This window comes from Lycorma delicatula, chromosome 1 (genome assembly GCF_047948215.1).
Source record: "Lycorma delicatula isolate Av1 chromosome 1, ASM4794821v1, whole genome shotgun sequence".
NCBI classification, from domain to species: Eukaryota; Metazoa; Arthropoda; class Insecta; order Hemiptera; family Fulgoridae; genus Lycorma; species Lycorma delicatula.
Window position 1 is genome coordinate 85,728,223 of NC_134455.1, and position 1,130,677 is coordinate 86,858,899.

General features: G+C 35.5%; 7 protein-coding genes and 1 non-coding gene across 17 annotated transcripts; 2 read left to right on the top strand and 6 right to left on the bottom strand.

Annotated features, from left to right (window-relative positions):
- Positions 1–15,132: 15,132 nt before the first annotated feature.
- On the bottom strand, positions 15,133–66,027 carry LOC142319766 (uncharacterized). 5 transcript variants are annotated; one of them, XM_075357410.1, is made up of 5 exons: positions 65,708–66,027; positions 61,259–61,417; positions 50,596–50,745; positions 26,167–26,302; positions 15,133–15,421 (listed from the first exon to the last, which is right to left on the bottom strand). In XM_075357410.1, the coding sequence occupies exons 2-5, from the start codon at positions 61,409–61,411 to the stop codon at positions 15,339–15,341; spliced, it is 522 nt and encodes a 173-aa protein (XP_075213525.1). In that variant the 5' UTR covers positions 61,412–61,417; positions 65,708–66,027; the 3' UTR covers positions 15,133–15,338. The 5 variants fall into 5 exon arrangements, 4 of the variants coding, with proteins under 4 accessions (XP_075213525.1, XP_075213546.1, XP_075213536.1 ...); XM_075357431.1 differs by lacking the exon at positions 15,133–15,421 and adding an exon at positions 15,837–16,150; XM_075357421.1 differs by lacking the exon at positions 15,133–15,421 and adding an exon at positions 22,303–22,514.
- On the top strand, positions 57,609–81,860 carry LOC142319759 (protein FAM8A1). The gene is made up of 4 exons (XM_075357396.1): positions 57,609–58,066; positions 58,766–58,886; positions 64,041–64,170; positions 81,415–81,860. The coding sequence occupies exons 1-4, from the start codon at positions 57,724–57,726 to the stop codon at positions 81,736–81,738; spliced, it is 918 nt and encodes a 305-aa protein (XP_075213511.1). The 5' UTR covers positions 57,609–57,723; the 3' UTR covers positions 81,739–81,860.
- A 14,091-nt stretch (positions 81,861–95,951) lies between these two features.
- Positions 95,952–103,574, bottom strand: LOC142319780 (5'-deoxynucleotidase HDDC2). The gene is made up of 4 exons (XM_075357455.1): positions 103,327–103,574; positions 102,458–102,585; positions 101,297–101,465; positions 95,952–96,369 (listed from the first exon to the last, which is right to left on the bottom strand). Exons 1-4 carry the CDS (start codon positions 103,384–103,386, stop codon positions 96,145–96,147), a joined length of 582 nt encoding a protein of 193 aa, XP_075213570.1. The 5' UTR covers positions 103,387–103,574; the 3' UTR covers positions 95,952–96,144.
- Positions 103,575–125,268: 21,694 nt separating this feature from the next.
- LOC142319784 (small ribosomal subunit protein eS26-like) lies at positions 125,269–162,978 on the top strand. Of its 4 annotated transcripts, none has more exons than XM_075357479.1 (6): positions 125,269–125,465; positions 130,638–130,685; positions 136,543–136,720; positions 141,504–141,634; positions 144,990–145,016; positions 162,848–162,978. In XM_075357479.1, the coding sequence occupies exons 1-6, from the start codon at positions 125,463–125,465 to the stop codon at positions 162,860–162,862; spliced, it is 402 nt and encodes a 133-aa protein (XP_075213594.1). In that variant the 5' UTR covers positions 125,269–125,462; the 3' UTR covers positions 162,863–162,978. The 4 variants fall into 4 exon arrangements, with proteins under 4 accessions (XP_075213594.1, XP_075213582.1, XP_075213589.1 ...); XM_075357467.1 differs by lacking the exon at positions 125,269–125,465 and adding an exon at positions 125,811–125,964 and having other exon boundaries at positions 130,622–130,685; XM_075357482.1 differs by lacking the exon at positions 125,269–125,465 and adding an exon at positions 125,856–125,874.
- A 4,748-nt stretch (positions 162,979–167,726) lies between these two features.
- Positions 167,727–172,787, bottom strand: LOC142319808 (small ribosomal subunit protein eS26-like). The gene is made up of 4 exons (XM_075357490.1): positions 172,630–172,787; positions 171,316–171,493; positions 170,680–170,810; positions 167,727–167,822 (listed from the first exon to the last, which is right to left on the bottom strand). The coding sequence occupies exons 1-4, from the start codon at positions 172,630–172,632 to the stop codon at positions 167,781–167,783; spliced, it is 354 nt and encodes a 117-aa protein (XP_075213605.1). The 5' UTR covers positions 172,633–172,787; the 3' UTR covers positions 167,727–167,780.
- An 18,505-nt stretch (positions 172,788–191,292) lies between these two features.
- dgo (ankyrin repeat domain containing protein 6 diego) lies at positions 191,293–738,536 on the bottom strand. Of its 3 annotated transcripts, XR_012755281.1 has the most exons (15): positions 738,215–738,536; positions 657,944–658,057; positions 538,425–538,450; positions 411,401–411,474; positions 273,088–273,188; positions 263,193–263,291; positions 241,868–241,969; positions 239,463–239,660; positions 234,690–234,788; positions 231,460–231,558; positions 229,578–229,730; positions 228,145–228,324; positions 217,422–218,397; positions 198,157–198,226; positions 191,430–191,563 (listed from the first exon to the last, which is right to left on the bottom strand). XR_012755281.1 is itself a non-coding variant. In XM_075357494.1 (14 exons), the coding sequence occupies exons 5-14, from the start codon at positions 273,181–273,183 to the stop codon at positions 191,400–191,402; spliced, it is 2,166 nt and encodes a 721-aa protein (XP_075213609.1). In that variant the 5' UTR covers positions 273,184–273,188; positions 411,401–411,474; positions 538,425–538,450; positions 657,944–658,057; positions 738,215–738,536; the 3' UTR covers positions 191,293–191,399. The 3 variants fall into 3 exon arrangements, 2 of the variants coding, with proteins under 2 accessions (XP_075213609.1, XP_075213614.1); XM_075357494.1 differs by lacking the exon at positions 198,157–198,226 and having other exon boundaries at positions 191,293–191,563; XM_075357499.1 differs by lacking the exons at positions 198,157–198,226; positions 657,944–658,057 and having other exon boundaries at positions 191,293–191,563.
- Positions 273,299–273,781, bottom strand: LOC142317556 (uncharacterized). The gene has a single exon (XM_075354115.1). It carries the CDS (start codon positions 273,779–273,781, stop codon positions 273,299–273,301), a length of 483 nt encoding a protein of 160 aa, XP_075210230.1.
- Positions 738,537–1,097,754: 359,218 nt separating the features above from the next.
- Positions 1,097,755–1,097,871, bottom strand: LOC142318609 (U5 spliceosomal RNA). The gene has a single exon (XR_012754984.1). It is a non-coding gene; the product is annotated as a U5 spliceosomal RNA (small nuclear RNA).
- Between the last annotated feature and the right edge of the window lie 32,806 nt (positions 1,097,872–1,130,677).

A 1,130,677-nucleotide genomic window follows, 5' to 3' on the forward strand; every position in this document is an offset into this window, starting at 1 on the left:
AATATTTAATGCGATATACTTAATGGTAGTGAAATGGACATAGAAAAACAGGAAGGAAAAAGAATAGAGATGATTGATATGTGGTGTTATAAGAGAGAAGAGGAATTGTGTTACATTTTTATTTGTATCAATATTAAAGCATTCTCATCCTAAAATGGATATAAAAATACAGATGATTTACAAATCATCAAATCCCATCACAGTTGAATTTCACAAAACCTATTTTACTATAGATTAGTTGTATAAATACTTGTATATTTTTAACATACAGTGTAACAAAATGTGTTAATCATAATAAATTTTGCAACAGTTAAATACAGAAAAATGAAATTTAGCAAATGCTCCTCCTACCTTGAAACAATTTTTTTGGTATGAGATCACCACATTCCAACCATTCTTATGGGTGTCCATGGGAGCAAATTAAACAATTAAAATGCCAAGGATAATTGGGTTGTGACACGTGGCATTAAAAAGAAATATTGATTTAAATACATTTTTTGTTTTTTTTTTTAACCTCTAGAACCACCATTAGGTATTGCTTCAGAGGATGAGATGAGTGACAAATGTAGGGTGTGAAAATGCCATGCGTGACACTGGGATTCAAACCCAGGACCTCCAGATGAAAGGCCAAAATGCTACCACTCGCGCCCCAGAAGCTGGCTTTTCTGATATATATATATAATATAATTATATATATTACAATTAACATTAAATTATAAATTTATAATTTATCTATATATATATATATATATTAATTTATATTTAATATATCAACCCCAAGTACAGAATAACTGAAATAGGATGACTTACCTTAACCCACCGGGTTTGTCTAATGGTGAACGCGTCTTCCCAAATCAGCTGATTTGGAAGCCGAGAGTTCCAGCGTTCAAGTCCTAGTAAAGACAGTTATTTTTACACGGATTTGAATACTAGATCGTGGATACCGGTGTTCTTTGGTGGTTGGGTTTCAATTAACCACACATCTCAGGAATGGTCGAACTGAGAATGTACAAGACTACACTTCATTTACACTCGTACATATCATCCTCATTCAACCTCTGAAGAATTATCTAAACAGTAGTTACCGGAGGCTAAACAGGAAAAAGAAAAAAAGGATGACTTACCTTATTTCATTATATAAGCAGAAATGTTTTCATGAACTTGATTTGCATCATCAGCTGTATATATTTATATATATATATATATATATATCAATAAACATCATAAACTCGCAATCCCATATCATAGCACTTATTCACTTATAGTTTTATGTTAAAAATATTTTTGAACTAATTAAAATTTTTTTAAATAAGATTAAAATTAAAACAAAGATAAAAATTAAATAATTTAAAAAAAATTAAAACTTTTAATCTTAACTTTTTAACTTTTAATTTGTCCAGTATTTTACACAAACGCTCATAATATTGTTCAAAATATAAAGCAGTTTTGAATAAAATGACAAGCAATTAAAAGAATACGTTTTAATTTATTAGATGTAGAATTTAATACCAACTGAAGATGCAAGATACCGTGAAAACTAGTTATTGGGAATTATATTGGTTTAACTTACCTAATTACTATATTTTGATGGTTTATATTTCATATAATATTAAATTTTATTAACTCAGGGGTCAGTATGTTAATAAATTATTTATTTGAATTTCAAAAAAATAAAATATATATATATATAGATAGATAGATAGATATACACAGATTGATAGGTAAAAGATTATGGAGGTAGAAGAATTTTGTTATTTGGGAAGTAGAATTACTAAAGATGGACGAAGAAGGAGCGATATAAAATGGCGAATAGCACAAGCTAAACGAGCCTTCAGTAAGAAATATAATTTGTTTACATCAAAAATTAATTTAAATGTCAGGAAAAGATTTTTGAAAGTTTATGTTTGGAGTGTCGCTTTATATGGAAGTGAAACTTGGACAATCGGAGTATCTGAGAAGAAAAGATTAGAAGCTTTTGAAATGTGGTGCTATAGGAGAATGTTAAAAATCAGATGGGTGGATAAAGTGACAAATGAAGAGGTATTGCGGCAAATAGATGAAGAAAGAAGCATTTGGAAAAATATAGTTAAAAGAAGAGACAGACTTGAAGGCCACATACTAAGGCATCCTGGAATAGTCGCTTTAATATTGGAAGGACAGGTAGAAGGGAAAAATTGTGTAGGCAGGCCACGTTTGGAATATGTAAAACAAATTGTTAGGGATGTAGGATGTAGAGGGTATACTGAAATGAAACGACTAGCACTAGATAGGGAATCTTGGAGAGCTGCATCAAACCAGTCAAATGACTGAAGACAAAAAAAAAAAAAAGATTGATAGGATATATATCATAGTAACATGAGAGTAAAAGATATGTTTTAAAAAGGATGGAAATACTGGAAGAAAGAAATTTATCATTAAAGATACTGGATGACCACTTTTTCAGTCTTCACTAGTCTTAAAAATAGACATATTATTTCCCATGTTCTTATATATGGCTTTTGAAAAGGTAATCAAAATATGTAAATATCATAAGGTATATCATAGGTATATCTATAGGTAAATAGATTATTAATGACAGTGCATAATAGACTGTGTAGATCTAACCAATGCAATCGATTAATAGATAACAGTTTTAGTAATTCCTCTGATCAAAAAATAATTGAAGGGGAATTTGCTCAAGATTTCATGGACTACCCATTTCATGAATCACGTTCCAAGATGTTTTGGTACAGTTGTTTTGCGAATTTTAATGAAGTGTGTTGATTCACTTGTTATCAAAGTTCTACTCTTAAAATATCTTGTGCACAGTCATACAGATTTGGAGCCCCAGCAGCACGTGCATTTTCAAGTTAGAGACTTTTTATTAGTTTTCAATAAATTAATTAGTTAATTAAATTAATTAATTAATTTATAATAATATTTAGGTTTCTTCTTGCACTATTTACATTAGGGATATTATTAACTTACATTATAAATTAAGTTTCTGTTATTTTATTCTAATTCAAGCAAGTCACTAGTATCTGAAACATTGTCTGTTTTTGCTGTTTATCATAGAAATAAAAATAAATGAATTATTCTTTCTTCTTCTTACAAGATGATCATTTCTGAAGATGGACAAGTAGACAGCTTCATCATGAACTACTCTCAAGACAGGATACATGTTTACATTTGTCCAGTATTCTATTTTTCAGCAAGTAACATTTTCTATATCCTGGTCCCCAACTTCCTACTATTTCCCCCATAAAGCAAGGTTAAAAAAAGAAATATTTTGATCAAGGTAAGGGTCATTTTTCTTTTTTTAATTGTGTCTATCAATTCGCAAAACAACTGTACCAAAACATCTTGGAACGTGATTCATGAAATGGGTAGTCCATGAAATCTTGAGCAAATTCCCCTTCAATTATTTTTTGATCAGAGGAATTACTAAAACTGTTATCTATTAATCGATTGCATTGGTTAGATCTACACAGTCTATTATGCACTGTCATTAATAATCTATTTACCTATAGATATACCTATGATATACCTTATGATATTTACATATTTTGATTACCTTTTCAAAAGCCATATATAAGAACATGGGAAATAATATGTCTATTTTTAAGACTAGTGAAGACTGAAAAAGTGGTCATCCAGTATCTTTAATGATAAATTTCTTTCTTCCAGTATTTCCATCCTTTTTAAAACATATCTTTTACTCTCATGTTACTATGATATATATCCTATCAATCTTTTTTTTTTTTTTGTCTTCAGTCATTTGACTGGTTTGATGCAGCTCTCCAAGATTCCCTATCTAGTGCTAGTCGTTTCATTTCAGTATACCCTCTACATCCTACATCCCTAACAATTTGTTTTACATATTCCAAACGTGGCCTGCCTACACAATTTTTCCCTTCTACCTGTCCTTCCAATATTAAAGCGACTATTCCAGGATGCCTTAGTATGTGGCCTTCAAGTCTGTCTCTTCTTTTAACTATATTTTTCCAAATGCTTCTTTCTTCATCTATTTGCCGCAATACCTCTTCATTTGTCACTTTATCCACCCATCTGATTTTTAACATTCTCCTATAGCACCACATTTCAAAAGCTTCTAATCTTTTCTTCTCAGATACTCCGATTGTCCAAGTTTCACTTCCATATAAAGCGACACTCCAAACATAAACTTTCAAAAATCTTTTCCTGACATTTAAATTAATTTTTGATGTAAACAAATTATATTTCTTACTGAAGGCTCGTTTAGCTTGTGCTATTCGCCATTTTATATCGCTCCTTCTTCGTCCATCTTTAGTAATTCTACTTCCCAAATAACAAAATTCTTCTACCTCCATAATCTTTTACCTATCAATCTGTGTATATCTATCTATCTATCTATATATATATATATTTTATTTTTTTGAAATTCAAATAAATAATTTATTAACATACTGACCCCTGAGTTAATAAAATTTAATATTATATGAAATATAAACCATCAAAATATAGTAATTAGGTAAGTTAAACCAATATAATTCCCAATAACTAGTTTTCACGGTATCTTGCATCTTCAGTTGGTATTAAATTCTACATCTAATAAATTAAAACGTATTCTTTTAATTGCTTGTCATTTTATTCAAAACTGCTTTATATTTTGAACAATATTATGAGCGTTTGTGTAAAATACTGGACAAATTAAAAGTTAAAAAGTTAAGATTAAAAGTTTTAATTTTTTTTTAATTATTTAATTTTTATCTTTGTTTTAATTTTAATCTTATTTAAAAAAATTTTAATTAGTTCAAAAATATTTTTAACATAAAACTATAAGTGAATAAGTGCTATGATATGGGATTGCGAGTTTATGATGTTTATTGATATATATATATATATATATATAAATATATACAGCTGATGATGCAAATCAAGTTCATGAAAACATTTCTGCTTATATAATGAAATAAGGTAAGTCATCCTTTTTTTCTTTTTCCTGTTTAGCCTCCGGTAACTACTGTTTAGATAATTCTTCAGAGGATGAATGAGGATGATATGTACGAGTGTAAATGAAGTGTAGTCTTGTACATTCTCAGTTCGACCATTCCTGAGATGTGTGGTTAATTGAAACCCAACCACCAAAGAACACCGGTATCCACGATCTAGTATTCAAATCCGTGTAAAAATAACTGTCTTTACTAGGACTTGAACGCTGGAACTCTCGGCTTCCAAATCAGCTGATTTGGGAAGACGCGTTCACCATTAGACAAACCCGGTGGGTTAAGGTAAGTCATCCTATTTCAGTTATTCTGTACTTGGGGTTGATATATTAAATATAAATTAATATATATATATATATATAGATAAATTATAAATTTATAATTTAATGTTAATTGTAATATATATAATTATATTATATATATATCAGAAAAGCCAGCTTCTGGGGCGCGAGTGGTAGCATTTTGGCCTTTCATCTGGAGGTCCTGGGTTTGAATCCCAGTGTCACGCATGGCATTTTCACACCCTACATTTGTCACTCATCTCATCCTCTGAAGCAATACCTAATGGTGGTTCTAGAGGTTAAAAAAAAAAACAAAAAATGTATTTAAATCAATATTTCTTTTTAATGCCACGTGTCACAACCCAATTATCCTTGGCATTTTAATTGTTTAATTTGCTCCCATGGACACCCATAAGAATGGTTGGAATGTGGTGATCTCATACCAAAAAAATTGTTTCAAGGTAGGAGGAGCATTTGCTAAATTTCATTTTTCTGTATTTAACTGTTGCAAAATTTATTATGATTAACACATTTTGTTACACTGTATGTTAAAAATATACAAGTATTTATACAACTAATCTATAGTAAAATAGGTTTTGTGAAATTCAACTGTGATGGGATTTGATGATTTGTAAATCATCTGTATTTTTATATCCATTTTAGGATGAGAATGCTTTAATATTGATACAAATAAAAATGTAACACAATTCCTCTTCTCTCTTATAACACCACATATCAATCATCTCTATTCTTTTTCCTTCCTGTTTTTCTATGTCCATTTCACTACCATTAAGTATATCGCATTAAATATTCTCAAAAACTTCATTTTTGCATGAAAGTCTCCTTGGTATGCAGTCTGCCTTTGATATTTGCATTACTTTATCGATCCCTTACAGAATTTAAAAACTCTTGTAATATCTTTCCTTAATAGATTGATCACTCTTATATCTTCTTCTCTCTTTGTCACTACAGCTTCTTGTGCTTATTTCTCTCATTATTTTTCCTTTTAGTCTCTCATTTTTCTTTTATTTATCTTTACTATTAATAAACTTAGAAAATTTCTATTAGTAATTTTATATCATGATTAATTAATTAATTTATAGTAGTAAATGAATAATTTGTTTATGTTAATCTATGATATAATTGTGATTTGATTTATTTTTAAAAACATTTATATACCATTAATCAATGATTCTAATATTTGTTATGTCAATAAGAAGTCTGTTTTTGGATTTATCTGTGAGATTTTATATCTAAAATAAATAACTGAATATGTAGTAAAATAAGTTATGCAGAAAAACCTAATGCAATTCTTTAAAAATGTTTGATGTAAACAAGAAATTATGGTAGCTGGATATCCATATTCGATGAGAATGTGCGGATGATTTGCGCTGAAGCTGATAAAAAGGGTGCATACCTACAATATAGTGGCAGGGTCTTTCTTTTAAAAGAAAATACTCTGTTAAAATAGGCAACCAAAGATTTCATAAAAGACGGATTATGGGCCACATTTTTATTGCACTTTTATTCATAAAAAATATTATATGTTTTTAATTTTATTTTCTGTTTCATTTTGTTTGTTTGCAATTTATATAAAAATGGTAGTGTTAAAAGATTTATCGTATGTATCAAGTGAAGACAAACTATGATTCTTTGCTTAATGCATATAAATTTTTAATATCTTAGATTTTATTAATCATAACTGGTAATGTGTCTATTGTATTTTAAAATAATTTGAATAAGATAGGTATTTATCATAAAACAAAAATTAATACAAAATATCATTCTATATATATATATATATATATATCTGTTAATAAAAAAACACATTATTTATTTTTATTTTTATTAGGTTTTTCGTGTATCTTTAAAAGTACTTCTATTGTTACAAAAATGTTTGAAGAAATAAGTAAAAACTTTTTTTGTATTTTAAAATATGATAATTTTTTTTTAATAAATTATACACTTCATAGTATGCACTAATTTTCATTAATACAAAATTAAGAACATTGCAATTAATTCATTAAAACGGTTGAGGAAAGTGTGAGGATGGAAGAAATACATGGCCTTCATCCATCTCTTCTCCTCAAAAAGATTATAAAAACAATTTCTTGAAACTATATATCAATTATTTGTTACCTTTTATTTTTTATGAAATATTATTATAGAATTTATATTTTAATTTTATTTTTATAAAAAATCTAAAAAATCAGAAGATTTCAATTTAATAGCCCCCAAGAGTAATTTAATTTACCCCTAATTTTTAAATTAAATTTTACTTTCCAGGATCAAAATTTATGGGCAGATAATTTTTAGTGAAATAAAACATAAATTCACTCTTATTATATAAATTGGTCCTTCATTAAAAAACATGACAAACAAAGGTAAAAACATAATAATACTAATAGTGTACCTATCCTACCCTACTAAAGGGCATTTGTATGTGGTGTCTGTGTATGTGTCCGTCCCCCTTAGCTTAGCACCGGAATGTACCGATCACTAGCGGAAATCCCGATTCGTTAGTACATGTCTCGTGGTGGTCAGGTGTATACTTGTTTTATTATATACCGATATGCATGCCAAATAATATATTTTTACTTCCTTGTACGAAGTAAAGGAAGTACATTGTGATGGCGAAAAATTTCGGTTTTCATATTTCAACGGAAATATCCATTTTGACCATCCCTTAATCCATTTTGACTAGTTTCTGCGTGACGTCTGTATATACGTATCTCGCATAACTGAAAAACAGTTAACCGTAGGATGTTGAAATTTTGGATTTAGGACTGTTGTAACATCTAGTTGTGGACCTCCCCTTTTGACTGCAATCGACTTGTTTTTGGACAAAAATGTCGAAAAAATCCAAAATAAAAATAAAAATTGGATTTTTTTACTTTTCCTTAACTGCAGTAATCCCTCACTGAGAGCTTTTCAACGATATATCACAAGTGGTACTTATTTTAATTGGTTCTAGAGTTATAGCCAAATCAAATTTTAATTAATGAAATATTTTGATCTTACAAAGGGAAGGCACATGGGTTCGAATTCGACTTCATTTCCTTCTTTCTTTTAAATTCTTTTTTTAATTTAAATATATTGATTTATTAATAATTATTATCCTGTTATTTAAAAAAAAAAATTATAGTAAATAATTATTCAATAATAACAAAAAAAAAGAAAAAAATCAGAAATTATTTGCGAACTAAAATATTATGTACCTTTCTAAATGTGTATATGTAATTTAATAAGTGTCAAGGAAGTTATGTGGTGTCCACATCAGATTTTTTATTTTTGTGAGTTCTTCATAAAATAATGAATTATAACCAAAAAGTAGGCACTGGAATATACCGATCACTAGCGGAAAATCCCGATCCGTTAGTATTGATTTCTAGAGTTACATATCTAATTACTCTACACATCTAATTTAACTTTCGTTATATCAGTTTTCTTCATTCAAAAAAAAATATTTTTACACAATTATCAATTTTTGACACCTAATAATCCCAATTATTAGGTGTCAAAATTGTTTCTTGACCCACCAGGGCAACCTGCCCGGAGGACCTAGCTGTGGATGCCGTGCCTATGGTACGCATCTGCAGTTAGTAACATTAGAAGACAGATAGAAGAAATACAGTGAAGTTTATAACGATGATCAGAAAGTAACATATTTTGAGTATACTAATAATTTACTACTGATGTCTGTATATTGTAATGTGTGACCTGTATGAAGTGAACTTTTTTTTTTTGACGTGATGAAAAAAGAATTCTATTTTAGCCTTAAGTAATAAACTGTAACGTTTGCGTGAGATTGACTATGTTCACTACCTTTGTGATATTTTTTCTTTCTAAAAATAAGATGTTTATTTATTAAAATGGATTTTCTTTGTAACATACCTTCTTTCTATTTTTGGTAGAAAAAGCAGGATCGTTACTATTAATCCTTAGGTTATTTTATAGAGTAAGAATAATGTTGGAATTCATTCGTACAGTTGTTTTCAGAGCGTGCAGTACGAAGATATACATACAGCTTATATGTTGTGTAAAAACGTTTTCTTTCTAATAAGTAATTATTGCACTCATTTGGATTAAAAATACTTTTGCAATAGAATTTTTATATTATTTGGTGACGCATAATTTAAATTATAAGATTCATTAAAAAAAAGGTTACAGTAATTTAAAGATATTTTATTTCTGGATTGTTTTAATGTTTGTATTTGTAGTTTTCTACGTGTGTGTTGTGTGATATATATTATATATATATATATAAGTTTTAGGACAAGAAAAAATTATATAAAAGACAAAGGCTTCAATATGCTAACAATTCTTAGAATTAATACATTTTCAGGAAGACATTGCAATAATAGTGCTACATATACTAAACACTGTATTCTAATTCCACCTTCCCCAAATAAAACATTCGGGGACTGCTGATTAGCGGTTCAGGTGCTCCCTTTTAAAATATTTTGAGATGAAATATATTTTAAATAATAATAATTACCAAAATTAAATGCAATAATAAAATTCATGTAGATATTTAATTAGCAACAATATTCTGTTTTCTAACAGGTGACAAATTATTCAAATTAATTTTATCAAAGTCTAATGTTTTTTTAAGTTTTCAGACAATTCTGAGTGTTGAGCCTTTTCAAAATTTAATTTAGAAAAGGGTTATCTCTCTATATAGTTTTACATTATTCGGATTAATAAGCTATTCCTTTAAGTGTTTTACTTATTGCTCTTTATAATTTACAATTTTTCTTTTTGTAGTAGTATTGCCAGCAAATATTCCATTTCTGCTATCCAAATAATCAGATTTTCATTAACTTCTAAAGTTACATATTTACAATTATTTGTATCACCAGACTGAATAATAGATTTTTTAATAATTTATTTTTTTACGTGATATCATTTCAAATGAACGTAAATATTTGGTATACATCTTATCATTACATTTACTATTTAAGCCTATAATTTTTGACTTTCCAAATTCTAATTTTTGTTGTAATACATACATAAAGATCTGCTTTTCTCCGTTTAACAACTCATCCGGAAATATCTTAGGAGCTGCTTCCAGGCGGATTTACAAATGTGCCGCCTGTTGGCTGAACCAAATCGCTGCATATGCTACACTTCTTACAAAACTAAAAATAGGTAATAAAATGAGAAATACGAAAGTTATGCGAACGTTTGGTTTGGTTTGCTTGGCATTTCTCCCGCCAACACCCCATTCGGTCGTCCTAAAGCATACGACCAAGTGTCTGTCTCGAACAGTTTGGCGACCAGTATCCTAAATAGCTCCTAGAACTTACCCAACAGCGTGAGCGGACTTAGCGCGGTGCCATACACCACCGGCTTACGTGTCCCAACCGCTCACTTATATTTGTCATATATTTGCAAAAATGGGTAGGCGCACCCCGTCAACTACTAGAAATATATATGACATCCATAAATTAAAATTTATTTCGTCTAGGCAGCAATTCGCTGCCACGATTAGGTTGCTGAATGCCAGCAAGCACCTGTCCACCATATTAAAGCGCTTGGAGATGGTTAGCCATGTATATCTCTAGATTAGCTTCCCACAGCAGTGCGGTAGGAATCTTTTCCCTTAGGTAAACTACTAATGTCGGTTGAACAAAGCAACCGCATCAAGAAATTCCCTATGCAAACGTTTATTAAAATCACATAAAATGCAACAAAACTTCATTCCATTCTTCAAAAATTTGTCGCTGTAAGCTATAGCCTATTTAGAAATCCGCCACTGGCTGCTTCCTTAAATATCTCAAGTGCTTCTTTATGTTTTACTTTTGGCAATATTGTAATATATTCTAAATCTGTTTTTGTTGGAACAGAAATCCATTTATACAAATTATAGTCTATTTGTTCTACAATTGGCTTTTTAAGAATATATGTTATTATATCCTTAGAACTAATCGTACAACTAACTTTTAACAAATTTTTAAATTCTCAGATGTTCTGTAATTTTGGTTCCAATGGCAATTTATTTATATAATATTTGGAAACCTCTTCTATTTCAATAATCTAGTTGATAAAATATTAGTGTGCGGCATTCCTAGTTTACAAAATGTTAACAAATGCTCAATATCTTGAAACTTAAAATAATATACAATATATTTGATTAAGAAAATCTCTTAATTTCTCTAATTCAATAAAATCATCTACATTCTTACTCATAATTAACAACTTATTTACTCTATTCTTTAAAATTATCTTCAATTATATTAACTGTTTTATTGAATTCATTAATAATATCTACATTAACAGATGATTATTAATTTGACTTATTATATCATCTGTTTATACTTTGTTCTAATAATTTTTCCCCAGCATATGTGTCTAAATTACCAATAAATAATTTAACAATTGAACCAAGTCCATTAATAATTCCTCTTTTATTTATTATTTTACTATTCAACAAAAGTATTTCTAACTTTTAATTTATTTACATCGTATGATTAATAAATTTAAAATAATTACTTAAATCTCTAGACTTATGACTATTATCAATTAAAAAATCGTCTTTTTTAGTTATTATTAAATCAATTTAATTACCTATTCGTAAATATTTTTTTCAAATTTTCTAGATTATTAAACAATTTATCTTAATTACAGCAATGTACAAATGTATGGTATGAGGTTTCTAATTTAGCAAAACCTAATCCAATCGGAACTATTTCCGAGTTAACAGTATATATCTTATTTCGGCTGCTCGGGAATGAATCCCTTTTAGAAACAGGAATGGCCCGCAACAGGATTTAAATAAGCATTAGTCTCTATATTGAAGGGGGTTTCTTTTGCATCTGCTTAATATTTCGAGGTAGTTTAATTTTCCACAAATGAATTATATTTTTCGTATTGTTATGTCTTCTTTCTATTTCTTCTGTTTTTCGTTATTTATTTACTGGAATGATTCTTTATTATTGTTTATTTTACTTTGTTTTTGAACAGTTTTAACATAAACATCAGTTGGTATTTCCGGAAAATTTTCTTTATTTATATTTATTTTTTCTTAAATATTGTAATTTTTTTTTATTTTTTTTTTATTAATTTTCTTTACACGTTCATATAATTTTTTCACTTTTTTATGGTTGTTAATATAATCGTTTATTACTTGTATATCTGCTTCTAATAATGAATTGGGGTTAATACGTCCATAAAGAATGTCGAATGGTATTAATTTTGTAACGGAACGAACACTGATGTTATACGTGATAACTACATAGTTTTTTTTGTTTTTAATACTTTCATTTTTAAATTCTGGTCGATTATTAAAAATTCTAATGTGTTCAAATAATGAAGAATGAAATATTTCGCTTATTCCATTAGACGATGGATGTTGTGTATTTGTAAAATGTATTTTAATATTATGTAACTGCATTAATTATTTAATTATATTTATTAATTTCAATATTACTTAATAATTGTTTCGGATATTCCGTGATGGGTAAACTAATTTAACAATTTATGAACAGCTACTTCGGTTGCCTGCGGTCCTGCAATCAAATATACTTAAGCATATCTAGAAAAACTATCTACAATTGACAACAATATTTGTTTTTCAAAAGAAATATTGTTGATATGAACTATTTTTAGTGGTTTAGAAGGAGTTGGCGTCAAATATTCATTTCTAAATTTAAAGGAATTCTTTCATATTTTGTTTTTAAACAAAGCTCACGTTTATTTTAATAATTTTTAATATGTACTTTTACATTTGGTGTAAAATACTCGTATTTTCGTTTAATTTGGTGGTAGATTTCTTCTATTCCTCAGTGATTAATTTTACTTATATGATAATTGTTCATTATTTCTTGTAATTCTTCTTCGTTACTGATATCTAAAATTATATTTTTACTTACTAATTTTAACTGGTAACTCTTAAAATATTCGGCTACAACTCCTGTTAATTTCTCATGAAAATAATTTTCATTATGATATAAAATTATTTTCATAATATCACTGACAAATTTATTTTCAGATATTTCTACTGTTATCCTAGTTTTGATATTATTAAATAATTTTTGTATTTTTATGCGAGTTATTTTTCATTAATTCTGATTTTTCCAAAACTTTTGTTTCATCATTTACGGGTATCTTTGCTGCTGTGTTACCTTCAAAATTTTAATGCATTATCTTCTACAATTTGACCTTTTTCTTCTTGCTGGTTTTCAACTGGTTGAATTTCGTCGCAATTTTCGCTGTCATCCACATTCACAATCATCGATTGTTAATCTAATTCTGGAAAGTATAACCTAAAAGTTTTATTAATAATTCCATCTATTTCTTTTGTATCCCCTGGTGTGATTTCAACATTTTTATTCGTTCTTTCATTTGTATTTAATTGTATTCTTGATTACGCATGAACATTTTGATTTTTCTTTCCTTTTTTTGTTTGTATCTCGTAATCAAATTCTTCTAATTTTAAATGCCATCTTAAAAGTTTTTAATTTGGTTCCTTAATTGAAAATAACCATTGCAAAGGTTTATGGTCAGTAAATATTTTAAATTTTCTTCCGTAAAGGTATGGACGAAAATATTTCGTTGCCCAAACTACAGCGAGTAATTCTTTTTCTATTATAGAACTATTTGTTTCTGTGTCACTAAGGGTATTACTTGCATATGCGATGGACAGATCTGCGCCCCTTATTTATTTTGACTTAATGCTGTTCCTGTAGAAAAATTACCGGCATCTATTGTGAAGTTAAATTCTTTCGTAGTCTGGATATTGAAGAATTCATTTAATAAGTGTTCATTTGACAAACTATTTTTACGCATTTCAAAACTTTATTTTCGCATTCTTTATTAATCATTTAGTAAGTGGTTTCATTATATTAGCAAAATGTTTAATAAATTTTCTGAAATAACCTAATAAGCTTAAAAATCCTTTAATTTCTTTAGTAATACTTGGTATTGGCTAAGGTTTAATTGCTAACTTTCTTTGGATTTGGCTTAACGCCATCAGCTAAATAGGCTACTTCTTTTCTTAAAAATTCCGTTTTATCTAATTGAGTTTTAAAATTAGCGGATCTAAGTCTATCAGAAACTTGTTTAAATCTTAAAATATGTTCTTCTAAACTAGTTGAATAAAAAGTAATATCATCAAGGTATACAAGGCAAATATTTTTAATTCCGCGAAAAACGTTATTCATAATTCGTTGGACTATTTTTTAATCGGGCTATTTTTTAATCCATATGACATTCTTACAAAATCATAGTATCCTGTTTCATCGGAGAACGCTGATTTTTCTATGCTGCCGGGTCCATGTTACTTAAAATCCAGAGGCGAGATCCTAACGTACTAAAATATTGTACTGTTCCTAATTTGTCTAAAATATTTATTATATTTAGAAGCGAAAATTACTCATCTACTTTTTTTTTGCATTTAATCTCCAAACTCAATTACTAATATAAATTTTCTCGAGTTATCACGTTTTTATGGTACTATCCAAATGGTGAGTTCCAGGGAGAATATGAAGTTCGAATAATTTTTTACTCTAACGTATCTTGAATTTTGTTTTCAACCTCATTCCTATATTTTTCGTGATAACGGTCATTACGTGTATAAAGCGGTATTTTACCCACTGTCCGAATTTTGTTTTATTTGATTGCTTGCTTCTCCCCAAAATTCATATGATCAGTATGATCATAATACCAATTGATTTTTTTGTTTCTATTTCTTATTTTTTTATAATTGATAGGGTTTCATATATTTTTTGTTGGAAGTTGGAAGTTTTTCACTCTGAACTTTGTTTGCAATTTCCCTCGCCTTTTAGCTGGTCGAAGACTCATTCTTCCGAGGAGTAGCACACATTTGTTTTGTCAATATTAAGTATTTTACAGAAATATTTTAAGAAAAGAAGTATTAGTGAGTACAGAATATATTTCTGAACATTTTGGCGTTTTTATGTTTAAAATAGGTTTAAAGAGTGAGTAGATATAGAATTTAGTAGTTTTTATTAAAAGTATGTTTAACACTAGTCATATTGATAACAAGAAGTTGACTTAGGGTGCCGTCTTGTTCGTTTAATCTTAGGTGTGTTCGTGTGAGAGGTTGTGTACGTTGTCAATCCAGCTGCTGCTATTGGCACAGAGCGAACCACGTAACTGCTGCCGAGAGGACCGCGTGATGCGCTGGGGCTGCGCACAAACGAATCTCTCCCGCTAAATAAAATATACTTTTTTTTTACTGCTAAATATTACTAAATCTCTTTCTTTAATTAATAAGATTAAATAAATAAAAAAATTAATAAATAATAATAAGTAAATAAAAATACAAATAAAAAATATAAATAAAAATAATCGACGCTTAGAAATTAAATTAAACAATCTGTAAATTAATTGACAACGGACTGATTCTAGCGGGAGAAAGTCGTGGAGGGAGCCGTGTGCAGCTGTCTGGCACACCACCATTGGTCCGCTCTGAGTCAAAATAGCTAAAATAAAAATGTGAGCACAAGAGGCAAATAAACAAACCCACCCACTATCATTTTTTTAAAGAGAGTGATATTTAGAAATGCGCTAAGATTTACAGGATTAGTTTTGATAAGTTACTATTTTGTTTGTGTAATGAGGCATCTGTTTTTTTTCATTAGTTTTATGTGAAGTGGAAATCAGTGACTTCGGCGTGGTTGGTAGCTTCTTCTTGAGCATTAGAGAATTAGCAATTTTATAATAATTATTCACATATTAGCTTCGATTTTTAAAATATAGTTGATTTGGTGTATTTTAATTGAAAACAGTTGATTAGAATATTGCTTGGAATCATTTCTGTGCTTGACAAATGTCTTGCTCAAAGTGTTTAGTAGACCTTCCAGCTGATGATGATTTTGTCTCATGTGGTACTTGTAGAGGTAAGTACCACTATCAATGTTCAGGCATACAAAAGAACACCTGGAAAGCAGAAAGTGCTAAAAATAAGTCAGAATGGAAATGTATCCCATGTAGAAACACCAAATCAAGCACTGACAGTGTCAAAGGAGAACAGAGTTTGGAAGATGCTAACTTTACGGCGCTGATAAAGATGTTGGAAAAATGTTTAAAAATCAGGAGAAAATTACCTTGGACAGAGTAGACAAAATAATGGCAGTTGTGACACTGACAGTGTGTGCAAAACAGTATGAGCATTCCAGAAATTTCATTATCCCCAGTATTCCCCCAACAGAAGATGATGTAGAGACAATAATCTGCAAGCTTCTGTATACAATGAAAATAGCCATCAAAAGAGAAGAAATCACAGCCCATTGGTTATCATCAAAAGGGAACACACCTCCAGTTTTGGTTCAATGCATTTCCAGAGCAGTAAGAGACATAGTAGTTTGTAAGTCATGAAAATATAAATCAAATTATCTCTTTTGAGTAATAAACATCAGGAAAGGCCAGTGTGTTTTAATAACCATTTAACATCATATTTTTCTGATCTGATGAAGAGAGAGCTAAGTTTTAAAAAAATAAAAGGGATACAGATTTATTTGTTTCAATGGCAGTAAAATTATGGTTATGAAAGATAGTATGAGCAGGGCCATAGCATTAGTTAAAAATTATGATGTTACCAAGAATGTATAGGAATATGAAGAGGAACTCAGGATCTTATCGAAGATACATACAAATTCCATTAACTGTTAGTTTAAATAATCCAAATCATATAAATTTGTTTAAAAATTTGATCTAAAAGATTCCATTTTCAATAGTGATGGGAATTTTATAAGTTTTTCTGAGTGGAGTCTTTTAACAAATTTATAAGAAAAAATAAATTTAAAAATGATATTTGTGTGTATGATGATATTAATATCAGAAGCATAAGAATTATTAGATCTTCTTATATTTCGTGTACAGACATTATTGACTAATAGAGATATATTTGTTTCATCAGAGGTTAGTGTCTCTCAGGATGAAGAAAATTATATGTTACTGAAGGATTTCAAAGTATTTACTACTGCAGGCCTTCAGGAAATAGTAGTAGTTTATTAATATTTTATGAGTCACATCTCAAAATTATTACTATTGATTTTAAGATTTTACATCTATGTATGGAAATGTTGGCTTTGAATACCATATTTGAAGAAGAATCATTTATGTTGTTGGCATGTTATAGACCCCCCCCCCCCCCACCTAATTTGAACATTAATCAGTTTAATTTACAATTAGAAGATTTTTATCTTCAGATATAGTTAAATAATAGTTACAAAAACATTATCTTTATAGAAGATATTAACATTTGTTGTCAATTGAATTCATATGGCTCAGAAGATTATATTAATATTCTTTATACTTATGAGATATCAAACACTATTATTCAGCCTACTAGAGTAGAATACTATGGTAATGTATTGCTTGAATCATGCGTAGATCATATAAATGTTAGGCTGAAGGAAAAAATTATAATTCATTTATTGTAGAAGTTAGCAGATCATAATTAGATAGGCATTATTGTACATTACAAAGAAATTGTTAATGTAAAGAATAAAGTAGGAGTTAAAGAATTTATTAGCATGAAAAAGGTTAATGAACATATCTCTGCTGAGAACTGGTGGCCTATTCTTTTTTTTTCTTTTCCTGTTTAGCCTTCAAAAATCACCGTTGGGTATTACTTCAGAGGATGAATGGGTATGAAATGTATGAGTGTACATGAATGTAATCTTGTACAGACTCAGGTCAACCATTTCTGTGGTTAATTGCAACCCAACAACCAAAGAACACTGGTTTCCCCAATCTAGTATTCAAATCCGTATAAAAGTAACTGCCTTTAATAGGATTTGAACGTTGGGACTCTCGACTTCAAAATCAGATAATTTGTGAAGAAGCATTCACCATTAAACCAACCTGGTGGGCTGGTGACCTATTCTGACATTAATGATCCTAATAAAATTTATAACTGTATCACGAATAGGTTTAATAAGATGTATAAAAAATCGAAGGTCAAAATAAGAATCACCCAGATTTAAATCATGGTTCAATAATGAAATAAGAGTTTCAGTAGAAAATAAAAATACCTTATGGAAGCAATTAAAGAAGGATAAGTATAATTTGGGATTAAGAGACTGGTTTAGAAAGACCAGAAATTATTTACAAATAGATTACAGTATCTAAATTCTGCAATTTTTTCTTGGAGAATGAAAAGGATTCAAAAGATGCTGGAATTTAATAAATGAGGTCATTAACAAAAAGAGGAAGCCAATCATCTTAGATACAATAAAAAATAATTTTAAAATAGATAAGGAAATTGAAATTCAATATATAGCAGATCAGTTTAATTAAAATCTTAAAAATGCAACTGATGAAATAAATCAACAGATGATAGAGACAACCTTTGATCTGAATGAAGCTATGAATTAGGATAATGATCAGATAGGTGGCAGTAAGCCTATAGGTATGTGGCATTGAATAAGATAAATGGTAGATCTTCTGATCCTGATAATATAAGACCAAAGGATTTAAGATTGTGCACTTAAAGCCTATTTTTATTCATCTGATAAGAAAGAATTTTGATTCAGGGGCAATATATTTAAGATTGTGCACTTAAAACCTATTTTTATTCATCTGATAAGGAGGAATTTTGATTCAGGGGTAATACACTTGATATGAAAAAAAAACAATCTCATACCTGTTTTTAAGTAGGGGAATAAGCAGGATTTGCACTCATACAGTCCAGTGTGTTCAATTTCTGTATTAACTAAAGAAATAGATTGCTATGTGATCAATTAATGAATTATTTATTACACAATATAATTAGCAAGGAGCAATTTGGGTTTATGCCAAAGTAATTAACATTAGATTTATTAGAAACACTTGCAAGTTATATTAATAAGGCTTTAAATAAGCCTTAAGTTTGAAGTAACAGTGGCTACTGATTTGATAAAAGCCTTTGACCTTGTAAATTATGATTAAAAAATTAATTCATAGGTAACTTGTGGGTAAGCTGATTTTTTTGTTTTTGTTAATTATTTTAAAAATAGAAAACTGTGTACAAGTATACACAGTTAAAACTAAAAAGTAGATAATTATAATATACAGATGGCAATATAATTTACTTTACACGTAAGAGTATATCACTAAAGGTATGGAAAGAGCAGAAAATAATTTGAATTTATTAGTAAGATGTTTCTGTGACAACTCTGTAAAACTGAATGGGCAAAAGACTAAACTTATACTTTTTAGAAATCCTAGGGTAAATTTGAATATGATTCATCTTGAAAATCTCGGTCCTTAATAAAGAATAATAAAGAATGCCATAATAAAAAATGTCTTACCACAACATAATTGTAAATACCAAAGGCTGTCTGTAGTTTTTTTTTTCTTAATTCATTTGACTGGTTTGATGCAGCTCTCAAAGTTTTCCTATCTAGTACCAGTCATTTAATTTTGTAAATAAGTACGGCATTATTTGATGGTAACCGATCACGTTCAAACTAAAATTCACAGAAAACCTTCTTCGCTAATGACAGCACAGTTCACAGTACCGGATATACTTTATGAGCCTTACAGAATGATTTACACACTAATACCGTATTGCGAATTGTTTGTTAGCTGTTATTATTTTATTTTTAACTTTGAAATAATAATTTTTCTAAAACTTATTTTACAATTGATGGGTAATTTCCAGTTTTGTTTTAATTTTTTAACAGCAATTAAACAGTAAACTTTGTTTTTACAAATTTTTCACATCACCAAAAAAAGGTGATTTTGTTTAGATTGAATAAGTACTTATAAATCTGATAAATGTAGTAAAATGTGCTGTTTCTAAAAAAAAATTCGAATTTTTATAAATTTCCTTTGTTTTATTCAACTTATCTTACACAATTTTGTTCAGAATTAAATTCTCTACAGGTTTTTTTTTATAACTTTTTATGTGTATACTATCCATTTAACAGTTATAAAAAACATTTAACAAAAATGTAACAGTCAAACATGAAAGCAGGGTTTTTTACCCCAATTTAATTGGTTTTCACCACAGATTTCTTAAATACTACTGCAGATTCGGTTCTGGGACCTATTTTATTCGATTAACATCCTATTTTAATGTCTATTTAATTCCTTAATTATCGTCCTAAAAATGTCTGAACGACCTCAATTAACCGAGATAGCTGAAATCAGAGCGAAATCTTTCACAAGTCGTAATTCGCAAACGAAGGCATTTTAGAACATACGTTTATATTAACTTTTTCAATTATTTTCACAAATAGAATAGGTTATGAAAGTCCCGGGAGAACTTCGTAGTACGCTCAAAGTATATGTATATATGTTAATGTCACCAACAAAAAATAGTTTTTTGACAGAATCAATATTATTTTGTAGATGAATTTTTACTTTCCCGGCTATATAGCAATGTATATACGTTGGTATAGCTAAAAGAGGAAAGTATATATGACTGGTTGATTGATCAAAAAAAATCTAAAAAATTGGTTTTTTTTCAAGTTTTGTGCTTAAGGGAGACATTAAAGAAATGTTTTTTTTTTTTTAACAAAAAACAAAAAATAGATTCTATTCTAAAAATAGGTTCTAAAACTTCAGTAGTAGCTATCCTGAAAGAGTTCAAGTTTTAAGTGGTGCAAAACTGATAATAATAGGAAACTTTTGATTGAGAAAGAAGACAGTCCTATGGAAGAATAAAATATATAAGAAAAATGACCAGTTTCGGAAGAGCAAATTCTTCTATTGTTTATTTGGATGAATCGTATATTTTAACGTCCTATTACTCATCCGCCACTGTAACGTCCTTACTGCTCATCCGCCACTGTCAAAGAAATATGGATCTGTGATTTGAAATGCACAGTTCAAGTAACTTTGAGGTTGCTGAGATTGGTCATAACAACCTTGGATGAATGGAGTGCGTTTGATGTCGCTTGTTTCTGGTCTAGTAATGATGATTTTGCTTGTTCACATTTTCATTATTATAAACATAGCTTCATCACTCATAAAGTATTCTTAGAGAAATCAGAAATCATGTATGAGTGTAGTTGAAATCATGTAAAATACGTAACACTCTAGACTTTGATAACCTAAGGGCTTGAGCACTCTTCTTTAAATAACCATCCAGAATTCTGATGAACAGATTCCTGCAGACGAACATTTTCATGTATTCTTCCACTTTAGTTTTCCTACTGGTTCATCATCCAGACCTTAGCCTGTCGAATATAATTTTTCAGCCTACAGAAAAATTAAATTGTAACTAGGTGTACTTTCTTTTTCCTGTTTAGCCTCTGCCTTTCAGGTAATACTTCAGAGGATGAATGAGGATGATATTGTATGAGTGAAAATGAAGTGTAGTCTTGTACAGTCTCAGTTCAACCATTATTGGTCGAACTGAGACTGTACAAGTCGACATCTTTGGTCTAGTGGTGAATGCGTACAGACGTGTTCACCACTAGATCATGCCGGTGGGTCTGTAACTAGGTGCACTATGAGAATTAACATGCACTCTAAATATATCCTTTGTGTAACTGTAATTTGTTTAAGTTAGTGAAAAAACTCAACACATGCAACATGATGTGATTCTAACTCCAATGATCCGATTGAATTTAAATCTTTTTTTAGAAATTTTTTATTTTATAGAGTGATAATATATAACAATGGTTTGAAGTTTATCTACAAATAAATTTTTTGGGTTATATCTAAATTATTTTGTAAGCTTATCATTCATTTTCAACAGAAGTATTCATAATAAGTAAATACAATGAGTGTTCTTATACTGCAGCCTAAAAATGTCTTGTACATTTTTCTAATGAAATAAGAAAAACAGGGTCATTAATTTTATTTAAGAATTTTGTAATGGAAGTGACATTGATGTCATAATATCGATATTACAACGTAATATTACATTGTAATTCTTTCTAATACAAATAAAGTAGTATAAGAATATACTATTTCCTATTTACAAGTAAGTAATAAGAGTTATTAAACAATGCCACTGAAGTTATACATAACAACCAAGTAATAGATATAAATTCACTCAAGAAATTCTTATATTTAGCTAATTGGGTAGAGAACATTTTGAACAAATTATATAATTGTAAATCTATATTTTTTTTTTATTTTGATTACTTTTTTCAACGATTTTTTTTGCAATATTAAAAAGATTTTTTGCTTAAATTAAAACTACAACATACATTATAAATCCATCAAATAACATGGTATGATATGCTGCAATGAATCTGGAAGTCCTTGGGTTTGAATCCTGGTCAGGCATGGCATTTTCACACACTACAAACGTGCCTTTCATCTCATCCTCTGAAGCAATTCCTAATAGTGGTCCTGGAAGCTAAAAAAATGCTGTATATGCTGCAGCTGTAATGGATGAAGATCTTACAACATACTGCCTACTGTTCTACATATGCTAATAAGCAGAATTTGTAATCGTGTAGATAATTTTTGTGTACATTTTAAGGACTTTGCTATATCATGAGTAATATCTGTTCACAACTCTTTCTCTCCTGTTCCAAATTTACTGTGAATGACCCTCTTTCTCCGTTTTATATGAGTATCTGTAAACACCTGTTTTCTGGGCATAATTTGGTTAGGAATTTGTCATCTACAATATTCCTCAATAGATTCTCTGCTGTTTATGTAGATAAAAAGTACCCCATTTATGAAATTATTCAGTATCTTTCTATTTTAATTCATGAACAATAATTTTAAGAGTACTAAAAATAATACTCTACAAATGATTACCACTAATCAACGTAATAAAAATCACTAATAAAGGATTTTTCTTTTCTCACTTTCGTTTTGCATTGAACTTCTACTAATTGACATTAATTCAATACAACACTATAACAACAATATTTAAAAAACTATAGCATGTTTTTAAAATAAAACAGACAACTTATATTATGTAGATTAATGCTCCCACAGGTTAAACAATTCACAAAAACACAAATAAGAATTTAAATATAGTAGAGTAGAAAAATAATTTTTTATTAATTTGTAGTGCAAGGCTTTCAAAATTGTTTATGTTTGATATTAAGTAAAAATTTTAATTTAAACATTTTATTCCATTTTTATTGACTTAGTTACATTATTTTTCTCAAAATTTTTTCCCTACAAATCTTGTTTTAAGATTATTTGGTTAATTACAATTTAACAAGTAAATTTAACCAAATCTACAAAAGTGTGAATTTTGTCTCCAATTTTTTTATTTTTACAATTATCTTGGAAAGTACTGGAGACAAATTCTGGGAATCTTTTCAATTTTTTTTATGTAGGATTGCATATAAACCCATTAATTTTGCTTTTAATAATTTGTGTCCATAGAATTTCAGGATAACATTTTTTGACATTTAGGGGAGAAATGTAGTACAGTTAGCCATATCTTGAAACAAAGAGTTTTCAGAGCTTTGTTTACATGAACTTTTTTTCATTATTTGTACGAGAAGAATACAATTATAATGTTTGATAGAAATAATGTATAATATAATCCCTAAATCCTTCATATTCAGTGGTTATGACAATATGATACAGACAGCAGCACTTTTTTTAAAAAAGGACTTTTTACATTTATTTAAACAAATTTTCTTTGATTACATTTAAAACCTTATGGTAACAGATAAACTGTTAAGATTTATTTATTTCAGTATATTTAATTCTTATCCCTATTAAAATTGCTAATAATTATATTTCAGAAAAAATGATTGTAGGTGATCTGACACGACCAGTAACCCATACCATGATTACTAAGAAATGTGAGGTATCCATTTTCCTAAATGAAGAAAACAATTTACAGCTTTCTTACTATTGTAGGTCAACATGTCAAAACCACTGATATCTGCTCATTCAGTTTACTACAGGGCCATGTAGTGAACAGCCTCAGTGTGCAGCCTCTAGTGTAGTATAGCATCTTGTTTCTCTGACATTCATATGCAATACAATCACTGCAAAAACCTGGGATAGGTGTGTAAACCAGGGTGGAAAAATGATTTTAATGTTGAGCATTTGTGACTTTACAAAAGTATGTGTAGAAGTTCATGATTGCAGAAAAAAATTAGTTCTAATTTCTTCTTTTTTTTTCTTTTTTATTTAAAAGGAGCGCACTAGAAAAAGTAATGGTATTTTAACAGCCTATTATTTTTCAGATCTAAAGAAATGTTGGTTGGTGATAAAATACGTAGAGTATTTCAGTGGGCTGGATACAATGATTTAAAGAAAATAACATTCATCACTGTATTTATGAATATTTTAAATGTTTTTTTAATTACAAGTGCCAGTATTTTTATACATGTAAACTGGAACAATGAATCGCTTATAATGTATTTATTACTAGCTGCTAAAGACATAAATGTTTTATTAACTGTATATATATATTCATTGGTATGTATGTTCTTAAAGAGTAAAATAAAAACTGTATTAAATGTTATAGATAAAAAACACATAATATACAAAAATAAAATAATATTAGAAGAACAATATCATATAATTAAAGAAAATGAAAAATATCAAAATAATTTAATTGATAAAACTGGCTATTTATGCATAAGCTGGGCATTTATGTTTATATCTTTACCGCTGTTTATATCTGCATATATAATTATAGTTGATAAAGGTTTAAATGATGTAAAAGTTTATGATTTACCATTACCTATTGTATTTTGGTATCCAAAAAATTATGAAGCCATAGAAATTTATTTTATTGTTTATATAGTTGAAACTCTATCAGTGATAAATGTATTAGCACATATGTACACAATATTTGGATTATTAGTTGTATCATTTCAAAAAATTATTACAAGTACAAAATTATTTTGTCATTCTATAAATAACATTGATAAAGTTATAAGAATTGATAATTATCAAAATTCTGAAACAAAAAATAAAAGAGAAGAGACATGTAAATATTTAAAAGATTATTTACGATACTTGATCTCATGTCATCTTAAAATTTTCAGGTAACTAATATGATTATTTACTGTGTATGATTATTTAATTATCATCTGAATTCTCATTTTTCATTCATAATAATTGCATTGAATATGTGATCTTTCAAAAACAGACAAAATGTTTTGTTGTAGCTAATTCCTATAACATTTTGACTCATGGCATAAAATTTTATGAAAAAGGAAAAAATTCTTACTCTACTGGTGCATATTGCTAATCCTCTGATTAAAAGAATCATGATCAACAGTCTTTTTAGGTTGGCTCTATAATTTCCCAGTCTGATGTCATCCAGGACAAACCCTGGAAATTTTATTTTCTGCTGATGATGATTAACTTATCCACTAAGCTCAAATTCCATACTCAAACTTCTATCATTATTTATCTTTAATTCACTTGTGGAGAATCAATCTTTTATTTGAAAGTTGACAATCTCTATATATTTATCCAATTCTGACAGTTATTGTGTTTTATTTATGGGCGGAGTTGGTATTTGCATTCTGGGCCTCATTAACATAAACATATCGTTTACAATTTAGAGATTAGACATAAAACCTTTTTTATCTGCAGCCACTGTTGTGTGCTTTTTTCATTATTTTGTGGGCTATTCATATTTCAATTTGATAGTCAAAACATTATGAGATACGCATGTTCATATGATTTAGAAAAATCATACAATATACATTTTCCTTATCTTCAAAAGTTTCTAAAATAGATTTCCTTCGGAATTTCACTGCATTTGTAGTCATTCCAGTAGGCAAGAAAACAACTGGAAATTCCACAAACAGATGATATTCAAATTGTGACACAAGTTAATTCTCTACAACTTTCTTCACAATCTTGAAAAAGGTGGTAACTAACAAAATCGAACAGTAACTTGTCCATACTATTGTAACTTACATTACTTGAACTAGAAATATAAAAACAATAAAATGTTTAAAGAAAAATATAGTTAATAGTAAATTAATAAAAAGTATTTCTACTAGTATTAAAATACTAGAAATAGTTTGGTTGTAAATATTCTTAAATAATGGATATACATTTACCTTTGGCAAGTTTCTTACATGTTGAGTAACTGTGCACGGGTTTCTGATCCCCATATTCACATATTGTAATGATTTGCACACCTGCATGCATGAAAAGATGATCCTCAAACCTCTTAAACCTCTCCAATATTTTGATCTAGAAATGAAGGTGCTGTTTTGTGTCAATGACAGATTATAACAGTTGAATTATGGAGGGTTTATTTAACTTTGTCTCTTACAAAGAATTAGTGACACAGTTGATTGCAAGCTAAGCTAACAAGTGTTTATAAAACAATTCTTGACCTTTCCAAACCCAAGTGAAGAGATTGTGGATCATCTTACATCATTAACATAATATAATAAACAAGCAGAAAAACCTATGGTATAATACACTTGCATTTAAAAATACTAGCTAACTTTGCTGTGCATTTAAGCACTTGTGAGCAGCTTGTACTTTTGGCTAACATGATCCACCATCTCTTCACTTGGCTTTGAACATTATCCTTACCATGATGAGTATATGTATGCATTTTTTTAATATTAAATTTGAAAACTTTTACCTTCACTTTAATACAGTTCAGTTTATGGATAGCAAGGTATCTGTAATATTCAGTCAGAATAAACATGAATATGTAAATAAAAATAATATGAAGATGATATAATAAATTAATTACTCATTAATTACTCTTAAACATTTTTATGAATTATTAACAGATAATTTAAATTATATGTTAATTAAAATAAAAGATAGTTTTAAAGTAGGCACTAAGAAAAGTAGGATTGAAAAAACTATGTCTGTTATACAATATGAAGACAGTACAAAGTAAAGTACACCAAATTAATGAATAACATTTGCAAGATATTTTTACAAATTAAAAATGTTTTAATTTTCATATATATGGTATCAAATTATTTTTTTAGTATTGTAAGTAATACCAAGAACATATGTGTTTGCAAGACGCATGAAAACCTTTTTTTAATTATGTTTAAAAAACAAAAATGTGAGTTGTTTGTTCAACTCCATTGATATTACTAATTAATAGATTCCAGAGATTATAAACAATAATGTAGGATGTTCTTATGTTATGGTTATGAATAGGTTATGGTCTTGTTTGTTTTTCCCAACATGTTTTCCAGCTATTGTTGGGTCTGGATGTGTGTACATAGGCAAATGCAATTACCATTACCGGCTTGCCAGGCCAAATTATTGTTTTATTAATTTTATTTTCTTAAAATGAAATTAAAGTGGAAAAAACTAAATTCCATAAACTTATTTGTAACCAATGATTTATATACAATATATAAGTTAATAATGACCGAATTTTTTTGCTGAATTACATTTCTTTCTGAAACATTTTTTATGCTTCTCTTACTTTTTATCATTTTTATGAAAATTCCATCTTTCCAAATATAAAAGAACTGTATGTAAATTTGGGCTTATTCAAAGAATAAAAAAATAATTCAATGATTTTCTTTGTAAAGACAATAATTCTAGAAAAAACTTTTTATTAATAATTATAAATCTTTTTGATAGTCATAATTATAATTTAAATATAATTTTAATAACCATATTTTTTTAGACTTATAAGGATGTAATATCCATTAGAAAATATTAAACGAAATGAACAAAAAATCCAGAAAGAAAATTCTATTTATAATTAAAAATGACTGAAAAAATTTATTCAAAATTCTTATATAAAAATATTACAAAAATGATAATAATACTGTATTTTCTGTTAACTAATTTTCCAGGGATGTCAAAACAGTTAATGAAAGTTTGTCTTTTGGGATTACATTAGCTAATCAATGTATATGTTTCCAGATGGTTGTCTACCTTTGCTGTGCAGAGAGGGTAAATTTTGAAAACTTAATAATATATTTATTTTTCATAACAGTAGAAAATAAGCAATAGTTAAGTATTTTATCAAAAAAAATTTTGAAGCTTTTGAAGCTAATTATCAAGCTTCAGCTGGTTGCAAAAATGTAAACTATACACAGTTTACATTTTAATGACTAACAAAACCAAATTTGTCATAATATCCATGATGTCATAACAATTGTCTTTATGATCATCCTTTGCGATTACTTCTGTTATTTTGCACTCCTTCATTTGTTATTTCTAGTGATTTTATTTGATTATGGATAACATATATTTTATTAAGAATGAGGCCGTAAAACATATTAGATTTGAATTATGTCTGTTTATTTTTTATTTGAGCTTGTCTGGATATCTGTCTCATGCAAGAGACTAAACAGGGAGCATATTGCTCTCTTGAGTTATTGACTCAATTGAAGTTGGAATAATGAATATAGCTACTTAATTACTGGTTGAACTAATGTATAACTATTCAATTTTGCGACTATATGATCTTCTGTTCTGTGTGGTTTTGTGGTTGGTGACCTCTGTAAGTCAGACCTGGGTATAGATTACCTAGCGGGTGATTCCAAGCTGAATCAGCTTCTATGATTGGTTGTTTATCAGCAGACTAGATCCACCTTGTATGGTATATCAAGTGATTGCACCAAGTAGGATTGCCAAATTATGACATGTGAATCAAATTTTAAAAATGACTATTCCAGTTGTGTTAAAAGAGTATGCATGATTTAAATTGTGTCTGTTCATTAATAATATTGTTTTTATATATTTTTGTATATTTGTATATTCATATTCCAAAAATATATCTATTTTTAATTCTTTAGTATTTATGTATCAGATTTCACATTGTGGAAAAGTAAAATTATTAGGAAAAGAACAACAAATTCACATAAATTTGACTTGCATGTCTACAGACTTGAAGATTATTTTTAATGTAACAAGAACAAACGGAGACAACGTTTCACAAAAATGTAAGGAAGATTTTACAGCAACTCACTTCACTACTGGAATACTTTTGCAAAATAAAGTCACATATAAAAATATAAGTACCAATATGAGAATCTTCTGAATTAACAAACACAATTTATGTTGCTCACAAACAATAAATATTCTTCAAAACTGAAAAAAAAATACCAGGATTATAATCAACAAGATGAGAACAGCAACCCTGTGGCAATTTCTAAAAAAGCTTGATTTAAAATGGAAGCTATCTCAAACATAAATGTATATGTTTAGGTTAAGTTTGTAGAATTTTCAACTTATTGATGATAAAAATCTGCTTGATAATGATTAGAAGATAATTATATTTACTTGAAAAAGGATGATCTGGACAATAATGATTAAGCTCCTGATCCTATGGTGATAGGAGAAGATCTAGACAAAAAGAGTTAAAAAAACTATGCTTACCTATGCAGTCTGGTAAGAAAAATTATAATGAAAGTTTGATTATTTTTTTTTGAAGATACTGCTATGATTATAGGAGAAAATGTCTATCAGGAAAACTGAAACACAAGACTAAAATTAATGTTAAAACTGAAGATGACATTTACACTTCAGTATTGCCTTTGTTCTGAACAATGTTTCAAAGCTAGAAGTATCATATAAACTTAGAATCCTCTTATAAGTGACAACTTGTGAACATATGATCTTAAGCATTCTCTTAATTATTATCAGAGGCAATATATATAATATAGTATGTTGTTTCTTAATAGAAACAATTTCTGCTTTCTATTTTCCCTTCCCGTTTTAATTATTGCTACGATAGCACCAGTCAAAGTCGCCAACGGGTGAGCTTGACCCGTTGGTGTGTATAGCTTTGTGAAAAAGGTAACAGAAAATCTTCTGTTTTCTTATGTTCACTCTTCAGTATTCCTTATAAATTTTATAAGGCATGGTTTTTGCTTGAATCTTATATCAGGTCATCTCCAACCAATTTGGTTATGGCACCTAATGTACAAGAATTTAAAAAAATGTTGTTTAAGGAAAAATGATAAATTATTTACTAAAACAAATTTTTCATGTTACCATAAATGACCTTATGTTTTATTTAGTTTATTAAAATTAACTGTTATCACTAAAGAATCAGTTAATTGTCTGCAAATCTTCTTTAAGATAACATATATCCAGTGTCTATATGTAAGAAAAACAATCATTTAAAAAAAAAGGAAATTTATTAAATTTTTAGGTTATTTTATGTTTTTATTCCAAAGATAAGAAAAAGTGTAAGAAAATTTACTTAATAATAAACTAATATTTTCTTTTGCAATACATTGCAAATTAAATGATGAGTTAAAGAGGGATACATAAAAGGTTACGGAAAGGTGGTTGAAGGATCCACCTTCAAAGATATAGAGCATCTAGAAAAGAAAGGGTAGTACAATGAGATATATAGTAAGATGAAGAGAATTGCATGGGATAACTGGAAATGAAATGGTAAAACGAGATAAATGAATACGGATGGTAAAGTTTTACATGAGGAGAAAGAAGTAAGAAAAAAGATGGAAGAAATTTGTAGAGGACAGATACATAATTTGTGGATGTATGACTACTGGGTGGGTCTAGATTAGTCAAAGTCTAGGCTAATTAAGGATGCCGCCTCTCACTGGCACTGTTTAGCGTTTACTTTGAAGGTGTGATAAGGAATATATTAGAGGAAAGAAAAGAAGGAATAAGTGTAGCAGGATGAAAAATAAGATGCATAAAGTTTTCTAATGGTATGATACTTCTAGCTGATGGCACACAAAAGATTAACAGCTCTGGAGGAAGAAATGAAAGAGTACAGGATGAACGTAAAATAGGAAAAACTAAAGTAATGGAAATAAAAACAACAAAGAGGATTTAGTTGTAAGACAAGTAAAGGTAGAATAGAAAAGGGAAAAATTACAGATATTTGGAGACAAGTAATAAGGATTAGAAGAGTGCAATGGAAATAAAAGCTAGGATAACAATGACAACAGGAGACTTCAGTAAGAGAATGAAATTATTATATGGTAAAAATCTGGACTTAGAGCTAAGGGAGAAGTTAGCTAAGTGCTATGTGTGGAGTGTCTTGTTGTTAGGAATTGAAGCCTCACTAGATTGAAGATTTTGAGTTGTAGATATGGAGAAGGATGGAGAAAGTAAGATGGATTGATAAAGCAACGAATGTGGAAGTAATGAACAGGATTAAAGAAAAAAGAGTACTTACGTGGGAAGTACACAAAAAAAAAGAAATCTGGTTAGGACACGTAATTAGTGGAAATTGAATCTTGACAACTGTATTAAGGGTCAGTAGAGTGAGTAAAGAACAATGAAGTTAATAGATGAGGTGAAGTTTGGAAACTGCAAAGTAACAAAGGAAAAGGCTTGGGATCGAAGCAGATGGAGATATTCATCATCTACTAGATGATGACGAAACTGTTTAACATTAAAAAAATTATTATTAATATAGTTAACCTAATCTGTATGCATTTGAATAAATATTATACATGGTGATTTCTTGGAGATTAGTCATTATAATGGTGTAAAATACCTTCAGTTACTTATAAACTGTAAGAGAGTTATTTTGTAAAAATTATAAGCAAATTCATGATGAACTGTAATATTGTCAATAGACTTAGTTTAAAATGAAAAAGATTTTTATATGCTGAATTGAATAGTTACTTTCTAAATTAAATATAAATTATATTTATCTATAAAAACTCACTATTTCATATCTTTACTATTGACTTATTATCATAACAGCTATTTCAGGTAAGATTATTGAACTGAAATCTTTTATTCCTTAAAATCTGATTGAAATTAACTCTTATTAAAACAATATTATAAATTCTTAAATGTAATTTAAAATTATCACCCTTTGATTTAATCAGTTTTTAATAATAATAATAAAATGAAAACAATTTATTAATGAAAAATTTTTCTCCTTCCAGATAGATAATACTTTTGGGAAAGTAGCATACATTTTTATACTTTTATTTACAAGTCTTATTTTGTATGTATATTGTTTAAATGGACAAAAACTGATAAATGAGGTATGTAGATAAGTTTTCATTTTTACAGTGTTTTCAAGATAAGTTTTTATTATTCAGGATTAAAACTGACTAATGGTAGGTTGTAAGCTAATTAGAGCTACACATTCTGGTCTAACACTAGAATTAGAAGTAATATATCTCTTATTGAATTTGAAACTTGATTATGCCTGCTAATAACTGCTGCTTAGCACTCAACCTTTTTTGTTGTGTGGTTGAATGATCATAAGTATTGTCATTCTTTTCGAAAAAATTAAATTTTTAAATACTAAGGCAAGACACTTTAAAACTGGAAAAATAATTTAAAAAATTCAAAAATACAGTTGACATCATCCATTATTTGTTTAATGTACACTAATCTGAGCTTTTATTGATTATTTTTAACAATTCCTTCCATCACTGTTGACTTTTCAATACATATGAAAACACACAATTCTGCCAAAGCTGGTCGCAAGCCTGTGTTAAAAATGGAGAGTAAATGGCTTGTTTTTGAGTCTTACTGGGTGCATCAATGTTTAGTAGGTGCATTTTTTAACAATCATTAAATACTAAAAAATTTTCAAGTTGAGATTTAATCTCTACGTAACCAAGAAATCGTAACACTGTAAAGGATGGGTGAGAGTGAATTTCCAGCATCTTAAAACTGGAACCTCTGGGTTAAGGGAAGGAAAAGTCCTCCAGGTTGGAGTTGGGTGTAGGGTTAACAACCAGACCCTGTAAAAAATGACTGTTATGAAACAAAAGGTGCCTTGGAAAAAGATAGGAATACTTGAGAGAATAAACTAGAAATGAATAATGAAATAAGAGAAAATCAGAAAACGGATAAATGCTGATGCAGGAATAGGGATTTATGGTTGGGTACATGGAATGTGACTAGATATGAACAGGCCTGGTACTGGCCAGAGAGTATTGGGTTCATTTGATGAGAGAACTGGAAGAGTACAGAATAGAGATACTAGCACTACAGGAGATAAAATGGAGAGGATATGGAATTATGGATCTGACAAATTACATTGCCTTCTATAGTGGACATGAGCACAACATTTGCGACTAGTTTTGTGGTTGGAAATGCACATAAAGAACAGATGATACGATTCAGACCAGTGAATGTAAGAGTGTGTGTGTTTGTGTGTGTGTGTGTGTGTGTGTGTGTGTGTGTGTGCACATGCGCCTGATTTAAGGAGAAATTCTTTAACATAACTATGTTATGTTTATGTATACGCCCATATAAATGATGCTGATGACTCTGACAGGAACAACTTTCATGAGAAGTTGTAAGAAGTTTACAACAAAGCCCCTGGGCATGATGTGAAAATCATCCTAAGAGACTTTAATGTTCAGTTGGGAAGGGAGCCGTGTTATAGACCAGCAGACCAGTGGATCTCAGAGTTTGAATGAAGACTGCAATGAAAACAGGTAGAGATTGGTTCATTTTTCTGGCGGGAAAGTCATGATTATTAGTAGCACCTATTTTGATAATAAGGGTATTTATAAAATGAGTTGGGTTGCACTGAATGAACTGATATGGAATCAGATTGATCATGTTGTAATTGGTAGATGTCACAGATTAGATATAACGGATGTTCACAGTTGCTGAGGTGCAGATTTTGATACTGACCTTTACTTCGTTAGAGTAAGATGCAGACAGAGAATGAGTAATGTGGAAAAATTTATGAATGTGAAGCAAAAGAAACTTGATAGTGTAATGATAATTACAAATGATGTGGTCATGAGGAAATATCGGCTGAGGGTGGAAGAAGAATCGAAAAGGGGCAGGAACAGTACAGAGTGGACAACAGTTGAGAAGAAATGGAATGAACTCAGGGAGATTGTTGTCAAGGTAGCAGAGAAAAGTTGCATTTAAGAGGACAGATGCCAAAGTTGGTTGGATGGATAAGGAGTGTTTAAGGGCAATGGAGGAAATAAATCTGGCCAGTGCCAGGATGCTGAGGCATGAAACAAGAGCGAGTATACTAGTGAAAAATGTTGTTTTAGAGGAATTTTGGATGGTCTAGATTGATAAGTGGAACAATGATTTTTGTTTACTGATGAAAAGAGTTTAAAAGTGCAAGCAGATATTTTTTTTTGAAGTTATTTTGGTTTTTACAAAGTGCAATGATGGTAAACCACCCGAAAACTCATTTCCTAATCAGAAAAGGCGCTTAACTGTATGATGAGGAACCCTTTTTTCGCTTTTCCTTGATCAAATTTCATCTTTAAAAAAAAAAAAAAACATTTTTACACAAGAGGTAATCAATTTTGGAAACTTAATAATAGCATTCCAAGATGCTGCTCGCCAGGGCAACCCGCCCTGCAGCTAGTATTTTAAATATAATATTGATTTATCTTTTAATAAAAGTTGTACTTAATTTATTATTAAAAAAAAAATTCCATAATTTTTCAGAATGATGAAATTAGAATGTGTTTGGCTCAAATTTCTTGGTTAAATAAGCCACAGTGGTTTAGAAAAAGTTTACTTATAATGATGACAAGAGCTGACAGTCCGCTGGAAATTAAACCATATGGACTTTATGTCCTTAATTTGAACAATTATAAAAATGTAAGTAAAAATACGTTATTGTTTTTTAATTTAATCTTTTATCTGTAAAAAAAAATCATGATTTCGTGTTCATAATATAATTTTTTTTTACTCATCCACTATTACAATAGAATGAGTGAAGGCAATAGATGTTTATGATAGCTATAAATAATAGTTAATGTACAACTTCAGATTTTTTTTAACTCACGTCATTTTAATTCTCACTTTATATCTATGTCCATCATACATCAGTATAAATTTCTCTGAGAATACCTTTCCCTCCATATACCATTCAAATTCTTTCTTTAGACACACTTTCACGGGCTTTTTGAATTTAAAAATAGAGATCAAGAAGTTTATATTTTAACCTTTTTTTAAAGTTAATCTTCCAATTTTATACATACTCATATATACTCATTTATATATATAAATTATTTGAATATTCAAAAAATTATCATATTGGCCAGTGTGTTAATAAAATTTAATATTATGTGTAATAAAAACCACCAAAATAGTAATTAAATAGGTTAAACCATATAATTTCAAATAACTGCTTTTCATGGAATTCCACATCATCTGTAGGTATTAAATTCTATATCTATTAGATTAAAATAGATTAAAAAAACCTATTCTTTTAATAATTTATTTTCTTCGACGTTATCTTTTCTACTTTGAAAGCTTGAATGATGTTATGAGTGTATATGTCAATTTTGCTGACCCAGTACTGGAATGATTTAATCTTTAAAACATAGTATTTTCCTTTATTCTATTGTCACTATTGCCAACTGTTAGGTTATATTTTTATTACGTCTATTAAATCATCTTCGAATGTGATTCTGCTGGTTCATCATTTTATATTTTTGCTTATATTTATTAATCTAATATTTCTCTAGTATATTCAGTTTTTTATCATACTGCAAATCTCAAAATTGCTTTTGAAATCTGTAATACTATGTTTCCATTTTAAAAGATGGTCAGCTACGTTACATATACCTCTTTTTTTGTTTTTGTATCCTGTGCAGTGTTCTGTAAACATTTTTTTAAATGATCTATTGATTTTACCTTTATAAATATTATTACATTCATTGCATTTATTTGTGTATATTACTTTTAATTATATCTATATATATAAAAATGTTAAGTTCGTTTGTGTACGCTTCAAAAACTCAAAATGTTCTGCACCGATCAAATTTTAGCACGATATATAACCCGCATCAAAGATTGTTTTCATCTATTTTTAATAAATCTATCTATCTATTTTTAATTTGTACAGTTTTTTTAATAAATAAGAGGTTAATAAATCAGATGGAAATGTAAACAAAGGAAAACCAATCAGATCAATGCAAGATGGCCGCTGTCAAACACAACGACCAATCACAAAGAGCCCGTATGGCCGTTGCCAATGTAAACAAAATCACAACTGATTAAGTAACAAATTTCTTTGAATTATATTTAACAGCTAAAACATCTGTATTTTATTTTTAAAAAAACCAAACAAAAAAAAAAACACCAAAACAAAAAGAAAAGCCACCAAGAAGGATGACTTACAGTAAATAAATTAAAACAACCAACTTTCTTATAGCACAGATAGACTTAAGACTATGCAAACAAAAATAGTCGAAATAACCAAATACACAGAAAATAATATCCCTACATAATGACCAAAAAATCCTTTGTTAGGTTAAATATTCACTTTTGTCTGAATTTACAGAAGGCATTTACAACGAAGCATTGATAAATATTGAAGACAAGTGCTTAGCTAATGCAAATAAAGTTCTTAGTCAATTGGGAATGCAGCACCCACCCGAGCTGCGATTGCTTCATTTGATGTGGATTTACGCCGTGAACAGAGTTACAACATTGGTGATCTTCAGTCATATGTCCAATCAAACATTCCCAAATTAACGCGTAAACAGAAAGGCATTTATGATCGCATAATGCAAATGATAAATGACGGAGTTGGGGGGAGCTTCTTGGATGCGCCAGGAGGAACTGGGAAAACATTCCTCATTAGATTGATTCTAGCAACGGTTCGATCAAAAAATGACATAGCCTTAGCTCTTGCTTCGTCTGGAATAGCTGCGACATTGTTACCAGGTGGAAGGACTGCGCATTCAGCTCTGAAGTTGCCATTAAACGTGCAAATAATCGAGACTCCTACGTGCAATATTTCCAAAGCATTCTGTATAGGAAAAGTATTACAAAAATGTAAACTCATTGTTTGGGATGAATGCACGATGGCACATAAAAAATCGCTTAAAGCTCTTCATCGATCGTTACGAGATTTGCGTGGAAACGTTCAACCATTCAGGAATGCTTTGATATTGCTCGCAGGAGATTTTAGGGAAACATTGCCTGTAATTTCACGATCGACACCAGCAGACGAAATAAATGGTTGCCTGAAATATTCAACACTGTGGCGACACGTACGTACATTGCAGTTGACTACGAATATGCGTGTCCAGTTGCAGAATGATCCATCAGCTGAGGTATTCTCACGACAGTTACTGTTCATTGGAAACGGACAGCTGCCATTCGTAGAGACGTCTAGACGAATATATCATTTCCTGATAATTTTTGTAATTTAGTAACATCGAAAGAAGAACTGATCGAAAAAGTATTTCCTGATATTCAAATTAATCATAGAAATCACGATTGGCTCAGTGAACGATCTATACTTCCCGCAAATAATAAAGGTGTCTATCAACTTAATAATGGTATTCAATCCAGCATTCAAAGTGAGGAAATTACATATAAGTCGATAGACATAGTTGTGGAAGGAGATGAAGTAGTAAATTATCCAACGGAATTTTTAAACTCACTTGATCTGCCAAGGATGCCACCACACATTAAAATTGAAAATAGGTGTGCCAATTATCCAGTTGCGGAATATTAATCAGCCAAAACTCTGCAACGGCACGCGACTTGCAGTTAAGAAATTGATGAATAACGTAGTGGAGGCACGATTTTAACGGGGCCATTCAAAGGTGAAGATATCCTCATTCCTCGAATATACATGATCCCGACCGATACACCATTTCAATTTAAAAGATTGCAATTCACAATTCGATTGACATTTGCAATCTCAATCAATAATGCTCAAGGTCAATCTTTAGAATTGTGTGGTTTAGATTTAGATGCGGATTGCTTCTCACATGGACAACTGTATGTGCGTGTTCCCGAGTCGGCAAAACAGATAGCCTTTATATCTACGCAGACAGTGGAAAAACAAAAAATATTGTATATCCACAAGTATTGCAAAATTAAACTTCTATGAAACGTATGCTTTGTTTTGTTTCAACTATTCCAGGATGCCTTAATATGTGACCTATAAGTCTGTCTCTTCTTTTAACTAAATTTTTTCAAATGCTTCTTTCTTCATCGATTTGCAGCAACACCTCTTCATTTGTCACTTTATCCACCCACCTGATATTTAACATTCTCCTACATCACCACATTTCAAAAGCTTCTAATCTTTTCTTCTCAGGTACTCTGATCGTCCAAGTTTCACTTCCATATAAAGCTATGCTAAAAACATATACTTTCAAAAATCTTTTCCTGGCATTTAAATTAATTTTTGATGTAAACAAATTATATTTCTGACTGAATGCTCGTTTCACCTGTGATATTCAGCATTTTATGTCACTCCTGCTTCATCCATCTTTAGTAATTCTACTTCCCAAATAACAAACTTCTTCTATCTTCATAATCTATTCTCTTCCTATTTTCACATTCAGTGGTCCATCTTCATTATTTGTACTACATTTCATTACTTTCATTTCGTTCTTGTTTATTTTCATGTGGTATTTCTTGCATAAGACTTCATCCATGCCGTTCATTGTTTATTCTAAATCCTTTTTACTCTCAGCTAGAATTACTATATCATCAGCAGATCATAGTATCTTTATCTTTTCACCTTCTTCTGTTACTCCAGATCTAAATAGTTCTTTAACATCATTAATTGCTAGTTCTATGTAGATTTAAAAGTAACCGGGATAGGGATCATCCTTGTCAGACTCCCTTTCTTCTTACGCTTCTTTCTTATGTTCTTCAATTATTACTGTTGCTTTTTGTTTCCTGTAAATGTTAGCAATCGTTATTCTATCTCTGTATTTGAACCCTAATTTTTTTAAAATGCTGATCATTTCATTCCAGTCTACGTTATCGAATACCTTTTCTAGGTCTATAAATGCCAAGTATGTTGGTTTTTTTTCTTTAATCTTCCTTCTAATATTAATCTGAGGCTTAAAATTGCTTCCCTTGTCCTTATACATTTTCTGAAACCAAATTGGTCTTCTCCTAACACTTCTTCCACTCTCCTCTCAATTCGTCTATACAGAATTCTAGTTTAGATTTTTGATGCATGGCTAGTTAAGCTAATTGTTCAGTATTCTTCACATTTATCTGCTCCTGCTTTCTTTGGTATCATGACTATAACACTCTTTTTGAAGTCTGATGGAACTTCCCCATTTTCAAAAATCTTTTGAAAAATTTGACAAAAATCTTCTTTACCTCCTCTTCATGAAGCTTCTCTAAATCCACCAATTTATCTGACACCTTTTCTTCAGGTTTTTAAACCCCAGTCTACATTTCCTTATCACGAAATTATGGTCGCTATCAATATCTGCTCCAGGGTAAGTTTTGCAGTTGACTAGTTGATTTCTAAATCTTTGTTTAACCATGATATAATCTATATGATACCTTGCAGTATCGCCTGGCTTTTTCCATCTGTATATTCTTCTGTTATGATTCTTAAACTGGGCATTGGCAATTACTAAATTGTACTTCGTGTAAAACTCTGTAAGTTGGTCCCCTCTTTCATTCCTTTTGCCCAGCCCAAATTCACCCACTATATTTCCTTCTTTGCCTTTTCCAATGCTTGCATTCCAATCTCCAACTATTATTAAATTTTCATCTCCTTTTATGTGTTTAATTACTTTATCAATTTCTTTTGTATACACTCTACCTTATCAACATCATGGGTGCTTGTAGGTATATAGATGTTAACAATTGTCAGTTTAGGTTTTGATTTTATCCTTATTACAATGATTCTATCACTATGCATTTTGAAATACTCTACTCTCTTCCCTATCTTCTTGTTCATTATGAAACCTAATCATAGAATGTTATTTTTTAATTTTCTGATGAACCCTTCCTTAGTAGTCCCCACCCGGAGATCCGAATGGGGGACTAGTTTACCTCCGGAATATTTTACTAAGGAAGGCGCCTCCATCATTGCTATATGAAAATGCAGAGAGCTACATTTTCTTGGAAAAAAAGCAGCTGTAGTTTTACATCTCTTTCAGCTGTGCAGTACTCAGAGTACTGAGTGATGTTGATATGACCGTTTAAGTCGTCCTGACCTACGCCCTTAACAACTACTGAAAGAGCTGCTGTCCTCTTTCAGGAATCATTCCTTAGTCTGGCTCTTAACAGATACCTCTCCGTTATGGTTGCACCTTTGTTCCAGCTACTCTGTATCCCTGAGCACTCAAGCTCCCTCACTAACGGCAAGGTCTCATGATTCATAGAGGGAGATTCTGGGGGTAAATTTTGATAAAATAATGTACTCATGATTATTTAAATGTTCAATTATTAACACTTATATTGTTAATCAATAATTTTCTATGTTTAAATAATTTTGGATCTTTTCCATTAATAGCCAAAATTTTTAAAACTATATAAAAATCGGCAAATCACTTGTTGTAACACGCAGTTGCTAGTGAGAGGCTTTTCACACTTCTCAATTCTTTTTTTTTTTTGTTACTGTTTTTACTCCCACTTTCCTGGGTCATAATTTTTTAAATAAAATTGTAGGCGATACAGGACAATGGAGCACATACCGACAAATGATTTTTACCAAATAGTAGTTATCCAATCACAATGATACAATAAAGATCATCTTTTTCAATCAGTTAAAAACCTTAGTGTGTGTGTGTGTGTGTGTGTGTGTGTGTGTGTGTGTGTGTGTGTGTGTGTGTGTGCATGCATGTGTGCACAAACACACACATCTAAGCCCACAATACAACATTGACACCAACTAGGTATGAATAAAAGTATATTAAGATCCCATTTAAATTTAAAATTGACAACTGTTTCATTTAGACTAATCCATCACTGAATATAATGCTTCCACCTCATAAATTTATCCACTCCTTTAAGTTAAATTTAAATTTGATTCAGATTACAGACATTTCTTACACTACCAGGCAGACAGTTAAAGAAATTATAGAAAATTTAAAATTCTATATTAAAAATATAGAATCACCTTATAAATGAAAAGAAATCTAATGAAAAACACAAAGATTTTCTGAAAAAAGGGAGAAACTGAGTTTTCCTACTCACACTACACATTACCTGTGCAATAGCTTTTTGCAAAAATTATAATCTGTTGGAAGATAACTGATGTAGGTTGATCCCCCAGGAGTGCAATCCATACTTTAATTTTGAATGAACTAGAGCAAAGTACATTTGACAAAGAATATATACCAGTAAAAACCTCTTTATAAGATAAAATTTTTAATATATATAATCAGATATGTCTTCAAACTCTGTATATGCAAATTCCATGATAATCTGTCATCTATCATCTACTTTAAGTATTTAATAAAATTCGACTGAGATATGACCGAACAGTCACATTGTAATCAAATACTACCATAATCAACATTATGGTGTATTAGTGGAATTAATAAGCTGGAAGCAGACGATAAAGTAAAAAATTAAATATTTGGTTCTTAAAACATGAAGAGCTAATTTACTGAAATAAAACCAAAAGCCTAAATTATCCAGATCAGTCTCTATTACAATCTGCAGCCTATCAGGATTTTTAGACAAATATACTAGAGTAGTATAATCTGCAAAAGATATAGCTTTACCATAAAATTTATGCGAAAACAGGTCATTAATAAAAGTTAGAAAAAAAGAATAGATCCAAGAACTGAGTTGAGGGACTCCACTATTCACCTGAAGAATATTGCTCAAATAATCACCCACAACTACGCACTAACTTCTGCTCTCCAGGTGAGACGCAAAACCAATCTTTTTTTAATTACTTTCTCTAGTAATTTTGAAAAAACTGAAAGTAGTAAAATGGGCCAATAGTTGCCAATCACATCTAAAGAGCCTGATTATGAACTGGAACAATTTTTGCCAAATTGAGGGCAGAAGGAATTTACCTGCAGCAAGAATATTTTTAAATATAGCGAGTAATATATGCATCACTGGAACAGAAATTTCTGTTAACCAGAGCAGAAGAGATATTATCAATACCTTGACATTTATCTTTTTTTTAGAGTTAGACATATACCAAGCTCATAATAACTAAGAGAACTTAAAAAATGGATTTAGTGAAATGGAAAAATTAAACTGAACATGATAGTATGCATCATTTTATCATTCACCATACTAGCACTAATGATAGCTTAATTAGATACTCCAACAAAGTATCCATTAAAAATATTAGCACTCTCATCTTCATCAGAAACAACATTATCATTTGCACATATTTCTGATACTTTATTTTAAATAGCAGACATACCATTATACTGGTTTTGGATTCTGCACTGATTCTTAGCAAGTAATTCTCTCATATTTTTAAAATGTTGTTTTTTAGTTGCTTTAATCCACACATCTATCTTTTTCTTAAACTTATATATTCAATCTTAATTTTATGATTTTGAGGATTTTTATACAATTTCCTATATAATCTGTCTCTTTTAGAAATGGCAATGCTAGGCATGGTTTAAGCTTTTTATTAAGCCTTTTTTTCCATGACTTAAGCTGTTTGAATTTTTTAACTTCCCTTTTAAAATAGATTAGATTTTGATCGATTGATTAGTATACCGTAATAAAACATCAAAAAGGTTATTAAACTGAAAATCAACATCATCATTATCAGGAATTACCCTCCCATCATGTTCACATAAATATGAACTAAATTTATCATAATCCAGAACCTCTTTAAAATCCTTTACCAAATTATTTTGAGTTCTGACCTTAGAAATAGCAACAGCAACAGCCTTATGATCATTAAAATGTGTCAGAATGACAGCACTACAAATATTCTATTTCTATAAAATTGATTTATAAAGAATGTGATCAGTACAGAATGGCCTATCATTCTCAAAAACTCTCAGTATCAACATTAGTAAGTATCAGTTTATGTGTAAAATTTTATGGTAGTAAGTTTCAGTATCATTCTCAGTATCAACATTAACTAAGGAGCTATACCCATTCATATTAAGTATTCTATGTATTGATTCACCATTGATATCTATTATTTCATTAATATTTATGTTAACATTCTATTAAAATAATGTTGTATGTTGGAATTGTAGAACAAAGGTCTTCAAAACCTTTCAAAATCAAACTCTCATTTTACTTATTCCAGCCGTAAACACTGATAACATAAAAAGTATAACTAAACCACTGATATTTCAAAAGAATTACATCTGGATCCAGTAACTCACAATCTATCTTACACAGGTTAAGAGCCCTCACAATAGATATAAACATAATAACCCCAGTAGCTTTAAAAAAAAATGTGCACATAAAAATATGTACATCTATTTATTCTATATAAAGAAGCCTTTTCAATGACAAAAACATAGCAAAATTCTTATTTTAATGCCTAATATTTTAGTCATTAAGAAGCTATTGTTTACATCATTAACACTCTCACACAACAATGTTTTATAACTATCCCCCATTACCAGAGCAGAATTTTTCTCTGGTCAACTACACATCCCTGACTGCTAAAAATGACATAATACATAACACCACAAACATCCTTTTTCACACATACTTAGAGATTAAGCCATTTACCCCCTATCAGTCAAGTGCACACAAAATAACTATCTCAAACCCACATATCACAAAACCAAAAGGAAAAATTATCATTCTACCTATCTAGAAAAAACCACTACCCCTAATAAATCATAGATTAACACTTACACTTATGACATACATTATAATACAAAGTAAAAATGCATAACTTAAAATATTGTAGAAATATTTTTCTAGATTCAGAAAGTAATACAATTCAAATTATGTAATAAAGTAATTGATTTCTACCAAATACACAAGCAGAAATGGAATTAAATATAATTGCAGTATTAATAATTACTACATATATATTAACTTAGCAAAAACAATTCTTTTATTATTGTATGTGTCCATATTCCCCACTGTACTAATATCTCAAAGACAAATTCTAAAAGTATAAAATCTGTTTACCACCAAGGAATTGTATAACAATTATTAGTTTATTTCTCCACTGAAACTACTATTTTATTGTTACTATTATTATTATTTTATTTCAAATTATTCATAAAAATTAGAATTTTTCAAATTCAATTAAAATCAAAGTCAATTTTATATATTTACAGTTGGTTGCAAAATTTTATTTTATTAAATTCTGTACTCTTGGTAGTAAACGGTTTTTATAATTTTGTCTTTGATATGTATATATATATATATATATATATGCATAATTTTTTTGAATATTCAAATAATTCATTAACTTATTGACCGCTGGAGGATTCTGTGGTGGTTTATATTTCATACAATATATAACATTTAAATATATAAAATATTAATATACTGTTATATTATATATAATATTTAAGGGGAAAAAATTTATGCCCTAAAAAAAAATAAGCAAACTGTATAATTAAATTAAGTAAGCCGAACAAATATGCATCTTCCCAAAGAAAATGGAAGGTATAACAAAAGAACCCTTAGATCCCAGATTGAGGATTGACAAAATAATGAAATACTTGTGCATGGATCTGCACAAGTTTTGCTTATATAATATAAATGTGCATGGATATTGTTACTTTCCTGGATTGGCAGACAAGGATGATATTAATTAAAACTCAACAACACAACAGTGACCAGGAGAATTTATCAATAAGCCAATAATTACAATGTAAATGGTGTGTCTAGCTGGGACTTGCTCTGGCTACCTCAAGCATGGAAATGATGTTAGAATATTTTATACTAAGAAATTACATTGTTCATACCTTTATTCTCAGCTTTTATTCTGTATCCCACTCCTTTTTACTTCTAAACTACGTCACCCTCACATAAGGAACTTTTTGTAGCAAACATAGAGGACTGGCTGGACCATAAAACATATTCCAGCATGTTTATACTAACAGCTGTTGGTTCTCATTCTCCTAGCCATTTGCTTTACTACAAAGTTATTTACTACCACCCAAAACTTGTACAGGTACTTTTTACAAGTTGCAATCAAAATGTTCTCTTCTCCCAGAAATGGCATTAAAATTCAGATAATTCATAAAAAATAAAATTAGTCTATTTTATATATTCACAATTGGTTGCAAAATATTTAGAGAAAATACATGGGACATATACACATACATATTTAGAGAAAGTACATGGTTAAAAGATGTAACATTACATAGTAAAAAAGGTAACTTAATCTTTACTGAAGAAAATGAAATGGTTAGATTTTACTTCACCTTTAAAATAAAATGCTATTTTTTTATTGAATTGGATATTAAATATCTGACCCACAAATATATTAACTTTCTTGTGATTAAAAGTGTAAACAGATGTTAATTCTGTGCAAGTGTAAAAACTAAAAATGAATCTGCAATTCTTTAAAAATAGTACTGAGATATCACTAATCTAGCTAGATTTCATATATTATCACTTATTTTTACAACTTTTTTCAGATTATGAATGCTGCTTATTCTTATTTTAATGTAATAAGAGTTCAGAAGTAAATTATAGTTTTAAAACTTGTGAAGTAAAGAGTAAGAAGGAAATTCATATGAAAAATATGTTTACTCAATTGCTACACAGCTGAAAATAATGGAAAAATATAGATTCATTTAAAACGAAATTTGTTCATTTTGGCTTCTTTTTTTTACTGAAATCCTTTCAGAATAAAATATTCTGAAGTAAAATAGTCTGTAAATCATGTATTAGAGAGTAAAGTATTAATTCAAAAGGAGTTTATCAGAAAATATAATCACATTTTTGGAGTGAGATATGTATAAATTCATAAATTTACAATAATAGGTAGTTTCAGTGTCAATATTGTAAAAATTAAGAAGCTGAAATGTAAGAAGAGAATAATTTTTTTTTGTTAGATATAAATTAATTAATTAATATAAAAGCTAGAAAACGGAAATTCAGGCGTAGGAACAATAAGATTTTCAAGGTAGGAAAAGAAGTATATTATTACAAAGATTGAAGTGAATGACTTATTACTCATCAGAATCAGTTATTAATTAATTTTAACTCCAAACTAATGATTCTCTTAAACAAATTTATGTACTCTTCTCTACAATACAAAATGTTTTGTTTTCTCATATTCATCTGAATATGAAAATCATTAAGACAGATAAGTAAATTATGATAATAATCTAACAATAATGGGTGGTGATGTCAAATTAATGTCAAATTAATTTAGGATATAATGAAAGATTAAATTCTAAGTTTAATAAATGATAAAGAAATTTTAAATTATGAATATCCTTTTAAAAAATCATGAAAAAAGATATGCATGGGTTTGATCAGGTAATGGATTGGGAAAGATTTCAAAATCTAATTATATCAGCTGTAAAAAAATTACCAACCCAATTATGTTCAAATTAGTCTTATGAACTGTTTGAGATGAACTGCAACAGAATGTATCATAAAAAATGAATGGATAACTTTAAAAAAAGGAAATAATAAACACATAATTTTACAGATAGAAAGATACGGGTTGATTGAAGTTGATCATATGTAATGAACGTTATATTAAAGCTGATGATTAAAGTAAAAAATAATGTAACAGAGAACTGTATTGTCTTTTAAGAAATGGTTTTAATAAAAACTGCTATGAAGCAAATAAAAATGAATTACTGATTCAGTTTGAGCTGCTATTGTCTTGGTGAATCCTTTTAAATCTATCCTTAGTCTTGTAAATGGATCTCAAATATGTAGTTCTTGCTGAGATAAACATTAGTCAAATAAATTAATGTTATTGTCTTAATTCAAAATGTTTTTCAAATACAAATTTTTTTTAGTATCCATTATCTCATTATCACTTAAAATCAGTCTATGTGAAGAAATTTTACTTGCTTAAAGTTGATCTGTGAAGCAAATATCTTTAAATTTTATCCAATGTTTGTGAACAATTGTCTTCTATGGAGAAATTAAACTGTTAACTAAGTGAATAAAGTTGAAGTCTGTCTAAACTAGATACATTTGTGGATTTTTCCTTTCTTTCTTTCTCTGTTTAGCTTCCAGGAATTACCGTTCAGGTATTACTTCAGAGTATGACATGTATGAGAGCAAATGATGTGTAGTCTCGTATAGTCTCAGTTCGACCATTCCTGAGATGTATGATTAATTGAAACCCAACCACCAAACAACACCAGTACCTACGATCTAGTATTCAGATCCGTATAAAAGAAACTATCTTTACTAGGACTTGAATACTGGAACTCTTGACTTTCAAATCATCTGATTTGGGAAGATGCGTTCACCACTAGACCTGGTGGGTTCTGTGGATGTTTCCTAGTTGTGAAAAACCTTACAGAAATGATGTTGATTGACAGTTTTAAAATTATTAATTTCCGGTGCTAATTTTGTTTCTTTCAACTGTTATTTATTTACTATTTTTTAAGATTGATAAAAACGTTTTCTTTTAACAATATAAATTTCATATTTCTCACAATATCACTCTATTGTCAAAAAAACAATCAACTTCATACATTCCCTACTTTTTTATGTTTTTTAACACTAAATAGAATTAAACATTAATTACTAAATAATTCATACTTATTAAAAAGAGCTCAATAATTATATTTTTTAAATATATTTAATCTTAAAATTATATTAGGATTTTAATTCTCATCAAGCTTATGGGAAACTCCTTTTTTTTATTAAACATGAAAAAAAAAATTTATGGGTTTATGTTGAACAATATATACATAAATTTATTTTTGAAATTATTTAGAGTTATTATTAATTACTAGCCATTACAAAAGGGCGTTAGAGATTGATCCATCCCTCCTTATAATATAATACATTACAATTATATAACTTGAAATATTACAATATTGTTTTGAGATTAATTTATACACAGTATGTAATTTTAATCTATGTAATTTTATTTTTGTATGTAGAACCAATTTAAAGCAATAGTGGAATGAACAGGGATTGAGATATTTCATTACTAAACAATGAGTATTTTCACAAGATACATCACCTGGGATATAATGTATCGTATTAAGATATAAAAAGAAGATGTAATTCAATCATTACATCTTATATTTGTAGATTTTTAAATTTTATTAATATATCTACAAATCAGAGCTTTATAGTTTTTTTTTTTTTTTTTGTGAGTCTGAAAGCATCTGTTGGCCACTATAGATTTTATGTCAAATAATTAAGTTTTGTATATAACATTTTACTGGCAAATAGTAAAAATTATAATTCTTAAGTATTCAGTATGAGATAAATCTCACATATAAAGTTTATATTATTATTCCTCATCACATTAATCAAGAAAAATGCTTAACCAATCTAAATTCACTATATTATTTCTACCTATTTCTTTGTAATCATGTAGGTATTAAATGTTTGAGCATTGTATTTTTCTTAGTAGTGTCTAAGTCAGAGCCCTAACCTGGATACTAACATATTTGATCCAAAACTGGGTAAATTTATTACCATCAACATTTTTACTCTACTTTTTCATGTGCTGGCCCATGTTTCAGGATTTTTTATCAAGTGGTACAGAAGTAGAAAGTAGTGAAAATCGTTTTGTTAAAAATGATCATTAAAGTAAATCTGAAGAGAGTGAGAGTAAAATGAAGCAAAAATGTAAATGAAGATAAAGATCTGTGGCAGTAATGGGAAAGGTAACGGAATCCTTAACCCAAAAAAAAGGAAAAATTATTTTGGTAAAAACAAGGATTTCACTAGTAATTTTTCCCTGTGTTGTGAAGTTTAAAAATATGAGGATATTTGTTGTTATATTATTTTTACATTTTAGATCAAGTCAACTTTTATTATACTTTCATTTTATTTTTGTAAATATGTATAACATTTACAATAAATATAAAATTCTAATTTACATATTATTTCTCTGAAGCTACTTTACTTTTAAACTTGAAACTTAATGAGAATAAATATCACATAAAAATACTAAAACAAGTTTTTAAAAAAATGAATACATAGTCAAAAGATATAGCAGTCTGGATCTGGATATTTGTTTTAACAAAAATCTTACCTGGGTATTATAATATTACTTTTGCCATAACATTTTCAATTATATGTGAAATCTGGGTCAAATTAATGACTGATTGGTAGAGTAAGTTTTTTAAACATCATAACTTGACAAAAAGCATACCTGTGTCAACATTTATCACATGTTTTTTGATGTTTTATTTTTTCTCTAGAGTAGGTCCCAAACGGATGTTTTTCTTTTAGAAATTAAATAGTCTTCTTATTAAGAAGTCTCCCTCTATGAATCATGAGACCTTGCCGTTAGTGAGTGCTCAGTGATACAGAGTAGCTGGAGCAAAGGTGCAACCATATCGGAGAGGTATCTGTTAAGAGCCAGACTAAGGAATGATTCCTGAAAGAGGGCAGCAGCTCTTTCAGTAGTTGTTAAGTGCGTAGGTCAGAACGACTTAAACGGTTATATCAACATCACTCAGTACTCTGAGTACTGCACAGCTGAAAGCAATGGAAAACTACAGCTGCTTTTTTGTGAGGTGAGTAATATAATTTTTGGGATTAGAAACTGGTAAAGCGAATAATGAAGCCTTGCAGTGTTGAACCAGTTTCTGTAACTGATGAAGATGTTTCTAAAACAGATGCTAAAATGCCTTAGAAGTGTGTGGTGTGTTTGATAATCCATGGAACTGATAATCTGCAATACAATAATGCTCAGCCAATGCATCACATGCAATTGCTGAGGCTCTTGTGTAGTTGAAATTTGAATTATTCCACACATACTTACCAGATTTGGCACCCTGAAATTTTCACATCTTTCTGCTATTAAAGAGGGATATTAAGAGTACTCATTTCCCCACAGATGATGAACTGAAGGACACTGTGAGATTGTGGGTCAAGAAATGACCACCAGCATTCTTTATTGATATAAGAAAATTGGTTCACCAGTCGAAGAAATGTGTAGTTAGTTATAAATGGTGATTATGCAGAAAAAATAAGTGTAATCTTTGTAGCAAATAAAATGAACTTTTATTGCAATTTGTTTCATTTGCAAGTTATGAGCAAGTGTTTATTGTATTTCAGCCACTCCTTGCTCTAATCATGAAACATTTACTGAAATAATAATAATATTCTTTTAAAATAATATCAGATACACTCAAATTCAGTGAAAAGTAATATAAGACATTATTTCCTCAGTAATGTTTAATAAAATAAAAAAAAAATCATTAAAAATAGAACATAATACCTATAACAAACTAATTTTTTTACATCATCCCCTAGTGGCTTAGTTCTTTCTAAGTGTAGGATGAGTCAAATGTTAAACTTAAAAATTTAATGTACCTAAGGCTATGACTACCTAACTTATTTATAATTTGGGAAGGAAATAATTCAAGTTAATTTCACAGAATGTTTTATGGCTGTAAGTTATTCTGTTTGACAGATTTTACTGTAAGGCATCAGAAATATTATAAATTATAGTAATTTTTATAATAAAAATTTTGTAAACTTTACAGGCAAAGTTGAAGAAGTTTGAATTTTAGAAAGTTGAAACTGCCCAACACCAGTGCAAAACAGAGTTTTTCACATGCAGGACTAGACATGTAACCAGCATGCCTGGTATAAATCATTCATATTGCTTGATATCATTATAACTTTTTTCCAGTTTTTGTAAAATGTGATATAAAAACCCAACACTATACTAGTAATAACCAGAAATTCAGTAGCTTGGCTAAATAAAGTACCACACTATTTTTTTTTAAATTTAGCTTACAAAAGAGTTACAGAAATTAAATTTAACATAATTCATCTTTACTTACACTTGTATAATTTTCCAAGTTGAGGACATAAAATCCATGTGGTTTTATTTCTAATGGAGTGTTAGCTCTAGTCATTAGTAAACTTTTCTTAAACCACAGTGGTTTATTTAACCAAGAACAGTATGGTAAACATCTTCTAATTTCATCATTCTAAAAAAAAGATTTACAATTCACTTCTTCGGTTTCCGTTACTACAAATAAGTAAATGTTATTAGAGTAAGAACAACAGTAATCATTTCAGTCTGGTGTTGCTCAAAACTAAAGTGAAAGACAATCTATGTTAAACTGAACAGTCATTAAGGCATACATTTTACATAAAATAATTGTGTTCGCTATACTAACAGAGAAAATAGCTGCTCAAATCTTAATGAGTAAGAATTTTAACTTCATCTCAGTCCAATAAGTAGCACTGCGAGAATGGGGAAAAAAGTAGGAGATTGTAAATGTTGTACATATACAATTCTGTTAATTCTCAAAATCAGCTACAATATCATTGCTGTTCTCTAACTTGTCATTGGAATACTTAACAAATTTTTATGAACTTATTTTTTTGTAATCTTAGGAATTACATTAACTGTTAAAATAACTCTGGGTTTTGATTCAAAAGAAAGATTCTCAATTGTAGGTTCAAGTCTAAGAAAAAATTCATAAAAAGTTTAAAATAAATAATGGTATTATAGAAATGTAATGCATACTGGAGCATAATGGAAAAAAAATGCACAAAAATCAAATAGTTGTCATCTTGTAGTTAATTCCCTACTACTACTACTATTCCAAAACTCCAAACTCCAAAATTCCAAAATAAGGTCTGAACATGTCCACCCAACCCAGGGCATCCAGCATGCACCTCTGTGCATCTTGGAACCTTGTACAACAGAAAAAGACATGGTACGGAGTTTCCTCCACATTGCAGGCTGGACAGTGATCTGAATGTTCAATAGCGAACCTAAACAGATAAAATCTATAACCACCATGCCCAGCCAGGAATTGCATAAGACTGTAATCAGTTGATTTGTGAGTCCTGCTGCACCAACTCCTTACATTCCCAATCAGATGGTAAGTCCACCTACCTTTCTCTCCCATATCCAACTGTTCTTGCCAAGTATTCATCACCTGCTGTAAATTGGCCACAATCAATCTCTTCTTCTCCGTAGAAGGAAGCATCCTTAATTCTCTACGCTTCCTTCTGAGAACAATTAGCAGGTCAATTGGCATAACACCAGCCAGCACCTCTGCAGCCTCTCTTGAGGTTGTACGATAAGCTGTCGAAATCCGGAGGCAGCATCTCCTATGCAGCGTAGCAAGTATTCTCATATACCTTTTATACCTCAGAACATCTGCCCAGATCTCTGCCCCATCAAAAGAGGGAAGAATCCACCACACTTGTTAATAACCTTCTCCTGAGTTCTCCAGGCCCCCTGATGTCCAGAAGTAATATGGCAACCGCACGCATTGTCCTATTCGCTCTCTCACAACTTTCCATATCATGGACTCTGTACCTTAATAAGGCATCAATCCAGATGCCAAGTTATTTAATGGCCATTCTGGAATCAACCTTTCTTTCCGCCAGTTTCAATGACAGTGTTTGACGTCTTTTCTTAGTACAATCTCCGTTTTTTCAGGGGCCATCTCAAGGCCAACCCCAGCCATCCAAGTGCTTATTATACAAAGTCTGAATTTTATCCACAATCTCTCTCTTTGTAGTAGTCCCGACTGCAAGTACTATGTCATCCGCATAGCCGACTACAGCAACGTCCTCCGGAAGTGAAATTCGAAGGACTCATCATATACTGTAGGACTACTACCGTAGGACTCATCATATACCATATTCCATAAGATCGGTCCAAGGACCGATCCCTGCGGCACATGAATATGTCTTCCATAATTATTTGAGTACACACAGAAAGTGTGAAAGATCAGTTTTCCATTAGATTTCCAGGTATATCAGTTCTTAATCTATATAATGAATGCTAATTAAGAAATTTAGGGAGATGGGATTAGTAAAGAAAGACTATGAGTTAAGTGGTAGACCATTAAGTATTCAATGAAGAAAAACTGCAAGATGTATCAGCTGTTATACAACATAGTCCCAATGAGTTATAAAAGTTGGCTCAATAGAAAAAACATTGGTATTTCAACTGTACACAAGACAGTTCATAAGAAACTTAAGTCTCGTACCAGACAAAGTGAAAGTTGTTCAAAAATTATTGGCCACAGTGGAAACCAAATTCAATAAAGTGAATGGTTTCAACAGTTTCTAGTGGATAATTCTGATGATATTTTTCAGTATTTTCTTTACTAATGACACACAGTTCTATTTATTAGGATATGTGCACTCACAGAATTCATGTTTATAGTCTGCCAACAACCAACATGCCATACATGAAATTCTTGTACATCACAAGAAAATTGGGGTTTGGATTGCAATATCCAGAAAGAATAGCTGATGTACAAGACTACACTTAGTCTTGTATTATATTAAAGACACTTTCTTTCAAAGTTGAATATCAGTAGTAGCCATAATGTAACTTCTTGTGAGGAGAGTGATTTAATATAGTAAAGCATAGCAGTACTACTCTGGATTTTTTGCTCTGAAACATTGGTTTCTTTTTTTTTCATAAACTAGGAAGTAAACATTTAGTGGGGTAAGAATGAAGATAAGATGACAACAATTCCTTAAAAATGATTCAATCTATAAAAACCTGTTGCAGTAACATGTTATTACTTGTAGAGTAGAATATCGCTAATAACCTCTTCTATTTTAAGGGATATGGTTCAACTGTTAAAGATAAAAAACTGCAGTTATCAAATTGTCACACTGACTAAAAACTATGCTCTAAGCCTGCAAAAACATGATGTACAAGTACAGACCAAAATATTCTCTTAATGCCTGATCTGTTTTTAAGATATTTATACAAACACTACTTTGATTTTTTGAGTGGAATCCAAAAAAGAGAATAATATAAAACCTACTAACATTAAAGAAAAAAAGTTAACGAAAACACAGAACCCTGAAATGACCCACCAGGTTGGTCTAGTAGAGAATAATATTGTACTTTAAAAAACACCAATAAGCTGATTTCAAAGTTGGAAGTTCTAAGGTTCAAATCCTAATAAAGGATTTTACTTTTAAACAAACTTTAATACTAGATTGTGGATATCAGTGTTTTTTGGTGGTTGGATTTGAATTAACCACACATCTCAGGAATGGTCGACCTGAGACTGTACAAGACTACACCTCATTTACATTCATACATATCATCCTCATTCATCCTCTGAAGTACTACCTTACTCGTTCTGGAGGCTAAAACAGAAATGAGAGAGAAAGAGGAAGAAGAAAGAACCCTGAAATAACAGTTCTTCTATAGAGATGTTTTTTGGTGATAATTTGTTACTTCACTCTGCTCTAGCTATGAAAGAAGTAGTTGAAGGTGATTTATATAAAAATCCATTATTTTCATGTTTACGAATTCATTCTGCCACAAGTATGTTTTGTAGATTAATAAAAATGTTTTAAAATAATTAAAACCTTATGTTTAAATGAACAAATGCAATAAACTGTATCATTATATTTTTCATAACCTATATATATAAAAATGAATGTTTGTCTGTCTGTATGTCTCTTATGCCTTCCTAAACCATTCATCCGATAGCGATGAAACTTTGGGGAATGGTTAGACACATGCCAGGGAAGGTTTCTGAGTTAGTAAAATATTTCCGAAATTTCCCGAATATCCTAAAATAAACTAAAAATGGTGTAAGTTAGGAGTATGGAGCCTTCATATCTCGGGAACCAATAGAGTTATAGTAGTGCAATTTGGTGTATAGGTATCCCGTTAAAAATTAAGAAACACGTATTTCGGAGTTTTCCGAAATTTCCCGAACTTTTCCGAATAACTCCTACAATTACTATGCTTAGATTATGATGAGATATTTTTAAAAATAATATTGTACTTTAAAAAACTAGAGTTCATATATAGGTGCCAGACTTAGAATTGTAAGATAAAGGTGATTTGATATTTTTAAAAATGATAGCGTACTTAATTTAAATCTGTTATTTTGAAAATAAAAATATAAAACTTTCGATAGTTGTGAACATTGCACTCCGACATTTTAATTTTCAACCAGTTTCAACGCCATTTCTGTGCAGATATGCCTCCCAAAAAACGAGCGATCGGTCGTTCTACGTCCGTCTCAAGCACGAAAGAAAAAGGCAACACGAGCATCAGAAACAAACGAGCAACGAGAAGCGAGATTGGAATCCAATCGAGAACTTAATGTTCAAGCTCGTTCATCAGAAACCAACGAGCAACGAAAAGTGAGATTGGAAACCGACAGAGAACTTCATGCTCGAGCCCGTTCATCAAAAACAAACGAGCAACGAGAATCCAGACTGCAAACCATTCTTCTGAGCACTGCTCGAACCAGAACAACCACTCACGCTGATTTGAATCTCAGTGCATTCTATTACGATGCTAATTATAATTACAGAATTCATCAATGTGAGGTTATTGGAAAAATGGATGAACTATGCACATATTGTAGTGCATTCAAATTTAAGAATGAAGCATCAGGAATGTCTTGTGCTGGTGGAAAAATAAAATTGCCAGAATTACATCCACTACCCAAACCGTGAATTATGCATGCAATCACAAGCAAAAGCAGTGGATTGTATTTCCTGGATGCGCCCGGAGGAACAGGAAAAACTTTTCTCATTTCACTTTGGCAAACATACGATCACGAAATGATACTGCACTGGCAATCGCATCATCAGGCATTGCAGCAACTCTTCTGGAGGGTGGTCGAACAGCGCATTCAGCACTGAAACTGCCGTTGAATATCCAGATCTCTGAAAGACCAACATACAATATCACCAAAAATTCCGGAATGGGTAAAATACTCCAAACGTGTAAACTCATTATATGGGACGAGTGTACTATGGCGCACAAAAAAGCATTAGAAGCACTTAATCGTACACTAAAAGATTTAAGAGGAAATCAACTGCTCTTCGGTGGCGCAATCATTTTATTGTCTGGTGATTTTACTCTACCAGTATGGCAACACGTACATAAATTGAACTTGAAGACCAATATGCGTGTACAACTACAAAATTATGCATCCGCTGATCGTTTCGCAAAATAATTATTGGATATTGGTAATGGGATAAAATGGCCATGGATGAATCAACACAATGCATCACATTGCCAACAAATTTCTGTAAAATCATAGCAACCACCGTTAATTGTTAATTAACAAAGTTTCCCCAAGTATAGCACAAAATTACAGAAATCATCAATGGCTGAGTGCACGGAATATATTAGCAGCCAAAAACAACGATGTCAATACAATCAATTTCAACATTCAGAACAAAATCCCAGGCGACACGACAACGTACAAGTCCATTGATACTGTAATGAATGAAGAGGAAGTTGTCAATTATCCAACAGAATTTTTAAATTCACTTGATTTACCAGGCCATGCCACAGCACCTTCTAACACTGAAAATTGGTGTGCCTATCATACTTCTACGAAATATCAATCCTCCACAACTCTGCAATGGTACCAGGCTTTCGATGAAAAAGCTAATGAACAACATAATCGAAGCTACAATTTTAAACGGCAGATTCAAAGGCGAAGATGTACTGTTGCCGCGCATCCCAATGATTCCAACAGATATGCCATTCGAATTCAAACGTTTGCAGTTTCCGGTGTGACTCGCCTTTGCAATGACCATCAACAAAGCACAAGGACAATCGCTACAAGTGTGTGGACTGAATTTGGAAAATCCATTCTTCTCACATGGAGAGCTGTATGTGGCCTGCTCACGCGTCGGAAATCTTCTAATTTATTTGTGTACGCACCAGAAGGAAAAACAAAAAACATTGTGTATCCAAAAGCACTTCAATAAATAGCATTCAATCCAAAACTTGAATTGTCAGATTTTTCTCGATAAAACGACTAAAAATACATAATGGTCTAAAATAAATTGAATATTGTTGTACATTACAATAAACATTATGCTTTGGAAATAATTTTTTTTTTAGTTTTTATTCCTGTTCGAATTGAATAATTATAGGTATGACAGGACAACATCTGACGGGTCAGCAGCTACCTATGTTAATAAATACTAAATTAAGTTTAGCTAAAGTTAACACGACATTCATTGACTCTTAGGCGGTACGAAGTTCGCCGAGTCATCTAGTAATATATAATTTTAGTATCTTGCCAACTCTAAACTGAGTAATGAACGAGTCTTAGGTGTAGATGTCGCAGCCACTTGTAGGTGCTTCTGTAACCAGTTGGATGAGAATTTGAATATTTTATTGCTGGGGGAATGACGGAATATTTTGTAAAAAAAAATCTCTGTGGTAGTGAGAACTAATGAAGTCCCTAATTTTTTCTTTACTTTATTATTACAAAATAATTAAAGACTGAATAAAGATACGATAGACTAACAGTGCCTTTTTTCGTTTCTCATGTAATCTAGTGTACTGATATAATTTTTATTGCCATAACTTGATAATTACTTTATACTCCAGAGCCCTTAGCTTCGCAGTCACATTACCTTTTATCCAAGAATAAATAATGATGTACTTTTCATCTGAAAGTTACATTTTAGATTATAATAAATTATTCTATTGAACTGTAAGTTCGCTGAGTTATTATTGAAATATGAAATACGATATAAAGCTAAGCTGAGTGAAAAATTATTCTCTGGTTTAATTAATAAAAGTAATAAGCTAGGTTTTTAATGTTGATATTGTTTTAGAGTTCACGAAATAAAACTAATAAAAATTTAAGATTTTCTTTACTGGGTTTGATTACTATCACGGGTCTGACTTTTCTATGTAATAATAATAATAATAATTAGTCACTCCACTTAGTGAATTAATTATTCAATTAACAAATAAATTTATTTTAAAAATGAATTAAAAACCATTTGCACATTTATATAAATGTTGAAAACGCATCACGGCTTTGTGTTATGTTGTCAATTCTGTCTATCAGCTGACATAATTCATTTGTTTTTAGTTTGTCATTACAAATAAACTATGCATATAGTAGTATTTCAATATGTTAGGTAATTAAAATTTTAGAATGTGCTAGTGATTATTTAACTCATTCATAATGTCAGATTCAAGAACAGAAAGTTCAAATAGCGATGAAAACAATTCCGTTGATGGGGACAGAAATAAACCGTCAAATAATGGACAAGACAAAGGGTACAATGTTGATGAATATTTTCCTGCCTTAGAGAAATGGTTGCAAGAGGCTTATATGTGGCAGAGTGTCGTCGCTAGTTTTCCATATTTTCTATTCTATAACCATTGTGCAAACCAAACTTCATCATCTAATTTACTAAATGTGCCCACTGGCGTACCTTTTGCTAGTACACCGTACTCGCCGCCTAATTATTTTCAACAAGTTATTCGTAATGAAAATAATAATGTACAGCAAAATGCTATGGAAGGTAAGACATTAAATTAATCTAATATTAACATTAGAATATTAAAGTAAAACTACTGCTTCATCTAATATTAAATTCTTGTTCTCATTCTTGGAGTTATCCTCAGATCTTAGCTTAATATTCTTGGACGAGTTTGTGAATAAATCTGTTTTGTAATATTTTTACCCAATTTTCATTTATATAAAAATTATGTTTTGTTTTATAATAGATTGCATGTAGCTTCTAGTTAAATATTTTCTGAAATATGATAAATATTATTTTGAGAATTATCATTGTTAATTACTTGTAGTTTGATGCACAAGAATGCAGTTGTATTCTTATAATGGAGTGAATTATTCAGTTTTAGAATTTATTAATATAACTAAATAAAGGAATATGTGTATATTTCGTTATTGAACCACTTTGCAGAGTTAAAGACGTTTGTATGAAGTCATAGAAGAGCTTCCAAATTATTTTAATACTGGTAGTAACTTAACATTAGAGTATTGTATGACATAGTAGTGATTTGTCTATTTAATAATAAAGGAGCATGTTGTGCTTAATTATTTTTTTAAATCTTGTATGAAACCATTTGCATTTACTGCTGATTGTAAATAAAAATCTGTGTTTAGAATAGTTCTGTTACTTTAAAAGTAATTTAGTTTGGCTTCACTTACTCATCTTTTTAAAATCAGTTTAAAGCACATTATTCTACTTTTTCAGGAATTGAATGTAAAATTCCTCCAATGTGGAAACGGATGATTGCGGAGTTTTTAGATTTTTCAATACTTTTTATTCTGAAATTGGGTGTAACATTTATTGCCATTGATTTTTTTGAAATAATGTAAGTATTTTAGCAATCAAATATTTTATAAGAAACAAACTGTAATTCTGAGCAGTTACTTGATTAACTTCAGTTTTGTTAATACATTATATACTATAATAGATATCTTAGGATCGGGAAGACATAAGATCTAAATGTCGAAAAGCAAGTTTGGATAGGACGTAACCTGAGCAAGGTCAAAGTCAGCGCTGCAATATCAATACTGTAGTAAATTATCATAAAACTGATGTTTTATGAGTAATTGAATCCTGTTCAGATACTTATCCGTTCTGTGGAGAGAGATTAGAGTTAAGGTTAGACTTTTGTGAAGTGATGTTAGGGATAAATTACAAAGGTATGGCAGTAATACTTAACTCCATCTTGTAGTACACTTGGCCAAAATTATGTTTAAACTGAGATAGTCATTAGAGAGATTACACCATATGTTAAATTCAATTAGTCATGTGTACGATGGATGATCATCTTACGAAGGATGCTGTCAGTCATCTTCAACAGCTGACTCCGTCTGACACTGACAATTTTTAAAGGTTAGTCATCTATGCTTTATTCCTCTCTCCACAAAACTCTACCTAACATGTAATTCTAACCATAACTTTAACGCTAACCCTAACCCCCCTTCACAACTGGACTAGCATCTACTGTAACTCACAAATCTGATTGCTGATTGACTAGAGTGATAACATGACATGGACTTTAACCTTGCATCGGTTACCCACTGTCAAAACTTGTTTTCTGTCATTTAGCTCTTGTTTTCTGATTCTAAGCGTATATACTGTGGTATATTAAAATATGAAAGCAACTGAAGGCTTTTTTACTATGAGTACAGTGAAATCTCAGTAATACAAAATGTTTGCCTGTGGTTAGTTACCTGCATCAAGAAACATTAATTGAATATACTTATTTATATGTGTTGTTAAGAATTTTTGTACTTTAATGTTAATTATACCCTACCATAGAAATTTCTCTTATGTGAGTGATATTGCTTAAAAATAAATTGTTTTATTTTTATTTCATTTGAAGTGTTATTGTAAAAATATTTAATTAATTATTTACGTGCAATTATTTAGGGGATCAATATCAAACAAGATTTTTAAGTAATGAGTGTTTTATTGTACTCTTCAAAATAATAATATTTTCTGTTTAATCAGAAAACAAATATAAGAGGCCTTTATTCAGTAAAATGAAATAAATTATGTAGAGTATTCCAGTTGTAACTCTGTTTGAATTGACAATCATTAAATTCAGTGAAAGATAATTTGCTGTTGGTGATAACATAATTTGACAGATTGTTCATCTAAATTGTTAGTGTGTACTGCAGTAATTGGAGATACAGGTGAAGTTTCAAAATATGTAATCATTATTAACAAAAAATAAAATAAAATATTGTGAAGTTAACAGTTCAGTATTGAGTGTTTAGTGAAATAAGCCAGGCGAAAGAAAATGTGTTTTCTATTTGTGGTTCCAGACCATAGCCATGCCTACATTAATCCTGATTATTTGCAATCATATTACCCCTGCAACAACAACAGTGTGTGACCAGTGGCATATATAATCATAAGCAATATCAGTTAATTATAATGAAAATGTTGAGTAAATATCCAGTTGACATAGATTAACCATTGAAAAATTGTGAAGGTCTGCTGAATCTTAAGACAAATATCACATAGCACAGCAATGTCATTCACACGTAGATGAATTTCTATGATGCCATCATATTCCTCCTGATTTCAATCCATTGAATAAATTTTATGTGATTTTAGCAATATAATAATAATAATAATAATAATATAATTTATAATTATATAATAATAAAAATTATATAACAGTATAATAATATATCATTTTTAGCAATTATTGACCTCCTTAGTAGGCAAGTTTACATTTTCAAAATTCATTATTTAAAATTTAAAGAGAAAAAATTGCTTTATGGTTAAAAATTAACAAAGAACCAAAGTGCTTTATTAATTGGAATATTTAGTATTACAAGTTGTATTTTTAGTTAAGAGCATTTGATAAAGAATCAATAAAATCATATGCGAACAACACAGTAAGTTGTCACATAAAAGATTATTTAAATATTGAAAAAATGTATATATACACTTGTAATTTATCTTTTGTTAAATATTTAAATTAGAAGTTAAGTTACAAGTTTAACTTGCTTTGAGAATATTTAAAATTAACACTTGATAATTCTGGTAAGAGATATGTTTTAAATATAAATAACCATAAATGATTTAATAAACTATACGAAAAGATTGATTAACACTGTAAATGAAGATCTAAAATGCTCATTCATGTATTTATTTCTTAATGACCATATTATTTATTCTGAATGTGTATTATGCAAAGGAAGATGAGGAAATTGAACTTACAAAAAAGAAGAGCATGACCATGAATGGTAGTAGTAAGCAAACACCCACTCTTGATATTAAGTAAGGTGAAAGAACACACATTTTATATCTGTTGTACTTTGAAGTTGAAGATAATATTGAGTAATATTCATATGGATAACAATAAAATATCATTCTTTTCTAAAAAAAACAGTAATGTAAGAACCATATAATTTGTTTTGAGAAAGTTTAAGCATTTTGTAACATGAATGTAATCACTTAATTACATATTATATTATTACTGGCTGAAAATCGGTGCTAGAAAATATTCAGTTACAACTACCTTAATTTCTTATCAAAAATTTATTCAAAATTACTTTTTGGATTTTGAGTTAGCTAGATTTCATTATAATTGTTTTAGTTGTGGATGATGTTTCTGTAAATTTCTTCTTAAAACATACCATACATAAATTATATTTTTTACTTAACTTTAGTTTTACATTTAATATACGTTTTTTATAAAATTTCATGTCAGAATGGGGTTTATAAAACTATTGCAATCAGATGTGCATTGATAATCAGATTATTGCTTCGCATCACTTTTAAATATGGCTGGTTGAGAAGCATATATTACATTTATTTATTATTGTTACTTTTTATGAACCAGTAGATTTAATTAATTGTTTGAGTATGTGTTGTAAGGGTTGGATATAAATAAGTACTTATGAAGTCTTATATACTCTGTATGTTAAGCTCTCTGTGTTTCCTGGGCAAGCAAAGAGGAGGGGGACTTGACATAATCCTATACATAGACTAAAAACAGTTTTGTCTTATTAAAAACACAGTACTAATTGAGAGTAGTAATTTTCTAAGTGCTATTTTAGGGATATATTTTTAATTATGTTAATCCTTGTTTGAAAGTTTTTTCAAGTTTTCACGTATCATATTTCACCAAATTCCTGTTGGACACATAACTTCTTGTACCCTTAATTAGCTAATGCAGCTCCTAAAACATTTTCTCCCTGAGATCATAAGAGTTATAATAATTTCCTTTTCATAAAATTGATTTACTAGGGCTTAACAGGTAATGTAGATTATAGTTAGTGTTTAATTATATGTAAAAGATGTAGATTCTTAATTCTTGGATGCAATAGTTTGAAGTATTAATGATTTACTATGGGTCAGATTTTAGATATTTTATATAATGGTACAAAATATTTAGAATGCAGTGATTTTATTTACTGCTTCTGAAGTGAAATTTATCCAGCATATTAAATGTTAGGTTAGGAGTAGTAATACACTGTTGCCAAAAGGCTAAACATTTACAAGAGAGTAACTTCCATTACTCAAGGAAAAATTTCTTTATTTAGGTTATTCTTATTTATTTATTCTTTTTATCAACAAACTGAGAACTTACTTTGTTGGTTTGGTTTCACCATAAAATTGAAGTATTATACTTTACAAAATATATTTAGTGCTAATACAATAGTACAGGAATAAGCTGAAGATCTGTGTAAAAGTATACAGTTTTGTGTAATATGATTCTATATGTAATAAATATCAATGAATATATTTGAATGATATTTAGGAATTGTATAGAAGATGCAATGTACATATGGTAGATGTAAATAAACATTTTCCAAATTTATAAAAATTCACTATAGAAGCATTTTTAGAGTTTTTTTTTTTCCAACCGACAATATTGTTGAATCCAATTTTGAGGTGGTTAATTCCTTTAACTTTATGTAGCTGTGGGTACTTGCGTATTAACGCCACCGCAGCTACAGCTTTATTTAAAAACAAAGTAGTCAATCAGATTTCAATGGAAAATAGGCCGATATAGAATTTAACATAGATTCAAAACAGTCTCTTTATTAATTTTAATAAATGGTTTATTTTATAAATATAATTTAACCAAACTTAACCTACGCTCACTTCGCTTGCTAACCTTGACTAATTAACAGGAGTGTTTTGATTATTTAAATAATAGATAATTGCAATAATTACTGAATTTATTAAATAAATACTCAAAAAATTACGGTGTTAATTAGTCAATGTTAGCGAGCGAAGCGAGCGTAGGTTAAGTTTGGTTAAATTATATTTATAAAATAAATAAATATAAATAACCATTTATTAAAATTAATAAAGAGACTGTTCATTTAACACTGAAATCAGATTGACTACTTTGTTTTTAAACAAATCTGTAGCTGTGGTGGCGTTAATACATAAGTACCTAGCTGTGTATTGTACATCCAGAATTATTTATTTTAAGTGATCTTTCTAAATAAAATTCAAATTTTTCCAACTTTTCTTTGTTTTATTCAACTTATCTTATACAATTTTGTTGAGAATTAAATTCTCTACAAGTTTTGTTTAAAAGTTTTATGTCTTTATTACCCATTTAACAAAGTTATCGTACGTCAAATATAAAAAGCAGGGGTTTCCACCCCAGATTTCTTAAAAACTACTGCAGATAGTTTTGAGATCTATTTTATTCAATTTTTCAAGTCAAAAACCATAAGAAATCACTAATTCTGCCCATTAATTAATGTCCTAAAAATTTCAGTACAACCTCATTTCACTAACTTCATATAACTAGCAAATGGAGCATTTTAGGGCATTTGTTTATAGGAACTTTCTCCATTATTTTCACGAGTAGAATTTGTTATGAAAGTCGTGGGAGATCTTTGTGACACATTCTGTATAGTAAACATAATTAGTTCCAGAGAAAGCAACCTGTAAAACTATAAATGAAACTGTGAACTATGAAACATTGTTTAATATAATCAGTTTGATTTAATAACATTTTTTTCTACTTTTTCAGAGACTTAGATAAATTTGATTTTGACATTCTCTACAAAGATGTAAAATTAGATTATAGAACTGCAATTCAGATGACTCATGATATAATGTTATTGGAAATAATTCACAGGATTTTAGTTTGTATTTTTGAGGTACGTTGCAGTAGTGGTAAAAGTTTTCTTAATTTTAACAATTTCTTTTTTTGTAGATTTCAGATTGTTATACTATGTCATCTATCTTGACAGTGTTTGTGTGTGACAGACTTTGTGTGTTTGTAATTACACAAAATATTTGTAGTAGCCTATAACTTAAGTGACATGGTGGGACTTAATGGTTGATTAAAGTTGTGGTAATATCAATTTTATGAATATCTCGGAAAACATTTTGAAATTAGTACTTCATTTTTAGTGTTATTTGGGTTTTTTGACATGTCTTCCACCTGGTAAAAATTTGATGTTCAAAAGGATTTTCAGAATTCCTTTACAAACTCCTATAGTAATCATATTGTCTTATTGTTATTTGTACACGGTATGCAGAGTGTTCATTTTAGGTGTACCATGAATAAGATTGCATGGACTAGAAAAGCAACAAAGAACTCAAAATAAGTTTTTAAGTGGATTAAAAATACTCTATTGATACATTTGAAATCCTCACTATTTTTCCAATATGACGACTATGTATGAATATATCATTTTTTCCTTCTTGTCGTACTCCTTATCTATGGAGCGATTTTGATGGCATTTATTTTATTTTGTAAAGTAAGTTTATCTAGTGATTGTTGTTCTCCACACAGCAAAAGATCTTTTTAATGAAATATGTGTTGTCTATGTAGATGATTTGAAAGATATTTTTCTTTTACTATTTTCTCATCATTACTTAGTATTGAATTACTCTAATGCAATGACATATTGTCTGTTGTCATAATGACAACAGGCGATCAAAGTATTGTCTTTTGAAGATTTAAAAGAACTAATTGGAAAACTTGTAAACTTATTCCATATTCGAGAGAACATTAACTCATATCCAGCAACATCTGTATTACGTTTCATATTTTTATCAAGATGCACATTTCTTGACTTCACTTTCTTACAACCAGCTTTATTCATACTGACAGGATTTTTGTAGGCCTACCCTAATTTTTAATCAAAATAAAACAACATTTAAAAGATCCATTTAAAAAAGAAATTGGCAGAAAAACAATTAATTTTGTAAAAGATTTTTTTAAATTTTGGAAAAGTTTAAGAATTGAAAAGCCAAAATTTAAAGAATAAAAAGTATTACTTTTTTAAAGTTTATTTTATTGCATCTGGATTTGTGAATCTAATTATTAAAATAAGAGTACTCAAATTTTATACCAGATATAAATTTGTATTCCATGCAATATCAGATTTAAATATTTATATAAGAAAAGGTTTATTATTTTAAACAGAAAAAAATTCCCATCTTTGTATTGTGTTAAAATTTTGAATTTTTGTCTTTGTATTATGTTTAAAATCATTGCAAGATTATTATATAGCTAAATTAAACTTAAACTGTTTGAAATAAAATAAGATTTAATTCATTTTATAAAAACTTATGATCTTCATTAATGTTGACTAACGAAGAATTACCATACCATATCAAACTATGTAACAATTGGAAGTGCAATATCTAAAAAAAATTAGTATTTATGTATGTTATATATTATACCAGATTCAGTTATGTTATAGAGTTGAAACTACACAAATGTACAAATGTTCAAGCAGCCAATTCACAAGCATCTCAAAATTGAACACAAGAACAAAAGAGTGATCATATGAAAACATCAAGGGTGTAAATAGAACTGAAAGACATTATAAATTTATAAACGTTTGATTACATGAGTACTATATGACTAATTAACTATACGGTGACTATTATGAGTAATGATTATTATGTTGTATATAGATACGGTCTCATTGTGAATCAGCACTGATACAACGGATGTGACTGAGCAGAAACATGACGAAATCACTAACACAAACTCAACATTTGCTTATTCATCATTCTACAAGCTAACTGAATACAGTATAGATGATGTCAGTTATTTTTTAACTACGTGTTAATTTTTATGGTAATTAGTACATAGTAATTTTTTTATTGATTTGCATGACAAAACTTATAAAACTTAAAAAATCAAACAGTGACTCACTTTCTGAATACTTAAGACACATTAACTTTTTATTACATAGGTATTTACGTGTTTTTTCTTAGTTTAATTTCATATTTTATTTATGTATTTTGTTATACTGTACTGGGTTGGCTTTAAGCTTAATTATTATTGTTCTAGGTAAAGTAATTTTACTGTAATAACACAGGTCAACAAAATTAAGGAATTTGAAAGTTGTTTGTAATCTGATAACTGATTTTTATGTTGTTTTGTGCACAAATTTCAAATATAGCCACCATTTTTTTTATATCACGTAAGAATCTTTCACAATACTAAAAAAGAAAATTGAAAAAAAGGCATATTGTATATGTATTCCTTGTGGAAACATTTATTTATAAAAAAAGTAATAGAACTTAAAGATACATTTTCTTTCCTCTATGAAAGAAAATTTGTACTGCCTTTTTCTTTTCCTTTCAACACTTTTTAGGCCACATTTTCTGTTGTTGTCGGCTTTCGGATCATCTCTATGGATGCATCAACAGTAGTCTTCAATCATGTTCACATTCCACCTTTCCTGATATCTGCATTCCATTTCCTTTATATCTTGGTGAAATCTTTTAACCTGTTCGTCATTTACAGCGCCAAGACTTTTGGGGAAGTAATCAATGTGAGAATGCAGAAAATGAACCTTCAAGCTCATTGAACAACCCAAGTCAGGTACTCCATGGCCGTAAGGGCGTATTGCCAAATAACAATTTAGATACAAAATTTCTTTCTTATTTTTTAGATTGAACCCTTGTACATTTACAACAACAAAGGTAGCAATCATCACTGTGATTTTGTGGTTCTCTCCAGATCATTGGTACTCCTAACCGACAAAATTATTTCTTACCTTTTGTCCATTTCTGTAGTTCTTCCATACTTTTTTTTTTTTTGTCTTCAGTCATTTGACTGGTTTGATGCAGCTCTCCAAGATTCCCTATCTAGTGCTAGTCGTTTCATTTCAGTATACCCTCTACATCCTACATCCCTAACAATTTGTTTTACATATTCCAAACGTGGCCTGCCTACACAATTTTTCCCTTCTACCTGTCCTTCCAAAATTAAAGCGACTATTCCAGGATGCCTTAGTATGTGGCCTATAAGTCTGTCTCTTCTTTTAACTATATTTTTCCAAATGCTTCTTTCTTCATCTATTTGCCGCAATACCTCCTCATTTGTCACTTTATCCACCCATCTGATTTTTAACATTCTCCTATAGCACCACATTTCAAAAGCTTCTAACCTTTTCTTCTCAGATACTCCGATTGTCCAAGTTTCACTTCCATATAAAGCGACACTCCAAACATACACTTTCAAAAATCTTTTCCTGACATTTAAATTCATTTTTGATGTAAACAACTTATATTTCTTACTGAAGACTCGTTTAGCTTGTGCTATTTGGCATTTTATATCGCTCCTGCTTCGTCCATCTTTAGTAATTCTACTTCCCAAATAACAAAATTCTTCTACCTCCGTAATCTTTTCTCCTCCTATTTTCACATTCAGTGGTCCATCTTTGTTATTTCTACTACATTTCATTACTTTTGTTTTGTTCTTGTTTATTTTCATGCGATAGTTCCTGCGTAGGACTTCATCTATGCCGTTCATTGTTTCTTCTAAATCCTTTTTATTCTCGGCTAGAATTACTATATCATCAGCAAATCGTAGCATCTTTATCTTTTCACCTTGTACTGTTACTCCGAATCTAAATTGTTCTTTAACATCATTAACTGCTAGTTCCATGTAAAGATAAAAAAGTAACGGAGATAGAGAACATCCTTGTCGGACTCCCTTTCTTATGTTCTTCAATTGCTACTGTTGCTGTTTGGTTCCTGTACATGTTAGCAATTGTTCTTCTATGTCTGTATTTGAACCCTAATTTTTTTAAAATGCTGAACATTTTATTCCAGTCTACGTTATCGAATGCCTTTTCTAGGTCTATAAACGCCAAGTATGTTGGTTTGTTTTTCTTTAATCTTCCTTCTACTATTAATCTGAGGCCTAAAATTGCTTCCCTTGTCCCTATACTTTTCCTGAAACCAAATTGGTCTTCTCCTAACACTTCCTCCACTCTCCTCTCAATTCTTCTGTATAGAATTCTAGTTAAGATTTTTGATGCATGACTAGTTAAACTAATTGTTCTGTATTCTTCACATTTATCTGCCCCTGATTTCTTTGGTATCATTACTATAACACTTTTTTTGAAGTCTGACGGAAATTTCCCTTTTTCATAAATATTACACACCAGTTTGTATAATCTATCAATCGCCTCCTCCCCTGCACTGCGCAGTAATTCTACAGGTATTCCGTCTATTCCAGGAGCCTTTCTGCCATTTAAATCTTTTAATGCTCTCTTAAATTCAGATCTCAGTATTGTTTCTCCCATTTCATCCTCCTCAACTTCCTCTTCTTCCTCTATAAAACCATTTTCTAATTCATTTCCTCCGTATAACTCTTCAATATATTCCACCCATCTATCGACTTTACCTTTCTTATTATATATAGGTGTACCATCTTTGTTTAACACATTGTTAGATTTTAATTTATGTACCCCAAATTCTTCCATACAAGTAGAACAAACTGTATGAGGGTCCAAGGTTGTTTCTTTGTTACCAAGTTTTACCCCAAAATAGGTTTAGTATACTTTTTTAATAAAATTTCTAATATTTCTTTCCTGTTTCTTCACCACAAACTCCTTGCTAATGTAACAGAAGTTATTGAGTGAATTAACACAACCCCTGGAAGCCATTTCAAAATATTAATCATATTACATCATCTTATTAGTCACTCATCTTACTGTATCAAACCAAAATTATGAACACTGCTTGTATTCATAACATATAACCAAACTATAATAAAGCATAAAAAAAAAAATTAACGCAGACCTAATTTTTTATTCAATGTTTTATAAATAAAATATATTGATTATCAATTTTAAGAGTATTAAAAAAAAATTATTTAGGGAAAAATGGTACAGGATGGAATTTTTTGATTATTTTCCCTGAAACCAGCAAACAAAAATCTGTTAGAATTAATTATTATTTTTCAAACAACTTTTCTATTGTTTACCTGTGTAATTGGAAACTGATATTGTTGATTACTGAAATAATTGTTTTCTTTACTTGTCTTTTTATTGAAACGTATTTAGTTATCAATTATATAACATTAGTTTGAATGTATGTATGTTTAGTTTCTACATTCTAACAATATGATGTGACTAAATATACTGTACTGTAGTTTTAAGTATGCACTGTCTCCATAAAAACTGGAATCATGTACCTTTTTTTTACAAATTGAGTTTTTCTTAACACAGCTAATATTCATCAGATTTTTATTTTAATGATATCAGATTATTTGCTAATGTTTTTCTCCTATCTCTCACTATATATATAATATTCTTTCAGCCTCTGCAAAGTACAGAATTAGAGAAACACTCTTACCTTTAAACTTTTACTTCATCAAAGCGCTTTCAGGCCTAAGCCCAATCTCAGTGATGTTTTTTTTATAATTTGTAAACTGTTTACGTTTACACAATAAAATTTTTAGCTTTATACACATTTTTTTAAATTGTTTAAAATAAAGTAAAAAATTTAAATTTATTTTAAATTTAGGACAAATATTTGTTTAGTCAAACATGAAAAAAAAATTCTTTTCATTCTTGACTGAACAAATTTTTATTTCATTTTAATTTTAATTTTTTTATTTTATTTTAAACAAACAATTTTTAAAAAATATAAAAAACTAAAAAAATTATTGAGTAAATGTAAACAGTTTAAGAATTATAAAATACATCACTGAGGATGGACTCAGGCCCAAAAGTGCTTTGATGGAGTAAAATAATTAAAGGTAAGTGTTTTTCTCTAATTCTGTGCTTTGCAGAGGCTGAAAGAATATTACGCACAGAGTAAGAAAAAAAAAAAGAAAAAGTGGACTACAAAAGTTTAACTTCAATATATATATATATCCTCTATGAATCATGAGACCTTGCCGTTGGTGAGGGGGCTTGAGTGCTCAGTGATACAGAGTAGCTGGACCGAAGGTGCAACTATATTGGAGAGGTATCTGTTGAGAGCCAGACTAAGGAATGATTCCTGAAAGAGGGCAGCAGCTCTTTCAGTAGTTGTTAAGGGCGTAAGTCAGGACGACTTAAACGGTCATATCAACATCACTCAGTACTCACAGCTGAAAGCAATGGAAAACTACAGCTGCTTTTTTTCCAAGAAAATGTAGCTCTCTGCATTTTCATATAGCAATGATGGAGGTGCCTTCCTTAGTAAAATATTCCGGAGGTAAACTAGTCCCCCATTCGGATCTCCGGGTGGGGACTACTAAGGAAGAGCTCACCAGAAAATTAAAAAATAACATTCTACGATTCGGGGCGTGGAATGTTAGAAGTCTATAAAAGATTGGTAGGTTAGAAAATGTAAAAAGGAAAATGGATAGGATAAATGTAGATGTAGTAGGAATTAGTGAGGTTCAGTGGGAAGTGGAAAATGACTTTTGGTCAGGTAATTTTAGAATAATTAACTCAGCTTCAAATAATGGGCAGGCAGGAGTAGGTTTCATAATGAACAAGAAGATAGGGAAGAGTAGAGTATTTCAAAATCCATAGCGATAGAATCATTGTAATAAGGATAAAATCAAAACCTAAACCAACAACGATTGCTAACGTCTATATGCCTACAAGCACCATCAACATCAACATCATGATGTTGATGAGGTAGAGTGTGTATACGAAGAAATTGATGAAGTAATTAGACACATAAAAGGAGATGAAAATTTAATAATAGTTGGAGATTGGAATGCAAGCATTGGAAAAGGCAAAGAAGGAAATATAGTGGGTGAATACGGGCTGGGCAAAAGGAATGAAAGAGGGGACCAACTTATAGAGTTTTGCACTACTGCGCTATAAAGTACAATTTAGTAATTGCCAACGCCCAGTTTAAGAATCATAATTTAAGAATATACACTTGGAAAAAGCCAAGCGATACTGCAAGGTATCAGATAGATTATATCATGGTTAAGCAAAGATTTAGAAATCAACTCATTGATTGCAAAACTTACCCTGGAGCAGACATTGTTAGCGACCATAATTTGGTGATAATGAATGTTGATTGGGGTTTAAAAACCTGAAGAAAAGGTGTCAGATGAATTGGTGGAATTTAGAGAAGAGGCGGTAAAGAAGATTTTTGAGGGGGACATTGCAAGAGGTCTGAGTAAAAAAGATAAGGTAGAAAATGTAGAAGAAGAATGGGAGAATGTTTAAAAGGAAATTCTTAAATCAGCAGAAGCAAACTTAGGCAGAACAAAGAGAACTGGTAGAAAACCTTGGGTTTCGTACGATATATTGCAGCTGATGGATGAACGTAGAAAATATAAGAATGCTAGTGATGAAGAAAGTAAAAGGAACTATAGACAATTAAGAAATGCTATAAACAGGAAGTGGAAACTAGCAAAAGAAGAGTGGATTAAAGAAAAGTGTTCAGAAGTGGAAAGAGAAATGAACATTGGTAAAATAGACGGAGCATACAGGAAAGTTAAGGAAAATTTTGGGATATATAAATTAAAATCTAATAATGTGTTAAACAAAGATGGTACACCGATTTATAATACGAAAGATAAAGTCGATAAGTGGGTGGAATATATTGAAGAGTTATACGGAGGAAATGAATTATAAAATGGTGTTATAGAGGAAGTTGAGGAGGATGAAATGGGAGAAACAATACTGAGATCTGAATTTAAGAGAGCATTAAAAGATTTGAATGGCAGAAAGGCTCCTGGGATAGACGGAATACCTGTAGAATTACTGTGCAGTGCAGTTAAGGAAGTGATTGATAGATTATACAAACTGGTGTGTAATATTTATGAAAAAGGGGAAGTTCCATCAGACTTCAAAAAAAGTTTTATAGTCATGATACCAAAGAAAGCAGGGGCAGATAAATGCGAAGAATACAGAACAATTAGTTTAACTAGTCATGCATAAAAATCTTAACTAGAATTCTATACAGAAGAATTGAGAGGAAAGTGGAAGAAGTGTTAGGAGAAGACCAATTTGGTTTCAGGAAAAGTATAGGGACAAGGGAAGCAATTTTAGGCCTCAGATTAATAGTAGAAGGAAGATTAAAGAAAAACAAACCAACATACTTGGCATTTATAGATCTAGAAAAGGCTTCGATAACGTAGACTGGAATAAAATGTTCAGCATTTTAAAAAAATTAGGGTTCAAATACAGAGATAGAAGAAGAACAATTGCTAACATTTACAGGAACCAAACAGCAACAGTAATAATTGAAGAACATAAGAAAGAAGCCGTAATAAGAAAGGGAGTCCGACAAGGATGTTCCCTATCCCCGTTGCTTTTTAATCTTTACATGGAACTAGCAGTTAATGATGTTAAAGAACAATTTAGATTCGGATAACAGTACAAGGTGAAAAGATAAAGATGCTACGATTTGCTGATGATATAGTAATTCTAGCTGAGAGTAAAAAGGATTTAGAAGAAACAATGAATGGCATAGATGAAGTCCTACACAAGAACTATCACATGAAAATAAACAAGAACGAAATAAAAGTAATGAAATGTAGTAGAAATAACAAAGATGGACCACTGAATGTGAAAATAGGAAAAGAAAAGATTATGGAGGTAGAAGAATTTTGTTATTTGGGAAGTAGAATTACTAAAGATGGACAAAGCAGGAGTGATGTAAAATGCCGAATAGCACAAGCGAAATGAGCCTTCAGTCAGAAATATAATTTGTTTACATCAAAAATTAATTTAAATATCAGGAAAAGATTTTTGAAAGTATATGTTTGGAATGTCGCTTTATATGGCAGTGAAACTTGGACAATCGGAGTATCTGAGAAGAAAAGATTAGAAGCTTTTGAAATGTGGTGCTACAGGAGAATGTTAAAAATCAGACGGGTGGATAAAGTGACAAATGAAGAGGTATTATGGCAAATAAATGAAGAAATTTTGAAAAATATAGCTAAAAGAAGAGACAGACTTATGGGCCACGTACTAAGGCATCCTGGAATAGTTGCTTTAGTATTGGAAGGATGGGTAGTAGAAAAAAATTGTGTAGGCAGGCCACGTTTGGAGTATGTAAAACAAATTGTTAGGGATGTAGGATGTAGGGGGTATACCGAAATAAAACGACTAGCACTAGATAAGTGCTATATATATATATATATATCTTGGAGAGCTGCATCAAACCAGTCAAATGACTGAAGATAAAAAAAAATATATATACTTTGTTTATAACGATATTAGTTGCAGAGAAAGCAATCTGTAACTTGGGTTTCATCACTACTTTACATGTATCATAAGAATGACTAGGACAAATAATGTGAAGAAAAAATTACTGTATATCTTTATTTATAACTTTTTATAAGTAAATAATTAAGTTATATTATTAAGTTAATAAGTAAATAAACTTATAGACTTATTAATAATTATATATATATATATGTATATATCTTAAAAAAATATCTTCTGACATTTTGGCCAACCTGTTTTCGGCAAAATACATATTTAACTGCCATCCCAAATTTTTACACACATTTTCTTAAAATACTTTATAAATATTTTGGTGTGTAAAGACTATGATGTAAGCACTCATTTATTTATATACATATAATTGAATTGTTTCTGAAAATCTGTGTCATGTTGTTTTAAAGCCTGTGTTGTAGTGTTAAAAAGTTTACTTTTTTTTAAATTCTTTCATTCCCTTTTCTTTAATAACAGCTATATTGAAACCATGTGAGTGGGAGTTACTATACAAGAGCTACTCCAATAAAAGTAACTTCCAGTTGATGGGTGAAAAAATAAAAAAATATTTTATTATATGTGTTGGTTATATGAATATCCAAATTCTCCACATTCTGGCAATTATTGTAACACATCAACTTATAGATAATATGTGAAGAATTTTGACACAAGGGTTTTTGTTTCTCTGTTCAATAGAATACTGTGCAGTTTTTGAATAAGCAATATGAGTTTGAATTGTAAAATTAACGTGTTTTGATTTCACATTGCAAGGTTGTGATTTCAAGAGGTTAAGCAAACTCATTTACACATTTATTTACTTATTTAATACAACCTTTATGTAGTATATCTATAGAAATAAATCTATTTTAATTTACTGTGTTATGAATTGTTAACAAATTTTATAACTAAATTATTCCAACTGTATTAATTTTGAATGTATAATTTATGTATATGATTCATTATTATGGAATGTTATAAATACTTTTGAATATTGTTATCAATCACTCTAGTCCTTTATGGCTTTATTTGTATATTACAATGTAAATAATATAGAATCGATTAATAAATCATGAAGAAGTAATTTCCATTTTGTTAAAACATAATGATATGACTTCTGCTTAGGAATTTATAATAATAATCAAACAAATTGTGCAACCTAATTCAATTCTTAATTATCTAATATATAAATTTGCACAATAATTATAAACAAATGAAATCATTTCACTTATAATTAAAAATTATTAGTTTTCTTTCGAAGTAAAGATAATGTATATTTATAATGCTATTCAACTTTTAAAATTTTATACCATAAGTTTATTATATATGAATTGTACGTGTTTATCCCATCTTAAATTTTCATCGATAAGAGCTCTCAAGGTATTTAGTTGAACTAACCATTCCTAATAAAGGGCATGAACTATTATTATTAAGGTACTTTAAATCTCCTGTAATTTTATGTTATTTATTTCTGTTTGTCATGATGTATTAGGTGAGGATGTTATATATTTTGTCATATTAGAATTGGCAAACAGGATGTTATCATCTAGCCAACTTTCCTCCCTCTGTATATCCAGACTCAACAAATCATTCGCCATACAGTAAGAATAGAAAAGGTGATAAGGCCTTAGTTGGTTTAAATCTTCTCTTTACTTGAATGAGTTTCATTCATTAAAATTTGTGACTGGTTCCTGTGATAATTATATAATAATTTATTTGCAATTCCTCTTATTCCAATTTTTGTTAATTTATATAATATGTTATGAAGTACGGTATTACTGATTGGGATCAGTTATCTTATCTTTCAATAAATAGTTAGTTTAGATTTTATTATTTTTTTTCCATGATTTTGGCTAAATTAATGATTAAGTTGATAGGTCTTTTTTTTTCTTTTTTTTCCTGTTTAGCCTCCGGTAACTACCGCTTAGATAATTCTTCAGAGGATGAATGAGGATGATATGTATGACTGTAAATGAAGTGTAGTCTTGTACATTCTCAGTTCGACCATTCCTGAGATGTGTGGTTAATTGAAACCCAACCACCAAAGAACACCGGTATCTACGATCTAGTATTCAAATCCGTGTAAAAATAACTGGCTTTACTAGGACTTGAATGCTGGAACTCTTGACTTTCAGTTCAGCTGATTTGGGAAGACGTGTTCACCGCTAGACCAACCCGGTGGGATAAGTTGATAGGTCTATAGTTTGTTCAGGTCACTGCCTTAAAAATGGGTTATATTTTAGCTCTTTTAAAATGCTTTGGATACATCCCTTCAAAGCATTTATTTATTATAAATGATAAGGGTATATTATATTACCTTGTATATTATATTCTCAGTATAACTGGCCAACTGCAGCAAAGAATTTATTTAAAGTAGTTATCTCAATATTATTATCTCTTTAATTTAATGCCTTCTGTCTATGATTTCATTAATATAGTTCCATAATAATTTACTATTATTTTTACTTTATTACTATAATATTGTTGCATTCTTTGTTTATAAAATAATTTAATTTATTCCTATATGCTTTATATGTTTTTCTTAATTTTGTGTTAAATGGTTGTTTGATCATTTGTTTGCTCATTTTATTTCTTGTAATAATTGAATTAGTTAATCCTGCTGTAATCTACTGTTTTAATTACTTTCTTTTAAGAGTGATATTTTTTCTATAGTTGTATAAGTTAATTTTCAATTTTATTGATAATGGTATATATTAAATCATATATAATTTTTTCTGAGTTGTAAACATGTAACCAAGTTTCAGCACTGGTTTGTGTATGTAAGCATTTTTAATCTATTATATTAGATCTTTTATCACAGAATTTATAAGGTAGTGTTTTATCTGTACAATATGAAAAGAACTGCATAAAATTCAGTAACTGGCATCTTAAGAACGTTACCTAATCTGTAGTCGTAAGTATGAAGATTTTTATAAAAATGATCAGTGCAAGACTTTTTTTCCTTATGGCCTCTACAAAGCCAAACTGATTTTTTAGATGGTCATTGAAATATCCAGGATTGTCTTTGAAATCTTTATTCATGAGTGTTGTTTGTAATCCCTTCATGTTGATATTTTTGTGGGAGCTTTTCTTGATAAGCTGTCTATAGTTTTTCATCCACTTTTTTTTCTAAGTAGGAATTCCCTGTGCTGTATTAAAATCAACATTACAGTCCATTACATTTATTGCATTAGATGTTTTTTCAATATTTCATAAATATTTTTGTTAGAAGTCATAGGTATATCTTGTATTTCCATATTATTACTTCTTGAATATTATTGTTGCATAATAATATGTGTTTCAGTTCATGGACTTTCTTTTAATTTGTGTTTCAGTTCATGGACTTTGTTTTTTAGTTGGAGGTTTTCTTGTATTATTGATGGATTCTCATTGTTTCATTATTCCAGTATAATAATCCATCTTTAAAGAAAAAAATTCTACAGCTTTTTTACAGTTCTTATATTTTCATTGTGCGACTTTAATCTTCACGAACATTACTTAATTCTAGTTTTAATGTGCCTCATATTAATTTTAATAATTCACTTTTCAGATTCTAAGTTAAGTTACGTGGTTCTACAATATTAGAATTAGCTTTTTTGCTGTCTATACACTTCCATTTTATTTGGTTCTGTTTAGAAAGTTTTTTTAAATTTTGCTTCCATGATATTTACATAAAAAAAAGTACAACTATATTTAGAATACTTAAAAAGATGTTTTACATTGAAAGAATTATTACAGCTGTAGTTGCAAATCATTTCTACTATACCGGAAAATGACCATTAAAATGAATGAAAATGATTGTTAGTTAATGAATATAATTTAATTTTTTCTAAGAACCTATATCGTGTAAAAAAAAGATGAAAGTATTAGAAAAATGTGCTCGTGTGTAGTTTTTAAACAGCACTTCAAATAGAAGTTTATTAAAATTATTAAGCAACATAAGTTAAAAAAGAAGCTTGAAATTTAGACAAAAAATTTCAAATACAAAATCACTACCAAAAAAAAATTATTGTAGTAAATATTTTTAAAAATACCAGAATAAATTTAACAAAAAACTTGCTAAAGAATTTAATTGGATTATTATCAAAAAACAAATTAAAAACAGCTTTTAATGTTTTTAAATTTCATACTAAATAAAAATAAACTATAAGGTAAATGTGATCTATTTATTCAATATGGGTCTGAAGTTTTGTCTAATTAGAAATAAATTTCATGAGTACAGTTAGTTTCTAGAATATTGGCTTTTCTTAATAACTGATCTTTTGAATAGCATTCTTGTGGTTTTATTTATAATTGTGTTGGTTTCTATTGTGTTTATTGAAAGATTATATGAATCTAGAATTTTACTGATTGTAGACATTTGAGAAAATGTGCATTTCAAGAGGTCTGTAGGAAATTTTCTTTCCAAATGGTTTGTATGTAAAATTACATGACAGGTCTTTGTGCCAGTGAAAATAAAAGTGACTCATTGTTGGTTTGGTCGCAGGATCCACTAGTACCAAAGAGTCATTTCATCAGCTAGTCCTGGAAAATAAATTCTGCGCATTATTGTGTAAATTTGACACGTGTGGTAGGATCATCATATATGATTAACCGAGACAGCTCAATTTTTTTCTTTTTCATAACAATTATTATGTCTTTGCTATCAGCTGTCACATATTTTAAGGCACCATTATTCATACAGATGAGTACTTTGTTGGTCAACAAATTTTTCTGAGCATTTGTTGAAGCACTCTTCTTACGACTCATTAGTCATTTTGTGATTAATTTTACTGCTGTAGTTGTCATCCCAAATCCAAAATATGACAAATTACTGTTTTGTGTCTTTAAAAACAACTTGACGTGCTAAAAGATTGGTGATGTTTACTCTGTGAAAATGATCTCTGATCATAATTAATCTTTAAAAGAACATCAGTCTTTTCTTTTAATAATGGAGAATTTTGTAATGTAATTACCTAATCTCCATGTTTACTTTCTACAAAGTTTCTATTCACCCCTTACTTTTATCTAGGTTTGTTTCTTTCCGAAAGTTGACAAACATTTCTAAAAACCTGAATCCTAGTAGTCTGCAACTAAAAAAATTTAACAAAAGGTATATTTACGTTTCTAAAAATATATCTTAACCAGCTGTGAGTAACACCATTTTCAATCTGTTTTTGTGGTTTTGGAAAATTTATCAGTGAGATAATAACATTAGTCATCGTAACTGTCTTCTAGTGATAATGAACACATAACTTAGTACTTCAAACTTATACGTAAATTCAAAATATTTCTCAAAACTGTTTTAAAATTTTTCATTATGACATAACTTAACCTCAAACATAGCACACAGAATAACCATTACTTGCGCAATTGGATGAGACCAAAATAAACACGGATTTGTGCATGAAAACATGACTTTTCACTTCAAACCTGTATATGATTCAAATTCAAGTGACATAACACCATATTTTCAGAAATTCATTTTGGATTACAAATTGTGTTCACTCGTGAACTGTACAATCTTCGATTGAAGAAACAAATGGAAATACACCACCAGGGTACCTAACTTGTCATTAGTCCTATGAGCTTGTCATTGTTTTTTTTTAAAAAGGATGGAGTTGTTTTACTTGCATGTAGATTTATGTATTAAAGAGGATGTTATCGGTTGTAATTACACCATAACCAACTTCAGGCTTTTTAGGGATCTGGAAATGTTTCACTTAACTGCTAAATTTGTTGTAATTCATCTTCCTCTAATTTTTTTGGCACTAATCCTTTGTAGCACTGTAATTAATAACATTTAGTACCATAAAATGTACACAGTCGTCAATGAATCTCAGCAGTATATTGTCCTGTACTTGTAGAAACTAATGCACAACATACCACAACTAGCAGAAGTGATGTCAAGAACAATATTTCATGGACCAATCCTATTACCAGCACTGATTAGAATGGGCATGTAATGGTATAACAGATAATTTGATTATTATACTGTCAGCATTATACATATTAGACTTAAATATACAATTGAAAGTATATCTTGTATCTTTCTTTGAAACAAAAATTACTTATGATTTTCACAAATTTTATATTTCTGCTAGGATTATCATAATTGGTTTGAGTATTATTTTCTGCCCTTCCTAGCATTGTCATTCTAACACTCATTAGAATGCATTTAGGAGTATCTCCATTCTCAAAACTACTTTTAGCACTGACTCTTTTCGAGTTAGAATCATCAAATAAACAGCGATGTGAAGCTCCTCCTCTCCTCTCTCTTCCCATCACTACTATCATGGCCTCTTCTGTTTTGTCCCTCTTGCTCTAATGGATACAATATCTTGATATTAATCTTTCTGATTCTTCATTTTAACAATTTTAAAATATTACATTGGATTGAGTGTTTATATGTTCATTAATTATCTCCTGTGCTTTTAATTTTAGCTTGAATATTTCATATTTTCTAGAATATTTAAACATTTTCCTTTTTCTGCATAATGTAATATTTTCATGTATTTTACCATTTCATTGGGAATATGTCCCTTTTCTATCAAATTTATGCATAATTTAAATCCTTTTTTTGTATTTGTATGATCTTAATGCTGATTTAATCTTGTTTTAAATTTTCACCCTTTTGCCCTTTATATATAACATCACACTCACATTTTATTTGGTATACTCCATTTTTGTTATAATTGTCTTTTTCTTCTATATTATTCCCAAGTTTATTCCTGATGGTAGTATGTGTGGTAAATGCTATAGTTACTTTAAATTTCTTAAAAAAATACTTTATATATATTTCTTGTCCCATGAAAGTAAATTTTGACAATTTTCATTTTCCTTTCCTTTGAACTATTTGTCATTCCTTTTTTTCTTTCAAAATAGTTTCATCTTCATAATCATTATTCACTTGAAAAGTAATAACTTATTCTTTTATTTCATTTTACTTAACGGTAAACTGATTATTCTATTGAACATGTGAACATAAATTAGCTGCATCTAAATGCAGCTAATTTATGTTCGCATGGTTAGTTGGATTTTGGCATTTATAATGTTGTGTATGTGGATTTTCTATATATGCCAAATTTTAGTTCGTTTCTTCTTATTTTCAAATCTAAAAAGTTTAACCTATTGTTTTCTTTTTTTTCAATTAACTTCAATAGTCTATGTATTTTGTTAATTTAATTTAATATTAAATCTCCTTTGTTTCAGTTTTTATCCTTTACTATTGTCAGTGAGTCATCCTGATGACTTGCTGAATTGATGAGTCATCCTGATGTGATATATTTTGTTATTGAATTTAAACTTGTTTTGGTCTAAGATTCTCAGTGTGTCAACAATTTCTTTTAATCTACTTTCCAAAATTTTGATTGTGTTCTTAACTGAAATTGACATGTATAAATTTTCAATATACAATTTTCTGTAAGCTTTATTTCCTTTAATTTATTTGCCACATCTACTGAATTTTTAACCACATATTTGTTTTCCAAAACCCCCTTTCTATTATAACATTCTCCAAGTATTTAGCTAATTTATGTGTCAGTGCTGCTATATAGTTTAATATTATTAGTTGATTTAGATTGAAATTCTAGAAAATATGGAACTATTCAAGCTAAAATTAAAAGGGTAAGGTATCAATTAATGAACAAGTAACACTCATTCCAATACAATATTTTAAACTGTTAATGTGAAGAATCAGAAGGATAAGTTTCAAGAAATTATTTAACCATTAGAGTGAGAGACAAAGCAGAAGAACCATGATGACAGTAGGAATGGGAGGTGGGAGGAGTTTCATATCCTAAATTATTCAATGATCCCAACTCAGGAAGAGTCAGTGTCAAAAGTAGTTTTGAGAATGGAGCTACTCCAAAATGTGTGAACTACGAATGTTAAGAGTTACAATGCTAGGAAGGATAGAAATAACACTTGCATCAAAAATTACTTGTTGTGATTTTTCTTATATCTAATTTTTTTTTGTTACAGACTTTATGGTTAGCAAAAGGTTTAGGAGGCAGAGTGGGTGGAGCAACTCCAGGTAAAACAATGTTGGGTCTTTGTGTTGTGCGCTGTGAATCTGTGACTAGTCTTTCTCCAGATGATGAGCTTCTTCTTATAAAACCTGGAACAGATCTTGGATTACGTTATGCATTTATGCGATCATTAATTAAAAATCTTGTACTCTCAGTTTTTATACCAGCAAGTTTTGCATTTCTTTATTTTAGGTATAATCGTGCTGGTTATGATATGTTATGTAATACCATAGTTGTTGAAGAACCAATAAGACGATACAGAGCACATCAGCAGTAATCTTTGTATTTCATGTATCATAAATCTTAAAAATCTTTTATAAATATCCTTAAAAAAAAAATATTATAATTTAATGTGTATTTGAGAGCTTGTAAATATGTAATAAAAGTGTTTTGAGCGAATCGGTTTTTTTAGTAATGTTTGATGTTTTTAACTGCACACAGTTTTCCTTATTTTCCTGTGACGATGATCTGCTGAATGATTTTGTTAGCAAGTATTTAATCCTTTTTCTGAAGAATTTAACTCTAAACTCCAGCTGCCATCGTAACTGTTACAGACTGTGTAGCTGCATAACATTTTTGACAGGAATGTAACTCCGTAACTTAGGTGTCTTTTAATTAAAGCAGTTAAAAGAGCAATTACTCTATGATATTCTTTGCACTCTATTTGGATTTAAAACACTTTGTTTAGCATTTACTCTTTTAAAAGAACTAATATCTTGAAGTTGTAACCATCCATCATGAACATGTTACTGTTATATAGAAGATAAGATCTTATCTTCTACTTTACAATATTGAGAGATCAAGAAATTTTTTAATTTTTACAACACAAAAACAAGTTTTTCTGATGATGTAGTAACATTTGTGTAAAGAATGTTACTAATTTGTTTAATAAGAATATTTAATTTTTTTTTAAATATGTAAAAAAAATTCATATATAATCTTCTTTTAATTTAACTGCTGAAAATGTGTTTATCCTCTATAATAAATAATTAAACTCTTTTATACTTAAACCTTTGTGGGAATATCTACACACAGTGTAAATTTAATCGTTGATCAATATACTTGAATGACTCCTCACTTTGTACTTAAATTAGGCAAAAAAAATAGCATACTTGTATATGTGTTTATAAACAGCAAAAAATGAGCGATTTGTTCTGCCAAAAAATTATACCAGAGTTTTTGAATAAGAAAACTTAGCTTCCTCTGATATTCTATTGAAATCATACTTATAAGCTGCAGTTTTGACACAGTTGCAAAAATATAAATCATGAAAAAATATCTATATTAATGCATTTATACAATTTTAAAAAAAAACCACTCAAGTATATGATTTTATTTGAGAGATTAAAAAAAGGAGACAAGTTTTGTACACCTATTCATGCATTGCTTTTAGTCACCACTCACGTTCAGGTAATAGTATTGTTACACTAGCTTATTGCAATCCTTATTTAAAACCTCTCGTTTTTAAGAAAAGATGCTGTTTCCATGCTATTTGTTTTTAAATTACATTATCAAGATTAAAGGTTAGACAGATATAAAAAAATCAGAATTCTCTTGTCGAAAACTCTGTAGCCATTGTCAACAGACATTATCTCAATTTGAGATATTACTTTTGATCGCATGATTAGATAAGGGAGTGGAATGGATTTACTTTTAATGTTTTGAGGTATAAGGAGTATGAAAATACCATTCGTGTATAAAATGTTGTAGCTCAAAAATCTCCAAAACTATGTGATCAATTTCAAAGAAATTTAAATAAGTTGTAGTGTATCTGAAGTTGTGCTTAAGTAAATTTTATGAAGATTAGGCAAGTAGATCCTTGAGTTATGCTCAATTTATGGTTGACAACAGACAACATAACCTCAATTTGAGGTTATATTGACTGCGAAGTGATGTATTTTTCAGAGCGTTTCGCGAAACAGCGTGTGTCTAAATAAAAGTTTGTCTTCTTGATAGCTTTTATTTTATGATCATATTATTCACATAATATTTGGGTTTACCGAAAATATCTGTCATTAATTGACTGCAAGACATAGACTGTATACATGCTTGTGTAGTCTGTCTAGGTTGTTTCAATCCTACTTTTAGAAATTGCCTCCTTTTTAACAAAATTCATACTAGTATTGCTTCATTCTACCTCAAGAGACAATAGAGCTGTTAACATTATTCATTTGTTATTAAAAGCCAACAGATTTATGCACATTTTACATTGTTATGTATATGATATGACATTTTCTATGTAAGATTGATAAGTAATTTCACTATAACTGATGATTTTAAATTGTCATCAGGTATTTTATGGGTAGCCTATTCAGTTTATCAGAATGATGATGGCTTGAGTAGTATATGGTGCCATACACTAAATTATTGTGAAAGAAAAAAATTATAGGCAGTTTTTTTTAATAGTAAAATAATTTAATATTTTAAGGTTGTGCATAACAGGGATAACTAATTTGACAATCATTTCAGTACTTGATGGTGGGTCACATACTGTCTAGATGTATTTTTATTTACTTATTTTTTTAACAGTTTTATGTTTTTATTTACAAAAATAATAAACCTAAGTGTTGTTAAAAATGAATATTACCTAAACAATAAATCTTCCCGACTTTTACAAATTTAGACCTACAATCAGCTAACTTAAGAATATCCATCCTTTTCTTTTGGTTAACCCTGTTCTAATTACAGTACTGTTTGTTGTGAAAGTACAGTTATATTAAGCCTGTAATTACCTATCAAATTCTTTTTTTTTGTACAGACAGAGAAACAGTTACTTAGGTAGGTACTTGTGAGATACTCATATTCAAGATGCTTAAACAATTTTTCCAGGTAAATAATAATTGCAGTATTATAACAGGCAGTAATGGAAAAACAAAAATCACATGCACCTCCAAAGACCAAAATAAAAAAACTGTTAGTATATTTTTTCAGAAGTAATTTATTTTTCTTGAAGTTTTTCAGTCTTGTCTTTGTATGCTGTTAATGCTGAGTGTCTAGGTCTTATTATTTTAAAAGTTAATGATTTTTTATACCCTCTGAAAGTAGTATGGAACTGATCATCAGATGCTCTGGGATATTAGGTAATAATTGTTTACTGAACGCTACTATTCCTGGTCTCAGGTTTCACTTTTACTGATTTACTTCTGTTTTTGTGTTTTTATATTTTATTTAACTTTGATTAGATAACCAGGTTAAAAACTCCAAAATGGTAAGAATATTTTAAACTATTTCAACTTATTACATTTATATTTCACTTTATTTGCATATGAAATATTTAATGTACTATGGGTTCATTATTATATAGTTAATTAAAACAATTCTCTAACTACAAAATGAAAAAAAAATCAGTTATATTTTTACTATTAGTCACAAAGAATCTTATAGAATACGTCCTCTTAGAAGAGTGTAATTAGATTTAAGTAAAAATTACGCTTCTTGTTACATCTTTAGCATAAACATATTTTAAAAAATCATTCTTAAAACATATTAAAAAGAATACTAATTTTCTATGTGAGCATAATCAGTTAAGAAAATTAAAACAATTATTAAAATGCTTTATAATCTATAGTTTGTACATGTCAATAATTTTTTTTTTTATGACCATAAGTTAAACAAATTTATTAGATTTTTTATGAATTTTATTTTTTAATATAAAATATTTTCCCAAAATATTCATATACTTTAATAGTTTCATGTAATTTTCAATGTTTAAATACATACCATATTTTACCCCACCCATGAAATACAGGAGCTTGTTGGTACCAGGATTTGCATTTTTTAATTTAATTTCTGAGAGCTAAGTTACTGGTTGGGGATCCCAAAAGAGACAAGTTGCAGAATAGGAGCCAGACTAAGAAGCACCAGTTCTCTATGTTAAGGGCCAACAGATTTTATAAGTGGAAGGCGATGAAAAGCCACTGCAGAGTGATTGTCAATATCTTGCCAAAATGGCATAGTCTTCTACTGAATATTTCAGAGGTAAAATTGTTTCCCATTTGCATCTCCAAATGAACAACATATGGTAAAAAGCTCTCAGAAAGGAGTCAACAAGGAATGGAAAGATGAAAGATGTTTGGAGTGTACTCCTATATGGATTTAAAAAATTAATATTAAGAAAAAAGATGGAGGCATTTGAAATATGGTATGGAAGAAATAAGAAAAGACTTACAGTCCAATTATACATGGACTCTCATCACCTTCAAATTAGTTCTCTTGGGAAGCCACGTAACACTTCAAACAGTTTTCCCACTCTTCATAACAGTGTTGGAACTCAGAAACTGGAATATCCTTAACATGGTCGGTTACATTTTTTGTTCTTTTCTACAGTTCCAAAATGGTGTCCTTTGAGGTGTTTTTTTAAAGTCAAGAACAGGAAAAAGCCACAGGAACTCAAGTCAGGTGAATAAGGTGGTTGAGAAACTACAGGAATGTTTTTTGTTTTTTTTGATAACTCATTAATTGAGAGTACAGTGTGACAAGGTCCATTGTCATGATGCAGCATCCAGTTGTATTTGATGGCTGGTATCATGCACAAACAACTCTTTTCTCCAGCCTCAAGAATTTCTCAGTAATCAAATTGATTTACAGTCTGCCCTATAAGCAAAAACTCCTTATAGACACGCTACTATCGAAGAAACAAATTAAAATGGTTTTGATTTGCTCATTTTTGATTTTTTGGGTGGCGAGTTTGAAGTGTGCCACTCCTTGCTCTGGTGTTTTGTTTTGGGTCATACTCAAATATTCAAAACTCATCAACAGTAATAACATTTTTTTAGCAAATCAGGATCAGTTTCAATTCATCCTAGAAGATTGCAGTACACTTTCACCGTTTTTTTTCTGCTCTATAGTGAGGTTTTTTGGAACAATTTTGCACAAACTTTTTTCATGTTCAATTTGTTTGTCAAAATTTGATGGATTGTGGTATGGTTAAAATTCAATTCTGCAATCATTCTGAGAGATCACTGGTTGTACCATATTAAGTTTCTGATTCGCTCAAAACTGTCGTCACTTTTTGATGTTAACGATCTTCCAGAGCAACAACTGATTCCTGGCCATCTGAAAATGCTTTAAACCACCTAAAAACTTAGGTACATGACAGACCGTCATCTCCATATGTCCTTTTTAAATTTTAAAAAGTTTCAGTAGCATTCTAACAGAGTTTAACACAAAATTTGATTGGAAAACGTTGCTCATAATTAGTATCACTCATTTTTGTAACAACAAAAACTCGTTTCATGAAAAGTTTGTTTACATCTCAAGTGGCAACAATAGACTATAAATATTAATACCTAATATAAATCAGCTGTTCATATAACCATATGTTTACTAGTAACTTTACAGTGTTGCCACTTTGGCTGCCAAAAAAAAATTACTTTATTTCTCATTACTTTATTTACAGATCTCGTAAATGCATGAAATTCAAAATAAAAAGAATTATAGCTTACAGAACATTTCAGAGTAAGAAAACTAACAGACTTGAAACAAACCATAAAAGAAGGGTTGATTAAATCAGTGTTAAACATTGTTAGCAGATGCAAGAAAGAGAGACTGTTAATATGATAAAAGCTATACATGATACTAGGAACTCAAAAGTTTAGCTGGAAATAGAAGAGTTGAAGCAGACAAGGAGGAAGGGATCTACTTTAGGGGACATAACTTTATGAAGATGTTTTTACTGTAAGTTATGCTGGATAGAGCTGTTTGGACATTTATTTATTTCTACATTGACTGAAATTATCTAAAAAAAAAAGCTTACACAAGAAAAAGTTATAAAATTCACATTACCATTTAGAAAACATCTTACTAGTAGTTAATTGACCAGTGCTTCATCACTATTGATGAGTATTTAGGAGGCAAGGTCTTAGTCTGTGCTCTTTTGAAGATCAGATTTTTCCTTGTGATAATAAAATTTTAGTAGCTGTTTATATGTTGTATGATTTGCTTTTGTAATTTTGACAACTTCAGTACCCTCCCTTAAACTGAGGATCTCTGTGAAAGCTATTAAACGCATTATGAACATGGATTTAAAATATATATATATATTTTTTTTTTATTCTATAGCTTATTATTTTTTTTTAAATATGCAATACATTATCTTTCTTTTTGAATAATTTAAAGATTGAATTCCAACATATAAACAACGGACTCATTAAAAGGCATTTTGTGTTACAATTTCATTCATTCCATCTTTCTTTTAATGTTTACGGCTTTCTTTTTTATGTAAATTTGTTTAAATATATAAAGTTAACAGTTTTTTATCTATTTATTTTATACATATAAGTTACTGTTTTGTAATATAATCATGAAAGTATTTATTACCTATAATTACTATTATTATCATTTCTCTTCACCTCAGCTGGTTTTAATTATCTTATTTGAATAATTTAATTCTGATTATGTAAATAGAAATGTAACAAAAACATTTATGTGTTTTGTATTACTTTTTCATATTATTTAGATTGGCCTACCATTAAATGATAAATTCCTACACCAGTAAAGTTTGAAAATAAAATAATCACATAAGTTGTATGCATAAATGCATATAACAGTACTTAAATATTTATTTGAAACAATGTAATACCTTAATATGATGTGTTCGTTAAGTTACATATAATATTACAGTATTTTTAATTTAATTTTTTTTTAATCAATTTGGAGTTAGAATGACTTTCTATTCTTCATTTATTCTGTTCTAAGTTATCCTTAACATACTATGAACTATGTACTCAATTATCTGTTTTACATATTCCAACTGATGTTATAAATAACATATTTGTTTTATAATAAATGTTGCCCACTATACATTTTATAATCAGATTAACTTAAAATGTATAATCTAACAACCCAGTTTATATCTTTACAAGATTCTACACAAATTTTTTTCCTCTCTAATTCATCCTAAGACTTATTTATTTTGAACTTTTATTAATCCAATGATCTTGTAACGTCAAATTTAAAATAGTTCTATTCTTTTCCTTTCAGCTTTTTGCTGTGTAGAGCTCTACATTTCATACAAATATTTTCAAGAGTTTCATTCCAACCCTTAAATTTATTGATTTATACAAACAAATTTTTTTAGTACATGAAAATTATACTTACATGTTCCTTACTTGTACTAGTCTGATTTCTATTCTAATCAACCTTGGTTAATTAATTTTTTTGGGGAATTTTGCTCCTAGATAACATAATCCTATAATTAATGACATTTTTCCTATTTAATTTCATTACCTCTTTACTTTTGTTTTTAAATTGAATTTTTCTCCAAACAATCAATCTATGACACTGGGATAAAGGAAATGTACCTTAATATCATTAAAAAGGTATAATTTTTATGGCTGTTAAAAGAGTTGCTTATTGTAATACGTACAGGCTAACAGACCAATCAGACATAGTAACATCTAATTTTCTAAAGTAATTTTCCAACACACTAAAGAATAAAAATATTACTTCTAACTGAATATATAATTTTAACCTACTGCTAATTTACTGAATATTCAGAATTAATTTTATTAAAATTAAGATTGTGCCATGATTATTTTCGTGAATGTTTCAATTAAATAAAAATTACACTGATAGACAAAAAAATTTTTTTTTGTTTCTCTAAGTGTGATACCATTTCTTGAATTGCTTTTTTGCGTACATTACAGATTTGTAAATAGAATTTTTCTATCACCCTTAGTTTTAAATAAATTACGCTTCAAAAAAAAATGAAGGGAAAATATAGTTAAAATCTGTAAAGTTTATAATTTTGCATGGCCATACCTGTGTTAGAATGATTTTCCTGATGCTTTTCTTTTATAAATAGCCTCGGGCACATCCCAAATTAATGTCCAACAGTAATCAGCTAGCATGTTAGTAATCCATTTCCCTTTATAGGAGCTTGCCACCATCACCAAAATGTCTTTGTGGAAACGTTCACCGTTTCATCACTTACGTCTGAGGTTGTTCAGGAAAACATCCTGATGTGATTGGAGGAAATGTATTTTCAAAGACATATTATATCCCACAGCTCTGTATGAAGTAAGAAGTTGATTTACAACATTCTGGTAACGGTCTGATTTTTGTTTGCCAAGAAAATGTTTGCAAACGTCTTTAAATGAAGTCCAAGCTGCACTTTCTACATTATTTAATATTGAATTAAATACATCATCTTTGAACAAGTCTCTTATTTGAGGATCATCAAATATTCCTTCTTTAATTTTTCCTTCAATTACATTCAGAGATTTCTGCCTGATGTACAAAAATTCTGGACTATCCTTCTTCATTGCTTTTAAAAAATTTTTCATTAGTCCTAATTTGATATGGAGAGAAGGTAAAAATATTTTTTTGGCTTCAACTAAGTGCTCATAATAATATTTTTCCCATTTGCAGTTAAGTTGTCTCGTTTCTTTCACTCTTTGCTAACATAATGTTTATCTCTAGCTCTGCTGTCCTGTTTGCAAGGAAAACACATTTACTTAGTATAGCTTAACTGCATTCCTAACAATATAGCTATAACTTTCAAATCACCACATATATTCCAGCTACATTTTTTATAATTTATTTTTTCAAGAACATCTTTCATCACATCGAATGTCTCTTTCAAATTAATACCATAAGCGATTGGTATCGAAGGATATTTGAGATATTTGTTACTGTTGTGCAGTAGAACCACTTTTAAACTATACTTGGACGAATCTATGAAAAGATGCCAGTTCTCAGGTTTATGAACTTGCCCTAAGTGCAACATAAGCTCATCATTTATGCAATAAACCAAATTATTTTCATCAATAAAGAACTGAGAAAGTTCTTTTTGTTGGCTTTGAAAGCCGAAATTTTTGTATTTTTTTTAAGTAAATTCCAACTTTGCAGTTTTGATACTAACAGTCAGCTTGATTTTTTGATAAATTTAAATCTCTAACCAAGTCATTCAATTCACCTTATGATATAAGATGTGGCTTATTGGAAGATAATTCAAAGTCATTGTTGTCTTCTTCAGTATTGCCTGATTCTTCATCGCTGCTTTCAAAGCATACATTCATAGGTGACTCAGGAACTGGAATAATTTCACTGTGAGGTACAGGCCTGATTGCAGATTGCAATGAAAGATATTTTACAGTATGTTAAGATTTTTTAGAAATTCCAGACACACTTGTTAAACAAAAGTAACAATCGGTTACATGATTCTTTGGTTTACGCCAAACCATAGGTACAGCAAACGGCAAAGCCTTCCACGTACCTTTCAGCCATCCTCTTAAATATATAGAACAATTAGGTGTATACTATTATTCTATAATGTGCTCTTAGGAGCACACGTCTTATCCTGAACACCAATTTTACACTGAAAGTACAAATATGTTTTTTTAATTAAAGGTGTAATGTTTATTTTCTTTGATTTTACGGTAAACTCAGCACACACATAACAAAAGGCAACCACATCATTTACACAATTTTGAGGCATTATGACACTGCACTGTTAACAAACTTAAGACAGTGTTAAGACTGAACAAAATTAATTCATTCCTAAATCCAGTGCTTAATACAAACAACGCAGCTGTGTTTTCAGCTACATGTTTTGACCTGCACAGACAAGATTAATCTTGTCCATGAAGGCTCAATCTTCAGTATTAGATATGTCATAATATGTGACTACGATATTTAATTTTTTGTGTAGTATTGTTTATTTATAGCTTACAAATTATGTTAACAAAGTTAAACAATAAGAAATGAGCTAATAAAATACAATATAGTTGCTTAAAATGCTAACTATAAGTTGAAAAATGAAAAAAAATCCTTATTAAAATTTAAAAATCTTTCAAAAATGGTGGGTGATAAAAAGATTCTGAGTTCATATTCGTTTTCAGCAACAAAACCAGATTAAAATCATGTATCATATGTTAGGAAACAAAAATTATGTTTATCAGTGTGATTAGTAATATCATAGTTAGTATATTAGTAAAAATTTAAAAATCAATACTAAAGTACTATTGAATAATTTGTTATTTTTAACTTTACTGTTTACCAGTCCTCATCAATTAACCAACCAACCCTTTCCTTCAGTAATTTCTCTATCAGCTTAAAACAATACATGAAAACAGTGATTAAATTCACAAAAAAAATAAATAAGGCGCTTGTCTTTTATAATAATTTTTGTTAAATTTATTTTAATATAAACAATAAATAAAATATAAAATGAAGAAAAGAAGATTACAGTTTTACAAAATACCTCTTCAGAATGGACAATAACAGACTAAGTAAAGAAATTTTCAATATTTTTAAAAACTGGAAAAAAAATGATTTCAAGGGACAAAAAAGGATCTCAAAACTTTTAAAATAAAAAACAAATTTTGAAGAGATGAATTCAGGAAACTATTAATTAAAAGTTTCCAGGAAAAAACAGAAAAATAATAACAAGACTTACATATGAAGTCAAAGGATGAAAAATTTTGAGGAAAAAGTCTATTACAGACTACATTGATATGCAGTCACATTGAATTGTTACACAACTAGTGTTAATGCAATTAATATAAAATATCCAATATATTAGTAATGGGGAGAGTTACATGTATTCCATTTAAAAGCAATATAAGTTTTCCATTATTATCTATTATTAAGTGTCCGGATAAATGCCTTGGATATTGGGAAATAATACATCCAGCTAATAAATAAATACATAGGCATCAAATATGGTCTATGGTTCTTTAACAGCAATTAATTATAGCTTTATTACCTTTTTACTTGATGAAATAAAGTAGGTAATCAACTCGGTTTCTTCAAACTAGTATTTTAACTATTTTCTGACATTTCTTAATACTAATCTACATAAATTTACTTAACATTTTATAGTTGATTTACTGTTTGAATTTTTCTTAGATTGTGATAATATATCAATGCTATTTCATTTTTTGAATAATTTGACTAATACTTTTGATGTACACAAGTAAACATGTCGTTGTGTGTGAATGTGTTTGTTGATTTGCATTAATGGTTTGCTGTAGTGCAATCTTGTAGTTCAGCCTACTGCTATATTGCCACATTAACTTCACAATATCAGGATATTGGAAACCAATACAACTACGATATTAATCTCTTTCTAAAATCAACTGATTTTATTATTAACCTAAATAGTTTTGAATAATTAACCCAAAGTGAAAATGGCTAACATTCTTTTAGGTGGCAACTTCTGAAAGTATAACTGGATCAATAAGGTCCTAGTACATCAGCGTTTAATGTATAAGAAATACAGTTCTGACCTGCAAAAGTTTAAAAAGATATTCAGCATCTACTGATTTTCTGAAAATTATCATAATTTACAGAGAACTGTTGCGGAACCTGCAAAACCAACATACCAATCTTTAACATAGGTTAAAAGGGCCATAAAACATCACAAATAAATCACTGTAAAAATAAATAAAATTCTAAAAATCTTTTTTTAACTACTTTTTTATAAAAATTTTCTATACAAATAACAAGGTTTTTGATAAATTTCATAACAGAAAATTTCAATCGTTTATAGGAATTTTTTAATAACCTGTTTTCATAACAAAATATCAGTTAACTTTGAATATGTTTACATTTTTTCAGGAAATACTTTTTCATTTTCAAAATCCCTTGATACACAGTACTCCAGCCTTCTTGGTTCACCAGCACCACATGTACAGGTCAAACAATGAAGACTGCATTCTATTTCTGTACCTTCTATCCACATACACTTAAGCCAGGGGTCAGCAAATTCATTTTGGAAAGGGCCAGATCATAAAAAGTTTATACATTTTGCTGATACAAAAAAAAAATGATTAAAATATTTCTATTTATTAATAAACATGTTATAGAACGGGTTACCAATGTGATGTATGTTCATCATACTGGAATTTAAAGTTAGTACTTCTTATAATTAAGGTTGTTTACAAATGATCTGTTAATAATTATCTGAATTGCAATTTTTACATACTTCAATTTCGAAAATGTACTTTCACATTGGTAAGTACTCGTGCATACAATTTTAACTGTACCGTATTTATCTTCCAAAAGATATTTATAGAATTGGTTTAGATCCGTTCTTTAAACATCATTTTTAGCATATTACTGTTTTGTAGATCAGTCACTTCCTATTGAAGGTCTGACAGAAGCTCCTCAATAGTACATTCAAATGGATTTTGAAATATGGAAACGTTTTGGCACTTGCATCAAGATCCAAAAAACTTTAAATAGACTTTAGATAGAATATGTTTCACACATGGGCACTGCTTTTCCCTTTGATTTTAAGCTAAATTCATTAAGATAAGCCACGATGTCTGTAGCAAATGCTAATTTCTATAACCGTAAACTGACAATGGTTTAGTCCACAAAAGCAAATAAAGTTAACCACTGACACAAGTGGTTTACATACATATTACAGATTGAGGTGTTTCTCACAAAAAGCATGCTGGTGAATAATAGAAAATTGTCACCAGAGGTTTTGAACATTCAGTTTCTTCACAAGCCCTAAAAATTTGTCCAATTAATCCTTTCCCCATTCCATACATATTTTTACCACCATCAGCTGTGACACATTTTAACTGATTCCACTCCAATTCGTACCGAGTTAGCTTTTTCTCAACTTCCTTGAAGATGTCATCACCTGTAGTTGTTCCATGAAGAATATTCATAGCATCTAATTTTTCAGTCACCTCAAATTCAATATTGATATCTCAAATAAACAGCACTAATTGGATAGTATTAGTAATGTCTGTTGGCTCATCAAGAGTCAATGAAAACCACTTGTAATTTTTTGCCTTGTCTTTTAATTGACTCTTGATGATGCTCCCAATATCTTCAACTCTTCTAAAAGTGACTGACAGATTGAAAAAAATCATTTTCTCAGGGCATATATCTTTGGCTGCCATAAGCAAACATTTAATTAATTCATCATTGGTAAATGGTTTCCTTTTCATGGCTAATAAATTAGCTATTTTTAAGCTAACTTTAGTTACTGCATTATTATATTTTTTTTATTTTTACAAATAAATTATGATGAAGCATTCTGTTTTAAACATCTCAATTTTAAAGATCATTAATTTTCTGTGAGTTTTGAATATTGTGTCGTGTGCTTAGTTTGATAATGATGACATATACTGTACTATTTTTACAAAGTACATTATCATTACATAATAAAGATAATACTTTGTCATTTAATTCTGTGACAAAATAATTTACACTTCATTCTGCTTTAAAAGCACAACATTTGAAGTCCACTTTTCATTTTTTATTTGGTCTTGAGAGTGACATGGCAATGGTGAGTAATAAAATAAAATGAAAAGAACAAAATATCACAGAGTACTGTAACAGGCAATACCACATGTGCTGCTAAAGCAAAACTGAGAGAACTGGCAACACTTGTTGAACAATGGCAGACAACAGAATGTGATAGCAGCGCCACATGCGGTCATCATTCACAGCTTTTTAACTCTACTATCGGCCATTGCATTACAGTATATAATTTGATTTATTTTTAATCTTTTCATGTAGAAAACAATATTAAACTGCAGGCCGGATTAAAAACAGGCGGTGAGCCAGATTTAGCCTGCAGGTTGTAGTTTGCCAACCCCTAGCTTAAGCAATAGAAAATATACCAACCATTATTTAGTTTCAGAAGGAAGGTTGATTTTCAAATAACACTTTTCTCTGAAACTGATGAACACTTTATCACAGCAGCATAAACTCCTACTATGTAAGCTAATTGAAATTTTTGTATGATTGACAGATTTTGTGTAATTGAAACTGAAGGAGAACCTATTTTTCATTCTGTACTGTCAAAAGAATTTTCATACTATTAATTTTAAATAAAATTGCTAATTAGTTTCAAATAATTACACAGGAATATTATTTCTTAGTCCATCAATCATAAAAATTGACAAATATTTTGTGATCTGACTGTAATAAGATAGTACAGACAAAAATATTTTAAAATTATGAGTTGTAATTCAATATCAACACATACTAATGAGGATAAACCAAATACTTCTTGTTTAGAGCTCTTTCATACCTCAAGAATGGTATTTATTCAATTCCCTTATTTATAAATTCATCTGAAAATAAATATTTCCAGATAGATATTGGATTGGTGGAGTCTCCAAAATGTATATTTTTAAATACTAAACTCTGTAATGAAATCTGTTCTCATTAATGTTCCACAATCATAACCATTTAAGGGTCATTTTATTTAATAAGTATAAAGTGATAATTAAGCAGGGTAACTGACAAATATCCTAATAATAATATAATTGATAAATAATGTCTCAAATAAATAGCACTAATTGGACAGTATTAGTAATGCCTGTTGACTCATCAAGAGTCAATGAAAACCAGTTGTAATTTTTTGCTTTGTCTTTTAATTAACTCTTATTTACAATTGATAAATATAATCTAAGGTTGTGTTTACAACTGATGCAATGAGGAGGGCAGAGGGACATCCGAGTCTAATACTAAGGATAAGAACAGCATTCTATTTGAAGTGTTCAAAAAATGCCACAATTACACATACTAACTGTATATTTTTGTCTGCATATAAATACATACACAACAGCATTTAAATACAATAGTATTAAGAGTATTTAAATACAATATTTTTTTTTTTAACAGCATATAAATTACACACACTTTAGTTATTCTAAGATGTATCATAAAAAAATATTTATTGAATTAGAAAGAATTTTACTCATCAGTACTATAGAATATCATTTGAAACAACAGAACTTCTTTGAGAATCTAATTCCTTAACAAGTCCAACAATTAACGGATGTGAAAATTTTCCTTTACAAGAATCAAAAAACTGTTGCAGAGAACCTGGTCTCGACTCTTCTTTTTCATATTCAAAAGCTTGAAGTATCAAATCAAATCTATCTAACTCTTTAACAAACTGTGCCTCAGGTGTTCTTTGTTCTTCATATTCCTAGGGAAAAAAAGTAGAAATAGATATACAAGTCGATTTTTAATTAAATTAATTTTATTTACCAGTCTAGTGAGAGAGGCTTGTATAAATCAAGTAAATTTTGTTATAGGTTATTTAACACAGAGTACATTTTCCCTCTTCCAAAATAGTATGATCATAAACAGTAATACGATCTATGATTAGCTTATTAGTCATATTCCTTTTCTTGATCTGTTCATCAAAATATTAAGTCAATCCAGATAGAGTTCTTCATAAAATAAACATATACCCTTTCACAATAATCAATGAACACTATAGCATCCTATTACTGTACAAAAATTTTAGATTTAAGATACATATTATTAAAATTGGTCATTCATTGATTGTTCATTCTTCAGTATTTTCAAGAAATATGGTATTACTCGTATAAAATAATACTGAAATTTAAGTTTTGCTGCTTATGATTTGATTAAAATCATAAAATATGACATGAGCAAAATTTACCTTACCCTGGAGGAAAAGCAGCCCATGAAGTTATAGCTTGCTAATATGACGGCTTGCTAATCAAATTCTGATATGATTTAAGCACCAGAGGGTATGTGTAGGAAATTTTTATATCAGTTATTTATTCTCTTTGGTAACTGCAGAGTGATACTCAGTTACAGATACCACTCTTTGTTTTTTTAAATAAATTTTAAAGTGTGTGAAAAATGACAAGCCTGAGTGGGATTCAAACCTAGAACCCGAGATGCTATTATTTCACTATGGAGGTTGAAATATAATTTATTAATTGCTTCTTTTTTATCAATGTAAATTTATTAAATTTCTTGTTTCTTAAAAATTTAAAGCCTAATTGATAACATAAGGAAAAATGTTGCCTTTTACATTATTTATTGCTTTATTGTTTTTGATATAAATTTATCAAATGTTTTGTTTAAAATCATTTAATAGAGCCTTTTCACACAATTCAGCTAAAACAATTTGTGAATATCTTCCTTCCATAATCAAGAACCAAGACTTAATAAAAATTTGCTATATGGATGCAACATCAAAGTTTATTCTACATGAAGATAATTAATTAATTAATTAACACTGAAAAGACATGCTTTTCAACTACTACTTAAAACTCTTTGGTTTTTTTAATTTGCCAAATCTATCAAAGTGAATGAAATCTACAGAAAACAACTGAAAGCAAATCTTAATAACTCGGTTAAAACGTTTAAAAATATAAATGTGAGATCATAATATGCCCTAATATTATGCAAGACTTACAAGATAGAAGCAAAAAGGACCACCTTATTTTAATAAAAATAACCTTTAAGTTTTAAATAACTTTACTAGTTAGGCTTTTATTTAAAAACCTTTAAAGGGTTTATTTAAATAAAGCATTTTATTTTGTGATACTAGTTAGGAGGTCCAACTTTATCTCACAGGCAGTTTACCCATTAGACTGATCAAGGAGACATTAGACTAGAATCAAGACCTTCATCTGGTTCATAAGTAGTCCCTCTACTAGCTACAAAGGATGCACTTGCTCTTCAGTATGGAAAACCTATCAAGGTTAAAGAGAAGGGGCTACATCCACAAAACTGATAATGGGAAAGAACAAATCAAGGATACAAAAAGATAAGATAATTACATAAGGATATTCGTGTGAGTGAACCTGATGATGCTGCCAGTGCTCAAGAGAGTGATGTGGTCAAGTGTTGGATCTTGATGGAAATAACAGTGGGTACTCCAAGGTGGTGCCTGCAGGGGACTCAGACAATTAGAGTCTGAAGGTAAGCTGAGGGTGGGTCTGGATTAGGAGAAAGTTCGGAAACCTGTCTTATGAGCTGACAGTTTTTGAATGGCCCTGGCTGCTTTGAGGCACATCTTCATAGGACTGGGAAGAGGGTTTCTCCCCTATGCCAGTATTGTGGGGTCGTTGACTCCCCAGAACATGTGCTATGGTGTGGGCAATGGCATGTAAAGCGCCCAGTAGTGGATGAGTTTGGAGAGTTAAGGCTCGGAAATGTAGTCCCTAAGATACTTGCCTCAGAAGCAGCGTGGTGGGGGTATAACTGCTATGGTTAAAGCTATTGTGCGTGGAAGTGAGGCAGAGGATGGCAACTAGGAGTACCTCACATGGGTTGAAGTTGATGAAGTGCTTTTTTTTTGGTTGAGGCTTGTGTTTTATTGTTGTATATTTCATTATTATTCATTGTATTGTATATATGTAGTTGGGCAACATTAGTTTCTGTCAGTATTATGTATATGTGTTAAGTATATGACTTTTATGTATATAGGTGAAGTTGCATCATCGGTATTTATGTATGTATTTTATTAATCATGTCTTCATGTATTATGTAGGCAAGTATTCAGGTCAGGGCTTATGTTGTAGTGAATTTTATTGTTGCATATTATGCATTTGTCATAGTAGTTTTCAGTACTATTATGTACAATTCTCTAAAAGGGTATACTGGTCTTTATATGTAAGAAATTACTTTTGGGAGTAAGATAAGTGGTTAACTTTTAAGGGAAAAATAATTTTAAGGGAAAAAAGTGTGGAGCATAACACTGTCAGTACATGAAAATTGTACTAAACAATTATTTGCAACTGTGTGGCTGAAAATTATTCAGGGTGGCCGTTTTTGCAGGGTGGGGACTGAGTTAAGCTTAAAAAGCGGGTCCGATCTCCACCTGGTATAATTGAAAAAAAATAAATTCTATTGTTTTGTTTGGTAAAAGTGAATATAATTTTGAAGAATAATGACTATTTTTTTTTAACAAAGATTGAACAAACATAAAATAACAACAAATTTAAGTTAACATAATTAAGTTTCTAATTATAAGTTACAAGATTCATACTTAAAGGCACCAGATCTAACAGCCTATTTTTGTATGTTAAAAACTCATTCTGATTTTTTTTTTTTTGGTGTGTTTTTCCACAAATAAGAAAAAAAATTGAAAAGCACAATGTTCTGTACCATAAACAGCTATCACTGTGAAAGATATATTCCTCCTCCAGAGTATGGAATTTTGAAGGGCTCAGTAAAATTCTGGATATGCTATTCTGTGCATCACCACACATGATTGTATCTTACGGTTGTTTTTTTTCTTCTTTAAGCAGTTTATATTATCATATTCAAAAGTAGATTGATGTTAGTTAATAAAACTAATAATATACATTAAATATCTAATTATTATTAATAAATGTTTTTATACAAAGTTCAAACATACTTAAAACTGTGACATCTTATAATATTCCTTTGTCAAATAAAAAGATAATATTAGAATTAAATAGTTTTCAATTAAAATTGAAAGTTTAAACAAAAAAATTTGGGAGACATCTCTGTTTCCTTATTTTACATTTCTTTTGCTGGTAGTCTAAATAATACACCATCATATTAAGTGAACCACTCTCAGAGAACTGATTACATTTTATCTACATAGCAATTACATGACCATATTGTCAATAACTTAAAATGCACAGGTTAAATAATTCAATTCAAATACATCTAGTACGTGAACACACAAAATGACAAAAAACTGGCTTAATCAGTTTGTAAGGTTACAAAATGTTGTAGGCTTAAGAAATTAATATTGTAAAATTATTCAGTATGTAGCTTAATCTATTTTTCCCAAACAATGAGGTACACATCCCATTTCTCAGTTTCACAAAAGATATGAAAAAAATAAAGTTTAAGTTTTAAAAATGATATCCATTTTTCACAAGCACTCTTCAAGACTTTCACAAAAGTTCTCAAAAACATTACCTACCATCAGTTGCATTATGGAAGCAATATCCTGGCTTATGGCCTTCTAAAATTCATCAAAATTTCAGGATTTATTGATGAACAGTCGGGATTTAGGAAACCTCCACATGAAAAAAATCACAAACTCTAAGGTCCAGAGAATGAGCAGGCCATTAAATATCTCTACTGTGAGTTAGGCACCCTGAAAATTTCTATTTCAAACAATCCATCTTATGGGTATCAATTTCCACTGAAAGCAACACGTGTCTTCTTAAAAATTCAGGTATCAGGACATCTTGAAGCATGGAGAGGTAATGCTCTCCATTAATGGTGAGCAAAAAAATACTTTATCACTATGAAGCTGATGCAGCTCTTTAGGATACGTAGGTGACCACTAGTGAAAATTTGTTTGCTGACATGCTCTGACAGTTGAAAATGTGCTTTATCGCTCATCAGAAGAACCACATCATTATTTTATTATGTCAATCATTAACTCTGTTAAAGTTGTGCATTATGTGTTAATTTTGAGGTTTCAGCTGCTTCACAATCACCACTTCACAAGAAGTGCAAATCCATATGCAGTATTCATCTTATCATGCAACCTAAGAGATTGACTGCTTGCTAACATGCTCAACATTATCTAGTACCTTGTTCTTTCCATTGACTTACTTTTTAAAGCTAAACCTATAGCTCTGAAGTTCTATACCCATAAAAATATGGTATTATAAGATGAACACAACACATTCGATCTACATTTACTTAATTGTTGGTGCAAGGTAGTAACAAGATTCACCATTTTTTAAAAATGACTACAATAAACATGCAATACTTGCCTGTCCACATCTCCATTGCTACTAAAGTAGCTCTGTGTGAGCAGTTGGCTCCACTCCACTCCCCTTTCACATCCGCTGTGTTGTTAGTTGTGTGCTAATGAAAACCTTCATGGTTTTATGCTGCATATATTTACGATTAATATATGTATATTAATAACTTTTAAACAAGCAAAACAAAGGAAAAACATAAGTTACTCTTTAATGATACTTCTGTGTTAAGCACAATATAAAATGACACTTATAGATATAATAATTATATTGTATAAAATATATACAAATACTGTATAAAAAATAAAAATAAATAGCTAAACAGAAATCTACCTTTTTTTAACAAACACTACCTACTAAAAATGATTAATTACTTGTACTAGTCATTACCTTAAAAAGCCCAATCATATTACCACCACAAGAACCAACTAAGGAAGCAAGTTCTTCCATCGCTTTTACTTCGCGTTTATGTTTCTCTTCAGGAGTAACACCACAGTATGGAGTAAGATCACCAACAATGCACTCAGCCAAATCATGAATCACAGCTAATTCCATGCACCTAAAATAAATATTCATTTACTCAGAGTCAAGCATGTTTTAATTATCATTACCTTCAAACATGTGAAAACATCCTGCACAAACAAGTGGCATCTTGATAATGTTATTATTATTTGGTTAAAATAATTCATTAAGGAGAAAATATATAGCAGTAGATAATGCTTTTTATAGCATACTACCTAATTTACTTTTTCTCAGAAAATAATGAAAAGATACAATAGAGATGAAATATTAATAAAACTATGAATTTTCAGGTAAGGACATCAAAATCTTGGAGAGAATTAGAAAGACAAAACTTGGATAATCTGGATATCTTGGATATTCTGGAGAATTTGAACTGAGGAGCTACACTGGACAATTGGTGAAGGTGGTTTATGGGCTGTGAGAGGTCTATAAACCATTTTACAGAGATAGATAGATGGCAAAAACTTAGGAAATGGAATCAGATGATTAAGAAATGTAATAACCTTTAAAGCGCTTTAAAACTATTAAAAAAATCTATCTTTTTAAAATGATTTTATTACATAATGGATAAACTAGTACAGATTGTTGCAACGATATTAAACTGAAATTTGACTAACACGAAGGCAGCAGTAGGAAAAATTTTGGTTTCCCATTGTACCTGGCGTAGATTCATTATTTTTGAAAATTACTCCCATTTTTAAGAGCAATTTATGTTTTATATCTGGTTGTCTACAACCTCCAGTTATATCTAACATACATACATATTAAAATGATTTATTACAATTCAATCTAAAATGAAGCACACATACATGTGCTAGACCTACTCAATTAATTTAAAAAAAAAAATTGTTTAAAAAATTCATTACATCAAACAATTATGAAGTATTAAATAAAAATAAAAGAAAAATTTATATATCTTAAGTTGAATAACAGATCAATCATCAAACTCAGCATTTTTTTGAAGGATTAAAGTGCTAAGCATCGACCTTAAACAGATAATTACTATAAAACTTAAATAAAAAAAATTACTTAGCCCTATCCAATTTATTGTCATTTCCATCCAAAAGAAAAGACATCACAGCCATTCTATACATATGTCCAGCTATGCTTTCTGGTTTTTTAACATTTTCCAAAACCCATCCTGTTCTTGGTATATGCTGAAAAGCAAAATAAAATATTAATTACAAGACAAATTGTATAAACCAATCAATTTTAATATAATTCAAATGCTAAGGGAATGCTTTCAGTTTTGTGTGTTGCAATAGTGGCAACTATTACTAGTATTAATTAAATGTAGAAAAAAAAATACAAACGCAAATCAGTGGCAAACACATTCCATACTGTACAGGTATAAACTAATAAAAATTTAATTAACTACTCTATAAGTGCATTCAAAGAAAGCAGGTAGGGCTTAAATATAACATTGATGCAATTCTGACTAAAGCACAGGTTACTTTCAGTGATTTTTGATTGTCCATTAACTGCAACTTCACATTATAAATTTGTTATTATTCAAAAATATTTAACACTGGAAAAAAGATGTGGAATATTTATTCACAAAAGTTTACCTATAATAAACGCTTCTATCCTTTGTTATTGCCATAACATAAAATAGATAGTTAGAAAATCTAACTTAATTTTCATAATAGTCCCATAAGGTGTTTTAGGTTTATTTAAACACAATAATGGTACAGTAATAATATAACGTACATGTACAATTTATTCGTGCCGAAGGCTTCTTTTCCGATTTACTTTTACCTTAACAAGAAAGCAAGTTTCAGCACAATTTGTGTCGCGTTAGAAAAAAATTAGAATTATTCCAATTATTAAATTAAATTATTCTTATTCATTTTTCTCAAATTAGGCGTAATAACTTCAGGGATATAAGCCTACGTTACCTTTAAACGTCCAGCGAACTCCAGAAATTTCAATATATTTTTATTTTTATTATCTCCCATTTTATTTTAGATAATATTTACACTTAGACACGTTTAATTTAACCTAAAATTATTTGTAAAATAATATAACTATTAGTAAAAAACTATTTTATTAGCACCAAAATTCTAACCTAACAGGTTTTTAAACTCGTCGAAATCATGCGAAGACTGCCGGCACACACATGAGAGTTAAGATAATACACCTTCACTTCGTTCAAACAACCTCATATCAAATCAAAAGTTTGTCATTTGCCCTCTGTTCCACTTATAGCGCTGTGCTATATTGCACTTCTATACTAAATTGCAGCAGTGAAAACACAAATTCACTGAAATTAAATTTAGTGATAAAATCTAATATTTTTACAAACTTAACATAAAAAGAAAGTAATTATTAAAAAAGACGATGAAAGATTATTCAAAAGTAATTAATCAAGACAAGTGATTATATCAAGATATATGTTGTATTCACCGCGCTGATTGTAAATATTAAAAAAAGCGTGCTTTATTGTAGTTTTTGACTTACGAACATTTTAAACACACATTTCCGTAAAGGCGAGGATAATGTTTAATGTTAACGTGAATAAATTACAAAAATGAAATTAAACGAATTTCTAAACTTCTTAGATATCAGTAGATCTAACCTAACGCTCACTAGCCGCATCTAATTAAATATTAAATAGACCGATTGGTAGGCTAAGTCAATAATTGTATACAATAGCCAATTATTTAGTCCGAAAATAATGTACAGTATTGATTAATGAAATTTTTGGTGAGAACCAAAATGAGGGACATAACTAGGGTAAAAGGCATCGTATTGACTATTTTTAGATGCTATGCTATAAACCCACCGGGTTAGTCTAGTGGTGAACACGTCTTCCCAATTCAGCTGATTTGGAAGTCGAGAGTTCCAGCGTTCAAGTCCTAGTAAAAGCAGATACTTTTATACGGATTTGAATACTAGATCGCAGATAATGGTGTTCTTTGGTGGTTGGGTTTCAATTAACCACATATCTCAGAAATAGTCAACCTCAGACTGTACAAGACTACACTTCACTTACACTCATGCGTATTATCCTCTTTATCCTTTGAAGTTACCTGATGCTAATTCAAAAAAGATAAACAGGAAAAAAAGGAAGGATGTTATGTCATATCTGAGTCGTTCCATTAGAAAAGCATATATAAAAATATAGTTATTTGAATGCTAATGTTTGAGTCTTAATTGACTTTTATTCCCTTCTCATAAGTTAGGAAAAGATAAAAAATCCATCACATCATGTTATTATTACAACAAAAAGATGGTAAAATTTAAAAACTATGGTAGAGCGGTACTTTTTTCTTGATGATTAACAAGATTACCATAACAACGTATGCCAAGAGTATTGACTTCTGAATACTCGTCATCTTTCTAAATGATTATCAGAAAGAATACTTTCTTTATTCTTCAAAGAGATTTTTTACTTGAACAAATGAAATTCTTTTACTTTTCAAAAAAATAATTTAATTTTTTTTATTCGTGTACTTATTTTATATCAAAACAAAATAAATCTTTTTTCAGAACAAAATAAAAATTGACTCATAAGCTGTTTTAATTCTTTTATTTCATAATAAAGTAGTTATTACATTGGCCTTGGAGATGTTATATCTGTAATATCTGGTTGTTTTGTGTCTTACAACTAACGTTACAGTGGTATGAAAAGGAACAGCAAGTTTAAACTACTTTTAGAGGGCTGGAAAAATGTGTCTGTACAGAAATTCTTAAGTGTTGCTTCATCCAGTTCTGTGACACACAGGATTAATTCCAAAGGGGGACGCGGCGGTTTGCCGGCTGCGCGCAAGGCACAGCTGGCAACCTAGTGTAGGGACGGGAAGGGTAGACTCTCAGTGGAGGGATGTAATGGTCGTCCAGAAGGGAAGGCTACTGCATCTTGATGAAACTGAGAGGACCCCGATAGGATGCCACAGGGAAGGCAAGACAGGGGGGCAGTCGACTGCCACGACACTCCGACATTCCTGCGCATAGCCTAACGGCGGAGGCCGGGGATGTTGAGGGTGTTTAACAAGGTTGAAAAAAAGGATCAATTCCAAAGGACGACCTACCCACTGAAAAAGACACTAGATTTGCAATTGTGGCATGAATGCCAGCCTTTAATACAATAATCGCGGTCTTAAGAGTGCTGTCCTAAGCATCTGATTAAAGGCAATACAGTCTCATTACTGAAACAACATATAAAATAAATCAGTTTCTCCTAGGTTACAAATTGAATCTAAACTTTTCTGGAATTTCGGATCCCTTTTTATGAAGTGGAGTATTATTAGTTTTGCTCTAAAAGATTTAACTAATTAATGCAAGGCTACTACATTAACTCAACCTAACACAATGATTAGGGGATAGTTTTCTTAATAAAACTAGATAAATTACAAATAAAATATAACATTAAAAATATAATATAGTTTTTTGCTATTACAGGTTAATATTAAATTCTTCCAATCATTTGATTACGATTTGCATTAATTTGCCTCTACATGAAAGTAAAGAATACCTCTAACGATCATTGTCTTCTTTTTAACTTATTCTTAATTTGCCCAAGAATTAAATGTTCCTCATTCGAAGCCAAAGATGAGTTGCTGAATTCCCACTTAAAATGTTCTGCTTTACAACGTCCCACTCCCCACTAATACATAATAGAATTATGTATTAATAGTATTGAAGTACAGCAGTACTTTACTGTACCGTAAAGTAAAAAAGAAACAAATCAAAATGTTTAGTGAATTATTTTCTGTCTTGTGTTTGATATTGACTCATTATTCTACAAACATTTTATTTTAGTTTCTTATTTCTCAGATGACTTTAGGATTCCTAATCTATGAAAACGGTTTCATTTATTAAGAATTTCATAACAACAGAGTGGTATTTGTTCTCATCATATCGCAATGGCATGAGTCCGTTCACTTCTGCAGCATTGTCTAATTAAAAAAAGTTATGCAAATATCATTAACCTATTACTGTAGCCATACGTCGCATATTTTTCCATTTCTTTAAAAAAATTCCAATTAATGTCCTAAATTGCTGGAATTGGGATTCACTGTAGATATTTATGTACTCTTTTGGGAGGAAAGTGTCAAATTTACAATTAGTCAAGGGGTTTTGTAAAGTGGTTACCAACAATGGTTCGTATCTTTTTGAAGTTCAGTGTGGAGTAGTTGACACAAATTGTCAACTTCTACAATTTTTGGCAGGAAGGTAAAAATTGGCATTTTACTACATCTTAGCTTTTGAATCACTGCATAAATCGTGTATGTTAGCAATGTTAAAAGGAACGAAACACGCTCTTCATAAGCGACTTCTTGTATAATACGTATATGGTACCGCTATATAGTAGTCGCCTACAATTTCAAAGACTAAATTTCACCGGTCAAGGGCGTTTTACCACTGTATCATATATCTACATACAATAACCTGTAGTGTTGCAGTGAATATTTGAGATAAATCAAATTTACAGAGTTCAATTTCAGTGATTCATTCTGATGGGAGCAGTCATCTGAGGTCAAACTTTTGTGTGAGATTTAGTATTCCAGTTTTTTGCAAATAATAGTTCGTTGCGATTAACATTTTACAGAGGTTTATCTTATCTTATAAAGTCTTTTTTTATTATTATTTATTACGAAATATAAGTGGTATTGATTTAGTATTAATTAGGGTAAATATTGCATTGTGATAAGAATCGCTAGATAAAGTAGTTCAAGATAAAAAAGACAAGAATAGTTAGCATATAATAAACGTGCAACAAAATAATATTTATACTATAATAATAAGGGAATAAAAGTTTGTAGAGCTAAACCTGGTTCAGGGTTTTTTTAACCATCAATTTGGTTTCATATACAGAAAATGCAGATGTCGAGTACAAATCCAAATAACAAAAGCCTTAATTTCGCATTTGGCTGGGAGTGATAAATAGAACTTTATTCGCTTGAATACTCCTGCCTATTTTGTGATAAATAATACCGTTTTATTGATGAAACCAAAATGTATTGCATCAAAACTGTATTTTTCTCTTGTTCTAATTAGATATATGAAGCTACACGACCTTTTTCTTTTTTTTTTAATATAACTCGGGGCCCTAAATTACTAAATGCATAGATTTATTGCAAAATTCTTAATTTCTTTGAATAAAAAAATTTATATACCTATCTTCAAAACTGTAGAAAGAGTAGTTTTGAAATTAAAAATGCCATTCAAGTTGCATGATATAGAATTTCATACATTATGATGCATTTTAAAATAAAAAAAGGAAGATAAGAAATTCTAAAAGTTCAAAAAGAAAAGTTAAAATGAGGCATATGAAAGATAATGTAATTTTGTTTAATTCATTGATAGAAAATAATGTACCATTTCTCAATTTTTACTTGATTCAGCTAAATAAACACCCAAAATGTGCACATATGCATGCACTCTCAAACAGATGCATTGTTTGAGTGCATCTGTGATAAACACAGTATTGTTAATTAATTCCATTAATTTATAAAAAAAAGGTGAATAATACTTTCCTGGAAGGTATTATTTATAATATAAAAACCATTCAATTTTTGTATTTTATAGAATGTCTGGTAGGACATGTTGCAATTTTAAAACAAATGAAATATATTTATCATGTGATTATCTGTCTTGTGATATGTCCCAGACAATTAGCTTTCCTGTTTTGAATGTTTAGATTAAGCTTCAACTCTCATTCACTCTTCTGATTATCTTATTTTTCAGTATATCTGTCCATTTAGTTCTATCCAATCTCCTATATAACCGCATTTTAAATGCTTTCTACATTTCTTTTTTCTTAATGTCTATGTTTCACATCTGTTCAGAAGTTCATTCTGAACAAAATAGATAAATAAATAATCATAATACAAGATCATTCCTCATCTAACTTCATCTTACTGTTTCTTTCTATTAATTGGTTTCTTAGCCATTAATATTCTAGCTTTTATTTCATTTTTACTTATGCAACCTTCTGTTAACACAGTACCTAAATTCTTGCACTGCTTTACTTGTACCATCCTCGTATCCTTGTACTTGTCTCCTATCCTCTTTGTTGATGTATTCTTAACATTCATTTTCACTCAATTTTCAAGTCAAAATATAGAATATCTTATAATTTTGAAATTGTTGAATATCCTTCTAACTTTTTTATACATTACTTCATGCCATCTTTTCCTTTCTAAATCTTTTACTTCTGACCACTCATTTTCAAAGCATTTCTCTTCTTTTTGTGTCACTTCTTAATTCAGTTTTCTGTAGATCCTATTATTCCTACCCTTATATTTTCATCCTTTTTGTTTTTTATTTTCTTTTATCTTCAATGTTTTTTTCAATTGTCTCTCTCAAAACCTGTGGCTTGTTTATTATTCTTACCTTATTAAAGTCAATTATTTGTCATCTGCTGTTTTTATTGCATCATTTATAATTGGTCAGAATTCATTTACATTCTAGCATTTTGTTTTTCTACCCTTCAGTACCTGAAACAGCATCTCTATTACCTGTTTTCAATTACTGTTATTTTACTGATTCCAATTAAATATTTTCATCATTTTTTTTAACTCTCTTCAATACTATTTCTATTTCTGCTGCCAGAAGTAACTATTTACATCAGTTACTGGCAACCTGTGTGCGTTTTTAATCATGTTAGTAACTAAATTCTTTTTCTACAATTTGAAACTGCCTTTTGATGATTTCATATAGTCTTTTTTTACGATTTTTAAACCAAGAATTTGTTATGAAACTTTATTTTCTTTACAAAACTCAAAAAGTCTCTCTCCCTTTTCATCTATGCACTCAGTTTATACTTTTTCTCAACTTGATCTTTCCCTTTTGTCTTCTATTTCAACATTCCTATCCATTATTGTCTAATAACAATCTTTTTCTTCTTCTATAATTGCCATCTATTCATGCGTTTCTTCAATCGTAATGTTTTTTTATATTTTTAATTGTATAAATTGAGAAGGGAATATATGTATGAAGTGCATTTTCTCATATGTATGAGAATGTATTATGATTAGAATAGATATGCATGGAACCAAGCGTGATTCAAAATACAGTAGCATTTCTAGTGAAAGCACTCAGATTTAAGGTGCCTAAGATCATATAGTTTGTTCCCTACTCACAAAGGTAAAAACTATCTTCACCAACATTGCATTACTCTGCTGCTTTGTAATCGGATACAATAAACAACAGCATATTTTAACTTTTGCTGTAATTCTGATAACTAACCTTTTCTACTCAAAACATGTATACATGTATGTGCACAAGTAATTAATTAAACCTAGTGAGTGCTTTTTACTTCCTTTTATGAAGTAAAGGAAGTATTGTGATTACGAAAAATTTTGGTTTTCAGATTTTAAGAGAAATAATCATTTTGACTATCCCTGTATCCATTTTGACTAGTTTTGGCGTGACGTCTGTAAGTACATATGTATCTTGCATAACTCAAAAATGACTAGCCATAGGATGTCAAATTTTGGATTTAGGACTTTTGTAACATCTAGTTGTGCACCTCCTCTTTTGATTGTAATCAACTGAAACAAAAGTGTCCAAGAAAGCCCAAAATTCCAAACAATTTGATTTTGGACTTTTTCATAACTCCTGTAATAAGCCCTCATTGAGAGCTTTTCAACAATATATCATAAGTGGTACTTATTTTCATTGGTTTCAGAATTATAGCCAAATAAAATTTTAATTAATGAAATATTTGGATCTTACAAGGGAAGGCACATCGGTTCGAATCAAATTTCATCTCCTTTTTTTTTTTATTTTTTTACTTTCTTTTTTAATTTAAATACATTTATTTATTAATAATTATTAACCAATGATTGTAAAAAACATTTTACCGTAAATAATTGTTCAGTGAAAACAATTAAAAAAATCTAAAGTTATTAGTGAAATAAAATTTTATGTACTTTTAAAAATGTGTATATGTAATTTAAAAGGCATTATTACGTAATATGTATATGTAACAGATTTGGTGAAACATCTGATTATTTAATATTAATTGAAAATTATAATGTAGAATCGTATTATTTTTGGATTTATAATTTAATTTTATTTAATTATTCTGGAATTTCTGTTTAATTTTGTCTACATTAACGTTAATCACAAAGTGATGTAAAAATAGACCCTCACGAGAACAACATATATAGTAAGGCATACATGCCTGATCTTTAATTAATTGCAAAAAATCTTAACTTTTAATTCATTACTCCTCTGATATTATCAAACAATATTTTTGCTAAGTTGGAGTTTATCATCATTTTGTTTATTTATTTTTTGTTGCCAATCATTTAGTTGCTCTTTGGTTTGATATAATTCTTCTGATCTTAATTTGTGTACATGTTCTCTAGTTTTTTTTAATTTTCTCTCTTTATATTCATCATCCTCTCTTAATCTTTATATTTTTTAACATTTTATTTGGTTTTAAAATTTTCTTCCTCTTTATGTTTACCATCATCTCTTAATGTTTTTATTTTTCTTATTATGCAACATTTTCTTCCTTTTTATTCTTTCTTTGGTTTTAACATTTTCTTCCTCCTTATATTTATCATCTTCTCTTAATTTTTATATCTTCCCTTGTTCTTAACATTTTCTTCCTCTTCATATCCATCTTCTTGTTGGTTTTTTGAATATATTTCTTCAAGTTATCTTAATTTCTCCTGTATGATTGTTTCTTTTGCATTTTTGATTATTCACCAAGTAATCCAATAATAGAAACTGCATATTACACTATATGATCAATATTAACATTTGGAGTTCACTAAACGGAATAGTTTATATTAAATTTTATTTATACGACACACCAGAAATCTAAAACTTTTGTTAATCAGCAACTCACAAAGATACAAATAATAATGATCTAGTAATATGAGTAATAAAGGGAATTTTACTCTCTCCTAATATTTCATGTAAAATTGATGAATTAATAATTGTATAAATATTTGATGTTAATAAAAACTAATATTTCAGCAATTGTGTAACTGACTACTTTATTAAATAATTGGAGGATCATATCTCACTTTCAAATGAAATAAATTTAAATGAAGTGCAGCAAAAAATGTGTATATGTAATTTAATAGGCGTACAAGGAAGTCATGTAGTGTCTACATCAGAATTTTTGTTATAGATATTCTATACTTGCACCCCTTCTCACGTTATACAGATTCTTTTTATTCTCTTAAAATATTAATACATATGCATAAAACATACATACTATACTACTATTCCTCAAAATACTGTTCTGTCTCTGTTTAATTAATTTTACGAAGCTGAAAGTTAAAAAAAAAAATTAACACTCTGTTAATTTTTTATTTATATAAAGAATTAACAGGAACACCTAGGTGGGGGGTCCTATACTTTTACTGTTGATAGAAGTGGTAACTACATCATTTCCAAAATATATTTAAAGACTAAATCAATGCAAATTACTATTTTTTAAATTCTTATTCTGTTCAAGGGGATCACTTAAAAATTGTTAAATGAGGAAATGTTCTTCCATAAATATTTTACATTAAAAAAACACAAGATAGAATATGTTTGAATCATAGTTGATTAACGTTGCATACAAATTTTATTAAAATTGGTACTGCTGTTATACAATAAGTAAATAGCATAAAATATGATACAATGGGCATAACTTTTTTCTTTAGCACTAAGACAGGCATATTAATGAGAAAATGTCCACAAACATTTAATTCTGTATAAATAGATTTTCACAATTATTAATTTTCTCAAATATTAATTTCATATTAAATGCAAGGTCCATTAGATTCTCATTACTGCAAATTACTGAGTTGGGGGAAAATAGGATCCAAATAAAATGAACACAATTGGGTATTTTACTTGCTACAAAAAAGAAGTTTTGATAGAGAATGATTAGAAAATAATTTTTTTTAATTTTTATAATTTGAAGACAGCAAATAATAATTCTAAATTTTAAGTAAATGGATGTAAATTGCAAGGTTGACATTGAGATTTTCACCTGTCTTTTAAAATAATGTAGACTGAAAATAAACCTTGAAAATCATACGTTTTTGTTATTGAAAGGGCTTAAGGAATTTGAGAGAACCTGGATGGGCAATACTGCTTTCAATATGATAAAGTTTTATAGAAAACATGATACTTTGAAAACGAAAGGACTTAACCCAAGTTTTTAGTTTTGAATTAAAGCAATCTACAGGCCCTTAGAGAGCAAAGATGGATTGAACATCTTAAATGTCTTGTACTTTTCAGAAAGGAGAACATACTTTTAAAAATAACAGATGCAGTTTTCTTTATTATTTAAATTTATGTAAATTGAAGGGTTGCAGGGCATGAACTCTTTGAAGGAAAGAAAGATGTAAACCTCTGCTTTTCTTACATGACTTTTAATTAGAGAGATGTAAACCTATTTTTTGTTTAGATGATTTTTAATTCTTTCTAAAGGTAGAAAGCATTTTGAAAAAGAACAGTTTGAATATAGCAGTACCTCAGTTTTTATTAATTTGTCCTAAAAGGAGGTTGGAAGATCATTGACAAGAAGAAAGCCCAAATCTTTTCAACATTATTATGTATTTTGTTTTTTTTTTCTTATGGTGGAACAGATTTAAATAAATAACATTATGAATATTATAATTTTTCTTGTTTGAAGTGACCTGGTAAGGAAGAAATTTTTAGGTAGCAAGGGGATTATGAACTTCATTATCTATTATTGATTTTTTCTAAACATAAAGCTTGCAGAAAAACCAGTTCTATTATTGCAATAATTCATTTTTTGTTAATTGGGAAGGCTGAGAGTATGAGTCTGATCTTTGGAAGCACGATGATCTGAACTTCATCTTGCACACATGTCTAAATATTTTCTGAAGGTAGAACCTATTTTGAAAAAAAAAATTGGTTTGAATAATGTCATCTTTTATATGATTAATTCAGTGAGGTCCTGGAATGACAAGGGTATCTGAAACTGTTTCTGTATATTTTAATTTTTTTAAATGTTATAATTTATCTATAATGACATTTAAAGTAAATATCAAACCACATTAGAGTTTTATTTTTTAAATTTATTTATGACATTAATAGTAAAAAATAAATTAGCTGATAGTTTTTCTTTTTTTATTACCCATATTTACTTTATCAAGGCGTTTGATATGTATCTAATATGGTGCTTTAATTTAAAGATTAACATTAAAAATGATAAAAATTTTAAAATCATATTATAATTTTAAATATTTTCTTTCTCTTAAAACTACTAATGATGTTTTCAGAGGATTTAAAAGCAAACTATTATCACCAGTTTTATTTATTTATCTCAGATATTGTCAAATTTTTCTTTGTTTGGGGGACTTTTTCTGTTAATATTTTTTATTTCAATAAAACATTGTTGCTGACAAGATTGCTCTGTTTTCCCATTCTGTTATTGATATTTAGGAGAAGTTACGCATTTTACAAAAATACTGTATTAGTAACTCTCTCCAAGTTAATATTAAGAAAATTAAAATTATGAATTCCTCTAATGATTGTAAATGTAGGAAATTCATTTGCTTATTTTTGCAGGTGTTTCCATTGAAATTATTTATTTCTATTTAGGAGTTCCTTTTTCATCTAATGACAAAATTTTTCCAAACTATAAAATATTTCCTCTATAAAGGCAAGATGGCAGCTAATAGAATTTAAAAAATCACTAAAAGTATATGCTAAATTGTCTCAGGGGACATTAATTTGGTATTAAACAGTAGATAAAATAATTCTTTTTTATCATATGCACATGGGGAAAGCAAGATTCTTAAATTGACTGGAATTGTAATAATAGAAGAATAAGGCTGACAGCTCAGCTTCATTTTGACTTAAAATGTACGTGACTATATGTGGAAGGGTGTTCTTTTGTTTTTGACACTTATAGAAATATCTGATTTAACATTCTTTATAGCCAGATTCTACTGATTTTTTTTTTTTTTTGCTTTTAGCATTATCAATCAGAATGCATTGCTTAATTAAACATTGGAATATCTAGATATCTACGATATCATTTATATAAACATCTGATTATCTAGGAGCTGTTTTAAGTATTGAATGAAATAATAACCACAAAATAAATGTCTGGTTTTCCCCAAAAGTTGACCATTCATTTTATTAAGAAATATCTGTTCGTTATGTTTAGTTTTGATAATACCAATATACAATTATATAGGAGCTGCATCTCAAATCTTTAATATCTTTATGACCTGATGTGCAGGTCCATTCATAATTTTTAATCTGAAATTTTATTTATTTAATAGTTTGAAAAACTAAGATACTATAAAAATTGAAACAAAATCTGATCTTTTCCACTCATCTTGTCTTTCCATCACAACCAGTGGCCAAAGCAACTATCTCACTCTCCACACTCTTATGTCTGGCTTTGCATATATCTAGAAATTTAAAAATATGAAGTAAATCTTATATTAAAATTAAAAAAGTAAGAGGTTTTTTAACATATATTGAAATTTGATGATTTTCTAACAGACAAAAAATATTAAACATTAACTAAAAATTGTTTTATTTGTAAGTATTAAGCAACAAATTATGTTTATTGAGTATTGATGTTTTTTCATTCATTTATGGCAAAATAATTCCTCTGTAGGTTAACTGCCAGAGTGACAGAATTGCAGATAAAATAGCATTACAAGTAGGCCACATATGTTCGATGTGTTCATGCTTGATGACTTAGTTATTCTAACTAGCATGTGCTATGTTGCTGTCACATTTGATCCTTGTTTACATTTACTAAACTGTGAAGAAATTTTCAAACCTTTCTTACAAAAAACCTCTGTTTCGGGAAGCGACAGATTCTGACTGGATAAAATTGTGGTATAATAAATTGTATACTAGGTTATGCAGGTATACATAATGGTGTTATTTGATGGTTGGGTTTCAATTAACCACATGTGTTGGGAGTGATCATCTGAGTCTAATCAAGATTACACATTTACCTGTACATTTACAATTACATACCAGACTACGCACAGATACCTTGGGATCTCTACAAAGTACTGTTAACATGTCACTGCTGTTACTCAGTAACCTGATATACATAAATAAATAACTTATGCACAGATTTTGACGAATTCTTTTTTTTATTTTCTTTCTTTCTTTTTATAGAAAAAACTTGTTTTTTTAATAACTACATTGTTACAAGTGTGTGTGTGAAGCTGCAGATAGCCGCTAGTATCCAATATTTTTAACATACGTTTACAACTGTAATACCACCAGCGAGCGAAACGGAATATACAGTTCAAAGCAGTTCAATTTTTCTTCAAGTTTATGCTTTTATTATCTTATGTAAGGTATCCCTTAAGTTTCCATATACAGAATACATAAAAATAAATAAATTAATAATAATAACTATCTCCCAAACAAACCCAACCCCACGTCCGTGCAATAACTTCTACGCACACGTCCGGAGCGGGCAACGACCTATACTTCGGTACCTCCATATATGTCGGCCAACGGAGTACGTAATTGGTGGTCCCGAGCTGTCCGAGCTGGTTGCTTCTCGGTTTCGCTGTTTGCAACGGGGACGGAAGGCATGACCGCGATCTGTTTTGCCGACGCCGTGCGGAATGCGGTCGGGGAGGACTCATCCCTCTTCTCGGTTATGTATGGAGCCACGTTGACGGTCTGCTGTGAGTTTTCTCACAGCAGACCATCGTCTACGGTGAGAAAACGTGCGCTCTTTAATTTAAGCAGATGTCTTGCGCCGCGTAGTGTGAGTCAGTCACTTCGGCCCTTGGCAGGAGTTTTAGTATGAATAAGGGTATCGGAGCACTTACTGCTACGTGCGATCCATGAGATTTTGGTATCGTGTGTCAAGCAGTACCTGACTTCCCAGCCCGGGTTAATTCTGTGGGAGGCGGCTGACTGGGGGAACCCAAGCAGGATCAACGATCCGGTGCACATCCAATCGTCTCTCCGTCGCAACTTGTGACATCTTGACTGGTAAAACAATAGGATATGGAGAATTCAACATCCACAACTTCTGTGGCAGAGGGTTCACGTAAAAACCCTCCACCTGGAGAGCTTCTGCTTTCGCAGGCAAAGAGGAGGAGGAAGAGCGTTGAATTTTGTGTTGAAGAGAAGAAGGATCGAACTAAGTTTCGACCTATGAGCAGTGGACGAATTCCAAAGTATTTGGGCATTAAGAAGAAAGAAAGACATTTTTCTAAAGACAGTCCTTTCGTGATTGCACGAGGGATAACGAAAGCTGCAAGAGAGCCTGTTAAAGAAATTAAGAAGATTGCTATGGGCTTATTTGTGGAGACAATCACCACGGCTATTGAAAGCTATGAAAATAGGACTCATCGATGTTGAGATTGCACCGCGTTTTGGATGTCAGAGGTTTGGACATACAGCAGCGCAATGCACGATGAAAAAGGTCTGTGCTAGCGGAGTCACATTACACCCGAGTGACCGGTGAATGGAGATCTACCAATTTGTGTCAACTGTAATGGAAATCACACAGTAAGATCAAGAAATTGTCCGAAATACCAGAAAAAAGTAGCAATACAGGAAGAAAAGACCATTCAAAGGATCAGCTACTTAAAGGCCAGGTAAGTCGTGGTCTGCAGATCACCAAAGGTCACGTCCTATGCACAGGTTGATGTTGCCACTGGGGCCTCCTTTATACCAAAGGACGTGACAATTGAACTGGCGTCAGCTTTAGCCATTTTAGTGGAACAGATTATTAATCAGAAGATGAAGAGTCAAGCAATAGGGATAACTGGGATAGCAGCCCAAAGACATCAAAGTCGAAAATAAATTTTATTGAACAAAAGAGTTCATCTTCACCGAGGAATGAGCCTTTGAACAGTTCCAAGGTGAAGGAGAGTGAACGCAAAATAGACAAAAGGCCTGAAGCCAAAGTAGAGATTGCAAAAATCTCCATGCATGGAACTGAGAGAATAAAGACAAAAATGCTAGAAAAAGAAGATTTAGGAAAAACAAAAATGGATTCCCCAAAAGGGCGAAGGACTTTAAGTAAAAGGGCGAGGATTTAAGCCATCCCACAAGTATTAGTATGGAACACATCGAATCTTGACTCAGATACACTAATGACCGCGGCATCTGAGCCGGTATCATCCATACCGGTAGCAAACCATTCTCTGTGCTTTACTGCGGAGCATCGGATGATTCCATCTCCGAGGCCCCAGATATCTTGGAATTTGACATCGAGGCCTTTAGAAAAATGGAAAAGAGAACCAAAAAAAGGATTACCTAAGGATAAATTTATGCGATATAATTTAAGAAGAGATTGTGTATTTCTTTTGAAGAATTTTAATAAAAGGTGTAACTTTTAACTTTTATGAGAACTGTTTATGAGAATTTTTGAACACCTTTCATTAGAAATGATTTGTACGAGGTGCTACCCAAAAGTTCGGGGAATTTTACCATAAAAATAGAATAGTTTACCATAACTTATAATTTCCACCGTCTCTTCCAAAGTAATCCCCTTGGGCATTAATACAGTGATCTCAGCGTTTTTCCCATGATTCCATGCATCCCTGGAAGTCTGCAGGTGTAAGTGTTCGAAACACGTTCCGCGTTTCTTCCTGAATCTCCTCAATTGTGTTAAAACGACGGCCTTTCAATTGAAATTTTATTTTCGGAAAGAGAAAAAAGTCGCACGGGGCAAGGTCAGGCGAATAGGATGGGTGGGTAATCACTACCGTCTTTTTGGAAGCCAAGAAATTCCGAACGGCTAGCGATGTGTGCGTGGGCGCGTTGTCATGGTGCAGAACCCAGCTATTGTTACTCCACAGAACTGAACGTTTGCGCCTAATGTTTTCACGTAACCGCTTCAAAACTTCACAATAGAACATCCCATTGACAGTTTCACCAAGAGGAACAAATTCCTTATGGATAATGCCTTTGATGACGAAAAAAACAATCATCATGGACTTCACGTTGCTGCAAACTTGGCGTGCTTTTTTTGGCCGCGGTGAACTTGGCGACTTCCCTGCGATGACTGCTGCTTAGTTTCAGGGTCATACCCGTGCACCCATGTTTCATCACCGGTTATGATGTTGGAGATGAAGTTAGGGTAATCTCTTGCAGAATTTTTCAATTCACTACAGACAGCTACGCGATTTTGTTTCTGGTCGCTGTTCAACAGTCTCGGTACGAATTTTGTAGCAATGCGTCTCATGTTCAAATTGTCCGACAAGATGCGTTGCACGGACCCATATGACATTTGTACGATTGCACAAGCATCATGGATTGTTTGTCTACGATCTGCAACAATAGGCTCTCGCACTTCGCGCTGTTTTCCGGTGTTGCGCTTGTTGATGGTCTTCCCAAACGCTCATCGTCATCGATTGTCGTTACCCCATCTTTGAATCGTTTGTACCACAAAAAAGTTTTACTTTTACTCTTAGCATTGTCACCAAATGCTTCCACAAGCATGCGATGGGTTTCTGCTCATTTTTTTTAAGCATGAAGCAAAATTTGATGCAGATTCTTTGCTCTTTAAAATCTGTCATTTAGAACTTCGCCGAAGCAGTAAAACACAACGTTATACAACCGCACGAAAGTCAACAATGCAACCTCTCACCCACACAGCTGTTGGAACACTGATTCACAAAGAGTACTGTTAGCCACATCTAGCGGCAGCAGGTCGTACCAGCAATGTTTCGCGCGTGAAATACAAATTCCCCGAACTTTTGGGTAGCACCTCGTATGTAATTAAGTGGCTAGAACTCTTTACACTCTTTTATAGGGAACTCGTGTTCTTTTATAGGAAAGGAAAAGAAATCTATTTATTTAATTTTTATGTGGAAAGGGTCTAATTACCACACTAGTCGATGCCCCTAAAACTTAAAAAAAATAACCATTAAAAATAAAATATATAAATAATTTTTTTGTAGCTCCTCCACCTCCCCTTACAAAGCATCTTTACCACCCTAGACCGGTAGAAAGTGGCAGGTAGCAAATAACAGAGGGAATTTACATACAGTAAACAGCTGAAGCCACTAGTACTGCATGGTAAGAAAAGAGAAAACCCCAGGAAGAACAGGGATCACCTAAAAAACGAAGAGACGCTGTCAAACGGCAAGCAGAGTCGAAGTTAGAATAACATTCTCTTCAGATTATTCTTGAAAATATTTTGATTTTATTTGAAGAAATCAATATCGTTCCACAATGCGGACCAGTACCAAAATATCTTCGATCTGGAGCGAGCGATCTTTGGGTTGGGACAACCAAAGGACAAAAATTGCGCAATCCTCTGTTCGTTATATTGAAACTGTTATCCGAGGCAGCACCACTACCCTTTAAGATGTAACGTAGTAGCGCAATCGTTGAACTTTTTTCTTGCAGATAAAAGCAGTAACTTAATATTGGAGTCGAATATAATCATCATTAAGGTGATTTAACGCCAATTTATGACGCAACCATGATATGAAATTATTCTGGACGCCCTTAATATACGCATCGGTGTAAAAGCGTGTTCTGTTTTAGGATGTTGTAGCGTATTCCAGATGACATCTGACATGCGTTTTGTACAGTAGCAAGCATATGGAGATCTCTTATAAAGGTCTGGATATCCATTTTATACAGTAGCAAGCATATGGAGATCTCTTATAAAGGTCTGGATATCCATTTTATAAGTCAGAGATTTCGCTTAGCTATATTAACAATATTATTATTCATATATAGTCCAGAGTCAAGATGAACGCCGAAATCGCGAACAAGCCTTTCTTTTCTTACAGTGTGGGAATCCATGAAATAATGAAAGATAGATGAGTTTGTCTTTGTGAATGTGTAATACAAAGAATTTTGTTGATGTTCAGTGGCATAATTCAGCTGTGATCATCTGAGAACAGTGCCAATATTCCTCTGGAGGTGATGGTGATCATAAACAGAACAGATACAATGATGAATCTTTAAGTCATTGGCGTACAGTTGAAAATCAATACAGATAACTTGGAAAATATCTTTTATGAAGAGCAGAAACTGTCCAACTGTTTAGTATTACGCCACCCAGAGAAGTGTCTGTTCACTCTAACGAGCCTCCTTACCTACCAGATGTAAATTCGGCATGGTAGGTCGGCTCGCCGGTCAGCTCTTTTGAGTTATTTTTGTTGCCTTTTTGACACCACGCTCGAACATTACTGTTGAGAAGCAATGTCGGGTCTTTTCCCATTTTTATTTTAGTGTCCTAAAATTCCCTGGAGTCCCCAGTGGATCTTTGAAGCCAACATACCAAGGTATGTCGGCCCTCACCACTGAGGTTATCCGCCCTACCCTACTCTAAAACCCCCTTCGCCGCTCCTCTATGTCCTTTTCCTTGATCACTTATTTTACATAGTCATCCACCCATTTCCACTGCAATTCATTGTCGAGCATGTAAGTTACCAATTCTACCGGCCTTTTCCCTGCGATTCCAGCTTCATCTCTCAAGGTGTTCCATTTACCGCAAACAAAAAAGGTATGTTCAGTGGTATCATCCTCGTTGCAGTACATGCATTTGGGTTCTGGTCTTTTTCCGAACCTATATAGGTAATCATTGAAGTTACCATGGCCAGTAAACAGCTGCGACGTATAATAATTGATCTCGCCAAACCTTCTGCTATGCCAAGCTAGTAAGTCCGGTATTACCTCCTTAGTTCGTCTAGTAACCCCCTCTTCTCCCATCTATCCATGTCTATCTCACGTTTTGGCCTCATGTCTATCTAAGCCCTCTTCTTTCTTCAAGCTGCAATTCGAGCAGTGGTGTGGAAGACAGTACACAACGCCTCATATGAAACTGTCCTATATACTGAAACCACCCCTAGTAACAGCTTCCTATGGACTCTGACCATTCTTATCAGATTTCTCTTATATCTTAGAGAAGGTCCCCACACCGGCGCAGCATATAACATGGAAGAAGTCACTGTCGATACCATCAACTTCCTTTTGGACGCTCTTCGAGCACTCTGCGAGGTCAAAATAATGTTGAACGCCTTTTCCATGTCTTCTGCCCTCTTACAACTGCTAATAATGTGTTCATAAACCGACAGTTCCTCTCAAATTTCATCCCTAGGTATTTTGGCTTATGTACCTCATTTATATTTTCATCATCTATCATTAAATTAATCTGCTCAATCTGCCTCCTTCCTGTTAATGAGATATACTGACATTTGTCAGTGGCTAACTCTAATTCTCTTACTAGCAACCATTGATTTATTGCCTCTATTGCCATGTTAGCCCGTTCTTGTACCTCCAACTCCATTTTGCCCAGTACTAAAATGGCAAGATCATCCGCATATACAATGACTTGAACCCCATCAGGAAATTCAAGCCGCAGTAATTCATCAAAAGCTATCACCCACAACAGCGAGCCATGAACAGATCCTTGCGGTACTCCACCATTTAATTGAAAACCAAACCTTTGTTCCTGTGCATCTACAAAACACCATCTCTCCGATAAATATTCTCATATTTGTCTACGCAGGTGAGGACTTACTCCCTTCTCCTCCAATGCCCTTATTATAACTTGCCATCTAATAGACCCAAAAGCGTTTTTAACATCTAGTGAAACAAACAATGGGATACCTATAGTTCTCCACGTACCTGATCTGACCTCCGCCGTCCAGTCTGTAACTCTCTTAATTGCTTGAACAGTGAAATCAAAATACACAGCATCTACCTGACTTTTATACTTGACTTCTGAACCAGTAAATGAAAGAAAGGAACTTAAATTCGTTGAAGTTGAAGAATTACTCAAAAATCGATGTTGAAATTCAGAGATTCGATGCCGAAGTTTATTGTATAAGTGATTATAAATAATTTTTTCAAATATTTTAGAGAAGGGATTGAGGACACTGATAGGAAGAAAATTACTGATAAACAGGAGGAAACTAGAATTGAGAATTGGTATGACTGATACTAACTTCCAGGGAGAAGGAAATGTATCCGGACCGGAAGAGGATTTGGTTTTAACTGACTGATCGAATCGCATACATCCTCTGTTGAAACGAAAGCTACGTCCAACGACGCACAATTCATTACGTATTTTTCATTAGGAAGAGCAAACCAGGGTCAGAATAATTTCAACCAAACCGTTAAAAAAAGACATTAAGTGCCGAGCAAGTAAAGATGAAATTATCCTAATATTCTTTCTTAATATTTCCAACTTAATCTACTAATTTAATAAATTTAAAAAACCTAAGGAACAAAATTTAAAAAGGTAAGGTGAGTGATCGGTTGTAATTGCACTTGTTTTGGTGTCGTAATTATTATTATAAAATTGTTATCTTTAGAAAATACTGGTAAGCAGACTGAAAATGTTTGCCGAAGAGAGAACATAAAGTTTTAGGGTTGGAGACGCTATTACCGTCAATTACTGTAGAGACTAAACATTTAGGCGACGTGTAATGTTTTTTATTTTTTGTTTAACCTCCGGGTCTGCAGTCAAGCAATTCTTTCCGCAGAGGATGAGAGGAGTTTTTGTAGCGTGTGTAAAAAATGCCATGCCTGACCGAGATTCGAACCCAGGACCTCGGCCTTTCACCTCCGGGTGTAAGGCCGAGACGCTACCACTAACGCCATGGATGCCGGCAAGGAACGTGTAATTAAATATATATTTCCAACAGTTGGATGGTTTGAACAACAGATCCTTTTCTCGTTGACGGATATCATTATTTTTGTCACGATGGATTAAATTCTTCACTTTACGACGAAGATTAGAGAAACTGTTGTAATCAGATGTGAGCTGAGATTGTGTATATTGACGTTGAACATTTTTTTGTTTATATGGCGGATATTTGTTGTTAGGAAAACCAGTTGAAAAATTTCTTAATTTTTTTTTTTTTTTTGAAAGCCGAACATTTTTCTTAAAGACATGAGAGAGCACATTTTGCAAATTTTTTTACAATCTTGTCAACAGTAGAAGATTAAAGGATATTACACCAAGGAGCGCAGCAAATATCTTCATAAAAGGACTGAAAGTCAGTCAACCTTCTTAAAATTTAATGAAAGTGAATTAAAATTACAGTGCATTGTATGAACAATCTTGATCATTATTAAAAACGGGAGGATTAAAGCAATTTGGTTTAACTAGACTAGTTGTTAGCCTAGTATCAATAGCACCGTTCGTGAAAATCAGATTCAACTCCGCTCCACAGAAATGTAATGCTGAGTCATTTGGGAAAAATTCAAATCCATATAATCAACGAAATTAAAAATCTCAATCGCCTCACACAGCGTAGAAGTGGTTTTTCGGCAAAACATTTCTTGAAAACCATAAAACTCCTGATGCATTGAAATCTCCAACCATCAAAACCTCATATTTGGTAGGATCGATGTTGTAGTCAATCACACTGTTGTTTTAAATTGGTGGGATGCACAAAAAGCGATAAGTAATGGTTTCCTGTAAAAATCCTTCGAACACCCAGTATTTCCGGGAACTATGATGCTGACTCCCAAGCCACGTCTGTGACCGCTTTTATCGTAATCAGCAGACACAACAGATGCAAAAACTTCGTCACTCTTAGTTCGCAGATCAGAAACATGTTAATAAAAGATTGAGAGGGTCTTACTTTTATTTTGTGGTATTTGAGACCATTTCTCCGGTGGGTTTATATCGGAAACTTCACACAAATCTATACTATGTTTTAAAGTTCCAAAAAAACAGTACAATCAAGGCATCCCTGGCCCATACATCAGGAGTATCTATTTTATTACAATCAGAGCCAGGACTTCAAAATGAAAGTAATTTAAGAACAGAATTTAGTATTTAATTTTGTGATTTTGAAAAATTTTAAGGCTAAAGGATCCAAAAGTGACTAAATATCTTTCTTTGACAAGATGTGGCAAATTTTATCGCAAAAAAACGCCTTCTTTCTGTGATTTGATTAGATTTGCCAAACTTAACGTCTTTTTTCCTAGATCCTTTGCCAACCTTGACATGGCGATTACCAAGTTCAACATTCTTAGGTTTTAGTGTTCTGTTATTATTAACTTTAATATTACCTTGGGTGCTTTTATTCTTATTTTTCTGTTTACTACAAGAGCCCAAGAAGATGATAAATTTTCATTCCCGCTTCTTTCCAAGAATTCATCAAAAGTTTGTTTGGTGAAGAAACGTCGTCATTACTATGGTGTCAGTAACTGAAATCTTATGGATCATACTAACATCCGAGTCAACAAGGTTAGAATTATAAAGCAGGATTATTCTTATCACTACTTTTCAAGGCAGGCCAAATTTTCGTTCTGTTTTAATATAATTTTGAAAGTTTCTGAGTAGCAATATCAGTGCACCAGCAAGAATCGGCAATCGAGGCAAAGATCCTTTAGCAGTGGCAATTAATTCAACAATCACACGCTTCAAACCCGAATTTTCCTTTCGAAGCGACTGGAGCTCAGATTTAACTTGCGAAAATAAGTTAAATAATGTTAAGTTATTAATTAAAATTATTAATATTAACTTGTGTAACAAAATTTTTATTTTTCCTATGTATGGAACTTATAGGACACTGTGGAGATAAATTAGTATTCAGATTTTTATCTTTAATATTTCATGACAAACATAACAATATTTTATGTTGTTTTGTAATGTTTCCCCTAACAACACTGTAAAAGACAAAACGTTTTAGAGGTAAAGCCACTTGTGGCTATTGAAGCCATAGAACTACAATTGAATTCGCCTACTTCTCAATATTAGTAATTATGATACGAGAAATTTCATTTTAGGAAAAACTCCTTCATGACACAGCCATTTACGTAGTCGTTTCTCCTTCTCGTGGCAAAATTATACAATCTCATTATATACCGGGCTTCACGGTTTAAACCGAAGGGCTACTATATTCAACTTAATATCAAAATGCTTTTGGCTAAAATATATTATTATCATTTAACATATTATACCATAAAGTAGCTAAGATATATACCATAAGTAGCTATTATATATATATAATAGCTTATAATTTAATATATATTTTTATAATTAAACCTTTATAAAAAAAAAGAAGAAGTTAATAACCAAGTGCAGTTAGCGATCTGAAAGTTAGTACGGTGTAGTAGTCCATTTTGGTGGTTCAGTCTTCTGTTAGTTGATCTGCGACTGTTGAATATGGTAATGTGATCTTAATTTTAAAATGTTTAATTCGTACCGTAATAATTTTTATTTTATTCCTTTTTCTTAATGGAAGATTTTTAATTTTATGAAACAAAATTCCATAATGGAATTTTAATCTCGCTTGTCCCTTAGCAAATTTATTTTACCATTTTCGAAAGAGTTTAAATTTAAATTATTAGTTCTTTATATGTAGATATATTTTTTTATGGTACGGGAAAAAGGAATGTAGTTCTGTCGTTACGTACTAATTAGACTGGATTTTTAAAATTATTTTAGGGTTATGTAATGTTTCCTTGTCGTTTTTAGCTTCATCTCGCAGTTCACATGATGTAGATAATTTTTACTTAAATTAATTTTGAAATAATACGACTTAAAATTAAGTAATTGTTTACTTAATCCACTTATGGTCAGTTATTTTCTTATTGAAATATGTTTAGACAGCATGTAATACAACTGCAAAAATGATTGTTAAAAAGTGTAATAATATAAATAATATGTAAGTTTGTTATTATTACTGTAAACATCGTGCCATATAAATTTACATTGTATTCTGAAAATATCTTTTTGAAAAAATTCAAATTTCTTGGAATTATAGGACATTTGAAATTGTTTTACATTACTTTTACTCAACTTAATTTCTGGGACAGTAATTAAATTTTTTTGGATGAAATATGAAATAAATTGGTTAAATATTTTCTCACAGACGGTATAAGCCAAACTACTGAGGTTTAAACCTCACCTAAGATTTACATTGTTTATTGAGGATTCCATATGTGATTGTATCATAATTTATTCTATATCTACAGTTTATTGTGTTTTTCTTGAAAGTATAATAGTACCAATAGTTAAACATTTATAATTTTGACTGTTCTAAATATGGTCTAAGTTATAAAATTCACTGTTTGGTGAATTCGAGTCAGGATTACCATTATGATTGACTCTGAATTTGGTGAAAGTTTAAGTATATATATTAATTAAATTCTTAATAGAATAGGATAAGTGATGCTAATTTTTATCCATTTACTGTTGCTGTATGCACCATATTAAAACGCATCTCTTGCAACTTCTTTCACCAAATTTTAAACAATAAATAATTATGTTTTATTATTTACAAATAACAAATAATTTTTTTAACCCAGTAATTGGAGATGTAAAATATTTTACTTGGAGGTAATTTATTTTTTAGCTTTTGACTGCAGTAACCATGAGTGAGGCAGGTAATGTGTTTGTTTTGAATATGCAGTGCGCTACTTCTAAATACAGAATGCTTAATTTTACATACAGTCTGCTGTGATTGATTTAAAGTAACATTTATTTTGATATTAAAATATAACAAAACATTGACATTAATAATGTACGTTTCAAATGTAATTAAAGTAGAAGGTGAGGTGAGCATAACTCAGTGTTGCCAGTATTACACAACTTCCAAAGGGCATAGCTTGTATGTAATGATTCTGCATGTAATAATACTAGTAATTTTATGTTCGAGTTTGGTTTTAAATATCATGTTTCAAAATTTATCAAAATTCTTATCAGAGTAAAATCCAAATTTACCATTATCACAAACGTTTGAATGGCACACTTGAATAATTCTTATGTAGTAGTTAATTTCAGTTTTATTATTAAATTTTGACTAAAAATAATATATATTTCAAGTTGCATCAAAATCACAGGTGAGGCTATTATAATCCACAATTACCATTTATGTTATTCTATGAAATTAATATAAGAGTGTCAATAATATGTTAATAAAAGTTCTTTAATAAGGTTACAGAATTATAACTTTCTTAAAGTCTATCAGGGCCAGATGGACCTGATAATAAATTATACTATTTAATTGATTAAATTAGATTCATGTAGGAGACATGGTTGATACATATATTTTGTATAATGTGTGATTACTTTGTCTGTGGGAGAAATCTCTGCTAATGGTACTTTTAAGACTGGTTGAGCATTTGGCAGTATAACCTCAGGGTTAAGTTGATCTTGGCTTAATCTTATTAAGCCAAGATCGTATTAATTTAAAAAAAATAATATGAGATTGTATCAGAAAGTTCCTGGATGATATTTAATGACAAAACTTAAATAAAACATTATTCCTAATCTTGCCAGTCAGTCTGCGAAGTTATATTGTGAACAGATGTTCAGCCCTGTATGCTTAGTTTTATAACCTTTTGTTTGTACTTCTGTGTGATATCCATTAAATTTACTGATATCCAATGATATTTACTGTGAACTTCAAATTATTGATAGGGACAGTCTAAATTTCACGTTAGGGTAATCATAGGTAGAGTTTGTCGCTATGATCCAAGATAAATCTACAATCATCGTGGGAGAGCTTGCACTCGCAAAGACCAAATATGACTTCCTGTAAGTCTGAAATAAAAAAAAAAGTACATGCTGGTTTTCAGTGTGATTGAAAAACAAAATTATGGAAAAATTAGAAATTTTCTAATACACCATGATGACACAATCTACTTACACAGCTTTCAAATAAATGCAGTCTTTGACAGAAAACATAGAGTTGTATTATGTACTTAATACCAGCTCCCTAGTCTGAAACCTCTTGGTACCATCTTTTAGTAAAAATAGTTTTTGATTGGAGTACATTATTTTATACTCTAGATATAATTTACTTAAATAGTATTTTGATAAAAACAATTGAAGTACCACTTCTTTCTGTACGCAAGAATTTTTGCTTTTAAAACTGATTTATACTTTACCACTATCTTAATATGTCGTGTTTTTATTGGGTGATTAGCCCAGGTTAATTCTAATATTACATGTAGTTTGTGATCTATTATTGTAGGTTGTCTAGTTGTGTAGTATTTAGTCCAACTAGTCTGTACAAATTTTACACATCTCATAAAATGATGCACTTCACATAATTACTTATACAAAATTTATGAACGTAACAAATGAGAAAAATAACAAACTAAATGAATGAACATTACATAGATCATATATTTTATTTGACATTTAATAAATTAATTTTCTAATCATCTTAAGATGAAGCCTACTTCATTCAATGAGAAACGGTCTAAATAATTTATAGTCCTGAAAAGATTTTCTGAAGCATACAAGGTGTGATCAAAAAGTATAAAGTAGAAATATTTAACCTGTTCAGTTTAATGACTTTTTCCCAACAAAGTAGGTCCCTTCTGATTAACACTCTTATCCCAGTGATGTTTCCATTATTGGAAGACTTTTTAAGTCATTTTTAGTGACTTGTTCTCTTGTCGCATTTCTCTTGATCTCTTTTCTGTGACTAAATCTCTTAAGTAGAATTTCAAGGTTAGGAAAGATTCAAAAATTGCAGGAAGCCCTGATGATGAGTAAAAAACCTGCTCAAGTTGTTCAATCCTGTGTTTTGCCAAGTATCTCTGGGTAAGTTTTGATGTATGAGCTGGAGCGTGGTCTTGATGAATTTTCTGATCGTAATTTTTCCAAAGTTGTGGTCTCTGGCAACAAACAGTTATGTAGTACTCTTGATTGAAACTTTGTTCTTAAGGTCCATACTCATGAATAACCATGCCGTGATAATAAAAATAAACTGTCAACATGACTTTAATGTTGCTTCATGATTGTCTGGCTTTCTTTTGCTGCAAGCTTGGAGTTTTCCAGTGAGATGACTGTGCCTTTGCTTCAGGGCCATAGCCGTAGACCCAGTTTCATCTGGTTATTATTTTTTCCAAAATCACTATTAGCACATTTGAAATGTGCTTTTCCTTTTGTTCATTAATAAGAAGCTTTGGGTCAAAATAGCTGTTATGTGCCACTTCCCAATCTGTAAAGTTAATTGCACCGAGCCAAATGAAATTCCTGCTTCATCTTCAAGCTCTTTAATTGTTATTCAACAATCATTCATCAGCATCTGTTGTACATGTTCGATTTTTAGGGATTTTTGCTTGTGGAAGGTCTGTCAGTGTTTTACTTTTGACAGACATTTGGCCATCTTGGAAACTGCGATACCATTCTTTAATCTGTGTAACACCCATAGCTTTTTCACTGAAAGTTGTTTGAACCTTTCTTATTGTGTCTACCTGTGTATCTTTTGAGAAAATATAATGTAGATTTTCTGATCAATCTGTTCAGTCATTTTAATGGCAACGAACATGATCACCACTCACATGTTTAATTTCATGGCTGCTGAACAGAAACTGGTTGCAGTGGCAGCAAAACAGTTAATCATATGCAAGCAATATGAGTGAAGTTCATATTCTATGGCAGTCCCTCCATGCTGCAGTTTATTACTGCAGTAAAAATTAAGGTTGGGTACTTTTTGATCACAACTTGTATTTTCAGCTATTTAAAAAGCAAGTTGTAAATATTTTATTATTCTATAAAAGTTAAACTGTATTTCATCTTGCCTATCTATAAAGTGTAATCTTTTTTAGGTACTGTTTTATTATCTATAGACCTTTGATTTCCACTGGAAAAGTGTTGACCCATTTATGGCTATTGCCTGTTATCTTGATTTGATGAGATTTTTTAATTAAATTTTGGATCATTTCTACAAAATCAAGTGCTGTGATTGAATCAAAAAGAATTAAGATGATATGTCTGTATTAGCTTAGTATTCATTTATTATCCTTTGAAAAAAAATTGAATTCATTCATTAGCCTACAACCGTACAAAGAACGATTAAATTATTGTTAGTCCAAAATCTTTATTAACCTTAGAATTGGTGGTATTTTTTTTTTGACAGTTAAAATTTCATATAAGTGATGTCATATATTCTTTGATGTTGACTTTATGTAACCTCATAATTTACCTGTTTATAAGTATTCCCAAAACTTGTTTTGACCTTTACAATATTTCACTTTTCATTTATGAGTTTCTGTCAACTTGTATTTAATTGCAAATATAGATTATTGTAGTCTAATGTTGTTTGCTCACTGTTAAACCTCCATTGTTGTGCGTTTTCATTTGAATACCTTTGTATACATATATATATATATATATATATTTTTTTTTTTTTACCATTATATTTATTACAGTTGTACGTTTATATTTTGCTGCCCCATTCCTGTTACTTTGACTTTCAAATTTGAGTTTATTTGTGCTAGGATTTTTTTTATATGTGTGGTGTTTTATATTCATGAAATTCTTGAATCTTCAAAGACAGATGTTACAAGACTTCTAATTTATAGGTTTGACTGTGTACAGACTGGACTCTGGGATAACCTCTACTACAATGGAGCATATTCTTTACTGGTTAGCAATTTTTTTTTTTTTTTTTATTTTTTTATACTGTCAAACTTTGGTACTTACATATTAACGCCACTGCAGCTACAGCTTTATTTAAAAACAAAGTAGTCAATCGGATTTCGGTGGAAAATGGGCCGAAACAGATTCAAAACAGAATATAAATGGTTATTTATATTTATTTATTTTATAAATATAATTTAACCAAACTTAACCTACGCTCGCTTCGCTCGCTAACCTTGACTAATTAACACCATAATTTTTTGAGTATTTATTTAATAAATTCAGTAATTATTATTGCAATTTGATTATTTAAATAATAAATGATTGTAATTACGTCAATTCAGTAATTACAATCATTTATTATTTAAATAATCAAATTGCAATAATAATTACTGAATTTATTAAATAAATACTCAAAAAATTATGGTGTTAATTAGTCAAGGTTAGCGAGCGTAGGTTAAGTTTGGTTAATTATATTTATAAAATAAATATTTATTCATTTATGTTAAACTCTATATCGGCCCATTTTCCATCGAAATCCGATTGACTACTTTGTTTTTAAATAAAGCTGTAGCTGCGGTGGCGTTAATACGTAAGTACCCATACTTTTTTTTATGTGATTGATTTACCATTCCCTGCAAGTATAAAAATTTGGAACAATTAGGTGTATTTAATAAACATTGACAACACTTGTTTTAGTTTTAGAAACAAAAAATAACATAATTTTTGTTTGCATAAATTAATAACACGGGTCAACAATGGGAAAGTTGTTTCAAAACTAATAACTGATTCTTATAGATTTTTGTGTGCTGGTTTCAGGAAAAGTAGTCAAAAAAATTTCATGACGTACCATTTTTTCTCTAAATCAATTCATTTAATATTCTCAAAATTGATAATCACTATATTTTATTTATAAAATGTTGAATAATAAATTAGGCCTGTGTTACATTTTTTTGTTACTTTATTATTAGTTTGGTTATATGGAATGTCTACAAGTAGTGTTCAAAATTGCGGTTTGATTCAGTAAGATGAGTGACTAATAAATAAGATGATGTAATATGATTAATTAGAGTGAGTTAAGTTATTTTTGTCAAGCTATTAGATAAGGTAATCATTCACTCATTCCTACTCCCCTTACTGAAATAAAAATAAATCAATGCAATTAGAAAATTCTGTTGAAAGGTTTTGCTTGGGCTAAATAGTTTTCTAAACCTTCTATAGTGTTTTAGTTTTCTTTTATTTTTCGAAGTTACTTTATTTGTGCTGTACTTGTGTTTTTGTATTTCGAAATGGCTTCAAGGGGTTATGTTAATTCACCAATAGCTTCTGTTACATTTGCTGGGAGTTTGTGGTGAAGAAACAACAGAGAAATATTACAGGCTTTGTTAAAAAATTCTGCTACGCCTATTTTGGGGTAAAACTTGGTAAAGATAAAACTTGGGCCCCTCATACAGTTTGTTCTACTTGTGTGGAAGAACTATGCAAATGGACAAAAGGTAAGAAAAAGTCTTTTCAGTTTGGAGTACCAATGATTTGTAGAGAACCACAAAATCACAGTGATTGTTGCTATTTTTGTTCTTGTAATGTACAAGGATTCAATCTAAAAAATAAGAAAGAAATTGTGTATCAAAATTGTTATTTGGCAGTACCTCATAGCCCTGGTGTACCTGTACCTTTAATTCCAGAAAAACTGGAAGATATACTGAACAACAAAACAGAGTTGTAGGATGATGACGATTGTAATGATGATGTTGATTTTATTACTAGTAGTTCCGAACCACAACTTCTTTCACAGCATGAACTGAATGACTGGGTCAGAGATTTAAATCTTCCTAAATATTCAGCATAACCTTTAGGGTCCAGATTAAAAGAAAAAAAAACTTACTCATCTTTGGCACTTTTTTCTCATTGTACAGAAACAGAGAAAAAGTCTTTACTACATACTTTTTTGAAGATGGAAAATTAATTAAAAATGTTCATGGTGTAATGGAGCAGTTGAACATAAAGTATGATGTGAATGAATGTAGGCTGTTTATTGACTCATCCAAAAGAAGCTTCAAAGCTGTTATTTTCTTCATAATTGCAAAAAATATGCTTCAGTGCCCATAGGACACTTCGTGTATCTGAAAGAATGCTATGAGAATTTAGAATTATTTCTGTGCTAACTGAAATATTGCAATCATGAATGGATAATATGTGGTGACCTTAAAGTAATTTCTATGTTTATTGGGCAGCAGGAAGGATACACCAAATATCCCTGCTTTTTGTGTGAATGGGACAGTTGGGTCAAGAAAGAACATTGAGCCAGAAAAGAATGGCCATGTAGGCTATTATTAGAACCTGGGAGCAAAAGTGTAATACGGGAAAGTTTGGTTGATCCATGAAAGTCCTCCTACCATCAAACTGGGATTGATGAAACAATTTGTAGAGACTCTACCTAAAGAAGTAAAGTGTTTTAAACACATATGCCGTAGGCTTCCACTACTATCAGAAGCCAAAGTGGAAGAAGGTATTTTCACTGGTCCAGATATATTCATAAACTTTTTAAAGGTAAAGTCTTTCAAACCAAAATTGAGGACATTGAAAAACAAGTATGGAGTGCTTTTAAAGAAGTTGTAAAGAAATTTGTTGGGAACAATAAGGTCCTAAATTTTAAGTGTATACTGGAAAATATATTAATGAAATTCCAAGACTTTGGTTGTTCAATGAGCTTGAAGGTACATTTTCTGCATTCTCATATTGATTACTTCCTAGAAAATCTTTGTGTGTAAGTGATGAACAGGGTGAAAAATTTCACAAAGATATAAAGGAAATGGAATGCAGATATCAGGGAAGGTGGATTGTGAACATGATCGCAGACTATTGTTGGTGCATCCATAGAGACGATCCGAAAGCTGACTACAACAGAAAACGTGGCCTGAGAAGTGTTGAAAGGAAAAGAAAAAGGCAGTAAAAGTCTTTGTAGCGGTAAGAAAATGTAAAAAAATCCTTTCTTAAGTTATATTACTTTCTTTATAAATAAACATTTTCCACAAGAAATATATATACAATATGCCTTTTTTCTATTTTCATTTTTTAGTATTGTGAGAAATTCTTACGTGACAGTAAACGCAGTGACCATATTTGAAATTAGCACACAAAAAACATAAAAATCAGTTATCAGATTACAAGCAACTTTCAAATTCCATTTGTAATCTGTGATTTAATTTTGACCTGTGTGATTGATAATTATACTAGTAAAAAGTAGATGTTAGTGAAATATTATTTCAATTCAGTATTCATAAGTTTATTATATATAATCTGAACATCAGATTATTCCAATATTGCTTTACCATAATTGTATGGCTACTCCTTTATCTAGTGGTTGTTTATTTACAAATCTGAAATGATTGAATGTCTGATTAAGCCCGTCTGCGTTTTGTTTGTTGATAAATATCAGATTTTTATAAACTGCAGGGTCATCTTAAAAGAATGGTGGGGTTTAAAATATGAATTAAATAAAAACTGAAATACTTAAATTATATAGTTTTATTTGTCAAACTCAAATGTATTGAATAAATTTCAATATACTCACCCTTCATCACCTGGCAATTGACCAATCGATATTCACTTTCTACCCATACATGATGTAATATATATCTTCTGTAGTGGTTGTAATTTCTTCCTTAATTTTTTGTTTTAAGTGATTCAGGTTACATAATTTTTATAAATAAACAATGTTTTTAATGTAGCTGTACAAGAAAGAAAGTTGCGATTATTTGGACTTACTGGGTAGGACCTTCTCAGCCTATCCACCTTTGCAAATTTTTCATTCAGAGTATGGCTAATTAATGCATTAAAGTGTAGTGTCCATTAATAATCTTTTCAATAGAGAAAAATGATCCAATTACATGATTTTTCATTAAATCATACTAAACATTAACTTATAATAATGTCACATGCTTTCTCAGAAACTACATCGGTTTTCAGATCTCCATATTTGTGAGTTGTATCTTTTACCACATCCGCTAAGACAAAAAGTAGCTTCATTTATAGAAATCTCATCATTTAAAAAATTACTAATTTTGACAAAAATTTCAACTGAGAAGTGGAACATATTTCTGTATCAAATGGTTTTAATTTTTGCAGTAGCTGAATTTTGCTTGAATACAAGAGTATCTTTTATGTAAAACTTTATCAATGCTTATTTTTAGAATTTGTAACTCAAGACATTGATGAATAATGGATTTATTATGATTGCAGGTTATGTAACTCATTTAACATTTTCTTATGATACTGTTGGCCTTCCATGATTTCTGTTTGAAAACATCCTGCTCTCTTTGAACTAATTGAACCAGTGTCATATATTGATTTCTTGTGATGGTTCCTTTTCATATCACTCAGCAGTAATATTGCTGTAGTGATTAAAGTGACTGTTACACACACATTTTTTCAGATGGAGGATTTTAGTGCCACCAACATAATTTTTCAGAATACCTTGAAATGAGCTACTAAAACCCCCTATCATTCTTTTATGACCACCTGTATAACAAAATATATATAATAAATAAATGTAATTATATAACTTGTATATGTTTTATATATATTATTATATAACATATATATCAGAACATTTGTAATTCTGTTATGGAACTTATTATTTATTTAATAAACATTGTAGCCTTTTTTACCAGAAAAATAAGTTATGATTGATTGTTCATGTGTGTGTTATCAAACAGTTTTATTAAGTATCTTGTATTAACTATGGATGTCTTTTAATTCTTGTAATATTTATGTTTTATCAGTTAAAATCTGAATAACTTATAGTTAAACAATTTTTTTGGAACTCAATAATTATTATGTCACCTTTCATTATTATTTGTTATTAAAATAAAAATAGAACAAAATAAAGAGACTATAATCAAATTAAATTTTTTTTCCAAATCTTGGTTTCTTTGACATTATTTAACTGTTTATATTTATTTATAAATATTTTTTTGGCTCCAATCCATATATACAGACTAGTTATCGTGTATTAAAGTGATATGACTTTCTTTTAGAAAAGAGAAAAAGTTTCAAAAAACTTTACAAAACATTTTAATGATCGAAGTCTAGTTGTAGATTTTATGTAGCATTTTCTTAAGTGCTTTTTGTTTTGGGAAAGGATCATGGTGATGTCACTCTAATACATGAGAACCAGCTGTCTGTATAATTAAAAAAAAATTGATGTGAAACTGTAGATTATTATATATATATTTGTTCAATGTTTCAGTAGTGTTTGGCCATATGTTATTTACTCTTTTTGTCTAATAAATTGTTATCTAAGGTAGTAAAAAAAATTCTGTATTATGTGTATATTATTTGTAAGATACTATATTAAATTATTGATTAAGATGATTACTTATATATTTCTGATACTGTTTACATCATAAATCACTACATTTCTAGAACTGTGCACTGTTTTAGAAGTGAATATGATGTCACAAAATGTTTGTAACTGTTGACTGTGTTTTTTATGATATAAAAAAAATTGAAGCTCTTATTTTATCATATTTTTTAAATCTTTTTTTTTTATCAAATGTTTCAAAAGACATGAGTTTTTATGCTGACAAATTAATTTTTTTATTTAGTGTTCATACAATATAAAATTGCCGGTTTCTATTGCTGTTCAAAGTCAGTCAATTGACATTGAAATATCAATCAGGTGTCTAAATTTATGTTTGCAATTATTGATATAATTAGAGATTTCAAATAACATGAAAAAATTCAACTTTATGTAAAGGACTATTATAATTAAAATTTGAAGGTGGTTTTTATGTTGTCAAAACAAATAAACCATAATACTGAACTATAATAATAAATTGTTTTTTTTTGTTTTTTTCAGACCAAGAAGCGAAGAAATGGTGGACGTTCCAAACATGGGCGTGGCCATGTTAATCCAGTCCGTTGTACAAATTGTGCTAGATGTGTTCCAAAAGACAAAGCAATCAAGAAGTTTGTCATTCGTAATATAGTTGAAGCTGCTGCTGTTAGAGATATCACTGAAGCTAGTTTTTATAATCGTAAGTATTGTGTAGCAGAGTGTTCACAGATGTAGAGAGTTGTGTAGGGATTATTGTGCACTATTATGTTCAAGTGTGCAGTGTGAATGAATGAACAAAAATTACCATAAAAAATTTTGGAAGAAGGACTAAATACCAGTCATGCAGAAACTATTCAGTTTCTGTAAAATAACCAAAATTTCATAATGGATTGGAAGAAAGACAAAGAGGTGTTAATTCAAGAAATACATTAAAATTAACATTGTATATATTTTTATTCTAAATAGAATGGTGCAGTATTTGATTTTACTATGCAATCATTTACTGGATCAATCCACACCAAATCAAAATTAAAACAATGCTGTGCTAGTAACATTTTTTTTTTTCATAGTCTTACTGTACTTAGAGAGTTGAAAAGAGGCGATTATTGTATTTTAAGAATGTTTCATATTTTTTTAAGCGACAATTTTATATGGGTACATAGCCAATTTTGCTCTTTTTTGATGTGTGTGGAGAAGTTTTAGTAGATATCAGGTTCAGACAAAAGTCATATTAATAATCATAAAACATACTGTATTTTATGTCTGGAGCACATTTTGGCCTATACTGTGGGGATATAGTTCAATTTTATTTTTTTAGTTCTGGAAAAGTTTGACACCAAGTAGTCATATCCTTACTTTTTAGAAGCTTCTAAATACTTGAGTTGTGTAAAAATGGTTATATTCAAACTGAAGTAATTCAAAAGGAAGATATACTAAAAACTCAAATTTTCATAAAACTAACTTTATCTGTGTATTAATAAGTCAGTAAAATTTGATCACTGAGCCTTATCTGTAAATATGAGATAAGAGCATCATAAGTTGAAGATGGTATTGGCATCTCTCTTTACTTCACACACTTCAATTTCCAGGATTCTACTACCTGAGATATTTTAGTGTGGAACCATCAGATTAGAAGGATGCAATTCATCATCTTTCTTAGAACCCAGAATATTTAGCTTACTTAACCAATTCTGGCCTAATCTGTAATTCTAATTTATGCCTGTAATTAAACACCAAACTAGTACTGTTAATTTTAAATAGTTAAAATTGCATGCAATACATCCCCTCCTTCTGAATGCACAAGGTTAGTAAGTGGTTATATATGATCCATAATTAAGATTTGTAATTACCCAGATGGTATATTAACTGAAAATGAAAATTGCTATACCCCTGGCATATGTAATTGTAATAATAATGTTAGTTTCAAAACCAATTAAATCTACATAATTATAAACTTATAATTTTAACAATTACTTTAAAAAAAATATTCATTAATTTAATAGTTTGGGTTGTCACTTTTACCACCTTTCCAAATATGTTGGAAAAAATGTCTTTTAATAATTTTTATTTTCTTTTTAATACTAAAATTTAAAAAAAAAATGGTGGAAGTATAGATGTTTAAGAAGTACAGTGAATTTTGATTGTGTTTATCTGTTTTTTCATAAAACAGGGTTATCATAAAAGAATGATGCGGTTTCAGTAATTCATAGGAAGATTGTAGGAAAATTTCTAGATGTTATATTGGTATCCCTGAAAGCCTCCAACCCAAAAGTTTGTTTATCAGCAGTTGTAACCACAACGTCAGTTCTTGTATTGTTGTTGCGGTGAGTTTAGTGAGTTACTATGTTCTCGGATAAAGACAAAGCAAAGTGTGTTTTATTGATGGGTGAATTAAAATCCGTAATTTTAGTTCAACGCACGTTTCGACGTGAATTCGGAAGAGATCCACTACACAAAAATAACATAACACGTTGGTTCAAACAATTCGAAGAAACTGGATCAGTTAAGAAACAGAAATCAACCGGCAGACCAAGTGTACCAGATGAAACGGTTGAACTAATTAGACAATCGGGAATTAGAAGTCCTGGGAAGTCCATCCCCTGTCGAAGTGTCGAATTAGGTATTCCAAAATCAACAGTTCACAAAGTTTAACATAAAAAACTAAAATTACACGCTTATAAAATCCAGATACTGCAGGAATTGAAACGCCGATGATGGTGTAAAACAATTTCGCTGTTGAAATGTTGGACAGAATAAGTGACAACTAATCATTTTTAGATGATATAATTTTTACAGACGAAACTACATTCCATGTGAATGGATGTGTTAACAGACACAATTCACGAATATGGGGCTCTGAAAACCCACACGCAAGTTATTGAGAAACAACGTGATTCGCCTAAAAAGTTAATGTTTGGTGTGGTGTGATGAAAAATTGTGTAATAGGGCCTTTCTTCTTTGCTGATAAAACAATTAATGGAGTTCTGTATCTTGACATGTTAAGCAATTATTGCTTTCCTCAGCAGGATGAACTCGAAAACATTCATCAACTTCATTTCCAACAAGATGGTGCTCCCCCGCACTTCAATGCAATGCTCACGGACGCTTTGAACGAAAAATTTGGAGATCGATGGATAGGTCGGCAAGGACCCATACTTTGGCCTCCAAGGAGTCCAGACCTAACACCTTGCGATTTTTTCTTGTGGGGGTACATCAAAAGCGTTGTTTATACACAAAAAATTCACGACCTAAACCACTTAAAAAACAGGATTAATGAAGCAATGACAACCATTAACGAAGAAATGTTAACTAATGTTTGGAGAGAAGTTGAGTATCGTTTGGACATTTGTCAAGCGACTAAAGGCGCACATATTGAAATTGATTAATTATGTTAAAAAAGTTTGAGACGACAAATTTGAAAAATAAAAAACATAAACTGTAAGTAATTCTGTTTTAATTTAAACAATGTTCAAAACCGCACTATTCTTTTATGATAACTGTATAAGCTAAATTACAGAAGTATTTTAATTCTTATCCTTAATTTCACAGTAAATATTGAAAGTGCTTCTTTTAATCTGGATGCCGACTCATACCTGTTTCTTGACAATTCCACCCACTTTTTTAAAGTTATCTCACTTATATTTAAAATTTCACTTTTGATTTTAGTTTTAGTAAGTCAAGTATTAAGCGTTTTAAGAAAAAATACACTTTTAAAATATACCCAAAGAAAACATCTGGTGGATAAGATCAGGTGATCGTGGGAGCTTACAAGTCTTTTGAGATCAAATAATGACCAAAAATCCTCACAACATGGTGTTTGTTTCATTGGTAGTATGACAGTTAGCATCTTGCCAAACTCACCATTTTCCTGAAATGAATGTATTCTTTTGTTTTCCCCTTGCATTAAAATAAGTTGTTAGAAGTAGTTCTTGATATTTGCATCTACAGTTTTGTTTAAAAAGAGGTCTATTACATGAAGTGTCAACAGCAGTTTTAATAAACACAGTTTATGTTTTGTAATAATTGTTCATGAAAAGTAGTAGGATTTTCACCTGTTCTATTTAACTGCTAGACTGTACTCTTAGTCATCCTAGGAAAACTAAATGTTGCAAAATAAAGCAATCCAACTTATTTTCATCGTAAAATTTCACAACTAACAACAATACTATAAATATCTTTTATCGTCAAGCGCTTTCAGTTTATGAGCAATACAGTGTCAGTATCAAATTTTTAATTCTTCATAGCCTCAAAAGCAGCAGCTGTTGGTAGTCCAATCTGTGATGGCAGCCTTTTCAGAGGTTTAGCAAGCACTCTTTCATATCGTGAAGAACTTCAACAATTAACTGGGATATTTGACTAGGCCATTTAGATTCCTATAAATCTCTTGAAATTTGATCTTAACATGATGACTAAGGGAGACTGTAGAAATTTCAAATAATCTTGTTATCTGCAATTTGCAAGATTTGTACACTAAATGTCTATAATATTAAAATGCTCTTATGCTTCAAAAACAACATAATTGATGTAACAAAGAAACTACTGAAATTACACTAAAGCATGACAACGTTATGTTCAAAATTTTTATCTAACTAGTTGAATAAAACAAAGTTTACTTATGCATAATTTATATAGCCTTATTCTCTAGGGATTTCATTGGAACACTTACTATTCATATCTTAGTGAATAAGGTAAATAGAGAAAATATCCTTGATACATTATGTTTAAGTTTTAGTTCAAAGCAAATTGTAACAAGCACAGCATTTTAGTTCTTAAAGCGTTGGGCTATCCTGGCTTAAAGAGGCTCAGAAAAAATGAATAGTTTTGAACATAATTATAAATTATGATGCCAGATGAATTCTAAGATAAATGCCTTTAAATTTTTAGATTGGAATATTCTAACGAAAAATATTATTAATTTAAGATTTTTTATGTATTTATTTACTGTACTTTGGTAAATGTTTTTTTAAAATAAAATATGTATGTTTAGGAATAAATCAATTTATTTTCCTTGCATTATGTTATTAAATGGTGTATTATTCTTGTACAATTCTTTTTTCATTATTGATGTAATATAATACTATAAAGTTATAATAAATAGAATTCCAGACCTAGACTTTAACAAAGGTTTAGACTTTAAGTTTCAGTTTTAGTAGATTTATTTTGTTTTCCATTCAACAACATTGCCCAGTTAATCTTTTAGTATGATTTTATTCAAGTATATTCTTAGTATAGTAATCTTAGTCCATCATTGTCTGGTTGTCTCTTAGTATTTACATAGCAGTTTATTGTGGGCAGTCTGTTTGAATCTGTTTTACCTTTCTTTATTATCAGGTGCTTAGAAAAATTATTGCTTTAAAAGTATCATTTTAGAATTATCAATCTTAATTAATTAATTTGTAAAAATTTTTATGACTTGAAGATGAATATATATGAAACCATATTTTAAAAAGAAAAGTAACTGTGAATTACTCTTTTTCTTTTAGAATATCAACTGCCAAAGTTGTATGCTAAGCTTCACTACTGTGTGTCATGTGCTATTCACTCAAAAGTTGTCAGGAACAGATCAAAAGCAGCCAGAAAGATAAGAACACCTCCAACAAGAAACTATCCTCGGGTAAGTTGTCTCAATATAATTTTAATGGATCATATATTGAACCAGATTTTTTCCTAACTTTTAACTTTTCTGGAAGAATGATATTGATATTTCAATATCAGCAGGTACATGAGGTATTTTTCCACTTGTAAAAATTCTCCCTTTACAATAGAAAAAATATTTTCTTCATGAAACTATTATCAAACTCTGTTCACACAGTTCCATTATTTGATAAATAGCAATAAAAACATGATATTCAATGAATTCATAAAAAAATAAATATCAATTAAATGAAGAAAGAAGTTAAATGTAATGAAAACTATGATCTGATTGTCAGGTATGAAACAATCCAGGTCAAGATTGACACAGTTAATTTTAGTCCAATTTATAGTAAAGCAAAAACTATATAATGGTTGATGTAGTACTGTGGAATATAAAAAGCATTTGCTAAGAAGGTAAGTAATATGAATGGTAAATTTATTTGGCAGAGCCAAGCAATATTAAAAAAAAATCAATCCAGAAAGATGTTACATCTTACAGGAGAGTATGATATAACTAAAAGAATCAGAGTATGAAACTAAAAACTGTGTTACAGTTTTTTATTTTTTAAAAGAAGTTTTGAGTTAAGCATTCATTTGTGATGTAATGAAAATTAGTAATTCAGTTTTTATCATGCAAGCTGCATGTTGGTATGATGGGTTTTAATATTTTTACCCCTAAAATTTTTTTTTTTAAATAAAAATATTAGAAATTTTTCAGAGAGGATTATAATATATTTTTGAAATATCATCAAATGCACTAAAACGAAGCAGTTTGTAACTTTTTTTGAGTTAGAAAACTCTTTTCTTTTACTATTTTGCTAAACTGAAAGCAATTAATAAATAGTATTTATAAGTTTTAAGTATTCAATATGTATCAGCTTGTTATTCTGTCAATACATTTTATTTCATAACTATATAGACTTTTTAAAATAATAATTGCAGATGATGATTGTTCAACAATTGATATATACATCTATTATATATTTTATAAACTACAAATGTAAAACTAGTTATTTTCAAACTACATTTAAGATCTTACCAATTTGCTACAGTGTCTTTACTTGTTATTGAGCAGATTTCAAAATCATTACCACCTTTTAGATACACGACACTGAAATCTATATTAAATTAAATGTTTCAACTGATACTATTCACTGATATTACTTAAATCTGTTGACAGAACATTCTGAAATGATTGAGCACTTTTCAGTTATATTGTAGACATCTCCTGTAGATAAATTAAGGGAAATAAAGCTGTGATGTTTTTGGTTATTTAAACATGTAATGATAATTGTACTATAAGATTTTATCATAAATTATCTCTACCCCAAAAAAAGAAATCTTAGATAACTTTTTTCATGTACATATTTTTCCATTATGTAAGAATAGCAATGCCAGGAAAGTATTACAACTTTTTTGTCAGCTTTTTTATTTGTAATATAGTAGTATTTTCAGAGTTTCGCAAGTTTGTTGCATTATCATTGTTCAGTAAAATGTTTAATGTTCTGTGTTATACTCAACAAATCAGTCATCACATCAGTTTCTATAACTCCATTTAGATATTGGCACATAACATTTGAAAAAGGGCTTTTCTGACATTCATGTTTCATTAATTGTAAAATTTTTTTGAAAGCAGTTCAGTTTTTGTATTAATTAGAAATTAAGAACCATTTTATCATTAATTTAACATTCTGATGGTTTAGATATACATAAACAGTATGCGTACCATGGACTGTTAATGTACATACTTTGACCTTAATTCTGAAAATATTTTTAAATTTTGCATTTTATACAAGATGTGTTTTTAAAAAGTAATGTCTTGTTTTGAATTTAACTCCTACGTAATTGGTGTAAACAGATGGCACTTGTGTAGCCCAGTTATTTCAATCGGTAGTCAGCTGTTAGCAACAGCAGTTTAATTGTTCTTTGTTATTTATATTTTTCCATTTATAATGAGTGCTACAATTCGTGATCCTACTACAATTTGTGAGTGTGAAGTACGAAGAGTAACCTGATTTTTGATGTCAAGAAACAATACTGAGGCTGAAATTAACAGACAGATTTGTAAAGTTTATGGGCAGAATATATGAGTAACCCAAAGATAACTATTTACTATTCATTTCAAAAAGGGAGAATGAACTTGGCTCTGCCAGTGAAAACAGATGATTTGATTGAAAAGGTTTAAAAAAAAATTTGATAAAACTAACCCTTACTGTGTCTTTTTGATGTTTTATGATCTTTGATTTATGAAGTTTAGGATGAAAAATTGGGTATAAAAAATTGTGCCAGATGGGTGCTGAAGATGTTAATGGACACCCTCAAGGGAAAATCTCTTGCCAAAGCGTATAATTTTTGTGGCATTATGAAAATATGAATTGTTTATTTGCATTGTAACTGTAGTTGATGTGATGATAGCATTCATCATATAGACCAAAGAAGTTCACACAAGAACGTTCAGTAAAGAATCTTATGGCTACTGTTTTTCTGGGACTAAAATGGGTGTCTTGTATGTCGTGAACTTCTTTGAAAATTCTTTCAAAGTATGGAATGTAAAATAAAGTCTACAAATTCCTTCCATTACCAACTAAATGAAAAGAATTATCCCACTTGTTTCAAAAATCTATTATAACTTTTTAATAAATGTAGTTGTTGTGTAAGTAATAAATTTTGTTCAGTTTTTCAGTTACACATTTTCGTATAAGATATTTTTCTTTTGTTCTATCTTCATTGCGTATAGCAAAGTAATTTTTCATTCAAAAGAAAAACCGTAACAGAAGTGTTTTTATAAAAATTTACTGTAATTTGGACAATTTTTTGTAAAATGAATTTTTATTAATTAAAATTTTTAATTCAGTAGTAAGATATAGAGATCTCAAATATTTTTTGATCATCGAAATATCTTTATACAGATTTAAAAGTGATAATAAATTTTTGAAACAAGTGGGACTATTCTTTTTGTTTATAAGGTAATGGGAGGAATTTACTGTAATGTATGTATACATTACATACTTTGAAACCAGTTTCAAAATTTTATGAATTTTATATAACCTTTCCTTCAGTACTGTGTTTTATAATCACAATTTTTAAAAAATGTTGGATTGTACAATAGGTTTAGACAGCTTGGAGCAATACATACATTTTTTTATGGGATAACTTTATAATGCACTTGCGCATATTACCTTTAACGCTCATTATAATTTTTCTTTATTTAATCTATTTTCTATTCATTTTTACAATTAAATATATAGTTTTAAGAATTTACAATGAAGGTAAATCTTAAATCTTACTGATTTCCTGTGTGTATTTGTTTTAATTTGTTTCTTTCCGTTTTTCAGGAAATGATGCGGCAGGGTGGAGCCCAGGTTAGAAAATGAACTTGAAACTTAATATTTTTTATTAATAAACAGTATTTCATAGTTTAAAGCTTTAGCTTATTTGAGTAAGACCTTTCTTCTTGCAGTTCCTTTTTCCTGTTCTGTATTTTTGCAGAAAATCAAAACTTTTATCCAATGTAGAAATTATTTGGCATTTTGGAAACAGATTTTGATTTAGTCAGTTAAGGCACATATGTTTTAGATGCTAAGTTAATTATGACTGCTTCAGTATTATATTTTGCATATGTTGAAAACTAAGTGCTTAATAATATACTTTATACTTTTTTCACAATACTTAACTTTTTAAAAGATTGCTATTGTTTTCATAACCAATGAATGAAACACTTCCAAAATTGGAATAAAATGCTATCAAACGCTTCCAAAATTATGGGTAATGAACATTTCACTGCTTGCAAGCCAATGAACAGATTTATTATTGTTTACTTAACCTTTACATAATAGCTGGTATAATAGAAGTAGAGCCACCCTTAGTATTGCAGGTCTTCGGAAGCATCTCAATAAATTTAGTTAAAAATTGATGAAACACATGCTTCTCTAGAGGTTTTTTTTTTTAATTTGTTGTAATCTATAAAAGTCCTGTTAATAGTATAAATTAAAATTCAGAATGGTATGTTATGGTTTTTCTGCATATCTTATTAAACCTTTTCTCATGGATTATTTTTAATGTTTTATCTGCAATATAAAAAAAAATCATGTAAGAAATTATAGATCCTCTGACTAATGTTATTTCTTATCTAATATTCTGATTAACAAGAGTAATGGAAAATAATATAGCAATAAAGAAAACGAGTAACAAGGGAATTATAAACAGCAGGTTACATTTTTGTTGAGAAGATATCACAGTAAAAAGACTACAGACTGTTAAGACTATTTGGTTGTTCATTTATTGTACAAGTCTTATTATGTCACAATTCTATAATTACATCAAACGGCTAACAAAACGACAAAAAAATTAAAAATCTAGAAAACATTAACATACTAATAACCATAATATTTGTAATAATAACAAAACTCCACTTTTTATTTTTAAGGTGGTATTTTTTTGAATTTAATTAGCACAGTGATCAATATATGTTGATGAATTTAAAAAAAAATTATATATATATATATAATACACACACACACACACATACACAGAGCCCGATTTCTTATAGATTTATTATTATTTATTCTAATTTTTAAATAAAACAGTTTTGTATTTTATGTTTTTAATCAGTTTTATATATTTATTAGCTAAATTTTACTGTTCAGTTTTAAACAATCTAGCAGAAGTTAATAAAATACATTAATTTACAACAATCAATTTTTTTTTAAATTTAAATTATAATACTGATTTGAATTAATATTTCAATATCCATTTCACTAATAACTAAAGTGCCTTTAAAATTAATAAAAATAATTAGATGATATACAGCAAACCTAGTCATAATATTTATAGAAAAGCAGAATTTTATAAAGTTGAATGTAGAGAGGAAAATTGTAAAAAAATCTAGGAATAACTAACAGAAATTTAAAATACACTTGCAGGAACATTAACAAATATACAAGTATAATAAAAAATTGAATTATGCCGATTACATTAGCAATAATAAACACGAACTCAAGTACAGAAAACATACAAATTGTTTAAATAAATTATTAGATTTTAAATCCTTTTGTCTGGAGAAAATATGCGTAATAAAAAAATAGCAACAAAAATATAATTAATGAACACATATAAACATAATGGACTGGATTAGAAATAACAGTTCCATTATCCACTATAGATTTTAATAGGAACAGAATAGTCTGTCACTGAGATGGTAAACATACCAAATGCTCTATTACTTTATTTTATTTTATTTTTTAATTGTCTTTTAATTTAATTTCCACAAAAATTTGTGATGAATCAGGTTGCCATGAAAGAAGTAAACTTGGAGGATAACTAAAGTAAAAAACAATTTTTTTTATTAACAAAGAAGCAGTACAACTCATTTTTAAAGGTAAATGCGCAGATATTAGTGTTCATCTTTAAAAATCCAGTGATCAAGAGAAGATCAGAACAGATGCATCATATTAATAAGTTGTGTCAATCAATTTATACCAATCAATTTTTCTGACATTATATTTAATTTTATCTTCATACTAAACAAAATTGCAAAAAAATTTGTTTTTCATTCAACAAGACTATTTGTTGACATTTTAAAGGAATTTAAAATCAAAATTGTTGTTTTAAGAAAATTTAAAGCAAAATTTAGAATTTTAAAATGTTTTTAAAGTATTATTTCCAAAAATAATACTGATGAATGGTAAACTGATGATACTTTTCTGTAAAAAATGGCCTTTTCGCATTCAAATCTTTACTGATTTCTGCACTTCATTGTGCAGAATGATGGCTAGCATCTTGACCAAACTAGTTCACTGGGATAACAGCTTCAAACTATGATGGATGGCTTCCTCACGAAATTGTCATGACCCCCATTCCATATTATCAGTCTCAGCAGAGCTTCATCATCAAATCTGAAGTGATTGTTGTACCTGGGTAAAATGGGGATTTCTTGTTGTCATAGGACTGTATGGTTAATTAAAAAATAAGAGATGTAAAACCTGTTGAACAAACAACCTTATTTGCTAACTGTTAAGATAAAATGAGGGTAGGTGCAATGGATAAACTTTATAAAAAAATTTTAAAATAGACTGCTGGAATAAATAAATTTCAAATTAACACATCTTAGAATAGATAATTAAAAAATGTGAAGTACATTTTTTAATAATCTAAATAATGAATGATATGATCACCATATTAAATATATTTTACACTGTATATATAAATACATACTGTACAAATGTATATATAACATTTTCATGGCTCAACCAAGATATTGAGATACTAACATTTAAAAATGTTTGTATAGATACAATTAACTATTCTAAGAATGTAGAAAATAAGATAAATAAATAAATAATAGTAATATCAGTGATAACAGCAACAATGATGATAATAATAGTGAATAAATGACATACAAAATAGTATCTCAAATAAGGAAAAGATTTGTTTAAAGATAGTTAAATCATAAAAAACAGAATAAGTCCAATTGACTAAAGACTGCTAATATTAACACCTAATACTGCATTAACAAGTTAAAATTCATACAATTCAACTTTCTGCGAATAACATTACCTTTGGCGTTTATAATAACTTTGGTGTCTACAAATAACTCATCGAACAACTTCCTGCTTCATTACCCTCTGTTCATGCTGGAATGCTTGTGATCACGTCGAACATGGCCTCGCCAAACTTCTTGCTTTACTACTGATTGTCCCTGTAGTAGTTATGTCCCCTGGCCTATGGAACCAGTACCTGCCTCATTCCTTAACTGTTGGAAGCATAATAATTTCATTGTCCATGCACTTACATTTTCCTATAAATTCCTATTCTGGTCCAGTAGCCCTTCTCATCGAACAGGAGCTGTTGGAGGTGTGCCATTGTCAGTACTGCAAAGAACAGATTGTTAAACAAACCTGTTAGCTTGGATCTCATCTAGTTCTTTTCTGGATTTATTTCATTTTCATTTTCTCATACTTTCTTCTTAATTGGGAGAAATCCCCGTTGCCCAAGTCTCTTATGTAGGTCCTGTTACACTGCTCTCTCCTTAAAGCTATTCAACCCTAACAGCTTCCTGGTATTGTGTCAGGCGATCCAGATGAACAACAATCATTGTTCTCGAACTGTGCTGAATTCTTTAGATCACATTGTTGTTTCTGTTCAAGATGGTGTAAGGTCCTTCCCAATTGGTCTGAAAACTTGAACATCTTCCAACTGTCTTCTTTGGACAATAGAGCTAAATTTGATTTAGAAACTAGATGAATTGTGCCCTGCAAGTTGCATTTTACTTTCATGCGGTTGCTACCTTCAAATAAATTTTGTCTGTTACGTGACTAACCTAATGCTGTCTACTGGATTGAAGGTTGTTATTTCCCAGGTGGTGAACGGAAGAGCAAATCAAATGGAAACCTCAGCTCTCTTCTGGAAATCATTTAGCTGGATGTAATGCCGGTGGATTTTTGTACAGTTGCAGTATAATCGATTAGAAAGAGAGGTAGTTTCTTGTTCCAATCGCACTGATTAACTGAGATGACCTATCTTAGGTATCCCTCTCTAGTTTTGATGTAGCGTTCAACATACCATATGTGAATGCAGTAATGTGATTCTCGTTGTACATACACCAGAACACTCGAAGTCCAGCTTACAAGAGTGGTTGGACACAATGGAAGTCGCTAGTAGTGAAGGATGGAGTCCTCTTGCAGGAATGGCAGTCTGCAGAAAGAAAATGATCCGTTCTACATCTGGTTTTCTTAAACGGTTAAGTGAAGGAAGTTCTAAAGGAAATTCATGGTGAAACATCAGGAGGTCACTTAGAAGTCAATAAAACGTTGGGCAAGGTGTGACAATGCTACTGCTGGTTCTATTTACGAGACAACATTGAAAACTGTTGCAAGATGTCGCTCACACATCTTGCAATATAGTAGCATTGTCACATCTTGTCCAACATTTTATTGACTCCTAAGCGACCTCCTGATGTTTCACCATGAATTTCCTTTAGAACTTCCTTCACTTAACCATTTGGGAAAACCAGATGTAGAACAGAACGTTTTCTTTCTGCGTACTGCCATTCCTGGAAGAGGACTCCACTACTAGCGACTTCCATTGTGCCCAATCACTCTTGTAAACTGGACTTCAATTGCTGATGTTCTCCCATTTCGGTTTATCTCCAGCCTCCTTTTCAGTTAAAAGTGGACCGATATCTGCGTTTTGTCTTTTCTTCTCTTTGCCAGCTTGTCGCTGCTATTGTAGTAATTCGTTGTACATCCAAAATACCTGCTCGTTGCTCTTTGCAGCAATGACTACAGTCGACGTTATAGAGTCGTCTGGAAAGAGCATCCACATTTGAATGCTTTCCTCCTGACCGATGTTCTGCCTTGAAGTCGTATTCTTAAAGGCGTTCTACCCAGCGTGCCGTCTGTTCCTCGAGATTTTTAAAATTGAGCACCCACATGATTGTAGAATGATCAGTTCGAAGTGATGCATACAGATATTTATGGAAGTGTCTTAGTGTCTACTACAGCAAGTAATTCTCGACAAGTCGTGCAGCAGTTTCTCTCCGGTTTCGGTAAGAGTTTTGCTGAAATAACCGATTACTCGTTTTCTCCTGAATTTACGAGTACCCCGCTGATTCCAACGTTGCTCTCATCTGTATCAACGACGAATCTATCATCCGACGGAGGATTGGAGCTGAACATAAATCTGAATTTGTTGTTTTGTGTCTGTATAGTCAGTGCCTTATCAGTGTCTGAAAACCCCTTTATAAAATGGCAATAATTAGAGCATAATCCGCCGAAGAATAAACACAGTGTTTATTCTTCGGCGGCGGCCAATCGCGCACAACTTTTTAATCTTTCTGGGTCCGTAGACAATCCGTTTGCCGAGACAACAAGACCTAAGTATTGAATTTCTTAACGAAAAAGATTCGAATTCAGATTTACACCTAGCACTAAAAGGTATCACTGTGAATTGCCACAGACCTCGTCCAATTGAAAATGTAGTTTTCTGGGTGCGCAGCACTTGGCAGTATTCACTCTTCAAATCTAGCGTAGAGAGCCATTTCACATCTTGAAGCGTGTCTAGAATGTAGTCGATTTGTGGTAGAGGGAAGCAGCTTCTTCGTAACGTCATTGCCTTTTGTAATCCACGCAGAAACGCAGCTCACCATTCTTCTTCTTGACTAGAACAACAGGAGAAGACCAAGGACTTCCCAAATCTTCAATCACTACCCATCTTGTTTCGCAAGAGGAAGGCGCCCCGTGGTGGATGACGAATTGGCTGGGAATCTCACCGCAATGAAATTTTCAAATTAATTGAAAGTGTATCACCGCATCAACATAGTAAATGCGGTGATACACTTTATTCGTACGGCCGTAATATTCTTCCTCTCTTCTTCCTTTCTTCCTAACTTACGTTAGTTAGTGCTCATTCATTCAATTTTCTTCGGCAATTTATCTTCCGAATTCCTAGGAGTTGGCCACAGTACAGGTTCGTGCTTTTCCTGAGTGGTACCTCTTGACACAGTTTGGTTCAGTCGTTACGAGGTTTACCATCCGGATAGGAACTTTCCTCGTATTCGAAACTAATGAACGGCCGAGTTGAACTTTCTTGCTGGACACCGTACTGTTAGGTATAGAACCTGCCAATGACCTGAGAGGATTTGACTATTCGGCCATCACCACAATCTCCCTCCATCCCGGAATCATCTTGTCTTTAACAGTATCACTCTCGCAGAACGCGGTTCGCTTTCGGACTCCACATAGGTACTTTTTTTTGTCCTGCGACGAATACTTATACTCGAAGACAGCAGCGATGAAGTTGTAAATCTACGCAGCCTCACTCACAACAAGTAGAATATCTCCAAATACAGTACTGATGACATAAGGCCGGTCAAACTTCTCACAGATGCTGACGATGGATAGCGTTGTATATAGATGCTACCGTGTCTACTGTTATGGACCGTGTCTCACATGGACGATCTTCAGCTACACCGTCGACTATCAGGCTTCCTCTTCTTATTCTATACAGAAGAATTGAGAGGAGAGTGGAGGAAGTGTTAGGAGAAGACCAGTTTGGTTTCAGGAAAAGTATAGGGACAAGGGAAGCAATTTTAGGCCTCAGATTAATAGTAGAAGGAAGATTAAAGAAAAACCAACCAACATACTTGGCGTTTATAGACCTAGAAAAGCCGTTCGATAACGTAGACAGGAATAAAATGTTCAGCATTTAAACAAAATTAGGGTTCAAATACAGAGATAGAAGAACAATTGCTAACATGTACAGGAACCAAACAGCAACAGCAACAATTGAAGAACATAAGAAAGAAGCCGTAATAAGAAAGGGAGTCGGACAAGGATGTTCCCTATCTCCGTTACTTTTTAATCTTTACATGGAACTAGCAGTTAATGATGTTAAAGAACAATTTAGATTTGGAGTAACAGTACAAGGTGAAAAGATAAAGATGCTACGATTTGCTGATGATATAGTAATTCTAGCCGAGAGTAAAAAGGATTTAGAAGAAACAATGAACGGCATAGATGAAGTCCTACGCAAGAACTATCGCATGAAAATAAACAAGAACAAAACAAAAGTAATGAAATGTAGCAGAAATAACAAAGATGGACCACTGAATGTGAAAATAGGAGGAGAAAAGAATATCGAGGTAGAAGAATTTTGTTATTTGGGAAGTAGAATTACTAAAGATGGACGAAGCAGGAGCGATATAAAATGCCGAATAGCATAAGCTAAACGAGCCTTCAGTAAGAAATATAATTTGTTTACATCAAAAATTAATTTAAATGTCAGGAAAAGATTTTTGAAAGTGTATGTTTGGAGTGTCGCTTTATATTTTTTTTTTTTTTAACGATTGGTCGTTATCATCGCCCGGAAAATAAATAAATAAAAGTAAAAGTAGAAGTAATTAAAACTTAAAACTACTATCACAGGAAGCAAAATCCGGAATGGGTGTAAAAGGCCCATTCTCGGATAACAAAAACACTAACATGTAACTTAAAACTACGTTAAAAACTATCATATTAAAACTAAATAAAACTTAAAACTAAAAAAAGAGATAAAACTTACAACTAATATTACAAAAATCTTACAACTAATATCACAGACGAATTTAAAAAACGTAAAAAAAACAACAAAACATGAATATATATATATAAAACAAAATTCCGATAGGGAGTGTAAAAGGCTCGCTACTCGGATAACAAAAACAATACATAGGACTAGAGTAATTAAATTTTTTGTATTAACCCTATACTACGCAAAAACAGAAACATCCGGTTTAAAACCTCTTTATCATTACACAAGATACCACGGATGTGTCTGGGTAGTTTAAATTTACGACGCAATGCCGCATAACATATGCAGTCCACGAGTATGTGGCGCACAGTCACGCGGCAGTTTCATCGTGCGCATAGAGGTGGTTGTCCTCTTGTAAACAGGTACTCGTGTGTGACCCTCGTGTGTCCTATCCGCAATCGACAGAGAACTACTTCCTCACGCCGGGGTTTTCTGTATGAGGAGTCCCATGGTAACACAGAATCTTTAATCTGACTGAGTTTATTATTAACGGTAGCCGTCCAATCACCTTGCCACCTTAATAATTGTTTTACATAGTTAATGAAATCAGAAGTAGCAACTCGGGTGGTGAAAGGAGGCTGGTTACATGCTTCTTTGGCTGCGGAATCTGCATGTTCATTACCTGGAATCCCTACGTGGCTAGGGACCCAGCAAAAACTTAATTCTGTGTTGCTATTATTCAACTCAGTGATTGCGTTGTAAATTTCAATGACGATAGGATATTTTGAATAAAAGTTTTTTAAGGCTTGGAGAGCACTACACGAGTCACTGCAAATAAGAATTTTTCTATATTTAGGGTTAATGATGTTTAGAGCCTTATTTATAGCGTATAGTTCAGCGGTAAACACACTCGTAATACCGGGTAGACCAAACATATAAGTTCTTTCATTGCCAACAAATGCACACCCAACTGTATCGTTTTGTTTCGATCCATCAGTGTATACAACCGCGTCTGGTTTCATCTTGGAGAGAACACACTGAAACATTTGCTGAAAGACAATAGATGGTGTTGATTGTTTATTGTATGTAGTCAGGTCAAAATTAAAATTTATAAGGTTTATTCTCCATGGAGGATATGAGCAAGGATACATAGGAAAGAATGACTGTGTCAACATTTATATGCTGCAGCAGACGCCAGGTACGGACACCTACAGGTGCAGTACGACGTGGATGATCCTCATACTTTCCTAGATTAGGATTTCTAAAGACCGAGTCAAGAGCCGGGTGATTTGGCTGTCCTCTGAGACGAGCAAAATAAGATAATAAAAGCTGGTCTCGTCTATCCCAAAGTGATGGTTCACCACAGTCTACAAGTAAGCTTGCGACAGGACTTGATCTAAACGCGCCTGTGGCAAGCAGAAGGAAAGCATGATGTACACTATCCAGCATTTTAAGCACGAATTGACGAGCTGAAGAGTAGGTGACACAACCATAATCTAAACGGGAGCGAACAAAGGAATAGTAAAAACGTATCATACATGACCTATCGGCTCCCCAGTTGGTGTTAGTAAGGACTCGCATCATATCTAGAAGTTTGGAACATTTTGTTTTCAATTCTTTTAAATGTTTGACCCAAGTAAGACGGCTATCAAAAAATAAACCTAAAAACTTGACGTAAGTAGAGATAGTAATAGTCTCACCGTTCAGAAATATTTGCGGAATAGAAGGGTTTCGTAGTCGAGAAAAACTGCACATTTTGTTTTTTCGGATGAAAATGTGAAACCAGTAATCCTGGACCAAGCTTCAAGGTGAGATATAGTGTTCTGCAGTAGTCTCTCTGCTTTAGGTGTTGAACGGCCTGCAATATAGATAGCAAAGTCGTCAGCAAATAGAGAACATGAGACAGGAGCCTGCACACATTTGGTAATATCGTTTATGGCTACAAAAAATAAGGTGGCACTTAATACACTACCTTGGGCATTCCATTCTCCAAGATGACACTATCTGAGAGCGAATCATCTACACGAACACGAGCCGTTCGGTGATTTAAGAATCCCCGGATAAAAGCAAGCATATTGCCCTTGATTCCCCATTCTTTGAGAGTGTTAAGAATACCACGTCGCCAGGCTGTGTCATACGCCTTCTTTATATCGAAGAAGATAGCGACGAGGTGCTGCCGATTTAGGAAAGCGTTTTATATGGCTGTTTCTAGTGACACTAAATGGTCAATAGAAGATCTTCCTTGTCGAAAACCACACTGTTCTGGAGATAGAAAGCCATGTTTCTCCAAGTACCATGTAAGACTGCGGTTTACCATTCTCTCCATTATTTTACACAAAATGCTTGTTAATGAAATAGGGCGGTAGCTTGAGGGGTTCGTTTGGTCTTTACCAGGTTTTAGTACTGGTATAATAAATGCTTCTGACCAGCCGGGTGGGAAGACTTGTTCGGAGAATAAACCGTTGAAAATATTCCAAAGTTGTTGTAGTGCCGAATTAGGAAGGTGTGAAAGCATGGAAAGGCGAATGTTGTCCGGTCCTGGGGAAGTGTCCCGTGAGTTTTTAAGTGCATGTAACAATTCTTTAAATACGAATGGAGTGTTTAATTCACCAACCGAATCACCAATGTTTAACGATAATACTTCTATTTGTATCTTGTAACGTTGAAAAGCGTTATTATATGAAGAGGTGAGAGACACCGAGCGGAAAGATTTTGCTAGACTATTTGCCACTTCCGAGGATGATGAAAGGAGTTCTCCTTCATCAATAAGACCAAGAATAGATTGTTTCGGTGATCCGAAAAATGCACGAATTTTCTTCCATTCAGTAGACGTGGGAGTAGTGCGTGAGATAGTGCTCACGTATTTCGTCCATGAATTCCTCTTAGCGTCCAAGAATACTCGACGGCACACCGCTCTAGCCCTGCGGTATAAATTTAGATGTTCTGTTGTAGGCCTACGATTAAATTTTCGTAGTGCCTGCCGTCGATTCCTAATAGCTTATTTGCAATCATCGTTCCACCATGGAACGAAAGGACGTCTAGGATTACCCGATGTTTGTGGGATATATCTGTTGGCATTCTCAAGTATCATGGACGTAAAAGAAGAATATTGGTCGAGGATGTTCGCTTCATCGTCATACTGAGATTGGAATGCTTTATGGTATCCGTTCCAATCTGCCTTTTCAACAATTCATCTCCGTGGCCTTCTCTTAATCTCGCAGTCTACACCGAAACCAATAATAATTGGTCTATGATCACTGCCGTGAAAGTCATCACAAACAGACCAATTAAAATGAGGGAGCACATTCGGTGAGCATATGGAGAGATCAAGGTTAGATACAGTACCAGTTGATAAGGACATGAATGTTGGTGATCCATTATTCAGTAGGCAAAGGTCAAAGTCTTGTCTCAATCGGTTGAGCCCCAGGAAATATGATGGGCATTGAAGTCTCCTACTATTATCGATGGAGATGGTATTTGCGTGAGGAGATTTGAGACATCTAAAGCACTGAACTCAGTGTTCGGTGAGAGATACAGATTGCAGATATGCAATTTGAAGGGAATAGAGACCTTTACTGCAATAGCAGGAATGACAGTGGTTAGTTGAATTCTTGTAGCAGACACCCCATTCTTCATGAAAGTCGCTACTCCACCACTCTCCCTACTGACTACTAGGCAGTCGTATCTCTCACAGAAGTATCCTCGGAGTGTAATTGGGTCATGTTGTAGAAGGTGAGTTTCTTGGAAACACATGATTAGTGGATCATGTGCGTGCGCTAGTACTCTAATATCTTCAATGCGGGACCGAATACCTCTAACATTCCACTGAATAATGTTCATAAGTGTAAAAAAATAAATAAAAAAATTAAGTTTCGTAAATTATATAAAAATTAGTTGTAGGTGATTCGGTTTTTCTTTTTTGTATTTTTTATTTTAAAGAACTCCGATGCCCTAGGGTCGGGTGGTTCTTCAACCATATCCTCCAGTAAATGAGGTGATGGTGGAGTTGATTTATTTGAATGGGATGCTGCAGTTAACATCCCAGAGGTGGTGGTTATGTGGGTTCCCTTTACGGGGAGCTTATTAGGTGGCTTACTGCCAGCTGTGATAGTCGCTATTCGTGTCGGTACGACTTTGGGAGCAGGAACTTTCGTGTGTATCACACTGTTGGATTCACTAACTGCGACGAAAGACGTTTTCTTCATCTTTGTCAGCTCTGAGATAGCGGCTGTAAATGAAGCTACTTGATCAGAAAGCATCTGAACACGTTTTTTAAGCTCATTGCAGGATCCGCACTGCTGATTATTAACATTTGTAGGAATTTGTTTAGAAGTAGCGGTGGCAAAAGATACATCTGGTTTAACCAGGTTCCGTGAATTATTTAACTTTTTGTATTCTCTTCGTGCGGCCGGGAAAGATAGCTTTTGCTCCATACAGATTTTGAGAATTGCCTTTTCTTCTTTAAAGATTGGGCAGTATGTGGACCACTGCAGTTTGCGCATTTTTCACTTTCTTCGCAGTTAGTGTCATTGTGACCTTCTTTAGCACATCGAGCACAGATCTCAGTTTTTGTACAAGATGTTGTAGTGTGACCAAAACCTTGGCATCTGAAACATCGCCGTGGGTTGGGTATGAATGGTCGTACCCGAACCGAGAGGTAACCCACTTTAATCTTTTCTGGTGGAACAGGGAGATTAAATGTTAATATAAGAGACGGTGTCGGTTCTTCTGTTCCGTTCTGCCGTTTCACTTCAACAACATCTTGGTGGCAAAGCTCGTCAACTATTTCATTGATATGTATATCTAAAAGGTCTCCACAAAAAATTACACCCCTGCTCGTATTTAAAGTTTTGTGGCTTTCAGCACTTATATTTATACCGGAGACGTATATTACTTATATACTTATATACTTATATATATTACGGAGACGTAAGATTGATCGACTCTGTTCGTCGTTGAATGTTTCAACCAGAATCGATCCGTCGCGTAATTTCCTGATGTTCTTCGGGGAGCCACTTGCACCTGTTACAGTTTTATTTATTAGAAAAGGTGAAACCTTTTGGAGGGAGCCACCTTCCTGACTATTTCGGAGAACAACGAATCGAATATTTTTAGTGTTCAAGTCTAAAGATCTGTAGTTCTCTTCCATAGGACTTTTATCCTCGTCAGACAAAGCTGATCGAGGTCTCTTCGCAAGACTTAATTAGGTGGTTTTTTCAGATGGACCACCAACCATCTTGGAATTTAATATAGGAACAGAAATTTTGGTCCCACGAGTACCGGCGAAAAATGGACCACTCCAGCAGAGCGCACGCGTACTGGAGCTAGAGCTAAGTACAACTGGGTTTGCCCTGGTGCCCAGAGGACATCGTTCAAGACTCACTACGTAGAGCCATTCACCCATCGGCACGATTTGTTCCCGGTTACGGTTGCGTTTTGTAAGATGTCGCAACACCACAGAGTGTTAATGTAACAAATATCAGTGTAGGATGTTGTTGTGTAATTGTGTATGTTGTAATTTATGTAGTGTTCTTGGTGTAGTATATGTGTATAAGGTAAAGTGTTCCGCAGCTCATTGTATATTGGGAAAGAAAGCTGCGGAGGCTAGGCCCGTGGGGACGCCAACCCCCAAAGTCTTAAAGAATAAGACTCCCCGTCGGGGGTCGCTTTATATGGAAGTGAAACTTGGACAATCGGAGTATCTGAGAAGAAAAGATTAGAAACTTTTGAAATGTGGTGCTATAGGAGAATGTTATGTTAAAAATCAGATGGGTGGATAAAATGACAAATGAAGAGGTATTGCGGCAAATAGATGAAGAAAGAAGCATTTGGAAAAATATAGTTAAAAGAAGAGACAGACTTATAGGCCACATACTAAGGCATCCTGGAATAGTCGCTTTAATATTGGAAGGACCGGTAGAAGGGAAAAATTGTGTAGGCAGGCCACGTTTGGAATATGTAAAACAAATTGTTAGGGATGTAGGACGTAGAGGGTATACTGAAATGAAACGACTAGTACTAGATAGGGAATCTTGGAGAGCTGCATCAAACCAGTCAAATGACTGAAGACAAAAAAAAAAAAAATTCAGTTTGCTAGACATGTAGTGTAGAAACAAATAATATTCACAGAAAAATTAAGGTGAAAACAAATCGAGTTCCATTTAGGTATTAAAACTACTATTACAAGAAGTCATGCCAAATGCAAAAGAAAAAAAATGGAATTTACTATCAACATTAATTTTACAAAGTTTACAAAAAATTAAATATCTTTGTCATAGACAGGAAAACTAATGTTCTATATATTTTATTGTTAGAAGAGGAAGAGGGAATAAATAAATTAATAAATAATAAATTTATTTTTTTATTCTGACTGCATGGAAATATATGTTGAACACACAAGGATGGGTAGGTATTTTATTTATTTATGTAGTTATTTGATTTATTTTATTCTACATAAATCTATGGGAAAAATTTTTAATTGGATTGTAATTTATTGACAAGAATAATAGAAGTATAATAAGTCTCCATTTTCTGTAAGCATTATTGAATGTGAAAATGATTCTGCTGTGTCATTTGGTAGAGGTATATTTTTACACAAACACATTTGTGAATATAAAATTCATTACAATTATACTTATATAACTAACAAAATTAAATTTTGGATTTTCATTATTACTGTTATATGACTATCACTAAGATAATGTCTACTCTGTAGAACAGATTTTTTTCTTTTTAACTAATTTATTCTTAAAATGTATGAAATGCCACTAAATTTCTATAATTTATAACAAGCAATGTATTTCCTAGTAATTCAGTTCAAGAAATGTGAAAAGAATGACACCAGAGTGGAGGTGTCCTGTAGGCAATATTATTAGTTGAACTAACCAGTTCAGATTTTTGATAACATTTATGCATTACAAATATTTTGGTTAAGCATACATTTCATTCCACTGCAACTAACATTTTTCAGTATTCTACATCCAGGTTATAGGTGTTTAAGATCTCAATGTATTGTGTGGGAAAATCTATAACACTATTTGTCAGTCCTTCCATTATTAAAGTCTGTTAAGACCTGACTGTTAGCAGTTATTTTCACTTTGTAGTTTAATATTTCTGTTTGTAAAAAAAATGATCAATATCCACCTTACCAGCACATTGATATGTTCTCTAGATCTTTCGGCTTATTTGGAAGCCATCATCAGGAGTTAAAATTAATATATTAAAGTCAAATTAATACATAAATTTTAACTCCTGATGATGGCTTCCAAGTAAGCCGAAAGACCTAGAGAACATATCAATGTATACTGGCAAGGTGGATTATATGAATTGTTTATTTATTTAACATATCAGCAGTACCATGTTTGAGAAATATTTTATTTTAGTTGAACCTTGATTAAAACACAATTTGGAAAAAAATATTTAAATCCTCAAACGGATTGTGATGTTACTATAGTCTTGTAGCCTACCTTTCCTGCACAATTTCATACAAACAATAAAACAAGACATTAATTTAAAAAATGGGCCACAATTAAACTTAGTTATTGAAATACAAACTCCCTTTTGTTTTAGTCTTGAATGGAACACAAAGATAACATCAGAATAGAATAATTTTACTATTTATGTACAGTAAGAGATAGTGCTGAAAACAAAAAAAAACAAGGTTGTCAAAAACCACTGTAAGATTAAGTATTTTTGTAATATTCAGAAAGTTATAATGCTGCGCAGCAGCAAGGGAAGTAGCTGAGACTTCTGCTAATTGGCATTTCATTCTTTCAAGTGATGCCATCACTCTCTTCAATTAAAGACTGGCTGTGTTGTTAATTGGCATTTCATTCTTTCAAGTGATGCCATCACTCTCTTCAATTAAAGACTGGCTGTGTTGTTATTTGATGATCAGAGAATTTTCTTTGTAAAGTTACTCATAGAAAGTAGCTTTAACTAATGCAATTTGCCTTTGTACCTCAGTTGCTGTGTGTCACAGTTGAAGAAAGGCTTAATAAATAACCAGAAGAAAAATTTGTCCATTCTGTGAGAAACAATGCATTATATAAAAACTACTTCCATCAGTAGGGAAAAACTTTTTAATCAATTAGTTAAAATAATATGAAATGTAGAAAACTACAAAAAACCAAAATGATTTTATTAATCTGAAAAGTAAGTCCTGTACTTTTTTATTAGATCAGAATATACTTTAATGAACTGGTAGTAGTGGAATTAACTATTTTATCATAACACATTGAGACTGGTATTAGATAATTCCCAGTTTATATTTTAAAAACCGAGGTTACAGGCTTCTAAAGAGTTCTAATCTATTATTGATTAAAACTGAAAGCAAACTGTTCTTATGTTTGGTTATTCCCTGATGAAGTCTTTCCCAGTTGCCAATTCAGGGTTGGGATCTAAAAACTTAAACACTTTTGAATGCTAGAGGCTTTTATATTTTGCCAAAGTAATTTTAATGAAGTTAATAATTTGTTCAGATTGTTTGTTTTATGCTTAATGCTGAGCAGCTGCTTATTCTTATTGATTAGTGCTATTAATTTTATTTACTCTTATTCTTACTTTATATATAGTCAATATGCCCTTGGATCATTTTACTGGCTGATTATTAATTTTTAGTCAATATTATGGTAGAAGCACAATAATTTTATCTGGCTGATTCTAATCATTATATATATATCACAGTATATATATATATATTCTACCTATTACCACTTGAAAAAAAAAGCAAAGCGGCTGAGATTCGCCAGTGTGAGTCAATATGCTATTATTCAGTTATCATGATGTAATAATTTTCATTTAAAAATCTCTTAGTATCAAGGAGCCAAGAAATAAATTATTCATTCACTTATTCTTTTAAATTTTGCAGACTGTTTTTCATTTTCACTGCATTCAAAAATGCCCATAATTTTTTCACAGGACATGTCACACCACAATCTATATTTTCATTAAATGCAGTTGTAGTTTGGGAAAATTATGTGAATTTTAAGTTATGTGAATCTTAAGGAATCAAATTGTCAGATTCAAATCACTTATGTGCCCACTTAAGTGGTTTGATGCTTCATCAGTAAAAATAATCTCACCAAAAATAAAATTTCTAACAGGAGATCAGGATCTTGTGATGTAGGTAAAGAGGATGGTGCTTCAGTAATTTCTAACTTTTAATGATAATCTCTGTATTTGCAAAAGAGAGTAACAGGAGTGCCAGCTATCTTTCTACTCTCATACCATTATATGTGCAATAAGATATATAAATATTCTTCTGTCATAGTAGTATATTCTATAAGAATGCAAGTAGAACTTGTAAAAATATTGCTATTTAATAATGAAAAAGAAAATCCTTCAATCATTATGTATCTTGAATTATGTGATTATAAATACAAACAAACAAGAATATCATACAATTAAAGAATTAATTATTGTGATTACGCTAAATACTTAATAATTGACTTTTTGATCACCTATAGTGTGCTTCAGATACTATACTATACTGTGCACTAATTTTTCTTGCTGTTTTTGTTTTATTATTTTGGTATGAATAATAATAATAATAATGTTAATTTTTTTAAAAGTTTTCAGTTTTCGAAATGATGACAATACACTTTAATGAGCTATACTCATACTTTTTTCAGCTAGCATTCAGTTTAAATTGCCACTGGTTGCAGTTTTAATAAATTTTTGTTAATGATGAGAAATGAAAGACTATGAAAACATTACATAGACCAAAGGATAAATTTTATACAAACTTGTATAAAATTAAATAGTATACAGTATTAATTCTAGAGTAAATTTTTGATCATGAGATCAATCCACAAACTCTGGAAACAGAGTTTGTGGATTGATATTTAAAACAGCTTATATCTTTGAGGTAAAAAAATTAGAAGTTGAATGTGTGTAGTGTGATGTTGCTCAGTCATGTTGGAATCAGCACTATCTATCTATCTATCTTCTTCCAGAGTGCAGTGGTGCACTCGAAGAAAAGAGGATCAATTACTTTTGTGATAACGCACACCATACGGTCATTGAGACTTGAGTTAATTCATTATTTTTGTGATAACGCACACCATACGGTCATTGATCTTGAGTTAATTCATTATTTTTGTGATAACGCACACCATACGGTCATTGATCTTGAGTTAATTCTAATTTGTATGTTTCTATTTAAGAAATCTGTACTTTTTTTCAGGGTACTAATTTTTGAAGTTAGTACTGTGCAAGAAAATTTATACTTCAAGAGGATGTAATGTCAACTGAACTGAAACTTGTTATATGGTGTTTTGTGTTTAAAATATTAATATTTGGGAAAATGTATACATAAATATATATTTAAATTGTCATTGTAATGTATACATAAATATATATTTAAATTGTCATTGTAATAAATGTTAAAATACTATATCTATTTATATAGTATTAAAAATGATAAATATATGATTGTCCTGTAATTAATCATGTAATGTATTTTGATAAAAATACTCTATAAACTGCAAATTGTGATTGATAAGTTTAGCTATTGCAGGATATATGAGTGCGTGATCGAGGAAATAACAGTAAATATATAGATTCAGGGGAGGAAAGAGAAATAATTAGAAAGTTTACACGTTTTACATTGGATATCATGAATTATTGTGGTAATATAGTAATAGTTCTGGAACCTGTTTTGATTTTTCAGGTGAAAAACCATGACACACAATAATTAATGTTGTTTATAATTATTATTTCATTCAATAATTAAGCAGACAACAGCTGCTTAATTAATAGCCCCACGCAAAGTCAGGGCTGTTGGAGGTCCCAACCCCACTTTGCAGATTTTCCCACAACAGCCAATTTAAAAACAAATTTTGTTTCTACTGCAGAATGTCCTGGGATTTAGATTTTTAATCTAAACCACGTTGTGGTTTATGTAAGAAAAAAATTAGCTTGTTTTACCCCCTCAAAAATATTGGATTGGTGTTTCATCATCCTATGACTTACATTGAAGTAAGATGACATTGAGTAATAGTATTACTTTGTAACTCACAAAACTAAGATGACATTGTGATAAGTGATAGTAATTTGGACTACTCAATTTTTTTTCTTTTAGTTATATGAGGCTAACAGCAGGTGCATTTAAGATTTTAGACAAAATATATTCAGTATGCAATACTTACCTCAAGAAACCTGGTTGAGTCATGGAACATCCCATATGCTGATTTTGTTTCAATTCAGATTATAAAAATAAAAGGTTGTGTGATTGTGCAATAAATCCATAATTATGTAATGTGTAAGTGTGAAAACATCACAATGGTAAGGATTACCCAGCCAGTCTATTAGTTTTTATAATAACGATACGAGATATGTAATAATTAATTCATATATAGCTAAAGTTGCGATAACACGCCATAATTTGGTAAGGATTACCCAGCCAGTCTATTAGTTTTTATAATAACGATACGAGATATGTAATAATTAATTCATATATAGCTAAAGTTGCGATAACACGCCATAATTTGTTTTGCGTTATTAAAATGTTGCATATTATTAAATATGCGCCATTCACCACCTAGATAAAAAATTAGATTTGGCTAACAATATGTTAAGGTTAAGTGCAACCATAACCTTATTAATAAAAACAGTGTTTTTGAATAGATCAACAGATGGTCACTTTATGTTTCTCCACAAGGATACATTTTCTCTTTATCAAGGAAAAGAAGCATAAGTAGATTTCTACCCTTGGATTAGATGCTTCATTTAAGTAAATATGTTTACTGAAGAAGGAAGGCTTTTTTGTAACTGAGGAAGGCTTTTTTGTAACTGAAACAGTAAATAGAATTCTGCCCTTAGGAAGGAACCCCATGAGACGTATGATTGTCAATTTGATACATAAATTCATTACAAAATTGAACAATATATACTCTAAATACAAACTTTAAGGTGAAAAAAATGAAAATTTCAATCAAACAACCAGATCTTATCAAGCAATACAATTGCTATATGGATGGTGTTGATTCACTGGACAGTGGACACCAACCCTATTGAATAACAATGGAGGAAGAAAAATGGTGGTGCCTCAATAAGCCGCAAAGAACAAGTCAAATTTCAACCACTTAGTTTGACACAGGTACTGTACACACTGATTGTTGTCATGTTGTAGTAACTTTGATTGAGTTATTACATTATAAAATGAATAGGAAAATTGATGTCACCTAAGTACGTGGAGTCATGTTTTTTAAACAATCAAAACATTAAGCCAGCTGAAATTATAGGCAGTTGGTTGCTGTGTACGGTGATAATGCAATAAATGAAACAAATCCGAAAATGGTGTGAAAGGTTTAAAAATGTGCATGAAGAATCATCATTCAGGACTTGCTGAAATGTGTCGATGATGAAATGAGAAAAGATAAGTCACTCAAGGCTGTTACTGGCCATTTAGGCTTCAGGAAGGTTTGTGTTCATTGGTGCATGTCTTAACAGAAAGTCACAAAAAATTCAAATGAGCTTTGGAATTTTTGATGCACTACACAGAAAAAGGTGAAGAGTTCCTTAATTCAGTTGTTACTAGTGATGAAACATGGCAGTCAAGTGACGTGATGAAACATGGCAGTCAAGTGAATGGCATCCTCAATTGCCAACCAGACCAACAAAGGTCAAGGCACAGCCAGCCATTTGGATGGTCAGTCTCTGATGTGCATTATCATGCATCGTCCACATCACTGATTTTGAATGGTGTGTCATAACTTCATAGAGTTTTGCAGTAGGCTTCTGCATTTATAATCATTGCACATGGCATGAAATCGATAAGTAGTATGCCAAACCGATCCCAAAAGACTGTGGCCATCAGTTTTACAGAGAACATTTGGATGGGAAATTTATGATCACCACCACATAACTTAGCTCCTTCTGATTACATGTTTGGGAGGAGGAAATCAGTGGCTAAATGGACTTTAAAGTGGACTTTAAAGATAACCTCTTGTAAATAACAGAAGAATCTGCTGCTAACAATGTATAAGTGCAATGGTGTTAAGTGTAAAGCTGAACTTCACCCAATATGTTTTGTTGATCACTATAAAAAATAAATTTTTTGTAACCTATTTTCTGTTCGGTTTAGTTTTTATTTAGATTTATAAGTGTAAATTTAGACACCATCATAAAACATACCTGAGGATCAAAAAATAATGTATATGATTCAGAAGCATCTATAAACCTATGAAATCACTTTACAAGTATCAGACAATGTTAATTTGATCTGAATTTTTAAAAAGGTCCTTGTTCTTAACAAACAATAGACCATCTTTGAGGTGGTAGCTTGCGATATTTAGTTATGAATTGTCTCCCATAGCAGATTTTTTTTTTAACAATGTATAGTGGGAATGAAACTTTATATACAATATTCAGTGGTATCAATTAATTCTGTAAGTTATTTACTTTTTCATTACTAATTGAAATAAATTACCATCAATAAAATTATCAAAATAGGCAATAAGTGGTAACAAAATCAAAACTGTCAAGACCAGATTAACCCAGTATCTTTACCAAAAGTAAAATAATTTTGTAATTTAATATTCTTTAGATGGTTATCTATTATTAAAAAGACAAAATTATAACTCCATTGAAAAGGCATTGTTAACTCCATTGATCAAAAGGTCATTCAGAAGTAGGAAGTAAAAATTCCATTAATATGAAAGGGAGGCAACTGGTGTTGATTGTTTAGGTTAAGCAGACCTACCTAAAATCTGGTTTATTTAACTACTATCAGGGATCTCACACACATGCTACACATTATAGCATATCATAAAAATATATATATCTTGGGGGGGTCTGCATTTACGGAGTTTGATAAATTATAGCACAATAAATAAATAAAAATAAATAAATTCAAGCACAATCATCACCTCAAATGGGTACAATACCTCTAATAAGAAATGGTGGGGAAAAGACTGGTAAATCTGACTATCATCATACCAAGGGGTAAGTGCGCTTCAAGGTGTTGAACACCAGCTGACTAAGAAATTGTGCACAAGCCATTCATTATAAACTAATTTTCTCAGTTAACTTGGCAATATTAAGATATTATCTTTACATTATATTTGTTATGTGCAATAACCTAACAGTTGAAAGCAGCTTGAAATAAGAACCTCTAGTTCTTAATTAGACAATTAATACAGCCATTAATAAAGTTTCCAGCTTAGGTTTGGTAGAGGTTATTGAACTGAAAATACTTCAGCATTCGTATGTAAAACTCAAATTTGGTTTTACATTGATACCTTCCTTCTGCAAATCATAATAACCAGCTATGAAATAAACATTAAGAATTATACATGTACAATAAACCAAAGTAAAACCCATATTCTGCATATTATGGGAATGTACAAGCCAGAATAGAATCAATTATACACTGTAACGAACTAAATATTTATGCAGCTACTCTGTACAAGTTTAAAGTTTTCAGTAAAAGTTTTAATGGTAATATGTCTAACTTGGATTAGACCAGTATGAATGCAATTACAAAATCTGAAGGCAGAAATTATATTAACATGTTCAATGCTTTTGAAACCAAGCAGTTCCATGACTGCTGAGATGCCAACTGGCTGTAGGATCTGGTCTCAAATTGACTCAATATTCTGGCACCTGTCTGGCAAAAAGAATGCTAGTTGCATCCTAGTTAATACTGTGGGCATCTGGGGCCCAGAGATAGAAAAAAAAAGCACTTAACTTGTATTAAAGGAGAGCTTCATTCAGTTTGCTAAATATACTTTCATATACCAAATTCTAGATTCTATACTTACAATTAACTGAACATGCAAGAATATAACACTGTACAAGTGTATATTTGTATTCACACAAATAGAATTATTTAAAAACTGTGGAATAAATTAAAGTATTAAATATTTAAGATATACTGCCTTTTTTTTCAAAAATATGCTAAATGATATACTCAGCAATACCAAACTTATTATATCTGCATTAGTTGATTTAAAACTAAAACAGTTTCCAAATGCAAATGTACTGTACATTTTTATCCAAGGCAAGAGGAAAAAAGAAGGAAATGAAAATAATATAAAGGTTTTAAATAAAATTAACTTAGATTTTAACCAAGAATACTTTTTATTGTTAATAAAAAATGTTGACTTTTATTAAGTTCATTTTCTAACCTGGGCTCCACCACCCTGCCGTATAATTTCCTAAAAAAAAAAAAAAAAATTAAAATTAAAAACATTGAAAATTAATATATAACCAATTTCTGATAAATACTACAATGACCCACAACTAATGAGGCAACCAGTTTTTGAAACAATAATTCTACAGATATTGAAGTTATACCTTATTAAGAAATTTATGTGGCTGTTTGGTAATTTTGCGCAGATTAATGGTCACTGGTATTTGTAAAAAATTTTTTTTTTTATAAATATAAGGATAAAAAGGTGTTCAAGAATCATTTATAGTAGCGGGCATGAAAAACTTTAAGCTTGCAGTCAAGAAACTAACATCCTGTATACCAACGATTCTACACATTTCTTGTCCTGTATACAAATTATTCTACAAAAATTTCTCTTAAAATTTCTCTGTTCATGATAGGTTAAATTTTTTAACCTATTCGAAATTGGTGTTAAGTATAATTTATTTTATAATATTAAATACAATTAAGATAAAATTATCTTGAATTATTTCATTTGTAATTATCGTTTAAGTATTTCTAATCTATATTATAATTTATGAAACATCAATTAAAAATTACAAATGATGCAAAATTGACAAAACTGAATGCAAGTGTCGACAAATGTAAAGTCAACATTTTCTTTTAAATTAGTATGAGTTACTGTTATAAATGCATCATTCTAATTAGCTGACTTAATAGTAAGTCATAACATCGATAGCAATTATCGCAATTATCATACACAAAATAAAAACAAGTATATTTATTCTATTTATAAAATATATTGAAACTTGAAATCTTTGCATAATAATTTTTGTTTATCTATGAATTTTTGAGTGCATTCTGCCAGTGCTGCAGTTTGCTTTTCTTATTTATAGTAGTAGTATGTATATATTATAGATTATATTTTTATTTGATCTGTAGTTGCAAGCAGGATGAATGAACTTAAATCCAGACTTGTAAAAAATTAAATTGTATTTATAATTATAATACAATGGGAGTTAAACAGTAATGTGTACAAATTCACGAAAGAAGCAGCAAGTAAATTTTGAAAGTTGGAAAATGACAACAAGCATACTCTTCCCATTCAAAAGTATGAAGAAAGAATAGCAGTTAAGTAGAAAATATTATGATAAGTTCAAAGAGTACGGAAACAAAAAAAGGAGTTATTAAAAAAAATTGCAAGAAATCTCTTCAGAGGCTTCTACTTGTTTCAGTACTCTAGAAAATTTAAAATCCACACGACAAACCAGTAACACTCCTAAATGATTGCAACATATGCGTAGTGAGATGGGCCGTAAATGAATTTCATCTCAAAGAAAAGCAGTTGCTCACCATTCTGAAATTGCTGGCATATCTGGCAGATTCAGAGATTGTTGAATATCATAACGTTAGAATTAAATCAATAGAGTACATAAACGCAATCAAAAAATTCAGAACCAGAAACAGGTAGACTGTATATCTTAATCAAATGTATATTTTGTCATCATCCTTCAACAAAATCATGGATGCTTCAGGGGAAGGACTTCTAGGTCCAATTTCTAAAGACAACAGATTGATAATTATACATGTTGGGAGTGAAATGTGATTTATTCTAGACCAATTGTAATCCTGGAAAGCAAGTGCAACAACAACTGGTGACTACCATGAATCTATGAATGCAAATAATTATTTAAAATGGGTTGATAAAAATCTTCCTGAAAATTTGATAATTTTAGGCAATGGATCTTATTACAAACATTACAAGAAAAATTATCTAATACAAGAAATGAAGGACTTGTTACATGTAATTATAGAATTCCATTCCCATTTACTATGCTGAAACCTCAACTATACAAGATAATTAAAAGGAAAAAGAAAAATATAAAGGGTTTGATGAACTTGCCAAAAAAAAATTGACATGAAGTGTTACAATTAAACCCATACCACCCAGACTTAAACTCTATTGAAATGGTTTGGTCTGGTTTTAAATAAAACAGTATGTGCATTGTAAACCTTATGTAAAAAAGTACAAGATGAAGATGAATACATTACACAGGAGCAAATAATTGACAAAACTGCAGAATCTTTTCAAATTTCTTTGGAAGATTACATTCAACTGCTTTAGTTTCTAAAGTATTGTGTATTTATTTTTGTAAAGTTTGTGTATATTTAAATTTGTGTAAAACTTGCAGTAGCTTAGCGTTTTAGTTTTCAGAAGATCTATATAAAACAATTTTTTATATAAACTTAAGATAATTACACTTCATCGATGAGAATTCACCTCATTAATTGCTAATTTTTTTTTATATATTTCTTTACCTTTTTATTAAATCATTTTTTAATATAAAAATTTAACATCAGAATATAAGAGAGATTAATTATTAAATTAAGACAACAAATTTTGTTTGCTTGTACAACTGGCTATGTATACAATTCATACTGCCTCTTTCTGTTTTATTTACAGTCTCAGAAATAGCAGAAAGTTAAAACATTCCAAAAACATACATTAATCAATGTCCACACATTAACATGTCATTAATCCATTACAGAAAAAAATTTAACAGGTAACCTTGCACCTTAAGTATTGGCACTTTAAAGGCAATCACTTTGTAAGCACCATAAGAAGCCTTAAATCAACATATATTTCAATGAAATGAGCTTAGTTAGCTAGAAGTTTGAATGAAAATAAATACGTTAAAAACATTGCAAATTTAAGATTTAAATGTTTAAGTTTTTGCTACATTTAAAAATATGATGCAATTACCTGAGCCTTTGTAATGTTACTTTAAAATTCTGATTTAAACTAGAATTAATAAAATAAAATAGATAACATGCAAACTTAATAAATTATAAACATAGATAAGGAAACTGGTTTCAATATACAACAAGAAAGTACAACATACCCGAGGATAGTTTCTTGTTGGGGGTGTTCTTATCTTTCTGGCTTCCTTTGATCTATTTCTAACAACTTTTGAGTGAATAGCACAAGAGACACAGTAATGTAGCTTGGCATACAATTTCGGCAGCTGGTATGCTGAAAATGAGAAAAAATGTTTAAATAATGATTACACATAAAATAAAAATTTTGTGTCGCATATGTAAAATGAGATTTTACAGATTTATACAAATTTAAAATATGTTGTCAAAGAATATTAATAAAATCAATAACTGAAATTATTCATGCCAAGATTACTTAATTTTTAACTGAAATTATTCATGCCAAGATTACTGAATTTTGAATGTGCATTACCTTTCAAAATAATTATCAGTACCTCTATAACAATTAATATAAAAGTAAATACATTTAAAATAAATCAGTTGAAAGCATACTCTGAGCATTAGGTTTTAAGGGGATTTGTTAAGAAGAAAATTGTTTTATATGCAGTACCCAGATAAACAGCTGATATGCTCCTACAAACAATTCAGGCATGTGTAGAATTAGAAATAACTTATTTTAAACTCCTGTAACTTCTACACTTCAGTTTAGAATAAAAATGCAAACATAAACTCTGTTTTAGGATTGAATTTCTAATACTTACAATTGTAGACACTTGCTTCTGTGATATCCCTAACAGCAGCTGCTTCAACTATGTTACGGATAACAAACTTCTTAATAGCTTTGTCTTTTGGAACACATCTAGCACAATTTGTGCAACGAACAGGGTTGACATGGCCACGGCCATGTTTTGAACGTCCACCATTCCTTCGCTTCTTGGTCTGAAAAAAATTTTACTTTAAAACTTCACTTTCAATTCTACAAAATCATTGCACGCCTTTACTGTTCAAATTTTATCTCAACAGTAGATATCTCCCAATATACCCATCTTTTTTTTCTTTTATTAAAAAAAACTATTTTCACAATTTTATATTTCTGATAGGATTATCATAATCAATTTGGGTATTTTCTGCCTTTCCTTCCAATGATGAATTTTATGGAAACAATGCTAATGCTAGGAAGGGCAGAACTAAAAATCTTTGTAAGTTATCTGAACTCTTTAACGAGGCAGTCAGTTTCATACTCACAGTTTTGCTATCCATAGCTTAGTTTGCACTTTTAATATTATTTTTCTCCCGCGTTTTCTTCAACTGCCATCGGAGATAAAAAAAACCATTAATAAAAACTTTATATGCTAACACGAAGCTACATTTTAATTTTTGTAACTTTTTAAATTGCTTACCTTACCTTATCTGTTACAAGTAATTTGCAATGTAAGTATAATTGTTTATTTTTATTAGTTCCGATTGTAACAGGAATTCTTTCTTTAGTATTTGTTTCCAGCAAAATTCATTATGTTAACATGGAATTCGTAAATTCATTTCAAGTTTGGTTTTACATTCTAGAAAATAGTTGTATGATAATGAAAAGATTTCAAACGCTATTGAAATCAAATTAATGGTACATTCACCACAATTTTTAACTACTAATCGTTAACAGAAGTAAAAATCAACAGCTAATTAAAACAAGCACTCCTCATTCCTACTAGATACATTTCAAAAAAATAATTATAATGAACAATGCCCAATACAAACGCTACTTGATCCTAAAGAAACATAACCCCCTCAAATTTAAATACTAACCCATGACACCTAACACACAAACCAAACAATTACTTAGAATCACTTCTATGGTACTAAATCTCTTACTGAAAAATAATTTTCAAAACCCAACGCACTTAAAACTAATATTATATTTTTAGGCTTAAGACCTAACACATGAGGAAAAATTATATTAGCACAATTATATTGCTTAAAACTGAAATTCGTAATACTAATTCATCTACCCTGAAAATTAATTCCACAACGTCATACTGAGGATTAATAAACTAGCAAAAAAAACCTATTTCACTTCTTACCATCTTTAAGTTTTCACAGACCGACGGAAAGAACTTAAGCTCGCAACGTGGTCTATTTACTTCCGATCACAGTGGAAATGTGATTATTGGTTTGCAACTTACAAAATGAAAAATATAAAAATTAAAAGTTATTTTTAATATTACATTATTTCAATAAAATAAAGAAATCAAACAAATCTTCTGAAGAAAAGTTTCAAGCTTTCAATTAATAATTAAATCACATTTATTATGTAGCCATTATATTACATTTTTAGTTCAAAAGAATACCGATTATTTAACTATATATATCATCTAAACGTAATAAAAATCAAACGTAATTCGCATCCTTACGTACTAAACTATATTAATAAATTCTAATGTATGTCTCTAAAGCCATACAATAATTTCAAGGCGGCAGCCTCAAACAACTTTGAAGCGGTTTATTTGAAACTCCTACAGTTAAATAATGTCATTCTAAATTGATCCTTTCTTCTTTCCTCCCATCTAGTTTAAGTTCAACCTCTTCTTTGATTTTCCTGATACTTCTTCTTCTTCTAATTATATATGTATTTAATTTAATTATATACTAGATTAAATGCTTGACTTCGTCCAGTCCCTATCCAGTTTATTACTCAATCATTAAATTTTTTATGTTATCAAAAAAACAATATACACCACATTATAGCTTGAACTTTAGGATAATAAACAAAAGCTTGATGAATTCCCTCTTCTTGATACTGTTGTATAAGTTGCTCATGGGAAAAGTATAACTATCTAAATCTACTCCACTACTGCTACTTTAAGGTTTATTGCTGAGATTTATCTATTGTTTTAATGAATGCTGATGTTATTAAAAATCTCAGTCTTTTAAAACATACGGGAAAGTCAGAAGGGGAGAGAGGAATTAATGTTATAATAATTATTTTGTCAACCTCTGTGGCAGGGTAGGTAGCGTCTCGATGGAAATCCCAGGTTCGAACGGCATCCAGTCAGGTACAGCATCTTTTAATATTCTATCAATTTCCACCAACCTTTACCAAACTTTAATATGAGCCCAAAGGAAACTTTTTTTTAAGCAAGCTTCAATCTCATCAGTTCTTATGTCTCTTGGAATGATCAGAAGATTCTCATAAAAATCTCTAACCACAATAAACAAAATCTCACATTACCTGATTCTGGTTGTATATACCCTCTAAAGTACAGGCAAGTTTTTTGGGCCATTGTACCCACTTTATCGGTATGAACTATTATTGAAGATTTTTAAATGACATCTTCCCCATTAGAGAATCTTTCATTGTTATACAATCTTTTGTTTTGTTGTTGATGAATAATTATTATTATTATTAAATTTATTGCATTTTAATGAAATTGTGTGTAATGTAATTTTATACTCACATATTAGGCCATTTTTCACTGTATTGTTCAATTTTAAAAGTAATTATTTTTTAGTATGAGATTTTATGACATAGACATGATGTAAATAATTGTTCGAATTCATTATAATTACTTTTTGAAGGATATTTGTAGTAGAAATAAGAGTAGTTTTTTTAATTAGCTGTTGATTTTTACCTCTATTTACATTTAAACTTAGAAAATTTAAACAATGAGCTGGGAGGAAAGCTGTTCTTCCTCCCAGCAGTAAGTTAGCTGTTACTCCCAATGATAGTGTTGCTAATGCAGTTTTTCAGACAAAATTTTTGAGAGGAGTAGGTTAATTAAAAATGTTTTACCGGTTCCTTTGGCTCAATAGATGAATCATTCTAGTTAACAGACAGTTGAAAGTATAGTCATAATTTAATGTTGCTTCTCAGTTAAAGCTGGCTCATAAGTTTTAATATAATCATTAAGCTCAGTAATACTGTATGACTTTCTCAAAGAAAGTCATACAGTATACACGAATTACACAGTATACAGTATACAGTTTCACTACACACATATACTACACCAAGTACACTACACGAATTACAACATATACATTTACTCGACTACACAACAACATCCACCACAATTTTCTCTTTCATTTACACTTGGTGGTGTTGCGACATCGTACGAAACGCAACCGTAATCCAAGGTGGGATCTATCGTGCCGATGGGTGAATGGCTGTACGTAGTGAGTCTCGAACAATGTCCTCTGAGCACTAGAGCAAACCCAGTGAGGCCTTGTCTTCTTCTCTTTCTGATGCCAGTGACGTTCTCCGGCTGACATCAGGAGATGAAAGCTTTGTTGGTGCAGTTAGCATCGTAGCTATTGAATCTAAACTAGCAAGCGATGCATTTTCGGTGGCTGATGAACTGGATTCAATCTGTAACGGTGTGCTAGGACTGGCTGAAATAGATGCTCTCATTGAAGCTGAGCTTTTGGAGGCTCTATAAGTACAGTTCTTATATCGTCTGTATCTTCTGCTTTCTCGATAATGACTTGCACCTCCACTTCGGTACACTCAGATTTTTCCTGTACTATTGTCACATTTCCTTAAGCTTCTGACTCGATGACTGAGTGATCTTTTTGTCTTTTCCAGATAAATCAGGATTTTTAATTATTACGTCAATTGGTAGCGTTATGATCACAGGTTTTGCTGGTTTTTTATGCTGCGTCGGTGCGTTTCTTATATCAACGACGTCAGTGTGGGAATGAGCCTTCGCATGTTTAATTGGTTCTGACCGATGAGTAGACTCAATCTTTGTATCAATGATTCTTTCTATCATTGTTGCAAGACTTAGTGTCATCGTATTAAGCAACTGCTCCACGTTGAGTTTTGATAAGGAAGGGGCAGCAGCTGCTTCTGCATAAGTGGTTGATAGTTGAGGTGTTCGTTGACTAACAATTTTCTTCGCTTCAGGATAACTTACTTTTTGAAGCATTTTAACTTCCTGAATAGCCGTTTCCAATTTATATACTGGGCAGTTCCTTGATCGGCAGTTGTAGTGGCCTTTAAAATTAATACAGATTGGAGGGTCTTTACATGGATCACCCTCATGTATCTTCATTCCACATATGCAAATTTCCTGCGTTGCAATGTGTCCGAATCGTTAACACTTAAAATATCTCATAGGCTACGGAATGAAAGCACATACATCAAGCCGATGTATGCCAGCTCATACCTTTTCAGGAAGATTTGGCCTATTGAATGTCAATACATGCGAGGCCGAAGGAAGAACCTTACCATTTCTTCTCATAGTTAGCCTACGACACTGAATCACTCCCTGACTAGACATTTTCTGTACTATTTCTTCTTCTGTACAATTTAGAAGATCGCGGCAAACAGAAACTCCTCCGGATGTGTTAAGGGTGCAATGCGGATGCACAGATATCGCAAATACACCGATCTTCTTCAATTCCTGGACTTTTTGGCTTTGACTGTCATTGATAGTTTCGATGTGCAATCCGTTAAAAGTCTTCTGGATTTCTTTGACAGGACCACCAGTACAATTAGCTATTTCTCTAGCGATTAAGAATGGGCTAACCTTTTGGAAGTTACCATTCTTCTTTCGTAATAATCAAAAATCTTGGTTTGGGAACATTATTTCCAAAAAAAGCGTTTCTCAAATCTCTACTGATTCTATCAGCATCTTTTCTAATCTTATCTGACTCCTTGCTCTTTTTCCTCTTCGGTTGTGGCGAATCGGCGGTTTCTAAACGGGGGTGTTTACGTGCACCTCTGCCACGTTTGTTTGTTCGCGAATATTCATGTAAGTTGAACCCTTCTGTAGCAAGGCTAGCCGCCGGGGTACAACCCCACTCCAGGGCTACTAACCTTGGAGGTCCGATCCGGTACTCCGGTGGAACCGGCATATGTCCTGGCAGAAAGCGGATGCGCAATCTCTGCACTGACTCCAGGCTCCTACTCACCGAAGCTTTCAGAGCTCCCATGCACCGACATACATGGGCACCATTGCTACATGCTTGCCATCGCAGGGGGCATGTGGACAACGGAAGGGTCTCCGTTACACCTGCAATAACATTGACCCTGGCCGCCACATCGCCAGCTCTAAATATGGTATGAGTCCATTTCCAAATCATTCAGTTGTTCATATCCTTCAGGTGGCCGAAAATCCAATCCGTCTCGTGACCTAAGACGGATACAGGTCAAAAAGAAAAAGCATATCCGAGGAATTTACTCGGAACCTCGTTAGCCAGCTATACGCATTGACGTAAGTACAGCTGTTGCCGCGCTGGACGTAGAACGTAGATGTTGTGTTACGGACGTGAGGATTATTATTATTTTTGTATTTTTTTTTTGTATTTTACGGGCATCGTCTGCTAAGGTCATTAGCCCTCGTCACATTCTTTAAAAAAAGAGGTTAGTATCACCATCAAAATCGTCATATGTAAGGGTGAAAAGGGCCCTTACATTTTTATTTAAAAACTCAAAATACGCAATAAACATTAAAACACAACAATAAACAAACAACACTTATGGGGTGTAAAGGGACCTGATATTAAAATTTGAGATAATATCTCAAAGAACATGAAAAGAAAATATAAGTCTATACAATAAAAGTTTCCTTGTACCTGTTTCGTTTATTTATTAATTTAAGCACCATCGAGGCGACCAGAACTGCCGTTAAGCCGTATATCAGTCGTCCCAGGATGACATGGCAGTTAACTCCCCCCTATAAACAGTCTCGTAGGACGTAATCCATCGGGGTCCTCCAAGCGTCATAAGAAAAATCTGACCACTTGTTCAGGACGGCCAAAAAGGCCCTCGGCGGGGAGGCTACCCTTCCTGACCTACTAGGCTGCAGGCATGCATTGCGCTTACCCATAGTCTCGCGTCCTCAGTCTACCCTTGAGGGTCCTCCAAGGCATTATTGGACACACCCCGACTCACTGCTCTTGAATGCAGGCGAGCCAGGGCGAGAACTACCTCCCGTCATTATACATGCCACGCTTCGAGACTCCCTTATGTATATAAATCTACTACTTAGAGTTTCTTTAACACAGCTTTAAATTTTTCACTTTTATAGACTTTTAATAAGTCCACTGGCGTGTAAATATGCAACTATTTTGCCTTCATTTCCATTATCTCCTCCAATAAGTATTCCACTTGTTTTTTATGTCAGTTAGACAGTTTTTAACATCTGCCACCCTTATGGGAAATGCATCCCAAACATCGCAGACTGTTGCCCTTCTGGCAGCTTCGTCTGCGCTTTCATTACCTGCAACACCAGCATGCCCTGGAGACCATACAAATACGCATCGCTGTCCTCGTTGATTTAGAACGTATAAAATGGACAGGATGTTTGCAGTTAGGACATCCTTAATGTTCTTGTTCCGAATTGCAATAAGTGCACTAAGAGAATCGAAACATATTAGCACTCTCTCTTCTCAATAATGTTCTATGTATCGAAGAGCTTGCTGAATGGCAGTAAGTTCTGCCGTGTAGACACTGGCCATATCTGGCAGTTTCCAATAATGGGCTTCTCCATTTATATATATGGAGCATCCAACACCACGTTCGGTTTTAGAACCGTCAGTATAAATTCTAATATGTTCTTCGTAACTACTGACGGTTGCCAAAAATTCCTGTTGGATGATAACTGCTGGTTTCTTTTTTATTTCTCCCTCAGAGAGATCCAACCTAGTATTTACCGCTGGAAAGAGCCATGGTAGTATTTCTCTTGTGGAAATTGCTAGTGTTTCTGGTATAGCAATTTCGTATTTCCTTCTTAATTCGTGGTACCTAATTCCGGCTGGTCTGGAATAGGTAGCACGATGTTCATATACTGCAGCCATAGGATGATTCGAAAACAATTTATTATTTATATGAGCAGGGAAAGCCCATACATTTGCTGCATATCTTAACAAAAGGATCTCTCTTCTATAATGTAGTGGCATTATTCCGGCTTCAGACATCAGACTAGCCGCCGGACTTGTGCGGAAAGCGCCTGTTGCATATCTTATTCCGCTATTATGAACTACGTCTAACTTTTTTAAGTGCGACTTTCTAGCGGATAAATATACGATACATCCGTAGTCTAGTTTAGATTGAACCAATGCTTTATACAATCTCAATAATGTCTCTTTGTCTGAGCCCCAATTTAAGTTCGATAAACATTTTATAATGTTCAGGGCTCTTTTGCATCTATCACTAAAGTCCTGTATATGTAATCCCCATGTAAGGGATTTATCCAATACTAGTCCTAAATATCTTACGTTGTCTTTATATTGTATTGGATTATCATCAATTGTCTACGCAGGACTTTGATGAGGAATTCTCTTCCTACAAAAGTGTACACAGCACGTTTTTTCTGGTGAGAATTGGAATCCGTTATTCCTTGCAACTTCATTTAGAGTACTGATCGCTCGTTGCAATTTGTACCTCGCCATAGCAGTCTTGTTGCTGGCATACACAATTGCCAAATCATCAGCATAGACGCTTTTGCTGATTTCTACTGGAATGGCTAATATCAATTTATTAATGGCGATGATAAACAAGGTACCGCTCAACGGCGAACCTTGTGGTATGCCATTTTTCAAGATTCTTATAGATGAATATTCGCTATTGATTCGTACTTGGAAAGTACGGTCATTCATATAGTTGCTGAGCAGTACTGGCTGATTGCCACGAATGCCCCAGTCATATATCTGGAGCATTACTCCATAACGCCAGGTCATATCTTCTGAAGATCGAAGAAGACTCCGACACAATGTTTCCTTGTAATAAAGTTGTTATATATAATGTTCTTTAAGTTGATCATTTGATCGGTGGTGGAATGGTACTGTCGAAAACCTGTTTGATATGGTGATATCAGGTTTTCTTTTTCTAAAACCCAGACGAGTCGATTATTAATAATTTTTTCCAGTATTTTTCCCATATCACACGTCAAGGAAATAGGACGGTAGCTATTGGGATCTGTTAAATTTTTATTTTTCTTTGGTACTGGAACAACATGAGCTTTTTTCCACTGCTGCGGGTGCATTCCGTCCCGCCATATTTGATTATAAAGTTCTAATAATCTGCGTTTTGCAGTGGTATTCAGCTGCCTGATCATATTATAATGGATTTCATCCGGACCAGCAGCTGTGTTACCTGCTTTTTCCAACGCTTTCACGAATTCAACCATTTTAAATGGTACATTATATGAGTAACTATACTCAGTTCTAAAATTTAGTAGACCTTCGAGTTCTTTTTTTGTTCGAATACCTTCCTCGTAGTTGGCCATTTTGCTGGCCTTCTCGAAGTGATTGGACAATAGCTCTGCGATTTCGTTTGCAGTGTCCTTAATTCCATCTTCATCTTGAAGGTTAGTTATGGGCGCAAAATTTTTACGGCCACAGATCACCTTCACTTTCCTCCAAACATCTGACTCAGTAGTGGTTCTGTCGATGGATGACACGTATTGCTGCCAGGATCGTTTCTTCGAGTCAATCATGAGACGTTTTGCATACGCTCTGTATTTTTTAAAGGCAATAAGATTTTGTAGGGTAGGACGTTTCTTAAGGCGTTATACGCTCTTTTCTTTCTTTTAATAGCTTCACTAATTTCATCGTTCCACCATGGAACGGGTTTATTCGTAAGTTTTCCAGATGTTTTGGGAATATATCTCGATGCCGACTCAATTATTCCATTTCTTATGGCGTCGACATCGTCTCCGATAACTGCAGTTGTTTCAGGGAGTATCGTTCTAGCTGTGAAGCTCGTCCAGTCTGCCTTATCAAATAACCATCTTTTAGAGATGGGATATGTTTTTCTTGTAACATCAGTTACAATTTGCACCGGGAAATGATCGCTTCCATGCAGATCGTCTATGACATGGAAGCTGTACCTCGGTGCTATCAATCCGCTTATAAGTGCAAGATCTATACAGGACGTCGATCCATCTCTGGCATTGAAAAAGTTTCCAAGCGTTGGAGCTCATGGATGTTTGAAAAACATCCATTGATGGTACCAAGCGTTGGAGCTCATGGATGTTTGAAAAACATCCATTGATGTTCCATTGTACTATCGACTCGCTGATTTTAAATTAAATTATTGTCTGGGTTTGCTTTTCGGCCACCCTTTTTTCCTTTTTTTCACCATCTTACGAACATCATCGTGTTCGTGGATAAGGTCGTCGCCCGTAAAGCTTCCGGTCTCCGAATCGGAGACCATCGAAGCCGCCGACGACGGTCATGGATCGGCACCGGTTACAGGCGCCGATTGTAGGGCGGCAACTTGGCCGACCCCAGACACGGGGGTCGCACCGGTCACCGCCTGTGGAAGGGGGGACACTCGTCCCCCCTGTGAAATTTTTTGTGGCCTCTGAGGCTTAGAGGCCACTTCCTTAGAGGCCACTTCAGTTAGTAGCTGTCACTTTCTTTTCATCAACTAAAATCTCACTAAGACGGACTTGGATTTCAGGTTTAGTGTCCGTTTTCTTTTGTACCGGAGCGACTTTCTGTTTTGGAGATGTGTCTTCAGGAGGCTGTACAATTATTCTTGGCTTAACAGGTTCTTTAGTGCTGAGAGGCTTCATTTTATTTTCAATTATCCTCTTAATTAAGCCAGCCAAGGTAGGTGCAAGTTTGTTGATGATTGCACTCTCATCAACAGCAACTGGAGCAGGAGCAGGAACAGCAGCCGCAGCCTGAGCATAGGTTGTTGTTGGTCTAGGTCTGCGGGCGTTTATGATCTTCTTTGCTTCAAAGTAGCTGACCTTTTGCAGGGTTTTTACTTCCTGCACAGCTACTTCGTCTTTGTATACAGGACAGTTCCTGGATCTACAGGAATGCTGTCCTCTGCAGTTTATACAAGTAGGAGGCTCCTTACACGGCTCTCGTTCATGAACTTCATCACCGCACACGCATATTTGCGGCCTCTCACACCTAACAGCGGTGTGTCCAAAGCGTTGGCACTTAAAGCATCGCATTAGTTGCGGGACAAATGCCCGTACATCCAACCGATGTATGCCCGCTCTTATCTTCTCCGGCAAAGTAGGCCGGTTAAATGTAAGAACATGGGATGCTGAAGGTATGACTTCGCCATTCCTTCTCATGTTCAACCTCCGACATTCTAATACTCCCTGCGGTGCTAATTCTTCTACAATTTCCTGCTCCGTACAGTTAAGAAGATCCCGACAGACCACAACACCCCTTGAGGTGTTGAGCGTGCCGTGGGGATCAACACGTACAGCTAGTTCTCCAATTTTTTTAGGACCTAGGATCTTCTGTGACTGTATATCATTTACAGTCTCTACATGAAATCCCGTGAAAGTTTTCTTAATTTCCTTAACAGGGCCTCCAGCACATTCTGTTATTTCTCGAGCGATGAGGAATGGACTCATCTTCGAGAAATTACCGTCTTCTTTTGTAACAACTAAGTATTTTGGCTTTGGAACGTTGCTTTTGAAGAAAGCTTTTTGCAAGCTTTTCCTAGCCTCAACTTCAATTTTACGAGATTCCGCGCGCTTTCTCCGTTTTGCCTCAGGCGAAACGGCTGGTTCTAGACGAGGGTGTTTCCGTGAACCCTCTGCCACGTTTGGTTGTTCAGTTTGCATGAACAGTTGATCCCTGCTGTAGTAAGGCTAGCCGCCGGGATACACCCCCACTCCAGGGCTACAAACCCTAGAGGTCCGTTCCGGTACTCCGGTGGAACCGGCATATGTCCTGGCAGAGAGCGGATGCGCAGTCTCTGCACTGACTCCAGGCACTTACACACCGAGGCTTTCAGGGCTCCCATGCCCCGAACAACATGGGCACCTTAACTACATGCTTGCCATCGCAGGGGGCATGTGGACAGCGAAAGGTCTCCGTTACACCTGCAAATAACTTCGACCGTGGCCGCCACATCGCCAGCTCTAAAGGTAGTATCAATCCATTTCCATAATCGTTAAGAATTTCGTATTTGCAGGTGGCCGCGAAGTGCAGTCCTGTAATACGGCCTATTGATGAAAATCGGCCGAAAAAAGCATATCCAAGAAACAACACTCGGAACCCCGTTAGCCAGCTATATGTAATGTACGCGAGTACAGCTGTTGCCGCCCTGGACGTGGAACGTAGATGTTGTGTTCCGGACGTGGGGATTATCTACCTCAGGGCATTATTATTATTATTCTCTTGGGCAAGCCCAGTAAAAAGCATCCTGGCCGGCCCATAGGCAAGGCGCAGGAGCTATAACTATTGTTCTGAGATGCATTGTATATGGTAACATGAACTATTGAAAACTATGGGTAAAATGTATGAATGAAAGGCAAAATACCAGACATAAAAATTTATGAACTGCCAGATGTTAACGGCCATTGTCCCCCGTCTGCAGCTCTATCTGATGACGATCAGGTGGCCCTTCAAGAACAGGCGTTATCTTATCGCTCGAGCTTGTGATGTACTGACGGACCAAGAGGCATGTATCCAGCAACACAGCCTTCTGCATTGGTCGGAACAGATTTGCTGGTGCTCCAACGGATCTTAATGAACCATGCAGAGAACGTAGAATCTCTCACATTGCGCCCAAAGCCACCGGGACCACCGTTACGCTCTCCTGGTCCCAAATCTCCATGACTTGTTCTGCAAGATCCCTATACTTCACTAGTTTTTCCGTGTACTTCTTCACTATGTTGGTGGACAATGGGATTGTGACATCAATCAGGAAGATGATCTTTTCCTGCTTCTTGGTCAGAACGATGTCTGGCCTATTATGCTCCACTGTCCTGTCCGTCAGAACAGTACGATCGTAGTAATGTTTATACTGATCGTCCTCTAATACAGGCTGAAGAGCATACTTAAAATACGGGACTGAAACGGCAAGGAGACCCAAGTCCAAAGCGAGTCTCTGATGAAGTATCTTCGCCACGTTGTTATGTCGGACTGTATATTCCCTTGGAGCTAAAAACTGACACCCGCTAACGACATGTTCGATGGACTTGGTCGATCCACAAAGACGGTACAGGTCAATGGTTACAGCAGGATCCTTGACGACATGCTTTCTGTAGCTGAGTGTGCTGACGACCCTATCCTGTATAGCAAATACAAGGCCCTCCGTCTCAGCAAACAACTCGGCATACTCCAGCCAGGCCACAGACGCATCTCGATCAACCGCTTCATCCATAAGCGCCGCACAGCACCTCCCATGCAACTCCCTCGAACGCCACCTATCCATCACACTGATCTCGGAGAAGGTATCCTCAAGGGGCTGAAATTTCTCATCACTGAGGCGCAGTGGGGTTAGATTACTGTCACTTTTTACTATAACCCTGTGGAGCAAGCTGTATTGGCTCTTCTCTAGGAAGTACTTCCGGAGATTCAGCAGTTGTTTTGCATGAACCTCCCGCAAATCCACAACGTCTCTTCCTCCTCTATTCCTGGACAGGTGAAATCGCTCGACGGAGCTGAGCGGGTGATGGGAGCGGTGTCGCGTGAACGATACACGAATCATTCTATTAAGCCCTTCAAGGTCTGTCCGCGTCCAATTTATCACGCCAAAGCTATAGGAAATCAACGGAACGGCAAATATGTTAATGGCCTTTACCTTATTAGAACCACTCAACTGGGAACTCATGACGGCTCTTACTCTACTCTTGAAGCCAGATGTAAGGGCCTCTTTCGCTCGACTATGGCTAATTCCAATATTCTGCAGGAAACCAAGGTACTTATATGTCTCACCACGCTGCATTGCATTCATGAGTGCAGGAGCATCCATCTGCGGCACTTCACACGCCTCAATCCGCGACCATTTTCCTCTCTTCATAGCATTGACCCTACACTTGTCAAAACTCATGCATATGTCGACACTGAACCTCTCGACTAATTTGACAAGTTGCCGGATCCCTTTTTCAGTGTCGGAAATAAGCTTAATATCATCCATATACATGAGGTGGCTAAAACTGTACTGCCCAAGAGCAAACCCCTTCTTGGACTTCTGTAAGATGGAAGACAGAGGGTTCAACGCTAAGCAAAACCATAGAGCGCTCAAGGAATCGCCCTAAAAAATGCCTCGGTTGATCTGTGTTACTCCGACCTTAACGGGGTTCTTATCTGGAATAATCAACAAAAGATTTGTGCACCACTTACCCATAACGACACTTAGGCACTCAACGACAACGGGATCGACTTTGTAGAGACGTAAGACCTCTATCAACCAGAAGTGCGGAATCGAGTCAAAGGCCTTTCTGTAGTCTATAGAACCAGTATATAGGCTGCCCCGACTCTTCTTTGCCGTTACAGAGATAACGCTATCAATCACTAGCTGCTCTTTGCAGTCCCTACTACCCTGACGACACCCTTTTTGCTCCTCAGCTGATGCCTCTCAAGATGCTTATTGATTTTGGCAGTGAGAACAGAAGTAAATAGCTTATATATTGTGGGGAGACAGGTAATAGGTCTGTACTTGGACGGATCTGCCTTCGCAGTAGAAGATTTCGGGATCAGATAGGTCATCCCCTGGGTGAAAAAGGTCGGCATTAGATTTGCATCTCGCAAGATGGCAGAATAAAATTCTGCAAGACGCCTGTGAACAGAAGAAAAGCGCTTGTACCAAAAGTTATGCACTCCATCAATCCCAGGCGCCTTCCAATTATGGGTTTTCCTAATTGCCTCCCGTACATCTTCTAGAGTGATTAAATTATCTACCATTGTCTGGACTCTTATCAACTCGTTTTCGTTCCTCACGAATCCACCTTGCCCCACTGTTATGCTGTGAGGAACACGACCAAAGCGGGCCCCAATAACCCAAGACCTCCTCACCAGTAGGGGACGCGTTCGCCTGAGGTTGTTGCTGAGGTGAAACCTGCAACCGCTTATACAGCTCCTTTTGATTGGTACGGAACAAGTGAGCTTGTTCCCGGCGCATGTTACTCTGCCGATTCCGCCGCAGCCGACATGACAGTACCATCAATCGTTGTTTTAACAAATCCAGGACTTCATGGCCGGTGGTGTTTTCCGGGTTCTCATATGTTCGGATTATCGACTCCGCCGCCGATCGGATCCTTCCACTGGGGTTAGCAGATGTTAAGAAACTGGACAAACGACCAATCTCTTTTCTCAGCTTATCGACTTTCCTACACAGTCTCTCCTTCCAAGGTGGACGCTGGGGACTCTTACGCATTGCAGGAGCGACGATTCGCTGGCCATTCGCTTTGACTGCCGTAATCGCACCGATGTACACTAACTCATGGAGCTCAGTTATGGAGGGTACTAATCTTACTTTTTCTTCAAGAATCTCATTAATAAGGCTCACTGTGTTCCTCGTTCCGCAATTAATCCTCAGCCTTGGTATACGCTGTCTGGCCGACGGATCCATACCACCATACAGCATCTCGTTCTCAGCAAATTGATCGGAGAGGGGATTGTCGGCTCTTATCGTTTCTTCTACAGTACTTTCATCTGAAGATGGGCTGGACAACAACCCTAACTCCCTAGAAACATCAGCTCGGATTAACGCCACCACATCCGCAGGAACCCTATTAGACTTAAAAAGGGATCTGCGCTGATCCAGGATATTTTGGACAGACTTACATCGTAGCTCAGGGAACTTCTCAACCATCGCTTGGTGCAGCGGAACACTATACGGTTTCATGTCCGATTCCATTTTTGTTATAGTTAGGTAGGTACAGTAAAGGAAGGCATTATGTTCATCTGTCCATTTAAACCGCTTCCTACCCCGGGGTTCTACAGCACTGGGTGACTGAACTTCAGCCACAACAGAAGCCACAGAAGACGTTCCAGGCCTTGTGGTACCATTAGGTGAGGCGCCGCCACTCGCTCCAGCACTCCTCACCCCAGACTGAACATCACGACGGCTCCGAAGGGTGTCAGCCCGCAACACCCTACCGCCCCGGCATTTATTCACATCGTTGTACTCCATTAATTTTCAAAACAAATGGGTAACAGGATAAGCTCCTGCGGGCAAGGCTCAGACACCTCTAGAAACGGCCGTCCCTAACATGGGAAACAGACGCCGACCAAACGCCGCCCAATCCGGAACAGACGCGTTGGATTTAAAGTACCTGTTATGGTCCGCGGGTGGGCCTTTGAAGAACACCACCTACCCTGTATATCTACAAGGCCTTCCTCTATCCGCCACCTTGAGGACGCGCCCAGTAGGGGGACAGGATCCCCCCCTGGGTTATTATTATTATTATTATTATTATTAAGGAAAAGAAAACCCAGAGTCGCCGTCCTCCTACCGCCCATTGTGTATGCTTGACACAGCTGGGAAGGTATTGGAGAAGCTGTTAAAAAAAGACTGGTTACGGCGATGAATCAGGCAGGTGGCCTGTCACCTAACCAGTACGGTTTCCGGCAGGGTCGGTCGACCCTAGACGCAATTCAGGAGGGTGTTGAGGCAGTGCGACGAGCAGAGGACCACAATCATTTCTCGCGACGTGTGGTCCTTCTCGTTACGTTGGATGTAAAAAACGCGTTCAACTCCGCACGGTGGAGCGATATGATTCGGGCCCTGGAGCATTCGTTCCATGTGCCTCAATACCTTCTGAGAATGGTAGACGCATACCTGAGGAACCGCGGTCTCATTTACGAGACCGCAGCAGGCTGGCGTAGGACTACGATCACGTCCAGGGGCGGCGCAGGGTCGATTCTCGGCCCCGACCTTTGGAACGCCGTCTACGATGGCTTGCTAAGGCTGGAGATGCCTGAAGAATCTGCCTTGGTTGGGTACGCTGACGACGTTGCGCTACTTGTCGCAGACCGCGACGTGGAGCGCGCCCAACTGAGGCTCAGTCGGGCCATGCACAGAGTCGGTGCCTGGCTGGACGATCATGGATTGTCTCTAGCTCTCACCAAAACGGAGATAGTAGTTCTCACGAAGAAACGTATCGACACCCTTCTCTCCCTGCGGGTCGGGGTAGAGGTTGTCGAGACCAAGCCGGCCGCAAAGTACCTCGGTATGATGATTGACCGGAAACTCAGCTTTGCTGAGCAGCTTCGTACAGCCGCCGACAAAGCTGCGAGAGCCGTAACTGCTCTCAGCCGGCTTATGGCGAATGTCAGCGGACCGAAGGCCAGCAGACAGCGATTGCTGATGTCCACGGTGCATTCCATCCTGTTATACGGGTCGGAAGTGTGGGCCCAGGCATTAAGAGTTGCGAGAAACTGGAAGGGCTCGCGCAGGTGCAACGCATCGCAGCCTTGCGAGTCGCTTCCGCGTATCGGACGGTCTCCGAGCCTGCAGTACTTGTGGTCGCCGGTGTCATACCCATTGCTACTTTAGCAAGGGAGCGCCAGGCGATCTACAGGAGGCGACGGGCAGACGAAGACCGGGTGACCATTGCCAACGAGGAACGCACTCGCACATTCCTCGCATGGCAAGAGACCTGGGACCACGAGACCAGAGGACGATGGACCGCAAGGCTTATTCCTCTGTTCAGACCGTGGACGGAGCGACGGCATGGAGAAGTGGAGTACTACATGACACAATTTTTAACGGGTCACGGGTACTTCCGCGCTTACCTCCATGTCATAGGGAAAGCGCCGTCCCCCGACTGCCTGTATTGTCCCGGTGTACGGGACGACGCTGAGCACACCTTTTTCAAATGTGCTCGGTGGGCTGCAGATTGAGGGACACTAGAGGCGGATCATGGAGCACTGAGTCCCCACAACGTGGTTGCGATGATTCTCCGTGACCAGCAGCTGGGAAAGCGTAGCCCGATTCGTCGGCAACATACTCAGGGCCAAAAAGGTTGACCTGGATAGTCCTGAAAATTAGGTAGCAGCTAACAGGCTAGTGTAGGAGGACTCGACCGGAAGTAATGTGTTAAATGGTTCCGGGTCGAGACCTGGTAGAAAGGGGGGTGGTTTTAGTCAGTAGTCCGCTGATAGTGATTGGATAATACAATCAGCGGGAGCCCGACACTCCGTGCGTAAATGCATTTCCACCTCCCACCAGAAAAAAAAAAAAATTATTATTATTATTATTACTACTGATTTTTTCGTATTTTCTATATTCTGAAAATGATAAATTGAATTTTTATAAACATTTTTAAATGTTAGTCTCTTTTGTTTGAAATTATTAACTTATTTTAAGTGTAATAAGTCAGTGGGAACACTGAAATATAATATTACTAAAGAAACCTACTCTATTATTAAAACAGTGAGATGCCAATTTTACTGATGTCAACTATTCGGGGACTGCTTACATCTGGATTAGGGAATTTAAAGAGATAAATATTAAAAATTTTAAAAAACATGATTGCCAAAAAAAAAAAAAAAAACCATTGCTCTTTAATATAGATAATTATATAGGATAATTAAAGATTGTGTAGCCATGCATATGCAACAATGTATTGGGGGTAGAGAATTTTAATGATTCTAAGTTGACTTGCACTAAGAAATCAGGAATCTATAACGATGATAGAAAATATAAATCTACTGGCACATAGCTCCTCATAACTTACTTGTCATTATAAATCATTTTACTATAAACTGAGTGAAAATGTTCAGGTCTTTGGAAGAGCAGAATAATTTAAGGGAAAAGTGAAGATGTGATTCAATTACATTTGGAAACTAATTTAAGGTTTTCATTAAGGTAATTATCTCTAGAAACAGAAAAAAGTTTGGATTTATAAGTAAAATTATTCATCATTTAAAAAAAATAAAACAAATTAATAAATAAATAAGCAAATTCAATATTTTAAGATGGAAATGAATAACTGTAGGCAGAAGTCTCAAATACTGTTATAGTATTGTGAGGAAAAAAAAATAAAAAAAGCTTCTGTTAGGTTAGAATTTCTATAAAAATAGAATAATAAAAAATGGAATGTAAATACAAAAAAAAAAAAACAGAATTTCAAGAAGGAAATTTTGTGGTTAACATTCTTTCTATACGTCTGCTATATCTATGAGATAATTTGGAGAGATTTATTCTACTATGCATCATGCATGTATCTGTGAGTGAATTTATATCGAATGTCAAATGTAATGTTTAATGCAGTCACTTAACTCAATTTTAATATTCCTGGGTTGCTGTGTTTGTCAGCGTGTGCTTTGTTAGATTGTTGTGCAATCTTGTGTATTTTGTATATGTTTATAAAAGTGACAGCAACCTTATTTTCTTAGAAAATAATATTTTTTATATAATTAACAACACTTTATTATATTTTTTGCAACAATGTAGATATACATTTGTAGGCTTTTCATACGTACTGTTATCTTCCTAAATTTCTATATGAATATTTGTGATTTAAAAAAGATTTCATATCAAGTTAGCAATACAATTTTTTTGTGATTACACTATTGTTAATATAATTAAAAAGAATACTATTATTTGAGCATTTTATTCATTGAAGTTTTTTTTCAGGCTGGGTGTACTGTACTCCAAGTGGCTGCAGCTGAAATCCATTTGGAGATTGTGAAACAGCTGATTAAGCATGGAGCTAAAGTTATCAGACAAAATATCATGATAAGGCAGTTTTTTTTCAGGATTACCATAATTTTAATAAAACACATTTTAAATATTTTATTTTGATTCATTTTTTCTAATTTTATATTCATATTTTTGTATTATTTTTAAACAATACAAAAATATATATACGAGTATATATATTTATATATACTCGTATTACAGATCGTGTAATACATGAATGAATCATGTAATTACGACTTCAATTCAAATTTTCATTAGGAACGCAATAGAACTTTCAAGCATCAAAAACTGTGTTCATTAGGTAGTTAAACATTAAATGTTTATGATCAATCAACATTTATGTTTAAGTGTCTTTACTTACCTTCTTATGGTGTCAGGTAGGTTTGCTACTCTGTAAGTACTGGTGTCTACTTGTGTTGTACACACATACAGAGCATTCATATATACAACTTCCATGTGAATTAAACATTATTATAAAATAAAATTACCAATTAACATTAATTTTTTAATGTGCTTCAATAATTTATATATTATCTTTAATAAACTTCTGATAGCATAAGCATATTTAGTTAGTTCAACATAAATTCAGAAAAAGAAAATTAATTAAACATTAAAGGTAAAATTACACTAAAATTAGATTGATTCACTGGATGTAACATATTGATGACAATGATTGTTTTAAAATAAACAAATCCATTATTGACTTTCTATTTTAACTGAGAATTGCAGAATGCATTGTGAATATTCCAGTTATCTTGAGAGAATGTGGATATTAGTGGGGCATCCCACACACATTTCAGATATTCAAGATATCCTGTGTTATCATTTCAGAATATTCCTTGGATACTCTGTGTATCCCATGATACATATGGACATACAGGACAGGTTTATAAGTTCCAGGCACATCATATGCTATGTGGATGTATGTGTTAAGAATAACACATACTTGTTTGTTTCCTACATAAGACATCAAACATGAATAAGTCAAAAGTCAAGAAACAACCGTGTCAGTAATTTTACGTGTTGCCATCTAGACAACATATCTAATATTATTATCATGATCAATTTTTTTATCAGTTAAAAGGAGTAATTTATAAGGCTGGGTATCATAATAAACTGGTACCACAAACTCATCAGAAATACTTCAGGCAACTTTTAAAAGCAAGACTGAAGATTGACAACAGACTAAAACAACTGCCGGAGACCTCTTACACAAAAGGAATTTTGGTAGTAGTAGGAAACTGGGGAATTGACGTTTTCTTTTCACATCAGGTTAGAAAATCCTTTATACTTCTAGAAGAAATGCCTGTTGATATGTTTATAAAAGGTTGAAAACATTAATAAAGTAAGTGAATAAAGTGCTTTAATAATTATACAATCTCTTTATTGTATAAATAAATGAGGTACAATGAATGATATATTTATTATATTTTAAATAAATACAAATAAATATTTTTTTTTTTTTTTTTGTAACAGTTTAGTTTGGAATATCATTTACACTAGACTTGCTTCACCTGTATATATATTTTGGCACTCATTGGTTAACTGTGTTGTGGGTAGTACATCACTTGCTATTATTTCATTAACTGATTTTGCATTAATTTCATACACACCCAGATGATTTGGTCGAAGAAGATTATTGTCAGACTCTAGTCTACCTAAAACATTAAAAATAATATACAGTAAATAAATGAATGAAAGGAATCAAAATTAAACCTGAAAACAAATATTAGAAAACATTAAAATACAAAATAAGAACAATAAAACAAATATAATTATTCTTTAGTTGAAAGTATAGGTAAAATAGTACAGGATTGCAATTTTGGCTTCCAACATAATGTTTTACATGCAAATTAAGACAAATACTATTGAAATAGTTGTGTTCACAATACTTTGGCTGCTAATATATGGTGACAAAAGCTTTTTTTTAAATCCTTAAAAACTGAAAAAAATTGAAAAACTTTTTAAGAGTACAACAGTACTGAGAAAAAATATAACAAAATATGTTTATAAACATTACTATGTTCCTTGAAACGCTAAAAAATATATATTACAACTTTTAGTACTTGGGGATTTATCATTTCAGATAAATGCAAAACATTTTGTAAACCATCTTGTATTTTATGGATGGCTTTTTAAAAATGTGAAATTTCATTGACTATTTAACTGATTTTTATGATCTTTGACTGTGTTAAAAAAGCAGAGAACATCAACAATTTTTTTTCTCTTTCTTACTCTTCTATTTTTAAAGGGTGAGTACAGAGTGGCACAAGAAACAGGAAATTTTAAAGTAACTCACAAAAGTAAAAAAAATAAATTTACAAGTTTTATTGTTTTTATTTGAAGACAAGTTTTTTATTGAAAAAATAAATTACATGCCAGTAAGTATCCCAACACAAAAAATTTCAATTTCTAAAAACAATGTCCATAAGATGATGGCCAATTGAACGTATGCATTTCTAGAAGTGGATGCTGAGATTTTACATAGCACTTTGAAACACTTCTGTGGGAACTGCAGCAATTTCTTCTCGAATCCTTGTTTTCAACTTAGCGATTGTCACTGGGAGAGAAGTGTTGTACACTTTACTTTTGAGGTGGCCCCACAAGAAAAAATTGCACAACAACAGATATGGTGATCTTGGGGGCCAATGAATGTACCAAACCATGAAATTTTGCACTTATAATGTTTTCTGTGATTCATTGATTTCATTGACCTCCTGGTGGTTTCCTTTTTAGAGCTGAACCCATCTCCTTGAAATTCTCAACCCATGTCTTGATGGCATAGGAAGATAGAATGCAACCATGACTCCTTAAATTATAATAATTTCCCATTTCCCTGTGCCATTCTGTATAAAATAATCAATTCGCATTTAAAAGTTGATGTCGCACACTGATTAATCACTCATGAGCAAGCAACATTTATATGAAAATTTTTGGATTAAAAGACTGTGATTATTTGGCCCAAATTTCAAAATAAATTCATTGATCTTTATTCATATGGTACATGTATCATAGCGAGGGTAATTAATGAAGTGTTTAACAATCAACCATTAATCTAATGAGAGACATCCAGACTCATCTAAACATTCAAAACTCTATATAATGGTAAAGCAGCAATGTAATGGCACTTAAATGAAAATAAAAGTAATAAAAGATAATTAATGGTTCACTGAAAACTTTAATCAAATTTAATTAAGTTTTTCTGTTACCTACTATCTCCAAAGTATCTGAAAAGCTAGTGTCTAACATACGTGAACATTCTGAACATAATGACATAATAGATCCTCTTATTTGGCTTTCAGAAGGAATGGGATATAGTCAAGGAATACTACTTGTTTACGCCATTGCGTAAAGTTGCATTATTTCCAATGAATTCAAAGCTAGGGTTGGGTCTTGTTGTTTGTTACAGACTTGGTAAATTTATTACTCTGTTTCGTTTTGGGCCTGTCATATGTGTATCTGTTTGGTTTACTCAAGTCCTGGCGTCAGTCAGACAGGCGGTTCAGTCATCTTAATAGTGACCGCGTGTTCATTTCTCACATTATTTATTACTATCCTCATACAAACCCTTTTTCTTTTCGTTCCCATACTAATACATGTAATTAATTCAGCGTCAAATAATGGGCAGGCAGGAGTAGGTTTTGTGATGAACAAGAAGATAGGGAGGAGAGTGGAATATTTCAAGACGCATAGCGATAGAATCATTGTAATAAGGATTAAATCAAAACCTAAACCGACAACGATTGTTAACATCTATATGCCTACAAGTGCCCATGATGATGATGATGAGGTAGAGTGTGTATACGAAGAGATTGATGAAGCAATTAAACACGTAAAAAGGGATGAAAATTTAATAATAGTTGGAGATTGGAATGCAAACATTGGAAAAGGCAAGGAAGGAAATATAGTGGGCGAATACAGGCTGGGCAAAAGGAATGAAAGAGGGGACCGACTTATAAAGTTTTGCACGAAGTATAATTTAGTAATTGCCAACACCCAATTTAAAAATCATAATAGAAGAATATACACTTGGAAAAACCAGGCGATACTGCAAGGTATCAGATAGATTATATCATGGTTAAGCAAAGATTTAGAAATCAACTCGTTGACTGCAAAACTTACCCTGGAGCAGACATTGATAGCGACCATAATTTGGTGATAATGAAATGTAGATTGGGGTTTAAAAACCTGAAGAAAAGGTGTCAGATGAATCAGTGGAATTTAGAGAAGCTTGAGGAAGAGGAGGTAAAGAAGATTTTTGAGGAGGGCATCGCAAGAGGTCTGAGTAAAAAAGATAAGGTAGTAAATGTAGAAGAAGAATGGGAGAATGTTAAAAAGGAAATTCTTAAATCAGCAGAAGCAAACTTAGGCGGAATAAAGAGAACTGGTAGAAAACCTTGGGTTTCAGACGATATATTGCAGCTGATGGATGAACGTAGAAAATATAAGAATGATGGTGATGAAGAAAGTAAAAGGAACTATCGGCAATTAAGAAATGCTATAAACAGGAAGTGCAAACTGGCGAAAGAGGAGTGGATTAAAGAAAAGTGTTCAGAAGTGGAAAGAGAAATGAACATTGGTAAAATAGACGGAGCATACAGGAAAGTTAAGGATAATTTTGGGGTACATAAATTAAAATCTAATAATGTGTTAAACAAAGATGGTACACCAATATATAATACGAAAGGTAAAGTCGATAGATGGGTGGAATATATTGAAGAGTTATATGGAGGAAATGAATTAGAAAATGGTGTTATAGAGGAAGAAGAGGAAGTTGAGGAGGATGAAATGGAAAAACAATACTGAGATCTGAATTTAAGAGAGCATTAGGAAAGGGGGTCCGACAAGGATGTTTCCTATCTCCGTTACTTTTTAATCTTTACATGGAACTAGCAGTTAATGATGTTAAAGAACAATTTAGATTCGGAATAACAGTACAAGGTAAAAAGATAAAGATACTACAATTTGCTGATGATATAGTAATTCTAGCCGAGAGTAAAAAGGATTTGGAAGAAACAATGAACAGCATAGATGAAGTCCTACGCAAGAACTATCGCATGAAAATAAACAAGAACAAAACAAAAGTAATGAAATGTAGTAGAAATAACAAAGATGGACCACTGAATGTGAAAATAGGAGGAGAAAAGATTATCGAGGTAGAAGAATTTTGTTATTTGGGAAGTAGAATTACTAAATATGGACGAAGCAGGAGCGATATAAAATGCCGAATAGCACAAGCTAAACGAGCCTTCAGTAAGAAATATAATTTGTTTACATCAAAAATTAATTTAAATGTCAGGAAAAGATTTTTGAAAGTGTATGTTTGGAGTGTCGCTTTAATGGAAGTGAAACTTGGACAATCGGAGTATCTGAGAAGAAAAGATTAGAAGCTTTTGAAATGTGGTGCTATAGGAGAATGTTAAAACTCAGATGGGTGGATAAAGTGACAAATGAAGGGGTATTGCGGCAAATAGATGAAGCAAGAAGCATTTGGAAAAATATAGTTAAAAGAAGAGACAGACTTATAGGCCACATACTAAGGCATCCTGGAATAGTCGATTTAATATTGGAAGGACAGGTAGAAGGAAAAAATTGTGTAGGCAGGCCACGTTTGGAATATGTAAAACAAATTGTTAGGGATGTAGGATTTAGAGGGTATACTGAAATGAAACGACTAGCACTAGATAGGGAATCTTGGAGAGCTGCATCAAACCAGTCAAATGACTGAAGACAAAAAAAAAACTAATACATGCACACATCTCTTGTCTTTTACACGCACACTCTCCTGTCCACTGCCTAGGTTGGCTTCCCCCTACTTCTCACCACGCCACCATTTTGGCATTCTAGTTCAGACCTCCACGTTGTGCGGATCCACAGGCTGATGCTCCAGCCTTGGAGGATCAGCTTGCAATTGTCTCTCTCTTAAATGTTTATATACTTTCTTCGTATTCATACTCTCATAAACGTTGTGGTATTTCTCTGTCGAAATATTCGCTAGTTTCTACTCGTCAGTGTTTCGTGATTTCACCGATAGAGATCGGTGGCAAAACAAAACATAGAGATGTTTTGTTTTGCCTCGTTTCTTTGTTAAGTTAATCTTCAAATTCTGTATATTACGTCTCTCTTGAAAGTGTTTTAATCACTACAAACTGTCAATTCCATCGACTCCGAATCTCCTCCAGCTGCTTACTACAATTTAATCAATGCAGAATTTCTCCAAACTCATTGCTACAAATCTGAGATGCCCCATCCTGCTCAACCTCTAAACCACGTTTCACCTCTGTATTCCTGATACACCATTGCAGACTACGCCTAGGATTACTGTATGTATTCATATGTACTTGCATTCACGAGTTCATCCTTTGCTAATATTCATGTGTGATACAGGCAAGTTCAGATTATTCATTATTATTTATATTAAACGGTTATGTTATCATTTTTTCATGTGTAGCACATTCTATGTGTTATTAAATGCCAACTATCGTTCTTATCAAATCTACTTGTAATTTAAACTACTTCAGAATTATAAAACATATGTGCGATATATTTCATATATTATTATTGATAACTATTATTATATTTATTTCGAGTTGTTCATCAAAAGTTTGTGTTCAAACGTCAGTTACTCAGAGTAAATTACCTTTACTTGAAATGTTTATTGTAATTAACTCATTTAATCTAATTTAACTTATTAATCGCAGAGATTAATTCTTATCTATTCATGAACTGAATTCTCATTACGTTTCGTACTTTAATCTAAAGAAAATAACTCCTGATGTGAAGTTATGTTTTTGGAATTTTTGTAACTTAATATTTTCAAGAAAGCTTACTTCTAAAATGAACTCTATTTATATTATTACTTATTTTAATTTGATTATATTGTAATTAACTCTTTTTTTATACTGGAATTATTGTAATTTATTTTTCTAAGTTAATGACATTTGTTCATTGCTAATTTTTCAATATTACAGCATATGTCAGTAATGCAATAGTTTTCCAGTCATACTATGTTTATTGATGTTATGTTTTTCTAAGTATATGATTGTAAATAAGGTTTTTTATGTTCTCTTGTTTTCAGGCTTTGTTAAATTGTAGATTTTCAAAATGTGTATTTGAAAAATGTATATTCATGTATTTTCTTATTTTCTCATTTAATATCATTATTCATATGTTGATTCAGCTGATATTTCTTATATAGAATTAAGTTATGTTTATTTCATAATTTCTTTTAATTTTTTAAGGTTATGATTTAACATAAGTTCAGTTGTTTTTTTTTAATTAAAGTCCAATTTCTTTTGGCAAATACGAGCTGTGTGTTCTTTTATTTTTGTTAACTTTACCCAACACTACTCTTACTCTTTTTAATCATGTTTCAATTATTATGGATAGTTTGCCATCATTACATTCTATGACCTGTAAATCAATTGACTGTATATAGTTTAATATCTTGTTGAATAAATTTGTGTATTATGTCATAGGAAAAGCCTTGGAGTATCTTCAAATCTAAATAATACAGGTTGTAGCAGGATAAGAAATGATAACAGTGATGTTTATCCTGGCATCTCACATTAGATTTTAGAACCATTTCTTTTCTTCACAATTGTAAATGGTATGTCTGTATCAATTATGCATGGTAAAATTATTCCTTATTATACTTCATGAACTCCTTCACTATGACACTTCCCATTTCACAACTTTTTAGGTAAAATGATCTCTCATCCTATTTAATGAAAGAATTTAAAAATCTATATAAATGGTCTATTTTTCTATGCACATCATGCTCAATTTATATCATAAGAGTCTATTATGAATAAACTGAACAAAGCCTATTTTGTAATAGTTAACTTACTGGTCTGGGTGATCTTAATATTAGTATTTTAAAGAGAACTTACTACACACATAATTCACTGTTCTCTTATATAGAATAATATTCTGGGGAAGTACTAAGCACTGCATTTTTCCTGATGCAAAATCATGACTGATGACAAGTTGAACTTATAGAGAGCTGCAAACCACAGTTTAATAGACTGAATTTGTTTGCTCTGTCCTAACTTTTCATTTATAAATCCCTACTTTACGTTCAGAAGAATTTTTGAATGCTTATCTATAAGAATCATTAAATATTAAATTGTTATATTATTTAGTACACAATACAACTAGTGAACGTTTTATGATAATTTTCCATACTATACCGTAATCTGTATTACAGTTTATCCAACTACATTATTTTTTTAATTTTAAATTTACGTACCTTCTTTATTATTTTCTTATTGATAAAATTTTTTATACAGTCTCATAATACATCACATCTTATACCGCACCTGAAATCAGTCTTAGATAAATTTTGTTGGCACATCTGAACTAAAAATTTTGATCTACTCTGGCAGACCCTAACTGATTAACTACTGTGTATCATATTTCCAAATAGGCTAGTGAAAAATGTTGCCTGGATTTCAGTTCCCATGGTAAAATGAGGTCATTTAAGGCATTAATAAGAAAAGAATTTGATGGTTTCTTATGTTTTTGGGCTTGCATAATTGAATAAAACAGGTCCCAGAACTGTATCTCCAGTAGTTTTCATTATATATCCAATGTAAAATAGTAAAATTCTGAGATGAAAAGCACCTTTTTTGTAGGTTTGAAGTAGAATAACTTTATTAAATGACTAATAAATGTGTGGATCTTATTTATCAAAATTTGTACATAATCTAATTTTGAGAAAATTGATAAAATAATATCTGTGAAAAATAATCAAGTTTTATTATTAAAAATAAAACAGACTAAAACTTAACAGAAAAATGATATGAATTTGTAAAAATTAAAAACAGCTGAATTTGGGAGAATAAATTTATAGCTTAAGTGTTTTGTTGAATTTATAATAATCTTCGTGAGAATGGTGTATTTCTCAGTGCTCATGTTTCAACTGTGCGTCAATTGGTACATGATGATAAAAGGGAAAACTTTTTCAGGTGGTACAGTTTAGTCTTACAATGAGCACGTGAAGAATTTCTACACAACTCAATAGTCCACAAAGTACAGTATGGAGGACTGAACATGATAAGGATGCAGTTCATGAACTGCGTCCTTATCATGTTATGAACCTTATCCTTATGTTCTTATCATTCTATCAACAGTTCCATGATACATGCTCACAAACTGCATCCTTATCATATTCAGAAAGTTCAATGCCTCCATCTTGGTCACCACACCAGATGAATGCACTTTTGTCAATGGGTTAACAATAATTATCACTTAATTCTGTTCATACTATTATCGGACAAAGCTACTTTTACCTGTAATGACATAAACAAAACATGGAATTCACATCGGTGGCCTGAAGAAAATTCACATGCTGTAGTCAAATCAAATTTCCAGCAGTGATTTTCAGTGAATGTTTGGTGTGGCATGATTGACAACCAATTAATAGGGCCTTTAATACTAGTACAAAGTGTCCCAGGGAGAAATTATCTGAAATTTTTAAACAATGAATTTCTTACAATGCTTGAAAATTTCTCATTAGGCAAATGGATTGTACTGGTAAATGTACTACACCAATTTCATTGAGTATCAACACATTTCAGAAATGAAGTATGACATGTCTTAGATGAAAATTTATTGGTAAGTAGATTAGACATAACGAGCTGGTAAATTGGCCATCTATATTTCTGGACCTTACTCTCTAAGATTACTGTTTATGGTGATGGATGAAATGTGAGGTATAGAAACAAAAAGTAGATCATATGTGATAAACTGATCACTGGCATTCTCAATGTTGCTAAATGTATCAGCTTGATACAGACTGCAAATGATTAGTTTATTACGGACACCTAAAAGGGTTATGGGTCCCATAGAATCAAAACTCACAATCTCCCAAAACATGATTTTTGACAAATTGAAAAAACTTATAGGGAGTGATTTGAATATTTATATGCAATCTGAATGACTGTTATTTGTTTCATACAGCCTAAAAAACAATAGAAATACAAAATATTTGAAGTAAAGTTAAATAAGATTTTTTGAGAATTTTAAATTTGGATAATATGAGTTTTAATAAATAGTTTAACTCTCAATCGTGGACATAGTGAGTTTTGATTCTCATCTTGCACCATACTGCAAATAATTTTTTTAAATGAATGCAGTAATGGATAATGTAATAATTTAAATCAACCACATAATTATGGTATAATAAACAGGAAATTTTACAAAGTTGGCTCTAAAGTTTCTAAAAGGTTAATCATCAAAATCAATTTAATTAAAAATGATAAATTAGAATACAACTTAAGGCAAATAGAATTGCTATGAACTGAATTGCCAAAAAATTAAACATCAAAAACAAATAAAAATTTAATAATAAAAAAAAATGGGCTTGTGTGGAACTACGTTTCGCACGAAATTTGAGCGTGACAACGTATTGCAAAGACCGACAATGTAAATCGACCCCAAATAGCTGAAGGCATACTAGACGATTATCAATAAATTTCGTCATATACAGAACCTTATAGCAAACTTAAGGAGTTCGATAAAATACACAATAGCGAAATCATAAATTTATCATTTTTATTTACAAAAAAATGTTCATTTATTATGTTTTTTAATCCAAGCTATTATTATTTCTAAAACTAACGCTGACAGATTTTAAATTAAACTATTAAAAAGAATGATTTAAAAAAAAACAGATGGTAATTGTAAAAAAACAGACAGATTTCTAAAACTGACGCTAACAGACGTCATTATTTTTATCCTTCAAAAGAATAAATAATGAAAAAATATAAAAGTAAAGTAATTGAATAATGGAAAGTGTAAATAATGAGGATTTTAAACCCTCAATATTTATACTTTTGTTATTTTCTATTGTGTTTTATTTATTATTATTATTAGGGTATTAGTGAATCCATAGTATTTTCAGTATCGATTTATTTGTATCGAGAATAATTGTTTTAAGATCTGCTGTTTCAATATCTTAAAACAGATATTGAATGAATGAATTATGATAGTAAATTTATTAATTTATTTTGCAATTATTGTTACTGTTGTTATTTATTGTTTATAAATATTTAAGAAAAACTTTTATGATTTTTTGACAAGCAGTATGTTCAACCATGTAAATATGTTCTTTCTTTTTTCTCTTATTTGCTGGTGTTGCTTCTTCTTACTTATTGTTTATATACATTTAAGAAAAAATATGATTTTTTGACGGGCAGTAAGTTCGATAATGAAAGCATGTTCGCAGCTAAGAGGAACGCATACACAGACAGATACACATATCGACGAATATCGCGGGCGCGTCGACCTTTGATTGTAATGTCGCAAAAAAAAAACTTGTTATCCTTATGAAGTAAACACATGTTTTTTGAGAACTGGCGTTGGGCTAGATGAAGATACCAATTAATTAAATTCATCCATGATTTGGATGTTTTAAAAAATTACTTGTTTAAACAAACAAATTGAATCGAAGTGATTGTTTAATTAGCTAATGAAACACGTTAATAATCCATTTTTCAATTCATTTAATAATAATAATTAATAGTAATAATTTTTGCAAGTTTAAATTGAATGATTTGTTCAAAAATAGTTATGAACAATTTGTTATAAAAATAAACTTTAATCAAATCAATGTTGATAAAGTATCAATTTAAAACGATAAAATTGAAACCATAAATCAAATTCATGAAATTGCTGTTTTTGATAAGCCCGCCAAAACCTGCTTAACATGGTAGTATATTCCATTGCACGACTGTTCGGCTCGGCTCAGGCGGAACGGGACAATTTTTCGTGCGTGCTGCCCGCGTTCATCGATTTATAAGACGTTGTCACGTCAATAAGCATTCTCATTTCATATTAAAATTGATGGCAGCTTTTACAAGGTTCGCAAATATTATTAATATTATAATGTACACTAAAAGCAATCCTTGAATAAAAAAATAATTCTTCCTTTTGACACCAATCAGTACTGAAGTGATTGTTTAGCAATTTAGTAACATCCATCTTCTTTTCTTCATTAATACTATTTCCCTCAGTCATTTCAAAAAGGATCACGTCAGTATTTACCAATGTCAGTATTATAATGTAGTACTTCTTTAACTGAAACAAACCAGTTAGTTTTCTTGACGTATACTCTTTTTATCTGCAAAATCTGAAAATGCCATGGAGAAGTATTTTTTATTACATGTTTCATGGCATCTTTGAAGTTATAAACTTTTCAGTCTCTACCGACTAGTAAGAGAGAATAATCTCTCTTACTCATATATGTAGTATATTATCAGGAGAAATAATGGTTTCTTTAGATTGCACCTCTTTTTCAATGTAGCTGAACACCGTATCTGAAGGAATAAAGCTGTGCCTGTGAGTGATGGGATAAAAAAATTTCTACCTCATTAATGTGTTCAGGAGCTTTTGTGTACAACCAAAGTAGACACATTGAAAGAATGATGGAATATTTTTTCTGAGATGAACAACCATCTGCTGTAATACAGATTGCAGTGCATTTTGAAAAATCAGTTTCTATTTGAAGGGCATCAAATAAGCATGATGCGATAGTGTTTGAATCTTTGGCATATTTATTTTCGATCCAACAGTATGACACTTTAACAGGAGAAAGTTTAGAATGGCTGTGACCCTTAACAACTGCAAAAATTATTCAGGTAAATCTGACGGCAGTAATAAACACATTGAGGAAGTTTCGGTAATGCCTAATTTTTTTGACAATCCATTGTTAAAATTAGAACATTATTGCTTTCATCTCTTAATAATTCATAAAATGCATCAACTCTTTCTTGTGAATTAATTTTTTGGTCTTTTAATTCTACTACCTTTTCTGATTTTATTTTTTCATCAAATTCTAAATACTGAGAACAAACATCAGTTCATGGGTTACCAAATTCCAAACTATAATGGGTATTAAAAATCATTTTGAAAAAACTGTCTTTAACCACAATGTTGTCAGGTTCATTATAATATATTTTATACAATTTTTAATACGGAGATCACTGCTTAAATATTTACAGTTTCGTTTACCTCAACAGTAGTGACTTTCGGTGCAATTTAACTTAATAAACTTCATAACACTTTCCTTTTGTTCATTGTATTTATTATGCATTTTAAAACCACCTCTGTTTTTCTCAATAAACCCTTTGTCATGATACTGTTTACTTATACAGTTAATTCTAAATCTAAACACATCTAAAATATCAACAAAAGCTTTAAGACACACAGGAACAAGCTGCTTTAAATGGCCATGAATAAAATGTTTGCAATGTATAATTTTTTCTTCATATTTGTTATCAGAATCTGATGGTTGACATCGCTTAATTTTGTTTACTTGTATGTGTTTTAGAATAAAATTATCTTGGTATATATTTTCCTTTTTTAGATAGAAGTAATATGAAAGTCTTTTATATCACTTATTAATAAAGTTAAGACATAAGAAGGCTCCACTTACATGACCATACATTGGAAAATTAGTCAAAGAAGCTGGTTTGTATCTATCTATATTTCTCTCTCTCTCTCTCTCTCTCTCTCTGCAAAACATTTTTTTTTCCAAAACTCTTCATTTCTATTCCTTTTTTAGTCTTCCCTGTAGTTACAGATGACACCAACTCATTCACTTTTAGTCAATGTACTAAAAGATTACTTAATAATATGAATTACCAACACTCAACCAGTAAAAACACAATACTTCTAAATAGGTTATAACAGAAAAACAATAATCTGACAGAACTATATAAACTACATTGACAAAAATAACATTTTATTTCAATGATACAGTATATTAAATTAAATGCAGGACTGATATTTACAAAATCATATTCAAATAATATTGTAATAATTATTATCCTAGTATATTGAGCTTCATAACATAGTCATGATATTTTTTTGAGAATCCTCCTTTTTCATTGGCTAAATCAAAAGTTGGTATCAAAACAAACATTATCCATTGGAGATTGTAAGTTTTAATTCCAACCCTAATCTTTAAGCTGTTTTTGATTAGGAAATTTTTAGTTTTGATTCTTAATGAGTTCAGGTTTAGATTCCCTGTTAAAATTATTATAAAAATGTATTCATAAGCCAAAATGTCAAAAAATGGAGATTGTAAGTTTTGATTATATATGGCTCATATATGATTCGGTTTCAACAGAAAATGTAAGGAAATGAGTTGAAAAGTCTGGAATCTGTTTTATTCTATATTTCAGGACAAAATATATGAAACCATCAAGTTTACCCTTTATTAACACCTTAAAAATTTCAGTATGACCTCATTTCATGGAGGGAATTGAAATTTGAGAGAGATATTTCACTAGCCAACTCAATAACCAAGCGTTTTTGGAAATATGTTTATATGAATGTTTTTACATATTTCAAGTTTTATGATCAATCAAATTATTTCCCGTTCCTCCTTAATCGTCCTGTAGGTTTATATGCTGCACAACAATGATCGACAACGTAAAGTAACTAAATGAAAGATTCAATTATGGGGACTCTCATATCAAAATTATACAGTTTTACAGTAGATTAAAAATCCCATAAACGTAAAATAAAATTTTTCACATACAGAAATCAATGTAGTCCAAATGCCAGAAATTTAGACAAGATTATTTTAATTCTTTTCTCTTCTAGAAGTTTAGGAAAGTGTATGATTAAGTTAAGCTGTTGATAGAGTACAGAAATACTCAATTATTTACATTTCCACTTAAAATATTTACCTGTTTACAATGCTATTTTATATCATTTCTATATGCAATGTTTGAAACCAAGTTTTAATGTACGCTAGCTAATATTACTGCAGTGAATAGAAAACATAAAAAATTGTTCTTTTTCTTTCTTAAAAAAATTTTATAATGTTAATTTTTATTAGAACATTTTTTTTCTTTAACATGAATAACATTCTATAAAAAATTTATAAAATTTTGTCAAAAAGTTTTAATAATACCAATAAAAATTAATAGACCTTATAAAGAGACTATTTTAAGGATCACAGTAACCATTTTCATTTATTTTTTGAAGAAACAAAAATCTATGCAACAATACAAAGTGATTTTTGATCTTCAAGAAAAAAATCTTAGTTCTAAAATTGTTTTTATTTATATCTTACAATTTTTTTCTTTTTTCCATATTAGATTCTTCATAAATTATTTAGATTTCTTTCAAAAAATCCGAGATACAGAAAAAGTTCTATAGTCTAATTTTATCTTATTTTATGCAGACAGCCAAAATATTAAAAATATTTAAAAATATTTTTATCCAACAGAATGTGCAACTGTAAAAGCAACCTGTGTTTATGAAATAAAATAAATCCCAAGCCCTTAAAACCCCCTTGTACTTTTAATTTATTAGCTTGTTACTTTATTACTAAGTTACCACATTAGTAAGTTGATGTTTAATTTTAAAACTCCATGCAAAAATTTAAATCATAAAAAAAAAAAAAAAATGAAATTGTATTCCGTCAAGTGTTTTTATGATCTATTTACTATTTATATTGAACACTGTTCACATATACAACTACATTTTTCAAAACAGAAATTTGTCTCTGAATTTATTTAAAAAATTAGTGATCATTCTTTTTTTTTACAAAAAATATTTTTTAGAAGCAAGTATGACTTTATCTACTACATGGAACTCTATGGATAATTCTATCATCAACTGAAGATCAAAAAATGAAATCAAAACACATTCTGTCAAGCATAAACTTTAATTCGATCATTTCCTAATACATGAAATTTCTTTTTTAATTCAATATAAGACACTTTTTTTACATAATGACCTAATGTTTTTATAAAACCATTAATACACTAGATCTCTTTCGAGATGTGATGAATAAAATGTATCACAGCTTATTTTTAAATAGATTTTAATAGTGTTTCGTATTTTTCTGAATTCATCTTGTAGAATTTGTGGAAAAAACAATATATCTCGTATTAAAATGGGATATTTATAGAAAAAATGAAATGAAATTGACCAAGTAACCCACATTGTTTCTTGATTTATTTTTAATCAAAAATACACAGGATTCTAACCATACTTGATGTCTATACCCGACATACTAGCGATGCCCTTGATTAAAGTTAAAGAAAGATTATTGTTTGATTCATCTATTAAGCAAATGATATAGAGATGAAAATAAGCTACAATAGATTTTAATCTAAAGATGACAAGAAGTATAACAAGTTATGCCTGTTTTATTCACAAAAAAAAAATCATGAATTTGCACTAGTTACAAGTATATTTTAACCATGATGCCTGATTTCATTACAGTAAACTAAAATATTAATTATTAGCTTACTGTTTTCTAGAATAAGTAACACTGATACATAAGGCAGTAATCTGTCCACAAATATCAGAAGAGTGCAAATAATGAATCTCTGAACAAACATGGCTATTGGCAACCAACCAATTAAGATACTTCATTAAAAATGCTCAAACCTTTCTGTTTACAAATACTTTTGTAATGAAATTATCGGTACAACCTACAGATACTAAACATTTTTTTTAACTAGTTATCTATAACCAATAGGAGAAGCAGTACATTTTCACTGCAAAACCTAAGAAGAGAATTAAATGTTAATTGTTATTACATAAATAATTGTAAACATATGTACACCAAAGCTTTATTATATATAAAAGATAAGTGTTAAATTAATTAATTAAAAATAAGTGGTAAATTTATCTTTGTACTGATAAGAAATATATATGAAAAAGTTAGAAATTTCCCACAAATATTAGTAGTTTATAGGTAATCATGAAGAAAATTTTTTTTTTGAAAAATTTGTATCAGGCTTGAAAATTTCTTTTCAAAATGTGATCTTTGGTTATTAAATAAGGCAGGGATTAGATTTTGATACATGCAATTATAAATATTATAAAATACGTCATAACTGTAATAATTGAAATCAAGTTTCAACAGATTGTCACAACATTTTTAGTGTAACTTTTCTGGAAAAAATGTGAGTATGTACAAAACCAGGTGAAGAGTGTTACCAGCATGAAAATAACATAAATATTCCATATGAAAACATAATGTGGATAAGATATCTATAAAATTACCAATTTTTTATTAGAATGATTTTGGTAACTAGCCTCTAATACATTCTTCCAACAGCACACAGGGAAGCTGTATTTAGAGATATTTAATTTTGATGACCTATGGTAATCAGTTTAATATATATCGTTTTGGTGTCAGTTACTTCATTAATTCGGTTACTTCATATACACAACCAACAAATTTTCAAAACTAAAAGTAGATTTTTGTCATTATTAGTCCAAGAGAATAGAAGACAGGAATTACTTGGTAATTTTTATGAAATACTTTTCATCTGTTTAATGAAATAAAAACACTCTATACAAAGTCTTCAATCACATAATTAATGAGCTGATTAAAGAAATTTTCATGTACTGTACTTTTAAAACCTTATGAAGTTGATAACCATTATTCTTCTGAAGCTGCATCTAAACTTGTATAAAATAAGTAAGTTATCTATGATTACCAATTCATTTTTTAATAAAATAAATCTTAGTAGGGAGGAATATATATATAAGAGGCAAGATACCTCCTACTTAACAGATCATTTTCATGGTGTTTAGGTACGATTTTTGCAAAAAAACATTTATTTCATTGCGAAAGTGTGTGTATATATATATATATATTTTTTTTGTTTCAGTTTATGCTTAGACTTTTAAAAAAATTTGTTAAACCAATTATTTTTGCTATGTTAACTCTTAATTTAGTGTTAAATTTAAACCTTTAGATTGTAAAACATTATATTTGTAATGGTTGGAGCCAAAATGCAAATGATATAAACATATCAAGAGAAAGAATTCTCTTGACATTTGTATTGAATAAATGGATCAGAATGATCTAATTGTACATCTATTTTTAGCAAGGTCTAATCAGGGATTTTATTTTTACTTGTTACATATTAAATCTTACATAGTAAAACATATCTTATTTTTAATTTAGAACAGGAAAGGAAAAACAGTTATAAGTTTCCAGGAGCAATTTATGTTAACTGCATATGGGAACAATCCCTACAACAAATTCTTAAAGCCCATTCCAAAAAGGTTAATGTTATATTAATTTTTAATACAAATGGTGTGTATTTCTTTCAATAATTATTAAACAATTTTATTAATGCTTACAAGAAAATACTAAAAGTTGATTTACGAAATTCTAGTTGGGAATTTGTAATTTTTTTTAAAAAGGCGAATGAAAATATCAAAAGAAATTTGAGTTTAAATTTGAATATTTGTATGTATAAGGCAAACACTTTTAAAAAATTGAGCTGTTGTCAGCCTTCACCTGTGTATGCATGTTGGCAAATGAATGTAAAACACATTTATTTCTATTTTATAGTATTTTTATTCCTATTCTGAAGTTGTGAGATTCAGCATTTTGTAAGTGTGTGTCTTACCAGTGGCACCAAAAGAGTTAAAAAATGAGTCATTTAAAATTTAAAGAGTAATTCAAAGCATGATAATATCATTATAGAGGAGAAGGTTTATTTTCATGATTTTAGATAAACTAAGGAAAATAGCATGATATAATTTATAAATAATTGCTTAAGTATCTGTCACTGACTTCTTATCATAAACCAGATTTGTTAAAAAAAATACTTTTACATCAAAATCATTTGTTTTCAGGGTTATTGTAAGTTATGAGTTATGGATGCATCTGCACCCAGAGACTCCTTCGGCGGGCCGGCCAGGTAGATTGAAGCTCGGCGAGCTGGAGCGGGAATGTAGCATCCGCATCCAGTGATTCCCTTTCAGCCGGCCAGGCCTGCTACTATGGCAGGGATGTTGGCATCTGCCGGGAGGTCCCACATTGAGCTGGCCAGGGCTTCTTCTTCTTCCAACTTCTTCTTCAGGTGATGGTCAAAGATGAATTGCCTTCACTCTCATGGTGAATGCTCTTTTATTGGTGCCTGAGGGAGATGGGGCTGCAGCGCCACTATGGCGGGAGAAGTGCACGGTCATCTGCGTGGTGGGAGTGATGCTGTATCCGTGCGTCCATATACTGTGCGCCCCACTCACATCGCTGCTACCGTTATCGCCCGCCGATATTAAATTAAGCATATATGTGGTAACAACATAAAAAGATAATTAAGTTGTTAAGAATTTATTATTATTTTATTATAAAAACTAGCAAAATACCGAGCTTTGAATGGTCTAAGTTAATTATAATGTCTCTAAATTTTTCTATTGTTTACTTATTTTTGTGGATAATGTCCGTTGACAAGTGTTTTGTAAAATATATTAAAAGCAGAAATAAATTGAAATGACTGTTTCTGTGTGATGGAAATAAATTTATTAATTCATTGTTTTTATAAGTGTACTGTGGTCATAATAAAAAGGGTAGGTAAATGTTTTATACTGAAACAGAAAAATTAATTACTTATTTTATATTATTGTTTTTTGTTAAATGTTTTACTTATTTTATTATTTTTTTGATATATTCAATGTTTTAATTTGAACGTTTATCTAAAATTAGATTCAAATATTAACATTTGAATGAGAATTATTTAAACATTAATATTTAAATAATTATATCCTCTTTTCCTCCCACTATGAATCATGACACCTTGCCGATGGTGAGGGTACTTGAGTGCTCAGTGATACAGAGTAGCTGGACCGAAGCTGCAACCATATTGGAGAGGTATTTGTTGAGAGCCAGACTAAGGAATGATTCCTGAAAGAGGGCAGCAGCTCTTTCAGTAATTGTTAAGGGTGTAGGTCAGAACGAGGACAGAACGGCCATATCAACATCACTCAATCTTCTGAGTACTGCGCAGCTGAAAGCAATGGAAAATTACAGCTGCTTTTTTTCCAAGAAAATTTAGAATTTAGAGAAGCTTGAGGAAGAGGAGGTAAAGAAGATTTTTGAGAAGGACATTGCGAGAGGTCTGCTTAAAAAAATAAGGTAAAAAATGTAGAAGAAGAATGGGAGAATGTTAAAAAGGAAATTCTTAAGTCAGCAGAAGCAAACTTAGGCAGAACAAAGAGAACTGGTACAAAACTTTGGATTTCAGAGGATATATTGCAGCTGATAGATGAACGTAGAAAATATAAGAATGCTAGTGATGAAGAAAGTAGAAGGTACTATCGACAATTAAGAAATACTATAAACAGGAAGTACAAACTAGCAAAAGAAGAGTGGATTAAAGAAAAGTGTTCAGAAGTGGAAAGAGAAATGAAAATTGGTAAAATAGATGGAGTATATAGGAAAGTTAAGGAAAATTTTGGGGAACATAAATTAAAATCTAATAACGTGTTAAACAAAGATGGTACACCGATTTATAATACGAAAGGTAAAGTTTATAGGTGGGTGGAATATATTGAAGAGTTATATGGAGGAAATGATGTTATAGAGGAAGTCGAAGAGGATGAAAGGGAAGAAACAATACTGAGATCTGAATTTAAGAGAGCATTAAAAGATTTGAATGGCAGAAAGGCTCCTGGAATAGACAGAATTCCTGCAGAATTACTGCGCAGTGCAGGTGAGGAAGTGATTGATAGATTACACAAACTGGTGTGTAATATTTACGAAAAAGAGGGAGTTCCGTCAGACTTCAAGAAGAGTATTATAGTCATGATACCAAAGAGAGCAGGAGCAGATAAATGTGAAGAAAACAGAACAATTAGCTTAACTAGTCATGCGTCAAAAATCTTAATTAGAATTTTGTCAGAAGAATTGAGATGAGAGTGGAAGAAGTGTTAGGAGAAGACCAATTTGGTTTCAGGAAACGTACAGGGACAAGGGATGCAATTTTAGCACTCAGATTAATAGTAGAAGGAAGATTAAAGAAAAACAAACCAACATACATGGCATTTATAGACCTAGAAAAGGCAATCGATATATAGACTGGAATAAAATGTTCAGCATTTTAAAAAAAATTAGGAAAAATACAGAGATAGAAGAACGATTGCTGACATTTACAGAAACCAAACAGCAACAGTAATAATTGAAGAACATAAGAAAGAAGCCATAATAAGAAATGGAGTCTGTCAAGGTTGTTCCCTATCCCTGTTACTCTTTAATCTTTACATAGGAGGTGTGTGAAAAATGTAATGAGACTGACATTTTACTTACCAACGGTTTTGATCTTTGATTTGCTCATTCTACATTTTTTCGGTCGAGGAGATGACAGTGTGCGACTCTTCACTTTGTGCCTTTGTTTCTGAATCGTACTCAAATATCCAGGATTCATCACCTGTGATCACACGATTGAAGAATTCTCAGTCATTGTCAATCCTCTCAAGAAGATCAACACACACATTTCTATTTCTTCGATTGTCCTTCTGTTCTGTTGTGAGGTTTTTCAGCACCAGTTTCACACAAACCTTTTGCATGTCCAAATCATCTGTCAAAATTTGATGTACGGTGGAATTGTTTAAATATAACTGTTCAATCATCATCCTTATTTATAAACGACAGTCTGATGTCACAAGAACCCTCTCACATTTAATGTTTTTGTTAGATTTTGAAGTTGAAGGTCTCCCTGAGCGAGGTTGATTTTCAACGTGTTCTCGGCCTTCCAAAAATGATTTGTGCCAGCGGAAAACTTGTACTCTTGGTAAGCAATGTTCCCCATAGGCCTGTTTCAACTTTTCAAAGGTCACACTTGCGGATTCCCCAAGTTTAACACAAAACTGGATTGCACAATGTTGCTCTAAATTCCGATGCTTCATTTTCATAACACACAACAGAAACACAACTTCACTGATGGCGCTGTCAAAAATAATGTGTTGGCTGAACGTAGTTGAAACTTGTACTGTTTCCATGTGGAAGGGATGAACAAACCAGTCTAGCACAGACCGGTAGACACAGCGTTGCCAGATCGCTCGCAGTGTTACCAATCTGATTACTTTTCTCACACACCTTGTAGAACTAGCAGTTAATGAAGTTAAAGAACAATTTAGGTCCAGAATAACAGTACAAGGTGAAAAGATAAAGATGCTACGATTTGCTGATGATATAGTAATTCTAGCTGAGAGTAAAAAAAGATTTAGAAGAAATAATGAATGGCATGGATGAAGTTCTACGCAAGAACTACTGCATGAAAATAAACAAGAACAAAATGAAAGTAATGAAATGTAGTAGAAATAACAAAGATGGACCACTGAATATAAAAATAGGAAGAGAAAAGATTATGGAGGTAGAAGAATTTTGTTATTTGGGAAGTAAAATTACTTACATTAAGATGGATGGATGGATGCATTAGGAGCGACATAAAATGGTCAGAACTATATCAGAACACTCAGTCAGAAATATATTCACTTTGTCTTCAGTCAGAAATATAATTTGTTTACATCAAAAATTAATTTAAACGCAGGAAAAGATTTTTGAAAGCATTTGTTTGAAGCGTAGCTTTATATGGAAGTGAAACTTGGACGATCGGAGTACCTGAGAAGAAAAGATTACGAGGGTAAGTCAATTATTATCTGCAATTTAGTTATATTTTAGTTTATGTTGATAGTATTGTTGTGTTGTGTAGATGACGCATGCATGGTTTAACTGTTGTTATGTCTGTGCAGGTTTGATGCTGCTAGGTAAGTTCCATTATCGCTGCCCTGCCATTAACCATGGCTGCTCCACACCCTGTTTGCACCAAAGAAGAACAACGTTCAGTGATCCATTTTTTGTGATCAGAAGGTGTATCAAGGGGAGAAATTCATTGAAGACTTTCGGTACATTATAGGAACAGTGTGTTGCTGCAACGGAGTGTCTACGAATGGATTGAAAAATTAAAAAATGGTCGCACAAGTGTTATGCATGATGAAGGAGCCGGACAACCGTTTACCGCCATTGAGGAAAACATTGAGCATGCACGTGACATGGTTTTCTTATACAGACGAGTAACTATTGATGAAGTGGTACATTGTCTGCAAATTAGTTACAGTTCTGCCTACAAAATCATCCACAACAGACTTATGTTTCATAAAGTCTGTGCAAGATGGGTCCCAAAACAACTCACACAGTTGCATAAACAAACAACAAACGCGCTTGGACATCTGCCAAAAACATTTAAATCGCTATGGTAATGAATGGGACATCTTCTTAGACAGAATTATCACTGGTGACGAAACATGGATCCATCATTACGAGCCGGAGAGTAAACGGAAGAGTATGGAATGGAAACATCCAAATTTGCCCTGCAAAAAAAGTTTAAGACCCAACCATCTGCTGGAAAACTGATGCTTACAGTTTTTTGGGACTCACAAGGCCCAGTACTGGAACATTATGAGGAAAGGGGTACGACAATAAACAGTGCGTGTTACAGTGAGATGAGATGCTTACTGCCAAGCTGAAGCCTGAAATTCGAAGCAAACGCTGAGGACTGCTGTCGAAAGGTGTTGTGTTGTAGCACGACAATGCCCATCCACATACTGCTGCCCCTCTTTCTTTTTTCCTGTTTAGCCTCCGGTAACTACCGTTCAGATAATACTTCAGAGGATGAATGAGGATGATATGTATGAGTGTAAATGAAGTGTAGTCTTGTACATTCTCAGTTCGACCATTTCTGAGACGTGTGGTTAATTGAAACCCAACCACCAAAGAACACCGGTATCCACGATCTAGTATTCAAGTCCGTGTAAAAATAACTAGCTTTACTAGGACTTGAACGCTGGAACTCTCAACTACCAAATCAGCTGATTTGGGAAGACGCGTTCACCACTAGACCAACCCGGTGGGTTACATACTGCTGCCCACACTGCTGAAACTCAACTTTGAAGTACTGGCTCATCCTCCGTATAGTCCTGATCTTGTCCCTTCTGACTACCACTTGTTTGGTCCACTTAAAGAGTCAATTTACCTCGGACAAAGCAGTGAAAGAAGCGATGGATTCCTGGCTTGCAGCTCAACCAAAAACCTTCTTTTATGAGGGCATCAGGAAGCTTGTGCAATGATGGACCAAGTGCGTTAAATGCAAGGGGACTATGTTGATAAATGATGTACATGTAAGTTTCCTATTTGTATTGCAATAAAATTTATAACCACATTGTGGATAATAACTGACTTACCCTCGAAGAAGCTTTTGAAATGTGGTGCTACAGGAGAATGTTAAAAATCAGATGGGTGGATAAAGTGACAAGTGAAGAGATGTTACAGGTGTTACAATTGATGAAGAATGAAGCATTTGGAAAAATATAGTAAAAAGAAGAGACAGACTTATAGGCCACATATATTAAGGCATCCTGGAATAGTCCTTTAATATTGAATGGACAGGTAGAAGGAAAAAATTGTGCAGGCAGGTAACATTTGGAGTATGTAAAACAAATTGTTAGGGATATAGGATGTAGGGGGTATAGTGAAATGAAACGACTAGCACTAGGTAGGGAATCTTGGAGAGCTGCATCAAACCAGTCAAATGACTGAAGACAAAAAAAAAAATCCTTTCACTTATACCTAAAGAATTCATTCATTATTGTAACTATTTTCCTGTTTATTATTCTATTGTTAAAGTAACACAGCAAATAAATGAATGTCTGAATTCACTCAGTTATAAAGTCTATGCAGTTAAAAATTGAGTATGTGCCAGTTCTTTCCACTCCACTGGCACAAAATGTTTGATTCATTGGTGTTGCATAAATTCTTTGCTTTCTTTTTCTGTTTAGCCTTCGGAACCACCATAAGGTGGTAGGCTGGTGACCATGCAACAGGGACATGGAAGACTGGAAACATTCCCCTTGTTGGGCCATTGGCTGTACACAATGCATTTAATAATGTGCCCAGGCCAGTAATACTGGAGGCACTGAAGAAGAGAAGAATCTGCAAATATGTCATAGCAGTAATTAATAACTGACCTATATTAACAAAATCTGAAGGTCAGAACAGAGGAAGGGAGTGAGGAGTTCCAAATGTATAGTGGGGTCCCCAGGGCTCTGTTTTGGGACTTATCCTATGGGATATAATTTTTAACAAGCTCTTGGAGCTAGAGTTCAGAGAAGGTACATCTGTAATAGCATATGCGAATGACCTAGCCCTGCTAGTTGGGGACATACCGAACATGAAGTTGAACAAGTAGCTTCTGAGACAGTACAAGTCAATGGTTGGCTCATGGAAAGAGGCGTGAAACTTGCACTCAAGAAAACTACAATGGTCACCATGGTCGAACATAGAAAAATTAAAGATATTTACATTCAGGCTAATGACACTAAGGTTGGTCTGTCTAGTCATGCCAAATATCTGGGGGTATGGATTTTGAAGTCCTACCTCCATAATAAACATATTGAGGAAGTCACCAAAAAAATGAAAGGGGAGTTAAATACACTGGGCAGACTTATGGATAGCAAATGGGATCCCAGAGCAACTAAGAGGCAACTGATTATACAGAAGTCACATCGATACTTTTTTATGCTGTACCCACTTAATCAGAAGCACTAAAAAGGAAGAAAAATATAAGTAAATTCACCTCACTCCAATGAATAGCTATGATTAAAATTATAATGGCATACAGGACAATTTTCAGAGAAGCAGTCATGGTCTTGGCCTATCTACTTGAGAGCCTCTCAGTTAACTAGAATCTACCAAGGTATTTCCAAAGCAAAGGCAAAAAATCTGCTCAATCAGGAGTGGCAGAATGTGTGGGAAACCACAACCAAGGGTAGTTAGACCAGAGAGCTGATACCTAGATTAGAACCATGGGTTGGTAGGAGATATGATGAGATGGGTTACCACCTCACACAATTCCTGTCTGTGCATGGGGAGTTTGGTGTGTATCTATATCGTTTTGGGATAAAGGACTTCCCACAGTGTATATACTGTGGAGAGGAGGACTCCCCTGCACATACTTTTTTTGCCTGCTTGAGGCAAAAATCAAGACAGAAGCTGGACTAAACTGGATCAACACAGACAATATTATAACACACATGCTTGCAGGGTCACAAGGATGGAATTTGGTAGAGAAATGCATTGTGAGAATCATCCAAACCAAAGGAGCAGAGCACAGAGAACGAAGTGCAGATTTGCTGACTTTGAAGACTGGATAGGAGAAGATAGAGCTGGAGACTGAAGTGGTGAAGGACAACCCTCTGTAGAGCCACTGTTGCCACGCTTGCGAGGATGGGCATCAGTGATGAGGCACAGGGACTTCTGAACCCCTAAGCTTGAAGGCACCACCGGGGCTGAGTAATGCTTAATTGCTGGACCGACCCTGGAGGGAGGATCAGTTAGATTGGTAAGATCAGTTAGTCGGTAATGCGCAGGCACACATACACACTCTTAATAACATCTTGCAGAACCTGTTGGCGAAATTTCTCCAACTCACTGGAAAAAAAAGGTCGACCATTCTTGAGAAGAATGGTTAATTGAAACCCAACCACCAAAGAACACCGGTATCCATGATCTAGTATTCAAATCCATATAAAAGTAACTGTCTTTACTAGGATTTGAACCTTAGATCGTTTGACTTTGAAATCAGCTGATTTGCGATGACAAGTTAACTACTAGACTAGCCCAATGCGCTGTTGCATACAATCTAGTGGGATTCATCACTATGAGACAACTATGGGTCAGTTATCTAAACTAAGTCTCCCTATCACACTTCTCAATAACAATGAATTCATAATAAGTTATGCAACTGCACAAACATTATATGTTAACAGATCTACATTACATTTCAGTTATGCATGCCAAAATTCAGCTTCAAATTCTGCAGTTTTAAAAATTCAATCTAAAAGTATGAGTCAATAGGCATTAGTACGAAACTGTTCCCTCCCTTATTTAGTAAATAAAACTGCTTATAAAATGAATATAAACAATATAATAAATTGGAAAACAAGCAAGTGCTTCCAAGTTGTTACAGTAGATGTTACTTAAAATTTGAAACTAGATGGCTATTTCAATTTATAAACAATAACCATCAATATAAATTGAGGAAATAACATACAAAAAATAAATAAATAAAAGAAGAAATGATAATAAACATTAACAAACAAACAATACTTATAAAATACTATAAAATGAGTACCAGCATTTCTAACAGCATTTATAGAGTAAAAGAAAAAATCAAGTAACTGTTGTTTGAGACAATCCCACTGAAGGATTAAAAAAAATTTAAAAACATCTTAACTTTTAAAATATCTAGCTTAGATTATACTGTGTACAAAAAATATAAATATTATGTATAAGAGCTCCTTTAAATGGAAGGAAAGTAGGAAGAAATATTTGATAACATTTATTTCATTGTTAAAACTGAGCCAAAGTAAATAAATATTTGTCTAGAAGATATTTTTTTGATCTGGTTCTAAATCTGCTATCTTTAATTTTTTTTAATTTAGAAGGCAATTTAATTTGTGAAATGTAAATAACAACTTTTCTCTTAATTTAATATCCTAACTCTAAAGATGTCAAAGTGGTCAAAAAATCTTTCATCTATATGTCATGCTTGAGAATAACAGAATTTTTAGAGAAGCAACATTTACTGTCTGTTTTTATAGTTAAACTAACACAGTTTATAGACTGAGTTGTATTAAAATTTAATTCAATTTATTCATGCAAATAATAACTGAAAAATTAATACCAACCTGATAGTGAAGGAGAAGGTCCTTGAGAATTGCTACAGATCTTTGTGCTATAACCTGAATCATTTGGCTCTCGTTCTAAAGGAGGACTGTAAACAGCACTTCTACTTCGATACGGTAGCCTTTTTACTTCCTGCCATGTTCTTACTTGGTCAACATCTTCTCCATCACTGGAATCTGAACTAATATCCCTCCTCCATACACTACTATGTTCTCCAACACCCTCAACACCACACCACTCAGCTTCTTCTTCCCTACCCTCACCCTCTTCCCTACACGACACTCCCGGTTTGTTACTCCGATGAGGATTAGAATGCTGAACACGAGACACTATTTCATGCACAGATCTACGAAGTTCATGTCTTTTCCATTCAGATAATCTTTTATTATCCCTATCATCATTTTTCACTGGTAATTCAAGAGCATAATTGTCTGATAACCTATCTTTATATACACTTTCCTGTTTTGAATGTTCAAGCGGATCACTTGTTTGTGAATTATGTGAATGTAATGAAGAGACTAAATCTGGACATTTTGTTCTTCCTGTTCCTAAAAATTGGCTCCTCCAAAACTTTCCTAGAGGATCTTTAGGAACATCAACTGGTTGCTCCTGCCATTCACTGTGACTGAGATCATCCATACTACGATGAGGCTGAGCATCAGAATTACCTGCTACATTATTATCCACATTCAATGAATCAAGTTTTACGCTTAATTCATTATCAAGCAGTAAATCAAGGCTTCTGGTACGATGCAGGCCAGCTTCATTACGTAACCATTGTGCCAAATGATGTTGATGTAACTTCAATTGGGATAACCTGCTTTCTGTTCTTCTTTCTAGATTCTGAACTTTCTTATCCAGTCGTTGTTCAGCAATGTCTATTTTATTTTGTAATTCTTGTTTATCTCTTTCCAATTGTTCTTCCATATGTCGGAAAAATGGTGCACAATAGCATGTATACCCAACACCAACAGGTCCCTGAAATCAGCAACAAAACATCAATAACAGTGATCTGGTTTAAAAATTTAAGTCACCCAAACCATATTAAGAATGAATGCTTAATAATCAACAGCCACTGTAACAACTGCCCTTTGATGGTATAAAACATAGTTCAAATTTAGTGAAAGTTGTTATTACTTTTAATTGTTATTTAACACTAATACAAAGTACTTTGGTTATTGAAATTAAGTAACAGCACTGTTTTAGAAAAGATCAGCTCAATGTCGAATAAGACCAATCACTGAAATATGATTTGGCTTAATAATTGTTGTGAGGAAGTATAATTCCAAAACATTAATAAACAGAACTAGATTTCCTACAAAGGAAAAAAAATTGATGATGATATCAGAGAAGAATATTTTGAGATCTAAATTTGAATATTAAAAAGCCTTAAAAAGAAATAAGACAGTAGGGACATATCGTCAGTATTATTGTAAAAATCTTGTTTAAAATAAGTGTGACAGAATAAACTTCATAGATTATTATGAAGGGTTTATGAGATTGGAGAGGTATATTCAAATATTTCATAAATTATAACCATATAAAAGAAAGCAAAACCAGATAAGCATAACCTACAACATTATCTGTTTAACATATCCCAGACAGAAAGTACTCACCAGGATAATTTACAAGCAAACAGAATGTATAAATAAATATTTTACTTTGGTACATATTAATACATTATATTCAAGCATGTTTTTTAAGTAAGGGACGTTTTCAATTTTTTGCCATTAAATATGATGGAAATTGATGGTGCTAGTGTAGCATGTTTATGTATAACAATGATTGTCTGTCTGCAACAATAGGTTAACATTATTTGCTGTGTACAGCCTAGCTGAAATGAGTGCTACAATAAATAATCCCACCAGTTGTGAAGTGTGATCACCAATTCGTTAATCTATTGGTGAAAAACAAATCTGCTACTTGTCAATGTTGAGAACTTGTCAATGTTTACAGATCCAGTGTTATGTATGAAGGTATAGTTCATCAATGGTGTCGTTTGTTTCATGGAAGAAAAACGAATGTTCATGACGAAGAACATAGTGGTTGCCCAACTGTCATCACAGATGAATTGATTAAAAATGTGAATGCAAAAAACCATGAAAACAGAAGGCGTGAATTTCCTTTTGTTTTGCAGTAATTTACTACACTTTAACTGAAAAACTGGCTTACAGAAAGTTGTGTTCCGGATGGGTACAAAAATGTTGACAGAAACACACAAAGAAAATTGTCTTGCTACAGCTCAAATATTTTTGAGATGCGGGAAACACGCTGAGCAGTGGTGAAATGTGGATATCTTATTCAAATGATGAGACAAAGCAGCAATTACTGTAATAGCGACATTCATCATCCCCAAAGCCCAAAAAGTTTAAGCAAGAAAGTTCAATGAAGAAGCTTATGGCTACAGTTTTTTGGGATGCCAAAGGAATATTTCTGATTGAATTTCTTGAATGTGAAAGAACTGTTAATGCCGACACATACTGTAAAACACTTACAAAATTCAGATGTTCAATTCAAAACAAAATGTGCAGGAAGCTAACTGACAGGAGATTGTTTCTACATGATAATGCATGACCTCACATGGCAAACAAACCACTGAACAATTGTGACAATTTGAACATCCACCTTACAGTCCGGATCTTGCACCGAGTGATTATTAGCTTTTTCTACACTTAAAACAATGGCTTGCATCACAGAAATTTGAAGATGATGAGAAATTGCAAAACAGAGTAATTAATTGGTTTAAATCCCTGGCGGGAGAATTCTCCAACAATGAAATAATGAAGCTGGTAAGCTGATATCAAAAATGTATTGCAGTGAATGGCGAATATATAGAAAAATAGTATGTATATGTATGTTTATTTTGTTGTAATTAAGTTTTTTCTATTTTGCTTATTTCAATTTTTATATCAAATGGCCCATACTTAAAAGACATGCCTTGTAATTGTCAGGAATGAGTATAATTAATTATAAGATAAAAAATAGATGCGATTAAAATTCATATTAATTATTTAAAGTATAAACACTTGAAACAATATTAAGATAAATACAGTTTTATATTAAATATAAAAAAATAACTACAAATATTTTACAATTCCGTAGACGTTATTGAAAATTACTGTAGCATATATTTATGTTCACATTGGATATGATGCAGAAAATTCAGAGTTTATAAAAAATAGTTTAACAATTTATTGGTAGAATAATGTTGTTTTTGTAGAAGAAAATCTTTAAACAGCATTTTTTAATTAAATATTGGGAAGATTTTTTAAATGGCTCAGCAATTTATTAAATTATCAGGTTGTGAAAGATGTGTAGTATGATGATCAGTTTTTTTTCAGAAAAAGCATGAGCACAAAGAAGTCTGGTTCTTAGATTGATCTTACAAGGCAGGATTAAGAAAATTAAAGCCACTTACGTGACACTTTTAGATTTTAAGAAACCATTTTGATAAAGATGGAATAAATGTTTAAAATTTTAAATAAAACTGAACTGAAATATAGGAGAAGAAGATTTATGTACAATCTGTACAAGAATCAGATAGCAGTGACAAGATTAAAAGATGAAGATAGGCAGCCTGTGATTCAGAATTCAGAAAGGAGTAAGACAGTTTACCATGAGTGAGACAACAAGGATTGCGAGTCCAAGGTGATTTGTGCAATGTCACTTGCTGCTAATCTATGTTCAGAAACATTATATAAGTCTGTTTTTTCCTTTAAGAAAATCAATCTTTTACTATATTGTATTAATAGACTGTACTGATTCAATAAATACATACCACTACAATAGACAAAATCATCCTTCATAATTCTCACATAAAAAATCATTGAATGAAAAACAAATATTTTTAATTGAACTAGCAGTTTCTTGAAACTTAAAAGTTCAATCAAAACAAAAACCAAAATATAGTTCTTTACTTTTAAAAAATTTCACTTGCAGATGCTTTTATTGCTCCTTCCTCAAGAGTTTGAAATATACAAAGTTAAAATTCAAAATGAATAAAATTTAATCAAATCAAATTCAAAGTAACTTACATTTGAGAATATAATTTTACAAAAATATATGCACCAACGGTTTTCTACAGTAACAAAAAAAAAAGAAAAGTGTAAACAAAGCCATTTTATTCAAATAGAAATTTTCTTGCTTTGTTATAAGGAAGAAAAAAGTAATTCATTAATGATCTGCAATGTTAATTACTTGAAAAATATTTAAAAAAAAATGAACCTTATAATTAAAATATTTATATAAAGAACAAAATTCTGAAAATCCACCAAAGACTGAAATAAAAATAACTAAATTTAATAAGCTAATAATGAAGTGATCATTCTTGTTGGTACTAGAGATTAATGTTGCATGATGCTATTATAGTGTAGATTGAACATGGGTCTTATTTTTCTATAAACAACTCAATGCATGTAGTGCGTCAGGAGAGAGTGTTTTCAAATTTCTGTGAAAATTTTCTAATTTGTATACTGTTATTTCACAATACATTTGTACAGAATGTGAACACTGTACACCATTAGGGAATTTCTGCACACACAGGAAAGAATAATGCTAAACTCAGATGTTAAATTTAGAGTACACACACACACACATATATATATGTATATATATATATATATACATCCATCAAATGAAACAAATACATAACAGACCCAGCATATTTTTAATGTTTGATTTGTTAAGTTAATATTCCTTAAGTTTCTTAACTTTTTTAAACATACAACCAGCTATACAGAATAACCTTTTCAGATTAAAGTTTATCTGTAAATTAATTTTTTGTTAATTTTTTATGTTAAAACAATGATTGAGGTAACTGTTAGCGTAAAAAAAGAGTTATGAATTTTTTATTGGAAACAAGTAAAAATAAATTGGAAAACAAAATAATGTTCAAGTACTATTTTTAATTCTATTTAAAATCAAAAACTGCATGGAATTTGCAAAATAGTCATCATCAAATGGTCATTATTTAAAGTGTATCTAAAAAAAATAATAAAACAAAGTGAAGGAACAATCAGGGCCACCCCTAGCTTTTGCAGGGCCTGAGTCAAATCAGAAATTGCAGGGCCCTTTCTAAAAGTAAAAAAACTAAGTATTAGTAAAAAAAAAAAAAAAACAAACTAATAAGTGAAATAGTTAAATTTAACTTTTCAAAAATTTACTTAAACGTAATTGCGGAAATTATAAAACAAAAAGTGTAAAAAAAATACTTTTTTAAGACTGTATGTTTGTTTTTATTAATTTTCATCTTAATTTTTTTAATGAACCTTTCATACTATTTTATGAAATATTAATTTTGCAGAATTTTATTTCAGCAAAATCTTTTATTAAATCATCATAATTTAATTTTTCACATATTTCGTGCTCAGTAGGTAAAAGTGTCAGATTAGTTAATCATTCCTGTGAAATTATTGTCTGTAAATGATATTTTATTAGTTTTAATTGAGAAAAAAATTGTACTGCTGATGCTATTGAAATTGGAGTTGTTAATAATATTCTTAAACCAATGGCCAAATTTGGAAATCATGCATATTTCTCAGCATATTCAAGCACTGTACTGGTGTTGCATTTTCAACATTAGTACAGATCGAACAAAAAATTTTAATTTCTTCGTATAAATCGGCTCCGTTTACATCATGATTATCATCTTGCCTTAATTTTAAATCTAAAACCATGCAAAATGTTTTAAGTTGGTCATCTTACATTTTTCGTAATAGTGGAATATTGTAAAGAAAACTGAAAATATTAATATGATTTTCAATTTGTTCAAATCTTTCTTGTAATGAAGATATGCCTTGATCTATTACTGCTAAGAAATGATTTCTGTAGAAGTTTCTTTCTGGATCATTTACACATTTATCTGCTCCTGCTCCTTCATAGTTAAATAAATATTTACGTTTTCTTATTCTTAATTTATTTGAAATATGAGTTTTTTCACAAATATTATTTGCTTCCATTTTAGATTTTAAAAAACCATTCTCTCAAAGTTCTTTAAAAAAATCCATCAGCCCTTTTAAAAGCTTAGTTACTAAACTTAAATCAGGTTTTTAATTTCAGTTTTTAAGTTTAGTAAAACTTAATTAGTTTTTTGTACAGTTTTACTTACTGTATTGATTGTCAATAATAATTCATTCAGTACTGTAGATGAAACAAATTTAAAATTAATTGCATGCTCAAATAGGGAATCTGTATCACGTTTTACACTACAATCCTCTGTCACATCATTTAATTCTTCAAATGCTGTTGCAATTTTGTCTAAATCAAATCTGACTTCACAGAATTTATTCGGCATTCCCAATGTGTATCTGATAATGGTTTTAGAGTTGAATTTGTTAAATTTTTCATTAAAATAGCCCACCTGTGAGCAGATGTGGAAAATAGTGTATAAATTCTTGAAAGTGTTCAAAAAAATGTCATAGCCATAGGATCAGAGGAAGCCATATCACCTATTAACAAATTTAAATTGTGCGCAGAATATGACACAAAAAATGCTGTTGGATTTTTTTTTAAATCCTTGCTTGCACACCTTTTCTCTTGCCTGCCATATTAGCCCCATTGTCATAAGCTTGTCTACGGCAATCGTTCAAAGAAATATTTAAAGTTTTAAGTGGTTTACATAACTCCTGTGATAAATCAAACCCTGTACTTTTTGGCCATAGGAGAAAAACCAGTAAAATGATCATTAATTTCAACTTCATTTTGTTCTTGTTCGTCAGGCATTCGAACAATGACTCAATTGTTCAATACAACTTTTAGTAGTAGTACAGTCTAACTGTACTGCATAATGTTTACTTTTTTATTTTTTTTTATTTAATTTTTAACTTTGCCAACAGATTAATTATCTCATTTTTAACTTTTCAATCTAAATAATGATGATTTGTTTCTTTATCTTTGATATGTCTTATATGTTCTGCCATTCTTGCATCAAATTTTGAAATTAATTCAATTAAACCTAAAAATTTACCATTATTTTTTATAAAAATTGTCTGTTCATTCCATTAAGTGCATTGTCGTTTTTAGCTAAATATTGTATTTAAAATACAATCCTTCTAAGAACGTCACGCCAATGTTCTGCATCTGAATTTAATTGTCTTTGATGAAAATCATCAAATCATCAATGTTTGTTCTTTTTGTAACTTGTTTTTTAGCTTCATAAAATTTTTAAGTGATTTTCTGGGTGGCAATGATAATTCATGTTCATTTAAGCAAGTTCCAAGGTGCTTCCAGTCAGAAACACCTTCATTTACTAATGTTAAAGGTGATCTTGACAACTGGTTAGGACATAAATAGCAGTGAAAGCAAAATAACTTTTAGTTTTGTATAGAGAAGCTAGTTTTTCTGCAATATTTTTGTCCATTTAAATGTACTTTTGTATAATAAGATACATTAAATTTTCTACCTAGTTCATCTATGGGAAAATTGTAATTTGTTACTTGAACAATATTCTTATTCCTTAATAATAGTCTGATTTTCTCAGACGGGTGTGATAGCCATGTTCCAGTACTGTCTTTCAATATGGTTGATAATTCTTTAGTTTCCTCGTTTGTGCTAAGAAAAAAATCTTCTTGACCTATTTCATCATTTATAGCTCCATCTTCACTCAATAATGAAGGTAATTCTTTGTATGTAATTTGTAACTCTTCTTTACTTTGTACACTAAGGCTAACTATAGCCAGATTGTTTTCTTCATTATCACTTTTAAAATATTTTAAAAGACTATCTTTCTGACAAATTTTTACATTTTTTTTATTTTCGGTACGTTTTCTTTTCTGGTTACCACTTAAGTAACTGCTATTTCTATCACAATCTCTACTTGTACTCATAGTTAATGTTCTAAATCCTAGAAAAAATAGAAAATATATTTTCTATTTTTAATATAAATTACAACACTATATTAACCCTTCTCGTATCACTGTATTTCTAAATTAATGAATTTACTAATGTAATTAATTATTTTTAAGAATATTTAATGTGGCTCACCACGCATCCGTCACAGTTATATAAAAAGCACTATAAATATTTTTTCACTAAGTATTTCAAATTCTAAATTCACACATCTCTAAAGCAGTTCAAAATACGTCATCAACACTTAAAATAAACACAAAAAGTCAAAAATATCCCGCATAAAAAAATCATAAAGCCTGTAGGAGGTACCTCTTCTCGCTAGTAGTTATATAAATGCCCTATGCTATGCTAACTATACCAACCTGACTTGGCACCTAGTTTTGTTAGTAGGTTATATACTGGCAATTTACAATTTATATTATAAAAACTATTTTTTTCTTTATTATTATTTTATGATTATTTTTAAGGTAATTATTCTTTTATAAAATAAACTACTCATAGAACTGAATTTGAATTTATACATTAAACCGTTATTCTTTTTGTACATCATAAAATCAATTAGTATCAAAGTTGTATCAAGAAATCAAGATTCATGATATTTATCCACTGTACCTTACAATTATACTTTAAAATTAAGTTTACAAGTTGTTACATTTTAACTATAAAACATTATTATGCTATATCTCTTAAGTGCGGGGCCTGGGTCGGTTGTCCCAGTTGCTCTGCCCTAGGGATGGCTCTGGGAACAATAATAATAAATATTAATTGAAAAACAAAAAATTCCTGCAAAGCACCATAAGATGAGTTTTTTAATCTAACCGTGAAATCCTGTCTAATTTATGTTAATAGTTAGAAAATTAAGTTTATCAATAAAGATGCCAAACTTTAATGCTGAATAACAACAAGAGACCAATATCTAATAGCGATTTAGTTTTTTAAATATATTAAAAATCTTTTTGTGAAAGCTTTTTATAATAAGAGCATATAACGGTTATCCCCTCTCTTAAATTTTGTACATGGGGGATGTGTTTAATTAATTTAAGATTCATGCTTTCTCTCTATCTTTCTCAACTAAATCTTATCTTATCCAATCTACATAGAAGAAATTCATTAGGTAATGGTGAACAATTAAATTGAAGGTTTCAATGGTTTAGATGTTTTAAAATAAAATTTGAGCTTTTGATTAGAATTATCCAAAACGATAAGTTTTTTAATTTTTCATTTCTATTCTAAAAATACTGTTTTTCAGTCTACAATGTTTTGAATGTATTGTTAATTTTTCAATTAGTAGTTTTTTTATTATTCCTTCATTATTTAAAAAATTTCTTTTACTAATTAATTAATTTTTGTTATGTATTATTTCCTTAGTATCAACTGAATGACTATTTAACAGTTGAAATGGCCATCTCTTGTTTTAGATATTCAAGAAAAGTTTTGGTAAACAATTTTTTAACATTTTCTTTTTTTGAAGTTTTAGGGGCATCAACTACTGTGGTAATTAACCACTTTCTACAACAAAAAAAAAAGAAAATATTTCTTTCCCTCCCTCAGAAACACTAACAACATAGTTAGAAGACTAGTTTAGTCATAACAGATCATCCAGAAATAGACTTGTCAAAACATTAAAACCCCAAAAACAAATACAACATGACAAGGGTGTAAGGGTCCTTGCCACTTAAAAACTGTCAAACTATTTATAACAAAATGTTGTCAAACAATAAAAAAGCACTTCATTGTCATGTGAAAATTGAAAAATACATGTATTAAAAACTAAAAAAAAGAAAGATAAAATGACAAGGTGTAAAGGGTCCTTGCCACTTAAAATCATACGAACCACTTCTAATAATACGTTGTCAAAACTATAGAAAAAAAAAAAACACTTCATGTTACAAAAAAAGCACATCCTTAAATTAAAATTCTTCAAAAACTCATAAAAACAATCTCTTCTTAAATACATTCATCAATATTTATGGCATTAGATGCATTTTATGGTATTAGATGCATTAGACAACACCGGCTCAGGTGCTGCAGTCAGTAGTGCATCAGTCTAAAGTATGTGGGCTTGCTTTCTAACTTAAAGGCTTCTGTGCTTTTGGAGAGCTTCATTTTTGTTTTTCCTAAATCTTCTTTTTCTAATATATTTATTTTTATTTTCTCAGTTACCTGCATAGGGATTTTTGCAATTTCTACTTTAGCTTCAGGCTTCTTCTCTATTTTGCATTCACCATCCTTCATCTTGGAACTGGTTAAAGGTTCATTCCTTAAAGGAGACGAACTCTTCTGTTTAATAGTTGCTGTTTTCTTCTCTCATTTTGGGCTGTTTTCCCTGGTTGGATGATTTCCAAGTTTTCTTTTACATTTCCAACATTTTTTTATTTTACAATTTATTGCTTTTTGCTATAACTAACCTTTTTGAAGGAAGTGTTGCATGAAAATCCAGGAGAATCATCAAGATCCTGTTTTGAAATTAATCCTACAGCCTCCAAAATCATGATAGTAATTAACTCTTTTTTTTTATTTTTGTAAAATAAATACTGAAACTATGTACCAAACTGATTACAGTATAGGAATATAACTTCTAAATTTTATGCAAATTTGGGTAAAATTATACTGTATGTAATTCATGTTTAATGTTTCCTGTTAACATAATGTGTACTTCCCTACAAACTATGAGAGGATGAGAATCACTGCGGCTAACGTATTTTAGACCTTATAAATGATAAAGTATCTATAAACAAAATAATTTTTGGTTAAAACTTATATAAAAGAACTTAGTTTCATTTAATTTACTTTCAAGTTACTTCATTTAGTTTACTTTCAAGTAAATTCTAATTTATATGTTTTGTGAGTTCTGGTAAAATAATATTTGAAAACAGTTACCTTGCAAATATTTCCAGCAAGATCAAGAAAGTACTGTTCTCCCTTTTTAAGTGGCTCAGGAGGAAGTGAATCCAGTTTAGGTGATGGAAATGCTTTTGGATCAGGGTAATAATGACACCCATAAGGAGACCAATTCTTGTTCATTGAAACAGTAGTAGCTTCAGTAAACTGAACCTTTTGCTGAAATAAAAAAAATCAGGTTAGATAAAAATTTAAATTACTACCTAAAAATATGAATTGAAGATCTGTAATCTATTTATTATATAAGTTTTAATTAGGATCCATATTTTTTTTATGAATACTTCACCATATAAGCTTGAAGCTTATATGAAAAATGCCATGCTTGACTAAGATTTGAACCCAGAAACTCCAGATGAAAGGCCAAGATGCTACCACTCTGCCTTATATTTCTATTCAAAATAATCATATGTAAACATAAGAGATGAATAACTCTTTCTCAGTAACCCCTCCTTTCTAACTTAACCTTTATGACCCTAATAGAAGAGTACAATATTATATTTACAGACTGTGTAGGGTTTATTGTGAAGGGTTGAAAAAATTACATGGAAATCCTTCCTTATGCGCCATAAAGTTACATCTTTTTTCTTAATCAAATTTGGTCAATTATCTGAAAAAAGGTAATTTGAAATTGTTACAAAGCAGTTATTTTGGATGATAAAGCTGTAATGCACTTTTTCTTAAATGCATAGTTTATCATTATCTAAAAGAACCTGACAAAATTTGTAATGAATCAGTATCACTGTTAAAATTTCTCTATAGGGAATATAATAAAAATTTTAAAAATTCACAAGAAACAGTGATTTTACATTAAAGTATAATAAAACAGATGTAATTTTTCCAGTATTACCAAAGTTGATTCTATATTTGAACTAAAATTATAATAATGTTGACAGTTAGACAATGAGTAATAGTGTTACTGACTTGCTAAGTGAAAAATCCTTTGTAGTAACAAACGCTGTTGTCAGGCAGGTTCATAATAAATACTATTATAAAAAGATTAATATGTCAGCACAAACCTTAATTGTGAACAATATCATGTATAAACAATTTATTTTGTTACTATTTCTGTGCTTTAAGTTGTACTTGTGAGTATGCTAGACATTTTATTCATATTTTACCTAGTTTTGTTTTAACTGTTTTAGCATACATTTATATATTTCTCTAGGAAAACTATTGATGAAATAAGAACACATGGCTGTGTCCTACTGTAGATATCTTAAGAGAATTTTTTTAAGTTAGTGATACAATTATCACAATTATTTAAATGTTCAATAAATTAACTAATATTGTTTTAAAGTTCATATTAATAGATCATGGAGCACAGCAACAAATTTCTTCTTTTTTTCTAACTGACAATACCATTTTAATTTTAATTATGCTATAATCTGATATAAAATAATAAACAATCAAACCTTTTTCTTTTCTTTCTTTTGAGAAGTAGGTGCTTCCTTGCTACCATCAGTTTTATCCTTTTTCTTATGTTTTTTTGATGAACTACTACTTAAAATAGCAAGGATTTCAGTTAAGTCTTTTCTAACAGCTATATCTTTTGCAGTCTCATGTTGCTGAAAACAAAAATAAACATTACTTAAAACAGGAAAAATAACCAATAAATCTGATTAGAAATCACCAATGGATCTCTAACATGAATCAACAATTGGCAATATCATTTTTGAGAATAAACTTATATAAACTTTGAAATTCCCAAACAAATTAATGAAAAAAACACTAATGATCATATTTGTGTTTGGCAATTCTCCACAGTAATTCTGTAATTCTGATCTGTTTTTTACAATAAAAAAATATTGGTCTGTGCCTATTTTTAGTATATAATGTAAAATCTAAAAAAAAAAATATATATTTTTTCATCCCTAAAATTTTAAGCTATGAAAAAGTATTATTTAGGTCAGTGGGTTTTCCATAAATGGAACAAGGTGAATGCGTTTTTGTTACAAGACCTAACAGGTTTTTTTCTTTTTATAAGTTCCTCTAATTCATTTCGTACATACATTAACCCAATAAATTTTCAATATTTTCCTATAAAACCACATTTTAAAAGCTTCTATTCTCTTCTGTTTTGGTTTTTCATTCTCATGATTTACTGCCATACAGAATAGATAGCAAAAATATGGGTTCCACAAGGATCCATGGGGCAGAATGGGGGATTCCACAGAACTGAAGATAGTGGATTTCTTAACTAAATATTTCAAAGAATTCTTTTCTTTCTAGAACTATAAATGATGTTAGCAACTCTTTATCTGTGTAAATGTCCTTGCCTATGTCAGTGAAATGCTTAAGCAACAAAATTTTGCTTCTTTTGGAACTCTTAATCTCTGTCAGTTGTTGGATCTATCTCTTGATATATACATGTTAATATTTAATACGCAGCATGCGAATACTATGGAACATACTATTTCAAAATAAAGAAAAAAATAAATAAATAAAATTTGAATACAGATGAGAAAGTTCAAGTAACCAAAATGGGTTTCAGTGTATTAAAACTACACATATATTTTGCTTAGGTAAATAATATATTTTATTACACTACCTCTTGATGCTTTTAGATCTTAATATCTTCACTAATCGGAAAATAAATATTTTAATTTATTTAAATTATGCTCATTAATGTAAATTCAACAAAGATGAGATGAAAACTTGTTCTCTTTTATGTCATTTTCCTCAGTTTAGGTTATGTGGATGAGATGTGTAATTATAAATATTTAATTACATATTTTAAAATATTTTATACTTTAATTACAAATATTCATACTACTTTATTAATTACAATAATGCCAGTGAAACTTATATAATGTTACCAAACACATGATTATAAACAAATAGAGATTCCATGATTTACATAAAATATGTATGTATGGAAATAACTGAGGTAACAAAATTATGAAGAAATTGAATCTTAGAAAGTGTTATTCCAACATTTACATGGTAGTGCTTAAATTTATAAAATCTTAAAGAAAGTTTTATCTACCTGCTTAAAATTCATAATTTATATACTTAAAACAATATTGATAATGTAGTGAGTCTCAAAAATCACTGTATATTTTTTGTAATTGTTGCCTTTATTTAAAGGAATAAGCATAATATAATATTTTTACTTATATGGTAATATTACATACAAAATATATTGGTGTACCATTTTGAAAAATAATATCATTATAATATTATATAACTACATTAGAGAATTTGTGATAGAACTATATGATTTAGCAGAAAAATTAACAGCTGGATCAGCTTGATCCAGCTGAAAAAAATTAATAATAACATGATTTTATATACCTTATTCCTAAGATATTTATTACAGCTGGATTCAAGAAGTATCCTTGTCAGTTTGCGACGCCCCATTGCAGCAGCTATATGAAGAGCAGTATCACCATTCTGGAAAAATTATAAAAAAAGTTTTGCATTAATAACTACTAAATAAATAATGTAAAAATATTGGAAAAAACACAAATTAATAATTTAAATTAGTTCTTATAAACAATTAATATTTTTATTAAAATACTGAGATTTTGTGCTGTAATAAACTGATTGACAAGTAGATTACTAATAAAGCAATTATAAAATTATTTTTCACTAATTTTTTACATTAGATAATAGTTATATTATTCAAAAATGATTCTTGTTTGTAAGTCAATTTTATTTTTAAATTGACATTTTTTGGAAAATGATATTTCTATTTTTAAAGCTGTCATTTTCTTTCTGAAGTTGGTTACTATAAGTAGTCTTAATGAATAAGAATAATTATTAAATACATTATTCAGATAGTAATATGCTTATGCATTGCAATGATGACACTAGGAATGCTTGGTCAGTTTATTCCACATATAACAAAAGGAAACTACTCCAGTATTTGATTAAAAGGATCAAGGGAAACTGTGGAAAAAAATCTTGATCAGAGCAGCATTACAAAAAATAATAATAAATAAAAAAGAAAAATGTTTACTCCTAATTTCATTAGATAAAAATAATATTTATATGAAACAATGATATTGCAACTATGTGAATATAAATAAATAGATCAATACAAATTATAATTAATTATATCACCACCTTATTCCACCTTATTCAAATATTTTTTTATTTTTATAAACTTTTGGTAAACCTGTCTTCTTGGAATTTCCAGGTTAGGTAACACATTCTGTCATATTTAAAACCCCCAAATTTTGCAGCTTTCATGTCAAAAATACAGAATTAGCAAAAAAAAATCTTATTTATCAAGTCAATGAAAATAATTTAGTTATACCACTTAAGCAGCTGAGAGCAACACAAATTATAACTAAATAAAATTTTAAATAAGCATGGTCATTCTACATTGAGACTTCATTAATACCATCCTGAGCTCCCATATAATTTATAAAAACTGTGGTTGAAAACAATATTTAATGAAAAATTTTCCTCAATTATGCAGAAAATTACAAAAAAACAGGACCACATGTATAAAATTGAAGAATAATATAGAAAAGCTGAAATGTCTGAAACTGAACTCCGTGATTCATTTATAATTGAAGAAAATAAGGTAAATTCTTCAGAAGTAGATGAATATGAACTGCAATTAAGGTGGATTTTTAGAGATATGATCATTTTATTAAATTAACATACTACACATAGTAAGCAGACTAAAACATCAATTTTAAATTGACATTATATTTATTGCTAATTTACATTTAATTAAACATACATGAAAGTAACTAAAACTATAGTCTGAATTCTATCATTCAATAACATCCGTGGTATTTATAGTAGTAAAAAAAAAATTCTATTGGAAAGCATTTTGATACACATTTATGTATCATTATAATTTCATTATTTAGGTTAGGCAAATAATACATATAATTATATTGCAATTATTAAGACTAATTTTGATGCCAACTCTATTATACTAGCAGTATAATAAAATAATATGACAAGGTCGTTATAAACCAATGGAAATATAAAACATTTGAAAAACTAAGAAAAAAAAATTAAAAGTGATAGTCTAATAGATTGCTATAAGACTGTTGGATTGCTGAATCTGTCTTGTGACTAATATTCTCTGTTTAATAACTGAGGTGTAACATTAATTTTAGGGATCATCTAATTTATCAGATTCAGATTTGCTTCAGTGTTGTCCATGATAGTCAGCAGTGGAAAACATATAAAGTTATAGATTTAATGAAATTTACTTTATATCAATATTTTATAAAGTCATTATAATGCTTCAGTGACCTTTTTTTATAGTGACACTGGTGCTGCTGTTTTTCACAATCTTGCCAGTTGATGTCAATGCTATTTATTTTAAATTGAGAAGTTATATATTTAAGGTGGTTGAAAATTATAAGAGGTTTGGTTTGTATTTGTTTATTTAGTATACTGTTGACTCAACGTGTATATGTTTTTCATAAAACAAATGTATTAAGATGACAAGACATATAAAATACCTGGGTAGTTCTTGATGTTGATATAATTTTATTTGTTTCTGTATAATGTCGGTTCATCATTATAGTTGTCATACATATTTTTATATCAACATTTGTTAAACATTTGATAGAAACAAATTACAAATATATCAGCATATTCAGCGACTTAGATCGTTTTACAGTTTAAAAAGAACATCTTAAACATTATGAAGTATAACTGATAAATAACAAAACTGTCAGAAATAATAGCTATTACCATAGTGAAAAACAGTATAACCAATGTTGCTGAAATTGGTCATAAAAATAAATAAAACTAATATGATATAAGTTTCATGTAAATATGCTTATTTTTTTGACAATATAAATAGTAGTTTTATATAATAAACACCTACATTACTAAAATCTAAATCACTGCAAAGATTTTCAAGTTAATTTTCTTCTTCATTACTGTTAATAAAAATATGGTACTGTTGTTAAATTTAAACACTTTTACATGCATCCATATTAAAATAAAAAATAATTATTACAATGCACTATTAATATATTTAATAAACTAATAATGAAAATAAATTATCAAAAAGTAACTTTCCAACCTAAGAATCAGAAGTCTTGTAAAATTATCTTGGTACTGGAGTCATGTCTTATAAATAAAATTAAAAAGCTGCTAAAAATAAAGCCATAAAAATATATTATACTATTATATTCTATTGCATATGTATATAGATGAAAATAAAATAAACAATAAAAGTAGAAAACAAATGGAATACAACAATTTTACCCAGCAAAGATAAAGCAGTAAACATTGTTATGTTCAGTAGATTACTTCTATACCATATTATGAATATTTAGCTAAAAAATAGAATCTAAAATCAATACAAATTAAGAATTATCTGTTAAAGCAATCATTAAGAACTAACCAATGTAATGCTTAAAAAAACTAACCAAATTTTAAGTTCAATATTTGGCTTTATTTATGCCAAAGAGATGTGATTAATGTATGAACTCAAAGCAAACTATATTTCCAGAATGACAAGAAAAACTAGGAATTACAATTACTTGTAAATAATTTATAAATATCTTAATAATAAATGATACGTAATAAACACAAACCTTATTTTGATCAGAGACGTGGCAATGTGCACTAATAAGTATCCTAGTTACTCCAGCATGACCATATCGTGCACTTGTATGCAAAGGTGTGTCTCCATACTACAATAAAGCAAATAGAGGTTTATTAATGAATAAATTTAAATATTCAAAAATGAATTAGTTGGATCTTAGAACAGTAATCCATTTAATAAGAAATTTTGTTTTTTTAGATTTATAATACTATCTGCTAGTGACTTAATCAAGCTAGAGATAAATTTTGTAATGTTACATCTAATGATGAATAAAATAAAATTTATTCATAATTGTATAGTAAGGTAAAATTTATAAATACTTATGTTTTATAGTTTTTAAACTTTACTTATTATATTATTATTATTTACATTTACTAAACATATTGTAGTCCATTATTAAAAAAAAAAAGCTTATTAATTTTTTTGAACATGATAAGTGATGTATATCAAAATTCAAATGTACAATTCACATGAGTGAACAATATCCAGAATAACAACACTTCACTGTTGCATATGAGAAACAACATTTAAAAGGCAAGTTTGTAAACTAATAATCTTTTAAGAAGTGAATTAAATAATAATGTAACACACTCTTCTGAAGTCACCAATACGAGGGTTGTCTGAAAAGTTTTGAGCCTAACATAGAAAAGACATATCTTTTCTGTCAAATATAGTTTTATTTTTCAACAAAGTCTCCTTCCAAGTTGATAAACTTTTTCCAGCAATGCTCTAACCTCTTAAATCCTTCCAAACAGTTACGTCTTTCTCTGCAAAGTAGGCGTTTACGTATGCGATAACCTCCTCGTCTGATGAAAATCTCTTTCTTCTAAGTGAAACTTTAAGGTTAGGAAACAAGAAAAAGTTGCTTGGGGCCAGATCTTGTGAATACAGTGAGTGGTCAATCAATTCAAAGTGCAAGTCGTGAAGTTTTGCCATGGCGACCATTGAAGTATGAGCAGGGGCATTGTCCTTATGGAAAAGCACATTCTTCTTCTTCATATGTGATTGTTTTTTCCAATTTCTGTCTTTAGCTTGTCAAGTAATGATGTGTAATACTGTCCCGTTATTGTTTTACCTTTTTGGAGATAATCAATAAACAAAATTCTGTTACTTTTTCAAAAAACAGTCACCATCACCTTCCTGGCTGATGGAACCATCTTTGCCTTCTTTGGAACAGGTTCACCCTTTGCAGTCCACTGTTTTGACTGTTGTTTCATCTCAGGATTGTAGTGGTGGATCGATACAAAAAATCAGACTCGTTTTGGTTAAACTGCTCCAACAGAGCCTTGGAGGTGTTCATTTGAATGTTTTTGGTCCAAAGTGAGTAAACGCGGCACCCAACGCATGAATAGCTTATACATATCCAGTTCTTCAGTTAATATATGACAAACACATTCTTTTGATATGCCCATAGCCTCTGCTATCTCTCTAACCTTAATTCGTTGGTCATCCAATACCATTTGGTGAACTTTTTCAATGATATCGGTGGTGGTTGCAGTTTTTGGCTGTCCCAAATGCTCATCATTAACCGAGCTGGTAGGACCATGTTTAAATTCAGCTGCCTATTTTTTCATGCTGGCACATGATGGGACAGAGTCCCTGTAAACAGTATCCAACTCGGTTTTAATTTATGTAAGCATATTGCCTTTCATATGCAAGTATTTAATCACGGCATGAGATTCAATTTTTTCCATTTTCACAATGACTTACTCAAATGATTATCAAACAACAACTGAGCATCCAAAATGGCTGAAATTTTAGTGAGTACCTTTCAATGCATGCGGAAATACATTCCCTACCTTTTGTTTACGAGTGCTGCCATTTTCATGTTGAGGCTCAAAACTTTTCAGACAACCTTTGTATTTCAGGATAAATTTGAAGTATAGATAGTCTTTTCTGTCCTCAATCTAACTGATCTATTAAAACAAACTTTTGCATTTATCTTTCACTAAGGTAAACATAAATGTATCTATCGTTTTTGTACCTATCTATGATAAAAATATTAAATACATTTTGAAATTTTCTCCATGGAATTTTTTTAAATGAATTCAAACACAAGCTACTAATCTTTATATTTTTAGTGATAAATTAAAAACATAACAACTGAAAAAACAATACAATGAAACCTCTGTTAGTGGACAAATCACAAATCTCTTGTACAGGTAGTATTTTTGGAATAAAAAATATTTGTATTTTTTTGGTGTATTTTGAATTCTACTATATCAGCACTCTTTCGGGCAAACATTTTTTATATGCTTGGTTGAGTTTATTATCAAGAATTTCAATGAATGACTTCATTTACTGGGATCTTTCAATAGAAATATTAATGAGTATTTTAAGCTTCTTGTCAAACAAAAATTCATCTTAATGATTTCAGAAAAGTTCCTAATTCTAACTATCTGTCTCTTTGTTCTTTTCTTATTTACACACCTTAAAACTTTGATTAACTATAAATTACAGATTTTCTCATCAGACAACTAATAAAAATAATCCACAACGAACTTTTAAAAATATCTTGCAAAATAATTAATTAGATTTTAACTTATTAATAAATAAATTGTACTTTTCAAAATTATTTAATATAAACTGCAATGTACTTCACTTAAAAATAAACACTTGAACTAAGTTAATCACCAAAAACTAATGAACCTTAAAAACCATAATCCATGACTGGGAATAAAATAAGAAACATCAAAACAGGTATCTGTTGGCACTGTTAACTATTCTAAAATTGATGAAGCTGAATGCAGTGGTGATTTCTAATATGGCATACAAAGCATTACAGTAGGCAGTACTAAAGTAAATTGTCTAGCTAGCAGAGAATTTAACTAAATGTTCAGTTCAATTTAATTAAAATCAATTATATATGGGTTGTTAACTATTACTTTAGATATATTGCAACAAATTAACTTATCGCTTAACATTATTTAACCTAGTATTTGTTATAGTTATGAGATATGTAATTGGATAATCTGGATGGCTCTAACTGAATGTATGATATAACTTGAAGAGCAATCAGTCTTTGAAGAGAGATGTCATTAGGCGTTGATGGCACTTTTCTGATCTCTTTCATGGCTTTGATATATTATGTTTAACAGTATATTTAGACAGAAAATAAAGTTGCAGATGGCAACTTCACTCTTCACTTTCCTCAATGTGCTTGGCATGGCACAGTCAATCTTGAGATGTGTTATACCAATTTTGGAAATAACTTGCGTCTCATTTAAGGTGCCATTTATGATAATTAGGTTAGGCACTATACAAAAATTAATTACTTACAGTGAAAAAGCTAAACCAACCCAGAGTTCTGTCCCATGCAGAGAATTAAATTTGGGGCTTATACAGCTAAGTTATCTGACGAGCTGTTGGGCCATGGGTGAAAACTAACCAGAGTTTGTTATACCACCTTGTTAGCCCCAAGTGAAGTGGAGATAATGTTTTTGAATAATCACTCTGTCTGATAATTGAAATTGAATTCATATGGATAACTGAAGACCCCTATTTCTTGGAGAAGGAAGGAAGGCCATAATTTAAAATCTGGTGTAGGATCTTCTCTGTTTGGGACATCAAATGTTTCAATTTAAACTTATTAAGAGGTTGCCTTTATACCTTTATCTGCCAATTACAGGTGCCAGACATATATAGCAGGATACATAGGTACTACATAGCAGCAGGTGTCCTCCATTGGATACATTGGGGTCAGGTTCCTGTAGCTGGTTGCTCAAGTAGAATGGCTTCCACTTATAAAACAAGTCATTCGGTCAAATGATTCAGTCATGCCTGTAACCACTGGTGAATCCTAACCAGGTATCCCCTCAAAAAAAAAAAAAAAATGGTAATGAGCCTCACCAAATGAGGGGAGTTTTAATTCACATATCAGCATGTTGGGCATGCAGATTGCTTACTAGATTTTGAAAATTGAAAACCCTGTGGATGAAGAGCATTAAATATTGTTGCATGCCCCAAAATAATGCATTGATAGCAGGAGAATGGCTTCCAGCCTATCAAGGTGATAGCCAATCCTGCATAGATAAAGTTTCTACAATGTGGTTTAGCCATTTCTGTATTCTATACTTTTCTTTAAAATTAACTGTACATTTTATGATACTGCTCTGTTCAGGTTTTACCATGTTTTCCTTTATCCATCCAGGCAAATACTTTCCTGTGTGACTTTATTTTTTATCAGTGGAGTAATATACCTATGTATTTCTGATATGCTATATAATGTACTATATACTAATCTGAGTATATTTATTTATGGCATTGTTGAACTAAAGTTCTATTATGAAATTTATTAGTTTTTTAGTAAATTAAGAACTTGAGTGACTGATATGCAGAATAAAAATTCAAATACAAATTAAGAATAATACAAGAAAAAAATGTGAAATACTAAACAAAAACCTAGAACAGCTACAACAGAATAACTTACAATTCATGACCCAATACAGATATTGTGTACTTTGTACTTGGAACAACTTTCTGTTAAACTTTTTTTATGAGAAATTAATAAAAATCTTATTTTCACATGAATTTTATTTTTATTGTAACTCCAGAAACTTGTTAAATACAGTTAAAATATTTAGATAGTAGATAAATACCTATGATGTTAATGAATATTCAACATAAGCTCCAAATTGGAAACAGCATTCTTATATTTTTTATAGAGTGAATAATACTAAACAATATAATCATATATAAAATAAAATGAGGCCAATATACATACATTGTTACTATAAAACATATATTGTGCAATAAAACATACATTGTTCTGCAAATCTGGGTTGCAGCCAGCAATAAGAAGCTCTCGACAGCTTTGGTTATGACCATTTTGACAGCATAAATGAAGTGCAGCAAATCCACCATAGTTTTTAATATGCATATTAGCTTTAGCTTTACAGAGAGCGGCAACTGTTTGACTGTAACCTTTCCAGCTAGCCTCATGCATAGCAGTGTTACCATGCTGTCAACAAAAAAAAAATCTTTTATTAGTAAACTAGTATGCTCTGCTATCCCAATAGTAGAATGTGGGCTCCAGGTGTATGATTAATTAGACTGCAAGCCAATTCCTAATCTTGGACACCATACAATATTTTTTTACTTCAAAACAAAGTAAATGTTTAAATAGCTTTGACTAAATGAAAAAGGATTCTCAATTGAACTTATATATACATATTTTCTTATGTATCACTTCAAGCTTACTCTTATCGGATGGACAGATTTTAGTGATTTTTGTTAAAAATGTTTCTTTGGTGATCTAGTTGTAAATTTTCATAGATTATTTATGCCAAAACTTTTTAAATTAAAAATTACACGGTTCAAATATATAGATCTTATAGTTCAATTATGGGTTGTTACAGCAGAATGTTATAAAGACCAAATGTTATTCAGATATAAAAGGATTTTTAAAAAACTCAAGAAAATCAGGTGAAAAATTTAGGGTATAAAAATAATACAAGTTCTTTTATACTGGGGAGTTTTGGCTTGTATTCAATATGAATCTCTTTAAGTAACTTTCTGTATTCCTTTTCTTAATTTTATTATGACAGGATTCCTACATTTGAGTTTATTTCAAACAACTTTTTTGATATGTTTTTTTATATATAAAATCATAAAATATATTTGTGATACGGTCTATGAAACCATGCCATAAGTCGGCATGCGTTATTTTGCAGTAGAGCAAAAATTGACAAGCACGGTAAAATAAAAATTGACGTTAAGTTTTAACGGCATCTGTTGAATGATTTCAATAACTTCAACTAAATTCAAATGTTGCCAACAACTTTTAAAATACCAAAAACCAATCTAATGTGGGTAATGTTAAACCCCATTGCGACTTATAGAATGGTTTCTTCAGAGCTTGTTGCGATGAAAGTGCTGTAATATTTATTATGTTAAACCATTTTTATGAGTCTTAGGAAATTATTTTTTAAATAAAAAGATATTAATTACAAATTTTAGTCAATTATTTTGCTCAAATTTTACTACTATTTTTGTAAAGTTGGTAAAGACAGCCAGATGTTTCCATTTCATGTTTATGTTGTGTATAGTGATGTTCGTGATTTTCTAAGTAATTTTTTGTAATAAATTGTATGGTTTTGTTATTCATTTTATTCATAATAGTTCTTCTACTTTGTATTATTAGTAATTTTTTATTTGTTTCTTTGGGTTCAGTAAATGTACTGTCAATGAAATTGGAATTTCTAGAAAATTCTGTAATTTTTGATGTGAGAATAATGTAATTTCATTATTCTCATCACATTTTATATCTAAAATAGACTATATCTTATAGACTATATCACATTTTAATTAAAATAAAATTAAAAGGTTATTAATATAATTCAAATTTTTATTTTATTTTTTAAATAAAAAATTAGTTGTAAGAATTAGTAAATTGTTTCTAGTTGTTTTTAATTTGGCATTAATTTCTAAATTCATAATTTAAGTGATTGAAAAATGTTATTTTTTCTAATTTTTAAGTCAATTTAATTTTTGTTTAAATGTACAAAATGTTTTTCAAATATATTTTGTTATAATATTCTAAGACATTAATAATTTGATTAAGATTATACCAAAATATAAGTTTATGATTTTTAATAGGTATAATTCCATTAATACTGGTAATTCTAATTTTAATAAATTCAGTGATTTTTAAAAAAAAATTAACTACATTTTTCCATAAAATTTTAATGGATGTTTGTCATTTTTGTCTTTTACATGTTATGTAATTTTAATTAGTGTCAAACAAAATAAATAAGCCTTAAAAATGTGGATAAAGATCAAGGAACAACTGAGCACTATTCTAAATTATACCTGAAAAAAGGTTATTTCAAGATTCTCTTTCACCTTCTGAAAACTACAACATTTTTAGATGATAATTAATCTTTCAACATGCAGGTAATGAGCAATCTCAACAAATGCTAATAAATTATTTATATATATATATATATATATATGTGTGTGTGTGTGTGTGTGTGTGTGTGTGTGTGTGTGTATATATATAACTACATGATTCATGTATTACATGATCTGTAATATGAGTATATATACATGTATTGTGTAAAAATAATACAAAAATATGAATATAAAATAAGAAAAAATGAATAAAAATAAAATATTTTAAAATGTTTAATTAAAATCATGGTGATCCTGAAAAAAAAACTGCCTTACCACAGTATCTTGTCTGTTAACATCAGCTCCATGCTTAATCAGCTGTTTCACAATCTCCAAATGGCCTTCAGCTGCTGCCACTTGGAGTGCAGTACACCCAGCCTGAAAAGAAAAATCTTCAATGAGTAAAATTTTCAAATAGCATTCTCCTGAATTTTATTAACAGTAGTGTAATCACAAAAAATTGTAATAGGCAATATAATTTTTTATATTGACATGGTTTTCATATCATATTGTTGTATGTCATATTTTTTGACAGGATTTTCATATCATGCGTGATACATGATATGAAATCTTTTTTAAATCACACATATTCATATAGAGATTTAGGAAAATAACAGTACATCTGAATAAGCCTACAACATAACAGCAAACAATATAAAAAGGTGTTTGTTGATTACATAAAAATTATGATTTTCTAAGAAAAGAAGATTGCTGTATTACTTTTATAAACATGTACAAAATACAGTTTATAAAAGATAAAGATTGCACAACAATCTAACAAAACACACACTGCCAAACACAGCAACCCAGGAATATTAAAATTGAGTTAAGCAACCGCATTAAACATTACATTTGACAGATACAAACATTCACAGATACAAACATGATACATGGTAGAACAAATCTCTCCAAATCACCTCATAGATAAAACAGATGTATAGAAAGATTAACTACAAAATGCAAATTCGAAGAGTAGCGTACAAAAATTACAGTCTCAATATACTGGAACAGTTAAAATTTAACTGAATACAATAAAAATAATGTATTGCAACAAGGCTGGTATGGCAGACCTTTCTTTTTCCTGTTTAGCCTCTGGTAACTACCGTTCAGGTAATACTTCAGCGGATGAATGAGGATGATATGTATGAGTGTAAATGAAGTGTAGTCTTGTACATTCTCAATTCGACCATTTCTGAGATATGTGGTTAATTGAAACCCAACCACCAAAGAACAATGGTATCCACGATCTAGTATTCAAATCCGTGTAAAAATAACTGGCTTTAATAGGACTTGAACGCTGCAACTCTTGACTTCCAAATCAGCTGATTTGGGAAGACGCGTTCACCACTAAACCAATCCGGTGGGTTTGGTGTAGCAGACCTGAGTAACAAATTCCTGCCAATTAAGTAGAAAATATAATAATGTGAGGAATCCAGAAAGGGGCTAAAAGAAACCATTTTACTATAGGTAACAGGTCTGTTTAACAATCGTCTTTTGTAATATTGCCCACTGACACACAATAAAAACATGTCATCCTGTGAGAAGAGTTACCAGACCAAGGTTTGGAATGCATGGGAAAAAAAGGGCTCAGTCGATTATTCTCATGCTTTAAGTTGGGTCTGGTCCAGCAGGTAAAGAGGATAGGACTGTAAATACTCCAGGGAAGACCAGTTAAAAATCAGTTCTGTGAATCAACCTAAGCGAGACTTTATGATGTCAGTTCTGCAATATGAGTCTGTGAGTTCTACGAATCAGTCCATGAGACATCAGTCAGCGAAAGTATTCTGCGAGGAGGTCAGTGAAGGAACGAATTTCAAAGTGAACTAAGTCGGCACAACTAAGGTAATGTCATAAGTATTGGTTTGGTGATTTACTATAAGACTATAAGTGAAAGAGATAATGTATTAAATTTGGTTCATAAACTGTTAGGGTAGTTTTATTTATGAGCAGCAAAGGTATTTGCAGTAAAAGAATTTTATATTTGTCTTATCTAATGTACTGTTACTGTTAATACAAGACTACTGGTTAAAAGTGTTGACTAGTGGTCATGCTGTCTTTTGTCAATGTGACTGAATTCTGGTTTTCATTATTTATCTACCTGTGAATAAATCCTGACGATTACTTTAAATTCTATTTTGTATGTAATCTCTGTTTTTTATTATTATTATTGACATTTAATATTACTATTATTTACTACTCTAATTATTATTGTAAATTTGTCTGTTGTTATTATGATTATTATTACTATTACTAAGATTAATATTTGTTTATTTACTATTTTTCATTATTTATTTTATTACTGATTTATCTTTTTTTATTTATCATCTTAAAATAATAAATTGTAATTGTATAAATATTTTCATTTGTCAATCTCTCAATAACCTGATCGAGCTACAAACACGCTACACTGGTGTCAGAAGTGGTTTATTGAGACTGTTAGAAAGCTTTAACAGTTTTTGTTTGCTTATGATTTATGTTAGTTAAGGTTTATATTAGTCAAATTTTATTATTATTAGTTTTTGGTACTGAATGCGTATTGTTTGATTTATTCTTGTATTGTTTGGATGTTTGATGTATTGTTAAATTGTCAATAGCAGTAGTTAGCTTTGTATGTTATTGATACGGTTTTTCTATTTATTTTATTTTATTCTTGTGTTTGTAATAGCAATTTACTAGTAATAAGATGGATGATACTAAGGAGGACATTATGGCTCTCTTAATTCAGATAAGTGAATATCCTGATAGAGCCGTGAACACATGACAATGTTAAATAAATCAACTTGACAGATACGGGTATAAAACATTATTTCACTATATACTAAAAATGTTTTTCAAGATGGGATCATTAAAAACAGAATCACAGTGTCATTTGTAACTCCCCTCTAATGAAAAAAAACTGTAAAGATGATCTAAAATCTCAACTCTATTCAATTTAGAAGGAATTTGCCTTATATATATATTCTATAAGACAATATAATATATATTTCCATAATTGGATTCTTACTTATGCCATATAAATTATAGTAACGGATATCAGTTATATATAAGAAAAATTGAACTTTATAAAATTACTATTTCAGTGAATTTATTAGCAGATACTGTGGTTTAATTTATATACTCCAGGATTGCTGGGTTTGTCAATGTGTACTTTGTTAAGTCAGTTGTATGGTCCTCTGTATTTTGTTTGTGGTTTTGAAGTGACAAAACTCAAGTGGGTCTTTAGTAACAGGAAGAAAAACAATTTTTTGCTGTGTATATCTGAAGTAGTCAATCGAAAATTTATCTAAAATAATGAATTGATCTCCCAAAGAATTGTGTGAAGAGTAGATGGTTTCTATCTGGAGGAAAACACTCTTCTAGCAGACTTTTTTGTCATATTACAGGATTGTTCTATGAGTAGACTATCTCTTTCTTCCTACCTAGTCCTTTTTCTTATCTTTGATCCCTTCCTCCCTTGTTGGTCTACATGGGTTTTGACCAGAAATTCACTGGAACCATAGTACAGTTGTAGGAACTTCATTGAGTTACTGCATCCTTGGTATTTGTGTTATTAGGTAGAGACCAGGGGTACACTTTTGAATTTTCCAGTGCTAGAATGTTTGATTTTGTATTACAGCAGATGCAAGAATAAGGCCCACAGCCACAGTCGGCTGGCTACATGACAAAGTTATGAAAAATGCACATTCATTTCAATGTTTACAGTTATAAGAAGCAAAACTTAGCTTTTTAATGTCAAATCTTTAACTTTTTTTGTAAATTAGATTTTTAGTGATTTATTTTGCTGCCGTTTGCCTACGGATATCCAAAGCAGGACCAATTTCATGAAAAAATTACGCTAAAGAAAGATTCTTTATTTCTCCCAAAAAGCAGTACCAGAATGGTGTTCTGGTATCAGTTCTTCTCTGGGTACAGACAGTTTTGTCTCAAAACCTTTTCAGAGACTCAGTTTTCTGAATGGCAGCTGTATAAAACTTCAATCAGAGGTGCATGTTGGATAAAATCAGGTCATTTAATTCTTTCATATACATAATTGGAGGCACAAACACTAAAACTGGAGGCCCATACATAAATTAGAGAGTAATTTAGTAGTAAAATAAACACAGAAGGAAGTCATCTTCAATTCATTAATTTATTAAATTAAATCATAAAATAATTGGTTTTATTTATTTATTATTATATTTTAATAGTAATATCACTTGCTGTGATAATTAGCTACTAATAATAATTGACAACAAAATATAGCAAAGCTGCACTTAGCACTGCTTAATTTTAAAGAACAGATAACATTATTTTTGAAGAGATTCTGATAAGCATCCCTCCAAAAGAGAAAAGTATTATTTTATTTATTTTAAGTATATATATGGAAAAAATTTTAATATATACTCTTTCAAAAATTACATAAAATAATTTAAAAAGAGATACATTAATTATTTCATCCAATTTTTTTTTTAAATTTATTAAAAATATCAATTTACAAATTACATTCCGAGGTTCAACAAATTAGTCTACTTGATTAATTACTAAAATAAAAATTTGATGTGGACCTACATGACTTTGTTGTACGCCTATTAAATTACATTATACATCTTTTTAAAATGAAAAGAACATAAAATTTTATTTCACTAATAACTTCTGATTTTTCATATTTTTTTTATTATTATTATTGAATTATTTATTGTAATTTTTTTTACAATCCGTGATTAATAATTATTAATAAATCAATATATTTAAATTAAAAAAAAAGTTAAAAAAATGAAATGAAATCGGATTCAAATCGATGTGCTTTCCCCTTGTAAGATCCAAATATTTCATTAATTAAAATTTTATTTGTATATAACTCTGGAACCAATGAAAATATGCCCCACTTATGATTCATCGTTGACTTATTGCTGCAGTTTAGAAAAAGTCCAAAATTCGAATTTTTTGGATTTTGGGCTTTTTTGGACATTTTTGATCCATTCGATTACAATCAAAAGGGGAGGTGCATAATATCTAGTTGTGCACCTATTTTAGACAGTCTAAAATTCAAAATTTCAACATTGTATGACTAATAGTTTTTCAGTTATGCGAAATATATAGGTACGTATGTATGTATAGACGTTTCGTCAAAACTAGTGAAAATGGATTCACGGATGGTCAAAATGGATATTTCCGAAATGGAAAACCGACATTTTTCGCGATTACAATACTTCCTTTACTTTGTATGAGGAAGTAAAAATTAAAACAGAACTGTACATATTTTATTTCCAAAAACCCTAACACCTACACCACATAAAATATTTAATTAAATACCATATTATTTATTTAAATAAATATGTTTTAATCAAATGAATGTGTAACTGTACTAAGTTATTAAAATAGCAAAAGCCTGGAAATTTTGTTATGTATTTAACTTTTATTAAAAAAAAAAATTATTCTATTAAGCTTCAAAACTTTTTAACAATTGTAGCAAAAGCTGTAAAAATAATAGATAAACTTTTTTATTTATTAATAAAAACTGTATGAGTAGTTGTTTTTAGTGGTATTAAGTTTCATTCCTACTGTAATAATAAGGAAACCTATGTTACAATCTGATTCAAGAGAATTTATTTTTATTACTTTGAAACATGAAAAATACTATTGTAAGGTGTTCTTAAAATGCAGTAAGGTTGTTAACATTATTTTTATAAGAAATTTATTTCTATGAACATCATCATGAACCACAAAATACAGTAAAGCTCCCGCTTTAACGCGGAGTTATATCGCGGATACGGATACAACGCGGACTTGTCCCCCAAAAAGTATCTAAATATCTGAGAACTTTTTTTTTTTTTTTAAGCTCCGGATCCACCGTTAGGCATTTTCTTCAGAGGATGAGATGAATGATTTGTAGCGTATGTGAAAATGACACGCTTGACCGGGATTCGAACCCGGGACCTCCGGATGAAAGGCCGAGACGCTACCACTCAAGCCACGGAGGAAGGCAAAGGATGAAGACTAACTTGTTTCTATGTAAGTACACATTATACTGCATTGGCTTTTTCTGTTAAACCATTATTGATTGATTTTTTAAATTGATCCCCTTTGTGATTTAAAATTTACTTCTCGAATTAACGCGGATAGCCTATAACGCGGGTGTCACGTAAATCCCTGATAACCACGTTATAGCGGGGTTACACTCCATTTTGTTCAAGTATTATACAGATCAGACTATTTCAATGTGCAATCCACTTCACCTTCAAATTTAAATGAAAAGACACAAATAATCACAAGTGTTTGTAAGTAATCAAAATAAACAGCTATGTAAATTGCAGTTCTAAATAAATTAAAGGATGCTGCAATTTGATTATTATACAAATGTTTTGTCAGTGTTAGAGTAATTTAATTTTGTAATTTATTTTTATGTATACATTTGTCTAACTGAAAACTATTCTTAACTTTGTCATAGCAACCAGTATAATGGTCTGTAATTACCATATAAATATTAGGTAATATAAAAATCTGATAGGGAGTGGTTATTTATTATTATTATTTTTTATTAATAGTTTAATTAATAAATAATATCAACCTTTATTAATATAATAATATTACACATTACAAAAAATAGCAATAACTCATAAATTCTATAACAACCAGGAAAATAAAATAATAATAATTATAAAAAAAATACTTTTATTACTAAAACCATTTAAAACAACTTTTTTCATCCAAAACTCCTTTTTTAATATTTTTCATTAATTCCTTTTTTTATTAAGAGGAATCAACTGGTATAGTTATTACCATGAACAAATACCAACAATATGCAGTGAACTGCATTTAATGTTATTTGACTTCAATGATCTAAGGAAACCAGTTTATTAAATGTTGTTTTGGTGGATGAAATTTTACCTTAGTGGTGGAAATTTTACACTTCTCAATTTCCAGAATGCTACTCTATGAGATATTCCAGGAGTTATGAAATCTTGATCTCCAAAAATCAATCAATTTAAATGAAGTATAAAGCCAATACAGATAAACATACAACATACATATACAGACTACAGACTAATATGTACACACAAGAAGATTTTTTTAAACAAGGCCCATTAAAAAAAAATTAATTTAAAAGGATTCTGTTTACTAAGGTGAATAAACCCAATTCTTATTTAAGTCTAGTTAATACCCAGTAATTCCTATTAAATAAACCCAGCTATATAAACCCAGATTATATTTGTATAATCCTATATTTATATAAACCTAGTAATTCAAAGACGAACTTTAAAACCAATGTATATTTTTTATTAAGCCATCAGTAAGATTCAAAATATAATTTTTAAATAGAATTAAAAATAGTGTATTTATTTATTTTAAAAATTGTAAATTTTTTAATGATTAAACAAATTGGAGTTAAATTAATAGAATTAACAGGTAACATCTGTACAAGTAGTGAAAACATTTCAGATTATCTTGCCCTCAGTCAGAGGAAACTGGATGACAAGAAGTTTAATAAATTATTTAAAAAACTATAATTATGCAAAATGTTTGTAAAGTATTTTTAATATCTAATATTTTTTAACCTTTTCTGAGGAAATGTTTAATGCTTTGTTCACAATTACAACATAAATATTTATGTTATGATTAAAGGTGAAGACAGGTAATGAAAGGCATGATAATAAGACAGGTTTTTACTATAATTTGCCTCCACTAATTGACTCAATGCTCTTTTAATAAACTGACTTAAAATATAACTGTAAATACACTGTGTACCTATTTTTAAAATAAAATTACTGCTTTGAAATCTACTTGTGGACAGCTCATTAACCCTATCTCTCTCTGGAAAGTGTTTTTTTCTTATTGTAAATTAAGCGTTAGTGTTAGGCTGACTTATACTTCAATTTTATACAAGAATACATATCATAACTTACTTAAATTTTATTCATTATATGAATTAACTACTAAATGGTGACAGATTAATAGTAGAAAACCTAGTCATCAGTTTATTTATACAGACTGGTTTAGAGGATAAAGAGAAAAATATTTTGTGAGATTATAAAATAGCAGTAATTTATTTATTTTAACTCAAAATTATTACAAGTAAATGATTAGTAATTAATATATGTAGTCTATAGATAATAGTAGCAAATAATAATCAATAATAATTCATTTAAAAGCATAACCAAATAGGTTAATTGCCAGTTGGCTGGTGATAAGCACATCAGTACAAAGCAACATTCCAAAACTTGTTATAACTTTTAATACAAAGTACCTTAGACTAGATTTACTAATAAATAAAATTAAGTTATCTATCAACATACTAAATTGTAATAATTCTTTTCACTATCGAACAAATAAAATAAAAATACTTCATTACATTGCATATTACAAATACACAGAGAATCCATAAAATAAAATTTATGGATAAATGGAAATTTAGCAAAACAGAAATTTAACATTCAGTACAATAGCTTCCTCCTGTATAAACATCTTATAAAATTACTACTTTTCCACATACCCATTTCACAATAAAAATATCATTAAATGTCTCATTATAATCCAATCTAAACAATAAAAATAAAATTTTTTCCTCAAAGAATAAAACTCAGTAATTAAATTCACTTGTTAGATATCTCATCCAATAATTTAATGCTTCTTTGGCATATCTGATCAAATTTAAAAAATGTATTATTTCTTCATGTTCACCTGATACTTCTGGAACCTTTCCTTACTTCCCTAGTACAAAGTATTCACTCTCAAACATTTTAAATGAAAGGGATAAAGATGTACACATCATTTTAAAGGACATTTAAAAAAATAAGGTAAAAAACCTTTGGGCTATAACCCTAATCAACATATAATCCTTTAATAGAATTAATATAATTCACAACTAATTTCAAAAGTGGTTTCCAATATGTTACATAATAGTAATTTTTCTTAAAAACGACTCTATAGTGAAATATTTATCACTGGAATGAAAAGTGAATTGCTAAAGTTTAGCGATTACTACTACTTCAAATTGATCTATTTTGGGGCATGAGACCACTGCTTAAGTACAGCAGTACATCACTCAGTCCTCTGAGTACTGCGCAGTTGAAAGCAATGGAAAACTACAGCTGTTTTTTTTTTTCAAGAAAATGTGGCTCTCTGAATTTTCAAAAGCAATAATGGAGGCGCCTTCCTTGGTAAAATATTCCGGAGGTAAAATAGTCCCCCATTCGGATCTCCGGGTGGGGACTACTATGGAAGGGGTCACCAGAAAAGTAAAAAATAACATTCTACGAGTCAGAGCATGGAATGTTAGAAGCTTAAAAAAGGTTGGTAGGCTAGAGAATTTAAAAAGGGAAATGGATAGGGTAAACGTGGATATAGTAGGAATTAGTGAGGTTCGGTGGGAAGAGGAAGGCGACTTTTGGTCGGGGGACTTTAGAGTAATTAACTCAGCGTCAAATAATGGGCAGGCAGGAGTAGGTTTCGTGATGAACAAGGAGATAGGGAGGAGAGTGGAGTATTTCAAGACGCATAGCGATAGAGTCATTGTAATAAGGATAAAATCAAAACCTAAACCGACAACGATTGTTAACGTCTATATGCCTACAAGCGCCCATAATGATGATGAGGTAGAATGTGTATACGAAGAGATTGATGAATCAATTAAACACGTAAAAGGAGATGAAAATTTAATAATAGTTGGAGATTGGAATGCAAGCATTGGGAAAGGCAAGGAAGGAAATATAGTGGGTGAATACGGGCTGGGCAAAAGGAATGAAAGAGGGGACCGACTTATAGAGTTTTGCATGAAGTATAATTTAGTAATTGCCAACACCCAATTTAAAAATCATAATAGAAGAATATACACTTGGAAAAAGCCAGGCGATACTGCAAGGTATCAGATAGATTATATCATGGTTAAGCAAAGATTTAGAAATCAACTCGTTGACTGCAAAACTTACCCTGGAGCAGACATTGATAGCGACCATAATTTGGTGATAATGAAATGTAGATTGGGGTTTAAAAACCTGAAGAAAAGGTGTCAGATGAATCGGTGGAATTTAGAGAAGCTTGAGGAAGAGGAGGTAAAGAAGATTTTTGAGGAGGGCATCGCAAGAGGTCTGAGTAAAAAAGATAAGGTAGTAAATGTAGAAGAAGAATGGGAGAATGTTAAAAAGGAAATTCTTAAATCAGCAGAAGCAAACTTAGGCGGAATAAAGAGAACTGGTAGAAAACCTTGGGTTTCAGACGATATATTGCAGTTGATGGATGAACGTAGAAAATATAAGAATGCTAGTGATGAAGAAAGTAAAAGGAACTATCGGCAATTAAGAAATGCTATAAACAGGAAGTGCAAACTGTCGAAAGAAGAGTGGATTAAAGAAAAGTGTTCAGAAGTGGAAAGAGAAATGAACATTGGTAAAATAGACGGAGCATACAGGAAAGTTAAGGAAAATTTTGGGGTACATAAATTAAAATCTAATAATGTGTTAAACAAAGATGGTACACCAATATATAATACAAAAGGTAAAGTCGATAGATGGGTGGAATATATTGAAGAGTTATACGGAGGAAATGAATTAGAAAATAGTGTTATAGAAGAAGAAGAGGAAGTTGAGGAGGTTGAAATGGGAGAAACAATACTGAGATCTGAATTTAAGAGAGCATTAAAAGATTTAAATGGCAGAAAGGCTCCTGGAATACACGGAATACCTGTAGAATTACTGCGCAGTGCAGGTGAGGAAGCGATTGATAGATTATACAAACTGGTGTGTAATATTTATGAAAAAGGGGAATTTCCGTCAGACGTCAAAAAAAGTGTTATAGTAATGATACCAAAGAAAGCAGGGGCAGATAAATGTGAAGAATACAGAACAATTAGTTTAACTAGTCATGCAACAAAAATCTTAACTAGAATTCTATACAGAAAAATTGAGAGGAGAGTGGAGGAAGTGTTAGGAGAAGACCAATTTGGTTTCAGGAAACGTATAGGGACAAGGGAAGCAATTTTAGGCCTCAGATTAATAGTAGAAGGAAGATTAAAGAAAAACAAACCAAGCGTTTATAGACCTAGAAAAGGCATTCGATAACGTAGACTGGAATAAAGTGTTCAGCATTTAAAAAAAATTAGGGTTCAAATACAGAGATAGAAGAACAATTACTAACATGTACAGGAACCAAACAGCAACAGTAACAATTGAAGAACATAAGAAAGAAGCCGTAATAAGAAAGGGAGTCCGACAAGGATGTTCCCTGTCTCCGTTACTTTTTAATCTTTAATGGAACTAGCAGTTAATGATGTTAAAGAACAATTTAGATTCGGAGTAACAGTACAAGGTGAAAATATAAAGATACTACGATTTGCTGATGATATAGTAATTCTAGCCGAGAGTAAAAAGGATTTAGAAGAAACAATGAACGGCATAGATGAAGTCCTACGCAAGAATTATCGCATGAAAATAAACAAGAACAAAACAAAAGTAATGAAATGTAGTAGAAATAACAAAGATGGACCCCTGAATGTGAAAATAGGAGGAGAAAAGATTATGGAGGTAGAAGAATTTTGTTATTTGGGAGGTAGAATTACTAAAGATGGATGAAGCAAGAGCGATATAAAATGCCGAATAGCACAAGCTAATAGAGCCTTCAGTAAGAAATATAATTTGTTGACATCAAAAATTAATTTAAATGTCAGGAAAAGATTTTTGAAAGTGTATGTTTGGAGTGTCGCTTTATATGGAAGTGAAACTTGGACAATCTGAGTATCTAGGAAGAAAAGATTAGAAGCTTTTGAAATGTGGTGCTATAGGAGAATGTTAAAAATCAGATGGGTGGATTAAGTGACAAACGAAGAGGTATTGCGGCAAATAGATGAAGAAAGAAGCATTTGGAAAAATATAGTTATAAGAAGAGACAGACTTATAGGCCACATACTAAGGCATCCTGGAATAGTCGCTTTAATATTGGAAGGACAGGTAGAAGGGAAAAATTGTGTAGGCAGGCCACGTTTGGAATATGTAAAACAAATTGTTAGGGATGTAGGATGTAGAGGGTATACTGAAATGAAACGACTAGCACTAGATAGGGAATCTTGGAGAGCTGCATCAAACCAGTCAAATGACTGAAGACAAAAAAAAAAAATCTCTTAAACTCTTCTACAAATTCAGTTGAACTTTAATATATGTAAATATAAATATATATATATATATATATATATATATATATGTGTGTGTGAATTTTCTAAGAATTAAAAGCTCTAAAATTTTTTAAATATTTTTTTATTTACAGGGATTTAATAAGATTGTATATCAAAACTAAAAAAAATTCTTTTGTGATACCAATTTCTTTGTTTTACAAAATTTAAAAAAAAGGTTACTAGATATATCTGTTTACATTCAGGAGAATGATAAATCTGTATCATATGATGTATGATACATCTGTGTCATATTGATACTAATACTGTAGATATGACATATCTAGCTAGATATATGTTATTAAATTTTTCAGAAGAAAAATCATATGAAACCATTAAATCTACCTATTAATTTATGTTTAAGAACTTCAGTGTGACTTCATTTTACTCCTGGAGCAGAAATACAGACAAAATTTTTTGCAAGCTATAACTCAAAAATGAAGCATTTCCAGACCCATGTTTATATGAACTTTTTTTATGTTCATATAAAGAAAGAAAAAAGTATGAACTTCATATATATATATATATATATACACACACACAAACAAATATTTTTTTTTATGCTAGCTTATTCTTCTTCCTGAAGGTATATAATACAGTAGTATATGTATTTTGAAGTCTAATACAAACTTATTATTTCATTTTTAACAATATGTAGAACAATTCTATAATTAAAATGTGTTTATTTATGTCATTGTATTAGTTATTCCCCAGATCTAACTCCCACATTTAGGATAAAAATTAAAATTCTAATATTTGAATGTAAGTTAGGTGCCATAATTAAAAAGGTGGTAGGTGAACTGACATAAATTATAAATCACTCTTGAATCCAATATAACTATTCTCAATATGCATCCCACACCAGGCTTACTAAAGAAATTGAGGAGTAAAGTAGTTTCCCATTTCCTATCCTTTATATACATTTTTTGCTTTTCTATATTAATAAAATAATTTTAGGACATTTTAATAATATTGCAAATTGTTATTTCATAACTAAATGCATAATTTTTCAGTGAAATATGAATAAAAAACTTTTACGAATTTATTTTGACATATTTTATTAGAAAAAAAAATTATGAAACAGTCAAGTATTAATAAATAAATATAGTTAACTTATCATAGTACTTAATATACCAGGTGATCATTTGAAAAGTTACCACATTTATTATTTAACAGTTATCAGTTCCATCGTATTTCTATTTGCTGGCATGTATACCATTCTTGAGGAAACTTTTAAAAAATTATTTTCAAAGGGGTGGAACCCACCCTCTCAGCTACACCTATCCCAACTCAAAAATCTTAAATGGCGGTTCACTTCCAGTTTGACAATGGTTGGACCGAATGTTTCCTGGGCAGTGATTAGGTAGAAAAGGAACAGTTGAGCGGCTAGCAAGATCTGTTAATCTTACATCACTGGACTTTTTTTGTGGGTTCATCTAAAATCAATAATTTATAAAGTAATTTGTGTTAATATACAAGAGTTGGAAAAAACTGTAAGAGCATGTAGGAATGTAACTAAAGAAACTTTAATGAAAGTAAGATGTGAAGAAAGTTAATCAATCGTTTTGAACAAATGAATTAAAAATTGATATTTTTATTTTATTGTGGTAAAAAAAGTGTGTTTCATTTATTATTTTCTAGGACTCTTACTGTTAAGAACCTTCAAAACAAAATTAACTATTGAATGACAAGCATTATTTTTATCTGATAATAAACTTTTGAACATGTTGCCAGCAAAGAAGGTACATTTTTTCAATGCTGGAGAAACTTAAAACCGATATCTTTAACAAGAACGGACAATTTCAGAACTAATGCTTTGGGTCAGCAACACTGTTTCCCCATATAACCTTAAAAAAATACATTTTTAATCATAACCAATAAAAGTGAATCAATTTTTATTTTATTTATACCAGATTACTTGTCATTCAAAGGGCCTTCCAATGAGGTGTCACACACAAGCTACATCATCTCATTTAAAAAAATAAGTTTTCAATCCTTGAAAATCTAGAAAACATTTAAGAGCAAAATTTTGTGCTGGTAATTTAAAAAATAGTTTTCAAAGTTTTAATCCACACATTATGATTATTTCAAGTGGTTTAGCAAGTAATATCATGTAATTTTATTTTAATATATGTATTTTATTTTTGTTGGACTGAAATTTAAAAAAGTACTACCCCAAATGGTTTTTCACATCTACCGAACAAAGGGTGGGCAGATTTTAATTTTCTTTTCACCAAAATTCATTATTTTTTTGGGGTTGTCAATTAAAGTAATTAATTAAATTTTACCATTGCCATTTAAGATTTTTGAGTTGGGATAGGTGTAGCAGAGAGGGTGGGTTCCACACCTAAGAAAATAATTTTCGAAAGGTTCCCTATACATGCCAGCAAACAGAAATACGATGGGACTGATAGCTGTTAAATAATAATGTGGTAACTTTTCAGATCCCAGTATATAATCACACCCTAAAATGCTGTTGAAATTTATATTTGAGTATAAACTAAATTATTAACATAAATTTTAAAATGAAAAAAAAGCTCAAGAACAGTTTACAAAAATATAGAAATGTAATATAAGCATTTTTTAAATTTATTTTTTCGTTAAGTGTCATATTAATTTATTTAATTTAAATGAATCATATAGCAACATAACAACATTCTTGTGTGGTCTGAAATAACTCAGAGGTATAACAAAAACATACAGAATGCAAACAAGTTTTTTTAAAAACATTTTGGAAGTTAATATTTTATATTTATTGATAATTCCTCTTTGAAAGAGGAAATAAATATTCACTTATAATTAACATATAACAGCATATTAAACTTTTTTTTATAGTTATTTTTATTATTACTATTTGAAAAAAGTAAGTAAGGCTATTAAGATTAATTTCATAATCACAACAAGAAAAGTATTTTTTAATGATTTGCAATTATTGTTTTTATTGTAATTTCTTACATTATCCTTTTTTTTACTTAAATTAATTGTTTGTTCTTCTGCACTAATTTCTTGTTGTTTAGTGAAGGTGATTGTTTAACTATGAAAATTATCATCTATTTTTATTATTATTTTTTTTTAATTTTGAGCATTTTCTATTTTAAAATTTATTTACTTGTATATATTAATAAATCTGTTTTTTCTTTTTTTCACCAACTTCCTCCTTTTTCTTGTAATTTATCTTTGATGAAATTATATGTTATCTAATATACACTTGTATAATTCTCATTTATGTTTGTGTGATGTAAGTTATAATCATATCTAGATTCATAATTGTTATTAATGTTGTTAAATATTTTAAGAGTATGAGTCTGTTATTAGACCTTTAAGAATAAAAGCTATTATAATTACTTAATTTTAAGCTTTTTCTTGCACATACACTTAAATTTGTTTTAAAATATCATAAGAAACCACATTGGAATTAATATAAAAACCACTCCATTATTAAACCTTCAAATTGTTGGTTTATATAGATAAAATATATATTAGAATTATTAAATAAAACATTAACTCCTTATTTTTAACAATTTCTTATCCATCATTTCACATGTAAAGTTGATTTATTTAAAAAAAATTATAACCTAACATTTTTATTTCTTATCTTTTCCCTTGTGGGGGATAATTTATATGCTCCAGTAATCTTTCATTATGTAGCTATTAACTTGTATAAAAACAAACTCCCTTAAACATTAAAAGAAATTGAGATAGTAACCCTATTTGAGATTAAAAGACAACATTCTGACCCCTACAGGGAAAGTCATCCCCTTGTGATGATCCCAGTCCCCACACCACCCCCTCTGTTCTTAACCCTAATGGACTTTACTAGAGGTCGTCTTTTAGACCCTCTAAACTTGATAACACAATACAGTCATCAGTTTAGGCTCTGTCAGGAAGCCACCGATACAAACGCCTCGGTAGACATTTCCATCAGTATATATACACAACCTACTATCATCTTCATATTGCATCTTCCAACCACAACCACCTAACATAATTTACAATCCTCAACTATCAAATTAATCAATTCACAGAAGCACAATCCCTAATAATAACCTTCCCAGACACTAACCTTCAGTGTTACGGGAAGGTTCCTCTAACACTAAAGGTTTTGCCCAAAAACTTTCTTTAGTGACTTCAATTAGACCATGCACTCAGATCATTATCTGATTGAACCTTTAAACACCAAAAATACTATCCTCATACCAACAATTACTATTATTATAGGTTAATCGTAAGAGATGTTAACAGACACTATAATGTGACATTTAATATCTATATTTATATATCTAATTAATTTCTAATTAATATCTATATTTAAATATCTATATTTAGAAAGAAGTTAAAGCATATTCTTTTAAAGCTAATGATTTTTACCTCTGGAATATCTAAGCTAGCAACTGTAGTATTCTAGAAAATAGAATTTTAATATATAAAGAATAAATTAATCCCTGTTTTATTATATTATAAAAAGAGAGCATGAATTAGTATTATTTTTAAAGAAATTATTTCTAACAAATTAGTCTTTTAACTTCTGTCCATATCAAAACTCATCCGAGATATAAAATAAATATGAATTTATGTCTGGTTTTAATAAGAAAAACTAAAAATATACTTAAACACCAGTCACCATTTATCAAGACAATTATCAATAAAAATAAGAATTTTATTTGAATTATATACAGAACTGTCATGAATACCATATTTAATTTTGTAGTTGGTAAAGAATAAAAACAGTACATCAGCTGTCCACAGAAATTATTAGGTAGAAATTTATTAGTATATTTTCTTCAGAGAGCATCCATTCACCATCTAATATTTGTATCTCACTTCTCCTTCCTTAGCATCACTCTACCAAAACTGTTTTGAATTTTTTCATAATCTCAGGGTAAAACTTTGTTGCTGACCAAAATGGCCTTTCAAATCAGAGTTCAGTTATGATCTACCACCCAGTATCATTTTTTTAAATAGTTTGTTTAATCTCATCTTAACATCTCTACCAAATAAAAGTTTGTAGGCTATAGTTCCTGTAGAGTTGGATGCCTTTTGTAGTTGCATAAAGATTCTGTTAATTTTCATCTTCTAATCATTCAGCTTGTCTATTTGATGAGGGGTGAAATGATATAATAATGTCACACCTCATATTCATAAATTAATCCTGTCTTTAGCACCAGTTATGTCTGATTTTAATAATAAATATGCAAGAATTATGTAGCTATAATAATTTGTTCATTTCAAATTAAGTACTAAAACATAATAATTGGAAAGAAAAATTATGTTAATATTATGTTTACTGTTGCCAAAACAAACTTCTTTATTTTCATTAGCTGTACAGAATCATTATATCATAACTGAAATATCATATTTTTCTTTTACAAAATCCTCTATCTTGTGCAGTACAGTTGACCAAGAAAATAGGTTAGTTATGTCAAAGCTACATGATCTGAGGGGTGTAAAATGAAAAAAAAAGACTTCTGAATATTTAGAACTATAGTTGTACAATAGGATCCAGGTCAAATTCAATTAAATGCAAAACAACTTCAAACTATATTGATATACTTTATTCATTGGTTCACAACAAATTGTACTATCTTAGAAATGGTCTTAAGAATTGTCAAGATCAATTACTATCAAACAGAAACTGATCTTAAAGACTGATATTAAACAGCATATTATTGAAAGAGAAAATAAGTAATATAGATGTAAAGCACAGCACTGTAATTAACTTGTGGAATGATTTCAAAATTAAAGCTACAATATTAGTTTTTAATTAAAATAATATAACATTGTCATTAATGACAGTAATAAAAATATATCACACAGCATGAAAACTAAATATAATTTTCAAGCACCAAACAAAATTCTTAAAACCTGGAGAATGAATTATAGTGAAATGGACATCCAAATCAAGAGTAGAAATTATTTTCTCTTAAATTCACTGAAGAACAAATAATTTTTACAAAAAATGAAGACTACATACTTTATTGTATAGGAAGAACATTGAAGGTTGAACTTTCCAAAATTATATTTACTTGGGAACACAGGGTGGTAGTTCAGAAGTGATTGCAGGCAGCATTATAAAAGCTAATATGCTATATGGTCATTGCATTCTGTAATATGGAAATTCTGCAAATGATGGGATAATATTAGTATTCTGGAGATACTAATGGACAAGAGGTTGAATTAGAACAATCACATGAGGAGAGAAATGGCTTCAAAATTTATGAAAATCTTGCTAGAGGCAGATTAAGGCAGAAACAAGAGGAAAAGTAAGGAAGATCCAAGTTGTTTAGAGATGTGTCAGATCATGAGATACAGCAATTTACAGTCGATTAAATAGAGGGATAAGATGTTTAAGTTGAAAGTAAGATGTGAAACACACTGGAGATGTAGCCCAACTTGAATTAAAAAAAATTAAATGAATACAGATGTATAACCAATAAAAACCATTCTATGTAATGCTTAAACTGTCAAGTGAAAAAAGGACTACATACCAAGATCACAAAATCTGTACTAAAAACTTTATTGAAAATGTAAATAAAAATTAATTACCATAACAGTGCATTACGAAAAATCTGCTCATAGTTAAAAATAAAAAATATAAAATAGTCTATAGGAATGACAAAAAACAACTATTTCAAACATTTTTTAGGCCTGAAGTGATACAAAGATACATTTTCAAATAGTCCTGAACTTTGTTTATTCAGAAAAGATAAACAAACGTATAAAACACTTCATAACAACATACAGTCAACATTTACCAACCATTTCCAAGAAGATAAGTAACAAATTTGCCAATATTAATGACAGCCTTCATATTCTACACTTTTTAAGTATGTTTACTGTGTATGAAAATTCAATAGAAGATGAAAATATACTACTTGAAGATGAAAAAGTAAAAGAATTTGAGTTCCAATATAATTCCTATAAAATTGTCATTTTAATTAATGGTTTATTTTTTTATATTGCATAATCCACTGAATGATATTTGAATAAAGTATGGTAAATTTGTAATAAAGAGTTTTTGTAGAGAAAACGTTTTTTTAATTTTTATAATAATAAATTTATTTGTTTTCAAACTGAATGTAACTGGTTTTGTAAGGAAGATTGTATCCATTTACATTTGATAAACCTGTCATAATAAATTCATTCACTTGCAAAGTCAACTATTTTAGACTCTCGATTGCGAAACCTGCTATCTACAAAATAAAATATAATATTAACATTTTTTGCAGCATTATTTGAACTTGAGTATTTGTAAAAATCAAAGTTGAATTTTATTTTATTTTTTTAAAGAAATACATGTTTTTCAATGGTATGTGTTACAAATTTTCCATTTTTTTGTTTAAAAATATGATTATTAAAAATACATACAGGTAACAGGACTTGCAAATGTTAGATTAACTTAGAATACATAATACAAAATATTATGTAAAAAGCAACACTTACAATTACTAATAAGTAAAATGTATGCCTTCCAATCAGCTTTAAATATATCTCAAAAATAGTTAAAATAGAATCAATTGAGAGAAGGATCAGTTGAGCAAAATCAGTGAGGGAAAATAGTTTTTTTTTTAAATTATAAGAGTCACCTTGATAATATGAAATAATAAGTATTATAATGAAGGAAAGTATACGTATTTACAAGAAATGAGTCCCCGAATTGTGTGAGTATAATATGTAGAGTAAGTAATGATTATTATGATAAAGAAAAAAAAGACAAGTATACAAAATTTCATTGTCAAAAAACATATTAGAACAAAATCTTTTCAATTTATTTGGAAGAAAACTTGAAAGATAAATGATGCACTTGCTCTATGTATCATTTTAAGAATCAGAAAAAAGTAAAGTAACATTTTTACAGGTATGACCATTGTTTCTTACTTTTTATTTATTCCCCATTTTATTAAAAAAAAAATGTTGTATGATAGTTTGTTAAACTAGTAAAATATTAACAAAAAAGTAGCACAAATTCTACCCTACAGTTAGTGTACACATGATTGCTGACTGAGGTATACGAGCTTGCTGATGTCACAAACATCTTGACTATGCTCACTACAGTTTACATGACGCTTTTGGTATGAAAAAGCTTTCTGTTTGATGGGTGGCATGTTTATTAACAGTCAACCAAAAATGCATTTGACTGAAAACGCCTAAAAAAATTTACTAAATGCGATTCCTTTGAGTTTCTTTCATGTCTTAAAACAGTAAATGTAACATTGATCATCATTACATTCAAGAGATCAAAGAGCATCCAAACAATGGGTGGGAGTTAGGAAAAGTACTCCAAACAAAGTAAAAACAGTTCCATTTACAGGAAAAATCATGACTATGGTTTTTTAGCATTCTCGTGGTGTCATACTTGGAAAAACACAAGACCATCACCTGGAAGTATTGTCACTTCATTACTGGAGCGATTGAATAATGCTATTTAGGCTAAAAGTCCACATCTAGCAAAAAATAAATTTCTCTTTCAGCACGATAATGCGCCACACACAAATACGATAATGCGCACACACATCTCGGATTGTTGCTGTAAAATGCCATGATGGTTCAAAATGATTCCACATGCACTGTATTTTGCTCAAAGCAATAATTTACTTTCCCATAACTGAAGAAATGGTTCCCTGGATTCACTTCAAATGATCAAATGAAAGCTGAGACAACTGCTTATTTTGCAGAGATGAACAAATCGCATTATACTGAGGATATTATAAATTTGGAAAGTCATTGGTCTAAATGCATCAGATAAGAAGACAAATACATTGAAAAATAAAAAAAATTCTTGTGTTTTCTTCATAAGGTTAAGAACTTTTTGAATGACCTCAGTGAAAAAAAAACAAATTAAGACAGCATTAAAACATTAAAAAAATTAACGTATCTGTTGAAATGAAATATTTTCTTTCATTTGAGAGTGGCTGATTATTATTTATCATATATTGAATGAAAACAAGGTATATAATTGTTTTCCAATTAAGGGATTGCATTAATTTGTTGTTTGATTCCACCTGATGAAGTTGAACATTTTGAAAGTATTGGTGGTTATTATATAGCCAATATCTGTGGTGAACAGAGTTCAAGTCACTTATAAGAAAAAATTTCACTAGTATTTCAGAGAGATTGATAAGCTATATCTGGCTCAGTAAAGAACACAACAGGAAACTATTTCACTCTTCAATTTTCCAGTCACTTAGCATGAGATATTTTTTATTCTTAGAAATGACATTCCTTTTTTGTATGACTTGTATTTTGTGTCAGATAGCTTATAACTTTTAAGTTATTGCACTAAAAATATATACATAAATGATTTTATTTACATGTTGTATTTTAAGAACATAGCTCTCCTGTTTATTTAATAAAATAAATAAAAATATATGTATTAATTAAAATATAATAAATTAAGATTTATTTAAATGAAAGTAGGCCATGCAGTATCTTCAACAATTAAAACAAATAAATTATTATTTCACTTACAGAGTCTGCAGCATTGACATCACAACCTGCAAGTAGAAGAGCAGCAGTCACCTCAGCATGCCCACCAGCAGTAGATAAGTGAAGAGCATTACGACCATTCTGAAAACAAACATTAGAAGTTAGTAAAAGTTTAGTTGGAATACAATTTTTATTAATTTGATTAACGTTCAAATTTTCACAAATGAAACTAATACTGTAAAAATTAATAAATCTTTTATTCTGATCGATACATGATAATAATTAGATATATCATGCCAAGAACGAGTAGATGGAGTATTCCACAAATAAAAAAAACAACTGCCTCAGATTTGTCCAGATGGATCATTTGAAACTATGGTAAACCTTCATCAGAGCAGCATCACAAAATACACATTCCATTATAAAAGAAAAAACTGATGTGATTAGAAGTGATATTAATTGTTTAAAATTTAAATATATAAAATGTTAAATGCATGAAGATATAAATGAAAGGGTGAGATTAAGAAGGGAAAGATTCTACATAACCGAACTTTTAAGAAACTGAAAAAACTCTATAGTAACTAAACAAAAAGTTTGATGAAGAAACGTACCATTATAAAGTTATAAATTATGATCTCAGTAACATTGCCCCACATGGGTTTTGTAATTTTAATTTTTAAATGACCGACATTTACTCAAATATGGTGGAATATTTCCTTTTTAATCTCAACATACTTTGAGCTGGGAATAATACAAAAAAAATGTTTTCTATGAGTTAGAACACAGCGCCATAAAACAAAAATAAATTGTTACAGATCTTATCACAAATTTTAATTTCAGAAAAAACATAATAATAAGATATTTAATCTTTTTAAAATCCATTATTCACTCTCTTAATTTGCCGCCTCACCAGTGCCAGTAGGCTACTGTAAAATTTTTGATAAAACTCAATGGATAATTCAGGCACATGGTGTATTACTTTGGCAACATCCTCCAGTTTCTTCTTTTTTATGGGACCATTCCATCATATACTTTTCAACAGGGAGGTTAGCTTCACCACCTTTGTACAATTTGAAAACTTCTATGGCTACACCATCTATAACAGTATGAGCAATAACATATCCCCCTTTTGGCTGCTGTGAACCTCCAGTGCTTGTATATACTTATTTTAAAAGGATATTTAGTGCGAATGCTAACAGAATTCTTTGTGAAAAAGATTGGCCATTGTCTTAGAAGTTCAAAATTTGTTCATTCAATACTGTTTTCATGTCAAGAGACGGTTGCTTGGTTTTGGCAGTGTCATCATATGGTTGTATTGTTTAGGGGAATAAATCCTATCATGGTGATGAATCATTTTTGTAATCACACCAAAGTTTTAGTCACAGGGGAGAAAGCTATGACCTCTAATAGGAAAAAACACCTGTACTTTTGATGATGGTAAGGGATATGAAAAATCTAACCAAAGTGTGGTTCCTGTTTTTTCCAGGCCATGAATCACTGGAAACATAAAGAGTTTTAACTTTAGGGTTAGCAGTGTTAATAATATAGTCATTCAATAATGTACACACTTCCGTTTGCTCATTTTTTTGCCACTCATTCATGGTAGGTGTACATTGTGGCTTTTTATCTCCAGAACTATACACAAAACACACAATGACATAGTTTCCTGAAATAAAACATCGCTTGAACGAACATGCATGGCAAAGGAAGATTTTGCATAAAGTCAAAGCAGATTTCATGTACATCATTCCTATTACTGCGTAGTTTGGTTACTTCTTGGATTTTTTTGTAAAACTTACATGGGCCCAACTTCTCTTTTTTCTTTTGCTCAACCCCTTTTTTATTTTTTTCAACTAACCTTTCACTTGTCATGAATTCATTGCATCATGCTGTTTTCATCACTCAGTAATATTTTCACAATATCTTCTCTTTTTAACAGGACTTTCTTCAGATTCTGAAGAGCATGAGAGGCTCTGAAGAGCTAAACCGAACTACAGCGTATGCATTAACTAAACACTGAGCACGGCGCTTTGCTGGCAGGAAAGTGAACTAAGTGCTATTGAGGAGTAGAAGGGAAAAATTTCTGGAATGTTTTCTTTCTTCTCAGTCAAAATTTCAATAACCAACCAGAGCATTATAATTAAAGGAATCTTTTTCATCCCAAAAGATGTGTTTTAATTTGACAAACAAAATGGCTATCTCAGCTTATTTAGCCAAAGAAGTGGAATCTTTCCCTTCTTAATCTCATCCTTCAAATATTAAAAAAAAAATACTTCAAAGTTATTCTCCCAATATTCTTTCATTTTTCCATGTGTTTGATCTTTCTCTCTTCCAACCATTTCGGTTTGGTATGATTATTTTCCTTCCTCACCGTTTCAAACTCAGCTTTATGTACTTTTTGTTCGAATAACTTTCTGTCTTTCATTTCCTGTTCTTGGATCCCAAGAATATATAATTGTAATATATATAATATATAATATAATTCTTTTTTCACTAGTTATAGGTACCTATCCATGGTTGCTCTCTTGTTCCCAGAGTTTAAAGAATTTAGTTTCTGTTCGTCCATTCTGTACACATGGTCCAGGAATTTCAGTCTCCTTTTTCTTATAGCTTTTTTGATAACCTCTATTTCTTCATGTAGATCTTGGTTGAATTTCAGTCTGTTGCTTTCTTGGGGCCTAAGATTGTTATATGTTCTTCTCTCTACTTTCTTTAACAGTTCCAGGTTAGTAAGATATAATGTTTCACTTCTGTGTAATACTAATGGCTCACCATTTGTCATAATATCTGAATTTGGCGACATAAAAAGAATGTTTATTATTATTTACTATTGTTATTATCATTATTATTAAAATTATGTTGATATGTGTATTAATAGAAAAAATGTGTCCTAAGCAATAAAAAATTCTTTCTTTTTCCTGTTTAGCCTCCAGGAATTACTGTTCTGGTATTACTTCAGAGGATGAATGAAGATGATATGTATGAGTGTAAATGAAGTGTAGTCTTGTACAGTCTCAGTTCAACCATTCCTGATATGTGAGGTTAATTGAAACTCAACCACCAAAGAACATCAGTATCCACAATCTACGAGGGTGATTTTTTTTCAAGGTCCGATCGGTCACGAAATTAAAACCATAGTGAAAATAAAAAATTTTTTATTTGTAACAAGTACTCACATAGTTACGCTATTGCTCTACATAGTCACTACTCCAATTTAGACATTTGTCGTAACGTGGTACCAACTTTCCAATCCCCTCGTCATAGAACAGAGCCGCCTGTGTTTTCAGCCATGTTTCTACGCTGGTCTGCAGCTAAATGTCTGTGCCAAAATGTTGTTCTCCTAGCCAGCGTTTCATGTGAGGAAAGAGGTGAAAATCAGATGGAGCCAAGTCCGGTCTGTATGGTGGGTGATCAAACACTTCCCAACGAAAACGCTGCAGGAGCTTCTTTGTTACAGATGTAATGTGCGGCCGAGCATTGTCATGGAGAAAGACAATGCCTGATGACAACATTCCTCTCCGTTTGCCCTTCGTAGATGTTGAAGAGTCACGCAGTATGAGGCTGCAGTGATGGTCGTGCCATGTTCAATGAATTCCACCGAGAGAACTCCATTCTGGCCCCAGAACACAGTAGCCATACACTTTCTGTTGGAGAAGGTTTGCTTGAACTTCTTTGGTTTACTGGGAGAATGAGAATGTATCCACTGTTTGGATTGTTCTTTTGTTTCTTCAGTTTTGAAATGGACCCATGTCTCGTCCCCTGTGATAATTTTGTTTAAAAAATCTTCTCCTTCATTGTGGTAGCGCTGGAGAAAAATTAAGGAGGCGTTCATTCGCATTGTTTTGTGATGATCGGACAGCATCTTGGGAACCCATCTTGCATACAGTTTGCGGTACTAAGTCTCTCACTCACAATGGTGTAGAGGAAATTTCAGTAAACGAATCACTCAATACAGAAATTGTGAACCGACGATTTTCTCGAATTGCCTCATCCACTCGCTCAACAGATCATCAGTTGACACTCGCTTCCTTCCCTGACCGCCTGGATCATGAACATCTGCACGTCCTGCTTTAAAGTTCCTGCACCACTGTCGCACTTTGCTGTCACTCATTGAAGTTTTCACCGTACACGTTACTTATTCGTCGATGAATTTCAGCTGCATTACACCCTTTAGCCTGAAGAAATCGAATTACCGCACGCACTTCAAACTTGGCGGGAGATGCTGTTGTTGTAGACATGTTTATGTGCTAACTGCGTGTTCAAAACTAAACGAAGTGACGCGGCGTGATTGAAGGCCATAGTAGAGACGCTGTGCAACACATATGCGCAAAGGTTCATCCGATTTTTGCGCGAGTTTTTATTTCGCGATCGATCGGACCTTGAAAAAAAATAACCCTGGTAGGTATTAAAATTCGTATAAAAATAACTGCATTTACTATGACTTGAATGCTGGAACTCTCGGACTTCCAAATCAGCTGATTTGGGAAGACGCGTTCACCAGTAGACCAACCCGGTGGGTTAAGCAATAAAAAATTCATCAAATCTCTACCGAGTGTGATTTTTTTTTGCACTCACAGTAGTTAAAACAAAAACAATCTGGTTGCAAGAAGTATTCTGTTATTTACTTGGTCAAAATCTTACAATGTACTTATAAAAGAATGGTTTAGTAAAACGTTATAATTCTGATTCATTAAATCAGTAGAGAAAGAAAAGGATTGTATTCTTTTAAGACGTAATGAATTTTGCATTTTAGCTAATGGAGTTCATAGAAATACATGTTGGTGATGGTAGAAAAAGTGAAATAATAATTGAAATTATCATTCATTTACAATTTACTGGTAAAAAAGATGAAGTTCAACATGTACAAATATATGAAGTATTTATTTTTCTAGAAATCAATCAAATGAAAAAACATTTATTATATTTTTTAATAATGCTTTCACTGATTAAATGAAATGAGTTTGATTGTTATGGAATATTTTTCTTTTTTTTGTCTTCAGTCATTTGACTGGTTTGATGCAGCTCTCCAAGATTCCCTATCTAGTGCTAGTCGTTTCATTTCAGTATACCCTCTACATCCTACATCCCTAACAATTTGTTTTACATATTCCAAACGTGCCCTGCCTACACAATTTTTCCCTTCTACCTGTCCTTCCAATATTAAAGCGACTATTCCAGGATGACTTAGTATGTGGCCTATAAGTCTGTCTCTTCTTATAACTATATTTTTCCAAATGCTTCTTTCTTCATCTATTTGCCGCAATACCTCTTCGTTTGTCACTTTATCCACCCATCTGATTTTTAACATTCTCCTATAGCACCACATTTCAAAAGCTTCTAATCTTTTCTTCTTAGATACTCAGATTGTCCAAGTTTCACTTCCATATAAAGCGACACTCCAAACATACACTTTCAAAAATCTTTTCCTGACATTTAAATTAATTTTTGATGTCAACAAATTATATTTCTTACTGAAGGGTCGATTAGCTTGTGCTATTCGGCATTTTATATCGCTCCTGCTTCATCCATCTTTAGTAATTCTACCTCCCAAATAACAAAATTCTTCTACCTCCATAATCTTTTCTCCTCCTATTTTCACATTCAGGGGTCCATCTTTGTTATTTCTACTACATTTCATTACTTTTGTTTTCTTCTTGTTTATTTTCATGCGATAATTCTTGCGTAGGACTTCATCTATGCCGTTCATTGTTTCTTCTAAATCCTTTTTACTCTCGGCTAGAATTACTATATCATCAGCAAATCGTAGTATCTTTATCTTTTCACCTTGTACTGTTACTCCGAATCTAAATTGTTCTTTAACATCATTAACTGCTAGTTCCATTAAAGATTAAAAAGTAACGGAGACAGGGAACATCCTTGTCGGACTCCCTTTCTTATTACGGCTTCTTTCTTATGTTCTTCAATTGTTACTGTTGCTGTTTGGTTCCTGTACATGTTAGCAATTGTTCTTCTACCTCTGTATTTGAACCCTAATTTTTTTAAAATGCTGAACACTTTATTCCAGTCTATGTTATCGAATGCCTTTTCTAGGTCTATAAACGCTAGGTTTGTTTTTCTTTAATCTTCCTTCTACTATTAATCTGAAGCCTAAAATTGCTTCCCTTGTCCCTATACGTTTCCTGAAACCAAATTGGTCTTCTCCTAACACTTCCTCCACTCTCCTCTCAATTCTTCTGTATAGAATTCTAGTTAAGATTTTTGTTGCATGACTAGTTAAACTAATTGTTCTGTATTCTTCACATTTATCTGCCCCTGCTTTCTTTGGTATCATTACTATAACACTTTTTTTGACGTCTGACGGAAATTCCCCTTTTTCATAAATATTACACACCAGTTTGTATAATCTATCAATCGCTTCCTCACCTGCACTGCGCAGTAATTCTACAGGTATTCCGTGTATTCCAGGAGCCTTTCTGCCATTTAAATCTTTTAATGCTCTCTTAAATTCAGATCTCAGTATTGTTTCTCCCATTTCAACCTCCTCAACTTCCTCTTCTTCTTCTATAACACTATTTTCTAATTCATTTCCTCCGTATAACTCTTCAATATATTCCACCCATCTATCGACTTTACCTTTTGTATTATATATTGGTGTACCATCTTTGTTTAACACATTATTAGATTTTAATTTATGTACCCCAAAATTTTCCTTAACTTTCCTGTATGCTCCGTCTATTTTACCAATGTTCATTTCTCTTTCCACTTCTGAACACTTTTCTTTAATCCACTCTTCTTTCACCAGTTTGCACTTCCTGTTCATAGCATTTCTTAATTGCCGATAGTTCCTTTTACTTTCTTCATCACTAGCATTCTTATATTTTCTACGTTCATCCATCAACTGCAATATATCGTCTGAAACCCAAGGTTTTCTACCAGTTCTCTTTATTCCGCCTAAGTTTGCTTCTGCTGATTTAAGAATTTCCTTTTTAACATTCTCCCATTCTTCTTCTACATTTACTACCTTATCTTTTTTACTCAGACCTCTTGCGATGTCCTCCTCAAAAATCTTCTTTACCTCCTCTTCCTCAAGCTTCTCTAAATTCCACCGATTCATCTGACACCTTTTCTTCAGGTTTTTAAACCCCAATCTACATTTCATTATCACCAAATTATGGTCGCTATCAATGTCTGCTCCAGGGTAAGTTTTGCAGTCAACGAGTTGATTTTTAAATCTTTGCTTAACCATGATATAATCTATCTGATACCTTGCAGTATCGCCTGGCTTTTTCCAAGTGTATATTCTTTTATTATGATTTTTAAATTGGGTGTTGGCAATTACTAAATTATACTTCATGCAAAACTCTATAAGTCGGTCCCCTCTTTCATTCCTTTTGTCCAGCTCATATTCACTCACTATATTTCCTTCCTTGCCTTTTCCAATGCTTGCATTCCAATCTCCAACTATTATTAAATTTTCATCTCCTTTTACGTGTTTAATTGCTTCATCAATCTCTTCGTATACACACTCTACCTCATCATCATCATGGGCGCTTGTAGGCATATAGACGTTAACAATCGTTGTCGGTTTAGGTTTTGATGGAAAATTTAACCAAAGTAAAATGAATGATTTCATAAAACTTGTATGGAGCACAATTGAATATATTAATTATGTGATTTAAACTGTAATGAGAATGGTGATAATAAAGTATAGTAGTTTAAAATTATGATCCTTTCAGTAAAATGTCAAAACCAAAGGATTAAAATGTCTATACTGAAGGATTTCCTGACTTAAATTACTCATATGGATTGGCTTGTGAATTTAAATTCAAAGGATTATGTACAAAAACTATTATGTCATTGTGTATTTAAAGAGTTAAAGAACATTATCATTTGATCAGCAAAGCATGAACAGCAACAAGTGATAAACTACTTGTTGGATGTAGCATATAATGTAAATCATGATGAGTACTCATTTTTTCTTTCATTTGCTTTTTTCTTTTGTAAGGGTTTTTTTTTAATAAAAAATATTTATGTGGATAAAATGTTTGTTGTTACACTACTCTTAATAAAAATAATCAGTTAATTACTAAAGAAGGATTGTTAGTGGTTATTATGTTTGCATTAATCTGTTTTATTTCTTTCTCATAAAAATTTAAAACTGATAATTCACCAGTACAGTACTCAGAATTTTCTATCTTATATATTTATGTTCCAGTTTTAATTGTTTTTTTTTTTTTTTTTTTTTAGTTATCTCCATTCGTAACTGATTTTCATGTATAAATAGTTGAATCATTTAAAATTAATTCGGCTGTAATTTGTTTATTGTATTTCTGTAATTTTTTCATTAAAACTATTTGAATTTTAATATTAACTTTGTCTCAATCTGAAATAGTTTCGAGAAACTTCACTTCCAGTTGATGAAAATACTTTTTTTAATTGTGGAAATTGTAGTATCCACCTTGGACTAGAACCCCGAGAAATGGAATTTGAGTACTGGATTATTAGGTATGGGGTATGTTATTTCATGCTCAAAAACAAACTTCATCCAGATTTTTGCCCCACACATAGGTATTTATAAAGATATTTGTACTGCACTCAGCATCAAATCTAATGGCTGATGGAGACAAAGCTTAAATTTCAATTCAGTTGCATTTACCAACTACTTTCACGAATTTAAAAAAAAATTGTACAAAAAAGCTTTGATAAGTATTTTTCAAAAGTGATCATCTAAAAGTTATTTTATTATTATTATTATTATTATTATTACTGCAATATATTTATTACTTTAAAAAAAAATAATAATATATATATACATATATATATTTTTTTTGTATATATATATATATATATATATATATATATATATATATATTCATTAATGATTTTTCTAAAGTCAATATTTATAAGACCCATATTTCTCTGTACCAATATATTATATTTTTTTATAATAAAAAAACAACTTGAACAACCCAAGTATAGAATTACAAAGTAAATGAAATGACACTTACTTTTTTTTGTCTTTTTTGAGTAATGTATATATATATATATATATATATATATATACAGTTAACATTCTAAATATAAATAATATATTTTCTACTAAAATATTAGCTAATTATTTAAATAAATTGATATTCAAGTCTACATTAACAATAAATTCAAAATTATTTTTTCTTTATTTTTTATTTTTTAAATTGAAGATATTCTATATACTCACTGTCATAATTTAATTTGTGTAATAATGTTAATGATTTAATTTTAATGTATGCTAAAATTTGTAAATTTAGTATAATTATACACAAATATCTATATAAACATTAAAAAATTATCTTGTATTTTAATAGTTAAACCATTTATTTAAATACTTTTTGAAATAAAAATCATAATTATACATTTAAATAACATCTCATAATTACAACAATGTATTATGGCAAGTATTAATATCACTGATGAAATATTGGAGTAAAAAATGTAACTTGTCAAAGGATCAGTCCTGATTACTTTTGTTTTGTGTTACGCCGAGCAACTGTCTCTACCTCCTATCTTTGGCCTTTAATCTCTTGCTGTAATACAACTTTTTCAACTATTATGAATGTTTACAATATCAGTATACTTTTCTTAATTCAGATAAATTTACAGTATTCTCACAGAACTGATTGATCTAACTGACTACCATACTGTAATTTGATTTTACTGTAATTCATTGTAGGATTAGATAACGTCAAACAGAATTATTTAAATATTTATTAAAAATCATACATAATATAAATACAGTAAGTTGTAAAAATATTTTAAATATCACCCTTCTAATTTTCAAAATCCAATACTTAATCTGTTACCTCAACGAATAAACTTTCTACATTGTGATAGCACTAAACATATACAGTTAATTATAAATAAAATAAAAACTGTATGTAAAGCAAAAATAGATAATTCAGTTTTTTTTTAAAAAGAACATGTATGACAAGGTACATACCTTGTCAGGAGTAACTTTTGCTCCCTCAGCTAGCAACCGAACAACCTCCTTGGTGTTCCCTCCTGTTGCAGCCTCACGGAGCTGCTCTGACCACATTACATCTGAAAATACATAATAAAAAATTAAATATAAAAAAAAATATAAAAAAATAAAAAATTTAGATTTACAGAAATAATTCTTTTTAATTACTAATGTTGTTGTTGTCATCCATTCAGTCATGTCCAACCCTCGGCAATTCTACAGACAAGTTTCTTCCATCCGTTTCTGTTACTATTGCTTCTTTCAGTTGTTTCATGGCCATGCCTGTTTCAGCTTTGACGGTATCAAGCCAACGGGTTCTTGGGCGGCCAACTCTTCTTTTGCCGCTGACCATACCAAGCATCATTGACTTTTCTAATAAATTCGACTGCATGATATGTCCGAAGTACAACAACTTGAGCCAAAGTACTTTGCCTTCAAAGAACATGGCTGGTTTGACCCGCTCCAAAACTGCCCTATTGGTAATCTTGGCTGCCCATGGTATTCGCAGCATTCTTCTACAGCACCATAGTTCAAAAGCATCAATCCTTCTTCTATCTTCCCTCTTCAGGGTCCAACTTTCATATCCATTGATTGTTATAAGGAAGATGATGGTATGGACTAGCCGGCACTTAGTGCCAAGGCTAGTATCTTCATTTTTCCAGGTTTGATTCATGATTAACATTGCCTTTCATCCCAATGTTATTCGTCATCTGACTTCTGGGCTACACCCACTATTTCGATACTGAGGTGTAGGCCCATTTCCTCCTTCAATAATCAATAATAATAATAAAATTAGTGTACCCTAAAATGTTTGGTAGTTTTATTTTTATCTGATTTCAAGAAGGGGATGAAATTTGATACAAATACTTGCTTCAGGTAATTTCAATGGAAGTAATAAAATGATTTTTGAAATGAAAAATTAAACAAACTATATAGATAATTTGAGTACAAAGTTTAGCCGTATATACATACATATTTGTAAATATATTTTTCATCATGCATATGAAGTTTTGCTGCATACTATGCATAACAAACTAAATTTAATCAAATACAGTTAATTAAGCCATTAAAATACACTTAATCAAATGGCAGCCAAATATATTGACTGCTAATTTAAATCAGACTTCATTGAAAAAGTGTTTTTTTGGTTAGGAGACTCGAGGCATAATCTGTAAGTGAGATATTATTTCATAATCTCAGGCAGTTCTTTGCAGTGGTCAATCAGTTAAAAATTTATTGGTTCTTTTGATAAACGCTTATTTTAGAAGTCTCCTTCGACAGATGCTTGAGTTAAACTGAGGAGTGTTCCCCTTTTTTTGTATGTTGTCCTTCTAGCTACCATGAAATTAATGTAATTCTGATTCCCAGAGGGCTTTAACTCACGCTCGACTTTTGTTTCTTTATTTTTTTCTCTATATAACTTTCCTTATTTTCATTAACACTCTGTTTTTTCCCTATTGCATTTCTAATGGACCACTTTTCTACTACGAAAATTTTTTGTTGGCCTAATATTATTTTAATTAAAAATATATCTAAAAAATTTTATTTTTTAGATGGAATCAAAACATACACAACCACACACACACACACACACACACAGTGTGAGAGAGAGAGAGAGAGAGAGAGAGAGAGAGAGAGAGAGAGAGAGAGAGAGAGAGAGAGAGAGAGAGAGAGAGAGAGAGAGAGAGAGAGAGAGAGAGAGAGAGGGAGTTCGAGAGGGGGGGCTGAGAAAGACTTTAACTTCTAACTCCTTTTTTCAAGATCTACCCTACTACTGTAATCGAGTAAAAAAGCTTTCTGAAAAATCTCGATTAAACAATCATATTTTTCTTACTTTTCCTTTTATAATAGAGATCTATAAATGAAAAATTCATCTTTTTTTAATGAAAGAACATAAAGATGGATTCATATTATTCATTATAAACCAGGTGTGCAGATATAATACTTGTACATCGGGGAAGGTAGATTTTTCTGTTACCGAATTTATTATTCATTTGAGCAGTCTACTTTTGTTAGTACGGTTTTATTTATTGCTATTATTACTACTTTTATTATTATTATTATCATGATATCAGATGTAATATTACGTCTCATCACATATTTTTAAGGAAAAAATATAATGAAATTAAGGTACCTATTATAGATAAAACAATAACTGAAGAAATATTAGACATTATTGAATTGAAATTCTGGTGCACAACATAATATCTGTTCATAAATTGTTAATTTTCTCAATATTTTTTCGATTTATGGGATTTTTATTTTAAAAAAAAATAATAATTTCAGAGTCTGTCTCAGTTCATTTGAACATCTTCTATAAAGGAGAGGAGTCCGTTAGTTGGAACTATGAACTGCTTCTTTGAAATTTCTCACTATGGATTTTCAGTTAAAGAAAAAACTTTTACGTAATTTTACAATTTGCGACCACTAAATAATTAATAAATATTATGTAGATCTCTACACACATTTCTTGAATTTTCTTTTTTATATTTTCAATCTTTACCTTGGCTTAGTTCTTTTTTTTGAAAATCATATTTCATAAAACTTTCAACAATTTTTTAAAATAAAATATATTAAATTTGGAACAGGTGGAGATTTTCCGATTAGAGAAAAGTCCCCATCTTTAGATACAAAATCCTACTTTGATGTTTTATAAATCATACATTTTAGAATTTTTTTTTTTAAACATATCGATTAAAAAGTTATATAAGTTATGTAAAATTAAATACCAAATTTATTTAATATATACAACTCTTTATTACTTTTTTGTAAGCGATATTATTTACGTTGCTTTAAGAAAGTGTAGTTGATGCGGCGAAGTACAAAGCACCCCCATTTAATCGTAAAGGGAATAGTGAACTATAAAAAAATAATATTGTATAACAAATAACTACGTAGTCTTAAAACCATTTTATTAAATATATAAAAAGAAAAATTCTAAGCACATACAATTGTTCTTTTTCTTTACAAAGCAAAGACCAAACTACATCAATGTACGTATATATAGTAATAGGTACAGTACATTAAATAGCACTTCCAACAAGTAACAAAAATTCGCATGACCGTTAAACCTGCGTGGGAACTAACTATTTCCACTTGAACAGGGTCATAAAAATATCAACCCACTAATACTCGTTAACTATATAGAGGGACACCCATTTAAGAGATACGGTTGACAAGTTTAAATAGATTCTTGACAGATGATTAAATTACAACTGTACACTTGGTTACATCCAATTTTTTTCCGGACAGTTTCTCCTTAAAAGTGCATCCGGCTAGTGTCAGTTCTAGTAACGGTTTTAATAAAATATAATTAGTTTTTTTGATTGTGCTTTATTTTATATAATAAAAAAAATTAAAAAACAAATTGATAAATAATTTTAAAAAACCAGTACAATAAACTCTAATAATTTTAACTTTCTATTTCAAAACGATAAATGAATCTAACTACTCAGAAAATTTTTTTTCAAGACGTCAGTTTTAATACCATACAAAACTTTTAAAAGAGAAACACTTTTATCAAGATAAATTATGTGAAAGATCATAATTTTTTTCCTCCACAGTTCAATTAAATACTAAATATTCTCCAAAAAATTAAATATTTATTTTTGATATAGTTTAAATAATATTATTTTCTGATGTAAACAATCTAGACCATTATAAATAAATAATTCATTATAAGTAATGAAATTATCATTTGGTTCGGTACTTTTTCGGAAAATTTATTACAAAGTATAAAAATCTATATTAAAATATTAATCGTAAAATATAATAAAATAAGTTTTAAACTTTAAAAACCACGTTAAAAATAATTAATTTATTAATTTCGACTTTTTTAATCGGTGCCAAAGTCAAAACAACTGGAAGTGTTTACAAAATATTATTTTGCCAATTCAAACCTTGAAGTTTTAAAAGAACTGAAAAGTTATTATTATTCGATTTAAAATTTCTTTGTTCACTTGTACTTAAAATAAACGTATTAACAAAAAAAATCTCTTGCGCAGAACTGCGCAGGAAGACCGACTTTTCGTTTCCGACGCCCTCATTATTTCGCCGTCAGAAACGCACTAATTTTCAGAGCACAACGCACAAATAGGTTCGATTAACGAGTAACCCTACACATAAGCATCAAATTTAAACTCACCATTTTGATTCGCTACATAAGCACTTATGGAAAATACACCAATACAGTCAGAAAAGAAAAATTTGTTACAAAAGTCTTACCGGCCCGATTTCATTTATATGTAATACATATTACATTTACAGAAATAATACAATTCTTATGATTATACGTTGTTTAATAAATGAAATCGGGCCGGTAAGAGTTTTGTAACAATTTTTAAAATTTTTGATTATATGGAACGTTTAAACATTGTTTATTATCTATTATTGTGTATATATTGTCTATTACATATATTTAACATGTATTTTTATTTTAAAGAAAATTCTAAATTAATAATATATTTTGATAATAGAAATGTAGTGTCTTACTCTTTTTTGATATCAGTATCGTTTTGTTAAAAACAGTTTTATTTATATTAGAGAAATTTTTGCTTTTTGAGCGGAAGAAATGATATCTGCGAGACTCTTATCGTACAGTTTACAATTTCATTGTAATTTTTTTGAATAAGGAAATTACATTTGAAGTGAATGGTATTTTCGTACTTCTCTTACCTCAAAAACAAAAAAGAAAATTCACTTTCACCACCATCTATCACAACGTGCCAACGAAAGTAATACCATACTTTTCTTCGAAAAGTCGATTAAAAAAACCGCTGCCTATATGAAAAAAAAATCCTGTTTGTAAGAAGCACACAGGCCAGAAACGTGCATCTTAATATAAAAAAATAAATAAAAGAATTCAGAGAAATGATCTAGACACTTTATCGAGAATAAGTTAAGGGTCTCTTAAAGGCAAAAATATAATTTATTATAAAAAATATTATTACTCTAAACATAACAACGGATTTTCATGAATATTTTTGAGAAAATTATTTAAATATCAGAATTACATCATTTTTAAATTATAACAATTCACTATTAAGCAGTAATACCGACGCCAAAAAAAAGTCTTCACATCACTTACGTAAAAAATGTAATTTTTATTTTAAACAATATTCCAGTTAAATTATCTAGAATACATTTTTAACAGGCCCAACAGAGTAACTTTCAGTTAAGAAACATAAGAAGAAACCTCAAAATAGCTCTATTTAAAAAGAATTGAGTACAAGTATATATATATATATATATATATATATATATATATAAAATCATATTTTCCTATTTTTTGTTCTGTGTATCTTGAATTTGTAATAAATTCAAACGAACTCCAGGAAAGCGTTCGAAAGTTATTTATCTTTCTGAGCATACAAGTATGATACAACGAAAAGAAGTTTCTGAGTGTGGTGTTTGACTAGGGAGAGCAAATGCTATTTTAAAACAATTTTAAGAAACTGGTTCCTTTTTACCCCAAAGGAAAGACAAATGCAGTAAAACGAAAACTACTCTAATACAGTATCGATTATTAGCGAGAAAACGTATTGATCCAAAATTATCTACTGTAGACTTAAATCCAGAATTATCAGTCAGTGGTACAGATTTATTGTGGCAACTATTAGACAGCGACTTCTTGCAGCTGGACGGAAAGCTCGTCGGTCAACTAAAAAGCACCTTTTCACACCAGCAATGTGCAAAAAACAGCTCTTGGGTAGGCCAAAGCGTATGCTAACTGGACAAAAGAAGACTTTCTTTCTTTTCCTGTTTAGTCTCCGGTAACTACCATTCAGATAATACTTCAGAGGATGAATGAGGATGATATGTATGAGTGTAAATGAAGTGTACTGTCTTATACAGTCTCAGTTCGACCATTCCTGAGATGTGTGGTTAATTGAAACTCAACTACCAAAGAACATCGGTATCCACAATCTAGTATTCAAATTCGTGCAAACGAAACGTGCAAAGGGTCTCTACTAGGCCTTTACTAGGACTTGAACGCTGGAACTCTCGACTTCCAAATCAGCTGATTTGGGAAGGCGCGTTCACCATTAGACCAACCCGGTGGGTTGGGACCAAAGAAAACTGGAAAAATGATATCTTTTCCGACAAGTCAAATTTTTATGTTTAGGGGCAAAAAGTAAACGTTAAAAGCATTAGATGAAAGTACATCATCGGCTCATATTCAACAATCAGTTAAACATCACCAGAAAAAAATGTTTTGAGTCTGTTTCATATTTGAAGGCCCTTGTTCATTACTTCCAATAGATGGTGTGTTGAAAAGTGAGGGTATATAAAGGTTCTGAAGGAAAGGGTTGTGACACAACCTCAAAACAAATTCCCACAAAGCAACTGAGTATTCCAACAAGATTTGGCGACATGCCCCATGCTGCCAAAAAACAGTAGAAAAAGTTTTCAAAGAACGAAACATAAAGTGCTCCTGTGGTCAGGCAATTCTGAAACTTAAACCTAATTGAAAAGTTTTGGTCAATATTCTAAAAACTACTCTCAGAAATGAACTATACCACAAAAATTGATCTTATTAAAGCAATAAGATCGGTATGGTTTAATGATGAAAAAAATGTGTAGTACACTTGATGAAACGTAGTCAAATCGTGTACGTAAAGTAATTAAGAATAAAGGAGGATATATTAATTACTAGATATTCACTAATTGTACAGGAATGAATGATTTTTTTTTTAATAAATTTACTTTTTATTAAATAACACCTGTGTTCGGATTAACTTGCATGCAATACTGTGTTTAAAAGAGGAAGAAAGTACATTTGGTCTGATAACCTTCTTCTATTTTTGAAGTCGATTAAAAATTTATTGAAAATTAAAATAGTTAGGCACACAAAATTATCGATATTACGTAATATCAAAGTAAAATACAATAATATTAAATATTTTTTATTAAATTATATTACTATCGCACAAATATATTACGCAACTATTGAAATTTCTACTTTATTTTTAATAGGCCCGCATATATTTCAAGGTTATTACGAACATTATGAATTTAAACCATAATTTAAAAGAAATTTGTAATCATTTTCGACCCATATTAAATTTACCATCCACACAGAAAAAAGAAGAAAAACGACTTCCTTCACGAGCATAAAATATACTACTTTTCTGAATAATCCATAAAATATCTGCTACTACTATTTATTCAGAAAGGTCAACTTGACTATTATTAATTTTATTATAACCTATCTACGAATCACGAATTTTTTAGTTCCGTACTGCAAAAATAAAACTGGAAGAAAATAAATATTGAATTTAAAAAAAAATATATAATAGTAATTTATGTAATAATTTAATAAAAGCAATAAACACGAGCCGCATAATAAACATAGTATAGTCACGCATACTTACATTATATAGCCGCAATGTATTTCTGCTAATAAGTTCTCGCTTCATATTACGGAAAACAAATGAGGGAAATCTTATCTATGCTCTGGTCAGTTTTCAGTTAAGTCGTATTTGCGTTTAAAAAACAATAAAACTGAAGAAAAATTACTTTTGAACATTTTTTAACATAACGGGAATTTATTTTCGTGTGAAATAAATAAATTAAATATCTACGAGTTAGCCAAAATAAAAGTGTTTTAATCTTCAAAATAATTATTATTATTATTAATTCAGAGATGAAGTAGTATTTAAAAAAGAAACGAGTGCGTCGGTGCATGACCAACTACGGAAGCGAAGCTTCTTGATACTATATGAATTAATGGTGTAAAATAACGTTTACGCAATATACAATAACGATAAAAGTTTTCTAAGTATCTTGAAAAAACAGCATCAATGGTTGTGCTATATTTTATTGTAGCTTGCACCGGTTGACTATTCATCGATAAACAGAGTGTTTAAAAAAATCAAGTGCTTCTGATTTTTCGTCAGCAAGATTGACATTGAAGTCACCAGATAAAATAACTGGTGATTCATGATGTTTGCGTCCCGTCCATTGAACAATTTGTCCGTTACATCCTGCTAGTGCTCTCTTAAGAAACATTATTCATCAATTTTTTTATTTGGTGAAATGTATACAACTGTCATAACCAATTCAATTCCGTTTTCCAATTTGCATATAGCTGAATAAAAATCTCCCATATTTGAGGTTCGTAGACTTATTTCACTTATATTTGTCATAGTTTATCAAATTTTGAGATTATCACATTTGTAATGAGACTTATAACATTACAAATGCAATAGCACGATTTTCTTCTCTTTTAAATTTAACAATGCAATTGAAATGTGTCTAGTACCTATATATAAATGTGTTTTTTTCTTGTTTAACTTTTGGGACCACCGTTAGGTATTTCTTCAGAGGATGAGATGAATGATTTGTAGCGTGTGTGAAAATGCCATGCCCGACCGGGATTCGAACCCGGGACCTCCGGATGAAAGGCCGAGACGCTACCACTCGCGCCACGAAGGCCGGTTATATAGATATCTATAGGGCAGGCTATATGTTAGTATCTACAAATAGCACGCGGTAACCGTAGTGGAGACATCAGCTAGAGCGTGACGTTCGTTTTTTCTCAGCTTACTCCCTATCCTGAAGCCTGCGTTAAGAAGCTTTGCTTCAAAAATAAATTAAAAAATAGATAAATTAATTGCTACGATGAGAAAAAGTATTGAAATAATTATAATAGCAAACTATAAATCAGTTGTACACTGACTGCTACTATTGTCTATTTTTCTTTTTCTGTTTAGTCTCCGGAACCGCCGAAAGGTATTACTTCAGAGGATGAATGAGAATGACATTTATGAATGTAAATGAAATGTAGTCTTGTACAATCTCAGGTCGAACATTCCTGAGATGTATGGTTAATTGAAACCCAACTACCAAAGAACACATCGGTATCCACGATCTAGTATTCAATTCATATAAAAGGATGCGGCTACTAGTGTCTAGGCAGAAATTATATGCACTCGAGTTTTAACCCTTATAAAAAACTAACTACCCACCTGATTTCAAAACAAGTTAAATCAAAATTTAGATCATTTTATTCTACGTTTGGTTATGTTAACTATTTACTTTTTAATATTTTTTTGATGTGTATTTAAAAAAATATAAAAGCAGCATTTTTTGAGTCTTCTTTCATGTAGCTTGATTTTGATCTCTTGCCAATAAAAAATAACAAACAAACCATTCCAGTATCTAACGAAGATAAAACGGTTCTAAAAATTGAATAACAATTAATAAACAGCTAAAGGTGGAGATATTAAATTTAAAGTGCGATAAATTAATAGAACGGATTACTTTGTTTTAAAATTTGAGTGAGATTGGTTTATAATTCTTTAATTGTAAGCAATTAAAGTTCAAGCTACGCGATAAAAAACTCAAAAAGTGGTGCCTTTTTCAGCATTTTTATAATAAAAACTTACTTTAAAAAATTAATAAGTAGTTAAAATTTAACATCACTTAACGCCGACTAAAATAATATAAATTTTGATATGCGTCATTTTTAGAAATGAGATGGATATAAAAAATTAGTGCACCGAAAGAAATTATACAAAGCGCTAGGTAACGATTTTCTTGTGAGAATTATTTTAAATCTTCCATATTGGAAAAACTTAATTTACAATATTTTTCCCTTAAAATATTCATATTTGTATTATGTAATGATTGTTTTTCACTAATACTCACATTTTTTCTTTCCTCAGCCTATTATAATGGGATTATAAGTATTTAATTTTTTAAAATACCCATCCACGCAGAAAAAGTGATTTATTGAAAAACTTCTAAATTGAACAGAGAATGAGAAAATATAGCTTATTAGGCAGCTAATAAATCATATATTATTATTATTATTATTTTTTTACCTTAAGACGTTAAGTAAAGAACGTTTCAAAAGCGAAATTTTTTTCAATTGTTTTTTTTCCTTATTAAATCACTGACAATATCAATTGCAGCAGGCAATATGAGGTTTGGACATCTTTGCTACTCTTGATGTTACGAGATAAGATGCTTCAAGTGTACTGTTATCGGTATGGCTTGATCTACAAACAGAAGCTTATTGATTTCTCAAAGTATGTAATTTTCTTTCAAAAATTTCCGAGGGTTTTCTTTTATGACCCGGATGTCTAGTTTCCTTGTGTCGGATTAATTTTTATGGCTTCGTGCTTTCATCGGAGAGTACTTGAAAGAAAATAACGTACTGTGGCTTTCCATCCAATGATATAAAACCATAATTTAACTAACTGTCATTGTACAATCTTGCCTTTTTACCAATCGATTTACTTGATATAGATGGATCACTTCGTTTTTCCACAAATTTATCCATTTTGCAAAAGAATACAATTGAAAAAAAGCAGTTATACCATTTGACCACACACTAAAAAACCGAAACCTCTATTATTATTATTTTCACTAAAATCTTTATTTAAGGCACCAGACCTACGAAACTAAACTGACGTTCTGCAATTCTTTACGCCCTTTTTATAGCTGAGAGCACGACCTGTTCAAATTTATCATATGCACGTTCGAAGAAGACGCTTTTACAGCGAATATTATGCAAGCAGACAAAATTACAAGGAGCACGTACACATCAAGTTGAAACTTGTAAATAGCTCATGTCTGTACATTTCATATATGCATGTTCATACCCTTCGCTATCAACGTAGCTAAATAATTTTAACTAGGTTTCATTAGGTTGGGGTTGGGGGGGGGGGGGTCGCGAAATATTCGTTATATATTTCTTTTACTTTTTGGAGATTGTGGAGCTAAAAATGTTAAGAATCACTGCTTTAGGTGGCATGCGACGAGGTTTCAGATGCATGGGTAGTTGCTTGTTTATGAAAATCGAGAAAAGCAAATAAGCTTTGACATTATCTTAAAAATGGATGTAATTGAAATTCAAGCTTTTATGAAATTATGAATTCTTTAAAAGGGTTTAATCCCAACTGACAACAAAAAATTGAAATTCCATTGTAATGGATTCTTCCACCTCGTTTTCGAAGAGTAAAAAATTGGGTTGCTAAATTTAAACGTGGTCGTATATTAATTCATGATGATGAATGTTCGAAAAACCTAAAACAGCTGTAACCGACATAAAAATCCACAATGCAGTATTATATGGTCGCCGACTGATGCTGCACGAACTTGGTGTCGTTGTAAACATCTCGATACGCGATGCTTGTCCACTTCATTTTACACGATGCTTTTGATATGCAAAAGCTTTCCGCTCGATAGGTGTTGCGTTTGTTAACAGTCGACCGAAAACGCATTCCATTGAATACTTCTCGAAGATGTATAGATTTATTTATAAATGATCCCGAAGAGTTTATTCAACTTTTACAACAGTAAATGAAGCAAACAGTGAGTAGGAAAAGGTGAAAGTGTGCCAAAGAAAGCGCAAAGCTTCCATCTACAGAAAAAGTCATAGTTATGGTTTTTTTTTTTTGCATTTTTTGGTGTGGTGCTCATAGACTAGCTGGAAAAAGGCAGGACCATCACCGGGATGTATTATGCTTCACTACTAGATCAATTGAAGGGTAATAATCAGGCTAAACATCCACATCTGGCTAAAAAGAAAAGTGCTTTTTCACTATTATGCGTCTGTTCATAGGTTTCAAGTTAATGCTACAAAACTCCATGAACTAGGCTTCAAAATAATTCCACACTCATCAGATTTGATTCCCAGTGATTACTTTCATTTCAAGATTCACTTCAAATGATGATGTCAATGCTGAGACAACCGCTTATTTTGTAGAGTTGGACAAACCGGTTTATATTGAGGATATTAAAATGTTGGAAAATTGTTGTTCTAAATGTATTCGATTGCAAGGTGACCTTGAAAAAGAAAATTCTGATAAATATAATTTTCTTTGTCACGCTGAAAACTTATCGAATGCATATACTACTGTATTTCTAAATCTTTTAGGTCTGCATTGGAGTATAAAATAACCAAGCTAAACTATCCTGTTTTACCAGAATGCTCGGTTGCTCTAAGTTGTGCAGTTCACCACACGTTCGCGATTTCCACAGTTCCAATAAGTAAGAAAAAAAAATAATATGAAACAAAAGTTTTTTACTGATTTTTGTCTCAATTCTATAGCATAAAACAATTATCTAATTTTTATACCTAAATAAAATTTATACTCTAATCAAATTCAATAGTATTTAATTTCTGCTGTAATGAAATATACTAAAAGAGGAAAAAATGTACAATACATTTAGACCGATCGAAATAACTCATTTAAAGGGAAAAAAATTGTTACCTGAACTTTTATAAGTGGAAATGGTAAAGAGGCTTATAATAAATGAAAAAAAATAATAAATGCGTGAGCGGGGGTGGTAAAGAGTTGATTTGAGGGTTGAAAAAGGATGAAAAATGGTGTTATTGCGATTTCGTGCGAAATTTGACGTCAAAAAAATTCGTGGTTATTTAAGACACAGAAAGGTATACCACCAAGTTTCGTCAAAATTATTATTTTTTTTTCAGAAATGAAAACTAAAAAACGAAAAAAAGAGGATTTTTACAAACTTTTCTCGGAAATTTTGAGGCTATGTTAAAAAGTGACTTAAAAGTTGTAGACTTTTACACGATCTTTTTTGTATTTAAAATTTTTTTCCCAAATCACCCCTCCACCACCTCCGCTCACGCATTTATTTTTTTTACGTTTTTTATAATCCCCTTTACCATTTCCACTTATAAAAGTCCAGGTAACAATTTGTTTTTTCTGCAAAATGCAATTTGGTTGGACTAATTGTACATTTTACATTCACCCTGTCTTGTATAGACTACCCGGGTCATTCTAAAAATTCTCGGTCTGTTACAGAGATGGTGCAAAAATAACTAAATGATTACGATGTTTATCAAATATGATCGTTTTAAGCGGCATGCTGCGAGGTTTCATATTTTTCCAAATTAAAATAATTTTTATTTTTAATACATTTATTTCTATTATTTTTACAGTATTTAACAATGGAAAAGCATTAGTGCCAATTAAAAACTTTATCAATCTGGGATTTTTATGTTTTTCAACAAAATGAATACCTTGATTCAAAAATAAAAAAAAGCTATGTTAAAAATTTCTCTCTTTAAAAGATAAAGGTAACCAACAAATTTAGCTTTCTGTTTGAAATGATTTAATCTAAAATCATGAAATATAAAATGGTAACTTGTGTATTGGTTGAAATAATCCTCTTAACAAAATGCACTAATAAATTTCCATCCTTAAAAATGTGAGAACAAATCCCTAACCCCCTTATCAACCTGAATTTAAAAAAAATTTTTTTTCTTGGTTGATGAATTAATTTACCATAGAAGCTTACGAAGCTTGTATGTGGGAATATGAAAATGGAAGTCGGTAAATTTATTTATTTTTCCTTTCTTAAGGGGGTTTTTGAAAAATAAATGGAAAATTATTGGCTTTTGAAAATACTTAATGCCTACATGGTGTTAGAATATAGAACGATAACCTCCTTCGAGGAGTGGTTACGTACCAGCTTTATATCTGAAAGGTTTGAATAACGATCACGTGTGGCATTTTCTACACAAACTTATATATAATATTCCCATGGTACAATTTTAAACTTATGTTTATTAAAATATAAATAATAATAAAAAATAAAAAAAGTAAAATCTCAATCTACTAAAAATCGATTTAAAAAAAAAAATTAATTTTTTATACATAGCATTGTAATACCTCAAGATAATCTGTTTAAATTTTTGATAAGAGTATACATCCTTATGACTTAAGGTAGTATTATTTTTTTAGCACACATAGAAAATGGATGAACTTAAAATTGGATACGATAGTCTACTATTTTAAATGCGATTAAATTTCCATCTCATAACAATTCTACATCTCAAGGAGGATTATTTTGACATAACGTAATCATAAAAAAATATAGCTTAATGAAACATCAAAAAAATAAATGACATCCATCAAGTATAAAAAAATATATATATAGCAACAAACGTGTACAATATACAGACCTACACTCATATACCTCTTTTGTAGAAGTAAATGACAAACATTCGATTAAACATTCTTTTGTTTTTCTTGGCACGTAAGGAATACATAGGAACGTAGGAAGAAACTAGGCGTGGTTACACTCTATTCAACGAACTCACAAGAGTACAATCGCACACAACATTACCTAGCCACCATTATTAAACACAACTTCTCCGGACAGTAACTCAAATAAAACGACATAAACCATATTGTAGAATAAATTTCAACTTTATAACCTTGGCATTTCTTTCAATGTGTAGGTTATACATATTTTTAAATTAGTATTTTTAATATAAATAAATAATCTGTAAAAAATAAGTTAAATAAACCTATAAAAGTTTCTGCGACTAATTATGCAATACAATTTGTATATTCTTGAGCTTTAATATTAAAAGTGTACATATAAAAAGGCCGTGTTTAAAAATTAACAAGACATTTAAATACTGGCAATAACATTATTAATGAACGTTACCTCCGTTTTCTGCGTAAAGATTAAAAGTTAACCCTTCCTTCAATAATAAATTTAGAAAGTTTTATTTTTTTTTTTTGTTGGGATTACGTAAATTATTATTTATTTACTATTTTCTTATAAGTATTTATAAGTAAAGAAAACTAAAATAATTAATAAAAAAATTTTTGGAATGTTTTATTAGATAAAACAGTAAATAATTTTAACAAATAGCCTATGTGCAATCCTGTGTTAGGTAATACACTATAATTTAAGATATCATAATATTTAGTTTAAAAAACCAACTCAAACGACAGTATTTTAATTTATTTAGACAGAAAATGAATTTATTTTTTGCAATTAATTTTATGATGAAAATTAAATCCAACCTAATAATCCCGAGTCTTTAAAATTTAATAATAATGAAATAAAAGTCGGTAAAGTGAAAAAAGAAAAAGTTTATAAAATATATTGAAATACCATTTTTCAGAAGTGGAGGATTTTGTTATTTTGGCTTTCATTCAGAAGATTCTGGGTTCAAATCCCAGTAAGTTTTTGTATTTCACATGATAAAAATTCATCTTTAATCTAAAAGAGAATACGGTAACTCTTAATTTCATAACAAATAATTTATTTCATAAAAAAATAAATAAAGAATGAAAAGCTTTCTCACCTGATAATCCTTCATTTAAAGACTATAATAAAAATGATCCTCCCTATGTATAAGTGGTAAGAAAAATGCTGAAAAATGCAGTAACTCATGATTTGATTGATCTACTGGGACGGGCAATGACTTAAAACATTATAAAAATCAAGTCACACCTAATGGGTCTTACCTAAAGTTTATCCTCGACTCTGAGTCTAGATATGAGCGAACACTGATTTTCCCTGTATTATAACGTGGTAGGAAAATACTAAAATACTGACCGCGAAGCGGCCATACGGCGCAACCCCTAGTTTAAATTAATGTATCAATGAAATCAATAAGTTGAAATGGGGAAAAGAAATAACAAATCTTCTAATCAATTATTAAGGATTGCTCACCGGACTGGTCTATTGGTTAGCTTGTCGTCGCAAATCAACTGTTTAACAGCTGATTTTTGAAGTCGAAGGTTCTGAGGTTCAAATTCTAGTAAAAGTTAGTTGCTTTTATACGGATTTCAATACTGGACAGTGGATACCTGTGTACTTCGGTGATCTGGGTTCTATTAGCTACATGTCTCAGGAATGGTCAGCCTGAGTCTGTACAAGGCACCTCATTTACATGTCATACAGATCATCCTAATCTCGTTGGGCCGTGGAGGGGTTGCTTATTGTTCATCAGTTGAATAGATTGCAACGTACACGTTAGGAAGAAAAATTATTAGGGATGGAGGAAATGTACCATGTTTTCAGAACGTTTTAAGCCATTTCCCATAGATCAATCAGATTTCGAGTTATTGCATTTTTCATATTTTTAGCATTTTTCTTGCCATTTTATAGTATAGGGAGGATCATTTTTATTATAGTTCTTCAATGTTTTTTGTAATGGATGAAGGGAATACCACTTATAAAAGAAAATTTCCATAACAATTTTTGAATAATTGGTACGTACAATAAGATCAAGAATTCTAGTATTTTGATTCATGAATTAATTAAAAGAAAAAAGAATGTTTAATTAATCATTAGGGATGGAAGGGCGAAATTTTTATGGTATTTTTTTTATAACTATTACACCAAATTTTATGAATATATCAAACTGGAGATACAAAACCAAATAGTCCCCAAAACTTTCAGGTATAAAGTGAAACACGCACATAAATATAAGAATATTAAAATTAATTCGCTTTTGAATCAGAGATTTCAAAATTCTGAGGAATACAAAAATCTCCCAGGTAGAGTTATTTTTTTATCGATACCAATAATTTCCGATTTCAATAAATCGTTATATACTATAACAAGTAAGAAAGTAACATCATATTTCTCATGGATAGGATTGCTACAAAATCTTACACACACACACCAAACTGGCAGTGTAATCGACACTGAGAATATTCAAGTGATACGACCACCCCTTCTCTGATATATTTTCCAATCATCGGTTAAAATAATTTTTTTTGTTTATTAGAAAATCCTAACATAAAGCATATTATTTTGGAAATAAGGTTTAATAATATGAAATGTCTGTTTAATGGATATATTTTAAGAGAAAGGAAAGTGAAAGACTGTACTATACCTGAAAGATTGCAATCGGGTGCATAAATACTTGCGAAAAAAAAATTATTTTCATCTAAATGGCTGGAATGACAACAATAATTATAATATTTGAATAACAATATATAGATACATATTTACGCTTATCATGTTCTTTTTTTTAAGGCGAAGTGGAATTTTTTAAAAGAATTTGACATAATGATGGATTGTCGGTGAAAGTTATTGTAATAACCGTTTGTTGAATGAGGACATTTATATACTAGGTAGCCTCTTTTTTTTATTGCTCAAAATACCTCTTAGATTGCACAAATAAACTAATTTGAGTGAACTGTTATGAAACACTAAACACAGTCAAACGACACAGCGGTTGTTTTTATAAATACGTTCTTATAAAATATTTCATACCAGGAACTTTATAGATAACTGTTTATTGGTTACTTACTTATGATATTCTGATCAGTCATCATTTTTTACTCTCATTACAATAAAAGGATGGTTATAAAATCATCATTAATCACAGTGAAAGCTACTTTGATTTATAAATCCAGCATCTTAGGTACTGTACATACGTCAAAACCTTAAGAAAGAGTGCGTCAGGAAAATGTAAAGCAATAGAAAAAAATCTTTACAAATAATGCATTATACTCACGTTCTCTATTCAATAAGAAATGTACCCAAAATAGGGTATTTTTTTTTATTTAAAGAATTAAATAGAAAAAATGGAATGTCAGGGAATGTTTATATATATATATATATATATATATATATATATATATATATATATATATATATATATATATATATATATATATATATGTAAATGTTGCATTGCCACAGGATTGTTTCAAAATATAACAAACAACTGGTTTAGAAAAAAACAATAAAAAAGCTACTCAATCGTTAATAGCAACTCTATTTACAGTAATATTATTTTGATATTTATTATTCTGTAACTGAAACAACCTTGTGGCGAGTTGATTTTTGTAATATTTTTCAATATTTTTGCACGATGTAATTTATTAAATAGCTTTTCTCTGCGGTTGAACCAAAGAATTGTGTTTTAAACAAGTTTGAGCGTAGCAAATAATATTCAGTTTTTTTGTATACCAATTTTATTCTGATTCACGGCAAACAATTGTTTTTTGAGAGATACCTTCATACATTCACCCCTTTTTTTATATCGTTCTGTTTTTGTGATAAGGAGATTCACTAACACTTTTACAATGAGATTGTTTTTTTTGGTGGTTGTGTTTTCAGTTATTTTTGTTATATCTTGTTAAACTGTATGTTGATTATCTTTTTTTCTCTAAGAAAAATATATAGGATCCCCTGAATTTCTTGGCATCTTTCTTTATGAATTCTTAAATCGTCTACCCGAATCGAATTCACATTAAATCCAGTGTATTTGCATGTGTAATTTATTAAACCGTCTTTTCATAATAAAGTTTTGATATATAGCCAAATGTTTTCAGAAGCCTGATTGATAGCTTGCGCCATCTGACGAAATACAGACAAAACGTACGCTTGCCTGCTGTTGAAGAAAAATAAATATGGTGGTTTCATTTTGGGTGATGAGAAAATAGTAAAACCATGTGAACGTGTCAATTAAAGAATATTTAATAGTGAAAATAGCTTTCATATAAAGAAAAGTGCATAAGAAAGCGGTATTATCTATAATACCGCTAGAGTATGTTTTCACTTCCATGTACGAAGTAAAGGAAGTATTGTGATCGCGAAAAATTTCGGTTTTCAAAATTCAACGGAAATATCCATTTTGACTATCCCTAATCCATTTTTACTATTTTTGGCGTGACGTCTGTACGTACGTACGTATCTCGCATAACTACAAAAAGATTAGCCGTAGGATGTTGAAAATTTGGATCTAGGACTGTTGTAACATCTAGTTATGCACCTACCTTTTTTAATGAAATCGACTGAACCAAAAGTGTTCAAAAGAGCCCAAAATTCAAAAGATTTGGATTTTGGACTTCTCTTGACTGCAGTAGTAAGCCCTCATTGAATGATTTTCAACGATGTATTATAAGTGGTGCTTATTTCATTGGTTCCAGAGTTATAGCCAAATGAAATTTTAGTTAATGAAATATTTGGATCTTAGAAGGGGAAGGCACAACTGTGCGAATCAGACTTCATCTCCTTTTTTTAAATTTTTTTCATTTAAATATATTGATTTATTAATAATAATAATAATAATAAACACATACAGAAATAAAATAGATAAATGGGAAGTTAAACCAGAAGCTCCGAAGCCTAAATAACATCATCCGAAATGGTCTGAAGAACGGAAGAGGGTCTTTTCTGAAAGAATGAAAGAATTTTGGAGAGAAAAGAAGAATGCCAAGCGAAAAAATATGAATCAAGAATGCTTAACGTCTTCCACAGGGAAGTTCTCGACTTATAATAATAATAATAATAAAAATATCAGAAATTATTAATGAAACAAAATTTTATGTACTTTTCATTAAAAAAAAATGTGTATATGTAATTTAATAGGCGTACAACGAAGTCATGTGGTGTCCAATCGCATTTTCTTTTTAGTAAACAAAAAGACGCGACCTTTCATAAAAAGCTTAATCATTTCTGTGAATACTTCCCGTTTGTCATTTTCTTGTGTTTTTTATTCTTTCATGTGTGACTGTGTGACTTTTGGCAAAGATTCTCTCGACTTCCAGTCGGGGAGTCTTGATATTATAGTGTGTGTATATATATATATATATATATATATTATATACACTATTATGAGTAAATATGTATATATTTACCGAATGTTATAATTTCAACATTTTTCTGAATTGTAGCTTCATTTTTGTATACTAATGTGTTATTACAATTTAACTAAATTAATATCATCCCTATGATATTTTGTATATGGTAGAAAGCATAATTGCTGAATACAAGAAATGGAGATTGGAGATTAATGTAAAAAAAAAAAAAAAAAACAGTACATGGTGGTTGAAGGAAAAGATAGGATTTAGAAACGTCATAAGGAAATGTGAGGCATTCTGATGAATTTAAATATCTTGGGATGACATTATCATCTGATGGAAGAAATACTACGGATATTATGAATAAGATTATAAAGGGAAATGGAATTGTAAGAAGATTGCATTAGTTTTTGTGGAACCATATCTCAATGAAAAATGAACATGTTTTAAAACTTTCGTTGAAAACAGTATGGCATACGGATCTGAGCTATGGACTCTACATGAAATAATCAAGCAGAGACTGACAGCTGTAGTGATGATGTACTGGAGGAGGTGTTGTCAAGTTACATTGATGGATACAGTCAAAAGTGATAAGAGGAAGAGAAATTATCAAGGCTACATCATCTTTGATGAAGAATGTAGCAGTTACAGCTACTATGATATGGTCATGCTCAGAATGGGTTGAGACAGATTGTCTCGTCAAGTCTGGGAATTACAGCCATCAAATAGAAGAAAGAGAGAAAGGACACGGAGGATGTGGGGTCATGATAGTGAAAAGGGGTATTGGGTGTGGGGTAGTGAAACGTATGGAGGAGCGCAGTTTACTGGACGAAGCGATCCAGGATAGGAAGGCTTGGAGAGTAGGGTGCAGGAAATAACCGTAACGGCTGTAAAAACCCGCTAAATAATAATATTAGTAATAATAATAAATTTTTTTAATGCTATTTAATTTTTTTTTTCATTCGATAATTAACTTATTGTTTATTGTTTTTATCAGTCTGTCAAAGGGAAAAATATTAATTCCACAATTTAATCCTTTTTTGCAGGTAAATTTTCTATCAAGATAAAAAAATATTTTTACATTTATTTCGGTATGATTTACATTTCGGTATAATATTTTTACAAACACATACAATTGAATATTACAATTACAATAAAATAAATACGATTACAATTAAATACATTTTTTAACAATTATTGTATAATTTATAAGAAAAAATAGTTCACCTTAAAATTTACAAAATATTACTAAACCCCCTTTTTTCCTTTATCCTTCATAAATGTCTCATCTATGAGCTTAGGATATTTAAAAATAATCTTCCTTATTATTTTGCTAGTCCAAACCTCAGAAACTAATTTTATTATTAAAATATTGTCAAAAAATTTATAAAAAAATACATGCAGACTATAAACATCTAACTTGACGTAATAATTGTATTATTACTTACATTACATGGTGAACAACGTAAAACCAAACTCATGATGAAATCGCTACGCAATACTATTTATGTAAGACTCTCACACAACTAGCGCGACTAGTGGATGTATATGTTACAACTGATTGTTGCTGCCGTTTGTCAGGTGGTTACGTGTCAGTTCAGTATACGTTTTGTTACAGTGCAGTTGTGTTTGTGTAAAATGCCTTATTCAATCCAGCAGAGGATGGCTGTAGCTGAAGCCTATATTCGTTCTGGATCGTTTGAAGAATCACGTCAAGTATTCGTAGAAAAATTTCCGAATGTCTGTATCCCAGCGAAGTGTAGCGTACACGATTTAGTTAAAAAGTGGCGTACAACAGGTTCGGTTTCAAATGCAAAACGAAATAGACAACCTTCCGTTAGGACTGCACAGGTCATTGCCGATATTGAAAAGAGAATTACTGCCAATTCAGAAGGTGCCATTTTCGAAGAATTCTCTGCGCAATTAACTGATAATGAAAAAGAATACTGCTTCTTTCAACAAGACGGAACAACGTGTCACACATCAAACGTTTCACTGAATCGCGTTCATGCAGCTTTTATAAATGAACGAGCTGTTAGCACAGGATGGTGGCATCCACGTTTCCCAGAGTTGTCTACTTGCGATTTTTTCCTTTGCGGCTACTTAAAGGAGAGAGTTTTGGCCCCACAATATTGACGAACTGAAGGTGAAAATTCAACGAGAAATCAACGCAATTGACAACGTTTTGCATCAGACGACTTTCATTATGATCAGTGAACACAAAAGTGCATCGATGCCCAAGGTGGTTATTTTGAATATCTTTTGTAACAATAAGGTAAATAAATCCAACATTTAAAATACGTTTTATGTTTTTCTTATTTAATTTATCCGTATCCTTCATAAAATTTCATTCCAACATAACCTACTGATTCTGCAGCGGTTAAGTTATGGGTTCGGTTGTATATTGCTCACTCTGTAAAACAGATATTCAGCCAAAAAAAAGTATCAAGAATTTCAGTTCAGTAATCTGTTTAATATGATACGGTTTATTATTCAGAACCCTTACATAATAGACGCGATAAGATTAAGTGATTTCCTTTCGATTGTATAGATCTAACTATCAAGATAAAATTCCTGGCACGCACACGCTTAAAATTAAAGATCTTTATTTTTTAATTTCATACGGAGACAACGAACAGTATAAAAAACAACTTTTACTTAAAATAACGAATATAGAAAGAAAAAAATTACTTTGATTAACTCTTATGATAACAAAGATTAGGAATGTATTCCTAATCTTACCCTGTACCCTGTAGGGTACAGTATACGTACATACAATATACAATATAATAATATCTTGTCTATCGGGATGAGATTATATAATTTATCTTAAATTATTGAGTTATATATGTATGTTTTTATTATGAATATGACGCTAATAAACAATCAGTGGTGTAAGTTTTTTCTGAAAGTTATGAGAATCATTAAACATACAGTTTTTTTTAAGAAAATTGAAGAGAAACATCATTTGTAAAGTTGAATATCTCTTGCACTTCAATAGGCTTGGTATGATAAAATATATCTGTATATTAGGCTAACTGAAGAACGGAAAACCGCTTTGTTATATATTTAACATAGTAAATCGAGTATGGAATATTGTTAATCTTTTATGACGAAATGCTCCTTTTTTGGGTGTTTCATAACTTACATTACTAATATATATTACGGGATTGAAATCTGATAAAAACAAAGAATTAGAACGCAGACTAATTAATTATAATTCAAACCAATTAATAGCCAAGCAGTTCTATCTCATTTTATCGAATGTTTAATAAAAATTAAATATTCATTAACGTTGTTAAATAAATATTTCTACTCACTCCAATGCAAATTAAATGTAAATCTATTAGAAAATAAAAAAACAAACTTCATTAAGAAAAAATTACACGTTTTTAAAAACGTAAACATAAAAACATAGTAAAAATAATTACTGCTTTTATTTTTTTAAAAATAGTCTGCTTTTCATCCACTGATTATAAGTTTGAGTTCTGGTCAGGTGTAGCATTTTTTCATATGCTATAAAAAATGTATATATCATTATTGTACATTAACTGCTGTTACAGGATGCCAACTAGAATAAACGGAATATAAAGGAGTTAATTGCTGTTGGGCTTTCTCTACTTCAAGTATCAAATATCAATCTCTCTTATCATTCTATCAAATTCAACACATTCTATTTATTATTCCAAAAGAACAGATTGAAAATAATTAATTGTGTTAAAAAAAAGATATTACGCTTGATTTTGCTAGAAGAATATATAAAATTAATAATAAAACATACTTAAAAAAAAAAAATAATAATTTTTATTTAACGCCAATAATTTATACCATCCTATCTAGGTTCTTAATTTTCCTTGTTATGTTATGGACTAATGCTTTCCTTATCCGAAGGATGTTTTTTGGTGATTTTTTTTAATTTTGAAAAAAACGAGTAAAAATTCGTAATAATTTATGATTAAATTTTGCAATATTATTTTTAATAAATTTGCCCGAAATTATAGTATCAGTGAACAAATATATAAAGAAAAAATTACACAATTTTTTTTTTTAATTCAGTGAAATAAGATTATAAAATTTGATGTCATCTTTCGATAAAAAATCATTTCGAAGGGTTTGTGACCTTCACAATCACCCGAACTGATTACCCCAGATTACTTTCTACGGGGGGCAGTGACCAGACATTTTGTTAAAAGGTCATTGACCTGTGCGCTACGGCTCATCTTGTTAGAACCAATTGTGATTGATTTCCAGTTCGGTTAAATGACTAATGAAGGTTGTTAAAACAGCACAATAACGATCACTATTAACTGTACTTTCAAAATAGATTGAATCCACAATGTGTGTTCTACTTACACCGACCCAGACTCCAATTTTCGCTTCGTGTAATTCAAGGAGGTTAGTTGTCGACCACAATCGTGTATTTTGTGAGTTAGATGAAACCAGGTTAATCTGTAAAAAACGTAATGTAGAGGAATTTTGGTCAATAAAACGTTCAAACCATCGACAATAACTTAGTCTTTGGGAATGATCTGTAGGTTTCAGATCTTGAACACACATTAGTTTGTAGGAGAATAGTTTTAGTTTTTTCTTACAGCTTTATGTGCGGTCATAATCCCGATATCTTGCTGCTGCGCTAACTTACGCATTGACCGTGATGGACTTTCGGCCACAACATCCGAAAATCAACCAGCTTCTGCTCGTTTAGTTTAGGTGGTCTTTTACTTCGATCAGCATCTTCAACAGAGTCTATTGCCCGAAATTTTTCGATAGGCGTTCGAACTGCATTGCGGTGAGGAACAAGAGTATTTGGAAACTTTTCAGAAAACTAGTGCTTCACTAAATCGGTATACTTGTCACCTTCACGAAAAACGAGTTCAACGAGAAAAATGCGTTACTCTACCTCTTCGATAAAGAAACTACGTTTCTCGCAACTACTGATTTCGATTAATAAAACGAAACGAAGCACGTTCAATCACAACTCAAAAACTGACGTCTTCGTTTGTTACTGAGCAACGTCCAACGAACCCACAGGGCAACCGTGCTAACGTCGAAAGAACAGAATGCACCATATAATACTAAAGCATCCTGCACAGCGATTTTCTGAATGCACTGTACATTTGGAATTCTGGGGAAAAGCAAACTTCGATCATTTTGTACTAAATTTAAAAAATTTAAAAATTTCTACAATGATTTTTAATAAATAATTGAGAATTAAAATTAAGTGTAAAACATAATAATGATACTAACTGATTGTGGAAGGTTTAGCCACTGCTGTTAACTTATTATAATAGCAGTAATACTTAAAGCACTGTTCCTAGGGACATCATAAATTTGTTGACAGTGATATCAGTCGGTAATATATTACACGCTGAAGAATGTCGAGAAAGTACTTCCATTATATCTCCAAGTTATTGTTTAGAATTTTTATTTTTGCAGAAGTATTTTCAACCGTCTTTTTTATAACAGGATGTTCAAGAGGAAATGAAAAAATAAATTATGAAAAACCAAGTTAAAATTAAGTACTCTGCCGACCTCTGTGGTGGAATGGTAATGTTTATTCAGAAGGTTCTGAATTAGAATCCCGGTCAGACTTGGAACTTTACACACCCTAAAAAATTCATCCTTTATTATAAAATTCTAATTCTGCGTTAGTTTCTTTCTAAATAAATAAATAAGTTTAATGATGAAATGAGGAATGATACGACCATCCCGAGACAAATAGGTTTAAAGTTGAAGTAAAGCGTAGAGCGAAGTATTTAACACGTAACAGCTGGAAGGAGATAAAAATGGTGTGTGACGTCGGAGTAAAGGGACGATTACTAACACGGCTTGAAGGAAACTTTCCCTTTACAACACTTCAACCTTCTCTGAGAAAATTAACGACATCAATTTGAAAGAGAAAATTTTACGAAAGATCGTTTTTAATTCGTCTTTTCTCCTAATACCAATAACACAACAACTAAAATTCATAAAAATCAGAAAACGGTTTGGCGGTAATTGCATCACACAAACAGAAATTGGCCGAACTCCATAAAAGAGTGGTAGCTTCTCGACCTTTCTTCCGGGTGTCCCGGGTTCGAATTCCGGTCAGAAGTGACATTTTTCATACGCTACAAAATTTTATTTATATATTCCAACGTAAAAATTTTTGTTCTGAATTAATAAATTAATTCATCATTAAAAAACAACCGAATCAAAAGAAGACCTCTTTTTGCTAGATCGGAATTTTTTTAAATTTTTTTTTAAATGCGATAATTTTAATCTTTATCATGGTAAATAAAAAAAAATCTAGAACTTAGAAATTAGAACTACGGTTACATTTCAATTCAATTCTGTTTTGTTATAACATTACAAATCTCTGTAAAAAAAAATGAAATTGATAAGATTTCTTCTTTTGTAATGTGTACCATGATTCGACTTCCGAAAATTTCGATGTAGTCTATTGTTAATTACAACTAAACTTTGTTCTGATTTTTATGAAACTTTCCAATAAGATTTACAAGTGTAACGACTGTCATTTAAAAAAAAATAGAATTCTATTTTTCATAATGGCGACCATTCCAACACTACCCCTCACAGTTTACAGTATCGGTTTAAGAAAAGATTTGATCAAATTCTAAATCCACCTCCAGTTTAAAGAATTAAATTTTCTAAAAACTTGACTATGTTACATCTTTAATGATTGCTTAATATTAATTGTACTTCTAATGGTTAGTTATTTTTCGTAAAATATAGGCTAACGATTGTCAAAATGAAAAATCCTAACATCGGTAGGCGGATGCTTTACACAATAATTTGAAAATGTTAAATTTGTTGTATATTTATTGCACAATCTGTAGTTATACAGTATTACAGTGAAAGCATTTCCTCGATAGTTACTTGTGTATATTGTCCTTGGAAATATGCTTTCCAATATTAAAAATAAAGTATGATTACTTATGGTACTGGCCATACCTTCCATATAGTTACGATCAACAATTCCGTTTTGTACTTTATTTTAATTTTATTCATCTAATTTCGTTTTAGGTCAATTCGTTTTATTGAATTTCTTTAAATAAGTACAAAATGAAAAATGTCTAGTTTATAAAACTATTCATATTATTTTTATAAGCTATAAAAAAATTATGAAGAGAGAAGTTAAATTTAGCAAATGTTCCTATCTTAGGGCTCCTACTCAAATATTTTAATTACTGTAGTGTGTTTCAGCTATTCATGCCAGTTGCTGTATAGCAGTTGAAAATTTTATTATTCTAATTGAGATATAAAATGTGATATATGTTTGTTTATTACAACAAATTTATCGTGTCCGGGCGCGTTTTTCGCCCAGAAAAAACCAACCAAAAAAAATCAAAATGATCATTTTATTTAGGCATGAGACTATTCCACATGGACCCCCCCCCCCCTTATGGGATGATTTCACTCCACCAGGTGGAGACAACTCAAAAATTATAGTTAGATACGATAGGACTGTTATACATTAATTTAAAGGGCACTGAAAAACATCAATTTTTATATAAAAAGCTTCGGGCCAACTCTAACCGAAATGGCAACGATTGAATATTTTTCACAGTTAATTTCAGAAGTGGTCTACCGTACCTCTTATATAACTACTTAATAATGAAGCATTAAAAAAATATATATATATATACCAACACTCCTAGTCTTCAAAACAATCTATTTTTTGATAAGATATCACTACTTGGGGTTTACTTTTGTTCACTTTTGAAACTAGCTGTCGAAAATAATAAATAGCTTGCATTTTTGTGGGTAGTCATAGCATGAAGTTTTTTAAGTCAAAATGATTGTTTTTCAAATCCTATAATATGATTTGTTACAATTCCACTTAAAAATTTTACGTTGATCTCTGATCTTCCTCATGGAGGTCCCTCATGGGGTTAGTGGTTATCAGTAAGGTATAGCGGTCTCATATCTCGAAATAAATCATTTTGAGGGAAAGTGCATCTGCTAAATTTCAGTTTTCTATGGTAAACTGTTGAAAAGCTAAGATTTCCCACAATTTATTATCTCTCTCTCTCTCTCTCTCTATATATATATATATATATATATATATATATATATATATATATATATATATATATATATATATGGACGCCTGATGTGCTTGTTTTCTCCATGGTTATGAGAATAATTCTGATAAAGTCTCCAAACGAAGTGATTTGAAAGGTGGCCCTTATATTGTTTACAAAATCTTGGATTTAGGGTGGTCTGCCAGTCAACAGTGCTTCAAATAACTTCGGTGGTTCTTGAATTGGAGGTAATTGAACCTTTCCTGACGTACAACATATCCCTTTTGGTTTCCTTTTTCATTTCCGAGCATGACAATACGAACACAGTTTTGTCATGATGCTAATGTCACCATGAACAAACTTAATTTTGTACATTATAATTAAAGCCACTATTCTTATGTGACCGTAGTAACTTTACAGTAAAATCGTAAGGAATTTATTGCAAATCGCTTTACAAACTTATTGTAGCTCCAGTCTGGGCGTAGCGCTCTCGGTCAGTAGCTAAGCGAGAATCACGCACTTCAGCTGTTTCAGAGCACCGAGATAATTTCATTCTTTTAGCGGATTTTGAATAATAAGAAAGGTTACTGCTCTTTCTTGAAGACGTATTTTTTTAAATTTTGGCAATCCAATATCAACAGCCAAGATAAACAATCAACACCCATAAAATTTCTATAAATGAGTTAAAGTTAATTGCAATAATAGTAGTATTATAATAATTATATATTAAAATACTTTTAAGTATATAGGTCTGAACTCAGAGATCTTTTTCTTTTACCACGGTAACAAAATATAATTGATGTAAAAGGATTTTTTTTTTCTTTAATAAGTGAGTTGTAATAAGTGAATTAGGAATATTGTGATAATTCCAGTTGGGTATGGCCAAGACTCTGCAGTTGGATATGGACAAATTATAATCTACAAAATTTTATTAAAATCTGTCCGGTAGTTTTTGCGTGTTGCGCGTACCCTAGTTATCATTTTATATATACATATACACAATGTTTTGTAACCAAGCTAATTTTAAATTAAATATCCTCAAAACGTTAAGAAATACAAATGTTTGAAAGAAAGAAATTTTTACCAATAACGATACTTTTTTCTTTTATGTACTGTAATAGTTGAAAAGATTGTAAAAGAAATGTATTTTTCATAAAACTTATTAACATAATTTATTTAAGATTGACTATAATGTAGGATTGGTTCGCAGTTAAGTTTTTTTAACATTATTCCTTTTTATATAAAAGAAGTCTGTATTATAGAATAAAATACACTAAATTTGTTATTCTACATAAATCTTTATAGTAGTGTAATAAAAAAAAGAATGGTGTATGTTATGAAAAGGGGAATAAACTCGCACACTTGGCGCATTAAAAAGAATTTTTGCCGTTAATCCATATTTCAACCGTTATTCACCATGCATTATAAAATTCTAAGGACACTATTTTCATTATGCTACGGTTCAACAACGGGAGCGTTGTATCATTATCTCAACACCAATGTCGAATTCACCGCTATCCAATTTCTCACCATATTATTTAAATAATTTATAAAGAAAATTGGCCTATTGAAAACTGAATAGTATTCAAAGTATAATAATAAAAGAACAAAAATGTTAGCACTACTAAGTTTATAAAAACACATATTGGAAAAATAAAAGCAAAAAAATTAACTAGTCTTAGAAAAAATATTTACAGCTAATTTGGTGCCGCCCTCAAAAAGTACTTTTTAAAAATTGAATTATTGTAATTTTTTTGTTTTGAGTTGAGATTATTTAATCATTTACGTTTATTTTAATTTTAAATAAACGTGAAATATTGTCTAACGTTTAATTTGTTCACAAACAACCGCTTATACGTTAGCTAGTGAGTAAATATTATTCAAACTATTGTCTGTAAAAGAATAATATTGTACATTATTAGTACTGCAGTATTAATAATTATTTTTGTAATCATTATCATCGATAGAGATAATGTAAAAAAATTGTCCTTTATTACTGATTTTATAAAAAATTATATATAGGTCCAATTTTCGAAGTCGAGAGTTCTAAGATTCGAGTCCTTGTAAAGGCAGTTGATTTTGTATGGATTTGAATGCTAACGCTAGACTGTAAACACCGGTGTTCTTTGGTGGTTGGGTTTCACTTAATCACACGTCACAAGAGTGGTCGACCTGAGTCCGTTCAAAACTACACATTTAAAGGTACATTTTTTACACATACACGCTAGACTGCGAACAGATGCCTTGGCATCTCTACAGAGTACTGTTGACATCATGTCACTATGCTGTTACTATGTAACCTGGTATTACATTTACCAATAAATTAAGAACCTCCATTGTTCTCTTCGACAAAACACACACACACACAAAATGTGCTTTGTTATACATACGTGCCAGCCGGAAGACGGACAAACGAAAAACTATATTTAAATAAAATATTTATTTATTTTTCAACGTAGTGCTTGCAAATCGAAAAATTTAGACCAATGACTTTCCAAAATTTTAATACCCTCAGTATAATTAGATTGTTCAAACTCTGCAAAATAAACGATTGTCTCAGCTTTAACCTCGTCATTTAACGTGAATAATCATCCACCGAGCCATTACTTCGGGTTTGGAAAGAGAACATAATCACTGGAAGACAAATCTAACAAATACGGCGCATATGGAAGCACTTTGAAGTGTAAATCTCGGAGTTTTGAAAAAAACAACCAAAGAAATGTGCATGCGGCCGCATTATCGAGGTGAAAGAATAATTCTTCCTTTTTGGCCAAATATAGACTGTATCTTGAATTAATAAAGTTTAAATTCAGCATCCCTTTTTTATCGTTGAAAACGAAGAGGAAGAATCCTTTAAAGTAGAATCTAACTCTTTTTACACGACTGAACTTCAATTTTATCCATTTTTTAGATCAGAAATTATTTTTTATTTCTCGATATTTATAACCAAACAAAACGCACGTTTCTGTTACTTCGTAGCAAGCAGGATCATACTTGATAAATATCACAGTCGTTTATTTATACTTGCGCCATCTGATTGTCAAGCCGAGAACTTTCCGAACCCAAAAATCTATATATATAAAAGAACATATCCTGGCTGACTGACTTATTCATCAACATTCAGCAGAGCACTGGAGATAAATTGATTAAAATTTGTGTACATGTTCTTCTTACGGTATAAATGTGTGTTAATAAAGGATTTTTTGAAAAATCTTAGTTTAAAGGGTTAAATTGGAGTAACAATGAAATTTCCTGTTTTTTTAATTTTTCAGTTACAAATGAAGATATCAGCTTGATTTTTGGTGTGTATAATTTCCATGTAAATATTTAAAAATAAATTTCTATTTTTTTTTTAATTCAACCTTGAAAGGAGTGAATAAAGGTAAAAAAAAAATTTTTGCAAATTTTCCCCATTTCCGACTCCGCCAAACGAAATATTCACTAGATTGGGGCTTGCAAATACTCTTCAGATAAATTTCTACAAACCGTTTTTGGGTTTTTTGGAATTTCAATTTTTTAAGGACTGTGTGCGACTATGTACGGCAAGGTGGTTTAACCAACACAGCCACGGTTACTATTACTGTATGTGCATCGCGACTGGCTGCACCTGCCTCCGGTTACTTGACTAAAAAAAAACATTAAAAAAGAGAACAAAGTACGGCTATCTCCTAGTGGGGTTTTTCGGGTAACGCTGAAAAGCGGGAGAAGTACAATTTAACCCGAATGAAGGCCGAGTAACCAGCTGCAACTTTTTATGATGGAGGCCGACTATTTTGAAACCTGCAGTTTTCAAAGTTTCACTCAAAGTTGATCAGTCAAAGTTTCGAGTCCTATACGAATCAGACTGTTCCGAATAAATTACACTGTAACATATATACAATGATATGTTTTATAAATTGAAGAGCTTTAATTATTATTTATCATTATTATTTTCTCAAGCATGAGTTTAAAGAACCAGTGGGGTCCAGGGGACAGAGGTCCCTGGGTATCTATATATATGACGTTTATAATTTATCTTATAATTTGAAATTTATCTCGTTTTCAAGTTGATACAGTAGGAATGTGTTTTACAGGCAATGGAAAGCTTTTTGTTAGAACTATTTCAAGATGTATTGAAAAGCACTAATTACATAATGTTCAAAAAATTAGCAATACGTATTTTTTTTTTTTTTTAATTTTATCCATATAACTAATTTTGTAATTTCCATCAGTCCTAATCACAAAATGTTTTTATTAGGAAAGTTATTTTTGTATTTTAATTAAAAACTGACTTAAAGGGAGTTTAAGATTTCAAATTAAGGTGTTATTGTGACATCATATTTTATCATAGAAATTCGCTCGACAGAATTTAAAAAGTTATTTGTCTTATCTTTTTGTAGGATTAAATAAAATTTACTCTCACGTACAAAATATTCAATAAACCATAAAAAAATTAATTAAATTGCCAAAAGAATTAAATTTATTTTCCCTATAATTAATTTTAATAATATTATAAATTTTCATGGTTTAAATTAATTAATTAGTGGTAGCGTCTCGGCCTTTCATCCGGAGGTCCCGGGTTCGAATCCCGGTCAGGCGTGGCATTTTCATAGGCTACAAAAATTGTCATTCGTCTCATCCTCTGAAGTTATACCTAACGGTGGTCTTGGAGGTTAAAAAAAACCGCAAAATGTTTAATGATTAGTGTATATTATGGTTTATAGATTACAAAATTGGATCTGTAATAAAGTTCAGAGAGCGTGAAAAAATAGTAAATCTCTCATTTTCGCAATTTTGTTGAATACTCTGCTTTGGCCCTTGAAGTAATTTTAAAGTGAGGATGTTAGCTTCTAATTACTGGAAAAAATTGGTAGATTGTAGAAGTCTGTTAAATACCCTGTGTAGAAGATTACGTATCATAAAACAAATTTAAAAAAAATACCAATCAAAATAACCTATTCATAGAAATTATTTATTTAGAAGTAAAAAGCGATTTTCAATTTAAAACAAAATAATTTTTTACGCTTTGCTAAACGCTCTGTCCATGAGATATAAATTTTATTTAAATATTGAATAAATAACTTTTTAGTTTCGGTCGAGTGAGCTTCTGTAACGAGAAGAAAATGCTGTCTAGATGGACCCGAGGACAGTCACCTCTTTTCATGGAATATTTTAAATTGCAGAAATAATGATTTACTTTCATAGTACAACAGTCTATACTGTATTTCAAAATGAATATCATCGGGGTTTTAAAGCTATATAATATTTCTCAAATTTCACGTACATTGATTAATAAAATACGAAATAAAAGAAAGAGCAATTCAAACAGTTTTAGTTGTGCGCAAGGTCATAAACTGTTCCCTGTACCTTCTGCTTGAAAGCACTAATAGCAAAGATGGCGACCTCCCAACAGAAAGCATTCTGTGTTTTGCAGTTTGCAAAGTGTGAATCTGAAATTGCCATTCAACGTGAGTTCCGTTTGAATTTTCGTTATGATCCCCCAAGTGACGATAACATTCGTAGGTGGTATAAACAATTTGAAGCCACTGGTTGTATTTGTAAAGGGAAGAGTACAGGACGACCAAGTGTGACAATGTTGAACGTGAGAATCTTTTGTGTGTGGTCCTAGGAAATCTTTCCTCTACTGCAATACCAACCACAGAACGTTATTTGGTAGCAGAATGGTACGCCTTCTCGCTGGCATAATGCTGTACGTGACTAGTTAAATGAAATTCTGCCCGACCGCTGAATTGATCGCCGGGTACCAGATGACAGGGCTCCTTTGACGTGGCCTCCACGTTGGCTCGTTCTGACCCTGTGCGATTTTTTTCTTTAGGGTTTATAAAGGATCAAGAGTATGTACCAACGTTACCGGCTGACCTATCCGAGTTGAGACACAGGATTGAAGCAGCTGTCATATTAATTACCCGAGACTTGCTGATTAAAGTATGGGATGAGCTCTCCTATCGGCTGGATGTGCGCCTTGTGAGAATGGTACTCATATTGGACACTTATAGGAAGAACTGTTTAAGTTGCTCTTTCATTATATGTATAATTTATTGATATACGTAAAGCTTAATAAATATTACAAAACTTTAAAATCCCGCACACACGGTACCACACGTTATTTTTAGTGCGTTTTCAGCCCACTATGAATTCAGTTCTAACGAAGAGTTTTCCAACGCCGTATGAAACCCCTTATTATATGAAATAGAAATCAAGATAAAAGATATATTTCAGCCTTTTTCTCAATCCTGTATAAATGTGAAAGTGACAGTTATTTTAATATTTTAAATTGAAACATCGTAGAATAGATTTAAATCAAGATTACTATATTACATTCAATGTAAACGTTTCATTATAATTTGTTTTGCCATTCACGTGTGTTGCTAAAACAGATTAAAATCATAGTGATTAACTTCATTTTGTAAGAAATTCAAAGACACAAAAAAAGCATATTCTATATTATAAATGAAGTAATTACACAGTTCATAAACTTCAATAATTTAATAGGTGCATACGATGTTAAAAAAAGAACAAGGATATAACGGGAAATGTAAATTATGGTATAGAGAAAACAGTATACTAATACGATGTGACATCACGCGTACAGCTTATGTTAAAATATGACAATATATATGCAAATTCAATTTTCACACCTTCGAATAGACAGAATAGCCATCCAAAAAAAAAAAAATGACAAGCAGAGATGGCCGTATCTAAGGACAACAAGTTTAAAGACAAGGTATTCACAAAAGTACATAATGATACGATATTTTAATATAATAACAATATAACCTCTCAAGGCATAAAGTAAAAAGAAAGGAATGTTTCTGTTCACACACCAACAGAAATAAAACTTTTAGGAAAGAAATATTTAATCACGCAAAAACTTAAATGTTATTAAAATAATCTAGTAATACCTGTTATAAAGTATATTGAATAACATTGAAACTTAAAAATGTTAAAATCACATATAAGCTAATAAAACGAACGAAAGAGTAAAAATTTGTCAATAAAATAATACTTAAAATTTCAACAATTTCATTACAATGATAAAATTGTAAACGTTCTGTTATTACAAAATAATCTATTTTAATAAATTTACATAAATTATAAATAACAAGAAACATTATTTTCTTTAAAAAATCAAAATACATATAACATTCATCCGATCTCTTAACAAGTAAACAAGTTATCTTTGTTGCCTTCTTACGTTGTTATATATGATCTTTGTTGCCTTCTTACGCCACCTTTCCCAGTTTTATTTTTTAGGATTAAGACGGGAGAGTTTTGTCAGGGATTTTAGAATGTATTATCTTTCTTGAAACATACTATATGAAAATTTATAGTTTGTGAAAAATGTTATACATGAAGTATTATTCTAACCGAAATTTTCCGGATGGAGATAAAGACACATTTTCTCCATGAAGGTTGGTGAAAAATTCTAAAAAAAACAATCCGGCAAAACGGGTTGCCTAACTTTCCTGGCTTTGCCCTTGACGGATTTTTATTTCAAATACACAAGTTTTTATACCGGTGATTCAGAAAGGACTTCACAACTTTAAAACCAAATAAGAATATATTGAGAGAACTTACAGATTCGTTTGAGGGTCTCATTTCATAAAAAAAACAAATCAAGTTAGTCACCTAACATTCACTTTGGTTTTATATGGCTTCCCCATCTAAAATCGATTTTATTCAGACTGCAGCCAGCAAGTCGGGCGTTATCTCTGACCTGCGGTGTAAATTCCAAGTCTTAGCTCAAGAAGATCAGGAAGTAAAGGTGGTACATAGATCCGATCTTTAATGAAACACCACTAGAAAAAATCTAGTAAGGTCAAATCTGGGGAGCGAGGTGGCCATGTAATTAGACCTTCGCGACCGATCCACCGACCTGAGAATCGTGTATCAAGAAAATCTCGGACTTCTAATCAGTAGTAAGGTGATGTCCCGTCTTGCTGATAGTAATGGCGTCATCTTAGTCATCATCGTCTAATTAAGGAATTACAAAATGTTGAAGCATGTCCAGAGAAACAATACCATTTACGGTTGTCTCGTGGAAGAAAAACGGGCCGTTTTGTCTGGAACCTCACTCAACAAAGCTTTGGTGCCAAGGTATGCCTACTAGGAGGCTCCCTACCTTACTCTTACGAAAATATATTGAGCTGCAGTTGCTGAGTGGAAATCGTGAAACAAAAACACAAGCGAACACGTTCCGCAACAGTAAATGTATCCAATTTCAACAGTGGTGTAGCGCTAGTGGCCGAATTCGGTACTAATGAGATAGGTAAGTCAAAACTTATTCAGGTTTTCTATGAAATGACATCTCAACCGAATCTGTAAGTTTTCTCAATAAATTTTTATATGCTTTTACATTTGTGAAGTCTTTTTTGAATCAACCGGTATACTTAATGATTTAAATTACACAGTGTTTGTAGTACAAATGCGAAAAAGATAAAAATGTTTTTTAAAATAATTTGCGTCTAATTTGATTTCCCTGATCAAATGACGTTTTTACTTTAAACAATTATGCATAAATAAAAGTATAATTGAGAGAAAAAATCAAAACTCTTAGTAAAAAATTTTGGATTCCAGTTAACCTTGATAAAATTATATTTTATCAACAAAATTATAGTGTTTTTAATTATAATTTATGCTCAGATTTGCGGCGGTATTGCCGTTCTCCCAGAAAGTAAGGAAGAGTTGTCAGAAGTTCTAACAGAAATGGATAACACCCACCATTTATAACAAGAATATGAATTTATGTTAAGATAAAAATACTTGTTGCGTGCAAAGAAGATGTGATACCTTTGTATCGTTAAAGGAAAGACATCTAGAATGTTTTATGAATTTTACGTACTTGAGTAACAAAATTACAACTGATGGCTGTAGCAGGAAGCATATAATAAGTAGGGTAAACCAAGTAAAAACATTTCAATATGAAAGGGAGATTGTTCACATCAAATGATATTAACCTGAAATTAAGGCAACAGATGCTAAAGGCTTAGGCGTGGAGCATACTATTATAAAGAAGTAAGTGTTGAACACTTAAACCCATCGGGTTGGTGTAGTGTTAAACGCGTTTTCGCAAATTAGCTGATTTCGAATTCGAGAGTTCCAACGTTTAAATCCTAGTAAAGGCGTATATACGGATTTGAATACCGGTGCTCTTTGGTAGTTGGGATGCAATTAACCACACATCTCAGAAATGGTCGACCTGAGACTGTTCATGACTACACTTCATTTACGTTCATACATATCATCCTCATTCATCCTACCTTACGGTAGTTCCGGAGGCTAAACCGGAAAAAAGTTAATAACTCTGAAGTAAAAGTTTACATGTATATATTTGTTGTTGTTTATATTCTAATGTAAACATATTACAAAATAGAATTATAAACGAGTGATCTGGTCTAAAGTAATAAAAAATATTATTACATGTGCTATTTAATAATTAAATTATCTGTTAAAAATTAAAGAGATAAAACATTTCATTTAATAAAACGTAATAATATTAAAAAAACCTATCTTATAAAAACAAAATTTATAAAAAAGTACGAATAATACACGTGTAATTGATACGTTTATAATAAATTATAATACGAAAAACAAGTTCAAATTTATTATTATACTATAATACAATAGAATAGGATAGGGCAGCTTATACTTCAATATCAACGCTTCACTTTATATTTAAATGACTTGAAAATAGTAATATTTAATAATTGAAGGTCCGGTGTTTACTTTAATATAAACGAAGTCATAGTTTTAAATGGACTTTTATTCAAAATGAGTAAAAGATCTTCAATAATTAAAATAGTATTTTCATAGTACTAAGACTCAATTTTCTACTACTACTACTACTACTACACAAAAAGTCAAGAATTAAAAATAGTGAAAATGAGTCAGCCCAATGAGTAATTATCAGATAAAATAATATTAACATGAGATTAAGGAACAAGTTGCGAAAAACTTACACGTGGAGTAAGTATTTAGTTTTTTACTTCCTTATACGAAGTAAAGAAAAAATTTTAGTTTTCAGATATCAACGTAAATTTTGACCATCCCTGAATCCATTTTGACTAATTTCAGTGAGAAATTTTTACGTACGTATGTAGGTACCTCGCATAAATCAAAAACGATTAGCCGTAGGATGTTGAAAATTTGGGTTTAGGAATGTTGTAACATCTAGTTGTGCACCTCCTCTGTTGTAGCAAAAGTATTCAAAAAAGCCCAAAATCCAAAGAAATTTTGATTCTGGACTCTTTCTTAACTGCAGTAATAAGCCCTCATTGAGAGCTTTGAACGATATATCGTACTTAATTTCATTGGTTCCAGAATTATAGACAAATAAAATTTTAATTAATGAAATATTTGAATCTTACAAGGGGAAGGCACATCGGTTCAAATCCGACTTCATCTCCTTTTCGTAATTTTTTTTTTTAATATTTATTAATAATTATTAACCTGATTTAAAAAAAAATTTCGATAATAATAATCCAATAATAATAATAAAAAATATGTAAATATATCAATAGTTATTAATGAAATAATCTATATATATAAAAATGTTATGTTCGTTTGTGTACGCTTCAAAAACTCAAAATGTTCTGCACCGATTGAGCTCAAATTTTAGCACGATATATAACCCGCATCAAAGATTGTTTTCATCTATTTTTAATAAATTTATCTATCTATTTTTAATTTGTACATTTTTAATTTGGAAATGTAAGCAAAGGAAAACCAATCAGATCAATGCAAGATGGCCGCTGTCAAACACAACGACCAAATTTCTTTGAATTATATTTAACAGCTAAAACATCTGTATTTTAATAAAAAAAACACACCAAAACAAAAAGAAAAGCCACCAAAAAGGATGACTTACAGTATGTAAATTAAAACACCCAACTTTCTTATACCCAGATAGACTTAAAACTATGCAAACAAAAAAAGTCGAAATAACCAAATACACAGAAAATAATATCCCTACATAATGATCAAAAAATCCTTTGTTAAGTTATTTTTTTACATATATATGACCAAACAATCGTTTTTTGGTCATTTAGCGTTCTTTGCTATGTAAAAGCAAAGAACAAATAGTAACACTGAAACCACACAACTAAGTATCCGTTTTTTTTTTTTGTTTTTTCTAACCTCCAAAACCACCGTTATGCATTGCTTCAGATGATGATATGAATGGTTTATAGCGTATGAAAATGCCATGCCTGACCGGGATTCCAACTCGGAACCACCGGTTTAAAATCCGAGACGTTAACACTCGCGCCACGGAGGCCGGCAAACATATTCGTTAGGAGCCGAATAAAAACACGACTTACCAATATGGCGTTGTGTGTCAAACCAATTTTATACGGACAATAATTACTTTTAATACGCGAAACCCTTTGCAATGATTGAACATTAACTTAAACCTTTTCAAAAATTATTCCTTTTGAACTAAGCTACATTTTGATATCATTGTTTTTCTATAACGGCTGGAATTCTTTTCGTTTAATGATAAGAAGCGTTGTCGAAGACAATAACCGAATTCTCTTCCAAAGGACATAATACACCACTAAACTAGTCCTAAATAATTCAAATTCGTGTAATTTTTTTACGAATCGCATTTTTATCAAAATCTCACCTTTTTTTCTCAATTGACCTGCGGGGTTTTGTTTTCTTTGGAGACCGTAATTCATTAGTAGATTCATACTCGAGAATCACGTTGTACACTGAAGCAGCACAACTTCTACTTAGGTTAGCAGTTTATTAACATCTGAAATCAACGCCGTTTGATTATTCTGTAATTTGTAGGCATTACTCTGCTTTTGTAAGCATCTAAAATGATGTGTTTTTTCGCACGACTTAAGGGCTTTTTTCGCAGCCCACAAATCTTTATATATAAAAATGTTAAGTTCGTTTGTGTACGCTTCAAAAACTCAAAATGTTCTGCACCGATTGAGCTCAAATTTTAGCACGATGTATATAACCCGCATCAAAGATTGTTTTTATCTATTTTTCGCATCAGTTACATACCCGCGACCGCGAGAAAACAGTTTTTTCAACGGTCAGTTGTGTACCAGTGACCGCGCCATCTGCCGGAAGCGAGGGGAACACTCGCCATACTAGCTACCGACAACCGTAGTCACATGTGAAACAATACCTGTTCCCAATTACATTGTTTATTAACAAAAAAAAAAAACGTATCCACTTGCATCTGATTCAGATTATTATACAATCTGAATTAAATATTCACTTTAATCGTGGTACTTTTGTGTGATCGTGTCGTGATTGAGCTGGGCCTTTCACCAAGATCTGAATTTATTAGAAAACGACCAACAGTGGGATATATGTATTAATGACGCGTGCAATACTGCACATCCAAACCAAATTCGCGCATTATTCGCAATTATACTGACCGCTTGCTTCCCTTCATCTCCCACAGAGTTATGGGAAAGATATCGATCGCATATGGCTGAGGATTTTGCATAGAGTACGCCTAGAAAATACCAATAAGACCATGGAATTTACAGAAGGCATTTACAACGAAGCATTAAATATTGAAGATATTTATCCAGTGCTTAGCTATTGCAAATAAAGTTCTTAGTCAATTGGGAATGCCAGCACCCACCCGAGCTGCGATTCCTTCATTTTATGTGGATTTATGCCATGAACAGAGTTACAACATTGGTGATCTTCAGTCACCAATCATGTCCAATCAAACATTCCCAAATTAACGCGTGAATAGAAAGGCATTTATGATCGCATAACGCAAATGATAAATGACGGAGTTGGGGGGACCTTCTTCTTGGATGCGCCAGGAGGAACTGGGAAAACATTCCTCATTAGATTGATTCTAGCAACGGTTCGAGCAAAAAATGACAATTATCCTGTTGCGGAATATTAATCAGCCAAAATTCTGCAACGCCACGCGACTTGCAGTTAAGAAATTGATGAATAACGTAGTGGAAGCAACGAATTTAACTTGTGGATATTGTATATCCACAAGTACTGCAAAATTAAACTTCTATGAAACGTATGCTTTGTTTTGTTTCTCATTTCTCATCCATGCAACCACAATGTGCCACAGCGAAGCGTGGCGGGTAGAGCTAGTATTTTATATATTTTTATTTAAAAAAAAAAATGTGTATATGTAATTTAATAGGCGTACAAGGAAGTCATGTCAGATTTTTGAAAACTATTTGTTGGAGATTTTTCTTTCAAAAGTGGTGAAATTAAATTAAAAGAATGTTGCGCAATTCAAATAGTTAGTATATATAACATTCGTAACTTATATGAGATGGTAAAATTGTAACACAATATTAAAAAAAAAATTAAGAGGAGATGTATGAAACTACATCTCTTTTTGTAATTTTGTTCAAAATTTAATGCCATCAGTCAGTGACCCATGTATAGAAGAAATCTTTTTATTCATTTTCAAAGAATTTATGTTAAGCCAGCTTGGAATATTAATCGAAATGCACATCATCAAAAGTACATACTACTATTTATGTATCTTCCTCTTCCAGATATTTCTATAACTTTTTTTGTATGTTTTGCATTAAAAGAAGTCTTGAAACTTCAAAATTTGAAAAAGCACCGATGTCCAAAATTTTGGTCGATCGTTTATAATCGATCGTTTATCCTTTATAATCGTAGCTATTCTATCCCAGCAGCAATAGAGCAATAGCCGGAAGAGTAAAAATAATATAAATCGAAAGTAAAATAAAAATAAAAAAAGTTATTTTGGAATAACTAGCTGATCTCTCAGATTTGTTTCTTGTAGTGGTAAAATGAAAAAAAAAACACTTTTTAAAAATATTTTATAAAACATAATTGGAAACAACGCATAAAACCATGAATAATGTAGGCTATTATTATTATTGTTACTAGGTAATGCGTTAAAATTTATGTAAAAAATCACATTTATATTTATATGGATGTTTATAAAAGTAATAACTCTTATTATAATAAAACTAAGGCCTATATACAGTTTCAATTGTTTGTTTAACCTCTTGTATAACAATGTAGGCAGGACAAAAAAAATTATTTTCAGATTGGAATTATGGAACATTTCTTGTAAATTAAAAAGAAAGAATCAACTATGTAAATCATAAATTATAAAAATCTTAAACTCAAATTTTAAAATAATTTTATTTAATTAAAATAATTTTTTTTTTTGTTCATTATTCACAATATTTTATGATATTTTTATGTTTCTTGTATATTAAAAATAGCTTTTCTCGACTGGATGATAATTCATTATCCCATATCTCATACAAGAAAGTCTTACTGGCTTTATTTTTAAAATTGATTTAAATAAAAGCACGGAAATGAATTATCATAATTCATTATAATTTTAAACTTGTCATAAATTTATAAAGGGAATAATTTTTTTTTTAATTTTGAATAAAATTCCTACAGTCCACTGTGAAAATTTTTGTTATTTGGTTCGCTTTTAATATAATCAACAAAACACTTAACATGATATTAAAGATCGACAATTTTTATATTAAATATCGACAATTTGTAACAACTTTAAAGAAAAATATTTCTAAAAATTTGAAAGAACCTCTACCTCAATCTGGGTGAACATTTATTTTTATGATCATCTCTAGTGAGGATCTGGTTGAACTATTCCAAAATAAATTAACCTCTTCAACGTATCAAAGATTACGGTGATGGAAGAAGTTACTTCTTTAAGAATTCCGTATTTATTCCAGAATGGATCTTTAAATTTTCCTCTAGGTGCTTTAATTGTCTGGTACTACAGTTCGTTCGTGGTTAAACCTTCATCTCACCTCCCCTCTGTTTCTAATTGGAGAAATTGATTTATTTCGTTCAATAAGGATTGCAGCAGAAAATTATAAATTAAATAAATAAAATTTGGAACAATCCTTTTCACATGACTGCTCAAAAAGAAGTGTAATGTAGTCAGGGTGCAGGTATGTACGTTTTTTCCACCGTAGCAGCTCAACAGCTGAACCGATTCGGATGTATGACCCTGCGTTGGAATTCTTACGTTACCGGGAGTGTCATAGGTTATACATATATATATATATATATATGTTTAAATAAATTTTTAAAATTTGAAAAAGTTTACTATATATAAAAGTACCTTTACAAAATTGTCTCCCGCGCGCTCTTTAATGATCCTATATTAGTAATTATCCCACCCTACAACAGGGCATTTGCATGTGCATCTGTGTGTGTATCCGTTCCGCCTTAGCTTATCACCGGAATGTACCGATCACTAGCGGAAAATCCCGATTCGTTAGTATCAATTTCTAGAGTTAAATTTATAATTTAACTTTCGTTATACCAATTTTCATCATTCAAAAAAAAATTTACACAAGAGGTAATCAATTTTGGACACCTAATAATTCCATTCCGTGACGCCGCCGGCCAGGGCAACCCACCTGGAGGACCTAGCTGCGGAGCCTCTGTAGCTAGGTCTATATTAAAAAGCAAAATTTGTTAGCAATGTTTTTTAGCAGTCGTGTTTTTTAATTTTTATCTTTTGTTTACGAATAATTTTTTTTGCAATTTTGAGAATTTTTCTTTCAAAAATGGTGAAGTTAATAATTAAAAGAATGTTGGGTAAAAATAGTTATATAACAAATAGTTAAATAAGAATAATAATAAGTCATTAATCAAGTTATTAATAAAAAGTCAAATAGTTATATAACATTTATTTATAACCTACATGAGATGGTAAAATTATTAAATAACACTAAAAAAAATTTATTCTTACTTAAAACTGAAAATTATTTACATAAATAAAGTTTATCTTTTAGATAAATAAATGTTATATACTTTACAACCAATTTAAAAAACCGAATGAATAGTTTACATTACAAGGTTGCCTCGTTTTTACCCTCTTTTTTGTAGAAAAAAAGGGAGTTAACACTAGTGATAAAAGAGGTCATACAAGTCAATTTCTTTCCGCAGTTGGTAATAAAAATTCTACAGCCTATTGTGTTACATCCGTTCACCGTATACCTTCATGCTCAAGTATAATTTGCACATGCGATAAAATACATTTGTAACCGTTTCAAATGTAGTTTTATGTGGAAACGATATAATCCTGAATTACATTTAGTTAATAAATGAGTAATTTAAATGATTATTGTACATACATGATCTATCTAAATTAATTATTGTTTTCGGTAATTCAAAAATCATAAAAAAATAGATTTTGCAATAAAATAACAAAAAGATTTTTACCATTCTGAAAGTGAAAATAAAATTGCTTGTAAAGTATCATAACAATAACTGTTGTAGACATCTTGATTAAAACCATTCAGTCTGAAAACATAAACATTCTGAAGAACAATAATACACGATAACACGATATACAGTTGAGAAAGGAGTTATTTTCAGGAAAAAATATGAGGGTTAAGTAAAAGTAAGATATAAGGAATAAGTAAAGTTACTAGGAATACTCTGAAATGAATTGTTCCGTAGTACATTAAAATGGAAGAAATATGTTTCAAATACTCATTTTAAATAAAGTGGTTTTAATAATTTATAAATATTTGTAAATCTTTGTGAATAAACTATTAATAGTAACGATCCATTTTTAACATTCTGTACAAAATTTTAAAAACCCAAAATTCTTTAAAATCAAGTTAATTTGATATTTCATTTGAAATTCACCCATCGGACTGGTTTAGTGGTTAAGTCGTCGTCGCAAATCAGTTGTTTAACAAATTTTCAGAATTTCGAAGTCGAAGGTTGTGAATTTCGAATGCTAGTAAAAGTTAATTGCTTTTATACAGATTAGAATACTGGATAGTTGATACCAGTTTACTTTGATGGTTGGGATTTAATTAACTGCAAGACTCAGGAATGGTCGACCTAAGTCTGTACAAGACTACAGCTTGTTTACATGTCATAAATATTTTCTTCATTTCACTGGGCAGTGGGGGTGGAGTTGCTTATTCTTGGCCACTGATGATGTACACCATATCTTATATGTCTGCCTCAGATACGAACCTGAACGTACCAAAGTATTTACAGAACTTACGAGGGTCAATTACGGTTCTGATCTGTAATTTAATTTGAAAACCGAAATGGAGTGGAACATAGTTACTGGCTTCCTGAGATTCTTAGCACTGTGGAAGATTGCTGAAGGGTTTGATGCTGTTATGGATAAACAGACAGAGTAACAATCCGATTGGCTGTTGGCCCACATGGGTGCTTACTTCGCCAAGATAGGAGTTTTGGTAGCGAGCTCCGGTTAGCTGAGATATTTGCTGTTATGGTGAACATAAATGTTGAGAAATCTGTCATGGAGCTGTGGTGTAAGAGGGTGTAGGCAATGACCTCGCTTCCGAAAGTGGACTAGAGCAGAGAAAAATAGGGTGTTTTCATTAAAAATGTTTTTATTGATTTTGGAGTAAAATAAGAGGAATACGAATGAATTGAATTGTACGACAAAATTGTCGTTGTTGCGATCAACACTTTTTTTGGTGGTATGATAATAGTATTTTGGTGTATAAAAGACTCATCAAATAATGATCTGAGTGTATATTGTAACAGAGGTTAAATATAGAATAGTTTTTGTATGAAACCTTCAAACTTTAAAGAAAGGCGCGGGGATCGCTACCCCGAATCGGTTAATTTGATAATTGAGGATTGTAAGTTACGAATATGATCGTATAGTATGTGGTCGAGGTTGGAAAAAACAGTATGAAGGCGGTAATAAGTTGTGCAAATTCAGTGACTGAAATGTCTGCCGAGGCATTCGCATCCTAACAGAGGCCAGACTGATGACTGTGATGTGTTATCAGGTTTAGAGGGTCTAAAAGACGACCTCCGGTAAAGCCCATTAGGGCTAGGAACAGAGGAGATATTATGGTGACCGGAATCATCACAAAGCGAGTGTCTTCCCATACGGGGATTAGGATATTCACTAACTAAACAGATAGCAACGTATACATTAGAGAAATAAATAATTTATAATGTTGATTTATGACTAACAAACAAATAAGGAATCATGATGAAAAAAAAGGAATTTCGATACGGAAATTTAAATAAAGGTTAGCTTATAAATTCCCCCGTTTTTTCCAGAATAAGAGCTAATATTTTTCTTTAAATGCACAATAAATATTATTCACACAATTTTAATCTAATACAGAAAAAATTTATTACTATTAAAAGTAAAGAAAGAAAACCGGTAAATATAATGCATTGCCAAGCTGATTAATAATTATCTAAAGAACATTAACTTGTATTATTCTGGAGTTCGATTATAAGCTATATATATTAATCTCTTTTAATCGGTTTGCAGAATAATACGAATGTTATCACGATGTATATTCTGCATGCTTCAGCAGATTATAGTTATTTTTATAATAATCACTTGCTAGCATCTGGCTCCTTCAGGCCAATAGGGATAATGACCATTATCCTTACCAGTTTCATTATACGTTAAAAAAATTCTTCTCCAGTTCTACACTATCATCGATTATCATTGTGCGTAAAAAAAAAAATATGTAAATATTTCACACGCATTCAAGAAAAATAAATAAATTCTAACTAATTACAAAAAATTATGAATTTTTTATTTTATAGAAATTACATTCTCTAACCCTTTAACCACCCAAAAATTTCTCAAAATCAAACTTTTTAAAACCCATAAATTCTTTGAAGGAATTATTTTAATACCGGTGAATTTAAGCGCCGTTTAATTTGTAGCAAAAGCTGCAAAACAGCAAATGTTATAATTAGTAAAAACAATTTAAAATTGGTTTATAGTTTTTTTAAGAACGAATTTTTGGATTATACAACAATCAAGCTCAGTTGAGTTATAAATAGCGAATAGAGAGCCTGCAATTCCGGCAGCGGCGGTCATAGCAATTTTGGCATATCAAAGAAGAAAACGAAGCGTCTTCTGATTTTTTCTTTTCACTAGTTTCTTTCAGATTGCTATTTCCCTAGCAATATCACTACACACGTCTTGTACTCTTATAGTTTGACATAGAACCAGATAAATACGAATTAGTAACATTAATATGTGTTTACTTTTTTGTTTACTGGATACAACGAAGATTCGTTATTAGTGCTCGGGAGCAATGATTCTATAATAAGAAAACTATTGCAATTATACGAACGCCAAGTATTACGGACATATAAACTAGATAACGTAATACAAAACAAATAAAATAAACAATCAAAACCCACAATATCACAGGCAAAATAGCAAAAATCTACAACACTTAAAACTCTAAAAAGAAAATCACAATAATTTTTTAAATATTCGAAAAACAAACAATAAAAATATTCGTTTAAGAAACAACAAGACATTGGATAACATTGTCATATTTTTCCCTGAACTATTCCGTATGTTAGCCGCTAATTTAAATTTCTGACGCAATGTCGCATAACAGACACAGTCCACAAGTATCTGGTGTACCGTCAGTTGGGAGTCGCAGCAAACACAACTAGGTGTGTCGGTCTGAGTCATGAGATGTCCATGACTGAGTCTATTGTGCCCTATTCGCAAACGGCAAATAGTAACTCCCTCTCGACGGTTACTCCTAAATGAAGAGCTCCACAGCGACACAGTGTTCTTAACTGAGCGAACTTCATCTTTGATGGTAGCATTCCATTCCACTTGGCCACTCATCATGGACTACTCTCTTAAGAAAATAGACAACATCGTCAGAAACAACGCGATTAGTGAAAGGAGGCTGCAAACAAACCCCCTTTAGCCGCACTATCACCGCAATTATTGCCTGAAATTCCAATTTGGTTTGGGAATACATCAGAAACACACACTTGAGTTACGCTGAGTCATTTCAGGAATAATAAACTGTATCTCACGGCCAACAGGGTGACTGGAGTACACGTCACTAATCACGTGCAAGAACTCCTCGAATCTGAATAGACAAGTACGCGTCGATATATTGAGCTAATTATATTTAAGGCCTTACTACGAGGCCTTGTAACATACATCTCCGTGAGAAAAACACTGACGATGTAGGGAAAGCCAAACATGTATGTTCTTTTGCCAACCACAAAAACACAACCAACAGAATTATCGTGTTATTAGAGCCATCTGTGTAAACTGTAGAATCAAAATTTTCCTTATTTTTTTGCTACTTACAGAATTATAAAAGTTGTTTTGCAAGATAACTGGATTCGTGTAATTTTTATTGCTTTGATTATTTAGCAATAATCTAAGAGAGAAGGCCACCAAGGGTTAATAACATTGAATAGTATCTCCAGTAAGAACTGGAGATACGTATATTTAGAAATAAAAAAATAAAAACGCTGAAATTTGATTCGTAGCAGGACAGTAGATCTCGATTTTTCCTTATATAAATTAAGACGCGGGTTAGAGAAAACTGGTCGTATGGTTTGGTTGCGCTTTAATTCTAATTAGGTTAAATCTCTTATAAGTAATTTAAGGGAAATCTCAAATTCTGAGTAAATATTGCACAAAAAATTGTTGAAGAAACAAATATTCATAACATATTTTAGTATTGCATTTCAACTTGAAAGAAATAAGCTGGTTTTGAAAAATCAGCCAGCATTCATTCTACCTCTTCAAAATGTAATTGAGGAAAAATCCTTTTCTCAGTGGTTAATTATTACCGACAAAAACTTCGTACGTATGCGTTCCTTAACGTATCTGTTAGAATTAAAACATTACAGTAACATCCTACCCAGGTATATTCAAACTGTTCCGGTTTCGACATAGCTTTATAAATCTCGGGGCATATACCATTACTTAATTTGTTATTATTGTATATTATTATGTATTTAATGTGTTTCTTAATTAGAATCAATATACTCAAAAGCTATTTGGTTAGGAACGGTTTGTTTATGGTACATAATCTTATATTTAACACATTCATAAATACTATAATTACCTTATTTTTGTAATAAAGTAATGATAATAACATACGGTGTCCTTCTCGGCGATATGGTGTCTATTTTACTTGTGACTTTGAATTTATTACATATTTTAAATTACTATTTAATTTAATCCGTTTTTAAAATATTTTTCCTTACTTTTCCTAAATACCTAGTAAGGAAAAATTTCATTTTCTCCATTAGGCAAATTTCACCTTTCTATTATCTAGGGATAAGTATGGCAATGAGTTCTTTCTTTTCTTTATGTATGTGTGTGTTTTTCATAAGCGGATATAAGGAGACACAAGAGATAAATATTAAAAAAACACGACTGCCAAAAAAAAAAAAACATTGCTCTGTAATATAGAATATATTTAATACAGGAATTTTAACAAATTTATAAGATCATTTTGTTAAGTTTATTAACAAACAAAGATCTGGTCGTAAATCGTTGAGCGACGACCTTTTCTGGTTTCATCATCGACGCGTTTCTACAAGTCTTCGGTGATTACCGAGGGCCTCCCTGAACGTACTTCATCATGCACATTAATTCTGTTATTTCTAAACCTTTCACACCATTTTCGGATTTTCTTTCATTCATTTCATTATCACCGTCGACAGCAACCAACTGCCTATAATTTCAACCGGCTTAATGTTCTGATTGTTTAAAAAACGTATGACTCCACGTATTTTACAGTTGGCGGCAACGTCGATTTTCCCATTCATTTTATATCATAATAATTCACTCGTCATCAAAGATACTACAACGCGACAACTTACAGACAACAATCCAGTGTATAAATTATTAGCGTGGCCATGAAAGACACAGGTTCACCAACCTTAAGGAGAGAAATTTCCCAGCGGTATTTACTTTAAAGATATCCCTCGTATACATATATATATATATATATACTAACCGGCCCGTCTAACCAGAACCTGGACCCTCATGGACCACGTCGGCCCAGGCGACCCAGGAACCAATTAACCGATTTTTAAGAAGACTCCTTGGGGTCTTCTGGGACCACGGGGCCTAACCAGGGCCGCACAGCTCATTTCTCTCATCATTACCGTATTGCAAGGAGCCTTGGACACCCCTAGAGCTCGCTTCGGTCGCCATTTCCGTCTACCCAGAGAGCTCCGTCTCCTCGACCACCGTATTGTTCGTTATCCTCATGACTATGAGAATAATACTGATAAATAACAATTTAAGTATTGAGGCTTTATAGAAAACTGAAAAATGAACTAAATTACAAACATAGAATTGACACTTTTGACGACAAAAAAAAACAAAACTTATTTCTTTGACTAAAGGCAGAAATGTCCGGCCTTTTTAATGTAAAACTTTAGTCATCCAATTAATTCAGAATATTAAACACAAAAATTCACTATCGTTTTAAATAAATGTTATTAATGAGATCAAGGAATTGTATTTTTATGAAATAAATTTCATATAAAATTTATTGGTATCTTGAGGGAACTTGTTACAATTTCATAAGATTATTTTTAGATTTAAATTACGCTGAAGCTATCCAAATTCCACATTTATGCATAATTTAAGACGCAACCTAATTGACTGTCGAGACAAGAGTATTCATTCGTAACTGGAGCTTACCAAGATAAATCAGTTATACAGAAAATGAGAAAGCTATCACTGGTTTTATTTGTTTAAATTTACTGATTCTTACTTTTGAATAAATCACCGTAATTTATTCCAACTGATAATCAATTATTTCATCATATTTCAAGTGTTACTTTATTTTGAAATACCAGAAAGATATTGTCGGCCTCCGTGGTAGCGTCTCCGCCTTTCCCTCGGAGGTCCTGGATTCGAATCCCGGTCAGGCATGGCATTTTTCATATGCTACAAATTTCCATTCGGGATAAATGATCGTAGTAGCCGATGTCCGCACATCTCATTTAAAAAAACGTAGATATTTAAAGAAAAAATAACTTATTTAATGATGACAAACATCAGTTAAATATGTGAAATTTCAATATATTTATATGGAAATATTATTGATAGAAAGAAAATTACTTTTGAAATAAGATTACAATTACAGGTATTACCAACAAAACAACCGCAAAAGTTTTTTTTTGTGGTCAACGTTCTAGAATAACAACTGCACATGAATGGACCGAGAGATAATAATTTACTAATTTAGAAAGCATATAAACAAACATATTCGTACACCGAGTGCATCTTGCGTCATACAGTTTTATATGAGAGCCAAAGTAGTATGTTCTATTCATTATCATTTCTCCATAATAATCTACAGATTAAAAATATTTTTTTTTTGTTTTATTGAAGAAATTAGATATATATATATAAAACACGAAGTCCTCCTGGGACTTTCATAACCTATTTTGCTCATGAAAATAATGGAAAAAGTTCATATAAACACATGTCCTAAAATGCTTCATTTGCTAGTTACGGCTAGTGAAAGATTTCGCTCGCATTTCAGCTATCCTGATGAAACGAGGTCGTACTGAAATTTTTAGGATGTTAATTAAGGAGCAGAATTAGTGATTTCTTATGGTTTTTACCAGAAAACCTGAAAGTCTCAGAACTATAACTCCAGTAGATTTTGAGAAATCTGGGATGAAAACCAATAGATAGTGGTAAAACAACCCTCTAAGAAAATAAGAGTAAATATTCTTTTTCGTCTTTATAAAGTAAATTCTCCAACTATCTAATTATTGTATATATTAAGGATCTTTTTTAAAGGTGTATTTTATAACAAAGTAATTTTCTAGCAAGCTGATAAGCAATTTTGGCTACCACCAATTTCTCCGGTATTTCATATTTATCAATGAGTAAAAGTGCCGATCTCCATGGCGAAGTGGTAGCGTCTCGTCCTTTCATCCGGGGATCCCGGGTTCGAATCCAGGTCAGCCATGGCATTTTTCATAATCTATAAAATTCCACATCTATATTACCACGTACAAGTTTCAAACCTGCTTTGGTGAATTAATTCATCAAGCAAAAAAAAAAATCCATTTTTCAGCTTCTACCTTTCTTTTAGCTTGTTCTACATGTCCTAAATTGCAATAATTATATTTTCAAATAAATTTTAAATGACCAATATTTTGGTGTGATTAGTTTTATTTTAGTGTTTCTGATGACGGAAGTCACGATATAATCGCCTAGATATAACCATGATAATGTTAAAGCTATTTGTTTTAAAAGTATTTTTATCTTGCTATTAAATGGAAGGTAGTATGTAATTTGTATTCTTGTATTTTTCTGATCCTTTTACTCTGTTATTCTCAAGTAAGGTAGATATGATATTCTTGTTAAATTTATTGTCGTTTCTTTTCTGTATATTGTCAATGATTTCTCTATACAACAACTCAGTCCAGCTACATCTTAAATAAAGCGAATTTATTGTAAACTAATTGGCACCTGCGTTTATACTCATAAATTATTATAAAAATAGTTGGTTGTTAGTTGTCGCTTTCACAATTTAAAATAAAAAAAATCAATAATTTTCTACATTTATTAAAAAAACGCATACCATTCTTTGAGAGCAAATTATATATATATTAATAAATAGTTTAGCAATTTCTAAACAAAAACGATAAATATAAGTTTTGTTCCATGTTAATCGGCCATTTTTTTATCATTTAATAATTACTTAGTTTTAAATTAATGTCTATATTCTTATAAATATTTTTTTTTTCATGTACCGATAAACTTTCTCTTTGCGTTTTGGAATTGCCAAAGCTCATATTGCACTGTAAAAATAATTACCAATTATTACAACTTGTTAATTAAATAAAAACTATTGATAAGAGTTAAAAAATTTCCAGTATAGAAGGATATTCTTTACATTATGGATTTGAATTCAGATAAATTAAAAAATACAAAAATTTATCGAGAATTATTTTTTGACCGTTAAGCCTATCCTCTTTTATCACAAAGTTTTTATGGGTTAATACCGGGTGATTCAAAAAGTTCTTCACAACTTCAAAAGCTACTTAGCACCGGTGAAATCTACCTCCGCCTTCAGGATTTTTTTTCTATGGAATGAGACCTCAATCAAATCTGTACGTTATCTCAATAAATTTTTATATGATTTTAAAGTTGTGAAGTACTTTTTCAAACAACCCGTGTAACAAATGGATAAAAACAATTCCTTTCGGAACGACGGAAGGCGGAGGTAGATTTCACTGATGCTAAGTGGAGGATAAAAAAGATTTTCACCTTAAAGTTAAGAAAAACTTCAAATTTACTTAATAAGAAAATGGTTGCATGTAAAAAATTTCTCTTGCTTAGCATACGACAAGCCCATCTTCTTACAATTCCAGCAAACGTTTGGTCATCCCTTATCATAAGGATTGGTCATATCAAAAATTGTTTCAGAGAAAAGCTTTAGGTAATGTTTAGAGGACCACCGACCACTTTAAACCGACACGATAATGTGCCTATTGACGGAGGTATGATGTTCTTTGTCTTCAAATCCAAATTTTTTTCACTCCCGGGGACAATGTTTGATGATATCAGAAATCTTTACCGAAATAAGTTTTAGACTCTATCTAAAGAATTGTAGGAACTTTAAACAAATTTGATATTTTACTTAATAAGAAATATACAGGAATATTTTGTTTTTACTAGTTTTTTTTTTTTTTTTTTGTTTAGCCGTAAGGGTTGGTCATATCAAAACTTGTTTCAGACAATAGTTTTAGGTAATTTTTAGAGGACTAACGACCATTTAAACCGATTCGATACTGTGCCTATTAAGGAAGGTATAATTTTTTTTTGTCTTCAAAACCCCATTTTTTCTTTTCTCTGGTCCAATGGTTGGTGATATCAAAAAAAACTTTATTTACATAACTTTTAGGCCTTTATCCAAAAAAGTAGGAACTTTAAATGAATTCGATATTTTACTTAATAATAAAGTTATAGCGATATTTTGTTTTTTCGAAAAAGCCCCTTCCATTTCCATTCCCGTGGTCCGATTTTGGCCGTTATCTAACCGGACCGAGATTCTCAAACGAGTTATTTTTAAGGAACAATTTGAAAATGATTGACGGAAAATTACGGCAGTTATCGTGTCCACAAGAAAGTGAAACTAATATATATATATATATATATATATATATATATATATATATATATATATATAAACTTTTGAGCTGACGGTGGTTTTGGTGTCTGGGGTTTGTGAAACACGATGATATGTCGAAACTTTCTGGAAGTTGAATCATAGTACCAAAAATATTTGATTGTCCAAAAACATAATGAAATAAACTATTTTGTAAGTTTTGGGGGGGGTTACCCAATTACAACCATTTAAAATTACATATTTCATTCGGTTGGAAAAATAGATATTTTACATAAAAATAAAAACAATAATTTATTTTTAACAATTAAAGATCATTTAGTGATTTTGAATAAAGGTCCATTTAAAACCATGACCTCGTTTATATTAAAGTAAACATCGGACCTTTAATGAGAATGAGGATGATATGTATGAATGTAATTGTAGTGTAGTCATGTACAGTTTCAGTTTGACCATTCCTGAGATGTGTGGTTAATTGAATCCCAACTACCAAAGAACATTTGTATCCAGTATCTATGATTTGAACCTTAGAATTCTTGACTTCGAAATCAGCTGATTATTGATTACGAGTTAACCACTAGACCAACACGGTGGGTTTACCAATTAAGCCTGCTAATCTTAAGATCCGCGAAATCAAATTATTACGGCAGTGAATTTAATAACCATGGACCAGTTACCAATAAAAATAATTTCGGACCAATTAAATAATTAACTGTTATTTATAAATCTTGATTTTTACATCCTTGTACGAAGTAAAGGAAGTATTGTGATCGCGAAAAATTTCGGTTGACCATCCCTGAATTCATTTTGACTATTTTTGGCGTGATGGCTGTACGTACGTATATACGTATGTATCTAGCTTAACTCAAAAACGATTAAATATTAGGCGTAGAATGTTGAAATTTTGGATTTAGGACTTGTAACATCTAATTATGCACATTCCCTTTTGATTGCAATCGACTTGACCAAAAGTATCCAAAAAAGCCCAAAATCCAAAAAAAAATTAGATTTTGGAGTTTTTCTTAACTGCAGTAATAAGCCCTCATTGAGAGCCTCTCAACGATATATCATAAGTGGTACTTATTTTCATTGGTTTCAGAATTACAGCCAAATAACATTTTTATTAATGAAATATTTGTCTCTTACAAGGGCAAGGTACATCGATTCGGATCCGTCTTCATTTCCTTTTCTTTTTTTTAACGAAAAGCACATAAAATTGTATTTCACTAATAACTTCAAATTTTTTTTCATATATTTTTTTTATTGTTTTATTAAATTAGTATTCATTGTAAAACTTATTTACAATCAGAGGTTAATAATTATTAATAAATCAATATAATTAAATTTAAAAAAAACTGAAAAAAAGATTTCACCGTTGCTAAGGAGGGAATAAAAAAATTGCACCTTAAAGTTAAGAAAAACTTCAAATTTACTCAAAACGACAATGGTTGAATGTGAAAAAAGTTTCACATGTTTAGCATACGACAAGCCCCATCTTACAATTCCAGAAAAATTTTGGTCATCCCTTGCCGTAAGGGTCAGTTGTATCAAAAATTATTTCAGACAAAAGTTATATGTAATGTTCGGAGGACTGACCGACCACTTTAAACCGATTCGATATTTTGTTTATTAAGGCTGGTTTTCTTTTGTCTTTAAAACTCCATTTTTTTCACCTCCCGGGCCAGTGGTTGGTTATATAAAAACACTTTACTTAGATACGTTTTAGGGTCTTATCCAAAAAATAGTAAGAACTTTAATTGAATTCGATATTATACTTAATAAGAAAGTTATAGCGATATTTTGTTTTTTTCGAAAAAGCCCCTTCCATTTTCATTCCCGTCGTCCGATTTGGGCCGTTAAAGAACTCAACCGAAATTTTGGGTCGAGTTTTTTTTTTAGGGAATAATTTGAAAGTGATTGGCCTAAAATTACGGCAGTTATCGTGTCCACAAGAAAGTGAAATATATATATATATATATATATATATATATATATATACATAAATTTTTAAGCTGACGGTGGTTTTGGTGTCTGGGGGATGTGAAATGCGAAGATATGTCGAAACTTTACGGAAGTCGAATCATGGTACCCATTACAATAGACAGCTTTCTTATGAAATCTACCTAAAAGAATCGGAAACGAAAGAGAAAAATGTATAGAAAATTAATTTTTTTAAATTCAAATCTTTCATAAAATGTCTACATTTTAAAGTAATAAATTAAAAAAATTTGACTTGGATCTACTGGGAGCTCTATTAGTGATAAATTAACAAATATGTTTTAATTTTCAATACAGTATTATCAATACTTTTTGTTAAATTATTATTAAGAATTAAATTTTTATTATTATCATTATTAGTAGCTACATCTATACGATTTTGGCTATATTTTTATTGTTTTAGCTAAATCGGTACGAAATAATAATCGGTAATTTAATTATTAAAACGTAGTATATAACAATTTTTTTTATTAAAAGCGAATAAATATCAATGAACAATATTTTTTTTTTTTTAAATTCTAATAGCCTGACAAAATAGTATTATTTTATCATATAAATAAACGGCTTAAAATACAAAACGAGTTTTAAAGTTTATAATATTTTTAATTTCATCTAAAGAAGAAATGTTTTTTTAACAGTATATCTATGTTCGACTTAAAATACAGAAACTGTAACTAATTAAAAAATAAAAAAAAGTTAATGCATTTTGCTTTTACCTAGCAGACTTACTAAAGGATTAAGAAGCGTATTATATTAAAGAAAAAAGAAGTTTATCTACTGTATTTAGTTAAACGATACAACCACATAAGAACATGCAATAGGTGGTAAGATACTGAAATCAGTAACGTGTTATTCAAGTTCTCTAACTTAAACAACGAAATGGTCCTAAAATTATTGTAAACTATATGCTTCTATTTAATGTTGTGTTGTATCTCTCCTGATACGTTTGAAGGTTAATAACTTTTTTTTAATAATAGTAAAAAAAGAGTGTGGTCTTATTTTCTCCCAAGTAATGTTTATTTTTGACAGGTTGACTGCCACACCAGAACCGTTACACTGAAACACTTAAAAATGACCACCACTGCTGCAATTTTTTTATTATGTTTTTATTTAATTTCTGAGTTGAAATGAAAGATTATTGATAAACATTTTGATTTGTATGTTTGGATCTTAAAATCTTCGATAAAGAAAGTTGAGGTATCAGTTTACGTCTCATTGTGAGACATATTATGATGTCTCCTTGTTAAATACATTTTCAGACTTTTATTAAAAAGGTATCATGATAACAAGAATTACTAATCAAAATGTGATAAAATTTATTTTTTCCTTTTATAAAAAACCGATTTTTAAGAATATTTTGAACTTCTAAAATAAAATATACTTTTTATACAGACTGTCCCACGAAGAAACTGAGAAACTTTCAAGACATGTCTACTGCTGTAAATAATGGAAAAATCTCACGTAAACATAGGTCAGGAAACTTTATTTTCGACTTACGGCTAGCGAAATATTTCGCCAGGATTTCAGTTCTTCTAATAAAAAGAATTCCTACTGTAATTTTAGGGACCCAAATTAAGGAATAAAGTTTGTGGATTCTTATGTAATTTGAGCTGAGAAATAGTATAAAATAGGTCCCAAAACTGCTTTATTAAATGCTTAGAAATAACTCAAAATATCTTTATTAATATTTTATTTATTTATTTTATTTTCATTTATTAATATTTCATTTATTTTTATTAATATTTTAAAATAGCTTTATTAAATGACTAATAAATTAGGAAGATTTAGTAACAAAACTTGTAGAGAATTTAATTCTAAAACGATAGTGTACCAACAAAAAGTTAGTACTAAAGAAGAGTTACATAAAGTACGAAATTATACTGAATTTATTCAAAACGATCCTGAGGTAATTCGGAAAGCCACCGAAAATATTTTACGTTGGGCAGAGTGCTGTATAAATTTTGAAGGAGGGAATTTTCAACAATTACTGTAACTGAGGTTTCAGGTATTTTATTAGGTAGATTTCATAAGAAAGCTACCTATTGTTATGGGCACCATGATTTGACTTCCGGGACCCCAAAGCCATTGTCAGTTCAAAAGTTTATATATACATATATATAATTTTTTTTTCTCGTGGACACGATAACTGCCGTAATTTTGTGTCAATCACTTTCAATTGATATATAAAATATAACGACCCAAAATCTCGGTCGAGTTTGTTAATGGGAAAAATCAGACCATGGGGGTGGAAATGGGAGGGTTTTTTTGAAAAAAAAACATAATATCGCTATTACTTTCTTATTAAGTAAAATATCAAATTCCTTTAAAGTTTCTACTCTTCTTTGGATAAGGACCTAATACTTATCTGATTAAAGTTTTTTGATATCACCAACCATTGGCTCACGGAGTGGAAAAATAGGGTTTGAAAGACAAAAAACATCATACCTCCCTTAATAGGCAGAGAATCGAACCGGTGTAGAGTGATCGTTAGTTTGGTTTTGAGATGACCAAAACCAAAAAAAAAAAAAAAACAATAAAAACAAAATATCGCTATAACTTTCTTATTAAGTAAAATACCGAATTCGTTTAAAGTTCCTAAATTGATAGGAAGATAGGATAATAGATTTTTCTTTTCGATGTATTCAAACAACGTAGGGTATCTAACGTAGTTGTAATACTTAATGTGGGTAATGTAGGCCTATTTTACTTTCAAATCATCTTCTCAACATTAATGTTGTTACATTTATACATTTTTTTAAATAAAACTTTCTGAAAACATTGTCTTTTTTATCAATACAAAGAGACAAACCTAAAATATCCCACTAATCCTGAAATAGGTGTATTGTCAAGCACTTAAGGAAAAATCATAAGGAAGTCTTGATAAATTTTGCAATAGCTTGTAGTCTAATGAGAAAACGTAGTCCGTAAAACATGGAAAGTAATGTTTGATACGAGCTCGTACAATCTGAGTTCGCCTACTCCTATTTTGCTCCTGTGAAATCTATCTCCACCTTCCGGCGTGCCGAAAGGAATTTTGTTTTGTTTTGCTATATAAAGAATAATTTTTATTAGGTACAGAAAGAATAATACGATTTTCTGTGTAATTTTGGTCTGTTTCAATAAAAAACCGATTTTTAAAAGTTTTTATTTTTTATTGCCTGTATTTACATTAATTTTCTCAAAATTAAATTCTCTACAAATTTTTTTATTAAATTTTCCGCATTTATTAGTCATTTAACAAAGCTATTGTATTAAAAACTTAAAAAAGTTTGTTTTTCGAAACCGAATTTTGTGTTATACGTCGGATATCTTAGATACTATTGGACTTACAGTTTTGGGACCTATTTTATACTATTTCTCAGCTCAAATTACATAAAAAACCAACAACATTACTCCTTAATTTGGGTCCCAAAAAATACATTAGGGCTTCTTTTCATTAGAAGAGTTGAAATCCTGTCGAAATCTTTCGCTAGCCGTAACCCGAAAACACAACGTTTCCAAACCTATGTTTATATGAACGTTTTTCGTTACTTTCACCAGTAGAATATGTCCCGAAAGTTTCTCCGTTTCATCGTGGGACACTCTTTACATAACCACAAAGAAATAAACAACCTTGTTTTTTTTTCTCTGTTGCCAACCTAACTTTACAAAACAGCAGTATAGAATAAACAAAATATTAAAAATGTAAAGAGGAAAACCTTTGTAATTGGTTTCTAGACAATGGAAATAAATTATAACTTTGCGTAATGAATTTTTAATATAAAATCGTAGTTCTACGCTAGATTTATAACCAGAAACTATGATTTTTTATCTTTAAAACAATAAATAGTAAGACGTAGAAGAATAAATAAAGAAGAAAAGAATTGCGACTTAAAAAAACACTGCATTGAGGCATAAACTAATGTCTCGCTGCAGTGCTGGACTGTGAATTCGAGACATCAAACGACGTCTCATAGCAGTCATGGATAAGAAAGTGTGATATCATTTGATGTCTTATAGCAGTCAACCTGATAGCACACAAAGTTAAATTCTTTAATGGTTTTTTTTAAATAAAAAAAAAATCAATAAATAAATTTTTACTTTATTTTACTGTACAGTATGTGAAGCGAACAAAAATAATTCTAAAAATTATGCCGTATTAATTGCCAAGAAACTAATATTTTCTAGTTAACAAGATTTATCATTTCTGTATACTTATAGAATCATTTGAATGTAATGCTCAATAATTATTTTTTTAAAAATGGAACCAATATCAATATTCGCTATAAAGTAACAAATAATTAAAATTCAATTTTTAATATGAAAGTTTTATATAGGGGGGATGTATATATATATATATATATATATATATATATATACAAACACAGTTTAATAAAGTACGGGTACCCCTAAATAAATTCTCAATAATTCAAAATGAGCAAAATGAATTTAAGCAAATGATCCTTCATACAGGTATGGTCTCATACCTCAAAATACTCATTCTGAGTTAGGAGAATTTACTAAATATTATTTTATTTTTATTAATGTTTCACTGTTTAATAATTATTTAAGAGATACTGTAGAACACTTTTGAAACTAGATTTGAAAAATATTAAATGAAAATAATTTTTATAAGGATTGTAGTATCTCAAATTTTTTTACATTAAAATGTTTGTTCTTCGATACCTTTTAAAAAGATTTGTAATAACCTTTCCCCTCTCACCATCGTAGTGACCGCCTTGGTGCTTGGACTATTTTGGTCTCGTACTAAAAAATAAATTGTTTCGAGGATTAAGATTTTAAAATTTGCTATCTATTAAATTTATTTTTTATTTTATTTCGTGCACTTAATATTGTTTTTTTACAATGTATCTTCACTATAAAAATAGATTTTTTTTTGTTTTTGGCACATAAATACATTTTTCTGTCAGCCTCGGTACGATTTGTTTTAAATAAAAATCAAATTTTTAATGGCTGTTTGTTAAATTTACTTAAAATGTTATTCTCTACATAGTTAATCAAAACTTTTTTTATCAAAAATTTGTGTATTGGTAATTAACAAATTCCAGATATTTGGGTACTGTGATGATATAGGGCTGAAAGAGCGCAGTGGAAATATAATAAAAAAATAAAATATATTGTGCAGCAAAAATCTTTACTTAGAGTTAAGGGGGAGGTTAGCCAAATGCCACGAAAGGAGTGTCTCGTTGAACGAAAGTGAAGCTTAGACCATAAGGAAGGGGGACTGGATGAGGATTTTGATGGAAAGGAGGAAGGAAGGGGGACTGGATGAGGAATATGGAAAAGGATGGATAGTATAGGATGGGCGGATAAAATGAGAAATACAGACGTAATGAACAGGATTAAAGAAGAAAGGGCACTTACGCGGGAAGTACAACAAGAAAAGAAAACTGGTTAGAACATGTGGTTAGTTGAAATGGAATCTTGACAAATGCATTGGAAGGGACAGTAGAAGGAGGAAGAAAGTGAGAAAGAAGAATGATAAAGTTAATAGATGAAGTGAAGCTTGGAAACTACAAGGTGACGAAGGAGAAGTCTTGAGACAGAAATGGATGGAGACAGCGGTAGCGTAAAGGACCTGCAACCAAGGAGAATACAATTTGATGATCAATAAATTTACCAATAAATTTACTTCAAACCTAAAAAACGTAAGTTTATCGACTTAAAAAAAATTACGGAAATTACTGGAAGAGATAAACTTATGTAGTCGTATTTTATTACTGGAATAAAGATCATGTCATATTTAGTTCAAAGCGTTTACGGATATATGTTTAGTTGAACTGCTTTCATTTTGCATATCGTTAGTACTTTTTAATAAACATATATTAACATATAAACATATATTAATTTTTAATATACATATACTCTATATAAAACAATAAATTAAAATAAAAATCCTTTATTTTTCCTCAATGACATCAAAGTTTAGTAAATATAAAAAAAAACAAAAAGAAAAATCTTCTCAAAATATTATAGAAAATTACCCTTTCTTTATGATATTTCTTTACCCTTTATTTATGATAGGCTAGTTTTTTAACCTATCATAAATAAAGCACACGTTTTCGGGGGAAAAAATTTCCCAAACTATGTCGTAATATTATTGCAGAGAAGCAAATTTTTTTCTTGTACTTCTTACTCAATTCAATGAATAATTTTCAAAGTAATTTCTATTTTTATTCAGGAATAGTTATTTTTAAAAAGTATAAAATTTTTGTTCCTCTTTTGAGAGAGAAAATATATTTAATAGTAAAATGGAAATACTGAACGCAACGTATAAGTTGATTTTTTAGAGATTTTTAGTAAGAAAATTTTATTAAATTTTTCGGGCCATTATGTTTGATTTTTCCAACAAAATGATTATCCAGCCCATAATATTACTTATAGCAGCCTTAAGTAGTTTGTTATTTCGCGCTAATTACAGTACTTTTTATCTTCCCTGCGGTTAACGTCTATTATTTTAAAAGATTTTTTTTTGTTTAATTTTATTTTATTCCAGACATAATAAAAGTTACTATAATAGTAATATTTACTATTTTTTTTATTCAGTTTATCAAAACAAACACAACTTTTTCAATTTTTAATTTTTAACAAACTTAATTTAAATATCTAATACTTGAAAAATGACTAATAACAGAAGAATCGTTGGCCCGAATTGGGTGAAACAATGAAAAAAAAAAGTTTAATTACCTTTTAGTTAACATAGAATATTAGTTATTTAGAATATTTTTACGTGTTTCACAAGGACATTAGTTGGGATTAGGTTAAAAATTAACCAACTAAGGATTATTTTTCTTTACTATTTTGAAGGCAAAATCTAATAACAAAATGAAATTCAGTGGGTTTATAAAAAAAAGGAATTTTTTCTTATATCATAACTCTATATCTACGCTGCAAGAATGGAAATATGGTAATCAATCAAAAAATTGGGCTTGCGAGAGTATATAATCGGGCTGTACAGCTATATAATATTAAGTACGTAAGCAGGAAAGTAAAAATACTTTCTAACAAATATTATGCTAGTAAAATATATATATATAGGGGCTCGAAAATCTCCAAAAATACTAGATCAATTTCATTGAAATTTAGTAGTGTATCAGAGTTGTGCATGTGAAAATTTTATGAATATTAGTGCAGTCGTTCTTGAGTTACGCTCGATTTAAGGTTGGAAAAATTTGAGCGGTGGCAAGTTAGAAGCGTGGTTCGTTATGATGCTGCAAGTTGGAACGTTGGCTTATTTTTATGTGCGTATATATTGGTAGCAATATTAAACTAAATAAAATATTAAAACCAAACTAAATTAACGAAAATTCGGTCTTCTTGCGTAGAACTACGAAGGATTTTTTTTTAATTTTTCAATACTTAAAAAACACATTACATTTGTTTGGGAGAACACATTTTTTGTAATTAAGCCTTTCACATTACTGATTATTTCACAGTTTTAATTTTAGTTGCGGTAAATTTTAGTGTTTATACATTTTATTTTTAAATTGGGTGAAATAAATTGAAGAATACATAGTTGAAAGTTTTATAAAAATGAACGATTTTCAGATACCTGCCTTCTTTGATAATTTTTTTCTACCACAACATATAATTATAGTAAAACGAGTAACTTTTTTTTTGTGTTGGAGGTGACTAGACCCACATAGTATAATAACCGTCCCGTAGCATTAAATATACTGAAGGCCTACATCACTGTATAACCTAAATAAGATGAACGATGAACGTATATTTAACAGAATGAGTTTTTGACCACAGCCCAAAAACAGATTAATAAATTGGTCGAAAAGAGTCTTGGTAAATCACTTAATTTAACTTCAACAAAAAAAAAAAAATATAATATTTAAATAATTATTAAAAATGCGGCTAAAAAATGTGGATTTTTAACTAAATTAAACATAATTCATTGACAATCAGTGCTCTTGTTTTATGACTAAAATAATCTGACCAGTTATTTGTTCGAATTTTTAAATGCACCATGGAAATTATTGATAGAAAACTTTTTATGGATGCGTGTATGTATGCGCAAGCGCGTGTTCATTTGTAAAGCAATTCATTGAAAAAAGAAGTTTAAAATAACTGATTTAGTATTTTATTTTAATGAATTATTGTTGTAAGATGTCTTACTCCAACAATATTAATTTCCTTATAAATTATTTTTTCGTAGTAATCTTGTCCACATACAGATTTTAATAAGATATTAATGTAATACAAACAGTGGGCTATAAGTTAGTATCTGCTACACGACATTTAAATTGTACAACAGATGAGAAAATTTGGTTTTACAGGAGGTAGTAATGAATCGATATAATTACTAATATCTTGTTATTCAGTTTATTTTTTTATCTGAATTATGAATAACGGAAATTAAGAACAAAATTAAAACGACTTTATTTATTTTTAATGTTAGTGGAAAAATAATAAGAATGTTGGTGCTGTTCCTTATAATATTCTCTAGTTCTCCATTACTAACAAGTTAAACATAACATTTCAAAATATTGAAGGCGTGTTGGAGGTGCTTAACGATAAGATAAGCTTAGATTTAGTAGCTCTTGGGAAAACAAAAAACTTGTAGCAGATATATTGGTAAAGAATTCTCAAAAGTCAACCATAAAGTCTTTCTTTAGGCTGGAAATATCCAGAAAATTTTCACCAAAGATTCTAAATGAATTGAAGTTTAATTGTTATTTTCCAAGATTAAGTCATGCACTTCATGAAAATTATTTTTATCGAAGCAAGAAATTGCTTCGGTTTTGAGGAATTTATTATTCCTTGTGAAGAAATTTTCATTTTTCTAGCTCAGTGATACGGTCTGATAAAGCACCTTCAAACTGAATAACCAAGTAAAATATCATAACTGTTTTTATCGGTCTGACAAAAATCTTCATGGGTTATGAAAAAGGAACTCAATCTAAGGTTCGAGTTCGGTGTGGGATCATAAAAAAGAAGTGGCATTACCTTATTACATCGATATGATTTACATTTTGAGATGTAATTTCCGAACTGTTTAACAATTCTGTATTTGGCATATGATGCCCCTAGTTTTTGGCAACACCTTCTCAATACAATTTTCAGGTTACTGTTAACATAAATATGTACACCAACTCGTGCGACAATTTATTTAAAATGAGTTCGAATTTTTTTTTATTTTGAATTGTTGCTTTGATATATACATAAAAAATAGGGTATTAAAATTAAGTGTTCCCGAACTTATTTTTTAAAAATAACAGCTGATGAAATGAAATATATAAAAATGAAAAAAAATTGTTTTATAATAATTCCGTACAAAAGGGAAAGAAATTACAAAAATGTGGTATTCGGAATAAATTATTGCTGGGAATAAATCTATCAATCCTCGACTTAGCGCACCTTTTCAATGACTTATTTACATTAGGCTGGAAGTGTTTTAAATTATTAGTTTAGTAATAGATGATAGACAGAAAATGACAGTCGAAAAATGCTGTAACCTGATTGCTTTATTGGTAATAAATTTGTAACATTTTACGTGATTTTTCTTTTATTTATCTATTCAAAGCTATTTTTAAAAAATTTCGACACAACTAACACAAAGAACCTTTGAGATCCTTTTTGAAGGAACACGATGAAAAGGTTCTTTTAGTTAAGTCGGAGTCACAGTCAGATGCTTGGATGCTTTAACAGTCAGCTTTAACAGTCAGATGCTTTAATCGTGTAAAGTTTTATGAATTTACATTTATTTACAGAAAGCTTGTAATGTTTTAAATGTATAATTAATATAAAATAAGTATTAAATATGGCAGATGTTTTAGAAAGACAGGGGCTGATCCTGTGTTTGCTTTTAGATTAAACAAGCTAATAATTATTAAAAAAACACTGGTTTGAAAATAAACACCAAAAAAATTGGCGGATTTTTGGGCGACTAACTTTATTCTATAGGTAATAAATACATATCAAAAATATAATTAAGTAGAACAAGCTGAGAAATAGCGTAATCACTTTAAAAATTTCTTTTAGCTTTGGCATATTCAATTTGTACGTGTAAATACTTGCATATGTCATCGTTTTCGTCATTTGTTGATAAATGATACATAAAGCAATGCTAGCGTTTAAAAAATCTCTGTACTAGAGTGATCTACTCCTCCTCATTGGCACTGCAAACAACTGTTTTAATTTTTTTTGTTTTTATTTAATTTCCACTGGTTTTTGTAATAATTAAATAAATAAAAACATCTGATTATCAATTATTTAAAATTATTTTATTCTACTAGTATATTAAAAAACTTCTTATAATTCAAGCAGCACACCAAACAAGACATCAAAAAGATGTTTAATAAAACTGACTAAATAATTTTTTTTTAATAAAAGTAAGAAATCAAGTAAAAAAAATGTTATGTGGATACCACATGAATTACTTGCACCCCTATTAAATTACATATTCACATTGCTTTAAAATAGAGTTCTTAAGATTTTATTTCACTAATAACTTCTGACTTTTTATCATAATTTTTTATTGTTATTATTGAATTATTATCTACTGTAAAACCTTTTTTACAATCACAGGTTAATAATTATTAATAAATCAATATATTTAAATTAAAAAAACGTTAAAAAAAGGAAATGAAGTCTTATTCGAGCCGATGTGCTTTCCTCTTAAAAACATAAACTTAAAAAAAAAAAAAATACAATTCAAGAAAATTTTAATACTTTTGAAATAAGGCAAAAAAATTTAAAACTAATAAAATAATATAAACTTGCCATGAGCAGTCCAAGTAAAAAGTTTAAAACCTATTCATACCATCAAGAAGCTCATAACACGTCTGGCTATCATCTAGAACCGTTTAAAATGTCTGCCAATCATTATTTTAGGTCAATTTTTGTTTAAAATATTATTAACTTGCTATAAATAAGTCTAAAATTATACAAAACTTAATATGATCAGGACGTCTACCTGTGATAACGAACCGACCAAAAGGATCTGCCATCGGTTCTTTGTGTTGTGTTAATTATTTTACAAAAAAAAATGTTGTTATAAATAAATAAAAAATTCACATAAAATGTTACAAGATATCATCTTGTTAGCAATAAAAACAACAACAAATAACTTTTTCTGTTGATCTTTTCTGTCTACCATTTACTAAACTAAAAACCCCTTTCGGCATGCAGGAAGGCGGAAGCAGATTTTACCGGTGCTAAGTAGGGGATAAAAAAGATTTCCACCTTAAAGTTAAGAAAAACTTCAAATTTACTCAACAAGACAATGGTTGCATGCGAAAAAAGTTTCAGGTGTTTAGCATACGACAAGCCCCATCTTCTTACAATTCTAGCAACATTTTGGTCATCCCTTGCCGTAAGGGTTGGTCATATCAAAAATTGTTTCAGACAAAAGTTTTAGTAATGTTTGAAGGACTAATGACCACTTTAAACCGATTCGAGCCTATTAAGGGAGGTATGATTTTTTTGTCTTCGAAACCCCATTTTTTCCATCCCCTGGGTTAATGGTTGGTGATATCAAAAACCTTTACTTAAATAAGTTTTAGGCCCTTATCTAAAGAACAGTAGGGACTTTAAACGAATTCGAATTTCACTTAAGAAAGTTACAGTGATAACTGTAACTTTTTACAAAAAAGTTTTTCCAAAAAAGCCCCCCATTTCCACCCCCGTGTTCCAATTTTGCCCATTAATGAACTCAACCGAGATTTTTGGTCGTTATATTTTAAGTATCAAAAGTGAAATACTCGTGTGTGTGTGTTTGTGTGTGTGTTGTGTGTGTGTGTGTGTGTGTGTGTGTGTGTGTGTGTGTGTGTGTGTGTGTGTGTGTGTGTGTCTGTCTGTCTGTAAAATTTTGAACTGACGGTGGTTTTGGGGTCTGGGGGATGTGAAACGCAAAAATATGTCGACATTTTCCGGAACTCGAATCATGGTACCCATTACAATAGGTATCTTTCTTATGAAATCTTCTTAAAATTTAACACATTTTTAGTCTGATGTAAATTGTAAGGGCGCAGGATTATATTTATACGTAAATATTAAAAATAAATAAATACAATATAAATATTTGTGTATATTCCAATACAATTATAATTAAGTATTAATAAGTTTATAAAGCTAATTAAGAATGTTATATGAAACATATTTTTTGCAAAAAGAGAACTGAAGAAAGCAGTTGACCTCTTTCTCAGTAAAAGTTTTATATATATATATATTTATATTACATTTTATTTTTATTAACATTTTACCTATAAATAATGCTCCTTTTTGAAAATAATACTTTGAATTGATTTAATCTGGAAGCTGTCGTGAGAACATTTACGAAGGTAATGTCGGTGTTGTAAAGAGCATAACATATTAAAAGACGGTATTCACTGCGGGTAGAAAATAGAAATACTACTGAATATAGAAATAGAGTGAAAGTAATTAATCCTTGAAATTTCAATAAATTTAAATAAATAAATCAGATTTTCTGATACGATATTCTTGATGTTATAGAACGAAAAGGCGTAGTGGGTAAAGATGGGATGGTAAGATATGAAAGTTTCAATGTGCAACAGTAAAACTGTAGACAACAGTACTTTCAAACGCATTAAATTTGCTGTTAATATACTACCGTTTTATGCAACCGTTTACTTGAAAATACTAGATTGCCTTGACGTCTTTAGCAATAAGAAAACAAAACATAAACTACAGACTTGCACCTTTACCGATTTATTTATTTACTTATTTTGTGTTAATTATGTTTTCTTTTTTCAATAATATATTAATCAAATACATTTAAAACAGCCTTGAAACTTCATTTTATTTGATATATGTTTCCAAATAAATAAATAACACATTTACATAAAATTAATTAAATTTAAATAAAGGTCAAATGCGTCCATTTATATAATCAGGATGGAGTATGAGGTCAAATTAAGTCAACACTGCGTCACTCCTATATCGACAACACACAACGATTTTTTAATACTTCTATTCTTATAATGCTTTATAATTTAAACGTTACAGGTATATTTAATTTAAAAAAAAGATAAACATGAAAATCAAAACAACAATAAACAGCAACATTTTTAGTATTAATATAGTTCAATTAACCATGTTGTAACATTTTGACATTACCTGTACGAGTCAGCCTACAAGTTTCAGATTAACTGAATTAAAAAGACTTGTGAATTTATAACATTATTATTATTATTATTATCCTTATTATATAAACTAGTTAGATAAATAAGATAAACTGTAATTTCAAATAAAAGATCATATATGGTGAAATAACGTTTTAGAATGTATGCATAAGTAAAAATAAAAAATAAAATATTCATTTCGATTAACAAGTTAGTATTATTAGTAATTATAATGAAATAATAGTTACAACAAAACATTCTTTTTTTGTTTCAAAATAAGATTTACAAACGGTTACAATATAAAAGAAACCATAAATAAATATGATCATAATGCACAATCACATGCAGAGAGGTTCTCATAGAAAGACCTCAAAAATTACATCCTATTATTCCTATACAAAAAAACATTCAATGTAAGTACACAATAAAGTTAAGTCGGAGAACAGTACCATTGGTAGCTCAATACAAAACAAAACAGTTATAAGGTATATAAATAAATAAATAAAAAAATGAAATACTAAGAAGACAATAAAAATAAAATTAATAGCAAAAATTTAACTAAGTGTATTGATGGATAACACTAAGTTGATGCAGCTCAAACTCAAATCACATAAAGTCACCAATGTTCCACACGTGGAGTCGTTTTATCCTTCTAACGAAGGCTAAAACTATTGTCTACAAGATTAATAGCTAAATAATTCACGTGGTTGTTTAGCCGCAGTTTATATTTTGTACCGAATTGCTTTCTTCTCCAGAAATACGATAAACCCAGATATTCAGGGATCTTATTGTTTCTTACGAACCAAGGCATCTCTATTATACTCTTCAGTAATCTGTTTTGGAATCGCTGTATATCTTGACGTTGCTACTGATCATAATACCCCAAAGCTGGATTCTGTAAGTCCAAATCGGTTTCAGAATAGTAGTGTACAACTACTTGTTAGATAGTGAAAGTTATAATCTCAGCAACCATTATATTTCCTTAAACTTAATATTAAGCTATTTTTTCTTTTCCCTTACAAGAACCTTCCATGTCAGACAACGAGCAAAATGAAGACATAGGTAACGTAATCGTTGAGCATGCGGTATGAAAATACCATCGAGTTGCACTTGTAGGGAGTCTCCACTCCTCTTTGCGAATGTCATATGACTCGACTCCGCTTAGTAGACTGACTTCGCCAGGATAGAAGTGTCATCGGAAAATGAAGCGACAATGACATAGTCCGGTGTCGGAAGATCCGCTGTGAAGATGGAATATAAAAGGTTCTAAAATCGAGCCATGAGGAACTCCCGACTTAGTTTCAAAGAACACAGACATATTATTTCGCTTTCTTGTAGATTTTCAAATTGAAACATAAAATATAACGACCCAAAATTTTGATCATGGGGGTGGAAATAGGGGGCTTTTTCGAGAAAAACAAAATATCGCTATAACTTCTTAAGTAAAATGTCGAATTAGTTTAAAGTTCGTACTATTCTTCACATAAGAGCCTAAAATTTATCTAAGTAAAAATTTTTGATATCACCAACCATTGACCCAGAGGATGGAAAAATGGACACAAAAAAGCATACTTTCCTTAATAGGCACATTATCGAATCATTGTAAAGTGGTCTTTAGTCCTCTAAACATTACCTAAACGTTTGTCTGAAACAAGATTTGATATGACCAACCCATACGGGAAGGGATGACCAAAATATTGCTAGAATTGTAAGAAGATGGGGCCTGTCGTATGCTAAACACGTGAAACTTTTTTCACATGCAACCATTGCCGTATTGAGTAAATTTGAAGTTTTTATTAACTTTAAGGTTGAAATCTTTTTTACCCCCTACTTAGTACCGGTGAAACCTATCTCCGCTTTCCGGTTGCCAAAAGGGATTTTTTTTAACCTGTATAACAGGCCAGGCAACCAGATCTTGTCAAAGGCCTGCTGAACATCCAAGAAGGTAGCTGAACAGTATTTCTTCTCCTCAATATTAAGGAAATAATATAAAAAAATGTAAAAACTAATAAAATAATATAACCTTGTAATGAACCGTCCAAGTAGAAATTTTACAACTTCATATCCTTCTAATGTTTCGGTTATAGAAAAAATAACTGTAATAGTGTTTCGGTGCAAAATATTATCCAACTATAAATCAAATATACTAAACAACAAAAAAATCAGATTTAAATATTTTTACCTTATTTTATTTTATTTTGTTTCATTTTAGGGAATATTTCTCAAACGTTTCTTTAAAATTAGTTAAGTGTTGTTAGTTATTTTTATGTTAATTATGTAGTTATGTTAGGTGTTTCAACAAAATAAGGTATTCATTGCAAATGCATACTAAATCGTAGAACGTTTTGGTCTGCCTATTATGGCAGTTCAAACTCTAACAGAATTTTCTGGTGGTCTAACACATTTTGCTACTCCTTTATGTTTTAAATTTAATGTGGCATAGTTTTCTCAAACATTTTAACCCATAAGTTAATTTCAAGAACAAACTGTATCCGCCCATGAGCGGAATATTGACCGAATGCGGAATAACCTAATAAAGTTGTCGTGGATTCCCCATTTTATAAAAGAACAAAGAAAGCACCACGTGCCCCTGACGACTGTTCCATCTTTACTAAATGGCATTAAATGGATGAAAATATATTTTCAAGTTCAGTATCCTCACCCAAACGTCAAATTAATACCAATTTTCTCAACACTAACTTCCCAGGACCGCACTGCTCCAGTCCAATCCAAACTCTTGTTTATTTAGATCAGCCACAAAACACAGAAACGCAGTCATAATTATTTGAGTCAATACAGTTGCTTACGTTTACTGAAAATAAACGGACTAAAATAAAAATAAATAATTAACAGAACAGGCGATTTATAAAATAATACATTTATGATAGGGAAAAGCCGACCTACAAAAGTTGCAGAAGTTACAATTTTTTTAAATTTTATTTATGCACTATCATTTTAATCATTAAAAATACACATTTATTTCCCGTTTCACGAACATTATTATCATTATTATTATTTTATATATTTATAAAATATCAAACAAATTTTCAATCAAACATTTACTACAGAAAGCAACGAAATAGTGAAGTTTTTATTTCATTTACTTAGTTAACTATCACTACTTTTTGATATTTAAAAACTTTTGTGTGTTAAATTATTACACCTGCACCCTTAGACCCTTCAGCACTCTTTAGCACCCTTAGACCTTAGTAACTGAGCAAAATTTCATCAACAGGCAGTTTTAGGAAGTATCTTAAATTATTACAACCGCACCCTTAATTTACACCCGTACGGGGGGATGTTTGCAAAACTAGTAGTTGAATATTATATTGTCACCCGACCTTAGTAACTGTGCAAAATTTCATCAATAGGCAATGTCAGGAAGTATGTTAAATTAAGGATGCAAGATTTGAGGACAAATATGAAAAAAAAACATGAGTTAAATAAAAGCAAGTAAAAAAGAATAAATCAGTTCTTTGCCTCCGATAGAAATGTAAGTCGGTCGGCCTTCACTATTATGATCTGCTGACAAACTCTGTATCAACATTAGTCCCGCATGTTTAACAGACCGAATGGAACAAAATAATGCCGTCTCATTATTTCTACTGAACTTTTCTTCAAGTTCACCCAGGGTGCAGGAGGAACTTGAACCTAGAGGACGCGGCTTGGCTATAAATCCGACTAAGAAATCTGATCAGAGTACTAGGTGGTAGCGTGGGTGACTATTAGCTACCAGAAACCTATAAATAACATCAAAATTTTCACTATGTCAGCAGCAATGATAATTTTTAACGCTTTAGTAGATTACTCTGTCTGAATAGTCTGGAATTTTAGCTTCTTCTTTCTTGCACTTATAAATGCATATGTGCACCCACCTATGTAATAGATGGACTCATACCAGATGCAATTCTGTGGTTAGTAGTTCATAATAGAGGTGTTCTGCCGCGCAAGCCTGAACTTTCCATAAGTTCAGTCAGCTGTCTACACCAAGACTTGGCCACTGACATAGCCTACGTGGAGTTTTAAATCAAGTTTACCCCGAAAAAGTTATTTTTTATCAGTAGAATACCACTTGTACGTTTAACAAATATCTCTAGGGCAGGCATAAGAGTCGCTGAACTTTTATTGGTGACTAGGAATACAGGTAGATAAACGCAGCTTGTTACACGGCCCACAGCGATCTATCAACTTGACAACTCAATGGTACATTCGTCGTATTAATTACGACCAGAGAAGGGTATACTCAAAGGTTGGCAGATGATTGCGGGGTTGCAATTAGTTCTAAATTGGCGATAAGTGGCTTAATAAAGCTAGATGCAGGCTCACAGGCATTAAATAATACATTTAGAGATGTACTATTCATGCAAAAAAACATATCTCGTTATTGTACTTTTCTAAGTAGGTTTATTGAAAATAAAATCGTTGACTATAATAAAATGTTAAATTTTTATTTCATATAGTAAGGTAATTTAAAAGTTTCTTCCATAAGTTTTCCAAAAGTTTCTTCTTGGTTAGTTGGAATGATATATATTTTTATAAATAATATTAAAATGAATGTTCAATAATAATATTTTTTAATTAAGTGCAAGTGTTGAAAAGATAGTTTATTAACACATCTTTTCAAATAGAAGCAATAAAGTTGGTGAAGTGGAAAATAATATTTTAATAATATTTATGTTAATAGCAGTTTTATTAATATTAATGAATATATTAATATATCATATATAAATTTATTAGACATGTTTTAATTTATTTTGCTTGTGATATATGAGGAAAATTATTTGTATAAACTTTTTCTATATAAATCACGTTGTATGACAATTTCAGATAAAACAAAAGCAAAATAATGTATTAAAGTTGAGAAAGAAGAAGAGATAAAGATTTATATACCATGGAATTAATTCGAATTAGTTTCATCCAGTAACATTTTCAGTAGACAGATATTTTTCCCGTCTCCTCCATCATTTCTTTAATTCCCTTCCCTAAGTAAAATAAAAAATTTTCGTTATACGTATTAAATTACAGTACCTTAACTATCTCACCATTTTTACAGTAGTATCACATTCACACAATCACAAGATCCTCAATTAACTTCGTTATGTTGGTAGTTAAACTAAGCGGTTAGTTTATAAGACAGTACCAGTTCTAGGGCAATTATCCTGTCGCGCAGTATGTTTTATTACTTATATCTAATATAAAATAAAGAAAAATGTTACTTTAGACTTTTATCGGCTATATATATATATATATATATATATATATATATATTCATTTAAAGAAGAATCTTGTACTTTAAAAGATTTAATCTTTAAGATTAAAACAATTCATCTTTATGCTGAAGATGAATAGTATATACATATGTACATACACTATGTATAAACAATACAATATATTTGTATTGTGTACAAGAAATATATACAGAACTAGTCGCGTTACCCGGGGTTCCATTGATTATCAGTTCTTAGTTACAATTAGGAATGAGTTAAAATAAAGAATGGATATACAATTTTATTTAAAAAAAATAATAAAACTGTTGTAATATTAATTTTTGCAATATTGTTGGTTCTTCAGTGAGAGATCTAGTTGAAGGGTAACACAATTCAGGCAGATAATTCCTCATGCCAACAACTATTACGTTGGGAGAGGTTATTCTTGTTGGTATCTTATACCAGTTTTTTAATAATATACAAATTTGGAGAGAAAAATAAATTTTTACAACCATTTATTTTATCTGGTCAACGCAAAATCAATGGATGTATTTATATGTTGTCCCCATCTGTAAACAAATGTTTTAATCTTCCGAGCTATTGTGAACGCGTTAAGTTCTGCTGTAACACAGTATCTTGAGATTTCTTTTGAGAGGGGATAATTATCTGATTTTTTGGCTCTTCTGATTGTAAACCTATCCCTTTTTCTAACCTTTCCTCCCTTGTTTTAGCTGGGGAACTGCCAGTTGAATTCGATCTAGTGACTATTTTCCTTGTAGTGGCTGCAAAATAAGCCTAGTTCCTAATCAGTAAAATTAAAACTCTTAATCTTTCCTGAAATACTAAATAAAGCAGGATTTTTCCCTTTTAAATTTTTTAATAAAATTTACTTTGATCGTGAAAATTAGAAAAGTAAAAAAAACAATTTGCAAAAAAAAAAAAAATAAATTTGTAAATGCTCTTAAAAACGTTTAAAAATATTTTCAAAAAAATTATTTAAAAACTATTTTCTTTAAATTTCGTCCTTAATTTTTTATTTAAGGATTCCTAAACATCTAAAACAAGCCAGTATTTTAAAAGGCTGATAAGCTTTTGTAACTCTCCCCATTAGAATTTTAAAACCTTTTCAAATAGAATTATTTCCTTTTATTTTTATTTTACTTGAAAATTTTACTGAAGTGGATCAAAGCCATATATATTATTTATATATATATATAAATAATACTACTAACAGTTTTTGTATACTACTATTTTGTTTTCGTAAAAAGCAGAGAGATTTGGGCCCTGAGTTAATGCTTTAAAACTGAACCCTTATGACATTTACCGAAGTAAATACCATCAATCTGGGGAAGGTAAAGTTCAATCAACCAATCTGGTTATAAACTAATTTTATCGATTTCTTTTTCTTGTTATAATCGATATCAATAAATTAGGAGACAAGATCTCTGAGAGTTTCTGCTATCTTTTCTTTAATTAATCTTTAGAGACTTTATTAATCTTTTGATTAATAAAGTCTATGGAAAACAAAAAAACTATCTTTTATTATTAAAAACAAATTAATAGAAAAATATTTTGAATTTGAAAAAAAAAACATCTGTTTTCAGTACAATAAATTTAGACCTTCGAAAATTTAAAACAATTTTAATTTACGTTAAAAAAATACTCACTGTGGTTAATTACTCACCGTATTAATTTACATTAAATGTTCGAAAATTCTACCAATGACGTAGATTTACTTTTCGACTAGTTTCCTTACATGTTCATTCACCAACCAAATAACTGGTGAGGACGGACGACTGAGAATGCGAGGGTTCAGTTCATCAAGTGAATCAGCTTTTTGCTTGTACACCTTGCATTTCATCCATCCCCATAAACAGTAATCTAAAGGAGTAAGGTCCACGATCCAGATGTCCAATCCATTTACCAGTAAATTTTTCATCTAAGAATTGTCTTACATCATTCCTGAAATGTACTGGTGCTCCATCATATCGATGGTACATTTCAATTAGTTTCGCCAAAAGTTTCAAGTACTGTTAAGAAATTCATTGCTTAAAAATTTATAATAATTTCGCCCTGCGACACGTTGTTCTACTATGAAAGAGCGTTTTTATTGGTTATCAATCATGCCACTCCAAAACTTCACCGAGAACCGTTGCTGGAAATTTGATTCAACTGTAGAATGTGAATTTTCTTTAAACAACCGATGTGAATTCTGTGTGTTGTTTATGTAATTACGGGTAAACGTAGCTTGGTCCGAAAATAGTATGAAAAAATTAAATGGTAATTATTCTTAATCCATTGAAAAAACTGCATTTGTCTAGCATGGTCATCAAACTGAGGTGTTGGAACTTTCTGAATATGAAAAGGACGTAGTCCATGAGCTACTTAAAAAGCGTATGTCCTTCCTGTATGCTGTACTTTCTGGAATGTTGATTCGTTTAGAAATTTATTGTAATTAGACATTTATTGTAAATTAAAACAGTATGAACCATAGTGAGTATTTTTTTAAAGTAAATCAGTATTTTAATTTTTCAATGGTCTAATCTTATTGCGTTAAAAACAACCGCTATTAATTTTTAAAATTAATAACATTTTTTGTTATGTTTTGTTCTTAAAAATAAAAATCGAAGTCCTTTTGTTTTCCACAGACCTTATTACAGAAATTTTTTCAGAATTAAATTTTCTACCAGTTTTGATAATAAAATTTACTATTTATTAGTCATTTAAAAAGTTATTATACTTTAAAAAAACGTGTTTTTGATCACCGAATTATTCTGTTTTACGATGTACATCATGAATACTACGGGAAATACAGTTCTGAAACCTGTTTTATTCGATTTTTCTGGTCAGAAATCATGTTTACTTATATAACGCCTTAAAAATTTCAGTATGATCTCATTTCACTGGAGGAACTGAAATCTGGACGAACTTCTTCGTTAGCCATAACTCGATAACAATGCGTTTTCGGAAACATCCTTCTTTGAACGTTTTTCCTTACTTCAAGCTTTAGAATCAGTTCCCTTTCCTCCAAAATCCTCAAGAATTTCCTCTAGAATCACATTATTTCCCTTTCCTCCTGAATCACTCTGTATAATATCTGTAGTAATATTTTGGTGTTCAATATTCAGCTTTTAGATTTTCTAAACTAAAGATTATTCGGGTAGGAAAATTTTGTGTTGCCCGATAAATGTAGTTACGTGCTGAGTACATCTGAATAGTATATAATTTTTTGTATATAATAAGACTTAATTACGTTTTTAATGAAACTTCTTATTTGAATTAAATTTATTTAAAATAAAGGCCAAAATTTTTACTTATTTATAAGTTTATCAGAATTTGAACTTATAGTTCACATGACATAAAATTAATTTTTTGGTTTATCTTGATATAAAATAGTCAAAAGCAGGATCGTTAGTAAATAAGTATCTTATTTCGGCGAAAAATTGTTTAAAAAATTAAAACTAAACTCGTCACCGAAAATTAGTTTATCTTAATATTTCACATATAATGTAATGTTTAGGTTTTTAAAAACTTCAATGCTAATCGAAATTTAATAATGGTAACAAAATTATTTTAAGTAGCCATTCTTGTACACGTAGAAATAATCTTTCAAATGACGTTTGAATCTTTCAATTAAAGTTTCATTAAATCTAATAAGCAAACATTATACTGGTTTGTTACAGGATTATATTTCTGACTAACTGAAAACGCCTGGTGAGACAAATAGACAGTGTAATTAAATTATACAAGTATTATTAATATTTTTTATTCTATAATTTAAAGAAAGATAAAAAATTACATCGTTTATTACGGATGTTTTATTACAGATGCTGAAGTCTATTTATATCGGGAAAAATGAGAACATACAGAAATATTTTCACCGCGATAGTAATGGTTTTACTAACCGATCCTTGTGTTAGATCTGTTACATCTGTTACATGATATGTTTACATCAGTTTCAAAATAAATGAAATATGGATTCATAAATTTTGATCCTTGATGAACAAAGATGGAATCCTCCATTCTCGTTAATACTCCAGTTTCTCCTTCTAGTTTCAATTTTTATCGTGGTGAGATCATCCTCCACTTCCTGCATTTATATTTATCACGGTCTAACTATTTTTCTCATGTCCTCCGTTATTGTGTAAAAAAATGTTACCTCGTCCTTTCCATATTTTTTATTAAAGCTTAATTACATTTCACAGCATCATCTTCAAGGCGATTCATTTTTCCAGTTGTAAAATCGCTTTAAAAGTTCCACGTAATTAAATTTAAATATTGTTTCTTTCTTTGGGTATCCAGATTCACTTCGATTGATCCTGTCCGTATTCCAAGGCTTTCTTCAGGATTTATATGTAGTAGGAATTTTACTACGTGGAATCTTCAATATTACAAGAAATTTATTCTTAGAACCAGAAATAGGACTGCTTTATTTTAGCCAAAAACAACAAATTGAGAGAAGGTCTCGTACCCTTTCCGTTATGGAACTAGGATTTTCTGATCTCATAAGCAGATAAACCTCATAATTTAAAAATAAAAAGATTCATTATAGTTTATTTTTGTTTAATATTCTTTTCTAAATAAACTTTCTGTATATTGACCACCTGTTTTGACAAGCACATACATAATTAGGATGAACCTCATAAATAACTAAACGAACAATATATATTACACGCTTTTATAATTTCAGTAAATTATAAAATTTATTTCATAAATTATGTACACTACAAAAGATACACACCACCTCAATCACGCATCTCTTGTCCTCTACTGTTCAAACAGATTTCAATCAAGCGTTCAATGAATAAATAAAGTATAAAAAGAGTTAAAGAGATTGTATACCGTCGCGTAGTCGTGCAGATACAATTTAGATGCCAAGACGCATATAGTAAACCTAAGTTAAGGAACAGGGGACACGTCGCCACCAGAACAAACACATAAAGAGATAGCTAATGGGAGAACAGGCGTGAAGCTAGCACGAGTGCTCTCATACATATAGTCCAACAAGCACAAAGACAACACGTACTCTATTGGTATTTCTTCTTAAAACCTATAGAAGATGATACAAAGCACGACATTTTCTTTCACTTTTAATTAATGTAAACTATTCTTCACTAGAGAATAAAAAAATAATGGTTAGTATAAATTAACCGTAAAGAACAGACGACTATAATTCATTAAGACATTTACTTTTTTTCTTAGCTATCGTTTCGTTGTAATTACCGTAAATCGATATTAATGTTTATAGAATACAACACAGTTGTTATTCAAACATTTAGTGAACTTAAATTTCTATGTATAATTATAGTTATATATAATTATAGTTTGTCTTAAGCTGATATTTTTATTACATCCATTTATTAAATAGAGAAAATAAGCCTGTAGTAATTAATGTTTACGTTTATCATACGTAAAACTTTCAATACGTAAATAATTGTTTGTTATTCCTCAACAGAATACAAAAATTTTACAATTGTTTACCCAATCAAAAATGAAAAAAAAGAAATAAAATAAAAATTTAAGCAAAATCGTATTAAAAATATTAATAATAATAATGGTCTACAAGTTTTATTACAGAGATAATTTTGTTTTACTCTCATATATTTTTATGACGCCGATTCCAAATAAAACCTAAAAATTTATTCTAAGGGCTTTAAAAATGTTAAAATTATTCAAATTTCTTTATTAAAACTAAACGTTTGTGAAGATTTGTTGTGAGTCAATGTTTATATTAATAATGAAACTTAATCATCTGGTTCGTGATCTTATTTTATTAAAAGCTACTTATTTTTCTGTTTAAAGATTCTTATTTCTGTATAGGTTTCAAGATTAAAATGCTGGAACCTTCTCGAAAGTGAAACAAATTATTTTTCTATGTTAGGCAGAAAGAATTTCAGTACCTGTGCTATATACAAGATAATATAATGCACTGTAATAGTGTAAATTCTTTATTAGATTAACTACAACAGAAAATCATAATCTTATGGAATGAAGATTTTTTATACATTCCTTCAAAAGGAATCGAAAACCGTCCTCCTTCACAATAGAAATGTGAAACCATCAATTCCTCTTACTTATGCAGCACAAATGAAGAAAACATAAAAGAAAATGAAATTTTTACTTATTCTCATACTGCCGACTTAAAGGTGATTTTATTAGAACTGTTTCTCAGCTATACTAAATATTCTTATTTCCTACACTTCTAATAATATAAATAATATTTATACATTAATGATTTTATATATTTACCTTAACTTAAAAACATACTATAACGATAAAAAATCTAGGATGGTCTTATATTACTACTATTGATAAGTTTTATAAATAACTAATGAAGTTGCACCCAATTTTTTATTTCTGGGGCATTAGTTTTTTTTTATTGTAAACATTTTTGAAATTATTACTAGTTCAATAAAAATTGCAAAAAAAAATTAATGCCCGTTTTTATTAGTATGATATACGCTAATTTAAAAATATTGACGGTGACGAAATACTATTCGAAAATAATATTTTTTAAATTATTACAAAATTAACTGCTTTGGACAGGTGGATACATCCTGACCACCGTAAGGGAAGATACCCCCGCCTAGTGACGATCCCGGTCGCTACCACTTCCTCCGTTCCTAGCCCTGATAGGATTTACCAAAGGTCATCTGTTAGACCCTCTAAACTTGATAGCAAAACACAGTCATCAGTTTGGCCTCTCTCAGGATGCTACCGATGCAAATATCTCGGCAGACATTTCCATCAGTGTATTTACACAACCTACTATCACCATCATATGGCCTCTTCCAACCATGACCACCTACCATAACTTATAATCATCAACTATCAACTAACCGATTCGCGGAAGCGGGATCCTCGCCCCTTCCTCTAACACTAAAGGTTTCACACAATAACTCTTTCTATATCTAACTTCAATTAGATTATGCCCTCAGATCATTACTTGATCGAGACTAACGCCAAAATTATTATCCTTATACCAACCAAACAAGTGCTGATCGCAACAATTTTGTGCTACAATTCAATTTACTCAATGTTCTCTTGATATACCTGTATCTAAAAATCAAGAAACAGATTCAAAAATTTAATAAGCCTCTAATGAATACATACCCTATCTCTCTCAGTAATAATAGAAATGTATAGCTGACAAGAAATTTGCGACTTGACAGAATTAAAAAAAATTCAACGTGGGCTGTGTCGGAACCACGGCTGCAAACCTATAGAACGTACAATACATACAAGTGGTGTTGGATTGCTAATGTTCTAAGAAGGAAAGTAAATGATGGTCAATTTAATTTTTAAAAATACAAAATTTTATTGACAATATCATTATAAAAGTTAGCTATCTCCTACGTTTTGCATTAAATCGTTTTGCTTAATCGATCGGTCGATACACTCGCAACATCGGGCGCACTTCCTCGTTCAACATGATTATTGTATTTACGTCCCTATCCTCCGTCGCATCGTTTTCGAAGTTCTTTACGTTATCTCCGTCGCCCACTCACAGAAAAGCATCAACAGCAGCAGTCGTTTACAGCGCGCAACACGCATCTGATAACACATTGTCTTTCAGACGTTGTGGGTAAACCCTCTTACATCCGACATTTTATACTTTTATACTTTTTGGATTTGCCATGTTCTGTTTCACTCTCCCGTAGTCGTTTGCGATACTACTGAACACGTCTAACACCCATTTACTGCGACATTTTGTTTAAACAGATAATTTTTACAAATTTGATGAATATTATTTAGACCTTTTAATAACATTATCGTTATTTTGGTACACTACATAGATAGTAATTGATAAAAAAATTGCAACGACACCTCATTCAACGTTATATCACATCGAAATGTAGAGATACATTAATTTTAGTGCGCCATCGAGAGGCGTAAAACAAGACTACGTTTTTCCCACCACCACGCGTTGATTGATCCAAGAGTGTGCTCATGTTGTGCAGTTTATAACCTTTGATTCTTCATCTATTAAATGGTATATCATTTAACCTTGGATGTTTTGTTGTTTAAAAGCTATTGCAATTTCAAACGTTACATGAAAACGTAAAACCTGATTTTTTGTTCTGATGGGTGGCTACTGCCGGCCTGAAAGGTAAGAGTATTCTATGTCAAAGAAAAGAGAAACGACTTGACTACATTTATATTCAATCACAATAATATTGCGTTTCAGAGAACTAAGGCCCTATGGAATGGGAGTATTATTTTTATCTTATGTTTTCCAGTTAATTTTCGTCAATTTTCACGAGAAAATAATTTGAATTATCAGAATTACACCATGCTAAATCATTAGTATACCTAATAATAATAATCTGCCGGGTTTAATTTAACCCGCCGGGTTAGTCTAATGGTTAAACTCGTCATCGCAAAATCAGTTGATTTTCAAAGCCGAGAGTTCTACCGTTCAAATCCTGGTAAAGGCAGTTGCTTTTTTATTGAATGTTAGACTGTAAATACCGGTTTTCTTTGGTGGTTGGGTTTTTCAATTAACCACACGTCTTTAGAGTAGTCGGCCTGAATTTGTTCAAGACTACACATTTATGTGTAGATGTGTATATCCCTTGGCATCTCTGCAGAATATTGTTGACAACATGTCACTGTATTGTTAATCTGTAACCTGGTATACATAAATAATTAAATAAAATCCAATAGTAATCCAATTCAACAAAAACAAATTATATAATTTCAAATTCTCTGCGTAGATCATGATTAAAATATATTTATTTTACTTAAAATGCTTCCCATTTAAAATACCTGGAAAAAGTTACTACAGAACTGCGAAAGGAACTTCTATAAATTAAAAAGCAGTATCAAAAGTAATTTTTAGTAAAAGGTCGCTGGTTAAAAGTACGAAGAATTTGGGCCAAATTGAAAACCTCTTCTCTTTTTATAAAGTCTGTTAAAAAAATTATATATTATAAATTTTTAAGTAAAAATCAGCTAAGAGTAAAAGCTATTTAAATTCATTGAACTAAGCTAGATTTTTTCCTTTTGTAGGCATATAGATTTTAGTAGATTTATCAAATCTATCTTGCTTATTACATAAATCTTGGAATGACCTGGATGGAATTTAATTAATCATAATAAGAAATTAAAGCAGAAAAAAAATTTAACAATTTATTTATAAAATATATAATAAAATCTAATTAGGTGTTAATTACTTTAAACTGGAATATTTAGAACAAACAGAAATCTATCAGTTATGAATGAATCTCGCTTAACAAGTACACCAGGATATCCTACGTATAATAAAGGGTTAATTACTATTTTTTTTTATTCATTTACAAATATAAAAGAGGAAAACATATTTAAACATAGTGAAATACAAACATACATTTGTAATATTTGACTTCAAACAAGTTAATTAAGGATGTATTTTTAATTATTATTAAACAAAACTAATCAAATATTTATTGACTTTTTTACTTCCTTGTACAAAGTACAGGAAGTATTGTGATCGCGAAAAATTTAGGTTTTCAGATTTCAACGGAAATATCCATTTTGACCATCCCTGAATCCATTTTGACTAGATTCGGCGTGACGTCTGTACGTACATATATACGTATCTCGCCTAATTCAAAAACGATTAGCCGTAGGATGTTGAAATTTTGGATTTAGGACTCTTGTAACATATAGTTGTGCACCTTTCCATTTGATTTTAATCGATTGAATCAAAAGTGTTAAAAAAACCCAAGATTCAAAAACAAATCTAGATTTTGGACATTTCTTAACTGCAGTAATAAGCCTTCATTGAAAGCTTTTCAACGACATATCATAAGTGGTACTTATTTTCATTGATTCCAGAGTTATAGCCAAATAATATTTTAATTAATGAAGTATTTGGATCTTAAAAGGGGAAGGCACATCGGTTCGAATCAGGCTTCATCTCCTTTTTTTAACTTCTTTTTATTTTATTTAAATATATTGATTTATTAAAAATTATTAACCTCTGATTGTAAAAAGTTTTACGATAAATAATAATTCAATAATAAAAACAAAAAAAAAGTATGAAAAATATCAGTAATTATTAATAAAATAAAATTTTATGTACTTTTATTTTTTTTAAATTGTGTATATATAATTTAATAGGCATACAAGGAAGTTATGTGTTGTCCACATCAAATTTTTATATAAAATTATATATCTGTTATAGCTATTTTATATTAAAATTAGATTTACAGAAAATTTACATAAATATTCACAACGAAATCTATTATTTATTATTCTACTATAACCTCGATCGTACTTCTGTATGCATTAAATATGTTGTTATATCGATAAATACAAAAATCAAGAATCTTGCGAAGAATCGAACATGAGACATTTTATCTATGAGACATCATGTCTTATAGACAAACCTTGGGATAACGCAGATTCTATCAAACGAATCATAATCTGGTTACTTTATTAAAATAAAGATTAATTATACGAAATACCGTGTACAGATTTATTAATTTAAATTAGATAAAGATTAATCTACCTATAAAATTAATTTATTTTCTGTCAGCTAACATTTTTTTCCGAACAGGCCTGCCGGGACCAGGCAAATATTATTTCAATTCCTTCTATTCTGACCTTTCCTCTTTCTCCTCGAGAATTCTTTCATTCTTTCGCTGTGATATGTTTTCCGTTCTTCTGTTCAGCGCTCTCTTTTATTTTATTTGCATTCACAAGAACCTCTATTCCGGAATTTTCTCTAAATTTTTTTCTATCTCCAACTTTTTTCTTTCTATATTTGAGTTATTTAGGTCTTACTTTATTCGTTTTATGTATGGGAGCGAATTTTTATATCTCCAAAATTTATCAAAATGTTTTTTGTTCAATGTATCTGAATCCATTCGAATCATATGTCTCACAAAATTTAATCTTCTTTTTCGGATTATGGTTTCCAAATTGTCAAAAGTTTTATCTCTTTTCTGCTTAATTTTGAAAATTTCTCTGACTTTACTTTGATACATGAAAAAAAGTTTAAAAAAAATACCTGAGAACTCCTTTTTTAGGGGGTGGGATGAATTATGATAAAATTTTATTATAAAATTATTATTAAATGGTTAAATAAATTAAAAAAGTTTTTTAAAAAATCAAAAAACGATATTTTTAAACTTTGATCGGCTCCCACCCCCAAATATTGCCCATAAAAATATTTTGGAGGCCATTTGTACTGCTGCACTGCTTAGGAAGACAGAATTTCTGTTAAAAATATGTAATAAAAAATAACTTTACTCGATTTTTGGGGTAGGGAAGAATTTGGAAGCATAATTAAAAAAAAATTATCTTTGATAAGATAAGCTTGTCACAAATTTTGGACTTAATATAAGTGGATTATGTTTGAAAAAATTGACCCTAAATAAATTATCTATCCCTTAAAATATTGATCCCAAACTTTTATTAACAAATTGCCAACAAATGCACGAATCTCTGCCAAATTTCATAAAAATCGGTTAATTCAATCAAAAGTTATTAAGCTTCAAATACGCCAACGTACATACTACGGTATGTACTACGTACATCCTCCTTTTTTTGGTTTGTGGGTCACGAAACACCGAGAAATGTAAAAACCTCTTATCCCATTTTTTAACTGATACCATACTTCATTCTTGCATCATGTCTTTAGAGCCATGATGCCAAGAAAGTAAAAATAAAAAATAAAGATATACTTTGTAAAACCAACAGCTGTTCGAGATCTAACCTGTAGTTTTATACAAGCCCAAAACTGTCAGGCTGAAGGCTAATTTTGATTAATTTTCTTTGTTATACAAATCTTAGGAAGCATTCACGAGACGTAGAAAGCAAAGAAGACTGAGTATGGGGTAATGATAAGTTTCCGGATTAATTGACAATAATGTGTACTAGAAGATAATTAATATTTCATCCCTTCTCCGTTTAAAAATATCAATAATTTTTATGCCTTTATCAAAATTTCAATGATTTTTACTAATTACTCTAAAGTGTGTCGAGTAGGAGGAAAAAACAACCAAAATTAATTATAAAATTAACTTTCACTCTAACGTAACTGTAACTATAATTTACTAGTACCGAATTAATAAAATAATTGTAGGAATATACCGTGATAAAAAAGAAACCTTTATACGATTAAAATTTAATGTTGTTGAAGGATAATGGTTTAGAAAATTATTTTTTAATGATTCTAATATTTGATAGTGTACTAATCAATTTTCCAGTTTCATTACTTATGGGTTAGTTGATAAATATAGATAAAGTATGAAATAAAAAATACAAATCATTTCGTTACAGATTATAACAAAAATACAAATTATAATAATAATAACAACAATAACAATAATGTGACTAAAATTATATTGTGACCTGCTTTACTAAAAATCGGTTCAATACCCTATATCTGTCATTAAAATACATTTATAAAGACATTGAATTACTCGTAAAAAATTATTTTAAATCCTGAACTGCTGTAATATTAAGTTATATCCTTTATATTCTCATGCGTTTTATTTATATTTATAAGAAAAAAATTGTCAAATGATCTAAAAAAAACTATATCAGAAAGCCTCAACTTTCTTTTCTTTTCTTTTTTATGATACGGTTATCTTTCCAAATTTATACTTTTTTAGAACAAATTTTTATAATAATAATACATACAAAGAATAGAAGAGAAAAGAACAAGTATGACATTATGTACCGTAAAAAATAAAAGAAAGGAATTATAAGTTAATATTCAGCAATAAAGAACATGTGTGTTATAGAAGCTCGTAGTTCACAGTTCATTAAAGTTTGTGAGTCAACCGGTAAATCTCCACTACTACAAATATATATATTGTACATATTTATATAGTCTGAAATACTCTTGGTAACGTAAGGATTCCAAAGCGGGATCACACATCTTTTCTTTTTTTCTCTCTCTTTAGCCTCTGGGAATCACCGTCAGATATTACTTCAGAGGATTAATGAGGATAATATGTATGAGGATAAGTGAAATGTAGTCTTGTACAGTCTCAGTTCGACCATTCCTGAGATGTGTGGTTAATTAAAACCCAACCACCAAAGTATCCACAATCTAGTATTCAAATCCGTATAAAATTAACTGCCTTTACTAGAATTTGAACGTTGGTACTCTCGACTTCGAAATCAGCTGATTTGCGAAGACGCGTTCACCACTAGACCAAGCCGATGGATCAGATCGTACATCTAAATCGGATCAGCCGTTGAGCTGCTACGGTGGAGCAAACATACATATAAACATACACCGTTAATACATTACACTCCTTTTTGGGCAGTCGTGTAAAAAATTACAGTAAATTTATTAAATATTTACTTTTCTAAAATTTAAAGGCTCATTAGATTATATTATAATATAGCTCGTTAATATTGTGCTGATTCTGAACCATTGAAAACAACAATTTATTTTTCTTTTAATAAATTCAAAGGTGTTTATAAAAATAGAAAAGGCAAACCATAATACTGAAGGATTATTTGAAATCGTCAAGGAATATATATAATATCATTTTGGTGTGTAAGATGACTGACTGATTTTATAAACATCTAAACTGAATATGTATACAACATGTTCAACGTAAGAATATTTGCATAAGAAAACCCCATCAGAAAGGCTGGTTTCTCATTTGCTCACTTTCATATTAATGAATTCATGAGTTCATCACTACACATTAAAGAACAGTAAAAAAAATGTATATATACGTAATAGAAGCTGGTACGCACATGCTTCAAGGAAGGCAAAAGTTGTTTCATGATTAGAAAAGCTTTATAGCATTTTTTTTCAAAACTTAATATTAATCGCTATTTTGAATAAGTAAAAACCATCATAGGCGAATGTAATGGAGCGTTAATAGATGAAATGAACGGTGAAATCTAATAAAAACGATCAAATTTGAAAAAAGAAACTGCATTTTCATCATGACAATACACCGTTCATCAAAGTAACAATTTCATAACCAAAATTACATAACGAATTTGCTTTGAAATTATTAAGCGCCTTTTTTAAAAATTTAAAATAACTAATAGATGGTTTACTGGAAATAGATTTATATCTAACAATAAAGTAATCAAAAATAAAACGCATATTTTGAAAGATTCAACAAAAAATATTTTTAATTATATTAAACAGGTTGAATCTGCATATTTACGAACGAGAAAAAGAAATTAGCCATAAATCATTTAGCTTTTGCAGATGACTTAGTTATCCTAGCAAAAATGTAGAAGGAAGCAAAATTAGAAGTGCATCTATCGACCGAAAACAGCAAAAATAGGTTTAGAAATATTCTGTTAAAAAACAGGATTTATAACCAATGATAAGAACTGCATAGAAGTAGTCTTTGAAAAGGGATAAAAAATACACAACGTAGGCAACTCTAAGTATCTTTCTTTCTTTTTCCTGTTTAGCCTCCGGTAACTACCGTTTAGATAATACTTCAGAGGATGAATGAGGATGATATGTATGAGTGTAAATGAAGTGTAGTCTTGACCAATCACAGTTCGACCATTTCTGAGATGTGTGGTTAATTGAAACCCAACCACCAAAGAACACCGGTATCCACGATCTAGTATTCAAGTCCGTGTAAAAATAACTGACTTTACTAGGACTTGAACGCTGGAACTCTAGACTTCCAAATCAGCTGATTCGGGAAGACGCGTTCACCACTAGACCAACCCGGTGGCTTAACTCTAAGTATCTTGGAGGACATCAACTGTACTCGATAAAAAAGAAACTAAAAGTAGAGTTCGTAAAATGGAAACAGCTTTTACAGTGACAGCGGATATTTACAATAAGAAATTCTTAAGCTATAAAGCTATAAGACGACACTAAAAAAAAAATAGTAATTTGCCTCGAGCCGGCCTCCGTGGCACGAGAGGTAGCATCTGGGCCTTTCATCCGGAGGTACCGGGTTCGAATTCCGGTTAGGCACGGCATTTTCACATGCTACCTGTAATTCATCTCATCCTCTGAATCTTAAGCAATACCTAACGAAGGTCCCGGAGGTTAAGAACAAAAAAAAAAAAAAAAAAAATTGCCCCAAAGCCTTATATGCAAGCGAGTGTTTAGGAAAGTTTAATGTAAGAAATTTTTTAAAAGAAGAATCTTAAGGAAACTTTTTGAACTTTTTGAACCCAAAAGAATAGAGAAAAATTGCAGGATAAAATCTAAAAAAGAAATTTTACCTTTAGAAACAGAAATGCGGAAAAGAAGAGAGAGTTTTTTTAGCCGTATTTATAGAATGAGTGACAATAGACTTACAAAACAATTTCTTAACTTTTAAAAATATAGAAAAACAAAAATAGGGAAAGACGTAGAAAAACTAAATAGGAATTGGGAAAAATAATTACGGATAGAAAAGAGTTTCGAAAAACATTTGAGAATTTCAAACTAGATTGATGAAAAGGAAAAACCAAAGAACAGCTTCAGAAAATTTATAGAAGAGCAAAAACAAGAAAGAATGAAAAGAACGGAAAGAAGATGAAAAGAAAAATTAAATGCAATGAGATCTTAAAAGATCTAATGGAAATAAGAATAAAAATGTTAACTTATCTGGAATAAATGTATCAAGTTAGAAGGAAACTATATTGAAAAATGCATAAAATTAAATTGTATTTATGCTGGCTGTTATTCCAGGTATATTATCAAATATCTGTCAAAAGAAATTACAAAAACGCGTATTTTTAATTATTAAGAAAAGAATAAATTACCTAAATTATATTTCATTATAGGTGGCAACATAAAATTCATGTATACTAGTTCAACAGAAATATACCTTTAAAAACGGATGAACTCACGTTCTTTAACGTATATGTTGTCCGTAAAACTTTAGTGCCGACTGGAAATAACATATCCGTGTAGTATATTACATCTTTTAAGAGACTGCACAATCTGTATAGTGAAATTGTACCTGTCTGCAGTTTGCCAGCGTACAACTATGCAAGCGAACATAAATCATAGTTGCACGTTGAATCTTGTATAAGACGATACAAAGTATAAAATAACCTAACTGAGATAAACTCAAGCGTTATAATATTAAGAAATAAACTAATAACAGTTATTTCAAATGATCTATGCCGTTGTAATGTTTGATAAAAATTGAATATTAAATACATATTTATAAAACAACAAAAAAGCGGAATTTTTATTTGATCTACGACACGGTTGAAATCGTACGTAAGGTTATCTGTATAACAACAACATCCTTTCTATTTCATCTTTCCGTTAAAGTCTCCTGCTAAGTTTGTAATATTACCCCTCCATTTAAACAATAACCGGACGTATGCTCAGACGCAGTCATATAATTGATTTTCATCACCCAGCACGTGTCCATCCTTCCTACACACATTTAGGCTTACAAATGTTAATGATTTAGTTATTACTAGTTTTTCTCCAAAAAACTGGGAATTTATAAAAATTAAAAAATAAAATTTAAATTAACTTATCAATTCTAATAATAAAAATCTATAATAAAAGGGTAATATTCTGCACTTCAAATGAAATTTAAATGGTAGGAATAAAAAGAAAAACTCTAATGGCACTTTTAAATCTGGTAAAAACATTTTATAGTGTGGAATGAAATAAAATGGTTAAAATATTAAAGAAAATAGAATTTAAACAGGAAAAAATAGATAAAATATTTTTTTAAATCAGGGAGAAGAGATATGAACAGAAGATAAAGAAAAAACAGTCTGTGATTCAGAGCCTGACTTTTCTGACAGAAAGTCTAACAGTCTTTCAGACAGACTATCTTTTCTGAGTGAGACAAAGATACATGTTCCAGTTAATTTCACATTAATGTGAGGATACTATTTATTTAAGTGCATGGATATAAACCTATATTTGAAGCAAAAGAGGAATTAAATTTTTAAACAGGGTATCATAATAAATAAGAAGTTTCCGATTTTTGTTGTTATTAAGATAATAGTTATTATTATATTTTCAGCTTACAACATTATGATTTTTATCTTGAGTCCTATTTATCATTATTTTATTAAAAGGTAAATAAAATAAGAAAGGTAAACAGCACTCAACATAGAAATTTCAGATTTCTGTTATCTAGGTTGTAAATTTACAGCAGATGCTCAAAGGAATCTATAAATCAAAAGCAAACCATGCAAACAGATTCCATGCAAAAAAAAAGTCTGCTAGAATTTTCACAATATTTTATGTTTCTGTTAGGATTATGATAACTGATTTGATCGTTATTTTCTGTCCTTCCTAGCATTGTCATTATTTTTTAATATTTATAATTTTCTATTAAGTCAGTCATATTTTTTTAATTCATTTTTTAATCTTTTTTTGTTTTCTTTTCCTATTGTATTCAAGGCTTCAGTTAAAAAAATGTTCACTAAACATTAAGAATAGATTTAAAATCTTTTTATTTTAAATTGTTCTTAAAATTGTCACAGATCGACAAGAATATTAGAAACTAAAAAGTAAAAATTTCTGATAAATACAATTTATAACTCTGAAATATATAAAATAAAACAGCATTATAACATACAAAATAGTAATTCCAATAAAAATACGTAATTGATTAACGACAATTAAATAATAAATACTAAAATGAATTTCAATTTACTAAATAGAAACTAATACCGCATTAACAATAGCAAAATCTAAAATTTAACAATTCGCCTTCTGCAAATAATGTTACTTTTTCAGTGTACAAAAGAACTACCTTATACTTTATGAAAAAATAGAATACTATCACTTTCACTCTTAATTACAAATAACTAACGAACGGCTTATTGTTTTCAACCACTGTCCGATACGGAATACTCGAGACGCATTTTTCAGTTGTTACGAATACTTACTATTATCGACTGCACCGATCTCGGGCTTACAAAACTACTGACTCTATCCGCTGGTCCCCGGCAATAATTATACGTCCTGGCCTGCAGAACCAGTACCCTACCCGTCCTTAAGATTTTTCAAGCGTAATTATTTTTATTGTTCGCCCCGAAAGTTTTTCTATAAGTTCTTTTTTCGGTCCAATAATCCTTCTGGGCGAACAGGAACTTTTGGAGGTGCCATTGTCTGTTAATTCAAATAAAACAAAGAACAAATTGTTAAACGAGCCCATTATTCCAAAAAAAAATAAATAATTTTTAAAATTGATTTTCATTTTCCAATAATGATTTTCAATCATTTATGAAAAATGTATCTCAGGATAATGGTAAATGTAATGGTGGTATACATTTACCACTACCCAGCAAAGCAATAATATTAGTTCCTTTCTAACAGTAAAATAATATTAAACAAAGAAAAATATGCTAAATAAATTTTTAAAAAAGGATTTACAAGGCAATTTATAATTGGATAAATGTAATTTTACTACAAAGAATGTAAAAAAAGAAGATTTTGTAGCACGATAACATGACATTAAGAGTGAACTGTGTAAAGAAAAGAATGCAAGGATACTCTACACACAGCCAGACAACAGATACAAAACTATAGCCTACACCTGCTTCAGAATATTAACGAGGGTTCCGAACTGGCAACTACCAACAACAGTTTAGTTCAACGGTTACCGATGTAAAAAAAAGAAAGACCGTTTTGAAATACATACCTACAATGAGGTATACTCTGAATATGAAACAACACCGTGAATGTTGCAACGTACAGTAAAGAAATACAAATATGCCAAGATGGTGGTAATATATAATATTTACTTTTTTTCTAAACACAATTAAGTTTATCAATTATAATGGATTATTTAATACTTTCAGCAATTAAATTGCTAATAAAAGTAAACAGGTATTAGTTAATAAATAATTCCTTTCATCAAGAAATTATTATTCAGTTAACTGCCTAACATAATATTTAATCAATCTAAAAGAAAAAAAAAACGTATAAATGTAAAAAATCCGTAAAAGTAAGTTTATTTTAAAAAATAGATTATAATTCCCATCCAGCTTATTATTATTATTGCTTCTTTTTTGAACGCTTTCGCTGAGATCTTTGCTTCGTCAGAATTTAAAAATATATAAATTTTTAATTAAAATGTAGAGAGGAGATATTTCTACCATCTTAGTCATGATATAAAATTATGTAAAAAAACTACATACCTCTCAGTATTAAAATTTATTAACTATTTTTAATTAAAAATGTATATAATCATGCATTCTTATGGTGTAAAAATCATTGTGAATGCGCGTAAGACAGAGAATAAAATGAAATAATAAGCATAAGTGAAAGACGATTTATTTTTATTAATAATTATATTTGTTGAATGCAAATATATCATCTCCTAGACTATTTTTATTAATATTGTAAATATTAAACAAGACGTTTTCAGAAGATGTCAACCATAAATTTATAAAACTGAAATATTTGTCCGTATATTAAAATTCTTGAGAATTTTAGAGATTATTATAGTTATATTACTATATTATAACTATATTATAAGTATAACTTAATAAGTAGTACTGATCAGATTTGAATAAATCCTTTACTGCTGAAAAACTCTTTAAACACATAGAAAGAATGAATGGTATTTTTAAAGTATGCTAATACTGATGGTTTCTGTCAGCTAAAGCAAAAGTTTTTTCTCTCATTTTCTTATTTATCATTCATTCATTAAACTTAGTGTTTCAAAAAGGATTTGACAACTTTAAAAGCATATAAAAATTTATTGAGAAAACTTAAACATTCGATTGAGATCGAAATTCATAGAAAATCACATCAAGTTTGTCACCCTATATTATTTTTTTTTCGATATGGCTACCATTTACTGTATATTCCACCTGAAATCGACTTCATCCCAAACTGTTGCCAACAAGTCGGGTGTTATCTCTGCAGCTGTGGTGTTGAGAAAATATCAGCGGCAAAGTTGGTAAATAAACTCGATCTTTAATAAAACCCCAAGGAAGAATAACCAAAAATACAACAAAAAAAAGAGAAAGATTTATATAAAAACTAAAAATCAAGCGGGGTCAAATCTGAGGAGCGAGGGGGTCGTGCAGTTGGACCTTCACGATCAATCCCCCGACCTGTAAATCGACTATAAAGAAAATCTCATACTTCTAGGCGGTAGTGAGGTGGTACCCCGTCTTGCTGATAGTAATGGCGTCCATCTATCTTGGTTATAATCATTTAAGTGAGGAATTAAACAAATTTGAAGTACGTCCAGATAAACGAAACCATTTACGGTTGCATCCCAGAAGAAGAACGGGCGGTAGAGTCTTAGTTTGCTTAGGGTACAAAAATATTGACTTCAGGGCTATCACGAATGTACTGCAAAGTTTTATGAAGGGTTTTCACTACCCCGTATTCGACAGTTATGGGTGTTTACGTTTCCAATGTGAAACGTTGACTTATTACTAAAAATTACATTGTTTAAAAATATAGTCTTGTCTGCAATTCTATCCATCATTTCCATACAAAACTGCAGCCGAGCAGCTTTGTCGACATTTTTAATGCCTTGAACCCCAGTTTGTTTGTGTGGCTTCAACTGCAATCGTTTATGTAATACACACCAAACAGTCGTTTGTGAAATGCCAGTCTCACGTGACGCACATCGAGTTAATTTCTTCGGACTACGTGTTCTTTCTCTAAGTTGTTCCAAAGCAGCTTCAGGGGCGCGTGAGCTTCTTGGTGATTTAGTAGTTAATAGAACAACCTGTCTCAACGAAAATTTACTGCCAAGAGTAAATTGTATGCCAACTGAGAGACTTCCTACCGTACTCTCTACGAAAATTACGTTGAACTGCTGCTGCTGACTGCAAATCGTGAAATCAAAACACACAGCGAGCACGTTTCGTACCAGTAATTGTATCTATTTCTAGATACAGACCTGGTGGCCAAATTCGGTACTAATGAACTACATGAGTCAAAACATTGATGTGTTTTGGTATGAAGTGAGACCTCAACCGAATCTGTAAGTTATCTAATACATTTTTGTATGCTTTTAAGGTGAAGTTCTTTTTGAATCAGCCGGGTATAAAAACGTTTTAAGAAACAAAAATTTAAAAGAAATTGAATTTCATTTTTACGGCCCGGTTATCTCCAAAGTAAAGACCGTTTAATTGTAAAAAAATTATTCTGAAAACTTTATACATATTTTTTTTTTCTTAAACTTCATACCTCTCTTATACTACTTATAATTATATAATCACCATATAATTAAGAAATTTGTCGTAGAGGTATACCAGCTTCAATATACCCTCGTCGTATTCTTCTACTGCCAGTCCATTTAGCCACTGATTAACAGAATTTTTAAGTTCATTTCACCCTCGAATTGCTTACCACTCAAAAGTTCTTTCAATTAGACAAATGGTAATCAGAATAGGCTAAGCCCAGACTATATGATGGCTGATCGTAAATTTCCCAGCCAAATGTTCTCAGTAAATCACATGACGAACCCGCCACATGTGGTCGTGCATTATCGTGCAGCAGGACGACGCCGTCGGTCAGCCGCTCACGTCACCGATTTTGAATGGCGCGCCGAAACTTTCGTAGAGTTTTACAGTAGGCTTCTGCATTTATAGTCGATCCACGTGGCATGAAATCAATCAGCAGTATTTCAAACCGATCCCAAAAGACTGTGGCCATCAGTTTCCATCAAAATGGCTGTGGCTTGACCTTTATTGTTCTGGTTGGTGATTGAGGATGACGACATTCACCTGACTGCCGTTTTATTTCTAGCGTGTAACACGAAATCCATGTTTCATCACCGGTAACAATTGAATTAAGGAACTCATCAATTTTTCTGTGTAGCGCATCAAAAATTCCAAAGCAGATCCCATTCAGATTTTTTTGTGACTTTTGGTTACGATGTGCGGCACCCAACGTGCACAAACGTTTCTGAAGCCTAAAATGATCATGAACAATGCCACCAATAACATCTCTCGATACATCAGGAAAAATAAGATCAGGTCGGAAATCGTTGAGCGAAGATCTTTTCTGATTTCATCTCGACGCGTTTCAACAAGTCTTCGGTGATTATCGAGGGCCTCCCCGAACGTTCTTCATCATGTACAGTAATTTTGTTATTTCTAAACCTTTCACACCACTTTCGGACGTTTCTTTCATTCAATACATTATCATCGTAAGCAACCTACTGCCTACGAATTTCAGCCGGCTTAACGATTTGATGGTTTAAAAAACATATGACTCCACGTATTTCAAAGTCGGCGGCAACATTGATTTTCCTGTTCATTTTTTAACGTAATAACTTACACGTAATCAAAGATACTACAACGCGACAACTTACAGAAAACAATGCAGTGTGTACATTACTAGCGTGGCCATGAACAACACAGGTTCGCCAACCTTAAGGAGAGAAATTTCCAGCGATCTTTACTTTAGAGAAATTCCTCGTAAAATGTAGGTTTTTGTTTTATTTATGTATTTACTGTATTCAGTAATTAAACATTGAAATCTCTGTAAAATTTATTACCAATACTATGTGATTTTGTGTGTGTGTGTGTGTGTGTGTGTTTTTTTTACATAAAAATATATTTATCAACCTTTATATTTTTAAATGATCTTCATACTTTCATATATTGTTATAATCTAATTCATTTTTTCAAATATTCTTATTTATAATCGTATCAACAATTAAACTGTAACTGTATCGGTAAATGTGTAGTATTGAACAAAAACTCAGCCTGACCAATTCTGAGACGTGTGGTTAATTGAAAACCTAACCACCAAAGAACACGGTATCCACGATCTATTATTCAAATCCGTACAAAAATTTATTAAGATTTGAACCTGATAACTCTCGACTTTGAAAACAGCTGATGTTTTCAAAGTCTTCTTATGTGACGATCCTCGTCACATAAGAAGACGAGGAGTTTATCACTAGTCCAACCCGGAGAGTTTAACTTATATGAACAAAATTTATCGTTAATGTTTACAAAAATTAGAAAAAACTAAATTACCTACTAATAAATTAACATAAATAAATAAATATACACACGTTCGTGTTGATTTTTTTTAAAGGAAGATTATATTTGCAAAATAAGCCATATTTATATAAAAGCAAAACAAAAAAAAATTCTAAAAACTTAATCGATTGATAAATATGTCAAGGAGATTTTAAACCGATTAAAGTTAATTTAACTTTTAAAATTCAATAGGTTAACAAATGAAAAAGTGATAATTTGTTGATGTAAAAGAAAACATCATAAATGTGTTCTTAATTATCATGAAAAGTAAATTAAAATTGGAAAGTTAAGATAGATTTTACAATATAAACAACTCACACGATACAAAATAATTCAATTTAAAAAAAAAAAAACACGGCTTAACAGATTATCATGATCAAAAAGACACGTAGTAAAATAAAAACATCCATAATTTTTTTTCTATTTCTGAAACAACAGAGGTTCAGCTAAATCTTCTCCAGTAATAAACAAAATATATACTAACTGATGATAAAGTTATTCAACAGATCAAAACGTCATATGATTCAACCCACGGTATAGAATTATAACGTGGGGCACAAAGAGATACTTATTCCTTTTCAAATGATATATGAGTATATACCTTTGAAAAGGAAAAGATATCTCTTGTGCTACTAAAATTTTTAATCAAAAAATAATTTAATAGCTTATGTTTACGTAATATTTCGTAGAATAAAGTTGAAAAATTATAACTATCGAAAACCTAGAAAACCATAAAAAAAAGTCAAAAATATTATTCTGTAATAGAATTTATTTAGATTTTAGATATGATAAGATACATCAACTTCTTTTAGATTGAATAATTGTATTTTCTCTATTCTGTTACATAATTATCGCGACAATCCGTTACGTAATGTTCTTGTCAGTCTAATTAATTTTATCTTGTTTGTTTTGTACTTTTACACATCTCAATATCTTCTCTTCGACTGGTATTTTTTTAAATTAAATGTTGGTTTTTTTTTATTACTGCATTTGATAACCGCGTTTTTATTCCTTTTTTTAATTTTTAATGTACTACTCGGTTCATAAAAAAAAAAATTATCGGAGTTTTAATTTGTTATATCCTGGATAAAGTATACAATGCTGATTTAAAGCTAGAATCAAACAACAAAATGAACAGTTTTATTTGCGCGCTTGGCCACAGATTGACTCTCTATCTTTCCGCTTAACAGCGACACTAGCAAAGACGTGATTAATGAACAGAAAGTCTTCTGTGTTTTCAGTTTGCTAATGAAAAACTGTAGTTACAGTTCATCGTTCCTTCCATAGAAAGATTAATTGTGATCCTCTAAGTACCAATAACATTTGCCGATGACATAATCGATTTTAAATGACCGGATATCCGTATTCAGCATTCAACACTGTGGAATGTTTTAAGGAAACACATAGAAATGCGTCCACATCTTTCACAATTGTTACAGGATTGAAGTCTACCGTCTACGCTGTTCGCGACGATTTCGCAAAAGAAATGTTGCAGTTACAGTTTGAAGATAACGGCTTTCGTATAGTGTTTAATGATGAGTCAACACTTCGTCTTAAAGGAAAAGTTAACACATAATGTCCACATCTGGGGAACATCCTGACCCACGTAGGGGAAGACACTTGCCTTATGACGATCCCGGTCGCCATACCACCCCTCCGTTTCTGGCTCTCATTGGTTTTACCGGAGGTGGTCTGTTAGATCTTCTAAACTTGATAATACAACAGTCATCATTGTGGTCTCTGTCAGGATGCCACCGATGATGTCCGTGTCTGGAGAACAGAAAATCCCAGAAACTATTACAATAGGAAAGGTATTTTCCAAAATTAAATCTTTTCTATGTATTATTCCGATGGTAAGTCTCTGGGACTTTTTTCGCTGAAGCAATCGTAACAAGAATTGCTTATCTGATTATGATGTGTACGTGGCTCTTTTGACTGCAAAATTGACCAGAAAATTTTACTTGTCAACAAAATGATGATCCTCTTCACTGGCCTAATCCTGAACGGGATTGGTTGAATGATGTTTTCCCCAACCACTGGATCGGTCGGTATGGGCACATACCGACCGACAGTTCTTATTGACGACGGCCTCCAAGCTCACCTAGTGTAACCCTACTTTATTTTTTCCTTTTAGAATTTATAAAGGATCTTGTGTATGCCAATCCGCTACCTACTGATCTATCCGATTTGAGGCACAGGATTGAAATAGCAGTCTCTTCCATTACTGCCGACATGCTGGTTAAGTATGGGAGGAACTTTCCTACCGATTGAATCTGTGCTGCGTTTCCAAAGTGTTTATCACACTTGTAGGGAAAAATTGTAAAGAGTTACTCTTTCATCTTATTCGCGATTCATTACTGTAAGTTACAGTTAAGAGATATTAAATAGCTTTAAAACCCCCCGATATTATTTTTCATTCATCTGTATTTTAAAATCACTGATTTCAGGACTCATGCTGTTTTAACCACCGTCAAGAATTTACCTTCTAATGTTAGTAATTTTGCGATTACTAAAATGCGTATAAAGTTTAAAAAACGCGAAATATTATACTACAATGCCACCTTGATAGTATACCATAAAAATTGCTTAAGTTAACTGTTTTCCACTTCTCAATAACCCCCTGCCATAGCGGCAGGGGGTTATTGAGAAGTGGATTCATTGATTATCTCTATGGTTCAGAATGTAAAGAAGGAATATACCGCGTTTATAAAATATGTTGGCTGCTGCCAATGGCTATTACGCACGAGTGCGTGCATGCATACGTATGTACTACCAGGAGGACTGATCAACATTATTAAATAGACAAAAACAAATGCCTATCTCCAACATGTCACTGATTACATTCACGAATGCGTACCTGAATATTATAACAATCTATTTGGCAATATTGTTGTTCAGAAGACTAATGCATTTTTCTAAGCTTTTGTAACAGCAAAAATTATTTCCTAATTATAAAAGGTATCAAGATTTTTTAACGTATTCAAGGTTTTTAGTAGCCATTGATGAATTTTCAATTTGAATTATTTCCCTATGTGTTTAATTAAATTTTTTAATTAAAAAGGTAGGTGTACACATTAATATATGTAAATATTAAATATACAATATATAGTAAATATATGTTAATATACAGTTACACAAATTCTTAGGGAAGAAAAGCTGACCACAACTGAAAATGTCATTTGAAACATTAATCATTGCATCATACATTTATAATTTTCATAATAACAATAATAATAACTGCAATGAGTATTATGAGTTTTTTTTTTAAATAGGAGTAAAATGTATTTATGATTTTAGTGTTGTAACTTAACACATAATTTCTAGTTAAATTTCTTTGTTTAAATTGTTCTTTTTTTATGTAAATTAAAATGTACTGTACAGAGTGTATCATGAAGTTCTCACGGGACTTTCATAATCTATTCTACTCCGACAATAATGGTAAAATTTTATATAAACATATATCCTAAAATGCTTCGTTTGCAAATAACAGGTAGTTAATTTTAATATCAGGTAAAAATCAATAAGGTAAGGAATTATTTTTATTTCTCACACTGCTATGTGTTTATAATCTGCTCTTTTCTTTGTTACATATTTAATGTATCTCTTGTTGTGAAGCATTTTGATGACAAACAACCGACTGAAGTTCCACCTTCCAGTTCTTCTATGTGGAACTGTATTATCTCATAATTTAGAACATTTTATTTTCAAGTTAAAAGAGTATGTAATACAGTGCGTTCGGAAAGTTGCTGTGCACTAGAATCATAGAAATGTAACAACGAAACTTTCTTAATTACTTCTTTGTAATTTAATTTTATAGAAACGGATACTATAATAACTGTAATAGCTTATAAAAGGTGTTGAAAATGAAAATCACCTCCTCCAACAACAATACAATATAATATGTGTTTCAATTTGTTTTCAAACACTTTAACCGGATGATGTACTGGAATGTTTCGTACGTATGTCATTATTGTGGTTTTTAGTTCGTCAATCGTTGTCTGTAACGATACACTGCTTGTTTTGCTGCCCCCCCCCCCTTGAAAGTAATCTGGAGGAGTCAGATCGGGCGGTCGTGCAAGTCACAAACTTCTCGAAATGATTCGTTTACCAAAGACAGTTCGTAAAAACTTCATTGACCTGTTAGCTGTGTGCGCTATGACGCCAACTTGTTGGAATCAACCGTGATTGATTTCCACTTCTGTTAACTGACTAATGATGTGTTAAAATAACAACTGAATTTTCAAAAAAGATTGAACCCACAATGCGCGTTCGACTTGCATCGACCCAGATTCCAATTTTCGCTTCGTGTAAAGATGATTGTTCGTGTAATTCATATTGGTTAGTTGTCGATCACAGTCGTGTATTTTGAGAATTAATGTACCATGGTCTATCGTTCCAGTTCTTGAACACACATTATTTTGTAGGGGAAAAGTTTTAATTTTTTCTTACTGCCGTGCTCACTTACGCGTTGAATTTGATGGAATTTCATCCATACCATCCGAAATATGAAGTAGCTTCTTTTTGTTTAACTTAGATAGTCTTTCACTTTGATCAGCGTTTTCAATAGAGCCTATTGCCCGAATATTTTCGATAACAGTTCGAAATGCATTGCGGTGAGGAAAAGGAGAATTTGGAAAATTTTCAAAAAACTTAATCTTCACTAAATCAGTATACTTGTCACATTCACGAAAGACGTGGTACACGAGTAAAATGCGTTTCTTTACGGAAAGAACCATTACGTTTCTTGCAACTATTGTTTACGATGAATGAAACAACACGAAACGAAACGAAGTACGTTCAATCACAACTCAACAACTGACGTCTTGGTTTGTTACTGAGCAACACCCAACGAAATCACAGGGAAACTAACCTAACGCCGAAACAACAGAAGAACTAAAATAAATTCTAGAGCATACTGCACATTAACTTTCCGAACGCACTGTAATGTTTACTTTAAAATAAACCTGCAGATATTGGCGTTGTAATCTGTATAACATTTTACTGTTGTATAAGAAGTTTAGTACTTGATAATTTAGATACTTTTCTGTTACGAAAAGTCTGAGTTTGAAATTGTAGAAAAATTAATAAATCTACTCGTATTAAAATTTTATTTAATTTTTTGCTATCTCTGTTAAGTAAGTTTGTACTGATTTCTGCTTCTTCACAACGGATTTTTTTTTAATATGAGTTGATTAAAATGATAGTTAAAATTATAGACAGCCCTTTACTACATTGTCATTGAAATAAGTAAATTTTTCTGCTATCATTGTATTATTCGTAATATTGATGGATGATGAAACTTATTTTGGTACCTATAGAAATATATTTTAAGATATAAATTACGCGTTTAAAATAATAAAAATTAAATTTATTTTTGCTTAGTCCAATCTCGCTGTTCAAATTTTACTTTCTCGTTAATTACATTTTATTTTCTGCTTATGGAGAAAGTGAATAATTATTCGTGTAATTTAAAAATTTTAATTATTTTTTTGTTTATTTATTATAAAAAGAAGCAAAAATTTCTCCATAATCATCAACTAAATTATATAAATTAATATAATCTGTTAGTAGGATAGAATTTGTTAAATTATTTATTAAAATTCATAACACTTCCAATATTTTTTCAGGGGTTGCGTTTTAATTTTTTCTTAAAATTCCAGTGGTATTACTTCCTCGTCTACTAGAGCTATAGCTCAAGAAGGGAAAGTATTGTAATCGTATTGTAATCAAGAAGGGAAAGTATTGTATTTATAATTGCACCGATTGTAATCGGTCCAATTTGGACATATGCGGTTTTCACCGAATTTGACGTTTTGACACCTCCTAAAGAACTCAAAATACCAGATGGAAACTTTCTGGATTTTAATGACGTGTATACATGTTTTCGGTGTTGGCCTCTTAATCACTTAATATTTCCAGAACTACTGGACCGACTCTGACCAAACTTTGTCAGATTACTTCTATACGTGGTGCATAGATGACATTATATTTTCTACTTAAAAGGTCAAAGGAGTGAAGCTGTAGAACAAGGTCACCTCAGTATCTGGAGATTTAGCCTAATTAAGGTCATATTTTTCTTAGACACATTTGTTAACAATTAAAAAATAACAATATTTACAAAAAAAAGTTTTGAAAAATCGCACCCCACCTAAAATAATGCTGCTGTAGTCGTATACTATGTTGTGACGTCACAGGTAGACGGTAGAATTAATCTATCTGGCTGGGTCTTGAACTCGATCGGCCGGTCGACTCGGTAATTTAGACACACACCTGGTGTGTTAAGTCTCGCGGCTAAACCAGTCTGTAGACCATACAAGCGAAATTTTTTGTATGGAAATTATGAGATTGCATTAGTTTAGCTAGTGCCGACCGTCGCCGCTAGTACTGCCACACCCGCGCGAATTAAATACGGTATGCGCGCTTAAGTTATGTGTGTAAGCCGTGCATCATAAACAACCCACAGTTGTAGGACTTTCCCATCACGCGGCTAAAGCCGCGTTCCAGTAAAGTCCTACAAATGTGTTGTTGTCACCGTTTTTTTATATGCTAAAAAACACGGACAAGTAAAATGTTCACAAACAGTTTTGAAGATCTCTTTATTAATAACCCAGATTTTATTTTAAAATGTATTTATAAATTACTTCCTGTAATGTAAGATCTGTCAAATTAAATAATTTCATAATAGTAAGTTTCTGTAAAAAAAAAACTCTTTAAATTAAAATAAATACTACTTAAAAATTAAAAAAAAATGTTTGTAATAAAGTTCAATAAATCTTTTTTTTAAATTTAACACATCCATATCCATACAAACGGAATTTAAAATGTTTCAAATCCAGAAAAGTATATCTGAAAGAAGGATCTTTGTTTTTTATTACAGTAGATTGTTTATATAAACCACTGATACAGTAAAAATACTTAATTACGAAGATTTACTCGTATGAAAGAAGCAAAGTGAGGGTTTAGAGAAAAAATAATAAAAAACTGTATAAAAACAGAAATGTAGTAACAAATATCACCTTTTTTCTTTACTTTTATATTTGTAAAACCTGTCAAAAAATAAATAAAACAACTATTCTTCAAAAACAGAAATCGCAGTATAGTATCAACAAAATCTTATCAATAAAATCCATTAAAAAGTTGACCTATTATTTAAAATTCAAGGTTTATTCCTAGAAATAGATATGTTAATATGAAAATGAGTCAATAAATTATTAAATGCAAAAACCGTATAATTAATACGTACACTCCTTTTACAAGTAAAAAAAAAAAAAAAGAAATTGAAAAAAGCACAAGAAAGAGCTACAGTGGTGGAACTAAAAAGGATTTGTGCCTACAGGTAAGTAAAAAAATATATATATAATGAACAAGTAGTTAATAAAAGAATCGTTCATTATCTATGCCTTCTCAGAAACACACAAGAACTCATTTATATATTTTACATCTATGCAACAAGTAGAAATCCAGTTACAAAACGGCTATCACCATAATTAAGAATGATCGTTGAAAATAATATTTCAGATATTCAATGTTAATCTAACCGATTTTATTTTATTGAAATTGTACTATTTAACTAATAAAATACGTTTTAGTGCTTCGATCTATAATTCAAAAGTCCCGCGTTCGAATCCTAGTAAGGCATGAAATTCTTCATACGCTACAAAATTTCTATTTTCATATCCCCACGCAACAGCTTTGAGGTTATATGTGAATCAATTCAAAAAAATAAATAAATAATAAATTAAAAAAGATTTGATTCTTATCTTTAAAAATCCACAGTAATTCGTAGAAAATTATTTTTTTTTAATTTAAGTGATTTGCAGAGAAATTATAAATATAAACTAACCAAATGTAACCTACGCTCGCTATTCTTGACTAATTACAAACATGATACAGTAAATCATAACGAAAACTTTGTTGATCCAAAAACAGGTGCACATACTCAACGTATTGAAAATTTATGGTGGCGAGCTAAAAATTGCAATAAGAAGGAATGTGGCCCTAAAGTGAGTTATTGGATTATTTTAATAAAAAGTATGATCAGAGGTAAATTTGGTTACTTTTTGAAAAAAAAGAAAAAAGTGGTACCTGCTTACCGAAAAAGTGCCCATTGAAATATCGTCCAGAGAGTAGACATGATCGGGGTCGCCCCAGAAAAAAATGGGTGGAAGACTTTGTGAAGAAGAAGAAATAAAGAAAAACCTATTCCTGCAAGATCTCGGTAAAAATCCCCATTTAAATATCAAAAGGTTTTCTACAAAATTGTTTTTGGTTCAATGTTAATTTCTTGTGCCGTTAAGTTTTAATCTTTGCGAGAGGACAATATTCAAGAAATGAAAAATAAAGAAAAATAACTTAATTTAACTTATATATAATTACTATTTGAGTCCTGTATTTTGTTTTTTTTTTTTTTTTTAATAAACATACTTTTGAATTAAGTTGAATCATAAAAATAAAGCTTATTAACAGGTGAAATGTTGGTTTCGTGTACAAAATGAAAGAAACTTAGCTTCAAAAAATATTTGTTTAAATTTTTTTTTTTTTTCTAAAATGTAACCTGAGCAAATAATTTAAAAAAAGTTATTAACTATAGGGGAACGGCTATAAATTTTATTGTAATATTTTTTTATTTTTTTATTTTAATTACTTGCATTCTGAACGAATGAAAACGATAATATATTTATCCTTTAGCTGGGCAAATATTGAAATTTACTAAATTTCAGTTTTGTAAATTGTTGTCTAGTTAAAATAAACCCATTTATCATTAAACTTTTGTTACAAACAAGTTTTGCCGTTTAAAAGTAATGAAGTATAAACAGAAAAAGAGACACAAGTCATCAAGATAATCAGGAAAAGAATTAAAGCTATTAGCTTTTATGTCAGTTTTTTATGAAATGCAAAGAGAAGTGAAAATATAACTCGTTTTTAGCAATTTGGGGATTACGTTTTTGTAAATTATATTTACAATGTAAGAAAACGCGTGCTAAAAAAATAACGATAACTTACTTATAAAAATAGAAACAGTTTTATTACTAAATCTCTGATCTTTGGAAAACCTTAATCTGATTTTTTTTAAATTAAATACGAAAAGAATATTGTAATCTATTTTCTATTTTAACGGGAAGTATTTTTTTCCTGTTTAGCCTCCGGGAATTACCGTCAGGTATTACTTCAGAGGATGATATGTATGAGTTTAAGTGATGTGTTGTAGTCTTGTACAGTCTCTCAGATCGACCATTTCTGAAATGTGTAGTTAATTAAAAACCAACCACCAAAGAACACCGGTATCCACGATCTTTTATTCAAATCCGTATAAAAGTAACTCCCTTTACTAGGATTTGAACGATGGAACTCTCGACATCGAAGTCATTTGCGAACAACGGGAAGTATTTATAAATACTTATTTAAAATAGCAAGGTTACAGAATATCTATCCTAGTAAAAGCAGTTACTTTTATACGGATTTAAATACTAGATCGTGGATACCAATGTTCTTTGGTGGTTGGGTTTCAATTAATTACCCATCTCAGGAATGGTTGACCTGAGACTGTACAAGACAACACTTCATTTACATTCACACATATCATCTTCGTTCATCCTCTGAACCTTACGAAGGTTCCGGAGGCTAAATAGAAAAAAGAGAGAGAATAACTATCTGTAACAGAACATGATTTAATGAATGACTCACATAATATTGCTACACAAAAAATAGAAAAAGCATTTGAAATTATTACACGTAATTAAAATACTACATGCTCTCGATTTAAGCTGTACTCTGCTCACCTGATGATGGAATTATCTGGATAAATTTATGCTTAAAGGCATTATCAAAGTTTAATTAATGTAATGGTAAGAAAGTCAGCAAGCGGTTGCTGATTTTTTATTAATGAAAATACAGGCATGCGTTGATTCTATTTACATACAAAGATCTTAACTTAGATATGAACCAGATGTATGTAACACCAAATAACACCTGATCATTGATGATAATTGCTAATTTGTTTGAATAGTTATGAATATACTATTCTTATGTAATTAAATCTACAATAAGGTTTGTGATTTTTGGTTAATTCCATCAACCATAAAACCATCGTTAACAATATATTACGTCATCCATCTTGGCAGTGATAACCGACAAGCAATGAAAGGAATCCATTAATATAAAAGGAAGAGGTATGGAATAAAGTAAAAAAATAATTTATTCGTTTATAATTATTTTTCATAATTAAAACAATAATTTGATAAGAAAGGTTTCTTTAGTAACTGATTAAATGTTGTTCAGTGTTAAAAGATAGATTTAAATCAAATATAGAACAAAAGTTTTAAAGACAGTTTATTTAGTATTTTTTAATGTTTCTTTTTTTACTCATAATTCAAAATTTGTCTTAGCGTGATTTTTGACACCTAAGTTTTTTATAGTGACACTTAAATAAACGAACTACTTTTTTTTTGTTTGTTTCGCAAAAGTACATAAGACTACAAAACTGTTGTTTTTTTTTTTGAGAACATAGGTAAATAAATAAAACAAAAAAGAAGACAAGGAAAAAATAGAGAAAGAGAAAGAGAGAGAGAGTAAGTACGTTGTTGAGTAGCGTAACGATGTAACGGATAAATAATAGCAGGAAATGATATAAAAGATGACTATAAAAGTAACTTTTCTTTAAGATTACTTAATTTTCAGTAATAGTCTGCAGAAAATTTTAAAAGATTAACAACGTATATTTTTATTATATTTTTAATTTAAATTAAGAAATTAAAAATCATTTCAGACAGTATAAATTCAAGAATAACCTTGAATGTATGTTTTTTGTATTTTTTTTAACTTCTAAACTCGATGAGACGTGAAGTAATGTTATACTGACGGGGAGTGAGAAATAATACTAAAAAAGTACACAAAATTAAATTCAGACTGATTTCCAACAGCTTTATTAATGGATCTTGAAATTTTTTTAACTAAACTTCAATTATTTTAATACACGTAAAAACTACTTTATTAATTATATCTTTTCCGATGAGTATGAAATTAAATAATTTGCTTTATTACGTCGGTAAAAATTAAGGATGGTTTTAATCTGTGTTTAGAATTTTTTTTTTGTCTTCAGTCATTTGACTGGTTTGATGCAGCTCTCCAAGATTCCCTATCTAGTGCTAGTCGTTTCATTTCAATATACCCTCTACATCCTACATCCCTAACAATTTGTTTTACATATTCCCAACGTGGCCTGCCGACACAATTTTTTCCTTCTACCAAAGTTCTAATTTTTGTCCTTCCAATATTAAAGCGACTATTCCAGGATGCCTTAGTAAGTGGCCTATAAGTCTGTCTCTTCTTTTAACTATATTTTTCCAAATGCTTCTTTCTTCATCTATTTGCCGCAATACCTCTTCATTTGTCACTTTATCCACCCATCTGATTTTTAACATTCTCCTATAGCACCACATTTCAAAAGCTTCTAATCTTTTCTTCTCAGATACTCCGATCGTCCAAGTTTCACTTCCATATAAAGCGACACTCCAAATATACACTTTCAAAAATCTTTTCCTGACATTTAAATTAATTTTTGATGTAAACAAATTATATTTCTTACTGAAGGCTCGTTTAGCTTGTGCTATTCGGCATTTTATATCGCTCCTGCTTCGTCCATCTTTAGTAATTCTACTTCCCAAATAACAAAATTCTTCTACCTCCATAATCTTTTCTCCTCCTATTTTCACATTCATTGGTCCATCTTTGTTATTTCTACTACATTTCATTACTTTTGTTTTGCTCTTGTTTATTTTCATGCGATAGTTTTTGCGTAGGACTTCATCTATGCCGTTCATTGTTTCTTCTAAATCCTTTTTACCCTCAGCTAGAATTACTATATCATCAGCAAATCGTAGTATCTTTATCTTTTCACCTTGTACTGTTACTCCGAATCTAAATTGTTCTTTAACATCATTAACTGCTAGTTCCATGTAAAGATTAAAAAGTAATGGAGATAGGGATCATCCTTGTCGGACTCCCTTTCTTATTACGGCTTCTTTCTTATGTTCTTCAATTGTTACTGTTGCTGTTTGGTTCCTGTACATGTTAGCAATTGTTCTTCTATCTCTGTATTTGAACCCTAATTTTTTAAAATGCTGAACATTTTATTCCAGTCTACGTTATCGAATGCCTTTTCTAGGTCTATAAACGCCAAGTATGTTGGTTTGTTTAGAATAACAGTAAAAAAATTCAAAAAACCCTCTCGACATGCTGGAAGGTGGAGGTAGATTTCACCGGTGCTAAGTAGGGGATAAAACCCACCGGGTTGGTCTAGAGGTGAACGCGTCTTCCCAAATTAACTAATTTGGAAGTCGAGAGTTCCAGCGTTCAAGTCCTATTAAAGGCAGTTACTTTTATACGGATTTGAATACTAGATCGTGGATACCGGTGTTCTTTGGTGGTTGGGTTCAGTTAACCACACATCTCAGGAATTGTCGAACTGAGACTGTAGAAGATCGATGTACAATTTGTGGCACTACATACTCCTGTAACAGGTCTAGATAACGAGCGCCAGTAACCGTTGGCTAGGCGAAGAAAAATAATCCGATCACTTCATAAGCAGCCAACGCACCACTAAACGTTAATTTTCGGTCTATTACATTATGTTTTTCGAACGGCATGTGGGTTCTCACTATCCGAAAATTATGACGATTAACTTGACCAGAATCTTAAAAGATAGCTTCGTCAGAGAAGACTACTTTTTCTACATCTTCGTTTACTTTATCAAGAATGTCCACGGCAAAATTGTAACGGTGTGGTTTATCAACATCATCTTCAATCGCATGCACTGACTGAATTCTGTATGCATGAAGTTTTAGGCGATTGACCTTCACGATTGTTGGTTTCGGTGTTCTCAGACGAATCGATTTAGCCGGGCTTCTCTGAAAAGTTTCTCTTACTCGATCCACAACTTCCTCGGAAACGGGAGGTCTACCAGCACCTTTTTTTGTGTACTACATTTCCTGTATCTTTAAACTGCTGATAGCAACGTTTAATAGAGTCTTTATAAGGTCTTTGTTAGTAATAGGTCTTTGTTAATACTGCCGTACTCTAAACGAAAACGTCTCGAACAATACTAACAGATCCGCTATCATAAAACCATAATGCGCACATTGCTTTCTCCTTCACCGTAGCCAATGCTTAACTAACGATCCCCCGTATCGTTACATCGCACCGGCATGTTCATTTAAGGTCATCAGTAACTCTAGTACCTAAACTAATATTTGTAAAAATCAACACGCGCTATACTACTTTGTTCATTTTTTATTAACCCCTAAAATGCGCTGAATAATCTATGTTCATCCAGTACATGTTCTTCTTCAAATTACTCGAATTTTCATTCAAAGTATATACTATTGCAGCTTAATAAATAGACTACATCTGAAAGATTAAATTCAAGAAGAAGAAATATAAAGGAGATTTATGTTTATTGTAGAAATTTAGTGATAATTTAAAAAAAAAAAGAAATGGATGAGCCTATGAAAAAAATTATGACCCCGAGCAACGCCGGGTAAAAAAGCTAGTAAATAAATCCAGTAAAACTAGTAAATAAGCTGGTAAATAAGATAGTAAATAAATAAATCTAGGGGTAAATAAATCTGCAAGAGATAGCATACCCCATACCAGAATGAAAGCTATTTTAAAACAAAATTATTAATTATAGAATTTTTTTAAATTCCGAACCCCATATAGTCATACAGCGTTACATGAAAGTAATATTTTTTATGGTAATACAATAAGAAAGAAAACATTCCAATAATACAATAAAGACATTTGGAACATTCATTTAAAAATATAATTCAACACAAAAAGACAAAAGCATCCACGTCGTTTATTAATAAAAAAAAAAAATATGAATGTTACCTGAATATATGAAAGAAATGTAATAAAAAACAGATAAAGAACCTTAAACGTCAAAACTCATAAAATAAAATGGTAATTATTTAGTATATATAATAACAAAATATTCTATCATATTTTAAAAAAACATGAACTGCATGATTTTTAAGAATATCGTAAGCAGAAAAATTTTACGTTCGTTGGTTACACCAGATTTCTGCAATTTATAAATATGTAGTAATATTCTATTACTATAATTAAAGATTAACTTCAGGAAGAATAATATACTATCATATTACGTGCTCTAATACTTCGTCAAAATATTTTTGCTAATTGTAACATTAATCCGAAGAAAAGATCAGATAAAGCGTATCACTTCAGGCTAAACTCAAAAATGTTAATAGTTTTTATAAAAATATGAATTGTAAAGTAATGTTATTATTAAAATGAGAAATAACAGTAAAACTTTAGAATAACGCATCAATTGGGTAAAACGGTATTAATGTTACGGAGAACATTATCACTGAATTAAAAATATTTACATCCTTATACGCTTACCTAATATAAGCTAACGGAATTAGAAATATTTTTATAGTTTAATATTAATAAAATTATACCTCCAGGTAAAACAAAAATATAAATAATTATCTTTAAATGTACCATTATCAGAATATTAATTAATGTAACGATTTTGTTAATCGTAATACACTTTAAAAAGTAGAATTTAAAAAATTAAAAACTAAACCGATCACATAAATAATAATACCTTGGATTATAAAGGATCACTGTTAAATTATGTTTATATCTAGCAATTTGTGCTTTTATCTGAAGCATCTGGGTTCGAGTCCTGATCAGGCATGGTTTTTTTCACAGGCAACAAAAAAAGCTGACGACCACCTTGAATGGTTCACAGAGATTAAATGATAAATGTTATGATTTCTTTTACTACATATTAACACGTGACCAGAATTATTTACAAGATACTGACAACGAATTAATTCCTTTTTCATGAAAATTTACTGCGAGTTGAATTTTTTTTAAAAATTGTTATAGTCCACTTTTTTTTAACACTGGAAATTTTAACAAACTTCATGTGCAGGTAATCTACCACTTTCCCTCTAATGAATCTTAACATAAAACGAAAGAAATCTAAGCTAAAATATTTACAATCATTTCTCCTTTAAAAATGTTTACTGAAAATGAAAGTATAAAAAATTTATAATTTTTAATCATAGTAATTACGGAATGAAGATTCAAGATTTTATAAATATTTAAATCAAATTAATTAAATTTGTAACACGTAGTACAAATTACTGCTTTCAAAATTTTTCAAAACCAATTTCAAATTGTTGAGTTGAGAGTTCTTAGTGGTTTAATATAAATCTATTTTAAATTACCTAATTATAAAAAAAAATTGTACAAATTGATTTATAAATTAATGTTCAAATGTACAGTGTAGCCCACCGAGCTGGTCCAGTGGTTAACTCATCAAAAATCAGTTTTTTAACAGCTGATTTTCAAAGTCGAAGATTCTGACGTTCAAATCCTAGTAAAAGTTAGTTGCTTTTATCGAATTTGAATATTAGACAGGGGATTCCGTAGTGTATTTGTGGTTGAGGTTCAATTAACCACACGTTTCAGGAATGGTTGGCCTGAGTCTGTATAAAACTACAACTCATTTACATGCCTTACATATCATTCTCATCTCATTGGACCGTGGGGGCGGGTTGCTATTGTTCACTAGTTAACAGATTATAACGTACATATCAGGAAAATAAATAAAATTAAACAAAATTTACTATTATAATAATTTTTTTGTCAGATTTTTTTAATGACTACTTTAGATATAAATAACATATTTTTTAATGTTTACATTTTTTTATATAATTATTGAAAATACGGTATTAATGTAATAGGTATCTACCTCTGTAGTTAGTTAGTTCTTAGGTGGTGTGTCACTAAAACGCTATATTGAAATAAGAAAATAAATAAATAAAATTATAAATATAAGCCAACTAAACTTACGTACGCTCGCTTTGCTCGGTAGTCAAGGCTAGCGAGCGTAGGTTAAGTTTGGTTAGATTATATTTATAATTTTATTTATTTATTTTCTTATTTTAATATAACCTTTCAGTGGCACACCACCTAACAACTAACTAACTATAGAGGTAGATCGCCTGTTACATTAATACCGAAAATTTTGTTGGTATTTAATTTTGCATTATTTTATTTACATTTATAATTAAAATTCTCTCCTAATATTAGCTATATCTGATACGAATAATGCATTCTCTTCTTATGATTACGACAAGCAATTTAAAGTTCAGATGGATAATTCATCATGCCATATTAGGATAACCGTGGGTTTTCCTAAAGGAAGTCTGAGGGATTTTCCTCAGGTTTGGTTTTGTCTTAAATTTTATTTAGTCCTTTAATTTACAAAAAAGAAAACTCAATTAAACTCTACATACATTCAATTCTACACATAATCTTTGGTCAGTCATAATCCAATCATGAGTAAAGATAACTTAATAACTCAATAGATTGAGTGGATATGCGCGCTGTCTGGAGGTGACCTTCAGATACTTTGAGTGGATCTCTTCCTTTGGATTTAATCGTAAAGATTCTTTTTCATCCTGTGGATGTTAAAATTTCCAATCTGAGGTGCTTATTATAAGGTAAAGCCGGGTTTATTAATTTAATAAAATAGCATCATCTTATATTAACAATGAATTGTTTCATTTAATATTATTTCTTAATCAATTCTAATTCAACTAAAAGAGAAATGTCACATTAAAAACTCTTTATTTTTTATTTCTTAGATCGTTAGAATTCTCTGTATAGTTTTTTCTCCAATTTCTTTAATGCTTTACCTGTTTAAAAAAATCTGAAAACTTCCACGTACAAGGTACACAGGGATAGTCTACATTCTGACTTAATATAATTGTTTATAGATAACAGTGATATAGATTAACTCTGTTATAATTGATTGTGTTTACAGCTTACGACATACATTAAAATGTATAATTATGATTATACTTTGAGTTTCTAGATCGAGAAAATTATTTTAATCTTACTTAATTAACTTTGTATGTTTTTATAAAGAAACATCAGCTATAAAAATAAAAGGGGCAATGTATATTTATTAAAACAATCTTTACGATCTTCATTCTAGATTTTTAGAAAGTATACTTAAAAAAAAAATGTAGTACTAAAATTTAATTTTGGTTCATAGAAATTGTTCGTAATTTTATGGTTAATAAAAGTAAATTAATTATAAATAAATCAAAAATCGTAATAAAGAACACATTAACAGATGTAAAAAAGGACTAACAAAGCAATAAAAGTAAATAATACACAAATAAGGTATATTTTATGAAGTTGTAAATAAGACACCTCTATAAATTAAACCATAAGAAAATTTAAAAAAAATTAGTTGCAAAGTAAAAACATTCTTACAAATTAACACTGAATTAGAGGATAAAACATAAAACAAATAAAATAATTTAAAAAAGAAAATTAACGAAGCGTGTTTAAAACTCTCAATAAAATAAATTTATCTAAAAAAACCGCAAGAGATTGTATAATTTTCCTTTTCCCTTAGCAGATTATTATTTCAAACATACCATAGGATTTTTAAATATTATTATGGACTTAATTATAAAGGATATTTCAAATTAAGCAAAAAAATTGATAGACTGAGTTGTCAACATTGAATTTTTTTTAATCTTTCAAGCGTCAATTGTTTTCAGTAGTTTAAGACAAATGAACATGGAGCGCTTCACGCTTTAACTTTTGCAAATCATAAAAAAGTATTATTGAAATATGGAACCAATTACATCTTCTTATCTTGCAATTCGAGGTATTTATGGTGTGCATAATTGGCCAAACATAAGCAAGATTCATCGTGTGAGTAAAAAATTCGAAGAAAATTTTTCTCTACATGATGTTGAGTCACCAGTTTACAAAAGAAATACAAGGAGTTCAGAGAATATTGCTGCTCTAAGTGCAAGCGTTCGTGAAAATCAAAATTGATCAGTTCCACATCGTTCAAAAGAATTAGGCTTTTCTACAACAACAACGTGGCGAATTTTGTGTCAAGATGTTAGCCTACACCCATATAAGTTTCAACTAATTCAAGAATTAAAGCCACGGAAACATTCTTTGAGTAGTTGGTTTGCTGACTGAACTATACAACCGCTCCAACTGGATTCAAATTTTCATAAAATAAAAATCACCTTTTGAGATAAGGTTAACTTTTGGGTTGATGGCTTTGTGAAGAAGCAAACTTGCTGCATTTGGGATGATTCCAATCCACAATTGATTCAAAGCGACCATTAAATTAAAAAAATAAAATCATTGTTTGGTGTGGATTATAAGCTGATGGCAACACTGGGCCATTTTTTTTTTCGAAAATGAGCAAGGAGATGCCGTTACAGTAAATGATGAATACTATTGAGCTAGGATTCCTGAGTTTTTATTTGAAAATTAGAAAAAATATTTGATTTGAATGAGATGTGGTTTCAACAGGATGGTGCCAAATGCCACACAGCTGCTGAAACAATTCAGTTATTGCGTCTAAAGTTTGGCGATTCCATAATTTCACGAAATATAATGTCAACTGACCACAAAGATCGTATGATTTGTCTTCTTAGACTTGCTTCTTTGGAGTTATGTTAAGTCACCAAGGTTAGCAGCAACAAACCACTAACGACTGATGACTTGAAAACAAATCGACGCGTTATTAGTGGAATTCAAGTTCATTTGTGGAAAGTCACGCAAAAGTTTTTTTAATAAACTTGGCTAAGTCAAACAAAACCGTAGAGGTCATATAAATGATACTGTTTGTCGAACTAATGTATAATGTAAGCTTCAAAATAAAAATAAAAATTGGTTGTTATTACATATAATTTATATTTTATTGCAATTTTACTTTTTGCGCTGAAAATGAAAGACTCTATACAATATTTAGAGTACTATTATAGAATTGTAAAATTTTGATCTTTTAATCATTTACTTTTTTAACTAAAAAAACATTATGCAGTATTAAAAATACAAATGAGAAAAAAACAAAATTCTTAGTAGAAAATTTTGGTCCAGTTGATTCCTTTGTTAAAGTTTTTATCGTAAAGCTGCACCATATTTAAAACACAACTGCTAAAAGAAAATCAAACTTTTAAGTAAAAAATTGTAGGTCTCTCAGCTGATTTCATTACTCGACTGCTCCCCATATGACATTTTAATAATAGCCAACTTGAAAAACAGATAACTATCAGAAATTATAAAATAATTTTAATTAAGTCAGATCCCACGGGACCCTTTTTTTTAAAAAAAAGATTTTCATGTCATCAGCATTAATGCTAGATACAGTTGGATTATTAATATTGAGAATTAAAGTAAAAAAAAAATATATATATATATATATATATATATATATATATATATATATATATATATATATATTTTAAGTCCAGGTCTCATTTTACCTGACTTAATACAAAGTCAGGTAATAGATTTTTGAGGTTTAATAGATCATTTACTCGAGTAATTATTTACTTCATTAAGTTAGCCCGATTTGGTATGATGTTTTTCAATAAGACTAAAACATTTACAGTTTCTAATATTAAAAAAAAATTCAATACAGTCCTACCTTGTCTAATTGGGTTCAAAACACACATATATATATATATATGTGTGTGTGTTTTGAACTATTTTGTATGTGTGTTTTGTATTTTGAAGATGAAATAAATGTAGTCTAAAAAACCTATAAACTTAATTGATGGATCCATTATATTTAATCACCAACGGTTACTTTTAAAATGAAGGAAAATTTATTAAAATTTAATGTGCACAGAAAGTTTAGAAGAATGCAAACTTGTAAATAGATAACTTAAAGTGTCTGATTATAAAAAAAATCTGATTAATTAAAAAGTAGATAAAAAACATTAATTAACTTTGATAAAAGTAAAAATTCAATTGAAGCAGTCTCGGAATTACAATTTTAAAAATATATGTATTTAATATCACTTAGTTTTAATCACCGCTATCTACTAAGTGAGTAATTAGAATTCCATAGTTTTTTTTTTTTTAGTTTTTTAATTGTTAAATATTAAGTGGTTTGGATATACGATAACAATTTTTTAAACAGTTTCTATCCCAATATCATTTCTGTATGTGTATATAAATAAGAGATAATAATAATAGTAATAAATTACATAAATAATAATTCTATTTAGAGTAAATAAAAAAAAGTAAACGAATTTTATCCGACTTTACGCTATAAAAAATAATATAATAAACGTAAAAAAAACAAAAATATAAAATTGTCTTTTCTTTTGTGTTTATCTAACGTACCTGATCTCATTTTCTCAAATAATAGTAATTCTGGGGTGTACGTAAAATCAAATGATACAATGGAAATTAGAATTACTTTAATAAACTCGTGATTCGATTACAATTAAAAATCATACTTTTTCTCTTATCTTCTTTTCTATTGTTTGTTTGTTCAATACAATATTTTATTTTCATATTATTAGTGTTGTAACAATCGATTCGTGAAATTCTTATTCATTTTTTTAAATCGTACGTTTTTTATAGTTCTACAATCATTATTGTACTTATCTAGTTTCTAGTTGAACAGAATTAAAAAGTTTTAACTTTTCTATTTTTAATGAACTGTATTTATGTTAACTTTTTCTTTAACATTCGTGCTTTTACTTCTTTCACAAGATAGAAGTTTCCTGCATAGGAGTTAATAAAATGCGTCATTTTATTAACTCCTTACATAGCTCTAGATAAAAAGCGTTGGTATATATAAACACTTGGAAATATCCAATAAAAAATTTGATATTTTACGTTAAAGGTAATTTTTCAAGTTGTAAGATTCAAAGGAGAAAAAAGAAGGAGGCAGGTATAATTTATTAACTATTTTATGCTTACAGAAAAAGAGATAAATATTAAAAATTAAAAAAACACGACCGCCAAAAAAAAAAACATTGCTCTTTAATGTAGGATAATTAAAGAGAATGCAGGTGACAATTTTGTATATAATATAATTTTTTGTTTTCAAATTTTTTAAATTTATTTAAACATATAATATAGCTTATTTAAATATATATTTGTATAGCTTTTGACAGTCCTTAAGAATTCCAACATCATGCATCCAAATAGGTTCAGCCGTTGAGCTGATACGGTGGAGCAAACATATATGCATACGCTAAATACACTACATTCCTTTTTGGGCAGTCGTGTAATAAAGTCCACTTCTGAGTTTATCAGTTAATTTTTGTTCTGGTTTGGTTCCATCGTAATTTTGTATATTACTAGCAAATACCCCGTTTGAATTTTGAAAATCGGAAGATTGGTTGCGAAGATGACAACATTTCCGAATAAACGTGATCTTTTAGATCGAGAGTGTACCTGATGCATGCAAAAGTTAGCTTTCAACCTACTAACAAATACTCCTTTTGAATTTTGAAAATCGGACGATTCTTTGCAGAGATATTATAAGAGCACCCCATTGCACCTCCCGAAATAGCACCTCAGGGGCACTCCGTTTGTTACCAGTTGATGCTAATGATTGATCTAGCCTCGCAGGAGGTGCTTGCATCAGCTCACCACTCTAGTTTCACGGGAAGCCCATTATTATTAAACAGATGTTTTTAATTTGTCTAATATTATTTTATTTAACGAAAATTTAGTTCTGTAATTTTTGTAATATTATTCATTCCATTGATTCGATTCATTCAATTCATACCCAGCTTACACAGTGATAGAGGTTCACAGTTCATTAATTCAATTCATAAAGTTTGTGCTTACCGATTTTTTTTTCAAATTTTGTAAATTTGTTTAAAAACATATAGATAAATATATTTATTTTATATAAATATATAAATATGTATACTTTTTTTACATATTTATGCAGCTTATGACACTCCCGGTAACGTAAGGATTCCAATGCAGGGTCAAACATCTAAATCGGTTCATCCGTTGAGCTGCTACGGTGGAACAAGCATATATACATACACCCTAAATAATTACACTCCTTTTTGGACAGTCGTGTAAAAAGAAAAATGTTAAAGATATATTAAATTTAATTTAATTATATGAAATGATGATGCAAGAAATAAACGAAAGGATAATAATTATAGAAATAGTATTCAAAGAAATAATATGAAGAGGAGGTGATACTTGATGGATGCTACCCTTACCACATACCAAAGAAATTTCAACATAGGACAGTAAACAACTACCAACCTAACGGACTTATTGTATTTAATTATAAGCTACCTACGCATCAGTTACGAGACAATGGTTAAATCAGGTTTGTAGCCGTGCCAGTTATGTAACCCGTCAGCAGAAGTAGTGATTTGTGGGACAGTTTAGAATTATTTTTTTAGTTCAAACAATAAAAAATACTGTCACTTGAGGTAATTTTACTTTGTTATTAAATTTTATATTTTAGGAGACACTATAGTAAAACAGCGTTAGATCTAAAAGAATTTCTCTATTATTAATTTAAGATTTTTTTCTGTTTATTAGTTTAACAAATGAAATGCTATATATTTTCCTTTATTTTGTCAAACATATCCTCATCTCACTGGACCACATGGGAAGGGAGGGGGGTTGCTTATTGTTCACTAGTTGAACAGATTGCAACGTACATATCAGGAAAATACATAAAAATAACATTTTCTTTAACCGTTTTTAGAAACGGAAGTTAAAAATTTGACCCGTATTTTATTTATCTATGTTTAAACCTTACACTTTATTAAATAGACTGATTTTGATGATTCCTTTTACAATATTAGAGAAAGATCATCTGGTAGTTCTGTCATAAACCTTTACCAGGTAAAACTTACGGATGATTTTTAAAAATAAATTACATAGTCACGTACACAAGGTGATGATTTTTTTTTAACATCATCGTCGCTTAGTGTTGAATATTTAAAGGATAATTAAAGTTTAAATGTTTAAGGAAGTGTTTAGAGAGACTTTAAAGAAATGCTTAAAGAGACATATAGCCTTGTCATTCTGATATAGCTACAAGAATATTATTTTATTATTGAGAATTCAATTATCATTCAAGAGTATTCTTTTATGAAACTTAATGAAATTTAACTGGAAAATCTAGGGTAAAAAATCTTTTTTTCCTGCTTTCCAGAGAGCCTTAGAACACGCTCGGTAATGAACATTTTTCGTAATTTCTCTGAATTCCTTTTTAGATTCTTAACAATACAATTGTTTCTCACCTTTTCGTTAAACTGCATTTTTAATATGAAGGTTTTTTCTTTATTGGGTTAACTATGTTTAAAAATAAAAAAATTTAAAAAACATAAATCAGGTTAAATTTAAAAAAAATAATTAAACCAACTGAAAAAACCCCGTCCTATTAAGTAAAAAATTATACATTTTTAATTTTTTTTCAAACAACTATTTTTAAGATCACAATATTTTTTTAGTAGGATTCTATGATAAAAAAGCGTTATCTGTTATCTATAATTTTATAAAGCTGATCAAATTTATAACATTATTAAAAGGTAATACTCTAATGTTAAAGTATAAAATTTCAGAGAAATTTTTGTCTCCCGTAAAATAAGAAGCTAATGAATGTAATAAAAAAAAACTTAACTTAAAAAATAAATCAAATCAAACCGATTTCAAACTCGACTACAAAATGAAAAAAAATAAAATAAAAAATTTCTATTTTTCTTTCAATTTCGACTTAAAGAAGTGACGAAAATTTAAGGCTTCGTAAATTGTTTATATTTTTTTTTTAATTTTTTATCGATTAAATTGAGTTGATATTAAAGAGAACAGACAAAACTATGTTTCTCTCCTATTTTATTATTTCATATTACAGTATTTTGAATTCGGGGTTTTATTTAATTTATTGTTTTATATTATTGTCATTTTATAAATATCTATAAAGCGTATTAGATTATTAATATTAGCCTCTTATTCTAAAAGAATCGATAAAATAAAAATTACACCGAAGTTATAAAAATGTAATATTAGATTATTTTTTAATAATGTAAAATTAGGTAAAATTTTTTTAAATAATTTTTAAGTAAATTGGACTGAATAAAAACAAATTAGTATATTAAGCTGCTAAAGAAGTAAAATATATAAGCTCCATTTAAAAAAGTCAAGTAACTTTATAATTCTATAAAACAATAGAATACATATACCAAATTGATAATTCGTAATACATTTTCTTTCTTCCGTAAATATAGATTACAATTTGGAAATTTAAAAAAACAATTTACAATAAAATTTGTGAAAGAAGTAAATTAGTAAAAAGGGGTTTAAAAATTATTATTGGGGCTTAAAAGTTATTACTTGACTTGAAGGGATTAAGAAATTATTATTATTGTTTATAGTAAAAAGGGGTTTAAAATTATTTGCATTAAGAGATGAAGTATTATTTTTTTAAAATTGGAAACTGTTAAAATATTCCTAAAAAACATTAGTAGAATTTATTTAAGAAAATACGTTAACTTAAATAACCAAGTTGTTTCATAAAAATAATACGAGGTAAAATACTAACTGAATATTTCTATAGTACGTTAACTAAAGTTCTGAAAAAATAAGAAAAATTTACGTAGAACTATTAGTTTATGTGTAATAAAAATTAAATATCATATAAAAAATGTAGAAATATAGACAACATTACATTAAACAGGATTGTTTTATTCACACGAGGAAATAATAAATATATTCAGAAATACGTATCATATAATTGCAAAGGAACAAAGACAAGTTTGTACAAACTAAAAGATACATTCTCACGTATCACATATAAAGTAACTTTACTAGAATTCAAATGTCTTTAAATAAAAAATAATAATAATAATATTATTATTATTATTATTATTATTATTATTATTATTATTATTATTATTATTATTATTATTATTATTATTATTATTATCATCCGAAGATAATTGAAAATAGACGGAATAATCTAAAAGGGAAAGTAGGGCATTCTTGTAGGACAGTGGCTGATATTTTATTGTTGGACGGGCAATATCATTGAACTATTCTAGTCTAGATTGCCAGTCATTAAAAATTAACAAGACATAACTATGTTAACACGTGAAACCACAAAATCGTATAAAAGCATAGTTAGTGTAACGAGAGTTAGTGAACGATGAATCCTAAGAAAGCAAGCTGCTAATATAAAGTGATATAAATAATAAAAAAAAAAGGTAACTGTTGAAGTCAGACACCGTGAGCTCAGATAGTCCGCAACACTCGCTGTCGTGTTAACACGCATAGTAATCAGCATCACAAGTACAATTTTAAAGGGAGAGCTCATAAGTTTACAAACTTAGTCATTTTTAGTTTTTCATAATGAAAAAATAATTTTTTTATTAGAAAAAATTCAATCAACGTTCATCTATATTTTGAACCACTACAACATTACAACATGAACACTACAATCATGAACTAGATACGGCCATTAACTACAATCAAATACTAAGGAAATGTTTAAAAAAACGTTCTAACCTTTACGTAGCAATGAAATGCAGTTTAATACACGATTCTAATTTTAATAAACGAAAAACCCGAAATTTGATTAAGGTAAAAAATAAAAGTTCATGATACAACAACACTAACAACATTAAAAATTCACCTTAATTACCTACCATATTCACCTTAAGTTTACGAATTCACCTTAATTACCAGCAATCATGGTAGTACCAAATGCAGAAAATGTTTAAAATTTTATTTCTTTTTTGTTGACATTATTTACATCAATCTTCTTATAATTAAATTCTCTACAATTTATGTTAAAAAATATATGATTTATTGCCAATTTAACAACGTTATTGTACGTCAATCGTAAAAAATGTGTTTTTGACTCTATTTTTGGCGTTTTACATGGGATATCTTAGAAACTAAGAGAGACACAGTTCTGGGACCTATTGTTTACGATTTCCCAGCTCAAAAACCATAAGAAACAATTGAATCTGCCTCTTAATTGACCTTCCCAGAATTTCAGAAAGCCTTAATTTACCCGGAGGAACTGAAACTCGGGCGAAATCTTTCATCCTGTATAACTCGCTAACGAAGCGTTTTTGGACCTATGTTTATATGAACTTTTTTCTTATTTTTAGCCTCTAGAATGAGTTGTCAAAGTATTGCCTTATCCTCCTGAATCACCCTGAATATATAAACTTAAATGTAATTTATTTTCCTCATATTGATAGAATTAATTATAATAAAACATATTTTACTTAAAAATACTATCTTTAGGCCTTGGGTTAACCAATCAACTACACTATTTTGTAAATTAAATACACTGCGTTTCACATAGAAACGCAGTGCAGTGTAATAATTAGATGTTATTACAATTACTAAGCTTCCACAGGTGACAAAACACATTCATACACACATCATAAAAGATTCTTAAACATACTACGAAATTAACTGGTCTACTATCCTAGTTAACAAAAATTAATCCCCACCCCTGTTGTAATAGATTCCCCTATTCATACATGACTCATCTTATCTTTAGATAATTACGTATATGTATTTCTTTATATAACCTGATTGCTATTTCCTGTGTATTGAACTACTAGAAGTTCAGCGAAGTGAAATTGAAAGAAAAATAAAAAATGTTTTCTTTATTTTTTTCACTTTGTAATTCAGTTGTATGAAATCGGTTTGATTTGATTTATTTACCTTTTAAGTTAAGTATTTTATTACATTCATTAGCTTCATTATAAGGAAGAAAACATTTCTCTGAAATTTTATACTTTAGCATTAGTTTATTAACTTTTAATAAAGTTATACACTTGATCAGCTTTATAAAATTATAAATAACAGATAACACTCTTTCTATCATAGAATCCTATTAAAAACTATTGTGATCTTAAAAGTAGTTGTTTCAAGAAAAAGTTGAAAACGTATAATTTTTTACTTAGTAGGACGGTGGTTTTAAGTTGGTTTAATTATTTTTTTAAATTTTATCTTGATTTATGTTTTTTTTATTTTTAAATATGATTAACCCAATAAAGAAAAAGCCTTCCATATAAAAAAGCAGTTTGTAAGTAACGAAAAGGTGAGAAACAATTATATTGTTAAGAATCCTAAAAGGAATTCAGAGAAACTACGAAAAAAATTCACTACCGAGCGTGGTTTAAGGCTCTCTGAAAAGCAGGAAAAAACCACATTGTGGTTGCATGGATGAGAAATGAGAAACAAAACAAAGCATACGTTTCATAGAAGTTTAATTTTGCAATACTTGTGGATATACAATATTTTTTTGTTTTTCCACTCTCTGCGTATATATAAAGGCTATTTGGTTTGCCGACTCGGGAACACGGAACTTACAGTTACCCATGTGAGAAGCAATCCGCATCTAAATCTAAACCACACAATTCTAAAGATTGACCTTGAGCTTTATTGATTGTGATTGCAAATGCCAATCGAATTGGGAATTGCAATCTTTTAAATTAAAATGGTGTATCGGTCGGGATTATGAGTATTCGAGGAATGAGGACATCTTCACCTTTGAAAGGCCCCGTTACAATCGTTGCTTCCACTACGTTATTCATCAATTTCTTAACTGCAAGTCGCGTGCCGTTGCAGAGTTTTGGCTGATTAATATTCCGCAACAGGATAATTGTCATTTTTTGATCGAACCGTTGCTAGAATCAATCTAATGAGGAATGTTTTCCCAGTTCCTCCTGGCGCATCCAAGAAGAAGGTCCCCCCAACTCCGTCATTTATCATTTGCATTATGCGATCATAAATGCCTTTCTGTTCACGCGTTAATTTGGGAATGTTTGATTGGACTGAAGATCACCAATGTTGTAACTCTGTTCACGGCGTAAATCCACATCAAATGAAGCAATCGCAGCTCGGGTGGGTGCTGGCATTCCCAATTGACTAAGAACTTTATTTGCAATAGCTAAGCACTTGATAAATATCTTCAATATTTATCAATGCGTCGTTGTAAATGCCTTCTGTAAATTCCATGGTCATATTGGTATTTTCTAGGCGTACTCTATGCAAAATCCTCAGCCATATGCGATCAATATCTTTCCCATAACTCTGTGGGAGACGAAGGGAAGCAAGCGGTCAGTATAATTGCGAATAATGCGCGAATTTGGTTTGGATGTGCAGTGTTGCACGCGTCATTAATACATATATCCCACAGTTGGTCGTTTTCTAATAAATTCAGATCTTGGTGAAAGGCCCAGCTCAATCACGACACGATCACACAAAAGTACCTCGATTAAAGTGAATATTTAATTCAGATTGTATAATAATCTGAATCAGATGTAAGTTGATACGTTTTTTTTTTTTTTTTTTTTTTGTTAATAAACAATGTAATTGGGAAAAGGTATTGTTTCACATGTGACTGCGGATGTCGTTAGCTAGTATGGCGAGTGTATCCCTCGCTTCCGGCAGATGGCGTGGTCACTGGTACACAGCTGACCGTTGAAAAAACTGTTTTCTCGCGGTCGCGGGTATGTAACTGATGCGAAAAATAGATAAAAACAATCTTTGATGCGGGTTATATATATCGTGCTAAAATTTGAGCTCAATTGGTGCAGAACATATTGAGTTTTTGAAGCGTACACAAACGAACTTAACATTTTTATATATAAAGATTTGTGGGCTGCGAAAAAAAGCCCTTAAGTCGTGCAAAAAATACATCATTTTAAATACTTACAAAAGCAGAGTAATGCTTACAAATTACAGAATAATCAAACGGCGTTGATTTCAGATGTTAATAATCTGCTAACGTAAGTAGAAGTTGTGCTGCTTCAGTGTACAACGTGATTCTCGAGTATGAATCTACTAATGAATTACGGTCTCCAAAGAAAACAAAACCCCGCAGGTCAATTGAGAAAAAGGTGAGATTTTGATAAAAACGCGATTCGTTAAAAAATTACATGAATTTGAATTATTTAGAAATAGTTTAGCGGTGTATTATGTCCTTTGGAAGAGAATTCGGTTATTGTCTTCGACAACGCTTCTTATCATTAAACGAAAAGAATTCCAGCTGTGTTATAGAAAAACAATGATATCAAAATGTGGCTTAGTTCAAAAGGAATAATTTTTGAATAGGTTTAAGTTAATGTTCAATCATTGCAAAGGGTTTCGCGTATTAAAAGTAATTATAGTCCTTATGGAACGGACCAAGTAATAACGATTGTTTGGTCACATATATGTAAAAAATAAGCTAACAAAGGATTTTTTGGTCATTATGTAGGGATATTATTTTCTGTGTATTTGGTTATTTCGACTTTTTTTGTTTGCATAGTCTTAAGTCTATCTGGGCTATAAGAAAGTTGGGTGTTTTAATTTATTTACTGTAAGTCATCCTTCTTGGTGGCTTTTCTTTTTGTTTTGGTGTTTTTTTTTTTTTTTTTAATAAAATACAGATGTATTAGCTGTTAAATATAATTCAAATAAATTTGTTAATTAATCAGTTGTGATTTTGTTTAATTTGGCAACGGCCATACGGGCTCTTTGTGATTGGTCGTTGTGTTTGACAGCGGCCATCTTGCATTGATCTGATTGGTTTTCCTTTGTTTACATTTCCATTTGATTTATTAGCCTCTTATTTATTAAAAAACTGTAAAAATTAAAAATAGATAGATAGATTTATTAAAAATAGATGAAAACAATCTTTGATGCGGGTTATATATCGTGCTAAAATTTGAGCTCAATCGGTGCAGAACATTTTGAGTTTTTGAAGCCGTACACAAACGAACTTAACATTTTTATATATATAGATATTTATATAGCCTATGATACTCCCGATAACGTAAGGATTCCATCGCGTGGTCATTAAACTAAATCGGTTCGGCCATTGAGTTGCTACGGTGGAACCAACATACATACATACATTCATGTATAAACAATGACAATTACACTCTCTTTTCGGCAGTCGTATAAAAACACTAGTTACATGGATAAAATTGATCATTTGATCTATCAAATGATAGATTTGAAAAAATATATCAGATGAATAAGTAATTTTTTAATAACTCGCATGTCAACCGCTTCATTCTGAACGATTCGGAAACCTCGTATTTCATACGTGAGATGTAAGTTATTGAAAAACGACTCATTCATCTGATAGATTTTTTCATTTTTTAAAGAATTATTTAACCATACATATATATATTATACATCCTATGACACTCCTGGTAACTTAAGGATTCCAACGTGGGGTCATACATCTAAATCGGTTCAGCCGTTGAGATGCTACGGTGGAACAAACATTACACCCTAAATACATTACACTCCTTTTTGGGCAGTCGTGTAAAAAGAAAAGAAAAACGATTTTATTATTAATAAATGTATTAATTTTTATACAAGATTACATTTAAAAACAGACATAAATAAAAATTTATAAAAAACCGTTACTACGATAAAAACTGTTAGTTTTATTACATTAAATTAGGAAATTTTAATTTAAAAACTGATAATAAAATACAGTTACTATTTAGAAATAATATACTGTATATTTTAATTCAAAATAAATTACAAACAATTAGATATTATTACAATATTTATTTGTATGTATGTATGTATTACTAATATAACTGTATATTTGTACTTTACAGTTAATTAATAAATAAATTAAAAAAGTGGGTCTAATAGAACAGTGTGACTAATTATTATTAGAATAAAATAGAAATAATTTACAGTTACCTTATTGGTATAATAATAGACTTTAGATTGTTAAGTAGCCAAGTACATGCATTATTTATATAACAAATTATTAGTTTATGTATGTGATATTTATTTAGACGTAGATATAAATAAATAAATGAATCTATAAGTAATATTCATGTAATTATAAATGGACAATAATTTCAACCGTAACATTTATACTAAACGCATCTTTTAGTGTAATTACCTTACTAACGATGATTATTACCGGTCAAATTACTATAATTATTATTTATTTTTTATTTATTAATACATAATGATGTATTAATTGAATTAGATTACTGTTGTTAGGGTAAGAACCCTATCTATCTCAGAATGTTATCTGGAAACGAATCCTTAATCATGATTACAAAAAAAGAAATTTTCCCACAAAATTTGATAGATAATAAATTATTTTAATTATTTTTCCCATTGTAATATTTTAATAAAATCGATCTAAAAAAATTAAATTAAAAAAATGTAATAACCAAGACCGAGATGTATCTTAATACAAAATTTTTAAAAATTTACCGGTGGAAAATAATTATTTGTAATTCTGTCATTCGAAAAGTTCTCGTCCTGTTAAAGAAAACACAAGATTTTTAGAAATTAAAAAAAAAATTTTACCTTACAGCTTAGATACATACAAACCATATTGATTCCCAAAATTTTTCGCCCACCGCCCACATTGAGAATCAAACTTTTCTAGTGCTCCAAAATTCTTAAACTTACCAACTGTCAAAAATAATAATTGCAATTGCTGTTTTTAAGATGCGCTCATAAAAACAACAATTGCAATTATTGTTTTTAAACGTGGCATAACCTATTTCTGAGTTGAAACCTTTTAAATGAGAGCAATTAAAACGCATTATTAATCATATTTGGAAGTATTTTCATTAAAATTGCTTTCTTTTTAAAAAAAATTGGTCTTTTCTCTTTAAAGTGGAATATTTCGGTTTAAAAATATTTACATTCTTTGAGAAACATACAAAAAAATAAATTAAAGCAAATGTCGCTTTTGAACGATTTTAATGCAGTTTACTGAAAAAAATTCTTTTCCCTCATGCGATCGATCAAACACGAAGAAAAACTTTCAAATTTTAAAACTTTTCTTCTCGGTGATTTTTTTTTAATTTGATGATTTTTGAAATCTGAAGTGTGAAATATACATGTCAATGTATATATGTAAAAAAGTAGAGTATTCAAGCTTTAATATTTTTATTCGTCCCTCTAAAGCCTCTTGGTTGCAAAGTTAAAGTAGTTAAAATATAGGTGTCCTTTTAATTTTCTGTACTAGTATAGTAGGTAATTAAAAATTTTAGTTTGAAATATCAGGAAAACATAATTTTTGCCTTTTTTTTTAATCAGCCATCGTCTTCCTAGTACCCAATTTTCTGTAGTCCTTCTACCACCCCCCCCCCCCCTGAGGGCCACCAGCGCCAATAAGCGGGCATTATCGTCCACTTTGAGACGAATGATTGAGACCAACGACTTTCTAACTTTTTCATGACCTAAGTATAATGGAAGTTACGTACAAAATAATAGACTGTCTTCAGCTTTGACTTCATCATTTGGAATGAATCTTAGTACAGCTAGCCATTTCTTCAGGTCTGGGAACAGGAAGTAATAAACGGGGACCAAATCAGGAGAATGAACTAAATCTTCAAACTAACAACTAAGTAACAATCCCGCTAGATCTGGCCGACCAGACTAGCCTCAAAAATACTACGCATAAAATCTTTGTTCACTAAAAAAGTTAAAATAACTTACACAATCTCTACGTTATCACACAACCGCTACTAACACAGTCCAAACATTCACCTTCACTAAATAATCACAAGTATATCACACAGAATCAAGCGCTACATTAAATTACCAAAATAATAGGAGCGAACCAGACACGTCTGAACATCGTTTTACCTTCAACCTGACTTAACATGTTTCACAGGTATTTGCATTTCTAAGTTTATTATTTTTAAAAAAAGAAGAGATTGTGTTATTATTAATGCATATTTTTCAACCGATTTGTTTATATCTTCATACGAATATTAGTAGTGCAATTGGCCCAAAATAAAATACTTTGAAAGCAACATTGGGAATAGGGAAGCCGATCAAAGTTTAAAAATATCGATTTAAAAAATTTTTGAAAACTAGAAATTTTTAAAGAAAGTATAACAACTTTGTTGTCAGCTTTTTAAATTTTTTAATTATTATTATTATTATTATTTAGTAATATTGGAAACTGATTTCTATTCTACCTGGTATTTGACCATTTCATTTTCCCAATTAAATACGCGTAAAAACATGTAAGAGATTTTAATAACAAAAATAAAGCCTCTGAAATTAATTTATAAATTAATAAGAAAAAACATCTTATTTAATTTTTTAAAAAGTACAATCATGAAATCAAATTTTCTTTTTATCGTTGAAATAATAACCAGCAATTTCTTTTCAATACTAGATTATATATTAATTGTTACTTACTAATAATAAATAAAATAATAATTAATGATAGATTTTATTTTTTAATAACAGGTTGACAATAGGATATTATTACAGTCTATTTAACAAGAAAAACATTAATATTACACCGGTTATAAAGTAATATTAAATTATATGTATACAAAACCCGCGTAAACATTATAATAGACTACAATATGGTAACGCATTTACAAAATTTCTGTAGGTGTAATTGTTTATTTATGCAAGAAAAACTATTATATCCGGATGTAAAATATTTCAAGCACTGTGTAAAGTAGATTTGGAAGCTCTCTTGAATGTCAGATGTCTCGGGGGTCGTGTAGGTGTTCTTCTTATTGTACTGCATTTAAACGTAGGTGTGAAAGTCAGGCAGTACATCTGTTCTCTTCACTATGTTATTATTATTATTATTTTTAAGGGGAAGTTGATTAAGTATGAAATACTAGGGGAGAGTAGCATAAATAACAATTTTACATATAATATACATATAGAACAAAAACAGAAAATTTAAAAACTAAATACACAAATAAAAAATAAAAACAAAAAATCTACGTTATCAAGTCCATATCATTTTTATTTTGAAGTTTTCCTAATAAAATTGGTTGTAAGGTAGTATAATACATCGTGAGATGCAGGCTAATAGATTTGTTGAAAATAACAGATGGTACAGCACAATATAAACTTTATTATCTTCACATATAACATAACAAAAGGGCAAAACTTTATTTAAATACATGATTTAGATGCTAATTTAATTTTTAAAGTTTTTGTCTTTAATATAATAAACTTAAAATTTAATACAATAATATAAGTATATATTGTAAAAAATAAATAAATATCAATTTTATTAATATTTTTCAGCCTTTTTACTTCCTTGTACGAAGTAAAGCAAATATTGTGATAGCAAAAATTTCGGTTTTCAGATTTCAACGGAAATATCCATTTTGACTAGTTCCGGCGTGACGTCTGTACTTACGAACGTATCTCGCATAACTCAAAAACGATAGATGTTGAAATTTTGGAATTAAGACTGTTATAACATCTAGTTGTGCACCTCCCCTTTTGATTGCAATCGACCGAACCAAAAGTGTTAAAAAGAAAAGCACAAGTATTTTTCTTAACTGCAGTAATAAGCCCTCATTGAGAACTTTTCAACGTTGTATCATAAGTGGTACTTATTATTATTGGTTCCAGAGTTTTAGCAAAATAAAATTTTAATTAATGAAATATTTGGATCTTAGGAGAAGGCACATCGGCTCGAATCAGACGTCAATTCATTTCTTTTTTTAACCTTTCTTGTTTTTTTTTTTTTTTTTAATTTAAATATACTGATTTATTAATAATTATTAACCTCTTAGTGTAAAAAATAATTTACAATGAATAATATTTCAATAAAAAAAAAAACAAAAAAAACATGAAAAGTATCAGAAGTTTTTTATGAAATACAATTTTATGTACTTTTCATTTAAAAAAAATGTGTAATTGTAATTTAATAGGCGTACAAGGAAGTCATGTGTTGTCCACATCAGAGTTTTTCTCTAATTCTTTTCCGGTTAGAAAAGAAGAGTGATTTATCGAGGTTTCATAACTGATTTTCTACAGCTAACGAATTAAAAAATCGCAGTTTAGGCTGTAATATTCTTGTAAATATATATATATATATATATATATATATAATATAATATTTTTTCAGCTTCCGCAAAGTACAGAATTATAAAAAACACTCTTACTTTTACTTTCTCATGCTCAAAACGTTTTCGGGCCTAAGCCCATCATTGCAACACTTTTCATTCCCTTGACTGAACAAATATTTGTTCTTAATATTTAAAATGTTTTTATATTTTTTTATTAATAAACCAATTTTTACAAAATAAAAGTAAAATGCTATAATTTAATGTGTAAATGTAAAAAAAAAGAATTATTAAAAATACATCACTGAAGATGGATTAGGCCTGAAAACGTTTTGAACATGAAAAAGTAAAGGTAAGAGTTTTCTCTAAATTCTATACTTTGCGGAGGCTGAAAAAATATTATATATAGTTATTTAATGTACAGAGGACAAAGAAAGAAAAAAATGGATTACAAAAAATTTATCTAAATAAATATGTATATTTATATATTATAAAGAACGCAATTTAAAATACTTTCTTATCTAAATTATTTCATTGAGAACTGTATTTATTTTTTTAGATGCGTCAATTAAGTTTTATAAAAAGACAGAAAAACATGATTTTTTTTATACAAATCTCAAAGATCCGTAATATTGATGAAATAATTCCTAATCGTCAACATATGTTAAAATATGTTATCTTCGTTTTACTCATTATATCTTTGACGTCAAAAACAGATTTTTTTTATTCCCAATTATGTAACGAAATGATTTTTTTCAAAATATAAAAATTTTTATTTACAAAATTTTAATCTGCCGATCTTAATAGCGGAATGGTAGCGTCTTAGCTTTACATCCGGGGATCCCGGGAATCCCGATCAGGGACGATATTTTTCTCACATTACAAAACTCCATTTCCATACTCTCATGTACAAGATACGATGTAAGATTCTCTGTTAGTTAATGTGGTGAATTAATTATCAAGCAAAAAAAGAAATCATTTGTAAAACTAAAACAACATCTATTATTAGATTAATTACTTGAACGTTTGACATTTTCTTTTCAATAATGATGAAATAAGATATTAATTGAAAATTTCAAACTTTTTCAACGACTAACCGAATAAAATTTCATAATAAAACGTTTTTAAACTAATTTCAAAACGGTTTCTTTGCAAGCATCATGAGTGACCAATCACTGAGAAGTTCAACTTAAATTTATCTCAACTTCTTTACCGATATACTAATCCAAAGTCAATCCTGGTATCGGAACAAGTTTATCTTTTGACAGTAGCTTTGATTGTAATTTATGTTGTTTTTTTTTTTTATTTGTGGTTTTGCTTAATTTTATAAACTGGTGATATAATTTTTCAAAGAAATCATTCTCAAAATTATTACAATTTAATTGTCATAAAAAGAAAGAAGTAAAAAAAAAAAATTCCTATAAAACAGAAACTAATCAATTAAAACTGTAAAAATAACTAGATTTTTGGAGTACAACTATTTGGATCACCTGAAAAATGTTATTTTCATAAAAATAAAGCTTCATGGAAAATCTAACTGGTTTTCCAGTGACAAAGAGAACAGAACTCAAAACCTTAAAATTTCCGACAACAAAGATATAAGTAGAGTTCAAAGATTTAAACATTTGAGAGAAATCATAACATCGAACGTAATTTAAAAAAATGAGATGAATACACTAAAAAAATGGAAACTGCCTATCATCTCACGAAGAACATTTACATTAAAAATTCGTGTCATACAAATCCAAATTGAGGCACTGTAAAACTATAGTTCTACCAGAAGCACTGTGTGGGGCAGAATCTCTGCAGTTTTTTCAGAACAAAAAACAGCAAAAGTAGAAAAAAGAATTTTAAGAAATTTTATGGACAAAATATGAAGATGGAATTTACAAAAAAAATTAACAAATATACAGAAAAAGTAGGGGATTTAATCCGGAAAAGAAGATTACATTTTATGGGCATTTGTACAGAATGAACAACCAAAGATTGACAAAAAAATATTTAATTTCTACATTAACAGAACCACCGACCGACCGGTTTAAATATATAAAAGCAGATCTAAAAACATAAACATTTCTAAGGATATATGTAAAAATAAATAAAAAAAAAAATATAAAAAAATGATAAATTTAAAAAAGATAAATTTTAAGAGTGATTCGAGAATCTAACTTTAAAGACAGAAAGAAAAAGAAGAGTATAAACCTAAATAGATGGACGAAAGAAAGCCGACAAAAAGAAAAAGAATGAAATTCTTTTGGAAAAAGAAGTCAAACCTATGCAAACGTGATCCGTAAAGGTCGAAAAGAAAAGAAGATGAAAGCCTTTAAATTAAAAAACTAAGGACTAAGCAAAATAAATCTGCAGCGATTCTCGGATGTTAAAATCCAATTCTATTTTTCTCTTTTTGAATTTATATTTCTCTTAGAATAGTTATCACGATTAGAATTTAAATCATAATTTTTTTTAATCAATTCTAAAAATTTATAACTAAATTTATTTCTTTATCTGCATTCTAATCCTAATGTTATAATTCTCCTATGTTATTCTATGTTATTCTAATTCTAATGTTATAATTAACTTGAGAGCTGCGTCCTATAGCGGCTTCATGGCCAGAACTTTTGGGTGAATCAAGTCCAAAACCAAAACCATTTTATTGTAAAGGAAGGATTTAGATCAAATATTACTGTTGTGCTACATTTCATAATGTTATATATAATTTCATTGAAAAACTAATAAATTATTAAATCTGTAAAATCGAAATCATGTACATCACGAAAATAAAAAATCTGATGCGGACACCACACGACTTCCTTGTACGCCTACAAATTACATATACGCATTTTATATACGCACTTCATTTAAACTTATTTCATTTGAAAGTGAGATACGCTCCTCCAATTCTATAAAGTGGACAGTTACACAATTGCTGAAACTAGAGAACGTGCACAAAAATTAAGATCAGAAGAATTATATCAAACCAAAGAGCGATTAAATAACTGGCAACAAAAAACAAATAAGCGAAAAGATGATCAGCTGTAACTTAGGGAGAATATTGTCCGCCAATATCAGAGAAGTATGAACTAAAAGATTTAAGGAGAATTTTTTGCAATTAATTAAAGATCGACATGTACGCCTCAGTGAATATGCTGTTCTTGTGAGGGTCTATTTTTCAGTCACTCTGTAGTTAACTTTAATGTAGATAAAATTTAACAGAAATTCTAGTATAACAGAATAAAATTAAACAAGAAAATTCAAAAATAGAACGATTCTAAAATATAATTTTCAATTAATATTAAATCAGATGATTCACTAAATCTATTACATATAAACATACGTAATATAGTAGTCATTATTACATATGTAATAATAATGCCTACTACATCACATATACACATTTTTAAAAGTACATAAAATTTTATTTCACTAATAATTTTTAATTTTTTTTTTCATAATTTTTTTTATCGTTATTAAATTATTAGTTGTGGTACAATTTTTTTTTTACAATCACGGGTTAATAATTATTAATAAATCAATATATTTAAATTAAAAAAAAAAAAAAGCTAAAAAAGAGGAAATGAAGTCTGATTCGAACCATGTGCTTACCCATGTAAGATCCAAATATTTCATCAATTAAAATTTTATTTGGCTATAACTCTGGAACCAATGAAAATAAGTACCACTTATGTGATATGTCGTTGTAATGCTTTCAATGAGAGCTTATTACTGTAGTTAAGAAAAAGTCCATAATCAAAATTGTTTCGGATTTTGGGCTTTTATGGAAACTTTTCGTTCAATCAGTTGTCAAAAGAGGAGGTGCACAACTAGATTTTACAACAATCCTACGTCAATTTCAAAATCCTACGGCTAATCGTTTTTGAGTTATGCGAGATACGTACGTATAGACGTCTCGCCGAAACTAGTCAAAATGGATTCAGAGATGGTCAAAATGAATATATCCGTTGAAATCTTAATACCGAAATTTTTCGCGATCACAATTTTTATACGATTTTGAGACTTATTTTAAGCATTAAAGAAACTAAACATCGTGAAACGTAAACCTGATGATATGTTCCAATTAAAAAATAAATAATTTTTTTTAAAAATAGGACAAGTTTATAAGCAGTTCCTAATAATATTGCTGTGCATTGATTGAACTCAGTAGGGAGATTATGCTATTCTGTTGCAGTACAATAGGTAGTTAAATGAACTATTGTGATTGATTTTCTTTTAATTTAACATTTTCATTTCTGTTCTTTTTTTTACAATTTATCAGTTTTTATGAATGATTACATACTTTAATTATGGTAGTAAATCTGTGTATTACTGTAAAAGAAATAAATTGTTCCAATACATCAGGAAACAAAGATAATGTCTATTATTACTTTCCTGGCATAAATCTCTAGACCTATGCTGTAAGAATGAAAGTGTAGTAAGCAGTAAAACAATGGGGTATGGGTTCTTTACATTTCTCGACGTTTCATAACCCAGGGACCCTAAAAAAACAAAATAAAATGTAATACCTCTCTCTCTCTCTCTCTCTCTCTCTCTCTCTCTCTCTTTCTCTCTCTCTCTCTCTCTCTGAGTGTGTGTGTGTGTGTGTGTGTGTGTGTATATATGTGGACGTATTTATCCAGTCAAAAGCTTAATAACTTTTGACTGGATAAAATGATTTTGATGAAATACACGAATCACAGTTCGTGTATTTGGATTAATTTGTTGGTAAATTTTTGGGGTCAATATTTCCAGGGGATAGGGTGGATAGTTTCTTTAGGGTAAATTTTCTTACAACTTTGCATATATAACCCCACTTTGTATTAAATTCACGCTGGTGCGTGGTAAGACAAGGTGCACGCTTGTCTTACCATTTTTTAAAAAAATTTCCCTGACCAAGTTCTCTCTTGGCCCATTTTTCACCAAAAATGGAGAAAAACAATCTTTTTATTTATTGTATATTTTTAACCGTGTTTTTTTTTATGTATTCTTAAGCATAATAGTAGAACGATTGGCCTAAAAAAAACTTTGGGATCATTATTTGTAGTGTAAGAGCCGTTTAAAATTTTAAACTTTTAATAATATTACAATAAAATTTCATCATATTTAACTCCCACCCACAAAAAAGAAATCTTAAAAAGTCTTTATTGCTTGTTTTTTCCAGTGGATTTTTTAAATTTTCTTCCATTTAACATAATTAACAAAGAAAAAACAAACAAAAAAAATTGGGAGGTGATTTTGGGAGTAGGAGAGCAGAATAAAGTAAAATAAAACCGATTATTAAAAATTTTTAATATTTTTTCATACGAGTATATTATTATTTTCCACTTTATATAACCAATACTAGGATAGTACAACTTTGTTATCGGATTTTTTTAAAGTTCTTCTATCATCTGAATAATTTATTGTTGATACACCATAAATTTGATGAAATAAATAAATAAAGATTCTATTTTAACATATGTCACCTTTTTTTCTTTATCAAGGATGCAGATAATGGAATCTCATCACACAAAAACCTCCATAAAACTTGCGTTTTTCGTAGTTTTTATACAAATTAAAAGTGTTTACTTTTCCAATTATATGTAGTACCGCTATTCAGAATACTATATAAGGAAATGTATGGTAATCAGGTCAAACTCTGCTTGTTGGAGTTCTGCAGATCTAGGATAATTTTTGATGGATCTTATTTAAATACTCATAACTGATAGGGGCAAAAAAAATCATTTTTTCTTTTTTGTCGTTTTTGGACTTAGAAGTAACATACTTGTACCGATTAATTGATTCTATTACATTAGAATGTTTCTTTGGTTATGTGTTAAGGTGATTCATTAATTTCCCCCTCCCACTTGTTTGTTCATCAGAAAAGTTTAACTTAATGTTTTCAGAGTGGATTAATCGGTTTTGACGGAATTTTAAACGATGGCTTCATAATACGGGTCATTGATACCATTTGTATCTTGATTTACTTTGGTTGATGATAGGGAAGGATCACCAGGGTTCCCATATCTCAAACTTTTACTCAAAGAATAGAAAAATCTTTACTTTCCCGTCTAGGTAGCGCTGTAGGAGAGCAACAGTTCTAGAAGGGAAAATATTGTAATCGGTACAATTTCGACACATGTAGGTTTCACCGAATTTTTACTTTTTGACACCTAAGGAACCCAAATAACCGGATGGAAATTTTCCGGATGTAAATGTTCGTATGTACGTGTGTTCGATGTTGGCTTGTATCTCCAGAAATATTGGACCGATTTTGACTAAAATTGGTCAGATTATTTCTCTGTATATGGGGAATTAATGCCATTAAATTTTCAACTAAAAGGTCAAAGGAGTAAGGCTGTAGAGCAAGGTCACTCTCGGGATCTCGAGCTTTCGTCTAATTAAGGTTATATTTTTCATAGAAACATTTGTTAACAATTAAAAATAACAATATTTGCAAAAAACAATTTTTGCAAAATCGTACCCTCATTCCAAAAATGTCTGTTGTAGTCGTCTGGCATGTTGTACGTCACAGGTTAGCGGTAGAATTAAATAAAATAATAATATCTGAACTGTAAAAAAGTAACTCGGTCTGGCTGGGTCTTGAACTCGATAGTCCGATTGACTCGTTAATTGGTGCGTTAAGCCTTGCGGTTACACCAATCTGCCGACCGTACAAGTGTAATTTGTTCTAAGTTGTGAAATTTCATTAGTTTAGTTAGTGCCGAACGTCGCCGCCAATACCGCACACCCGCGCGAATTAAATACTGTACGCTTGCGCGCACTTTAGTTAGAATCATTGTATTAAATAAAAGAAAATATATTATATTTAAATAAAATGATAAATATTTTAAATTAAATTGCCTGTGTATGTGTCTATGAGCCGTGTATTAGAAAAACTGCGTTGTCAACTTTTTTTAATGTATTTCTTTACTTTCATACTTTAATGTTCCGATTTATTTTCCTCCTAACAGTCTGTCGAGGGCGATACTTGCATTACTTTCCCGCCGAAGCCGCGGAAATTGTTGCTTTATATTTTTTTATTGTATGAAATCAATGTAGAACACAGTTATAGAAATATAAAGGTAAAATCGTAATATTTTACTTAGAAAATACTACGTTCGATTTTCGTCTTTCAATTTATTTTTATTTACACATCAACAAAAAAGTTTTATTAATGTAGAAAATAATAACAGATATTTGTTACTTAAAAACTTACTGTTTTGTTAAATCCAATGAAATAGGTACATCAACAATAATAAATCTGGTCGGCTCACGTAACGAATTGTGAATCTGCAAAATAAAAATAAAATAAAAATATAAAAAAATTAAAAATTAGATTACTTTATACTAAGTATACAATAAATATCTGGTGAAGGTTTTTCTTTTCTTACTTCCAATTTCAAATTATATAGTATACAAGGTCAGTTTATACACAAGAAAACAAAATAAAAAACTACGGTAAAATAAATGTAATTAGAATACAGTCCTATTAAAATTACAGCTGAATGTAAAACGCTTCGTGGTATGCAGTAAGAAATGGAAGTACATAATGTACTCACTTGTTCGATATAAATAAAGAAATTCATAAATCAATCTGGAATTAATGTAAATGTGCATTTTTTATTATATGAAATACTTAGAAAAACTGTTCGTTGAAAATGTTTTACGGGTACTACTCGCAAATATAAAGAAACATTTATTTATGTTGTTTAAATCGTTTAATATTATTTTTAAAAATTTCAACTCATAAATTGTTTTATTCTAGTACAACCTCGATAGTAGCTGTCAAAGATATAGCTGAACTTTCTTGAAATCATGAGAAACCTTAAAATCAGCGCACCATTAGAGATAGTACTGAACAAGACCATAATTAATACAACTTTATATATTTTTCTTCTGATAATTTAATATATTAGAACCAATAATTTTATGATTTTTTTTTTGTTTTTATCTAATAAGCATAATTTAAAATATCTTTATAAATAAACACTATTACTACTACTAGATTCTCTACTAGATTCCAAAAATTTGAAATTTTTTTTATTGTTCAAAAAAAAATATGTTGGAACAGAATAAAAAGGTGTTTTTTTTTCGAAATAATGAAAAAATGTTTTATAGAACACCTAAACAATCTTTTGGAGGATCTTTTTATTTGTAAATTTTCAAAAGATGTATAACAACTATAAATCGCGGCTTCTAATCTTATTCCATTTTAATTTTTTTCTGGTTAAACAAATTTTCTTTTAATCTTTCATTCCGGATAATTTAAAAAAAAAACTAAAACAGGGTTGCTGAGATTTTTATTTATACCTGGGACACAATACGGAAGAAATATTATTTTTAATTATAACCTGCCATATATATATATATATATATATTAATTTCTAATATAATAAGAACTAAAAACTAAGAAATTGAAAGCGATATCACATGAATTCTTTTGTTTTGCTTTTTAGCTAATTTTTTTTTTGGAATTAAGAATTTTTAAAAATGATAAAATATTTCCAAAATTTATTAAATTGTGATAAACCAAAAGAAAATTTTAATTTCAAAATTAACAACCATAATACAGAAAACTCGACACCTCCGGATTTGGAAGAAATTCAAAACTTAAAGAATTTAAGAATAATAAAGCTTCTAGGGAAAGTTCAATTATAGCAGAAATGTGGAAGAAGGCCAACGAAAATGCAAAAAATATCCCTAGTCCAAATTTTCTGCAAAATATAGAATAACGAAAAAGTCCCGAAGATTGGAGGACCAAACACTTCATTAAAAAAATAAAAAAACAGACCCAAATTACTCCACGGGAATTTCACTTTTGGAAATTGCATACAAAATTCTTTTGCCGAACCTCAACTGGATCCACAACTGGATGAATATCAAGGTGGATTTAAGAAAAACAGATCTTGCGCAGAGCAAATTTTTAATCAGAAAAGGATTAAGGAATATTGTAAATTTCAAAATAAAACATATGTTAAAACTTTTATTGATTTTAAAAAAGCATACGATTCGGTAGAAAGAACATCACTTTTTTCAACATTAACAGAATTAGGTTTAGATAACAAAAACTGCAAACTTAATCAAAGCAACATTAACTAACATGTACACTAAAATAAAATTTCTGGGAGAATTATCTGATACTTTTCCCACCGAAACCGGCGTAAGACAAGGGTATGAACTTTCTCCACTACTTTTTCACTGTGTAAAGGTACTTAGAGAATGGAACAAGAATTTTAACAAAATTAGTGGTATAAGACTGGAGACTAAAGAACTAAAGATTAACTGTCTAGTTTTCGCTGATGATATGGCAATATTAGCTAAAAACTGGAAAGAAGCTCAATATCAAATTAAAGCAATTAGAAAAAAAACTGTTAAAATCGGATTAAAAATCGCGTTTGAGAAAACGAAAATTTTTACTAATGATAAAAACTGCCCGATCTTCTTAATATAAATAATAGAAAAATAGCGTAACTGGATAATTCCAAATATCTCGGAGATTGGGTCAGTTATAATTCTTTAGATAAAAAAGCGTTAACAGTTAACGAGCTAATAAAATGGAATTAGCTTTCCAACTAATGAAAAACACATATAACAAACAGGCTTTATCACGGAACTCAAATTTTCGACACTATAAATCAATGATAAATCCGGACGCACCCTATACGGCAGAAACCCTAAGACTGTGCAACAAATGTCTGCTAGAAAATCTCGAAAAAAGGAAAGGAAAATTTATCAGAAAACCTTTAGGTTCTAAATTTCAAAATAATCAGGTAAAATTATTTCCAAACAACAAACTTTATACTAAAATTGAAAAATTGTCAGACACGATAAGGAAATGACGAATTGCGTTTTACTCCAATTTATTTATAGTGAATTACAGTGGACTGACTAAACAAATTTTTGATTTCTTCCAAAGTAAAAAACTAAAGGCAAATGGTTCATACAAGTTCAAGAATACCTAAAAGAACTGAAGATTACAAAAAAAATAATGAGAGGAAGAGAAATTTTAAAGAGAATATTAAAACATGAAAATAAAAGGTTCCAAGAAGCAAACAACAACAGAGCTCAATTTTCTGAAGAACGAAGGAAAGAGATGTCAGAAAGAATGAAGAGGTAGTGGACAGATTGAAAAACAGAAAAAAGAAACAACCGCAAATAAATAAATGATCTAACGTGTTTCAAGGTGAACAATTCGGAAAAAATATAATGGTATTGTTGAAATCAGATGATATTATTTAATGTTATTACAATAAATAATTTTTACGATCTAAAAATAATAAAGTTTTATAATATTAGTTATTCTTATATAACAGTTGTATTATAAAGGAATATATGTAATTAAGTGGTCTTAGAAATAACTTTACTTTTTTTTTTTACTTAGATCATCCTTTATTTCTAAAGTATAATTTACGAAATTATTTTTGGAAGTTGTCAGTATAGAATTATTTTAATCATACGAAATTCTAATGGTAATTTTTATAGATAAAGTGTAAGATTGCGTGTTAATCATTTAAAACAGGTTACACTTTTACTCGTGATTGGTAACGAATGTGTTTTTATTACATGTTTTCACTGTTATCTACTGGCATGTCAGCTATACAAGTTTATTAATAAAATGGTAGAAAAATTATAGAATGCATTATACTGGCGTACACTTTTTTCTTCTTTTTAATCTGCTGATGAATTGTGAAAAATCATAAAACTTTTTTTTAGACTAAAACCGCTACTAACTAGCGGTTTTGAACGACAATAACTAAGCTGATCAACCATTAGGTGAGCCTGAAAATATTAGTATAATTTTCGTATTATTATTACTGTTATTAGTATCATTTGTGGTTCTTCACGCTTAACTCGTTATAGGCTACTATTAAAAACAGACATATGTACCTTCAGTATAAATACTCTTGTACACCACAACAGTACATTGTACGTTAGACACCTTTTATACTTAGAAATAATTTTAAAAATATAGCTGTATGTGTTATGCATTTCATTTCGTCTAGTTTACGATGTGTGTATATAAAATTAAGGAATATTTGGTTAGAAATACAATACAATGAAATACGTACTGTTAACCAATGTTTTACTTCAAAAGAGATAAAAAGAAAAAATTATATATTTTATTTCAAATGCTTTTAGTTTAATAAATGGATCATTGTATCTTGTAGAAATTACTGGAAAAAAATTCGTTCTTAAAACAAGGCGATACTTATTTTTAAACCTCTTATTTTATTTTCAGCTTAACAGCAAATATTAATGGAGATTAATCTGGTTTAGTTGTGAACGAAAAAATTAAACTGTTTTTCTTAAAAGAATAAATATAAATAACAATTTATCCACATTCGAACTTGAAGAAATAGAACCATTTAATGTTTTTTTAAAAAAAGGGAATCAGTGTAAATAGAGGAAAGATTAATACAAAGAAAAAAATCTGATGTGGACACCACACGATTTCCTTGTACGCCTTTCAAATTACATATACACATACTTTTAAATGAAAAGTACATAAAATTTTATTTCATTATTAACTTCTGATATTTCTTCATTTTCTTTTTTTTTATTGTTATTATTGAATTACTAATTACTTTAAAGATATTTTTACAATCAGAGGTTAATAATTATTAATAAATCAATGCATTTAATTTAAAAAATACATTTACTTTACTTCGTACAAGAAAGGAAAAAGAACATTTAGAAACCGAAGAATTTAAAATAGAGAAAATTAAAGAAAGCATAGAAAAGAGATCGTTTAGGCTACAAAAGATGTTACTTAAAAATTTCAAAGAATATGGACCGATGATCCTTTAAATTTCACTATCGATTAAAATGCTTTTTCAATAAATAATATAGGTAATTTTCTTAATTTGGTGGTTAAATTAATATGGAAAGAGATAAACGTTTGTTAGATTGAGGAATTTAAACAATTAGCTAAAAATAAAAAAAAAATTAACGCAAGAAGGTTTTGTATTTTTCTCATATAATACTAAAAGAACTAAATCCGTGAAAATTTGTTATTGACCATAAAAATATTTCTTAAAATTTAAGAAAAAAGATATTTGGTTTAAAGGGTTCTTTTACCTAGAAATAATTTTCGAAACTAAATTAATTATGACTGCAAAAGATTATTGAAAGTAATACCGTTTTGCAACATAAAAGGTTAGATTTACAAGAAAATCTCAAATTGGAAGTAACGCCTTTAAAAGACGTACAATTTAAGGTATTTTAAAACAAGATATATTTTAAGATTCGCATATATACCAGATAGTTATATTTTTGATAATTAGTTAAAATAAATCTTTAGTAAAGACAGATAAATTTTTATTTTAAATTTAACATTAAAACAGATTTAATTAAAACCACACCGACCGAGAACAAAGAACGAGAATATTTATAATGCAATAAAAAGAAAATTAAAAAAATAATTTAAATTAAGGATTTAGAAGTATAATTTACTTTAAAATCCTCTTAGTTCAATCGAAACTTTCGCACCTATCCTAGAAAATATGCCTTAATTCTATATCTTGATCTATCATCATTCTAATATTTCATTAGGTTTCGAATTGAAGAAAGATTTATAGAACAAGTCGCTTCCTGATAATAACCGACTCTAGGAATGTACTTGAGAGCTTGAATTGCAAACGATATGAGCCAATCATGTAAATTACCTATGACACCCTCTAAAGAGTAAACAAGACAGTAGAATTCGTGTGGATTCCGGGTCATTGCGGAATCCTGTGAACGAACGAGCTGATGAGGCTGCCAGGAGAGCTGCAAAAAATGGCTTCCGATTGGAATAAAGTGTGAGAGCGACTTCACGAAGGTTTGTACTAAGTACTTAATGGAATAAGTTCTGGCCGCTGAGTGTTCCACAGCCTTTCATGGCATCCGGGAGAATGTTTTCGAGAATTTCAAACAACATAACAGACCAAATGATTCAAACGCAGCTGAGAATTTGGCATACAAAGCTTACCCATGCCCGTCTATTTGGTTCTTCCCAGCAGAACTGTAACATGCATTTTAAATCACCTACTTCTACATTGCCCAATGTTCAGGACTATTCGCCGTCGATTTGGGTTCAGATGAAAATGGCTGGAAAAATTGCATCAAAAGACTGTTGCGGCTTCTCTGTAATTGTGGGATGAAAAACTCAATTTAGCGGTTTTGCTTACATGAGATCTGTTACGGAGTACTGCGTGCGCAGTAAGAATAATCTAGTGGTTATGTTTCTGATATGATATTTATTATCCAATGTTTGGTGATTCTGCCTAATTACTTATGAACACCTTTTTTTTAAGTCGCTAATTACGATAGTGGGTTTTAAATGTTAAATTTTTTTTATTATTTTGTTAATGTTATACTACTAAAGATGATTCCATTGGAATCGAAATAACTATAGTAGTGTTTTTGTTTAAATAATGTTATTTTATGCTACTAAAAGTTTAATTTTTATGTTCTAGAATTAAGACCAACGCACAATTTATATATATATAAATAATAAAATAGTGCATTCTAGGTTTCTGGAATTCCCTTATATATAATAGCTTATAAATGAAAATGAAAAAAATTCAAAATTGGCAAAATGTCTACAATTTCATGCACACCGAAAATATAGTTTAAAAGCAGACACATCGTACGGTATTATAATACCATTATATAATAAAGCACCAAAAATACACAACTTTTTCAATTATTATCCTTTTGTTTACAAATTTGCATTTAAAAGTTTAAAAGAGGCATAAAATTAAAAAAAACAAAAAAACTTTAAAATATTTACAGATTTTTAATTAATGAAATAATACACTCTTTTAATGACTTACGTGTACAATCTTATTTTTCGACCGGAAGAGACTTTACAATAGAGTAAAAATGAAATATTTATCATTCTTCTGTCAACATTTTCTTTTCTGTATTCCGCCTTTCTCTCACCGTTTTATTACTTAAATCCTTTCCAATTTCTTATTTACTTATGTTTTATTATATTTCCTAACCTATTCTTCTTTTTCTTTTGTTATTTATTGTTGTATTAAACCTTTTTAAAAGTTCACTTGCTAGATGTTTTTGAGTAAGTAATTTTGTAAACCCTTATCGGTAAACAACTTCAACATACGGAATTCTTTTGATTTTTACCAGAAAAATATACTTTAACTCAAAAATATTTTTTATTAAGAATAAAATCATTATTAACCTTTTTTTTTTCTTTTCAATTCAAAAATTTTAATTTTTCAACGTTTCAAATATAAGTTATTTGAAACGGGTGAATGATCAAAATTTTTATCAGCTATTCGAACTAATTCTAAACAGATAAACAATCTTTCTAAGCCAATAGCCCGTTATGACAGATTAAAATTTCCAAATAAAACTATTGTTTTTATATAAAGAAATTAAACACATTAAAGAATGTAGAGCAAATTTTTTATTACTTGTGGGGCATCACATGTGAAGTGTGAAGTACATTTGTTGCATGAGATACGTCTTATAATGTGTATGTGCTGTATTACTCCATCGGAGGAAATAATTACTACATAGCCCTAAAAGTTGAGCTTAATATTCATTTTGATACAATTAACTCAACATTAGTAAATCCTGCCTTGTTCAAAAGTAAATATATATAACCTAGGCCGTACATAGACTAGCCAGGCCAAAGACTATTAAATTCACACAACGAAAAGAAAAGCCTACGCAGAAAGAGTAAAGAGATCTCGGCAAATAATTAGGATATTAGAAGGTCAACTACTTTCTCACAAATATCACAAAAATTAACAGTTATTAGTAAGTTAGGATGGTGAATTAATTATCCACAAAGAAGACGAATTATACGATATTCCACCGGTTACCATATCTTTATAACCCGGAAAAGAACCTCTGTGAAAATTTTACATAATGTTTCATACGAAAAATAATAAAATATTTATTTAGTGTATTTTTTCCTTAGAAAAATTTAATTAAATTACATTCATTATTTTCCGTGTAAAATCGAAAAAAATTTCACCTTAGAGTTTTAGGAGGAAGGATTTTTTTAACATTTTTGTAAATGTTTTTTGGCTAAAACTTTCACTGTGTATCAGTTTTAGTTTGAAACAGTTTTTCTTCACATAGACCATAAAACAAATACATTTTCTGTAAGAAAAGAGTGGTTTTAATTCAAACCATTGAACTTTCTTACTAAATTGTATCGCTGATAGTGTATATATTTTTAAAAAATCGTTTAACTAAAGATGTACATTTTTTAATATTTTTTTCAACTATTTTTTCTACTTTTTTTACTTCACCAGTCCAATTCTATCCAGTGTTACTACAGTCCACTGGATTGGAATGGGAAAAAATGATTATAGTGACTTAAAGGCCTATTGAAGTAGAAAATATAGATAGAAAAAACCTCCAATTAATTCCTCTTCTGAAGCATCGTATGGCTTACAAAAAGAAAAATATATTAAGTCATTTTTTGAGAAGGTGGTGAATATTAAATAAATATTTTTGATAATTTGTGGTCTTAATAAAAAAATCAACTTTTATAAGAAATTTGTTTCTAAAAAATCCCAGTAAAGATGTTAAATTTTATTTCGGTAAAATCATCCTCTTCTTTTTCAAATTTTCGCAAAAATCTAATACGTACTTTCCCTCGAAGGTGTACCTATTTACCAAATTTGAAGAAAATCCGTCAATGGAATCCAGATTTGTAAGACTAAATATAGGCCAACATTACGTACGTAGATACGGACAAACATGTCTGACAAAAAAAAATTTTCTGCTTGTTAGCAATGGAATTATTAAAATGTTTTCACAGATTATTTACACTGCATTTAAATATATTTTTTTGTTAAAAATTTTTTTTACATTTTTTAAAAATATGTCTCCTTGAGACATAAAACATAAAAACAGCAATTTATTTTACTTATTCTTTTTTTTTTACCGATCTGTATACTTTCCCGTTATAGCTACAACTGTTATAGTAGCAGCATGTATTACGGCTCTCGGAGAATTAAAAATTAGTAAAAGGAATGATTTAGATTAGCTTAGCGATTTTTGTGAGTTTTAAGAGACCATTGACTCATACTCTGATTTATGATTAAAGATATTATAAGATAAATGCTACGTGTCTTGTCTATTTTTATTGATGCACTATTATAGTTGAACTTTAATTAAGGCGCTCTATTCACCTGGTGAATTGCTTCTGAAGGTAGTGAATGAGGAAAAAATTGACTACGGGACTCTAATTATGCTAATAACATAATATAATGAATTGTAATAACAAGTAAAATTAGTGTGTATATATATATATATATATATATATATATATATACAATATATATATATATATATCCTGGAATAGCCGCTTTAATATTGGAAGGACAGGTAGAAGGGAAAATCTGTGTAGGCAGGCCACTTTTGGAATATGTAAAACAAATTGTTAGGGATGTAGGATGTAGAGGGTATATTGAAATGAAACGACTAGCACTAGATAGGGAATCTTGGAGAGCTGCATAAAACCAGTCAAATAACTGAAGACAAAAAAAATATATATATTGTCACTATATATATATATACATTATAAATTAACCTAATTTAGAAGTAAGTTCAAAATGAATCTAGCAATAAAATTTAGCAATTTACACCATTGAAATCTAAAAAATTACCTCCCTAACAAGAAATATTTATCTCGGATAAAGAAGTGATATATTTATTTCTTGATGAAAAGATTTTTGCCACATATTCACTGAAGTAGCAGTACATATATATATATGTATATACACACACACACACACACAGAATATATTTATATATATACATACGCACAGAATGAGCAATTAATCACTAAAGATTAAACACAGTTGCGATATGTAAATAAAATGAAAAAATTAAAAAGAAAATTATTATTTAAATTCTGTATATGCATTAGCAAAGGTTTTACATATTTACTATAGTTTTACAAACGGTATTCGAAGAGTAATGCACTCCTGCACACCTTTAGTACTAGATTATATTGAGAGTCACCTGATGCAAAGTTGTTGTCAGCACTGTCAATTTCTTGTTGAATTTTCTTCTTCCGTGTATCGGTAGTGTGGGTATTTGATTCATGAACTCTATCTTTTAAATAGCTCCAATGGAAAAAATTACGACTAGACAAATTTGCGGACGGTGCAGGCCACCGCCCTCTTGACAGTTTGTTATTCTGAAAAAGCCGCTTTAAACCGTGCTGGTAAAACGTTTATGTGACACGTTATTTTCTTCCAGTTGGATGAAGCCAAAGCTTTTACACGATCTGCAAACCGAACGTAGAATTCTTCGAAAATATTACGGTACACTTCGGTACCGATCAAAAAATATTGACCCCAATATGATATTACCAGAAAGAACTCTCGAGTAAACAGATATAAGAACTGTTTCTAGTTAACAATTATAAGAAATAGCACATACAGAGTAGTAACATACAACCAAAAGTGACGCTATTAATAGCAGCGTTAAAAGTAACACTCAAATAACTGCAGTTCGAGCAGTTTTGGTTCGATTTTAAGTCGCTCGCTCGGTATATTATGGAATGATATATTCAGTTGCTTTTACTTTCCCGTCTAGATAGAACTGTAGCAGACCTATAACTTCTAGAAGGGAAAGTACTGTAATTGGTTCAATTTGGGCATAGCGGTTTTCACCGGATATTGACGTTTTGACACCTAAGGAACCAAAAAAACCGGATGAAAATTTTCCATGCTGTGATGTCACAGGTGAACGGAAGAATTAAATAAATGAAAAATATTTAAAGTGTATAAAAAAAAGTAACTCGGTCTGGTTGGATTTCGACCTCGACCGCCCGGTTGACTCGGTATCTGGTGTGTAAAGCCTTGCAAATACACCAGTCTGTCGAACATACAAGCGAATTTTGCTCTATGTAAGTTGCCGATCGTCGCTGCTATTACCGCCACACCCAAGCGAATTAAATACGGTATGCACGCGCGCCTTAGTTAGAATCTTTAAATTAAATAAATGAAAAAATATTACATTTAAATAAAATTATAAATTGTTTGTGTATGTGTTTGTAAGCCGTGTATCAAAACAACCCACAGTTATAGAACTTTCCCGGAACATGGCTTTAGCCGCGTGACGGGAAATTCCTACAACTGTATTGTCAGCTTTTTTTTTCAAAAAAGTAAAAAGCGAAAAATTCTATGTAATACTGCAAAAATGATTAAAATCGGTCAAATAACGTCAAATTTAAGGGCAAAGTATCTTTCTTTGAAACAATACAGATAATAAAAAACTTATAAAGCTGTTTAAAAAAAAATTTAGGAAGTATCTACTGAAAAATTAAAGATAGTCTTCTCTTTCTCAAGAAAAAATTTAATTTGTTTTCCTAAAACTACATTTAATTTTTAAAGATTCAAGTAAAGAAGATTAACGTAAAAAATATTTGAAAAATGTTTGTGGGAATTATTTTTAATTATTTTACCCGAGAACTCCCTTTCATGAAAACGCTAATTAGTCAGAGCTGAAGGAATGTTGCGGATGTCAGTTGTCAAACAATGGAATAAATTTTACCAAAAAAAGAGTAATGAAAAACTTTCATACAATATTTCTTAAAATTAATAAAAAAAATAAATATGTGTAGTACGTAGTATTAACCTATTATATATGATTTATTAACAAACAAAGCACGAAGAAATAACGTATAATAGTAATTAAACTGCTGGTAAAAGGTATTTCCCAGCAAACAAATAGATCTGTTAAGAAAAAAGTGAAAGTCAATAATTAAATGAATTCAGTACAAAAGATGAAAGGATGAAACCGATACAGACAAAAGATCAGATATATTGCAACAGTCAAATAAACAGAAAAGGCGAAGGTGGGCCGCTAAGAAAGAGTAGTACTAGTAGTACCCAGTTTATTAATGTTTATAATGCATATATCTTACAGTAGCCGGCAGAATCACGCAACAACGTTCTCTCATCCAGTAATAATCATAAACATTCTGCCAGGTATTAATTAAACATATACCATAGGTCATGAACCATGATCCTTCATCACATTATTTTACCTATTAGACTTCTGGGCACGAAAACCATTCACTCGTATTAAAAAATTTACTTAATGTCCCTACGTTTATTCAATTACAACATTCAAATTTTTGTTTTTCTTATGACCATTTTAAAACAATAAAAGAAGTCGGCCTTACATATATTGATATGTAGAAAATATAAATAATAGAAGAACAAATTTCAGGGCAGATTGCTATTGTACAGTTCAACCATAGCTTTTTGGCGAATGAAATATGAAGGTGGAACATGAGAAACACCCCACTATTAAATGCTTTCCCCGCTAAAACGTCTATTGTCTCCTCCATAAAATATGGTATAGGCACGTTTAAGTTAAGAATAATCACTAGAAGTCTAATCATCGTAATAAAATACAGTCTTCATAAAATAATGGTGGGGTTTCTGTAATTCAGATCAAGATAATAGGGAAATTTTATATAAGGGTAGCCCTTATAGCCTCCAACCCAAAAGTTTGTGTAACAGCAGTTCAATCTATCACACCAGTTTTTGTACAGTTACTGAGGTGTGTTTAGTTCGTTACTATGTTCACTGTTCAAGAAAAAGCAAAGTGTGGTTTGTAGCAGACTGAATTAAAGTCCATAATTTTAGTTCAACGTGCATTTCGACGTGAATACGGAAAAGAGTCACCACATGAAAATAATATATGAAGTTGCTTCAGTTTGAAGAAACTGGATCTATTCTCAAGGAAAAATCAACCAGCAGACCACGAGTATCAGACGAAACTGTTGAATGAATTAGACAATCTATTATGTCACATCCCATGTAATTAGTTTTTTTATTTCATTGGCAGACAATGGTTACATACAGCATCCATCCATCCTATTACGACTTTAGGATGATTATAGTAATCGTAGCCAGCATTATAATTAAATGCCCGTAATTTTAGATCAATTTTGATCAGAAGTCCTAACAAATCCATCTCTCATCGAAGCCTCGAGTTAGATATTTCGAAAACAACAATTCACCAAGTTTTACACAAAAGATTGACATTACAAGCATAAAAAATTAGGCTACTACAGAAATTGAAACCTGATGATGGAGGAAAACGTTTCGAATTTACTGTTGAAATTTTCTACAAAATTAATGAAAACGAATCATTTTTAGAGATACAATTTTTACGGATGAAGCTACATTTCATATTAATGGGTGTGTTAACAGACACAATTCACGAATATGGAGATCTGAAAACGTACATGTAATATTTGAGAAAGGACGCGACACGCCTAAGGTTAATGTTTCGTGTGGTATGGTGAAAAATCGTGTAATCAGGCCTTTTTTCTTCCTTGAAAAGACTATTAATGGAAAATTTTATCTCGATATAATAAATCCTTTCCTCAAATGGATGAAAATATACAACGAATTCATTTACAACAAGATGGGGCACACCCCGCACTTTAATGCATTCGTTAGCCACGCTTTGAACGGAAAATTTGGACATCGATGGATAGGCCGGCAAGGACCTATATCTTGGCCTCCACGGAATCCAGATCTGACATCTTGCGATTTTTTTCTTGTGGGGGTATATAAAAAACATTGTTTATTCGCCAAAAATATGCGGCCTAAGGCACTTACAGGAAAGTATTATTAAGCAATTATAATCGTAACAGAAGATATGTTAATTCGGGTATGTGCATAAACTGAGTATCAATTGGAAATTTGCCAAGCGACTAATGGTGCATATATTGAAATTTATTTGTTATATAAAAAAACTGTTTGAGATGAAAAATTCTATAAATAAACATCAACTGTAAGTATTTTTGTTTTAATTTATCCACAATCAAAGCCCTCACCGTTCTTTTACGAAGATCCTGAAAATTATGAAGAAATTAAAAAAAAAAACTTTATTTCATAAATTCTGTAATATTCGTATTAAAACTTACATTAAAAAATAATAAAAATCAAAATAAAACACATGTGTACTTTATTTAATTGTTAAAGTTGCTGTACGTACGCTGTTCTAACGACATAGTGAGGAGTATATACGATTCGACTAAGCGTACGTAAACTCTAAAACAATTCTCTTGTGCAGCCTCATACGTGATACCTGGAAAATTAGAGTAGATAAAACGACTAATCTAGTAAGCAACTAATAGAAACTTCCTCCACCCTATAAATCTATGAATATTAAAAAATCCTCAATAAAGATAAGAACAAATCGCGTATGAGATCTATAAATAAGAAAAATTAATATTCTGAATTCATTCATCTTCTAGTAGAATTGATATTACTAAGAAGGCAAAAGGCTTCTCTATTACTTTCCTCTTATTTACAAGATATAGTTTACTTAAGTCACACTTTGATGTAGTTTTCATGCATCTATTTTAAACCTATATCAATTCAATATTCATATTTAACTACAAAATGGATATAGCGGTCAACAGGAATGAAAAAACTAATATACTGGTATATAGCAAACAAATTAATTCAATCCTTACCAACATTACGAGCTTTACATTCATAAAAATCTGATGTGGACACTACATGACTTCCTTGTACACCTATTAAATTACGTATGCAAATTTTTTTAAATGAAAAGTACATAAAATTGTATTTCATTAATAACTTCTTATATTTTTGCAAATTATTTTTTTTTTTTGTTATTATTGAATTATTATTCACAGTAAACCTTTTTTACAACCAGAGGTTAATAATTATTAATAAACCAGTATATTTAAATTAATAAAAAAAGTTAAAAAAAAGAGATGAAGTCTGATTCAAACCAATGTGTCTTCCCTTATAATATGCAAATATTTCATAAATTAAAATTTTATTTGGCTGTAACTCTGGAACCAATGAAAATAAGTACTGGTTATGATACATTGTTGAAAAGCTCTCAATGAAGGCTTATTATTGCAGTAATGAAAAAGTACAAAACCAAATTGTTTTGGATTTTAGTCATTTTTGGTTCAATCGATTGCAATTAAAAGGGGAGGTGTACAACTATAAGTTACAACAGTCCTAAATTCAACATTTCAACATTTTACGGCTAATCGTTTGTTATGCGAGATACGTATATACGTACTCACAGACGTCATGCCGAAAGCTAGTCAAAATGGAGTCAGGGATAGTCAAAAAGGATATTTCCGTTGAAATCTGAAAACCGAATTTTTTGCGATCACAATTCTTCCTTTCCTTCGTACAAGAAAGTAAAAATGTTCAATTCAGATAAAAAATATGTGATTAATCGTTCTGTTTGTTTCGATTATGTAAAATATGTTTACCATAAAATTGACTGTACAAGTATAATGCTTATTGGTATATGAAGGTGAAGACCTACAGGAAATTCCTTAATCCAGTGGCTATACAGAAAGTTCATCCTGAGTTTTGAAGTGCTTGTCGAATGAAATCGGGTCCTATAATCTCTCAGTACAGTACATCTTCAATAAGATTTGGTTAGGCGAATACATCTAGATCTGCGATTACTAAGAATTTTCAAATGAATGTTTTAAATCAAAAAAAGAATTGTGTTTTTTTGAAAAAAAACACCATGGCGTTTTCACAAATAGGCGCTTTTTCAACTTAACTAATACATCAATAAAATAAATGTGTAGATTTGAAGCACAGAGAACACTCAGTTGACTGATAAGAAACCGTTTCAATTCATCAACAGTCTGCTTAGTGCGAAGTTTGGGGTGGCAGAGTGATTGGGATGTACTTTTTCGAAAATGAATCCAAAAGTGCAGTAGTAGTTATAGGCTTGCATTAAAGTAAGATAATAAAGTTTTTTCCTTCAATTGCACGGTATGGAATTGAAAGATGCATAGGATTACAGGTTAGTAGGACGGTGGAACCTACGACACTGCTCGATAAACAACTGAAACGCAAGGATCGTTTTCTACCCATCTCATCTCAAGAATTGGCCATTGAAATCTTGTGGTCTGACACGATGCAGCTTTTTCCATTGAGGTTTTATGAAACCTTATATTTATATTAATAAAAACAAAAAAATATCTGGACTTAAGAGGAGGTTCGACGTATGATTGATGAAACTGAGCTGTATGTGGAAAAATCATCGAAAATATTATAGAAAGGAAGAGTAGTCACGACAGACATTTGGAATGTAGTATGATATTACATTCCAAAATTAATCGCGTTACTTTTGTTTTAAAATTAGAATATCTGTGATACTTTAATAAATTATGATTTTATTAAATAATTAAGTCTTTCCTTCCTTATGAGAACCATTTTATAAATGTTTTAAAAATGTATTTATTTTAACCTTCTTCTGTTTTATGTAAATTCTGGTCCTAATAATTTATACATAAACCGATGTAAGTTTATAAAAGCGAATAACTTCAATGCAGTTCATTTACATATTTTTACAATAATTAGATTAATATTACATAAAAATAACATGTTTATTATTTTTAATAAATAATACACACAAATTAATTAATTTATAAACCTGTAGATAAGTTATTAAATTTTATGATCGCATTTTAATAATAATAAAATAAACCGCGACTTTTACATCTTAATAATAATAATAATAATAATAATAATAATAATAATAACACTTTCACAATAATAACATTGACTGATCAAATTTTGAACGACAACCAATTAAAACAGCAGTTAGCAGTACACGGTTATTAAAAAGAATAATAATATTTTAATATCTACAATAAAATATTACCCTCTCTAATACTATTATTAAACTAACCAGTTGCTCAGATAAATAGTACTGCGAATAAGAAAAAAAAATTTAACTAAGCCAAATAAAATTAAAGGGCGCACACATTATAAATTATGGTGACTTATAAATTCATATGTGCAAATCAAATTAAATTTACGAGCTTTCTAATTTTATAATTAATACTGTATGTTCCTTTATTTTATATACTACATGCAATTAAATTTATTTTACAGGTTTATATTGAGTAATTTCATTAAAAGAGAATAGATTATAAATATAACATATCATAAATAAAAAATTATATATTGTACTATTATTTACAAGAGTTATAATAGAAGGTTAAGAAAAGTAAAATTCGCCTTTTTAATACAATAGTTCTAACTCCGAATCCGGTTTAGAAAGATTAACATTATTAAATTTCTGAAAATTTTGTTTAAATATAATAATATATAATTATTTTTACTACTGGGAAAGTTAAAGGCAATCGATATTATACAGATATTCCATTGACTAATAGCGCAAATTTGTGGTTAATATTATTATCTACGACGGTCCTCAATGATTAAAGAGACAAATGATTGAAAAAACTGTTTATCTATTCAATAATAACAAAACTAAAGATATTTTTTAACATAATCTTCAGCTACAATTAGTACCATCTTTCAGTAAGCTTTCTTACTCAACAGTAAAGAATTATTCACCTTGGTGTCTGAGCCACTACTCCGCAACCTTGATCTGCTCATTGTTGTTGAATTTGGTCCCACATAAAAACTCTTTTTCAAAAGACCAAACAAAAAAAAAAAATTGATGGTGCGAAGTACAGATTATAAAATGGATGGGATAACACCTGCCGACTCATCTTCTGAACAGCTTCCCTTGTCTTTTGAGTGGTGTAGGGGCCTATTCTGTTAAACAGTTTTCTTGCTGTTACAATTTATCGATAATTATTAAAATTAGTTTAGTAGAACTGTCGACTGGAAATTTGTAAAAAATGATCCGTAAAAATCGAAATTCAAAATGTAAGTTTAAATTTAAAGCCTAATTTAAATCCGTAAATATCTAGAAGAATTATGCCTTTTAAGAGAGAACCAGAAAGTTTCGTTCTTATTACAGGTTTTACTTTATTTTCTAGCATGTCACAATAACAGTCGCGTTGATCGTATGTGGTTCCTCCAAATTAGGCCTTTATATTCCCAAAACAACGTTAGCATTACTCTAACGGCTGGAGCGTATTTTTGAATTTATTCCTGTCGGGTGAACTGGGATTTTTTTTCATACTCTTACGTTTGGATTCCAACTCAAATGATGAATCTAAGTTTCATCATACGTTAATTGTATTATGCGATTCCGCTAAAAATCATTGTTTAAGTTCCGTACAAATATAAATTCGTGACTTTGAGTCACAAATTAGTTTAGTAAAATTGTGGATTAGAAATTTCTTAAAACTGATTCGTAAAAATGATAATTTAGAGACGAATTGATTACTGTATTCTGTAGTGATGTACACTAATTCTCATTAGTTCTTAGGAATTAAAACAAAATTTATACCGAAATTTACAACAAAATATACGGGTACCAGAACGGAAATTTGTAAAAGGTCTATTATCATCCTGCCTTAATAACTTCCTATCTATTAATCTCAGAGACGTAAATGCGGTGTAATTGTGTAACTTACATGGTCAGCTTGCCGATAGTGACTTTGAGTTTGCGTCACTGGCAAGCGAGTTGACGGGGTTGGAGGCACAGACCATATCGGCCAAAACTGGCGCTCTCGCTCATTTTCATTCAGTGTAGTTCACGATTTAGACGTGATAGCAACAAAATTTATACTACACAAACTGTACTTCTGCACAGTTTATATAATCACACATTTAACCTTTATGAAATACATAAAAAACACACAACAGTGCACTAAATGAACTGATTTAATCAAGATATAATTAATTTTTTGATAAATCTAAAAAAAATGTCCTAACTTAAGAAAAACGCTATAACATTCATCTGATCCCAGAGTAATTAATAGAAGCACTGGACAATAAGGATGTCAGGAAAAGTGATTGAAATTGTTAAAAGATGAGCTTTAAAAGGTTCTATTAAAATTAATTTTATTCAATTTATTATTAACTAGTGGACACGCAATGCTTCGCTATTGCTAAATTTGAGTGTATGAATTAAATAAATTTTGCATTATATTTGACATATGTAATTTATTTCGTTCATTTCGTCGAGCTGTTTCTTCCTCTGTTTCATTTCTTCTGTATTCTCTCATTCTATTGGCTCGAATTGTGTGTCGATGAATATTTTAGATTATAAAAGTTTTATCTTCTATATAAATATTTAATATTATTATTTACGTTATCTTACATTTTTGTAACTTTAGAAAACAGGCCGGCCTCCGTAGCGCAGAGTGGTGGTAGCGTCTCAGCCTTTCGAACCCGGAGGTCCCGGGTTCGAATCCCAGTCAGGCATGGCATTTTCACACACGCTACAAATAATTCATCTCATCCTCTGAAGCAATACTTAACTGTGGACCCGGAGGTTGAAAAAAATCCCGGACAATATTACAAAAGCAATAAATTGTACACTATTAATTATTTTCTTTCTTCTGGACCCCTGGAATGTCTACCACAGTTCAAACCTCACCAATCTCACTACTATATAAATCATAAAAGAAAAGTATAAATAATAACCTAAAACTTCTTTTACTAAATTTAATGTCGTTATTTATATTAAAAGATGTCGTTCATATCGATTGTCATTGTCTATGCCAATATCGACTTCCTCAGACAGTTATTATGAGACCAATATTTTGTCATTTTGGACGCATTGATATTTAAACATGTAAATTAATAACCTGTAAACACTCCCTGGAAAAACGATAATAAATCGTGAAATTTTCAGCGAAATCGGTTAACTAGTTTTTGAGTTATTAGAGCACACACAAAACGAAGACAGTCTTTTATTTATGTAGATATGTGTATAATTTTAACTTCCGACAGTCATGTCAGAAACATCATAAAAAGTTTCATGTATATTATAACTAATAATACATTCAAATCGTATAGATAATATTTTGTAGATGAATGTCATATTATTAATATAAGAACAGTTTTAAACAAAAGAAAAATATTTTTAATTATATGTCGCATTAATGGGAAAACAAATTATTATTTGGAATTGCTTCGCAACAGAATCCTATTAATATACAAAAGCTAACTGGTTTTTACAGTATAATTTTTATAATAAATATATTATTAACTATTTGCGTATTTTAAAACTATTATCCGAAAAGGAACTTTCCTTAAAAATTCTAAGAAATGTTTCAATTGAATGTCAGGTTTTACAAATTTCACTTTCCTAAATTCTTGTTTCTTCAAGAGTTTAGATGGATTCTTATCTAAATTTCTAATTGCAATATCGAGTATGAAAAAAAAATCTGTAGGTATTTTATTTGAACAGTAAAATTAGTTCTCGTTTCTTATAGTATACAATAATCAAGAAATTAAAATGAAATAAGTTAAATTATGTTTATACCCTTCTACAATATCTTTCTCTTAAATTCATTTAAGTTTTAAAAATTCAAAACAAAAAAATTGGCTCTACAGGTTGTTAGTTAACAATTAGACTATAATGTGTTTAGAAAAAAAATATTATAATTACGAAACACTTAAAGGTCTCGACTTCTATATTTGGGTAAAAATAATTAACTTAATTATAAGTAGAAGTGATTTTATTTTATTAATGAAGTCAACCTCGTTATATCTTTCTCATTAAAATAATAACAGCTGTATCTAAACGTATGATGTGTACACACACACATATATATATATATGCGTACAGCATGACTGTCCCTTAAGTATATACTAATTCATAACTTCTAAGATAATTGCTACATACTAGGGGAAGACATCCGCCTTTCACCCTTTTCCTGGAAGACAATCCCGGTCGCCACACCACCACCTCTGTTCCTAACCCTGAAGGGCTTTACCAGAAGTCATATTTTAGACCCTCTAAACCTGATAAAACATCACAGTCATCAGTTTGGCCTCAGTCAGAATGTCACCGATGCAAATGCCTCGGCAAACATTTTCATCAGTGTATTTACTCAAGTTACTTATTATCGCCTTCGTAAATAATAATATTAAATAATTATATAAAAGATAAGATAAGTAATCTAAAAATAACAATGCGTCCAAAACGACAAAGTATTCATCGACACAGTTCGAGCCAACAGAATGATAGAATTCAGAAGAAATGAAACAGCACATCCAAATGAATGAAACAGATTACACATGTCAAATATAATGCAAAATTTATTTAATTCATACACTTAAATTTAGCAATAGCGAAGCATTGCGGGTCCACTAGTAAATAGTAAATTGAACAAAATTTATTTTAATAGAATCTTTTAAAACTCACCTTTTAACACATTCAGTCACTTTTCCTGACATCTTTATTGACCAGTGCTTCTATTAATTACGCTGGGATCAGAGGATCAGATGAATGTTATTTCTAGCAGTATTCTTAAGTTAGAATATTTTTTTAGATATATCAAAAGATGAATTATATTTTAATTAAATCAGTTCTTTTAGTGCACAGTTGTTGTGTTTTTTAAAAATATTTCATAAAGTTTAAATGTATGACCATATCTAAAGATAGTTTAATACCAGAAACACACAACAAAGATTAGAAAATGAACAAACGAAATTAAAATCTAGTAAGATTATTTACGATATCGTAAATTCATGTCTTCCAAACTTAGAAAAACCACCAAAAATAATATTAGCTAGGAAAACGTATCACCAGTCGCTGAACGTGGTGCAATATAACTGAAAACATTTAACGTGAGTTTCAAAATGTTATATTCTACTCTTCTTCAATGAGTAGAATATATGACTGTACGCCAAGCCCTTAAAAATGCAAATGATACTCAGTCTTGAAAGCGAATCCTTCATTCAGTTCCCCGTAGGGATTGACTATAAAGTGAACATCATTACTCTCAAAGAAAGTTATTTGTCCAGTTTTATGTCGGGTGCTTTACATACGTCAAAGTAGTAAGAAAGAATGCGAATGATAGTAGAAAGCAAAATATATCTTTTCTATATCCCTTTTTGAAGTTAAACTATTCGTTATAATTTTAAAATCTTATAGGAATGTTTGAAAAAGACAAAGAATAATTATCGGCTAAAATTTTAATTACAAATAAAAATGTAGATTTTTAAATCAGTAAACTTCGTCAAGTTCAATAATAGAGAAATTGATAAGATTGTATTTAATTTTTCCTTGGATCACGAGGTAAAATTAAAAATAATATTTTGAGATTAAATAATATTAATTAAATTTTTATCAATTAAATAACTACATATTTTTTATATAATTTTCTTTAAACAACCACAGGAGATACTATAAGTAACAGTAATTTAAAATTTACGAAAGAGAAAACTACAAAAACAAAAATTCAGAAGGGTAAAAACATAATAATAAAATTACACACATATTGCACTAAATATGACATAAAATATAAAAGTAAGAACTATAAAAACTGACCTAAACAAAGGATGTACATCGACAGGTATTTTTCTGAGCGAAACAGAATGATAATAATATACCAAGATACAGTGACCTAGATGTCACATAAGAAACCAGTGCGCACGTAAGGATTGTAGACTTGCCCTTTATACTCCTGAGTTTAACAACAAACAGTTCAAACATAACAGGATTGTGTTCGTTATAAGTTTCTGAGATCTCATATCACATAAGAATATCTTAAATTTTAACACTGGCATTTTCTTTCACGATCTGATATTTCACTTATTCTCTTCATAATGAGAATAAAGATCATTCACTGGTTTCAAATGCAATTATTTTTTAATTTCTCATACTATCACTTCTCAGAAGTGAAATTTAAATTTCAATGACAAAATTAAGTACAGAACATACCAATTTCATATTATCATGGTATAAATGTAGAATACATTTATGTAAATTAAATTATTTCATAGAAAAATAAAAACTGTTCTCTTAATATAAAATAAAAAATGAAAAACCTTTTTGAAACAAAAAATATAGTTATTTGCTTTAAAAAAATGAAATGTTTTAAAAAAAATATAAATTCAAATTCATTCATCTCGCACAGAGATATTAATGAATATGAAAACTAATTCATAGTTTGTCATATCTTTGTCGATGAGTTTGAAGTTCTCTTCATAATGAGAATAAAAAATTCAATAATGGTTATTTAATTTCCTACTCTTTTTCTTTTATATCAAGTGCAACGATTTCATTTTAATTCTGTATCACTTTAAATAAAAAAACTATCAACTTTGTTTCCCTTTTTTGTTGTTACTACAAAACTGAGGATCTGATTCTGCATAAAATGGTGTTTCGCGTGTTCGCAGTTCGACCAGGATATTGAGAGACTAACAATTTAAACATTTCTTATAAATACAGTTTCTTATTCTAGACATTAACAAAATAAATAATAGAAATAATAATGGCAATACGTATGTATATATATATAACATAAAGAATAGTAATTCAAATAAAAAGACAAGATTTATTAATTGACTGATAAATTAAAAAAAAAACAAAATACATTCAAATTTACTAAAAACGTTATAATGACCACTAGAACCTAATATTGCATTAATAAGACAGCAGTAGAGAAATATAAAATTCATAGAATTTTCTTTATGCAAGTATTATTACTTTTAATGTTTACAAATGAACTAACCTACACTTTATGAACGAATAGAATACTGTGACGTTCACTGCTGTTAACCAATAACTCACCGAACAACTTCCAACATTCACCCACTGACCACTCGTGACGTACTCCTTGTTACCACACGCTTACGGATATCGCCGTCACCACAACAGCTTCATCTAACAAGCGAAACTACTCACTGTTATCGCTTGTTATCACGACTACGCCGAATACAACCTCGCAGAACTACTGACTCTCTCCGCTGGTCCCCGGTAGTATTTATATTCCCTAGCCTAAAGAACCAGTACCCGCCTCATCCCTTTAATTGCTGAAGCGTAATAATTTTCATCCTTCATGCCCTTTCGTTTATCTAAATATTCTTACTTCGGTCCGGTACCCCTTCTGGTCGAATAACAGCTTTTGGAAGTGCCATTGTTTGTATTATAAAGAACAAATTGTTAAACAGAACCGATACTTCGAGAAAAAGATCCCTTTTAGTTCCTTTTGGATTCTTCTTTTCATTATTATTTTTACTTTCTTTCTTCTTAATTGGAAGAAATCTGATACCCTTGTCTGTTACATTGATCTTGTTAAAATATGAATAGAGTCCACAGGCACTAAACATGAACGTCAGAATTTCGAAGTTTATTAAAAACAAAACTTTTAAAAATGTGGCAGTAAATGTAAATGTAAATGTAAATTTTAGGGAAAACAGAATTTTTAACATTATAAAATTGCTTTGTTTAAATATTAGATATTTATTACCGATTTAATGAAGTTGTATTACGACAAACATAAAACAGCCTGTTTTTCTACCCCAATGTGGGGTATTTTAGCTCATATTTCTCAAAAAAATACTAAAAATAAAGTTCTGGGATTTATTTCTTTTTTTCAATTTATCAGGTCAGATTTCTTATAAAACCAATAAATTTACTTCTTAATTTTGGTCCAAGAATTACAATTGGGCTTAATTTTTTGGAAGGCGTAAAAATCAGGGCAAAATCTTTCGCCAGCCGACACTCGGTAACGATACGTTTCCTTAACTATGTTTGTATGAATTTTCTTCTTTATTTTCACCAGTAGAAAATGTCCGGAAAGTTTTTTACATTTTTTATCAATCACTTTATATATACTTTTCCTACAGAATGTGCTGATGACGATTTTTTAGCAATATAATTTGTTAATCTAGATTTATAATCTATTAAAAAAGAAAATGATTATTTTGGCATAATATTATTTTTCTCATTTTAATAATTGGTATTCATATCTACAATTAACGTTCTCTGCTAAATATAATTGCCGTATTTATTAGAGTACCCCCGGCACTTTATTTCTTGGAATTGGAGAGAAAAAATAAGGGTGCGGGGCTTACTTGAAACATAGCCTTTAGCCAGGATAATTTATGTAAAGTAAACGTTTTCTTAGAAGTACCTCAATTCAATCACGGAAATATAGTTACAATTGGCTTTCGTTTATCAATACCGGATGCCGCTTTTGCAGAATACATCCTTAACTATTAACATCCTGTTCATATTATCGATAGGAACGAAGTTACGGTATTTTTATAAAACTGATGCATTCTGTGTAGGCTGCATCCGGTTCTAATGACACTACAGTTACAGTATCAGTTGCCCGTCGTCGTCTTGTCTATTCGACATGGTCATTGTACTGTTTGTATATGGCGACGGTTATGTGCATTTTATCTGTTTAGTTTATCTTGTAAAGTTTAATACGGTGATTTATTTTAATTACGGGATTAAAATGAGTACAAAAGGACAGCGTCTACGATCTTTTATAGTAAATGAAAAACTGCACGTAGAAGAGGCTGAAAAATTGGAAATCGGGCGGCAGGAAGAAAATTTGACTTAGATGAAAGCTGCATTCGAGACTGGCGTAAGAAGAAACAACTTCTGGTGAAAGGCACTGGTAATAAAAGAGCTTTTGCGAAAAGCTCTTTTATTACCAGGGCCAAAATTCTATTTTATTACCAAAATACACAAACATAGAAAAAAATTGTATGACTGTTATGGAAAAAAGGAAATGCGGTTATGCTGTCACAACAGAAATGTGTCAATCATATGCTCGTGAAATCGCTAAATCATTGAATAAAGTTGATTTTAAAGCAAGCCGTGGATGAGTAACACGAAATGATTTGTCAATAAGACGAAAGAAGATCATTTCTCAACCACTTCCAGACGTTTATGAACAAAAAATATTACATTTTCACAAATGCATAATAAATCTTAGAAAAGATAAAGGCTATTTGCCTTCTCAAATAGGAAACTCTGATCAAAACCCCGTATATTTTGAAATTCCATTTGACAAAACCGTAAACAAAAAAGGTGAAAAAAGTGTTACGATTCGCACTGGTGGTAATGAAAAACAAAGGTATAGTGTTATGCTTTGCATTACTTCTGATGGATCAAAATTACATCCGTACATTGTTTTTAAAAGAAAAACTCTTCCTACCGTACAGGTAAATGGAGTTTTTATCAGAGCACAGGAATCAGGTTGGATCGACGAAACCTTAACTTTAGATTGGATCAGGTGTGTATGGCAAAAGCGATCAGGATATTTTCTTAAAAAAAAAAATACCGGTATGCTAGTAATGGATAGTTACCGGGGGCATACGAATGATAAAGTGAAATACATTTTAAAAAAGGGTATGACAGACCAAGTAATAATTCCAGGCGGACTGACATCTCTATTGCAACCACTAGATGTCTGCATTAATAAACCGTTGAAATCTGCATTAAAACAACTTTACAGTAAATGGATGGCTGATGAAAATTTCTTTCTCACTCCTATAGCAAGAATCAAACGCTCAGATTTTAACCAGATTTGTGTTTGGATAAAAGATGTTTGGGAAGGTACTTCCACGGAATTAAAAAGGAAAAGTTTAAAAAAATGCAGAATATCTAATGAACTTGATGGTAGTGAAGACGATTACCTTTGGCAGAGCGACGTGGAGACTACCGGTAACTCACCTACAGACATTAACAGTCACAGTGATTAATTAAAAATAAAATCCCATATTAAAAAGTGTATTGAAATGATCCTTTTAAACATGATACTTTCTTTTCGTTTTACTGGCCTACTGATTCTGAACTAAACTAGTACTTACGGTAATTAATTATTAATGTAATATTAATATTGTAATTTAAATGAACGAATTAAATGCTTTACTTCCTGAATATTTACGTATTTTTTATCATATCTGTTGCACTTTAAAATACTGGTATATACTCGATTTTTTTTTTAGATTTCCGGTCCGGAAAATCGCGGTGCGGGGCTTATTCGGGGTCGGGGGCTACTAGAATAAATACGGTATTTTAATTTTTAAAACGTCATACTAACAATCTTGTATTTTTTTTTGTTATAATAAATCATTAATATAATTATTAATTTCATTAGATTATATTTGACTAGAAAAAAAATTTTCCGACTTCCATGACTGGGTAGGTAGCGTCTGGGAATTTGTGTGGAGGGTCCCTGGATTCGATTCCCGGGATAATCCCGGGTATCATTAACCCTGGATTCACCGGGTTAATGACCATAGTTGTTAACCCGCTCAAATGACCCGCTCTTTCATACAAACAAAAAAGAAAAAAATTAAGTATTTTACAATAAGCAAAATATTATCTAACTTTTTTGAACTTGGCGCCAAACGTATAAAGAGCAAGGTTTTTGTAGTGATATACTCTTACTGAAAACAAGTATTTCTTTGCAAGATAACGTACTTCCATTGTAACAATCAAATGTGAATTCATGAACGTTATTTGTATGACTTACAAATATAAAAATGACAAATTTTTTATACGCATATTTTTCAGATTTCTTTTCGAAATAAGAACGATTTTATGGTCGAATTGTGGTTACAGAAGCGTTACGGATGATTTGTGGAACATGTTCATCCTTTACAACCACACAAGGTGAATCTTCTAAACACGTTTTCGTGTGTATGTTAAAAAGTTGGTTGGTTTTACACTTGTATCAAGAATTAGTGAGTATAACTTAATTTCCTGTCGCATCAGTGAGATGACGATACTGTCACAGGCAACAGGAAGATGACATACTAATATTTTAAAAGATACGAATGACTTTCAGGTACATTATCCTTCATCCACAATTTTTTTTTTTTCCCGTTATTTTCTAAGAAATTAATTATGATATATAATTTGATTTAAATGAATAGAAATATTTTTGTTTAGTTTGAAAATATAAAAAAAGTAATATCTTTCTAATAACATATAAAGTAACCAAAATTATTTTAACAAATAATATTGAAATACAAAAAATAAATAAATATCAAAGAAATACATTACTAAACTTCATAAATAACTAACAATATCATACGTGATTAAAATATCTTTTCAATAAGCCATAAACACATACAATGATGCTATCAAATTTATTTATACATTCACCCATGGACGTCCTAATGAATCGTTTTTACAAAAACAATAACTTACATAATGTGCTTATTCTGTTATTTCAGGACTGCTCAAAAAGGAGGGTAATGTATTTAGGGTGTATGTATGTTTGTTTCTCCGTAGCAGCTCAACGGCTGAACCGAATATTATATACAAGACCCCGCGTTGGAATTCTTATGTTACCGGGAGCGTCCTAGGGTTATTATATATATATATATATATATATATATATATATATATATATATATATATATATATACACACACGCAGGTGATTCAAAAGGAAAGGAAAAGAATCTGGAAACTGATTCTAGAACTTGAAATAAGGAAAAAAGTCCCCCCCCTCCGGTGAAATTTCAGTATATTAGAGGTAAACTTAACTATTTCTTATGTTTTTGACCTAAAAAATCGAGTAAAATAGATCCTTTAACTACATTTTCAGTAGTTCTTGTGATATTCAAAGTAAAATAGAGAAATTCCAAACAGATAAAGGTAATGAAAAACATTTTTTAGTTTTGAAGTACAGTTATTTTATTAAATGAACTAATAAATGCATAACTTTTATTATCAAAATCTGTACAAAATTTTATTTTGAGAAAATTTATTTAATAAAAGCTACGAAAAACAAAAAAAAATCAACTTTTATTAATAATAAATTTAACAAAAAAAATCATATGAATTTTTAAAAATTAAAAACAGCTGTTTTTAGTAAAATAAATTTAGATCTTTGAAATATTAAAATATTTTTAAATTACTTTTAAAAAAATACTCATTGTGGTTTATACTGTAATAATGTATAAAAGGGCAAAAAAAAAATGAGTGCAATGTATTTAGACTGTATGTATCTTTGTTCTACCGTAGCAGCTAAACGGCTGAACCGATTTATATGTACGAGCCCACGTTGGAATCGTTACGTTTCCGGGATTGTCATAGGCTGTATAAATATGTATATATATATATATATATATATATATATATATATATATATATATATATGTTTAAATAAATTAAAAAAAAAAATTATACTGTATACAAAATTGTACCCCGCACGCTCTTTAATTATCCTATATTAAAGACCAATGTTTGTCAGCAATGTTGTTTTTTGGCAGTCGTGTTTTTTTTAATATTTATTTCTTGTGATATTATTTTTTAGAACGGCTCTACAATTTTCAAGAAACACATTATAAATCATCTTCTAAAACGAATGCGTGTTAGTGGGTATTTGCCGATTTTAAAATAATAAAATAAGTTATATTTTATGTAATATTATCCAAAACGTTAAACCAGAATTATTTGAAGCTTTTTTTCAAGGAAAATATTAAATAAAACGCTTGAGAAACTCGTTTCAAAAATATGTATGGTGTAAGAATTCGAAATATTATGTAAAAAAAAAGAGTTGAAACATTTTTTAAGTAATTAAAAATAATTATTTATTTAAATCTGATTTTCATTTAACTAATCTATGTAAAAACATTAATATGAGAAAGTAATTTAAGCTGAATTATTGGAAACGTTTTTGGGAAATATTTCGAAATTTTTGTTTTAAAAACTTCAAAAGTAAAAAGAGCATTTATACTAAGTAAGTAAATATTTTTAAATATTAATTTTGCAACAATTAAGATCGATAATTTTAATAAATAATTGATTTTAATGTCAAAGTTTTTGTTTATATCCTTTAAGTGTCACAGAAGATAAGGCGTTAACAAACTGAATTTAACTCCTACAGATACTTCTTATCCCGGTCAGCCATGGAATTTCCACACACGCTACAAAACCATTAATTTCATCCTCTGTAGCAATACCTAATGGTCGTCCAGGAGGTTACAAAAAAGAAAAAAACATAAAAACTTATTACTAAAAGATCATAGTTTTATTCTTTTCACATTAATATTATTTACCTCTATACACATAAATCGATATTTTGTGAAATTCTTTCCATAGACTATTGTATTTTATTGTTTTTTTCTTTTAACCTTTAATATTCTAATGGTTGAAATTACATTTAATTTAGAATAGTAGCGAATACAAAATAAATCCAATGGACTAAATTAAACAATTTTTTTTTGTTAAAACAATATTTTATCAACATTGCTGGCTACCATAATTGAATCATAATTACGATTCTAGATGTATATTTGTTTTTTTATCACAATTCGTTTATTTACAATCGTTTCCAAGAAGGAATCATAAATAAACAGAATTACAATATGCGCCTGATGAGCGATTTCCGATGAATACTCTCAAAAAACAAACATACTTCATAAAAAATACAAAATCCTTAAACCTCTAAAAAAACAAATAATATATATAACTAAATAATATTACAAGTCAAAGGAAAAGAAAAACAAAACTGTAATATAATTTGCAGATAAAAGGACTTTAGGCCCTTCATAAGCTTAAAGAAGATGTTCATCACTTAAGGTATATCGTCGCAGTCCAAGAATCACTCAGATTTCAACGTTCTCTCCTAGAGCCTAGGGGAGGGGGATCTGTTGGACCTAGGGACTCAGATTCTTGCTCTCAGTGTGGCTCTTGCTCTTTGTACCTGATAGCTGTATACTATTCGTCCAAATGGGGTTCAAATTGATTTTGTATATTATAAGTTTGTTGACAGCGAAAAATTTGAATTGCTTAGAAACCTCCTCAAACATGATGTTCAGCTGTTTTCTCTTTTCTTTCCCATGGTCCTTCCGTGTCAAGCAATGATTTTTTTCATTAAATAAATCAATCAATATTCATTCGAAAATATATCCACTAACCAGCATTCTCACAAATAGCTCATAAAATTAAATATTTAGCAGGACTGAAAAAGTATGAAATAGCAATGCGGGGACAAATCTCAGTAGAACGTCATATAGATTTTTTTAAATAATATTAATATTACAACAATACCTGATCAATAACTTAGAATTTAAAACATAAAATTTCCAACAATTTTATATACAAATTAATAAATATTTTATATACGAGTTAAGGTTGATTTTGTTAATAAACCTATGTTAATTACATTTTAAATAAAATTTTATCTAACTTATTGATCATAAGTTACTCGGTTTAAAACAAGCTCTATCGGTAAAAATTTAACCTCATAACCGACCTGACTTTAATGGTTTAAAAACTTCACAAATAAAAAAAATTTGGAAAACGTGGGCGTGGTTTACTGTACTTTTTTTTCTCTTGCCAGTGAGGATGGGCCAGCATTGTACATCCTCAGTGGTTGCCACGCCTCTAAGCTCCTGGGACTCCGCAGGATCCGGCTATGCCGTACCCTACAGAGGTCGCTCACGCAGTAGGCCGGGTCTCGGTCTTTTATGTTGCCGTTGCCTTTAATTGTAACCCCTCTCCAAGGGAGGGATTCAGCCGGGTCTCGGTCTCGACAACCTCGAGACCCGTGGTCTCGGTCTCGAGACGGCTACGTCTCTGACATCACGCTCCGTGAGCTTCCAGCGGGGGGTTCTGGTATATCCTGGCCGGGCACATTCAACCACGAATGTGATAGCATTATGGTTGGTGGAGAGCTCTTCCTGCCAGTCAGTAATCATCGGTATAATTCTTTTCGATGCCATCGTTACAACTAAAATCGGACCTCTCTGTATTTACTGTAAAGTTACATGTAAACTATTTACTATTTGACTAATAGCTGTACACAATCTACTAATATTTTACTGTATGTAACTAGTACACATATCACTCCCAATTAATAAAATAAGATCCCTATGGTTTGTTATTTTGGTTAAGATAATACACTAGCTAAGATTGTGCAGCTTAACCTTACGTGTTTCGTTGGTTAGATCAGAATAATTGCGGGTTTTGACATACTCAAAACCAGCGTCGAAGAGAGAAATGATTTGCATCCCCCTTAGTACGGTGAGATTACGTATTGGACTTAAGATTTTTAGCTGGACAAAAAGTAATCGTCACAACTAATAAATTATTAAACCGTAATATAATTTTAAACAATGAATATACAATTTTACAAAATAATAATAATGAACCTACTATGATGTAAGTTTTATCTATGATGAAAGAAATAATTTATATAGAGTAGTTGCAAAAAAAAAACATGATACACGGAAATAAAACACAATAAATTACTTAATCTTTTGTTAAAATCAGAAATGCACTGGTTTTAAAAATACCTCAGTGGAAAAAAATGTGAAAGTAAACAAGAGAATAACCTGCCTGTTTAGATACGAAATGATTATAAAATATAATTAGTAAAACAAATCATGTTCTTAATAACAAAAAAAATTCTAAATAAAATAATAATTGAAAACGTGACATTTAATAAATATTTTAGTATCAATAAAATGTATGTACCGTACTACTATATGACTATGCTAATATTAAACTGGTTAAAGAAATCAACAAATGTAAAGAGGAATCCGTACACTTCATTCTATACGATGAAATAATGAAGTCTGACTTTAAACGTCTCATAATTATTATTTTAACATACTATAGGGAGAGGTATTTTACTACAGAGAGGTATCTTACATGGCTCTACTTGTTTAAGAGCTTGGATAAGTTTCTGAATATATACTTGCAATATAACTCCAATGTAATTTGTTTTCTTGCAAATAATTTTGTAATAAAAGTATATTATTATAACTAGTCAGCATTATAACTTGTCAGCATTTCGAGATTTTGCCCAATTAAGGTCATATTTTTCTTAGGCAAAATTTTTGTTAACAATTAAAAAATAACAATATTTGCAAAAAACGTTTTGCAAAATCGCACCCCCACACCAAAAATTTCTGTTGTAGTCGTCTGATATGTTGTAACGTCACAGGTTAGCGGTAGAATTAAGTAAAAGAATAATATCTAAACTGTAAAAAAGTAACTCGGTCTGGCTGGGTATCGAACTCGATCGTCCGGTTGACTCGGTACTTGGTGCGTTAAGCCTCGCGGCTACACCAGTCTGCCGACTGTACGAGCGTAATTTGTTCTAAGTTGTGAAATTACATTAATTTAGTTATTGTTGACCATCTCCACTAGAACCGCCACATCCGCACGAATTAAATACGGTATGCGCGCGCGCTTTAGTTTGAATCATTGAATTAAATAAACGAAAGAATATTATATTTAATTAAAATGATAAATTTAATTTTTTAAATTAAGTTGTAAGTATTCCGCGCACCAGAAACAACCCACAGTTGTAGGGCTTTCCCGGAACGCGAATTTAGCCATGTGACGGGAAATCCTACAACTGTGCTGTCAGCTTTTTAGGCTGGGAGTGAGTGGGGTGAATTAAACTTTTAATGATTTATAAAAAGTTTAAAAAACCAAAAAGTTTTAAAATATTAAAAAAAAACAATATTTTTAAGCTTTGATTGGCTCCCAAATGTTTTTTTGGGTCATTACTACTACTATGATTTGGAAGACATAAAAAAAATTGTCATAAAATATGCAATAAATAAAATTATAGTTTTTTTTTTATTTTTGGTGGTGGGGGAGAATAAGGGGCTATTTTTTTTTTTTTTTTTAATGGTAAGATAAGCACGTACGGATGTACTGGACAATATAAAATGGGTTTATATTTGTAAATTCTTTAAAAAATGTCGATTCCAGTCCCTAGAGATACTGACCCCAAAGTTTACCAACAAATTGTACCTGTATACGAGTGTGAAACTTCATAAAAATCTGTTAAGTCAAACGTTATTTAAGTTTTAAATACGCTAACACGTAATACGTACGTAAGAATATTACCCTTCCACGTTTTTGTTTTATCGGGTCCCTGAGACATGAAACGTTGACAAATGCAAAAAAAATCCAAATCCCATTCTTTTACTGACTATCATACTTTTCTTCTAATAGCATAGCTCTAGAGCTAAGGTGTCAAGAAAGGCAACATTTCTAGCTTTGAATTAAAATCCATCAGCATAGTTGCTAAAAATATACTATGAATACTAAACATTAGTCAAATAAATTCTCTAACTAAAATAAGTTTGATTGTGTCGATAGTCTCCAAAGGCTTTTCTTGAAAAACGTACTTAATTTTTCATAAATAACCAAAATTTATTTAAAATTTAAAAGAAGGAACAAACAGTATGTATTTTTATACACTGAAATTATTTCTTAACTACATATTGATGATTTTGAGGCTACCCGAGTTTAGTTTGCCATGAATGGTAGCTACGAAAATTATAAACAAGACGATATACTGGTTTGAATCGTGAAAGAAATTATGTAATCGATGCCAAAACGAGTCCAATGATTATGTATAACCTGTATGAGAAAGAAATTTATAATATTGCGTTAATTTTTATTAACAGCTATTACTAAGATAAATGAAAAACACAGCACGGTAATAAAGTTAAAAACTCGGCTTTTAAATTTTAAAGAATTGTATTCTAAATTACTGTATATATGTAAAAAGGTGGTTTCTCAGTTAATCACTGAAGTAAAGCTAATTTTAAAAGCATGTTGTAACTCTTTTTATTTTAATTTTAGGTTTTTCAAATCTGTATTGTTAAATAGATGAAACTGTGCTTAATTTCAAAGCAGTATTTAAATTACATAAACTAGAATATTTTAATAAAAGCGTTCAGAATAAAAGTGAGATTAATAGTTATTTATTTGAATGATCATCAGTGTATACTACGCAACCAAAGGTTCCCTTTACTAAAGAAACAAATAATTATTTTATTTTTGATCTTTTATTTTAGTATCTATTATATTTATATATAGAAGTAAATAATAAAGTTAAGGAACGTTTATTTATTCTACCTCCAATAACTATAAGCCTAATTACAGTTAACCTACTCCAACTGGTTTGTTTTTTAACCTAAGAAATGAATTTTTAATTTTTAAATTAATCCGGCCTTAACCCCATTAGAACTTAAAATCTCCCTAATGATTAGTAAAATGTAGTAGAACAGTAAAGTTAGATTCTATAGTTTAGAGATTTTATTTAAAATAAAGAATAAAATTAATCTTCTAGCACTACGTTATTACTAACTTTGTTTTGTGTGTAACTTTATGTATGTGTGTAAGCACCCGCACTTGCACGTACCTCTGTTTGGGTGTGAAGTTTACAAATTGTTTTTTTTTTACTTATCTCTACGTAATTTAGAGGTATAAGTTAATCTGTTAGAATAGTCACATATGGTATATCATCATGGCTTCCATAATAATAAATGATGAAATTTATTTGGTTGACTTGTCCGTGGAAGAATCGTGAATATTAAAATAAAAACTTTGTTTAAATTTCAAATGATTAAAAACGTACTTATGAAATGTAACTGCTATTTCGTTGGTTGCTCAATCCTTTAACACTTCTCAGACAGAATAAAACAATGATTGAGTTCAAAATTAAACCGGGAAAAGATAACCCGATTAAAATTTAACAAAAAAAATAATAAAATTTACTAATAAAATTATTTTTCTTAAATTATGTTAATTATTTTTTTTTTCGAGTGGAACAAAAGGTTGGGTTCTCGTAGGATGCTAGAGGGCGAAGCCCACATAGTTCATGTTATAATTTACCTTTCAAAGACCTCACACATTTTTTCTTTTTATTCGCATTGTAGCTTCAAATTTGTGGACAATAAGTTACAATTAAAATATTATAAATAGATTTGCGCATGACCGAAAGTATAATATTCATAAATAATCAAAACAAGAATTTTAAATTAAACCTTAATTTTACGAGTTATTAAAATATAATAAATTTCTCAGCATCGCCCGAGGGAAAATATAATTTCAACAGAAAATTAAAACTTTCACACTAAACAGGAAAATAAATAACTTCTAAAGGTAAATTCTGATTCACATACAGTAATTTCCAAACAATACAAAACCATTCAACATCAAATCTTTCGCGGTTTTGGATACATGAGAGATTGCCTTCAGTGACAATATTTAATTCATATTAAAGTGATGATTGATAAATACAAATGATAACATTGATTGCATGCTCTTAAAAAGTCTTCTGCATCCGATAAGAGACAGAGATGTTTTTATATCTTACAGAATTTACAGTATTTTTTCTTTATGTGGAAAATCTTTATACAACTTCAACCTTGTAAAATGACTGATTATACAAACCATTATTATAAATGCTAAAAAAATTAAATTTATATATTTTTTTCTAATTTGTTTCACATTTCTGAAAATTTCAAACGAAATGTTAGTTTTTATTATCTAAAATGTTTTCAGGTTTAATAAAAAATACCGTTACATTCAAAAGAATTCACTGAAAAAGACGAACTCTCCGGAAATAATTTTGTGATTCTTAATATTTTGAAATCCTTTTAAATCAAAATTATTAAAAACCTGTGAATCTATTTGGTTCTATATTTCAAGAACGTTTAATTAAAATCACAAAATTTAGGTAGAAAGCTTATATGTTAAGTTGCACCCGCATTACACAAATCAGTAAAACCGAACAAGTGTTGATATATCGTCGGCATACACTGACAGACCGAGCAGCAACCCGATTCAAAATATAATAATTCTTCAATGGATATCGTACCGATGCGTATAGTGGAGACTTATCGAACGGCTTGAAAGCAGTTACTTGTGTTAATGCTAATACTTAACTGTTAATAAATTTCTCTATAGAGTGCAAAAACTCAGATGTAAATAATATTAATCGGTCTGAATAGTCATCATCCATTTTTTTTGGAAAGCCGATTACTAGAATATAAAGATTTGAACAAATGATACGATACGTTACAGAAATTAAAAATTTTTTTGTAATTTTATAAGAAAAAAAAACACTTATATCGATTTTTTAAAATAAGAGAGTTGTAGAAAATCCCATCTGCAAAAACCTTAATGTTATAGCAAGAATTACAGGTTGTTCTGAATTTAGTATCTTTTTGCTGACTTTAATTCCAATCATATTCGGTAGCAGTTGGTTTTCGGAAAAAACTTTATAAACTCACCGTCATATCTACCCTCGAAATTTTTAATCATCGTCTAAAATCAAACTTTTCTTATTTATATATTTATTTCGACTTTTGTGAAAATTAAGTTAATGAAACCGGTCATTTGGGACACTTACTAGAACATACAATTATTAAAGAAGCTGTTGCTAAAATTTGGATTCCTAGTTAAACATTTTCAAAACGTCACTGTTAACAGACCTATGTACTGTCCTTATGTGTAGGTACCGATAGATTTAAGGTTTTACTGATTAGCAAAGCTGGGGTATAGCAGGAAAACTACTTTAAACAAGTCGTTTTATTATAATTATATTTTAAAAAAACAAAGGGTTTGGATGATATTGAATAGACGCTATAACATAAAAAAAATCTGATGTGGACACCACATTACTTCCTTGAACGCCTATTAAATTACATAAACACTTTTTTTAAATGAAAAGTACATAAAATTTTATTTCACTAATAACTTCTGATTTTTTTCATGTTTTTTTCTTTATTGATAATATTGAATTGTAATTTTTTTTTAATAAAGCAATATATTTAAATTAAAAAAAAGGGGAAGTCGGATCCGAACCCATGTGTCTTCCCCTAAGTACCAAATATTTCATTAATTAAAATTTTAAGCTATAACTCTGGAACCAATGAAAATAAGTACCACTTATGATATATCGCTGAAAAGCTCTCAATGAGAGTTTATTACTGCAGTTAAGAAAAAGTCCAAAAACCAATCTTTTGAATTTTGGGATTTTTTGTTCAGTCGATTGCAATCAAAAGGGGAGGTGCACAACTAGATGGTACAACAGTCCTAAATCCAAAACTTCATCATTCTACGTCGTTATGAGGGATACATATATACATAGGTACGTACGCATAGACGTCACGCCGAAACCAGTTAAAATGGATTCAGGGATGGTCAAAATGGATATTTCCGTTGAAATCTGAAAACCGAGATTTTTCACGATTACAATACTTCCTTGTTCTTTGTACAAGGAAGTAAAAAGAGTATACGACATGAAAGCTACACCCACTTACGTTTTTATCTTACCAAAAACTAATCTCATTCGAATTAAAATCATTTAAAAATATGAATCAATAAAAATACTATCATCATTAAAATTATATATATATACATATTTTTTTTCTAATCTTTATGTTCTAAACAATCGATTTGAATTTTTAAAAAATATTTTTCTCTAAATGAAATGTTATCAGAGTGGGATCAGTTTTAAAAAAAATAAGCAGAGCTTACGAGTAATTATACTCTATCCTTAATAAACATGTAAATATATTTTTTTTCTACTTTTAACCGCTTCGTGTTATCGAATTAAGAAAATTGTTAATTTTTTATTATGTAAATTGTTATCAGGTCGGTGATTGTTTTCAATGTTTACCATATTTTCGTTCAATCTTTTACGAATTTTGTTATAATGATAATACATAAAAATAATAATAATAATTATTATTATTATTATTCCACAACCACAAACCTCAATTGTTTCCTTGATAAAATTGGTCCTGTTGTTGAATCTCAAGGTCAGGTGGATGCTATCTATTTTGATTTTCAAAAAGCATTTGACAAAATTCCCCATTACCTGCTCCAAAAGAAGTTGGCTGAATTTGGGTTCAGTGAGCGTCTTGTCAAGCGGATCTCTTCATACTTGAATAACAGAACTTTTGCTGTTAGGTATGCTGGATGCACTCCCCAAAGAGAATTCTCTGCAATCTCTGGAGTTCCATAGGGTTCCAACCTTGGCCCGTTGCTGTTTCTACTTTTTATAAATGATATTACTGAATCCGTCTCTGTTGGTCTGAGTATGTATGCCGATGACCTTAAAATATTTCTTCAGATTAAAAGCCTACATGATCACCTAATGTTACAACACAATATTAACCATATTTACCAGTGGGCAATGAGAAATCACATGCCGCTAAATTTCTCAAAAATTAAACATATTCCGTTCTCCTGAAAAACTAACATTGCTTGGTATAATTATACAATAAACTCTCTTCCCATTAATACTGTGAACTCCGTCACCGATCTAGGCATACTCCTTGACTCCAAGCTATAGCTTTCTAAACACGCAGACATGATTGTGAGCCGAGCGAAGAGAAATCTTGGTCTGTTGAAATGGATTGCGAGACCTTTTGTTGATCCTCGAACTTGTGTCTTACTCTTGGGTGTCTTACTCTTCAAGTCACTCGTTCGAAGCCAGCTTGAATATTCCCCTCAACCTGGAATTCTCGAAGAGACTATACATCGATTAACATTGAATCCATTCAGAACAACTTTCTATCTTGGCTGACTCACAAATTTAAACTTCACCATCTTGGAAAACAACAGCTTCAATTACTACATAATTTACCATCTCTTGTATGTCGAAGAGAATACTTTGATTTACTGTTTTTTTCATAAAGCATTACACGGGTGTAATCCTACGGAAAACGAAATACAGTTACGTACACCGGACGCAATATTCGAAACTTTTGTCCTCTTGCATACTCTACACAACTTATCTCACCCACAGAGAGATGCGCTTTAACTGCTGTAAAAAATATGATAAAATAGACATTTTTCAACCGAGGAAGAATTTTGTTTTTGAACTGAGTAGGTTTTACTCCGATATAATATAGATATTCAAAGTATAAAAACCCATAATACTGGATTACTACAGAACTTCACTAACCCTCTTCTGCTTGACCGTAGTTAAGTTATATAAGTTAAAAAAAATTTTCTATTAATAAATAAATAAATATTTTAATAATTAAAATCAATTATATGTATAACAATGACGTAAATTTCTTTTGTGTCTATTTTACCTGCACATATATATATATATATATATATATGTATGTATGTATGCATGCATGTATATATGTTTATATATATATATATATATATATATTGACAGTGCTGTATAAGTAACTGAAATTCTAACTAAATGTAATTGGATAAAGGAGATAAGATGTAAATTTTTGAATTTATAACTAATGTTATTTTTGTTATTAAACTATATTATTTAATTTTGTTTCCTGAATTATGTGTATTTTTAAATATGTGTACATGTTTATCTGTAATCTTGTATTTACGCAAAGACATATAATAATATAATTGTGTAACATAATTAAAACACCAGTATTACTCTTATTTTTATGAACTAATAATTATATGAGCTATGATTATGAACCAATGACTAATAATTATTATGAACTAATGATTAAATTTTGTATTTTTCATTTATATTGAAATTTTTAATTTATATTTAATGTATATAGATATTTTTTTTTATGTACTATTGTGTAATACACAAAGGCTATAGTTAGCTGTCCTATTGCACAAAAAATACAAACAAATAAATAAATAAATTATTATTATTATTATTATTTATTAATGGGGGATTGAATTTGTTATATCTCTTGGATGACGTGTACAGTGTTGATTTAAGGGTAGAATCAAACAGCCGAAAGAAAAGGTTTTAGTTGCGTGCATGGGCGTAGATTGATTCACTAACTTTCCGCTTAATAGCGCTACTAGAAAAGATAGCGAATCCAGAACAGAAAATATCCTTCTGGTTTTACGGGTTTCTAAATGAGAATATTTAGTTAACAGTTAAACGTGCGTTCCGAAGAAAGTTTAATTTTGTTTCTCCGAATGACAATAACACTCATCGTTGGCATAATCAGTTTCAAACGACTGTATGTCTTGTGTAAGGAAGCAGTATGCGACGAACGAGGGTGTCTAAAGAAAATGTTGAACATATAAGCAGGCTTTTCAACATAGTCCTAAAAAATCTGTCAATAACGCTGGCCGCAAACTAGCGATGCCAGTAATGACAGTGTGGAAGGGTTTAAGGAAATGCTTACATATATGTTCATATTACTTACAGCTGTTACAGGCTTTGGAGCCTACCGACTATTCTGCTCGTGCTGAATTCGTTGTAGCATGATATTTTCTTTCTCGTATGCTCACTACTTTCTTGATATTATCGTGTTTAGTGATTAATGAACATTTCATCTTAGTGGAAAAATTTACAAACATAAAGTTCTTACCTGGGAGTCACAAAATCCCCATGAACTCTTACAATGCGAAAGGGTTCCCCAAAAATTGAATATTTTCTATATGATATCCCGAACGCAAGTTTACAGGCAGTACTTTTTGAATCAAGCGTAACAGCAGTTGCTTATTTGGAAATGCTGCGTACACGGCTTTTTTCTCAACTGCACGATGGATCAGAGAATTTTATCTGGCAACAAGATAGTACGCCTCCTAACTGATACAACTTCTTACCGGATTGGTCAGCATGGACCCGATGACAAAACAAGTTTACGGTGAACTCCAAGGTCACTTTATCTAACAGTATGTGATATTTTCCTTTGGATTTGAGACAGGAATGGAGCAGCTGTCATTCCGTTACTCCAGACATGCTGGTTAGAGTACAGGACAAATTCTTCTACTGGTAGTATGTGTGCCAGGTAACGAAGGATATTACTATTGAACACTAGTGGAGAAAAACTGTAAAAGTTATTCTCTTATTTTATTTGTGATTCGTTACTGTAAGTCAAAGGTAAGAAATATTAGATAGCTTTAAACTCCGATATTTTATTTTTTACACCTTATATCATAGTTTAAAATCGCTTTTTAATCATTTTTTACTGGTTTATAAGTATATTACTTTTTTTAAATTAATTTTATCTTGTTAAGAAAGTAATTAAAGTCATAAGAACTAACATTTTTAATTTCAACATCAGGAAGCATGTCAAATGTTAATGTAAGATCCCGGAAAGTTCAGAAACTTCATTGTCATTTGTGGAACTAATCATTTGAATAATTAAATGCATTTCTACATTATTTTATTTTATTTTTTTTCTAACATTAAACTATTTTCTTCATCCTACATCCTTAATTATCTGCTTTATATAATCAAATATTTATTTTTCTATTTACGTCAGATTGCAAAATTTATCCTCGAACCTGTATTATGTGAAGAAAAGAAACGATAAAATAAAAATACGAGTTTATATTTTTTGAAAAATATAGAATTTTAATTGTAGAAGGATTTATCTAAAAATATAAAAATAATGTATTTGAAATGCTTATCAAAATTTAAAACGCTATACACTAGTAGAAATTAAGAAATAAAAATTAGAGTAATATTTCATTGCAATTACCCACACTTTTATTCAAATTAAACGGAACACATATCACCGTCAGACACTAGTGCGTGATGAAATAATAAATTTGCATGAGCGACTATGACTATAATAGTTGTCAAGGTATACAACCAAAGTATGTTGACCTTTTGATTCTTTATTTTTATCTTATTACATTTATTATAACAAACACACCAATTGCGAACCAGCCTGATGCAAACTATGATAATTAAAAAAAATATATATAAATAATGTGCACTTCTGAATATTATGTTGTTAATTTTTTCAGTAAAATGAAATGTTCAAAAATCATTAAACACGATAAGTGGTTTAAAATTATAAAAATTATTTAAAAAACTGTTAAATCATCGTAATTTAGGGAAAAAAAATTATATTAAACAAAAGCTCAAAATAATTTTTTTTCATCATTATTTTAATAAAAATTTTCCGATAAAACTCAGACAAATCTGTAAGAGAATATTTAACGTTTGTACAAATATTAAGGGAGGATGTACATTTATTAGAATTGCACTATGATGCTTATTTTTTTATTTCAATACAACTGGACTTAATAATGTTTTAAGTTATTATTTTTCCTACATTAAAATAAAAATGTTCAAACAATAATTTTTAATATATAATTTTTATTATATATATATATATATATATATATATATATATATATACATATTATATACATATATATATATAAATTCTATTTTAATTAAAGGACAAAACTTATTAAAAAAAAAAACTTTTAAATCATCGCAATATAGGAAAAACACAAATAATAAAAAGACATTAGACAAAAGCTCAAAATAATTTTTTTATCATTATTTTAATAAAAGTTTTTCGATAGAACTCATACTCTAGAAGTGTAAAAAAAAAAAACATACGTAATTATTAACGAAGAGATACATAATTATAAGTAATTTGAGAAAAGAATATGAAAAAGATTAGAAACACTAGAAATGTGGATTGTGCTTCTAATTAGACTAAGTGCTACTAGAGAGACTTAAAGGACAGATAAATGAGAAATGAAAAAATGCCCTTGAGAATTAGAAACCGAAAAAGATAATAAACGCGATAAAAAAATAAAATGAAACTGAAGAGGTATTAATCTTCTTATACCGCAGAAAATCTGATAACCATAAATTTACAAACTTAGTACAAGATTTTTGATTCCAAGGGAAAGCTTTTCCAATAATCTGTACTTTTTTTGTAGATTTTTGGAATAATCTGCATAATTTTCTTCGATGACTTAAACTAAATTTTCAACATTTATCTCAGATCCCAAAAACGTTGTTTAAACATGTATTGCCCAGTTGTAGGAAGAAGGTCTGACTAAATGGTTAAGATAGTTAAGTTTGATTTTTACAAGCCTCATATCTGCATCTTCCAAAATGAAAGATAGTTTTCTTTAATGATGCGTGAGATACTCGTATAAGATTTAAGTGGCTCTAAAATTTGAAGAAAAGATAATCTGTTTCAACATATATTTGAATAATCAATTGTTAATCTATCATATACTGTTGTAAAGACGTCTTGGTTAAAGAAATCCGATATTCTTAAAGTTAAGATAAATGACCATTCACCATCTTTGACAGGTTTTATGTTAATTTTTTATTAAATGAGATATTATCAGGTTGGTTTCAACTCTTAGCATTTATGTTACTATGAAAGACCGATATATGGCAATTCGATTTTCTTCGGTGAATGTCGATACATACCAAATACGTCGGTGAAAGGTCAAAATATTTGCTTATTCGGACCTTCGGCGGTACATGTCGATAAACACAGATAAGCTCTGGGTAGGTTATGTTTGGCTTAAATTTAATTTTTCTTTTTTAAGATGGTTTCTCGTAATCTATTTACCTTAGAGATTGATAACGCATGATTTTTTTAATTTATATTTATCGTTTCGACCCCGCTACAGTTTATCTGTGTTTTTCACAGACGTATTTGGTGTGTGTCGACATCCACCGGAGAATATTGACATTCTCTAATTTCGGTCGTTCATGGTAACATGTAAAATCAATCTTTATCAATGTAGTGGGTGAATTTTGTTATAATAATAACAATAACAGTAATAATAAAATCTTAAAACAGAATACCGAATATAGAAAAAAGCAGTATCAGGGTTTAAAGCTGTTATATCTCTTGAATGAACTGTACAGTGTTGACTTAAGGCTAGAATCAAAGAGCAAATAGTACAGTTTTAGTAACGTGCATGTCCGAAGATTGATTCTTTATTTTTCCGCTTAACAGCATTAGTATCAAAGATGGCGATTTCTGAACTGAAAGCCTTCTGGGTTTAACAATTTTCTATAAGCAAGGACTAGCCTTCACATGGCGGATGGTGAGGGAACAGCCTGTACAAGGAGGTGGTTTAGGGTCCCTGGAGTCATCACTACTGTCGAGATGTGCAGAACTCCCCAATCCATCGACTTGGTGCCAACGATGACCTCTGCTGCTTGTTTCCAGCAGCTCTGTAGCGTTGCTGACATTGGATGTCGACAGATGTCAATCCCGGACTCCTACTGAATCGATTGCTCCACGGGTGAATAGATGTATAGAGAAAGAGGTTCCACTCCGAACGGAGGCTCCGTCGACCATGTGCTTTGCCATAGCATGAGGGGTGGCGGGATAGGTACAGCCTGTATGGAGGTGGTTAGGGGCTCTTTGGTTGCTGCCACTGGTGATATGTATGGAACTCCCGACAACGCCGTGAGCGTTCCGCGGGAGAAACGGCGTGCCCCGAGTAATGCCAACAGGCGGGGATATCGGTATATGTTTTCATAGGGGGGAGGTTGTTTAGTCAGTTCCCAACTCTGAGGGGAAACCTCAGACACACAGTGGTACGGGCTGCTGGGTGTCTGGTCGCAGATTTATCCTCCTCCTGCGCAAAAAAAAAATGTCTGTGTTAAGGAAAGAGTACGAGACTACCAAGTATGTCTGAAGTAAATGTTAAACGTTTCATTGATTCTGCATAATCCTAAAAAAAAATTCTAAGGAAGGGCAGTCGAGAACTAGTAATACCAGTGCAGAATATTTTAAGGAAACCCCTACAAATACGTCCATACCGTTTACACCTGTCACAGGCTTTGAATCCTACCGATTACGCTGTTTCTTCCGACTTCGCAATCGAAATTTTACAGTTGAAATATAATAATGACGACTTTCTTGATCGTATCGTGATTATTGGTATTCAACATGTCATCTTAATTGAAAAGTTAACACACATAATGTCTGTATCTGGGATCACAAAATCACCACGTACTCTTACTACGTGAAAAGGACTCCCCAAAATTAAATGTTTTCTGTGCGATATTCCGACGGCAATTTTAGGTGTCGTCGGCCTCCGTGGCGCGAGTGGTAGCGTCTCGGCCTGTCATCCGGAGGTCCCGGGTTCGAATCCCGGTCAAGCATGGCATTTTCACACGCAACAAAAGACTGTCATTCATCTCATCCTCTGAAATAGTACTTAATGGTGGTCCCGGAGGTTAAAAAAACAGTTTATGTGTCGTTCTTCTTCGATGAAGCAAGTCTAACAGGAGCTGCTTAATTGGATAAATTCAGTACATTGCCTTTCTTTAACTACAAATTTTATTTGACACCTCCTAACAGTATAACTCTGTACCGGATTCTTATTTCGCGATTCCTCTCTTAGTAGAACATCCCTTAAACTTCACTATTCACTATTTATCTTATTCACTTCTTTATTTGGCCTTGATAGTGTTCGGTGTTTTGGGTTAACTATTTTAAACAACTGTGTTATGGGGGGGATATGAAAACCTTATAAATATTGCATTCTTGTTATTTCTCGTTTTGCTTATGGATACATACTTTGTTCCTTAACCGGCTGAACAGTAATCTCAATCTAGGTCTGCGTACTTTCTAGGAAAATAAGTTTGTCAAATCTTTCCTAATGTAAACAATAAGGAATAACATTCTTAAGATAGCTCAGTGAATTTTTGTTCAGTTAATTATAATATCTGACTTATAATTAAACATCCTAAAGCTATATTTTTTAAAATCATTTATCAATGAAGTCTGTTTCAGACTCATTCTAGTGATGATAATGATTGCCAACAAAAACCGATCTCATGAAGAAATTTCTGGATGTTGAAGATATAGCCTAACATAATTAGGCAATATCTTCACCTGGTATAAAATGGAACCTGTAAATGTCACTATTCAACCTATAAAATATATCAGCATTAAAATTTCTTGATACGAGTTTAGGATGAGATTTCTGAAGAAATTAAAAAAATTCAGGTGAGTAATATGAACTGAATAGCAAATTTCCTGTTAAATAAACGGATAAACATGTAAATTCTTTTATTTTTCATTGCAATAAATGCTGACAAAAACAGATGTTTATCTAAAATTACCATGATTTAAAATATGTCTTTTATTCCAACTAAATATTTTTTTTTTTTTTTCAAGTGCGCACTACATTTGATTTCTACTCCAGTAATATTGAGAAATATGCCCTCTTAAAATGTAATAGTTAAAAGAGTTCAAGAGAAGAATAATACGTTATAAAGAATGACAGAAGCAACATTATAATAAATAAAATTACCATTAAATAAAATAAATTTATAATTTCATCCATATAAGTATCATATATCATCCTTTTGTAGATTCAAGGTAACAAAGGAGAATTAGATATACTTAGTTAATAAAAAAAAAACTTTCTACATATCATAACAAAATAGCAAACAACGAGCAATGTATGAATATCATAATGCATATTAAGATTTATATGAATTCTGACTGCTATATGAAAGCATATGCAGTGGCTATAATGTTTGCATTGTAATTCATTTTTGTATGATAGATGATATAGCTGGTAACAAGCAGCAGTTCTACTTAACGTCTACTGCTACAAATCTTTCCTTTCACTTTGCTAAGAATAAATGCATAATAGTTATGAACTATGCGTTGTACTATGAACTAATATTTCATTTCTTTTAAATCATTATTAATGAAACTATTACATGAGCTAATCTGACTTTCACTAAAAGCCACTAAATTTATTACTTAACTTCACAAAATTATTGACAACACTACAGGATATTAATAACAATAATAACTCGTTCTTCCGGATGAAATTAGATCAAAAACAAACCAGATACATGGCAGTAACAATCTACATTATAATAAGTATAATGTTAATTATATAATTGCACAGATATACTTATATATTATAATGTAGATTATTAGTAATTTTCATAATTTTTAATAATATAATTAAGACAAATATATAAATCGATATTTCATTCGATGTAAAAGACGACTTCATTAAAGTGAGCTAGAAAAAAGAAATACCTTTCTCAATTCTTCTCTTAATCTTGATTTTTTTTAAGTTAACTCCAAATTAAAAAAACCATTAATGAATGCATAACTTTTCCGGCTGAACTGGTTAATTTATGCAATTAACTTTATCTATTCAATCATTTTTAGTTCTATTTTTATAACCATATTTTTTTTTTAAGTTTGGGAGCTCCTCATCAGGGGAGTAGTATTAAGTTATTTTAGTGACAACGTTTTAAAAAAAAATTGTTTTAAGCATTAGAAATATGAAATTTTGAATTTTTTTTTCATTTTGGGGAACTCATACCAAGATGAAGTATTTAAATAAAATTAATCTTTAAGAATGTAATCCCTAAGTGGTGATAATAAATTTTAAAAACGATTTTTTTGTAAGTTCTTTTTTGTTTGTTTTTCAAGTTGTTTGTGTAAAAATACAAAGATACAGCAATAATTCTAAATTTTCTAGGAAGGAGGTGAAAATGTTTGACTAATATATTTTTTTCAAGAAATACTGCATAAAGTATCAAATAATTAAGATTTTTACATTTTAAATGAAATGGGTAACTTGCAAAATGGAAATAAATTTTAATTTTTTTAAAAATTAAATTTTTTTTTACCACTGTTGAGTGGAGAGGGGTGGAAAATCTTTTATCGTGGTTTGAAGGTTTATTGATGAAGAAAATTCAGATGCAAAAACTTCCATTAACTTTTTTCTGAAGCAAGATAGCTAAGAAAAGAAAAATAAACTGTCATTTTTTGTGAAGAGGGGGTGAATATTAAATAAACATTTTTGGTAATTCGTGATCTTTATAAAAAAACGTTTGATTAAAAAGACTTTTTTAAAACAGTTTTTGCTAAAGTACCCCAGTAAAAATTTGAAATTTTATTACGGCCAATATACCATCAGCCTTTTTCAAATTTTTTAAAAAGTTAAAATATTCTTTTCCTCCGAAAGTAGTAGTAGTTCCTCCTGTTTACAGATTTTGAAGAAAATCGGTCCACGGAGCCCATAGTTATAAGATCAAATACAGGCCAACATACATAGAATTTATTTATGTAAGTAGAACCTACGGTACGTAAATACATACAGAGGTACAAAGTACGTCTAATAAAAAAAGATTTTTTTTGAATTGGGAACATTGAAATAAAACATTTTTCGCAATTATTTAAAATTTATTAAAAAAAAATTTTTTTAGTCTCCTTAAAGCACAATGCTAAAAAAAAATCTCGTATTTTTTAGATTTTTTGACCCATCTATATACTTTGCCGTTTTAGCTATAGCAGCATATACGAAGTTTGTTGAGAAAATAGCCAAACATTTTTGATTATGCGCCAACGGCGATATTTAGTTTGCGTGTTATTTTTATTTGAGTGTAACATGTTTTCGTAGCGATTTTTTTAATGTGCGGTTTTCGGAAGCAATGATACAACGTAAAATTTTGCGTGAAACTGAGGAAAACTTTCACAGAAACGTTTCAACTTTTGAAACAAGTATACAGAGATAATGGTATGGGTCATACGCAATGTTACAAATGGTTTTCACGATTTAAAAGTGGTCGTCAGTCAATTGAAGATGATCCTCGACCAGGAAGGCCTTCGATTTCAACTGATGATACCGGTTTCAGAAAATCAACGATCTGATGCGTGCAAATCGCCGATTGACTACAGAGGAGATTAGCATTACGACTGGATAATGCCGTGATATTTTGACTGAAAAATTGAACATGCATCGAGTTACAGCAAAGTTTGTTCCTCGTTTGATGACCGAAAAGCAGAAATAACATCGAATGGACGTTTGTCGGCAACTACTTGAACAAGCGATGACGATGAAACATTCATGCAAAGGATCATAACTGGAGACGAAAGCTGGGTTTACGGCTACAACACTGTGACAGAAGTTCAAGCATCACAATGAATTGGCGAAGGACCTCCACGCCAAGAAACTCCCAAAAAAAGCACGTCAGTCTCGATCCAATGTCAAAGTGATGCTGTTTGTTTTTTTCGATTTTAATGGAATTAATGCATTTTGAATTCTTGCCTCAAGGTAAAACAGTGAACCGTACGTTCTATCAAGGCGTTTTACAACGGTTACGTGAAAAAATCCACAAAAATAAATCAGAGTTGTGACGAAACAACTCACGCACGGTTCCTTCACCACGACAATGTGCTCGCACACTTAGCTTTGTCAATTCGTCAGTTTTGTGCTAACAATCAGATTACTCTTCTTTCTAATCCCCCTACTCGCCAGACCTGGCTCATTGCGATTTTTTTCTTATTTCCGAAATTATAGTCAGTGATGAAAGAATGCTATTTTGAGACTATTGACGACATTAAAATAAATTCGTCACGGACCTTAAAAGCCATTTCAAATAAAGCTATTCAAGACTGGTTCGCAAAATGGAAATACCGCAGGGAAAAGTGTGTGAATTGGGGAGGGGAGTACTTTGATGCAAGAACCAATAATCTGCAAAATTAATAATAAAAATTAAAAAAATAAAATTCGGTTATTTTTTGAACAGACCTCGTATCGCTAGAGCCGGGAATGGAACAAATAATTAAATTTAATTTAACGAAAGTATCAAAAATCGAAATTTAAAGGAAAATGAAAAAAAAAATAGAAAAATTTTAAAAGTGTGTTTATTTTACTATTTTAGTATGTGCTGCTTATATTAAAAATCTTAAACGTATGATTTCTGAAAAGGCGCCGGTATCTTAATACACAACTATAAAACAATTAATGGAATAAATAAATAAAAATTTATTTGAGAATTATTAACAGAAATTAATGTAGAAAATATCAGCAACAGAATTCTTAAACTTTTCTGGCAAATGTATTTGTGCATTTGTTTCAACAAAAAACATAAATTTTGAAAAAAATTGAAAGTTTTGAAAGTTTCGAAAGTTTGTTTTTGTCAAAACTTTCAATTTTTTTCAAAAAACTTATACCTACTTATACCAATACTTTTTTTAATAAGAAAAATGTTGTAAAATAAATCTTCATATTAAAAAAAAGTGTTCAAAACCCGTTGAATAACAATTTTATTAACTCTAAAACCCGCCGAAATACGGAGTGTTTATAAAAGAACTCCTTGGTTTCAAAAAATCTTAATCATAACGAAATCAGTTAAAAGCATTCGGTTTTCAAATTTATGTTCGTTAAGTTTTTTACTGCAAATATTCGTCGCAGTTGGCATCATTGTGGGACCTTCACAGTTCATTCGGTCCGCAGTATCACAATTCTCAGTCATGTCGACATCGCAGCAGAAAGTTCAATGCATGATTTGGTTTATCGAAACAAGATCGGTTATTACAGTTCAGCGTAATTATCGATATGGATATGGTGGTACCACGTCGACGAATAAAACCATACTGCAATGGTTTAATCAGTTTAAGGAAACAGGCAGTGCTTAAAGGGGAAGTCACCAGGCAGGAGTGTCTGAACCGAATGTGTAACGGATCCGAGCATCTTGTACGCTAGACCGAAAACGTCATCAAGGCGCAGTTTAGAGTTAGGGATACCTAAATCTACAGTGGACAATGTATAAAGTGATGCGTAATAGGCTTAGACTACGTCCGTATAAGATACAACTTTTACATGAAATCAAACCCAATAACGAAGGGAAAAAATTGGAGTTTGCAACTTCAATGCTTAACAACATTGATGAAAATGAGGACTACCTGAAAAACGTCATGTTTTCAGATGAGGCGACATTCCACATTAGAGGATCAGTAAATCGACACAATTGCAGGATTCGGGGGTTAGAGCCACCGAATGAAATTATCAAACATTAGAGCGACATTCCCGAAGTCAAACGTTTGATGCGAACTGATGAATGACCGTGTGTGGGCCCGTTCATTTTTGTAGAAAGCACAGTTGATGTAGATATTTTGTGTAATAAGTTATTTACTGAGTCGAATATGCGGTTGCATATAAGTATACTAATCTTAGAAAACCACAAATGCTCACAAATAGCCTTACAAATGAGTCCAACGAATTCTCACTGTAGCCCTCTATTCTCTTCACAACACAACCTGCTGCAATAACGGACGTCATTTTATTCTTTGAGAAAGCATCTCGTAATTAATGATTCTTATACTACTACTTCTTTACAAGCATCACAGTCATTAGAAAGTCTGCTCCCTTTCTTTATTGAAACAGTGCAATTTATATATACAGAGTGTGCAGCGAAGTTATCCCGGAACTTTCATAACCTATTCTACTCGTAAAAAAATGGTAAAAGAACTTATAAACATTTGTCCTAAAATGCTTCGTTTGCGAATTAGGGCTAGTGAAAGATTTCGTTCGGATTTCAGCTACCCCGGTGAAATTAGATCGTACTGAAACTTTTAGGACGTTAACTATGAGACAGAATTAGTGATTTCTTATGAATTTTTTACCTAAAAAAACCGAATGAAACAGAACCCAGAACACATCTGCAGTAGTTTTTGAGAAATCTGGGATGAAAACTAATAAATTAGGGTAAAAAACCTTATTTTACGTTTGACGTACAATAACTTTGTTAAATGGCTAACAAACTCTAATAAGCTAATAAACAAAATTTATAGAGAATTTAATTATAAACAAAATGGTCTAAGATACGTTGAATAAAACAAAGAAACGTTAGAAAAATTCGAATTTTGTTTAGAACAGTACGTTACTACATTTTTCAGAAACGTATTATTTAATGTAAACAAAAACCAAATTCTTTTTTAGTGATGTGAGAAATCTTTAAAAAAATTATTTACTGTTAAAATTTGTTACTAAAATATTTAAAAAAAAGCACTGGAAATTACACAAAAATTGTAAAATAAAAAAAAAAAAATAAAAATTACTTCGATTATAATTTTTTATTAATAACAAAAATTACAATAAATTATTTGAAAAATTATTATTTCAGAGTTGACAATAATATAACAACAGCTTATCAACAAAGGACAATACTGCATTAGTGTTTAAGTCATTTTTTTAAGGTACATAAGTATATCGGGTACTGTGTATTGGGGTGTCGTTAGCTAAAGTTTTAATAATTTTATCAAACATGGTCCGTTGGTTTGATTATATAAATAATAATTTTATACGCGTTCAAGCGCTTTGAAATATGAAATTTCATTCTGAAATCGCTTGAAAGCATATATAAAAGAATTGTTAGTAAGTGGGTTTTTTAATTAATATCGTACTTACTTACAACAGAGAAATACGCTGAAATGGTTATTATTCTGGGGGAATGTAATGTTAATACTAAAGCTGCGACAGAAGAATATGAAATATGTTTTCCGAATCGCATGATTCCAGATTCCAAAACAATTAGTGTGATTTTTCCTAATTTTCGGGAAAAAAGTTCGCTACCTAGCATTCGTACCAGCTACGAACGATCTGTCCAACTCAACGCTGTTTCTGATGAAATTATTATCGATGCAGTTGAGTGCAGTCCAGGCGTCAGTTCACGACGTCTTTCTGAGCGAATCGGAGTTTCACATTTGATGGTTTGGAGGACACTTAAAAAAAAAACAAGTTTAATCCTTATTTTAAACAGCTAAGTTCAACATCTACACCCAGGAGACGGAAATATAACACCTTCACTAGCTTCAATGCCGTCTGATAAAAATAAAATTTCTAACATTATTACATTAGGTCGATAAAAGATCTTGGCGTAATATGTTGTTGCTGTGTATTGTTTGGACGGTGATTATTACATTATGGTGTATGAGTGTGTGAGTGAGCGCATCACCCCCTTTCCTGATATAATGCTTCTTTAAGCAATTCCAAGAAGGGTGGTAGCCAGAGGTGCAGGTTTAGTCGGTAGTGCGCAGATACACATACACATACGCATTTAACAACATCTTGCGGTAAAAGTTGTAACAAAACTCATGTGTAAGATATTTCTAATCAATAATAATAGGAGCAGGCTATCGGTGGATCTGTTGGTAGAGATGGCCACAAGAGGCAATTTCAATTTTCTGGTGGCCACGGAACCCAACATGTACTCGGTGGCCAGGGGTCAATGGTTGCCCGACAGAAACGGGGACGGGCCATTAGGAGAATCGTAGGCAACGTGGATCATAGTTTATACCATAGAGAAGATGGCATTGTAGCCATAGAACTAAATGATATAATAATTATCGGAATATATATCAGCCCGAATTGCGACATGGAGGTTTTTTCAGCAGAAATTACTTAGCTTACAACAACTTATGACACGCTCCCGTAAAAGAACAGTCGTGTTGGGAGATTTTAACTGTAGGACTGCATTGGCTGGAGCCACCACTTCCAATGCTAGGGGAAGAGTTCTTGAGGAACTACTGGAGGCCACCGGGGCGTCCTGCATGAATGAAGGGACTGCCACGTACTGTGCGAGAGGACATGAATCGATCTTAGACTTAGTTTTAGTTGATGGCAGGTTGAATATTGATACAATTGATTTCGCAGTCCTCAATGAGGAAATCGGCAGCGACCATAAGGCCATTTCAGTCACTATTGGAGATCACCCTACAGGAAAAAGACAGATACACATCAACCAACGATTGACCGACTTCCAGATCCACCGCGTAATCAGAAACGCGGCAAATAAAATCATGAACTGTGCACAAATAGACCCGGTGATATTTCAAGACATCATCAAGGAAGAAATGGCCAAGATACCGCAAAACAACAATGGACACCTTCCGGTATACTGGTGGTCACCGGAAACAGAAGACCAAAGGAAGATAATGCAACGGTGTAAAAGAATTGCACAACGTTTACGAGCTAGAAACGGCATGATAGAGGAAGGCAATCTAGCTGTAGAAAATTACAGACAAGCCAGAAAGAAATTGAACTTTCTTATAAATCAAGCTAAAAGAAGTAAATGGCTGGAACTGTGCCATGAACTTAATGCTGACCCCTGGGGCAAGGCATTTAAAATCATCACTAAACGTCTGGGCAGGCATGTGTCGACGTTGAGTAATGAAAAGTCGGCAAAACTAGTAAGAACACTATTCCCTAGAGCGGAAAATCCTAACAGATCAGTGATTGGTTGCGAAGGCGGCAGGTTTACTCAGCAAGAGGTAATGGAGGCTATCGGCTAATTGAAGAATAAAAAAAGCCCAGCGCCTGATGGCATAACAGCTGCCATCATTAAAGGTCTTGCAAAAATAATACCTTGGGAAATGGTGGACATTGCCAGCTTTGGCCTACAAAACAGGTGATTTCCTGACTGCTGGAAGGCAGCCAGGACGGTCTTTCTCCCCAAGGCAGGACCAGCCAATGAAACAGGAGGTTATAGACCAATTACGCTAATTAACAATATGGGGAAGGTCGTAGAAAGACTTATTGATACCAGGCTTAGGAAAGAAATTGAAGAGAGGCAATGCTGACACCCAGAACAGTACGGGTTTAGGAGAGGATGCTCTACTATAAGTGCTATTGAAAGAGTTAAAAACTGGGCTTTAACAACTAGAAGTGGATCCTGGAGAGTCAGGAAAATTCCCCTCATGATTATGCTCGATATCAAAAACGCTTTCGGCACAGTACCGTGGATAGCTATAATAGAGGCCCTACAAAATATGCACATAAGTGACTATCTGATTAATCAGATTAATCATTACCTCCATCTTAGGTTTATCGAAGTTAAAACGCTTGAATGTAAAGCTATATATCAGGTGTTTGGAGGCGTTCCTTAGGGATCCGTGCTTGGACCTACCCTGTGAACGTCTTCTATGACGGGATTTTTAGATTAAATTACCCGGAAGGGGTATCAGTGGTCGGCTATGCGGACGACATAGCAGTTCTAGTGGAAGATAGAAATGTAGATATCGTAGAGGACAAAGCCAATCGAGCGCTATGTCTAATTGACGAGTGGCTGGAAAGAAATCAGTTGCAGATTTCCCTTAGGAAATCTTGTTGCATGGTTCTTGCTGGTAGCAGAGCCATCAGAAACATAAATATAAACATCAGAGGAGAAAGAGTCATCGAAATCAACGAAGCAAAATACCTTGGTGTTCTGCTAGACAAAAGTTTAAAATTTAGTAAACATGTCGATATGATTTGCAACAAGGTTACCCCCACCATTAAGGCCTTGAGGGGGCTTTTTCAAAATCATGGCACAACTAAGATGGAAATCAGGAGGCTGATAACGGCGACCACCACATCGGCGTTATTGTATGCGGCCCCGGTATGGGGAAATGCAATAAATACACAGAGAAATAAATCTAAACTAAAAAGTGTTCATAGACTAGCTCTGCTTAGGGTGGCTGCAGACTACAGAACAGTGTCGTATGATGCGTTGTGTATAATAACAGAAGTTCCCCCTATAGATTTGCAAATTAGAGAGAGGACATTAAGAGGCCACCCCACTATGCGTTTATTGTCAGGAGATCGACAATGTAGAACACACCATCTTCGCATGTCCCAGATGGGCTGATAATAGAAGGGAAATTTTAATTAATAGACTGACCCCTGACAATTAAATTAATTGGATGGTGTATAGTCAGGAAAATTGGGACTGGTTCAAGAAGTTCGCGGGGGAAATTCTCCGTATTAAAGAAGACGAAGACAGAAGACGGGGGTCGTAGTTAAAGTAGGGAAGGGAGGACAGTCCCTCCGTGGAGGGCCCGCATGCTGAGGTATGCGGGTTCCTGAGAAGGGAGGGAACTCCTGGGGAACTGTGGGGTAAAGTTAAGACCGAGTCCCGGCCGGCGGTATCGGCCCTGCGGGTGCCTTGGTGCTTAGTGGGGTCGGTGCCGCCGGTTTGAGGCATGGCAAAAGATAAAGACCGAGACCCGGTTCCCTGCCGAGGGCTGAGGACCGGCGTTGCCGGACCTTGGCCATGAGGTGGGGGATTAGAGGCATGGCAAACGGAAAATAAAAGATCCGAGACCGGGGAGGCTAACCTGCCGTGCCGGACGTGCTGCCGGTGGGTGGGGGACGCCTCCTTTGAGTATATTATGGACACTCTCCCCGACTGCGTATACTTAAATGGATATCCGGTCGGGGCGAGAAGGGAAAAAAAAGGGTTAAATTTAATGGCCGGCCCCCGTGGCGCGAGTGGTAGCGTCTCGGCCTTTCATTCGGAGGTCCCGGGTTCGAATCTCGGTCAGGCAAGTTATATTTACACGCTACAAATCATCCATCTCATTCTCTGAAGCAATATCTAACAGTGGTCCCGGAGGTAAAAAAAAAGGTAAAGATAGGTAGGTGAAATTCAATGAAGATAATATAAAAATAGAATTAGGTATTTAGATTAATATCAAAGATATGAATTTTTTCTAATTTCTAAATTTAAATTAAGTAAAATCAGGTGTAATAATAATGCACATTGAAATAATAGATAATAATATATAATAAAATTTAATGCTACAAAAGAGAAAGCTAATTCTATCGTAAAATAAATTATAGTCTATCCTTTTATTTAAAAAAAATAAGAAACTAAGAACAAGGATATAAAATAACAATGCAATAAACATTAGCTTTATTAGAAGTTACACGATATCACCGAAACTTTATACGATAAAAGAATAAACATTAAAAACTATTTTTCAAAACTAAATTATCTTCCCAAAACATTTTTAAATAACATGGCTAAGAAATAAAGTACGTTATATCAGATAAGAAAAACAAAGAAACAAAAATTATTTTTGCATAGCAATTTTCAATAAAAAAACCTGACTATTTTTTTAATCATTACTAAAGCGCTAGAGTTTAGTTTAGATAGCGCTCCTTCAGAATTACCTAGAATAATGTTTTAATCAACTCAATACTTCCCTTAAAAATTATAATTAAAAATCATAAAAAACTTCATATCATTTCGCTTATATCTTTTTAGATATAGAAATAGAATAATTTATAGCTTATATTTGCCTGAATATTTGTTACTTTAGTTATTAAGTAACTTGATTTAAAATTTATCTACTTTTATAATTATCAAATATTATAAACAAAAAATATTTGTTTTCAAAATCATCTGGATGAATGGTTTATGTTAAACAAAGAAAGAATTTAGGTAGAATGATATATTTAGTAAGCAACTTAAAAGAAACAAAATACTCAATTTGTTTTTCTCATCTCACTATTATACATAAAGAGACGTCTTTTTCATTTATTTCCGATAACAGCAAAACTGAGTGAACCAATCATAACGAAATTTTAACTGGAGCTTTCTTATGACTTTTACTTTTTTTTCCCTTTCTTATGACAATATTTACCATTGTTCAAATCTCCCTACTATATTGATTATAAATAAAAATAAACTTATAAATAAGTAAACTAACTTCTTTTACAAAATTTAACGTCGTTGTCATCGATCAACACAGATATGTGATTTACTAAATTTAATGTCATTACGTATAAAAGATCGGTTTATATGATATCGTAAAATACATAAGAATAAATTAATTTGATAATAATAGGTATTCTAAGAGGTATTAAATCTTTTGCACACGAGATAGCGTTAGCGTATTCTTGCAAAGTCGAGGAACCAATCATGACATCGCCAACCTAAACATCCATCACCAAACAGTACTAAACTCTTTGGAAGAAGCTTGCTACAAAAAGAAGTTCGACGTTTGGATACCACATGATGTGACTCGAAAACATTTACTCGATAGCATTTCTATCTGCGAATTTTTACTGAAACGTAACAAAATGAGCCATTTCTAAAATGGCACGTGACGTGAACCATTCTTCCATGCAGTGAGAAACTTAGAACACGATAAACAACAGATATGTGGGACCCACGCTCTCGTTTGTTCCCCGATTTTACACCCAAAATAAGGTTCATGACACTTTTTTACTAACGGAGTAAGGTTTCGCCATTGGGACTTGAGCGTCACTACACCACATACAAAACAAAAATTGTTAGGATGACTTAAACAAACTCTAGGCATTTTGTAACTAACGACTATATAAAATAAATATAGTTGTAAATATGTAATATAAAATAATTCTACTAAAGCACTCACGATGACTTGTGAGTGCTTTAGTTCTGTTTCACTACTATCTAACAACTGGCATCGTTCTGATAGATGTGTGCTTTACTAGATCACGTTTGTACAAGTCTATACGCGTCTGAACCTGCATAACAGTAGCAACGCTACACTTTGAGTTAGCTCATTTGATTCCATCATATTTAAAATGCTCTAGAAGCTTTTCTTTACAGTGGATAAATTGACGAAAAAACGATTTAAAAATTGAAATAAAAAAACTGTGGGTGATGGTTTAGCAGATTCAACTTTCAATTTAGTATTAATATTTTCATAACGCTTAAATCGGCAATGTCACAAATAGGAAGAAGAACTTCTAGGGATACAAGAATTTATGATCAATATGAATCTACGTCAGAGCGTTCTCAAAGAATTGAAGGACAACTTATATGCTCGGGTGAACACTGAGTTCAACCTTCGAGAAATATGGTAACTCTCAAATCAGCTTTTGATTATCATCCTGAAACTGACTATCTGAAAGATAATGAAAATTATAAAATTAAAATAGGTAACCATTGCGATGCCAAAAATTGGAATGATGAAACTCGCGGACTTCGCTGTACCGGGGGCAAAATAGTTCCTGTATATTACTTTCTTACAGAGTTTAGATTTCGCTTAGTTTTACACGAATATACATCGTAATCGAGTCATGTGCATTAAATGATAGTTTAAAATCATTCAATATAAATACATCTTAAATTAGATCTCAAGAACCTCACAGTTATTTTTATTAAACATAGATTACAAACGAAATAAAAAAAAATTAAACATTTCCTTTATAAATGACGCTAATATCTTTTGAATTATTTAGGCGGAATTGCCTTGTAGCTTGTAAATTATACAAAGGAGAAGATAAACTTATAAAGTTTAAAGATAAGATCAAAAATAGTTGTAAATTAAAGTCTGATTAACATACAATCGCTTTTTTTACATAAATAATCTGCTCTTCTTCTGCCTATAGATATAGAGGTTGTTGGAGATTTCCATCTTCGACGTCCTCGGCTAACACTTATTTCGTTTCAATTCACATCTCCCTAACCTGTAATCTCTCCCACACCATCTCCCAGTCCTTTCTGGAATGCTCCCTTGATCCTTTCCCCTCTATCCACCAAAATATGTACATTTTCTTACGTATCAAACCTAGCAAATACTAATTTTTGTATTACATTGTTTTTACGTAAACATTTCTGGCAGATACGAGTATATTTACAGCTCTATTTCAGTCAGTGCAGTATATATTTAATTATTATTAGTACGTATTTAATTATTAGCAGCTATATTTTTAATTATTTACCATTTTCTGGAAAACGGCGATAACTAGAAAACCGTTGTTTGACCGATTCCCAAACTGAGCGAAACAAAGCTTAGTTTTTTGGCAGTTAAATGATGTTTTATAAATTAAAAAAAAAAAAATGATTAATAAAATAAGCACGATCAGAAAAATATTATATAATTATTCCGATAAAGCTAGAAGTTAGTCTTCAAATTCATCATAGAAATATATAGCTCGACTTTTATAAGTAATTTCCCATGGTCATTTCTTCCAAACCATCAAAGCTAACTTTTTTCAGTTGTACTCCTCAGCGCTTCAACATTAAACTTGTTAATATTGATTAAAAGTTTTATCCCTTTTACTTTTTCAATTTTTAATCCTTCAATTTATCATAGAAAAGCACTTCCATCATGTTTATATTGTGTATTGTAGCGTTTCTCAGTCAGAGTTTAAATTCCCATTCATATTATAGAATAGGACAAATTTAGATCTTTATAAAAATAAATTGGTTTCAATAAAGACCAATTTCCAAAACGTCCGTTTAAAAACACCAATTTATTAAATAAACGATCAGAAGGTAAAATTTTACTTCTCTATTGAATTCTCCCATTTTGTCTTATTAGAATTCATAAATACACAGAGTGATACAGGAAGAATGTAAAAAAGTTCAGGCCATGTTCTACTGATGAAAATATAAAAAAAACATTCATATAAACATAGGTTTGGAAACGCTTATTAGAGATTGGCGAAATATTTTTCCCTGTTATCTGCCAGACTGTAATTCTTGGGACACAAATCAAGGGGTTAATTTAATGGTTTTAAATGAAATCTAACCTGAAATAATAGAAAAAAAAATAGGTCGCAGAATCAAACTCTTTATAAGTTTTGATTAAAACTTTTATGCGTTTCTTATCCATTTAACAATGTTATTTAAGGCCAAATATAAAATAGTGTGATTTATAACCGTAATATTTTGTCTTTTGGACCATTTTTCTTAAAAACTACTACAAATACTGTTCTGGGAGCTAATTTTTTTTTTCAAATTTTCAGGTCAAATTTGGTACAAAACCACTAAACCATTAATTATACCAAGAATTACAGTCTGAGTTAATTTTACCGAAGACGCAGAAAAGAAGGCGAAATATTTCGCCAGTCGTCACTCTCTAACGAAGCGTCTTCTAACCCATGTTTATATGATCTTTCTTCTTTATTTTCCCATGTTCTGAAAGTTTGTTACACATAAATTAAAGAAATTATTGGAAAAATTAGAGTAAAAAAATACTTAACGCGTTTAAGGGAGTGTTAGAAAGTGCAGAAAGTTATAAATAAGATTTCTACGTATGTATTCTATTTTTATATTTTTGCAAACGTCTTTTTTCTTACAGGTACGTTTTTCATACACACTTTCTTCATACCATTCTCAGGAATGTCGGCCTAAGTCTGTACAAGACTAAAAACCTCATTTACATTTCATCCTCATCTTATTAGACCCTGGGAGAATTGCTTACTGCTCACTAGTTGAAGATATTGCAACGTACATATTTGGAAGATATATATATATATATACTTCTTAAATTTTTTATTTTGAATTATTCAAGTTAGCGGCAAATTAAAGAGTTAGTAAGTTGTTGATAGATGTTTTCAATTTAGTGGCCACTTCAAAAAGTCAAAAATATGCACGTTAATTTTTTATTCTTTTCTTTTGAAATTGGTTTAATTATATTTAACCGGTTTATTTATTTTCTAAATTTCGTCATAATAGCTTCATTTTTGCTGTAAATTTGTCTTCTTACTATCTAATATCTCAGAATCGTGTACAAAAACAATGTAAAAAATATTATTCAAAAAGGACATGACAACTTTAAAAAGAATATAAAAATTTATTCAGATAAATTACAGATTCGATTGAGACCTCATTTCACAGAAAAATACGTTAGTTTGTCGCCTAACATTCATTTTTGTTCGATATGGCTTCCATTTTTAATGCAACATACATCCCAACTGAAGTCGATTTCATTCCAGACTGTAGCCAGAAATTCGGTCGTTACCACTGCAGCTGCGGCGTTAATTTGAAGTCTTAGCTTAACTAGATCAGCAGACAAAAGTGGTACGTAAACCCGAACTCTAATGAAACCCCACAAAAAAAAAATCTAGCGTGGTTAAATCTGGCTAGCGAGGTGGCCATGAAATTGGACCTTTACGATCGATCCACCGACCTGGGAATCGACTTCTTGTAGTGAGATGGTGCCTCGTCTTGCTAATAGTAATGGCATCCATCTTGGTCATCATCGTCTAAGAGAGGCATTAGAAAATTTTGAAGCATATCCAGATAAACGATACAGTTTAGAATTGCCTCCTGGAAGAAGAACGGGCCGTACAGTCATTTTTAGCTTAGAGCACAAAAAACACTGACCTCTGGGCTATCACAAATATGATACAAAATTTTGTAAGGAGTTTTGCTAATCGATACTCGGCAGTTATGGGTATTCATCTTCCCACTGATGTGAAACAAGTTTTCACTAAAAATTACACAGTTTAAAAATGTATCGTTGTTTGTAATGTTATTTATCATTTCCATACAAAATTGCAGCCGAGCAACTTTGTTGTCAAGTGTAATGTGTTGAGCCATGGTTATTTTGGATGGCTTCATGTTCAATAATTTACGTACTACGCGCCAAACAGTCGTTTCTGGATGCCAGTCTCACGTGACGCACGTCGAGTTGATTTCTTCGAACTACGTGTAAAACTTTTTCTGAGTTGTTCAACAGCAGCTTCAGGTCGGGAGGGCGTCCTGGTGATTTTATATATTTAACAGAACAACCTGTCTCAATGAAGAGTTGGTGCCAAGAATAAATTGTATGCCTACTAGGAGGCTCGTTACCGTACTCTAAGAAAATTATGTTGAACTACAGTTGATTACTGAAACTCGTGAAATCAAAACACACAGCTAGCACGTCCAGCATTAAATGTATCCATTTTTAACAACACTGGTGAGAGCGTTGATGGCTGAATTCGGTATCAATGAATTACGTGATTCAAATCTTGATGTGATTTGATATGAAATGAGATCTCAACCGAATCTGTAGGGTTACCTAAATAAATTGTTATATGCTTGTAAAATTGTGAAGTTCTTTTTGAAACACTCGGTATGTAGCTAACACGTTAAAAATTCCAAGATAAAACCGTTTAAATTAAGCTTTTTTAAATTGTAAAATTAAGATTATTTATATATTTTAAAAATTACAGGTATAAACAATTTTAGATTAAGAGGGGACATAATCCTGATATATTATAATAGTATCAAAATTCAGCTTCTTTTCATTCTAAGTGAATTGTTCTGAATTGATGGAAGGTACAACGGGACCGGTTTTTTCAATAACAAATAAACAAAAAAGTAGGTTTGTAGATAGTAAATTCACTCGTAATATTTAAGTATAATCAATTTTTTAAATTCAGGCTAACTCGAAATTGCGGTACTTTTTTTATGATGAGGATGATAAATTATGAATCCTATTAAAAAAACCAAGTTTGAAATTCAAGCTTAATGTATTATTTTAAGTTGTTCATCCAGTAATAAATTATACTATCAGGTCATGCATGCTGCTGTCCCTTTTATTTTGATAAAAAAGTACAATCGGAGAATTTGGCTAGATAATTATATAACCTAGATTTACAACAGGAAAAATAATTATTTTATTACTATTTTTTCTTGGTTAAAAGCAAGATCAAAGCTGTTCTACGTGAATAGAATATTAAAATTGTTCTTTTTCAATGCCCAATCATTCATGACGTAACAAAAAAAGCCATTTCATCTTTTAGTCAAGGTAATGGAACAATAATCTTTTGTTTATGCTCACATTAATTTTCGTGAGCTTCATTGTTGAGTCCATTGTTTGAAGCTAATTAACTTAAAGTATTTTTTTTTAACGGATACACGAAGGTACGACTAAAACGAATAAAAATTAAGATCAAACCACATTTAGATAAAAAAAAAACCATGACTCATGTAAGAAAAATTCTTTATAAGTAATATTTATGTAAAAAAAGAAAAAAATTGGTAATCTATTGTGTGTTTGAGTAAGGTTAATAAAAACTGAAGATTTTTTTAAGCGGTTCAGAATACCGTTAAACATGACATATTTGGGTTTCTTAAAAAAAAATGAATGTACAATTAATTAAAGATTGGTCTCTGCCTGTCACGAGCAACATGCAATAAAGGCTGATTCGATTGTAACAAAACAGAATGGATAAACTTATATTAACACTGTAATCCTTGGTATTTCCCGTTAATACAAGCAGCATGCAAAGGCTAATTTAGTTAGTGTAAACAAACACGTTCAGTGAACAATCGCCAAGTTGTGGTTCTCTCCAACTCTATTACCGATTTGCCGTAATTAATTTTTATTTACAGTCTTCACCTCTAATTTTTTTTTTTTTAATCGTATATAATATATGTATACTTTACGTTGAGGCCAGAAAGTAAACAAAACCGATGTCGAGCGAGACAGTATGAACCGAGTGTACGTAAAATTGCGCGACAGCTACTGCGCACCTGATTAGTTTCTATCGTAATAATAATAATAACAATACAGAAATAGTTGCCTATTGCTCGGTATATTCTAAAAAATTTAATGTTTATTAAATTAAGAAAAGGTTAGAAATTGTTAAATATACTAAAGTTATCTTCGATCGTAATTTTGTTTTACAGTTACAGCAGTAACTGTCATACGCAGTTAGTAATTACACAAAATAACAATGGTTTAATGAAATGGTAAATACAAATAAGTTTGTAAATAATTTTTTAAATGCTTTACATAATCCTTGAAATACTATTTACACCCATAAAATAAATAAAAGAATATTTTACGATTTATCAATTTTTGTAAGCTTTTTTCTCAATTTCTTACGGTGAATCACTCGCTAGATAATCACATCCACTCAACACCTCATTCATCTTCACTAACATTACATTCCAAGGAGTCATTTTCGAAATTAATAATGAGCTTATACACCTCGATATCAACAGTTGAAAGTACCTTAGTGAGTGTGGGCAATTCATATTTAAAAAAGAAACCGTGGACTTTAGATATGAGAAGATTTTTATTGAAATCGTCAAATCGGCCTAAAATAGTTTTGAGAGTTTTCTTCTTTTTTTATTGGCGTGTATATCTTTTCTTTTTAGCTCGCGATCTCTTAATACTTGAAATGGATACACCCGTGAAATCATGTGTAAGCGCTTCTTTAAGTTTAATTTCTAAATTACGGTATTTTTCGCAAAATGTATAGAAAACATTAAGAAATTTTCCGCACTTTCTAATGTTTTACCTTTTCTGTGTTTAACTATACAGCAAGAAGGACTCTTGGTCATAACTATTAAATTTCATGTCACTTAAAATCACTTATAAATCAAAATTTAATTTCTAGCATTGTAATAAACCAAATAAGTCATAAATTTCAATACGATTCTTATTTAAACCAAATTAATAGAAAAACAACCTCGCTCAAAGTAACTTCTATCACGAGCAGTAACAACGCCACAATTAAAATAACAATGAAATTTCACAAGACCAAGTAATCGCTTTTAAAATAGTATCGGTAATATAATTTAACTGTATCATAAAACAATAAACAGCTACGAGGTGTTGCTATTGTTTATATAATATCGTACATGATGTGTACCCTTCCTTTTTCCTGTTTAGCCTCCAGGAATTACCGTTCAGGAATTACTTCAGAGGATGATATGTATGACTGTAAATGAAGTGTAGTCTTGTACTATCTCAGGTCAACTGTTTCTTAGATGTGTGGTTAATTGAAACCCAACCACCAAAGACTCATCAATTACCCTTATCCACGGAAAGTCCCTCCTCGGAGGGCCCGTATGCCTAGGTATGCGGGTTCCGGTGATGGGGAGGGAACTCCTGGAGAGACAATGGGGAAAGAGAAAAGACCGAGTCCCGGCCGGCGGTGTGGGTTCTGGGGGTGTTTCTGTGCTTTCTGGGGCCCGCACCGCTGGTTTGAGGAGTGTCATCAAGACCGAGACCCGGTTCCCTGCGGAGGGGGTGAGGGACGGCATAGCTGGACCTTGTCTCCGAAGCGGGGGATTAGAGGCAGGCAATTAAAAAAAGTAAAGATCCGAGACCGGAGAGGCTAACCTGCCGTACCGGGTGTACAACCGGTGGGTGGGGGACGCCTCCTTAGAGTAAATGGACACGTCCCTGGGCCACGTATACTTAATTGGATGTCCGGCCCAGGGATGTAGGGGGAAAAAAACAATTAAAAAAATAATAAAAAAACCACCAAAGAACATCGGCAACCACAATCTAGTATTCAAATCCGTATAAAAGTAACTGCCTTTACTAGGAATTGAACGCTGGAACTCTCGACTTCCAAATCAGCTGATTTGGGAAGACGCGTTCACCACTAGACTAACCCGGTGGGTACATGATTTGTACCGAATTGAATTTCAAATACTTTCATAATAACACACGAAATTTTTGTTTACTTTAGGCCTCAAATAGCAAATAGTATAAATATTATAAAATTGGGAAATTAATATTAGTATAAATTTTTCAATAATTGTGTATTGTTTATATTGCTTTAAACCTAACATATTTATAACTACATAATAACTAATAATGTGATAATCTGAGTTAAATAACAGGCGTAAGTATGATTAACGTTCTTATTGTGTGGTAAATATTTTTAAAAGTGATGTGTCATTTTTGTCCATCCGGTGGAATGCATCAACTGCTTGAAGGTTGTCATATGTAAGTGTGTTGTATATTTACACCCACCACACACATGCAAATTGTTTACTTCAGGCCTCAACGTAAAGTAGACAGAAAATAGTGTAGTGCAAAGCAGTACACGACGTCAAAGAATTTATTCCTATTTGGCTGAATTTATGTTGCGACAATAATACTTATATTGATAAACTAATACATAATATTTTATAATTCGTGCTCATCAACGAATTTTTATTTATTACGAATGTTATATCACTCGAACATCTTAAAACCAAGCCGCTACTGATTAAAGACAATTTGGAATGTAACATTTTGTGAATGAAATGAAAACATAAATTACATTAAATTCTATATTTACATTAAAGAAAGGTAAAATATTTACTGCATTTTTACAAAAGATTCACGTTTCTACTCGAGTGATCATATTAAGAATCACCTAATGCAAAAGATTGTTGTCAAGGTCGTCAATTTCTTTTTCAATGTTCGCCTTCAGTTCGTCAATAGAGCGGGGATTTGTTTCGTAAATTCTATCCTTCAAGAAGCCTAAAGGGAAAAAATCGCAACTAGACAAACGTGAGGAACGCGGAGGCACCGCCCTCTACTGACAGTTCATTCTGTAAAAGCCGCATGAACGCGAGATAGTGTAGTGAATTGTTTGATTATGATACTTTGTTCCGTCTTATTGGAAGAAAGGGTACGTTTTTCAAGATGTGTTAACTGAGCGTAGAATTCTTCGAAAATTGTACGGTTCACTTCTGCGTTGTCGGTACGTTTAAAAAATATTGATCCTAGGATACAGTTACTAGATACACACCATACACTGATTTTCACATAATGAGGTGAATGTTCAATCACGTTGTCAACATTTTCAGTCATCCGATAGATGGTGTTGTGCGAATTACCATGCCCGGATAAATGAACCCGTACCTCATCTGACATAAAATACAGCGACTCTATTTGTCTATCGAAAATATTTTTGAGAAGCCAATCACATTAATTAAGAGGTTTAAGTTTGTTTGTCCTTTAAGAGGTTAAGTTGTTGCAAAGTTGTTACATAATGTGTTTTCAAATTTAAATCATAAAGAATCTTACGATAAGATTTTATACCACTTTGTTGTGATAACTTACGTACACATTTTTTCGGACCGGGAGAAATTCTACTTTGAATATCGGTTATGGGCTCTGGACCATAACGGAAAGTTGCCTATTTCGTTTTTAGATTGAAACAAAACTCGTTTTACGCTATTTTTTAACCGAACCGTGTACACTACTCTGGGATTGGATACTGATATTCGAAATTTTTTTGTAAATATTTGGTGTGTTTCTTGAAAGGATCCAGAACGCACATATGCATCTATCTCTTTTCTTTGTCTCTTTTCATTTGATTGGTTTAATGCAGTTCTCCAAGATTCCCTATCTATTGCCAGTCGTTTCTTTCGGTATATCTCCTACATTAGGACAATGAAATGAAATTGTTAGGTCCTACAATTTGCCCTTACAATTTGTTTTACATATTCCAAACGTTGCCTGCCTGCACAATTTTTCCCATACAAATGGAATTTTTTCCATTTGTCCCTCCAATTTCAAAGCGACTATTCCAGGATGCCTTCAGATGTGACCTATAAGTCTGTCTCCTCTTTTAACAATATCTTACCAAATGCTTCTTTCTTCATTAATTTGCCGCAACACCGCCTCATTTGTCACTTCATATACTCAACCCTTTACTCAATCAAAAAAGCATTTCAGAAAAACATAACTCCAAAGAACGAAACTAAATTGCACTGAAGCATCAACAGTTTACAACTGACAACAACGGACGATAGTAATAACATACACAATTAATAATAGCACTAGTAGTATCAGCAGCTGCGTATCAGCGTTAAATAAGATACTCAAATAACTGCAGTTCGATCCGGCTCGTTCAGTTCTATGTTGCTTACTCGATATTTATAAAATAAATATATTTCCTCTAAATAAATTAATCATGTAAATAATTAAACGTAAGATAATCTATAAATCCATTATTTAAAAAAAATTCTATCGCTAAATTCTCTTCTTTAATTCATCTATAAACTTTTTTATTCCATATTTTATCAACCCAAAAAATTTTCGTTCATCTTTTACAAATTGCATAACTCAATAAGCTCTGTTTTTTATTACTGTTTCTCTTTTTCAAGTCATAAAAAGCTAACTACACAAGTACGTATATTTTTTAAATCTTCTTTTTAATTCCTAAATCCTAAATTTGGTTATTTAATTTCTTTTACAAATCATTTAATATTTTTTCAGAATTTAAATTGTTCTTGTTTCTCTCTTAATAATCCATTACTAAAATTTCTCATTCTATGTAACTTTAAAATTTAAATTAAATACACACGATGTCATGGCAAATTTTCCTTACTCTTCGTTGATGGTTAAAGTTTTTTTTATTTCGAATCGGGGGTTTTCCATTCATAAATATCACAAATAATACAATTGAAAATAATTAGTACCTATATACATACTTAAGTCTCTAGGAAAATTATATTTATATATATATATATATATATATATATATATATATATATATATATATGTGTGTGTGTGTGTGTGTGTGTGTGTATAATTAATCTCATATAAATACAAATAAGAAAGCAAACGGCTAACGCGGTCTCGTCGTTCTTAAGAAATAAGAACAAAAAGCTACTAATAAAAACGGTAAATAAGCGATCTCTCCATCTGTGTAAGTCAAAACTGCATGCTCAATACTCCATTAAAAGTAAAGCAACGAACAGGATCTAATCAAGACGAGTTCTAAAGCCGATACCTACGCTTTGCCAAACCACTTCCAATAGCTTTACTATTATTACTTGTTTACAATGCAGTTACCTTAACAAAATAATATTCTCAGTTAAGAATAAAGATATATGTATGTATACAGTGTAATTTATCTAAACGAATAAATTAAAAAAGACTAGTTTTTAATGTTTAATTATTTTGTTTACTACTTCATTATTCCATTTATATGTAATTTTGCCGAAGTCAGAATAAATTGTTTTCGTTTCGGTAAATCATGAATTACCGATTTTCAATATACTCGTACTTAAAATACAACGCAATATCACAAAGTTAATTAACAATAAGTACTCCAGGCTATATATTTTTTCTTTTGCCTCCGGGTCCTCGTTAGGTACTGCTTCAGAGGATGAGATGAAATCGCAATTTTGTAGCGTGTGAAAATGACTTACCTGATACGGATTCGAACCCGGAACCTCCGGATGAAAGAACGAGACGCTACCACTCGCGCCAAGGAGGGTGGCTCCAGCTAGCATCCGCGCCACGCCATAATAGAGTATTCAAAAAGTGACGCAACCTTATGGGAAAACCAGTAAGTTATAGTTATTGAAAGTGGTCTCCATTATACGATTCACGTAACTGAATACGACGTTGCACGCTCTTAAACACATGTTGTAACGTTTGTTAAGGAACTGCAGCAACACATCGTTCAATTTCGTTCTGCAATTGGGAAATGGTGTGAGGATGAATTTTTTAAGCAGAATCCTTAAGAAAAAGTCAGGAGGGAATAAATCAGAAGATCGAGGGGGCCACAATCCCGTCGAAACCACTTGTCCATAAAAATACTGATCCAAGAATGTCATAGTTATTATTTGCTGTATGAGCTAACACTGTCCTGCTCAAACTCCGAATACTCTAGTCCGTCTGCAGGTATAGTGTTTATAAATTGTTGCACCATCTGTATCTAGCGCTAACTGTTCACTGTGCCGTGAAAGAATCTCATGAAGATTAGCCTATACGACATTACACACCAAACACTCACTTTTTTGTCCGTGCAGAGAAGACTCATGCAGCTGATGTGGATTTTCCGTATACTAAATGCGTGAATTCTGTGCATTCACGTAACCATCAAGATGGAACCATGCCTTGTCAGACCGAAAGCAATCATCGAGTTCTTCCCCATCTGGCGTTACAGATGACATGAGCATTGCCTAGATAAGCGTATACAGACTTCTTGGACTAACAGAATACGCAGGGTGCACGTCGATCAACGTTTCTATTGTTAGCACTTTTGGTCGACTACTTTTGGCTGCATCTACCACTTTCCCTGTCTCCTGGAACTTGTCGTATAGGCGCTTGACGGTAGACTTCTTTGATGCATCCATACCATACTTTTCTGAGAAGGTATTCTGGGTCTGGGCATAACTGGCACATCTAATTTATTGGAAGATAATGATTATTCTCTGCTGTTGCATTGTGCAACCCATTTTTCCTCAATTAAACCGACAACAAAAAAAGGAAACATTCTTCCACAAGCTTGCATCACTTTTTGAACACTCTGTATTTAATGAATTATATTTTAGAAACTTACTTGATGAAAAAGAATAGAGTATCATAAAAAAAAATTTCTTTAATATGCTATTTTTTCTTAATTACAATTAAGTTTATAAAAAAATAAAAATAAAAACAGCAAGAATTACGAAAAATTATCCTGTTTTTCCAGTATTATAATTTCAATTTTCGATAAATTTAAAAAAATAAATTTTTTAAATGTAAATTTCAATAAAATTAAGAAAAGAAATTTATCTGTTACTCAAGTAATTAGAAAAACTTCTTCCCCTTTAACAGGGTTTATTATGGTAACCGTATTGAAAAATTATTATTTTGATTCAAAATAAAAATAAGAATTTACTTTTCACTAAATCGTGTGTTTTAATAACAATATTGATACTGTATGTATACACTTTCATAATTTCAATAAAATCGGATTCGTAAATGGTTGTGAGAAAAAAAGATGATTTTCCATTTCAATCGCTGATTATCTCGACTGTCTTCAATAAAAAAGGATACTTTACTTATAAGTTTTAAAATCTGTTAAATCTGACATCCAATCATGGGCGACTTATTTTCAAACATATTTGAACTTGTCGCAGCATTTAAAACCGTTCCACGCTCATATTAACGTTGTTCTTCTTTCGCAGTTTATAGAACACAATCATTTTTCATAGAAAAGCAATATTCCGTGGAATATATATTGGAAGTTTAATGTACATAATTCATTTTTAAATATAATTTTTCTTAAAACTTATAACTTATAAATATATTCAAGTAATAAATAGAGGAATTAATTAACGTTTAATAACATAGAACTTTTTTGGGGAAGAATAATAGAAAATAGGATACAAAAGGTTTTAATTCCAAAGATTATTTTTCAAATATGAACGTTCATAAAACAAATTTTTCAATAATGAAGACCAACAGTTTCTCTCATCAAAAAATCAAACTCGATTAAATAAAACATCAGTTATCTTTACTCATTAGTTCAATAATTAAACTATAAATGGTAAAAGTAATCAGGAAAGGTTTTTTTAAATTTTAAACAATAAAAATATTACAAAGAAATGATCCAGTAACAAGGCAAACAATATATTCTTTTTCTTCCATAAAAATTTAATGATGTCTTTTCATTAGTAACCTCCTCTTCGGATAATAACTGGTTTTACTCCTGTTTAATTTCGCTCTTTTATTATTACTACTATTATTATAATAGTAATTTGATTTTTTTTTAACATAATAACCGTTAATTTTTTTTGAATTAATAATATACCGAGAACGGTTCATTTAAAATACGGGCATAAGCAAATTCACCATCGATTTTTGGCTCACGACCTTCAAAAAAACAAATATTATGAAAAGTTCAATATAAAATTAGAAAACGAATTAAAAATTCAAAATAAAATATATGAATAATCATATTACATAAATAAATGATAGTGGTTTAATATGAAATTAGCATAATAAAAAAACCACAAATTTTTTGAATAATATGCTGTTCAAACCAATGGCCCCGGGCGTGTGATGCAAGGTCTACGCTACTTAAACTGTAGGAGGTCGTAGCACTGGTTTCAAATCCATTATTTCAAATGAAATCCGTCACAAAAGCACGGCTGTGCAAAAAGCAAAAAGAAAAGAAATCGAGTTCCTACCTATAACCAAGCTATTTAAAATAACATATTATTAAATTATTCATTGTTTTATTAACTTGTATCTCGTAGGTTTATCGAACAAAAAAATTTCTTTATCTTAAAAAGGTAGAAATCTAGTAATACGAGTAATATTCCATGTTCAGACGACGGTAAAGCTAAACATGTATTATTTTACTGGATTGTAGATAGTATTAAACTTTCTCCAGGTTTATTCATTGATGCTTTAAATAAACGTTTTCGATTATGTCGAAAAATATTTGTACGTTTCTTCAGAGCTAAAAAGTTAGGAAAATATTAAAAATAAATCATCCAAAAAAACTGTATGCATAATTGCGTAATAATAAAAAATTACATAAGAAATATCTTATCTATTTTTTTAAAGGTGTTAAAGAAAATAATTTTTATCATGTTACTTGCTCTTTTAACAGCCAATTTTGATTATTTTTACACGACTGCCCAAAAAAGAGTGTAATGTATTTAAGGTGGTTATATATGTAAAACAATAGGAAGAGAAAAAGATTACGGAGGTAGAAGAATTGTGTTATTTGGGAAGTAGAATTACTAAAAATGGACGAAGCAGAAGCGATATAAAAAACTGAATAACACAGGCGAAACGAGCCTTCATCAGAAATATAATTGTATACGTCAAAAATTAATTTAAACGTCAGGAAACATTTTTGGAGTGTAGCTTTATATGGAAGTGAAATTTGGACATCGGAATACCTGAGAAGAAAAGATTAGCTTTTGAAATGTGGTGCTATAGAAGAATGTTAAAAACCAGATGGGTGAATAAAGTGACAAATTGATGAAGAGAGTAGCATTTGGAAAAATATAGTTAAAAGAAGGGACAGACTTATAGACCATATATTATTATTATGTATTTATAGGCATCCTGGAATAGTCGCTTTATTATGGAGGGACAGGTAAAAGGGAAAAATTGTGCAGGCAGGCAACATTTGGAATATATAAAAGAAATTGTTAGGGATGTAGAATGCATGGGTTATACCAAAATGAAACGAATGGAACTAGATCGGAAGTCTTGGAGAGCTGCACCAAACCAGTCATGTGACTGAAGACCAAAAAAAATACATGTATGTTTGTTCCACCGTAGTAGCTCAATGGCTGAACCGACTTAATGTGTGACCCCGCGTTGGAATCCTTACGTTACCGGGAGTTTCATAGGCTACATAAATATGTGTGTGTGTAATAAATATATACACACATAAATATGTATGTATATATTTATTATACATACATATAATATGTATATGTTTAAACTAATTTCTAAAAAATTATACTATATACAAAATTATCAACCGCCCTCTCTCGTCTATATTAGAAATTATCCTATATTAAAGAGAAATGTTTTTTAGCAGTCGTGTTTTTTTTAATTTTTAATATTTACTTCTTATTTTAGAAATATAAAAACTCTATTCAGCTTTCATTACCAATTTGAATAACATAAAAAATGGTATACGATTTAAATTAAAAATAGATCTTGTATAAAAATCATAAACATTTTCCACTCTCCAAAATGTTCAGAGCTCTTTATCTGTGTCATTTACATATTAGGCGCGGTTCTTGAAATTTATTAAATAAAAATGTACATTTAAATTCATCAAAATTTATGTAAAAAAAATTAAACTAAGAATTAAGTAGAAGAAACATTTGTAGAAATGCTTTACATTATTTTAATTTATCAGCTTTTATGTTGTTAGAAAACAAAAATAATGATATCGATCAAAAACGTGATATTTTTTAAACGAGTAACAATAGTTTTGAAGTTGGAAAATTTACCTATAGAAATATAAATTCCTCCATTCTAAGAATCTGCAGTTACGTCTTAATATTTACTTAACATCGTTTCTGTTTATCCTTTACCTTAGTCGTATAATTAATAACACACAGATTTCATGCCTTTACGTTACTTGGGTTACCTGCAAACGTTTTTTTTTCTTACGGGTAACTGAGTTTTCGTACCTCTCTGCTTTAAATAAAAGTAAAATTTAAAAAACAATAAACTGTTACAATTTTCTCTAAACTACGATTTTTTGAAGTTGGCTTTGGTAGGTGTTAGACCCACCCTTGTTTATAATTGAAATAAGGTTTCATAAATTAAGTAAATAAATAAAAACATCAAAAACATTCTAAAAATAAAAAGGTACTGTATTGTATTGATAATCGAAATTTAATTTGATTAATGGACTGTAGAATAAACACTGAATTGAAAATAACAACTTTATTAACAAGAAATGATACTAACACTTTTAACAAAAGAATATTGATACATAATAGTTGGCGACTTGGCCATGTTGTATAATTGCTCTCTTAGTGCACTAACAATTAATGAATAAAAATAGAAAGAAAAACATTATGTAAAAAAAAAGAAGTAAAACTAATATTTCAACATATGTAAAAAAAAAAGAAAAACTAATATTTTGTATCACATGATGTACGAGACAGTAGCGCTACTTGATCTTATGCAAGCGACGCAACAGGTACTACTCCTCAATACATTTTAAATCCCGGTGTTTTTTTTATACTGGCCTCAAATTACATTAGTAAGTTGCTAGGAGTTTGTTTTTTAATGTAGAATAAACTTAATATTTTAAAGAATTAAGTAGTATTTCTTTTAATATTTAAAAGAGTGTTTAAAGCTCGTTTTACTAATTATTATCATTACGTTCACTTTCGTGGTAGATTGGTAGTATCTTTGTCTTCCTTCTGATAGATCACGGGTGTGGATCTCAGTTTGTAATTTATCACCGCGAGAAAAATTTATCTCTAATGGACAGTTGTAATTGGACGGGTGGTTTGTATAATGATTTCGAAGTCAAGAGTTCTACGGTTCAAATCCTAATGTCTGATAAGGCAGACTTTTATACAGATTTAAATACTAAATCGTGGATACCGGTGTTCTTTGGTGGTATTTTTTTTAATTTAATTTATATTTTTCATCTCAACCGGGCCGGATCCTGCAGTTAAGTATTATTCTTTGGTGTTTTTTTTTATCCCCTACATCCCCGAGCCGGACATCCAATTAAGTATATTCGGCTCGGGGACGTGTCCTTTCCGGATCTTTTAATTGCCTGCCTCTAATCTCCGACGGAAGAAACCAGACCCGGCTATGTCGTTCCCAGCCCCCCCCCCCCCGCCGGAGATGGAGTCTCGGTCTTTCCTTTTGACAGCCTCAAACCGATGGCGCAGGAGCCAAAGCCGCCAAAGCGTATCCGGGAAACCACACCGCCGGCCGGGTCTCAGTCTTTTCATTAATCCACACCTAACAGACCCCAGGGGTCCCCGCTCCATCACGGGAACCCACACACCAGGGCATGTGAGCCCTCAGGAACAGGGCTGTCCACCCTGCCCTGCTATAAACTAAAACCCTCAGTATCCCAGTCGTCTTGAATCATTTTCTTTTTTTCTGAGGACTGCTCTTGCAAATATTGCAAAATTATGCCAGTTTCCGGACATAGCCAAGAGCCACTCCGAGAGTTGCTCCTGTCGGGTATGCATCAGTCCTGCATTTATACAATGTTCCTCCCATCATCTGCACACGAAAATAGTGTGTTCGGCATCGTCAGCCGCATCGCAATAAAAGCAGATGGGTGACTCTCTCCTGCCAAATCTATGCAGGTATTGTTCAAACGCACCACGTCCCGACATGAGTTACGTTGTGTGGTAATCTAATTCGCCATGAGAGCGATCTAGCCAAGCATCCAGGTCCGGGATAATTCTTCTGATCCATGCGGCCACTGCTGAACCCGCCCATGCCACCTTCCATTGTTCCCGTATTATAGAATTGGCTTCATCTTTGGCTACACCGAACGCCCTTAGTTTTCGTCCTTTAATCCGCAATTCTATCGGGGTACCGAAGAAAGCACGCTCAGTGCATCATACTATAAAGTTCGTTTTAAACAAAACATTTTCTATTGGGATTTTTCTGAAAATTATAGTCTTTTTTAATTTATTTACTTTTATTTTACATATTCTTATGTGCACTTTATTTGTAGTGTCTACCGACGATGATTGTTTAATAATCGAAACAGCTGTTTAGGTTTAAATTTGAAATAAAATTTTTCTTAAACGGTTTTTGGAGAAAATTATAAATTTACATTTCAGTGTTTTAGAATTGAGGCAATATCAAAACATTGAGAAATAAAAAGTGGCAATATTATTCAAAGCAGAATGATTTTAAATTAAAATATATATTATACAGGTGTAATCCTAAAATCTATTAAAGGATGTCGTAAGATGAAAATAATTTAAACCAGCCCAAATAATAATTAATGACAATGAAATTTAATAGTGTTATTAACTTAATATTTAGTCTAAAATAATCAAATTTCATCTCACTTATAAGAGAATTACTTTGCTGCTCTCAATGGTGGCTAGTGTTGATGTTACTGCGACTACTATTACTACCGGTTTCAAGGTACCGCCAAACAACCTTATTACTTATTAAGAAAGTATGACGAAGTTTAAATAAAATAGCAAAATTAAAAGACTGTATATAAAATAATATTAGAGTCATAAAAACCAGTACTACAGTTAAAGTAAATTTTAAGTAGTATTACTAATCGACTTAATACAGAGCATTCAGGAAGTGCTGTGCACTAGAATTATGGAAATATAATGACGAAACTTTCTTAATTATTACATTGTATTTTTATTTCATTATTTTATAGAAATGGATGTTACAATAACTGAGATAGTTTATAAAAAAGGCGTTGAAAATGACCTCCTCCAACATCAATACAACAATGAACACGTTTTAATTTATTTTCAAACACTTAAACCAGCTGATGTACTGGAATGTCTGGTACGTATGCCGTTGTTGTGGTTTTTAGTTCGCCAATCGTGCGTGGTCTGCTGCGATATATTGCTTGTTCGCTGTCCCCCACAGAAAGTAATCTGGGGGAGTCATATTAGGTGATCGTGCCGACCACAACCCTTCGAAATGATTCGTTCACCAAAGATATTTTGTAAAAAGGTAATTAACCTGTTAGCTGCATGCGCTGTGACGCCATCTTGTTGGCACCAACCGTGATTTATTTGCACGTCTTTTAATTGTCTAATGAAATTTGTTAAAACAGCACAATAGCGATCACTATTAACTGTATTGTTAAAATAGATTGAACCCACAATGCACGTTCGACTCACAATGCCCAGACTCCAATTTTGCTTCGTGTAAGATTGTTCGTGTAATTCACGGGAGTTAGTTGTTGACCGCAGTCGTGTACTTTGTGAAGTAATGTACCCTCGCAGATGAAATCACGCTTTTTCTGTAAAAAAAATCGTAATGTCGAGGATATCTACGGAATTTTGGTCAATAAAACGTTTAAAGCATTGACAATTTAGTCTTTTGGCATGATATGTAGGTTTCAGTTCCAAAACGCTCATTCCTATATAGGGAAAAATTTTCAGTTCTTTTCTTGGAGCTTTATGTTAGGTAGCAACGAACCCATAGAACAACCAACCTAACGCCAAAAATCAGAATACACCACATAATTCTAAAGCATAATGCACAGTGGCTTTTCGAACACAATGAACTTTGCGTAAAGTAATATTTTTATCCTTTAAATAAAAATTCAAATATAGTTTTAAACATTAAAACATTATTACTGTTTGGGGCTATAAAACTCAAACGCAAAATATTCTGAAATACTTTATTTCAGTATTTAAATAACAAAAATTACTATCCACTACTATTTTTCTCCTGCTACCTGGGTCGGATCGGCATTCAAGCAGTACTCAACCCAGAGGGGCGGATTTTTTATTTACCTTATTATATCCACTATCTACTACAACTACCTGGCTAATATATACTCGTATATTCAGGACATGTCAGGTAAGCGGGAAAATTTAAAAGTTCGGTTATTCATTTTACGTCAGGGCTTTGAACTTGGTGACATATTGTCAGTTATTTAATTCCATTTAGTAAACATGGATCAATGGTTAGATGCACATCGTGTTTTCTGTGTTAAATTGTTTTATAAAATGGTGATTCGTGACATATGTACGAAGATTATTTTGCAATCGGTTCAATACTCCATTGGCATTTACTCACTTAAATAACTTACTGATTAAAGCGTTTGAGGAAAATATGTCCACATTAAATTCAAAACAAAGGAGCAACAAGAAGTGTTAGAACGCCAGAAAGCATTGGTAGAGTTTGAACTGCCATAAAATGCAGCCAAAAATGTTCTGCGATTAAAGATGCATTAACAATGAATATCAGTGAACCATTGGTGCGTCGAACCTTATAAAAGGATTTAAGCTTTCACCCCTATAAAATTCAAATCATTAAGGAATTATTTCGTAGCTCGCATGAATCTTTTCAAGAAATGTTACAGCATTTTGGATGATGATGAAATCTTAATCCATCATATGTTTATGCTAGATGAAGCTCATTTTCACCTGAACGCCTAATTAAATAAGCAGACTATTTTATATTGGAGAGCTGAAAAACCACTTCAGTTACGTGAGAGACCGTTGCATAATCCGAAAGTTACAGTGTAGTATCCACTTTCGTCATCTGGCATTACTGGAACATTCTTTTTCAAGGTGATCGAAAAAAATGCTTAAACTGTTACTGCACTGTCTTACTGCACAATCACGATAACAACATTTTTGAGGCAAGATATAGTTCGATTTTCACAAATTTCGTGGTTCCAGACAAATCATACTACTAACGTGCTTATTATTAATTTAAGAGAACTCTTTCTAAAACAACACCATACCATAAAAAGAGGATATTGTTTGACCGGCTACATTTTTTGATTTTTCCGCATGCGACTTTTTTCTTTGCTGTTTGCTCAAGAGCAAGGTGTACGTCGAACAACTCCAAAGACGGAACTAAAGTTAAAAATTCAAGAAGTTTCAGGCATTACACTAGGACATATTACAGCGGCTAATAGAAAATTTTTGATTAAGACTACAAGAGTACGTAGATAGTAATGGTGGCTACCTGTTACGTGTTACTTTTTAAGGAATAAGATGGCTACAGAAAACTGTAGAAATAGTCATGTTAAATAAAAAAATATAGGAGTTTTTACATTTTTCTGCTTCATTAACGTTTACTATATATGTAAGTTACGGTAAATTTTATTAATCCAGTGATTATGCATAATTACCGTTGAATTTGTTTAATCGTCTCCAATGTTGGAGAATTTAATAAATTGATTAAATATACCGGTCATTTTACACACGCCTCATATTAATATATTTTATATATTAAAATAACAACTCGACTATAAGCAGTAATTACTGAATTTATTATTTACATAATCAAAAAACATTACTGTTACTTAGTCGAGGTTAGTGAGCGAAGCGAGTGTAGGTTATGTTTGGTTACCTAACCAATAACCTACGCTCGCTAACCTCTTCTAATTAACGTAAAATATACAAATTATATATGTTTTTCTCCAACAATGGAGGCAATTAATCAAATTCACCGGTAATTACGCATAATTACCGGATTAATCAAATTTAACGTAACATATACATAATATACGCGCGCGCGCGCATACACACACACATATATACATATCGATAGATTAAACGTAAGTTACTCCAGTTACTAATAAGAAAACGATTAAATAAAAATTTATAACAAATAAATTTGTTGTTAATGCATATTTCGTTGGTGAATTGAAAAATCAGGCTTATTGCAATTAGCCGGCTAACTGGAAGATGGAATATAATATATTTGCTTTATTGCTTATAATTATAAACATAATCTAACCAAACTTAACCTACGCTCGCTTCAGTCGCTAACCTACTTAAGTTTGGATACATTATATTTAATTTATATTTATAATTATAACAAATAATGCAAGTAGATTATACTTCATTTTTTCAATTAGCCGGGCGCATCGCAATAAGCGTGATTTTTCAATTCACCTACGACACATATTAATATACATCAGAAGAAATGATGAAACTGACGTCCTGCCTTTACGTATAAATCAAGGACCGATACGAACTAGATATGAAAGAAAATAATAAAAAAAATGTTGTAAATGTGGAAAAGTTTCAAGATATTTATGACAGGTTAAACTGTTAAAGAAAGAAATTTACAGATAAAAATTGTAAGTCTCAAAAAATTTTAAATTAAAATAAATTTATATATTTTTTCTCAATTTTTAACTTCACACTTAAACTCATTTACAGCTTAACCTAAATTTTTTTTAATGATGATAAATTTGTAGCGTGTGAAAAATTCTAGCGCAAGGTTTTTTTACACGAAAACTTGGAGTCCAGAACTTTCCGGGATTATAGGCAGAGACGCTACGATGTGATCTCATATAAGAGTTAATTGATAATATAAGATTTATGCTCGTAGTATATCTTGAGATTATGAGATTGAAACTAAAAGAAGTAATGAAAAAAATAAACATTGCTTGGATATGGGATGTAGGTTTGCAGTTTGCATAAGGAGAGACTGAAGAAGAGGAATTAATTGAAGCTGTAATTTTTTTTGTCTCTCGTCCAAGAATCTACAACATAATTAATTTTTTTTTAAATTCAGTATTTTAAGAAATATATTTTTTTTTACAGCAGACATAAATATCCATTGTAAACACTCCAAGAATATTTATTTTAGCGATGAAAACTACATTGAACAAGATCTTTTCTCAAAAGTTTTTTTCTTGAAAAAACTTTGCTAAATTACGGTTATTTACAATAAATAACATCTTATTTTTATTTAATTCTATTTCTAATAAATGAACTTTCGATGACAGGTATTTTAATCATTCTACGAAACAAGGTATAATTAGTTATCTTTTTCTCGTTTAAGATAAATTTACTTCGACTATTTAGGACTAATAAATTTTTCTGTTTTTTTTCCTAATAATATTTTTTTCCCATCGTCATTTGTCTTAAATTATAAAGCCAGTTGCGTTGATTGGCATCGTTAGTTTGAAGAATATGGCGGCATGTCTTAAGTCGTGACCAAATACTCACGATCATTCAACCTTCCATTGAACTGTTACGTCACATATTCCACCGACCAGCAACGGTGCGCTGTCCTCCCTCTTATAATCTGATACCGTATATTTTACAAATAGACATAATTAATAGCCGATTAATTTTACTGTATTTCAAACTAGTTAATTTATTTTGATTTATTTTTATAAATATAATTACAGTATTGATAAATAAACACCCAAACGGTCTTATCAGATTTAAATATAGCAGAATAAAATACTATAATTTGTATTCACTTATTTTCCAAATTATCCTTTTTTTTGTTCAATATTTCGTTTTTATTGCAATACACACATGCGCTCGCGCACGCACACACACACTCATATATATATATATGTATGGGTGTATATATTATACATAAATATATAGTAGCCGGTCACGACACGCTTCGCTCACCCTTACCTAGACAGGGGACTCTGCTCCTTGGACCGTTCTGTCTTCATTCAACTCGTGTATGTGAGAATAATGATGACAAAAAAAGTTAAAGCCTGTTCAATTTATAAAAAATATCAATCCCTTAAAAAACTCAAATTTAAAAAATCCCGAAAATGGTTTTTTAAATATTTATCTGAAGAGTAGCCCCGATCTAGTGTATACCTCGTTTACTATAGTCGGAAATGGGGAAAATTTGCAATCATCGTTCAAATCTTTTTTACCTTTCTTTACTCCTTTCAAGGTAGAATTTCGAAAAATCTGGAAATTGGTTTTTAGATGTGTACATGAAAATTACACATATTAAAAATCAAGTTGATATCTTTATTTGTTAGCAAGAAATTAAAAAAAAATAGCTGGGTTTCAAAAACAATTAAAAATCTTTTTTAACCCTTTAAACTCGGAATTTCAAAAAGTCTAGAAATTGGTTTTTAGATATTCACATGAAGATTACACACACCAACCAAAAACGAGTTGATATCTTCTTCTGTTATCGAGAAATTAAAATTAAAACATTTAATTTTTACTCCATTTTAAATCTTTAAACTCGGAATTACAAAAAATTCTTTCTTAGTGCACCATAAGAAGAACGTATATAAATACAAATTTTCATCAATTTACTTTATTATTTTTTGCTGGGTGTTTATGATTCAGTCTGTCAGGACAAGCTGCTTTATACAGATACACACATGCGTATGTATATATATATATATATATATATATATATATATATATATATATGTATTCAACACATTATTTTCATCAACATATGTCATATGATTTTCATTTTCCCGGCTGTTATAAAATAAAGTTTCCCAAAAAGAGCTACAACTGGCATTATTAACATAATACATTTAATATGGAAAACTTTAAACCATTTTTTTAAATTAATAATATGACCGATTACAGTTATTTATAAATAACTAAATAACATCGGTTATTATTATCTTAGCCAATCTTATAAATAATCATCCTTTTATCGAAATTTTCTATATCATAGTTACATTGTATGGTATCTCATAATTAAATATGATTCAGTAACACGAATAATGCGAGTTAGATCTCGTCCTTAATTTCATGGATGTTGTGTTAATTGATGGCATACATATTACTTTTTACGTAACTCCAAAAAAATAATCCAGTGGTTTCTAACTGCTCGACATTACAGGTTCATTGTTCACCGTAAGCTATTGATCTACATTTTCAATAAAATATTGGCCAGTAAAGTCATCAGTCAGTATTCAGCGCCAAACAGTGATATATTATAGGCGAATTGCCAGTTCATGGAATTTTTTATTAGATTGTCCTAGATGCGAACATTTTTCTTGTCTTGTACAGCGTCAGGTTGGCCATTCCTGAGATGTGTGGTTAATTGAAACCCAACCACCTAAAAACACTGGTATCCACGATCTAGTATTCAAATCCGTGTAAAAAAAACTGCCATTACTAGAATTTGAACCTTACAAGGCTCGACTTTGAAATCAGCTGATTTTCGATGACGAGTTCACCACTAGACCAACCCGGTGGGTTGGCATAGTGTACCAATACATCCTATAGTTATTTTTGAAAAATCTAAGCGCAACAGAAAATGTTTTGTCATCAATGAAAAAAGATACTTTCCGGTATTTTGTATTTTTCAGGGTTTTGAAGCCTCTTGAGCACAGATTTATTAAATTGTTACTATAAATATTTTGTATATTTGTGTGTTGGCCTGTATTTGGTTTGTATATTATAAAAAATGTAGACTACCATCATAAGATTTGAGCTGGTTATTGGATTTATTAAAATAATTTTTTGTAAAAATACATTGAGGTGATGAAAGACATTAAAAGGAGTTTTTTAGGTCCTCAACAACTCCCACTAGTAAGAAGTGTTACACATGCTTATTTTTTATTATTAAAAAAATTAATAACTCCGGAAATATCTATAGAAATATAATTTTAAAAAAACCTTCTTCAGTGTTTTAACCCCTAAAATTTTATTTTTATTCTTTTCAACTATTCAATCAACATTCAACTATTTCAATCGATTAATTTTGTTTTACTTATTTAAATTAATTCTGTAAGTAAAAAATTATGAGATGTAGAAAAATGTAGTGAGGTATAAAAAAAAATTAATTCTGCAGGGGGTCAAAAACAATACTTACACTGCTATACATTATTGCAGATAAGAAAGTATAAATTCTTTCATTAAAAATGTCTTAATTATGAACCATTACCACACAAAAAGTATTAAAAATTAATTAACATAGATTGGCAGGGGAAACTGTAATTTAAAATAATTAATATCTAAACTATTTATGATTATTTCAAAATATTTCCAACGGAAGTATTCGCAACATTACACTGTTTTATAACAATAAACATAATTTTCATTTAAAAGTGAGAGTACAATAATTATTTAACTTAATTAATTTTTACATAAAATAATTAAAAATATTGCATATTTTAACGCTGTAAGTTGCAAGTACAAAAAAAATACTATAATGTAAGAAAGAAGCTAGCATGTAACAATTATTTTACTAGAATAGCAAATGTAAAATTGTTGATTGCGGTAATCACCTATAACTATCGTGTCACTTTTTTTTTTATTAAATCTCCCGACTTATTTTCAAATACATTTTAATCGGTCCAACGTCATTAAACTATTTATACAATTATTTTTTTTCTAGCTTACACTACAACCCCACTTAAAATACTTAAAATCCCTTCTTTAGACGATGTCTTTCTCTTAAATACAATTAAAGTGTAATTCATTTCACTCATTATGTTTACCATATAAATTAGTAATCAGTAAAAAGAAATTAATCGTAATAAAAAAAGTTTACTAATAATGTTAAATTGACTTTAAATTTTCTACCACTGAGGGCTGGTACTGATGAGTCTGTTGAATGATACGTTTGACTGATGCATGTATCAAACTAATCACGATTAGTATCAAACGAATCGAAGCATAACGAGCGTTTCAGAATTACCAATACCTCCCACGTAATTTGGAGCTAACGACGTGTTTTTTCGACCGAGATAAATGGAAGTCAACAATTTCTGGTTTACATTGTTTATTGTCCATTTTTCAGGTCAGTCAACCTCAGGAAAGTCTAAAGAGATGGCGAATTATGAAATTTACAGATAAGGTTGTGTGATCCAATATTTAATAAAAAAAAGTGTTCACATTATGGAAATTATGAGGCCATTTTAATAATTTGTAAGACACATTTTTGATCAGCGATAAAATTTTATTAACGTAAATAATTTCAGTTTACGGCGGCGAATCCAATTACATATCGCCGGCTGACCTGACACCTTAACGCATTTGGAAACTACGAAATCTGCTAAGTTTGAGATTACAGTATCTGTAATGGATGATAAAAAAAAAATTACTAAAGTAGTCTTATTTAAAACAGTTTTATGGCAAATATCAACCGGTTTCAATCAAGTCTGGAGAGGTATCACAAACACCCGATAGTAAACTACAAATGATACACGATGTATAATCTAACAAGTAAAACTAATAAAGAAAAGGAATTTGAATTTAAAGCATGAAAAATAAAAACAGATTACAGACTACCCTATGATTTTAGAATTCATCTAACATTTAAATAATACAGACTGGTCCTGGCAAAAATGGATTATTTATACCGGATGATTCAAAAAGGACTTCACAACTTTAAAACATATAAAAATTTAAAGATTTTGTTGAGGTCTCATTTCATATAAAAGTTAATCACCTTTGTCACCCAACATACACTTTGGTTCGATGTGGATTCTATTTGTAATGCGACATACATCGCACCTGAAGTCGATTTCATTCCAGAATGTAGCCAGCAATTCGAGCGTTATCTTTTCAGCTGCGGCATTAATTCGAAGTCTTAAAACAAGACCAGCAGACAAAGGTGGTACATAAACCCGATCAGCAGTCAAAGAAGGTGCGTAAACCCGGTTTTTAATGAAACCCCACAAGAAAAAATCTACCGGGGTAAACTCTGGGGAGTGAGGTAGCCGTGCAATTGGACCTACACGACCAATCCACCGACCTGGGAATGGAAAATCTCGGACTTCTGGGTTGTACTGAGGTGGTGCCCCGCCTTGCTGATAGTAATGGCGTCCATCTTGGTTATCATCGTCTAAATGGGGCATTAGACAATTTTTAAGAATATCCAGGTAAGCGATACAATTTACGGTTACCTCCTGGAAGAAGAACGGGCCGTACAGTCTTTGTTTGCTTATGGTACAAAAACCATTGACCTTACGGCTGTCACAAATGTGCTGCAAAGTTTCATGAAAGTTTTCGCTAACCCATAATCGGCAGTTGTGGGTGGTCACCTTGCCGCTGGTGTGAAACACTGACTCTTCACTAAAAATGACATTGTCTATAAATGTATCATTGTCTGCAATACTGTTCATCACTTCTCACAAAACTACAGCCGAGCAACTTTGTAATATGTAATGTGTTGAACCATGATTAGTCTGTACGGGTTCAATAACAATCGTTTATGTAATACGCGCGAAACAGTCGTTTGTGTAATGCCAGTCTCACATGATACACATTGAATTGATTTCTTCGGACTACGAGCAAAGCTTTTACTGGTTGTTCCACAGGAGCCTCAGGGACGTGTGGGCGTCCTGGTAATTTTTTTTGTTTAACAGAACAACCTGTCTCAACGTGGATTTGGTGACAAGAGTAAACTGTATGCCTACTAGGAGGGTCCCTACCGTACATTCTAAGAAAATTACGCACACAGCAAGCAGGTCCCGCACCAGTAAATGTATTCATTTTTAACAACACTGGTGGCTGAATTCGGTACTAATGAACTACGCGAGTCAAAACTTGATATGTTGTTTTGCTATGAAATGAGACCTCAACCGAATCTGTAAGTTATCTAAATAAATTTTACATGCTTTTAAATTTGTGAAGTTATTTTTGAATTACCCGGTTATATACAGATACCGTTATAAAACTCGATTGGATTTAAATTATTGTCTCATACAACTTTCAGCTCAATTTTTCACAGCTTATTATTTTATCATATGTATATAACTTTCATCATTACTTATTACATTTTTTCTTTTAATTTGATAAATTATTTGTAAAATTATTTTGTTTGTTGGAAGGAAATTCAGTCAATAGTATTCATTTAAATTCTGTTTGTATATATTTTTACCTATAGTTTTGAATTAAGCTGATTGCAAATAAATCAAGAGAAAAAGTCAATATAATCCTAAGTACCTACGCAGTAGACGTTTTAAAATAAACAGTACTATTAAAAATACTAAAAACTTTGTCGAGTTGCTTAGTTACAGCATTGCATATAAATGTTTTACAACAGAAAGAAGTGCATTAATTTTTTGTTTCACACTGCCTACCCCAGCCTTTGTTTTGCAGTAATACATATAAACCAACTGAAGCAGAAAAAACACCAGGAAGAGTTTCACTGAGATTAATGGTATTCACTTTACAACCAGTCCCTGTACTGAAATGAATTAAAGTATCAGTTTTGTAGTTGAATAACAGTTGCATTTCAATGGGCTTAGCATGTTGATCTGCAGTCATGTAAGAGGCTCAGTGAAGAATGCAATGGCAAACCACTTCATTCCATATATTTATTAGTAAACATAACATGGAAAGATTTAACATTATTCTTAAAAATGGCGTTTATGAGAATTATTTGTGATTTTTAACGTTGTCTATCATTAGGTTAATGGCACTTAATATCCTGAAACATAAATAAAAAGACTGTTTCCATCTGCAATTACTGTGTCACACGTTATTCATATTCATGTAAGGGGAGCATCCATAATTTACGAATTCGAGTTCGGAAATGTTTGTTCGTCCATTACATGACATATACACCATATTTCAATCTCTGGGTAGAAATTCTTTTTTACATTTTTTTTTTCAAATGAAATTAAACAAAGAAAGAATAGTTTAAAAACTTTAGAAAAGGGTCAGAAGTTAATAAATTTTCTTCCTCAAAAATATATTTGATAATTTTTTTAAATGTAAATTATTTAAATCGATTGGCTTTTTATCAGATAGAGAATAGTTATCAAATTTTTATTTCATCGATGACGAAAAATTAAAACTCGGTCTTTTTATTCAATTTACTCAAAATATTCTGATTTGAGAAAGAGGATTTAAATATAATACTTGATATAGAATTTTATCACATAGTTGAATTTTAGGTTACATTTTTATAAATTATTATTCATTTAAATATTTTTGAATAAATTATTTATGCTGATACTCATACAAAAAAGAAAATAATTAAATAAAAAATCTTTTAATATAATAAAAGATCTCTTTCGCATAATGCTAAACTCCGATATTACAAAACAATTATTCTTCCGGAGACGTTATATGGAGCTGAGTGCTTGTAAAATTTTTTCGAAGAAAGACCTTTTTAAAATAGAAAAAGGAATTTTAAGAAACGTATATGGACTCGATTACCAGGACTGAATTTATAAACTAACAAGTGAAACAGAAATTTATAAAAAAACAAATAAATTAAGACACCATTCGGAAAAGATTACAATTTTACGGCCATTTATATACAATGAGCGAAACCAGATAAACAAAACAAATAATTAACTTTTATAACTGTAGAACTATTAAAATTAGCCGGTTTAAAGAAGTTGAAAACGATCTTAAAACGTTAGTAATCTCCAAAGAAACCTGTTTTAATAGAGACCAATTTAGAAAATTAATCTAAGAATCTAAGTTTCTAGAGAAGAAGGATAACAGGAGTATAGGAAGAAAGTGTACCGAGGACGAAAATAACAAGAGTGAAAAAATGAAAAGATATTGGGAAAAAAAAAGAAGTTTCAAACGTGATCTTTACAGGTCCGGACGAACAAAAATAAAAAATCTGGTAAGGGTTGTAAGATTAAAAAATAATAATTTATCGGTAACCAAAGGTTAAATTTTAAACTCTACACAAATCGTTTTTCTTTGGTTGCTTAGTTAAGACAAAAATTCCAGAGCAATTATCTAACACCGAAAATAATTCTATAATTATGCCCAACCTATTACAACAAAATAATTCCTCATCCATATAATAATAATCACTTATAAAATTTGATTACTGCTGTTATTATAAACATTATCTGCATTACATATAATAGTTGCTTAGACAATTATATTTAATTATGAATTAAATATAATTATCAGAAAAAAACAAAACGATGTGTCAAAAGAAAAACTTTTTATATAAAGATAACAATAAAATTATTCGTTTCACACTGCTTAATACGATCATGCATGTAAAATTTATACAAAATAATTGCATTTAATAGAAGCGTCTATAATTTCTATTCGCTTATAAAAAGCACTATACACTTTGTAACGGCTCATTCTAAGCGAACGTGTGTAAAAATTCACAAACCCAGCGGTGCATGTTAGATATACCGTGACACGCATATTTCATCTTTATACAATATCTTAGGAATGTGTATGATAATCCCTAATTTACCCGAAGTGTTTTTTTATTAGAGGTAATATTTACTAATATTGTGTGGTATATACTAGTATTAGGTAAGGAATTTACGATGTATTTTCGTAGTAAAATAAAGTAACATTTTCCGATGATACGGTATAAGTTGGATTTTTTATATTAAATATTCATAAATACGGAAACTGAAATATGTTTTTTCTTGAAAATATAGTCATAACTTTTCAGGCTTTTAGTAGTTTTCAAAAGAAGAAAATTCTAAACTAAGGTAATGTGTCTTTGTCTATTTAATTACAATAAAAAAATATCGAATAAAATTGGGGAGATATTGAGTGAAAGGTATACCTAAAAGGAGGGTGATCTTTATATAACTTTAACTCATTCCATATATATTTTTGTTTATTATAATTGGTTTAGGGGAGAGACGATACGGTTACCACGTAACTCAACATTTTTTTTAAACAGTAAAATAATTTCTTTTACATCATTCTTTTCTTTCACACCTAGATAATTTAATATATATTTCTTCAACCAGTTTTCCAGCTGCTACCGGGTGGGTGTCTTCATATAGGTATACGTAATTACTACTACCGGCTTTCCAGGCCTGACGTAGCTGCAGATGTAGTGCAAGTAAGTAAGTGAGTAAGTGAGTAAGTGAGTAAGTAAGTAAGTAAGTAAGTGTACCGGTAAACGTGTAGTCTGGAATAGATCTCCTACAGAAATCGATCTCCTGAGAAGTATGGTTCATTGGAACCCAACCCTCAAAGAACACCGGTATCCGCAGTCTAGAGCATAGAAAAAATAATTTAATGTTAATAATTAAAAGTAGATTGATGTCCCACTTAATTATGCAACTTTTTGCCACATTTAAAAAAGATTGTACAACTGTTTTTGTGTAATTTTTTATTTAAAATACTTAAGAGAAAAAACTCTCAAGAACTAAAAAAATTTTAAACTACACACGCATTTCAATTGTTAACCACTTATCACAGAGGAGTCTATTACTAAGAGGAATTATAAATACTAAACCAAAACCTAAATTAATGAGTATAAAATAAATAAATAATAATAAACAGATAAAATATACAAATCTTTGATAAGCTGCGGAACATGAAAAGCAAATAAAATTACTGGAAACAGGTGGAAGAAGACTCTAAAAGAATAAGCTTGAAAAGAGAAGAGAACAGTTGCGATGTAGATAACTTCCGAAAAATAATTTACAATATTTAAAGTTCTTATGGCAGAAAAAAGGACTGGAAGAGAATGGACAGATGAGCAAAACGAAGCCGTGCCGAAAAAATGAAAAATGCATGGATGAAGAGAAAAGAAGTGGTATTTGCGTGGTCCGTAAAAAAAAAATTTAACTGCAAAACGCTACAAAATAAATCAATATATCACTTTCGAATTGAAAAATCAAAATCAACAAACATATTTTTTTTTGTTTTCTTTTTGTATAAATATCGGTGAAAATCTTTATTCTACAGAGTGCTTGGAAAGTCGCTATGCAATATGATTTAAAATTAGGTGGTGTAGTCTGTTCTTTTTGTTAAGGATTTGTTGGCCTGTCAGTTCTTTGGACATTGCTGAGTAATAAAACAAAACATCAGTTTTTGAGTTGTGATTGAACGGGCGTCGTTTCGTGTTGTTTCGTTTATCAGAATCAATAGTTGCGAGAAACGTAATGGACCTTTCAGTAGAGGAACACACTTTTCTCGTTGAACACTTCTTTTGGGAAGGTGACAAGTATACTGATTTAGTAAAGTACCAGTTTTCTGAAAAATTTCCAAATACTCTGTTCCTCACCGCAATGCACTTCGAATTTCTATCAAAAAATGTTGGGCAACCGGCTCTGTTGAAGGCACTGATCAAAGTCGATTAACACCTAAACTAAACAAACAGAAGCTGCTTGATATTTAGGACGCTATGGCCGACAGTGCATGAAAGTCAATGCATAAGTTAATATAGTAGTAAGGTATCAAACTTGCTACCACATATAAAGCTGTAAGAAAAGAACTCAAACTTTTCTCCTACAAAGTAATGTGTGTTCAAGAACTGAAACCTCCAGATTATGCTAAAGGTCTAAATTATTGTCAATGGTTTAAACGTTTTACCGATTAAAATTCTGTAAGTATCCTTGATATAGCCCATCGGACTGGTCTAGTGGTTAACTCGTCATCGGAAATCAGCTGTTTTCGAAGTCGAGAGTTCGAAGGTTCAAATTCTAGTAAAGGCAGTTACTTTTATATGGATTTTTAATACTAGATCATGGATTCCGGTGTTTTTGGTGGTTGGGTTTCAATTAACCACACATCCAAGAAACGGTCAACCTGAGACAGTACAAGTTCAATCGACCTGAGACAGTGCAAATGAAGTATAGTTCATTTGCATGCACACATATCATCCTCTGAAGTAACATCTTACGGGGGTTCCGGATGCTTATAGAATAAAAGAGATATCCTTGACATTACGTATTTTACAGATGATGCATAATTTCATCTGGTAGGATATATTAATTCACAAAATACGCGACTATGGTCGACAACTAACCCCCATGAATTACACGAACAATCTTTACACGAAGCGAAAATTGGAGTCTGGGTCGGTGTGAGTAGAACGCGCATTGTAGGTCCAATTTTTTTGAAAATACAGTTAATATATTCGTTATTGTGCTGTTTTAACAAATTTCATTATTCAGTTAACAGTAGTGGAAATTAATCACTGTTGGTTCCAACAAGATGGCACCACAGCTCACATAGCAAACAGGTCAATTACTTTTTTACGAAATGTCATTGGTGGACAAATAATTTCTAGGAGTTTGTGGCTTGCACGATCTGACTCCTCCAGATTACTTTATATGGGGAGCAGCGAAACAAGGAATGTATCGCAACAAACCATATACGATCGACGAACTAAAAATTGCAATAACGGCATACGTATGAGACTTTTCAATACATCAGCTGGTTAAAGTATTTAAAAACAAGTTGTAACGTGTGCAGTGTTGTATTGATGTTGGAGGAGGTCATTTTCAACAGTTTTTATAAACTACTCCAGTTACTCTTATATCCGTTTTTATAAAATAATTAAATAAAATTCAAAATAATAATTAAGAAAGTTTCATCATTACACTTTCACAATTACAATGCATAGCAACTTCCTGAACGTTCTGTATAATATTTTGCAAATCTATTTTTAAATTTAGTGTTAATACATCAAACCAGTCAAATGACTGAAGACAAAAAAAAAGTGTTAATAGTTTGTTTATACAATGTTCTTTTTTGTTAATGTAATATTTTTTTAAATTATTTAGTTTGTTAATAAGGATTTTCTTTTGTCGGGTTTTATTCAAGGGATTTAATTTGTATTTACTTATTTTTAAATGTATATTTACTTTTTATTAATGCTACTGTATTTTAATAATGATTGTTTAACAATCGAAATGCGCATGAAAATTAAGATTTTTTTTGTAAATAGTTTTTGAAAGTTTTCATATGTGCTATTTTACTTAAATAATTATTCAGCGTAGCTAATTATTTGTATTTTTAATTGGTTAAAAAAAAATTGAAAAATTAAAAAAGTAAGTATTAATGTCAGTAATATTTTTCAATTAGATTACTGATAGAAAGGTTACACTTTAAGCTAAATATATTTGATACCGAAAATATTCAGAAATGCAGTCTCCATTTTTCCATAGTAATGGTGATGAAGGGATAATAATAATGGTTTCAGTTTCACTTTAGGATAAATTTTATTCAATGAAGTGACTCTTGAAGGTTATAAAACCATCACAATGATATTTACTAATATTAAAATAACAGTAAATTTCAATACGCCTTATACCTGAACTGCATAGAAAAGAATAGATTACTGAAGTTCTAGTAAGGATGTAGTCAAGTAGAAGCCTACACAAATATACTTGTATGTAAACTAGACCAGAATAACAGAAAAAATACGTAAGAAATATGTTATGACACGTCAACAGTAATAAAAATGAACGTTAAACAAGATAATATTTTATACACTATTTCTTATACCACTTTTATTACTTCTTTTATTTAATAACAACTGAAACTATTATATTTTCCATTCGAAGATTAAAAAAAAACAAAAAAAAAACAACAAATAGAAACACTTTCCGTTTATAACATGTGTCAACTTTCATAAGTAAAATGAGCATTTACTTAGGAAACCTTACCTAGTTTTTCCTTATTAGTGAAATTTTCACTCTGTTCATTAAAGGAACAGGTCATATAGTGGAAATCATTATTATGAGAGAAATAAATTGACCAGTGTGTATCTTTACCAACTCAGAGGTACTACTGGAATCGTAACTTTTCTTCGTAAGAAAGATTGAATAAATAAATATTGTAAACCAATAAAATTATATTATTTGTTTTAGTAAATTTAACTGCAATATAATACATACAAGTACTCGTGGGAAAGTTTTTAACAACTGACGTAAAAAAAAAAAAATGGATGTGGACACCACATGACTTCCTTGTACGTCTATTATATGACATTACACATTTTTTTTTAAATGAAAAGTACATAAAATTTTATTTCATAAATAACTTCTGATATTTTTTCATATATATATATGAAATATATACATATTACATATATATCATATATTATATATATACATATATTATCATATATTACATATATACATATACATATCTACAATAATATATATATAATATATATATTATTGTTATTAAATTATTGTTAACTGTAATTGTTTTTACAATCACAGGTTAATAATTATTAATATATCAATATATTTAAATTAAAAAAAGGAAATGCAAGTAAGATTTCAATCGACGTGCCTTAATAAATAAAAATATTAATATTTTGTGAAAATCAAAAAAACATTTTTTTTTTTCTGTCAAGGATATGTGTGTGCACGTACGCGCGCCTCTGTTTTGCTTAATATTCAGGAACGAGTGACGAAAAAACTTGAAATTTGATAGGATGACTCTTTACGTGGGACATTGTTTGTAAAAAATATTTGAAAAAATCTCCGTGAAAGACGGAAACATGGAGGTAAGATTGCTACATTTCAATTAAAACCTTCAAAGGGTAAATTTTTTCTTACCATTTTAATGCATCCCAAAAAATGTTTATTTAATCCAAAAAACTACTTTCCTCAAATCATTACCAAAATTTTTAAAAAGATTGGAGAGGGTAACGGAATTCAGTTACATTTCATACCTTCGAAATATTTTAACATAAATATTAGGAATTTTGTATGATAATATTTATAAATGGGAGACTCATACTATTAAATTTGGAAAAATTCATTGAGACGTAGGGAAGGAGATAAAAGGGTTAGGGTATCATATCTCAATCAAATTATTAAAGGGGCATATTGATTTTCTCTTTGATGCAAGTAATATTTTTTAAAAAAACTTTTCAGAAAACCACCCTCTCGTATCCAAATAAACGAATTTCAGTGAGAACTGGTTTTGGCTAATTTTGTAACTTATGTAATTCTACTGTTACTTATTGACATATAATTTATGACTGCTAAATTCTTAATTTGAAAAACATTTAAAAATCGGGAGTGTAACATATGCCAGTTATTTCCATTATCTCGGAACTTCGTAAAACAAGAATTTCATTTTTATAATATAATTTTTACTTCCTTGTAAGAAGTAAAGGAAGTAGTTATTGTGATCGATAAAAATTTCGGTTTTCAGATTTCAATGAAAATATCCATTTTGACCATCCCTGAATCCATTTTGACTAGTTTCGGCATGACATCTGTACGTACGTACGTATGTATCTCTCATAACTCAAAAACGATTAGCAGTAGGATGTTGAAATTTTGGATTTAGGATGTAACATCTAGATACGCACCTCCCTTTTTGATTGCAATCGACTGAACCAAAAGTGTTCCAAAAAGACCAAATCCAAAACATATGGATTTTGGATTTTTTCTTAACTCCAATAGCAATAAGCCCTCACTGAGAGCTTTTCAACAATATATCACATGTGGTACTTATTTTCATTGGTTCCAGAGTCACAGCCAAATAAAATTTTAATTAATGAAATATTCGGATCTTACAAGTGGAAGGCACATCGATTCAAATCCGACATTATCTTTTTTTTTAAATTTAAATACATTGATTTATTAAAAATTATTAACCTCTGATTGTAAAATAATTTTACGATAAATAATAATAAAAATTGGAAAAACTCCAGAAGTTATTAATGAAATAAAATTTTATATACTCTTCATTTTAAAAAATATGTATACGTAATTTAATAGGCGTACAAGGAAGTCATGCGGTGCTCACATCAGATTTTTACATTTATTAAGAATAATAAAGCTTCTGGGGAAAGTTTAATTATAGCAGAAATTTGGAAGAAAGCCAAAATTCATGAGAAAGAATCTCTAGTTGAAATTTTTAACGAAATATGGAAAAACGAAGAAATTCGAAGAAGATTGGAAAAAAGCATTCATCTACTCTCTTTATAAAAAATTATTCATAACAGATCCAAATAACTACAGCTAAACTTCACTTTTGGAAGTTAGATACAAAGTTCATCTAAAGCTCTACTTCATCCGAACCTCCACTGGATGAATATCAATGTGAATTTAGTAAAAACAGATCTTGCACAGAGCAAATCTTTTAATCTCAAAAATGTAATTGATTATTGAAAATGTTAAAATAGAACATATGTTATAACTTTTACTGATTTTCAAAAGCGTATGATTCGGTAGATAGAACCTCACTTTTTTCAGCATTAAGAGAGTCAGGTTTGGGTAACAAAACTGAAAATTTAAAGGGAGATGGACTTTCTCCTCTACTTTTAACTGTGCTCTTGAAAAAGTATTAAAGAGTGAAAAAAATTACATAAAATAGAATAAAACAGGGAACTAAAGAAATGAAGATTAATTGTCTAGTTTTCGCTAAAAATATGGCATTATTGGCTAAAAACTGGAAAGAAGCTGAACAATAAATAAAGGAACTAACTTTAAAAAATTTCCTTTAAAAACTGAACAAATTTCCTTTGTATAAGTAATAATAAAGTAGAGAAAGTGGATAATTTTAAATTTTTCGAAGATTTGATCAGTTGGAATTCTTTTGATAAGAAAGCGTTAACTAGAGCTACGAAAATGGAATTAACTTCGGAAAAATACATATAAAAAACGGTCATTATTACCATGGAACTCGAAATTTCGACGCAATGAAACTGTGATAAAACCGAAACATTTTATGAGGCAAAAACCCTAACACTTGCAACAAAGGTCTACTATAAAATTTATAAAGAAGAAATATAAGAAAAACTTTAGGTACTAAATTTCAAAATTAGGTAAAATTAATTACAAATAAAAAACTTTATACTAAAATTTAAAATTTGTCACCCAATAAGGAAAATACGAATGGCATTTTACTCCTGCATATTCAGAAAGAATAATAGTAACTAAGCAAATATTTTATTTCTTCCAAAATAAAAAAAAAATATAAAACTAAGGTAAATCATTAACATACTTCCAAGAAGATTTTTTTCTTGTTTAGCCTTCGGGAATCACCATCAAGTATTATTTCAGAGGATGAATGAGGATAATTTGTATGAGTGTAAGTGAAATGCAGTCTTGTACAGTCTCAGAACAAACGGTATCCATGATCTAGTATTCAAATCGGTATAAAAGCCTTTACTAGGATTTGAACTTGGAACTCCCGACTTCGAAATCAACTGATTTGCAAAAATGTGTTCTACACTAAACCATCCCGGTGGGTTAATCCAAATCCAAGAACACCTAAAAGAACTGAAGATTACAGAATAAATTATAAAAGAAAGACAATTATTAAGGAGAATATTAAAAGGATCCAAGAAGCCTCAAAACGCAAGTACCAGACCTAAACATTCTGAAGAACGAGGAAAGAGATATTAGAAAGAAACTGAGCAGACAGAAAAACATAAACAACCCAAATGTATAAGTGAACCAATATGTTCCAAGATATTCGAAATATTTTTTTACATTTGAGACAATAATCCTAATAAATTTAAAATTTAAAATATTTTTTTTCATATGTGGGAAAATCTCAATTACATCAAATTATTCTCTGAATTATTATTTATAACTGGTAAATAAAAATGGCTACAAAAAATATATGTTTAAATTACAAAAAGATTTTGGTTAACATTTCTTACGTCGACGAAATTTAAGAAACCTCCAATTTTTTTTTTACAAATGTTTGGCAGACCTTTAATAAAGTACTGTAATATTATGAAAACTTTTCTCGTGATAAATTTCAGCGAAATTCTTTTTAATCTGAATTTCATGGTAGACGCCTGAAGCACGGAGTTTTTCACAGTGTTAATTTTAATCTGATATAAACCCACTCCTTATATTCTTTGTAACTGTATATAAAATTTTTATACGTTTCAACTATCGTCGGTCTCCTAACAATAATGTTTACTGTATTAATTCAACTCCAGTATCTTTTTATAATGTGCCCCTGGTATATCTTTCTGGATCTTTCTTTAAGAAGGTACAATTAGCGTTATTACCAGACCTAGTGTTATACTACACACTTTTTCTTTTCTAATTTAAGACATTACTCGTTTGACTAGTTTCATGTTCTTTTTTATGATGTTTTTTTTTAAACCTTAACGAGATTACTACAGCCTGCATTCTCAATTTTCTGCTTTATATATGCTCATCTAAGCATCCCTCTCTCACCAATTCAACTAAACCTGGATATCATACCAAAAAACGGACACAATACCGTTTATCTTAGAAAAATCTTTTAATATTGTAAAAAATGTGAATCATCTATAGTTTATACAGACAGCTCTAGGCATGATAATTTTGTTGGTTGTGCTTTTGTGGTTGCCAATAGAACATACATGTTTGGCCTTCCCAGCACCGCCAGTGTTTTTGTCGCGGAGCTGTAAGCTACTAACAAGGCCTTAAATATACTTAGCCCAACATTCCGACACGTACTTGTCTGTTCAAATTCTATTAGAGCCTTGCAGGTGATTAACGACATGTACACTAGACACCCTGTTGTCTGTGGTATACAGTTTGTTATCTCTGAAATGGCTTAGCGTAAGACAACCGTGAGCTTCTGCTGAATCCATAGTCATATTGCAATTTCAGGCAATGATCGCGCTGATCGTGCGGCAAAAGACGCCTGTTTGCAGCCTCCTTTCACTAATCGCATTGTTTCGAACGATCTAGTCTGTTTTCTGAAGAGAGTGATTCATGATGAGTGGCAAAGTGAATGGAATGCTACCATCAACAATAAACTTTGTCAAGTTAAGTGCACTGTGTTACCGTGGAGCTCCTCATGCAGGAATAACCGTCGAGAAGAAGCTATTATTTGCCGTTTGCGAATAGGGCACACTAAACATGAATCAGACCGATGCATCTGTCTGGGACTGCCAACTAACAGTGCACCACATCCTTGTAGATTGCGTCTGTTATGCGGCATTGCGTCGCAGGTTTAAACTAATTGCTAGCATTCAAAATATGTTAGGGAAAAATGTAATCAAACATATTACGATTTGTAAAGACCCCCTGCATTTTGATTCAAAAATTTTATTATTTATACCATTTGACATATGCCAGATACTAATTTTATTCTTTTAAGTTACTTTTTTAATGTTGCAATTAACATTGGAGTTTTATGTCGTTTATAACATATGTCACACACACTTTTTCCATCTATCCTGTGTTTTTATATTATTGTATTTTAGTTTTTTTAAATTAACTTTTGTTTATTTTTAATTGTTTTATATTTATTATGTATGGTATCCGGACGCTGATAACGACACTTTGTTTTACGTCCAGGAAAAATAAACAACAGATATCATGTATTTCCCACATACCCTGTTCGTCTCTTAACAAGATTCTCCGAAACATTTCTGTCCTCTCCAATAAATATTAAGATCTCTATATTGGGAATTCTATCGAACACCCAATTTTCAATATCTTCTCGTAATCGCAAATTTTAAAGGTGCCTATTTTTTCCTTTGTGTTTTTCCTATTGACTATGTTTCATTACAATCCTCAATACTCTACACAGATCCTTTTTATAAATATCCTTTTAACTATATTTGATACTAGCAGATTTGTTTTCTATACGAAAACTCTCCTTCTTTGTGCTATTCTCATTTTCATCGCTAACTTACTTCGTCCTTATTTTCTAAATAGCAACAAAATCCTGTAACTTCTTGTACATTACGTTCATACTTTTAAATACTTAATTTCTTGTTACCCTCATATCTGTAACATTTTAATAGTTTTTTTTTACTATTATTCATTTGCAAATTGGGTTTCTTTCCAAAAATCGATCCATGCCGTTCACAATCTCTTCTAACTCATTTTTTATTTCTACTAAAACAAAAACAGTGACATTAGCAAATATTACCATTTTATTCTTCTTCTAGGTTAGTTACTTTGCTCTCAAATTTGTTTTTTAATTCCTCTACAACTTCTTCAATACTCATAGCAGTTAAAAAAACATTGAGTCAACGTACACAGTTCTCATTCTTTCTGAATCATAACTTGCCTTTCTTCACTTTTATTTTTATTGCTACCTGATTCTAGTACGGACTGTACTATCTCAAAAATTTGGAACCAAAATAATCATATGACATTATTTTAACCAAATATAAACTGTTACATTAATAAAAGACTAAAAATCTTTCACTTAAAAAAACGAGATTTGAGGGAGCAGAAAACATTTTTTTTAAATATCTAAGACTTTTCAACAAATTATCAATAAAAAAAAATATTAAAAGATTAAGCTGTAAATATTTTGATATTAATTATAGTAACAGGTGTATTAATGTTAAAATTAAACTATAAAGTTTAAAACAACATACAATGAAAATGTTTCCATTAAAGGAAAACAAACATCAAATACCCTCTTTAAAAAAAATCTTAATAAAATACGGACGATAAAAGTGTTAAAAATAGATTAGGATTATAAAATATAGAAACAACAAAAGAACAAATGTCACGTACAAAACTCATACAGTTTGTTTCCTTCGATCTTTGGCGTGCTACACCACTGTTTGGATATTTACCAAATGATATAATACAAGAACTACGGACTGAAGAAATTCTCAAGCACTTGGAAGAAAAAAATATACATATATAATTAATGCTTTGAACGTTATACGAATATGTAATGGAACAATAGACTAATTCTCAAGACGTATTTACATAAAATTCAACAAAGAATTAATATGAGAATATCACTAAGTGCTGGACTGATCAATTTGATATTTCAAATAATAAAAATGTACTATAAAAATTTCCAGTGCTGTTCGCTTTCTCAAATCTGTACCACCATCTTTAATTGAAATATTTTTCATTTTGGATCTGTAAGCTACATTATTTAAAATTGGCATTGGCCTAGACATTCTTTTGAATTCACATTTACTTCATGATAGCTTTGTGTTTTTTTTTATAAAAAGTTTTTTTTAATTGGCTCATTATTTCCAGTTGTTTTGGATTTTCTGTTTATCGGCAAACGATGAAATTTTTAAGAACTAAAAATTCAATTTAACAAATATTGGAAGATAAATTCATCTTAAATCTGATTAAAGTTTTCTTAGTTAAGTTTTAATAGTAAGTACAATCCCTAAAAAATGTACAACTGCAGTTATATTATATTTTAGAATCTAATAAGAATGAACTTTTCAAAAAATAAAAATAATATTACGATAATAAATCCGTAAAATATGAAAAAACCTTTATAAAGATTGATTTTATTTTTTTATTTTTAATGAGGGATCCAATTCCATTTAATTAAAAAATTATAATCTTAATATGACAAAAGATTTCAAAGGAAAAAATTAGGTAGAAAGTAAATATTTTAAAAAAAATTATCTTTATTCAGTCGCCGAATGGCTTCGACGGTACGTGGCACCTTAGAGCCTTAGGGCTAGAAATGGCTGTTTGAGGTTTTTGGAGTGGTGGGCCTGAAAAGAGCCAGAGTGTGTTTTGCCAGGTAACCCTGAGAAGGGCTTTGGGGTCCGGAAGCTGGTCTCCAGCGATGTCGATTTGGCTGTAGTCGGGGAGTTGCGGTTCGTTCATTAGAATCGGACCAAGCTGCAGTTGAGTCCCATTACAGCGTGGCAGTGGTGGTCTCCAGAGCTCCGCAATGTCGGGTCGGCGTCAATCGTATTCCACCGGCGCAGCCCAGATGGTTATCCCCGAGCGAACCCACGCTGGGCCCGCCGCCAGGGCGCTTGAATCCCGGCAAGCTGGGGCGGGAAAATAGCTTGTCAGCGCCCAGCAGCTCCCTCGACTGACAGACTTCCCTTCAGCGGGGATGTAGGCATCCGCCGGCCAGTCCCACGTTGGGCCGGTCAGGGAACTTCTTCTTCTTCTTCAGGTGGTGGTCGGCGACAAAATAAGCTATCACTGTGTCGAACCCTTGTTTTGTATTCGCCTGCGAGTGTGGGGTTGCAGCGCTGCTGTGCCCACCACAGTTGCATGGTCAGCTGACTTGGTGGGAGGAACGCGTTTGAAGACACGTAGGTGGTGGATTGCAAGTTACTTCGACATCAACAGGGTAGCGTCACGCTCGCCGCGATAGTAAGCAAAGCATGTTGCAATAATACATATTTTTTGTGAGTTACAGCTCATGGTTTAGTTTATATCAGACGTCAATAAAAAGAGCAGGTTGTCATTTCCTATTTTTTTAAGTACTCTTCATAAATATTTTTTAACTACTCTTCAGTTTTTATTTTTTTCCACAAAACTTTAGTAAAAAACGTTTAACAAAGCATTTTATTGTCCTCGTACAAACTGAAGATATTTTTCTTTTTTTTCGTAATTTCTGAATAATGTATTGTTACAGCGTAATAATACACAACTTGATGTCATATCATTCTGATAAAATAGTTTTACGTAAAACTTTAAAAGATATTAGCGCATTTTAAAAAAAAACTTTAGCTCACATTGGATAATTGTCACTCTGCACGTAACAGTTTCGTACTATTGTTTTTAAGGACAAGGTTTATATATTTGCGTTTCTTTCAATTTTTTTTTTTTATATCGTGCAGCGTTTTATTTTTTTATTTCTATTTTTTTTATAACCTATCCACTAATACCTAATTTTACTTTTCTTAAAATAAAGTAATTAAATATTTTAATTAAACCGACTTTAAAACACCACTCAAGTAATAAAAAATAGTATTAAATTTATTTAAATAAATATTCAGAACTATAATTCTTTTCTAAATATCTATGGGAATTTTCGAGGTGATCGTTACTTCATTGTAATAATTAAAAAATTATTTTTTTTTAAATCTTAACTTTAAATTAAGGGAAAACATATGTCTCCTTCCAGTAATTTAATAAAACTGTCGGTAATATTGCAACTGTTGTCGAGGTAAAAACTAATGATTTGGTTTTGTATTGAAATATAATTTAAATGTAAAATGAGTTATAAAATTATATTTATATTTTGCTGATCCAGTTATCGTTGTCAAATTTTAGTTCTCTGTTATACTTTACGTTTTATTGGTTTTTCAAATTAATTACAAACATCTGACGTGGACACCACATTACTTCCTTGTACGCCTTTTAAATTACATAACACATTTTTTTCCGCACTTCATTTAAATTTATTTCATTGGAATGTGAGATATGATGATCGTCCAGTTCTTTAATAAAGTAGACAAGTTACACAATTGCTAAAGTATTAGTTTTTATTAACATCAAATATTTATACAATTATAAATTCAACAATCTTACCTGAAATATTAGGTTAAAGTAAAAGTCCCTTTATAACTATTTAAATAAATGTAAGAGTTATATCTATCTAATACTATGTTGTTTTTTTTTTTTTTTTAAATTATGATGTAACCATCAACAAAATGAAAACAAACGAAACAGGAGAAGGTTACTAAATTTTATAGCGATATTTATTATCAAGTAGTCTGAAACAAACGCATAAATAAAAATAATACGAATCTAAATTACAATTTTCAATTAATGTTAAATAATCAGATGTTTCAACAAATCTGATATGGACACCTCATGACTTCCTTGTACGCTTATTAAATTATATATACAATTTTTAAAGGTTTTTACAATCAGAAGTTAATTATTAATAAATCAATATATTTAAATTAAAAAAAAGTTGGAAATGAAATCGGATTCGAACCGATGTACCTCCCCCTTGTAAGATCAAAATATTTCATTAATTACAATTTTTTTTACTGTAACTCTGGAACCAATAAAATTAAGTACCACTTATGATATATCGTTGCAAAGCTCTCAATGAGGGCTTATTACTGCAGTTAAGAAAACGTCCAAAATCCAAGATTTTAGCCAAGATTTTAGGCTTTTTTGATTCAGTCGATTGCAATAAAAAGAGGAGGTGCACAACTAGATGTTACAACAGTCCTAAATCCAAAATTTCAATATTCTACGGCTAATCGTTTTTGAGTTATGCGAAATACATACGTACGTACAAACGTCACGTCAAAAAAAGTCAAAATGGATTCAGGGATGGTAAAAATGGATATTTTCATTGAAATCTGAAAACCGAAATTTTTTGCGATAACAATACTTCCTTTATTTTTAGAAGGAAGTAAAAATTTAAATATCATAAATTTTTATAAGTAATTTCTAACATTATTACCTCATCCATTTTAAGGTGTGTTTGTAATTTTTTAATATAATTTGCTTAATTAACGGGTCAGTATTTAAATAATTATTGTTTTTTAATTTAATTTTTTTTTTTAATTTTGACTTTTTAAGTCTATATTACGAGCATATTTCAATAACTAAAGAAATAAATTACTTTTGAACATAAGTGTAACCCTCAGTTATATTTAGGCACTTGTCCTACCTTTCTGTAATCTTTCTTATTCCAGTAGTAAAGAATTGTTCACTTTTGTATCTGAGTATTCTTATATTTCATACTTGACCAACTCAATGTTCCAGAACTCGGTGTCTGTAACTACTTTAAGTGACCAAACAAAAAACATGTGATGTTGCGAAATTGTAACTGTAAGATGAATGTAGCAACACCTTCCTAACAGACATTTAAATAGCTACTCGAATATTCTGAGCGGTATGAAGGCGCAGGTATTATCATGCAGAAGTGTTTCGTCTTTTAAGATAAAAACCAGATTTCCTCATCTTTGCCGGCTTCATTTTATTTTCTAGAAAATCACAATAGCATGTGTTTTTTTAAAACAATAGTCGCAATAAATTGGTCCTTCGTAGTCCGAAAACACCGCGAGCGTCACCGGCGGCTGGTGTTTAGTATATGTGAGTCTTTTCCTACTGGGTCAGCTGCGATGTTTCCATTTCTATGATTTTTGGATTCCGGCTCATAATGATAAATCCATTTTTCATCTTAAGTTATTATGCGACCTAAAAAAAAGCAATGCCATCTGCTAAAAACTGTTGTTTAAGTTTTGTACAAATGTGAATTCTGGTGTCTGCGATTTTATGTCTACTGTCATCTTGAAGACGCTTTGCAGTAATTCATGGATAACGGAATGGACAGTGCCGGTTACTCGTATTACAAATTTCGTTGATTTTTCATATTTTTATGCGTCTTCCTTTGCGAATAAGGTCATTAAAGCGATCTTCCAAAGCGTCAGTCAAAACTTCCACCAGCATTCCGCTAGGATAAAAATCGGTGATATTATTTGTGCTCAATTTACTGTTAAATCCACTTATAAAGATTTGCCTGGTTAATACACTTTTTACCGTACTGTTTTTACTATGCGCAAGTGAATTTCGGTTGTTACACCTTCAGAAAATAAGATTTTTGTCATAGCATATTGTTCTTCCACGATACACGTTTCAAGAGGTGGCAACATTTTCAAATAATCAAATGAGGGTACAATAATGAAAATTATTTTTTTCAATAGCTGATATTTTCTATGTCAGCGGTGCCAATTTTAACGTCAGAAGTTTCGGTTTATTCTATTTAGTAATTTTTCTAAAAATTAGTAATTTGTTTTTTATTAGAGATTAGAAATTTGTTAAAATTGACTAGTAAAAGTTAAAATTTAAAGACGAATTGATAAAGTATTATTCTGTAATCTTTAATAAGTTTTCCAAAAATCAGCTTTATTATGTTTTTTTTTTTTTTTTTTTTTTTAAAAAAAAGGATCTTTTTTGTAACATCTGATACAACTTTCTTAGATAAAGTTTCAAATAAATTTGCATAGAGAACTATCTTTTCTTTTGTTTTTTATTCTCTCTCCTCTCGATACAGAAAATTAGATCTAAGATTTAATGAAATATTAAATCAAATTTTATAAAAATAAAGAAAAAAATGTTAAATACTTTCCTACAAATATTTGTGTTTTAAATTTCATTGCAATATTCAGGCCCCCATTGATAGGAACAATTTTTTTCATTTAGGCACTGAATGTATATTTTACAAAAGATTCAGGTACAATTATTAAATAAGAAAGTAATTTTATAAAAAAAGGAGATTTTAAAAATTTTGACTGCGATATCCCCCCTCCAGGAAATATAAAATAACTGATATACAGAAAAATGCTGAAAAATTTATTTTAAATATATTTTTATTTATAGTCGCATCAGCAATTAAAATCATTTCAGTGAAATGTAAATATACCGGTAAATGTGTAGTGTAGTCTTGAATCAACTTGGCCGACCATTCCTGAGACTTGTGATTAATTGTTCAATGCAACTGTACCAAAGAACAAACCAACCACCAAAGAACAGCGGTATCTAAGATATAGTATTCAAATCCGAATAAAAGCAACTACCTTTATTAAGATTTGAACCTGAGAACTTCGACTTCGAAATCAGCTGATTTACGACGACGAGTTTAGTTTACCACTATACCAACTTGTGCTTTAACACCATAATTTGATATTAGTACCGACTGAATTTAAATTTTAAAACTAGCACTTCATTAATAAAGTTCTAATCACAACCGTAACCGCTAAACCTAAAAAAGACTTTAATTACGTCACTGCACATAAGTTACTGAATTATCCAGACTTTTTAAACACAGAAAATGATATCTTAAAAAATTGAACACCGCAGTAAAGTTGTGACTTAAATAAATATATTACTTAACCACAGATTTTGTTGCATAGAAAATAATTCAGTCAGGCTTAAAATTTCCTTTCAAAAAAATTAATTTAAAAAAAAAATACTATTAAAATTTAATCTAATTTATAGAAAATTTAATAACTCTTCTAAAAATAAAAGAGGAACGAAGTGAAAGAAAAAAAAATTAAACATTGAAAGAAAAATAGCTAAGCTATTTCATTCCAATCATAAATGGTTGTAAAACAAAGAAATTATACACTTGTTTAAAAAAGAAAGAAGTAGAATGGACAAGCTTAATATAATATCTAGTTGGTTGACCACTTCCAATGTAACCACAGCTAAATGCGGTAGGCAACAGACGAAATTGGATATTTCCCGAAGAGAAATTTACAAAATAAAACAAGTTTGTTTTTGCTTTAGTGTAATTTACTTCTTTTTTTTCTTTAAAGGTAAATTAGGGTATTCCCTGATTATATTTTTGTTGTAGTATATATTAAACGAAACAAAATAAATGGAATGAATTCATTGATACAAAAGAAATACATTTTTAAAATAAACTGAAAGTTCTGTGAACAGTACATTTCACTCACTTTGTACTGAAGTTAACAAATTGAATTCTACTACGAAAGATAATTAATTAAATTTAAAAAAATAAAACGGACTGTTGTTAACATTATAGCATTAAGCTATATAATGTAATTATTGTACTAAGTAATAATATATGTAAAAGAATTAATATAGTTTTGGAAAGTTTAGCCAGTGTCGAAAAAAATATTATTGTATAATTCAATAGCCAGAAGCACTTTTCACACCAAACATCACTGAATTACGACCGTGAAGATGGAATTTCACTATTTCCTAAGATTTTTTTATTGATAAATTTTTAAATAAAAAAAATTTGACAACCGAAAAATACATAATTAAGGAAACATTAACGGAAATCTTCTCAAAAGTAACACTTATGGGAGAAATCTCGAAATCCTTCAAAATCAAGAAAGGAACGAAATTTCACTAATTTTCTTTAATTGAGTTCTAGAAAAGTTAATAAAAGAATGATGATTAAAATTATTATAACCAGAGATCTCAATAGGAATCAAACTACAACTAAAAACCAAAGGCTCAGATTAACTGCATATCCATTGCAGATGACATTGTACTTTTCTCAGATCTAGCAACTAAAGAAAATCAAAATTCCAGCTGAAGTAGCCGTGATAAAATTCGCGCACATTATTTAATAGGATGGGCATACTGGATGTGTTTTTCGTGATGGGGCGTATTTTAACCATACCGGTTACATCAATAATCAAAACAACAGATATTGGTCAGCACAAAATCCACACATCTTACATGAATCGCCGCTGCTCTCACAGAAAGAAGGTGTTTGATGTGCAATTTCTAGGTGATGAATAGTGAGCCCGAATTATTTTTTACGAAACCCTAGACAGTCCAGCATACCAGGATATAATTAAGCAATTTGTAGCTCTTCTCCAGACTGATGAATTCTATTGTTACCTGCAACAAGACGGGGCAACGTGACACACATACAAAAACACCATGGAATTTTTGGAAGAAATTTTTGATGATCGCATGATCTCAAAAGATCTGTGGCCCCTCGTTCCCCTGACTTATCGTCACCAGTCTTGTTGTCCGGGTTTTTTGTTGAAAGGACATGTATATCGAGTAAACCCACGTACTCTATAAGACCTGGATCGAACCATTACTGCAGAGATGAATTTCATTAGCTCTGATGTCCTACGAAGGGTGTCAAAAAATATGATGCGAAGTGTTCGGATCTGCGTTCAGGAAAATGGTGTACATTTCCAACACTTGCTGTAAGACATTACCGGTTGTGCATAACTACATTACATGAATCAAATCAAATGTGAGTATCTCGGTATTATAGCTCGTAATGCAATTAACTCTAATTCCACTATGTATAGTTTCATAATGTGCAGGATAAAATGAACGCACTGCATAATAAATACTAATTAATGGAAAATAAAAAAAATCTGATGTGAACACCACATGACTTTATTAAATTACATATACACATTTTTGTTAAATGAAAAGAACATTAAATTTTATTTCATTAATAACTTCTGATATTTTTTTTCATTTTTATTGTTATTATTGAATTATTATTTATTGTAAACATTTTTTTTACAATCAGTGGTTAATAATTATTAATAAATTATATTTAAATTAAAAAAAAAAAAGTTAAAAAAAGGAGATGAAGTCACAGCACTAATACTAAAGTAAAAGATGGAAGTAAAAGATCTTTAAAGAAAAAGATGGAAAAACAAATGAGAGGGTTCAAAGAAATAAAAATTATAAACAATTAGAAGGAAACTGTTTTGAGTTGTCATCAAAAGTTAGCTGGGAATAGAAGAGAACGGAGTTGGAAAAGATGTGCAAGGATTCAACTTCAGTGCAGTAACCATATGATTATGACGATCATGTTAATAAAACTCATGTTTCTAAATGTAAAATACAAATAAATCATCAAAAAATAATTTTCAAATGCAAAAAAACCTATATTAAAAATAATGTTGTTATTTCTGTTTAGGAAATAGAACAAATAGATTCTGCAGTTATTATAATAGCTCAACAGCAAAAATATATAATTTTTAATACATTAAAATAATACATTAGCTTACTTTATAGTACTCTATTTTTAATATTACACGAAATGTACTGAAGATTATTGGTGCGGACGGCTTGTTTAATAACGAGTGCTCAAGCTTAGAGCAGCGCGCTTAGCAATTTAGCCGACCTGCACCAGTTTTTTTTTTTAAGAAATTTTCTCAGATTATTATGAGATAAGATATGTACTGCAATTCAACCGACAGTAATATAACAACATAAATATATATTGCATATTTTGTAAAATGAAAAGTCGGAACAAATCTCGTGAATTAAGTGAAGATATTAGCCTAAGTGTAATTACTAAAATTTACTAAATAATTACTATAACTGTTGATACATCTTCATCTTCTTACAAAATGAAGTCATTATAGTTTCTTAATAGTATAGTATTCTTACATAATTCCATAATTCTACCGGATTTAATTAAAACTTAATTCTACTGAATTTTTATTTTCACCTCATAGATAAATGTAGTTTCAACTTTCGCTTAAAAATATAATAAAAGGGTTACGAAAAAGGAAACAGCTATCAATTAAAACTAAAAAGCAGACCGGTTTATTTATATATTGACCCCGCACATAAACAACATACACACACACAAAAAACAACGAAGAATACTTACACTTGCGCTCACTCGTCTGCACATGGTATACGTACTTATAAAAATATCTTCAGGGTAAGTACGAAGGAAATCTCCCCGACCTCTCACAATTATATATACACATACAAGCAAATAAAAATAAAAAGAAAAACGAAATGATTAACTGGTAATATCCTCAATATAATGATGGAATAAACCTGTTCTGTTTTTTGTTTCTTTTTTTTTAATCTTCTATCATCCAAAACATTTTTAAATGACCAGTTTTGAAATGAAATTATTATATTTTATCAATACTGTTATTAATATATGAATTTTTACAACGCTTAAATGGAGCATAATAACGTATTAAAAGAAATATATGTTCAGATGTAACGTAAATTGTATTTTTGATTACTCCTTTTTTTAAAAAAATTACGATTAAATTTTAAGATAAATTGGTCTTCCAGTGGATAATGATGAATTGTTTATTCACGGAATCAGTTATGAATATAGAATTATATTACTATTACCCAGTCGGGGTAAACGATAGGGCTCCCAGGACCTTCCGAGACGATCTGGTCTCGCTTCGCTCGCTCGACCGGCCCCTGAAACCCAGTAGAGTTTGCATCGCTCGCCATTCCCGTCTAGCCAGGTGCTTCAATTCTTGAACTCTCCGCAGTGTTCTGTTATCATCATGGTTGTGAGAAAATTACTGATAAATAAAAATTTAAGTATTCAGATTTTATAGAAACCTGAAAATAAACTAAATTACAGAAGACAGAATAGTAGTAACTTTTTCCTACTCCTCTGGACCGGACATACAATGAAGTAAAGCTCATCCCAGGGGAGTGTCCTTCAAACTCAAACAAGCTTCCAGTTCGGCTCGGCCGGTTGGATCCTTTGTGATCAAGTTCTTCCTTAAATCGTCAGGGAGGGATTAACCAGACCCGACTAAGTTGTTCCTGACCTCCCCCCCCCCCCCACAAGGGTCCGGAGCCAAGGGGCCAAGGACCGGGATTCGGTCTGTACATTTTCTCATCTGCCTCTAACTACTAGGGAGGGGGAACCGGGCCCGATTATGTCGTTCGCGGGCCCTACCCAGCAACCGGGAGTCGGTCTTTTGATTTCCCAGCCAACAGACCCCAGGAGTCCCCGGCTATCATCGGAGCCGACACACCTCAGTATGCCGGCCTCCCAGCCGGGGCTATCCGCCCTACCCTAAACTAAACTACCCTTATCACACTCGTCATAGTAGTAACTATGATAACTAACGTATACACACCTTTGACGAGGAAAACTTCACAACTTATTTCTGTTGCCATGGTAACATAGATATAACAATGAAGTAAAAAGATTATTTTTTCTCTAATATCTTTAATTGAAAATTTCACTACCAAGCGGGCTAGGGCTTTGATCTATGTCTTAAAATCTTTTCTGGGATAACACGAATGTATTCTATAAATTTGAAAGCAATCGGTAGATTGGTTTTCGTGAGATGCGAGAACATACAAACAAACAAACAAATTTTGGCTTAATATATATGTTATTACATTTGTATTATATATTGGCTTACATCAATATTATTCAATTTTTTCCTTGAAATTGTTTTATGAGCATTACTAAATAGTTCAACAGATTTAATAAAGTAGCTAAACATAAAATAGCTTAAGCATGTACATTCATATCGAGCTACACTACTGAACTGTGTCGGTCAGATATACCGAAGAGTCGGTTATCGGATATGAGGAATCTACTGTAATAAGAAAAAATATATTCTTACCTACAAAAAAAAAAAAAAAAAAAATAGAAACGTAGTATTTTTTAAACATTAATCCCCTCGTAAAATATGAATATGGTAGAATCTTTTCATTTTTTTCTAGTCAAATAGGAATTTTTTTATTATTCTAAGGAACTTCTCAAAACGACTTTATTTGGTAAGACTTCAAGCTGCATACAGTCTGTTACAATAACATTTTAGAAAGTAACTCGGCTTCCTTCTTCATTTTTTTTTTTTTTTTAATTTTATCATGAAGGGAATATTTTATCAGATGATTGATCAAGAAAAGATATAAAATGTTTTACATTTTAGTATTAATTTTTTTAAAACATTTTTTTTTAACATGAGAGTTATACTGATCTGTTTAATTACATAAAAAAAGTTAATATCAATATAAAACTTAAAGACTGCAAGTATTTTTTTTTTTATAGAAAAAAAATATAATTGTATATAATAAACTATTTATAGATATAACAATAAATAAAGACTTAATTTAAAATGCTATCTCTAACGCGGCCACTGATAAATTTTTATACGCTCGACTGATTCTCATCATTAGATGAGAATGGCTACATGCAACACGGCTAATGGTTGCAAACACATTAAATTGTTACGTGTTACTATACTATTGCCTTTGTCAATTACGTAACTTAATTTAAAGGACATTTATACAATAAAACAACACGGAACTACGCTAGAATATAACATTTATTTATTTATTTCAAAAAGTAATAGTAATAACAATACACGTTAACTTTCAGGGCTGTAAGTCACATGTTATCAAACCATAACAGGATGTTTCAACAGGTAATCTTTTTTTTAGGTATGCCTGATTTTAACTTTAAAATTTTCCCCTTTTGTTTACGGAGCAAGGTATATATATATATATATCATATTGCTGTAATTTAATCCGGCATTTGGACTGATGGTCAGGGATCCATCAGTCCAAATGCCACACAAATCCGGGAGTGGGTGAGATTATTTCCTTATGAACCCTGAACTTATCTTCGAAAGCTATTCATTTAATTTCTGGAGTAGTTTTATTTTATATTATATATTTATTCTGGTCAATGCAAATTCGTTGATCAGTCATGCGCTTTCTCATCAAAGTAAAAATGTGTCTATAACCACACGTGGATCGTGGGCAGAATTTAAAGTGTGATACTTTAAGAAATCCTGAGTTTTTCTTTAAATAGAGTAGTATGTCTCTTCTTCTAAAGCCAGATGATCCTTTCTTACTTATAAACTTTCTAAACTCATCTCTGTTTGAGATACTTTCCTCAGTTAAATAGAATTTTTTGCATTTCTGTTTTCATTTGTTTGATGTAATCTTGATGATTTCCATATTTCCAAATTTTATTAAAAATTTGTTAGTTCAATTTAAATTAATTCATCCTAATCATATGTCCAAGAAATCTTAATCTTTTTCTACAATCTATTCCTATTAAATTGATATTTTGATAATTTTGTAATTTAATCTTAATTTACAAGTGTTTTCGTCCTTTTCAGGTCCGTATATTTTTCTAAGGATCTCCTTTCTATTTTTTATATTTCTTCTTAATTATTAAACTGTTTCCATATTTCCATACCATAAAGAATGACAGGTTAGTGTATTTTAATTACTAATTTTGGCTTTGATGGATTTTTTCTTAGAAACATTTTTAATTGAAAATGTTCGTTTTTTTTCAAATTTTTCCTATTTACTTCGTAATGAATTTTTGTCTTTTCCATTATTTTTTATTATTTCTGCTAAATATTTGAAGGTTTTAGTTATTTTTACATTTCTAAATTTGATATGGGTTATTATTATACGACTGCCCAAAAACGAGTGTAATGTATTAACAGAATATTTCGATTTACAAGAAAACGTATTATTAGTTCGTGGACATTTTTAATAAATTAGTAAACCTTTTTAAAAAATCTTCACATAAGTTTATTTGAAATACAATTAAAATATTTTCGCTTAACAATAAACAATAAATTAAAGAATATTTTGAAGAAAAAAAAACAGGAATTTTTTGCATCTCCATTTAACCTGTACATAAATATATGCTAAAATATATTTCCTTAAAGTCATCAGAATTGTGAATTATCTCTTATATTTAGTATCTTCATGTACTTATTTTTTAATGTATTACTTCATCTGTTTATAGCTTAAACAATTGTTATGAATTTTTTAATTAAATGTGTAATTTGTGATGCTGCCCTAATTAATGTTTTCCTTTGATTCATCTAGATAAACTATGGAGTATTTTCTTTTTATCGAAGGAAAGGCATACCTACCCATCTGTGACGTAATCAGTATTATGTATTGTTATGTAACGTTTAGAACAAAACATTTTGTTTTAGATATTTAATTTTGTTTTAATAATTCTTTAGTGTTCCCGCTTCTTATTTTTAAAATTATTTATGTAAATTTATTAATCTTTTTTCATTCATAGTTTATTATTACTTTAATAAATAATAAATATAATATTCTACAACGAAATGTTATTTATTTAATATGTAGACTTGATTTCAAATTAAACAAATGGTGTTACTTGAAACATTTTTTCCTTCTATACTGTGGTATTATTTTCAGCGCAGTAAATAAACTCGAACAGTAATCAGTTCTTTCTTTTGATGGAAAGTGGTGCTCTAGAAACTTCAATATTAAAGGAAAATCAATGTGCGCTTCGTTTAAGAATGTAGTTTTACAGCCGTCTCTTTGTACATACCTCAATATTCGTTAAAGACGAATGCAATAATAATAAACGCCAGATAAGTCACAATTATTTTTTTCTTAACAAATTACTTCAGAAAACCTCACGAATAATTCGAGGCGCGCGCGCGCATACACACACACACACATTAATACACATATATATACATTAAACAAAATTTACCTTTATTTAATGTTACTTACGTGCCGTCGGGTATAACTATTAAGCTCTATTACCATCGAGATTCTCTTAAAGACTCGTAAAATTTTATTTAATAAAATGTAAAATGTTACTCAGAATTATATGAAACAATTATGTATCGTACAATAAGCCATTCATGTTATAAAGAATGGTACTCAATTTTCTTCCTATCCTCCAAACACTAAAACCTTTTATTATGTTTCCTTGAAATACGAATACTAGGGGAATTTATAGGAGTTGAAATGTTTAGGAGAAGTACTTATGGAATTCAACACTAATACACAGAAGAAATAACAGAACGGCTCTACTAAGATAACGAAATTGAAATTCAATTGCATTTACCACAAATACAAAAAGAAATAAAATTAAATACTTTTTCTATTTTATAAAAGTTTGTTAAAAAAGAAATCTGAAAATTCCGAAGAATTTTTATAATCAGTCAGAAAAGGTTTACTAAGAAGTAATAAAAATATCAGCGACTCAACCCAAGATGAAAATAAAAAACTTATTAATGTTTATTGGGCAAAACGTTATTTAAGACCGTTTACATGATATATATCCTCCCATCAAAACCCAAGTTACGTAACAATGATACGAGCTATTTAATTAACCTGCATAATTCCTACTCAATTTATTTTATTTCGTAATAATTTCGTGTGGAAATCATAGCCTGTGTGGTTGTTTGCCACGTAAGATGATACAAATAGAAAAGTTTGTGCAACTATTTACAAAGGGCGAGAATTAGACTGTAATTATAAATTTGTACCCTCAGTGTTTAACTATTAAAAATAATTTTGCCTACCGATTTACACACAAAATAAAAAATCCTCACAAAATTAATTTTGATTAATAAATATCCACTGTTATGTAATACTAGTTAAATTATCACAAATAATATGGAATGTTATTCTACAAAGTGATCAACTCAAGTTAGCTACAATTAAAATCTTGACCCCGAGGAAATGACACCCACCATGTGACAGATCCGCCATCCCCTCCGTACCTAGCACCTAGGGGGTTTACTAGAGGTCATCTTCATGTCGTCAAGACATATCTCATTTGGCCGCTGTCAAGATGACACCGATGCGAATGCCACAAGTAACATTCACATCGGTGTACCGCGCCTAGCTCGGAACCCACAATCATAAACAATTTTATCAGGTCCCAAACAGGACCACCCGACTGAACTGATGCAACCACTAACCTACTCGGTGTTACGATGAGTTCAGCACACAACTCAGGCATCCAACTTACCTATAAAATAATAAACAACAAACTAAATAAACTGAACATGTAAATAAAAATTAAACTATCCATAATACAAAACATTAACTTAAAAAACAATAAATACCAAGCCAAAATAATATCTCAAGAACACACAAAAAAAAAAGAACTCTATAAACATAAAATATAACAACTAATAATAAAAGTGTCCTAGAAAAACAAACCTATTAATCCTAATAAACAAAACCTAAACTTAAAACCTTATAAATCACAAACGAGAAACAGTGGGCAGTCATAAACATAAAATAAAAAAATTATATAAAAACTAACAAAATACTTACAAATAATTACAAACGTACAATAAACTTATGACAAAACAATAAACGCAAAATTAAACTAACCAAAACAAGAATAACACGCGTAAGAAATCTAACTCATATAATTAAAATCAACTAATCAGAACCCTAAAACCTTAGCGAAACAAAATAAAAATAGCAAAATAACAAATATCGTAGAATAATATCAAAGCATCATAACACAATTCGTAAAACATAAAAATTAAACAAAATACAAAAGATTAATCAACACAACGAAACGAATCACGAAAGCCAGGAAAACATTTAACCGTAATAACCGCCTACATATCTATTTACATATTCTAATTGTCATTATATACGTCGCAATTCTTCCTTAACTTTGTTTGAATCACCGACGAACTCCTCAACCTCATTACAGAGAGTGTTCAACATCCCATTCACCTCAGTCATCGCGTCTACCGAAGTTACATTGGATGACGACAATCGCGCTTCCATAATGTTTCTGAATACTTCCAGGTGGATACTGATGGATACTTCCATGTGGATCTCTAAAGAGTACCACATTACAAAGTCCTCAGATTGAGGCTGAAGACCAAAACCGAAGGGTCGGAGGGTGAAAGACAGCTCTCTGTGGAGCCGTCTTTCATCCGCGCTTGCGTGGAAGGGTGACGATGATGAAGCACGGAGACTCTGGATCCTTCTGGCCAAATGCACCTCCTAGGAACGTGCAATGCTTAATTGTGAACCTAACCCCGGAGGGGGAGGATCGTAGATATGAGTTTTAGTCGGTAGGGCGCAGAAAAAAAAAACAAAAAAAAACTATCATAACTATAAACACCTCACAGTAAACAAATAAAACAAGGGCCTAAATAACTAACCCTACTAAACAAAAAATAACTAATTAGAACATCCACAAACACGTTCACACTGGCCAGAGTTGCGAGCTGAATACCATTGGGATTTCAGAAATTATAAGTTTTATGAGAAACATTAAATAGGGAACCTTCCCTAGATTTTTCCCTAAATTCATCCTTTTCCCAATATTGCAGCCATCTTCAATATTTCAAATGGAAATCTCACATTTTTATTGCATATAGGAAATATAAAAGTAAAATCAAAATTTTTTTTGATTAACAGTAAGTACTTTACTATAATATTTTGAAAGAGCTCATTTAATTAAATATTTACATGAGGTTATACATCAAATTGTTCTTTATTTTCTAAAGCTTAGTCTCACGTTGTCTAGTCCTAAGAAATATATTCAATTAAAGCTTTGTAATCAAAATATTTTGGTAATACAATGGCTCGAATTTATTCAAAAGTACATATTTAACTGTTTATATGAACCAAGACTGATATAAACTTGAATTCCACAGCATAAAAAAGCATCTGATTAATTTTACTGTTAAAAAATGAGTCTTTTTTAAGCAAAATTGAACATTGATAAAAACAAAAAAATAAAAATAATCTTACGTAAAAATTAAATTAATAAAATTTATCAAAGTTATAGAAAATCTTATAATTATTTTACCAAATTAAGATTAATCCGATTGGTTTATCACTAATAACTTTATCTGGATATAAAAGTTTATTCATTGAGAAAAACGTCTTTAAAATTACTTTAGGGTACCATTAAACAGCCAATTATACACAGCAAGTTTTTCTTAACAAAACCGTTTATTTATAGGCTACATTTCAGTTTTATTTTTTCTTTCTTAAATTATAAAAGCAGTTCCTTTTTAAATACGGCACTTTAAATACAACTAAAACGTGTTTAATAAATAGTTCCACTTAGGATATAATTTCGAATAAATCTTTTTTTTTTCTAGTTAGTAGTACTAGTAAGGAATTTAATTTTAGAAAGCTTTCATACTACTTTCCATGTTATAAAAAATAAAAATACGTTCTATTTAAATAACTTTTTTTTTGTTGTAATAAAACACGTACAACTTTAACCTAAATAATGTAGCAAATTATTTCTTTTAAAAACAATAAAAATACTTATCCGGTAAATCATTTCTGAAAAGTTTGAAGCTTAAAAATAACTTTACCGTTGTTTACACCACCTTGGTAACAACGGTAAATAAAAAGGTAATCTAATATTATTCTCCAATCTCACTTTTCCATTAAGTTATGAAACTTAATTTTAATATTCAAAATTAAATAAAAATAAAGAAGAATTTTTTAACTTCTTTATAATCTTAATCAATTTACCCTCGTGTAAGACACGTTAACAATTCTAAAAATATATTCTATTAACTGCGTAATATCTAATTTTTTCTCATTTATTCTGATTAGGCATCCTGAACCATCAGTTTTGAAGTTAACAATCATTTTTAAAAAAATACCAATATTTCAGTCACGAGTGTTTATATTTAAAAATCATAAAACATATCCATTTTGATAAGCTGAATAAACAAAAACGTTGACAACAAAGTTGTAGTATTTTCCTGGCATTGGTTATTTAATTCTTATATAGTGGAAAAATAATTATACGTGCAAAAGGTTATAAGATTTCATTTTTGGGGTGGGGGTAATTTATAATGAAGCTTGATTGTAAAATTAGCATTATATGTTAAAATAAACAAACAAAAATTTTTTAAAACGGCATTTTTTTCTGCTCTCCCATCTACAAAATCACCTTACAAGAATTTTTTTGATTTTTTTATGTTAACTATGTTAAAGAAATTCCACTAAAAATGCATAACCAATAAATATTTTCCTAAGATTTATTTTTTTGGGTTGGGGGATGAATTATAATGAAATTTTATTGCAATATTATTATTAAAAAATTATTAATTAAATTTGTAATAATATTAAAAGCTTAAATAAAGCAAAAAACTAAAAAAAAATTCCAAAATCGATATTTTAACATTTTTATGGGCACCCCCACCAACATATTGCCCCAAAAATAATTTTTTAGCTATTTGTACTGCTATGTCTAAGAAAATATAAAAAAAAATCGGTTAAGAAATATGCAATAAATAAAAAGATAGCTTTTTTGGATTTTTGGGGAAAGATTTTAAATGGTAAGATAAGCATGCACGCATGTACTCAGTTAATATACAACAGGGATATGATTGCAAATCTTAAGAAAATTGACCCCAAAACTTATTAACCCCCCCCCCCCATGATTTTATCCCAAAATTTTACTTAAACATTTTCCCATATAAACGAGTCATTTTGTCAAATTTCATCAAAATCGGTTTATCAAGTCAAAAGTTAGGTGTGTTATGTATGTGTGTATGTTGTCAACAACACACACATACATACGAACGAACATTAACCTCCCACTTTTTTTTTTGTTTTTTGGAATCCCTGGGTGATGAAACGTAGAGAATCGCAAAAACTCCATACCCCATTTTTTGATTGATTACCATACTTCCCTTCTTGCAGAATAGCTCTATAGGTATGATACCAGGAAGTAAAAAATCTGATGTAGACAACACATGACTTCCTTGCACGCCTATCAAATTACATTTATACATTTTTTTTTAAATGAAAAATACATTAAATTTTACTTCATTAAAAACTTCTGTTATTTTTCAGATTTTTTTGTTATTGAATTATTCACCGTAATTTTTTTTTTACAGTGAGAGGTTAATAATTATTAATAAATCAATATATTTAAATTAATAAAGAAAAAGTTAAAAAAGAAAAAGGGAGATGAAGTCTGATTCGAACCGATGTGCCTTCAACTAAGATCCAAATATTTCATTTATTAAAGTTTTATTTGGCTATAACTCTGGAACCAATCAAATAAGTAAAACTTATGACATATCGTTGAAAAGCTCTCAATAAGGGCTTATTACTGCAGGAAAGATCCAAAATTGATTTTTTTGGATTTTGGGCTTTTTTGGACACTTTTGGTTCAGTCGATTGCAATCAAAAAGTGAGGTGCACAACTAGATGTTACAACAGTCCCAAATCCAAAATGTCAACCTCCTACGGCTAATCGTTTTTGAGTTATGCGAGATGCATAAGTACATACATCCATATATGTACAGACGTCACGCCAAAACTAGTAAAAATAGATTCAGGGATGATCAAAATGGATATTTCCATTGAAATCTGGAAACCAAAATTTTTGTGATCACAATACTTTCTTTACTTCGTACAAGGAAGTAAAAAAGCGTAGAATAAAAAATTTAATCATTTAAAAGAACAGAACGAAGCAGTATTACAAAAAATTTGTTTAAACTACGTATATTGACTACAGAGAGGAAATAACAGATAACTGAAACGATCATACTATAACACACCTGACTCCTGTAGGGGAAGACATCCATCCGCCTTATGATGATCCCAGTTGCCGCACGACCCCCTCTGTTCCTAAATCTGCTGGGTTTTACTGGAGGTCGTCTTTTAGACCTTCCAAACTTGATAACACTACACAGTCATCAGTTTAGTCTTTATCAGGATACCACCGATGCAATTGCCACGGTAGATATCTCCATAAATATAATTACACAACCTACTATCGCCTTCATATGGTGTTTTCCAACCACGACCACCTACCATGGCCTATAACCCTCAACTATCAAATTAACCGATTCGTGGAAGCCCGATCCCTGCGTCGTCCTCTAACACCGATAATTTCACACGAAACCTTCTTCCTATATCTAACCTCAATTAGACTATGCATTCGGATCATTATTTGATTGAGTCTTTAAACACCAAAAATACTATCCTCACACCAACAACTGCTCATCGGAAAAACTACAACTTTGTCCTACAATTCAATTTACTCAAAGTCCTCTTCATTTACTTAAAAATCAAGGAACAGATTCATAAATTTAATAAGCCTCTAATGAAGACATACCCTATTTCTCAGTCTACATAACTGTTACATAGCGTTGTTACTCTAAGACAAGATGTTAGATAATTTTTTTTTTGTACTTATTACTGAATAATACCCGCTATGTACAAAATATTTAAGCATACTTTTACTTACAAAAGTCTCTATATCCATGTTATTATAATGACTGGTTTTTTTACCATTCCATTTTGTTACTTAGCTGAATCAAATGAATAAATCAATCTTTTAATTTTATTTTACACAAGATGGGATTAAAGGGTACAGTAATACTGAGTACAAAATATTGCCGTACATGGATAAAAATAGTAAACCGAGTAGACTAAAAATGGCTTTAAATAATTTTCCAAAACAATTTAGATGACTAGAAAGATCGAGGGACAGGTAGGAAGTCAAACAAGTCGGTGATCTATATCTTGCCCAAAACTGCGATGATGATGAAGACATATAAAATAATTTCTTCAAATCTGTGATCATCCAACCCCTCCCTGAACCACTGATTATTATTCCAATAAATTTCTTTGCACTTTCATAAGGTTTCCTAATAAATTTTTTTTTCAAAATACGAGGTGTACCCCAAGCGTTCAATTCTTTCTCCCTTTCTGCTTAACATTTAATTTTTTCCCATTCAAAAACACTTTTGTTATTATGTAAAATTAGTGTAGTAATCGCGCTTTCACAAAGTTGTTAAAAAATTCGTTCAAAACCTACAAAATTATATTATTTAACTAAAATATATGAAAATTTGCACGTAAAAACTATACTAAGACCTTAATTTAAATTTTACTCTTCTCTCATGAACTTCCGATTTCATTTCTAAAATGACTAACACAATCCACTATATATAATAAATCGTATAAAAAATAAATTCATTTTTAAAATATAATTATGACAGAATAATCTGACTAATAATAATACTGGTAAACTTTACACTACATATTCAGTCAATTACATAGCAAACTTTTAATGTTACAAATTACCTCTACGTTCAGTTTTCGTCATAAATCTATTATTTGACCACTCTGGATGCACTCTCAGATGCCAAATCTATTGCTCTGTCAAACATTTAGTCTTTCAGTAAGAGACATGATACGTTTTCAATCGGTATTTTTTTTTTTTTTTTTTTGGTAGTTTGAGCTCAGTCATGTTTCAGATAAAACACGAAATGTTTTCTCTAAAATTTCTTCGATGATTTAAAGTAAAATTACTCAATGCTAACGAATTCTCTAGATTGACCGAATATGCTTTGGTAGTTCTTTTCAAGATCCTCAAAATTCTACGAAGAATGATGAAGTAAATCATTCATTCTTTCATATTTACAAACTTTGCACTAAAGATTTAGCCAATTACATAGTAACCTTAATGTTACAAATTACTCTTTTTACTCATTGCTCTTTACTCTTTGACTGTCAGCCATTTTGGAGTGGGTTGTGCTGAAACCGTCAAGTGTTTTTATCCTGGCATGCAGAGGTGTTATTGAAGCCAATGTATGAGGTGCGACAATAAAATAATGAGACTGATGTGAAAAAAAAAACGGTTGCTTACCGTTTTAGTCATGTTTAGTGTTGTCTCATTCAAAGTAGTTCCCCTCTGATTGCACACACTTATTCCAGCGCTTCTGCCATTGATGGTAACATTTCTGGAACTCATCTTCTGTAATATCCTCCAAGACCTTCGTCACAGCTTTTTTGACATCTTGTGTTGTTTGAAAATGGTGTCCCTTGACCGCCATTTAGACTCTTGGAAATAGAAAAAAGTCGCACGAAGCGATATCTGGTAAATAAGGTTGTGGTAGTACTGAAATTTGTTTTGAGGTTAAAAATTGCTGTACTGACAGAGCAGTATGGGATGGCGCATTATCGTGATGCAGAATCCAATTATCAGCAATGTTGGCACGGACACGAAGAACTCGTTTACGAAGTCTTTCTAAAATTTCTTTGTAGACATATTGGTCTATATAGTCATATTGGTCTTTGTAGTCATATTTGTCCAGGAGGCACCCACTCTTTATGAACAATTCCTTTGGAATCGAAGAAGCACACAAGCATGCATTTCACTTTTGACTTTGACATGCGAGCTTTTTTTGGTCTGGGTGATCCCTTCGAGCACCATTGCGAACTTTAGCGTTTTGTCTCTGGATCGTATTGAAAAAACCAACCTTCATCGCCAGTGATAACACGGCTCAACAAATCTGGATCGATTTCAGTTTGCTCTAACAGATCGGCTACCACATTTTTCAGTGTTTCTCGCTGTTGTGTGAGATTTTTGGGGACCATTTTTGCACAAATCTTTCTCATACCAAGTTAATATGAGACTAAACGTTTCTCGATTGATGTTGAGTTCTTATGCAATCTTTTTCACGGATAATCTTCGATCAAATCGTACATTTTCACGCACCCTGGTCAAGTTGACATCTGTCCGTGAGGTTGATGGTCGTCCACTGCGGTCTTCATTTTCAACATTCGTTCTGCCTTCACTAAAAATTTTATGCCACCGAAAAACTTGAGCTCTTAACATAGCCTCCCCTCCAAAAGCCTTCTGAAGCTTACCATAGGTTGTCGTCGCGTTTTCACCCGATTTAACGCAAAAAGAAATGGTATACCGTTGCGCAATATTTTGCGGTTTCATTTCTGTGACGAGAGACCCAAACACGTGTTCACTTATTACAGCACAACTCACGACTGAGCAGTTGCATCAATGTGCCGCTTGGACTAGAAGTAGCTTATAGACCAAGGTCAAAGATGGTGTGCCTACGCAAGCTGCAGTGTTGCCACATCATGCAAAGAAAAATCAGTCTCATTACTTTATTGTCGCACCTCGTATATCATGCTGATTTCAATTTATAAATTTGACAAAAAAAACACCATTTTCCGGAGAAAATTATGTAGATTATGATGATATCGATCATTTGTTTAAACAGCCATCTAAAACCGAGTGCTATCGGTATACAAGTAGAATAAAACATACAGAACCAATATATAACACTCCAGTACAATCTAGCCGCGATTTTAATTAATTAAACGAGACTAAACAGAGTACCGATAGAACGATACCCCGACAGTTCTAGCGCAAATTATGGCTAACGGTAGATCGTTACCCTGACATTCAAAGGGTTAAATATTACTTACAAACAAACGTATCAAACATTAAATAAGTAACCACTTATTCAGATTCGAATCTGTGAGATATAATTTAAAAATCGAGAGTAATAATCTGGGCCATTTTTAGTTATTATTCATCATTATCAAAAATAATTTTATAATAAAGTAGAATTTCCTGTCACAGCTTTCGTCGCGTAATACATAATCAGAATCACAAAAATGAATTTCTCAACGCCATGATTATATTATTTTTTGAAATACAAAAATGAATAATTATTCAAAACAAAGTACCTTAAAATGAAATGAACACAAATAGTATAAAATGTGCACAAGTTGAAAAAAAGCTAGCCGGTCAGCTTTCCGTCTACCCAGGACCCGCCTTTGTTCATTAAACTCATGCTTGCGAGAATAATAATATAAAAAAAAATTAAAGCGTGTTCAGTTTATAAAAACTACCAGTGCATTGTAATTTCTTCAGAGTAACAATTTGATCAGTACAGGATCCGCAACTGAGTGATCTGAGAAATACGGGTTTCAAAATAGTCTACATTTTGATCTTAACCAAGAGGCAGAGAAGCTACTTCCATCTTAAAAATAGTAGTTATAGCTGGTTACTCATACTTCGTACGGGTAAAAAGTATTTTGCCTGGCTCTTGGCGTTAGCCGACAAACACCACTAGGAAGTAACCGTAATTCGTTTATTTATTTTTTGTTGTATGTAGTTTGTGTAGTGACCGGAGGCAGGCGGAGTCAGTTGCGTCGCACATAAAACTAACAGTGGCAGTGGCTATGTTGGTGTTGTCGCCGCGCTGTACACTGTCGTACCCCTTAAAAAATCGAAATTCAAAAAACCCAAAAATAATTTTTAGAAATTTATGTGAAGAGTTTTTGCAAGCTCAAATCTACTGAATATCTCGTTTAGTATAGTTAGAAATGGGGAAAATTTTAAATGATTTTTCAAAAATTCAGCCTTTCTTCCCCGATTTCAAGGTCGATTTTCAAAAAATCTAAGAATTAGTATTTAGATATTCACATGAAGATTGCACATACCGTAAATCAAATTGATATCTTCATTTGTTACCGAGAAATTAATAAAAGAAAAAATAGTAAATATCAACCTTACTCCATTTTAACCCTTTACATTGGGAATTTAAAAAAAATCCTTTCCTAGTGTGTACTGACGCTATAAGAACATTTACATCAATTTATTTTCAATAATTTTTGCTGGGCGTTGATTATGAATTCCTCATGACATGTTCTTTTATATAAATAAATATTTGTTTAGGTAAATAAAAATTTAATTCTTTTTTCATTCTGAATCATTTACGTATTATTATTAAAAAAAAGTCGAATTCAATAAAACTTTGTTTTTATTAATAAAAAAATTAATAACCGAAAGAGTAAAAAAAAGCAACTCATAAACAAAAGCTGGATTAATATTAAAAAATAATAATAAAAAACAATAAAAAAAATTAAATACCTGCCTTACAAATTAATTCTTTAGCTATGGCAGGTGTACATAAAAGATAACCAATTAAACATTCAAAAAAAAAAGAACGGACACAAATTATAAGCTTCCAACTTGTTAAAAGAACAAGTAATAATAATAGATTAAATATTATAAAATTTATAAAAAGACGTCTTTATGAGCTTTTTTATTCAGTGAAAAATCAATTTATAAAAAATATTTATTACAACGTATTTTTAATTAAATCACCCTATATCAGACACTGACAAAGATCGGCCAAGGACGTTAGCAAAATTCTCTTTGTTGCACCAATACACGCCGTTCCACTTTAATAATAAACACTAATATTGGTTCACTCAATTAATTTATAGCTGCTTTATTTAAGACCCTATGGAATAATTCAACCGGGCATTTTGACTCATTAATCATTAATTATAAGACATTATTATTAGCATGAATTAGAACAATGGCCTTATGTATCTTAAATGTTTGCAAAACCTTTCTAATTTTGTATTTGTCTAAATCTTAGGGATTCCCAGTAAAGCTCAGAGTTGCTAAAAAACTAAAATCTGTCTAAAGTTAGAATTTTTTTTAATTTATTGAGCGTGGCTATCGATGATGATCCAACTCAAGCCTTGTCTAAGTTGCAATCCGGGTTAGACCTTCTAGCCGAATGGTTGAAGAAATGGAAAAAAGATCAATCAAGCGAAATCAGCTCATATGACATTCGCGATGAAAAGAGATAACTGCCCAGGAATCTATTTATTTGGAGGTAACATCCCGCGAGTTGAAAGTGTACGGTATCTACGTATTCACCTAAATTGTCATTTAACATGATTTTATTCATGATAATATGATGATGATTTTATTCATAGTGCTGGACATTGTTAAGATTTTTAGTTCATTACTGGCTGGACTTTATCAATGGTTATGCTATCATTGATTTATTACTGATGTCTAGAATGTATTTATTTAATTAGGGTGTTTCGATGGAAACTCCTTTATAACCTGATTATTGTGATGAAATTTACTTATGCTTTCTAATTTACGAATTCGATTCTATGTATAATTTCGGATAATAAACAGGATTTACTGATCAACAGAAGGGTAACCGAAAAAGTATGTTAAATTATATTTTATAAAATTTATATTTATAAATTATTTATATTTATTTTATATTTATATTTTTAATTATAAAAAACATATTTTTAGGTCGAAAAAAGGATCCTGGGCAAAAAGGTAAAATTCACTCCTTTACATTCTGATGTTTCCGCAGTATCTATAGCGTTACATGGCGCTGTTCTATTCCATTCTATATTCTATTCCTTTCCTTTCTGTTCTAATTAATGACTTATTAACTTATTTAATGATAATATGTTTACTATATCCTGGATTCTCAATTACCAATTTTTCATATTTCTATCTTTGTCTATCTCTACAATTTTTACCTTCTGCTAGATAAGTATTGAAAAACTCCTGGAAAAACAAACATGAAGACACGTCATTCTGATTTTACTACTACATTTTAAATTGGTAGTTCTCTAAACAGAAGATTTCGCTCATTTTGTACTGAATTTAATATATTGAAGTCATCAAGAAAATTACTAAAATGAAAATAAAGTCCAAACCAGAACTCTTGATCTCAACTAACTGAGAAAGGTTTAACCTGAAAAAAGGGCTCTTAATGTACACAGAACGCACAGTATATTATCAATAAATTAGAATTGTTTACCGAGTTATCGGATACGTCAACCAATGGTTTTGAAACAGGTACTTCCAATATTTTCCTATTATTTTTTTGTATCTTCAAATCGTTTGATAAATGAGCTGTCCAAGGTGAAAACTAATGTACAAATATTTATAATATTTTACTGAGAATCCATACATTTATCAGTAAAATAACATTTTTCATACAGCGATAAGAAATATTATTTCTCCTGCAGCAGTAGAATAAATGTTAAACTTAAAGAGATTAAAACGGCAAAGAATGAAGTATCTAACGCGTAGCTGTTAACAGATAGGAAATGGTGACTCTAACAAAAGTAGGTCAAATCAAAAGTGGAGAGGTGACAAAGAACAGATAGTTTGACCAACTTCCCCTTACCGCACTTCTCTTCAGACTATGTAACAGTCGTCATTGGCAACGAAATCGCTAGATATACATCACTCCTCTAATAGTAAAGAAAACGTACTGAAAAATTTCTTAAAAATTGGAAAAGTGTTGGTCTGTAACTGCTTCACAAATATTACAAACGGATGAAATGTTAATATATCGTATTAAAATACGACCGTCAATCGTTTGAACAAATAATTAATTAAAAAATATACGCGTAATTAATTGTAATGACAAAATATGAATTACTTACGGGTATTATCGGTGTCAGCACCCAATCTGAAAAAAAAGTTTAATTATTAAAATATTGATTTAATTAAATCATTTTAAATATTTTTATAATAAAAGCATTATAAAGTTATAAAAAGTCGAACATTTTAAAATAAAACTTGGGCTTCGTATCAGAGATGTCATTTAAGTGTAACTATATCTCATCCGGCGGATGAAAAAGCTTGTATTCGAAAAGAATACTCCTTGTGGTTATAGTAATAAATAATATTATGTACAAAAAAATTCACGATAATACTCTCATCCATTACACCATTAGAGTGTCATAAACAAATTAAATAAACTAACAAAAATTTATAATTTCCAAATACACAAATTAAAACAAATCTGGCGACCAAAAAAAATACTTAAAAAAATTAATAATTAAACTCTTAATAGATATCTATGTTTTCCTTTCTCTTTTACTATATTTACTTCTAATAGGGGTAATGTCCAATTTACGATATTTAAAAACCCTTTTAATTCATTGACAGGTAATTTTTTTTTTTTAAGAAAGTGCTTGTACTCTATCTTATATAGTATTCGATACACAACAATAAAATGTTTTACATCTACGTTACTCAGACTACATAAATCGTAAAACAATATAAATTAATTTATTAATTAATATAATATAAATTAGTTTAAAGGCCTGTAAAAGAATATAAATTTAGATATAATACTCGTAATTATCACTCTACCTTTAAAGAGCCAGACGATAAGAATAAAACTTTTTTCGCTGTAAATGTTCTCTTTTAAAAACATCCAACCGATTATATAATGCGAAACCTTCAGCTACTTACTTTATAAATAAAATTATTTTATTTATTTTTAAAATTCAGAAGCACATCTTCCATATACGATCCTTCAAATAAGTACCGGAAGTTACCCATAAATCATATTTTCATTTAATTTAACCATTCTGTAAATGAAAAAACCTTATTTTTTATAATCTCTTTAGCCAAAATATAAAGATACTTTCTAACCATGATATTTAAAAACACGTTGAGCCAAGTGGAATTTTAGGATGTAAATAATAATCGGTGGTATACTATTCTAAATGTTCAAAACAGAGTTTATTGTTTTTTTTTTTTTTTAGTATCATACCGGTAGAGACACCATCTTTTCTCATTTAATAGTATTGTTGTCCTAAATTTGACAATAAATGCAGAAGCCTACTGCGAAACTCAACGTAAGTTGCGGCGCGCCATTCAAAATCGGCGACGTGGGAAGTTGGCCGACAGCGTCGTCCTGCTGTACGATAATGCACGTCCACATGTTGCGGGTCCGATCCGTGATTTACTGCGAACATTTCGAATTTATTTTTAAATAAACTATTTTATTATTACTGTATGAAATAAAATGTGAAACTGTTTGATTGCAGTGGATAAATATTAAAATGAATGAAGGAATAAAAATAAACTTAATTTAATTTTTCACCTTATTATTTTTATCCCATCTTATATTATTATATAATTTTGATTGTTTGCATGGCAGTTTTGATTAAAGTTGTTAGGACTAACCACACTTCTTAGGATTAACCACACTTCTCAGGAATGGTCGACCTGAGACTGTACACTTCATTTACATTTATACATATCCTCACTCATACTCTGAAGTAATATCTTACGATGGTTCCGGAGGCTAAACAGAAAGAAAGGACTCTGCAGTTTGAGCCTAGAGTTAATTTAGCTTCTGGAGTCCCCTTAAGGGTCACTTCGATTAACTTAAAGCTTAATTTTTATAAATCGAAATAAACTGTAGAAACTGTCTTTTTTAGTTTTACCGAAATCGTCGCTTTTTGCCTCTTTTACAGCAATACTAATAAACGATTAGTGTTAAAACGTGTTTAAATAGAGAGTTGAACGATCTTCGTGTTTAAAAACAGTTCAGAATGTAGTATGAAACCAACAAAAGTGCATAAAATATTATACACCCATAGGTGTAAATGTTATAATAGGTGTTTTTTATTAACAATTAGAAGAGAGTAGGAAAATGTGATTCCTTGTCCGCAGTGGCTCCTCCAAATTTGGTTGCTGGATCCGTCCCTGATTAACTATAAACAGGTAAATAATTAATTATTTGAATGCTTTATATTATTATATAAATAATTTAAGTAAAAATTAACTTTTTAATTTTATACGCAAACAATAATAAATTTTTAATAAATAAATTATTTAAATTATCGGCATTGAATTGAGAATAGAGATTATTTTCCAGTATAAATAAAGGTCATTTCAGTGTAATTACGATTTATTTAAACAGATTTTCAATACAGAATCCACAAAAAGGTTTCAAATAATAATATGATGCATTATTCCCAACAATTAGTAAATAGCGTAACAGTGATTCTGCCAATTCATAATACACCAATTGAAATTGTACACTTGTAGTGGCTCTCAGAATTTTAATTGCTTTTCTTAAAAAGTTCGCCTAAATGTTATTAGAGCATTTTAAATATGTGCACCGTACTTCAAATTTTTATCAATAACAATATAAAGATATTTTACACAACTAGAAAGTTAACTTAAAACAGTTAACAATTACAATTCTTATGCAGATACAACTACGAAAAAGAATCTTTCTGTTATTAATGATTTTTTCATTAAATAAATCAGTCATTTTCCAACAATTTACAAATGATTACATGCCCTGTTTATTACATTAATTGCACATTTACAACATTAAAAGTGATATGTTTGTCAGAATCGAAACATAATAACTTTTCTTGTACATTAACTTAAAATTATTGTTCGTATATATTAAAAAAAGCTGAACAACTTGTTATCCTGGGATTGGTTATTTATTCTTATATAGTAGAAATACAATGCGTGAAAAAGAATTAAAAAATTAAATAAACTGAATATCAATTTTTTTAGATTACTTTATAAATATATTTCAAATTTACTCCTAAACCTGTTATTATTATTCTTTCAGTAAAATATGTTATTAGATGAATAAAAATTAATTATTACTTGTAGTCTTAATCAAACATTCATAAATATAAACAAATTCAATTATAATTTGAATAGATTAAAAGAAATTTCAATAAAATAAATCTGACATTAAATATAAATAATTCCACACGTAACAATAAAATAATAAAACTCTGAAAAAAAGGTTTTTATACTTTCCTGGCATCGGTTATTTATTTCTTATATAGAAGAAAAATAATGATACATGAAAAAAGTTAAAAATCTATTTTAACTTTTTTCTGTTCTTCCATCACCAAAATCAAATTCCTAAGAAATTTTTCTTATTTTTTGAATTTATACATTAAATAGAAGAAAATAAAAAAAGATTCCCTAAAAAATTTACAACTAATAAAAGGTTATCTAAAATTTGTATTTTTGGAGGAAGGGTGAATTGTGATGAAATTCTGTTGTAATATTATTTAAAAAAATTTAAATTAACCAAAAAAAAAATTTAAGAATTTAAAAAAATCAATATTTTAACATTTTTATTAGCTCCACTACCCCTAATATTGCCCCCGAAGTATTTTATTGGGGTCGTCTACGCTACTAATGCGCCGAGGAAGACCAAAAAAAATTAGTTAAAAATGTGCAATAAACAAAATAAATAAAAAATAATTTTTTTTCTATTTTTGAGAAGAGGGGAAATTTGTGGGCAATTTTTTTTTTTAAACGTAAATAAACTTGTAACCAAGTACATGTAATATAAAGTGGGGTTAGGTTTGCAAAATTTTTAGAAAATTGACCACAAAGAAAATATCTCTCCTACATCCTCTAGATATTGACCCCAAACTTTTACCAACAAATTTCCCCATATACACTGTGCTCTGTGCCAAATTTCATCAAAATTGGTTTATTCAACCCAAATTTAATAAGCTCAAATATTCCCACACACGTATACATGTTCCTAGGAACGTACGTACGAATATTACCCCATTTTATTTTTTGGAGTTCCTGCGTCATGAAACGTCTAAAATGCAAAAAATCATACTCCACTTTTAGACGGATTACCACATTTTTTCCTCTTGCAGCATAAGTCTAGAGCTACGATGCCAGGAAAGGAAAAATTATAGTTTAAATTAAATCAAACCCTTTTATGATTAAAATTAAAACGGGATGAAAAAGATTGGTAAAGAAATAACAATTTCTTTATGAATGATAAATGAATTTCCATTATAATTGGTGGAAAACTCTACATTTTCTTAGAGAAAAATACAGTTGCTTCAAACTACTCCACAACAAAAATCCATTACAGGTTAATACAACATTTGTATATGTTATATGCTGATACGAAGATAGCAAAATTTTCTGAATAAAATTTAATATGGTACAAAACTCATTTTATCTTTCGGTTTGTATAACTCTTCAAGAACAATTTTCCTTGTGACTTATATTACACTTTTATAATAATAGTAGAAATAATTTAGTCAAATTTCATTCTAAAATATACTACTTCTTACTATTATTTATGTACAGTCTGGCACAAAAATAAAGTCGAACTGCAAATGCATTTACAATCGTATTTAACTCATGCTACTAATCTTTATTTTGTTGTTCCTCACGCATATATAATGTTATTCATATACGTATCTCTTTTTAAACCTTTTCTGTCTTGCTTTGCACTTTTGCGCATATCATGAATAATTTCAATCTGGCTAGACTATACTAACATAAAAATTGTAACAAAATTAAAATTTATATCCAACACAAATTTATTAGTCTTGAGTAATTTAACAATTTTACGGATAATAATTTGACAGATCAGTACGAGCGAAACATTTTTCAGCATAAAAATACTCTAACAGTATTTTAGTAGAAAATAAAAACATCATTCAAATTCAGTACACGAATAATCAAAGAAAAAAAAATATATATACATGTAAAACAATAAAAACTACGAAACGTAGCACAAATATCTATAGTTGTAAAGAAAATCATGAACAGGTATAATTAATATTTTCCCGGACTACAAATAATTGACGTTACATCGTCCTTGTACAAGAAACAACATCCTGTAAAGCACGATTACATTTACTAGATACGATTGTTTGATATACGTATACTTTGTACTACATTCGATTAAGATAAATTGTATATATTATTATTCTATTTAACTGATATTTTTATCATAAGAAAAAATACGCGGGATTTATAGTTTTACTTATTACTAAGTTTATTCCTGACAAATATCAAAATAATTATTAGATTAGAAAAAAGAAATGATTAAAAAAGAAAAAAAACCATCGATTTTCTAAATCTTAATATTTTGAGATATGATTAAAAAACTCTATAAGAAATTACAATATAATCACTGTTCAGAATTTCAAAAAAAAATTTTGCCGAATTCTTATAGCTTTAATTTTTGGTTTAAGATCTTCAGCAGAATTTTCAATTGTATATATCGTTTTTGTATTTTTTTTTAATTTAAATAAATTGTTTTAAGTTAGAATAATAATCACGGCTTTAATCAACAGGAATTTTTGGTAACTGTAGCAACTGAACAATGCATAAGAGCACGAATCGTTCCACAGTTATCAACAGCCCTTAACAAGCTCTTACCAATAACGAGGATGAATTGGCTCTACATGTCTTGATTTAGTTGAATTCTCACTAAAAACCAAGCGGAGTTTGATCTATACCCACAGAACACACAGTGGGAAAGCAGAAATCAAAAATAAATTTTACTGTTATTTACTAGTAAAGATAAGTTTCGGCTTTACTTGGTAAGAATTTGAATGAACTCAAGGTTGGAAATTCTTTATGGCCAACGTATAATTCCTTATTCTCAGTTAACTACATCAAACAACACAATTACGAAAGTCTATAGATAATAATTCCTCTTTACCACGAATTGAATTACTCATCTGAGTAAAAACTCATCCGACATCAACATTGAGTAAAAGGTATAAGATAAAGAGATGGAGTAAAAAAACATGATCTATCACACGGGCCGTTAACGAAACAAAGATTTCGCTTAAACGAAGCACTTCAAAGCTCCGTTCATATGTCGGTCATACATCCCAACTACATTTCAACATATTTGGTATTTTTACTTAGGATTCGAGCACCATAATGTTAACTAAAGATTTTGCGTTGACCTGTACAGATATACACTACAACAGATTGTTTTTTCCAGATAGTGCAGTCACTGAGAAGAAGTGATTCCTCTGAGGAGTTTCGTAAGTAAAGAATCTAATTTGAGAATTAAGTGTCATGTTAACTGAAATACAAACTTTAAGTAATACGTGATTTTTCATTAGATACTCAATTATTGCTGTCATTCCCGCATGTTTCTATTCCTTGGAAATACAAAACATATTTCATAGTCTGCTTGATTCTCTTCAGAATCCAACAGACTCTACTTAGGAATGTTAGACAATGAACGACTCGATATAGCCGTTAAGGAACTTGAAAACATCCGAACTTCGTCACGTGTACTACCAATTCAGATTAGAAGATTTTTATAAAACACTGCATGACAGAATGAATGGTCGAATAAAGTAATCTATACGTATAATAAAATGATAACTAGGATAGTACCCTGTGCACGCATTACGTAAAAACTACTGGAGAGATATTAATAACACTTTGCAGATTTGTACCTTAGAGCCTTGACCATTATTTCCAATTAGAATTATCAAGATATTCCTAATGGGGGTTTAAAATTTTAAAATATTCATTAAAAAAAAATAAAAATTAATCCTTTTACTCTATTATATTTCTGACAGCATGGCAAAAGAAAAACTCTTTGAGTTCAGATCTATATATTTTTAAATATCTTAATATTTTATTATATGATTATTATAAAATGAATATTATTATAATTAGCTTAAATTAGCATATTTAAAAACTTTTATGGGGTTTGATTGTTTATTTTGAATGTAGATATGGAATGGAATGGAATGCAAAGTTGGCAGGAGTTTATTACTCCCTACTCCATCGCAGAACCTGGACAGAGTCCCTTGCTGCTGGATCATTCTAATCGGGCTTGTTTTTTTAAAAGGGTTAATTTTAAATAGCGGGTCTAATTTTTTCAAGTTTTGTTTATTATTATTTAGTGTTTTAAGGACGGATTTAATTGCATTCCAATCCGTTGTTAAACCAGCGTTATCGAACCCATTTTACGGGCCGACCGCGGAAGGCTAGGCTTATAAAGCCTGTCCTCCCGACGTAATTCCCCTTCAGACCGTCCACTGAAGTCCTTTCGGTGCTACCTCTTTAATAGGCTAGCAGGAATACGCCACAACGGGGCACTACCTGTAAGGAGGGAGCAATGCGTCCCCTTTTCCGGAGGAGTTGCAATTGCTGGGTTATTTTATCTTACTGTAAGTTTTAATGTAGATATTAGATTGTCAAAAGCTAAAAAAAAATTCCTTCAAGAAAGAGAAGTAACCTTTCTTATCATTCAAAGTCTGCTAAAAGAATGAAAGTGTCTCAGTCCTCTGAAACAGCTAAATTGCGTTATGTGCAGTTAGCTGCTGACCGAGAGCGCTACGCGCAGACTCGAGCTGCAATAAATTTGCAATACGAGTTGCAGTAAAATTCCTCAAGAGTTACACCGATATCATTGTGCAGCTACCATAGTCATATAAGGATAGAAGTGGCTTTAGCTATAATGTACAGATTAAGTAGCTGATCATGGATATATTGGCGCCGTGACAGAAATTTATTTGTATTGTCATGCTCGGAAATGGATGTGTTAACCTCAGATGTATTAACCTCTCATTTAATGGATGGGTTAACCAAAAGAGATGTGTTAACCTTAGGAAAGGTTCAATTCAAGAATCACCGACAGTACTTGAAGCACTGTTAAATGGAGATCATCCTAAATCCAAAGATTTATGAACAATATAAGAGCCTAAAACAGCGCCTTTCTGACGATTTCATTTGGAAATTTTATCAGTATTATTCTAACAACCACGAGGATAACGAAGACAGTTGTCTTCAAATTACAGTTGTTTTACGTTGGATATCAGTAAGAAAAATTATTTCATTATAATAGGCCATTTCAATCCTTATCATTAATGCAGGTACCACATTATTAAAAAAAAATAAACATTACATATTTGCTATATTTCTGTAATAAATAAATTACATATCTGGAGACCATTAATTTTTTGTCATTTATTCTTGAGGGTGGTCAATAAGATGTGATTCATATGATATGAAAAAAATTACCATAGTTATTTTTCTATCGAAATAAATTACTATTGTTTTTTTTTTTTTATTGCCTTGGCACCAATAATCATTAAAAATGTAGCTGTTTAATTAGACGCTACTTAAATGTGTAACATAATAAAAATATACTAGTCACAAAAAAAATAATCGAAAATCTATCAGTTAAAGCTTTGGTTTACGGTAATCATTAACTTTCTGTAAATATAAACAATTTAAGATGGACTAAAACTGCATGTTGTTGATTCTCATCTCAAATGTTGTCAATTTCTTGAATATGAAGATTAGACATAAATTTTATATTAACATTGTACATCTCCTTTCTGATTATGTAATGACAAGATTATATAATATTAGAGAAAATTAAAACTAAATTTACAGACCCGGAAGTATAATTTTCGAAAGGAATGTACTGAATTCAGATTTGACTGTTAAAATGTTTTTATGTTTGTTTTAAAAACAAATTTAGAAAGCTATTTCGGAAGTTGAAGGAGTTGAAACATTACAGATGAAGAAGCTGTGCAAGAGCACGGAAAAGATTATGTGACAGTACTTCATAAACGAAATATTTAAAAATCTGAATAATTAAAATAAACTTTAATCAAATTTTGTTAAACTGATCTACAAGTTGCATACTACATTAAAATGTACTCGGATAAAATATTGTTTTGGAATATGCAATTGCCCTCTGGATCTGCAATCTGGAACTGCATGTGGTAATAATCAATTTCAGTATTGTTGAGAACTTCAACTGTTTAATAAATAATGAATTAAAATTAATTTTAGCTTCCAGTATATTGTACAAGCAAAACAAGCAAACTGACAAGCAAAAACTGTTTTGCTTGTTCATATTTGCATTAGTGGGTGGATGGTGTGCGGAGTTTTGGTGGATTTTTTGGATCCCCAAACTATTCTGTTTACATTTATCTCATCAATTAAAGGCACGCTAACAGGATTTCCGGGTACAGGAATGTCAAGTAGACGTTCTTCATTTAAAATTACATATTCGCTATCCAGCATGTCGTCATCTGCAATGACGTTTTCACTCGACTCAGAAGATACTTCGTTGTCAGCTATATTAAAATCTGGATTATCAGGATAACTATTAGCATCAAATAACTATTAGCGTTCAAGTCCTAATAAAGCCAATTATTTTTACACGGATTTGAATACTAGATCGTGGATACCGATATTCTTTGGTGGTTGGGTTTCAATTAACCACACATCTCAGGGATGGTTGAACTGAGACTGTCCAAGACTACACTCATTTACTTCATTTACACTCACACATATCATCCTAATTCATCCTCTGAAGTATTATCTGAAAGGTAATTACCGGAGGCTAAACAGGAAAAAGAAAAGTATACAGTGTTGCTCCCATTGTTCATTATTGTAGTCCGAGGATGAAGAAACTCTGTCACAACCCAGTACAAAGAGAACCAGCACTCAAATAAACAGTTCTTTGTATATTAATGTTGTACACCAGATAAATTGTACATTGTCATTACATGAGAGTTAATTTAATACACAAGATCTAACCAAAAAGTTCATTACGTGTCACAATAATACACAAGGGCTCAGACGAAAATACAAGAGAATTATTCTGAGCAGTTCTGTTCCTGAAGTATAACAGTGCGTCATATTCTCCTTATGACTGCTTCGTATGTTACGAAGCATTGTGCACTTATCACTGCTTCGTGTATTACAACGCAGTCCCTAGGAGATTCAAAGTAACGAGTAGAACTGGAGAAATTTTAAGTGATAATGTAGTTTAAGTTGAGAAATGTTCAATTTGTGGAATCGGTTACACTTTTTATCAGTTTTAATATAAATTTGCTTTTCTCTTTATTTTTTGATTTGAATTCTTTACATACTTTCGTAGATTCTTTGTAATTTGCATACATACATTTGGGCTTATTTGTTTTGAATAATTTTAAATCTGAATTTTTCGTTTATTTTAAATTAATTTTCCTTTCCTTTTTTTCTTTGACTTAATTATTTTTTTGCCGTTAACTTTCAAATTTTTAGTATGATTTTATGGTTATCGTTTATATTCAACATTACTTAAAAATTAAAATAATTGTTTTTCGATAAAGCTTCCTGTGTTCGCGTTTTCAAAACGATTATAATTAATAAAATTTTTAGCCCACAAAAAAATAATTTATTTTTATATTTTTATTAAAATCTATCCAATTATATTTAAGCAATATTGAAAAGGCGTTGAAAAACAAAACCTTTCATGTAAAAAACTTCCGAAACGACAAAATGACCCAATTCAATGGCTTTCACAGCTAGTTTCAAAAGTGGTCTGCAATACTTCATAAATAAATGCTCAATACTTAAAAAATAATTAACAACAGAATGAAGAACATTGAAGAAAAATGCTAGGACCCATCAAAGACGGAGAAGAATAAAGAAGACACAATAATAAACTGTACATATAATTTACAGTTATAATAATGAACAAAGAGAAAACATTGATGTAATCAAAAAAAGAAGAACCTACGTCATCTATAAACAATGAATAATAGGCTATTTACAGACTTTAAAAATCTAAAACCAATAACAACTGAATCAGAGAAACTATAAAACAAAAATGCACGATAGAATAACACAAGAAGACAACAAAGAACGTTCACCACTGAGAAAGAATTGAAAAACATCACACGTTTCCTGGTAAAAAAACAACGGAAAAAAGTATACCTGGACAGAAGAAAGAAAACACGTCGTGAAGTGATAATGATGTGGGAAAAAAGAATCTAAAAAAAATAATAAATTAATTGAATTAAACGTAATCCGTAGTGGATAAAAAGAAAAAAAAATTAATCACATTCTTCTATCTCAAAACGATTTATTTTTCGGTATAAAAATACCGAATTTACAATACTTAGAGAGTACTGCAGGAAACTTTTGAAATTAGCCGTGAGAAATATTAAATGGATACCATTTTGGTTGGAGCTATCGTAACCTGAAGTTTAAAATAAAGTATCACAACTCTTTTTTCTATAAAAGTTTTTGAGTTATTTTGGTGGCCACATACAGAAAAACAGTTTCCAGACTAGAACATTTGCTTAATTTAATTTTTCAATGTTTAATGGTTGAAAACTTATTTAAGGATTTTCATATTTTATTAACATCCTTTAGGATTATATTTTAAATTTCTATTCTATAGAAAAGTGTATATTTCAGCTTTTACTATAATGCAAGCGTAAATGTTTATGAGCCGCAAAAAAAGGATAACTTTTCCTCCAGTTTAGCACGTTTTCATAACAAGTACAACCAGTTTATTTCAATGATAAAAGAATTATATTTTCTTGTTGGATTTTTTGCATTAATGTTACTCGGATTTTTTACATTAATATTATTCTAATAAAAGTATAAATTAAGGTATTATTATTTATTTATTTTTTTAATTTATTCATTTATTTTTATTTAAAAACATTTCACGCAGAGAGATAATTTTAAAAATGGATTTGCTATTAAGAATAAATTCTAAGCTGTAAAATATCTCAAAAGTAATTTTAATTTATTATAAAATCACTGTTTTTAGAAACAAATTATTGTTTACTTTTTTTATTCTTAACTGTTAATAATTTCATAAATGTTTAACCTTTACTATAAAAAAATTGATTTTCTTTTACATAATAAATTTATAAATATCACAATATTTAAAAATATTATTTATATCTTAAAAAAACACAATTAAAAAAAATTATTTTATAGCTTCTTTTATTTTTACTGATATATATATAAATATATAAAAATATCGTTGAATGGTATTAGAATAAATGTTGGCAGTTCCGTAAAAGTCATAATAATCCTTTACATGAAAGTTACCCCAGGTGGTATTATTAGTAGGATAATGAGTGGGCAGAACAACTCGTTCTTGTTTAAACGTTGAAGTAGGTTAAAGCAATCGGGGAGGTGAACCGGGTGCTGTTAGCCGCCGAGATATAAACTTACTTTCGCCTCTATCAAACATTTTAAACACTAAATTTTACTTCATCCAATATATTTCTTCTCTACTTATTATCATTACTGTTATTATTTATAGTATTAAGACGACTAAGTTTAGTCTACGAATGGCATAACCTGTGATTTACTTGCGCTTGTAACACGGCAACTGAAATGGTAGTAAAGCGATTACTCTGCTTATAAAACTTTTACCGTTAGAACTGTAATGAATAAAAATAAGTTGATGGAAAGAGTTTAAAATATAGCTAAAAAAAGGGAACAGAATAGATTATATATCGTATTTTATAAATATATATAGAATATTACTTTTAACGGCACCAACGCACGTGGACATATCATTTTTCATATTTTATTAAATGAACAACACCTTTACTTTAAATTAAAGTAATTAAAGCGATAATGATTTTGTTACATTTCCTCCCAATCTACATCAAACATAAAAATGAATCTTATATACATGTAATAGTAATGAAAAACATGTTTTTCCTTACAATTTTTTAAATTGTAATTTTATTTATTTTTCTAAAAAAAACTAACAATAATGAAGAAAACAGACAATAAAAGTTTAATAAAAGAAGATAAAAATTCAACAATAAAAATAGTGACTTTGTAAGTATATTAACAGAAGATTGTATAAACGAAAAGAAGAGAGAAATATATATTAGCAATGGTTACTACTAAGGAAGAATTTAATTGAAAAAAAAACAGTTATTATATGTTAAGATAGATTTAGACTTAAAAGAAACAATTTGTGAAATATTTCTTTTGGAATATAGTTTTGTATAAACGTGAAACAAGAATATAGTGAGGAAATTTTATAAATTTGAAATGTAGGGATAAAAGAAATTGTAAAAGATTAAAAAGTGTAGAAGTTTAATTGGAATAATTTAGAATTAAAAAAAACATCCTGAGAGGAGAAGGATTGATTAAAACAATAATAAGGATCAAGCGAAGAAAAAAGCGAAAAAATCATAAACTATCTAAAAAATTAACAAAAAAGTTGTTATTTCTTTCTGGCATTGGTTATTTATTCTTATATAATGGAAAAATAATGATACGTGAAAACTTTTTTCTTAAATTAAAAAAAGTCGATATTTTTAAACGTTGATCTACTCCCCTACCACGAATAAACTCCCGAAGTATTTTTTTTTTTTTTTGCCACTTGTACTACAATGATAACGATGACAAAAAAAATTGGATTAAAAAATATTCAATAAATAAACATATAGCTTTATGGGAAACTGTGAATTTTAGGACAATATTTTTTAAATGGTAAGATAAGCATGTACGCATCTACTAAGCTTAATATAAAGTGGAGTTATGTTAGCAAAGGTTTGAGAAAATTCGACTCCAAACAAACTATTTACTCCAATCCTTGGAGATATTAACCCACAAATCATTACCAAAAAATTGCCCCACATACACGAATTTCTGTGCCAAATTACATTCAATTTTTTTATTAGTCGAAAGTTATTAAGTTTCAAATACGCCAACACACGTACGTATATGTATTTATGAACATTATCCCCAACTTTTTTTTTGGTTTTGGAATCCCTGGGTCATCAAACATCGATAAATGCAAAATCACTCTCTATCTTTTGACCGATTACCATACTTCACTTCTTGCAGCAAAGCTCTAAAACTATGATTCCAGGAAAGTAAAACTTAATATCTAGAAATTATCAGATAAAATTAGTGTATCTGCAACAAGACATATTTGATACAAGGAATCATATTACATGGTCATCATTTTGATTTATGGTCATCGTAGCCAGATGTTTTAAACGTAAATCTTTTTCAATTCCCTCTAAAATGCTGTCATAAGCCTATCCTTTTTACTTAAACTTTTTGAGTTGTTCTACATAGGGGCTCTCTGGATGTTTGGAGTATAGTGGTCTAATACAAAAAACATTTCATTTCAAAGTTGCTTTGTACAGAATGTACCTAAAACACTGAGCCGGCTATATATTTTCGGGTTCTACTTGTTAAAATTAACAAAGAATGTTCTACGCAAAAAAAGTCGATTTCCCCTTCATTTTTGCTGCTGTCTGCTATTTTGTGTTTATTAATGAAAAATTTATACCTCGAGAAAAGGTTGAGAAACCACAAGAATATTTGGTACAGAATTTATACCAATTTTGTTTAATTAATAAAAAATGACAGTATAAAATTTCACAAATTTCAAAAACGTGACAATGTCAATTTTTCAATCCTTTACATCTCAGGGCTCCTCAGTTAAACCATATTAAATTTATTTCCAAAAAATGTTAGCACTTTACTGTCATCTTAGAAGAATAAAGTGTTTTAAAATATCTAAATATGTCTCCAATTGAAACCGCCTTAATGTATGCCTCGTTTACAGGTTTGTAAGATAAAATTTATCTCAAGAAAGATAGAGATAGCGTGAATTTTAAATCAATCTAAGAGATATTCCGGCCATGATCAGAGATTGAAGGGAGGGGATAACAGTTTAGTATGTCAAAATGTTCATAAAAACATTTTTTTTACTTTAAAAATGTTAAATACTATTATGCTATTGGTCCACTGTTGTTCAGCAATGATGTTTCTATATTAATTTTTTTCCTTTTAATTACGTAATAAACAGGCCATTTCGAAAACTAATTTTATTAATATTTATTTATTAATTTATTTATTCATATTTTTACTTTCCCGGTATCATAGCTCTAGAGCTACGCAGCAAGAAGTATGTTAATCAGTCAAAAAAACGGGAAAGGGTATTTTCATTTCACGACGTTCATAACTCAGGGATTCCACAAAGCAAAAAAAAAAATGGGGTTAATGTTTACGTATGTACATGTATTGGCGAGTTTGAAGCTTTAATAAGTTAATGATTGGATAAACCGATTTTGATGAAATTTTGTATAGAAATTCGTGAATGAGGCAATTTTTTTGGTAAAAGTTTGGGGGTCAATATCAACAAACCGTGAGGTAGATACTTTTTTGGGGTCAATTTTCTCATAATTTTTCAAACGTAACCTCACTTTATAAAAAGTTCAGACATGCGTACATGCTTATATTACCATTTTTAAACAAATATTGCACCAAAATTCTCCTCCTTCCCCTAAAATCGAAAAAGTTATCCTTTTACTTATTGCATATTTTCAACCAATTTTTTTTTGTCTTCTCAAGCATAGTAGTCGTGCAAACGATAAAACAAAAATACTTTGAAGCAATATTGGGGATAGGTGGACCGTTCAAAGTTTAAAAAAATCGATTATTTTGAATTTGTTTAAACTTTTTTTTTTTTTTTTAATTTAAACTTTTAATAATATTAAAATAAAATTTCACTTTAATTCATTTCCCAAAAAAAAAGAAATTCAGGTATTTTTTATTGGTTCCACATTTTTAGTATAATTTGGTTTTTAGTATCTTCCATTTTATATACTAAACGTAAAAACTCAAAAAATTCTCTTGAAAGATAATTTTGAGGGTGGGGGAGCAAGAAAAAATAAAAAAATATCGATTTTTTGAATTTTTACTTATTTATGCATCATTATTTTTCCACTATGTAAGAATAAATAATTACTTCTTTACAGAGTATTTATTTATTTATTTGCATATTTATTCTATATACAAAACGTTACAACTTTGATTTCAGTTTCTTTAAATACTTTTTCTGCTGTGCCTACTGATGATGTTATCAATTGAAATGGCTACTTAGTTTTCGATTTTAAATTAACTTTTTGTAAACATTTTTTCAGCGTAATCTTGTTATCCAATTTATTTCAAGAACGTTTAGAACTATTGTTTATTTATATTTATATTCCTAAGATTAATGCATCTTAATTATAATCAAATAATGAGATAATCACATTTACAAAAAATTATGTCTCTGAATTAAAATTGTAAGGTATTGAAAGAACTACTAAGTTTTTAAAGGTGACACTACATTTAACCAGTTTAAATGTTTTTTTATTAGGTAAAATATATTTTAGATATTTTTGAATAAATATTAGACCAAATAAGTGTAATTTGGAACGGCTTAGAAGGCAAGCTATATATTCCAGTTAAGCGCTTTAGCCATTACGACTATTGTTTACTGAAATCAATGGATAAGAAGCGGCGTTTCCAGGTCGGTCTAATAGAGGATCCTGTATCAGATCTCATGAAGGATACACTGATCGAGGTGACCTCGATCCTCAAGGTCCTCAGAAACCTAAGAAAATTTGATGGGTGGTAAAAGTAGAGTTCTGATTTCGGATCAATTGCAGTATAAAATAAACAAACTTACCGAGTAGAAGCTTAAAACTTCGTTTAAGCAGTGAGAACCCATCCCGCCCTGAATTCCTAGGAAAAGAGAAGCACTTATGTTCAGATGAGAGCAGCATCGTTACTAATATATAATTTTTGCGTTAACAAGATTAAATATATGGTACAACAAAAAAATGATTCATCAGAATTAAAAAGCCACTCTAGAATGACCAGTCAGATGTAGGACTCCTGAAGGAACAAAAGGATAATTTATTCTATTTCAATAACCGGAATAATAAACATCAATCTGTAAAACTTTAATTATTTTTTTAAATTAAAAAACTTATTCGAAGAAGTATACACCTCTCCAAAAGTATTCAACGGAGACTAGGTAATAGAAAACATAGTAATCAAAAAACTGAAAAATAATTTTAACAAGATAATTCATTTCTTATCTCCTCCTTCAATCAATTTTATCAACTTTAAAATTTACATTAAAAAGTATGAAAAACTGTAACGAATTACACTGTACAAAATATAATAGGCCCAAGTATTTTTTATTATGCTATTTTTGATTATTATTAACAGTATACAAAGTTATAGCATAAAGATAACGGTTATTTACTATACGAAAGTGATATAATGCGTGAAACTGATGATGAAGTGATATTACTAATAAACGTTATGAGATGAAAAAGATAAAAGATATATATATATAAACCAAAGATTTCACTGTACATGAATGAACCAACTGTTTGGACCAGCAATTTTATGATCTTACGGGTGGCCTTCGGCTTCTTTCAACACCTAATTACACATAAACCTGAGCCTTTCATAAAAAAAGTAATAATAAGATTGTATCTACAAAAAAAAAAAATGGTTACAAAAGCCTTTATTAAAATTCAAAATTTATTATACTACAAAGAACGTGTTGAATACGGTAAGATTTTATTCACTTGTACCGTAATTAACAATTATATATTTTAGATTTACTCCTAACCTGTTATTATTATTTCAGTAAAATATATTATTAAATCAATAAAAATTAATTATTTATAATCTTAATCAATCAAACACTCATAAATATAAACAAATTAAATTCAAAGAGATTTTATTAAAATAAATCTATGAAACTAAATACAATTCTACACTTCACAATAAAATAAAAAAATCTGAAAAAGTTGTTAACATTTTTGGCTTTGGATATTTATTCTTATATAGAGGAAAAATAATGATACATGAAAATGATTATAAAAATTTTAAAAATTGATTCTTTTTACAATTTTTTGCCTTCCCACCACCAAAATCATCTGCCAAGGAAATCTTTTGATTTGTTTACGTTTATTATATCAGGTTGTCTAAAAGGTATTGAGTTTTGGAGATGAAAATTGAGAATACATTTATTGTTATTAAAAAAATAACATTATCACACCACATATGCACCATTTTTTCGATTAATTTCTGCCATTTTTCCGGACACACCATAATCCCGTCGCTATAGAACTTCTGTGGTTTCCGGTCAAAACACTGCGACACGTGGTTTTCACTGGCCTCTTTTGAAACTAACCTAACACCATTCAGGGAGTTCTGCAGAGACCGAAATAAGTGATAATCTGATGGACCCAGGTCCTGGCTGTACGGTCGATGCATTAAAACCACCAAGTCAAATTCTCTCAATCTCTGACGGGTCGTTAAATATGTATGCGATCTGGCGTTATCAGCGCGATGTACGGGACTCTTTCTGTTGACCGGTTCAGGCCGTTTCTTTTGAATTGCTAAGTGCAATCGCGATAATGATCGACAGTATAAATCCGAGTTTCTCGTTCTGACTACTCGTGATGCACGTTGCCCTTCCAATCACACCAAACGCACAGCACAACCTTCCTGGGCGTCAGTGTCGGCTTTGCCGCAGTCCGTGGAGCTTCTCCTTGCTTCAACCACGATCTGTTTCGCACATTGTTAACGCAGGATATATCCACTTTTCATCACTCGTGATCAACAGCTTCAGAAACGACTCGATTTCGTTACGTTTCAATAGAGATTGCAGGTAGAAATTCGATCAAGTAAATTTTTCTGGGCTGATTATGCAGCACCCAAACGTTGAGTTTCTTTTTATATCCAGCTTTTTCAAAATGGTTTACACTGTTTGATGATGGATGTTTAGGTCTTTGGTGCTGTTATAACTGCTTACATGTCGGTCTTCCTCGACTTTTGCCAGAATACGCTAACGCTACCTCGTGTGCAGAAGGCTCAATAGTTATTAACTACCTATTATTATTAAACGGAAGAAACTAAATTAAATTCCACTGAGAAATATGCATCCGATAAAAAGTAACTTATGATTTACTTTTTAATGGTCGGGTGAATTAAGATGCAATTTTATTGTAGTATTATTATTAAAAGTTTAAATAAACTAAAAATGTTTTCAAAAATTCCAAAAATTGATATTTTTAAACTTTGTTGGCTACCCCACTTCCAATATTGCCCAAAAAATATTCTTTAACGGCCACATGCACTACTATTATGCTGACGAGAAGATAAAAAAATTTTGTTAAAATATATATGCAATAAATAAAAAACAGCTTTTTTCGATTTTGGGGGGAAAAGGAAGAATTTGGTAACAATTTTTTTTTGTTAATTGGTAAGTTAAGCATGTGCGGATGTACCAAATTTAATGTAAACTGGGGTTAAATTTGCAAATTATTTAGAAAATTTAGCTCAACGAAACTATTCCGAAGTTGTTACTTCGGAATAGTTGTTACTATTCCTAAGTTGTTAGGAAACTATTCTAAACCTTTGCTAACAAATTGCTTCATATACACGAGTGTCTGTATAAAATTTCATCAAAATCGGTTTATCCAGTTAAAAATTATTAAGCTTCAAATTTGCCAACACACGTACATATGTGCGAACATTCCGCCCCCACTTTTTTTTTGGTCCCTGGGTCATGAAACATCGAGAAATGAAAGAACAACATTCTCCATTTGTTGACTGATTACCATACTTTCCTTCTAGTAGCATTGCTCTAGAGCAATGATGCCAGGAAAGTTAAAACTCTCTAATAGATATACAGGACACTAGAAATATACTTCGTTATTTACGTTAGTAACCTATAAGACAATATTGGAAGAGGTGTAATAAACCAAGATTTATTGTGATTTAGGCGATCAGTTCCTTTCCCGACTTCATAAGTTTCAATAGATTGTAATATCTAATTGTTTTAATTTTTATCGGCAAACAACTAGACAGGTTAGTTTCAATGTGGCAAACAGTACAACACAAGTAGCGATCACGCATACAGAAAAATAGATCGTTTGGAAGTAGGAAAATTTTATTTTTTAATGTTTCACTATTGAACAGTTATTTGAGAAGTAATATCAAATTTTTTTATAGTTGTGAAAATTTTTAAATGATTACCATTTTGGATAGAGTTGTTATAATCAGAATTTTTTATATCAAAATTGTTTTTCAATGTCGTCTGTAATAATTGTCGTATCCCTATCCTTTCCATGTAAAAATTTAGATTTATTTCCTTTCGGGAGTTCCCTGGGCCCTTGGAAAATGGTGCTCATACCCAAAAATAGATCATTTTGAGTAATTGCATTTGCTAAATTTTTCTTTTTCTATGTTTAACTGTCGAAAAGTTATTTCAAGGTTGCATACCATATTTCGTAAACTTTCTGAATTTATAGTTCATGAAAAAAATTAGCTAAAAAATTCAGTGATATATTAAATAACATAATCGACCTTTAAAAAGACTATTAAAAACTGTGAAAAATAATAACATTTAATTTTTTTTAAATTTTATTTCTGGAAGTCAGCGCAAATTAAAAATAACCTCTATTACGAACTTGATAATTCATAACCCTTTAACTTGAAACAGTCGAAATTTGAAAGCTCTTTCTTTCTTTAGAAGTCGACTTCACTAGTAAAAACAGTAAAACTGTTTTTACTTTCCTGGCATCATAGCTTGAAAGCTATGCTGCAAGAAGGAAAGTATGGTAATCAGCTAAAAATTTGGTTATACGTTTTTTTCACATTTCTCGACACTTATGACTCAGGAACCCCCAAAAAACAAAAAAAAAATGTGAGGGGTATTATTTGTATGTACGTATGCAAATGTGTTGCGGTGATTGAAGCTTAATAATGTTTAACTGGATGAACCAAGTAGATAAAATTTGGTACAGAAACTCTTGGATAAAGGGCAGTTAGTTGGTAAACGTTTAGTGTCAATAACGAGGGGGTTAGACAGATAGTTTTATGGGGATCAATTTTCGCTAACTTTTAATATAACTTCACTTTATAATAAGCTCAGTACATGCATACTTAACTTTTTTTTTTTTTAATTTGCCTCACAATTCCCCCTACCCTAAAAATCAAAAAAAGCTATCATTTTATTTATTAAATTTTTTTTATATCTTCCTACGCATAGTAAAATGCAAATGATCTCAAAAAAATATTTTGGGGACAATATTGGGGTTGAAGAAGACAATTAAAGCATAAAAATACCGATCTTTTAATTAAAAGAAAAAACTATTTTACTTTATTTAAACTTTTAAACGTATCAAAAACGTTTCTTGGAAGGAGATTTTGGTGGCGGGGAGCAGAAAAAAGTTTAAAAAATACAGATTTATTTTGACTTTTTAACATTTTTTTGATTTATTTAAACATATAATTATAATTTTACAATAAAATTTCATTTATATCCCAACCCAAAAAAGAAATCTTAAGTAATGTTTTTCATGTATCGTTGCTTTTCCACTATATAGGAATAAGTAAATAATGCAGGAAATTATGATAACTTTATTGTCAGACTTTTATATTAATTTGTTTATTTTATTTCTACCTAAAATATGGGTATATCTTTATAAAAAAATCTGTCCACGAAAAAAAGTTTCGTCCTAAAGCAAAATAAGAACCTACATGTTAATAAAAATAAGAAAAGGAACACAGAGAACGGGTGTTAAATAAACTACTAACGCGTATGAGCTAAGAATATATTATGCGGAATACGTATTTTTTTACTAAGTTTTCACATAAATTTATATATCAAACATAAAAAATTATATTTTTCAAACAACAAATGTTATAATCCAAGCAAATAAATTTTTATGTTAAAAAGGAAAGACAAAATTAATTTGATTTTAGAATTATTTCAAGGAATATAAAATTTTTCTATGAAGATCCATCCAGTACGTCATAATGATAAAAAAATTACAAAATTTATCAATTTCCTGTTTGAAAGAATTTTTTTTTTTTTTTAATTTTCCGTTGATATTATCTGGAACAAAATTAATTCACGATCATCATCATAAGTACCTTGTAATAATAAAAAGAAACAATCAGATGTAGACACTACATGACTTCCTTGTACGCCTATTAACTTACATGTACACATTTTTAAAAAATAAAAAGTGCATAAAATTTTATGACATTAATAAGTTCTTAATATTTTAATTAAAAAATTAATCTTAATTAATAATTTCTTCATATTTTTTTTGTTATTGAATTATTATTCATCGTAATTTTTTTTTTACAGTGAGAGGTTAATAATTTTATTAATAAATTAATATATTTGAATTAATAAAAAAAAGGAGATGAAGTCTGATTCGAACCGATGTGCCTTCCCCCTCTAAGATCCAAATATTTCATTAATTGAAATTTTATTTGGCTAGAACTCTGGAACCAATGAAAATAAATGCCATTTATGATATATCGTTGAAAAGCTCTCAATCAAAGCTTATTACTGCAGGAAAAGTCCAAAATCTATTTTTTTTTTTTTTAATTTTGGGTTTTTTTAGACACTTTTGGTTCAGATGATTGCAATGAAAAGGGGAAGTGCACAATTAGATGTTATAACAGTCCTAAATTCAAAATTTGAACATCCTACGGCTAATGGTTTTTGAGTTATGCGAGAAACGTATGTATCTCGCTTAACGTAATTACATATTTTCTTATGTATGTACGTTATAACGTAAATACGTAACTTATGTAAGTACATACATACTTACGTAGAGACGTCACGCCGAAACTAGTAAAAATGGATTCAAGGATGGTCAAAATGGATATTTCCGTTGAAATTTAGCAATCAAATGTTTTTGCGATCACAATACTCCTTTATTCGTATAAGGAAGTAAAAGTGGATTACCAAAATCTGTTCATTTGGAAGTGAGTAAAGCTTGAACAAACATAAAATATGAATCCATATGGTTTTAATATAAAAAAACTGTTTTGAAAAAAAAATAAAAATGAAAAATAATACATACATTACATAAATATTCTTATATTTTTATGTAATGAATATATAAGAATATTTATGTAATATATTCAAAACAAAATTTATGCAATCCGTGCGGAAGTGCAGAAGATTACCACCTAAATTAAAATTTAAAAACAGTAAGACAAAAATACAATATTACTATTCAGAAATCCCAAGAGATTTTGTAATGTTTAAAATATTCGTTTTTAGTTATTTTAAATTCTTATCGTCATGCCGCATTACTCAACTAAGGAGGCTGTATAAATCAGTAAACTGAAACAGTTAAGAAGAAAGAACATTATTTGAGAATCATCAAATGACATGAGAAATTCATGTGTTAATCTGGTGGAGTTCCAGACGCAAATAATACACGATGTCTTCTTTACCGTGACTACTTCAAACTGACGATTCCCATGGTAATACTATTTTTTTTCATGCAACTTTTTGCCGACAATAGCCAGATTACAAGGAGGTTTACAAAGTACATATAATCGGGACTTATCACACAGTATGTCAAAGTCAGGTAAGTACATGTTCAAAGCATCTTTGGCGACTAAACCAGCTCCTCGTTCATTGCTTGGAATGCATTCCAATAGTAACTCATATGTGTATTGCGATTATCAAGAACTAAGATAGACGTGCTCTATTCGGTGAGTAGTAAATATGTTCTCACTCCTCCGACCACCATGATGAGCGGTTGCGTCCCTATAACTCATACGGGAGGTTTCGGATTTGTATCCCCGGTCAAGCATGGCATTTTTTTAAAACTTTGATATTATATCCTCACGCACAAAAGTTTTAAGTTTATGTAGTGGATAAGTCATGTTAAAAATATGAATAATAAAAAACTATTAGAAAACACTTTGCTTATAGGGGACGTTCTGTGAGTCACAACACAAAGCAGTATAGCGGCATACAGATTTTTTGTAATGGTCCATATGTATATGACATTAACCTCAGTAGAATGCTGGTTTGGTGATGTAGTCAGAACACGTAAGAGCTCTCAGTCCAACAATGACTGTTGTACATTCTGAATGAAATATAAACCTTACTTGCATATCCTACAAAAAAACTACAGTTGATTTTATCTAGTCTGTATAGAATCTGCTACGCAAAATCACAGTAGAAAGTATTATCTATTAACGATTAAAATTAAAGATTACTGTTCGGTTGGAAAATACGAAATTAGCTACTTGACAGATTCCATTAGAATAACGGTTGCACGCGATATGATATACATCACGACTATTCCCGAAATCGACCTCACTCCTGACAAGAATAATAAGTTCTAATACATGAAACGTAAAGGTTGAAGTAGTTTCCCGCTGCCCTCTTCACCCAGTCGAATATACTGCGTCGATACTCGTCCTGTTATATGGGTTGGTACTTTGACATAGTAAATCCAAATACAGATCATTTCATTTCTGTTTGTGACAGTAATGTAAAATTTATATCTGAAATCGTAATACTGCTAAACAGTAATATAAAAATGAAACCGTCCCAAAATTAGAAAGGTACTTAAAAAAAACAAAAAATATTTAAGATTTATTAAATAACACCAGAGACGATCCATTTACAGGAGCTGTTTGCAAATTGCTTTTATTTTTAGAAGAAATGGGATCAGTTGACGAAAGGCAGATGGGCCTGCAGACAGATCCCGGAACTTAAGATATGGCTGCGTTGAAAAACCGAAGAATTGGGATACGAGTTGACCTAATTCCTTACCGGTTACGGCTGTTTTAAGGCATACTGGTGCGCGTGGACATTGAGGCCCTCCGTGAAATGCGATTATTGCGGGAAGAATACCACAGATCACACGGCCTTCGAGTGTGATCGGTCCCAGCAAAAAAGGAAGCGTGCAGAAGAAAATTCGGCGTGCTTACCCCAGAGAACATCATTGGGATTATGCTGCATACTGAACGATTGTAGAATCCGTTGCCCACAATTATAGTTAGGATCATCCGAACAACGTTGGCGGAAGAAATTCAGGAATGAATAACTCCCTCTGAGTCTCCTTTGGAATAGGTCCCCGGCCCCAAGGTCGAAGTTAAAAAAAAAAAATATGAACCGCAGGACCTTGATTGGTTCAAGGCATGGAGCCAGTAATGGAAGTGCGGATGGAGATGAGACATGCGAAACTGTGATATTACCGTAAGGACGGCCCGTCCGAAAATTTGTTCCTACCCTCTAAATAGTGACTTCACAAAAAGTGCATCGTGCAGTGAAGAGATTACCGGGTAAATCCTTCTAAATAGGTAGCATTAAAGTAACGGGTGATTCAAAAAGGACTTCACAATTTTAAAACCATATAAAAATTAATTGAGATAGCTTACAGATTCAGTTAAGGTCTCATTCCATAGAATCAAATTTACCACCCAATATTCACATTGGTTCGATCGATATGGCTTCCATTTGTAATGCGACAAAATTCCCATCTGAAGTCAATTTCATTCTGGACTGTAACCAGTAAGTCCCTTACCTCTGCAGCTGCGGCGTTATTTCCAAGTCTTAACTCAATAAGATCAGTAACCCGATCTTTAATGAAAGCCCACAAGAAAAAATCTAGGGGATCACCTGGGGAGCGAGATGGACCTTCAAGACGGATCCACCAACCTGGGAATCGAGTAACAAGAAAATCTCGAACTTCTAGGCGCATATGAGGTGGTTACCCGTCTTGATAGTAGTAATGGCGTCCATCTTGGTCATCATCGTCAATTGAGGAATTTGAAAATTTTGAAACGTCCAGATAAATGATACTATTTACGGTTGCCTCCTGGAAGAAGAACGAGCCGTTCTGTCTGGAAAAAGAACAACCTGTTTTAACGAAGGTTTGATGTCAGCAGTAAACTGTATGTCTACAAGGAGGCTCCCTACCGTATTCTCTATGAAAATTATGTTGAACTGTAGTTGCTGACTGCAATCGTGAGACCAAAACACACAGCGAGCACGTTAACTAAACTTTTTAAGAGTAAATTTATCTAAACAACTCCATGACAAAGATAGTAAGGCTTAAACAGAAAGCGTGTCGTATATTACAATTTAATTTTTATAAAAGTAATTCTCAATCGATCGGTAAATAAATTACTCCGTATAGGAGATAAACTTCAAATAAAACTTAAAAAACAGATTTAAATTTTAATTTGTTATTTCATTTATCAATATCGGAAAAAGTTTCTTAAATTTAATAGAAAAAAATATTATTTCTCATCCTCTGAAAAAAAGTTTTCGTTCAAAAAAATGAAATGAAATTTTTCGTTCAAAATGCGCTGTTTACTTCCCACGACGGAATGGAGAGTTTTGGGTAAGAGGTTGTGTGTGCGTGTGTGTGTGTTACCATTTTCCTCAAAAACTACTGGGCCGAATTCAATGCAGTTTTTTGCATTAGATAGGTATCACCTCAGATTAGAATCTTACATTAGTTTTACGGTTACAAGCAGCCAGGGGGCGCTACATTAGATATGTTTGTTCAAAACGGCTTTGTGGGTTTTTAAAATTTTTAATTTTAACACTAGTATGATAGCTATAAATGTAATTAAGGTTACTTCAATTTGCATTCTTTTCAGATTGTATGGGATTACGTACAAACCAAAGTACTAATTTTACTGAAACTTGCTGATTGAAATTTAAAAAAAATTCAATCTTTGAACCAAGTAAATCAACTTTTCATAAATACATAAAATTTAATAATGTTAACATATAACATAACATAACATATTATTTTACTGGATTACAATTTAAATAACGCTTTTAAATGTGTATTCAATCAGTTTTTTAAATTTTATTTTCATAACTTCATATTTAACAAATTTTACACTGCTCATTTTAATTTAACAATACAGTACAGTAGAATCGTAGTGAAAACGTTTAACTTTATTTTTAATACGTACAACAATGTTTTTGATAACGTTTTCTCCAAAATGAGAATTTTAAAATATTTGTAATTTTTTCAGTCATTTTTAATTTTAAATGCTACTTGAGCGCCTAAATAAATAAAATTTTATTTATAAAGAGAAATTAATGGTTTTATATTCTGCATAATAATATGTTTTGATTAATTACAGGAAGAAAAGTCGTGTAACCTACACTGTAATTTTTATGAAAGCATGAAAAAAAATTCGTTACTACAAAAAATTATTTAAGTATTTTATTAAATAAGTTGATAATTTAAATAATTAACAGTAAATTACAGCACACAGCATATAAGAAAATAACTGTTAAAATGAAATTCATAAAACAAAAACATACGTACATGAATTAAACCGTATTGTAGTATTTAATTAAATATCTTCTACAAATCTTTCGTTACGCTGTATGATTTTCCTAATTTAAAACAAGAAAACTTACGCCAAATTTATTTCACACATTTATATAACTAACAGTTTATACGTTGTAACTAACAAAAATAGAAATCGTGTTTATATCACATTATTTACACTTATCATCACCATCAGCATCTTGATACTAGACGCGGCTAGTTAACGTTAATTAATTATATAATATAATGCATAGTACCATATTACATATTATACAGTAATATTTATAAATACGAGAACTGATAACTTATTTTATTTTGGAATTTTTATTATAATTTGGTGAAACTTTTCCCAATATTGATATTAGTGTATAAGAATTTTAATTTTAAGTAAAATATAAACAAACTTTTTTACCCAATTTTGGAAGAAAAATACAACATAACATTCGATCACATGGTGGGAAAGGGGAGTAAAATAGATTTTCTTTACATTTTGAGGTATGAGGAGTCCAAAAATATCGTTTACTTTAATTGGGGTTTCCTTGTATATGTAAATATGATATAGGCTTCTAAATAAAATTTTGTGGCTCTAAAATCTCCAAAATTACTCCATCAATTTCATTGAAATTTATATATGATCTAGTAGTGTATCTGGGATTGTGCGTGTGATTGAAAGATTGGTTAAGGCGTTCTTGAATTACGCTAAATTAAAGGTAAAAAAAAATGTGCGGTCCAAGTTATAAGCGTGGCTCGTTATTATACAGCAAGTTGGAAGGTGTCTTTATCTGCGATATCTATTATTAGCAGTATTTTACTTTATTTATTTATTTATTAATGTATTACTTTCACACACAATTGAAAACAATAACACAATTACAATTTTTATTTTTAATAATAATAAAGAAAATTCAATAAAACAACTTCTGCAAAACATAAAATGTGTATGAAAATTTAGGGTACCCTCTGTAGAGAAATCAGTGTCGAGGGTTACCATTACAATAATATTTTAAATTCAAACAGAAATTCTGAAATACACCACCAGCAACTTAAACAACAATAACAATCTATAAATACTGTAATCCTACAATAGTAATTTCTTTTAACAATTCCTTTAGTAATTAGATTAGAATAATAACTTTTCAATTTCATCAATTTACAGTAACCATACAAATAACAGAGCACTGTATTCTCTGATGTTTCTTGACATTACATTATTAGGTAACAAATTATACATCTTCGGAACCACAAATGAATAAAAATGTCTATGCAGTTTCAGTTTTAGCAAAGGAAACACAACTTCCTACTTAAATTAATCTTGTCATACGTGTGCGTTATTCTACACACACTACACATTTTATAAAAGGTTTTTAAGATTCTAAAAACATACAAATATCTTAAGGGCAATATGTTAGTTTTTTTTTAAAAAGTGGAAAGATTCGTTAAATCTACTTTTATTTGATATCATTCTAATTACATGTTTTTTTGCTACCTGGCTTTATATTAGAATTTTATATATTTATATTTTATATATTAGATTTTGTTTATATATATATATATATATATATATATATATATATATATATATATATATATATATATATATATATATAAACAAAATCTGCTGTATGAAGCTTAATTTTATTTTAACTGAAATGTTTGTTATATATACCCAAATTTAAAATTTTAATTTAGGTGATCCATCCCATTTTGATAAAAGTAATAATGCTGTTCAATTAAAAGATACGAAAAATAATAATATTAATGAATGAAAAACGCATGTAATTTTTTATAACTTGAGATGAAGATTATTTTGTAATTTAGTTGTATTAATAGACTAAAAAATTAAAACAACTCGAATTTAATAAAACTTTCAAGGAAAACTTTTATGAAATTTCATACCCTAGTCAGTTTTTATTTTTTAATTTAATAGATTTAATAAGGTATTTAAAAGAGAAAGAATTTTATGAAATATTTTTTTTATTGCATTTTGACAGGATTTCTTTTCGGAGAATAGATAAGAACTGGTATCTAAATAAATAAATCTATAATGTAATTATTAATGAAGTATTTTGAAGTAATTAAACATTTTAAATAAAGATGAGAAAACCAATAGGGTCAACGGAAAGGAAACTTTCCTTTTAAGATACATATTCAAAAGAAAGTTTAAGGGAATAATCAAAAAGATTATTTTCTTTTATAAAGAAAATAAGCAGCATAGAAATTTTGAAATATTACAGGAAAAAAACTTTATTACGATATATTTTATACAGACAAGAAAATATAGTTAAAAGGAAAATGCAAAGAAAATCTGAAATTGCGTTAACTGTTGCGGGAATCTTTAAAGGAAGAAAGGAAGCAAAGGATATCGAAAGAGAGTGCTTTCATAGACCGTTATTCGTAGGAGGACGGACATACCGAGGTCAGTACGAGGTCAAACAAGATAGAATACCTTCCACTCACTTAGACAAAATTCTTCAGATCTATTTATTATTAAGCTTATATATATATATAAACAACGAAAGAGTGAGAGTGTATGAATGTGTGTTTGCGTGCGAGGGGGGAGATATTACAATATAAATGTGTACACTTATTATTAATCATACAATACAGAATGAATATAAGAGCGAGATGTAACTTACCGACTTCTAAAATTACATAGTATTAATCTTAAATCTAATGGGTTGGTATCATCAACCCACATGTTTATATATTTATATAGAACGTCAGTGAGTATTATTACATTTAAAGCATTTGAAGGGTAACGCTGTAAACACAGAATTTACATAAATTATTTTTACAAGTTTTACAGTTTTTGTTGCAAGTAGACATTTACAGAGACAATGAGTGATCTTTTTAAATAGATTGTTTTAAAAATCTGGAAAAAAAACGTTCCGCATAAAAATTAGATACTAACTTACTTATAACTTTTAGAAGTGGGTCTCGTGAAGTAAATCAGTGAAAATTTGGAGTGAAAACCGAGGAATTTTTTTCCGTGCAATTATGGTTAATAATTTAATTTCAGTTAAATAAATTATTTTTTTATTAAATTATTTTTATTATTATTATTATTATTTTTTAAATTTTAGGGGCATCGACTGCTATGATCATTAGCCCCTAAATTATTGTTATAATTATTTTTTTTATTAAATTATTTAATTTTAATTTTTTTACCTTAGATCTAATCTGTAAGATAAAGTTAAATTTATCTTTACAATTACATTAAATTTAGATTTACCTGAGTTATTATGAACCATTTTTAGGCATGTAAATTGTTTCAATATTGACGCGTGGGGATACAATACAATTTACGCGTGGGGATCACGCTTCCGCAAATCGGTTAATTTGACAGCTGAGGGATTTAAGTTATGGTAGTGGGTCGTGGTTTGAAGAGACCAAACGAAGGCGATAGTAAGTTTTTAAAACCACTGATGGAAATGTCTGCCAAGGCATTTGAATCTGTGGCAGTCTGACAGAGGCCAAACTGATGACTGTGTTGTGTTATCAAGTTTAGAGGGTCTAAAAGACGACCTCCGGTAAAATCCATCAGGGCTAGGAACAGAGGAGGTATAGAAAGGAATAGCTGCGAGGCTAAAGACACCGCGTTCCAGGAACAGAGGAGATGGTGTGGCAACCGGGATCGTCACAAGTCGGATGCTTTCCCCTGCGGGGGTTAAGATACCATAAATTTTGATTAATACATCACTTATAGAACTCTATAGGAATTTCTCTGAATAATACAATTTGCTAGTTTTGAGCTAAATTTTACAACTGAATTGATATCTACAAATAATTCGAATTCTTAAAATAGAATAATCTAATTATTTTAATAAAATGGTAAACACTGTTTTCAGGAACACCGAACACAATAATTTTTAAGTGTCAACGAGATACTTTTACTATATCACCGTGTTTTTTTTTTTTTTTTACTTCAAAAACAATAATTTGTCTCATCGATAAAAATAATTTTATCGAAATCGAACCAAAAATTAGGTATTTAATAAATGAGAATGTCACAATATTGTATAGTAACAGAAGAAAAATTTCAGAAAAAAACGTTAGAATTGGAGTAAAAAAAGAAATAGTGAAGTATCTAATGTGCACTCGATGAGAGATAGACTAACAATGTTATATAATGACAGGGTTAGGTTGTGATAGAAGAGGAAAGAAAAACACGTTTAGTTTATAAATAGCGATTAGTTACTTAAGTTCTGTGTTGTTTTTAAAAATAAAAGTTGATTTTTATTTTGTTTTTCATAGAGTTTATTACATCAATTGTCTCGGAATTAAATGCTCTACAAGTTGTAATAATAAAACGTACTCATTTATTACCCATTTAACAAAGTTATTGTTAACCTCAAATCTAAAAAAACGTGTTTTTCGTCATCCAGTACCATGAAAATTAAGAGAGATACTGTTTCTGGGACCTATTTTATTTGATTTTTTAGACTAAAAAAATATGAGAAACCATCATGTTTACCCCTAATACATTGCCTTTAAATTTCAATACGCCTTCATTTCACGGGGAAACTCAAATTCGAGCAAACGTTTTCGCTAGCCGTAACTGGATTACAATGCGCTTTTGGACATATGTTTGTATGAACCTTTTTTCTTATTTCAAGCTCTATAATCAATGCCCAAATTATTTCCTTTTCCTCCTGAATAAATCTCAACATATACAGAGTGTACAAAACAAAACATCAGGGTTTTAAAGCTATTTAATATTTTTTTAACTATGACTTAAATAATGAATCAGAAATAAAATAAAATAGTAATTCTTACAGTTTTTCGTACAAGTGTTCAATGTGGGCAACTTACGTCACGCGGCACACATCCAATAGGAGTGTTGTCCCATAATTTAACCAGATGTCTGGAGTAATGAAAACGACAGCTGCTTCAAACCTGTACTTCAAATCCGGAAGATCGGTAGGTATCAGAGTCACATACATACGATTATTTATAAAACGCCAAAGAAATAGCTCACATGAGGTCAGATCGGATAACCTCGGAGGCCACCGTAAACCAGCTCTGTTATCGGGTCCGTGCTAACCAACCAGTGGTCGGGGAAAATGTCATTTACTCATACCGAACAGTTACGATTTTAATAGAAAAACTTTGTTAAATAACTTATAAATGCGAAAACGTACTATCAAAACTTGTATAGAAATTATTTCTGAGAAAACTGAAGTAGAGTAGCCCAATACTGTTACCAGTACAGTGTAGTTTAATTAAGTGTGTGTAAGTTTGTTTTAATTGGTGTCATACTGCAGCAACGCCTTTGTTATTTACGACTGAAGAATACGTCGATATGGTATTTATCTTGGAGGGTGTGTGAAGAAAATTCAACTGCTGCTACAGAATATCAAAGACGTTTTCCTAACCGCAGAGCTCCATATCCTATAAAAATATATGTAGAAAATTCTATACGCTACGAAAAACGGGTAAATTTCCCAGCATTAGTACCAATTAGTTAATATCATAACCCCGATATTAATAAAACCATTGTCCAGGCTACTCAACACAGTCCGGGTAGTAGTACATGACACCTTTCCCAGCGGTTCGGAGTTTCCCAGTTAACAATGTGAAGGGCAAGTCGTTACAACAAGCGTGTATCTTACCATAATCAACGAGTACAAAAGTTTCAACCAAGAGCTCCTCCTTTTGTTTGCAATATTGCAAATGATTGAATATGAACCGCCGATTGCACAGTTCATTTTATTTAGTGACGAGGCTCGTTTATTCGAACGGCATCTTCGGAACGAACAGAATTGAGCAGAAGTCAATCCATACAACAGAAGATTTTTGTATTTTCCAAAACCAATTTAGCGTCAATATGTGGTGTGGTCTAGTTTACGATCAGCTAATTGGACCGTTCATTCTCTCAGGACGTCTAAATTCTGACATTTACTTGGCATTTCTTAAGGAAAATTGCCGCTGCTATTAGAAGATGTTCCACTAGTATCAAGATTCCGCATGTACTTTTAGAAGGATAGTGCACCTCCCCACTTCTCACGTGTCATATAGGTATATTTAAATGAGCAATTTTCAGAGCGATGGATTGGTCGCGGTGAGCCACGCGGTCACCAAAATCATCTGACCTAACACAGTTATATTTTTGCGTGAGGTTGAATGAAAAATATTGTGTATAGAGAAACGTCCATACGCGTGAAGCTTTTGTTGCTGTTATCACAGATACCGCAAAATACCACAAATCAAGGAAAGTCGTGGAGAATTCCGGGGGGCAACGTTAACAATCCGAAAGCGTGCAGCCAAGAGTATTGGCTTCTAAGCAGCCAAGTAGAAGGAAAGATTTTTAAATATTTACTGGTAACTTTATTAAATGTATCAATTAAATTTTTTTAACATTGCATCAATTGTGTGATCTTCATTTTCTTTAGTTGATAACATTTAAAAGTTTTAATACTGTAAATATTAGTAATAATATTTAATTTCTTGAACTAGTATTTGTTTTATATTGGACTATTTCACATCAATTTTCTCAGCATTAATTTCTCTATAAGTTTTAATGATAAATTTTACACAATTATTAGTTATTTCACAAAGTTTTTGAATAACAAACATTAAAAAACGTGTTTTTAGAAAACAAATATTTCGGCTTTACGTCGGTCATTGTGAAAACTAATGAATACAGGGTTCTGGAACCTGTTTTATTGAAATGTCAGGCCAAAACCATATGAAACCATCAACTTTACCCAAATTTTGTTTCCTAGAATTTCAGTATGGTTTTATTTCACTCTTTTCCCAGGAATCTGAGCGAAATCTTTCGCTAGCCGTAACTCGCAAACGGAGCGTTTCCGAACTCATGTTTATGAACTTTTTTCATTATTTCTGCTAGTAGAATGAGCTTGGAAACCACCGGTAAAACTTTATGAATTACTCTGTATGTATATAAATATATAATTTCTAGAAAAAAAATATTTCAGGAATGATTTGGAAGTATATATACATCCAAATTTGGATATATATATATATATATATATATATGTGTGTGTGTGTGTGTGTGTGTATATATATATATATATATATATATATATATATATATATATATACATATATATATATATATATATATATATATATATATATACACACACATATATTTTTCACAATTAGTTTTCCTTGACTATATAACTATTTCACTCTTTACTACCGTAAGCTGGAATGCTCGTTCTTATTAGAATGTATCCCATTTTCGGGAGTTAAAAATATTTCATGTCATATAACATTTATATTTGTTACGAATGCTCGTAGTGTAATCTCAAAATTTCAGGAATACTTTGGATATATATTTGGAAACATTCGTAACAAATATAAATGTGATGACATGAAATATTTTTGACACCCGAAAATGGGGTACCATTCTAAATAAGAACGTACATCCCAGCTTACTAAAGATAGTAAAGAGTGAAATAGTTATATTTAAGTAAGGCTAATAGTAATATCTAAGGATGGCCAAGTATGAAAAATGTATATAATAAGGAAAATAATGCCCGGGTACACACAATCTCCAACCAGTAGCGAAATGTCTTATTCTATAATTCATAAGTAAGGTGGTTCAATAATTAAATTATTTTTTCATGAATAACTTAATATAAAGATACAAACTTAAAAAAAACCTTAGATATAAGTAGCTCATAAATTTAATAATTATTTAATGAATAATAATAAAAAACATTGTAATTATAGAAGCGTAAAAATGAAACCAATTTAAGAGTAAAGTAATAAAAATGAAACTCTTAAAGTGCAGATCAATTAAGAGAAAAAAATTCTGAAGTTAAGTTTTAATAAAAAATAATAATAGCAATAAAATGAAATGAAATAAACCAGAGTAGGAATTCAGTCACGGTTGGTTGAAGTTTTGAATTAACCATTAATTCAGCTGTAGTAAAAAATGCATACTTGTAATAAATATTTTTGATAGTAATATAATAGATTTCGTAATAAATCAATTCCTAATATTTTTACATTTAACTCATTTATAACTCAATTGAATTTACTTTTATAACATATCTAATTTAAAATACGGTAAGATGATTTTAATTAATGATTATGACTTAGCTGAATACCTGTGCTTCGTAAGAATGTAAAATACCTACAGAGGCCGACAAAATTATAATTTAAGATATGACACAGGTTGAGCAGAGTTAAGACCCTTTTTTTAAAAAAACGTACGGTCTTACTGATTTCCCGATGAAATAAGTTGTCAAACTGGGTTTTTTCAAGATATACAGGACTAAACCTTTGAACCTCTTTCTCCCTATAATACCAGAAAACGTTTTAGTTTTAATTAAAATAAATTTTAAGTAAAATTACATAGCACTACCTCAAATAGAGTATTCAATGGTTTTGAGAAATCACTTTTCACCTCCTTACATGTGAATGAAGTAAGATTCCATTTCTAAAACAATTCTTTAATTTCCATTAATTAAAGCAAAATGTTTGGTTGAGATACACCCCAACAATTTTGTTAAAAGATTAAAAAAAATTAACAAAAAGATAAAATCTGTTTATGAAATTAAATAAATTTTTCGTTCTTAAAATACTTAAGGTTAATTTCGCCGATCTCCGTGACTGAATAGGTAGCGTCTCGGAATTTCGTGCGGAGTTCCCGGGTTAGAATCCCGATCAGGTATGGCATTTTATCATACGCTACCAATTTCCACCGGGTTAAAGACTATAACTGTTGCGCCCGCTCTTTCACAACAAAAAAAAAAGATTAATTTGTAAAGATAATAAATTTACCTTTGCTATTTACACAATAAATTAAGCACATTCACAGTATATCATTAATGATTCTTTTATCCTTTCTGATATAAGATTACATAATTAAGCCGATAATTTACAGAAAGAAACCGAGGACCATTTTGTTGGAGAAGCTTGTCGCAGAGAAACTGCTGAATAATTATTTTACAAGAAAAACCGTTGATAGTATACAGAATAAAATAGAAAAAAGGATTAAGGAATTACAGCAAAACAATCTTACTTCTGAATAATAATGCAAGAAATGATTGGATGGCTATAAACAGTATAGTATAAGCAGCGAAAAAAGGTCTCAAATCTCCTTCGAGAAGACCAAAGTAACAACAAACATCAAAAACCTACCAAGTACTTTAAAACTGGAGAACAAAAGATAGAAATAAACAAAGATTATTAATTATTGTGTTGCATATTGTATCGTATTGTATTGTATTGTATTGTTTATTGATAAGATTATTGTTTCACAGATAGAAACAAAGGATTTAAATATCTCAGAGAATAGTGAGGCAATGGAAACCAGAAGAAATAAACTCGAACTAGCCTTTCGACTCACCAAAAACACCTACAATAAAAAGATCTATATTATCCTGGAATGCAAAAATACAACACTACAACATGATAATCAAACCGGAAGCCCTGTGTTTACCATGCAGCCGAATCATTATCCATCACCAATTACGGTCTAATCGAAAGACTAAAGGATCAAAGAAAGGAAAATGTTAAGAAAAATCCTAATCCCCAAATTTTAAAACAACAAACTAATCCACATCAAAAACGAAACCCTAAATCAAAAAATGGAAAACTTGTCAGTCGGAATAAGAAAAAGAAGAATCGACTTCTACTGACAGATGAGCGCAAACAGACTAATTAAACAAATCTTTGATTATTTCTACAACAAAAACACCAAAACCAGATTGGTTCAACCAAACAAAAAAAGATCTAATGTCACTCCAAGTCACAGAAAACATGCTCCGCGACAAAATCGCCAAATCAATCACCAAGGACAAAAAAACGAGGTTCCAAGCCAAAACCAAAACCAAACGTAAGATCCAATTCTCCGAAGAAGAAAGTAAAGTAAGGTCGGAAGAATGAGACAATACTGGGCTAAAAGAAAGGCACAAAACACAAAAAGATGATTGACACAAGCCGGGTGAAACGAAAAAATAGTATATTCCCTCCGAATAGGACCACAGTAAAAAAAAATCTTTTAAATGTTAACATTTAAAGGGAAATTTTCCTCGGAAATGCCAAACAAAAAAGCGAACATTTATAAATTTGTTTGTAAATACAAAAATTGTAAGTTAAGTAAAGCAAACTAAGAGAAAAATTGAAACTAAAATAAAGCAGTATTTGGCTCATTTTAAAAGACCAGAGAAATCGACTTTAATCCAACATTCCTGAAAAGTAGTTTATTAGAAACGAAAATTCTCGAAAAATGCTCATAATAAACGGGAAATAAAATTTTGGAAAAGTTACTTTATTAATAATAAAGAAAATTCATTTTTAAAATGCGATTGGAGTTCATGATCTAATAAATTTAAATTTTTTTATTTATTGAAAAACACTTTGTGAAAGTTTTTTTATAACCAAAAATTTAACTGGTTGTCCTCTCCGTACACGTTTTTCCAACAAAAAGTGCAATTTTAGCTTTTATTATCAATTATTAGAACAATTACTCACAATTGCTTATAAAATTTGTTCTCTGTATGTTTGTTTTATAACGTGAATTGATGTGCTACATTAAGACTTTGTCCTTGAGTGTGTCGGTTAACCATCCTATTTTTTATAGACCACTTTTTCAGTCAAAACTTCATAAATCAAAGATCATGAAACAACTAGGACAATTGTGACTTGTGAAGCACCGGTTTTCTCACTTTTTCCGTCAACTTTTTCAATCAAATCATTTTTTATCACTGACCGTCAGCCGCTACGTTTTTCATCATGAATGTTCGTTCACCTTTTTTTGAAGTTAACAGCACCACAAACTTGTTTTAGGGTCGCTCATAATATGCGGCCCATAAACGTCAAAAATTTCCCTGTGAATTTCAGCTGCAGAATTGGTTTTTTGCCAACAAAAATCGGATTACTGCAAGTATTTCATATTAGACGGGATAAATACCTGTATTTATTATAAATGGGTGAATATATACAACAACAAAATTAGTTATACATTGTTGCTAACAGCTGACATTGATTGAAATATGTAAGCGCAACGCAAACGTCAACCTTTTACATTGCGTACGTAGGCGGTAAATTCAAAACTAACCTTACACGCGTTTATATGTGTTTATGTATTGTGACCAAACGGAGGAAAATTCTACTTTACCAAGCAGAATTCTCATTACAGCTGTTTTTAGTGATTCAGATCAAAAAATGCGGTTTTGGGTTTTTTTTCAGAACCCGCTACCTATATTCATTCTAAACAACTATAATCTCATTTATTTCATATATTACAACGTTAGATACTGTAAAATGTTATTTTTGTGAACTGTTACACCAGACGCCAAAGGATCCTTAACTTCATTCATATGATCTACATAGGTGAAAAGGATCTACATAAGGTCATAAAGGAAAAGCTAGTTCAGAGGCACAACTAGCAGAAATTGTATTAAATTCTACCCCATATGGTTTATACCAACCTGTAATCACGTAAGTGAAAGCAGAGATATTTTTGTTAGCGTTTATGACTGGCTTACATGTTTTTAAATAAAGAGCGGAAAAATATTATAAAACATATTACGCAGTTCGGCCATTTCTAATAATCTTACGAAAACAAAGGATTAGTTCTAACAAAGTTAGTAGAATCTCTCCACACCGTAACAACTGAGACTGAGCCTCAAGTGGACTTCCCTGGAGCCGTTTCCTCAATATGATTATCTTATAAAAGAAAAAGTATCTTTCAGATAAAATTCGTCAGTACTGTGATAAAAATTGCAGAGATAAATTATGTCCTGATCCTGGGTCTCCACCTCTTGTTGAAACTGCAGAACCATCAATAACAACTGCTAAGATTCAGGTATAAGAAGATACAACTTCTGCATTACCACCTCAAAAGCGTTAACGACGCAAAAAAAAATAATTTTGAATAATAATCTGTAAAAATAATAATGTATTTTTTTTCTTAAAAATGAATTTTTTAATGTATTAGCACTTAAGTTGTAAATAATACGAGTAGTTTAGCGTAAATTCAATTTTAATTGAAGACTATTACTAATAATTACCACACCTGCAAGCAGTTTTTTTTTGTAACATGCCTACAGATATCTTTTTTCAACTTCAAATGTTTGAACCACAAGTAAATTTTGATAAAATATCTGAAATCAGCACAATTATTTCATTCATTTAACTGCAATTGCTTATGTTCCTGATGGTGAGTAATGTTTTATGTTCCTCTAAATATTGTAAAACTTAACAAGCTATTTCTCAAAACACACTTTTTTGTAATTGCAAATTCAATTGGTTGAATTAGGTTTGATTGGTTGAACACTTTAACAGTTTTTGGAATTTCTCAACAAATTTTATATGAAACTGTAGAGAATTTTGTGTTCTTTCCAGGGCTCATATATGACCAAGGTCCCTCTTCCCACGTTTGATATGTAACATACATTGACATAGATATGTTTATATATATATATATTTTAAATATTTAGCACAGAACTTTATTTTATGTATTGAAATAAACTAAATTGAATCGTCAACAGATTATTCAATTTAATATAAAAAAAACATCATAAATATTAAAAGAACATAAATATTAAAAAATTTCTAAAGGTCAATCAGTTACTACAGAAAAACCGTTATTTTACATCTTTGTTTCAGTTTTTAAAAAAAAGTTAATAAATTAAGTAGTTTACAAAAAGTGGTGCTAATTGTGATTAGCCGAATTTAACGAAGACATACAGACATGTGTAAAAACCCGTTTAAAATGATTACAACTTAACGTTTTGATCTGTACAACTTTCTTATGTTGTATTTCAGTAACAGAAGGCATACATTATACTATATTATCTTATCTGATTGAATACATATAATTATATTAGAGATTTATATTATTTATTTATAACAGTAACATTAAACATTTTTAAGAAATAAAATAATTAAATTATATATATACAAATATTTTTAGTAAAGCATCTTTCATGCATTATTGTATATTAGGTCATCATTAACTTCAATATTATAAACACATCCGTAGATACTCGCATATTCCTTACAAAGTAAATGGGAAAATTAAGACTAATTTTATTTTTCATCCTCTACAAATATAAACACTGATCGTTTGTTCCAAACTTCTGTTTCCGTGCTCAAATGGTTCCAAATCTCGTAGAAAGGTAAAATTTTGCAGATGTAATACACTTAATTCAATTGGTTTTTAAACTCATTTGAAAATAAATTTGATGTGGGTTCCACGACTTCCTTGTACGCCTATTAAACTATATATATATATATATATATACATTTTTCTAAAATGAAAAGTACATAAAATTTTATTTCATTAATAACTTGTTATATTTTTCAATATTTTTTTAAAATTATTATTGACTTATTTTTTATCGTAAATTTGTTTACAATCAGAGGTAACAAATCAATATTTTAAAAAAAGTTAAAAGAAAGGAGATGAAGTCTGATTCGAGCCGATGTCCGTTCTCCTTGTAAGATCCAAATATATCATTAATTAAAATTTAGTGTGGCTATAAATCTGGAACTAATAAAAATAATCTCCACTTATGATGTCGTTGAAAAGCCTCAATGAGGGCTTATTATTGCAGTAAGAAAAAGTGAAAAATCCAAATTCGTATTGACTTTGGCTTTTTTGGACACTTTTGTTTGATTCAGTCAAATGCAATCAAAAAAGGAGGTGCACAACTAGATGTTACAACAGTTCTGAATCCAAAATTTCAACATCCTACGGCTAATAGGTTTTGAGTTATAGTTACGCACATACATACATACGTACGTACAGACGTCACGCCGAAACTAGTCAAAATGGATTCAGGGATGGTTAAAATGGATATTTCCGTTGAAATCTGAAAACCGAAATTTTTCGCGATCACAATACTTCGTATCAGAAAGTAAAAATTGACAACTCAGAAAATGATGGTTTTCGAATGTCTTTAGTTAATTAAAATTACGTCTTATTTCATGTTCCAGAAGTGTTTAAGTTCTAATTATTATTATTTTTTATATCACATAACATCAAATAAGGAGTTATAAAAGATAAAAAATATTTTTTTAAATATGAATCTAAATAATTAAAAAATTAATATTAAATTTTGTTAGCCGACTTCAGTACACGGAATTTTTGGTAGTAAATTTTAATTTGACACCGATTTTTTTACACACTTTTTGGTGCCTTTTTACTTCCTTGTACAAAGTAAACGAAGTATTGTTATCGCGAAAAAATTGGATTTTCAGATTTCAACGGAAATATCCATTTCAAGCATCCCTAAATCCATTTTGACTAGTCTCGGAGTGACGTCTGACCGTACGTATGTATCTCGCATAACTTAAAAACAATTAGGCGTGGAATATTGAAATTTTGGAATTAGAACTATTATAACATCTAGTTGCGCACCTCTCCCTTTGAATGCAATTGATTGGATCAGAAGTGTCCAATTGCAATCAGTCCCCATTGAAAGCTTTTCAAAGATATATCATAGTGGTACTTATATTCATTGGTTTCAGAGTTACAACCAAATAAAATTTTAATGAATGAAATATTTGGATCGTACCAGGGGGAAGGCACATCGGTTCGAATCCGACTTTATTTCCTTTTTTTAACTCTTTTTTAAAAATTTAAACATACTTATTTATTAATTATTATTAACCTCTGATTGTAGAAAAATGTGTTTATGTAATTTAATAGGCGTACCAGGAAGTCATGTAATGTTCACATCTGATTTTTAATTTTAATAAAAGATATTTTTGGAAGAATAATTTCATAAATGCAATTACTTCTTCAAAAAACTAGAGACGTTACTTTTTTGAAATAAATAAAAATAGAAAACCAAAATCAGTTTGTTTATTTCTCTAGTTTCACCTATCCTTTGTTTAATAACAGATGATACTGGGTTGTCCAAATGAACATTAAGTATAACATCCAACAAATAAATAAAAAAGTAAAAATAAATTAATACATAATTTACACAAGAAAATGATTAAAAACAATAATAGATAATTAATTGTCTTCTTACGTCGGATATTACAGCAACTAAATGATTCACTAAGTCCTAGTTTCCACTCCCGGGTGAGGTTTGGAGTTATTTCATTAGATACCATTTTTTCATTACTTTAATAACAAGTATTATTTTATGTGGGAATCATCAAGAAAAAATGGGATATTATAGACGTTAACTTAGCATAAAAAGCAAGGGAGTGAAAGGTACGGCCTTATCATAAGAGCAATAAACTATAAAAATGTATTCTAACGGGTAGAGTATAATAAACTACAAAGTAATATTATTATTATTATTATTGTACAATATAACACATATGAATGAATTATCTGCCTACAGACTGGTTTGGCCACCACGAAGACTACTATTTGTTATCATACAAAGCCAATAAAGGATAATAGAACTCCAATAAAGGAGTTTTATCATTGATCCCAAGTATTTTTCATATTTCCCCCAATATTACGATATTTTGATTACTTTATTTTTTTATGATTGTTATTCTTTGAACATAACAGTTTTATAAACGCAGAAAACTTGATTTTGGTTTTTTTATTGGTTGCATAAACGTTTTATTAAATAAAAATAGGAGTTTTAAAATTAAAATTTAAAAGACACAGTTTAATTTCTTAAATGTAAGCAATAAACGCCTATGTATTTACGAAGATTCTAATCATAAATACCATAACTACATTTTATGAACTATAAATCTATAACTATGACGCAAGACACTTTTATCTTTATAAGAAGCATCATCACCTGCGGTTTTCAGATTTCAACGGAAATATCCATTTCGACCATCCCTGAATCCACTTTGATTAGTCTCGGCGTGACGTCTGTACCTACGTATGTATCTCGTATAACTCAAAAACGAATTGCTGTAGATTGTTGAAATTTTGGATTTAGAACTGTTGTAATATCCTGTTTGGCACCTCCCCTTTTAATTGCAATCGACTGAACCAAATTTCGATTTTGGACTTATTCTTAACTGCAGTAATAAGCTCTCATCGAAAGCTTTACAACGATTTTCATAAATGGTACTTATTTCCATTAGTTTCAGAGTTATAGCGGAATAAAATTTTAATTAATGAAACATTTGGCTCTCACTAGGGAAGGCACACGGTTCGAATCAGACTTCACCTCCTTTTTTCTTTTAAATTAAATATATTGATTTATTAATATATTTAAAATAACCGGTGATTTAAAAAAAAATTACAATTAATAATTACTCAATAATAATAATAATAATAAAAATAAAAAAATATGAAAAAAAATCAGTTCGTTAGTGAAATAAAATATTTTTTACTTTTAAAAATGTATACATGTAATTTAATAGGCATTATTACATATTTAATAGATTTGGGGAAACATCTGATTATTTAATATTTATCGAATATTGTAATATAAAATCGTATTATTTTTGGGTTTTCTCGTTTAAATTTTGTTTAATTTTACCTACATTAAAGTTAACTACAGAATAACTGAAAAATAGACCCTCACAAGAAGAACATATACGCTGAGGCATACATGCCGGTCTTCAATAAATTGCAAAACATTCTTATTCTTTGTTTCATTACTCCTCTGATATTGTCGGACAATATTCTCCCTAAGTCGGAGTTGATCATCATTTCGTTTATTTGTATTTTCTTGCCAATACTTTAATCGCTCTTTGGTTTGATATAATTCTTCTGATCTTAATTTGTGTACACGTTCTCTAGTTTTCACATTTTCTCTCTATATATTCATCATCCTTTCTTAATTTTTTATTCTTTAATTAGTCTTAACATTTTCTTCCTCTTTATATTTATCACCTTCTCTTAATTATTTTATTCTTCCTTGTTCTTAACATTTTTTCCAATTTATATTCATATTCTTTCGTTTCTTTTAAATATACTTCTTTATGTTATTTTTCTTTTTCCGGTATGATTGTTTCTTTTTCATTTTTGATTATTCAGCAAGTAATCCAATAATAAAAACCGAATATTTTAAACCGTGAGGTCAAAATTAACATTTGTAACCATTATACAGGAGTTCACTAAACGGAGTAGTTTAATTATTAATTTTTATTTATACGACACACCAGAAATCTGAAATTTTGTTAATCAGCAACCCCATATTCCAAAACATTGTGGCTATTTACCTTCCCATTTAAATGAAAAGTAGCCTTAGTAAACACTAAAGGTGTTAGAAAAATTGTCATACTCTCCTACCTTGTTAAGGATGAATTCACAAAACCCCACACGTCATTGTTTATCATCTTCATAAAGAGCTTGCAGTAACTGAATCCTGAACGATTTCATAAGCAAACGTCGACGCAAAACACGACAGATAGACATACTGGGAATGTTCTTTACCGGCACGGTGAGTTGATTTTCAGGGGCTACGTGAGAACCTTTGACAGATGCTCTCCACATCTTCGTTTGAAAGACGGGGTCGACCGCTTGACATTTATCTATACCATCGCCTAGTGCTCTGATTGGTAGGTGGTTCAGAACCATATTCACTAAGGAAATCACGCTGAAAGTAATACTTACTCATAATACTTACTGCAGTAGCGCTTTGCTTCGCGCCTTACTGCGCGAAGCGTAGAACACAAAACGATTTCTGTTGTGGAGTCGCCATTTTCTCCGATACTGTAGTGAAAGAGTTCTGCTGCTACCTTGCGGAAACCGCGTGAAACTCGAAATTTCTCTCTTTCTATGAAAACTTTGCTCGATCAAATCGGATTAAAAGTTGAATAGTTATGAAATTTTAAAATTGGATGATTCTTTTAGAGACACGCCTATATATTCAGTCACGTTTGTCCATAAAAACCAGTAAGTACTATACAATAATAAATATTTTTATTCGTTCAGACTGGTTTTAGTAATAACCACGTCTTACAACTTAAAGTCCAATACAATATGCATCGAGAAACGTATCGACTAGTGTCAAAGATATAAATTAATCTTTAATGTTTTAAATAACTGTATTTTTAATTTATATTTACACATAAAACATAAGTAATTTATTTTTAATACAGAATTATTTCAATATCAGAACAATTTATGAATCAATTAAAGTTACTTTGGTATCTTTTAATGGATATTTTTAATCTCTTACAAAATAATAAAATGAAATAATCTGTTTAATAGATTTTATTTTTATTAGCAAAATGAAATGTAAAGAATTTTTAGCTTAACATTTACTATAGAATCAGATGAAGCAATAAATAGGTAAAAAGTAGCAACCGGAATTTTTATTGGTTGGTTGTTCACGTGTAATTATGTTAAACTAGTTTATTTTTAAAATATTCATTTTTAACGTATCTACATATATAAATCGGTAATCATGTTTAAAATACAACGGAAATAAAAAAAATTATGTTTATATCTAGTCCGTTCAAAAAAAAAAATACTATAAATTATATGCAGAATATTAAGATGAATATATTGTGTTAATTAAGAAATATTTAAACAAGAAAAGAATTTGCCATGTCCCTTGGTAAGTGTACTAATTATATGCTTTAAAAATTCCTGTAAGAATTTAAATTCCATTTTTCGTTGAATTCGATGAATTAATTTATGTTTTTAAATTAAAAGATGCGTATAAAACAGAAAGGAAAGACAATAGTACCATACCATCCAAATGAACGATAAGAAAAAAGCAATAGAAAAAAGCAAATAAAATTGAATCAAAAGAAAATTTAACAATTGGCTATAACAAAAAGTTTTTTTTGCATAAAATTTGTCAGAGCCCATGCTGGTCGGCTTGATATGGAAGTTGTTAGTCGCCAAACAACCGAACTGCATATTACACAAATTAATCTTTAAATATATTTGTTCTCAACAGTCTATTGTATGCAAATTTTGAATTAAATTTCCGTTTTTCCTTTTACCCATAAAATTAAATCAAACATAATCGCTAGTAGAACTGCATATTAATTTAATTTATAAAATACTTTTATTCAACGAGCTGGAATTATTTCGCCTATGATTTAAAAAAAAAAAAAAAAAATTTCATTTTTTTGTACTCTGTTTATAAATATAATTTATTCAAGTATTTCTTCAGAATAATCAGAAAGTTATGAAAGCTTTGTGAAAAAAATATACGTAGAAAAATCTTAATTTTAATAAAAAAATTTAATATATAAATAAAAATTAAATATCTTCATAAATTAGTAATTTTTTAATAAAATATTTTCGAAATATCATCAATTTGCAGACATCAATACGTTCCTTCAGGTGGAACATTTTTTTTAATGGTTGCAGCGCTGATGTGGGATATTACAATTCAATATTCTATTTGCGTCAATTAACTGCGCAAGAATTATTTCTAGACTCTTTTTTTTTAAAAAACGTAATCACAAAGAAAAATTTCTGTAGGAAATAAATCTGGTGATCTACATGACTACGACCAGAAGAAAAGACTTTCTCCCTAAAGAACTCACATTGTAGCAAAATTCGCTGTATTCATCCTAGCAACGCTATAAAGTCAGTTATAATCTGCTGATAGCGGTTTAGATGTTTCCGTTTCCGTGGAAAATACTGGAACCAGTACTCTCTTCTAAAAAATCGCGCACCAAACTCCTATCTTTTCTAAATCTATTATAGTCACGTAGAAAACGTGAGGGTTCTCTACACTCCAAAATTTGTTGTTCTGGCAATTTACATAACTACATAAATGAAATCATGGCTCGTGGCTAAGAAAAGTTTATCCAAAATCCGAATATTGCTGCGAAAAAACGCATAAACCACTGTTATCATTTTTGCAATTCCGACAAAACGTGAACATAGTATAAACAAATTTTTTTTTTTGTGGCTTTGTTGACACTTTCGTATGACATTCCAATCTACTGCTACATCTGTCTTCTTATTTACTTCTAAGCGATCATTAAAAAGATGACGGAATAACTCTATCTGCTGGTATAAATTTTCAGAATAATCGGACGGACAATCTGCTGGTATATCTGTCCTCTTATTGACTTCTAAATGATCATTCAAAGAGTGACGGACACGTTTTAAGGATTCGTCATTTAAATTGTCGGACAGTTTTCGTTCTTCTTTACAACATTATCTCTAAAACGAGCGACTATGGGTGAAAGTGTTGATTTATTGAGTACATTTGACTAAGGGAAAGCTATAGCAATGTCTAACTTGAAAAACGACCGTGATTTAAAATAAGTCTCACGAATAAATGTACGTTGAGACTGTGTAAAACGCATTATAGTCTTTTTATAACATATCTGTCATTGATAGACAAACTAGGGATAGGTTAATTAGTTGTTGTGTTTACATTAACATCACAAGGTAAAGCATTACCAACACGTCCATTGGTGCCAACCTAAAAGCAAATTTCCCACTTCAGTCGATTAATGAATTTCAGGGTTGTGTAACTTTTCGCTCATTCCCTATATCTTCAGTTTACTGTATGGTAAATAAATATAAAAGACCTAATCAATTTAAATTAGAACTGATTAAAAAAAGATATGATAAATTATATTAATTACAAAATATTATAACTGTCCATAAATGAGAGCTGTACACAGATTTTTGTTTATTTGTTGCTCCTTAAGTTAATTATCATTAATACTCCAGCCAAATAACTAACTAAACCTACAAACTGGAAATTTTCAATGAAATTACGACAATCTTTGCCACAAAATTACAACTATTCTAAAATTATCCATTCCTGACATTTGACAGGAATAAAATAAATACTAATAACTATTTATTTATTACTAAAAAAAATGAAAATATTGGTCTGAAAAAAGATTAAATTGGTTGAGGATAATATGAAGCAATTAGTAAATAAACGGGCATTCTTTTAGAACTTATTCTAACATTTCTATGTTGAGTACTGTTTACCTTTCTTAGCTTCATTCTTTTATTATACGTTGACGCGTTTCGGAATAACTCCACTGTCAAAACTTATTGTACTGGTACGTTTTAATTTCTATTAGTCTTTATACAACGTTTAGTCAACGCCCCTCCCCTTTATTTAACGTCATACCTTATTTGATCTTGTTTATTCGTTATTAACAGTTATACTTATCTTGTAATTTTATTTATCTATTTCCTGTTTTCAGTACATTGAGGTTCTTGAAAAGGACATCCGCTTGATTGTTGATCTGTTCATTTATGATCGTTTTATTGTTACTTTTTAATTTAAAGATTTCTACATTTTCTAAAATGTTCATTATTCTTCCTTTAATACAGTTGTACATTAATTTCACTGATTCTTTCATTTTCATTGGAGTATATCCTTCTTTTATTAAATGCGTTGAATAATTAGAATCTTGTTTTAGATTTTTAAATGATCTCATTATGTTGTATTGCAATGCATCAAATGTATTAAATTGGAAAACGATTGCATTGAAAAGCAGACATAATCAGCTAGATGTTCGGATCAGAATAACGATTTATTTGACGTTAATTCCCACTTCTGGAAGCAACTCCGGTAACTCTTTTTCAAAGAAATACTCATCAGTTCGTTTATCATATTTCACTAGATATCAGTGGTGAAAGAAAATATTTGTCCTTAATTTTAATTTTGAGCTGGAAATCGGGAAAAAAAGAAATATATCTTTCGGCACGCCGGAAGGCGAAGGTAGATTTAACCGGTGCTAAGTAGGGTAAGAAGAAGATTTCTACCTTAAAGTTAAGAAAAACTTCAAATTTTCTCAATACGACAATGGTTACATGTGAAAAAGTTTCACGTGTTTAGCATACTACAAGCCCCATCATCTTACAATTTCAGTAACATTTATGTTATTCCTTTGCTGTAAGGGTTGGCCAGGTCAAAATTTGTTACAGACAAAACTTTTAGGTAAAGTTTAAAGGACAAACGACCACTTTAAACCGATTCGATACTGTGCTTATTAAAGGAGGTATGATTTATTTTGTCTTCGAAACCCCATTTTTCCGCCCTCTGACCAATGGTTGGTGGTACAAAAAAACTTTACTCAGAAAAGTTTTTGGCTCTTATCCAAAGAATAGTAAGAAGTTTAAAGGAATTCTATATTTTACTTAGTAAGAAAATTATAGCGATATTTTGTTTTTTCGAAAAAGCCCCCTATTTCCACCCCCATGGACCGAATTTTTCCATCAACGTACTCGACTGAGATTTTGGGTCTATATATTTTATGTATAAATTTGAAAGTGATTGGCGGAAAATTACGGTAGTTATCGTATCCACAAGAAGTGAAATATATATATATATATATATAAACTTTTGAACTGACGTTGGTTTTGGGGCCTGGTGGATGGGAAACGCGAACATATGTCAAAATTTCGAATCATGGTACTCATTACAATAATTAGATTTCTTATTAAATCTACCTAAAAGAAGTAAATGCGGAATCGATTTTGGCTTAGTGTATTATTGTGGTAGCTTTGCCTTTCAACAAAATTTGGTAATATTTTAACGCCTTTAATTGTTTCATCCGCTATAAATCGTTCACCAGACCCCACCAAACTTCTCCTTTTACTCCATTTCCTTCTATTTTTGGCTTTATACTTCTGGCGAGTTGTTAATGTCTTCTCCCCCAACTTTGAATTTCTTACCCCAGTAGTAAACGTTTCAGTTTTTCCGAGTATCCATACCATACAATACATTTTACGTTTCAAAATTTCAGCAGTAGTTTTGATGATTTTCATGCAAAATTTTGTTTTAATATAATATTCTATATTTCGATCATTCATTTTATATCAGTTTACAAGAAAAAATTTATTATTTTCACAAGTTGCTCGAAGATTACGTACAAGTAATTTTAAATGTACTAACATGATTCATTCACTGGATTTAAATTGTCGCACTTAATAATTTGAAGTTAAAAAAATGAACCTTTTGACTACTAATAATTACAAATTAAAAAGAAAAAATGAAACTAAACAAAAAGGATTTTTCATTAGTCCATTTTTTTAAATAAAGCTTTTCGTAATGAAATTAATATGATAAAAAAAAAAGATCGTCCCCTACTTTTTTACTGATGCATTATTTTGATGGTAAATTAAGATTTACACTCATAGGCAATGATATAGCGCAACTCGTATAAACATACTTATGATGACACTATTAGGGCTAGTATAATTTACCAAATTTATCTTAAAAGTGATGTAAACGTCAGCATTATGAGCGAAAAGCTACTAGTTTCGTGTTGCCAAACACTTTTAACTATGCTGTAAGAAGGAAAGTAAGGTTCTCAATCAAAAAATTGAGTATGGGTTTTTTGCATTTCTCAACGTTTCATCACCCAGGAACTCAAAAAAGAGTGAGGGAAGTTCGTAAGTGTGTTGGTGTGTTTGAAAGCTTAGCAACTTTTGACTGGATAAACCGATTTTGAAGAAATTTTATACAGTCTCGTGTATAAGGGGTAATTTTTTGGTAAAGTTTTAGGGTCAATATCTCCAGGGTAATAGATAGTTATTTAAAGCCAATATTCTCAAAATTTTGCAAACATAATCCCACCTACACTAAGCTCAGTACATGCCTCCACGGTTATCTTATTTTAAAAAACATTTTACTCAAAAATTTCTCCTCATCAAAAAATTGAAAAACTATCTTTTTATTTATTCTGTATTTCTTAACTGAATCTTCTTTGTCTTCCTAGGCATAGTAGTAGCGCAAGTGACCCAAAAAAGAAATACTTATGGTGGTGAGGAGATGATCAAAGTTTAAGAATATCAATTGTTTTCAAATTTTTAAAACTTTTTTAGTTTATTTTTATAAATCATTATTTTACCACTATATAAGAATAAAACCAAAATATAAAGAATAAATTTGCTGCTGATCTTCGTGACGGAATAGTAGCATCTCGAACTTTCTTACGGAAGTCCCGGGTTCGAATCCCGGTCCGGCATAGCAAATTTTCATTTCCGTAACACAGACGCTTCAGTCTTATGTGGTGATAAAAAAAAAATACAAAAAAACAATGCCCCAGGAAAGTATTATAACTTCGTTGCTAGCTTTTTTTCTTTTTATGATCTTAGTCTTATAATAAGATATCAATGTCCTATAACTTCCAGAAAATCAACATCTTGAATTTGGTCACATATTAAATATGTATATAATTAAAAAATACAATATTAGTAATAATTATAATAATAGCGCGCGCGCGCGCGCACACACACACACATTAAATTTAATTTTTAAGGCACGCACGAGACAATTTATGTAACTGAACAAAGTAAACCAAAAAATAATACATAGAAATAATTCAACGCAAATACAATAACAACGTCTATAAAATAAAAGAAGTTTAAACCAACTTTTTTTATTTAAAAAGGTTATAAAACTTGTATATTCGGACCTCGGTTTAGTTATACCTTATAAATATGTCATCTAAGTAGGAGTGGAAGTAAGGGCTAGCCTTGCAACATATATAATATTTATGCCAACCTTTTCACAATTTATGGAGCCAAAATATCACTTAGACGAAGAAGGAGAAAAAAATAAAGAAAGAAATAACGAAAGAGAACCTGATCCATTCATTCTTTTTGTTCAGACTTTTGACTTGAATAAAATGAATTTTATGTATATAATATATTCTTTTATAATATCTCTTTTAAACCTCTACCTAACAGCCTCACTAAATCATACTTGCTTTAAACAAGTAACACATTCCACATACTTTTCTGTTGCATTAAGAGTACACACAAATACTAAATGGTAAAAATTGAATACTAATAAGATTAACCTGAAAGCTGATAAGAGTAAACTTATCACAAATCAAATAAATAAACCTTTTAAAAAATGAAAACATTTTTTTAATAGAAACAATTAAAATTAAAAAATAATACTTTTACAACAAATTTTTAGATTTAAACTTATTTCTTTTCTTTGACTTATCGAAGTCAATACAAAATTATTAAATCAAAGCAACTAATTAACCTTTAATTTGGAACTGACTTTAGACTTAATTTCAAAAGTTGAAATTAAATTAATAGATAATTTAAAAAAAATATTTCATACTTTTTTTTCTTTTTAGGGCACATTGAACCACTTAATTTCCAGTGTTCTTCGAAGAACGCACTGCCTTAAACTTCTGGTTCTACCAGTACTTTTTAAGACGGTCCGATCTAGGTTTCCGCATTTCATGTATAACCTCCACTGTGCGTCTTATAGTCTTTCCTGTAGAGAATCTGTGTACTTTGAGAGTGTTTTTGTCTTTCAAAAGCATTTCGATTCCAATTTTTTCGAGAGCCTTCTTAATTTCTTTGAAGTATTATCCACTACTTTTTTTTCCGAATTCCTGAGAACCAGTTGTTTCAGAATATAGTCTTTAGGCATTCTTAAGATGCCGAAAAAATGAGAAATCCTTCTCATCTTCATCGTCCTGATAATCGGGTCGATTTCTTTGAATACACTTTCGTTAGTGGGAATTCGCTAAATCCCCATTATTCTGGTAATTTTTGTTTAAATAGGTTCTGTTGATCCTGCGTTCTGATATTAATTAATTAGCTTCACTTTTAATTTGAAAAAGAATTTCACAGCCGTACAGTACCTCTGGAAGAACGACTGTTTTGTAGTAGTGAATTTTGGAGCATATTGAAAGGTATTTTTTATCGTAGATCTGCCAGATTAAACCTTGTGCTTTTACAATTTTGGAGATTCTCTTTGCCAACTGGATTTTTCTTTTAATTTGAAGTCGATCATTTTCCCTAAATATTTAAACCGCTGAACTAGTCTAATTTCATTTCCATTAATTTTGATTTCATTTTTGCAGGGAGGGTCAGTTCTCATAAGTTCTGTTTTTTCATAATTCTTAATCCAACGTTCTGGACAACATTTTCGAGGCTAGAAATTTGTGAGCGAACTGCGTTCATGTTCAAGGCCAGGAGGGCCAAGTTGTAGATAAATCCCAAACAGTTTATTTGAATAAGTTTCTCTCCTCTTCCAGTTTTCTTTTACGGAGGATTCATATCCTGCTAAATTTCCATTTTATAGTCCAGAGTAATGTTAAAAAAGTAGAGGGGGAGAGTCCGTTTCCCTGTCTTACTACAATTTTAATGGTGAAGGGATCTGACATTTTTCCTCGGAATTTCACCTTGAATTGGGTGTTTGTTATTGCTGGTTCGATAATTTTTACTAGTTCAGGGGGAGGTTGAGTTCTGAGCCACCCAGGCATACAGGGTAATTGAGTTGTGGGGTCATCAACATAAGACGAAGTTCAGCCCGGAAAAGACCACGATGATGTTTCTTAAAGGCCGTTTGGCAGTGAGGCGTCAGGTCGTGTTTCGATGTCAGGCCTTCGTATTAAGTATGTTCAAGTTCAAAAGTACCTCAGGATGTTTCTTGACGAGAAATTGACACTTCAAGAAGCACATTAATTACATCGGAAAAGCGGAAAAGGCCTGTCGTGCCTTCTTTGGTATTCGACGAGTGGTCAATCCTGATAGGGATCTTAATTTTAAGACTGAGTATCCTGTGTAAGAGCGTGTGCGATACTATTATGCTATATGCGGCGCCTGGTTTAGCGGGTGGGCTAAAATTTAAAAGCTATCGGAGTATATTATTAAAATAACGCTAATATTATTAATGGTAATGGGAGGTTACCGTACTATTTCACGGGAGGCAATGTTGGTGATTACAGGTGTGAAACCGATAGATTTAATTGCGTCAGAAAAGCAGCAGCCTTATGTTGCTAAGAAGTCAGATGAATTGAGTTCGGAAAAAATTCGCGAGATAGAACGGCATGGCAATGCCCGATGGCAGGCCAGATGACATGAGGCAGAGGGTGAGCGTTATACGCACGATTTCTTTCTAGACGTTGTTGGTTTGCGGGCCGCTCCTTCCCTTGGGTAGTCCTTCCAAGAGAGACTTCAGCTATTTGGCCTGGTGGATTCAGATATGTGTCCAGATTGTGGACAACAAGATGACTCATACCATGTAATTTACGAATGCTGAAAATACTAACTTTGCGCACGGAGACTATTTGTCGACTCGACATTATCGGGTCGACACTACATATCCGTGAGAATGGGGGAAAACGGGCCGAATGGGGGATAATCGGTGAAAATTTCCTCAGATATCTGGAACGGATTGCCGAGAGAATTTAGGGTTCCGTCTGCACTTTCCGAAAAAACAAACTATCACTAAAACTTTCTTATTAAGTAAAATATCTAATTCGTTTAAAATTTCTACTATTCGTTGGATAAGACCCTAAAACTTATCTAAGTAAAGTTTTTTGATATCACCAACCATTGGCTCAGGGAATGGGAAAAGTGGGGTTTCGAAGACAAAAAAAAGCATACTTCCCTTAATAGGCACAGTATCGAATTGCTTTAAATTGGTCGTTAGGCCTCTAAACATTATCTAAAACTTTTGTCTGAAACAATTCTACATATGACTAACCGTTACGGCAAGATATGACCAAACTTTTCTGGAATTGTAAGAAGATGGGGCTTGTCGTTTGCTAAACATGTGAAACTTTTTTCACATGCAACCATTGTCGTATTGAGTAAATTTGAAATTTTTCTTAATTTAAGATGGAATCTTTTTAATCCCCTACTTAGCGCCGGTATAATCTACTTCCGCCTTTCGGCGTGCCGAAAGGGATTTTTTTTTATTCCTGAAACATTACGTCTACCCATTCCTGAAGTGATCTCTACTGTACATAATGTATTACGTACCGATAGAATAAAATTTTATTTAACTGTTTTAAAAATTCTAGTATCATAAATAGAGTATTATATTATTTTCTTAATAAATATATTATTTACAAAATATTTATTAACGGGTATTTCTTTTTTTTTATTTAAACATAATTTAGAAAAGAAAAATATTATAGTGTGAAGTTTTTCGAGATCTATCGGTTAGGTGTTCTAGCTAAATATTTAATTTTTCATTCTAAATAAAATAAACAAGTATTATTTATTTTTATTAATATAATATATTTAATCTTTGAATAAAAAAAGAACAGTAACACTAAATTAATAAATAATAGTTCAGTAAAATGTAAAATGTTTTTATAAAATAGTACGGTATTACATTTTTATACTCATAGCGCATATGGTTTTAAATTAATATGTTATAAACTTGATTTCGATGTACACAATACATTACTGTGTTTTAACTTGTCTTGAAAAGCCGAAGCCGGTTAGTTACCGGTATTGTAATGGAACCTTTGGCTCCGCTGTTCCAAGACACGTTCAGTTTCCTTGAAAGCTAAGTTGCACTCGTTCCTGACCCCCTGCCCTTTACGCGTGAACAGAAGGAAGACTTTCACGGGGTAAAAACCTTTGTTCCAATCATTACAACATTGTACGACTACTAAAAACACATTTAACGTGCGTGAAAACATAGCTTTGTTTTATATATTTATGTATATACATTTAAGTAGTACGTGAACATAATTATTATTATCGTATAATTTAATTAAATGAAAACATATCGATTCCTTTTTTATTCAGTACCGTAAAAATACCTCCACGATTTTCCTTTTGTAGCTTTAGCAAATCATTAAATAAAAAATATAAAACTATAAATATTATATTTTTTCATTATTTTTTTATTTATTTATTATTAATTACCAGTCACTTAACTATTAAATAACAAGTATTAATATAATACGACTATATATGTTGTAATTAGTTTAATTATTATGACCGAGCTAATTCGAATAACAGATTTATTTTATATTATACAAAAAAGGAAACAATTATAATTAATCTAATAGTATAAACTCGATTTATAGATTAAATCTATGTTGGCATTATAAATACATTGATAGATAAATTTCTATATTATGAAATAATTAATTGTTACAATTTCCATCTATTTACGAAAGTAGATGACCTTGATCAGAATTTTTAACAATTAGAACGTAAAAAATGAACATCAAGAAGTCTCCATTTCACTTCACCCGATAAAATTTTGAGTACCTCAAGATACTATCCTGAGTCCGTTTTGAATATATTATTTACATCTGATCTTCCAGAAATTGCAATACTATTGCAATTAATAAAAATTAGTGGAACCGTTCTGGAGTGGTTTTTTGTTAGGTGCGATGAACAAAGAGGTTGTAGGCAATCTCTTATGATATTAATAAAACTGCCTAATCTTTTCAAAAAGATTCAAGATAACAAGTATACCGTGCCAGGACATAAGGAAAATCCAGGACTAAAGTAGTCTTCTGTTGTTTCTCCACTGTTGCATATCGGCATGCCAAACCCAATATCTTCAATAAGCGATAGGTTCATTCTGTTCATAAAAAAGATTGGTGTATAGAATTTATATAACGTTCTAGGGTTACAAAAAAACAAAAAATACCCAAACAGCCGACCAAGTGACCAAGGGTAACGTTTCGGAATTTTAATGAAAAAGTTTAAGTTCCTGTCAGACTTGATTCTTAAAATAAACTATAAATTTTCTATTCAATATTTCCATTTACAGTCTTAGATCTTATGTGGTTAAAAAAAATTTCTTCTTTACAATTATAAAGGGTTTTCAAACTGAGCACAAAAAATTGACAGATTGTGGTGGCGACGTTGAATTTTTTTTAGTTTTTCAAGCATCATTTGTTTTCAGTAGTTTATGGCAAATCATCATGGGATGCTAAACGCCTCAATTACGTTTACAAATCATAAATGTTTATTATCGAAAAATGGAATCGGTTGCTGCTACGTTTCTAGCTCCTCGCGAAATTTATGCTATACATAATCGGCCAAACAAAAGCACGATTCATCGTTTGGTTAAAAAATTTGAAGAGAATTTTTCTCTATTTGATGTTGAAACACCAATTCATAAAATAAATGCAAGGTGTCAAAAGAATATTGTTGCTTAAAGTGCAAAAGTTGGTGAAAATCGAAATTTACAAATTTCACATCGTTCACAAGCATTGGGTCTTGCAATGCTTGCGTAAAGACCTTGGTCTACACCCATATAAGATTCAACTACTCAAGAATTAAAGTCACGGGACTATTATTATATGCCAGTTTGCTGATTAGATTAGAACAGCTCAAAGTGGATCCAAATTTCGTTCAAGAAATTATCTTTTCAGATGAGGCTCATTTTTGGCTTAATGGCTTTGTGAACTAGTTAAACTTTCGCAGTTGGAATGATTCCAATCCACAAATGATTCAAAAGCGATCATTATATCCGGAAAAAATCACTGTTTTGTGTAGATTACGAGCTGGTGATATCAATGGACCATTTTATTCTCCAAAATGAACAAGGAGATACTATTACGGTAAATGGTGAACACTATCAAGCTAAGAAATGTGGGCAAAATGGGAAAAAAATTTGATTTGAATGAGATGTGGTTGTAACAGGATGATGCCATATGCTAAACAGCTGCTGAAACAATTCAGTTATTGCGTCAAAAGATTAGCGATTCGATAATTTCATGAAATGGTAATGTCAATTCGTCACCAAGAGAGTGTGATTTGATTCTCTTAGCCTTTTTTCTCTGAGGTTATGTTAAGACACAAGTGTATAGAAAAAACCACAAACCATTGATGACTTGAAAGCAAATATTAACGCGTTATTAGTGGAATTCAAGCTGATTTGTGCGAAAGAGTCATGCAAACTTTTGTTGATAGACTTGGTTATGTCAAGCAAAGCCGTGGAGGCCATATGAATGATATTGTTTTTCAAACGTAATGTACTGTTATAGCTTCATGATATAAACAAGTCTGGTTGATAATATACATGTTTTTTGTAATTTCATTTTTTGCGCTAAAAATGAAAGACTCATTATATACCATGATAAAAATATTTCCTACAAAAGTTGTTTTAAGTTTTATTTTTTTCTCTACAATATGTTTTGCTTAATTCTTCTGAAATAAATAAATTATAAAAATAAAAGCAAGTTTAAAAGCGAGGGTTGTAACACCCTATCATATTTCAGAAAAACTTCATTCAATGATGTTGAATATCATTTTCTTCCTGTGAGGGTAAATTCAATCTTGAATATATGTGTAAATTTTAAAAGGGTTTTCAAAGACATAAATCCATGTTTAAAATTTCAAAAATGTTTGAAAAAAGTTTTGAAAAGTTATATTGTTTTTTTTTTCATTGGTAAAAGGAGGTAGTTTATATTTGGTAATCTGTAATGTTTTAATTGGTTTTTATTCTAATGGATAATCAGCATCCCAGTTAGAATTATCAGGGATTGTGAAAAGTGAAGCTGCCTTCATCAGCCTTCCCAGTGCCTTCATCACCGATATAAATATATTGTTGTACATCAGCACACCAAATCGACCAAAATGTAGGTGAAAATTACCCCATTAATTACACGTTTATTCTCATCAAAACGAGGATTGGCTGCATCGTCAATACCGTAGAAAGCAACCATGACACTTCTAACCTCGGACGTTTTATACGGGCTGTACCTATTAATAAAATTGGTAAGATGATGTACAGCAAAAAATTAATTTCCTTCCTTCATTTGAATAATCTTTTTGGAAGTTTAGTTACAAAACAGCTAAACAATGATTCAAAAATAAAATTTAAAACCTTACGTCTCAGTTTATCGATTAATTATATTAATAATATAATATTATTATTATTATTTATAATATTTGAGAGGTCCTTATTGTCTAAGGAATACTACCTCCAGAAATTAAGTGGTATCATTCTTACTCTTCGTTATAATAGATAGAGTATTTTATTTATTTTTTCTGCAAATATATCGATGTAATCCAGTAAATTGTTCTGACTGCAAAACAGTCGGGTTCTTCTGTACCCTGTTCTTTTCTTAAACTCTTACCACCCTACTCATTCAGCATTGACGTAAATCATAATCATTTTTTTATAAATTACTTCCTGAGCAATTAAATCTGAAAATAATTTTTTATCAAGAGAACAGCGGGCTTACAGAGAATGAACTCTACAACGACAATTAAGGATAACAAATAAAACCTAAATTTATTGTGTGATGTTCATTAAAATCGATTCAGTCCTTATATATTCGAGTAATTACGGGTAAACATAACTTTTTTTTGAAGGAGTTAGGATTACGTCCAGAATTTTACCGATATGCATTTCAATCATAGGTATACTATATAATCAACGAATAGAAAATGTAGACTAGATATTCTGGATAGATGTAAAGCAACCTCTACTAAAGATATACTGGGTTTATTCCGGAATCTTCATTATACATCAGACCTACACCCACAGGAATCAAATTTAAAAAAAAGGAGAGAAAGAAAAAGGATAGGTGGTAAGAAAGGTCAATCAACCTATGAAGAAATAATCACATTTTCGGTGTGCACTCAGTTCCTAAGGAGATCTTGCCTGGTATTTATACGTAGATACGTAGTTGTAAATTACTCATAAAAATTTTACGTAATTTAATATATATATATAAACTGTAACAAAACGTTGTTCTTTTTAGGTAAGATTATTCCTTTATAACCTCATTCACTCTGAAATTATAAGGCATTTGCGTGATAAATGAAAAAAATATGTAATCTTCATGAAAGAATAACAAAAGTTCAAAATATTCCAAACGTTACGAATTCAATTTTTTACAAAAAATGGAGATGCAGAAAATAACTAAATACAACATATGTATTGAGGCAATGGATACGGGTTTCCTTGTAAGTAATGAATTTTATTTACGTTTAGCATAAAGTAAAATTAATTTTTTTATGTGTTTTTGAATGCGCAGTCATAAATGCTTTACACTTCTAGCAGTAAATAGTATTTTATTACTTGTTTTTCACTTTGAATAATGCAAAATAAACGTTTTTCTTACAGAAAAAAATGTACAATATTATTATTTCACGAACGTTAAAATATTCTTATATGGCTATATATGTATGTTTTTCATTATTAAAAAAAAAACGGTGAAATAGGAATACGTATATTGAAAAATGACAAGTAAAAAATAAAAATTTAAAATGATGTAATAAATGATAAATGAAACAACTATGAAGAAAGAATAATTTGATAGCATCCTACCTTAAGTTAATATATATGTGCGTGTATGTGTAAGTAGACACCATAATTTATTTAGCATGTACATAAGAAACATGACACGCTCACGTATGAACTTAAAAAGTCATACAAATTCTGGTTGAAATTGTATCCGTTCAGATGTTCTCGTACTTCATGATGTATAAGAACTTTAGATATACCTTTCATAAAATTTATTTACATTATTTATGAACTAATACTTCATAAATATGTACATGATAATTTTTACAATCAAGAAATTAAATAGGGTGTCTAAATTTTAACTTCAAAATTCCTTTTTTTTATATAAAATAACATTTACTTTCAGTTTTGCCCACAATCCACTAAAACAACCGAAACAGGTTTTCTGGTTTATAAAACTTGTGTTCATAAAATAACATCCATAAAAACAAATAATCAAAATATCATTAATAATATTTTGGAACATCCTGACCATCGTAGGGGAAGACACCGCCTTGTGTCGATACCGGTTTCCTCACCACCACCTCCGTTCCTAGCCCGGATGGGCTTTATCGCAGGTCGTTTTTTATACCCTCTAAAAGTGATAACACATCACAATTATCATTCTGGCTTCTGTCAGAATGCCAACGATACAAATGCCTCAGGAATCACTTTGATAAGTGTTGTTATACTATTTACTATCTCCTTCGAATGGCTTCTTCCAACCTCGACCACCTACTGTAATATACAGACCTCAACTATCAAATTAACCGATTTACGGAAGCGCGATCCTTTCTCTAACACTGAAGGTTTTATACATAAAGCCTTCCTATATTTAACTTTAATTAGGCTATGCACTCAAAACATTAAACTGAGTCTTTTAAACACCAAAAATACCATTCCCATATCAACAAGACAAGTGCTGATCGCAACAACGACAATTTCGCCCTGAAATTCAACCTAATCAAATTCTTGATTTACTCAAAAATCAAGAAAAAAATTCATAAATGTGATAAACTTCTAATGAAAACATACCCTATCTCTCTCTGCTTTGGTACACTTTCGGGAGTGACATCAATGCTTATATCCTCCCACACCGTAGCTTCATCACAGGATTCTCAACACATCCATTCTCATCCTAACAGCGAATATCTCAACTAACCGAGGCTCGATGCCAAAACGCCTATTTTGGCGAAGTAAGCACTCAGGCGGGTCCCTGGCCACCCGTGTTACTACTCTATCTATAAATCCGTAACAGAATCAATCCCTCTCAGCCACCTTCCCCAGGGATAAGTATCTTATGAAGCCAGTAACTGTTTTCCATTTCACTCCGGTTATTCAATTAATTCATAGATCACAACCAGAATTCATCCTTGGTTCTCTTACTACTTTCGTACGTTCAGCTTCGTATCTGAGGCAGACGTATAAGAATTGGCACACATCACCATGACCCTACACTCCGGCCACAAACCTGAATTAATCAAAACAAATCTGACCAACCTATCTCTAAAGGAACCCATGTCCAGAAAGAAACAGTGTAATATGACGATAGGGGGAAATCAAAATAGCAACCTTCACAATTCTCACATTAATAAATTGTCATGCCTGTAATGGTAATCGAATGATTCAGCCCGGTGAACAATTCATTTCTATTCAGTACTGAATCTCACCCCAGTGACGTAAAAAATAAAAATTAATTTATTAGATGGTATTTTACAATCCGTTGTTTAATTCTATGATAATATTCATTTATCGAATGTTAACCGGTAAAATTTCCTTAAAGAAAATTCATTCATGTATTGATACAAGACTTATGGAAGAAGCTCTTCTAAAGGCTTGATAAGACAAATTTATAAAGAAATATATTTTTACTCCCTTGTACGAAGTAAAGGAAGTATTGTGATTACGAAACATTTCGATTTTCAGATTTCAACGGAAATATCCATTCTGACCTCCCTGAATCCATTTTGACTAGTTTCGGCATGACGTCTGTACGTACTTATGTATCTCGCATAACTCAAAAACGATTTGCCATAGAATGTTGAAATTTTGGATTTAGAACTGTTATAACATCTAGTTGTGTACCTCTCCCTTTGATTGCAATTGACTGGATCAAAAGTGTCCAGAAAATCCCCAAAATCAAAAAAAAATTCATTTTCGACTTTTTCTTAACTGCAGTAATCAGCCCCCATTGAAAGTTTTTCAACGATATATCATAAGTACGACTTATTTAGTTTCAGAGTTATAACCAAATAAAATTTTAATTAATGAAATATTTGGATCGTACAAGAGGAAGGCACATCAGTTTGAATCCGACTTCATTTCATTTTTTTTTTGTAGCTCTTTTTTTAATTTAAATATACTGATGTATTAATAATTATTAACCTCTAATTGTAAAAAAATGTGTATATGTAATTTAATAGGCGTACAAGGAAGTCATGTTGTTTGTGTTCACACCTGATTTTATAATTTTTATAAAAGATATTTTTGGTAAGACTAATTACATAAACGCAAATATTTCTCCAAAAATACTAGACGTTACTTTTTTTAAAAAATAAATAGAAATAGAAAACCAAAATTAGTTTATTTGTTTATTTCTCTAGTGTTGCCATTCTTTTTTTTAATAACAGATGAAACTGAGTTGTTCAAATCAACATTAAGTATAATATTCAATAAATAGATAAAAAATAAATTAATACATAATTTATACAAAAAAATTATTAAAAACAAAAAAATAATTAATCGCCTTCTTGCGTCGGATATTAAAGCAACCAAGTGATTCACCAAGTCATAGTTTCCACTCCCGGGTGGAGTTTTTTCATTAGATACTATTTTTTCATTACTTTAATAAAAAGTATTACTTTACGTGGGAGTCATTAAGAGATAATGGGAAATTATAGATGTTAACTTAGCATAGAAATCAAGGGAGTGAAAGGTACAGCCTTATCATAAGAGCAATAAACTATAAAACTGCATTCTAACAGGTAGTGTATAATAAACTATAAATTAATATTATCATTATTGTACAATACAACACGTATGAATGAATTATCAGCCTACAGACTGGTTTGTCCACCACGAAGGCTACTATTTGTTGTCATAAAAAGCCAATAAAGGATAATAAAACTCCAACAAAGGAGTTGTTTTAGTGGATTGCGGTTCAAAACTGAAAAAAAATGTTATATTAAATAAAAATAGAACTTTTAAAATTTAAATTTAGAAGACACTGTTTAATTTCTTAAATTAAACAATAAACGTCTATGTATTTACGAAGTTTCGCAAATAAACTTTATTTCGTTTCGTTGCAAATAAAATAATTGCATTCATAAATACCATAACTACATTTTATGTACTATAAATCTATAACTATAACGCAAGACACTTTATCTTTATAGGAAGCATGACACTTTATCTTTATAGAAACCTGCCTTGTAGTATGGTGTCCTTATGTATCATCGAGTTGATCTAGCGGTGAACTCATCGTCGCAAATCAGCAATTTCAAAGTCAAGAATGCTAAGGTTCAAATCCTAGTAAAGGAGTTACTTTTATACGAATATGAATACTACATCATGGATACCGGTGTTCTTTGGTGGTTGGGTTTCAATTAACCAAACATCTCAGGAATGGTCGACCTGAGACTGTACAAGACTACACTTCATTCACATTCATACATATCATCCTCTGAAGTAATACCTTACGGTGGTTCCGGGGGCTAAGTAGAAAATACGAAAAAGGAAAGTTTCCTTATGTCACCGATGTCTACATCAATTTTTGTCCCAAGCCTTCCTCTTGCAGTTTTCAATCTTTTAACTTATTCATTACTTTCATTCTTCTTCTTCCTCGCTTAATTGCTTCTTCTGCTGACCCTCCGATGCAACTGTCAAGATTCTCCTTCCTCTAACCTTTTAACCAAATGTCCTAACTAGTTTTCCTTTGTGTATCCCTGCATTAGTGCTCTTTCTTTAATCCTGTTCATTACTTCCTCATTCCTCAGTTGATCCCTCAGTTCCCCATCCATCTTAATTTCCCTATTCTTTTCCATATCCACATCTTAAAAGCCGCAAGCCAGTTTCTTTCCCTCTTCCTCATCCTACATGCTTCAATCTCATACAACAAGACATTCCATACGTAATATCTGGCAACTCTTCCTCAACTCTACGTCCAGTCTTGTACACATTGTAATCTCCTCTTCTTATTGAAGGCTTCCTTCGCCATCGCATCTGTCGTTTTGCGCTCTTCCAATTCTCTGTCACCATAGTCCCTAAATATCTGTAACATTTACTTTTTCTGCTCTTCATTCACTTGTCGTTACCACTAAATCCTCTTCGTATTAAATTTCCATTATTTCAGTTTTCCTCTACTTATTTTCATTCCTGCCTTCAGGGATATTAACAATATTTAAAGCGCGTCTGTGCCCCAGCTAAAAATATGATACCATCAGCAAATGTTTTTAAGACCACCGGCTAGACGGGAATGGCGAGTGAAGCGAGCCCTGTCCGTGACGGGAAACGCAAGTAATCATATAGCACGGGCGAAGCCGCGACGGGTCTGCTTGTATACGTATATGGAACTAATCGAGAAAAAATATTATTACTTTTTTTTAATATTAAATTTTCAGCAAAATAATTACTCAATAATTTTCACAGAATATGTGTGCAACATATGAATTGTACAGGGGAAAAGATTTTAGTCCATTTTTTAATTTTTGTTTTATTCATCATTAAAATTTTTAAGATGATCCGCATCGTCCTATTTATTTATTATAACGGAAAACAAGTAATGCTGCAAGTAAATACCCATACTGTAAAATCTCGGGATGGACAAATTAGTTGCTGCTTGAGCTCCGGGTTGCCTGTGCTTTCAAAATGAGAGCGCTTAAAGAAAAAAATATTTTTAATAAAATTTGATTTTATTTTCACTTCTAGTTCTTTTAAATATGTGTGTTATTGATATAACTTTAAATCCGTTTTACTGATATTAACATTACGTAGAAAACAAGTTTCTATTCATGCCATTGTTACCATCATATTAAAGATTATTTTTTATTATTAAATAAAAATAAAAAAGAAGATAATAAATTATTCAAGTTAGAGAAAAGGAAATGGAAGAATTATTCAGGATATTTAGGCCCCAGATGTATAGATTTGCAAAAGAGAACTGGTTTTTCGTAGCCTAAGCGGAAGTCTCTAAAATATGTGAACTAAACATGGCATTACCATAAAAAAAAGCCATATCTACAGAATGCAGTTCTGAACCCAACTTATACTATTTTCTTGAGTTTATTTATATATTAACCAACTATATATCTTAAATATTAATATTTTATTTCACCATTATTTTATCGATTGAAATAAAACAAAGAAATTTTAAATATTAATTTTTTTTAATTCCTTAAAAAAATTTAATTTTTTTATAACAGATTTACTGAATTACTAACAGTTCTTTTGGAAAATATTTACTTAGAATTAAATTTAGAATCGGTTTAGTCCATTTTTAAAGGCTAGATTAAAATTTAAAAAAAAACTCTCCTGCAGTTCTGCGCAAGTAGACCGACTTAACGTTATTCGTTTTTGTTTGTACCGCTCAAATTTTTTCGACTTTAAATTGACCGTAACTCAAGAACAGCTTAACCAATCTACATCAAGTTTTTACATACACAAATTCATACCCACTACTACAGTATATCTAAATCTTAATGAAATTAATCAAGTAGTTTTAGAACTTTTCGAGCCCCAAATTTTATACATAAGTCTATTTATATATATTAATAATATTCAAGGAAACATCGTTTTAAATGAATGGTATCTTCGTACTTCTCATACTTCAAAACTTAAAGAAAATTCACTTCTCTCCCACTTCCATCAAGCGACCGATAGTAATACCGTACATTTTTTTCGAAAAGTCGATAAAAGAAAGTAAAATTGTAAATTAATACGTCGAATTTCATTTATTTGTATTGTGTATGCCAAACTTAAAATTAATTTAAAAGATTCATAATGATAATTCATATAAATATTTTCAGTCTTTTTTTTAACTCTAGAATTAATTGTTATAAAGAATAAAATTTCACTTTAAATTTATCATCCATGTGTTAATTTAAAAAAAGTAATTTCACCAAGACAGGGGCGGATTCCTTTTTGAGTTTCAGTAGATATTATTCAACATAGATGTTTCAGGTTTTATGGGCTTAAATTATTGACTCTCAAGTTTTATTTTTGTTTAGAAAAAAACACATTTGCAGAGAGTTAAATCACAAAAACCCATTCCGTTAAGAGGAAGGCGGACCCTGCATTTAAAACGTCAAAAATGTTTCTCTATAAAAACCATTGGACAAAATTTTGCTAGGGACAATATTACCTCACTCGTAAATTTCCTCAGTTTCTTATGGAATATAAAACTAATAGTGAATTTTAATCTATTAGTTTTAGCGTAATAATAGAAGAAAAAAATTTAACAGTACTACTTAAATATTTAAATAAGAAATAGTTTTATATAAACTATTAAGTAATTATTTGCAATAATTCCTCACGAATTTTGCAGAAATTCTATTATCAACTTCATCAGGCAGAATATTTAAAAAACTTCTAAGAATTCTAAAAAAAATCCATGTGAACTACATTAGTTTTAAAAACTGCATTAAAATAAAGTCAAATACAAATGTTTTACATTTACTGTAATTCTTTATTTAACAATGTTAGTTTATAATTTTTTATATTGTCGAAGTTCATACGGATTTGTTAAAATTAGTGATATGTTTTTAATTGAAAATGATTACGATGATGCAAAAAAACACCGACTCCAGTTTACTTATGCAGTTGATCGATCGGCAATATCGTTGACATTCCTACTGGATCTGTTTCCTGTACTTCCTGCTTTAGGACAATTAAATTCAGTCGTGTATCTTACGGGTTACGGGTTGAAAAAGCTGTAACCAGCCTGTTTAATTTTACATTATAAGGGAAAAAATCATTTTTTACTACCCTAAAAATATTAATAAAGGCTAAGTAACTACCGCAGGGGGAGTTGAATTATGCTGGCGCTGTCATTAACAATAAGTATCTCGCTTTCAGATTATAGATAAATAAATTTTCAATAAAGAATTCTTGAAGTGCCGTTCACATATAATGAATAATCAGTTGAGAGGATCATGGTAACCGATACAGATATTGTTCCAGCTATATTGGCGTGACAACTTCACAGGAGAGATAAGTCAGGAAGATAAAATATTCATCTACATAAAAACACGATAACACAGGAACTTCAATTTACGCGATAATTTTTTTATTTAATTATTTATGTATAATAAAACAAATAATAGATTTTTCAAAGTAATTATATTGATCAAAATTAAGCAGATTCTTATATAATAAAAATAATATTTTATTACATACGTCAAAAGAGTGAATTTTTTATCCACGAGATCGTAATCATCCAGCATTATTTCCTTGTTATTCAACATTCTTTATCACAATATAATATATAAGTGCACACTAAGAAAGGATTTTTTTTAACTTCCGAGTGTTAAGGGTTAAAACAGAGTAACAATGCAATTTACTTTTTCTTTTTTTTTTTTAATTTCTCGGTAAAAAATGAAGATATCAACTTTATTTTTGGTGTGTGTAATTTTCATGTAAATTTATAAAAATCAATTTCTAGATTTCTTGAAATTCAACCTGGAAAGGGGTGAAGAAAGGTAAAAACAATGGGTAAAATACTTGCACATTTTCTCCACTCCGACTTAACAAATCGAGATTTATTCACTAGATTGGGGCTGATAAATATTCTTCAGATAAATACCTAAAAACTATTTTCAGGTTTTTTGAATTTGATTTTTTAAGGGGTGGACAGTGTACAGCTGCTCTATCAACACAGTCACAGTTATTGTACAGCGACGTGACTGGTTGCACCTCCGGTTACTTGACTGAAAAAACATAAATTAAAAGTAATTGAGAAATTAAAAAAATAATTTAAAACGAAGTACGGTCACTTCCTAATGGTGTTCGAGTAACGCTAAGAACCGGAAAAAATACATTTTTACCCGTAATAAGAACGGGTAATCAGTTATAACTAACTAATATTTTTAAGGTGGAGGCCGATTGTTTTGAAACCCACAGTTTTAGATCACTCAAAGTTTCGGGTCCTGTATTGACCAAACTGTTACTTTGAAGAAATTACAGTACAATGACATTTTTTATAAAGTGAACAAGCTTTAATTTTTATTAATCATTATTATTCTCAAAATGATGAGTTTAATGAACACAGTGGGGTCCAAGGGGCAGAGCCCTCTGGCTAGACAGCAAGGACGAGTGAAGTGAGTCATGACCAACTAAATATCTAATGACCACAACAGGAAAAACAAGTAATCATGTAACGCGAGCGAAGCCGCAACGGCGATGCAAGTATATACAAAAGAACATACCATGAGTGATTCATAATCAACGCCCAACAAAAACTACTGAAGATAAAGTGATGAAAATTTGTATACACGTTCTTCTTCCGTGTTACGTGCAAACTAAGAAAGGAATTTTTGAAATATCGATTTTAAAGAGTTAAAATTGAGTAACAATGAAATTTACCTTTTTTTTAATTTCTAAATAACGAATGAAGATATCAACTTGATTTTTGTTGTTTGTAATCTTCATGTGAATATCTAAAAACAAATTTCTAGATTTATCGACATTCCATCTTTAATGCTGTAACAGAAAAAAATTTAACAAATCTTGCAAATTTTCACCATTTGCTATTATATTAACGAGATATTCTAAATGAAAATACTATTCAGATAAATATCTAAAAACCATTTTCGGGTTTTTTGGAATTTCATTTTTTAAGGGGGAGGCTCAACCAACTCAGCCACTGCCACTGTTACTGTATATGCGACGTGATTGGTTGTGCCTGTCTCCGGTTACATGATTAAAAACAAAATAAAAAACTGACCGCGACAGACATGTTAGTTACATATAAAATTACTAAATTTGCCTTAATCAACTTATAAAAAACGAAAAACATGGTAATATCTAAACAATAATTTTTTTTAGTTTTTTTAAAAGTTAGCACCAAATTAAAAACAAAACATCATTATTTCAACGCATTTTTTTTTTGTTTTTACAGAAAATTGTTTAATTTTTTAAAGCGTTTTTCTTGATCTCTTGAAAGATTTGTTTAATTTTTATGAAATCTGTTACATAAAATTGCCAGAGTTTGGGTCGGGTTCCGTTTACAAGAGTATCACGCCAGAACCAACCAACCGATTGCTTTCAAATTTTCAGGATACATTAATGTTATCCCAAGAAAGGTTTTAAGCCATAGGTAGAGGTCCTAGCCCCCTTAGGGGTGACATTGTGAAATTTTCCTCGTCATATGTCTGTGTGTACTTTAGTTACTACTATTCTAGCCCACCTAGTGGTGGTCTAGTGGTTAACTCGTCATCTCAAATCAGCTGATTTCGAAGTCGAGACTTCTAAGGTTCAAATCCTAGTGAAGGCAGTTTTACTTTTATTCGGATTTGAATATTAGATCGTGGGTACTGGTGTTCTTTGGTGGTTGGGTTTCAATTAACCACTCATCTCACAGGAGTGGTCGATCTGAGACTACACTTCATATACATTCATACATATCATTCTCTGAAGTAATACCTTACGGTGGTTCCAGAAGCTAAACATAAAAAGAGAGAGAGTTACAACTATTTTGTGTTTTGTAATTTAGTTTATTTTTCAGGTAATTGTAAAGTTATACAGACTTTTATTGTTGTTTATCAGTAGCATTCTCACAACCACGAGAATAATAAACACAGCGGGCGGAGCCTCCGATTAGACGGCCAGGGCACTTCGCTCGCCCTGGCCGGCTAATATATACTTATATCAAAAGATTTTCTTCTATTATGCAAGGTTATAGTATAATAATATGAAAAAAAAAAAAGATTACTGGATGTCTGTATTACCAGACAAATAAATTAAAATTCTTAAAACTCAATATTTATGTTTTTATCCATAGCGAAATTTTTTTCTAATCTAAAATATATAAATGAATTTTTTTCTTTTTAAAAACTAATCAACCGATAAATAGTCATACAGTTTTTAAAGAATATAGAACAACAATAAAAATTTACGATCAAAATAAAATCACATTGTCATTGTAAAAGAATCTATTCTCAGAGGCGGAGATATAAAGAATAAGCAGTAAGTTATAAATGGCAAATGGTGCAGCAATCCAATGCAATAGTTGCAAGTTGGAGTTACACTGAATAAACTTCAAGTGCAGTCATCTATGGACTAGAGGAAGAATAAGGTAACCAACCTCAGCATCTGAAGTCGCTATGCCTAGACTGCTGCTACTCCTTCTGCAACCGGTTATTATTTTTTTGTCAGTCGTTTTCTTTATATATATCACTGTCGTTTACAGAACAGCCTCTATATCCCATTTGCTTTGTCTGTTAAATCAAGCGTATTAAAGAAAAATTCTTACGTGAACAAACTTCTCAGAATATATTTATTTTTATTAATTTTTTAACTGGTTGTTTTAAATTGTTTAAATTGTTCTTTATTATCTTTAGTATAAAGATATATTTAGTATCTTTACTAAAGACGGGAGAAAAGCATTTTTTCACTATTAAAAAGATCATCGAATCTGCATAAAGGATTAACTTTAAATACAGGATCACCTTTCAGTACGCATAACACACAAGAGAAAGCGTTTTTTGCTATGTACCGTAAATTTATAGATAAATATGTTATGTTTTATTATTAATGACTTACAATTTAAAAAAAAAACTAACACGTCTAAATTATCTTTTATGCCACAAATGTTATAAAAAATTACACATTAATGAAACGACAACATTTATATAATCATAGATCATAGATAAATATCACAGATACATATTATATCATAGATAAATAATTATTGATTTTACAAGTTATAAGAAGTTAGTTTCAGAATTATTATATAGATAAATTTTTATTATATTTATCTTGGCAGTTTAAGAACAATACTTTATTAAACCGTTTAAAACGAATTAAAAAATTATTAACCGTACAAATAAATGTTAATATGAAATATTATTAAAACTTTTCATAAAGAAAAATTATTAAAACGTAATTATAAAGAAATTTTGCCTACACGTAAAAAAACTTTTTTTTTTAATCTGCGCTGATTAGGCAATAGATCAACGTTTTTTATTTTAATTTGGTTTTAATATTTTTTTTTAGAATTAGTTAAAAAATTGTTAGAATATTGTTAACAATAAACCACAGTTAAAGAAACGTCAACGTCCAACTTTCAGCAGCATAACAAACCACACTTCTACCTTGCCCTGTTCAAATTTTTTCGGCTTTAAATTGAGTGTGACTCAATTAATCTTCATAAAATTTTCACATTCACAACTTCAGATACACTACAAGAACATATCTAAATTTCAATGAAATTTTTGGTGTTTAGTTTTGAAGATTTTTGAGCCATAAAATGTTACATATAGGCCTATATGTAACAAGATATATATATATATATATATATATATATATATATATATATATATAGACCTATACGTATATATATATATAAATGTATAAGGAAATCCAAATTTACGTGAATGGTATTTTCGTACTCCTCATACCCCAAAACGTACAGAAAATTCATTTTCATCCCCCCACTCCCATCGTGGAACCAAAAGTAGTACCGTACTTTTCTTCGAAAAGTCTGTAAAAATACATTAATTTATAAAAATATTTTGAATTCTTTAATACCAGAAAATATCTTTGAATTTATTCGAATAAACCGTTTACAATACCGTATAATACAGTACAATACCGTCCCAAACAGATCTTAATTTGAATATATGTATTTTATAAATATTTAAATAGATAAATCTAAAATTCTCTTTTGTTTAAAATTGATATAAAATAAGGAACTAATTAGGGAGACAATGAAACTTAGCAAAAATATTTTCACGTATAAATGTCGTTTAACTATCAATTTAATAGAATCAACAAAAATAGAAAAATATCAAGTATTAAAACCCCTAAAACTTTTATTCTAGAAATTTTTGAACCGAAACTTTGTTAAAAATATTTTGCAAAGAATTAAGACTTTTTTCAAAACTAAAAAGGTCAATTTTGATCGTAGATAGTCAACCCAAAGAAGATATTTTTCGATAATGTGATCCAGCTTTTAAAAAAAATTAATACATATATTACTTAAAATCCATCGTTTTTGATTTTATTCATGAAAAACCAATTTTTCGAACCGTTTTAATAAAAAAAAAAAAAAAATACACCTATCTCGCACTCAGGACTCTTCATTTTCTTCAATTACATGCCAAAACAAACGGTTTCAGTGCATCATTGATTAGTTCTTTGTTAAAATTAATTTTTATTTTACCGATACATAAATGTAAATAGGAGCATAGATACGTCATTAATTGGGGAAAACGTTATGTGCAATATATTTAGAAAAAAAAAATCTTGAGTAAGAATGATTTTTTCACGTGAATTTATGTATGTATAAGAAAATTTGGATGAATTCAAAGTTGACTCAGGATCGGATAAATTGTGTCTATGGAACAAAGATCTTCAGCAAGTTGCAGAAAAAAATTATTATATTAGCAACATAATGTAACGATTAAAAACTATTTTTCTGATTATTTGATAAAAAATGTAAAAAAAATTGATATTATTGCAAAATTGAGATTATTATTATTATTGAGATATTAAAATTAAGATTTATTTAGGACGATATTGTATTGACGGAATTGTAGACAATTTACTCGAAAAAATACAGCGATATTGTCTAATAGTAAAGAACTCGATAGTTATAGTTTGTAAAACTAAATTTTTTTTTTACATGTACACAGAATGAATTTTTTTATAATTACGTTATGAAAGGTTTTAATAGTATTCCATGTTAATACTTATTTTTTTAATTCGTACAAGGAAGTATTGTAATCGTAAAAAATTTCGGTTTTTAGATTTGAACGGAAATATCCATTTTGACTAGTTTTGGCGTGACGTCTGCACGTAGGTATGTATCTCACATAACTCAAAAACACTAGCCGTAGAATTTTGAAATTTTGGATTTAGGACTGTTGTAACACCTAGTTATGCACCTCTCCTTTTGATTGCAATCGACTGGACCAAAAGTGTCCAAAAAAGCCCAAAATGCAAAAAAGTATGATTTTGGACTTTTTCAACGACATATAAGTGGTACTTATTTTCATTTGTTCCAGAGTTAAGGCCAAACAAAATTTTAATTAATGAAATATCTGGATCTTACAAGGGGAAGGCACATCGGTTCGAATCCGACTTCATTTTCTTTTTTTAACTCTTTTTTAATTTAAATATATTGATTTAACAGTAATAAAAAATATAAGAAAAAATATCAAAAGTTATTAATGAAATAACATTTTATGTACTTTTCATTTTAAAAAAAATGTGCATGTGTAATTTAATTGGCGTTCATGGAAGTCATGTGGTGTCCACATCAGATTTTTTATTTTTACGATTAACAATTTCTTAATCACACATTTCTCATTCTCAAAGGCGTGACACCGGTATTACAGTTAATACACATTTAAATAAACCGCTTAAAAGCAGAATTTTTGTATAAACTAATTGAAAAAATATCACATGAAACCAGTTAATATTCTAAAATCATGAAAGGTTTGGAACAATTCTACAATAAATTAAATAAATCTTCTAAAATTTTGCATTAAAAATTTTTACTTACTAAAAACAGTAATATGGATATTTTGAAGTAAAGCAAAGGTGATAGCTAAAAAGAGCAAACAAGGATAGAGAGAGTATATGATTCAATTTGAACATACCAACATTCGCATGTTTTAATTAACTTTTCACCTTTAATCAAAAAAAAATAATAATAATAATATTCTTGGGTGGTTATATTTTACTGATTTTCTGATAACTATGCAATTTTATTTTATTTCTAAAACCTGTTTCAATAAGTTAAAGTGAAGTGAAGTGAACCCTTTTGACTATGATTCAACTTTACGAAAGTGTTAATCACGATAAAAAACATTTCTAAAAACATATTCAGGTAACTAAAATATGAAGCCAAATATTTTACAAGGTGTGAGCGTTTTTTGAACCAGCGGTTTACAAATTATCTATTATTTTCCCAACAATAATGCGATTACCCATTTAGTGAAAAACCAGATAATAATAATAATAATAGCCTTTATTGAAATAATATTTACAAACATACTTAAAATACTTAAAAAAAGACAATACTCTTTGGTCTATGCCATCAGAAGGATTGTAAAAAATGTTATTATTAGTTTTCTAATGAAAAAATTCCTGATCAAAGAAAATTTATATTTCCAAGCCTTTTTACAGAATTAACATAATACTGGCCAACAACCACTTCCATTAAGATATCGCTTCGGATCATCCATTTTCAGATTCCTTGTTAAAAAAACTGTAGCCTCATCTCCCGTAGAATAGGACAAAAATGCACAATATCTACTCTCTTTGCATATTACGTATAGAACAAAGTCGAGAATTAGTCGAAAATAATTACGTATTCATCTGAATAAGTTTATTCAGATAAGTTTATAAGATAAGTTGATTTGATTAAGAAAATAAGTTTATGATAATAAAGTTTATTGATTTATCTATATCAATTCGCTAGCTTTAAAAAGCTATTTAAATAAATTAAAATTTTCATTAGTGTATACATAAATAAGCACCAAGTCTAGTTCTTTGTAAATTAGATTGCGGCTGTTTTTCAAAATACCTATATTGTTTGACTTCATTGTATTCTTAATCATTTCTACAATAGAATTCACTTTAAATTCTGGGTGGACATAATTGAATGGTAAATTATACTTTCGAACAAATTCTTTCCATTCGTCGTAAAAATATATTATTATTTCTATAATATGCCTTACTAAAACATTTGGATTCGTTGTTTCTGGGAGCTTCAAACAACACTGTACGTATTTTAAATTAAGTCTAATTGTATACAAGAAGACAGTCTCCGATCCGGTTTCCAGATATAAACCATAATCGGGAGTAAACAAAATACTGTCTTTATAAACAATATCTGCAGAATCTCAACCTTATTATACATCCTAAACCCAATACTTTGGGCAACGTAACAAATTATCGATCTACACATCGCATTAAAAATAACCAATTTTTTCTCAAATGCGATACTATTGTTGCATATAAGATTGCTAAATGTATTCAAGGCCGATTTCGCCACTTATAATTTTTCCTTAAGTTGCATTTCAAGAGATAATTTTGATGAAAGTGTTATACCCAAATATTTGTTCTTTTCCATACCACTTCTTATCACATTTTGTTAGTTTCCCCCTTTCTGAAAAACCATAATACCATAATTTTATTTACCAAGATTCATCTGTAAATTCCACTTCTGGCAGTTCTATAACAATCCATTTATCATCCTCTGTAACGAAATCGGATCTTCAGCCAACATGACAATATCATAAGTCAACTTTATTAAAATGCCTGCTACATAAACTCTCTCTTTCACAACCATTTTCAAATCATTAACAAGAAGAGTGTGAACGTTTGTCTGAACCAGGAGTTTACTAATTATTATCTAAACAATAATGTGGTTACTCATATAGTGAAAAATCTCTTTTTATTTGTTAATAGAACAGATTTTTTTTCTTCCAAAGATAACTTCGTCATCGTAATAACAAAAATTTTAATTACTTTAAACCTTTTCTTTCATACTTACCAAAATTACTAAACCAGTGGTTTTAATATTAAAAAATAATCATTCCTGACTGTCACTTGAAAAATAGCCAATAATCAAGTAACTAGTGATTTAAACTCAAATTTTGTGAAGACAAACTTAAATGATTATTAATTAATTATATCTTGAGAATAAATTTTGTGTATTTAACGCGGAGGTAAATTTGATTGAAATTAAAAATTACACAAAAAAATACATTTCTTTAGTTTTATTTAGTATTTCTTTAAGACAAACTTGAGAATAGATTAAAAATGAAAAAATGTAGAGAAAATTTATTGGGAAATAAAATCGTTTAATTTTACAAAGTTTTTTTTTTAACATTGAAACACAAATTTGTCGTCACTTTATAAAGCTTTGATGCAATTTTAAACATACTGATAAAAGTTCAAACTGATTTATTTTTAGTTGATCCTAAACTAAAAGATAAAATTCGAAATCGCCATAATTGCAACATGAATAAATAATTATACACAAGCATATAAAGATACACATATAGGCTTTTCATAAATTACCCAGAAAAAAGTATCTATTTTTCAAAGATTATTTTTTTTCATAAGATTTCTGTTCTGTTTTTGTAATCCCCAGATTACTATGTTATTTGTATTACCTAATGATTTCTCGTAAAAGCTAATCAATCAAATTTCAGTTAATTATTTAACTATTGACGTGATAATAAATATAACAACCGATTACTGTCCCTGAGGGCAATATTAAATATGTTTAATTTATATGTATTTAAATGAAACATTTGCTCATATATTAACAGATATTTTTTTGTTTATTTTTACTCATATATTTTAAATTTCTATCATTTATATTCATTCCTCTCGTTAACTTTTTTTTTTAATAGTAAATAAAACAAGTTAATACTACAAATATTCAATGCAAGATATAAATATAAACACATACTGAATCTATATGTTTTTATCTGCTTTAAAGCAAAAATTATTATTTTTTTTTTTTTTTACATTTTTTTATAAGACATGTTTGACCTAGTTCACATTTCTTTTTGTTGTATAACTCTAAAGTAGTTTTTCTGATAAATTCATTCGATCGTAGTTATCGTCTGTAAATTTTCTACAAATGTACAAAGTTGAATCATGATTTTGTCGGAATCATTGAATTCTTTAAAAATATAGATGAATGTTTTCGAGAAATTAATCGTTAGTATACTTTTATTTTTACAATTTTTCTATCTTCTTTTAATACTAAATTTGGTAACATTGTTACATAAAAAATTCCAGTTGGGCTTACAAAAAAAATAAATTAATTAATTAAAAAGTAAATCTTGCATCAACAAAATTAAAATTTCGCTAATTTTCCTAGATTAAAAAAAGTCATTCTAATATTTTATTTTTGAAAAGAAAACAGGTAAATAAATAAATATGGTAAAGTTATAGAAATTTTTAATATTAATACTTGGAATGGCTTAAATTTTACCTTTAAATAAATCTCATTAAAATTCAACACCTTTGCTAAACATATTCCTTTTTTTTTTTGCTCAATAACAATTATAATTACAATTGACTCTCCTTCAGAGCCATAAGTAAGTTTCCTGACAAAAGCACGAGATAAATGGGTCCTTAAGGAACCCCCAAAATAGGTAATACACAATAAATAGTTGCAAGTAAACTTAAAGTCCAATATGAAATTTCAAGCTCAGTCATAAATCACAAAATATTAATTTCAGCACTATATAGTCCACAAGAACAAACATTAATAACAAAGAATAAAAAGAAATAGAAAAAACAAGGATAAAAAGAAAGAGAAATAACAAAGTAATTAGATACGACACCACTAAACTTGACGGTGTTAGATTCCAAAATGATCCTAAGATCCAGATCCCAGATCCTAAGTCGAGTACATGGACACATCTCAACCGTCGAACGTCCCTGCTGTTATCGAGCAGATTTGCAAAGTGGTTTACATGATTCTCAAGCCTCTGCAAGTATTTGACATTCCACTGCCGTACAATCTCACGAACCGACGGGAGCTCCAGATAATCGTGAATCTCACTATTCTACGTGAAGCATGGCCCTTCGCCAATCACTCTAGCTACTTTATTCTGGAATCGTTATATAATTTCCACGTTACTAGTACTAGCTGTTCCTCACAATTCTACACCGTACGTCCAGATTGGACACAGGATAGCCTAATAAATTAAGATCTTGTTGGATAACAAGAGGTCTGAGTTCCTCCGCAGAACAGAAGTCACAAAAGTTTGAATTTTGGTACTTTTACTTTCCCCAATACAGTAGAATAAAACTGAAGTTTCCTACAGTTATATTCTACTACTGCATTGCTACTGTGTCAAAAATATTTTATCAGGATATATATTTTCTAACACAAGGGGCGAAGTAACTTCGAGGTCAGGCAAAAAAACCAATTACAAACTTATATGTGTATGTTGGCCTCTAACTTAATCTCAGGAACGAGTCACATTAAAAATTTAAGTTTAATAAAATGACTTATGTACTGGGCATGATTATATTATTTTTTTTACCGACTTTTCGAAGACAACTTCGGTATTAGTTTCGGTCGTACGGTGGGATTGGAAAGTGAAAATGGAATTTTTTCACGTTCTGAGATATAAGGAGTACAAAAATACCATTCACTTAAACTATAGTTTCCTTATGTGTATATATAGTTGAGAGGGAGTGGGATCTAGGTATAAACTTTTGGGATACGAAAATCTTCAAAACTATCAAATAAATTACATTTAAATTTAAATATGTTGTAGTAATGTATCTGAAATTGTGCATGTGAAAATTTGATGAAAATTGGTTGAGTCGTTTTTCACTTATTCTCAACTTAACATCGACAACAGACAACATAACCCCAATTTTAGGTAAAAATTGAGGTTATATTTTTTGTCTAGTCAACGTAACCCAAGTTGAGGCTATGTTGATTGTGTAGTAGTACATTTTTTATACTCGCTCATGCAATGAGTCACAATAGTGGTTGAGTGAAACATGACGCTTGTGTGTTGGGATACTCGTTAATCAAACGTATGTAATATGTTGTACTCTGAAAATCAGTGCATTTCTGACTAAGAAATACTGTGGGCGTCGGAAAGGAGAAGTTGGGTTTTTTGCGCAGAACTGCAAGTTCTTTTAAATCCGTCGAATAAGGTTACACCGCGATAAATTTATCCAACGGGTAAATCTTTTTTCTTCCACTTTTATTATTGTTTTGATACCAATAATATTTTTAAAATAATAGTTTTTTTACAAAACGAATTATCCCTTCCATCAAATGTATAAATTTTATTTCAATGTTAGTTTTTATTATTTCTATTATTTAATATCCGTTGACAGTTGGGGAAATAACAAGGTTAGAGTAAAGTATCTCCAAAATATATCTTAGAAGACAATGTAACGATGTTACAAATCTGTAACGATTCCTTAAGGCCTTGCAGCTGAATTCAAAAATTTGATTATAAAATATAATCTTTTTTTCTATTAACTTCTCTAGTTATTTTAAGTTAAATTTTAAATAATGTATTTTATTGTTGTTTAGTTCGCTTTTAGCATACGAGATAGGCGTTTTCCATTTATGCTGTGGTTTTACTTCCTTGTATGAAGTAAAGGATGTATTGTGATCGCGAGAAAATTTCAGTTATCAGATCTCAACGGAAATATCCATTTTGACCTTCCCGAATACATTTTGACTAGTTACGGCGTGACGTCTGTACGTACGTATGTGCGTATGTATCTCACATAACTCAAAAACGATTAGCCGTAGGATGTTGAAATTTTGAATTTGGAACTGTTTTAACATCTAGTTGTGCACCTCCCCTTTTGATTGCAATCGACTGGACCAAAAGTGTCCAAAAAAAGCCTTGGACTTTTTCTTAACTGCAGTAATAAACCCTCATTGAGAGCTTTTCAACATTATATCATAGGCGGTACTTATTTTCACTAGTTCCAGAGTTATAGCCAAATAAAACTTTAATTAATGAAATATTTGGATCTTCCAAGGGTAAGGCACATCGGTTTGAATCAGACTTCATCTCCTTTGTTTAATTTAAATACATTGAATTACTAATAATTATTAACCTCTGATTGTAAAAAATGTTTTACGATAAATAATAATTCAGTAATAACAATAAAAAAAAATTGTATGTACTTTCATTTCAAAAAATGTGTATATGCAATTTAATACCAGCTATTTTTTAATGAATAGAAAATTTAGTTTATCTGAAATTTATGTTTTTATTTGAAAGCCTTCATTTTGTTTCTATAAATGCCTAGAAGGTTGAAATTTTCACAGAATATTTTAGAACCTTCGTTAAAAGATCTGCAAAATTTTAATGAATCAGTAGGGAAGTGGGCGAGTGATACAATACATGTTATATCACATGTGATACAACGCATGTTGAGAGATCAAATTTTTCTGAAACTTTATCTGGTTGATATAAACTTTTGATATTAGAAATTTTTAATTTTAGTTTAAAAAAATTAAAGTTTTAATAATATATTACAATAACTTCACAATATATTGCAATAATATATTCCGGTACTTACGTATTCACGCCACCGCAGCTACAGCTTTATTTAAAAACAAACTGTCAATCGGATTTCGGTAGAAAATGGGCCGATATAGAGTTTAACATAGATTCAAAACAGTCTTTTATTAATTTTAATAAATGGTTATTTATATTTATTTATTTTATAAATATAATTTAACCAAACTTAACCTACGCTGGCTTCGCTCGCTAACCTTGACTAATTAACAGGAGTGTTTTGATTATTTAAATAATAAATAATTGCAATAATTACTGAATTTATTAAATAAACACTCAAAAAATTAGGGTGTTAATTAGTCAAGGTTAGCGAGCGAAGCGGGCGTAGTTTGGTTAAATTATATTTATAAAATAAATAAATATACATAACCATTTATTATAATTACTAAAGAGACTGTTCATTTTTCAATAATGCTATAGCTGCGTTGGCGTTAAAATGTAAGTACCTATATTCTCCTTCCATCCCAAAAAAAAATTTGGTTAACTTTTTATTGGTTGTACAAATTTCCGTAGATTTAAAAAAAATTTGTTCTATTTAACATAGTAAACGTTGAGTAATCAAAAAAATTTCTTGGAAGTTGGTTGATCTTGGAGGTGGGGAATTAAAAAAAATAAAAATATACTGTTGAATTTTTAAACCTTTTTTTTGATTTATTTAAACATACAATGATAATTTTACAAAAAAACTTCATCATAAGTTATTCCCAACCGCAAAAAAGAAATATTAGATAAGTTTTTCGTATATTTTCCAATATATGAATAATTAGCCTGTGCCAGAATAATATAACAACTTTGTTGTCAACTTTTCTGAACGTTATAACTTGATATTTGGTAAAGTATATATATGCTCGCGCGCGCGCGTGTACGTGCATATATATATATATGTCTCTCTCTCTCTCTCTCTCTCTCACTCTCTCTCTCTCTCTGTGTGTGTGTGTGTGTGTGTGTGTGTGTGTGTGTGTGTGTGTGTGTGTGTGTGTAAACACTTATACCAGTGAATTTTTAATTTAAAAATATATTATTTATGCCTATTTATAATCTATCAAACAAGTTAATTTTTCAACAATTTATGTATAAAGAAATATCTAGTTGTAATGATATAATATTACCTTATGGATTTGCATAAATTACTTCCATTATTATATGAGAAATATTATTTTACAATGTATAGTAATAGTACAAATTACATATATTATAACATAAAACTCTTAATTGTGCTATTATTGAAAGATATTTATTACCATGTTTTTTATTTAACCTTTATTCCATCAATGACAAACGTAATAAAGAAATTAATAAACGAAAGTGGGTCAATAAACAAGTACATACTTTTAAATCGGTAATTAGGAAAAACGTTTTAAAGTGTTTTATTAAAAAAGACTGGGTAAAAAAGCAAATCTTGATTAAAAATCGGCTAATTGTAATATCATGTAAAATATTATACCCACATTGTGTGCTTTTTTTTAAATCACGCAAGTAAAGAGCATTAATATGCTCTTTTTAATATATTTTCGCCTACATTTAATGTAAAAAAAAATTATTTTGATGCAAAATTTTACTTTTTTTTCTTTCTTAATTTTATATCTTTTAATCTTAGTATCTATTTACATCCTACATTTTGTTTTATATTTATAATACGGAAATAGATTGAAAAATAAATTAATGCTCATTAAGTATACTAAATACATTTTTTTTGGAATATGTAGAACAATCTTTAGGGATGTATGATGTAGTGGGTATACCGAAATGAAACGACTAGCACTAGATAGGGAATCTTGGAGAGCTGCATCAAACCAACCTCAAACTTGTCAAACCTTGCATCAAACTTGTCTTCAGTCATTTGACTGAAGACAAAAAAACTTAATTTTTTAGTAATGTAGCATATTTGAAATTTCATTTAGACTAAATTTAAAAATATATACCGTGCACCCCATGAGGAGGTATGCGTCTTTGATTTAATATCATTTACTATTCCCCCACCGATTCTATTGATACTTTACAGACCTTTTAATGAAGGTTCAAAAAATGTTCTGTAAAAATTTCAACCTTCTAGGATTTATAGAAACAAAATGACGACTTTCAAATAAAAACATCAATTTCAGATAAATCAAATTTTTTATTGATTATAAAATAGCCAGTAAAAGTGATTAAATACATTTGATAATTAAAATTAGATAATTAGTCATGTTTATGATCAATTGTTAACTTGTTTTATTCAATTTAACAGCTGTTTAACAATACATCATCTGTTTTTAATCATTTTGACCAGCTATTTTTTAATGAATAGAAAATTTAGTTTATCTGAAATTTATGTTTTTATTTGAAAGCCTCCATTTTGTTTCTATAAATGCCTTGAAGGTTGAAATTTTCACAGAAAATTTTAGAACGTTAAAAGATCTGTAAAATTTTAATGAATCAGTAGGGGAGTGGGCGAGTGATACTAAATCAAAAGCGTATACCACTTTGTGGGATACACGGTGTATTCCAAAATATGGTTTGTAGGTGACCATAAGAAAATAAATTTTTAAATCACTAGATAATATATTGTGTTAACTTGAAGTTTAATAGTTTTCTTAACTTAAATCCTTCTTTTTAGTTTAATTTAAAAATTATTATTATTGGAATTCCTATTAGGTTGAATCTAGAGATTAGTTTCTTAAAAACAGTCAATTTTGATAAAAAAAACAAAAGGAAGTAATAAATTAAAATGATCCATAACCTCTCTTGGGAACCCTACAATAGAGTTGTTTATTTTTAATAACCTTTTTTTCCAAAAATTCAACATAAAATTTGTTTAATTAATATTTTAAAAAATAAACACTTTAAACTAAAAAAAATTGATACTTCTTAAATAATTTTTTTTTTTTAGTTTTCGGCTGTATTATAACGATTGAATTACGGGGCTGGAACCTGCATCATAATGAAACATATATTATGATAAAACAGATGAAACATATATTATGATAAAACAGATGAAACACATATATGATGAAACATATATGAAACAGATTTTCATTATGATGTAGGAGTTCAACCAATCCAAAGCAATTTCAACCATTAATCAATCAAAAGCAGGTACTATTTAATGTTTCAGCTGTTTTTTTTTATTTTGATTTTAATCCGATTTACTAGATAGCAAGCAGAGGTTAATTTGAAAGTACACCTATAGGTAACTAAGTTTGTATATTAGATTGTTTATCCTTTTGTTAATTATGCCGCTTTCTGAGAGAGAAATGCCTTTAACCCGATCGATATTAAAAAAAATAAAAATTATGTATTAAATTAAATTATGTATTGTTTAATCCTGACTCCCGTAGGGGAAGACACCCGCTTTATGACGATCCCGGTCGCCATACTACCCCCTCCGATCTTTACCCTCATGGGCTTATCGGAGGTCGTATTTTAGGTACTCTAAACTTGAAACACAACAAAGTTATCAGTTTGGCCTCTGTCAGGATGCCACCGATGTAAATGTCTCTACAGACATCTCCATCATTGTATTTACACAACCCATTATCGCCTTCGAATGGCCACTTCCAACTTCGACTACCTACCATAACTTACAACCCTCAAATATCAAATTAACCGATTCGCGGAAGCTCGACTCCGCGCCTTAGTCTAACACCGCAGATTTTACACAAAAGTTCTTCCTATATTTAACTTCAATTAGACTCTGCAGCCAGAAAATTACTTGATTGAGTCTTTAAACACCACAAATACTATCCTCATATCAACAAAATAAGTGTTGATCGCAACAACGACAATTTTTTCCTACAATTCAATTTACTCAAATTCCTTTTGATTTACTTAAAAATCAAGAAACAAATAACCTAGTGTCACAAAGTATTTTTTGAAAAAAACGTTAAAAGATATTCTATAAAAACACTGTATTCAATCACTGACTTAAATCAAATATCCCAATATTCTGTCAGCCGTAGAAAACCTACGGTATGCAACTCTCTCTAATGGTCATTAATGCACTCTTGCGAAGTTTACGATACTCTCCAAGGCTCGTGTCTTAACTTACTTCGCACTCGTGCATTAATGCTCCTAATCATTATAAGCTCCTTAAATAATGTACTATTATAAAAAATACCTACTCAGTTTTAATGGAATGCCAGTATTACTCGACACAAGTTTGGAAAGCATAAACTCACACATTCTACCTGGGATATCTAATGTACAGTTGGCATGTTTAACAGTACAACGGAAGGGATACTGTACCATAACAGGACATCGTAGGTAGCCAGAAGCCAATCGCCGGTCCTACAATCCATCCCCACCCTGCTGTGCGTCAATTGAGATTTCCAATTTTCATGAGTATTGCCACTTTATACGTATATGTGGCAAAGATTTACAAATTAACACGTTACACAATTAACGTCAACGGAAATCATATTTTATTCTCCAAAAAACTGTAATTTAATTGTAAATAGTTTTATTTTATTTTTCGAAATAATATTATTATTCTTATTGGTTTTACAGTAAATAAATGTTGCAAAAAAGCATAATAAATTATTTTACGTATTTAAACAATAATTCAACCCAATCCCCCAAATTAACGTCAAATATTGGTAAAAATCACACGAATAAATAGGATAATAGTGTAAAATAAAATATCTTTTATTCGGAGTGGTAACGTCTCGGCCTTTGTTCCGGAGGTCCTGGGTTCGAATCCCGGTTAGACATGGCAATTTTCATACGCTAAAAATTTCCATTAGGGCTAAACGACTATAGCAGTCGATGTTCTTAATCTCAACAAGAAAATCTTTCAATGTGATCCTAAGCTTGGTTAATTTAATAATTTTAATTTCTTTAGAAATAAATAAATATATATGTATATATTTTATATAAAGAAACAAAAAAATTGTACAACCAAATTATATTTAATGGCGTAAATTGTACAGAAAGAGATAAGAAAGGAAGAGAAGAGTGAGTGATCGCGAAAGGAGAGGGGTAAAGGAGAGATCTTATTATTTATTTTGTAGTTGGTTATGAATTAAGAATATTACTTCGATATTTACATCAACAAAGAATAAAAAATTGCTCTATTATAACAAAACATACATAAAAAATATCCGGTCCGGAAATTAACTATAGACCTCCCGGGAGCTAGTCCAAAATTAGCCGATATCAAATAACAACGCCGACCAGTACGGTAACATCTAATTTACAATAAAAACGTCATTTAATAGTAGAACTAGCTAATATTATCAACTCAGCACGGGTACTGAACGCTATGCAAAACCTCTCTGCCACCCACGCCGTCTCAAAGTACTTATTGGTACTGTTTCAATAAAAAACTTTTAAAGCATAAAATCGAATGTAAATTAAATTTTTAATAAAATTTATTTAATGTAACAAGTTGAAACATTTTACAGGAAAAAATATCAAAAAATAATTTTTTTTTTTATAGCATTATGGCAAAAAATTATGTTATACTTTCCCGGTTGTGGCGGCTCATAGCTAAATTTAGTAGAGGTGCTGTTCCAGAAAATTTTTTTTCTAGGCCTTTTCAAGGCCATGTTTAAAGTTTTCTGGAAAATAAAAGAACCGAAAAAATGAATAGCTGGAAGCAGGATAATAATCTAATTCTACACTTTATCACATTCAAGAATCTGGTACACGGTTTTTAAGCACATTGTGCTTAAACACCGGATTCGGTTTAACCGAATAAATAATAAAATGTCAATACAGATAATATTTTTTAGTATTATTAGATAATAACTTAATATCCGCTTAAAAGACTATAGTACAATGGTACTTAATTTAAATTTCTATGTACACAGAAACAAATACATAATTACTTTTTACTAATTACTTTCTTTTTCACTCTTCCAGCGTGTTTTTGGACAGATTTGGCAATCAAAGAGCCCTTGCCTTCCGCCATCTTCTGATCACTGCTGAAAAAAACAACTAGCTTTCATATTCCCTCACCGACTGAACTAGAAAAGGGAACGAACAAGGAACGTTCCGCACACACGCGGAGTAAAAAATAAACTACCTTCCACCAGTACGCCAGGGTCGGCATTGCGGGAGCGACAGTGCTTTCTCTCCCTCACAGTCTCGCGTGCAGCTTCCTACGTGCGCATGCACACAACAGCCAAACACCACGCCGCTAGAACTGTGAAGCGCACAGTTCCATACAAAGAGTTTTGTATTTGTTTCATTAACTGGGGGATGGCTACTAACATTAAGCTTAAGGATTATATATTGTACAAGTATAAAGAAAGAATTAAAGAAAAAAGACCCATTATATTAAATGTTGTCGATAATATCAAGTGGAAATAGGGAGTGCTGCAATTCCACAGTGCCTATACGCGAGCCGCCACTGTTTCCAACACCGAATACACTTATATTACTAGCAATAAAGCCAATTGAACAAAATTAAAACAAAGCGCACAAAAGATTTGTTGACATTTTCTATCAATAAAAAGCTTGTGTATTTGCTGAATGATAACCCTCCCAGGAAAAGAAACGTGGATCCTCCTTACGCAATTTTCTCTTTTTTTGTTTTATACTTAATTTTTTCTCCTTTTTACAGATTTTTTCAGTTTATTTTTGTTTCTAAATATTCTTTTTTTTTTGTTTTTATTGTTTCTTAGCATGCATAATATATATTATTCAGTTGTTTACAAATCAATCATACATGTTGATTTATTTCTTTTGAAAAAACGTTTTAGGGTTCAATTTTAATCCGTAGCAATTTGTTTTTCTGATCTATGGACAATTTAAACTTTTTACTTAATTTAAAATGTAATTTAAAAGTGGTTAAGGCATTTCTGTGGAGATAATTCTGAATATAACGCTTCTTACCATATTATTCTGTAGTAAAAATAATATTTTTCTGTACTGGAAATAAGTGATAATTGTGAACGACTTGACTTCTGAGTTTTCATTAGCCAGGCTGGAATGGTAGGAAGGAGAAGATGCATAAAATTTACAAAGAATATTTAATTTTATAAATAGGAATAGAAAAACGTGAGTCATTAGCAGCAATTCAAAATACTTTTTAAGAACGTCTGTAACTTCATTGATTTTACGTTTTGAGTCACTGGTTTCTTGTTTTCTGGGTCGGAGAGTCCATTAAAAAAACCTAATTCTATATCTTCACTGGTTAAAGAAATTAGGTAGATTTTCCAGTAGTTTTTCCCAGAAATACTTTTAAAGAATTTTTGAAAAATTATACTCAACTAAGGTTTGAAACAATACAAAAGTTAAAATCAGGCGATAGGAATCAAAAAAAAAAATCATTTTTTTAAATCATAAATTTTATATACGAGTATAATAAGATTAGTTATGTGATTAGTAAACCTCGCTCATTTTGTACTAAATTTTACAAATTGAATTGTACAGCTATGTTTATTATATAAAGGTAGAATTAAAATTAAGAAAAAATTATCAATCCCAGAAGATTTTGGAAGACTTAGACAAAACCAAAAGTAATCACCACAATAGCAATATCGTTAACAATGTTTCCAGAAATATTGGATATCATCGACTGACAATAGTGAAAACTTTCTATTACATCCTCACGTATTATTTTTTTGGTAAGTTTCAAAGTTTTTAACTACAACCTGTATAATAAATAAACAAAAATATACAAAATATATTACTGTATAAACAACGAATAATAGCTGATGACATAATAGATGAGGGCTAAAGTTTGACGCTCTTCTCATCAGCTGTACTGGCTCCCATTTTGAAACTGAAGATTTTATGAAAGATTGCTCACCATACTTCATTGAAACTAATAAAAACGAAAATCGTTCCAAAAATTAATTATAATCAGAAAACTCTTTTGTCATAAATTCGTCAAAAATGCAGACAAACTACATGGAAAATGTCCAATAAAATAGGACCTTGATTGCCTTGGTCATTTGCTTTAAATAATGATAATAATAAAGAATTCTATATTAATTTATAAAAACAATATCAAATTATCAAAATTCGCACAACTTTTTCCTTGGCTATTCTGTAAAATATAAAATCCTATTTAAAAATCATTTCAAATGACAAATACCGGGCTGTTCTAAAAATCTATACACACTTTAAAATAGAATAGCTGCTATATTTTGTGAGCATTACAACAATACAAAGGGAAAAGTTTCTTCGTGCTATTTCTATAAATGTTCAAACTGTAAACACCAGCCTGCACACGATGCTGTGCATTAGTGGTGAAATTTTTCAGAGTAAACGCAGGTATTGCTTCACAAGCCATTTCAATCTCATGGCGTAGTTTCACTAGTGGCTTCATAGTATACACTGTCCTTTACGATCCCCCACAAGTAAAAATGTAGGAGGGTTAAATCAGGCGAACGGGAGAGTACACAATCGGGCCCCTTTGCCCTATCCAACGTCCCTGTACAGTATTATTCAGGTAGGCGCGCACATCTGAAAGAAAGTGCGGTCGAGCGTCATGCGACCAGCATCTCCAAGTAAGACTGGCCAGTAACTGTACCTTGGAAAAAGAGCAGTCCAATTAATTCCCCTGATGACTGATAGCCCACATCAGACAGCCAGCAATGCTTAGGCGTGTTGGCAGTTCAGTTCCGTATTTCTTCCTCCACGTCGTTACACTTCACATTTTCGAACTTCCAATACCACTTCAGAAAACGTTTTCGTTTCTCAAATGACAACCGTGTTTGCGCAATCGTTGCACTTTCTCAACTGATTTTATTACATCGCATCGATTAACTCTAACGCCATCTGCTTACATTGCTGAACGAGAGTACCATTCGTTGAACCCGTAGCCAATCCGAATTGAAGCGTATCACACGGATGACATGCTTTTAAAGAGCGTATACATTTTTTTGAACAGCCCAGTACTTTTAGGCCACCGTGGCGCGAGTGGTAGCGCGTCTCGGCCTTTCATCCGGAGGTTCCGGGATCGATTCCCGTTCAGGCATGGCATTTTCACACGCTACAAAAATTGTCATTCATTTCATCCTCTGAAGCAATACCTAACGGTGGTCCGGATTATAAAAGAAGCCCAGTGTTTTGGAATATTTAAAAAAAAATTATTTAATTCTTTTGGACTTTAAATATTCCAGATTTAAAAGTTACAAGATGGCTTATTTTTTTTAAGTGATTTATTTTCCATATGAACTCGAAATTTGTAAATGGAAATTATTCAGCGTATGGAAAAAATATAATGCATAACCGGGATCTTCCAGATGAAAGGTTAAGACCCTACCACTTCGCCACGGAGATGGAGGAATAGTTCAGTTGTAGTAAAACAGGAAAAATCATATCGCAAGTTTTTTTTTTTTTACTTATAAATTAATTCACCACAGAAGCTTATAAAGAAGTTGTACGTAGGAATATGAAAATGGAAATTTTAGTATATGAATAATGCCACGCCTGACTGGGATTCGAACACGGGACCTCCGGATGAAAGACAAAAACGCTACCACTCCGCCACTGAGATAAGTTAATTTTACAATAAACATTTAATTAGAGATTAGTGTTTGATAGGTCTGTAATAATTTGGAAAGAAAATGCTACTTCTCCATATTAGAATTTAGTGTTACCAGAATTGCTCAACAGCAACTTTAAAGAACTTATCCGATAGCAAGGTACAACAAATTAGATGTCAAAATGTTTGGCATCTAATTTTATCTTTTTTTTTTGTTGTATAATTAATTTCAATTTTACGGGCGTTAAGAAAAGTTTTTTCAGTGAAATTTCAGACATTTGTAACATTTATTTAACAACAATCTCTGAATTATTATTTTAAACATTAAATAATGATGAACTATTACACACACAAAATATAAAAATGTAAAAGAATAGTTAATCATATAAAACATAAATATGGACACTAAAACTAAATTCATAAATACAAACGTTCTGGCCTTCGCAGATAATATTGTAATTGTCTTAAGAGATGGTTTTCAGATTTCTTATGAAAAAACTAACTGGTTTTCCAATGATAAAGAGAGCAGACTCAAACCCTTAAAATTTCCGACAACAAAGAAATAAGTAGAGTTCAAAAATTCTAATATTTGGGAGAAATCATAACATCAAATATAATTTTAAAAAATTGGATGAAGAATAGAGTACGAAAAATGGAAACTGCCCATAATCTCACTAGAACAGTTACAATAAAAAATCCCTGTCATATAACTCGAAACTGAGGCACTATAATACTGTAGTCCTATCAGAAGCATTGTATAGGGCAGAATGTCTGCAATTTTTTCAGAACAAATGTAGCAGAAGTAGAAAAAAACATTTCAAGTAAAATTTATGGACCAAAACATGAAGATGAAATTTAAAAATTGAAAAGTAAAAAACAGCTTTACAAATATACAGAAAAAATAGGAAACTTAATCCGGAAAAGAAGAATTCAGTTTTACGGATATTTATGCAGAATGAACAACGAAAGATTGACAAAACAAATATTTAATTTTTACATAAACAGAGCCACGAAGACGAAGAACAACTGATTTAAAGAAATAAAAACGGATCTAAAAACATTAAAAATTATTAAGGATCTGTGTATAGACAGGTAAATCTAGAAAAGTGATTCGGAAATCTAAGTTTCCAAAGAGAAAGAATAAGAAGGGTATAGACCTGAATAGATGAACGGAAGAAAGGCGACGACAACAGAACAAGAGTATGAAAACCTTTTGGGAAAAGAAAAAGAAGTCAAAACTAAGTAAACGTGATCCGTAGTGGTCGGAACGAAAAGAAAAAATGATGAACTATCTTGTACAATGGCCTAATGTATTGTCAGAAATATACTGAAGTAAATGGCTATATTTTAACATTTTAAATACAACATTTGAACATTTTTTAACATTTGAAAAATGTTTTAAAGTGTTTAAATATGTACATAATTTGGAGATCACATCGATTAAACAATATTAATCTTATTTATTTTTTCGACAAAACGATTTTTGTGATAACTTTATTTACATTCATCTTTTTCCCTTTTTTAGTCAAAACATTTAAAAGCAGTTATTCCAGAGAAAACTGCTTATAAGTATTGTATCAAACGTTTTGAATCAGCGGTAAATAATAAATGTAATACATAAACAAATTTAAATATTTTATTGTTGGTAGACAGAAGACATTAAACATAAGAAACCACTCAGAATCACATCATGGTGTAACATCCTTGGGTTGACCATTCCTCTATTAATATTTATAAAGAAACTTCACATTCACCGGCAAACGAGTAAGCAGAACGGGAAGAGAAAAGATTACTGAACGAGAGGTGTGGTGTTTTGAGTGAGGAGCTGTTGAACTCTTGTTTAATGGCTGCAAGACGAGCTCCACCGTAAATTTACTGCATCTATATTCTACATACAGGATAGGAGACGGGTAATTTGCAGCTGCGAATGTATCTACAGAATTTTTACGCGATCTACACACACATATACGTACATATTTTACAAGCATCAATAGTTTCATATAGATTACCGACATTTACGGCGCATATAAAATTTTAAACAACTTCATCAATAATATTTTATGTTTAGTTACATAAAATTAAATTTCTCCTTTTAAAGATAGGAAATAAATGTTGTTACAAGGATTATCAACGTGGTTTGAGTGTCATTTAATTTTCCATTTAAATATTTTATTTATTAAAAGTAAAAGCAGTGTTGTTTAGTTTTTTTTAAATTGTCAATTCTATAAAAAAATTTAAAGGCACAATGTTGTATATTGCCAAAAAATGTTTATTAATTCTTACAGAATAGATATTTTTACTGATAAAGTAATAAATATAAAAAAAATATATAAATTATTTTTTTACTTTTCAGTGCATATTTATATTTGTTAATATATAATATATTAACAAATTTTTTGTTTAAAATTCTCAATTTGATTTAATTCTTATTTTTAACTTTTTAGAGGGGTTTTCTAATTTGTTTCCTTTTTTTATTAATGTTAATATTAATATTAGTTAAATAGAAGCTTTTTTAAAAAATAATTTTTTATATGTAATCAAATATATTTTTGTAATTTTTTTTTTGTACTTCTTTTTATGACTAAAAAATAAAAGCTTTTAAAAAGTAAAAATATTTATTTTTACACATCGAAGTTACATACGTAACCAAATTTACTAAATTTCAATCATTTTCATACGACAGTTCATGAGAAATGAAAATTTACAACTAAATGCATGAATTTAGCGTACGGGAGCGCGTGGGGGCCTCGGGGTGGGTCATATCAAATTCCGACACCGTAGTGCTGCATTGTCATCGAAGGTGCATACGTGTACCAAATTTCATTGATTTTCATACGATAGATCAAAAGATATAGCAGTTTCAAGATTTGATTATTCCTAAAGCGAGTTAAATAAAGCTTTTAAAAAGATTTATTTATTTTTTAAATACCCAAATTTTATAAGAATTTGCTAAGAAAATCTAAACATAATACGATTCTAAATTTTCAATTAATATTAAATAATCAGATGCTTTACCAAATATATTACGTATACACATATGTAATGTCTATTAAATTACACTTACACATATTTATAAGTACATAAAATTTTATTTCCCTAATAATTATTTTTCTTTTTTTTATTATCATTGAATTATTATTTATTGTAAAAAATTTTTTACAGTCACGGGTTAAATTATTAAATCAAATTAAAAAAAAAAATTAAAGTTAAAAGAATAAATAGAAAAAAGTTAAAAAAAAAAACAAAAGGACATGAAGTCTGATTCGAACCGATGTGCCTTCCCTTTAAGATCAAAATATTTCATTAATCAAAATTTTAATCTTAATCTCGATTGCAATCAAAAAGGGAGATGTTACAACAAGCCTAAATCCAAAATTTCAGCATCCTACGGCTAATCGTTTTTGAGTTACGCGAGATACATACCTACGTACGTACAGACATCACGCCGATACTAGTCAAAATGAATTCAGGGATGGTCAAAATAGTTATTTCCGTTGAAATATGAAAACCTAAATGTTTCGCGATCACAATGTTTTACTTCCTTAACTTCGTACAAGGAAGTAAAAATATACTTTGGATATACTTTGGAATATACTAAAAACTGTTACAAAATCTTTTTAATATATTTTTATAACTACAATAAAAAAATATTATTTATAAAATTAATTTTTTCATTTAATGCTTTTTTCTTCCAAAATATTTTTCAAAAATATAGCTGATTCTGATAGATCAATTTTATTTTGAGGATGTAAGAATTCCTGTAGAACCAATGCGTCTTTAAAGATGCATTTGTGGGGTGGGAGAAGCTGTGTGTACAGCAGTCCTAGGGTTTGTCCGTTGCCTGTACAAAAAAGCTACCGTTAATTAAAAAGTCGTTCCACTAAAATCAGATCTCCTAATCCCTCCAAAAGCGAAATTATAAAAGAAATATAATCTTGCAGATTGAATAAAATTAAGCTTTTTTTTTGGGCGGGCCAAAAACTTAACGGAATATTAACGGAAATCAATAACATATTATTTTTTCAAACTTTAAAAATGAGCAAATCGTTTAATAACACGATAACGTAACCATGAAATTAGAATTGAAACAATAATAATAATATTAAAAACAAAAAATTGAGTAAAAATAAAACTCCTACAAAAATCTAAAAATGACCAAAAACAGAATTTAAAATAACATATTCCTCAAAAAATTAAATTACCACCAAAAAATTGATTTGAAAACCGTACCAGGAATGTAAAGGGTTTTATCCTCTCAAAACAAATATAAAATTAATTTTATCAACAACAAAATATTATTAAAAAAGCCGTAAAACAACTAGAAATAGCAGATTAAGTTTTTCTAACAATTATATTTTCTTAAAAAGTAAAATAACACTATACAACATCACCTTATCATCTCCCCATGACTCCGTAGATTTCCATAGGCAATTCAAATTTATGCCATAATGCAGCATAGCACACATGATCAAACAGCATACATTATTTATTACTACACTATAATACACTATTATACACTATTTTTAAACGGCAAATGCACCTATACACAACGGAATGCCTTCAAATAATATAAAATATCCCTGAATTACTCTCGTATGTCCCAAGTGTAAACGAAAACATCTCCTCCCGTCAGTTATTTCTAAAGGAGGACCGTATTGTATACGGTGAACTTAGTTATACTCCACTCTCACTTTCATTCATCACCGAATATTTGCTTCATATATCATATAAAATCTGCAGAAACAAGCGATTGATTATCTTAAATTTTCTTTCCAATATAAAAAAATCCTCAAATGACACAGAATCCAATAAAAACTTACACCAGTATTGCGGTGGAATAATGAAAAGTCAGCCGAATCTGTCTACCACGAAAGGATGTCTGAAATATAGAGAACTAGTAGACCCGGCAATGCTTCCCTATTGCTAGATTTGAGAATATATACAGATTAAATGAACACAATTGAAAGTTTGATAAAACATTAAAAAACTGAACATTACGGAACTTCACAAAATTTAATCTTTCATTTTATCCCTTTTTCCCCTTTTCAATTATTCCTTTTCCCTATTTCCATTTCGATTTTTCCCTTTTCCCTATTTTTCTGTTTCCCTTTTTCCTATTTCCCCTTTTCATTTTTCCCTTTTTCCCTATTTAACTTTTCCCTTTTCCCGCGCGTAAAGCGGTCCAGTAGTTTTTTAATCTATAGCAGACACAACAAACATTGCCTTTTATATATATATTGAAAAAGAAAGTTTTTGTATATTTGTTTGTTTGTTTCTTAAATATCTCGACAACGGCGCCACCTAGAGAGTTTTTCAAAAATCTTTCTTTTCGCGTAACTGATGTATATTCTGAACATGTACCAAATCGGTCCATATATACAATTTTTCTAAATATCTCCGATCCCAGCACCACCTAGCGGGTCCATTTTTTGCAAAAATATTTATTTTCACGTAACTAATATATTCTGAATATGAGAAAAATCGGCCATAAATGTAATTTTTCCAAATATTTCAACCCCAGCTCATTTAGCGAGTCTATTTTTGCTGAGGTATTTCTTTCCATGTAAGTAACAATATTCTGAATATGAACCAAATCGGATCATAAATACAATTTTTCCAAATATCTTGACTCCAGCGCCATCTAGTGGGTTCATTTTTTGCAGAGGTATTTCTTTCCATGTAAATAACAATAGTCTGAATATGAGATAAACCGGACCAAAAATAATTTTTCGAAATATCTCGATCCCAGCGCCACCTAGCGGATCTAAACTAACTCAGAAACCTTCACGGGCGTGCCCACAATAACTCACCAAAGTTTCATCGCAATCGGATGAATGATATAGGAATGCATACGGGACAAACAAACAAACATTCATTTATATATATATATATATAAGATTTAATTCTTGTAGAGCACTCATACATTCACTATATACAAGAATAAATAACCGTAGGGTAAATTCAAAAGATAATCCCTACATAAACAGCGATAAAGGAATAGAAAGATTTTGCATGCACTGTATATAAAGGTAGAAAAAACAAGAGGAACAAGGGACACCCAAGTAGAAGTAAACAAAAACACAAAATGGGTACAAACAAGAAAAGTTTTTTATTAATTAAAGAATTAAAAACAAGATAAAGTTAAATTAAAATGCAATAATATTTCAAATAAATGTATAATTACACAATACTCAAGCTGAGGAATGTTATCATGATTATGTACAAAGATCGCAAAGGATCCAACAAAAATGGAGCCTAACTAAATGCTAGTATTAAACTTTATTGACACTTTATCTTTCGGTTACATTATCACCGAGTACACTGTTACTTCTGAGTGATACCGTATATAACAAAATTATCTCGTCTTAACAAAGTATAACGAACAAAATTTAATATATGAAGAACTATTTCTTGACAGTTATCTAACAAACATATTGTAGTATCACAAGACGACATGAGAAATCCATGTGTTGTGACTTGATTTGACCTAAGCAAAAGACGACTTCACGTCAACTATGTAGAACTGATTATTTCCATTGCAACGTAGTAACTTTAATTTGTTGCAGCTTACAGTCGGACAGCTGCCAATATTGATTGACTCACATTGCCAATATTGATTTCAACTGTCAATTCACAAAATATATATAACTGTTAAATCTTAGCAAATAAATTAACTGGCGATGAAGTACTTTGATAAAAATACGAAGCGAATAAAATAAAACGTTTAATATGTAAACAAAATAAGTAAAATTAATTAAAAGTATCTTTTTGGACTAAATGATCAAAGCAGTCGATGCTTGTAAATTTTATAAATACAATTAATTGTATTTATATTAAAAATGTAATATTAAATAAAATATTTCGAATTTTAATAACGAAGTAAAATTCTGTAAATATTTATTTTTTATAATTCACTATTAGGATGTATGAAACAAATCTATACATATAAAAATAATAATAATATTAAGTCTTTTTTTTTCCATTTATTATGTCATGTAAACCAACAAAACCAGGACCAATAAACGAACATTGCTTAATAATAATAAATATTAAAAAATTAAAAAACACGACTGCCAAATAAACATTGCTCTTTAATATAAGAAATTCACTAATGCAGGAAAAAGAGCGTGCGGGTGACAATTCTGTATGTAGTATAATTTTTTCTTCAATTTTTTTAAACATATATATATATAGCCTATGACGTTATATATATATATATATATATATATATATATATATATATATATATATATATAACGTAAGGATTCCAACGCGAGGTCATACATCTAAATCGGTTCAGCCGTTGTGCTGCTATGGTGGAACAAACATACACACATACATACACCCTAAATACATTACACTCCTTTTTGGTAGCTGTATAAAACACTAAGTAACATGAATAAAATTGATCATTTGATCTATCAAATGACAGATTTGAAAAAATCTGATGTGGATGACGACTTTCTTATACGCCTATTAAATTACATTAACACATTTTTTTTTAAATGAAAAGTACATAAAATTTTATTTCATTAAAAACTTCTGATATTTTTTCATACTTTTTTTTTGTTATTATTGAATTATCATTCATCGTTTAATTTTATTTTGCAATGAAAGGTTAATAATAAATCAATATATTTAAATTTTAAAGGTTAAAAAAAAAAATGAAGTCTGATTCGATGCCTTCCCCTAAGATTCAAATATTTCATTAATTAAACTTTTATTTTTTACTTCGGAACCTCGTATCTCAAACGAGAAATGCATGTTATTCAAAAACGACTCATTCATTCGATAGATTTACATTCCTTTTTGGGGAGTCGTGTAAAAATTTCTCAAATTAATCAGTAAGTTTAAAACTAAAGAAATAGGTGCTTTTGTAATAAATTGAAAATTATTAATTAAACCAAAAAATATTAATAAATAAAACCAACATTAGGCAAATTAGTTAGTAACAAACATTTAAAGAATTAGCAAGACGAAGAAATTATATCTTGGCGAAATAATATAACCAAATGAGTTAGAGAGATATATAATAACAGAATAAATAAACTGCAGAAGGCCAACGCCTTATAATAAGAAGAGGGTATCAAGGATGAGAAAAATTCGACATTACGCCACAATAGTTTCGTCTGCAGTGTTGTGTTCTACAGAGTGTGTAACTCTAAACTGAAGAGAGATTGATAAATTGGCATTGGGTGAAAGGAAAATACTAAGAAAGATAATCGGACCACGGAAAACTGATGAGAGTTGAAGGTTACGAAAGAACGAAGATCTCTACCTCCGTACAGACAGACTCACAGATCCTATTCGAAAAGAAGATAGGCAGGACTTCTACGTACACTTGGCTAGAATGGATGAAAACAGACTGACGAAGAGGAATGGCTGACGAAGAGTGATGGAACCAGAACGAACATTAAGTGGTTCACACAGGTGAAAGAAGACCTCGTGATTGCAAGGATGAATCCAACAGCAGATATAAGGGACAGAAATACATTTAGAAAAAGGATCAAAATTTGCGAAGGTATTTAAAAAGTAATCAGAGAGTGTAGATTTATAAAATGGTCGCAAGAAAGAACGGAACAACATAATCTGAAAAAGAAGGAGAATCGGAAGAAAAGAAAATCAACTAGGGATTAACTATTAAACTTGATCCTATGGTGGTCGGTGACGAGAGAAAAAAAATGCATTAAAAAACAATACTTCTTCAATTCATTAAATTCTCACTTTTAGAATTCATTAATAAATTAAAAACAACTTTTTACCTTAACCGTTCAATTATTTGGCTCGAAAAACTAAGAGTTGAAGTTTTAAGAAATATATATATATACTTACTCAATTTTACTTTTTGAGCGTTTATTGAGATTGATTTTAATTTTGTTATTTTTTCCTTAAATTTTTTTTAGTATAAAAAAATGACAGTTTTGTAAGAAACTTGACAAAAAGAAGAATAGAAATCTAGAGAAACGACGTAGACTACTATCGAGTATAGTTAAAATTCAGAATATGAGCTATTTCTTTGTGTTATTACTCAATTTTTTATTAATGTAACTTGGTTATATATCATTACGAAAAAACAATTCAATTATTAAATAATGATGACGAAAACATATCAATCATATCTTCAAATGCTCTAAATAAAAATTTTATTTGTTTTTTTTTTTAAACTTCCACTTTCCAAGTTGTATAGAAAAACTTAAACGGAACGACTAAAGATTTTCGTTTTTAAATTAAAAATAAATTCTTTGAAACCGGAACTTACAGAGGTTAGGGTTGTGCATATTGTAACAGGAACAGTACAACAGATCAGGGTAAAGGATGTTTTCCAATTAAGAAGAAAGAAAGAGAAAATAATAATGAAAAGAAGAATCCAAAAGGAACTAAAAGAGATCCTTTTCTTAGAGTAACGGGTCCGTTTAACAATGTGTTCTTTGTAATACAGACAACAGCACCTACAAAAGCAGTTATTTGACAAGAAGGGTTACAGTACCGAAATAAGAATTTATATAAAACGTAATCTGACGATGAAAATTATTACGCTTCAACATTAAAGAGATGAGCCGAGTATTGGTTCTGTGAGGCCGTGTTCGGCGCAGTCGTGATAACAGGCGATAACAGTCATTAGCTTCACAAGCCCGAGTTCGACACGGTTGCGGTAAGCGTATAGTAACGAGTGAAGAGTACGAGTATTCGAGCGTGGACAGAGGGTGAATACAGGAAGTTGTTCGGTGAGTTATTGGTAAACAGTAATGAAAGTGATAGATTATATTCATTTATAAAGTGTAGGATGGTTCTATTTTATACAGTAAAAGTAATATATCTGCAGAGAATTGAATTGTATGAAACTCTCAACTTTTCCAGTGATATCTTGTTAATACAATATCAGGTTCTAGCTGTAATTATAATGCTTTTAGTAAATAATATTGTATTTTGGTTTTTCTCTTTTAATTGTCTTTAAACAAATCTTGTATTTTTTAGCTGAATTATTACTCTGTACGTAATATATACGTATTGTCATTATTATTATCACTATTATTTTTTTTTATTATTTACTTTGTTTATATGTCTTTAGGGTAATAAACTGTATTTGTAAGAAAAGTTTACATTTATTAGTCTCTTAATATCCTTGTCGAACCGCGAACACGCGACAAAATATAAAACAAGTCCAAAATATAAAATCCATAGAGATTTTGTTGAGAAACTCATCATTTTTTAAATCGGTTAAAAAAACTGTGGATACTTTTTCATTTTATGCCACCCGAAAATTCTTGCCCAAATCAACTCAAAAATAATTACTATGTTGAAAAAAACATTTTAGGCGAGGAAAAAAAATTTATTTTGTTTTTTTGTCAAATAAATCTTTTTGACCTTTTTCTATTCTTTTTGAAAATTAGAGGAATGTAAATATAATTTTACATTTATGACCGTATATTGTAGCAATCGTAGGAGAGGGGGCGGAGCCCCCCAAACATCCCTCAACAATCATTATATTTCCTTGATTTTGGGCATAAAAATATTTTTAAAATAAAAAAAATTGAATTTTTTTTTTTAAATTGAAAAAAATCTTTTTTCCATCCAACATAACCATTTATATTTATTTATTTTATAAATATTTTTTTTTTGTTTTACCTCCGGAACCATCGTTAGAGATTGCTTCAGAAGATGAGATGAACGATTTTTAATAAATAATAAATTCAGTAATTATTCCAATTATTTATTATTTAGATAATCAAATATCACAGGTAAACAAATGCATTAATCAGAGTTACCTTCTCAGAGAATAGTTGTTCATTACATTGCAATAATGTCAAGCACATTTTAATATGTTTGATATACTAATTTATAACAATATATACGGCCTTGTAACAATAATATTGACTTATAGTATATTTTACGCTTTAAGTCTGTCAAATATAATTGTTATTTTCGAGAATATTGTGCTTCTTTAGAGAGTGACTTGATTTTTCATGTACTCGTAAGGTCACTGTAAACCATTTGCTTATAAACTTCATTTAAACTTACACTACGCCGAGTTACCAGTCGTCGATTTATCAATTTTATTATGCTTTAATAAGTAATAATTTTTTATTTTAATGGCGCAATTCCTATGGTTATTAGCCTATAAATAGCATATAATGGAACTGCACCCAACAGTGTAGTAACCGTATTTTATGGAAACTGTTTTATTAAACGTGGACAACAAACGGTTCTTCGACCGTTAGCAGTTTGTCTTGGTTTCACACCGTTCAATTTTCAAGATTTTACCCCCTGCGACGTTCCAGGTATTACGGAACCAATACGTTGGGCTTCTTAGCCACGATTCAAATAGTATATATTTTATTTTAGCAGAATCAAATTTTTAAACAATTTTTATGCTGATATTTTTCTATTTGGTACTTTACTAAAGAATAATCAACAGTTTAATTAAGTTTTCTTTTGAATTTAGCATATTTAAAAAAAGAAGATTACTATAAAAAAAGATAATTTTATTTAATCTTTATTAAGAATTAATGACGCAATGAGTGTTGTCCTGTAAAAAATAAAACACCGCCTTTAAAAAAAAATTATAAGTCTCAAGTCACGTGCTAGAGTGATGTTGTGTCTGTCTGTTGTGCGTGTATGTTTGGTAAGAACGTTATAAATGTTTTTTTTTTTTCAGTTATATTTTTTCCATTTCTTTTTTATTAGCAGTTGTCTGCTATATAATCTCCCTCTTAACCTAATACACATCCAAATAAAAAATGAGCAAAACAATCTCGTTTCTGACAAACAAGTTCGTTATAAATCATGTAAAAAATCTATATAAAATCATGTATAAATGTACATACATGTAACGTATTACAAAAATTACTTTTGTAGTATAAAATATATAGTTGTAAAATAAAATAAAATACAGGGTAGTTTAAAAAATATTAAAAAGTATAATATAGAAAAGTTTGTCATCCGAAAATGCCGTGTTCGAATCCCGGTCGGGCATGGCATTTTCCACACACGCTGCAAATCATTCATTCCGTCCTTTGAAGCAATACCTAACGGTGGTTCCGGAGGTTAAACACGAAAAAAAAATTTTAGACACAAAAATCGGTCTGATAATTGACCAGGGTATATATTAAAAACGCTTATTTAATTAGGGTTTTAACAACGTTTATAAAAAAATTAATAAATAAATAAACTGAACAGTCTCCATTTTCAGTTTCATTTTTTAAAAATAAATATTAAGATATCAAAAAATAAAAATCCTACATGAATTCCTGGTCTATAACAATTTAAAAAACTTTAAAACAACAATGATAATCTACACATTAGAAGATCTACATTTAAAAGGATATTTATAATTTTAAAATCTATATAATCGTTGGGTAAAGCCGTTACTTGAAAAAAAATAAACATTATAAAAAAGAAAATAAACAAATACATTATTTGATGTTTACAAAATTATTTAAATAATCACAACAGGCAATTCGGTACACAGTACCTTCCTCAGATGTTACAAACAGAATACACAGCTGTTGGAATTTTTTAAATAATTTTGTGAATATCATATAACATATTTGTTTATTTTCTTTTGTTATATACGAATATTTATGAATATTCCACATGAATCTTAATAGAATAACATTTTAAATTCCTGAATAAAATACAGGATTGATAACTCTAGCATATTTTTACCTTTTTATATCTCCTATCACATTTTTCCTTTTCCTTGTTCTTAATCCCTTCTTCCCCATTTTTAATTGTGTGTATGTGTGTGTGCGTGTGTACTTCGTAGTTTCTCTCGCTCTATATCGTTGGTTACTTGGGTTTCCTGACGCGGTCAATTTTTTAACCGACTTCAAAAAAGGAGGTTATGTTTTTTTTTTCTCTTTTTACCCGTATATTTAATTTTTTATGTTTGTTCGCATATAACGTTTTTCCTGTTAATCCGATTGAAATAAATCTTGTTGCAATCGACACAGTTGCTTCTGCGGTGGTACCAAGATGTTGACAAACGTTTTTAGACACTAAAGATTGGTTTGAAAATTGACAGAAACAAAAAACATTTTTCGCCGTCCGGTTTTTTATGTTTTTTCGCGCATAACATTTTTACTATTAATCCGACTGAAATAAATCCAATTTTACTATAAATTCAATTGTTGTTGCAATCGATGCAGCTGCTTTTCGCGATGGTAGCAGGATGTTGAATAATTTTTTTAAACAAAACAATCTTCAAAAAATGACGTTACGTATTCGATACGCATATTTTTTATGTTTGTTCACGCACAACTTTTTTTCTATAAATCCAATTGAAATAAATATTGTTTAAGCAACGCAGCTGCTTTTGAGGTAGTGGTATGATGTTGAAAAAAACTTTTAGACACAAAAATCTAAAATTGACCAAAAAAAATTTTCGTCGTCCGGCGGGTAGGTGGGACGACAGTGGGAATCCTAATATTCTATATGTTATAAAAACATGATTTTGGGTCCTTTCAGACCCAATATATACTATATATAATATGCAGCATGGGTAGGGACAGTGGGAATCTTATAATTCTATATACGTGCATCATATTACATGGTCTTTTGCAGTCTCTCGCAAGGTCGGACGACTAAATTTCTTCAACTTTCTACGAGTATTAACTCGTAACACTGTTGACATCATTAGTAATCAACGTATCGACGCCTTGAGGGAAGCAGCACATTATTCAATCCCGTGCAAGGTTTCTCAGCAAGTGCTTTTTTATCATGTGGGCTATTAAGTACTTTACGTGGATCTGAATCATTCAAAGCTAAACCGTCTAAGCTTCTGACTCGATTTAGAGCAACATAAACTTGTCCTCTTGTAAATACGTTTACCCCCAAATCTACTACAGCTCTATTTAATGTTTTACCTTACAATTTGTGCACTGTTACAGCCTTACATAAAATTAAAGGAAGCATATGTTTTTCTATACCTCCAAATCCTTTAGTAACTTGAAATGTATTTATTAGTGTAATAGGTACAGAACCACCTTCATCTTTCAGTTTTATTTTTGTACCTATTGTTTCGTCATCGAATTTTATTAACACAGCTGATGGTAACTCACCTTTTTCCAGCTGGTCTCTTCGTAGGGCAGACCAACTGAATTTTTTACATTTCCCATAGCACCGATAACTAATCAGTTATAAATCGATATATTACGCTTTAGCATAACTCTTCAACCCTCTACCAATTGCACATTATGCAAAAGGCCATCACAGTTTTTGTTGTCTACCGGGGTAGCAATGCCAGGCGGAGCTTTTCGTGATTCATCAATAGCATTAACAATAAAAACTGTATTTTTCTTTTTATATAAAATCAATCAAACTACGATTATATTTATCAACTAATTTAACAGTTTGGAATATTCTTACAAAATTTCCATCTGAAAATTCGCCTCCTAAAGGTCGCAAAGCCTCTTTCGCAAAGCACTTCCAATTGGCCAGTTGTAACTTCGCCAAAACGCAAATTATTTAATAAATCAATGAACTCCATGTCATTTCTTTGTCTTATGTGTATTATTAGCTCACAAAAATGAAAACTGATACCAAAAATTTATTTCTGCTTCATAATAAGGATGTTGAACAAAACGCATTTATTTATTTAGCGTATGGCACCAAGACACAACACCAATTACAGTAAAAAATTACAAATAAACATCTAACAAATTAATTTAAGCCATTGATTCTGGAGTCGCCATCAGCGAATCTTCAGGAGTCCCTGCATAAGCTGTCCTAGGGCAAACTTCTGTGATGTGTTTAACAGTTTGATTTTCACCACATTTGCAAAGGGGCGTCGGTGTTTTACCCCATTTATGCAAGAAATAGGCGCATCTATTTACAAAACACAAATGGTCTTTGATTGGAGGCAGCTATATTTATATCACCAAAAAGGTGCATGTTAACTCCGCCGAATAACTTGTCGTTAAAAATCAAACGAAGATTATGAAATAATTATTTAAAAAAAAAAAAAAACTTTCGGCACACCGGAAGGCGGAGGTAGATTTCACCGGTGATAAAAAAGATTTCCACCTCAAAGTTAAGAAAAACTTCAAGTTTACTCAATACGACAATGGCTGCATGTGAAAAAAAGTTTCACATGTTTAGCATACAAGTCCCATCTTCTTACAATTAGAGCATCATTTTGGTAATCCCTTGCCGTATGGGTTGGTCATATCAAAATTTGTTTCAGACAAAATTTTTAGGTAATGTTTAAAGGACTAATGACCACTTCAAACCGATTCAATACTGTGCCTATTAAGGGAGGTATGATTTTTTTTGTTTTCGAAACCCCACTTTTCCCATTCCCTGGGCTAATGGTTGGCGATACCAAAAAATTTTACTTAGATAAGTTTTAGGGTCTTATCCAACGAATAGTAGGAATATTAAACGAATTCGATATTTTACTTAATAAGAAATTTATAGCGATATTTTTTTCTCGAAAAAGCTTTCTTATGAAATCTACCTAAAATGGAACAGTCATTAAAATTTGCTAAAAAGTAACAAAATAATTTCGTCCACCAAATACTTAATTCCTTAAACACATTTTTGAATCGGCGCCAAAATACATGATATACGTTTGTGGTACTTGAATGGACCTATAGATGGCTTACATAAAAGCACGTAGTAATGGTAAACGGAAAAGCAAACAAAGCACATAAATATGAGTTCCACTGATGTAATATCGGTATTAGTTTTTATGAAGTATACGTATATAGTATTATAAAAACAAATTTACATTAAATCTAGAAATTAATTAGTCAAGTAACCGGAGGAAGGTGCAGCTAATCGCGTCGCACTACAACAGTAGCAATGACTGTATTGGTTAAACCGCTGTGCCACACGTCACACTCCTTAAAAAATCGAAATTCAAAAAACCCGAAAATAATTTTAGATATTCATCTGAAGAATATTTGCAAGGCCCAATTTTATGGATATTTTGTTTAGTATAATCGGAAATGGGGAAAATTTGCAATAAGTTGAAATTTTGTAACTCTTTTCAACCCTTTCAATGTAGAATATCGAAAAATCTAGAAATTTCTTTTTAGATGTGTACATCAAAAATGTCACACCAAAAATAAAGTTGATATCTTCATTTTTTACCGAGAAATTAAAAAATAGTAAATTTTATTGTTGCTCCATTTTCAATCCGTTAAACTCGAACTTTTAACCGTAAGGAAAACACGTATACAAATTTTCATCAATTTATCTTAAGTAGCTTTTGCTGGACATTGATGAATCAGTCAGTCAGGACAAGTTGCTTTATAGGTAATGATATACAGAACTTTAAAATTCGCTTGGCTATCCACCTAGAGAATGTCGTGTAGAGTGGTGCATCTTTGATATTATTTGATAAAAATTAACTGTTGTGAACCGATTAGGGAATTCTTTTTCTTGTCCGGTGACTCTAAAATACCTTAAAGATGGAATTTCTTTTCAGGTATAAGTCGGAAGCCCTGATTCCTCTTAAAATACAAAAATTATTTCATTTTTATTCAAAATCGTTTGTTTTGTAGTTAGACAAATAATATATATATATATATATATATATATATATATATATATATATATATATATATATATATATATATATATATTATTTAGCTGAATGATCACTTATGTAATTGTTTATTATATTAATCTATTTCCTTTTTTTTTCTTTTATCTTTATAGCTTTTATAAAGCTATTTCTACAACACGGCTTTCTTTATCTTTATTCTTTGCATTTATATCAGAATACAAATTGTTTTTTTCTTTTTATTACTCCTTTACTTAAAAGGAGTAGTTAACATAGTTAAGAAAAAAGCTTGAATATAAAAAAAATGGTAATACTTTTTCTTTGGCTTAATCCACTGGTAATTACTTCTTTTTCAATAGTTCCAGCTTTCGTTTTTTATGGCCTCTAAACAGATGGAAAGAAAACCAATTAACTTCTATTTGAACCAAACAACAAATTTTATGGTTCGTGGAGGTCTGTAGAGTGAGACACGCTGCCTAACAAACTGAGTGAACGATATGTTTTGATATTAAAAGTGTAATAATATTTAATTTGACGAATTCAAATTAGAACATGTACAGAATTACAATAAATAAATTTCTTTTATCAGATTAATTTTTCTGTTCTAATCTCTGATATGCATATAAATACGATATTAACAAGGAAGCTTTAATTGGTGAATTGGTAAAAAATCCCAGACTTGTATCGGAAACTAAACTTAAAATTAGCCGATTTGGAAGCCGTCGACTTATTAATGAAGCAATGTACGACTAGGAGGATAAAACATACCCAATATATGCCGAATTTTTTAATGATAGAAATTATAAATATCAACCCAGAACAATTTTAGTGAATAATGTATAATTTGAAATTTTATAACATCAGGATAATATAAATAACAATTAGAAAATCTTTTTAATAACGTCATTATACGAATAAGTTTTCTAGAAAGATTAATTAAAATATCACTAAACTACCGCTAGAGTTTCTTGATGCGCGTTCTGTAAAGAAATGACATTTTGAGAATCTTCACGCATTAAAATTAATGCCTTTGAGAAACCAGGTACATTTATTCACTGAAAGATCTTGAAAATTTCTATCAGAATATAAAATTAGCTCTCAGCGGTGTTAGTAACTGGGCCTAAGACTGTCATGACAGTCAAAAAAAAAAAAAAAAAATTGACAAATATTTAATTTTAGATATGTTTTGAGTTGGTAATTAGCTGTTAGTGTTATTGAGATCTACTTATGAATTAATCAAGGTTTAAATTTTTACAAAAGTTACACGAATATAGTATCTTTTAAATTTTAACCTAAAATGCTTCATTTCAATAATTTTTATTTAAAAAAAATTAAATGAAAAGTTAACTTTCAGCACCGATTAAAGAACAAATAAAATTAATTTCCTTTTTTGTGTGTAATATAAATCGATTAGTACACAATAGACTGAACAGTATAATTTATTTCATTAATCAAGGAATTTTTAAACGCTAGGATTTAGTATTGTATTTGTATTAATCACACTTAAATATACTGTTGTATATTTAGACAATGAAACCCACAACATGTTTGTACCGTTATTGGAGTTTGGCGCCCATAACTGCTTTAAAATGACTTGCAACGAAACACAGATCACTCAAAAAAAAAAAGCTGACAAGTGTGGGTTATTTCTGATCCAGGACTTACACATAACCACCGGGTTGGTCTAGTGGTGAACGCGTCTTCCCAAATCAGCTGATTTGGAAGTCGAGAGTTCCAGCGTTCAAGTCTTAGTAGTGAGTTATTTTTACACGGATTTGAATACTAGATCGTGGATACCGGTGTTCTTTGGTGGTTGGGTTTCAATTATCCACACATCTCAGGAATGGTCAAACTGAGACTGTGCAAGACTACACGTCATTTAAACTCATACAATATCATCCTCATTCATCTTTTGAAGTAATACCTGAACGGTAATTCCCGGAGGCAAAGCAGGAAAAAGAAAGAAAGGAATTACACATACATACACACACAACTTAATTTAAAATATTTATCATTTTATTTAAATATATTTTTCGTTTACTTAATTCAATGATTTTAACTAAAGCACGCGCACATGCCGTATTTAATTCGCGCGGGTGTGGCGGTACTGCCGGACCTAATTAAACTAATGTAATTTCATAACTTACATAGAACAAATTTCTCATGTACGGTCGGCAGACTGGTGTAGCCGCCAGGTTTAATGCACCAGATACCAAGTCAACCGGGCGATAGAGTTCGAGACCCAGCAAGACCGAGTTTCTTATTTTTTTTACTTTAAATATTATTCATTTATTTGATTCTATCGCTCACCTGTGACATCAAAACATAATAACAGCTGAACGTCAGTACTACCAACCTTTGAAATATTAACTAAATTAAATAAAATAAATAACTGATATTTAAATTGTAAAAAAAAATAATTTTGTTGGCAACCTGAGAAATTTCAAATTTTCTGGTGCAAGAGGACAAGAGAAAAGGGAATTTTCCACGGGTAAAAAGGGAATTTACAAGATGGCGGACTGTGACACTAGTGATCCATGTTGTGGCAGGAAGTACTATTGACGCAGTATGCTCACTTAGTTACCATGAATATCTGAAGAACAAGAAGAATTCAATGCTAAGCTTTTTTTGAAAGTTAGGAGTGAAATAGTTTCCCAACTCCTTTTTTTCATATAAAAACATCAGTTGCCTATCAGTATTATGCCAAGCCCGCTAAAATCCACGTGATATTAAACCCTGTAAAAGGAAATGCATTCTGTCCACCAAAGAGACTGTTTGTTTAGACCTAATGAACATTATTATTAGTCCATATAAAGCAATTCTGACTAGTTATACCTACATTTCAAACGTCACCTCTAAAGGAAAGACGACCAGACAGTCTGTCCGCTTGCTAAGATAACAAATTAATATACACATCCTGTCAGAATCATTCCATTATACACTATCTCCACTCAACAGGCGATTTTAAAATATATATTGTTCGTTAAATAGCAGAATAAAAAATAATTGGGAGTTTTAATAATAGAAATACAGGAAATGCGACATGTCTTATTCTACGATAGATGTCCTGAGTAAAATGTTTAAAGTATATTATCATTAAAGGTATATTAATAAATTACAGATAAAAGAGTAATGTGGGTAGAACACATTGGTATTATAAGTACCAGTAGTTTTTTTTTATAGTTCTTTATCAAGCTTATGAATATAAGTAAAATATGTTTTAAAGTAGAGTGTATACAGAAGAAGGATTAATACGACAGATTTACGCTATCCTGCTGATATTCAAATGATAGCCAAGAGCAGTTCACATATGAATAAACAGACAACTAATAAAGATATATGGATTAATGTGTGTGCGTGTGCGCTCACTCGCATACGCGTCAGTGTTTTTAGATAGCGAATGAACTGTAGAAAATCATCCTACAATATTATAATCGCCAATAAAATAGAAATACAAAAAAAATCACGTAATTTATTTGAAACAAGAAAAATTTAGATTGGCCTGTAGGTATTATAAGAAAATTTATCTCCATTATTCCGGAAGATTTTTAATCTCGAGCAGCAAAGTAAATTTTATATCAATAACCGACTATATTTTATAATGAAATAAAGTAATTGGTTGAAGTGAATAAAAATATATTTATTTTTTACTGGTTCGTTTTTCAGTAATTACTTCACTTTGTGTGAATAAAAATTAAAAATTTTCAGTCTTTTTCAACTTCCCGATTATTTATTTTCTTGCATGGTATTTATTGTAAAGTACAGATAAATACTTTTTTCTTTTCTTAAATACTTGAAATGAAATGTATACTTCACTTTACATCTACTTTTAATCACTGTAGAATTTTTAATTCTGCCTCGTATCAATCAAGAAAGTACAGGGCATTGTAAAATGGCTGAGTTTATGAATATGCATAATCGATAAAACTACAGCAGCAAAGGTCTATCAGCCCTAGCAAGAGTAAAGAAATTCTTAGCTTTTGAAAAAGAATCGGGTAAATATTTATTTTATTTGTGCCTAGGTTAAATGAAGTGACTGTGTTAAATGAAGCGTCTCGGCCTTTCATCTGAAGGTCCCAGGTTCGAATCCCAGTTAGGCGTGGCATTTTTATACGCTACAAAATTGTCATTTCATCTCATTCTCTGAAGTAATACCTAACGGTTGTTACGGAGGCTTAAAAAAAAAGATTAAATGAAGCAAAGGAGAATTAAAATTTTTATAAAAAATTGAAAATATATCTCCGATCAGGGTTTCAAAACGGCGCTATCGAACATTGAAGCGTACATAGAAAAACTGTCTATAAAACGGTTGATTATGTTCTGTTCTGCTAAGGTAACGAAGAAAGCTCCAGACCGCACTCATTTTCCGCAAAATGCTGCTGAATTTAATGTAACAAAAAAAAATAGAATACGCTATTCAAAATTCCTTGTGTACTCAGTACATTCGTTTGTACCCGTTTACAAATAAAAAATTCGACCAACTTTGGCGACAGTTATATAAACCGGAAAGGATACACTATCAGCAACAAAAAAAGCTGACTACACAGTTGAAGGACTTTACCGGAACGCGGCTTAACTGTAGGTTGTTTCTGATGCACGGCTTACACATACTTACAAACACAACTTAATTTAAAATATTTATAATTTTATTTTAATATAATATTTTTCAATGAATCTAACTGAAGCGCGCGCATACCGTATTTAATTCGCGTGCATGTGGCGGTACTAGCGGCAACGGTCGGTTCTAACTAAACTAATGTAATCTCACAACTTACGTAAAACAAATTTCACTTGTACGGTCGGAAGACTGGCGTAGCCACGAAGCTTAACGCACCAGGTACAGATTCAATCGAGCAATCGAGTAACTCGACTAGACCGCGTTACTTTTTCACAGTTTAAATATTATTCATTTACTTAATTCTACCGCTCACCTGTAACGTCACAACATAGAAGCCGACTACAACATCATTTTTTGGGGAGGAGGTCGATTATGCAAAGAGTTTTGGAAATATTGTTTTTTTTTATTTGTTAACAAATGCCCCTAACAAAAATATGATCTTAATTAGGCGAAATCTAGATACTGAGGGTGACCTTGCTCTACAACCTCACCGCCTTGACCTATTAAGTTGAAAATTTAATTGCATCAATACCCGATATAGAAGTAATCTGACCAAGTTTGGTCAAAATCGGTCCAGTAGCTGTGGAGATGTTTGGCCTACCCGGTGTTACGAGTGTGTTCACCGCGGAACTACTCGCTGTGGATAGGGCTCTAAGTATCGTTGGCCCTAAATATAGGAACATTCTTATTTGCAGTGACTCGTACAGTGCTCTCCAGGTGTTGGAAAACCTTTATTCCGGACATCCTGTCGTCGTTGGCATTTATGATAAAATCGCTGAGTTAGAAAAACGAAACAAGGGGGTAGGTTTTTGCTGGATCCCTAGCCACGTTGGGATTCTTGGTAATGAGAGGGCAGATTCTGCTGCGAAAGATGCGTGTATTCAGCCTTCTTTCACCACCAGAGTTACTACCTTTGATTTTATAAATCATATAAAACAATCACTGCGAGCAAGGTGGCAAAGTGGCTGGATGGCTGCCGCCGATAGTAAACTTCGACGGATTAAAGACTCAGTGTTCCCGTGGGGCTCCTCTTGCAGGAACTCTCGTCGTGAGGAAGTGGTTCTCTGCCGGTTACAGTTGGGGCATACGAGGATCACACACGAATATCTAATGTCAGGAGGAGACCAACCCCTGTGCACACGATGCAACTGCCGCATGACTGTGCACCACATTCTCGTGGACTGCGTATGTTATGCGGCGTTGCGCCGTCAGTTTAATATACCCAGCAGCATTCGTGATGTCTTGGGCAATGATGGCAGGGTTTTGGAGCGAATGTTTCTCTTTTTGCATAGTACTGGGTTACTGCAAAGGATTTAATATACTTATATATGTTTTTCTGTAAGGAGAATTTTTTAATAATTTTAACCTTTATTTTCGATTTGATTTTTTAGTTCTATGTGTTTGATTTTACTATCCGGGGTGGGGATTTTTGCACAACCCATCAGAGTTAGGTAAGTTTTTATACTTTCTTTATTCTATTATTTTATCTTTAATATTTTATCAACTTTGTCTGTGATATTAGTTTTGGGTTTTATTTTGCCTTCTTGGCTTGTTTTAGTAAATTTTTATTATATGATTAATATTACGTTTACACCTTGTATAGCTTATTATTTTAGAGTTATATTACCCTTTTAATAATAACTACCGGGCGATGATAACGCCCAAACGTTTTTCACCCACAAACAACCAAAAAAAAAAAAAAAGCTCTGGAGATATAATGTGATGTAGAGACTAACATATACACGTATGTACGAACTTTAATATCCGGAAAATTGTCTTCCGGTTTTTTGGGTTCCTTAAGTGTCAAATCGTCAAGATCCCGTAAAATTGGATCAGTCCAATTTGCGCATATGCCCAAATTGGACTGATCACAATACGTTTCTTTCTAGAGCTACAACTCTGCTATAGCGCTGTCTAGAAAGTAAAAGTAACGTACACAGGGTGAAATTACAAGTATTGATGCTACTTTCCAGTCCAGCCGCCACGATATTTAGAAGCGAAGTAACGTTTTGGAGTTAATGAAAATATTTAATGGTCCTGCATGTCTTTTAGGAAATAGTGATCAGCAAATAAGGCAGTGGTTAAAAACGCATTTCTTAAATCTTCGCGAACAATAGTTATTCATATTCAATACAGTGCACGCTAAAGAGCTAATAATTGTTGGTAGAGTTTGGCCAAATAAAAAAAAGCTTTACGACAACGGGAAGACGTTTCCCACGTCTAATAATGGTAACGAATTGAAAATAAAATGTTGCAGATTGACTTGGTACTCTTATGAAAATATCATTCGGGTACCTGAAGAGGATCGCGGATTGATAGAAAAAATCGAATTAAGGAAATGTCGAACGGAGAAAAAGAGACCGTAAACTTACTATCCTGAAACAAAAATATGTTCCTGTAATCGAATTCTTTTTTTTCATGTAGTCCTTCCCTAACCCTAAAGTAATTGATGCATTCAAGGGTAATTTCAAAATTAGCCACTGCCTTAAGTAAGCTTCTAGATATATAGACCATCCTACTGAGAAATGTAATTACTGTAAGAAACAGTAGTTATAAATACGGAAAACTAAATACGTAAATGCTACACGAAAATATTTCAATGATAAAGTGTTATTTTCTAGATTAGCAAACGTTTCTTCACTTTAAATGCAGTATTTACTTTAACTATTTCATATTTACTTTACTGAACAATAAATACTTTTCCGTAATGACTACTTTTTATTCACTTCATCCAATAAAAATCTGAATTTTGATGACTGGCATATCGAGATTAAAAATTATAACTTTTTATTACAGTTAGAGAACTGTAATAAGTTCTACATCGGCCCATCAGGGCGTATTTTTTCATAACGACTATGAAATAAACCATCTCACTGAAACAAGTCATACATGTACAAGCAGTAATGGCAGCATGATAATCTTAACATACATACACAAAACGATCTCACTGAAGCGGAAATTTTTCCTTACAATAATTTCCCATTACAATAATTTCACAGTATTACATTCTACTGGATGATTAAAAAAACATTTTACCACTTTAAAAGCGTATAAAAATTGATTTAGGTAACTTACAGATTCGGTTGACGTCATAGCAAATTTCATAGCAAGACAAATCAAGTTTTGACTAACCTGTTCATTAGTATCATAGAATTCGGCTACTAGTGCTATCACTAGTGTTGTTAAAACTTGATACATTTATTGGTATGGAACGTACTCATTGTGTGTTTTGGTTTCACGATTTGCAGTCAGAAATTCTAATTCAACGTAATTTTCGTAGAGAGGATGGTAAGGAGCCTCCTAGTAGACATACAATTTACTCTTGACACCAAACTTTCATCGATCGTTCTGTTAAATAGAAAATCTCCAGGACGCCCACGCGTCCCTGAAGCTGCTGTGGACAACTCAGAGGAAGCTTTACACATATTATGAAGAAATCAACTCGACGTGCATCACGTGAGACTGCCATTCCACAAATTACTGTTTGGCGCGTATTACAAAAACGACTGCAATTGAAACAAACTAATCATGGATGGACACAACAAAGTTGCTCAGCTGCAGTTTTGCGAGGAAATGACGGATAGAATTTTTATCTGTTTTGCCTCCAGGAATTACCATTCAGTTATTACTTAGAGGATGAATGAGGATCATATTGTATGAGTTTAAATGACGTGTAGTCTTGTACAGTCTCAGTTTGACCATTCCTGAGATGTGTGGTTAATTGAAACTTAACCAAGAAAGAACACCGGTTTCTACGATCTAGTACTCAAATCCGTATAAAAGTAACTGCCTTTACTAGTACTTCAACGCTGGAACTCTATAGACTTCCAAATCAGCTGATTTGGAAAGAAGAGTTCACCACTAGACCAACCCGGTGGATTGATGGATAGAATTGCAGGTAACAATACATTTTAGACAACGTAATTTTTAATGATACGTTTTACATCAGTGGCAAGGTGAACACCCATAACTGCCAAATATGGGGTAGTGAAAACCCTCATGAAACTTTACAGCACATTCGTGATGGCCTTAAGCTCAATGGTTTTTCCGTTCTAAGCAAACAAAGACTGTACGGTCCATTCTTCTTCCAGGAGGCATTCGCAAATGGTTTGGTTTATCTGGAAGTGCTTCAAACTTTTTTAATTCCTCATTTGGACGATGATGACCATAATGGACCCCATTACTATCAGCAAGATGGAGCACCACCTCACTATCGCCTAGAAGTCTAAGATTTTCATGATACTCGATTCCCAAGTCGGTGAATGTTATGAAGATCCAGTTGTATGGCCATCTCATTCCCCAGATTTGACCCACTAGATTTTTTCTTGTGAAGTTTCATTAAAGATCGGGTGAATGTACCACCTTTGCCTGCTGATCTTGATGCGCTAAAATTTCGATTAACGCCTGCAAAGGTAACGCCCGACATGCTGGCTACAGTCCGGAATTAAGTTGACTTCAGGTGGGATGTGTGTCGCATTACAAATGGAAGCCATATCGAACCAAAATGAATGCTGGGAAAAACGTAATAGGTTTTTCTGTGAAATGAACTGGCAAACGAATCTGTAAATTATCTCAATAAATTTTTATATGCTTTTAATGTTGTGAAGCTCTTTTTGAATGACCCAGAACAAAGGTTGGAATGTAAAAAGGTTGAACCCACTGTTGTAAATAAACTAACACTATTTAAATAACAAGTACTCTTTCAATAAATGTAACCACATAAAAAGCAAATCAAGCTCTCCAAGGTGCAGTTTCCGAAGGATGTAATTTAATGCAAAAACTAGCTCAAATTCAGGTAATTTTTTTAAAAGCTTTCATCTTAAATTAAAGTATACGGAAGTTTAATTGAAATCATCGGTTAATAAATGCTACAAAAGATAAAATTGTCAGAATAAATGTGATATAATGACATTTTACGCATTGTCAAACTGATATTTACTTTTTGCTTAAAATCTATTTACCATAGTTGTGGTGGGAGTTTATTGACAGTATAACGGCCGTACCCGGTCAAATTACTTCAGTTATATAAAATGCTAACAAGAAATTTATTCACAAATGCTATAACGTAATACAAAATAGCAACTTAAAACCAATTAAAAAATAAATCGATATTGTATCTTTACGAAATTCCTTTGTCACTTGAATTCCTTTGTAACGACTGTTAACAAAACTATTAACTAACCAACAAGTTGTTAAAGGAAATCACTAAAAATAAACTTTTATAAAAATTTAATTCAAAACACACACATGCAAGCACACAAGCACACAATTTCTAAATAAATAAAAATAAAGTATTCGTAAGCTTTATTACTGTAAGAAAGATGACAGTAAAAAAAAAACCGTGTTAAGTTACTAATCATTTTTTTTAAACCGGTTACGTTCCAAACAGATAAAGTCTATAATTTAAGATTAAAGTCCAATTTTTCATCTAATTTATGATAGAATTTAGTTAAGAATAAGTTCTTTTCGTTGACCTTCTAATATTAAAACCAGTCAACTTGGGAAAAAACCCTGAAGGTATCTGTGTATCTATCTACGTATTATTTTCTTTTAACTATAGAGACTAATCAACAACCACTGCATTAGTCTTTTAAACTTTAAATAAATTCCCTTTCAAATCAATCAAAATTTACTATTACCTAAAAATAAAAGAAAGTAAAAAAAAAAAAAAAATGAAATAAAACTATTATATTAATTGGCAATGTAATAAAACGTTTGCTTATTTAATCATACTACTTTATTCAACCAAAACCTATAATTTTGTTTTAAATAAATATTTTTTTTAAACAGTTTTAATCATTATACTGTAAACAAAACATTGATTTACGTCAATAAAAACCAGTTCCTATAATATACAGTTTGATGGTTCTATAGTATAAATTCTGAATCAGTACTTTATTTGGAATGATTTTGAAAGATTTCAATTCTCGGTCAGTTTCGAAATTAAATATCTATAGTATATTATATGTTACATTACATTTGATTGATTTATATATCATGATAAAAACAGATTTTACCTTTATCTTGCTCAGTACAAGTTTTATTCTTTTTTTTTTAATTACTTTCTGATTTTGTTTAGTTTTATTACAGTATACAAAGGTAAGATTTTTTTAAAATACGCTTATTTCTACAGCTCATCTAGGCTTATTTTAATAATTTTTGTGTCATTTGAAATCGTTTCTTGAGTATATTTTTCAGAAATTAGTAAAATTTAATTTTTCTTGGAAAAAAGGAAAAACCTATTTTATTCCTTAAATACTGAAGATACTGAACTTTTTAATCGATTTCACACTAAAGAAAACTAGAGTTTTTTCGTCAAAACATATTATCTGTAAAATTTTTCACAGATTTTTTAATGTCTTAAATTGATAATGACCGACGTTTATCTGTTCCTACTTATAAAATTAAATGCATTCATTTACTTCTAGAAATCTTTCAAAAAAAAAAAAATGTATATAAAGAAATCGTTCAATGTGTATGACTGACTTGTAGATAGATTATGTAGTACAAATTACGCACGCTAAAAAATAAAAAAAATTAAAACTCGTAACAAACAAAAGAAAACTGAAAAACAGTAAAAAATCAGTACTATAAACAAAGAAAAAAAAATAGAAACATGTGAAAAGGAATTTACGTCATTCGCCTGGGAAAATTACAAATTTACAAATGCTCCCGATATTTTATGTTTACGAGGATGATATAACTTTAAGGAACTTCGCATAGCAATAAAACAAACCGGAAATAGAAAGGAACCCGGTATAGACAGTATAAAGATTTAGTTAAAGTACGGTAGACCGATACTTCATTTTAAATTGTTGCATATTTACAATATAAGCTGAAAGTCTAGCACAGTACCTGATTCTTGGAAAGTTGCAGAGGTTACAAATCTTTTTAAGAAAGGCGACACAACAAAATGAGAAAATTGCATAATAGGCTTATTAATCTGATTATAAAGTTTACGCTAAGATCTTAAACCCCGTCTTCAACGGATTTCAGAGGCTTTTCTGGGAGAGGAACAAAACGGTTTTCGTAGATAGCTCTACGAAAACCGAAAAATTATGGATGCAAGATCGGTAGATCTTGCATCCATAATGCAACTATACTTATGCGATTGAAAAAAGGAGGAAGTTTGATATGGAATCACACATTGCATTGTTAACTATGAAAAAGCTTTTGATCGTGCTTTAAGGCAAAAGCTCTGGGAAATTACGATAAAAAGGAGTTAACCGCTGCATCTAATAAAAATTATTAGAGTTTCTTTATATAAAAAAAAATTGTAATAAGTGATGGCTTTAACAGTAATGGATTGGTAGATACTAACATACGTATAAGATAAGCATGCATTTTATCGTCTATACTTTTTAATATTTACATTGACGACGTTGTGAAAGAATGGAAAATAAATTTTTATTATTTATAACGCTCAGTCCAAGAACAACCCTTTTAAATATTAGTACAATACTCTTTGCAGACGATCAGCTTATTACACAGTTGTATAAATTAAAATTCCACTTACCAACAATTTTCAAATATATTTCCAAGTACTTTCGGAGTCACTCCATTATCAGGGATTTCTTATAAGGTGTTAATATATCATATACACATATAACATATGAATTTTTAATTAACATCTTATAAGAAATTCCTAATGATGGAGTAGCGACTCCGAAAGTACTTGGAAATATATTTGAAAATTGTTGATAAGTGGAGTTTTAATTTATACAATTGTATTAATAACAATGGTGCCAAATGCTTAGAAAATTATTATACAGTCCTTAGAAGAAGCTTTACAAAGATCTTCATATGAATTTAATAACATATGTAGTAAATATAATTTAAAAATATCAAGAAATAAAAGAAAGGTTTTGCCTTCTAGGGCAAGGATCCTATAAGATCGAAAATAATTTTGGAAAACAAACCGATTGAACAGGTTTCCCATTTTAAATATTTAGATGTAGTATCAGCTTTAGATCACATATATATGTAGAAAATAAAATTCTGAGTTTCCAAAATATGTGTGGGATAATAAGATCACCCTGTAATGTATGGAAGTGAGGTACAGGTTGGTCGCACGAGGACTAAGTCAAAATTTCAGGCAGCAGAGATGCAATTTCCTAGATCGGTAAAAGGTTGTTCTACAAGATGGGACCGATTTAAGAACGCTGATATAAGAAAAGAATTAATTTTTTTTTTCTTAGTGAACGAATTGCGTATTTCGAGGAGAACTGGCTTCAGCATATATCTAGATTGGATAATGATAAATGGGTTTAGCAAGTAATTAATTATAAAACAAGAGGAAAGAGAAATGTTAGGAAACTACTAAACAGGTGGTTATGATTTCTGCTTAAAGTTGGTACATGCCTATGCAGAATAGCAAGAAAAGGAAGAATTTTATTTTTTAAATAAAATTCTTTATTTTATTTTTTCTCTGAGATAGAATTTATATTTCATTTGCATATTTTTACACCTAAAATAATTTTAGAGATGAACATGAGAATTTCATTTCAAAGGATTCAGTGAATCATAAATCATTTTCTCCGGTGAGTAATTTTTTTTTTTAAATATATAATCTAATCTTATTCTTAACTCAATGATTTTTTAAATAAATTTTGCAGAGAAAATTCCTCTGGTAGTACATAATAATTTTTTTTAAATATGATTTAAGAGAAGTTTTTATAAATGAAAAGTTAGATTGCCTACTAGACGATTTGATGTTCACTTATTAATAATTATTGCCAACAACAAAAATCATTACGTTAAAAATGTATTACTATACTGAGGTAAGAATACATACATATAGAAAGAAGAGAACAGTCCTTCTCTCCCGGCTTTAGGTCAACACCCACTGATTCGATCTAATTGTGAACAGCTAATTGTCTGATCTGTCTACAGCAGCTAGTGGATTCTGTTTCTTTTCGGAGACTGATCAACTATCTCACCCTAACGTATTTTTTAATTTAAGAAAGCATACTAATTTCTCTGAAATTACATTATATAATACTTTTCCACTTTCCTCAATAATGGTTTTATCTAATAATAGAAACTTTAAAAAAGGGCTTACCAAACTATTAATTCCTTTAATGAGATTCTGCCATGAATTTCCGTCTTGTCCAATTTAGGTTTAAAATTTCTTCAGTAAGTCCATTATTCATAATATTTCCGCATGGTGTAAGTACTAGAATATCAGAAAAAATAAAATATTAATTTGTAATTCAACTCAATGGTAGTTTATTTTTTTAAATTTAGCCTACTATCCTTTTCTAAAAAAAAAATCTAATAAATCTTAATATTCTCTTTACTGGAGAAACAATTATTTCAATGTTAATAAATATATTTAGCAATCTGAATTTTAGTAAAAGATTATGATTTTTTATCAAATTAATTCTTTCACTTACTACTTTACTTACTCTTTGTTTATTCCATATTTAGTACTTTTGCACACATCTCGCTCCATGAGTACGTTTCATTATGGAATTCAATTGAAAATATAATTTAAAATACAAAAAAGCTGACAAAGTATTGCATGACTTTCTCGGTTATTAATAATAAAAATTACAAGAGTTAGAGGCAGAAAAAAAAATATATATATAATTTTTAGAGGTGGGAATAAGTTTAAAAAACTGTTTTTCTAAGATATTCATGTAAGCTTAACAAAATTTCGTAAGTAAAGTTTTTTCTAAATCTAACATTCTCTTCAATAAAGGCTAAAATAAGAATTTTTTTTTTAATTTCTTCATTTTAGTTATGGAGGTCTATAATAAAAAAGGAGATATTTCTAGATAGTTTTATGAAGAAATTGTCAGCTTTTAACAATTTTTTGAAAAATATATTAACCGAAAGGAAATAGAGAGAAAGAACAAAAAGTGTTTCAATTTTATGAGGGGGTTGATTTTTTGAAAAATTTTTTTTTTTTTGATTATGTATTTATGTACTGTAAGTAATAAATTTGCATTAATAAATTTTTCTCTAAAATGCCTCTGACGAAAATCGAATTAGAGTTTTTCAGGGTAGCCTCCATTCACTAAAAAAAAATATTATTTTGAAAAAAAGAATTAATACGATCAATATAAATAAATATTTGAAGAAAACGGTTAGATCAGTCCTGAGATGTAAGGCCAAAAGCAGTGTGACTCACAAACGTACACGTATGCACATAAATACAATGTTTTTTAGTCTACATGAACCAATTGGAACCCTAAATCGTTAAGTTTTGCAAAAAACCGGATTCTCCATTTTTGATATGGTTACCATACTTTTCTCTTTAATATTTCTATCTATATTCGCCGGGAAAGAAAAAATTATAAGAAGTCTGTTTACCGCGTAAGTCAATGATATAGAATGAAGTATACTGTTATTCCGGTCTGTGGCAAATATAAATTTTTTGTACCATCATTTAATATAAATTTTTAAACGTAAATCTAAATAATTTAAACTTATTTTTACTGTGCTTTTTTGAAAATAACAAATATAGTTAATTTACTATTGATTTCAAATATTTTCGTTTTTTTTTATACGTAAATATGTTTATTTACTTCTCCTGTGATAGTTATTTGTATTTATTATAATAATATGCTTATAAGTATTTATGAGAACTTCTTTTTAACATTTTTGTTATCATTATTAAAATGTACAATATTTTAATAAAGAATAATCCACTGAGAAAAACAATAAACAATTTTACAAAAGAAACAAACAAACATTTACAAAAATCACTCTACTTACAGGGCATTTACCAGCATATAAACAAAATCCTAATTATGCTGAGCACATTAGAGGATATAAGTAAATACTTTGAAGTATGGAAAAATGAAAATATTAAAAAATCAATAGCAACAGATTTTAATTCCTTCTTCGTCAGAGAATACAAATAATAAAAAACAGCAACAAAAATAAAATTAATGAACGAATGGGAATTGAACATAATCCCATTTTCAACTCTATACAGAAAATTAAATCAAAACACATCCCGTCAAGTATTTTTCATGATTTATTTAATATTTACATTGAACACTGTTCAAGCATACATGAAAATAGAATTTTTTAGCGTATGAAAAATGGCATGCCTGACCGGGATTCAAACCCGGCAGCCGCGGATGAAAGACCAAGATATTACCACTTCGTCACGGAGATCGGCAATTTTTAAAACCAGTATGATCCGATTTCTCCAACTCTGCAAGATAAACGCTTGACTCAGTTTGACCACATCATTTAAAGTGAATCTTCATCCAATGAGCCATTTCTTCAAATTTAGAAAGAAGAAGAAATCACTGATAGCCAAATCCGATGAATACGACTCTTGTGGAAGCACTTCTTAGCGTAGATCATTAACTTTTTCAGCAATAACCCAAAACGTGTATACAAGCGCATTGTTATGGTGAAAGAATACATTTTTTTTGACCAGATATGAACGTTTAAGTTAAACTTTTCATCACTACATTACACTTTTCAATCGATACATTAGTGAAACGTAATACTTCCGGTTGATGTTTCTGCCTTTTCAAATAGTCTATAAGCACCATCATCCATTACGATAATGCCAAAAAATCAGCTTTTCCTGCAGATGGATCCTTTTTCGTTTTCTTCAGCACACTTAACCAACTACCCACTGTTTAGTCTCGATGGTGAAAGAATACATGCTTCACCTACTGTTATAAAACGTCGAAGAAACTCAGCGGAATGTGTTAAGTCTAAACCCTTTTGAGAAGTGTTCAGTCGATTGCGTTTTAAGTAGACTGTCAACAAACGCGGCACTCATAGAGCGGAAAGCTTTTTAATACAAAAACATCATGTAAAATTTAGTGAATACGGTCAGTCGAGATGTTTGCAATGTCAACAAGCTCACGTAACTTCAGTTGGTGATTTATACGTTGATTTTTGTGACGATTTTATCGGTCATACAGTTTTTGAGCGTTCCGTGCGTTCATCATCTTAAATGGATGTGCAACCGCATTTAAATTCAGCAGCCCACTTTTTTTACCGTCGAAACGAAGGAGATAAATTCTTTAAAGTGAAATTTAACTCTTCTTGTTTCTGCGTCAATAAAAAATTAACCTATTTAAAGCAAAGTACTTAACGGCTCAAACTTGATTTTTTTCAATTTTTCTGTAAATGTCAAAATTTTATTGATTTGTGCGATCGCCAGAAATACGCAACTAAATGCACGCTTCTGAAAATATCGTAATCATTAGATTATAACTACCCCATCACTTGTCTCAGGCCGACAAATTTTCGAATGACCCTAGTAATATTTCCGATTAACAACAGGAAATTACTTTTTAATTAATCCCATTTTTCTGTTACACATTCTATAACGTCAGTCAATCTGTTTTCTTCGTTTTTTCTTTCCCGGCGAATATAGCTAGAACAGTTATATTAAAGGGGAAAGAATGATGACCGTGTCAAGAATGGGGTACCGGATTATGTGTAAATTTTTACGTTTTAGGGTCAACTAGTTTGTTCAGACCAAAAACAAAAAAAAAATTACATATATGTATGTACGAACATAAGATATTAACACATACGTACGTACATAAGTTTGTGTGACAATATTTTTGGCCTTATATCTCAGAATTGACGAGACCCATTACTTCAAATTTGGCTCAACTATTTCTATATAAGTGGCATTGGTCATACTAATTCTTTTTTTCAAAATTCGTTAAGGGGGATGGAAGATATCGTAAAAAAAATCACTTTCGATTTTTTTTCTGAGGCATTGTAGATAAAACTTTATTAAAGCAAATGTATTACCTAACAAAGAATATAAATTAATAATATATACATATATAAACAATCCAAAAACCTTTTTTTTTCAAAAAATCACCCTACCACTTAAAACTGAAATATATGTTTTTTGTTCTTTTTTTCTATTTCCCTTCGGTTTAAATATTCTCAAAAATTTCTTGAATGTTTATATTTCATATGAACATCTACCAAGAAATGTCTACTTTTTTTACTTCCTTGAACGAAATAAAGAAATTACTGTGATCGCGAAAATTTTGGTTTTCAGATTAGGATGTAATATCCATTCTGACTATCCCTGAATCCATTATGACTACTTTCAACGTGACGTCTCTACGTACGTTTGTATGTATGTATCTCACAAAACTGAAAAACGATTAGTCGTAGGATGTTGAAATTCTGGATTTAGGATTCTTGTAACATCTACTTGTGCACCTCTCCTTTTGATTGCAATCGTCTGGCCCAAAAGCGTCCAAAAATGCCAAAAATAACAAAAATGTATTTTGGACTTTTTCTTGACTGCAGTAATAAGCCCTCATTGATAGCTTTTCAACGATATGAGTGATATTTATTCTCATTGGTCCCAGAGTTATAGCCAAATAAAATTTTAATTTTAATTAAACATTTAGATCTTATAACGGGAAGGCACATTCGAGAATCGATGATTCCGATAATCAGTTCGAGTCCGACTCCATCTCCTTTTTTTTATAATTTAAATATATTGATTTATTAATAATTATTAAACTCTGATTGTAAAAAAACGTTCACAATTAATAATAATTCAATAATAACAATAAAAAATAATATGAAAAAATATCAGAAATTATTAATGAAATAGAATTGTATGTTATTTTCATTTTAAAAAAATGTGTATATGTAATTTAATAGGCGTACAAGGAAGTCATGTGGTGCCAAATCAGATTTTTTTAAATTATAAATCCAGGTTCTAAAATCCAGAAAAAACGTTTTCAATGAAAAAGCTGCCAAGATATAGTATGATCTGACCGGCGTAGCCAGGAACGTCATGCACTTTGCCAGCTTTTTGTAAATAATAAATAAAAATAAAATAAAAAAATCGTTATTTCTTTTAAAAAAAATAAAGAAATTAGTTATTAACCTTCCACTTGTTTTTTTGTGCTCAAGGTAAAACATAATACAATAATATGCCCAATCTTTTATGCCTCAAAAAAAGACTTCAGTCACCGTGGTTTTAAATCACAGGTTTATGAATAGTAAATAAAATCAATTCATTCGATATTCAATGTTTTTAGAAAGGCATTTATTTCGCGTTAAATAGTAATTACCTTCCTATTCCATTAATACAAAGATGCAGTTTTACATTACTTGCAGTACCGTGAACAAAGCAAAAATACTTTATTTATAAAAGAATAATAATTATATTGCATTATTCCGTTTAATGTTTGCTTTAGATACATTTACTTACACTTGACTAGTATATTTTTTTTAAAAATATCATTTTAAATACAATCAAAGCAAAATGAAGAAGTCACGACTCTTGAACTAAGAAATTTAAAAATAATAGCATGCTACTGAGTAAAATACATAGAGTACGTACACTAATATCATTAAAATAAAATAAAAGAATAACTCTTTTATAATGACATTCATTTTGAAAACCGTATCATTACGATATAAGAATTGTAAATAATAAAGAATAATATCACAACAAAGAAGATTTTCTACTAGATTTCTGCGATTACGTATTTTTTAACTACAAAGGCAATGCGTTTCTAACATTAAGTTTTTTTTTAAAGCATGCTTATTTCAATGTTATACCTAACGGATTTTAATACTTTTTACAAAAACATAATCTTATTTTTATTTATTATTATTATTATTATTATAACAGAGACGTATTTTTGACGTGAGCTTTGTTAATAAGGTCAAAGATCAGCTAAATGTAATGAGATTTGTTTAAAAAACATTAAAATTATAATTGAAATTAATATTAAATTAATTAATACAATTTGTATCATTTGAATTTACTGTGCGATATACCAAAGTTTTGCTGTACTTTTGTATAAAATAAAAATAAATAAATAATTATTACAAACTCAGAAGTATTTTATATGCTTTTTTAAACCAAGAAAGACAAGATAAAACATAATGAGTGTAAATTAAAAGAATTCGATATACTTAGTAAGAAATGAAATTGAGACTGATTTATAAACCATCATACTGAATCTTACACACATTATTCAGCCGTTAACAAAATATATTTACGTGAAGAAAACAAAAATATATATATACCACGTGATATTTAAGTATGGAAACATCTTTATACTGCATATCTTAGAGGTATTTGGAGGCAGAAAGAAAATCAGATTCTACATAGTTAAAAAAATTGCCATAATGTTGGGTTTTTAATTTTTGTCCGCTATCCTGGATACGCCATATTGAATCAAACTTAATTTTTTTAAATAAGAAGGTGGACACATTACAGATGATTTTGATTTCAAATTTTACAAGAAAAACAATGGCGAAACCTTTTTTTTCTGTTAATACCTTCGTTATCGAGTTATAAACATTCAAAGTTGCAACGACGTTAAAAGCGTACAGCAGGAGCGAGATTCACCAAAAGTTAGTTTTTTATGTTTATTTTTTGTGATGTTTCGATTACAAAAATTTACGGCTCTTTCTAATTTGAAGGAAATATAGTAACAGGGCATTCCTAGGTTGAGATACTGCAAGACTGTTTTTTCCACAAATAAATGAAGATTCTGAAGAATTCAATTTTCAGTGAGATGGGGCCCCACCACATCAAATTCGATAGTTCGAAGTTTCTAAATGAATCGTTGCCTCAACGCTGGGTAGGGCATATGGAAGCCCAAGATTTGGTACTACATTCTTGGCCCCCAAGATTCGCAAACATTATAACTAGTGATTTTTTTTTGTGGTGATATATTAAAGTGTTTATATTTCATCATAACCTGCTGATTTTATTGAGCTGAAAACCAGGATCACAGCTGCAGTAACTTCGGTCAGAAAAAATTGTCGGCAATGAGTTGCGAAAGAATTCACCTACAGTCATGATTGTATTCGTCCAGTAGAGGAAGGCACATAGAAAATTTAATTTGGTAAATGAAATTTAAAAAAAAATTTCGATAGTATGTAATTTGTCTTGTAATTGTAACATACTTTTATTATAAAATTCAACTGTTTGTATACGGAGCATTCTCTTTTTTATTTTTTCTGTAAGAACAGAATTTCGTAAATTTTTATAGCCTTCAAAAGAACAAGAAATACAAAAATCTTTGGTTCATTTTTTTTACCGATATCAATCAATACTTTCTTCATGTATATATTATTTCATATTTTTATTTTTTCATTCATTTTTTTTTATATTTGAAAAATAAAACAGAACACAATATTTCTCTATTATAAAAAAAAAATTTGTACATTTTAGTAATAACTATATAAATATATATACATCTGATTACAAAAATAACTTAAACATAACGTTGATTAAATATTACTTAAGACATAACATTGACGTTTAATAAACATAACAAAAAATTAAACGTAGAAAGGAAGGCAGATGAAATGATTTAATATTACTTATTTTATTCTAAATATGGGCAATAAAAGATTTTTTTAATTTTATTTTATTGTACGGTTTGTTTGAAATAAAAAAACCATCACAATAAATTTTCTTTAACATTGAATAAATATGAAATATGAGAATAAGGTGAGAAAGCCATTTGCTAGTCATCATCAGACGTTTGACAGATGTTGGATGTTTGTTATACCGTAAAGCTATGAAATGACTTGTAATTTAAAATAAACATAAAAGATTTAATAAAGGTGTATTAAATTAATAGCACATTAAAATAATAATTTATATAATAAAAAACTTATTTTATTTTTAAAACAGCTATTCATATAATAAAGATTTATAAATTTTTGTAAACAATAAATATTTTTGTTTTACAGTAAAGAAAATGTTCTAATCTTAATCGCATTATAAATAACAGAATTATTTAACGCACCTATTATACTTTTTTATTTTTCCTTTGTTAGGAAAAATATGACAAATCCCGGATTAGAATGAAAAAAAAACAATAAAAGGAATAAAAAAAAGAATAAATAAAGTATTCCATGGCATTTCCGGCTATGCCGCTCAAGCCAAGTATCAGAATTTCCAAATTTGGAATTTTTTTTTTATTTAAAGGGCTTCCTTAATATTTGGGGAAAATTTAGGAAAAATCTATGCATAAAGAAGTGATCCATAAAAAAGAAAAAAAATTAATTTAAAAGAGAATTGTTTAAACAAACTGAAAATATAATGTAAACATTTTTTTTAACTTACATGGAAATTACAATAAATACTGTTGTAATTTAAAAATGTAAATGTAAATGTAAAATAGAAATGGGAAATCGAAGCTGCACTCTTATTCTTTCACTTAAATAAGAGGAAAAATGCAACTGTATTTAAAGATAGTGCTGTCACTTTGTTTTCCAATTACCGACATCCTGTAGTTATACTAAGTCATGACTTAATCCTCCTACACAGCCAACTTTCTACGTATCCAATAAAAGACATAGGGTGACGTACGTACATTGTACAATAATTTTATCGAAATTAAGTGGATTACTTGACCTTCTTCCGGGTACAAATTCGTATCTACTACCTGAAAGTGAACCATCGTTTAATCTCCCACAAAAGTTCCCTTGGGTAAGATTTCTTTTAATTTTAATTTTAGTTTAATCCCTGTCCTAGAGAATACAATACTAAAATATATCTTCTACAAATAAAAAATAATTTATCCGAAAACACACACTAATAAATAAGTATTACTTTAACTTCATTTTTTAAGTCACTGTCAAATTAAAAATAACTTCTAGCAACGTAGAAACACTTACTTTTTCACCAGTTTAAAATAATCGAAATTTAAAAAAATTATTTTTAAGTAGATTTTATTTTACGAAAATTTTTTCACATTTTTTTACTTCATTAAAAATATGGGTAAAAATTACAAACAAAAGGTATCCGTAGAAAAAAAGATCATTTGCAAGAAATCCAATGGTTGAGAAACCTACTTATTGTTAAAAACAAGAAAAGGATTACAAAGAAAATCCGTAAAGAGCGTGTGCCAATAATCTCCCCCTCCCAAAGAAATGTAGGGGTTTACCTTAAATTTTCCAAACAATTTCCTTGAATTTTCATTTGAATATAATAATACAAACAAGATATTTATCATTATGCTACAACAATATAGCATCATTGTACAAGCAAAAAAAAATATATATACATACAAAAACATCTATATAAATAAATTATCTATTAGGAATATGCTATTTTTCATTTAATGGCGTTGTGTTTGAGAGAGGAACACGTGATGTAACACACTGCTGTTCTCTTACCTTAACTACAGAAAAAATCAGATATTTTATTCGCAACGTTTTATTTTGGCACATATTTTCTTAATCACAATAAATTTTATTTTACATAATAAGAAAGTTATAGCAATATTTTTTTTTCAAAAAAGCCCTCATTTTCACCCCCTTGGTCCGATTTTGCCCATAAACGAACCCGACCGAGATTTTGTATCGTTGTATTTTATGTATCAATTTGAAAGTGAATTGAAATATATATATATATATAAACTTTGGAACTGACGGTGGTTTTGGAGTCTGGAGGATGTGAAACGCGAAGACATGTCGAAATTTTCCGGAAGTCGAATCATAGTACCCACTACAAAAGGTAGCTTTCTTATGAAATCTACCTGCATGTCTTTCCTAGCTTTGCTCTGGACAGATTTTTATTTCAAATACGTTAAGAGTTTTAAGTATTTAAATACAATTGCGAAAATGATCAGAATATTCAATATAATAATCTGGGTCCGATCTGAATCCTGATCAAATGACTCTTTTACCTTAAAAATTATACAGCATCAAAAGTATAATTTCAAAATGAATCAAAATTCTTAATAAAGTTTTTTGGGCCCCAATTAATCCTCTGATGGCATAACGTTTTTATAACCAAAATTATACTTTAATAACAGTCAAAACTTGAAAACAGATAAATTATCAGAAATTATAAAAAATTCAAACAAATTTTTAAATCTTAATTACAGTTCCACGGACCTCTTTTTTTTTACAAAAAAAAAAAAATCCATCTCGTCTGCATTAATACTAAATACAAGATTTATCATTCTTAGAAATTAAAGGAAAACTAATGCTTTAAGTACAAGCACTATTCAACTCCAATGTTTTATTGGGGGCTTAAAATTTTATTTATTGGAGTAATTATTTACTTCTTTATGTACGAATATAAATGAAGTGTAGTCCTGAGTCTGAAGTCGAACATTCCTGGAATGTGTAGTTAATTGAAACCCAACCAACAAAGAACACCGATATCTTCAATCTTGTATTAAAATGCGTATAAAAGTAACTCTGCCTTTACTAGGATTTGAACCTTAGAACTCTCGATTTCGAAATCAGCTGATTTGCAATGACGAGTTCACCACTAGACCAACCCGGTAGTTCCCTGGCACCACTGTTTGTCTCCATCTGTTCCTACCCTATTCTTTCCTTTTCGTCTCATGATAACCTTCACTACTCTTATCATTTATTCACTTCAGCCTCTTCCTTCCTCATCTTTTTTCACCTTCGACGGAGCCTTCAATAATTGTATTTATTATTCCTTTTCTCATAATTATGCCCGATCCAATTTCCTTTCCTCCTTCTGACAGTTACCAATATTGGTCTATTTTAATTTATTCTTCTCAATACTTGTATGTTACTCTGTACACTCCCTGTACACTCTCCATCCTCCTCCAAAACCACATCTCAAAAGCCTTGATCTTACTTTTTCCCCAGTATCTATACTTCAATACCGTACATAAGTATACTCCAAACATAGAATTTTACCAACCTCTTTCTCAGGTTCAGATCCATGTTGCTGCAGAGTAGGTTTTTCTTTATAAAAAAAGGCAGACTTCCTAGCCGTTGAAATTCTCATCTTAATCTCTTCTTTATTCCTTCTGTCTTTAATTAGTACTGTACCGAGATAGTACTATCTTTTTATTTGTTAAATTTTTCCTTCTGTTGTTAGATCATCTACATCTTTTCTCTCATTCACCGTCATAATTTCTGTTTCCCATATTCCTTCATCCCTACTTCCAGAGCTTTTATTATTCCCGGTAATGTCCAAGGACAGTGATGCCCCTTTATCCAATTGGGTCGAAGTAAGGCAAGCTGGGATGTTCATACAACCAAATATTTGTACCAAATTTCAACTTCGTTGATCAACCGGTTTTCGAGATATGAGGCAAAAAGTGCTTAGAAATAAGTTGAATATCCCTCCACCACTAAATCGGATACATTTAAAACTTTGTAATTTTAAATAACTAAATAATTTTACCATATTAAAGCCTAATTATCTACGATCATTAAAAAAAAAAATTTATGTAAACTACCCTTTTCCTTTTTTTTTAAATTTTGTCCATAATTTAATATCATCAATGCCTCATATATTGAGCCACTTTCGAAGAATATATGTTGAGCCAGTTCGGAGATACTAATTAAATTCAAGTCCTACACACATACATATACGCGTATCATTCACATCTTCTGGAAATTTCTATAATTTTTTTGCTTTTTTTCTACAAAGAGGGTCTTCAAACGCTGATATTCGCAAAATCCCTGACATCCAAAATTTTGGAAGACTGCTGTACTTTCTCATTAATGATATGGTGCTGCAGCAGCAATAAAGCTAATGCCAAGAAAGTAAAAAAAAATTATACCACATTGAGAAATTCCTCTTATTTTTCAAGTCGGTTTGAAACATTTTTACTAAGTTAATGTGCTGTAATGTTTGTTCTGCAATTTTTTTTGTTGAAAAAATGAAACCGAACTTAATAATTTCTTTAAATATTTTAATTTTCCGTCTAGTTAGCGCTGCAAAAAATCTATAGCTCTAGAAGGGAAAGTATTGTAATCAATCCAATTTGGGCATTACGGTTTTTACCAGATATTGCCGTTTTGACCACCTAAGAAACCCAAAAAACCGAATGGAAATTTTCCGCATGTTAATGGTCATATGTATATGTGTGTGTTGGCCTCTAAATTACCTTATGTCTCTAGAACTACTGTACCGATTTTGACCAAAATTGGTCAGATTACTTTTATATAGGGGGCATTGTTGCCATTAAATTTTCAACTTAAAAGATCAATGAGGTGAGGCTGTAAAGCAAGGTCATCCTCAGTATCTCGAGGTTTCGCCTAATTAAGGTCATATTTTTCTTAAGCACATTTGTCAAAATAATACTTAAGCACATTTGTCAATAGTTAAAAAATAATAACATGTGTAAAAAATGTTTGCAAAATCAAATATTTGCAATAAACTATGTTGTGACGTCACATGGAGAACGGTAGAATTAAATAAATGAATAATATTTACAGTGTAAGAAATTAACTTGGTCTGGCTGGGTCTCGAACTCGATCGTCCGGCTGACTCGGTACCTGGTGCGCTAAGCCTCGCCGCTACACCAAAACCCGACCATACAAGCGAAATTTGTTCTATGTAAGTTGTGAAATTACATTAGTTTATTAGTGCCGACCGTCGCCGTCAGTACCGCCACACCCACGAAAATTAAATATGGTATGCACGCGCGCGCTTTATTTCGAACCATTGAATTAAATAAACGAAAAAATATTATATTTAAATAAAATGATAAATATTTTAAATTACGTGTATGTGTGTAAACCGTGCACAGTTATAAGGACTTTTGCAGTTGTGGAACACAGCTTCCCGGAAACACAGCTTTAGCTGTGACTGGAAGGTCCTACAATTGTGTTTTCAGCTTTTCTTGGGACGGGGAACTTCTTTTTAAGTATTTTAAATAGAGATATAGATATAGTAAGGTACAGCTTCGTTAAAATTAGCTTCACTACTTGCATTCAGTATGAAGAAACAAAAACAATGAATTTATTTGTAGGGTTGAAAGGCCATGAGTAATGCCCTTCGTATCGGAGATAGATTCCCCGCCATATTTTTACGTACTATGATTCAATAATCCTCTAAGAAGCATTGCCTAACGTATTCACTAAGCGAATATTCACGCCTCTGCTAGTGTTCTCAACTGTAATACAAGTGTTGGTTTCTGTTTGATTTCTAGCCATGCTAAGAATCTCAGACAATAAACGAAAGATATAGCCGCTAAGATAATTACGCCATGATAATGTGGCCAAAATTTATATTTATTAAATTTTTAATTAATTTAAACAATTAATTAAATTTAAAAATGTCCTTTTTTAGAATAAAGTTTTTAGACTTTCTCATCGATTACTTTTGCATTATGTATAACTATTTACATATTTTAAATATATATATTTGTTTTATTGATTATTTTTTAATATTTTTGAATAATGGATTTTTACATCCGCCTTGTCTTAATTCATTCTTCAGTTTTTTGTGGTTCCTTTGCTATCATTATTGTGTTTTCCTTTTATCTGTATACCGCTTCTTGAGAATTAATTAAATATAATTCTATAGCTATCACTTATTCCATTCAGTTTTGTTTTGAAATTAAGTAATTATTATTCAATTTTTTGTACATTGTTTTATCTCACCAGAAATAGATCGGTCTGTAACGGATACGCTTTGAACACACCAGAATTATTTATTCTTACTTCTTTACAAATAACGAAAGACTTTCGTGTGCTACTGTGACAGAAAATAAAAAACTGAAGAATGTGAAATTTATACTGGTTGAAACTTAAAGCTTAATATTAAGATAAACATTACATACGACCTCAAAAGTAGGAAAAAATCTTGTAGGGCTGATACACGTTTCTTTTGAGAAAAATAATAAATAGTTGTTTTTTAATAAATTTTTGATTTCTGCATTAATTTTATTCAAATCTAAGGATTCTTTACGTGTTAATGATATTTATTTGTTGTATTGTTCGTCAATGCATGAGATACTTTACAGCTTATATAGCGGCATTATTTACTTAGAAGGATAGATTTATGTGTCTTAAGCATTATAAAGTTTGTTTTAAGTGCTTCTTTGAGCGTTTTATGTGTGTGTTCACGCCAGCGAATGCGTATGCGTCCATGAATTCATATAATATTCTTTGTTAAATAAGAAAGAGAATTTAACAACTCTTAATCTAACTAATATAAAAGATTTTCTGTGACAATTCGAATCATCTGAGTCAATATAACATATTACAGGCTAATGGCCCAAGCAGCTGATAGTAATAAAAATGATACAAAATGTTTTCCACATTAAGCGAGTGGTAGCGTCTCAGCCTTTCATCCTGAGGTCCTGAATTCGAATCCCGGTCAGGTATGGTATTTTTCATACCCTACATTCCCATATCCCACGCCGCACAAGCTTCAAGCTTATGTGTCGATATCAATAAAAAAAACAAAAAATACAGCTTTAATCAAGTAATTTAATTACATAAAAGTTTACTTATTTTTTATAATTGTTCATAAACAAAACAGCAACGACATTATAAAAAAAATTTAACAAACAATACGAGTATATAGACAAAAGCTGAATTTTATAAAAAGAAATTTGCAAATGGAAGAAAACTTTTTTCAAACTTCTTGCCCATAAGAAATTATTTATTATAATTTAAAGCTATTCCAAACGACTTTATAATACAATATAAAATCTAGGCTACTGTAAATTCTTTCACGTAAAATAAATGATTATTATCATGAGAATCAGTTTAAAGATTAAGATTTTTTACTTGATAATGAATTATAGTGAGACCATTCTATAAAATTTTTCTTTAGTGAACGTAAAAGTTATAACAAAATCAAATACTGTATGATTATATATGTTTTTTTTTGTCTTTATATTTGCGAATAAAAAAAAAGTTGTTCGTACATTTAACTTTCTATTAAATATCAAATACATTTTTATAACATCATTTTAAATTCTTTACAATATTTTTTTCTTTAAATAAATAAAGTATTGCGCTTGTACTGCCAGGTTCAATCTGCTTGTTGTGGTTGCCAGGTCAGCTGCGTGGTGTGGGCGGACGTCAATGCCTGTACTCGATCTTCTGCCTCAGGCGATTCCAGTCTTTCCAACTCCGAGTCAAGAGCTGTTATAGCCAATAGTTATACAGCATACTTCACTCGTGTAAGAATAGAGTGAAGTATATCTGTACAAATCATGTGTAAATAAAATACTCGTCATCATAAAATAAAATTCAAAACCTTTTATTTTTAATTCATAAATTTAACTGACCGTTTAAAAAATTTCCGTTCAAAATTCGAATGAAATAACGTACATTAATAGTATACATTGTATTTAGTGAACTGTTTTTAACTAAACACGAGACAAGAGATTCACATCATTATGAGTTAGCCTTCGCTAAAGAATTACCATTTTCACACTCCGCCCGATGGGAATCTAATGTGAAATAAGATAAATTGGTCTTGCTCCGTTATCCTCCTCCCAGCTAAAAAAATTCTTAGTAACCTTGCGTTTAGTTCAACGTTTTACCACTAATTATTTTCAATACAGTTCAAGGATTAAAGATTACAGAAAAAAAGGAAAAAAGAAAACAAAAAGGTCCGGAATTTTTTCATCTATCGTTTAATTCATCTAAACTTCCACATTAAAACATTATCGCCTTTTTATTTAAAATGGACACAACCACTTCAGTATTTATAAAAATAAAGTCTGTATAAAAAAAAAAGACTTTTATAAAGTCTGTATAAAAAAAAAATATTGACTTTATATTTATAAATATAAAGTCAATATTTATAAAAATAGTCTGACAGGGCTACATATTTTTAAATACCTGGCCTATACTTAAACCAATGGTCACCTGGTTTAACAAGAAGACACACATATGAGGTAAAGAAATGTAATTAAACCACAATTATATAAATAATAAATAAATATATATATATTATATTAATATATTAGTATATAAAATTAGATAAGTGTTATCAAATATATATTCAACATATATTCATATGTATATGTATATTCAACATATATATCAATATATATTCAAGTGTTATATTGGATATTCAACAAAAAAAATCAAATTATTACTGAATAACTCATTACTAAAATTACTATTAAAAAAACAATAATAATAAACTCGTGTGGAGGCAGAGCATTCTAGTATACAAAATATTAAAGAACTATTGGAATATTTAGGATACCCTAGTCAATAATATTTCAAATCATCATAAACCAACGATTCTCAACCTTTTTAGCTCCGCTACACCCCAAAAAGTAAAAAAAAATATATATATGACGAATATTTCGCGAATTCTCAACCAAATAAGGCCTAGTTAAAACTATTTAGTCGTGGCTGTTTGCTAAAGTATGAGACGAAATGGGGGAAAAAAAGTGGGAAAAATTTATTTTTTTTCCATAAAGAAGTCAAATAGTTATCGCGGAGAAAGTGTTAACCCGGTTATGTTGCAGTTGGCTTACTTTTCCCCATTCCTACACCCCTGCGCGGGACCAATAGAAAAGTATTGTACTACGCAAGGACGTGTCCTTTAACTCAAACGGCCCTCCCCAACTACCGGCAAAACGTCCACCATGGCAAGTCAGGTCGCCCATTGGATCTTCTGTTATTTGATTTTCCGACTGCAGTAAGAAACAGCCATTGCAGACTGCCACACCGGTGTAAATTTTAATATAACCCTACAAAAATCGCTACTCAGCAGCAAAAAATTCGAAGTCCCCACATTTCTTCGCCACCACCCACCCAAGTAAGCCCGGACGGACGGCGACTCAATGAGAGGCTAATCTTCAACCCCCACATCCACACACGCCATGCAGCCACATCCCAACCCCGTAGGGGGAAGACACCCACTTTGTGACCTTACCGGTCACCACACCACCCCCTTCGTTCCGAGCCGTGACAGGCTTTACTGGAGATCGTCTTTAGACCCTCTAATTGATTACGTATCACAGTCATCAGCCAGGCCTCGGTCGGGATGCCACCAATGTAAATGCCTCGGCAGACATTTCCATCAGTAAATTACATATCAAATTTCGCCTTCACGTAGGCCTCAAACGGAGATCTTCATATCCAACCTAACATGATTTCCCTCAACTAATTGACCGAAGTCGCGGAAGTGCGAATCCCGCGTCTAGTTCATATTTGACAACACATTTCGTGACTGTGAATGCCACGGTCCTCGGTGATTTCCCATAAGCTGACCCAACTTAACCACAAAAGTCTCAGCACGTTCAGCAATCTTTTCCATATGAGTACTGAAGTGTCGGTTCTTATTAATCCACACGCCGAGGTATTTAGCACAACCTGACGTGCGAATGGTGGTCTCTCCAATTGTAACTCGTATTTCAGGGATCCTTCTCCTTCCCACAAGGGCAACCACCGTGGTCTTGTGAGGAGCCAGCAGTTGGCTTTCTTAGCTGATACATTTTTGCACTTAAACGACTTGAATGTGAAATTACAAGGACGTGAAAAACATTTTATTAATGATACATAAAGTTCATGCTTTTATTAAAAAGCTTGATATCTGAATCATTCGCCTTCAAAGCAAAATTTCTGATAAATTTCCACTCGTTTCCTATTATACTGAGAAAAATTTGGATGAAGGAGACACTATTATTTACCGTAGTTTGGATAGCATGAAAATGGATATGTGTGAGCTAAAAATTCTGGAGTATTTCCCGGAAAATAAAAATTATTTCTCAAAGAGATGGGTACGGAATCCGTTTACTGAAAACGTTGTTGCTGCTGCTAAGTTACCAGTTGAAATTCACATCCAGCTGATCGAAATGTCTGCCGATAAAACGTTACACCTACAATTCACATCTGAAGATTTAGATACGTTTTGGTTTGCTCGTCGAAGTGAATATGAAGTGAATATTTAGTCATAGAAGCAGTGAAAGTATTAATCCCTTTCGTCAGGTCTTACCTCTATGAAAAGCGTTTTTCGTCTATGGTTGCGATAAAAACTAAATATAGGAATCGTCTTTTATCATTTGAAAACAATTTGATTTTGTGTGTTTCTAACATAGAACCACGTACGGAGAATCTTTTAAATGAAAAACAAACGCAACCATCTCATTAATTCTTCTTAATAAAAGAATGAACTTTATCTGTCATTAAAAAAATGTTTTTTCACGTTCTTGTTAATTCACATTCAAGTCGTTCAAATGAGAAAATATAACAGGCAAGTAAGCCAACTGCAACACATACTCATTATTCTGTAAAAAAACATTGAGAATGGTGTTTGTGTATCCTGAAAAAATAATATAATCCTGATAATAAGATACCCCAAGATAATTTATCCTGATGGTTAAATAATGTAATTAATGGATGAATATTTCTTTACATGTTTACTTAAATGCAAGAAAAATGTTTTTGATAATGATTTTTTTCTCGTAAAATGATTTTATTGTTTATGTGTAACGTTGTAGGCAACTTTCGCCACCCCCTTTCATATCACCGCGACCCCCCAGATTGAGAAACGCTGTCATAAACTAACCCTGGTAAATAATAAATGACGTAATATACAGAGAGAGATTAATATACATTTCCACAGAACATAAAAAATAAACCCCACAAAAATCATTCATGAAAGAAAACTACAACACGCAAAAATCCAGACGTTATAAACCTCCTCAATAATTACAAAACGCCTAAAATACTGAAATTACTACACCGTATGGAATTTAACACAACCGCAATTTGAGATGTATATAAAAATCAGAAGGATACCAATGTATATCTTCTCAATCACAAAATGGCATTTAAACGAATTTATTTATTGTTCTATTAATAAATTATAGGTATATTACAAACGATAAAAAATGTTTATCGTGCAAAAATATTCTCAAGGTCAAAAAAATAAAAATATAATTATTTAACGTATACTATTATTAAACTATAATTCATTAACCGCATTTTTTATTATGGCAGCAGACGAATAAAGTAAAATATATTGAAAATTGATAATGACGACAAAACGTCTTTTGTAAATAGAAAAGAAAATACTGGGATCGTATCTTGGATGAGAAAATTATGTTCGAAGCAAATAACAGTAATATTATCTGAAAAATATTTTTATTTTACTGTAATCATAGTTGAAGGAAAAAAATGATCTTTTAATTGTTTTTTTTTTTTTTTTTTACTAATATTTTCTTCTTCCCTTTTTTTATTTATCTTTAATTACAAAAGTACCGGTGTCTTTTAAAGTAATTTCACGTTTTTTAAAAACATTTTATTACGTAATTCTATACTTATGATTTTACCTTTAGGCTCGACTTTATAATTGTGTTTGCAAACTGAACACCATGTAAGTGTTTTACTAGTTATTTTCAATAACTGAAGAAAGTGAAGACATAAAGATTAAAATCGATTACAAAAAATAAAAATAAATATTTAATGGAACTTTTTACTTACTTATATGATATGTAAATAAATGTGTGCTGTACTATGTTATTAATAAAACTGAATTTTATTTTTTTTATTTTTAAAGATAACTGTGTGCTTCAACTATGATGCTTAAATTTTGTGAAGAACCACTGTGCGGGTTGGCCAACATGAATTTCTACTATGTAACTATAGGTGAATATCATCAGATAGATTTAAAAAAAGAAAAATATAATTTACATAAAATGCAATTAATAAAAAAAATGCGAAAATTATGCAACAAATTCAGTAATTCTAAATAATTTGGGAAAGTGTATTTTAAAAAATTAAATTTTTGTAAAAGCTTACATGTAAAGCCAAAAATTTGTTTAGTTATTTGTCTATCTGTCTGTTAGATTGTTTATATGTTCTCGCGTCATGCGAGAACCAACCGACCGATTGCTACCAAATTTGCAGGATTTGCGTATTATCCAAGGGAAGGTTTTAAGCCATGGAACGAAGCTCTAGCCCACTTGGGGGTGAATTTGTCAATTTACGTTATTAATAATTAAAGAAGAATGAAGTGAATAATTAAAAATAAATTAATTTCTGTCACCATGGCAACAGAAATAAGTTATAAAGTTTTTTTGTTATTAAGGTTAAGGTTAAGACTAAGATCACTATAGTTTCTATGTCGAGTACCCCTTACCTTTCTTAGCTTCATTCTTTTATCATTTGTTGACGCGTTTCGGAACCACTCCATTGTCAAAACATATTGTACTTTTAAATTTCTGTAAATCTTCATATAGCGTTTAGTCAACGCCCTCCCTGTGGATGATGTCATGTCTTAACTGGCCTTTTTCTTGTTTATTTGTTATTAATGGTACTTATCTTTTTAATTTTATTGCAAACAGAAAATAGATAAATAAAAATAAATAGATGACGAGCGAAGCGAGTTCTGCTGTCCTGGGGTCGGCCCTGGAGAGCTCTCGGGTTGGACCCGGGGCTCTCCTGTGCCGATCTGGGCCACGGGAGTTAAGGGGCTAGAGCCCCAACCGGCTAGTATTAAATAAAGTACAATCCACTCGAATTTACTTTTTAATCCTTTCACAAACAAAACCAAAACGAGTGATTTTGAAATTCTACACACGGAAAGAATTAGGCTCATTTACTTGACTCTAACTTGTAGTTTAAAAATAATCAAATTCTTTTGTTATATGATGTAAAAATAATTTTATACGAAAAAGAAAATAGCATTAAAGGTACGGAAGTAATAAAAGAGCAAACTATTCGATTTCAATCAAAATAGTGTAACACAATTATGTACATCAAGCTATTCAATACAGAATATACACATGCATACACAAGCTATACATTTTAATGTATATAGAGTGTGTTCCCCCGGGAATTGTGGCAAGACAACTTATGGGACTGATTTAATAGATCAAAATAAACAAAAAAAAATATATATATATATATATATATATATGGACAAATGCTCTCAATTTTCTCTTACTGCTATTTTGTGTTTTTTTCAATAAAATGTATATCAAATAAATAAGATTTTTACTGAAAACGGATATTTTAAAAGAGATATTTAAATAAGAGCGGATATTTTGAGATTTTTTTCACTAGCGTAAATGTATTGAATATCATTTGCAAAATAATTAATTAGCTTTAAACACTTTACCATTGAAAGTTTTAATGAATTTAATGTATAATAATGACGCAATAACATTTACAAAATAAATAAGTTAAAAATTTTCTTAGAATATCTTAAATGGCGGCCATTTCAATTTTTTAACCAGTAAATATTAGCTTAATTTATTTTCTTAAGACTTTTACTGGGAGCAAAATAGCACCATATTTGTTGAAATCGGTTTATAAACAGCTGAAAAACGGCTGAAATTGTCAAAGTGGAACATAAAAAATAAGTAGTCTGACAATTACATGCCTGTTCTATTATTTTTTCGCCCCCCACCAAAAAAAAAAAAAAAAAAAAAAAAAATTATATATATATTTTATTATTATTAATAAATATTTATTACTTTTAATCCAATTAATGAAAGATGAGCTTAGTGAAGAAGGAGTTTATTTTAGATTTCAATCCGAAAAGAACTTTAATGACAAATTTTTTTATTTTTTTTTTATTGAAGAACCACAAAAATGGCGCAGAGAGAATAAATAAAGTAAAAATAAAGTGAGATAAGGCAATTGCCAACATGAAATTTTTGTTTACTTTATTGTCCTAATTATTTCCTTAAGTTTGGTCAACTCACAGAACACTTTGTACTGCTATTATTATTATTATCATTATCAACTCATGATTTTCTACTTGGCGGCTGGTCCCTTACGCCTCTGCTGTCGCCATCAAACCCTGCCACAAGCTTTCTCTTTCATCCCCTTGTAGTTTCCAAACATCACCTCAACTATTAACTTCATCTTACCTCTTCATCACTTCCTTTTTCCTTCTACTGACCCTTCCATGCAGTTATCAAGATTCCACTTTATCTAATCATATGTTCTAATTAGTTTCCTTTTCGTCTGTTTACTTCCATCATAAGTGCTCTTTCTTTAATAATACTGTTCATAACTTCTTTATTCCTCACATTTCCGTCCTTATTCAAAAAGAAGGATTTTCTCCATCCTTCTCGATATCCATATCTCAAAAGCCTCAATCGGTTCCTTTCTCTCTTCCTCATCGTCCACGCTTCGCTTCCACACAACAATACCCTCCATACGTAGCATGAAGTAATAGTCCAAACTTTTACTATAACCAAACTTTTTTTCTTCATACTGAAGACTTCCTTTGCCGTTATAATACTTCCTTTTATATCCATTGCGCTCTTTCAGTCCTCTGTCATCTTAGTACCCCAACATTACATATATATATATATATATATATATATGAGAGAGAGAGAGAGAGAGAGAGACAGATAGAATCTCTTTCTCTAAATTTATATATATATATATAGTAATTTAAATTAGAATTAAATTAGAAATAAATTTAAATTAGAATTTATATATATATATATATATAAATTCTAATTTAAATTTATATATATATATATATATATATATAAATATATTTTTGTGAAATTTTTTTGGCGTGAACTTCATTGGATTTGCTGTCTGCCCATTAACGATAGTTCTGTTTGATCACGTAACCTGTGAGATGGAACTGCGCCTCATCTGACAACCACCTTCTCCAGAAATTCGTTGTCCTCGTTAATGTTTGCCATCAATTTTTAACAGAAATCAAAGCGGAAGGGGTGATCGTTCTCCATGAGTTCTTGCACAATCTGTAACTTGTAAGGATGAAACTTTAAGTCGAATTAAAGAATTCGGGGAACACTTTCCCGGGCTCTTTTCGACTGAATCGCGTACAGTCTCAATACCATGTGGAGTACAAGCATTTCTTGGTCTTTCTGTCGGTTTCTTTTTCAGTTGATCCAGTCTCTTCAAAGTTTTTAATCCACATTTTTATGAGTTAGTGACAAGGTTGCCTCTGTATAAAGCAATTTTGCCAGCTGTATATGGCTGCCACTATGCATTTCAAAAGTTATCATTTTTGTGTCACCTAGTATGTATATATATACATATGGACGGAGTTAATAAGAATAATGAGGCACAAACCTAAAATTTCGATGAACAAATAATGTGAACATCTGAAAAAAGGAAAATAACATGTATAAGGCGTGATTTTATTTGTGAAGAATGAAACGAATTTTATCATCCCAAACACCACAGAAGAGTAAATTTATCAATAAAAAATAAATAAAAGTGACGAAAATCGGAGAAAAAATCTTTGATACCGTAAATTTATTTTCTTTCCAGTATTCATTTAGAAAACTATAAGAAGGTACAAGAACGTCAGAACAAAGAGAAGCAAGAGTGAAAACATAATTAAAATTGGAACAGCTACCCGCTTAAGAGGAAATAACAAAAGGTAAATTATAAAATAACATTTTTTTTTTGAAGCTGAGGAAAATATTAACGAAATTTTTACTGAAATACAATGACATATAGTCGTGAGATTTGTACTGCAGAAATTAAAAATGTATAGAAGGATACAAAAGAGCATGTGATCAAACAAGATCGCTTGAGAGAAGAAAATCTAATGCTTAGGACATAACTATGACGAAAGAACTGGTTTAGGCTCTACAAGAAATTAATGTTAAAAGGAACAGTGGAAGAATGCACAAATAGAATACGAATAAAGTAAGAGGATAAAACACAAGGAAAAAAATGGAATACAAACATGAACAGAAAAACGCAGGTGTAGAGTATATAATGAAAGAATAATTACCACAAAAGAAAATCAAAACCCAGGTAATTGGAAGTTAATATTGTGGCAAATAAAATCAGGTTCGCTTGCATTTACTTTATTAATAATTTAATGATAAAAAAGACTAACGTTATTAATATATTATTAAATATATTTAAAACAAAAAGAAAATGAACACTGTAAATTTAATTAATTGTTAATCGTTTTCTGTAGCAATCGCCTTGGCCTTGAGGATTAAATTCCATGATTAAAAATGCTTCCTTTAAATCGGCTCAGATATTTAACTTTAGCACATTAATATTAATATTTAATTATCCCGTATCATACCCCTTTATCGATATATACCTGTGTAATTCTTCGACTTGACAGTCAACTAGCCTTCTTAACCCAAGCTTCTTCCGCTATTAAAATACTTCTAATAGATTAATCGCTTTTAATAATAAATTACCGTTACTAAAAGAACTGCAATTGCAAAAAGGTAACCTCCACCAATTGCAAAAAGTAAAAATACGCAATTTTTTTCTAAGTAAGACTATTTATTTTATACATGTCAAAGAAAAATTTATTAAACAAGATCGGAACCCTGTTGTATTCTTTTATTTTTTCATTGTTGATAAGGTGAATGGCAGTGATTACAGACTGGCATAACATTGCTCGCTAGTCGCTTCAAGCTTACAAATCAAACACGATTTTAATTACAGAGTACAAGGTAGTAATTTCATAAGAAAATTTTCATCTCAGTTCTAAACTAAACAAATGGCTGTCAACAATTGAAATTGATCATATAAAAATTTATATATATATATATACAAATAATAACCAACCTTATTTAATTTATAGTGCCAATTGAGCAGAGCACAAAACAAAGAAATTAGTCGAATCAAATTAAATAAAAAAAATTCAATAAGGTGTGTAATTATTCTTTATTTAAAGATTTAAAAACCATTTATTTATTAATAATTCATAAGATATATAATTCCTTTTTGTAAAATATAAATTCCTATTTATATGAAAAATCCAGTATTAGTCTAGAATTCATCTGGTTACCTGGCAAACTTAAAGCTCGAGGGACCTTAAAACTTCATCTTCAGACAAACAATTCTTTTTTGAGTTTGAACCGCCTATGGATAGCATTAAAAAAACAATTTTACTTTGGATTTTGTTTCCTTTTTTGCCAGTATTTTTTCACTCTAACTTCATCTCTCCTTTTTTGGGAAAATTTTCTTCCTCTTGGTTTTCCTGAAAACACTTAAAATATTCAATTTATTTCTGAAAGTATTTCAGTCCAAAATTTCTTCTTTAATTTTTTTGTTTTTTTGAAACCAATTATTTTTAGTTTTTACTTTTCCGTCTAGATAGCGCTATAGCGCTAGAAGGGAAAGTATCATAATCGGTCCAGTTTGGGCACATGCGCTTTTCACCGGATCTTGACGTTATCATACCTAACGAACCCAAAAAACTAGATGGAAATTTTCCGAATGTTAAGATTATTCTACACATGGGGCATTGATGCCATTAAACTTTTTACTTATGAGGTTAAGGTTAAGGGGGAGGTTAAGAGGCTGTAGAGCAAAGCCACCGTCAGTATCTTGAGATTTCGCCTAATTAAGATCATTTTTTCTTAGGTACATTCGTTAACATTTAAAAAATAAAAATATTGGAAAAAAATTTTGCTAACTCGCATTCCCACCAAACAAAATGCTCTAAACTACTGCTAACTTGTGACGTCACAGAGCAGCGCTAGAAAGTGTAAAAACGTAACTCGGCCTGGCTGGATCTCGAACCAAATAGCCCAGTTAACTCGGTACCAGGTGCGTTAAGCCTCATGGCTATACCAGTCTGCCGACCGTACAAATGAAACTTGTTCTATGTAAATTGTGAAATTATATTAGTTTAGTTGGTGCCGACCGTCGCCGTTAGTACCGCTACACCGGCACGAATTAAATACGGTATGCGCGCGCTATAGTTAGAATCACTGAATTAAATAAACGGAAAAATATTACATATTTATATAATATTATAAATGTTTTAATTAAGTTATTATTTTTGTGTGTGTGTGTGTGTGTAAGCCGTACATTGGAAACAACCCACAGTTGTAGGACTTTCCAGTATTCTTTCAACTGAAGTTCTACAACTGTGTTGTCGGTTTTTGTTTTTTATTTAAAATGATTATTAATGTTAATCTGTTGTCCTCCATTTTTTTAGTGTCCATAAAAGTCCAATCTTCTTTTTCTTACAGATTTCGTTATTTTTTCTAATTTCTAATTTTTTTTCTAAATTTTTTCATTAGATCTTAAGATATTTTGATTATTTACACTTAGGTATTAACATTTATTATAATTTCGCTACATAAGCTTGAAGCTTGTGCGTGAAATCGTCTGGTTTAATGGTTGCGTTATAGAGTCTAAATTCCGTGTTAAAAAAACCGATTTTTTCTTAATTTTTTTTTTTAGTGTAGATAACTATCATTTTTTTGTGTATTTTATGAACAAATGAAGGAAGGATATGTTATTCTAAAAAATAACTTAGCATCTTTTTTTTATAAACGGTAAATCATATTTTAATAAAAATATATTTTGGTTAAAAAGTAGGATGATAAAATTAATTTTTTTTTAATAATCGATTAAAGTGAATCCTCCAGTGCTATAGCCAATTTTCGGAAGAAGTGCTGCCTTTTTAGCCACTTTTATTTATTGTAATAAAGTAACTTGTAAGCTATTTATTATATATATGTTATAGATCGCTCTTGTGCATAGGCCTTTTTGTCTAATTTTGTACGCTTTAGCAAATAAAACCAAATCAGAAAATATTCTTTTAATTGTTGAAGAGATCGAAGATTATGCAAAACAGTTTTCTCATTAAGAAATTGTAATATCCTGAAAAACAGATTAGAAAATATTTTAACACTTTTTTTTTCTTTAGTAGAAGGGGAATAAATACCATAAAGTTCTAACGAGTTTTTATTGAAATACTTGGTATTTTTATCACCTTTTGACATCACCACTCCGTGTCCATTCCGACAGAATTCCTCCCTAAGTAGAATTCTGTGGTCTTGTAAATAACGAACAGCCTTTTCGGATAATGTAGCTTGTTACTGCAATATAAAAAAAAAGAAGTAAAATACTGATTTCAGCACTAATAAGAAAACAAGAGGTAAACGAAATCTGAATAATTACCAAATACATCAAAATATTGTTTATGTCAACTAACTTCTTTTAACAAGTCTCTTAAAAATTAAAAAACACGGCTGCCAACAAAAAACTAATAGGATATCACCTGGACACGGTTTTTGAAATTCGCATTTGATTCTCAAATGAGCGCATTCTGAGCGAGTTAGACGTGCGGATGACAAACATTGCATGACAAGCATGCAGGTGGTATTTCGTACGTGTTTGTATATAATACAAATAATTTCCTTCTATAATTTTTAGTTTTGTTTTTTTGGATTTTCCTGAAATTTCTGTTTTAAAAAAGCCGAATAAAAGGTACCCGAAATTTATTTTATACTATAAGTATCATGTGGGAAATCATGTTAGCGTGACCATAGCAAACAACTTTTGTACAATATTTGTTATCTCGATTTTTGACGTTTAACGGAGTTACGCTCTTCACTTAGTTTGAGGAACGATTTTTCTTTTTTAAGTGGTCGAAAAAAGGTAGCTGGAACCTAGGTTATATCAGGAAAGCCAGTATGGTTTCATGAAAGGGGTTGGCACCGAGGATTGCATCTTAAATGCTCTTGCCGAGGTGGAAAGCGCCAACTGCAAATATGTTTTGGCAATCTTTATTGACATAGAGGCAGCATTTCCTTCCTTGTGTTTGAGTTCTGTCCTCTATGAGTTGGAATGCCACAATTTTCCCGTAGTGCTACAGGTCGTAGTACGTGACTACTACTTTTCTAGCCACACGGCTCTGCTTAAAGATACCCACCTAGTTGTGGAAGATCTGTCACCAGGGGAAGCACGCAGGTTTCCGTTCTCGGTCCCTTGCAGTGGAACCTGGTCTTTGACTGATTTCTGGGCTGACATTCCCAGAAGGGGTTACGGCCCAGGCTTTCGCCGATGATTGTCTCCTATTAGTTCGTGGTAACTCACGACGGCAGCTAGAAGATCTAGCCCAGGCGGTTTTGTCAACCGCCGAGGGCTGGATGGACACCCAAAATTTAAAGATTTCTGTGCCCAAGACGAAGTACATGTTTCTCAACGGTACAAACAAATTATCGTACAGTCGGAACCCCTACATTAAGTATAAAGGCTGTGTAATCAGTCGAGTTAAAGTTCATAAGTACCTAAGTGTTTTGTTTGATGAGAAATTGCTGTTTAGCAACCACATTAAGCAAGCAGCGGCGGACGCCGTCTCAGTGATGGACAAACTTAGGAGGACTGCTCGGAAAGACTATGGGTTGTCGGGCCGTCAAATGTACATAGTGTACCGAGGTGTCTTTGAAAGCATAACCTCTTACGCGGCGCCCGTTTGGACGCATAGGTTGGATATGAATAGAGCACGTCTTCAAAATTTAAGGACTGCCCAGGGCAGAGCCTTAATTGTATGCACTGGTGTTTTTTAAAACAACCTCTTAAGAGGCTAACATCGTAGGCTACCATGAGAAACGTTCTCCATGCTTAAAGTTCGGGCAGCCATGTGGAAATTGTGAAGAGGTCGGGAGGCCGAGATATTTGGGATGCGGTTTCGAGCCGGGCCAGTACCGGAGCGGAACAGTGATCACAATGCAACGGATCTAAATTTTGAACAGTCGTCCATCTCCCACCTGCGGAATAGGCAGCAAAGCCTCATTGTCGGACCGTATGAGAGTTCCTTGATGCAGTTGCTTTGTTCAACCAACATCAGTAGTTTACCTAAGTGAAAAGACTCCTACCGCACTGCTGTGGAAAGCTAACCTAAAGATATGTATGGCTGACCACCAGCCAATTAAGCGCTTTAATATGGTGGACAGGTACTTGATGGCATTCAACGACCTAGGCGTGGCAGCGAATTGCTGTCTCGACGAAATAAATTTTAATTTATGGATGTCATATATATTTTTAGTAAATGACAAGGTGCGCCTACCCATTTTAGCAAATATGTGACAAGTGAGCGGTTAGGAAACGTAAGCCGGTGGTGTATGGCACCACGCTTAGTCCGCTCTCGCTGTTAGATAAGCTCTAGGAATTATTTAGGATACTGGTCGCTAAATTGTTCGAGACTCAGTAGCCGTTTGTGGCACAGACATTTGGTCGTATACTTTGGGGCGACCGAATGGGATGGTTGAGGGAGAAATGCCAAGCAAACCAATATATCAGGAAGTTAAATGGTAAAATGTTGGTAGCCGAAGCACAGCGAAGATTTTGTTGGCTTAGTGAATGTTATGTGTGAAATGGTTGAAGGAAAAACCGAATATTTAGCTACAGCTTATAATAAAATAACAAGAGCGGTATACATCTCGTAAGTAAAAAGATCACAAAGATGTTTCAGTTTGATTATGATAAACGGATGCTATTAGAACAGAAAGATGGAATAATTGATACCTTACTAAAATTGAATATGCAGTATATGGTTAGTTGTTTAAAGGATTTTATAAATGAAATTAAAATGGAAATTACTTTAAGAGAATTCAAAGTACGTACAGTACACCCCCACTTCTTTTTTTTGGGGGGTTTTTGAAGTTCCTGGGCTATGAAACGTCGAGAAATGAAAAAAACAAAAATGCATGCCCCATTTTTTCACTGATTACTATGTTTTCCTTTTTACAGCATAGTTCTAAAGTTACGTATGATGCCAGGAAAGTAAAAATAATTTTGGAAAATAATAATTTGAGATTTGAGTTAACACAAAATGACCAGCAACATTTAAAGGACATTCAGGGCTTCAGTAAGCTGTTTCTCTCATTAGGAGAGTGTCGTTTATCTGTTCCTTAAAATACAGTATAGAAAAGTTAATGAATCATTTAACGTAATGCATTAATTCTTGATAGAAAGAGATGCACTACTTTTGTTGCTTTACGTTAGCTACATAAGCCTTTCTAAATGCTATGATATACAAAAAAAAACCTACGACATAAAAGTCATAAATTAAAATTACTTTCACTTGGTACGTTCACTATGCAAGCAGTACCAGTTATGAACAAGTGAAAAAATCACCTTGAAGCGGAATATCATCTGAATTTATGAGGGCTCGATATGCAGTACTATATTCGGCTTAACAAGAAACGATTTCATTCCTCACTTTTCGTAAAAAGTTTGACATACTTAGTTGTTATTTCTGAGGAATACTCTTTTCGAGATTGAATTGTTTCTCGTGTTAGGCCGCGTACAAACGTTTCGTTATGATATTTATTCGATAGTCATGAGGAACGAAAAATTATGTGCTCTAATTTTTTTTTTTTTAAATTTAAAAATCCTTGGAAGCATTCTTTTTCAAAATTTACAAAAAACTTTAAAATCTTATCTTACTTTATTTTTAATTATTGTATAATTGTTTATTATGTTTAAACTTATTGCTAACGTTAAATTAAACATCAAAATATTTTAATGGTAATTAAAACTAATTTAAAAATGAATGTTTTTTTTTTTTACTGTATGAAGCTTATAGTTTCATACTTTATATTTTTAAAAAAGTTTAAAAAAATTTCCTCAAGGTATCTAGGTGTCTGTTGTTTAATCAACCCTATTCATTATTTATTGCATTCTGTAACAGGTTTTCAGCCTTTGAGCGGCATTTCAATAACTAAATAATGCGGTTTTTTAAAAATTGAAGTCTGTGAACAAACCATAAAAGATAATAAGGCATTTCATATTCCATATACACGTCAAGCTTCTGTGTAATTTATCAACCAAAAAATAATTAAATACAAACACAAAACTCTGAAAAAAATTAACAAAATACTTACATAATTTAAAATGCACACATTTCCAAAATAAAAACAGAAAATTTATAATAAACTAGTCGGCCCGTCTAGCCAGAACCTACACCCTCGGGAATTCCCGGATAAAAGGAGCCTGCCCCATGGCTGCAGAGCTCGCTTCGCTCGCTATTACCAATTTGGCAGTGGAACCGACAACCTGGGCACCCGTACAGCTTGCTTAGATCGCCATTCTCACCTACCCACAGGGCTCCACCCCCTAGACCCTGTTACCTTCATGGTTGTGAGAATGATACTGTTAAATAATAATTATAGTATTTAGGCTTTATAAAAACTTGGAAAAGAAACTAAATTACAAAAAGTAGAACAATAATAACTACGGTAACTAAAGTACACGCAACTTTGACGACGAAAAATTCATCACTTATTTCTTTCCCATGGAAGCAGAAATATAATAGTGAAGTAAAAGAATTAATCTATTTTTTTCTTAATGAATATTTTAATTCACAACTTCATCTGCTTGGGGGCGAAGAAATAATGAATATTTTCAATACCTTAACCTTCAAGGGCGCTAGGGCCTCGATCGATGGTTTAAAACCTTCCCTGGGATAACAAGAATGTATCTTGCAAATTTTAAAGTAATCGGTCAGTTGGTCCTCGCGTGATGCGACAACAAACAACAAACAGAAAATATATATATATACACATTTCCGAATAACCGTGATGTGTTAGGCAGAGAGTGTTTATGCATGCAGAAATTAGCCTTCAATCAACTAACAAATACCTCATTTGAATTTTGAAAATAAGACGATTATTTGAAGAAATATTATAAGAGAACCCCCATTGCACCGCCAAAAACGGCCTCTCAGGGGCAACCCGTTTGTTACTAGTTGATGGTGATGATCGTTCTAACCTCTCACTAGGTGCTCTCATATCTCATTTCATCATTCCACCCTCACAAGCAGTCCCCAAAGGAAGCCCATTATTATTAGACAGATTTTTTGAAATGAAATATATCTAAATACCATCTCAGTTATGCCAAGAAAGAGGGTAAAAATTTAGTAAAGAGATTGATCGAGTAGTTTTTTTTGTTTACCCCGAACAAATAAAAACCCTCTTTCTCTTTATATAATAGTAGATATATAAATAAATGTAATATTTAAATGTAAATATTTCAAAAAAGTTTAATTTATTTAATACCTAAATTTAATTAGATATTTTATTAACTCGTCTTATTTATTTATCTATCTAAAATATTGTCTTTTTTTACTTTCATTACTCTCTTACTTAAATTCAATTCTTTTTAATGATAGACTCTCACAAGGAAAAAAAGAGAAAATATGTAAATTTTATGCTACAGCTAATCAACACTTCAATTAATATCAACACTAGCTTTATTAAACATGTGTTTATCTTCAGTAAAATAAATAAATATAATTAGAAATCATTATTTTATATAATTACAATCGATTTAGAATAGCTGTAGAATGTAATCAAAGTTTGTGTAATTATTAAAAAAAATCATGAATTTACAATCAAAATTAAAAAGAAAAGAATTTATTTTCTTTAGAAAAACTGTTAGTACATTGCTCAAAGTTATTTTACAAGAAACTATTTAAAAAAAAATAAAATAGCGTATTTATTCGAGTAATGCGTGCTGTTTAGTCTTAAGGTTATAAAATTAGGAAAATATTATTTGATAACTTGAGAACAAAGTTTTAATTTTATTTTTAAATGTTAAAACTGAAACTGAAATACAACTCAAATTATCGCGCGGAGAACGCTAATCTATTAGACTAATCTTAAACCATGCAATTACAGCACAATTTTATATACCATTTTTTTTCGAATGTTATCACTAGTTTTATGATGATAATGTTTTTTTTTTTTATTGATGGTTACTAGTGAACAAATAAGAGCAAATTGAATATATTTCGGGACATGGATCGACTAAATTGTCTAGAGGGCTGGTCTGAGTACGTGTACTTTTTACTAAACAACCGCCTGTCCCTTCAGATCCAAATTCTACAGTATATGCCAATATCGAAAACATATTATAAAAACATAAGGTATAATGTATTATTGCATTAGCATTTGTAATTATTAATTCGGGGTAATATGACCCCGAAGTTCTGGGTAATATGACTAGCACTAAAAATTAGTTTTATAGTACGGTTGTCCATCTTCATTACCGCATATTTCTACCTAATGCTGTATTATCTTTCTATCGTAGTTATAAATGGTAATTGTAAACTTTTTTACCTTGAAATTTAAATTACTAAAAAGAAATTCTACAAATTTCATACTACCGTAATATCGCCCATAAAATTTTTAAAATTAAAATTTTTAAAAACCAAATAATACAACAATAAAATGAATAAGTATAATAATAATAAAATGAAAAGTAATAAGTTAAAAAATATTATTAAATTTTTATGTTTTATTAGCTACTTTACTACTAAGTACTAATTTTAAGAATAAGTTTGCTACTTTTAATAATCTCACTTCGCTGATCAGAAAGCAAGGGTAGCAGGAGTTTATTGTCTCCTTGGCCAAGAGTTGTACCTTGCTGTTGTACCTTTCTTTAATCGGACGAGTAACTATTTATTTAATGGCGGTTATATTGATTTTTTATTTATTTATGGACGGAATTATTTGCTGCGTTCCGATCCTTTAAACTGGGGAGAAATTGCTTGACGGGGCTGATTTGGGAGACTAACCGCGTTTGAGCTATCCAGCGTGATTCCCCTTCAGTTCGTTCCCTGAAGTCCTTTCGGTGCTAGAGCCTTTCGGGTATGCTAGTGTTTGAAGGATGCAATGCGCTCCCTTTTCCGGAGGGAGTCGCATGTATTGGCGACTACATACTTGTAAGATTTAGGAAGGTCAATGGGTGGTTGGTGACACAAAGTTAGAAAACTTTCTTCACTCGGACTGTCTTCATTACTGCATCTCGGCTGGATTCATGTCGGGTCCGATTCCAGTCCGTGGTAGCGGGTCCATCATCATTGTAATTCACTTTGCTAAGTTAAATGAATACTTACAATTGTACATCGATACAAAGGCTCTAAACCAAAGGTATAGAAATGAGGTGGATAGAGCTGCCTAATTTTACCGCTACTTATATTTTAAAAGCTTATATGGCTACCACCAATGTTAAATAGAATTTAGGTTGGCCGTACCTTAGTAATTTAAATGGTAGTTACTTTTATTTCTTACTTTACTTTCAGTAAAAGGTAGTTAGTTACTTTTATTCGGATTTAAATACTAGATCGTGGATACCGGTGTTCTTTGGTGGTTGGCAATTAACCACACTTCTAAGGAGTGGTCGACCTGAGACTGTACAAGACTACACTTCATTTCAATTCATACATATCAACCTCTGAAGTAATATCTTACGATTCCGGAGGCTAAACAGAAAAAGTGAGTAATTTACATGTATAAAATACATATTTTCGATATTATGAATTAAATCAACTACTGTATATCTTAAGCGGTTGCTAAAAAGAAGTCGAATAATTAAGCCTAATATGTAATCACTATCAATAAATAATTTAATATCTAATTTAAAAATGCAAAAAACAACAAATTCACATGGGTTACGTGACTGTTGCTAACCTAAGACTAAAATGTCCTGACCGTATCAAAGAATAATAATTAGATTTTTTGGAGAAAATCCGATTTTTAGCCGTCTTCCTCACTAATACTATTCAAGTCCGTAAAATGAAAACAATTTTCATCTCTGATACACTTTTAACTTATTCTTATTACCACAACAGTTATTTAAATATCTGAAACATTTTTTATATAGTTATAAAGTTATATAGTTATTAGACCAAATTATTCTTACCGAATATTTAGATTTATTTTCAAAGAAATTCGGATAATTGAGGCTACTATACAGAATGGGATAAAAGTCAAGTTTCCTTACTTACTAATAACAAACCAATTAAATGAAAAATAGAAAAAAATTGATTATTATTACATACACGTCAGATATTCAAATAATGTATCGCCCATCTGCTCTCATGGATTTATAGCAGCGTAAAATTACATCCCCGTTTAAAAAATCGATTGATTTTTTAAAGGATAAAGGTAATTTCGAAATGAAGAATAGTCATATCTTTGACGATTCCCCACAACGAAAAATCAAAAGAACGTGGTGAACATGTAATCGTTTCCCATCTTAATTAAAATCTGCACGCAGTGGTAAACTATTGATTTTGCATGATCTATGAATCACACAAAACCTTTATTTACAACCACTGGTACATAAAGGAGTTGATATATGACAATCAACAACATACCTTCCCCTATTAGCGAGAATTAGTTACCACAAAGATACAGTTAATATTCAATGTATTTTTTTTTTATTCCTACGTAGATTATTACCGAATTAGTAATATTTTTAAATGAATTTCAAATAATTTAGGCTGCATTATATCATGATCCACTAATATAAATATTTTTAATAAAGAATATCTCATTATACACGATATTAAAAAGAAATTCTAATAACTAAAATTAGTACTATTTAAAAGAAAAAAAAACATTTATAGATTGTTTTTTAATAGACTATTAATATACAGAGTATATCACAAAGTTCTCCCGGGACTTTCATAACCGATTCTACTCTTGAAAATAATGGAAAAATTAAATTTAAACAAATGTCCGAAAATGCTTCGTTTGCGAGATACGGCTAGTGAAATACTTCGCTCGGATTTCAGCAATCCCGGTGAAATATGGTCGTACTGAAATTTTTAGGACTTAATCAAGGAACGAAATTAATGATTTCTTAAGGTTTTTGACCTGAAAAATCGAATAAAATTGGTCGAAGAACCGTATCCGCAGTAGTTTTTAAGAAATATGGGGCGAAATCAAATAAATTGGGGTAAAACCCCCTGTTTTTTTATGTTTGACGTACAATAACATTGTTAAATGGGCGATAAACAATTAAACTTTTTAAACAAAACTTGTAGAGAACTTAATTCTGAATACAGAATTACAGAATATTGTAAGATAGGTTGAATAAAACAAAGAAAAGTTAGAAAATTCGAATTTTATTTAGAAGCAGTACATTAGACCAAATGTACCGGTTTATAATAAACGTTCAAACATGAGCCCACCAGTTTCAATACATTCCTTGGCACGCTTCTGTGCTGCTTTTGTTGCTCTTTTAGGTTCTTCAGGGCTGTCGTTTAATAGCTCAGCCTCATCCATAATGAGGACAATTAATGTGAAGCGGACCATCTCTTGGGTGTAGATGTTCAACTGGCTGTTTATAAGGATAAAACTTCTTTTGTTTAAATGCCCTCCAAATAATAGAATACGAAATTCCGATCCCCTTAGAAAGACGTCTTGTACTGACGCCTGGATTGCGCTGAACTGCATCGATAATAATTTTATCAATAACAGCGTCTTGTAGGACGGATCGTTCGTAGCTGGTACGAATATTAGGTAGTGAACCTGTTTCCCGAATATTGCGAAAAATCGAGCTAATTGTTTTGGGATCTGGAAAACGTATTTCATATTCTACCGCAGCAGCAGATGAATTACCATTACACATACCCAAAATGAATACCATATCAGCGTATTCCTCTGTTGTAAATAAGTACGTCATTATTTCAATGGCAAACCGATCACGTTTAAACTAAAATTCACAGAAAACCTTCGCTAATGACAGCACAGTTCACAGTACCCGATATACTTAATTGTACCTTTCAGAATGACTTAAGCAATAATACAGTATTGCGCATTGTTGATCAGCTACTCTTTTTTTATTGCCAACTTTGAAATAACTTTTTAATTATTTATTGCACTTGTCGTTAATAAGAAAATTGTTATCTAAGTAATTTTTATTTTAAAACTGTTGTGTAATTTACAGTTTTTTTTAAATTTTTTAACACCAATTTTTAATAGCAATTTTTTTTTTACAAATATTTCACATCCCAAAAAAGAATTTTATTTTTGTTTACATTAAATAAGTACTTTTCTGACAAATGTAGTAATATACTGTTTCAAAATAAAATTCGAATTTTTATAACTTTTCTTAGTTTTATTCAACTTATCTTTCATCATTTTGTTCAGAATTAAATTCTCTACAGTTTTACTTATTACCCGTTTAACAAAGTTATTGTACGTCAAACGTAAAATAAGGTTTTTTTACCCTAATTTATTAGTTTTCATCCCAGATTTCTCAAAAACTACTGCAGATACTGTTCTGCGACCTATTTTATTCGATTTTTCAGGTCAAAAACCATAAGAAATCATTAATTTCGTTCCTTGATTAGGACCTAAAAGTTTCAGTACGATCTCATTTCACCGGGGTAGCTGAAATCCTAGCGAAATGTTTTACTAGCCGTAACTCACAAACAAAGCATTTTCGGACATTTGTTTTAAATTCACTTTTTCCATTATTTTCACGAGTTGAATAGGTTATGAAAGTCCCAGGAGAACTTCGTAATACACTCTGTGTAACTACAATTTAAAAATTAAAATCAAAATTTTACTAATTAACATAAATAGTTTACAACTAAAGTAGTTTCTAAAAAAAAATAAAATAAATGAATGAAACAAAAATAAGAGCTCATATACATTTATGTAAACAGATATCGTTTGTTAATTGTACCAGCATATATTACAAAATAATATCAAGAACGTACGAACTAGAATGAATACCTTTTAAAAAAATAAGACGTAATACAAAAGAAAAAACACTAAATAATTTTTATTCATTTTTTTAAAAAATAAATAAATAATTCAAATACCTTTTAGTTATAAAATTAAAGGTTTTTTAAATAAACCAATGAAAAAAAATGTATTTAATGATTTTTAATATCCTACTGAAAAAGAAGAAGAAAACCGGTTAAAAGTTAAAAAAAAATTCAATGAGCTAATACGTAGGACCAGGACATGAAATGAATTAATTTAATTAAAATGAATCCATTCACATCTTTACTTTGGATTTTTTGCTTATAGTTATATAAAAATCAGGTATAGCTGAATAATTAGTTAAATAAGTTAAACTAAAAGTAGTAATTAAAATTAACCTCAATTTCTTTTTATTTTAATTGATAAAATTATTGTCTTAAAACTACCCTAATTTTATGAAAAAAGTTATAAATGTACCTTTAATAATATGCAAGACTATTATTACAAAGGAAATATTTTAATGATAAATCTATTATTCAGATTCGAAAGCTTTCTTTTCATGACAATTTATTAAAACGTTGTACTTACCTTGTTTTGTGTTTTTTAAATATACGTTTTATTACTACTTACATAAAAGTAGAATACGTAAAACCAACAGTCCAATTTACTTCAATTACTAATGAATTATTTTTCCTTAATGTGTTCACAGTTCTTTTTTAGTTTAAAGCTATTTTACTTTCATTGTTTAATGAACAACTTCAAATCTAGTGTATTTCTTTTTACATTAAAAACTTTTTATAAAATCAAACAATAATAAAAGGTTTACTTATAAGGTTACCTGTTTTATAAATGAACAAATATTTACTAAACACCGAATTTAATGAAGTGAATCGAAGCACAATACTTTCCAAAATGGCTTTTTTATAAATTGGGTACGTTCATTTTACGAATTAAAAAATTATAATATTTTTCTTTAGAAGAAAAGTGAGGGTAGGAGACGAAATAACAGGAAAAATAGGGACTGGAAAGTGAGTGAGGCAAAGATGCTGCATGTCACCGACACTGTTAACTACGTATCTGGAAGAAATAATTAAATTCTGTCTGAATGGAAAAAAAGAAATAAAGGTCGGAGGAAGAAAAATACTATATACTACATTTTGCTGTCGACATGGTGGTGAGTCCAAGTAAACTAAATAAAATGCTTGATACTTAAATGAAGCTTGCGAAAGCCAAGGTATGACAATCAACAAAAAGAAGACAAAATGTATGATATTACATGCAAAAGAGGAGAGGAATGAGATTAAGGTAGGAAATGAAGTTTTCGAGTAGGAGAAGAGATTTCAGTACTTAGGGAACTTTATAACTGATGACCTGACTTGCAGAATAGAAATTAAAAAAATAATATCATGAAGTAAGCAGGCATTTAATAAGAAGGGAAGACTGCCGTGTGGAAAGTTAAACTTAGGGTTAAGAAAGAGATTAATGAAACGTTTTATTTGGAATACGATGCTCTGTGGAGCTGAAACGTAGAAGATAAGAAAGGTAGACAGAAAACGAATTGAAGCTTTAGAGATGTGGGTGTTGCGCAAAATGGTAACTATCAGATGGCAAGACCATGTAACAAATGAAGTATTAAGGAGAATCGGAGAGAACAGGAAAATGCTAAATGTGATTGAATATAGGAAAAGGAAATGGCTAGGACATTGTAAGAGAAGAATGTGTTTATTAATGGATACGATAGAAGGCTTGGGGAATGGAAGGAAAAGAAGAGATTTCAAATGATGGATGACATTATGTGAAAGGGAAAATATGCGGTAACAAAGAAATTAGCAAAGACTAGAACAAGGTGGAGAGCAGCAGCCGTGACAGGACCTGCCCTAATAAGCAGGACACTATGAATGAATTTTATTTATATAACAGTTCATGAAAAGCTGACAATTTTCTACTAAGATGATAATAATGTTATGAAAATAAATTTACCTTCCTATGTTTTAACAAAAGGAAGGGTGTAACTAAGGATGAAGCTGCTCTGGGGAACAAATAATTTATTGATTCAAATGGCATTCAGGAAGATTCCAGTTATCATTCTTGGGATTCGGGGTGTGTAGCCAACTGAATCGCCAGAACCCAGAACAAAATGGAAGTCGGGAACAGCATAGATGAGTCTGCGTTAACGATAAGCAGTTATACTTATAAAAAATTATAGTAATGAAAATACTATTTAATTATACTTTTCCCGGCGAATGTAGCTAGAATACTTATATTAAAGGGGAAAGTATGGAGATCATATTAAAAATAGGGTATCGGATTTCTAGCAAATATTTACGTTTTAGGTTCCAATTAATTTATCTAGACCAAAAAAATCATACTTATGTATGTATGAATGTGCTTACGTATGTGTGTCGCGTTGCTGTTGACCTTATATCTCAGGATTGAACGAAGCGATTTTCTTCAAATTTGGCTAATATTTCTATAATTGGGGCATTCATCATAATATTTTTTTTTCAAAATTTAAGGGGGTGGGAAAATGTTACATTTAAATATAAGTATTCAAACAGGCTTAAAAAACAATCAACCTCTTTCCCACAGAAAAGCCAGAGTTTGGCGCTGATCAGGGTGGCGCTGATAATTATCTGCTCCTCTCCAACAAATAAACTTATAAATAAACAGAAAAAAAATTGTATGATTAGCCACTCAGGACTGGATTATAAGAGGTTTGATGTTTTTGTAGTGTTTTGTTTATTTGGTTTTATTTTTAAATTTATTTTTATTTCTTGTTTTGCGTTATGTTATGGTTGCGTGTTGAACTTAACTTCTAAACGATCGGGTTGATAGTTGCGTTTTTAATTTCAGTTACTTCTTGTCACTCAATCTGGTTAAGGACTTGACATAGATGTTTTGTTTTACAGAGTTCATTTCCAACTAGTAAGCTGATGGGAATATCACGTGTGGTATTCGCATCGGTGGCATCCTGACTTAGGCAAGAACAAGGTTGAGAGATGCCTTTTGCCGGGGTTCTGAAGATGATCTTCGGTAAAGCCCACGGAGGGAGTGGCGTGGCCACCGAAACTGCCACATGGAAGGTGTCTTCACCTACGGGGTCAGGATGAAGAAAATCTCTTAAGGAACAAAGACCTGTAAATATTGTATTAAAAAGAATTAAAATATTTACTCGATAAAACCTCATACCCAGGTTGGCCTTTTTGTATAGCGACCGGATAAAGAACAGAACCACCGAGGAGGAAATTGACTACTAGATACTGGACACCGGTGTATTTTGGTGGTTGAGTTTCAATTAACCACACGACTCAAGAATGGTCGACCTGAGTCTATACAAAACTATACCTCATTTACATGTCACATATCATTCTCATCTCATTAAGCCGTAGGAGTGTTGCTTATTGTTCACTAGTTGAACAGACTGCAACGTACACGTTAGGAAAATAAAATAAATATTTTCAAATGTATTTGTAATTTTATAACCAAAAAAGATATTTCCATGTTTTTATTTATTTATTTTTTTTAATTGAGGGTTCATGGAACGTCAATAAATGCAAAACCAAGGGAGGGGTGTAAATTTTATTCGTTCCTGTTTACGTAAGTATTTATATATATATATATATGTTAACATCTTATTCAAGTTAATAACTCAAGATTGCATGGGCTACACATTTTCAAATTTGGTATGATAATTATTATATATTGGGCAATGATACTGTTTAAGGCTTGGGAGTATCAAAAGAAGGGAATTATGGTCATATTTTTGATCATTTATCGGAAAAGTTTAATAACACCACAATCTATTATTTGAAATTGTAAATGAAAATTGTATAACCCGCTGTCCTCCTTATCCCGATAGTTATCTTACAAATACTCTTTTCTTTTTCTGTTTAGCGTCTGGAACCACCGTTTGTTATTACTTCAGAGAATGATATGTATGAATGTAAATGAAGTCTAGTCTTGTACAGTCTCAGGTCGATCATTCCTGAGATGTGTGGTTAATTGAAACCCAGCCACCAAAGAATACCAGTATCCACGATCTAGTATTCAAATCCGTATAAATGTAACTGCCTTTACTAGGATTTGAACCTTAGAACTCTCGACTTCAAAATCAGTTGATTTGCGATGACGAGTTTACCACTAGATCAAACTAGATCAACCCGGTGGGTTTCCTTACAAATGTTATAATGCTATATGATCTTCATAAATTCATCAACCGTAATTTCCCTTCGGCGTAATACTTTATTGTAGAAACTGTACAGCAGTTTCCCTACTAAAAAGCGATCAATCGTTCTTCAACATAGTACGACGTTCTGAACAATAATCATCGGTATTATGAAAACAAAAAATAGAAAATGTAATTTCTATTCTATTTTCTACATTTCTTATATTTTAAGTACCATTAAAATCCGCGACAGATAAATAAAAATCAGATTCTATATTAAAATAAAGATTAGCCTTTTAGTTATTTCGTGTAGTTCTATCATTGTAAATTGAATAATTAGTAAATTCTAATTAGTAAATTGAATAATGTACGTAATAATGTTTTATACAAAAATCTATGTAAGGAAATTATCTTTAAAATTTGTTAAAGCAAAAGAAAATCATAATAGAAAAATTGTTGATATAACCTTTTTCCATTTGGTTTTTCTTTAATACTAATTTTACATTTATTTACTTATTCGTATATCTTTAATTGACTCGCACGCACTTATTTGATTTATTATTGCATTGGTGTAAATCTTAATAGATATTCGTGCAAAATTTGCATAATTTAGACTTCTCATGAGTTTTTATTAAACTATTAATTAAAAACGGTTCCGTGAACCTGTTTATAAATATATTGAACCCATTTATACATTTATAAAATTATTTTACTTATGAATTAATATTAATTTTTTTTAAATTTGTAATAAAGTATACAGATATAATCAAAAACATTTTTTCTTTTTTATTAAGAAATTTATACTATCTATTCAGGCAATAAATAAAACTAATAAATGTTCCAACCGTAATTCAAATTATCCATCTTACAGTGCACGATAATAATTTATTTATATTCAGAGAGAGGGATAATAACAATCAACTTACGTTCATAACTTTTGATTATAGCGAAGGTAAAAACCCATAGGCATAAATATTACCTAACAATTAATGAAGTAATTACCACGAACGTGCTTATGCGCGCGCACATATGCATACACGCATAAGAATAAACCATAAAGAGATTTATTCTTAACAAACATTGCTATAAGTAATCAACAACAAAAAATAAATAAACAACAATTTTAAGTAATGTAGTATACCAAAGTATTAAACTAAAAATAGAATCAGTACAACGATAACCAATTTTATTTATAAAAAATTGTAATAATGGAAATAATTTTTAATTTTACTTTTCCTGCGAATGTACCTTGAATGACGGTGAGAATATTAAAGGGAAAAATATGATGATCATATCAAAAATGGGGTATCAGGTTTTCAGCAAATCTTTACGTTTTAGGGACCAATTAGTTTATCTAGACCAAAAAAACATACGTATGTATGAATGTGCTTATGTGCATTTGTCGCGGTGCTTTTGGTCTTATATCTCAGGACTGACCGAACCGATTTTCTTCAAATTTGACTAATACTTTTATATTAGGGGCATTGATTACAATATTTTTTTGGAAAATTAGTTAAGTGAGTGGAAGGATTCGCGAAAATACGAATTAAGATTTTCTTTAGGGTTATTTTTAAAAAGAACTTTCTTACAGAAAATTTGTATAAAATGTTTATATAAAAATTATTTTTTTAAAAATCAATCCCCATCTCTTAAAATTGAAATGTATGTTCTTTCTTCTTTTACTCTATCTTCCTTCGGTTTAAATATTTTTTTAAATTTTATTATTTTAAAAGTTTATTCTTCATATATAGAAATTCTCTTAAGGAATGTATATATATATATATATATATATATATATATTTTTTTTTTATTATAGATTCCTCGCAAAAAAATGCAAAAGTTTAGCCTCTATTGAAAGGGTTATAAGGTTTAGAGAAAATTTTATCTAAGCAAATTTGTTTAGTTTAACCTATATTAGAATTTTTTTTTAGAAAATCTTTCTTAAAATTTATTCCCCACCTCTAAAATCTTATATTCTGTTTATTGTTTTTGCCTTTGATTATTAACTTTTATTATTAAATTCTTTTTGCATTCTTCTTCATCACTTAAAGAACTAAAATTAAGGCAGCTTTGGCAACTATATTATAACCCGGACTCAAAACGAATAGCAGATTTTTCATTAATTTCATAGTTATACTTTATTTTTTAAACATTTTAAAATAATTATTTTATAAATTAATTTTTTTTATCAGAGATTGCTTTTTTATAAATAAATTTTTTACACAGAGTAAGAAAACTCTTAAAATAAAAAAAAATCTTAGAAATTTAAGAATTTGGATTCTTAAACCTTATTTTAGTAATCATGACCTAATAGGGGTAGCCGGGAAATTTATGAAATACTTTGTCAGCTTTTTTATTTTATTTATCTCAAGAAAGAAGAAACTAAAAATAAAAATTGGAAAATCTTTTTAATTAAATTGTTTTTATTTATTTAGTAATCTTTATTAATATTTATTTATCTATTATTTTTAAAACAAAGTTAAAAATACAAAAAAAAAGTTAAGTAAAATCCTTCATTGTTTTATACGTTATAAATAATATCACTTTTTTTTGTTAAAATACTGTGAAGATAACTCTTGATGAGTTTAATTTTCCAAAAATAATTTGTAATTGAATTATTTATTATTTGTACAATTATTTCACTACCCTGTTTCCATTTTTCTTCAGTAAAATATTAATAAAGCATGGGAATCCTTAAATAACTTTTCAACCTTTAAAGATAAAATAATGCGCGTTAAAGATAAAATAATTCAACGTTAAATAAATGCGCCTATCTTAAATCGACATATTTTTCGATATGAAACTACTGTACCCCAAGCCTCATTTTGATGATGACTAAAATAGATTTAAATAGAAACGGTAGGATTACAACATATCACTTTAAAGGTGTTAAAAATAAATATTTTCATCGAAAAGACTTCAGGCTACGAAAACTCTTAACTAAACTGGCGGGCGAGCATTTAATTATTTTTACAGCTAGTTTCAAAAGTAGCCTATAATACAAATCAACTGATAAATTTAATTTGTTTTTTAGCGTTTCACTGTAGAGCAATCATTTAAAAGATACTGTATGCCACTTTTGAAGCTAAATAAATGTTAAAGAGCGTGCGGGTGACAGTTTTGTATATAGTATTATCTTTTTTCTAATTTTCAGACACACATATACATATATATACATTTTATATAGCCTACAGCATTCCCGGTAACGTAAGAAATCCAACGCGGGGTCACACATCTAAATCACATCAGCCGTTGAGCTGCTACGGTGGTACAAACCTAGACACTTTCATCCTAAATACAATATATTCCGTTTTAGTCAGTAGTGTAATAAGGATGTAAGGATTAAGATAACTTTCCAAAATACTAATATGAGAAAATTTTAATCTTAAACTCAAGTAAAACCAGAACATTTCAGCAACAAGTCTGCTTTTAGGTAAATTTCTTTTTGGGTCCGTGATTCGACTTCCGGAAAATTTCGACAAATCTTCGTGCTTCACATCCCCCAGACCCCAAAACTCACGTCAGGTCAAAAGTTTATATATATATATTTCACTTTCTTGTGTACACGATAACTACCGTAATTTTGCGCTAATCACTTTCAAATTGTTCCTTAAAAATGACTCATCCCAAAGTCTCGGTCGAGCTATTTAACGGCCAAAATCGGACCATAGGATGGAAATGGAGGGCTTTTTCGAAAAAACAAAATATCGCTATAATTGTGTTAAGTAAAATATCGAATTCGTTTAAAGTTTCTATTATTTTTTGGATAAGGACATAAAATCTATATAAGTAAGGTGTTTTGATATCACTAACCATTGGCCCAGGAGGTGGAAAAAATGGGGTTTCGAAGACAAAAAAATCATACCTCCCTTAATTGGCACAGTATCGAATCGGTTTAAAGTGGTCGTTGGTGCTATAAACATTACCTAAAGTTTTGTCTGAAATAATTTTGATATGACCAATCCTTACGGCAAGGGATGACCAAAATGTTGCAAGAAGATGGGGCTTGTCATACGCTAAATATGTGAAACTTTTTTTACACGCAACCATTGTCGTATTAGGAACTTTGAATTTTTTCTTAACTTTATGGTGGAAATCTTTTTTATCCCCTACTTAGCACCGGTGAAATCTATCTCCGCCTTCCGACATGCCGAAAGGGATTTTTTGAAACCTTATAGAAATATTATTGTAGTAAAATATATATGTATTGTTTATTGACTGAACGAAGCCAGATTAAATCGAGTTTTTGACAATTCCTCTGGTTATTTTGTGGCACATTACTGCCAAACATGTTTTTTGATTATAAAATTTTTATTAAAGCCGCTATTAGGCAGAACGATATACGGGAAAAACATTTTTCATAATTTTGTTTATTTTGAAAATCTAGGTAATAAATAACCAGTTATAAATATCGACCTTCTAAGTAACCGTCCGGGGGGGGGGGCTGTTTGTATATACTACATGGTAATTATACTTAAGTTTGTTGCGTTATATACTACAGTTTAAAAAATAAACAAGAGGTAAGTATTAAAAATTAAAAAACACTACTGCCAAAAAACATTGCTCTTTAATATAGGATAATCAAAACGCGTGCGGGTGACAATTTTGTATATAGTATAATTTATTTAAATATAATACATATATAGCCTACGACACTCCCGATAACGTAAGGATTCCAACGCGGGGTCATTCATCTACATCGGTTCAGCCGTTGAGCTGCTTCGGTGGAGCAAACATACATACACCTTAACTACATTACATTCCTTTTTGTGCAGTCGCGTAAAAAGGAAAAATATACAAAATAAATAAATAAGAAAATTGAGGATCTCCTCGCATTCATCAGTAGGCGTACAGTTTGGATGTAAACAGTATTAACAATATTGCTTTTACAGAAAATTTATTTTTGATACCGGTTAAAAATCTCCCAAAATAAACTACACTCGATTCTATAATTAATTATTTACATTTTATTAACAACATACTAACTGATATTTTTCAGTTTAATACTTAAAATATTGTTTGTGAAAGGTGTTTGATAGATGAAAATAAATTTATTTAACAATTTCCAGAGCAAACTCGGATTAACAATGATTTTTATGTTTATGAAAGTTTTACATCGATCTGTGTAAGATAAGTCCGTACACGATAACGGAATTATATGATGTATATACACACACATACACACACTTTCATAAATTAATAAAGTCCAGTAAAGTTTATTTTATTATTAAACACCACAAAAGCTCCGTGAATGCATTTGTTACCTATTTCATATTATTATTTATTTGATGACATGTTTTTTAAATGACGTTTAATAGTTTCACAAAAATATTTTAATTGACTTGTGTTACATGAACATGAGTTTAGCTCAAAGTTTATAACTTTGCATACAAACTAGTAACTAATATAAATAAATGATTTCATCTTGTATAGCTCAAGTTGGTAAAACCACTACAAAATGATCGAGGTTTACTGCTTTCAGAATTATCAACACAAAACATTTGGAAAAAATTAAATCTATAAAATGGAAAAAATTAAATCACAAAAGCAACCAAACCCAGGATATATATATCCCCTATATATATATATATATATATATGTGTGTGTGTGTGTGTGTGTGTGTGTGTGTGTGTGTGTGTGTGTGTGTGTGTGTGTGTGTGTGTGTGTGTGTGTGTGTTGTGTGTAAATGGTGGAGAGCGGAAAGGGTACAGTCAGATAGATTCAAATACAAAGGATAAAACAAGGTACCCCGCATCCATTATTCATATAAGAACAGACAGGAAACAAACCAGAATGAAAGGAAAGGATTGTACACAATAAAGGTGTAGGTGCTCAAACAATCTTCAACTGAAGAACCGTACTTCTGCCCCTCCTGCACTTCCTGGATTTCTTCTTTTTAGAACAGTACTTTACATGAAACAAGGCCGACACAATGAAATACAACTGCACTTTTAATGATAACATTTATAAATAATATTTTTAATTCGGTACCGTAAAACATATAAGTTACGCCTAAACCTTGAACGATAAATTAAAAAAAAAAAACAAATATTTTAATAAACTATAAATTTATTTACATATAGACGTAACAAATATTTGTAACCTTTAAATTTCAATAATGAAATTTTATTTTTTCACTCACTTCTGATTGCAGGTTCACCAATTTTAGGAAAAATAGCAATTCTACACAGTGTAATATTCTAATAAGCATAGCCAGTATCATTAAAGGTTTACAAAGGATTTCAATGTTCATTTTTTTATCTTTTTCGAAGTTTTTGATTATTTACATTATTTTTAGACATAACTTTATTTTATTTGAACGGTACAGCAATATCCAACTTCCCATCATATGTGTGTATTCAAATTGGATTAATGTAAAATCGTCGCAAACAATATTAGTTTGTATAATTTATCAATCATAATCCTGGAATAATCACCCAAACAGAGAGGATTTGAGTTTTTTAATTCCTTGTAAGAGGAATTAAAAAATGTTAAATTTGTTCCTTTGTAAGTATTGTTATCGCGAAATAATTCGGTTTTCAGATTTCAACGGAAATATCCATTTTGACCAGATTTAGCTTGAAGTCTATACGTACGTATGTATGTACGTATCTGGCATAATCCAAAAACAATTACCTGGAGGATGTTGAGATTTTGGATTTAGGACTGTTGTAACATCTGTTGTGCACCTCCCTTTTTGATTGCAATCGACTGAACCAAAAGTGTCGAAAAAAGCCAAAAATCTAAAAAAAATTGGATTTTGGACGTTTTCTTAACTGCAACTGCAGTAATAAGCCCTCATTGAGTGCTTTACAACGATATATCATAAGTGATACATATTTTCATAGGTTCCAGAGTTATAGCCAAATGAAATTCTAATTAATGAAATATTTAGATCTTACAAGGGGAAGGCACATCGGTTCAAATAAGACATCATCTCCTTTTTTTAATTTTTTTTTTTATTTGAAATATATTGATTTATTAATAAATATTAACCTCTGACTGTAAAAAAATTTTATAATAAACAATAATTCAATAATAATAAAACAAAAAAAAATGAAAAAATATCAGAAGTTATTAATGAAATAAAATTTTATGTACTTTTCATTTTTTTTTAAATGTGTATATATAATTTAATTAGCGTAAAAGGATGTCATGTGATGCCTACATCAGATTTTTTATTAATGGATTCGGGATTGGACTGATATCCTATTATGAAATGTAAATTACGTGATATAGTTACGAATTTTACTAGATTTTATGTAAAGTTAAAAAAAAATGTTTCTTCGTTTTTTACTGGACCTAAAATCAACTTAAATTTCAGCAATTTATATTTCCGATTTTACTATTTTCTTAATTTATTTTAACTTATTCTTAAATTAATTTTTTCATCAATTTTATTATTAATATTTGTTTTTAAAAATACCTTCATGTAATTTAACTACGTTTTCAGTTGTGTTCGTTTCTTATCTATCTGAATAATTATATTATTTTTAGCTTTTTAATTTGCATTGTAATACTTTTTCATTTAATTTTTTTTACATTTTTTATCAAGGCTGTAGCTATTAACCTTTCATACTGTTTTATCACAACAACCAAGTTCCTTTCTAGCCGGGTACACTTCTTTTCTGTGTCTAAGGTTGTAAGGAACAACTATAAGGGATGATTATTTTTTTAAAACTTATAAACAGATGAAGGTTTAAATACATATATACATATATATATATATGTGTGTGTGTGTGTGTGTGTGTGTGTGTGTGTGTGCGTGTGTGTGTGTGTGTGTGTGTGTGTGTGTGTGTGTGTGTGTAGTAGTAGTAGTAGCATTCCCGTTGCGGCTTCGCCGGCGCTACATGGTTACTTGCGTTTCTCGTCATCATCTATCCAGGGAACTTGGCTTCCCGGAACCCCTTTGTTAAATTAAAGTCGTTCTTGTGAAATGAATAATGATAAATAAAGATTAAAGCCAGTTCAATTATGAAAAAGTCAGTATGTATTACAGCGTAATTTCATTAGAGCAATAGTTTGATCAGTACAGGACCCGAAACTTTGAATAACTGAAGAATGCTGGTTTCAAAATAGTCGGCCTCCATCTTAAAAGTATTAGTTATAGCTGGTCCCGTCCATCGTACGGGTAAAAACGTGATTTCCATGTTCTTAGCGTTATCGGACAAACACCCTCAGGAGATGACCATACTTTGTTTCTCATTTTTCTTTTTTAATCTTTTAATTACATTTATTTTATGTTTTTTAATCAAGTAACCGGAGACAGATTCAGCCAGTCACGTCGAATACACAGTTAACAGTGGCTGTGTTGATTGAGCCGCCGCGCCGTACGTCGTCGCACTCCTTAAAAAAAATCGAAATTAAAAAAGAATCCCGAATCTAGTGAATCCTCACTTCGTTTAGTATAGTCCGAAATGGGAAAAATTTGCCATCATTGTTCAAACATTTTTACTTTTCTTCACCCCTTTCAAGGTTGAATTGCGAAAAATCAAGAAATTTCTTTAAATTGGAAAATTACACACACCAAAAATCAAGTTGATATCTTCATTTGTTACCGAGAAACTAAAAATATAGTACATTTTATTGTTACTTCATTTTAACCCTTTAAACTCGGAATTTCAAAAAATCCTTTCTTAGTGGACACTTACACCATACGCAGAACAAGAATAAAATACAAATACTGATAGATATATTGATTTTCATAAATTTATCTTCAGTAGTTTTTGCTGAACGTTGATGAATAAGTCAGTCAGTCAGGGCGTGTTGCTTTATTACTGATTAATTTATTTCCTTTTTATAAAAGATGTTATATTTAAATAAAAATTTTATTTTTGTTGACATTATAATACAAAGATATACAAGAAAATTACTGCAAAAAATGTACTTTATTAATGTAAAACTATTAATTGTTCTGAATAAAAAATAAGATAAAGGTAGGTTTTTTAACTGAGACCATGTGATTTTATAGCCAAATAATTATTCCTTCCAGTAGTGCCAACCGAACTCAACACCGTATCTATTTTCTTCAAGCCTATTACTCTGAAAGGCAATATTAATACAATCTTCTATGGATTTTATCATCCGTCATACAGTATGTATCCGCCGATGCAGTACATTTTGCCCATATATTTTACGGACATGAACTGAAATAAATTTAGGCGAGGTCTGTCCAAATGTGATATGCACGTGCTATAGGGAAGAAGACCTTGTTTAAAAAAAATGCTTTACATTATGTAATCAGTGTTAAACTACATCTTTTGTGTACAAATTATATAATTAAAATTTTCACCAATATTTTTTCCAATAAAATAATAAACAATTTTTTCTTAATTTCATTTTCTTAGATTGTAAATATCAAAAAATAAAGCAGCTGAAATAGGGATATTTAGTTTTATTGACACGTTTTAATGGTCTTTCAGAAGAGTTATGACCAATAAACAAACATCATCTACAAGCCATAAAAACTTTAATGATTAACAAAGCATATTTGCTAAGTAGATAATGATTAATAAAATGCCACACATGCTACACAACGTAATTATTTTTCTCAAGATGTTCAGTGCTGAGCACTTGCAGGCGCGTGGTTTATGCATACATGCAACCTGCTGACCACGCACATATGCGTGGTTGTGCAGCGGCTTTTATATCATCTCTACTGGTGGCGGTCAGCATGTTACTGTTAACGTATGTTAGCGCAGAAAGGTTTATATTTTGTTACTGTGCAGTTCGTTCGTAGTTACAAAGAACTAGCTTTTTATGGTGGAATTTTAAATTTGCGTGAACTTTCATCACTTTTGAAAGAGCCTAGATTTATGTTAAATTAATCTATTTTATAAACTATTTTTATTTCAGTTAGTATCAATTAGACAATTATGTTTTACTTGTTTTTATCATTATATAGTGATACTATTATTTTCATTTTAAATACTTTTTGGTGATTATTTATATCTTTTTTAATAATAGAAACGTTAAAATATACAATGTATCATTTCATTATGTGTTTAAAAGATAAATAATATAGTTACTTATTTATCAGATCTATTCTAAATCATAGAGGAATTTACGTAAAAACTAATTTTCAGGCCGCAAACAAGTCCGACGACAAACAAAAGTAAAATAAAAAAATCTAAATCAATTAATGATATACAGAATAAACTGAGGATTTACTGCACATAAATTTTGCACAAACTTTTTATAAGTAAAATCAACAAACTTATTTTTTCATAAAACGAAGAAATAAATTATTTTTATGTAATAAAAAGACTAGAAAATCATTTAACATAAAATGTCAGCATGAATAAGTAAGAAGTTTACAAATACGCTCAACAACGCGCGCGCGAGTATTCAGCGGACTGTATAAATTCACTGCTTTTTCGTCTCCCGTGCGCACCACGCGTTATCGTGTGGTCATGTTTTTGGGGTTTTTCAAACTTTTATGTTTCAAGACATATAAATATAAATGTTGATAACAAGCATACTTAAGTGAGTTAAAAACAAAAAAATAATTCAACACGGAGGATTAATATACCGATGAAAAGCCATCAGTGAATCTTCTTTGTTAAACGAGGATAAAATTAATTAAATTTTTAACACATATACAAATATTTGGCAATTTTTTTAAAGCTTGTTATTAAAAATAAATTAATTAAAAAATGTTGTAATAGAAAATATTTCAAATAATACGATTACAAAAAAAGTTATTGTAAAGTTATTTACATTCCTGAATATAGAGTAACGACAATATCAATGAAACAATGGTTCTAAATGTTTAATCTTTTAATGAGAAGGTTGAATATATATTGTAAAAAAACGAATACATACACACACACACACACACTCACTCATACATAAACACAAATGGAGATTGCAACTAATTCATTGGCTTTCATAGCAGTGGGAAGTGAACTGAATTTCCGGCAAATAATTTCATCGGTCGTTGTGTCTTGCTTCCCACGAACCAATGTTGTTTTATAGGTATAACATATTCGTAGAATATTATACACAAGAGAGTGGCAAGCAAATATTGTATGTATACTACCAGTGTTTTTATTTTTATTTTTTATAACTGAATATATCCTTCGATTTTTGATGCCTTTTTGAGATTAATAAAAAATTTATAGTGTTCAGTTAATACAGCTTTAATAATGCTCCTTAAATAATTAAATAATTTTATTAATAATTTGGTTCTTTTATTAATTTTTATTCTACTGGATTTTTTCTTCCGTAATTGTTATATTGTACTCTGTACAGCAATATCATTAACATTTTATTTTATTGGATAATAAAGAATTTTAATAAGTTATTAGTTTAAAATTACTAATTTAATATATGTTGGCTTTTTTGTTTGCGTTTTGGATCCCACAACGAAGATTCGTTTCTCGTACCCAGACGCAGTGCTTTTAAAATAAACAAACTAGTTCAACGTCAACAACGCTAAGTATAACGGAGAAATAAACTTTAAAAAATATATAAAAATTAACTATCAGACGCACAATATCACAGGTAAAGTAGTAAAAATCTAAGTCACATTACAAAATACTAAAAAACATATTACATTATTCGTTAAATATTCGAATACAGATCCACGGCCTTCAGAAACAAGAGATTCGATATCATGTTGTTTTCTAGAATATTTCAGATGTTAGCCAGTAACTTAAATTTTCGATGCAATGCCGCATAACAGACACAGTCCATAAGGATGTGGTGTACCGTTAGTTAGCTATCGCAGCGAACACAAACGGGTACACAAGTCTGACTCATGAGGTGTCCAAGAGTAAGTTTAGTGTACCTTATTCGCAAATGGCAAATAATAACCTCCTTTCAACGGTTATTCCTGTAAGAAGAGCTCCAGGGTGACGCAGTATCCTAAACTGAGCGAAGTTTCATTATTGACGGTTTCAATCTATTCACTTAGCCACTCACCATGAACTATCCTCTTTCTTTCTTTTTCTCCGGAACCACCGAAAGGTAGTTTTTACTTTAGAGGATGAATGAGGATGATATGTATGAATGTAAATGAAGTGTAGTCTTGTACAGTCTCAGGTCGACCACTCCTGAGATGTGTAATTAATTGAAACCCAACCACCAAAGAACACTGGTATACATGATTTAGTATTCAAATCCGTATAAAAGTAACTACCTTTACTAGGACTTGAACGCAGGAACTCTCGACTTCCAAATCAGCAGATTTGGGAAGACGCGTTCACCACTAGACCAATCCGGTGGGTTACTAGACCAACTTGGTGGGCTACAGACCATTCTCTTAAGAAAACAGACATAATCCTCCAAAACAACGCGATGTAAGAAAGGAGGCGACTGCAAATAAGCCTCTTTTGCAACACGATCAACGCGCTCATTGCTTGAAATTCCAATATGGCTGGGGATCTCGTAGTAGCTAACACTTGTATTACGCCGAGTCATTTCAGAAATAACAGACTGTTCTTCACATACAACAAGGTTTCTAGAGTGTATGTCACTAATCGACTGCAAAGCAATCATCGAATCTGAACAGGCAAATACGTGTCGATATGTTGGGAATACACATTCCATACACTGGAATACATGTGTATTCCATACATTCCATACACATTCCATACATTGGGTGTATTGAAGGCCAAAGAATATTGAGATACTATATGTCCTCACTGTTATTTAATGGAATGTTTACATGACGATTATGAAAACCGTCAGCGATTAATTGGAAGCATTTGAAATGTAAACATACAGATGGATCTCGAAATCTAATTGGGTAGATAAAGAAATAATAATGAAGAATTTGAAAAAATGAAGGAGAAAAAAATAATAAAAACAAATAACGTAATAAAAAAAAAAAGTTTTAGTATCCGTTCCATGTAATAAGAGTGAAAAGAATGAGTTTTGTTGCAAACTACGTATCATATAAGGAAATATACAAAACAAAAGAAGCAAAAGAAGAAGACGTACTTCCAGTTGAACAATTAGAGAGTATGATGATACAATTGTAGTTTTGTAAAATTGTTTGAAAATTTCTTGATTGGAGAGTCAAAATACAAATGATTGCCAACCTTCTTAAAGGAAACGACACCTAAAAAATAAGAAGAAAAAGCATTGTGTAGTTGTAGAGAAATATCCTAAAAAATTCATTTTATAATTAGTGTTTTAACCAACTTATCGAAGAAAAGTGGTAAGATTAAGGAATGAAAATGAATTTTCCTTAAGTTTTGAAGTATGAAGGGTACGAAAATACCATTCATGCATAAATTTTGCTGCTCAAAAATCTCCAAAAATGCTACATTAATTTCACTGAAATCTAGATACGCTCTAATAGTGTATCGGAAGTTGTGCATATGAAAATTTGATGAATATTGATCGAGTCGTTTTTGAGTTACGCTCAATTTATTGTCGACAACAGACAACATTAACTCAATTTGATATTATGACTGTACAGTGGTGTATTATTTAAACGCGAGTGCAGCGAGTTGCATTGGTAACAGAATTTAAATTTTATGCTTGTGTTTAGGATTTATTCGTTAATTGAACGAATGAAGAGCATTGTACTTAGAAATTAGATGCGTTTCTGACAGCGAAATAGTGAGGGCGTCGGAAACGAAAAGTTGATCTTGCGCAAGTTTTTTTTGCGTAGATAATAATTTTGAGTAGATCCAAACTTATCTTTTTAGCAACACCAATTTTGGGTAGATATTTTTTCGTTTCTGGCAATGAATTTCTCACTGATATCAATTGCAAAAATGTAATAATACAATCAACCATACGAACACTTCTTTATATATGAACAGTATGGAATTAAGTGATAATATATTATTAATGGTCTCAAGATTACAGTCTGGCTTAATTATTTCGAAGGCGCAGAAATCAGAGCGAAATCTTTTGTCAGCCGACAGTCGCTAATGAAGCGTTTCCGAACATACGTTTATATGAATTTTCTTCTTTATTTTCACCAGTAGAATATGTCCTGAAAGATTGTTACATTCTTCATGAATCACTCTGTATTTAAAAAATTAAAGACATTTATAACATAAAACAAAACACACAAAAAAATCTGAATATTCATATAAAAGTAATAAAAGAATGCAGAGAAACGAAACAAAGAGACAAAAATACACAGTGTGAGCTAAACCTTCTTTCTGGAATGCAGAAATTTAGTTAAAATTGTTTTTCTTCATTGTTTCTAATTTATTTATTTATTTTAAGTTATTTATTTATTTATTTTTTTTTTATACATAAAACATTGTCACGTAATACGTAAAATCCCCCGACGGGGAGGCTAATTCTTTAAGACTTTGGGGGTTGGCGTCCCCACGGGCCTAGCCTCCGCAGCTTTCCTTCCCACTATACAATGAGCTGCAGATCACTTTACATTATACACATACACTACACCAAGAACAATACATAAATTACAACATACACACATACACAATTACACAACAACAACCTACACTGATATTAATTACATTTACACTCGGTGGTGTTGCGACATCATACGAAACGCAAGTGTAACCCAAGGTGGGAACAAATCGTGCCGATGGGTGAATGGCTCTACGTAGTGAGTCTCGAACGATGTCCTCTGGGCACCAGAGCGAACCCAGTTGTATTTAGCTCTAGCTCCAGTACGCGTGCGCTCTGCTGGAGTGGTCCATTTTTCGCCGGTACTCGTGGGACCAAAATTTCAGTTCCAACAATAAACACAATGATGGTTGGTGGCCCATCTGAAAAAACCACCAAATACAGTCTGGTGGAGAGACCTCGGTCAGCTTTGTCTGACGAGGATAAAGGTCCTACTGAAGAGAACCACAACTTGTTAGAATCGAAATATAAAAATATTAGATTCGTTGTTCTCAGAAATAGTCAGGAAGGTGGCTCCCTTCAAAAGGTTTCACCTTTCTTAATTAACAAAACCATAACAGGTGCAAGTGGCTCCCCAAAGAATATCAGGAAATTACGCGACGGATCGATTCTGGTTGAAACATTCAACGATGAACAGAGTCGATCTATCTTACGTCTCCGTAATATGGGTGGTATAAATATAAGTGCAGAATTCCACAAAACGTTAAATACGAGCCGGGGTGTAATTTTTTGTAGAGACCTTTTAGATATAGATATCTCGGAAATAGTTGATGAGCTTTGCCACCAAGACGTTGTTGAAGTGAAACGTATAATGAAACGGCAGAACGGAACAGAAAAACCGACACCGTCTCTTATATTAACATTCAATCTCCCTGTTCCACCAGAAAAGATTAAAGTGGGTTACCTCTCGGTTCGGGTACGACCATTCATACCCAACTCACGGCGATGTTTCAGATGCCAAGGTTTTGGTAACACTACAACATCTTGCACGAAAACTCAGATCTGTGCTCGATGTGCTAATGAAGGTCACAATGACACTAACTGCGAAGAAAGTGAAAAATGTGCAAACTGCAGTGGTCCACATACAGCCCGCTCCCGAGATTGCCCAATCTTTAAAGAAGAAAAGGCAATTCTAAAAATCTGTACGGAGCAAAAGCTATCTTTCCCGGCCGCAGGAAGAGAATACAAAAAGTTAAATAGTTCACGGAACCTGGTTAAACCAGATGTATCTTTTGCCACCGCTACATCGACACAAACTCTTACAAACGTTAATAATCAGCAGTGCGGATCCTGCAATGAACTTAAAAAACTTGTTCAGATGCTTTCTGATCAAGTAGCTTCACTTACAGCCACTATCTCAGAGCTGACAAAGATGAATAAAAAGTCTTTCGTCGCAGTTAGTGAATCCAACAGTGTGCTACATACGAAAGTTCCTGTTCCCAAAGTCGTACCGGCACGAATAGCGACTATCACAGCTGCCAGTAAGCCACCTAATAAGCTCCCCGTAAAGGGAACCCACATGACCACCCCCGCTGGGATGTTAACTGCAGCATCCCATTCAAATAAATCTCCTCCACCATCACCTCATATACTGGAGGATATGGATGAAGAACCATCTGACCCTAGGGCATCGGAGTTCTTTAAAATATAAAATACAAAAAAGAAAACCCGAATCACGTACAGCTAATTTTTATATAATTTTCGAAATTTAATTATTAATTATGAACTATGAATACACTTATGAACATTATTCAGTGGAATGTTAGAGGTATTGGGTCCCGTATTGAGTACTAGCGCACACACATGATCCACTAATCATGTGTTTCCAAGAAACTCACCTTCTACAACATGACCGAATTACACTCAGAGGATACTTCTGTGAGAGATACGACTGCCTAGTAGACAGTAGGGAGAGTGGTGGAGTAGCGACTTTCATGAAGAATGGGGTGTCAGCTACAAGAATTCAACTAACCACTGTCATTCCTGCTATTGCAGTAAAGGTCTCTATTCCCTTTAAATTGCATATCTGCAGTCTGTATCTCTCACCGAACACCCCTCAAGCTACCGCCCTATTTCATTAACAAGCGTTTTGTGTAAAATAATGGAGAGAATGGTAAACCGCAGACTTACATGGTACTTTGAGAAACATGGCTTTCTATCTCCAGAACAGTGTGGTTTTCGACAAGGACGATCTTCTATTGACCATTTAGTGTCACGAGAAACAGCCATACAAAACGCTTTCCTAAATTGGCAGCACCTCGTCGCTATCTTCTTCGATATAAAAAAGGCGTATGACACAGCCTAGCGACGTGGTATTCTTAACACTCTTAAAGAATGGGGAATCAAGGGCAATATGCTTGCTTTTATCCGGGGATTCTTAAATCACCGAACGGCTCGTGTTCGTGTAGATGATTCGCTCTCAGATAGTGTCATCTTGGAGAATGGAGTGCCCCAAGGTAGTGTATTAAGTGCCACCTTATTTTCTGTAGCCATAAACGATATTACCAAATGTGTGCAGGCTCCTGTCTCATGCTCTCTATTTGCTGACGACTTTGCTATCTACATTGCAAGCCGTTCAGCACCTACAGCAGAGAGACTACTGCAGAACACTATATCTCACCTTGAAGCTTGGTCCAGGATTACTGGTTTCACATTTTCATCCGAAAAAACAAAATGTGTAGTAATTTCTCGGCTACGAAACCCTTCTATTCCGCAAATATTTCTCAACGGAGAGACTATTACTATCTCTATTTACGTCAAGTTTTTAGGTTTATTTTTTGATGCGAGTCCTTACTAACACCAACTGGGGAGCCGATAGATCATGTATGATACGTTTTTACTATTCCTTTGTTCGCTCCCGTTTAGATTACGGTTGTGTGGCCTACTCATCAGCTCGTCAAACCGTGCTTAAAATGCTGGATAGTGTACATCATGCTTTCCTTCGGCTTGCCACAGGCGCGTTTAGATCAAGTCCTGTCGCAAGCTTACTTGTAGACTGGTGAACCATCACTTTGGGATAGACGAGACCAGCTCTTATTATCTTATTTTGCTCGTCTCAGAGGACAGCCAAATCACCCGGTTCTTGACTCGGTCTTTAGAAATCCTAATCTAGGAAAGTATGAGGACCATCCACGTCGTACTGCACCTGTAGGTGTCCGTACCTGGCGTCTGCTGCAGCATATAAATGTTGACACATCGTCATTTTTTCCTATGTATCCTTGCTCATATCCTCCATGGAGAATAAACCTCATAAATTTTAATTTTGACCTGACTACATACAATAAACAATCAACACCATCTATTATCTTTCAGCAAATGTTTCAGTGTGTTCTCTCCAAGATGAAACCAGACGCGGTTGTATACACTGATGGATCGAAACAAAACGATACAGTTGGGTGTGCATTTGTTGTCAATAAGAGAACTTATATGTTTGGTCTACCCGGTATTACAAGTGTGTTTACCGCTGAACTATACGCTATAAAGAAGGCTCTAAACATCATTAACCCTAAATATAGAAAAATTCTTATTTGCAGTGACTCGTGTAGTGCTCTCCAAGCCTTTAAAACGTTTATTCTAAACATCCTATCGTCATTGAAATTTACAACGCAATCGCTGAGCTGAATAATCGCAACACAATTATTAACACAAAATTAATTTTTTGCTGGGTCCCTAGCCACGTAGGGATTCCAGGTAATGAACATGCAAATTCCGCTGCCAAAGAAGCATGTAACCAGCCTCCTTTCACCACCCGAGTTGCTACTTCTGATTTCATTAATTATGTAAAACAATTATTAAGAGCAAGGTGATTGGACGGCTACCATTGATAATAAACTCCGTCAGATTAAAGATTCTGTGTTACCATAGGACTCCTTATACAGAAAACCCCGGCGTGAGGAAGTAGTTCTCTGTCGATTGCGGATAGGACACACGAGTACCTAGAGGACAACCACCTCTATGCGCACGATGCAACTGCCGCGTAACTGTGCGCCACATACTCGTGGACTGCATATGTTATGCGGCATTGCGTCGTAAATTTAAACTACCCAGAAACATCCGTGGTATCTTGTGTGATGATAAAGAGGTTTTAAACCGGATGTTTCTGTTTTTGCGTAGTATAGGGTACAAAAAATTTAATTACTCTAGTCCTATGTATTGTTTTTGTTATCTGAGTAGCGAGCCTTTTACACTCCCTATCGGAATTTTGTTTTATATATATATATATATATTCATATTTTGTTGTTTTTTGTTTTTTTTTATGTTTTTTAAATTCGTCTGTGCTATTAGTTGTAAGATTTTTTGTGATATTAGTTGTAAGTTTTATCTCTTTTCTTAGTTTTAAGTTTTATTTAGTTTTAATATAATAGTTTTTAACGTAGTTTTAAGTTACATGTTAGTGTTTTTGTTATCCGCGAATAGGCCTTTTACACCCATTCCGGATTTTGCTTACTGTGATATTAGTTTTAAGTTTTAATTACTTTTACTTTTATTTATTTATTTATTTTCCGGGCGATGATAACGATCAATCGTTTTTCGCCTTGAAATCATGGGCGCTTGTAGGCATATAGACGTTAACAATCGTTGTCGGTTTAGGTTTTGATTTTATCCTTATTACAATGATTCTAATATATATAAAGAATGTAATGTAATATAATGTAATGTAATATAATACAATTTCGAACAAAACATAATTGACAATAATACAAATATTAGGTAGTATCATAACACTTAATAAGATATACATAAGTAATAAGTATAACAATAACATAACATTAACATTTTAATTAATTATCTGATAAGGGTAGCAGACAATTTACGTATTGGTCTACGAAATAAATTTGATGTACGAATGTAAACAACTCTAACTAAATTATCACAACCCATGAAAGCATGAGTAACACAATTCCAGATTTCCAAAATAACGGAGAAGTATTGTCATCACAAATTAAAACTAAATCGCCCTCACACAGATTTCTATTAGGAAAACGCCATTTACTGCGTTGTTGCAGTTCATGTAAATAAACTTTAGACCATCTTTTCCAAATAACTTGAATAAATTTCTGTAATAACTGCCACCTACCTAAGCGATTTTCTGGAATTTCGGAAAAGTATGGGTCAGGAAATGAAGTCAGAGGGGAACCGATTAAAAAATGGCCAGGAGTAAAAGGTTCAGGATCTTTAGGGTCATTAGAAATAACAAAAAGTGGGCGCGAATTAAGACATGCTTCGATTTGAGTTAAAATTGTATAAAATTCCTCAAAGGTAAGAATGGTTTGTCCAACGACACGGCGAAGATGAAATTTAACACTCTTGATTCCGCTTTCCTACAAGCCATCAAGTGCGGCGAGGAAGGGGGAATAAATGACCATTTGAAATTTTGAGAAAGATTGAATAGCCGAATTGAAGTCCTTCGATTTAAAAAATTGAAACAATTCATAAAGAGTGTTACTAGCACAACGAAAGTTAGTAGCGTTATCTGAATACATTTGATTACAAATACTCCTGCGAGCAATAAATCGTTTTAAGGCAGCAATGAAGGATTCAGTTGTTAAATCTGAAACAAGTTCTAAATGAATAGCCTTAGTATTAGTAACTAAGCAAATAAAAAGCGCAATATAGGCCTTTGAAAGAATTTTAGATTTCTGCCCGCCATGCCGAATCATAATAGGGCCACCATAGTCAATAGCGCAAGTAGAAAAGGCTCGTGAAGGAGTGATTCTAGAAGAGGGTAATTGACCAAGTTGCTGAGATTGATTATCAGCATTAAAACGAAAACATTTTAGGCATTTCGTAACTATAGAACGAATAGCTATTTTTGCATTCACAACCCAAAATTGTGAATGACTCAAATACTTTGAATAACTCAAGAACTTTGAATAACTCAAGAACTTTGAATAACTAAAGTTCTCTTCGTCCAAGAGAACTTTGAGTTAATTGGAGTCCAGCATATAAAAGACGTAAATGTTCACTGTGGATAATTAACCTTGTTATGTTTGCATGAGGATGTAGTATTAATTGATGTTTTTTATCGAAAGACAAAAAGAATGTTCCAGTCTACCTTCTACACGAAGTAAACCTTTATAGTCTAAAAATGGATCTAGCGAACTGAGTTTACTTTGTTTCAAAATGAAACTGTTATGAAGATCATTAATTTCAGATTTAAAATATGCTAACTGAGAAAATTCAAGAGTGAATTCTAATTCATTTGAAGATAATGCATCAAATTTTCTATCGTTAGTAGACTTATGCTTAATATTTTGAATGAATCTAAAACAATAAGTAAAGACACGGATTAGTTTAGATAGCGATGAGTATTTCTCAGTATAATCAGTAATATTAGAGGTCAAAAGAGTACTTTAACAGTTTGACGTTTTTCAGCAAGGCATTGAGGATCAACGTTTGTTTCAGTAGAATTAAAGTGATGATTAGTTGGCCAACAGAAAGAATCTTGCAAAAGCCAGCTTGGGCCATGCCACCATATTACAAAATTAATTTATTTTTCCGGAAGACATCCCCGAGAGAGTACATCGGCAGGATTCGAAGGTGATTCAATATGATCCACTTCGCATTAAAAGTCAACTGTTGAATTTCTGAAACTCGATTGGCTACAAACACCTTCCAATTGGTGGATTGACCATGAATCCAATGGAGTGCAATGATGGAATCAGAATATAAATGAATTTCATTGATTCTTTCATTTAAAGCTAATGTAACTTGATTAAGTAAACGTGATAAGAGTAAACAAGCACAGAGTTCAAGTCTTGGAAGAGTCATTTGTTTTAAAGGGGCAACTCTTGATTTGGAACACAATAAATTATATGAAACTTTATCATTACAGTAAGTAATTCTAACATATATACAACATCCGAAACCCTTAACAGATGCATCTGCAAATCCATGGAGTTGAAAGGATTTGATGCTACTATCAGTGTCTAACTTTACACATCTGTCAACATTTATAGAACTAACTAAACTTGATTGTATAAAATTTGCCACTGCGATAGTAAATTATTGGGTAAAGTATCATCCCAATTGCACTTGACTAGCCAAAGGCTTTGCATAAAGTGTTTGCATAAAAATATAATGGGTCCAATAAGATCATAGATACCAGAAAATTGATAAAATATGCCTTTTAGTGAATATATTTTAACTTTCCTTTGATTGACTTCCTAAGTTAATTTATCTAAGTAATTATTCCATAATATACCTAAAGTACGTATTTTTTAATTTTTATTTAATGATATAGGTGTATTTAATGGTACAGTATCATCAGTGAAGAAAACAATATTTTGACAATTGGAGAACCACTTATGAAGGGGAAAACCATACTGTTTTAATAAGTTACATCAGTTTTTAACTGCTTAATTTCATGTACACTATCAGCTCCTGTAATAAGGTCATCAACATAAAAATCATTTAATATGGCTCTGCAGGCATTAGGAAATTGATCGTTATTGTCATTGGCAATTTGAACTAAACAATGAGTAGCTAAAAATGAGGCACTAGTTGTACCATAAGTTACTGTTCTTAAGGCATAATGCTTTAAGTCTTGTTCAGGGTTTTCACGCCACAGTATTATTTGCAAATTACTGTCCTTCTGAGTAACTAGAATCTGTCTGTACATTTTTGTGATATTGATAACAATTATGGACTCTAAATCTTAAAATTATTGAAAATAAGTCTTGTTGGACCCTAGGTCCTATCATTAGAGATAGACCATTGTTGGATTTGGCTGAGCTGTCAAACAACTCTTAGTTTGGTTGTTAAGCTTGTTTCCTTGAAAACAGCGTGATGAGGTAGATAAAAAACTTCTGAGCCAGGTACCAATAAATCCTTAGAATTAAGTTCAGACATATGATCTAGGTTTATATATTCATTAATAAAATTAGAGTATCCCTTCTTAAACCTAGGGTCTTGAATAAGTTTATGTTCCAAAGACAAAAATCTATTTTTGGCGTTATTAAGAGAATTACCAAGTTTGATGTTATCTGATTTACGAGGTAATGTAACTATAAATCTACCATCCTTATTTCTAATTGTATTTTCTATGAAATTTCTTTCCCATATTTATCATGAGAGGTTTGTTTGACTAAAATAGGTTTTTCTACCTCCCAGAATTTTTCTATCTGTGATGAAAAGTTTATTGTCTACGAATGAAAAAGGAAGAAACTGAATTGTTGCGTGTAACATTTAAAGGAAGGTTTCCAGCTAATATATATCCTAGTCTTGTTTCTTGTATCAAAAGAAAATGCTGGTTACGTACAAATTTATTCGGCAGAATAAGGTTTAGGAAGTACTGTGCACCTAAAAGGACATCAATATTTGAAGAAATGTTAAAGTTTGGGTCCGCAAGAAATACGTTTTCAGGTAAATTAAGATGAGATGAATAAAATGATTCAGCAGGAAGATTGTCAGATTAGGTAATACAGCACAAACAGTTTTCATAGCGAGAGTATAGTTTAACTGTGACACTGTACTTTGATTGACATATGAGTTATTAATTCCAGAAATTGGAAGATTATTTTTTGTTAAAGTTAGCCCAAGTCTATGAGCAAATTCCATTGTGCAGAAATTGTCTTGACTGCCTGAATCAAGCAACACTCTACATGTTGTTTGTAGACTCTATATGCAACACTACATTTCCATGTTTGTCCACAGTATTGCACACAGCAGTAGACAATAAAACATTTTTGTTTGTAATTTTAATGCACAATAAGTATTATTTTCAGGCTTAGACCTAGATTTATTAATTTCCTCTGTATGGATTAAGGAATGATGCTTTTTGGAACATGTTTTACATACATGCTTATTCATACAATTATTTACAAAGTGACCTGTTCAAAAACAATTAATGCAACACTTATTTTGGACTAAAAATTCCTTGCGTTCATCTACTGTTAAATCAAGAAATTTTTTACATGTATATAAATAATTTTGAATTTGCATGGTAACTAAATTTCTTCTGTAAATTTGATTTGTATTGTTATATTTCCCTTGACCTTTAAAGGGTTTGTTAAATACTTGTTTGTTAAAAGAGTGAGTGTTATTTGATTGCGAATTATACTCAAGTATTTATCTTCTATTATTAAGTCCTTTCCAATTTTTGCAAGTATTTTTGTCTAATTTTGATGCTAGTAATTGCATAACAATGAGATCATAAGGATTTACAGGTAAATTCATTGCCTCCAATGAACTTATACAAGAATTAATTTTATTAATAAAATTATCTAAATTATCTGCAGATTCCTTTTCAATGAAACCAATTTTTTAAATATTTTCAATAAGATGAACAGAGATTATGTATTTATTATCATATCTTTTTTTAAGGAGATTTAAGGCGACTGAATAATTTTCCCTTGTAATTGGTAAGTCTTTGATGATATTAAGGGCGTAAGTAGTGTAATTTTTGAATATCGGATAGGTCATTTCTAGAATGAATTAAGTCATTAAATGTATTAAAGTAATACTGCCAGTCAAGTAAATTTCCACTAAAACATGGCAATTTAATTGGCAGTAAGAATTGCATTTGATTATTAATTGGTTTCATATCGGTAGGATCTGATTTATCAGGAGGCTTTATAGACATTTTATCTAACAAAGATTTAATTTACATTCTATGTTACATAGATTATCTTCAGTTTGTATTCTGTCTTCAGCTGTATTCTCATCAACAGCTTCCAACTGAGACTGAATGTCATCATATTTAACTTGTAATTCTAACAAATTTCTTAATTTTATTTGTAAAGAATATATTTCATTGTTTGTGGGGTTAAAATTATCAACAAAGGTATTGATTCGTGTGATTGATGCTTTAATAATACCAGGTTTTTTAAAAAGTTCCTTGCTATTAGTCTGCAAAGTCTTACTGTTGAGTGTCTTCAGTAATTTTGAATTAAATTACATTAAGGTAAATATTAATAATAAGAAGTTAGACATAAGAATAAGAATAGTAAAATTAATTAATAGGTTACGACTATGATGAATATCGATTCTCGTAGCTCCTTGTAGATTTTCGTATAATCGACGAACTAATATAACATATGAAACACTATCCAGTTCAATTTGGAAATTTCCAACATCGATTCCACTATTGCTTACACTTTTGAAATTAAATTTCACTGCGTATAATGTTTGTACGCATTACGGATTAGGAGTAGCTTGTATGACTATACGAATTAAGTCGATGTTGAAACTTAAAGTTTAGAATTAAATACGTCGAATCCATACGTTGCTGAAGTTCAAATCCGGCGCGGAGTACCAAATAAATATGTTGAATCCATACGTTGCTGAAGTTCATATCCGGATAGGAGGACCAAATAAATATGTTCATTGTTTGAAGTTGAATGATTGTAGACGAATATGTATTAAGTTTATGCTTTATTTATTTGATTGAATACATTTGTTATTGAAACATTTTGATTGAATTTTGAATTTTATTTGTCGTAATTGTAATAACACATTGAATATATTGAGTAGTATTATGTTAGTGAATTGAATAGAATAGAATGAATACGTTGAGTGTAACTGTATAACTGAACTACTACATGTTATGTCTTGTCTACAATAGTCAGCTGAGCGGCAGAAAAAGAATTACGACAATTAAAACTGCCATTACAATATTTTTGAATGTAAACAAGTATGATATAAAACTTAACACGTGGGGATATGAAAGTGGAAATTTATAGTGTATGAAAAATACCATCTTTGACCGGCAATCGAACCCGGGATCTTTGGATGAAAGACTGAGACACTACCACTCCGCCACGAAGATCGGTGAGCAGAGTCGTTATTAATAGTAATTAAATTTATATGTTTATTTATTAGAACTAAATTATGTAGTTGTTTTAAAACGAATTAAAGATATTATATTTCTCTATAAAGAGTTTATAATTATTTATTGAGTATTACAATGAAATAGGATAACACTGAGGTATTATTAATATGATACAAAATTGTGTTTCTTTCAGAACCACAAACAAAAATCATCGTACAGCAAATGGTAAATACAAGAACCCAGGAGTATTCACAGCAGTAACTATATTAGATACTAAATTGGTCAGACTGGACATACATTCACCCTGAGGTACAAAGAGAGCATGAAGAGACCATTTAGAATAACAGAATCAACTTTGAGAAATAATTTTATAAACACAGGGTATACACATACATTATCTAAAATATAAATTTAACATACTTATAAAAATCCAAGAACCAATATAATTGGACGATATGAAATTTAACAGGAATACTAAATTTGACAAAACGTATTAAACAAATAAACAAAACCTTGATCGAATGAGGTTTCGCAACATTCATTAAAACGAGCTTCGTTAACAATAATGCTACCAATAATTCTGCTGATGAAGGTGCTGCTAATTAGCTCTGAAAGATCATCAGAAAGAACAGGTTCCGAATAGTTGCTAATCAGACGTTTATAATTTTTAATAATTAAAAAAAAATTATTATAAAAAATTTCCATTGACTAATAAGAATTTATATTATTTGCTTATTATTATTTTTTTATATTTATTATTTAATTAAAAAAGATTATTTCAACAAAAAAAATACGTTTTTAACTTTTATCAATGTTTTTTTATTCATAATATTGGCAATATTACATACTTAAAAAAATATTTCTTAATTCGATTGGCACGTGCTATTTTTTTTTTATTTTTTTATTAAGCCTTATTGTTTACCAAATACAGTGACTTTTAACGAAAATGTGTTTGGTAAAGTGTAAGGAACATTTTTTTTTCAGGAAAAAATTTCTTTTGGTTATTCCTTTGTAATTTGTTTATAGATAACTTAATGCAAAAGGTTTTTTTTTTTAATGAAAATATATCAATTTTATATAAATGATTTAAAAATATAATTTATTTGTTTTTCGTCATTGCATATTTCATTGTAACATCTTAATACATAACCTAATACAATATTTTATGTATTTTTTTTTTTTTTTGCGAAAAACGATTGGTCGTTATCATCGCCCGGAAAATAAATAAATAAAAGTAAAAGTAATTAAAACTTAAAACTACTATCACAGTAAGCAAAATCCAGAATGGGTGTAAAAGGCCCATTCGCGGATAACAAAAAAACTAACATGTAACTTAAAACTACGTTAAAAACTATTATATTAAAACTAAATAAAACTTAAAACTAAGAAAAGAGATAAAACATACAACTAATATCACAAAAATCTTACAACTAATAGCACAGACGAATTTAAAAAACATAAAAAAAAAAACAACAAAATATGAATATATATATATAAAACATAATTTCGGTAGGGAGTGTAAAAGGCTCGCTACTCGGATAACAAAAACAATACATAGGACTAGAGTAATTAAATTTTTTGTACCCTATACTACGCAAAAACAGAAACATCCGGTTTAATACCTCTTTATCATCACACAAGATACCACGGATGTTTCAGGGTAGTTTAAATTTACGACGCAATGCCGCATAACATATGCAGTCCACGAGTATGTGACGCACAGTCACGCGGCAGTTGCATCGTGCGCATAGAGGTGGTTGTCCTCTAGGTACTCGTGTGTCCTATCCGCAATCGACAGAGAACTACTTCCTCACGCCGGGGTATTCTGTATGAGGAGTCCCATGGTAACACACTACACGAGTAACTGCAAATAAGAATTTTTCTATATTTATGGTTAATGATGTTTAGAGCCTTATTTATAGCGTATAGTTCAGCGGTAAACACACTTGTAATACCTGGTAGACCAAACATATAAGTTCTCTTATTGACAACAAATGCACACCCAACTGCATCGTTTTGTTTCGATCCATCAGTGTATACAACCGCGTCTGGTTTCATCTTGGAGAGAACACACTGAAACATTTGCTGAAAGATAATAGATGGTGTTGATTGTTTATTGTATGTAGTCAGGTCAAAATTAAAATTTATGAGGTTTATTCTCCATGGAGGATATGAGCAAGGATACATAGGAAAAAATGACGGTGTGTCAACATTTATATGCTGCAGCAGACGCCAGGTACGGACACCTACAGGTGCAGTACGACGTGGATGGTCCTCATACTTTCCTAGATTAGGATTTCTAAAGACCGAGTCAAGAACCGGGTGATTTGGCTGTCCTCTGAGACGAGCAAAATAAGATAATAAGAGCTGGTCTCGTCTATCCCAAAGTGATGGTTCACCACAGTCTACAAGTAAGCTTGCGACAGGACTTGATCTAAACGCGCCTGTGGCAAGCCGAAGGAAAGCATGATGTACACTATCCAGCATTTTAAGCACGGTTTGACGAGCTGAAGAGTAGGCGACAGAACCATAATCAAAACGGGAGCGAACAAAGGAATAGTAAAAACGTATCATACATGATCTATCGGCTCCCCAGTTGGTGTTAGTAAGGACTCGCATCATATCTAGAAGTTTAGAACAATTTGTTTTCAATTCTTTTAAATGTTTGACCCAAGTAAGACGGCTATCAAAAAATAAACCTCAAAAATTGACGTAAGTAGAGATAGCAATAGTCTCTCCGTTCAGAAAAATTTGCGGAATAGAAGGGTTTCGTAGCCGAGAAAAACTACACATTTTGTTTTTTCGGATGAAAATGTGAAACCAGTAATCCTGGACCAAGCTTCAAGGTCAGATATAGTGTTCTGCAGTAGTCTCTCTGCTGTAGGTGCTGATCGGCTTGCAATGTAGATAGCAAAGTCGTCAGCAAATAGAGAGCATGTGACAGGAGCCTGAACACATTTGGTAATATCGTTTATGGCTACAGAAAATAAGGTGGCACACCTTGGGGCACTCCATTCTCCAAGATGACACTATCTGAGAGCGAATCATCTACACGAGCACGAGCCGTTCGGTGATTTAAGAATCCCCGGATAAAAGCAAGCATATTGCCCTTGATTCCCCATTCTTTGAGAGTGTTAAGAATACCACGTCGCTAGGCTGTGTCATACGCCTTTTTTATATCGAAGAAGATAGCGACGAGGTGCTGCCGATTTAGGAAAACGTTTTGTATGGCTGTTTCTAGTGACACTAAATGGTCAATAGAAGATCGTCTTTGTCGAAAACCACACTGTTCTGGAGATAGAAAGCCATGTTTCTCCAAGTACCATGTAAGTCTGCGGTTTACCATTCTCTCCATTATTTTACACAAAAGGGGTTCGTTTGGTCTTTACCAGGTTTTAGTACTGGTATAATAAATGCTTCTGACCAGCAGGGTAGGAAGACTTGTTCGGAGAATAAACCGTTGAAAATATTCAAAAGTTGTTGTACCGAATTAGGAAGGTGTGAAAGCATGGAAAGGCGAATGTTGTCCGGTCCAGGGGAAGTGTCCCGTGAATTTTTAAGTGCATGTAACAATTCTTTAAATACTATTTGTGTGATGAGATTTGAGACATCTAAAGCACTGAACTCAGTGTTCGGTGAGAGATACAGATTGCAGATATGCAATTTGAAGGGAATAGAGACCTTTACTGCAATAGCAGGAATGACCGTGGTTAGTTGAATTCTTGTAGCTGACACCCCATTCTTCATGAAAATCGCTACTCCACCACTCTTCCTACTGTCTACTAGGCAGTCGTATCTCTCACATAAGTATCTTCTGAGTGTAATTCGGTCATGTTGGAGAAGGTGAGTTTCTTGGAAACACATGATTAGTGGATCATGTGTGTGCGCTAGTACTCTAATATCTTCAATTCGGGACCGAATACCTCTAGAGAGATTTATTTGAATGGGATGCTGCAGTTAACATCCCAGAGGTGGTGGTTATGTGGGTTCCCTTTCCGGGGAGCTTATTAGGTGGCTTACTGCCAGCTGTGATAGTCGCTACTCGTGCCGGTACGACTTTGGGAGCAGGAACTTTTGTGTGTATCACATTGTTGGATTCACTAACTGCGAGGAAAGACGTTTTCTTCATCTTTGTCAGCTCTGAGATAGTGGCTGTAAGTGAAGCTACTTGATCAGAAAGCATCTGAACAAGTTTTTTAAGCTCATTGCAGGATCCACACTGCTGATTATTGACATTTGTAGGAATTTGTTTAGATGTAGCGGTGGCAAAAGATACATCTGGTTTAACCAGGTTCCGTGAAGTAGTTAACTTTTTGTATTCTCTTCGTGCGGCCGGGAAAGATAACTTTTGCTCCGTACAGATTTTGAGAATTGCCTTTTCTTCTTTAAAGATTGGGCAATCTCGGGAGCCAGCTGTATGTGGACTACTGCAGTTTGCACATTTTTCACTTTCTTCGCAGTTAAGTCATTGTGACCTTCTTTAGCACATCGAGCACAGATCTCAGTTTTTGTACAAGATGTTGTAGTGTGACCAAAACCTTGGCATCTGAAACATCGCCGTGGGTTGGGTATGAATGTTCGTACCCGAACCGAGAGGTAACCCACTTTAATCTTTTCTGGTGGAACAGGGAGATTAAATGTTAATATAAGAGACGGTGTCGGTTCTTCAGTTCCGTTCTGCCGTTTCATAATACGTTTCACTTCAACAACATCTTGGTGGTAAAGCTCGTCAACTATTTCATTGTTATGTATATCTAAGAGGTCTCGACAAAAAATTACACCCCTGCTCGTATTTAAAGTTTTGTGGCTTTCAGCACTTATATTTATACCACCCATATTACGGAGACGTAAGATTGATCGACTCTGTTCGTCGTTGAATGTTTCAACCCGAATCGATCCGTCGCGTAAATTCCTGATGATCTTCGGGGAGCCACTTACACCTGTTACAGTTTTATTTATTAGGAAAGGTGAAACCTTTTGGAGGGAGCCACCTTCCTGACTATTTCGGAGAACAATGAATCGAATATTTTTAAGGTTCAAGTCTAAAGATTTGTAGTTCTCTTCCATAGGACTTTTATCCTTGACAGACAAACCTGATCGAGGTCTCTTCGCAAGACTTAATTTGGTGGTTTTTTCAGATGGACCACCAACCACCTTGGGATTAATTATAGGATCAGAAATTTTGGTCCCACGAGTACCGGCGAAAAATGGACCACATCAGCAGAGCGCACGCGTACTGGAGCTAGAGCTAAGTACAACTGGGTTCGCCCTGGTGCCCAGAGGACATCGTTCAAGACTCACTACGTAGAGCCATTCACCCATCGGCACGATTTGTTCCCACCTTGGGTTACGGTTGCGTTTCGTAAATGTCGCAACACCACCGAGTGTTAATGTAAGAAATATCATTGTAGGATGTTGTTGTGTAATTGTGTATGTTGTAATTTATGTAGTGTTCTTGGTGTAGTATATGTGTATAATGTAAAGTGTTCTGCAGCTCACTGTATAGTGGGAAGAATAGCTGCAGAGGCTAGGCCCGTGGGGACGCCAACCCCCAAAGCCTTAAAGAATAAGACTCCCCGTCGGGGAAGCGCCCATGATGATGAGGAGGTAGTGTGTATACGAAGAGATTGATGAAGCAATTAAACACGTAACAGAAGATGAAAATTTAATAATAGTTGGAGATTGGAATGCAAGCATTGGAGAAGGCAAGGAAGGATATATAGAGGGTGAATACGGGCTGGGCAAAAGGAATGAAACAGGGGACCGACTTATAGAGTTTTGCACGAAGTATAATTTAGTAATTGCCAACACCCAATTTAAAAATCATAATAGAAGAATATACACTTGGAAAAAGCCAGGCGATACTGCAAGGTATCAGATAGATTATATCATGGTTAAGCAAAGATTTAGAATCAACTTGTCGACTGCAAAACTTACCCTGGAGCAGACATTGATAGCGACCATAATTTGGTGATAATGAAATGTAGATTGGGGTTTAAAAACCTGAAGAAAAGGTGTCAGATGAATCTGTGGAAGCTTGAGGAAGAGGAGGTAAAGAAGATTTTTGAGGAGGACATCGCAAGAGGTCTGAGTAAAAAAGATAAGGTAGAAAATGTAGAAGAAGAATGGGAGAATGTTAAAAAGGAAATTCTTAAATCAGCAGAAGCAAACTTAAAGAAGGAAGCGGAATAAAGAGAACTGGTAGAAAACCTTGGGTTTCAGACGATATATTGCAGCTGATGGATGAACGTAGAAAATATAAGAATGCTAGGGATGAAGAAAGTAAAAGGAACTATCGGCAATTAAGAAATGCTATAAACAGGAAGTGCAAACTGGCGAAAGAAGAGTGGATTAAAGAAAAGTGTTCAGAAGTGGAAAGAGAAATTAACATTGGTAAAATAGACGGAGCATACAGGAAAGTTAAGGAAAATTTTGGGGTACATAAATTAAAATCTAATAATGTGTTAAACAAAGATGGTACACCAATATATAATACGAAAGGTAAAGTCGATAGATGGGTGGAATATATTGAAGAGTTATATGGAGGAAATGAAATGAAAAGTTGAGGAGGATGAAATGGGAGAAACAATACTGAGATCTGAATTAAGAGAGCATTAAAAGATTTAAATGGCAGAAAGGCTCCTGGAATAGACGGAATACCTGTAGAATTACTGCGCAGTGCAGGTGAGGAAGCAATAGATAGATTATACAAACTGGTGTGTAATATTTATGAAAAAGGGAATTTCCGTCAGACTTCAAAAAAAATGTTATAGTAATGATACCAAAGAAAGCAGGGGCAGATAAATGTGAAGAATACAGAACAATTAGTTTAACTAGTCATGCATCAAAAATCTTAACTAGAATTCTATACAGAAGAATTGAGAGAGTGGAGGAAGTGTTAGAAGACCAATTTGGTTTCAGGAAAAGTATAGGGACAAGGGAAGCAATTTTTGGCCTCAGATTATAAGGAAGATTAAAGAAAAACAAACCAACCTACTTGGCGTTTATAGACCTAAAAAAGGCATTCGATAACGTAGACTGGAATAAAACGTTCAGCATTTAAAAGCAGGAGCTATATACAATGCCGAATAGCACAAGCTAAACGAGCCTTCAGTAAGAAATATAATTTGTTAATTAAAAATTAATTTAAGTGTATGTTTGGAGTGTCGCTTTATATGGAAGTGAAACTTGGACAATCGGAGTATCTGAGAAGAAAAGGCTAGAAGCTTTTGAAACGTGGTGATATAGGAGAATGTTAAAAATCTGATGGGTGGATAAAGTGACAAATGAAGAGGTATTGCGGCAAATAGACGAAGAAAGAAGCATTTGGAAAATATAGTTAAGAAGAGACAGACTTATAGGCCACATACTAAGGCATCCTTGAATAGTCGCTTTAATATTGGAAGGACAGGTACAAGGGAAAAATTTTGTAGGCAGGCCACGTTTGGAATATGTAAATCAAATTGTTAGGGATGTAGGATGTACAGGGTATACTGAAATGAAACGACTAGCACTAGATAGGGAATCTTGGAGAGCTGCATCAAACCAGTCAAATGACTGAAGACAAAAAAAAATTCTTTATATTTTAATTATTTATGTTTATATTCAATATCAATAGTCTATATTCAAAATCTGCCGATTTTGGCGGGCAGTTTTAATTGTCGTAATTCTTTTTCTGTCGCTCAGCTGATTCTATTGTAGACAAGACATAGCATGTAATAGTTCAGTTATACAGTTACACTCAACGTATTCATTCTATTCTATTCAATTCACTAACATAATACTACTCAATATATTCAATGCGTTATTACAATTACGACAAGTAAAACTATCAAAATTCAATCAAAATGTTTCAATAAAAATGTATTCAATCAAATAAATAAAGCATAAACTTAATACATATTCGTCTATAATCATTCAACTTCAAACAATCAACATATTTATTTGGTCCTCCTATCCGGATATGAACTTCAGCAACGTATGAATTCAACACCACGCATAGCTTCTTTGTAAAATTCTGTGGTGAATTACTTCATTAGTAAAAAAATAATTTAATTTGAAAAAATAATAAATTGTACCTTTATGAATAATGAATTACATTGTTCGCCTAATGGGTACGTGTAAGACTGGGTATTAATCTAATTAAAAAAAAAAAAAATATAACAATTACAAAAATATATTATAGGAATATCAATGAATAATAAATAATAATTACCGATCAAAATAATCCCTAAACTACAAAACTTACATGATTTTGTACCTGTTAATATAACAGATGTGTTGAAAACATATCTGTTATTAAGGATCAGCACTTTAATTCTGTTGACAGGTTTACTTTAACGGACTTCAAAAAAAAGGAAGTTCTTATTTTTACCTATATATTACTAGTATGTTCAACCTTCATTCTTTCCAAAATGCACCAATTTCGATGACCGTGTTTTCAATGTAAAGAATGCTCCTTTCATGGTCCCATTGCAAATTAAATATACAGAAAAGTAAGTGTTTTACGTAATATTATATAACCTCAAGTCATTTTGATTCTCAAAAGTATTAAAACGCAAAATTTCAAGAAAATTAATCGAAAAATTTAGACAAGAAAAATAATATATACTCCCATATTGACAGGGCTCTTACCTCACGTTTTATGTGTTTTAAAAATGTTTCTTTGTATTCTTATTTGTATTTTTATAAATACGTAACTTTCTTGGCTTTGGTTTCTTGCTAAAGGCTGGCTTGTTTCTTATGGAATTATTTTTGTGATGTAAGAAAATATTAAATAAAACTAAAAAATTAAAAATAAAATATACGTTTAAAATACAAATCCGACTGAAAAAAATTTTTTAATTGCTCACTACTAAATCCCGTGTTAAATTAAGAGCTACTACGGTTTCTCAGATATTTGCCTTTAATTTAATGCAAACTTCGGAAAGCCGGAATTTAATAAAAACTATTGGAAAATTTTGTTAAAGGAGTAATCTTTTAATTACAATTTTTTTTGTTATAAACACAATGAGAAGTTCTAAAGGCAAGAAGCATAATAATAAACCAAATTTAAAAAAAAAAAATTTTTCTAGTATTGTATTCCTGGCATACAATACTAGAAAAAGATGTTACAATTGTCTATTGTAACAAATTACAAAAGCTTATAACAACTTTTTTAAGGATAAAAGTTCAACTAATTATGAACATTTTTCTCTATTTAAATATAATGCTTAAACAGCGATTATTTTTGTAATCATTTCCACATAATTCTGTAATTGTCAATTTTATATAATTCCGGAAATTAAAGTGTAGTGATTAACAAGTAAACAAGTAATGTAATTCAATAAAGCAGTATACAACAGTTCATAAGATAGGTACAACAAAAAACAAAATGAAATTCACTTTATAATAAAACGTAATAGTATTTAACTAAAAACATTTCTTTAACGTTGAAATAATTTTTCTTCACTTTTCTTGAAATTAAAAAGAAATGATTTTGCAGTATTTTACAAGCAATATATATAAAGTAGATAGGCATTTCAATTGTAAATAATAATTATCAGTGGGATAGATCCTGAGGAAATCATTAAGTCAGAATCTTCATTTTCTTAGCATGGTTCACGCCTAGGGCGGGGTCTGCGAACATGTAATACACACGTCATTTCGTTCGGTCTGCCGTATCCTCCGTTGGACAATAAATTATCGACTTTTATATCAATATAAATAAAAAAAATAAAATACTTAATCTACACTATTATCCTTCTATTTTCTATAAAAACACTATTTCGTTTTTAGAATTTCATAACTGTTTTGTATAATTAACTTTTCTTTACTTAAGTTTCATTTTTCTTTTAATTTACTTCTAAAGAAATAATAAGAAAGAGAACGAGAAGAGAAAAGCTTAATCAGAATAATTCAAAAGTGGAAAGCTAACTTTTTGGAATATATCATGAAAGATTGACACTTAATTAAAATTAAGAAGGATAAGTAGAAAATGCAAAGAAGAAATGAAATAAAAAGAACTTATAAACAAATTTAAAGTATAACCTGCCTCAAAGCAATATGCTATTTTTATTTTGCTAATTTTGCCGTAACTATTGACCATAAATTTTCGACAATTTAAAAGTGCACCTATTTTTAGATTTATTTATTTTTAACTATTCTTCAGGATTTTCTCTTTTTATCTAATTTTTATAATAATTTTACTGTATTAAAAGGAAATGATGTTTTAAAGAATTATAATTATGTATTTTTAATTAATAAAGTTGAAAACTATAAAACCGTCCAGGGCCAGCCCTAGGCGGTAGGCCAGATAGACTGCCTACAGCGGCAAAACCGCCTCAGGATCTATCACAACCCACAAAAATATATTTCGATTACTTGAATCTAGAAAATAATATTATTTACTATTTATTACTACAATAATATTATTACTGTGCTTGTTTTGTTTACCGTTTTAAAAGTATATTTAAATTATTTCTGAAAATAGTAGGTACTAGTTTTAGTTTGTAAGTTCGTTGTCATAAGCTCGTTAAGTGTAAATTTTATTTTTCAATAAAACAATTTTTCATAAATCTATGTAAGTATTATTGTCTTAATTCAATTATATGTAATTTCTCTGGTAAACATGGTTCTTTTATAATTCTGTTTTTTATTTTCAAAAATTTTGAAGTTTTTTGAGGCTTAGGGAGCGGCACTTTTTGGGTTTCCCTCAGGCGGCAGAAACGCTAGAACTGGCCCTGAACTAAGTTATTAAAAAAATAAATAATAAAAATATAAATTACATTAAAATTAAGCCTTACGACTAAGTGGCTTTTTATGATTGAATAACACTAAGTCATACTCCAATAAGAATCTTTACAGGGGAAAATACAATTAAAACATTTAATGTTAAGCTTGGTTAAAAAACCCAGTTAGAATATTAATAAATCTAAAATATTAATAAACTAAATTGGAACAAAATTCATAACTCCAAAGAAATAATATTTTACTTTACGTACATTAAAAAGTAACAAAACAAAAAAAGCAAAAAGATTTAAATCAAATAGCACTGAGTAGAAATTGGCTGATATTATCAAATTAATAAATATAAAACAAATTTGTCGACATCTTAATCGTAATCCTACCTACAGATTTGGAGTGGTTACTGTCTACATTTTTAGAATGGAATAGATATGTTGATAACTTGTAAAATAACATGAAAAGCATGTATATGCTTTAAGAAAAAAATTAAACAGAAATTTGTTTAATATTTTTGTAATATTATTGTTTTACTATAACCATAAAATTATTAAAAATTAAATAAGCGCATTATATTATTAAAAATATTAAACAATATCATATAGACCAGTTTTATTTACTACTACAAGTTAATATATATTTATAAGAAACATACAAAAAATTTTTTTGTAAAAAAATATACAAAAAAATAAAAATGTTCCTAATATTAAATTATAAAACAGCAATAATCACATTAAAAAGGCCGGCTAAGATCTTCATAACTTTCCCGACAAAGTTATGGGAACTATGGTGACCGTATCTTCCCACCTCCTTGAATGATTTTAGCCAAAATTAAATGATATTATTAACACATAGCTGTCATCGTACGAAATTTCATAAAAATCGTTTGATTGAGTCTGAAGATATCAAGCAAAACGGTAACTGACGAAAATAAAACAAAAACTAACAACAAAGTTGTAATATTTCCTGGTATTGGTTGATTATTGTTATGTAGTGGAAAAATAAATTATACATGAAAAAGTAATCTAATATTTATTTTATGGGATGAGGGTAATTTATGATGAAGTTCAATTGTAAAATTATCATTATATGTTTAAATAAACCAAAAAAGTAATAAAATTTAAAAAATCGGTATTTTTTTCTGCTCCCTATCTCCAAAATCATCTTCCAATGTTTACCAAGTCAACTGGAAGAAACTAAAAACTATTCCACAAAAATGTACAACCAACAAAAATTACCTAAGGTTTTTTGTTGAGGAGGTGAATTACGACGAAATATTACAATAAAATTATTGTATTATTATAATAAAAGTTTATTATTTGAAAATTATTTAAATAAAATAAAAAGAAAAATATTTTTAAAATTCAAAAAATCGATATTTTTAAACTTTGATCGCCTCTCTCACACTCCTCCCCAACATTGCCTCAAATTTTTTTTTTGGCGCTTGGACTACTACTATGCCTACGAAAACATTTAAAAAATTCAATTGAAAAATATGCAATAAATAAAAAGATAGATTTTTTATTTTTGGCGAAGGGGGATTTTTGGGGCAAACTTTTTTTTTTAGAATGGAAAGATAAGCATGTATTGACTTAGTATAAAGTGGGGTATGTTTGGAAAAAGTTTAAGAAAATGGCCCCAAAAAGCACATCCCATTGTAAATATTGACCCCAAACGTTTATCTAAAAATCGTCCTATATACACAGGCATCTGTAGAAAATTTCATCAAAATCGGCTTATCCACTAAGAAGTTAAGCTTCAAACACGGCAACATACGTACGAACACTACCTCATTTCTTTTTTGTTTTTTGGAGTTGCTGAGTAATTAAACGTCCAGAAGTCCAGAAATGCAAAAAACTCATGCCCCATTTTTTGACTGATTACCATACTTTCCTTCTTGCTGCATGATGCTAGGAAAGTAAAAATAACCACAATTCTATATATGAGTATGATGGGAGAGGATCTTTTTTTCTGTTTAGCCTCAGGAACCACGTAAGGTATTACTAAAGAGGATGAATGAGAATGATATGTAGACTGTACATTTATACTTAAAAGATATACACATTTACACAAATGCACATGTTGTATGACATGTAGATATATGCACGAGTGTACATTTACACTTCGTTTACATGAAGTGTAAGTCTTGTACTGTCTCAGGCTGAGATGGGTGATCCACCCACCAAATAAACACCGGTATCCACGATCTAGTATTCAAATCCGTATAAAAGTAACTTCTTTACTAGGATTTGAACCTTAGAACTCTCGACTTCGAAATCAGCTGATTTGTAAAGACGCGTTCACCACTAGACCAACCTGGTGGGTTCATTGGAAAAGATCTGGTAACACAATACCTTCAACAAACTAAATAAGTACTGTTTTAATGCATAAAAATTAACATAAACGAACCTAAAATTCAGTTCACAAACTTGAAAAGATATGTTGAATAAATATCTTTAGTGTGTAAATACGAATTCTTGCTAATTCACAGAGCTCGTTAATAATAACAATACAATATTAATATTAGAAAAAGCGCTACTCAGATCGTATGATGTAATTTTGATAAAATATAAGACAAACGATTACAGAACGAATTTATAAAAATAATATGAAAATAAGCACAAAACTTTGTAAGAGGATATATATATATATATATATATATATATATATATATTTATAAAAACAATTTCAGCATTTTAAACGTTTTAAAAAACATGCTGTAGTTTTTTAATTATTCTGCTTTGTACGGACGCGATACTTTTATGGCTCGGCAAACTAAATAACCTCTTTTTTTGTTCAATAAACAGTACTATAACTTGCGTTTTAATTGATAAGATTGTAGCACAGCTTGTGTCCTTAAAAAAATTTAATTTAAAAAAAAAAGACAACGTAGATTTAGATTTCGAATATCTTAACTAAAGTATCCTATTTTTAACGTATAATTCTATTAATGATTTACGTTAAATACGAAAATCTATACAATATACTGGGCAATACAACAAATATACAATGAAACCACGTACTTAATATTAAAAATAGTAAATAAATAGAAGCGTAGATGAAAGTAGGTTGATTAAATTCGTGTTATCGATTAAAATAAAATGATTTATAGGTTTGATAAAAATAGTTATAACCCATCTGACTAAATTAATTGTCAAAAGCTATAAGTTATAACACCCGGTTAAATGTTTCGTTCATAAACAATATCTAAAGTAAATACAACAAACGCGATTTAATGATGTGAATTACACGCAAATAACATCAGACTTGCATAATTCTAAAACAAAAAGTTCACATTTTATGACACAGTACACAACTTTCTTAATTATAACAAAATACATTATGTTATTAAACAGAATTTGGGCAATAGATGTTCAGTTTTGTAATCTTAATTATATCCTAAATACCTTCATTTCGACAAAAATAATAATTTAATACAGAACTTACCACAGCTTTTATTCCTTAATGTCCACAACACAACTAATATAACAAAAATTCTACGTCTTAATATAAAAAATTATAAATAAAATAACAAACACAACCGTACTTTTTTTAATAAAAAAATAATGATGAGTAACAACTACTTAAAACAAAACTGAACTTATATATCTTTTTTTTAATTTAGCCGAGACAGATTTATTATTAATAAACAACTTATTGTTTAACAGCTTAATTAATCATTTAGTTGTTTTTTTAATTCACTAGCACAAACACTTTAAACAGCACAATTCACGCACTACCTTCAACCGAAAGCACCACTAATACGAACACTAACTGACGATGGTTAGAACTCAGACCGCCTTCCTTAGAGTCCGGTCCGGCAACTTAACAGTGCTACCAACATATAGAAAACTTTCCCTTTATTTATAGATGGAAAATTCCGCATCATTTTAAAAACATATATATGTTAAACCATTTTATTGTCTTTTCGTTGAATTGTGTTTACGGAAAGTTTTATTTTACGATAAAACACTCATTAATAATCCAAAATCCTTATTATTGTATCAGTAAATTTATTTATATATTATGAATAAAAATTAGAATAACTGCATTCATGGTAACCCTCTTCACAGATGATACTATTGTATTTATAACCATATATAATTACTTAAAAGAATTAAAAAAAGATTTTTAGCAACTGAGTAAAATTATTTAACTTCAGTAATTGATATATCGTTGCAATACGATTCTCAATAAGACATATACCATTGTTAATCGCCTTGATAGTATTTCACACTAAGAACAATAAATTGTACGGATTTCTGTGTGTAAATTTTGGGTGCTATATTAGAGCATTAATTTTTCTTAGAATGATAATTTCTAAAGAAATTAGAAATTAATTTCTTTTCCAACTACACAGATCAACTATATTTTTTCGTTTACGAATAATTAAAAAAAAAAAACATTAACTTTGTCATCATTATTATACATTTTATTTATCACTACATATTTTGTAGTGTAAAAGTATGTTATTATATTTTAGAATAGAAGACAAAATATTTTCAAAGTCCTTGTTTACTTCTATTGCGTGATGTAAAACTCTTGCACAGTCTTGTAGTTTAACTTTGAATAATTCTAACTAAATTATTTGGTTAAATACATCCAACTCCTATGTTATAGCATAGGAACATCAGAAAAATGTAAATATCTAATCCTTGTTGTCCTATCGACAATTAAGAAATACCATAAACAGGAAGTGCAAATTTCCAAAAGAAGAGTGGATTAAAAAAAATTGTTCAGAAGTGGAAACAGAAATGATCATTAGTAAAATAGACAAAGCATACACGAAAGGTAAGGAGAATTTTGTAGTACGTAAATTAAAATCAAAAAACGTGTTAAATAAAGATGGTACACCAATTTATAATACGAAAGAAAAGGTTGATAGTTGGGTGGAATATATTGATGAGTTATACAAGGGGAAATGAATTAGAAACTGGTGTTACAAAGGAAGAACAGGAAGTTAAAGAGGATGAAAAGGGAGATATAATACTGAGATCTTAATTTAATAGAGCATTATAGAATATGATTAGGAAAAGGGCTCCTGGGATAGATCTGCAGAATTACTGCACAGTGCAGGTGAGGAAGTGATAAATAGATTATGCAAACTGGTGGGCAATATTTACGAAAAAGGGAAGCTCTGTCAGACTTCAAAAAGAATGTTATTGTCATGATACCAAAGAAAGCAGGAGCAGATAAATGTGAAGAATACAGAACAAATAGCTCAACTATTCGAAACTACATGAAACCCAAATCATTCATGAAAATTAGTAATGTACAAACATCTCCCAGAATGAGCATCCAGCACCCGGCATACTAGGAAAAGAGAGAAATGTTTTTCTATTGTATTTTTCACGTTGTCAAAAATATTGTTATAAATCAAAATGGGATTTTAATATGTAACAGACTTCAACTGTTGAGGAAACGTGAGGAATATAAAAAAAATATAAGTGATATCTTTCATTGTCCATTAATTACGATAAATTTCTTTCATATTTTATTATTTATGTGTGAAAAATTATTCGCAGTAATTTTATTTATGTAGTTCATTCTCTTGTTAACTATTAATTTATGATTGTTAGTTGTAATTGTAAAGCCCCATTTGTTTTATTTCTTTTAAACATTTTATATTCTTAATCTTTGATTACTTTTCCTTATTGAATACAATAGATCTTTTTCATTCCCTTATCATCTCCTCCTTTACAAATTATTCTAAATTCTATGTTATTTTAAATACTCTTACTCTAAAGCATTCTGTTAAAAGAAATCAACATTGTTAACAGTTTAAATTTTCCTAGTACTTATTTCTTAATGTATTCTGTATCCCTTGGTTGTATTTTTGAAACTACACTAGTTAAATTTATCTATAGTCTCCATACCCACAGCACAGACCCAGTTATCAATCAGATAAAACCCACTAGACACTCCATGGGTGGAATGAATTCAGGATCAATGAAGAGACTGAATTATTAAAAATCCAGTCCATCAATCAGTAGTGGACCACATAATAAGAAAAACAGCCCCATCAAAAGGAGTATTTCAAGCTTACCTGTGGACACTGCATTTCCACTTTCATTTCCTTGAGAAATTATGCTACCTAGGATGGGAAGTGCAATAATGATCAGCAACCTCAGCTCAAATGTATGCCTCAATTAATCTCTATTCTTTACATATTAAACAGCTACTTGAAAATAAATTTAACCTTTCTTTCTTAAGCAAAACAGTCTTCCATCACTAAAATTTTATGTCCTGTAGAATTATCTTCTTTCTTTACTGTTTAGCCTCCGGTAACTACCGTTTAGATAATTCTTCAGAGGATGATATGTATGAGTGTAAATGAAGTGTAGTCTTGTACATTCTCAGTTCGACCATTCCTGAGATGTGTGGTTAATTGAAACCCAACCACCAAAGAACACCGGCGGTATCCACGATCTAGTATTCAAATCTGTGTAAAAATAACTGGCTTTACTAGGACCCTGTAGAATTATCTGACTGCATTATACACCACCTACATTATACCCTAAATAATTACATTACCCAGACTACATTATACCCAGACCCCCACTGGAGGGTTAAGTGGTGGTAATCCTTTACTTGAGTGATTAGATAATATTCCTGATATTAATTGATTTGTGATGCAGCTACCTCAGGTTCAAGAGGTTAGCTAAAAGTAGAACTGTTAATGGATTTGAACCCCCTACATGTTACCGTCAGTGCTTTTTTCCTAAGGATAAAGAATACAGAACTCTCTCAGGAATTGTCAAACTGAAATTGAACTAGTGTATGTGCCTAACTGTAATTGTTTTTTTTTGTTTTTTGTGGAGGGCGAAAAACGTCTGTACGTTATCATCGCCCGGGTTTTTTTTTATGAAAAAAAATAATAAAAGTAATTAAAACTAGTACGTAAAACTAAAACTTAAAATAATAATAAAAAAATAAAATCAAAACAATTAAACAAAGTCCGAGATGGGTGTAAAAGGCCCATTCTCGGATAAGAAAAGCACAAAAATGATAAAAAAAAGCTAAAAAAATAAGACACAAACATAAAACGTAGAACTAGATTAAAACTAAAATAAAGAAATTAAATAAAACTTAAAACTAAGTTAAAAAAATAAAACTTTAAACTAATATCACTAGAATCTTAAAAATAATATAACAGACCGAGTCATTAAAACATAAAAGCTAAAAAAATAAATAAAAAACTATATAAAAAATAAAATTTAACAGATTCGGATAGGCAGTGTAAAAGGCTCCCTCCTCCTAAAGTCTTACAACTAATATCACAAAAATCTTACAACTAATATCACAGACGAATTTAAAAAACAAACAAAAAAACAAAAATTATGAATATATATATAGAAAAAAACAAAAAAAAAAAAAAAAAAAAAAAAAAATCCGATAGGGAGTGTAAAAGGCTCCCTACTCGGATAACAAAAACAATACATAGGACAATACATACAATTACGAAAGAACACATACTTATTAAATTTTTTGCATTAACCCTATACTATGTAAAAATATAAACATCCGGTTTAAAACCTCCTTATCGTCACGCAAGATACCACGGATGTTACTAGGTAATTTAAATTTACGACGCAATGCCGCATAACATATGCAGTCCACGAGTATGTGGCGCACAGTCACGCGGCAGTTGCATCTTGCGCATAGAGGTGGTTGTCCTCTTGTAAACAGGTACTCGTGTGTGACTCTCGTGTGTCCTATCCGCAATCGACAGAGAACTACTTCCTCACGCCGGGGTTTTCTGTATGAGGAGTTCCATGGTAACACAGAATCTTTAATCTGACGGAGTTTATTATCAACAGTAGCTGTCCAATCACCTTGCCACCTTGTTCTTAATAATTGTTTTACATAGTTAATGAAATCAAAAGTAGCAACTCGGGTGGTGAAAGGAGGCTGTTTACATGCTTCTTTGGCAGCGGAATCTGCATGTTCATTACCTGGAATCCCTACGTGGCTAGGGACCCAGCAAAAACTTAATTCTGTGTTGCGATTATTCAACTCAGCGATTGCGTTGTAAATTTCAATGACGATAGGATGTTTGGAATAAAAGTTCTTTAAGGCTTGGAGAGCACTACACGAGTCACTGCAAATAAGAATTTTTCTATATTTAGGGTAAATGATGTTTAGAGCCTTATTTATAGCATATAGTTCAGCGGTAAACACACTCGTAATACTGGGGAGACCAAACATATAAGTTCTCTCATTGACAACAAAAGCACACCCAACCGTATCGTTTTGTTTCGATCCATCAGTGTATACAACCGCGTCTGGTTTCGTCTTGGAGAGAACACACTGAAACATCTGCTGAAAGACGATAGATGGTGTTGATTGTTTATTACATGTAGTCAGGTCAAAATTAAAATTTATGAGGTTTATTCTCCATGGAGGATATGAGCAAGGGTACATAGGAAAGAATGACGGTGTGTCAACATTTATATGCTGCAGCAGACGCCAGGTACGGACACCTACAGGTGCAGTACGACGTGGATGATCCTCATACTTTCCTAGATTAGGATTTTTAAAGACTGACTCAAGAGCCGGCTGATTTGGCTGTCCTCTGAGACGAGCAAAATACGATAATAAAAGCTGGTCTCGTCTATCCCAAAGTGATGGTTCACCACAGTCTACAAGTAAGCTTGCGACAGGACTTGATCTAAACGCGCCTGTGGCAAGCCGAAGGAAAGCATGATGTACACTATCCAGCATTTTAAGCACGGTTTGACGAGCTGATGAGTAGGCCACGCAACCGTAATCTAAACGGGAGCGAACAAAGGAATAGTAAAAACGTATCATACATGATCTATCGGCTCCCCAGTTGGTGTTAGTAAGGACTCGCATCATATCTAAAATTTTGGAACATTTTGTTTTCAATTCTTTTAAATGTTTGACCCAAGTAAGACGGCTATCAAAAAATAAACCTAAAAACTTGACGTAATTAGAGATAGTAATAGTCTCACCGTTCAGAAAAATTTGCGGAATAGAAGGGTTTCGTAGCCGAGAAAAAACTACACATTTTGTTTTTTCGGATGAAAATGTGAAACCAGTAATCCTGGACCAAGCTTCAAGGTGATATATAGTGTTCTGCAGTAGTCTCTCTGCTGTAGGTGCCGAACGGCTTGCAATGTAGATAGCAAAGTCGTCAGCAAATAGAGAGCATGAGACAGGAGCCTGAACACATTTGGTAATATCATTTATGGCTACAGAAAATAAGGTGGCACTTAATACACTACCTTGGGGCACTCCATTCTCCAAGATGACACTATCTGAGAGCGAATCATCTACACGAACACGAGCCGTTCGGTGATTTAAGAATCCCCGGATAAAAGCAAGCAAATTTCCCCTTGATTCCCCATTTTTGGAGAGTGTTAAGAATACCACGTCGCCAGGCTGTGTCATACGCCTTTTTTATATCAAAGAAGATAGCGACGAGGTGTTGCCGATTGAGGTAAGCGTTTTGTATGGCTGTTTCTAGTGACACTAAATGGTCAATGGAAGATCGTCCTTGTCGAAAACCACACTGTTCTGGAGATAGAAAGCCATGTTTCTCCAAGTACCATGTAAGTCTGCGGTTTACCATTCTCTCCATTATTTTACACAAAACGCTTGTTAATGAAATAGGGCGATAGCTTGAGGGGTTCGTCTGGTCTTTACCAGGTTTTGGTACTGGTATAATAAATGCTTCTGACCAGCCGGGTGGGAAGACTTGTTCGGAGAATAAACCGTTGAAAATATTCAAAAGTTGTTGTAGTGCCGAATTAGGAAGGTGTGAAAGCATGGAAAGGCGAATGTTGTCTGGTCCAGGGGAAGTGTCCCGTGAATTTTTAGTGCATGTAACAATTCTTTAAATACGAATGGAGTGTTTAATTCATCAACCGAATCACCAATGTTTAACGACAACACCTCCATTTGTATCTTGTACCGTTGAAAATCGTAATTATATGATGAGGTGAGAGACACCGAGCGGAAAGATTTTGCTAGACTATTTGCCACTTCCGAGGATGATGAAAGGAGTTCTCCTTCATCAATAAGACCAAGAATAGATTGTTTCGGTGATCCGAAGATTGCACGAATTTTCTTCCATACAGTAGACGTGGAAGTAGTGCGTGAGATAGTGCTCACGTATTTCGTCCATGAATTCCTCTTAGCGTCCAAGAATACTCGACGGCACACCGCTCTAGCCCTGCGGTATAAATTTAGATGTTCTGTTGTAGGCCTACGATTAAATTTACGTAGTGCCTGCCGTCGATTCCTAATAGCATTTTTGCAATCATCGTTCTACCATGGAACGAAAGGACGTCTAGGATTACCCGATGTTTGTGGGATATATCTGTTGGCATTCTCAAGTATCATGGACGTAAAAGAAGAATACTGGTCGAGGATGTTCGCTCCATCGTCATACTGAGATTGGAATGCTTTATGGTATCCGTACCAATCTGCATTTTCAACAATCCATCTCCGCGGCCATCTTTTAATCTCGCAGTCTACACCGAAACCAATAATAATTGGTCTATGATCACTGCCGTGAAAGTCATCACAAACCGACCAATTAAAATGAGGGAGCACATTCGGTGAGCATATGGAAAAATCAAGGTTAGATACAGTACCAGTTGATAAGGACATGAATGTGTGTAATCCATTATTCAGTAGGCAAAGGTCAAAATCTTGTCTCAATCTGTTTATCATATTTCCTCAAGTGGAGCAGAAGGTTGAGCCCCAGGAAATATGATGGGCATTGAAGTCTCCTACTATTAACGATGGAGATGGTATTTGTGTGAGGAGATTTGAGACATCTAAAGCACTGAACTCAGTGTTCGGTGAGAGATACAGGTTGCAGATATGCAATTTGAAGGGAATAGAGACCTTTACTGCAATAGCAGGAATGACAGTGGTTAGTTGAATTTTTGTAGCTGACACCCCATTCTTCATGAAAATCGCTACTCCACCACTCTCCCTACTGTCTACTAGGCAGTCGTATCTCTCGCAGAAGTATCCTCTGAGTGTAATTCGGTCATGTTGTAGAAGGTGAGTTTCTTGGAAACACATGATTAGTGGATCATGTGTGTGCGCTTGTACTGTAATATCTTCAATGCGGGACCGAATACCTCTAACATTCCACTGAATAATGTTCATAAGCGTAAAAAATAAATAAAAAAATAAATTTCGGAAATTAAATAAAAATTAGTTGTACGTGATTCGCTTTTATTTTTTGTATTTTTTATTTTAAAGAACTCCGATGCCCTAGGGTCGGGTGGTTCTTCAACCATATCCTCTAGTAAATGAGGTGATGGTGGAGGAGATTTATTTGAATGGGATGCTGCAGTTACTATCCCAGAGGTGGTGGTTATGTGGGTTCCCTTTCCGGGGAGATTATTAGGTGGCTTACTGCCAGCTGTGATAGTCGCTACTCGTGCCGGTACGACTTTGGGAGTAGGAACTTTCGTGTGTATCACATTGTTGGATTCACTAACTGCGACGAAAGACGTTTTCTTCATCTTTGTCAGCTCTGAGATAGTGGCTGTAAGTGAAGCTACTTGATCAGAAAGCATCTGAACAAGTTTTTTAAGCTCATTGCAGGATCCGCACTGCTAGTTATTGACATTTGTAGGAATTTGTTTAGATGTAGCGGTGGCAAAAGATAAATCTGGTTTAACCAGGTTCCGTGAATTATTTAACTTTTTGTATTCTCTTCGTGCGGCCGGGAAAGATAACTTTTGCTCCGTACAGATTTTGAGAATTGCCTTTTCTTCTTTAAAGATTGGGCAATCTCGGGAGCCGGCAGTATGTGGACCACTGCAGTTTGCACATTTTTCACTTTCTTCGCAGTTAAGTCATTGTGACCTTCTTTAGCACATCGAGCACAGATCTCAGTTTTTGTACAAGATGTTGTAGTGTGACCAAAACCTTGGCATCTGAAACATCGCCGTGGGTTGGGTATGAATGTTCGTACCCGAACCGAGAGGTAACCCACTTTAATCTTTTCTGGTGGAACAGGGAGATTAAATGTTAATATAAGAGACGGTGTCGGTTCTTCAGTTCCGTTCTGCCGTTTCATAATACGTTTCACTTCAACAACATCTTGGTGGTAAAGCTCGTCAACTATTTCATTGTTATGTATATCTAAGAGGTCTCGACAAAAAATTACACCCCTGCTCGTATTTAAAGTTTTGTGGCTTTCAGCACCTATATTTATACCACCCATATTACGGAGACGTAAGATTGATCGACTCTGTTCGTCGTTGAATGTTTCAACCCGAATCGATCCGTCGCGTAATTTCCTGATGATCTTCGGGGAGCCACTTGCACCTGTTACAGTTTTATTTATTAGGAAAGGTGAAACCTTTTGGAGGGAGCCACCTTCCTGACTATTTCGGAGAACAATGAATCGAATATTTTTAAGGTTCAAGTCTAAAGATTTGTAGTTCTCTTCCATAGGACTTTTATCCTTGTCAGACAAACCTGATCGAGGTCTCTTCGCAAGACTTAATTTGGTGGTTTTTTCAGATGGACCACCAACCACCTTGGGATTAATTATAGGATCAGAAATTTTGGTCCCACGAGTACCGGCGAAAAATGGACCACATCAGCAGAGCGCACGCGTACTGGAGCTAGAGCTAAGTACAACTGGGTTCGCCCTGGTGCCCAGAGGACATCGTTCAAGACTCACTACGTAGAGCCATTCACCCATCGGCACGATTTGTTCCCACCTTGGGTTACGGTTGCGTTTCGTAAATGTCGCAACACCACCGAGTGTTAATGTAAGAAATATCATTGTAGGATGTTGTTGTGTAATTGTGTATGTTGTAATTTATGTAGTGTTCTTGGTGTAGTATATGTGTATAATGTAAAGTGTTCTGCAGCTCACTGTATAGTGGGAAGAATAGCTGCAGAGGCTAGGCCCGTGGGGATGCCAACCCCCAAAGTCGTAAAGAATAAGACTCCCCGTCGGGGAAAAGCCTCGCGATGGAGGCATGGCAGCTTGAATGGCACACCACGACTAAGGGAAGATCCTTGTATAGTTTTATACAGGATCTGGGAGGATGGTATGCCTCAAGTTCTTTTTTAAGGGCGTCGGGTGCCCAGATGCTCACCAACCATGTTAATCTGAACCAATATCTGTTTCGGTTTCGCCTGGTGGCTGATGAGTTGTGTGTCTGCGGGGAGGTCCAGTCGAATGTGCATATGATGTACGTATGCCCTGCTCTTGGGGGGGCCAGAGACCGAGCCACCCTGGAACTTAGAGGTCAGGGGAAACCTGGCCGCTCACAAGCGGCGAGGCAGTGTGGCGAGAGCCACACTGCCTCGCCGCACACGTCGGACCGTGTGGGAGTTCCTCGATGAGGTTGCTATGTTCAACCGTCATCGTTAATTTTAAGGGATTATCAAATGTAAATGTAATTGGACTCCTACAGCTCTGCTGCTGGAAACCAACCTTGGGAATAGGGCTGGCCATCAGCCAAATCAGCTCCAAGCGCTGTTAAATGGTGGACAGGTACTAGCTGGCATACAGCGACCGAGGCGTGGCAGCCAAAATTGCTGTCTTTTTTATTAATAGATATATATAGTTTTAAATTGTTACAAGGGGTGCGCCTCCCCGATCTAGTTTTATGTTGGACAAGTGAGTGATTGGGACACTTAAGCGGGTGCTGTACGGCACCTTACTTGATTCGCTCACTTACGTTAGGTAGCTCACTAGGAGCTTTTAAGATTTGGGTCGCTAAACCGATTTCGAGGCACAGTAGCCGTTCTTGGCACGGAACATTTTTTTTTTTTTTTTTTTTTTTTTTTTAGGGCGAAAAACGGAAGTACGTTATCATCGCCCGGAAAATAAATAAATAGATAAATAAATAAAAAATAATAATTATAGGTTTTTAGATAAAATTAAAACTTAAAACTACTATCACAGAAACAAAATCCGGAATGGGTGTAAAAGGCCCATTCTCGGATAACAAAAACACTAATATGTAACTTAAAACTATGTTAAAAACTATCACATTGAAAATAAATAAAATTTAAAACTAAAAAAGGAGATAAAACTTAACTACTTAACTAATATCACAAGAATCTTACAACTAATATCACAGACGAGTTTAAAAAAAAAAAAAAAAAAAATGAATATATATATATATAGAGAAAAAAAAAACAAAAAAAAAAAAAAAAAATCCGATAGGGAGTGTAAAAGGCTCCCTACTCGGATAACAAAAACAATACATAGGACAATACATACAATTACGAAAGAACACATACTTATTAAATTTTTTGCATTAACCCTATACTATGTAAAAATATAAACATCCGGTTTAAAACCTCCTTATCGTCACGCAAGATACCACGGATGTTACTAGGTAATTTAAATTTACGACGCAATGCCGCATAACATATGCAGTCCACGAGTATGTGGCGCACAGTCACGCGGCAGTTGCATCTTGCGCATAGAGGTGGTTGTCCTCTTGTAAACAGGTACTCGTGTGTGACTCTCGTGTGTCCTATCCGCAATCGACAGAGAACTACTTCCTCACGCCGGGGTTTTCTGTATGAGGAGTTCCATGGTAACACAGAATCTTTAATCTGACGGAGTTTATTATCAACAGTAGCTGTCCAATCACCTTGCCACCTTGTTCTTAATAATTGTTTTACATAGTTAATGAAATCAAAAGTAGCAACTCGGGTGGTGAAAGGAGGCTGTTTACATGCTTCTTTGGCAGCGGAATCTGCATGTTCATTACCTGGAATCCCTACGTGGCTAGGGACCCAGCAAAAACTTAATTCTGTGTTGCGATTATTCAACTCAGCGATTGCGTTGTAAATTTCAATGACGATAGGATGTTTGGAATAAAAGTTCTTTAAGGCTTGGAGAGCACTACACGAGTCACTGCAAATAAGAATTTTTCTATATTTAGGGTTAATGATGTTTAGAGCCTTATTTATAGCGTATAGTTCAGCGGTAAACACACTCGTAATACCGGGTAGACGAAACATATAAGTTCTCTCATTAACAACAAATGCACACCCAACTGTATCATTTTGTTTCGATCCATCAGTGTATACAACCGCGTCTGGTTTCATCTTGGAGAGAACACACTGAAACATTTGCTGAAAGACAATAGATGGTGTTGATTGCTTATTGTATGTGGTCAGGTCAAAATTAAAATTTATAAGGCTTATTCTCCACGGAGGATATGAGCAAGGATATATAGGAAAGAATGACGGTTTGTCAACATTTATATGCTGCAGCAGACGCCAGGTACGGATACCTACCGGTGCAGTACGACGTGGATGGTCCTCATACTTTCTTAGATTAGGATTTCTAAAGACTGACTCAAGAGCCGGGTGATTTGGTTGTCCTCTGAGACGAGCAAAATACGATAATAAAAGCTGGTCTCGTCTATCCCAAAGTGATGGTTCACCACAGTCTACAAGTAAGCTTGCGACAGGACTTGATCTAAACGCGCCTGTGGCAAGCCGAAGGAAAGCATGATGTACACTATCCAGCATTTTAAGCACGGTTTGACGAGCTGATGAGTAGGCCACACAACCGTAATCTAAACGGGAGCGAACAAAGGAATAGTAAAAACGTATCATACATGATCTATCGGCTCCCCAGTTGGTGTTAGTAAGGACTCGCATCATATCTAAAATTTTGGAACATTTTGTTTTCAATTCTTTTAAATGTTTGACCCAAGTAAGACGGCTATCAAAAAATAAACCTAAAAACTTGACGTAATTAGAGATAGTAATAGTCTCACCGTTCAGAAAAATTTGCGGAATAGAAGGGTTTCGTAGCCGAGAAAAAACTACACATTTTGTTTTTTCGGATGAAAATGTGAAACCAGTAATCCTGGACCAAGCTTCAAGGTGATATATAGTGTTCTGCAGTAGTCTCTCTGCTGTAGGTGCCGAACGGCTTGCAATGTAGATAGCAAAGTCGTCAGCAAATAGAGAGCATGAGACAGGAGCCTGAACACATTTGGTAATATCATTTATGGCTACAGAAAATAAGGTGGCACTTAATACACTACCTTGGGGCACTCCATTCTCCAAGATGACACTATCTGAGAGCGAATCATCTACACGAACACGAGCCGTTCGGTGATTTAAGAATCCCCGGATAAAAGCAAGCAAATTTCCCCTTGATTCCCCATTTTTGGAGAGTGTTAAGAATACCACGTCGCCAGGCTGTGTCATACGCCTTTTTTATATCAAAGAAGATAGCGACGAGGTGTTGCCGATTGAGGTAAGCGTTTTGTATGGCTGTTTCTAGTGACACTAAATGGTCAATGGAAGATCGTCCTTGTCGAAAACCACACTGTTCTGGAGATAGAAAGCCATGTTTCTCCAAGTACCATGTAAGTCTGCGGTTTACCATTCTCTCCATTATTTTACACAAAACGCTTGTTAATGAAATAGGGCGATAGCTTGAGGGGTTCGTCTGGTCTTTACCAGGTTTTGGTACTGGTATAATAAATGCTTCTGACCAGCCGGGTGGGAAGACTTGTTCGGAGAATAAACCGTTGAAAATATTCAAAAGTTGTTGTAGTGCCGAATTAGGAAGGTGTGAAAGCATGGAAAGGCGAATGTTGTCTGGTCCAGGGGAAGTGTCCCGTGAATTTTTAGTGCATGTAACAATTCTTTAAATACGAATGGAGTGTTTAATTCATCAACCGAATCACCAATGTTTAACGACAACACCTCCATTTGTATCTTGTACCGTTGAAAATCGTAATTATATGATGAGGTGAGAGACACCGAGCGGAAAGATTTTGCTAGACTATTTGCCACTTCCGAGGATGATGAAAGGAGTTCTCCTTCATCAATAAGACCAAGAATAGATTGTTTCGGTGATCCGAAGATTGCACGAATTTTCTTCCATACAGTAGACGTGGAAGTAGTGCGTGAGATAGTGCTCACGTATTTCGTCCATGAATTCCTCTTAGCGTCCAAGAATACTCGACGGCACACCGCTCTAGCCCTGCGGTATAAATTTAGATGTTCTGTTGTAGGCCTACGATTAAATTTACGTAGTGCCTGCCGTCGATTCCTAATAGCATTTTTGCAATCATCGTTCTACCATGGAACGAAAGGACGTCTAGGATTACCCGATGTTTGTGGGATATATCTGTTGGCATTCTCAAGTATCATGGACGTAAAAGAAGAATACTGGTCGAGGATGTTCGCTCCATCGTCATACTGAGATTGGAATGCTTTATGGTATCCGTTCCAATCTGCCTTTTCAACAATCCATCTCCGCGGCCATCTTTTAATCTCGCAGTCTACACCGAAACCAATAATAATTGGTCTATGATCACTGCCGTGAAAGTCATCACAAACCGACCAATTAAAATGAGGGAGCACATTCGGTGAGCATATGGAAAAATCAAGGTTAGATACAGTACCAGTTGATAAGGACATGAATGTGTGTAATCCATTATTCAGTAGGCAAAGGTCAAAATCTTGTCTCAATCTGTTTATCATATTTCCTCAAGTGGAGCAGAAGGTTGAGCCCCAGGAAATATGATGGGCATTGAAGTCTCCTACTATTAACGATGGAGATGGTATTTGTGTGAGGAGATTTGAGACATCTAAAGCACTGAACTCAGTGTTCGGTGAGAGATACAGGTTGCAGATATGCAATTTGAAGGGAATAGAGACCTTTACTGCAATAGCAGGAATGACAGTGGTTAGTTGAATTTTTGTAGCTGACACCCCATTCTTCATGAAAATCGCTACTCCACCACTCTCCCTACTGTCTACTAGGCAGTCGTATCTCTCGCAGAAGTATCCTCTGAGTGTAATTCGGTCATGTTGTAGAAGGTGAGTTTCTTGGAAACACATGATTAGTGGATCATGTGTGTGCGCTTGTACTGTAATATCTTCAATGCGGGACCGAATACCTCTAACATTCCACTGAATAATGTTCATAAGCGTAAAAAATGAATAAAAAAATAAATTTCGGAAATTAAATAAAAATTAGTTGTACGTGATTCGCTTTTATTTTTTGTATTTTTTATTTTAAAGAACTCCGATGCCCTAGGGTCGGGTGGTTCTTCAACCATATCCTCCAGTAAATGAGGTGATGGTGGAGGAGATTTATTTGAATGGGATGCTGCAGTTACTATCCCAGAGGTGGTGGTTATGTGGGTTCCCTTTCCGGGGAGCTTATTAGGTGGCTTACTGCCAGCTGTGATAGTCGCTACTCGTGCCGGTACGACTTTGGGAGTAGGAACTTTCGTGTGTATCACATTGTTGGATTCACTAACTGCGACGAAAGACGTTTTCTTCATCTTTGTCAGCTCTGAGATAGTGGCTGTAAGTGAAGCTACTTGATCAGAAAGCATCTGAACAAGTTTTTTAAGCTCATTGCAGGATCCGCACTGCTAGTTATTGACATTTGTAGGAATTTGTTTAGATGTAGCGGTGGCAAAAGATAAATCTGGTTTAACCAGGTTCCGTGAATTATTTAACTTTTTGTATTCTCTTCGTGCGGCCGGGAAAGATAACTTTTGCTCCGTACAGATTTTGAGAATTGCCTTTTCTTCTTTAAAGATTGGGCAATCTCGGGAGCCGGCAGTATGTGGACCACTGCAGTTTGCACATTTTTCACTTTCTTCGCAGTTAAGTCATTGTGACCTTCTTTAGCACATCGAGCACAGATCTCAGTTTTTGTACAAGATGTTGTAGTGTGACCAAAACCTTGGCATCTGAAACATCGCCGTGGGTTGGGTATGAATGTTCGTACCCGAACCGAGAGGTAACCCACTTTAATCTTTTCTGGTGGAACAGGGAGATTAAATGTTAATATAAGAGACGGTGTCGGTTCTTCAGTTCCGTTCTGCCGTTTCATAATACGTTTCACTTCAACAACATCTTGGTGGTAAAGCTCGTCAACTATTTCATTGTTATGTATATCTAAGAGGTCTCGACAAAAAATTACACCCCTGCTCGTATTTAAAGTTTTGTGGCTTTCAGCACCTATATTTATACCACCCATATTACGGAGACGTAAGATTGATCGACTCTGTTCGTCGTTGAATGTTTCAACCCGAATCGATCCGTCGCGTAATTTCCTGATGATCTTCGGGGAGCCACTTGCACCTGTTACAGTTTTATTTATTAGGAAAGGTGAAACCTTTTGGAGGGAGCCACCTTCCTGACTATTTCGGAGAACAATGAATCGAATATTTTTAAGGTTCAAGTCTAAAGATTTGTAGTTCTCTTCCATAGGACTTTTATCCTTGTCAGACAAACCTGATCGAGGTCTCTTTGCAAGACTTAATTTGGTGGTTTTTTCAGATGGACAACCAACCACCTTGGGATTAATTATAGGATCAGAAATTTTGGTCCCACGAGTACCGGCGAAAAATGGACCACATCAGCAGAGCGCACGCGTACTGGAGCTAGAGCTAAGTACAACTGGGTTCGCCCTGGTGCCCAGAGGACATCGTTCAAGACTCACTACGTAGAGCCATTCACCCATCGGCACGATTTGTTCCCACCTTGGGTTACGGTTGCGTTTCGTAAATGTCGCAACACCACCGAGTGTTAATGTAAGAAATATCATTGTAGGATGTTGTTGTGTAATTGTGTATGTTGTAATTTATGTAGTGTTCTTGGTGTAGTATATGTGTATAATGTAAAGTGTTCTGCAGCTCACTGTATAGTGGGAAGAATAGCTGCAGAGGCTAGGCCCGTGGGGATGCCAACCCCCAAAGTCGTAAAGAATAAGACTCCCCGTCGGGGAAAAGCCTCGCGATGGAGGCATGGCAGCTTGAATGGCACACCACGACTAAGGGAAGATCCTTGTATAGTTTTATACAGGATCTGGGAGGATGGTATGCCTCAAGTTCTTTTTTAAGGGCGTCGGGTGCCCAGATGCTCACCAACCATGTTAATCTGAACCAATATCTGTTTCGGTTTCGCCTGGTGGCTGATGAGTTGTGTGTCTGCGGGGAGGTCCAGTCGAATGTGCATATGATGTACGTATGCCCTGCTCTTGGGGGGGCCAGAGACCGAGCCACCCTGGAACTTAGAGGTCAGGGGAAACCTGGCCGCTCACAAGCGGCGAGGCAGTGTGGCGAGAGCCACACTGCCTCGCCGCACACGTCGGACCGTGTGGGAGTTCCTCGATGAGGTTGCTATGTTCAACCGTCATCGTTAATTTTAAGGGATTATCAAATGTAAATGTAATTGGACTCCTACAGCTCTGCTGCTGGAAACCAACCTTGGGAATAGGGCTGGCCATCAGCCAAATCAGCTCCAAGCGCTGTTAAATGGTGGACAGGTACTAGCTGGCATACAGCGACCGAGGCGTGGCAGCCAAAATTGCTGTCTTTTTTATTAATAGATATATATAGTTTTAAATTGTTACAAGGGGTGCGCCTCCCCGATCTAGTTTTATGTTGGACAAGTGAGTGATTGGGACACTTAAGCGGGTGCTGTACGGCACCTTACTTGATTCGCTCACTTACGTTAGGTAGCTCACTAGGAGCTTTTAAGATTTGGGTCGCTAAACCGATTTCGAGGCACAGTAGCCGTTCTTGGCACGGAACATTTTTTTTTTTTTTTTTTTTTTTTTAGGGCGAAAAACGGAAGTACGTTATCATCGCCCGGAAAATAAATAAATAGATAAATAAATAAAAAATAATAATTATAGGTTTTTAGATAAAATTAAAACTTAAAACTACTATCACAGAAACAAAATCCGGAATGGGTGTAAAAGGCCCATTCTCGGATAACAAAAACACTAATATGTAACTTAAAACTATGTTAAAAACTATCACATTGAAAATAAATAAAATTTAAAACTAAAAAAGGAGATAAAACTTAACTACTTAACTAATATCACAAGAATCTTACAACTAATATCACAGACGAGTTTAAAAAAAAAAAAAAAAATGAATATATATATATAGAGAAAAAAAAAACAAAAAAAAAAAAAAAAATCCGATAGGGAGTGTAAAAGGCTCCCTACTCGGATAACAAAAACAATACATAGGACAATACATACAATTACGAAAGAACACATACTTATTAAATTTTTTGCATTAACCCTATACTATGTAAAAATATAAACATCCGGTTTAAAACCTCCTTATCGTCACGCAAGATACCACGGATGTTACTAGGTAATTTAAATTTACGACGCAATGCCGCATAACATATGCAGTCCACGAGTATGTGGCGCACAGTCACGCGGCAGTTGCATCTTGCGCATAGAGGTGGTTGTCCTCTTGTAAACAGGTACTCGTGTGTGACTCTCGTGTGTCCTATCCGCAATCGACAGAGAACTACTTCCTCACGCCGGGGTTTTCTGTATGAGGAGTTCCATGGTAACACAGAATCTTTAATCTGACGGAGTTTATTATCAACAGTAGCTGTCCAATCACCTTGCCACCTTGTTCTTAATAATTGTTTTACATAGTTAATGAAATCAAAAGTAACAACTCGGGTGGTGAAAGGAGGCTGTTTACATGCTTCTTTGGCAGCGGAATCTGCATGTTCATTACCTGGAATCCCTACGTGGCTAGGGACCCAGCAAAAACTTAATTCTGTGTTGCGATTATTCAACTCAGCGATTGCGTTGTAAATTTCAATGACGATAGGATGTTTGGAATAAAAGTTCTTTAAGGCTTGGAGAGCACTACACGAGTCACTGCAAATAAGAATTTTTCTATATTTAGGGTAAATGATGTTTAGAGCCTTATTTATAGCATATAGTTCAGCGGTAAACACACTCGTAATACTGGGGAGACCAAACATATAAGTTCTCTCATTGACAACAAAAGCACACCCAACCGTATCGTTTTGTTTCGATCCATCAGTGTATACAACCGCGTCTGGTTTCGTCTTGGAGAGAACACACTGAAACATCTGCTGAAAGACGATAGATGGTGTTGATTGTTTATTACATGTAGTCAGGTCAAAATTAAAATTTATGAGGTTTATTCTCCATGGAGGATATGAGCAAGGGTACATAGGAAAGAATGACGGTGTGTCAACATTTATATGCTGCAGCAGACGCCAGGTACGGACACCTACAGGTGCAGTACGACGTGGATGATCCTCATACTTTCCTAGATTAGGATTTTTAAAGACTGACTCAAGAGCCGGCTGATTTGGCTGTCCTCTGAGACGAGCAAAATACGATAATAAAAGCTGGTCTCGTCTATCCCAAAGTGATGGTTCACCACAGTCTACAAGTAAGCTTGCGACAGGACTTGATCTAAACGCGCCTGTGGCAAGCCGAAGGAAAGCATGATGTACACTATCCAGCATTTTAAGCACGGTTTGACGAGCTGATGAGTAGGCCACACAACCGTAATCTAAACGGGAGCGAACAAAGGAATAGTAAAAACGTATCATACATGATCTATCGGCTCCCCAGTTGGTGTTAGTAAGGACTCGCATCATATCTAAAATTTTGGAACATTTTGTTTTCAATTCTTTTAAATGTTTGACCCAAGTAAGACGGCTATCAAAAAATAAACCTAAAAACTTGACGTAATTAGAGATAGTAATAGTCTCACCGTTCAGAAAAATTTGCGGAATAGAAGGGTTTCGTAGCCGAGAAAAAACTACACATTTTGTTTTTTCGGATGAAAATGTGAAACCAGTAATCCTGGACCAAGCTTCAAGGTGATATATAGTGTTCTGCAGTAGTCTCTCTGCTGTAGGTGCCGAACGGCTTGCAATGTAGATAGCAAAGTCGTCAGCAAATAGAGAGCATGAGACAGGAGCCTGAACACATTTGGTAATATCATTTATGGCTACAGAAAATAAGGTGGCACTTAATACACTACCTTGGGGCACTCCATTCTCCAAGATGACACTATCTGAGAGCGAATCATCTACACGAACACGAGCCGTTCGGTGATTTAAGAATCCCCGGATAAAAGCAAGCAAATTTCCCCTTGATTCCCCATTTTTGGAGAGTGTTAAGAATACCACGTCGCCAGGCTGTGTCATACGCCTTTTTTATATCAAAGAAGATAGCGACGAGGTGTTGCCGATTGAGGTAAGCGTTTTGTATGGCTGTTTCTAGTGACACTAAATGGTCAATGGAAGATCGTCCTTGTCGAAAACCACACTGTTCTGGAGATAGAAAGCCATGTTTCTCCAAGTACCATGTAAGTCTGCGGTTTACCATTCTCTCCATTATTTTACACAAAACGCTTGTTAATGAAATAGGGCGATAGCTTGAGGGGTTCGTCTAGTCTTTACCAGGTTTTGGTACTGGTATAATAAATGCTTCTGACCAGCCGGGTGGGAAGACTTGTTCGGAGAATAAACCGTTGAAAATATTCAAAAGTTGTTGTAGTGCCGAATTAGGAAGGTGTGAAAGCATGGAAAGGCGAATGTTGTCCGGTCCAGGGGAAGTGTCCCGTGAATTTTTAGTGCATGTAACAATTCTTTAAATACGAATGGAGTGTTTAATTCATCAACCGAATCACCAATGTTTAACGACAACACCTCCATTTGTATCTTGTACCGTTGAAAATCGTAATTATATGATGAGGTGAGAGACACCGAGCGGAAAGATTTTGCTAGACTATTTGCCACTTCCGAGGATGATGAAAGGAGTTCTCCTTCATCAATAAGACCAAGAATAGATTGTTTCGGTGATCCGAAGATTGCACGAATTTTCTTCCATACAGTAGACGTGGAAGTAGTGCGTGAGATAGTGCTCACGTATTTCGTCCATGAATTCCTCTTACCGTCCAAGAATACTCGACGGCACACCGCTCTAGCTCTGCGGTATAAATTTAGATGTTCTGTTGTGGGCCTACGATTAAATTTACGTAGTGCCTGCCGTCGATTCCTAATAGCAATTTTGCATTCATCGTTCCACCATGGAACGAAAGGACGTCTAGGATTACCCGATGTTTGTGGGATATACCTGTTGGCATTCTTAAGTATCATGGACGTAAAAGAAGAATATTGGTCGAGGATGTTCGCTCCATCGTCCATCTTTTAATCTCGCAGTCTACACCGAAACTAATAATAATTGGTCTATGATCACTGCCGTGATAGTCATCACAAATCGACCAATTAAAATGAGGGAGTACATTCGGTGAGCATATGGAAAGATCAAGGTTAGATACAGCACCAGTTGATAAGGACATAAATGTGTGTGATCCATTATTCAGTAGGCAAAGGTCAAAATCTTGTCTCAATCTGTTTATCATATTTCCTCGAGTGGAGCAGAAGGTTGAGCCCCAGGAAATATGATGGGCATTGAAGTCTCCTACTATTAACGATGGAGATGGTATTTGTGTAAGGAGATTTGAGACATCTAAAGCACTGAACCCAGTGTTCGATGAGAGATACAGATTGCAGATATGCAATTTGAAGGGAATAGTGACCTTTACTGCAATAGCAGGAATGACAGTGGTTAGTTGAATTCTTGTAGCTGACACCCCATTCTTCATGGAAATCGCTACTCCACCACTCTCCCTACTGTCTACTAGGCAGTCGTATCTCTCGCAGAAGTATCCTCTAAGAGTAATTCGGTCATGTTGTAGAAGGTGAGTTTCCTGGAAACACATGATTAGTGGATCATGTGTGTGCGCCAGTACTCTAATATCTTCAATGCGGGACCGAATACCTCTAACATTCCACTGAATAATGTTCATAAGTGTAAAAAACAAATAAAAAAATAAATTTCGGAAACTATATAAAAATTAGTTGTACGTGATTCGGTTTTTCTTTTTTGTATTTTTTATTTTAAAGAACTCCGATGTCCTAGGGTCGGGTGGTTCTTCAACCATATCCTCCAGTATATGAGGTGATGGTGGAGGAGATTTATTTGAATGGGATGCTGTAGTTGACATCCCAGAAGAGATAGTTATGTGGGTTCCCTTTATGGGGAGCTTATTAGGTGGCTTACTGCCAGCTGTGATAGTCGCTATTCGTGGCGGTACGATTCTGTTTGATTCACTAGCTGCGACGGAGGACTTTTTATTCATTTTTGTCAGCTCTGAGATAGTGGCTGTAAGTGAAGCTACTTGATCAGATAGCATCTGAACAAGTTTTTTAAGCTCATTGCAGGATCCGCACTGCTGATTATTAGCATTTGTAGGAATTTGTTTAGTTGTAGCGGTGGCAAAAGATACGTCTGGTTTAACCAGGTTCCGTGAGTTGTTTATCTTTTTATATTCTCTACGTGCAGCCGGAAAAGATAGTTTTTGCTCCGTACAGATTTTGAGAATTGCCTTTTCTTCTTTAAAAGTTGGGCAATCTCGGGAGCGGGCTGTATGTGGACCACTGCAGTTTGCACATTTTTCACTTTCTTTGCAGTTAGTGTCGTTGTGACCTTCTTTACCACATCGAGCACAGATCTCAGTTTTCGTGCAAGATGTTGTAGTATGACCAAAACCTTGGCATCTGAAACATCGCCGTGGGTTGGGTATGAATGGTCGTACCCGAACCGAGAGGTAACCCACTTTAATCTTCTCTGGTGGAACAGGGAGATTGAATGTTAATATAAGAGACGGTGTCGGTTCTTCTGTTCCGTTCTGCCGTCTCATTATACGCTTCACCTCAACAACATCTTGGTGGCAAAGCTCATCAACTATTTCCGAGATATCTATATCTAGAAGGTCTCACAAAAAATTACACCCCGGCTCGTAATTAACGTTTTGTGGCATTCTGTACTTATATTTATACCACCCATATTACGGAGACGTAAGATAGATCGACTCTGTTCATCGTTGAATGTTTCAACCAGAATCGATCCGTCGCGTAATTTCCTGATATTCTTCGGGGAGCCACTTGCACCTGTTATGGTTTTGTTTATTAAAAACGGTGAGACCTTTTGAAGGGAGCCACCTTCCTGACTATTTCTGAGAACAACGAATCCAATATTTTTATATTTTGATTCTTTCTCTTTTGTAGGACTTTTATCCTCGTCAGACGAAGCTGATCGAGGTCTCTTCGCAAGACTTGAATTGGTGGTTTTTTCAGATGGACCACCAACCATCATTGTGTTAATTGTTGGAACTGAAATTTTGGTCCCACGAGTACCGGCGAAAAATGGACCACTCCAGCAGAGCGCACGCGTACTGGAGTTAGAGCTAAATACAACTGGGTTCGCCCTGGTGCTCAGAGGACATCGTTCGGGACTCACTACGTAGAGCCATTCACCCATTGGCACGATTTGTTCCCACCTTGGGTTACGGTTGCGTTTCGTAAGATGTCGCAACACCACCGAGTGTAAATGTAAGAAATATCAGTGTAGGTTGTTGTTGTGTAATTGTGTATGTGTGTATGTTGTAATTTATGTAGTGTTCTTGGTGTAGTATATGTGTAAAATGTAAAGTGTTCCGCAGCTCATTGTATAGTGCGAAGAAAATCTGCGGAGGCTAGGCCCGTGGGGATGCCAACCCCCAAAGTCTTAAAGAATAAGACTCCCCGTCGGGTGGCACGGAACATTTGGTCTATGCTCTAGGGCGTCCGAATGGGGTGGTGGTGGGAGAAATGCCAGTTAACCAAATACCCCGGTGCTGCCTTGATTTTTTCCTCGGAAGCCTCCGAATTTGACACTTCGTCGGCTTCCTCTCCAGTCTTGGTTGCTACCGCATCCGATTCACCGCAAACAATACTTTCCGCGCGTGTTGCCGGACTCAGTGGGCTCATCGGGCTCGACCCAACATTAGCTGTAGCTTTCGCCTTAGCTTTATTCTGCTGGACGATCCTTTTGTGCACCTCTTCGTCTCTTTTCCGCTCTTCTTCTTCTTCCTCTTCCCGCTCTATTTCCTCCATCCGCAAGGTTAGCTGCCTCTGCAGCCATTTTTCTGACTGCCGCTTTTTATCCCTTCGCCTTTGGGCTCGCTCCGTCTCCTGCCGATGATGTTCGTATTCATAGTAGGAGCTTCCCGCAGGCACCGCTCGACGGTAGTCATAATCCTGCCTCGGAGAGACTTGTTCCACGTATTTTGGCGCTTTCTCCAGGGACCTACCAACATTCAGCCCCGCCGCCACTACACTACTAAATGTAGTCGGCTTTTCTTTCCGCGGTTTCTTTCCTCCTTCGAGTTTTCTGGCCTCTTCTAGCATGGCGCTGCGGGCTTTCACTCGCTCTTCTCTATCCAAGTCCTCGTAGGGGATTTTGCACCCACCTTTAATCCTTGGGTACTGCACCCCTACTACTGTCTCGGCCGCATACTTCGCCGAGAGACCCGCTGCACCGACCACACTGTGCCAGTTTCCACTCTTTACCGCATCCTTTGCGAATTCTTTGATCGCTATTCGGTCCGCTTTCCTGACCGCACGCCTAGAACTCGCATTCTCATAGGCAATGTCATGCCTCATCGCAATCTCATTGTCCCTGTCGACAGGCACACCATTATTTACTGGGTTTCCCGGCCCCAGATATCTATGGCCGGGGAACACAAAGCTCGGCATTTTATTATAAGTACTCAATTTAAACAAACCAATAAATCCAAGTGACAAACTTACAGCTAAGGTATTAAATTAACACAAATCCACAAATATAATTTCCGCAACAAGGCCGCTGCAACAAAATCTAAATTCCTATAATAACCTTAACCATTAGTTTGCCCTTGAACCAACGCAATATTAGAAAGCGTGCGTAGAGGATCAGCAGGGCTGTTCTAGGGCATATATTACCCTGCAGTCCCCTCCGGACGCCGTATACCCGTGGGCCTACCATGCACAGGTGAAGAGTGTGGCATGCCACCCAACATCACGTATGGATGTATGGGCATCACCCATACATGGGTCACTAAACTGAAGGAAAGCCTGACGACCGCATACGAGGGAAGTCAGGCCCGGCACTATCTTATCCCGAAAAAACGCACCGTACGCGCGCCTAACATCACGGGGCCGCCCACCGGAATAGGACGGGTGAGTCCGACGTACGCAGAGTTCGCCATCTGAGTGCGCAAGCCCGACCGCTATCCCGCTCATTACCACAGACACGGCAGCAACTGCTCCCTTCCAGGTTACAGCGCGAACCGTGAGAGGGGAGAGAAGGACGCCCGGACCCCGCTGGCCTAATGACCACCAGCCTTCTTACCGAAGTCTTTACGAGGGCCGTACCCTTGCCGACACTCATTGCATTGGTCGGCTCTCTTCCCGCCCCGCTACCCATATAGCATAAACCGCCGGGAGGACACCCGTGCATAGTACCGCCATAGTGCTGAAACTCCTCACAGACAGCCACCCCGAGAACCCACTTCTACGCCGAGGAGCCCTCTGTACTCACAGACGACTCCACGGGTTTGCCCGCTTTTCTTGCTGGACTCAGATCTCCTGTCCGTCACCGGACAGGCGACCAAGATCGCGTGTTTTTAAAATTCTCGGAGCAACTAGTCTGTTCAGAGGGGCAAGTCCAACAATATTGCAGCGACAGTTGTTTCCAACTGCCGCGAAACTTTTACTATAAAGACTACTACTATAACATCCTCATCCGCCCCCAAGGGGGACTAAAGGGACATCTCAATTCCCCCCCGAGGGGAGAAGATTCCAACCTCGTAGCGTGTCAGGTCGCTACACCACCCCCCCCCGTTCCTTGCCAGTAATTGCTTTAACGGAGAACATCTTCTTGCATCGGTAGCATCTCCCCGTGGCCGGGGAGATGCCCCGAGGGACATCTACATCAGTAATTCGTCACGAGAGATAGTATGAGTCCTGCCTTCTGAAGAAGACAGCTGGCACCTAACGCTACCACGCTGCCCTCAAGAACTAAGCAAAAGCCTAAAATCGCGGAGAAGAAGACCCCGCGCCTACCACAATCAGTCTAAATTATTCCATGCCGCAGATGAATCAAGTACGCCACGACAGCATATCTATCAGCAATTTCGGTAACCGCAACGGATCGTATGAATTTAAGCGATTGGAGCACAGCCGCTAGATAAACAATAAACTAAGTCCCAGAGGTCCTAAAGTTTGGTCTGTCGGGAGCTGAGTATAACCTCTAATCTCCCACTTCAGCTCCGGTTAGGAGGGCCTCTTGGAATACACCCTGGTCGATCACAACCAATTTAACCCAATAACCCCATTAGGTGTGCACTCCAATTCGACAAATCGCCATGCTAAAGTTAATAATCGTGCACGGGGAGCGAACCACCCGAACACAACCTCCATTAATACTAATCTAACCGAGGCCGGTGCCAAAGCGCCTACCTCTGACCAGTTAACTGCCTGGGCGGTGCCCTAGCCACCCGAGAGTCCTACGGGACAAGGCCCCGCAAGCGCCAACACAGTACGAGGAGCCAAGACTAGTCAGTAATTACAGCAGCGTAAGCTGCTAGGTTACCTACACTCTACCAGGCCGACACCATCAAGAAAGAAAATAACGCTGCCCAGACAAGTCTGGGACTGAAAAACCTACCGCCAAATCCACCCATGTCCAATGCAGAATCAACTCTGCAAGCAGAGCAACACCAACAGAAACCCGCGGTCGAGAAATAACTGCCAAAGAAGCGATTTGGCTTCGCAATAAAAATACAGCCTTCCGCATCAGAAATGAGGTGGATCATTTTAAAGAACAACTTAACGACCTGGCAGATCGCCCAACTACATGAGCGGTGTTGAAAAACAACCCCGAGACTCCAACAACAACTATCCTAACTGTGTGCAAACACAATGCCCCAAAGAAGGATACTAACTATCCAAGGAATTGAAACACAATTCTACCGCACGTAAGTAACAGCCATAGTCCTTACTATTGACCGAATGCTTGCACTCTTTGCGTAACCTCTTACAGTTAACGCAAGATGGAGCCTCGGCTTTCTGCGGACAGTCGTCGCGCTTGTGACCTTCTGCGCCACAATGCGCGCAGACTGACGCCTACTTACAGAATTTGGCCCTGTGACCAAAACGACAGCACTTGAAGCACCTTTGTACATCAATGTACTCCCTAACCCTGCAAGAAGTAAAATCCACATACAATCTACCCTCTGACACAAATTTCTGGTAGAGACCAGCACCAAGTTCAAACACGCCATGATACCGCTGAGCCTCACGGCGGCCGGTCTTGAAGAGTAGCCTATACTCTTTCTCAAAAGCAGCCTCATCCAACTCGGTGTTTTGCTCCCTCACGAGAGACAAAACCTCCTTATCAGATAACCGCCGGTCAATGTCGTAGACAATGACCCCGGGCCTACGCTTACGCTTGGGGTCGACCTGGACCTCAAGCTTTTTCACCTCCGGAGACTCCTGGATGACTCGGACTGTCTCCTTATCGTTTGCAACCACTACCAGACCCTTGCTGGTCTCTTTAATTTCCCTAATCTTGAGAGACTTTCGGTTACTGCGAAGAGCAACCTGAAAGTCCTCCTTGAGTTGTCTACTAGTTTTAGTAGACCCCTCAGACTGATTCACGAACAGAACCTGCTTGGAAGCCTGATTAGCCTCACTCTTCCCCTTGACAACATCAGCGAAACGCCTTTGCTGCCTCGGGGCAGGCGTCGGGACCTCTACAACTTTGACCTCGGCGGGCTTCGAGGCCAACTTCTCGTAACCATCTGCCAAGGCAGACAGCACACCGCTAACATGCCGCAAACGGGGCAACATTCTGCCCCTCGCACTTGCGCTGACGCTCTTGGGTCCTTCGACAAAGTCAAAGAGATAGTCTAAGCTCTGTCGAGCAGCCGCCAGCATAGCCTCGGAGCTCCCAGGTACACCCTGGGAAGCCACGAAATCCTCCACCAAAGGATCATTAACACACTCCCGGGTTGGAGCCCTAACCATCTCTACCTCAGAGAACTCACTCTCCGAGCAACAGAGAGGTGGTGAAATCTCAGCTCTCCGCTTGCGATCAGGCCGAACTACCAGATGGTCATCTAAACTGGCCAAGAGATTACCCTAGCCTGCCTACTACCGGGTCGAGACATACTCGCTGACTTCTTTCTACAATGACACTGGGCGAACCCACGTATGTGACTACTGCCCGCAGCGAGCCACGGACAGCTGGGGACCTTCTTTATTCCCCTGTCACTCTTTGTACCTTTTAGCCGCAAAACCACGGACAACGGCCCTCGCTCTGAAAAGAGTGCAAACAGGACTAGGGAAAGCCAAAAATATTCCCTTGCTTGTAACGGGAACTTACAACCAGAAGTCGTTGCCACCTTTCAGCCCCGAGGAAGCAGGTACGCGTGGTATAAAACTACTCCAGTCACCTTCCGAAGAAAGTGAGATGAGACAAACTTGGAAAGTACTTACTGCAATCACAATCGCTCTATTCAGCTAGACTGAAACCACTGGAAGGTCCACACTCGGCCAGCAGCCAAAAACACCAAATAGAAATTTAACCGCAGTACTCTGAACGCACTTCAGGAGACCAGAGTATCTGGACTAAAGGGACACGTCTTTCGACCCGGTGCGCACTCCTGACCCCCGGGCCCCTGAGTACGAAAGTCATCTCCCGCGTTGGGCCAAGAGCATTGCACCCCATCCAGCGAACACCACCACCAATTCGCCGGCCATACCTCGTCAAAGTTTAGCCGTCGTCTCAAGCAAATGCAAGTCAAACTTGGCACAACAAAACTAAATGAATTTACATTTACTCGGCCGGCTATGAAAGGTAGCCGGCCTCATACAAAACAAAGACAGTCCCTATCCTTACTTTAAGAAGAGAGACGCCGTTGACCAGCGGAGACCACGTGGAGGTACCTCTCAGCATGACCAGAGACTTGGAAAAACTTCCCCAGGGGCTCCTAACTAGCCGAGCCCGCTCGAGAGCGAGCACGTATAGCTTCGAAGTCCCAGACAGGAAGGAAGAAAAAGAGAAGATAGAAAGATTTGTGTAAATGTAACCAGGCCGGTTAGTGTAGTAAATGTACAGCTATATTTTTGGGGGTTTTATATATTATTTTTATATTTTTCTAGGTGTGTTGCTCCGGCCTGGGGAAGAGTGTAGTGTTAGCCACACGGATTATCGTCGGACTAGCGAACTAGCCCGACTAGTGTAGGTTGTGAGTGCTAGTGTAGATGTAGGTGCGTATTCCGCGTGGGTATATATACCACCTCAGCGTCCAGGGCCAGAAGTCGTCTGTAGTGCGGACACCCGACCTGCAGTCCACTCCGAATCATCCTGCGTCCTGCATGCTTTAGCGGTAGTGCTAAAACTAAAAGCTTAGAATATTAATACCTTAACCTAACTTACAAACTAAGAGAAGGGAAACAGGCCAGGTTCGCCCCTCGGCTGCGTAGGATACCTAATTCGCCAACGAAATCGGTGAAAATCCTACACGCTGCCTTACTGCCCACCATTTCCTGGGTATGCCCAAAATTTGTCCCTATACCGCGATATTTCCTCCGAGTGAATTCTCTCACCACCTCATATTTCCCCCGACGGGGAGTCTTATTCTTTAAGACTTTGGGGGTTGGCGTCCCCACGGGCCTAGCCTCCACAGCTTTCCTTCCCACTATACAATGAGCTGCGGAACACTTTACATTACACGCATATACTACACCAAGAACACTACATAAATTACAACATACACAATTACACAACAACAAATTACACTGATATTTCTTACATATACACTCGGTGGTGTTGCGACATCTTACGAAACGCAACGTAACCCAAGCTGGGAACAAATCGTGCCGATGGGTGAATGGCTCTACGTAGTGAGTCTCGAACGATGTCCTCTGGGCACCAGGGCGAACCCAGTTGTATTTAGCTCTAGCTCCAGTACGCGTGCGCTCTGCTGGAGAGGTCCATTTTTCGCCGGTACTCGTGGGACCAAAATTTCTGATCCTATATTAAATCCCAAGATGGTTGGTGGTCCATCTGAAAAAAACACCAAATTAAGTCTTGCGAAGAGACCTCGGTCAGCTTTGTCTGACGAGGATAAAAGTCCTACTGAAGAGCAATTCTTAGAATCGAAATACAAAAATATTAGATTCGTTGTTCTCAGAAATAGTCAGGAAGGAAATCATCAGGAAATTACGTGACGGATCGATTCTGGTTGAAACATTCAACGATGAACACAGTCGATCTATCTTACGTCTCCGTAATATGGGTGGTATAAATATAAGTGCAGAATGCCACAAAACGTTAAATACGAGCCGGGGTGTAATGTTTTGTCGAGACCTTCTAGATATAGATATCTCTGAAATAGTTGATGAGCTTTGCCGCCAAGAAGTTGTTGAAGTAAAACGTATAATGAAACGGCAGAACGGAACAGAAGAACCGACACCGTCTCTTATATTAACATTCAATCTCCCTGTTCCACCAGAGAAGATTAAAGTGGGTTACCTCTCGGTTCGGGTACGACCAATAATACCCAACCCACGGCGATGTTTCAGATGCCAAGGTTTTGGTCATACTACAACATCTTGCACGAAAACTGAGATCTGTGCTCGATGTGCTAAAGAAGGTCAGAATGACACTAACTGCGAAGAAAGTGAAAAATGCGCAAACTGCAGTAGTCCACATACAGCCCGCTCCCGAGATTGCCCAACCTTTAAAGAAGAAAAGGCAATTCTCAAAATCTGTACGGAGCAAAACCTATCTTTTCCGGCTGCACGTAGAGAATATAAAAAGATAAACAATTCACGGAACCTGGTTAAACCAGACGTATCTTTTGCCACCGCTACATCTAAACAAATTCCTACAAATGTTAATAATCAGCAGTGCGGATCCTGCAATGAGCTTAAAAAACTTGTTCAGATGCTATCTGATCAAGTAGCTTCACTTACAGCCACTATCTCAGAGCTGACAAAAATGAATAAAAAGTCCTCCGTCGCAGCTAGTGAATCCAACAATGTGATACACACGAAAGTTCCTATTCCCAAAGTCGTACCGCCACGAATAGCGACTATCACAGCTGGCAGTAATCCACCTAATAAGCTCCCCTAATAAGAACCCACATAACTATCTACTCTGGGATGTCAACTACAGCATCCCATTCAAATAAATCTCCTCCACCATCACCTCATATACTGGAGGATATGGTTGAAGAACCACCCGACCCTAGGGCATCGGATTTCTTTAAAATAAAAAATACAAAAAAGAAAAACCGAATCACGTACAACTAATTTTTATATAATTTCCAAAATTTATTTTTTTATTTATTTTTTACACTTATGAACATTATTCAGTGGAATGTTAGGAGTATTCGGTCCCGCATTGAAGATATTAGAGTACTAGCGCACACACATGATCCACTAATCATGTGTTTCCAAGAAACTCAACTTCTACATGACCGAATTACACTTAGAGGATACTTCTGCGAGAGATACGACTGCCTAGTAGACAGTAGAGAGAGTGGTGGAGTAGCGATTTTCAAGTTTTTGAAAATCGCTATTACAAATAGAAGTATTATCGTTAAACATTGGTGATTGGGTTGGTGAATTAAACACTACATTCGTATTTAAAGAATTGTTACATGCACTTAAAAATTCACGGGACACTTACCCTGGACCGGACAACATTCGCCTTTCCATGCTATCACACCTTCCTAATTACTAAAACCTGGTACAGACCAGACGAACCCCTCAAGCTACCGCCCTATTTCATTAACAAGCGTTTTGTGTAAAATAATGGAGAGAATGGTAAACCGCAGACTTACATGGTACTTGGAGAAACATGGCTTTCTATCTCCAGAACAGTGTGGTTTTCGACAAGGACGATCTTCTATTGACCATTTAGTGTCACTGGAAACAGCCATACAAAACGCTTTCCTAAATCGGCAGCACCTCGTCGCTATCTTCTTCGATATAAAAAAGGCGTATGATACAGCCTGGCAACGTGTTATTCTTAAAACTCTCAAAGAATGGGGAATCAAGGGCAATATGCTTGCTTTTATCCGGGGATTCTTAAATCACCGAACGGCTCGTGTTCGTGTGGATGATTCGCTCTCAGATAGTGTCATCTTGGAGAATGGAGTGCCCCAAGGTAGTGTATTAAATGTTCGCTCCCGTTTAGATTATGGTTGCGTGGCCTACTCTTCAGCTCGTCAAACCGTGCTTAAAATGCTGGATAGTGTACATCGTGCTTTCCTTCGGCTTGCCACAGGCGCGTTTAGATCAAGTCCTGTCGCAAGCTTACTTGTAGACTGTGGTGAACCATCACTTTGGGATAGACGAGACCAGCTCTTATTATCTTATTTTGCTCGTCTCAGAGGACAGCCAAATCACCCGGTTCTTGAGTCAGTCTTTAGAAATCCTAATCCCTAGATTAGGATTTATACTTTCATACTTTCCTAAAAGTATGAGGATCATCCACGTCGTACTGCACCTGTAGGTGTCCGTACCTGGCGTCTGCTGCAGCATATTAATGTTGACACACCGTCATTCTTTCCTATGTACCCTTGCTCATATCCTCCATGGAGAATAAGCCTTATAAATTTTAATTTTGACCTGACTACATGTAATAAACAATCAACACCATCTATCGTCTTTCAGCAGATGTTTCAGTGTGTTCTCTCCAAGACGAAACCAGACGCGGTTGTATACACTGATGGATCGAAACAAAACGATACGGTTGGGTGTGCTTTTGTTGTCAATGAGAGAACTTATATGTTTGGTCTCCCCGGTATTACGAGTGTGTTTACCGCTGAACTATACGCTATAAATAAGGCTCTAAACATCATTAACCCTAAATATAGAAAAATTCTTATTTGCAGTGACTCGTGTAGTGCTCTCCATGCCTTAAAAAATTTTTATTCTAAACATCCTATCGTCATTGAAATTTATAACGCAATCGCTGAGTTGAATAATCGCAACACAGAATTAAGTTTTTGCTGGGTCCCTAGCCACGTAGGGATTCCAGGTAATGAACATGCAGACTCTGCTGCCAAAGAAGCATGTAATCAGCCTCCTTTCACCAACCGAATTGCTACCTCTGATTTTATTAATTGTGTAAAACAATCACTGAGAGCGTGGTGGCAAGGTGACTGGACGGCTACCGTTGATAATAAACTCCGACAGATTAAAGATCTGTGTTACCATGGGACACCTCATACAGAAAAACTCGGCGTGAGGAAGTAGTCCTTTGTCGATTGCGGATAGGACACACGAGGATCACACACGATTACCTGATGATAAGAGGACAAGCACCCCTATGCGCACGATGCAACTGCCCCATGACTGTGCACCATATACTCGTGGATTGCATATGTTATGCGGCGTTGCGTCGTAAATTTAATCTACCCAGAAACATCCGTGGTGTCTTGTGCAATGATAATGAAATTTTAACCCGGTTGTTTTTATTTCTTCGAAGTGCTGGGTTAATGCAAAAAATTTAACATCGTTGCGTATATTTTTTAATGCTGGAAGAGATTTTAATAAGTTTCTTTTTTTCTGAGTTTTTGATTTTTTTTTATCCCATAAGGAGTGTAAAAGGCTCCTAATTTGTTAAATTTTATATAGTTATTTTTTTATTTTTAATATTTTAATGACTGTCTGTGATATTAGTTGTAAGATTTTAGTAATGTTAGTTTTATGTTTTTTTCAACTTTTTAATTTTTATTTTTAAAAGAAGAGACAGACTTATAGGCCACATACTAAGGCATCCTGGAATAGTCGCTTTAATATTGGAAGGACAGGTAGAAGGGAAAAATTGTGTAGGCAGGCCACGTTTGGAGTATGTAAAACAAATTGTTGGGGATGTAGGATGTAGAGGGTATACTGAAATGAAACGACTAGCACTAGATAGGGAATCTTGGAGAGCTGCATCAAACCAGTCAAATGACTGAAGACAAAAAAAAAAAAAAAAAAATTTTTAACCTAGTTTTAATTATATAATTTGTGTTAGTTCTAAGTTTTATTTCATTTTGTTATTTTAGTTTTATATTAGATCTTTTATGGTTTTTAGTCTTTTGTTATCCAAGAATGGGCCCTTTACACCCATCTTGGACTTTGTAAAATTCTATTTACTTTGATCTTATATTAGTTTTTACCTTTGATATTAGTTGTAAGTTTTATTCATCTTTTAGAATAGTTTTAAAACATTATATTTCTATATAAAAAAGGATCCGGGCGATGATAACGCACAAGCGTTTCTCGCCCTAAAAAAAAAAAAAAAAAAAACCTCATATTTCAAACAGTGAAATAGCACGTGAGCGCTAGACTCATCGACTCCGCACTCGTCGCAGAGCGGACTCTCCTTTAAACCAAGGTCAAATAATTTCTTATTAAAGTCTCCATGGCCGGTCAGGAATTGGGAAGTATAGTGATACTTAATTTTTGTCGCGTATGGTATCCCAACGCCATCCATTTTAACAACCCGCCGCACTGAAAGGGATTTCGCTTTCTTTAGGCAAATCAAATTGCTTTTCTTGGGTGAGAACTGGAGCTTAGCCTCGTCGCCCCAGTTCGAGACTACATCTAGGGAAGTACATGCACTGGCCTCAATTTCGGCTCGCGTGTCGCCTTCAACAAGCAGCAGTATATCGTCTGCGTACACGATGCTTGTGCATCCCTCGCCCAATCCAACGTTAATAATCTGTTGATAATGATGTTCCAAAATAGAGGCCCGAGGACAGACCCCTGCGGACAACCCTTAGTTGGCTCCTTATACAAAGTTTCACCCCCGATGGTCAATCGGACCTCCCTACCACGAAAGTAGTCCACAATCAGCTCATATATGTCTCGCGGACATCCAACACCCAGCAAGCCGTCCAGGATGGACGGCCACCAGGCGTTGTCGAACGCGCCCCTTATATCTAAACTGATGCCGAGCACCATTCTGCTTCGACTACCCCGAACTTTTGTAACAGCGAAGCTGATTGCGTCCGCTGTCCCAACACCACGCCTAAACCCAAATTGCCGATCACTGAACGCACCTCGAGCCCGGAAGAGCTCATCGAGGCGGCTGGAAATCAGTCGCTCGAGTACTTTTCCAAGCACTGGAAGGAGCGTTATCGGTCTGTACGACTTAACAACTGCTCTGTCCAGATCAAGACACTTAAGAATAAGCCTTAGATCGCCTATTTTCCATTCCGTTGGAAAGACACTACGATGCAAACATTCGTTATAAAGCCGGACCAAGTGGTCCCGCAATCTACCCCACGACCTTTTTATTAGCTCACCGGTAATACCGTCTATTCCCGGGGCTTTCTTATTAGGCAAGGCAAAAAGCGCCCGCTTTACCTCATCCAAACTCCAATTCCCGACAGGGTCAGAGCAGCGATCCGTATTCCGGACCGCCACCCTAAGCTCACGATGGTAATTCTCATCCGTAAGCTCTGCGTCCGCTGGCAGCAAGGCTCGAAGCGCGTAGGACGTAGTGCTACTCGCATCTGCGGTATATTCTTCACCCTCCCGGAGGGTAGTACATACTTCCGCGTCAGTTTTCTTACTCATGACAATCCGATTGACTGCGCCCCAGGGATCCCCACTATTGTCCGATACGAACCTGTGCCAAGCCGCACGATTTTTCGTATAAACAGTATTGACAAATCTCCTCCTACTGTTTTTATACACATCGAGAAGGACAGCCCGTCTATCAGGGTTCCTACATCTCTCGAACCGCTTTCGGTCCTTATACATCGTTCGCCGTAGTCTGTCTAAGTCGTTAGACCACCAGGCGAAGGACTTCACAGCCCCTCGTGCACGTGGGATCGAGGCCTCAGCTATCTCAATCAGCCGCTGCTGAATGCGCGACACCGAGTTCGGGAGAATACCGCCCTCATCCCAATTAGTGGGTTGCAAAAGCTCGTCAAACTTCCTCCAATCCGCTTTTCGAATTAGAAGCCGTCCCTCAACAGCGGGAGCGACCCTCACACCAGGTACCAAGGAATAGTCAAACATGATCATCCGATGATCGCTGACTGTTCAGGATGTATCCTCCTGTTACTGATTTTGCCCAACGTTACATTATTACACAAAATTACATCTATGTTGGCACTACCTCGCAAGGTCTCGAAGGTTCGAAACCTAGAAGGCTGATTTAGCACATTGAGCCCGGACTCAATAATTGCTTCCTCATATGCCCTACCTTTTTCAGTCACCCTATCACTATACCAGAGCGCCGAATGCGCATTCAAGTCTCCTCCAATGACAAGGTTCGCATTTCCGTACGTACGAGCAATGAGCTGCAGCAGGTCAATGTATCTCCCTGGCTGTTCGCGATACTGACAGTAGACGTTGAAAACAAAGATGCTTTCCCTCACAATTTTGATTTCGCTATTTTTGACTCCTCGCGGTCCTGGGACCCGGCCCCGTAAACAATAGGGCTCCTGTATCAACACGATGTCTAATTTTAGTTTCTCCGCGATGCTAACGCAGTTGTCCAGGGAACGTACACCTGGCCTATCTTCAGCCTACTCATAGGAGGTGCGGTGCAGCTCCCTGGCGTAGGCTCTCCTGCGCACCGGGCATTCCACGCTGATGGTTTTTTTTTTTTTTTTTTTTTTTTTTTTTTTTTTAAGGGCGAAAAACGGTTGAGCGTTATCATCGCCCGGAAAATAAATAAATAGATAAAAAATAAATAAATAAATAAATAATTAAATAAATAAAAATAATTTTAGGTTTTTAGATAAAATTAAAACTTAAAACTACTATCACAGAAACAAAATCCGGAATGGGTGTAAAAGGCCCATTCTCGGATAACAAAAACACTAATATGTAACTTACAACTCTGTTAAAAACTATCACATTAAAAATAAATAAAACTTAAAACTATGTTAAAAACTATCACATTAAAAATAAATAAAACTTAAAACTAAAAAAGGAGATAAAACTTAAAACTAATATCACAAAAATCTTATAACTAATATCACAGACGAATTTATAAAACATACAAAAAAAACAAAAAAAATCCGATAGGGAGTGTAAAAGGCTCCCTACTCGGATAACAAAAACAATACATAGGACAATACATACAATTATGAAAGAACACATACTTATTAAATTTTTTGCATTAACCCTATACTATGTAAAAATATAAACATCCGGTTTAAAACCTCCTTATCGTCACGCAAGATACCACGGATGTTACCAGGTAATTTAAATTTACGACGCAATGCCGCATAACATATGCAGTCCACGAGTATGTGGCGCACAGTCATGCGGCAGTTGCATCTTGCGCATAGAGGTGGTTGTCCTCTTGTAAACAGGTACTCGTGTGTGACTCTCGTGTGTCCTATCCGCAATCGACAGAGAACTACTTCCTCACGCCGGGGTTTTCTGTATGAGGAGTTCCATGGTAACACAGAATCTTTAATCTGACGGAGTTTATTATCGACAGTAGCTGTCCAATCACCTTGCCACCTTGTTCTTAATAATTGTTTTACATAGTTAATGAAATCAGAAGTAGCAACTCGGGTGGTGAAAGGAGGCTGGTTACATGCTTCTTTGGCAGCGGAATCTGCATGTTCATTACCTGGAATCCCTACGTGGCTAGGGACCCAGCAAAAACTTAATTCTGTGTTGCGATTATTCAACTCAGCGATTGCGTTGTAAATTTCAATGACGATAGGATGTTTGGAATAAAAGTTCTTTAAGGCTTGGAGAGCACTACACGAGTCACTGCAAATAAGAATTTTTCTATATTTAGGGTTAATGATGTTTAGAGCCTTATTTATAGCATACAGTTCAGCGGTAAACACACTCGTAATACTGGGGAGACCAAACATATAAGTTCTCTCATTGACAACAAAAGCACACCCAACCGTATCGTTTTGTTTCGATCCATCAGTGTATACAACCGCGTCTGGTTTCGTCTTGGAGAGAACACACTGAAACATCTGCTGAAAGACGATAGATGGTGTTGATTGTTTATTACATGTAGTCAGGTCAAAATTAAAATTTATAAGGCTTATTCTCCATGGAGGATATGAGCAAGGGTACATAGGAAAGAATGACGGTGTGTCAACATTTATATGCTGCAGCAGACGCCAGGTACGGACACCTACAGGTGCAGTACGACGTGGATGATCCTCATACTTTCCTAGATTAGGATTTTTAAAGACTGACTCAAGAGCCGGGTGATTTGGCTGTCCTCTGAGACGAGCAAAATACGATAATAAAAGCTGGTCTCGTCTATCCCAAAGTGATGGTTCACCACAGTCTACAAGTAAGCTTGCGACAGGACTTGATCTAAACGCGCCTGTGGCAAGCCGAAGGAAAGCATGATGTACACTATCCAGCATTTTAAGCACGGTTTGACGAGCTGATGAGTAGGCCACACAACCGTAATCTAAACGGGAGCGAACAAAGGAATAGTAAAAACGTATCATACATGATCTATCGGCTCCCCAGTTGGTGTTAGTAAGGACTCGCATCATATCTAAAATTTTGGAACATTTTGTTTTCAATTCTTTTAAATGTTTAACCCAAGTAAGACGACTATCAAAAATTAAACCTAAAAACTTAACGTAATTAGAGATAGTAATAGTCTCACCGTTCAGAAAAATTTGCGGAATAGAAGGGTTTCGTAGCCGAGAAAAAACTACACATTTTGTTTTTTCGGATGAAAATGTGAAACCAGTAATCCTGGACCAAGCTTCAAGGTGATATATAGTGTTCTGCAGTAGTCTCTCTGCTGTAGGTGCCGAACGGCTTGCAATGTAGATAGCAAAGTCGTCAGCGAATAGAGAGCATGAGACAGGAGCCTGAACACATTTGGTAATATCATTTATGGCTACAGAAAATAAGGTGGCACTTAATACACTACCTTGGGGCACTCCATTCTCCAAGATGACACTATCTGAGAGCGAATCATCTACACGAACACGAGCCGTTCGGTGATTTATGAATCTCCGGATAAAAGCAAGCATATTGCCCTTGATTCCCCATTTTTGGAGAGTGTTAAGAATACCACGTCGCCAGGCTGTATCATACGCCTTTTTTATATCAAAGAAGATAGCGACGAGGTGTTGCCGATTGAGGAAAGCGTTTTGTATGGCTGTTTCTAGTGACACTAAATGGTCAATGGAAGATCGTCCTTGTCGAAAACCACACTGTTCTGGAGATAGAAAGCCATGTTTCTCCAAGTACCATGTAAGTCTGCGGTTTACCATTCTCTCCATTATTTTACACAACACGCTTGTTAATGAAATAGGGCGATAGCTTGAGGGGTTCGTTTGGTCTTTACCAGGTTTTAGTACTGGTATAATAAATGCTTCTGACCAGCCAGGTGGGAAGACTTGTTCGGAGAATATACCGTTGAAAATATTCAAAAGTTGTTGTAGTGCCGAATTAGGAAGGTGTGAAAGCATGGAAAGGCGAATGTTGTCCGGTCCAGGGGAAGTGTCCCGTGAATTTTTAAGTGCATGTAACAATTCTTTAAATACGAATGGAGTGTTTAATTCACCAACCGAATCACCAATGTTTAACGACAACACCTCCATTTGTATCTTGTACCGTTGAAAATCGTTATTATATGATGAGGTGAGAGACACCGAGCGGAAAGATTTTGCTAGACTATTTGCCACTTCCGAGGATGATGAAAGGAGTTCTCCTTCATCAATAAGACCAAGAATAGATTGTTTCGGTGATCCGAAGATTGCACGAATTTTCTTCCATACAGTAGTCGTGGAAGTAGTGCGTGAGATAGTGTTCACGTATTTCGTCCATGAATTCCTCTTAGCGTCCAAGAATACTCGACGGCACACCGCTCTAGCCCTGCGGTATAAATTTAGATGTTCTGTTGTGGGCCTACGATTAAATTTACGTAGTGCCTGCCGTCGATTCCTAATAGCAATTTTGCATTCATCGTTCCACCATGGAACGAAAGGACGTCTAGGATTACCCGATGTTTGTGGGATATATCTGTTGGCATTCTTAAGTATCGTGGACGTAAAAGAAGAATATTGGTCGAGGATGTTCGCTCCATCGTCATACTGAGATTGGAATGCTTTACAGTATCCGTTCCAATCCGCCTTTTCAACAATCCATCTCCGTGGCATTCTTTTAATCTCGCAGTCTACACCGAAACTAATAATAATTGGTCTATGATCACTGCCGTGATAGTCATCACAAATCGACCAATTAAAATGAGGGAGTACATTCGGTGAGCATATGGAAAGATCAAGGTTAGATACAGCACCAGTTGATAAGGACATAAATGTGTGTGATCCATTATTCAGTAGGCAAAGGTCAAAATCTTGTCTCAATCTGTTTATCATATTTCCTCGAGTGGAGCAGAAGGTTGAGCCCCAGGAAATATGATGGGCATTGAAGTCTCCTACTATTAACGATGGAGATGGTATTTGTGTAAGGAGATTTGAGACATCTAAAGCACTGAACACAGTGTTCGGTGAGAGATACAGATTGCAGATATGCAATTTGAAGGGAATAGTGACCTTTACTGCAATAGCAGGAATGACAGTGGTTAGTTGAATTCTTGTAGCTGACACCCCATTCTTCATGAAAATCGCTACTCCACCACTCTCCCTACTGTCTACTAGGCAGTCGTATCTCTCGCAGAAGTATCCTCTAAATGTAATTCGGTCATGTTGTAGGAGGTGAGTTTCCTGGAAACACATGATTAGTGGATCATGTGTGTGCGCCAGTACTCTAATATCTTCAATGCGGGACCGAATACCTCTAACATTCCACTGAATAATGTTCATAAGTGTAAAAAGCAAATAAAAAAATAAATTTCGGAAACTATATAAAAATTAGTTGTACGTGATTCGGTTTTTCTTTTTTGAATTTTTTATTTTAAAGAACTCCGATGCCCTAGGGTCGGGTGGTTCTTCAACCATATCCTCCAGTATATGAGGAGATGGTGGAGGAGATTTATTTGAATGGGATGCTGTAGTTGACATCCCAGAAGAGATAGTTACGTGGGTTCCCTTTATGGGGAGCTTATTAGGTGGCTTACTGCCAGCTGTGATAGTCGCTATTCGTGGCGGTACGATTTTGGGAATAGGAACTTTCGTATGTATCATACTGTTTGATTCACTAGCTGCGATGGAGGACTTTTTATTCATTTTTGTCAGCTCTGAGATAGTGGCTGTAAGTGAAGCTACTTGATCAGATAGCATCTGAACAAGTTTTTTAAGCTCATTGCAGGATCCGCACTGCTGATTATTAGCATTTGTAGGAATTTGTTTAGTTGTAGCGGTGGCAAAAGATACGTCTGGTTTAACCAGGTTCCGTGAGTTGTTTATCTTTTTATATTCTCTACGTGCAGCCGGAAAAGATAGTTTTTGCTCCGTACAGATTTTGAGAATTGCCTTTTCTTCTTTAAAAGTTGGGCAATCTCGGGAGCGGGCTGTATGTGGACCACTGCAGTTTGCACATTTTTCACTTTCTTCGCAGTTAGTGTCGTTGTGACCTTCTTTACCACATCGAGCACAGATCTCAGTTTTCGTGCAAGATGTTGTAGTATGACCAAAACCTTGGCATCTGAAACATCGCCGTGGGTTGGGTATGAATGGTCGTACCCGAACCGAGAGGTAACCCACTTTGATCTTTTCTGGTGGAACAGGGAGACTGAATGTTAATATAAGAGACGGTGTCGGTTCTTCTGTTCCGTTCTGCCGTTTCATTATACGTTTCACCTCAACAACATCTTGGTGGCACAGCTCGTCAACTATTTCAGAGATATCTATATCCAGAAGGTCTCTACAAAAAATTACACCCCGGCTCGTATTTAGCGTTTTGTGGCATTCTGCGCTTATATTTATGCCCCCCATATTACGGAGACGTAAGATAGATCGACTCTGCTCATCGTTGAATGTTTCAACCAGAATCGATCCGTCGCGTAATTTCCTGATATTCTTCGGGGAGCCACTTGCACCTGTTATGGTTTTGTTTATTAAAAACGGTGAGACCTTTTGAAGGGAGCCACCTTCCTGACTATTTTTGAGAACAACGAATCTAATATTTTTATATTTTGATTCTTTCTCTTTTGTAGGACTTTTATCCTCGTCAGACGAAGCTGATCGAGGTCTCTTCGCAAGACTTGAATTGGTGGTTTTTTCAGATGGACCACCAACCATCATTGTGTTAATTGTTGGAACTGAAATTTTGGTCCCACGAGTACCGGCGAAAAATGGACCACTCCAGCAGAGCGCACGCGTACTGGAGTTAGAGCTAAATACAACTGGGTTCGCCCTGGTGCCCAGAGGACATCGTTCGGGACTCACTACGTAGAGCCATTCACCCATCGGCACGATTTGTTCCCACCTTGGGTTACGGTTGCGTTTCGTAAGATGTCGCAACACCACCGAGTGTAAATGTAAGAAATATCAGTGTAGGTTGTTGTTGTGTAATTGTGTATGTGTGTATGTTGTAATTTATGTAGTGTTCTTGGTGTAGTATATGTGTAAAATGTAAAGTGTTCCGCAGCTCATTGTATAGTGGGAAGAAAAGCTGCGGAGGCTAGGCCCGTGGGGATGCCAACCCCCAAAGTCTTAAAGAATAAGACTCCCCGTCGGGGGCCACGCTGATGGTGGCGTGCTTTATCTCTTTACCTAACTTGCCGGCCCTAGCACAGTTGAGGCACGTCAATTGACTCTCCTGCATAGAACAGTCCCACATCTTATGACCCTCCTTACCGCAGGTGCGGCAGAGGCTCACTCGAACAGCGTTTGGCCACACGACCAAACGCGAAGCACTTGAAGCAATGCAAAGGCGCCACATGGTCCACGACCCGGCAGCAGCCAAAACCGATGAACCACCGGTCTCGACTGCGCATGAGGTCTCTCATGCGGGGCGAGCATTCCACCTCGACCGTGTACGCGTCGCGCGCACGGCTGAGGCGACGGAACCTCTCGGAGAACTCCTTACAGAAGCCCTCCTCTGTGATGCCCTTAAGGTACTGGGCATTCTGCCTCAACAGGGTCGCCGGCAAGTCCTTCTTCTCTACGTCCAACGGCACGTCATAAAACAGCACCCTCGGACCTTTCTTCACCGGGGCCTTGGCTTTAATGCCAGCCTTGGCCCACTCCTGGTTTAGAACAAGGCTCGATTGAGCCCTGTTTGCCACCTCCAGGACAATCCCACCGGAGATCTGCTTCACCCGGCGCACCTGCAGGGTGCCTATAATCGGCCGAAGCACTTCCTTGACCTTTCTCTCAATGTCCGTCGTCGTCATCTTAGTCTTGTTCCCCAAAGAGGGGAACAAGAGGACGGCCGGACTCGCCCTGGGAGGCCTCTTCTGCACAGCAGAAGGGACGCTCCGATTCGCCCTAATTGCTGGTGGCGCTTTCTTAGCGACGTCAGCGAAGGAAGGCGCCTTTCGCCTCCTTCCGCATGGTCACCATATCTTGCTGCATCGCCCCGGTAACGGACGATGCACTGGCCGAATTTACTTCGGCCAAAACTGCCACCTTGAGCTCTGTGACAGAGCCCTGACGCCACTCATTGCCTCCTTTGAGACCTGCTGGATACCAGTTACCTAGCCCTCCAGCCTAGCTTGCTCGAGGCGCACGTCCTCGAACAGAAACCGAATCGCGCGCAAGGAGCCATCGATCTTCCCCATGGTCTCCTTGCTCACTTTCCTCGCCTTGTCCTTGTCCAAGGCGACGAACACTTCTGCACACAGGCGCCCCAACTTGTCCCGCTCAGCGAGCAAGGGAGGCCCTCCACAGTGTGATGTGGTGCCGGCTACCGGCCTACCACCCACAACATCATCATCTCGCCCCGCCAGAGGGGCCGATTTCGCATCCGTAGAGCTAGTAGTAGACATTGTGTAGTTGTAGTTGAAAAAAAAGGAGAGAGAAAAATTAAAAATCAGTTAGTGGTTTGATAGCAAAACTAGAAAACAGAAAATCTTAAGGGCGTACTTTTCATGATATGCCCTTGAACTCTCAAGAAATTAGAAAGCGTGCGCAGGGAGTAAGTGAGGCCGTTCTAGGGCGGATAAGCCCTCATAGATCCCCCCGGACGCCGCATACTCGCCAGCCTACTACACTCGGGCTTCGGTCTTCACCTGCTGCACACACCAATCCCCAACAGGGTCCAAACATCTCCCAAGATCCCGGGTCCCGGCTCGTATCTCGCGGTGGGAGACGTCATCCATTGCACCGTCATCCGCTGGCAGCAAGGCACGTAGCGCGTAGGATGCAGAACTACTAGCGTCCGTAGTGTACTCATTGCCCGCACGAAGGGTGGAAGAAACCCCCGAGCTTCCTTTCTTTTTCAGCACGACTTTGTACACCACGCCCTAAGGATCGCCTCTGTTGTCCACTACAAACTTGTGCCATGCAGCACGTTCCCTGGTAAACACCGTGTTTGCAAAACGGCGTCTGGTAAGCTTGTAAGCTTCTAGCAAGGCAGCCCGCCTTTCAGGGTTCCGACAACGCTGGAATCGTTTCCGATCACGACACATTTCTCTCCGCATTTTGTCCAAATCATTTGACCACCAGGGATAGGATTTGACCACTCCCGTCGCTCGCGGCATGGAAGCCTCCGCAATCTCGATCAGTCGGTGCTGAACGCGCGCCACTGAGTCCGTTTTCAACCCTCCGTTGTCCCAATAAGTCGATCGGAGAAGGTCGTCAAACTTTCTCCAATCGGCCTTTCGCGTGAGAAGCCTTCCCTCAAATGAGGTATCGGCCCTCTCAGCGGGTCCCAGGGAAATTTCAAATGTGATCAGACGGTGATCACTAAACTGTTCAGAGTGTACTGACCAGTTTCCAATATTATTTAAAACATTCTCGTTGCAAAGGGTGACATCTATATTTGCCTGTTTCATCAAGGTTTCAAAGGTACGCAACCTAGAGGGCTGATTCAGGACAGTGAGTCCCGACTCAATAAAAGCTTCCTCATACGCCCTACCTTTGTCATTAGCTCTGTCGCAATGCCAGAGCGCCGACTGCGCGTTGAAATCACTGCCCACAACCAATTTCGCCCCCTCGTACACACGAGCAACAAGCTTAATCGCTTCAATATATCTATTGGGCGGCTCCCGATACTGACAATAAATGTTAAACATGAACACAGATTCTTCTCCGATTTTGAGTTCGTTTTTTTTTTTTTTTTTTTTGGGCGAAAATAAATAAATAAAAATAATTTAAGGTTTTTAGATAAAATTAAAACTTAAAACTACTTTCACAGAAAAAAAATCCGGAATGGGTGTAAAAGGCCCATTCTCGGATAACAAAAACACTAATATGTAACTTAAAACTATGTTAAAAACTATCACATTAAAAATAAATAAAACTTAAAACTAAAAAAGGAGATAAAATTTAAATCTATTACGTTTACAGTATTACAACTAATATCACAAAAATCTTACAACTAATATCACAGACGAATTTAAAAAAAAAACAAAAAAATATGAATATATATATAGAAAAAAAAAAAAATAAATAAATCCGATAGGGAGTGTAAAAGGCTCCCTACTCGGATAACAAAAACAATACATAGGACAATACATACAATTACGAAAGAATACATACTTATTAAATTTTTTGCATTAACCCGATACTACGTAAAAATATAAACATCCGGTTTAAAACCTCCTTATCGTCACGCAAGATACCACGGATGTTACTAGGTAGTTTAAATTTACGACGCAATGCCGCATAACATATGCTGTCCACGAGTATGTTCAAGTCTGTTCAAGTCTAAAGATTTGTAGTTCTCTTCAGTAGGACATTTATCCTCGTCAGACAAAGCTGACCGAGGTCTCTTCACAAGACTGTATTTGGTGGTTATTTCAGACGGACCACCAACCATCATTGTGTTTATTGTTGGAACTGAAATTTTGGTCCCACGAGTACCGGCGAAATTGGACCACTCCAGAAGAGCGCACGCGTACTGGAGCTACATCGTTCAAGACTTACTACGTAGAGCCATTCACTCATCGGCACGATTTGTTCCCACCTTGGGTTACGGTTGCGTTTCGTAAGATGTCGCAACACCACCGAGTGTAAATGTAACAAATATCAGTGTAGGTTGTTGTTGTGTAATTGTGTATGTGTGTATGTTGTAATTTATGTAGTGTTCTTGGTGTAGTATATGCGTGTAATGTAAAGTGTTCCGCAGCTCATTGTATAGTGGGAAGGGAAGCTGCGGAGGCTAGGCCCGTGGGGACGCCAACCACCAAAATCTTAAAGAATAAGACTCCCCGTCGGGGGCCGGGTGATTTGGCTGTCCTCTGAGACGAGCAGAATAAGATAATAAAAGCTGGTCTCGTCTATCCCAAAGTGATGGTACTCCACAGTCTACAAGTAAGCTTGCGACAGGACTTGATCTAAACGCGCCTGTAGCAAGCCGAAGGAAAGCATGATGTACACTATCCAGCATGTTAAGCACGGTTTGACGAGCTGAAGAGTAGGCGACACAACCTTAATCTAAACGCGAGCGGACAAAGGAGTAGTAAAAACGTATCATACATGACTTATCGGCTCCCCAGTTGGTTTTAGTAAGGACTCGAATCATATCTAGAAGTTTGGAACATTTTGTTTTCAATTCTTTTAAATGTTTGACCCAAGTAAGACGGCTATCAAAAAATAAACCTAAAAACGTGACGTACGTAGAGATAGTAATAGTCTCTCCGTTCAGAAAAATTTGCGGAATAGAAGGGTTTCGTAGCCGAGAAAAAACTACACATTTTGTTTTTTCGGATGAAAATGTGAAACTAGTAATCCTGGACCAAGCTTTAAGTTGAGATATAGTGTTCTGCAGTAGTCTCTCTGCTGTAGGTTTTTTTTTTATTTTTTTTTTTAGGGCGAAAAACGGTTGAACGTTATCATCGCCCGGAAAATAAATAAATAGATAAATAAATAAAAATAAAAATAAAAATAATTTAAGTTTTTTAGATAAAATTAAAACTTAAAACTACTATCACAGAAACAAAATCCGGAATGGGTGTAAAAGGCCCATTCTCAGATAACAAAAACTCTAATATGTAACTTAAAACTATGTTAAAAACTATCACATTAAAAATAAATAAAACTTAAAACTATGTTAAAATCTATCACATTAAAAATAAATAAAACTTAAAACTAAAAAAGGAGATAAAACTTAAAACTAACATCACAAAAATCTCACAACTAATATCACAGACGAATTTAAAAAACGAACAAAAAAAACAAAAAAAATCCGATAGGGAGTGTAAAAGGCTCCCTACTCGGATAACAAAAACAATACATAGGACAGTACATACAATTATGAAAGAATACATACTTATTAAATTTTTTGCATTAACCCTATACTACGTAAAAATATAAACATCCGGTTTAAAACCTCCTTATCGTCACGCAAGATACCACGGATGTTACTAGGAATTTTAAATTTACGACGCAATGCCGCATAACATATGCAGTCCACGAGTATGTGGCGCACAGTCACGCGGCAGTTGCATCTTGCGCATAGAGGTGGTTGTCCTCTTGTAAAGAGGTACTCGTGTGTAACTCTCGTGTGTCCTATCCGCAATCGACAGAGAACTACTTCCTCACGCCGGGGTTTTCTGTATGAGGAGTTCCATGGTAACACAGAATCTTTAATGTGACGGAGTTTATTATCAACGGTAGCTGTCCAATCACCTTGCCACCTTGTTCTTAATAATTGTTTTACATAGTTAATGAAATCAGAAGTAGCAACTCGGGTGGTGAAAGGAGGCTGGTTACATGCTTCTTTGGCAGCGGAATCTGCATGTTCATTACCTGGAATCCCTACGTGGCTAGGGACCCAGCAAAAACTTAATTCTGTGTTGTGATTATTCAACTCAGCGATTGCGTTGTAAATTTCAATGACGATAGGATGTTTGGAATAAAAGTTTTTTAAGGCTTGGAGAGCACTACACGAGTCACTGCAAATAAGAATTTTTCTATATTTAGGGTTAATGATGTTTAGAGCCTTATTTATAGCGTATAGTTCAGCGGTAAACACACTCGTAATACCGGGTAGACGAAACATATAAGTTCTCTCATTAACAACAAATGCACACCCAACTGTATCATTTTGTTTCGATCCATCAGTGTATACAACCGCGTCTGGTTTCATCTTGGAGAGAACACACTGAAACATTTGCTGAAAGACAATAGATGGTGTTGATTGCTTATTGTATGTGGTCAGGTCAAAATTAAAATTTATAAGGCTTATTCTCCACGGAGGATATGAGCAAGGATATATAGGAAAGAATGACGGTTTGTCAACATTTATATGCTGCAGCAGACGCCAGGTACGGATACCTACCGGTGCAGTACGACGTGGATGGTCCTCATACTTTCTTAGATTAGGATTTCTAAAGACTGACTCAAGAGCCGGGTGATTTGGTTGTCCTCTGAGACGAGCAAAATACGATAATAAAAGCTGGTCTCGTCTATCCCAAAGTGATGGTTCACCACAGTCTACCAGTAAGCTTGCCACAGGACTAGATCTAAACGCGCCTGTGGCAAGCCGAAGGAAAGCATGATGTACACTATCCAGCATTTTAAGCACGGTTTGACGAGCTGATGAGTAGGCCACACAACCGTAATCTAAACGGGAGCGAACAAAGGAATAGTAAAAACGTATCATACATGATCTATCGGCTCCCCAGTTGGTGTTAGTAAGGACTCGCATCATATCTAGAATTTTGGAACATTTTGTTTTCAATTCTTTTAAATGTTTGACCCAAGTAAGACGGCTATCAAAAATTAAACCTAAAAACTTAATGTAAGTAGAGATAGTAATAGTCTCACCGTTCAGAAAAATTTGCGGAATAGAAGTGTTTCGTAGCCGAGAAAAAACTACACATTTTGTTTTTTCGGATGAAAATGTGAAACCAGTAATCCTGGACCAAGCTTCAAGGTGAGATACAGTGTTCTGCAGTAGTCTCTCTGCTGTAGGTGCCGAACGGCTTGCTATGTAGATAGCAAAGTCGTCAGCAAATAGAGAGCATGAGACAGGAGCCTGAACACATTTGGTAATATCATTTATGGCTACAGAAAATAAGGTGGCACTTAATACACTACCTTGGGGCACTCCATTCTCCAAGATGACACTATCTGAGAGCGAATCATCCACACGAACACGAGCCGTTCGGTGATTTAAGAATCCCCGGATAAAAGCAAGCATATTGCCCTTGATTCCCCATGTTTTGAGAGTGTTAAGGATACCACGTCGCCAGGCTGTGTCATACGCCTTTTTTATATCAAAGAAGATAGCGACGAGGTGTTGCCGATTGAGGAAAGCGTTTTGTATGGCTGTTTCTAGTGACACTAAATGGTCAATGGAAGATCGTCCTTGTCGAAAACCACACTGTTCTGGAGATAGAAAGCCATGTTTCTCCAAGTACCATGTAAGTCTGCGGTTTACCATTCTCTCCATTATTTTACACAAAACGCTTGTTAATGAAATAGGGCGATAGCTTGAGGGGTTCTTCTGGTCTTTACCAGGTTTTAGTACTGGTATAATAAATGCTTCTGACCAGCCGGATGGGAAGACTTGTTCGGAGAATAAACCGTTGAAAATATTCAAAAGTTGTTGTAGTGCCGAATTAGGAAGGTGTGAAAGCATGGAAAGGCGAATGTTGTCCGGTCCAGGGGAAGTGTCCCGTGAATTTTTAAGTGCATGTAACAATTCTTTAAATACGAATGGAGTGTTTAATTCACCAACCGAATCACCAATGTTTAACGACAACACCTCCATTTGTATCTTGTACCGTTGAAAATCGTTATTATATGATGAGGTGAGAGACACCGAGCGGAAAGATTTTGCCAGACTATTTGCCACTTCCGAGGATGATGAAAGGAGTTCTCCTTCATCAATAAGACCAAGAATAGATTGTTTCGGTGATCCGAAGATTGCACGAATTTTCTTCCATACAGTAGACGTGGAGGTAGTGCGTGAGATAGTGCTCACGTATTTCGTCCATGAATTCCTCTTAGCGTCCAAGAATACTCGACGGCACACCGCTCTAGCCTTGCGGTATAAATTTAGATGTTCCGTTGTAGGCCTACGATTAAATTTACGTAATGCCTGCCGTCGATTCTTAATAGCATTTTTGCATTCATCGTTCCACCATGAAACGAAAGGACGTCTAGGATTACCCGATGTTTGTGGGATATATCTGTTGGCATTCTTAAGTATCATGGACGTAAAAGAAGAATATTGGTCGAGGATGTTCGCTTCATCGTCATACTGAGATTGGAATGCTTTACAGTATCCGTTCCAATCTGCCTTTTCAACAATCCATCTCCGTGGCCTTCTTTTAATCTCGCAGTCTACACCGAAACTAATAATAATTGGTCTATGATCACTGCCGTGAAAGTCATCACAAATCGACCAATTAAAATGAGGGAGTACATTCGGTGAGCATATGGAAAGATCCAAATTAGATACAGTACCAGTTGATAAGGACATGAATGTATGTGATCCATTATTCAGTAGGCAAAGGTCAAAATCTTGTCTCAATCTGTTTATCGTATTTCCTCGAGTGGAGCAGAAGGTTGAGCCCCAGGAAATATGATGGGCATTAAAGTCTCCTACTATTAACGATGGAGATGGTACTTGTGTGAGGAGATTTGAGACATCTAAAGCACTGAACTCAGTGTTCGGTGAGAGATACAGATTGCAGATATGCAATTTGAAGGGAATAGAGACCTTTACTGCAATAGCAGGAATGACAGTGGTTAGTTGAATTCTTGTAGCTGACACCCCATTCTTCATGAAAATCGCTACTCCACCACTCTCCCTACTGTCTACTAGGCAGTCGTATCTCTCGCAGAAGTATCCTCTAAGTGTAATTCGGTCATGGTGTAGAAGGTGAGTTTCTTGGAAACACATGATTAGTGGATCATGTGTGTGCGCTAGTACTCTGATATCTTCAATGCGGGACCGAATACCTCTAACATTCCACTGAATAATGTTCATAAGTGTAAAAAAACAAATAAAAAAAAATAAATTTCAGAAACTATATAAATATTAGTTGTACGTGATTCGGTTTTTCTTTTTTGTATTTTTTATTTTAAAGAAATCCGATGCCCTAGGGTCGGGTGGTTCTTCAATCATATCCGCCAGTATATGAGGTGATGGTGGAGGAGATTTATTTGACTGGGATGCTGTAGTTGACATCCCAGAAGAGATAGTTATGTGGGTTCCCTTTATGGGGAGCTTATTAGGTGGCTTACTGCCAGCTGTGATAGTCGCTATTCGTGGCGGTACGGCTTTGGGAATAGGAACTTTCGTATGTATCCTACTGTTTGATTCACTAGCTGCGACGGAGGACTTTTTATTCATTTTTGTCAGCTCTGAGATAGTGGCTGTAAGTGAAGCTACTTGATCAGATAGCATCTGAACAAGTTTTTTAAGCTCATTGCAGGATCCACACTGCTGATTATTAGCATTTATAGGAATTTGTTTAGTTGTAGCGGTGGCAAAAAATACGTCTGGTTTAACCAGGTTCCGTGAGTTGTTTATCTTTTTATATTCTCTACGTGCAGCCGGAAAAGATAGTTTTTGCTCCGTACAGATTTTGAGAATTGCCTTTTCTTCTTTAAAAGTTGGGCAATCTCGGGAGCGGGCTGTGTGTAGACCACTGCAGTTTGCGCATTTTTCACTTTCTTCGCAGTTAGTGTCATTGTGACCTTCTTTAGAACATCGAGCACAGATCTCTGTTTTTGTACAAGATGTTGTGGTATGACCAAAACCTTGGCATCTAAAACATCGCCGTGGGTTGGGTATGAATGGTCGTACCCGAACCGAGAGGTAACCCACTTTAATCTTCTCTGGTGGAACAGGGAGATTGAATGTTAATATAAGAGACGGTGTCGGTTCTTCTGTTCCGTTCTGCCGTTTCATTATGCGTTTTACTTCAACAACATCTTGGTGGCAAAGCTCATCAACTATTTCAGAGATATCTATATCTAGAAGGTCTCTACAAAAGATTACACCCCGGCTCGTATTTAACGTTTTGTGGCATTCTGCACTTATATTTATGCCACCCATATTACGGAGCCGTAAGATAGATCGACTCTGTTCATCGTTGAATGTTTCAACCAGAATCGATCCGTCACGTAATTTCCTGATATTCTTAGGGGAGCCACTTACACCTGTTATGGTTTTGTTAATTAAGAAAGGTGAAACCTTTTGAAGGGAGCCACCTTCCTGACTATTTCTGAGTACAATGAATCTGATATTTTTATATTTTGATTTTAAGAAATTCTGTTCAGTTGGACTTTTATCCTCGTCAGACGAAGCTGATCGAGGTCTCTTCGCTAGACTTAAATTGGTGGTTTTTTCAGATGGACCACCAACCATCATAGTGTTTATTATTGGAACTGAAATTTTGGTCCCACGAGTACCGGCGAAAAATGGACCACTCCAGCAGAGCGCACGCGTACTGGAGCTAGAGCTAAATACAACTGGGTTCGCCCTGGTGCCCAGAGGACATCGTTCGAGACTCACTACGTAGAGCCATTCACCCATCGGCACGATTTGTTCCCACCTTGGGTTACGGTTGCGTTTCGTAAGATGTCGCAACACCACCGATTGTAAATGTAAGAAATATCAGTGTAGGTTGTTGTTGTGTAATTGTGTATGTGTGTATGTTGTAATTTATGTAGTGTTCTTGGTGTAGCATATGTGTAAAATGTAAAGTGTTCCGCAGCTCATTGTATAGTGGGAAGAAAAGCTGCGGAGGCTAGGCCCGTGGGGACGCCAACCCCCAAAGTCTTAAAGAATAAGACTCCCCGTCGGGGTCTCTGCTGTAGGTGCTGAACGGTTTGCAACGGTTAGCAAAGTCGTCAGCAAATAGAGAGCATGAGACAGGAGCCTGCACACTTTTGGTAATATCGTTTATGGCTACAGAAAATAAGGTGGCACTTAATACACTACCTTGGGGCACTCCATTCTCCAAGATGACACTATCTGAGAGCGAATCATCCACACGAACACGAGCCGTTCGGTGATTTAAGAATCCCCGGATAAAAGCAAGTATATTGCCCTTCATTTCATTATACGTTTCACTTCAACAACATCTTGGTGGCAAAGCTCGTCAACTATTTCATTGATATGTATATCTAAAAGGTCTCGACAAAAAATTACACCCCGGGTCGTATTTAAAGTTTTGTGGCTTTCAGCATTTATATTTATACCACCCATATTACGGAGACGTAAGATTGATCGACTCTGTTCGTCGTTGAATGTTTCAACCAGAATCGATTCGTCACGTAATTTCCTGATGTTCTTCGGGGAGCCACTTGCACCTGTTACGGTTTTGTTTATTAGGATAGGTGAAACCTTTTGGAAGGAGCCACCTTCCTGACTATTTCGGAGAACAACGAATCGAATATTTTTAGTGTTCAAGTCTAAAGATTTGTAGTTCTCTTCCATAGGACTTTTATCCTCGTCAGACAAAGCTGACCGAGGTCTCTTCACAAGACTGTATTTGGTGGTTTTTTCAGATGGACCACCAACCATCATTGTGTTAATTGTTGGAACTGAAATTTTGGTCCCACGAATACAGTCGAAAAATGGACCACTCCAGCAGAGCGCACGCGTACTGGAGCTAGAGCTAAGTACAACTGGGTTCGCCCTGGTGCCCAGAAAACATCGTTCGAGACTCATTACGTAGAGCCATTCACCCATCGGCACGATTTGTTCCCACCTTGGGTTACGGTTGCGTTTCGTAAGATGTCGCAACACCACCGAGTATAAATGTAAGAAATATCAGTGTAATTTGTTTTTGTGTAATTGTGTATGTGTGTATGTTGTAATTTATGTAGTGTTCTTGGTGTAGTATATGTGTATAATGTAAAGTGTTCTGCAGCTCACTGTATAGTGGGAAGAATAGCTGTTCGACCATCCCTAATATGTGGTTAATTGAAACCCAACCACAAAAGAACACCAGTATCTTGCATTCAAATCCTTATAAAAGGAACGGCCTGTACTAGAACTTGAACGGTGGAACTCTTGAGTTCCAAATCAGCTGATTTGGGAAGACGCGTTCATCACTAGACCAACCCGGTAGGTTAAAAGACTTACAACTAATATCAAAGACGGAGTCTTAAAAATTTATAATTGATTTGGGAAGACAAATTTTGGATGCAAAATTAACAAAAATATTTTGTAAAAAAATCAAAATGAGTGATGAACAGATTTATTAGAGCTGAGATATGTAATAACACATAAGTTTTATTTATTTCACATTAACGTTCATAAATCCTTGTAAAGATAGTAAAATGTAGAAATGTTAGAATCACCAATTCTCGAGACAACTGTTAGTGCTGTTGGCACACACATTGTACATGATATCAAAAAATACTCATTTAATAAAATTTAAAACTATTATCATTAGAGACTTACAACGTTCTTTTTCCTGTTTAGCCTCCGGTAATTATCTTTCAGATAATACTGCAGAGGATGATATTATGAGTGTAAATGAAGTGTAGTCTTGTACAGTATCAGTTCGACAATTCCTGAGATGTGTGGTTAATTTTAAGCCCAACCACCAAAGAACACCGGTATTCACGATCAGTATTCAAATTCTTGCAAAAATAACTGACTTTACTACTAGGGCTTGAACGCTGGAATTCTGGACTTCCAAATCAGCTGATTTGGGAAGACGCGTTCATCACTAGACCAACCCGGTAGGTTAAAAGAGAACTAATATCAAAGACGGAGTCTTAAAAATTCAAAAAATTTACAAAAAAAAAAATAATCATAAAAGTAAAAATAATAAAAAACGATATAAATTTTAACAAAGTCCGACAGGAAGTGTACTCGGTTAACAAAATCAAAAACACAGAACCACAATGCTTAAGAGAAAAAAATAACTTATTAAAAACTTTTTCAATACACAACATATACGTAACAATATTAAATTTGTTGTATAAACCCAGCACTACCCAAAAATAGAAATATCCGGTTTTAAACTTCATTATGATTGCTAAAAAACATCACGGATGTTTCTGGGTAGTTTAAATTTATGTCGCAACGCCGCATAACATATGCAATCTATGAATTTGAGGAGCACAGTCACGAGGAAGTTGCATCGTGCGCATACGGGTGCGTGTCCTGCTGACATCAACTACTCGTGTGTGTGTCTCTCGTATGTACTATCCGCAATCGACAGAGGACCACTTCCTCACGACGAGATTTGGGAGTAGCAGAAGACATCCCACACGGGTTGGTTACGTCGGTTCCTTTATCAGGGCGGTTAGTACATGACTTACCTCCAGCTGTGATTACTCCTGCCCGTAGAGGTAAAAGTTTGGGACAGGAACTTTCAGTGATATCCACTGTTGGATTCACCAAATTCAACAAAAGATTTTTGCTCATGTTTGTCAACTGTGAAGCGAAGCACCTTGACCAGAAAAAAAATCTGAAGTTTTTTTTTTTTTTTTTTTTTTTTTTAGATTATTGCAAGATCCGGACTACTGAGTACTTAAATTTGTAGGAGCTTGTTTGGATGTAATAGTGACAAAAGATACATCTGCTTTAACCAGGTTCCTTGAGTTAACTGTTTTATTATATTCTCAGCGTGACGCCGGAAAAGATAGCTTCTGCTCGGTTGAAAGTCTGGCAATTGCCTTTTCTTCCTTAAACAATGGGCAATCTCGGAAGCAGACGGTGCCTAAAACACCGCAGATCGCACATTTTTTTTTTTTCGTATTCTTGACAGTCAGTATCATTGTGGCCTTCCTTAGTAGATAAAGCACAGATCTCCGTGTCTGAGCAAGATGTTGCAGTGTGATCATATCATAGGCATTTGAAAGAAGTCGTGGATTTAGAATGGAAGGTCGTACTCTACCTATTTTTTTTTTTTTTTTTTTTCCCGGTGGTAAAAGAAGATTGAAAGTACATGTAAGAGAAGGTGTTGGGTTCTTCCATTCCGCTCTGCCGTTTAATTAAACATCTTCAAAGCGAATGTCACCAGCTATTTCAGTAATATCCATATCCAAAAGATCTCAGCAAAGAATTACTCTACGGCTCGTATTTAGGGTTTTGTGGTATTATGCACTAATATCTATATAAGGAAAAAAAAAAAAAAAAAAAAAAAAAAAAAAAAAAAAATTCAACTCAAACCTGAAAAACTTTTAACAATGTTACGTGGCGGAGTTTTTACAGAGGCATTCCAAGGCTAACATGGTCAAAGAAATCCAATCACGTCTATATATATACTTATATCACTATTTTCACTGTCCCTATACACGCCCCCTAGGGGGCGGATGCGGCCTAAATTGGTGGGACGGTAGTGCTCAAATTTTGCCGAGCATTACCGGAGAGTTTTTGGTCTTGGCTGCATACGTCCTGGCGGACCTTGGTTGTAGGCTTGGGGGCCCGGGTTGTGTCGATAAGTCGGCCTGCACACTTGTGTGTAGTGTGTCGCAGGAGGGGCACAACTCGCTAATACCGCCTTAAGTAGGGACAGCGAGAAGCGGTTGACGCTCGGGGCTGTAGAAATTCGTTTGGCTGCAGCCCCGTTAAATCACGTGGTGGAACTTTGGTAGCTGGGAAACCTTCTACCATTGCAATAGCATTTGGCTTACACCTCTTGAGAAGTTACTTGCCGGCGGGATTTTAAAAACACGCGATCTTGGTCGCCTGTCCGGCGACGGGCAGGAGATCTGAGTCCGGCTAAAAGCGGACGAACCCGAGGGGCCCTCTGTGTGTACAGACTGCCCCCCGGCGTAGAAGTGGGTCCCAATGGTGAGTGCTTGGATGGAGTTCCGGCACTACGACGGGTACTATGCACAGGTGCATCCCTGGCGGTTTATGCTGTGTGGGCAGCGGGGCGGGAAGAGAGTCGGTCAATGCAAGGAGTGTCGGTACGGGTACGGCCCTCGTAAAGACTTCGGTCAGAGGAGCTGGCGGTCGCTAGGCCGGCGGCGTCCAGGCGTCCTTCTCTCCCCTCTCATGGTTCGCGCTGTAACCTGGGAAGGAGCAGTTGCTGCCATGTCTGTGGTAATGAGCGGGGTAGCGGCTGGGAGTGCGCACTCAGATGGCGAGCTCTGCGTACACCGAACTTACCCGTCCTATTCCGGTAGGGGACCCTGTGATGTTAGGCGCGTGTACGGTGCACCCCTTTCAGGATAATATAGAGCCAGGTCTGACTTCTCTCGCATGCAGTCGTTAGGCTTTCCTTCAGTTTAGTGACCCCTCTCGGGTGGAAGTTCTAGAAGTGATTCGAAGACCGAAACCCGAGTGTGGTAGGCTGGCGAGTATGCGGCGTCCGGGGGGATCTGTGAGGGGCCTATCCGCCCTAGAACAACCTCACTTACTCTCTGCGCACGCTTTCTAACTTCTCGAGCGTTCAAGGGCATATCATGAATAAGTCCTTTATTGTTTTTTGTTTTTCTCGCTCTTGAGAATTTATCTAAATTTACTGCTCTCCTAGCCTTGTATTTTATACTAGGCTAAATTCACGTTAAATCGACTCTCTCTCTTTCTTTTTTCTCTTTACTAAACAACAAGGCATGGAGCCCAGTAATGTGAAGGAGGTTCGCTGCGACGTTTCCTTGGTCCGGCTGGAGGACGGACAGGTGGTAGCCCCGAATCCGAGCGGTTCGGGAGCAAGTGCGGCGCAGGGTGGACCGGCATCCGGCACCCTGCCCGGTGGGAGCTCTTTGCCTCTGCACACGCAGAAGGCAAAGCTTGAGGATTTGTGCGCCAGCGTCTTTGTCCTGTTGGACAACGACAAGGCGCGCAAAGTAAACAAGGAGACGCTTGAGAAGGTGGATGGCGTCCTCCGCGGGATTCGTTGCCTGTTCGACGAGGTATGTCTCGAACAGGCCAGGTTGGTGGGCCTGAATGCAGGCCTACAGCAGGCGTCGACCGAGGTTGTCGGTGGGATTCGGGCTCTGTTTACAGAGCTCAAGGATTCTACTGTCGCCGAGGTCAACAAGGCGAGCACGTCGTCGGTTCAGGGGGCGATGAAGGAGATGGTTGCGAGCCGCAAAGACACGGCTACGCCGTCCTTTGCGGATGTGGCCAGGAGGGCGCCACCTGCCATCCGGGGCAACAAAAATGTTCCCCCGGTGGTTCAAAAGCGCCCACCCAGGAGTAGTCCGGCAGTCCTCTTGTTCCCAGAAGAAGGGAGCAAGATGACGACGACCGAGCTTGAGAAGAAGGCGAAGGAGGTCCTTCGCCCTGTGGTTAACGCCCTGCAAGTCAGGCGTGTTAAGCAGTTCACGGGTGGTGTCGTGCTTGAGGTGGCAAACAAGGCTCAAACGAGCCTTGTTATAGAACAGGAGTGGGCTAAGGCCGGCATTAAGGCCAAAGTCCCCTCGAAGAAAGGGCCGAGGGTGCTCATCTATGATGTGCCCCCGGAGGTAACTAAAAAGGACCTCCCGGCAGCGATACTGCGGCAGAACGCGCAGTTCCTGTCGGGGATCTCAGAGGAGGACTTCCGAAAGGAGTTCTCCGAGAGATTTCGTCGCCACAGTCGTGCGCGTGATGCGGACACTGTGGAAGTAGAGTGCTCCCCCAGACTTAGGGGCCTGCTTCGTGGTCGGGACCGATGGTTCATCGGTTTCGGCTGTTGCAGGATTGTGGATCATGTAGCTCCGCTACATTGTTTCAAGTGCTTTGCGTTTGGCCATGTGGCCAAGCGATGCGCTAGTGAGCCCCTTTGCCGCACATGCGGTAAAGCAGGCCATAAGATGTGGGATTGTAAGATCTCGCAGGAGAGCCAGCTGACGTGCCTGAACTGCACTCGAGCTGGCAAGTCTGGGGGCGACATCAAGCACGCCACCATCAGTGTGGACTGCCCGGTGAGACGGCGGGCCTACGCAAGGGAGTTGCAGCGGACTTCCTATGAGTAGGCTGAAGATAGGCCAGGTTAATGTAGCCCGTTCCAGGACTTCCCTGGATAACTGTGTGAGAGTCGCGGAGAGGCTAAAGCTGGACATTGTGCTCGTCCAGGAGCCTTATTGTATACGAAATCGGGTCCCAGGGCCGCGAGGGGCAAAATTTTTGCATGTGAGTGGGGCTGACCATATATGGGCGGCCACTTATGTCGTGAATCAGAGGTTAGGTGCACTCATGGTGTCGCAGCACTCCACTGCGCACTATGTTCTTACGGAGTTTAAAGTCGGGGTGGAGACAGTCTTCGTGTTCAACGTTTACTGTCAACACCGGGACCCTCCTGCCGTTTACATCGAAGCGGTTAGGTCGGTCTCTAGGGCGTATGAGGGAGCGAATTTGATTATTGGAGGTGACTTTAACGCACAGTCCGCACTGTGGTATGGCGATAGAGTCAACGAGAAAGGTAGGGCTTTTGAAGAAGCTTTTATAGAATCAGGCTAAACGGTCTTGAATCAGCCTTCTCGGTTTCATACGTTTGAAACCCTGATGGGCCAGGCAAATATTGATGTCACCCTCTGTAATGGGAACATCCTAAATAAAGTTGGGAACTGGTCAGTTTATCCTGAACAGTTCAGTGATCATCGACTGATCAGATTTGAAATCTTTCTGGGACCTGGTGAGAGAGCCGACCCCTCGTTTGAGGGAAGGCTCCTTACGCGTAAAGCCGATTGGAGGAAGTTCGACGAGCTCCTCCGGTCTACGAATTGGGACGACGGAGGGATACTGCCGAACTCAGTGACGCGAGTTCAGAGCCGTCTAATTGAAATTGCGGAGGCTTCGATGCCGCGAGCGACAGGGCCGGTGAAGTCCTATCCTTGGTGGTCCGGGGAACTGGACCGAATGCGAAAAAGGATGTACAAAGATCGGAGACGCTTCCAGCGTTGCCGCAACCCCGAGAGGCGGGCTGCACTGTTGGAGGCTTATAAGCTTAGCAGGCGCCGGTTTGTGAACACGGTGTTCACTAAGAAACGTGCCGCTTGGCACAGGTTTGTAATGGAGAATAGGGGTGATCCTTGGGGAGCGGTTTATAAAGTCGCGTTGAAGAAAAGAGTAAGCTCGGAGGTATCCACCACCCTTCGGACGGGTGATGGATTTACCACGGACGCGAGTAGTACTGCGTCCTACGCGCTCCGTGCCTTGCTGCCGGCGGACGATGGAGAGCTGGACGATGCCTCCCACCGCGAGATACGGGCCGGAGCTCGGGATCTTGGGAGGTGTTCGGACCCTGTTGGGGATTGGAGTGAGTTGCAGGTTAAGACTGCGGTCTTTTCCCTGCCAAACAAGAAGGCGCCAGGTATAGATGAAATTACGGGCGAATTGGTAAAGCGGGCGTGGGGCAGGCTGAAGGACCCCTTGGTTAGACTCTATAATGTGTGTCTGGCCCGGGGTGTCTTTCCGGTTGAATGGAAAGTTGGCGATCTCCGGCTGATCCTGAAGTCAGCCGACTTGGACAGGACGGCCGTGAAATCCTATAGGCCAATTACGTTGCTTCCCGTACTTGGGAAGGTTTTAGAAAAGTTGATCTTGTTCCGCCTCGATGAGCTCTCTCAGGCTCGAGGGGGAATAAGTAATCGACAGTTTGGTTTCACACGCGGTGTAGGGACGAGTGATGCGATTGACTTCGTAGTCAAAAAAGTCAGGGGTAGTAGGAGTAAAATGGTGCTGGGAATCAGCCTAGACATAAAAGGGGCGTTTGATAATGCCTGGTGGCCTTACATCCTTACGGGCCTGTTGGACCTGGGATGTCCCCGTGATGTTTATGCACTAATAATGAGCTATTTTGAAGACAGGCGAGTCCAGCTAACGGTAGGCGGTCACACGTTGGAGCAGGAGCCGTCGAAGGGCTGCCCGCAGGGGTCTGTCCTCGGCCCTGTGTTCTGGAACCTGATCATGAACGGGCTACTCACCTCGGACCTAGGTGAGGGCTGCACGTCTATTGCCTATGCGGACGACGTGTTGGTGATTGTTGAAGGAGAAAATAGAGTCCAGATTGAGACCAGGGCCTGCTCGGCCCTGGATGTCATCTCGGACTGGGGTAAAAGGGCAAAATTACAGTTTTCGCCGGATAAAAGTAGGGTTATTAGCCTCCGGGGCGCGAAGTCCCTTTCGGTGCGGAGGATCGTGACAATGGATGGCGTTCCCATCCCGTATGCGGAAAAAATTAAATATTTAGGCGTTTGGATTGGTGAGGAACTTAACCTCTACCATAATGTCGAGTATCTTTGTGATAATGCGCTGCGCTCGTTAATCAACTTGAAAAGCGTATGCAATCGGGAGTGGGGCCTGGGTGTCCGAGCATGTAAAGTCATATATCGGGCGGTGTTTGAAGCCATATTAACTTATGCGTGCCATGGCTGGGGCGGCTTAGTGTCGAGAAGGAAGGTTCGTGAGCGGGTACTGCGCACCCAGCGCCTTGCGTTGATAACAGTATGTAAGTCGTACAAGACGACATCTACTGCGGTTCTGCCTGTGCTGTCGGGGGTGATCCCTGCGGATCTCCTCATTGCCGAGCGGGCGGAGATATTTAGGCGGGTCAAAAATGGTGAGCTTAAGAGCGTAGTTCGGAAAGAACTCAGGGAGACTACGCTGCGTAGTTGGCAACAGCGGTGGGACAATGAGACGACGGGCAGAGTCACGTTTGACTTCTTCCCAAATGTTACAGAGCGGATGGGTTTGAAGTGGCAGGACTGGGATCATTTCACTTCCCAATTCCTGTCCGGGCACGGTAATTTTAACAAAAAGCTGTATGACCTCGGGCTCAAACAGAGCCCGCTCTGCAGAGAATGCGGTGTCGACGAGACGAGTTCCCACGTCTTGTTCGACTGCGGGAGATATGACGACATCCGCGCATCGGCGCGGGAGAAGTATAGAGACATCGGGGTGAATTTTGGACGGGCCCGCGATATGGTGGGCAGTAGGGCAGCGTGTAGGATATTCACTGAGTTCGCCCGCGAACTGGGTGTTCTCCGCAGTTGAAGGGGGTTAACCATGGCCTGTCTTCCTTAGTATTAAGTTAGGTTAAGGAACATTAATTATACATTTTATTAGTTTTAGAACTACTGCTGAAGCGAACAGGACACAGGACGAATCTTGGTGGACGACAGGTCGGGTTGCCACGTTGTGGAAGACTTCTGGGCCTGATGGCTGAGGTGGTATTATATACCCGGGCGGACTACACCACCATACACACGAGCACATACAACAACATTTATCGGACTAGTCTGCTAGCCCGATAGTACTCCAGTCCGCCTGGTCAACACTACACTCTTCCCCAGGCAGGAACAACACATATAAAAATACAAAATCTATAAAAATTTAAAAATTCAAAAACCCAAAAATAGCTATACAATATCACACTAACCTGCCTGGTAACACAACTTACAATTTTCTCTATCCTACTTTCTTCTCTTTCTTTCTTCCTGACTGGGACTCCGAAGCTATACGTACTCGCTCTCGAGCGGGCTCGGCTAGTTAGGAGCCCCTGGGGAAGTTTTTCCAAGTCTCCGGTCATGCTGAGAGGTACCTCCACGTGGTCTCCGCTGGGCAACGGCGTCTCCCTTCTTAAAGTAAGGTTAGGGACTGTCTTTGTTTTGTGTGAGAAGGCCGGCTACTTTCCTAGCCGGCCGAGTAAATGTAGAATCATGTAGTTTTGATGTGGCAAGCGTAGCTTGCATATTGCTTGAGACGACGGCTAAACTTTGATGAGGCATGGCTGGCGAATTGGTAGTGGCGTTCGCTGGATGGGGTGCAATACTCTTGGCCCAACGCGGGAGATGAGTTTCGTACTCAGGCGCCCGGGGGTCAGGAGTGCGCACCGGGTCGAAAGACATGTCCCTATACACGCCCCCTAGGGGGCGGATGTGGCCTAAATTGGTGGGATGGTAGTGCTCAAATTTTCCGAGCACTACCGGAGAGTTTTTGGTCTTGGCTGCATACGTCCTGGCGGACCTTGGTTGTAGGCTTGGGGGCCCGGGTTGTGTCGATAAGTCGGCCTGCACACTTGTGTGTAGTGTGTCGCAGGAGGGGCACAACTCGCCAATACCGCCTTAAGTAAGGGACAGTGGGAAGCGGTAAACGCTCGGGGTTGCAGAAATTCGTTTGGCTGCAACCCTGTTACAAGTACGCGGTGGAACTTTGGTAGCTGGGAAACCTTCTACCATTGCAATAGTAATGGTTTACACCTCTTGAAAAGTTACTTGCCGGCGGGATTTTAAAAACACGCAATCTTGGTCGTCTGTCCGGTGACGGGCAGGAGATCTGAGTCCGAGTGTAGGCGGACGAACCCGGGGGGCCCTCTGTGTGTACAGACTGCCCCTCGGCGTAGAAGTGGGTCCCAAAGGTGAGTGCTTGGATGGAGTTCCTGCACTACGACGGGTTTCATGCTCGGGTGTCCTCCTGGCGGTCTGTGCTGTGTGGGCAGCGGGGCGGGAAGAGAGCTGGCCACTGCAAGGAGTGTCGGTACGGGTACAGCCCTCGTAAAGACTTCGGTCAGAGGAGCTGGCGGTCGCTAGGCCGGCGGTGTCCAGGCGTCCTTCTCTCCCCATTCATGGGTCGCGCTGTAACCCGGGAGGGAGCAGTTGCTACCATGTCTTGCGGTAATGAGCGGGGTAGCGGCTGGGCATGCGCATTCAGATGGCGAGCTCTGCGTACGTCGGACTCACCCGTCCTATTCCGGTAGGGGGCCCCGAGATTTTGGGCGCGTGCACGGTGCACCGGTTTCAGGATAACATAGAGCCAGGTCTGACTTCTCTCGCATGCAGTCGTTAGGCTTTCCTTCAGTTTAGTGACCCCTCTCGGGTGACAGTCCCAGAAGAAATTCGAAGATTGGAGCCCGAGAGCGGTAGGCTGGCGAGTATGCGGCGTCCGGGGGGATCTGTGAGGGGCTTATCCGCCCTAGAACGACCTCACTTACTCCCTGCGCACGCTTTCTAATTTCACGACTGTTCAAGGGTACTAATATGAGTAGTACACCCTGTATATTTTCTGTTTGCTGGCTTTTGCTGACAAACTTCTTATATTTCCTATACCCTCTGATATTTATATATATCTATTTTTGTACGATGTCTACAGACCAATCTACGAGTGCGAGTGTGGCCCCTCTGGCGGGGCAAGCCGATGTTGTAGGAGGTGGGCCGGTAGCCGGCACCTCGTCGAGAAGCGTAGGGCCTCCCTTGCTCGCTGAGCGGGACAAGCTGGAGAGCCTCTGCGCGGAAGTGTTCGCCGCCTTGGACATGGACAAGGCGAGGAAGGTGAGCAAGGAGACCATGGGGAAGATCGATGGCTCCTTGCGCGCAATCAGGGTCTTGTTCGAGGACGTGCGCCTCGAACAAGCTAGGCTGGAGGGCCAGGTAACTGGCGCCCAGCAGGCCTCGAAGGAGGCAGTGAGTGGCGTCCGGGCTCTGTTCACAGAGCTTAAGGCGGCAGTTGTGGCCGAAGTAACTTCGGCCAGTGCATCGTCCGTTACCGGGGCGATGCAGAAGGAGATAGTGACGATGCGGAGGGAGGCGAAACCGCCTTCCTTCGCTGAGGTCGCCAAGAAAGCGCCACCAGCGATCAGGGCGAATCGGAGCGTCCCTTCTGCTGTGCAGAAGAGGCCTCCCAGGGCGAGTCCGGCCGTCCTCTTGTTCCCCGAGGAGGGGAACAAGACTAAGATGACGACGGCGGATATTGAAAGGAAGGCCAAGGAAGTGCTTCGGCCGATCATAGGCACCCTGCAGGTGCGCCGGGTGAAACAGATCACCGGTGGAGTTGTCCTGGAGGTGGCAAACGGGGCTCAATCGAGCCTTGTTTTGAGCCAGGAGTGGGCCAAGGCTGGCATTAAAGCCAAGGCCCCAGTTAAGAAAGGTCCGAGGGTAATGTTCTATGACGTGCCGTCGGACGTGGATAAGAAGGACTTGCCGGCGACCCTGTGGAGGCAAAATGCTCAATACCTTCAGGGCATCAGTGAGGAGGACTTCGTTAAGGAGTTCTCCGAGAGGTACCGTCGCCTCAGCCGTGCGCGCGACGCGTACACGGTTGAGGTGGAGTGCACGCCCCGCATGAGAGACCTCTTGCGCAGTCGGGACCGGTGGTTCATCGGCTTCGGCTGCTGCCGGGTTGTGGACCATGTGGCGCCTCTGCACTGTTTTAAGTGCTTCGCGTTTGGCCATGTGGCCAAACGCTGTTCGAGTGAGCCTCTCTGCCGCACTTGTGGTAAGGAGGGTCACAAGATGTGGGACTGTTCTGCTACGCAGGAGAGTCAGTTGACTTGCCTTAATTGTACCAGGGCCGGCAAGTCAGGCAAGGAGATCAAACACGCTACCATCAGCGTGGATTGCCCGGTGCGCAGGAGAGCCTACGCCAGGGAGCTGCACCGCACCTCCTATGAGTAGGCTGAAGATAGGCCAGGTGAACGTGGCCCGTTCCAGGACTTCCCTGGACAACTGCGTTAGGATCGCGGAGAAATTAAAATTAGACATCGTGTTGCTACAAGAGCCCTATTGTATACGGGGCCGGGTCCCAGGACCGCGAGGAGTCAAAATCCTACATTTGAGCGGAGCTGACCACGTATGGGCCGCCACCCTTGTGGCTAACCCAGGTCTAGGAGCTCTGGTGGTGTCACAGTTCTCGACTGCGCACTACGTCTGTAGTGAGATCAAAATTGGGAGGGAAAGCATCTTTGCTTTTAACATCTATTGCCAGTATCGCGAACAGCCAGGGAGATACATTGACGTGCTGCGGCTCATTGCTCGTACGTACGGCAATGCGAACCTTGTTATTGGAGGAGACCTGAACGCGCATTCGGCGCTGTGGTATAGTGATAGGGTAACCGTAAGAGGCAGGGCATATGAGGAAGCAATCATTGAGTCCGGGCTCAATGTGCTGAATCAGCCTTCTAGGTTTCGAACCTTCGAGACCTTGCGAGGTAGTGCCAACATAGATGTAACTTTGTGTAATAATGTAACGTTGGGCAAAATCAGTAACTGGAGGGTATATCCTGAACAGTTTAGTGATCATCGGATGATCATATTTGATTATTCCTTGGGACCTGGTGTGAGGGTCGCTCCCGCAGTTGAGGGACGGCTTCTCACTCGAAAAGCGGATTGGAGAAAATTTGATGAACTTTTGCGAGCCACTAATTGGGAAGAGGGCGGTATTCTCCCGAACTCGGTGTCGCGCATTCAGCAGCGGCTGATTGAGATAGCTGAGGCCTCGATGCCGCGTGCACGAGGGGCTGTGAAGTCCTTCGCCTGGTGGTCTAACGACTTAGACAGACTACGGCGAACAATGTATAAGGACCGAAAGCGGTTCCAGAGATGTAGGAACCCTGATAGGCGGGCTGTCCTCCTTGATGCATATAAAAATAGCAGGAGGAGATTTGTTAATAGTGTATATTCGAAGAAACGTGCGGCTTGGCACAAGTTTGTATCGGACAATAGTGGGGATCCATGGGGCGCAGTTTATCGGATTGTGATGAGTAGGAAAACTGACGCGGAAATATGTACTACCCTCCGGGAGGGTGAGGATTATACAGCAGATGCGAGTAGCACTACGTCCTACGCGCTTCGAGCCTTGCTGCCAGCGGACGCAGAGCTCACGGATGTGGATTACCATCGTGAGCTCAGGGTGGCGGTCCGAAATACGGATCGCTGCTCTGACCCTGTCGGGAATTGGAGTTTAGATGAGGTAAAACGGGCGGTCTTTGCCTTACCTAACAAGAAGGCCCCGGGAATAGACGGTATTACCGGTGAGCTCATAAAAAGGTCGTGGGGTAGATTGCGGGACCACTTGGTCCAGCTCTATAACAGTTGCCTGCATCGTGGTGTCTTTCCCACGGAGTGGAAGATAGGCGATCTAAGACTTATCCTTAAGTCTCTTGATCTGGACAGGGCTGTTGTTAAGTCATATCGACCGATAACGCTCCTCCCAGTGCTTGGAAAAGTACTTGAGCGACTGATCTCCAGCCGCCTCGATGAGCTCTTCCGGGCTCGAGGGGCGTTCAGTGATCGGCAATTTGGGTTTAGGCGTGGTGTTGGGACAGCGGACGCAATCAGCTTCGTTGTTACAAAAGTCCGGGATAGTCGAAGCAGGATGGTGCTCGGCATTAGTTTGGATATAAGGGGCGCGTTCGACAACGCCTGGTGGCCGTCTATTCTGGACGGCTTGCTGGGTGTTGGATGTCCGCGAGACATGTATGGGCTGATTGTGGACTACTTTCGTGGTAGGGAGGTCCGATTGACCATCGGGGGCGAAACTTTGGCTAAGGAGCCAACCAAGGGTTGTCCGCAGGGGTCTGTCCTCGGGCCGCTATTTTGGAACATTATAATTAATAAGTTGTTAACGTCGGACTTGGGCGAAGGATGCACGTGCATCGCGTACGCAGACGATATATTGCTGCTAGTGGAAGGCGATACGAGAGCCGAAATTGAGGCCAGGGCATGTGCTGCCCTAGATGTAGTCTCGAACTGGGGCCACGAGGCTAAGCTCCAGTTCTCACCCGAAAAAAGCAATTTGATTAGCCTAAAGAAAGCAAAATCCCTTTCGGTGCGACGGGTAGTTAAAATGGATGGCGTTGCGATTCCATACGCGACGAAAATTAAGTACTTAGGTATCTGGATTGGGGAGGAATCTAGCTTCTCCCTCAATGTAGAATATCTCTGTAATAACGCGGTTAGTTCCCTTGTGAAATTGAAGAGTGTGTGCAACAGAGAGTGGGGCCTGGGAGTCCGGGCGTGTCGGGTTATTTACCGTGCGGTATTTGAGGCGATTATAACATATGCATCGCATTGCTGGAGCGATTTGGCGGAAAAGAGAGTTTATCGCGAGAAACTTTTGCGAGCCCAGCGCCTCGCTCTCATCACCGTTTGCAAGTCGTACAAAACGACTTCGACGGCTGCGTTGCCAGTTCTTTCGGGGGTGATCCCGGCTGATCTGTTGGTTATTGAACGTGCGGAGGTCTATCGAAGAACTAAAAATGGAGATGATAAGCGCTTGGTTCGTACGGAACAGCGGGAGTTGACGCTGCAAAAGTGGCAGGCTCGCTGGGACGTTGCGAACACCGGTAGAGTAACATACGGTTTTTTCCCGAATGTAACTACAAGAATGAAGTTGAAGTGGCAGGATTGGGATCACTATACTTCCCAATTCCTGACCGGCCATGGAGACTTCAATAAGAAATTATTTGACCTCGGTTTAAAGGAGAGTCCGCTCTGCGACGAGTGCGGAGTTGATGAGTCTAGCGCTCATGTGCTATTTGACTGTCGTAAATATGATGTGGTGAGAGAATTCACCCGGAGGAAATATCGTGATATAAGGGTAAATTTTGGGCAGACCCAGGAAATGGTGGGCAGTAAGGCAGCGTGTAGGATTTTCACCGAGTTCGTCCGCGAATTAGGTATCCTACGCAGCTGAGGGGCGAACCTGGCCTGTCTTCCCTTCTCTTAGTTTGTAAGTTAGTTTAAGGAATTAATAATTAAGCTTTTAGTTTTAGCACTACTGCTAAGGCATGCAGGACGCAGGATGATCCGGAGTGGACTACAGGTTGGGTGTCCGCACTATAGACGACTTCTGGCCCTGGACGCTGAGGTGGTATACATACCCACGCGGAATACGCACCTACATCTACACTAGCACTCACAACCTACACTAGTCGGACTAGTTCGCTAGTCCGACGATACTCCGTGTGGCTAACACTACACTCTTCCCCAGGCCGGAACAACATACGACAAAATAAAAAATAAAAAAAAAAAAAAAAAAAAAAAAAAAAAAAAAAAAATCCAAAAAATATATACATCTACTACACTAACCGGCCTGGTTACACTTACACAAATCTATATCTTTTCTTTCTTTTTCTTCCTTCCTGTCTGGGACTTCGAAGCTATACGTGCTCGCTTTCGAGCGGGCTCGGCTAGTTAGGAGTCCCTGGGGAAGTTTTTTCAAGTCTCTGGTCATGCTGAGAGGTACCTCCACGTGGTCTCCGCTGGGCAACGGCGTCTCTCTTCTTAAAGTAAGGATAGGGACTGTCTTTGTTTTGTAAGAGCAGGCCGGCTACCTTTCCTAGCCGGCCGAGTAAATGTAAATTCAGTAGTTTTGTGTGGCAAGTTTGACTTGCATTTTGCTTGAGACGACGGCTAAACTTTGATGAGGCATGGCCGGCGAATTGGTAGTGGCGTTCGCTGGATGGGGTGCAAAACTCTTGGCCCAACGCGGGAGATGAGTCTCGTACTCAGGTACCCGGGGGTCAGGAGTGCGCACCGGGTCGTACGACGTGTCCCTATACACGCCCCCTAGGGGGCGGATGCGGCCTAAAGTGGTGGGACGGTAGTGCTCAAATTTTGCCGAGCACTACCGGAGAGTTTTTGGTCTTGGCTGCATACGTCCCGGCGGACCTTGGTTGTAGGCTTGGGGGCCCGGGTTGTGTCGATAAGTCGGCCTGCACACTTGTGTGTAGTGTGTCGCAGGAGGGGCACAACTCGCTAATACCGCCTTAAGTAGGGACAGCGAGAAGCGGTTGACGCTCGGGGCTGTAGAAATTCGTTTGGCTGCAGCCCCGTTAAAGCACGTGGTGGAACTTTGGTAGCTGGGAAACCTTCTACCATTGCAATAGCATTTGGCTTACACCTCTTGAGAAGTTACTTGCCGGCGGGATTTTAAAAACACGCGATCTTGGTCGCCTGTCCGGCGACGGGCAGGAGATCTGAGTCCGGCTAAAAGCGGACGAACCCGAGGGGCCCTCTGTGTGTACAGACTGCCCCCCGGCGTAGAAGTGGGTCCCAATGGTGAGTGCTTGGATGGAGTTCCGGCACTACGACGGGTACTATGCACAGGTGCATCCCTGGCGGTTTATGCTGTGTGGGCAGCGGGGCGGGAAGAGAGTCGGTCAATGCAAGGAGTGTCGGTACGGGTACGGCCCTCGTAAAGACTTCGGTCAGAGGAGCTGGCGGTCGCTAGGCCGGCGGCGTCCAGGCGTCCTTCTCTCCCCTCTCATGGTTCGCGCTGTAACCTGGGAAGGAGCAGTTGCTGCCATGTCTGTGGTAATGAGCGGGGTAGCGGCTGGGAGTGCGCACTCAGATGGCGAGCTCTGCGTACACCGAACTTACCCGTCCTATTCCGGTAGGGGACCCTGTGATGTTAGGCGCGTGTACGGTGCACCCCTTTCAGGATAATATAGAGCCAGGTCTGACTTCTCTCGCATGCAGTCGTCAGGCTTTCCTTCAGTTTAGTGACCCCTCTCGGGTGGAAGTTCTAGAAGTGATTCGAAGACCGAAGCCCGAGTGTGGTAGGCTGGCGAGTATGCGGCGTCCGGGGGGATTTGTGAGGGGCCTATCCGCCCTAGAACAACCTCACTTACTCTCTGCGCACGCTTTCTAATTTCTCGAGCGTTCAAGGGCATATCATGAAAAGGCCCTTATACGAATTTTTGTTTTTCGCTCTCTGCGAATATAAAATTTCTTTTAACTGCTTTCCAAGACTAGTATTACACTGGTCTTAAACCACGATTTATTTTATTTTATTTTCGACTCTCAATTAATTTAAGTCTCTAATATGGAATCTAGCGTGGACAAAGTTGTCCCTGAGGTTGCTCGCTGCAACGTCCCCTTGGTCCGGCTGGAGGACGGACCGTCAGATGCCCCGAATCCGAGTGGTTCGGGTGCAAGTGCGGCGCAGGGTGGACCGGCATCCGGCACCCTGCCCGGTGATAAGACCTCGGCTCTGCACGCGCAGAAGGTGAGGTTAGAAGAGATGTGTGCCAGTATATCTGGCCTCATAGACGGCGATAAGGCCAGAAAGGTCAACAAAGAGACCTTGGAGAAGGTAGACGGTGTCCTCCGGGGCATCCGCTACCTCTTCGACGAGGTGTGCCTAGAACAGGCCAGGCTGCTGGGTCTGAACTCAGGCCTGCAGCAAGCGTCGACCGAGGTCGTCGGAGGAATCCGAGCTCTGTTCACAGAGCTCAAGGATTCCACCGTGGCCGAAGTCACAAAGGTAAGTGCATCGTCCGTCCAGGGGGCGATGCAGAAAGAAATGGTTGCCATCCGCAGGGAAACGGGTAAGCCGTCCTTTGCGGAGGTAGCCAAGGCGGCCAAGAAGACGCCGCCCGCTATCCGGGGTAACAAGAATGTTCCCCCGGTAGTCCAGAAGCGTCCTCCACGGGCCAGTCCAGCCGTGCTCTTGTTCCCTGAAGAGGGCAACAAGATGACCACGACTGAGCTGGAGAAGAAGGCGAAGGAGGTCCTTCGCCCTGTTATTGGCTCCCTGCAAGTCAGGCGGGTCAAACAGATCTCTGGTGGTGTCGTGCTGGAGGTGGCCAACAAGACTCAATCGAGTCTTGTAATCGACCAGGAGTGGGCCAAGGCTGGAATCAAAGCCAAGGCCCCAGTAAAGAAGGGACCTAGGCTCCTGATTTACGATGTCCCTACGGACATCGCGAAGAAGGACCTCCCGGAGGCGATACTGCGCCAGAACGCGCAGTATCTGACGGGAATCTCGCACGAGGACTTCCTTAAGGAGTTCTCGGAGAGGTATCGCCGCCACAGTCGTCAGCGTGATGCTGACACTGTGGAAGTTGAGTGTTCCCCCAGACTGAGGGACTTGCTTAGAGGCCGGGACCGATGGTTTATCGGTTTCGGCTGCTGCAGGGTAGTGGACCATGTGGCTCCGCTGCACTGCTTTAAGTGCTTCGCGTTTGGCCATGTGGCCAAGCGCTGTAAAAGTCAGCCTCTTTGCCGCACATGCGGTAAAGAGGGACATAAGATGTGGGATTGTACGATCTCACATGAGAGTCAGCTCACGTGCCTTAACTGCACGCGGGCTGGCAAGTCTGGGGGTGACATTAAGCACGCCACCATCAGCGTCGAGTGTCCCGTGAGGAAGAGGGCCTACGCAAGGGAGTTGCAGCGAACTTCCTATGAATAGGCTGAAGATAGGTCAGGTTAACGTAGCCCGATCCAGGACTTCCCTGGATAACTGCGTGAGAGTCGCGGAGAGGCTGAAACTGGACATCGTGCTTGTCCAGGAGCCATACTGTATTCGTGATCGGGTCCCAGGGCCGCGAGGGGCAAAATTCTTACATGTGAGTGGGGCCGACCACATCTGGGCGGCCACTTATGTTGTGAACCCGAGGTTGGGTGCACTCATGGTGTCGCAGTTCTCCACTGCGCACTATGTCTGCACCGAACTCAAGATCGGAGCAGAATCGGTTTTTATCTTTAATGTTTACTGCCAATATCGGGATCCGCCCGATAGGTATATTGAAGCGGTTAGGTTGGTTTCTCGTGTGTACGATGGGGCGAAATTGGTTGTGGGTGGTGATTTCAACGCGCAGTCTGCGCTCTGGCATTGCGACAGAGCTAACGACAAAGGTAGAGCATACGAAGAGGCGTTTGTAGAGTCAGGACTTACCGTCCTAAATCAACCATCTCGGTTTCATACCTTTGAAACCTTGTTGGGCCGTGCTAACATAGATGTCACCCTTTGTAATGGGAATGCTCTGAACAGTATTAGAGACTGGTCAGTGCACCCCGAACAGTTTAGTGATCACCGCTTGATCACATTTGAAATCTCTCTGGGACCTGTTGAGAGGGCCGATACCTCGTTTGAGGGAAGGCTTCTCACGCGGAAGGCCGACTGGAGGAAGTTTGACGAACTTCTCCGATCGACTGACTGGGATGTCGGGGGTATAACACCGGACTCAGTGGCGCGTGTCCAGCACCGACTAATAGAAATTGCGGAGGCTTCCATGCCGCGGGCGACGGGTGTGGTTAAATCCTACCCTTGGTGGTCCAATGACTTGGACAAAATGCGAAAAGAGATGTATAGAAATCGTAAACGATTTCAGCGGTGTAGAAACCTTGAGAGGCGGGCCGTCCTGCTGGAGGCTTACAAGCTTAGCAGACGCCGCTTTGTGAACACGGTGTTCACGAGGAAACGTGCTGCATGGCACAAGTTTGTTGCGGATAACAGAGGTGATCCTTGGGGAGCGGTGTATAAAGTCGTTATTAAAAAGAAAGGAAGCTCGGGGGTTTCTTCCACCCTTCGTGCGGGCAATGAGTACACTACGGACGCTAGTGGTACTGCATCTTATGCGCTTCGTGCCTTGCTGCCAGCGGATGACGGTATGACGGATGACGTCTCCCACCGCGAGATACGGGCCGGGACCCGGGATCTTGGGAGATGCTCGGACCCTGTTGGGGATTGGAGTGTGCAGCAGGTTAAGACTGCGGTCTTTTCCCTGCCTAACAAAAAGGCGCCAGGTATCGATGATATTACTAGCGAACTAGTTAAGCGAGCGTGGGGCAGGCTGAAGGACCCCTTGGTCAGGCTCTATAATGCGTGTCTGGCCCGGGGCGTCTTCCCAGTCGAATGGAAGATAGGCGACCTCCGATTGATCCTCAAGTCTGCCGACTTGGACCGGACAATCGTGAAGTCCTATAGGCCGATAACTTTGCTTCCGGTACTCGGAAAAGTCCTGGAAAAGTTGATATACCTTCGCCTTGAGGAGCTCTTCCGAGCTCGTGAGGGTATAAGCGATAGGCAGTACGGGTTTAGACGCGGCGTGGGTACGTGCGATGCGATTGACTTTGTAGCGAGCAAAGTCAGAAATAGTAGGTGTAAAATGGTGTTGGGTATCAGTTTAGATATTAAGGGGGCGTTTGACAACGCCTGGTGGCCTTACATCCTCAACGGTCTGCTAGACCTAGGATGTCCCCGAGATATATATAGCTTAATTTTAAGCTACTTCGAAGACAGGCGAGTCCAATTAACCATAGGCGGTCACACAGCTGTGCAGGAGCCGTCGAAAGGCTGCCCGCAGGGGTCTGTCCTCGGTCCGGTCTTTTGGAATTTAATTGTTAACAAGCTGCTCACCTCGAATTTAGGTGACGGGTGTACCTGCATCGCATATGCAGATGATTTGATGATAGTCGTGGAAGGTGAGAACAGGTTGCAGATCGAGGCCAGGGCCTGTGCGGCCCTAGATGTGGTGTCAACTTGGGGTAAGGAGGCGAAACTCGAGTTTTCGCCTGACAAAAGTAGGATAATCAGCCTCCGGAATACGAAGTCACTCTCGGTACGGAGAAATGTGAAAATGGACGGGGTCCCTATCCCCTACGCGGAGAAAATTAAGTATTTAGGCGTTTGGATCGGTGAAGAATGTAATTTCTTCCATAATGTGGGGTATTTGGCTGATAATGCGCTGTGCTCCCTAGTCAACCTGAAGAGTGTTTGTAACAGGGAGTGGGGTCTGGGTGTCCGTGCAAGCAAAATTATATACCGTGCGGTGTTTGAGGCTATTCTGACATACGCGTCAAATAGCTGGGGTGGGTTAATGTCGAGGAAAATGGCTCGAGAGAAGGTGTTGCGCACCCAGCGCCTTGCGCTTATCACAGTTTGTAAGTCCTATAAGACAACATCTACGGCAGCTTTGCCCGTGTTGTCGGGGGTGATCCCGATGGATCTCCTCATAACTGAGCGGTCAGAAATTTATCGGCGGGTTAAGAACGGTGAACGTAAGTGTGTAGTTCGACGAGAACTAAGAGAAGCTACGCTGAGAAATTGGCAGCGACGGTGGGAGAACGAGACCACGGGCCGGGTCACGTTCGAGTTTTTTCCTAATGTTGCCGACCGAATGAGCTTGGAATGGCAGGACTGGGACCATTTTACATCCCAATTCCTGTCAGGCCACGGGAACTTCAACAAGAAGTTGTTCGACCTTGGACTTAAGCAGAGTCCGCTCTGCGGTGAATGTGGGGTTGATGAGACGTGTTTTCACGTCCTGTTTGACTGCGGGAAGTATGATGTTGTACGTGCATCAGCGCGCGAAAAATATAGAAATATCGGGGTAAATTTTGGGCAGGCCCGCGATATGGTGGGCAGTAAGGCAGCGTGTCGGATTTTCACTGAGTTCGTCCGCGAATTGGGAATTCTCCGCAGTTGAAGGGGGTTAACCATGGCCTGTCTTCTCTAGTTTTAAGTTTAGGTTAAGGTCTTTTAATCTACAAGTTTTTAGTTTTAGCACTACCGCTGAGGCATGCAGGACAGGATGAATCGCTGTGGACGACAGGTCGGGTTGCCACGTTTCAGAAGACTTCTGGGCCTGATGGCTGAGGTGGTATTACATACCCGAGCGGACTACACAACCATATACACGAACACATAAAACAACACATATCGGACTGGTCTGCTAGTCCGGTAGAACTCCAGTCCGCCTGGACAACACTACACTCTTCCCCAGGCCGAAACAACACATATAAAAAACCAAAAAATCCATAAAAATTAAAAAATATACAAAATCCCAAAAATAGATATACATTATAACACTAATCGGCCTGGTAACACAACTGACAATTTCTCTATCTACTTTCTTCTCTTTCTTTCTTCCTGTCTGGGACTCCGAAGCTATACGTGCTTGCTCTCGAGCGGGCTCGGCTAGTTAGGAGCCCCTGGGGAAGTTTTTCCAAGTCTCTGGTCATGCTGAGAGGTACCTCCACGTGGTCTCCGCTGGGCAACGGCGTCTCCCTTCTTAAAGTAAGGTTAGGGACTGTCTTTGTTTTTGTGTGAGAAGGCCGGACTACTTTCCTAGCCGGCCGAGTAAATGTAGAATCACTTAGTTTTGATGTGGCAAGCCTAGCTTGCATATTGCTTGAGACGACGGCTAAACTTTGATGAGGCATGGCTGGCGAATTGGTAGTGGCGTTCGCTGGATGGGGTGCAATACTCTTGGCCCAACGCGGGAGATGAGTTTCGTACTCAGGTGCCCGGGGGTCAGGAGTGCGCACCGGGTCGGAAGACGTGTCCCTATACACGAGGGAAGGCTCCTTACGCGTAAAGCCGATTGGAGGAAGTTCGACGAGCTTCTCCGGTCTACGAATTGGGACGACGTAGGGATAATGCCGAACTCAGTGACGCGAGTTCAGAGCCGTTTAATTGAAATTGCGGAGGCTTCGATGCCGCGAGCGACAGGGCCGGTGAAGTCCTATCCTTGGTGGTCCGGGGAACTGGACCGAATGCGAAAAAGGATGTACAAAGATCGGAGACGCTTCCAGCGTTGCCGCAACCCCGAGAGGCGGGCTGCACTGTTGGAGGCTTATAAGCTTAGCAGGCGCCGGTTTGTGAACACGGTGTTCACTAAGAAACGTGCCGCTTGGCACAAGTTTGTAATGGAGAATAGGGGTGATCCTTGGGGAGCGGTTTATAAAGTCGCGTTGAAGAAAAGAGTAAGCTCGGAGGTATCCACCACCCTTCGGACGGGTGATGGATTTACCACGGACGCGAGTGGTACTGCGTCCTACGCGCTCCGTGCCTTGCTGCCGGCGGACGATAGAGAGCTGGACGATGCCTCCCACCGCGAGATACGGGCCGGAGCTCGGGATCTTGGGAGGTGTTCGGACCCTGTTGGGGATTGGAGCGAGTTGCAGGTTAAGACTGCGTTCTTTTCTCTGCCAAACAAGAAGGCGCCAGGTATAGATGAAATTACGGGCGAATTGGTAAAGCGGGCGTGGGGCAGGCTGAAGGACCCCTTGGTCAGACTCTATAATGTGTGTCTGGCCCGGGGCGTCTTTCCGGTTGAATGGAAAGTTGGCGAACTCCGGCTGATCCTGAAGTCAGCCGACTTGGACAGGACGGCCGTGAAATCCTATAGGCCAATTACGTTGCTTCCCGTACTTGGGAAGGTTTTAGAAAAGTTGATCTTGTTCCGCCTCGATGAGCTCTCTCAGGCTCGAGGGGGAATAAGTAATCGACAGTTTGGTTTCACACGCGGTGTAGGGACGAGTGATGCGATTGACTTCGTAGTCAAAATAGTCAGGGGTAGTAGGAGTAAAATGGTGCTGGGAATCAGCCTAGACATAAAAGGGGCGTTTGATAATGCCTGGTGGCCTTACATCCTTACGGGCCTGTTGGACCTGGGATGTCCCCGTGATGTTTATGCACTAATAATGAGCTATTTTCAAGACAGGCGAGTCCAGCTAACGGTGGGTGGTCACACGTTGGAGCAGGAGCCGTCGAAGGGCTGCCCGCAGGGGTCTGTCCTCGGCCCTGTGCTCTGGAACCTAATAATGAACAAGCTACTCACCTCGGACCTAGGTGAGGGCTGCACGTCTATTGCCTATGCGGACGACGTGTTGGTAATTGTTGAAGGAGAAAATAGAGTCCAGATTGAGACCAGGGCCTGCTCGGCCCTAGATGTCATCTCGGACTGGGGTAAAAGGGCAAAATTACAGTTTTCGCCGGATAAAAGTAGGGTTATTAGCCTCCGGGGCGCGAAGTCCCTTTCGGTGCGGAGGATCGTGACAATGGATGGCGTTCCCATCCCGTATGCGGAAAAAATTAAATATTTAGGCGTTTGGATTGGTGAGGAACTTAACCTCTACCATAATGTCGAGTATCTGTGTGATAATGCGCTGCGCTCGTTAATCAACTTGAAAAGCGTATGCAATCGGGAGTGGGGCCTGGGTGTCCGAGCATGTAAAGTCATATATCGGGCGGTGTTTGAAGCCATATTAACTTATGCGTGCCATGGCTGGGGCGGCTTAGTGTCGAGAAGGAAGGTTCGTGAGCGGGTACTGCGCACCCAGCGCCTTGCGTTGATAACAGTATGCAAGTCGTATAAGACGACTTCTACTGCGGCTCTGCCTGTGATGTCGGGGGTGATCCCTGCGGATCTCCTCATTGCCGAGCGGGCGGAGATATTTAGGCGTGTTAAAAACGGTGAGCGAAAGAGCGTTGTTCGGAAAGAACTGAGGGAGACTACGCTGCGTAGTTGGCAACAGCGGTGGGACAATGAGACGACGGGCAGAGTCACGTTTGACTTCTTCCCAAGTGTTACGGAGCGGATGGGTTTGAAGTGGCAGGATTGGGATCATTTCACCTCCCAATTCCTGTCAGGACACGGTAACTTCAATAAAAAGCTGTATGATCTCGGGCTCAAACAGAGCCCGCTCTGCAGAGAATGCGGTGTCGATGAGACGAGTTCCCACGTCTTGTTCGACTGCGGGAGATATGAGGATATTCGCGCATCGGCGCGAGAGAAATATAGGGACATCGGGGTGAATTTTGGACGGGCCCGCGATATGGTGGGCAGTAAGGCAGCGTGTAGAATATTCACTGAGTTCGCCCGCGAACTGGGTGTTCTCCGCAGTTGAAGGGGGTTAACCATGGCCTGTCTTCTTTAGTATTAAGTTAGGTTAAGGAACACTAATTATATATTTTTTACTAGTTTTAGCACTACCGCTGAAGCGAACAGGACACAGGACGAATCTTGGTGGACGACAGGTCGGGTTGCCACGTTGTGGAAGACTTCTGGGCCTGATGGCTGAGGTGGTATTATATACCCGGGCGGACTACACTACCATGCACACGAGCACATACAACAACATTTTCGGACTAGTCTGCTAGCCCGATAGTACTCCAGTCCGCCTGGTCAACACTACACTCTTCCCCAGGCAGGAACAACACATATAAAAACACAAAACCTATAAAAATTTAAAAATTCAAAAAACCCAAAAATAGCTATACAATATCACACTAACCTGCCTGGTAACACAACTTACAATTTTCTCTATCCTACTTTCTTCTCTTTCTTTCTTCCTGACTGGGACTCCGAAGCTATACGTGCTCGCTCTCGAGCGGGCTCGGCTAGTTAGGAGCCCCTGGGGAAGTTTTTCCAAGTCTCCGGTCATGCTGAGAGGTACCTCCACGTGGTCTCCGCTGGGCAACGGCGTCTCCCTTCTTAAAGTAAGGTTAGGGACTGTCTTTGTTTTGTGTGAGAAGGCCGGCTACTTTCCTAGCCGGCCGAGTAAATGTAGAATCATGTAGTTTTGATGTGGCAAGCGTAGCTTGCATATTGCTTGAGACGACGGCTAAACTTTGATGAGGCATGGCTGGCGAATTTTTTTTTTTTTTTTTTTTTTTTTTTTTTAAGGGCGAAAAACGGTTGAACGTTATCATCGCCCGGAAAATAAATAAATAGATAAATAAATACATAAATAAATAAATAAAAATAATTTTAGGTTTTTAGATAAAATTAAAACTTAAAACTACTATCACAGAAACAAAATCCGGAATGGGTGTAAAAGGCCCATTCTCGGATAACAAAAACACTAATATGTAACTTAAAACTCTGTTAAAAACTATCACATTAAAAATAAATAAAACTTAAAGCTATGTTAAAAACTATCACATTAAAAATAAATAAAACTTAAAACTATGTTAAAAACTATCATTAAAAATAAATAAAACTTAAAACTAAAAAAGGAGATAAAACTTAAAACTAATATCACAAAAATCTTATAACTAATATCACAGACGAATTTAAAAAACATACAAAAAAAAATCCGATAGGGAGTGTAAAAGGCTCCCTACTCGGATAACAAAAACAATACATAGGACAATACATACAATTATGAAAGAACACATACTTATTAAATTTTTTGCATTAACCCTATACTATGTAAAAATATAAACATCCGGTTTAAAACCTCCTTATCGTCACGCAAGATACCACGGATGTTACCAGGTAATTTAAATTTACGACGCAATGCCGCATAACATATGCAGTCCACAAGTATGTGGCGCACAGTCATGCGGCAGTTGCATCTTGCGCATAGAGGTGGTTGTCCTCTTGTAAACAGGTACTCGTGTGTGACTCTCGTGTGTCCTATCCGCAATCGACAGAGAACTACTTCCTCACGCCGGGGTTTTCTGTATGAGGAGTTCCATGGTAACACAGAATCTTTAATCTGACGGAGTATATTATCGACAGTAGCTGTCCAATCACCTTGCCACCTTGTTCTTAATAATTGTTTTACATTGTTAATGAAATCAGAAGTAGCAACTCGGGTGGTGAAAGGAGGCTGGTTACATGCTTCTTTGGCAGCGGAATCTGCATGTTCATTACCTGGAATCCCTACGTGGCTAGGGACCCAGCAAAAACTTAATTCTGTGTTGCGATTATTCAACTCAGCGATTGCGTTGTAAATTTCAATGACGATAGGATGTTTGGAATAAAAGTTCTTTAAGGCTTGGAGAGCACTACACGAGTCACTGCAAATAAGAATTTTTCTATATTTAGGGTTAATGATGTTTAGAGCCTTATTTATAGCCTATAGTTCAGCGGTAAACACACTCGTAATACTGGGGAGACCAAACATATAAGTTCTCTCATTGACAACAAAAGCACACCCAACCGTATCGTTTTGTTTCGATCCATCAGTGTATACAACCGCGTCTGGTTTCGCCTTGGAGAGAACACACTGAAACATCTGCTGAAAGACGATAGATGGTGTTGATTGTTTATTACATGTAGTCAGGTCAAAATTAAAATTTATGAGGTTTATTCCCCATGGAGGATATGAGCAAGGGTACATAGGAAAGAATGACGGTGTGTCAACATTTATATGCTGCAGCAGACGCCAGGTACGGATACCTACAGGTGCAGTACGACGTGGATGATCCTCATACTTTCCTAGATTAGGATTTTTAAGGACTGACTCAAGAACCGGGTGATTTGGCTGTCCTCTGAGACGAGCAAAATAAGATAATAAGAGCTGGTCTCGTCTATCCCAAAGTGATGGTTCACCACAGTCTACAAGTAAGCTTGCGACAGGACTTGATCTAAACGCGCCTGTAGCAAGCCGAAGGAAAGCATGATGTACACTATCCAGCATTTTAAGCACGGTTTGACGAGCTGATGAGTAGGCCACGCAACCGTAATCTAAACGGGAGCGAACAAAGGAATAGTAAAAATGTATCATACATGATCTATCGGCTCCCCACTTGGTGTTAGTAAGGACTCGCATCATATCTAAAATTTTGGAACATTTTGTTTTCAATTCTTTTAAATGTTTGACCCAAGTAAGACGACTATCAAAAATTAAACCTAAAAACTTAACGTAATTAGAGATAGTAATAGTCTCACCGTTCAGAAAAATTTGCGGAATAGAAGGGTTTCGTAGCCGAGAAAAAACTACACATTTTGTTTTTTCGGATGAAAATGTGAAACCAGTAATCCTGGACCAAGCTTCAAGGTGATATATAGTGTTCTGCAGTAGTCTCTCTGCTGTAGGTGCCGAACGGCTTGCAATGTAGATAGCAAAGTCGTCAGCGAATAGAGAGCATGAGACAGGAGCCTGAACACATTTGGTAATATCATTTATGGCTACAGAAAATAAGGTGGCACTTAATACACTACCTTGGGGCACTCCATTCTCCAAGATGACACTATCTGAGAGCGAATCATCTACACGAACACGAGCCGTTCGGTGATTTATGAATCCCCGGATAAAAGCAAGCATATTGCCCTTGATTCCCCATTTTTGGAGAGTGTTAAGAATACCACGTCGCCAGGCTGTATCATACGCCTTTTTTATATCAAAGAAGATAGCGACGAGGTGTTGCCGATTGAGGAAAGCGTTTTGTATGGCTGTTTCTAGTGACACTAAATGGTCAATGGAAGATCGTCCTTGTCGAAAACCACACTGGTCTGGAGATAGGAAGCCATGTTTCTCCAAGTACCATGTAAGTCTGCGGTTTACCATTCTCTCCATTATTTTACACAACACGCTTGTTAATGAAATAGGGCGATAGCTTGAGGGGTTCGTTTGGTCTTTACCAGGTTTTAGTACTGGTATAATAAATGCTTCTGACCAGCCAGGTGGGAAGACTTGTTCGGAGAATATACCGTTGAAAATATTCAAAAGTTGTTGTAGTGCCGAATTAGGAAGGTGTGAAAGCATGGAAAGGCGAATGTTGTCCGGTCCAGGGGAAGTGTCCCGTGAATTTTTAAGTGCATGTAACAATTCTTTAAATACGAATGGAGTGTTTAATTCACCAACCGAATCACCAATGTTTAACGACAACACCTCCATTTGTATCTTGTACCGTTGAAAATCGTTATTATATGATGAGGTGAGAGACACCGAGCGGAAAGATTTTGCTAGACTATTTGCCACTTCCGACGATGATGAAAGGAGTTCTCCTTCATCAATAAGACCAAGAATAGATTGTTTCGGTGATCCGAAGATTGCACGAATTTTCTTCCATACAGTAGACGTGGAAGTAGTGCGTGAGATAGTGCTCACGTATTTCGTCCATGAATTCCTCTTAGCGTCCAAGAATACTCGACGGCACACCGCTCTAGCCCTGCGGTATAAATTTAGATGTTCTGTTGTGGGCCTACGATTAAATTTACGTAGTGCCTGCCGTCGATTCCTAATAGCAATTTTGCATTCATCGTTCCACCATGGAACGAAAGGACGTCTAGGATTACCCGATGTTTGTGGGATATATCTGTTGGCATTCTTAAGTATCATGGACGTAAAAGAAGAATATTGGTCGAGGATGTTCGCTCCATCGTCATACTGAGATTGGAATGCTTTACAGTATCCGTTCCAATCTGCCTTTTCAACAATCCATCTCCGTGGCATTCTTTTAATCTCGCAGTCTACACCGAAACTAATAATAATTGGTCTATGATCACTGCCGTGATAGTCATCACAAATCGACCAATTAAAATGAGGGAGTACATTCGGTGAGCATATGGAAAGATCAAGGTTAGATACAGCACCAGTTGATAAGGACATAAATGTGTGTGATCCATTATTCAGTAGGCAAAGGTCAAAATCTTGTCTCAATCTGTTTATCATATTTCCTCGAGTGGAGCAGAAGGTTGAGCCCCAGGAAATATGATGGGCATTGAAGTCTCCTACTATTAACGATGGAGATGGTATTTGTGTAAGGAGATTTGAGACATCTAAAGCACTGAACACAGTGTTCGGTGAGAGATACAGATTGCAGATATGCAATTTGAAGGGAATAGTGACCTTTACTGCAATAGCAGGAATGACAGTGGTTAGTTGAATTCTTGTAGCTGACACCCCATTCTTCATGAAAATCGCTACTCCACCACTCTCCCTACTGTCTACTAGGCAGTCGTATCTCTCGCAGAAGTATCCTCTAAATGTAATTCGGTCATGTTGTAGGAGGTGAGTTTCCTGGAAACACATGATTAGTGGATCATGTGTGTGCGCCAGTACTCTAATATCTTCAATGCGGGACCGAATACCTCTAACATTCCACTGAATAATGTTCATAAGTGTAAAAAGCAAATAAAAAAATAAATTTCGGAAACTATATAAAAATTAGTTGTACGTGATTCGGTTTTTCTTTTTTGAATTTTTTATTTTAAAGAACTCCGATGCCCTAGGGTCGGGTGGTTCTTCAACCATATCCTCCAGTATATGAGGAGATGGTGGAGGAGATTTATTTGAATGGGATGCTGTAGTTGACATCCCAGAAGAGATAGTTACGTGGGTTCCCTTTACGGGGAGCTTATTAGGTGGCTTACTGCCAGCTGTGATAGTCGCTATTCGTGGCGGTACGATTTTGGGAATAGGAACTTTCGTATGTATCATACTGTTTGATTCACTAGCTGCGATGGAGGACTTTTGATTCATTTTTGTCAGCTCTGAGATAGTGGCTGTAAGTGAAGCTACTTGATCAGATAGCATCTGAACAAGTTTTTTAGGCTCATTGCAGGATCCGCACTGCTGATTATTAGCATTTGTAGGAATTTGTTTAGTTGTAGCGGTGGCAAAAGATACGTCTGGTTTAACCAGGTTCCGTGAGTTGTTTATCTTTTTATATTCTCTACGTGCAGCCGGAAAAGATAGTTTTTGCTCCGTACAAATTTTGAGAATTGCCTTTTCTTCTTTAAAAGTTGGGCAATCTCGGGAGCGGGCTGTATGTGGACCACTGCAGTTTGCACATTTTTCACTTTCTTCGCAGTTAGTGTCGTTGTGACCTTCTTTACTACATCGAGCACAGATCTCCGTTTTCGTGCAAGATGTTGTAGTATGACCAAAACCTTGGCATCTGAAACATCGCCGTGGGTTGGGTATGAATGGTCGTACCCGAACCGAGAGGTAACCCACTTTGATCTTTTCTGGTGGAACAGGGAGACTGAATGTTAGTATAAGAGACGGTGTCGGTTCTTCTGTTCCGTTCTGCCGTTTCATTATACGTTTCACCTCAACAACATCTTGGTGGCACAGCTCGTCAACTATTTCAGAGATATCTATATCCAGAAGGTCTCTACAAAAAATTACACCCCGGCTCGTATTTAGCGTTTTGTGGCATTCTGCGCTTATATTTATGCCACCCATATTACGGAGACGTAAGATAGATCGACTCTGCTCATCGTTGAATGTTTCAACCAGAATCGATCCGTCGCGTAATTTCCTGATATTCTTCGGGGAGCCACTTGCAGCTGTTATGGTTTTGTTTATTAAAAACGGTGAGACCTTTTGAAGGGAGCCACCTTCCTGACTATTTTTGAGAACAACGAATCTGATATTTTTATATTTTGGTTTTAAGAAATTCTGTTCAGTAGGACTTTTATCCTCGTCAGACGAAGCTGATCGAGGTCTCTTCGCAAGACTTAAAATGGTGGTTTTTTCAGATGGACCACCAACCATCTTAGTGTTTATTATTGGAACTGAAATTTTGGTCCCACGAGTACCGGCGAAAAATGGACCACTCCAGCAGAGCGCACGCGTACTGGAGCTAGAGCTAAATACAACTGGGTTCGCCCTGGTGCCCAGAGGACATCGTTCGAGACTCACTACGTAGAGCCATTCACCCATCGGCACGATTTGTTCCCACCTTGGGTTACGGTTGCGTTTCGTAAGATGTCGCAACACCACCGAGTGTAAATGTAAGAAATATCAGTGTAGGTTGTTGTTGTGTAATTGTGTATGTGTGTATGTTGTAATTTATGTAGTGTTCTTGGTGTAGTATATGTGTAAAATGTAAAGTGTTCCGCAGCTCATTGTATAGTGGGAAGAAAAGCTGCGGAGGCTAGGCCCGTGGGGACGCCAACCCCCAAAGTCTTAAAGAATAAGACTCCCCGTCGGGGGGCTGGCGAATTGGTAGTGGCGTTCGCTGGATGGGGTGCAATACTCTTGGCCCAACGCGGGAGATGAGTTTCGTACTCAGGCGCCCGGGGGTCAGGAGTGCGCACCGGGTCGAAAGACATGTCCCTATACACGCCCCCTAGGGGGCGGATGCGGCCTAAATTGGTGGGACGGTAGTGCTCAAATTTTGCCGAGCATTACCGGAGAGTTTTTGGTCTTGGCTGCATACGTCCTGGCGGACCTTGGTTGTAGGCTTGGGGGCCCGGGTTGTGTCGATAAGTCGGCCTGCACACTTGTGTGTAGTGTGTCGCAGGAGGGGCACAACTCGCTAATACCGCCTTAAGTAGGGACAGCGAGAAGCGGTTGACGCTCGGGGCTGTAGAAATTCGTTTGGCTGCAGCCCCGATAAAGCACGTGGTGGAACTTTGGTAGCTGGGAAACCTTCTACCATTGCAATAGCATTTGGCTTACACCTCTTGAGAAGTTACTTGCCGGCGGGATTTTAAAAACACGCGATCTTGGTCGCCTGTCCGGCGACGGGCAGGAGATCTGAGTCCGGCTAAAAGCGGACGAACTCGAGGGGCCCTCTGTGTGTACAGACTGCCCCCCGGCGTAGAAGTGGGTCCCAATGGTGAGTGCTTGGATGGAGTTCCGGCACTACGACGGGTACTATGCACAGGTGCATCCCTGGCGGTTTATGCTGTGTGGGCAGCGGGGCGGGAAGAGAGTCGGTCAATGCAAGGAGTGTCGGTACGGGTACGGCCCTCGTAAAGACTTCGGTCAGAGGAGCTGGCGGTCGCTAGGCCGGCGGCGTCCAGGCGTCCTTCTCTCCCCTCTCATGGTTCGCGCTGTAACCTGGGAAGGAGCAGTTGCTGCCATGTCTGTGGTAATGAGCGGGGTAGCGGCTGGGAGTGCGCACTCAGATGGCGAGCTCTGCGTACACCGAACTTACCCGTCCTATTCCGGTAGGGGACCCTGTGATGTTAGGCGCGTGTACGGTGCACCCCTTTCAGGATAATATAGAGCCAGGTCTGACTTCTCTCGCATGCAGTCGTTAGGCTTTCCTTCAGTTTAGTGACCCCTCTCGGGTGGAAGTTCTAGAAGTGATTCGAAGACCGAAGCCCGAGTGTGGTAGGCTGGCGAGTATGCGGCGTCCGGGGGGATTTGTGAGGGGCCTATCCGTCCTAGAACAACCTCACTTACTCTCTGCGCACGCTTTCTAATTTCTCGAGCGTTCAAGGGCATATTATGGAAAGGCCCTTATTAGAATTTTGTTTTATCGCTCTTTGCGATCATTATAAATTCTTTAACTGCTCTCAGTCTAGTTCTGCTAGACTTACAAACGATTTTTCGACTCTCTGAATTTTTATTTTTCTGAAATGGAATCTAGCGTGGATAGTGTTGTCCCCGAGGTTGCTCGCTGCAACGTCCCCTTGGTCCGGCTGGAGGACGGACCGTCTGATGCCCCAAATCCGAGCGGTTCGGGTGCAAGTGCGGCGCAGGGTGGACCGGCATCCGGCACCCTGCCTGGTGATAAGACCTCGTCTCTGCACGCGCAGAAGGTGAGGTTGGAAGAGATGTGTGCCAGTATATCTGGCCTCATAGACGGTGATAAGGCCAGAAAGGTCAATAAGGAGACCTTGGAGAAGGTAGACGGTGTCCTCCGGGGCATCCGCTACCTCTTCGATGAGGTGTGCCTTGAACAGGCCAGGCTGCTGGGTCTGAATTCAGGCCTGCAGCAAGCATCGACCGAGGTCGTCGGAGGGATCCGAGCTCTGTTTACGGAGCTCAAGGATTCCACTGTGGCCGAGGTCACGAAGGTAAGTGCATCGTCCGTCCAGGGGGCGATGCAGAAGGAGATGGTAGCCATCCGCAGAGAAACGGCTAAGCCGTCCTTTGCGGAGGTAGCTAAGGCTGCTAAGAAGACGCCGCCCGCCATCCGGGGTAACAAGAATGTTCCCCCGGTAGTCCAGAAGCGTCCTCCACGGGCCAGTCCAGCCGTGCTCTTGTTCCCTGAAGAGGGCAACAAGATGACCACGACTGAGCTGGAGAGGAAGGCGAAGGAGGTCCTTCGCCCTGTTATTGGCTCCCTGCAAGTCAGGCGGGTCAAGCAGATCTCTGGTGGTGTCGTGCTGGAGGTGGCCAACAAGACTCAATCGAGTCTTGTAATCGACCAGGAGTGGGCCAAGGCTGGAATCAAAGCCAAGGCCCCAGTAAAGAAGGGACCTAGGCTCCTGATTTACGATGTCCCTACGGACATCGCAAAGAAGGACCTCCCGGAGGCGATACTGCGCCAGAACGCGCAGTATCTGACGGGAATCTCGCACGAGGACTTCCTTAAGGAGTTCTCGGAGAGGTATCGCCGCCACAGTCGTCAGCGTGATGCTGACACTGTGGAAGTTGAGTGTTCCCCCAGACTGAGGGACTTGCTTAGAGGCCGGGACCGATGGTTTATCGGTTTCGGCTGCTGCAGGGTAGTGGACCATGTGGCTCCACTGCACTGCTTCAAGTGCTTCGCGTTTGGCCATGTGGCCAAGCGCTGTAAAAGTCAGCCTCTTTGCCGCACATGCGGTAAAGAGGGGCACAAGATGTGGGATTGTACGATCTCACATGAGAGTCAGCTCACGTGTCTTAACTGCACGCGGGCTGGCAAGTCTGGGGGTGACATTAAGCACGCCACCATCAGCGTCGAGTGTCCCGTGAGGAAGAGGGCCTACGCAAGGGAGTTGCAGCGAACTTCCTATGAATAGGCTGAAGATAGGTCAGGTTAACGTAGCCCGATCCAGGACTTCCCTGGATAACTGCGTGAGAGTCGCGGAGAGGCTGAAACTGGACATCGTGCTTGTCCAGGAGCCATACTGTATTCGTGATCGGGTCCCAGGGCCGCGAGGGGCAAAATTCTTACATGTGAGTGGGGCCGACCACATCTGGGCGGCCACTTATGTTGTGAACCCGAGGTTGGGTGCACTCATGGTGTCGCAGTTCTCCACTGCGCACTATGTCTGCACCGAACTCAAGATCGGAGCAGAATCGGTTTTTATCTTTAATGTTTACTGCCAATATCGGGATCCGCCCGATAGGTATATTGAAGCGGTTAGGTTGGTTTCTCGTGTGTACGATGGGGCGAAATTGGTTGTGGGTGGTGATTTCAACGCGCAGTCTGCGCTCTGGCATTGCGACAGAGCTAACGACAAAGGTAGAGCATACGAAGAGGCGTTCGTAGAGTCAGGACTTACCGTCCTAAATCAACCATCTCGGTTTCATACCTTTGAAACCTTGTTGGGCCGTGCTAACATAGATGTCACCCTTTGTAATGGGAATGCTCTGAACAGTATTAGAGACTGGTCAGTGCACCCCGAACAGTTTAGTGATCACCGCTTGATCACATTTGAAATCTCTCTGGGACCTGCTGAGAGGGCCGATACCTCGTTTGAGGGAAGGCTTCTCACGCGGAAGGCCGACTGGAGGAAGTTTGACGAACTTCTCCGATCGACTGACTGGGATGTCGGGGGTATAACACCGGACTCAGTGGCGCGTGTCCAGCACCGACTAATAGAAATTGCGGAGGCTTCCATGCCGCGGGCGACGGGTGTGGTTAAATCCTACCCTTGGTGGTCCAATGACTTGGACAAAATGCGAAAAGAGATGTATAGAAATCGTAAACGATTTCAGCGGTGTACAAACCCTGAGAGGCGGGCCGTCCTGCTGGAGGCTTACAAGCTTAGCAGACGCCGCTTTGTGAACACGGTGTTCACGAGGAAACGTGCTGCATGGCACAAGTTTGTTGCGGATAACAGAGGTGATCCTTGGGGAGCGGTGTATAAAGTCGTAATTAAAAAGAAAGGAAGCTCGGGGGTTTCTTCCACCCTTCGTGCGGGCAATGAGTACACTACGGACGCTAGTGGTACTGCATCTTATGCGCTTCGTGCCTTGCTGCCAGCGGATGACGGTATGACGGATGACGTCTCCCACCGCGAGATACGGGCCGGGACCCGGGATCTTGGGAGATGCTCGGACCCTGTTGGGGATTGGTGTGTGCAGCAGGTTAAGACTGCGGTCTTTTCCCTGCCTAACAAAAAGGCGCCAGGTATTGATGATATTACTAGCGAACTAGTTAAGCGAGCGTGGGGCAGGCTGAAGGACCCCTTGGTCAGGCTCTATAATGCGTGTCTGGCCCGGGGCGTCTTCCCAATCGAATGGAAGATAGGCGACCTCCGATTGATCCTCAAGTCTGCCGACTTGGACCGGACAATCGTGAAGTCCTATAGGCCGATAACTTTGCTTCCGGTACTCGGAAAAGTCCTGGAAAAGTTGATATACCTTCGCCTTGAGGAGCTCTTCCGAGCTCGTGAGGGTATAAGCGATAGGCAGTACGGGTTTAGACGCGGCGTGGGTACGTGCGATGCGATTGACTTTGTAGCGAGCAAAGTCAGAAATAGTAGGTGTAAAATGGTGTTGGGAATCAGTTTAGATATTAAGGGGGCGTTTGACAACGCCTGGTGGCCTTACATCCTCAACGGTCTGCTAGACCTAGGATGTCCCCGAGATATATATAGCTTAATTGTAAGCTACTTCGAAGACAGGCGAGTCCAATTAACCATAGGCGGTCACACAGTTGTGCAGGAGCCGTCGAAAGGCTGCCCGCAGGGGTCTGTCCTCGGTCCGGTCTTTTGGAATTTAATTGTTAACAAGCTGCTCACCTCGAATTTAGGTGACGGGTGTACCTGCATCGCATATGCAGATGATTTGATGATAGTCGTGGAAGGTGAGAACAGGTTGCAGATCGAGGCCAGGGCCTGTGCGGCCCTAGATGTGGTGTCAACTTGGGGTAAGGAGGCGAAACTCGAGTTTTCGCCTGACAAAAGTAGGATAATCAGCCTCCGGAATACGAAGTCACTCTCGGTACGGAGAAATGTGAAAATGGACGGGGTCCCTATCCCCTACGCGGAGAAAATTAAGTATTTAGGCGTTTGGATCGGTGAAGAATGTAATTTCTTCCATAATGTGGGGTATTTGGCTGATAATGCGCTGTGCTCCCTAGTCAACCTGAAGAGTGTTTGTAACAGGGAGTGGGGTCTGGGTGTCCGTGCAAGCAAAATTATATACCGTGCGGTGTTTGAGGCTATTCTGACATACGCGTCAAATAGCTGGGGTGGGTTAATGTCGAGGAAAATGGCTCGAGAGAAGGTGTTGCGCACCCAGCGCCTTGCGCTTATCACAGTTTGTAAGTCCTATAAGACAACATCTACGGCAGCTTTGCCCGTGTTGTCGGGGGTGATCCCGATGGATCTCCTCATAACTGAGCGGTCGGAAATTTATCGGCGGGTTAAGAACGGTGAACGTAAGTGTGTAGTTCGACGAGAACTAAGAGAAGCTACGCTGAGAAATTGGCAGCGACGGTGGGAGAACGAGACCACGGGCCGGGTCACGTTCGAGTTTTTTCCTAATGTTGCCGACCGAATGAGCTTGGAATGGCAGGACTGGGACCATTTTACATCCCAATTCCTGTCAGGCCACGGGAACTTCAACAAGAAGTTGTTCGACCTTGGACTTAAGCAGAGTCCGCTCTGCGGTGAATGTGGGGTTGATGAGACGTGTTTTCACGTCCTGTTTGACTGCGGGAAGTATGATGTTGTACGTGCATCAGCGCGCGAAAAATATAGAAATATCGGGGTAAATTTTGGGCAGGCCCGCGATATGGTGGGCAGTAAGGCAGCGTGTCGGATTTTCACTGAGTTCGTCCGCGAATTGGGAATTCTCCGCAGTTGAAGGGGGTTAACCATGACCTGTCTTCTCTAGTTTTAAGTTAGGTTAAGTTCTTTTAATCTATAAGTTTTTTAGTTTTAGCACTACCGCTGAGGCATGCAGGACAGGATGAATCGCTGTGGACGACAGGTCGGGTTGCCACGTTTCAGAAGACTTCTGGGCCTGATGGCTGAGGTGGTATTACATACCCGAGCGGACTACACAACCATATACACGAACACATAAAACAACACATATCGGACTGGTCTGCTAGTCCGGTAGAACTCCAGTCCGCCTGGACAACACTACACTCTTCCCCAGGCCGAAACAACACATATAAAAAAAAACCAAAAATCCATAAAAATTAAAAAATATACAAAAACCCAAAAATAGATATACATTATAACACTAATCGGCCTGGTAACACAACTGACAATTTCTCTATCTACTTTCTTCTCTTTCTTTCTTCCTGTCTGGGACTCCGAAGCTATACGTGCTTGCTCTCGAGCGGGCTCGGCTAGTTAGGAGCCCCTGGGGAAGTTTTTCCAAGTCTCTGGTCATGCTGAGAGGTACCTCCACGTGGTCTCCGCTGGGCAACGGCGTCTCCCTTCTTAAAGTAAGGTTAGGGACTGTCTTTGTTTTTGTGTGAGAAGGCCGACTACTTTCCTAGCCGGCCGAGTAAATGTAGAATCACTTAGTTTTGATGTGGCAAGCCTAGCTTGCATATTGCTTGAGACGACGGCTAAACTTTGATGAGGCATGGCTGGCGAATTGGTAGTGGCGTTCGCTGGATGGGGTGCAATACTCTTGGCCCAACGCGGGAGATGAGTTTCGTACTCAGGTGCCCGGGGGTCAGGAGTGCGCACCGGGTCGGAAGACGTGTCCCTATACACGCCCCCTAGGGGGCGGATGTGGCCTAAATTGGTGGGGCGGTAGTGCTCAAACTTTGCCGAGCACTAGCGGAGTCTTTGGTCTTGGCTGCATACGTCCTGGCGGACCTTGGTTGTAGGCTTGGGGGCCCGGGTTGTGTCGATAAGTCGGCCTGCACACTTGTGTGTAGTGTGTCGCAGGAGGGGCACAACTCGCTAATACCGCCTTAAGTAAGGGACAGTGGGTAGCGGTATACGCTCGGGGTTGTAGAAATTCGTTTGGCTGCAACCCTGTTAAAAGTACGCGGTGGAACTTTGGTAGCTGGGAAACCTTCTACCATTGCAATAGTAATGGTTTACACCTCTTGAAAAGTTACTTGCCGGCGGGATTTTAAAAACACGCGATCTTGGTCGCCTGTCCGGTGACGGGCAGGAGATCTGAGTCCGGCTAAAAGCGGACGAACCCGAGGGGCCCTCTGTGTGTACAGACTGCCCCCCGGCGTAGAAGTGGGTCCCAATGGTGAGTGCTTGGATGGAGTTCCGGCACTACGACGGGTACTATGCACAGGTGCATCCCTGGCGGTTTATGCTGTGTGGGCAGCGGGGCGGGAAGAGAGTCGGTCAATGCAAGGAGTGTCGGTACGGGTACGGCCCTCGTAAAGACTTCGGTCAGAGGAGCTGGCGGTCGCTAGGCCGGCGGCGTCCAGGCGTCCTTCTCTCCCCTCTCATGGTTCGCGCTGTAACCTGGGAAGGAGCAGTTGCTGCCATGTCTGTGGTAATGAGCGGGGTAGCGGCTGGGAGTGCGCACTCAGATGGCGAGCTCTGCGTACACCGAACTTACCCGTCCTATTCTGGTAGGGGACCCTGTGATGTTAGGCGCGTGTACGGTGCACCCCTTTCAGGTTAATATAGAGCCAGGTCTGACTTCTCTCGCATGCAGTCGTTAGGCTTTCCTTCAGTTCCGTGACCCCTCTTGGGTGAAAGTCCTAGAAGAAATTCGACGACTGAAGCCCGAGTGTGGTAGGCTGGCGAGTATGCGGCGTCCGGGGGGATCTTTGAGGACCTGTGAGCCCTGGGACATCCTCACTGACTCTCTGCGCACGCTTTCTAACTTCTGGAGAGTCCAAGGGCCCATTATGGGTAAAGTCTTTTAATTGAATTTTGTTTTACTCGCTCTCTTGCGCATAAAACCAAGTTCTCTAGTCTAATTATAGACTAAACTGCGAAATCTGTTGATTCTCGCACTTTCTTAAATTTTAATAACTTTTGTAGTATGGCATCCACTTCGGACCATGCTGCACCTAGTGGAGTTCACTGCGACGTCCCTGCGGTTCGTCTGGAAAACGAACCTCCGGTGACCCCGGGCCTGGAGAGGCTGAGTGCGACGCAGGGTGGGCCGGTAGCCGGCACCCTGCCAGGAAGCGAAACCTCTTCTCTGCACCAGCAGAAGGAGAGGCTAGAAGAGTTGTGCGCCAATGTCCTTGGCTTTATCGACAGCGATAAGGCAAGGAAGGTGAACAAAGAGACGCTCGAGAGGGTGGATGGTGTCCTTAAAAACATCCGCTCCCTCTTCGACGAGGTGTGCCTTGAACAGGCCAGGCTGATAGGTCTGAATTCGGGCCTACAGCGTGCGTCGACTGAGGTTGTCAGTGGAATCCGGGCTCTGTTTACAGAGCTTAAGGACTCTGCTGTGGCCGAGGTAAGTAAGGCGAGCACATCGTCCGTCCAGGGGGCGATGATGAAAGAAATGGTTGCGATCCGCAAAGAAACGGCCAAGCCGTCCTTTGCGGAAGTGGCCAAGAAGGCGCCACCTGCCATCCGAGGGAACAAATCTGTTCCACCGGTGGTTCAAAAGCGCCCGCCAAGGGACAGCCCGGCCGTGCTTTTGTTTCCTGAGGAAGGGAGCAAAATGACGACGACCGAGCTGGAGAAGAAGGCGAAGGAGGTCCTTCGCCCTATAGTTAACGACCTGCAAGTCAGGCGCGTTAAACAAATTAGTGGTGGCGTAGTGCTTGAGGTGGCAAGCAGGGCTCAGACGAGCCTTGTTATCAGCCAAGAGTGGGCCAAGGCCGGCATCAAGGCCAAAGCCCCAGCTAAGAAAGGGCCGAGGGTGCGCATATACGATGTTCCCTCGGACGTGGACAAAAAGGACCTTCCGGCAGCAATACTGCGTCAAAATGCGCAGTACCTGTCGGGGATCTCGGAGGAGGACTTCCGAAAGGAGTTCTCTGAGAGATACCGTCGCCACAGTCGTGCGCGTGATGCGTACGCTGTGGAGGTAGAGTGTTCCCCCAGACTAAGGGACCTACTTCGTAGTCGAGACCGATGGTTCATCGGTTTCGGCTGCTGCAGGGTGGTGGACCATGTGGCTCCACTACACTGTTTTAAGTGCTTTGCGTTTGGCCATGTGGCCAAACGATGCAAAAGCGAGCCTCTTTGCCGCACATGCGGTAAGGAGGGACATAAACTGTGGGATTGCACAATCTCGCAGGAATCCCAGCTTACGTGCCTTAACTGCACGCGAGCTGGCAAGTCTGGGGGCGACATAAAGCACGCCACCATTAGTGTTGAATGCCCTGTGAGGAAGAGGGCCTACGCCAGGGAGTTGCAGCGGACTTCGTATGAGTAGGTTGAGGATAGGCCAGGTTAATGTAGCCCGTTCCAGGACTTCCCTGGACAACTGTGTGAGAATCGCGGAGAGGCAAAAATTGGACATTGTGCTCATTCAAGAGCCGTATTGTATCCGTAATCGGGTCCCAGGACCGCGTGGGGCAAAATTCTTGTATGTGAGTGGGGCCGACCACATCTGGGCGGCCACTTACGTTGTGAACCCGGGGTTGGGTGCACTCATGGTGTCGCAGTTCTCCACTGCGCACTATGTCTGCACCGAACTCAAAATCGGAGAGGAATCGGTGTTCGTATTTAACATTTATTGCCAGTATCGGGACCCACCCGATAGATATATAGAAGCGATTAAGCTTGTCGCTCGTGTGTACGAGGGAGCGAAATTAGTTGTAGGCGGTGATTTCAACGCGCAGTCGGCGCTCTGGCATTGCGACAGAGCCAATGACAAAGGTAGGGCGTACGAGGAAACTTTCATTGAGTCGGGACTCACTGTCCTGAATCAGCCCTCTAGGTTTCGTACTTTCGAAACCCTGATGGGACAGGCAAATATAGATGTCACCCTGGGCAACGAAAATGTCTTAAACAATATAGAAAACTGGTCAGTACACCCTGAACAGTTTAGTGATCATCGTCTGATCACATTTGAAATTTCCCTGGGACCCGCTGAGAGGGCCGTTACCTCATTTGAGGGAAGGCTTCTCACGCGAAAGGCCGATTGGAGAAAGTTTGACGACCTTCTCCGATCGACTGATTGGGACGACGGTGGGATGACAACGGACTCAGTGGCGCGCATTCAGCACCGACTGATCGAGATTGCGGAGGCATCCATGCCGCGGGCATCGGGGGTGGTCAAATCCTACCCCTGGTGGTCGAATGATCTAGACAGAATGCGGAAAGAAATGTATCGGAATCGGAAACGATTCCAGCGTTGTCGAAACCCTGAAAGGCGGGCAGTCTTGCTAGAAGCTTACAAGCTTAGCAGACGCCGTTTTGTAAACACGGTGTTTACTAGGAAGCGTGCTGCATGGCACAAATTTGTAGCGGACAACAGAGGTGATCCTTGGGGCGCGGTGTACAAAGTCGTGCTGAAAAAGAAAGGAAGCGCGGGGGTTTCTTCCACCCTTCGTGCGGGCAATGAGTTCACTACGGACGCTAGTAGTACTGCATCCTACGCGCTACGTGCCTTGCTGCCAGCGGATGACGGTGAAACGGATGACGTCTCCCACCGCGAGATACGGGCCGGGACCCGGGATCTTGGGAGATGTTCGGACCCTGTTGGGGATTGGTGTGTGCAGCAGGTTAAGACTGCGGTCTTTTCCCTGCCCAACAAAAAGGCGCCAGGTATTGACGAAATTTCGGGCGAACTGGTTAAGCGAGCGTGGGGTAGGCTGAAGGACCCCCTGACCAGGCTCTATAATGCGTGTCTGGCCCGGGGTGTCTTCCCAGTAGAATGGAAAATAGGAGATCTCCGATTGATCCTCAAGTCTGCTGACTTAGACCGGACAATCGTGGGGTCTTATAGGCCCATAACTTTACTTCCAGTACTTGGAAAAATCCTGGAGAAGTTAATATACCTTCGTCTCGAGGAGCTCTTCCGAGCTCGTGAGGGTATAAGCGATCGGCAATACGGGTTCAGACGTGGCGTGGGTACGTGCGATGCGATTGACTTTGTAACGAGCAAAGTCAGAGATAGTAGGTGTAAGATGGTGTTAGGGGTTAGCTTAGATATTAAGGGGGCATTTGATAATGCCTGGTGGCCTTACATCCTTAACGGTCTGCTAGACCTGGGATGTCCTCGAGACATATATGGCTTGATAGTAAGCTACTTTGAAAACAGGCGAGTCCAACTTACCATTGGCGGTTACACAGCAGTGCAGGAGCCATCGAAGGGCTGCCCGCAGGGGTCTGTCCTCGGTCCGGTTTTTTGGAACATTATCGTAAATAAATTACTCACCTCGAGTCTAGGTGACGGGTGTACCTGCATCGCGTATGCAGACGATCTAATGGTTATTGTGGAGGGTGAGAATAGATTGCAGATCGAAGCCAGGGCCTGTGCGGCCCTTGAAGTGATCTCAACTTGGGGAAGGGAGGCAAAACTCGAGTTTTCGCCTGCGAAAAGTAAAATTATTAGTCTCCGGAACACGAAGTCGCTTTCGGTGCGAAGGAATGTAAAAATGGACGGGGTCCCGATCCCTTACGCGGACAAAATTAAGTACTTAGGAGTCTGGATTGGCGAAGAATGTAACTTCTTCCATAATGTGGGGTATTTAGCTGATAATGCGTTGTGCTCCCTAGTCAACCTGAAGAGTGTTTGTAACAGGGAGTGGGGCCTGGGTGTCCGTGATAGTAAGATTATATATCGTGCGGTCTTTGAGGCTATTTTGACATACGCGTCAAATAGCTGGGGTGGGTTAATGTCGAGAAAAATGGCTCGAGAAAAGGTATTGCGCACCCAGCGCCTTGCGCTTATCACGGTGTGTAAGTCTTACAAGACAACTTCTACTGCAGCTTTGCCTGTGTTGTCGGGGGTGATCCCGATGGATCTCCTCATAACTGAGCGTTCGGAAATTTATCGGCGTGTTAAGAACGGTGAGCGTAAGAGTGAAGTTCGAAGAGAACTAAGAGAAGCTACGCTAAGAAATTGGCAGCGACGGTGGGAGAACGAGACCACGGGCCGGGTCACGTTCGAATTCTTTCCAAGTGTTGCAGACCGAATGAGTCTGGAGTGGCAGGACTGGGACCATTTTACATCCCAATACCTGTCAGGCCACGGGAATTTTAATAAGAAACTGTTTGACCTTGGGCTTAAGCAGAGTCCGCTCTGCGGTGAGTGTGGAGTTGATGAGACATGTTTTCATGTACTGTTCGACTGCGGGAGGTATGATGTTGTTCGTGCATCAGCGAGCGAAAAATATAGGAATATCGGGGTAAATTTTGGGCAGGCCCGCGATATGGTGGGCAGTAAGGCAGCGTGTCGGATTTTCACTGAGTTCGTCCGCGAATTGGGAATTCTCCGCAGTTGAAGGGGGTTAACCATGGCCTGTCGTCTTTAGTTTTTAAGTTAGGTTAAGGAATTAATCTATAAGCACTTTTTTAGTTTTAGAACTACCGCTGAGGCAAGCAGGACAGGACGAACCGAAGTGGACGACAGGTCGGGTTGCCACGTTCTAGAAGACTTCTGGGCCTGATGGCTGAGGTGGTATTACATACCCGAGCGGACTACACCACCATATACACGAGCACATACAACAACATTTATCGGACTAGTCTGCTAGTCCGGTAGAACCCCAGTCCGCCTGGACAACACTACACTCTTCCCCAGGCCAGAACAACACAAAAAAAATGCAAAAACCAATAAAAATAAAATAAAAATAAAACCCAAAAAATATTGAACATATAACACTAACTGGCCTGGTAACATAACTCACATCTTTCCTATCCTTTCTTTTGTTTCTCTTTCTTCCTGTCTGGGACTCCGAAGCTATACGTGCTCGCTCTCGAGCGGGCCCGGCTAGTTAGGAGCCCCTGGGGAAGTTTTTCCAAGTCTCTGGTCATGCTGAGAGGTACCTCCACGTGGTCTCCGCTGGGCAACGGCGTCTCCCTTCTTAAAGTAAGGTTAGGGACTGTCTTTGTTTTTTGTGTGAGAAGGCCGGCTACTTTCCTAGCCGGCCGTGTAAATGTAGAATCATGTAGATTTTGATGTGGCAAGCCTAGCTTGCATATTGCTTGAGACGACGGCTAAACTTTGATGAAGCATGGCTGGCGAATTGGTAGTGGCGTTCGCTGGATGGGGTGCAATACTCTTGGCCCAACGCGGGAGATGAGTTTCGTACTCAGGTGCCCGGGGGTCGGGAGTGCGCACCGGGTCGTACGACGTGTCCCTATACACGCCTCCGTTAAAGCCACTACTGGCTAGGAACGGAGGGGGTGGTGTAGCGACCGGACACGCTACGAGGTGGGTTCTTCTCCCCTCGGGGGGGAATCGAGATGTCCCTATACACGATACTCTGGTCTCCTTGAGTACGTCCAGAGTGCTGTGGTTAGATTGCTATTTGGTATTTTTGGCTGCTGGTCGAGTGTGGACCTTCCAGTGGTTTCAGTCTTGCTGAATAGAGAAATTGCGATCGCAGTAAGTACTTTCCATTTAAGGCTCATCAACCACTTTCCTCGGAAAGTAACTGGAGTAGTTTTATCGACGTGTACCTGCCTCATCGGGGCTGAAAGGTGGCAACGACTTCTGGTCATAAGTCCCCGTAACAAGCAAGGGAATATTTCCCTAGTCCTGCTTGCGCTCTTTTCAGAGCGAGGGCCGTTGTCCGTGGTTTTGTGCCGTACGTTTCCAGTATTGCACTCAATCGATCCAGAAGCGGCTAAAAGGTATAAAGCGTGACAGGGGAATAAAGAAGGTCCCCAGCTGTCCGTGGCTCGCTGCGGACAGTCGTCACATCGTGGGCTTGCCCAGTTTAGTAAATAGGAGACAGCGAGATTATTCAGTTAGTTCAGCTAGGGAAACTTCGGCCATGTCGGAGTTCCAAGTTGTAAAGAAGTCCAGGCGGAAGAGAAAGCCTGCGCCGGTGCCATCAACGAGCTCCTCCGAGGACGAGGTAAGTGAGGCGATGGACACAGGGGCACCCACCCAGGTGCGGCCCTCCCCTGTAGTTGAGGCTTTTCGTAGTTCCAAGGGCAGACCTGGCAGTTCTGCCCCGTTGTCGAAGGTAGTCAAGGAGGACCTTGACTACCTAGTAGATTTCTTCTCACTTCCGGGCGGGTTCAGTTCGGCGGTGAGGAAGCAGGTCCTCCCTCGGCTAGGCAAGCTGAGGGAAGCTTTCGAGGCGGTAAGTGAGGGTTTCGAGGTCTTGGCCTCTAAACCCAAAGAGGTCAAGACTCCCAAGGTGGTTGTCCAGGCCCCGGTGCAGCCCAGGCGCTACGCCGAGGTTCTGAAGACCAAGCGAGAGGCCAGCAAGGCAGTGAAAAAGCCCGAGGTTATCTTCGTAAACAAGGCGGAGGGGTCTAAAGCCACAAGTCAGGAGTTGAAGCGCGATTTCCGCGAAGCCCTTCGTGGTGACCGGAATCGCCTTAGGATTCGTGACATTAGGGAGACCAGCAAGGGTTTAGTCGTCGTTGCTGGCAATAAGGAGACAGTCCAGGTCATCAAGGACTCTCCTGCGGTGCAGAAGCTTGAGGTCAAGGTGGACCCCAAGCGAATGAGGAAGCCCCGGGTCATAATTTATGACATCGAGCGGAGTCTCTCCGATGAGGAGGTTCTGTCTCTCATCCGAGAGCAGAACACTGATTTGGATGCGGCTGCGTTCAAAGAGCAGTGTAGGTTGGTCTTCAAGACCGGAAAGCGTGATGCCTCTCGGTATCACGGAGTGTTTGAGCTTGGTGCTGGTCTCCACCAGAAGTTTTTGTCCGAGGGTAGGGTCTACGTTGATTTTGCCTCTTGCCGCGTCAAGGAATACCTTGATGTGCAGAGGTGCTTCAAGTGTTGTAGGTTTGGCCACAGGGCCAAGTTTTGTCGATATGCGTCGGTCTGCGCGCATTGTGGTGAAGAGGGCCACAAGCGTGAGGACTGCCCGCAAAAGAAGGAGGCTCCGGTCTGCGTTAACTGTAAGAGGTTGCGCAGAAATCATAGGCACTCCATCAACAGTAAGGAGTGTGGTAGTTATTTAAGAGCGGTTGAGGTCTACTTCAACTCGCTCGATGGTTAGGTTCGGTCAACTCAATGCCCAGGGTGCCTATGCAGTCCAAGTAGAGTTAGGGAACGTCGTTGAAAACCGGAGCCTCGATGTCTTGCTTCTTCAGCACCCGTATGTTGTCAAGGGTGATCTGCCAGGTTTTTCAGGCTGGAATAAGTTCCACGTTGGCGAAAGTAAATCCGCTGTTCTGTGCAGGAAGTCCATAGATAGTGTTTTCATACGGCAGGCCTCTGACACGCATCATGTCGTTGTTAAGCTTGCTGTGGATGGTTTCGACCTTGTTGTGGTTAGTTCGTACTTTCAGTACAGAGATCCCACTGAATTACATTTGGAAAGATGGGATAGAATTATCAGGCTGGTAGCGGGTCGTCCTATTCTTATAGGTGTTGATGCGAATGCCAAATCGCTTCTTTGGCACAGTGGGATCACAGACGACGGCGGAGAGTTGCTGGAAGGCTTCATCGCGCAGCATCGATTAGAGGTTTTTAACATCGCCGGCGAGTCGGCAACGTTCGCCGGCGCTGTGGGATTGCGGAGGGCCTTCCTTGGTACCAACATTGATGTTACCATAGGCAAGGATATCCCAGGCAGGATTCAGAACTGGTCTGTAGTCGATGATTGCGAAAGCGATCATCGGCTCATTGTCTTTGAGTGGATAGGTGGGCTGCGCGATGTCTATAGGGCGGACGTCCCTGTTCAGCAGGGGCGCTTCCTGCACAGGCGGGCGGATTGGCCCCAGTTTTCTAACATTCTTGCGGCCAGGATGCGGGTATTCACTCGTACCCTGGACGAGGTCCCATTAGATAACCTGGCAGAGGATTTCTCTTCTGCGGTGGTCGAGGCCGCAGAACTCTCAATCCCCCGAAGTACGGGTCGAGAGAGAATAGCTGGTTGGTGGTCTCGGGACTTGACTGCGGTAAAACGGACCGTGGGCCGACTCAGGAGAGCCGCACAGCGTGCGCGTGATCCTGACCGGCGCGAGGCCTTGTTTGCGGAGTACCGTCAGAAAAGGAACGAGTATTTTCATAGAATTAGGACTTCTAAAAGAGATTCCTGGCGCTCTTTTGTTCAAGAGCAGGGGAATAAAGACCCTTGGGGTGTTGTTTATCGTGTTCTTGGTCACAAACGTAGAAAGGACAGTCTTCTGTCGGCTCTCTCGACCCAGGACGGCGTTGTTGTTGAGAAGGATCGGGTTCTATCTCTTCTGATGGACGATCTGCTCCCCGATGATACCGAGGTTGGTGAGACCTCGTATCACCGGAGAGTTCGAGCGGCGGTTGTTAGTTTCGCTACAGATTCTGTGTCTATGGAGATTACCGAGGCGGAAGTCCGCCAGGTAATCTGCAGCCTTGCTAGGAACAAAGCCCCCGGATATGATGGTATCACGGTGGAGCTCCTTGTTCGCACCCTGCCCGTAATTCTTGGCCCGTTGACTAGGGTATTCAATAGGTGTTTGTTCGCCGGACATTTCCCGGCTTGTTGGAAGCGAGGTGTTTTAAAGTTGTTATTCAAGGGTGGCGACAAGGATCCCACCGTTACTTCTTCTTACCGTCCTCTGACGCTCTTACCAGTTGTTGGAAAAGTTTTCGAGAAGGTTCTTTACCTCCGCATCAATAGTAGGCTCACTTCGAATCGCATGCTGATGGACGACCAGTATGGCTTTAGACCCGGTAAAAGCACAGAGGATGCGATTATTAGGGTCCTGAATCTGGCTTCGGACAGCGAGTGCAAGTATGTACTCGGTGTCTTTTTGGACATATCCGGGGCATTTAATAACTTGTGGTGGCCCTCTGCCTTGTTTCAATTGCAGAAGCGTGGTTGCACGCAGGAAGAAATTAGTACTCTCTCGAGCTATTTCAGCGACAGAGCTGTCGTCCTTCGTGACGGCAGTTCGGAAGTAGGAAAGACCCTGTCTAAAGGATGTCCGCAGGGCAGTGTATTAGGTCCACTCGTCTGGACCATCGAGTTCGATTCTCTCATGCGGTTGCGCTTGCCTGGTGGCTGTCGTGTCGTGGCTTATGCCGACGATGGGCTGCTGCTGGTTGAGGGTAATTCGCGTGCTGAGATAGAGCTTAGAGCGGCACAGGCATGTAGGGTTTTGCGGTTGTGGAGTCTTCAGCATAAGATGGTTTTCAGTGCGGAGAAAACCACTATGATGTTTCTGAAGGGCCGTTTAGCTGCAACTCGCCATCCGCGGGTTGTGATGAACGGTCGTTCAATTAGGTATGTCACCCTTCAAAAGTATCTGGGTGTTATCCTTGATGAGAGGCTTCTCTTCAAGGAGCACCTCCAGTATGTGGCGAAGAAGGCAGTTGATGCTTTCTTCGGAGTCCGAACAGTGGTCAATCCTGATTGGGGGTTGAATTTCCGTACCATGCGGATTCTTTATAAAGGCGTCTGTGAGGCCATTATGTTGTACGCTGCGCCCGTCTGGGCTCATCGTTTGCGGCACCAATGTTATAGGGACATTCTATTACGAGCCCAGCGTCTTCTTTTGTTAGCGGTTGTCGGTGGTTACAGGACTGTCTCGCGAGAGGCGGTAACTGTGATTGCAGGCATCAAACCTGCGGATATTTCGGCTACGGAACGTAGCCAGCGGTATGTTGCTAAGAAGGCTGGCCTTCTTACTACTGGGCGTATGCGTGAGATCGAAGACCAAGGTTTTGACTCTTGGCAAGATAGGTGGACTGCTTCTGTAACTGGTCGTTATACGCATGGTATATTCCCCGATGTTAGGGAGTTGCGAGCTATTAGCTGGGTATCCCCCAATCGGCATACCACTCAGTTCCTTTCAGGACATGGTGCATTTAGGGACAAATTGGCTAAGTTTAGGTTGGTTGATTCCGGCTTCTGTCCGGACTGTAGGGTCGATGAAACTGTGGACCATGTCCTCTACATATGTCCCCGGTACGAAGCTGAACGTACCAGAGTTAGTAGGGAGCTCGAGAGAGTAAACTCAGTTTTGGATCTACGAGTCAACTGGAGGACTCGTAGTGAGTGGAAAATAGTTGCTGGCTTCCTTCGCTTCCTCGCCCTGAGCAGGACCGCCGAAGGAATTTAGTAGGTGTTAGGAACCTGGGTGGCTAGGGACCGCCTGGGCAGTTGACTGGCCGAAGGTAGGCGCTTAGGCAGCGTGCCTCGGTTAGAAGTATTGTGGTATGCATTGAATTAGGCTGTCGGCGGAGTTGCGGCCGTTGTCGGTGGGCCGGACTATTCTTGCCCGGCGGGTGCGGTTGCGCTCCGACGAGGGCGTTTTTGAGCCGAAATCACTGTTGTTGGGGCTTCTCTGGGTGCCGCTCCGGCGGTACGTAGGGGAGTCTCGGCGGCAATTGCGAAAGATGGTGAATGTCACGCGGGACTCCGCGATGGCCTGTGCGGGGGTAGGTGTTAAATCTCCTCTCCCGGGCGGACCGGAGCGGAGTCAGATATTAACTCATTTTGAGTATTAAGCGGGGTTCTTAAGGGAACTAGGTCTAAATTTCGATGTACAAACTTTAGTGGGAAGTTTATAATGAGGTTGTTAGTGCGGATCTGAGACATTCAGAAAGTGGCTCTTTAAAGTAGGATCTAGGCGCGGGGTCTTCTTTCCGCGGTTAGGTTTCCTAGCTTAGTTCTTGAGGGCGACGTGGTAGCTGCAGGTGTCCGTTGTCTTCATTCTGAAGGCATAAACACGTAAATCTATCTCGGGGTGAACTTTTACCGATGTAGATGTCCCTCGGGGCATCTGCATCGGTGGCATCTCAGCGGGGCCTAGACTGAAAGCTATGTGGCAAAATCAGTTTGAGGGCGAGAAGAAGTCCTCCGTTAAAGCCACTACTGGCTAGGAACGGAGGGGGTGGTGTAGCGACCGGACACGCTACGAGGTGGGTTCTTCTCCCCTCGGGGGGGAATCGAGATGTCCCTACACACGCGATCTTGGACTTAAGCAGAGTCCGCTCTGCGGTGAATGTGGGGTTGATGAGACGTGTTTTCACGTCCTGTTTGACTGCGGGAAGTATGATGTTGTACGTGCATCAGCGCGCGAAAAATATAGAAATATCGGGGTAAATTTTGGGCAGGCCCGCGATATGGTGGGCAGTAAGGCAGCGTGTCGGATTTTCACTGAGTTCGTCCGCGAATTGGGAATTCTCCGCAGTTGAAGGGGGTTAACCATGGCCTGTCTTCTCTAGTTTTAAGTTAGGTTAAGGTCTTTTAATCTATAGGTTTTTAGTTTTAGCACTACCGCTGAGGCATGCAGGACAGGATGAATCGCTGTGGACGACAGGTCGGGTTGCCACGTTTCAGAAGACTTCTGGGCCTGATGGCTGAGGTGGTATTACATACCCGAGCGGACTACACAACCATATACACGAACACATAAAACAACACATATCGGACTGGTCTGCTAGTCCGGTAGAACTCCAGTCCGCCTGGACAACACTACACTCTTCCCCAGGCCGAAACAACACATATAAAAACCAAAAAAACCCATAAAAATTAAAAAAAAACATACAAAAACCCAAAAAATAGATATACATTATAACACTAATCGGCCTGGTAACACAACTGACAATTTCTCTATCTACTTTCTTCTCTTTCTTTCTTCCTGTCTGGGACTCCGAAGCTATACGTGCTTGCTCTCGAGCGGGCTCGGCTAGTTAGGAGCCCCTGGGGAAGTTTTTCCAAGTCTCTGGTCATGCTGAGAGGTACCTCCACGTGGTCTCCGCTGGGCAACGGCGTCTCCCTTCTTAAAGTAAGGTTAGGGACTGTCTTTGTTTTGTGTGAGAAGGCCGACTACTTTCCTAGCCGGCCGAGTAAATGTAGAATCACTTAGTTTTGATGTGGCAAGCCTAGCTTGCATATTGCTTGAGACGACGGCTAAACTTTGATGAGGCATGGCTGGCGAATTGGTAGTGGCGTTCGCTGGATGGGGTGCAATACTCTTGGCCCAACGCGGGAGATGAGTTTCGTACTCAGGTGCCCGGGGGTCAGGAGTGCGCACCGGGTCGCAAGACATGTCCCTATACACGCCCCCTAGGGGGCGGATGCGGCCTAAATTGGTGGGAAGGTGGTGCTCAAACTTGCCGAGCACTACCGGAGTTTTTGGTCTTGGCTGCATACGTCCTGGCGGACCTTGGTTGTAGGCTTGGGGGCCCGGGTTGTGTCGGTAAGTCGGCCTGCACACTTGTGTGTAGTGTGTCGCAGGAGGGGCACAACTCGCTAATACCGCCTTAAGTAAGGGACAGTGGGAAGCGGTAAACGCTCGGGGTTGCAGAAATTCGTTTGGCTGCAACCCTGTTAAAAGTACGCGGTGGAACTTTGGTAGCTGGGAAACCTTCTACCATTGCAATAGTAATGGTTTACACCTCTTGAAAAGTTACTTGCCGGCGGGATTTTAAAAACACGCAATCTTGGTCGTCTGTCCGGTGACGGGCAGGAGATCTGAGTCCGAGTGTAGGCGGACGAACCCGGGGGGCCCTCTGTGTGTACAGACTGCCCCTCGGCGTAGAAGTGGGTCCCAAAGGTGAGTGCTTGGATGGAGTTCCTGCACTACGACGGGTTTCATGCTCGGGTGTCCTCCTGGCGGTCTGTGTTGTGTGGGCAGCGGGGCGGGAAGAGAGCTGGCCGCTGCAAGGAGTGTCGGTACGGGTACAGCCCTCGTAAAGACTTCGGTCAGAGGAGCTGGCGGTCGCTAGGCCGGCGGTGTCCAGGCGTCCTTCTCTCCCCATTCATGGGTCGCGCTGTAACCCGGGAGGGAGCAGTTGCTACCATGTCTTGCGGTAATGAGCGGGGTAGCGGCTGGGCATGCGCATTCAGATGGCGAGCTCTGCGTACGTCGGACTCACCCGTCCTATTCCGGTAGGGGGCCCCGAGATTTTGGGCGCGTGTACGGTGCACCTGTTTCAGGATAACATAGAGCCAGGTCTGACTTCTCTCGCATGCAGTCGTTAGGCTTTCCTTCAGTTTAGTGACCCCTCTCGGGTGACAGTCCCAGAAGAAATTCGAAGATTGGAGCCCGAGAGCGGTAGGCTGGCGAGTATGCGGCGTCCGGGGGGATCTGTGAGGGGCCTATCCGTCCTAGAACGACCTCACTTACTCCCTGCGCACGCTTTCTAATTTCACGACTGTTCAAGGGCACTAATATGAAAGTACGCCCTATATAGTTCTTGTTTGCTGGCCTTTGCTAACAAACATCTTATATATTTTACTTGTTTTTAACTTTTCCTTTTTCTACATATTAACGATGTCTAATACGGAATCTACGAGTGCGAGTGTGGCCCCTCTGGCGGGGCAAGCCGACGTTGTAGGAGGTGGGCCGGTAGCCGGCACCTCGTTGAGAAGCGTAGGGCCTCCCTTGCTCGCTGAGCGGGACAAGCTGGAGAGCCTCTGCGCGGAAGTGTTCGCCGCCTTGGACATGGACAAGGCGAGGAAGGTGAGCAAGGAGACCATGGGGAAGATCGATGGCTCCTTGCGCGCAATCAGGGTCTTGTTCGAGGACGTGCGCCTCGAACAAGCTAGGCTGGAGGGCCAGGTAACTGGCGCCCAGCAGGCCTCGAAGGAGGCAGTGAGTGGCGTCCGGGCTCTGTTCACAGAGCTTAAGGCGGCAGTTGTGGCCGAAGTAACTTCGGCCAGTGCATCGTCCGTTACCGGGGCGATGCAGAAGGAGATAGTGACGATGCGGAGGGAGGCGAAACCGCCTTCCTTCGCTGAGGTCGCCAAGAAAGCGCCACCAGCGATCAGGGCGAATCGGAGCGTCCCTTCTGCTGTGCAGAAGAGGCCTCCCAGGGCGAGTCCGGCCGTCCTCTTGTTCCCCGAGGAGGGGAACAAGACTAAGATGACGACGGCGGATATTGAAAGGAAGGCCAAGGAAGTGCTTCGGCCGATCATAGGCACCCTGCAGGTGCGCCGGGTGAAACAGATCACCGGTGGAGTTGTCCTGGAGGTGGCAAACGGGGCTCAATCGAGCCTTGTTTTGAGCCAGGAGTGGGCCAAGGCTGGCATTAAAGCCAAGGCCCCAGTTAAGAAAGGTCCGAGGGTACTGTTCTATGACGTGCCGTCGGACGTGGATAAGAAGGACTTGCCGGCGACCCTGTGGAGGCAAAATGCTCAATATCTTCAGGGCATCAGTGAGGAGGACTTCGTTAAGGAGTTCTCCGAGAGGTACCGTCGCCTCAGCCGTGCGCGCGACGCGTACACGGTTGAGGTGGAGTGCACGCCCCGCATGAGAGACCTCTTGCGCAGTCGGGACCGGTGGTTCATCGGCTTCGGCTGCTGCCGGGTTGTGGACCATGTGGCGCCTCTGCACTGTTTTAAGTGCTTCGCGTTTGGCCATGTGGCCAAACGCTGTTCGAGTGAGCCTCTCTGCCGCACTTGTGGTAAGGAGGGTCACAAGATGTGGGACTGTTCTGCTACCCAGGAGAGTCAGTTGACTTGCCTTAATTGTACCAGGGCCGGCAAGTCAGGCAAGGAGATCAAACACGCTACCATCAGCGTGGATTGCCCGGTGCGCAGGAGAGCCTACGCCAGGGAGCTGCACCGCACCTCCTATGAGTAGGCTGAAGATAGGCCAGGTGAACGTGGCCCGTTCCAGGACTTCCCTGGACAACTGCGTTAGGATCGCGGAGAAATTAAAATTAGACATCGTGTTGCTACAAGAGCCCTATTGTATACGGGGCCGGGTCCCAGGACCGCGAGGAGTCAAAATCCTACATTTGAGCGGAGCTGACCACGTATGGGCCGCCACCCTTGTGGCTAACCCAGGTCTAGGAGCTCTGGTGGTGTCACAGTTCTCGACTGCGCACTACGTCTGTAGTGAGATCAAAATTGGGAGGGAAAGCATCTTTGCTTTTAACATCTACTGCCAGTATCGCGAACAGCCAGGGAGATACATTGACGTGCTGCGGCTCATTGCTCGTACGTACGGCAATGCGAACCTTGTTATTGGAGGAGACTTGAACGCGCATTCGGCGCTGTGGTATAGTGATAGGGTAACCGTAAGAGGCAGGGCATATGAGGAAGCAATCATTGAGTCCGGGCTCAATGTGCTGAATCAGCCTTCTAGGTTTCGAACCTTCGAGACCTTGCGAGGTAGTGCCAACATAGATGTAACTTTGTGTAATAATGTAACGTTGGGCAAAATCAGTAACTGGAGGGTATATCCTGAACAGTTTAGTGATCATCGGATGATCATATTTGATTATTCCTTGGGACCTGGTGTGAGGGTCGCTCCCGCAGTTGAGGGACGGCTTCTCACTCGAAAAGCGGATTGGAAAAAATTTGATGAACTTTTGCGAGCCACTAATTGGGAAGAGGGCGGTATTCTCCCGAACTCGGTGTCGCGCATTCAGCAGCGGCTGATTGAGATAGCTGAGGCCTCGATGCCGCGTGCACGAGGGGCTGTGAAGTCCTTCGCCTGGTGGTCTAACGACTTAGACAGACTACGGCGAACGATGTATAAGGACCGAAAGCGGTTCCAGAGATGTAGGAACCCTGATAGGCGGGCTGTCCTCCTTGATGTGTATAAAAACAGCAGGAGGAGATTTGTTAATAGTGTCTATACGAAGAAACGTGCGGCTTGGCACAAGTTTGTATCGGACAATAGTGGGGATCCATGGGGCGCAGTTTATCGGATCGTGATGAGTAGGAAAACTGACGCGGAAATATGTACTACCCTCCAGGAGGGTGAGGATTATACAGCAGATGCGAGTAGCACTACGTCCTACGCGCTTCGAGCCTTGCTGCCAGCGGACGCAGAGCTCACGGATGTGGATTACCATCGTGAGCTCAGGGTGGCGGTCCGAAATACGGATCGCTGCTCTGACCCTGTCGGGAATTGGAGCTTGGATGAGGTAAAACGGGCGGTTTTTGCCTTACCTAATAAGAAGGCCCCGGGAATAGACGGCATTACCGGTGAGCTGATTAAAAGGTCGTGGGGTAGATTGCGGGACCACTTGGTCCAGCTTTATAACAGTTGCCTGCATCGTGGTGTCTTTCCCACGGAGTGGAAGATAGGCGATCTAAGGCTTATTCTTAAGTCTCTTGATCTGGATAGAGCTGTTGTTAAGTCGTATAGACCGATAACGCTCCTCCCAGTGCTTGGAAAAGTACTCGAGCGACTGATCTCCAGCCGCCTCGATGAGCTCTTCCGGGCTCGAGGGGCGTTCAGTGATCGGCAGTTTGGGTTTAGGCGTGGTGTTGGGACAGCGGACGCAATCAGCTTCGTTGTTACAAAAGTCCGGGGTAGTCGAAGCAGAATGGTGCTCGGCATTAGTTTGGATACAAGGGGCGCGTTCGACAACGCCTGGTGGCCGTCTATCCTGGACGGCTTGCTGGGTGTTGGATGTCCGCGAGACATGTATGGGCTGATTGTGGACTACTTTCGTGGTAGGGAGGTCCGATTGACCATTGGGGGCGAAACTTTGGCTAAGGAGCCAACCAAGGGTTGTCCGCAGGGGTCTGTCCTCGGGCCGCTATTTTGGAATGTTATAATCAACAAATTGTTAACTTCGGATTTGGGCGAGGGATGCACGTGCATCGCGTACGCAGATGATATACTGCTGCTTGTTGAAGGCGACACGAGAGCCGAAATTGAGGCCAGGGCATGTACTGCCCTAGATGTAGTCTCGAACTGGGGCCACGAGGCTAAGCTCCAGTTTTCACCTGAGAAAAGCAACTTGATTAGCCTAAAGAAATCGAAATCCCTGTCGGTGCGGCGGGTTGTTAAAATGGACGGCGTTGCAATTCCATACGCGACGAAGATTAAGTACCTAGGTGTCTGGATTGGGGAGGAAGCTAGTTTCTCCCTCAATGTAGAATACCTTAGTAATAATGCGGTTAGTTCCCTTGTTAAATTGAAGAGTGTGTGCAACAGAGAGTGGGGCCTGGGAGTCCGGGCGTGTCGGGTAATTTACCGTGCGGTATTTGAGGCGATAATAACGTATGCATCGCATTGCTGGAGCGATTTGGCGGAAAAAAGAGTTTACCGTGAGAAACTTTTGCGAGCCCAGCGCCTCGCTCTCATCACCGTCTGCAAGTCGTACAAGACGACTTCGACGGCTGCGTTGCCAGTTCTTTCGGGGGTGATCCCGGCTGATCTGTTGGTCATTGAACGTGCGGAGGTCTATCGTAGAGTCAAAAATGGTGATGATAAGCGCTTGGTTCGTACGGAACAGCGGGATCTGACGCTGCAAAAGTGGCAGGCTCGCTGGGACGTTGCGGACACCGGTAGAGTAACATACGGTTTTTTCCCGAATGTAACTGCTAGAATGAAGTTGAAGTGGCAGGATTGGGATCACTATACTTCCCAATTCCTGACCGGCCACGGAGACTTCAATAAGAAACTATTTGACCTCGGTTTAAAAGAGAGTCCGCTCTGCGACGAGTGCGGAGTTGATGAGTCTAGCGCTCATGTGCTATTTGACTGTCGGAAATATGATGTGGTGAGAGAATTCACACGGAGGAAGTATCGTGGTATAGGGGTAAATTTTGGGCAGACCCAGGAAATGGTGGGCAGTAAGGCAGCGTGTAGGATTTTCACCGAGTTCGTCCGCGAATTAGGTATCCTACGCAGTTGAGGGGCGAACCTGGCCTGTCTCCCCCTCTCTTAGTTTGTAAGTTAGGTTAAGATATTAATGTTTAAGCCTTTTAGTTTTAGCACAACCGCTAAAGCATGCAGGACGCAGGATGATTCGGAGTGGACTACAGGTCGGGTGTCCGTACTACAGACGACTTCTGGCCCTGGACGCTGAGGTGGTAAATATACCCACGCGGAATACGCACCCACATCTACACCGGCACTCACAACCTACACTAGTCGGACTAGTTCGCTAAGTCCGACGATACTCCGTGTGGCTAACAGTACACTCTTCCCCAGGCCGGAACAACACACGACAAAAAAAATAAAATAAAATAAAAATAAATAAAATAAAACAAAATCCAAAATATATACATCTACTACACTAACCGGCCCGATTTGACTTACACAAATCTATATCTTTTCTTTCTTTTTCTTCCTTCCTGTCTGGGACTTCGAAGCTATACGTGCTCGCTTTCGAGCGGGCTCGGCTAGTTAGGAGTCCCTGGGGAAGTTTTTCCAAGTCTCTGGTCATGCTGAGAGGTACCTCCACGTGGTCTCCGCTGGGCAACGGCGTCTCTCTTCTTAAAGTAAGGATAGGGACTGTCTTTGTTTTGTAAGAGCAGGCCGGCTACCTTTCCTAGCCGGCCGAGTAAATGTAAATTCAGTAGTTTTGTGTGGCAAGTTTGACTTGCATTTTGCTTGAGACGACGGCTAAACTTTGATGAGGCATGGCCGGCGAATTGGTAGTGGCGTTCGCTGGATGGGGTGCAAAACTCTTGGCCCAACGCGGGAGATGAGTCTCGTACTCAGGTACCCGGGGGTCAGGAGTGCGCACCGGGTCGTACGACGTGTCCCTATACACGCCCCTAGGGGGGCGGATGCGGCCTTAATTGGTGGGACGGTAGTGCTCAACTTTTGCAGAGCACTAGCGGAGTTTTTTGTCGTGGCTGCATACGTCCTGGCGGACCTTGGTTGTAGGCTTGGGGGCCCGGGTTGTGTCGGTAAGTCGGCCTGCACACTTGTGTGTAGTGTGTCGCAGGAGGGGCACAACTCGCTAATACCGCCTTAAGTAGGGACAGCGAGAAGCGGTTGACGCTCGGGGCTGTAGAAATTCGTTTGGCTGCAGCCCCGTTAAAGCACGTGGTGGAACTTTGGTAGCTGGGAAACCTTCTACCATTGCAATAGCATTTGGCTTACACCTCTTGAGAAGTTACTTGCCGGCGGGATTTTAAAAACACGCGATCTTGGTCGCCTGTCCGGCGACGGGCAGGAGATCTGAGTCCGGCTAAAAGCGGACGAACCCGAGGGGCCCTCTGTGTGTACAGACTGCCCCCCGGCGTAGAAGTGGGTCCCAATGGTGAGTGCTTGGATGGAGTTCCGGCACTACGACGGGTACTATGCACAGGTGCACCCCTGGCGGTTTATGCTGTGTGGGCAGCGGGGCGGGAAGAGAGTCGGTCAATGCAAGGAGTGTCGGTACGGGTACGGCCCTCGTAAAGACTTCGGTCAGAGGAGCTGGCGGTCGCTAGGCCGGCGGCGTCCAGGCGTCCTTCTCTCCCCTCTCATGGTTCGCGCTGTAACCTGGGAAGGAGCAGTTGCTGCCATGTCTGTGGTAATAAGCGGGGTAACGGCTGGGAGTGCGCACTCAGATGGCGAGCTCTGCGTACACCGAACTTACCCGTCCTATTCCGGTAGGGGACCCTGTGATGTTAGGCGCGTGTACGGTGCACCCCTTTCAGGATAATATAGAGCCAGGTCTGACTTCTCTCGCATGCAGTCGTTAGGCTTTCCTTCAGTTTAGTGACCCCTCTCGGGTGGAAGTTCTAGAAGTGATTCGAAGACCGAAGCCCGAGTGTGGTAGGCTGGCGAGTATGCGGCGTCCGGGGGGATTTGTGAGGGGCCTATCCGTCCTAGAACAACCTCACTTACTCTCTGCGCACGCTTTCTAATTTCTCGAGCGTTCAAGGGCACATTATGGAAAGGCCCTTACTGAATTTTATTTTATCGCTCTCTGCGATTGTAAAATTTCTTTATTCTGCTCTCTTAGTCTAGTGTCACTAGACTTCAACTGCGACTTTCGACTCTCACTTTATTACTACTTATTTAATGGAATCTAGCGTGGACAAAGTTGTCCCTGAGGTTGCTCGCTGCAACGTCCCTTTGGTCCGGCTGGAGGACGGACCGTCAGATGCCCCGAATCCGAGCGGTTCGGGTGCAAGTGCGGTGCAGGGTGGACCGGCATCCGGCACCCTGCCTTGTGACAAGACCTCGTCTCTGCACGCGCAGAAGGTGAGGTTGGAAGAGATGTGTGCCAGTATATCTGGCCTCATAGACGGCGATAAGGCCAGAAAGGTCAATAAGGAGACCTTGGAGAAGGTAGACGGTGTCCTCCGGGGCATCCGCTACCTCTTCGATGAGGTGTGCCTGGAACAGGCCAGGCTGCTGGGTCTGAATTCAGGCCTGCAGCAAGCATCGACCGAGGTCGTCGGAGGGATCCGAGCTCTGTTTACGGAGCTCAAGGATACCACTGTGGCCGAGGTCACGAAGGTAAGTGCATCGTCCGTCCAGGGGGCGATGCAGAAGGAGATGGTAGCCATCCGCAGAGAAACGGCTAAGCCGTCCTTTGCGGAAGTAGCTAAGGCTGCTAAGAAGACGCCGCCCGCCATCCGGGGAAACAAGAATGTTCCCCCGGTAGTTCAGAAGCGTCCTCCACGGTCCAGTCCAGCCGTGCTCTTGTTCCCTGAAGAGGGAAACAAGATGACCACGACTGAGCTTGAGAGGAAGGCGAAGGAGGTCCTTCGCCCTGTTATTGGCTCCCTGCAAGTCAGGCGGGTCAAGCAGATCTCTGGTGGTGTCGTGCTGGAGGTGGCCAACAAGACTCAATCGAGTCTTGTAATTGAACAAGAGTGGGCTAAGGCTGGAATCAAAGCCAAGGCCCCAGTGAAGAAGGGACCTAGGCTCCTGATTTACGATGTCCCTACGGACATCGCAAAGAAGGACCTCCCGGAGGCGATACTGCGCCAGAACGCGCAGTATCTGACGGGAATCTCGCACGAGGACTTCCTTAAGGAGTTCTCGGAGAGGTATCGCCGCCACAGTCGTCAGCGTGATGCTGACACTGTGGAAGTTGAGTGTTCCCCCAGACTGAGGGACTTGCTTAGAGGCCGGGACCGATGGTTTATCGGTTTCGGCTGCTGCAGGGTAGTGGACCATGTGGCTCCACTGCACTGCTTCAAGTGCTTCGCGTTTGGCCATGTGGCCAAGCGCTGTAAAAGTCAGCCTCTTTGCCGCACATGCGGTAAAGAGGGGCACAAGATGTGGGATTGTACGATCTCACATGAGAGTCAGCTCACGTGTCTTAACTGCACGCGGGCTGGCAAGTCTGGGGGTGACATTAAGCACGCCACCATCAGCGTCGAGTGTCCCGTGAGGAAGAGGGCCTACGCAAGGGAGTTGCAGCGAACTTCCTATGAATAGGCTGAAGATAGGTCAGGTTAACGTAGCCCGATCCAGGACTTCCCTGGATAACTGCGTGAGAGTCGCGGAGAGGCTGAAACTGGACATCGTGCTTGTCCAGGAGCCATACTGTATTCGTGATCGGGTCCCAGGGCCGCGAGGGGCAAAATTCTTACATGTGAGTGGGGCCGACCACATCTGGGCGGCCACTTATGTTGTGAACCCGAGGTTGGGTGCACTCATGGTGTCGCAGTTCTCCACTGCGCACTATGTCTGCACCGAACTCAAGATCGGAGCAGAATCGGTTTTTATCTTTAATGTTTACTGCCAATATCGGGATCCGCCCGATAGGTATATTGAAGCGGTTAGGTTGGTTTCTCGTGTGTACGATGGGGCGAAATTGGTTGTGGGTGGTGATTTCAACGCGCAGTCTGCGCTCTGGCATTGCGACAGAGCTAACGACAAAGGTAGAGCATACGAAGAGGCGTTCGTAGAGTCAGGACTTACCGTCCTAAATCAACCATCTCGGTTTCATACCTTTGAAACCTTGTTGGGCCGTGCTAACATAGATGTCACCCTTTGTAATGGGAATGCTCTGAACAGTATTAGAGACTGGTCAGTGCACCCCGAACAGTTTAGTGATCACCGCTTGATCACATTTGAAATTTCTCTGGGACCTGCTGAGAGGGCCGATACCTCGTTTGAGGGAAGGCTTCTCACGCGGAAGGCCGACTGGAGGAAGTTTGACGAACTTCTCCGATCGACTGACTGGGATGTCGGGGGTATAACACCGGACTCAGTGGCGCGTGTCCAGCACCGACTAATAGAAATTGCGGAGGCTTCCATGCCGCGGGCGACGGGTGTGGTTAAATCCTACCCTTGGTGGTCCAATGACTTGGACAAAATGCGAAAAGAGATGTATAGAAATCGTAAACGATTTCAGCGGTGTAGAAACCCTGAGAGGCGGGCCGTCCTGCTGGAGGCTTACAAGCTTAGCAGACGCCGCTTTGTGAACACGGTGTTCACGAGGAAACGTGCTGCATGGCACAAGTTTGTTGCGGATAACAGAGGTGATCCTTGGGGAGCGGTGTATAAAGTCGTGATTAAAAAGAGAGGAAGCTCGGGGGTTTCTTCCACCCTTCGTGCGGGCAATGAGTACACTACGGACGCTAGTGGTACTGCATCTTATGCGCTTCGTGCCTTGCTGCCAGCGGATGACGGTATGACGGATGACGTCTCCCACCGCGAGATACGGGCCGGGACCCGGGATCTTGGGAGATGCTCGGACCCTGTTGGGGATTGGTGTGTGCAGCAGGTTAAGACTGCGGTCTTTTCCCTGCCTAACAAAAAGGCGCCAGGTATTGATGATATTACTAGCGAACTAGTTAAGCGAGCGTGGGGCAGGCTGAAGGACCCCTTGGTCATGCTCTATAATGCGTGTCTGGCCCGGGGCGTCTTCCCAATCGAATGGAAGATAGGCGACCTCCGATTGATCCTCAAGTCTGCCGACTTGGACCGGACAATCGTGAAGTCCTATAGGCCGATAACTTTGCTTCCGGTACTCGGAAAAGTCCTGGAAAAGTTGATATACCTTCGCCTTGAGGAGCTCTTCCGAGCTCGTGAGGGTATAAGCGATAGGCAGTACGGGTTTAGACGCGGCGTGGGTACGTGCGATGCGATTGACTTTGTAGCGAGCAAAGTCAGAAATAGTAGGTGTAAAATGGTGTTGGGAATCAGTTTAGATATTAAGGGGGCGTTTGACAACGCCTGGTGGCCTTACATCCTCAACGGTCTGCTAGACCTAGGATGTCCCCGAGATATATATAGCTTAATTGTAAGCTACTTCGAAGACAGGCGAGTCCAATTAACCATAGGCGGTCACACAGCTGTGCAGGAGCCGTCGAAAGGCTGCCCGCAGGGGTCTGTCCTCGGTCCGGTCTTTTGGAATTTAATTGTTAACAAGCTGCTCACCTCGAATTTAGGTGACGGGTGTACCTGCATCCCATATGCAGATGATTTGATGATAGTCGTGGAAGGTGAGAACAGGTTGCAGATCGAGGCCAGGGCCTGTGCGGCCCTAGATGTGGTGTCAACTTGGGGTAAGGAGGCGAAACTCGAGTTTTCGCCTGACAAAAGTAGGATAATCAGCCTCCGGAATACGAAGTCACTCTCGGTACGGAGAAATGTGAAAATGGACGGGGTCCCTATCCCCTACGCGGAGAAAATTAAGTATTTAGGCGTTTGGATCGGCGAAGAATGTAATTTCTTCCATAATGTGGGGTATTTGGCTGATAATGCGCTGTGCTCCCTAGTCAACCTGAAGAGTGTTTGTAACAGGGAGTGGGGTCTGGGTGTCCGTGCAAGCAAAATTATATACCGTGCGGTGTTTGAGGCTATTCTGACATACGCGTCAAATAGCTGGGGTGGGTTAATGTCGAGGAAAATGGCTCGAGAGAAGGTGTTGCGCACCCAGCGCCTTGCGCTTATCACAGTTTGTAAGTCCTATAAGACAACATCTACGGCAGCTTTGCCCGTGTTGTCGGGGGTGATCCCGATGGATCTCCTCATAACTGAGCGGTCGGAAATTTATCGGCGGGTTAAGAACGGTGAACGTAAGTGTGTAGTTCGACGAGAACTAAGAGAAGCTACGCTGAGAAATTGGCAGCGACGGTGGGAGAACGAGACCACGGGCCGGGTCACGTTCGAGTTTTTTCCTAATGTTGCCGACCGAATGAGCTTGGAATGGCAGGACTGGGACCATTTTACATCCCAATTCCTGTCAGGCCACGGGAACTTCAACAAGAAGTTGTTCGACCTTGGACTTAAGCAGAGTCCGCTCTGCGGTGAATGTGGGGTTGATGAGACGTGTTTTCACGTCCTGTTTGACTGCGGGAAGTATGATGTTGTACGTGCATCAGCGCGCGAAAAATATAGAAATATCGGGGTAAATTTTGGGCAGGCCCGCGATATGGTGGGCAGTAAGGCAGCGTGTCGGATTTTCACTGAGTTCGTCCGCGAATTGGGAATTCTCCGCAGTTGAAGGGGGTTAACCATGACCTGTCTTCTCTAGTTTTAAGTTAGGTTAAGTTCTTTTAATCTATAAGTTTTTTAGTTTTAGCACTACCGCTGAGGCATGCAGGACAGGATGAATCGCTGTGGACGACAGGTCGGGTTGCCACGTTTCAGAACACTTCTGGGCCTGATGGCTGAGGTGGTATTACATACCCGAGCGGACTACACAACCATATACACGAACACATAAAACAACACATATCGGACTGGTCTGCTAGTCCGGTAGAACTCCAGTCCGCCTGGACAACACTACACTCTTCCCCAGGCCGAAACAACACATATAAAAACCAAAAAACTATAAAAATTAAAAAATATGCAAAAACCCAAAAAATAGATATACATTATAACACTAATCGGCCTGGTAACACAACTGACAATTTCTCTGTCTACTTTCTTCTCTTTCTTTCTTCCTGTCTGGGACTCCGAAGCTATACGTGCTTGCTCTCGAGCGGGCTCGGCTAGTTAGGAGCCCCTGGGGAAGTTTTTCCAAGTCTCTGGTCATGCTGAGAGGTACCTCCACGTGGTCTCCGCTGGGCAACGGCGTCTCCCTTCTTAAAGTAAGGTTAGGGACTGTCTTTGTTTTTGTGTGAGAAGGCCGACTACTTTCCTAGCCGGCCGAGTAAATGTAGAATCACTTAGTTTTGATGTGGCAAGCCTAGCTTGCATATTGCTTGAGACGACGGCTAAACTTTGATGAGGCATGGCTGGCGAATTGGTAGTGGCGTTCGCTGGATGGGGTGCAATACTCTTGGCCCAACGCGGGAGATGAGTTTCGTACTCAGGTGCCCGGGGGTCAGGAGTGCGCACCGGGTCGGAAGACGTGTCCCTATACACGCCCCCTAGGGGGCGGATGTGGCCTAAATTGGTGGGACGGTAGTGCTCAAATTTTCCGAGCACTACCGGAGAGTTTTTGGTCTTGGCTGCATACGTCCTGGCGGACCTTGGTTGTAGGCTTGGGGGCCCGGGTTGTGTCGATAAGTCGGCCTGCACACTTGTGTGTAGTGTGTCGCAGGAGGGGCACAACTCGCCAATACCGCCTTAAGTAAGGGACAGTGGGAAGCGGTAAACGCTCGGGGTTGCAGAAATTCGTTTGGCTGCAACCCTGTTACAAGTACGCGGTGGAACTTTGGTAGCTGGGAAACCTTCTACCATTGCAATAGTAATGGTTTACACCTCTTGAAAAGTTACTTGCCGGCGGGATTTTAAAAACACGCAATCTTGGTCGTCTGTCCGGTGACGGGCAGGAGATCTGAGTCCGAGTGTAGGCGGACGAACCCGGGGGGCCCTCTGTGTGTACAGACTGCCCCTCGGCGTAGAAGTGGGTCCCAAAGGTGAGTGCTTGGATGGAGTTCCTGCACTACGACGGGTTTCATGCTCGGGTGTCCTCCTGGCGGTCTGTGCTGTGTGGGCAGCGGGGCGGGAAGAGAGCTGGCCACTGCAAGGAGTGTCGGTACGGGTACAGCCCTCGTAAAGACTTCGGTCAGAGGAGCTGGCGGTCGCTAGGCCGGCGGTGTCCAGGCGTCCTTCTCTCCCCATTCATGGGTCGCGCTGTAACCCGGGAGGGAGCAGTTGCTACCATGTCTTGCGGTAATGAGCGGGGTAGCGGCTGGGCATGCGCATTCAGATGGCGAGCTCTGCGTACGTCGGACTCACCCGTCCTATTCCGGTAGGGGGCCCCGAGATTTTGGGCGCGTGCACGGTGCACCTGTTTCAGGATAACATAGAGCCAGGTCTGACTTCTCTCGCATGCAGTCGTTAGGCTTTCCTTCAGTTTAGTGACCCCTCTCGGGTGACAGTCCCAGAAGAAATTCGAAGATTGGAGCCCGAGAGCGGTAGGCTGGCGAGTATGCGGCGTCCGGGGGGATCTGTGAGGGGCTTATCCGCCCTAGAACGACCTCACTTACTCCCTGCGCACGCTTTCTAATTTCACGACTGTTCAAGGGTACTAATATGAGTAGTACACCCTGTATATTTTTCTGTTTGCTGGCTTTTGCTGACAAACTTCTTATATTTTTTTCCTATACCTTCTGATATTTATATATATCTATCTTTACGATGTCTACAGACCAATCTACGAGTGCGAGTGTGGCCCCTCTGGCGGGGCAAGCCGATGTTGTAGGAGGTGGGCCGGTAGCCGGCACCTCGTTGAGAAGCGTAGGGCCTCCCTTGCTCGCTGAGCGGGACAAGCTGGAGAGCCTCTGCGCGGAAGTGTTCGCCGCCTTGGACATGGACAAGGCGAGGAAGGTGAGCAAGGAGACCATGGGGAAGATCGATGGCTCCTTGCGCGCAATCAGGGTCTTGTTCGAGGACGTGCGCCTCGAACAAGCTAGGCTGGAGGGCCAGGTAACTGGCGCCCAGCAGGCCTCGAAGGAGGCAGTGAGTGGCGTCCGGGCTCTGTTCACAGAGCTTAAGGCGGCAGTTGTGGCCGAAGTAACTTCGGCCAGTGCATCGTCCGTTACCGGGGCGATGCAGAAGGAGATAGTGACGATGCGGAGGGAGGCGAAACCGCCTTCCTTCGCTGAGGTCGCTAAGAAAGCGCCACCAGCGATCAGGGCGAATCGGAAGACTAAGATGACGACGGCGGATATTGAAAGGAAGGCCAAGGAAGTGCTTCGGCCGATCATAGGCACCCTGCAGGTGCGCCGGGTGAAACAGATCACCGGTGGAGTTGTCCTGGAGGTGGCAAACGGGGCTCAATCGAGCCTTGTTTTGAGCCAGGAGTGGGCCAAGGCTGGCATTAAAGCCAAGGCCCCAGTTAAGAAAGGTCCGAGGGTACTGTTCTATGACGTGCCGTCGGACGTGGATAAGAAAGACTTGCCGGCGACCCTGTGGAGGCAAAATGCTCAATATCTTCAGGGCATCAGTGAGGAGGACTTCGTTAAGGAGTTCTCCGAGAGGTACCGTCGCCTCAGCCGTGCGCGCGACGCGTACACGGTTGAGGTGGAGTGCACGCCCCGCATGAGAGACCTCTTGCGCAGTCGGGACCGGTGGTTCATCGGCTTCGGCTGCTGCCGGGTTGTGGACCATGTGGCGCCTCTGCACTGTTTTAAGTGCTTCGCGTTTGGCCATGTGGCCAAACGCTGTTCGAGTGAGCCTCTCTGCCGCACTTGTGGTAAGGAGGGTCACAAGATGTGGGACTGTTCTGCTACGCAGGAGAGTCAGTTGACTTGCCTTAACTGTACCAGGGCCGGCAAGTCAGGCAAGGAGATAAAACACGCTACCATCAGCGTGGATTGCCCGGTGCGCAGGAGAGCCTACGCCAGGGAGCTGCACCGCACCTCCTATGAGTAGGCTGAAGATAGGCCAGGTGAACGTGGCCCGTTCCAGGACTTCCCTGGACAACTGCGTTAGGATCGCGGAGAAATTAAAATTAGACATCGTGTTGCTACAAGAGCCCTATTGTATACGGGGCCGGGTCCCAGGACCGCGAGGAGTCAAAATCCTACATTTGAGCGGAGCTGACCACGTATGGGCCGCCACCCTTGTGGCTAACCCAGGTCTAGGAGCTCTGGTGGTGTCACAGTTCTCGACTGCGCACTACGTCTGTAGTGAGATCAAAATTGGGAGGGAAAGCATCTTTGTTTTTAACATCTATTGCCAGTATCGCGAACAGCCAGGGAGATACATTGACGTGCTGCGGCTCATTGCTCGTACGTACGGCAATGCGAACCTTGTTATTGGAGGAGACTTGAACGCGCATTCGGCGCTGTGGTATAGTGATAGGGTAACCGTAAGAGGCAGGGCATATGAGGAAGCAATCATTGAGTCCGGGCTCAATGTGCTGAATCAGCCTTCTAGGTTTCGAACCTTCGAGACCTTGCGAGGTAGTGCCAACATAGATGTAACTTTGTGTAATAATGTAACGTTGGGCAAAATCAGTAACTGGAGGGTATATCCTGAACAGTTTAGTGATCATCGGATGATCATATTTGATTACTCCTTGGGACCTGGTGTGAGGGTCGCTCCCGCAGTTGAGGGACGGCTTCTCACTCGTAAAGCGGATTGGAGGAAGTTTGACGAACTTTTGCAAGCAACTAATTGGGAAGAGGGCGGTATTCTCCCGAACTCGGTGTCGCGCATTCAGCAGCGGCTGATTGAGATAGCTGAGGCCTCGATGCCGCGTGCACGAGGGGCTGTGACGTCCTTCGCCTGGTGGTCTAACGACTTAGACAGACTACGGCGAACGATGTATAAGGACCGAAAGCGGTTCCAGAGATGTAGGAACCCTGATAGGCGGGCTGTCCTCCTTGATGTGTATAAAAACAGCAGGAGGAGATTTGTTAATAGTGTCTATACGAAGAAACGTGCGGCTTGGCACAAGTTTGTATCGGACAATAGTGGGGATCCATGGGGCGCAGTTTATCGGATTGTGATGAGTAGGAAAACTGACGCGGAAATATGTACTACCCTCCGGGAGGGTGAGGATTATACAGCAGATGCGAATAGCACTACGTCCTACGCGCTTCGAGCCTTGCTGCCAGCGGACGCAGAGCTCACGGATGTGGATTACCATCGTGAGCTCAGGGTGGCGGTCCGAAATACGGATCGCTGCTCTGACCCTGTCGGGAATTGGAGCTTGGATGAGGTAAAACGGGCGGTTTTTGCCTTACCTAATAAGAAGGCCCCGGGAATAGACGGCATTACCGGTGAGCTGATTAAAAGGTCGTGGGGTAGATTGCGGGACCACTTGGTCCAGCTTTATAACAGTTGCCTGCATCGTGGTGTCTTTCCCACGGAGTGGAAGATAGGCGATCTAAGGCTTATTCTTAAGTCTCTTGATCTGGATAGAGCTGTTGTTAAGTCGTATAGACCGATAACGCTCCTCCCAGTGCTTGGAAAAGTACTCGAGCGACTGATCTCCAGCCGCCTCGATGAGCTCTTCCAGGCTCGAGGGGCGTTCAGTGATCGGCAATTTGGGTTTAGGCGTGGTGTTGGGACAGCGGACGCAATCAGCTTCGTTGTTACAAAAGTCCGGGGTAGTCGAAGCAGAATGGTGCTCGGCATTAGTTTGGATATAAGGGGCGCGTTCGACAACGCCTGGTGGCCGTCTATCCTGGACGGCTTGCTGGGTGTTGGATGTCCGCGAGACATGTATGGGCTGATTGTGGACTACTTTCGTGGTAGGGAGGTCCGATTGACCATTGGGGGCGAAACTTTGGCTAAGGAGCCAACCAAGGGTTGTCCGCAGGGGTCTGTCCTCGGGCCGCTATTTTGGAATGTTATAATCAACAAATTGTTAACTTCGGATTTGGGCGAGGGATGCACGTGCATCGCGTACGCAGATGATATACTGCTGCTTGTTGAAGGCGACACGAGAGCCGAAATTGAGGCCAGGGCATGTACTGCCCTAGATGTAGTCTCGAACTGGGGCCACGAGGCTAAGCTCCAGTTTTCACCTGAGAAAAGCAACTTGATTAGCCTAAAGAAATCGAAATCCCTGTCGGTGCGGCGGGTTGTTAAAATGGACGGCGTTGCAATTCCATACGCGACGAAGATTAAGTACCTAGGTGTCTGGATTGGGGAGGAAGCTAGTTTCTCCCTCAATGTAGAATACCTTAGTAATAATGCGGTTAGTTCCCTTGTTAAATTGAAGAGTGTGTGCAACAGAGAGTGGGGCCTGGGAGTCCAGGCGTGTCGGGTAATTTACCGTGCGGTATTTGAGGCGATAATAACGTATGCATCGCATTGCTGGAGCGATTTGGCGGAAAAAAGAGTTTACCGTGAGAAACTTTTGCGAGCCCAGCGCCTCGCTCTCATCACCGTCTGCAAGTCGTACAAGACGACTTCGACGGCTGCGTTGCCAGTTCTTTCGGGGGTGATCCCGGCTGATCTGTTGGTCATTGAACGTGCGGAGGTCTATCGTAGAGTCAAAAATGGTGATGATAAGCGCTTGGTTCGTACGGAACAGCGGGATCTGACGCTGCAAAAGTGGCAGGCTCGCTGGGACGTTGCGGACACCGGTAGAGTAACATACGGTTTTTTCCCGAATGTAACTGCTAGAATGAAGTTGAAGTGGCAGGATTGGGATCACTATACTTCCCAATTCCTGACCGGCCACGGAGACTTCAATAAGAAATTATTTGACCTCGGTTTAAAAGAGAGTCCGCTCTGCGACAAGTGCGGAGTTGATGAGTCTAGCGCTCATGTGCTATTTGACTGTCGGAAATATGATGTGGTGAGAGAATTCACACGGAGGAAGTATCGTGGTATAGGGGTAAATTTTGGGCAGACCCAGGAAATGGTGGGCAGTAAGGCAGCGTGTAGGATTTTCACCGAGTTCGTCCGCGAATTAGGTATCCTACGCAGCTGAGGGGCGAACCTGGCCTGTCTTCCCTTCTCTTAGTTTGTAAGTTAGTTTAAGGAATTAATAATTAAGCTTTTAGTTTTAGCACTACTGCTAAGGCATGCAGGACGCAGGATGATCCGGAGTGGACTACAGGTTGGGTGTCCGCACTATAGACGACTTCTGGCCCTGGACGCTGAGGTGGTATACATACCCACGCGGAATACGCACCTACATCTACACTAGCACTCACAACCTACACTAGTCGGACTAGTTCGCTAGTCCGACGATACTCCGTGTGGCTAACACTACACTCTTCCCCAGGCCGGAACAACACACGACAAAATAAAAAAAAAAAAAAAAAAAAAAAAAAAAAAAAATAAAATAAAATAAAAATAAAAATAAATAAAAATTAAACAAAATCCAAAAAATATATACATCTACTACACTAACCGGCCTGGTTACACTTACACAAATCTATATCTTTTCTTTCTTTTTCTTCCTTCCTGTCTGGGACTTCGAAGCTATACGTGCTCGCTTTCGAGCGGGCTCGGCTAGTTAGGAGTCCCTGGGGAAGTTTTTCCAAGTCTCTGGTCATGCTGAGAGGTACCTCCACGTGGTCTCCGCTGGGCAACGGCGTCTCTCTTCTTAAAGTAAGGATAGGGACTGTCTTTGTTTTGTAAGAGCAGGCCGGCTACCTTTCCTAGCCGGCCGAGTAAATGTAAATTCAGTAGTTTTGTGTGGCAAGTTTGACTTGCATTTTGCTTGAGACGACGGCTAAACTTTGATGAGGCATGGCCGGCGAATTGGTAGTGGCGTTCGCTGGATGGGGTGCAAAACTCTTGGCCCAACGCGGGAGATGAGTCTCGTACTCAGGTACCCGGGGGTCAGGAGTGCGCACCGGGTCGTACGACGTGTCCCTATACACGCCCCCTAGGGGGCGGATGCGGCCTAAATTGGTGGGACGGTAGTGCTCAAATTTTGCCGAGCACTACCGGAGAGTTTTTGGTCTTGGCTGCATACGTCCTGGCGGACCTTGGTTGTAGGCTTGGGGGCCCGGGTTGTGTCGATACGTCGGCCTGCACACTTGTGTGTAGTGTGTCGCAGGAGGGGCACAACTCGCTAATACCGCCTTAAGTAGGGACAGCGAGAAGCGGTTGACGCTCGGGGCTGTAGAAATTCGTTTGGCTGCAGCCCCGTTAAAGCACGTGGTGGAACTTTGGTAGCTGGGAAACCTTCTACCATTGCAATAGCATTTGGCTTACACCTCTTGAGAAGTTACTTGCCGGCGGGATTTTAAAAACACGCGATCTTGGTCGCCTGTCCGGCGACGGGCAGGAGATCTGAGTCCGGCTAAAAGCGGACGAACCCGAGGGGCCATCTGTGTGTACAGACTGCCCCCCGGCGTAGAAGTGGGTCCCAATGGTGAGTGCTTGGATGGAGTTCCGGCACTACGACGGGTACTATGCACAGGTGCACCCCTGGCGGTTTATGCTGTGTGGGCAGCGGGGCGGGAAGAGAGTCGGTCAATGCAAGGAGTGTCGGTACGGGTACGGCCCTCGTAAAGACTTCGGTCAGAGGAGCTGGCGGTCGCTAGGCCGGCGGCGTCCAGGCGTCCTTCTCTCCCCTCTCATGGTTCGCGCTGTAACCTGGGAAGGAGCAGTTGCTGCCATGTCTGTGGTAATGAGCGGGGTAGCGGCTGGGAGTGCGCACTCAGATGGCGAGCTCTGCGTACACCGAACTTACCCGTCCTATTCCGGTAGGGGACCCTGTGATGTTAGGCGCGTGTACGGTGCACCCCTTTCAGGATAATATAGAGCCAGGTCTGACTTCTCTCGCATGCAGTCGTTAGGCTTTCCTTCAGTTTAGTGACCCCTCTCGGGTGGAAGTTCTAGAAGTGATTCGAAGACCGAAGCCCGAGTGTGGTAGGCTGGCGAGTATGCGGCGTCCGGGGGGATTTGTGAGGGGCCTATCCGTCCTAGAACAACCTCACTTACTCTCTGCGCACGCTTTCTAATTTCTCGAGCGTTCAAGGGCACATTATGGAAAGGCCCTTACTGAATTTTATTTTATCGCTCTCTGCGATTGTAAAATTTCTTTATTCTGCTCTCTTAGTCTAGTGTCACTAGACTTCAACTGCGACTTTCGACTCTCGCTTTATTACTACTTATTTAATGGAATCTAGCGTGGACAAAGTTGTCCCTGAGGTTGCTCGCTGCAACGTCCCTTTGGTCCGGCTGGAGGACGGACCGTCAGATGCCCCGAATCCGAGCGGTTCGGGTGCAAGTGCGGTGCAGGGTGGACCGGCATCCGGCACCCTGCCTTGTGACAAGACCTCGTCTCTGCACGCGCAGAAGGTGAGGTTGGAAGAGATGTGTGCCAGTATATCTGGCCTCATAGACGGCGATAAGGCCAGAAAGGTCAATAAGGAGACCTTGGAGAAGGTAGACGGTGTCCTCCGGGGCATCCGCTACCTCTTCGATGAGGTGTGCCTGGAACAGGCCAGGCTGCTGGGTCTGAATTCAGGCCTGCAGCAAGCATCGACCGAGGTCGTCGGAGGGATCCGAGCTCTGTTTACGGAGCTCAAGGATTCCACTGTGGCCGAGGTCACGAAGGTAAGTGCATCGTCCGTCCAGGGGGCGATGCAGAAGGAGATGGTAGCCATCCGCAGAGAAACGGCTAAGCCGTCCTTTGCGGAAGTAGCTAAGGCTGCTAAGAAGACGCCGCCCGCCATCCGGGGAAACAAGAATGTTCCCCCGGTAGTTCAGAAGCGTCCTCCACGGTCCAGTCCAGCCGTGCTCTTGTTCCCTGAAGAGGGAAACAAGATGACCACGACTGAGCTTGAGAGGAAGGCGAAGGAGGTCCTTCGCCCTGTTATTGGCTCCCTGCAAGTCAGGCGGGTCAAGCAGATCTCTGGTGGTGTCGTGCTGGAGGTGGCCAACAAGACTCAATCGAGTCTTGTAATTGAACAAGAGTGGGCTAAGGCTGGAATCAAAGCCAAGGCCCCAGTGAAGAAGGGACCTAGGCTCCTGATTTACGATGTCCCTACGGACATCGCAAAGAAGGACCTCCCGGAGGCGATACTGCGCCAGAACGCGCAGTATCTGACGGGAATCTCGCACGAGGACTTCCTTAAGGAGTTCTCGGAGAGGTATCGCCGCCACAGTCGTCAGCGTGATGCTGACACTGTGGAAGTTGAGTGTTCCCCCAGACTGAGGGACTTGCTTAGAGGCCGGGACCGATGGTTTATCGGTTTCGGCTGCTGCAGGGTAGTGGACCATGTGGCTCCACTGCACTGCTTCAAGTGCTTCGCGTTTGGCCATGTGGCCAAGCGCTGTAAAAGTCAGCCTCTTTGCCGCACATGCGGTAAAGAGGGGCACAAGATGTGGGATTGTACGATCTCACATGAGAGTCAGCTCACGTGTCTTAACTGCACGCGGGCTGGCAAGTCTGGGGGTGACATTAAGCACGCCACCATCAGCGTCGAGTGTCCCGTGAGGAAGAGGGCCTACGCAAGGGAGTTGCAGCGAACTTCCTATGAATAGGCTGAAGATAGGTCAGGTTAACGTAGCCCGATCCAGGACTTCCCTGGATAACTGCGTGAGAGTCGCGGAGAGGCTGAAACTGGACATCGTGCTTGTCCAGGAGCCATACTGTATTCGTGATCGGGTCCCAGGGCCGCGAGGGGCAAAATTCTTACATGTGAGTGGGGCCGACCACATCTGGGCGGCCACTTATGTTGTGAACCCGAGGTTGGGTGCACTCATGGTGTCGCAGTTCTCCACTGCGCACTATGTCTGCACCGAACTCAAGATCGGAGCAGAATCGGTTTTTATCTTTAATGTTTACTGCCAATATCGGGATCCGCCCGATAGGTATATTGAAGCGGTTAGGTTGGTTTCTCGTGTGTACGATGGGGCGAAATTGGTTGTGGGTGGTGATTTCAACGCGCAGTCTGCGCTCTGGCATTGCGACAGAGCTAACGACAAAGGTAGAGCATACGAAGAGGCGTTCGTAGAGTCAGGACTTACCGTCCTAAATCAACCATCTCGGTTTCATACCTTTGAAACCTTGTTGGGCCGTGCTAACATAGATGTCACCCTTTGTAATGGGAATGCTCTGAACAGTATTAGAGACTGGTCAGTGCACCCCGAACAGTTTAGTGATCACCGCTTGATCACATTTGAAATTTCTCTGGGACCTGCTGAGAGGGCCGATACCTCGTTTGAGGGAAGGCTTCTCACGCGGAAGGCCGACTGGAGGAAGTTTGACGAACTTCTCCGATCGACTGACTGGGATGTCGGGGGTATAACACCGGACTCAGTGGCGCGTGTCCAGCACCGACTAATAGAAATTGCGGAGGCTTCCATGCCGCGGGCGACGGGTGTGGTTAAATCCTACCCTTGGTGGTCCAATGACTTGGACAAAATGCGAAAAGAGATGTATAGAAATCGTAAACGATTTCAGCGGTGTAGAAACCCTGAGAGGCGGGCCGTCCTGCTGGAGGCTTACAAGCTTAGCAGACGCCGCTTTGTGAACACGGTGTTCACGAGGAAACGTGCTGCATGGCACAAGTTTGTTGCGGATAACAGAGGTGATCCTTGGGGAGCGGTGTATAAAGTCGTGATTAAAAAGAGAGGAAGCTCGGGGGTTTCTTCCACCCTTCGTGCGGGCAATGAGTACACTACGGACGCTAGTGGTACTGCATCTTATGCGCTTCGTGCCTTGCTGCCAGCGGATGACGGTATGACGGATGACGTCTCCCACCGCGAGATACGGGCCGGGACCCGGGATCTTGGGAGATGCTCGGACCCTGTTGGGGATTGGTGTGTGCAGCAGGTTAAGACTGCGGTCTTTTCCCTGCCTAACAAAAAGGCGCCAGGTATTGATGATATTACTAGCGAACTAGTTAAGCGAGCGTGGGGCAGGCTGAAGGACCCCTTGGTCATGCTCTATAATGCGTGTCTGGCCCGGGGCGTCTTCCCAATCGAATGGAAGATAGGCGACCTCCGATTGATCCTCAAGTCTGCCGACTTGGACCGGACAATCGTGAAGTCCTATAGGCCGATAACTTTGCTTCCGGTACTCGGAAAAGTCCTGGAAAAGTTGATATACCTTCGCCTTGAGGAGCTCTTCCGAGCTCGTGAGGGTATAAGCGATAGGCAGTACGGGTTTAGACGCGGCGTGGGTACGTGCGATGCGATTGACTTTGTAGCGAGCAAAGTCAGAAATAGTAGGTGTAAAATGGTGTTGGGAATCAGTTTAGATATTAAGGGGGCGTTTGACAACGCCTGGTGGCCTTACATCCTCAACGGTCTGCTAGACCTAGGATGTCCCCGAGATATATATAGCTTAATTGTAAGCTACTTCGAAGACAGGCGAGTCCAATTAACCATAGGCGGTCACACAGCTGTGCAGGAGCCGTCGAAAGGCTGCCCGCAGGGGTCTGTCCTCGGTCCGGTCTTTTGGAATTTAATTGTTAACAAGCTGCTCACCTCGAATTTAGGTGACGGGTGTACCTGCATCCCATATGCAGATGATTTGATGATAGTCGTGGAAGGTGAGAACAGGTTGCAGATCGAGGCCAGGGCCTGTGCGGCCCTAGATGTGGTGTCAACTTGGGGTAAGGAGGCGAAACTCGAGTTTTCGCCTGACAAAAGTAGGATAATCAGCCTCCGGAATACGAAGTCACTCTCGGTACGGAGAAATGTGAAAATGGACGGGGTCCCTATCCCCTACGCGGAGAAAATTAAGTATTTAGGCGTTTGGATCGGCGAAGAATGTAATTTCTTCCATAATGTGGGGTATTTGGCTGATAATGCGCTGTGCTCCCTAGTCAACCTGAAGAGTGTTTGTAACAGGGAGTGGGGTCTGGGTGTCCGTGCAAGCAAAATTATATACCGTGCGGTGTTTGAGGCTATTCTGACATACGCGTCAAATAGCTGGGGTGGGTTAATGTCGAGGAAAATGGCTCGAGAGAAGGTGTTGCGCACCCAGCGCCTTGCGCTTATCACAGTTTGTAAGTCCTATAAGACAACATCTACGGCAGCTTTGCCCGTGTTGTCGGGGGTGATCCCGATGGATCTCCTCATAACTGAGCGGTCGGAAATTTATCGGCGGGTTAAGAACGGTGAACGTAAGTGTGTAGTTCGACGAGAACTAAGAGAAGCTACGCTGAGAAATTGGCAGCGACGGTGGGAGAACGAGACCACGGGCCGGGTCACGTTCGAGTTTTTTCCTAATGTTGCCGACCGAATGAGCTTGGAATGGCAGGACTGGGACCATTTTACATCCCAATTCCTGTCAGGCCACGGGAACTTCAACAAGAAGTTGTTCGACCTTGGACTTAAGCAGAGTCCGCTCTGCGGTGAATGTGGGGTTGATGAGACGTGTTTTCACGTCCTGTTTGACTGCGGGAAGTATGATGTTGTACGTGCATCAGCGCGCGAAAAATATAGAAATATCGGGGTAAATTTTGGGCAGGCCCGCGATATGGTGGGCAGTAAGGCAGCGTGTCGGATTTTCACTGAGTTCGTCCGCGAACTGGGAATTCTCCGCAGTTGAAGGGGGTTAACCACGGCCTGTCTTCTCTAGTTTTAAGTTAGGTTAAGGTTTTTTAATCTATAAGGTTTTTAATTTTAGCACTACCGCTGAGGCATGCAGGACAGGATGAATCGCTGTGGACGACAGGACGGGTTGCCACGTTTTAGAAGACTTCTGGGCCTGATGGCTGAGGTGGTATTACATACCCGAGCGGACTACACCACCATATACACGAACACATAAAACAACACATAACGGACTGGTCTGCTAGTCCGGTAGAACTCCAGTCCGCCTGGACAACACTACACTCTTCCCCAGGCCGAAACAACACATATAAAAAACCAAAAAACCATAAAAATTAAAAAATACACAAAAAACCCAAAAATAGATATACATTATAACACTAATCGGCCTGGTAACACAACTGACAATTTCTCTATCTACTTCCTTCTCTTTCTTTCTTCCTGTCTGGGACTCCGAAGCTATACGTGCTTGCTCTCGAGCGGGCTCGGCTAGTTAGGAGCCCCTGGGGAAGTTTTTCCAAGTCTCTAGTCATGCTGAGAGGTACCTCCACGTGGTCTCCGCTGGGCAACGGCGTCTCCCTTCTTAAAGTAAGGTTAGGGACTGTCTTTGTTTTTGTGTGAGAAGGCCGACTACTTTCCTAGCCGGCCGAGTAAATGTAGAATCACTTAGTTTTGATGTGGCAAGCCTAGCTTGCATATTGCTTGAGACGACGGCTAAACTTTGATGAGGCATGGCTGGCGAATTGGTAGTGGCGTTCGCTGGATGGGGTGCAATACTCTTGGCCCAACGCGGGAGATGAGTTTCGTACTCAGGTGCCCGGGGGTCAGGAGTGCGCACCGGGTCGGAAGACGTGTCCCTATACACGAGCGTTCAAGGGCACATTATGGAAAGGCCCTTACTGAATTTTATTTTATCGCTCTCTGCGATTGTAAAATTTCTTTATTCTGCTCTCTTAGTCTAGTGTCACTAGACTTCAACTGCGACTTTCGACTCTCGCTTTTATTTCACACTCATTTAATGGAATCTAGCGTGGACAAAGTTGTCCCTGAGGTTGCTCGCTGCAACGTCCCTTTGGTCCGGCTGGAGGACGGACCGTCAGATGCCCCGAATCCGAGTGGTTCGGGTGCAAGTGCGGCGCAGGGTGGACCGGCATCCGGCACCCTGCCCGGTGATAAGACCTCGGCTCTGCACGCGCAGAAGGTGAGGTTGGAAGAGATGTGTGCCAGTATATCTGGCCTCATAGACGGCGATAAGGCCAGAAAGGTCAATAAGGAGACCTTGGAGAAGGTAGACGGTGTCCTCCGGGGCATCCGCTACCTCTTCGATGAGGTGTGCCTGGAACAGGCCAGGCTGCTGGGTCTGAATTCAGGCCTGCAGCAAGCGTCGACCGAGGTCGTCGGAGGAATCCGAGCTCTGTTCACAGAGCTCAAGGATTCCACCGTGGCCGAGGTCACAAAGGTAAGTGCATCGTCCGTCCAGGGGGCGATGCAGAAGGAAATGGTTGCCATCCGCAGGGAAACGGGTAAGCCGTCCTTTGCGGAGGTAGCCAAGGCAGCCAAGAAGACGCCGCCCGCTATCCGGGGTAACAAGAATGTTCCCCCGGTAGTCCAGAAGCGTCCTCCACGGGCCAGTCCAGCCGTGCTCTTGTTCCCTGAAGAGGGCAACAAGATGACCACGACTGAGCTGGAGAAGAAGGCGAAGGAGGTCCTTCGCCCTGTTATTGGCTCCCTGCAAGTCAGGCGGGTCAAACAGATCTCTGGTGGTGTCGTGCTGGAGGTGGCCAACAAGACTCAATCGAGTCTTGTAATCGACCAGGAGTGGGCCAAGGCTGGAATCAAAGCCAAGGCCCCAGTAAAGAAGGGACCAAGGCTCCTGATTTACGATGTCCCTACGGACATCGCGAAGAAGGACCTCCCGGAGGCGATACTGCGCCAGAATGCGCAGTATCTGACGGGGATCTCGCACGAGGACTTCCTCAAGGAGTTCTCGGAGAGGTATCGCCGCCACAGTCGTCAGCGTGATGCTGACACTGTGGAAGTTGAGTGTTCCCCCAGACTGAGGGACTTGCTTAGAGGCCGGGACCGATGGTTTATCGGTTTCGGCTGCTGCAGGGTAGTGGACCATGTGGCTCCACTGCACTGCTTCAAGTGCTTCGCGTTTGGCCATGTGGCCAAGCGCTGTAAAAGTCAGCCTCTTTGCCGCACATGCGGTAAAGAGGGGCACAAGATGTGGGATTGTACGATCTCACATGAGAGTCAGCTCACGTGTCTTAACTGCACGCGGGCTGGCAAGTCTGGGGGTGACATTAAGCACGCCACCATCAGCGTCGAGTGTCCCGTGAGGAAGAGGGCCTACGCAAGGGAGTTGCAGCGAACTTCCTATGAGTAGGCTGAAGATAGGTCAGGTTAACGTAGCCCGATCCAGGACTTCCCTGGATAACTGCGTGAGAGTCGCGGAGAGGCTAAAACTGGACATCGTGCTTGTCCAGGAGCCATATTGTATTCGTGATCGGGTCCCAGGGCCGCGAGGGGCAAAATTCTTACATGTGAGTGGGGCCGACCACATCTGGGCGGCCACTTATGTTGTGAACCCGAGGTTGGGTGCACTCATGGTGTCGCAGTTCTCCACTGCGCACTATGTCTGCACCGAACTCAAGATCGGAGCAGAATCGGTTTTTGTCTTTAACGTTTACTGCCAATATCGGGATCCGCCCGATAGGTATATTGAAGCGGTTAAGTTGGTTTCTCGTGTGTACGATGGGGCGAAATTGGTTGTGGGTGGTGATTTCAACGCGCAGTCTGTGCTCTGGAATTGCGACAGAGCCAACGACAAAGGTAGAGCATACGAAGAGGCGTTCGTAGAGTCAGGACTTACCGTCCTAAATCAACCATCTCGGTTTCATACCTTTGAAACCTTGTTGGGCCGTGCTAACATAGATGTCACCCTTTGTAATGGGAATGCTCTGAACAGTATTAGGGACTGGTCAGTGCACCCCGAACAGTTTAGTGATCACCGCTTGATCACATTTGAAATCTCTCTGGGACCTGCTGAGAGGGCCGATACCTCGTTTGAGGGAAGGCTTCTCACGCGGAAGGCCGACTGGAGGAAGTTTGACGAACTTCTCCGATCGACTGACTGGGATGTCGGGGGTATAACACCGGACTCAGTGGCGCGGGTCCAGCACCGACTAATAGAAATTGCGGAGGCTTCCATGCCGCGGGCGACGGGTGTGGTTAAATCCTACCCTTGGTGGTCCAATGACTTGGACAAAATGCGAAAAGAGATGTATAGGAATCGTAAACGATTTCAGCGTTGTAGAAACCTTGAGAGGCGGGCCGTCCTGCTGGAGGCTTACAAGCTTAGCAGGCGCCGCTTTGTAAACACGGTGTTTACGAGGAAACGTGCTGCATGGCACAAGTTTGTTGCGGATAACAGAGGTGATCCTTGGGGAGCGGTGTATAAAGTCGTAATTAAAAAGAAAGGAAGCTCGGGGGTTTCTTCCTCCCTTCGTGCGGGCAATGAGTACACTACGGACGCTAGTGGCACTGCATCTTATGCGCTTAGTGCCTTGCTGCCAGCGGATGACGGTATGACGGATGACGTCTCCCACCGCGAGATACGGGCCGGGACCCGGGATCTTGGGAGATGCTCGGACCCTGTTGGGGATTGGTGTGTGCAGCAGGTTAAGACTGCGGTCTTTTCTCTGCCCAACAAAAAGGCGCCAGGTATCGATGATATTACTAGCGAACTAGTTAAGCGAGCGTGGGGCAGGCTGAAGGACCCCTTGGTCAGGCTCTATAATGCGTGTCTGGCCCGGGGCGTCTTCCCAGTTGAGTGGAAGATAGGAGACCTCCGATTGATCCTCAAGTCTGCCGACTTGGACCGGACAATCGTGAAGTCCTATAGGCCGATAACTTTGCTTCCGGTACTCGGAAAAGTCCTGGAAAAGTTGATATACCTTCGCCTTGAGGAGCTCTTCCGAGCTCGTGAGGGTATAAGCGATAGGCAATACGGTTTTAGACGCGGCGTGGGTACGTGCGATGCGATTGACTTTGTGGCGAGCAAAGTCAGAAATAGTAGGTGTAAAATGGTGTTGGGAATCAGTTTAGACATTAAGGGGGCGTTTGACAACGCCTGGTGGCCTTACATCCTTAACGGTCTGCTAGACCTAGGATGTCCCCGAGATATATATAGCTTAATCGTAAGCTACTTCGAAAACAGGCGAGTCCAATTAACCATTGGCGGTTATACAGCTGTGCAGGAGCCATCGAAGGGCTGCCCGCAGGGGTCTGTCCTCGGTCCGGTTTTTTGGAATCTTATCGTGAATAAGTTACTCACCTCGAGTCTAGGTGACGGGTGTACCTGCATCGCGTATGCAGACGATTTGATGGTAATCGTGGAGGGTGAAAATAGATTGCAGATCGAGGCCAGGGCCTGTGCGGCCCTTGAAGTGATCTCAACCTGGGGCAGAGAGGCGAAGCTCGAGTTCTCGCCTGGGAAAAGTAAAATCATTAGCCTCCGGAACACGAAGTCGCTTTCGGTACGGAGGAACGTAAAAATGGAAGGGGTACCAATCCCTTACGCGGACAAAATTAAGTATTTAGGAGTCTGGATTGGCGAAGAATGTAACTTCTTCCACAATGTGGGGTATTTAGCTGATAATGCGTTGTGCTCCCTGGTCAACCTGAAGAGTGTTTGTAACAGGGAGTGGGGTCTGGGTGTCCGTGCAAGTAAAATAATATATCGTGCGGTGTTTGAGGCTATTTTGACATACGCGTCAAATAGCTGGGGTGGGTTAATGTCGAGGAAAATGGCTCGAGAGAAGGTGTTGCGCACCCAGCGCCTTGCGCTTATCACAGTTTGTAAGTCCTATAAGACAACATCTACGGCAGCTTTGCCTGTGTTGTCGGGGGTGATCCCGATGGATCTCCTCATTACTGAGCGGTCGGAAATTTATCGGCGTGTTAAGAACGGTGAACGTAAGTGTGTAGTTCGACGAGAAGTAAGAGAAGCTACGCTGAGAAATTGGCAGCGACGGTGGGAGAACGAGACCACGGGCCGGGTCACGTTCGAGTTTTTTCCTAATGTTGCCGACCGAATGAGCTTGGAATGGCAGGACTGGGACCATTTTACATCCCAATTCCTGTCAGGCCACGGGAACTTCAACAAGAAGTTGTTCGACCTTGGACTTAAGCAGAGTCCGCTCTGCGGTGAATGTGGGGTTGATGAGACGTGTTTTCACGTCCTGTTTGACTGCGGGAAGTATGATGTTGTACGTGCATCAGCGCGCGAAAAATATAGAAATATCGGGGTAAATTTTGGGCAGGCCCGCGATATGGTGGGCAGTAAGGCAGCGTGTCGGATTTTCACTGAGTTCGTCCGCGAATTGGGAATTCTCCGCAGTTGAAGGGGGTTAACCATGACCTGTCTTCTCTAGTTTTAAGTTAGGTTAAGTTCTTTTAATCTATAAGTTTTTTAGTTTTAGCACTACTGCTGAGGCATGCAGGACAGGATGAATCGCTGTGGACGACAGGTCGGGTTGCCACGTTTCAGAAGACTTCTGGGCCTGATGGCTGAGGTGGTATTACATACCCGAGCGGACTACACCACCATATACACGAACACATAAAACAACACATATCGGACTGGTCTGCTAGTCCGGTAGAACTCCAGTCCGCCTGGACAACACTACACTCTTCCCCAGGCCGAAACAACACATATAAAAACCAAAAAACTATAAAAATTAAAAAATATGCAAAAAACCCAAAAAATAGATATACATTATAACACTAATCGGCCTAGTAACACAAATGACAATTTCTATGTCTACTTTCTTCTCTTTCTTTCTTCCTGTCTGGGACTCCGAAGCTATACGTGCTCGCTCTTGAGCGGGCTCGGCTAGTTAGGAGCCTCTGGGGAAGTTTTTTCCAAGTCTCCGGTCATGCTGAGAGGTACTTCCACGTGGTCTCCGCTGGGCAACGGCGTCTCCCTTCTTAAAGTAAGGTTAGGGACTGTCTTTGTTTTGTGTGAGAAGGCCGGCTATTTTTCTAGCCGGCCGAGTAAATGTAGAATCACGTAGTTTTGATGTGGCAAGCCTAGCTTGCATATTGCTTGAGACGACGGCTAAACTTTGATGAGGCATGGCTGGCGAATTGGTAGTGGCGTTCGCTGGATGGGGTGCAATACTCTTGGCCCAACGCGGGAGATGAGTTTCGTACTCAGGCGCCCGGGGGTCAGGAGTGCGAACCGGGTCGAAAGACATGTCCCTATACACTCCCCCTAGGGGGCGGATGCGGCCTAAAGTGGTAGGACGGTAGTGCTCAAATTTTGCCGAGCACTACCGGAGAGTTTTTGGTCTTGGCTGCATACGTCCTTGCGGACCTTGGTCGTAGGCTTGGGGGCCCGGGTTGTGTCGATATGTCGGCCTGCACACTTGTGTGTAGTGTGTCGCAGGAGGGGCACAACTCGCTAATACCGCCTTAAGTAGGGACAGCGAGAAGCGGTTGACGCTCGGGGCTGTAGAAAGTCGTTTGGCTGCAGCCCCGTTAAAGCGCGTGGTGGAACTTTGGTAGCTGGGAAACCTTCTACCATTGCAATAGCATTTGGCTTACACCTCTTGAGAAGTTACTTGCCGGCGGGATTTTAAAAACACGCGATCTTGGTCGCCTGTCCGGCGACGGGCAGGAGATCTGAGTCCGGCTAAAAGCGGACGAACCCGAGGGGCCCTCTGTGTGCACAGACTGCCCCCCGGCGTAGAAGTGGGTCCCAATGGTGAGTGCTTGGATGGAGTTCCGGCACTACGACGGGTACTATGCACAGGTGCATCCCTGGCGGTTTATGCTGTGTGGGCAGCGGGGCGGGAAGAGAGTCGGTCAATGCAAGGAGTGTCGGTACGGGTACGGCCCTCGTAAAGACTTCGGTCAGAGGAGCTGGCGGTCGCTAGGCCGGCGGCGTCCAGGCGTCCTTCTCTCCCCTCTCATGGTTCGCGCTGTAACCTGCGAAGGAGCAGTTGCTGCCATGTCTGTGGTAATGAGCGGGGTAGCGGCTGGGAGTGCGCACTCAGATGGCGAGCTCTGCGTACACCGAACTTACCCGTCCTATTCCGGTAGGGGACCCTGTGATGTTAGGCGCGTGTACGGTGCACCCCTTTCAGGATAATATAGAGCCAGGTCTGACTTCTCTCGCATGCAGTCGTTAGGCTTTCCTTCAGTTTAGTGACCCCTCTCGGGTGGAAGTTCTAGAAGTGATTCGAAGACCGAAGCCCGAGTGTGGTAGGCTGGCGAGTATGCGGCGTCCGGGGGGATTTGTGAGGGGCCTATCCGTCCTAGAACAACCTCACTTACTCTCTGCGCACGCTTTCTAATTTCTCGAGCGTTCAAGGGCACATTATGGAAAGGCCCTTACTGAATTTTATTTTATCGCTCTCTGCGATTGTAAAATTTCTTTATTCTGCTCTCTTAGTCTAGTGTCACTAGACTTCAACTGCGACTTTCGACTCTCGCTTTTATTACCTACTTATTTAATGGAATCTAGCGTGGACAAAGTTGTCCCTGAGGTTGCTCGCTGCAACGTCCCTTTGGTCCGGCTGGAGGACGGACCGTCAGATGCCCCGAATCCGAGTGGTTCGGGTGCAAGTGCGGCGCAGGGTGGACCGGCATCCGGCACCCTGCCCGGTGATAAGACCTCGGCTCTGCACGCGCAGAAGGTGAGGTTGGAAGAGATGTGTGCCAGTATATCTGGCCTCATAGACGGCGATAAGGCCAGAAAGGTCAATAAGGAGACCTTGGAGAAGGTAGACGGTGTCCTCCGGGGCATCCGCTACCTCTTCGACGAGGTGTGCCTAGAACAGGCCAGGCTGCTGGGTCTGAACTCAGGCCTGCAGCAAGCGTCGACCGAGGTCGTCGGAGGAATCCGAGCTCTGTTCACAGAGCTCAAGGATTCCACCGTGGCCGAGGTCACAAAGGTAAGTGCATCGTCCGTCCAGGGGGCGATGCAGAAAGAAATGGTTGCCATCCGCAGGGAAACGGGTAAGCCGTCCTTTGCGGAGGTAGCCAAGGCAGCCAAGAAGACGCCGCCCGCTATCCGGGGTAACAAGAATGTTCCCCCGGTAGTCCAGAAGCGTCCTCCACGGGCCAGTCCAGCCGTGCTCTTACTCCCTGAAGAGGGCAACAAGATGACCACGACTGAGCTGGAGAAGAAGGCGAAGGAGGTCCTTCGCCCTGTTATTGGCTCCCTGCAAGTCAGGCGGGTCAAACAGATCTCTGGTGGTGTCGTGCTGGAGGTGGCCAACAAGACTCAATCGAGTCTTGTAATCGACCAGGAGTGGGCCAAGGCTGGAATCAAAGCCAAGGCCCCAGTAAAGAAGGGACCTAGGCTCCTGATTTACGATGTCCCTACGGACATCGCGAAGAAGGACCTCCCGGAGGCGATACTGCGCCAGAATGCGCAGTATCTGACGGGGATCTCGCACGAGGACTTCCTCAAGGAGTTCTCGGAGAGGTACCGCCGCCACAGTCGTCAGCGTGATGCTGACACTGTGGAAGTTGAGTGTTCCCCCAGACTGAGGGACTTGCTTAGAGGCCGGGACCGATGGCTTATCGGTTTCGGCTGCTGCAGGGTAGTGGACCATGTGGCTCCACTGCACTGCTTCAAGTGCTTCGCGTTTGGCCATGTGGCCAAGCGCTGTAAAAGTCAGCCTCTTTGCCGCACATGCGGTAAAGAGGGGCACAAGATGTGGGATTGTACGATCTCACATGAGAGTCAGCTCACGTGTCTTAACTGCACGCGGGCTGGCAAGTCTGGGGGTGACATTAAGCACGCCACCATCAGCGTCGAGTGTCCCGTGAGGAAGAGGGCCTACGCAAGGGAGTTGCAGCGAACTTCCTATGAGTAGGCTGAAGATAGGTCAGGTTAACGTAGCCCGATCCAGGACTTCCCTGGATAACTGCGTGAGAGTCGCGGAGAGGCTGAAACTGGACATCGTGCTTGTCCAGGAGCCATACTGTATTCGTGATCGGGTCCCAGGGCCGCGAGGGGCAAAATTCTTACATGTGAGTGGGGCCGACCACATCTGGGCGGCCACTTATGTTGTGAACCCGAGGTTGGGTGCACTCATGGTGTCGCAGTTCTCCACTGCGCACTATGTCTGCACCGAACTCAAGATCGGAGCAGAATCGGTTTTTATCTTTAACGTTTACTGCCAATATCGGGATCCGCCCGATAGGTATATTGAAGCGGTTAGGTTGGTTTCTCGTGTGTACGATGGGGCGAAATTGGTTGTGGGTGGTGATTTCAACGCGCAGTCTGCGCTCTGGCATTGCGAAAGAGCTAACGACAAAGGTAGAGCATACGAAGAGGCGTTCGTAGAGTCAGGACTTACCGTCCTAAATCAACCATCTCGGTTTCATACCTTTGAAACCTTGTTGGGCCGTGCTAACATAGATGTCACCCTTTGTAATGGGAATGCTCTGAACAGTATTAGAGACTGGTCAGTGCACCCCGAACAGTTTAGTGATCACCGCTTGATCACATTTGAAATCTCTCTGGGACCTGCTGAGAGGGCCGATACCTCGTTTGAGGGAAGGCTTCTCACGCGGAAGGCCGACTGGAGGAAGTTTGACGAACTTCTCCGATCGACTGACTGGGATGTCGGGGGTATAACACCGGACTCAGTGGAGCGTGTCCAGCACCGACTAATAGAAATTGCGGAGGCTTCCATGCCGCGGGCGACGGGTGTGGTTAAATCCTACCCTTGGTGGTCCAATGACTTGGACAAAATGCGAAAAGAGATGTATAGAAATCGTAAACGATTTCAGCGGTGTAGAAACCTTGAGCGGCGGGCCGTCCTGCTGGAGGCTTACAAGCTTAGCAGACGCCGCTTTGTGAACACGGTGTTCACGAGGAAACGTGCTGCATGGCACAAGTTTGTTGCGGATAACAGAGGTGATCCTTGGGGAGCGGTGTATAAAGTCGTAATTAAAAAGAAAGGAAGCTCGGGGGTTTCTTCCACCCTTCGTGCGGGCAATGAGTACACTACGGACGCTAGTAGTACTGCATCTTATTTGCTTCGTGCCTTGCTGCCAGCGGTTGACGGTATGACGGATGACGTCTCCCACCGCGAGATACGGGCCGGGACCCGGGATCTTGGGAGATGCTCGGACCCTGTTGGGGATTGGTGTGTGCAGCAGGTTAAGACTGCGGTCTTTTCCCTGCCTAACAAAAAGGCGCCAGGTATTGATGATATTACTAGCGAACTAGTTAAGCGAGCGTGGGGCAGGCTGAAGGACCCCTTGGTCAGGCTCTATAATGCGTGTCTGGCCCGGGGTGTCTTCCCAGTCGAATGGAAGATAGGCGACCTCCGATTGATCCTCAAGTCTGCCGACTTGGACCGGACAATCGTGAAGTCCTATAGGCCGATAACTTTGCTTCCGGTACTCGGAAAAGTCCTGGAAAAGTTGATATACCTTCGCCTTGAGGAGCTCTTCCGAGCTCGTGAGGGTATAAGCGATAGGCAATACGGGTTTAGACGCGGCGTGGGTACGTGCGATGCGATTGACTTTGTAGCGAGCAAAGTCAGAAATAGTAGGTGTAAAATGGTGTTGGGAATCAGTTTAGATATTAAGGGGGCGTTTGACAACGCCTGGTGGCCTTACATCCTCAACGGTCTGCTAGACCTAGGATGTCCCCGAGATATATATAGTATATTGTAAGCTACTTCGAAGACAGGCGAGTCCAATTAACCATAGGCGGTCACACAGCTGTGCAGGAGCCGTCAAAAGGCTGCCCGCAGGGGTCTGTCCTCGGTCCGGTCTTTTGGAATTTAATTGTTAACAAGCTGCTCACCTCGAATTTAGGTGACGGGTGTACCTGCATCGCATATGCAGATGATTTGATGATAGTCGTGGAAGGTGAGAACAGGTTGCAGATCGAGGCCAGGGCCTGTGCGGCCCTAGATGTGGTGTCAACTTGGGGTAAGGAGGCGAAACTCGAGTTTTCGCCTGACAAAAGTAGGATAATCAGCCTCCGGAATACGAAGTCACTCTCGGTACGGAGAAATGTGAAAATGGACGGGGTCCCTATCCCCTACGCGGAGAAAATTAAGTATTTAGGCGTTTGGATCGGCGAAGAATGTAATTTCTTCCATAATGTGGGGTATTTGGATGATAATGCGCTGTGCTCCCTAGTCAACCTGAAGAGTGTTTGTAACAGGGAGTGGGGTCTGGGTGTCCGTGCAAGCAAAATTATATACCGTGCGGTGTTTGAGGCTATTCTGACATACGCGTCAAATAGCTGGGGTGGGTTAATGTCGAGGAAAATGGCTCGAGAGAAGGTGTTGCGCACCCAGCGCCTTGCGCTTATCACAGTTTGTAAGTCCTATAAGACAACATCTACGGCAGCTTTGCCCGTGTTGTCGGGGGTGATCCCGATGGATCTCCTCATAACTGAGCGGTCGGAAATTTATCGGCGGGTTAAGAACGGTGAACGTAAGTGTGTAGTTCGACGAGAACTAAGAGAAGCTACGCTGAGAAATTGGCAGCGACGGTGGGAGAACGAGACCACGGGCCGGGTCACGTTCGAGTTTTTTCCTAATGTTGCCGACCGAATGAGCTTGGAATGGCAGGACTGGGACCACTTTACATCCCAATTCCTGTCAGGCCACGGGAACTTCAACAAGAGGTTGTTCGACCTTGGGCTTAAGCAGAGTCCGCTCTGCGGTGAATGTGGGGTTGATGAGACGTGTTTTCACGTCCTATTTGACTGCGGGAAGTATGATGTTGTACGTGCATCAGCGCGAGAAAAATATAGAAATATCGGGGTAAATTTTGGGCAGGCCCGCGATATGGTGGGCAGTAAGGCAGCGTGTCGGATTTTCACTGAGTTCGTCCGCGAATTGGGAATTCTCCGCAGTTGAAGGGGGTTAACCACGGCCTGTCTTCTCTAGTTTTAAGTTAGGTTAAGGTTTTTTAATCTATAAGTTTTTTAGTTTTAGCACTACCGCTGAGGCATGCAGGACAGGACGAATCGCTGTGGACGACAGGTCGGGTTGCCACGTTTTAGAAGACTTCTGGGCCTGATGGCTGAGGTGGTATTACATACCCGAGCGGACTACACCACCATATACACGAACACATAAAACAACACATCGGACTGGTCTGCTAGTCCGGTAGAACTCCAGTCCGCCTGGACAACACTACACTCTTCCCCAGGCCGAAACAACACATATAAAAAAAAAACCAAAAAAACCATAAAAATTAAAAAATACACGAAAAAAAAAAAACAAAAAAAAAACCCAAAAATAGATATACATTATAACACTAATCGGCCTGGTAACACATCTGACAATTTCTCTATCTACTTCCTTCTCTTTCTTTCTTCCTGTCTGGGACTCCGAAACTATACGTGCTTGCTCTCGAGCGGGCTCGGCTAGTTAGGAGCCTCTGGGGAAGTTTTTTCCAAGTCTCCGGTCATGCTGAGAGGTACTTCCACGTGGTCTCCGCTGGGCAACGGCGTCTCCCTTCTTAAAGTAAGGTTAGGGACTGTCTTTGTTTTGTGTGAGAAGGCCGGCTATTTTTCTAGCCGGCCGAGTAAATGTAGAATCACGTAGTTTTGATGTGGCAAGCCTAGCTTGCATATTGCTTGAGACGACGGCTAAACTTTGATGAGGCATGGCTGGCGAATTGGTAGTGGCGTTCGCTGGATGGGGTGCAATACTCTTGGCCCAACGCGGGAGATGAGTTTCGTACTCAGGCGCCCGGGGGTCAGGAGTGCGAACCGGGTCGAAAGACATGTCCCTATACACTCCCCCTAGGGGGCGGATGCGGCCTAAAGTGGTAGGACGGTAGTGCTCAAATTTTGCCGAGCACTACCGGAGAGTTTTTGGTCTTGGCTGCATACGTCCTTGCGGACCTTGGTCGTAGGCTTGGGGGCCCGGGTTGTGTCGATATGTCGGCCTGCACACTTGTGTGTAGTGTGTCGCAGGAGGGGCACAACTCGCTAATACCGCCTTAAGTAGGGACAGCGAGAAGCGGTTGACGCTCGGGGCTGTAGAAAGTCGTTTGGCTGCAGCCCCGTTAAAGCGCGTGGTGGAACTTTGGTAGCTGGGAAACCTTCTACCATTGCAATAGCATTTGGCTTACACCTCTTGAGAAGTTACTTGCCGGCGGGATTTTAAAAACACGCGATCTTGGTCGCCTGTCCGGCGACGGGCAGGAGATCTGAGTCCGGCTAAAAGCGGACGAACCCGAGGGGCCCTCTGTGTGCACAGACTGCCCCCCGGCGTAGAAGTGGGTCCCAATGGTGAGTGCTTGGATGGAGTTCCGGCACTACGACGGGTACTATGCACAGGTGCATCCCTGGCGGTTTATGCTGTGTGGGCAGCGGGGCGGGAAGAGAGTCGGTCAATGCAAGGAGTGTCGGTACGGGTACGGCCCTCGTAAAGACTTCGGTCAGAGGAGCTGGCGGTCGCTAGGCCGGCGGCGTCCAGGCGTCCTTCTCTCCCCTCTCATGGTTCGCGCTGTAACCTGCGAAGGAGCAGTTGCTGCCATGTCTGTGGTAATGAGCGGGGTAGCGGCTGGGAGTGCGCACTCAGATGGCGAGCTCTGCGTACACCGAACTTACCCGTCCTATTCCGGTAGGGGACCCTGTGATGTTAGGCGCGTGTACGGTGCACCCCTTTCAGGATAATATAGAGCCAGGTCTGACTTCTCTCGCATGCAGTCGTTAGGCTTTCCTTCAGTTTAGTGACCCCTCTCGGGTGGAAGTTCTAGAAGTGATTCGAAGACCGAAGCCCGAGTGTGGTAGGCTGGCGAGTATGCGGCGTCCGGGGGGATTTGTGAGGGGCCTATCCGTCCTAGAACAACCTCACTTACTCTCTGCGCACGCTTTCTAATTTCTCGAGCGTTCAAGGGCACATTATGGAAAGGCCCTTACTGAATTTTATTTTATCGCTCTCTGCGATTGTAAAATTTCTTTATTCTGCTCTCTTAGTCTAGTGTCACTAGACTTCAACTGCGACTTTCGACTCTCGCTTTTATTACCTACTTATTTAATGGAATCTAGCGTGGACAAAGTTGTCCCTGAGGTTGCTCGCTGCAACGTCCCTTTGGTCCGGCTGGAGGACGGACCGTCAGATGCCCCGAATCCGAGTGGTTCGGGTGCAAGTGCGGCGCAGGGTGGACCGGCATCCGGCACCCTGCCCGGTGATAAGACCTCGGCTCTGCACGCGCAGAAGGTGAGGTTGGAAGAGATGTGTGCCAGTATATCTGGCCTCATAGACGGCGATAAGGCCAGAAAGGTCAATAAGGAGACCTTGGAGAAGGTAGACGGTGTCCTCCGGGGCATCCGCTACCTCTTCGACGAGGTGTGCCTAGAACAGGCCAGGCTGCTGGGTCTGAACTCAGGCCTGCAGCAAGCGTCGACCGAGGTCGTCGGAGGAATCCGAGCTCTGTTCACAGAGCTCAAGGATTCCACCGTGGCCGAGGTCACAAAGGTAAGTGCATCGTCCGTCCAGGGGGCGATGCAGAAAGAAATGGTTGCCATCCGCAGGGAAACGGGTAAGCCGTCCTTTGCGGAGGTAGCCAAGGCAGCCAAGAAGACGCCGCCCGCTATCCGGGGTAACAAGAATGTTCCCCCGGTAGTCCAGAAGCGTCCTCCACGGGCCAGTCCAGCCGTGCTCTTACTCCCTGAAGAGGGCAACAAGATGACCACGACTGAGCTGGAGAAGAAGGCGAAGGAGGTCCTTCGCCCTGTTATTGGCTCCCTGCAAGTCAGGCGGGTCAAACAGATCTCTGGTGGTGTCGTGCTGGAGGTGGCCAACAAGACTCAATCGAGTCTTGTAATCGACCAGGAGTGGGCCAAGGCTGGAATCAAAGCCAAGGCCCCAGTAAAGAAGGGACCTAGGCTCCTGATTTACGATGTCCCTACGGACATCGCGAAGAAGGACCTCCCGGAGGCGATACTGCGCCAGAATGCGCAGTATCTGACGGGGATCTCGCACGAGGACTTCCTCAAGGAGTTCTCGGAGAGGTACCGCCGCCACAGTCGTCAGCGTGATGCTGACACTGTGGAAGTTGAGTGTTCCCCCAGACTGAGGGACTTGCTTAGAGGCCGGGACCGATGGCTTATCGGTTTCGGCTGCTGCAGGGTAGTGGACCATGTGGCTCCACTGCACTGCTTCAAGTGCTTCGCGTTTGGCCATGTGGCCAAGCGCTGTAAAAGTCAGCCTCTTTGCCGCACATGCGGTAAAGAGGGGCACAAGATGTGGGATTGTACGATCTCACATGAGAGTCAGCTCACGTGTCTTAACTGCACGCGGGCTGGCAAGTCTGGGGGTGACATTAAGCACGCCACCATCAGCGTCGAGTGTCCCGTGAGGAAGAGGGCCTACGCAAGGGAGTTGCAGCGAACTTCCTATGAGTAGGCTGAAGATAGGTCAGGTTAACGTAGCCCGATCCAGGACTTCCCTGGATAACTGCGTGAGAGTCGCGGAGAGGCTGAAACTGGACATCGTGCTTGTCCAGGAGCCATACTGTATTCGTGATCGGGTCCCAGGGCCGCGAGGGGCAAAATTCTTACATGTGAGTGGGGCCGACCACATCTGGGCGGCCACTTATGTTGTGAACCCGAGGTTGGGTGCACTCATGGTGTCGCAGTTCTCCACTGCGCACTATGTCTGCACCGAACTCAAGATCGGAGCAGAATCGGTTTTTATCTTTAACGTTTACTGCCAATATCGGGATCCGCCCGATAGGTATATTGAAGCGGTTAGGTTGGTTTCTCGTGTGTACGATGGGGCGAAATTGGTTGTGGGTGGTGATTTCAACGCGCAGTCTGCGCTCTGGCATTGCGAAAGAGCTAACGACAAAGGTAGAGCATACGAAGAGGCGTTCGTAGAGTCAGGACTTACCGTCCTAAATCAACCATCTCGGTTTCATACCTTTGAAACCTTGTTGGGCCGTGCTAACATAGATGTCACCCTTTGTAATGGGAATGCTCTGAACAGTATTAGAGACTGGTCAGTGCACCCCGAACAGTTTAGTGATCACCGCTTGATCACATTTGAAATCTCTCTGGGACCTGCTGAGAGGGCCGATACCTCGTTTGAGGGAAGGCTTCTCACGCGGAAGGCCGACTGGAGGAAGTTTGACGAACTTCTCCGATCGACTGACTGGGATGTCGGGGGTATAACACCGGACTCAGTGGAGCGTGTCCAGCACCGACTAATAGAAATTGCGGAGGCTTCCATGCCGCGGGCGACGGGTGTGGTTAAATCCTACCCTTGGTGGTCCAATGACTTGGACAAAATGCGAAAAGAGATGTATAGAAATCGTAAACGATTTCAGCGGTGTAGAAACCTTGAGCGGCGGGCCGTCCTGCTGGAGGCTTACAAGCTTAGCAGACGCCGCTTTGTGAACACGGTGTTCACGAGGAAACGTGCTGCATGGCACAAGTTTGTTGCGGATAACAGAGGTGATCCTTGGGGAGCGGTGTATAAAGTCGTAATTAAAAAGAAAGGAAGCTCGGGGGTTTCTTCCACCCTTCGTGCGGGCAATGAGTACACTACGGACGCTAGTAGTACTGCATCTTATTTGCTTCGTGCCTTGCTGCCAGCGGATGACGGTATGACGGATGACGTCTCCCACCGCGAGATACGGGCCGGGACCCGGGATCTTGGGAGATGCTCGGACCCTGTTGGGGATTGGTGTGTGCAGCAGGTTAAGACTGCGGTCTTTTCCCTGCCTAACAAAAAGGCGCCAGGTATTGATGATATTACTAGCGAACTAGTTAAGCGAGCGTGGGGCAGGCTGAAGGACCCCTTGGTCAGGCTCTATAATGCGTGTCTGGCCCGGGGTGTCTTCCCAGTCGAATGGAAGATAGGCGACCTCCGATTGATCCTCAAGTCTGCCGACTTGGACCGGACAATCGTGAAGTCCTATAGGCCGATAACTTTGCTTCCGGTACTCGGAAAAGTCCTGGAAAAGTTGATATACCTTCGCCTTGAGGAGCTCTTCCGAGCTCGTGAGGGTATAAGCGATAGGCAATACGGGTTTAGACGCGGCGTGGGTACGTGCGATGCGATTGACTTTGTAGCGAGCAAAGTCAGAAATAGTAGGTGTAAAATGGTGTTGGGAATCAGTTTAGATATTAAGGGGGCGTTTGACAACGCCTGGTGGCCTTACATCCTCAACGGTCTGCTAGACCTAGGATGTCCCCGAGATATATATAGTATATTGTAAGCTACTTCGAAGACAGGCGAGTCCAATTAACCATAGGCGGTCACACAGCTGTGCAGGAGCCGTCAAAAGGCTGCCCGCAGGGGTCTGTCCTCGGTCCGGTCTTTTGGAATTTAATTGTTAACAAGCTGCTCACCTCGAATTTAGGTGACGGGTGTACCTGCATCGCATATGCAGATGATTTGATGATAGTCGTGGAAGGTGAGAACAGGTTGCAGATCGAGGCCAGGGCCTGTGCGGCCCTAGATGTGGTGTCAACTTGGGGTAAGGAGGCGAAACTCGAGTTTTCGCCTGACAAAAGTAGGATAATCAGCCTCCGGAATACGAAGTCACTCTCGGTACGGAGAAATGTGAAAATGGACGGGGTCCCTATCCCCTACGCGGAGAAAATTAAGTATTTAGGCGTTTGGATCGGCGAAGAATGTAATTTCTTCCATAATGTGGGGTATTTGGATGATAATGCGCTGTGCTCCCTAGTCAACCTGAAGAGTGTTTGTAACAGGGAGTGGGGTCTGGGTGTCCGTGCAAGCAAAATTATATACCGTGCGGTGTTTGAGGCTATTCTGACATACGCGTCAAATAGCTGGGGTGGGTTAATGTCGAGGAAAATGGCTCGAGAGAAGGTGTTGCGCACCCAGCGCCTTGCGCTTATCACAGTTTGTAAGTCCTATAAGACAACATCTACGGCAGCTTTGCCCGTGTTGTCGGGGGTGATCCCGATGGATCTCCTCATAACTGAGCGGTCGGAAATTTATCGGCGGGTTAAGAACGGTGAACGTAAGTGTGTAGTTCGACGAGAACTAAGAGAAGCTACGCTGAGAAATTGGCAGCGACGGTGGGAGAACGAGACCACGGGCCGGGTCACGTTCGAGTTTTTTCCTAATGTTGCCGACCGAATGAGCTTGGAATGGCAGGACTGGGACCACTTTACATCCCAATTCCTGTCAGGCCACGGGAACTTCAACAAGAGGTTGTTCGACCTTGGGCTTAAGCAGAGTCCGCTCTGCGGTGAATGTGGGGTTGATGAGACGTGTTTTCACGTCCTATTTGACTGCGGGAAGTATGATGTTGTACGTGCATCAGCGCGAGAAAAATATAGAAATATCGGGGTAAATTTTGGGCAGGCCCGCGATATGGTGGGCAGTAAGGCAGCGTGTCGGATTTTCACTGAGTTCGTCCGCGAATTGGGAATTCTCCGCAGTTGAAGGGGGTTAACCACGGCCTGTCTTCTCTAGTTTTAAGTTAGGTTAAGGTTTTTTAATCTATAAGTTTTTTAGTTTTAGCACTACCGCTGAGGCATGCAGGACAGGACGAATCGCTGTGGACGACAGGTCGGGTTGCCACGTTTTAGAAGACTTCTGGGCCTGATGGCTGAGGTGGTATTACATACCCGAGCGGACTACACCACCATATACACGAACACATAAAACAACACATCGGACTGGTCTGCTAGTCCGGTAGAACTCCAGTCCGCCTGGACAACACTACACTCTTCCCCAGGCCGAAACAACACATATAAAAAAAAAACCAAAAAAACCATAAAAATTAAAAAATACACGAAAAAAAAAAAAACAAAAAAAAAACCCAAAAATAGATATACATTATAACACTAATCGGCCTGGTAACACATCTGACAATTTCTCTATCTACTTCCTTCTCTTTCTTTCTTCCTGTCTGGGACTCCGAAACTATACGTGCTTGCTCTCGAGCGGGCTCGGCTAGTTAGGAGCCCCTGGGGAAGTTTTTCCAAGTCTCTAGTCATGCTGAGAGGTACCTCCACGTGGTCTCCGCTGGGCAACGGCGTCTCCCTTCTTAAAGTAAGGTTAGGGACTGTCTTTGTTTTTGTGTGAGAAGGCCGACTACTTTCCTAGCCGGCCGAGTAAATGTAGAATCACTTAGTTTTGATGTGGCAAGCCTAGCTTGCATATTGCTTGAGACGACGGCTAAACTTTGATGAGGCATGGCTGGGGAATTGGTAGTGGCGTTCGCTGGATGGGGTGCAATACTCTTGGCCCAACGCGGGAGATGAGTTTCGTACTCAGGTGCCCGGGGGTCAGGAGTGCGCACCGGGTCGGAAGACGTGTCCCTATACACTTGCGGACAAAATTAAATATTTAGGCGTTTGGATTGGTGAGGAACTTAACCTCTACCATAACATCGAGTATCTATGTGATAATGCGCTGCGCTCGTTAATTAATTTGAAGAGCGTATGCAATCGGGAGTGGGGCCTGGGTGTCCGAGCATGTAGAATTATATATCGGGCGGTGTTTGAAGCCATATTAACTTATGCGTGCCATGGCTGGGGCGGCTTAGTGTCGAGGAGGAAGGTTCGTGAGCGGGTACTGCGCACCCAGCGCCTTGCGCTGATAACAGTATGCAAGTCGTATAAGACGACCTCTACTGCGGCTCTGCCTGTGCTGTCGGGGGTGATCCCTGCGGATCTCCTCATTGCCGAGCGGGCGGAGATATTTAGGCGTGTAAAAAACGGTGAGCGAAAGAGCGTAGTTCGGAAAGAACTGAGGGAGGCTACGCTACGTAGTTGGCAGCAGCGGTGGGACAATGAGACGACGGGCAGAGTCACGTTTAACTTTTTCCCTAGTGTTACAGAGCGGATGGGTTTAAAGTGGCAGGATTGGGATCATTTCACCTCCCAATTCCTGTCAGGGCACGGCAATTTTAACAAAAAACTGTATGACCTCGGGCTCAAACAGAGCCCGCTCTGCAGAGAGTGCGGTGTCGATGAGACGAATTCCCACGTCTTGTTCGACTGCGGGAGATATGATGATATTCGCGCATCGGCGCGAGAGAAATATAGGGACATTGGGGTGAATTTTGGACTGGCCCGCGATATGGTGGGCAGTAAGGCAGCGTGTAGAATATTCACTGAGTTCGCCCGCGAACTGGGTGTTCTCCGCAGTTGAAGGGGGTTAACCATGGCCTGTCTTCCTTAGTATTAAGTTAGGTTAAGGCTTTTTAATTATATTTTCTTAGTTTTAGCACTACTGCTGCAGCGAACAGGACGCAGGATGAATCTTAGTGGACGACAGGTCGGGTTGCCACGCTGTAGAAGACTTCTGGGCCTGACGGCTGAGGTGGTATAACATACCCGGGCGGACTACACCACCACACACACGAGCACATATAACAACAATTGTCGGACTAGTCTGCTAGCCCGATAGAACTCCAGTCCGCCTGGACAACACTACACACTCTTCCCCAGGCCGGGACAACACACAGAAAAATTAAAAAACCAAACAAAAATAATAAAAATAAAAACCAAAAAATACTGCACATTTAACACACTAACCGGCCTGGTAACATAAATCACATCTTTTTCCTTTTCTTCTCCTTTTTTCTTTCTTCCTGACTGGGACTCCGAGGCTATACGTGCCCGCTCTTGAGCGGGTTCGGCTAGTTAGGAGCCCCTGGGGAAGTTTTTCCAAGTCTCTGGTCATGCTGAGAGGTACCTCCACGTGGTCTCCGCTGGGCAACGGCGTCTCTCTTTTTAACGTAAGGATAGGGACTGTCTTTGGTTTTGTTTGAGAAGGCCGGCTACCTTTCTTAGCCGGCCGTGTAAATGTAAATTCATTTAGTTTTGTTGTGACAAGCTTGGCTTGCATTTTATTTGAGACGACGGCTAAACTTTGATGAGGCATGGCTGGCGAATTGGTAGTGGCGTTCGCTGGATGGGGTGCAATACTCTTGGCCCAACGCGGGAGATGAGTTTCGTACTCAGGCGCCCGGGGGTCAGGAGTGCGCACCGTGTCGAAAGACATGTCCCTATACACTCCCCGAGATATATATAGCTTAATTGTAAGCTACTTCGAAGACAGGCGAGTCCAATTAACCATAGGCGGTCACACAGCTGTGCAGGAGCCGTCAAAAGGCTGCCCGCAGGGGTCTGTCCTCGGTCCGGTCTTTTGGAATTTAATTGTTAACAAGCTGCTCACCTCGAATTTAGGTGACGGGTGTACCTGCATCGCATATGCAGATGATTTGATGATAGTCGTGGAAGGTGAGAACAGGTTGCAGATCGAGGCCAGGGCCTGTGCGGCCCTAGATGTGGTGTCAACTTGGGGTAAGGAGGCGAAACTCGAGTTTTCGCCTGACAAAAGTAGGATAATCAGCCTCCGGAATACGAAGTCACTCTCGGTACGGAGAAATGTGAAAATTGACGGGGTCCCTATCCCCTACGCGGAGAAAATTAAGTATTTAGGCGTTTGGATCGGCGAAGAATGTAATTTCTTCCATAATGTGGGGTATTTGGCTGATAATGCGCTGTGCTCCCTAGTCAACCTGAAGAGTGTTTGTAACAGGGAGTGGGGTCTGGGTGTCCGTGCAAGCAAAATTATATACCGTGCGGTGTTTGAGGCTATTCTGACATACGCGTCAAATAGCTGGGGTGGGTTAATGTCGAGGAAAATGGCTCGAGAGAAGGTGTTGCGCACCCAGCGCCTTGCGCTTATCACAGTTTGTAAGTCCTATAAGACAACATCTACGGCAGCTTTGCCCGTGTTGTCGGGGGTGATCCCGATGGATCTCCTCATAACTGAGCGGTCGGAAATTTATCGGCGGGTTAAGAACGGTGAACGTAAGTGTGTAGTTCGACGAGAACTAAGAGAAGCTACGCTGAGAAATTGGCAGCGACGGTGGGAGAACGAGACCACGGGCCGGGTCACGTTCGAGTTTTTTCCTAATGTTGCCGACCGAATGAGCTTGGAATGGCAGGACTGGGACCACTTTACATCCCAATTCCTGTCAGGCCACGGGAACTTCAACAAGAAGTTGTTCGACCTTGGGCTTAAGCAGAGTCCGCTCTGCGGTGAATGTGGGGTTGATGAGACGTGTTTTCACGTCCTATTTGACTGCGGGAAGTATGATGTTGTACGTGCATCAGCGCGAGAAAAATATAGAAATATCGGGGTAAAGTTTGGGCAGGCCCGCGATATGGTGGGCAGTAAGGCAGCGTGTCGGATTTTCACTGAGTTCGTCCGCGAATTGGGAATTCTCCGCAGTTGAAGGGGGTTAACCACGGCCTGTCTTCTCTAGTTTTAAGTTAGGTTAAGGTTTTTTAATCTATAAGTTTTTTAGTTTTAGCACTACCGCTGAGGCATGCAGGACAGGATGAATCGCTGTGGACGACAGGTCGGGTTGCCACGTTTTAGAAGACTTCTGGGCCTGATGGCTGAGGTGGTATTACATACCCGAGCGGACTACACCACCATATATACGAACACATAAAACAACACATATCGGACTGGTCTGCTAGTCCGGTAGAACTCCAGTCCGCCTGGACAACACTACACTCTTCCCCAGGCCGAAACAACACATATAAAAAACCAAAAAAAAACCATAAAAATTAAAAAATACACAAAAAACCCAAAAATATATATACATTATAACACTAATCGGCCTGGTAACACAACTGACAATTTCTCTATCTACTTCCTTCTCTTTCTTTCTTCCTGTCTGGGACTCCGAAGCTATACGTGCTTGCTCTCGAGCGGGCTCGGCTAGTTAGGAGCCCCTGGGGAAGTTTTTCCAAGTCTCTAGTCATGCTGAGAGGTACCTCCACGTGGTCTCCGCTGGGCAACGGCGTCTCCCTTCTTAAAGTAAGGTTAGGGACTGTCTTTGTTTTTGTGTGAGAAGGCCGACTACTTTCCTAGCCGGCCGAGTAAATGTAGAATCTCTTAGTTTTGATGTGGCAAGCCTAGCTTGCATATTGCTTGAGACGACGGCTAAACTTTGATGAGGCATGGCTGGCGAATTGGTAGTGGCGTACGAGGGAAGGCTCCTTACGCGTAAAGCCGATTGGAGGAAGTTCGACGAGCTCCTCCGGTCTACGAATTGGGACGACGGAGGGATAGTGCCGAACTCAGTGACGCGAGTTCAGAGTCGCTTAATCGAAATTGCGGAAGCTTCGATGCCGCGAGCAACAGGGCCGGTGAAGTCCTATCCTTGGTGGTCCGGGGAACTGGACCGAATGCGAAAAAGGATGTATAAAGATCGGAGACGCTTCCAGCGTTGCCGCAACCCCGTGAGGCGGGCTGCACTGCTGGAGGCTTATAAGCTTAGCAGGCGCCGGTTTGTGAACACGGTGTTCACCAAAAAACGTGCCGCTTGGCACAAGTTTGTAATAGAGAATAGGGGTGATCCTTGGGGAGCGGTTTATAAAGTCGCGCTGAAGAAAAGAGTAAGCTCGGAGGTATCCACCACCCTACGGACGGGTGATGGGTTTACCACGGACGCGAGTAGCACTGCGTCCTACGCGCTCCGTGCCTTGCTGCCGGCGGACGATGGAGAGTTGGACGATGCCTCCCATCGCGAGATACGAGCCGGAGCTCGGGATCTTGGGAGGTGTTCGGACCCTGTTGGGGATTGGAGTGAGTTGCAGGTTAAGACTGCAGTCTTTTCCCTGCCAAACAAGAAGGCGCCAGGTATAGATGAAATTACGGGCGAATTGGTAAAGCGGGCGTGGGGCAGGCTGAAGGACCCCTTGGTTAGACTCTATAATGTGTGTCTGGCTCGGGGCGTCTTTCCGGTTGAATGGAAAGTTGGTGATCTCCGGCTGATTCTGAAGTCAGCTGACCTGGACAGAACGGCCATGAGATCTTATAGGCCAATTACGTTGCTTCCTGTACTCGGGAAGGTCTTGGAGAAGTTGATCTCGTTCCGCCTCGATGAGCTTTCCCAGGCTCGAGGGGGAATGAGCAATCGACAATTTGGTTTCACACGTGGTGTAGGGACAAGTGATGCGATTGACTTCGTAGTCAGTAAAGTTAGGGACAGTAGGTGTAAAATGGTGCTGGGAATCAGTCTTGACATCAGAGGGGCGTTTGATAATGCCTGGTGGCCTTACATCCTTACGGGCCTGTTGGACCTGGGATGTCCCCGTGACATTTATGCTCTCATAGTGAGCTATTTTGAAGACAGGCGAGTCCAGCTAACGGTGGGCGGTCACACGCTGGAGCAGGAGCCGTCGAAGGGCTGCCCGCAGGGGTCTGTCCTCGGCCCTCTGTTCTGGAACCTTGTAATGAACAAGCTACTCACCTCGGATCTAGGTGAGGGCTGCACGTCCATTGCCTATGCGGACGACGTGTTTGTGATTGTAGAAGGAGAAAATAGAGTCCAGATTGAGACCAGGGCCTGCTCGGCCCTAGATGTCATCTCGGACTGGGGTAATCGGGCAAAATTACAGTTTTCGCCGGATAAAAGCAGGATTATTAGCCTCCGGGGCGCGAAGTCCCTTTCGGTGCGGAGGATTGTGACAATGGATGGCGTTCCCATCCCGTATGCGGAGAAAATTAAATACTTAGGCGTTTGGATTGGTGAGGAACTTAACCTCTACCATAATATTGAGTATTTGTGCGATAATGCGCTGCGTTCATTGATTAATTTGAAGAGCGTATGCAATCGGGAGTGGGGCCTGGGTGTCCGAGCATGTAAAATTATATATCGGGCGGTGTTTGAAGCTATTGTGACTTATGCGTGCCATGGCTGGGGCGGCCTAGTGTCGAAAAGGAAAGTTCGTGAGCGAGTACTGCGCACCCAGCGCCATGCGCTGATAACAGTATGTAACTCGTACAAGACGACATCTACTGCGGCTCTGCCTGTGCTGTCGGGGGTGATCCCTGCGGATCTCCTCATTGCCGAGCGGGCGGAGATATTTAGGCGGGTCAAAAATGGTGAGCGTAAGAGCGTAGTTCGGAAAGAACTCAGGGAGACTACGCTGCGTGGTTGACAACAGCGGTGGGACAATGAGACGACGGGCAGAGTCACGTTTGACTTCTTCCCAAGTGTTACGGAGCGGATGGGTTTGAAGTGGCAGGATTGGGATCATTTCACCTCCCAATTCCTGTCAGGACACGGTAATTTTAATAAAAAGCTGTATGATCTCGGGCTCAAACAGAGCCCGCTCTGCAGTGAATGCGGTGTCGATGAGACGAGTCCCCACGTCTTGTTCGACTGCGGGAGATATGAGGATATTCGCGCATCGGCGCGAGAGAAATATAGGGACATCGGGGTGAATTTTGGACGGGCCCGCGATATGGTGGGCAGTAAGGCAGCGTGTAGAATATTCACTGAGTTCGCCCGCGAACTGGGTGTTCTCCGCAGTTGAAGGGGGTTGACCATGGCCTGTCTTCTTTAGTATTAAGTTAGGTTAAGGCTTTTTAATTATATTTTCTTAGTTTTAGCACTACTGCTGCAGCGAACAGGACGCAGGATGAATCTTAGTGGACGACAGGTCGGGTTGCCACGCTGTAGAAGACTTCTGGGCCTGACGGCTGAGGTGGTATTACATACCCGAGCGGACTACACCACCATATACACGAGCACATATAACAACAATTGTCGGACTAGTCTGCTAGCCCGATAGAACTCCAGTCCGCCTGGACAACACTACACTCTTCCCCAGGCCGAAACAACACATATAAAAACCGAAAAAACCAATAAAAATTAAAAAAATATATACAAAAACCCAAAATAGATATACATTATAACACTAATTGGCCTGGTAACACAACTGACAATTTCTCTATCTACTTTCTTCTCTTTCTTTCTTCCTGTCTGGGACTCCGAAGCTATACGTGCTTGCTCTCGAGCGGGCTCAGCTAGTTAGGAGCCCCTGGGGAAGTTTTTCCAAGTCTCTGGTCATGCTGAGAGGTACCTCCACGTGGTCTCCGCTGGGCAACGGCGTCTCCCTTCTTAAAGTAAGGTTAGGGACTGTCTTTGTTTTGTGTGAGAAGGCCGGCTACTTTCCTAGCCGGCCGAGTAAATGTAGAATCACGTAGTTTTGATGTGGCAAGCCTAGCTTGCATATTGCTTGAGACGACGGCTAAACTTTGATGAGGTATGGCTGGCGAATTGGTAGAGGCGTTCGCTGGATGGGGTGCAATACTCTTGGCCCAACGCGGGAGATGAGTTTCGTACTCAGGCGCCCGGGGGTCAGGAGTGCGCACCGGGTCGAAAGACATGTCCCTATACACTGTGAGTTGCAGGTTAAGACCGCAGTCTTTTCCCTGCCAAACAAGAAGGCGCCAGGCATAGATGAAATTACGGGCGAATTGGTAAAGCGGGCGTGGGGCAGGCTGAAGGACCCCTTGGTCAGACTTTATAATGTGTGTCTGGCCCGGGGCGTCTTTCCGGTTGAATGGAAAGTTGGCGATCTCCGGCTGATTCTGAAGTCAGCTGACTTGGACAGAACGGCCGTGAAGTCCTATAGGCCAATTACGTTGCTTCCCGTACTCGGGAAGGTCTTAGAAAAGTTGATCTCGTTTCGCCTCGATGAGCTCTCCCAGGCTCGGGGGGGAATGAGCAATCGACAATTTGGTTTTACACGCGGTGTAGGGACGGGTGATGCGATTGACTTCGTAGTCAGAAAAATTAGGGGTAGTAGGTGCAAAATGGTGCTGGGAATCAGCCTAGACATCAAAGGGGCGTTTGACAATGCCTGGTGGCCTTACATCCTTACGGGCCTGTTGGACCTGGGATGTCCCCGTGACATTTATGCTCTAATAATGAGCTATTTTGAAGACAGGCGAGTCCAGCTAACGGTAGGCGGTCACACGTTGGAGCAGGAGCCGTCGAAGGGCTGCCCGCAGGGGTCTGTCCTCGGCCCTGTGTTCTGGAACCTGATCATGAATAAGCTACTCACCTCGGACCTAGGTGAGGGCTGCACGTCCATTGCCTACGCGGATGACGTGTTGGTAATTGTGGAAGGGGAGAATAGAGTCCAGATTGAGACCAGGGCCTGCTTGGCCCTAGATGTCATCTCGGATTGGGGTAAACGGGCAAAATTGCAGTTTTCGCCGGACAAAAGTAAAATTATTAGCCTCCGGGGCACAAAGTCCCTCTCGGTGCGAAGGAATGTGACAATGGATGGCGTTCCCATCCCGTATGCGGACAAAATTAAATATTTAGGCGTTTGGATTGGTGAGGAACTTAACCTCTACCATAACATCGAGTATCTATGTGATAATGCGCTGCGCTCGTTAATTAATTTGAAGAGCGTATGCAATCGGGAGTGGGGCCTGGGTGTCCGAGCATGGAGAATTATATATCGGGCGGTGTTTGAAGCCATATTAACTTATGCGTGCCATGGCTGGGGCGGCTTAGTGTCGAGGAGGAAGGTTCGTGAGCGGGTACTGCGCACCCAGCGCCTTGCGCTGATAACAGTATGCAAGTCGTATAAGACGACCTCTACTGCGGCTCTGCCTGTGCTGTCGGGGGTGATCCCTGCGGATCTCCTCATTGCCGAGCGGGCGGAGATATTTAGGCGTGTAAAAAACGGTGAGCGAAAGAGCGTAGTTCGGAAAGAACTGAGGGAGGCTACGCTACGTAGTTGGCAGCAGCGGTGGGACAATGAGACGACGGGCAGAGTCACGTTTAACTTTTTCCCTAGTGTTACAGAGCGGATGGGTTTAAAGTGGCAGGATTGGGATCATTTCACCTCCCAATTCCTGTCAGGGCACGGCAATTTTAACAAAAAACTGTATGACCTCGGGCTCAAACAGAGCCCGCTCTGCAGAGAGTGCGGTGTCGATGAGACGAGTTCCCACGTCTTGTTCGACTGCGGGAGATATGAGGATATTCGCGCATCGGCGCGAGAGAAATATAGGGACATCGGGGTGAATTTTGGACGGGCCCGCGATATGGTGGGCAGTAAGGCAGCGTGTAGAATATTCACTGAGTTCGCCCGCGAACTGGGTGTTCTCCGCAGTTGAAGGGGGTTGACCATGGCCTGTCTTCTTTAGTATTAAGTTAGGTTAAGGCTTTTTAATTATATTTTCTTAGTTTTAGCACTACTGCTGCAGCGAACAGGACGCAGGATGAATCTTAGTGGACGACAGGTCGGGTTGCCACGCTGTAGAAGACTTCTGGGCCTGACGGCTGAGGTGGTATTACATACCCGAGCGGACTACACCACCATATACACGAGCACATATAACAACAATTGTCGGACTAGTCTGCTAGCCCGATAGAACTCCAGTCCGCCTGGACAACACTACACTCTTCCCCAGGCCGAAACAACACATATAAAAACCGAAAAAACCAATAAAAATTAAAAAAATATATACAAAAACCCAAAATAGATATACATTATAACACTAATTGGCCTGGTAACACAACTGACAATTTCTCTATCTACTTTCTTCTCTTTCTTTCTTCCTGTCTGGGACTCCGAAGCTATACGTGCTTGCTCTCGAGCGGGCTCAGCTAGTTAGGAGCCCCTGGGGAAGTTTTTCCAAGTCTCTGGTCATGCTGAGAGGTACCTCCACGTGGTCTCCGCTGGGCAACGGCGTCTCCCTTCTTAAAGTAAGGTTAGGGACTGTCTTTGTTTTGTGTGAGAAGGCCGGCTACTTTCCTAGCCGGCCGAGTAAATGTAGAATCACGTAGTTTTGATGTGGCAAGCCTAGCTTGCATATTGCTTGAGACGACGGCTAAACTTTGATGAGGCATGGCTGGCGAATTGGTAGAGGCGTTCGCTGGATGGGGTGCAATACTCTTGGCCCAACGCGGGAGATGAGTTTCGTACTCAGGCGCCCGGGGGTCAGGAGTGCGCACCGGGTCGAAAGACATGTCCCTATACACTGTGAGTTGCAGGTTAAGACCGCAGTCTTTTCCCTGCCAAACAAGAAGGCGCCAGGCATAGATGAAATTACGGGCGAATTGGTAAAGCGGGCGTGGGGCAGGCTGAAGGACCCCTTGGTCAGACTTTATAATGTGTGTCTGGCCCGGGGCGTCTTTCCGGTTGAATGGAAAGTTGGCGATCTCCGGCTGATTCTGAAGTCAGCTGACTTGGACAGAACGGCCGTGAAGTCCTATAGGCCAATTACGTTGCTTCCCGTACTCGGGAAGGTCTTAGAAAAGTTGATCTCGTTTCGCCTCGATGAGCTCTCCCAGGCTCGGGGGGGAATGAGCAATCGACAATTTGGTTTTACACGCGGTGTAGGGACGGGTGATGCGATTGACTTCGTAGTCAGAAAAATTAGGGGTAGTAGGTGCAAAATGGTGCTGGGAATCAGCCTAGACATCAAAGGGGCGTTTGACAATGCCTGGTGGCCTTACATCCTTACGGGCCTGTTGGACCTGGGATGTCCCCGTGACATTTATGCTCTAATAATGAGCTATTTTGAAGACAGGCGAGTCCAGCTAACGGTAGGCGGTCACACGTTGGAGCAGGAGCCGTCGAAGGGCTGCCCGCAGGGGTCTGTCCTCGGCCCTGTGTTCTGGAACCTGATCATGAATAAGCTACTCACCTCGGACCTAGGTGAGGGCTGCACGTCCATTGCCTACGCGGATGACGTGTTGGTAATTGTGGAAGGGGAGAATAGAGTCCAGATTGAGACCAGGGCCTGCTTGGCCCTAGATGTCATCTCGGATTGGGGTAAACGGGCAAAATTGCAGTTTTCGCCGGACAAAAGTAAAATTATTAGCCTCCGGGGCACAAAGTCCCTCTCGGTGCGAAGGAATGTGACAATGGATGGCGTTCCCATCCCGTATGCGGACAAAATTAAATATTTAGGCGTTTGGATTGGTGAGGAACTTAACCTCTACCATAACATCGAGTATCTATGTGATAATGCGCTGCGCTCGTTAATTAATTTGAAGAGCGTATGCAATCGGGAGTGGGGCCTGGGTGTCCGAGCATGGAGAATTATATATCGGGCGGTGTTTGAAGCCATATTAACTTATGCGTGCCATGGCTGGGGCGGCTTAGTGTCGAGGAGGAAGGTTCGTGAGCGGGTACTGCGCACCCAGCGCCTTGCGCTGATAACAGTATGCAAGTCGTATAAGACGACCTCTACTGCGGCTCTGCCTGTGCTGTCGGGGGTGATCCCTGCGGATCTCCTCATTGCCGAGCGGGCGGAGATATTTAGGCGTGTAAAAAACGGTGAGCGAAAGAGCGTAGTTCGGAAAGAACTGAGGGAGGCTACGCTACGTAGTTGGCAGCAGCGGTGGGACAATGAGACGACGGGCAGAGTCACGTTTAACTTTTTCCCTAGTGTTACAGAGCGGATGGGTTTAAAGTGGCAGGATTGGGATCATTTCACCTCCCAATTCCTGTCAGGGCACGGCAATTTTAACAAAAAACTGTATGACCTCGGGCTCAAACAGAGCCCGCTCTGCAGAGAGTGCGGTGTCGATGAGACGAGTTCCCACGTCTTGTTCGACTGTGGGAGATATGATGATATTCGCGCATCGGCGCGAGAGAAATATAGGGACATTGGGGTGAATTTTGGACTGGCCCGCGATATGGTGGGCAGTAAGGCAGCGTGTAGAATATTCACTGAGTTCGCCCGCGAACTGGGTGTTCTCCGCAGTTGAAGGGGGTTAACCATGGCCTGTCTTCCTTAGTATTAAGTTAGGTTAAGGCTTTTTAATTATATTTTCTTAGTTTTAGCACTACTGCTGCAGCGAACAGGACGCAGGATGAATCTTAGTGGATGACAGGTCGGGTTGCCACGCTGTAGAAGACTTCTGGGCCTGACGGCTGAGGTGGTATAACATACCCGGGCGGACTACACCACCACACACACGAGCACATATAACAACAATTGTCGGACTAGTCTGCTAGCCCGATAGAACTCCAGTCCGCCTGGACAACACTACACACTCTTCCCCAGGCCGGGACAACACACAGAAAAATTAAAAAACCAAACAAAAATAATAAAAATAAAAACCAAAAAATACTGCACATTTAACACACTAACCGGCCTGGTAACATAAATCACATCTTTTTCCTTTTCTTCTCCTTTTTTCTTTCTTCCTGACTGGGACTCCGAGGCTATACGTGCCCGCTCTTGAGCGGGTTCGGCTAGTTAGGAGCCCCTGGGGAAGTTTTTCCAAGTCTCTGGTCATGCTGAGAGGTACCTCCACGTGGTCTCCGCTGGGCAACGGCGTCTCTCTTCTTAACGTAAGGATAGGGACTGTCTTTGGTTTTGTTTGAGAAGGCCGGCTACCTTTCTTAGCCGGCCGTGTAAATGTAAATTCATTTAGTTTTGTTGTGACAAACTTGGCTTGCATTTTATTTGAGACGACGGCTAAACTTTGATGAGGCATGGCTGGCGAATTGGTAGTGGCGTTCGCTGGATGGGGTGCAATACTCTTGGCCCAACGCGGGAGATGAGTTTCGTACTCAGGCGCCCGGGGGTCAGGAGTGCGCACCAGGTCGAAAGACATGTCCCTATACACTCCCCCTAGGGGGGCGGATGCGGCCTAAATTGGTGGGACGGTAGTCCTCAAATTTTGCCGAGCACTACCGGAGGGTTTTTGGTCTTGGCTGCATACGTCCTGGCGGACCTTGGTTGTAGGCTTGGGGGCCCGGGTTGTGTCGATAAGTCGGCCTGCACACTTGTGTGTAGTGTGTCGCAGGAGGGGCACAACTCGCTAATACCGCCTTAAGTAGGGACAGCGAGAAGCGGTTGACGCTCGGGGCTGTAGAAATTCGTTTGGCTGCAGCCCCGTTAAAGCACGTGGTGGAACTTTGGTAGCTGGGAAACCTTCTACCATTGCAATAGCATTGGCTTACACCTCTTGAGAAGTTACTTGCCGGCGGGATTTTAAAAACACGCGATCTTGGTCGCCTGTCCGGCGACGGGCAGGAGATCTGAGTCCGGCTAAAAGCGGACGAACCCGAGGGGCCCTCTGTGTGTACAGACTGCCCCCCGGCGTAGAAGTGGGTCCCAATGGTGAGTGCTTGGATGGAGTTCCGGCACTCCGACGGGTACTATGCACAGGTGCACCCCTGGCGGTTTATGCTGTGTGGGCAGCGGGGCGGGAAGAGAGTCGGTCAATGCAAGGAGTGTCGGTACGGGTACGGCCCTCGTAAAGACTTCGGTCAGAGGAGCTGGCGGTCGCTAGGCCGGCGGCGTCCAGGCGTCCTTCTCTCCCCTCTCATGGTTCGCGCTGTAACCTGCGAAGGAGCAGTTGCTGCCATGTCTGTGGTAATGAGCGGGGTAGCGGCTGGGAGTGCGCACTCAGATGGCGAGCTCTGCGTACACCGAACTTACCCGTCCTATTCCGGTAGGGGACCCTGTGATGTTAGGCGCGTGTACGGTGCACCCCTTTCAGGATAATATAGAGCCAGGTCTGACTTCTCTCGCATGCAGTCGTTAGGCTTTCCTTCAGTTTAGTGACCCCTCTCGGGTGGAAGTTCTAGAAGTGATTCGAAGACCGAAACCCGAGTGTGGTAGGCTGGCGAGTATGCGGCGTCCGGGGGGATCTGTGAGGGGCCTATCCGCCCTAGAACAACCTCACTTACTCTCTGCGCACGCTTTCTAACTTCTCGAACGTTCAAGGGCCCATTATGGGTAAAGTCTTTTAATTGAATTTTGTTTTACTCGCTCTCTTGCGCATAAAACCAAGTTCTCTAGTCTAATTATAGACTAAACTGCGAAATCTGTTGATTCTCGCACTTTCTTAAATTTCTTAATTTTTAATACCTTTTGTAGTATGGCATCCACTTCGGACCATGCTGCACCTAGTGGAGTTCGCTGCGACGTCCCTGCGGTTCGTCTGGATAACGAACCTCCGGTGACCCCGGGCCTGGAGAGGCTGAGTGCGACGCAGGGTGGGCCGGTAGCCGGCACCCTGCCAGGAAGCGAAACCTCTTCTCTGCACCAGCAGAAGGAGAGGCTAGAAGAGTTGTGCGCCAATGTCCTTGGCTTTATCGACAGCGATAAGGCAAGGAAGGTGAACAAAGAGACGCTCGAGAGGGTGGATGGTGTCCTTAAAAACATCCGCTCCCTCTTCGACGAGGTGTGCCTTGAATAGGCCAGGCTGATAGGTCTGAATTCGGGCCTACAGCGTGCGTCGACTGAGGTCGTCAGTGGAATCCGGGCTCTGTTTACAGAGCTTAAGGACTCTGCTGTGGCTGAGGTAAGTAAGGCGAGCACATCGTCCGTCCAGGGGGCGATGATGAAAGAAATGGTTGCGATCCGCAAAGAAACGGCCAAGCCGTCCTTTGCGGAAGTGGCTAAGAAGGCGCCACCTGCCATCCGAGGGAACAAATCTGTTCCACCGGTGGTCCAAAAGCGCCCGCCAAGGGACAGCCCGGCCGTGCTTTTGTTTCCTGAGGAAGGGAGCAAAATGACGACGACCGAGCTGGAGAAGAAGGCGAAGGAGGTCCTTCGCCCTATAGTTAACGACCTGCAAGTCAGGCGCGTTAAACAAATTAGTGGTGGCGTAGTGCTTGAGGTGGCAAGCAGGGCTCAGACGAGCCTTGTTATCAGCCAAGAGTGGGCCAAGGCCGGCATCAAGGCCAAAGCCCCAGCTAAGAAAGGGCCGAGGGTGCGCATATATGATGTTCCCTCGGACGTGGACAAAAAGGACCTTCCGGCAGCAATACTGCGTCAAAATGCGCAGTACCTGTCGGGGATCTCGGAGGAGGACTTCCGAAAGGAGTTCTCTGAGAGATACCGTCGCCACAGTCGTGCGCGTGATGCGTACGCTGTGGAGGTAGAGTGTTCCCCCAGACTAAGGGACCTACTTCGTGGTCGAGACCGATGGTTCATCGGTTTCGGCTGCTGCAGGGTGGTGGACCATGTGGCTCCACTGCACTGTTTTAAGTGCTTTGCGTTTGGCTATGTGGCCAAACGATGCAAAAGCGAGCCTCTTTGCCGCACATGCGGTAAGGAGGGACACAAACTGTGGGATTGCACAATCTCGCAGGAAACCCAGCTTACGTGCCTTAACTGCACGCGAGCTGGCAAGTCTGGGGGCGACATAAAGCACGCCACCATTAGTGTTGAATGCCCTGTGAGGAAGAGGGCCTACGCCAGGGAGTTGCAGCGGACTTCGTATGAGTAGGTTGAGGATAGGCCAGGTTAATGTAGCCCGTTCCAGGACTTCCCTGGACAACTGTGTGAGAATCGCGGAGAGGCAAAAATTGGACATTGTGCTCATTCAAGAGCCGTATTGTATCCGTAATCGGGTCCCAGGACCGCGTGGGGCAAAATTCTTGTATGTGAGTGGGGCCGACCACATTTGGGCGGCCACTTACGTTGTGAACCCGGGGTTGGGTGCACTCATGGTGTCGCAGTTCTCCACTGCGCACTATGTCTGCACCGAACTCAAAATCGGAGAGGAATCGGTGTTCGTATTTAACATTTATTGCCAGTATCGGGACCCACCCGATAGATATATAGAAGCGATTAAGCTTGTCGCTCGTGTGTACGAGGGAGCGAAATTAGTTGTAGGCGGTGATTTCAACGCGCAGTCGGCGCTCTGGTATTGCGACAGAGCCAATGACAAAGGTAGGGCGTACGAGGAAACTTTCATTGAGTCGGGACTCACTGTCCTGAATCAGCCCTCTAGGTTTCGTACTTTTGAAACCCTGATGGGACAGGCAAATATAGATGTCACCCTGTGCAACGAAAATGTTTTAAACAATATAGAAAACTGGTCAGTACACCCTGAACAGTTTAGTGATCATCGTCTGATCACATTTGAAATTTCCCTGGGACCCGCTGAGAGGGCCGTTACCTCATTTGAGGGAAGGCTTCTCACGCGAAAGGCCGATTGGAGAAAGTTTGACGACCTTCTCCGATCGACTGATTGGGACGACGGTGGGATGACAACGGACTCTGTGGCGCGCATTCAGCACCGACTGATCGAGATTGCGGAGGCATCCATGCCGCGGGCAATGGGGGTGGTCAAATCCTACCCCTGGTGGTCGAATGATCTAGACAGAATGCGGAAAGAAATGTATCGGAATCGGAAACGATTCCAGCGTTGTCGAAACCCTGAAAGGCGGGCAGTCTTGCTAGAAGCTTACAAGCTTAGCAGACGCCGTTTTGTAAACACGGTGTTTACTAGGAAGCGTGCTGCATGGCACAAATTTGTAGCGGACAACAGAGGTGATCCTTGGGGCGCGGTGTACAAAGTCGTGCTGAAAAAGAAAGGAAGCGCGGGGGTTTCTTCCACCCTTCGTGCGGGCAATGAGTACACTACGGACGCTAGTAGTACTGCATCCTACGCGCTACGTGCCTTGCTGCCAGCGGATGACGGTGAAACGGATGACGTCTCCCACCGCGAGATACGGGCCGGGACCCGGGATCTTGGGAGATGTTCGGACCCTGTTGGGGATTGGTGTGTGCAGCAGGTTAAGACTGCGGTCTTTTCCCTGCCCAACAAAAAGGCGCCAGGTATTGACGAAATTTCGGGCGAACTGGTTAAGCGAGCGTGGGGTAGGCTGAAGGACCCCCTGACCAGGCTCTATAATGCGTGTCTGGCCCGGGGTGTCTTCCCAGTAGAATGGAAAATAGGAGATCTCCGATTGATCCTCAAGTCTGCTGACTTAGACCGGACAATCGTGGGGTCTTATAGGCCCATAACTTTACTTCCAGTACTTGGAAAAATCCTGGAGAAGTTAATATACCTTCGTCTCGAGGAGCTCTTCCGAGCTCGTGAGGGTATAAGCGATCGGCAATACGGGTTCAGACGTGGCGTGGGTACGTGCGATGCGATTGACTTTGTAACGAGCAAAGTCAGAGATAGTAGGTGTAAGATGGTGTTAGAGGTTAGCTTAGATATTAAGGGGGCATTTGATAATGCCTGGTGGCCTTACATCCTTAACGGTCTGCTAGACCTGGGATGTCCTCGAGACATATATGGCTTGATAGTAAGCTACTTTGAAAACAGGCGAGTCCAACTAACCATTGGCGGTTACACAGCAGTGCAGGAGCCATCGAAGGGCTGCCCGCAGGGGTCTGTCCTCGGTCCGGTTTTTTGGAACATTATTGTAAATAAATTACTCACCTCGAGTCTAGGTGACGGGTGTACCTGCATCGCGTATGCAGACGATCTAATGGTTATTGTGGAGGGTGAGAATAGATTGCAGATCGAAGCCAGGGCCTGTGCGGCCCTTGAAGTGATCTCAACTTGGGGAAGGGAGGCAAAACTCGAGTTTTCGCCTGCGAAAAGTAAAATCATTAGCCTCCGGAACACGAAGTCGCTCTCGGTGCGAAGGAATGTAAAAATGGACGGGGTCCCGATCCCTTACGCGGACAAAATTAAGTATTTAGGAGTCTGGATTGGCGAAGAATGTAACTTCTTCCATAATGTGGGGTATTTAGCTGATAATGCGTTGTGCTCCCTAGTCAACCTGAAGAGTGTTTGTAACAGGGAGTGGGGCCTGGGTGTCCGTGCTAGTAAGATTATATATCGTGCGGTGTTTGAGGCTATTTTGACATACGCGTCAAATAGCTGGGGTGGGTTAATGTCGAGAAAAATGGCTCGAGAAAAGGTATTGCGCACCCAGCGCCTTGCGCTTATCACGGTGTGTAAGTCTTACAAGACAAATTCTACTGCAGCTTTGCCTGTGTTGTCGGGGGTGATCCCGATGGATCTCCTCATAACTGAGCGTTCGGAAATTTATCGGCGTGTTAAGAACGGTGAGCGTAAGAGTGAAGTTCGAAGAGAACTAAGAGAAGCTACGCTAAGAAATTGGCAGCGACGGTGGGAGAACGAGACCACGGACCGGGTCACGTTCGAATTCTTTCCAAGTGTTGCAGACCGAATGAGTCTGGAGTGGCAGGACTGGGACCATTTTACATCCCAATACCTGTCAGGCCACGGGAATTTTAATAGGAAACTGTTTGACCTTGGGCTTAAACAGAGTCCGCTCTGCGGTGAGTGTGAAGTTGATAAGACATGTTTTCATGTACTGTTCGACTGCGGGAAGTATGATGTTGTACGTGCATCAGCGCGCGAAAAATATAGAAATATCGGGGTAAATTTTGGGCAGGCCCGCGATATGGTGGGCAGTAAGGCAGCGTTTCGGATTTTCACTGAGTTCGTCCGCGAATTGGGAATTCTCCGCAGTTGAAGGGGGTTAACCATGGCCTGTCTTCTCTAGTTTTAAGTTAGGTTAAGATCTTTTAATCTATAAGTTTTTAGTTTTAGCACTACCGCTGAGGCATGCAGGACAGGATGAATCGCTGTGGACGACAGGTCGGGTTGCCACGTTTTAGAAGACTTCTGGGCCTTATGGCTGAGGTGGTATTACATACCCGAGCGGACTACACAACCATATACACGAACACATAAAACAACACATATCGGACTGGTCTGCTAGTCCGGTAGTACTCCAGTCCGCCTGGACAACACTATACTCTTCCCCAGGCCGAAACAACACATATAAAAACCAAAAAAACCATAAAAATTAAAAAAAAAAATATACAAAAAACCCAAAAAATAGATATACATTATAACACTAATCGGCCTGGTAACACAACTGACAATTTCTCTATCTACTTTCTTCTCTTTCTTTCTTCCTGTCTGGGACTCCGAAGCTATACGTGCTTGCTCTCGAGCGGGCTCGGCTAGTTAGGAGCCCCTGGGGAAGTTTTTCCAAGTCTCTGGTCATGCTGAGAGGTACCTCCACGTGGTCTCCGCTGGGCAACGGCGTCTCCCTTCTTAAAGTAAGGTTAGGGACTGTCTTTGTTTTGTGTGAGAAGGCCGGCTACTTTCCTAGCCGGCCGAGTAAATATAAAATCACGTAGTTTTGATGTGGCAAGCCTAGCTTGCATCTTTGCTTGAGACGACGGCTAAACTTTGATGAGGCATGGCTGGCGAATTGGTAGTGGCGTTCGCTGGATGGGGTGCAATGCTCTTGGCCCAACGCGGGAGATGAGTTTCGTACTCAGGTGCCCGGGGGTCAGGAGTGCGCACCGGGTCGGAAGACGTGTCCCTATACACTCGGAATACGAAGTCACTCTCGGTACGGAGAAATGTGAAAATGGACGGGGTCCCTATCCCCTACGCGGAGAAAATTAAGTATTTAGGCGTTTGGATCGGCGAAGAATGTAATTTCTTCCATAATGTGGGGTATTTGGCTGATAATGCGCTGTGCTCCCTAGTCAACCTGAAGAGTGTTTGTAACAGGGAGTGGGGTCTGGGTGTCCGTGCAAGCAAAATTATATACCGTGCGGTGTTTGAGGCTATTCTGACATACGCGTCAAATAGCTGGGGTGGGTTAATGTCGAGGAAAATGGCTCGAGAGAAGGTGTTGCGCACCCAGCGCCTTGCGCTTATCACAGTTTGTAAGTCCTATAAGACAACATCTACGGCAGCTTTGCCCGTGTTGTCGGGGGTGATCCCGATGGATCTCCTCATAACTGAGCGGTCGGAAATTTATCGGCGGGTTAAGAACGGTGAACGTAAGTGTGTAGTTCGACGAGAAGTAAGAGAAGCTACGCTGAGAAATTGGCAGCGACGGTGGGAGAACGAGACCACGGGCCGGGTCACGTTCGAGTTTTTTCCTAATGTTGCCGACCGAATGAGCTTGGAATGGCAGGACTGGGACCACTTTACATCCCAATTCCTGTCAGGCCACGGGAACTTCAACAAGAAGTTGTTCGACCTTGGGCTTAAGCAGAGTCCGCTCTGCGGTGAATGTGGGGTTGATGAGACGTGTTTTCACGTCCTGTTTGACTGCGGGAAGTATGATGTTGTACGTGCATCAGCGCGAGAAAAATATAGAAATATCGGGGTAAATTTTGGGCAGGCCCGCGATATGGTGGGCAGTAAGGCAGCGTGTCGGATTTTCACTGAGTTCGTCCGCGAATTGGGATTTCTCCGCAGTTGAAGGGGGTTAACCACGGCCTGTCTTCTCTAGTTTTAAGTTAGGTTAAGGTCTTTTAATCTATAAGTTTTTTAGTTTTAGCACTACCGCTGAGGCATGCAGGACAGGATGAATCGCTGTGGACGACAGGTCGGGTTGCCACGTTTTAGAAGACTTCTGGGCCTGATGGCTGAGGTGGTATTTTTTTTTTTTTTTTTTTTTTTTTTTTTTTTAAGGGCGAAAAACGGTTGAACGTTATCATCGCCCGGAAAATAAATAAAAAGATAAATAAATACATAAATAAATAAATAAAAATAATTTTAGTTTTTTAGATAAAATTAAAACTTAAAACTACTATCACAGAAACAAAATCCGGAATGGGTGTAAAAGGCCCATTCTCGGATAACAAAAACACTAATATGTAACTTAAAGCTCTATTAAAAACTATCACATTAAAAATAAATAAAACTTAAAGCTATGTTAAAAACTATCATATTAAAAATAAATAAAACTTAAAACTATGTTAAAAACTATCATTAAAAATAAATAAAACTTAAAACTAAAAAAGGAGATAAAACTTAAAACTAATATCACAAAAATCTTATAACTAATATCACAGACGAATTTAAAAAACATACAAATAAAAACAAAAAAAAATCCGATAGGGAGTGTAAAAGGCTCCCTACTCGGATAACAAAACAATACATAGGACAATACATACAATTACTAAGGAATACATACTTATTAAATTTTTTGCATTAACCCTATACTACGTAAAAATATAAACATGCGGTTTAAAACCTCCTTATCGTCACACAAGATAACACGGATGTTACTAGGAATTTTAAATTTACGACGCAATGCCGCATAACATATGCAGTCCACGAGTATGTGGCGCACAGTCACGCGGCAGTTGCATCTTGCGCATAGAGGTGGTTGTCCTCTTGTAAACAGGTACTCGTGTGTGACTCTCGTGTGTCCTATCCGCAATCGACAGAGTACTACTTCCTCACGCCGGGGTTTTCTGTATGAGGAGTTCCATGGTAACACAGAATCTTTAATCTGACGGAGTTTATTATCAACAGTAGCTGTCCAATCACCTTGCCACCTTGTTCTTAATAATTGTTTTACATAGTTAATGAAATCAGAAGTAGCAACTCGGGTGGTGAAAGGAGGCTGGTTACATGCTTCTTTGGCAGCGGAATCCGCATGTTCATTACCTGGAATCCCTACGTGGCTAGGGACCCAGCAAAAACTTAATTCTGTGTTGCGGTTATTCAACTCAGCGATTGCGTTGTAAATTTCAATGACGATAGGATGTTTGGAGTAAAAGTTTTTTAAGGCTTGGAGAGCACTACACGAGTCACTGCAAGTAAGAATTTTTCTATATTTAGGGTTAATGATGTTTAGAGCCTTATTTATAGCATATAGTTCAGCGGTAAACACACTCGTAATACTGGGGAGACCAAACATATAAGTTCTCTCATTGACAACAAAAGCACACCCAACCGTATCGTTTTGTTTCGATCCATCAGTGTATACAACCGCGTCTGGTTTCGCCTTGGAGAGAACACACTGAAACATCTGCTGAAAGACGAAAGATGGTGTTGATTGTTTATTACATGTAGTCAGGTCAAAATTAAAATTTATGAGGTTTATTCCCCATGGAGGATATGAGCAAGGGTACATAGGAAAGAGTGACGGTGTGTCAACATTTATATGCTGCAGCAGACGCCAGGTACGGATACCTACAGGTGCAGTACGACGTGGATGATCCTCATACTTTCCTAGATTAGGATTTTTAAGGACTGACTCAAGAACCGGGTGATTTGGCTGTCCTCTGAGACGAGCAAAATAAGATAATAAGAGCTGGTCTCGTCTATCCCAAAGTGATGGTTCACCACAGTCTACAAGTAAGCTTGCGACAGGACTTGATCTAAACGCGCCTGTAGCAAGCCGAAGGAAAGCATGATGTACACTATCCAGCATTTTAAGCACGGTTTGACGAGCTGATGAGTAGGCCACACAACCGTAATCTAAACGGGAGCGAACAAAGGAATAGTAAAAATGTATCATACATGATCTATCGGCTCCCCACTTGGTGTTAGTAAGGACTCGCATCATATCTAAAATTTTGGAACATTTTGTTTTCAATTCTTTTAAATGTTTGACCCAAGTAAGACGACTATCAAAAATTAAACCTAAAAACTTAACGTAATTAGAGATAGTAATAGTCTCACCGTTCAGAAAGATTTGCGGAATAGAAGGGTCTCGCAGCCGAGAAAAAACTACACATTTTGTTTTTTCGGATGAAAATGTGAAACCAGTAATCCTGGACCAAGCTTCAAGGTGATATATAGTGTTCTGCAGTAGTCTCTCTGCTGTAGGTGCCGAACGGCTTGCAATGTAGATAGCAAAGTCGTCAGCGAATAGAGAGCATGAGACAGGAGCCTGAACACATTTGGTAATATCATTTATGGCTACAGAAAATAAGGTGGCACTTAATACACTACCTTGGGGCACTCCATTCTCCAAGATGACACTATCTGAGAGCGAATCATCTACACGAACACGAGCCGTTCGGTGATTTATGAATCCCCGGATAAAAGCAAGCATATTGCCCTTGATTCCCCATTTTTGGAGAGTGTTAAGAATACCACGTCGCCAGGCTGTATCATACGCCTTTTTTATATCAAAGAAGATAGCGACGAGGTGTTGCCGATTGAGGAAAGCGTTTTGTATGGCTGTTTCTAGTGACACTAAATGGTCAATGGAAGATCGTCCTTGTCGAAAACCACACTGTTCTGGAGATAGAAAGCCATGTTTCTCCAAGTACCATGTAAGTCTGCGGTTTACCATTCTCTCCATTATTTTACACAACACGCTTGTTAATGAAATAGGGCGATAGCTTGAGGGGTTCGTTTGGTCTTTACCAGGTTTTAGTACTGGTATAATAAATGCTTCTGACCAGCCAGGTGGGAAGACTTGTTCGGAGAATATACCGTTGAAAATATTCAAAAGTTGTTGTAGTGCCGAATTAGGAAGGTGTGAAAGCATGGAAAGGCGAATGTTGTCCGGTCCAGGGGAAGTGTCCCGTGAATTTTTAAGTGCATGTAACAATTCTTTAAATACGAATGGAGTGTTTAATTCACCAACCGAATCACCAATGTTTAACGACAACACCTCCATTTGTATCTTGTACCGTTGAAAATCGTTATTATATGATGAGGTGAGAGACACCGAGCGGAAAGATTTTGCTAGACTATTTGCCACTTCCGAGGATGATGAAAGGAGTTCTCCTTCATCAATAAGACCAAGAATAGATTGTTTCGGTGATCCGAAGATTGCACGAATTTTCTTCCATACAGTAGACGTGGAAGTAGTGCGTGAGATAGTGCTCACGTATTTCGTCCATGAATTCCTCTTAGCGTCCAAGAATACTCGACGGCACACCGCTCTAGCCCTGCGGTATAAATTTAGATGTTCTGTTGTGGGCCTACGATTAAATTTACGTAGTGCCTGCCGTCGATTCCTAATAGCAATTTTGCATTCATCGTTCCACCATGGAACGAAAGGACGTCTAGGATTACCCGATGTTTGTGGGATATATCTGTTGGCATTCTTAATTATCATGGACGTAAAAGAAGAATATTGGTCGAGGATGTTCGCTCCATCGTCATTTTTTTTTTTTTTTTTTTTTTTTTTTTTTTTTTTTTTAAGGGCGAAAAACGGTTGAACGTTATCATCGCCCGGAAAATAAATAAATAAATAAATAAAAATAATTTTAGGTTTTTAGATAAAATTAAAACTTAAAACTACTATCACAGAAACAAAATCCGGAATGGGTGTAAAAGGCCCATTCTCGGATAACAAAAACACTAATATGTAACTTAAAACTCTGTTAAAAACTATCACATTAAAAATAAATAAAACTTAAAGCTATGTTAAAAACTATCACATTAAAAATAAATAAAACTTAAAACTATGTTAAAAACTATCATTAAAAATAAATAAAACTTAAAACTAAAAAAGGAGATAAAACTTAAAACTAATATCACAAAAATCTTATAACTAATATCACAGACGAATTTAAAAAACATACAAAAAAAAAACAAAAAAATCCGATAGGGAGTGTAAAAGGCTCCCTACACGGATAACAAAACAATACATAGGACAATACATACAATTACTAAAGAATACATACTTATTAAATTTTTTGCATTAACCCTATACTACGTAAAAATATAAACATGCGGTTTAAAACCTCCTTATCGTCACGCAAGATACCACGGATGTTACTAGGAATTTTAAATTTACGACGCAATGCCGCATAACATATGCAGTCCACGAGTATGTGGCGCACAGTCACGCGGCAGTTGCATCTTGCGCATAGAGGTGGTTGTCCTCTTGTAAACAGGTACTCGTGTGTGACTCTCGTGTGTCCTATCCGCAATCGACAGAGTACTACTTCCTCACGCCGGGGTTTTCTGTATGAGGAGTTCCATGGTAACACAGAATTTTTAATCTGACGGAGTTTATTATCAACAGTAGCTGTCCAATCACCTTGCCACCTTGTTCTTAATAATTGTTTTACATAGTTAATGAAATCAGAAGTAGCAACTCGGGTGGTGAAAGGAGGCTGGTTACATGCTTCTTTGGCAGCGGAATCTGCATGTTCATTACCTGGAATCCCTACGTGGCTAGGGACCCAGCAAAAACTTAATTCTGTGTTGCGATTATTCAACTCAGCGATTGCGTTGTAAATTTCAATGACGATAGGATGTTTGGAATAAAAGTTCTTTAAGGCTTGGAGAGCACTACACGAGTCACTGCAAATAAGAATTTTTCTATATTTAGGGTTAATGATGTTTAGAGCCTTATTTATAGCATATAGTTCAGCGGTAAACACACTCGTAATACTGGGGAGACCAAACATATAAGTTCTCTCATTGACAACAAAAGCACACCCAACCGTATCGTTTTGTTTCGATCCATCAGTGTATACAACCGCGTCTGGTTTCGCCTTGGAGAGAACACACTGAAACATCTGCTGAAAGACGATAGATGGTGTTGATTGTTTATTACATGTAGTCAGGTCAAAATTAAAATTTATGAGGTTTATTCCCCATGGAGGATATGAGCAAGGGTACATAGGAAAGAATGACGGTGTGTCAACATTTATATGCTGCAGCAGACGCCAGGTACGGATACCTACAGGTGCAGTACGTCGTGGATGATCCTCATACTTTCCTAGATTAGGATTTTTAAGGACTGACTCAAGAACCGGGTGATTTGGCTGTCCTCTGAGACGAGCAAAATAAGATAATAAGAGCTGGTCTCGTCTATCCCAAAGTGATGGTTCACCACAGTCTACAAGTAAGCTTGCGACAGGACTTGATCTAAACGCGCCTGTAGCAAGCCGAAGGAAAGCATGATGTACACTATCCAGCATTTTAAGCACGGTTTGACGAGCTGATGAGTAGGCCACACAACCGTAATCTAAACGGGAGCGAACAAAGGAATAGTAAAAATGTATCATACATGATCTATCGGCTCCCCACTTGGTGTTAGTAAGGACTCGCATCATATCTAAAATTTTGGAACATTTTGTTTTCAATTCTTTTAAATGTTTGACCCAAGTAAGACGACTATCAAAAATTAAACCTAAAAACTTAACGTAATTAGAGATAGTAATAGTCTCACCGTTCAGAAAAATTTGCGGAATAGAAGGGTTTCGCAGCCGAGAAAAAACTACACATTTTGTTTTTTCGGATGAAAATGTGAAACCAGTAATCCTGGACCAAGCTTCAAGGTGATATATAGTGTTCTGCAGTAGTCTCTCTGCTGTAGGTGCCGAACGGCTTGCAATGTAGATAGCAAAGTCGTCAGCGAATAGAGAGCATGAGACAGGAGCCTGAACACATTTGGTAATATCATTTATGGCTACAGAAAATAAGGTGGCACTTAATACACTACCTTCGGGCACTCCATTCTCCAAGATGACACTATCTGAGAGCGAATCATCTACACGAACACGAGCCGTTCGGTGATTTATGAATCCCCGGATAAAAGCAAGCATATTGCCCTTGATTCCCCATTTTTGGAGAGTGTTAAGAATACCACGTCGCCAGGCTGTATCATACGCCTTTTTTATATCAAAGAAGATAGCGACGAGGTGTTGCCGATTGAGGAAAGCGTTTTGTATGGCTGTTTCTAGTGACACTAAATGGTCAATGGAAGATCGTCCTTGTCGAAAACCACACTGTTCTGGAGATAGAAAGCCATGTTTCTCCAAGTACCATGTAAGTCTGCGGTTTACCATTCTCTCCATTATTTTACACAACACGCTTGTTAATGAAATAGGGCGATAGCTTGAGGGGTTCGTTTGGTCTTTACCAGGTTTTAGTACTGGTATAATAAATGCTTCTGACCAGCCAGGTGGGAAGACTTGTTCGGAGAATATACCGTTGAAAATATTCAAAAGTTGTTGTAGTGCCGAATTAGGAAGGTGTGAAAGCATGGAAAGGCGAATGTTGTCCGGTCCAGGGGAAGTGTCCCGTGAATTTTTAAGTGCATGTAACAATTCTTTAAATACGAATGGAGTGTTTAATTCACCAACCGAATCACCAATGTTTAACGACAACACCTCCATTTGTATCTTGTACCGTTGAAAATCGTTATTATATGATGAGGTGAGAGACACCGAGCGGAAAGATTTTGCTAGACTATTTGCCACTTCCGAGGATGATGAAAGGAGTTCTCCTTCATCAATAAGACCAAGAATAGATTGTTTCGGTGATCCGAAGATTGCACGAATTTTCTTCCATACAGTAGACGTGGAAGTAGTGCGTGAGATAGTGCTCACGTATTTCGTCCATGAATTCCTCTTAGCGTCCAAGAATACTCGACGGCACACCGCTCTAGCCCTGCGGTATAAATTTAGATGTTCTGTTGTGGGCCTACGATTAAATTTACGTAGTGCCTGCCGTCGATTCCTAATAGCAATTTTGCATTCATCGTTCCACCATGGAACGAAAGGACGTCTAGGATTACCCGATGTTTGTGGGATATATCTGTTGGCATTCTTAATTATCATGGACGTAAAAGAAGAATATTGGTCGAGGATGTTCGCTCCATCGTCATACTGAGATTGGAATGCTTTACAGTATCCGTTCCAATCTGCCTTTTCAACAATCCATCTCCGTGGCATTCTTTTAATCTCGCAGTCTACACCGAAACTAATAATAATTGGTCTATGATCACTGCCGTGATAGTCATCACAAATCGACCAATTAAAATGAGGGAGTACATTCGGTGAGCATATGGAAAGATCAAGGTTAGATACAGCACCAGTTGATAAGGACATAAATGTGTGTGATCCATTATTCAGTAGGCAAAGGTCAAAATCTTGTCTCAATCTGTTTATCATATTTCCTCGAGTGGAGCAGAAGGTTGAGCCCCAGGAAATATGATGGGCATTGAAGTCTCCTACTATTAACGATGGAGATGGTATTTGTGTAAGGAGATTTGAGACATCTAAAGCACTGAACACAGTGTTCGGTGAGAGATACAGATTGCAGATATGCAATTTGAAGGGAATAGTGACCTTTACTGCAATAGCAGGAATGACAGTGGTTAGTTGAATTCTTGTAGCTGACACCCCATTCTTCATGAAAATCGCTACTCCACCACTCTCCCTACTGTCTACTAGGCAGTCGTATCTCTCGCAGAAGTATCCTCTAAATGTAATTCGGTCATGTTGTAGGAGGTGAGTTTCCTGGAAACACATGATTAGTGGATCATGTGTGTGCGCCAGTACTCTAATATCTTCAATGCGGGACCGAATACCTCTAACATTCCACTGAATAATGTTCATAAGTGTAAAAAGCAAATAAAAAAATAAATTTCGGAAACTATATAAAAATTAGTTGTACGTGATTCGGTTTTTCTTTTTTGAATTTTTTATTTTAAAGAACTCCGATGCCCTAGGGTCGGGTGGTTCTTCAACCATATCCTCCAGTATATGAGGAGATGGTGGAGGAGATTTATTTGAATGGGATGCTGTAGTTGACATCCCAGAAGAGATAGTTACGTGGGTTCCCTTTATGGGGAGCTTATTAGGTGGCTTACTGCCAGCTGTGATAGTCGCTATTCGTGGCGGTACGATTTTGGGAATAGGAACTTTCGTATGTATCATACTGTTTGATTCACTAGCTGCGATGGAGGACTTTTTATTCATTTTTGTCAGCTCTGAGATAGTGGCTGTAAGTGAAGCTACTTGATCAGATAGCATCTGAACAAGTTTTTTAAGCTCATTGCAGGATCCGCACTGCTGATTATTAGCATTTGTAGGAATTTGTTTAGTTGTAGCGGTGGCAAAAGATACGTCTGGTTTAACCAGGTTCCGTGAGTTGTTTATCTTTTTATATTCTCTACGTGCAGCCGGAAAAGATAGTTTTTGCTCCGTACAGATTTTGAGAATTGCCTTTTCTTCTTTAAAAGTTGGGCAATCTCGGGAGCGGGCTGTATGTGGACCACTGCAGTTTGCACATTTTTCACTTTCTTCGCAGTTAGTGTCGTTGTGACCTTCTTTACCACATCGAGCACAGATCTCAGTTTTCGTGCAAGATGTTGTAGTATGACCAAAACCTTGGCATCTGAAACATCGCCGTGGGTTGGGTATGAATGGTCGTACCCGAACTGAGAGGTAACCCACTTTGATCTTTTCTGGTGGAACAGGGAGACTGAATGTTAATATAAGAGACGGTGTCGGTTCTTCTGTTCCGTTCTGCCGTTTCATTATACGTTTCACCTCAACAACATCTTGGTGGCACAGCTCGTCAACTATTTCAGAGATATCTATATCCAGAAGGTCTCTACAAAAAATTACACCCCGGCTCGTATTTAGCGTTTTGTGGCATTCTGCGCTTATATTTATGCCACCCATATTACGGAGACGTAAGATAGATCGACTCTGCTCATCGTTGAATGTTTCAACCAGAATCGATCCGTCGCGTAATTTCCTGATATTCTTCGGGGAGCCACTTGCACCTGTTATGGTTTTGTTTATTAAAAACGGTGAGACCTTTTGAAGGGAGCCACCTTCCTGACTATTTTTGAGAACAACGAATCTAATATTTTTATATTTTGATTCTTTCTCTTTTGTAGGACTTTTATCCTCGTCAGACGAAGCTGATCGAGGTCTCTTCGCAAGACTTGAATTGGTGGTTTTTTCAGATGGGCCACCAACCATCATTGTGTTAATTGTTGGAACTGAAATTTTGGTCCCACGAGTACCGGCGAAAAATGGACCACTCCAGCAGAGCGCACGCGTACTGGAGTTAGAGCTAAATACAACTGGGTTCGCCCTGGTGCCCAGAGGACATCGTTCGGGACTCACTACGTAGAGCCATTCACCCATCGGCACGATTTGTTCCCACCTTGGGTTACGGTTGCGTTTCGTAAGATGTCGCAACACCACCGAGTGTAAATGTAAGAAATATCAGTGTAGGTTGTTGTGTAATTGTGTATGTGTGTATGTTGTAATTTATGTAGTGTTCTTGGTGTAGTATATGTGTAAAATGTAAAGTGTTCCGCAGCTCATTGTATAGTGGGAAGAAAAGCTGCGGAGGCTAGGCCCGTGGGGATGCCAACCCCCAAAGTCTTAAAGAATAAGACTCCCCGTCGGGGGAGGTGGTATTACATACCCGAGCGGACTACACCACCATATACACGAACACATAAAACAACACATATCGGACTGGTCTGCTAGTCCGGTAGAACTCTAGTCCGCCTGGACAACACTACACTCTTCCCCAGGCCGAAACAACACATATAAAAAACCAAAAAACCATAAAAATTAAAAAAATACACAAAAAACCCAAAAATAGATATACATTATAACACTAATCGGCCTGGTAACACAACTGACAATTTCTCTATCTACTTCCTTCTCTTTCTTTCTTCCTGTCTGGGACTCCGAAGCTATACGTGCTTGCTCTCGAGCGGGCTCGGCTAGTTAGGAGCCCCTGGGGAAGTTTTTCCAAGTCTCTAGTCATGCTGAGAGGTACGTCCACGTGGTCTCCGCTGGGCAACGGCGTCTCCCTTCTTAAAGTAAGGTTAGGGACTGTCTTTGTTTTTGTGTGAGAAGGCCGACTACTTTCCTAGCCGGCCGAGTAAATGTAGAATCACTTAGTTTTGATGTGGCAAGCCTAGCTTGCATATTGCTTGAGACGACGGCTAAACTTTGATGAGGCATGGCTGGCGAATTGGTAGTGGCGTTCGCTGGATGGGGTGCAATACTCTTGGCCCAACGCGGGAGATGAGTTTCGTACTCAGGTGCCCGGGGGTCAGGAGTGCGCACCGGGTCGGAAGACGTGTCCCTATACACTCCCCCTAGGGGGCGTATGCGGCCTTAATTGGTGGGACGGTAGTGCAACTTTTGCAGAGCACTAGCGGAGTTTTTTGTCTTGGCTGCGTACGTCCTGGCGGACCTTGGTTGTAGGCTTAGGGGCCCGGGTTGTGTCGATAAGTCGGCCTGCACACTTGTGTGTAGTGTGTCGCAGGAGGGGCACAACTCGCTAATACCGCCTTAAGTAGGGACAGCGAGAAGCGGTTGACGCTCGGGGCTGTAGAAATTCGTTTGGCTGCAGCCCCGTTAAAGCACGTGGTGGAACTTTGGTAGCTGGGAAACCTTCTACCATTGCAATAGCATTTGGCTTACACCTCTTGAGAAGTTACTTGCCGGCGGGATTTTAAAAACACGCGATCTTGGTCGCCTGTCCGGCGACGGGCAGGAGATCTGAGTCCGGCTAAAAGCGGACGAACCCGAGGGGCCCTCTGTGTGTACAGACTTCCCCCCGGCGTAGAAGTGGGTCCCAATGGTGAGTGCTTGGATGGAGTTCCGGCACTACGACGGGTACTATGCACAGGTGCATCCCTGGCGGTTTATGCTGTGTGGGCAGCGGGGCGGGAAGAGAGTCGGTCAATGCAAGGAGTGTCGGTACGGGTACGGCCCTCGTAAAGACTTCGGTCAGAGGAGCTGGCGGTCGCTAGGCCGGCGGCGTCCAGGCGTCCTTCTCTCCCCTCTCATGGTTCGCGCTGTAACCTGGGAAGGAGCAGTTGCTGCCATGTCTGTGGTAATGAGCGGGGTAGCGGCTGGGAGTGCGCACTCAGATGGCGAGCTCTGCGTACACCGAACTTACCCGTCCTATTCCGGTAGGGGACCCTGTGATGTTAGGCGCGTGTACGGTGCACCCCTTTCAGGATAATATAGAGCCAGGTCTGACTTCTCTCGCATGCAGTCGTTAGGCTTTCCTTCAGTTTAGTGACCCCTCTCGGGTGGAAGTTCTAGAAGTGATTCGAAGACCGAAACCCGAGTGTGGTAGGCTGGCGAGTATGCGGCGTCCAGGGGGATCTGTGAGGGGCCTATCCGCCCTAGAACAACCTCACTTACTCTCTGCGCACGCTTTCTAACTTCTCGAACGTTCAAGGGCTTATCATGATAAGTCTCTCTGTGTATTTTGTTTTTCTCGCTTTCCGAGATTCCTAAATTATATACTGCTCTCCTAGTCTTGTTTTTACTTGACTAAAACACGTAAATTTCGACTCTCTCTTTTTTACTTTCTTTTTAACTTTTCGTACAAGACATGGAGTCCAGTACTATGAAGGAGGTTCGCTGCGACGTTCCCTTGGTCCGGCTGGAGGACGGACAGGTGGTGGCCCCGAATCCGAGCGGTTCGGGAGCAAGTGCGGCGCAGGGTGGACCGGCATCCGGCACCCTGCCCGGTGGGAGTTCTTTGCCTCTGCACACGCAGAAGGCAAAGCTTGAGGATTTGTGCGCCAGCGTCTTTGTCCTGTTGGACAACGACAAGGCGCGCAAAGTGAACAAGGAGACGCTTGAGAAGGTGGATGGCGTCCTCCGCGGGATTCGTTGCCTGTTCGACGAGGTATGTCTCGAACAGGCCAGGTTGGTGGGCCTGAATGCAGGCCTACAGCAGGCGTCGACCGAGGTTGTCGGTGGGATTCGGGCTCTGTTTACAGAGCTCAAGGATTCTACTGTCGCCGAGGTCAACAAGGCGAGCGCGTCGTCGGTTCAGGTGGCGATGAAGGAGATGGTTGTGAGCCGCAAAGACACGGCTACGCCGTCCTTTGCGGACGTGGCCAGGAGGGCGCCACCTGCCATCCGGGGCAACAAAAATGTTCCCCCGGTGGTACAAAAACGCCCACCCAGGAGTAGCCCGGCAGTCCTCTTGTTCCCAGAAGAAGGGAGCAAGATGACGACGACCGAGCTAGAGAAGAAGGCGAAGGAGGTCCTTCGCCCAGTGGTTAACGCCCTGCAAGTCAGGCGTGTTAAGCAGTTCACGGGTGGTGTCGTGCTTGAGGTGGCTAACAAGGCTCAGACGAGCCTTGTTATTGAGCAGGAGTGGGCTAAGGCCGGCATTAAGGCCAAAGTCCCTTCAAAGAAAGGGCCGAGGGTGCTCATCTACGATGTGCCCCCGGAGGTAAGTAAAAAGGACCTCCCGGCAGCGATACTGCGGCAGAACGCGCAGTTCCTGTCGGGGATCTCAGAGGAGGACTTCCGAAAGGAGTTCTCCGAGAGATTTCGTCGCCACAGTCGTGCGCGTGATGCGGACACTGTGGAAGTAGAGTGCTCCCCCAGACTTAGGGGCCTGCTTCGTGGTCGGGACCGATGGTTCATCGGTTTCGGCTGTTGCAGGATTGTGGATCATGTAGCTCCGCTACATTGTTTCAAGTGCTTTGCGTTTGGCCATGTGGCCAAGCGATGCGCTAGTGAGCCCCTTTGCCGCACATGCGGTAAAGCAGGCCATAAGATGTGGGATTGCAAGATCTCGCAGGAGAGCCAGCTGACGTGCCTGAACTGCACTCGAGCTGGCAAGTCTGGGGGCGACATCAAGCACGCCACCATCAGTGTGGACTGCCCGGTGAGACGGCGGGCCTACGCAAGGGAGTTGCAGCGGACTTCCTATGAGTAGGCTGAAGATAGGCCAGGTTAATGTAGCCCGTTCCAGGACTTCCCTGGATAACTGTGTGAGAGTCGCGGAGAGGCTAAAGCTGGACATTGTGCTCGTCCAGGAGCCTTATTGTATACGAAATCGGGTCCCAGGGCCGCGAGGGGCAAAATTTTTGCATGTGAGTGGGGCTGACCATATATGGGCGGCCACTTATGTCGTGAATCAGAGGTTAGGTGCACTCATGGTGTCGCAGCACTCCACTGCGCACTATGTTCTTACGGAGTTTAAAGTCGGGGTGGAGACAGTCTTCGTGTTTAACGTATACTGTCAACACAGGGACCCTCCTGCCGTTTACATCGAAGCGGTTAGGTCGGTCTCTAGGGCGTATGAGGGAGCGAATTTGATTATTGGAGGTGACTTTAACGCACAGTCCGCACTGTGGTATGGCGATAGAGTCAATGAGAAAGGTAGGGCTTTTGAAGAAGCTTTTATAGAATCAGGCTTAACGGTCTTGAATCAGCCTTCTCGGTTTCATACGTTTGAAACCCTGATGGGCCAGGCAAATATTGATGTCACCCTATGTAATGGGAACATCCTAAATAAAGTTGGGAACTGGTCAGTTTATCCTGAACAGTTCAGTGATCATCGACTGATCAGATTTGAAATTTTTCTGGGACCTGGTGAGAGAGCCGATCCCTCGTTTGAGGGAAGGCTCCTTACGCGTAAAGCCGATTGGAGGAAGTTCGACGAGCTCCTCCGGTCTACGATTTGGGACGACGGAGGGATAGTGCCGAACTCAGTGACGCGAGTTCAGAGTCGCTTAATCGAAATTGCGGAAGCTTCGATGCCGCGAGCAACAGGGCCGGTGAAGTCCTATCCTTGGTGGTCCGGGGAACTGGACCGAATGCGAAAAAGGATGTATAAAGATCGGAGACGCTTCCAGCGTTGCCGCAACCCCGTGAGGCGGGCTGCACTGCTGGAGGCTTATAAGCTTAGCAGGCGCCGGTTTGTGAACACGGTGTTCACCAAAAAACGTGCCGCTTGGCACAAGTTTGTAATAGAGAATAGGGGTGATCCTTGGGGAGCGGTTTATAAAGTCGCGCTGAAGAAAAGAGTAAGCTCGGAGGTATCCACCACCCTACGGACGGGTGATGGGTTTACCACGGACGCGAGTAGCACTGCGTCCTACGCGCTCCGTGCCTTGCTGCCGGCGGACGATGGAGAGTTGGACGATGCCTCCCATCGCGAGATACGAGCCGGAGCTCGGGATCTTGGGAGGTGTTCGGACCCTGTTGGGGATTGGAGTGAGTTGCAGGTTAAGACTGCAGTCTTTTCCCTGCCAAACAAGAAGGCGCCAGGTATAGATGAAATTACGGGCGAATTGGTAAAGCGGGCGTGGGGCAGGCTGAAGGACCCCTTGGTTAGACTCTATAATGTGTGTCTGGCTCGGGGCGTCTTTCCGGTTGAATGGAAAGTTGGTGATCTCCGGCTGATTCTGAAGTCAGCTGACCTGGACAGAACGGCCGTGAGATCTTATAGGCCAATTACGTTGCTTCCTGTACTCGGGAAGGTCTTGGAGAAGTTGATCTCGTTCCGCCTCGATGAGCTTTCCCAGGCTCGAGGGGGAATGAGCAATCGACAATTTGGTTTCACACGTGGTGTAGGGACAAGTGATGCGATTGACTTCGTAGTCAGTAAAGTTAGGGACAGTAGGTGTAAAATGGTGCTGGGAATCAGTCTTGACATCAGAGGGGCGTTTGATAATGCCTGGTGGCCTTACATCCTTACGGGCCTGTTGGACCTGGGATGTCCCCGTGACATTTATGCTCTCATAGTGAGCTATTTTGAAGACAGGCGAGTCCAGCTAACGGTGGGCGGTCACACGCTGGAGCAGGAGCCGTCGAAGGGCTGCCCGCAGGGGTCTGTCCTCGGCCCTCTGTTCTGGAACCTTGTAATGAACAAGCTACTCACCTCGGATCTAGGTGAGGGCTGCACGTCCATTGCCTATGCGGACGACGTGTTTGTGATTGTAGAAGGAGAAAATAGAGTCCAGATTGAGACCAGGGCCTGCTCGGCCCTAGATGTCATCTCGGACTGGGGTAATCGGGCAAAATTACAGTTTTCGCCGGATAAAAGCAGGATTATTAGCCTGCGGGGCGCGAAGTCCCTTTCGGTGCGGAGGATTGTGACAATGGATGGCGTTCCCATCCCGTATGCGGAGAAAATTAAATACTTAGGCGTTTGGATTGGTGAGGAACTTAACCTCTACCATAATATTGAGTATTTGTGCGATAATGCGCTGCGTTCATTGATTAATTTGAAGAGCGTATGCAATCGGGAGTGGGGCCTGGGTGTCCGAGCATGTAAAATTATATATCGGGCGGTGTTTGAAGCTATTGTGACTTATGCGTGCCATGGCTGGGGCGGCCTAGTGTCGAAAAGGAAAGTTCGTGAGCGAGTACTGCGCACCCAGCGCCTTGCGCTGATAACAGTATGTAAGTCGTACAAGACGACATCTACTGCGGCTCTGCCTGTGCTGTCGGGGGTGATCCCTGCGGATCTCCTCATTGCCGAGCGGGCGGAGATATTTAGGCGGGTCAAAAATTTTTTTTTTTTTTTTTTTTTTTTTTTTTTTTTTTAGGGCGAAAAACGGTTGAACGTTATCATCGCCCGGAAAATAAATAAATAAAAATAAAAATAATTTAAGTTTTTTAGATAAAATTAAAACTTAAAGCTACTATCACAGAAACAAAATCCGGAATGGGTGTAAAAGGCCCATTCTCGGATAACAAAAACACTAATATGTAACTTAAAACTATGTTAAAAACTATCACATTAAAAATAAATAAAACTTAAAACTACGTTAAAATCTATCACATTAAAAATAAATAAAACTTAAAACTAAAAAAGGTGATAAAACTTAAAACTAATATCACAAAAATCTTACAACTAATATCACAGACGAATTTAAAAAACGAACAAAAAAAAACAAAAAAAATCCGATAGGGAGTGTAAAAGGCTCCCTACTCGGATAACAAAAACAATACATAGGACAATACATACAATTACTAAAGAATACATACTTATTAAATTTTTTGCATTAACCCTATACTACGTAAAAATATAAACATGCGGTTTAAAACCTCCTTATCGTCACGCAAGATACCACGGATGTTACTAGGAATTTTAAATTTACGACGCAATGCCGCATAACATATGCAGTCCACGAGTATGTGGCGCACAGTCACGCGGCAGTTGCATCTTGCGCATAGAGGTGGTTGTCCTCTTGTAAACAGGTACTCGTGTGTGACTCTCGTGTGTCCTATCCGCAATCGACAGAGTACTACTTCCTCACGCCGGGGTTTTCTGTATGAGGAGTTCCATGGTAACACAGAATCTTTAATCTGACGGAGTTTATTATCAACAGTAGCTGTCCAATCACCTTGCCACCTTGTTCTTAATAATTGTTTTACATAGTTAATGAAATCAGAAGTAGCAACTCGGGTGGTGAAAGGAGGCTGGTTACATGCTTCTTTGGCAGCGGAATCCGCATGTTCATTACCTGGAATCCCTACGTGGCTAGGGACCCAGCAAAAACTTAATTCTGTGTTGCGATTATTCAACTCAGCGATTGCGTTGTAAATTTCAATGACGATAGGATGTTTGGAGTAAAAGTTTTTTAAGGCTTGGAGAGCACTACACGAGTCACTGCAAATAAGAATTTTTCTATATTTAGGGTTAATGATGTTTAGAGCCTTATTTATAGCATATAGTTCAGCGGTAAACACACTCGTAATACTGGGGAGACCAAACATATAAGTTCTCTCATTGACAACAAAAGCACACCCAACCGTATCGTTTTGTTTCGATCCATCAGTGTATACAACCGCGTCTGGTTTCATCTTGGAGAGAACACACTGAAACATCTGCTGAAAGACGATAGATGGTGTTGATTGTTTATTACATGTAGTCAGGTCAAAATTAAAATTTATGAGGTTTATTCCCCATGGAGGATATGAGCAAGGGTACATAGGAAAGAGTGACGGTGTGTCAACATTTATATGCTGCAGCAGACGCCAGGTACGGATACCTACAGGTGCAGTACGACGTGGATGATCCTCATACTTTCCTAGATTAGGATTTTTAAGGACTGACTCAAGAACCGGGTGATTTGGCTGTCCTCTGAGACGAGCAAAATAAGATAATAAGAGCTGGTCTCGTCTATCCCAAAGTGATGGTTCACCACAGTCTACAAGTAAGCTTGCGACAGGACTTGATCTAAACGCGCCTGTAGCAAGCCGAAGGAAAGCATGATGTACACTATCCAGCATTTTAAGCACGGTTTGACGAGCTGATGAGTAGGCCACACAACCGTAATCTAAACGGGAGCGAACAAAGGAATAGTAAAAATGTATCATACATGATCTATCGGATCCCCACTTGGTGTTAGTAAGGACTCGCATCATATCTAAAATTTTGGAACATTTTGTTTTCAATTCTTTTAAATGTTTGACCCAAGTAAGACGACTATCAAAAATTAAACCTAAAAACTTAACGTAATTAGAGATAGTAATAGTCTCACCGTTCAGAAAAATTTGCGGAATAGAAGGGTTTCGCAGCCGAGAAAAAACTACACATTTTGTTTTTTCGGATGAAAATGTGAAACCAGTAATCCTGGACCAAGCTTCAAGGTGATATATAGTGTTCTGCAGTAGTCTCTCTGCTGTAGGTGCCGAACGGCTTGCAATGTAGATAGCAAAGTCGTCAGCGAATAGAGAGCATGAGACAGGAGCCTGAACACATTTGGTAATATCATTTATGGCTACAGAAAATAAGGTGGCACTTAATACACTACCTTGGGGCACTCCATTCTCCAAGATGACACTATCTGAGAGCGAATCATCTACACGAACACGAGCCGTTCGGTGATTTATGAATCCCCGGATAAAAGCAAGCATATTGCCCTTGATTCCCCATTTTTGGAGAGTGTTAAGAATACCACGTCGCCAGGCTGTATCATACGCCTTTTTTATATCAAAGAAGATAGAGACGAGGTGTTGCCGATTGAGGAAAGCGTTTTGTATGGCTGTTTCTAGTGACACTAAATGGTCAATGGAAGATCGTCCTTGTCGAAAACCACACTGTTCTGGAGATAGAAAGCCATGTTTCTCCAAGTACCATGTAAGTCTGCGGTTTACCATTCTCTCCATTATTTTACACAACACGCTTGTTAATGAAATAGGGCGATAGCTTGAGGGGTTCGTTTGGTCTTTACCAGGTTTTAGTACTGGTATAATAAATGCTTCTGACCAGCCAGGTGGGAAGACTTGTTCGGAGAATATACCGTTGAAAATATTCAAAAGTTGTTGTAGTGCCGAATTAGGAAGGTGTGAAAGCATGGAAAGGCGAATGTTGTCCGGTCCAGGGGAAGTGTCCCGTGAATTTTTAAGTGCATGTAACAATTCTTTAAATACGAATGGAGTGTTTAATTCACCAACCGAATCACCAATGTTTAACGACAACACCTCCATTTGTATCTTGTACCGTTGAAAATCGTTATTATATGATGAGGTGAGAGACACCGAGCGGAAAGATTTTGCTAGACTATTTGCCACTTCCGAGGATGATGAAAGGAGTTCTCCTTCATCAATAAGACCAAGAATAGATTGTTTCGGTGATCCGAAGATTGCACGAATTTTCTTCCATACAGTAGACGTGGAAGTAGTGCGTGAAATAGTGCTCACGTATTTCGTCCATGAATTCCTCTTAGCGTCCAAGAATACTCGACGGCACACCGCTCTGGCCCTGCGGTATAAATTTAGATGTTCTGTTGTGGGCCTACGATTAAATTTACGTAGTGCCTGCCGTCGATTCCTAATAGCAATTTTGCATTCATCGTTCCACCATGGAACGAAAGGACGTCTAGGATTACCCGATGTTTGTGGGATATATCTGTTGGCATTCTTAAGTATCATGGACGTAAAAGAAGAATATTGGTCGAGGATGTTCGCTCCATCGTCATACTGAGATTGGAATGCTTTACAGTATCCGTTCCAATCTGCCTTTTCAACAATCCATCTCCGTGGCATTCTTTTAATCTCGCAGTCTACACCGAAACTAATAATAATTGGTCTATGATCACTGCCGTGATAGTCATCACAAATCGACCAATTAAAATGAGGGAGTACATTCGGTGAGCATATGGAAAGATCAAGGTTAGATACAGCACCAGTTGATAAGGACATAAATGTGTGTGATCCATTATTCAGTAGGCAAAGGTCAAAATCTTGTCTCAATCTGTTTATCATATTTCCTCGAGTGGAGCAGAAGGTTGAGCCCCAGGAAATATGATGGGCATTGAAGTCTCCTACTATTAACGATGGAGATGGTATTTGTGTAAGGAGATTTGAGACATCTAAAGCACTGAACACAGTGTTCGGTGAGAGATACAGATTGCAGATATGCAATTTGAAGGGAATAGTGACCTTTACTGCAATAGCAGGAATGACAGTGGTTAGTTGAATTCTTGTAGCTGACACCCCATTCTTCATGAAAATCGCTACTCCACCACTCTCCCTACTGTCTACTAGGCAGTCGTATCTCTCGCAGAAGTATCCTCTAAATGTAATTCGGTCATGTTGTAGGAGGTGAGTTTCCTGGAAACACATGATTAGTGGATCATGTGTGTGCGCCAGTACTCTAATATCTTCAATGCGGGACCGAATACCTCTAACATTCCACTGAATAATGTTCATAAGTGTAAAAAGCAAATAAAAAAATAAATTTCGGAAACTATATAAAAATTAGTTGTACGTGATTCGGTTTTTCTTTTTTGAATTTTTTATTTTAAAGAACTCCGATGCCCTAGGGTCGGGTGGTTCTTCAACCATATCCTCCAGTATATGAGGAGATGGTGGAGGAGATTTATTTGAATGGGATGCTGTAGTTGACATCCCAGAAGAGATAGTTACGTGGGTTCCCTTTATGGGGAGCTTATTAGGTGGCTTACTGCCAGCTGTGATAGTCGCTATTCGTGGCGGTACGATTTTGGGAATAGGAACTTTCGTATGTATCATACTGTTTGATTCACTAGCTGCGATGGAGGACTTTTTATTCATTTTTGTCAGCTCTGAGATAGTGGCTGTAAGTGAAGCTACTTGATCAGATAGCATCTGAACAAGTTTTTTAAGCTCATTGCAGGATCCGCACTGCTGATTATTAGCATTTGTAGGAATTTGTTTAGTTGTAGCGGTGGCAAAAGATACGTCTGGTTTAACCAGGTTCCGTGAGTTGTTTATCTTTTTATATTCTCTACGTGCAGCCGGAAAAGATAGTTTTTGCTCCGTACAGATTTTGAGAATTGCCTTTTCTTCTTTAAAAGTTGGGCAATCTCGGGAGCGGGCTGTATGTGGACCACTGCAGTTTGCACATTTTTCACTTTCTTCGCAGTTAGTGTCGTTGTGACCTTCTTTACCACATCGAGCACAGATCTCAGTTTTCGTGCAAGATGTTGTAGTATGACCAAAACCTTGGCATCTGAAACATCGCCGTGGGTTGGGTATGAATGGTCGTACCCGAACTGAGAGGTAACCCACTTTGATCTTTTCTGGTGGAACAGGGAGACTGAATGTTAATATAAGAGACGGTGTCGGTTCTTCTGTTCCGTTCTGCCGTTTCATTATACGTTTCACCTCAACAACATCTTGGTGGCACAGCTCGTCAACTATTTCAGAGATATCTATATCCAGAAGGTCTCTACAAAAAATTACACCCCGGCTCGTATTTAGCGTTTTGTGGCATTCTGCGCTTATATTTATGCCACCCATATTACGGAGACGTAAGATAGATCGACTCTGCTCATCGTTGAATGTTTCAACCAGAATCGATCCGTCGCGTAATTTCCTGATATTCTTCGGGGAGCCACTTGCACCTGTTATGGTTTTGTTTATTAAAAACGGTGAGACCTTTTGAAGGGAGCCACCTTCCTGACTATTTTTGAGAACAACGAATCTAATATTTTTATATTTTGATTCTTTCTCTTTTGTAGGACTTTTATCCTCGTCAGACGAAGCTGATCGAGGTCTCTTCGCAAGACTTGAATTGGTGGTTTTTTCAGATGGGCCACCAACCATCATTGTGTTAATTGTTGGAACTGAAATTTTGGTCCCACGAGTACCGGCGAAAAATGGACCACTCCAGCAGAGCGCACGCGTACTGGAGTTAGAGCTAAATACAACTGGGTTCGCCCTGGTGCCCAGAGGACATCGTTCGGGACTCACTACGTAGAGCCATTCACCCATCGGCACGATTTGTTCCCACCTTGGGTTACGGTTGCGTTTCGTAAGATGTCGCAACACCACCGAGTGTAAATGTAAGAAATATCAGTGTAGGTTGTTGTTGTGTAATTGTGTATGTGTGTATGTTGTAATTTATGTAGTGTTCTTGGTGTAGTATATGTGTAAAATGTAAAGTGTTCCGCAGCTCATTGTATAGTGGGAAGAAAAGCTGCGGAGGCTAGGCCCGTGGGGATGCCAACCCCCAAAGTCTTAAAGAATAAGACTCCCCGTCGGGGTGGGTCAAAAATGGTGAGCGTAAGAGCGTAGTTCGGAAAGAACTCAGGGAGACTACGCTGCGTGGTTGGCAACAGCGGTGGGACAATGAGACGACGGGCAGAGTCACGTTTGACTTCTTCCCAAGTGTTACGGAGCGGATGGGTTTGAAGTGGCAGGATTGGGATCATTTCACCTCCCAATTCCTGTCAGGACACGGTAATTTTAATAAAAAGCTGTATGATCTCGGGCTCAAACAGAGCCCGCTCTGCAGTGAATGCGGTGTCGATGAGACGAGTTCCCACGTCTTGTTCGACTGCGGGAGATATGAGGATATTCGCGCATCGGCGCGAGAGAAATATAGGGACATCGGGGTGAATTTTGGACGGGCCCGCGATATGGTGGGCAGTAAGGCAGCGTGTAGAATATTCACTGAGTTCGCCCGCGAACTGGGTGTTCTCCGCAGTTGAAGGGGGTTGACCATGGCCTGTCTTCTTTAGTATTAAGTTAGGTTAAGGAACATTAATTATACATTTTATTAGTTTTAGCACTACTGCTGAAGCGAACAGGACACAGGACGAATCTTGGTGGACGACAGGTCGGGTTGCCACGTTGTGGAAGACTTCTGGGCCTGATGGCTGAGGTGGTATTATATACCCGGGCGGACTACACCACCATGCACACGAGCACATACAACAACATTTATCGGACTAGTCTGCTAGCCCGATAGTACTCCAGTCCGCCTGGTCAACACTACACTCTTCCCCAGGCAGGAACAACACATATAAAAACACAAAAAACCTATAAAAATTTAAAAAATTCAAAACCCAAAAATAGCTATACAATATCACACTAACCTGCCTGGTAACACAACTTACAATTTTCTCTATCCTACTTTCTTCTCTTTCTTTCTTCCTGACTGGGACTCCGAAGCTGTACGTGCTTGCTCTCGAGCGGGCTCGGCTAGTTAGGAGCCCCTGGGGAAGTTTTTCCAAGTCTCTAGTCATGCTGAGAGGTACCTCCACGTGGTCTCCGCTGGGCAACGGCGTCTCCCTTCTTAAAGTAAGGTTAGGGACTGTCTTTGTTTTTGTGTGAGAAGGCCGACTACTTTCCTAGCCGGCCGAGTAAATGTAGAATCTCTTAGTTTTGATGTGGCAAGCCTAGCTTGCATATTGCTTGAGACGACGGCTAAACTTTGATGAGGCATGGCTGGCGAATTGGTAGTGGCGTTCGCTGGATGGGGTGCAATACTCTTGGCCCAACGCGGGAGATGAGTTTCGTACTCAGGTGCCCGGGGGTCAGGAGTGCGCACCGGGTCGGAAGACGTGTCCCTATACACTCCCCCTAGGGGGCGGATGCGGCCTATAGTGGTGGGACGGTAGTGCTCAAATTTTGCCGAGCACTGCCGGAGAGTTTTTGGTCTTGGCTGCATACGTCCTGGCGGACCTTGGTTGTAGGCTTGGGGGCCCGGGTTGTGTCGATAAGTCGGCCTGCACACTTGTGTGTAGTGTGTCGCAGGAGGGGCACAACTCGCTAATACCGCCTTAAGTAGGGACAGCGAGAAGCGGTTGACGCTCGGGGCTGCAGAGATTCGTTTGGCTGCAGTCCCGTTAAAGCACGCGGTGGAACTTTGGTAGCTGGGAAACTTTCTACCATTGCAATAGCATTTGGCTTGCACCTCTTCAGAAGTTACTTGCCGGCGGGATTTTAAAAACACGCGATCTTGGTCGCCTGTCCGGCGACGGGCAGGAGATCTGAGTCCGGCTAAAAGCGGACGAACCCGAGGGGCCCTCTGTGTGTACAGACTGCCCCCCGGCGTAGAAGTGGGTCCCAATGGTGAGTGCTTGGATGGAGTTCCGGCACTACGACGGGTACTATGCACAGGTGCATCCCTGGCGGTTTATGCTGTGTGGGCAGCGGGGCGGGAAGAGAGTCGGTCAATGCAAGGAGTGTCGGTACGGGTACGGCCCTCGTAAAGACTTCGGTCAGAGGAGCTGGCGGTCGCTAGGCCGGCGGCGTCCAGGCGTCCTTCTCTCCCCTCTCATGGTTCGCGCTGTAACCTGGGAAGGAGCAGTTGCTGCCATGTCTGTGGTAATGAGCGGGGTAGCGGCTGGGCGTGCGCACTCAGATGGCGAGCTCTGCGTACACCGAACTTACCCGTCCTATTCTGGTAGGGGACCCTGTGATGTTAGGCGCGTGTACGGTGCACCCCTTTCAGGTCAATATAGAGCCAGGTCTGACTTCTCTCGCATGCAGTCGTTAGGCTTTCCTTCAGTTCCGTGACCCCTCTTGGGTGAAAGTCCTAGAAGAAATTCGACGACTGAAGCCCGAGTGTGGTAGGCTGGCGAGTATGCGGCGTCCGGGGGGATCTTTGAGGACCTTTGAGCCCTGGGACATCCTCACTGACTCTCTGCGCACGCTTTCTAACTTCTGGAGAGTCCAAGGGCCCATTATGGGTAAAGTCTTTTAATTGAATTTTGTTTTACTCGCTCTCTTGCGCATAAAACCAAGTTCTCTAGTCTAATTATAGACTAAACTGCGAAATCTGTTGATTCTCGCACTTTCTTAAATTTCTTAATTTTTAATACCTTTTGTAGTATGGCATCCACTTCGGACCATGCTGCACCTAGTGGAGTTCGCTGCGACGTCCCTGCGGTTCGTCTGGAAAACGAACCTCCGGTGACCCCGGGCCTGGAGAGGCTGAGTGCGACGCAGGGTGGGCCGGTAGCCGGCACCCTGCCAGGAAGCGAAACCTCTTCTCTGCACCAGCAGAAGGAGAGGCTAGAAGAGTTGTGCGCCAATGTCCTTGGCTTTATCGACAGCGATAAGGCAAGGAAGGTGAACAAAGAGACGCTCGAGAGGGTGGATGGTGTCCTTAAAAACATCCGCTCCCTCTTCGACGAGGTGTGCCTTGAATAGGCCAGGCTGATAGGTCTGAATTCGGGCCTACAGCGTGCGTCGACTGAGGTCGTCAGTGGAATCCGGGCTCTGTTTACAGAGCTTAAGGACTCTGCTGTGGCTGAGGTAAGTAAGGCGAGCACATCGTCCGTCCAGGGGGCGATGATGAAAGAAATGGTTGCGATCCGCAAAGAAACGGCCAAGCCGTCCTTTGCGGAAGTGGCTAAGAAGGCGCCACCTGCCATCCGAGGGAACAAATCTGTTCCACCGGTGGTCCAAAAGCGCCCGCCAAGGGACAGCCCGGCCGTGCTTTTGTTTCCTGAGGAAGGGAGCAAAATGACGACGACCGAGCTGGAGAAGAAGGCGAAGGAGGTCCTTCGCCCTATAGTTAACGACCTGCAAGTCAGGCGCGTTAAACAAATTAGTGGTGGCGTAGTGCTTGAGGTGGCAAGCAGGGCTCAGACGAGCCTTGTTATCAGCCAAGAGTGGGCCAAGGCCGGCATCAAGGCCAAAGCCCCAGCTAAGAAAGGGCCGAGGGTGCGCATATATGATGTTCCCTCGGACGTGGACAAAAAGGACCTTCCGGCAGCAATACTGCGTCAAAATGCGCAGTACCTGTCGGGGATCTCGGAGGAGGACTTCCGAAAGGAGTTCTCTGAGAGATACCGTCGCCACAGTCGTGCGCGTGATGCGTACGCTGTGGAGGTAGAGTGTTCCCCCAGACTAAGGGACCTACTTCGTGGTCGAGACCGATGGTTCATCGGTTTCGGCTGCTGCAGGGTGGTGGACCATGTGGCTCCACTGCACTGTTTTAAGTGCTTTGCGTTTGGCCATGTGGCCAAACGATGCAAAAGCGAGCCTCTTTGCCGCACATGCGGTAAGGAGGGACACAAACTGTGGGATTGCACAATCTCGCAGGAAACCCAGCTTACGTGCCTTAACTGCACGCGAGCTGGCAAGTCTGGGGGCGACATAAAGCACGCCACCATTAGTTTTTTTTTTTTTTTTTTTTTTTTTTTTTTTTAAGGGCGAAAAACGGTTGAACGTTATCATCGCCCGGAAAATAAATAAATAGATAAATAAATAAATAAATAAAAATAATTTTAGGTTTTTAGATAAAATTAAAACTTAAAACTACTATCACAGAAACAAAATCCGGAATGGGTGTAAAAGGCCCATTCTCGGATAACAAAAACACTAATATGTAACTTAAAACGCTGTTAAAAACTATCACATTAAAAATAAATAAAACTTAAAACTAAAAAAGGAGATAAAACTTAAAACTAATATCACAAAAATCTTATAACTAATATCACAGACGAATTTAAAAAACATACAAAAAATACAAAAAAATCCGATAGGGAGTGTAAAAGGCTCCCTACTCGGATAACAAAACAATACATAGGACAATACATACAATTACTAAAGAATACATACTTATTAAATTTTTTGCATTAACCCTATACTACGTAAAAATATAAACATGCGGTTTAAAACCTCCTTATCGTCACGCAAGATACCACGGATGTTACTAGGAATTTTAAATTTACGACGCAATGCCGCATAACATATGCAGTCCACGAGTATGTGGCGCACAGTCACGCGGCAGTTGCATCTTGCGCATAGAGGTGGTTGTCCTCTTGTAAACAGGTACTCGTGTGTGACTCTCGTGTGTCCTATCCGCAATCGACAGAGTACTACTTCCTCACGCCGGGGTTTTCTGTATGAGGAGTTCCATGGTAACACAGAATCTTTAATCTGACGGAGTTTATTATCGACAGTAGCTGTCCAATCACCTTGCCACCTTGTTCTTAATAATTGTTTTACATAGTTAATGAAATCAGAAGTAGCAACTCGGGTGGTGAAAGGAGGCTGGTTACATGCTTCTTTGGCAGCGGAACCTGCATGTTCATTACCTGGAATCCCTACGTGGCTAGGGACCCAGCAAAAACTTAATTCTGTGTTGCGATTATTCAACTCAGCGATTGCGTTGTAAATTTCAATGACGATAGGATGTTTGGAATAAAAGTTCTTTAAGGCTTGGAGAGCACTACACGAGTCACTGCAAATAAGAATTTTTCTATATTTAGGGTTAATGATGTTTAGAGCCTTATTTATAGCATATAGTTCAGCGGTAAACACACTCGTAATACTGGGGAGACCAAACATATAAGTTCTCTCATTGACAACAAAAGCACACCCAATCGTATCGTTTTGTTTCGATCCATCAGTGTATACAACCGCGTCTGGTTTCGTCTTGGAGAGAACACACTGAAACATCTGCTGAAAGACGATAGATGGTGTTGATTGTTTATTACATGTAGTCAGGTCAAAATTAAAATTTATAAGGCTTATTCTCCATGGAGGATATGAGCAAGGGTACATAGGAAAGAATGACGGTGTGTCAACATTTATATGCTGCAGCAGACGCCAGGTACGGACACCTACAGGTGCAGTACGACGTGGATGATCCTCATACTTTCCTAGATTAGGATTTTTAAAGACTGACTCAAGAGCCGGGTGATTTGGCTGTCCTCTGAGACGAGCAAAATACGATAATAAAAGCTGGTCTCGTCTATCCCAAAGCGATGGTTCACCACAGTCTACAAGTAAGCTTGCGACAGGACTTGATCTAAACGCGCCTGTGGCAAGCCGAAGGAAAGCATGATGTACACTATCCAGCATTTTAAGCACGGTTTGACGAGCTTTTTTTTTTTTTTTTTTTTTTTTTTTTTTTTTTTTTTTAAGGGCGAAAAACGGTTGAACGTTATCATCGCCCGGAAAATAAATAAATAGATAAATAAATACATAAATAAATAAATAAAAATAATTTTAGGTTTTTAGATAAAATTAAAACTTAAAACTACTATCACAGAAACAAACTCCGGAATGGGAGTAAAAGGCCCATTCTCGGATAACAAAAACACTAATATGTAACTTAAAACTCTGTTAAAAACTATCACATTAAAAATAAATAAAACTTAAAACTATGTTAAAAACTATCATTAAAAATAAATAAAACTTAAAACTAAAAAAGGAGATAAAACTTAAAACTAATATCACAAAAATCTTATAACTAATATCACAGAAGAATTTAAAAAACATACAAAAAAAAACAAAAAAATCCGATAGGGAGTGTAAAAGGCTCCCTACTCGGATAACAAAACAATACATAGGACAATACATACAATTACTAAAGAATACATACTTATTAAATTTTTTGCATTAACCCTATACTACGTAAAAATATAAACATGCGGTTTAAAACCTCCTTATCGTCACGCAAGATACCACGGATGTTACTAGGAATTTTAAATTTACGACGCAATGCCGCATAACATATGCAGTCCACGAGTATGTGGCGCACAGTCACGCGGCAGTTGCATCTTGCGCATAGAGGTGGTTGTCCTCTTGTAAACAGGTACTCGTGTGTGACTCTCGTGTGTCCTATCCGCAATCGACAGAGTACTACTTCCTCACGCCGGGGTTTTCTGTATGAGGAGTTCCATGGTAACACAGAATCTTTAATCTGACGGAGTTTATTATCAACGGTAGCTGTCCAATCACCTTGCCACCTTGTTCTTAATAATTGTTTTACATAGTTAATGAAATCAGAAGTAGCAACTCGGGTGGTGAAAGGAGGCTGGTTACATGCTTCTTTGGCAGCGGAATCTGCATGTTCATTACCTGGAATCCCTACGTGGCTAGGGACCCAGCAAAAACTTAATTCTGTGTTGCGATTATTCAACTCAGCGATTGCGTTGTAAATTTCAATGACGATAGGATGTTTGGAATAAAAGTTCTTTAAGGCTTGGAGAGCACTACACGAGTCACTGCAAATAAGAATCTTTCTATATTTAGGGTTAATGATGTTTAGAGCCTTATTTATAGCATATAGTTCAGCGGTAAACACACTCGTAATACTGGGGAGACCAAACATATAAGTTCTCTCATTGACAACAAAAGCACACCCAACCGTATCGTTTTGTTTCGATCCATCAGTGTATACAACCGCGTCTGGTTTCGCCTTGGAGAGAACACATTGAAACATCTGCTGAAAGACGATAGATGGTGTTGATTGTTTATTACATGTAGTCAGGTCAAAATTAAAATTTATGAGGTTTATTCCCCATGGAGGATATGAGCAAGGGTACATAGGAAAGAATGACGGTGTGTCAACATTTATATGCTGCAGCAGACGCCAGGTACGGATACCTACAGGTGCAGTACGTCGTGGATGATCCTCATACTTTCCTAGATTAGGATTTTTAAGGACTGACTCAAGAACCGGGTGATTTGGCTGTCCTCTGAGACGAGCAAAATAAGATAATAAGAGCTGGTCTCGTCTATCCCAAAGTGATGGTTCACCACAGTCTACAAGTAAGCTTGCGACAGGACTTGATCTAAACGCGCCTGTAGCAAGCCGAAGGAAAGCATGATGTACACTATCCAGCATTTTAAGCACGGTTTGACGAGCTGATGAGTAGGCCACACAACCGTAATCTAAACGGGAGCGAACAAAGGAATAGTAAAAATGTATCATACATGATCTATCGGCTCCCCACTTGGTGTTAGTAAGGACTCGCATCATGTCTAAAATTTTGGAACATTTTGTTTTCAATTCTTTTAAATGTTTGACCCAAGTAAGACGACTATCAAAAATTAAACCTAAAAACTTAACGTAATTAGAGATAGTAATAGTCTCACCGTTCAGAAAAATTTGCGGAATAGAAGGGTTTCGTAGCCGAGAAAAAACTACACATTTTGTTTTTTCGGATGAAAATGTGAAACCAGTAATCCTGGACCAAGCTTCAAGGTGATATATAGTGTTCTGCAGTAGTCTCTCTGCTGTGGGTGCCGAACGGCTTGCAATGTAGATAGCAAAGTCGTCAGCGAATAGAGAGCATGAGACAGGAGCCTGAACACATTTGGTAATATCATTTATGGCTACAGAAAATAAGGTGGCACTTAATACACTACCTTGGGGCACTCCATTCTCTAAGATGACACTATCTGAGAGCGAATCATCTACACGAACACGAGCCGTTCGGTGATTTATGAATCCCCGGATAAAAGCAAGCATATTGCCCTTGATTCCCCATTTTTGGAGAGTGTTAAGAATACCACGTCGCCAGGCTGTATCATACGCCTTTTTTATATCAAAGAAGATAGCGACGAGGTGTTGCCGATTGAGGAAAGCGTTTTGTATGGCTGTTTCTAGTGACACTAAATGGTCAATGGAAGATCGTCCTTGTCGAAAACCACACTGTTCTGGAGATAGAAAGCCATGTTTCTCCAAGTACCATGTAAGTCTGCGGTTTACCATTCTCTCCATTATTTTACACAAAACGCTTGTTAATGAAATAGGGCGATAGCTTGAGGGGTTCTTCTGGTCTTTACCAGGTTTTAGTACTGGTATAATAAATGCTTCTGACCAGCCGGGTGGGAAGACTTGTTCGGAGAATAAACCGTTGAAAATATTCAAAAGTTGTTGTAGTGCCAAATTAGGAAGGTGTGAAAGCATGGAAAGGCGAATGTTGTCCGGTCCAGGGGAAGTGTCCCATGAATTTTTAAGTGCATGTAACAATTCTTTAAATACGAATGGAGTGTTTAATTCACCAACCGAATCACCAATGTTTAACGACAACACCTCCATTTGTATCTTGTACGGTTGAAAATCGTAATTATATGATGAGGTGAGAGACACCGAGCGGAAAGATTTTGCTAGACTATTTGCCACTTCCGAGGATGATGAAAGGAGTTCTCCTTCATCAATAAGACCAAGAATAGATTGTTTCGGTGATCCGAAGATTGCACGAATTTTCTTCCATACAGTAGACGTGGAAGTAGTGCGTGAAATAGTGCTCACGTATTTCGTCCATGAATTCCTCTTAGCGTCCAAGAATACTCGACGGCACACCGCTCTAGCCCTGCGGTATAAATTTAGATGTTCTGTTGTGGGCCTACGATTAAATTTACGTAGTGCCTGCCGAGGTTTGACGAGCTGATGAGTAGGCCACACAACCGTAATCTAAACGGGAGCGAACAAAGGAATAGTAAAAACGTATCATACATGATCTATCGGCTCCCCAGTTGGTGTTAGTAAGGACTCGCATCATATCTAGAATTTTGGAACATTTTGTTTTCAATTCTTTTAAATGTTTGACCCAAGTAAGACGGCTATCAAAAATTAAACCTAAAAACTTAACGTAATTAGAGATAGTAATAGTCTCACCGTTCAGAAAAATTTGCGGAATAGAAGGGTTTCGTAGCCGAGAAAAAACTACACATTTTGTTTTTTCGGTTGAAAATGTGAAACCAGTAATCCTGGACCAAGCTTCAAGGTGATATATAGTGTTCTGCAGTAGTCTCTCTGCTGTAGGTGCCGAACGGCTTGCAATGTAGATAGCAAAGTCGTCAGCGAATAGAGAGCATGAGACAGGAGCCTGAACACATTTGGTAATATCATTTATGGCTACAGAAAATAAGGTGGCACTTAATACACTACCTTGGGGCACTCCATTCTCCAAGATGACACTATCTGAGAGCGAATCATCCACACGAACACGAGCCGTTCGGTGATTTAAGAATCCCCGGATAAAAGCAAGCATATTGCCCTTGATTCCCCATGTTTTGAGAGTGTTAAGGATACCACGTCGCCAGGCTGTGTCATACGCCTTTTTTATATCAAAGAAGATAGCGACGAGGTGTTGCCGATTGAGGAAAGCGTTTTGTATGGCTGTTTCTAGTGACACTAAATGGTCAATGGAAGATCGTCCTTGTCGAAAACCACACTGTTCTGGAGATAGAAAGCCATGTTTCTCCAAGTACCATGTAAGTCTGCGGTTTACCATTCTCTCCATTATTTTACACAACACGCTTGTTAATGAAATAGGGCGATAGCTTGAGGGGTTCGTTTGGTCTTTACCAGGTTTTAGTACTGGTATAATAAATGCTTCTGACCAGCCAGGTGGGAAGACTTGTTCGGAGAATATACCGTTGAAAATATTCAAAAGTTGTTGTAGTGCCGAATTAGGAAGGTGTGAAAGCATGGAAAGGCGAATGTTGTCCGGTCCAGGGGAAGTGTCCCATGAATTTTTAAGTGCATGTAACAATTCTTTAAATACGAATGGAGTGTTTAATTCACCAACCGAATCACCAATGTTTAACGACAACACCTCCATTTGTATCTTGTACCGTTGAAAATCGTAATTATATGATGAGGTGAGAGACACCGAGCGGAAAGATTTTGCTAGACTATTTGCCACTTCCGAGGATGATGAAAGGAGTTCTCCTTCATCAATAAGACCAAGAATAGTTTGTTTCGGTGATCCGAAGATTGCACGAATTTTCTTCCATACAGTAGACGTGGAAGTAGTGCGCGAGATAGTGCTCACGTATTTCGTCCATGAATTCCTCTTAGCGTCCAAGAATACTCGACGGCACACCGCTCTAGCCCTGCGGTATAAATTTAGATGTTCTGTTGTGGGCCTACGATTAAATTTACGTAGTGCCTGCCGAGGTTTGACGAGCTGATGAGTAGGCCACACAACCGTAATCTAAACGGGAGCGAACAAAGGAATAGTAAAAACGTATCATACATGATCTATCGGCTCCCCAGTTGGTGTTAGTAAGGACTCGCATCATATCTAGAATTTTGGAACATTTTGTTTTCAATTCTTTTAAATGTTTGACCCAAGTAAGACGGCTATCAAAAATTAAACCTAAAAACTTAACGTAATTAGAGATAGTAATAGTCTCACCGTTCAGAAAAATTTGCGGAATAGAAGGGTTTCGTAGCCGAGAAAAAACTACACATTTTGTTTTTTCGGTTGAAAATGTGAAACCAGTAATCCTGGACCAAGCTTCAAGGTGATATATAGTGTTCTGCAGTAGTCTCTCTGCTGTAGGTGCCGAACGGCTTGCAATGTAGATAGCAAAGTCGTCAGCGAATAGAGAGCATGAGACAGGAGCCTGAACACATTTGGTAATATCATTTATGGCTACAGAAAATAAGGTGGCACTTAATACACTACCTTGGGGCACTCCATTCTCCAAGATGACACTATCTGAGAGCGAATCATCCACACGAACACGAGCCGTTCGGTGATTTAAGAATCCCCGGATAAAAGCAAGCATATTGCCCTTGATTCCCCATGTTTTGAGAGTGTTAAGGATACCACGTCGCCAGGCTGTGTCATACGCCTTTTTTATATCAAAGAAGATAGCGACGAGGTGTTGCCGATTGAGGAAAGCGTTTTGTATGGCTGTTTCTAGTGACACTAAATGGTCAATGGAAGATCGTCCTTGTCGAAAACCACACTGTTCTGGAGATAGAAAGCCATGTTTCTCCAAGTACCATGTAAGTCTGCGGTTTACCATTCTCTCCATTATTTTACACAACACGCTTGTTAATGAAATAGGGCGATAGCTTGAGGGGTTCGTTTGGTCTTTACCAGGTTTTAGTACTGGTATAATAAATGCTTCTGACCAGCCAGGTGGGAAGACTTGTTCGGAGAATATACCGTTGAAAATATTCAAAAGTTGTTGTAGTGCCGAATTAGGAAGGTGTGAAAGCATGGAAAGGCGAATGTTGTCCGGTCCAGGGGAAGTGTCCCGTGAATTTTTAAGTGCATGTAACAATTCTTTAAATACGAATGGAGTGTTTAATTCACCAACCGAATCACCAATGTTTAACGACAACACCTCCATTTGTATCTTGTACCGTTGAAAATCGTAATTATATGATGAGGTGAGAGACACCGAGCGGAAAGATTTTGCTAGACTATTTGCCACTTCCGAGGATGATGAAAGGAGTTCTCCTTCATCAATAAGACCAAGAATAGATTGTTTCGGTGATCCGAAGATTGCACGAATTTTCTTCCATACAGTAGACGTGGAAGTAGTGCGCGAGATAGTGCTCACGTATTTCGTCCATGAATTCCTCTTAGCGTCCAAGAATACTCGACGGCACACCGCTCTAGCCCTGCGGTATAAATTTAGATGTTCTGTTGTGGGCCTACGATTAAATTTACGTAGTGCCTGCCGTCGATTCCTAATAGCAATTTTGCATTCATCGTTCCACCATGGAACGAAAGGACGTCTAGGATTACCCGATGTTTGTGGGATATATCTGTTGGCATTCTTAAGTATCATGGACGTAAAAGAAGAATATTGGTCGAGGATGTTCGCTCCATCGTCATACTGAGATTGGAATGCTTTACAGTATCCGTTCCAATCTGCCTTTTCAACAATCCATCTCCGTGGCATTCTTTTAATCTCGCAGTCTAAACCGAAACTAATAATAATTGGTCTATGATCACTGCCGTGATAGTCATCACAAATCGACCAATTAAAATGAGGGAGTACATTCGGTGAGCATATGGAAAGATCAAGGTTAGATACAGCACCAGTTGATAAGGACATAAATGTGTGTGATCCATTATTCAGTAGGCAAAGGTCAAAATCTTGTCTCAATCTGTTTATCATATTTCCTCGAGTGGAGCAGAAGGTTGAGCCCCAGGAAATATGATGGGCATTGAAGTCTCCTACTATTAACGATGGAGATGGTATTTGTGTAAGGAGATTTGAGACATCTAAAGCACTGAACACAGTGTTCGGTGAGAGATACAGATTGCAGATATGCAATTTGAAGGGAATAGTGACCTTTACTGCAATAGCAGGAATGACAGTGGTTAGTTGAATTCTTGTAGCTGACACCCCATTCTTCATGAAAATCGCTACTCCACCACTCTCCCTACTGTCTACTAGGCAGTCGTATCTCTCGCAGAAGTATCCTCTAAATGTAATTCGGTCATGTTGTAGGAGGTGAGTTTCCTGGAAACACATGATTAGTGGATCATGTGTGTGCGCCAGTACTCTAATATCTTCAATGCGGGACCGAATACCTCTAACATTCCACTGAATAATGTTCATAAGTGTAAAAAGCAAATAAAAAAATAAATTTCGGAAACTATATAAAAATTAGTTGTACGTGATTCGGTTTTTCTTTTTTGAATTTTTTATTTTAAAGAACTCCGATGCCCTAGGGTCGGGTGGTTCTTCAACCATATCCTCCAGTATATGAGGAGATGGTGGAGGAGATTTATTTGAATGGGATGCTGTAGTTGACATCCCAGAAGAGATAGTTACGTGGGTTCCCTTTATGGGGAGCTTATTAGGTGGCTTACTGCCAGCTGTGATAGTCGCTATTCGTGGCGGTACGATTTTGGGAATAGGAACTTTCGTATGTATCATACTGTTTGATTCACTAGCTGCGATGGAGGACTTTTTATTCATTTTTGTCAGCTCTGAGATAGTGGCTGTAAGTGAAGCTACTTGATCAGATAGCATCTGAACAAGTTTTTTAAGCTCATTGCAGGATCCGCACTGCTGATTATTAGCATTTGTAGGAATTTGTTTAGTTGTAGCGGTGGCAAAAGATACGTCTGGTTTAACCAGGTTCCGTGAGTTGTTTATCTTTTTATATTCTCTACGTGCAGCCGGAAAAGATAGTTTTTGCTCCGTACAGATTTTGAGAATTGCCTTTTCTTCTTTAAAAGTTGGGCAATCTCGGGAGCGGGCTGTATGTGGACCACTGCAGTTTGCACATTTTTCACTTTCTTCGCAGTTAGTGTCGTTGTGACCTTCTTTACCACATCGAGCACAGATCTCAGTTTTCGTGCAAGATGTTGTAGTATGACCAAAACCTTGGCATCTGAAACATCGCCGTGGGTTGGGTATGAATGGTCGTACCCGAACCGAGAGGTAACCCACTTTGATCTTTTCTGGTGGAACAGGGAGACTGAATGTTAATATAAGAGACGGTGTCGGTTCTTCTGTTCCGTTCTGCCGTTTCATTATACGTTTCACCTCAACAACATCTTGGTGGCACAGCTCGTCAACTATTTCAGAGATATCTATATCCAGAAGGTCTCTACAAAAAATTACACCCCGGCTCGTATTTAGCGTTTTGTGGCATTCTGCGCTTATATTTATGCCACCCATATTACGGAGACGTAAGATAGATCGACTCTGCTCATCGTTGAATGTTTCAACCAGAATCGATCCGTCGCGTAATTTCCTGATATTCTTCGGGGAGCCACTTGCACCTGTTATGGTTTTGTTTATTAAAAACGGTGAGACCTTTTGAAGGGAGCCACCTTCCTGACTATTTCTGAGTACAATGAATCTGATATTTTTATATTTTGATTTTAAGAAATTCTGTTCAGTAGGACTTTTATCCTCGTCAGACGAAGCTGATCGAGGTCTCTTCGCAAGACTTAAATTGGTGGTTTTTTCAGATGGACCACCAACCATCATAGTGTTTATTATTGGAACTGAAATTTTGGTCCCACGAGTACCGGCGAAAAATGGACCACTCCAGCAGAGCGCACGCGTATTGGAGCTAGAGCTAAATACAACTGGGTTCGCCCTGGTGCCCAGAGGACATCGTTCGAGACTCATTACGTAGAGCCATTCACCCATCGGCACGATTTGTTCCCACCTTGGGTTACGGTTGCGTTTCGTAAGATGTCGCAACACCACCGAGTGTAAATGGAAGAAATATCAGTGTAGGTTGTTGTTGTGTAATTGTGTATGTGTGTATGTTGTAATTTATGTAGTGTTCTTGGTGTAGTATATGTGTAAAATGTAAAATGTTCCGCAGCTCATTGTATAGTGGGAAGAAAAGCTGCGGAGGCTAGGCCCGTGGGGACGCCAACCCCCAAAGTCTTAAAGAATAAGACTCCCCGTCGGGGCCCACCATTAGTGTTGAATGCCCTGTGAGGAAGAGGGCCTACGCCAGGGAGTTGCAGCGGACTTCGTATGAGTAGGTTGAGGATAGGCCAGGTTAATGTAGCCCGTTCCAGGACTTCCCTGGACAACTGTGTGAGAATCGCGGAGAGGCAAAAATTGGACATTGTGCTCATTCAAGAGCCGTATTGTATCCGTAATCGGGTCCCAGGACCGCGTGGGGCAAAATTCTTGTATGTGAGTGGGGCCGACCACATTTGGGCGGCCACTTACGTTGTGAACCCGGGGTTGGGTGCACTCATGGTGTCGCAGTTCTCCACTGCGCACTATGTCTGCACCGAACTCAAAATCGGAGAGGAATCGGTGTTCGTATTTAACATTTATTGCCAGTATCGGGACCCACCCGATAGATATATAGAAGCGATTAAGCTTGTCGCTCGTGTGTACGAGGGAGCGAAATTAGTTGTAGGCGGTGATTTCAACGCGCAGTCGGCGCTCTGGCATTGCGACAGAGCCAATGACAAAGGTAGGGCGTACGAGGAAACTTTCATTGAGTCGGGACTCACTGTCCTGAATCAGCCCTCTAGGTTTCGTACTTTTGAAACCCTGATGGGACAGGCAAATATAGATGTCACCCTGTGCAACGAAAATGTTTTAAACAATATAGAAAACTGGTCAGTACACCCTGAACAGTTTAGTGATCATCGTCTGATCACATTTGAAATTTCCCTGGGACCCGCTGAGAGGGCCGTTACCTCATTTGAGGGAAGGCTTCTCACGCGAAAGGCCGATTGGAGAAAGTTTGACGACCTTCTCCGATCGACTGATTGGGACGACGGTGGGATGACAACGGACTCTGTGGCGCGCATTCAGCACCGACTGATCGAGATTGCGGAGGCATCCATGCCGCGGGCAATGGGGGTGGTCAAATCCTACCCCTGGTGGTCGAATGATCTAGACAGAATGCGGAAAGAAATGTATCGGAATCGGAAACGATTCCAGCGTTGTCGAAACCCTGAAAGGCGGGCAGTCTTGCTAGAAGCTTACAAGCTTAGCAGACGCCGTTTTGTAAACACGGTGTTTACTAGGAAGCGTGCTGCATGGCACAAATTTGTAGCGGACAACAGAGGTGATCCTTGGGGCGCGGTGTACAAAGTCGTGCTGAAAAAGAAAGGAAGCGCGGGGGTTTCTTCCACCCTTCGTGCGGGCAATGAGTACACTACGGACGCTAGTAGTCGGATGACGGTGAAACGGATGACGTCTCCCACCGCGAGATACGGGCCGGGACCCGGGATCTTGGGAGATGTTCGGACCCTGTTGGGGATTGGTGTGTGCAGCAGGTTAAGACTGCGGTCTTTTCCCTGCCCAACAAAAAGGCGCCAGGTATTGACGAAATTTCGGGCGAACTGGTTAAGCGAGCGTGGGGTAGGCTGAAGGACCCCCTGACCAGGCTCTATAATGCGTGTCTGGCCCGGGGTGTTTTCCCAGTAGAATGGAAAATAGGAGATCTCCGATTGATCCTCAAGTCTGCTGACTTAGACCGGACAATCGTGGGGTCTTATAGGCCCATAACTTTACTTCCAGTACTTGGAAAAATCCTGGAGAAGTTAATATACCTTCGTCTCGAGGAGCTCTTCCGAGCTCGTGAGGGTATAAGCGATCGGCAATACGGGTTCAGACGTGGCGTGGGTACGTGCGATGCGATTAACTTTGTAACGAGCAAAGTCAGAGATAGTAGGTGTAAGATGGTGTTAGAGGTTAGCTTAGATATTAAGGGGGCATTTGATAATGCCTGGTGGCCTTACATCCTTAACGGTCTGCTAGACCTGGGATGTCCTCGAGACATATATGGCTTGATAGTAAGCTACTTTGAAAACAGGCGAGTCCAACTAACCATTGGCGGTTACACAGCAGTGCAGGAGCCATCGAAGGGCTGCCCGCAGGGGTCTGTCCTCGGTCCGGTTTTTTGGAACATTATTGTAAATAAATTACTCACCTCGAGTCTAGGTGACGGGTGTACCTGCATCGCGTATGCAGACGATCTAATGGTTATTGTGGAGGGTGAGAATAGATTGCAGATCGAAGCCAGGGCCTGTGCGGCCCTTGAAGTGATCTCAACTTGGGGAAGGGAGGCAAAACTCGAGTTTTCGCCTGCGAAAAGTAAAATCATTAGCCTCCGGAACACGAAGTCGCTCTCGGTGCGAAGGAATGTAAAAATGGACGGGGTCCCGATCCCTTACGCGGACAAAATTTAATATTTCTCTTTCTTTCTTCCTGTCTGGGACTCCGAAGCTATACGTGCTTGCTCTCGAGCGGGCTCGGCTAGTTAGGAGCCCCTGGGGAAGTTTTTCCAAGTCTCTGGTCATGCTGAGAGGTACCTCCACGTGGTCTCCGCTGGGCAACGGCGTCTCCCTTCTTAAAGTAAGGTTAGGGACTGTCTTTGTTTTGTGTGAGAAGGCCGGCTACTTTCCTAGCCGGCCGAGTAAATATAAAATCACGTAGTTTTGATGTGGCAAGCCTAGCTTGCATCTTTGCTTGAGACGACGGCTAAACTTTGATGAGGCATGGCTGGCGAATTGGTAGTGGCGTTCGCTGGATGGGGTGCAATGCTCTTGGCCCAACGCGGGAGATGAGTTTCGTACTCAGGTGCCCGGGGGTCAGGAGTGCGCACCGGGTCGGAAGACGTGTCCCTATACACTCGGAATACGAAGTCACTCTCGGTACGGAGAAATGTGAAAATGGACGGGGTCCCTATCCCCTACGCGGAGAAAATTAAGTATTTAGGCGTTTGGATCGGCGAAGAATGTAATTTCTTCCATAATGTGGGGTATTTGGCTGATAATGCGCTGTGCTCCCTAGTCAACCTGAAGAGTGTTTGTAACAGGGAGTGGGGTCTGGGTGTCCGTGCAAGCAAAATTATATACCGTGCGGTGTTTGAGGCTATTCTGACATACGCGTCAAATAGCTGGGGTGGGTTAATGTCGAGGAAAATGGCTCGAGAGAAGGTGTTGCGCACCCAGCGCCTTGCGCTTATCACAGTTTGTAAGTCCTATAAGACAACATCTACGGCAGCTTTGCCCGTGTTGTCGGGGGTGATCCCGATGGATCTCCTCATAACTGAGCGGTCGGAAATTTATCGGCGGGTTAAGAACGGTGAACGTAAGTGTGTAGTTCGACGAGAAGTAAGAGAAGCTACGCTGAGAAATTGGCAGCGACGGTGGGAGAACGAGACCACGGGCCGGGTCACGTTCGAGTTTTTTCCTAATGTTGCCGACCGAATGAGCTTGGAATGGCAGGACTGGGACCACTTTACATCCCAATTCCTGTCAGGCCACGGGAACTTCAACAAGAAGTTGTTCGACCTTGGGCTTAAGCAGAGTCCGCTCTGCGGTGAATGTGGGGTTGATGAGACGTGTTTTCACGTCCTGTTTGACTGCGGGAAGTATGATGTTGTACGTGCATCAGCGCGAGAAAAATATAGAAATATCGGGGTAAATTTTGGGCAGGCCCGCGATATGGTGGGCAGTAAGGCAGCGTGTCGGATTTTCACTGAGTTCGTCCGCGAATTGGGAATTCTCCGCAGTTGAAGGGGGTTAACCACGGCCTGTCTTCTCTAGTTTTAAGTTAGGTTAAGGTCTTTTAATCTATAAGTTTTTTAGTTTTAGCACTACCGCTGAGGCATGCAGGACAGGATGAATCGCTGTGGACGACAGGTCGGGTTGCCACGTTTTAGAAGACTTCTGGGCCTGATGGCTGAGGTGGTATTACATACCCGAGCGGACTACACCACCATATACACGAACACATAAAACAACACATATCGGACTGGTCTGCTAGTCCGGTAGAACTCCAGTCCGCCTGGACAACACTACACTCTTCCCCAGGCCGAAACAACACATATAAAAAACCAAAAAACCATAAAAATTAAAAAAATACACAAAAAACCCAAAAATAGATATACATTATAACACTAATCGGCCTGGTAACACAACTGACAATTTCTCTATCTACTTCCTTCTCTTTCTTTCTTCCTGTCTGGGACTCCGAAGCTATACGTGCTTGCTCTCGAGCGGGCTCGGCTAGTTAGGAGCCCCTGGGGAAGTTTTTCCAAGTCTCTAGTCATGCTGAGAGGTACGTCCACGTGGTCTCCGCTGGGCAACGGCGTCTCACTTCTTAAAGTAAGGTTAGGGACTGTCTTTGTTTTTGTGTGAGAAGGCCGACTACTTTCCTAGCCGGCCGAGTAAATGTAGAATCACTTAGTTTTGATGTGGCAAGCCTAGCTTGCATATTGCTTGAGACGACGGCTAAACTTTGATGAGGCATGGCTGGCGAATTGGTAGTGGCGTTCGCTGGATGGGGTGCAATACTCTTGGCCCAACGCGGGAGATGAGTTTCGTACTCAGGTGCCCGGGGGTCAGGAGTGCGCACCGGGTCGGAAAACGTGTCCCTATACACTCCCCCTAGGGGGCGTATGCGGCCTTAATTGGTGGGACGGTAGTGCAACTTTTGCAGAGCACTAGCGGAGTTTTTTGTCTTGGCTGCGTACGTCCTGGCGGACCTTGGTTGTAGGCTTGGGGGCCCGGGTTGTGTCGATAAGTCGGCCTGCACACTTGTGTGTAGTGTGCTGCAGGAGGGGCACAACTCGCCAATACCGCCTTAAGTAGGGACAGCGAGAAGCGGTTGACGCTCGGGGCTGCAGATGTTCGTTTGGCTGCAGCCCCGTTACAGCACGCGATGGAACTTTGGTAGCTGGGAAACCTTCTACCATTGCAATAGCATTTGGCTTACACCTCTTGAGAAGTTACTTGCCGGCGGGATTTTAAAAACACGCGATCTTGGTCGCCTGTCCGGCGACGGGCAGGAGATCTGAGTCCGGCTAAAAGCGGACGAACCCGAGGGGCCCTCTGTGTGCACAGACTGCCCCCCGGCGTAGAAGTGGGTCCCAATGGTGAGTGCTTGGATGGAGTTCCTGCACTACGACGGGTTTCATGCTCGGGTGTCCTCCTGGCGGTCTGTGCTGTGTGGGCAGCGGGGCGGGAAGAGAGCTGGCCGCTGCAAGGAGTGTCGGTACGGGTACAGCCCTCGTAAAGACTTCGGTCAGAGGAGGTGGCGGTCGCTAGGCCGGCGGTGTCCAGGCGTCCTTCTCTCCCCATTCATGGGTCGCGCTGTAACCCGGGAGGGAGCAGTTGCTACCATGTCTTGCGGTAATGAGCGGGGTAGCGGCTGGGCATGCGCATTCAGATGGCGAGCTCTGCGTACGTCGGACTCACCCGTCCTATTCCGGTAGGGGGCCCCGAGATTTTGGGCGCGTGCACGGTGCACCTGTTTCAGGATAACATAGAGCCAGGTCTGACTTCTCTCGCATGCAGTCGTTAGGCTTTCCTTCAGTTTAGTGACCCCTCTCGGGTGACAGTCCCAGAAGAAATTCGAAGATTGGAGCCCGAGAGCGGTAGGCTGGCGAGTATGCGGCGTCCGGGGGGATCTGTGAGGGGCTTATCCGCCCTAGAACGACCTCACTTACTCCCTGCGCACGCTTTCTAATTTCACGACTGTTCAAGGGTACTAATATGAATAGTACACCCTGTATATTTTTCTGTTTGCTGGCTTTTGCTGACAAACTTCTTATATTTTTCCTATATTTTCTGATATTGATATATATCTATTTTTACGATGTCTACAGACCAATCTACGAGTGCGAGTGTGGCCCCTCTGGCGGGGCAAGCCGATGTTGTAGGAGGTGGGCCGGTAGCCGGCACCTCGTTGAGAAGCGTAGGGCCTCCCTTGCTCGCTGAGCGGGACAAGCTGGAGAGCCTCTGCGCGGAAGTGTTCGCCGCCTTGGACATGGACAAGGCGAGGAAGGTGAGCAAGGAGACCATGGGGAAGATCGATGGCTCCTTGCGTGCGATCAGGGTGTTGTTCGAGGACGTGCGCCTCGAACAAGCTAGGCTGGAGGGCCAGGTAACTGGCGCCCAGCAGGCCTCGAAGGAGGCAGTGAGTGGCGTCAGGGCTCTGTTCACAGAGCTTAAGGCGGCAGTTGTGGCCGAAGTAACTTCGGCCAGTGCATCGTCCGTTACCGGGGCGATGCAGAAGGAGATAGTGACGATGCGGAGGGAGGCGAAACCGCCTTCCTTCGCTGAGGTCGCTAAGAAAGCGCCACCAGCGATCAGGGCGAATTGGAGCGTCCCTTCTGCTGTGCAGAAGAGGCCTCCCAGGGCGAGTCCGGCCGTCCTCTTGTTCCCCGTGGAGGGGAACAAGACTAAGATGACGACGGCGGATATTGAAAAAAAGGCCAAGGAAGAGCTTCGGCCGATCATAGGCACCCTGCAGGTGCGCCGGGTGAAACAGATCACCGGTGGAGTTGTCCTGGAGGTGGCAAACGGGGCTCAATCGAGCCTTGTTTTGAGCCAGGAATGGGACAAGGCTGGCATTAAAGCCAAGGCCCCAGTCAAGAAAGGTCCGAGGGTACTCTTTTATGATGTGCCGTCGGACGTTGACAAGAAAGACTTGCCGGCGACCCTGATGAGGCAAAATGCCCAATATCTTCAGGGCATCAGTGAGGAGGACTTCGTTAAGGAGTTCTCCGAGAGGTACCGTCGCCTCAGCCGTGCGCGCGACGCGTACACGGTTGAGGTGGAGTGCACGCCCCGCATGAGAGACCTCTTGCGCAGTCGAGACCGGTGGTTCATCGGCTTCACAAGATGTGGGACTGTTCTGCTACGCAGGAGAGGCAGTTGACTTGCCTTAACTGTACCAGGGCCGGCAAGTCAGGCAAGGAGATCAAACACGCTACCATCAGCGTGGATTGCCCGGTGCGCAGGAGAGCCTACGCCAGGGAGCTGCACCGCACCTCCTATGAGTAGGCTGAAGATAGGCCAGGTGAACGTGGCCCGTTCCAGGACTTCCCTGGACAACTGCGTTAGGATCGCGGAGAAATTAAAATTAGACATCGTGTTGCTACAAGAGCCCTATTGTATACGGGGCCGGGTCCCAGGACCGCGAGGAGTCAAAATCCTACATTTGAGCGGAGCTGACCACGTATGGGCCGCCACCCTTGTGGCTAACCCAGGTCTAGGAGCTCTGGTGGTGTCACAGTTCTCGACTGCGCACTACGTCTGTAGTGAGATCAAAATTGGGAGGGAAAGCATCTTTGTTTTTAACATCTATTGCCAGTATCGCGAACAGCCAGGGAGATACATTGACGTGCTGCGGCTCATTGCTCGTACGTACGGCAATGCGAACCTTGTTATTGGAGGAGACTTGAACGCGCATTCGGCGCTGTGGTATAGTGATAGGGTAACCGTAAGAGGCAGGGCATATGAGGAAGCAATCATTGAGTCCGGGCTCAATGTGCTGAATCAGCCTTCTAGGTTTCGAACCTTCGAGACCTTGCGAGGTAGTGCCAACATAGATGTAACTTTGTGTAATAATGTAACGTTGGGCAAAATCAGTAACTGGAGGGTATATCCTGAACAGTTTAGTGATCATCGGATGATCATATTTGATTATTCCTTGGGACCTGGCGTGAGGGTCGCTCCCGCAGTTGAGGGACGGCTTCTCACTCGAAAAGCGGATTGGAGGAAATTTGATGAACTTTTGCGAGCCACTAATTGGGAAGAGGGCGGTATTCTCCCGAACTCGGTGTCGCGCATTCAGCAGCGGCTGATTGAGATAGCTGAGGCCTCGATGCCGCGTGCACGAGGGGCTGTGAAGTCCTTCGCCTGGTGGTCTAACGACTTAGACAGACTACGGCGAAAGATGTATAAGGACCGAAAGCGGTTCCAGAGGTGTAGGAACCCTGATAGGCGGGCTGTCCTCCTTGATGCATATAAAAATAGCAGGAGGAGATTTGTTAATAGTGTATATTCGAAGAAACGTGCGGCTTGGCACAAGTTTGTATCGGACAATAGTGGGGATCCATGGGGCGCAGTTTATCGGATTGTGATGAGTAGGAAAACTGACGCGGAAATATGTACTACCCTCCGGGAGGGTGAGGATTATACAGCAGATGCGAGTAGCACTACGTCCTACGCGCTTCGAGCCTTGCTGCCAGCGGACGCAGAGCTCACGGATGTGGATTACCATCGTGAGCTCAGGGTGGCGGTCCGAAATACGGATCGCTGCTCTGACCCTGTCGGGAATTGGAGTTTAAATGAGGTAAAACGGGCGGTCTTTGCCTTACCTAACAAGAAGGCCCCGGGAATAGACGGTATTACCGGTGAGCTCATAAAAAGGTCGTGGGGTAGATTGCGGGACCACTTGGTCCAGCTCTATAACAGTTGCCTGCATCGTGGTGTCTTTCCCACGGAGTGGAAGATAGGCGATCTAAGGCTTATCCTTAAGTCTCTTGATCTGGACAGAGCTGTTGTTTAGTCATATCGACCGATAACGCTCCTCCCAGTGCTTGGAAAAGTACTCGAGCGACTGATCTCCAGCCGCCTCGATGAGCTCTTCCGGGCTCGAGGGGCGTTCAGTGATCGGCAATTTGGGTTTAGGCGTGGTGTTGGGACAGCGGACGCAATCAGCTTCGTTGTTACAAAAGTCCGGGGTAGTCGAAGCAGAATGGTGCTCGGCATTAGTTTGGATATAAGGGGCGCGTTCGACAACGCCTGGTGGCCGTCTATTCTGGACGGCTTGCTGGGTGTTGGATGTCCGCGAGACATGTATGGGCTGATTGTGGACTACTTTCGTGGTAGGGAGGTCCGATTGACCATCGGGGGCGAAACTTTGGCCAAGGAGCCAACCAAGGGTTGTCCGCAAGGGTCTGTCCTCGGGCCGCTATTTTGGAACATTATAATTAATAAGCTGTTAACGTCGGACTTGGGCGAGGGATGCTCGTGCATCGCGTACGCAGACGATATACTGCTGCTAGTTGAAGGCGATACGAGAGCCGAAATTGAGGCCAGGGCATGTGCTGCCCTAGATGTAGTCTCGAACTGGGGCCACGAGGCTAAGCTCCAGTTCTCACCCGAAAAAAGCAATTTGATTAGCCTAAAGAAAGCAAAATCCCTTTCGGTGCGGCGGGTTGTTAAAATGGACGGCGTTGCAATTCCATACGCGACGAAGATTAAGTACCTAGGTGTCTGGATTGGGGAGGAAGCTAGTTTCTCCCTCAATGTAGAATATCTCTGTAATAACGCGGTTAGTTCCCTTGTGAAATTGAAGAGTGTGTGCAACAGAGAGTGGGGCCTGGGAGTCCGGGCGTGTCGGGTTATTTACCGTGCGGTATTTGAGGCGATTATAACATATGCATCGCATTGCTGGAGCGATTTGGCGGAAAAGAGAGTCTATCGCGAGAAACTTTTGCGAGCCCAGCGCCTCGCTCTCATCACCGTTTGCAAGTCGTACAAAACGACTTCGACGGCTGCGTTGCCAGTTCTTTCGGGGGTGATCCCGGCTGATCTGTTGGTTATTGAACGTGCGGAGGTCTATCGAAGAACTAAAAATGGTGATGATAAGCGCTTGGTTCGTACGGAACAGCGGGAGTTGACGCTGCAAAAGTGGCAGGCTCGCTGGGACGTTGCGAACACCGGTAGAGTAACATACGGTTTTTTCCCGAATGTAACTACAAGAATGAAGTTGAAGTGGCAGGATTGGGATCACTATACTTCCCAATTCCTGACCGGCCATGGAGACTTCAATAAGAAATTATTTGACCTCGGTTTAAAGGAGAGTCCGCTCTGCGACGAGTGCGGAGTTGATGAGTCTAGCGCTCACGTGCTATTTGACTGTCGTAAATATGATGTGGTGAGAGAATTCACCCGGAGGAAATATCGTGATATAAGGGTAAATTTTGGGCAGACCCAGGAAATGGTGGGCAGTAAGGCAGCGTGTAGGATTTTCACCGAGTTCGTCCGCGAATTAGGTATCCTACGCAGTTGATGAATTAATAATTAAGCTTTTAGTTTTAGCACTACTGCTAAGGCATGCAGGACGCAGGATGATCCGGAGTGGACTACAGGTTGGGTGTCCGCACTATAGACGACTTCTGGCCCTGGACGCTGAGGTGGTATACATACCCACGCGGAATACGCACCTACATCTACACTAGCACTCACAACCTACACTAGTCGGACTAGTTCGCTAGTCCGACGATACTCCGTGTGGCTAACACTACACTCTTCCCCAGGCCGGAACAACACACGACAAAATAAAAATAAAATAAAAATAAAAATAAATAAAAATTAAACAAAATCCAAAAAAATATATACATCTACTACACTAACCGGCCTGGTTACACTTACACAAATCTATATCTTTTCTTTCTTTTTTCTTCCTTCCTGTCTGGGACTTCGAAGCTATACGTGCTCGCTTTCGAGCGGGCTCGGCTAGTTAGGAGTCCCTGGGGAAGTTTTTCCAAGTCTCTGGTCATGCTGAGAGGTACCTCCACGTGGTCTCCGCTGGGCAACGGCGTCTCTCTTCTTAAAGTAAGGATAGGGACTGTCTTTGTTTTGTAAGAGCAGGCCGGCTACCTTTCCTAGCCGGCCGAGTAAATGTATATTCAGTAGTTTTGTGTGGCAAGTTTGACTTGCATTTTGCTTGAGACGACGGCTAAACTTTGATGAGGCATGGCCGGCGAATTGGTAGTGGCGTTCGCTGGATGGGGTGCAAAACTCTTGGCCCAACGCGGGAGATGAGTCTCGTACTCAGGTACCCGGGGGTCAGGAGTGCGCACCGGGTCGTACGACGTGTCCCTATACACTCCCCCTAGGGGGCGGATGCGGCCTAAATTGGTGGGACGGTAGTGCTCAAATTTTGCCGAGCACTACCGGAGAGTTTTTGGTCTTGGCTGCATACGTCCTGGCGGACCTTGGTTGTAGGCTTGGGGGCCCGGGTTGTGTCGATAAGTCGGCCTGCACACTTGTGTGTAGTGTGTCGCAGGATGGGCACAATTCGCTAATACCGCCTTAAGTAGGGACAGCGAGAAGCGGTTGACGCTCGGGGCTGTAGAAATTCGTTTGGCTGCAGCCCCGTTAAAGCACGTGGTGGAACTTTGGTAGCTGGGAAACCTTCTACCATTGCAATAGCATTTGGCTTACACCTCTTGAGAAGTTACTTGCCGGCGGGATTTTAAAAACACGCGATCTTGGTCGCCTGTCTGGCGACGGGCAGGAGATCTGTGCGGTAAAGAGGGGCACAAGATGTGGGATTGTACGATCTCACATGAGAGTCAGCTCACGTGTCTTAACTGCACGCGGGCTGGCAAGTCTGGGGGTGACATTAAGCACGCCACCATCAGCGTCGAGTGTCCCGTGAGGAAGAGGGCCTACGCAAGGGAGTTGCAGCGAACTTCCTATGAATAGGCTGAAGATAGGTCAGGTTAACGTAGCCCGCTCCAGGACTTCCCTGGATAACTGCGTGAGAGTCGCGGAGAGGCTAAAACTGGACATCGTGCTTGTCCAGGAGCCATATTGTATTCGTGATCGGGTCCCAGGGCCGCGAGGGGCAAAATTCTTACATGTGAGTGGGGCCGACCACATCTGGGCGGCCACTTATGTTGTGAACCCGAGGTTGGGTGCACTCATGGTGTCGCAGTTCTCCACTGCGCACTATGTCTGCACCGAACTCAAGATCGGAGCAGAATCGGTTTTTGTTTTTAACGTTTACTGCCAATATCGGGATCCGCCCGATAGGTATATTGAAGCGGTTAGGTTGGTTTCTCGTGTGTACGATGGGGCGAAATTGGTTGTGGGTGGTGATTTTAACGCGCAGTCTGCGCTCTGGCATTGCGACAGAGCTAACGACAAAGGTAGAGCGTACGAAGAGGCGTTCGTAGAGTCAGGACTTACCGTCCTAAATCAACCATCTCGGTTTCATACCTTTGAAACCTTGTTGGGCCGTGCTAACATAGATGTCACCCTTTGTAATGGGAATGCTCTGAACAGTATTAGAGACTGGTCAGTGCACCCCGAACAGTTTAGTGATCACCGCTTGATCACATTCGAAATCTCTCTGGGACCTGCTGAGAGGGCCGATACCTTGTTTGAGGGAAGGCTTCTCACGCGGAAGGCCGACTGGAGGAAGTTTGACGAACTTCTCCGATCGACTGACTGGGATGTCGGGGGTATAACACCGGACTCAGTGGCGCGTGTCCAGCACCGACTAATAGAAATTGCGGAGGCTTCCATGCCGCAGGCGACGGGTGTGGTTAAATCCTACCCTTGGTGGTCCAATGACTTGGACAAAATGCGAAAAGAGATGTATAGAAATCGTAAACGATTTCAGCGGTGTAGAAACCCTGAGAGGCGGGCCGTCCTGCTGGAGGCTTACAAGCTTAGCAGACGCCGCTTTGTGAACACGGTGTTCACGAGGAAACGTGCTGCATGGCACAAGTTTGTTGCGGATAACAGAGGTGATCCTTGGGGAGCGGTGTATAAAGTCGTGATTAAAAAGAGAGGAAGCTCGGGGGTTTCTTCCACCCTTCGTGCGGGCAATGAGTACACTACGGACGCTAGTGGTACTGCATCTTATGCGCTTCGTGCCTTGCTGCCAGCGGATGACGGTATGACGGATGACGTCTCCCACCGCGAGATACGGGCCGGGACCCGGGATCTTGGGAGATGCTCGGACCCTGTTGGGGATTGGTGTGTGCAGCAGGTTAAGACTGCGGTCTTTTCCCTGCCTAACAAAAAGGCGCCAGGTATTGATGATATTACTAGCGAACTAGTTAAGCGAGCGTGGGGCAGGCTGAAGGACCCCTTGGTCATGCTCTATAATGCGTGTCTGGCCCGGGGCGTCTTCCCAATCGAATGGAAGATAGGCGACCTCCGATTGATCCTCAAGTCTGCCGACTTGGACCGGACAATCGTGAAGTCCTATAGGCCGATAACTTTGCTTCCGGTACTCGGAAAAGTCCTGGAAAAGTTGATATACCTTCGCCTTGAGGAGCTCTTCCGAGCTCGTGAGGGTATAAGCGATAGGCAGTACGGGTTTAGACGCGGCGTGGGTACGTGCGATGCGATTGACTTTGTAGCGAGCAAAGTCAGAAATAGTAGGTGTAAAATGGTGTTGGGAATCAGTTTAGATATTAAGGGGGCGTTTGACAACGCCTGGTGGCCTTACATCCTCAACGGTCTGCTAGACCTAGGATGTCCCCGAGATATATATAGCTTAATTGTAAGCTACTTCGAAGACAGGCGAGTCCAATTAACCATAGGCGGTCACACAGCTGTGCAGGAGCCGTCGAAAGGCTGCCCGCAGGGGTCTGTCCTCGGTCCGGTCTTTTGGAATTTAATTGTTAACAAGCTGCTCACCTCGAATTTAGGTGACGGGTGTACCTGCATCGCATATGCAGATGATTTGATGATAGTCGTGGAAGGTGAGAACAGGTTGCAGATCGAGGCCAGGGCCTGTGCGGCCCTAGATGTGGTGTCAACTTGGGGTAAGGAGGCGAAACTCGAGTTTTCGCCTGACAAAAGTAGGATAATCAGCCTCCGGAATACGAAGTCACTCTCGGTACGGAGAAATGTGAAAATGGACGGGGTCCCTATCCCCTACGCGGAGAAAATTAAGTATTTAGGCGTTTGGATCGGCGAAGAATGTAATTTCTTCCATAATGTGGGGTATTTGGCTGATAATGCGCTGTGCTCCCTAGTCAACCTGAAGAGTGTTTGTAACAGGGAGTGGGGTCTGGGTGTCCGTGCAAGCAAAATTATATACCGTGCGGTGTTTGAGGCTATTCTGACATACGCGTCAAATAGCTGGGGTGGGTTAATGTCGAGGAAAATGGCTCGAGAGAAGGTGTTGCGCACCCAGCGCCTTGCGCTTATCACAGTTTGTAAGTCCTATAAGACAACATCTACGGCAGCTTTGCCCGTGTTGTCGGGGGTGATCCCGATGGATCTCCTCATAACTGAGCGGTCGGAAATTTATCGGCGGGTTAAGAACGGTGAACGTAAGTGTGTAGTTCGACGAGAACTAAGAGAAGCTACGCTGAGAAATTGGCAGCGACGGTGGGAGAACGAGACCACGGGCCGGGTCACGTTCGAGTTTTTTCCTAATGTTGCCGACATAATGAGCTTGGAATGGCAGGACTGGGACCATTTTACATCCCAATTCCTGTCAGGCCACGGGAACTTCAACAAGAAGTTGTTCGACCTTGGACTTAAGCAGAGTCCGCTCTGCGGTGAATGTGGGGTTGATGAGACGTGTTTTCACGTCCTGTTTGACTGCGGGAAGTATGATGTTGTACGTGCATCAGCGCGCGAAAAATATAGAAATATCGGGGTAAATTTTGGGCAGGCCCGCGATATGGTGGGCAGTAAGGCAGCGTGTCGGATTTTCACTGAGTTCGTCCGCGAATTGGGAATTCTCCGCAGTTGAAGGGGGTTAACCATGACCTGTCTTCTCTAGTTTTAAGTTAGGTTAAGTTCTTTTAATCTATAAGTTTTTTAGTTTTAGCACTACCGCTGAGGCATGCAGGACAGGATGAATCGCTGTGGACGACAGGTCGGGTTGCCACGTTTCAGAACACTTCTGGGCCTGATGGCTGAGGTGGTATTACATACCCGAGCGGACTACACAACCATATACACGAACACATAAAACAACACATATCGGACTGGTCTGCTAGTCCGGTAGAACTCCAGTCCGCCTGGACAACACTACACTCTTCCCCAGGCCGAAACAACACATATAAAAACCAAAAAACTATAAAAATTAAAAAATATGCAAAAACCCAAAAAATAGATATACATTATAACACTAATCGGCCTGGTAACACAACTGACAATTTCTCTGTCTACTTTCTTCTCTTTCTTTCTTCCTGTCTGGGACTCCGAAGCTATACGTGCTTGCTCTCGAGCGGGCTCGGCTAGTTAGGAGCCCCTGGGGAAGTTTTTCCAAGTCTCTGGTCATGCTGAGAGGTACCTCCACGTGGTCTCCGCTGGGCAACGGCGTCTCCCTTCTTAAAGTAAGGTTAGGGACTGTCTTTGTTTTTGTGTGAGAAGGCCGACTACTTTCCTAGCCGGCCGAGTAAATGTAGAATCACTTAGTTTTGATGTGGCAAGCCTAGCTTGCATATTGCTTGAGACGACGGCTAAACTTTGATGAGGCATGGCTGGCGAATTGGTAGTGGCGTTCGCTGGATGGGGTGCAATACTCTTGGCCCAACGCGGGAGATGAGTTTCGTACTCAGGTGCCCGGGGGTCAGGAGTGCGCACCGGGTCGGAAGACGTGTCCCTATACACTGGTCTACGAATTGGAACGACGGAGGGATAATGCCGAACTCAGTGACGCGAGTTCAGAGCCGTTTAATTGAAATTGCGGAAGCTTCGATGCCGCGAGCGATAGGGCCGGTAAAGTCCTATCCTTGGTGGTCCGGGGAACTGGATCGAATGCGTAAAACGATGTACAAAGATCGGAGACGCTTCCAGCGTTGCCGCAACCCCGAGAGGCGGGCTGCACTGCTGGAGGCCTATAAGCTTAGCAGGCGCCGGTTCGTGAACACGGTGTTCACCAAGAAACGTGCAGCTTGGCACAAGTTTGTAACTGAAAATAGGGGTGATCCTTGGGGAGCGGTCTATAAAGTCGCGTTAAAGAAAAGAGTTAGCTCGGAGGTGTCCACCACCCTACGGACGGATGATGGATTTACCACGGACGCGAGTAGCACTGCGTCCTACGCGCTCCGTGCCTTGCTGCCAGCGGACGATGGAGAGCTGGACGATGCCTCCCATCGCGAGATACGAGCCGGAGCTCGGGATCTTGGGAGGTGTTCGGACCCTGTTGGGGGTTGGAGTGAGTTGCAGGTTAAGACCGCAGTCTTTTCCCTGCCAAACAAGAAGGCGCCAGGCATAGATGAAATTACGGGCGAATTGGTAAAGCGGGCGTGGGGCAGGCTGAAGGACCCCTTGGTCAGACTTTATAATGTGTGTCTGGCCCGGGGCGTCTTTCCGGTTGAATGGAAAGTTGGCGATCTCCGGCTGATTCTGAAGTCAGCTGACTTGGACAGAACGGCCGTGAAGTCCTATAGACCAATTACGTTGCTTCCCGTACTCGGGAAGGTCTTAGAAAAGTTGATCTCGTTTCGCCTCGACGAGCTCTCCCAGGCTCGGGGGGAATGAGTAATCGACAATTTGGTTTTACACGCGGTGTAGGGACGGGTGATGCGATTGACTTCGTAGTCAGAAAAATTAGGGGTAGTAGGTGCAAAATGGTGCTGGGAATCAGCCTAGACATCAAAGGGGCGTTTGACAATGCCTGGTGGCCTTACATCCTTACGGGCCTGTTGGACCTGGGATGTCCCCGTGACATTTATGCTCTAATAATGAGCTATTTTGAAGACAGGCGAGTCCAGCTAACGGTAGGCGGTCACACGTTGGAGCAGGAGCCGTCGAAGGGCTGCCCGCAGGGGTCTGTCCTCGGCCCTGTGTTCTGGAACCTGATCATGAATAAGCTACTCACCTCGGACCTAGGTGAGGGCTGCACGTCCATTGCCTACGCGGATGACGTGTTGGTAATTGTGGAAGGGGAAAATAGAGTCCAGATTGAGACCAGGGCCTGCTTGGCCCTAGATGTCATCTCGGATTGGGGTAAACGGGCAAAATTGCAGTTTTCGCCGGACAAAAGTAAAATTATTAGCCTCCGGGGCACAAAGTCCCTCTCGGTGCGAAGGAATGTGACAATGGATGGCGTTCCCATCCCGTATGGGGACAAAATTAAATATTTAGGCGTTTGGATTGGTGAGGAACTTAACCTCTACCATAACATCGAGTATCTATGTGATAATGCGCTGCGCTCGTTAATTAATTTGAAGAGCGTATGCAATCGGGAGTGGGGCCTGGGTGTCCGAGCATGTAGAATTATATATCGGGCGGTGTTTGAAGCCATTTTAACTTATGCGTGCCATGGCTGGGGCGGCTTAGTGTCGAGGAGGAAGGTTCGTGAGCGGGTACTGCGCACCCAGCGCCTTGCGCTGATAATAGTATGCAAGTCGTATAAGACGACCTCTACTGCGGCTCTGCCTGTGCTGTCGGGGGTGATCCCTGCGGATCTCCTCATTGCCGAGCGGGCGGAGATATTTAGGCGTGTAAAAAACGGTGAGCGAAAGAGCGTAGTTCGGAAAGAACTGAGGGAGGCTACGCTACGTAGTTGGCAGCAGCGGTGGGACAATGAGACGACGGGCAGAGTCACGTTTAACTTTTTCCCTAGTGTTACAGAGCGGATGTGGTTAAAGTGGCAGGATTGGGATCATTTCACCTCCCAATTCCTGTCAGGGCACGGCAATTTTAACAAAAAACTGTATGACCTCGGGCTCAAACAGAGCCCGCTCTGCAGAGAGTGCGGTGTCGATGAGACGAGTTCCCACGTCTTGTTCGACTGCGGGAGATATGATGATATTCGCGCATCGGCGCGAGAGAAATATAGGGACATCGGGGTGAATTTTGGACTGGCCCGCGATATGGTGGGCAGTAAGGCAGCGTGTAGAATATTCACTGAGTTCGCCCGCGAACTGGGTGTTCTCCGCAGTTGAAGGGGGTTAACCATGGCCTGTCTTCCTTAGTATTAAGTTAGGTTAAGGCTTTTTAATTATATTTTCTTAGTTTTAGCACTACTGCTGCAGCGAACAGGACGCAGGATGAATCTTAGTGGACGACAGGTCGGGTTGCCACGCTGTAGAAGACTTCTGGGCCTGACGGCTGAGGTGGTATAACATACCCGGGCGGACTACACCACCACACACACGAGCACATATAACAACAACTGTCGGACTAGTCTGCTAGCCCGATAGAACTCCAGTCCGCCTGGACAACACTACACACTCTTCCCCAGGCCGGGACAACACACAGAAAAATTAAAAAAAACCAAACAAAAAATAATAAAAATAAAAAACCCAAAAATACTGCACATTTAACACACTAACCGGCCTGGTAACATAAATCACATCTTTTTCCTTTTCTTCTCCTTTTTCTTTCTTCCTGACTGGGACTCCGAGGCTATACGTGCCCGCTCTCGTGCGGGTTTGGCTAGTTAGGAGCCCCTGGGGAAGTTTTTCCAAGTCTCTGGTCATGCTGAGAGGTACCCCCACGTGGTCTCCGCTGGGCAACGGCGTCTCTCTTCTTAACGTAAGGATAGGGACTGTCTTTGGTTTTGTTTGAGAAGGCCGGCTACCTTTCTTAGCCGGCCGTGTAAATGTAAATTCATTTAGTTTTGTTGTGACAAGCTTGGCTTGCATTTTATTTGAGACGACGGCTAAACTTTGATGAGGCATGGCTGGCGAATTGGTAGTGGCGTTCGCTGGATGGGGTGCAATGCTCTTGGCCCAACGCGGGAGATGAGTTTCGTACTCAGGCGCCCGGGGGTCAGGAGTGCGCACCGGGTCGAAAGACGTGTCCCTATACACTATACTCTGGTCCCTTGTGCGTCTCAGAGTATCGCCGTGGTATATCTTATTGTTGGTTTCTTTTTGGCTGTCGGTCGAGTGTGTACCTTCCGACAGTATCGAGGTATTCCGATTTTAAGACTGTGCCATATTATAGCACATTTTGATATTGACTCATCATTTGCAGCTTGGCTGCGGCGTGACTGGTGGAGCTTTGTGCGACGCGTACTCGCCTCATCGCGGCGAAAGGGTGGCAACGACTGCTGGTCGTTAGTCCCCGTGACAGAAAAGAGGCTTTGCCTTTTAGTCCTTTTGCGCTCTTGTAAGAGCGGGGGCCGTAATCTGCGGTTCATTGTCGTACGTTCAGTACTACAATCAATCGTTCCAGTAGCGGCGAAGAGGTACGTAGCGTGACAGGAGAACGTAAGGGTCTCCAGCTGCCCGTACTCGCTGCGGGCAGTCGTCACTTTGTGGGCTTGCCCAAATCAGTGGATAGGGAGACAGCGAGAATAGGGATTTGTCAGGCCGATAGGGGATCTTCGGTCATGGCAGATTTTCAGGTAGTTACGAAGTCCAGGCGGAAGCGCAAGCCGGAACCCGTGCCGTTTTCCTCCTCGTCCAGCGACGAGTCGAGCGCGATGGACACGGGAGCACCCGTCCGGGCTAAGACGCCACCGGCAGTAGGTGATTTTCGAAAAGCAAGGGGCAGACCCGGCAGTTCTGCCCAGTTAGTTGAGGGGGTCCAGAAAGATCTGGATCGCCTCATAGAGTTTCTCACGCTCCCGGGTGCCGTCAGCCCTGGGGCCAAGAAAGATATGCTGCCGCGGATGCTTCGGGTGAAGTCCGCGGTAGCAGCTTTGTCGGAGGGGTTTGAGTCCCTGGCCTCCAGGCCCAAGGAGGTCAGAGCTCCTGCTCCTAAGGTTAGGCCCCATCGGCGCAGCCCAGGCGCTACGCCGATGTTCTTAAAAACAAGCGGGAAGCTAGCAAGGTGGCTAGGAAACCCGAAGTACTCTTCATCAATAAGGCTGAGGGCTCGAAGACCACGAGCACCGAGTTGAAGCGCGACTTTCAGGTCGCTCTTCGTAGTGACCGGAAGGAGCTGCGAATAAGAGATATCAAAGAGACCAGCAAGGGTCTTGTTGTGGTAGCGGATAACAAGGAGACTGTCCGAGTCATCACGGAGTCTCTTGCGGTCAAGAAGCTTGAGGTCAAGGTAGACCCCAAGCGACTGAGGAGGCCCAGAGTCATTGTTTATGACATTGAGCGTAGCCTGCCGGACGAGGAGGTTCTGTCTCTCATTCGAGAGCAGAATACCGACTTGGACGAGGCGACGTTCAAGCGTGAGTGTAGGTTGGTCTTCAAGACCGGGAAGCGTGATGCCCCGAAATATCACGGAGTGTTTGAGTTAGGTGCTGGTCTCTTCCAGAAGTTCGTGTCAGAGGGTCGTCTCTTTTTGGATTTCGCATCCTGCCGCGTTAAGGAATACCTTGACGTGCAGCGATGCTTCAAGTGTTGTCGTTACGGCCATAGGGCCAAGTTCTGTAGGTATGCGTCGGTCTGCGCGCACTGTGGTGGTGAGGGCCACAAGCGCGAAGACTGTCCGCTCAAGAAAGAGGCTCCGAGTTGTGTCAACTGTAAAAGGTTGCGCAAAAACTGTAGGCACTCAGTTTCCAGCAAGGAGTGCGGTTGTTATTTGAGAGCAGTTGAGATTTATTTCAACTCTCTTGATGGTTAGGTTCGGTCAGCTCAATGCCCAGGGTGCCTACGCGGTCCAAGTGGAATTAGGTGAAGTTGTCGAGCACCGGAGCCTCGATGTAGTCCTTCTTCAACACCCTTACATGGTTAGGGGTGATCTGCCAGGTTTTTCAGGCTGGAATAAATTCTATGTAGGTGACAGTAAATCCGCCGTGCTGTGCAGGAAGTCATTAGACAGTGTCTTCATACGGCAGGCCTCTGACACGCATCATGTCGTTGTCAAGCTTGCTGTGGATGGTGTAGACTTGGTTGTTGTTAGCTCGTACTTTCAGTACAGGGATCCCACTGAACTTCATTTGGAAAGATGGGATAATATAATTAGGCTGGTAGCGGGCTATCCTATTCTTATAGGAGTTGATGCGAACGCCAAATCGCTTCTTTGGCACAGTGGGATCTCGGATAACAGCGGTGAACTTCTGGAAGGCTTCATTACGCAGCATCGCTTTGATGTGTTTAATGTAGCCGGCGAGTTGCCAACCTTCGCCGGTGCAGTTGGATTGCGGGGGGCCTTTGGTGGCACCAATATTGATGTGACCATGGGTAAGGACATCCCTGGTAGGATCCTTAATTGGTCAGTAGTCGATGATTGCGAAAGCGATCATCGGCTGATAGTTTTCGATTGGCTGGGTAGGCTGCGCAATGTCTACAGGGCGGACGTTCCTGTTCAGCGGGGACGCTTCCTGCACAGGCGGGCGGATTGGCCCAAGTTTTCTCATACTTTAGCGGCCAAGATGCGGGCTTACACCCGCAACTTGGACGATGTACCTTTAGACGACCTGGCAGAGTCCTTCTCCTCGGCGGTGGTTGAAGCCGCCGAGCTTTCCATCCCCCGTAGCACGGGTCGAGAGAGTGTAGCTGATTGGTGGACTCGGGACTTAACTGCGGTAAAACAGGCTGTGGGCCGGCTCAGAAGAGCCGCACAGCGTGCGCGCGATCCTGATCGGCGTGCAGTCCTGTTTGCGGAGTACCGTCAGAAGAGGACCGAGTACTTCCATAGTATTAGGTCTTCCAAGCGGGATTCCTGGCGCTCTTTTGTCCAAGAGCAAGGGAATCGAGACCCCTGGGGTGTTGTTTATAGGGTTCTCGGACATAAGCGAAAAAAGGACATTCTTCTGTCGGCTCTCTCGACCCAAGACGGCGTTGTAATAGATAAAGATCGGGTCCTAACTCATCTAATGGACGATCTTCTTCCAGATGATACCGAGGTTGGTGAGACCTCGTATCATCGGCGAGTCCGAAGGGAAGTTGTTGGTTTTCATTCAGAGGTTGTATCGGCTGAGATCACCGAAGCGGAGGTCCGCCACGTGATCTGCAGCCTAGCTAGGAATAAGGCCCCCGGATATGATAGTATCACGGTGGAACTCCTTGTTCGCACCCTGCCTGTCATAGTAGGTGTATTGACTAGGGTTTTTAATAGGTTGCTGTTTGCTGGGCACTTCCCAGCGTGCTGGAAACGAGGTATTTTGAAGCTGCTTTTCAAGGGTGGCGACAAGGAGCCCACCGTCAGCTCCTCCTACCGTCCTCTGACGCTCTTGCCTGTAGTTGGTAAAGTCTTCGAGAAGGTCCTGTACCTCCGCATAAATGCTAGGTTAACTTCTAACCATATGCTGATGGACGATCAGTATGGGTTCCGTCCCGGCAAGGGCACGGAGGACGCGATAATTAGGGTTATGAATTTGGCGTCAGGCAGCGAGTGCAAATATGTACTCGGTGTCTTCTTGGACATATCCGGGGCTTTCAACAACTTGTGGTGGCCCTCAGCCTTGTTCCAACTACAAAAGCGTGGTTGCACGCGAGACGAAATTAGAACTCTCTCGAGTTATTTCAGCAACAGAACAGTCGTTCTTCGTGACGGCAGTTCTGAAGTAGGAAAGACCCTGTCTAAAGGATGTCCACAGGGCAGTGTGTTAGGTCCACTCGTTTGGGTCGTCGAGTTCGATTCTCTCATGCGATTGCGGATGCCCGGCGGCTGTCGTATCGTGGCTTATGCCGACGATGGGCTGCTGCTGGTCGAGGGCAATTCGCGTGCCGAGATCGAGCTCAAGGCGACACAAGCATGTAGGGTTTTGCGGTTGTGGAGTCTTCAACATAAGATGGTCTTCAGCACTGAGAAGACCACTATGATGTTCTTGAAGGGCCGACTCGCTGCAACCCGTCATCCGCGGGTTGTAATGGGCGGCCTTCCAATTAGGTATGTCACAGTTCAAAAATATCTGGGTGTTATCCTTGATGAGAGACTTCTCTTCAAGGAGCACCTCCAGTTTGTGGCGAAGAGGGCTATAGACGCCTTCTTCGGCGTTCGTAGGGTGATCCATCCCGATTGGGGGTTGAATTTTTTTTTTTTTTTTTTTTTTTTTTTTTTTAAGGGCGAAAAACGGTTGAACGTTATCATCGCCCGGAAAATAAATAAAAAGATAAATAAATACATAAATAAATAAATAAAAATAATTTTAGTTTTTTAGATAAAATTAAAACTTAAAACTACTATCACAGAAACAAAATCCGGAATGGGTGTAAAAGGCCCATTCTCGGATAACAAAAACACTAATATGTAACTTAAAACTCTATTAAAAACTATCACATTAAAAATAAATAAAACTTAAAGCTATGTTAAAAACTATCATATTAAAAATAAATAAAACTTAAAACTATGTTAAAAACTATCATTAAAAATAAATAAAACTTAAAACTAAAAAAGGAGATAAAACTTAAAACTAATATCACAAAAATCTTATAACTAATATCAAGGACGAATTTAAAAAACATACAAAAAAAAACAAAAAAATCCGATAGGGAGTGTAAAAGGCTCCCTACTCGGATAACAAAACAATACATAGGACAATACATACAATTACTAAAGAATACATACTTATTAAATTTTTTGCATTAACCCTATACTACGTAAAAATATAAACATGCGGTTTAAAACCTCCTTATCGTCACGCAAGATACCACGGATGTTACTAGGAATTTTAAATTTACGACGCAATGCCGCATAACATATGCAGTCCACGAGTATGTGGCGCACAGTCACGCGGCAGTTGCATCTTGCGCATAGAGGTGGTTGTCCTCTTGTAAACAGGTACTCGTGTGTGACTCTCGTGTGTCCTATCCGCAATCGACAGAGTACTACTTCCTCACGCCGGGGTTTTCTGTATGAGGAGTTCCATGGTAACACAGAATCTTTAATCTGACGGAGTTTATTATCAACGGTAGCTGTCCAATCACCTTGCCACCTTGTTCTTAATAATTGTTTTACATAGTTAATGAAATCAGAAGTAGCAACTCGGGTGGTGAAAGGAGGCTGGTTACATGCTTCTTTGGCAGCGGAATCTGCATGTTCATTACCTGGAATCCCTACGTGGCTAGGGACCCAGCAAAAACTTAATTCTGTGTTGCGATTATTCAACTCAGCGATTGCGTTGTAAATTTCAATGACGATAGGATGTTTGGAATAAAAGTTCTTTAAGGCTTGGAGAGCACTACACGAGTCACTGCAAATAAGAATCTTTCTATATTTAGGGTTAATGATGTTTAGAGCCTTATTTATAGCATATAGTTCAGCGGTAAACACACTCGTAATACTGGGGAGACCAAACATATAAGTTCTCTCATTGACAACAAAAGCACACCCAACCGTATCGTTTTGTTTCGATCCATCAGTGTATACAACCGCGTCTGGTTTCGCCTTGGAGAGAACACATTGAAACATCTGCTGAAAGACGATAGATGGTGTTGATTGTTTATTACATGTAGTCAGGTCAAAATTAAAATTTATGAGGTTTATTCCCCATGGAGGATATGAGCAAGGGTACATAGGAAAGAATGACGGTGTGTCAACATTTATATGCTGCAGCAGACGCCAGGTACGGATACCTACAGGTGCAGTACGTCGTGGATGATCCTCATACTTTCCTAGATTAGGATTTTTAAGGACTGACTCAAGAACCGGGTGATTTGGCTGTCCTCTGAGACGAGCAAAATAAGATAATAAGAGCTGGTCTCGTCTATCCCAAAGTGATGGTTCACCACAGTCTACAAGTAAGCTTGCGACAGGACTTGATCTAAACGCGCCTGTAGCAAGCCGAAGGAAAGCATGATGTACACTATCCAGCATTTTAAGCACGGTTTGACGAGCTGATGAGTAGGCCACACAACCGTAATCTAAACGGGAGCGAACAAAGGAATAGTAAAAATGTATCATACATGATCTATCGGCTCCCCACTTGGTGTTAGTAAGGACTCGCATCATGTCTAAAATTTTGGAACATTTTGTTTTCAATTCTTTTAAATGTTTGACCCAAGTAAGACGACTATCAAAAATTAAACCTAAAAACTTAACGTAATTAGAGATAGTAATAGTCTCACCGTTCAGAAAAATTTGCGGAATAGAAGGGTTTCGTAGCCGAGAAAAAACTACACATTTTGTTTTTTCGGATGAAAATGTGAAACCAGTAATCCTGGACCAAGCTTCAAGGTGATATATAGTGTTCTGCAGTAGTCTCTCTGCTGTGGGTGCCGAACGGCTTGCAATGTAGATAGCAAAGTCGTCAGCGAATAGAGAGCATGAGACAGGAGCCTGAACACATTTGGTAATATCATTTATGGCTACAGAAAATAAGGTGGCACTTAATACACTACCTTGGGGCACTCCATTCTCTAAGATGACACTATCTGAGAGCGAATCATCTACACGAACACGAGCCGTTCGGTGATTTATGAATCCCCGGATAAAAGCAAGCATATTGCCCTTGATTCCCCATTTTTGGAGAGTGTTAAGAATACCACGTCGCCAGGCTGTATCATACGCCTTTTTTATATCAAAGAAGATAGCGACGAGGTGTTGCCGATTGAGGAAAGCGTTTTGTATGGCTGTTTCTAGTGACACTAAATGGTCAATGGAAGATCGTCCTTGTCGAAAACCACACTGTTCTGGAGATAGAAAGCCATGTTTCTCCAAGTACCATGTAAGTCTGCGGTTTACCATTCTCTCCATTATTTTACACAAAACGCTTGTTAATGAAATAGGGCGATAGCTTGAGGGGTTCTTCTGGTCTTTACCAGGTTTTAGTACTGGTATAATAAATGCTTCTGACCAGCCGGGTGGGAAGACTTGTTCGGAGAATAAACCGTTGAAAATATTCAAAAGTTGTTGTAGTGCCAAATTAGGAAGGTGTGAAAGCATGGAAAGGCGAATGTTGTCCGGTCCAGGGGAAGTGTCCCATGAATTTTTAAGTGCATGTAACAATTCTTTAAATACGAATGGAGTGTTTAATTCACCAACCGAATCACCAATGTTTAACGACAACACCTCCATTTGTATCTTGTACCGTTGAAAATCGTAATTATATGATGAGGTGAGAGACACCGAGCGGAAAGATTTTGCTAGACTATTTGCCACTTCCGAGGATGATGAAAGGAGTTCTCCTTCATCAATAAGACCAAGAATAGATTGTTTCGGTGATCCGAAGATTGCACGAATTTTCTTCCATACAGTAGACGTGGAAGTAGTGCGCGAGATAGTGCTCACGTATTTCGTCCATGAATTCCTCTTAGCGTCCAAGAATACTCGACGGCACACCGCTCTAGCCCTGCGGTATAAATTTAGATGTTCTGTTGTGGGCCTACGATTAAATTTACGTAGTGCCTGCCGTCGATTCCTAATAGCAATTTTGCATTCATCGTTCCACCATGGAACGAAAGGACGTCTAGGATTACCCGATGTTTGTGGGATATACCTGTTGGCATTCTTAAGTATCATGGACGTAAAAGAAGAATATTGGTCGAGGATGTTCGCTCCATCGTCATACTGAGATTGGAATGCTTTACAGTATCCGTTCCAATCTGCCTTTTCAACAATCCATCTCCGTGGCATTCTTTTAATCTCGCAGTCTACACCGAAACTAATAATAATTGGTCTATGATCACTGCCGTGATAGTCATCACAAATCGACCAATTAAAATGAGGGAGTACATTCGGTGAGCATATGGAAAGATCAAGGTTAGATACAGCACCAGTTGATAAGGACATAAATGTGTGTGATCCATTATTCAGTAGGCAAAGGTCAAAATCTTGTCTCAATCTGTTTATCATATTTCCTCGAGTGGAGCAGAAGGTTGAGCCCTAAGAAATATGATGGGCATTGAAGTCTCCTACTATTAACGATGGAGATGGTATTTGTGTAAGGAGATTTGAGACGTCTAAAGCACTGAACACAGTGTTCGGTGAGAGATACAGATTGCAGATATGCAATTTGAAGGGAATAGTGACCTTTACTGCAATAGCAGGAATGACAGTGGTTAGTTGAATTCTTGTAGCTGACACCCCATTCTTCATGAAAATCGCTACTCCACCACTCTCCCTACTGTCTACTAGGCAGTCGTATCTCTCGCAGAAGTATCCTCTAAATGTAATTCGGTCATGTTGTAGGAGGTGAGTTTCCTGGAAACACATGATTAGTGGATCATATGTGTGCGCCAGTACTCTAATATCTTCAATGCGGGACCGAATACCTCTAACATTCCACTGAATAATGTTCATAAGTGTAAAAAGCAAATAAAAAAATGAATTTCGGAAACTAAATAAAAATTAGTTGTACGTGATTCGGTTTTTCTTTTTTGAATTTTTTATTTTAAAGAAATCCGATGCCCTAGGGTCGGGTGGTTCTTCAATCATATCCTCCAGTATATGAGGAGATGGTGGAGGAGATTTATTTGAATGGGATGCTGTAGTTGACATCCCAGAAGAGATAGTTACATGGGTTCCCTTTATGGGGAGCTTATTAGGTGGCTTACTGCCAGCTGTGATAGTCGCTATTCGTGGCGGTACGATTTTGGGAATAGGAACTTTCGTATGTATCATACTGTTTGATTCACTAGCTGCGATGGAGGACTTTTTATTCATTTTTGTCAGCTCTGAGATAGTGGCTGTAAGTGAAGCTACTTGATCAGATAGCATCTGAACAAGTTTTTTAAGCTCATTGCAGGATCCGCACTGCTGATTATTAGCATTTGTAGGAATTTGTTTAGTTGTAGCGGTGGCAAAAGATACGTCTGGTTTAACCAGGTTCCGTGAGTTGTTTATCTTTTTATATTCTCTACGTGCAGCCGGAAAAGATAGTTTTTGCTCCGTACAGATTTTGAGAATTGCCTTTTCTTCTTTAAAAGTTGGGCAATCTCGGGAGCGGGCTGTATGTGGACCACTGCAGTTTGCACATTTTTCACTTTCTTCGCAGTTAGTGTCGTTGTGACCTTCTTTACCACATCGAGCACAGATCTCAGTTTTCGTGCAAGATGTTGTAGTATGACCAAAACCTTGGCATCTGAAACATCGCCGTGGGTTGGGTATGAATGGTCGTACCCGAACCGAGAGGTAACCCACTTTGATCTTTTCTGGTGGAACAGGGAGACTGAATGTTAATATAAGAGACGGTGTCGGTTCTTCTGTTCCGTTCTGCCGTTTCATTATACGTTTCACCTCAACAACATCTTGGTGGCACAGCTCGTCAACTATTTCAGAGATATCTATATCCAGAAGGTCTCTACAAAAAATTACACCCCGGCTCGTATTTAGCGTTTTGTGGCATTCTGCGCTTATATTTATGCCACCCATACTACGGAGACGTAAGATAGATCGACTCTGCTCATCGTTGAATGTTTCAACCAGAATCGATCCGTCGCGTAATTTCCTGATATTCTTCGGGGAGCCACTTGCACCTGTTATGGTTTTGTTTATTAAAAACGGTGAGACCTTTTGAAGGGAGCCACCTTCCTGACTATTTTTGAGAACAACGAATCTGATATTTTTATATTTTGATTTTAAGAAATTCTGTTCAGTAGGACTTTTATCCTCGTCAGACGAAGCTGATCGAGGTCTCTTCGCAAGACTTAAAATGGTGGTTTTTTCAGATGGACCACCAACCATCATAGTGTTTATTATTGGAACTGAAATTTTGGTCCCACGAGTACCGGCGAAAAATGTACCACTCCAGCAGAGCGCACGCGTACTGGAGCTAGAGCTAAATACAACTGGGTTCGCCCTGGTGCCCAGAGGACATCGTTCGAGACTCACTACGTAGAGCCATTCACCCTTCGGCACGATTTGTTCCCACCTTGGGTTACGGTTGCGTTTCGTAAGATGTCGCAACACCACCGAGTGTAAATGTAAGAAATATCAGTGTAGGTTGTTGTTGTGTAATTGTGTATGTGTGTATGTTGTAATTTATGTAGTGTTCTTGGTGTAGTATATGTGTAAAATGTAAAGTGTTCCGCAGCTCATTGTATAGTGGGAAGAAAAGCTGCGGAGGCTAGGCCCGTGGGGACGCCAACCCCCAAAGTCTTAAAGAATAAGACTCCCCGTCGGGGGGTTAGATTGCTATTTGGTGTTTTTGGCTGCTGGTCGAGTGTGGACCTTCCAGTGGTTTCAGTCTTGCTGAATAGAGAAATTGCGATCGCAGTAAGTACTTTCCGTTTAAGGCTCATCACCCACTTTCCTCGGAAAGTAACTGGAGTAGTTTTATCGACGTGTACCTGCCTCATCGGGGCTGAAAGGTGGCAACGACTTCTGGTCATAAGTCCCCGTTACAAGCAAGGGAATATTTTTGGCTTTCCCTAGTCCTGCTTGCGCTCTTTTCAGAGCGAGGGCCGTTGTCCGTGGTTTTGTGCCGTACGTTTTCAGTATTGCACTCAACCGATCCAGAAGCGGCTAAAAGGTATAAAGCGTGACAGGGGAATAAAGAAGGTCCCCAGCTGTCCGTGGCTCGCTGCGGACAGTCGTCACACCGTGGGCTTGCCCAGTTTAGTTAATAGGAGACAGCGAGATTCAGTTAGTTCAGCTAGGGAAACTTCGGCCATGTCCGAATTCCAGATAGTGAAGCAGTCCAGGCGGAAGAGAAAGCCAGCGCCGGTGCCATCAACGAGCTCCTCCGAGGACGAGGTAAGTGAGGCGATGGACACAGGGGCACCCACCCAGGTGCGGCCCTCCCCTGTAGTTGAGGCTTTTCACAGTTCCAAGGGCAGACCTGGCAGTTCTGCCCCGTTGTTGAAGGTAGTCAAGGAGGACCTTGACTACCTAGTAGATTTCTTCTCACTTCCGGGCGGGTTCAGTTCGGGGGTGAGGAAGCAGGTCCTCCCTCGGCTAGGCAAGCTGAGGGAAGCTTTCGAGGCGGTAAGCGAGGGTTTCGAGGTCTTGGCCTCCAAACCCAAAGAGGTCAAGACTCCCAAGGTGGTTGTCCAGGCCCCGGTGCAACCCAGGCGCTACGCCGAGGTTCTGAAAACCAAATTATGTGACAGTAGTCACATAAGTGGGTTCGCCCAGTGTAGTTGGTAGTAGGAAGACAGCGAGTATGTCTAAACCCGGTAGCAGTAGACAAGTTAGGGTATCTCTGGCCAGCTTAGATGACCAGCTGGTAGTTCGGCCTGGGCGCAAGCGGAGAGCGGAGATTTCGCCGTCTCTCTCTTGCTCGGAGAGTGAGTTCTCTGAGGTAGAGATGGATAGGGCTCCCACCCGGGAGTGTATTAATGATCCTTTGGTGGAGGATTTCTTGGCTTCCCAGGGTGTCCCTGGGAGCTCTGAGGCTATGCTGGCGGCTGCTCGACAGAGCATGGATTATCTCTTCGATTTTATCGAAGGTCCCAAGAGCGTCAGCGCTAGTGCGAAGGGCAGAATGTTGCCCCGTTTGCGGCATATTAGGGGTGTGCTGTCTGCTTTGGCGGACGGCTACGAGAAGTTGGCCTCGAAGCCCGCCGAGGTCAAAGTAGTTGAGGTCCCGACGCCTGCCCCGAGGCAGCAGAGGCGGTTCGCCGATGTTGTCAAGGGGAAGCGTGAGGCTAGTCAGGCTTCCAAGCAGCCAGAGGTTTTATTCGTCACAAAGTCTGAGGGGTCTACTAAGTCTAGTAGACAACTCAAGGAGGACTTTCAGGTTGCTCTTCGCAGTAACCGGAAGGCCTTCAAAATTAGGGAAATCAAAGAGACCAGCAAGGGTCTGGTAGTGGTTGCGAATGACAAGGAGACAGTCCGAGTCATCCAGGAGTCTCATGAGGTGAAAAAGCTTGAGGTTCAGGTCGACCCCAAGCGCAAGCGTAGGCCCCGGTTCATTGTCTACGACATTGACCGGCGGCTATCTGATAAGGAGGTTTTGTCTCTCGTGAGGGAGCAGAACACCGAGTTGGATGAGGCTGCTTTTGAGAAAGAGTGTAGGCTACTCTTCAAGACTGGCCGCCGTGAGGCTCAGCGGTATCACGGTGTTTTCGAACTTGGTGCTGGTCTCTTCCAGAAATTTGTGTCTGAGGGTAGGTTGTATATCGATTTCGCTTCTTGTAGGGTTAGGGAGTACATAGATGTACAGAGATGTTTTAAGTGCTGTCGTTTTGGCCACAGGGCCAAATTCTGTAAGTATGCGTCAGTCTGCGCGCATTGTGGCGCGGAAGGTCACAAGCGCGACGACTGTCCGCTGAAAGCCGAGGCTCCATCTTGCGTTAACTGTAAGAGGTTGCGCAAAGAGTGCAAGCATTCGGTCAACAGTAAGGACTGTGGCTGTTACTTACGAGCGGTAGAATTGTATTTCAATTCCTTGGATAGTTAGTATCCTTCTTTTTGGCATTGTGTTTGCACACAATTAGGATAGTTGTTGGAGTCTCGGGGTTGTTTTCAACACCGCTCATTTAGTTGGGCGATCTGCCAGGTCGTTTAGTTGTTTTCAAAATGATCCACCTCATTTTCTGATGCGGAAGGCTGTGTTTTATTTTTACTGCGAAGCCAAATCGCTTCTTTGGCAGTTCTTTCTCGACCGCGGGTTTCTATTTTGTGTTGCTTTGCTTGCAGAGCGGATTCTGCATTGGAAGTGGGTGGATTTGGCGGTAGGCTTCTAAGTCCCAGGCTCTTCTGGGCAGTTTTAATTTTTCTTGATGGTGTCGGCCTGGCAGAGTGTAGATTCCCTGCAGCTTACGCTGCTGTATTACTGACTAGTCTCGGCTCCTTGTACTGTGTTGGCGCTTGCGGGGCCTTGTCCCGTAGGACTTCCGGGTGGCTAGGGCACCGCCCAGGCAGTTAACTGGCCAGAGGTAGGCGCTTTGGCACCGGCCTCGGTTAGAGTAGTATTAATGGAGGTTGTGTCCGGGGGGTTCGCTCCCCGTGCACGATTGTTAACTTTAGCATGGCGATTTGTCGAATTGGAGTGCACACCTAATGGGGTTATTGGGTTAAATTGGTTGCGATCGACCAGGGTGTATTCCGAGAGGCCCTCCTAACCGGAGCTGCAGTGGGAGATTAGAGGTTATACTCAGCTCCCGACAGACCAAACTTTAGGACCTCTGGGACTTGGTTTATTGTTTATCTAGCGGCTGTGCTCCAATCGCTTAAATTCTTACGATCCGTTGCGGTTACCGAATTAATTTCGCTTATAGATACGCTGTCGTGGCGTACTTGAGGCAATTTGCGGGGTGGAATAGATTAGCTGATTGTGGTAGGCGCGGGGTCTTCTCCTCCGTGGTTTTCTTAGGCTTTTACTTAGTTCTTGAGGGCAACGTGGTAGCGTTAGGTGTCAGCCGTCTTCTTTGGAAGTCGGAGCTCATACTATCTCTCGTGACGAATTACCGATGTAGATGTCCCTCGGGGCATCTGCATCGGTGGCATCTCCCCGTGGCCGGGCTGTACACTGTGGAATGTGTAGCAGTTTGAGGGCAAGAAGATGTCCTTCGTTAAAGCCACTACTGGCTAGGAACGGAGGGGGTGGTGTAGCGACCTGACACGCTACGAGGTGGGTTCTTCTCCCCTCGGGGGGGAATCGAGATGTCCCTATACACTATACTCTGGTCTCCTTGAGTACGTCCAGAGTGCTGTGGTTAGATTGCTATTTGGTGTTTTTGGCTGCTGGTCGAGTGTGGACCTTCCAGTGGTTTCAGTCTAGCTGAATAGAGAAATTGCGATCACAGTAAGTACTTTCCGTTTAAGGCTCATCAACCACTTTCCTCGGAAAGTAACTGGAGTAGATTTATCGACGTGTACCTGCCTCATCGGGGCTGAAAGGTGGCAACGACTTCTGGTCATAAGTCCCCGTTACAAGCAAGGGAATATTTTTGGCTTTCCCTAGTCCTGCTTGCGCTCTTTTCAGAGCGAGGGCCGTTGTCCGTGGTTTTGTGCCGTACGTTCCGTATTGCACTCAACCGATCCAGAAGCGGCTAAAAGGTATAAAGAGTGACAGGGGAATAAAGAAGGTCCCCAGCTGTCCGTGGCTCGCTGCGGACAGTAGTCACATAAGTGGGTTCGCCCAGTGTAGTTGGTAGTAGGAAGACAGCGAGTATGTCTAAACCCGGTAGCAGTAGACAAGTTAGGGTATCTCTGGCCAGCTTAGATGACCAGCTGGTAGTTCGGCCTGGGCGCAAGCGGAGAGCGGAGATTTCGCCGTCTCTCTCTTGCTCGGAGAGTGAGTTCTCTGAGGTAGAGATGGATAGGGCTCCCACCCGGGAGTGTATTAATGATACTTTGGTGGAGGATTTCTTGGCTTCCCAGGGTGTCCCTGGGAGCTCTGAGGCTATGCTGGCGGCTGCTCGACAGAGCATGGATTATCTCTTCGATTTTATCGAAGGTCCCAAGAGCGTCAGCGCTAGTGCGAAGGGCAGAATGTTGCCCCGTTTGCGGCATATTAGGGGTGTGCTGTCTGCTTTGGCGGACGGCTACGAGAAGTTGGCCTCGAAGCCCGCCGAGGTCAAAGTAGTTGAGGTCCCGACGCCTGCCCCGAGGCAGCAGAGGCGGTTCGCCGATGTTGTCAAGGGGAAGCGTGAGGCTAGTCAGGCTAGTCAGGCTAAGTTTAGGTTGGTTGATTCCGGCTTCTGTCCGGACTGTAGGGTCGATGAAACTGTGGACCATGTCCTCTACATATGTCCCCGGTACGAAGCTGAACGTACCAGAGTTAGTAGGGAACTCGAGAGAGTAAACTCAGTTTTGGATCTACGAGTCAACTGGAGGACTCGTAGTGAGTGGAAAATAGTTGCTGGCTTCCTTCGCTTCCTCGCCCTGAGCAGGACCGCCGAAGGAATTTAGTAGGTGTTAGGAACCTGGGTGGCTAGGGACCGCCTGGGCAGTTGACTGGCCGAAGGTAGGCGCTTAGGCAGCGTGCCTCGGTTAGAAGTATTGTGGTATGCATTGAATCAGGCTGTCGGCGGAGTTGCGGCCGTTGTCGGTGGGCCGGACTATTCTTGCCCGGCGGGTGCGGTTGCGCTCCGACGAGGGCGTTTTTGAGCCGGAATCACTGTTGTTGGGGCTTCTCTGGGTGCCGCTCAGGCGGTACGTAGGGGAGTCTCGGCGGCAATTGCGAAGGATGGTGAATGTCACGTGGGACTCCGCGATGGCCTGTGCGGGGGTAGGTGTTAAATCTCCTCTCCCGGGCGGACCGGAGCGGAGTCAGATATTAACTCATTTTGAGTATTAAGCGGGGTTCTTAAGGGAACTAGGTCTAAATTTCGATGTACAAACTTTAGTGGGAAGTTCGTAGTCAGTAAAGTTAGGGACAGTAGGTGTAAAATGGTGCTGGGAATCAGTCTTGACATCAGAGGGGCGTTTGATAATGCCTGGTGGCCTTACATCCTTACGGGCCTGTTGGACCTGGGATGTCCCCGTGACATTTATGCTCTCATAGTGAGCTATTTTGAAGACAGGCGAGTCCAGCTAACGGTGGGCGGTAAAAATATAAACATGCGGTTTAAAACCTCCTTATCGTCACGCAAGATACCTCGGATGTTACTAGGAATTTTAAATTTACGACGCAATGCCGCATAACATATGCAGTCCACGAGTATGTGGCGCACAGTCACGCGGCAGTTGCATCTTGCGCATAGAGGTGGTTGTCCTCCTGTAAACAGGTACTCGTGTGTGACTCTCGTGTGTCCTATCCGCAATCGACAGAGAACTACTTCCTCACGCCGGGGTTTTCTGTATGAGGAGTTCTATGGTAACACAGAATCTTTAATCTGACGGAGTTTATTATCAACAGTAGCTGTCCAATCACCTTGCCACCTTGTTCTTAATAATTGTTTTACATAGTTAATGAAATCAGAAGTAGCAACTCGGGTGGTGAAAGGAGGCTGGTTACATGCTTCTTTGGCAGCGGAATCTGCATGTTCATTACCTGGAATCCCTACGTGGCTAGGGACCCAGCAAAAACTTAATTCTGTGTTGCGATTATTCAACTCAGCGATTGCGTTGTAAATTTCAATGACGATAGGATGTTTGGAATAAAAGTTCTTTAAGGCTTGGAGAGCACTACACGAATCACTGCAAATAAGAATTTTTCTATATTTAGGGTTAATGATGTTTAGAGCCTTATTTATAGCATATAGTTCAGCGGTAAACACACTCGTAATACTGGGGAGACCAAACATATAAGTTCTCTCATTGACAACAAAAGCACACCCAACCGTATCGTTTTGTTTCGATCCATCAGTGTATACAACCGCATCTGGTTTCGTCTTGGAGAGAACACACTGAAACATCTGCTGAAAGACGATAGATGGTGTTGATTCTTTATTACATGTAGTCAGGTCAAAATTAAAATTTATGAGGTTTATTCTCCATGGAGGATATGAGCAAGGGTACATAGGAAAGAATGACGGTGTGTCAACATTTATATGCTGCAGCAGACGCCAGGTACGGATACCTACAGGTGCAGTACGTCGTGGATGATCCTCATACTTTCCTAGATTAGGATTTTTAAGGACTGACTCAAGAACCGGGTGATTTGGCTGTCCTCTGAGACGAGCAAAATAAGATAATAAGAGCTGGTCTCGTCTATCCCAAAGTGATGGTTCACCACAGTCTACAAGTAAGCTTGCGACAGGACTTGATCTAAACGCGCCTGTAGCAAGCCGAAGGAAAGCATGATGTACACTATCCAGCATTTTAAGCACGGTTTGACGAGCTGATGAGTAGGCCACACAACCGTAATCTAAACGGGAGCGAACAAAGGAATAGTAAAAATGTATCATACATGATCTATCGGCTCCCCACTTGGTGTTAGTAAGGACTCGCATCATGTCTAAAATTTTGGAACATTTTGTTTTCAATTCTTTTAAATGTTTGACCCAAGTAAGACGACTATCAAAAATTAAACCTAAAAACTTAACGTAATTAGAGATAGTAATAGTCTCACCGTTCAGAAAAATTTGCGGAATAGAAGGGTTTCGTAGCCGAGAAAAAACTACACATTTTGTTTTTTCGGATGAAAATGTGAAACCAGTAATCCTGGACCAAGCTTCAAGGTGATATATAGTGTTCTGCAGTAGTCTCTCTGCTGTGGGTGCCGAACGGCTTGCAATGTAGATAGCAAAGTCGTCAGCGAATAGAGAGCATGAGACAGGAGCCTGAACACATTTGGTAATATCATTTATGGCTACAGAAAATAAGGTGGCACTTAATACACTACCTTGGGGCACTCCATTCTCTAAGATGACACTATCTGAGAGCGAATCATCTACACGAACACGAGCCGTTCGGTGATTTATGAATCCCCGGATAAAAGCAAGCATATTGCCCTTGATTCCCCATTTTTGGAGAGTGTTAAGAATACCACGTCGCCAGGCTGTATCATACGCCTTTTTTATATCAAAGAAGATAGCGACGAGGTGTTGCCGATTGAGGAAAGCGTTTTGTATGGCTGTTTCTAGTGACACTAAATGGTCAATGGAAGATCGTCCTTGTCGAAAACCACACTGTTCTGGAGATAGAAAGCCATGTTTCTCCAAGTACCATGTAAGTCTGCGGTTTACCATTCTCTCCATTATTTTACACAAAACGCTTGTTAATGAAATAGGGCGATAGCTTGAGGGGTTCTTCTGGTCTTTACCAGGTTTTAGTACTGGTATAATAAATGCTTCTGACCAGCCGGGTGGGAAGACTTGTTCGGAGAATAAACCGTTGAAAATATTCAAAAGTTGTTGTAGTGCCAAATTAGGAAGGTGTGAAAGCATGGAAAGGCGAATGTTGTCCGGTCCAGGGGAAGTGTCCCATGAATTTTTAAGTGCATGTAACAATTCTTTAAATACGAATGGAGTGTTTAATTCACCAACCGAATCACCAATGTTTAACGACAACACCTCCATTTGTATCTTGTACCGTTGAAAATCGTAATTATATGATGAGGTGAGAGACACCGAGCGGAAAGATTTTGCTAGACTATTTGCCACTTCCGAGGATGATGAAAGGAGTTCTCCTTCATCAATAAGACCAAGAATAGATTGTTTCGGTGATCCGAAGATTGCACGAATTTTCTTCCATACAGTAGACGTGGAAGTAGTGCGCGAGATAGTGCTCACGTATTTCGTCCATGAATTCCTCTTAGCGTCCAAGAATACTCGACGGCACACCGCTCTAGCCCTGCGGTATAAATTTAGATGTTCTGTTGTGGGCCTACGATTAAATTTACGTAGTGCCTGCCGAGGTTTGACGAGCTGATGAGTAGGCCACACAACCGTAATCTAAACGGGAGCGAACAAAGGAATAGTAAAAACGTATCATACATGATCTATCGGCTCCCCAGTTGGTGTTAGTAAGGACTCGCATCATATCTAGAATTTTGGAACATTTTGTTTTCAATTCTTTTAAATGTTTGACCCAAGTAAGACGGCTATCAAAAATTAAACCTAAAAACTTAACGTAATTAGAGATAGTAATAGTCTCACCGTTCAGAAAAATTTGCGGAATAGAAGGGTTTCGTAGCCGAGAAAAAACTACACATTTTGTTTTTTCGGTTGAAAATGTGAAACCAGTAATCCTGGACCAAGCTTCAAGGTGATATATAGTGTTCTGCAGTAGTCTCTCTGCTGTAGGTGCCGAACGGCTTGCAATGTAGATAGCAAAGTCGTCAGCGAATAGAGAGCATGAGACAGGAGCCTGAACACATTTGGTAATATCATTTATGGCTACAGAAAATAAGGTGGCACTTAATACACTACCTTGGGGCACTCCATTCTCCAAGATGACACTATCTGAGAGCGAATCATCCACACGAACACGAGCCGTTCGGTGATTTAAGAATCCCCGGATAAAAGCAAGCATATTGCCCTTGATTCCCCATGTTTTGAGAGTGTTAAGGATACCACGTCGCCAGGCTGTGTCATACGCCTTTTTTATATCAAAGAAGATAGCGACGAGGTGTTGCCGATTGAGGAAAGCGTTTTGTATGGCTGTTTCTAGTGACACTAAATGGTCAATGGAAGATCGTCCTTGTCGAAAACCACACTGTTCTGGAGATAGAAAGCCATGTTTCTCCAAGTACCATGTAAGTCTGCGGTTTACCATTCTCTCCATTATTTTACACAACACGCTTGTTAATGAAATAGGGCGATAGCTTGAGGGGTTCGTTTGGTCTTTACCAGGTTTTAGTACTGGTATAATAAATGCTTCTGACCAGCCAGGTGGGAAGACTTGTTCGGAGAATATACCGTTGAAAATATTCAAAAGTTGTTGTAGTGCCGAATTAGGAAGGTGTGAAAGCATGGAAAGGCGAATGTTGTCCGGTCCAGGGGAAGTGTCCCATGAATTTTTAAGTGCATGTAACAATTCTTTAAATACGAATGGAGTGTTTAATTCACCAACCGAATCACCAATGTTTAACGACAACACCTCCATTTGTATCTTGTACCGTTGAAAATCGTAATTATATGATGAGGTGAGAGACACCGAGCGGAAAGATTTTGCTAGACTATTTGCCACTTCCGAGGATGATGAAAGGAGTTCTCCTTCATCAATAAGACCAAGAATAGATTGTTTCGGTGATCCGAAGATTGCACGAATTTTCTTCCATACAGTAGACGTGGAAGTAGTGCGCGAGATAGTGCTCACGTATTTCGTCCATGAATTCCTCTTAGCGTCCAAGAATACTCGACGGCACACCGCTCTAGCCCTGCGGTATAAATTTAGATGTTCTGTTGTGGGCCTACGATTAAATTTACGTAGTGCCTGCCGTCGATTCCTAATAGCAATTTTGCATTCATCGTTCCACCATGGAACGAAAGGACGTCTAGGATTACCCGATGTTTGTGGGATATATCTGTTGGCATTCTTAAGTATCATGGACGTAAAAGAAGAATATTGGTCGAGGATGTTCGCTCCATCGTCATACTGAGATTGGAATGCTTTACAGTATCCGTTCCAATCTGCCTTTTCAACAATCCATCTCCGTGGCATTCTTTTAATCTCGCAGTCTAAACCGAAACTAATAATAATTGGTCTATGATCACTGCCGTGATAGTCATCACAAATCGACCAATTAAAATGAGGGAGTACATTCGGTGAGCATATGGAAAGATCAAGGTTAGATACAGCACCAGTTGATAAGGACATAAATGTGTGTGATCCATTATTCAGTAGGCAAAGGTCAAAATCTTGTCTCAATCTGTTTATCATATTTCCTCGAGTGGAGCAGAAGGTTGAGCCCCAGGAAATATGATGGGCATTGAAGTCTCCTACTATTAACGATGGAGATGGTATTTGTGTAAGGAGATTTGAGACATCTAAAGCACTGAACACAGTGTTCGGTGAGAGATACAGATTGCAGATATGCAATTTGAAGGGAATAGTGACCTTTACTGCAATAGCAGGAATGACAGTGGTTAGTTGAATTCTTGTAGCTGACACCCCATTCTTCATGAAAATCGCTACTCCACCACTCTCCCTACTGTCTACTAGGCAGTCGTATCTCTCGCAGAAGTATCCTCTAAATGTAATTCGGTCATGTTGTAGGAGGTGAGTTTCCTGGAAACACATGATTAGTGGATCATGTGTGTGCGCCAGTACTCTAATATCTTCAATGCGGGACCGAATACCTCTAACATTCCACTGAATAATGTTCATAAGTGTAAAAAGCAAATAAAAAAATAAATTTCGGAAACTATATAAAAATTAGTTGTACGTGATTCGGTTTTTCTTTTTTGAATTTTTTATTTTAAAGAACTCCGATGCCCTAGGGTCGGGTGGTTCTTCAACCATATCCTCCAGCATATGAGGAGATGGTGGAGGAGATTTATTTGAATGGGATGCTGTAGTTGACATCCCAGAAGAGATAGTTACGTGGGTTCCCTTTATGGGGAGCTTATTAGGTGGCTTACTGCCAGCTGTGATAGTCGCTATTCGTGGCGGTACGATTTTGGGAATAGGAACTTTCGTATGTATCATACTGTTTGATTCACTAGCTGCGATGGAGGACTTTTTATTCATTTTTGTCAGCTCTGAGATAGTGGCTGTAAGTGAAGCTACTTGATCAGATAGCATCTGAACAAGTTTTTTAAGCTCATTGCAGGATCCGCACTGCTGATTATTAGCATTTGTAGGAATTTGTTTAGTTGTAGCGGTGGCAAAAGATACGTCTGGTTTAACCAGGTTCCGTGAGTTGTTTATCTTTTTATATTCTCTACGTGCAGCCGGAAAAGATAGTTTTTGCTCCGTACAGATTTTGAGAATTGCCTTTTCTTCTTTAAAAGTTGGGCAATCTCGGGAGCGGGCTGTATGTGGACCACTGCAGTTTGCACATTTTTCACTTTCTTCGCAGTTAGTGTCGTTGTGACCTTCTTTACCACATCGAGCACAGATCTCAGTTTTCGTGCAAGATGTTGTAGTATGACCAAAACCTTGGCATCTGAAACATCGCCGTGGGTTGGGTATGAATGGTCGTACCCGAACCGAGAGGTAACCCACTTTGATCTTTTCTGGTGGAACAGGGAGACTGAATGTTAATATAAGAGACGGTGTCGGTTCTTCTGTTCCGTTCTGCCGTTTCATTATACGTTTCACCTCAACAACATCTTGGTGGCACAGCTCGTCAACTATTTCAGAGATATCTATATCCAGAAGGTCTCTACAAAAAATTACACCCCGGCTCGTATTTAGCGTTTTGTGGCATTCTGCGCTTATATTTATGCCACCCATATTACGGAGACGTAAGATAGATCGACTCTGCTCATCGTTGAATGTTTCAACCAGAATCGATCCGTCGCGTAATTTCCTGATATTCTTCGGGGAGCCACTTGCACCTGTTATGGTTTTGTTTATTAAAAACGGTGAGACCTTTTGAAGGGAGCCACCTTCCTGACTATTTCTGAGTACAATGAATCTGATATTTTTATATTTTGATTTTAAGAAATTCTGTTCAGTAGGACTTTTATCCTCGTCAGACGAAGCTGATCGAGGTCTCTTCGCAAGACTTAAATTGGTGGTTTTTTCAGATGGACCACCAACCATCATAGTGTTTATTATTGGAACTGAAATTTTGGTCCCACGAGTACCGGCGAAAAATGGACCACTCCAGCAGAGCGCACGCGTATTGGAGCTAGAGCTAAATACAACTGGGTTCGCCCTGGTGCCCAGAGGACATCGTTCGAGACTCATTACGTAGAGCCATTCACCCATCGGCACGATTTGTTCCCACCTTGGGTTACGGTTGCGTTTCGTAAGATGTCGCAACACCACCGAGTGTAAATGGAAGAAATATCAGTGTAGGTTGTTGTTGTGTAATTGTGTATGTGTGTATGTTGTAATTTATGTAGTGTTCTTGGTGTAGTATATGTGTAAAATGTAAAATGTTCCGCAGCTCATTGTATAGTGGGAAGAAAAGCTGCGGAGGCTAGGCCCGTGGGGACGCCAACCCCCAAAGTCTTAAAGAATAAGACTCCCCGTCGGGGCCCACCATTAGTGTTGAATGCCCTGTGAGGAAGAGGGCCTACGCCAGGGAGTTGCAGCGGACTTCGTATGAGTAGGTTGAGGATAGGCCAGGTTAATGTAGCCCGTTCCAGGACTTCCCTGGACAACTGTGTGAGAATCGCGGAGAGGCAAAAATTGGACATTGTGCTCATTCAAGAGCCGTATTGTATCCGTAATCGGGTCCCAGGACCGCGTGGGGCAAAATTCTTGTATGTGAGTGGGGCCGACCACATTTGGGCGGCCACTTACGTTGTGAACCCGGGGTTGGGTGCACTCATGGTGTCGCAGTTCTCCACTGCGCACTATGTCTGCACCGAACTCAAAATCGGAGAGGAATCGGTGTTCGTATTTAACATTTATTGCCAGTATCGGGACCCACCCGATAGATATATAGAAGCGATTAAGCTTGTCGCTCGTGTGTACGAGGGAGCGAAATTAGTTGTAGGCGGTGATTTCAACGCGCAGTCGGCGCTCTGGCATTGCGACAGAGCCAATGACAAAGGTAGGGCGTACGAGGAAACTTTCATTGAGTCGGGACTCACTGTCCTGAATCAGCCCTCTAGGTTTCGTACTTTTGAAACCCTGATGGGACAGGCAAATATAGATGTCACCCTGTGCAACGAAAATGTTTTAAACAATATAGAAAACTGGTCAGTACACCCTGAACAGTTTAGTGATCATCGTCTGATCACATTTGAAATTTCCCTGGGACCCGCTGAGAGGGCCGTTACCTCATTTGAGGGAAGGCTTCTCACGCGAAAGGCCGATTGGAGAAAGTTTGACGACCTTCTCCGATCGACTGATTGGGACGACGGTGGGATGACAACGGACTCTGTGGCGCGCATTCAGCACCGACTGATCGAGATTGCGGAGGCATCCATGCCGCGGGCAATGGGGGTGGTCAAATCCTACCCCTGGTGGTCGAATGATCTAGACAGAATGCGGAAAGAAATGTATCGGAATCGGAAACGATTCCAGCGTTGTCGAAACCCTGAAAGGCGGGCAGTCTTGCTAGAAGCTTACAAGCTTAGCAGACGCCGTTTTGTAAACACGGTGTTTACTAGGAAGCGTGCTGCATGGCACAAATTTGTAGCGGACAACAGAGGTGATCCTTGGGGCGCGGTGTACAAAGTCGTGCTGAAAAAGAAAGGAAGCGCGGGGGTTTCTTCCACCCTTCGTGCGGGCAATGAGTACACTACGGACGCTAGTAGTCGGATGACGGTGAAACGGATGACGTCTCCCACCGCGAGATACGGGCCGGGACCCGGGATCTTGGGAGATGTTCGGACCCTGTTGGGGATTGGTGTGTGCAGCAGGTTAAGACTGCGGTCTTTTCCCTGCCCAACAAAAAGGCGCCAGGTATTGACGAAATTTCGGGCGAACTGGTTAAGCGAGCGTGGGGTAGGCTGAAGGACCCCCTGACCAGGCTCTATAATGCGTGTCTGGCCCGGGGTGTTTTCCCAGTAGAATGGAAAATAGGAGATCTCCGATTGATCCTCAAGTCTGCTGACTTAGACCGGACAATCGTGGGGTCTTATAGGCCCATAACTTTACTTCCAGTACTTGGAAAAATCCTGGAGAAGTTAATATACCTTCGTCTCGAGGAGCTCTTCCGAGCTCGTGAGGGTATAAGCGATCGGCAATACGGGTTCAGACGTGGCGTGGGTACGTGCGATGCGATTAACTTTGTAACGAGCAAAGTCAGAGATAGTAGGTGTAAGATGGTGTTAGAGGTTAGCTTAGATATTAAGGGGGCATTTGATAATGCCTGGTGGCCTTACATCCTTAACGGTCTGCTAGACCTGGGATGTCCTCGAGACATATATGGCTTGATAGTAAGCTACTTTGAAAACAGGCGAGTCCAACTAACCATTGGCGGTTACACAGCAGTGCAGGAGCCATCGAAGGGCTGCCCGCAGGGGTCTGTCCTCGGTCCGGTTTTTTGGAACATTATTGTAAATAAATTACTCACCTCGAGTCTAGGTGACGGGTGTACCTGCATCGCGTATGCAGACGATCTAATGGTTATTGTGGAGGGTGAGAATAGATTGCAGATCGAAGCCAGGGCCTGTGCGGCCCTTGAAGTGATCTCAACTTGGGGAAGGGAGGCAAAACTCGAGTTTTCGCCTGCGAAAAGTAAAATCATTAGCCTCCGGAACACGAAGTCGCTCTCGGTGCGAAGGAATGTAAAAATGGACGGGGTCCCGATCCCTTACGCGGACAAAATTTAATATTTCTCTTTCTTTCTTCCTGTCTGGGACTCCGAAGCTATACGTGCTTGCTCTCGAGCGGGCTCGGCTAGTTAGGAGCCCCTGGGGAAGTTTTTCCAAGTCTCTGGTCATGCTGAGAGGTACCTCCACGTGGTCTCCGCTGGGCAACGGCGTCTCCCTTCTTAAAGTAAGGTTAGGGACTGTCTTTGTTTTGTGTGAGAAGGCCGGCTACTTTCCTAGCCGGCCGAGTAAATATAAAATCACGTAGTTTTGATGTGGCAAGCCTAGCTTGCATCTTTGCTTGAGACGACGGCTAAACTTTGATGAGGCATGGCTGGCGAATTGGTAGTGGCGTTCGCTGGATGGGGTGCAATGCTCTTGGCCCAACGCGGGAGATGAGTTTCGTACTCAGGTGCCCGGGGGTCAGGAGTGCGCACCGGGTCGGAAGACGTGTCCCTATACACTCGGAATACGAAGTCACTCTCGGTACGGAGAAATGTGAAAATGGACGGGGTCCCTATCCCCTACGCGGAGAAAATTAAGTATTTAGGCGTTTGGATCGGCGAAGAATGTAATTTCTTCCATAATGTGGGGTATTTGGCTGATAATGCGCTGTGCTCCCTAGTCAACCTGAAGAGTGTTTGTAACAGGGAGTGGGGTCTGGGTGTCCGTGCAAGCAAAATTATATACCGTGCGGTGTTTGAGGCTATTCTGACATACGCGTCAAATAGCTGGGGTGGGTTAATGTCGAGGAAAATGGCTCGAGAGAAGGTGTTGCGCACCCAGCGCCTTGCGCTTATCACAGTTTGTAAGTCCTATAAGACAACATCTACGGCAGCTTTGCCCGTGTTGTCGGGGGTGATCCCGATGGATCTCCTCATAACTGAGCGGTCGGAAATTTATCGGCGGGTTAAGAACGGTGAACGTAAGTGTGTAGTTCGACGAGAAGTAAGAGAAGCTACGCTGAGAAATTGGCAGCGACGGTGGGAGAACGAGACCACGGGCCGGGTCACGTTCGAGTTTTTTCCTAATGTTGCCGACCGAATGAGCTTGGAATGGCAGGACTGGGACCACTTTACATCCCAATTCCTGTCAGGCCACGGGAACTTCAACAAGAAGTTGTTCGACCTTGGGCTTAAGCAGAGTCCGCTCTGCGGTGAATGTGGGGTTGATGAGACGTGTTTTCACGTCCTGTTTGACTGCGGGAAGTATGATGTTGTACGTGCATCAGCGCGAGAAAAATATAGAAATATCGGGGTAAATTTTGGGCAGGCCCGCGATATGGTGGGCAGTAAGGCAGCGTGTCGGATTTTCACTGAGTTCGTCCGCGAATTGGGAATTCTCCGCAGTTGAAGGGGGTTAACCACGGCCTGTCTTCTCTAGTTTTAAGTTAGGTTAAGGTCTTTTAATCTATAAGTTTTTTAGTTTTAGCACTACCGCTGAGGCATGCAGGACAGGATGAATCGCTGTGGACGACAGGTCGGGTTGCCACGTTTTAGAAGACTTCTGGGCCTGATGGCTGAGGTGGTATTACATACCCGAGCGGACTACACCACCATATACACGAACACATAAAACAACACATATCGGACTGGTCTGCTAGTCCGGTAGAACTCCAGTCCGCCTGGACAACACTACACTCTTCCCCAGGCCGAAACAACACATATAAAAAACCAAAAAACCATAAAAATTAAAAAAATACACAAAAAACCCAAAAATAGATATACATTATAACACTAATCGGCCTGGTAACACAACTGACAATTTCTCTATCTACTTCCTTCTCTTTCTTTCTTCCTGTCTGGGACTCCGAAGCTATACGTGCTTGCTCTCGAGCGGGCTCGGCTAGTTAGGAGCCCCTGGGGAAGTTTTTCCAAGTCTCTAGTCATGCTGAGAGGTACGTCCACGTGGTCTCCGCTGGGCAACGGCGTCTCACTTCTTAAAGTAAGGTTAGGGACTGTCTTTGTTTTTGTGTGAGAAGGCCGACTACTTTCCTAGCCGGCCGAGTAAATGTAGAATCACTTAGTTTTGATGTGGCAAGCCTAGCTTGCATATTGCTTGAGACGACGGCTAAACTTTGATGAGGCATGGCTGGCGAATTGGTAGTGGCGTTCGCTGGATGGGGTGCAATACTCTTGGCCCAACGCGGGAGATGAGTTTCGTACTCAGGTGCCCGGGGGTCAGGAGTGCGCACCGGGTCGGAAAACGTGTCCCTATACACTCCCCCTAGGGGGCGTATGCGGCCTTAATTGGTGGGACGGTAGTGCAACTTTTGCAGAGCACTAGCGGAGTTTTTTGTCTTGGCTGCGTACGTCCTGGCGGACCTTGGTTGTAGGCTTGGGGGCCCGGGTTGTGTCGATAAGTCGGCCTGCACACTTGTGTGTAGTGTGCTGCAGGAGGGGCACAACTCGCCAATACCGCCTTAAGTAGGGACAGCGAGAAGCGGTTGACGCTCGGGGCTGCAGATGTTCGTTTGGCTGCAGCCCCGTTACAGCACGCGATGGAACTTTGGTAGCTGGGAAACCTTCTACCATTGCAATAGCATTTGGCTTACACCTCTTGAGAAGTTACTTGCCGGCGGGATTTTAAAAACACGCGATCTTGGTCGCCTGTCCGGCGACGGGCAGGAGATCTGAGTCCGGCTAAAAGCGGACGAACCCGAGGGGCCCTCTGTGTGCACAGACTGCCCCCCGGCGTAGAAGTGGGTCCCAATGGTGAGTGCTTGGATGGAGTTCCTGCACTACGACGGGTTTCATGCTCGGGTGTCCTCCTGGCGGTCTGTGCTGTGTGGGCAGCGGGGCGGGAAGAGAGCTGGCCGCTGCAAGGAGTGTCGGTACGGGTACAGCCCTCGTAAAGACTTCGGTCAGAGGAGGTGGCGGTCGCTAGGCCGGCGGTGTCCAGGCGTCCTTCTCTCCCCATTCATGGGTCGCGCTGTAACCCGGGAGGGAGCAGTTGCTACCATGTCTTGCGGTAATGAGCGGGGTAGCGGCTGGGCATGCGCATTCAGATGGCGAGCTCTGCGTACGTCGGACTCACCCGTCCTATTCCGGTAGGGGGCCCCGAGATTTTGGGCGCGTGCACGGTGCACCTGTTTCAGGATAACATAGAGCCAGGTCTGACTTCTCTCGCATGCAGTCGTTAGGCTTTCCTTCAGTTTAGTGACCCCTCTCGGGTGACAGTCCCAGAAGAAATTCGAAGATTGGAGCCCGAGAGCGGTAGGCTGGCGAGTATGCGGCGTCCGGGGGGATCTGTGAGGGGCTTATCCGCCCTAGAACGACCTCACTTACTCCCTGCGCACGCTTTCTAATTTCACGACTGTTCAAGGGTACTAATATGAATAGTACACCCTGTATATTTTTCTGTTTGCTGGCTTTTGCTGACAAACTTCTTATATTTTTCCTATATTTTCTGATATTGATATATATCTATTTTTACGATGTCTACAGACCAATCTACGAGTGCGAGTGTGGCCCCTCTGGCGGGGCAAGCCGATGTTGTAGGAGGTGGGCCGGTAGCCGGCACCTCGTTGAGAAGCGTAGGGCCTCCCTTGCTCGCTGAGCGGGACAAGCTGGAGAGCCTCTGCGCGGAAGTGTTCGCCGCCTTGGACATGGACAAGGCGAGGAAGGTGAGCAAGGAGACCATGGGGAAGATCGATGGCTCCTTGCGTGCGATCAGGGTGTTGTTCGAGGACGTGCGCCTCGAACAAGCTAGGCTGGAGGGCCAGGTAACTGGCGCCCAGCAGGCCTCGAAGGAGGCAGTGAGTGGCGTCAGGGCTCTGTTCACAGAGCTTAAGGCGGCAGTTGTGGCCGAAGTAACTTCGGCCAGTGCATCGTCCGTTACCGGGGCGATGCAGAAGGAGATAGTGACGATGCGGAGGGAGGCGAAACCGCCTTCCTTCGCTGAGGTCGCTAAGAAAGCGCCACCAGCGATCAGGGCGAATTGGAGCGTCCCTTCTGCTGTGCAGAAGAGGCCTCCCAGGGCGAGTCCGGCCGTCCTCTTGTTCCCCGTGGAGGGGAACAAGACTAAGATGACGACGGCGGATATTGAAAAAAAGGCCAAGGAAGAGCTTCGGCCGATCATAGGCACCCTGCAGGTGCGCCGGGTGAAACAGATCACCGGTGGAGTTGTCCTGGAGGTGGCAAACGGGGCTCAATCGAGCCTTGTTTTGAGCCAGGAATGGGACAAGGCTGGCATTAAAGCCAAGGCCCCAGTCAAGAAAGGTCCGAGGGTACTCTTTTATGATGTGCCGTCGGACGTTGACAAGAAAGACTTGCCGGCGACCCTGATGAGGCAAAATGCCCAATATCTTCAGGGCATCAGTGAGGAGGACTTCGTTAAGGAGTTCTCCGAGAGGTACCGTCGCCTCAGCCGTGCGCGCGACGCGTACACGGTTGAGGTGGAGTGCACGCCCCGCATGAGAGACCTCTTGCGCAGTCGAGACCGGTGGTTCATCGGCTTCACAAGATGTGGGACTGTTCTGCTACGCAGGAGAGGCAGTTGACTTGCCTTAACTGTACCAGGGCCGGCAAGTCAGGCAAGGAGATCAAACACGCTACCATCAGCGTGGATTGCCCGGTGCGCAGGAGAGCCTACGCCAGGGAGCTGCACCGCACCTCCTATGAGTAGGCTGAAGATAGGCCAGGTGAACGTGGCCCGTTCCAGGACTTCCCTGGACAACTGCGTTAGGATCGCGGAGAAATTAAAATTAGACATCGTGTTGCTACAAGAGCCCTATTGTATACGGGGCCGGGTCCCAGGACCGCGAGGAGTCAAAATCCTACATTTGAGCGGAGCTGACCACGTATGGGCCGCCACCCTTGTGGCTAACCCAGGTCTAGGAGCTCTGGTGGTGTCACAGTTCTCGACTGCGCACTACGTCTGTAGTGAGATCAAAATTGGGAGGGAAAGCATCTTTGTTTTTAACATCTATTGCCAGTATCGCGAACAGCCAGGGAGATACATTGACGTGCTGCGGCTCATTGCTCGTACGTACGGCAATGCGAACCTTGTTATTGGAGGAGACTTGAACGCGCATTCGGCGCTGTGGTATAGTGATAGGGTAACCGTAAGAGGCAGGGCATATGAGGAAGCAATCATTGAGTCCGGGCTCAATGTGCTGAATCAGCCTTCTAGGTTTCGAACCTTCGAGACCTTGCGAGGTAGTGCCAACATAGATGTAACTTTGTGTAATAATGTAACGTTGGGCAAAATCAGTAACTGGAGGGTATATCCTGAACAGTTTAGTGATCATCGGATGATCATATTTGATTATTCCTTGGGACCTGGCGTGAGGGTCGCTCCCGCAGTTGAGGGACGGCTTCTCACTCGAAAAGCGGATTGGAGGAAATTTGATGAACTTTTGCGAGCCACTAATTGGGAAGAGGGCGGTATTCTCCCGAACTCGGTGTCGCGCATTCAGCAGCGGCTGATTGAGATAGCTGAGGCCTCGATGCCGCGTGCACGAGGGGCTGTGAAGTCCTTCGCCTGGTGGTCTAACGACTTAGACAGACTACGGCGAAAGATGTATAAGGACCGAAAGCGGTTCCAGAGGTGTAGGAACCCTGATAGGCGGGCTGTCCTCCTTGATGCATATAAAAATAGCAGGAGGAGATTTGTTAATAGTGTATATTCGAAGAAACGTGCGGCTTGGCACAAGTTTGTATCGGACAATAGTGGGGATCCATGGGGCGCAGTTTATCGGATTGTGATGAGTAGGAAAACTGACGCGGAAATATGTACTACCCTCCGGGAGGGTGAGGATTATACAGCAGATGCGAGTAGCACTACGTCCTACGCGCTTCGAGCCTTGCTGCCAGCGGACGCAGAGCTCACGGATGTGGATTACCATCGTGAGCTCAGGGTGGCGGTCCGAAATACGGATCGCTGCTCTGACCCTGTCGGGAATTGGAGTTTAAATGAGGTAAAACGGGCGGTCTTTGCCTTACCTAACAAGAAGGCCCCGGGAATAGACGGTATTACCGGTGAGCTCATAAAAAGGTCGTGGGGTAGATTGCGGGACCACTTGGTCCAGCTCTATAACAGTTGCCTGCATCGTGGTGTCTTTCCCACGGAGTGGAAGATAGGCGATCTAAGGCTTATCCTTAAGTCTCTTGATCTGGACAGAGCTGTTGTTTAGTCATATCGACCGATAACGCTCCTCCCAGTGCTTGGAAAAGTACTCGAGCGACTGATCTCCAGCCGCCTCGATGAGCTCTTCCGGGCTCGAGGGGCGTTCAGTGATCGGCAATTTGGGTTTAGGCGTGGTGTTGGGACAGCGGACGCAATCAGCTTCGTTGTTACAAAAGTCCGGGGTAGTCGAAGCAGAATGGTGCTCGGCATTAGTTTGGATATAAGGGGCGCGTTCGACAACGCCTGGTGGCCGTCTATTCTGGACGGCTTGCTGGGTGTTGGATGTCCGCGAGACATGTATGGGCTGATTGTGGACTACTTTCGTGGTAGGGAGGTCCGATTGACCATCGGGGGCGAAACTTTGGCCAAGGAGCCAACCAAGGGTTGTCCGCAAGGGTCTGTCCTCGGGCCGCTATTTTGGAACATTATAATTAATAAGCTGTTAACGTCGGACTTGGGCGAGGGATGCTCGTGCATCGCGTACGCAGACGATATACTGCTGCTAGTTGAAGGCGATACGAGAGCCGAAATTGAGGCCAGGGCATGTGCTGCCCTAGATGTAGTCTCGAACTGGGGCCACGAGGCTAAGCTCCAGTTCTCACCCGAAAAAAGCAATTTGATTAGCCTAAAGAAAGCAAAATCCCTTTCGGTGCGGCGGGTTGTTAAAATGGACGGCGTTGCAATTCCATACGCGACGAAGATTAAGTACCTAGGTGTCTGGATTGGGGAGGAAGCTAGTTTCTCCCTCAATGTAGAATATCTCTGTAATAACGCGGTTAGTTCCCTTGTGAAATTGAAGAGTGTGTGCAACAGAGAGTGGGGCCTGGGAGTCCGGGCGTGTCGGGTTATTTACCGTGCGGTATTTGAGGCGATTATAACATATGCATCGCATTGCTGGAGCGATTTGGCGGAAAAGAGAGTCTATCGCGAGAAACTTTTGCGAGCCCAGCGCCTCGCTCTCATCACCGTTTGCAAGTCGTACAAAACGACTTCGACGGCTGCGTTGCCAGTTCTTTCGGGGGTGATCCCGGCTGATCTGTTGGTTATTGAACGTGCGGAGGTCTATCGAAGAACTAAAAATGGTGATGATAAGCGCTTGGTTCGTACGGAACAGCGGGAGTTGACGCTGCAAAAGTGGCAGGCTCGCTGGGACGTTGCGAACACCGGTAGAGTAACATACGGTTTTTTCCCGAATGTAACTACAAGAATGAAGTTGAAGTGGCAGGATTGGGATCACTATACTTCCCAATTCCTGACCGGCCATGGAGACTTCAATAAGAAATTATTTGACCTCGGTTTAAAGGAGAGTCCGCTCTGCGACGAGTGCGGAGTTGATGAGTCTAGCGCTCACGTGCTATTTGACTGTCGTAAATATGATGTGGTGAGAGAATTCACCCGGAGGAAATATCGTGATATAAGGGTAAATTTTGGGCAGACCCAGGAAATGGTGGGCAGTAAGGCAGCGTGTAGGATTTTCACCGAGTTCGTCCGCGAATTAGGTATCCTACGCAGTTGATGAATTAATAATTAAGCTTTTAGTTTTAGCACTACTGCTAAGGCATGCAGGACGCAGGATGATCCGGAGTGGACTACAGGTTGGGTGTCCGCACTATAGACGACTTCTGGCCCTGGACGCTGAGGTGGTATACATACCCACGCGGAATACGCACCTACATCTACACTAGCACTCACAACCTACACTAGTCGGACTAGTTCGCTAGTCCGACGATACTCCGTGTGGCTAACACTACACTCTTCCCCAGGCCGGAACAACACACGACAAAATAAAAATAAAATAAAAATAAAAATAAATAAAAATTAAACAAAATCCAAAAAAATATATACATCTACTACACTAACCGGCCTGGTTACACTTACACAAATCTATATCTTTTCTTTCTTTTTTCTTCCTTCCTGTCTGGGACTTCGAAGCTATACGTGCTCGCTTTCGAGCGGGCTCGGCTAGTTAGGAGTCCCTGGGGAAGTTTTTCCAAGTCTCTGGTCATGCTGAGAGGTACCTCCACGTGGTCTCCGCTGGGCAACGGCGTCTCTCTTCTTAAAGTAAGGATAGGGACTGTCTTTGTTTTGTAAGAGCAGGCCGGCTACCTTTCCTAGCCGGCCGAGTAAATGTATATTCAGTAGTTTTGTGTGGCAAGTTTGACTTGCATTTTGCTTGAGACGACGGCTAAACTTTGATGAGGCATGGCCGGCGAATTGGTAGTGGCGTTCGCTGGATGGGGTGCAAAACTCTTGGCCCAACGCGGGAGATGAGTCTCGTACTCAGGTACCCGGGGGTCAGGAGTGCGCACCGGGTCGTACGACGTGTCCCTATACACTCCCCCTAGGGGGCGGATGCGGCCTAAATTGGTGGGACGGTAGTGCTCAAATTTTGCCGAGCACTACCGGAGAGTTTTTGGTCTTGGCTGCATACGTCCTGGCGGACCTTGGTTGTAGGCTTGGGGGCCCGGGTTGTGTCGATAAGTCGGCCTGCACACTTGTGTGTAGTGTGTCGCAGGATGGGCACAATTCGCTAATACCGCCTTAAGTAGGGACAGCGAGAAGCGGTTGACGCTCGGGGCTGTAGAAATTCGTTTGGCTGCAGCCCCGTTAAAGCACGTGGTGGAACTTTGGTAGCTGGGAAACCTTCTACCATTGCAATAGCATTTGGCTTACACCTCTTGAGAAGTTACTTGCCGGCGGGATTTTAAAAACACGCGATCTTGGTCGCCTGTCTGGCGACGGGCAGGAGATCTGTGCGGTAAAGAGGGGCACAAGATGTGGGATTGTACGATCTCACATGAGAGTCAGCTCACGTGTCTTAACTGCACGCGGGCTGGCAAGTCTGGGGGTGACATTAAGCACGCCACCATCAGCGTCGAGTGTCCCGTGAGGAAGAGGGCCTACGCAAGGGAGTTGCAGCGAACTTCCTATGAATAGGCTGAAGATAGGTCAGGTTAACGTAGCCCGCTCCAGGACTTCCCTGGATAACTGCGTGAGAGTCGCGGAGAGGCTAAAACTGGACATCGTGCTTGTCCAGGAGCCATATTGTATTCGTGATCGGGTCCCAGGGCCGCGAGGGGCAAAATTCTTACATGTGAGTGGGGCCGACCACATCTGGGCGGCCACTTATGTTGTGAACCCGAGGTTGGGTGCACTCATGGTGTCGCAGTTCTCCACTGCGCACTATGTCTGCACCGAACTCAAGATCGGAGCAGAATCGGTTTTTGTTTTTAACGTTTACTGCCAATATCGGGATCCGCCCGATAGGTATATTGAAGCGGTTAGGTTGGTTTCTCGTGTGTACGATGGGGCGAAATTGGTTGTGGGTGGTGATTTTAACGCGCAGTCTGCGCTCTGGCATTGCGACAGAGCTAACGACAAAGGTAGAGCGTACGAAGAGGCGTTCGTAGAGTCAGGACTTACCGTCCTAAATCAACCATCTCGGTTTCATACCTTTGAAACCTTGTTGGGCCGTGCTAACATAGATGTCACCCTTTGTAATGGGAATGCTCTGAACAGTATTAGAGACTGGTCAGTGCACCCCGAACAGTTTAGTGATCACCGCTTGATCACATTCGAAATCTCTCTGGGACCTGCTGAGAGGGCCGATACCTTGTTTGAGGGAAGGCTTCTCACGCGGAAGGCCGACTGGAGGAAGTTTGACGAACTTCTCCGATCGACTGACTGGGATGTCGGGGGTATAACACCGGACTCAGTGGCGCGTGTCCAGCACCGACTAATAGAAATTGCGGAGGCTTCCATGCCGCAGGCGACGGGTGTGGTTAAATCCTACCCTTGGTGGTCCAATGACTTGGACAAAATGCGAAAAGAGATGTATAGAAATCGTAAACGATTTCAGCGGTGTAGAAACCCTGAGAGGCGGGCCGTCCTGCTGGAGGCTTACAAGCTTAGCAGACGCCGCTTTGTGAACACGGTGTTCACGAGGAAACGTGCTGCATGGCACAAGTTTGTTGCGGATAACAGAGGTGATCCTTGGGGAGCGGTGTATAAAGTCGTGATTAAAAAGAGAGGAAGCTCGGGGGTTTCTTCCACCCTTCGTGCGGGCAATGAGTACACTACGGACGCTAGTGGTACTGCATCTTATGCGCTTCGTGCCTTGCTGCCAGCGGATGACGGTATGACGGATGACGTCTCCCACCGCGAGATACGGGCCGGGACCCGGGATCTTGGGAGATGCTCGGACCCTGTTGGGGATTGGTGTGTGCAGCAGGTTAAGACTGCGGTCTTTTCCCTGCCTAACAAAAAGGCGCCAGGTATTGATGATATTACTAGCGAACTAGTTAAGCGAGCGTGGGGCAGGCTGAAGGACCCCTTGGTCATGCTCTATAATGCGTGTCTGGCCCGGGGCGTCTTCCCAATCGAATGGAAGATAGGCGACCTCCGATTGATCCTCAAGTCTGCCGACTTGGACCGGACAATCGTGAAGTCCTATAGGCCGATAACTTTGCTTCCGGTACTCGGAAAAGTCCTGGAAAAGTTGATATACCTTCGCCTTGAGGAGCTCTTCCGAGCTCGTGAGGGTATAAGCGATAGGCAGTACGGGTTTAGACGCGGCGTGGGTACGTGCGATGCGATTGACTTTGTAGCGAGCAAAGTCAGAAATAGTAGGTGTAAAATGGTGTTGGGAATCAGTTTAGATATTAAGGGGGCGTTTGACAACGCCTGGTGGCCTTACATCCTCAACGGTCTGCTAGACCTAGGATGTCCCCGAGATATATATAGCTTAATTGTAAGCTACTTCGAAGACAGGCGAGTCCAATTAACCATAGGCGGTCACACAGCTGTGCAGGAGCCGTCGAAAGGCTGCCCGCAGGGGTCTGTCCTCGGTCCGGTCTTTTGGAATTTAATTGTTAACAAGCTGCTCACCTCGAATTTAGGTGACGGGTGTACCTGCATCGCATATGCAGATGATTTGATGATAGTCGTGGAAGGTGAGAACAGGTTGCAGATCGAGGCCAGGGCCTGTGCGGCCCTAGATGTGGTGTCAACTTGGGGTAAGGAGGCGAAACTCGAGTTTTCGCCTGACAAAAGTAGGATAATCAGCCTCCGGAATACGAAGTCACTCTCGGTACGGAGAAATGTGAAAATGGACGGGGTCCCTATCCCCTACGCGGAGAAAATTAAGTATTTAGGCGTTTGGATCGGCGAAGAATGTAATTTCTTCCATAATGTGGGGTATTTGGCTGATAATGCGCTGTGCTCCCTAGTCAACCTGAAGAGTGTTTGTAACAGGGAGTGGGGTCTGGGTGTCCGTGCAAGCAAAATTATATACCGTGCGGTGTTTGAGGCTATTCTGACATACGCGTCAAATAGCTGGGGTGGGTTAATGTCGAGGAAAATGGCTCGAGAGAAGGTGTTGCGCACCCAGCGCCTTGCGCTTATCACAGTTTGTAAGTCCTATAAGACAACATCTACGGCAGCTTTGCCCGTGTTGTCGGGGGTGATCCCGATGGATCTCCTCATAACTGAGCGGTCGGAAATTTATCGGCGGGTTAAGAACGGTGAACGTAAGTGTGTAGTTCGACGAGAACTAAGAGAAGCTACGCTGAGAAATTGGCAGCGACGGTGGGAGAACGAGACCACGGGCCGGGTCACGTTCGAGTTTTTTCCTAATGTTGCCGACATAATGAGCTTGGAATGGCAGGACTGGGACCATTTTACATCCCAATTCCTGTCAGGCCACGGGAACTTCAACAAGAAGTTGTTCGACCTTGGACTTAAGCAGAGTCCGCTCTGCGGTGAATGTGGGGTTGATGAGACGTGTTTTCACGTCCTGTTTGACTGCGGGAAGTATGATGTTGTACGTGCATCAGCGCGCGAAAAATATAGAAATATCGGGGTAAATTTTGGGCAGGCCCGCGATATGGTGGGCAGTAAGGCAGCGTGTCGGATTTTCACTGAGTTCGTCCGCGAATTGGGAATTCTCCGCAGTTGAAGGGGGTTAACCATGACCTGTCTTCTCTAGTTTTAAGTTAGGTTAAGTTCTTTTAATCTATAAGTTTTTTAGTTTTAGCACTACCGCTGAGGCATGCAGGACAGGATGAATCGCTGTGGACGACAGGTCGGGTTGCCACGTTTCAGAACACTTCTGGGCCTGATGGCTGAGGTGGTATTACATACCCGAGCGGACTACACAACCATATACACGAACACATAAAACAACACATATCGGACTGGTCTGCTAGTCCGGTAGAACTCCAGTCCGCCTGGACAACACTACACTCTTCCCCAGGCCGAAACAACACATATAAAAACCAAAAAACTATAAAAATTAAAAAATATGCAAAAACCCAAAAAATAGATATACATTATAACACTAATCGGCCTGGTAACACAACTGACAATTTCTCTGTCTACTTTCTTCTCTTTCTTTCTTCCTGTCTGGGACTCCGAAGCTATACGTGCTTGCTCTCGAGCGGGCTCGGCTAGTTAGGAGCCCCTGGGGAAGTTTTTCCAAGTCTCTGGTCATGCTGAGAGGTACCTCCACGTGGTCTCCGCTGGGCAACGGCGTCTCCCTTCTTAAAGTAAGGTTAGGGACTGTCTTTGTTTTTGTGTGAGAAGGCCGACTACTTTCCTAGCCGGCCGAGTAAATGTAGAATCACTTAGTTTTGATGTGGCAAGCCTAGCTTGCATATTGCTTGAGACGACGGCTAAACTTTGATGAGGCATGGCTGGCGAATTGGTAGTGGCGTTCGCTGGATGGGGTGCAATACTCTTGGCCCAACGCGGGAGATGAGTTTCGTACTCAGGTGCCCGGGGGTCAGGAGTGCGCACCGGGTCGGAAGACGTGTCCCTATACACTGGTCTACGAATTGGAACGACGGAGGGATAATGCCGAACTCAGTGACGCGAGTTCAGAGCCGTTTAATTGAAATTGCGGAAGCTTCGATGCCGCGAGCGATAGGGCCGGTAAAGTCCTATCCTTGGTGGTCCGGGGAACTGGATCGAATGCGTAAAACGATGTACAAAGATCGGAGACGCTTCCAGCGTTGCCGCAACCCCGAGAGGCGGGCTGCACTGCTGGAGGCCTATAAGCTTAGCAGGCGCCGGTTCGTGAACACGGTGTTCACCAAGAAACGTGCAGCTTGGCACAAGTTTGTAACTGAAAATAGGGGTGATCCTTGGGGAGCGGTCTATAAAGTCGCGTTAAAGAAAAGAGTTAGCTCGGAGGTGTCCACCACCCTACGGACGGATGATGGATTTACCACGGACGCGAGTAGCACTGCGTCCTACGCGCTCCGTGCCTTGCTGCCAGCGGACGATGGAGAGCTGGACGATGCCTCCCATCGCGAGATACGAGCCGGAGCTCGGGATCTTGGGAGGTGTTCGGACCCTGTTGGGGGTTGGAGTGAGTTGCAGGTTAAGACCGCAGTCTTTTCCCTGCCAAACAAGAAGGCGCCAGGCATAGATGAAATTACGGGCGAATTGGTAAAGCGGGCGTGGGGCAGGCTGAAGGACCCCTTGGTCAGACTTTATAATGTGTGTCTGGCCCGGGGCGTCTTTCCGGTTGAATGGAAAGTTGGCGATCTCCGGCTGATTCTGAAGTCAGCTGACTTGGACAGAACGGCCGTGAAGTCCTATAGACCAATTACGTTGCTTCCCGTACTCGGGAAGGTCTTAGAAAAGTTGATCTCGTTTCGCCTCGACGAGCTCTCCCAGGCTCGGGGGGAATGAGTAATCGACAATTTGGTTTTACACGCGGTGTAGGGACGGGTGATGCGATTGACTTCGTAGTCAGAAAAATTAGGGGTAGTAGGTGCAAAATGGTGCTGGGAATCAGCCTAGACATCAAAGGGGCGTTTGACAATGCCTGGTGGCCTTACATCCTTACGGGCCTGTTGGACCTGGGATGTCCCCGTGACATTTATGCTCTAATAATGAGCTATTTTGAAGACAGGCGAGTCCAGCTAACGGTAGGCGGTCACACGTTGGAGCAGGAGCCGTCGAAGGGCTGCCCGCAGGGGTCTGTCCTCGGCCCTGTGTTCTGGAACCTGATCATGAATAAGCTACTCACCTCGGACCTAGGTGAGGGCTGCACGTCCATTGCCTACGCGGATGACGTGTTGGTAATTGTGGAAGGGGAAAATAGAGTCCAGATTGAGACCAGGGCCTGCTTGGCCCTAGATGTCATCTCGGATTGGGGTAAACGGGCAAAATTGCAGTTTTCGCCGGACAAAAGTAAAATTATTAGCCTCCGGGGCACAAAGTCCCTCTCGGTGCGAAGGAATGTGACAATGGATGGCGTTCCCATCCCGTATGGGGACAAAATTAAATATTTAGGCGTTTGGATTGGTGAGGAACTTAACCTCTACCATAACATCGAGTATCTATGTGATAATGCGCTGCGCTCGTTAATTAATTTGAAGAGCGTATGCAATCGGGAGTGGGGCCTGGGTGTCCGAGCATGTAGAATTATATATCGGGCGGTGTTTGAAGCCATTTTAACTTATGCGTGCCATGGCTGGGGCGGCTTAGTGTCGAGGAGGAAGGTTCGTGAGCGGGTACTGCGCACCCAGCGCCTTGCGCTGATAATAGTATGCAAGTCGTATAAGACGACCTCTACTGCGGCTCTGCCTGTGCTGTCGGGGGTGATCCCTGCGGATCTCCTCATTGCCGAGCGGGCGGAGATATTTAGGCGTGTAAAAAACGGTGAGCGAAAGAGCGTAGTTCGGAAAGAACTGAGGGAGGCTACGCTACGTAGTTGGCAGCAGCGGTGGGACAATGAGACGACGGGCAGAGTCACGTTTAACTTTTTCCCTAGTGTTACAGAGCGGATGTGGTTAAAGTGGCAGGATTGGGATCATTTCACCTCCCAATTCCTGTCAGGGCACGGCAATTTTAACAAAAAACTGTATGACCTCGGGCTCAAACAGAGCCCGCTCTGCAGAGAGTGCGGTGTCGATGAGACGAGTTCCCACGTCTTGTTCGACTGCGGGAGATATGATGATATTCGCGCATCGGCGCGAGAGAAATATAGGGACATCGGGGTGAATTTTGGACTGGCCCGCGATATGGTGGGCAGTAAGGCAGCGTGTAGAATATTCACTGAGTTCGCCCGCGAACTGGGTGTTCTCCGCAGTTGAAGGGGGTTAACCATGGCCTGTCTTCCTTAGTATTAAGTTAGGTTAAGGCTTTTTAATTATATTTTCTTAGTTTTAGCACTACTGCTGCAGCGAACAGGACGCAGGATGAATCTTAGTGGACGACAGGTCGGGTTGCCACGCTGTAGAAGACTTCTGGGCCTGACGGCTGAGGTGGTATAACATACCCGGGCGGACTACACCACCACACACACGAGCACATATAACAACAACTGTCGGACTAGTCTGCTAGCCCGATAGAACTCCAGTCCGCCTGGACAACACTACACACTCTTCCCCAGGCCGGGACAACACACAGAAAAATTAAAAAAAACCAAACAAAAAATAATAAAAATAAAAAACCCAAAAATACTGCACATTTAACACACTAACCGGCCTGGTAACATAAATCACATCTTTTTCCTTTTCTTCTCCTTTTTCTTTCTTCCTGACTGGGACTCCGAGGCTATACGTGCCCGCTCTCGTGCGGGTTTGGCTAGTTAGGAGCCCCTGGGGAAGTTTTTCCAAGTCTCTGGTCATGCTGAGAGGTACCCCCACGTGGTCTCCGCTGGGCAACGGCGTCTCTCTTCTTAACGTAAGGATAGGGACTGTCTTTGGTTTTGTTTGAGAAGGCCGGCTACCTTTCTTAGCCGGCCGTGTAAATGTAAATTCATTTAGTTTTGTTGTGACAAGCTTGGCTTGCATTTTATTTGAGACGACGGCTAAACTTTGATGAGGCATGGCTGGCGAATTGGTAGTGGCGTTCGCTGGATGGGGTGCAATGCTCTTGGCCCAACGCGGGAGATGAGTTTCGTACTCAGGCGCCCGGGGGTCAGGAGTGCGCACCGGGTCGAAAGACGTGTCCCTATACACTATACTCTGGTCCCTTGTGCGTCTCAGAGTATCGCCGTGGTATATCTTATTGTTGGTTTCTTTTTGGCTGTCGGTCGAGTGTGTACCTTCCGACAGTATCGAGGTATTCCGATTTTAAGACTGTGCCATATTATAGCACATTTTGATATTGACTCATCATTTGCAGCTTGGCTGCGGCGTGACTGGTGGAGCTTTGTGCGACGCGTACTCGCCTCATCGCGGCGAAAGGGTGGCAACGACTGCTGGTCGTTAGTCCCCGTGACAGAAAAGAGGCTTTGCCTTTTAGTCCTTTTGCGCTCTTGTAAGAGCGGGGGCCGTAATCTGCGGTTCATTGTCGTACGTTCAGTACTACAATCAATCGTTCCAGTAGCGGCGAAGAGGTACGTAGCGTGACAGGAGAACGTAAGGGTCTCCAGCTGCCCGTACTCGCTGCGGGCAGTCGTCACTTTGTGGGCTTGCCCAAATCAGTGGATAGGGAGACAGCGAGAATAGGGATTTGTCAGGCCGATAGGGGATCTTCGGTCATGGCAGATTTTCAGGTAGTTACGAAGTCCAGGCGGAAGCGCAAGCCGGAACCCGTGCCGTTTTCCTCCTCGTCCAGCGACGAGTCGAGCGCGATGGACACGGGAGCACCCGTCCGGGCTAAGACGCCACCGGCAGTAGGTGATTTTCGAAAAGCAAGGGGCAGACCCGGCAGTTCTGCCCAGTTAGTTGAGGGGGTCCAGAAAGATCTGGATCGCCTCATAGAGTTTCTCACGCTCCCGGGTGCCGTCAGCCCTGGGGCCAAGAAAGATATGCTGCCGCGGATGCTTCGGGTGAAGTCCGCGGTAGCAGCTTTGTCGGAGGGGTTTGAGTCCCTGGCCTCCAGGCCCAAGGAGGTCAGAGCTCCTGCTCCTAAGGTTAGGCCCCATCGGCGCAGCCCAGGCGCTACGCCGATGTTCTTAAAAACAAGCGGGAAGCTAGCAAGGTGGCTAGGAAACCCGAAGTACTCTTCATCAATAAGGCTGAGGGCTCGAAGACCACGAGCACCGAGTTGAAGCGCGACTTTCAGGTCGCTCTTCGTAGTGACCGGAAGGAGCTGCGAATAAGAGATATCAAAGAGACCAGCAAGGGTCTTGTTGTGGTAGCGGATAACAAGGAGACTGTCCGAGTCATCACGGAGTCTCTTGCGGTCAAGAAGCTTGAGGTCAAGGTAGACCCCAAGCGACTGAGGAGGCCCAGAGTCATTGTTTATGACATTGAGCGTAGCCTGCCGGACGAGGAGGTTCTGTCTCTCATTCGAGAGCAGAATACCGACTTGGACGAGGCGACGTTCAAGCGTGAGTGTAGGTTGGTCTTCAAGACCGGGAAGCGTGATGCCCCGAAATATCACGGAGTGTTTGAGTTAGGTGCTGGTCTCTTCCAGAAGTTCGTGTCAGAGGGTCGTCTCTTTTTGGATTTCGCATCCTGCCGCGTTAAGGAATACCTTGACGTGCAGCGATGCTTCAAGTGTTGTCGTTACGGCCATAGGGCCAAGTTCTGTAGGTATGCGTCGGTCTGCGCGCACTGTGGTGGTGAGGGCCACAAGCGCGAAGACTGTCCGCTCAAGAAAGAGGCTCCGAGTTGTGTCAACTGTAAAAGGTTGCGCAAAAACTGTAGGCACTCAGTTTCCAGCAAGGAGTGCGGTTGTTATTTGAGAGCAGTTGAGATTTATTTCAACTCTCTTGATGGTTAGGTTCGGTCAGCTCAATGCCCAGGGTGCCTACGCGGTCCAAGTGGAATTAGGTGAAGTTGTCGAGCACCGGAGCCTCGATGTAGTCCTTCTTCAACACCCTTACATGGTTAGGGGTGATCTGCCAGGTTTTTCAGGCTGGAATAAATTCTATGTAGGTGACAGTAAATCCGCCGTGCTGTGCAGGAAGTCATTAGACAGTGTCTTCATACGGCAGGCCTCTGACACGCATCATGTCGTTGTCAAGCTTGCTGTGGATGGTGTAGACTTGGTTGTTGTTAGCTCGTACTTTCAGTACAGGGATCCCACTGAACTTCATTTGGAAAGATGGGATAATATAATTAGGCTGGTAGCGGGCTATCCTATTCTTATAGGAGTTGATGCGAACGCCAAATCGCTTCTTTGGCACAGTGGGATCTCGGATAACAGCGGTGAACTTCTGGAAGGCTTCATTACGCAGCATCGCTTTGATGTGTTTAATGTAGCCGGCGAGTTGCCAACCTTCGCCGGTGCAGTTGGATTGCGGGGGGCCTTTGGTGGCACCAATATTGATGTGACCATGGGTAAGGACATCCCTGGTAGGATCCTTAATTGGTCAGTAGTCGATGATTGCGAAAGCGATCATCGGCTGATAGTTTTCGATTGGCTGGGTAGGCTGCGCAATGTCTACAGGGCGGACGTTCCTGTTCAGCGGGGACGCTTCCTGCACAGGCGGGCGGATTGGCCCAAGTTTTCTCATACTTTAGCGGCCAAGATGCGGGCTTACACCCGCAACTTGGACGATGTACCTTTAGACGACCTGGCAGAGTCCTTCTCCTCGGCGGTGGTTGAAGCCGCCGAGCTTTCCATCCCCCGTAGCACGGGTCGAGAGAGTGTAGCTGATTGGTGGACTCGGGACTTAACTGCGGTAAAACAGGCTGTGGGCCGGCTCAGAAGAGCCGCACAGCGTGCGCGCGATCCTGATCGGCGTGCAGTCCTGTTTGCGGAGTACCGTCAGAAGAGGACCGAGTACTTCCATAGTATTAGGTCTTCCAAGCGGGATTCCTGGCGCTCTTTTGTCCAAGAGCAAGGGAATCGAGACCCCTGGGGTGTTGTTTATAGGGTTCTCGGACATAAGCGAAAAAAGGACATTCTTCTGTCGGCTCTCTCGACCCAAGACGGCGTTGTAATAGATAAAGATCGGGTCCTAACTCATCTAATGGACGATCTTCTTCCAGATGATACCGAGGTTGGTGAGACCTCGTATCATCGGCGAGTCCGAAGGGAAGTTGTTGGTTTTCATTCAGAGGTTGTATCGGCTGAGATCACCGAAGCGGAGGTCCGCCACGTGATCTGCAGCCTAGCTAGGAATAAGGCCCCCGGATATGATAGTATCACGGTGGAACTCCTTGTTCGCACCCTGCCTGTCATAGTAGGTGTATTGACTAGGGTTTTTAATAGGTTGCTGTTTGCTGGGCACTTCCCAGCGTGCTGGAAACGAGGTATTTTGAAGCTGCTTTTCAAGGGTGGCGACAAGGAGCCCACCGTCAGCTCCTCCTACCGTCCTCTGACGCTCTTGCCTGTAGTTGGTAAAGTCTTCGAGAAGGTCCTGTACCTCCGCATAAATGCTAGGTTAACTTCTAACCATATGCTGATGGACGATCAGTATGGGTTCCGTCCCGGCAAGGGCACGGAGGACGCGATAATTAGGGTTATGAATTTGGCGTCAGGCAGCGAGTGCAAATATGTACTCGGTGTCTTCTTGGACATATCCGGGGCTTTCAACAACTTGTGGTGGCCCTCAGCCTTGTTCCAACTACAAAAGCGTGGTTGCACGCGAGACGAAATTAGAACTCTCTCGAGTTATTTCAGCAACAGAACAGTCGTTCTTCGTGACGGCAGTTCTGAAGTAGGAAAGACCCTGTCTAAAGGATGTCCACAGGGCAGTGTGTTAGGTCCACTCGTTTGGGTCGTCGAGTTCGATTCTCTCATGCGATTGCGGATGCCCGGCGGCTGTCGTATCGTGGCTTATGCCGACGATGGGCTGCTGCTGGTCGAGGGCAATTCGCGTGCCGAGATCGAGCTCAAGGCGACACAAGCATGTAGGGTTTTGCGGTTGTGGAGTCTTCAACATAAGATGGTCTTCAGCACTGAGAAGACCACTATGATGTTCTTGAAGGGCCGACTCGCTGCAACCCGTCATCCGCGGGTTGTAATGGGCGGCCTTCCAATTAGGTATGTCACAGTTCAAAAATATCTGGGTGTTATCCTTGATGAGAGACTTCTCTTCAAGGAGCACCTCCAGTTTGTGGCGAAGAGGGCTATAGACGCCTTCTTCGGCGTTCGTAGGGTGATCCATCCCGATTGGGGGTTGAATTTTTTTTTTTTTTTTTTTTTTTTTTTTTTTTTTAAGGGCGAAAAACGGTTGAACGTTATCATCGCCCGGAAAATAAATAAAAAGATAAATAAATACATAAATAAATAAATAAAAATAATTTTAGTTTTTTAGATAAAATTAAAACTTAAAACTACTATCACAGAAACAAAATCCGGAATGGGTGTAAAAGGCCCATTCTCGGATAACAAAAACACTAATATGTAACTTAAAACTCTATTAAAAACTATCACATTAAAAATAAATAAAACTTAAAGCTATGTTAAAAACTATCATATTAAAAATAAATAAAACTTAAAACTATGTTAAAAACTATCATTAAAAATAAATAAAACTTAAAACTAAAAAAGGAGATAAAACTTAAAACTAATATCACAAAAATCTTATAACTAATATCAAGGACGAATTTAAAAAACATACAAAAAAAAACAAAAAAATCCGATAGGGAGTGTAAAAGGCTCCCTACTCGGATAACAAAACAATACATAGGACAATACATACAATTACTAAAGAATACATACTTATTAAATTTTTTGCATTAACCCTATACTACGTAAAAATATAAACATGCGGTTTAAAACCTCCTTATCGTCACGCAAGATACCACGGATGTTACTAGGAATTTTAAATTTACGACGCAATGCCGCATAACATATGCAGTCCACGAGTATGTGGCGCACAGTCACGCGGCAGTTGCATCTTGCGCATAGAGGTGGTTGTCCTCTTGTAAACAGGTACTCGTGTGTGACTCTCGTGTGTCCTATCCGCAATCGACAGAGTACTACTTCCTCACGCCGGGGTTTTCTGTATGAGGAGTTCCATGGTAACACAGAATCTTTAATCTGACGGAGTTTATTATCAACGGTAGCTGTCCAATCACCTTGCCACCTTGTTCTTAATAATTGTTTTACATAGTTAATGAAATCAGAAGTAGCAACTCGGGTGGTGAAAGGAGGCTGGTTACATGCTTCTTTGGCAGCGGAATCTGCATGTTCATTACCTGGAATCCCTACGTGGCTAGGGACCCAGCAAAAACTTAATTCTGTGTTGCGATTATTCAACTCAGCGATTGCGTTGTAAATTTCAATGACGATAGGATGTTTGGAATAAAAGTTCTTTAAGGCTTGGAGAGCACTACACGAGTCACTGCAAATAAGAATCTTTCTATATTTAGGGTTAATGATGTTTAGAGCCTTATTTATAGCATATAGTTCAGCGGTAAACACACTCGTAATACTGGGGAGACCAAACATATAAGTTCTCTCATTGACAACAAAAGCACACCCAACCGTATCGTTTTGTTTCGATCCATCAGTGTATACAACCGCGTCTGGTTTCGCCTTGGAGAGAACACATTGAAACATCTGCTGAAAGACGATAGATGGTGTTGATTGTTTATTACATGTAGTCAGGTCAAAATTAAAATTTATGAGGTTTATTCCCCATGGAGGATATGAGCAAGGGTACATAGGAAAGAATGACGGTGTGTCAACATTTATATGCTGCAGCAGACGCCAGGTACGGATACCTACAGGTGCAGTACGTCGTGGATGATCCTCATACTTTCCTAGATTAGGATTTTTAAGGACTGACTCAAGAACCGGGTGATTTGGCTGTCCTCTGAGACGAGCAAAATAAGATAATAAGAGCTGGTCTCGTCTATCCCAAAGTGATGGTTCACCACAGTCTACAAGTAAGCTTGCGACAGGACTTGATCTAAACGCGCCTGTAGCAAGCCGAAGGAAAGCATGATGTACACTATCCAGCATTTTAAGCACGGTTTGACGAGCTGATGAGTAGGCCACACAACCGTAATCTAAACGGGAGCGAACAAAGGAATAGTAAAAATGTATCATACATGATCTATCGGCTCCCCACTTGGTGTTAGTAAGGACTCGCATCATGTCTAAAATTTTGGAACATTTTGTTTTCAATTCTTTTAAATGTTTGACCCAAGTAAGACGACTATCAAAAATTAAACCTAAAAACTTAACGTAATTAGAGATAGTAATAGTCTCACCGTTCAGAAAAAATTGCGGAATAGAAGGGTTTCGTAGCCGAGAAAAAACTACACATTTTGTTTTTTCGGATGAAAATGTGAAACCAGTAATCCTGGACCAAGCTTCAAGGTGATATATAGTGTTCTGCAGTAGTCTCTCTGCTGTGGGTGCCGAACGGCTTGCAATGTAGATAGCAAAGTCGTCAGCGAATAGAGAGCATGAGACAGGAGCCTGAACACATTTGGTAATATCATTTATGGCTACAGAAAATAAGGTGGCACTTAATACACTACCTTGGGGCACTCCATTCTCTAAGATGACACTATCTGAGAGCGAATCATCTACACGAACACGAGCCGTTCGGTGATTTATGAATCCCCGGATAAAAGCAAGCATATTGCCCTTGATTCCCCATTTTTGGAGAGTGTTAAGAATACCACGTCGCCAGGCTGTATCATACGCCTTTTTTATATCAAAGAAGATAGCGACGAGGTGTTGCCGATTGAGGAAAGCGTTTTGTATGGCTGTTTCTAGTGACACTAAATGGTCAATGGAAGATCGTCCTTGTCGAAAACCACACTGTTCTGGAGATAGAAAGCCATGTTTCTCCAAGTACCATGTAAGTCTGCGGTTTACCATTCTCTCCATTATTTTACACAAAACGCTTGTTAATGAAATAGGGCGATAGCTTGAGGGGTTCTTCTGGTCTTTACCAGGTTTTAGTACTGGTATAATAAATGCTTCTGACCAGCCGGGTGGGAAGACTTGTTCGGAGAATAAACCGTTGAAAATATTCAAAAGTTGTTGTAGTGCCAAATTAGGAAGGTGTGAAAGCATGGAAAGGCGAATGTTGTCCGGTCCAGGGGAAGTGTCCCATGAATTTTTAAGTGCATGTAACAATTCTTTAAATACGAATGGAGTGTTTAATTCACCAACCGAATCACCAATGTTTAACGACAACACCTCCATTTGTATCTTGTACCGTTGAAAATCGTAATTATATGATGAGGTGAGAGACACCGAGCGGAAAGATTTTGCTAGACTATTTGCCACTTCCGAGGATGATGAAAGGAGTTCTCCTTCATCAATAAGACCAAGAATAGATTGTTTCGGTGATCCGAAGATTGCACGAATTTTCTTCCATACAGTAGACGTGGAAGTAGTGCGCGAGATAGTGCTCACGTATTTCGTCCATGAATTCCTCTTAGCGTCCAAGAATACTCGACGGCACACCGCTCTAGCCCTGCGGTATAAATTTAGATGTTCTGTTGTGGGCCTACGATTAAATTTACGTAGTGCCTGCCGTCGATTCCTAATAGCAATTTTGCATTCATCGTTCCACCATGGAACGAAAGGACGTCTAGGATTACCCGATGTTTGTGGGATATACCTGTTGGCATTCTTAAGTATCATGGACGTAAAAGAAGAATATTGGTCGAGGATGTTCGCTCCATCGTCATACTGAGATTGGAATGCTTTACAGTATCCGTTCCAATCTGCCTTTTCAACAATCCATCTCCGTGGCATTCTTTTAATCTCGCAGTCTACACCGAAACTAATAATAATTGGTCTATGATCACTGCCGTGATAGTCATCACAAATCGACCAATTAAAATGAGGGAGTACATTCGGTGAGCATATGGAAAGATCAAGGTTAGATACAGCACCAGTTGATAAGGACATAAATGTGTGTGATCCATTATTCAGTAGGCAAAGGTCAAAATCTTGTCTCAATCTGTTTATCATATTTCCTCGAGTGGAGCAGAAGGTTGAGCCCTAAGAAATATGATGGGCATTGAAGTCTCCTACTATTAACGATGGAGATGGTATTTGTGTAAGGAGATTTGAGACGTCTAAAGCACTGAACACAGTGTTCGGTGAGAGATACAGATTGCAGATATGCAATTTGAAGGGAATAGTGACCTTTACTGCAATAGCAGGAATGACAGTGGTTAGTTGAATTCTTGTAGCTGACACCCCATTCTTCATGAAAATCGCTACTCCACCACTCTCCCTACTGTCTACTAGGCAGTCGTATCTCTCGCAGAAGTATCCTCTAAATGTAATTCGGTCATGTTGTAGGAGGTGAGTTTCCTGGAAACACATGATTAGTGGATCATGTGTGTGCGCCAGTACTCTAATATCTTCAATGCGGGACCGAATACCTCTAACATTCCACTGAATAATGTTCATAAGTGTAAAAAGCAAATAAAAAAATAAATTTCGGAAACTATATAAAAATTAGTTGTACGTGATTCGGTTTTTCTTTTTTGAATTTTTTATTTTAAAGAACTCCGATGCCCTAGGGTCGGGTGGTTCTTCAACCATATCCTCCAGTATATGAGGTGATGGTGGAGGAGATTTATTTGAATGGGATGCTGTAGTTGACATCCCAGAAGAGATAGTTACGTGGGTTCCCTTTATGGGGAGCTTATTAGGTGGCTTACTGCCAGCTGTGATAGTCGCTATTCGTGGCGGTACGATTTTGGGAATAGGAACTTTCGTATGTATCATACTGTTTGATTCACTAGCTGCGATGGAGGACTTTTTATTCATTTTTGTCAGCTCTGAGATAGTGGCTGTAAGTGAAGCTACTTGATCAGATAGCATCTGAACAAGTTTTTTACGCTCATTGCAGGATCCGCACTGCTGATTATTAGCATTTGTAGGAATTTGTTTAGTTGTAGCGGTGGCAAAAGATACGTCTGGTTTAACCAGGTTCCGTGAGTTGTTTATCTTTTTATATTCTCTACGTGCAGCCGGAAAAGATAGTTTTTGCTCCGTACAGATTTTGAGAATTGCCTTTTCTTCTTTAAAAGTTGGGCAATCTCGGGAGCGGGCTGTATGTGGACCACTGCAGTTTGCACATTTTTCACTTTCTTCGCAGTTAGTGTCGTTGTGACCTTCTTTACCACATCGAGCACAGATCTCAGTTTTCGTGCAAGATGTTGTAGTATGACCAAAACCTTGGCATCTGAAACATCGCCGTGGGTTGGGTATGAATGGTCGTACCCGAACCGAGAGGTAACCCACTTTGATCTTTTCTGGTGGAACAGGGAGACTGAATGTTAATATAAGAGACGGTGTCGGTTCTTCTGTTCCGTTCTGCCGTTTCATTATACGTTTCACCTCAACAACATCTTGGTGGCACAGCTCGTCAACTATTTCAGAGATATCTATATCCAGAAGGTCTCTACAAAAAATTACACCCCGGCTCGTATTTAGCGTTTTGTGGCATTCTGCGCTTATATTTATGCCACCCATATTACGGAGACGTAAGATAGATCGACTCTGCTCATCGTTGAATGTTTCAACCAGAATCGATCCGTCGCGTAATTTCCTGATATTCTTCGGGGAGCCACTTGCACCTGTTATGGTTCTGTTTATTGAAAACGGTGAGACCTTTTGAAGGGAGCCACCTTCCTGACTATTTTTGAGAACAACGAATCTGATATTTTTATATTTTGATTTTAAGAAATTCTGTTCAGTAGGACTTTTATCCTCGTCAGACGAAGCTGATCGAGGTCTCTTCGCAAGACTTAAAATGGTGGTTTTTTCAGATGGACCACCAACCATCATAGTGTTTATTATTGGAACTGAAATTTTGGTCCCACGAGTACCGGCGAAAAATGTACCACTCCAGCAGAGCGCACGCGTACTGGAGCTAGAGCTAAATACAACTGGGTTCGCCCTGGTGCCCAGAGGACATCGTTCGAGACTCACTACGTAGAGCCATTCACCCTTCGGCACGATTTGTTCCCACCTTGGGTTACGGTTGCGTTTCGTAAGATGTCGCAACACCACCGAGTGTAAATGTAAGAAATATCAGTGTAGGTTGTTGTTGTGTAATTGTGTATGTGTGTATGTTGTAATTTATGTAGTGTTCTTGGTGTAGTATATGTGTAAAATGTAAAGTGTTCCGCAGCTCATTGTATAGTGGGAAGAAAAGCTGCGGAGGCTAGGCCCGTGGGGACGCCAACCCCCAAAGTCTTAAAGAATAAGACTCCCCGTCGGGGGGTTAGATTGCTATTTGGTGTTTTTGGCTGCTGGTCGAGTGTGGACCTTCCAGTGGTTTCAGTCTTGCTGAATAGAGAAATTGCGATCGCAGTAAGTACTTTCCGTTTAAGGCTCATCACCCACTTTCCTCGGAAAGTAACTGGAGTAGTTTTATCGACGTGTACCTGCCTCATCGGGGCTGAAAGGTGGCAACGACTTCTGGTCATAAGTCCCCGTTACAAGCAAGGGAATATTTTTGGCTTTCCCTAGTCCTGCTTGCGCTCTTTTCAGAGCGAGGGCCGTTGTCCGTGGTTTTGTGCCGTACGTTTTCAGTATTGCACTCAACCGATCCAGAAGCGGCTAAAAGGTATAAAGCGTGACAGGGGAATAAAGAAGGTCCCCAGCTGTCCGTGGCTCGCTGCGGACAGTCGTCACACCGTGGGCTTGCCCAGTTTAGTTAATAGGAGACAGCGAGATTCAGTTAGTTCAGCTAGGGAAACTTCGGCCATGTCCGAATTCCAGATAGTGAAGCAGTCCAGGCGGAAGAGAAAGCCAGCGCCGGTGCCATCAACGAGCTCCTCCGAGGACGAGGTAAGTGAGGCGATGGACACAGGGGCACCCACCCAGGTGCGGCCCTCCCCTGTAGTTGAGGCTTTTCACAGTTCCAAGGGCAGACCTGGCAGTTCTGCCCCGTTGTTGAAGGTAGTCAAGGAGGACCTTGACTACCTAGTAGATTTCTTCTCACTTCCGGGCGGGTTCAGTTCGGGGGTGAGGAAGCAGGTCCTCCCTCGGCTAGGCAAGCTGAGGGAAGCTTTCGAGGCGGTAAGCGAGGGTTTCGAGGTCTTGGCCTCCAAACCCAAAGAGGTCAAGACTCCCAAGGTGGTTGTCCAGGCCCCGGTGCAACCCAGGCGCTACGCCGAGGTTCTGAAAACCAAATTATGTGACAGTAGTCACATAAGTGGGTTCGCCCAGTGTAGTTGGTAGTAGGAAGACAGCGAGTATGTCTAAACCCGGTAGCAGTAGACAAGTTAGGGTATCTCTGGCCAGCTTAGATGACCAGCTGGTAGTTCGGCCTGGGCGCAAGCGGAGAGCGGAGATTTCGCCGTCTCTCTCTTGCTCGGAGAGTGAGTTCTCTGAGGTAGAGATGGATAGGGCTCCCACCCGGGAGTGTATTAATGATCCTTTGGTGGAGGATTTCTTGGCTTCCCAGGGTGTCCCTGGGAGCTCTGAGGCTATGCTGGCGGCTGCTCGACAGAGCATGGATTATCTCTTCGATTTTATCGAAGGTCCCAAGAGCGTCAGCGCTAGTGCGAAGGGCAGAATGTTGCCCCGTTTGCGGCATATTAGGGGTGTGCTGTCTGCTTTGGCGGACGGCTACGAGAAGTTGGCCTCGAAGCCCGCCGAGGTCAAAGTAGTTGAGGTCCCGACGCCTGCCCCGAGGCAGCAGAGGCGGTTCGCCGATGTTGTCAAGGGGAAGCGTGAGGCTAGTCAGGCTTCCAAGCAGCCAGAGGTTTTATTCGTCACAAAGTCTGAGGGGTCTACTAAGTCTAGTAGACAACTCAAGGAGGACTTTCAGGTTGCTCTTCGCAGTAACCGGAAGGCCTTCAAAATTAGGGAAATCAAAGAGACCAGCAAGGGTCTGGTAGTGGTTGCGAATGACAAGGAGACAGTCCGAGTCATCCAGGAGTCTCATGAGGTGAAAAAGCTTGAGGTTCAGGTCGACCCCAAGCGCAAGCGTAGGCCCCGGTTCATTGTCTACGACATTGACCGGCGGCTATCTGATAAGGAGGTTTTGTCTCTCGTGAGGGAGCAGAACACCGAGTTGGATGAGGCTGCTTTTGAGAAAGAGTGTAGGCTACTCTTCAAGACTGGCCGCCGTGAGGCTCAGCGGTATCACGGTGTTTTCGAACTTGGTGCTGGTCTCTTCCAGAAATTTGTGTCTGAGGGTAGGTTGTATATCGATTTCGCTTCTTGTAGGGTTAGGGAGTACATAGATGTACAGAGATGTTTTAAGTGCTGTCGTTTTGGCCACAGGGCCAAATTCTGTAAGTATGCGTCAGTCTGCGCGCATTGTGGCGCGGAAGGTCACAAGCGCGACGACTGTCCGCTGAAAGCCGAGGCTCCATCTTGCGTTAACTGTAAGAGGTTGCGCAAAGAGTGCAAGCATTCGGTCAACAGTAAGGACTGTGGCTGTTACTTACGAGCGGTAGAATTGTATTTCAATTCCTTGGATAGTTAGTATCCTTCTTTTTGGCATTGTGTTTGCACACAATTAGGATAGTTGTTGGAGTCTCGGGGTTGTTTTCAACACCGCTCATTTAGTTGGGCGATCTGCCAGGTCGTTTAGTTGTTTTCAAAATGATCCACCTCATTTTCTGATGCGGAAGGCTGTGTTTTATTTTTACTGCGAAGCCAAATCGCTTCTTTGGCAGTTCTTTCTCGACCGCGGGTTTCTATTTTGTGTTGCTTTGCTTGCAGAGCGGATTCTGCATTGGAAGTGGGTGGATTTGGCGGTAGGCTTCTAAGTCCCAGGCTCTTCTGGGCAGTTTTAATTTTTCTTGATGGTGTCGGCCTGGCAGAGTGTAGATTCCCTGCAGCTTACGCTGCTGTATTACTGACTAGTCTCGGCTCCTTGTACTGTGTTGGCGCTTGCGGGGCCTTGTCCCGTAGGACTTCCGGGTGGCTAGGGCACCGCCCAGGCAGTTAACTGGCCAGAGGTAGGCGCTTTGGCACCGGCCTCGGTTAGAGTAGTATTAATGGAGGTTGTGTCCGGGGGGTTCGCTCCCCGTGCACGATTGTTAACTTTAGCATGGCGATTTGTCGAATTGGAGTGCACACCTAATGGGGTTATTGGGTTAAATTGGTTGCGATCGACCAGGGTGTATTCCGAGAGGCCCTCCTAACCGGAGCTGCAGTGGGAGATTAGAGGTTATACTCAGCTCCCGACAGACCAAACTTTAGGACCTCTGGGACTTGGTTTATTGTTTATCTAGCGGCTGTGCTCCAATCGCTTAAATTCTTACGATCCGTTGCGGTTACCGAATTAATTTCGCTTATAGATACGCTGTCGTGGCGTACTTGAGGCAATTTGCGGGGTGGAATAGATTAGCTGATTGTGGTAGGCGCGGGGTCTTCTCCTCCGTGGTTTTCTTAGGCTTTTACTTAGTTCTTGAGGGCAACGTGGTAGCGTTAGGTGTCAGCCGTCTTCTTTGGAAGTCGGAGCTCATACTATCTCTCGTGACGAATTACCGATGTAGATGTCCCTCGGGGCATCTGCATCGGTGGCATCTCCCCGTGGCCGGGCTGTACACTGTGGAATGTGTAGCAGTTTGAGGGCAAGAAGATGTCCTTCGTTAAAGCCACTACTGGCTAGGAACGGAGGGGGTGGTGTAGCGACCTGACACGCTACGAGGTGGGTTCTTCTCCCCTCGGGGGGGAATCGAGATGTCCCTATACACTATACTCTGGTCTCCTTGAGTACGTCCAGAGTGCTGTGGTTAGATTGCTATTTGGTGTTTTTGGCTGCTGGTCGAGTGTGGACCTTCCAGTGGTTTCAGTCTAGCTGAATAGAGAAATTGCGATCACAGTAAGTACTTTCCGTTTAAGGCTCATCAACCACTTTCCTCGGAAAGTAACTGGAGTAGATTTATCGACGTGTACCTGCCTCATCGGGGCTGAAAGGTGGCAACGACTTCTGGTCATAAGTCCCCGTTACAAGCAAGGGAATATTTTTGGCTTTCCCTAGTCCTGCTTGCGCTCTTTTCAGAGCGAGGGCCGTTGTCCGTGGTTTTGTGCCGTACGTTCCGTATTGCACTCAACCGATCCAGAAGCGGCTAAAAGGTATAAAGAGTGACAGGGGAATAAAGAAGGTCCCCAGCTGTCCGTGGCTCGCTGCGGACAGTAGTCACATAAGTGGGTTCGCCCAGTGTAGTTGGTAGTAGGAAGACAGCGAGTATGTCTAAACCCGGTAGCAGTAGACAAGTTAGGGTATCTCTGGCCAGCTTAGATGACCAGCTGGTAGTTCGGCCTGGGCGCAAGCGGAGAGCGGAGATTTCGCCGTCTCTCTCTTGCTCGGAGAGTGAGTTCTCTGAGGTAGAGATGGATAGGGCTCCCACCCGGGAGTGTATTAATGATACTTTGGTGGAGGATTTCTTGGCTTCCCAGGGTGTCCCTGGGAGCTCTGAGGCTATGCTGGCGGCTGCTCGACAGAGCATGGATTATCTCTTCGATTTTATCGAAGGTCCCAAGAGCGTCAGCGCTAGTGCGAAGGGCAGAATGTTGCCCCGTTTGCGGCATATTAGGGGTGTGCTGTCTGCTTTGGCGGACGGCTACGAGAAGTTGGCCTCGAAGCCCGCCGAGGTCAAAGTAGTTGAGGTCCCGACGCCTGCCCCGAGGCAGCAGAGGCGGTTCGCCGATGTTGTCAAGGGGAAGCGTGAGGCTAGTCAGGCTAGTCAGGCTAAGTTTAGGTTGGTTGATTCCGGCTTCTGTCCGGACTGTAGGGTCGATGAAACTGTGGACCATGTCCTCTACATATGTCCCCGGTACGAAGCTGAACGTACCAGAGTTAGTAGGGAACTCGAGAGAGTAAACTCAGTTTTGGATCTACGAGTCAACTGGAGGACTCGTAGTGAGTGGAAAATAGTTGCTGGCTTCCTTCGCTTCCTCGCCCTGAGCAGGACCGCCGAAGGAATTTAGTAGGTGTTAGGAACCTGGGTGGCTAGGGACCGCCTGGGCAGTTGACTGGCCGAAGGTAGGCGCTTAGGCAGCGTGCCTCGGTTAGAAGTATTGTGGTATGCATTGAATCAGGCTGTCGGCGGAGTTGCGGCCGTTGTCGGTGGGCCGGACTATTCTTGCCCGGCGGGTGCGGTTGCGCTCCGACGAGGGCGTTTTTGAGCCGGAATCACTGTTGTTGGGGCTTCTCTGGGTGCCGCTCAGGCGGTACGTAGGGGAGTCTCGGCGGCAATTGCGAAGGATGGTGAATGTCACGTGGGACTCCGCGATGGCCTGTGCGGGGGTAAGTGTTAAATCTCCTCTCCCGGGCGGACCGGAGCGGAGTCAGATATTAACTCATTTTGAGTATTAAGCGGGGTTCTTAAGGGAACTAGGTCTAAATTTCGATGTACAAACTTTAGTGGGAAGTTCGTAGTCAGTAAAGTTAGGGACAGTAGGTGTAAAATGGTGCTGGGAATCAGTCTTGACATCAGAGGGGCGTTTGATAATGCCTGGTGGCCTTACATCCTTACGGGCCTGTTGGACCTGGGATGTCCCCGTGACATTTATGCTCTCATAGTGAGCTATTTTGAAGACAGGCGAGTCCAGCTAACGGTGGGCGGTAAAAATATAAACATGCGGTTTAAAACCTCCTTATCGTCACGCAAGATACCTCGGATGTTACTAGGAATTTTAAATTTACGACGCAATGCCGCATAACATATGCAGTCCACGAGTATGTGGCGCACAGTCACGCGGCAGTTGCATCTTGCGCATAGAGGTGGTTGTCCTCCTGTAAACAGGTACTCGTGTGTGACTCTCGTGTGTCCTATCCGCAATCGACAGAGAACTACTTCCTCACGCCGGGGTTTTCTGTATGAGGAGTTCTATGGTAACACAGAATCTTTAATCTGACGGAGTTTATTATCAACAGTAGCTGTCCAATCACCTTGCCACCTTGTTCTTAATAATTGTTTTACATAGTTAATGAAATCAGAAGTAGCAACTCGGGTGGTGAAAGGAGGCTGGTTACATGCTTCTTTGGCAGCGGAATCTGCATGTTCATTACCTGGAATCCCTACGTGGCTAGGGACCCAGCAAAAACTTAATTCTGTGTTGCGATTATTCAACTCAGCGATTGCGTTGTAAATTTCAATGACGATAGGATGTTTGGAATAAAAGTTCTTTAAGGCTTGGAGAGCACTACACGAATCACTGCAAATAAGAATTTTTCTATATTTAGGGTTAATGATGTTTAGAGCCTTATTTATAGCATATAGTTCAGCGGTAAACACACTCGTAATACTGGGGAGACCAAACATATAAGTTCTCTCATTGACAACAAAAGCACACCCAACCGTATCGTTTTGTTTCGATCCATCAGTGTATACAACCGCATCTGGTTTCGTCTTGGAGAGAACACACTGAAACATCTGCTGAAAGACGATAGATGGTGTTGATTCTTTATTACATGTAGTCAGGTCAAAATTAAAATTTATGAGGTTTATTCTCCATGGAGGATATGAGCATGGGTACATAGGAAAGAATGACGGTGTCAACATTTATATGCTGCAGCACACGCCAGGTACGGACACCTACAGGTGCAGTACGACGTGGATGATCCTCATACTTTCCTAGATTAGGATTTTTAAAGACTGACTCAAGAACCGGGTGATTTGGCTGGCCTCTGAGACGAGCAAAATAGGATAATAAGAGCTGGTCTCGTCTATCCCAAAGTGATGGTTCACCACAGTCTACAAGTAAGCTTGCGACAGGACTTGATCTAAACGCGCCTGTGGCAAACCGAAGGAAAGCATAATGTACACTATCCAGCATTTTAAGCACGGTTTCACGAGCTGATGAGTAGGCCACACAACCGTAATCTAAACGGGAGCGAACAAAGGAATAGTAAAAACGTATCACACATGATCTATCGGCTCCCCAGTTGGTGTTAGTAAGGACTCGCATCATATCTAGAATTTTGGAACATTTTGTTTTCAATTCTTTTAAATGTTTGACCCAAGTAAGACGGCTATCAAAAATTAAACCTAAAAACTTAACGTAATTAGAGATAGTAATAGTCTCACCGTTTAGAAAAATTTGCGGAATAGAAGGGTTTCGTAGCCGAGAAAAAACTACACATTTTGTTTTTTCGGATGAAAATGTGAAACCAGTAATCCTGGACCAAGCTTCAAGGTGATATATAGTGTTCTGCAGTAGTCTCTCTGCTGTAGGTGCCGAACGGCTTGCAATGTAGATAGCAAAGTCGTCAGCAAATAGAGAGCATGAGACAGGAGCCTGAACACATTTGGTAATATCATTTATGGCTACAGAAAATAAGGTGGCACTTAATACACTACCTTGGGGCACTCCATTCTCCAAGATGACACTATCTGAGAGCGAATCATCCACACGAACACGAGCCGTTCGGTGATTTAAGAATCCCCGGATAAAAGCAAGCATATTGCCCTTGATTCCCCATTTTTGGAGAGTGTTAAGAATACCGCGTCGCCAGGCTGTGTCATACGCCTTTTTTATATCAAAGAAGATAGCGACGAGGTGTTGCCGATTGAGGAAAGCGTTTTGTATGGCTGTTTCTAGTGACACTAAATGGTCAATGGAAGATCGTCCTTGTCGAAAACCACACTGTTCTGGAGATAGAAAGCCATGTTTCTCCAAGTACCATGTAAGTCTGCGGTTTACCATTCTCTCCATTATTTTACACAAAACGCTTGTTAATGAAATAGGGCGATAGCTTGAGGGGTTCGTCTGGTCTTTACCAGGTTTTGGTACTGGTATAATAAATGCTTCTGACCAGCCGGGTGGGAAGACTTGTTCGGAGAATAAACCGTTGAAAATATTCAAAAGTTGATGTAGTGCCGAATTAGGAAGGTGTGAAAGCATGGAAAGGCGAATGTTGTCCGGTCCAGGGGAAGTGTCCCGTGAATTTTTAAGTGCATGTAACAATTCTTTAAATACGAATGGAGTGTTTAATTCACCAACCGAATCACCAATGTTTAACGACAACACCTCCATTTGTATCTTGTACCGTTGAAAATCGTAATTATATGATGAGGTGAGAGACACCGAGCGGAAAGATTTTGCTAGACTATTTGCCACTTCCGAGGATGATGAAAGGAGTTCTCCTTCATCAATAAGACCAAGAATAAATTGTTTCGGTGATCCGAAGATTGCACGAATTTTCTTCCATACAGTAGACGTGGAAGTAGTGCGTGAGATAGTGCTCACGTATTTCGTCCATGAATTCCTCTTAGCGTCCAAGAATACTCGACGGCACACCGCTCTAGCCCTGCGGTATAAATTTAGATGTTCTGTTGTGGGCATACGATTAAATTTACGTAGTGCCTGCCGTCGATTCCTAATAGCAATTTTGCATTCATCGTTCCACCATGGAACGAAAGGACGTCTAGGATTACCCGATGTTTGTGGGATATACCTGTTGGCATTCTTAAGTATCATGGACGTAAAAGAAGAATATTGGTCGAGGATGTTCGCTCCATCGTCATACTGAGATTGGAATGCATTACAGTATCCGTTCCAATCTGCCTTTTCAACAATCCATCTCCGTGGCATACTTTTAATCTCGCAGTCTACACCGAAACTAATAATAATTGGTCTATGATCACTGCCGTGATAGTCATCACAAATCGACCAATTAAAATGAGGGAGTACATTCGGTGAGCATATGGAAAGATCAAGGTTAGATACAGCACCAGTTGATAAGGACATAAATGTGTGTGATCCATTATTCAGTAGGCAAAGGTCAAAATCTTGTCTCAATCTGTTTATCATATTTCCTCGAGTGGAGCAGAAGGTTGAGCCCCAGGAAATATGATGGGCATTGAAGTCTCCTACTATTAACGATGGTGATGGTATTTGTGTAAGGAGATTTGAGACATCTAAAGCACTAAACCCAGTGTTCGGTGAGAGATACAGATTGCAGATATGCAATTTGAAGGGAATAGTGACCTTTACTGCAATAGCAGGAATGACAGTGGTTAGTTGAATTCTTGTAGCTGACACCCCATTCTTCATGAAAATCGCTACTCCACCACTCTCCCTACTGTCTACTAGGCAGTCGTATCTCTCGCAGAAGTATCCTCTAAATGTAATTCGGTCATGTTGTAGGAGGTGAGTTTCCTGGAAACACATGATTAGTGGATCATGTGTGTGCGCCAGTACTCTAATATCTTCAATGCGGGACCGAATACCTCTAACATTCCACTGAATAATGTTCATAAGTGTAAAAAGCAAATAAAAAAATAAATTTCGGAAACTATATAAAAATTAGTTGTACGTGATTCGGTTTTTCTTTTTTGAATTTTTTATTTTAAAGAACTCCGATGCCCTAGGGTCGGGTGGTTCTTCAACCATATCCTCCAGTATATGAGGTGATGGTGGAGGAGATTTATTTGAATGGGATGCTGTAGTTGACATCCCAGAAGAGATAGTTACGTGGGTTCCCTTTATGGGGAGCTTATTAGGTGGCTTACTGCCAGCTGTGATAGTCGCTATTCGTGGCGGTACGATTTTGGGAATAGGAACTTTCGTATGTATCATACTGTGTGATTCACTAGCTGCGATGGAGGACTTTTTATTCATTTTTGTCAGCTCTGAGATAGTGGCTGTAAGTGAAGCTACTTGATCAGATAGCATCTGAACAAGTTTTTTACGCTCATTGCAGGATCCGCACTGCTGATTATTAGCATTTGTAGGAATTTGTTTAGTTGTAGCGGTGGCAAAAGATACGTCTGGTTTAACCAGGTTCCGTGAGTTGTTTATCTTTTTATATTCTCTACGTGCAGCCGGAAAAGATAGTTTTTGCTCCGTACAGATTTTGAGAATTGCCTTTTCTTCTTTAAAAGTTGGGCAATCTCGGGAGCGGGCTGTATGTGGACCACTGCAGTTTGCACATTTTTCACTTTCTTCGCAGTTAGTGTCGTTGTGACCTTCTTTACCACATCGAGCACAGATCTCAGTTTTCGTGCAAGATGTTGTAGTATGACCAAAACCTTGGCATCTGAAACATCGCCGTGGGTTGGGTATGAATGGTCGTACCCGAACCGAGAGGTAACCCACTTTGATCTTTTCTGGTGGAACAGGGAGACTGAATGTTAATATAAGAGACGGTGTCGGTTCTTCTGTTCCGTTCTGCCGTTTCATTATACGTTTCACCTCAACAACATCTTGGTGGCACAGCTCGTCAACTATTTCAGAGATATCTATATCCAGAAGGTCTCTACAAAAAATTACACCCCGGCTCGTATTTAGCGTTTTGTGGCATTCTGCGCTTATATTTATGCCACCCATATTACGGAGACGTAAGATAGATCGACTCTGCTCATCGTTGAATGTTTCAACCAGAATCGATCCGTCGCGTAATTTCCTGATATTCTTCGGGGAGCCACTTGCACCTGTTATGGTTCTGTTTATTGAAAACGGTGAGACCTTTTGAAGGGAGCCACCTTCCTGACTATTTTTGAGAACAACGAATCTAATATTTTTATATTTTGATTCTTTCTCTTTTGTAGGACTTTTATCCCCGTCAGACGAAGCTGATCGAGGTCTCTTCGCAAGACTTGAATTGGTGGTTTTTTCAGATGGGCCACCAACCATCATTGTGTTAATTGTTGGAACTGAAATTTTGGTCCCACGAGTACCGGCGAAAAATGGACCACTCCAGCAGAGCGCACGCGTACTGGAGTTAGAGCTAAATACAACTGGGTTCGCCCTGGTGCCCAGAGGACATCGTTCGGGACTCACTACGTAGAGCCATTCACCCATCGGCACGATTTGTTCCCACCTTGGGTTACGGTTGCGTTTCGTAAGATGTCGCAACACCACCGAGTGTAAATGTAAGAAATATCAGTGTAGGTTGTTGTTGTGTAATTGTGTATGTGTGTATGTTGTAATTTATGTAGTGTTCTTGGTGTAGTATATGTGTAAAATGTAAAGTGTTCCGCAGCTCATTGTATAGTGGGAAGAAAAGCTGCGGAGGCTAGGCCCGTGGGGATGCCAACCCCCAAAGTCTTAAAGAATAAGACTCCCCGTCGGGGTATTCAAAAGTTGTTGTAGTGCCGAATTAGGAAGGTGTGAAAGCATGGAAAGGCGAATGTTGTCCGGTCCAGGGGAAGTGTCCCGTGAATTTTTAAGTGCATGTAACAATTCTTTAAATACGAATGGAGTGTTTAATTCACCAACCGAATCACCAATGTTTAACGACAACACCTCCATTTGTATCTTGTACCGTTGAAAATCGTAATTATATGATGAGGTGAGAGACAGCGAGCGGAAAGATTTTGCTAGACTATTTGCCACTTCCGAGGATGATGAAAGGAGTTCTCCTTCATCAATAAGACCAAGAATAAATTGTTTCGGTGATCCGAAGATTGCACGAATTTTCTTCCATACAGTAGACGTGGAAGTAGTGCGTGAGATAGTGCTCACGTATTTCGTCCATGAATTCCTCTTAGCGTCCAAGAATACTCGACGGCACACCGCTCTAGCCCTGCGGTATAAATTTAGATGTTCTGTTGTGGGCATACGATTAAATTTACGTAGTGCCTGCCGTCGAATCCTAATAGCAATTTTGCATTCATCGTTCCACCATGGAACGAAAGGACGTCTAGGATTACCCGATGTTTGTGGGATATACCTGTTGGCATTCTTAAGTATCATGGACGTAAAAGAAGAATATTGGTCGAGGATGTTCGCTCCATCGTCATACTGAGATTGGAATGCATTACAGTATCCGTTCCAATCTGCCTTTTCAACAATCCATCTCCGTGGCATTCTTTTAATCTCGCAGTCTACACCGAAACTAATAATAATTGGTCTATGATCACTGCCGTGATAGTCATCACAAATCGACCAATTAAAATGAGGGAGTGCATTCGGTGAGCATATGGAAAGATCAAGGTTAGATACAGCACCAGTTGATAAGGACATAAATGTGTGTGATCCATTATTCAGTAGGCAAAGGTCAAAATCTTGTCTCAATCTGTTTATCATATTTTCTCGAGTGGAGCAGAAGGTTGAGCCCCAGGAAATATGATGGGCATTGAAGTCTCCTACTATTAACGATGGTGATGGTATTTGTGTAAGGAGATTTGAGACATCTAAAGCACTGAACACAGTGTTCGGTGAGAGATACAGATTGCAGATATGCAATTTGAAGGGAATAGTGACCTTTACTGCAATAGCAGGAATGACAGTGGTTAGTTGAATTCTTGTAGCTGACACCCCATTCTTCATGAAAATCGCTACTCCACCACTCTCCCTACTGTCTACTAGGCAGTCGTATCTCTCGCAGAAGTATCCTCTAAGAGTAATTCGGTCATGTTGTAAAAGGTGAGTTTCCTGGAAACACATGATTATTGGATCATGTGTGTGCGCCAGTACTCTAATATCTTCAATGCGGGACCGAATACCTCTAACATTCCACTGAATAATGTTCATAAGTGTAAAAAACAAATAAAAAAATAAATTTCGGAAACTATATAAAAATTAGTTGTACGTGATTCGGTTTTTCTTTTTTGTATTTTTTATTTTAAAGAACTCCGATGCCCTAGGGTCGGGTGGTTCTTCAACCATATCCTCCAGTATATGAGGTGATGGTGGAGGAGATTTATTTGAATGGGATGCTGTAGTTGACATCCCAGAAGAGATAGTTATGTGGGTTCCCTTTATGGGGAGCTTATTAGGTGGCTTACTGCCAGCTGTGATAGTCGCTATTCGTGGCGGTACGATTTTGGGAATAGGAACTTTCGTATGTATCATACTGTTTGATTCACTAGCTGCGACGGAGGACTTTTTATTCATTTTTGTCAGCTCTGAGATAGTGGCTGTAAGTGAAGCTACTTGATCAGATAGCATCTGAACAAGTTTTTTAAGCTCATTGCAGGATCCGCACTGCTGATTATTAGCATTTGTAGGAATTTGTTTAGTTGTAGCGGTGGCAAAAGATACGTCTGGTTTAACCAGGTTCCGTGAGTTGTTTATCTTTTTATATTCTCTACGTGCAGCCGGAAAAGATATTTTTTGCTCCGTACAGATTTTGAGAATTGCCTTTTCTTCTTTAAAGGTTGGGCAATCTCGGGAGCGGGCTGTATGTGGACCACTGCAGTTTGCACATTTTTCACTTTCTTTGCAGTTAGTGTCGTTGTGACCTTCTTTACCACATCGAGCACAGATCTCAGTTTTCGTGCAAGATGTTGTAGTATGACCAAAACCTTGGCATCTGAAACATCGCCGTGGGTTGGGTATGAATGGTCGTACCCGAACCGAGAGGTAACCCACTTTAATCTTCTCTGGTGGAACAGGGAGATTGAATGTTAATATAAGAGACGGTGTCGGTTCTTCTGTTCCGTTCTGCCGTCTCATTATACGCTTCACCTCAACAACATCTTGGTGGCAAAGCTCATCAACTATTTCCGAGATATCTATATCTAGGAGGTCTCTACAAAAAATTACCCCCCGGCTCGTATTTAACGTTTTGTGGCATTCTGTACTTCTATTTATACCACCCATATTACGGAGACGTAAGATAGATCGACTCTGTTCATCGTTGAATGTTTCAACCAGAATCGATCCGTCGCGTAATTTCCTGATATTCTTCGGGGAGCCACTAGCACCTGTTATGGTTTTGTTTATTAAAAACGGTGAGACCTTTTGAAGGGAGCCACCTTCCTGACTATTTCTGAGAACAACGAATCTAATATTTTTATGTTTTGATTCTTTCTCTTTTGTAGGACTTTTATCCTCGTCAGACGAAGCTGATCGAGGTCTCTTCGGAAGACTTGAATTGGTGGTTTTTCAGATGGACCACCAACCATCATTGTGTTAATTGTTGGAACTGAAATTTTGCTCCCACGAGTACCGGCGAAAAATGGACCACTCCAGCAGAGCACACGCGTACTGGAGTTAGAGCTAAATACAACTGGGTTCGCCCTGGTGCCCAGAGGACATCGTTCGGGACTCACTACGTAGAGCCATTCACCCATCGGCACGATTTTTTTTTTTTTTTTTTTTTTTTTTTTTTTTAAAGGCGAAAAACGGTTGAACGTTATCATCGCCCGGAAAATAAATAAATAGATAAATAAATACATAAATAAATAAATAAAAATAATTTTAGGTTTTTAGATAAAATTAAAACTTAAAACTACTATCACAGAAACAAAATCCGGAATGGGTGTAAAAGGCCTATTCTCGGATAACAAAAACACTAATATGTAACTTAAAACTCTGTTAAAAACTATCACATTAAAAATAAATAAAACTTAAAGCTATGTTAAAAACTATCACATTAAAAATAAATAAAACTTAAAACTATGTTAAAAACTATCATTAAAAATAAATAAAACTTAAAACTAAAAAAGGAGATAAAACTTAAAACTAATATCACAAAAATCTTATAACTAATATCACAGACGAATTTAAAAAACATACAAAAAAAAAACAAAAAAATCCGATAGGGAGTGTAAAAGGCTCCCTACTCGGATAACAAAAACAATACATAGGACAATACATACAATTACTAAAGAATACATACTTATTAAATTTTTTGCATTAACCCTATACTACGTAAAAATATAAACATGCGGTTTAAAACCTCCTTATCGTCACGCAAGATACCACGGATGTTACTAGGAATTTTAAATTTACGACGTAATGCCGCATAACATATGCAGTCCACGAGTATGTGGCGCACAGTCACGCGGCAGTTGCATCTTGCGCATAGAGGTGGTTGTCCTCTTGTAAACAGGTACTCGTGTGTGACTCTCGTGTGTCCTATCCGCAATCGACAGAGAACTACTTCCTCACGCCGGGGTTTTCTGTATGAGGAGTTCTATGGTAACACAGAATCTTTAATCTGACGGAGTTTATTATCAACAGTAGCTGTCCAATCACCTTGCCACCTTGTTCTTAATAATTGTTTTACATAGTTAATGAAATCAGAAGTAGCAACTCGGGTGGTGAAAGGAGGCTGGTTACATGCTTCTTTGGCAGCGGAATCTGCATGTTCATTACCTGGAATCCCTACGTGGCTAGGGACCCAGCAAAAACTTAATTCTGTGTTGCGATTATTCAACTCAGCGATTGCGTTGTAAATTTCAATGACGATAGGATGTTTGGAATAAAAGTTCTTTAAGGCTTGGAGAGCACTACACGAGTCACTGCAAATAAGAATTTTTCTATATTTAGGGTTAATGATGTTTAGAGCCTTATTTATAGCATATAGTTCAGCGGTAAACACACTCGTAATACTGGGGAGACCAAACATATAAGTTCTCTCATTGACAACAAAAGCACACCCAACCGTATCGTTTTGTTTCGATCCATCAGTGTATACAACCGCGTCTGGTTTCGCCTTGGAGAGAACACACTGAAACATCTGCTGAAAGACGATAGATGGTGTTGATTGTTTATTACATGTAGTCAGGTCAAAATTAAAATTTATGAGGTTTATTCCCCATGGAGGATATGAGCAAGGGTACATAGGAAAGAATGACGGTGTGTCAACATTTATATGCTGCAGCAGACGCCAGGTACGGATACCTACAGGTGCAGTACGTCGTGGATGATCCTCATACTTTCCTAGATTAGGATTTTTAAGGACTGACTCAAGAACCGGGTGATTTGGCTGTCCTCTGAGACGAGCAAAATAAGATAATAAGAGCTGGTCTCGTCTATCCCAAAGTGATGGTTCACCACAGTCTACAAGTAAGCTTGCGACAGGACTTGATCTAAACGCGCCTGTAGCAAGCCGAAGGAAAGCATGATGTACACTATCCAGCATTTTAAGCACGGTTTGACGAGCTGATGAGTAGGCCACACAACCGTAATCTAAACGGGAGCGAACAAAGGAATAGTAAAAATGTATCATACATGATCTATCGGCTCCCCACTTGGTGTTAGTAAGGACTCGCATCATATCTAAAATTTTGGAACATTTTGTTTTCAATTCTTTTAAATGTTTGACCCATGTAAGACGACTATCAAAAATTAAACCTAAAAACTTAACGTAATTAGAGATAGTAATAGTCTCACCGTTCAGAAAAATTTGCGGAATAGAAGGGTTTCGTAGCCGAGAAAAAACTACACATTTTGTTTTTTCGGATGAAAATGTGAAACCAGTAATCCTGGACCAAGCTTCAAGGTGATATATAGTGTTCTGCAGTAGTCTCTCTGCTGTGGGTGCCGAACGGCTTGCAATGTAGATAGCAAAGTCGTCAGCGAATAGAGAGCATGAGACAGGAGCCTGAACACATTTGGTAATATCATTTATGGCTACAGAAAATAAGGTGGCACTTAATACACTACCTTGGGGCACTCCATTCTCTAAGATGACACTATCTGAGAGCGAATCATCTACACGAACACGAGCCGTTCGGTGATTTATGAATCCCCGGATAAAAGCAAGCATATTGCCCTTGATTCCCCATTTTTGGAGAGTGTTAAGAATACCACGTCGCCAGGCTGTATCATACGCCTTTTTTATATCAAAGAAGATAGCGACGAGGTGTTGCCGATTGAGGAAAGCGTTTTGTATGGCTGTTTCTAGTGACACTAAATGGTCAATGGAAGATCGTCCTTGTCGAAAACCACACTGTTCTGGAGATAGAAAGCCATGTTTCTCCAAGTACCATGTAAGTCTGCGGTTTACCATTCTCTCCATTATTTTACACAACACGCTTGTTAATGAAATAGGGCGATAGCTTGAGGGGTTCGTTTGGTCTTTACCAGGTTTTAGTACTGGTATAATAAATGCTTCTGACCAGCCAGGTGGGAAGACTTGTTCGGAGAATATACCGTTGAAAATATTCAAAAGTTGTTGTAGTGCCGAATTAGGAAGGTGTGAAAGCATGGAAAGGCGAATGTTGTCCGGTCCAGGGGAAGTGTCCCGTGAATTTTTAAGTGCATGTAACAATTCTTTAAATACGAATGGAGTGTTTAATTCACCAACCGAATCACCAATGTTTAACGACAACACCTCCATTTGTATCTTGTACCGTTGAAAATCGTTATTATATGATGAGGTGAGAGACACCGAGCGGAAAGATTTTGCTAGACTATTTGCCACTTCCGAGGATGATGAAAGGAGTTCTCCTTCATCAATAAGACCAAGAATAGATTGTTTCGGTGATCCGAAGATTGCACGAATTTTCTTCCATACAGTAGACGTGGAAGTAGTGCGTGAGATAGTGCTCACGTATTTCGTCCATGAATTCCTCTTAGCGTCCAAGAATACTCGACGGCACACCGCTCTAGCCCTGCGGTATAAATTTAGATGTTCTGTTGTGGGCCTACGATTAAATTTACGTAGTGCCTGCCGTCGATTCCTAATAGCAATTTTGCATTCATCATTCCACCATGGAACGAAAGGACGTCTAGGATTACCCGATGTTTGTGGGATATATCTGTTGGCATTCTTAAGTATCATGGACGTAAAAGAAGAATATTGGTCGAGGATGTTCGCTCCATCGTCATGCTGAGATTGGAATGCTTTACAGTATCCGTTCCAATCTGCCTTTTCAACAATCCATCTCCGTGGCATTCTTTTATTCTCGCAGTCTACACCGAAACTAATAATAATTGGTCTATGATCACTGCCGTGATAGTCATCACAAATCGACCAATTAAAATGAGGGAGTACATTCGGTGAGCATATGGAAAGATCAAGGTTAGATACAGCACCAGTTGATAAGGACATAAATGTGTGTGATCCATTATTCAGTAGGCAAAGGTCAAAATCTTGTCTCAATCTGTTTATCATATTTCCTCGAGTGGAGCAGAAGGTTGAGCCCCAGGAAATATGATGGGCATTGAAGTCTCCTACTATTAACGATGGAGATGGTATTTGTGTAAGGAGATTTGAGACATCTAAAGCACTGAACACAGTGTTCGGTGAGAGATACAGATTGCAGATATGCAATTTGAAGGGAATAGTGACCTTTACTGCAATAGCAGGAATGACAGTGGTTAGTTGAATTCTTGTAGCTGACACCCCATTCTTCATGAAAATCGCTACTCCACCACTCTCCCTACTGTCTACTAGGCAGTCGTATCTCTCGCAGAAGTATCCTCTAAATGTAATTCGGTCATGTTGTAGGAGGTGAGTTTCCTGGAAACACATGATTAGTGGATCATGTGTGTGCGCCAGTACTCTAATATCTTCAATGCGGGACCGAATACCTCTAACATTCCACTGAACAATGTTCATAAGTGTAAAAAGCAAATAAAAAAAGAATAAATTTCGGAAACTATATAAAAATTAGTTGTACGTGATTCGGTTTTTCTTTTTTGAATTTTTTATTTTAAAGAACTCCGATGCCCTAGGGTCGGGTGGTTCTTCAACCATATCCTCCAGTATATGAGGAGATGGTGGAGGAGATTTATTTGAATGGGATGCTGTAGTTGACATCCCAGAAGAGATAGTTACGTGGGTTCCCTTTATGGGGAGCTTATTAGGTGGCTTACTGCCAGCTGTGATAGTCGCTATTCGTGGCGGTACGATTTTGGGAATAGGAACTTTCGTATGTATCATACTGTTTGATTCACTAGCTGCGATGGAGGACTTTTGATTCATTTTTGTCAGCTCTGAGATAGTGGCTGTAAGTGAAGCTACTTGATCAGATAGCATCTGAACAAGTTTTTTAAGCTCATTGCAGGATCCGCACTGCTGATTATTAGCATTTGTAGGAATTTGTTTAGTTGTAGCGGTGGCAAAAGATACGTCTGGTTTAACCAGGTTCCGTGAGTTGTTTATCTTTTTATATTCTCTACGTGCAGCCGGAAAAGATAGTTTTTGCTCCGTACAGATTTTGAGAATTGCCTTTTCTTCTTTAAAAGTTGGGCAATCTCGGGAGCGGGCTGTATGTGGACCACTGCAGTTTGCACATTTTTCACTTTCTTCGCAGTTAGTGTCGTTGTGACCTTCTTTACCACATCGAGCACAGATCTCAGTTTTCGTGCAAGATGTTGTAGTATGACCAAAACCTTGGCATCTGAAACATCGCCGTGGGTTGGGTATGAATGGTCGTACCCGAACCGAGAGGTAACCCACTTTGATCTTTTCTGGTGGAACAGGGAGACTGAATGTTAGTATAAGAGACGGTGTCGGTTCTTCTGTTCCGTTCTGCCGTTTCATTATACGTTTCACCTCAACAACATCTTGGTGGCACAGCTCGTCAACTATTTCAGAGATATCTATATCCAGAAGGTCTCTACAAAAAATTACACCCCGGCTCGTATTTAGCGTTTTGTGGCATTCTGCGCTTATATTTATGCCACCCATATTACGGAGACGTAAGATAGATCGACTCTGCTCATCGTTGAATGTTTCAACCAGAATCGATCCGTCGCGTAATTTCCTGATATTCTTCGGGGAGCCACTTGCATCTGTTATGGTTTTGTTTATTAAAAACGGTGAGACCTTTTGAAGGGAGCCACCTACCTGACTATTTTTGAGAACAACGAATCTAATATTTTTATATTTTGATTCTTTCTCTTTTGTAGGACTTTTATCCTCGTCAGACGAAGCTGATCGAGGTCTCTTCGCAAGACTTAAATTGGTGGTTTTTTCAGATGGACCACCAACCATCATAGTGTTTATTATTGGAACTGAAATTTTGGTCCCACGAGTACCGGCGAAAAATGGACCACTCCAGCAGAGCGCACGCGTACTGGAGCTAGAGCTAAATACAACTGGGTTCGCCCTGGTGCCCAGAGGACATCGTTCGACTCACTACGTAGAGCCATTCACCCATCGGCACGATTTGTTCCCACCTTGGGTTACGGTTGCGTTTCGTAAGATGTCGCAACACCACCGAGTGTAAATGTAAGAAATATCAGTGTAGGTTGTTGTTGTGTAATTGTGTATGTGTGTATGTTGTAATTTATGTAGTGTTCTTGGTGTAGTATATGTGTAAAATGTAAAGTGTTCCGCAGCTCATTGTATAGTGGGAAGTAAAGCTGCGGAGGCTAGGCCCGTGGGGACGCCAACCCCCAAAGTCTTAAAGAATAAGACTCCCCGTCGGGGATCGGCACGATTTGTTCCCACCTTGGGTTACGGTTGCGTTTCGTAAGATGTCGCAACACCACCGAGTGTAAATGTAAGAAATATCATTGTAGGTTGTTGTTGTGTAATTGTGTATGTGTGTATGTTGTAATTTATGTAGTGTTCTTGGTGTAGTATATGTGTAAAATGTAAAGTGTTCCGCAGCTCATTGTATAGTGGGAAGAAAAGCTGCGGAGGCTAGGCCCGTGGGGATGCCAACCCCCAAAGTCTTAAAGAATAAGACTCCCCGTCGGGGAGCGGAGTTTTTTTGTCTTGACTGCATACGTCCTGGCGGACCTTGGTTGTAGGCTTGGGGGCCCGGGTTGTGTCGATAAGTCGGCCTGCACACTTGTGTGTAGTGTGCTGCAGGAGGGGCACAACTCGCTAATACCGCCTTAAGTAGGGACAGCGAGAAGCGGTTGACGCTCGGGGCTGCAGAGGTTCGTTTGGCTGCAGCCCCGTTACAGCACGCGGTGGAACTTTTGGTAGCTGGGAAACCTTCTACCATCGCAATAGCATTTGGCTTACACCTCTTGAGAAGTTACTTGCCGGCGGGATTTTAAAAACACGCAATTGGTCGCCTGTCCGGCGACGGGCAGGAGATCTGAGTCCGGCTAAAAGCGGACGAACCCGAGGGGCCCTCTGTGTGTACAGACAGCCCCCCGGCGTAGAAGTGGGTCCCAATGGTGAGTGCTTGGATGGAGTTCCGGCACTACGACGGGTACTATGCACAGGTGCATCCCTGGCGGTTTATGCTGTGTGGGCAGCGGGGCGGGAAGAGAGTCGGTCAATGCAAGGAGTGTCGGTACGGGTACGGCCCTCGTAAAGACTTCGGTCAGAGGAGCTGGCGGTCGCTAGGCCGGCGGCGTCCAGGCGTCCTTCTCTCCCCTCTCATGGTTCGCGCTGTAACCTGGGAAGGAGCAGTTGCTGCCATGTTTGTGGTAATGAGCGGGGTAGCGGCTGGGAGTGCGCACTCAGATGGCGAGCTCTGCGTACACCGAACTTACCCGTCCTATTCCGGTAGGGGACCCTGTGATGTTAGGCGCGTGTGCGGTGCACCCCTTTCAGGATAATGTAGAGCCAGGTCTGACTTCTCTCGCATGCAGTCGTTAGGCTTTCCTTCAGTTTAGTGACCCCTCTCGGGTGGAAGTTCTAGAAGTGATTCGAAGACCGAAGCTCGAGTGTGGTAGGCTGGCGAGTATGCGGCGTCCGGGGGGATCTGTGAGGGGCCTATCCGCCCTAGAACAACCTCACTTACTCTCTGCGCACGCTTTCTAACTTCTTGAGCGTTCAAGGGCATATTATGAATAAGTCCTTATTGTTTTTTGTTTTTTCTCGCTCTTGAGAACTGATTAAAAATATTTACTGCTCTCCTAGCCTTGTATTTTGTACTAGGCTAAAACCACGTTTTAATCGACTCTCTTTCTTTCTCTTTTTTCATTGAAAACAAGGCATGGAGCCCAGTAATGTTAAGGAGGTTCGCTGCGACGTTCCCTTGGTCCGGCTGGAGGACGGACAGGTGGTAGCCCCGAATCCGAGCGGTTCGGGAGCAAGTGCGGCGCAGGGTGGACCGGCATCCGGCACCCTGCCCGGTGGGAGTTCTTTGCCTCTGCACACGCAGAAGGCAAAGCTTGAGGATTTGTGCGCCAGCGTCAATGATGAAAGGAGTTCTCCTTCATCAATAAGACCAAGAATAGATTGTTTTGGTGATCCGAAGATTGCACGAATTTTCTTCCATACAGTAGACATGGAGGTAGTGCGTGAGATAGTGCTCACGTATTTCGTCCATGAATTCCTCTTAGCGTCCAAGAATACTTGACGGCACACCGCTCTAGCCTTGCGGTATAAATTTAGATGTTCCGTTGTAGGCCTACGATTAAATTTACGTAGTGCCTGCCGTCGATTCTTAATAGCATTTTTGCATTCATCGTTCCACCATGGGACGAAAGGACGTCTAGGATTACCCGATGTTTGTGGGATATATCTGTTGGCATTCTTAAGTATCATGGACGTAAAAGAAGAATATTGGTCGAGGATGTTCGCTCCATCGTCATACTGAGATTGAAATGCTTTACAGTATCCGTTCCAATCTGCCTTTTCAACAATCCATCTCCGTGGCCTTCTTTTAATCTCGCAGTCTACACCGAAACTAATAATAATTGGTCTATGATCACTGCCGTGAAAGTCATCACAAATCGACCAATTAAAATGAGGGAGTACATTCGGTGAGAATATGGAATGATCCAGGTTAGATACAGTACCAGTTGATAAGGACATGAATGTATGTGATCCATTATTCAGTAGGCAAAGGTCAAAATCTTGTCTCAATTTATTTATCGTATTTCCTCGAGTGGAGCAGAAGGTTGAGCCCCAGGAAATATGATGGGCATTAAAGTCTCCTACTATTAACGATGGAGATGGTATTTGTGTGAGGAGATTTGAGACATCTAAAGCACTGAACTCAGTGTTCGGTGAGAGATACAGATTGCAGATATGCAATTTGAAGGGAATAGAGACCTTTACTGCAATAGCAGGAATGACAGTGGTTAGTTGAATTCTTGTAGCTGACACCCCATTCTTCATGAAAATCGCTACTCCACCACTCTCCCTACTGTCTACCAGGCAGTCGTATCTCTCGCAGAAGTATCCTCTAAGTGTAATTCGGTCATGTTGTAGAAGGTGAGTTTCTTGGAAACACATGATTACTGGATCATGTGTGTGCGCCAGTACTCTAATATCTTCAATGCGGGACCGAATACCTCTAACATTCCACTGAATAATGTTCATAAGTGTAAAAAACAAATAAAAAAATAAATTTCGGAAACTATATAAAAATTAGTTGTACGTGATTCGGTTTTTCTTTTTTGTATTTTTTATTTTAAAGAACTCCGATGCCCTAGGGTCGGGTGGTTCTTCAACCATATCCTCCAGTATATGAGGTGATGGTGGAGGAGATTTATTTGAATGGGATGCTGTAGTTGACATCCCAGAAGAGATAGTTATGTGGGTTCCCTTTATGGGGAGCTTATTAGGTGGCTTACTGCCAGCTGTGATAGTCGCTATTCGTGGCGGTACGATTTTGGGAATAGGAACTTTCGTATGTATCATACTGTTTGATTCACTAGCTGCGACGGAGGACTTTTTATTCATTTTTGTCAGCTCTGAGATAGTGGCTGTAAGTGAAGCTACTTGATCAGATAGCATCTGAACAAGTTTTTTAAGCTCATTGCAGGATCCGCACTGCTGATTATTAGCATTTGTAGGAATTTGTTTAGTTGTAGCGGTGGCAAAAGATACGTCTGGTTTAACCAGGTTCCGTGAGTTGTTTATCTTTTTATATTCTCTACGTGCAGCCGGAAAAGATATTTTTTGCTCCGTACAGATTTTGAGAATTGCCTTTTCTTCTTTAAAGGTTGGGCAATCTCGGGAGCGGGCTGTATGTGGACCACTGCAGTTTGCACATTTTTCACTTTCTTTGCAGTTAGTGTCGTTGTGACCTTCTTTACCACATCGAGCACAGATCTCAGTTTTCGTGCAAGATGTTGTAGTATGACCAAAACCTTGGCATCTGAAACATCGCCGTGGGTTGGGTATGAATGGTCGTACCCGAACCGAGAGGTAACCCACTTTAATCTTCTCTGGTGGAACAGGGAGATTGAATGTTAATATAAGAGACGGTGTCGGTTCTTCTGTTCCGTTCTGCCGTCTCATTATACGCTTCACCTCAACAACATCTTGGTGGCAAAGCTCATCAACTATTTCCGAGATATCTATATCTAGGAGGTCTCTACAAAAAATTACCCCCCGGCTCGTATTTAACGTTTTGTGGCATTCTGTACTTCTATTTATACCACCCATATTACGGAGACGTAAGATAGATCGACTCTGTTCATCGTTGAATGTTTCAACCAGAATCGATCCGTCGCGTAATTTCCTGATATTCTTCGGGGAGCCACTAGCACCTGTTATGGTTTTGTTTATTAAAAACGGTGAGACCTTTTGAAGGGAGCCACCTTCCTGACTATTTCTGAGAACAACGAATCTAATATTTTTATGTTTTGATTCTTTCTCTTTTGTAGGACTTTTATCCTCGTCAGACGAAGCTGATCGAGGTCTCTTCGGAAGACTTGAATTGGTGGTTTTTCAGATGGACCACCAACCATCATTGTGTTAATTGTTGGAACTGAAATTTTGCTCCCACGAGTACCGGCGAAAAATGGACCACTCCAGCAGAGCACACGCGTACTGGAGTTAGAGCTAAATACAACTGGGTTCGCCCTGGTGCCCAGAGGACATCGTTCGGGACTCACTACGTAGAGCCATTCACCCATCGGCACGATTTGTTCCCACCTTGGGTTACGGTTGCGTTTCGTAAGATGTCGCAACACCACCGAGTGTAAATGTAAGAAATATCATTGTAGGTTGTTGTTGTGTAATTGTGTATGTGTGTATGTTGTAATTTATGTAGTGTTCTTGGTGTAGTATATGTGTAAAATGTAAAGTGTTCCGCAGCTCATTGTATAGTGGGAAGAAAAGCTGCGGAGGCTAGGCCCGTGGGGATGCCAACCCCCAAAGTCTTAAAGAATAAGACTCCCCGTCGGGGAGCGGAGTTTTTTTGTCTTGACTGCATACGTCCTGGCGGACCTTGGTTGTAGGCTTGGGGGCCCGGGTTGTGTCGATAAGTCGGCCTGCACACTTGTGTGTAGTGTGCTGCAGGAGGGGCACAACTCGCTAATACCGCCTTAAGTAGGGACAGCGAGAAGCGGTTGACGCTCGGGGCTGCAGAGGTTCGTTTGGCTGCAGCCCCGTTACAGCACGCGGTGGAACTTTTGGTAGCTGGGAAACCTTCTACCATCGCAATAGCATTTGGCTTACACCTCTTGAGAAGTTACTTGCCGGCGGGATTTTAAAAACACGCAATTGGTCGCCTGTCCGGCGACGGGCAGGAGATCTGAGTCCGGCTAAAAGCGGACGAACCCGAGGGGCCCTCTGTGTGTACAGACAGCCCCCCGGCGTAGAAGTGGGTCCCAATGGTGAGTGCTTGGATGGAGTTCCGGCACTACGACGGGTACTATGCACAGGTGCATCCCTGGCGGTTTATGCTGTGTGGGCAGCGGGGCGGGAAGAGAGTCGGTCAATGCAAGGAGTGTCGGTACGGGTACGGCCCTCGTAAAGACTTCGGTCAGAGGAGCTGGCGGTCGCTAGGCCGGCGGCGTCCAGGCGTCCTTCTCTCCCCTCTCATGGTTCGCGCTGTAACCTGGGAAGGAGCAGTTGCTGCCATGTTTGTGGTAATGAGCGGGGTAGCGGCTGGGAGTGCGCACTCAGATGGCGAGCTCTGCGTACACCGAACTTACCCGTCCTATTCCGGTAGGGGACCCTGTGATGTTAGGCGCGTGTGCGGTGCACCCCTTTCAGGATAATGTAGAGCCAGGTCTGACTTCTCTCGCATGCAGTCGTTAGGCTTTCCTTCAGTTTAGTGACCCCTCTCGGGTGGAAGTTCTAGAAGTGATTCGAAGACCGAAGCTCGAGTGTGGTAGGCTGGCGAGTATGCGGCGTCCGGGGGGATCTGTGAGGGGCCTATCCGCCCTAGAACAACCTCACTTACTCTCTGCGCACGCTTTCTAACTTCTTGAGCGTTCAAGGGCATATTATGAATAAGTCCTTATTGTTTTTTGTTTTTTCTCGCTCTTGAGAACTGATTAAAAATATTTACTGCTCTCCTAGCCTTGTATTTTGTACTAGGCTAAAACCACGTTTTAATCGACTCTCTTTCTTTCTCTTTTTTCATTGAAAACAAGGCATGGAGCCCAGTAATGTTAAGGAGGTTCGCTGCGACGTTCCCTTGGTCCGGCTGGAGGACGGACAGGTGGTAGCCCCGAATCCGAGCGGTTCGGGAGCAAGTGCGGCGCAGGGTGGACCGGCATCCGGCACCCTGCCCGGTGGGAGTTCTTTGCCTCTGCACACGCAGAAGGCAAAGCTTGAGGATTTGTGCGCCAGCGTCAATGATGAAAGGAGTTCTCCTTCATCAATAAGACCAAGAATAGATTGTTTTGGTGATCCGAAGATTGCACGAATTTTCTTCCATACAGTAGACATGGAGGTAGTGCGTGAGATAGTGCTCACGTATTTCGTCCATGAATTCCTCTTAGCGTCCAAGAATACTTGACGGCACACCGCTCTAGCCTTGCGGTATAAATTTAGATGTTCCGTTGTAGGCCTACGATTAAATTTACGTAGTGCCTGCCGTCGATTCTTAATAGCATTTTTGCATTCATCGTTCCACCATGGGACGAAAGGACGTCTAGGATTACCCGATGTTTGTGGGATATATCTGTTGGCATTCTTAAGTATCATGGACGTAAAAGAAGAATATTGGTCGAGGATGTTCGCTCCATCGTCATACTGAGATTGAAATGCTTTACAGTATCCGTTCCAATCTGCCTTTTCAACAATCCATCTCCGTGGCCTTCTTTTAATCTCGCAGTCTACACCGAAACTAATAATAATTGGTCTATGATCACTGCCGTGAAAGTCATCACAAATCGACCAATTAAAATGAGGGAGTACATTCGGTGAGAATATGGAATGATCCAGGTTAGATACAGTACCAGTTGATAAGGACATGAATGTATGTGATCCATTATTCAGTAGGCAAAGGTCAAAATCTTGTCTCAATTTATTTATCGTATTTCCTCGAGTGGAGCAGAAGGTTGAGCCCCAGGAAATATGATGGGCATTAAAGTCTCCTACTATTAACGATGGAGATGGTATTTGTGTGAGGAGATTTGAGACATCTAAAGCACTGAACTCAGTGTTCGGTGAGAGATACAGATTGCAGATATGCAATTTGAAGGGAATAGAGACCTTTACTGCAATAGCAGGAATGACAGTGGTTAGTTGAATTCTTGTAGCTGACACCCCATTCTTCATGAAAATCGCTACTCCACCACTCTCCCTACTGTCTACCAGGCAGTCGTATCTCTCGCAGAAGTATCCTCTAAGTGTAATTCGGTCATGTTGTAGAAGGTGAGTTTCTTGGAAACACATGATTACTGGATCATGTGTGTGCGCTAGTACTCTGATATCTTCAATGCGGGACCGAATACCTCTAACATTCCACTGAATAATGTTCATAAGTGTAAAAAAACAAATAAGAAAAATAAATTTCAGAAACTATATAAATATTAGTTGTACGTGATTCGGTTTTTCTTTTTTGTATTTTTTATTTTAAAGAACTCCGATGCCCTAGGGTCGGGTGGTTCTTCAATCATATCCTCCAGTATATGAGGTGATGGTGGAGGAGATTTATTTGACTGGGATGCTGTAGTTGACATCCCAGAAGAGATAGTTATGTGGGTTCCCTTTATGGGGAGCTTATTAGGTGGCTTACTGCCAGCTGTGATAGTCGCTATTCGTGGCGGTACGGCTTTGGGAATAGGAACTTTCGTATGTATCCTACTGTTTGATTATCTAGCTGCGACGGAGGACTTTTTATTCATTTTTGTCAGCTCTGAGATAGTGGCTGTAAGTGAAGCTACTTGATCAGATAGCATCTGAACAAGTTTTTTAAGCTCATTGCAGGATCCACACTGCTGATTATTAGCATTTATAGGAATTTGTTTAGTTGTAGCGGTGGCAAAAGATACGTCTGGTTTAACCAGGTTCCGTGAGTTGTTTATCTTTTTATATTCTCTACGTGCAGCCGGAAAAGATAGTTTTTGCTCCGTACAGATTTTGAGAATTGCCTTTTCTTCTTTAAAAGTTGGGCAATCTCGGGAGCGGGCTGTGTGTGGACCACTGCAGTTTGCGCATTTTTCACTTTCTTCGCAGTTAGTGTCATTGTGACCTTCTTTAGAACATCGAGCACAGATCTCTGTTTTTGTACAAGATGTTGTGGTATGACCAAAACCTTGGCATCTAAAACATCGCCGTGGGTTGGTTATGAATGGTCGTACCCGAACCGAGAGGTAACCCACTTTAATCTTCTCTGGTGGAACAGGGAGATTGAATGTTAATATAAGAGACGGTGTCGGTTCTTCTGTTCCGTTCTGCCGTTTCATTATACGTTTTACTTCAACAACATCTTGGTGGCAAAGCTCATCAACTATTTCAGAGATATCTATATCTAGAAGGTCTCTACAAAAGATTACACCCCGGCTCGTATTTAACGTTTTGTGGCATTCTGCACTTATATTTATGCCACCCATATTACGGAGCCGTAAGATAGATCGACTCTGTTCATCGTTGAATGTTTCAACCAGAATCGATCCGTCCCGTAATTTCCTGATATTCTTAGGGGAGCCACTTACACCTGTTATGGTTTTGTTAATTAAGAAAGGTGAAACCTTTTGAAGGGGGCCACCTTCCTGACTATTTCTGAGTACAACGAATCTAATATTTTTATATTTTGATTCTTTCTCTTTTGTAGGACTTTTATCCTCGTCAGACGAAGCTGATCGAGGTCTCTTCGCAAGACTTGAATTGGTGGTTTTTTCAGATGGACCACCAACCATCATTGTGTTAATTGTTGGAACTGAAATTTTTGTCCCACGAGTACCGGCGAAAAATGGACCACTCCAGTAGAGCGCACGCGTACTGGAGTTAGAGCTAAATACAACTGGGTTCGCCCTGGTGCCCAGAGGACATTGTTCGGGACTCACTACGTAGAGCCATTCACCCATCGGCACGATTTGTTCCCACCTTGGGTTACGGTTGCGTTTCGTAAGATGTCGCAACACCACCGAGTGTTAATGTAAGAAATATCAGTGTAGGATGTTGTTGTGTAATTGTGTAAGTGTGTATGTTGTAATTTATGTAGCGAGGAAGGTGAGCAAGGAGACCATGGGGAAGATCGATGGCTCCTTCCGCGCGATTAGGGTGTTGGTCGAGGACGTGCGCCTCGAACAAGCTAGGCTGGAGGGCCAGGTAACTGGCGCCCAGCAGGCCTCGAAGGAGGCAGTGAGTGGCGTCAGGGCTCTGTTCTCAGAGCTTAAGGCGGCAGTTGTGGCCGAGGTAACTTCGGCCAGTGCATCGTCCGTTACCGGGGCGATGCAGAAGGAGATAGTGACCATGCGGAGGGAGGCGAAACCGCCTTCCTTCACTGACGTTGCGAAGAAAGCGCCACCAGCCATTAGGGCGAATCGGAGCGTCCCTTCTGCGGTGCAGAAAAGGCCTCCCAGGGCGAGTCCGGCCGTCCTCTTGTTCCCCGAGGAGGGGAACAAGACTAAGATGACGACGGCGGATATTGAAAAGAAGGCCAAGGAAGTGCTTCGGCCGATCATAGGCACCCTGCAGGTGCGCCGGGTGAAACAGATCACCGGTGGAGTTGTCCTGGAGGTGGCAAACGGGGCTCAATCGAGCCTTGTTTTGAGCCAGGAATGGGCCAAGGCTGGCATTAAAGCCAAGGCCCCAGTCAAGAAAGGTCCGAGGGTACTCTTTTGCGATGTGCCGTCGGACGTTAACAAGAAAGACTTGTTGGCGACCCTGTTGCGGCAAAATGCCCAATTTCTTCAGGGCATCACAGAGGAGGACTTCGCCAAGGAGTTCTCCGAGAGGTATCGTCGCCTTAGCCGTGCGCGCGACGCGTACACGGTTGAGGTGGAATGCTCGCCCCGCGTGAGAGACCTTATGCGCAGTCGAGACCGATGGTTCATCGGCTTCGGCTGCTGCCGAGTTGTGGACCATGTGGCGCCCTTGCACTGTTTTAAATGCTTCGCGTTTGGCCATGTAGCCAAACGCTGTTCGAGTGAGCCTCTCTGCCGCACTTGCGGTAAGGAGGGTCACAAGATGTGGGACTGTTCTGCTACGCAGGTGAGGCAGTTGACTTGCCTTAACTGTACCAGGGCCGGCAAGTCAGGCAAGGAGGTAAAACACGCTACCATCAGCGTGGATTGCCCGGTGCGCAGGAGAGCCTACCCCAGGGAGCTGCACCGCACCTATGAGTAGGCTGAAGATAGGCCAGGTGAACGTGGCCCGTTCCAGGACTTCCCTGGACAACTGCGTTAGGATCGCGGAGAAATTAAAATTAGACATCGTGTTGCTACAAGAGCCCTATTGTATACGGGGCCGGGTCCCAGGACCGCGAGGAGTTAAAATCCTACATTTGAGCGGAGCTGACCACGTATGGGCCGCCACCCTTGTGGCTAACCCAGGTCTAGGAGCTCTGGTGGTGTCACAGTTCTCGACTGCGCACTACGTCTGTAGTGAGATCAAAATTGGGAGGGAAAGCATCTTTGTTTTTAACATCTATTGCCAGTATCGCGAACAGCCAGGGAGATACATTGACGTGCTGCGGCTCATTGCTCGTACGTACGGCAATGCGAACCTTGTCATTGGAGGAGACTTGAACGCGCATTCGGCGCTTTGGTATAGTGATAGGGTAACCGTAAAAGGCAGGGCATATGAGGAAGCAATCATTGAGTCCGGGCTCAATGTGCTGAATCAGCCTTCTAGGTTTCGAACCTTCGAGACCTTGCGAGGTAGTGCCAACATAGATGTAACTTTGTGTAATAATGTAACGTTGGGCAAAATCAGTAACTGGAGGGTATATCCTGAACAGTATTGAACAGTATTGTATCCTGAACACCGGTATTACCGGTGAGCTCATAAAAAGGTCGTGGGGTAGATTGCGGGACCACTTGGTCCAGCTTTATAACAGTTGCCTGCATCGTGGTGTCTTTCCCACGGAGTGGAAGATAGGCGATCTAAGGCTTATCCTTAAGTCTCTTGATCTGGACAGAGCTGTTGTTAAGTCATATCGACCGATAACGCTCCTCCCAGTGCTTGGAAAAGTACTCGAGCGACTGATCTCCAGCCGCCTCGATGAGCTCTTCCGGGCTCGAGGGGCGTTCAGTGATCGGCAATTTGGGTTTAGGCGTGGTGTTGGGACAGCGGACGCAATCAGCTTCGTTGTTACAAAAGTCCGGGGTAGTCGAAGCAGAATGGTGCTCGGCATTAGTTTGGATATAAGGGGCGCGTTCGACAACGCCTGGTGGCCGTCTATTCTGGACGGCTTGCTGGGTGTTGGATGTCCGCGAGACATGTATGGGCTGATTGTGGACTACTTTCGTGGTAGGGAGGTCCGATTGACCATCGGGGGCGAAACTTTGGCTGAGGAGCCAACCAAGGGTTGTCCGCAGGGGTCTGTCCTCGGGCCGCTATTTTGGAACATTATAATTAATAAGTTGTTAACGTCGGACTTGGGCGAGGGATGCACGTGCATCGCGTACGCAGACGATATACTGCTGCTAGTTGAAGGCGATACGAGAGCCGAAATTGAGGCCAGGGCATGTGCTGCCCTAGATGTAGTCTCGAACTGGGGCCACGAGGCTAAGCTCCAGTTCTCACCCGAAAAAAGCAATTTGATTAGCCTAAAGAAAGCAAAATCCCTTTCGGTGCGACGGGTAGTTAAAATGGATGGCGTTGCGATTCCATACGCGACGAAAATTAAGTACTTAGGTATCTGGATTGGGGAGGAATCTAGCTTCTCCCTCAATGTAGAATATCTCTGTAATAACGCGGTTAGTTCTCTTGTGAAATTGAAGAGTGTGTGCAACAGAGAGTGGGGCCTGGGAGTCCGGGCGTGTCGGGTTATTTACCGTGCGGTATTTGAGGCGATTATAACATATCATCGCATTGCTGGAGCGATTTGGCGGAAAAGAGAGTTTATCGCGAGAAACTTTTGCGAGCCCAGCGCCTCGCTCTCATCACCGTTTGCAAGTCGTACAAAACGACTTCGACGGCTGCGTTGCCAGTTCTTTCGCGGGTGATCCCGGCTGATCTGTTGGTTATTGAACGTGCGGAGGTCTACCGCAGAATTAAAAATGGAGATGATAAGCGCTTGGTTCGTACGGAACAGCGGGAGTTGACGCTGCAAAAGTGGCAGGCTCGCTGGGACGTTGCGAACACCGGTAGAGTAACATACGGTTTTTTCCCGAATGTAACTACAAGAATGAAGTTGAAGTGGCAGGATTGGGATCACTATACTTCCCAATTCCTGACCGGCCATGGAGACTTCAATAAGAAATTATTTGACCTCGGTTTAAAGGAGAGTCCGCTCTGCGACGAGTGCGGAGTTGATGAGTCTAGCGCTCACGTGCTATTTGACTGTCGTAAATATGATGTGGTGAGAGAATTCACCCGGAGGAAATATCGTGATATAAGGGTAAATTTTGGGCAGACCCAGGAAATGGTGGGCAGTAAGGCAGCGTGTAGGATTTTCACCGAGTTCGTCCGCGAATTAGGTATCCTACGCAGTTGAGGGGCGAACCTGGCCTGTCTTCCCTTCTCTTAGTTTGTAAGTTAGGTTAAGATGTTAATTTTTAAGCCTTTTTAGTTTTAGCACAACCGCTAAAGCATGCAGGACGCAGGATGATTCGGAGTGGACTACAGGTCGGGTGTCCGTACTATAGACGACTTCTGGCGCTGGACGCTGAGGTGGTATATATACCCACGCGGAATACGCACCCACATTTACACCGGCACTCACAACCTACACTAGTCGGACTAGCGAGCTAGTCCGACGATACTCCGTGTGGCTAACACTACAAAGAGACGTTAGAAAAGGTGGATGGTGTCCTCCGTGGAATTCGTTGCCTGTTCGACGAGGTATGTCTCGAACAGGCCAGGTTGGTGGGCCTGAATGCAGGCCTACAGCAGGCGTCGACCGAGGTTGTCGGTGGGATCCGGGCTCTGTTTACAGAGCTAAAGGATTCTACTGTCGCCGAGGTCAACAAGGCGAGCGCATCGTCCGTTCAGGGGGCGATGAAGGAGATGGCTGCGAGCCGCAAAGACACGGCTACGCCGTCCTTTGCGGACGTGGCCAGGAGGGCGCCACCTGCCATCCGGGGCAACAAGAATGTTCCCCCGGTGGTACAAAAGCGTCCACCCAGGAGCAGCCCGGCCGTCCTCTTGTTCCTAGAAGAAGGGAGCAAGATGACGACGACCGAACTTGAGAAGAAGGCGAAAGAGGTCCTTCGCCCTGTGGTTAACGCCCTGCAAGTCAGGCGTGTTAAGCAATTCATGGGTGGTGTCGTGCTTGAGGTGGCAAACAAGGCTCAGACGAGCCTTGTTATAGAACAGGAGTGGGCTAAGGCCGGCATTAAGGCCAAAGTCCCCTCGAAGAAAGGGCCGAGGGTGCTCATCTATGATGTGCCCCCGGAGGTAACCAAAAAGGACCTCCCGGCAGCGATACTGCGGCAGAACGCAAAGTTCCTGTCAGGGATCTCAGAGGAGGACTTCCGAAAGGAGTTCTCCGAGAGATTTCGTCGCCACAGTCGTGCGCGTGATGCGGACACTGTGGAAGTAGAGTGCTCCCCAAGACTTAGGGGCCTGCTTCGTGGTCGGGACCGATGGTTCATCGGTTTCGGCTGTTGCAGGATTGTGGATCATGTAGCTCCGCTACATTGTTTCAAGTGCTTTGCGTTTGGCCATGTGGCCAAGCGATGCGCTAGTGAGCCCCTTTGCCGCACATGCGGTAAAGAGGGTCATAAGATGTGGGATTGTAAGATCTCGCAGGAGAGCCAGCTGACGTGCATGAACTGCACTCGAGCTGGCAAGTCTGGGGGCGACATCAAGCACGCCACCATCAGTGTGGACTGCCCGGTGAGACGGCGGGCCTACGCAAGGGAGTTGCCGCGAACTTCCTATGAGTAGGCTGAAGATAGGCCAGGTTAATGTAGCCCGTTCCAGGACTTCCCTGGATAACTGTGTGAGAGTCGCGGAGAGGCTAAAGTTGTTGAGACATCGTGCTCATACAGGAGCCTTATTGTATTCGAAATCGGGTCCCAGGGCCACGAGGGGCAAAATTTTTGCATGCGAGTGGGGCTGACCATATATGGGCGGCCACTTATGTTGTGAACCAGAGACTAGGTGCACTCATGGTGTCGCAGCACTCCACTGCGCACTATGTTCTAACGGAGCTTAAAGTCGGGGTGGAGACAGTCTTTGTATTTAACGTTTACTGTCATCACCGGGACCCTCCTGCCGTTTACATCGAAGCGGTTAGGTCGGTCTCTAGGGCGTATGAGGGAGCGAATTTGATTATTGGAGGTGACTTTAACGCACAGTCCGCACTGTGGTATGGCGATAGAGTCAATGAGAAAGGTAGGGCTTTCGAAGAAGCTTTCATAGAATCAGGCTTAACGGACTTGAATCAGCCTTCTCGGTTTCATACGTTTGAAACCCTGATGGGCCGGGCAAATATTGATGTCACCCTATGTAATGGGAACATCCTAAATAAAGTTAGGAACTGGTCAGTTTATCCTGAACAGTTCAGTGATCATCGGCTGATCAAATTTGAAATTTTTCTGGGACCTGGTGAGAGAGCCGACCCCTCGTTTGAGGGAAGGCTCCTTACGCGTAAAGCCGATTGGAGGAAGTTCGACGAGCTCCTCCGGTCTACGAATTGGGACGACGGAGGGATAATGCCGAACTCAGTGACGCGAGTTCAGAGCCGCTTAATTGAAATTGCGGAAGCTTCGATGCCGCGAGCGACAGGGCCGGTGAAGTCCTATCCTTGGTGGTCCGGGGAACTGGATCGAATGCGAAAGAGAATGTACAAAGATCGGAGACGCTTCCAGCGTTGCCGCAACCCCGAGAGGCGGGCTGCACTGTTGGAGGCTTATAAGCTTAGCAGGCGCCGGTTTGTGAACACGGTGTTCACCAAGAAACGTGCCGCTTGGCACAAGTTTGTAATGGAAAATAGGGGTGATCCTTGGGGAGCGGTTTATAAAGTCGCGTTGAAGAAAAGGGTAAGCTCGGATGTATCCACCACCCTTCGGACGGGTGATGGATTTACCACGGACGCGAGTAGCACTGCGTCCTACGCGCTCCGTGCCTTGCTGCCGGCGGACGATGGAGAGTTGGACGATGCCTCCCATCGCGAGATACGAGCCGGAGCTCGGGATCTTGGGAGGTGTTCGGACCCTGTTGGGGATTGGAGCGAGTTGCAGGTTAAGACCGCAGTCTTTTTCCTGCCAAACAAGAAGGCGCCAGGTATAGATGAAATTACGGGTGAATTGGTAAAGCGGGCGTGGGGCAGGCTGAAGGACCCCTTGGTCAGACTCTATAATGTGTGTCTGGCTCGGGGCGTCTTTCCGGTTGAATGGAAAGTTGGCGATCTCCGGCTGATTCTGAAGTCAGCTGACTTGGACAGGACGGCCGTGAAATCCTATAGGCCAATTACGTTGCTTCCCGTACTCGGGAAGGTTTTAGAAAAGTTGATCTTGTTCCGCCTCGATGAGCTCACCCAGGCTCGAGGGGGATGGAGTAATCGACAGTTTGGTTTTACACGCGGTGTAGGGACGAGTGATGCGATTGACTTCGTAGTCAATAAAATCAGGGGTAGTAGGAGTAAAATGGTGCTGGGAATCAGCCTAGACATCAAAGGGACGTTTGATAATGCCTGGTGGCCTTACATCCTTACGGGCCTGTTGGACCTGGGATGTCCCCGTGATATTTACGCGCTAATAATGAGCTATTTTCAAGACAGGCGAGTCCAGCTAACGGTGGGTGGTCACACGTTGGAGCAGGAGCCGTCGAAGGGCTGCCCGCAGGGGTCTGTCCTCGGCCCTGTGCTCTGGAATTTAATAATGAACAAGCTACTCACCTCGGACCTAGGTGAGGGCTGCACGTCCATTGCCTATGCGGACGACGTGTTGGTGATTGTGGAAGGAGAAAATAGAGTCCAGATTGAGACCAGGGCCTGCTCGGCCCTAGATGTCATCTCGGACTGGGGTAAAAGGGCAAAATTACAGTTTTCGCCGGATAAAAGTAGGATTATTAGCCTCCGGGGAGCGAAGTCCCTTTCGGTGCGGAGGATCGTGACAATGGATGGCGTTCCCATCCCGTATGCGGAAAAAATTAAATATTTAGGCGTTTGGATTGGTGAGGAACTTAACCACTACCATAATGTCGAGTATCTGTGTGATAATGCGCTGCGCTCGTTAATTAACTTGAAAAGCGTATGCAATCGGGAGTGGGGCCTGGGTGTCCGAGCATGTAAAGTCATATATCGGGCGGTGTTTGAAGCCATATTAACTTATGCGTGCCATGGCTGGGGCGGCTTAGTGTCGAGAAGGAAGGTTCGTGAGCGGGTACTGCGCACCCAGCGCCTTGCGTTGATAACAGTATGCAAGTCGTATAAGACGACTTCTACTGCGGCACTGCCTGTGATGTCGGGGGTGATACCTGCGGATCTCCTCATTACCGAGCGGGCGGAGATATTTAGGCGTGTTAAAAACGGTGAGCGAAAGAGCGTAGTTCGGAAAGAACTGAGGGAGACTACGCTACGTAGTTGGCAACAGCGGTGGGACAATGAGACGACGGGCAGAGTCACGTTTGACTTCTTCCCAAGTGTTACGGAGCGGATGGGTTTGAAGTGGCAGGATTGGGATCATTTCACCTCCCAATTCCTGTCAGGGCACGGTAATTTTAATAAAAAGCTGTATGATCTCGGGCTCAAACAGAGCCCGCTCTGCAGAGAATGCGGTGTCGATGAGACGAGTTTCCGTCTTGTTCGACTGCGGGAGATATGAGGATATTCGCGCATCGGCGCGAGAGAAATATAGGGACATCAGGGTGAATTTTGGACGGGCCCGCGATATGGTGGGCAGTAAGGCAGCGTGTAGAATATTCACTGAGTTCGCCCGCGAACTGGGTGTTCTCCGCAGTTGAAGGGGGTTAACCATGTCCTGTCTTCTTTAGTATTAAGTTAGGTTAAGGAACATTAATTATACATTTTACTAGTTTTAGCACTACCGCTGAAGCGAACAGGACACAGGACGAATCTTGGTGGACGACAGGTCGGGTTGCCACGTTGTGGAAGACTTCTGGGCCTGATGGCTGAGGTGGTATTATATACCCGGGCGGACTACACCACCATGCAAACGAGCACATACAACAACATTTATCGGACTAGTCTGCTAGCCCGATAGTACTCCAGTCCGCCTGGTCAACACTACACTCTTCCCCAGGCAGGAACAACACATATAAAAAACACAAAAAACCCATAAAAATTTAAAAAATACAAAACCCAAAAAAATAGTTATACAATATCACACTAACCTGCCTGGTAACACAACTTACAATTTTCTCTATCCTACTTTCTTCTCTTTCTTTCTTCCTGACTGGGACTCCGAAGCTATACGTGCTCGCTCTCGAGCGGGCTCGGCTAGTTAGGAGCCCCTGGGGAAGTTTTTCCAAGTCTCCGGTCATGCTGAGAGGTACCTCCACGTGGTCTCCGCTGGGCAACGGCGTCTCCCTTCTTAAAGTAAGGTTAGGGACTGTCTTTGTTTTGTGTGAGAAGGCCGGCTACTTTCCTAGCCGGCCGAGTAAATGTAGAATCATGTAGTTTTGATGTGGCAAGCCTAGCTTGCATATTGCTTGAGACGACGGCTAAACTTTGATGAGGCATGGCTGGCGAATTGGTAGTGGCGTTCGCTGGATGGGGTGCAATACTCTTGGCCCAACGCGGGAGATGAGTTTCGTACTCAGGCGCCCGGGGGTCAGGAGTGCGCACCGGGTCGAAAGACGCGTCCCTATACACATACCCCCTAGGGGGCGGATGCGGCCTAAATTGGTGGGACGGTGGTGCTCAAATTTTGCCGAGCACTACCGGAGTTTTTTGTCTTGGCTGCATACGTCCTGGCGGACCTTGGTTGTAGGCTTGGGGGCCCGGGTTGTGTCGGTAAGTCGGCCTGCACACTTGTGTGTAGTGTGTCGCAGGAGGGGCACAACTCGCTAATACCGCCTTAAGTAGGGACAGCGAGAAGCAGTTGACGCTCGGGGCTGCAGAGATTCGTTTGGCTGCAGCCCCGTTAAAGCACGCGGTGGAACTTTGGTAGCTGGGAAACCTTCTGCCATTGCAATAGTAATGGTTTACACCTCTTGAAAAGTTACCTGCCGGCGGGATTTTAAAAACACGCAATCATGGTCGTCTGTCCGGTGACGGGCAGGAGATCTGAGTCCGAGTGTAGGCGGACGAACCCGGGGGGCCCTCTGTGTGTACAGACTGCCCCTCGGCGTACAAGTGGGTCCCAAAGGTGAGTGCTTGGATGGAGTTCCTGCACTACGACGGGTTTCATGCTCGGGTGTCCTCCTGGCGGTCTGTGCTGTGTGGGCAGCGGGGCGGGAAGAGAGCTGGCCGCTGCAAGGAGTGTCGGTACGGGTACAGCCCTCGTAAAGACTTCGGTCAGAGGAGCTGGCGGTCGCTAGGCCGGCGGTGTCCAGGCGTCCTTCTCTCCCCATTCATGGGTCGCGCTGTAACCCGGGAGGGAGCAGTTGCTACCATGTCTTGCGGTAATGAGCGGGGTAGCGGCTGGGCATGCGCATTCAGATGGCGAGCTCTGCGTACGCCGGACTCACCCGTCCTATTCCGGTAGGGGGCCCCGAGATTTTTGGGCGCGTGTACGGTGCACCTGTTTCAGGATAACATAGAGCCAGGTCTGACTTCTCTCGCATGCAGTCGTTAGGCTTTCCTTCAGTTTAGTGACCCCTCTCGGGTGACAGTCCCAGAAGAAATTCGAAGACTGGAGCCCGAGAGCGGTAGGCTGGCGAGTATGCGGCGTCCGGGGGGATTTGTGAGGGGCCTATCCGCCCTAGAACGACCTCACTTACTCCCTGCGCACGCTTTCTAACTTCACGACTGTTCAAGGGCATCAATATGAGTAGTACGCCCTATATAATTTTCTGTTTTGCTGGCTTTTGCTAACAAACATCTTATATATACCTTACTTATCTTTTAACTTTTTTCTACATACTTACTTATTTAAATACGAAGTCTAGCGATACTGTATCTACGAGTGCGAGTGTGGCTCCTCTGGCGGGGCAAGCTGATGCTGTGGGAGGTGGGCCGGTAGCCGGCACCTCGATACGAAGCGCAGGGCCTCCCTTGCTCGCTGAGCGGGACAAGTTGGAGAGCCTCTGCGCGGAAGTGTTCGCCGCCTTGGACATGGACAAGGCGAGGAAAGTGAGCAAGGAGACCATGGGGAAGATCGACGGCTCCTTGCGCGCAATCAGGGTCTTGTTCGAGGACGTGCGCCTCGAACAAGCTAGGCTGGAGGGCCAGGTACTGGCGCCCAGCAGGCCTCGAAGGAGGCAGTGAGTGGCGTCCGGGCTCTGTTCACAGAGCTTAAGGCGGCAGTTGTGGCCGAAGTAACTTCGGCCAGTGCATCGTCCGTTACCGGGGCGATGCAGAAGGAGATAGTGACGATGCGGAGGGAGGCGAAACCGCCTTCCTTCGCTGAGGTCGCTAAGAAAGCGCCACCAGCGATCAGGGCGAATCGGAGCGTCCCTTCTGCTGTGCAGAAGAGGCCTCCCAGGGCGAGTCCGGCCGTCCGTTCCCCGAGGAGGGGAACAAGACTAAGATGACGACGGCGGATATTGAAAAGAAGGCCAAGGAAGTGCTTCGGCCGATCATAGGCACCCTGCAGGTGCGCCGGGTGAAACAGATCACCGGTGGAGTTGTCCTGGAGGTGGCGAACGGGGCTCAATCGAGCCTTGTTTTGAGCCAGGAATGGGCCAAGGCTGTCATTAAAGCCAAGGCCCCAGTCAAGAAAGGTCCGAGGGTACTCTTTTACGATGTGCCGTCGGACGTTGACAAGAAAGACTTGCCGGCGACCCTGTTGCGGCAAAATGCCCAATTTCTTCAGGGCATCACAGAGGAGGACTTCGCTAAGGAGTTCTCCGAGAGGTATCGTCGCCTTAGCCGTGCGCGCGACGCGTACACGGTTGAGGTGGAGTGCTCGCCCCGCGTGAGAGACTTCATGCGCAGTCGAGACCGGTAGTTCATCGGCTTCGGCTGCTGCCGGGTTGTGGACCATGTGGCGCCTTTGCACTGTTTTAAGTGCTTCGCGTTTGGTCATGTGGCCAAGCGCTGTTCAAGTGAGCCTCTCTGCCGCACCTGCGGTAAGGAGGGTCACAAGATGTGGGACAGTTCTGCTACGCAGGAGAGTCAACTGACTTGCCTTAACTGTACCAGGGCCGGCAAGTCAGGCAAGGAGATAAAGGGCAATCCACGCCGCCATCAGCGTGGATTGCCCGGTGCGCAGGAGAGCCTACGCCAGGGAGCTGCACCGCACCTCCTATCAGTAGGCTGAGGATAGGCCAGGTGAACGTGGCCCGTTCCAGGACTTCCCTGGACAACTGCGTTAGGATCGCGGAGAAACTGAAGTTAGACATCGTGTTGTTACAGGAGCCCTATTGTATACGGGGCCGGGTCCCAGGACCGCGAGGTGTTAGAATCCTACATTTGAGCGGAGCTGACCACGTATGGGCTGCCACCCTTGTGGCTAACCCAGGTCTAGGAGCTCTGGTGGTGTCACAGTTCTCGACTGCGCACTACGTCTGTAGTGAAATCAAAATTGGGAGGGAAAGCATCTTTGTTTTCAACGTCTACTGTCAGTATCGCGAACAGCCAGGGAGATACATTGACGTGCTGCGGCTCATTGCTCGTACGTACGGCAATGCGAACCTTGTCATTGGAGGAGACTTGAACGCGCATTCGGCGCTTTGGTATAGTGATAGGGTAACTGAAAAAGGCAGGGCATATGAGGGAGCAATCATTGAGTCCGGGCTCAATGTGCTAAATCAGCCTTCTAGGTTTCGAACCTTCGAGACCTTGCGAGGTAGTGCCAACATAGATGTGACTTTGTGTAATAATGTAACGTTGGGCAAAATCAGTAACTGGAGGATATATCCTGAACAGTTTAGCGATCATCGGATGATCATATTTGACTATTCCTTGGGACCTGGTGTGAGGGTCGCTCCCGCAGTTGAGGGACGACTTCTCACTCGTAAAGCGGATTGGAGGAAGTTTGATGAACTCTTGCAAGGACATGAATACATTTTAAAAAATAACTAAAATAAATACAAAATTAGAGTTATTCCTTTTTAGCTCTCCTGAAAATGTAAATTTTGATAATGTACTTATTTTTACATACAGCTATCAAACAAGCATTTTATTCAAACAAAAACTTGAACATTTACCATCGATTTCTAATTAATCCCAATAATACAACAATCAGTATTTGACTTTTTTTATCGAGGTTTAGTCCTCTAGATCCATCATATTTTGTAGAAACAGAATCACCTCGAGAAGGTTATAACAAGGTTATATGTGATGATCTAGGATTCACAAATGCTTTCAACACTACATGAATCCCTGGATACATATTGACCCAGTGATTCCAAGATAAAAAAAAACATCCTGAAAGCCCTTATATAAATTATTTTTTCACTTAGCAAAGATACTTTACGTAAAAAGAAGTAAGTTATAATATACACAACTAGTAATTGTTAAATACAAATTTATCAATTACTAGTTAATTTAATTAAGTGTATATATAAAATGGTAATTAAAAAAAACCATTCTTAACACAGATTGCTCTAATAAAACCAGGTATCATTCAGTGCTTTATGAGATTATAAATTAAACAAATCCTTAACCAATTAACACCACGGTGCGTAAACAAACCTTTTTGTAAACATTTTTTTCTTTTTAATTTCTACAAAATTTTTCACACTTTGTGCAGTTTCTCTTTATTTTCTTAGATTCTGTAGTCACAAAAAAAATTATTTTGTAATTGATTTTTAATTGGAGAGTTTAAGTGCACATTAACTTAATGTAATGAGCATATGTACCCCTTCCATATAAGGTCTCCATTTCAAATATGATCGTGATATGCTTGTTAAAAATAACATCTCTATTTTATTTGCTTATTTAAGGGTTGCTTTTATTCATCAATTCATGAAAATTATTTATTTTGAGATCTGATAATGAATACCATTGTTAAAAAAAATGGTGCGATAACACACATTTGGCTTATGGAAAGATGAATCACATACTAGGCATGCAGCATGTTATTATTACATTACATATAAGAACTTTGAAATCCCTCATATTATTTTTATGTTTGAATCGTGAAATTTTTGTTTTGTCTGTCATTTTATCACACTGATAGTGTATTTTCTTTAGTCATTACATATTTTTATATAAATCATTCAATAAAATGTTCAGTTTCTATGACTCTTTATTCAGTCAATTTCATATGTCAGAGAAAAAAAGACTTCCTAATTGCCCACTTAGTTCTAAAGAATTGCCGAACATAAATAGAAGTACATTTATGAAAACGACAAATTTTGCAGTTTCTAGATTGACTGATAATGCAGTAGCGACAGTTGCCAGTAACCACAATGGTATACATCCATTATCTAACATTAAAAGATACAGCCAAAAAAAAGACACCATTATTGCTCAGCCATACTGATAGCAGAATATACTAAAAGTATGGATTGGTATTCATGGGAATCAACTAAAAGTTGATTGAATTGAAATTGTATTGGAAATTATAGAATTAGAGTGCATGGAAAAAATAGTGGTGGCTACTGTTTATAAATGCTGTTGGTTCTATTATAATAAATTCATGGAAAATATAGATTTGCAAATAATAATAAAATCAATCAAATTGATTTTAGGTCTTCTCTTGTATTATCACTGATAATGAGTGAAGAAATCAAAATACCACAAAGCAATGCTCAGAATGAAAAGTAAATAATTCTCTTCCATCACCAGTGGCAACCAAGGGTCGTCCAACAAAAAATAATTTGCTAGAAGATGTTTGCTATGATCAAATAGGGCACATTATTTCAGAACATGTGAAAAACCACACAATCCTTTTTTTTGAATAAATTGTTATTTGTAAAGTGCTGCATTCCAAATGTTTTCAAGAATTCCATTTTCAGCAAAGAAAATAATTTAAAAAAAAAGAAAAACTTAAAATAATTTGTAACTGTATCACATTCAGTTTCATATATTGTAATATAAATTGTTCATTATGTCTTATATTCTTCAGAAAATGACATTTTTGGCTCGCTTTTTGCCAAAGGTGCGTAAACAAATCATTTTATTTTTTTGGGTTAATTTCATAAACCCATTATGAAATTAAATGGGTTTAATTTCATAATTGTGAAATAAACCAAATTTGAATTTAAAAAAAAAGATTACATACATGATGGTTTTACACTGTATATGTTAGTTTTATAACAATAATAATAATACCATTCAACTATAATTCAGTTAAGGATTGGTGCAGATACTTTCAAAAACTGGTTAAGTCTCTGCATCCACTACTGAATGGATATCTCATACGCTGTAAATACTTTAGTTTGATAATTAATTAGTACAGGAATTAATTGCAAAAAAAAAATCAGTTACTGAATTCATAAAAATAATGGATAATACTTTTAACCCTTAGACTACCAACGGTGGTTCCAACTGCCTGCACCTTACATTTCTATTGATTTTACAGGAACCGCTTGTTTTAAAATCATTTCTTCTAAGCTATGTATAAAAACACTTCTCTTTTCCAGAAAAGGTAAAAAATAATATGAAAATTGGAACATTTTTATACGGACATAGAAAGTTACAAGTGGGCTCTTGGAACCCCCCCCCCCCCCATTAGTAATCTGTGTGATAATTTTTAAGGCATAAGAATTTCAACTTGTCTTAAATCACTAGTTATTTTATTTCATTCTAGAGGATTATTCTTTAAAAATTAATTTTTAACTTTGTACAAATAATATTTTTTTAATTTATAACTGCCCAGGAGTAGAGATCAAGGTTACATATGCATAAAGGAAGCAATTTCAAAAAAGCAAAGGATGTGGGCAAACAATTTCAATGTCATTAAACAGACATGTGTGCCAGAATCATTCAGAAACTGTAGTAAACTGCACCCAATGTGACTGCACCCAAAGTCACTCAAGTGACTTTGAATGAGCGTGTTTCAACTTACAACACAATGTCTAACAATAAATACATAAAGTAAAAACTTTTTTTAAAGTAAACTAGTAATTGTAATTGTGTAAGCCCTAAAAAGGCATTTTTTTTTTTTTTTTTAGTAATATGTGGATTAAACTGTATTAATTTTAATAAATTAGTGTCATACCTAGGTTAGTTTACATTTCATTGGAACCAATGAAGCCCGACTGCTACAGGCTCAACGGGAACACCCCCGCCCCCGCAATTATAAATTGTAACAAAAGAAAGCTTGGAAGTCTACAGGTCAAGATGAAATATTTCCGTCGGTAGCCAATGACAATAACCCTATAACACATACCGTAATTTTAACTAGTTCATTAAATAAATTCGATTTAAATAAGTAAAGGTAATGTTCGTACTGCATCTGCAAAAAATTTCTTAAGTAAGCATTGTTAATAAAACATTTTACAAACTTCCGGGGTGCTTAAGGAAGCGTCTACAGATCTATTTTGCAATCCTAACCAATAAAATGAAAGAAATGTTCATGCGTGAACTGAAACAGATTACACTTAATATATTACAATAAATAAAATCGTAAATAACAACCACAACACAGATACAAGAATGAAATAAAGAATATCTTAACACTAGCATTATAAAACAAATGTTCAATTACAAAAACAATTCGTTAACGAAATTATTTTCATATTTAACTAATTTTAATTAGTTTAGTAATTAACTACTAACTAATTAATTACTAACTAATTTTAATTAGACAAGACAGTTTAATTAATTTTTCTATTTTATCTTACGCACATAATACAGCTTGTAGTACCATCACACTTTCATTAGATTACAAACAACTAAGCAACCTTACTTGAAAAAATATGAACCGGCATGCCGGAAATAATCTAGCCAATTCCCTCGCTAACAAACTCTACAGAACAATCAGTAATGCCACCACAAAAAAAAATATATATATATTTCCATCGTTCATATCAATTAGATGCTTGTCTAATATATATGGATATCATATACGCGTAATCTCTCTAATAATATATTATATATGTATGCATAATTATATAATATATTAATATCACACACACATATGTATATATATATTTTTATTTTTTTTCGTTATGGTCTCTTTGGACAGCGTTGAACTTTTTGCACAACAGTTGTCTTCCGTCTGTTTTTCCAGTACAATTTCATTTCTTCTAGTTTAACTTGTGGTTCATCTGTCCACTGCTCCCAGTTCTAGTCTTATCTGAAAGTTTCCGGAAAATGTGTTTATTAATTTTATCATTAAACTCAGTTCTGTTACACTCATCGCCTTCGTTCAGTTGTAGTTCGCTGGGGTCCTTCTTAACTTCGACGACCCAATCCGTAGTCGCTTTCATATTTGTTAAAAAACTAAAGACGCGCTTCGTTAACCTATCATCCGACATCCTGAGTACATGACCGTAAAACTTGACCCTTCGTTTTCTCATCGTCGACGTCAGCGGTTCGTTGTTCCCTTTAGAAAGTTCTTCGTTACTTTGGTCTGTAAGATCCGTCTTCCAGTTTTCTTCGTCCCAATATTTTCCTCAAGATTATTCTTTCAAGTATTTCCATTTCCTTCGGTTCATTCTCTTTCCTATCAAACATTCTAATGCGTAGAGTGCCTCTGGTTTGAGCACGGTAGTGTAGTGTCTTATTTTTTATCCGTATGATATACTTTTTTTGTTGTAGATATTCTTTGTTATCCCGTATGCTCTTTCCAAATTCCTGGTCCTTTCCGAGTTAGCTGCCTCATCGAGTCCGTTAGCTTGAATAATTTCTCCAAGATATTTGAAACGATCGACTCTCCTGATATTCCCTCCTTTTGTTTTTATTTCTTTCTCCTTGTGATGTCGGTATTCCATGTATTCCGTCTTCTCGTAAGATATCTGTAGTCCTGTCCTTATGGCTATTTCCTCTAGTAACTATATCGATTCTCTAGCCTATTCAACATTTTTTTTGTAATTATTGCTATATCATCTGCAAAGGCCAAACAATCCACTTTTATTTGGTTTTTACCAACTCCTAGTCGTATTTCTTTTAACCCGTTTTTCTCTTTCTTCTTCCGCCATTCCCTTATTATTTTCTCGAGGATTAGATTAAACAATATTGGCGACAGCCCATCTCCCTGCCTCAGTCCTGTTTTAACTTCAAAGAACTCTGATATTTCTCTCATAAATTTTATTTTGGACTGCGTATTTGTCAACGTTTGTCCTATTAATGTTTGCGTCTTCCTGTCTACTCCGAATTCCTTGAGCGTTTCCATCATTGACTGTCTGTCTATCGAATCGTATGCCTTCTTGAAATCTACAAATGTTACTACGGTGTTAATACCTCTCAATGCTCTTAGTCTTAATATATTTTTTAAATTGAAGATTTGTTCCACGCTCGATCTTACTCTTCTGAACCCTCCTTGATAGTCTCCTATTTCATTGTCGACTTGTTCTTCGAGTCAAGAAAGTAATAGTATATATACTATTTATATATATAAATAGTCTAATATATAGTAATATTATTTATCATAATATTTAGCTCTGCTTTCTGCTCCCTCTGTGAAATTAAACCTTACTAAGCTTCTTCGGGTACAAATCGGGTGGTAAATTTGGTGCTTCTTTATGGTTTTTTAACTAAGAAATTGGAATAGAAGTGGTCACAGACCTCTATCTCACTTAAGTTTTAAGAAAACGGTAAAGCACAAAAACATTTTATCAAAAAATAAACTATTTTACATTTGAAATAGAATAACTTTAATTTACCATTAAGCACATAAAAATATCTTGTTAACTTGTGGAGAATTTAATTCTGAGAAAATTGATGTTAAGTAACCTTTATTGAAATTAAACATAAATTTGGAGGAGTTCAACTTTAATAAAAACAAAACACACCAACTGGATCAGAAAAGTGATATGATTTTAAACAGAACAATTTTCATCAATGTTTTAACAGCATAATGTAAATGAAAACAAATAGAAAATTTATCAATAACAAAAACAAAATTGAATAAAAAATAGATTTAAAAAAAAAGCTCACACTTTTTGGGTTTTTTTCTCTAAAAATTATAAATATCAAAATTGCTACTTGATAAAGCTGCAAATATTTCTTCAAAGCAGTTGCTCAATGTTCAATGGCGAATCCTTGCTAATCGGGCACATGTAATAGTATCATTATTATTCCTAATAGTAGCTCCCGCTTCTACTATACAGTGTCTCAATTCTTCTTGTGTGCCAATATGAACCGAATAGACTTACAACTTCATCCAACCCCAAAGGAAAAAGTCCACTCGTAGGAGATCAAAGTGGCCATTTCACTGGTCTATGTCAACCTATCTATTGCTTATTAAATGTGGTATGACTCATCTCAACAGAGTAGTAGTGAGCAGGTGCATCATCACTGAAAAACCACATCTGTACTCTACCTGCAAGTGGAATATCTTCCAAGAATTTCAACACATTTATTTGCAAAAAATGCAAGTATTGCTCTCCATTAAACCTTGGTGGTAAGACAAAAGGCCTGTTAGATTATCACCAAAAATAAGTGCCTTGGAATCATAGGGATTTTCTTCTACCAAATGTGTTTTGATAATTTACAAAGCTTTTTCTTGTACAACAGGATTCATCAGTTATTAGAATATTACTTAGGAAGTTGGAATGATGTTCACTTGTATCTTTTCGTTAAACTTAATTTTGTATATTTATTATTTATATGTAATTGATTATTCATTTTTATTTCTATTTTTTCCCATAGTTTGTCTACCTTGTCTGCACAATAACCATTAAACATTGCTACTTGATTTGTGTATGTAAGTTCAAATTCAAAATTTACACAGCTTATTGGTAATTCTAATGCTCAATTAAGCATAGCTCTATAGGCTGCAATATATGTTTGCAGAATGTTAATATAAGGGACAAAAAATATATACTATTTAATTATACAGGGCCTGAAAATTATAAAATCACAAATTTATTCAGATATCCAAATAGCATATAAAACTAGTAATAATTTAGAAATGAAAATTAGTAAAAATATAAAATTAACTCAGTTCAGAACTCATGAATGAACAAATAAATTTTGAATCTTATAACATGTTTCTGCATTAGCAGTAAAAGATAAGATTAATAGAATTTTAATCAGTTCACACCTAAACTTGGACAGATAACATGGTAATTTGTTTGCGTGGATCTTATAATTATATACTTTAATATGTAATATTGGGGTTTGAAGTTACGTGTTTTTTGTATGTAAGATTGAATGAACATAATGTGTATAATCTTCATTCCCTGATGATGGTGATTTATTGATGTGTTGAAACATGTAGGAAATTCCTATAACAAATGTATGGTAAGATGATAATAAAAAATAAAAATTATATATGTTTTTAGTAAAAAATGAAAAATATTATGATTTGATTTGGTAAGTAACAGTTCAGATCAATGCTTGTATGCATACATAATGTATTACTTTCCGCGTCACTTCTCCTCCTTTATTCTTTCTTCCTTCTCCAATGTCAATCACTTCTCCTTCAAACTTATTGTGGTTTACAACTTTAATTTAAATATTACTTTCCCACCTAGTGATATAGCAGAGGTGGAGAAAGCTTTATAAGGTGAAGTATTGTAATCAGTCCAATTTGGGCATATGTGGTTTTGCTGGATCTTTACATTTTGACACCTAAGGAACTTAAAAAACCCAAAAACTGGCTGGAAATGTTTGCATGTATGTGTGTGTGTGTGTTTGATGTTTCACACCTTATATCTCCAGAACTACTTGACCGATTTTGACCAAACTTGGTCAGATTACTTCTTTATATGAGGCAATGATGCCATTAAATTTTCAACCTAAAAGGGATGAGGCTGTAGAGTAAGGTCACCCTAAGTATATTGAGATTTTACCTAATTAAGGTCTTATTTTTCTTATATTTGTTAACAATTAAAAAATAATATTTAAAAAAAAAGATTTTTGCATAATCGCATTACCACAAAAAATCTTCTAAATGGCTACTAGTGGCTAAATGGGTGTAGTGCGTCATCAGTATCCCCCTCTTACCATAAGCAGCACTAGTGTAGCACTGACGTACAGTTGCTGCAGTCATCTATGTCAGTCAGCTAACTTGTGATGTCACAGGTCAGTGGCAGAATTAAATAAATTAATAATATTCAAAGTGTAAAAAAGTATTTAAAGTGGCCACTAGTACAGCCACACCTGCACAAATGAAATAAGCTTGTGGGCTTTAATTAGAATTATCAAAATAAATAAACAAAAAACATTTAAGTGAAGTGATAAATATTTCAAATTGTGTGTGTGTAAGCCATGCATCAGAAAAAATCCAAGTGGCGGAAAAGTCCTACAACTGTGTTGTCAGTCTTTTTATTTTAGTACTATTATTTTGGAGTAAATAAATGACCATGAAATATTGTCTGATCCTTGTCAGGAATCAAATCATGTATGAAATAGAACATAAGTTGTATGCAGCTTTTTTTAAAATAAATTAACTGAATATTAAAATAATTTTATTTGGTTATTTCATTTAAGACATTAGCCAAAACAGGCTGTAAGAATAAATGTCTGAATATCATTGTATGAACTTAGTTTATTTAATCATTAGTAACAAAAAATAAGTATTCAAATTATAATAATTAATTGCACTTATTGATGTGCATCATTTTACTATTCTATTAGCAATGAAAATTTTTTTTTCATTACTTTCATTTTCTTCAGACTTGCTACTTGAATCTTAATCTTTATTTTTCGTTGATTAATTTTTATCATCAATTATATTGTTTTTAAAACCTATACATGATATTTTCTTTTCTATTACATCAACATGTGCTACATTTGTTATTTGGTTATCTACTAGAATTCAATAGCCTAATTCTGTATTTCCTAACAATATATCTAATTTTTCTGTATTATCCCATTTGTATTTTCTTAAACAATCTGATATTTTCACAAAAATTCAACTGCAATACAATTTTAAAAACTTGACACTATTTTTTTCACCAAAAAATATTTTATAATGTGTATTACTTTAAATAGTTTTACATAGAGTTCTATTTTGCAAGTAAAGTTTATTTGAATCGCTTTTGATCAATAAATATTACTAACTTTTCCTTTGGCCAAAAAACACCTAGGAACAACCATAATTTATCTGCTGTATATTTCTGCTACACCATTTAATTCCGAGTATAAGGTGGATATTGAATCGTAATGTATCCTTCTTTCTAACAGACTGATACACATTTGTATTCAGATTTTCTTTACCGTTATCACATATTAGATTTAAATTCTTTCACCAGCCAAATTTTCTATTACATTGAAATAATCTATGAAACAATTACAAACTTCAGACTTTAGATTTAATACAATAAACATTTGCTAGTTTACTATAATTATCTATGAATGATAAATATTTTTCATCATAATTGCCTATTGTTGTATGAGGTCCATTTAAATGAGTATGAATCATTTCTGAAATTTCTTTGGCTTGTTTTCTCTTATTTTTAAAAGCTAAGTTATCCATTTTACTTTTAATACATATCGTGCATTTCATATATTCTAATTCTATTTATTCTGGTACACCAATTTATTCATTTTATTGGACATTTGCTGAGCGACTAATGTTGCAAGTATTGAGATTTATTAGTTATTAAAGAAAATCTTTGAGATAAAAAATTTAATAAATAAACATCAACTGTAAGTATTTTTGTTTTCATTTAATCCATATTCAAAACTCCACCATTCTTTTATGAAGACTCTGAATAATAAATTAAAATAGTTAATAATCAGTTATTGATGCATATCATTTAACATTAATACTGAAGTTATTTATCTTTTTTCATCTACTACATAATGTTGCCAAAGTAAATAAATACAAATTTATTAAATATTATATATGATTAATTTATTACATATTCAACACAGGCTATGAATAAATGATGACTGATGTTTTCATGACATTTAAATAAGAAACACTTTATTTACAATCAACCACATGCTCAATAAAATAGCACATATAATTATGCAAATATAAGATATATATTACAAACACATTGAAGTATACAGTTAGTTAAATTACTGTACACTCATGACTCAAACAAAAATAAGATTCAATTTAAGTTTGTAAAGTATATTTATAGAATAATTTTCTATAAATGTACATAATTATGAATAGATAAAAGAGTAAATTTAGTAAGTCAGATAAAAAGAATTAAATATTTAAAACATATATTTTCATAATAATATCGAAACTAAATCATTAAATAATAAAGTACATTTTGATACATCAACAGAAACGTTTATTAAAACATTTACTTACATGCCATTGGTTTTTTAAAGATTTTTTTCTTTTAAAAGTCGCAAAGCTAATATTTTGTGACATTTATTAAAGGATAATATCAATCACATAAGTCAACTTAAACTGTATACAGGAAACAGCACTCCTTTGAAAAACAAGTATTGTAGGGGTTACACAGAGTGGGTATCTAAGGAGAGGTCTGCCTAAGGAATCACTCCTGAAAAAGACTCAACATGACATAACAACACATTCCTTTTAGTAATTAAGGAAACAGACTTTTGAAGATTATTTATTTTACGTATTAAAAAATTAGGAAAAATGACAGCAGTATTTACCAAAGGAATGGCTTTTCCTCATTCTTTATCATTTTTAAAAAATTATTTTGATGATATACCTTTGAATAATATAAACCTTCAATCAGATCTCCAAGTGGGACTAAAGAAGAGGTCATCAGAAACTTTAAATGCTATGGCAACTGTCAGTGTGACCATGAAATGATTAAATTTTAAATAAGAGTGATAGCCTAAATAATTTAAAACAAGAAACGGGTTTGTTAAAGGTAGATATAGTAAAAATAGTAAGGTAAGACTGAAAGATGAGCTGGATTTTTGACCAGGGAATTATACATTAATTAACAAAATCTAATAGTAAAAATGCATTAGAATTACAGTGAACAATTAATACAAAAACAATGAGCAGTGGAGTACAGGTAACAACAAATTTTGATATTTATGTATTTTGGTGTTATTTTATTAACTAAGCATTTTTTATTAAATTTTATGTTAACTATTGTTTTGTGAAGTTTTAGTTTTAGTTAATTGATAATAAATATAATTTAAAAAACTCATATGAATTAGTAAATATAATTAATCACTTAAATACAAACACAACAAAACTCATAACATTAGATATGTACACTAATATTGATACCAACAAAACTATTGATATAATTAAAAACATCATAACAGAATTAAAAATAGACAACAATTTAATACACAAAACAATAATAATAATATTAAATTTATACATTAAATGTACCTATTTCAAATTTAATTATAATAAATATTATATAGAAGAAAAAAGTCTCACTGTGGGTTCACTACTTTCAGTAATATTAGCTAATATCTTTATGAATGATTTAGAAAATAATAATTTACATAACATTTTTAAAAATCATCAAATATTATTGTATAAAAGATACGTAGATGACATATTAATTATTTATAATCAACAATATAATGATGAAGGAATCAAAATATACAATTAAATGAATTCTATAAATAATAATATCAAATTTACTTTAACTCGTGAAAACAATAATAGCATACATTTTTTGGACTTACAAATTAACAAAAATTATAACAAACCCGCCAAACAAGACACAGTAATCCAATGTCGTTCATTTCATCCATGGAACCAAAAAATAGCTACATTTAATACTCTAAAATATGGAGCATTAAAATATTTAAAATATGATATAAAGTTAAAGAATGAATTAAATAATATTAAATAATCACTACAACCAACAGATACAATAAAAATTTAATAGGTAAATTATACTAAAAGAAATACAAAATATCCTTAAATGATAGAATAGAATTAACTAATAATAATAATGGTAATAATTACGCTAAAATCGAATATAATATAAATTATAAAAAATTCAACAAAATATTTAAATCATTTGGATTAAGAGCTGCTTATGTAACTAACAACAAAATAATAAAATATATAAACAATAATCCTTCCAAAACAATAAAAACCAATAACAAAGTCAATTTAGATAAACAAGGTATGTATTGTTTTAATTGCGTGGATTGCGATTTAAAGTACATCAGCATTACCATTGTACATTTTCAATAAGAATAAAAGAGCTTCAAAACTGTATAAACAAAGGTCTTGAAGAAAAATCTAATTTTGCTAAACATATTATAAATAGTAATCATAATTATGACCCAGACAACTTTATTGATTTACTCGATTACCCTAATGATATACATAATCCTAATATTTTGGAAAAATACCATTTATATTTAAATGGTAATAAACTAATAAACGAACAGACAAAATTTGATAATGACATTTTATACAGGCAGGTATTAAGTAGTAACTAGGTAAGTAGTTACTAGGTAGTAACTAGGTAACATGTATTTAGTAGTAAGTAGTATACAGCCAGGAGGTATTATGTAGATTAGGTTGTTCAAACTGATCCCATTCCCTTTTAACGTAACAGTTGAGACCACCATATTGACAGGACATTTACATTGACATAATTTTAAAATATATGATGACCAACTGTTACAATTACGCAAATGCCGACTAGCCATATCATTTTATGTATTTTTTTTTTTTTTAAGTAACTACTGTGCAGAATGTAAACAATTATTTTCCCAGCTTCAAAAAAAAGAGATAATCTTTTCAAGACAGAAAAGTAATGGAACACATCTTGACTTGGAAAAAAGTGCCAGAACACCATTCCAGCCCCATTACACCCCTGCCCAAAAGAGCCATTCTTTGCACATTGCTGGGGTTAAAAGCTGCTTGTTAGCTGAGCTTTCTGTCCAGCTGTAATAAGTCTGCATCTAACAATTGTCATGTGTAAACCTGTTCCACTAACTGCTAATTTAAGTCCACAGCAGATAAGTTTGGATCAAGTTTACTTTTTCTCACTGATAACTGATCCTGTGATGGGAGATGTTTTTCTTTTACGCCCACATTTGCTTTTACTTTGAGGTGAAAAGGAACTAGTTTCTTTAAATTGTTTTAAAATAGCATTCACTGTCCCTAGTCCAACACCACACTCAAAAGCTATTTGTCATTGTATCAATCTGGTATGCTCAACAATTTTCAAATGCTTTCTTGGAGTTATTATATAACTCCATTATTATATATTCAATTATTACTAATAATAATTATAATATAATATATAATTATAATAATTACTAATAATATATATATATATATATATATATATATATATATATACAATGATTTAATTATTAATAAATATGTATATATATATATATATATATATATATCATCATACTGTACAGATTGTACTATGAGAATGAGGAAAGTTATACAATGAGAATATGGTTAGAGTTGGTAGTATCAGAATGTGGCTGCATGGTCATCTAGCAGAGTCTGGATCATTTTGCTTAATGACATTAAGCAGAAGGTAGCAGTAAAAATTGCACTTAGTAACATAATTTATTAATTTGAATCTAATTACAAAAAAAAAAAACATGTTGCATTTTAATATTAAAACAACTATTACAAAAAAAAAATTACGAAACATTTTAATGGAAATGTATAGTATCTCCTTCAATCAATGAAAACCAATAAAAAAATTTCTTCAAAGCAGCCAAATGAATAGTAAATTAATAAAATCATGTGCAGTGATTGCGATTATAAATATTCATATTTATTCTACCATATAGAAAAGCCACAATACTTTCAACAAGAAGCTTTCAGAATACCTAAATAATTTGAAAAAAAGTTAATAAATATTCAAATGTAATAGAGCTTGCCTTACTTACTTACTTTTATTTTGTTTTATATATAACATTGGTCTACAAAAAAAAATTCTGTTACATGCATTCAATAGAGTATGTCTTACATTATTTTTCGCTGATTTCAAATCTACAAAGCAAAATTGAATGAAGGGCAGGGTTTTTTAGTAACACAAATTTTAAGAAAAGCTGATTTTTTAAGGAATTATACAGCCTACAGTTACGATATATCTTACTTAATCTCTGATTTCCTTTAGGTTTCTTCATTCAGTCTCTGGAATTTCCCTTTTCACTCTCCAGTAATCAACAAGCATATTTGGATTTCTTAATATGCATGTTTCCATCACTGATATATCTTGGTTAAAAGATTTATCACTTACATTGCCATGATTAGGTGAAAAAAATCCAAATTTGAATGTAAAATTTGCATTTTTAGAGACATAATCCCAGTTTTTTTTTGTAGTTTTCAAGATATTCACTCTCCAATTCTGTACAGTTTTCAGCATTCTTTTTGCCCAGAAGTAATTTAACAATATTTTGAAGTAATACTGCTTTTTCAGATTCGTTAAAACTCCTCTCTAAGTCTGAATGCTCCATTAGTTTACATATCTGTGGTCCAGCAAATATTCCTTCTTTGATGTTTGCCTCATTGATCCTGGGAAACTTGCTCTTAAAGTATAAGAAACCTTGGCCTTTATGATCTGTTGCTTTGACAAAGTTTTCATCAAACCAAGTTTTATGTGTAATGATGATAAATACACATTCTTTGGATTCACAAGAATTTGTCAAGTAACATTTTGTTTCCACCTATAAGTGCTTCTCTCTTTTGTCAGTCTTTCTTAATTACAATGTTTTTTCCTCTTTCCACTGCCCACTTTCATAAGAAACAACAGTACTGAGTATAGCTGTGGTGAAGGTCTTATAAAATTGATGTCATCTTTGGTCTACACGTTTGTACCAAGAATACTTTTCATAATGTTTAACTATGAGTAAAAATGTTCATATTGTCATATTCTTTCATTTGTGCCGTAAAGCAAGAGGAATTGATGATGGTTTCTCATTCTCACTGTGAAGGAAGTTGGCATTCAAATTAATTTTAGAGGCATCTATAAAAAAACTCCATTTCATGGGATTGTAATGCAATCCTAGTAAATCCAATAAAGAATTTTCATTATTGCAGAATACTGTATTAACTTGTAAGAATAAGTGCTGAAATTCTTGTTATCTAACTCAAAAAAATTATTTTTGAGCCACCTTCGAAGAGGTTCTAACCTTTTAACCTTGAAGACAGTAAGTCATTTTAAACCATTTAAGAGCATGTACCAGATTATTAAGCTCTACCTAAACAATTTTGTGAGGTTCAGTGTTTTTGCCATGGAAATCTGGATCCACTCTTCATTACTTTCTAATTCATTATAGTTTCTTTATCTGAGATTAACAACCCATCTCAGGAATGGTCGACCTGAGACTGTACAAGAATACATTTCATTTACATTCATACGTATCTTCATTCATCCTCTGAAGTAATACCTTACAGTGGTTCCAGGGGTTAAACAGAAAAAGAGAAAGAAATATTCTTCATCATTAACATTTCTTCTAAATGCTCATGTTTCTGGCAGAACTGGAACAGGTAATTATTTGCTGTGTGGAATAGGTCTTATGGCTAAAGGACGACTAGAATATTCAATAGATTTCTTAAATCTATTTGTGATGCCTTAGATTTTTGTGATACAAAAAATATCAGTCTGTCCTGTGGTTCTTAGGTTCTCTACATAACAAAGGAGCAGCAAAAGGCATATGTTGTGGCTTCCTGCTTATAAAATAACATGTATGAAGTCCAACAAAAATAATAGACATCTGAATAAAAAAAAATTAGGAATAAAACAACAGACTAAACTCATGATGTTATTTGCATGAAAGTCAGAATAAAATTGATTATCTGTTCTGGGTTATTCCACAGTAAAATTAGTGATTGAAGTAACTATTAAGTATGATGTCATTAATACAAATTATATCATTAATAAATTGATTCATTTTTCATAAAAGGAATGAGTCAACAGTAAACAGTTATTATCAGTGTTATTCTATGATGTAATCCGAATTAATTACACTGGTAACTCCTCTAAATTATTCCACTCTGAGCCATTTATAAATATCTTCAGACATTCATGTTTCAGTAACAAAACTTTTGTAGACTAATCCCATTACCATCATTCATTCATTTAATCATCTTTTAGATAAGTGTAATGTAATTTCTTCTAGATAAGTGAAAAAGTTTTGAAACAAAAGATTAACTGTTCACATAAACAGTTGAAGATATTATTTTTATTGTCATTGTTATTTTGTACTGGTTGTTATTAGAGGAACCTGGAGTTATATACTTGTTTACATATAACCTGAAGTCATTCTTTCATTGAAACTAATTTTATGCAAAACTTGGAGTACAGTGTGTATTACTGAATTCCAGACAGGCTCATGCTAGATAGTAAATTAACATTATTCTTATACTTTCCTTTTCTTAATTTTTATCAAGATGTTGGTTTCTTGCAGAATTTTTCATGCGGCCATCTTTTTATAGGCATACCCATATTTTTAAAAAAATATAAATAAATCTCTTAAATTAGATTTTTAGAAAAATATAATACTAAAGTTAGAGTACTCAGTTCTTTTTTTTTTAATTTTTCTTCCCACAGTTAGATTTATAAATCTTTTATTTTGATAATTTAAAGCTAGTTATAAATTAAGGGTTGGTAGTTTATTTTTATTTTAGGTGCTGACTTCAAAAATTTGAAATTTATGAAAAATCAAATGGTTTTTCTTCTTTTCAGCATACGAGTACCAGTATTTTATTTTGAGTTTTATTCAATACAGATAAGATTTACTTATAAATATTTTATTTTATGTCTATCACTTAGTTCTTAAAGTACATATATAACTACTTACTTTTTAAAGTACAAAGTAGCTTGTAATTAGGGTTTGGAATTTATCTTATGTTATTATAAACTGTACTTTTTTTATCAATGTTTTGAAAATTATGTAGTACCAGGATTTTTAATCTTTCTATTTTCAATAAATGTTTAATTTTTTGGCCTCTTCAGTCTTCCTGATCCTGTTTCAATTTACCAAAACTCGTTGTATTTTAAAATAGTATAATTTGCATTTATTTTTTGACAGGAATCAGGTGATGTTTTTAAGATCACTGCAGATTTTTGGAATTATTCACCATCATTTTTGTTTGGAAATAAGCAGTAGAATGTTGGAATTCAACTATATATCCATGTTCAACTACAGGACAGTCATGTTATTACTTTTTTGTGAGTAATTTTTTTTTTTGTTTTGCATGCTATTTAGTCTCAACTCAGCAAAAGAAGATATCTCAGTTTGAGCTGTTATAATTTTTTAACCAGTTGTCATTGAAATAAAAAACACACACATAATAAATACACCAAATTAAAGTTGGTTCTGTTTGATGTTATTTTATTAAGATTTGGTTTAAATAAAAGATCTATGTTTAAAGAAAACATGATTATTTCTCACCGTTTTGTTTATATTCATTTTTCAAGCCTAATAACTTCCACAAAATATTATATTAGAATATGGATTTAAAATTTTTATGAAGTTTCATATCATTTCAATGATCTGCATAATTTTTTTAAATGTTTTATTACAAAATAAAAATTGTCATCATTTATAAATTTGGATATGGTTGAAAAAAACTAAATTTATTTAATATTCTTCAGTCAATCACTAGTTCTGCTGCATCAGCACAGCCTTCTTTCATATAATAAATAGATTTACTGTCTAGTGATAAATTTAACAGGAACTGCTTTTCTATACCATCTAGTCTAAGTTTTTTATGATTGTATTTCAATGTTGTATAACATTATTTTAATTCCTTTTGATAAGAAATTTTCATTAAGCATTATTTGTATTACAATCACTACATTACGATTTTAATAAATAGTGAATAACAACATTTTATCCAAACAATACTTGGATCTATTTTGTATTATTGTTTTTTACACAGATGTAATATCGTTTGAAGTTTATATAAAATTGATTTGCTATTTGCAAGTAGATTTGTTTTTACATTCATATTTCATGTTGTAAATTGATATAAACAACTAAAAAATAAATCTTATTTTCCTTGGACATTACTGACTCAATTGTTTAAAAATCAAAAGATTAAATTTAATAAACTACATTCTGTTTAATAAACATAACTAAGAAAAATAATTTCTTTAACCCTACTTTCCCAAAAATAATCACTGATGTGAGCTTAAGTTTTATGAGGGTAATTGGTTTGCATGGCATTTGTCCCATCACTACCCCATTTGGTTGCCATAAAAGACTGAATGTCTGTGCCACAAATGGCTACTGCACCTCGAAACAGTTTAGCGATCAGTGTCCTAAATAGCTCCTAGAACTTACCTAACAGTGTGAGTGGACTATGGTGCCATACACCACTGACTTATATGTCCCAACCACTCACGTGTCATTTATTTACTAAAATGGGTAGGCGCACCCCGTCAGCTACTAAAAATATATATGACATCCATAAATTGAAATTTACTTCATCTAGACAGCAATTCGCTGCCATGCCTAGGTCGCTGAATACCAGAACTACCTGTCCACCATATTAAAGCGCTTAAAGCCTTAATTGGCTGGTGGTAAACCATATATCTGGTTAGCTTCCTATAGCAGTGCGGTAGGAGTCTTTCCCTTAAGTAAACTACTGATGTCAGTTGAACAAAGCAACCACATCAAGGAACTCTCACACAGTTCGACAATGTGGCTCTCGCGACTTGTGAGTGGCCAATTTTTCCCTTGACTCTAAGTTCCAGGGTGGCCCAGTCTCTGGCCCCCACAAGAGCAGGGCAGTCAAACATCAGGTGTTCATTTGACTGGACCTCCCTGCAGACGCACAGCTCATCAGCTGCCAGGCGGAACCGAAACATATATTGGTTCAAGTTAGCGTGATTAATGAGAGCACCTGGGCATCCGTTTCCCTTAAAAACAAAGTCAAGGCATACCATCCCCCCAGATCCCATACAAACTTGTACAGGGTACTTCACTTAGTTGTGGTGTGCCATTTTAGCTGCCATGCCTCCATCGCAAGGCTCTGCAGATTCTTCTGCAGGTGGGAGATGAGCAACTGAACAAAATTTAGATCTGGTGCATTGTGATCACTGTTCCCTTCTGATAGTGGCCCGGCCCAAAACCGCATCCCAAATACCTTGGCCTCTTGGCGTCTTCGCAATCTCCACAAGGCTGCCTGAATTTTCACCACTTAATCGATTGGGAGAGTCTTTCCCAATATGGTGGTAGCCTCATAGGAGGTTTTTAAAAACAACAGTGCATACTATTAAGGCTCTGCGCTGGGAACTCCTTAAATTTTGAAGAAGTGCTCCATTCATATCCAATTTATGTGCCCAAACGGGTGCCGTGTAAGAGATCATGCTTTCGAAGACACCTCGGTACACCATGTAAATTTGACAGCCAGACAACCCATAGTCCTTCCGAGCAATCCTCCTCAATTTGTGCATCACTGAGACGGCATTCACCGCTACTTGCCTAATGTGGTTGCTAAACAGCAACTTCTCATCAAACAAAATACCTAGTTACTTATGAACTCTCACTTGGCTGATTACACAGCCTTTATACTTATTGTGGGCATTTTGACTGTACAATAATTTGCCTGCATCCTTGAGAAGAAGTTTGAGAAACTTTGACTTAGGCACAGAAAACAGTTAAATTTTTGAACGTCCATCCAGCCTTCTATGGTTGACAAGGCCACATTGCAACCTTGAGGCCTTCATGAGGGTAAAGATAAAAGTTTGTATTTTGACATATCTTAATGCATATTATGAATTTGTTTGGTAGATTATATTCTAAAGACATTTTTAGATCTTGTCAGTCATCAATGGACTATTGAAATGGATGAATGTGTTCTAATGGCAATTGTACTTTTACTTTGGTTTGAGAAAACAAAGAAGAATGTAGATACTGGTGCATCCACTAAATTTGAAATATTGAAGCTAGTACTATACTCTTCACCAAAATTTTGTGTTTACCTTAACAAGTTTTTGACTAGAAAATTTCTGTTAATTCATTTGATGAATTACTTCATTTAGTTTCTTTTTTTTCTGTTTAGCCTCTGGAACCACCATTAAGTATTACTTCAGAGGATGAATAAGGATCATATGTATGAATGTAAATTAAGTGTTGTAGTCTTATACAGTCTCAGGTCAACCATTTCTGAGATGTGTGGTTAATTGAAACCCAACCACCAAAGAACACTAGTATCCACGATCTAGTATTCAAATCCGTATAAAAGTAACTGCCTTTTCGAGCAAGTTCATTTAGTTTGGGGAAAAAATAACTAAACTAAACATCCAAATGAGATATTCAATTGAAGCGAAGAAAAACTAGCCATCTCATTAAGGTAAGAAATTATTTGTTTTGCTTATTTCTACATTAATTTACAAAAATAGTTTTATCAGAGTGCTTGAAAAAAAATACATCTAACTGCAATACATAGTTTTTAGAAAAGCTGAAAATAAATTGTAAAAACAAAAAACAAATGATGTCATCGTTTCTGTGGAGTATAAGGTATTTATCATTAGAAGAATTGCTATAATCATTATGAGTAGTGGAAGCATTAGGCCTAGTTAAGTGACAAAAAAATACTCAAGAAGAATGAAGAACTTGTTTAATTTTGGAACAGTCTCTGTTTAAGACAGTTTAAAATTCTTGGGAAATACAAATTGTATTCATTCCAGAAAGTAGATTGTGTGTTCTTATAAATTGATCAAACAAACCAGTGCATTTAAATTTAAATATTGGTTAGACAATGAAATAATAAATACTGTGAGCAAAAAGAACACCCTGTTGAATTATTATGGCAGCTGGAAGAATTTAATGAACGGATAGGAAAAAATTTACAAAAAATATAATGAGATATTACTGGTGGTTAATGTGAGTAAAATTTGTATCACGGTCATTGAAATGGGAAGGACAGAGACAGACAACAACGTGATGAAACATACATTCAGTCTGTTGAACAGAAAACCTGAAGCAAATGATGATGATCTGGTAAAACGAATACCAAAATATTGCAATGTCAAAAGGAAATATGAAAAAGATGGTTACGGATCATTATAAATCTGTGGTGCACAGGTAGAACCTGCTGAATTCCATGAATATCTTACTGAAAAGCAAACAAATTTTACATGAAAAGATTTTGTAGAAGTATAGGGGCAAAATCTAAAATTTCTTCAATTTTTGGTTTTTCTTTTTGAAGAAGTTCTGCTATAGATTTAGTAGTTTCAGTAATGTCTACTTGTGCTGTAAAAGAATGTACAAAAAATGTAGCCATGGGTTCGATAATGGTAAATTGCTGAAATCTACTTTTAAACTGTTCTAAAAGTTTTTTGAGTAATAAATAATGTTAGATTAAAATTATTTTCACTGATCATTTTTCCATCCTTGAAAAGTGTACAAGAGAATTTTTTGACAAATTATATATTCAAAACTGCATTTTGGCTTTGAATGCTTTTGTAGAGCTAATAATTTCAGCTAAATGTTTATTTTTTCCCTCGAGATCCAAGTTTAAACTATTCAATTTTTCACATATGTCAGTTAAAAAAGTCAAGTTCATCGACCATTATAGGTTATCTAATTGTGGAAATGTTTGATTTCTAAAAAAAGGAATTTTTTTATCTCTTCCAAAAGATCAAAAAATTTGGCAAGTACTCTGCCTTTATTTAACCATCTTATATCTGTATGGATGATAAGGTCGGCTTGAGAAAAATTTGTCCTTTATGACAAGGGCTTTAAACAATCTGTGTGACATTTGCTTTAATTTTTTAAATTGTTTTAACAATATTCATAACATGTTCAAAGGATAATATTTTGGTACCTAATGATTCTTGATATATGATGCATAACTTCAAAAAACACAACACATTGATAGTATGTCATGACAACAGTATGAGATTACAACAACAGCACATGGTAACAGCTAATACCATAATATTAATACAACAAAGATGTTGATGGGAGGCATGATTATAATAGGTGGTCAGTGTAGCCAGTTTAGCAAATTTCTTGCTAGCAAGATTTTAAAAAGTTAAGTAACTTTTTATATATTTTCCTTAATTTAAAAATTTAATTTTTTCATTATTTTAACACTTAGTCGTGGGCGCATGCAAATAGTTTCAAGGGCGCATGTGTGCCTGCGGGCACAAGTTTGAGAACCCTTCCCTTAGAGAAATTACTGGATGCTGATCATGTACTTTCAACAACTTTGAAATTAATATTTATTATGAAAAAAAAAAAAAAATAGTAACAAAGTGCATTTTTTTTCTATCATCTAACATGTGTATGACTTATGTTAGAGGTAAGCTTTGAATGGATTTGTTGCTTTTTACCTGTATTATACTGATTTTAACTATCTATTAAAATGTTTTAGTCACATCATTCATTTTTCAAAATTGATGTACAGTTGAAATTGAATTGATTAACAGTCACACTGTTACTCTTTGAAGTGGATAATATTAAACCATTTATTTTTTTTTTACAGATGGTATCTATAATGTGGAATAAATATTTAAATTACACAATTTACTATACCTATTAATTTGGCGAAAATACTGTACCTTGCTCTGCGCTGGAATCTCAGTTCTCTTGTAGCGAAAAATAAAAAAATAAGCAACCTTCATGGAAAAGAAAAAAAAACACTTATAATTTTGAAAAAACTATTCACAGTATAAAAAAAAATAGCTTTGTAGTATTGAGGCTATAAAATATAATTTCATTTTTACATTGCACAATTACAAATTGTTTTGTAGTCATAAAATAATGGTCATGAATTTTTTTATAGATTTTGACACCAGGCTCTACGAAAACAATAAAGCTTGTATATTCACTAAAAATAGCCTCATTAAAGGAATAGAAATATTTATAAAGGTGTAAGTAAAAAACTTATTCAGAAAACAGTTCAATATGCAGTACTATAAAACCAATTTCGTAGTGTACACGTTTGCAGTAAGAAAAGGTTTTCTCTATAGATTTATTGCTCTATTGTGAGAATATCTTACATATTACTGTAAAAGCTGGATCAAAAATATCAGCATAAACATTATGATTAATTTTTTTTGCTTCTATACTATACTATACTTTATACTATACTATTCTATACTTTTTTGCTTCTATATTTTTCATTTTATTATATCTTTACTGCAGCACTCTTATATTTCCCAATTATATTTTTGTGTGAGCACCTGAAAACATTATTGTATATGAAGTGGTAATGTAATATTGTATTTTTTCATAGATGTAATAGTACAGTTATAATAATTATTGTACTTTTTGTTTCAAATTTGTAACAACTGACCAAAATTTTGAAATAATGAAATATGTTCTTTTAATGGGGAGTAGAACCATATCTTCCATAGTTAAAAAAATGTGAAAAGCAAGATGGAAGAATTAAAAACCTTTAGAAATGAAGGTTCTGTTTACAAGACACATTGGCTGGAAATTGCTAAAATTTTATGGAAAAATGTATATTCTTAACTGCAGCTTGTGCAGTCAATGCAAAGCACCAGTGAATATGGCCACTACACAGCAGTTATCTTTATCTTTAAAGTGTATTATTATTCCTTTATACTGTTGGATGTTGTTGACTCCAATTACTACTTCATCGCAATCGATTTTGGTGCCTTTGAAAGAGAGAGAGAGAGAGAGCAACATATTTTTTAGCTAGTGGACCTTTGGAAAGCTGCTGCTGATAATGATTTAGCCAATCCAAAGGTATTACCTAACAGCAGGTCTTCAGTTATTGTATGTATTTATAATTGATGAGGCCTTTCTGTTTAACATGAGTTTTCCAAGACCTTATTCACAAAATAAGTTGTGTAATTAACGATGAGTATCCAGACCGATTAAAAAGCATTTAGTGAAGGTGCATGTTTGCTAATTTATACGAGGGTTGTTCAGAAAGTAACCTCTGTTTGGTTATAAATAAAACACAGTAGTAGGTAAATACATTTTATTATATACATCTTAAAACTACATATTTCCTACTTTTCAACATAATTACCATTTAAATTTAGGCACTTATTGTACCTTGTCACTAACTTAGAAATTCCGGCTGCAAAACAATCTCCCGCCTGCTCCTTACAGAACTTACGGTAGCCTAACTTTTCTATCACTATCTCGAACAAAACATTCCTGGAAATTTGTGGGAATTCATTGGAAAGCTCAGAGATGGTAAAATATAGATTTTCACGCACTTTGGCATCAATCTTTTGAACCAGTTCATGAATTACCACAGATGGATGGCCACTCCTTTCTTCATCCACTTTTGAATGAATGAACCCAATCATGTACAACTCCTTCGCTCATAATCTTTGGTCATGCACAGAGCAAAGTGTATCTTTGCCTTATGAATATCTGCCACTGAATATTATTTTTCTGTGAGAAATCTTATAACAGCATGTACTTCATACTTTGTGGGGTTTTCTATTGCAGTGTACATTTTAATAAGCCACAAAAAATCAATGAGCACGACCTTGCTACTGCCACGGCTGGATGCCGACTGGCCTCCCGCACATGTCTGTACAAAAACGGTAGTGCTACCTCCACTTCTTCCCACATAGTGAGCAAATGGAGGTTACTTTCCGAACTGCCCTTTTATATCAAGTGGCAAATTTTCCACACAGCATGACAATTCCATAAGATTTTATAGTGCATAAGTACTTCAGGCTGTGTTCGTTATAAACAAATACTTTAAAGATCTATAACTGTAAAGTTTCACCAATATTATTTTGTTCATGGTGTCTGCAACAGATCAAGGTCGAAGATTCAAAGAATTTTGCTGATTATCTCATGTCACCTGCAGGAGAAATTTCCTGGCAGTATCAAAACAGATATTACCTAATTATTTTATTTTTGAAAAAAACAGATACCATGGAAAGTTGTTATTTTTTTTCAGTTTATTATAAAAGAGCTTTAATAAATAAGCTTGAATTTAAAAAAAATAATTCAGTTATGAATTGTGTAATTAATAAATAAAAATCTTATTTCAATTTTTAATAAATAATATCAATTAAAAATTGAAATTTTTCAGTTTTTTTGATAATTGTTTCACCTTTTTTTAAATGATGGTTAATTTTTTGAAAAAAATTAATAAAACGCTTGTCTTAAATTCAAATATATATCATAAACTGTTCAATACTTATTTCTTCTATTGGTCTTCCTTATCAGTTGTCTCCCAATTATCAAACAACTGTTTAACCGCTGTTCCTGGTCAATCTTGACTTCATTTCCTTTTTATTTGTTATATCAAGATGTTTATTTCTTTCTATAAATGTAAACAAACTTATTATTTTGTTACTGACATGGTTACCAGCTGTTTGCACTTAATTATGTTAATATGCAGTATTAAAATTAGTATTTCTTTATATATCAAATGACACACATCACACTCACAATAACACTTATGCATATAGAGGTTAATAAAGAATTTACTCAAAATATTACTACTTGTATGTTTATATGAAAACCGTGAATTAGTGCTATGGTGAAAAATAATGTAAAGAAATTCTGTTATGTAAATCTACAGTTACCATGAAAAGTCTTTTGTATGACAGTTCTGGTAATCTCCATGGATGATATCTCATAACCATAGGTGTTTCTGAACTTCTAGAGTTAATGAATCAGTTTTACTTATTTTAATTTCTCTCAGTAACAGTCTTTATAATTCTATAATTTAATTATTGTGTTTAAAATGATTTGTAGGACAACATATTTTAATTTTTTAATTGAAAAAAAAATTGATGTGGACACCACATGACTTCCTTGTATGCCAATTAAATTACATATATACATGTTTTTTAAAATAAATAGTACAAATATTTCATTTCATTAATAACTTCTGATATTTTTTCATATTTTTTTTTATTGTTATTGAATTATTTATTGTAAAAATTTTTTACAATCAGAGGTTAATAATTATTAATAAATCAATATATTTAAACTAAAAAAAAAAGTTAAAAGAAAGAAAAAAGAGAGAAGTCAGATTCAAACCTATGTACCCTTTCCCTTGTAAGATCCAAATATTTCATTAATTAGAATTTTATTTGGCTATAACTATGGAACCAATGAAAATAAGTACCACTTACAATGATATATCGTTAAAAAGCTCTCAACAAGGGCTTATTACTGCACTTAAGAAAAAGTCCAAAATCCAAATGTTTTGAATTTTGGGAATTTTTTGGCCCAGTCGATAGTAATCAAAAGGAGAGATGCACAACCAGATGTTACAACAGTCCTTAATACAAAATTTCAACATTCTACAGCTAATTGTTTTTGAGTTATGTGAGATACATATGTACAAATGCTTGAAAAACAAGTCATGATGTTTCTGTTGTAATCTGAAAACCGAATTTTTTTACAATCACTATACTTCGTACAAGGAAGTAAAAATGTAGAACAAAGCATTTACTGTAAATTAATTTATTTTGAAGTAATTATGATTTTCTTATTTCAAATATCTTTCTGATTACAAACTTTAACAACATTTAGATATATATGAAAATAGCATCAGTGGAAAAGAAAACTCAAAAGTTTTCAGTTGTCAGTACAGCTGTTGTTATTCATTTTGTCACTGGGCTGATAACAGGGAAAATGGCTGGCAATGAAGAGAGGAAGGTTTTTTGTGTACTGAATTTTCAGTTCTACCAGTTTATCACTGTGCAATATAATTTCAAAAGAAAGTTTGATGAAGATGCAGCCAGTGGACCCAGTATCTGTAAGTGATATTTTGACTGTAAAGCAAGGGGATGCATCTGTAAGTGAAAGTCAACCGGCTGTCCACCAGTAAGCAAGGCAACTAACTGTGAAGTGTGTATTTGGGAATTTTGTACAATGTCCACAGAATTTTCTCTAGGGTTTTATTAAACAACACATGTATTGACCACCTTTACCATCTATCATTGAGGATGCTTGTGTTCATCAGAGAGGCATTGCATTCGTGGATCATCCAGTGTTATAATGTGTTTGGCAGGAATTTGACTACAGGCTCGATGTGTGTTGTGTAGATCACATGTGGATGTGAAGTTGTCAACAAAGTTTAATACAAAACATTTTGAGTTTCTCTTTCCACTGATGCTACTTTCATGTATTAAGCATGAGATATTCAAGTTTGTAATTTGAAAAATTATTTGTAATAACTATACAGTACAAAATATAGAAATGACATTTTGCATGGCATGATGTTTTACAGTAGACTGAGAAAACCAGTTCATGCTAACAACAGTTGTGCAATGTTATGTGACATCAATGCAGAGCAATCAGGTCACCCCAAATATTTTTCATATACACGAGATAACCCGACAGATAGCATCAGTAATGTGTACAGCTAACAAGTATAATACTAGTTATTTATGCCTCCAGTTACTCTTGGATCACACAATCTAGCCTGGTCAAAGCAGAACACATGTAGCCTCATCCTTACTATGTAATTATTATAACTCGATTGGAGAAATAAAATTTAATTTTAATTTTACTCCAGTAAAAATAGGAAATACAAAAGAAAAAATGATGAAAACAAACAAAAATTGTCACAGATATTAATCTTTATCCATTTCATGATTCAATGAATCCAGACATGATCATTGGCTTTAGTAGTTTTAAGGAATGTGGAAGGAAATAAAAATTTATTTTTTGCAAATATCTATAGTTAACTATTTAATGTTAATAATAATTTTCATTTACAATCTTATTCTTAAAATTATGTTGCATGTTATTCAATCAGAAATCAGTATTAATTGTTGTATTGTAAAAATAATTTCTATGTACTAATTTCAATCATTTTAATACTTAATCCCTGTTGTAGTATTATGATGATCCATTTTACATAACTTTATTGTGAAGATAAAATCTGAGGTGGGATCAAGAAAAGATTATAAATTCACAGGTAATTTGTGGAACTGAAATCCAGATTAGATACAGATTATTTTTTGTTAACTTAAAGCTGTAGTTTTTGTTAGTGAGCTAACATTTTTAAACCAGTATTCTGATGTAGTAGTCGTAGATTAATATAAACTCATAATATAAAATCTTACTTTCATACCTATTGAGTATATGACTGCAAGTAAAATTATTCTGAGGAACATAAATAATTTTTTTTATTTGAACAAAGAACAAAAATTGGGATCCCAATAGAAGAACTTCTGACAGTGAATACAAATATGTAAATATATTTTCTCCATCATCCGCTGCTTTTTTGTGACATGTTGGTTAATTTTGAAAGAGATTAAGAATTTATATCCATGTAGAGCATTATTCAAATTACCTAAACTCTGGTAGTAGTTTCCTTTTACTTTTAGCATTTGGAACATCCCCCTCTTTAGCGTCCAATAACAATGAGCATTTTTGCATTACTACACTGTTACTGTACCTATTTTTCAAGACCGAGATTTGATGGTGGAAACATTTCTCGTAGCTCATCGCTGATGGTGCCAAGATTGTCTAGAAAGAAATACAGGTGTGAATCCAAGTAATGAATTTTTAGGGAAATATTACACCCCATATATTTGTATGATTGTAATAATTAACCCATAAGGTCAAGGTAGTTGAAGATGCTGCAGATATTATAATTATATAATTCCAAAACAAGATTATTTGAGGCCAAATGGTAATAACTCTTTCCACAACTGAGACATCTTCCAGCCATCTTGTGCAAAACTTTAGTGGGGAACAGCTGTGTTTTGTTATTTAGAATAAATTTACTTCATGCAAGAGGGTTTAAATAGTTTTCACAAAATTCAATATATGTTGGCTAAATCCCAATCAATCTTCAGCTTTAAACTGAAACCCTCTGTGAATAATGTGCGTAATACAGCTACCTACATAAATGAACAATCGGTAGTCTGGCTATACCTTTTAGTTTAATAAGTCATAATTGACACATTTTTAAGCTTATTTTGGGTCTATCTATGCTAGTCTGCAGAAACTCCATCGAATTTAACTCCGTAGAATCTCCTATTTCACTTTCTAGTGCTCATGTCTGTAGCTTTTGCATATAAAGCTTTTGCAATTTAATGACAAACCAAGATATTCTGAAGAAATGTGATGAGACTTTTGATTTGAAGAAATTTGTTAACATTTCCATCAAAGCAAACTTCAAAGTATCCTGTCTGTCAAATACTTTGACAGACAAAATACTTTGAATACAAGATTTTTCTTATAAGGAGCGATTACAAAATATGTAAATTTTTATAAATGTAGTTTCATACGAAAAGCCTTTAGCGATTTCACGGTTGGGGAACATAGCTACAATCTTTTGTTATTATTGCAGGAGTTAAACGACTTATTCCTTATGTTATGTTATGTTATGTTTAATAACATAAATATCATAAAAATAGCATTGAGGAAAACAAGATGTAATAATCATTTATATAAATTTATGCAACTGTGATGTTTAATTCTGTTATTTTTATCATTACTTAACTCTTACATGTTAAGATAAAAATTGGTTATGCAAAAAAAAAAAGTATAAAATACCATGCTTTTTTTATTTAGGTCTTTGCGAAAACAAACAATTTTTCCATATGCAGTAAATACGTTCCACTGATTTAATTGAATATCTCAATTTATTTAATTAATAATATATCAGGCATGCGTTATAGTATGTTGCCATATTAATTTATGCTAATTTATTTACCTTATTTATGTAATTTTTTGGTTTATGTGCCAGTGCACTGTACTACTTACAAAGCTATAAAAAAAAAACTTTGTTGGAAAAAGAAATTACTGGAGAGTAGCGATTCCAACCAACCAATTGTGATTGATAAAACATGACTATGCTTTGTATGTTTTATAAAACTTGCTTCCTGTTTATAGAAAAGATCCTTGAATCATTTTACATCATATGTGCCATTGAGAGTTTCAAGTAGATTGATGTCAAAAAGAGAATTAAAAAGAATGTGCTCAACTCAACAACTCAACTCAAAAAATGGCGGAAAAAGGTTAAAAGAAACAATAAAGATTATTGTTTATTTGTAAGTTTTGTTTATTTTAATGAAATGTGTACCTTTGCTGGATACAAAATGAAAGTTTAATGAAACAAATATAGTTAAATATTACAGTTTTATTTTATTGAATTTTTAGAGAATTGTTTACATGTCTTCAAATGTTTAAAACATTTGGAGACAATGTTAAACAATAAAATAAATATTAAACAATATTTATTTTATTGTTTAACAAAATTGTTTTGAGCATTAAAAGTTTGAAATTGCAAACAATTTTTTTTTTAATTATGGGGGCTTCCATACTCAAGGGGAAGCATTTAGGTAAAATTAATTTTTAAGAAAATTATCCCTGTTAAATTTAAAAAAGAAAATTGTTTTAAATTGTTTACAAAATACAAAGATAGAGCTATAATTGCAGTAAACAAAGTTGTAATTTTCTAGGAAGGGATGATAACATTTGGCTAATTTTTTTTTGTAAGATAATTAAAGAGTAAGAGTAAGAGTAATCACATAAATTTTAAATGATTTGGGTTTACTTGATTTAGGTAATGAGATGGATTTAGTTTTAAAAAGATATTTTTAATTAATTACTTTTTGTTACCACAGACCATTGAAGAATGGGAAGAGCAAAATATTTTTATATTGGATTGAAGACCTGTTGACATAGAAAGTAAAGATGCAAAACCTCCCATTAACTCCTTTTTAGAAGCAAGATATAGCTAAAAAGGAGGATGAATATAAAACAAAACTTTTTAGTAATTTGGGATCTTGATAAAAAAAACTTCAATTTCAGTAAGAAGATTTTTGCTTAAATGCCCCGGTAAAGATTTGAAATTATATTTTGGTCAAAGCATCCTCCTTTTTTTTCAATTTTTGCAAAAATTTAATACATTCTTTCCCTTTGAAGATAGCTCTTCAAACTTCACCTAGTTGAAGAAAATGTGTTTATGGGATCCAGAATTATAAGACCAAGTACAGGCCAGCATATATAAGCACAAATGTCCTGCTGACAAAAATAGATTTTTTGGACTTTGGAGCATTGAGTAAAAAATCTTTTTGCAGTTTTACAATTTAAAATTTTTTTTGTTAAATTTTTTAAAAATCTCCTCAAGGCACAAAACTTAAGAAAAGACCAATAAAAAACATTTTTGACTGATTATATATTTTCCCGTTTACAAATTACATCTATTTACATATTGAGTCTAATTAGATGTATTTTATTAAATATTATTTAAGTAATGTTTATTTATTGGAAGTTAATTAATACAAGTAATAATCAAGTACTTCCTTGATTATTTCTTAAATATAACTAAATAATTGGAAAATAGATTTTATTTTAATTTCTCATCTTCACCAAAATATTTTAAAGAACAATTTTAAGATAAGAAACTACATACATTACTTTCTACTAGTTTCAACTTAGATAGATTTTGAAAATGACTTTTCAAAATCTATCCTCTATTTGGGGGCTTCATTTTGGAAACCCCCAAAATGAAAAAAAAAATTGATTGCAATTTCAAACTTTTAAAATGATTGTAAAAATGCAATCATTTCCAGATAAGCATAAATATATATATATTTTTATGATCTTATTTATTAATATTAATCTTAATATTTAAGAAAGTATTAATCTTTTTATTTAATTTGATAATGCAATTCTACAAACTTTACAGCCTTAGTATTGTAAAATTATCGTGACAATATTCAAACTGGTGACCGATACAAGTGATTATTTATTTCTGAAACGATTAAAATAAATCGTTTTATTTTATATTAATAACCCCTGCCTAAAATTCCTTCTATTGATGGTTATTTCCCAAAGTGCTGCCTTCCGGTGTAATTCCCTTTGGTAAGAAAAGTTTTATTCTTTGTCTACAAAATTATAGATCAATCTTACAATTACCTTTTAACAATTCTTTCAGGGTGATATTTTAGTGTTATTCCTTGAGCCGGTAAATTCTAACAGGAAAAATAAATTTTGAATTTTCATTTATATTAAAAATAAAGTTAAAGAACGTTTTTTATTTTCTGTTTGTATTGGTCAGTAGTATCATTAACTGCTAATAAATTTAAAAAATTCCATAATATTTTTCTTTATTTTCCTGTTTAGCCTCCGGTAACTACCGTTTTTAGATAATTCTTCAGAGGATGAATGAGGATGATATATGTATGAGTGTAAATGAAGTGTAGTCTTGTACATTCTCAGTTCGACCATTCCTGAGATGTGTAGTTAATTGAAACCCAACCACCAAAGAACATCGGTATCCACGATGTAGTATTCAAATCCATGTAAAAATATCTGGCTTTATTAGGGACTTGAACGCAGTAACTCTCGACTTCCAAATCAGCTGATTTGGGAAGACGCGTTAACCACTAGATCAATCCGGTGGGTTCCATAATATTTTTAAATTGAAACTTCATAACGCAGGCTTCGGGATTTGGAGTCAACAGAAAAAAACGAGCGTCACGTGCTAGCTGACTACACAGTTCATTCAAGAATCGTGTTCAAAGAATGATTATTTTTATGTTTTAATAACACATTTTATTTTAATAACCGATACATTGCATTATACAATATTCAAGAGGAGTAGAAGTAAGTCTTTTTATAACTTTTAATTTAATTTTGTCTAAATAGTTACTACTATTTTTTCCAAACGTTTTTATTGCAAATAAAAGCGCATCTTAATAGATATGGTTGAGCTTCTGTGAGGAATCTCTATAATTCATAATGTTTACCTAATAATGAAGAATAAAACAAACAATAAATAAAAAAAATTATTGTCTGTTACGTTTAATGTAATCCATATTGTGTATACGTTATTTTGCACCATTAATAATTTGTATAATACTGCGTAAAAAGCTTTTCTTCTTTTTAACGTCTACCCACTGACGCTCTAGTTTTTATTTAGTATCGAAAAAAATAATTTCAAGTGTTATTGAAATGGAAACACCAGAAAGGTGTTATTGACACCAGAAAGGAGTCAAATACTATTTACCAAATTTTACAGCAATATTTAACTCTAACAAATTTTAAATAAAATGTACTTTACTTCCGAGAAGTAAGGTGACGTTTTTTCGCCTCAATAAAAATTTGAAGCATGTGCGTGGAGACCTGTAAATAAAAGGCGACAACCACAAAAAAATTACCTCAACCATGACTCCTTAGATGTTAATACTTACATAATTAAATACTACAAATTACGTAATTTGTAGTAATAATAATAATTTAAAGATTGAAAAATCTGATTGCACCCTACATGACTTCCTTGTACGCCTATTAAATTACATATTGCTGCGATTCATTTAATCTTATTTCATTTGAAAGTTAGATACAATCCTCCAGTTCTGTAATAAAGTTGCAGTTACACAGAAAAATGGTGGCCCTAGAAATTTCCTTAGCATTTTATATTAGTTTATATATTAATTTTGTTTCACATCAAATAAGTGATGTAATTGAGAATGTGTCGAATCCGTAACCATGCACACATTGGTTCGAATCCGACTTCATATAATTATTTAAAAAACATTTTTTTTTAATTTAAATATATTTATTTTGATTATGAACCTCTGATGGCAAACATTTTTGAATTAAAATAAAAAGTACATAAGTTGCATAAAAGTACATAACTTCTGATTTTTTTTCATGTGTTTTTGTATTATTATTATTGAATTATAATTTGTTATTTTTTTTTTACAATCAGAGTTTAATGATTATTAATAAATCAATGTATTTATTAAAGTATTTAAAAAAAGTTGAAAAGAAATATATGTATATTAAGTCGGAATTGAGTTGATGTGCCATCCCCTTGTAAGATCAAAATATCTTATTAATTAAAATTTTATTTGGCTATAACTTTGGAACCAACAAAAAAGTACCACTTATGATATATCACTAAAAAGCTCTCAACGAGGACTTACTACTAGAAAAAGTGCAAAATCCATTTTTTAAAAAATTGAAACCCGCTTTATTTAAAGGTCTGACTGTATACACATTTTTGGCCCAGTCAATTGCAATCAGAAGGGGAGGTGCACAACTAGATGTTACAACAGTCCTAAATACAAAATTTTAGCATTCTAGCTCTCGTTATACTTAGGAGATACGTACGTACGTATGTATAGAAGTCATACCGAAACTAGTCAAAATGGATTCAGGGATGGTCAAAATGGATATTTCTGTTGAAACCTGAAAACTGAAATTTTTTGTGATTAAAATACTTTCTTTCCTCACATAACAAAGTAAAAAAGAGACTGTAGGTCTTAATGATATTGCTGTTAGGAAATCTATGATATTCAGAGGAACTATTATTTTTTGCTGATATCTAAATGCTTTATTCACTTGAGACTAGTGTTCTTTGACAAAATTTATACAATATTGGTTAAACTTATGTTTGTCTGTTGAAAGTAAAACTAAATAAAGTTTTCTGAAACTGAATATGACTTTTATTTAAAATATAAATTTTTAAATCTGTATAAATAAATTGATAACGTACTCGTTTTCTGTATTTCATAAATTATACCTCTTTAAAAAATAAGATTTTGAATTTATAAACATTATTTTTATATTAAGAAAATAAAAAATAAAAGGTTTTCGTTGTAATTATTGATTACGCAAACAGTCATAATCAACAATTACATTTTAAAGTAAGAAAACAATCCACATTAGCAAGTTTACTGTATGGAAGATTTTAACTAGTAAAATACTAACTTTTTGTAGTTTTGTAGACTTATGCTATTAACAAAAAAAAATAGTACTACAAAAATATTCTACTGTTAGGAAAAATTCACGAGCCGTGTGGAGTGGGTTAAATGAATGCATTTCAAAATAATACAGTAACAAGAATATGAGTAACCACAAAAATATTCTGATATGAAAATATCAGAGTAGGCATACTATTGAAAAGTCTTTATCATGAAATAAATAAAATGTCAATCAGAAATGTTGGTTAAGATTCATAGGTTGTATTTACTTTGCTAGAATGTTTAATAATATGTTGAGTTTATTACTGTATCATTTTGCCATGTCAGATCTGTTCTATTACGTTCAAACACTATATAATACTAGGTTTTACAAGTTATTTGTAATTGACAAATGTTTATAACATTAGTGCTAAATCTGAAAAAATTTATTTTATGGATACTTTTCACGGTTTACTGGTAGTTCTAGCTTAAGCATTAAATCTTTGTGATACAAAATCTCTTGCCTTAAAAAAAACTATTTTTTATAATTATACAAAAAGCAATACAGTAATATCCACATCAAAAATAAGAACTAGTTATTTCAAAAAACCCTGTTGCTTTAATCAAAATGTTTAAATTAAAAAGTTCTTAAATAGTACAGAAGATTTAAAAACTAAAAATTTATGTTAAAAACAATGAAAAAATTTTTGCTCAATAATTCATTTGTAACCGATGAATTAAAGATTTCATTCAGAAATGGGTAGGATATGCTCTTTTATTCTTAAAAAACAGGAATTGTCACAGCATCAAAGGAAAATTGGTACCTTGATAAAATTGATTACCACAGTAAAACATTGATCAGAATAATATTAGAAAATGAATTATCTATGTATATATTAATGGAAACTAACAATGCTCATTACCATTTAATATTGGCAGTTTTCCTCACAACCTGTTGGTAGCATCTACTTGCCTGGTCATCCCCGACTTAGACCCAACTCTCCTACTCCACGTGACCGTATGCAAGCTACCACAAAAACAGTGCCGTGCTTTCACTGTGAAGTGTGTGTGTGTACACTATGAACTGTACAGAAATTACACAGTGAGCAAAAACATTGCTTACAGCCTGTATGAGAGAGAGCATATGCGTGCATGAACTAGACCCTATGGCAGGGACTGTGTGCTGCGCATGTATATATTATGTGCGAGTTTAGCATATATTTTTTGTCCCAGTTTTACATAGAAGTAGAAAATTTTGATTTTTTTTCAAATTAGTATTTAGCCCACTGGGTTGGTCTAGAGTTTAATTCATCATCACAATTGTTTTACAGCTGATTTTCCAAGTCAAAGGTTCTGAGGTTCAAATCCTAATAAAAGTTAGTTGCTTTTACATGGATTTGAGTACTTGACAGTGGATACTGGTATACTTTGGGGATTAGGGTTCATTAATCACATGTCTTAGGAATGGTTGGTCTGTACACACTCAACATAAAGATGAGGATGATATGTAAACGTACACCTCATTTACACATCATCCTCATCTCATTGAGTTGAGGGGAAGGGGTTGTTGCTTATTGTTCACTAGTTGAACAGATTGCAACGTACACGTTAAGAAAAAAAAGTGTTTGTTAAAATCTCAGAATAATTTTGAGTAAAAAAAACAAAAAAAAAATTAAGTTAATGGTAGGAATGGTTTTTACATGGGTTGGTTATTTGTTAAAAATGACAAAATAAGGATAAAATAAAAATTAAACACATGTAGAAATTAGAATTTAATTTACAAATGACTGATGTAGTGATATATGCAGATGATTCATGATTATTGGAGCTAAACAATGATCTCATGTCCAGTAATATATTCTAAAAATTTATTCTAACTTTTTGAAGGAAGCCTCAGGAGTCTTTCCTTGTAGATTTAAAAGAATATATGTAACACTGTATTTGGGAAATAAAATATAATATTTAACTGCATTTTGGTTGAAACTTATTTGACTATAATTCCTATACTTCTACATTTTGTCAGAAATATTGTTTGAAGTTCTGAAGAACAGTACTTCTAATTAAAATAAAAAGTACCATTGACGTTTAAAAGTGAACAGTGAATTCAATTTTATTAGTTAAATATTATTAAGAAATTAATTTATTATTTTTAAAAATTGAATGAAATATATTTGTTAATAGAGTGTACTGTATACAGTAACTTAGTTGATGTCAAACTTCACATTTCAGCTTGTTCGTACAGTTGAGGTGCATATGCCACTGCAAAACATTTCCTTAGCGATATCATTCTGGCTTCTTCAAAATAACTGAACACAAATTGCCTTAAACACCGATGAGTGCAAATAAGATTTTTTTGATATCTTGGTTTGGTTGGATCAGTTACATTGCCCATTAACCAATTCACACCCCAATTTGAATCACAACCAAACAGTGATGATGCCCAAAAATTAATGACAATATTGATTAATTAGCGCTATGCTAACAATTTATGATCAAATTAAGAAAATTGGTTTGTAAATTAAACAAAACAAAAATGGACAATGGAAGATTACATTTGTACCCAAACTATTTTAAAAATATTTTTTTGTGGTACTCATCACTTGTATTAACATTTTATCAGGGTCAGTATAGTTCTTGTAGAATTTGCCCACAGCAAACTTGTTCTTGTAGAACTTGCTGCCGCAGAATCCAGTGATCTCTTAAAATCAATACAATAAATGACTTGCACACGTAATGAGTTACGTTATATTATTTTGTAATAATCACAAAAATATACTTTGAATTAAGTAGACTTATGTTCTGTATATTATAGGATATAAACTAGTTAAATAGGTAATGTGTAGCTTATTCATTCAAGTACGTAATTTGTTTAAAAATTACCAGTTTTTGGTTCAAGAATATTATTCAATTATTCTTACACCTTTTCAGAATTGGTGGTTATAGGTGTGGTAATTCTCATCTAGCAGACTATTTTTAATGATAAACTCTTTTACAGTCGGATAGATATTCGACTGTAAAAGTCGGATAAATTTTCAGTAAACTGTCGGATAGATATGCTTCCAACTGTAATTGAAGAAATGAAAAGGGATCATTGCATATCTACAAACACCTATTTGTAAATTTCTAAACAATATTTTTCATACACAGTCCAATCAAGTGGCAGTCACAATGGAAGCACAGTGCTGCACTCTTCGCTGACATCAGGTATCTGTGAGTAGTTCCGGTACGTTCTAATCGCAATCTATACTGAACCACTTCCTCTCTGCGAATCTTTCTTCGTGAAGAGTTCTATGGTAACACTGTATCTTCGATATGTCTGAGTGTATTTTCTGCTATAGCGGTCCAGTCACCTTGCCACCTTCTTCAAAGTGTATGTTTAATGGAATAAAATTGGTAGTTGTAACTCGAATGATAAAAGACGGTCGGCTGCATGCATCTTTAGCAGCAGAATCTGCACATTCATTACTCAGGATTCCGACACGGATAGGGATCCAGCAGAAATTCACTTGTATGTTGTGACGATTTAATTCAGCGATTGTATTATGTATTTCGGGATAGTAGGATGTTTGGAATACAAGTCCTTTAAAGCTCAGAGAGCACTACACAAATCGCTAAAAGATAAGGATGTAACAATATTTTTATTTAATGATACTCAAGGCCATTTTGATGGTGTACAGTTCAGCACTATAGACACTTGTAATACCAAGTAGACCAAACACATAAGTTCTGTCATGTACAACAAAAGAGCATCCAGCAGTATCATTCTACTTCGACCCATCAGTTTATACGACTGTGTTTGGATTTGTCTGCGATTGAATATGGTAAAAGTTTAACTGAAAAATGAGAGGAGTTGTTAATTTTTTATTATATACGTTGAGATTGTAATTTAAATTAATGTGGTTGAGTCTCCATGAAGAATATATATATGGGATAGTTTGGGTAAATAGAAGATAAGCCAAAATGTAAAAGATATTAAACACTGGGTACGGACACCCATTGGTGCTGTATTACGTGGATACTTTTCATACCGTTGGAAATGAGGATTTGCGAGGACTGCTTTAAGAACTGGGTGATTTGGTTGTCCTTTAAGACAGGCAGAGTAAGATGCCAGCAGTTGGTCCCTCCCACCTATCCCAAAGTGATGGCTCACCGCAATCAACAAGTATACTTGCAACAGGATTTGATCTAAATGGATAGCGGCAAGACGAAGAAAGAGTGGTATATAGCATCCAGCATTTTAAGCATGGTATGATGTGCTGAAGAGTTGACAATTCAACCATATTCTAAACAGGATCTAGTAGCATATCTAGAATTTTTAAACATCTTGTCTTTAACTGTTTAATGTGTTTAGTACACGGAAAACAACTGTCGAGTAAACCTAGAAATTTAATATCAGGAGAGATAGCAACTGCCTCTCCATTGAGGAGGACTTGTGGAAATGGTCTTGTAGCGAGAAAAGACTACACATTTTGTTTTATCCAGTGAGAAGCTGGTGACTTTGGACCAAGAATCAAGGTAAGGTATAGTATTCTGTAGCGGTCTCTTGGCTGTGGTTGATGAATGAATTGTGATATAAATAGCAAAATCATCAACAAATAGAGAACATGAAACAGGTGGTTGTACACATTTAGTAACACTATTGATGACTATAATATACAAGATGGCACTTAATACACTTCTTGGGACACTCCATTCTCCAAGGTGATGCTACTTGACACAGAAACTACACCAATTCTCCTTTTGTTGGTGATGATGGATTTGTGTTTTGATTAGCAAGTGTGTTGACAACATTGTGGAATGTGTTTGTGTTTATTGGATTTGTCTTTGCTTCCTTCTTTCAGCATAAAACAATGTACAACTTTACTAATGCATTAGCTGTTTTCATGCATTAGTAAAGCTGTACATTGTTCATATATTCTTGGGGCATTTATTCCATTTTATGATCCTTTTATGACTGTTTAATTAGTGTTTTTTTTTTTAATTAAAGTTATATTGTACGCATTTTTAAGCTATTTTATCTAAGTCTTAGTGTGAAGTACTTTTGTTTATTTTGCCCACCTATTCTTACTTTTATTTGTTTTTCTTTTTTTGTGGGCGAAAAACGCCTGCGCGTTATCATCGCCTGGAATTTTATTAATAAAAGGGATGTTATTTTATTTGTTATATGCAGGAAAAAGTTGATGAATATGCTATTATATACGACATAATAAAAGTAATTTTATTGTGCTGAGTAATAGGTAGATCATATTTTTAAGAGCTGAAGAGCTTATGTAAGGTTATTTTAAGATTACGTTATGAAAAGTTAAGATATCTGCAATGTTGTTAAGTTACTGACAAGTATAAACAAAATACATAAATAAGGTACCCGGCAAACAAATCATTTTCTTGATTCACTATCACAAAGAGTAGTCAATGAAATCATAATCATAAAAAATGCAATAAAATCAACAATGGCAGAATCATATCACAAACTATCTAAGGTCACATAAGCTCTCAGCTTTTAGCAGTACGTTTACAATTATTCAACACATCTATGATACCAGAAGATCACATAAAAGAATAACAAAGATTATATAAATTTTTTTTTTGCAACCGCTTGGGTTTTGTTTATAAGTTTTCTAGTCCAAATCTTTAAACTAAAACTTACTGGTTTCTGAAATACTGTAGAATTCCTGTTTATTGCTGATATTAACCAAAGTATGAATATTACTAAAAGTAATTTAATCGCTAAACTCCAGTTTGTATCTTTGAATTTCTTATCTATTGATTTTACTATATAATATATTCCAAACACCTAAAAAAATAAACAAAAATAATAACTATAGATTAGTATGGCTTGATTTTATTTTGATCTGTGGCAGTGGCAGCATATTCACTCTTTTTTAATAAACTTAAGGTACAGTAATTCATTTTCTGTTATCAGTAGAATGGTTATATAACTTTTGTTATTATAACAAATTAAGTTATTATAATCTTTATAGTTTGAATAAACTCTGCTAGTCTGAACAAAACCTGTGATGAACTTCATTCAGACTGTCAAAAATGCAGGTTAAGTAATTATCTCTTGTCTGATGATTGATTTGTGTGCATAAGTATGGGCTGTTTCTGCTGCAAAGAATTTAAGTGTATTGTCCTTCACTGAAAACTGTCCTAGTTATTGACAAATTATTGTGTAATCTGTATTTAATTACTTCAGTGGCCGAAAATGTCTTTTGTTCTTTTAACAGGACAAGCAACTATAGAACATACATTTTAATCTACATTCTGTTATCTAAATATGTATTTAAAGTTTGAAGATAATATTTTTGAATGGACTGTCAGATTTTCATAACGCATTTATTAAAATTTAGCCTATTCAGCTATTTTCATTGTTTTAAAACATTTTTCAGATTGTTTATTTAAATTAAATACAAATTTATCCAAGAAGATTTTTATGGAAGTAAAACAAAAGTAGCCTGTTTTTAGAATTATGATTCAAGGTCTCACTTTGATCCATTATTACTTGTCAAATCCATTACTACATTGGTTTAAACATTGAATTATTATTGAGACATACTGTTTTAAATGGACCTACCAGATTCACTAAATTCTGTTACTTTCAATTTTTTATGATTGTTGTGAAGATATAATTTTTTCTCAACTGAAAGTTGGAAAGATAGGGGGGGGGGGGTATACAAGTAAATCAAGTTATAAATTAAATTGTAAATTAATGATGAATATATTTTTATTAATATTGTTTAAACATGGTGGGGAAGGGGCCAACTAAACTAGATTTTTTTTTTCAGGTAAAGCTAGTTGTTTATAACTGCAAAAAATATATTTATTTTTTTAATACCTGAAAAGAATATCTGAAAATAAATTACATTACCTTAAAATAGAATTAAAGTCGCATTGAAAATTCTTGCACTCCCAGAGGGGATTTAAAGAAACGTTTTGTTTATTCAAGGGTAATTTTAAATGCTTTTCTTATGTTAGGTTAATTTTCATTACTTATGTCTAAATTTTATTATTTTATAAAAAAAGTTTATCCTTCTTATCAAGTAAGATACAAGGCTGAATTTGAGGGAAAAATTCACAATAGCTTGAAGGTTTGCAATTAGTAATGAGATAAACATTTTTACACAGCTTTGAACTACTATACATACAAACAATAGCAATTATGAAATTAAAAACTACATTTAATTCCGCTATGGTAGTGATAATGTGTACTGTAGAAATTACTTCGCGAGCATTATGCTGCAACAAAAATCACATATTTTATTCACATACAAGTTTTATTCATACACAAGTTATTTTATGTTACATTTCACAGAGTGTTCCATGAAGAAAGGGAGAAACATTCAGAACATGTTCTACTGGTGAAAATAATGAAAAAATTTAATATAAACATTAGGAGGTTTTTTTTAGAAGAGTGCTGAAATCTGGGTGAAATCTTTCGCTAGCTGTAACTCGTAAACAAAGTGTTTCCAGACCCATGTTTATATGAAATGTTTTCGTTATTTTTACCAGTAGAACATGTCCTGAAAGGTTTCTCCCTTTCTTTGTGGTACATTCTATAGAGAAACTAAGTATGAATTATAATTTAAAGTAATGGTCGTGTAGTTTAAAGGATTTTGGTGATATTCTTCAAACAGTTCTTAATAGTACTATGTTTTTTGAAGGTACCTTTTGTTAAAAAATGTGGTAAAAATTCATATCACTGTTGCTGCCACCAAATTTTTTATTCATCTTGATAATTCTGCTTGATGAGCTAATAAGACTAGTTTCTGGAAGTTAAAACAATTTGTACGATCTTGCATTTACAACTTGTTTTCATTACTATGATAACATACATTCAAAAAATAGTTATATGATGGAAGATTTACATATTGTTAAACTTACTTACCTCACTGCCTTTGTAACCTTTTTAATATCACTATTAAAAAGGTTACCACATTAAAATCTTAGTACTTAGAGGTCTAAAAAAACACGTATTTTGGGCATCAACCAGGCAGATGAAACAAATTAGTATTTGATTATAGTTTTGTAAAGAAGTTGTATATTGTGTTGTTTATTTCAGACAGAATGCATGAAATATGGATAAATATTTGAAATCACACAAAACTCACTCTAAATCTTGCACATCACTTCTTGTAAGTTATATTTAATGTTCATCTGAAAATTCAGATTGTATGTTCAGATATCAGGAAAATTTATTTATTGAGCCATACATAAAAAAAAAGATTAGCAATATCAGTATCTTGTATTAACAGCAATTTTTAAATATTTTTTAGTGTTAATAAAATAAGAAATCTCAGATTATTGGAACATAAGGAATTTTCCAACTTTATTATCCTTAAAAATTGATAATTTACAAAAAATATTGTTAGAAAAATAATATTACTATGCACCAACTGTGGCCTCGAGAGTTTCATATTTACCATTTATCTTTATTGAATTATTCATTACCATTTTCTAGATTATTCATTACCATTTATTCTTTATTGCATCAGAATAACCAACATATGCCTATTCTTAATCTAGAAAATAGACTGTTGGAATCTGATAAATTTAAATCAATCATTCTAAATTTGACAATAACAATAATAAATTAGTTAAGTCAGGTTACTTGCATTTAACATCGAATTGAAATTTCCTGGACAATTGTCACTCCTAATAGATGACATTTTGTAGCATACATAAGTACTCACACATAGTCTACTGTTGATAGGTCTTAGTTCATGTTTTCATACTAAAATGCCAGTCACTTTCAATGTAAGGTCAAATTAGAACACAACTGAGTGGATAACAGTGCATGCTATGGTGATCAATTTTTTCTAACCCTCCAGCTTTGATATACTGCAATAGACTGGTGTGATTGGAGCGCTCCTTTTGCAGTATCAAACACTGCAGCAATTTTAGACATCGAGATATTATTTAAAAGCCAATCTTCATTTGGTTCCTCATTACAGGTTTTGATATTGTTTGGTTTTCTTTCTGTAGCAGATTTCTTTCTAATTTTTTCATGCAGCATTTTATAAGATTTTGCATAACTGTTAAATCAATTTTTGATAAATAGTAATATTATACCCTGTTACAAATTACAATTTTCTTATTTTTTTAATGCTTCTGCAGTGTCTAGAATTTTCATCTGCTGATAGAAGTGAGAAGACTTGTTTTGGAGATAAACTGATAGAATGATATGTCTTCTGCAAATTTGAAATTATTTAGGTCATAACCTTTGGTTATTTAGGCCATTGATGAGTAGAGGAATTTCAGTTACGGACAAAGTGTCAGAATCACAACAAGTTCCACTAGGTGTTAAAGTGCATGTGTATACCTGCGCCCTACCGACTAAACCTAACCACCTCACCCTCCCAGGGCCGGACCAACAATCAAACATTACTCAGCCCTGGAGTCCCCATGCCTCATCGCCAGGCGTCCATCCACACAAGAGCAGATGAATGACGACTCAGCAGGGAGCTGTCCTTCACCCCTTTGCTCTCCAGACACTTTCTTCACCAATACACAGTACTTGTCCAACGGATCCTACGACTAAAAGCCCCTTCTCCTCTTTTCTGCCTTTTTGTAGGCGATAACCATTTCTTTTTTGTTCAACCTCTGGGTCCACAGTTAAGCATTATTGCAGAGGATGAGATGAATGATTTGTAGCGTGTGTGAAAAATGTCATGCCTGACCGGGATACGAACCCGGGACCTCAGGGTGAAAGGGCGAGACGCTACCACTCGCGCCACGGAGGCCGGCGGTAGGCCACAATCTGGAAGTAGTTACATTTATACCGAAAGAAACGATTGACACTGTGCTGTTATGAGTACATGGTCGGTCGATTGTCTTCTTTGAAACTTTAATTTTTGCATTCTCATTAGTCTATAATAATATCATTTTTAACGGGCAAGTTAGTTACAACAAGACTAAACTTGCAATTTTAATAATAAAAATTTATAAGTATCCTGAATGCTACCTTTTTGGATTGAAAATTTAAAACATCAGATTTAAACGTTATGCTTCTTATGAGACAGAAAGTAACTCGTCCTCTGCAGCCAGAGGCACTTTTATGATATATTTCCATCTCTGTTTCATTGTGGGATGCACACCTTTTAAAAGAGTTTAGTTGTTGCTAAGATTTTCAAAGATAGTATGTCATAACATCCTCTACCTCTGTGGCCAGAAAATGGTAAATTACACACACACGGATTGTAACTGAAAGTGTAGATATTCTCAACATTAAACCTTGAACTGAATGAAGTAGTAGTTTTGCTGCGGCTGAAATTTCAACACGGTCATTCATTCTTTAAGACAAACCTTTGAAATTATTACAACTATTGATAAGCATATTGTAATAATTATCAACTTAAACGACGTCGCTGTTATGGCCCAATATTTTAGTTATTTCTTCAATAAATCCAAGCCTAATTTCATTATTTTGCTTCAAATTAGAAGACAAAATAAGATCCAAAAAAATTACAGTGAAATTGTAAATCGTACGGTAAGAGTCTGGGCAGATATCATCATTTCTTCCGTTCAATTAACAAAAATCTCTGTAATATAAATAAAATAGTTTTTAACAATATGATACTGATATCAAAAAAGTAAGTCAATACATTTCTATTATCAAAATCTGTTATTAATTTAGAATTCTGTTTAAAAAAAAAAAAATACATGTTAAATATATGTACACCATAAACAATGTTTAAGCGTTCTGTATAATAAGCAAAAAATAGAAAAATTTGTTACGAAACTCTTACCGGCCCGTTTCGTTTACTAAATGAACTTAACTTTCACTTTCAGTCAAGAAGTATAAAAGTTGAAGTCTTATTCAATCAAAATTAGGTGAAAAAAATCCTTCGTTTCTGATAAAATATTTATATTCACATAACTCCTGAATCACCAGTACGATAATAAAAATGAACTAACAACTGCAGAGAATAAATATAAGAAAAATTGTGTCTGGTCACCATCTTGAAATTTGTGATTGTGTTTAAAGTGATTTTTTAAAATTTATTTAGAGAAAGTATGTATGTATATAAAAGTAAATTCCTCAAATCGTGCGGGAGAATGTAATCTTTCTTTAAACAACATAAAATGGCAGAAAGGGTATGTAAAATCTTTTGAATACGTAGAATCCGAAAATGAACAGCTGTGTTTTCTATATAAGTAAATGTATACTACTGACTTTATGAAAGAAAATTGTATGATTTTTGTGTCTGGCAATAAGAAACGTTCAAGATTTTATAAGACGCAATCGTCGACGTTAGGATTGCAACAAATGATTCCATCCGAATATATACAAGTAATATTACAGGAAAATGTCAGCATTATGGACAATTACCTGCAACCTTAAGATATTAATGTGCGTAAATTAATTCAGATATACTGGCCCGCCCTTCAAGGACAAGCACTAACAAGAATTAATTTAGACTCATCATTTACCGCTCTCCACGGAAATCTTTAATGAAAGGCGAACGATTTATACGTGACGAAGTAAGACCAAAGTTTATAGAAAAATAAAATTACAAACACACCTCATCTAAAGTACAACCACCTCACGTTTGAGAAGTTTAAAAATAATGCACAATAATTAGCCGTAAGATTAAATAATTGTCATTAAGAAAAGTAAAACGTTAAAACAAAAAAAGTTTCAATAGGAAATATAATAATTTCTGAGCATCAAATGTTTAAAAAGTTATATTTAAATATAATTATTGAATTTATTCTAGTTACATTTCACGACTACAGGTAGCACGAAGGCATTAATAAACTGTACTGCTAATAGCCACGATGAAGATAGACAAGTAGGTTGTAATATTTGGGAATAAAAATCTATTTTATTTAGTAGAATTTTTTTTAACATCACAAACAGCCTGTTTATTAAAAAAAAAAATAATAATGTTAAATATTTAGCAAACTAAATATTCTTTATATAATGTTAAAGAAAATTCTAACTGGTTTTCAAGAAATATTTTTAACCTGTACGATGATAAAGTATAGAAAATTCTGTAAACATTTATAATTTTTTATTTGTAGTATATTTTCTGAATGAAAAACTAAAATCTTTAATTTTTTTAAATCGCTTTAATTTCACAGTCATAGAAAAGGGAAAGAAGATAATTTTACTGGCTTAAAAATTTCTCATTTTCTCATATACTTTGTAATCTATTATCCTTTTCAGTTATTTTTCTATTATGTGATTCATAAAAGATAAATAAATACATGTTAAATATATGTAATAGACAATAGATATACAAAAATAGATAATAGAAAATGTTTAAGTATTCCATATAATAAGCAAAAAATAGAAAAAAAATTGTTACAAAACTCTTACCGGCCCGATTTCATTTATTAACCAACGAATAAACTCTAATAGATGATAAATTTGTGGAAGAAAATTTATAATTATCAAATATTATCAAAATTGGGATAGTGGTGACTTTATAATCCTTGCTAATTTTATGAGTTTGTTTAATAAATGAAATCGGACCAGTAAGAGTTATGTAACAAATTATTCTACTTTTTGTTTATTATATGGAACATTTTTTATTAACTATTATTGTTTATCTATTGTCTATTACATATATTTAACATGTATTTTTTTTTAACAAAATTCTAAATTAATAAAAGATTTTGATAATAGAAATGTAGTCTTCTTAAACTTTTTTGATATCAGTATCATTTTGTTAAATTTTTGAGCGGAAGAAGTGATATCTTTCTTTCTTTATCCTGTTTAGCGTTCGGGAATTACCGTCGAGTTATTACTTCAGAGGATGATGAATGAGGATCATATATATGGGTGTAAATGAAGTCTTGTACAGTCTTAGTTTGACCATTTCTGAGATGTGTGGTTAATTGAACCCAAACACCAAGGAACAACGGTACCCATGATCTAGTATTCAAATCTGTATAAAAGTAACTATATAATGCGCTTATGCAGCGAGTCACAGTAATGAGTGAGTTGAAACTTGATGCTTGTGAGTAGGATCTACTCACTGATCTTTATATGACTGGATAGCAGATCCTATGTATTGGAATGAGTAAAATTTGAAGCATAAACTAGCGCTACTAAATTAGTGGTAGAACTAAATAAAATAAAACAGCGCATCCACAGAAATAAATGTAAGAGGTGTAAAACCAAGTTTTATTAAACCGATGTAGTAGAAGAGTTCTGATTTTGTATTTTGAAAACTAATCTATATAATTATATAACTGATCTCTATATAAATTTTCAACAACTGTCCGTTTGTTTTACGAAAATGATCGTTCTTTTGGTTATTTTATTTTTCTTCCCGTTTAGCTTCTGGGAATTACCGTTCAGGTATTACTTCAGAGGATGATATGTATGAGTGTAAGAAAAGTGCAGTCTTGTACAGTCTCAGGTGAACCATTCCTGAGATGTGTGGTTAATTGAAACCCAACCACCAAAGAACATCGGTATCCATGATCTAGTATTCAAATCTGTATAAAAGTTACTGACTTTACTAGGACTTGAACGCTGGAACTCTCGACTTACAAATCAGCTCATTTGGGAAGATGCGTTCACCACTAGACCAACCCGGTGGGGGGTCTTTTGGTTATCTGCTGACTTGAGTAAAATAAACATGCCTACCATCATGATTATAGTCACGCAAGCGTACCATAGTTTTATTTAGTTCCTAACCGTTCATTCTGCGGTGCTGGAGTATGCTTCAATACTGAACACTTAATTATATTTTACGCCAAAGTTCTCTATTCAGTTATATAGAGATCAGTGAGTCTACTCGATAATCAAACGTATGCTGTGCGCTGTGCTGTGAAGATCAGTGCATTTCTGACTGCGAAATAGTGAGGGGACCAGAAACTTAAAGTCGATCTTCATGGCAGAACTGCGCAAGAGTTTTTTTATTTAAAAAAAAGATGTAATATTTAGTTTTTACTTATCTCTTTTTTTATGTTGTACGATTTCATTAATTTTTTCTTATTTTTATGGTAGATAATAACACTAAATTGCAGAAAATTGTTAAAACTTATATTTTAATTTTCTTTGAATGCTAGTTGTAAAACGGACATTTGATGTGGAGTTTCATCGACGATTCTAGTCTCCGTTAAATTAAAAAAAAAAATTATTTTTCTTAAATAAAAATTTTTTCTTTACATTATTTCAATTTTATTTTAGGCATACTTTTCTATACGCTTCAGTGCTTACACAGAAATCATGGCAATAGATTATTGAAAATATAGGTTATAAGTTTTATCATTATAAGTTTTTGCTTATTATTTTCTCATCCTAAATTTTATTTTCTGTAGTGCTTATTTACATGCGATATCGTTAATATATCCTAACCGAAAAACCTAACAACCGAATTCATAAAAACTGAAACGTATGTTTGTACCTTCAACAAAGCTATAAAATATTCACTGGTAAGATATGTAATGAAATAACTAATTAAAAAAAAAAAAAACTTTAAACTAAAATTAGTTTAATAAATAAATTAGTTTTAACAATGAGTTTTATTTATAACTATAAACGAAGTTTGTAAATAAAGTAATGAGACTGGTTCAGAAAAACTTTTTATTTACAATCCAATTATATAGTCTCTATCACCTTCAAAATAGTTCTCTTGGGAAGCCACGCAACGCCACAAACTTTTTTCCACTCTTCATAGCAGTGTTGGAACTCAGAAACCGGAATATCCTTCAGATGGTTGGTTACATTTTTTTAATGTTTTCTACTGTTCCAAAATGGTGTCCTTGAGGTGTTTTTTTAAAGTCAGAAACAGGAAAAAGTCATAGCGATTTAAGTCAGGTGAATAAGGTGGTTGAATGTTTTTCTTTTCAAAAAACTCAATTGAGATTGCATTGTGACAAGGTGCTTTGTCATGATGCAGCATCCAGTTGTCTTTAATGGCTGGTCTCACGAGGGCAACTCTTTTCCACAGTCTTTCAAGAATTTCTTGGTAAACATAATGATTTACAGTCTGTCCTGTAAATCCAACAGGTTGGTCTAGTGGTGAACGTGTCTTGCCAAATATACTTTGCATATAAAAATTGAAAAAATATCTATACTTCTACACCATACACTTCTAAACTAGTTTGTTGTTTGAGATAACCTCAAGATCTACATAACTGACAAAAAAGACTGATAAAAAGTCTTCTAGCACTTAAAAGAAAAAGTAAAAAAAAAAATGAGTATTCAAACCCCTTAATTTTCAGTGTCACATTTATTGTAGGCTAATAAAGACTTGGATATCTAATCTCTAAACCCCTAGGAATTAGAGATATTTATCCCTATCCTTGGCCAAAAGAATTTATTTTCCTCAGATTTTCTAGGTTCAGTTAAAACCAATCAAAGTATTAATTTTTCACCAAAATACCTAATAATGATTTTTCTTTTCCGTTTATTTGAAATTTGCTATCTCCTATCTTTAAAAATAATCGTGAAAGCATTTTTTAAATGATGAATATTGCTAAAATAACATACCTCCTTTAAGCATGCTAAACAACTGGCTTATTGTTAAAGAAAAACTGCAGTTCATCAATCTTGTTGAAATATTTCATAAATGCAATGGCTGAATAATAATGATTCTTTTTTTTACATAAAAAAATTATTCTTCAATTTCAAACTTAACTAAATTTACTTCATATTAACATTTTTAAACATTTGCTTCATATTGTTTTAATTCTTTGTAGTAGCATCAGAGACGATGGTGTTGTTTTTCACTGTGACATTAGCTGATATATTCTGGTGTTTACTTTCATTTAGTTCAATAAAATGTATTAAAATTGATAATGATAAACAAATATATTTTCTTACACGTTTTGTTAATTTTTAAATTTCTTAAGATATGGTCTTTTTTGTATATGAAGAGAATAATAAGTTAGTCTTTGAATATTAGTTAAATCACAGATGGTCATTTTGTTTATGTACAGAATAATTTAATAATGTTGAATGTTATGAAACGTACATACATAAATGTGCAAATGTCATGCCAAAATTTGGCATAATTCATATCTATACAATTTGACTATTGATAAAATTAGTATAGTAAAATACTGTTTTTTAATATTTATGGTGTTTTTTTTTCTTAAATCAAATAAACCAAATATTATAATGGCAAAATAATGTAAGTATATCTTATGCAGAAAACAACAGCTGATATTAAAGAGAATAACTGCGAATATGTGCCATATTACTACATAGGAAAAGAAGCATTTAAGTGAACACGTTCTCTATATGGCATTTGCACAAGCAAATATACAAAGAATGGTGGTGAGGTGCCTTTATACACATATTCATTATTATTAGCTGATTTTGTTGTTGCCTAAGTGAAGACTCACTACTCTGCTGAAATGCTTATTACTGGGCTAAAAATTAATATACCATTTATGCTGATCTCTGTGCTGGAATGGTACAGTTTCGACCTTTCACATGATGGTCCTGACTTTGAAACCTAGTCTGGCACCATTTTTCATTTGCTACAAAAATTTCCTTGCACTGGCTCATGAGGGGAATTATTCATAAAAAATAATAAGATGAAAGAAGTTATGTATAGGATTATGCACAAGAATGTTAGTGTTATCCTTGTGGCAAAAGCATAAACCACTGAATCATAATCCCATCAAGATCTTACAAAGGGTATATAATTTTAAAATATCTATTTTTATTACAATTAAATAGGTCTAATTTAAATTTAAGTAAATTTAACAAATAGAATAAACGTGGATTCCTTTTTCTTTCTTCAAAATAGATAAAATTTATTGTTCACAAATGTCTAAAATTATTTTTTCATAGAAGCTAGCAAGAGAGAGTGTAGATAAAAATTTTATTTCTACAAATGAACAGCAAAAAAAAAATTGTAATTACAAATTGGAGAGTCACCCTTTAATAGAATCAAGCACAAATGAGTGGCATTGGAATTAAAAAGTAATTTTGTTAAAACATAAAAGAGCGCAGATTTGATGAAGGTGGTGAAAGACTTTTGTTCATCAATGTTTGCAGTTACAGAAAATGTCTGTATCAATACCATACATTTGTTGGGAGCATGGAAGGAGAAAGGCCATTAATAGCTCATATCCTAGATGACAGTCATAGGCATGCCAATTTATGAAGCTGCAACAAACTGTGGGTGACATCTTTTTATGAGCATATGGATTACCAAGACCAAGAAAAAGAGCCAAATTCCTGCATCTACAGAAAAAAATTGTAAGGATGTCTGTTGTAGCAGCATATATTGGTTAAGGGATGTAGATTTAAGTTTGTGGAAGAAAAGTTGATGAAAGGTGTAGAAGATGTATTGTAGAAGCTGGCATCTATTGTGGGTGAAGATGTGACTGACAATTAAAAGATTGATAAGAAATGAGAAGGAAAATTGTGATATGACACTATTTTCGTGTCATGTAACTATATTTAAACATTCAGTTGACACACAACATAAGTCTGCTACAGAGCAGCTTGTTGATTTAGTAAAAGTATATTCCTCCACCTCATCCCCTTTGACCCTACCTTTCAGTGTTACCAAACTATTATTTTCACACAATTGTAAGTCTGCTGAGATGGGAGTGATGGTTCAGAGAGTAATAAATAAAAAAGTGAGGTTAATTTGATTTATAAAATATAAATGGTATAAGAATTGTATCGTTTTATGTGGTGGGGTTACAGTAATAACCCCACCACATAAAACGATCCCGAACGTCAGGAACAGTAATATACTTAATTAAATTTTTTTTCAATTCATAAGAAATTATGATATTTTTGTGAAGCAGGGGCAAATCTATGATTTTACCAAGTATTTTGAATGTTATGTGCTGTGTTGGGAATTGCTTGTAAGAGATTCCATTTATGGTAAGGCAAAAGGGGCTCAGTTTTCAGGTTTAAAGTTTCATTAAAGGAGTATTTAAAGTTCTTAGATTTGGGGTATAAAATTCTATTAAAATTAAATGATAGGCCTAAGAAATTTTTTATATTGCCTGTCTATCTCGCTGGAGACAGTTATGAGCATTGAAAGTAAGACTTCAATTTAAGTGTTTTTTTATGTTTATAAGAAATAAGAAATTATAAGAATAAGAAATTTATTATAGTGGGGGATTGAAATAGTAGAATAACAGAAGAAAGGGAGATTTTGGAGGAAGAGGTATTAAAGGGTAAAATAAAAGAATTTAGACGTTCAAAAGATAAAGTTTTAAATAATAAGAGGAAGTGCATTTTACAACTGTGAGAAAATAATAATTTTGTAATACTGAATGGAAGGGCAAAGGGTGATAAAATGGGGGAATATACTTTTATAAAATCTGCTGCTCTGTAATAGACTTATTTTGCAAGTCAACTGAATGTTTAAATCTTCTTTTTTTTTCACTGGAATATTTTTCAGATCACATGCCACTGGAAACTGAAATTTATGTAAAGTGTGTGGACAGCAGTCAAAATCTGTTACCAAAATTAATATAGAAATAGGATAAAGGGGAAGGTTACGTGGTGAAACTCAATAATATTTACGGAAGGAAGGTTTAATGAAACTTTAGGTGGTGATGATGTTGCCTCTAAGTACTCAATTTCATGAATACAAAATGATTCCAAATTGCAAGCAATCTCTCAGGAGATGATAAATAATTCTGCCTAATAACATCAGTTATTTTTTCTAAATAAATTCAGTAAACTAAAAACAGGGACCCTACTCTCATACATTCCCAGTCAAACATGCTTGTTTTCTTTCTAATGTAGTCCTTGCTGTTCATAAACATAATTATGATATAATTTGATTTATAAAAATATAAATAAAAATTGTGTGTATTAATGTGGTGGGGTTAAAAAGTAATATACATAATTCAGCATTTTTTCAATTCATAAAAACGGGTGATTAAAAATTGCACAGGTAATTCCAAATTGCATGGCAATCTCTCGGGAGATGATTCTATGGCCAAAAATAAGAAAAAAAGTTCATATAATAGGTCAGAAAACAGTTCATTAGCGAGTTAAGAGCTCGTGAAACATTTAGTGCTACTTTCTGCTCTCCCTGTGAAATTAAACAGAACTAAATTTCTTGGGGTAAAATCAAGGGGTAAATTTAGTGCTTCTTTATGGTCTTTAATTTAAGACAGAGGTTCCCAAACTGATTTTTCTCATAGACCACTTTCAAAATTTTGCTGGTTCCGGTGGACCCCTGCAGTACATTTCTACCATATTTCCAGTCGACGGAAAATGTGAAGATTAAATCTAACTATGAAAATTTGCGTTACGGCTGAGTTCCACGAACTAACAGCTTCCGAAAAAAAGTGAGAATTGATTGGTTAATTTTTGATTGACTGTGCTGTGAGTGGATGTCAAAAAAGTAAAGTTGGCCAATCAAAAAATGCTTCCATCCAACTTTACATTTTTGACATCTACTCACAGCACAAGAAAGCAATCAATTCTCACTTATTTTATTTAGAAAACTCCACCCAAAGCAGATGAGATTGTGAATTAAAAATTTCATCAAGGAAAAAATAGATTAATCCTTTTTCTTCATTAAAATGATCTCTGCCGCCGTGGCAAAGAAATAAGTTAAGAATTTTTCGTCGTCAAAGTTGCGTGTACTTTAGTTACCATAGTTACTATTGTTCTACTTTTTGTAATTTAGTTTCTTTTTCAGGTTTCTATAAAGCCTGGATACTATAATTATTATTTATCAGTATTATTCTCACAACCATGAGGATAACGTACAGTGTCATTCCAGGGCGGGGAGATGGGAATGGCAACCAAAACTAGGTCAGCGGGTTTCCAGGGCGCCAGTCCTCCTGGAAAATAGGGAATGGCGAGCGAAGCGAGTTCTGTGGCCATGGGATAGTCTCTTTGGCCCCGGGAGGTCTCAGGAAGCTTCGGCGTTCGACTGGGCTGACCTGAGCCCAGGTTCCTGAGGGTCCAGGTTCTGGTTACGCGGCCGCGGGCCAGCTAGTGTATATACCCATATGTATATATATATATATATGGATGACGGATATGGATGACGGTAAGGACTTTTCTTTAAAAGTCTACGAAGACGAATCGAATGTAGTAAATGAGATTTAATATCACACATTCTACCTCATTTATGTTGTACGAGTAACGGATTTCTACCAATTAAGAAGAAAGTAGTAGAAAATATAATAATAGGAGAAATTCAGAAAGAGGCTAAAAGAAATATTTTAGTAAAGGTAACAGATCCGTTTAACAATCGTCCTTTGTAATACAGCCCATTGACACACCTAAACAGATGTTGTTCCGTGAGTAGAGCTACCGGACCAGAATAGGAATTTCATGGGAATATGTGAGGGCGGACGATCATTTTCACGTTTCAAGTTGGGCCGGGTCCGACAGATAAAGAGGATAGGAGTATAAATACTCCGGGGAAGACTAGTTAAAATTAGTCTGCGACAGAGTGCTACGATAGAGTTCTAAACGAGGAGTTATGCGAGTTTAAAGCGAGTGTATTTTGCGAGGAAGTCAGTGAAGGAAAAATTCTAGTACATATAAGTACTATAAGAGTTCGACGCGATTAAGGTGACGTCACAAGTAATACCAGTACATGAAAACAAATGTGATTTATTGCAGTGAATGAACTTTGTACTAGTATTATCTATTGTACTATCTACTGTTACTACAAGACTAGTTGTTAAAAGTGTTAAGGAGCGATCATGCTAATCTCTTTTGTCAGTGGGACTGAATTCTGGTTTTCAATATTTAACTACCTGTGAATAAATCCTGACGATAACTTTAAATTCTGTTTTGTATATAATCACTGTTTGTTATTATTATTATTTTTTTATTATCATTCAAAGGTTTTTGTCAGATCAGGAGATGAGATTGACGACAATTCCTTCTTTGAAGGACTCTTCTACCTTCTGTTCTACAACGGAAGAAATTGTTACTATGACTTTCATGATTATAGACATCTGATTAATTTCTAAGATTTAGTTGGAGAATTATGTTATGCACATCATTTACTATAATTCATATCAATACGGTATAAAATGAATCACCAATCCCGTGAACCACCATCGACAGGATTGACGATCGACATGATTTATGAAATAACTAAATTTGATGCACTCAAGAGGTTGGATATGACTGATAAAATCTAGTGGAGTTTGTGAGTCTGTTCTCTTCAAGAAAAAACTATTCAACTGATTGAGCTAAACTTTTGCATGCACATTTTTTTATCTGGAAATAACAAAGGACTATTGCCGTTACTTAATGTTTTGCCGTTTCAAGAAGGTGGCCGTTTTAAATGGCCGCGGTAACAACCGGATTATGTCCATTCTGATATTCCATTCCGAATTAACCATTGGTGAAATCGAATTCGGAAACCGCTTGCATCATTTAAAATTAAACTTTCTACCAAAAAAAATTTGATGTGGACACCATATGACTTCCTTGAACGCTTATTAAATTACATATAAACAATTTTTGCTGCAGTTCTTTTAAACTTATTTCATTTGAAAATGAGATACGATCCTCCAATTCTTTAATAAAGTGGACATTTATACAATTGCATATTGGTGGACACCACATTGTATCTCATTTTTTTGTGGTATCCGCATCAGAATTTTATATCAGTTTATATATTAATTTTGTTTCACGTCAAAGTAGTTGTGGTGTAAGTGAGAACGGATCTGATCCGTAACTATGCACACGTCGGTTGAATCCGTCTTCATATATATATATATTTATATTTATTATTATTTTTTTAAATTTAAATATATTGATTTATTAATAATTATTAACCTTTGTAAAAATTTTTGAATTAAAATGAAAAATACACAAAATTTTATTTCACAAATAATTTTTTTTATATATATATATTTTTTCAATCTGAGGTTAAGAATTATTTATAGATCAATATGTTTAAATAAAAAAAAGTTAAAAGAAAGGAAATGAAGTTGGATTCGAACCGATGTGCCTTTCCTTTTTAAAATCCAAATATTTCATTAACTAACCGATTAACTAATCAGTATTAATTAATCGATGAGAGCTTATTACTGCAGTTGAGAAGAAGTCTAAAATTCAATTTTTTGGATTTTGGGTTCTTTGGACGCATTTGGTCCAGTCGGTTACAATAAAAAGGGGAGGTGCACAAATAGATGTAACAAAAGTCCAAAATCCAAAAATTTCAACGTTCTACGGCTAATCGTTTTTTAATTATGCGAGATACATACTTACAGACGTCACGCCGAAACTAGCCAAAATGAATTCAGGGATGGTAAAAATGGATGTTTCCGTTGAAATCTGAAATCCGAAATTTTTCCCGATCACAGTACTTCCTTTCCTTCGTACAATGAAGTAAAAAAATAAGAAATGATGTCTCACGTTCACCTTCTGGTTTTTATCGGTAACGCTATAAATTGCAATAATTCAAAAATGGTTCATCGTATGTAAAAATAAATATATAGAGAAATGCTAGGATCTTGAAAAATATATAAATGCTATAAAAAAATATAAATAGATAATCTAAAACTTATTTTACTAAGTTTAATGTAATTGTCTGTATTGATAGGCATTGTCTAGGTCGATATCGACTTCTTCAGATAGTTATGTGAATTTCTAGGTCTAATGTGTTTTTCTCTACTCTCGGCGACCAGCGAGAACTCATTCCAACGCAAGTAAAGTAGCACTCCAGATTTTAATACCCTAAACTAAAAAGTTACATCAGGGTACGTTATACACATAATCGGCCTACGCATAGTGAGGTCGGCAGTTAACGACCCATCAACCTCTTGCCGGTAATCGGCAAGTTACTTGAAAGGCTGGTTGTGGAACGGCTCTGGGAAAACATCGATGAACTCGCTGGCCAGTATGGCTTCATGAAAGGGGTTGGAACCGAAGATTGCATCTTAAATGCTCTTGCCGAGGTGGAAAGCGCCAACTGTAAATATGTTTTGGCAATTTTTATCGACATAGAGGCATTTCCTTCCTTGTGTTGTAGTTCTGTCCTCTATGTTGGAATGCCACAATGTTTCCGTAGCCCTGCAAACCGTAGTGCGTGACTGTTTGTCTAACCGTACGGCTCTGTTTAGAGATGCGCACCTGGCTGTGGAAAAGTCCGTCATCAGGGAAAGCCCTCAGAGTTCCGCTCTCGGTCCCCTGCTGTGGAACCCGGTATTTGACGGATTTCTGGGATTGACATTCCCAGAACGGGTCACGGCCCAGGCTGTCGCCAATGACTGTCTCCTTTTAGATCGTGGTAATTCACGACCGCAGCTGGAAGATCGAGAGCAAATGACTTTTTTTTTTTTTTTTTTTTTAGGGCGAAAAACGCTTGCGCGTTATCATCACCCGGAGTCTTTTTTTTTTTATATAAAAAATAAAAGGATTTAAAACTATTCTAAAAGATGAATAAAACTTACGACTAATATCACAGATAAAAACTAATATAAAATCAAGAGTAAATAGAATTTTACAAAGTCCAAGATGGGTGTAAAGGGCCCATTCTTGGATAACAAAAGACTAAAATAAAAAAAAAAAAAAACTAAAAACCATAAAAGATCTAATATAAAACTTAAAACTAAAACAACAAAATGAAATAAAACTTAGAACTAACACAAATTATATAATTAAAACTAGGTTAAAAATAAAAATTAAAAAGTTGAAATAAAACTTAAAACTAACATTACTAAAATCTTACAACTAATATCACAGACAGTCATTAAAATATTAAAAATAAAAAAATAACTATATAAAATTTAACAAATTAGGAGCCTTTTACACTCTTTATGGGATAAAAAAAAATCAAAAACTCAGAAAAAAAAGAAACTTATTTAAAAACTCTTCTAGCATTAAAAAATATACGCAATGATATTAAATTTTTTGCATTAACCCAGCACTTCGAAGAAATAAAAACAACCGGGTTAAAATTTCATTATCATTGCACAAGACACCACGGATGTTTCTGGGTAGATTAAATTTACGACGCAACGCCGCATAACATATGCAATCCACAAGTATATGGTGCACAGTCATGGGGCAGTTGCATCGTGCGCATAGGGGTGCTTGTCCTCTTATCATCAGGTAATCGTGTGTGATCCTCGTGTGTCCTATCCGCAATCGACAAAGGACTACTTCCTCACGCCGAGTTTTTCTGTATGAGGTGTCCCATGGTAACACAGAATCTTTAATCTGTCTGAGTTTATTATCAACGGTAGCCGTCCAGTCACCTTGCCACCACGCTCTGTGATTGTTTTACACAATTAATAAAATCAGAGGTAGCAATTCGGTTAGTGAAAGGAGGCTGATTACATGCTTCTTTGGCAGCAGAATCTGCATGTTCATTACCTGGAATCCCTACGTGGCTAGGGACCCAGCAAAAACTTAATTCTGTGTTGCGATTATTCAACTCAGCGATTGCGTTATAAATTTCAATGACGATAGGATGTTTAGAATAAAAATTTTTTAAGGCATGGAGAGCACTACACGAGTCACTGCAAATAAGAATTTTTCTATATTTAGGGTTAATGATGTTTAGAGCCTTATTTATAGCATATAGTTCAGCGGTAAACACACTCGTAATACCGGGGAGACCAAACATATAAGTTCTCTCATTGACAACAAAAGCACACCCAACTGTATCGTTTTGTTTCGATCCATCAGTGTATACAACCGCGTCTGGTTTCGTCTTGGAGAGAACACACTGAAACATCTGCTGAAAGACGATAGATGGTGTTGATTGTTTATTATATGTAGTCAGGTCAAAATTAAAATTTATGAGGTTTATTCTCCATGGTGGATATGAGCAAGGGTACATAGGAAAGAATGACGGTGTGTCAACATTTATATGCTGCAGCAGACGCCAGGTACGGACACCTACAGGTGCAGTACGACGTGGATGATCCTCATACTTTCCTAGATTAGGATTTTTAAAGACTGACTCAAGAACCGGGTGATTTGGCTGTCCTCTGAGACGAGCAAAATAAGATAATAAGAGCTGGTCTCGTCTATCCCAAAGTGATGGTTCACCACAGTCTACAAGTAAGCTTGCGACAGGACTTGTTCTAAACGCGCCTGTGGCAAGCCGAAGGAAAGCATGATGTACACTATCCAGACTTTTAAGCACGCTTTGACGAGCTGAAGAGTAGGGGACACAACCATAATCTAAACGGGAGCGAACAAAGGAATAGTAAAAACGTATCATACATGATCTATCGGCTCCCCAGTTGGTGTTAGTAAGGACTCGCATCATATCTAGAATTTTGGAACATTTTGTTTTCAATTCTTTTAAATGTTTGACCCAAGTAAGACGGCTATCAAAAAATAAACCTAAAAACTTGACGTAAGTAGAGATAGTAATAGTCTCTCCGTTCAGAAAAATTTGCGGAATAGAAGGGTTTCGTAGCCGAGAAAAAACTACACATTTTGTTTTTTCGGATGAAAATGTGAAACCAGTAATCCTGGACCAAGCTTCAAGGTGAGATATAGTGTTCTGCAGTAGTCTCTCTGCTGTAGGTGCCGAACGGCTTGCAATGTAGATAGCAAAGTCGTCAGCAAATAGAGAGCATGAGACAGGAGCCTGAACACATTTGGTAATATCATTTATGGCTACAGAAAATAAGGTGGCACTTAATACACTACCTTGGGGCACTCCATTCTCCAAGATGACACTATCTGAGAGCGAATCATTCACACGAACACGAGCCGTTCGGTGATTTAAGAATCCCCGGATAAAAGCAAGCATATTGCCCTTGATTCCCCATTTTTTGAGAGTGTTAAGAATACCACGTCGCCAGGCTGTGTCATACGCCTTTTTTATATCGAAGAAGATAGCGACGAGGTGCTGCCGATTTAGGAAAGCGTTTTGTATGGCTGTTTCCAGTGACACTAAATGGTCAATAGAAGATCGTCCTTGTCGAAAACCACACTGGTCTGGAGATAGAAAGCCATGTTTCTCCAAGTACCATGTAAGTCTGCGGTTTACCATTCTCTCCATTATTTTACACAAAACGCTTGTTAATGATATAGGGCGATAGCTTGAGGGGTTCGTCTGGTCTTTACCAGGTTTTAGTACTGGTATAATAACTGCTTCTGACCAGCCGGGTGGGAAGACTTGTTCGGAAAAAAAAACGTTGAAAATATTCAAAAGTTGTTGTAGTGCCGAATTAGGAAGGTGTGAAAGCATGGAAAGGCGAATGTTGTCCGGTCCAGGGGAAGTGTCCCGTGAATTTTTAAGTGCATGTAACAATTCTTTAAATACGAATGGAGTGTTTAATTCACCAACCGAATCACCAATGTTTAACGATAATACTTCTATTTGAATCTTGTACCGTTGAAAATCGTTATTATATGATGAGGTGAGAGACGCCGAGCGGAAAGATTTTGCTAGACTATTTGCCACTTCCGAAGATGATGAAAGGAGTTCTCCTTCATCAATAAGACCAAGAATAGATTGTTTCGGTGATCCGAAGATTGCACGAATTTTCTTCCATACAGTAGACGTGGAAGTAGTGCGTGAGATAGTGCTCACGTATTTCGTCCATGAATTCCTCTTAGCGTCCAAGAATACTCGACGGCACACCGCTCTAGCCCTGCGGTATAAATTTAGATGTTCTGTTGTAGGCCTACGATTAAATTTACGTAGTGCCTGCCGTCGATTCCTAATAGCATTTTTGCAATCATCGTTCCACCATGGAACGAAAGGACGTCTAGGATTACCCGATGTTTGTGGGATATATCTGTTGGCATTCTCAAGTATCATGGACGTAAAAGAAGAATATTGGTCGAGGATGTTCGCTCCATCGTCATACTGAGATTGTAATGCTTTATGGTATCCGTTCCAATCTGCCTTTTCAACAATCCATCTCCGTGGCCTTCTTTTAGTCTCGCAGTCTACACCGAAACTAATAATAATTGGTCTATGATCACTGCCGTGAAAGTCATCACAAACCGACCAATTAAAATGAGGGAGTACATTCGGTGAGCATATGGAAAGATCAAGGTTAGATACAGTACCAGTTGATAAGGACATAAATGTGTGTGATCCATTATTCAGTAGGCAAAGGTCAAAATCTTGTCTCAATCTGTTTATCATATTTCCTCGAGTGGAGCAGAAGGTTGAGCCCCAGGAAATATGATGGGCATTGAAGTCTCCTACTATTAACGATGGAGATGGTATTTGTGTGAGGAGATTTGAGACATCTAAAGCACTGAACTCAGTGTTCGGTGAGAGATACAGATTGCAGATATGCAATTTGAAGGGAATAGAGACCTTTACTGCAATAGCAGGGATGACAGTGGTTAATTGAATTCTTGTAGCTGACACCCCATTCTTCATGAAAATCGCTACTCCACCACTCTCCCTACTGTCTACTAGGCAGTCGTATCTCTCGCAGAAGTATCCTCTAAGTGTAATTCGGTCATGTTGTAGAAGGTGAGTTACTTGGAAACACATGATTAGTGGATCATGTGTGTGTGCTAGTACTCTAATATCTTCAATGCGGGAACGAATACCCCTAACATTCCACTGAATAATGTTCATAAGTGTAAAAAATAAATAAAAAAATAAATTTCGGAAATTATATAAAAATTAGTTGTACATGATTCGGTTTTTCTTTTTTGTATTTTTTATTTTAAAGAACTCCGATGCCCTAGGGTCGGGTGGTTCTTCAACCATATCCTCCAGTATATGAGGTGATGGTGGAGGAGATTTATTTGAATGGGATGCTGTAGTTGACATCCCAGAGGAGATAGTTATGTGGGTTCCCTTTATGGGGAGCTTATTAGGTGGCTTACTGCCAGCTGTGATAGTCGCTATTCGTGGTGGTACGACTTTGGGAATAGGAACTTTCGTATGTATAATACTGTTTGATTCACTAGCTGCGACGGGGGACTTTTTATTCATTTTTGTCAGCTCTGAGATAGTGGCTGTAAGTGAAGCTACTTGATCAGATAGCATCTGAACAAGTTTTTTAAGCTCATTGCAGGATCCGCACTGTTGATTATTAACATTTGTAGGAATTTGTTTAGATGTAGCGGTGGCAAAAGATACGTCTGGTTTAACCAGGTTCCGTGAATTGTTTATCTTTTTATATTCTCTACGTGCAGCCGGAAAAGATAGTTTTTGCTCCGTACAGATTTTGAGAATTGCCTTTTCTTCTTTAAAGGTTGGGCAATCTCGGGAGCGGGCTGTATGTGGACCACTGCAGTTTGCGCATTTTTCACTTTCTTCGCAGTTAGTGTCATTGTGACCTTCTTTAGAACATCGAGCACAGATCTCAGTTTTTGTACAAGATGTTGTAGTATGACCAAAACCTTGGCATCTGAAACATCGCCGTGGGTTGGGTATGAATGGTCGTACCAGAACCGAGAGGTAACCCACTTTAATCTTCTCTGGTGGAACAGGGAGATTGAATGTTAGTATAAGAGACGGTGTCGGTTCTTCTGTTCCGTTCTGCCGTTTCATTATACGTTTTACTTCAACAACATCTTGGTGGCAAAGCTCATCAACTATTTCAGAGATATCTATATCTAGAAGGTCTCTACAAAAAATTACACCCCGGCTCGTATTTAGCGTTTTGTGGGATTCTGCACTTATATTTATGCCACCCATATTACGGAGACGTAAGATAGATCGACTCTGTTCATCGTTGAATGTTTCAACCAGAATCGATCCGTCGCGTAATTTTCTGATGTTCTTCGGGGAGCCACTTGCACCTGTTATAGTTTTATTTATAAGGAAAGGTGAAACCTTTTGGAGGGAGCCACCTTCTTGACTATTTCTGAGAACAATGAATCTAATATTTTTATATTTCGATTCTAAGAAATTCTCTTTTGTAGGACTTTTATCCTCGTCAGACGAAGCTGATCGAGGTCTCTTCGCAAGACTTAAATTGGTGGTTTTTTCAGATGGACCACCAACCATCATTGTGTTTGTTATTGGAACTGAAATTTTGGTCCCACGAGTACCGGCGAAAAATGGACCACTCCAGCAGAACGCACGCGTACTGGAGCTAGAGCTAAATACAACTGGGTTCGCCCTGGTGCCCATAGGACATCGTTCGAGACTCACTACGTAGAGCCATTCACCCATCGGCACGATTTGTTCCCACCTTGGGTTACGGTTGCGTTTCGTAAGATGTCGCAACACCACCGAGTGTAAATGTAAGAAATATCAGTGTAGGTTGTTGTTGTGTAATTGTGTATGTGTGTATGTTGTAATTTATGTAGTGTTCTTGGTGTAGTATATGTGTAAAATGTAAAGTGTTCCGCAGCTCATTGTATAGTGAGAAGGAAAGCTGCGGAGGCTAGGCCCGTGGGGACGCCAACCCCCAAAGTCTTAAAGAATAAGACTCCCCGTCGGGGGCAAATGACCTTGTTAACCTTGGAGGGCTGGAGGGACATTCAAAATTTAAAAGTTTCTGTGCCCAAGATGAATTTCTGTGCCTTGCTTCTGAAGGGTGCGGACAAATTATCGTACAGTCGAAACCTCCACATTAAGTATAAAGGCTGTGTAATCAGCTGAGTGAGAGTTCATAAGTACCTAAGTGTTTTGTTTGATGAGAAGTTGGTGTTTAGTAACAACATTAGGCAAATAGCGGCGGTCGCCGTCTCAGTGATGCACAAACTTAGGAGAATTGCCCGGAAGGACTACGGGTTGTCTGGCCGTCAAATGTACATGGTGTACGGAGGTGTCTTCGAAAGCATGACCTCTTACGCGGCGCCCGTTTGGGCGCATAGGTTGGATATGAATAGAGCACTTGTTCAAAATTTAAGGAGTGCCTAGCGCACTCCTTAATTGAGCCTTAATTGTATGTGCTGGTGTTTTTAAAACAACCTCCTACGAGGCTACCACCGTATTGGGAAAGGCTCTCCCAATCGATTTAGTGGTGAAAATTCGGGCAGGTATGTGGAGATTGCGAAGAGGCGGGAGGTCGTTGTATTTGGGATGCGGTTTCAAACCGGGCCAGTAACGGAACGGAACGGTGATCACAATTCACAGGATCTAAATTTCGTTCAATTGTCCATCTCCTGCCTGCGAAACATGCTACAGAGCCTCGCGATGAAAGCATGGCTGCTGGAATGGGACAGCACGACTAGGGTAAGATCCCTGTACAAGTTTATAAGGGATCTTGGAGGATGGTATGCTCGAGTTCATTTTTAAGGGCAACGGGTGACCATTTGCTCACCAACCATGTTAGTTTAAATCAATATCTGTTTCGGTTCCGCCTAGCAGCTGATGAGCTGTGCGTCTGCTGGGAGGTCCAGTCAAATGAACACATGAAGTTTGACTGCGCTGCTCTTGGGGAGGGTCAGAGACCGGGCTACCCTGGAACTTAGATGTCAAGGGAAAAATTGGCCACTCACAAGCGGTGAGTCAATGTGGCGAGAGCCTAGACAGTGTGGGAGTTCCTAGATGCGGTTGCTTGTTCAACCGGTATCCGCAGTTTGCTTAAAGGAAAGACTTTGACCGCATTGCTGTGGGAAGCTAATCCTGAGTATGGCAGACCACCAGCCAATTATTATGGCTCCAAGCGCTATAAAATGGTGGACAGGTACTTGCTGGCATTCAGCAAGTACTGTACTGGAAATAGTACAAATGTTTGCTTAAGAGGTGCTTTTTTTTATGTATAAAATGAAGAGAGAGTTATACTAAGTAATTATTTAAATAAATAGTAAATGGAAAACGCTCAAAAAAATGAAATTAAAAATATTAAATACGCATTTCGATTGATAAATAGCAATCATCAACAGGTATTGGAGAATCAACAAAGACGAAAAGAAGTTCACTGATCTGCCAACTTCTTTTCTTTATTACTGAGAGAACTTATTTCCTCTGTATCGCTAAATTGCTTCGGGTTTTGGTAAAATTCTATCTTTTTTTAAAGCTTTTATTTTTGGTCTAAGTAGACAAAGTACATATCTTTTGAAGGATACAATGATTTATTTATGAAGTAAAAATCTCCACGTTCAATGATGTTGAACTTAAAATTTTAATGCTGTTGGTGCATTAATAGATAAAAGTAGTTTTCAATTCGGTATAATTATTTTGATGAAAGCGGTTTCAGAGGCATCGTACCTGATACTCAGAAACATTAGATCATCTTAGTTGTTGTAATTTGACTAATAATGTAAGGATTGTTCGTTTAGATTAGGCTAAGACCGGTTAAACGTTCACTTAGTGTATTTCTCACCGACCGAATCGGTTACACGGGAATGGGCATGCAGAGTACCAACTCTGCACGTCATGTTTTGAAACTAGTTACTTCCTTGATGAATTTCTGTTGTTTTTTTTCCTTTTCGAGAATATAAATTGATTATTTTTAGATCTTTCTCAAGTTACAACAATCTTCACAATTATAAATATTATATTGTATTAAGTAATTTACCTAGCCATTTAATTTGTAGTGTTGCAAATAATTAGTTATTGTGTATTATTAGTGTTAATTATTGTGAAGACTGTTATTATTTGTGTTTGGGCTATTAATTCCGAAGTTTGGATGAAATACCGAAGGTAGTACGATTTATAAAATGCTACTACGGAGTGTTTTTCCTTGTTGTACTACTACTGCAATTTTTCCATTTTTGCAATTTTGACTGCATACAACTCAAAAACGAAGCCATTTATCGAGAAACGGTTTTTACTATCGTTTTTCTCGTAAAACATTACATTAAAATTATGTATCATATGTCCACCTTTCTGTTTTAAATAGAAATTTTTCAGTATGGCTAACAAAAACCGTATTGATGACTTAAAAATTAAAAAAAAATTTAATTTAAAAAATATAAATTTTTCCCATCACTTCTTTAAAAAAAATATAAGTATTAGTTTACAAGAGATCTATATCTAGTTATTTTTAAAAAAAAAAGGAATAAATAGAACAGAAATAAGTTCGATCGATAAAGGTTTTATTCTAAAATTAGAACCCTATGCATTATCAGTCCCGTACGCTTTCCTATAACGTTCATCCGATTGCGATGAAACTTTCGTGAATTGTTGTGTCCACGCCCGCAAAGGTTTCTGAATTAGTACGTACCTGCTAGGTGGCGCTAGGGTCGAGATATTTCGAAAAATTGTATTTAAGGTCCAATTTTTCTTATATTCAGAACATATCACGAAGTTCGTTAGAACTTCGACGGTAAGAGTCCATAGAACTTGACGGACGGCGAAGTCATCGAGCTATGTTTACAGTTCTAAACATGACCTAACCTAAAAGTGAAATGAAAATGGGGAAAAAATAAACATCAAAACATGATATTTCAGTTCAGTTAGATTTATATTAAAGAATACTTTCAAAAAATACCTCAAATTTTGTTAGACAACGGTTTTTTCTTCATTTGATGAAACTCGGGACTCGAATATATCCAATTGAAGTTTCAACTCCAGTGCTTGAAACTCGCATAGACTCTCATTCAAGAAGACCGACAGACTACAGTTGAGATTGTAGTTGAAAAATTACAATTAAATGTCAGTACAATTCAAGATGGGTTCTCGATAACCCATCTGCTTCACGATAACACTCGGCCTAACATAGCTCAGGTAACTCGAGAAACCATCAACAAATTGTATCCATTTCACCTCCCATACAGTCCTTACTTGGTCTCATTAGATTTCTACCTGTTTGGTCCACTCAAGGAGACACTATGTAATAACAAAATTAGTGGCATTAAACATCAAAGAAAATGTGCTAAATTGACTCTGACAACAAGACAAAGATTTCTTTGCAGCAGGCATAAGTAAGCTGATTCAGAGAAGGGACAAGTAAATTAATGTTGCTGAGGACTATGTTGAAATTTGAAAAAATGTCATTAATTAAGTAAATCATTTTAGCTCTACAGCAATTTGTATCTTTAACAGTGACACTCCCTATCACTTACATGTGTATTAATATCAAAATATTAAATTTCAAGTGTGTATTTACAGTTGGTAATATATGCCTTCAACCAATCTCAAGCAACTCCTCTGTTATCATTTGTTGATAATTAAAAAATAATAATATTTATAAAAAAAATTTTGCAAAATCGCATCCCACCTCAAAAAATGGATGAAAAAACTAGTGGTTAAGTGAATCATTAGTGTGTCAGTTCTGTCATTACTGCATCATTAGAACCCCATCTCACCACCAGGAGCGCTACTGTAGCACTGATCTACAACCGCTGTAGTCGTCTTCCTTTTTTTCCTGTTTAGCCTCCGGAAATTACCGTCAGGTATTACTTCAGAGGATGAATGAGGATGATATGTATGAGTGTAAGTAAAGTGTAGTCTTGTATAGTTTCAGGTAGACCATTTCTGAGATGTGTTGTTAATTGAAACCCTGCTGCGTCACAGGTGAGCGGTAGAATTAAATAAATGAATAATATTTCAAGTGCCCGCTAGTACCGCCACATCGGCGTGAATGAAATTTGGTATGCAACCGCATTTTCGTTAGAATCATGCTATTAAATAAACAAAAAATATTTAATTTAAATGAAATGATAAATACTTTAAATTAAGTTGTGTGTGTAAGGTGTTCATCAAAAAAAGCTGTGTGACGGGAAAGTCCTAAAACTGAGTTTTCAGCGATTTTAAAACCATGCTTAAAATGTGTTATATTTTTCAATTAAATGTTTAAAAGCCTATCTTTAATATCAAAAAATATATGCAATCCAATAAAAACTATAAATAAGACAATTATTAATGTCTGCAGAAATTTTATAAGATAAAACAAAAAAAATTTTTTTTTACCTTAATATTTATAACAAATGTTTATTTGCTGAAATAGATTACTATTTGATAAATTAATTTTACCATACATAATTAAGTTTTTGTTAAGTGACATATTGCAATTCATGTATTATCCTTAGCACAATCGGATAAATGACATGTAGAAAAAAATAGTTTAAAACCATTTTTAATAAAATCAGTTTAAAATAAGAACCTAAAAAAATATATATATATATATTAGGTTATAATCTTATGATGACAAACGTCAAAATCTAAAGGAAAACTTACTAACTCATAATCTTGTGCTGACTTAAAAGGCAAATTTACTGTTCCTGTTTATATATCCTAGGAATGGAGGGGGTGGTGTAGCGACCGGACACGCTACGAGGTGGGATCTTCTCCCCTCGGGGGGAATCGAGATGTTCCTGTTTATAGAAGCAGAACTTTATTACCGTTTTCTAGAAGCTCTTTCTTTTTTTAAATATGGATAGACTTAAAAAAAAAAGTTAATAAAAAACATAAAAGTAAGAAATCTTGATTAAAAAAAGAAAAGAATTTAGTTATATGGCATTAAGAGACCAAGCAGACCCAATTAATGTATTAATTAAGAAAGAGTACTAAGAAAGCACTAAAAAATTTTACATTTTTCCAAACTCTGGAGAAATCTCAGAGATCTAGGCACATTGTCACAAGCCCTTAGGATGTCATCATCGCTTATAAAAAGCCCCTCTTTCAGTTTGTTCGTTACCTAAGAGGAACAGCGTGAAGTCATATGGAACAAGGTCAGGACTGCAGGGAGGGTGCTTTAACAATTTTAGTCAAATACTCTGGGTAGACTTAGTAGTGTTATCGTGGTGAAGATACTACATGTTCATCCTCGAGTTTGGGTGCAACTTCTTGAGAGTTTCAACAACTTTGGGCAGGCATTTCTCGATATACTACTTATCTGTAATTGTCCTCTGAATCTCCATCACCTTGCACTAAAAAATACAGCCACCATTCTCTTTTTCACTGATCTGAATTTTCGAACTGCCATGGAGGTCTCATCTTCAAACATTAACAATTTGTTCTGAGCCTTGGTCAGGATGTCAATATTACAGCTAAGTTTTTCCAACTATCACAATACTGTTCACATAGGGAGATTTCCCATTTCACACCACCATGAAACACAACATGCCATCTGATTGTTGGTGAAGTTACGCAACACCCAAAGGTACAAAGTTTTACAATTTGAAGATGATCTCTCAGAGTAACGTGAACTGGATTTGCATTAATACCTAAGTACATTTCTATTTTGATGGAAAGTTACATGCCTGTCTGCCTCAAACATCTTTCGGACTGCAGTGATTTTCCCTTGTCACAGACAAAAATGGTCGACCTGACCATACACAAAGCATCCACAAAGTTAAAATTTCATCTTTAAACTTTTGGTTTCACCTAAATATTGCTGTTTGATAAGAAGAATACTCTCCTAGCACAGGAATCACTTCCTCTAAACACTGACTTAACCATGTGCAAAATTGCCCGATAATCGGTTTTCAACCACGATTACATAACTACCTCTTTTCACTAATCTATCCTGACCATCGCATGTGAACCCACGAACCTGAACCCACGAATCGCATGTGAACCCACTGTTCACATGCGATTCTTGCATTTGGTTACTTTTAAATGCTAATGCCTCATGCTATAAAGTTGCTGGAACATTTTAATATAAACAGAAATATTTCTGCTGAAATATGCTTATTTCACTAAAACATAATATATAAGAATTGTGAGACGCTATGGTCATCTGAACTGAGGAAAGCAAGCAGTAACTGTTGCTTCAAAAAATATATTTTTTTTTTACATGTGTTTATAAATATTTATAAACACATGTAACAATTAATATAGACAATAACAATAAATAGCAACAGCAATTAACACATGCAGTAGATAAATAAGCACAAGCACTATTCTTGAATAACAGTTTATATAAATATCACTCTTTAATAAGTGAGTCTGTCTGTGTTGACAGGCCATTGAGTGAACATAATCGACATCAAATAAGTGCGTAAAACAAGTAAATATTGCATAAACAAATTTGAATTAAAATAACATTAGCCTTAAAGGTTAACATAACCTTGATCGTAAATAGTCTTGATGTGATGGTGTGAACAATTTTGTAAAAGTTGATTATTTTCAGTGGAGAGGCTGTCATTAAAAATGTAAGGTTTAACACAGAAACCTTAAATACGGAAGTAATAGGATATTGTAAATAAGCAGTTTTCTCATGATTGGTAACAAAGATAGCTTTTGTACTGGTTTCCATAGTATTCCAAATGGCATTTTGATATCAACAACACGTACCAAATTATCTGTTCCTGCAAATGTTTTTATTATTAAACCATGTTTCCAGTGAAGAGGGGAAATATATTTATCTATCAATACTATGTCTCCACATACATTCCTCTTAGAGTTTGACTTTAGTTGCATTGTTGCAAATGATTTAAGTAATCCTTTAACCACTTATTCCAAATACATTGGGTAAATTTTTGTAACAATTGCCAAAAGACTAAACAGTTAATAGGAATTTCAGTGAAATCAGGGTCAGGAATTTTAGTAATTGCAGATCCAATGTGAAAGTATCCCCAGGCTTTAATGGTTGTGGATCTTTCGAATTGGAAAAACAGCACGTAATGGACATGAATTTAAAGAGCTTCAATTTGTGTGAATACAGCCTTAGTTGAAAAACATATAAATAGGCAAATATAAGATTTTGAAATGGCCTTTGATCTCTGCCCGTGGGCCACCATAATGTACAGCACAACAAGAGTATGGTTTAGATGGAGTAACTCGAACAGCTGGTAATTGACAAGTTGTGATCTAACAGTTTTGAATTAAAGTGAAAGCATTTTATGCTTTATAATGGATCATACAGTGATTTTTCCATTGATGAACCAATATCTTTTGTGTAAAGAATTATGAAGAAATTGAATGCCTCCATGCAAAGACATAAATATTTGCTTTTAATTATTAATTTTGCAAGTGTGTATTAGGATGTAAAATGATTTGATGTTTATTGTTATATGATAACCTGGAATTCTGAAAGCGACCACCTTCACAAAGCATGCCGTTTGACTGTATGAAATGGTCAAGAAAGAATAATTTACTTTTTTTATCAATTTGATGATACTTATATTTCAATTGTGAATTTCTGATTAAAACATTAAGTGTTAGGGTTAGTTATTTATAGTTAATGTGCCATTTATTCTATTGGAGGAGCTTGATTTTATACAATGAATAAATCTAAGGTAATAACTGAAGGTTCGAATTAATTTAGATAGAGATGAAGAATCTTCAGTAACATCTTCATAACATAGTAAAACATGAGGAACTGACATGCCTTACACTCCTAAAGATCACATTCAGGTGAATGAGCAAATTCATTATAGAAGTAATTATTGTTTGTCCAGTGAATTGAATCTAGTGCTAACCAAAAAGGACCGTGCCACCATAAATTGAATTTCTGAATTTTTCCATGGAAAAATATATATTCTCAGGACAATACATCAGAGGGTTGTGAGATGAATTAATTTGGTGCCACTGGGCATTAGAGGTAAATTGTTGAATTTTCAAAACTCGATTAGACATAAATATTTTCCACCTTGAAGATTCAATGTGAATCCAGTGAGTGCAATCATGCAATCTGTATGTAAGTGAATATCGTCGATGTGAGTGCTTGTAGTTAAAAGCACTTGGTTAGTCAAGCGAGTTAGTAGCAAACAAGCACATAATTCAAGTCATGGTAGGAAAATCTATTTGAATAGTGAAACCCTAGACTTAGAACAGAGTAGGTTGGATGAAATCTTTCCATTAGAATAATTAACTCTGAATAATAGAATATATATATATATATATATATATATATATATATATATACTGCATGTACATATATATGAGGTCTGTAAATAAAGTAATATGAGACTAGTTTTTTGGCAGCCAAAGTGGCAATACTGTAAAGTTACTAGTAAACAGACGGTTATATGAACAGCTGATTTATATTAGGTATTAATATTTTTAGTCTATTGTTGCCATGTGAGACATAAACAGACTTTTTGTGAAACGAGTTTTTATTGTACGTTACAAAAATAAGTGATAATAATTACGAACAACATTGTGCAATCAAGTTTGGTTTAAACTTGGTGAGAATGCTACTCAACCTTTTTCAAAATTGAAAAAGGCGTAGATGACGCTGTCTCACGAGCCCAGTTTTTAGGTGGTTTAAAGCATTTTCAGATGGCTGGGAATCAGTTGCGGACAATCCACGCTCTGGAAGACCGTTAACGTCAAAAAGTGACAACAAATGTTCAGCAAATCAGAGACCTGATATGGTATGACTGGCTATTAACTACCAGAATGATTGCAGAACAATCGAATTTGAACCATACCACAATTCATAAAATTTTGACCCACAAATTGCACGTAGAAAACGTTTGTTCAAAATTGGTCACAAAAAACCTCTGTTGAACAGAAAATCAACAAGGTGGAAGTATGCAGTGATCTTCTACGGCGAATTAAAACTTAACCTGAGTTTCTAGAAAATGTTATTACTGCTGATGAATGTGGATATTTGAGTACTACCAAAAAACAAAATGCCAGAGCAAGGAGTGGCACACTTCAAACTCACTACGTTCCAAAAAAGTAAAAATGAGCAAATCAAAATCATGCTAATTTGTTTCTTCTGTAGCAATACCATTGTCCGTAAGGAGATTTTGCCTAGAGGGCATCAATATGTTTACCAAGAAATTCTTGAAAGAGTTGCTCATGTGAGACCAGCCATCAAAGACACCTGGATACTGTATCATGACATTGCGCCTTGTCACACTGCACTCTCAATGAGTTTTTGGCAAAGAAAAACATTCCTGTAGTTCCTCAACCACCTTATTCACCTGACTTGAGTCCCTGCGGCTTTTTCCTGTTCCTGATTTTAAAAAATCACCTTAAAGGACACCATTTTGGAACAGTAGAAAACATTTTAAAAAATGTAAGGGAAACTGATTCCAGTTTCTGAGTCCCACAATGCTGTGAACGGTGGTTGAAGCATTGCATGGCTTCCCAAGAGAACTATTTTGAAGGTGATACATTCCATGTATAATTTGATTATGAATTAAACGTTTTTCTGAACTAGTATCATTACTTTATTTACAGACCTCTTATATTAACTATGTGAAAAGAGGTTTTTGTGAAAAATAAAAAAGGGAAATAGGTAGGGGAAACGGGAGGAAAGGAAAGGGAAAAGGGAAAGGTGGTGAAGGGGGAAAAGAGAGAAAGGGGTGATGGGAAGAAGGGAAATTAAATTTTGTGAAGTTCCATAATGTTCAGTTTTTTAATGTTTTATCAAACTTTCAATTGTGCTCATTTAATTTATATATATATATATATATATATATATAGATACACTCAAATCTAGTAATGGCGAAGCATTGCCAGATCAGCTAGTTATTAATAAATCAATATATTTAAATTAAAAAAAAACTTTAAAAAATAATTTGGCCATAGTACAACCAATGAAAATAAGTACCATTTATGATACATCATTGAAAAGCTCTCAATGAGGGTTTATTACTGCAGTTAATAAAAATCCCCATTTTTATGGATTTTGGGCTTTTTTGGACACTTTTGGTTCAGTTGATTGCAATCAAAAGGGGACGTGCACAAGTAGATATTATAATAGTCCTAAATCCAAAATTTCAACATTCTAAGTCAAATCGTTTTTGAGTTATGTGAGATACATGCGTACAGACATCATGCCAAAACTAGTCAAAATAGATTCTGAAAATAGAAATCTGAAAATTGAAATTTTTTGCGATCACAATACTTCCTTTACTTTGTACAAGAGAGTAAAAATCATATGAAGGACAAAGCCATAACATGAGATAGTCATTCGAGCAGTTCCCTTCATACATTTAATTTCAAATATATGAAATATACAAATTTCATATTGATTTGCAGGGAGGATATGTTTTCTTGAAAATGAAGGAGAAAAAGACATGCAGTAGAGTTATCTTAACGGTTAGTATTTATCCATCCAATGATTTGATATTTCAGTTAGTTTATTGTAACGCACTAAATCTGACTGGTTCTTTAATGATTACCAACAGTCAGGTACTAAAAAAAAATTTTTTTAAAGTATTCAAACACACGATAGGTTGTGTTTACTGGTTGATCCATTATTTGGTTTGTTATTGTTTCTGTGTAGAATTCTCACATCAATATTGATAGTAAATAAATGAATTTATTTTTTAGTACTTGCTTTTTTTATCTCACAATGGTTTTTTTCATGTTTGTCCTCAAATCTTACATCCATAATTTAACATACTTCCTGACATTGCCTGTTGATGAAATTTTGCACAGTTACTAAGGTCAGGTGACAGTACAATATTCCACCATTATTTTTGCAATCATCCCCCCCCATATTGGGGGAATTTAAGAGTGGGGGTGTAAAAAATTGAAAAATCTGCAATACGACTATATTTGCTATACTTGAAAATTTGATATTTTATAAATATATTAGAAATTTCAAAATATGATGTTACTTTTGAAATACAAATTAACCTATAATTAAAATCATGCAATGTATGATAATAATTTGATTAAAGTATGACTAAAAAGTATAAAACAACTTTTTTTAAATATTTGTAATACTATTAATATCCACTTGTTTTCATATATTTTCTACATGTGAACTGTTGATTATTATACTACATTTAAAAAGGGAAAATTAAAAAGTCTTTTTGGAAAGTGACAGGTTACAAACATTAATGAATCAAAAAATAAGGATATATTAATTTATTTTATTTATTACATTTACAAAAATGTTTCTTATTTTGTTATATTTACTGTATTTAGAAATATTATATACATGCTAATTATTTCTTGATCCAGTACTGATTAGAGCTAGAATTTGTCTATTAAATAATTCCAGTAATATGTAAATATGTATTGGGGCTTCATATTTAATTACCCCTAAAAAGGATGAAACTAAATAAACATGGATTGTTATATCCTTGTGGTTATATCTTACATATTGAATAAAAATAAATACCTACACAGATTCTATTTTCATAATTTTGAGAAAATATATCTTGGGTGGCTTGTTTAAACTAAACTTCAAGCAGTTGATACTGGGAAAATTGATTTCATACCTAGTTTATTTACTAGAAGTGTCAAATCATTTAACAAAAGAATCATATGAAGGACAAATCATTCCATAGGTAAAGTCAATCATGCAAATCAAATTTCATTTCACAAAGAGCTTATTTATTTGCAGGGACGTTATGTTTTCTTGAGCTCAAAAGAGAAAAACATACAGGAGGATGAGCTTAAAAACTAGATATTTATTCATACGATGATTTGGAACTTAGTTTATTGTAACACAGTAAATTCAAATAATTCATAGTCAAATGATTCTACACAGTTAGTTATTGAGGTTATGTTGAATGTCTGTTCGGAGTCTTCAAATATGTGGTGTGATATTTACTAGTTGATAACATATAATATCTGTAGTTTAACTTTTGTTATTGTTTTTGTATGTAATTCTCAGGTTGTTATTGATAGTAAATAAGTAAATTAATTTTTTTCATTAAAATTTACATGTTTTGATGCATTTTCTACTCCACGTGAACCGATACTTATTACACCACATTTAAAATGGGATTTTAATTGGAAAGCTAGACAGGTTATAAACACTTATTAAAGAACCAGAAAATTCAAAGATATGCTAATTTTTTATTTATTTATTACATTTAAAGAAATGTTGCATATTTTATTATATTTATTGTATAAAACATATCCTATGCTAAAATTTTCACTAATGCAAGCTTTAATGATTTCATTACTTTTCTTTTGAGGAACTATATGCTATCTATTACCATGTGGTAAGTGTGAGATATTCATGACAAAGGAATAATAACATAATTTGTTCTTATAATTTGTAGGTCTGCTAATACTGATGATTGTGGTATTTGACCCATCCACTTCAAGTATGCTGTTTTCTCTGAGAAAGATGATTTTCACTGAACAGTGAGTCCAAACGGTGAAAAGAATGAAGGAAACATTTGTAGAGTTGAATGTCATTTCAAACCATTTGTTATGTTGGCTAGGTATGTGGTTATATGGTAATATATGTTGAATGTTAACCATTTTACAAATAATGTTTTTTTTTTTTGACTTTGTAAACTACTTAATTATATTTTTATAGAACTTATTTATTACTATGAATATACTTAACTGCCTTTGCTTTACCTAAAAAGTGATTTTATTATAATACACTGCTATGAATCAATTGAACTGCTTCTGGTAAACTTTTCCTGTAGCTAACCAAAAAAAATTTTTTTTTATTACCAAGCTAAAATAAGAAACACTGGTATGTTGGGAAACAAACTGGAAACCTTTTCACTTTTACTATAGTATTGTGCGTGTTATTTGCTTATGACAGATTGTTATAGTTTATTCTTTCAATAAGCTTCTTCTGCAAAATTTTACATTTATAGTAACCCATGCTCATTGAAATCCAACTTATATTAGGTATTTAAATTGTTAAATATTCTCCTATGTTTGAATTAATTTTCTGATTATTATTTCTTATTTTATTGCTTTTAAAATTACTCCTCTATGATACATCTTTCTTTAAATGATCAATTTTTGTAAATATATTTTACACATGTAAAATGTTTTACTCATTAAAATTGTCTAATTTTGCATCAAATCTCAGAGTATCAGTATCATACAGTTATAAAATTTATCAAATGAATTGGTATCCTACAAAGTGTTTGTTTTTGCTTGTCTTGTTCTGGTATTGTCTCCATTCTGGTGTTTTCAAAGTCATATTTTTAGATACCATTTTCTGTTTGCTAAACGTGAAAAAACGGGTCACTGACGCTGGGCTTGCTCATTATTGTAGGCTACTATGTGTAAGCAATAGCTGTGTCTTTAATCAAACACCATTAAAAGAAGTATCTTTCATTAAGAGATATAATAAAAATGAATACTTAATATTTAAATAACACCAGAATGACATTCTGACACTAGTGCATCCTTGACAATTAGCAGATAGTCTGTAAAATCTTGAAATTATGATTTCAAAGAAGACTAATGAATGAAAAGGATTAATATTAGAAAAACAGAATTAATGAAATATCTTCTCAAAATACGGAAGAATTTAACAAATAAACTGTACAGATGCTTGCAGATGTAAAAACGAATCAAAAATGGTAGTATTTAATAATAATAATAATAAAAAAAAAATAATATATTAAGATTGAACCCTCTAGTAGATTTTTATGAGTGATTTTTTTGAGTGTACTTCATGTTATTTATGGTGTTCCAGAATAAAAGGACATAAATCTGAAGGTACTTCATAACTTTTAATTTATTTAAGTATGGAGGATATTGAAAATGATTACATGGATAGATAAAGAGAAAAATGAAAATGTAATAATGAGAGCAAAACAAAATAGAAAATATTAGAGGAATTCAAAAGAGTAAAATTTATTGGCTGCAATGTAACGTAAGTGAAGAAAATATGATTAAAACAATGCCAGAAGGAATGTAAAACGCAAAAAAAGAGATCCTGGAAAGAGTAATATTATAAACTATCTAAAAATAAGTAAGAGCTTAGCTTTGAGAATTCAGAAGTTTAACTGGGAACAAAGAAGATTGGAAAAGGATATAATGCAAGGGACATGCCTAAAGCCAGATAACCGCATCTAAGTATGAACAGTAATAAGAAATAATATCATCAATAACAAAAAAAAATTATATCTTTTAAAAATTTTATTTTAAAATATATTTCTAATTTGTGAATGCGAGTGTATTTTTTTTAACTATGTAACAATTTATGTAATTTTTTTTTGCAACAAAGATGATGAAAGTAGTAGGCGGTAGTTTTTTGTTTGTAACTACTAACAATTTTTTGTAATCATTTATGTAAGTTTTCTTCTTAACCTTAGTTTTTTTTTTTTTGTCAAGTGTGTAACAATTTATTTTAACTGCAGTTTTTTCTTTTTCAATTTTTTGTAACCATATATGTAAATTTTCTTTATAACTATTTCAATATGATGAAAGTAGTAGGCAGTAATTTTTTTTTTTACAACAATTTCTTTTGATTGTACCTTTTTTCTTTTTCAATTGTTCAGCAGTAATTTTTTAGATACATTAAACAATATCTGCTTCTTTAGAGAAGTATGCTTTTGATTGGTTGAACACCTGTACAAAAGGTAAGCTGCCTTGTCATGATAAATTTCAGAAGCTGTTCCCAATGTTTTTTCTGCAAGTTTGTTCTTTCCTGTGAGTTTGCGTGACATCCACTATGATAAGGTTGCCTAGTTGAGGAATAATGTCCTACTTGTTCTTTTGATATGCCTATCTACATGGCGTTGTTGTGTAATGCAGCAGTAATTTTGAATCGATTAATCCACCACCTTTGGTGCTTCTCAACAGTTCCAGAAACTAGTCAATTATTGCGAGATTTATCTAACAATATTTCTCTAACAGCTTCTGATATACGTAAAATTATTGCCCATCTACTTACAGTATTTTCAATCAGGAGTTTCATCTTCATAAGCATGATTTCAAAGCAGGCTTACTGTCAGTCGTAATAGCAACTGACAGGAAATGAATGGTCATGGGTCACAAGTTTTGGAATGTTAGCGTTA

Bases quoted from the DNA above. Each gene is read 5' to 3' on its own strand.
- LOC142319759 (XM_075357396.1), top strand. From the start codon at position 57,724: ATGTCAGATTCAAGAACAGAAAGTTCAAATAGCGATGAAAACAATTCC. The intron at 58,067-58,765 runs GTAAGACATTAA...CTACTTTTTCAG, and splicing joins ACAGCAAAATGCTATGGAAG to GAATTGAATGTAAAATTCCT. The intron at 64,171-81,414 runs GTACGTTGCAGT...TTTTTGTTACAG, and splicing joins TTTTAGTTTGTATTTTTGAG to ACTTTATGGTTAGCAAAAGG.
- LOC142319766 (XM_075357410.1), bottom strand. From the start codon at position 61,411: ATGATATTTTATTGTTATCCATATGAATATTACTCAATATTATCTTCA. The intron at 26,303-50,595 runs GTAAGTAAAGAT...CTTCATTTCTAG, and splicing joins ACTTGGAAAATTATACAAGT to ATCAAAATATTGGAGAGGTT. The intron at 15,422-26,166 runs GTAAATGTATAT...TATTTTATTTAG, and splicing joins ATGTAAGAAACTTGCCAAAG to CGGGAGAGATTCGTTTGTGC.
- LOC142319780 (XM_075357455.1), bottom strand. From the start codon at position 103,386: ATGGGAGATAATAAAAATAAAAATATATTGAAATTTCTGGAGTTCGCT. The intron at 102,586-103,326 runs GTAACGTAGGCT...TTTGCTTTTCAG, and splicing joins AGTTCGCTGGACGTTTAAAG to CATATACCAAGAACAGGATG. The intron at 96,370-101,296 runs GTAATGACTAGT...TTTTTTCCCTAG, and splicing joins ATATGATTGGGCTTTTTAAG to GAATATGAAGAACAAAGAAC.
- LOC142319784 (XM_075357467.1), top strand. From the start codon at position 125,930: ATGATTGTTAAAAAGTGTAATAATATAAATAATAT. The intron at 136,721-141,503 runs GTAAGTATTGTG...TTTTTCTTTTAG, and splicing joins TGAAGCTAGTTTTTATAATC to AATATCAACTGCCAAAGTTG. The intron at 141,635-144,989 runs GTAAGTTGTCTC...TCCGTTTTTCAG, and splicing joins CAACAAGAAACTATCCTCGG to GAAATGATGCGGCAGGGTGG.
- LOC142319808 (XM_075357490.1), bottom strand. The intron at 170,811-171,315 runs GTAAGTATTAGA...TCTCATTTTCAG, and splicing joins AGAAGCAAGTGTCTACAATT to CATACCAGCTGCCGAAATTG. The intron at 167,823-170,679 runs GTATGTTGTACT...TTTTTTTTTTAG, and splicing joins CAACAAGAAACTATCCTCGG to GAAATTATACGGCAGGGTGG.
- dgo (XM_075357499.1), bottom strand. From the start codon at position 273,183: ATGTGGTCAGAGCAGCTCCGTGAGGCTGCAACAGGAGGGAACACCAAG. The intron at 241,970-263,192 runs GTAAGTGAAATA...TTTTCTTTTCAG, and splicing joins ATGTCAATGCTGCAGACTCT to GCTGGGTGTACTGCACTCCA. The intron at 229,731-231,459 runs GTATATAAAATC...TTTTGTTTTCAG, and splicing joins ATAAATATCTTAGGAATAAG to CAACATGAGACTGCAAAAGA.
- LOC142317556 (XM_075354115.1), bottom strand. From the start codon at position 273,781: ATGAATCAAACCTGGAAAAATGAAGATACTAGCCTTGGCACTAAGTGC.